At 38.1% G+C, this 982500-nt stretch overlaps 3 protein-coding genes, 1 long non-coding RNA gene and 1 pseudogene across 4 annotated transcripts; 2 read left to right on the top strand and 3 right to left on the bottom strand.

Moving 5' to 3' along the window:
- The first annotated feature begins 38398 nt into the window (after positions 1 to 38398).
- CHST2 (carbohydrate sulfotransferase 2) lies at positions 38399 to 40698 on the top strand. Its single transcript, XM_016425248.2, has one exon. It carries the CDS (start codon positions 38448 to 38450, stop codon positions 40074 to 40076), a length of 1629 nt encoding a protein of 542 aa, XP_016280734.1. The 5' UTR covers positions 38399 to 38447; the 3' UTR covers positions 40077 to 40698.
- A 57432-nt stretch (positions 40699 to 98130) lies between these two features.
- Positions 98131 to 98213, bottom strand: LOC130456026 (U4 spliceosomal RNA; annotated as a pseudogene).
- A 92522-nt stretch (positions 98214 to 190735) lies between these two features.
- Positions 190736 to 938088, bottom strand: SLC9A9 (solute carrier family 9 member A9). Its single transcript, XM_007502095.2, has 16 exons — positions 937719 to 938088; positions 915197 to 915399; positions 875526 to 875603; positions 872355 to 872431; positions 758260 to 758375; positions 691021 to 691126; positions 621540 to 621678; positions 613779 to 613884; positions 568930 to 569018; positions 484736 to 484849; positions 480504 to 480615; positions 452577 to 452730; positions 364239 to 364287; positions 343260 to 343339; positions 194305 to 194410; positions 190736 to 192931 (listed from the first exon to the last, which is right to left on the bottom strand). Exons 1-16 carry the CDS (start codon positions 937891 to 937893, stop codon positions 192695 to 192697), a joined length of 1941 nt encoding a protein of 646 aa, XP_007502157.1. The 5' UTR covers positions 937894 to 938088; the 3' UTR covers positions 190736 to 192694.
- Positions 217852 to 219652, bottom strand: LOC103092667 (E3 ubiquitin-protein ligase RNF113A-like). The gene has a single exon (XM_056808186.1). The coding sequence runs from the start codon at positions 218837 to 218839 to the stop codon at positions 217892 to 217894; it is 948 nt and encodes a 315-aa protein (XP_056664164.1). The 5' UTR covers positions 218840 to 219652; the 3' UTR covers positions 217852 to 217891.
- On the top strand, positions 480536 to 516226 carry LOC107649898 (uncharacterized). Its single transcript, XR_001624421.2, has 4 exons — positions 480536 to 480671; positions 505252 to 505411; positions 509565 to 509621; positions 515602 to 516226. It is a non-coding gene; the product is annotated as an uncharacterized LOC107649898 (long non-coding RNA).
- Positions 938089 to 982500: the final 44412 nt, after the last annotated feature.

Here is a 982500-nt window from a genome sequence, read left to right as displayed (position 1 = left end):
AGGAAGTATAGCTAGGAAGTATATGTGAATCTAGATTTGAACCCAGGTCCTCCAGACTTGGCTCTCTATCCACTGAGCCACCTAGCTCCTTTCTTTCTTTTTTTTGAGGAAAGAGTACAGGAGATTTGGTTTATAATTCTAATTCTGCAACCAAATACTTTGAGCAAGTAATTTTTCATTCCTTGGATCTCAATTTCTTCATCTGCAAAATAAGGTGATAGATTAGATGGCCCCAAGGGTTCTTCTCAGCTCTGTCCTTTTCTGATTCTAAAAATCACACCAGGGGCAAAAATATATGGACTCTGCATGGGTTGTTTTTTAAGGTTAATTTGGGATATTTAATTTGCATCTTGCAAATGGCCCTGGACTCTTTCTTGGAGCTCTAAGCATTGAAAAGCAGACCCAAATGTGGGTCACCCTTTAAGGACTTCTATTCATTTCCTTCCCTTCTTCTCCACCTTCCTCCTCCAATTCATCTCTCCAACTAGCTACAACCCACAGAGACAGTGTTAAGCTACATACAGCAAGGCAGATACATAAAAGGCAGAGAGCTAGAGTCCTCTTTTCAACTATCAAGCAGGAATATGGTACCAAACTGTTTTCACTCAGCCCATTGGTCCTGCCAGTGCCCCAGCCCTGCCTTCATCTCTGAAAGCTTTGATGTTCTTGGGTGCCAGTTTTCTGCTGAACTCTTGGCTTCTGACCTAGAATTATCCAGAAATCCTGTTTCAGAGCCTAGATATTAAAAATATTCAAACAGTCCAGTTTGCAAAGGAGCCAGAGATCTTTGCCTAGACTAATAATAAATGATGCATCTTTAGGGCTATTCAATTGATTAGCTGGGATTTTAGGGAAGATACTAAAAGAAGAAAACCATCCAGTTGTTTTTCCATTAGAAAGGCCTAGGAAATAAATGCTTCTGGTATGTTTGGTTAGGATTTGAGAGGGCTGTCTCTTGTTATTTAGAGGTTTGGGTTTCTGTAAAGGCTTTTACCCCATCTCCATCCTTTCTGTCTTCCCTCACCCCACAGTAGGAAGAGGAGACTATGCTCTCATTTATCTTAATCTCCATCAAGGGCTTGATAGTCACAAAGAGTTTTTTAAACAGGATTATATTAATTCTCTTCATAGCTATTACCATTAAGTACTTATTGAAAAGTAATATATTTGGGGTCATGTGCTTACATAATTTTTTAATGTTTTGTTTAATTTTTTTACATTACAGCCATTTACCCCAAAACTATTCCCTACCACTGAAACCTTGATTATAATAACAATAATAATATTAATCATAAACTTTCAGGGCAGATAGATGGGTAGAGAGCAGGAAGACCCGAGTTCAACTCTGTCCTCAGACACTTACTAGTCACTTAATACTGTTTACCTCCATTTCCTCATCTGTGAAAAGAATTGGAGAAGGAAATGTCAAACCACTTCACTGTCTTTGCCAAGAAAACTTCAAATAGGGTAACCAAGAGTCAGACATGACTAAAACAACTGAACAAATCTCATTTTATCTCAATGAGTCCTCATCATAATCCTATAAAGCAGGTGCTTTTCTTCTTCCTATTTTATAGAGAGAAATCTTAGGCTGAGACAGATAGTGATTTGCTCAAAGTTATCTGAGGCAGAATTTGAACTCAGGTCTTTCGGACACTATCTATCCACTATACCTCCTAGATGCCCTTTCATAAAAAAACAGTGAAGCAAAACTGACTAAGAAAATGACCCTTCTGATAATACACACGGCTTTCCATCCCTGTAGTCCCTCACTCCTCTGCCAAGTTTCAGAGCAGGTACCAATTTGTATTCTTAAAGGGAGTTTCCTCATTGGAATTTCCCTATACCAAGTTATAAATCCCATCCAGAAAAAGAAATCTGTATACCATAATTTATTCAGATAATCTCCAGTTGATGGGGACTCATTTTATTAACAAGGTTTGGACTTCCCCCTACCCACTCCCATTGCATGAAATAAATGCTGCTATAAATATTTTGGTATATTTGGGACAGTTCTTTGACCCCTTGTAGTATATGGCCAGGGAAGGAATTCCTGAATCATATAATATAGATTTGGGGGTCATAGTATCACATATATCGTCTCCCTTAATTCTTATTTCAACCCTGTGAAATGGATACTATGTGAGTGACCCATTTTGCAGATGAAGAAACTAAGATCCAGAGAGGTTAATTGATTTGACCAAGGTCACACAAGTAGTATGTGATAAAGGTAGGATTTGAACCCAGGACTTCTGACTCTAAAGCCAGTGTTTCCCCCAGCATACAACGCTTCTTCTTGAGTGAATAAACAGTTCAGTGATTTTTCTTTCAGAATGGTTGGACCAATTTGTAGCTCTAACCTGAGGTATCAGTGTGCCTGATTTCCCAATCTCCTTCCGAAGATTTTTATAATCTTTGTCAATTTGATGCATGTGAAGCAAAATTTCTGATTAGCAGTTTGGTGTCGTTGAAATCGCTGTGAATCTGAGGTCAGAAGATCTCAGTCTGAACCCTACCTTTGCTCTTTACTGCCTGTATTACCTTGGACAAGTCACTTCACTTCTATGGACTGTAAAAAACAGTTGGACTGGAATAACCTTGAAGTTCCTTTGAGTTCTAATATGACAATGCTATGATAAGATGATTTCTACGATCTTTTCCTGCTCTCAGATTCTGACCTTGTTTCTGGTTTTCCCATTAGAACAGAAGTTTCTTAGAGTAGGAATTGTTTCCATCTTTGCTTTTGTGTCCTCATTGCCTAGAGAAGTGCCTGTCATGTAGTAAATGCTTATATAGCAGACATATCTGAAGCTATTTCATTTTTGTATTTTTCTCAAGATGCAGCCTGACCATGGGTTTACTTCTTAATCTAAAGAGGGGAAAAGTGAATTAGGTAAAAACAATATGTGAGGGGCAGCTAAGTGGATCAGTGGATTGACAACTAGACCCAGAGACGGGAGGTCCTGGGTTCAAATCTGACCTCAGACACTTCCTAGTTGGGTGACCCTGGACAAGTCACTTAACCCCCATTGCTTAGCCCTTACCACTCTTCTGCCTAAGAACCAATACCCAGTATTTATTATAAGGTAGAAGATAAGAGTTTAAAACTCTGTGAAATGGAGATCTAGAGAGAAAGAAAAAGAGAGAAAAGCACACAGTTCCTACATTTGTAATTATACTTTTTTCTTCTAATGGATAAAGAAAGAGCTATGTAATATCTTTTTAGCTTTCTGATGTCTAGTCTTTAAAGAGAGTGGTTACAAAATCTGGTAATGCCTTAATACCTCAATTCCATGATAATACTTGAAAATATACCTGGAAAGCATTGAAAGATCTTTCTATCCATGAAGATGGAAGTTCTTTATCTTGTATCCTAGATAATTTTATCACAAAAATCTCCTTTTAAAATGCCAGTCTAGGGGGCAGCTGGATGGCTCAGTGGAATGAGAGTCAAGCCTAGAGATGGGAGGTCCTAGGTTCAAATTTGCCTCAGACACTTGCTAGCTGTGTGATGCTGGGTAAGTCACTTTATTCCCATTGCTGAGCCCTTACCACCCTTCTACTTGGCAACCAATACACAGTATTGATTCTAAGTTGGAAGGTAAGAGTTTTAAAAAATGCCATTCTATTGGCCAGGTGACCCCTCAGTGGATAGATCACCAAGCTTCGAATCAGAAGGGTCCTGGATTCAAATTTGACCTTAGATTCTTCCCAGCTATGTGACCCTGGATTTAATCCTCGTTTTCTCTCTTCTGACTTGTAATCGATACATAGTATTGAGCTACCTAGTTGCCCCTCACATATAGTTTTTATCTAATTCACTCCCCCCCCCCCCTTTAGATTAAGAAGTAAGCTCATGGTCAGGCTGCTTCTGGAGAAAAAAACAAACAAAAAACAGACCAGAAGGTAAGGATTAAAAAAATTATGCAAGGAAAGTAATGAATGCTGGAGGGGTTGCGGCAAAGTAGGGACATTAATTCATTGCTGGTGGACTTGTGAACTGATCCAACCATTCTGGAGGGCAATTTGGAACTATGCCCAAAGGGCGATAAAAGACTGTCTTCCCTTTGATCCAGCCATAGCACTGCTGGGCTTGTACCTCAAGGAGATAATAAGGAAAAAAGATTTGTACAAGAATATTCATAGCTGCGCTCTTTGTGGTGGCAAAAAACTGGAAAATGAGGGGATGCCCTTCATTTGGAGAATGGCTGAACAAACTGTGGTATATGTTGGTGATGGAATACTATTGTGCTAAAAGGAATAATAAAGTGGAGAAGTTCCATGGAGACTGGAACAACCTACAGGAAGTGATGCAGAGCGAGAGGAGCAGAACCAGGAGAACATTGTACACAGAGACTAATACACTGTGGTATAATCGAACGTAATGGACTTCTCCATTAGTGTCAATGCAGTGATCCTGAACAATCTGCAGGGATCTAGAAGAAAAAACACTATCCACAAGCAGAGGATAAACTGTGGGAGTAAAAGCAACTGCCTGACTACAGCGGTTGAGGGGACATGACAGAGGAGAGACTCTAAATGAACACTCTAATGCAAATACCAACAACATGGAAATGGGTTCGAGTCAAGAACACATGTGATACCCAGTGGAATTGCGCGTGGGCTATGGGAGAGGTAGTGGGAAGGGGGTGGGGGGGAGGAAAATAAAATGATCTTTGTTTCCAATGAATAATGTTTGGAAATGTCCAAATAAAATAATGTTTAAAGTGAAAAAAAAATTATGCTACTCTGGGGCTGCTGGGTAGCACCTCGGACAGAGCACCAAGCCCGGAATCAGGAGGACCCTCGGTTCAAAAGTGAACTCAGATACTTCCTAGTTGAACCTAAGCAAGTGACTTAATTCCAATTGCCTAGCCCTAACTGCTCTTGTCTTAGAATTCATACTAAGAGCGCCACTTCCTAGCTGTGTGACCCTGGACAAGTCACTTAACCCCCACTGCCTATCCCTTATCGCTCTTCTGCCTTGGAACAGTATTGATTCTAAGGCGGAAAGTTAGGGTTAAAAAAAAAAAGTCCATACTAAGACAGAAAGAAGATAAGGGTTTAAACAAAATGCGCCCCTAGTTCCCACCGCCAGGTTTTCTTCCTGGTTTATCCGACCCTGGATTTCTTAGGTACCTTCATAGCCTTGGTATCTAAGGACCCAATTAGCAGGAAGAATCTGCCACTCTTGCACATTCTTTGGTTAATTAGATTCCTTATGAAATAATTCATTTGATGACCACCCTAATGAACCTAATGAAAACCTCTTGTGAAACAGTTTATTCTTTGTACCTTAAGCAACGTCCCCCTTCAGGCCCGCGAGCGGCAGCCGCTACCCAACTCATTATCTTCCCAGGGCGTGCGTCGGTGCGTCTGCGTTCATGCTCCGCTGCTTTCATTAGATACCAGAGAAAGCCAGCACCTATTAAAACGGCATTAAAGCACTAAGTGAAACTCCGAGTCTGGGCTGCGCCGCCTCCAGTGAGCCGCCGGCCGGCTGGGTCCTGCAGGCACCGTGCAGGTGGCTGGCTGGCTTCAGCATCGTTTTACGGTTAAAATCTACGAGACCCGGCTTACCATCTCCGCGGGGGCGGGGAGGGGGGAGGGGAAGGGGGCAAGAGAGAAAGAGAAAATGTCGGGAACTGTTTTTACAGGTGGGGGGGGAGGGGAAGCAAATTAAATAAAAGAGATCATCCGGGCATAGATAGAGGCTGGTGTCCCCTTCACCTGGAAGCCCTTAACTTTTGATCGGCCAGAGATGGCGCTGCATCTCTAAATAGCCCCATAGTTAATTTTTTGGAAAATTTATTTTTTATTCATATATTCTGGTTTTATGGTATCTTCATTTCCTAATCGATTGATTTCTCCACCAACAAGCCTTACCTTCCATCTTAGAATCAAGACTGTGCATTGGTTCCAAGCTATAAGAGGAGGAAGAGCTAGGCAATGGGGGTTGAGTGACTAGCCAAGAATCACACAGCTGGGAAGTATCTGTGGCAGGATTTGAACCCAGGATCTCCTGTCTCTAGAGGAGGCTCTCAATCCACTTAGCAACCTAGCTGGGTCCCACAGTACTGATTCCAAGATGGAAGGTAAGGATTTGAAAGAGAGAGTGGAAAGAGGGAGGGAGGGAGGGAAGGAGAGAGAGACAAACAGACAGACAGACAGAGACAGAGAGAGGGGGGAGAGAGAGGGAGAGGAGAGAGAAAGAGAGGAGAAAAAGGGAGGAAGGGAGAGAGGGAGGGAGAGAAAGGGCAAGAGGGAGGGCCAGAGAGAGTGGAGTTTAACAAAACCAATCAATGCATCATCAACTAAGACTGAGAGAATATATAATATGCTTATAACATGCCCCCCCCCAAGAACCACATTTATTATCTTCCAGGGCTAATCTTCCTGGTCATCATAATTAAATTAGTGTTTAATTTAATGTTTTTGTTATTTTTTTGTGATTCTTTTCCATATATGAAGTCATATATATGTATACACAAATGTATACATTTAACATGTGCACACAGATACACATACACACAACATATACAAAGCACATGCATACACATAACACACATGCAGTTATGATATACACATTCATGAACATATGCACCCATAATGCATGCATGCTCTCACACACATATATACATCACACATGTACATGATACAATATGATACAGATATGTACAAACAATACATGCACGATATGTCCATGTGCCCATCTACCCACTTATGCATGAACATAAAGACACATATCTATAGCATGTATATATACATACAAACGTAGTCACATAGCCACACACATGACTCCGCTGGAGAACACAGATGGGAGCTGGGAAATCCAGATTCTTCAAGTAAGTGATGACTGCTTCTGCAATAGACCCCTGTAGAGACTGTTCTGTTTTCTGGCTCTGGACCGTGTGCAGTGATGCTTCCACCATAACATGTAATCAATGTTATTTTCCCCAGTGATAAACACACAAATAGCTTGGCCCTTTAAAACATGGGAACAGAAGGGTAAGTACCTGTGGCATTCCAAAAACAATCTACGCCTGGAATTTATCCAGGAGAAATCATCAGAGTATCTGAGGCTGTGCTTGGAAAACCTTTAGCTGCAGTGGAAATGGTAAATGAAGAGGGAATGTGGAGGAGCAGAGAAAACACGGGAGTTTAGGAGACTTGGAGGTCAGGCACGGCATGATCACTAATAAGCTCCATGGCCTCATGATTGTTACTTGGACAAGTGATGTGGACCTGGGTAGAGCCAACACAGGTACAGATCAGCAAGTAGGTTAATGAGCACTTATTACTGCCTCAGGCCCCCCAGATGGAAGGTAATCTCTGAGGGGAGGGGCACCAGCCACTTAGGGGATCCAGAAAGTCTTCTGGGAAAAGGTGGGGTTTGAGATGAATCTTCCAGGAGCCAGGTAGAAGTGATGGGGAAGATAATTTCAGGTATGGGGAACAGTCAGGGCACACATGCTGAATTGGGAGATAGAGTGTCACAGACCAGGAACATCCAGTTGGCCAATGTTGCTGGAGAAGAGTAAGAAGATTGGAATGGAGAGTTGGGACCCGGTTGTGAAGAGCTTTGAATGCCACACAGAGGAGTTTGCGATTGATTCTGAAGATAATAGGGAACCATTGGAACTCACTGAATAGGTGAGGGGAATGGCATAAGAAGTTTGAGCTGTTCTTTAAGAAGATCACGTTGGCCATCATTGAGTAGAGGATGGTTTGGAGTGAGGAGAGTCTTGAGGCAGGGACCAGCAAGAAGGCTATTGCAATATTCAAGATGAAAGGTGATGAGGGACTGACCTCAGACAGTGACTGAGGGAAGAGGGGATCTAGAAGAGAGATGTTTTGAGCAATATTTGTGAATGGATTGGATTAATGGCAGTATGGGCAGGACTAAGAGTTGAGGATGATACCAAGTTTGGAAGCCCAGGTGACTGGGCAGATGGTGGTACAATGATTAAAACAAGAATTCTTTACATCTAAGTGGAGAAAGGTTTCATGAGATGGGTGAACACAGTTTAATTGCTTCTGAGAATGGTCAAGTGTTCTCTAGAAAAGATATGTAGCAGTTGAAAGAGAAGCAATGGTTTTAATCTTTAAATCTAGATTGACTATGGAATGCCGTAAAGAAACTGATTCTAGAGGAACACCAGAGGAAGGCCTAGAGAGGTCAGTTTTCCTCTCTCTTTCTCCCTGACCATAGAGGTCATTGTACGATCACAGTCTCTTCCATTTTTGTAACTAGGAAAGCTAAGACCTTGAGAAATTGAGGGATTTATTCAAGGTAACAAATCAAAGTAATTTTCCCCCATGCTGAACACAGCAGAATGGTATTTTGATACCTTTTAAAATCTTAAAAATATTTTTCTCTGAGTCAGAAGCTGAGTAAGCTACTGTGTTGTGGAAGTTCTGATAGAGCTAGGAAGGAAGCTGATACAAGAAAGAGGAAGGGAGACCTTGTGGGTCCTCATGGATAAGACTTTTTGCCATAGCCCCCACCACACATTAGCTGATGGAGAGGTCTTAGGGAGGCTGGAGAGTTTGACTAAAACAAGAAAGATACAGTATGGAGACCTAGGCTTTGGAGCAGTATCTAAGAAAGCTCTTTTCTATTCTTGATTATTAAATATCAGGATTGTTGCTCTCAAAATGTATTGTGTTAGAAAATAATTATTGATATTTTCTGTATCTCCTGCATTTCCCAATGTACCTCTTCTCCTATCCCCTTCACGACAACTATCCCTTATGATTAAGAATTTTTAAAAAGGGGGAAAAAGCTTAACCAATTAACTTATATATTGAAAAAGTCTGCCATAATATGTAGTAGACCACACTCATAGTCCCTCAGTTTTTCTAGGAAGCAAGAGGAAGGACTAGATTTTTAATGGATATATTTCATTAACTTTGGATGACTCCATGACATTCTTTTTTTTTAAATAATATTTTATTTGATCATTTCCAAGCATTATTCATTAAAAACAAAGATCATTTTCTTTTCCTCTCCCCCCACCCCCCATAGCCGACGCGTGATTCTACTGGGTATCATATGTGTTCTTGATTCGAACCCATTGCCATGTTGTTAGTATTTGCATTAGAGTGTTCGTTTAGAGTCTCTCCTCTGTCATGTACCCTCAACCACTGTAGTCAGGCAGTTGCTTTTCCTCGGTGTTTCTACTCCCACAGTTTGCCCTCTGCTTATGAATAGTGTTTTTTCTCCTAGATCCCTGCAGATTGTTGAGGGACATTACACCGCTACTAATGGAGAAGTCCATTACGTTCGATTATACCACAGTGTGTTAGTCTCTGTGTACAATGTTCTCCTGGTTCTGCTCCTCTCGCTCTGCATCACTTCGTGGAGGTTGTTCCAGTCTCCATGGAATTCCTCCACTTTATTATTCCTTTTTGCACAATAGTATTCCATCACCAACATATACCACAATTTGTTCAGCCATTCCCCAACTGAAGGGCATCCCCTTGTTTTCCAGTTTTTGGCCACCACAAAGAGTGCAGCTAGGAATATTTTTGTACAAGTCTTTTTCCCCATTATCTCTTTGGGGTACAAACCCAGCAGTGTTATGGCTGGATCAAAGGGTAGATATTCTTTTATCGTCCTTTGGGCATAGTTCCAAATTGCCCTCCAGAATGGTTGGATCAATTCACAACTCCACCAGCAATGAATTAATGTCCCTACTTTGCTGCAACCCCTCCAGCATTCATTACTTTCCTTTGCTGTTATGTTAGCCAATCTGCTAGGTGTGAGGTGATACCTCAGAGTTGTTTTGATTTGCATCTCTCTGATTATAAGAGATTTAGAACACTTCTTCATGTGCTTATTCATAGTTTTGATTTCTTTATCTGAGAACTGCCTATCCATGTCCCTTGCCCATTTATCAAGTGGAGAATGGCTTGGATTTTTGTACAATAGATTTAGCTCTTTATAAATTTGAGTAATTAAACCTTTGTCAGAGGTTTTTATGAAGATTTTCCCCAATTGGTTGATTTCCTTCTGATTTTAGTTACATTGGTTTTGTTTGTACAAACGCTTTTTCATTTGATGTAGTCAAAATTATTTATTTTACATTTTGTGACTCTTTCTGTTTTGCTTGGTTTTAAAGCCTTTCCCCTCCCAAAGGTCTGACATGTATACTATTCTGTGTTTACCCAATTTACTTATGGTTTCCTTCTTTATGTTTAAGTCATTCACCCATTTTGAATTTATCTTGGTGTAGGTGTCAGGTGTTGATCAATTCCTAATCTCTCCCACACTGTCTTCCAATTTTCCCAGCAGTTTTTATCAAATACTGGATTTTTGTCCCAAAAGCTGGGGTCTTTGGGTTTATCGTATACTGTCTTGCTGAGGTTGCTTGCCCCCAGACTATTCCACTGATCCTCCTTTCTGTCTCTTAGCCAGTACCAAATTGTTTTGATGACTGCTGCTTTGTAATATAGTTTAAGGTCTGGGACTGCAAGGCCCCCATCATTTATGTTTTTTTTCCATTATTTCCCTGGATATCCTTGATCGTTTGTTATTCCAAATGAACTTTGTTATAGTTTTTTCTAAATCAGTAAAAAAATTTTTGGGAGTTCAATGGGTATGGCACTAAATAGATAGATAAGTTTGGGTAGGATGGTCATTTTTATTATATTGGTTCGTCCTATCCATGAGCAGTTAATGTTTTTCCAATTGCTCAAGTCTAGTTTTAGTTGTGTGGAGAGTGCTTTGTAGTTGTGTTCATATAGTTCCTGTGTTTGTCTTGGGAGGTAGATTCCTAGGTATTTTATTTTGTCTAAGGTGATTTTGAATGGGATTTCTCTTTCTAGTTTTTGCTGCTGAGCTGTGTTGGAGATATATAGAAATGCTGATGACTTATGTGGGTTTATTTTGTATCCTGCAACTTTGCCAAAGTTGTTGATTATTTCAATCAGCTTTTTGGTTGAATCTCTAGGATTCTTTAAGTAGACCACCATGTCATCTGCAAAGAGTGAAAACTTGGTCTCCTCCTTGCCTATTTTGATGCCTTCAATTTCTTTTTCTTCTCTAATTGCTACTGCTAGTGTTTCTAGTACAATGTCAAATAATAGAGGTGATAATGGTCATCCTTGTTTCACTCCTGATCTTATTGGGAATGCATCTAGTTTATCCCCATTGCAGATGATATTAGCTGATGGTTTTACATATATACTGTTTATTATTTTTAGGAACGACGCTTCTATTCCTATGCTTTCTAGTGTTTTTAATAGGAATGGGTATTGTATTTTATCAAAGGCTTTTTCTGCATCTATTGAGATAATCATGTGGTTCTTGTTGGTTTGCTTGTTGATGTGGTCAATTATGTGGATGGTTTTCCTAATATTGAACCAGCCCTGCATCCCTGGTATAAATCCTACTTGATCATGGTGGATAACCCTTGTGATCACTTGTTGGAGTCTTTTTGCTAGTATCCTATTTAAGATTTTTGCATCTATATTCATTAGGGAGATTGGTCTATAGTTTTCTTTCTCTGTTTTTGACCTGCCTGGTTTTGGAATCAGTACCATGTTTGTGTCATAAAAGGAGTTTGGTAGAACTCCCTCTTTGCTTATTATGTCAAAAAGTTTGTATAGTATTGGGGTTAACTGTTCTCTGAATGTTTGATAGAATTCACTGGTGCATCCATCAGGCTCTGGGGATTTTTTCTTAGGAAGTTCTTTGATGGCTTGTTGGATTTCTGATATGGGATTATTTAAGAATTCTATTTCTTCTTCTCTTAGTCTAGGCAGTTTGTATTTTTGTATATATTCATCCATATCACCTAAATTGGTGTATTTATTGCCATATAATTGGGCAAAGTAATTTTTAATGATTGCCTTAATTTCCTCTTCATTGGAGGTGATGTCCCCCTTTTCGTCTTTGATGCTGTTAATTTGCTTTTCTTCTTTCCTTTTTTAAATTAGATTGACCAGTACTTTGTCTATTTTGTTTGTTTTTTCAAAGTACCAGCTTCTTGTCTTATTTATTAAATCAATAGTTCTATCACTTTTGATTTTATTAATTTCTCCCTTAATTTTTAGGATTTCTAGTTTGGTTTTCTGCTGGGGGTTTTTAATTTGATCGCTTTCGAGTTTTTTTATTTGCATTTCCAATTGATTGATCTCTGCTCTCCCTAGTTTGTTAATATATACACTCAGGGATATGAATTTACCTCTGATTACTGCTTTGGTTGCATCCCAAAATGTTTGAAAGGATGTCTTGCCATTGTCATTTTCCTTGGTGAAATTATTAATTGTTTCTATGATTTCTTCTCTAACTAAACCATTTTGGAGTATCATATTGTTTAATTTCCAATTAGTTTTTGATTTGGTTTTCCATGTACCATTACTGATCATTATTTTTATTGCCTTGTGATCTGAAAAGGCTGCATTTATTATTTCTGCTTTTCTACATTTGTGTGCCATGTTTCTGTGACCTAATGTATGGTCAATCTTTGTGAATGTGCCATGTGGTGCTGAGAAGAAGGTATATTCCTTTTTAACCCTATTTATTTTTCTTCATATGTCTATTAATTCTAATTTTTCCAAGATTTCATTCACTTCTTTTACCTCTTTCTTATTTATTTTTTGATTTGATTTATCTAAATTTGATAATGGTTGGTTTAAGTCTCCCACTAATATGGTTTTACTGTCTATTTCTTCCTTCAATTCTCCTAGTTTCTCCATTAGAAATTTGGGTGCTATATTATTTGGTGCATACATATTGATTAGTGATATTTCCTCACTATCTAAAGTTCCTTTTAACAAAATATAATTACCTTCCATATCCCTTTTGATCAGGCCTATTTTTGTTTTGGCTTTATCAGATATCATGATTGCAACTCCTGTCTTCTTTCTGTCAGTTGAGGCCCAGAAGATCTTACTCCATCCTTTAATTCTGACCTTGTGGGTGTCTACCTGCCTCATGTGTGTTTCTTGAAGACAACATATGGTAGGGTTTTGGATTCTAATCCATTCTGCTATTCGTCTACGTTTTATGGGTGAGTTCATCCCATTCACGTTCAAAGTTATGATTGTCATTTGTGGACTCCCTGGCATTTTGATATCCTTCCCTAATTCTAACCTTTCTTCTTCAGCTCTACCTTTTAGTTCAGTGATTTACTTTAAATCAGTCCCCCTTGTCCCCTCCCTTCCTTGATATGTTTCCCTTTCTAGTCCCTCCCTTTTTATTTCCTCCCCCTCCCCCCTCTTCTTCCCTCCCTTTTTTGTGTTCCCTCCCCCCTGCCCCCTTGGTTTTCCCTTCTCCCTTCCCTTGTTGTGTAAGATAGAATTCACGATCCCAATGGATCTGGATGTTCTTCCCTCTCAGAGTTAATTTCCCTGAGAGTAAGGTTTAAGTAAAAACTCTCTTCCTCTCCTTCTTATAGGAGTTTTTTTCCCCTCCCCTTCTCGTGTGGATCTTTGTGTGAGAAAGATTATTCTATTTGGTCTTTCTTTTCCCCCTATTTACACATTACATTTCCCCCACATGTTAGTATACATAGATTGATATAAATGTAGTCCTTATAGAAGAGAGTTTGAGTAAAAGAAAAAGATAACATTTTTCTCCTTTTCCCTTTCCTTCATATTTACCTTTTCAGGTATTCCATGCTCTTTGTTTTTCTATATCAAACTTTCCACAGAGCTCTGGTCTTTTCTTTGCAAAAACTTGGAAATCTTCTATTTTGTTGAATCCCCATACTTTCCCTTGGAAGTATATAGTCAGTTTTGCTGGATAGCTGATTCTTGGTTGAAGACCCAGCTCTCTTGCCTTTCTTAAAATCATGTTCCATGCCTTACGATCATTTAGAGTGGAACTTGCAAGGTCTTGTGTGACCCTGATTGGCATTCCTTTATATCTAAATTGTCTTTTTCTGGCTTCTTATAGGATTTTTTCTTTTGTTTGAGAGCTTTGGAATTTGGCAATTACATTCCTGGGAGTTGTCTTTTGGGGATTTAGTGTAGAGGGTGTTCTGTGAGCTCTGTCAGTGGTTGTATTGCCCCTTTGTTCTAGAATCTCTGGGCAATTTTCTTTGATTACATCTTGTATTACGATGTCGAGTTTGCTGTTTATTTCTGGCTTTTCTGGAAGTCCAATTATTCTTAAATTATCTCTTCTTCCTCTATTTTCCAAGTCTGTCACCTTGTCAGTGAGATATTTTATATTGTCTTCTAATTTCTTGATCTTTTGGCTTTGCTTTATTGATTCTTGCTCTTTTACCTGCTTGTTGTCTTCGAGTTGCCTAATTCTGACCTTTAAAGCCTGGTTTTCCTTTTCAGTTTGGTCACACTGGTTTTGTAGATGCGTGAATTTCTTTTGCATTATTTCCCACTTTTCCTCCCAGAAGGCTTCCATCTTTTTCATCCTTTCCAATTCAAATTCTTCATGGGTTTGTGAGAGAGTTTCTGTTTCCTTTGGAAGGTTTCGGAGCATTTGCTTGTGTTTCCTATTCTATCTCCTCTGTATTTTGTATTTTTGCTCCATAAAATGTGTCCAAAGTTGCCCCCTTCTTCTTGTTTTTCTTGGAATTTTGGGGCTTTGTGCTTCTGTGGAGTTTGCCATCTCTATCTGAGTAGGGAGGACTAGCTTTTCTTATCTCTGTCTGGTGTTCAGAGGTTTTAGCCCTAGGCAGATTGTCCGTTGTATGCAGTTGTTGTTCTATCTTCCCGGGGAAGCCAGGAATTGTTGGTGTTTCCCTTCCCAGGGAAGCCAGGAATTGTTGGTGTTTCAGTGTTACTGCCCTCCTCAGTTCCCTCCTGATGCTTCTCCGTGGCCTTACTTCCATGTTCTGAGCCTGTCTTGGCCCTTTCCTTGGGGTGTTTGTTTCTGTGCCTTAGCTGACCAGGAGAGGCAGCACTCTGAGGGGGGAGGGGCCAGGCTTCTCGGAGCTCCGAGGGCTCCTGATAAGATTAACTTTCTCTGGGTTGAACTGAGTATGCCCTGAGGCAGGGACCTTCCATGAGACTTGGATGGAAGGATCCAGCTAGGGGGCTGCAGGCTCCCCTGTCTCTCTCTGTTTCCCTGCTGTCTGGGTGCCCCCGCGACTGGGTCAGGTTTTTTTCAGGATGTGGCCTTCAGAATAGCCGGCTCCTGAGGCCCTTTTGCTAGCCCTGAAGGTTACTGTTGTTTCAGAGGACCCTGCTCTCTGAGGGGGGAGGGGAGTGGCTTCCTGGAGCTCTGAGGGCTGGTGATAGGATTAACCTCAGACTGAGTATGCCCTGAGGCAGGGACCTTCGGTGAGTCTCAGATGGAAGGATCTGGTCAGGGGGTTACAGGCTCCCCTGTCTCTCTCTGTTTCCCTGCTGTCTGGGTGCCCCCTCGACTGGGTCAGGTTGTTTTCAGGAAGTGGCCTTTAGGATAGCCAGCCCTGAGGCTCTGAGGTTCCCTCTGCTGCCTCGAACTCAGTGCTCTGGGTTGGGGGGATGGGTCCTGGGACCTTCCTTCTACCTACCCTTTAGGTCCGAGTGATCTTGTGTTCTGGCTTTTGGGGGGGCCATACCTTTTGGTCCAGGTCCAGGTCCAGGAGGTCTATTCCCAGGGTCTATGCTGTTGTTTGTTTTGAATTTCGGTGCCTTAGGAGCATATAGTTTGAGTTCGGTAGGGAAGGGTTTCCTGAAATCTGAACTTTAGCTTTCTCTAAGCTGCCATCTTGACCAGAAGTCTCCATGGCATTCTTAACATTTTTTTCCTTCTTTTATTTACCGTTAGAACATGAGCTCTGTGATAGCAGTAGGACCTAACTTTTTATGATCACATTTCAAGACATGTCATGTAATTTTAAAATTGTGTATAATATTGAGCCCCATTATTTAGAAACACACCTAGGCATTTTACGACTTTTCTTAGGCTTATCAGAGCTCCCAGCATCATTACTCTTGTTCTTAGTGATGCAAAAAGAAGTGCCGCTCTGATGTAGACAGGACTAGTTACAGGTGAGAACTCTGGGCAAAGACTGATGCCAGAGCTAATATTTGATGCAAAACAATGTAAGGCCTCACATTAATGCTTTTCAGAGCAAGAATGAGTGTCATTGGGTGAACTGTTGGGAGACTTAATGCCATCTGAGAAGATGGTGTGGATTTAGCACATAATTAAAATTTTTATTTTATGTATTTTTCTGCCTTTTTTTTCAGTTGCCAATCACGTATTTTTGAATTTGCATGTATTGAGTTTGCATAAATCAAGATCCCACTCTACTTTAAAAAATCCTTGTCCATTGGATGATTAGATTTTCTTATAAAGCAAATTTTAAATAAAATCTGCCTCTAAGCAGCTTTCTTCCCCCAAATTCCAGAAAAACAAATCCTATTTAAATAGAAATGCAGGTAAGATAAGAAGAGCAAGCGACTAGCTAGGATGTATTTGGAAGTAGTTGAAATCATCCACAGCACTATCAAAAAGTGACAAGTTCAAGACTTACATCAATACTCTGAGCATTTTTAGTCTCCAAAGAGCTGTTCTGTGGAAGAAGGTTTAGCCTTGTTCTGCTTGAGCCCAGGGGGAAAGACTAGGAGCAGTGGGAGGAAGATGTCTGGTTCTATGAAATTTAACTTGGTGTCCTCTACTGAAATAGTCCTTTCTCTTGGGGATCTTACATTCTAAGTGGGGGAGGAATAATAGGATGCATACAAATAACTACAGTACAATGAAAATTGAGGGAAATAGCACTTAGCAAGGAGGGAGTCAGGAAAGATTCCTTTTTTAGTAGAAGGTAGAATTTGAGGTTAGTTTTTTTAAAACCCTTACCTTCTGTCTTAGAATCAATACTATGTATTGGTTTCAAGACAGAAGAGCAGTAAGGGCTAGGCAATGGGGGTTAAGTAACTTGCCCAGGGTCACACAGCTAGGAAATGTTTGAGGCCAGATTTAAACCCAGGACCTTCCATCTCTAGGCAGACTCTCTCTCTCTAATAAGCCAGCCAGTGCCCCATTGAGGTGAATCTTGGAGAAATCTAAGGATTCTGAGAGGAGAGACAGAGGGAATTCATGCCATATATGAAGGTTGGGGAGCAGCTTTTGTAAATTCACAGAGATGGGCAAATGCTGAATTTTGGGAACAGTTACCAATCTAGTAGGGCTGGACTATTGAGTTTATGAGAGGAAGTACCATAAAATAAGTTTGGAATGGTGTATGGGGACTACATTGTGGAAGGTCTTAAATTCCAGGCTAATATATTTGTTCTTTATTCTATTGGCAATGGGGAACCACTGAAGATTTTTGAGCAGGGGAGCAACATGGCCAGTCCTCTGATTTAGGAGATTACATGTGGTAGGATACATTGGAGAGGGGAGAGACCTGAACTAGAGAGAGCAAAACAGAGGCTCTTGGAGAATGACCAGGTAAAACGTGATTAGGACGCAAAGGAGGGCAAACAAAGGAGAGATGAGAAAGACGTTGTGAGAGTAGAATCAATAAAACCTTCCAATTGATCGTATATGGTGGGTATGAGAAAGGGAGGAGTTGAGGGTGAACTCAGTGATGATTATATCTTCAATGAAATTAAAGAAGTCTGGAAGAGATCCAAGTATGGGAGGAATAATAAATTCCACTTTGGGCATGTGGAGTTAGACATATCTGTAGGGTATACAGGTAGAGAGAAATATGGTTGATGATGTTCAATTGCAGTCCAGGAGTGGATAGAGTTATAAGGATAAGACTCTGAGATCAGTTGTATTGAGATGATACTCCAATCTATGGGAACTAATGAAACTTCCAGGGGAGAGTGGAGAGAATCCTGGATAGAGTCCTTGAGAACCACCAAGTTAAAGACTTAGGAGATGAATGATGAACCAATACAGATTATTAATGCTAAGATGGAAGGGAAGTGCTTAAAAAGGAAAAAGAAAAGAAAATGGGAGTTGGGAAGAAAAGATGGATTGTTTATATGTTGAAGGTGAGGGATGGCAGACAGAGGAAGAATGTTCCACTAATATCCTGAAGATGTTGGGAGGAAATCAAGGAAAATCTCTGGCATTTTGGAAGGATCCCTTGTGGCTAACTGGTGGAGAATATGAGCAACTGTCCTACAGGATGGGCAAGTGTGGATGAGTTATGATTTGTACTGAGGAAGGTAATGTCCAAGTTGATGATATCACAGATTCACTTGAGCATATATTTTAGTATTTTTGCACCACAGACCAGTTTGATAGGTGATGCAGGCATTATTGTCCACATTTTTAGGTGAGGAAAGAGAAGGGTAAGTGACTTTCCTGTAATGAGCATCAAAACAAGTCTTTTGACTCTTGAGTTGAACACTCAATTCCACTATTCCTCTCAAATCATGTGGGCTGGTCAAATACATTTCCCTGTTACAGCTTGTAAGTTCTACCTAACTTGGGCTATTTACTGCCCCCTGAACTCAACATTCCATCTTCTATCTCCAGATCTTTGCAAAGGCTGCCCTCTACACCAATCACATAGTCTTGCTACCAACTCATCAAATTCCTTCATGGCTCAAGCTCTTGTGCCACTTTATTTGAAGATCCTCTCCTCATTCTCCTTATTGTCAGTGCCACCCTGACTTCTCAAACTGTCTCTTGTTTGTGTATCTGTTTACTTGTCATATCCCCTAGTAGAATGTAAGCTTCTGGAGGCCAGGAGATTGTTTTTTTTTTCATTTTTGCCTTTTATCTCTAGAGCCTAGCATGGTGCATATGGAAGGTGCTTGTAGAAATTCCCACTGGATTGGGTTGAAGGAAGTGATATTTGAACCAAACTTTGTAGTAGGAATTGGAACTGGATAAGTGGTGATGGAAGAATATTCCAAGAGGAAAAAGAGATTCAGAATACCTGAAATGCTGACTCCAGAGTTCTCTCTAGCCTAAATGTTGGAAAAGAGAAGGTTCCTATGGCTGGACAAAGTCCCACAAGCTGCTGAGTTCAAACAGAGAATTTCCTTCATGCCTATGAACTTTCCACATCACTATGGTGTAACCTGATTTTTCAGTTCCCTAATTGCCACACATGAACTCGTTTTCAAAATGGTTGTCTATGCTTCATCTTGCCCATGCTGGAAGCTTCTGAAGATGGAGGGATACATTCTCTGTGGTCTATTTTCTCTTATACAAAGCATGATGAAGTGCACTATTCTGAGTGGAGTTTTGATAATATAATGGCATGATGAGGTCAAACTTTTAGTTTTCATAGATACCACAGGCAGTGATTTTATTGATGTAGATAAATGTTCATAGTCTTACAGAATCATAGATTGAAAATAAGAAATGATTGAGTCCAATTCCCTCATTTTATAGATGAGGAAGCCGAGGCACAGAGAGTTAAATGACTTGCCCATAGTCACACAGCTAGCAGATATCTGAGGCAAGGTTGGAACTCAAGTCCACTTGAGTCTAGATCCTGCTCTTTATATACTGCACCACCTAGCTGCCATGTTCCTTTTTGTCCATGCCCTCTCAGAAATCCTCCACTGTGACTCCTTCTAACATAAGGGGCATCTTCCTTTCATTCTCTTGGATCTGTGAGGATAACAGTGCACTATATGAGCTGTCTATTTGCTATCCTTGGATGTTGCTTCATGACTAGCCATCTTTTAAATTTATTTTTTGGTTACAGTTTAATGAATATGCAAGACTAATCCCATACTCCCAGCCTTCCTTGATATTCCCATCCTCTTCTGTAAGGCATTATTTTAGAAGAATCAGCAGCTATAATATTCAGTTCCATAAATATGCATTCTTGAGTGGGTAGATGATGGTTTATTTCTCTCAACAATATTGACTTTTTGAGACCAAAAGCAAGACAAGGTCAGGTGTCCTAAAAGTGAAAGAAGGATACAGGAAAAAGGGGCCACTGAATGCAGAATATATATATGTTTAGAACTTTTCCTGAAGCTGCCAAATAGAAAATATTCTATCATGGATGGATACATCATACATGTAGGTCACTGAGAAGATCATATAAGATCATCAACATGAGCCACATTTGCAGCCCTGAAACATGTATCTGTAAAACTTTGAATTAGGACATTAATTAAACTTTTCTCTGGCTGTTGAAAAGAGGAAGAGGGCAGTGGCTAAAGATGCCCTAATTGGCCTCATTCAACACTAATGCTCCAGTTGCTTATAGAAATCAATTGGTTTTTCTGGGTTATGGAGGAAAAACGTGAAATAACAACATGTAAAATGGAACCACTCAAAGTTCTTCTCCAAAAATATTTTGGGAAGAAGATGTCAGAAAGTGAGATTGAAGAGGTATGTACCTCAAAGCGCTTACCTGATGAGAGTGGAGACACTGAACAGGTGCTGAGTTGCTGCGCAATCTCACTGCAGACATAATTCAATAAATAAGTGGATCCCAAAGCAGTAGAAAAAGTGGTTGCGTATTAATTGAGAATAATTAGCTACCATCACAGAGGCAAGTGATTCTGTCAATTAGGGACTGTCACTTCAGCTTTCTAGAGATCACCATTCTATCAAGTTCAGTGTCAAATGCAACTCATGGCCCATCTGTACTTTCTGGGCATAGACTCCTGTTAGTGGTAGGGAAAGAAAACATCCATAATTCTTTAACCACAAGGATCAGAGTCTTGGGGGAAGCTAGGTTGCTCAGTGGATTGAGAGGCAGACCTGGAGATGGGAAGTCCTGGGTTCAAATTTGACCTTAGATACTTCCTAGCTGTGTGACCTAGACAAGTCACTTAATCCCCATTGCTTTGCCCTGGTTACCAGTCTTCTGCTTTAGAACCAATACATCGTATTGATTTGAAGACAGAAGGTAAGGTTTTTTTTTAAGTGCTCAAAATCTTGACCCCAATCAATGTGGAGGCTGAACCTTTCATTAGCAATCTCTGAGGTACCAGAGAGGAGAAAAAAGTCAACAAGGAGATTGGATGATTCCAAAAAGTGATGAAAAAAAAAGCTATAAGAACTAGCTGGCTTTTTATAGTTCCTACTTCATTACAAATAAATCTGAATTATTTCATTTCACTGAAATACTGTTCTAAATAATGACCATAAGTTGATAAATTGGGCAGATGACTTCCTTGGTGAGACTTGGGCTGGATTTGATGGCTTTCGAGGTCCCTTTTAACTTTATAATTCTGTGGTTCTACTGGATGAACATGATGAAGGCCTGGGTCATTGGGGAGGACAGCAAAATCTTATTTAATCCATTCTAGATCTCCAGAGATGCTTTTGTATTGTTATTTGCTGTATCGGGATTTGGCCCATGTCATTAAAATGCAGAGCGGATCCCCCCTAAGCTCTAAGTGGGACACATTTGCAGAAGAGACTTCTCTGCATAATAAACTATGTCCTAACAATGAGATTGTGCATAAAGATAGACAGTTAACAAGGCAAAAAAAGGGGGAAAGAGGAGGAGAAAAAGGAAAGAGTTCAACAAATCAACAAAACATTTTGTGTTTTGGAATAGATGTGGCACATTCTGTATACAAGCTGAAAGGTTGCTCTTTTGAAGTAAGTAGAACCACATGTTATGTCGTGACTAAGAAAAGAAAAATCTGTAGGACAGGGAGGCATCTTCTGAAAACTAATGAGATGTTACTATTTCAGCCAAAACTGCATCCAACTTTTTAGTATAGAACCAGACAAGATCTGAGGATGAAGGGTTGACATAAAACCTGGGGAATTCAGAGTCTAGACATTGAGAGTTGGGAAATGAAATAAGAACTCACAACAGACCTGAAGAGATGCAGGATGGAAGCTCATGGGTAGAGGGGATAGTTGTGTATTGCAGATTGTATGTGCATGTATGTATATATATTTTTTCTCTTATTCAGCAATCTTCCCAAAATATAGGCACTTCTTAAAAAAAAAAAAAAACCTTACCTTTTGCCCTAGAATCAATACTTTGTATTGGTTCTAAGGCAGAAAAGTGGTAAGGGCTAGGCAATGGGGGTTAAGAGCCTTGCCTAGGGTCACACAGATAGGAAATGACTAAAACTAGATTTGAACCCAGGACTTCCTGTCTCTAAGCCTGGCTCTCAACTCACTGATATACCCAGTTGTCCCCTAGGTATAACATTCTTGTTGTTTAGTTTTGACTTTAGTTAATGACTTCATTTGGGAGTTTTCTTGGCAAAAAACAAAACCAAACACTGGAATGGTTTGCCATTTCCTTATTTAGCTTATTTTATAGATGAGGAAACTTAGGTAAAAGGGTCACACAGCTAGTAAGTGTTAGAGGTCAGATTTGAACTCAGGTCTTCCTGATTCCAGGTCCACAACTATTCACTGTGCCATCTAGCTTTCTCATCAGATCATTATCTTTTAGTTTCTATAGATGAATGGAAATGGGGTTGAGGAGGATGGAGAAATCATCTGAAGAAATCTGTTATGGTTCAATCAATCAAATATAAGAATATAGGAAGCTCCTCGAAAGCAGGGACTACATTATCTTTTTATTTCCACCAGCACTTAGCACAGTGTGCTAACTAGTAACCAGTTAACTAGAATGATAGATGGATGTTTAAATATAATTATCTACAGAATGCTATTTTACATCCACCAGTGATACTTACATGCCACTCCTTTTCCAGCTTTAGAAATTGAAGCTAATAGTATCTACTGCAATTTGTTGAAAAAAAGAGGTTGGATGCTGCTTAATTTAATGTTTCTATTTAATGTAAGTCAAGCAAAAGTCTTTGAGGATATGAAAGTTTGAAATGAAAAGGTAATTTGGGGGAATGTACACAACTGCCCTTACTTTGGGGACCTAAATATCTCTCATTGCATCTCATAGTTTCACACACACACACACACAGAGTACCCTATCTATCTCATGACAGGAATCTACTTTCTGGTTAGTAAGAGGACTTAAAAGGGGTAGTCAAGGAACCACAAGAAGCCAGACAGGGGCTGGAGTTGGTTTAATGTCTGCAACACTAAATTGACTTGCTAAGTAAGACAAGAGAATGTTATGAAAAATATCAACACAACATTTCATCTAAGAATTCTATTTAACAAAGACTGGACTAGACTGGACCTATTGATGTAGGGGACTATTGGATGAGGAAACCCCCTCTATAGGAAGTCTCATGTAGGTCATCATCTTCTCTGCAATTTGTAAGCAATGAGTGGTCAAGTGATTTTCCTACAGTCACACAGCCCATATGTCAGAGATGTAACTTGAACTCAGGTCTTTCTCACTCCAAAGCTTAACCTTTATCTATTGTGCCACATTGCCTACCTGGGTCATATATTTAAGGACTTTATCTTTTTCTGGTGCATTTGAATGATTTAGGTATAGTATGGGCACAGGAAAAAGTACTGCAGTGCAGGGTGTGATGGAAACAAAGCAGATATCCAGAGGGAATTCAGTTATGAAAGTATTAGTCTCTATAAGGAACAAATTTGATGGTAACTGTTTTGTTCTGTGTGCTTAGGAAAACTGGAATGAATTGTTTTTTAATGTGGTATTTGGTCCTGACATTAAAAATGTTCTCTCATTTTTCTTGTGCATTACAAAGAATGGTAGACTGGTTATCAGGGAACTTGGATTTGGGTCTTGGGTTTTTTTCCCCACTAGTTGTGTGACTTGGAACAAGTCACTGAACTTCTCTGACCCTCAGTATACTCATCAATAAACTAGGGTTAGTAAAACTTTGGATTAGGGCTGGAGGAACTTAGAAGTCAAGTCCAATGCCTTCACTTTACTAATGATGAAGAGACTGAGACTTCAGGAAAGGAAGTGACTTGCCCAAGGTCACTTAGGTGGTAAGTGATGTTATGAACCCAAATTCTTTTCATTCCAAATCTAGTGCTTTAAAAAAAACACCATACCATGATGCCGATAAGGTGTTTGGAGTTTGTATACCTTGGAAACCTAGAGAAATGAGAATAATGGATTGTTATTGAACATCCCAATCAGCCTGTTTAGATGCCCCTGATGTCCTTACTACTCTAATGATGCATACAATTTTTGAGAGTTACACATTACATTTTCCCCACTTATTAACATACAGGATTTGATGTAAATGTAATTCTTATAGAAGAGAGTTTGAATAAAAGAAAAAGATAACATTTTTCTCCTTTTCCCTTTCCTTCATATTTACCTTTTCATGTTTCTCTTGCTCTTTGTGTTTGTATGTCAAACTTTCCACAGAGCTCTGGTCTTTTCTTTACAAATACTTGGAAATCTTGTATTTTGTTGAATGTCCATACTTTCCCCTGGAAGTATATAGTCAGTTTTGATGGATAGCTGATTCTTGGTTGAAGACCCAGCTCTCTTGCATTTCTGAATATCATGTTCCATGCCTTATGGTCATTCCGAGTGGAAATTGCTAGGTCATGTGTGACCCTGATTGGTATTCCTTTATATCTAAATTGTCTTTTTCTGGCTTCTTGTAAGATTTTTTCTTTTGCTTGGAAGCTTTGGAATTTGGCAATTACATTCCTGGGAGTTGTCTTTTGGGGATGTAGTGTAGAGGGTGTTCTGTGAACTCTTTCAATTCATATTTTGTCCCCTTGTTCTAGAATCTCTGGGCAATTTTCTTTGATGATATCTTGTATTATGATGTCAAGATTACTGTTTATTTCTGGCTTTTCTGTTAGACCAATGATTCTCAGATTGTCTCTCCTTCCTCTATTTTCCAAGTCTGTCACCTTGTCAGTGAGATATTTTATGTTATCTTCTAATTCCTTAATCTTTTGACTTTGCTTTATTAATTCTTGCTCTTTTGCAAGATCATTGTCTTCCAGTTGCTTGATTCTGACCTTTAAAGACTGGTTTTCCTTTTTAGTTTGGTCCGACCTGTTTTTTGAGGCTTCAAGCTGTTTCTGGATTTGCATATTTTGGTCCCTCAGATTGCTGAGTTCCTTTTGCATTATTTCCCATTTTTCTTGACAGAAAGCTTCCATATTTTTTATAATTTCCAATTTAAATTCTTCAAGAGTTTGTGGAGAATTTCCATTTCTTTTGGAAGGTTTTGGAGCATTTGTTTGTATTTCCTCTTCTATTTCCTCTGTATTTTGTATTTTCACTCCATAAAATGTGTCCAAAGTCACCTTTTTCTTCTTGCTTTTCTTGGTGTTGGGAGGCTGACCCTGAGCACTGTTTGCTGCCTATATGGTTTTTTTCTCCCCTTTCCGGTCAGAAATCTGAGTGAGGAGGGCTGGCTCTCAGTGTATAGGTCTAATGATCAAGGCTTTAGCCCCAGGCAAATTCTCTGTTCTCTGCTGTCTTCCTGGGGAAGCCCAGGGTCTGCCCTCCCCTGCCTGCTGGCATTATGGGTGTTACTGCTCTCAGGTGTGGGTCTTTGGTGGTTTTAGTTAACTCTCAAGACCCGTGGGTGCCCCTTGTTCACTTCAGGGGGTCCCTTCACACACTCGTTGATTATAGCCCGCTAGTTCTGGGGGCCCGCAATTTGAGTTCCCCTTGCCCACCTGCCGGGGTTTCGCGTTTTACTACTCACAGGAGTGTGTCCTTGGTGGTCTTACTCAGGTCCCCAGACCTGGGGCTGTCTGTTGTTCAGGCCTGGGGTGCCCCTCCCATACTTGTTGATTCTGGCCAGTGCTGACTTAAACTCTGGCTCCATCTGCGTGGTGGGTGGGGGAGGGTGTGTCCCCTTTTTGTTCCCTTATATTATGGAAATGCCGGAGTCCCACCTACCTTCAGTGCTGAGCCTTAGTGTGGGGTCTCTCCGTTCTTATGAGGATGGTTGTTTTTGTTTTTGGGGGGTCTTTTGAGGTCGTCTGTGTCATTGGGTCTGAGGAGAGGAAGTGAGCTGAGTCTACTCTGCAGCCATGCTTACCGGGAACTCCCTGATGTCCTATAAAGAACTCATTTATATTTTCTTAATTTCAGCATCTGGCATTGGACAGCTCCATTCTTATAGACTTGTTAATTCATAGGCCAGTAGTGTGTGTGGTAGGACCACTATTTACCATGGTTTCTACTCTCAAGTAACAGGAATGCAACAAGAACTAGTTTTCTCTAAGAGATAGCACAGCTATACATGGGATGTGATTGGCTCTTTTTTTGTCTGATGCAGCTTCTTGGCCACCTGAGGGCAAAAAGTCCCCTATCCCTGTGCAGAGTCAGGGCCTCAGACTTTGTGGATGTCTGAAGGCCACAGAACTCAACAGATCTGACCCTGCTGAGCAGAAGCATTTCCACATGGAGAAGAGATAGTGGCCACATACATAAATATTAAGTGCCACTGTATCTTTGTTGGATAGTTGTGTTTCATTAGGGAAAAATAAATCTTTTGTTAACTGTTCACTGCCCTATTAGTGTCTCATTTTGTCCCAGAATCCATCTTGAACAAGATGCTGAACTCAGGCCCTCCCCTAATGGCATGAACATATTAATGAGAAAATTACTAAAATATTTGAAATTTCATAACAAACACAGGAAAGCATTTTCTAACTATGAAATCAACTGGAACAAAATTTTAGATTAATCATTTCAATGTGCAAAATGTGAAGGAAAAATACTTGCAAATAAGAGGAAAGATGATAATGCTGGAGCTTCCAAATTGATGCTAGCTAAATGCTGGCTGGGGGGAGTGTCTAGCATACAAATTTACCATTTGGCCAAATATAATAAAGTGCAACAAAAAATTATGGAAACAATTGTTTCCAGAAGGATGATTCTACCAGATAATTATATTCAAGTGATTGATGCGGAATTGTGAAGTCTGAATCTGATTTAAAAGAATATAAAATGATTTTCTATAAAGACTTACTTACTGGGGTAACTCAATCTCTTTCCACTTTCTCTCCTGGTTTTTGGGTGAATGAATGGTAGTACCACTAACCGAAAGAGAAGAGCACCATATGCTCTTCTTTTTAAATATGAATTCAGTATTTCTCTTTGTTAGATTTAAAATGGTTGAGGTCTTAAACTGTAGTGAGTTAAAATGGTGGAAGATATAAATTGTGATAGATATAAGAGAGGGTGAGTAAATTTGACCGCAGAAAATATGTTTCACTACAGTGTCTTGGTTTTAAATCAAATATAAGGTAGTCGCCAGGGAAATATTCCCAATTATTCAAATACCCAAGTCAACTGGGTTTTATAGAGATTTTTAATTAATAATATAATGAGGAATTAGAGAAAGAGTAGGAAAGGAATAATTATGAAGGGCCTCAAGCCAATATGGCCTAGACCTGAGTCTTAAGAGAGAGAATCAGTCAGTCAGTCTTTTAACACTCACCACAAGGTCTGCCTAAACAAAGATTCTAGTGACACCAGGCCAGCTCCATCTCAGCTGACTTCACCAGAGAGCCTTCCAGCCAGAGACTGTTCCAAAGGGCCTCTTTCCAGAGCCTCCAGAGGGACAGAGTCCCCTTAGAGGAGCTCCAGCGAGACCTCCTTAGAGATTGTCCTCCAAGAGCTTCCCTTCTCCAGAGCCCCTCTCAAGAGATTCTTCCCAAGCGGTCCTCATCAGAGATCCTCCAAAAGGAATTCCTCCAAAAGGATATATCCTCAAGAGATTCTGCTTTTTCTTATATAGGGGTTTTTCTCCCATGTCACCTCCCCTAAGTCCCTACATCTACCAATCACTGTAGACGCTTTCCAAAGGACTGCCCATCTAAATTCCTGCTAAGTCGACCAATCTCCTCAGTAAATCTGAACGAGAGAAAACACAGCTGAGTCAACTAATCTCATCAAGAGAAAACTTGCCCGACCCTTTTAGGTACCTAGCATCTCATTGTATCAATTCTAAAAACAGGCCTGGCTCAAAGAACTCCTTGCCCCACCATAAGCATGGATCCAAGTACTTTCTTTCTTTAGCAAGGAGTTTTCTGCCCTAAAGCATTCTTAAGTACAGGTGGAATAGAGGTCCTCCCATAGCAAGGAGTTTTCTCCCCTAAAGCAGTCCCAAGTAGGGATGGGGTAGAGATCCTCCCATAGCAAGGAGTTTTCACATTCAAGTAGAGTTTTCACTATCTGGTAGGGAATTATTTCAAGTAGGGAATTGGAGGATTCCTCAATGTGGAGTAAAATTTTTTTTTTTGGGTCTTAAACCAAGTTTTTATTTATTTTTTTTTATTTAAACATTATTTTATTTGGTCGTTTTCATACATTGTTCATTGGAAACAAAGATCGTTTTCTTTTCCTCCCCTCCCCCCTCCCCCTCCCCCCCCTGCTTTCCCTCTCCCATAGCCGACGCATGATTCCACTGGTTATCACATGTGTTCTTGACTCGAACCCATTTCCCTGTTGTTGGAATTTGCATTATAGTGTTCATTTAGAGTCTCTCCTCAGTCTTATCTCTGGAGTAAAAATTTTAATATTCATAAGTCTGTGAAATTTTAAGGTTTACATCTTGATGGCATCGTTATTCATTCCCCCAATGTCTCCTATTTGAGACCTTGGGATTATTTTTGATTCTTCCCTGTTTTACCTCAAATAATAATCTTGTGGCTTCTACCCCCTCGATATCTCCTTTGTTTCTCATATCTCTCCTCTCCTTTCCACTTCCACTGACACTGCCTGAGGCAGTGTCTGTTCTGAATCTATGGTATTGGGTTTGGGTTATAGTTTGGGGCTTTTGGTTCTGGTTTATTATGATACCTCCAATTTTACCCACAATGCCTCATACTTTCCTATCTCTGTGTCTTTGTTCATTCCACTCCCTTGGGATGCCATCTCTCCTATCCATATACTTTTCTCTTTTGCATTCATACCTATCCTTTCAAGCCTAATTCCAGTGCCACCTCCCCCACTAAAATCCTCTCTGATTCTACTGGTAATAGCTTCTCCTCCTTTCCCTTTTCATATTACTCAGTTGTTTTTATTCATCTCTTTAACAAACTTACCTTGTATTATTGTATTTTGTATATGTAATTTGATACTCTAACCTCTAACAAGAGAAAGAATCCTTTTCTAAACTTTCTATCTCACTAGTGCCTAGAATAGCATCCTGCATACAGTGGATGTTTAATAAATGTTTCCTGAATTGAATGATGTTTTCTGAGATTGCAAAATGCCATGTAAATAAGAAATGGATTATAAATCAGTTTTGTGGCTACCCCAATAGCTGGAGATTCCAATATGGCATCTTTACTTACCCCAAATACACAGTAAAAATGAAGGTAAAATATGGTGGTTTCATTATAAAACTTTCTGGGAATCTGGACCAAGGAACCCTCCTCCCCCCATCAATTTCCATACTCTTCTTGAATGCTTATATTCCAGGATTCGAGTGGAATGCAACTCTAAAGATGACTAATGAAAATAGCAGCATTTTAAACTTGGGACATTGTTCCAGGAGAGGCAGCCTCTAAACCATACAAACATAAGCCAGGAGTCTTTTGCCTTTTTATTTACTTATTTTAAAAAATTAACAGCTTCTATTTTGACAGCATTGGAATGTAGCCCTCGTGAAAAAGACTAATAGTATAGTATGCATATCTGGATTCTCCCTATTTTAGAATATGGCAAAACTCCCCAAGTCTTGTGCTTCTTCTTTATATATATTTTTGAACATCTACATTTTTTTTGAGGAGACCATGGCTCATTTCTGCTTGGAGGAAGGTAATTCCCCCACTTTATATATGAATCTTGAAAGGCTCAGTGATTAGGAAGGTGGTAAAATGGGTATATAAACCTTTTCACTTGTTTCAGGATTGCTGGGGGCACATATGTTTTTTCCTCCTTTTTGGTGCTTCCCTGAGATTTATCTGCGTTTTAGGGCAATGTGCAATGTAGTTCTTGTCAGTGGGGAGCATGATGGGAGATAGAAAGGTAAATGGGAAAGGAGTGTTTTTGTCTTATCCCAAAAACATTCAATTGAGTGGCACCTAAATGGCTTGATGGATAGAGCATTAGTCTTGGAGACAGAAGGTCCTGGGTTCAAACATGATCTTGGACATTTCTTAGCCATGTGACCCTGGACAAATCATTTAACCTCAATTACCTAGGCCTTATTTGAATTTGATAAGAAAGGTAAGGGATTAAAAACAAACAAACAAACCAAACCATTCAATGGGAGATGCTGACCATGCAGGAAGTATAATTGCCTCTGTTCAAAACTCAGGAAAAAGTGAATGGATTTTTTTTCTTTGTATTTGAAGGTCTTTCTTCTGATCACTTTCAAGATTTTCTGTTTGTTATGAAAATCTTTCAATTTAATTATTATTCATGTTGGATTTTGCAGCATAGGGTTCCCCTACCCTTGAAGTGCTCTGTGGATTCTTTTCATTAGAACTTTGTTTTCTGTGTTGAGAAGCATTGTGAAGTTTTAGTGTATTGTTTCTTTCATCAGCATGCTAAGATTTTTTTGAAACCTGTGTTCATTTAAGAACCTTATGATTCTTAAATTGTTTCTATGCATATTGTCTTCAAAATCAATATGTTTTGCTTGTATGGAGATCATGTTTTCTCTTAATATTATTTTTTTTTGCTTCTCTTTTTCCAGATTATTCTTCACTTCCGTATATTTGCATTCCCAATAAATTGTTCTCTCTCTCTTTTTTTTTTTTTGGAGAAGCTCACTATTGTGTATTCAAGTTTTTCTATTCTGTCAATTATTTCTGCTGCACATGCCACAAGTTGTGTTTTCATAATCCTTATTTCTCTTTTAAACCATTTGGGAACATCCTTTCATGGTTCCATGATCTCTTGGAAAATCTACAGGGTCTGCTATCTCATCAAATGTTGATTCATTTTCTTTTGTCTTGTGGTATTTTTAAGAGATAATTGGATTTATTCTTGAGGCTGTCTCTCTTGTTATGTACATATTCTTCCCTGTTGATTTATCAGCTTGTGCTCTGGATTTTTGACTGAGTTTTCTTTCTTCGAGGTCTTTGATCATTTTAGTCTTTTTCCTTACTTTCCTCTATTGCTTACATTCTGATACCTCTTTCTTGGTGGATGCTCCAGGCCTGGACCTCAAAGCCATATTAATCTTCTCTCATTCTGAAGGAATTTGTTTTGTGCCAGGACCAATCCTTGACCTATGTGACTTCTGGGGGAAATGTCAGAACTGGTCTCAGGTGGATGCCAGGCTCCTTTCCTCCAGGCATGGTGCAGCCCCAACCTCTTGCAGACATCCTTTATTCTTTAATTCTCTGATGGAACATTGCTTTAGTGTGGTTGCCATCACCCCAGACAGAGGATTCTTCTATATTTCCTCTGTCTAGAGGACAGGTAGAGTTGAGTTCTTCTGTTTGTTGCTTTGGAATGGAGGGTAAATGTAGAGGCAGGATATGCTGGCAAAAACTGAGGAAGCAGCAAGGAATTGCTGAGTGGATCCAAGTCCATGAGTACTGTTTGACTTCCCAGCCAAAGCATGGGGAATAGGGGAACTGAGTAGGTTAAAGATTAGGAATTAGCCCTTTCTGCTGTAAAATTATCAGGTTCTTACATGGTTCGACTTGTTGTCTTGGTCTGAAGGAACAATTGCAATTACTTTAGCTTTTGTACACAGAATTTTAAGATTTTGTTATAATTGGAGGAAATGCTTGATATGCCACATTATTGGTCATGTGACCTAGAAGTTCTCCAAGGTGACTAGAACTCCATCACTCTAACATTGTCAGGAGGGAGGGATGGACCCCTTTGGCTGAGAAGTGCAGGTCAACATTTTTTAAAAATCCTTATTTTCTGTCTTAGAATGAACACTAAGCACCAGTTCCAAGGCAGAAGAGTGGTAAAGGGGCTAGTCAATTGGGGTTAAGTGACTTGTCTAGGGTCACACAGCTAGGAAGTGTCTGAGGTCATATTTGAACTCAGGATCTCCTGTTTCCAGGTCTGGCTCTCTATCCACTGATTCACCTAGCTGCCTCTCATCTCTTAATAGGAGTTTGTACGGTCACCTTTGGGAGAAGAAATCCAATCAAAGCATAACATTTTAAAAGTTATTTTTAATTTTTAATTAATTTATTTTTTACCAATTACATGAAAAAAGTTTTCCAAACTTATATGATCCAAATTGTCTCCTCTCCTTTCTCTCCTCCATCCCAGAGCTGGCAAGCAACTAGATCTGGGTTATACACATAACATTTTTTAAAAGTCTGTAGGGGGCAGCTCTGTGGTTCCATAGATAGAGAGCCAAGCCTGGAGAGGGGATGTTCTGGGTTCAACTGAGACTTCCTAGCTGGGCGATCCTAGAAAGCAGATAAATCAATAGAGAAGAATATATAAACACAACAAGACAGAATATATGAACAAAAGGAAAATATACAGGCATCCCTTCTACATTTTGGGATTGGAGCCATGGCACCACTGGAAAATCAAAGTAAAAATTTTTGGCCCTCCCTTCGCACCAGAGAAGGTCTGAATTTTTTCATTTTCTCTTGTAGGGTGTGTATAGTATTTTATATGCATTTATGAGTTACTGTGAGATTTAAAATGGTTGAGGTCTTAAACTGTAGTGGTTAAAATAGTGGAAGATATAAATTGTGATAGATATAAGAGAGGGTGAGTAAATTTGACCGCAGAAATATGTTTCACTACAGTGTCTTGGGTTTAAAATCAAATTTAAGGTGGTCGCCAGGGAAATATTCCCAATTATTCAAATACCCAAGTCAATTGGGTTTTATAGAGATTTTAATTAACAATGCAGTGAGTAATCAAAGAAAGAGAGAGAGAGTAAGAAAGGAATAAGTATGAAGGGCCTCAAAGCCAATATGGCCTAGACCTGAGTCTTAAAAGAGAAATCAGTCAGTTTTTTATAACTCACCATAAGATCTGTCTAAGTAAGGATTTCTAATGACACCAGGCCAGCAGCATCTCAGCTGTTTTCACCAGCTCCCTCCTCCATCTGAATGTTTCAGAATCAGTCTCCTCAGAATGAGTCTCTCCAATCTGAATGTTTCAGAATGACTTTTCAGCTCTTCCCTGAGCTCTTATTTTTAAGGGCAAAATCTTCTCTGTCACCTCCCCTAAGTCCTTACATCTACCAATCACTGTAGATGTTTCTAAAGGACCGCCCATTTTGAATTCACAGCTGAGTAGTTTTAATCTCTTTAGTAAGTCAGAAAAAAATGCTGCTGTGTCAATAAGTTTCATTAGAAAAAACCTCTGAATAAGTTATCACCCTTTTAGGTTTAAGTAGTTTACAAGTTGCCCCACCTTTATAGGTACTTAGTATCCCATTGTATCAATTCTAAAACAGTCATGACTCAAAGAACTTCCTGTCCCTTCCATAAGCATGGATCAAAGTACTTTTCATTGTTCTCAAGGAGCTCTCTGTCCTAAAGCAGTCCTAAGTAGGGTGGAGTAGGGATATTCCTAAGGCACGGAGCCCCCACACTCAAGTAGAGTTCTCACCATCTGCTAGGGAATTTTTTAAAGTAGAAGATTCCCCAATGGGGGAAACCCCTAACATTCATAAGTCTGAGAAATTTTGAGATTTACATTACTCAGTTTTTAAAGACATCTCTATGTTTTTTGCATTCTTTTCCCAAATTTTTTATTTGTTTTAATTTTAAAAAATTGTTTGGGGGCAGCTGGGTGGCTCAGTGGACTGAGAGCCAGGCTCAGAGATGTGAGGTCCTGGGTTCAAATCTGGTCTCAGACACTTCCCAGCTGTGTGACCCTGGGCAAGTCACTTAACCCCCATTGCCTGACCCTTACCACTCTTCTGCCTTGGAACCAATACACAGTATTGATTCTAAGATGGAAGGTGAGGGACTTAAAAAAAATCATTTGTACTATGGGTACTAAAAGATGAAGTATATTGATGTTGTACAGGGCTATACCATACTTAATGCATTTCTGAGTTTCTAAACTTTTTCTGTGTCATCTGCCGTTGTCTGTGACTCCCTCAAACCCACCGCTCCAAATTCCCATTTAATTTTATATGCTGCCCCAAGATATCCCAAAATCCAAGATGGGGAAAGGACACCACAGTGTAGAAGGGATGTCAGTATAAGCAAAAGGGAAGCCAGCATCTCATCTTGAGCACCTGCGAAGAGCTATGATGCTTTCCTGAAGGGCAAAGAAAAGGCAGTGATGGAAGCGGCGGCGGCGGCTATGTAGCAGGACAATGAAGCCTTGTGTAAGAACCAGGCAAAGTGAGGGGGTGATGATGCCACGTGAACCTAGCGTGGGATAGCTAGAGGACCAATGAAGGGGCTCCTGGACTTCCTTCCACCCAGAGATCTCTCGTTCGGGGTTAGAACTAGAGGAGCTGGAACTCAGGATCATGATGGAGAGGAGCCAAGCTAAACTTCGACTGAGCCATGAGCACTGTGACCTGGCAACCCCAGGATCTTTTTGGACTGAGTAAGAGGGTTAGCCCTGGGTCCCTGGAGAAAGGTGGAACCACGAGAGGCCAAAGCTTTCTTGACTCTATTTTTCTGACTCTGGAATGAGTCTTTTCCACTTTCTTTGGTGCATGTGTTATATAGCATGTTTTATGTTCCATGCTAAGATCCTGGTTAACTCGGTACTGGCAAGAGTGTAATTAAATATTCCTTAAGGGAGAGCCAGAAGCTGAGCCAAAATGAGATGTAGATTTTTTTTAAAGCCTCTATGGGACAGATAGATGACTCAGTGGATATAGAGCCACACTTGGAGAGGGGAGGTTCTGGGTTCAAATGAGGCCTCAGATAATTCCTAGCTGTATAACTACGCAAGTCACTTAACCCCCAATGACTAGCCTTTACCACTCTTTTGCCTTAGAATCAATGATACATAGAAATGATTCTAAGATGAAGGTAAAGGTTTAAAAAAGCCTCTAAGGGAGTCCAAGTAAATTCTGTTATTATGTCAATCATACGCTTGCTACTTTTACCTTCCCTTGCTGCAGTTCAGAGTTATTTTCTCTTAAAATTTTTTAGACAAATGGGGTGAAGTGACTTGCCCAGAGTCACACAGCTGGGAAATGTCTGAGGCCAGATTTGAGGTTCTCCTGACTCCAGGCCTGCTGCTCTATCCACTATACTACCTTGCTGCCACTCTTATAGCTTTTGAGCCATAAATTTCAGGATTCCTGAAATCGAGGTCAGGAGACTCGAACTCTAGTCCCGCCCATGTCAACCACAACCAAACTGGTAATCTTGGATAAGTCATTTAATTTGTAAAATGAGGAATTTGGACAAATCTTGAGAGGCATAACATAAGGCCATACATATATAACACATATGTATATGGTTACCATATATATGGTATAACAGAAGGAGCACTAGATGGGGAATCAGAACAACCTCAGTTTGAGTCCTGGTTTCCAGGCCATTTAGACATGGTTTCATCTGTGTTCTTCTACTTACCCCATGATCTTGGGTAAGCCATCCAATATATCTGGACCACAATCATCTGTGAAATGGAAAATAAGACTTGAAGCACGTACCTACGTACCCCCATGAGATGGTTTTAGAAAGCACTCTGTCATCTTTTTATTTTAAAACATCCCTTCTTGCTTTATTTAGTCTGTCTTTGTCTTCCTTCCCTCCTGTGATAATAAAAGTCCTTGCAAATGGTTCTAGATTTTGTGATCCTGAAAGGTCACTTAAACCCCAAGTTTGTTTTCTCATTTTCAAAATGGACAAATATGTAAATATATGATTAAATGCTTTCAGGACCACTTCCTGCAGTGTGAAGAAAGCCTTCTGAAGCCTTCAAGTGCTATTGAAATGTGAGTTACAGGAGGCAGCTGGGTGGCTCAGTGGATTGAGAGTCAGGCCCAGAGATGGGAGGTCCTGGGTTCAAATCTGGCCTCAGACACTTCCCAGCTGTGTGACCCTGGGCAAGTCACTTGACCCCCATTGCCTAGCCCTTACCTCTCTTCTGTCTTGGAGCCAATATGCAGTATTGATTCTAAGAGGGGTTAAAAAAAAAAAAAGAAACGTGAGTTACTAACATTAGCTCTGGAATGGGCCATATTACTTTGTGGGGTGTCTCGGTGGGGGGAGACCAGGCTGGGAGCTCATTGGCATAGTAAACTCCGAGGATTGAAAACTGTTTTACAATTTATAATAGAAGACTTGCCTGAGGCACCAGAAGGTTAAGTGAGGTAATGAGGCTTCTCACATTAATTTATTAACTAAAAGAAGTAGAACAATATTTATGCTGAAAAGAGCCTCCCCCCATAGTAAAAGACTCTCCAGATTTTTATGAATGGGAAGAAAGTAATCCACGCCCACCCCTTTGCTAATGCGGCCCCCAATTTGACCCAGGAGTTGAAGACTGACATGCGCCAATTAGGAGGAGGATTCGGAAAAGGACTGAAAGCATGGGAGAAGCCTCCCTCTTGAACACTGAAAAGGAGAGCAGGTTTTCCATTCCTGCGGTCATATTTATTATCCGTCCTAATTGCTCACGTTTATTTAATAATAGCTCGTTTCTGCCTCGCCTCTGCTACAGCCGGGCTGTGTGAACTTGGGTAAATCATGTAACCGCTCAGTGCTCTCTGAACGTTGAAGAGGTGACTGAGCAGATAGAGGGAGTTTCCCGGGGGAGTTCCCTAGCCAATGAAATAACAGGTCTCTAGTGCCATCTCCGCTCATCTCTCTACCCCCTGAAGTACCGTATGACGGTGTATTTCCTTTACAAAACCCTGTGAGGTAGGTGGCCAAAAGTATTACTCCCCCACCTTACATTTGAGAGTAGACAAGCACAGTACAGTTCATTGGGTCCCACAGCCAGTAACTCAAGACTTCAGATTGGAAAGCTCCATGTGTGTCCCTTGGCTTAAAAGAGTCAACACTCACTTGTTCCCTGACAGGTCGGTCAGGAGGCCTCAGAGCTGCAGGACTCTGGGCCCGCCTGGACCTGGGGAAACGCAGGAAGTGCCTGGCGTCTGAGATGCAACGCTGGAAGGGACTTTCGAGGGGAATGAATCTGACACAGACAGCCAGGTAAAGCATATGTGTCCGTGGCAGTGGTGGCTGGGGGTTCAGGATCAAACTTTATTATCAATTCTTTCCAGGGCAAAGAAGAGATAAGGGTAGGTGGCACTGTGCCAAGGGCAGTGGATTGAAGAGTCAGAAAACTCTCTGTGTGACCTTGGGCTAGTCTTTAACTTTTTCCTTTCCTTTCTTTAAGGCCTAAGATGTGTCACAGCTCTCACTTTTCTCTGGCAGAGTTCGGATGCCAAGTCCCTTTTTTTCCTGGCAGGCTCTGAAAGGTGGCCGGAGGGCATGACATCTAGTGCCAAACAGAGGAGCGCAGGAGAGAACACTGAGCGAGTAGCAGTAGCGGCTTCCGGAGGCCCCTGGCCCACCAAGCGGGTACGAAAACCTCAAACCACCACCCTAGAACCACCGTTAACAGAGTAGAAAAGCGGCGGGGTGGAGGGGGCGGAGGGAGGTGGGACCCTGGCTGGGTGGGAGGAGGAGGGCATGTGAGGCTAAGAGGAGGAGTTCGGCCCGATTGGCAGCCGCTCCCACCAACCCGCTGCTAGAGGGGAAAAGCGCTGCATAGACTGAGGATAAAGCTTGTTGCAGCCACTCAGGGACCGGGGAGTCGGGTAGCATCCTCCGGTGCTTTGCTTTCGTTCGGCGGCGGGGGCTGCCGTCGTACTGAGACCTCGTTGGTCAAGAGCAGCTAGCACCAGCGGGGGAGGGGAGAGAAAAGAAAGCTCTGTGATCGGTTCCAGGGTCGAGTCTGCATGGGGCCCTCCAGTCAGCCAGGGACTGCAGAGCCGAGGGGGCCGCCGGCGCTGCCCAGTCAGGCATCCTCCTGAGGATGGAAGAGGAAGCTGCTGCTGCCGAGGCACGCTGTCTCCGGTCCTCGGCGCTCGCCGCCGTCGCTTCCTCCAGGAAGATGAGAAGCTTCCAGCCAACAGAGGCGCGGGAGAACCGGAACGACACATTTTTCGGGGGGCTGTGGCCAGTCTAACTGCCACTGCTCAGCTCCGCCACCTCCTTGGTCCCCTGGGGAGCAGAGGGAGTGCGTACTGGAGCTGAGGGAGTCCGGGAAGAGTTGAGGTGTAGCCGTTAGCTGCAGGAGAAGGGGAGCAGGGGACACTTTTCGGAGCGCTGTGCAGGTCGTTGCGGCCCCATTAAAGTTTTCCTCCCCGCGCCTCGGGTAGTCCTGCGCCGATCGGAAACTCTTTCCAGCTTGGGGCTGCCGCGGGCCGGCGTGTCCCTGGGCTGACCTGGAGGAGCGCGCCCGCTTCGCAGGGAAGGAGGGAGACGCGGAGAGAATCCAGCCGGCCATCTGGGCTCGGATCCGGGGCCGGTCCGGGGAAAGCCCACACTTCCAGGTAAGCGAGCGCAAAACAAAGAGGGGGGAGGCCAGGGGCGTGGGCGAGAGTCGGGGCTCCGGGTGGGCGAGGGTCGGGAGAAAGCGGGCGCTGCCCGACTCCCCGGTGCCAACCTCTCCTTCCTCCCTTTGCCCTCTTCCACAGACGCTCTCCGGAGCCGCTGCCATGGGAGATACAGCGCTAGGAGCCCGGGAGCAGCCGCCGCCACCGCCACTGCCTCCAGCCTCCGCGACCCGGAGCCGGGGCTCCGGCCCCAGCCGCAGCCGCAGCCGCAGCCTCCGCAACCGGACCGCGTCGTCTCCGCCCCGGGAAGGGCCTCCGCGGGGCCGCCGGGCTGCACCGCGCCTGGGATGAGCAACAGTTCGGGCCGCGCTCTGCCTCCGGGAGGGAGCCCCTGGCCCGCGGCGGCTGCGCCTCGGCCGCCGCTGCTCCCGCTCCGGCCGCTGCCCCCCGGCGCCCCGACCGCCGCCGGCCTCTCCCTGTTCCCTCCGTGGCCACGGCGCCTGGGCCGGCGCTGGCCCGCCTCGCCGCTCGGCATGAAGGTGTTCCGCAGGAAGGCGCTGGTCCTATGCGCGGGCTATGCGCTGCTGCTCCTGCTGACCATGCTCAACCTCCTGGACTATAAGTGGCACAAGGAGCCACCGCAGCAGTGCCGCGGGGAGCCCCCGGGGCCCGCGCCCCCTCCCGTCCGCCCTCCCGGCTCTCCCGCGCGTCCAGACCTCCGCTCCCTGTACCGCTCGCCGGCTGCCGTCGCCCCGGCGGCTCCGGGCAGTGCGGCCAAGGGCAGCGCGGGGCCCGGTCCTGGGGGAGGCGGCGGTGGCAACAGCAGCGGCCCGGGCGCCCCAGCCAGCGCCGGCCCGGGCCCCCGCAAGCGCCAGCTGGTCTACGTGTTCACCACGTGGCGCTCGGGCTCGTCCTTCTTTGGGGAGCTCTTCAACCAGAACCCCGAGGTGTTCTTTCTCTACGAGCCCGTGTGGCATGTGTGGCAGAAGCTGTACCCCGGCGACGCGGTGTCCCTGCAGGGTGCGGCGCGGGACATGCTCAGCGCCCTCTACCGCTGCGACCTGTCTGTCTTCCAGCTGTACAGCCCCGCGGGCAGCGGGGGGCGCAACCTTACGACATTGGGCATCTTCGGGGCCGCCACTAACAAGGTTGTCTGCTCCTCACCCCTGTGCCCGGCCTACCGCAAGGAAGTGGTGGGGTTGGTGGACGACCGAGTGTGCAAGAAGTGCCCTCCCCAGCGGCTGGCGCGCTTTGAGGAGGAGTGCCGCAAGTACCGCACGCTGGTCATCAAGGGGGTGCGGGTCTTCGACGTGGCCGTGCTGGCTCCGCTGCTGCGGGACCCGGCCCTGGACCTCAAAGTCATTCACCTCGTGCGGGATCCCCGGGCCGTGGCCAGCTCCCGCATCCGCTCCCGCCACGGACTCATTCGGGAGAGCCTGCAGGTGGTGCGCAGCCGGGATCCGCGGGCGCACCGCATGCCCTTCCTCGAGGCGGCGGGTCACAAGCTAGGCGGGAAGAAAGAGGGACTGGGGAGCGGCCCCGCTGACTATCACGCCCTAGGGGCCATGGAGGTCATCTGTAATAGCATGGCCAAGACCCTGCAGACGGCGCTACAGCCCCCGGACTGGCTACGGGGCCACTACTTGGTCGTGCGCTACGAGGACCTTGTGGGGGACCCGGTCAAGACGCTGCGAAGGGTGTACGACTTCGTGGGGCTCCTGGTGAGCCCGGAGATGGAGCAGTTTGCCCTGAACATGACCAGCGGCTCGGGCTCCTCCTCCAAGCCCTTCGTGGTGTCAGCTCGCAACGCCACGCAGGCGGCCAGTGCCTGGAGGGCTGCCCTCACCTTCCAGCAGATCAAGCAGGTGGAGGAGTTCTGCTACCAGCCCATGGCTGTGCTGGGCTACGAGAGGGTCAACAGCCCCGAGGAGGTGAAAGACCTTAGCAAGACTCTGCTCCGGAAACCCCGGCTCTAAGGCTGGGTATGGGAGTGGAGGCAGGACGAGGGGGGAGGGGGGCTTCTCTCCTACCTGGAGAACCGCCCCCACGGGACCTCCCGAGAACCTGGTGGACACGGGAGGATCATGGTGCACAGGCAAAAGAACAGCCCAAGACCCCAATCGGGAAGACTAAGTATTCTCTATATTACATAATATAAATAATTACACTCACACTTGCTATAAATGTTTTGAATCATGGGGTTTCAAGGAACAGCGACAAGGGGTACATCCCAGAAGAGGCAAGACTTGAAAGAGTTGGCAAGTTTCCCCTCCCCTCCCATCTCTTCCTTCCCTTCCATCCCTTCCCATCCCCCCTCACCTCCTTCCGTTCGGAAGTGGGATGTTCAAGTTCTCAGCAACCAAAATCTTGTTTACAAACTTTCTGTGGTGTCTGTGGTCCTGTAAATGAACAGCTTGGATTTTGGAGCGGGGCGGGGTGGGGTAGGGGTAGGGGTCGGGAAATCGAGGAGGGTCCGGAGCCCAGGGGTGAGGCGGAAATCGGGGATGCATAAATCTGAAATGGGCTTTTGTGGAAAAAGCAGAGGTTACATGTGACTATTAATAAAGAAAATAATAAATGATATTCATTTTTTAATAACTGTTTCGGTTGCTTTGGAATTATCTATGATACTTGTCCAGTGCAGCTGCAAACAACACTTGCTTTCCTGGGTACCTGTCCCACGTGGGTAGCCAGATGGAATAAGGCTGGGGAGGGGGGAAGGGGGAGAAGGCAGCATTTGCCTGCCTGACTCTTTCGTGCTCAGAGCTGGGAGTCACTTTCTTATAAATAAATCACACCTTCTGTCAGGCTCCAGTTCCAGCGTTTGTACACAAATTCACTAATAGTACCCACCCCACCCCCAACCCCCTAAAAAAAAAATAGAGCAAATCAGTGGAAAAGTACAGCTCCTTCCTTCCTGGATGTGAATCTAAGAAGGAAAGAACAAATTCCTGTGATTGCCAAAGAACTGCTTTGGACCATCACAGTGTTAAGATTTAATACCTTGAAGGACTTATTTCCCGTCCAGAGCTTGGTTCAGAATTTGATCATTTGCTTTGATGGATGTCAAAGGAAGTAGGTGATTGCAAACCGGAACACAACTGGAGATCAGAGCAAAATCTCAAAGTTGGAGTGTTTGGGAACTACATGCCTGTATATATATTTATATATATTCTGTATCCACGCTGAGCTGAGGGGTCACTGAGGAGCTTGGATCTGGAGTGTGTTTGTTTCTGTTCTTGACAGTCAACATAATGAGGCACTGGGAAGAAAGCAATGAAGTTGGATCTGAAAAACATAAAGTTATTCAGCTTTTCTTTTCCTTCCCATCTAAAGGAGTGTGTGTATGAATTTATCATGCATGGTTTGTTTTGGGGCCGGTGGGATGTGTTACTTTCTTCACATTTATCACCAAAAAAAAAAGTATAAATTTGCCAAGGAAACGGTAGGCCACAGAATGAGGCTTTAGTCTGAGTTTATTCAGTGTTCAGTTTTCATCCTTCCATATTTTAAAATGAAAACATGGGTTAGTCTGTTGGAATTTTAAGGGTTTAGAATTTTACTTGGGGGAAAAAACATTGTATTTTTCCAGTGGTAATAATGTAGCTCTTATTCTAACCCTATTTGGGCTAATATATTCCTGCATAATATCAGGTTATGAAATTTGGGCATGTAATGGAGAAAGCAGACAGATTTGAGATATCTGCTGTTAAATATAGCACAACTTCAATATCTTCCTATCCTGATTTCACTGTAATTTGTTATAAGACCTCTGGAAGATAGCTTGGGTAAATTCTGTTAACTGTTGAGAATTTCTTTTAAGGAAGAGAAAAGATAAAAAGAATAATGTTCTTGTGGAGATATTTATTTTAACACAGGGGTGACTATTAAGTGTATAATTGTAATTATATGTAGAATCTAATTGTTCCATTAAGGGTTTCCAGATTAAAAAAAGCACAAAAAAGGGAGAAAGCGGGTATTTTCTCAGAAAGAATAAGGGGTTTTAAAAGACAGTTGAGAAAAAAAAAACATCTAGAGAGAAAACATTATCATTTCTTAATTTGTCCAACAGCTTATAGCATTATCTTTATTATACTAGATTGCATATAGAATGCTTTGATTCTTAGTTTTCATGAAAAGCAGCATCAGTAAATGCATTTGTGACACTTTTAATTTAAAAACACTTTAAAATTAGATTAGTACATAATAAATAAGATGAATTGATGTTTGATGACTGCAGATGGCATCATTTTAGGAGGGAATCAAGGGAACATCATTAAAGAGCAAATGCTTTTAATAAAAAATACGACTGAGAAGCAATTTTTTTTTTGTTTTGTGTCAGATACAGGGAATCTGACCATACCATTCTATATACTAAATTCATGTTTAATTTTTATTGAAAAAGATTTTTAAAAATCACATTGATTCACAGTTATGACATCTTCACCAGAGTAGTGGCTAAAAGCTTACATTTTATTAAAGTATTATTCTAGCAGTTTTGTATTTTATATCATGGGTACTAAGTAGTCCATAGAAAAGACTGAATCCCTTATTTGCTAAATAACTTTGTAACCTGAATATCAATGGTCATCACACACCTCCAATATTTAAAAAGTTTTTCCTTTTAAAAATATAACTTCAATGTTGTCCCCACTCCTACCCCTTGTTTTATAACAGCTGCCTTCACAGCATTCTCTTGTTTCATATATTTGTAATTTAGAAAGGCAAATTATCTGTCTTGGAGGTCTGTAGGTATTTATGGACTGAGGCAATGGGGACTAGAACAATCTAACAGCTACCTATAACAAAGATTAAGTCAATAATTTCTATTGCATTCAACTCCCCTGGGCTTAGGAAAGGTCCAAGAAATTAATTGTCCTCAACTTATATTCATATAGTGCTTTCAAAGTTAACAAATATTTTACCTCCATTATCTCATTTGATATTCACAGCAATATCCTGGTGATAGTGCTACAGTATTTAAAACCCCATTTTATAGATTAAGCAACTAAATTTAGGAGGTTAAATGACATGCCCCAAATAACTGTCAGGCACAGATTCTGATTCCAGGTCTGGAGTATTCTATCCTTCCAAGGTTCTGCAGTACTAAAGGATTAGCAAATTCTAATAAAAATGTCCTGTCTGTTGCAATTATTCTGAAATGGATCTTTTTAAAACAAGTTTTGCTCATTTTTAAATATTCATTTAAAAATTGAGTTCCAAATTCCTTTCTACTCTTCCCCCACCTATTGTGAAGGTAAGTAATATAATATCAATCATGCATGTGAAGCCATGCAAAACATATTTCTATATTAACCACGTTGCAAAAAAGAAATAATTAAAAAGTAAGAAACAAAGAAAGTGAAAAAATTCTGCTTTCAGAGATGATCAGTTCTCTTTCTGGAGATGGATGACATTTTTTCCTGATGAGTCTTTTGGAATTATCTTGGATCTTTGTATTGTTTAGAGTAGCTAAGACTTTCACAGTTGGTCATCATTACAATATCAATATATGGTGTACAATATTCTCCTAGTTCGGTTCACTTCAATTGCATCAGTTCATAGAAGTCTTGAAGTATTTTGTGAATTTAAAAACCTACTGTAATAATGTGGTTATTATTTGATGGACATGTTCTTTAGGATAAATTATTACTAGTATTTTATAAAAGTGTTATTGATGTAATTTTAAAATTTCATTGCCATTTTTCAAAGACTGTTTGCCTCTGTCTCCTTGCTCGCCTTCCCCCCTCCCCAACCATCTCTTGTTAAAACAAAAGCAAATTTAAGCAAAACAAATTTACACCTTGATCATGTTTGGTGATGTTTGCTATTTTCTTTACTTCTAATCCATGACCCCAGAGAAGCAAAGTTAGCCTCGGTATGCTGAAGTCACAGCTGGTCACTGTCTGGGACAGTCTGAAGTCATTCTCTCTTGTTTTCTTTCACAGTTTTGTGGTAATTGTTTTACTGGTTTTATATATTTTTCTCTATATCAGTTCATACAACTTCTCCCAAATTTCTCTGAATTCTTAAATTTGGCCATTTTTTTTGCAGCAGGATGCCATTCTATTTATCATCATCACCACCACTGTCATTGCTAGCATTTATGTGATATTTTAAGGTTAGCAAAGCACTTTCCAGATATTATATCATTTGATTCTCACAATAACACTATGAAGTAGGTGCTATTAGTATCCCCATCTTACAGATGAGGAAACTGAGAGAGGTTAAACAATTTGCCTTGAGTCACAGAGTTAAGCAAGTGCTGGGACAGGATCTGAATTCAGATCTTTCTGATTCCAAGTCTAACCTGCTATCTGTTGCAAATTTGTTTAGCCATCCCTCAAGTAAGAGACACTCGCTTTTCTTCTAATTCTTTGTAATTACAAAAATACTCTTATGATTATATGTTTTATGTAAATACATGTATCCATACATTTGTCTTGTATGTAGGAGGAGAGAGACAGAGACAAAAACAGAGACAGACAGAGGCAAGGAGAAGGACAGACAGACAGACAGACAGACAGACAGGTTTCTTCATGAACATAGCTCTTCTATAGCTCTTCCATTGTTTGCCATTTAAAAAAATTCATCTTTGTCAAATGTGATAGGTAGGAGGTGAAACACCAACATCGAAACATTTTGATTTCTCTCATTATTAGTTATTTGGAGACATTTTTCATAGTCATTGAGAGTTTGCATTTCTTCATTTGAAAACTGTCTCTTCATATCCTTGAACCATTTGCTTATTGGGAAACACCATTTCTTTTCAGATTTTAAATTCTCCACATTAGAAAGGGAAGTGGATTTGAAATAAGAAGACCTACGTTCAAACTGACTCGATTACTTATTAGTGAGGCTACCTTGAGCAATTCACATAATGTTTTGGGGTCTCAATTTTCCTAACTGCAAAGCAAGGAGGTTGGGTTGGACTAAATTATCAATAAGACCACTTCTAGCTCTAAATCCCATGTCCATACAAAGATACATAATGTCTCATCATCCTTTTTTGAACTGTGATGAAAAGTCAATTATAATTAGAAACAGGTGTCCTGGACTCATTACACTGGGGGCTGAGAAAGATTCTTTTAAACAGGGGTCAAGTATAGTAATCCCTCTACTGGGTACCAGTAATATAAGAATGCAAACTCCAGTGCATGGGGACTTTTGTTTTTTGTTTCTGTGTTTCCAACTCTCAATTTGCTCGATAAATGTTTATGGATGGTTGAATTATTAGCCATATGCCCCAAGATGGGGCAAAGCTAGAATGAAATGTTCAACATACCACAATATTACCAATAGCACATTTTGTGGTGTCAGAATATTGTAAATAAAATAGATGGCCATCAACTGGGAAATTGTGATATGTAAATGCAATGCAATATTACTACAGTAAAGACTAAATTAATATTCAATACTCCAAGATTCTAAATCAATACACTATGCTAAATGAGGAATTCAGAGAAGCAATGGAAGATTTATATGAACTGATGCAGAGTGAAATGAAAACCAGGAAAACAGTATATATAATTTACAGTAATGAAATGGAAATAACTGTAAAAGGAAATGGAAATCTGGGTAGTTTTAATGACCAAGGTTGGCCTCAGAAAAGGTTAGAGAAAATGAAACTCCCTTCATTCTTTGAAGAGATAAAGGAGGTGGGTAAAGAGCATCACATATCCTTTCTGACATAGCTGATGTGTTGATTTGACTAAATTGTATTTCTTCTCTTTCTTTTAAAATCTTTGTATACAGGGATAGCTTTATGGGAGTGCATTTGGAGAAGAGAGTTAGGTTCAGAAATGAACTGATGCAGAAACAAGGCATTAATATATAAAGTGAGAAATAAATAGATGAAACAATTTTTTTGCAAAGGAAATTTTGGAATATCAGATAATTCAAAAAAGGGAACTATTTGTATGAACTGATGTCTCATAAAATAAACAGAACCAAAAGAATAATAGACATAACTAAGAGAATAAAAATGAAAAGATTTATATTACAAAGCTGGGTTTGGAATAATTAAAAAACCAACGATGATCCAGGGAAATAAAGAATGAAACACATTTCTCTTTAGGGGATAAAGGTGGGGTAATGTTATGATGGAATGTTGTATACATTGTCAAATTAGTCATTCCACCTGATATTTTTGCTTAATCATTTTTATTTGCTCAAATAGGAGTGGAGTCTTTTTTTTGGAAATGACTGTAAAGACAAAATGCATCAATAAAATATATTAAAAAAAACAAGGGTAGAGATGTAATCTTCTGGGCAACTTTATGAGTTCCAAGAGTTCTCGTACCTGGATTGAAATTATTACTGTTGCTAACTGTGGGAGGTTGGTCAAATAAATGCTTTTCTGTGAGCCTCAGTTTCCCTATCTGTAAAATTCCCAATGTGAAGAAATTCACATCCCCCACCCCCCAAATTGTTTTCAGGTCTGAAAAGAGACTAAATTTTCCAGAGAGGAAGTTTTGTTTTAAAAGTTTTCTCAAGGGCAACAAACCCAATAAACCGGAAGGTGTACTCACATACAGAACTCTGCCCAAACCCAGTCTACAGAGCTATCCATCTGCCTTTGACATTTGTTTATTGCTTTTGATGATGTGAATGAACTCATCAGTCATGAGAGAGTGAGGCAGTGACCTGGGTTGGAGCCAGACAGAGGGGTGACCACTCCGTAGTGAGCCTGGTGTGTTGTATATACTGAGCAAGGTGAGGGTCTGGGCCACCACATCTCCATTCTGATCCTTGTCAGCCCAGTCCTGAGTTTCTTTTGAGCATGGTAACCACTGCTGCCAAGTGAGCTGCCGTTTCCTGATTAATTGAGGCTGGGAGAGGCCATTAAATTAATGCTCTCTGGGCAAAGAAGTGAAGCACATTTGAAAAAGTCAGTGCCTAGAGATTTCTTCAAATGAATAAAGAAGCAAGAGACAACACTTTTCTATTGCCACCCAGGTAAAGCGAGGCACCATTTTATTAGGTCTGCATCTTCTAGAGTCTCAGGGTGGTGTTTTGTAAGCGTAAAACAAAAAGGTCACAGCCATTCTGCCTTCTGGTGTGGTGCTGCGAGGCATGTGCCAGATCTCAGCTCAAAGATCCTTTTTAGTACATTCTGGGGCCTCATAAGCTGAAACTGCCAATTATAGAAGTGAATGCTACTGTTGTGTGATAGGATGTGGTAATACCAGTGATGATCATAGAACAGGTTCAAAACAACAAATGCAGTTTTAGGGATGACCTGCCATTTGTGACTAGGGAGGGAGCAGGGGACATCTTCAGGGGTAAGGGGCTGATCAACTCATCCCCTGTACTATCAGCCATCAAGAACCAAATCTGTCAAAAGTCAGAGCTAAGGAAAATGTATTAAAAATCCCTCCCCCCTCCCCCAGGGGGCAGCTAGGTGGTTCTGTGGATTGAGAGCTAGATCTAGAGATAAAAAGTCCTGGGTTCAAATCTGACTTCAGATACTTCCTAGCTGTGTGACCTTGGGCAAGTCACTTGACCCCCATTGCCTAAACATTACCACTCTTCTGCCTTGGAACCAATATACAGTATTGATTCTAAGATGGAAGGTGAGGGTTTAATAATTCCTTTTTCTTTTCCAAGACTATTGACTTCTATTCTTTACAGTCAGGCACACTATTTGGCTACAAGGTTTTGGTACAAGTGTTTAATAATTAAGCTCACGGCACTTGACTTTTATTACATCTTATGTAATTCTGCACTCTCTTAATCATATTCTGCTAGAGAAATTGTTAAATTCTGCATAACAACTTAAGCTAGCAAAATGGGAAATGTTATGAGCTGATTTTATATTTTTGCTGGGAATAGGAGGTATTGTATATAAATGTAAGGTGTTTATGGAGTGTAAGAGACTGTGTCCACATGTTTAGGGACAGAATCGGGACACAATGGATTACACAACGTTTTTGGCTGAGCTGATTGGCTGGGACCACATATCTAATACTTCCCAGGTATCACTTCACCAGGGCAGCAACCAAAATTGCCAACTAGTTGTGCTATATGGAAAGAGTAACTTTGCCCAATAGCTACAGTCAGAGAACTAGTTGTCCCATAATAGTTTGGGCAGTAACTACCTCTCTATGCAAATGAAGTTAAATTAAATTGCAAATGATCAAACACTCATTTTGTGTCAAGCACAGGGGCACAAAGGCTCAGATAAAATAGTCTCTCACCTTAAGAAGTTTATATTCAATGGACAGGTTAAAAATAATCCATGCTGTCCCACTGTGATTAAAAAAAAGTTGCTGGGAAGGGAGAGGGAATTGCTTTCCATTCAATATAACTGCAGCATAAATTATATTAGGGTTTGAGTGGTTAGTGATGAAGGCAACATCAGCAATCATCTGGTCTAATAGTTTCATTTTAGAGATGAGGAAACAGGTCCAGAGATTCTAACTGATGTGTGCAAGATCGCACAGGTGAACTGGAGTCAAGAGACACTTGAGGTTGGTTCCTGCCTCCTACCCTTAATACCTGTGTAACCACTGCCAAATCATTTAACCTTTTAGGACTTTCGAGACACTCTCATCTGAAGTGTCTACCAAGTAGGATTGTGTCAGGATCAAAAAAATACACATAAAGTGCTCCATCATCCTTCCATACGCTGAAATGTTAGCCATTTTATTGCCGCATTCTTCTCATCTTTTTCAATGTCATTAACATCAACAATTACAATCCATTAAGCATATCTTTTTCAATGGAGTTCAGACAGAAACAGTGTGGGACAAGTAATTACCTTGCTGTTATTGTCTAATGTTTAAAGTCTTCTAGACCGTTTCAAAAATGAATAAAAGTGACCTTATTTTTGTAATTGAATGAAAGTATTAAGATGTAATCTCATCTCCTGTAAGCTCACCGAAAGCATATTCAGGACAACTTCAATAGCAGACAGGATGACAGGAATGATACATATTTTTAATCTTCTTCCCACACGGTCTTATTTCTTCTTAGCTTTCTATAACTTGAAAACTTTTCATTCCATGTAAGCTGGATTTTATGAGTATTTGGCGTGATGACATCTATGGGAAAGCATTATTCTTAAATGTTCATAGATCATTGTTATATCTGGTCAATTGTGTGGAACAGCTTTGTCTGTGACAGTGATTTGGTTCCAAAACATTGTCATTGTTGCGGAATTCTCAAAGACATTTTGAGGTCCGTATTTATAGAAGAGCGATTTGTTGTCTGAGACTTTATAAAAGCGAGTGAACTTCTGATGAGCAATTCTGGTCACTCGGCCATGTTTTCGGGGGTATTTGGCATGTACTAAATTTTGTAATCTCCAAGAATAGCTTGTACGTTTCTTTTCCTAGCATCAGTGTGCCAGGCTGGTGAAGAGGGCTTTAGTCCATATTCATGCGTCCTGCTCTTTCTTCTTGGATTCTGTACTCCTGTGGTACACTTGGGAAGTTGTTGAGGGCTGCAGCCCTGATTATTAACGATATTGCTCTGTCATTGAGTAGGGCTCATCACCCAGTCTCACTTGTTCTGACCTTTGTGTGAATCCAGGCTTTCCCAGCTCTTCCACTTACTCATGACTTTCCCTTTAGTTTCCTCCCCAGAGAGAAATGGTTTTCCTTTCAATCTAGCTGAAGTCAATGAAAGGAGAAATGACCACTCACAACCAAACTCTCAAAACCAGCTCTATGAAGTTTTGAAAACTTAGGAAGATCTGGATATTTTTTTTCTTAACAGTTACCTTTTGTTTAGCTTCAGGTTCCAGGAAGAATTGCCCTGGTGACTCTCTCTCTGTCTCTCTCCCTCCTTCTCTCTCTGTCTCTTTCACTATTTCTGTCTGTCTGTCTCTCTCTCTCTTTGACTCAATGTCTCTCTTTCTCTGCCTCTGTCCAGCTCCCCTAACTTATTGTTGCTTCCCCTGGGGGTCAATGCTTGCTCTGCTTTCTCTCTCATCGCCTCTGAGTTCCCTGGGTGCTGAGTTTCCTGGGTGCTGCTGATCGTTATGTTGACAGTTTTGTTTTTCTCCTGATTTGGGCTGTGCCTCCTCTTTAAGCACTTAATAGATTTTTGTTGATGACACAACTGCAGTGAGCCTCTTGCCTACTTCCCCGTCAGAGCTGTGATGTTAAAGCTTCCTTTCCCTAAGTATAGGATGTATATTCATCAGTCACCATGTGGCCGTAGGTCATTATAGGGTTGACAGTTCCAAAGATTCTTGTGGAGTGTTTACTGGATGGTTTCTGTGAACCAGTGAAAACTGTCTTCATTGTTCTGGGACATCCACAGGAGGCACAATGGAAAGAGCACTGGATCTGCAGTTAGGAAGATCTGAGTTCAAATCTATTCATCCTGTGTACCTCAGTTTCCTCATTTGGAAAATGAGCTGGAGAAGGAAATGGCAAATCACTCAAGTATCTTTGAAAAGCCAAGAAAACTCCAAATGAGGTCATAATGAATCAGACACGACTGAACAACAACAAAAAAACAAATAAGTCTGGGCTCTGTGAGAATAACCTTTCTGTAATTTCTGGTGGTTCTGACCTGATCCTGAATTAACATCATAAACACCTCCATTTCTATAAACAAATCCCCATGACTCAGTCATTTGCTCAATGCTTCTTTGTCAGCATATTGTGGATCGATCTCCTATAGTGGTTGCCCATGGAGGACTATTTGATTCTCATCTTGAATCACCACCACCACCACCATCATCACCATGGGCATCATCACTTGGCATCCCTGGGGTTTAAACTCGTGTCCCTGGACTCCACATTTTGTGGTTTGCTCCAAATTAAAGCTAGTTAATTTTGAGGCAAATGACTCGTTATTAATAGCCCAGTCAATGCTGAGTCATCACTAGGTACAAGAATCAAGAGTTTGCATCCTATTGTGATTCCTGGCTGTTGGAGTCCCTGTATCAGGGATCGCTTTAACAAAGTCAGGCAAAGCTTGATTTTCTTGATCAAGGTCAAGTGGGGAGTCACTTTCTGTTCCATCCTGGCAGAGGTGCGCAGAGTGTGAGACGTCCTATGTGGGCCAACTCATAGAACCAGAGAGCCTCTTTTCATTCCTGCTGCTGGGGCTCTGGTCCAACACTGTCTGTGATGTCATTGCCTCTTTGTTAGAGCTGCCTTGGGGGAGTCTGGCTCTCCCTGGGGAAAGTGGAAGAGAGAAAGAACACTACATATTTGGAAAACGAAAATGTCAAATGCCAGAGAAGCTTAAGCCATAAGGGTCCTGGATCAGATGGGAGATGTGCGCATCTGGCATGGCTGGGTCACCAACTCAAGCATCCCTCTTCTTATTACAGACACAGGACGGCCCATTGGGCTGAGGGGGAAAGGCCATACCAGCATGTTGAACAAGTAGCCCTAGCAAAAGGATCACAAGGCAAGAGGCATATTTTCAAAAGTGAATTTGTAATTAGGATTGTTACATTCAGCAATTTTTCCATGTGTCACATAGGAGTGCAAGGGGAAAAAAGCAAGAGACATTCACATGGAATAAAGCCCAGAAAGCAGCTCTTCTGAAGGACTCATGTGCCCTTTTCCCTATTAATGTTTAAAAAGGGAAATCCTGTTAGAGGAACAGAAACAAATAGCTAATAGTCTGGAACTAGAAGAGCTGGGTAAAGAAGCTCCAGGTGAATTACACATTCAAACAAAAAAGGATGAAATCTTAAGGGGACTAATGAGAAAATTCATAGATAATGATGGCCTTCATAATACCTCCTGTTTATAGAGCATTTGAAGGTTTCTCAAGTGCTTTCCCCACAGCAACCCTGGGAGGTAGGTGCAATTTATGGAAAAGTATGTGGATGAATTCTTGACATGAATAAAAGGGATTGCTAGAGCAGCAAATCTTCCCCTTTGCTTTCAGGCTAGAAACCATTTGGAGAAGCAGGATGTATGTTTAAAAAAGAGAGGATTTCAAGAAAAAAGAACCTTGGTTCAAATCCCAGTTCTGCCATGTGACCTTGAGTCTGCCATTTTCTTTTTTTTCCCCCTTTCCCTTCTTTATCTATGCAATGAGGTCCTGAATTCTAGAAGAGCACTAAGGTTCCTTCTCACTCAGGATTCTAAATCCCAATCCAAGGCTCCAGTTTTCAAGGCGAAAACTTGACACTTGAGTTTGATTCCTGCCTCCAAACTTAATACCCATGTAACCACTGCCAACTCATCTAACCTTTTGAGACAATGTCCTCTTGTCTGAAGTGTCTACCAAGTAGTATTGTGTGAGCATCACTCAGCTTCTCTAGGGCTTAGATAGCCTCACTAGATAATTAGCCATAAGATCATATTGAGATGATCTAGTCCAACCTTTTCTTCTTACAGATTAGGAAAATGAAGCTTAGGCAGTCAAATGCTTGCCCTGGACCACACAGCATGGCAGTGACAGATCCAGGACCAGCACCAGCACCAGTTATTCTGGGGTCCCATCCCTTTTCCAACAAAACTACGTTCTTTTGGTTTTGATCTCTGATTTCATCAGAATTCATTTCAACAGACAGGGCAATTTGTCTCTCATGTATAATCTGATATAAAGGATTTATAATCTTAGGTTTTTAAGATTTATAATCTTACATGAAAAATTATAATCTTTGTAAATTTATATTCCTTCAGCTAGAATTAGTAATCTCTAGGGAGAGTTGGGTTCAAAGTAAGAGGAGCATGACATGACACCAAAGGGTATGTGATCTACTAGAAGATGACAAGATGGATTGCGTCCCATCCTCCCCAAAAAAGCCATATTTTAGGTCTTAATCACAGGTCTTGTTCCCAACCCAAGCAGACCTACCCTTTCCCATCACATTCCAGTTGCCTCCCACATCACCCTTTCCCATCTTTGGTGCCTTGTGCTCGTCCATCAAGGCAGAAATAATCTAACGTCCTCAGCAGTAGTTGCTGGATGTCCATGAAAATCTACTTCTGAACTCCAACATTCCACCAGGAAAAAAAAGACTAGAGATCATTGTTTTAGGGCATTGAGAGGTTATTTGAGATTACCCATGTAAAGAGTTTTACAAACCTTTAAGTGTTATATAAATGTTATCTATTATTATCATTATAAGTGACTTATCACGCTATTATCATCCCAAGTGACTTGTCATCCAGCTAGTGCGTGTCAGAGGCAGGACTTGGACTGAGGCCAGGTGAGATCCCCCAGCTTGCTCTCTGTTCTGTCCTGCTGTCTTTCAAACAATCTTTTCATAACATCAGGGAAAAGTAGAATGTATAGCTTTGTGAAAGAGGAAAGAAAAGGAAACTGCTTTTTCCTTGCGGGTTGCGGGCACTCTAAGTTTATGTTTTGGTTCAGGACTATTATTTTACTATGTGTATTTGGTGCTGCTGCCTGCAGAACATATGCGGTTGCTGGCCCAGAACCTAGCATTTGAGTTTACAGTCAATCGCTTCACTGTTTACCTTTCCATTCTTGTCTTCAGATTTCCCAGGGAACACAAGTTGGGGGGATCTTGATACCTCATCACCAGGCTCTCTCTTGCTGGGGAGTTGGGGAATAGGGACAGGGGCTAGGGAGGGGAAAAGGGGAGCAAAGAGGGGTCAGTGGATCGGTCTGTCTTCATCCCCAGATAGATGCTCTACTCCAAACAAAGTCTGACAGAATAAGTGGGAGATAAGGCTGGAAAAGAAAGTTGGAGGCAGACTGTGGAAGGCTAAAAAGACTAGGCTAAATTTAATAGTCAATGGGGAGAAATGGAAAGTTTTCAAGTGGGAGAATGGTATAATGAGAGCTGTAAATTAAATCTCACAAACATTTAACTGGCTTCTACTACACATGGCACTAGATAGAGCAGGCTCTCAGGAAACAAAGATGAGCAATAATATAACTTCTAAGTGGTGCAGTGAGTAAAGCCTGGAGTCAGGAGGACCTGAGTTCAAATGTGACCTTGACTGCTTTTTAGCTCTGTGACCCTGGGCTAGTCACTTACCTCTGCCTTAGTTTCCTTCTCTGTGAAATGGGGATGGTAAGGGCTCCTGCCTCCTAGAGTTGTTGTGAGGATGAAATGTGGTAATATTTGTAAAATTCTTTGAAAACATCAAAGCCCTATGCAAATACTAAACATTTCTGCTCTCAAAGAAACTTCCATTCTCTTTGGGGATGTAGATATCTGTACACACAAACAGATAGGCTAGGAGGGGAAAAGAAAAGATTAAGACAAAGTGCTTTTGGAACATTTTAGGAGAAAGGAACCTTTTAGCTGGAGGGATCAGAGAAAGTGTCAAGGAAGAGGCAGCTCCTGAGCTAAGCCTTTAAGGAATAAAAGGATTTTTAACAGATGCAAATGAGGAGAGGGAACATTCTAATCTAGGCATGGGAAATAATTAGTTGGAGACAGGGCACAGTTATTAGTTCAATTTTGACTAACGTCAGCTTGAAGAGAGCTGAATAATATAAATTTATTATGGAAAGAGGTCTGAACTGGATTGTGAAAGGCCTTGAATGTTAGGTTAAAATACTTGTATTTTGTTCTATAGTCAGCAGGGAGCTGTGGAAAGTTTTATAGGAAGGAGTGACTCTTCAGTTGTGTGTGTGAAGAGGGGGGAACTGGAATCTGAGAAGTTCAGGTAAGCGGTTATTGTAATAATCCAGGTGAAGAGTGATGAAGGGCTGGACCAAAATGGTGATCCCAAAAGAGCCACAAAGCGGGGAGTGATAAGACTTTGTAATTGGCTGGATTTGAGGGTTAAGGGAGAGAGAAGACTCAGAGAACTGAAGTTTTGAGCTTAGGCTAGGACTGGGGCAATTGGTGATGCCTTCAATAAATAGACACCCAAAGAGGTAATATATGCAAAGTGTGTGGGAAATCATAAAGTGCCATATAAATGCCAGCTCTTATTGTGATTTACTTTTATTATTGTTGTTATATAAGGAGGATTTCTCTATGGAGAATGCACAGAAGGTTTTTGATGAGGAGAGTGACATAGTTGCATTTGGGTATTAGGAAAAATGATTTCAGCAGCTATGTGGAAAGGGGAGAGACTAGATGTAGAGGGACCAGTTAGGCAGTTAAAGGTACTGAAATCTTGAACCATTCTAGCAAACAGGAACTGGAATAGAGGTGGCAGGAGATACTGTGCAGAAGAGGATTAGATGAGATTTGGTAAATGATGGATGTAGGGACAAAGGAAAGAGAAGTCAAAGATAATGAATGAATGAATGAATGAATACATGGAAAAACATTGATTGATTTCTTACTGTTTTCCAAGTGTTAGGGAACAAACAGAAAACCAAGACAGGCCCTGCTGTTAGGAGCTCTCCTTCTGTTAGGGGGAAAGATAGGATTCAGGTATGTCAGCTGGAAAGGTCTCATGGTCCTCAGAGTGCAGCCATAAAGCAAATAGCAATGAATCTTCTTTGATGCCATTTCCACTGACAAAACCACTTATATCTGTTTCTTAGGGTGAATCATTTATTTGAGAGTGCCAAGAACTTTGGGGATGAGAACCTTACTTCTGGAGTTTTCCTAGCTAGGGCTGCTGTGATGGCCAGGGCTGCAGAGTTTTCAGGTCTCATGCCCACAAAGACTGATTCCCTGGATAATGGTTATGTGGGCTGGAAGCAGGACCAGAGTTTTGGGGAGTGCCATTGTTCCTGGGGCTCTTGATCCTGGGGTGTTCTCATCAGAGTTGGAGGGGAGGGGATGGTGGTGGTTTGCTGTGCCAACAAATGCCTTCTCTTCCTCCTCTTCTCTTTCACAGTGTCTTGCTGTGTCAGCTAGACTGGCTTGCCTGCCCTGTGGGTGGCAGTTGGTTGGCAGTCAGGAGGAATGATTGGCTCCTTTTATACCAGGGTCATTTGCTCCCTTGGATGATGGCTGTAGGGGCTGGATTGGAAGCAGGGCCAGTGGTCTGGTGGTGGTAGGGTATGGTTATTCCCGGTGATTTTGGGCTTATCTGCCCATTGGTGACTGAGAATTCAAGCTGGGTGATTGAGAGAATGGTAATAGAAGAAGAGCAATCAAAAAGAGGGTCTAATTTGAGGAGACAAAGAATAAAGTCAACTTTAGACATGTGGAGCTTCAGGTATTGGCAGAGCATCCAGGGAATGATAAGAAACGGATCTTGGGATTAGAGCTGGCAAGGATTTTAGTGACTAACTTCCTCAGTTGTCAGCTAAGGAAGTTGAGATCCAGAGAAATGAAATGATTTGTCTACGGTTATTAAAAGAAAAATGACATCCTTGTGAACAATTGAGTCCATTTATCTATTCAATCATACGTGTCAGGATGCTTTCTGACCACCGTAGCCTAATCTGTCAGGAATTATTCTTGTGTCAGTCAGAGCTGAGTGTGCCCTTCAGCATGGTAGCAAAGAGCCTCCCTGCCAAATGGCCCTGGGCTCTGGTAGCACACCCAGCCTGTCAAGAGATCTACTGGATAGGTAGGCTTTCTGCCAGAGAGGCACCTTGGGCTCCCCTTTTGTCAGCAGATGGTTAGAAGAGATTGTATTTTCATGGATTGGAGAAGGTGGATGAAATCTGTCTTTCCCCTATTTTATAGGTAAAAACAAAAACAAAAACAGACCAGGGGGTAAAGTTACCTGCCCAAGTTCATTCATTCAGTAAATAGCAGATTTGTGATTTGAATCCAGGTTTTTCAACTTTCCACCATCAGTTCTTTCCTGTCTCAGGCCCCTTATTCACTGAATTCTCTCTCCAGCACAACTTGAACATTCTCTTACTTAAAGTAGCTAAAATTGACCTCTTACCCTGTTTGAGTTTGGGCAAGTGATTAAAAAAACAAGCAGGTGCCAGACCCTGTACTAATCTGGCAACACAAGTACCAAGAACAAAATTATCCCCATTCACAAGGCACTTGCATCGATGGGCACGCACCTATGGAAATGTATACAGTATAGAGGCAAAGTGAGAACAAACAAATAGAGATGAAATACAAGGCAGTTTGGGATGGAGGATGCTAGCAGTTGGGAGAAGGGATCAAGAAAACTTCATGCAGAGAGGTAATGCCTGAATGGCCTCTTGTGGGAAGAAAAGAAGTCTATGGGGTGGGAGTAAGGATAGAGGGAGGCTCCAGGACAGCCAATGCAAAGGATAGAGCTAGGAGATGGAACATTGCATGTGAGGGATGTTGAAGAGGCCAGTGTGGCTAGATCTCAGAATGTGGGAGGGAGAGAACATCCAATGAGGATGGAAGGAGTGATAGGTTAGAGCATGTAGAGCTTTAAAAACTAAACAGAGTACTTGATATTTTATCCAAAATGGGATTTCCTCATCTGTAAAATGAAACAGTTGGACTAGATTAGAGATGCTGCAATGTGGTCCTTAGGGATGCTTATACATGATTTTGTGGCTCTCATTTCGATTTGGGTCCACTATCATTTTGACCACCACCACCACCTCCTCCCCTCAGACTCTGATGGAAACATCCCAGACCTTGACAGAAACACCCCAGGACCAGAAACCCTCAGAATAGTAGTGCTCCCCAAACCACTGGACTAGATGGCTTCTGTATCTGGTATTCAGTAACTAACTCAATGTGGAAGATCATCTAACTCCCGAGGACCTCAGTTTCATCATCAGTACAATGGGGTGCCTGAACCAGATGGTCTCTAAGGTTACTTTCCATTCCAGATCTATACTCCCATGGCCTAAGAGGCTTTCTCTGACTACTCAGAGTCACACAGACAGAAAGTATCTGAGACCAGATTTGAACCCAGGATATTCTGTCTCTAGGCTGGCTCTCAACCCACCAAGCTACTGAGCTGTCCTTGTTCCTTATCTTCTTCAATTGTTTTATTAATACTGTCTTCTCATCTACTAGACTGATAGCTACTTGGGAGCAGGCACGATGTCCTATGAGCTTTGTACTGCCATGATAGATTCCCAACCAAACAAGAGCTTGCTGACAATTGATTAAACAGCCAACACCACCACAAGCTGTGTGGGCAGGGTTGACTGTAGGACCAGTCAGTAGTCATCTCCACATTGAGCACAAGAGAATTCTGCCCTTTCCAAAGTGCCCCTTGCTATTTGTTACCCTATTGGTGATGTGTTGGTCTGAAGCTTTTATCAAAAGAGCAACTCCATTTCCAGGTATGAGATGCTGGGTTTCTCTCTCAGCTGCTGTCCTACTTCCCAGCCACCCACAGGGATGCCTTATTGTGACGTGGAGTGGGAAGAGATGCTCAGGAAGCTAAGTGTGGCAGCTATGGTTGTATGGGAGGTTAGCAAGGACTGGCTCTGATGCTTGATTGGGTTTCTTGTGTAGGCTTAGTAGATGATAGGGAAAAGGCTTGAAGGGACCTCAGAGGTCATTATGTCCAATGCCCTCATTTTATAAATACCGAAACTGTGACCTAGAGATCTTCAATACTTTGTTTAAGGTAACACAAAGATGGAAAGGTAGAAAAACCAGAATTCAACCTTGGGTCCTCTAGGTCCTTATTCAAATCTCATGATCATTCCAATGCAGTTCTACTCCATTCTTCCCCCCTCCACCTCCCCCAAGGCAGTAGCACAGAGGAAAAAGTCCTTGATTTGGGGACTAGAATTGGCTTTTTGCTTTGCACTTGAGTACTTGTGTGAACTTGGAAGTCACTTCATCTCTACTGATCTCTTTTTCCTCATCTATAATATGAAGTCATTGGGCTGAATGACTTTAAAACTCTAAATCTCTGATCTGTGTTTTTCCTTCAAGCTCTTTTATTCCTATTAATGCCAGTCAGCACCATATTTCCAGTCAACTGGTGTTTATAACTCTGGAGTCATCCCTAACTCTTCCCCTCTTCCTCAACTTCCACATCCAGTAAATTTCCAAGCTAGCCTTTGGAACCTCTACTGAATCCATTCCCTTCTATCCCTTTGCACCACCACTGCCTTAAATATTGTCCTTTTTATCTCCTACCTATACTACTATAATATTCACTCAATTGAGATCTCTGCCTCCAGGATCTACCTCTCAAATTCATCCCCTACACCCTTGTGAAGATAATCTTTCTTAGGCATGGCCAATCCTCTGCTCAAGAAGCTAGCTATGTGAATGCGGGGTCTTTAATGCTATCAAATGTTCACTACTCAGCCAGCCTTTAAAGCCCCCCCCCCCATAATATGGCTCTTATCTACCTTTTCCAAAATTATTTCATGTTACTCTCTCTTCCAGAATCTACATCTTATCTGAACTTGACTATTGGTTGTCTCTGGACCTTGATGTTTGATCTCCATAGTACCTTGTGGAAGTGGCATGAAGAAAGAGAGGATTTGCAGGACAAGCCAGGCATACAGACCAAGGTGAAGGACCTGGCTGTCAATCAAGGCAAAGATTCCAGATGGAATGTTCCCAGGAGAGGCAGTTGGGGAGCCTGACCAGAGGAGAGAAACTGAGACTTTGGCTCTTTGGTTTTCCTGACCAAGAGAGACTGGCTTTTCCTGACTTAGGCAGAGAGAGAGACCTTTGTGGCTTTTGACAGAGTCTGGACTTGAGTTATTCAAGCAAAGATTATCTGACTAAAGAAAGAAGAAAAGAAGAAAGATACTTGTCCTTCAAACTCTCTGATTGTCCCTGAGTCACTGCTGTGACTAGACTGACATTTCCCCACACCCTCCTAATTCTCCTTATAGTTTAGGGTCACCCCTATTCCTCTTACCTCAATCCTCATCCTGTTTCCCAATAAACTTCCTTACCTGAGAAAGAGAACAAGAGTATCTTCTCTAAATCTCACAGTTCACCTTTGAGTTACATAGAAAGGTGGCTGACCAACAGGGGGAAAGGGGCAGGAAGGTGTGGGTGGAAACTGGGAGGTGAAGGGTGGCATTGAGGGAGGAAGAGGGTAGAAAAATATCTTGACTTATGAGCCATTAGTGATCAATAGGCAGCTCCAGAGCACCCCTCTAGCAGGATCTATCTCTCTAGCAGCATCTCTCATCTATCTCCATTATAACTAGGCAGCCTCAGGTTCCCCTAGCAGCTTTTTAGTTACAAGGAGAGTATCCAGTTACCACAACCAGAAATAGTTTACACAGATTATTTATTTATTACAACCTCTGTGCATTCTTTCACCTCTGCCTCCCTTAATCTTTATCTTCCTTCCAGGCTTAGTTCAGGTGCTAAGCAGTCTGTGATCTCTAATCCAAGCCTGACTATTTGTTCCCTCCTGATTCTGTAGTTTCTTATTTGGGTAAGTGTTATAATTCCTCTGAATAATATAAGTTCTTTAAGGACAAGGACTATGTCATTTTTATTTTTGTATTGAAGGGGATCATAGATGTAGAGCTGGATGGGACTTTAGAGACCATTGATTTTACAAATGAGGAAACTGAGGCAGAGAGTGGTTAAGTGACTTACCCACAGTCACACAGCTAGTAAGTGTCTCAATCAGAATGGAACCCAAGTTTTCCTAACTTCCAACTCTACTTTTTTATACTTGCTGCCATAAAGAGTCCACCACACGTGGCAAACATCTTATAAATGTTTGGTTGATTCCTTAAATTCTACAAACATATATAAATTGTCCATGGAGTACAAATCACTGTGCTAGGTACTAGGTGCCACTTTGATGGCAAAGAACATACATTTTTTCCATATGAAAATGATGTCAAACTATTCTTTTCTCAAAAAATAATTAATTAGGGGTAGCTGGGTGACTTCGTGGACAGAGAGCCATACCCAGAGATGGGAGATTCTAGCTTCAAATCTGGTCACAGCACTTCTTACCTGTGTGACTGTGGGCAAGTCACTTAACCCCTATTGCCTAGCCCTTACTTCTCTTCTACCTTGGAATTGGTACTTAATATTGATTCCAAGACAGAAGGTAAGGGTTAAATTAATGAATTAATTTTTTGGTTACATTAAAATTGCTAGGTAACTCCTCCCTTCTCTCTTCCTCCCATTAGAAAAGGAATCATTTGACAAAAAAGATCTATGTATATATACCCCCATATATATGTGTATATATATATGTATATATATAACTTAGTCTTTCTTATTTCTATTTATCAAATCTTTTTCTGGAGGCAAACATACTGGAATAAAAGGTATAGACAGTTTTAGAACTCTTTGGGCATAGTTCCAGATTGTTCTTCAAAATGGTTTGGTTCAGTTCACAGCTCCACCAATAGTGTATTAGTGTCCCCATTTCCCCACATGCCCTCCTGCATTTATTCTTTTGCCTTTTTATCATTTTAGCCAATCTGATGTGTGAGATGATACCTCTGAGTTGTTTTGATTTGCATTTCTCTAATCAAGAATGATTTCAAGCATTTCCAAATAATTCTAGATGGCTTTTTTAGACTTTATTCTTTTCATTTTGGGGGAGGCTGGAAAACCTCGACTGCTGGACAGAGGAACGTCTTCCTTCAGGATCTCAGTCAGCAGGCTGGCCCAAGTAATGGGACTTTCAGTAATTCAGAGTGGTTAAGAAAAGTATGGGCAGCATTTCACTGTTTTTGGAAACAGGTCTTTGTAAGTAACAGCAGAGATGACTCATGTTCCTGTGTCTTAAGTTGTTTTTAGATGTCGAGAAAGTTGCATTTGCCAGACAAAAGCTTTATATAAGGAAATGTGTGGCTTTTTCAAAAGAGATCAGGAAAAGTGGATCTTTGTTTTGAAATGGATTTCAGTAGGCAGCTGATTCCTAACATCCTGAAGGTAAACACACACTGGTAAATCTCTCATTCAGTAAGCCCTTGGAGGGCTAAATTTTCTGTAGGAACTTGATGTTTGTCAGAAATGAACTTGTTCTTTAGAAAGAGAAAATCCCAAGTAATGACATTCTAGTAATTTTGTTTCTCTTCGAGCATGCTCATTTTCATCAAGTCTTGGGACCTGGGAAGGACTCTGGTTACCTGACAAAAGGGAATGAGATCTTGGAAAGGTCGCATTTTTATCTGTTCCTTCCTCTAGTTCTACTCCATAGGTTTTTATTTGGGGGGGGGGGGTTGGGTTGGGGACCATTTCTAGTAATCCTATGAGAAGAGCACAAGATTTTTTTTTTGGACTTGAACCAGGTATAGTCCTTCTTTTTCCTCTTTTTGGTCCAGAGTTGTGATTTCATTGGCATGGGAAAAACTCCTGGTGTGGAAATTCCTTCCCTTATTGCTGATCTGTAATTTACAAGGAAATTCTCGAAGAATTGCCTGACTGTGGCATTCAGAGGATTTTCAACAGCTTTGGGTTACAGAGTTAGCATGTGGCAGAGCTTTCTGAACCCAAGTCTCATCCTATCCCCAAAGCTAGTTCTCTATCCACTTTTCAGAGGTGTCAAACTTGTGGAAAGTGTAAGACCTAGATCCAAATGTAATTGGGAAATGCTTAATAAAATAAATAAAAACACAACATAGATATTTTAAATTTGTGGCTTTCTAAATTAATATGTAATTAGTAGGGAGAGTTTTCAATTGAGTTTGACTCCTTTGTTTTAGAATACTTTCTCTCCTGTGAACTAGTAAGATCATTTTGGAAAGCAATTTGGAATTAGGAAAATAAAGTAACTAAAATAGCCATACCAATGCACTGGATTAATTCTAAGATGAAAGATAATAATGAATGTTGAGGGCCAACTAGGTTGAGGGGCACAATAAACAGAGTATGAGGCCTAGAGTTGGAAGGATCTGGGTTCAAATCAGACCTCAGACATTTCCTAGCTTTGTGACCCTAGGCAAGTCACTTAGACCTGATTCTCTAGCCTTTGCTGCTCTTCTGTCTTAGAATTGATACTAAGAAGGAAGGTAAGGGTTAAAAAAGTGAATGTTGTAAATTTACAAGTATGACTCAAAAGAAAAGACCTAAGAAATCATTCCCACTGTACTCCTTTACAGAAATGGGAAGTCTGCAGCTGTGACACATTGTATTAAAAAAAAAAGTTTTGGCCACTTCTGGTGATTTTTTTCAACTTTTTCCCCTCTAAGACTATTTGTTTTATTTGGCTGGTTGACAGAGAGATAGGGAAAGGACATTTGGAGAAATTCTAATGATTCAAACCCTCCAAACTATCAATAAAACTTTTTTTTTGGAAAAATTTATTTAGTCAATTTAGAACATTATTCCTTGGTTACAAGAATCATATTCTTTCCCTCCCTCCCCTTCCCCCACTTCTTCCTGTAGCTGACGTGCAATTCCATTGGGTAGCAAAACATATTTTAAAGATGCTGCCCCTCATGTTATTTTTTCCTCCCTTTTTGTCCAGCTATGTGGTATCATTGCTGTAGGGAGCTTCCTTGTGAGGGAATTCCTTCTACTAATGATCTTAGTACAATGATTTTAAGTGACTTCTCCTGGATCATTTCCTGTCAGAGGGGAGACTTGAACTCATTGCATCACACTGCCTTTCCATCTTACCCATACTTTGGTTTAAACCAGTTTACTTGCAATGCTCTTCTGTCTAGTTGTCTGTGAGAAATAATGATGCTGTAGTGCCAAGAGTGAGGACAGAAGGCTAGCTTTCTTGCGCCCCAAGTTCCACTAAAAGACCCCAAATCCCTGGGGCTCCATTCAAGTTTAGAGCTGTGCCCACTTCCCTGCCCCTTCATAAACCTCAGCTTCTTGGAGTTCCTTCAACCCCAGACCCCTTCTGAGAGAAGACACCAGGGGTTTCTTTTGGCTCCTCTCCTATCCAGGAGCATACTTACCTTTGGCTGATTGAAAAAAGGACTTTCCAAAAGTCACTTTGAAGGATTCAGTTAACCTTTATGAGTCATTCCAGCTCCTCCGTTTGGGAAGGGGTGGGAGGTGGGAACAGACATTTGCTTTTAATTCCTGGGTCTCCACTTTTCATGATTCTCTAAATCTTTCTTGATGGTGATCTTTTTTTTCTTTTTTTTCATTTTTTTTATATATATATATATTTTATTTGATCATTTCCAAGCATTATTCGTTAAAGACATAGATCATTTTCTTTTCCTCCCCCCCACCCCCCATAGCCGACGCGTAAGTCCACTGGGCATTAGATGTTTTCTTGATTTGAACCCATTGCTTTGTTGATAGTATTTGCATTAGAGTGTTCATTTAAAGTCTATCCTCTGTCATGTCCCCTCAACCTCTGTATTCAGGCAGTTGCTTTTTCTCGGTGTTTCCACTCCCATAGTTTATCCTTTGCTTATGAATGGTGTTTTTTTCTCCTGGATCCCTGCAAGTTGTTCAGGGACATTACACCGCCACTAACAGAGAAGTCCATTACGTTCGATTATACCACAGTGTATTAGTCTCTGTGTACAATGTTCTCCTGGTTCTGCTCCTCTCGCTCTGCATCACTTCCTGGAGGTTGTTCCAGTCTCCATGGAACTTCTCCACTTTATTATTCCTTTGAGCACAATAGTATTCCATCACCAACATATACCACAGTTTGTTCAGCCATTCCCCAATTGATGGGCATCCCCTCGTTTTCCAGTTTTGGGCCACCACAAAGAGCGCAGCTATGAATATTTTTGTACAAGTCTTTGTGTCCATTATCTCTTTGGGGTACAGACCCAGCAGTGCTATGGCTGGGTCAAAGGGTAGATATTCTTTTGTCGCCCTTTGGGCATAGTTCCAAATTGCCCTCCAGAATGGTTGGATCAGTTCACAACTCCACCAGCAATGAATTAATGTCCCTACTTTGCCACATCCCCTCCAGCATTCATTACTTTCCATAGTTATCATGTTAGCCAATCTGCTAGGTGTGAGGTGATACCTCAGAGTTGTTTTGATTTGCATCTCTCTGATTATAAGAGATGTAGAACACTTCTTCATGTGCTTGTTAATAGTTTTGATTTCTTTATCTGAGAACTGCCTATCCATTTCCCTTGCCCATTTATCAATTGGAGAATGGCTTGATTTTTTGTACAATTGATTTAGCTCATTATAAATATGAGTAATTAAACCTTTGTCAGAGGTTTCTATGAAGATTTTTTCCCAATTTGTTGTTTCCCTTCTGATTTTAGTTATATTGGTTTTGTTTGTACAAAAGCTTTTTAGTTTGATGTAGTCAAAATTATTTATTTTACATTTTGTGATTCTTTCTATATCTTGTTTGGTTTTAAAGCCTTTCCCCTCCCAAAGGTCTGACATGTATACTATTCTGTGTTTACCCAATTTACTTATGGTTTCCTTCTTTATGTTTAAGTCACTCACCCATTTTGAATTTATCTTGGTGTAGGGTGTGAGGTGTTGATCTATTCCTAGTCTCTCCCACACTGTCTTCCAATTTTCCCAGCAGTTTTTATCGAATAGTGGATTTTTGTCCCAAAAGCTGGGATCTTTGGGTTTATCATATACTGTCTTGCTGAGGTCGTTTTCCCCCAGTCTATTCCACTGATCTTCCTTTCTGTTTCTTAGCCAGTACCAAATTGTTTTGATGACTGCTGCTTTGTAATATAGTTTGAGGTCTGGGACTGCAAGGCCCCCATCATATGTGTTTTTTTTCATTATTTCCCTGGATATCCTTGATCTTTTGTTCTTCCAAATGAACTTTGTTATGGTTTTTTCTAAATCAGTGAAGAAGTATTTTGGTAGTTCAATGGGTATGGCACTAAATAGATAAATAAGTTTGGGTAGGATGGTCATTTTTATTATATTGGCTCGTCCTATCCATGAGCAGTTAATGTTTTTCCAATTGTTCAAGTCTAGTTTTAGTTGTGTGGCGAGTGTTTTGTAGTTGTGTTCATATAGTTCCTGTGTTTGTCTTGGGAGATAGATTCCTAGGTATTTTATTTTGTCTAAGGTGATTTTGAATGGGATTTCTCTTTCTAGTTCTTGCTGCTGAGCTGTGTTGGAGATATATAGAAAAGCTGATGATTTATGTGGGTTTATTTTGTATCCTGCAACTTTGCTAAAGTTGTTGATTATTTCAATTAGCTTTTTGTTTGAATCTCTAGGATTCTTTAAGTAGACCATCATGTCATCCGCAAAGAGTGATAACTTGGACTCCTCCTTGCCTATTCTGATGCCTTCAATTTCTTTATCTTCTCTAATTGCTACTGCTAGTGTTTCTAGTACAATGTCAAATAGTAGAGGTGATAATGGGCATCCTTGTTTCACTCCTGATCTTATTGGGAATGCATCTAGTTTATCCCCATTGCAGATGATATTAGCTGTTGGTTTTAGATATATACTGTTTATTATTTTTAGGAATGACCCTTCTATTCCTATGCTTTCTAGTGTTTTTAATAGGAATGGGTGTTGTATTTTATCAAAGGCTTTTTCTGCATCTATTGAGATAATCATGTGGTTCTTGCTAGTTTGCTTGTTGATGTGGTCAATTATGTGGATGGTTTTCCTGATGTTGAACCAGCCCTGCATCCCTGGTATGAATCCTACTTGATCATGGTGAATGATCCTTCTGATGACTTGCTGGAGTCTTTTTGCTAGTATCCTATTTAAAATTTTTGCATCTATATTCATTAGGGAGATTGGTCTATAGTTTTCTTTCTCTGTTTTTGACCTGCCTGGTTTTGGAATCAGTACCATGTTTGTGTCGTAAAAGGAGTTTGGTAGAACTCCCTCTTTGCTTATTATGTCAAATAGTTTGTATAGTATTGGGGTTAACTGTTCTCTGAATGTTTGATAGAATTCACAGGTGAATCCATCAGGCCCTGGGGATTTTTTCTTAGGAAGTTCTTTGATGGCTTGATGGATTTCAATTTCTGATATGGGATTATTTAAGAATTCTATTTCCTCTTCTGTTAGTCTAGGCAGTTTGTATTTTTGTATATATTCATCCATTTCTCCTAAATTGGTGTATTTATTGCCATATAATTGGGCAAAGTAATTTCTAATGATTGCCTTAATTTCCTCCTCATTGGAGGTGCTGTCCCCCTTTTCATCTTTAATGCTGTGAATTTGCTTTTCTTCCTTCCTTTTTTTAATTAGATTGACCAGTACTTTGTCTATTTTGTTTGTTTTTTCAAAGTACCAGCTTCTTGTCTTATTTATTAAATCAATAGTTTTATCACTTTCGATTTTATTAATTTCTCCCTTAATTTTTAGGATTTCTAATTTGGTTTTCTGCTGGGGGTTTTTAATTTGATCGCTTTCGAGTTTTTTTCAATTGCATTTCCAATTGATTGATCTCTGCTCTCCCTTGTTTGTTAATATGAGCTTTCAGGGATATGAATTTGCCTCTGATTACCGCTTTGGCTGCATCCCAAAAGGTTTGAAAGGATGTTTCGCCATTGTCATTTTCCTTGATGAAATTATTAATTGTTTCTATGATTTCTTCTTTAGCTAAACGGTTTTGGAGTATCATATTGTTTAATTTCCAATTGGTTTTAGATTTGGTTTTCCATGTACCATTACTAATCATTATTTTTATTGCCTTGTGATCTGAGAAGGCTGCATTCATTATTTCTGCTTTTTTGCATTTGTGTGCTATGTTTCTGTGACCTAATGTATGGTCAATTTTTGTGAATGTGCCATGTGGTGCTGAGAAGAAGGTGTATTCCTTTTTATCCCTATTTATTTTTCTCCATATGTCTATTAATTCTAATTTTTCTAAGATTTCATTCACTTCTTTTACCTCTTTCTTATTTATTTTTTGATTTGATTTATCTAAATTTGATAATGGTTGGTTTAAGTCTCCCACTAGTATGGTTTTATTGTCTATTTCTTCCTTCAATTCTCCTAGTTTCTCCCTTAGAAATTTGGGTGCTATATTATTTGGTGCATACATGTTGATTAATGATATTTCCTCATTGTCTAGAGTCCCTTTTAACAAAATATAATTACCTTCCCTATCCCTTTTGATCAGGTCTATTTTTGCATTGGCTTTATCAGATATCATGATTACCACTCCTGCCTTCTTTCTATCAGTTGAGGCCCAGAAGGTCTTACTCCATCCTTTAATTCTGACCTTGTGGGTGTCAACCCGCCTCATGTGTGTTTCTTGAAGACAACATATGGTAGGGTTTTGGATTCTAATCCATTCAGCTATTCGTCTACGTTTTATGGGTGAGTTCATCCCATTCACGTTCAAAGTTATGATTGTCATTTGTGGACTCCCTGGCATTTTGATTGCCTTCCCTAATTCTAACCTTTTCTTCTTCGGCTCTACCTTTTAGTCCAGTGATTTACTTTGAATCAGTCCCCCTTGTCCCCTCCCTTGATGTTTCCCTTTTTAGTCCCTCCCTTTTTGTTCCCTCCCCCTCCCCCCTCTCTTTCCCTCCCTTTTTGTTCTCCCTCTCCCCCTCCCCCCCTTGGTTTTCCCTTCTCCTTACCCTTGTTGGGTAAGATAGAATTCAAGATCCCAATGGATCTGGATGTTTTTCCCTCTCAGAGTTGATTTCCCTGAGATTGAGGTTTAAGTAAACCCCCCCCCCTCTCTTCCTCTCCTTCTTATAGGAGTTTTCTTCCCCTCCCCTTCCCCTGTGAATCTTTGTGTGAGAACCATTATTCTATTTGGTCTTTCTTTACCCCCTATTTATACATTACATTTTCCCCACATATTAGTATACATAGGTTGATATAAATGTAGTCCTTATAGAAGAGAGTTTGAGTAAAAGAAGATAACATTTTTCCCCTTTCCTTAATATTTACCTTTTCAGGTATTCCTTGCTCTTTGATTTTCGGTATCAAACTTTCCACAGAGCTCTGGTCTTTTCTTTGCAAAAAGTTGGAAGTCTTCTATTTTGTTGAATGCCCATACTTTCCCTTGGAAGTATATAGTCAGTTTTGCTGGGTAGCTGATTCTTGGTTGGAGACCCAGCTCTCTTGCCTTTCTGAAGATCATGTTCCATGCCTTACGATCATTCAGCGTAGAACTTGCAAGGTCTTGTGTGACCCTGATTGGCATTCCTTTATATCTAAATTGTCTTTTTCTGGCTTCCTGTAGGATTTTTTCTTTTGTTTGATAGCTTTGGAATTTGGCAATTACATTCCTGGGAGTTGTCTTTTGGGGGTTTAGTGTAGAAGGTGTTCTGTGAGCTCTGTCAGTGGATGTATTGCCCCCTTGTTCTAGAATCTCTGGGCAATTTTCTTTGATTATATCTTGTATCACCATGTCCAGTTTGGTGTTTATTTCTGGCTTTTCTGGGAGTCCAATTATTCTTAAATTTTCTCTTCTCCCCCTGTTTTCCAGATCTATCACCTTGTCGGTGAGATATTTTATGTTCTCTTCTAATTTCTTGGTGTTTTGGCTTTGCTTTATTAGTTCTTGCTTTAAAGCCTGGTTTTCTTTTACAGTTTGGTCAAACTGGTTTTGTAGATGCGTGAATTTCTTTTGCATCATTTCCCACTTTTCCTCCCAGAGGGCTTCCATCTTTTTGGTCCTTTCTGATTCAAATTCTTCATGGGTTTGTGGAGAGTTTCTATTTCCTTTGGAAGATTTTGGAGAATTTTCTTGTATATCTTCTTCTATCTGCTCTGTATTTTGTATTTTGGCTCCATAGAATGTGTCCAGAGTCGCCCCTTTCTTCTTATTTTTCTTGGTATTTTGGGGCTTCTGTGCTTCTGTGGAGTTTGTCATCTCTGAACGTGGAGGATTGGCTTTTCTTGTCTTTGTCTGGTGATCAGAGGCTTTAGTCCTGGGCAGATGTTGGTTCTATGAGCGTTCCCTGGGTTAAACTGAATATGCCTCACTGGAACTGGAATGGAAGGGTCGGACCACGAGGCCACACTCTCCCCCTGGTTCGATTTCCGGAAGTTGCCTTCAGAATCCCTGGCCGTGAGGCTGTTTCGTCGGCCTGCGGGGGGATGGGCTGCCGCTTCCCCAAGCTCTGAGAGCACAGACTTTCACTGAGACTTGGATAGCAGGATCCAGCCCGTGAGGCTGTCTTGCCCGCCCTGAGGGTTGCTGTTGTTTTGACCAGCTCTCTGCAGCGGAGGCCCCAGGCAGTAACTTTCACCCGGACCAACCGGCTCTTTGACCGACCGGCTCTTTGCAGCGGAAGCCCCAGGCAGTAACTTTCACCCGGACTGGGACTTGGGTAGAAGACCCTGAGGGTTGTTGTTCCTCAGACCCTGCTCTCTGAGCCCGGCGCGGCTGCCGCTTCCGGGAGCCTTGGACTCTGCGCTCCTACCCCTGAGGTCCGAGGGATCTCGGGTTCTGGCTTTTAAGGGGAGCCGTACCTTTTGAACCGGGTCCAGGTCCAGGAGGAGGGTTCCCAGGGTCTGTGCTGTTGATCGTTTTGAATTTCGGCGCCTTAGGAGCTTCTAGTTTGAGATCGGTCGGGAAGGGTTTTCCGGAGATCTGAACTTCAGCTTTCTCTAAGCCGCCATCTTAACCGGAAGTTGATGGTGATCTTTAAGTGATCTTTAAGCTGTCTTGGTTCATTTGGATTCATAGATCCACCACATTTAACCCCTAATTATCTTTCCCCTCTTCTTTTTCTCTGGTGTACCTGGATACACTAGATAATCAATTTATCTATGACCCAAAACATTTATAAAGTGCCTACTATGTGTCAGGTGCCATGCTGGGTTCTAGGGATACAAAGAAAAAAAGCAATCTTCCTTGTGATAAACATTTAGGGGAGACAACAAGTACATATAAAGATATAAACAAATTTTTAAAAGGAGATACAAAGTGGTTTCTCCCACTGAGGATGAGGAAGCATTGGCAGCTAGGAGGAAGATGCAGAAAGTAGTGCTTGAAGGAAACTAGGGATTCTCATAGGTGGATGGGAAAAGAGAATGAATTCTAGGCATAGAAGACAGTCAATGCTAGGGTCCAGACATATAAAATGGAGTTTCATTTATGAGGAACATTAAGGAGATCATTTTTTCTGGACTGTAGAGAAGTCATATAATAAACCTGGAAAAGTAGTTTGGGATCAAGTTGTAAAGGGCTATAAATACTAAACAGAGGATTTTATTTGATCCCAGAGGTAATAGAGAGCCCTTGGTGTTTATGGAGAAAGAGAGTGACATAGTCAGATCTACACTCTAGAAAAAACACTGTGCCAACTGTGTGGAAGAGGGGTTGATTGGGCAGAGATTTTTGGCAGTGAGATCTATTAGGAAGTTATTATAAAAATTCAGGTAAGAAGTGGTGAGACCCTGAATTAGATCGGTGGCTTTGTGTGTGGGGAGAAAGAGACAGATGTGAGATAGGTAGAAGAATGATCTGACAACTTCTAAGATAACACTGAGATCTGGAATTTGGCTGGCTGGCTGGCTGGAGGGCCAGTGCATTTGGCCCATGCTCTGTGCATGCTTGTAGATAGAACTAAGAATAAAAGGGGAAACTCGGAAGAGGATTGGATTTTTTTTTTGGGTGGGGGAACAGGGGATAAAATAACAAGTGCTGTTTGAGTTTGAGATGCCTGTGGGACATCCAGTTAAAAATATCCAATAGATGTGGGACTGAAGCTCAGGAGAGGGACTGGGGTTAGGTGTGGACAAGAATTTAATCCTTTTTTAACTCCTTGATCCCCATTCTCCATCTCTTCATATTTCAGAATATGACTTCATGTTTATTATTTACTTATGAGGGGAGAAAGTGCATAGAAATTCAGAAATAATCCATCAGGGTAAAAATGACATGTTCATACAACAACAATAATAACAACAATGACTAGCATATATGTAGCATAAGTCTTTAAAGTCTGTGAAGCCCTTGATAATTATTTTCTCATTTTATCTTCACAACAACCCTGATAGGTATGTGCCATTATTATCACCATTTACTCTGAGACAGGCAGAGACTGTGACTTACCCAAGGTCACACAGCTAATAATTATCTGAGGCTATATTTGACCAAAGATCTTCCCGATTCCCCATTCAACACTCGATCCACTGTGCTAAAAGAAACCCCACTCAGTCCCAGATTAATGGGTCCTTGAGCTTCCTGAAATGTTTTCACTAGCTATAGTTCCCTAGTGTTTGCTTGGTCCATCACAGTTATCTGTAAGCCAGGAAATCCATCTTTCTTATGAGCCTTAGATAAGAAAAGCATTTCTCCCCCATGACATCCTCAAGGCAGTTTCAGAATCTTTCCACTTGAACACAGTGTATTAGCAAGTTTCTGGATGGTGTGGTGGTCTTTTTTCTGGGATGTAATTATGTAATAATTTGTTACTAAACTCTTTTTTCTTCTATAGCCAAGGGAAAATAAGGAAATAAAAATGGACAGATATAACTCAGTTCCCAATCCTTTCAAAGACTGAAATGATTCAACCCAAAACATATCATCCCAAAGTTCACAACAGACAATTCTTTTCCTTATAAGAACTATAGGGGAATGCACAATGGTAGAGAAGGATTACAGTACCAGATGATGAGGGTCACAGTTCATAAATTACAAAGAATCAAAAAACCTGGGGCGGCTAGGTGGCTCAATGGATAAAGAACCAAGCCTGGAGATAGGTGGTCCTGGGTTCAAATCTAACCTCAGACACTTCCCAACTGTGTGACCCTAGGCAAGTCACCTAACCCCAATTGCCTAGCACTTACCATTCTTCTGGCTTGTAAGTGACATTCAGTATTGATTCTAAAACAGAAGATAAGGGGTTAAAATCTATCAATGACCACTTTTAAACACTTGATGTGTACTAGGTCCTGATTGAGATGCTGGAGATACAAAGATAAAAATGAAAGAGTTCCTGTCCTCAAGGAGCTGATGTTCTATTTGACCTACATATTTCTGAAAACCATTTATTCCTAGTTCTTCATCCATTCCTGGATATGTGTTCCTTCTCCTCAGGTTCTCCTTGCCCAGCATTCCCATATCACTGGGTAATTCACTGGTCAGGACTATCATTTGCAGCCTGAAGAATCTGCTTCTTCAATTCTTAGGATGGCATTATAGGGGAATTTGGATATATCTTGATGGTAGCCTGGAAAAGCCATTTGAACATTGAGCTTGAGCTGTATTTCCCTGGATGCATTGGCATACTCTAGGCTATTGGTCTTTCAGGGCTAATTTCCTCAAGGGAAGGCTCTCAGGTTGTGCTGGCATATCTGTCTCACCCTCTATGCTCTTCCAGGCTCACAATCAGAAGCAATCATGCTTTCTATGTCCCATAGTTATTTTTCCAATCTCCCTCCTTTTAAATCTTGGTTTCTTTCTAATGCTATCCTGGTATTCTTAACCCTCTGAGAAACTTACCTCACCTCATCTTACCCATTGCTATGATCTGATTAGATTTTATAAGTCAGATCTTTTACCCTAGGTAGATCCAAATTCTTGTTGAAACCAATAGCCCCCTCTTGGGCTATAAAGTCAACGTTCCTCACCCTGTGCTATTCCTGGTCTGAATTTATGTTTCTAAGTATGGCTGCCCTTCCTTCTAGCTCCCTCACAATTGGTGAGCTAGTTTAATAGTTGCACCTAAGAGTCAATAGTGACTGGGTACTTTTCCATTGACCTGATCATTTCCCCACCTGAGAGAGGACGCATAGGTTTCCTCTTCTTTCTGGGGGAAGAGGGTATGTTAGATCTCGAGAACTACAAGTTACAATGATTACAACTGCAAAAATTATATGGATTTACAACATTAGCATCTTATTCTCCCCCTCTTATAAAATCAGGGTTATAAATTAAGAGCCAGGAAGTTCATCAGAGGTTATCAAGTTCAATTCTCTTATTTTTTAGATGAGGTAAGCTAGACTTAGACTTGTTCAGGGCCACTTAGTCAATGTGTCAAAGGTGGCTATTTCATTTCAGATGCCATTTTCAATAAGCTGATAATTAACTAATTAGGAAGATTTAAATATTTTTTTCTTAATTGCAGGTGAAACCAGGAGACCTTAATGACTCCCACTGCTAATGAGATGCATGTTTAAAACTCAGTAACACATTGATTTTTAGAGACTCAATTCCTGAGTCATTATTGAAGAGATAAACCCAAAGGATTCATGATGGAGAGTTCCACCCCCTCTTCCAAATACCCCAAACCTTAACCTCCCATATCTTAAAGAAATAAGAATTTGAAAGTCTCTAATGTATTAATTTAATGTATTTAATGTATTATATTTCATGTAATAGCTCCATGTATTCATTGGCAAAGTTGGTGCTGGAGGGGCCTTGATTCTGTTGTGAGTCTATGTGTAGAAATGTTTAGGAGTCATTACAATGCAAAAGAATCTACAATGGACAGAGAAGGAAGGACAGCGAAGGTTAAAGGATCTGCAGTCCTCCAAGGATATGACTGACCCCAGTGTCTGGAGAGGACCCAGTACAGTTTGTTCTCTTATTGATGAGCTTATTAAATGGTCTATTATATGCAAAATGGTTACTTTCTATCTTGCTCATCTTGTCCCTAAATACTCAGTGAAAACAGGATTGCCTTTTCCATCTGTGGAGGTTGCGAATGGTATCCTATTTTCCTGTTTCCATTACATCTTGATATTTTTCTTCTTTCTTCCCAAGCAAAACCATCAAGAAATGTACATTTTGAGTCTCTTTCCTCAATCAAAGAAAAGCAGATTTTTAAAAAAGCCTCGAAACCTAAACCTGTATTTAAGAGCCTGATTTGGAAATCAGAGAAACTTGATTGAACAAGGACATTTAGTGTTTTAGTTGAAATGTCCTTCCTTTTTAACTCTCACGGTCTTGTTTATGGCTCACAGAATCACTAAGGAAAAGCTGAACTGAAAAAAAAAATCAAAGAGAGCCAACATTAAGCCAACAGCCTTTTCATGTTCATAAACCATCTGTTTGTGCTATAACTTCAACCCCAAGCCATCACATTGCCACTCAGAGCTGACTCACTCAGCATAACTCTTGTGCCTGGAAATCCAATGAAAGGCCAAAGTCAGATTGACTTCAGGCAGAGTCACATTGGTTCTGGGCCTCTCATAGCCCTCGCCATAATCAGATATAAGATCTAACATCAGGGACAATCCAATAATTCCAAGCTGCTATGGGGCCACCTGCCATCTGTTGGCTCATCATGAGTTCAAGTACACCCAGTGTACTGGTCTCCTCTTTATCACCTAGATGAAGTATTGCTATATATGTAAACTTTCTTTTCCAGATCAAAGTGGTTAGAATGAATGAATGTTCCTAATGGTATATATTTAATATTCACTTTTGCATTTATCTAGTACAAGCCACAGTAACATTCTTGCATAATATGGCATTCGGATACTTTTGACTAAGTCTTCAGTGGATATGGGGAACTGGGGGAGAGGAGGCGGAGAAGTCTTTCTATTTCATTGTTTCTTTTACATAGGCTATTATTGTTCTAAATTCTGTTCTGTAAGAAGTATTTGTAAACTACACTGAAAAGACTGTGGTTGGCATCAGCGTCATAGATATAGATAGGATTTCCAAAAATGTCTATAATTTTAAAAAGTTGCCTAAGGACTCCATATCAAAGTATCATAGATCTAAAATTAGAAGATTAGATGGCATGGAGGCCAAAAGCCTCTTGGTCTACAACTGGGAAAACTGATGCTGAAAGAGATTAATTGATTAGCTCCATATCACAAAGCCAGGAAGTGTCTGAGCAGGATTTCAACTCTCATTTTCCTGACCCAAAGGCCAATGGGCTGACCACCTGCCTCTTTTTGTATGCATCTCAGATCCCTTTATAAACCCCAAAGTGTTATTACAATGATGCATGGGATATACATGTATGTATGTATATCAACTTTATAGACCTCAAGGCAACATAGTGGAAAAAGGCAGTGGGAAGAAAAGCCCAAGATATGAGGTCAGGAGATTCATGTTCAAATAATTATCTCTGTGGTTCATGTCTTGTGTGACCCTGGGTAAGTCACTAAACTTCCCTTAGCCTTGGTTTCCTCTTCTATAAAATGAGGGGGTTGGATTTGCTGACCTTCAAGGTCCATCCCAGTTCTGGAACTATGGTCCTATGATCTGTAAAATGAAAGAGTTGGACTAGATGACCTCTAAAGTCTCTTCTGTTATGGTTCCTCAGAAATGAGCATCAGAAGCCTGACTTTTATTACTATTTTTGCAGTCTACTAGCTTGGTTTTTCTTAGAGCTTGAGACTGTATTTTTGAGCTAATTTGGGTGACTTCTGTAATTGAAAGGAGGAATATTGGTTTCTCTCTGTATTTGTTATGGACAGTTCAGGGTTTGATAGAGAGATATGAGCTTGAAGAGGCAGTCAAGTGGGGCAATGAATATAATAGAATAGAATATGGTACTTAGAATTAGGGAAAACCAACTTTGAATCTTGCCTCAGACCCCCTTAATAGCTAGGTGACTCTGGACAAATCACTGTACATTTCTGAGTCTCTGTTCCCTCATCCTTAAAGTGAGTGCCTCTACAATCCCTTCTAGGTCTAAATCTATGATCCCACTCCTTAGCAAAGCAGCATATAGCAGGTGCTTAATAAATATTTATTGCCTGACAGTGACCCTATGATCAGTTTGGTTATCTTACTCTTCTGTTTCGTATAGCAAAGATTTTGAATTTTTGTAATGATCTTTTCTTGATCTATTTCCAAATGATGAGCTGACTAGTGTGCACTTTGAAACTCTTGCTTACTTACATACTTTTTTTATTTTACTATGATTCGATATTATGTGACATATTGGATGTCAGAAAGTCGATTCAGCGAGTTTAGCGGCTGTTCTAACTGCTTTGAAAATGGATACATCAAGTAATAAATCCGTTCATTTAGGGTGTTCCAGTAAATGTTTGATAATCTGCAACATGTCATCCTAGCTGTCTATTAGCAATGCAGGCACCACATTTTATAGTTGGTATATCTGAGAAGGTAACAAACTATGGATTATTGGTTAGTGCTGGTACATTTCCATTCTTCAGGGTTTGTCAGCATTTGTGGCACTGGCCAAGGTGCTGATGTGGCCATATTGTCAGGTGCAGCAGCCCTGGCCCAGGGGATGGAGCTGAATTGTTTTGGGTTTGTGACTAGTAGAATACTCCCTCTATACTGCTGCCACATCTAAATGTTGTTTAGATGAGATAGCAGCATAGATTCTGCTTCACAGAATTTCTGTAAGGATCAAATAACATAGTGTAGGCAAAGTGCTTTATAAACTCTTAGTGCTATTTCAATGTAGCTATCATTACATCATCATCATCATCTTTATCTTCATTATCACCATCATGATCATCATGTCTCCATCCTGTCAGCTAGCAAGCAGATGTTTTCCCTTAGAAATCAACCACAGTTTCTCACACTCTTGCTGGCTATTCCTTTGTGGTTTATAGATTTCTAGAGCTGTAAGAGACTTTAAATCATCTAGCCATATTCTCCTCATTTTCCAATGAGGGAACAGACCCAGAGAATTTGTGATTTGTCTAAGCTAACAGAGATGATAGAATCTCACAGTTATAAGGAAACTTAGAAACCATCCAGTCCAACCTGTAATTCATAATGCTAATAGCTGGCATTTATATAGCACTTTAAGATTTGCAAAATACTTTAGGAGTCATTTCATTGGAGCCCTGTAAAGTAAGAGTCAACATTATCTTCATTTTACAGGTGAGAAAACAGATCTTGAGAGAAGTTAAATGACCTATCCAAGTTCACTCTAGTAAGCATCTGAGGCAGAATTCAAACTCAGTTCTTCTTTATTCTAAGTGCAACACACTATCTATTGTGGTACTTAGATGACTTGCTACCTGAAAAACTATTCTCTCTGCAAGACACCTGACAAGTCATCACTTAGCTTTGGCTGATGACTCTCAATAAGGGGAACTGTTAATTATCTGAAGTAAGGTATTCCACTTTTGTATAGATTCAATTGTTAGGAAATTATTCCTTGTAATAAGTCAAGCCAAAATTTGCCTCTAGCTTCTATTCATTGTTACTACTATAGTTCCAGTTCTAGTTAGAACAAGTCTAATCCCTGTCTCACATGGCGATTCTTCAGATACTTGAAGACAAGTATCATCTCCTTCCAAATTCTCTTTTCTAAGACAATCTCGTCCAGTCCCTTCAATTCATTATCTTGTCATAATTGTTATATGGCATGATCTCAAGTCCCTTAACCATTTTGGTTAATCTTGCCTGGACACTCCCCAGCTTATCATAGTCCTAAAATGTGATGTCAATACTATCTGTATCCTACTCCTGGATTTTGTGCCTCTCTTCATATAGTTTAAGAAGTTCCTCTTCTTCTATCTAGTTCATCTTTCTTTCTTACCTTCCATTCTTGTTTTGAGACAATCCCAACTTAATAGATCCATGCCCATGCTGTGTAAGTAGACTCCTAACTGCCCTAATGATCATAAAGATCTTAGGGATTATGTGTATTATCTTCTCATATAGGAATGTAAACAGCTTTATCTTAAATCCATTTATGATTTTTTAATGGTTCAAGTTGAACAGATTTTGTTTATTTAATTATTTTTCCATGGTTACATGATTCATGTTCTTTCCTTCCCCCCTCCCAAAGCTGATAAGCAATTCCACTGGGTTATACATGTATTATCACTCTATAACCATTTCCATATTATTCATTTTTGTAAAAGAGTAATCTTTTAAAAACCAAAACCCCATATCCAATACCCATGTAAATAAATGATAAATCAAATGTTTTCCTTCTGTGTTTCTACTCCCACAGTTCTTTCTCTTGATGTGGATAGTGTTCTTTCTCATAAATCCCTTGGGATTGTCCTGGATCATTGCATTGCTATTAGTAGCAAAGTCGATTACATATGATCACCCCACAATGTTTCAGTTTCTGTGTACAATGTTCTCCTGGTTCTGTTCATTTCACTCCACATCAGTTCATGGAGGTCTTTCCAACTCATATGGAAATGAAATAGCTTATCGTTTCTTATTGCACAATAGCATTCCATCACTCCATTTATGATTTCTCACTCATGTTTATCTTTTATGTTTTTCTTTAGTCTTGTGTTTGAATGTTAAATTTCTTATTCAACTCTGGTCTTTTCAATAGGAGTTCTTAGAAATCCTCTGTTTGATTAAATATCCATTTTCCCTTGTAGAATTATACTAGGTTTTGCTGGGTAAGTTATTATTGATTGTAACCCTAGCTCCTTTGCCTTGGAATGTCATATTCCAAGTCCTCTGCTCCTTTATGATGATAGCTAATAAATATTGTATGACTGATTCTGCCTCCATGGTATTTGAATTTTTTTTCTAGCTACCTAAAGTATTTTTGCCTTGATGTGGGAATTCTGGATTTTGACTACAATATTCCCAGAAGCTTTCCTTTTGGGATTTCTTTCAGGAGATGAATAGTAGATTCTTTCTATTTCTAACTTGCCCTCTGATTCTGAGATACCTGGGCAGTTTTCCTTTATCATTTTTCAAAATATAATATATAGGCTCTTTTTAAAAATATAATTTTCAGATAGTTCAATAATTCTTAATCATCTCTCCTCCATCTATTTTCCAGGTCAGTTCTTTTTCTTAGGAGATAATTCATATCATTTCCTATTTTTCATGCTTTGTTTTATTATTTCTTTTTTAAAACATTATTTTAGTTGTTTTATTATTTCTTGATGTCTCATAGAGTCCTTAGTTTCTTCTTGACCAATTCTAATTTTTAAAGAAGTGATTTTCTTCAGAGTTTTCACCACTTTTCCCAGGTTAATCTATTTTAATAATTTTATTCCATAGCTCTCATTTATTTTTTACAATTTTCCTTTTACCACTCTGATTTTTAAAAATCATGGTTGGTTCTTTTTAAAGATATTCTAGGAATGCTTATTGTGCATGTCTCCAATCTGCATTTTTCCTTTGAGGCTTTGTTTTTGGATAATTTCACATTTTTGTCTTCTGAGTTTATGCCTTGAGGTTCTTTGTCGTTATAGTAGATTTTTATGGTCAGATTATTTTTGTTGTTTTCTCATTTTTACAGCCTTTTTCTTGACTTTGGAACTAGATTAGAGTTGGACTCTCTTCACCTCTGAGATGTCTGACCTAAACTGTTTTAAAAAAACCAAACATTCTTCTGGTGCCTTCACAGCTCTCTCTCTCTCTGTCTCTCTCTCTCTGTCTCTCTGTCTCTCTGTCTCTGTCTCTCTGTCTCTCTCTCTCTGTCTCTCTGTCGCTCTGTCTCTGTCTCTCTCTCTGTCTCTCTCTGTCTGTCTCTGTCTGTCTGTCTGTCTGTCTGTCTGTCTGTCTGTCTGTCTGTCTGTCTCTCTCTCTCTCTCTCTCTCTCTCTCTCTCTCTCTCCCCTGAAGACCAGAGTCCTGTTCTAAGGTCCTGCAAATCTTCATGTGCTGTCAAGCATTTAGGGCTCCTGGAATTAGCCCAGATATAACAAAGTCACAAATTTGGTGACCTGAGATTGCTCAGAACTGCTTACAAAACCATGTTTGGAAATTCCATCTTTCCAGGGAGGACAACTAGTAGTTTAAGAGTAAAGGTGAGATAGAGCAGGTCAGGACATGGAGACATAGTGCCATGGGAAGAGAGAAGTGAATTTAGGTTATGGCTGAAATTAGCAGAACAACTGGTTAATTCAAAAGAAGAAAAAAATATGATGTAGGTAGTTGTTTGTCCTTCTTTGTACCAAATAACTTGTTGGCTTTTCAAATTTCTATTTTTTCAAACAGCTGTTTGGGGGACATATAGACATGGCTTTGGAATTCAGTGTCTGAGACAGGAGATGGCATATTTGTTGAGATGGTTGATCTGTATCATTAAGACAAATCTAATTTTATTGAGTCTCCCAACCTTCCAGTGCATTGTGGAGATGTGAACATGGAAAAATAGTGATTTATGAATTCCAAGTTCAGATTTCATGATGGGAAAGACATGTGGTCTTATTTTTAGTGAAGAAGAACTTACTTTAATTTTGATGAAACTCCTATCAAAATAACTCTTGGATTCAACAGAAATGCACTGTAAAAGGATTAGATTTGGAATCCAAGGAGCTTGGTTCAAGTCCCAATTGTGTACTTTAGCACCTGCGTAACCTAGAAGAAATAATTTAATTTCTCTGGGTCTTGGTTTCCTCATATGTAATTGAGGAGGCTGGACCAGATGACCTACCTCTAAGATCTCTTCTAGCTTTAAATCTATGATCCTATAAATTTAGTCATTCTGAATTCAGGCAATTCCAAAATTGGTTTGAGGCCTAGAGCACCATCATCCAAACTGGAATATTTCACTTCCTTTGTTTAGAGGGAAGATGATTTCTCCCCAAAATGGGTAGAAAGATGGTGGGGCACTTTGCAGGGCAATATATCAGAAAGACTCTTTCCTTTCCTTTTTCTTGTATGTATTCCTCTGTTGACATTGAGTTATTCCCTGAAAAGATGAGAGAATTCTGCAGCAATTAAATGTGCTAATATTCAAAATGTAAAATAGCTTTTACTTGTGAGTTTTGAGAAGAATGCTCATCAGTCTTGGCATAGAAAACTTCTATGAAGAGGCACAGTCATTGTACCTCCAGATCTCCTGCAAGAAGGATGTCTCCCACCTAATAATAATGGCTTGTATTTATAAAGCACTTTGGTGTTTACAAAGCACTTTTCATATGTTATCTCATTTGATCTTCACAACAGCACTGGGAGATAGGGGCTCTTATTATTGTAATTTTACAGATGAGAAAATTGAGTCTGTAAGAGCTTAAGCATCTTGCTTAAAAGCAGGGTTTGACCTCAGTTCCTCCTAATTCCAGTGTCTATCCACATGCCTAGAATTGAGTACCTGTAAAAATTCCCATGTCCCTCTTGTCTTTTAGAAGTTTCAAAAGATGGTCTCCTGATCTGTGGTGCTGACTCCTAACCCCCCCCCCCAGAAGAGAGGGAATACATATATTTTATTTTTAAAAAATTAAATTAAATTTAGTTTTAAAAATATTTTCCTATGTTCACATGATTCATTTTCTTTCCTTCCCCTCCTCCCTCCCCTCTCCTAGAACTAATAAGCAGTTTTTAGTCCTGCTTTTGAAAGTGAGTTCCCCAAATCAAAACCACCTGCTCAAATCTACCTACCGTCTTATTGCCTCAGAACACGTAAACACTGTCTGATGCCATTGGGAGGAGAGGACATGTCCACAGCTAGCACTTGGTGCGTAGAGAAATAAATTCTTCCATTCTGACTACGGATGAGAAGCCTTTTCTGCATGAGGTTATGCCCCCAAACCTTTTATCTTCAGCCCATTTGGCTTCTTTAATTAATGCTATGAGATGCTGAATGGTGTGGGGGATAGAGAACTGGGTTAGAGTCAGGACCACCTGGGTTCATCTTCTGACCCTGACAGAAACTTGACTGTGTGACTCTGAGAAAGTTATGAATCTCTCAGTGCCCAGAAAATCTCTGCAGACTATCAGCTTCAGAACAGACGTCAGTTTTCACTGGTAGAGCGAGTTGCCTCACCAGGATTTCTCTAGAGGTGTCAAACACTGCTGCATATGCTGACAACACTCCGAGGTGCAGCCTGAACCCAATTAAATTGGGAAATATTTGACAAAAGAAGTAAAATTACAATAAGATATAGATAATGTCAATTTGTAATTTTTTAAAGTCAGTGTTTTGCCCACAGGAATATGTTTCTATTTGATTTTGACACAACTGTCCTTTACTAACGAAATAGCAAGGTCAGGGAGAGGGGGGAGAAGCTCTATGGAGTAAGGTAAGGAATTAGGATCTCAGTTGTAAAAACAAATCATTTGAGGTATTGAAAGTTTAAAGTGACTAGTCCAAGGTTCTGCAGTTAGCAAAGAAGAATGTGATAACCATGAAGACAACTAATTTTGAGAGGAAAAAGCAATGTGTTGTTGAATTTACTCAACATAGTAGCCTCTCCTTACCCAGTAGAATGCAAGCTCTCTGAGAGTAGGGGTTTCATTTCTTCTCCCCATCTATTTCCCTTCATTGAGTTTGATGACATCAATCTAAATTGGCCATTTTATACAACAAAGGAATTGTTGGTGCACATCTTTCTAGGAGTCTCAGAAGGAAATTCTGTACCTAAGTCATAAGTTCTTTCCCTGCACCTAAAAGTGTTCAAAAGTAAGCTGATTTATTTTCACAACTCTCTTTGGATTCTGAGTTATTATGGCTTTAAGCATTACACTCATCTCCTTGCTAACATTACCATTTTCTATAAGTGGGAAAAATCCTATAAAGGGTAATATTCGTCTTCCCTGTCAGGATATGCCACCTGTTCAAGAAATCCTGAACTATGAAAAGCTCTAATAGGACACGATATGGGGGTGTGTTGTTGGCAAAGGTCAGGGGTCTATAGCAGGTATAAACAGAAAACCAAAACTCTACCTTTGGAATAGAGGGCAATTCCAGAAAATCCAGGGCTATTTCCATAGATCACACATCCACATTCTGGGGGTAGGGAAGCAATGAATATCTATAATTATATTGGTATAGGGAACTTCAGGTGAGGAAACACTTTCTGCCAATGCTTATCAGCAATTATTTTCCTTTCCTCCCTTCCTCCCTCCCTCCTTCCCTCCCTCCCTCCCTTCCTTCCTTCCTTCCTTCCTTCCTTCCTTCCTTCCTTCCTTCCTTCCTTCCTTCCTTCCTTCCTTCCTTCCTTCCTTCCTTCCTTCCTTCCTTCCTTCCTTCCTTCCTTCCTTCCTTCCTCCCACCCTCCCTTCATTCCTATCTCTCTCCCTCTCCCCCTCCCCCTCCTCTCCCTCATTCCCTCTTTCTTTTTCTCTCTTCCTCCCTCTCCCACTCCTGCTCCCTCTACCTCCCTTGCTCTTTCCCTCTCCCTCTACTTCTCCCCCTCCCTCTCTCCCTCTCTCTCTTCCTTCCTTTCTTGCCTCCTTCCCTCCCTCCTTCCCTCCCTCTTTCCCTCCTTCCTTCCTTGATTTCTTCCTTGATTCCTTTCTTCCTTCCTTCCTCCCACCTTCCTCTTCTTCTCTCTCTCCCTCTCCCTCTCCTCTCCATCCTTCCCTCTTTCTCTTCCTCCCTCAATCTCTCCCTTTCCCTTTCCTTCTCCCCCTCCCTCTCTCTTCCTTTCATCCTTCCTTGCCTCCTTCCCTCCCTACTTCTTCCCTCCTTCCCTCCCTCTTTCCTTCCCTTTTTCCTTCCCTCCCTCCCTCCCTCCCTCCCTCCCTCCCTCCCTCTTTCTTTCTTTCTTTCTTTCTTTCTTTCTTTCTTTCTTTCTTTCTTTCTTTCTTTCTTTCTTTCTTTCTTTCTTTCTTTCTTTCTTTCTTTCTTTCTTTCTTTCTTTCTTTCTTTCTTTCTTTCTTTCTTTCTTTCTTTCTTTCTTTCTTTCTTTCTTTCTTTCTTTCTTTCTTTCTTTCTTTCTTTCTTTCTTTCTTTCTTTCTTTCTTTCTTTCTTTCTTCCTTCCTTCCTTCCTTCCTTCCTTCCTTCCTTCCTTCCTTCCTTCCTTCCTTCCTTCCTTCCTTCCTTTCTTCCTTCCTCTTTCTTTCTTTCTTTCTTTCTTCTTTCTTTCTTTCTTTCTTTCTTTCTTTCTTTCTTTCTTTCTTTCTTTCTTTCTTTCTTTCTTTCTTTCTTTCTTTCTTTCTTTCTTTCTTTCTTTCTTTCTTTCTTTCTTTCTTTCTTTCTTTCTTTCTTTCTTTCTTTCTTTCTTTCTTTCTTTCTTTCTTTCTTTCTCTCTCTCTCTCTCTCTCTCTCTCTCTCTCTTTCTCTCTCTCTCTCTCTTTCTTTCTTTCTTTCTTTCTTTCTTTCTTTCTTTCTTTCTTTCTTTCTTTCTTTCTTTCTTTCTTTCTTTCTTTCTTTCTTTCTTTCTTTCTTTCTTTCTTTCTTTCTTTCTTTCTTTCTTTCTTTCTTTCTTTCTTTCTTTCTTTCTTTCCTCTTTTCCTTCCATCTCAGAATTGACACTAAGTATCCAATTCAAGGCAGAAGAGTGGTAAAGATTAGGCAATTGGGGTTAAATTATTTGCTCAGGGTCACACAGCCAGGAAATATCTGATTCCAGATTTGAAGCCAGGACCTCCCAGCCACCTACCTGCCCCTAGCAAATGCTTTTCAACTTAGTCTTTGAGAGTAACCTAGAGCTTATTTAGGGTGACATAGCCAGTTCTTATCAAAATGGATCCTAAGCCCAAGTTTTCCTGACTCTGGGACTGGCTCTCTTTCTACTGTGTGGCTCTGCCTCTCATAACCTTCTCCACTGTAGGAAACATGTCTGCAATAACTTCACATCATTAGTATGCAGGGTCTCAGGCATGATACGGAGTTCTGAATCAACAGTTCCCTGGAGCTGTCCATCTCTAGGAACCTCTCATCATTATTATCCTAACTCTCTGCATACTTGCTTGAAAGATAGATCGTGGCAGTAAGTGAAGAGGGAGGACCCAACAAGCCTCTTGGGCAATTTACCTTTTTACTTATTTTCAAGCTCTCCCCAACTGTATGTAGCATAAATTAAATGGTTTCAATATCGACTTGGGCATGCTGTAAATCATACGCACAGTGCACTTTAGGCTATCAGTCATCTCGTAATACATTGCTGGAGACAAGGTTTGTATTACTAAGAAATATTGGGCTTGGCTGGTGCCTTTGCAGAGCTGGGGGAAAGTTTTTTGTTATTTATGTGAAACATAGCTCTTTTAATGTGAGAACGAAGATTGAGAACCACTACCTGACATATCTATTCTCTTTCATCTCTTCCAAAACTAGTGCACATAGTTTCCAACCTCTAATATAGTGAAAGGGCCATATTTACACAAACCAACATGCCAGAAAAGCTTTTGTTCCTAATTTAAACTATTAAAATGCCATTAAGAATTACACAACTCATTTTTAGCAGCGTTTTCCTCCATTATTTCTTGTTGAACAAAGATAATGTGGAAGGAATACATTTTGATTTTTTTGGTATACAATCAGAATTACTTTTTATCACAGTTTGATAGAGAAATGGCTAAAATAGAGGGAAGGGCACTAGATTTTGAATCAGAAGATCTGAGTTCAAATTCTGCCTCTGACAATGACCAACTTTTGACCCAAAGATATTTAGTTCATTTTCCTGACTCATTTTTTGGTCATCTGTAAAATTGGGATAATAGGATTGTATCGTTAGAGCTGGAAGGGACCTCAGAGGTCATTACTTCCAACTCTTCATTTTACAGATTGGGAAGTTGAGGCACAGTGACTTGCCCAATGTCAGGGACCTTCCAGATGGGTACATTTTTTTAAACAAGCTCTATATCAATGAATAATTTTTTAAACATTATTATTCCCATGAATTAGAATGTCATAGGAGAGACAGGAAGATCCAGGCTTAAATCCTCTGTCTGAAAAAACAAAATAAAAACTAGCTCAGTAACTATGATCAGGTCATTCAAGTGCTCTCTTCCTCCCTAATATAATTTGCTGAAGTTTCCAGTCTACATTAGTGGAGGGAGTTTTCACACTGGGAACTCCCCGTCCCAAATGAAGTCATTGGTTCAAGGGTCCTAAAAAGAACCCAAGTGACTGTGCAAAGGTGGGGGATCTAGTCTGTATCTCTAATCCCCCAACTCAGAAGCCATAATAACATAAAATCCTTGAAAATCCTGTCTGGGAAACTATGTAGAACCAGTAAAACATGCCCAATCATTTATTTTTTGTTGTTGCTCCAGAAATGCAAGGTTAACCTTAACATTAACCATGGTGAATGTTGTGGAGCCAGTGATATTTCCTGCTCTCTTTGCTTGTCTTTTTTCAATAAAGAATCAGTACTCACCATACCATGGCCAATCCCACATCAGATGTTACATCTGCCACTCTAATGCATGGCTAGCTTGTCCAAGGAGCAATTTGTATGTCACTAGAAACTTTTCATGGAAATAGACAGCCTACCCACAGCGCATATTATTTCTGAAATTTGGGTCCCATTTGCATTTTGGGAAAATTAAAACACCCGGCTTGATCTTTGCATTGACCTTTTAAATTGCTACAAGTTAATCTTTTGCTAAAAGCATGGAGAGTGGGAATAATTACATTTTGAGAAAGCAGCAAGTTATGTGCACAGAGGGTGACTGCCGTTATGGTAATGGGTCTCAGAGACAACATTTTGTTGTTCAAAATGGTATAAACAAAGAAAAACAGTATTTTTGTGCCTTTTGGCACTTGCATTCTGGATGGCTGCTCCTGGGCAAGCAGGAATATTTTCTGGTGCCTTCATTTTCTCTGTGGGAGCCTGGGTACTCTTCTGCCCACATGACCTATTGGCTGCTGGGGCTCTGTTCCAGAACCACCATACATGTATGGTTTCTCCACTCATCCCCTCCAGAGCCTTATCATGAATTGCTAGTGTGTCCGCCTCCGAAATCCAGTTGTCTAGTTCTGTTATCCTCTCCTCTGAGAGAATGAGAACCGTTATCCTCTCCAAGACATGCCCCCATTGGCTGCTTATTGCTGTGGAGTGGAAGTAGCTCCCCTGGCATTCTTTAGTGGTTTCGCTGAATAAATTCAACAGCAAGTCAATGAGCCAGCATGGTCATTTCTTCCAGTGACCCTATCTATGGATCCTAGAAAGCTCTCTGCCTGTGCTTGACCAGGACCTTTTCAGAACTGAGTAAAAGAAGGAGTCAAGGGCAGAAAAATCAATCTTGTTCCTCTTTGGCTGCTAGCAAGAGTGAGATCAGTTGAAATTTTAGAGATTGCTAAGTGCAGATATCAAGGGAACAGGCTCTGTAAGGAGAGCCAGATGGCATTTTTTTTCTCCTTGGGGAATAGAAACACCAGTGTTATATTGTGAGATTGTGTAAGATATTGCAAAGCAATACTGACTGACTCAAAAAACCCAAACAAAATAAACTTTCTCTTCCTTTGTTCCTTCCTTCATTCCTACCTCTGTTCCTTTGTTCCTTCCTTCCATCATTACTTTGTTTCTTTTGTTACTTCGTTCCTTCTTTCGTTTGTTCCTTTCTTCCTTTGTTCTTTCTTTTGTTCCTTCATTCCTTCCTTTGTGCCTTTCTTTGTTCCTTCCTTTCATTCCTTCCTTCCTTCTTCCCTTCTTCCATCCTTCCTTTCCCCCTTGTATGTAACTGTTGTTCATTATCTTTCCTTTTTTTAGGTTTTCTTTTTTATATTTTTCCTAGATTACATGTAGATACAATTTTAATAATCATTTCTGACATTCTTTGATTCATGTTCTCTCCCTCCCCCTCCTCTCTCTTCCATGAATCAGCAGGTAATATGATTTAAGTTGTACATATGCTATCACACAGTGCCTAATTCCATGTTCATCATGGGAAAGAAGACAGATAGTGCTTAAACTAGAGAAAAATCCATAAAGGAAATAAAATGAAGAAGGGTATGCTTCAACCCATGTTCATTTAGACTCCATCAGTTACTTTTATGGTGGTAGATAACTCCTTTTTTTCATCTAGAGTCCCTTGGTTTGTCCTAGTTTCTTGCATTGCTTATAATAGTCAAGTTATTCATAGTTGATCATTGTACATTTTTGCTGTCACTATGTAAAATGATCTGGTTCTGCTCAGTTCCTTCAGGTCTTTTTGTGATTGTCTTGTTTGTCATTTCTTTTTTAATTTAAAAAAATTAATTTTTTAGCTGTGTGACCCTGGGCAAGTCACTTGACCCCCATTGCCTAGCCCTTACCACTCTTCTGCCTTGGAGCCAATACATAGTATTGACTCCAAGATGGAAGGTAAGGGTTTAAAAAAATTAATTTTTTCCAGATTACACATGGATGCAATTTTTTTATATTTATTTTCTGACATTTTGCAATCTGTGTTCTCTCCCTCTCATCCAAACTTCCCCCCTCTCCAAGATGGTGATAGTATGATATAGGTTCTACATGTGTTATCATATAATACATATTTCTGTGTTTGCTATAATGTGAAAGAAGGCATATATCACTTACACAAGAGAAAATTTCATGGAGGAAATAAAGTGAAGAACAGTATGCTTCAATCTGCATCAGACTCCAGCAGTTGCTTCTCTGGAAGTGGATAGCTTTTTCCTCATGAGGCCGTTGGAAATTGTCCTAGATCCTTGCATCGTTGATAATAATTAAGTCATTCACAGTTGGTCATCATGCATTCTTGATGATACAATGTTCTGATTCTGCTCACTTCACTTTGCATCATTTCATACATTTATCCAGGTTTTTTTTTGATGATTGTTGTGTTTGTCATTTCTTATGGCACAATAGTGTTCCATTCTAGTCATATACAACTTGTTCAGCCATTCCATAATTAATGGACATCTTTTTAGTTTCTAGTTCTTTGCTGCCACAAAAAGAGCAGCTATGGCTATTTTTGCACAAGATTGTCCTTTCCCCCTATCTTTGATCTCTTTGGGATACAGACCTAGTAGTGCCACTGCTGGATCAAAGGGTATTCCTAGTTTTATGGCCCTTTGGGCATAGTTCCTGATTACTCTCCAGAATGGTTATATTAGTTCAAAGCTCTACCAACAGTGTATTAATGTACCAATTTTTTCACATCCCTTCCAACTCTTGTCATTTTCCTTTTGGGTCATATTAGCTGGGTATGAGGTGGTACCTCAGAATTGTTTTAACTGTCCTTCACTTTGAAGAAGATCAGTGACATCATGGGTGATGTTCTGACTCAGGAACTGGATTTAAGTGAGACAGAGTTGCACAAAGTCATCAGCATCACTCTTTCTTCCAGAGGCAATGAAGTCCAGTGGCAAGAGCAAAGTCAGGCTGAGTGGTGATGACCTGGGATGCAGTCAATGACCTTTGAGTTTTCGTTGTCTGATCAAACTCTAAGTGCTCTGCAGCATCTGCTCAGCCATCTTCGTGGCCATTGGAACAACTTGTTCTTATCTAGCCATTCTGCTGAGGGAAGTCTTCACAGGTTTGGGGGTAGATAACTCCTTAATCTACTGATGGGATTGAGGACTGTTGGCTACCCTCAATCTGGTTTAATTTGTCTGCTAATGGTTTTATCAGGGTGTAGCCACTGTGTATGTGACAGCTTCTTGGAGCCATAGGTGAGAGTTGGGTGAAACATTGACACCAAAGGTAGATGAGCAGCCCTCAAAAGGGCTTGGCAAAGGGGCAGCTTGGTGGCTTAGTGGGTTGAGAGCCAGAACTGGAGATGGAAGATTCTAGGTTCAAATCTGGCCTCAGACACTTACTACTTGGGTGATCCTGGGCAAGACACTTCACCTCCATTGCCTAGCCCTTACTGCTCTTCTGCCTTGGAACCAATACACAGAATTGATTAAAAAAAAAGAGCTTGGCAAACCCTCAGACAAGAGATGCTAGTCCTCACTGAATACCTCATACACTATAAGCACAATATAAATGTTAGTTGTTAGTATTAAATATTAGAACTAGCTCAAAGTGGAATAGGATGCTTTAAAAGGTAGGGAAGACACTTTATTGTTCAAGCAGACATTAGATGACATCTTATCTGATATACTGTAGAAGTCATTTCTGGTCCATATTAGATTAGATAGTTACTGAGATCCCCTCCCACTCAAGATTCTGTATCTGATTATCTATAAACTCACACTGACCACTTCTGTGCATTATGGGAGGACCAGAACTTCTCTTTTGGAATTGTCTTCAAAGGCTGATGTATACCTGAGCTGTTCTCAGTGGTCTGAAGCCTTTGTTATTTGTGGCTGTGTTTGATTTTTTTTGAAACCACCCAAAGTCATTTGGAGCCCAATCTAGAGAATAAGGGTAATTGACTTGGATTTGACAATAAACTGACCCTTTTGTGAAGCTCAGAAAATACCCATGAAAGCAAGTCCTCAAAAAGAATCTTAAGCATTTTGAACATTAGTGGCACCCTTGGAATTAGTATATTCTCCCAAGTGACTCCTATGAAGAGGATAAGGCCATTTTGGATGTGTAAGGTTTATATGCACATTAAAAATAAACTAAACTGATTTCTTTTGTTAACTGTATGTACTCTTATTCCTTTTAAAGGAGCTTACTTCCTGAGACTGATTAATAGCTCCCATTTATTGACTTGGCTTCAGAATTTCGCAACATGGAGAAATCCACACATTAGTAAAATGAGACTCAGGACCATTAAAAGTGCACAGAGATATCTAGAATATTCTTTCTTAGTACCATATTTGGAATTTCCAAAATTGGCCCATTCCATAAGAACATTTAATGAGGAATGAGGTTTGGAAGGGAATCAGTGAATCCAGAATTACTTTAGACAATGTTTTCTGAATGGTTCCACAGTACTGACAATTAAGAGAAGCAAAAAAGTGGAAAATAAGGAGATAAAAAATGAGAATAATTGAAAGAATCAAGCAAAGATTACATTGTGTTTCTATATGAGCATATTGAGAAAAGGATGAAGGAACCACCTTGATACTGCTGGCTATAACACAAAATCTAGCATGTTGGGAATTCATCTTCCTTGGACATTGTCCATTGGGTGGGGAATATAGAAAGGGACTCGCTTTTTACAGTGATCTGATTTATTATCTCATCTCATGGCCTCCATTTTGAAGTACTATTGTATGATTTCAATCTTAGTTCCTTTGAGTGAAACTAAAAATTGTATGCCCTTATATTGGCATGATTTGCATATAACAATTATTTCATTTGGATAAATTGTACAGGCCATTTGGTTGTATTAAGATGAAAATAAAGTTTTTGAAAAATAATTTTAAACTCAATAACCATCAATGAATACAAACAAGCAAAATATAATACAGCATAAAAAGCAAAAATCTTGCATTATATCTTAGCATTTAATGAAGTGGAAACAAATGAATTAACAAACAACAAACTGAACATTTGTTCTGTGTTCCTTTCCAAGTCCATCAAAAATTCTGTTTTGGCTTTGTTTCTTTTTCTTTTAAAAATACATAAGCTATAGTCAATGTTTCTGTCATAATTTTTTCAGATACTCACATGTGTAACATATAGGTTGCTTCCCATTCTTTTGCTATTACAAATAAAGAAACTATAAATATTTTTGTATATAAGTCGTATTTTCATAGAACCTTAAGGCTTGCAAAGCACTTTATGCATTTTATCTCATTTTATCCTCACCCTGGTGTAATATTTATATATTATTATTATATTAATTATAATTATAAATATAATTAATTAATAAATATATCCCCTGCTACAATCTTCCTGTATCCCCTGTTTTTTCAATTCCCTCATCTTTTCCTATAAATATTACAGTGGAAAACAATTGCAGATAAAGAAACAGAGGCAGGCAAAAATTAAGCTATATACCAAGGGTCAGATAGCTAGTCTGAGGTTAGATGTCCCTGACTCCAGGTTGAGCACTTTATCCCCCGAGCCACTTAGCTATCTCTTCTAGGTCTTTTCCTCCTTTTCAAGACATTTAAAAGATTTAATTGTAATGATGGACTTAACTGGGTCAAAAATATGTTCAATCTTATGATTCTCGTTACTTTTTGCTATAATGTTCTCAAAACATTATCACTAGTTCCCACCATCAGTGTTAGAATGATGCTTCCCCGAAGCCCTGCTAATTCTGCATTTTATCTTTTTTATTTTTTGCTTTTTTGGACAATTGCATGATCATATTTTTTTAAATGGTCTTGATTTTTAATTCTCTGATTAATGAATTTAAGTGACTTCTTATCTGGTTGTTAACAGTTAATATTTCATCCTTCAAAAATGATCTGTTTTGTCTTTTGAATATTTTCCACTGAAGATTGTGTAGTATTCTCATGTTTATGTATCATATTCTTATAGATTACAGCTGTCAGACCAATTATTTCATACATTTACCGCAACTATTTTCCATCCCCAATCTGTTTCTTTTAATTGTAGATGTATTGCTTTTGTTGTGCAAAATCATTTCGTCTCTGTACAATCAAATCCATCAGTTTTGTCACCAGTAATTCCTTCCATTTGCCTGATTGATGAAAACGTCCCTCTTCCCCTCAGTTAGACAAACAAATTATTCATTTTTCTTCTAGTTTTTTTTTTATAATTTATTTTTAGAACGGAGCATTTTTGAAATTCTAAGCAGTGGGTTGTTTATAGCACCTTTATTTATTGGCTTTAAAAGGTTTCATAATGCTGAATCTGTAATGTGCTTGGACCCATTCTAAAGAGGGGGGAAATTGAATAATTGACAAGGTAAACCAAATCAAGGAAATGTCTAATGGCTTTGACCTTAACTCATTCATTCAGCAAACATTAATTGTAGAACTTTGGAATGCAAGGTTTAGATAAGATGTATTCTCCTAGTGTCACAGAATGTAAATGTAAGTACCCATGCTATTTAAATATATATGATACATATTTTGGAGAACAGCAAAACAAAGTGTTATGTGAGGTCTCACAGAATCATAGAATCAACCAATTTTAGAGTTGGAAGGGACCTCACTGGGCACTTAGTCCAACTCACGATTGCCCAAGGATGCTTGCTAAAATTATATCCAACATGTGTATCTAGCTTCTTCTTCTTCTTTTTTTTTTTTGAGCATTTCCAATGATGGAGGACCCACAACCTGAGCCAGCTTGGTCCATTTATGCCAGTAATTTTTTCCTGATCTCAAGTTTAAATTTCCTTCTTGGCAACTTTCTTCCATTATTCCTAATTCTGCCTTGTAGGGCAAAAAAGACAAGTCTAAGCCTTCTACATGCCAGCCTTTGTGAAAACTTGAACCTAGTTATCAGATGCCACCTGAATCTTCTCTTCTCCAAGCTAAGTAGTTCCATTTCCTTGAGTGGTTCCATGTGGATGCAGGGACCTCATTTTCCTGATGATCCCCTGGATATATCAAAGCTTATCAAGGTCCTTCTTGTAAAGTCATGCCCCGAATTGGGAGGCATTCTTATTATGGAAGGGGTCTGACCAAAGCAGAATATGGAGGGACTATCAACTCCTAATAATGGAAGCTGTGACCTTTGGTGCTGCCTGAGATCATGCTAGCTTTTATGCTCATATCACATGGCTGATTTATAGTGAGCTTGTAGTCCACTGAAATCCCCAGATCTTTTTCAATTTCTTGTCTAACTGTACTTCCCCAGTCTCATGGCTAGAAGCTGATTTTTTCTGGCTTATTTATTTTTAAATTTTATTTAATTGATTAATTTAGAGCATTTTTTCAGGATTACAAAAATCATGTTCTTTCCCTCTCCTTCCCCCAATCCTCTCCCATAGCCGACAGACAATTCCACTGGGTTTTACATGTGTCATGGGTCAAGACCTATTTCCATATTATTGATATTTGCACTAGGGTGATCATTTAGGGTTTATAATTCCTATCATACCCCCATTGACCCATGTGATCAAGCAGTTGTTTTTCTTCTGCATTTCTACTCCTACAGTACTTCTTCTGGATGTAGATAGTGTTCTTTCTCATAATTCCCTCTGAATTGTTCTGGATCACTGCATTGCTGCTAGTAGACAAGTCCATCACATTCGATTGTGCCACAGTGTATCAGTCTCTGTGTACAATGTTTTCCTGGTTCTGCTCCTTTTGCTCTGCATCACTTCCTGGAGGTTGTTCCAGTCTCCATGGAACTCCTCCACTTTATTATTCCTTTTAGCACAATAGTATTCCATCACCAACATATACCACAATTTGTTCAGCCATTCCCCAATTGAAGGGCATCCCTTCATTTTCCAATTCTTTGCCACCACAAAGAGTGTGGTATAAGTTGATATTTTTTTATCTCAAGAATAAAGACTTTTCCCTCATCCTTTTCAACTTTCATCACATTAGATTCAGCCCAGTGTCCTTGGTATGCTAAATTGTAAACTAATTGTGCAATGTGTTAGCTATTTACCCATTCCAGCTTTGCATTATCAGCAAGGATGCCACTTTTTTGGGGGTAAAGATATTTCATTTTGCCAATTACATGTGATAATTTTCCATGTAAATTTTCTGAGGTTATGTGATCCAAATTGTCTCCCTCCCCTTTCCCAGAACTGGTAAATAATTTGATCTGGGTTTTACATGTGTTTCTCCACAAAACATATTTCTATATTGTTCATTTTTATAAGAGAATACTCATAGTATGCCACTTAAAAAAACGTATCTTCCTTCTTGGAATCAAATCTGTGTATTGGTTCCAAGGTGGAAGAGCAATAAAGGCTAGGCAATGGGGGTTAAGTGACTTGCCCAGGGTCACCCAACTAGGAAGTGTGTGAGGCCAGGTCTCCCACTTCTAGGTCTGGCTCTTGAGCCATTGAGCTATCCTGCTGCCCCTAGTATGCCACTTTTATTTATTTTTTATTTTTTTAAAAAACCCTTACCTTCTGCCTTGGAGTCAATACTGTGTATTGGCTCCAAGGCAGAAGAGTGGTAAGGGCTAGGCAGTGGGGGTTAAGTGACTTGCCCAGGGTCACACAGGTAGGAAGTGGCTGAGGCCAGATTTGAACCTAGGACTTCCCGTCTCTAGGGCTAGCTCTCAATCCACTGAGCTACCCAGCTGCCCCCTAGTATGCCACTTTTAAAGGAATAAAGCATTATCAATGGAAAGTGGGGTGGCATGAGGGGAGACTTACTGGAAGAAGTGGCCTATAAATTAACTTTAAATGGATAGGCATTTGAGAGGCATTGAGGGGAAAGAGGGCTTTTCTGGAAAATGAAAATGAAAAAAGAGAAAAATGAGGGGGTGGGACAAATGTAGAGACAGTGTGGAGATGCATTCAACAAGAACTGATGGCTGATTCAATTTGTGAGGCCAGGAAGAGGGAACAGCCAAGCTACCAAGAAAACTTTAAGCAGTCCATACTGAGTAATTGATGATTCCACAGAGAAAAACTGAAGTTAATAGGACAAGTAGGTTATTGGAAAGCAAAATGAGCTTAGTTTGAGGTGCTAGTGGGGTCTAGATAATTTTTCCCCTTCTGAAAGGTTCCAGACAAAGCCTTAGGCTCTAGTGGGAAAACATGATGTCAAGAAGAAGAGGGAGGAAAGAAAAAGACAAGTTTGGGATGTAAATTGGCCTCAGCAGGCAGGGCTTTCACATTTTAAATTTATAGCATTTTCCTATGTCTTTTGTTCCTTAAAAAAATTTAAACTGAAGAGGCCCATTGTAAGAAAGCAGATGAGGCCCTTCGATTCCCAGACATTCTGGCTTCGCTCTGCATTTATTTAGTCTTATTTCTTGTCTTGGCCTTTTTTCATATTCCCAGCTTTTTCCTTGGCTCTGTTTGCCTTTCACACTCAGCTCTGCAGCTAAGGATTTGCTGCCTTTGCCCCTCGTGCTTTGTTACTACTAACTCTGCCCAAATCCTAAGAACTGGCAGACAGGGAGGGAGCAAGGATGTCTTTCATCCCTCCCTTGGTTCTTTAGAAGAATGCCAGAGTCAGGCCATTTCCCTCTGTGCATTTGTCTGGGTTTTCTCCTAGATTTTCCTATCCTCTTTCGTTTTAGTCATGTCTGACTCTTCGTGACTCCTTTTGGAGTTGTCTTGGTGAAGTCATTAGAATGGTTTGCCATTTTCTTCTCCAGACCATTTGACAAATGAGGAAACTGAGGCAACAGGGTCAAAGGATCTGCCTAAAGTGTCCGAGGCCAGATTTGAACTCAGCAAGAGGAGTCTTCTTGACTCCAGGCTTGGTACACTATCCACCATGCCACCGTATCTTTTTCTGCTAGGGGAGGAAGGGATGGACACTCTAGTATGTTATTTATGAGATCCTAAAGTAGTCTCTAATGCCTTGGTAAGGCCAGTCACCAAAGCGTAAATTGTTCTTCTATACATGCCTTTTATTATAAAGAAACACCTTTCCTATTGCTCTGACCAGACCATCAGAGTGGCTCCTTGTCCTGATCGTTGACAGAAAACAGACACCATCTGTACTAGCCTTGAATCTGCGTCTGAAAGCTCCTCTTGTTCAGAGGGCAGTACACAAACACATCTTTTGAGTAGCAAAGCTGGCCCATTTAGCCGAACCAGAGCCTCACCTCCTCAGGAATGACCAGGGTAGTTAAGCCTTTAAAGACCCCACAGGGAGTGCAAAGCTATGTACGCTTGGCTTCTTTCCCAAAACTTCTAAAAGGTTTCTTCAAGTAGTGATTCCACTGGGTGTTGATGCTGCAGATGAGTTCTTTGGCACCATGTTTCCAGGAAAGCGTAGCCCTGCCCCATTTGGAAACTGGCCCTTCCTTCCTTGCTTCTTTGCAGAGTTCTGCTGTCTTCCATGTTCCCCAAAGAACAGACTTCCTTTGCTGGGGCTGACTTTTTGGAGCAGCCGGTCAAGTTCCTGGGGCAGAAGACCAGTGGTGTGCATTGGGCATCCTCTAAGCAATTCTCAGGCTTGTGAATGAATTTTAAGGTTTCATCCAGATTCTGGACTAAGATGTGGATTCAGCTATCCCCTCTGACACTAGCATTGTGGCATTAAGTTAAGTCACTTCTTCTTTGAGCCTTGGTGTCTTTTTCTGTAGCACCTCAAGCTCCATGTGTCCCAAAACGGCTCATTTTACTTCCCGATAACCAACTAGTCCTTCTAATTTCAGTATTTCTATCTGTGGTCCCAGATTTACTCACTACAGACTGTTTAAACTTTTTCTTGGTGGTTTGACTTTTCCCTCTTCTTAAACCTCATAAATTGAATCAGTTGTGAATTCTTGTTGAATGCACCTTCTGTAGAATGGGATGATAATACTCATACTAACCACATGCAGAGTTTTGGGAGGTTCAGATGATGCCATATACAATGCTTTGAAAACTATGAAATGCTCCATAAATGTGATCTATCACTTTCATTATTTTCACCATTAGAAGGAACAATTCTGTGAAGAGGCATAAATTGTCATAATAGCCACATTTAGGTGAAATAGATTAAATTTCTTTTGGCTCTTCAAAAATATTTTTGCCTCTTAAATTTTTATTCAAATACATTTTACTCTCAAAAATATTTATTCTTCAAAACTGGCATTGGGGAGAAGACATAAAGACAAGATTTCAGGATTGGATAGGAAGAACCCTGGTTTTGTAGTCAGAGAATCTGGATTCCAAACCTGGGTCCTGCTCCTTGCCAGTGTGACCTTAGATGAGTCACTTACTTATTCTTCTGGGGCCTGAATTTCCTCCTCTATAAAATGAGGAGGATTGGACTACTGCCCCTGCCAGCTCCAAATTCATGATTCTATAAATTTTAGAACTAGAAAACACTTCAAAGGTGATGTGGTCTGGGAAACTAGGTGGTGTCAGAGTGTACTGACCTGCAGTCAGGAAGATCTAAGTTCAAATAGGGTCTCACACATTTACTAGCTGTACAAGCATGGGCAAGTCACCTAACCCTATTTGCCTCAGTTTTCTCAACTGTAAAATGGGGATAATAATAGCATTTTTCTGCCAGAGCTGTTGGGAAATATTTGTAAACAGTGGTTAGCACAATGCCTGGTAAATAGCAGACACTATAGAAATGCTAGCTATTGGTGGAGCTCTGAATTGGTTTCTGAATTCTGTTTCAAAGAGCAATAATCATGCCTTGGTTAAACCTCATTGGCTCTGATACTGCCACTGTGCAAAGCTTGGTCTAGTTATTCTGGAAAGTAAGTTTGGTGGTAGCCCCAAAAGTCACTGATCTTTTGACCCACCACTAGACCTGTATTCTTGAGGGATCTAAGAAAGAGGAAATGGACTCATGCCCAAAAGTTTTTTAGTAACTCTTTTAGTTGTGCAAAGAGATGGAAACTAAAGAGGGAAGGGGATGGGGGGGGGCAATGCTCATCATTTGGGGAATGGCCATACAAATTTTGATATATAATGGAATACTCTGGTATCACAAGAAATGATGAAAAGAGAGATTTCAGAGAATCTTGAGATGTCTATACACAGAAATTTGAGTTTAATTCCTGGTAGGTGAAACTTAAAAATTGATGAGTATCTCATATAAATGAATGAATGAAACTTTTATTAAGACCTTCAACAGTAAGCTCTTAAAATCATTTAAATGATTATTTATGTATTCAAATATATTTTATGTAACATAAAAATATTTATAGATTCAAATATATTATATATAATATAATCATATATTATATATTTATAGATTATAGATTAAATATTTTATATGATATGTAGTATAAATATATATTATATTTTTATTTAAAAATCATTAAAATTCACTTGTGTTTTGTGGTGGGTAGGGAGACATTCCTTCCTGTCTTGAGCTCAATCCTTTTTGTCTTTCTTCCTTAATCAGTTCTTATGTTCCTCAAAGTTTTGGAACAGAAAGAGGGTTTTAGCCTATGTCAGCCTATGCTTTTTAGGTATGATGGACTGGCCTTTCATTTTTCACCAGCCATGGTAAAGCAATCTCTTTTGCCAAAGTAATCTCTCCTAGTGTGTCCTAGCCCAATATAAGCCCACGTCCCTGTCCTTGGTGGCCATTCATTTGTTTCACTGCCTAACACAAAGCATCCAGAATAGAACCCATCATTTAGGACGGAGGCTCTGGAGGCTATGCCATCATCCATCTGTGTTCTCATTTGCTATGGCTGCCTCCCCTCTCAGCTTTTCAGTGGCTTCCTTGCCCTCTACCTCACTCACTGTACCTAGTATGTGAATTGGTACCCTGTAAGTAGTCAATGAACACTAGTCGTATGGACTTGGCATCCTTGAGCAAAACTAAGCAGAGAGTTGGGGCAGTTATTTGGAAAAATCTGACAAAACTCTTTGCCTTGGAGGGAGAAGATTACTCTTTTGGCTTAATGTGTCCAGATTGGTTGGAACAAACTAAAGAAAATTCAGGTTAGCCCAGCAAACATTTATTAAGCATTTATTGTTTGCTGAGCACCGTTAGATGCTAGAGGAGTGCACAGTTTAGCTAAGATTCAGTTCCTGCCCTCACAGGATTGTAGATTTAAATCCAGAATGAAGGTTAGTGGTTTCATGGTTTAGTCCTCTTATCTAATTTTTTTCTTATTTATTTTTAACATTCACTAAAAAAAATTGATTTCCAAATGTGTTATCTCTCCCTCTCATTGATATGAGAAGTAAAATAATATCAATTATAGATATCATCAAGCAAAAAACCTGAATATATTTTTAAAGAATGAAAAAATGAAAACACATTTATTGGGGCAGCTAAATAGTTCAGTAGATAGAGATTCAGGCCAAGAGACAGGAGATCCTGGATTCAAGTCTGCCCTCAGGCACTTCTTAGATGTGTGATCCTAGGCAAGTCACTTAATCCCAATTGCCTAACCCTTAATGTTCTTCTGCCTTGGAACAGATACTTAGTGTTGATTCCAAGACAGAAGGTAAAAGCTAAAAACAACCCCCGCCCCCCAACACATCGATTAAGTGCTTATTATGTGCCAATAACTGTGCAAGCACTGGGGCTGCAAATATAAAACAAAGACAGTCCCTGCCCTCAAGGAACTTATACTCTATTGGTGGTGGTGATAATGGTGGTGGGCACAATATGCACAAAGGAGTGGTGGCTAGGAAGAGGTCATAGAGCTAGAGCTGAAATGGAACCTGAGAGACCATTTAGACAGATTCCTTCTTTTTTTCCATATTGCAAAACTGAGACCAAAAGTAGTTAAGTGACTTGTTGAGATCACATAGGACAGGGTGAGAATTTGAATTGAATTCTAATCAAGCACTCTTACCATCATCATGCCATGAGTAACAGGGGTGGTGAGTGGAGCCACAGGGAAGTAGAACATACATCCTTTCTAGAAGCTTGATTTGAGAGAGTTTTTTTTAAAGTATTTGTTTTTAATATTCATTTCAAAATTGTTTTGAGTTCTGAATTATCTTCCTTTCTCCAGTCTGCATTGATCAGGTAAGCAATTTTGTATAGCACAATAGTGCTTTATCAAAGTCATATACCACAACTTATTCTGTCATTTTCCATTTGATGGGCATATCTTGGATTTATGATTCTTTGCTACTGTAAAAAAGAGCTGCTACAAATGTTTTGGTACATGTAGGTCTTTTTTCTTTTGGAGAGGACTAATTTGAAAATGGACCCAGAATCAGAGAGGGGATAACCTATCAATTACACATGTGAAGTCATGCAAGATATATTTCCATATTAGTAATATTGTCAAAAAAGCACGAAAAAGAAAGTGAAAAAATTATACTTCATTTGCACTCAGAGTTCATCAATTCTCCCTCTAGAAATGGAGAGCATTTTTCATCATGGGTCCTTCAGAATTGTCTCAGATCTTTGAATTGATCCAAATAGCTAAGTCATTCACAGTTAATCATCATACCGTTTTCTATTACTGTATACAATGTTCTGATTCTTCTGTTCACTTCACTTTGCATCAGTTCTTGTCAGACTTCCCAGGTTTTTCTGAAATCAATCCCCTTGTCATTTTGTATAGCACAATAGTGCTTTGTCACAACCATATACCACAGGTTATTCGGTCGTTTTCCATTTGATGGGCAAGTCTTGGATTTATGATTCTTTGACACACAAAAAAGTTGCTACAAATATTTTGGTACATGTAGGTCCTTTTCCTTTGGAGAGGACTAATTTGAATATGGACCCAGAATCAGAAAGGTGAAGGTTGAGGTGGTGGAGGAGAGAGGGGAAGTGGGGCAGAAGATGAAAAGAAAATTGGAGAGTGAAGAGAAGCTACTGCAGCTTTTTTTTTGGCTTGTACAACTCTCTGATGACATCCATGACCCTTTCTTCATTTAAGGTGTGGAGCAACTTCCTCCCTGCCCATTGCCCAAATATTGTGAGATGCTGAGGAGACCATCAATCAAGACAGCAGGGCAGGAGGTCTGTGGAGGGAGTGGGAAGAAGAGCATTGGTGATGTGGGGAATAAATGTGTCCATTTCTCCAAGTTATAGTTTCTTGTCATGTGGCAAGATACCTGCCATAGTCTTCATTGCCCCACTTTTCACTGGGGGTAATATCCATGATGTTTAAAATTTTTTATAATATTTTATATTCCCAGCTACATGTAATAACAATTTTCAATATATGTTTTCCAAAATTATTAGATCCAAATTATTTCTCTCCCTCCCTTACCTCCTCATAGATGATTAGCAATTTGATCTGGGTTATATATGCATTATCATGCAAAACATACTTCCTTATTTATCTTTGTTGTAAGAGAATGCTTATATAAAACCGAAACCCCCAAATAAAAACACAAATAAGCTAAAGTGAAAAATAGTCTGCTTTGATCTGCATTCCGATTTCTCTGGGGGTGGATAGCATTCTTTGTCATAAAGCCCTCAGAATTGTCCTGGGTCATTGTATTGCTGAGTCTATCACCGTTGATCATTCCATAATATTGCTCTTACTGTGTTCTCTTGGTTCTGCTTATTCCACTCTACATCAATTCATGTAGGTCTTTCCAGATTTTTCTGAAATTATCCTGCTCATGATTTCTTATAGCACAATAGTATTCCATCATCATCATCCACCATAATTTGTTTAGTCATTCCTCAATTGGTGGACATCCCCTCAACTTCCAATTTTTTACTACCACAAAAAGAGCTGCTATAAATATTTTTGTACAAGTAGGTTCTTCCCCTGCTTCCCCTTTTTAATTTCTTTCAGATATAGGCCTAGTAGTGGTATTAGTGGATGAAAAGATATGCACAGTTTTATAGCCTTTGGGCATAATTCCAAATTGCTTTCTAGAATGACTGGATCAGTTCACAACTCCACCAACAATGCATTAGTACCCCAATTTTGTCACATCCCCTCCAACATTAATCATTTTCCTTGACTGTCATATTGGCCAACTCAATAATTGTGAGATGCTACCTCAGAGCTGTTTTAATTTGCATTTCTCAATTCAAGAGGGATTTAGAACATTTTTCCATATGATTATTGATAGCTTTGATTTCTTCATCTGAAAACTGTTCTTTCACATCCTTTGATTATTTGTCAATTGGGGAATTGCTTGTATTCTTACAAATTTTACTCCCTATATATTTGAGAAATGAGACCTTTATCAGAGAAATTTGTTGTAAAAAATTTCCCCCAGGCTATTTTTTCCCTTCTAATCTTGGCTACATTGTTTTTGTTTGTAGAAGAACTTTTAAATGTAATATAATCAAAATTGTTCATTTTACATTTCATAATATTCTCTGTCTCTTGCTTACTCATAAGTTCTTCCCTTCTCCATAAATTTGATAGGTAAATATTTCATGTTCCCCTAATTTTCTTATGGTATCACCCATTATAGCTAAATCATATGTCCATTTTGACCTTGCCTTGGCATAGAGCAGTGATGGCAAACCTTTTAGAGACCTAGTGTTCAAACTGCAACCCTCATGCCACATACTCCATACAGGGGATGGAGGAAGAGCTCCCATTTGGGCTGCTGGGCAGAGGGGCGGGTGATGAGAGGAATGACCTCAGGTGCTCATAGAGAGGGGGAGGGGAGCAGTTCCCTCCTGCATGCATGCCATAGCTTCACCAACATGGATATAGAGTATGAGATATCCATCTACATCTAGTTTCTACCATACTGTTTTCCAATTTTCCCAGCAGTTTTTGTCACCATAATGCTTTTAATGGTCCCAAGCTTCTCCCAGTAGCAGAGATTCATCCTTTTAAAAAACAATATTGGCAAGACAAAAAAAATAAAAAACAGTATTGGGCTAGAGATACTATGTGGCCATGAGTCAACCCCTAAAGAATGAAAATGGAGTGTGCCACTCAGAGGGCTATGGACAGGTGTATGATGTGAGGAAGTTGCTCCATGGCTTAAATGAAGAAAGGGTCATGGATGTCATCAGAGAGTTGTAGAAACAGAAAAAAATGGGCTGGTCTTACAGTGAAATTAAGGAGTAACTGAGGAACAATTCCACGGGCATTGATGGAATGTAAAATCCATGTTGAGGAAGTCCCCCAACATGTTGGGTAGATCCTCTATGGGGGACTGATAGTGAGCAAGAGTTGTTCAAGATGAGAAAACAGAGATAGATTGTTAGAGGAAGGATCCATATTGATGAGCTCACAGATCAAACCTTGAGGGACTCAGGATATTATTTAGTGTAACTCCTTCATTTGACAGGAAAGGAAACTGAGACCCAGAAAGAAAAGGTAATTGTCTAAGATTAAAGACTAGTCAATGTGAGGGTTTGGACTTGGAAACATTTTCTCTAACTCCAATTGGAATTAGGGGCAGATTGCATTTCTCTCAGGCATCCTTTCTCTTAGTATATGTTATTTACTCCAAAGCACACTGATGATTGCTTTTCCTTCCTCATGTGTTTCCCAAGTTGTTCCATTCAGTCTTCCTCAGAGACTTCAGCCTCCATTGTGACACACCATAATTTCCTAGAAAGTGCCCTTGGGATAGAAAGTTTTCCATTAAACTTGTCTCTAGTAAAGACCATTTTGATGTATTAATTTAAATTTACCTGGTCACCCTCTTTATTTGGCCTTGGATCCCTTGGGGAGAGCCAAGGCATGTTTCTTATTTCTGCTTCACTTCATCATCGATCTGAATGCCTCAATATATTTGTCATGTTTTCTTGCTGCCCTTTGAATATCCATTTGGGAGTTCCCTTGAGAGGCTCATCTCTGCTCAGCAGTCACACATGGGTAAAATTTTTATTCTTCAGTGTGGTCTCCTGGGGGGCCCTAATAAAGTCTCCCCTTGCTACAGCTCCATTATTTATAGCAAAGTCCTTTCCTTTTATACTCTCTACAGAGGCTGTTGAAGCTTAAGGGAGCCTGTGCAACACCTAGTATATTTCTTTCATTTGATAAATGAGGACATTGAGCCCCAAAGAGGGGAAGTTAGTTGTCTAAATTCACAAGACTAGTTAACATTAGTGTTTAGGCTGGGAGCCATTTTTTTCTAACTCCACGTCTGGCATTTCCTCCCACAGTACCCTTGTTATACAGTACATGGGTTGTCATACTTGAACAATTTTTTTGCATTATGTCCATGATCACACAGTAAGTGTCTGAGGCCAGATTTGAACTCAGGAAGATGCTGACTCCATGCCCAGTATTCAATCCACTGTGCTACCTAGCTGCCTACATTTATATATCACTTTAAAAATTGAGCTTTACATCCTTGATCTCTTTTTAGCCTCTCAGCCAACTTGGGAGAGAGGTACAATGGGAGACTGAGCTCATGGAGGATAATGGTTTGCTCATGGTCACACGACTAAGAAATGTCAGTGTAGGCTAGGAACTCAGATCTTCTAAGTCCAACACTCTAGCCAGCAAGCAATGCTGGTGTAAGTATTCCCTCCAAAACAGACTAGAACCCTTTTTCAACTTAAGAGATGGTCTTTCAGAGTTCCTATGGCCCCAACATTCTTAATTCTGTAGTCATCCTAGGGTTGGACTTTTTCAAACTTAGTCTGTCCACTTCTCCACTTGTCAACAGGCTTATACTCAAGTCTTTCCAAAGTGGTGGGACCTACCAGGGCATTTGCTCCTTTGCCAGAGCCTTTGAGAACACAGGATCATCTTCTGGCTGTGACATGGCATTGACCTTCAATGAATCAATTAATTAATCAATCAACAAGCATCTATTAAACACCTACTATGTGCGAGGCATTGAAGAATAATACTCATATACATATATTAAATCTTCATACACATATATGTATTGTAGCTTTATTTGGGAAACTGAAATTGTAACTTGAGGTGTGGTTAAGTGGGCAGAGGCTGAGGCTGTTCAGAGAGCAGCCCAAGCTTCTCCTTAAAATGAATCATATTGTGATCAGTCCTTCAGGGTTCAGCCTGATGTTAGTTCACCTATTTACCAATTCATGAAATCCTATGAATCATTTTTTGAAACATTATTGGTTTCTTTCATCTTAATTTTTAAATTTTTATTTTTATAGATTCAGACCCTACTAAGCATTAAAAATTTTTATTAATCATTTTTTCTTCTCATTTTCCCTGGAACAGAGAAAATCATACTCAACCCTCTGGTTATTAGTAGTGGGGCAAAACGCATGGAGAAATTTGACCGCTGTGGGTGTTTGGTATTATCAAGGAGGAGAGATTCCCAATAGATAGTGACATACTCCAGTTGCCTCCATTTGATAACTACATTGTGCTTATTATCAAGATCTTGCACATGGTAGCACCTCTTATTTATTTTTTCTTATTTTTAAATTTTATTTAATTAATTTAGAATATTTTTTCCATGGTTACAAGATTCATGTTCTTTCCCTGCCCTGCCCAAATCCCCCTCTCATGTCCAAGTGATTCCTCTGGGTTTTTCATGTGTCATTGATCAAGACCCATCTCTATACCATTAATATTTGCACTAGGGTGATAGTCTACATCCCCAATCATATCCCATAGACCCTTGTGATCAAGCAATTGTTTTTCTTCTGTGTTTCTACTCCCACTGTTCTTTCTCTGGATGTGGATAGCTTCTTTCTCATAAGTCCCTCTGGATTATCCTGGATCATTGCATTGCTGCTAGTAGAGAAGTCCATTCAATTGTACCACAATATATCAGTCTCTGTGTATAAGGTTCTCCTGGTTCTGCTTCTTTCACTCTGCATCAGTTCCTGGAGGTCATTCCATTTCACATGGAATTCCTCCAGTGCATTATTCCTTTGAGCACAATAGTATCCCATCACCAACAGATACCACAGTTTGTTCAGCCATTCCCCAATTGAAGGGCATCCCCTCATTTTCCAATTTTTTGCCACCACAAAGAACACAGTTATGAATATTTTTGCACAAGTCTTTTTCCTTATGATCTCTTTATGGTAAAAACCCAGCAGTGCTATGGCTGGATTGAAGGGTTGGCAGTGGTAGTACCTTTTATTTTATTTTTTTTTATTCTAGAAATGTTTATTTTTAAAAAATGTTATTTAAGGAAAAGTTTGAGGAATTAAAATTTTTTTGAAAAACTGTCACAGCATACTTTGGATTCACTTGCTACTGCAGTGAGATACAAATATTCACTGTCAACATCAGAAACAATTACAGGATTGAGCTAATTTCAATATAAAATACTTAATTTCAATAGTGGCACATTCTCTACTACTGATAATCATGCAGTTTCCCACTCCCAACATATGGTAAAATTCCCACAGCAATGAACTCAATGTTGTCATAAATCATTGGAAAGCAATAAAATACTAAAACTTGTTTATCAAAATTGATATAGTACCTTTAAAAAAGGATAAACTTTCTTTTTGTTTTCCACTAAGTGAGGTGGACATAATTCTTTACAACCTGTCACTAAAAACATTCATCCCTAATATGAGAGATACAAACATTTCAGCTAGGAAAATAATTCACAGATGGGAAGGGAAATACCATTTATTTAACTTTCAGGAATATGTTTTTATCAAGTTTTTTTCCATCTCCTAAGTGATCTGGTAGTGCAGAGAATTTGTTAAACAATTCCAGTAGTACCTTTTAAATGAGAACCATTACTTTTACTATTCACACAGAGAAAACCAAGTGGATGAAGAATACCCATCATTTAGACAATGTTAGATAATTGAATGGATGACTCACGTAACTCATCCTTCTATATAAACATTTTGGACAGACACCAAAAATGAAAATGAGCTAAGTCCAGAGCTGAATAGAAGAGGAGAACCAACAGGATTGCCTCTGAGAAACTGTAAAGTTCTCTCCATGACTTGAAGATTCTCCCTGCAACAAAGATGCTTCTTTTAAAAATTGACATTCCTCTGGTGATGTTGTGTATGTGGTTGTGAGTCATGGGACACACTCTAGCTCTGAATAAATAACTCAAGTGGAAGATCATGGACAGGCTGCAATACATCACCAGTATGGAATTGTGAAGGAGCTGTGGTGTAAAGGATGCTATCAAAGTAAGATAAGCACAAAAGAGAAGATGGACTGGTCATATTTTGGGAATGAATGATAATTTACTTTTACTATGTGTTCTTTTGTTATCCACCTGAGAACTTAAGAGAGAGGTGGAGGAACCTGTGTGGAGGATTGATGGGAAGAGATGGATAAGGATTGAGTAGGGTTGGGGGGACACATGAAAATGATCTGTATCACCCAAGAGAGCACTCACATGTTTTTTTTTAACTGATTTAACTGAATTTAAATTTAACTGAAACCACATGTAGACTCCTAAGGGAAGCAGGTTCATACTGCAAGCTCAGACCTCCAAGCTAGGAAGAACTGAATTCAAATCTTGCCTCTGATACATTCTGGATGTGTGATCTGTAGCAAGTCACTGAACCTCTCAGTGTTTTAGGCAGCTCTCTAAGACTATAGATTGCAGAGAAGGTGCTAACCTGTATTGGTTAAAGGAGTTTCCTCATCTAATGAAATCACAGGTCCATCCCCAATTCCCTACTTACCTAACAATGAGGTAGTATGATAGAGACATAGAATTATAAAGCTGATCCCAGAATTAGGAATTTTTAGGTTTGAATCCAGCTTCTAACAAATATTGTCTCTATGATCCTGGTTAGGTCCTATACATTTTTGTGACTAAAGTTGCAGAAAATGTGTTGATTTGAGTTCCTAGAAGAAGTTCTTTCCCCTGGGATGCCCAGACCCATGAAATCTCTGGTCTGTTAAAAACAAACAAGCAAAAACTCATCTAGCCTTTTGCCTTGGATTTGCTTGAGTATTCCTCTTTAGGGGTAGGGCTCCAGGTTTCCAATTTCTTATAGGTTGCAGACGTAGCCTTAACTAAAACTAATATATAATAATGTAGGTAAAACAAAATTTTAAAGTGCTCAAATGCAGATATATAAAAAAATATAAGATCAAAGATGTAAAAACAAACAAACAAACAAACAACCCAACCCATTAGTAGCTGCTAACTTATTCTATTGTTCATAAAATGTTGGAATTTTGATAAAATACTTCTTACTATGAATACCAATTTTGGGCAAAATGAAGTTAAATACACTGATCATTAGGCAACTAACTGATTCCACTTTTGGTGAAGAAATGGGGTCAGGGGTCAGATTGTTGAATGTTGAGGAGCGAGGGGATGAGTAGGGGGTAAATAAATTAAAGATGTGAGTAGAAGACTGCTCTTCTGATAACCTGAATGGTTAAAGGAAGAAGGAGGATGTTAACTTGAGAGGGCAGTGAGTTAAAGGGAACCTTAAAAAAGACTGTTAGAGGACTGAGCATGCTTGTAGACAGAGGAATGGAAGCCAAATGGAGAGCCAGAAACTGTAGGTGATAGAAAGAAAAGATAAACGACCCAAGATTTTATATGAATCAGTGGGATTATGAACATAAATTGAAGGATTCAGCCAGTGGTATGCAGGTAAATTTTTAACAACTGGCGCAGCAGAAAGAGCACAGGACAGATTTTTAAGTTTAATCGGTTTTATTAATATTTTCTCCATCGCTTTCTTAAATCTAGACAATCGACAAAACCAAACTCTGATTTGTAGCTTTTGCAGATGACGGAGGCATAAATGCTACAATGAAAATGTAGCTATTAACTTTCAGGAGTGGGTTTGAGCCAGTTATAGCACATACCTGTTACAGCCTTAGAAAGGAATTCCTCTGAGGTAGCTGGAAAGGGAAGATGGAGAATTTTGAGGTGACTAGAGACACAGCTGAAGGAGTGGACGCCATGCATTTGATCTTCTCATGTCAGTAAGGGGGGGTAATCTGCTGAGAGAGATGGGAAATTTAGGTGGAGGAAACGTTTGGAAAGGTGGTTTGGGGTAGAAGTTGCAGAGAATTTGAAGGGGAGATTGAATTAAAGAAGTTTAGAGTTTTTGGAGGATTGTAGAATTTGGGGCATCTAGGTGATACCTTGGATAATGTTGGACTTGGAAACAAGGAAGACATGAGTCCAAAATTCTGCTGTGTGGTCCTGGGCAAGTCACTTAAACTTTCTCAGCCTTAATTTCCTTAATTTCCTTGTTTGTAAAATGAGGATAATCACAGCAATAACTTAATAGTTTTGCTGTGAGGATCAGCTGAGATCAAATATTTTCAGTGTATTACACACCTTTAAGTGCTACATAAATGCTAGGAATTTTAAAGTTGAAAGGGACCTCATTGACTGTCTAGTCCTACTCTGTTCTTAAGAATTCTTTCTGCCACATATCTTATAAATGGTCATTAAATCTTTCCTTGAAGCACCCTGGTGAGGTAGCTGATTCTGGTTTTTGGTAGCTTTGATTTTTAGGATGCTTTCCTAATATCAAACTTAAGTTTGCCTTTTGGCAACTTCTCCCTTTTTGACTCTTTGGGGCCATAAAGGACCCATCTAATCCCTCTTCTACAAGTCAATCCTTAAAGCCAGGTATCATGTCCTCCCTGAGTTGTCTCTTTTCCATGCTAAAAATCTCCAATTCCTTTGAATGGTTTTTATATAGCATGGACTCAAGACTTTTTATAATCCTGGTTACCTTTCCAGGGTATCAATGTTCTTCCTAAACTGATGCTCCCAAACTAATATAATATTCCAGGTCTAAGGAGAGAGTACTTCCACTGTGGATCTATCTATCTATCTATCTATCTATCTATCTATCTATCTATCTATCTATCTATCTATCTATCTATCTATCTACTGCTTCAAGGAGCCCAGTTGATTGTCTCCAAACAATATTCTAGCTAGTTCCTCAATAATATTTTAATTTGTCTCTAACTCTATTTCTATATGATGCTCTGGGGTAGGGGTAGAGGTGCTCTGCCTTAGTACTTGAGGGGCTAACTCTACCAATAGACTCTCCAAGAAAGAATCCTTAGAGAGGACAATCCATTTTTGCCACTTAGGCTCACTCACCATCTTTGGGGAGCAATTTCTCTTGATTCTCCTAATAAGACGGTGAGAGGTTATAACTTCCCATTGCCATTTTACAAATGATGACATTAAGGCTTCGAAGGGTTTAAGGGATGTACCCAATATTTATTTATAGTTATGGTAACTACCAGAATCAGAACTCTGATCTCTGTCCCTCTGACTCCAAGGTCAGTGCTGTAGAATACCCCTAATTTATCCATAGCACTTTATTAGCACATGATTGTTTATGTCTTGACTCCCCCATTAGCCTATGACATCCTTGAGAATAAGATCAATCTGTTACTTTTCTTTGGATCCCTTGTGCTTGGGGCACAGTAAGTAGATGCTTTACAAATGCTAGTTGACTGACTACATCAGAATGTTCCTCTTCAGTGAAACTGACCCATTTACCTCCAGATTTTTGTTATTCTTTCTCACTTTTCAAGCTTCTCTGTATGCATAGTAAATTAGTAGAAAGTTTGTTTGATTAGAGGAGCAGAGCTGGAGGAATGGATTACTCCCCCATTGCCTCCTTCCAATCAGTTTCCTTAGTTTCCAACCTTTTTTTTTCCCCTTGAGGCATTTTGTGCTTCCTTCTGGGGCTTATGTCAGATCCCTCCATACAGCAGGGAGGCAATTATTTGTATTCTGAGCCTCTGTTCTCATCACCTGTATAGATCAGTCTGTCCCTGTGCGTGGAGCATCGCTTAAAGCTTTTCTGATACCACAGTTTTGATGTAGGTGCCTTTTTTTTCCAGTTAAATTCTGGCAATAGGCATTTGTTGCTGCTGGAGGCTCCTTCCTGGCAGAGGTCTCCTTCATTCTTCTGGGCTGTTTCTCTTTGATTTTGGTCCACTCATTCTCCACCCCTCACCCCTGAGTTATTTTAGGTTTCAAAACCTCCTCTTAAGGTTTTCAGTGGAGCCATCAAGCTCTTGTCTGTAGATATATTTTTAGATTAAGAGCCCCTCTCCCACTGCCTCTTCTGAGAAGGATCCTTAAGTTAGGTACTCCGGGTGTAAGGCTGGGGATAAGCCGTAGGCTGGCCCCTTCTGCTTCTCTTAATGACTGCCTGCCCCTCTGAGATTTTTGCCATATTGCAGCCAGAAGATGGGAACCTGGGGAAGGATCATCAGAGTCAAATGCTGCCTTATAGGAAAGGTAGCTTGTCACTCCATGCCTGGAATGCTCTCTCTTCTCCCTTTCACCTTAGAATGCCTGGTTTCCTTAAAACTTAGCTCAAGTAGGCATTGCCTTTTACAGAAAGCTTTTTCTGATTCCAGTCCCCACTCATACATTTTTAAATTCATTCATTGTTTAGTCCTTTTTAACTCTTTTCCCCCAGTCCTTTTTAACTCTTCATAACCCCTTTGGGGTTTTTGTTTTATATATGTTTATATATGTATTTATTGACTCTTCTGATAGAATATAAGCTTCTGGAGGATAGGGGTTGTTTCCTTTTTCTCATTATATCCACAGTGCCTGGTACATAGAAGCTGCTCAATAAAAGCTTTTTGACTTATTGTTGCAACGAAACAAAGAAATCTGCCATTTTCTTAATCTTGCTACTAATTGGCTTTTTGACTCCGAGTAAGTAAGGTACCTTCTTCTGTTCTTGGTTCTCTTACTTATCAAAAGAGGGGCCTCGACTAGATCTCATTCTATCTCTCTCCCTTCCTGCCTATTTCTTCCCCCCCCATCTCCCTCCCTCACCCTCCCTCTCTCTCCCTTTCCCTCTCTCTCTCTTTCTCTTCCTCTCTTCCTCCTTCCCTCTCCCCTCTCTCTCCCTCTCTCTCTTCCTCCCTTCTTTCTTCCTTCCCTCCCTCCCTCCTTTCCCCCCCCCTCTCTCTCTTTCTCTCCCTCTCTCTCTATCACGCCTCTCCTCATTCTTTATCTTTTTTTCCTCTTTCTCTCTTTCCCTCCCTGACTCCTCTTTCTCTATCTTTGCCCCCTGCCCATTAAACTTTTAATATTTATTGTCAATAACACTCATTTGACATTTCTCCTATATGACTTTATTTTGTAGCTCTTGACACATTTGATGTGTGTGTGTGTGGTTTTTTTTTTTTTTTTGGTCTGAACTTGTGCTTTCATTGGTGCAGGGAACTCCTAATGAGGAAACTCCCTTTACTCATGCAGGTTGGCACATCTTTGCAATTTATTGTCTTAGAGAGTTACCCAAAGCATTAAGAAATCAAATGATTTGCCTGAGGTCACACAGACAGGATATATCAGAGATAGCACCTGAACCCAGATTTTCTTGACTTTAAGATGAATGCTCTGTCCATTATACCATGGTCATTCTCAGATTATATACTCCTGGAGGCAGATGATTGTTTTCCTGAGTCAGAAAAAAGAATAGCTAGAGGTAAAATTCCTTTAAGAGAAAGTTATATTTCTTGTGTCCATATTGTATCTTTTAAGAAGATCGGAATCTTCCTTCTTGATTTTATGAATCTTGATCTAAGATCACCTAAGATCTTGATCACTGAGAACCATTTTGGGCCCTGAGGTGATCCCATAGTGAACAGAATTCTGGGTCTAGAATCAAGAAGTTTCATCTTCCTGAATTCAAATCTGGCCTCAGATACTCCTAAGCTGTGTGAAGCTGGGCAAGTAACTTAACCCTGTTTGCCTTAGTTTATTTATCTGTAAAATGAGTTGGAGAAGAAAATGACAAAGCACTCCAGTATCTTTGCCAAGAAAACCCCAAATGGGATCATGAAGTGTCAGATAAAACTGAAAGAGACTGAACAATAATTGAGAACTATTGGTCAAATTTAGGAGAAAAGAATGTAATATTTCATACTTGAGTTGAAAAAGTCAACTGTATAAGTAGAGGTGATTAGGCAATAGTTCATGGGGAGAGAGTTTAAGAATGTCTACTTATTATGACTAAGCATGGTGAAATGACAGCAATATGATAAAAGAGAACTGCTATTTTAGATGGCTACAAGTTGGTTACAGTGACAGATAACCAACCTGCTTGGCTATACTGTGCACTATATGACCTCTGAAGTCCCTTCCATTTCTGAATTTTTATGATTCCATATTTTTAGAACCGTAAGGCAAAGCTACATGAACTTTGGGCTCAGTGTTGGACCTTCTAAATAGATGTCAGAGTTATTATCGTTATTATCTAGTCTTGGGTCTTCTACAGCATCGTATCACATCACCATGAATGAGAGCAGGCAAGAGCGTTAGCTCTTCACAGTTGCAGTAGCACTTCGAAGAAGGAGCCAAGATATTTTAGTTGGGAAAACCATGATTAAATGGAAAGTTACTATTGGGTTCTGGCCTGGGAAAGTTAAGAATGCTTCCTTGAGGATGTGCTAGTGGTAGAGTGTCCACTCTTGTCAGAAAACTGGAGTTGTTGTTCATCCTTTGTTTTTGAGGAGGACCAAAGACATCATGGGATGATGTCTTGACTTGCTCATGAATTGGACTTAAGTGAGGCAGAATTGCACAAAGTTGTTGGCCTCACTATCTCTTTAGACATTGAAATCCAGTGGCAAGACAAAAATTAAGATTTCTCCTTCATGGAAGGAAAAAAGTGAAATGGGTGATAGCTAGAATAAAGCAATCATTTGTTTCTAATATATAAAAATATATAAATCCCTCATCTTCTATCTTAGAATCAATGCTAAGTATTAGAGGGCAGGCAGATGGCTCAGTGAGTAGAGAGTTGGGCTTGGAGATAGAAGGACCCAAGTTCAAATATTGATTCTAAAATGGAAGGTAAAGATAAAAAAAATACTAAGTATTGATTCCATGGCAGAAGAGCAGTAAGGGGTAGGCAAGTGGGGTTAAGTGACTTGCCCAGAGGCACACAGCTAGGAAATGTCTGAGGCAAGATTTGAACCCAATTGGTAGATATCTAAAAATGTGGACCCTGTTCATTTCACCTAACTTTAATTAAATACCAATCGAAGAGGATCTTTGGGACCAGGGCTCAGTGCACAGACTTTATCCAGTTCTTGGGGTCTCTCCCTGAGGAAGATTGGCTGATGCTTTTTTAGTGCCGAGGTGAGCTTATGAGTCCTATACCACACTTTGCCAGGGAGCTAACAAAAGCCAATAGAATCCTCCAAGCTAAGATTGTCTCTTCTGGAGATTGCTCTTTATCTGATGCTGATGCGAGGTCTCCGACAATAATCTGTCTTGTGATTTGACTTTGGGGTTCCTGTGACACCAGGTTAATTCCTGATTGTAAGCTGCTGTCCTCTAAAGCCCACTTTTTGAACTATGCTTGAAAAGTTTTCCATAGGAGCTGAATGAAGACTGGGTATTTGACTTTGCTCCCCAAATCCTTTCTGATTGCATTTTAAATGAATCTAGGTAAAACAGGCAAGGTTTATAGTGCTGTCCTCATTATACATTTCTTCTAGAAACAAAAGGGCTGATTTTCTCTTTATATCCAGGGGTATGCTAAAACCATTCCCAGGAGCCCAATTGTTAAATTTTCAACATAAAAATTTACACCTTGGAAATCAGCAAATGTTACAAGTCTAGGTTCAATTTATTGTTTTGTTGATCATCTACACTTAAGTGAATAGTGTGTGAGGCAATTCTGTGGATAGGGTGAAGGGTCTGCAGTCAGAAAGACTCATCTTCCAAGTCCAAATCTGGCCACAGACGCTTTCTAGCTATGTGACACTTAACTCTGTTGGCCTCAGTTTCCTCATCTGTAAAATGAACTGGAGAAGGAAAGGACAAACCACTCCAGTATCTTTGCCAACAAAACCTCAAATGGAGTCAGGAAGATTCAGACGGGACTGAAATAACTGAACAACAACAACTACCCTTAAGGAAAATGAATTTCTTAAAGTTATCAATAATCATGTGAAAAAAATGTTCCAAATTATTCTTGATCAGAGAAATGCAAATTAAAACAACTCTGAGGTACCACCTTACACATATCAGATTGGTACAGGAAAATGATAAATGTTGGAAGAGATGTGGCAAAATTGGGACACTGATTCATTGCTGGTGGAGTTGTGAACTGATCCAATCATTCTGGAAGGCAATTTGGAACTATGCCCAAGGGCTCAAAAAAATGTATACCTTTGATCCAGCAATGCTACTTGTAGGCCTATATATCCCAAAGAGATTTAAGAAAAGGGTAAAGGACCTCCTTGTACAAAAATATTTGTAGCTGCTCCTTTTGTGGTGACAAAGGATTGGGATGAAGGGATAACGTCCATCCATTGGGGAATGGCTGAATAAATTGTGGTATATGGCAGTGATGGAATATTATTGTGCTAGAAGGAATGATAATCAGGATGATTTCAGAAAGAACTGGAAAGACCTACATGAATTGATGCAGGATGAAATAAGCAGAACCAGGAAAATATTAAACACAGTAACAGCAAAGGATCAACTGTGATAGACTTAGCTAAAATTGGCAATACAATGATCCAGGACAATTCTCAGGGACTTATAGGTGCCAAGATCCTATCCACCTCCAGAGAAAGAACTGTTGAAGTCAGAATGCAAATGAAAGCATGCGATTTTTCAATTTATTTGTGTTTATGTTTGGAGGTTCTGGTTTTATAAGATTATTCACTTATAAAAATGAACAAATATGGAAATATGTTTTGCATGATAATACATATATATAACCCAGATCAAATCATCCATTAGCACCAGGAGGGGGAAGGTAAGGTAGGGAGAGAGATAAATTTGATATGTAGCTTAGGAAACACCTTGGGTGGAATATTTTTTGAATTTTATTTTATTATATTGTTCATTTTTTATAATAGAATAATCTTTTAAAACCAAATCCCCAAATCATATACCCATATAAACAAATGATAAATCATGTGTTTTTCTTCTGCATTTCTACTCCCACAGTGGAAATTTTTTATTACATGTAATTGGTAAAAAAAAAGCAAAACATTAAAAAAAGAACGTGTATTTCTGCCTTTTTGGAGATCTGGTTATTAAACATTTATGAGCACTCCCCTAAACAACTTTGTAAATATATATATATGGCTTTCTCAATAAGGTAGGCCACCTACTTCTTATAATTTGAGGGTCTTTGAAGATCCTAGAGATTTGTGATAGCATATTAAATTTTGCTATTAGATTTTTTTTTTTGTTGCATATATGAACAGCAGTATGATCTCCATTTAAGACAGCGGTTATCAACCTGTGGGTCGTGACCCTGGCGGGGGTCAAATGACCAAAACACAAGGGTTATCTAAAGCCATCGGAAAATACATATTTCCAATGTTTTTAGCCGCTGAGAAATGGCGCTACTTTACAGCAAGATCTCGGAAAGAATGGGGACCCTGCTGCCTGCACATTGTACTAATATTAGTTACCCATCAGCAGCCCTCCCTCTATGAGGGGTGATGGATTTACCCTGTTGCCTGGAGACCGGACTCAAACAGATACCCAGAGAGAGCACCTGGGCGCTGGCTCCAGAGGGGTTACGAACGAGTCCTGGAGCGGATAACTCCTGGAGCGGATAATGGAGTCGAGTAACCCCAGCAAAGTAAAGCCTCAGCTCCAGCTGGAGGGAGACAATAGGAAGAAGAAGGCAGCGTCTGCGGACACCCTCCCCAGGCAGGACTTACCTCCTGCCCCAGCACACAGGCTGGTTCCTGCTGGATTAATATTTCTCAACATATAATTAAATATTGTTTTTGTGATTAATCACTATGTTTAACTTATGTTTGATTTGTAGCAATGAGAATACATAATGCATATCAGTTATTTACATTTCAAATCATAACTGTAGCAAAATTACAGTTTTGAAGTAGCCACCAAAATAATTTTTTGGTTTGGGGTCACCGCAACATGAGGAACTGTACTGCGGGGTCATGGCATTTGAAAGGTTGAGAACCACTGATTTAAGAGATCTTTGAAAGACAAAAGCCATTGAAAAGGTTCACAGAAGTATCATCATATATTTATAAGTTCCTAGAGATTTCTGGAGAAGTGGTACCAAGAGCCCAGGACTCCATAGACCAGAAAATCCTGAGGCAGCATATGGGGGAACTGAGTTGATCGTTAGATTACAAATTTTATGCCCCCCCCCAAATTACAAGGTAGGGACCAGGAAAGCATTCTGAGCTAGAGCTGCTACTTCTGGGTCTTGATTTGAGTTGGATGGATTTGGGTCTTTAAGAACCCCTAATTAAGATGCACCCATACCTGACAAGGGTGCCATTTTAATCTTTGTTAATTACTATGTGTGGGGGAATATCAAGACTTTAGAGTTTGTTGTTTGGACAACAAATGGGGAGGGGATAGCAGTGGGAACGGGTGCTTGGTGGGAAGCTGGCATACCTGGAAGAACATTGATGTAAGGATTTATCAGGCTTAGGTTCTAGACTGATTGGCTGACTCAGAAAAATAATTTGCCCAATGCCAAACCAGCTATCTTATGGTGGAATAGGGATTAGATATAGGTGGTCTGATTCTCAAAAGAGGTTTTTATACAATATCTCACTGCTTCTTGATAAGGAGAAAATAATTAAAGAAGCCAAGGCTTCATAGAGGAGGTAGAGATTAATCCAAGAAAGTTCTTCCCAAGAAGGACTTTCCCAGATTCCTCAGGTATAAAATGAAGGCATTGGACGAGATGATCTAGAAGGTCCTTCTCACTCTGTTCCTCTAGGCTTCAGGGTGAAAAAGACAAGTGTAAGTGTTCCGCAGTTTTCTCAAGTGCTGATCTAGGATATGTTTATCTAGGGATGGTTCACTGGATCAGGTTTATGAATAAATTAGGACCCTATATCCAGCCTACAAACTTGCTATATCCTCTACCCCTTCCAGTCTACTCTGTACCTCTTCCATTTAGATTTTTGATCACACAGGGGCTGTGGGCAGTACAAGACAGGGATTGGCAATAGGAGAATCTTTGACAGTCTCTAAAGTCTGCATGTCTTGGCACTTTTCCTGGGACCTGGGAGGAGCTGGTTGGGAGAACTGTTGGTGTTGACCCAGGGTGGCAAAGAACACATGCCCAGCCCTCTCTGTATGACCTCATAAATCTCCTGATGCCAAAGTCCACAAATGACCCATTTTCAAATATAATATTAAGAAATATGCCAGAGAAATAAACTTGGGATCACAAATTTAGAGCTCGAAAGGATAATAGAGAGCAATCAGGTAACAAAGGACAATCATCTAATACAATCCTCTCATTCTGTAAAGGAGGAGGCTGAGGTTCAGAGGTGAACTAACTTGCCCAAAGTCACTCAGACTTCTTGAACCAACATCTTCTGACTCTTCAATTGTATACTGTTTTCACCACACGCATCATGGTGGCCTCCCATGAAACTAAAGGGATATGTCTGAACCTTCCATGCTGAACTTCTTGGGATGGATTTTATTGGACTAGACTCTACCTATTGCATGAAAATATTTTCTCCCTTATCTAGAAGCAATAAGATATTGTATTAAATCACTTGTCTGAGAATTAAACCACCTGTGTTCTAATCTCGATTCCACCATTAAATAGACTGACTTTGAGCAATTTGCTTTGCTTAATTAGTCAGCCAAATGGCATTTACTAAATGCTTACTATGTGTCAGGACCTGCACTAAAGGCTGGGGATATGAAGAAAGGCCAGAAGGGTGCCTGGGCTCAAGGAACTTAAATTCTAATGGGGGAGACTATATGTAAATAATGGGTTATGTACAAAAACTATACAGAATAGGGTGAAAGTAATCATAAAATAGTGTCTGGGATGGAGGTGAGGGTGCAGGAAAGGCTGGAAGAAGTTTGGATTTTAACTGAGTTTTAAGGGAATCCAGGGAAACTAAGAGAAGAGGTGAAGAGGGAGGGCAATCCAGTGAGGCAAAGAAATGGTGGCTTGGTCAATGAGGAAGAGTAAGGAGACCAGTGTAGCTGGATCATAGACCATGTGGGAGGTATGAAAAAGACAGTAAGTGGCCAGGTTGTGAAAGCTTTAAATGCCAAACAGGAGAACTCTGGCCTTAGTTTCCTCTCTTGTATAATGAGGAATTGGATGAGATAATCTTGGAGATTGTTTCTATCTCTAATTTTATGATTCTAGTGCCTTCACTCTGGATAGCCTCAATCTTGTTACAGTCTTTCAGCTTCAAACTTTTATTTTAAACTCTCCTGGCATGAAAGAGTTTCCATGGCATTTGACTCTTGCTTGTGTAAAAAGGGAGATTTTGAACCCTAGACTTCAATCCCCAGAAGTCCTTGGTATTTCCCAGAATTCCATATAATTTCACCTGAGTCTCCATGTTGGTGAGATCACAATTGGTATTTAACTGGCAGTAATGCCTCCCATGATCTCTTCTCTTCCATTGCAATGATATAGTAAGTTTAAGCGTGGGGATTTTGAATGGGCTAATCAGCCATGGGCACGTGGTTTTTATTTTGTATCCTTGATTCCTAATAATCCTTAATAAACCTTATAAAACATAATATTTTTATTACTAGAGATATAATTTAATTTTTAAACTTGGATACTGTCTTTCACTGTCTTCTGTATGCCAGTCTTGATTCCCCAACTTCTATGTATCATTGGGCATGAGCCATGTGCAAAGTCTTTAGCCTAGTATTCAGAGCTCTCCATCATCAAGTACTATTCCTAAATTTTTAGCCATAACTAATGTTATCCCCTCACCCAGTATTTTATTCTTTTGCCAAACAAAATTGCTCCCTTCTCTCTACTTGCTGGTCATTCATTTTTAGTCACATATGACTCTTCTTGACCCCATTGGGGGGTTTTTCTTAGCAGAATTACTGGAATGGTTGGCCATTTCCTTCTCCAGTTAATTTTACAGATGAGAAAACTGAGATCAACAGGGTTAAGTGACTTGCCCAGAGTCACACAACTAGTAAGTATCTGAGACCAGATTTAAATTCGGGAAGATTCATCTTTCAGACTCAAGCCCTGATGCTCTAACCACTGAACCAGCCAGCTGTCTCACTTAGCAGCTCCTGAACATCCTCCATGATGTCTTGCCTCTGCAATTTTCTCTGTGATGGCTGAGAGTCAGAATCTGAAGGGATGTTGGCAGGTTAGAGCCCTGGGCTGAATCTAAGAAGATGAAACTTAATAGGGATAAATGTTTAGGTTCAAAATAAACAATTTCACAAGTAGGTAAAGACATGGCAGAGTTGTTTCTCATGTAATCCCCTGCCTTCCACCTGGACTTAACACAATGCTCTACTTAGTTTAAGAAATGTTTGTTTTAGGAAATAAAAACAGGAGACAATTTGTTTCAGTGAGAAAAAAACAAAACAAAACAAAATATTGCCCCAGAGTTGGCAGATTTAGTTAAAACATCCTACCTCTGGTGACCTTGGGCAAAGTTGCTGAACCTAACCGGACCTCCATCTCCTTCCCAAATGGCTTTTGAGTTGTTGGTCCAAATGGCTTTTGAGTTGGTCCAAATGGCCTTTGTGTTCCTTCTCACCATAGAGTCCAAGATTTTGGGATCTCCTTTTTCCTAGGATGGCGTAGAGTCCCAAATAGCCCCCTGCTGAAGAAGCCTGAAATGCTGGTCGATGGATTGACTAAGTAGATCCCAAGCTGATTAAGACCTGAATTATGTTTTTCACTTCAGGGGCAGGAAAGCATTTAGGGGGAAGCCCATCCAATGGAAAAATATGGAGATCTCGCTTTTTCTCCATCTCCTGGGAAGGGGCACATGAGGACGAGTCCACGTCGACAGATTTCTAAAGTAACAAGCCAGAAGTACTTTAATAACATGAAATTTCAGTCCACATCCTGTGTAACCCCGTGAGAGAATTTCTGTAATGTGATGAAGCCTGTTATTCGTGACCCAGAGTTCAACACTCTGTAGTAACTTGGGGCCTACAAGATACTTCTAATCTCACAGAATGTGAATACGGCAGTTATGCTTTTATCCACAAATTGGTTTTGTATCTGAAATTGTAGCAACCACCTGATAGTACAGAAAAGGGGGGAAAAATCCCCGGTGATAGAAAGTCTATTTTTGAAAGCAAAGCAGTTGGTTCCCATCTTGGAAGCCTTTGTCTTGGTTTTAAGTGGGTTGTTTGTCCTTATTTTAGAACGTGGTATTTTCAAAACATGGCCCCAGAAGCCAGCCTGAAGACTCTCTGCTCCTCTGGCCTTTATTCACACATAAGCTTTCACAACCAACTGGCTTGGAAGGTGGGCTTTAACGAGAACTCACTTCATTATCCTTTCTGCTGCCTAAGCAAGAAAAATTGGGATGAGGCTCAGCAGAAGGCTGAGAAAAACACAAAATCCTCAGGATAATAGAAACATTTCTCAAATCTTTTTCCTTGCTAATGAGTATTCTAATGACTTTTTTCAATTAAAGCAAATTCACAGCCTCAGAACAAGAGATTCATATTGAATGTTGTTTAGGTATTCTATAAGAGTGAAAAACTTGTTAATTTAAAGCCAAGGATTTTTCTGGGCCAGGTTTTGGGTCATTTGTTTTGACTCAGTAGGAAATCCAAAGTGATTTTTCAACTTTAAATTAAATTTAAAATTACAATTATTTCCTCCTAAAAAATTAATCCATTAGTCTAAATTTGGAAGTTTGAAATTAATTAGATCAAAGAAGGGCAAGATTTATCCTGGAAAGGACCTTCTCTAACTCCTTCATGTTACAGATGAGGAAACCGAGATTAGGAAAGTGTTCTGCTTTATTAGCCCCTCAAGACCATTTTGGAATTGCATGACAAAGGTGGGATCTAAGGTTGCCAAATCTACTCTTCCATTACTCTGTTCTAGCTTTTAATCATTCAGAATCAATTCCATCCTTTGGGTTGTAAACTCAATTCTCAAAGGCTAGTAGACACAGCAAAGAACAAACTACGTCAGGTCCTACCATGCTGAAATAGTCCTCAAGTCAATGGCTTGAAAACTAGTCCAGTTAAGTGTAGGAAGATTTATCTGGAGACACTTGGCTGCTGGGTGATCATGAATTTGTTTATTTGTCTACAACAGGTCACGATGACTGTCCACTAAAGTATGGGTGGCTTTTGAGATCCCTTTTAAACATTGCAAAAGAGAGATGGAATTAAATATCCTTGAAATGTTGAAGAGCCCATATGAGAAATGTGTGTAATCCATACTCAAAACCATAAGCTAGGGGTTTGTATATTTTTGATCTAGTTCTAAAGACTGTTTTCTAGATCGTATTTCTTTGTTGACTTCTGAAATTCCCTCTGAGAAATCTCTGGTTATAGCTCATGGGTCTCCATGGATACAGTAAAAATGATACTAGAGATCCTGGATTCCAATCTGGCTTCTGATACTTCCTAGCTCTGTGACTCTGGGCAAGCCACTTAACTCCCATTTCCTAGCTCTAATTGTTTTCCTGCCTTGGAACCAAAACCCAGCATTGATTCTAAGATGGAAAAGAAGGGTTTTTAAAAAATGATACTCAGATCCTTTATAAATACTCAAGGAAATAAACATTAGTTATAGGGTGGCTTTTATATCATTCTTCAGACAGAATGCCTAAAACACAAAAGACTCCCAGTAGTCCCTAAATAATCAATACAACCCTCCCTCTTCTTCCTTGGAGTCCAGTCTTCCTCTCTAGAGATGTATGCTGGCATCCAACCTCATGATACCATCTTAAGATCTTGAATTCCTGCAGAAAGGAAAGAACTTGGGGGTGCTCAAGAGACAAGGACCTCCCCAGTGAATGCAAATAAATAACTCAATCAAAAATGGTAGTAGAAGGCATGTCCAGGTTTTTGCCTCCTCATATTATGGTCATAGTCTCTGGGTTCTTCCAATTTAAGGTCTAGGGGCATGCATTGTCCTTTGTCTCTCTCATAGCTTGGCACTTCCCTTGGCAGATTCCCTAGAAGTCTGGATCCCCAAAGTCTCAAAATTGAGATTGCTAGAGAGATAATCCCAAGGCTCATCCATCATCCCTGGAAACCCTCCTTCTCTCTTGAAAAGGCTGGATCTCTGGTCTAAAATACACAGCTTTGAAAGTGAAGACAGTTGATAGAGCCTTCTCAGAGACTAATTATCAGGAGGATAATGGCTTTCCCCAAAAAGGGTCAGAGGAGCATCAAGAGTCTTTTGTCATTTTGTGCCCGTAAGACAGGAAATTATTCCCAGAGCAGTGGGAATTTGGCTAGGAAAATTGGAGAGCATTGTCTAGAAGATATATTCTGAAGAGAACAGAATAGGAGCAGATGGGAGAAAGTAGAAGATGGGGTAAAGAAATACTTGTCGGGAATAAAGAGAGGAAAAAATTGAGTATGGAAATGGAATTTGCATTTAATTAGATGTTAGACAAAGTCCTCTCATATACTGTCAGAAATCTCAAGGATTTTTCTTGGCAGAAAAATTTGTGACATCCGGGTTCATGGCACAGATGTCACTGTTTTATAGAAGTCTTCCATTCAGCAATTTAAAAGAGAAAAAGCTTGTAATCTGATATCTAGGAATCTTCAAACAAACTGACACAAATATGTGTGTGTGCGCGCACATATACACACTTGCACACCCTTTCTGAATGAATTACACTTACAGTGTGCCCTGGAGCAACCCAGCTTAGTGTTACATGAACTATGGACTGAAATTTCTTACTAATGTTGAGCTTAACTTTCTCTTGCAGGATTTGACCTCAGTCAGGTCTTGTGACTCCAAATCCAGGGCTTTTCCCATGGTGCTATGACATCTTCTTTAAAGTACTTCTTTGTTCTAAGTATTGTTTTAGGGATTGGGGATACAAAGGCAGAAATAAACCAATCCTTGCCCTCCTGGAGCTTATATGCCATTGGAGGAGAACACTCATATTTCTACAGTTATGCACAAAATATATGCAAAATAAATCTAAGGCAATTTATGATTTTTTTTCCAAGAGAAAGCACTAGCAACTGGAAAAATCAGGATAGACTCAAGTAGAAGGGAGGGCATAGGCTGAGTTTTGAAGGAAATGAGGGAATTTAAGAAGAGGTGGAGAGTGGGGACAGCATTGCAGGCAGGAAGGACATAGGAATGGAGAAGGGAATGTTGTGTGTGTGAGGGGTAACAAGAAGGCCAGTTTGTCTGGGCTGTAGCATGTGTGGATGCTAGAAAGACTTCGATTGGAAGTCTGGTGATGGATCTGACATTTGTCATTTAGGAGCCAGTCTGGTTAGGTGCCCATTGGTTTGGCTTCCCAGGGATGATTCCTTTTGGTCAGAGCAGCATAGGAAAATGTTTTTTGGGAAGCTTAGATCACTTATGGGCCACGTCACTGTCAAAAATGAGATCCTTGGAGCCGAGTCCATGAACGTGTTCTTTGTTTCTAATTTTGGACTTTGGCTTTTGCTCACTTGAGCTATGAGCTTGGGAAATCCAGCAGGGAAGCCTTTCTTGTTCTCTGAGGATCTGCTCTGAACATCTCTTTGTGGGCCTCAGCTTGGTATTTGGTGACATTTGAGAATAAATTGTGAATACTCCAAAAGGACAGATTCTAATTGCAGATCTGGGGAGAACATGTTTCCGTATCTTCATTGCAAGTGCACATATGTGAGGAGGTTTAAAAAAACACATACACACACACACAAAAGTGGGACAGCTAAGTGGCTCAGTGGATAGAGAGCCAGTGGAAGGTCCAGGGTTATCCTGGGCAAGTCTCTTACCCCTAATTACCTAGCCTTTACCACTCTTCTGCTTTGGAACCAACACTTCATACTGATTTGAAGATAGAAGTTAAGTGTTTAAAGAAACAAATGCACACACACACAATTATTGTCACTAGATTTCTTCACTGTAATCAGATTACCATCTGAAGATTTGATTTTTCCAAGTCTAAAATATCATTGCATTAGAATATAAACTCTCTAAGGGCAGATACCACTGTGTTTTGATCCTCCCACCCCCAAATCCTAGCACTGGCTTTCTCCATCCCTGTTCCACATCCTCTCACTTTCTCTTGGAACCCCTGGTTTCCTTCAAGATTCAGCTCCAATGCTCTCTTCTACAAGAAGCCTATTCTAATCTCCTTTCTCCCCATCCATCTCCATCCCTAACTACTAGGGCCCTCCTCCTCCAAACATTCTTGAATTCATTTTGCATTATTTTTATAGTGAATCTTCATTTGTATAATCTTATATATGGACACATTGACTTTCCCATTAAAGCATCTTTTTTTAAAGCCGGGGGAGTTGTACTTCCAATGCTTAGCACAATTCCTTGAATAAAATTGTCTATTAATTGGTACATTGCAGTCATTTAATACTGTGATATTTGCTGAATTGCTTTGGATTTAATTGAAGGGTTATTAATACAGGACTAAGGAGAAGGAACTGTCTACAGTGACTAAGAGAATATCTACTGAGGCAGCTAGTTAGCTCAGTGGATTAGAGAATCAGGCTTACAGATGGGAAGTCCTGGGTTCAAATTTGACCGCTGACACTTCCTAGCTGTGTGATCCTGGGCATGTCACTTAACCCCAATCTCCTAGCCCTTCCTGCTTTTCTGTCTTGATTCTAAGACAAAAGGTAAAGTTATTTTTTCTTTTTTTAAAGAGAGAGAGAATACCTACTCTGGGTTTAAATAGCCATCAGATTTCACTAACCCATATTTCTCAGGACCAGAATTTGACAACAGTTTTGGCAGCAAAAACTGTGAGCTTGTTTCTCACACCCACGGAAGATCTCCCCTTCACTCTTGCTGTGCCTTTTATTCCTTTTATGGAATGACCAGATGTTCCCAAAGGTCCCAAATTGAGAATCACTCCAGTTTCCTAGACAGTTATCACCCAGGTTTCCTCAGCCCAGCCAAGATATGAAGGTCCAAGAGTGTCCCAGAACTGCTGTTCTGTATGTCCTCCATATTACAATTGAGTTTTCCATTAGATGCCCGCCTTATCCAACAGGGAGTGAACTCTTCTTGGGAAGTAAACTCCTGACCTGTGTGAAATGAATTCACTCATCCAGGACACCAGAGTACCATTTACTAAATTACTTTCATTGCACAGAATACTAGCCTGGTGCCCTGCAAGATGGAATCGATGACACATGGGTGAGCAATTTTCTCCCTGAGAAGAGTATACTTACGATGGCATTTGGTGTCACAATGGCCTTTGGCTTGCCTGCCCAGGAACGCAGACCATTCTCAATGCCAGAGTAAAGAAGCACAATTTAGATCTGGTTCCTATCTAGGAACAGCACATATGGTCTTCTGAGAGGTGATAGCTGGGCGGGAGTTGGGGAGAATGAAGTTCTGGCAAAGTTTCCCCATCTCTCCACTCATTGGCTTGGCTCAGTCTCCAAAATTTCTAGCACTAGTCTCTTTTGGGCGACTGAATTGTCTATTTTAATAGCTATTGACTGTTAAACTGTCATTATTTCCCAGGAAGTGGTAATGGTAGTGAGAATTGGTTATCAGTCATTAATGCCTTAATGACACAAGGTAGTGGTGGTATGTTCTCATATGATATGTTCTGCTGTCACTGTGTGGTGTCCTGGTAAATGTCTAGCAGCTGGCTCATCAAAAAATGTATATACATGGCACATTTAAAGATTTAATCTGTATTCCCCAATTGACAAATTGTCAATGATATAAACAAGCAATTTTCAAAGGAAGTTAAGATGAAATTAAAATGATCTTTAAGCATAAGAAAAATACTCCAAATCATTATTAATTAGAAAATGCAAATTAAAACAACTTTGAGGTACTACCACATACCTATCAGCCTGGATAATATAACAAAACAGAAAATGGTAAATATTGGATGTGGTGAAATTGGGACACCAATACATTGTTGGTGGAGTTATCAACTGATGCAACCATTCTGGAGAACAATTTGGAACCATGCTCCAAGGACCATAAAATCATACATATCCTTTGGTCCAGGAATACCACTTCTGAGACTCTTTCCTAAATATATCAAAAATAGGGGAAAAGGACCTACTTGTTTAAAGATATTTGTAGTGACTTTTTATGGTGGCAAAAATTGGAAAGTGAAGGGTTGTCCATCAATGGGGGATGACTGAACAAGTTGTAGCAAATGATTATAATGAAATACAAATGGTGAACAAGGTGATCTCAGAAAACCTGGAAAGACTTATATGAGGCAATACAAAGTGAAGTGAGCAGAACCAAGGGAACATTGTACACAGTAACAGCAATAATGTATAGTGATCAGTTGTGAATGAATTAACTGTTATCAGCAATGCAAGGATCCAGAAGAATACCAAGGGGTTTATGGCAAAAAGATTATCCACCTTAATAGAAGGAACTGATATAGTCTGAATGGAGATTGAAGCACATGATTCTCCACTTTATTTCCCCCATGAATTTCTCTCCAGAGGTAAATGATAGTATATCTTTTTTCATAACATAATGAACCTAGAAATATGTATTGTATGATAATACGTGTACAACCAACATCATAGGACCTGCTGTCTTGGGGAGGGGTGGGAAGGAAGGAGAGAACATGGATCACAAAGTGTCAGGAAATGATTATTAAAAATTGTAGTGACATGTAAAATTTTTTTTTAAATCTGCATTATTAACATAGGCAGGGGTATGTTAGAGTCTGCTTATATTAGGCATGGGAGACATGATTGTTAATCATTCAGTGTGAACATAGTTTATAAGGAAATGGTCCAGATGCATCAAGGATGTCATCATGAAGGAGTTTATTCCTCTCATGCTGATCATGACTGTTCAATACATTAGTACACAGTTATTAAAAGTTTTCATAGAGAAAAAGTTCACTACCCTGCAGCCAAGGATAAGTCTCCAAATTTTGTGGCTTGTGGTGGCATTGGGGAGGGGCAAGGGGTACCATCTGACCCTAGTTAGTAATAAACAGAGGAGGGTGCTAGTAAATATTTGCTAATCAGCTCTCTGGGAGAAAAAAGAAGTGTTCCTGATACATTTTCAAGTTTAATTTGCATTATTAACATTTTCTTTGTCACTTCCATAAGTCTAGATGATCATCAGAATAATAAATCAAGCCCCAATTCATACAATTTGCTGAATTCCATGGTGCAAATGCTCACACTGAATATTTGACAACTAGTTCTTGAGAGCTCACTATGAGTAGCCTCCAGCATATATACCCACAGTAGTAAGGGAAAGATGCTCGCTGTCAAATATTCATCTCTTTTGCCATATGTATCACTCAATGTTTCTGTTCCTCTAAGTGAACCAACAAGCTCTCTCTGGCTCTTACAGAGTTGGCTACCTCTCTGTCCTTAACTTCTCCTCATTATGGGTAATACAATTTGTCCTGTTAATCTAGGGTTTTTACAAGTGGATTTACCCACTCCGATCTTGGTTTTAGCCTTTTCTATAAAGGAAACTGACCATTTCTTCTTTTTTTTTCTCCCCAATTGTTTGTATTTATCTCCTCATAACTTTTCTGCTGCTTGTTGACCCGAAACTCCTCTAAAAAGGTTCTGGGCTGCTCCAGAAGGCTCCTCCATCTCAGTCACAGAAACAGAAGGCATCTGATCTGGCTTGGTCACCCTTCTATCCCTGTCCCTTTCACCTTTTAAAGTTTACATCCTTCCAAGGGTAACTATGTTGCGCCCATCTTTCCACTCCCTTGGGAACTTCCATTTCTTCCTCTTGTATCCATGGCCATTGGCACCCTCCCAGTCCCAGCCCAGGAGGGGAAATGTGAGGAGGGGAGGGGATAGGATCCAGAAGAGTGGTTACCTATGCTAATGGTCAAGAAGGTTGAGAGATCTGAGCTGGCACCCCCAGCATCACCTGATGCCACAAGGTTACATGGAGAATTGAACATCGGCAGTGGTTCCAAGGAAGAGAGAGTTGATTGGAGTCTCATGTGCAGTTTATTGCCCCCTTAGTGTAAAAGTTAAATTAGTTTCTCTGTAAAAGTTAAAATAGTCTCTAGTAATAAAAGTATTATATTTTATGAGGTTTATTAAAGATTATTAGAAACCAAGGATAAAGAAATACAAAATAAGAAAAGCACATGCCTAGGGCTGATTAGCCCATTCACGTTTCACTTACTACATCTGGCATGCCTCGAGTAGAGAGATGCATGAGTTTAGAAGCAGAAGAAGAGAGCTCTTGGGAGGCAGAGAGCCCTTTAAATACTAAATTGTGTTCTCGCCCAGATGGAGATTCAGGTGAGATTATAGGGAATTCTGGGAAGTACCAAGGACTTCTGGAGATTGAAGTCTGGGGTTCAAATCTCCATTTTTACAGTAGTCAAAACTGTTAGCTCTTCTTTGCTAACAGGACCCACCCAGATCTTAGAACAGTGGGTGGAAGCCACAAGGAGACAATTTTAAGGAAATTGTTCCTCATTCTTCGAGCTGTCTGACAGTAGAAGGGGCTGCTGCCTTGGAAGGAAGTGCGTTTCCTTCTTAGACCTTAGACTTCCTGTTCTCTGGAGGGCTTTGCACCAGTTCCATTCAGCCAGTTGAGTTCCATTTGCCTCCATGGTAGGCTTCTGGTACTGGATAATAGGAAGGTGTGTCAGCAGAAATACCTGGCTGCATTGTTTGAGTTCCAAGGCATGAGGGGAAAGAGTGAAGCTGAATGGAGGCAAAGAGGGGAGGGAGAGATGGGGCTCAAGATGGAGGAAAGATTGCGCAGGCACTGTTACCTCGTTTGCAAAGCTCTGGGGAATAGGAAAACAAGGGAGAAGGAGCAGCCCTTTGAAGGTCGTTGCCAACCTGTTCTTACAGGCAACAGGATTAGGAGCAAAAAGAGGTTTCCAAAAGCATGACTGAGCATCTAATGCCCCTGTGGAGCCCCCAGAAAAACAATGCCACCATCTTCGTGCCCCTCGATTTTGAAGCGGCACAGAGAATAATAGACTTTGTTCTGATTAATTGAGTCATGAAGCTTAGACTGAAACTCTTGTACAAGAAAGTGGCCCAACGTTTTCCAATGTCACAGTTTAACAGTGCAAAGAGCTCCGGGGCGGCCAAGTCCTTTCGTCACACAAAAAAGGGAAAAATGGAGTTTAATTTCAGCAGCAAGAGAGATGGCTTTTATTTTTCTTCAATTTTCCTCACTGCTCTTGAAACAATTAGATGTCTAGAACAACGGGAACTTTGTCTCCGTTTTGTGGCGGCCATTAATACAGCTTATTGGGTCGAATATATTTTTGAAGATTATTTTTCATTGTCATCCTCTTACTCTGGGGAGGGGGAGGGGGGAATGGGCAAATTAGTAACAGGAAAAGGCCCTAAAAAGAATAACAATATACTGGCAGATAAAAACACCACTGGCACTAGAGAAAGTCATTATGGATATAAGCCATAAAAATGTTTTCAATTTCTTTTAGTGTTAAGATACAACACTAGGAACTCGTCAATTTCTGGACATTCACTAGAGGTAATTTGCATATAGAATGTTTATTACGGAGTTGCAAAAGTAGCTGGGTAATGGACTGAACTCATTTTAGGGAACTGGCTCTCTCATCTCTGTCCAGGCGGCTCAATAGATTAAAGTTTATGGCGGCATATTGCCATGCCCCTTCGCCAGGAAGAAATTCAGATGACCAAACACGTCACTGGCCTTTCTCTCTGTCTCTTCCCACTCTCTCGTGCCCCCTTCTCTACACTCCCATCATGTATTTTTAAATTAATCTATGGCCATTGGATTAACTGAATTCCGGTTTCTGCTGTTTTAGCCCTTGATCCAATGAATGGAAAGATTCCACATTTCCCTCCTAGACTATGAATCCTTCCCCTCCCTATAATAATAGAATCAACTAGTTTTCTTTACAGATTGAGAAGCATTCCCATGCTACTGTATAGATTAGCTCCTTCCAAAAGCTAATTTACAGTACAGTCCTGAGGAAACATTTAATTACATACCAAGGGAGGGGGAAATTCACATTAGCAAAACTGATAAAAAAAAGAAGCTATGAAAAACAGTAAGGACAGAGAGCGCCGATGCCATGCTGAATTAAAAAAGCAAAACAGCCATCTCCCATCCTCCTTTTACTTTATTATGTTTTTAATAAAGGCAGCTGGTGTTCTGTGACCTAACTTAACTTCGAACAAAATCTTTATTTCTCCTGGGGGCCTGGGTATGTGTGGGAAGGGGAAGAGTAGAAGAGACCATTGGCATAATGGCTCTTTAAGCCATTACCCCTTCCAGATTATATTTTGTTACTGTTGTTTAGTCGTGTCTGTACCTTTGGGGCACCATTTGGGGTTTTCTTGGCAAGAATACTGGATTGGTTTGTCATTTCTTTTTCCAGCTCATTTTAGAGATGAGGAAACTGAGGCCCATGGGGTTAAGTGACTTGCCCCAAGTCTTTTGAACTGAAGTCTTCCTGACTCCAAGCTCAGCATTGTTTTCCTTGCCCTGTTTTAGAAAAACACAACTTTTCTTCTAGCTACTATGGTTCTTTCAAGGCAAACTAATCCCTTTCTCCAACAAATTCCCAACTTTTGCATTTATTCCTTTCTTTTCTCTTTCGCTTTTCTCCACCACAGAGCTTATGAAATATTGCACTTGGAAGGGAACTCAAACCCAGGGCTCCTCACTCATAGTCTAGGGATTCTCCTCTGCCTCGTCCTCTCTCCGATGTTCATTTATAACCAAACACTTTATAGGATTTCTTGCTTCTCACATTGCTAAGGAAGGAAACAGATGGATGGAGGGTTACAGATGAATACTGAATATTACATGCCCAATGATGAGATCATTTCAGACTTTTCTAAAATTAGTCTTCATACTCACAGGATGGGGTTGAAAACAGCCCCAAATTCAAGGGAATGGAAATGATGTTGTCAGTGCTTAAATCATCCGTAAGTAGACAAAAGAGCAGACAAATCTGAATACAGCTGTTGGGATATTTTCTTGATCAAGATACTTTAGTAAGTAGCAAGAAGTGTTGGGAGGGAGCTCTCCCTCCATTTCCCCTTGCATGTGTGGGGAGTTACTTGGCACTATGTCTGAATGTTATATCTGGAAGAACTTGTCTTCCTTTGGAATAGGGGTTCTTCATCATTTTTTGTGTCATGGGTCCTTTTGGCAGCCTGGTGAAGCATCTGGACCTTTTCTTAGTCATGTTTTCAAAAACATCAAGTAAAATATATGGGATTGCAATTGAATTTAAATATATATCAAAATATATATTTTAAAAAGCATCAAGTTCTTGGACTCTAGTTTAAGAACCTCTGCTTTATTAATTAATTAATTAAGAATATTTTTCCATGGTTACATGATTTGTGTTCTCTCCCCCTCTCTTTCCTCCCCCCTGCCTGGAGATGACAAGCAGTTCCACTGGGTTATACATGTACCATTGTTCAAAACCTATTTCCATATTATTCATATATGCAATAGAGTGATCTTTTAACACCAAAACCCTAATCATATCCCCATCGAACCAAGTGATTGATCATATGTTTTTCTCTTGCAAAGGACCTCTGCTTTAGATCTTCAAAATTCCTTCCACCATGGTGCTTCCTTGAGATGATAGAATGGGTTTGGGTAGAATATATTTGTTGAGACTGATGTACCATGTCTTGCCCTAGTGCCATACTGGCAAAGAAGTGGCACACGTGCCTTGGAGTGCCGGAGGGGGCTGCTCTGTTACTCCTCTCCACAGTCCCTGAAGACATTTTTCACATGACTGCCCCTCCCCCCTCCACCTAACAGCTGAATGTGAGCATTTTCTCCCTTTGCTGCCCTGGGTTATGTGGGATCTCACAGGCAGCTTGAAGCAGCAATCTGGGCTCGTGATCTCCAAAAGGTTCACCAAAGCTAGGCAAGGGCTGTTCTCCATGCCTTTTTTCCATCCCTTCTTCCTCTGCCTCTCTTAGAATCCTTAGCCCCATTCAAAGCTCAACTCTAGTACCATTGTTTTACTAAAATTTTTATTGGCCCCTCAATTGGTTAGCTCTTCCTCCTTACCCCCCCCCTCCCCTCATGAATTTACCACTATTTTGTATTTACATTTCTATGCACATAATACAAGAGAATGTAAGCTTTTTGAGGGTAGAGACTCTTTATTGTCTTTGATTCTTCAGGGAAGTGCCTAGATTGCACATATTGTTGTTGTTATTAAGTCATTTCACTTGTATCTGACTCTTCATGACCCTATTTGGGCTTTTCTTGGCAAAGATACTGGAGTTGTTTGCCATTTCCTTCTCCAGCTTATTTTAAAGATGAAGAAACTGAGACAAACAGGATTAGGTGACTTGCCCAGGTCACATAGCTAGTAACTGTCTGAGGTTGGATTTGAACTCTGCTTTTCCTGACTCCAGGATGAGTACTTTATTCACTCTATCACCTAGCTGGAGGTGGCACATAGTAGGCACTTAAAAGTAGATTGTCGAATAGAAATAAATGACTAGGGATCCCTCCCTTTTCCCTTTCAAATCCCAGGCACAGCTATCAAGGCAGATGCTGTGGAGGCTTTCAGGGATTTGGTTATTGCTCAGGTCCAGGCTGGTCTAGAGGGCCCCTGAGATCCTTGTCCCTGAGCTCTGGAATTCAATGATTCCATGTCACAGATTTGTTGGTGTGTTGCCTTTGGCTCTCATTTGACGACTTCTCCTTTTGCTCAATTTAGCTAACCTGAATGAAGCCCCTCTTGTCTGCATGGCTCTAGGAGATTTTAAAAACTGCCCAAGATAGTTCCTGAGCTCATCAGAAAAGCAGGCTGGTGTGGGGCAGGCTAAAACTGGCCAGCCCTGTGCTTGGTCCTTGGCAGAGTCCTTGGCAGAGAGCCTTCCTTGAAGCTGGGCTTCTTTAGAAGAGGATCTCCGGACAGCTTGCCACGAGACAGGCGATGCCATTTGTCTGGGGAGAAAGCCCCTCTGGAACTCGAGGTTTGCCCTCCACCCTCAGAGCTTGAGAGTGGCTGTTGTGTTGAACTGTTTTAGTGGGGCCCAAAGACCTTATCTGCAGGCAGGGAGGCCTCTGGGTAACCTAGCAACGGGAGAACTGAGGCATTCTCCTGCTATTTACTTCTTAAAATAATGAAATGAGAGTCACAACATTTTGCATTTATACCTCGAAATCTCCAAGGGGCCCAGCTCCTGTCAAGAATATGAATGGAGAGAAAAGACATAAACAATCTGCTGCTGTGGTAGGAATGGTGAGTTCCATTTTAGAGATGGGCAAACTAAGGCAGAAAAAAAGAACAAAATGACCCATTCTGAGGCAGCTAGAGAACCAGAGATAGGAAGCATACAAACCCACCCAAAAGAACAAATCCAAAGAAAGAAAATGATTTTGAGGGGCACTTTTCGTGATAGCCCAGAACTGGAAATAAAGAAGATGCCTGGTGATTGGGAAATGGATAAACAAAGTTGTGGTACATGAATATGACAGAATATCACTGTGCTAAAGAATAAAAAACTTAAAAATTAAAAAAAAAAGACTATTACTGTGCTATAAGAAATCATGATGTGATGGATACAGAGAAGTACGGGAAGTGTTATATGAATTGATACAAATCAAAGTGAACAGAACCAAGAGAACATCACAAAAATGTAAAGCTTTTTTTTAAGGCCATAAACAGCTGAAAATAAATAAAGTGAAAATGCAATGGCAAATCTTGGCCCCAAAGAAACAAAAGAAGGCACTTTCATGACTTCTTTGCAGAAGATGGTGGGAACGACGGGCGTGGAATACTCCTTCTAGTGTCAGACTTTAATTTTGCTGATTTTTTCCTTCCTTTTTAAAAATTCTTTGTTATGGGGTCACCAAGTGACTTCCTGGGAAGGGGGTGAGTTGGTAAAGATAAAAAAAAAACATGGATAATAATTTATTTTCAAAGATTATATGTCTTTAACATTTATCATATACAATTCTAACACTTCACTGTCATGGCTGATACCGTAGGTCATTCTCTCTTAATTGGAGTGCTTTAATTACTTCTCCATGGGGCTCCCTGCTTCTAGGCACCCTCCTCTCTCGTGTATCCTCAGAAAAGCTTCTGAAATGATTTTCCAGAGTTCCCAGGAGCCACCGCCTCCCTGCCCGACCCAAGAAGCTTGGGTGGATCTCTATGACTTCTAAGATAAAACTCAAGCTCAAAATTCAGTCCATGGAGGTGTAAAGCTCTTCACAGTCTGGCATCTGTCCTTCCAGATTCATTTCATATTATTCTCCGTGATACACGCTACAATTCAGCCAAGCTGTCTCACTTGCCGTTTCCTGAGCTCAGCATTCCATCTTCTGCTGTCTGCCATCCTGGAGTGCTGCCCTTCCTCACTGCCAATTTGTAGGCTCTTTCGCTTTTTTAGAGACTCCGTCTTCTTACTAGCGACAGTACTCTCCGCTACCAGGTGACCCCTAGCAGAAGACTTGCTTGCTGAGTGCAGGGATTTGGGGGGCAAGCACTAGTTACTAGGGATACCTGCTAACAGGAATTCAATACATGTTTGATAAATTGAATTGCCAGGCAGGGTTTAATAGCCTGGAGTTTACAGGCCAGTCCATTTTCTTTATTTCTGGGACAGGACCTGGGATGCCATTGCTAGGGAACTCCCATGGAGGCAATTCCCTCTATGAATACAGATGGCAATTTAGAGCCTTAGTTGCCTGATGGCGCTGAAAAGGTAAGTGACTTTACCAAGGTCTCATAGTTACAACTGTGGACTTGATATCATCAGATTCCGATTCTGTTACTTTTTTGCATTGTGATTCTAGGAGAGTCACTTGACCTATAGAATGAAGAAGTTGGACTAGATGACCTTGAAGATATTTTTTTCCAGTTCTACATTTATGATCTTATTTTTTTCAGACCCTGCTTTCTATCTTAGAATTGATACACGTATTAATTCCAAGACAGAAGGGTGGTAAGGGCTAGGCAGTTGGGTTAAATGACCTGTCCAAGGTCACACAGCTGATCTTTTTTATTAATTTTTAAATTAATTTTGAATTTTTATTAATTATGAATTAAAATTTGTTATCATTAAGAGTTCCATGGAAATCTTCCTCTGATACCTCATCATGGCAGGAAGCTTACTTGTTTGCAATAAGCAATAAACACTTCAATACATTTTTTTAAACTCTGACCTTCTGTCTTAGACTTGATACTAAGCTTTGGTTCCAAGGCAGAAGAGTGATAAGGGCTTGGCAATTGGGGTTAAGTGACTTGCCCAGGGTCACAGAGCTAGGAGGTTGTCTAAGACCTGATTTGAACCCAGGATCTCTAGTCTCTCTCTGTGCATGACTGTCTATCTCCTGGGCCTGTCAATTAATATTTCTTGAGCACCCACTATGTCCAGGCACTGTGTTAAATTCTAGGATACAGAAAGTGGCCAAAGTCAATCCCTGCTCCCAGGGATGGGAAACTCACTACCTTGAGGAAAACCATTCTGTTTCATTTTATTTTTTGGAACGTGCTTGAGATTTTATTGGGGTAGGCAGCACCCATTGAGGCAACTCCGTCTATTAATTCAGATGAGTACCAGCTCTGAAACTAGTTTTTCAGAGTTGCCTCGGGAGGCTCAGTGACTTACCTGGGGTCACGCCGTTGAGGTGGGACTTGAGCCCAGGTCTTCCTGCCTGGGAGGCCTTTTCCCCTCTCTACTACTCCCCACTGCCTTTCCCACTCCATTAAAAATAGTTTTGGTTATTAGAATGTTTTTTGATCAAATCAAAAGGGTGTCCTGTGAATTTGTGAAATCACATGACCAAACACCCTTTATTCCTCTTCCCACTCCAATTGGCAGAACATTTAAAGAAATGACACTCCACCCACATGGCTGGATGCCAATTTCCTTCTGAGAGAAGGCATTCCTTTGCTTGGATACCTCCCACAGCCTTCTCTTCCATGGAACTCTAGGCAGGAATTTTATTCGGACAAGGCAGGTCGAGGGAAAGCTTTTGGAGGGAGCCTGGGTGCGTCCCTGGATGGGGAAAATGTTCCAGCGGGCTTGGCTGTGGAGGAAGGTGTGTGGGCCTCCCCACGGCGGCTCCCTTCCTGTTGGGTAGGAAATCAAAGCGGGTGGCTCACCCTGACAGCCCCTTAATCTTGGATGGTGCCTCCAGAACAGCTGTTGTCAAACTGGCTGATGCGATAAACAAGGAAGGGATGTTCATCCAGCTCTGCCAGGATGGAGAAACCTGCAGCCCCTGCTTGCAGTGTCATGAGTGATGGGCCAGAAGCACCCGACTGTGCAGAGAGATGCACGAGGGGCCTGCCTCCGAGATGCAGGCACCGCTCCGCTCTGCGCTCGCCCAAGTGTCTCCCCAAGCTCAAAGGACTGCATTTTTTCTCAGGAGTTTGCTGACACTTCAATAGCTTCTGCAGCCCTGACAAATGGCCCCCCAAATGCAGTAGCCAGAAATAGGAGGGGACGGAGTCTTGTGGGCAGGGGTAAGCTGCCCCATGATTCTCTGCTCTGCCCACTGCAGGGGGGCAGGGGGGGCATGGCCAGTACCAGACACCTTGGGAATGTGTTTCAAGGAATTCTGAGTAAAGCTATTGTAGTCCAAGTGGCCAATCCCATACTTTGTCATATTATTCTACCATAGTGGTCCACCATTTTGAGCACTGGAGACTAGAATGGTCTCACCATTTTGAATGCTTGAGGCCCACTGACCTTCAAATCCCTTTTAAAAGTTCATGTGCAAAAAGGAGGGGCACTTCATTGACACGGGTAGGCTTTACTTTAGAAAATATAAATGAGATAAATATAAAATGTAAATTAGAATTTTCTGATATTAGCAAATATCTCAAGGCAATGGCTATTAGGAATGGGGCTCAGTGGAGGTATTGCTTATGTGTTTGTGGGTGAGTGAGACATTGGAAGAGTTCCAGGAATTGGAAACAGGGAAAATAGAGGAGATAAAAGGTCATGAAAAATAAACCTTGCTTGTCTTCCTTCCCTCCCTCCTTCCTTCCTTCCTTCCTTCCCTCCTTGATTCCTTCCTTCTTTCCTTCTCTCCTTGATTCCTTCCTTCTTCTTTCCTTCCTTCCCTCCTTGATTCCTTCCCTCCTTGATTCCTTCCTTCCTTTATTCCTTCCCTTCTTTCCTCCTTCCTTCCTTGATTCTTCCTTCCTTTTCTCCTTTCCTCCTTGATTCCTTCCCTCCCTCCTTGATCCCTTCCTTGAATCTTCTTCCCTTCTCTCCTTTCCTCTCTTTTCTTCATTCCTTGATTCTTCCTTCTTTCCCTCCTTGACTCCTTCCTTCCTTCCTTGATTCCTTCCTTCCTTCTTTTATTTCTTCCTTCCTTGATTCCTTCTTTCCTTCTTCCCTCCCTTCCTTCCTTCCTCCCTTCCTTCCTTTCCCTTCCTTACTCCCTTTCCCTCCCTTCCTCCTTTCCTTCCTCCCTCCCTGTTTTCCTCCCTCCCTGCTTCCTTCCCTCTTTTCTTTCCTTTCTTCTTTCATTCCTTCCTTTCTTCCATTTTCCTTAGGGCCAGACCAATTGGGAAGATCTAATCTTTTTACAGGAATTATAATGGACTTAGGAACTCCTACACCTTAATCTTGGAGCCAACCTTCTTAGAAAAGATGGCTCTAAGGAATTGGTTTTTGTTATCCTAGTTGATAGGGGATTTGGCTAGAGAGAGTGTGTGTGTGTGTGGTGGTGGTGGAAAGAAGGGGTGGAAGGGCAAAAGAAGAAGTAAGATGTTAGATATCTTCTAATATCTGAATGGCTGACATGTGGAAGAGAGGTTGGGTGGACTCTGTACTACTCCAGAGGGCAGAATTAGGAGGACTGGGTAGAAGTTACAGGAGGTCAACTTAGTGCTCAATACCAGGAAGTCCTTTCTAATACATCAAGTTATGCAACAGAGATGGAAGAAACTTCATAGCTCATCTAGACCCATTTTATAGTTGAGGAAGATAAGGCGGGAGAACGAAGATAACCAACCCAAGTTAACACCGGTGGTAGGAACAGAAATAGGATTTGAACTCAGATTCCTTGACTAAATCTGGTGAACTTCTCCTGGTACTACTTTGTACCAGAGAGAGAGCTCCGTATCTGGGTGTGTTCAAGCAGAGCCACCGAGCAGAACCATCGTAGAAGGTGTTCCTGCTCAGACAGGGGCTACGTTGGATGGTTTTCTATCTCGGCAGGCTGGAGTTCTCATCGTCCGCCTGCTCCAAGGTCCCCAGAACACGAACGCAGCTCCCCTGCCTTTTGCTGACGAGCTGGCCTGGGAAAGGGAGCTGGAGAACAACTCATGATGCTACCTAGAGCAAGGAGGGGAAGTTGCATCATCCAGAAGTCGGCGCATGAGCACAGACCCATCTTTGTGAAGCCCCGTTTAATTTTTTTCATGATAAAATCCTCCTGCACCAACCCATTTGCTTTGCTCGGGACCATAGGTAGGAGGGTTACTCAAGCCCACTTCACTTCACCTTCTTCCAGGAGGAGGCTGATGGCCCAGGGACAGAGGCCGCCCGTAGCGGAAGCGAAGTTGTAAATGTCTGTAAAAAGATTTTTTTTAAAGAAATGAGTAAACTTTGGGGAGTTTGTTGTACCCCATCCAGGAGGGTCATTCAGAGCTCTGAGAGCCCTTTGAAAATCCTGCCTATTTAAAAATCCGAGGGGGAAGGGATTTGCTTTGGAAACTTGAGTCCTCGCCTGGTTCTTGGCCCTTTTTTTAATATCAACGGTCCCTGCTTTCAGCTGATCGTGCCACAAAGACTCGCTCTCTACTTGTTTTCATTCTCCAATATCATTTCTTCCTATCCCAGAGGTAGGACTGTCTGGGCAACGGTGACAGCTTAGACAGAGGACCAAAGAGTTGATTTTCAGTCCTAGCGGACAGGTCCAGGGATCCTGGCGTATTCTGGACCAGAGGCAGACTCATGGCTCTCTTGTGGGCTTTGGTTGCCAGGCATCCTGACACAGCCCCTCAGTGCCAGGGACCAATGAGGGATGGAGGGCAGCAGCATCCCAGAGCCCGCAGCCTCCATCACTTCGCTAGACCCGAGCACCTGCCTATTACCTTGGAGCCAGGATGCGCGTGTCTGATTCCCTGGGAGATGACCCAGTTCAGGAGATCCCCTGAGCATCCTCTCCCTCCAGTAATGGGATCATAACTCATCTGAAAGGGAAGTCTGTCAACAGGATACAAGATTCAATGCACAAATGAAAAAAACATTTATGAAATGTTTTGCCATTTATTGGTGTTCAGTTATTTTTTGTGACCCCATTTAGGGTTTTCCTGGCAAAGATACTGGAATGGTTTGTCATTTCCTTCTCCAGCTCACCTTACAGGTGAGGAAACTGAGGCAAATAGGATTAAGTGACTTGTCCAAGGTCACACAGCTAGGAAAAGTTCAAGGCACAATTTGAACCCAGGACTTCCCATATCTGGGTCTGGCTCTCTAACCACTGAACAACCTAGTTTTCCCTTACCAGCGCTTTATAGGGGAAGGTGCTACCCCCTACTGAAGCATGGAAATTTTCTTTAGCAGGGGTCAACAAGCTCCAGCCTGTGGACTGTTGACTGTTTTTATATGACCTGATTATCTAAGAATAGTGTTCACATATTTATATAAAGTTTAGTTGTATTTAAACACATAAAAACTATTTTTAGCTAGTTGTACCCCCCAAAAAAAAGTCTCTCTGGACACTGGAACTTGGGCTATAGTTTCCTGTCTGTTCCGTGGCATCCTGGACCACTCGGTCATCTAATCTCTCCTTGAAGGCAACTAGACCGGGTGCTACCTCTTGGTCTCTTATAGACTGATGCTGTGAGACGTTCACTGTGTCTGGAGTTGGGGGATCTGGGTGCAAATCCTGGTTTGATGAAAACATAGCATCGGAGAAACAGAATTGTTAGGGACTTTGGAGGCTCTCTGGTTTGACTTATTTTATGAACGAGGAAGAGTTAAGTGATTTGTTCAAGATCACAGAAAATGTCTGAGGCTGGATTTGGATCCAGGACCTTTGATTCTAGAGCCAATGCTAACCCTACCCTACTGCACTGGTGGAAAGAAACCTAGATTTAGAGTCAGAAGACTTGTGTTCAAATCCTGACTCTGCCATTTGTGCCTGTGTGATCTTACACAAGTCCCTTTTCTTCAGGTCTCAATCTCCTTATCTATGATGGAATTCATTGACTCCAACATTCTTCTTGGTTTTCAATCCCATGATCTAGAAACTACCCACCTGCCTATGAGAATGGAAGCTCCTTAAGGCAGGGACTGGCTTTGTCTTGCTTTGTGCACAGAGTCTGGCATACAGTTGGTGCTTAATAAATGCTTGTTGACTGACTGAATTTGTATGCCTTTGCTACCTTTATTGAGAGTGAGTTAAAAGAATGTTTAAGTGTAAAAGATTTTTCTTAATGGTAGAATTAGTGAGGGAAGAAGGAACTTCAAACCTCCTTTCTCTGTCCTGTTTCCAGTGACTTCAGAGCTTTTATCTGGATGCAGAGTCAAAATAAACAGGTGGGGTCAAAGCAGAGTAACTCACTGGCTTATAATTGAGAGGAAGTTGGTACAGGAGAATAAATAATGGCTCTGGAACCCGAGGATCTGAGGGTGATTTTTTTTTTCTCAATTACTGTCATGGAGGCTTCTAGGTAATTCAGGGGATAGAACACCAAGTCTGGAGTTCAGAAGTCCTGAGTCCAAATCCAGAGTCTGACACTTATTAGCTGGGTGACCCCCAGAAAGTCACTTTACCCTGTTGGCCTCAGTTTCCTCATCTGTAAAATGAGCGGGAAAAGGAATGGCAAAGCACTCGCTGAGAAAATTCACTGAGATCACTGAGATCTGAGAGTTCTTGACAACCAAAGACATGATAGAATAAAAAACACAAACATGGTCAATGACTTAGCCAGGATCACATCGTAACCAAATTTTAGAGCTCATCCTGCCAAGCAATACAGATGGAGATTTGAAAAACTCTGACCTTCTGTCTTAGAATCGGATACCCGATGTTGGTTCCAAGGCAGAAGAGCAGTAAGAGCTAGACAACTGGGGTGAAATGACTTGGCCAAGCTCAGACCGCTAGGATGTCTAGATTTGAAACCAGCACCTCCTGTCTCCAACCACCTAGCTGCCCCCAAGTGGTATTTTCTCCCAAAGATCTACATCTCTGTCAATGACCTGCTTAGTTTTATTGAGAGCCCATTCTCTGGATGTGCACGTTTCTAGAGTTAATGCTTTGCTCCAGGATCACGTCTCCTCTCCCCATTCTCAAACTCTCTTCCCACTCATTATGAGTCCCTGAGTCAGCATTCAAGCCACAGAAACAGAATCTGTATTCCTGCCCCCAAAAAGCCGTTCCATAGCCAGGGGTCCTGGAAATGCATCAGCCAGGAAGGGTAAATTACACTGAAGAATGTACTCACCAAAGAGAGTATAGCACTGGAGCACTGATAAAGCTTCCAATCTATTGTTTGATGAAACAAAGTCAGGAGCCATTATTTTCTCTTGACAATGGGCTCCACTTACTTAAGTGTTTATGTCTAGTTCTATTTACATGGCTGTCAGCTGCTCCTTTCCCTCCATGAGAAACACAGGGAATCCAGAGGCAAAGTGATGAAGCAAAATGAGCAAGAGATTTGGACTCAGAAGACCTGGGTTCCAATCATGGCTTTACTTTCTATTTGCATGTCTATGGGGAAATCATGTCTCAGTGTTTCCATTTCCTCATCAGCAAAAATGAGGCAAGTGATGCTGTAATCCTAATATTTATTCTTTGCAGGCTGGCAACATCAGTCGGCTACCTGGTCATGTCTGCATGCTACCTACTTTACAACTGTGAGTCTTAAAAGAAAATTAAAGAAATATTAGCTGTTCGTATTTCTGTAATATTTCAAAATGCTAGGAAACTAACTAAAGGGAAGGTATGACTGGCAAATAATAAAGAAAAACTGAGTCTCATTCGGGAGTGAAACAAAATGAGTTTAAATCCCTTCTTTGGTGCTTACTGTCTAAAAGACTTTCAATAAGTTTCTCATCCTATCCGGGTCTCAGTATTAAAAGTTTGGATTAGATGGCCTCTGCGATCCCTTCTAGTTTATGATCACAAGAAGATCTTATGTTCAGTTCACTTTAATTTCTTCTTCTGGTGGGTCCCACTTAATAGAGAGATGCTATCTAGTTCCATTTATATAGCTGTTAGATCCAAATTCTCATGTTGCATGAAGGGAAACATGGGAATGATGGAGAGTCGTGGCGATTGAGAGCTGTCCAATCCCTTCATGTTATACATATAGATACAGAGATCTACAAAGTTGAAGTGTTTATCCAAGATCCCTAAGATAGTCAAAGCTGGGAAAACTTCATTTTTTGGTATTGTTCCAAGTGTAAAAATTAAAGTTAATCTACAATAATTAAAATATTATCTTTTATGAGATTTATTAGTGATCACTAGAAGTAACAAAATAAAAAGGTAACAAAATAAAACCACATGCCCATGACTAATCTACTTGTTCAAAAACCCAGCTCCACCGTAGTCGCTGACAGGAAGCAAAGAGGGAGACCAGGAACCCACCCAAATTATTCCCTCTCTAAGTCAGCATGTAATGACAGGAAGTTAGTGAGCTCCTGGGAAATGTAGTTCAAAGGCACAAGATTCCCAGTTACACACAAGACAGAAGAGTGGGAAGGGCTAGGCAATGGGGGTTAAGTGACTCACCCAGGGTCACACAGCTAGGAAGTGTCTGAGGCCATATTTGATCCCAGGACCTCCTGTCTCTAGCCCTGGCTCTCAATCCACTGAACAACCTGCCTGCCCCCTGATAGTGATTTTTCTACTGTTCTACGCACATCCTTAAAAGCAAAAGAGTCCTTTTGTTAAAAGTATTGGCCAAATGGGATAGGTTCAAATATATTTGATAATTATACTCATTCAAATTCAATTGTTCCCCACATTTGGACAGGGTATTCAGATGAATACACTTGAAAACCATCGAGGATAATCACCTTAGGGACAAAATTCAGAAATGAAAAATCATTCATTATTCTGCTCTAACAGAGAAGCAACACTAAATTGTGTCCTTACTAGTGTTATATGCGAGTTACACTCTTTTACAACCTTGGCTACTGAAGGCTGTCAAATTGATTGTCCCAGGAGGGTCAAATGAACATGAACTTCATGTGTCACTCAACTCTGGATTTCCATGAACTACTGGGTTCAATATGGGGCTGAGAGTCCAATAGCAGAATTGGCAGAATATTGGATGTGGAATCAGGAAGTGTTGAATTTGAATCCTGGCCCCTACAATGATCAGCTGTGTCATTCCTAGAAAGTCCCTTTCTGGGCTTCAAATGAAGGAGATGGACTCAATGGCCTCTAATGACCCTTCCAGTTCTAAATCTATATAATTGGACGATAATGTTGGAAATAATAATAAATAACCTTCACTGGTTTAAGCCCTCACTCAATGTAAGCCTGGAATCCCCAAAGTCATCTGAACTGTACCTTACTTGTAGACCAGACAAAAGCTATGCATTTTAAAAGAAGATTCTTTGCTAAAATAGGGAGGAAAGGATAGAAGAACACATCTTCTTTCAGCCATTCTGAAACGAGAGTAAAGGAATCATGAATTCCTATTGGAATATTTTGGGAAAACAATTTTACCAAGAATTGTGTCTCTGAAATGGACAGTTTCCTCTTTCTGGAAACTCAACAAGATGGATATAACATTTAAGACTGGCATCTTTTAACTTGAAGATGATTACAGTTGTTTTTTAGACTTTGCATAGAAATCTGGGAAATAATCCAAAACAATGTTGTCAAACTTAAATAGAAATGGGGTCACTACTCATACTTGAGGGTCCCAACAGACCACATATTGACTTAGTCTTACGGTGTAATGGTATCTATATAGTGTTGTATTCTTATTTTTTTTAATATTTCCCAATTGCCTTTTAATCTGGTGTGGGTTTCATTTAAGAATATTATAGCTTGCGTGATACCTCTGTTCTAAAAGACCTGTGTTCAGGTAGAGGAAAAAGTCTGGCAAAGTCAATGGTATCAACAGGAATAATGTTGGCTAGCCCTGCCCTTGTATCTCTACTTTGAGTGTCCCTTGATCTTAGCGACTCTCTATAGCCCAGATCTCTTCTCTCTTTGTTCTATGGGATCTCAGCCTGTTCTTGGAAAATAGCAAGCAGTTTACAATATAGCTTATCTATTTTCTTGCACCATGCACCAGCATGCTCATGCAAAGGTAAGTAAGACTTCACAGTAAGACTTCAACAAAAGTTAAAGGCTGCAAAAGGCAAAAAACCCCTCAAAACATTTAAAATATGTTTTAAATTGATGTTTTCTGTTTTTAACATTGCTAGAGTTATCTCAAGTACATTTCTCCCTCTCCCTCCCAGAGAGACACCCCATATGTCTATATATATATATATATGTTATATATATTATAATAGTGTCTTTTTTCTTTTTAGGAAAAAATATGGTATAAGTGAACAATGCATTGAGAAAGTCTAAAAACATGTAATGTGTAATATAATACCCCTTTATGAAAGGGTAAGGTTGGTGGTCTTCTCATGTCTCTTATTTAAATCCTACTTATCTTTATAATTTTGCTACATTTACTTTAAAAAAACTACCTTATATCTTAGAATCAATATTAAGTTTCAATTCTAAGGCACAGTGATAAGGGCTAGGCAATGAAGGTTAAATAACTTGCCCAGCATCACACAGCTAGGAAGTGGCTGAAGCCAAATTTGAACCTAGAACTTCCCATCTTTGAGCCTGACTTTCTATCCACTGAACCACTTAGCTGCCCCACTATATTTTCTTTTGATTTCTTGGTGTTCATCACTATAGATGTTTTTGTGTGCATTATTTTATTGGCTCTGCTTATAGCACTCTGCATCAGTTCATAGAGATCTTTTCATACTTCTCTATTTATCACACACTTAATTTCTTACAGCATAGTAATATTCCATTACATTCATATACCACAATTTGTTTTGCCATTCCCCAAAGGATGCTCATTTACTTTGTTTTAAATTCTAAACTCTCCCCCAAAATTCTGCTATAAATATTTTGGCTTCCTCTAAATTCTGATGGTGGTTTCCTAGATAGAAACATAATAATGGAATCTCCGGTTCAAAGAATATGAACATTTTAGTCACTTTATTTGCATAATTCCAAATTGCTTTTCAAAATGGTTGTATCATTTCATAACTCTACCAACAATTTATTGTTGAACCTATCCTTCCACAACCCCTCCAGTATTCACAATTGCCATTTTTGGAGGTCATTTTTGAAAATCTAAAGGGTGTGAGGTGAAAAACAAACAAACAAACAGATGTTCTCCACTCTAGAAAGGTCCAAAGTACAGAAATCCAAATACCATAACTGCATGTAAAGAGGCAATACATGTACTTCCAAAGCATAGGCTACCTTCATACCTTTGTCCCTAGCCACTCCTTTATGTATGATTTTCTTTTTGATAATTTTCTAAAATTAAAATCTTATTTTTACTAAACTTTTTTTTTTGCAGCTGTTTTTAAAAGAAGTAGCAGAAGTGAAAACAATTGCAATGAAACCAGTTTGGAATGTGAGGCTCCCTGAACCTGCGAGAAGCCTCAAGGTAGGAAGATAGAAAAAGGATAGAAGTTTTGGATACCCCGAGGGGCGTGGTGGAGCCAAGTTATAGATATGAGGTGGCAGAAATGAGTCAGAAACCCAGCCTTATTGATTATAATAGGGCCACAGTATAACCCTGATCTTTAGGATGTCGCAGAGGCATGATCCATCCTGAGATCCACAATTAATACCACACAGGTCGGAGACATGATAGAGAAGAGAGTGCCTGGCCAAAAAGCCAGGTCCCAGGTGGGAGAGATAGATAAGGAAAGGAATTAAAGATGGAGCTTGGCTAGAGGCCAAGCTCCAGCAAGGACAGACATCAGTGAGAGCTGAGATCCAAGAGAGGAAGAGAAGGTGGAGCTTGCTGTGGCCCTGTATTTAATCTCTTTGATATGCAAATATACACAATACATAGGGATGATTATCATTGGTTAATGACAAGGTATAGGTGTGGTTTCTCTTAGCCAGGTGAGCACAAAGAAACCTGTTTTCCCGCCTAACCTGGGGGAAGCTGGGGTCAAGGGTCAGAGGCTTTCCTAGCCATGTGCAAGACTGAGCATGCTCTCTTCTAAGACACTCTTTACATTCTGTTTCCCTTGTCCCTAGATAGGTGTGGACTGCTACAGAATGGCTTAAAGAGGGAAGGAACATTTAAATGAGGAAGAGGTTGTAGAAAATTCTTTTGTAGAAAACCTGCTTCGCGGTGATGAACACCCTCTAAGATGAGCATCTGAGGGAGTCAAAGGAAAGAAGCTTCTTCCAGTCCTAAGTTAAGAGTCGTTATTTTGGAAAGAGCTTTGTAGCACTCCAGATGAAGACAAGCTAGCATTTCCCAACCCAACCAGTGACTGAAGGTGGAAAAAAGACTGTAGTCATCCACTGAAGAGTGAGCCCTACAGATCTGACCCACTGCATAGCTTGGGAAAAGCATCATGTCTTAGCAAGCTGTCCTGTCTAGTCCAACAGCAATGGAGCTGGATGAGGAGAGGCAGTTCCTGAGCCAAACCAGAAGAGCCAATGAGTGATCTACTTGAGCCAGCCTAGCAACAGAATGACCCTTCCAGACAATCTATCATGCCAGCTGAGCTGCTGGTCCAGCTGGGTCACTTTCCACTGCAAAGAGCCAGACTAGCTGAACAGTAGAGCAACTCCCAGTGAATTCTTTGAGGACCCACTAGAGAGGAACAAGACATCAAGGTCCCGTAATATCGAGGTTGTGATTTGCTTTGGCCATGAATGTCCTCTACACATGTGCTATATCGGAAAGTCCTTTTGTCATTTCATGCTCAACCTTCTCTTCTCCTGGACTCTGGGGGTATTTATGGGAGGGCATGCCCCTGATATTTGGGGGAACTGCTGTGTAATCACTCTCCTTCTATACCTTTTTACTGGACACCTTAGGAAAAAAAAGCTGAGTCTACTGGCTGATTAGGGGGAAGCATACTGGTGGGGGCCCATAATGCCATGGTATTTAGGAAGATAGCCACCCCTAGTTACCCCTAGTATCCTGGTAGTTGCAATAGCCACACCTCTGGAGATACAACTAACTAGTGGTGTAGTTGGGTAAGTGAACCTCAAAGGGCGATATTGCACCTACTTTTCCATACTGCTCCCCTTCTTCCTCCAGCTCCGAAGTCCAGGTTGCCTTTCTAATTTGTTCACCCCACCCCATGAGCACACAGCCTCCTAAGAAATAGAATGCTGATTAGATAGGCTTGGGTGGGATACTCCAGATACTCAGTGCCCAGAGATATGTTGAGTTGCCCTGGGCTGGCCCCTGTTACAAATGGCATTTGGAAATAGCTGATTTCTTTTGAGTGTTTGCATGAGTGGGAGGGAGAAAGAGAAAAGGACTACTTTTTATTATGCAAAATACTCTGTACTAAGACTTGTTCTTTCTTTTTTTAGACCTTCCACCCAGTTTCAGTTTGTGTCTGGAGGTGAAGGGGCTCAGTCAGTGATGGAAATAATTAAGCTGTTACCTAGCTCTGTGGGACATCTGCTCCCCAGTGGCCCCCAAGCAACTGTCAGTGGTAGATGAATAGGGCACCGGAAAGCACCATATTTACTGCCCACAAGGAGTGCTCCAACATCATGGACCTGGCACTGTGAGTCTGATACATTTGTCCGCATGACCTCAGTCAGAAATGAAAATTTGGAAATCACAGGCTTCAGAGTCAATAATCAACAACCAAAAGCTCTCCAGAGTCTTTACAAAACATTTGTTCCAACAAGAAAAAAAAATCCTCCATAGTGCTGCTCAATTTCTCCAAGGGAAAAAATGAATGTCACAAGACTTAAGCATGACAAAGGTTTACATGGGCACCCTTTATTACCAGTAGTTACTGCTTTCTTTGGTTTTGTTGTATTATCTGGGGGAAGGGGGCTCAGCCTCCAAGCACCTGCTTAGGTGGCAGTTGGAAGAGAGGGAATGGTGTCCCTGAGGAGGTAAAGGCACTTGAATATCTTGACAGCCTGAATTCCAGATCCTAAAGCTATGGCTAAAACCCTCTCTGTGGCATTCAATGCCCTTCACAATCTGGCCCCTTTCTTCTTTTCTAACCTTCTTACACTTTCCCCTCCTTCATGCTCATGAAAGTCTATTGCTGTTCCTTGAACATTTCCCAACTCTCTACATTTTCATGGGCTGTTCTCCAAAATGATTTCCCTTGTCATCTCTACCTCCTGCCTTCCCTGGATTCCTTTAAAGCTCATCTCAAATCCTACCTTCAGCAGGAGACCCTTCATAGTATCACCTTCTATCTGAGATTGTCTTTCGACCAATCAATAATCATTTATTAAATGCTTACTAAGCTCCAGGGACCAGAGATTCAAAGAAAGAAGTTCTCTTATGTACTTAGTTGTTTGCATATCGTCTCCTGAATTAGGATGTAAGCTCCTTGAAGGCAGGGAATATAGTTTTATCTTTCTTTGTTTCCATAGCACTTAGTACAAGGTCTGATGCCTAGTAAGGGCTTAATAAATGTTTGTTGACTGACTAACTCATCTTTTTGAAAAAATATATAGAAGTGGGTATGATAATATGTATCTGGCACAGAGAAATGAATTGACCAATGGCATAGAGTGGTTCTTTTGACCCTGGTGGGACCTTAGGCTGCAAATGTGAAATAGGCAGAATTGGCCCAGCCAGGTTCAGCTAAAAAACAAGATAATGGTATGAAAAACACCCTAAAGGTCTTTGATATAGGAGATCTGGTTTGAATCTCTGCTATGATCCTTAAGTAGACGTAGGATCTTGGGAAATTCTCTGAGCATGAACTTCCACCATCAACTTTATGGGATTGCTAAGGAAAAAAAAAAGTCTTTATGAAATGCCGAAGAGATGTGTGTAAGTCTTATTACTTAGTGCTCTCCTACCCTTTCTTTCTGTGTTTCTTTCCCTTCTACATACAGATACCTAGATTTCTAACCTAGGATTTTTCTCAAGAGACTGAAAATTTCAATCAGAAATTTCCTTCATTGTTCAGGACTAAGAGGTTGGGGGAGGACCATGGATTTTGTAACAGAACTATCCCTTATGGCATTTCCTAAAACATGACCCAATAAAGATCACCAAGAAATATATTTTAAAAAGCAATGGTGATCCAACCTCTGAGCACCTGAATGAATAAACATGGAAATCAAAATGTTTTCTGCTGTAGAACAGCCAAATGAATGCTTCTTTATTGGTGGTGCGTTTAATGAGATTCAAACAAATGAGAGGAATATATGAGTAGGTTAGACCAAGCCAAGAATCCAGGTCTATTATTCAGATGCACAAATGACCAAGGAAACACAGAGAGTGTCAGATCATAAGGAGTAGTGTTAAAATGCAAATTCATGAAGAGTAAGCAATTGAATCGTGCTGAGATGTTTCCTTAATTAAGCAAGTGGTCACACCCTTGGCTTTTTGGCTAGAAATAAAAAGGGGTGAAGTGGGAAGTCAATTCTAAGAGGTAAAGAGGGTAGCAGCTGGTTTCAAAGAGCAAGTGGATCTTCTGGGCAACCAGATTGCTTTTACTTAGGGGGCAGCTTGAAGCAAAGAGGTTAACTAGTGGGAGCAAATTGGGAAAGAAAATCTTGGACTGGTAGCTCTCATTCTAATAAGATGAAATGCCAATAATTTCATATGTGTGATGGACAGTCATCTCTAACCTGGGTTTAAGAGCTCAGAATAGGAGAGAGAGGAAATGTAGCCATTTCCTGTCCTTCCACCCTATGACCTCTGCATGCATGCCATTTAAGAGTTTCTGCTGGAAAATGGTAGTCTTCCCAAGACAACTTTGGTTCTCTTTTCTGGTTAATTTCAAGAAATCACTTAAAAATAATTTTTGATATTATTAGTTGGCATTTATGGTGTGCTTTAAGGTTTGATGAAGGTTTTCTATGTAATGTGTGCTTTTTTTTTAATACATTTTATTACAATACGATAAGTATATTTCTTGGGTTCTGCTCACTTCACTTTGCATCAGTTTTCCCATATTTTCTGCAAATTCATAAGATCTTACATGACAGTAATATTCCATTATATTCATGTACCAAAATCTGTCTGGCTATTCCCTAATTTGTCTCCTGTCTAAGAAGCATTTTCAAATATCCCAGTTTTCTTTCATATTAAGGCCAGCTTTTATTTTCTGATGAGTTGGTATTATTCCTTCCATGTGTTCTCTCCTGGGAAGCACTGGATTAAAGAATCCAGGGAAGGGAGAGAGGCTAAGTTGATTTGCCATTCTTGAGGGCATGGGAAAGGTATTAGATAATTGGAGATTATGGGGAAATGAAAGATCCCTTTAGGAAACTCAAAAACAAAAGAACTGAAGGAATCCTAAAGCTTGAGAGAAGAAGATAACTTCCACCTATTTGTCAGTCAGTTTCTGGGGCCATAGAATGGAGGAGGAAGAAGGAAATGACATGCTTTGGTTTGTTTGGTCTCATTCGCCCTTGACCTACTTTTTTCCCCCAGGTTTCTGTTGCTGCCTCAGTGATGCTCTGGAAACCTGCTTCTCTATCTTCCAATGGGTGCCATTCTAAGAGAGTGTCTCAGAAAGGGGGGGGGGGGAACCCAGCATACATTGCATAGGAAAAAAAAAAAGAAACCAGGATCGGCCAGGGCAGCTGTTTCAGAAGAAGAAAAAAGGAGCATAATTACTGCTGCCTTTTTCTTCATACTTAATTACTTGAAAAAAAGGGATGAAAGCTGGGAAAATAAGCTGAAGGCAGACTGCTGCCTTCACTCAATTCGAAGAGACCTTTGGCCCCCAACTCCACTGAAGCCAGGCACAGCTGTCATTAATCATCTCTTCAGCCGACCAGAGAGGAGACATCTATCCCTCCCCCGAATGGGGGAATTTGAAGGGGAGAGTTAAAACCCATTGGATAATTGCTCTTGAGTTAACTGTAACTCCCAGAGCATTTGGTGGAGGGGCTTGAAGAAGACATGTTCTGTTTAGGACAGACTGCCCCCCAAAACGCCTGGGATCCTCATCCATGGCATCCTCTCATTAACACAGTCCCCAACCCCATCCCCAAATAGGTAAGTGTGGGGAGAAGACATGAGCGAGCAATTTAACCCTGGTAAGGGCTGGACAGCGCTCATTGATTTCTTTCTAGTGGGTATTTCTTTGGCTCAGGGACCTGTGCTGAGATGAAAGGAATAGACACAAAGAGAGGGTTTTAATAGGAAGAGGGGAGCAATCAGCTCAAATGTCCAGGCACTGAGGTTGCAGAGCCTGTAAGGCAAGGCAAGATAAATCCTCCGAGTGGATCCAAAGGGGGTACATTGTTGTGACGGTTGAAAATAAATCGCCAGCCTAGTGGGGCTCTGGGGAGAGCAGCTAGAGTGGCAGGCGGGAACTAGCAGTGATGGGGGCTCTAGAGGCCCCTGCTTACCACAGCTCCAAGGGCTGAGTGGATGTTTATCTTAATGAGAGGAGGAATGAGGAGAGTGACAGAAAGCAGGCTCTTCTCCTTTAGGAATCTCTGCTAACACGGAGAAATAATGGCTTTGTTCTCTATAGAGAAAATTGCCAGCCAGAATAAGGGGAGACCTGGGATCCCAGATTTAGAGCTAGGAGGGTCCTTAGTAATCACCTAGACCAATTTCTGGATGAGGGTATTGAGGCCCTGCCAAAAATGAGGTGTCCTGCCTAAGGTCACACAGGGTGTAAGCAGCAGAGTGGAGTGACCACCAAAGGACAGCCATCTCCATCGACTCCAAATCCAATACTCTTGGTTCCTGCACCATGAGGCTTGCCTATTGTTTTGTGTCAAGGCTGTGGGATCATTGACTTAGAGTTTTGGAACCCTGGAGGTCACCCCATATTAAAAAAAAACAAAACCTCTTACTTTCCATCTTAGAATCACTACTGTGTGTTGGTTCCATGACAGAAAAATAGTAAGGGTTGAGTGACTTGCCCCAGGATCGCACAGTTCAGATTTGAATCCAGGACCTCCCACCTCTAGATCTGATTCTTGATTCAATGAGCCAACTAGCTGCCCCTGATCCAATGTTTTACAGATGAGGAACCTAAATTTTTTTCAAGGGAAAGTGACATGTTCAAGGTCATAAGGCAGTAGGTGACAGAACCAGGATCTCATCCCAGTTCTCATGGCTCCAAATTCAGCATTGAACCTATGACATGTGTGTCAGCACTGACACACATAGCCATTTTTGGTGACATGCAACCACATATGGGTTCAGCATGCCTCAGGACCCGGGACCCAGCCTGGGACATGGCCATGCCCCAGCCTAGCCCAGGGGAAAAGGCTGCTCTGTGTGCTGGCCATGGGGGGGGGGGTGAGGGGCAGTCAGAATACCAGGATCTGCTTGCTTGCACCCTCCTTCCTCACCTGTGCTCCTCCTCCTCACCCCTATGGGAGCCCCTGGGCTAGCCAGCTGGGGAGGGGCAGGGCTGTCTGGGCTGGGCCAGGCAAGTGGAAGACTGGGCAGGGCTCTGCCCCACAGACAACAGAGAAGTGCCTGGAACCAACTACCAGACACTTTTAGCACCCTGAAAAATATAGAAATGGCTTTACTCACAATTTTTCCCTCTCTGTACTTTTGTGAGACCTTATTCTCAGCATTAAATAATATCAAAACCAACAAAAGAAAGAGATTGACAGATGAAGTTAATAGTGCTTGCTTGGGCTTGAAGTGTACAAAATGCCAACCTTCAATTGAAGATTTAGCCAATGAAATTCAGCAACAAAAAAAAGTCACTAATAGGCAGGTTAGTTAAAGAATTCCCCTTCCCCATCACTTATCTTAGTTCACAGCACCCCACAGAAGTTAAATAATATCAAGACCAACAAAAGAAATCGACTGACTGATGAACAAAGAAATCACTAAGCAGACAAGTTAAATAATTAGTTTCTGGTTCATTAAATATAGTTATATATTAGTTATACATTTTTGTTATTTAAACTATAAATATTGCAAAATTGTGTTTTTTTTCTCAAAGTGACACACCACTGGAGTTATGCTCAGTTTTTTTTTTTTTTGGTGAATTTTGACACACCAAGCTCAAAAGGTTGCCCATCACTGTTCTAGACCAAAATAACATCTAGCTAGGTGACTCATTCTCCCATCAGTTTCCTCAGCTGTAAAATGAAGGGATTACATCAGATAGCATCCCACAAACCTTCTAGTTCTTCCTTTCTGATCCCATGCAGAATAAAGTCATGACTTACTCATTTTAGTAGGAATGATTAAGGAACAAAGGATTTCCAACCTCCTTCCTTGAAGTGAAGATGTCTATCTCCTGCTTTAGAGATCTCTTTCAGTGTAACAGTTCTTAAGTGACCTGAACATCAGCAAGCTGGTGCTACTAAATGTGTCAAAGAAATGCAAAAAACCTCTTGCTTCATATAAGTTAAGAGTTTGGGGATCAGCCGGGGGGGGGGGGGCAGAATTTAATGCATCCAGAAAGCAAACATGGCGGGGAAAGAGCCCTGGAATGTTTCTCCTTGTGAATGCTAGGTTATTGAAGACTGACCAGAGGTACTCCTAAGCCCTAACTCTAAATTTGTGCTGGAGGGAATATCCACAAAGAGCAGATCACAGATCCAGTGACGTATTGATTAATATCAATGTCATGGCTCTTGTCCTAAAAGGTTGTCCAGGCTGAGTGACTTTGCTGCTAGTTAACAAACACAACAAATAAAAAACACAACCAGATCAGTTATTCATAGGAGCCTAGATTCATTTATAGATCATAAAACTCATTGTTCTCTTCCACCACTTCTAAGTGGTTGGCAACTGTCTTGACTTTTATCTTGCCATTGGACTTTGATGAGGCTAGAAGAATGAATGAATGCGGCAGTAAATTGAGAGCCAAGTCTAGAGACAGAAAGTCCTAGGTTCAAAATTGTCCTTAGACACTTCCCAGCTGGGTGATCCTGGGCAAGTCACTTAACCCCCATTGCTTAGCCCTTGCTGCTCTTCTGCCTGGGAACCAATAGGCAGTATTGATTCTAAGATGGAAGGTATGGGTTTTAAAAAAATATATAGGCTGAGGCCCATGATTTTGAGCCTCAGGTACTTCCTAGTTGTATGACCTTAGGCAAGTCACTTACTCCTGTTTGCCTCAGTTTCCTCATTTGTAAAATGAGTTGAAGAAGGAAATGGCAAACCACTCTTGTAAATTTGCCAAGAAAACCCCAAATGAAGTCATAAAGAGTCAGACCCAAATGAAAAATGAATGACCAACTGAAACTTATTTACTGGGCAAATCTTGGCTTCAGTTTCCTCATCTGTAAAATATGGAGGTAGGACTAGATGACCTCTATTGCTTTTTACAGCACTAAATCTATACTCCTGTGATGCTAAGTAGTTTGTAAACCTTAAAATAGGACATAGATATGTGTTGTTATCCTCTCTGTCAGTAGTGGATTTATGGATAATTTATGTTTATTTAAAGCTGGATCTTGATAAAAATGGGAAACAGTCTCTTCTCTTTCAGACTGGCTTCTCCTCACTCTCGGGATTTCTAACCTCCAGGGAACCTTTCTCTCAGCCCTCCTTGTGCATTGCCTGTCTTTGGTAGCTGATATCACTTCTTATCTTCCAACTAGTATTCATCACTGCCCTTTATTCCTCCTTGCTGAATGTGCTTTCCCATCTCCTCCCCTTAGGGTCTTTCCTAGTGTCAAAACTAGCTAACCTAATAAATCAACCTGTATCAGCAGGCTAATCCCAACTGACTGAGAGCCCCTTGAAGGCCAGGACCCAGTTTTACTCACCTTTGCATCCTCTGCTGCTCTTTGTAGCTCACCACGAGGGCACATTTGATATTTGTGGACCGACTGCCATTTACTAAGCACCTCCTGTGAGCCAAACACCATACTGGGTGCACAAAAAATGAAATTAGGAATGGAAGAGAACAAAGACTCTCTTTTTGGGCAAGATGGAAATATCAGCTGTGACCTTCCATAAAGAAAGCTCTGCCTTTGCTGTCTCACTCATGAAGGGAATCTTGAAGGGAATCAAGCCAGAGGGAAGGCATTGGATTTTAGGTCAGATGAGAGGAGAAGAGGGGTCCATGTGGGTGAAGTAGAGTCTTGAGGCATCTTTGGATCACACTGAGCAGAAGGCTTTCCACACAATAACCCAAGGGCGCCGCTACCTTTCCATACACTTCAAAGAGTACCTCTTGAGCTCATGAAGGACAAAATGGTTACTGGACTCTACCTAGAGATAACTGTTCATCCTGATGCTGGATTTCATGAACTCTTGTCTCAATCATCAATGAGAGAGCAGGGCAATCCATGCCCAATCAAGCAAGTGACTAACCAGAACTAGGGAAGGGATTGGATTGGACAAACGTGGAGTCATGGCTTTTTGCTGAGCTGTTTGCTCAAAATAAATAGGGATAATAAAAGCAACCACCATTTGTAATATTTGCTGCTATAATTTTTAAAAAATAGCATAGCCTGGGGCAGCTGGGTGGCTCAGTGGATTGAGAGCCAGACCTGGAGATGGGAGGTCCTGGGTTCAAATCTGGCCTCAGACACTTCCCAGCTGTGTGACCCTGGGCAAGTCACTTGACCCCCATTGCCTAGCCCTTGCCACTCTTCTGCCTTGGAGCCAATACACAGTATTGACCCCAAGATGGAAGGTGAGGGTTTAAAAAAAATAGCATAGCCTTTTTATAATGTCTTAAGACTTGTAAAATACTTTACATGTGCTGTCTCAATTACTCCTCACAACTTTGTGAGGTGGTGCTATTATTATCCCCATTTTAAAGATGAAGAAACTGAGACTGATTAGGTGCTTTGTTCTGGGTCGTATGGATAATTAGGGACTGAAGCAGGGTTTAAACTCAGGTCTCTCTGATTCCAAGCCCTGCACCTGCCTCATTAGATAAAACACCTGGCTGCCTCCTTGGACCCCTAGCTGGTGATTGGGCACCTGCCATGCTAATTTTCCAGTTCTTGACACTTTTCACTGAGGCGATGGGGCTGAGAATGGTGTGTGTTGTGATGGGGAGAGAGGGTAGGATCAGACATTGGGTCTCTCTATGTCTGTGCATATATGGAATCAGAGTCTACATGGGTGACTGGCGTGTGCCTCGATGATCAAGCATTTAGGGGAGAAAAACGAAAACCCTTGAAATTCAGGAGAGGGGTCACTGGGGCTAATCAGGTAGCCCTTGTATTCAAAGAAGGGGTTCACTGCAAAGAAAGGAGCTTAGACTCAGAAAACTGGGGTTTGGATTTGACCTTCAGGCTTAGTATTTCTTCCCCCTGGTCTCAGTGTCCTCATCTGTGAAATGGAAGGGTTGAGCTAGATAAGCTCAGGGCTCTCTCATCTCTCCATCCAGGATCTTTGGAGCAAATGGTCAAAGGAGACAATTAGGACTTTCCCCTCCTCTCCCTTTGACTCCCACAGTGGAGTGAGGCCACTCTCTTGAGGGGTCTCTGTCCCAACATTTGGACCTGTGGGAAACAAAAACAAACCGGAGGGCCACCCTCTAACTTTAGAGATTTGGATAAAAAGTGAAGTTCGTGAGAACTGTCTTGCAGATGTCTCAGATTTCCAGGAAGCTGAAAGGCAGTTTCTCCATGGGACGAAGATTCTCTAAAGAAAAGACATCTGTTGGCAGAATGCCACCTTCTTGATGTCTGCTGCTCTTTCAATTCTCAGGCTCGAACTGGCCCACCCACCTTCTAGCCTGGGTGATATGGTCACGTGTGTCAGAAGGTACATGACTAAATTATTGACTTTTCTGGGTGTACGTGGGAGAGAGGGAAAGGCAGACAGACTGGTACAAAGATGGCAGCTCAGTGGAAACAACATTGGCTCTGGGTCCTAGGTTCAAATTCGGATTCCCATTCTTGCTACTGGTTTGATTTTAGGAAAGCCATTTAATCTCCAAGAGCCTCACTTTCACTGAAACTCTTCCTTTGCTTGAACCCTAGTTTAGTGGAAAGATCATTAGGTTTGTAGTCAAAAGACTTGTCTTTGAATCATGGCTATGCTAATTTTTAGTATGTCACCTTGGGTAAATCTTTTTTTTTTTAAACCTTTACCTTCTGCCTTAGAATCTACACTAAGTTTGGTACCAAGGCAGAAGAGTGGTAAGGGCTAGGCAATGGAGGTTAAGTGACTTGCCCAGGGTCACATAGCTAGGAAATGTCTGAGGTCATATTTGAAACCAAGACCTCCCATCTAGACCTGGCTCTCAATCCACTGAACCACCTAGCTGCCCTCCTTGGTTAAATCACTTAAAAAAAAATCAACAAGATCTTATTATATTCCAAGTTTGTTGTTAAGCCCTGGGGAATACAAAGGAAAAAAAAGCAAAAACAAAAATGAACCCTTTCTTTCAAGAATATGATGAATATTACTGTTTTAGTGAATATAACCTTAAATTCTGTTTTTTTTCCACTTTCCTCATCTATAAAATGAGAGAAATGGTCTAAAGAACCTCTAAAGCCATAGGATTAAATGTAGAATTGGCCAGACCATCTGGGCTGGGTCTCTAGTTTTAAAGATGAGGAAATTGAGGTCCAAAGAAATTAAGTGACTTGCCCAAGGTCATGTAGGAAGTAAGTGGCAATCAGGAGGTGATCTTGGGTCCTTTGACTCCACTTGGTGCATTTAAGTTTAATAGTAATATTAGTTTGTTGACTCTGGTTTCTTTCAGGGAAATGTCATCTCCTTGTTTATCTCTTTGCATGTTGGGAATTTTTGTTTTTGCTTTGTTTGAACATGATTGTAACTACTTTTTCCCCAAGATCACCCAATGCATACATAGTGAATTTAGTGTCAGTTCTCAGTTTTTATCCTGTATATTTGCTTCAAGGTGTGTATTTATAAACAACAGATTGGGGGACTTTGTTTTCTTATCCAATATGCCACTCTTTCATTTTTTGGATTGTTTAAACTATTGACATTTAAAGTGAATTAGTTTACATTTTTCTTTCACTTTTCTCTAATTATTTTCTGAATTTGGATTTTTTCCCTCTTTTTCTCTAAATACAATACTTGTCCTATCAGTGATTTTTGCTTACTATGAGGTAATCCTAGTCCCAGAAGTTTTATTCTCTTTACCTTCAGAGTTGTTCCCCCTTTACTTGCTCTTCCAATTTTTACCTTTCCCCCCCTTAGTTTTATAATTTTGTTTCTTATTAATTCCTTTTCTCTGGATCTAATTCTTTGCCTCTTCCCCCCCCCCCCCCAGGAGTCAAGCAAATTTCCCTTTTTTCTCCTGCCCTTTAACTTATTTTGTTAGTTTTTTTCATTTCTGCACCTTTTTCTAAAAAGAGCTTTCCCTTATCCTCTTTCCTTTCTATTTTACACTTATTCTTTGACTTATTTATTATGACATACTTTTTTGTTCCTATTTTATGCTCTGTGTTCCTTATGGAATTAAAACTTTTAGCCTACTTGTTTTGAGTTTCTTCTTTTAAATAATTTCTGTTATTGCCTTATGCTTTTTTGCTTCTGCCTCTCTTTTCAGTAGTGCCTCACTCTTAGAGGTATCAATGCCCACATTAGATAGAGAGGAGAGAAGTATTGCCCCATGGTAGGGACTTCCCTATTTCCCTGAGGTACAGCTAGGTGGTACAGCAGATAGAGGACCAGACTTTGGAGTCAGAAAGTCTTGAATTCAAATAAAGCCTTAGACATTGGGCAAATCACTTAACCCTATTTGCCTCAGTTTCCTTATCTGTCAAATGAGCTGGAGAAGGAAATGGCAAACTAGTGTATATGAATCTATATATATATAAATGTGCACATTCACACATACATATAAATTCCAATATCTTTGCCAAAAAAAACCCCAAATGGGATCACATAGAGTCTCACATGACAGAACAATAATATGGTTCAGCACCATTGCCCATGGTTTCCTCCCCCATTTTTCATGAAAACTTCTCCCTGGGTCCCTGCCCTCCCACCCTTGCAGATATCCATTGTCCGAGGGGCACTGATTCCCTTTTTCTTCAGGCAGGACACTATTGATGGGCAGCACACACAACACACTCAGATGTAGTGGTCTCTCTAAGCACCAATGTCTTTGCTGATTATATCCATTATAAAGACTCCTTCTCCCATTTTATGTTCTCTCTTTTCCACTTGGGAGTGTTCTTAGCAGGACCAGCTCCCACTGAATCAAGATTTCTCTCTTTCATTCTTCATTTCAGCCTCTCCCCTTGTTATCTCAACCATCATCCCGCCATCTTTTTTTTTTTCTGAGTGCACATTCACAATTTTTTCTTCCAGCATTTATTCTGGAGCTGTGCATGATGTTCTCTTGGTTCTACTCATTTTTCTATTCATTATCCTGGGTAGTTCTTTTCAAAATTTTCTTTTTCTTTTTAATTAGCTACTCATTGTTTCTTATGCTCCAGCCATCTTTCTGAGAGATTTGTGGGAATTATTTTCTCTTTATTGTTTACTATTGGTTTGATTAGGATTCATCACACATTTCTTGCTCCACTATTTTCTTAGCAAAAAAAGTAAAAGAAAAGAAAACAAAAATAAAATAATACCAAAAACAAACAAACAAACAAACAAAAAAGAGATTTATCTGTAGGTGAGGTGTTGGGAAGTTTAGTCTAAGATATTTCAGACCTGTTCCTCTACAAGTGGTTCTTCCATTTAAATTATATTTCCACTCTTGTCTCCTAGTGTTCTTTTAGAGGAAAATCTTTTTAATAGTTCTTCTGTTATTGTTTTTAGGTGGTACAGAGGCTAGAGCACTGGGCCTGGAATCAGGAAAACCTGAGTTAAAATCTAGCCTCTTATTTAACCACTATTTGTCTCAGTTTCCTCAACTGTCAAATAAGGATCATAATAGCAACTGCCTCAGTTGTGAAGATCAAATGATACGATAGTTACAAAATGCTTAGCACAGTGTTCCCCATACATAGTAGGCACTTTTAAAATGCTTGTTCCTTTCTCCTGTTATCTTTTTCCTGAGTTAATTTATTTTGTTATTCGTGCCTTCCTTGGTTGCTGTGTTAGTATTTCTGTTGTCTGTGGGATCCCCAGAGTGAAGAATCTGCTTACATCTGACTTTCTTTGTAGAATTTGGAGCAGCTTGGTGGCAAAATGGATAGAGTCCTGGGTTTGGAGTCAGGGACACTTGTGTTAAAATCTGACCTCAGACATTTACTAATTGTGTGACTCCAGGAAAGTCACTTTACCTCAATTTCCTCATCTGTAAAATAGGGATAATAATGGTACTTATTTCCCAGGATTGCCATGAGGATAAAAATGACATAATAACTATAAAGTTCCTGGCACATATTAAGTGCTATATAAATGTTAGCTCTTATTGTTATTATTAGTATTGTTTTATATGACCCTTTGGACCCAAATACCCCAATTCTACTTGAATTTTCAAGAGATTTAGAGTAATTTTCTACTTAGGCTTTGCCAATCTTATTGCTTCTTCCAAATATGTTATTTGCTGCTACATGAGAAGGCTGATTCTTGGCACCCTGCCCTCTTAAGATATACCATTTTGACTTCGGGTTCTACGTCCATTGTTCTCATTTTCAATTGACCTTTCAAGCCAGTCATTTGTGAATGCTCATGTCGTATTCCTAGAGCTTAGCACAGTGCGGAACACATAGAATGGGATTTAATAGTGATTTAATGAATGCTTGTCGATAGATTGATCTGACATCATTTTCTCTTCCTTCATGTCCAGGTTACCTCATGTCCTCGCCTTACAGGTGCTGAATGATTCTGCTTCATCAATGGCAATATGGAACAGTCTATTTATACCCACCATCCATCTTTCCATTGCCCTTTGGGTCACTGGCAATTTTTTTTATTCTGCTGTAATCATATGGCTCCAAAACTTGTAGGTAAATAGCATCAGGAGAGAATATTCATGTTGAAAAGATGGGCTTTGGTGGCAACGAGCAGCTTGAGATTCTTGAGAGTGTTGCACGATCTCCCAAATGTGATTTAAGCTCATCTACTCTTCCTAGTCAGTTCTGGGCTCAGCTCCTTGTCTATCTCTAGCACTTGTCATATATATATACATATGTATATATATGTCATATATACATGTACATTGTATACATGTACATAAAATACATAGGCATACATATATAGTACGTATCTGTTTTAATGCATACATATGTCTCTACATATGTTATATATATGTACCCCCCTCTCTCTCTATAAATTATAACAGCTCAGTGTATTAATCCAACTGCATTGATAGTTTGGGGAGCATTAGGTGCTATGGTGTAGTGTTTAGGGCACAGGAAGATGTAGGTTCAAATTCTGCCCCTGATATTTATTAGCTACATGACTATAAGTAGATTATTTAATCTCTCTGATCTTCAGTTTTCTTATCTTTAAAATGGCGATAGTAATGGCACCTATTTCATAGCATTATTGGGTTCTTATAAAATAACAGTGTTTTGCATAATTTAAATCATGTTATAAACATGGACTGTTTATATATATTTATTACAGAATATTATTAATAGCAATAATAATAATTATTATTCATACACTAGCTTGTGATCCTGGGAAAGTCACTTAACCTGTTTACCTCAGTTTCTTCATCTGTCAGATGAGCTGGAAAAAGAAATGTCAAACCACTCCAGAATCTCTGCCATGAAAACCCAAAAAAAGATGGATTGCAAAGAGTTGTGCACAACAAACAAAAAATTATTCACTCATCTTTTCATTCAGTATAGGGCTGATACTTTATGAAGATTATGGACTTTTTCAAGTCCCTGTTGTGTTCAGAGAGTCAATGAAATGAGCAAACTGTTATCTACAAATAATCATCTGAGGAAATTTAATAATCAATCAGTCAGTCAACAAGTACTTAATAAATGCTTACTCTGTACCGGCTGCTGGACTAAGTGCTGGAGATATGAAGAAGGGCCAAAGATGGTCCTTGCTCTCAAGGAGCTCATAGTCTAATGGGAGAGACAAACAGCAACAACGGTGTTCAAAAAACTTAAAAAGGATGCATCAAAGATAATCAACAGAGATACTGACTGGCATTAAGAGGGATTAGGAAAGGGTAGGATTTCAGTTGGAATTTGAAGGAAGCCAGGGAACACAGGAAGTAGAGATGAAGAGAGATAGTATTCCAGGCATGGAGAACAGCCAGTGCAAAAGCATGGAACCTAGAGAGGAAGAACAGCAATGAGACTACTGTCACTGGATTGCAGAATACATGGGGTAGAGGGAAAAGTAAAAATGGTGGTGGTAGTGGTGGGGGGGAGGACTGGGACCAGAGTTCTGCAGGTAAGGTTGGGGAAAATAATAAGAGGAAATACAAAGGTAGAAATTAGAAGGGTAAATGTAGATAAGGGTGAGGGGAAAAGATAAGAATCACAGACACAGTGTGGGGTTGGAAGAATCCCATGCTGATGGCAATGGGTAAGCGTTTAATGCAAACTGGTAGATCTTTTAAAGGTAAAAACCACAGGAATTACAAACACTTGCCCATGGGAAAAGTCCATGGGAAAGTGTAACAACAATGAATATAGGGTACCTGGGGTAAGATGAAAATGGTTCCAGGAATCATCCATGGTTCATGGAATGGTCAGCAATCTCGTTATGGGAAACTAAAAGAAGGTGGAGGCGAGGGCACTTGGACCCGTTCTCAGACAAACAGTGCCAATTCAACCTCTGACAAGGGTTCTCAGATCTTTATCTAGATGAACCCAGAGTTATCAATCTGTGACACCAATTTATGTTTCTTATTACCTATAGACACATTAAACTTTCTCTGCCAGCCCCTTCATTCAACACTGTGGAGAACCTGACCTGTGAATGTCCTCCTTCCTATGTCATCCCCATGCCTCATTTAGTTGTTACCTCTTTATAGCATATGGTTTCATTTCCAGTGATAATATAGATCCAATTCAGATCCTCTAGTAATGTATTAACATATTTGTCATTGGACAAAGATTACAATCTTCAAGTATATCAGTAATCAAATTTGTATCTGTAGATGGTCTATGAATCATGCAATTCTTAGGATCCTCTACTCATTCATTGTCATAGGCGAAGCATGGGTTGTTTTGTTTTTAATCTCTTTCATGGGTCACTACGGCCAAAAAATTCATCCTAATGTCCAAGAAGAACTCATTGGCAAATCAATTCAACCCTATCCAGTGGCTCATAAGTAGGACAAATTCTTTTTGTTTTTGGATCAAACGTCTAATTCTGAAGAACATATATCAATACTTAAAGGAGTGTCAGCTCAATCCTTAGTCTTTCTCACTGGATGACATTTAGTTTTTGTTATTGTTCAGGTTTTGTGTTATGCTTTCAAAGCTGTGCAATATTTAGTATCTTCTTTTTTATTTCTTTAGGTTGATAACTATATTTCCTATTGCGCGGTAATGAAAAATAAAATTTTTACATCCTATCTGTAGATCTGGGGTGCTTTTTGAAAGCTTGTGGGTTCTTTATTTTTTTGTTCTCAAATCACTGGAACTTATGAATCACCCATTTACCCTGAACATACTTCAAACTTGGCTAGCTCTGATCAGTTGATTTTTCAAAGCGTTTGACTTCAGCAGACCCAGAGAGTTTCTATTATCCTTTACCTGGTTTGGTACATTTCTAGTCCTTTTCTGATCCTTCTCCTTTTAAGAGAGAATTGAAGCAAAAGAAGGCTATAGGTATGTGATCATTAGAGAATGAATGAATGAATGTAACCCTCCCCCTCCCAGTTTCATCCCAATTTTAATTTCATCAACTATATGTTTCAATTTTCAGTTTCTATCAGGGCAAAAAGGGAAGTTGATATGATAGTTAATATCTTTTTTATTTTTGTTCTTAAAAATATAAAGGATCTGGTATATTTTTAGATTCCGGAAAAGTCATACCCATTCTTCAAGTAGGTAAACTAGGCTAGACAGGTTAATAGACTTATCAAAGGGATACACAGGAAGTGAAGAGTGGAATTGGCCAGAGAACAAGGGGGTCTTAACACATTGTCACAGCCAGATTGAACTCCTGGGTTCTGATGTGCCTGTTTCTTTTGGGAAACTGGATACTTTTCATGCTTTAAATGACAACATCCTTTCATCAGGAACTTCACTACTTTCTGAGTAGATGGCTGTTTGATTGAAAGTACAGTTAACTCAGCCCCCTTTCAAGCTGACCTCAGCACCCTTAATCCATAACTATGTCACACTGAAGTACTGAAAAAACAGTAATGAGAGCACAGATTCTCTGGGAGAGCATCTCCATCTTCTCCTGACATCCTCCCTGCCCTTTATTAGTAAGTGAACTTTTTGAAGGGCAGTATGGTATACTAGCTAGAGTGCTGAACCTGGAGCCAACGAAGACCTGAATTCAAATCCCGTCTCTAAAAATTACTAACAGCATGACCATAGACAAGCCATTTTATTTGCCGAACCTCAGTTTCCCCATCTGTAAAATGAAGATAACCACACCCGTAGAGCTTACTTTCTAGTTCTTATGGATAGTCTCAATGGGATAATGTGTTTAAGGCACTTTGCCAACTTTAAGATGCTATAAAATGTCAGTCATTATTAATGAAACCCCGACAGTAAAGCCCTTCCAGTATTCAAAGAGATGTAGTCACTTCCACATGATTATACCAATTTGATCCAATTCTCCCTTTTCCTGCAAGGTAAGCTTTTATGATCAGGGGCCAATGAAGCAAAAATATCAGTTAATCTTAAAACTGAATTCATGTGCTATGTTACAGTTTGTTGGAATAAAGAACTCTGGCTGCCCCTCGAGAATTACTGGTGGTACTCCTTCTTGAACTGAGGCAGAGGGAAAAGCACCTGGCTGGGTCATTACAGCATATTACAAAGCACCTGGCTGGGTAACGTATGATTGCAATGGACCAGCGTGGCTTCAGGAAGGGTAAAAATCATGCTCTTGAACATGTCAGAAGTCCTTGAAAGGAAGCAGTGGATAAAAGGGACCAGTGGCTATAATTTATTTAGACTTTCCTGAGGCTTTTGATAAAGTCCTTCATAAGAAGGAAACTTGGTAACCATGGAGTGAACTGTAGTGCTGTCAAGGATTAAAAACTGATTAGGAGATGGAAAGCCTGTAGTTGGAAATAGATTTTTCTATGTGGCTGTGACAGGGCCCACAAAAGAATCTCATCAACACAGTGATTTCTGAATTTTGTGATTTGGGGGACAAAAGAGTTCCTCCCTACTCTGTCTCTTGTCTCAGATTCTTTGTCTTTGTCTCTTGTTGTCCATTTGTAAAGCCCATTTTGGGAAATATAGAGCCTTAAGCCAGAAGGATCTCACAACTTGCTATATTTTTCCTTTTTTCTTATTAATTGTATGACCTTGGACAAGTCCCTTTCCTTCACTCACTGGACCTTAGCTTTCTTATCTCTTAAAAGGGTGAGTTAGGTTAGGTTAGATTGACACCTCCCAGCCTTACATAGTTGGGGGGACTCTGGAATGATCACAAATAAGCCAAGCAAATATATCTTCTGAATACTGAATAAATATTGTCACACCCCAAGATATGCTGTTTTTCAAATAAATATGTATATCTACATGTATTTATATATTACATATGCTGATGTGATTCATAAATAAAATCTCATTTAAAAGCATTACTGAATTTATAGTATTTTTTGTCATCCTGCCTCTTCTCGATCAAAGATACCATTAAATTTTTTTTACATGAAAAAAAGGGATTCTGAGATTTCAGTTCAGACCTTATTCTATAGTGTAAGACTGTGAAATCTTCTAAAGCACAAGGATAATTAGCATCATAACCATTTGAGGGACTTTAGATATGATAATGGTCTCCAGCAGAAAGCAGGGAAGTTGATGTCATGGATCTTTGGAGATACTCCAGGCAAAGCAGAGAAGGAGTAAGGGCAATCTAGGATACATACCCTCTCATCCTCTTGCTTGGTTTCCCTGTTGCCTAGCTCTGCTGAGTGGGGAACCTCTCAGATTTCTGCCTAACCTCTGCCCCTTTAGTCATAACCATGGCCCCATGTGATCGAAACTGACCTCTCCTATACCCCTTTTGTTAGGACAAGGCTTTCTGGGCTTCCAAAGTGATAATGAGCTCATCTGATGTATCAAACCATGCCAATGTCTTATAGGAAAGATGGAGAATATCAATGCCTTCTCTCAGAGCCCAGGGAAATGTGGGCATATCTACACTTGCCCTCTGGAGACAGTTTCCACTCACTTTGATATTCTGACACAAAGTGGCATCTTTTCTTCTAGTGGGCATTTTAGGTTGCACAATCACAGATCATAGAATATGAGAGCTGGGAATGATGTTGCAGAGGGTTTAGTAAAATCATCTCATTTTAACAGATGGGGAAACTAAGACCCAAGAATGTCACAGTGATGTTTACATGGCTAGTTAGTGGCACTGCCTGGGGAAACTAAGACCCAAAGAATGAACATAGTGACATTTACAAGGCTAGTTAGTGGCACCACCTGGATCTTCTGCTTTTCAGTGAATTTTTCTTTTTATTTCTCTTTCTTGATGGGGTAATTGTATCTAACTAGGGAAAGTTTATTCCATATGCATTTGCCTTTGAGGTTAGCAAAAGTTTAAATGAAACACTTTTGCCTGAAGGGAGAGATCAAATACCACTGCAGGAAGCCAACTCATCTGGGTCTCAGAAAGAATTGTTACGTTAACTAATGTGATTATTAGAATTCACTTTCAATGCATGACTCACATTTGTATAGCACTTTCAGTTTTAGGAGCTAGATTAACCCAGTGAATAATAATGTTCCCATTTTTATAGATTTAAAAAAACAAACAAACAAATCCTGATGAGATGAAATAACTTATCCAAGGTTAGAAAACCAGAAAATGTGTTAGATCTGGAACGGGAACTCTGGTTTCTGGACCCAAAGTGTCCTTTCTGCTCTCCCATGCGCCTATTGTTAGAGAACTATAAAGTTTATAGAGTTTTCTCAACTTCCCTGGGAGTCTTGGAGTGAAAGTACACATCACAAGCCAAATTATAAAAACCAAGTCTTCTGATTCCCAATATTATATTCTTTCCATCACATCCTGCTGAATTCAACTTTTAAATGCGACTTTAATTTTAGAGTGGCACCAGATTTTACCCTTTAAATGTGGTGATTGCTTCAATATGGGAAATTACTACCTGTATGACCTATGGACAAGTTCTTTCACTTCCCTTGGCCTCAGTTTCCACATCTGCAAAATGAGAGGGATGGACTAGATGCCATCTGAGGTGCCTTTCAGCTCAAGATATAAGATCTTATAATCTTAATATCTGATGAAACTCGCAGGGGGCAAGTTTTTTCCTTCCAGGAAGGGTCAAACTTGAGAAGAACTTTTCTTGTCCTTTCCCAGGGAATTCCCTTAGCTTATATATACTGATATAAATGATTGAAGATTGGGCTATGAATGAAATGGGTTAGCTTGGGGCACTGAGGCAACTGGTTTCATTTACTTTGGACTAGAGAAGAGTTTATCTTGCCATCTCAATAAAGAATGTCAAGATAGTGCAATTAGCTATGTTAAGATAAAGATCACAGGGAAAGCCAACTTAATTGGCAATCGCTGTCTGCATTCATCTGCATCTTCTCAATTCTGAACTTTGGTCTCTTGGCTGAGGTTTTGCAATGAAAGGGAGGAGGCTACCCGCTGAAAAATCAGCTTGATTGGCCAAGGCACGCTGTTCTCAACCCTGATTCTTAGTAAATGGATCCTATATTACTATGAAAAGGACTTCACAGATGGCACAGGGGGCACTTGATGGAAGAAATGGTTTTCTTTGGAAAATCCAGTTGAATTCTACACATATTTAATAATATTATTATTATAATATTTGTATTATGAATGGCAATAATTAGATTGCTGATTATTATAAAATAATGAAGAAAATGAACACATATAACTAGCATTTATATAACATTTTAAAGTTTTTCAAAGAATTTTTTAATTTTATCTCCTTTGATCATCCTTATTTTACAGATGAGAAAACTGAGGCCAAGAATAGATAACTTGTCAATGGTCACATAGCCAGTAAGTGTCTGAGGCTGGATTTGAACTCAGTTCTTCCAGATTCCAAGTCCAATACATTTGTCTATAGCAATACTTACAGCTTAATGAGTGTCCATTCTATTGGGTTGGGTACTGTAGAGGTTACAGAAATGAATAAGACCCAGCCACTGTGCCTGTTAAAGGATGTCTTTGAGTTCTCTGCAGAAAGCCATGGTTGAGGTTAGGGGGTTGATTTGCTGTTGTTGGGTTTACTATTCTTATTTTGAGTTTGTGTTTTACAGAAGGACAGGAAATCAAGGTTTTGCTGAAATGAGCAGTTACGAGTTTGAAAGTTCTCAGTCATATTGATTACAGGAGGTTTCCCAATCATCTTGTGCATCCTCTTAGCTTGCAGAAATGGCCCTGAGCAAAATTGTGAAGGAGGTGAAATTTGACTTTTGTACTCATCTATTTTTTCCTTCTTCCTAGTTGACTCTTCCTCTTAACCTCAATCCTTTCTCTTCCCTCCCTAAACTACTCATCTCAAATACCCAAAGCCCTCCCCATCCTTAGGGTCCTGGATTATGCCAGCTCCCTAGGGCAGCCATATTCCATATTCTGTATCTTGTCTTTCTCCTCCCTCAGTTCCATCTTACCTACGGAATCCTTTTAGGAACCGGCTAGTTTATTTAAATAATTAATTTCCATTAATATGTGAATGATTGATAATGGGTGAACGTGTTTCCCCTTCTAGATAACAATGGAATTTGAAAAGCATCCTTCCCAGCTTACTCCAAAGAATGTGTAATGTGGGAATTCTAGTGGGGGACTAGAGGCTGGTAGTGGGATGGCTCCATTCAAATCACCCCACAGACACCAGACTCTTCCACTTATTTAAGAGCCAAACCTTACTATTAGGTTATCACTGATTCATTCTTTTGCCTTACTTTAAAACAGTTTTGCGAGACTAAACCACATAGAAAAATGTAAACCATTTTGCTCATTTCCTCCCAACTTCATTTTTTTTTTTCCTAAAAAAGCATTAATTAAGCACATCTCATGCAAAGTCCAGGGTAAAGTGTTTGGGAAGATTAAAAGCTCTCTAAGATGGTCTCTATCCTACAGTCTGGTGCTTCAATGCTTTCATTGATTTCATTGGTGTGGGTGTATAAACCCTTCACTTTTGCAGCTAGCAACCCATTCTGTGATTCTTTGCCATGTCCTCTCACAAATCACTCACAAAGGATCTATTGAATGAACAGGAAGCCTTTCTCTGAGTCTTAAAATATTTCAGGAATTCTAGTGCAACACATATGCGGTCCAGCTGTTAATCCTGGTCCACCACAACACTCCTTGTTGACAGATGACTATATTCTGATGCCCATTACTCTTTTTACTATTGTCCCTTGAGCAACTTGCAATTGAATTCTTTTTTTTTTTTAATTTTAATATTATTTTATTTGGTCGTTTTCATACATTATTCACTGGAAACAAAGATCGTTTTCTTTTCCTCCCCTCCCCCCCCCCCCTCCCCCGCCTTTCCCTCTCCCATAGCCGACGCATGATTCCACTGGTTATCACATGTGTTCTTGACTCGAACCCATTTCCCTGTTGTTGGAGTTTGCATTATAGTGTTCATTTAGAGTCTCTCCTCAGTCTTATCTCCTCCAACCCTGTGGTCAAGCAGTTGCTTTTCAGCGGTGTTTTTACTCCCACAGTTTATCCTCTGCTTGTGGGTAGTATTTTTTTTTTAGATCCCTGCAGATTGTTCAGGGAAATTGCATTGACACTTATGGAGAAGTCCATCACCTTCGATTGTACCACAATGTATCAGTCTCTGTGTACAATGTTTTCCTGGTTCTGCTCCTTTCGCTCTGCATCACTTCCTGGAGGTTGTTCCAGTTCACATGGAATTCCTCCACTTTATTATTCCTTTTAGCACAATAGTATTCCATCACCAACATATACCACAATTTGTTCAGCCATTCCCCAATTGAGGGGCATCCCCTCATTTTCCAATTTTTGGCCACCACAAAGAGCGCAGCTATGAATATTTTTGTACAAGTCTTTTTGTCCATTATCTCTTTGGGGTACAAGCCCAGCAGTGCTATGGCTGGATCAAAGGGCAGACAGTCTTTTATCGCCCTTTGGGCATAGTTCCAAATTGCCCTCCAGAATGGTTGGATCAATTCACAACTCTACCAGCAATGAATTAATGTCCCCACTTTGCCACATCCCCTCCAGCATTCATTACTTTGCATAGCTGTCATGTTAGCCAATCTGCTAGGTGTGAGATGATACCTCAGAGTTGTTTTGATTTGCATCTCTCTGATTATAAGAGATGTAGAGCACTTTTTCATGTGCTTATTAATAGTTTTGATTTCTTTGGCTGAGAATTGCCTGTTCATGTCCCTTGCCCATTTGTCAATTGGAGAATGGCTTGATTTTTTGTACAATTGATTTAGTTCTTTATAAATTTTAGTAATTAAACCCTTGTCAGAGGTTTTTATGAAGATTGTTTCCCAATTTGTTGCTACCCTTCTGATTTTGGTTACATTGGTTTTGTTTGTACAAAAACTTTTTAATTTAATGTAATCCAGATTATTTATTTTGCATTTTGTAATTCTTTCTAATTCTTGCTTGGTTTTGAAGTATTTCCCTTCCCAAAGGTCTGACATGTATACTATTCTGTGTTCGCCTAATTTTCTTATAGTTTCCTTCTTTATGTTCAAGTCATTCATCCATTTTGAATTTATCTTGGTGTAGGGTGTGAGGTGTTGATCTAAGCCTAATCTTTCCCACACTGTCCTCCAATTTTCCCAACAGTTTTTATGAAATAGTGGATTTTTGTCCCAAAAGCTTGGATCTTTGGGTTTGTCATATACTGTCTTGCTGAGGTTGCTTGCCCCCAGTCTATTCCACTGATCCTCCTTTCTGTCTCTTAGCCAGTACCAAATTGTTTTGATGACCGCTGCTTTATAATATAGTCTGAGATCTGGGACTGCAAGACCCCCTTCCTTTGTATTTTTTTTCATTAATTCCCTGGGTATCCTTGATCTTTTGTTCTTCCAAATGAACTTTGTTATGTTTTTTTCTAAATCAGTAAAAAAAATTTTTGGGAGTTCCATGGGTATGGCACTAAATAGATAGATGAGTTTGGGTAGGATGGTCATTTTTATTATATTGGCTCGTCCTACCCATGAGCAGTTAATGTTCTTCCAATTGTTCAAGTCTAGTTTTAGTTGTGTGGAAAGTGTTTTGTAGTTGTGTTCATATAGATCCTGTGTTTGTCTCGGGAGATAGATTCCTAAGTATTTTATTTTGTCTTGGGTAATTTTGAATGGGATTTCTCTTTCTAGTTCTTGCTGCTGAGCTGTGTTGGAATTATATAGAAATGCTGATGACTTATGTGGGTTTATTTTGTATCCTGCATCTTTGCTAAAGTTGTTGATTATTTCAATTAGCTTTTTGGTTGAATCTCTAGGATTCTTTAAGTAGACCATCATGTCATCTGCAAAGAGTGATAATTTGGTCTCCTCCTTGCCTATTTTGATGCCTTCAATTTCTTTTTCTTCTCTAATTGCTACTGCTAGTGTTTCTAATACAATGTCAAATAATAGAGGTGATAATGGGCATCCTTGTTTCACTCCTGATCTTAATGGGAATGGATTTAGTTTATCCCCATTGCAGATGATATTAGCTGATGGTTTTAGATATATACTGTTTATTATTTTTAGGAATGACCCTTCTATTCCTATGCTTTCTAGTGTTTTTAGTAGGAATGGGTGTTGTATTTTATCAAAGGCTTTTTCTGCATCTATTGAGATAATCATGTGATTCTTGTTGGTTTGCTTGTTGATGTGGTCAATTATGTGGATTGTTTTCCTAATGTTGAACCAGCCCTGCATCCCTGGTATGAATCCTACTTGATCATGGTGGATGACCCTTCTAATCACTTGCTGGAGTCTTTTTGCTAGTATCCTATTTAAGATTTTTGCATCTATATTCATTAGGGAGATTGGCCTATAGTTTTCTTTCTCTGTTTTTGGCCTGCCTGGCTTTGGAATTAGTACCATGCTTGTGTCTTAAAAGGAGTTTGGTAGGACTCCCTCTTTGCTTATTATGTCGAATAGTTTGTATAATATTGGGGTTAACTGTTCTCTGAATGTTTGATAGAATTCACTGGTGAATCCATCAGGCCCTGGGGATTTTTTCTTAGGCAGTTCTTTGATGGCTTGATGGATTTCAATTTCTGATATGGGATTATTTAAGAAAACTATTTCTTCTTCTGTTAGTCTAGGCAATTTATATTTTTGTAAATATTCATCCATATCACCTAGATTGGTAAATTTATTGCCATATAGTTGGGCAAAGTAGTTTTTAATGATTGCCTTAATTTCCTCTTCATTTGAGGTGAGATCCCCCTTTTCATCCTTGATGCTATTAATTTGCCTTTCTTCTTTCCTTTTTTTAATTAAATTAACCAGTACTTTGTCTATTTTGTCTGTTTTTTCAAAGTACCAGCTTCTAGTCTTGTTTATTAGCTCAATAGTTCTGTCACTTTCTATTTTATTAATTTCTCCCTTAATTTTTAGGATCTCTAGTATGGTTTTCTTCTGGGGGTTTTTAATTTGTTCATTCTCAAGTTTTTTGATTTGCATTTCCAATTCCTTGGTCTCTGTCCTCCCTAATTTGTTAATATATGCACTCAGGGATATGAATTTTCCTCTAAGTACTGCCTTGGCTGCATCCCATAAGGTTTGAAAGGATGTTTCGCCGTTGTCATTTTCTTCAATGAAATTGTTAATTGTTTCTATGATTTCTTCTCTAACTATCCGATTTTGGAGTATCATGTTATTTAATTTCCAATTAATTTTTGATTTGGGTCTCCCTGTACCCTTGCCGATCAATATTTTAATTGCCTTGTGATCTGAAAAGGCTGCAGTTAATATTTCTGCTTTTCTGCATTTAAGTGCCATGTTTCTATGACCTAGTGTATGATCTATTTTTGTGAATGTGCCATGTGGTGCTGAAAAGAAGGTGTATTCTTTTTTGTCCCTATTTATTTTTCTCCATATGTCTATTAATTCTAATTTTTCTAAGATTTCATTCACCTCTTTTACCTCTTTCTTATTTATTTTTTGATTTGATTTATCTAAATTTGATAGTGGTTGGTTCAAGTCTCCCACTAATATGGTTTTACTGTCTAATTCCTCCTTCAATTCTCCTAGTTTCTCTATTAAAAATTTGGATGCTATACCATTTGGTGCATACATGTTGATTAGTGATATTTCCTCATTGTCTATACTTCCTTTTAGCAGAATATATTTACCTTCCCTGTCCCTTTTGATCAGGTCTATTTGTACTTTGGCTTTGTCAGATATCATGATTGCAACTCCTGCCTTCTTTCTATCAGTTGAGGCCCAAAAGGTCTTACTCCAACCTTTAATTCTAACCTTGTGAGTGTCAACCCGTCTCATATGTGTTTCTTGAAGACAACATATGGTAGGGTTTTGTGTTCTAATCCAATCTGCTATTTGTCTGCGTTTTATGGGTGAGTTCATCCCATTCACGTTCAAAGTTATGATTGTTATTTGTGGATTCGCTGGCATTTTGATGTCTTCCCCTAGTTCTGACCTTTCTTCTTTAGCTTTCTCCTTTTGAACCAGTGATTTACTTTAGGTCAGTCCCCCTAGTCCCCTCCCTTGAGATGCTTCCCTTTCTAGCCCCTCCCTTTTTATGCTCCCTTCCCCTCCCCCCTCTCCTTCCCTCCCTTTTTGTACTCCCTCCCCCTCCCCCTCCTTAATTTTCCTTTCTTTCTTGCCCTAATGGATAAGATAGAATTCAGGATCCCCCTGGATCTAGATGTTCTTCCCTCTCAGATTTGATTTCACTGAGAGTAAGGTTTAAGTACTTCCACTTCACGCTCTCTTCCTCTCCTTCTCATATGAGAGTTCTTCCCCTCCCCTTCCCATGTGTATCTTTATATGGGAAAGTTTATTCTATTGATTCCCCCCCTATTTCTTGAAGTTAATCTTAGTATTATCACGGTTCCCCCCTCCCTTTTCCTTTTTTTACCCCAACTTTCCCCAAATCTTCTTGATTCCCCAATCTTTTCCTATGCATGTTTCTTCTAACTACTCTTATGATGATACAATTTATGAGAGTTACACAAAACATTTTCCCCAGATATTAATATATATAATTAGATGTAAATGTAGTCCTTATAGAAGAGAGTTTGACTTAAAGAGAAAGATAAGATTTATCTCCTTTTCCCTTTCTTTCATATTTACCTTTTCATGTTTCTCTTGCTTTCTGTGCTTGGATATCGAACTTTCCACAGAGCTCTGGTCTTTTCTTAGCAAATGCTTGGAAATCTTCTATTTTGTTGAATGCCCATACTTTCCCCTGGAAGTATATAGTCAGTTTTGCTGGGTAGTTGATTCTTGGTTGGAGACCCAGCTCTCTTGCCTTTCTAAATATCGTGTTCCATGCTTTGCGGTCTCTTAGTGTGTTAGCCGCTAAGTCATGTGTGATCCTTATGGGAGCCCCCTTATATCTGAAGCTCTTCTTCTTGGCTTCTTGTAGGATTTTCTCCTTTACTTGGAAGCTCTTGAATTTGGCAATTACATTCCTAGGCGTTGTCTTTTGGGGATTTAGTATAGAAGGTGTTCTATGAATCCTTTCTATTTCTATTTTGCCCCCTTGCTCCAGAACGTGGGGGCAATTTTCTTTTATAATCTCCTCTAGAATAAAATCCAATTTGTTGTTTACCTCTGGTTTTTCTGGGAGACCGATGATACGGAGATTTTCTCGTCTTCCTCTGTTCTCCAGGTCCGTGACCTTCTCAGTGAGATATTTTATGTTTTCTTCCAATTCATTAATTGTTTGGGTTTGCTTTATTGATTCTTGCTGTTTTATCATCTCACTTTCTTCGAGGTGCTTGATTCTGGTCATTAGGGACTGGATTTGCTTTTCAGCCTTGTCTGCCCTTGTATTGGATGCTTCGAGTTCTTTTTCCAATTGAGCAGTCTTATCTGTCAGACAGCTGATCTCTTTCTCCCATTTTTCTTTCCAGAAGGTTTCCATCTTTTGGATAAGTTCCAGTTTGAGATCTTCCAGAGCTTGTTGATAGTTTCCATTTTGGGAGGCGTGTTCTGAATTTTTTTTGGATTTCCTCCTCATTCTCCTCTTTTCCTTGGGTACTTCCACCATAAAAGTTTTCAATAGTCACTTTTTTCCCTTTCTTCCTGGAGGCTTGATTTTGGGCCATGTGAGCCATCCCTTTGGTGGTTTTATTTCCCTTTCCTTTTTGGTCTGGGGTCTGGGTTATAAGAGTGGTTTTTCTGTGAATTTAGGTTGCTTCAGACTAGTTCTTCCCAGCCTCCGAGCCCAGGTATTCAGCTCCGCCCAGATAATCAGCGCGCCTTGTTCAGCGCAGCCCGCCCGAAGTCCGCTGGCTTCTCCAGTGAAAGCGCCCTGAGACGTTTTTTCCTGGCAGTCCCCAGATCCCAAGGACCCTGGAGTGCCCCCCCAGACAGAGACGCTCCCCACTCACTCGCTGTCCTGGTGAGCGCTCAGGTAGCTCACTCTGGTTTAGTAGGGGAGGTGGGGTGGGGGAAGGGCGGCTCAGTTCACTTTTCTGTGCAAGCTTTTCCTTCTTATTTTAGTGTGGAAATGTTCAAGCCCCACGTACCTTTGCCTCTGTGGGGTACTGGGGAGTCCTTCTGTTCCTCCAAAGGTGATTTTATGCTCCTTTGATGTAGTCTATTTCGTTCGGTGCTGGGGAGAGAAAGCGTGCAGCGTCTAGATTGCAGCCATGATTACCCGGAAGTCCGCAATTGAATTCTTCTGAGAGCAAGGCATGCAATGCTTCAAGGCCATCTAGCACCATGAACAGTGGCTTAGAATATATGTCCTGGCAGCAGGGAAGTTGCAGATAATTGAATGCACTGTGTTATTTCTCAAATGCGATCCAGTCCAACATCATCTTGCTCCCTTCTGAGTCCATCTCATTAACCATTTGCATTGGCCATTCAAAGTAAATGAACTGATGGACTCACTAAGTCAGCTGGCTGCCCATCTACTTCTTGTCGTATATAAGACAGTAAGAGCTCTGCATCCACTCTGCATTTTGTGTGTCCAAATCTAAGCTTTTTGCTTGACTCTAGTCTTCGTTGAGAAGACTTCATAGTGTTCATGGCTCAAAGTAACCAAACAAGATGCTCCCCCCAAACAGGGGATCCACCTCACCTTTTATAGGTAATACTCCATTTTGACTTGGGTAGGATGTCCTCCAGGTGAGCTCTGAACAAAGCAATGAGAGTGTCTTCCTCTTTTAATGCCTTGGGTTCAATGTGGTTGTTTTATCATTCAGTTGAGTACAACTCTCTGTGACCCTGTGGACCATAGCACACCAACACTGTCCATGGGGTTTTCTTGGCAAAGATACTGGAGCATCTTGCCACTTTCTTCTCCAGTAGATTAAGTCAAACAAAAGTTAAGTGGCTCATCCTCACAAAGCCAGTAAGCATCTGAGGCTGGATTTGAATTCAGTTCTTTCTGACTCTTAATATGATACTGTGCCAATACCTGTGTTCTGCTGAACGGCATAGATGAAAGATTCTAGGTAGTGTGTCAAGGAAGCTCATCACCTCCCCCTTCCTGAGTAACTTTACCTGTCCATCAAACATTCCCGACATACTACAGTTGTGGCGTACATTGTGTATGTCAATAAAAGTTAAGGTTTGGGGCAGGATGGGAGATCCACGAGAGAAAGGGAGAGATGGTTGAGAAGACCATGAGGGAAGCCTGAGGAGAAGGGACAGTGCAGGAGATGAGGGGAAATGAAAAGGAACTGGCAGGCTAGGCTCCATGCGGCCAGGTTACTTAGGAATGATTGTCTACCCTTCATAATAAACTTTATAAAATCTCTGCCTCTGGGCAGCAAGAAATATTATTAATTTTAATTATTACAGTAGCTGGGTGAACTTTCTTTGGAGGATTTATGTAAAGGCATAGACAAGAGTAGCATAGAATAAAAGTCCAGATGGCATGCCACCTGCACTCTTGGATGGAGCAATCAATGAGTCGCCCATAAGGATTCAGCTTGGTGTAGTAGAGAATTGTGAACTTGGAAAAAGGAAGATATGGGTTCAAATTCCATCTCATATCCTCACTAGTTGTGACTCTGGTCAAGTATTCACCTTGCTGTGCATCCGTTTATAAAAATAGGATAAGTAAATTGAGGAGCTTGGACTCAGTGATCTTTAACTTCCTTTCTATCTCTAAATCTGTCATCTATTAGATTACAGAACACTCTGAAATATTAAATATCTGTTTCATGGATCGCCATCACTAATTTGTCAACTACTATCTAAACTGTAATGAATTTTAAAATCCTTTGCTAAGCTGGTCATTAGATTGTAGATATTCTATTCTGAGGTCCAGACTAGAAGCTTTCCTGGCTTTCTAGTTGAAGAACAATTCCATGTTACATATAGTCACCGGGGAAAGATTTTTGTGGAAGCGGAGATAAATCACATACACAGATTAAATGAAAGGAAAATTAAAATATAAGAACATAAGAAGAACACAAAGTGATAGGAGATTAACTGAGGGAGAAATAACTTCCAGTGGAAGGGATCAGTGTTGTAATGTATTACCTAATAGAATCTGTTTGGTTAGGATTTTCCTTTCAAAGTGTTTTTGAATGACAATTAAATCCATGGTACCATTTGTGACATCACTAGGACTCTAATATCCTATACTTGATGCTTAGGATTTTCCATAGTTTTGAGAAATAAGGAAAATACTAGCTCTGATGCTAATAGTATGTTATATTTCCTTAGAAAGAAATTTGCATTTTGTTTACTTTTAGAGATGTTTGCCATGTGTGTTAGGGGGTTTATGAAAGCCATTCAATCCTAATTCCATTTCAGAAGCTGACTCTATTTTGTTCCATGTTTTTCAGTTAATTATTGTGACTTTCTCTTCTAAGGATAGAGTGTAACATATAAGTAGTCTCATGGCTTAAGGTACATGAAATAAAAAAGATAAAATATCCAGATCCAGAGTGACTTACAAGTGAATTCAAATAATCATTTAAGGAAAAAGTTTTCTAAAGAGAAGGAAGGCACATCATCAGAATCCTATAATAAAACAAATACATCCTGACATAAATTGGAGAAAGACAAACTAGAGAAAACTCTAGATTGAGATCACTAACAAACACTGATTTTAAAAATATTAAATAGTACACCGTAATGGCAATATTGTGGAAATGATCAACTGTGATAAACTTAGCTACTCAGCAATACAGGACAGTTCTGAGGGACTTATGACAAAGACTGCTGTCCACCTCCAGAGAAGAAACTGCTGCACTCAGAATGCAGATGGAAACATTTCAGTTTATTTGGATTTTTGTTTGGGGTTTTGGTTTTATGTGATTATTCTCTTGCAAAAATGATCAATACGCAAATGTGTTATGCATGATAATACATTTATAAGCCAGGAGGGAGGGAGACAATTTGGATCATATTACTTCAGAAAATTCATGGGGAAATTCATTATTACATATAATTTGTAAAATAAAATATCTTTATAATATTCTCTAAAAAATAAAATAAACTGAAAACATTAAAAAATTAGCAAAGAAATTAAGCAACATATTTTTTTAAAATATTCACTATTGACAATTTGATTTTTACTATGAATACAAAGGAGGTTCAGCATTAATAATACTTTTGGCACATTTAATCATTTTGATAAAGAAAAAACATGTGATTATATCAGTAAATTCCAAAAAATCTTTTTTAAAGTGTATCACTAATTAAATGTTAAAATGCTAAGAAAAGTAAAGGAATAAAATAACTTTTCTTTAATATGTTCAAAATAATTTCTCTAAAATCAAGAACAACCATTATGTTATAATGTAGAAACACTTGCAACTTGCTCAGTAAGATCAGACGTGAAGCAAGTGTTCCTCCAGTTTCTATTGTTAGTTGACATAATGCTATAAATGCTAGCTTTAGCAAAATGACAAGAAAATAAATTAAAGGAATAAACAAAGGGAAAGAGGAGGAAAAACGATTTCCTTTTATAAATGATATGGTGGTTTGCTCAGAGAACACTAGATTATCAACAGAAAATTAATCAAGACATTGTCTTGATACTTAATAGCTTCAGTAAAATAGCAAGATACAAAATAAATCCAAGAAAAAAATTATCATTATTTTTGTCTATTACTAAACAAATCCAGGAGGATGAGATAAGATAAATTCCATTTAAGAAATCAACAGAATACACTGAATATTTGGGAGCAAACTTACCAAGACACACAGTACATATAGACTTTGGAGCTATTCTCCCAGTCACAGTTCCACTGGCAAGTTGAGTTCTCAGAATGTTGTGGGAGAATTACACCCAAGTTTATAGTAGGGTCTCAACCTAAGAATGGGAGGCTCAAACTCTGTTAAATCCAGAAGTAAGAAAAGAACCTTATTTGAAAAAGAAGAGGTTTAAGATGATGAAATAGCCTAATAGCTGGTGGAATCACCTCGGGGCTCACCAGAGAGCCTTGGGGCTGATGGGTTAGCCTGGGGGTTATTTGAGTAGCATCAGGGATGTTGGAGTAGTAGTTCCAGGTATAGAGTAGCAGCTCCATAGCCTGTGGATCAGAGTTTGCATATTTATTAGGAACTGAGGGCTTGTTACCTTCCATTCCAGGGAAATCACCACCTTTTCTCACTACAATCCCCAAATCCTGGAAAATGGGCATGGCCAAATTCAGGTCAAGGTGTGGTTTGGGGTTTGACATGTCATAGGTGACTTTGAGGACACCAGAAAGGGAATAAGGAATTTATGCAGGTCTGGGGGGTTACTCTGGACTACCAGAGCCCTTAATGAACATGCCCCAGGTTCCCCACATTGTTTCATTTGTCATCATTTGTCAGTGTAGAAGAGGTGTCACTACCCTTCTGGAATGGGAACATGGCAGGGGTATACAGTACAGTGGGAAGGAGACTATAAGTATTTAATAATACCTAACAGTTCAGAAGCAAGGTAAATATAAGACAATATGAGTAATTAATAATACCAAACAGCACAAAGCTGATGCCCAGATAGAGCATTACAGATCCAGTACAAATGATTAATGATACAGAATGGGTAACTGATGAATAAATAATAGATTCTGCAATTTATGCTTGCCTAATCTAAAACCACAGATTTTGCAGTTTATGTTTAACTAGTACTAACTGACGAGAACTACAAGATTTCAGAGTATGAGGGTCCTGTTTCTATTACTGCCTGTTGCCCACTTCCATCAAGAACTCAGTTATTATGTTCTCTTGGGGATCTAGGATAGAGCCCTGAAGGGTTTGGGGGTTGGTTTTTAGTGTTACAATTTATGAATCCCCCCTCCCATCTCATAAGTGTGTTTCCCTCCACGATTATCAGTTGATATCAATTAGTTAGCCCAGCTTCATTATTTCTTAGAAAGGGATATTAGGGTGCTATACTTGGTACAAATTTCCATCTCAAAGTTGGTAATCCACTCTCCCACCAGTACATACATGGTTCAGAGAAAAATAGGCTTAAGCCTGGGGAACAAATGTGGCAAATAGGTAATGGAGCTTCTGAATATCCTTTTTTGGAATCTTCAAGTTGTTCTCCTTTGGTGTGGCATAGATTTTCTGTTGGATTCCTTGTAAAGCCTTGAATCCACCTTTCCCCAACATATCCAATCTCTTTTTGCTTCCCAATACAGACAATAGAGATGTTGTGGTTCCTGGGACATGGCTAGGATGCTAATGAAAAAGTTCAAAGTTCACAAAACCATCCTTTGGTCAAGTGGAAGCAAGGAAATTGTCTTTTCCTTAGCCTCAATTTCAGTCTCCTTATTCCTTAAACAATCTTTTCTCAGGAGCTTGGCTGGAGTTTTCTCTAATCTGCTAGATATTTGTATCCCTAATATCAAATGAGCTTCATGGATTATACAAGCCCCAATAGAGCATGATCAACTTTTAGACAATCTGGAAAAAAAAAGACTTCTTCTAGTACCTCTTTGAAATGTCATGTTCAGTATCAAAATTTATGGGATACAACCAAAGCAGTATTCAGGGGAAAGTTTATATCCTGGTGTGTTTATATCAATAAAATAGAGAAAAAGCATGAATTGGGCATGCAACTAAAAAAAATTAGAAAAATAATGAATTAAAAATCCCTAGTTAAAGGATAAATTGGAAACCCTAAAAATCAAAGGAGAAAATAATATAATTGAAAGTAAAAGAACTTTTAACTAATAAATAAGACTATGAGCTAGTTCTTTGAAAAAAACAAATAAAATTGATAAAATATTGGTCAATTTGATTTAAAAAATAAGAGAAGCAAATTACCAGTATCAAAAATGAAGTGTCATATTCAAACAGAAATACCCAGGCTCTAGTCACACCTAGTTCACACCTTTGATTCAGCTGAGATATGTTCTTACCTGACAAAGAATCAGGCCATAGTGACATGTCAGTTATTATAAATGGGGTAGCAATGATTTGGATTGACTCAATCAGTACTCTCCTTCACAGGCTTATCACTCATTGGACTTATGTAAACATTACTACAAAACAATTTTTACAGATATAAAAGTAGATGTAAATAAATGGTAAGATAGTGTTCATGGCTAGTATGTTCCAATATAAAAAGATAATACCCAAATTATAATAAGGACTTGAATGATGAATTTATAGATAGATGTGAGAGAAGAATTTAAAAAAACAAAATAGATCATCTCAGTAATAAGAACAAAAACGCTTTTATATAAATAAAATAAATATTTCTATAATCAGAAGGAAAATACAGATTGAGAAAATTTGCATTAAATATCTCTGACAAAAACTGATATAAAAATCTAGTCTTAGCTACATAAGACCAAGAACCATCCCTTATTACACAATTGGTCAAAGCATATGAAAAACATTTTCAAAAGAAGAAATGAAAACCATTTTTAGTCTTCTGAAAACTGCTCAAAATCACTTTTAATAAGAGAAAAGTAAATTCAAACAATTCAGATTTCTTCTCACTATCACCAAATTAGTGAAGTTGATAAAAAAATGTAGAGTTAATGCCGGAGAGTCTGGAGAAAGCCTGACACACTAATATAGCATTGGAATTGTGAATTGATTCATCCCTTCTGGGAAACATTTTGTAATTATATAAAGAAAGTATCTAAACTGCTCATCTTGACTCAGAGACATCACTCCTAGGCATATACTCCAAGGAGGTCAAAGATAGAAAGAAAGGTCTTATATATTAGAATGTATTTTGTGTATTAAAAGAACTAAGAATAAAATAGATTCCTATTTATTAGAGAATGACTAAATAAATTGTAGTATGTGAGTGGAATGAAATATTATGAAAATGAGGGACATGAAGTAGCCCGGAACGATTTGTATGAATTGATGCAGAGTAGAGTAAGAAATACAAAGAAATAATATACAAAATTACAAAGGCAATAAAAAACATTCATTCTAATAAGATATAACAGAATATGAGTAATTGTAATAACCACCCTTGTCATTATCATCATCATCATGGCTGGCATGTTCCATTATAGTGAAAATGATCATAATCCAAATTACTACACAGACTGCTCCCCCCCCCCCATCTCAACTGTTGAAGTGGTGGGGACTGTGGGAGTCAAATGCCATGATGCCACCAGATAAGTGGGGGTTTCCACTATTTTTTTGAATTTTGGAAAAATAGACCTTGAGGATCATTAGCCTGAGTGTAGGTTTGCTCATTGCTCTGTGAGGAAATTTCATGGACAGCTGAATGAAGTCATAGTAATGGGTCAGGAGTTCTGATTCCTTCTAGGTGAGGCAGCTTGTAGAAGTGACACAGAACTGAAAAATTCTCTGAGAACTCTGCCAGCCTGTTCAGAAGCAGAGGCCGACTAACAGTACTCTTTCACTTGAGAGTGGAGGAGGAGGACCAGAGCTGAACAGATGAAGGGTTCTTGTATCTGGTTCTAAAGTTGCATAGTCTTGTGCATCTAGTATCTTCACATTGCCAAATAAAACTTGAGTGGCTATGTTTCATGTCAAGTTACAGATGTGCAGGTGGAAAATTTGCAACACCTGAGCTACATTCCCAGCATCCTTTTAAGTTATGTCCTCATCTTACATAAAGATGCTTAGAGATAAATTTGGCTGAGACCCATGCTGTGGGGCTCTTTTTTTGGAGCTTGTGTTTTTGGTAAAGTGCTGCAAGTGTGACTCTCTGGCTCTCTTTGCTCTGCTCACTTGACTGAAAGAACCCCTTTTTTTTCTTTTCCTTCTCTTTTGATTATTAAAAATCCTATATATTTTTAAATACTAGGAGTATTTATTCATTTTTACTTCTACACAGATTTTAAGAAGTTGTGTATATCTGGAAGAACAGATGGTTTGGGGGCTTAGTCCTAAAGAATACAGTCTAGCCAGGGCTCTCAACCCAAGGAGATCCAGGCTATTCAGTCTTTGAAGAAATATTAAGAGAGTCACACTAACTGCTGAGCCATCACCCAGAAGGCTTCAGTTGGTGCTGTCTTCAAAGATCAGTTCACTTGCTACCTTCTACAGGAGGCTTTTCCTGATTCTCTCAGATGCTGATATTTCCAAACTCCATCTCCTTGAATTTATTATTTACTTTGGCTACATTTTCTATTTATTTATACATATACACAACAGTTGTTTCTTGTGAGAGAATAGAAATTCTTTGAGGAGAGATTGTTTTGCTTTTTAATTTTCTTTGTATTCCCAGCATAGTGCCTGGCATGTATTAGGTACCTAATAAATGTTTGTACTTCCTGATTCCATGCCCAGAATCTATTTTACCTTTTAGCTCCCCTGGAGACCATTTAGTCCAACTTCTTCATTTTACAGATGAAGAAACTGAGGTTTGAAGTGAACCCAGGTCTTTCTAACTTTAAGGGTCAGTATATTCTCCTCTATGCCATGTTGCCTTAAAAAAATCTGTAACACTATGAATTTGTGCATCATTGCCATGCTAATCTACTTTGTATCATCCAAGTATTAATGTATGTATATATTTAAATATTGCTAATATATTGTTCTAGTGCTTATATATGTATATGCAATATACATATGACTCAAGTGAGCATTACATTCACTAAAGTTAAAGAGAAGTCACATGATTTGCCCACGATCACATCGGTAGTGTGGATGAAATTGCAGAAATGGGGTACCAAGCCAGGTTGTCTGACTCTAATCCCTGTGCTATCTCTGTTATGCCTTGGTACTTCTAACTCCAAATCCAATATTTGGAATCCAAATCCATTAGACTTTTCAGCATACATCCCAACCAGCTCACTCTGATAACCCATGGCCCCAGATCCATGCATGGAGTTGATACAGATTGGCTTTAATCTTGGGAGTGTCTCAATAATCACAATATTTTTAGATCACATCTTTCAGCATTTTTCTGGATTTTGGTTCATGTCTAGAACTTAAATGTCTTAATTGTTTTGCAGGCACTTGAATATAGGAACAATTTGATTTTATCTAGAAAATAATCACCCATTTAAAACACAAAAGGATTTATTTTCTCTAGAGCTCATAAACCTTTAAACATCTCTCCTTTCTTCTCAAATGAGTCCTTCACTCCTCCAGAAAGCTATATAGTTCTTATAATAGTACCCCGGAGTTGAAGTCATCCTCAGAGATGAGCCTATGGTGTTGCTAGAGAATGGAGCCCTTTCTTCCAGACCAGCAGAGTCCACATAACGGAAAGTTATAAAAAAAGGCAAAATGTTCAAATTGGTGCCTCTAGACATTGGCTCTGTCCCTTGCTGCTCATTAGGACTGACTTTTGCTTGGTCCAAGAAATTTGTCACCATCTAGGGACACCTTCCTCTTCTGGGATCTGGAGGCTGAGCACAAGGACTTGGCATTGTCTGGAAACTTCTAGGGTCCAATAGATTTGGTTCTGGAATCCCTCTATTTCATTGATCCTTCTTCACTGCTTCTTTGAGTCTGGCTTGCAGTCTTACTAGTGTAGACTTGGTCCAAAAGAGCATCTGTAGGCCTCTTTTCCCCATCACATAGTTCTCTAGAGCACCAGGTTCCCTGAAGGAAGTCGAAAGGCACATGATGTCATATGTTTGCTTATAGGGAACTGGTCCAACCAGTTTTTTTTCTCTGTCCATCTCAGTATATGGCCCCTTCATCTGAGTTTCTCTGCTCTTCTTTTGACATGCTAAGTCTTAGTGTATGAACTGTAAAGCTTTATTGGTCCAGAGCTGGATAGAACCACAAAGGCAATCTAGTTCAACCCTTTCATTTTTCAGATGAGGAAACTGAGGCCCCATGAGGTTAAATGACTTACCTAAAATAACATGGGTAGTATCAGAGGTAGGATTTGAACCTAGGTCCTCAGACTCTTGAATCATTGGTCAGATACATGAATTTTCTATGAAGCAAGCATTTAATAATTCTTAATTCAGTAGACTATAAGCTCCTTGAGGGCAGGCATTATTTCACTTTTGTGTTTGTCCTCCTAGAAACTAGTATTACTGTTCCTACCTAGAAGGCACTTAATAATAGCTCCCATTTATATAGGTATTAAGTTTTACAAAGCATTTTACATAGATCACTTAATAAAATGCTTGTTGATTGATTTTTTTACAGGGAGAAAGGGAATACCCAGAACCAGGTGAGTTCCTGTCTTATGAAAGAGATAACAAGTGATTCCAGAGGGTCTTACCAGGCGCCCTCTTAGCATGCCCCACAAACTGTAATTTCTTAGTGAAAGATCCAGACTGGAGAGCAGGAAAATGTCGGATAAGGAAAATTGATTAGGGAAATCAATGAATTCACTTATGATTCTGCTCTATGAGGCGTAGCTCAGATTTCTATAGCATTTGGCTCTTTATGATGACCTTGCATTGTAGACAGTACAAGTATTATTATCCAGATTTTGCAGATAAGGAAAATAAGTCCTAGATGATTTAAATGAGCTCTTCATTGGACAGTTCTAAGACTCAGATCTAGTTCTATATCTAGAGACTTTTATTATTACCGCTTGATGCCTTGGGTCACGAAGACCAGTCTCAGACATTTCCTATCTCTGTGACTTCAGACAAATCACATAACCTTTGCTTCAATTTCCTCATCTACTTTTATAGATTTGTTGGAAGGATCAAAGGAGATATTTGTAAAACATTTAGTGCAGTGCCTGGCATGGAGTAAGATACCTGATCGATGCTTTTCCTCTTCTCTATCCCTGGAAGGAACACTAGGTTCCAGTCTCATCTTTGGAATAACTATTTAAATGGCTTCAGCAAGTCATGTTAACTCTCTTGACCTCAGTTTCCCTATCTAGTAAAATGTGAGAGTTGTACTAGATTATATCAGAGGTCCTCATCGCACCCTGTGATTATCTTGTGAAAAATCACATAATTTTTTCTAGCTCTCTGCTTCCTTACCTAAAAATAAGAAAGTTGGACTAATGGAATCCCAATGGGCTCTGATAGTCTATGTTTAGTTTTTTTAAAACCTTAATTTCTGTCTTAAAGTCAATACTGTGTATTGGTTTCAAGGCAGAAGAGTGGTGAGTGCAAGGTAATGAGAGTTAAGACTCTTGTTCCTGGATCACACAGCTAAGAAGTATGAGGCTACATTTGAACACAGGACCTCCTGTCTTTAGTCCTGACTCTCAATCTACTGAGCCAACTGCCTCCCCCCTTCTCCTGTCAATTCTTCAGAACTTTTGAGACTTCTCAGGAAAGAAGAGCTATCCAGTTCACTACTGAGAGCTGTGGTTAGAACTCTGTTTATCAAGTCTAATCCTCTATTTGTATGATTTAATCTCTTCTGCCCTCATTAGTCATTAGTGTCAAGAGTTAAATAAAAAATATGTTTGGCTTTCACAGTTGTGAAGTTGAGCTCAGCTCAATAAATATCTTTCACACACTGACACTAGCAATCAAAACACAGGCTATCACTTAATTTAACAAATAATTACCCTTCTGTAACAGAGGGATAAACAGAATTCCATCTCATGAATTGCTAATTGTTCTTCACTTTGGGGCTGTTGGTTCCTGTTAGGGTCCATAGTGATAAAGCTGTAGATGATTGCAGATAGAATCACCTGCAGGATCATTTGTCCAAACTTGTCATTGTATAGATGAGTAGAATGAAGCCCAGAATAATGTGACTTGATTTACCCAAGATATTGGAAATGGTGTCAGTGGCAAGAGTTTTGCCAGAAAGAGGCAGGCTGAAATCTTTAAAAATTCATGATGTCTTATTTACCTAAGCCAATGAGACCAAATTGCACACTAACTCAACTATATGATGGGCAGGTGGGTGGCACAATAGATAGGGTGCAGGATCTAAAGGCAGAAAGATTATCTTCCCAAGTTCAAGTCCAGCCTCAGACACTCACCAGCTGTGTGACACTGGGCAAGTCACTTAACCTGATTGGTCCCAGTTTCCTCATCTGTAAAATGATCTGGAGAAGGAAACAACAAACTATTTTTGCCAAGAAAACCCTAAATAGGGTCATAAAGAGTTGGACCTGATTGAAATAACTCAATAACAACTACCTTACACAGACCATTTCTTTGTCCTAGTCAAGGGAAAGATGAGAGATCATCAGCTAGAATAAGATATTTGAGAAACACAGAGAAGGTTCAGTTAGTGGGAATTGAGGAAAAGAGTGAATGGAAATCATTCTTTAATAGTTTTAGAGGGAAGAACTCTGGACTAAGAAGGACTTAGAAGACCTGGTTCTAGTTCTGTATCTTTCACTCGCCGAGTGACCATGGACAAGTCCCTTGACTTCTCTGGGATTCCATTCCTCATGTGTAAAATAAAACTAGCATCAAGGAGACCAGATCAGAGAGAAGTGACCTCTGAAGCACAAAGACTTGGGGTCAAGCCTAGTTTCAGATGTTTGCATCTATTGTCAAATGCAGTTACTATTTTGCTGAACTATTTCTTGGTTATAAGAAGGTTATATGGAGGTATGGTTGAAGTAGCAATACAATAAAAATGCAAAGTATTGAAAAAATATTTTTAAAAGCAAAAAATGCATTTTATAATTAGCCATTTCCCCAAACTTGGAACCCCTCTTGAATTATGCTTGTGTTCTGGCCCATCATCTCCCAGATTTTTCTATTATTTTTCCTACACTGAAATCCTAGTTTCTTATTGGTTTATTCCTTTCTTCTTTCCCTTGTTTTTGCCTCTCATAATGGACATGAGGAAAGGAGTCCTAGACTTTAATCTTTTCCTTTCATTAATGGAGAAGAAAAGTAAACACTATGTTTTTGCCCTTCTTTCTCCCTTAATATTTTTTCTCCTCTTTCAGTTTCCTGCCTATCAAATCTGTCAGTTTCCTTCTGTTGCTCTAAATTCCAAGAGGAAGATACCATCCTATGGTGTGCCTTCTTCAAGGTTCCTTAGACTAGAACCACTAGAGAAAGTCTGGTATAGAGGATAGAAGGTCTGCCTTGTAGACAGAAAAACCATGATTCAAATTCTGCCTCTGATACATACTAATGATGGTACCATAGACAAAACCATCTAACTTTTTAGTGCTTCTGACACGTTTCTAAAATGAGATTTACTACTTGAAAAATATTTATAGCAAGTATTTTTGTGGTAGCAAAGAATAGGAAATTATGGGGATGTCTATCAATCGGGGAATGGCTGAACAAGTTGTGGTAGGTGAATGTGATATAACACTATTGTGCTATGAGAAATGACAAGGGGAGTGGTTTCGGAAAAATCTGGAAAGACTTGCATGAACTGATGCAAAGTAAGCAGAAATAGCACATTGTATACAGGAATAGCAACATTGTCTGATGATGAACTATGAACGACTTAGCTATTCTCAGCAATACAGTGATCCAAGATAATTCCAAAAGACTCATGATGAAAAATACCATCTGCCTTCAGAGAAAGAACTGATACAGTCTGAATGCAGACCAAAACATAATATATTTCACATTTCTTCTCTTTTTTTGTTCAAAATCTCTTCTACAAAATAGCTAAAAATTGCACCTGTAAAATCTATTTCAGTTGCTTAGCATCTGGAGGGGAAGGCATGGAGGGAGAAAAATTGGAACTCTAAATTTAAAATAATAATGTTAAAATTTGTTTTTATATGTAATTGGGGAAAATATTATTTAAAAAATGATGTTGTGCTGTTATACACAAGTTGACTTGATAGTCTGTATCGAGGGAGAAAGTTTCCACACAGGGAGTTGCAGTGATAAAATCACAGGTCCAGCTCCCTCCCCAATAAAAATGCTTGTCTCCTCTCCACCCCTTCAAAATATCTTACCCACTCTGATTGTCTTCCACACTATCTTTTGGTTTTTAATCTCTCTAGTCCCGATCTAGAAGATCTATGGCCCCACTATCTATGTTATATTTCAAAATTTTGATTTTGTTTGATTTCCTCTTTGGATTAGAATACCAGGTACTGCCAATGAACTGTGCTCAGCCTTGAAATAAAATATTTGCCAACACACTTGTCTCCCTTTTAAAGTAATATTTTATTAGATGAAGTCAAACCTGAGAACCCCACGCGCCATCATTTTTCATGTTTGCCTGGGATGCTCAGAGAAGCCAGGCTTCTGTATCCCACCATTGAGAAAACAAAGCAAGTGATGCTCACTTTGGGGCATCTCTTGCCTTTCCAGCTATTGTTTAAGACAGAACATTTGGTCAGCAAAGCCCACGTTACTTCCAGATTTCTTGGGCATTTGGAGAACTTTTTTCTTTACTGGCCTTCAAAAAACTACTGAGCCAATTCCTTAAAGGCTCATTATAATCAGATCATCTAAAACCAAAGCTTGCATCTTGAAGTCTCATATGAATATTTGCATTTCAAGAGCTGCCAGACGAGGTATATTCATGCCTTCAAAAGGCACAGGTCAGGTGGCTGAATTCAACAGCTCCCTGATTCTCAGGTCCCAACAAAGTGCTGAGAGCTGTCCTTGGTAAGCAGAGGCTGCAGTTCTCCTTCTCTCTTCCCTCTCAGCACCCTCACCCCGAGCTCTTTACTCCTTGCTTTTGGAAAGGCACTAAAATCTATCCCACTTCCCCCTCCCTCCCTCCCTCTTCTGCTGCTGTTAATCACAGATTTGTGTTGGAATTGAATGGACAGGTGGCTGGACAGGGGCCTGGGCACATTCTTCTACTATGTGGATGGCAACCTGTGCTTGCTGAATCTCATTAGAGAGGATACAGAAACATCCCCTTTGGAGCCAAGAAGAGATTAACATGTAAACACTGGCAGGGATGCTCATTCATCAGGCACACACGGGGAGGTGGGGAAGAGATCCATCTTTCCTTGGAAGTTTTAGTGAGATCCTTGTGCTGCACTTAGAGGGCAGCTCATTGAACAAAGATCAGAACAAACAAAAATCCTAATCTGGCCAAAGAAACCCAATGGGAATGGGAAATCAAGTAGAGCCGGTAGCCTCTGGAGGCTGGAGTGGTTGGGTCTGTCTCTCCAAAATATGATTTGGCTTCTATTAGTTGGTCATGATTTAATTCAGCAAGCATTAATTAATCTCCTCCATTGAAGATGCTGGGGGTACAAAGATAAATAACAGAAAAACAGTCCCTGCCCTCAAAGGGCTTATATTCTCCTGAGAGAGGGGGAGTATGGCATGCACAGAGATAACTAAATATAGGATAATTGAAAAAGCAAGAGAATACTAACAATTAAAAAAAAGTGTGGGGATGCTCAGGAAATGCTTTACATAGAAGGTGGCCCTCTAGAGTGCTCTGAGAGAAGCTTGGGGTTGGGGAAGAAGGAGTGGATTCCAGGCATGGGACCAGGATGGGAGGGATAGGGGCAGCCTGGGTAAAGGGAGATAAAATGGTGGGTATGGCTAAGCCCTCAGCTTGGGTCTTCAACTGGGCATTGTTTTCCAAGGCAATATGTGCGAATATAAATATCCCTTTAAAAAACCTGCCCATCTTCCCTTCCCCCTTAGAATCTCCACTACCTAAAAAGCTGGACCCTCAGGAGCAACTGGTAAAATACCTTTGAAGCTCTCCTCTTCCTCCCTGCCTCATCCTCTTCTTCTTCAATCACCCCTCCTGAACTATCTCTAATTAGAAGACTCGAGTCTCCAATTGGAGTCAAGAGCTCAGGGAGAAGCAGATGGAGAGGAAACATCGGCAGTCATGGATATATCAGTGTCATCCTTGGAGATGTTAGATTTTTGACCCTTCCCTCCCCCCAACTCATTAATAAAAATTGCTGCTGTCAGAAATTAAATTCAGTTGTATAATATGGATGAATGATCATAAATTCTCATTTCTTCAGGCACCAGGGGGATACATGTGACAAGATTTCGATTCTCTTCAATTTATGCTTTTAATACATTTCCCAGCATCTTCCCAGCTCTGTCTAATCAGTGGGGCTTGTATTCCTCCACAATCCTCCACCAGCATTATTGGTGATTACCCCTAGCACGCTTCATGCCAGCGAATTCAGCTGGGATTGACCAGGAGTGTGTTCAAGCTTGAGTCCATAGCCGCCTAGTCCAAGGTCCCCCTCGTAAATGTTTTCCTTGTTTGGAGTCTTCGGGGAGGCTTTTGAGTCCTTTCCCAATCCTGCAGAGGGGCTGGAAGGCAAGGGGGCTTGTTCTTCAAAGCTCATGGCTAGCTCGTCGTGAGTTATGATACAGTCTGTACCATCGTCCTTTGGATGATCCTGGAGGGAAGATGGAAAGGTAAAGGGGTTCATTGTGAGAATAAAACACATCCCACCTCTTCATCCCATCTTCTAATGCTCAGGGGAACTCAAGGAGAGTTTTCCTGCCCTATAGACCTGAATGCTTGTTTTAAGGTGGACTGACTTTCCTCCTTGGGGAAGGGCCTCCATTTCTTTCTCCATGAGTAATGGTTACCATTTTTTCCTCCTTGGGTAATAGCACATGGCACTAGCATCCTCATTAAAATGAACACTTAAAACTCTACTTATCAAAAATATGGTAGGAAGTAAAGCATAGCACCATCTTGGGAGTAGGGGACCACTTGGAGGATCTGAGTCCTATTTTCAGTAGTTATGGGATATTTATAATTGAATTGAACAAGTATTTATTAAGTGCCCCGTGCTAGGAGCTAGAAATAAAAAGAAAACAAACAAAAAACTGGCTCCATTCTCAAGGGGCTTCTATTCCGTCATGTTATTAGGGTACCATGTGGGCAAAGCTACTTGGAAGATGGCTACAATTGAGTCCAATGGAACTTTTGGCCAATTAAGTGAACCCTAGGATCTGAGTTATCCCTAACAGGGAAGGGACTCTTTACAATGGACTAAAGAAGCTGAAGGGAGGGAATGGGAGGATTGAATCTTGACATGAATTTCCTACCTTGGGATACTGAAAAATCTATCCATCCATCCATCTACATACATATACATATATACATATATGTATATGTACATATATATTTAAATTGGCATGTGTAAAAAAATTAAACATATATGTCTATTAACTTTGATTTTTAAAGGCTATATGCCATGCAGTGAGTACTTGGCAGTTAAGAAGACCAAACTCAGTGTGTCTGAACTCTAAAACAGTCTGGGAGTGACTATGGCAGAACATTGAATGAATTTAACTTAACCAAGGCAGTATGGGAAAATCGTGAGTTCTCCCAGATGTAAATTCCTTTGGAAAAAGGAATGAGGTTGAAAGTTCCCCTGCAGAGGGTTCTTGAAAGGTCAAATGAAATGACCTTGAGGCCAAATTCCTCGACCATCTGATTTATTTCTAATTGTACTAATTGGTTCTTGGCAATTTTACCCAATCCCTTGAACTAAAAATTTCCAAATGCAGCAATTTATGAGTGCATCATTTTTTTCACATCATATCCAAATTCTCTGGCTAAAAATTTGGGATAATTATTATTGGTATGATCACAAAAAACATTGTTAATGCTCCCAACTTAAAAGAGGCTAAAAATGCTCTTCTATCCCGTCCCTTTTCCCCTCCCCTAACCTATGGAGCGACAGCCCCAGCCTCTCTGGCACTCTTGGTCTCATCTGATATTCACCCAGCTTGTCCTGGGTGACCATCCACTTACCCCATATGCTTTCGGACTAGTCAGCAATTTGGAAATTGGATTACACCATTCTGGTAACGTGGTCGTGAGCGGCGGGCCAGAATGAGTCAAAATTGGTTTCAGATATCTGCACAGTCTGTTAAGGATTATTTTCCAAAATATGGCAATGGAATTTCACTAGTTCAATTTATAATAAAGAGAAAAAAACAAATAAAAAGAACAAAACAAACCCTAAACCTTTGCATTCAAGTCCATTCAATAAACATTTATTAAGTAGGCACATCTACCGTGTGCCAGGCACTGGGGATATAGAGAAAGGCAAAAAATAGTCCCAGCTTTCAGTGGGAAAAAAACCCAAGCATTATACAGATATCCAAACCCATTAGCTCACTCATTTTACCATCATAAAGCTCATAATCATTTGCCCCTTTCCCCTGCAATTAAAACAAAATTGAGGTCAAACCTTCTTGCTTGGAATTCTTCCTTGCCTTTCTGGTAGCATTCCATAATCATGAAGAAAAAGTGAGTAAATGTGTATAGTGTATTCAAAGAGAAATTAAAAAATATCTTAGGAGAGAAGACACTGAGCATGGAAAAGACCAGAGTGCAAGTTCAAACTCTACAATTTATTGTCTGGGGGCCCACTGGGTTAGAGCCATAACCTCTTTGAACTCTCGGTTTCCTCATCTACAAAATGGGCATAATAATGGTTGCATTAGGTTTTTGTGTGAAAAGCACTATAAAAATTTTTTACTATCCATTTGAAAGAACTAACTTAAATAGTAATACAGATAACTATGTTTTTTTCAAACGATATGCATGGCCGTACTCTCTAGTCTTTTCAGGCAGAGGCAGAAATATTTCATGAAATATTGAATAATTCCATAGCTGGGGAGTGAACATAAGTTGTTTCTCCAAAACATTTTGTTTTCACTATTCAACACATTCACTTTATGTTTTCTCCCTCAATGCACCTCCATCTAAAATTATGCCAATAACCAGGGAACAGACTTATCCTAATGTCTAACACCTGTCTGTCCTATTCTTATTTTCAAGAATATTCTATCAAGCTCAAGAAAAACTTGCTTATTGAGAGACATTGTTTGGCTTCCATCTATCCAGAACAATCCACCTGAGATATTAGGAGAGAGAATATTTTGTAATTCTATCAGAGATGAGGTTTTAAGCTTTCTGCTATTTGATCTGCTTGAGGACTACTTCACCTCATTGGCTTCTTGACTGGCTCTGATAAATGGAGAAAGGGAGAAACAGAAAGCCCTTAACCCATACTGGCTCCTCTTGCTATTCTGTCTACCTTAGGTCTCCTGCCCTGGATGGATGGGCTCCCTTCTCCCTGCTCTGACTCTGGACAATGCTAGATTCTCCTTCCTAGCATTCCCTTGGCCCAGAGCTGTTGTGATGTAGAAGGACCAATAGTGGTGGGTGACTTCCTGCTAAAAGGGGCACGGCTGAAGTTCCTAAGGGGGGATCTGGGATCTGTGAATCTTAAAAACTACTCAGACTGTTCTTTAGAAGATTTGGTTTAGCTATTCCCTTATTGTAACAGTGGAGATACTTGGTCTAACAAGAAACAGGAATGTATTGGTAACTTTTAAAATTATTCCACCCTACTCAGACAGTGTCTTAGGGGAAGATAAAGTTGTAAACTCCTGATTGAACAATGAAAGTCCCTAACTCATACCTTATGGTAAAGCTAGAACCTTAAGATAGGTCTATTTTTAGATCTAACGCAAAAAGGTGTTAAGTACCTGTAAAGGTTAAATTAGTACCCAAAAAAGTCAAGTAACTTACAAAAGGCAAGCTTAACAAAGAGGTGTGAAGTACTCAGAAGATATAATCTAACCAGAGAAGGTGAGAACCAAAGAAGATGAAAACTAAGAATGGGCAGTCCTGGAAAAAAGTGTCTACTGTGATTGGTAGATGTGAAAATTTAGGGGAGGTGACATAAGAGAAAAAATTTCTTTAAAAGGAAGGGGTAAAAAGTCAGTTGAGAAATTCAGTTCAGTGTGGAGTTAGTTTCTGAACTCAGTTCAGGAAATAGTTATTCAAGGGAGGACTGGAACCCAGCTTGGAGATGGTTTCGTGGCAAGTTATAAGACTGACTCCCTTTCATTTAGACTCAGGAAGGCCACTTTGGGCAAGGCCTTTAACTACTGCTTGGCTCAGCCTGAGCCAGAGCAGTTTAAATTAACTCTCTCTCTCTCTCTCTCTCTCTCTCTCTCTCTCTCTCTCTCTCTCTCTCTCTCTCTCTCTCTCTCTTTCTCTCTCTCCTTTCCTTAATTCCTTCTCTCTATATTAATTAAAATCTTCATAAATTCCCAGCTGACTTGGGTATTTTCATATTTGGGAATTTCCCATGGTGACCACTTATTTAAATTTTAAGTCAAACACTAAAATTATCTCACAGATCTCCCCCTGGATGAAAGTTATTTTCCCATAGGTAAGTCTCAAAGTGGCAGGATCCTCCCTTATAAAAACCTGTGCCCAAGAGATAAGACAAGATGGGGATGAAAAATCCCTGAGGTTCCACATCAGAACAAATTTAATAAACGTTGATTTAAGCTCCTACTCTATGCTAGGCATAGTGCTAGGTGCTGGGGATATAATGATAAAGGGAGCCCTCATCCTATTGAGAGAATCCTTAAAAAGATTTTTTTACACTCATTTTAAGAGAAAGAGAATCCTAGGATGTTGTGGCTAGAAAGGACCTAAGGAAGGAATCAACTAGTCCAGCTCCTTCACTTTATGAGACCTAAAGAAGAGACCTTCCTTGTGTATGGTCATGTAGGCATGGAGAGAGTTGGGATGGAAGCATATGTTTCTTCTTTCAGGAGTATTTCTACTATAAATTCTTGTTGTTCAGTTTTTATAGTCATGTCTGACTCTTTGTGACCCCCTTTGGGGTTTTCTTGGCAAAGATACTGGAGGGGTTTGCCATTTCCTTCTCTAGGACATTTTACAATTGAGGAAACTGAGACAGAGTTAAGTGACTTGCCCAGGGTCACACAGCTAAGGTACTGGAGGGGTTTCCCATTTCCTTCTCCAGGACATTTTGTAGATGAGGAAATTGAGGCAAACAAGGTTAAGCGACTTGCCCATGGCCACACAGCTAAGGTACTGGAGGGGTTTCCCATTTCCTTCTCCAGGACATTTTGTAGATGAGGAAATTGAGGCAAACAAGGTTAAGCGACTTGCCCATGGTCACACAGCTAAGGTACTGGAGGGGTTTCCCATTTCCTTCTCCAGGACATTTTGTAGATGAGGAAATTGAGGCAAACAAGGTTAAGCGACTTGCCCAGGGTCACAGATAGTTGGTATCTGAAGACAGATTTAAACTTGGGAAGATGATTCTCCTGACTCCAGGTCTGGTACTCTACTGAAACACCTAGCTGTCCTATTATATATCATACTGTCCCAATAAATGATGTTTTTAAAAAATAGTTTTTCCAACCCCTAGAAGAGTGTCTTGCACAGAATAGGTACTTAATAAATGTTTGCTGAATTGAATCAAAATTAAGACCAACTCAGGGTCGATGAGAAAGATTTAACAATCTCACAGTTTCCATTACTCCCTGGAAGGTATAGTTACAAATCTGAAAATCCTTAATGAATTTCCATAAATTTTCATTACAGAATGTGATTAGCTTCATTTTGTGAATGAAGGAACTTAGACCCAGAGATGTAATGATTGAAAATAATCTAGTGATTCCCATAGGTCCCTGTGCCATTTGCCCCTATCATCATCATCAAGAATAATTTCAGCATTTGATTGTACAAGATGTCGTGCCAGGTGTTCTAGAAAGAGAATTATCAAGGACCAATTTCTTACCCCCTGGCAGCACAACATCATCTGTCTTAGAGCGGAAAGGGACCCTAAGGGGCTATCTAGGCCAGCACCTTCATAAAGAAATGGAGGCTCAGGGATGGAGAGATGAGCTCAAGGTCATGAAGAGAGCCAAGAATTGAACCCAGTTCATCCAGCCTGGTGCTCTTTAGCCTCCCATCAAAGACAGGCATTCCCATCCGGAGCTATTGGCCATCAAGTGTTGAGTTAACAACTGAATGAACTTGGATGGTATTTACATTATATTCAAGGGTGCAAATCCAGTGATGGACGACAGACACCCAAGAATCAGCTTGCTAATTTGGTTGATGAATTTCCCCAGTGATGCTAACTCACGCAGACCATGGACCATTACATTACCTTTGTAATCTGCATTGGTGGGCAGACGGGATAATGAAAATATTGACGTAAGACTACGAAGGCTAACTGCATTTTCAAGACGAGGGATGAGGAAGGATAAGTAAATGACTGGAGTGGAGGTCAAAGAAACCAGTCATGAGAGTTTCATTCCCAGACTAGGGAAGCTAAATGGAAGGAATTGATTTTTTTTTTCTGAGTACCTTCTGTGAATTTTTAGGCACTGGGGTTTGGCGAGCTATTCCATTGAGAGAAGAAAGATGGCATTCATGACCAAGAGTGAAGGGAAAAGGAGGCAGGTATTCTAGGCTTATGCCAAAGTTTCAGATTCAGGAATGCAATGAGTGTTGCAGGTGGGGCTTTGAATAACGGCACCATGGCGAAACCACAGGCAAGGGAAGGAGTGATTGAAGAGTTTTTGGTCAAGACTTCTTTGTATGCTTGGTGACACCCAGCTGAATGAACCAGTGTTAACTGCTAACAACTGAGCTACTTAGTGGATACTTAATAGGGAAAAGTGGGGCAGGTAGGTGGTGTAGTGGCTGGAGTGTTGAACCTGAAGTCAAGGAGATTCATCTTCCCGAGTTTAAATCTAGCCTCAGCCACTTACTAGTTGTATGACCCTGGGAAAGTCACTTAACCTTATTCGTCTCAGTTTCCTCATCTATAAAATGTCCTGGAGAACTCCAGTATCTTTGCCAAGTATCATTTCCCAAATGGAGTCCCAGATTGTTGGACATGACTGAAACATAAAGTTACTGTGGAACAGATGAGCTTGTCTAAAGGATGAGATACCTTTAGGAATAGGGACCAGACCTGGAATTTTACAGGGATACAGATCTTCCTCTAGTAATCCAAGGAGATACCTTTTGCATCATATAGTCTTTTAAAAATATTGTATTTTTGTGATATGAAAAAATTATTTAATTAATTTAGAATATTTTTCCATGGTTACATGATTTATGTTCTTTCCTTTCCCTCCTGGAGCCAACGAGCTATTCCACTGGGTTTTACATGTGTCATTGATCAAGACCTATTTCCATATTATTAATATTCTGTATCATATAGTCTTTTTTTAATTGAAAAATTTTGTTTAATTAATTAATTTAGAATATTTTTCCATGGTTACACGATTCATGTTCTTTCCCTCTCCTCCTCTCTCCCCATAGACGACGTGAAATTTCACTAGATTTTACATGTGTCATTGATCTAGAATTATTTCCATATTGTTAATATTCTGCATCATATAGTCTTAAAGAGTTGCCTAAAGATCCAGAAGTTAGTTGACTTGTCCAAGAGTCACACAGCTAGTATGTGTCAGAGGTGGGACTTGAACCCAAGTCTTCCCATAGGACTAGGAGATTTTTGGAAATGGACTGTTTGCTGTAGCATTTTTCATGACAAGTAATTTTTTTTTGAGGGGGTGGTGGTAGTGAGAGGGCACAGAGGTCTGTATTCCACTTAAGATTCAGGAAGAATAGAAACTGAATGGCCTGACAGATTTATATAATGTTTCTCTTCCTGCCTCAGGCGCTATTATTCTGTGGGCTCTACATGTCAACTGATCTTCCTGTTTTAGAAGCCTTGAGGAATGCTTTTGTGTACTCAAACTTATTAGAGAAGATGAAGAGTTTCCAGATAAGATGGAGGAACTAATCCAAGAAGGAAGCCAAGGAAAAATATATTTCAGGGAGACTCTGGGAGACCAAAACCAGTGAAGAAACTGGTGAGTTGAAGAATGTGCCATTAAAAAAAAAAGGAAGAAAGAAACTCAGAGGCACTGGAGCTAGATGATTCTGATACAGGGCTGGCCTAGATTCCTGAAGAAATAGAAGCGTCCACGTTCTCTAGATAAATGTGCCCATTTTTCAGCTGTGAAGATGTAGGAGGAAACTTACTTTTGGCCCCAGCAGGATGAACCACTGCTTACTGCCAGCTGTTTATGGGCACTGATGAAGACCTGACATGGATAATTGGGAAAAGGCACAGTCTTTCTGGTGATGTCTTATGGAGACGATTGAGTACTGATTCAGATGGAAGAGATCTCTGGTGATGTTGAGGTCCTGGATGATAAAGAGAAGGATCTGGGAGCACAAGTGATCTCCCCCCCCAAACCCCCATCTTTTCTGCTAGTTAAAGATTGAACCTTTGCAAGGCAAGGGAGGATATGGGAAGTGCACATCTGCACAGATGGCTGTGCAGATGGCACTGATGAATATTGGGTTTCCTGGACTGTTGCTCAAGATACTAGAATGATGGACTCCTGGTAAGGAAAGGAGTTCACCTCATGAGGACTGGGAAGAATGCATCTGGCAGGAAGTTTGTTGAACTAAGCCTGAGAACCATAAATTGAAGTTTGAGAAGGAAGAAAAATGCTCAGATAAATCTATGAAAATGAACACTAAAGAGGAACATAAAATTATGGTGGCATGTCTTCACAGCACGTTACAAAGTGTTTCCACAACTCATTTGGTGCCTGCAACGATAATGTGAAGATGGGAAACACAAAGTATTACTTCATTTTATAGATGAGGAAACTGAGGTGGATAGTTATGAAGTAATTTGCCCATGGTCACATAGCCATGGACCATAATATGTCTATTTTATCTCTGTCTCTGTCTCTCTCAAATACACACACACACACACACACACACACACACACACACACACACACACACACACACATATATATATATATATGTATATATATATATATATATATCCCTTTCTTTTTGTCTTAGAATCCTTACCAAGTATTGGTTCCAAGGCAGAAGAGCAGTAAGGACTAGGTAAATTGGGTTGTGACTTCTCCAGCATAACACAGATAGGAAGTGCCTGAGTCCGGTTTTGAACCCAGGACCTCCCATCTCCAAGCCTGGCTCTCTCTCTCTCCACTGAGCCATCTAGCTGCCCCATACACCATAGTATACTGAAGACTTACTTGGATCAATAAGACTCACAGAGATGGGATAAATGCACTGCTTGAATGAGCTAATAAAGTATTATTACTGGAAAGAAAATAGAACTACTCAGCTCCTGTTTGCTTCTGTTTTTCCTTAATGGAAGAGGATTTTTCAAACAGAAAAGGATGGAATGATTATAGCTAGGAGGCAATTGAAGCCTGGGACGTGAGTAGAGCATGAGAGCTTCTAGTTAATGTAAATGAGTTCAAATCTATGTCTCATATAAATTACATTCCACAGCATTGAAAGAATTTGTAGATATGGGTGTCAAACCATTAGAAATCTTGAGAAATCATGGAAAATGGAAGAGATGCCAGAAGACCAGAGGAAGGCAAATCTTAAATCATACCAATTTTCAGGAAAGGTAAGGAAAAAAAGATTCCCTAAACATAGGCAAAATTCTAGAATGAATTATTAGATGATTTGTGAGTATGTAGAGAAACGGTGAACACTAGGAATCGGCATGGGCTAAAAACAAGCCAGGCCAAAGCTAACTTCTCTTTCTTTTTCCTTAAAAAGCCAATAGGCTAGTGGGTTAGAAGAATGCCGGAGCCAGAGATTTCAGCTAGCTATTTTATAGTCTTTTGTCATATTTTTGTGTAGAACAGTCAGAAAGATGTGGAGATGGGTGATGATAATGGCTAGGGAAATGTGTAGCTGATGGAAGAACCATTGGTTAATGGATGGTTAGAAATACACCCCTGGGCACTTTCTAGCTCTTTCTGGTACAACTTGCTCATCCTGAAGGGATGGTCCAAAAGGAGCAACAGATGCATCCACAAATGAAGTCTAAGGTTCTCCCAAGATTCTGTCCTTGGTCCTCTTTTTTTCCTCAACAGTCTTTCCCTATGTGATTTTAGCAGCTTCTACAGATTCGGTTAGTCTTTCTAAGCACAGAGGTAGTTAGGTGGTGTAACAGAATCCAGGATTTGAGATCAGGAAGACCTAAGTTCAAATCTTGCCTCTTAACATTTAGTAGTTGTATGACTCTGAGAAAATCATTTACCTAAGTCTCTATTTCCTCATCTGTAAAAGAGCATTTACTTATTATTGTTGTTGGGGCAGTTGGGTGGTATAATGACTAGAGTGTGGACCTGAAGTCAGGAAGATGAGTTCAAATCTGGCCTCAGCTACTTACTAGTTGTGTGACTCTGAGCTAGTCACTTCACCCTGTTTGCCTCAGTTTCCTCATCTGTAAAATGAGCTAGAAAAGGAAACAGCAAACCACTCCAGTATCTTTGCCAAGAAGAGTCCGACACAACTGAAACTGAAACAACTCAATAACCACAACCTAAGGGCATTGTAAGAATCAAATGAGATAATGTATATAAACTATTTTGCAAGTTTTAAAATGTTATATAAATATCATCTATAATATGATCACTACATCTCTAGATCCATTCCTTATTTTCCCTTGAAGTCCAGTCCTGCATTATCTGCCTTCTAGACACCTGGATATCCCATAGCCATCAACCATCCATCCATCCACATCCATCCATCTATCCATTCACTCACTCACTCATTCATTCATTCATTCATTCATTCATTCATTCAATAGGAACCTCTTAATGCATCTATTAATACATCTTAAATTCAATACATAAAAAATGGAACTCATTATATTCCTATATGCCAAACCCTCCTCTAAACTTCTCTATTTCTCTGATAAGGTTCCAATACCCTTCTATTTACCAGGTTCACAACCTTGGAGTCATCCTTCCCTCTTTTCTTGCCATCATCATGTCCTATCTCTAATTAGCCACCAAGTTTTGTTGATCCTGTTTCCACAATATCTATCCTCTTACACAGCTACCAATCTGATATTGCACAAGTATATATCTGACTGTGTCACCACACTTCTGTCAAAGACCTTCAGTAGCCCCCTGTTACTCCTGGGTTAAAATATGAAAGTCTCAGCCAGTCATTTGTAATTCTCTCTACTGTGTCTCCTCCCTCTTTTTTCAGTCTTATTTCAGATTCCTCCCCTTTCCATTTGCTCTTTTCTAATTAAACTGTCCTGCTAGCCCTTCTCCAAAGAAAACATTCTACCTAATTTCCTCTTTGCTTTTCCAAAAGTGTTGCCCATTTCTAGAATGCACCCCCTCTTCACTTCTGCCTTATAGAATTCCTAGTTTCCTTCAAAGCACATCTCAGGTTCCCCCTCATATATGATTCCATTACTAATATTTTCAGTTATTAAAATTTCTTCTTTGCTGTTATTCGGTAGTGATTTTTAAATCCTTTTTTGTTCACTTACTTGTGGCTAAGCCATATCCCTTCCAGTGGAATATTAAGCTCTTTGAGGGCAAGAACCGTTTCCTTTTTGTTTTTTTGTAACCCTAGCACCAAGGGCAGCTGGGTGGTATCATGGACAAGGCACTGGGCCTGGAGTCAAGATGATCTAAATTAAAATCTAATCTCAGACACTTAATGGTTGTGTGACCCTGGACAGCTCACTTAACCTCATTTGCCTCTGTTTCCGTTCATTCTTCAAAATGAGCTGGAGAAGGAAATGGCAAACTACTCAAAATGGGGTCATGAAGATTTGGACACAACTGAACAACAACAAAACTCCAGCACCAAGCATACCGCCCAGCACAAAACAGACAGATAATATTTGTTGAATTACATATTAGTTGAATTATATTTAAACTGAATTCAGAATAATAGGAAAGAGTAAGATCCTAAAGATTCCTGCTAAAATATTAAAAAATCATTTGACCTAGAAATGAAATTACAAACTTGAAATATAAATGTTTTTCTCATCAGATTCAATTATATCTTTGGTTAGGGAGGGGAAATCTCTGACTGGAGTGCTTTCTTGTAGCTCGACTCCCTCCTCTCCCTTTATCTTTCAATTTGGCAAATACACACATAAAATTAAAGATGGGCTTAAAAAAAGAAGTCAGTTACTTTTCCATTTGAATTGGGGAAAAAAAGGTAAAATTCAGCCTGACTTGGGAGATGGAGATAGAGGAAGAATTGCTGTCCAGAGTCCAATTTCTGTGTTTCTATGAAAGACAATTGATCGACATTCCAAATTCTGCTCATACAAAAACAAGGACAGCACGACTGATCAGAGCATCTCCCTCTGGGACAGTTTCCAATATGAGAGACATTCAGACAAAAATCCCAGCAAGCTTTAAAATGAAAGTCTGAGGCACCATTCACATATTATGATGGAAAGGATAACTGATAACAATTAGGTTATCTAGGTCCTTCTGCACTGGTCATTAGCAAGATTCCAATAAAACCTTGGGCAAGTTGTCTTGCTTTTCCCTTGTAAAATAAAGTTTGGAAGGGGAGGAGTGATCCTTTAAGTCACTCTCAGTTTTAACATCCTATAAATACCTTGAAAAATACATTTGTTGGGAGTCTTCTCTCTCACCCAAGCTTTACTTCATTTCCTTTCTTTTTACCTATCTAAAGAAGCTGAGAATCATCCATCCATCCATCCATCCATGCAGACATACATACATCCTTCCATCCTTTATTTGCTTCATTCAACATGAATTTTTTTAATGTACCTAGTACATGCAAACATGGTAATTAAACCACTGCCCCTGGGATCACAGTTCACACTGTATACATCAAATGGGACAATTTTTCGTAAATATATTCATTTCCCAGGCAGGCTCCAGTCCTAACCCTAACTCAAGCAATATTTTAGGGACCTGCTAGAACTATGGTTCATGTTCTGACTTCTGATACTTACTAGCTGTGTGACCAGGGGTAAGTTGCTTCATTTTTCTGGCCTTAGTTTCCCCCTCTGTAAAATTAGGATATCTTCACAACCTACATTTTTTTTTGAGGGGAAAGCATTCTGCAAATCATAAAGCTCTGCAACTATACTTTTTTCTGTTATATTATGAAAGTGGTTTTGAAAAAGTCTAAAGACTTTTTCTAAAGTCTGAACAATCAGCTACCTAAAGCAGAAAGCAAGTTATTATCAGTACAGTGGAAAGAACATTGGACACAAAATGCATGATGGTCACATAGAAAACCTGAGAAGCTTCATTTGTACTAAATCAAACTTGAGCACAGTGCAGGGCAGAGAGAACCTCAAACAACATCAGGCTTTGAAAAGATGGTTAGAGTCACTCACCAGAGAAGAGATGGCTTTGTCTGGTGAATGATGAAGGGCATTAGCAGCTTCCCTGCTTTTTCTTGAGGGGTGTGTGTGAGCCCACTCAGGGAAACTCTCTCTCTCTGTCTCTGTCTCTCTGTCTCTGTCTCTGTCTCTGTCTCTGTCTCTGTCTCTGTCTCTCTCTCTCTCTCTCTCTCTTTCTCTCCCCCTCCCCCCTCTCTCTCTCATCTAACTATCAAACATCTACTATCTATCTATCTATCTATCTATCTATCTATCTATCTATCTATCTATCATCTATCTAGTCATCTCTATCCATCTCTATCAATCATCTATCTATTTATCTATCTATCTATCCATCCATCCATCCATCCATCTATCTATCTATCTATCTATCTATCTATCTATCTATCTATCTATCTATCTATCTATCTATCTGTCTGTCTGTCTGTCTGTCTGTCTGTCTGTCTGTCTATCTATCTATCTATCTATCTATCTGTCCATCTATTTGGTCACCCTGGAAAATACTATCTATTGATCTATCTAGAGGCAGGAGGTGTATAGGCACTCTGGGGAATGCTTTGACCAGAGGACCTGAGGGAGAGCTGTTTGAAGTCCCTTGGGTGGTTTATCTAAAGAGCAGTCATTGCCAAGTTTTACATTACAGTGAAGAGGAGATCACATACAGAGAACACCATTCCAGCCTTGTTTAGCTTAATGAAAGAGATGAAGTAAATGTTATGGAATTTGTTACACAACAGTAATAGCCATAGCCACAATAGCAGCAGCAACGACAATGGTGGCAGCAATACTTTTCCATCACCTGTAGCAGTACCACTAACACTACCACCATCAGCAGCAGGACTGGCAACACCACCACCATCGACAGTAGCAACAACTCTAAGAGCAGCAACAGCAGTGACACCACCACGCTGCCATGGTGAGTAGCAACAATAATGACAATAAAGTCTCCAGTTCCTAGATCCAGGACCTCCACGTTGCCAGAGCCCCAAATTCACAATTTTTGGAGGAGACATAAGATTTATGCTTTGATCCCCACTACTGTATGATCCCCTCTGTAAAAGCCAGGTCTCCAGATTGAGGAGAGACCAAGAATCTTGTAAACCTCAAAATTTCTCAGACTTATAAATGTTGGAAATTTTGTGAAATTTCCAACATTTATAAGTCTAAGAAATTTTGAGGTTTACAAGATTCTTGGTCTCTCCTTGTGGGGTTTCTGTGTTCACACAGCAGACATAAATAACAGAACAATGCCTTGTTTCTCTTGGTGTGCTACCCTGTTGGTAATTATTGTAGAAAGCAAAAAGTGGTAGGTTATCAGAGAATCACAGAATATTAGAGATTACACAGTCAAACACTTTCATTTTACAGATAAGGAAATTGAGGTCCAGTGAGTTGGTGAAAGAAGTAGGACAAGGTCTTGGGTCTTCTGACTCCCTTTTCAGTGCCCTTGCTCCCATCTTGGGCGGTCCTGTATACACAGACTGGATAATAGAATATAGAGTTGGTAGAGACCTTAGAAATGCTTTAATCCAAGTCTCCTTCTCTCCATATCGCAGATGAAGAGACTGAATTTCCAAGAGGTCTGTCCAGCATCACAGAACTGACATTCCAACCCAGGACTTCTGACTCTAGCCAGGTCCAATACTTTTTCTCTACATTGGGCAGTTTTTTGTTATTCAGGACAGGACTGAATTTCAGGGTGAAATGTTGTTTGAGAGTTCCATCGTTCTGGAGACATATACACTCTTTTCTATGGCTTGGCACAGTACTTTTACTATAGAGCACTGCTGAGGTTTCCTAAAGCTGTCTGAATATTATTCTTTTTCCATGGTCACTTTTATCCAAGTTAACATTTTAAAAGCTGCATCCTGGTCACAAAGTACTCTTGCCACAATGGGAGAGAGAATGGCAAAGGGAAACTGACTATATATTTTTGGTGATTATGGGTTGGCTTTTCCCTTCTACCCAAGTCCGACCCAATCCATTCCATTCCAACCACACAGGCATTTATTAAACATGTATGTACTAGGTGTTTAAGATACTAAGACAAAGTGAAAACTATCCCACCCTTCAAGGTCAGCTCGAATGACTTTTCCAGAAAGCTTTCTCTATCTCAATTGACAGTGATCGCCTCTTTTCTGACTCGTAGCACTTAATTTGTGCTTTCCTTACTGTTGTGTTTATTTTATCTTCCCCGCCTGGCTTTTGAGCTCCTCGAGGGCAGGGACCATACCTTATTAGATTTATCCTTGTCTCTTCTCTGATGTCTGCCATAATGCCTTGCACATAGAAAGGCTTTTAAAAATGTTCACTAAAAGACTGAATCTGGGAAAAAAAAAAGGTTTCATAGGTCTGCATTTATATCCATCCCAAATTTCCATGGAAACGCAGCTCTCAGGATCTCTAATCCATTTGTTTTCTGGAAATCTTAATTCATCCAAGATGAAATGGAGAAACTGTCAGCACCAGATTTAGGTCTAAGCCTTGGGGTTTTCTCTCTCCTATCTGTGTGATTGTAGTCTCGGCCCACATTTCTATAGCTTGTCTCTGATGGTTTTTCACAATATGTTACCCTGTCTGTCCACAGGTTGAATTTATCCAAAGGTTAAGATTCTGAGGAATTGAACTGTTCTGGAGCTATTACTTTCACTTTGGTGTGGGGGAAATTCCCATTTCTCCCTCCATCCAATTGGCCATACAATGATTCAGCATTTCATCCTCCATCTTGGGATGTATTGGAAGATTCCAACAATCACACAGACCAAAATGGCAGCTAGAGGCTCCCCTAAGCACTCTTGGGTTTACATGTGGAGGAGTGGTTGGAGCCCCAGACTTGGCATTATGAAGATCCAAGTTCAAATTCTGTCCTAGATACTAACTAGCTGTGTGAGCCCGGGCCAATCACTTAGCCTTATTTTCCTCATCTTTAAAATAGGAATAATAACAATATTTATATTATAGAGTCATTGGGAGGGTCAAATGAGATAATCAATGTAAAAGTACTTTAGAAACTTTATGATACTATATAAAGTCTGTTATTATTAACTATTGTTATTATTACTCCCAAATGGGACTGGGAAGACATTATCATTATTGGATCATGATTATAATGGGCAATTAGATAGAACTTAAAAGTTTTAAAAGTACATTATCTGCTTTGATCCTCATAGCCACTCTGTGAGATGCTATAAGTGTGATTGCTCTCATTTTACAGATAAGGAAATAGTCCAAGAGAGGCTAATTTACTTGCCCATGGCTATCCTGATATGAAGGGCTAGAGGAAGGATTTGAACCCAAGCATTTGTGGACTGTCAGCACAGGGCTTTTGTGCATCACATCATAATTATTTCATTAGATTCTACTCATGCCCCTACATCGTTCCATTCTATTCCCATCCAAAAGTGAACAAATGCTTTGTACGGAAAGAATCTGGCAGGGCATCTCTTTTACACTGCTTTCCACTCTGCACAGACTCACACAGAAGATTATGATTCCATTCCACAATCTCAATTCCAACGTCAAGGGGTTGGAGCTCCATCCTTGTCGATTCCATTTTGTTTGGACTCCATGCATCAAGGCACTACAAGGGGGGCTAAGAAGAAGATTCTGATAAGCCAATTGGAGGGGGATGGCCAACAATGAGTACAGGGTTAATAGGGGAAGAGTTTTTGAGCACCAGAACTGACAGAGTCTATGCGATGCTCACGTCAGAGCGAAGTCCTTCATCTTTTTGGTCCTGCTTTTTTTCATCCAATAGGGATGCTGCCCCTGAAGTTGACTCGGGATTCTGTTGAATGATTCTCAGGAGACTTCAGCACCGTTGCTGTTTCTGGAAAATAGTCCGTCGTTTCCTTTAGCCCGATTCATTTCAGGATGTTCCTGGAGTTATGGAAGCTAGTAAGCAATCCCTCAAAGGTCCCAAGACCAAGTCTCCATGCCCGCCTAGCCCGTGTTCTATGTGATTCCCTGCATTGCCCTGGCTGGCGTGTAAAAGCAAGACACAGGAAGGATATTTCTGTCCTTTTCTCAGAGCGTTTCTGCCTATTGTTGGAGCGATGCCCTGCTTGCCTGTACCACAAATGGCAATGGCCAGCTTTAATAACAAGGTTTCAATCCCAGACCATTTACATGATGAAGGACCTGACACAAGGTGGGCTTCACTCGCCACCAGAAAGAGGTGGTTACTCAAGAGGCAGAAGTTTTTGTATTGTGCAAATGCTTTCATTTTTAATGTCTTTTAAGCAAATCTTTTTTAGTCCTTTCCTTTCCCTCCCTTTTCCCACTCCTACCTGGGGCTTCCTACACCCTTGCCAGTGCCCTCTGACTTGCTCATAGGCACATAGTCAGTATCAGGGCAGGATTTGAACCTGGCTCTTCTTGCATCCAAATCTAACGCTCTATTCCCCCCATGCCTTTTGGTTTCTAAAAAGTAAATACTCTTTCATGGAGAAGTAGAGTACTATAAGCCATCATTAACCTCCTAGGGTCTATGTTAGTCCCTGGCGATGCCTTCATGAGTGCCTGTGGACCCCCTGAGCTTGTCCTCCACAGCCACCACCTTCCTGAATCCTTCCCTTTGGCCTCTTCAGTCAGACAGGCTCAAATACCACCCAGATGACGGCAATGTAGCGTGTTATCTTTAAAGAGTAAACCTCGCTAGCTGGATTCAAGGAGATTATCTCTGAGCAATGAGGCTGGAACCTGTCCAGCACCTGCTGGAAGCTTCTTTCCTCCCAGAGAAAAAGTACGATGTTGGGGTGGGGAAAGAAATCTGTGACCCGGCTTGATCCATAGTCTTTCCTTTGTTCATTCATCCTTCGCTCCCATCTTTCCCACAAAAGGCAAAATAATCCACTTGTTAAAACTTTCACCCGGTGCCTAAATCGTAGGATTTCCTCCAAGAATTATAGCAAAACTGATTACCAAGTCAGTGTCTCCTCTCCTGGCTCTGCTTTTTGCCTTTCCAGAACTCAACAGCTCTCCTCAGTGGTAGTCCCTAGCCACGTGTGTATGTGGGTGTTTCTTTACCCCAGAATAACTATTTCTCTTGCCAGCTCCATTTCCCGTGGGTCAGTTCCTCCCAGGGCCAGCAAGGCAACCTTCGTTCCCTTCTCAGCTCCGTTCTCCCCTTTTCAGCTCATGGACGTATGCGTGTGTGTGTTTCCTCGTCTTTCTCCATTAGAGTAAGTGCTATTAAAATGTATTGAATCACAGGGTTGGCTTTAGATGGACTATGTGGTGTAGTTTGCCAAAAAGTCAGGTCAGGCCCTGCACTTCAATATCTCCCCAACATTATCAGCGGCTTGCTCCACAGAGGATCTATTCTTACCACCCATCCATAGACCGTAGGAGGTTAATAATGGCGTATATGGTTTTTTGTAAAAATTAATTTAATATCTAATAATAAAAATTATGTTTATGAGGTTTATTAAGGATTATTAGAAATCAAGGAATAAAGAAGATACAAAATAATAACCACGTGCCCATGGCTGATTAGTCAATTCAGAATCCCCGCACTTAGCTTACCACTAACTTCCTACATCATTGCAATGGAATGGAAGAGAGAGAGAGCATGGGAGGCATTACTGCCAGTTAAATACTAATTGTGATCTCACCCAGGTGGAGACTCAGGTGATTTTTTAGGGAATTCTGGGAAATAAATGGCTTATATTATTATACTTCTCAGTGGAAGAGTATTTACTTTTTAGAAACCAAAAGGCATGGGGGAATAGAGCGTTAGATTTGGATGCAAGAAGAGCCAGGTTCAAATTCTGAACTGATATTGACTATGTGCCTATGAGCAAGTCATGTAACACCCCCAGTTTCTTCATCTGTAAGGGGGTGACAATCCTACCTGTCCTATACCTATTCCTCAGGATTGTCTCAAGGATCCTGGCTTCCCAGAATCTCAGAGACACAAGGAACCTTCAGCAGCCACGTCGTTACAACTCCTATCCAAAAGGAATTTCTATTATAACATAATTCTGACAAATGTGAAGACCTTCAGTGGGAGAACATATATAGAAAGTACTTTTAAAAAACCAAACCTCAGTCTGGTCATTTAATGGTGGCTGTTTTATTAACATTGGTTTGAGTATTTTCAAGCCACCTTTCTATCCTGTGCCAAACAGTTGGTTAATTCAATTGAAAAAATAATGATCTCAGCCAATTTGTAACCAGTTAAACATTGACTAAACTGTCCTGGCAGCCTCTAAATAAAATTTATATAAATATATACATCTATATTCAAAAACAGTGCTAGAGGCACTGGAGAAAAGAGAAGCCTCTTTTATGGAGGTGGATAGACAATGTCTCTACAATAACTTAGTCTTAGAGGGTTGCCTGGCACCCTGAGGGGTTAGCTGATTTGCTCAGAATCACTCAGATAGTTCGCTATGTGTCAGAGGCTTGAAACAGGTCTTCCTTCCTCTTAGAGTGCCTTTGTTTGCAATCCTTTTTGCAAACATTAAAGCCCTATGTCAGTGGTGACATTATTTATTCATCGTAGATCCGGAAGGGGCCTTAGAAACCATCTAGTCCAATTCCTTCATTTTACCTATAAAATAGGGTCAACAGAGATCATCTGTGTCATTGTCAGGTGCTTTCTTTCGCTGATGGGTCCCCAGATGCCAGTAAACTAAGACAACAGTGGAAGTGTCCATCAATGCCAAGGACAATCCATTCTGCCTGCCTTCCTCCCTCTCTTTCTTTTTTTCCCCTTTGTGAATCTTAAAAACTGCTCAGACTGTACCTTAGAAGATTTGGTTAAGCTATTCTCCATTTAAAACATGGCGACCACTTATTTTTGATTTAAATCAAGACACTAAAAATTATCTGTAGTTTTGGCAATTCACAGTCTTGAAACCCACATTTTCGAGGTTACACCTTACCTTCCATCTTAGACTCAATACTGTTCATTGGTTCCAAGGGAGAAGAGTTGTGAGGACTAGGAAATGGGGGTTAAATGTCTTGTCCCACAGCTAGGAAGTGTCTGGGGTCAAATTTGAATCCAGGACCTCCAGTCCCTATGCCTGGCTCTCAGTCCACTAGTTGCCTCCTCTTCTATACAGATAAGAAACTCAAACTTAGGGGAAGGGGCTTTCCTAAGCTCAAACAGGTGGCAGAGCTGGGGTTCAAACACAGGCCTATTGGAGAACTGGTTCCTGTTATTCCACCATCCTAGTACCTTAGATGGCAACCAGCTCAGAAAAAAGATCCTACAGAAACAGGAGACAACCCAGAGGGGTGTGTAGAGTATAACCCTCCGAGGTTATGGGAAGGACAGGGACACACAAGTTTCTAAAAGGAACCCTTGGAGCAAACCAAACTTTGCCTTCCTGTATTTTTCCTTGGTGGTGATTTCCATTCTGTGGTCTCCCTGGCTTCATACTTGAAACTCTGGTCCCAGAAACAATGGTAAGGGTTTATGGTAATACTTTCCCTTGCCTCCCTCTACCCAGAGGGGTAGAACTTCCCTGGAGACTGGATGTCTTTGATTACTGGCTCCCTTGCAAACCTGTGCCTCTCTCTCCCACTGGCCCCAACCCACCCACCCCTCTATTTTTTCCTTCCATCCCCTGAAACCACTTTGGTTGATTCTTTCACTCTTGAGTTGCAAGATTAAGTGACTGAGTGTTTAGATAAGGTACATTCTGTCCCAGGACAAAACAGTCTTCTATGCTAAGGAGCTGGGCCCCATTCAAGGTGAGCATAAAACTCCCATTACCAAGTTATGTGTGTGAAAAGAGAAGGGAAACAGACCTAAATTCACCTTCTGTGCTGGTGAGCCTCTGTAGCTCAGCTCAAATAGCTCAATCCAGCCACGCTGCTGAGAAGACGCACTTTCTATGAGAAAACTCAACAATTTTACTGGCAAGAACACATCTGATCCTTCTATTAAGGACGATCTCAAGGCGGCCAATTAGGGAAGGCCTCATCATGCGCTTATTTGCTCTCTGTAAAAATAATAAAACAGGTTCTGGCAGTTCAATTTTTCTTATTAAAAAAAAAAAACCCACAAACCCTTCACACATTCCCAGTGTCTTTTTTGTTTGAGAATGATCTGGCTGGATGCCAGGAGCTTCCCAGCAGTGTCAGGAGCTGTCCCGATTGCCACAGAAAAGGCAAGGGGAGTAACGAAATCGTTCTATAATTTCACTCTTCCAAATTAAACCTTATATTTGCCATGATTATTTACCCTTGCTTTGTTCCTGGGAGAGGAAAGCTGAGGCAAGCTCAAAGTCTATTCATTCCTTACAGTGACATAAGTGGCACTTTCCCCCTAAACAATAATTGTCCTTTTTTTCCCCCTTTCCTTTTTAATATCCAGCTATTGCTAGTGTTTCTTTGAAGGAATGGGCACTTAATGCCAAACCCAATTCAGATTTTTTTCCCCTTTGGACTCTATTTGAAAGCCAGTTCAGCTTATTGCCCTTAGGGAAAACAGAACTGATTATTTTGGTTTAGTAGAAAAAAATGCCAGGAGTCTTGGATTAAAAATTCCCCTTTTGCCAGTTTCTAATTGGGTCACTTTGAGCAAATCTTTTTGCCTCTAGTAGCCTCAATTTCCTCATCATTAAAATGGGGGCAATGGGATAATCTCCAACCTCAATCTCTTTCTTTGGGGGGTAACTGTGGAATAGGATGGACGGTGGAGAAAACCAGATCTGAAGTCAAGTCCCACTTTGACCTGTATTGATTATGTGACCTTGGACAAGTCACTTAATCGACTTAAGTCACTTTTATTGTTTAATCTCCTCCTTGGATCATATCATGCCAATACTGTCCACGGGGTTTTCTTTGCAAAGATACTGGAGTGTTTTGCTATTTCCTTCTCCAGTGAATAACTGCTAAATGGTGTTGTGTTAAAATGTTCCTCTGAAATGATCATGTCTAGAAGGGGGTACCCATCAGACAAGGATACTCTGGCAGCACCATTTTGTGACATGAAGTAACAATCATTTTTAGCTATCGATTCTTCAATACCTTGGGGTACATTTGACACTAAGAGGAGGAGGTAGAAGGCATACTCGATTTCAATTACAATGGATAACTGTCTGAATAGCATCTTGTGTATATTTTTCCAAGACACAAATGAGCTCAGATTAGGTTTAAACTCTTGCATATATCTACTCACTAACAGTTTGTTAAAACTGAAGTCAGTTTGTTAAAACTGAAGTCAGAGGTATCAACCCTTTTTTCCTATAACATAACTAAGTCTTAGAGGAAAATGTCTGTTGGATGTGTCTTGACAACAGAGTACCACAAGAACCAATCTCATCATCATAAAACATGTCTATGAAGGACCAATGCTTTTTATTTGGTCCTTGAATGGGCTCCAAGGAAGGAAATTCAATAAGTGGATCCTATGTGATTACAGCCACCATCTCTGCTTCATCTTTTCCCTACCTTTCTCACCAGGATACTTCTGTCACACCAAGGGCAAGCTTCTCTAAGACTCAATTCATCAACAAACAACAATTAAGTGCTTACTACAGAGGAGGAATGGTGGTAGGTGTTGGGGTTATGAAGACAAAAAAGGAAAGATCCCACACCCCAGGAGCTTTAAAATGGGTGGTTTGGGGGAGTACTTTGCAAACCACAAAGAAGTGCCCTGGTTGAGTGGTTGAACCCACAGAGGGACGCATGTCACTCTCTCTGAGAAAATTTAATCATCAGTAAACAGAACAGGTGGTCAAGATGCATGTGAGTAACCAGGCATGACAAGTGAGAAAAAAACTAATGATGATCTCTGTTTAAATACTCAACATTTAGCGGGGCCAACCTTGTCCTCTCTTCATGCACATTTTTGCTTTGCTAGATATGAAGATTCAGTTTGCCATTTTAGCTATCTCCTTGTTGCTGGCTGCTGTCAGATAAGGAATAGAGCAGGGACCATTTGGAGGGCAGACATTAAAAGATGCCAGATGGGGGAAAATATCTGAAAAATTCATACCCATTATCTTCAGGGATCCTTGCTGAGAATGCCTCTCAATTCCTTGTCTCATTTTATATGTCATATCCTATCTCTGGATCTACAGTGCTGGTGAAGTGAGAACAAAAGCCCTCAGTGGATCAGTCAATATTTTGCATTATTCTTGCAAATATTTATCTTCATTAGACCTCCATTTAAAAAAAGTGACACTATATGTATACATTTGTGTTTCCTAAAGGAACTGATAAAACATCCAATACTATTCTTCATGCAATGCTGGTATAATTTAACTCCCATTCTCTAGGTTGGTGGTCTCCAAAGTCCTCAAAGAGTGAACAGGTTCACTAGTGTGGTTTTGAACTGATTTCAAAGGGAGTGTGACCAACCATTTTGAAGCTGGGAAGCTGGGTCACATCCTGGGCCTGCCAATTTGGGGGATTGTATCCAATACCACATCTATTCTTCTCTCTCCAAATTTCTCTTCTCTAGCTTCCTGCAACCACAGGGACACTGCAAATAGTACAAGACCCCAACACCTACTGGTTTCTGGGCTTGTCATTCTGTTTTTTAGTGCTCCCAATCACCCACAGCAGCAGCTTCAGAGGTGCCGGGGCAAAATCTTCTTGCCCATTCCCCAGATCTTAATGACTTTAGTAGGTACCTTCTGGTTGAAAGTTATGTATTCAGGGCTACTGTCTGGAAAGTGTTCACTCCTTTTGATCCCATTTTGGATGGGATAGAATGAATAAAGCATAGATTATGATCTGTACTAAAGATAGCACCTTATCTTTACCTTCAAATCTATGTTCCTTCCAAGCTTCCCTTTTAATACTGTGGTCATCATTCTTTAAATCACTTAAATTCTCACAACCCCAAGATATCTTTGACTTCTTCCTTACTTTCTCTCACCCCTTAGAGTCAATCAGTTACCAGATCTTGTCTTTTCTGTCTTCACATATCTAACAGCTGTCTTCTCTCCAATCATACACCCACCACCCAAGTTCAGGGCCTCATCATTTTTCAAATGGCCTATTGCAATAGCCAGCTAATTGGGTTCCCTGCCTCAAGTTCCTTCCCTGTCCAATTCATTTTCCACACAGCTGTCAGTCCATTTTCCTAAAGCTCACTCCACTCCCCTTCTCAAGAAATTCTACTGGTTCCTTATTGACTCTAGCATCAAATATTTATTTTTATCTTTTTCCTATTTTAATTTCTATTTTCATGCATATTTTATAATGTACATCTTAATAATCTGTAAAACCCCTAAGAAAATCTATACATATTGGAGGCTGAAAGCACCCCACTTCTTTAGTGAGAGGGGTGAGTGATTAAAAAGAATCGGAGACTGTTGCTTTAGCTGGTCAGCCTTTTCTTTAGTACAATAATACTAGGCTCACAACAAGACCCTCATTTGTACAGTTTTACCATCTATAAAATGCTTTCCCTTGTAGTATCTCATTTGACCCTTATAACAATTTTTTGAGAGGAACAGTTGTGGGTATTATGAAGTTTTATACTCAAGGAACCTAAGGGGTGAAGGGACTTGACAGATGTTACAGTAACTCCTCAATGGCAGAGCCTGCAGTTGGAATTATAGTGGATAGTTCTGGTCCCAGAGTTGAAATCCTGCTTCTAGCCTTACATTGGATATGCCATACTTACTAGCCATAGGACAAATCAGTAACCTCTCACAGCCTTAGCTTCTTCATTTGTTAAATGGTGATAACAACAGCATCTACCTCAAAGGGTTGTGGGCATTAATGAAATACATCCTTATGCATATTCAATCATGCATATATATTATATCATACATATTATATATTCACTGCTTGTATCTCTTTATCTGCCCATCCACTTACCCATCTATACCCACTTATCCATCAAGCTATCTACCCAGCTATCCATCTGTATCTATCATCTATCCACCCCCATCCTATCTTCCTAAACATCCCTCCACCAACCCAAACACCTATGTATCTATCATCTATGCACCCACTTATCCATCTATGAATCGATCTACCCATCTATTCATGTATCTATTATCTATCCACCCAATTATTTATCCCTCCACCCACCTATCCGTCTAAGTATCTCCCCCAAGTACATATGTGTCTGCAGGTTATTCCAAATGCTTCAAAGAGCAGTGACTTGGGTCACAGTGCTATGTATGTGATCCCGGGGAGCCCCTACCTACTCCCTGTGTCCCCCAAGTCTTAGTGCTGTTTTAGGCCGACACTCCCGGGGCTCTGCAGACCCTCCCAGTAAATACAAGGCTCTCAGTTGGCCAGCCGCCTTTGGCCCTCTGGTCTCCCCAAGTGAACACTGGAGCTCTTGAGTGTTTAATTAAAGGCAGAGAAATCTTTTATTGGCAGGCTGCACTAGAACTGGTTGAGGAGGGTGGCGGTGGGCCCAGGGTCCTGGGCGGTTGAGGGCTGGCCTCGGGGACCATAGCGGCGGCGGAGCTGGTCCAGGAGGCCTCGGGCTGGGTTGAAGACTCCGTGGGTCTGGCGCTCGCAGACATAGCAGCGTGGAGAGGTGCGATAGTGGCTCAGAGCGCAGGCCTCGCAGAAGTAATGCTTGCACTGGGTCACGACGGGGCTGCGGAACGCCTGGCGGCAGATGAAACACTTGGCGGGTAGGCTGCTATCGGGGCCTGGGCTCACATCATAGGCCTCGTCGACGCCCCCGTAGCGGCCTTCGTCGAGTTCGCGCTCGATTTGCCAGCCATGCTTGTAGTCGGAACGGTCGTGCAGGAACTTGCAGCTGTCACCGAAGCCGCAGAAGCCGGTCTCCTTGTAGTCTTTGCAGATGTCAGGCTGGTAGTCCCAGCGCACGGTGGCGCGCAGGTGCTCGGGCGCGCGGATAGGCCCCTTGCGTCCCGCACCCGTGCCCTTGGCCCTAGCCTGGCCTCCGCGTTCAGGCTCCCGGGCCGCGTCCAGCTCGTAGCCCGCCGTGGCGCCCATGTCCTCGGGCCCGGCCGGCTTGGCTGAGCGGCTGGATGGGTAGAGCACGCCCATGGCCAGGGCGCGGGCCTCGGCGTCATTGTTGCCAGACGCAGCCGCCCCATGGCCGCTGGCCCCACGGCTACTCTGGACCATGGGTCCGAGGGCAGCCCGCTTCCGGTAGGGCCGAACCACAGTGGCCGGGCCCTCCTCACTGCTGCTGCTGCTGCTGCCGCCACCACCACCACCACCATCGGGCCGCCCTTCCCCGGCCCCGCGTCTTCGCCGGCGACCCGCAGGGGCCTGGCGGCTGGACTTCTTGAAGAGGAAGGGGCAGAGCGGCCCTGAGGACGCAGATGAGGACGAGGGCCTGTCCTCAGCCATGGCGGGAGGAGGGGGAGGAGCCTAGCAGCAGCCTGGGCTCAATCCCCGCCTCGTCCGGGATCATAGTTCAGAGCCAATGAGAGCAGAGGGTGGGTGTTAGGTCACGTGGTCCAAGCCTGGGAGGGTGGGGTGTGAGGAGCAGTCAACAGCCAGGGAGGAGAAATAATTAGCAATAAAGTAGCTCTTTAGACCTAGGTGCATAAGAGGATCAATCCACAGTAAACCCTTATCTTCCCCCTTAGATTCAATACTGTGTATTGGTTCCATAGCAGAAGAGCTTTGCCGGCTAGGCAATGGGGGTTCAGTGACTTGCCCAGGGTCACACAGCTAGGAAGTGTCTGAGGCCAAATTAAAATCCAGGACCTGACTGTCAATCCATTGAGTCACTTTAGCTGCCCCTGCTGATGTCTTAATTTGTGAATAAATGGATTGAAGTGAGACAGAGTTGCACAAGGCCATCAGCCTCACTCTCCCTTCTAGTCAGTCAAGTCCAGGATCAAGAAAGAGTCAAAGTGACCAGCCATGGCCCGGGGGGTGCCGTGGGTCACCGTAGCATCTTCAATGCCTGACCAAGTGTGCCATGGCGCCTGCTTCAATCACCATCATGGCACCCAGCCCTCAGAGGTGTCCGTCCCACATATTTATGTGGGCTGAACTGTACTACCAGTCCTGCTGTGAACAACCAAAGGAACAAGGGAACAAGAAGCGGCTGATTAGAAGGGGGCCACCTTTCAGATAAGCCATGAGTCCCTTAGATTTACAATTATGAGAAAACTGACATCAGCCTTTAAACGTAACTGAGGCCCTTATTGGGGGCTGGGGGGGTCTCTGGACCACAAGTACAGGGGGTTCAGTTTCCCAGGCACACAGGACTAGGTTCAAACAAGGCTCAGTTTCCACAACTCATCGCCTTCCTTAGACAGCACAGAAAAGAGCACAACTTGCCTGAAAGTTGCCTTAGGGAATGTTCCACATCCTTAGCATCCCTTTACTTCAGGTTTGCTCCCTCTCAGTGGGCAGAGTGGCCCATCGCTTCCTTGGAAGCACAGACCAACAAGTGCCCAAACTAGTGACTCCTTCCTCAGTTAGTAAAGGCGAAAAGCAGCATTCCCGAGACCGTATAGCCAGTTTGCTCACCACCTTTGCTTTTGCTTCCCTTACTAACGTATAATACGGACTAGCTAACTGTCTGTAGCTGCTCTGCTACTGTGTTCTCTTACAATAAAATGTGTTTCCTTGCATTGAGCCAGTTTGAGCCGTCCGTCAACTCTTTGGATGAGACCCTAATATGTCTCTATATTCCTACATTTATATTGCTTAAGTCATGACATATAGTCAGTCATATATGTGAATGTATGTGTATTATATATGTTTATTGAGAGAGAGGGGTTCAGAGAGGGACTACTATTCTACCCTCATTTTACAGATGAGGAAAATGAGGCAGATTTTATTGAGCCTTGCTGAGGATTCTAGCTCTCAGCATCGACTTCTTTTTGACATCAGTTACAGCAACAACAACAACAACAACAATAATAATAAGCATATAGGGGCTTCCCAATCAGGGGTCTGGGAGGCGAGGACTTGTAAAGTACAGCTAGCATTTATGTAGCCCAAGGGGTCTTAGCCTTTTTGGTGTCAAAGCAGACCTCTTCTGGGCAGGCTGGCGAAACTTTTGGAGCCCTTTTAACAGTAGTGTTTTATATACAATTAACTAGATAGAATTCCAAAGGAACCTAAATACATTGAAATATAGTCAGCAATATATGTTAGGGACCCCTTGAATAGCCCTTTGAGACTTACAAAGCATTTTATGTATGGCTTCTCATTTGATTCTCACAGCAATTATTATTGTCCAGTTCACAAAAAACCCCTTCAAGGCAGAGGTTATTGTTTATCACCAGTTGACAGATGAGGAAACGGAAGCAGAGAGATTGTGTGACTAAGGGGGAGATGTGGCACATACCACGCAGCTAGTAAATAGTTGAGGCAGGATTTGAACTCATATTTCCCCAGCTATCCACTGAGCTACCTAACTGCTAATGTAAAGTGAGTAATGGGGAATATTTGGTAAAGAAGAAAAATAAACCAGCACCAAGCAAAGAAATAATTCATTAATTATAGCAATGTTGGGAAAATAACTTAAAAAACAACCCTTGCCTTCTGTCTTTGAATGGATACTAAGAATTGGTTCCAAGACAGAAGAGAAGTATGGGCCAGGCAACTGGGGTTAAGTCACTTACCCAGGGTCACACAGCTAGGAAGCATCTGAGGTCACATCTGAACTCAGGACCTTCTTTCTCTGGGTCTGAGATGACCTTCTTAAAACCAAAATCCATGGAAGATACATATTTTTCAAATAATCCTTAACAAGACCATTTGATGAGATGCTCCAAGTTGTTTCAGCTACTTTGCCCCATTATACATCTTAACAAATGGTAGACAACATTTTCTTTTGTACCTGCTCTGGTTCCAGATCTCTTTGGTCTTTGTTATAAAGATCAATAGAAACACCACATGATTGGGATACAGGAGGGAGAGTGAGCTAGTCTTAGAGCCAGGAAGACCTGGATACAGGAGGGAGAGTGAGCTAGTCTTAGAGCCAGGAAGACCTGGGTTCAAGTTCTGCCTCTCACACAAACTGGCTATGTGACCCCAAGCTAGCGACTTAGCCTCTTGGTGTGCGGAGTCAGTTTGTTTTACTCTAAATTACAGAGTTGCTCGAATAGATATTTTCCTTGTCTGGGATTTTGCTATCTCAGTGAAATCCCAGGTCCAAGTCCCTATCCACATTCGAGTGAAATTTTCCACAAGTCTACTCTTGTGGATAGAGTCAGTCTTGGGGAGGAGAGGTCCTGGGTTCAAATCTGACCTCAGATATTTCCTGTATCTGTGTGACCCTGGTCAAGTCACCGAACCCCTATTGCTTAGCCCATAGTGCTTTTCTGCCTGGGAACTAATACTTAGTATTGACTCCAAGACGGAAGGTAAGGGTTTAAATAAAACAAAACAAAACAAAACACAAAAGGATACTGTTAAGGGAAAACAGTTGTGGGTTGGAGAGAAAACTATGATTCTAAAAAATACTAATTAGGAAATGACGAGAACCCCTTCACTTCTTGTATCTGAAGTAACTAGTGATCCAGTGCTTGGCACGTAACAGTCTCTTCATCAATGGCTGGTTGCTCTGTACAGGCTTTGATGCTTTTGTTGAGTCAGTGAAGACCTCTAATAAGATGCTAAGATCCAAATAGCCAGAGAGTTGCTTCTTACGTAGGTCCAATGCTTCAATTAGTGGGTTTTCCCCAGAAGGTCTCAACGTTCTTACAAATCCTTGTTACTTAAATAAAATTTTTCCTCATTCGTATTCTGGCTCTTACTAAGGAGAACTTTTCTGGGAAAAGGGCTCTGATTGGTTTGTTTTTGTTCCCCCTGGGGTGAGCCAAATACTTTTAATGTGTGTGGGAGTGGACATTAGATCCATCTCCTGCTGACCATGCATACTCAGAGGAGAAATGGAACATTTCTCACTGAATGGAATTGTTATGAGTGACAGGCCAACTAAGGAAAATCACTTTCAATTTTTCTTTTTTTGTTTAAACGCTTGATTATGATGATTGCAATTCTATCTCGTTGTAAAAAGGAAAATGAAAAAAAAAAGACTAATAAAGCTAAACCTGATACTACTGTGAGTAACGAAAACCAAAGGAAATATCACACTTTATAAAATCCCAACGCCCCCAGGTTTCCTGGTGTTGCTGTGGGAAAATAAAAATACATTGAGAGCCCTGCGGCTTTTTATTTTCAGGGTCCAGGCAGTCTTCTCTTTTAGCCTTGTTTCCAAATGCTTGGCTAGGCTGTAGGTCATCCTTAACGCATTAGGAAATGAGTGGGAGCTTGACCCTGAACTTTGGGATTCCTTGCTTTGTGAGCTAAGGCAGAGTCCTGAGAGGGATCCCTTAGGCGAACGGGATCATTGGAGACAGGCATCTGCTCTTACAGGACGCTTAGAACTTAACCAGATGTTTTCCAAGCAAAGAATGTTCTCATTGCTATAGAATGGATGAAGCCTGTGGCTGCCTCCTACCGGCTATTTTGTTTCAGTAGGAGTGGGGTCATCGTTGACATCACAGAATTGCATGTATAGTTTTTTCAGCCTCTCAGACCATGATCAAGATGAATACTAATCATAAAAATGCCATCATCAGAGGCAATAGATATGTTATGAGGCAATTAAGTAAGAGGACTACAGGGAAATCTGGGAAGAACTTGACAAAATAATGCAAAGTGAAAAAAAAAAGATCCAGAAAAATGGGATACGGATTATGAAGAAAAAAGAATGAGGATGAGTGAAGGATCATCAGACCTTGATATTTAATCCTAATTTAGTTTAAGATTAATATTAAATGAAATAATTTAGGATAAACATTAAATTAAATTAAATTTAGAATTAATTCCAATCTTTAAGGGCTTTTTAGAAGTCAAGATTTTGACTTGGGGAAGGAACTTAAAAAAGACTTTTGAAAAATACCTCTTTTGGTACAATTGACGTCTTCCCTAATGCTATCTATTTTTATTCCATGCATTTAGATGTTCATTCTATCCATGCTAAGATTCAAATGACCTTAATTTTTTAAAGTAAATTGGAGAGGCACACAAGGAAAAACATTTGACTATTGACCACGCAGTATTCCAAGGGAAACACAAACATACCACATGAGCTCCTGACTGATTGTCCTTCTCAGGGATACAGAGGTCAGAGCTTCGCACAACACTGTGCAAGGCAGGAAGGATAAAGCTGAGGTTCTGTGAGCTTCTCAGACATGCCTTTGAGTTCCTGACTCTCACTATAGCACTTTCAGTCTCTCAAGAGTTGGACTAGACTGAGCAGGATTTGCCAGCACTGAAGGCAGTACAGAACCGGCTTCAATATGTGCGTTAACCCAAGCAGATTGGGGCAATCTCAGCATCATCTCGTGTGCACAGCTCCAGCTAGGATATCCTTTGTTCTGCGAATACAGGCCAGGCTCTGCAAAACGTGTCTCCAAAGTCTTGGTGCAGGCGAAAACTTTAGGTGCCCTCTATAGTCTGTAAATTTTATCGCATCTACGGGGAAGCGAGGTCTCGAAAACAGTCTCCAAGGACATAAAAAACCCTTCTGGGGATAGATACAGACTCCGGATTAGGAAGTAAATATATCAGTAATGCTTCCCCTTGGCAATGGGAATGTATGTTTTTCCAGGAGCTAATTGGGAACATTTGGAAGGTGTGGGGGGCCCTTGAAACAGAGATGGGAATCAGAACCTTTTCCTTTTACCAAGCAACCCAACACTCTGAGGGAAGGACTTTGGGGATAGCTTGTGACAGGCAAATTAAACCACCACCATCTTTTCTCTGCTGCCATCTCTGAGATCGAGATGGAGACAGCCCAAGACTCTGAACCCAGGAGCCACGGGGCCAGCAATTTCTTTTAGACCCCCCCAGTTCTGCTTCCAGCTTAGCTCCTGCAGCCACTGTGTGGAGAAGTGGGGCCAGCCAGTTTACCAGCTGCCAACCAGCTGTTACCCAAGGGGCAGGCAAGCCTTTCTAGATGAAGCAGCAAGTTACCCCCGAGGAAGACGTAGGACATGTTTCCTATTTGTTCAGGTCAAGGTACCAACCCCACTTCTACCACTCTGTGTTCTTGTACCCTAATGGATATTCCTCCTAACTGTGAACACAAGACCACTGGCCCTGCTTCCAGCCTGGCCCCATCAACGAAGAGGGACATCCCTGTGGAGAGCTTCAATGGCTGGACCAGTCGCCGCTGATGGACAGATAAACCCCAAAGCCCTGGGAATGGCAGCTCCTTCCTCAGTCCTCCCCATTCCCAACTGTCCGCCTCCCTTCTCTCTGGCAGAGCTCCCATTGCCTTTATCTTGGCAATTAACTCCTTGGAGAGGTAGTCTGGCCATTGCATCTCCAGGCACTGCAGCCACGGCTAATGAAAACCCAGGAGGGAAAGTTCTTGCCACCAGAGTCCTTGGCACGGACACGTAGCTCAACGTCAGAAACGATTATGGTTTTTATCAGTGGAAATGATAGTAAAGATCACGCATAACCATCTGCTTTGTGGCTGTACCCTAAGGACCATGGAACCTTTGCATCTGATGTGCAGCTGAAAACTTCCATATGGGTTGTCTCCCTCATTAGAATGTGAGTTCTTAGAGAGCAGAGATTTTTTTTTCTTTTCCATTTGTCACTCCAATGCTTAGCACAGTGTTTTGTACAGTGCTTAATGAATGCTAATTATTAATGGTTGTCCCTATATATCTACTGAAGATTAGTGATTGGAAACCACTTGATGCCTGCTAAGAAGACCAGCTAGGGACTGGGAGTTAAGGCAACCTCACTTTAGATGGATGGTTCATTTAGGATGGAGAGGGAACTATGAAGTCTGAGCTGTGAATTTCGGGTCTGTTTCATGGGCAAAAAGTCATGCAATTCTCTGCTTCCCCAAACAAGTAAGGGAGATGCATGGCTGGCCCCACTGCCTTTAGAAATTCTTTCCATGCTCTTTCCATTCTTCTCTTTGTCCTACTTCCCCCTTTTCTTGTTTTGTTGAATATTAGGAGATCGTTTTGTTTTCTTATTGTTTTTAACTTTTCAACCCTGATGGTTCTGGAAAGAGCTAAGTAGTAAAACCTTCCTGACTTGACAGTGGGTGAATAAAAGATGAAATAATTGACTGAAGATACAAAGGTTTGAGCTTCTGGGTATTTAGATGTATTACTCAGTGTATAACAAATCGGGACCTAGGGCTGAACCTAGAATATAGGGAGACTAATATAAGTGAAAAACAATCAAATAAGGCTAATTAATTAAAAGGAAATGACCAGTTTACACCATTAGGTAATCTGATTTCTAATTGAAGGGAAGATTAGAGACTTTTCAAGTTGAGAGAGGAAGAACAAACAGGTGAAATTCCCTGAATTAACAAAAAGAAATGTCGTAGTCTCCCCGCAAATGTCTGTCAATCATCAAAAGAACATGGAAATAATAACTGTACAGTGCCAGTTTTCAGATAAGACATATGGGTAGCTTGAGATGTACAACTGTGTGAAAACTGCTTGCAGCAATCTTTGGGTCTGACTGGATTTCTGGCCAGCATAATCTAAATCTTTGGTTAAGGCTCTTTAAACAGTAGGCAGAGGTGGTCCAGCTTCCTTCCCAGCCACATGGGACTAGGTTCAAATAATGCAATAAAATTTCCTCCCCCAACTCCCATAACGGAATACAATTTTCTCACAAGACAGAAATTAGAGAAGACCTGTAAAGGGAACTGAGCTCGCTACAGAACTGAGTCACAAGATGCAGTCAGTATGATTCACTCAATTCCCAGAATTAACCACTCACTGTTCTAATCCCCTCAGGACCCTCCACAGGATTAGTCCATGTATCATGGATTAAGCTGACGCCACGAGGATCTCTGTTGGTGATGATCCACTGCCAGTCTAATGGTGAGGGTGGGGCAGGGCAATCTCCAAGCCTGATCCTGTCCCACATTTATGAATTTGGTAATAGACAATTGGATGAGTACTTGGAAGAGGAATGAGACCTCTGAGCAGGAGCCCAAGTCAAATGGAAGATTAATTGGAATCAAAGCACTAGAAGGAATGAACCTCTCCATCCACTCCTCCAGGGTATTTGTCAGGTTATAGCATTTTAGATTTAGAGCTTAGAAGTAGCTAGGGGATATCATGATACACAGAGTACTGGGTCTGGAGTCAGGAAGACCTGAGTTCAAATGAGGCTTTAGACACTTATTAGCTGTATGATCCCAGGCAAGCCACTAAATCTGTTTGTCTCATTTTTCTTAAGCGTTAAGACTGTAAGGATAATTTTAGGGTTGTGACCTAATCTAAATTAATTTGGTCTCCAGAGAAAATCCCAAATAAAATATCCAAGTCAGTTTGGAAATTTATGGTGATTTTAATGAATATAGAGGGAAGGAATTAAGGAGAAGAGAGAGAAAGAGGGTATAGGATTTCTCCTGCCTGGCCTGTGCCAGGGGGAGTTGAAAGACCTCCGCCACGAGGTCTTTGAAAATGGGTATAATAGCCTCTGTCTTGCAAGTTTGGCAGAATTGGATCAAATGAAATAATATTTGAAAAGTACTTCCCACAGTGCCCAACACATAGTAGTTGCTTAATAAATGCTTATTCCCTTCCTCCCTTCTCCTACTTCCCTCCTACTCCCATATAAGTGATCTTGGATGCTATTTTACTGAAGAGGAAACTGAGGTCTAGAGTACAACAGCTCGGTGATTTGCTCATGCATTTAGGGAATGTCAGAGGTAGGATATGAACACAGGTCTGATTCCACAGTTCATACTCATTTCTTTGTATTGTGTTGGTTCTAACTTCTTGCTTTCAGGTAGAGGGAATATCTCAATCAATTGGATCAAAGGCAAATAGGTCCTGGTGTAATGGAAAGGATATTGAACTGAATCAAGGAATCTGAGTTCTACTCATGGTTTTCCATATCCTGTCTGAGTCACCTTGATTCTGTCACTTAAAGTATATGATGCATGAGGATTGGCTGGTAAGCTGAAGAGTATCCAGAAGAGAGAAGGACTTGAGTCCATGACATAAGGGGATCAGATGCAAGAAATGGGAATGTTTAGTCCTGAGAAGACAAAGGGAAAGGTGACAGGCATTTTCAGATTTTCGGAGGGCTACCATATTGTTTCATTTAAGCCAAAGGGCTGAAAAGCAGTGGGTGGAAGTTGCAAAGATTTAGGCTTGACAATAGGAAAGAAAACCCCCAAACATGATAACTAGTTGTCCTTGAGCAGAATGCCTTAGATGATAACTGATTCCCCCTTGTTGGAAATCTTCAAAGAGAGGCTGGACCTACTCCTTGGGCATAGTGTGGAGGGGATTCTTTTTCAGGTATGAAGCAGATTAGATGACCAACGAGGCCATTTCCAGCTCTAAGTTCTGTGATTCTGTAACCGTACTTTTCTAGACCTGCTTTCTTATCTTCCCTCTCCCTCTAGGCTCTGCCCCACTCCTCCAAAGGGTCTCATTTCTACAGAATCTTGCTCTCAGCTTGCTGTCAACTAATGTTAATGACTGAAATACTTAACTGAAAATTCAATTCAGTAAAGATTAAGTTCCTACTATGTGGAACACACTGTGCCAGGTGCTGGAGATACAAAGCTCCAAAAGAACATAGTCCTTGCCTCCCCCAACAGAATGTAAGCTTCCTTATATTATGGATTCTTTCACTGTATTTTTATCCCTAGTGCCTAGTATGGTGCCCTGCACACGGTAGGCTAATATATATTCATTGATTGTTGATAGTCCTGAGGGCATATAACATGTACATATAGAAGTAAGTACAAAGTGCATAAAATTAATACAAAATAATTTGAGGAAAGAGGGAAAAGCCTCTTCTAGGAGGTGACCTTTGGGCCCAGGTTTTAAGGCATCTAGCCATTCTATCATGCTAAAGTAAGGAAGGAAGGCATTTTAGACAAAGGGAGTCATGATCTAATGGCACGGAGGTGGGAGAGAAAATGTCAAATAGGAAGAAACAACTAATAGTGGAAAGAGACTAGAGAAAGGGAAATGATATGAATAAAATTGGTGAGTGCTAGATTATAGACGGCTTTAAGTCTGAGGAGGTTACTTTTTACTCCATAATCCATAGGGAACCATTGGTGATTTTTGAGTGGGATTGGGTGACATGGATTTCAAGGATGTGGAGGACAGATTGGAAAAGAGAAAGGCTTAAAGTAAGGAGGTCAATTAAGATGTTATTGTGTTACTCAAGACTATAAGACATAAAGGTGATGAGGGCCTTAACTAAGGTCATTTTGTGGGTGAAGAAAAGGGCAGTGAAGAAAGAGATGTTGACCAGACTTTCTTTGTAACTGATTGGGTTGGGGTTGTGGGAAAGGAATAATTCAAGGATGACTTCAAGGTTGTAAACTTGTGTGACTGGAAGAATAATGGAGCTTTTAACAGAAATGGGGAAGTTTAGAAGCAGAAAAAAAATATAATGGATCCTATTGTTGAGTTTGAAATGCCTACAAGACATTTAGATGGAGATGTCCTACAGGTAGTAATATAGGACTAGAGTGCAAGGGTGAGTTTAGGGGTGGATATAAAGATATATTCAGGCCAGTCACTTCTAAGCATTTCTGCTATGTTGCAGATGGAAGTGAAACCATCATTTTATAGCTTAGAAAACCGAGATGCAGGAAGTTCAAGTGATTTACTCAAGGTCACATAGTGGGAGAATCTGAGTTTCAACTCAGAATGGACTCCAAGTTCAATATCTTCTTCCTATTCCATATCATAATCTATTTATACCAGCCCTATCTGTTTATAAAGCTAACTTCTAGAATATACCCAAATCTCTCTCTCTCTCTCTCTCTCTCTCTCTCTCTCTCTCTCTCTCTCTCTCTCTGTCTCTCTCTGTCTCTCTCTTTCTCTCTCTCTTCTCTCTCCCTCTCTCTCTCTCTCTCTCTTTCTCTCTGTCTCTGTCTGTCTATCTGTCTTTCTCTCTCTCTGTGTCTCTCTGTGTCTCTGTGTTTCTGCCTCTCTCTCTCTCTCTCTCTGTCTCTCTCTTTCTTTCTCTCTCCTCTCTCTCCCTCTCTCTCTCTCTTTCTCTCTGTCTCTGTCTGTCTGTCTGTCTGATTGTCTCTCTTTCTCTCTCTCTGTGTCTCTCTGTGTCTCTGCGTTTCTGTCTCTCTGTCTCTGTCTCTGTCTCTCTCTCTCTCTGTGTCTTTCTCTCTCACACACACTCACTCTTTAAATACTAAAAATAGGATAGAGTTCAGAAAGGAAAAAGGATAAAGAACTTTACCATTAACAGATCCTAACAAGTAAGAAGGCATTATGGAAAGGAATAGTAATCTTGCCCCAACTATAGAACATTCAAGAAGATCAAGAATGGAAGTTTTGGGGGAGGTTTAGAAATTTTGCATAGAGGAAGGGAAGGTTAGTAACATTTGAAATTCAGAAATGTAAATGAAAGAGGTTCCACCTCATAGTAATCAGACTGGCAAAGATGACAAAAGAGGAAATTTATGGATGTTGGAGGGGCTCCAGGAGAACAGGGACACTAGCATTGATGGAGCTGTGAATTGTTTCTGCCACTCTGGAAAGCAATTTAAAGCTATGTCCAAGAAGTTTGACTTTTCTGTACCATTACTAGGCTTTTACTCCAAAGAAATCAAAGAAGGTAGAAAAGGATCTATACAGGCGCACTTTGTTTTATTGCAGTTCACTTGATTGTGCTTCATAGATTTTTTAAAAATAAATTAAAGGTTTGTGGTGACCCTGTGTTGAACATATCTATTGGTATCATTTTTCCAACAGCATGTGCTCATATCATGTCATTGTATCATATTTTGGTAATTCTTGCAATATTTCAAACTTTTTCATTATTATTATATCTGTTATAGTGATCTGTCATCAGTAATGCTACTATTATAATTGTTTTGTGGCACCACAAACTGTGTCCATATAAGATGGTGAGCTTAATAAATGTTGCCTGTGTTCTGACTGCTCCACCAACTGGCTGATCCCTCATCTCTCTCTGTCTCTCTGTCTCTGTCTGTCTGTCTCTGTCTGTCTCCCTGTCTCTCCCCACCTTCCCCCTCCCCCCCTGCTGTCTCCCCTTCCCTCCTAGGGACTTCCTGTACCCTAAGCCCCAACAATATTGAAATTAGGCCAATTAATAACTCTACAGTGGCCTCTAAGTTTTCAAGTGAACTGAAGAGTCAACTAATGTGGCAAACTTTGTTACCTTATTTTAAGAAATTCCAGCAACCACCATCTTGGTCAGCCAGCAGCCATCGACATAGAGACAAGATCCTCTACCAGCAAAAAGATTATGATTTGCTGAAGGCTCACATGATGGTTAGCATTATCAGCAATAAAACATTCTTTAATTAAATTACGTACATTGTTTCTTTAGATATAATGCTGCTGAATACTTAACAGGCTATAGTACTGTGTAAACTAAACATTTATATGCATTGGGAAACCAAAAAAATTCCTGTGACTTCCTTTCCTTTATTATGATATTTGATTTATTGAGGTGTAACCAAACCCACAAGATCTCTGAGCTATGTTCGTATACAAAAATATTTAGAGCAATAATTTTAATGGTAGGTAAGAATTAGAAACTAAGATTGAGATAATAATTAATATAATGTAACAGAAATATATAATTAATATTTTCAATCTATTAATAATTAATATTCAACACAATATATAATATACTTATTATAATATAACATAATAATTAATATAATAAACTCATCATAATGATTATTATCATATAACAATGACTAATACTCTCAATCTTAATAATATAGGATACTGTACTTTAATAATAATAGATTCATAAAGCACTACAATGTGCCAGACACTTAGCTAAATGCTGATTTACAAATATCTCTCTTTATCCTCACAACAACCCTGGAAGGGAGGAGCTATTATCTCATTTTACAATTGAGGAAACTGAGGCAAAAAAGAGGTTAAATGACTTGCTCATGGTCACATAGTTAGTAAATGTTTGAGGCTGGAATTGGACTTATGTCTTCCTGACTCCAAATGCTGTATCCATATATGAAAAAGCTAAACAAATTATAGTATATGATTGTAATGGAATATTATTATGCCATAAGAAATGATGAAGTAGACAATTTCAGAGGAAACTTGGAAAAATCTATGTAATCTGATGGAAAGCAAAGTGAGCAGAATGAAGAGAACAATCTATATAATAATATTGAGAAAAACAACATTGAAAGATTTTAGAATTCTAATCAACACACTGATAAATCATAACTCCAAAAGAATCAAGGTAAAATATGTCACTCATCTCATGGTAGAGAAAGGATGAGCTTAACATTCATAGACAAAAAGGTTTGGGTTTTATTGACTATGCAAGTATGTATTGAGGATTTTTAAAATTGCTCATTGGGGTATGGAGGGGCTAGAAAGAAGGGGAAATTAATTAAAAATGTTTGCTAGTTGAAAATAAAAAAATTAAAAAAAAGTGAAATTCAATCTTGTTTTCTTATAGGGGTCCTAAAGGATAGGTCCATAAGGGTTTTTGGATGTTTATTCAGATGGCGTTCTTTCAAATCCATTTGACATTACAGGATGCCATAATTCTGTAATGCCACAAGTTGGACGACTCTGTGCTTTCTCCCCCCTTACTATTTTCAGCTTAGAAAAGGAGGAATCAGGAAATGTCATCCCCAAAGCTCTTGTAGCCCAGCCAATTTACATGTAATATACATATGCAAGACTTGTTAAAGTAAGTACAGCTAGAGGGACCTGTCACACCCACGCATCTCTGTGGGACAACTTCTCCCTTGTACACGTTGTTCTTCACCCCAACAAAGTTGTCAGCCATCTTCTCAGCCTGTTCCCACTGCCGCCCTGCTCTAGCAGCCTTGGCAGGGGCTTTGGTGTAGGGACTGAAATGTAGCTTTATGCCTCAGTTCATTTAACAGAATGACAGAATAGGTTACCTGCCTCAAACCTGGCTTTGTGCCCAGTGTAGCAGTGAGATCTACACTCTGGGCAATTCCATGCTTTCCGTCTTAGAACATCATTTATTGGCCATCACACACGGTCACCTCCTCCCAGAGCCTAATGTTGGTAGGTATATCAAAGGTCTATCTTTCCCCACAAAACCTCCCCTCTTCCAGATTTCCACTCTTGGTCCTCGACTCCTCTCTTACTTTCACCCGCTCCATACATCCAATCCAATGTCAAGTCTTATCATTTCTGCCTTCACCACATCTCTCATCGATGTCTTTTTCTCTTTTCTCCCATGAACATCACCCTAGTCAAGGCTCTCATAGGCTCATCCCTAGACTATTTCAATAGCCCCCTCGTTGGTCTGCTTGGCTCAAGTCTCTCCTTCCTCCATCTCATCTCCTCCATTGGCTGCCAAAGTAATCATGTCACCTCCCTGGTCAATAATGCTCTGAGTAACTACCTATTATCATTTAGGATGAAATATAAAAGACCCTAGGCTTTAAGGCTCTTTCCAACTTGGTCCCTTCTTGCATGCAACCTATGATTCAATCATCCTCATCTACTTGCTGTCCCTCAAAAATGTCATGGAATCTCCCTTCTCTGCCTTTTGCACCAGCTGCCTTCTGTGCCTGGAATGCTCTCCTTCCTTACCTCTACCTTTTGGCTGATATCCCTGGCTTCATTTTCAAGATTCAGTTTGCCACCTTCTTGCAGTCCACCTTCCCATCTTCAGCTCTACCTCCCCAAGTCATAAAGGCCTTCTCCTCTAAATTTACCTTCAATCTGTTTTGTTTTCAATTGCTACATACCTATTTATTTACATGTTCTAGAATGTAAGCCCTTGGGGGCAGGGATAATTTTTGTGTTTTTTCCCCCCTTTGTATCCTCACCTCTTAGCAGAGTGCCTGATCCAATGCCTGCTGATTGACTCTTTCTTTCTTTCTTTCTTTCTTTCTTTCTTTCTTTCTTTCTTTTTTTCTTTCTTTCTTTCTTTCTTTCTTTCTTTCTTTCTTTCTTTCTTTCTTTCTTTCTTTCTTTCTTTCTTTCTTTCTTTCTTTCTTTCTTTCTTTCTTTCTTTCTTTCTTTCTTTCTTTCTTTCTTTCTTTCTTCGCTTCTTTCTTTTCCTTCCTTCCTTCCTTCCTTCCTTCCTTCCTTCCTTCCTTCCTTCCTTCCTTCCTTCCTTCCTTCCTTCCTTCCTTCCTTCCTTCCTTCCTTCCTTCCTTCCTTCCTTCCTTCCTTCCTTCCTTCCTTCCTCCTTTCATACATAAATACAATATAAAAACCTGGTCAGCATATAATATAGTGATAATTGGTTATATCTTTTCCTGACCAGGCTTTTACAATGACTATCCTTGGCAGAGGGAGAAGGATGGGCACAGGGGAAATAAGCGGGGGAGATACATAGGGTAATTCTCATTATTTTGTCCTCATGGTGCAGTTCTGTATATCTTCTTTGTGAGTAAGGGATAAGCATGAGGACAAGATTTTGTGATATCACTGGAATAGAAGAATCCTGTTGAGAAAAATTCCTACCAGTGCACCTTCTCTATAATTTACAATCTTAGAGAATTGTCTAGAGCACAAGAAATTAAATGACTTGTTCAGGGTCAAAAAGTCAGTATTTGCTAGAAGAAAGACCGGAATGTAGGTCTTTCGGGCTTCAAAGCCAGTTCTTTATCCCTGATATGCTTCTTTAGAATAAAAGTAGAAACAAGTTAAGTATGTCTAGGAGCTTCATATAGGAGTAGGGAGGTGTTGAGCCTACAGAGATAGACTCATAGTCTGGCATGAATAATAGCTACAATTTATTTAGCACTCTAAAGTGTGCCAAGAGCTTTATGCATGTTATTTTGTCCTCATAGCAATTTTGTGAGGAAGACCCTATTCTTATCCCTATTTCACAGATGGGGAAACTGAGGCAAACTCCAGTTAAGTGACTTTTGAAGGGTAACACAGCTAGTAAACATTTGAGGCAGCATTCCAATTCAGGTTTTTTTTTCATTCATTTTGTTTCATTTCTTTCATTGTACCATCTAGTTGCTTGTCTACCATAGGGCAATATTGCTCAATGATGGAGGTATGTTCATTCATTAAGGATGATACATAAGACTCTGAGAGCATGGTGACTCAGATCCATAATTTGATGTAATTTGTCTCCTAAGTAATATTGGACTCAGCTATGGACCACATAAGATCCCCAGTCATAGTTCTGGAACTGGATGATTGACTTCCCTCAAGGTATAGTAGCTAGGGCCATATGCCACTGCAATAGGAAGGGGACAACTCCAGAACATCTCAGTTAAGTCCGTACCTGCTGTCTGATATCTCATTTTCTCAGATATACAACACTGTAGTTTATACAAGGCTTGGACTGGCCTGACTGGGATGGACTGAAGGCAATGCTGAGCTTGTTTAAGGATCCATTCCTTCCCCTCCTCATAAGGGTGGGAACCTCTGATGCTCATCTCTAGAGTTCAGCCCTGATTGAAACCCATCATCCCATTGCTGATTGTTACATAGACTAGGCACTTCATTGTGAATTGATTGAAAGGTGGGCTATTGTCACACTCTTAAAGATTCCACATTTGGTGGTTGCTAAGTAGGATTCAATTTCCTCATCTGTAAAATGAGGAGAATGGACCAAACCACCTCTGAGGTCTCATAGCTTTTGACAAGCTGAGATTCCATGCCAAAACTATGGCTTTAGAGGAGAAAAACAAGCAAGGGAAGAAATCATTTCTCTCTCTCCCCTCTAGTCTCTATCCCTTCTCTCACCATAATCTAAATCGCATGGAAGTCTGATGAGAGTCAAGCAAATGGTCTAGGCAAGCAGAGGTAGCCTAGGGACCAAGGGGCGCATGCTTGCTTCCTCCTCCTCCTCCTCCTCCTCCTCCTCCTCCTCCTCCTCTTCTCCTCCTCTTCCTTTTCCTCTAGTCACAGCCTCTAAATCCATTCCGTGTAGATTAATGATGCTCCCATTGTGGATAATCAACAGTGGCCACCATATTTGTGGTATATACCAAGGCTGGATGTAGATGTTAGCTGATGTTTCCTTGGTCCCAAGAACAGATACCTGCTCATGGGGTATCAAAGAGGGCAGAGAGACTGTTTCTAGGACCAACTGGAGCTCTGAAAATATTATAGTGAGGGGAGATGAATAGGGGATGAACAGGGAGATAAACTCTTTTCAGAAAATGACTCTTCAAATGAAATGAAAGCCTGAGGCTGAAAAGTGTACCCGTAGCAGCAGCAGAGAACATATATGTGAAGGAATAACTTGTTCTATCTGTCTCTGTTCCCAAGCATGTTTTTAAGGATATGCATATTAGATGCACTTCTCTCCCCATATATCTTTCCGTCTGGATCAATCCATAAATAAAATATACAGCTGCTATGCTAAAAGGTATTGCTCGTCTGCACGATTCCCGCAGGTTAATTCCTCCTGCAGAGGGAACTGCCCTGGTTTACATTGACTTTCAATGACCTACTTGCATGCGTGGGTCCAGGCCTGCTTTCAGAAGTGGCCTGGCTTGTCTGCGTGTGGGCAGGTAATTCCTTGTGCTTACATTATTTCTGTATTATTCAAGCTCCCAGAGAACTGCAGGAAAAACCTATATATAAAAGATGCCTCCTTCGATCCTATTTTTAGTTTGGAAACCTGACATGAACAGACATTATAGGAAATGGCTTCCCAAGAAATTGAAAGACAAAGAGAAGCTCTTGGGTGTGTTCTCTATCATCATTAGGGATGTCAGTGCCTTTTTATTAAGATTTCAGTAATTGGGCATTGTCCTCTGGCTTACTTCAGCCTTTCCCCACCTCTCTAGGGGATGGAGTCCTTTAAAATGGATTTTCCCTCAAAACTGGATATTAATATACTTGGCTGACTTTTTGTTGTTGAATATTATCTGATGGTGAAGTTGGTGCCTATGAATTTGGGGATGTTACTGTCGATCTCAACAGCTTATCTCAGTGCCGTTTGGACTCAGATGGGAGAGTCCTGAATAATGTGACACTGAAGTATTGGGCATTCACAGACTGGAGTTGGTTTAATCACCATTATCAGATTAAAATAAAATATAATTCCTGCAGCCCTTATTAATGCTGAAGAGTCTCATTTTCTGGCGACGGCCAGAATGTGGATGGCACTGTAGCCTTTGAGGTGAGATTTATAGTTAAGCCCAAAGATTCAACGAGGGACCAGGGAATAAAGGAAGAAAAGACATTTTTTCATAAATCATTTTTACTTACATAAATCATTCTACTCTCTATGGTGATTTTTTTTTCTGAAATAAAAAACCCAGTAAAATAAATAAGAAGAGACGATAGAAGATTAATTTATATAGAATGTTGCAGAATGCAATCAGAGCAGAGAAAACTGTTCAGTGTATTGAGAATTATTTTGCTTCTTGTAAACTAGATTACAAAAAGTTGGATAAAAGAAATCAATGAACTATTATTTATGTTCCATTTAATCTAGGTGTTTTAATAACATCTATCTGACCAGCTTCAGTATTGATTTCCATTGCCTAGGGATACATTTAGCAAAACCCCAAAAAACCAAAAACCAAAACAAAAACCCAACAACTGCCCTATTGCCAACTTGCTTTTGCTATATGTTAGAAAGGATATTCCGCATTATTATTATTAATGTTATTATTGTTACTAGAAATGGGTAGTCCTGGAGTGCATGCATCTGTCTGCTTTCCCCTGACAGACATCCAGAAATAGCTCAAATCCCAACTCCCTAACCAGCTTTTCAAAGCTCAATAGAACAGAGCTGCAATGATGCTCCCACCACACAGCAGTGGGAAGAAGTTTGCCACAAGGAGTAACAGAAACCTAGTTGTGCAGAATGGTTTGCCTCGGGCAAAAATCAGAATTTCCGGTTCCTCCTTCACATTAGCATTTTCCAGTGAGTCAACTGTGCTCTAACTGGGCCACTGAAATGATAAGCAAGGAAAGGAATTAGCATACAAAGGAAAGAATGAGGGAAAACCTCCATAATTCTTGAAAACCAGTAGACCTGCTTCCTGAATAAATGGGCCTGGGAATATGTTATCGTGAGGATGAATATTACAATCAATAAATTCCAAACTAACCTGGCGGATTTAGGATTACTTAAAAAATCCCTGATTTTAAAGAACTGGGTCATTGTCCTGGATTCGATGACCTTAAGGTACCTGCTGACTCTCATAGGCTAGTCAAAGTTCTTCATCTGGCATCTGCCAACCTGTTTTTCTGAAATACTTTGATGACTAATTGCTTTTCTTTGTAATGCCATATATTTTATTTTATGCATTTAAGAACATTATTCAGAGAAGAAGTTCATAGAAAGAGTCCAGTATACAAAAATGGCTAAAACCATTGGGCTTGAATTCTCAAGTTTAGAGAGGGAGAAATGTTGGTTCCCAAAGGAGATAGATTCAAAGGAGATAATATATACATTTACATACAGTCATAAATTATATATACAAATTTTTTTACAAATTATATATACTATATATGAATATATTTATAAATAATATACATTATACATAAATATATATACTTACAAAGTATTATACATATAAAATGCTTTGTAAATCTCAAATTACATTCTGTTAACTATTATTATTATTATTTATACACACATGTTCTTACAATTCCATTCTCTCTTGTCATTTCTCTAGAAGGCTGCCTAACTCCTACCTTTGGTGTTACTATAAAGACTCTCTCTTATAAGACGGAATCTCTTTGTACCATGTCAAATATCCCGCCTTAGGAGGTCTGGGAAGAATTGGGGGAACATGGGTCATTCTGTGCATAGGTACCAAATGCCACTCCACATAGGCTTGTTGGGCTATATTTTCTCTGACACGGAAACTCCCCCCATTCTGCACTGTACATCCCACTGTAGGTCTTTTCATGGTCACATCTGGATCATTGTGTCTAGGACCCAGGGATATTCATCAAGACTGTATTTCTCAATGGGTCAGGAATAGCTATTTTTTTCCAATATGGGAATGATGGCCATTGGATTATATGAATTTTAGATTAAGATAGAAGAAATCTCAGAGGCTCTCTAGCCCAATGAACCCACAAAGGACAAGTGACTTGCCAATGGTCACAAGGAACCCAGATCTGCTGACCCCAGACACGATTCTCTTTCCATGGTACTTAGGACAATGCTTCTTCAAACTATGGTGGCCTGTGAGGTTTTGGACAAAATCGTGGCAGTGGAGAGGAGGAATAGGCATCTTTACTTTGGTCTAGGTCCATGATTTTATCATTCCAAGGAATTCCTTGCATGAAAACTCTATCAATGCAGAACTGTATTCTACTGTCTTGGAGTATATATCTATACTAGTATATATCTCTACTTGGACATTAAGAGATCAAAGGACTTGTCCACATTCACACAGCCAGGTTATGTGAGAGGCAAGACTCGAAGCTAGTTCCTCCTGATTCCAGGGCAGGCTCTCTTTCCCCTTTAACAGAGTCATATTAATAAATTAATAAAAAGAACATTTTCCTGGACATGGGCAATCAGAACTTACTATGTTAACTCCGAAGCAAGAAGGAAGAAATACACACACACACACATACATACATATATGTATACATATCTGCCAAAAGAAGGATATAAATAAAGGCAGCCATTTGAGGAAAAACTTCCTATAAAAATATATATACTCCAACACTCACTAGCCTTATAACTCTGAGCAAGTCACCTAATCCCATGTGCCCCAGTTTCCTCATCTATAAAGTAGGTGGAGATGGAAATGGCAAATCACTCCAGAATCTTTGGGAAGAAAACACCAACAGGGTATATTATAGACAGTTGGACATGATTGAGATGACTGAACAGCAATCATTTCTTTGGGGAAATAGGGACAGCATAGTAGAATGAAACTTACATTGGATCTGTAGTTTTGTAGTAGATTTGTAGAGGATCCAGGTTCAAATCTTGGGACTGTCATTTCTCCTGTGTAATATTGCTTCTTAAAGCCTCAGTTTCTGCAGTTGTAAAATGAAGGTGTTGGGCTAGATGGCCTTCAAAGCTCCTTTTTGTCTTACAAATCCTTGGCTCCCTTTTTGAGGGACTAGGAGACATTTGTGGATTACGTTGTTATGTTCAGTTCTAAAGCTCACTATTTATCCTCTCCAAATTCAAAGATTTAAAATTTCATTTCTGGGTCTGGCCAATAAGTTCTCTATGACTCTAGGTGGTGAAGCTCATGGTTTCTAAACCATGCTCTAAGTACTATCTTTTGACAGATGCCGTCACTTAAAAATAGATCCTCAAGTATTTCAGCAAGCTCCTCTTTAGCTGAACTATTTCCCCTTTTCATCTGGTCTATCCTTATGCTCCAATCTGAAATGAGAACATATCCTAACACTCTATGGAAAGATCTCCTCGCTTGCTCTGCCAGGGGGACCAGAATTCCACCAGCAGCATCCCGAAATTCCACGAGCATCCTGAGGCTTGTTTCGGGGACCTTTCTAACCTGATTTCTCTGGATGAAGTCCAGAGAGAGCCCTAGATGTCGGGGACTCTTCCTCTTTATTGAACATTTATACAGTTCCCAACTCTCCCCAGGATGTGGCACAGTGCACTGGACCTGGAATTAGGAAGTCTACTCTCAAGAATTTACTAGCAGTCTGACCCTAGGCAAGTTATTTCACTCTGCTTCATTTTCCTAATCTGTAAAATAAACTGGAGAAGGGAATGGCAAACCACTCCAGTATCTTTGCCAAGAAAAGAAAAATGCCAAATGAGGTCACAAAGAGTCAGACAGGATTTTCAAATGATCTAACTAGAAGCTCTCCCCCAAATGAGCCAAATGTCCTGCTCCTGGATTGTCATTTTCATTTCACAGGGTTCCCCTTTCACTTGGTCCTTTTTATCATATTGAAACTTTTGTGGAAAGGGAAGAAAGCACCAAGCACATGCAAACATCATGTAAATTTTAGCTTAGTTCAAGGCTTAGCCCTTCAAGGAACTGTTATTTACAAAGAAGAGGCAGGCAAACAGTAGCTCATATGAGGGATTAGTACAAATCTGGGTGGCAAACACAAGGAGGGGGCTGGGAATTGTATCAGAACTAGCTGGATTGGTAGCAAAGAGACTGGTTTCTAGTCCCAGCTAGCCTAGGTACCCTGCTGGATTCACAATATACAGCTCTGTGACTTAGATAATGGAAGGGGTCTCTGCTTCCACAGTTATTTAAATTTACAACCTATTACCAAGTTCATACTTGAAGTCTTTCTAACTTGTCTCTTTCCTCAGTTTTCCGTGTGTCATACTTAACTTGTGTACACATTGCATACTTCCTGGTGAAGGTAAACTCCCTTCTTTATCCCCAATGCCTCGTACATAGTAAGTGCCAAATGTTTGTTGAATTGTATTGAATTGGTAGGACCCTCCAGAATTTTCACTCTTCTAACTTACTATTCAAGAACCCAGGGTTAGCTGCCCATCATCTTGAGGCACTGGAGTAGGGTTTAGTGAACAAATAAATCAATAAACATATTAATATCAATCAGTTAAATAAGTAATATCAATTAAAATCAATAAACATATAAATAATTATCATTTATTTTCTAGGGAATATAAAATAAAAACAGTAAAAAAATAGTCCCTGTCTACAAGGAGCTTATATTTTACCATCAGGGGTTCTTTTAGAAGAAAAAAATGTGATAACTATTAGAAAATATAGAATTGGTTTTTGTAAGGAAAAACATAGCATGGACCCTAACAAGAAAGACTTTATGTATGGTTTCAGTAGTGGACAATTACCTTCTTTTTTATTTATCTGTGTATATATTACAAGAGTAGCATCTCTCCTTTTTCTGATAGTAGGCTCTAAGTTCTATATAGACCATAAGACAAAAATCTTATGGTCTACTATTAGGAAAAGGAGAGATGGTACTCTTGTAATATGTACACAGGTAATAAAGAGGGAGAAAGCAATAACAACTGGTGAGACCAGAGATCAGGGAAGATTTCATGAAGATGATATCTGAATGCTCTTAAAAGAAAACATCAGTTCTGAGAAACAAAGGTGAGAATGGAAGACTTTCCAAGAATAAAGACAGGGGTTGGGTCTAGGCAATTCTCTTACTTCACTGAAAATGATCCAATGATCTACCATGATGTTTTTTTTTTCCTGGGTAGAAACAGATGTTCTGATTGGTTGAAGTTCCTTTGGGGTTTAAACTATTAAGTTAGTTGAAATAGGGGATTTGACAAGTCATTCCCCAATTGACAAATGGGCAAGGGACATGAATAGGCAATTTTCAGATAAAGAAATAAAAACTATCAATAAGCACATGAAAAAGTGTTCTAAATCTCTTATAATCAAAGAAATGCAAGTCAAAACAACTCTGAGGTATCACCTCACACCCAGCAGATTGGCTAACATGACAGCAAAGGAAGGTAATGAATGCTGGAGGGGATGTGGCGAAGTTGGGACATTAATGCATCGCTGGTGGAGTTGTGAACTGATCCAACCATTCTGGAGGGCAATTTGGAACTATGCCCAAAGGGCGATAAAAGACTGTCTGCCCTTTGATCGAGCCATAGCACTGCTGGGTTTGTACCCCAAAGAGATAATAAGGAAAAAGACTTGTACAAAAATATCCATAGCTGTGCTCTTTGTGGTGGCAAAAAATTGGAAAATGAGGGGATGCCCTTCAATTGGGGAATGGCTGAACAAATTGTGGTATATGTTGGTGATGGAATACTATTGTGCTCAAAGGAATAATAAAGTGGAGGAATTCCATGGAGACTGGAACAACCTCCAGGAACTGATGCAGAGTGAGAGGAGCAGAACCAGGAAATCATTATACACAGAGACTGATACACTGTGGTACAACCAAATGTAATGGACTTCTCAGCAGCAATGCAATAATCCAGGACAATTTGGAGGGACTTATGAGAAAGATGTTATCCACATTCAGAGGAAGAACTGAGGGAGCAGAAACAGAAGAAAAACAACTGCTTGATCACGAGTATTGATGGGGATATGATTGAGGATGTAGATTATAAACCTAGTGCAAATCACCCTAGTGCAAATATTAATAATATGGAAACAGGTCTTGATCAGTGACACATGTAAAACCAGTGGAATTGAGTATTGGCTACGGGAGTGGGGTGGTGAGAGGAGGGAAGAGAAAGAACATGAATCATGGAACCATGGAAAAATTCTCTTAATCAATCAATTAAATAAAATTTTAAAAACTTCAAAAATAAGATAAAATAATAGTCTTCTGGTGGAAAAAAAATAAAAAAGACCCTAAAAAAAGAATAGGGGATTCAAACAAGGGAATCAGGAGAGAGAATTCCAGCCAAAATTTTGAAGAGGAGGAGAGGAAGGTGCAGAGGGCTAGCACCTTTGTTTTGGCTTAGGTTCCCCATTTATATCCTCCTTATCCCTTTGATTTGTAAACTTTGGAAACTGGGGGATTTGAGACTTCCTCTCTTTCCTTTAGTGTTCTTAGAAATCTCCTTGGAATAGTTAGAGATTCAAGGCTCTACCAAGGAGCATAGCGGAAAAAAAAAAACAAAACTATCTCATACTCAAGGGATGCATGTTGAGGACTTAAGCAAAGAGACATCTAAGACCTGCAAACTACCCTTTTGCCACACATGCTATCAAGACTTGAGCCCGCTTTCCCCTGGGGTCCTTCTTTCTAAAAACTAATTAAAGCTAGTTAAGTGGATATCAACTGATAACTATGGCCAGAAGCATATGACATATGAGCAAAATAGTATTAAAAAGACATTTCCCCACCCCAGTCTTACAGGGCTACCCCTAGAACTCTAAAAGGACACATACTCAGCCTTTATCTTGGGGGCTTAAATTATAGGCAAATGTGAGAATTGGGATAAAGAATCCTAGAGACTATATGTGCTACATTGGCATGGCGGGGAGGAATGGCTGATGCAAATGCCAGGAGGTGAAGATTGGAGGGCTTAATCTGGGTATTAGCTAATAAGGCACTGAATGTAGAGTTCAAGTGAGAAGAAATTAATTTTGGGTTAGAAGGTAGGGTAGGGGGGAGTTGCAGTTAAATCTACGAGAAGAGGCACTAACTAAAATTGTCTTCTAGTAGCTTCAAGGAGTTAATTCCCCTCTAAATTGATTTGCTTTTCATCAGTAGGATTATCTGCAAGGTGTGGCACAGAAGAATGAACACCTATGCTCAATTTTTCAAGGACTTTTCAATTTTTTGAATCTAAGCCTTAGAACGGCTTTGCCTGTTAGCACAAATTGAGGCTGTAGATTAAAGATTTTTGGATCCTCCTGCAGCACCACTTTGGGAAAAGCTCCCGGAAATGGCTGCATCTCTGTTTTTCCTCATTTGCAAAGATGATGGAATAATCCCATGAAATTGTCCCTGGGATGCTACGTGATTGAATGTAATTTCAAAAACATATTTGTGACAGACTCCTAGGGTTATGATGATTTACTGACTGATATTTGACACGTTTGCAAAATGCATAATTTGTAATTCCTGCAAATCTTCTTATACTTAGACTGTCATCTTCTCTTTCAAATGATGGTACTTTTTTATAGCCAATTATTCTCTGGTTTAATCATGCAAAGTTATGCTCGGTGCACACAAAGGTGCCAAAAATCACCAAAAGCCAATGACTGGAGCTGATTTTTTAAGACCTTGGATGGGGAGACTGCCTGGGTATTTTTTTTTTTGTTGTTGTTCTATTATTTGGTTCCCCAAGGAGAGTCTTGAGTGTTTTCTCTTTGAGAGTTTGTGCCTTCCAGATTGAACCCTGAAGATGTGAGTCAAAATCACATGGAGATATTGTGGTGAAATCATTCATTCAATAAGGCAAGCTGAAGAAAAGTCAGCCTTCCCCCTGCCATTGAGGTAGTGTTTAGAGGGGAAACAGTATTTTATTAATACCTATTACCCTTACCCTTATTCCTCAATAATTGGGAGGTATTTTAAGGGATGATTCCTGGGCAGAGCATAATGGGAGGACATCCTCATGCTGCAATTTCAACTTTTTGGCTTTGCAAAAATACCTTAGGATAGCAGGCTACTAATTTTAGATCTCAGAAGTCATCAAGTCCAACCTCCTCATTTTACAAACTGAGCTGAGGGAGGTGAAATTATTTTGCTGTTGTTTAGTTGTTTCAATCATGTTTGATTCTTCATGACCCCCTTTTGGGTTTTCTTGGCAGAGTCTAATCTTGCCCAAAGATCAAACTGAAGCAAACAAGATTAAGTAACTTTCTTAAGATTACACAACTAGTAAGTGCTTGAGGCCAGATTTGAACTCAGGAAGATGAGTCTTCCTGATTCCAGATTCAGTGCTCTAACCACTGTGAAAACCTAGCTGCCCTGAAGTGATTTTGCCCCAATGTCAATGGCAGACCCAAGATTTGAACCCAGGGCCAGTGTTTAGCATAATGGCAGGTATATTGTAGGCACTTAATAAATGTACACTGATCAACAGGTTCTAAATCTAGGACTCATTCTATGAAAGATAATTTGAATCCTCTTCTCTTATAAGGATGACTACAATGGACTTCTTGGGTAACTCTTGAGGGATATTCTTATGAAAAAAAGTTACATATAATATAGAAAGAATAACCCCAAATTTTTGTATGGATGAGAGTGAACTGGATAGAGTTTAGATGATCTTGGCTCTAGTGCAAGAAGGGACTTGGGAGGGCATTTAGTCCAACCCCCATCACTTGGTAGATGAGGATATTTCTTGACAGATTAATGACTTGTTCAAAGTCACAGAGTGACAGAGCTGAGATTTGAACCCAAGACATGAGACTCCAGATCTAATATTTTATCCTCCACTGTCTGCCATGTCAAGGAAAGACTGACCTACATTGGAATGGGTTACTATTTTGGAGTGATGTAAAATAGCTGCTGATATAGCTTGAAGCTGGAGAACCAGATGTGGGTGCTCCATTCATCTTCAGGTAATATTTGAGGTAGCAACTTTAGCTTCTCAACAGATCTAACTTGTGTCAGTCCATGCCTATTACATTCTTCAGGAAACCCAGAGAACAGAGCTTCCTTTTACCTTTGCTCCTGCTCTTCTACTCCCAGCTTCTCCCTTTAATAACTGGAAGCAATAAGAACCTCGACCAGTGAGAATTCTGTGTGGTAGACAGAATGACATTATCTCAGAATTGGGAGGAACCTCAGGATTTATTTAGTCTGGACACTCCCTGAACAAAAGTCCATTCTACAACCCAACAAGGAGGCTTGTGATGGATCGAAGTGATGGTTCTCTGCATTTGCCCCATGAGGCACTGCAAAGGAGGAGCTAGGCTCGATTCCCAGTGCTACCATTTACACCATCTCATGTCACTTGCTATGGCCTCAGCTTCCTCATCTGTAAATGAAAGGATTGGACTGAATGATCTCTGAGGTCCCCTCCAGTTCTATTATTTAGGGAGGCTGGCAAAGAGAAGACAAATCAGAGGAATGGGCTAGAAGAGCCAAAAGATTCCAGGGCACAGAATAAGGATAAGTCGAGAGTCTAAAAGGATATGAGGCAAGATAGACAGCATAAATGAATGGGCAGGAGAGGGGTGATAAGATAACTACAACAGTGAGAAAGGAAAGAAAGGAGAAATAATAATAGATGGCAGGAAAGAAAAGAAACAAGAAGAGAGAATGGAGACCAGAGACAGAAGAAAGATAAAGGTAGGGGAAAAAAAGAAAAGAGTAAGGAAATAGGAGAAGACAGGGAGAGCTGTCAGGAAGATGGAGAAAAGCCAAATGTTCAAGAAAAGCTGGTCTTGTTCATCATATAAGGGAGGTGTTGGCTCACAGAGGGTTGATTCAGGCATGCGATCTCTAGTGTGGGGTACCAAAAGAGATAGTAAAATGCCAGAGGGAAGCAGCCCATAAAAGGTGGGTTTTTTGGCCCTAAATGTTTACATATTACATCAATTTTCTCATGCTTCCCAAGAGAGGCAGAGACCACTCCTCCACCCCCATTCCTACTCTACATCCAAAATGAAGAACTGTACTTTTACTTCTAATATGGCAAACTCAGTGCAATGTTTTCTCTGCACGCCTCTCTCCTCTTCTATTTCCCCATAGTCCTCCCTTTTCCTTTCTCAAAGATCCACAGGCATTTCCCTTCTGTGATTTTGGCATCCCTCTTCCTCCCCACGTGACCTAGGCACTCTGTAAACCTTTTTATGTCTTTCTTAGAATCTTAAAAATACCATAAACACAGGGACTCTTAGAATCTGACCTTTCCAAACCATCGCTACCCACAATGCTCTGCAACAGTGTTGATGAGAACACAAAAATGTCCTTTTTGCTTGTCCAACCACAGAGTTCCTCTTTCTTGAGAACTTAGGGTTCCTTTATTAACTTTCCATTTTATGTAAACCCTAGAACCAACGACTTATATAAGAGAATATGGATAAAATCAATATATGATTATATAGGTTAATTATATTAAATAATCATACTTAGGGGATTTTAATGAAAATTTCTGTTCCTGAATAAAGAAATCTTGACCTTTATCCATTAGTCCCTGAAGTGAGGCTGTTGCTCACAGACTCATTTATCACTTGGGATCTCCTAGGCTCTCTTGTTTGACCACTCCTACTTTAGGCTCCTCTGTTTTCCCTAGATTCATGGAGGGCTAGAAATTTGGGGGTTCTTATATTAAAAGGCATAACTCTTATTAAGCTTCCAGCATTTGTCAGGATCTGGGAATTCTCCTCAAGGCTACCATTTTATTGCTGATCTGAATATTTGCATCATCACTATTATTTCCTTATCTTTTAGAACTGCTCTCACACATGGGAGGTGAATGTTTATAGAAAGGAGTAATGTGGTAGAATGGAAAATTTACTTGATTTACAGTCAGAAGACTTGGGTTCAGTGCTAGCTCTCACTCACTGGCTATTTCATTTCTGTGGATCTCAGTTTCCTTTTCTGTAAAATGAGAGAATTAAACTTCACCATCTCTAAGGGTTTGTCTCTCTCTAAATCTGGGTTCCTATAATGGCTAATATTTATTAAGGTTTTCAAAGTGGTATACATATGCTATTTCATGTACTCCTCACAGCTACCTTGGGAGGGTTTGATAGAGGTTAAATGGTTTGCTTAGAGACATGGAGTTAGTAAGGCTGGATTTGAACTCAGATCTTCCATGATGCCAAGTCTAGCATTCTGATGCAATGTACCGCTGAGCTGGCAATATTATTTGATGGGTATAGTGGGAAGAAACTTCCTCACCCCAGACCTAGTATATCTCCCTCTCACATTTTTCAAATATTAATCTTTGGAAGGAGAATGCTTTGTTTGCTTTATTAAGAAGCAAATATCCTTGGGAGGAATGGCAAGCCATTATCAGCTATTGATACTGACAGTAAATTTTGTTCAATAGATAATCCCAGGCACTCAGTAGGGCCTTTATTGGATATATGTCACACAAGGTGGCTAAGTTCGATGGAGAGAGGAAATGGTGAAGGTCAGGCTTGGGTGGGAGGTTAGAATGGCAGAGTATGAAAACAGTGGTACCTGTGAGGATATTGGGATGTGACTGAGTGTGTGTGTGTGTGTGTGTGTGTGTGTGTGTGTGTGTGTGTGAAAGAGATAGAGAGAGAGAGAGAGAGGGAGGGAGGGAGGGAGGGAGAATTACTAAAAGAGAGGCTGGAGGGGCACTAAAGACAAAATTCTTCACTTTGCTAGGGACTGGCTTGGTTTATGTTGGGTTCCTCATCTTTGAGATGACAGTGTCTTGCATGGAAACCAGAGTTTACAGAACCAGGCTGGGGTTGCATTTGATTCACCTAAAGCATGCAGAACCCGAGTTTAGAAAAACTCCCCTCCTGGATAAAGGAAGTTTGGCCTCTAGGTGTTTTCCATGACTTGAATCTCTTCGCTTGAGACAGTGATTGATTGCAGCGAGGGGCTGAGGGTGAGACACACAGACACACGTGGAAAGAATTTTTCCAGGAAATATACTGGTACCTTTTACTAAAGTCCCAGGAGGAGCCAGGGCTTCTTCTCTGACTGAAATCATTGGGATGGATGACCTGGAAAAGGGCGAATCCAGATTGTGTCCCTCTGTTTCCCTGACATACTTTGCCAGTTTTCTTTGGACTTAAACCAGACCTTCATGGAAAACAGTTTAGAATCTGAACCGTCTGGGTCAAACCCCACTGTTTGGCAAATCAAGCCAATGGTTTCTCTATAGAAATCGAGCTGCTGCCTCACTGTTTATTTCTACCGAAGGAGAAAGGCAAAGGGGAGTCCAGTTACATATACAGAGATGGACAGAGTGTATCAGTGCCAGCTTAGCCTTGTGGTCCCATATTCTTATGGAGGCAGCTGGATGGCTCCATGGATAGAGTGCTGGATCTGGAGTCAGGACTACCTGAGTTCAAAATCTGACCTGTTCGGTGCACAAGTTGTCTGACCCTGGGCAAGTCATTTAACCTCTGCCTTAATCCATGAAGAAGGAAATGGCAAAACACTATAGTATAATTGCCAAAAAACCCCAAAAGGGGTTATGAAGAGTCAGACACAGCTGAACAACCATATTTTTATAGGATGGAGGGTGAAGAGCTGGACTTGGAGTTAGAAGGTGGGAGTTCAAATCCCAACTCAGGCACTGGCAGCTTGTGTGACTCTGGTTAAGCTAGTGTCTTTAAGCCTCTGTTTTCTCAGCTGAAGATAAAAGAAAAGGAAGAAAATGAGCGTTTATTATGTGCCTACCATATGCTAGGCAATGCACTAAGTGCTCTACAAAGATTATTTCATCTTTACAACAACCCTGAGAGGGAGTTGTTATAATTATCTCCATCTTATGGTTGGGGAAACTGAAGTAGAGAGGGAAGCGTCATTATGTGCTTCTTATGGTTGGGGAAGTTGAGTCAGAGAGGGAATTATTATTATTATCATCTCCATCTTATGGTTGGGGAAATTGAGGCAGATGGAGGTGAAGTGACTTGACCAAGCATGGTCACATAGTTCAAGCATGGATGAGACTGAATTTGAACTCGGGTCTTCTTAACTTTACTGACTGGTACCTAGTTGCCTCTCAATGGGGTGGTTGGCTCTGATCTCTGAGGTTCCCCCCAGACCTGGGTCCTAAGGTTCTCTGATTTTTCAAACCGTTTGGTACACCCACCCTGCATCAAAGCATGAGACTGATCTTGACCTCAAAGAACGTTTCCTTCCAGCTCTGCAGACAACCACAGAACAAGCAAGCACCCCTCCCGCCATAGTGGGGAAGTGTCTGGTTCACTTAGAGCTTCACTCGACAGCACGGAAGACTGAATGAATTTCGTTTGTTGAAGTCAAGTCTTCAAGAAAAAGCTTTTGCCGAAAATAAAAAAATTCGTCCCTTCTATTTACCAGAATCTATTTCAAGACAGCAGTAGTACTAAATGCTAGAGGGACTTGGGGATGAGAATCCCAAGATGCCCTTCTCTTTCCCCCTTCAGGCTTCAGCCCCTCAAGTCAGTTCTCCATCACCAGAGGGAATAGGGGATAGAGAGAGCGTGAAGAATTGAAATCCACAGGTAATACCGAAATCTCATTTCATCCATTGGTTTTGGTCTCTCTCTTCCCCCCACCTCCAACATCTTACACCAGAGCTGCTAACAATAGAACAAAGGAATGGGCTGAATCCCTTCCCTGCCCACTCCTCGGCCGTTCCTGACCAATGGGGAGGGGGCTTAGAGGCTGACACGAAGGAGGAAGAGGAGAGGGAGATGGAGGCGCGCGGAGGGTCACCTTCTGATTTGTCTCGCGCCTCTCAGGTACCGCGCAGTTATCTCTATGTTATATCAAACAACACATTCAGCTCTATGAAGGTGCCCTGTCAACAAGCCCGCGGCGGACAATCCTCTTTTAATTACTTTTTTTAAAAGAGGTATTTAATTGCCGACAAGAAGGGAATGTTGGGCTGAAAGAACACCTCTGTTCTCTGTCCCGTCTGGACCGGATTGCATTGTGGATTTTGGTTTTGGAAATGAGCTGGAGACGCAGGTCCGAGTCCCATTTGTTTTGCTACAAATCCACTGACTTGCAAACAAAGAAAGTTGGTGCCAATTTGTAAACACATTATAGTAAGCCTCAATTCGTTTTTTTAAACCATTACTCCTAGTTCTGCCTTTGGAGGTCAAGCTGAACAAGTTTCAGGCTACTGTTTTTATCGGCATGAAAACCGAGCTTCAGTTTCACTGACTTGGCTAAGGTCACACGGGTAAGTTGTGGCAGAGTTGTTGGGTTTTGAATTCAGGTCCTCTTGGCAAAAAATTCCATGTTCTTTTTACTTTGTCAAGAATCCACTCAAGGACAAGCCTGAATCTTCTTTGACTTTTCTATTAGCGATGATAATGATAATGAAAACAACAAACAGCCTAATCTAGGCACAGCTAGGTAGCCCTATGGATAGAGTACCAGGTCTGGAGTTGGGAGGACCTGGGTTCAGATTTGTTCTCAGATTCTTCCTAAGCTGTGCGACCCTAGGAAAGTCACTTAACTCCAAATTGCATAGCCCTTGCCACTCTTCTCTCTTGGGATTGCTATTAAGACAGAAGGAAAGGTTAAAAACAAAGAAACAAAAAATTGAAGTCCCTTCCTTCAAAGAATAAAAAACTAGGCTGAGATGACCAGATCCTGTCCCTGACATTTTTCAGAAGGCCAGGTGTATACCATTTCCCTTCCAAATAGTTTTGGTGTTGAAAGTGGGAGTAAAGAGATGTCACTTTACCCCCAAGTTCTCCAGTCTTCTCCCTGAGGGGCCATAGCCTCCCACTCTTCAAATATGAACCCCCAACACAAGTTAGACTTGCCCCATTGCATCTTTACAGATGCTGCGGCTTCCTACAAAGTGAGAAGCTATTTTATTCAGCGTGATGTCTGACTGACATAATTAATGAACATAATTTAAAAACAAAAAAGGGAATCATATGACATGAACAAAACGGTTCCAGTGGATTGACTATAATCCTGAGAGGTCAGAAGTCCTGGGTTAGGCTATTAAATATATAGCCCCCTTTTGTGTCTCCCTTTCTTGATGTGTAAAGTGACTGTCAAAAAACCTAGAGAACTGTCAGGTAAAGAAGAGAGAAGCTATCTCCATTTTAGTGGTTGGGTGAGTGGGACACATCGGGGTAAGGGACATAGCTCAGCCTAGCAGCTTGGCTGGGATGGCCAGGAACTCCTCTATTCATGGGCCTCTTTTCTTCTCTGTATGCCATGTTTTACCCTCCAAATGTATTCATCCTTCTCCAGAAGTATCCCTCTTCTTGTTTCTTCCCCTCAGTACATCAATCCTGTGTTCCTTCTTGTTCCATGCATGGCTTCAGCCATCTTTCTTCTTGGCCATAATTCTATACTGGTGTCTTGGTATAGCTATGGTTTGGCATTCTGTTCTAGGGTGCAACTGCCCAATATGGAAAGTTTTCAGTGTGTTAATAAGTCATCTCATTTGGAGATATTCAAATGCTGAATTCCACTCTATAATCACAAGTGTTTTATCAAAGATCCAGCATGCTTGCCTCTCCTTGATCCCCCGGGAGCTGAAATCACATAAGAAATATAAAAGTTCCTGGGGGATAAGGCGTTGCATAGAAGTCCAAGAAAGTGTGACCACTGGTGGCCCAGTGTATGGCGTGCTTGAGTCAGGAAGACTTAAGTTCAAATTCACCTTCAGACACTTACTCAGCAAGTCACTTAGCTTCTGCTTGTCTCAGTTTCCTCAAGTGTAAAGTGGGAATAAATAACAGTATTTGCTTTGTAGGGTTGTTGTGAGTAAAGATAATATTTGAAAAGGTGTCAGATCCATAGCAGATGCTATATAAATACTTGTTTCCTTTCCCCTTCAGTGACAGCAACCACAAACCAAATCTTTTGACTTTAGCATCTATATTTTGAACCTGGTGAAAAATTCAAAGGTTTAAGATTTCTGATGGAGCGTCTGAGTGAGAACCTCTTGAAGGCTAACGTCTTCCAAAAGGCCAAAACATCCCCAAGTGTTGGCAGTAAGCCTTGGCTGCTTCCATTATCTTCTCAGAGAAAGCATCCCAGAAGTCTAGTGCCTCCTGCTGGTGACTTTTCAGTAATGGGTCTGAATTCAATGAAAGCTACTGCTGCCTTGGTTTCCTGGGTCATCCACTCAGAACATTTCCCTTATTTGACAATATCTAATCCTGGGTGGAACAAATACCAAGATAGCAGTTCCATTTTCTAGCTTGTTCCCTATTTCCTCTCCTTTGTCTGCTCAAGGACAAGCCTGAATCACAGCTTTTTTTTTTCTGGTATTATTATCTGTTTGCTCTGTGATCATGAATGAGGGGGTGATTTAAGCAGATTAGATAAAATTCAACTCTTTAGAAAGGGAGGTTCAAAAGCAGTCACAGCAGGCAATGTCCATGACTTTCCATATCCTCAACCAGCATCACTTAGGTTTATATTGAATAATGGAAAGAAGATGGAGGATCCAAGTTGGAGTTGTAGCACCTTTGCTTCCAGGTCTGTGACTTTCGACAAATCAGAAATTCCGTCTCAATTTTTTCATTTCTAAATAGAAATAATACTTTCCTTATCTACCTTACAGAATTAGGAGAAAAGCAATTTATAAACCTTCATTGCTAAAGATATGTGATTTGCTCTTCTTACGAATGTCCCCTTTTGTCATTGATGAAAGGCTCATGGCCTTTCATTTGTTACTATTATCTCAACCAATACAGTGAATTGGGCTTGACCTCTTTTGGGCTTGGATGCAAGGGTGAGGGAGAGTGGGTGTGTAGGAAGTCTTATGTTGGGATTATCCACCAAACACATACATCTTATGCCTTAGAAATATTTAAACAATTCTTTTGTCCATTAAACCACAGAATCTCAGGGTTGGAAAGGACCTGAAAGGTCATCTAGTCCAACTTATACATGAACTAGAACCCTCTTACCAACTGGTGCTCATTTAGATTCTGCTTGGAGATCTCCAATGAAGAGAAACAACTCAAGGCTCCCCAAGGCAGCACCAATTGTTAGGACATTTCCTCTTATATATGGATTCTTAATCTCTGAAATTTCTACCCATGACTCCCAGGTCTGTATTTCTGGACCAAGAAAACAACTTTAAAGCCTTTCAAATACTTGAAGATACTCATCAATGTCACCTCTTATGTCTTCTATTATACAGGATTAAAACATCTCCAGTTCTTCTAACTGACCTTTGTTTGTCACACACTTCCTACTCTCCTTGTTGACCTCTTTTGCACATTGTCTAGCTTATCTATGCCCTTCCAAAAATGTGATATTTGGAAATGATCACAGCATTATTAGTTGCAGTTTGACCAGAGTCCACTATGGCAGAACTATTACCTTTTTCTTTTTTTTAGACCTTATGAACCTCTTGAAGCAGCCTTGAGGTTATAATGTCACATTTTTCACTCATACTTAGCTTTTAAACAATTTCAACTTCCAACTTTTTTTCAGGAACCATATTTGGTCATAACTCTCTCATCCTATAATTTTGAGGGTGATTATTTGAACCTATGTTTATGAATTTACACTTATCCCTTTTCAATATTATCTTACTAGTTTAAACCCATGGTCCTAGTCTGTCAAGATCTTGTTTTGGATCCTGGTGCTGGCAGCTATTAATAATAATAATAAAATAAAATAAAAAAATGATAAATGCAATTATTGCTTTTAACTTGGTACTAGATTCTTGATGAAAAGAAGGGTTTAATTTCTGTGTTTGTTTCCCCAATGTCTAGAAGACACTTAGTGAATTATTGATGAATTGAATTGAATCTGCAATAAAAATGTTAAATAACCCAGTGCCCAGGGCAGATCTTTGTAGCCTTTCATTAGATATCTCCCTCCAAGTTGGCATTGGTTCATTAATAACTATGTTTTAAGTCTAGCCCATTCAATCAGTCTTGAATTCACTTGACTATATTATCTAGCTTATATCTTCACATCTTGAACATAGGGAGAACATAAGAGATTTTGTCAAGTGTTTTGCTGACACGTAAGTATATTCCATTTATAGCCCTGATCTACCAGGTTATGTACCATAGGAAAAAAGGGAAATGATATTAATTTTGCATTCCTTTTTATTTTTATAAAGTCTGTTCATATTTAGTGATCACTGCTTCCTTTTTTCAAATCTATACCAACCATCCCTTTAGTATTAGTGCTCTATAATTTTACCCTGAATTGTATCATAAAATTGTAGTTTTAGAGCTGGAAGAGCAGTTAAAATCTAATTCCTTTACTTTATAGAAGAGGAAACTTCAAGGCAGAGACCAGTTAAATGACTTGTCATACAGGTACCAGATATTTGATTTGAACTCAGGGCTTAATGATTGATTGTGCCTATCTACTCTGTCCAGTAGTTCTGGCCCTTCTTATATCTTCCCCTCAGCATGGCTAAGGGAAAAAAAAAATATTACCTGTTGCCCTTAGCATTTGTCATTAGTCTTAGCTAACTGTTCCTCCCCTTCCCTTTTCTTGTATCCCCAGGACTTTGCACAGTGCCTGGCACATAGTAGGCACTTAATAAGTGCTCACTGTTTGACTGTGAGCTTTAGGATCTCTGATACTATTCTTACAGAATTGTATTGACCTACGGTATTCCTCCTGACTTGTCTGTTTAAAATTTGAGCTGGCTTGATAAGTACCTTGTAGATCTTAAGTCTGAATCTCCTTCTCCCATTTTTATGATTTCTGTTTGTGACTTCAGAATTATATTACTGAGAGCTGGACCAGTCTTCTTGGACCAACTATTCCTGCACAACATTAACTTCCTACTTATGCCTTTAGATTGTTAGCTTTGACTCTCAGGACAATCTCCTTCCTTTCTCCATGAACTTAGTGCCTGGTTACCCTAGTTGTTTTCTTCTCTTCATCTCCTGCCTCATATTAGGGGAAAAATATATATTGATGCTCCATCAATTACCCCATCTTCCAAGTTCATCAATTTAATCATCTTCTATGATACTCCAATATTATACCTGAGCCACACGCAGAGATGTAAACATCCTTGATCTTGCCATGACTCACAACCGTCCCATTTACATATTTGCAAAATCTGAAATTCCTTTATCTGATCATAGCCTTTTATTATTCCATTCTCCCTATGCCTTATGATTCCTATCTCTGTTCCTTGTCTTCTCCATTCCCTCTTGCCCTTTCTACTCTCAGCCATTATTATTGTATTAGCTACACTCTCCAAGACTTATCTAAGGATATAGGGGTATCAGATATTTGAATGACTAAATAACTCTTAATGAATTAGCACAACTGTACATTATGCCCTATTCTTGAATCCCTTGTTCCTCTTGTTTTATTTCCAGTTAAACTATGACAAACTCTAACTCGGGATTACTTCTGCTGTTCACCAATTTCACCCTTGTTCACATGCTACTGAATGGAACTGGAGCAAATCAGAACATTTTGTTGACTGGGTCTACAACAAATTTCTCAACTGGACCCTTAAGTGATCAAGGCAACAATTCTATTTCTCCATAATTGATTCAATATCCCACTCTTGATGGCAGCTATTTCAAACCTTTTTATCTTACTCCAAGCCTTTGATCTCACTGCACCCCTTAGTATTCTTTCAGTTGAGGGTCTCATTTCATATTTCACTGGAAAAACTAAATTCATCTGCTGGGAGCTCCCCCTTTTTCTTCTCATCTCACATCATTTGGACTTCTTCCTCTACTATATTCTGACTCATTCTAGTCTCAGATGAAGAGATGGCTCTTCTTCTTGCCAAATCCAACCTTTCTATAAACAACATTCCATCTCATCTCCCCTATGATAATATTTATTCTCTTACCTTCAATCTCTCTTCATCTATTGACTTATTCTCTGATACTTGTAGTCTTATAGCTCCCCCCAATCCTTAAAAACAAACAAACAAAATGCCTTCCCTCGTGACCATTCTGTGAGCTATCATCCTATATTATTCCTTCCCTTCATGGTTAAATTACTTGAGAAAGCTGTTTACATTTGATGCCTCAACTTAAGTTCTTCTCACTTGCTTCCTAAACCCTCTGAAATCTGACTTTCAAAGTTATTATTCAACAGAAAATGCCCTCTTCAAAGTTACTAGGGATTTCTTAAATGTCAAATTTAATGGTCTTTTCTTAGCTCTCATACTTCTCAACCTTCCAGCAGCCTTTGACTGTAGGGAATCTTTATGTAGATGATTCCCATATTTACATGTCCAGTCTCAGTCTCTCTTTTGAGCTCCACTCTTCCAATACCAACAACCTAATTTGGATCTCTAACAGTGATCTCAGCTCATCTGCTCAGACTCTAAACCCTGCCAGCTAATTACCTCTTCCTCCTCCTCTGGAACATTGCTCTCTAAGTTTTCATTAGACTGCTCTCTCCTGGTTTTCCTCCTATTTGTCTGACCACTTCTCAGGTCTTTTGTTTTGTTTTTGCTTTTATCTGTCATGGCCGGTAACTGTCCCACAAGGTGTCCTGTGTTCTTTTCTCTTTTTTTCCCCTCTCTCTTGGCTATCTTGATGATCTCAGTTTCTGTTTTCTATTGGTACAATTATTATCTCTATGCAGATGATTCTCATAGCTATATATCCAGTCTTGGTTTCTCTCCTGAGGTTTACTCTGTTTCACTAGCTATCTAATTTGGATTTCTAAGAATGATCTCAGCTCATCTGTTCAACTCTAGATCTTGCCAGTGTCATCCAGTTCATTCTAGCACCTTGGAGTGTGATCTGCACTTCATCTTCAGAACATAAGGTAACTACTTCCCCTGTCTCTGTTTCTTTTCCACATGAATTGGCTTCTTGGTCGTAACATCTAGCCATTTTCCTCTTGGCTCAGCTCCAAGTCCTGGCTCTTCAATGTCTCTGGCTTCAAGTCCAGCACTCTACCCACTGTGCCATCTAATTGCTATGAAATTCATTACTTCTAAAATTATGAGGTTGGATAGAGTTGAGCATTTAAAAGAGTTTCCTTCCTTTCTTCCTTCCTTCCTTCCTTCCTTCCTTCCTTCCTTCCTTCCTTCCTTCCTTCCTTCCTTCCTTCCTTCCTTCCTTCCTTCCTTCCTTCCTTCCTTCCTTCCTTCCTTCCTTCCTTCCTTCCTTTTCCCTTTCCCTTTTTCTTGTTTCTTCTGAGTTTAAGAAATCGATTTTTCTTTCCTTCCTAGCCATTTATTATTTCTAGACATCTTGTTCTTGTTCTCATGTTTCCTCATTCTAGGGTGACTGAGCAGATGTTGCTTTTTAAGGGTTCATCTCCTTAACCTTTTGTCTCACTGTCCCAAGAGGTCTTTGAGGGATAGAAATTTTTTTCCTTCTATTTTTAAAGCCTGGAAACAGGAAAGTTCCCACCCATCTCTCCTGGAATTGTTCCATGTGAGTTAGAGTCTGACTACTTGAGAGGGTACTTACACATTTGTTTTGTAGTTGAAATATTTTCCTTTACTCTAAACATGTGCATAATGGGGTGATATAAAAGGAGAGGTTGAAGGGGAAGCAGTGGTTGTGTGTATATGTATGTGTGTGTGCGTGTGTGTGTGTGTGTGTGTGTGTGTATGCACAAGAGAGACAGAAACACAAATAGAGAGCACTAACCATCTCTTGATCATTCATTGGTTCTCTTGGATTCTTGAAAATTTGCCTAGTCTATCATACAGACATTATTCTACCCTGGTGAGATTCCAAGTTAGAGAATGTGCTCAAGTCATTACCTGGGTGTATCATTTACTTATTCAATTTAAAAACTGAACTCAATGCATGAGTCAGTTCAGAGCCAGAGTGACTAGTCATCTCATCAGAGTGGGAGTAGCCTGTGTTTTTAATATTTAAAATTGTCTTTGCTTTTTCTCCCTATGTCAGTCGACCTCAGAGGTCCCTTTTGACTCTCAAACCATGTTTTGATGATTCCCTCATTTCTTCTAGAGCAATTAGCCCATTTTCCCTACTTGGAACAAATCCCACAAAAAGGAACTGCAATTCTAAGACTTGTCCATGATATACCTAGGTGAGTCCTATAATTTTTCTTCTCCATGAGATTGAGGGCTACTTCAAACTGTGTAAGAAACTAAGTCAAACTGTTGGCAGAATTGTGAACTGATCCAACCATTCTCTGGAACAGTTTGGAACCACACCCAAAGGACTATAAAATTGACCGAACAATATCACTAGTAGGGCTGGATCCCAAAGTGATTTTTAAAAAAGGGAAAAGGACCTACTCTCAAAATATTTATTGTAGCTCTTTTTGTGGTAGCAAAGAATTGGAAATTGAGGGGATGTTCATGAATTGGGAAATGGCTGAAAAAGTTGTAGTATATGATTGTATTGGAACATTATTGTTCTATAAGAAACAATGATCAGGATGATTTCAGAAAAGCTTATGAAGACATATGAACTAATGCAAAATGAAGTGAGTAGAACCAGGGAATATTGTACACAGCAACAACAATATTGTACAATGATCAACTGATCATTATTTGCAGCAATGTAATGATCCCAGACAATTCTGAACGGCTTATGATGAAGAAAAATCTATCTTCAGAGAAAGAACTGATGGAGTGTTAACTCAGATTGAAGTATACTCCTTTCTTTCTTTTTTCCTCTCTCCTCCCCTTCCCCTTTCTTCCTTTCTTTCTTCTTTCCTTCCCTCACTCCTTCCTTCCTTCATCTGTTTTTGTTCATAATATGACTAATATGGAAATATATTTTTCATGACTGCAAATTTATAACCTATATCAAATTCTTTGTCATCTTGACAATGGGAGAGGAGTGGGAGGGAGAGATCTTAAAACTCAAAAATTAAAAAAAAAGAATGTTAAAATGTGTTTTATGTGTAATTGGAAAGATGTTATTAAATTAATTTAAAAAGAAACTAAAGGAAGCCTGATATTGCTCAGGGTTTTGGTATAAGGCCAACACAAGTGTCTTGAGACTCTTGGAGTGAAATATGGGGATGAAGGGATTTTTGAAAATCAAAACCACAAAGGTTCCCCTTCTTTTTCCCTTCTATCGCTACCCTCATCCCCAACTTAGAAAGTCAGTTGGAACCACTTTCAGAAATAGGTCCCCCACAAGAGGACTGTGGCTTCCTTGTCTAGTGTACTGTTACTCCAAACTTTTCACAGATAGGGCACTGTAGAATGGGATTGAGAGAAGGGCTAGGAGCTGGCATCACTCACTGCCATGTGGAGAAGGTAACAAGCAGAACTATGCTAGACAGAGAGCATTTTTAAAGGTGTTTACCGTGTGCTAGGTTCTGTGTGTTAAATGTTGGAGATACAAATGCAGTCAAGTAAGACATGCCTTCCTTGCCATTCCATCTTAACAGAGGGGAAGACAATCCAAGGCAACACAGGGAGAACAGGATCCTGCACATGGCTTGAGACTGTTATCTTAGAAGGAACACCCAGTCCTTGCCTTAATCTAGGCAAGAAAAACCAGAAGCTCACCTATCAGAGTGGTTCTGGAAGCAGATGCCAAAGTTTAAGGGGTGGGAGGGAGATGATGGCTGGATGTATTAATCCATGATTCATGGTTTTTTGACTGCTTTGATTTATTAATCTTTCCAACCACATCCAGCATGTACTGGCAGTGCTCACTGATACTAACCTTTCCAAATTCTAAACCATTCTGTCCTCATCCGGCCATCATCTCTCTCCCACCCCTTAAATTATACCATGACGATTTGATATTTGTGTGATTTCAGCAGTGGGGGAGGAAGGAAGGAAGGAAGAATGAATCTATGTGCTGAATATTATTTTAAGTACTTTTTACAAAATGCTAACTCGTTTGATTCTCACAATAGCCCAAGGAAGAAGGTGCTATTATTATCCCCATTTTATAGTTGAAGAAACTGAGGCAAGTAAGGGTTTAGCAACATTCCCAGAGTCACACAGCTAGGCAGTATATGAGGCTGAATCTGAACTCAGGTTTTCCCATCTCCAGGACCAGCACTTTATCTACTAAGTCACCAGTTACTATTCCTGTTGTTATTCTTATTACTTTACCATTGTACTACTAGAGATGCCTATCTATTTTCTCTCATTGTAAGGTCTGCCCACCTCCTTTTCTGGTCATTGGTAAGATTGAAAAATTTCCCAAATGTCATCCAGGTTAGTCTTTAATTTAATTATGTGTTTATCTCTGTTTATTATTTAATTGTTTTTCTTTTTTGACAGTATCCATCTGACACACACGTTTGCATTTAACAAATTGTTTATACAGTTATATTTAAGTTTGAGGAGCATGTGTTTCTCATGCACTCTGTTTTTCTAGTGTGGATGGTTAAAACCCTTCCTTATATTTCTCTGGATTTCTCTGGGGTGGCTTTGGATAATCCTGAGATTAAGGGAAATTAACACAATGCCATTTGTCATTGGGATTATTTGGAAAACCTTTCCATCAGGGGAGATTCTTTCTTTTGTTCATTATGACACAGGTCAATAGTTTAGGTGAACATATATTTCTCTACCTCATATATGATTTGAAGTCAATATGCAATAGAATGGTGGAGAAAGTTATCTCTATAGTTACATCTGTCATATACTCAGTATGCAAGTAGCATCTTGTCTAAAGGGAGCCTTCAAGACTGGAATAGATTTTTTTTTGCTAAATTAAATGCTTTAAAAAGAAAAGTAGACATTGTAGGATCTTCAATTCTCTCTACCTTTCACTTAATTCTATGACTGTCAAAGGGAGATTGGAGGTAGATATTCACCTGCAAAACCCTACCTGCACTGGAAGAGACTTCAGAGACCATCTTGTCTAACCCCCTCATTTGATGGATGAATTTGAGGCTCAGAGGTTGTGATTTGCCCAAGATCACACACATAGTAAGGATCAGAGCTGAATTGGAACTCAGGTTCTCTGACTCTAAAAGCAGTGCTCTGGTGTGCATGAAGCGTTGGTGGCAAGAGGAAAGAGGGATATGAGTTAAGAGTTTCTGATATTTTTTTCAATGGACATTCTACCTCTTACAGAAAAAAACGATCAATTATTTTGGTTTTTTCTTTCAGAATCTTTTAAGAGGCAGAATAGTATGGTAAACAGGAAGTCTGCCTTGGAATTAGATCCTGCCCTTGACACATATTTACTCTGTGGCCATGGGCAAGTCAATTCCTCAGTGCAGTTAGGCAACTTTCTAAAGCTATAAATAGTGGAACAGGTATAGATCTGTATTGGTAAAGGGAATTTCTTCACTGGGAGTTCTCTCCCAATGAAGTCCAGCCTGAAATTTGTTTCGAAGCTTTTACTCCTTGAGATATCTTGGAAACAGTTTCTTTTACTTTTAAGCTTGCCTTTAGAATAATTACTTCCAACAGAAATTTCTTTTGTATACTTCTAGTCAGGTGCCCAAGTACTATTCCCAATATCAACATCTTCATGGTCTTTCCCACTTTCTTACACAATGTGTGAATATTGTTAAAATGGTCAACTACAAATATGATGGGCTTAAAAAATCAAAGCCAATAAATACTAACACTGAAAATGCCAAGAGATCTGTTCTACATCACACCTGTGTTTTAGGGTTTTTGTTTGTTTCAGCTGTCATTCTTTTCAGAATGATCAGGATCTCCCATGAAGCCTCCTGCAGACTCATTTTTCTCTTCAATTTTTATTATTATTTTTACTGTTTTGCAAAGTGATACTACTTGTAGTCTTCTATCATCCACATCCATCTCCTCCTCTGTAATGTTTTACCATCGAGTCCTAACTCTAAACTGGTGGTGCTTTGGGCTGCCACATACCTTCAAAGATCAAGGAGAATAAATGTGTTTTCTGGGCTTTGAAAGGTCACCTTTGTTGTGGTATTTTTTTTTTGTATTAGACTTTTTTTAAACTGTGGTGGTAAAGCCTATACTTTGGCCCATTTCACCTTTTCCCAGAGTTTACAGCTTGGGTTGGGGAGCTTACACAATTTTTTCTTCTCATCTTAATATTTCCTTCCAATCTGGTATTCACTTTGACTTTTATTCTAGCCCCTCAATGATCAACTTCACACAGACAAATGATTTTGAAATGACGGTTACATATATAATTAGTCACTCCCTGTTAATGAAAATGAATCTATTTTCATTTGAAAAATAATGACATTTATTGCTCTATACAACCAGAACCTTCTTACTCTCTCCTTGAAGAAAATATTAATGATGTATAAGTACTAGGTTTCTGCATAGTTGATAAGCTTTTGATCTTTTTTTCCCATTTTTTAATTGTCAAAATATACATTTGAATTTAGCTCTCACCACCTTTTCTTGTACAAAGTGCCACACTCACGTCAGTGGGTATCAAGGTGTATATCTTGATTTAGTCTGTGAAATCTTGTCAAATTCTTCAGAGATTTTCTTTGGTTCTCCATCCTTTGCAACAATGTGGATTCATCAATTGCAACTACTTTCATGATTGCCTCCTTGTAGATTCTTCTCATGAGTACCATAAAGTAGGATGATCAAATGCCTAATGAGAAGATAGTTCTTACTGCCTCAAGATGCCCCATGCGACCACCTTTTTTGCTCTCTCTGGGAGAACGTGTGAATTGTCTTTCCATTGACAGTGATTGTAATTTTTTAATGCCTCCTGTTTTTATTTATAGTTAGATGCTACTGTGGATATACTGTATATTATCTAGTTGGTCATTGGTCAAAGATCTCACGTTTGGAGGGCCAATAATTGAAATGATGTAGATAGGTTCTAACACATTTTTATGAGGGGTTCTTAGCCTCTCTGCTTCTTTTATCACTTCTTTCTAAAACAGACTCCTCTCTGAAGCAATTTCCCGTAGCCTCCATTATTTTTCACCATAGAAATAAAATTCAGCCACGTGGGACGGAGGGCTATTTCTTATTTTTGACCTTTTTTGTTTGTTTCCATAGCCAGAGAAACTCATCCCCTAGTGGCCAGCCTTCTGAAGATGAGTCTTTCTCTTTTTAGTTAGACGGCTCCTCAGCAAACTGGCAGAGTCTTTCATTATTCCTGTTCTTAAAACAGTTCCAGCTTTATAGGACCTGCTCAGTTTATAGGACCTGCTGGATGAACAGTCCTGATGTAGCCTGTGAGGACTCAGGATTGCTTCCATGTACAACAGGACCAGCATGGTGTCATGTCTAGGGCACTGGTTGAGGATCCAAAGATAGGTTCAGATCTCATTTTCTACCTCCGTGACTTGAGAGAAGTTGCTAACCCTCTCTGGACTTTGGCTTTTTCATATATGAAATGAAGAAGTTGAACAAAATGATTTGTTAGGGCCCTTTTAAACTCTAAATCCTGGGATAATCATGAGATGGAATAGTCGACTTGAAGAAGACAAAGTAGTAGAAGGGCATTTTCTAGCAAAATAAACAAATGCATCGCATTTGAGATTATTCGAGACTCTCTCCCAAAGGAGTAAAGTCAGGTATCTTCCTAATCACTAAAATCCTTTAGAAATTATTTTAAATTTAAGCAACAGTCGCTAGATGATGCAGTGGATGCAGTGCTGGTTCAGACTACGACAGCATAGGGGACAGGAAGACCTGAGTTCAAATTCTGCCTCAGACACTAATTCTGTGATCCTGGGCAATTCACTTAATCTACCTCTGTCTCTCCAAAATAGGATTAATAATAGCCCTGATTTCTCAAGCCAGTTGTGATGATCAGATGAGATATCTACAAAATACTCTGCAAACTTGAAAGTGTTGTAAAAAAAATCAGTTGTTATTATTGCTTTTCAGTGATATGCAGATATTATTTACATGTATTAATTACTATAAAAACAACCACTGCCAAATATCCAATTTGAAATGCAAACGACACGGCAGAGTTTTCTCCCAGGTCAGGAGTAACTCTTCCTAAGGAGCTATGTTTTAGCAAATGAGGGCAGGGTTCGATTCTCCCAGGGAACTTGATTTTCTGGTTGGCAGATTGGGAGATAAGCCCTTTTTAAGAAGCAGACCAGAGTAACAACAGTGAATGAGTTTATTAAGATGGATGAAAACATTTATACAACAGGCAGGTGAGCCCACCTAGGCTTTGTTATTGAAAAGAAATATAATGAAAAAGCTGCTGAAAATGTTTCCCCCTGGGGTAGTGGAATGCCTGGATGTCCCGGTACATTCGTTTTAATTTTTACTCTCTCTACAAGAGTAGGAGGAAGTAAAAGTCATGGCTCAGAATGTGAAGTGGAATGGAGTAATGGAAAGCATGATGGATGGGGAGAGAGAGGACCTGAGTTCGAATGCTCAGCTCCCACTCCTCTTCCTCTTAGAATCCTTGGACCAGTTCGAATCCCACCTTCTTCAGGCTTCCCAGCATCAATGCCCTCCTCCTCTGCTGTATTATCTTGTATCAGATTGGTATATATAATGTATATACATGTTGCCTCTCCCATTAGAACATGAGTCCCTTGAGAGCAAGCATCGTCTTGGGTTTTCTCTGTATTCCCAGCACTTAGCTGGAGATACACAGTATCTGGCACCTAGTAAATGCTTCATAAATCACTGCTGACTGATGCATTACTTACTACATAGATCAAGTCGACAAGCATTCATTAGACACCGATGATGTGCCAGGGACTGGGATAAGCCCTGAGGATGCAAAGAAAGGCAAAGCTCACAGTTGAGTGGGGGAGAAACTCACCTTTCTCAGAAATGAGGGGTTTGGACCTTGGAAGCCCCTCCTGGTTCTAAATCTAGAAGCTTATGTTCTCTTGGCTCTATTTTCTCCCTGGCTGACTCCAATACCTTGTTCTACCTCATGGTGCTTGATCAAAGGGTGAAGATTGGGCATCTGAGCTCCTTTGAGATATGCCTGAGGGCCCCCTTGGAAAGCACTATGAGAACAAAGCACGCTTCAATACTCAATTTAAAAAATTACATGAGTTCTTCCTGGGAGGAAAATTCCCTCCCCTGCAAGTCCTAAAGAAACTGGGGAAAGCATCCAGCTCTGCCCCCCATGGAGGAGCCAACAGTGCCCACAAGGAAAATACTAAAAGCCCCCTTTCATGATGCCAGTGTATATGTTGTCCTACTTCTGTCATTTGTGGGATGAGACAAAGAAGCTTACATGTGGGTTAAAAAACAAAAAACCCCAAGAAAAATACAAAACTTCAGGCCAACACTGAACCAAGGAGAGCAGGGAGAAGCTTTGGAAGGAAAAAAAAGGTGGGTTTCCAGTCAGCTGAATCTCTCCTTCAAAGTCCCCAAAGCCTAGACACAAAAGTTCTGGCACTGTAGCTACGGGACAGGGAACCAGTCCGGCTGGAATGAGAACCCATTTGGAGCCTGGCATCACTCAAGGAGAGAAAGGCAGCTGTTCTCAGGCATTCATGTGATGCTAGGATCAGTGAAGGGTCTCCAAGTCTGGGACTGATGGATATTGGGATGTCCTGAAGGGACAGTGGAAAGATCATTGGGCTTCGGAATCAAAGGACCCAGCTTCAAATATTTTCTTTGTCAGTTACTACTTGAGTGTTCTTGGGCAAGTAACGTTGCCCTTTCTAGGCTCCAGTTTCCTCATTTGTAAAATAAGAGGTTAGACTTTTAGGTCCCTTCCAGCTTCAAATCTATGATCTTCCCATTCTCCCATTTTCATATCTCAGGCAGAATCAATAAGACCTCAGTTCTAAACCTGACTCAGATACTTACTAGCTATGTGATCTTGGGCAAACTATTTAACTTTTCTCAGCCTCAATTTTCTTATCTATAATGTGGAGGGAAGGATTTATTTTTAAATTATTTTTAAAATTAAGTCTCTTTTTAAAAGTAGCCTCTGTTGTCTATTTCTTAAATACCTATTATGTGCTACACGTTATGCCAAGTGCTATTATTATTATTATATAGAAGTGCTATTATTATCATTATTAAATATTACACATTATGTTTTATCCTCATTTTATAGCCAAGGAAACAGAGGATGACGGGTAAGGCACTGTATTAAGTAATATTATTGTTATTACATATAAGTGCTATTATTATCCCCATTTTACAGTTGAGGAAACTGAGGCAGATGGAGGTTAAGAGGTAGACAGAGATTGAGAGGGGGTTAATAATAACAATTTTCCTATAGACTTATTGTGAGAATCAAATGAGGTAATTTGTATAAAGCACTTTACAAATTTCTTAAATACTATGGAAATATCAGTTATTGTTATTATTTTTCTTTTAAAAATCCAACAACCCAGAACCAAATCAAAAGCATGAAGCAGGCATCCAAGTTGGATTGGGAATAAAATTCCCTGTCAGTATTTGATTTCCAGATCTTAATTGTTACTGTTTATCAGAATTATTGCATTAATTTGAATATAACACTTTACCACATCCCCATCTGGTTTGTGTAGATGCTGACTGTGGCTTAAAATTGGTACTTTTTTTCTCTTTTTTTCCCCTTGTCTTTTCAAAGACATCTTTTTTAAAGGGTGTAGTTTATATCTCAGGGTATTTTATGGGACCATAGTAACATGGGTTTATGGCAGCAAGAGACCTTTGAGATTATTGTGGGCCCTTATTTAACAGATGAGGTTGTCTGACTTTTCCATGTCACCTAAGAATGTTTGTGCAGCTGGCATTAACCAATGCCAGCTGACTTGGCAACGCTAACCTGAGCATCGACTGTACTTTTTGTTTGTGACTGTGTGGAGGTCTCTTAAATAATCATTATGACAGGAGAATTTCATTAGTTTTTAAATTCAGGAATGCTGATTAGGTCTTATTTCGGTGGACAATTTAGAAAAACCAGACCCAGTGAAAAACAGATGGGATCTACTGTTACCAAGCTCCCTCTTCCTGGGCATGGATTCTTCTTGAGCATCTAAGCACTGTGCTGGCTTGAATAAATATTAGATAGGGCACTGACTTAAAGTTAGGAGATCTGAATGTAAATCTCACCTTATGTACTTACTGTGTGATCCTGGATAAGTCACTTACTCCTCTGTACCTCAGTTTCCTCATCTGTAAAATCATACAGGTAGGGGGAGAGGATTGAACTAGAATTTTCTAAGTCTGATGGGACCAGGATCCTAAGCCTTTGGACTCCACACCTAGTCCTTCTACTCCACCTAGTACAACTCTGCTTTGGCTATAGGACCCCTTTTCTATCCCTCCCCTCCAATTCAATCCAATCAAGTTTTTGAAATTTTTGAGGACGGTCCTTTGCCACTTAGAACAATCAATTAGTGTAGCTTGGTGGTATAAACTATTTCATTCATACAATTTTCATTAGCCCTTCAGTATGGGGGAGTTAAATCTAAAATACTGTTTAGTTTTATTATTCAACATGTTCTCATTAGAGAGTTAAGAGCCCAATTCTCTTAGACAAATAACCTGAAGGTGTGACTGGAGGAGATTTCATAGGGCCTGTAGATATTAATGGCAATCCAATTGGGCAATCTTAGTAGAAGGCCTGATAGGTGAGGTAAATCAAATTTTAAAAAATCAATTTGTGAGAATAAATTAGTTTTAAAAAGGTATGAGCTGCAGGTTCTGGCAAAGAAAGTGTGAATACACCCCCTGGTCATCTGACTAATAGATTTTATCCCCTTCATGCTGGGTTGGTATTAGCAAGATCTGATGTCTCTAAAATTAGATCTCTATGGAGATCAAGGAGCCTCATTTGGAGGGTACTGATTCATTGTAAGGGATTCAAACAATTATGGATACAGTTTAGGTATAATTCTGTTCTATTTAATTTTTAAAAACAGACTTGGTAGATGAAGTTTGAGTTTGACAGTCCATATGAAATGGAGACAAAATGAGACAACCCATTTCTCTCAGTTTTGTTCTTTGGATTCCATGGTAAGAAGGTCTCACTACCTCCAGTGAATGGAAAGACATAATTAGGTCACCTTCTATACCTTGGTTTTATTTAAAATTCACCTGGAAGTCAATATGTCTAAAAATAAATTCATTATCTTTTCCTTAAATCTATTCCTCTTCCTAACTTCTCTATTTCTGTTGATGCTACCATCGTATTTCCAACCACCAAGACTTATAACTTATTTTTGCTTCGTCCACTTCCCTAATCTACCACATTCAATCATTTGCCAAGCTCTGTTGGGTTTCTAGAATATTGCTTACATACACTTTCTCCTCTCAACTTATCCTGCCACCATCACCCTAGTTCAAGTTCTCATCACCTCTTTCCTGGACTATTGTAATCACCTCTTAACTCTTTTCATTCTCCAGTCTATTCTTCACCCAGTAACCAAGGCAGAAATACTAAGGTACTGTCTATGCTACTCTCCTACAAAAAAGTCTTTAGAGAAAATGCAATTTTTTAACCTTGAAGGTACTTCATATTCTGATTCCAATCTATCCCCTCTAGAATCATCTCGAACTACTCTATTTCACACATTCTGCCCCCAAATTCTGCTTCTGATCTTTGGTGTAGGTTATCCCATTGCTTAACTGTGTGTCTTCCTCATTCTCTCTATAGAAATCTTCCTTTCCTTTGAGGCTCATCTTAGTTGTCATCTTTCCACAGAATCACAGAATTTGAGATTAGAAGGAACCTTCTAAGAAGGAGGAACCAACTATCTCTCAAGGTAGTCCTTTTGTCTTTTAGACAATTCTAATTGTGAGAATGTTTTCCCTGACATCATGGATTCTATAACTTCTACTCATTGCTCCTACTTCTGCTTGCTTAGGGGCATATCTTGTGTCATCTGAGAATATGATGAGCATTTGCTCTATTATCCAAGTTTTTGATAAAAAATATTAAGTAGTATAGAGCCAAATACCGATCTCTGGGGTCCTCTTTTGGAGACCTCCTGCTATGTTAACATTTAGTTATTAACAACTCTCCTGAGTCTGATCAGTTCCAAATACATCTAAATGTATTACAGTCTAATCCATCTCTCCTCACTTTCTCTATAAGAATAGTACCAGATATTCGATCGAAAGCTTTGCTAAAGTCTAGATAAACTGTATCCACAGTCTTCTTCCCATATATTATTTTAATAGTCCTTTGAGCAAAGGAAGTGATGTTAGTCTAGCATGACTTGCTCTTGATGAAGCAATGCTGGCTCTTGTAATCATTGTTCATAATCATCATTTCTGGATTTTTGCCAATAACCACTTTAATTATTTTTTCTAGAAATTTCCCAAGGATTAAAGTTAAACCCACTGACCGACAGATCACAGCCCCTGTTCTTTTTTATTATTGAAAATTGAGATAAGATTTCTCCATTTCTTGCCTTGAGGTACATTTCTCATTTTGGATGATCTTTCAACCATCACTGACAGCAGTTCAATAACCACCTTTGCCAGTTTGCTCAATAAATTTCTGTGATGGCTTTGCTTGATTCCTTAGCTAAAAGAAATCTTTCCTTCTTCAAATATTCTTTTAGCACTTTTTCTGGGTCCCTCCTTTGTCTCTCTGTCATTCTACCTTGCACCGTATTAATCTGTGCTGGTGTTGTATCACCCCACTAGAGTATGAGCAGTTTGATGACAGAGACTGTCATTTTTCATCTTGGTATCTCAGACCCCAGCACTTAACCTTACTAGCATGTCTCACCAGACTTAATAAAAGTTTGGCTGAATTGAACTGTGTTGAATACTTCCACTGGAATCCTACTCTAATGCCTCACGGTGGCATAACAGTAACCTTGTGTTCTCAAAGGCCAAGACAACAGTGTAAGTCCTAGCAAATTCTGCCAAGTTGGAAAAGTATCAAGTGTGGGACCAATAGTCATCTGAGGATTGGTCAGTTGAGTGTAGAGAAGGTCGTCACTATGTGAAGACTTTTTTGGTTATGGTAACTCATTAAAAATGGAAGCAATGGGGGCAGTTGGTGGCTCAGTGTATAGAGAGCCAGACCCAGAGATGAGAAATCCTATTATCAAATCTAGCCTCAGATACTTCCAAGTTGGGTGACCCTGGGCAAGTCACTTAACCCCCATTGCTTAGCCCTTACTGTTCTGTCTTGGAACTGATGCTCTAAGATGGAAGGTAAGGGTTTTTAAAAATGCAGGTGATAATGGGATCATAAACTTAGAAACTGGATAAAGAAACCAAGCTCCTAAAGTGGTAAAAATGATTCTCCCACAAGAATATAAGTGGCGGATGTCAGCTTTGAACCCATACTCTCTCTATTGGCAATCTGCACTGGGGGAAGGAGCATCTATACTAATAAAATCATGAATCTTTTCTTCAAAAAGCAAAGTAAATGAAAGCAAAATGTTGTGAACGCTAAATGAATCTAAGAAAAGCCATTGGGATGATTTGTCTTCTGAATGGTTTATAGCACCTTACCCAGAGATTCACATTTGCTAACTGAGTAAATAAGATTATGCAATGTTCTTGAGGGCAAAGATTGTTCTGTTTTTAAGCCTAAGCACCTAATATATAAATTAATTTCTGGTCAAGTTGAATTGAGGAATAGCTGGCATTCACATAATATTTGATGGTTTACAAAGCACTTTTAAAATTCAATTTAGCAAAGACAGTGGAGCTGCCATGTTTGGACTCTAACATCATAGTCCCAGATGTGCTGCTGGAGGAAATACAAATAGCACAGGAGAAAACAAAGACAGCAGAAGTAGCTGGATTAGATCCAGTGTGCATGGAGGAGGTCCTTGCTGAAGGAAACACAGTTTGGAGGACAATGAAGGATAGATATTAATAATAATTATAGGTAGCATTCTATGACTCTCTAGATAAGTGATCTCAATGATCCTCACAGCAATCCAGGCAGAAGATACTATTATCATCCCCTGTTTACAGATGAGGAAACTGAGTCAGACAGAGTTGTGTGTGTTTTTTTTTAAGCAACTTGCAAGTTGATAAGTGACTGAGGCCATTTTTGAATTTAGGTCTTTTGACCCAGGTCCAGAACTCTATCTACTGGGTTACTGTCTATCTATGATGTTCAAGGAATATGAAAGAGAAGGTAAAAGAAAACAGAATCTTGTGTTTTATAATTCCCCCCAAAAAAGTAGCTGAGGGAATACCAATGAACTATTATGCCTACTTTACCATCTGTACACAATTTTTATGAGAATAATCTATGTAAGCCATGAGGGCACCTCTAGTGCTGGTGTCAGAAAGAGAACAGACAGGCTTTGGCAAAGCCTACATCTTTACAATTCTATAACTGGCTGAAAGGAATAGAAAATACAAGATTACACTATACTTATTTATTGACAAAAATATTTGATTTGATAGAGCAAAATACCACCTTAAAAGCCAACAAATTGCTCCAATTTCTCAAATTATACAAGAATCTCTGAAAGTAGTAACAGAAAGGGCGCTTTGTTCAGTTATCCTCACTTCATTACTATCAAGAATGGCATAAAATAGGGAGGCAGATTCTTGCCAAAGATGTTCACTATTGTAGTGTTGGAGGTCATTGTATCATAGATCTTAGATTTAGGGGTGGGAAGGGACCGGAGAAATCCGATAAAATGTCCACATTGAAAAAGGACTCCCTGTAGATGGCAAAGTCCTCCAGGTGCCTCTGTTTGCCAATGATAGTGAGCTAATTTTGTCCAGTCCTTCATCAATTCATGAAGTACCTAATACTTAAAAGAATTTGACTTAGTTATCCTCATGGGACAAACCAAGTGGATGAGGAATGCCTGTTGTTTAGAGTAGGATAGGATGCTGGATGAACAACCTAAAAAGCTCATCTGTCAGCATGTACATATGGGGCAGGCACTGAGAAAGGGCAGAAGGAAGAAGATATTTGGCTGGGTTTTCTCTGGGAAATGGAGAAATGCATTTGTTGGTGGGAAGCTTTTCACTGAAACAAAGACTCATCTTTTTAACGCCAATATTCTGGTGATGTAGTATGACCTTGAGACAAATCAAATCAAGGGGATTTATCAATTACCTACTATGTGCCAGGGACTGTGTTACGTGCTGGAGTTATGTAAAAATACTGACGTTTCTGAGAAACTGATATTGAGGATTACCTGAAGGGCAAAGGACAGATCTGAACCCAGGTCTCATGACTTTCTACCATACCTCCTAGACACACCTAACAAAAAGCTATGTACCCTTTGGCACTTAGAATTAATTAACTGACTGGTCATGGAGGAAATGAAGTGCCTGGAAGGATATGATGGGAACAATGCCATTCAGAGGAGGAATAGGGAGGGATTAATGATCTAAGTAGCACTACAAATATTATTTCATTTGATCCTTACCATAACCCTGGGAGGTAGGTGCAGCTAACACCCCCATTTTATAGTTGAGGAAACTGAGGCAAATAATGATCAAGGGATTTGTCTAGGGTCACAAATATCTGAGGCTACATTTGAACTCAGGTCTTCCTGATTTCTGGTCTAGTGCTCTATTCATTGCTCCATCTAGCTGCCAGATGGGAGTGGATAAAGAAGAGACAAGTTTTCACTGGAAGAGCGTTCCATTGACTCCCTTTATAGGATATTGGCTCTAGAGCTAGATCAACCTCTTCATTTTATAGATATGGAAACATTAACCTAAGGTCACACAAGTGAGTAAATTATATATGTATATATATAATTTATATATTTATCTATATATAAATCACAAGATTTGAATGTAGATCCTCCAATGCCAAATCCAATGTGCTTTCTGGAATACCACACCATCTTTCTTTTAAAAGAAAAACAAGAAATAATTCTTAAAATCATAATTTTAGATTTGGAGACCATGGGCTTGAGTTTCTTCATTTTGTAAAATAGGGATGTTCATACTTGCCCTTCTTAACTCACAGGGTCACTGTGAGGAAAGCACTTTATAAATCTAATAATGCTAAGTGAACACAAGGAGTTACTACTATTGTTCCTATGATCATTATATAATTTACCTTCTTTATTTTGTAAAAGGGGAAAATAAGCCCAAGAAAAGCTAAGTGACTTGATCAAGGCCATAGTGGATAGGGTCGGACCAGTTAGGAGCTGTAATGGAAGGACATGTGCTAGAGTGGCATAATGGATTGAGCCCTGAACTTGGAATTGAGAGAGACCTAGGTTCGAATCATGCCTCAGAGGCTTATTAACTAAGTGATTTTGGGAACATCTTCTTTGGGTCTCAGTTTCCCCACCTACAAAATGGGGAAAATAATACTACCTACTTTCTTCAGATGACTTGAAGATCAAATGAAATAAGTGTTAAGGGTTTTGTAAAGCTTAAGGTTTATTATATGCTATTAAGGCAGATAGGTAGTAGAGTGGATAGAGTACTTAGGAAAGCCTCAGTTCAAATCCAACCTTAGACACTTATTAGCTGTGTCACCCTAGCAAGCCACACAACCCGCTTGTCTCAATTTCCTTATTTGTAAAATCAGCTGGAGAAGGAAATAGCAAGACACTTCAGTTAGCTAAGAAAATTCCAACTAGGATCACAAAAAAGTTGAATATGACTGAAAAAAAAACAATAAAAATTTGCTATTTGCTATTACTGTACAAGAATTACTGTACTACTACTGTACTGTACAACTAATAAACAAATATTTATTAAACACCTTCTATGTATAAGACACTGAGATAGGTTGTATGGAAAGGTATATCTCATTCTCCAATCAGATTAGTTCTTTTTTTAAAGCCTTACCTTCCATATTAGAATTAATACTGTGCATTGTTTCCAAGGAAGAAGAGTGGTAAGGGCTAGGCAATGGGGCTTATTATTAATTATTATTATTTTATATATAAATCTATAATTAATTATTATTAAGTGACTTATTGAGGGTTCTCCAGCTAGGAAGTGTCTGAAGTCTGATTTGAACTCAGGACCTTCTGTCTCCAGGCCTGGCTTTCAATTCTTAGCTGACCCCAGGATTAATTCTTTCTTAAACCCCAAAACAAATGACTAACTCCTTTCTCCCCATCAAGCCTAAATGATTAAAGAAATTCATCCTCAGTCTTTAAAAGAGAAGGAAAAAAATGTGGCAAGAATAACCCAGCTTGAGAAGCTGGCTTCCCGCTGCATAAACAGACACCAGGCTAACAATGTAATGAGGACACAGTGACCAATTCTGCATCATCCCTCCACAAAGGCAGTCACTGTGGCGAACAGCAAGGCTCATGTAAAACCCACAGAGCTGACTGTGACAGGAACAGAAGGCAGCTGATTAGAACGCCTGCCTCATCCAGGCCCTCAGTTCTCTTTCCTAACCACCCTCAATCCCTTCTTTATTTTCTCTGAACAGACATAAGGAGAGAATATTCAAGTGGAGAAAGAACTTTGGGATCATCTGGTCCCATTTTTCTCATTTTATAAATGAGGAGACTGAGGACCCAAGAAATAGGATGACCCACTCTAGGTCATATGGCTATTTAGTAGAAGAGCTCATCTTTCATTGAGGCTACAAAGACAAGATGGCTTTGGTGTGGGGAGATTAAAAGCATTTTTCTTTAAATGAAAAGCCTTTGGATCTCTGTGTTCTGCTAAGGACAGATGTTCAAAATGACATGGAAGGAACCAATCAGAGAAAAAGTGTGCATTGAAGTGTGTACAATATTTAGGGGCAAAAGATTTCGGCTCATTCTGACACTTGGGGTGATCCAGTTAGAGCTGAAAGGGACCCAAGAGGCCATGCAGTCCAACAATCTCATTTTTAAAAAAAATCTTGATTTCCATTTTAGAATGAGTCCTGAGTATTGCTGCAAGGCAGAAGAGCTAGGTGATGGAGGTGAAGTGTCTTACCCAGGGCAACACACCTAGAAATGCCAGGGCTCCCATCTCTAGACCTTTCTATCAATTCTCTGAGCCATCTAGCTGTCCCCCCACAATGCCATTTTACAGATGGCAGAAGAGAAGCGATTTGCCTAAGGCAGCAGAGTTTGAAAGTAAGAAAGCCAAGATATGAACCCAGGGACTCTGACTCCAAACCCAACTTCCATTGTCTCCATCTGCCTTTGAACTACCTCTATGACCTCTGATGTCACATCAACTCTTTGGGATTCAAGTTTCCTTCTCTGAAAGGGAAGAGATTAGACGAGATATCTAAGGTTCCTTTTATTCTGCCACCAATTCCATTTTTTAAGGGTGGAAAACCTTTGGTCAGATGGTAAACTGAAGACTTTCACCTTAAAAAGGGTGTTTTTAGATTTCATTATGCTTGTGAAAGTTTTGAATTTTCCTTGTTCACCTTCATCCTAATCTTTCGCTTTACAGCTCTCTGTGACCCAGAGGAATTTCCCATGGAGTGTGGTTCATGAGTGTTAGGATAACAAGTAAAGGGTTTTTTTTTTATTTACTCTTCATTGGCTATTTTCTCAACAACCTACTTTAAGGGCTTATGCTTGGGGCTACTTCACCATCAATAAAGAAACATTTTCTTCTTCTAGTGTCAGGAAATGGAGATGAGTTTCTTGAAGGGAAAAGCAAAATAAACAAACATGTAAATGTCTCCAGTAGCTTGATTTGCGATGATAACTCTGTCTTGTATTATTGTAAGACATTTCCCTTAGGAACTCATAGAATCACTCAATTAACCCCAGGAGGTAAACATTAAATGAAAATTATCAGGTAAATTCTTTTAATAGGAAAACTGAAGCCCAAGATTAACAAATGATCTTCTTGTCCAGATTCCAAAGTGGAGACAGACCAAGGAATTAAATCCAGGATTCTCAGTTCTCATCCACATTAAAAAGTCTATGTAATGAACCTTCTCAGATAAAACAAAAAACTACCATCCACAACCCTCATGTTGATCACTAATCTTTTTTCCTGTGCTGATTAAAATTATTACTTCTTTTCCAAAATGGAGATACTTGTGGACCTTTCAAAAGTCCAGATGTATATATATGATATAATATGTATGTAAATACATATTATATAACACAAATATATATATATATATATATGTATATGTATTTGGTAGAAGCAAAGAATGGGAAACAAGGAGGCTACTGATCAAGTGGGGAATGACAATAAAACATCGCATAAGAATATAAGGAAATTGGTATTATAAAATTAAAAAAACTCACAAAAATGAGAAATTTGAAGTTGGACTAGATGACCTATAAGATCCCTCCAGTTCTAATTCCATGATCCTTTGAAGCTGTCTGAATCAATACAAAATCCATTAAGTAGAAGCAGGAGAATAATATACACACTGATTACAATGCAAATGAACATTAAATAGGGAACCAAACAGTGGTTTTAATGAGAAAACTTGGTTACAGAGAAGAGATAATGAAACATACCTCTATCCCACTAGTAGAGAGTTGGAGGATTACTAGGACTGGAGGTTGTATATACTGCCAGACAGCAATTAGTCAATAAGCATTTATTGTTGTTGTTCAGTCATTTTTAGTTACATCTGGCTATTCATGACCCCTTTTGGTTCCTGATTCCAGGTCTGATTCTCTATCCTCTGCATCTCCTAGCTACTCCAAATAATTATTGTTTTATTATTTATTTTTTTTCAACCTAATTCTTTTTTTGTTCATTACAAGGGAGGATTCAATACCAGGGTCAAGGTGTATATAGAGTATAGGAGAATGACTGTGACATAAAACCAAAATGCACGATCAAAACTTATTTTTAAAAATCCAGCTGTAAATAAAATGGCCTGAGTTGAGCTCCCTAATCCTATGTCTCATTGCTCACAGACAGGCACAATTTCCTGTTTGCTTTTGAGGCTGCAGATAGATCTGGATGAAATTAGCTGTTGCTTGGGTTATTGTGATCCATAAAGATAAATTAACTGTAATCCTACGAGCTATCTGGTACTGTGCTAAAGGATGCAGGGTTTCATTCCACAGGGATTGATGTACAGGATAGGTGTGTTGAGATAAGATGGGACATATAATAGGTGTGTGGCATAGAAATAAGTATACAAGAGTAGAAGAGCGAGGTCAGTATGGATTGGAGGGAATAAGGAAATTTTCTTGGAAAAGATGCGACTTGGAGTTAGTTGAGGTTGGGAACAGCTTTGTGGACGGTGACCTCTTTGTCTCTTCAGAGGGCAACAGGGGATATTATTGCCCACCTGTTAGCCATAGTAGTAGAGTTGTTTGTTTGTTTGTTTTTTAGTGGGAGACAGTATCCAATAGGGAACAGAGACATATATTCTCCAGATTAAAACAGAAAGGGAGTCAAGTTGAATAATTCAAAGGAAGAAGCTTCAAAGAATGGGCTTTTAGGTAGAAAAGAAGATATTCAACCATGAAATTAAGAAAGAACTAGCACTGGCCATCAATATTGGAGCCACAGAAGGGAGCAGGCTCAGGGAGCGCCAATTGATGGACCCATCCAACAGAGATGCTTCACTCAAGGAGGTACAACATGAAGATTCTAGGAGAGAGAGAAGGCAGAGAGGACCAGGGGAGTGAGTTCCCTTGACATGTTCTCTTGACAGTTCCACTCACTACCATTGCACTCTAATTTTTTGCTCTCCTTTCCCATGAAGGCTGTATCTTTGTGGGAGAGCACACACCCCAGCTTGATGGGAGGATTATTTTGTATACTTTTTTGACTATATCACCTTAGTAGATGCCTTTGCTTTGGGCTTAAAAGAAAGGGTGAGACTTGAATAGCAAAAGATGGGGAGATTATAAATCCATGAATAGTCAGGAGAAGAAAGGGACAGATTTTGGTTTAGTAAAATATGTTAGTGATAAAGGATCAATGGTAAGTCAAAGAACTTTAGTTCAATTTCTGGTTCTACTAAAGACCTACCTGTTGTATGCTTTTGGGCTTGTGATCCTACTTGTCTAAACTTCAGACTCTTCCTGAATTGAGGGTAATAATAATCACAAAAATAATAATGACAATATCTATCCATTTATCTATAACCTATAATATATGTAGATATATTATATATTATCTATATTACTTTGAATCTTATAAAAGTTATATATATATATATGTTTATGTTTTCATTTGATGCCTACAAATACTTCATAAAGTAGAAAATGCATGCATTATTATACCACTGCTTATAAACAAACAAGCGCAGACAAATGGAGTGACTTGCCAAAGATCTACAGAGCTGGTTATCATTTATGCTAATGAATCTAGGTCTTCCTGATATTCTAGGTACACCCTGGGACCTTTTAAACATGGCTCTTTTTACCCCTAACCCACTATCCCAAGAATAAAATAAAAATTAAATTAAAAAAAGAACAAGAATTCCATGTTCGATTTAGAACGAACACAGGTGAAGATAGTAAGACAAGCCAATAAATAACTTTGGGCTTTTTAGAGAACAGGAGGTAATAACCAGTGCCAATATATAGATGGCCAAATACTCCAAGTGTCTGAAGGGCTAGCTTTTTCAATGGGAGTGGAATTTTCTCCATTTGTTCCCTATCTACAAAACTAGTTTTAAAGGGGGGGGGGGAGTTGCCCAGAGGTTGTTTTTGGTTTGATTCAAGGAGTTGTCTATAAGTGGGAATCGTCTGCATTGGGAGGAGGTGAGCTCTTTCTCATCAAAGATCTTCAAGCATAGGCCAGAAGTTCTTTGGTCAAGGGATTCGGCATCAAGTCATATCTGGACCAGCTGCCTCTGATGTTCCTTCCAAATCTGAGAGTCACTGATTCTGGATAATTTGAAGCCTGCAGCAACATTGATGGAATGATACCAAATTAATCAACATTTATTGTTTCTGAATAATGGGAGCCAAACATCATAAACAGTAGATCCCTCAATTAAACAACTCTGTTCCCTTTAGAGAAAACATGGGGTCCATGGTTGGAGCTCAGATCATTTTGGGGACCAGGAGCTCAGATGGTGGAAGCCTGGACAATGGAGAATTCTTGTGCACATGAGGGTGAGAATCACCCATCCACAAACAAGTCAGGATTGAGAGCTGGGTAGATAAATGGTATAAATGACAGGTTCAGAGGCAAGAGGCAGAATCTTTTAAAGAAGCTGGTCAAAATCAGGAAGCAAAAGAGGTTTGAGAGGCAACCACTGAGAAGCTCAGTGTCAGGAGAGTAACAGGATTTCAAACTAGGCAAAGACTCATCTCAATTTCTCATCGTCTTTTGATTATTTTTGGTGCTTTTAGGACCCCAAAGGTCTCCAAAAGCTCTAATCTTCTCTGGAGGAATGAGATCAACATTTCCCCAACCTGGAGCATATTGGAGCTGCAGGGGATCCCTCCTTTGATTTCTTCTGAATTTTCTTAAGCTGTATAAAAGCAATCCTTGCTCCTCCCTCATTATTTTCCATAGCAACCATTCAGACCATGCTGCATCTTAGGGACCATGGTTCATCATGCTTTACATTATTTTGTTGTCATTACTATAATCATTAATAATCATTATTACTATAAAGCAACAATACTAATTATGCCATTATTATAAAGTACAATTATGTTGTTATAATTATTATAATACTTAATAATAATAATGGCTCACATTGATCTACTGCTTTAAAATTGTCAAAGCACTTAGATATCTGATCTCCTTTGAACCTTAATGTCCTTATGAAGCAAATTATCCAGGCATTATGATCATCATCATCATCATCATCATTATTATTACTCACTTTGTAAATGAAGATATAAGCTCAGAGAGGTTAAGTTATTTGCTCAGGGTCATACAGCTACTAAAATATTAGAGGGGGTATTTAAACCTAGGTCTAGATTCCAAGGCTAGCATTCTATCCACTATGTCAAACAACTTTTCAAGTAAAGATGATGTAGTAGTAGTAGTAGTAGTGGTAGTAGTAGTAGTAGTAGTAGTAGTAGTAGTAGTAGTAGTAGTAGTAGTAGTAGTAGTAGTAGTAGTAGTGGTAGTAGTAGCTGGTATTTATATTGTGCTTTGGCTACCTTATAATATTTGAATGTTACAACCCACCCAGGGAAGTAGATATTGCAGATGTTATTATTCCCATTATAAAGATGATTAAAAACAGAGGTTCAGAGTGGTTAAGTGACATGCCCATCATCCCTAGGTGAGGCAGGTAGGATGGAGCATGGAGATAATGCCAAGTCTGGAGTCAGAAAGACCCAAGTTCAAATCCAGCTTGGGACACTTACTAGCTGTGTGTCTCTCGGTAAATCACTTAGCCTTTCTCAGCTTCAATTTCTTCATCTGTAAAATGGGGATAATAATAGCACTTAACTCCTGGAATTATTGTGAGGCTAAAATGAGATAATATGTTTTTTTCAACTTCAAAGTGTAGCATTTATGTAGAAGTGCTACTAGCTCTTATAATAGCTAGTAAGAGTTAGAGTTGGAATCTGAACCCAGGTCTTCCTAATTCCAAGTCCAGAATTGCATGTGGCAATTGAAATAGATATCTAAACAATTCTGAGGGACTTATGAGAAAGATCACTATCCACATCCAGAGAAAGAACTGTGGGAGTAGAAATGCAGAAGAAAAACATATAATTGATCCCATAGTTCAATGGGTACATGATTGGGGATGTTGACTTTAAATGATTGCTCTATTGCAAATAATAATAATATGGACATAAGTTTTGAACAATGATTCATATAAAATCCAGTGGAATTGCTTGTTGGCTTTTGGAGGGGGATGGGGATAAGTGGAGGGAAAGAACATGAATCATGGAACTGAAAACTATTCTCAATTAATTAAATTTAAATAAAAATAAAAATACAAAAAGAAATAGAGGTCTAAAACTAGACTATGAATCTGGGAACCACTTGTTAAAAGCTGGGCAATAGAAAGATATGTGGTCTGGAATGGGACTGGCATCAACTCTGTCATGGGGCAGGATGTTGCTTTCCTTTTTGACCTTGGCAAAAACAATTCACCCCCTCTGTTTCCAATTTCCCATCTGTAAAGAAGAGCTAATGATACCTGGCCCACAAGGCATTAGGAGGATTAATTAGTTCATGTTTGTCAAACACTCTGCAGATGAAAAAGTCTGCCTACTACATATGCATTTTATTCCTTTCTCTTCACACTCAATCCTGAGAGAAAAAGGGATTGACTTGCAGGGGCAGTGGCTGCTCTAAATATGATATGATAAGATCAAAAACACATTCTCATCTGTCAGAAGAAAAGGATCTGGTATCATTAGTAAGAACACTTTTTTTCTCTTGAAATGCCAACAACAGCTGCGGTGAATTACCAAATAGGCTGCAACTCCCAGAGTATCACCCACTTCCATCCCCCCACCCCAGCTGACATTTAAAGTCTGTTACTATTGCATGTTATGGACCCCTAAAGGGTAGACACTGATAGGCAATGGAAGTGGGGAAGGTAAGAAGCCACTAAGGATCTCTTTGGAGAGTGGAACCTTAGAAACCCTAATAAAACTGAGCCACTCCCAAGAGGGGCAGAGGGAATGCCTGCTTGTTCTGATCTGGGGCAAATTATGCCACTTTCCAGGCCTCTGTTTTCCTGCCTTGAAAATGGTGATGACAATGCTGTCTTCTTTCTGCCTCCCACAGAGAAATCTGATGCGAGCTGACGCAATCACCTGTGTCTAATGTTTTGATCTCTTTGCCAAGGGGTGCCTTATAAGTTCATTATTTTCTCACTAAATGGTTGAGAATGTATTTGAATCATTGCAAACCCTAAAGTATTATATAAATGCTAGCTAACTATTATTCATATTATTATTATCTTGCTACCCTCAATGTAGCCTCCTAAGGGATAGGACCTACACTTGTGATTTCATTGATCTAGGAAACTCCCAGATGAGAAAATTCTCCCTACCAATGCAGTTTAACACTTTCTATGCAATTTAGTCATCAAGAATTATCTGGAACTGAGAGGTCAAATATTGCTCCACTGTTGCTCAAACTGGGTTAAAAAGGTAATTGGGAAATATTGAACAAAATGAATGGGTTAATAAAATAGACCATAGATAATATTAGCCCTCCCCCCCCCAAGTCAGTCTGTGGCCCTTATGTATCATTTGGTTGCCCCTCTTTTTATTTGAATTGGACACTACTGCTCTAGAACACTTGCCTAAGGTCAAACAGCATTTGTATCCCAAGTAGAACTTGAACTCGGATTTGAGATCAATTCTACTTCACCACAGAAAATGGAATCGTGCTCCCTCTGCTATGTCCTATGCCCTAACTCTATCCTGCCTGCTGTCCCTTCAGGGGTAGTCCATATCAGATGCTTGAGGTTTTCACAAGGGATAATTTAGGAAATGAAAGGATACTAGGTCACTGTTGCCCTATCTGGCCATTGCAGATCAGACAGGTAAACTTTGGATTTAGAGGTAGACCCCTCCTTCCATAAATGGTCCAGAGATGTTTTGTGATTTGCCCAGGGTTACAGAGGGAATTGATGATGGAACTGGGATTTTGGCTCTAAATACAGTGTTCCTCTCATTCCTTTTCATGTCATGTCATGCTCTCCCATTTCACAAAGCATGACACTTCTTCAATGGCTAATTGGTGTGGACTTTCATGAAGTACATGAACCCCAAAGGAGGCTTTTCTTTGGATTATGACCTCTCTGGCCCTTGATCTTGGGCTCTTCCAAGGGGAAAGTGTTCACTGAAATCATTCTGGATCTTGCTGCCTGCTATCTGGAAGGGAATGGGGTACATTCTCTATTTTCTGGCTGTCTTTCCTTCAGAGGACTTCATGACGTTTCTTCATTCAATTCACTTTTATAACATTTATTGAGCACCAGATCCATGTCAGGGACTGTTCTGGGTCTTGGGTAGATAAAAGCAAACTCAGAGTAATCCCTCAAGGACTTTATATTTTATAAGGACCTGTATTCTCCTTCCTCAGCCATACCATCTTGTCAGTGATAGTAGAATCTTGGTTGCCAACACAGTATGTGGAATGATTATGTTTAAGGACCCTGGACAGTTATCTGGTTCATTGTTTACTAATAATCCTGGAGCTATTCAATCACATGAATTTAAGGGAGAAAGTCAACCCCAAAGAGATTAAATATAGCTCCTTCAGGACTTAGTAATACTTTCAATATAAAATTTTGCTTTTTAGGTCTTTAGTTCTCAGTTTTTAGACTTCAATTCATTCGATCAATTAATCAATAATTACAAAGTATCTGCTATATTCCAGCCACTATGCTAAGAGCTGGGGATTAGAGGCAAAGGAAAGTCCCCCCCCCCTCTAGGAAAACCTTAGTATTCTTTTTACTCATTTTAGAGTCTTCAAGATTAGTATTCATAATGTCATTCCCTGTCTTGGCTTGTCAAGGAGAAGGTAGGTGAATCATTCCTTTCTTTCCCTTCTCCCTAGGGATGAAGGAACTGCTCTGAACTCTGGCTCCCAAAGAAGAGCCTTTTTGAATTCTGACTTGGCAGAAGATAGGAAAAGATGGTAAATCATAGATTTAGAGCAGAAAGAAGCCCTCTAATTCAGCCTCACTCATTTTACAAAGGAGTAAATTTAAACCTGGCAAAGATAAGAGACATATCCAAGGTCCCACATTTAGTAAGAGACAGAACCAGTATTCCAACTCAGGTTGTTTGATGTCAGCATTCTTTCCACTAAACTACCCTAACTGGTCTGAGATAGACAGACATAAGCAGCCAGGGAGAACTCTAATGAGAGCAGGATGACAAGTACTTTGCCCCATTGTGCCAAAGTGAATTATATAGATTAGTTTCTGATAGCACTAATCTTTCAGCAATAGAGAAACAGCAGAACTTAATACCTACTGAACAAAATTAATTAGTTGAAATAGAAAGGTCCTAGAAGAGTTATTCCTCTACCCCCAGCTCTGCTATTCCTGGTGGCCTCCTAAAGGGTATCCTTATGCCCAAGTCCTACAGTATATTTCCCCATATAGGGCAGAAGCCTGGCTTCCTGTTCTGCTAAGATTGCATTTGTCCCTGGTGGGTTTGAATCTTACATTTGATACTTACTATTTTATAAGCCTAGTCAAGTCACTTAATCTCTAAAATTCTCAGTTTCCTTATCTGTAAAATGGGAGTAGGAATCTTATCTCATGTGGGGAGCCATTATATCCCCACTGTCAAAACAACCTCACATGGTTATTATGAGGATAGAATGAGATAATATAAGTAATGTACCTTGCAAACTTTAAACTCCTATATAAAATATATGAATGTTAACTCTCATGCATCATCATTGTCATGATCATCATCCCACCAGAATTTATTTGCAGAATGAAGGAACTACTCCATCCTATTTCATCTGTTATGAAGGAACTACTTCATCTGTTATAAAAGGAAACTTCATTCTTTTATTTCTTTGAGGGTGATAGAACAGAGGTCAAGCCTCTTGATTTGAGAAAAAAACATGAATTTGTGATTTTGCAATGAAATCAGTTGAGCCAAGTTAATTCCATTCAGGATTTGTTTTTAATAGGTTTTAGAACAGAGAAATCCAAGGGCTACTTTGGTGAATGGAGGCTGTAAAATATAGCATGAAGCAGGACCATCCAAAATGCTTTGAATAGTTTACTCAAATTGAAGAGCATGATGTGACACTTTTCCCTTGCCATATGTGTGAGTGTATTTTTTTTACTTTCTCTGCTTTCTGTACACTACACCATTTATAATACATGAGTACCCTGAGGCTACTGCCATTTTATAAACTATTTTGGTTTTGGGATGGATTCCAGAAGCTGGCTTATATCCTCTTACAATATTATCAGTTGTCATCACATTTACATAGCCCACTGTCTGATAAAATGGACAATTAATCCTTTCTACTATTTGGCTTGGTCTATTCCATTGTCCTTGTGTTTATTTTCCATTTTCCTCCCACTCTATTTATTATATTACCTTTGAGAGAACAAATGTAACATCTCAGGTGCCAGTCACTTTTCAGAGATAAAAGGCATCTCTTTACTCTTGCCATGATGATTTACCATTCACTTCTCTTAAAAGGGTTATATTGTTCTTGGTCAAAATCTGTTCAATCATTAGTTTGAAGTTGCTATGGACTTTTGTAATTTCTCTGATAGCAAATTGATCTGGCTACAGATCCTTGACCAAGAACTTTCTCATGTGAATTCCAGATCAGTCTATTCTTCTGCTAGCAAACCTTAAATTGCTCCCTGTTGCCCACTGAATAAAGTCCACAATCCTTAGTCAGACCTGTTTTCCCAATTTTATTGTGATCTGTTTCCTTCTATATTTCAACCAAGCTGTGTTATTTATTGTTTCTCCAACATACTTTGCCTTTGCCCACCTTTATTCTTTTGCTTACACTGTACCCTATCTTCTCTTCCCTGTCCCACATTCACATATGTTCCATTCAAAGCTTTCCTTGACCACTAGCACTTTCCTGAAGGCTTCTCGAATTCCTCCAAATGGAAGTGACCTCTCCCTCCTTTAGTCTCTAGCAATATATTTTGGCACTCTCTGATGCATTTCTATTCCAATTTCTATTATGGGCATTTGGGTACCAATCTCAAGTCCTTTTAATCTTTGAACTTCATGAGTTTGGAGTCACATTTTCTTTTTCTTTCAGTACCCCATTCATTACTTTAGCCACAGTTGGCAACCAATATCAATAGCCAAATTGCTGAAATCAACCATCTTTTCCATTCTTTCTTTTGCCACCCTAATTCAGATTCTCATGATCTCTTACTCTCAGTCTGAACTGGTCTGTTTTTTCCATTCTACAATACCAAGGAAGGACCAAGGAAAATCTGAGTTCAAATCCAGCTTCAGAAACTAGCTGTGTGACCCTGGACAAGTCACTTAACCCTGGTAGGCTCAGTTTTTTCATCTGAAAAAAATGAGCTGGATAAGGAAATGGCAAACTAGTCAAAAATCTTTGCCAAGAAAACCCCAAATGGGTTCACAAAGAGTTGGACATGACTGAAATGACTGTAAGATAACACAACCAAACAATGCCACTACTAAATTTACCTTCTCAAAATCCCATTTTTATTATCTCCTGCCTTAAAACCTTCAATAGCTTCCCATTAACTGGGATCAAAATTAATTTTGACCAAGGTCAAAAGAGCATCTAAGATTTCCCCATAGTATGACTCCATACTACTTTTTTAGCTGTGTGTGGGATGATAGGTTCAGTGATTTAGAAATAGAAGGGATGTTAGAGGACATGTAGTACAACCTCTTCAGGTTAGAGATAAGGAAACTGAGCAACAGAGAAGAGATGCCCAATGTCCTCTGACTCTGAATCCAGCCCTTTCCATTCTTTCTATGCAGATCTCCTTAGTGCTTTAAGGTTTGCAAAGTGAGCTTCAACCCAGGTCTCTTCATGTCCAGGACTTCTTCCAGAAGACTTAGTCGCCTCTCTTAATACAACTTTTTGTTTTACTACTTTGCATGAGTCACTGACTGCTTTATATTATTGAGCTAGTTTGTAATCATATTATTTATTTAAATTGCTTCAGTCATGTCTTAATTCTTTGTGTCCCCATTTGAGGTTAACAGGGTTAAGTGACTTGTGCACAGTCACACAGCTAAGAAGTATCTGTCTCTGTCTCCCTCCTTTCCTTCCTCTCTTTTCCTCTCCTGCTCCCCCTTCCTCTCTTCTTCTCTCTTTGTCTCTCTGTCTCTGTCTGTCTCTCTGTCTCTGTCTGTCTCTGTCTCTGTCTCCTCCTTCTCTTCCATTTTAGAATTAATACTACTGCTTCCAAGGCAGAAGAGAGATAAGGGCTAGGCAATGGGGTTTAAGTGATTTGCCCAGGGCCACAGGGCAAGGAAGTGTCTGAAGTCAAATTTGAACCTAGGATATCCTATCTCTAAGCCTGGCAGTCATCTGCCTGTCCCCTAATTCTCTTTTTACACGAATTAGCATGCTACTCATGTGATGAAATAAGTTCTTTCTTTCAATTTTAACAATATTGCCCATGGCGATGATGATGTTAAATATAGCACCACTTGGGGAACAAGAAAAACATTTGAGAGCCCTCTTTTAATTCTTCCTGGAATTTTCACATTATTTTCCAAGGTGTTTGGATACTGGGTGGCCAATTGCCCCGGTCTTCATTCTAGTAATCATTATTATTAGTGGTATCCCCAGAAAGCATTTAAATACCCAGTGGCACCATGGTAAGGATCACACAGAGAAAATCCATCAGAATTATGATTTGAAGACTCCCTAACTGATCCAATCCAGATCTGAACAAGAAAGCATCATGGCCCAGTGGGAAAATATTAGTTTTGGAGTTGGAGAACCCTCCACTGGAGTGCCAATGCTGCCACTAACTACTTGAGTCAAGTTGGACTCCTTGCTTCAAGTCTCTGGGCTTCAGCCTCCTCACCTATAAAATGGTGGATTTGGACTATGTGACCTTTTAGGTTCCTTCTAGCTGCAGAGTGATATCCCACCATCTCCTTTACTGCAAGTATGTGCCCAATCTGTGTTTGAAGATCTCCAATGAAGGGGAATCCATGACTTCTTGAGTCAACTTGTTCTACTTTTGTATAAGCTGTAGTTGCTTGGGCAATGAGGGGCAGCTAAGTGGCACAGTGGATAGAGTGTCAGGCCCAGAATTAGGAAGACATCATCCAACATCCAAATCTGGTTTCAGACATTTACTAGCTGTGTCACCCTATTTGCCTCAGTTTCCTCATCTGTAAAGTAAGCCAGAGAAGGAAATGGCAAACCACTCCGGGATCTTTGCCAAGAAAACCCCAAACAGGGTCACAAAGAGTCAGACATGTCTAAAAAATGACTTATCAGCAATATCAAAATAATTTCTAGGACATTTTCCCTATTCTCAAGCCTAAATCTGCCCATTGGCAATTCTCTTTAATGGGGCCAAGTAGAATAAGTCTAACCCTTCTTTCATATGACAGACCTTCAAGTGTATAAAGACAGATAAAAGTCCCAGACAAAAGTCCTTCATAGGGGAATGTGATCATTGATCCTGACATTAATGAATTTTTTTAGATCCATTTTTATTGATTATTTTTCTTTTAAATCATCTACATTTCCCAATGGATTGCTCCCTCTTCCTTTTCCTAGAAAATAATTCTTTATAACAAAGAATAGTTTATATTACTAAATATAATAACATATATTACTAAAATAGAGGGAATAAATAATGAGGGAATAATAATAAAATAGGGAATAAAATAAGTAAATAACTAAATAATAAATATAGAGGGAAATAATAATAAAGAGGGGAAAAACAGTTGAAAAACTATCTAACATATCCCCAAAGTCTGGGCTTTATCTCCATAGTTAGTAGGTGTGTTTTTGTCTTTTCTTTGTTGGGGATAATTCTGTACTAAATACATAGGATCCCAGATTTTGAGCAGGAGGGGACCTCAAAGGCAATTGAATCCAACTCCCTCATTTTATATATAAGGAAACTGAGGCCCACTGGAGGTTAAATATCTTGCCTCAGGTCACAAAGCTGGTCAGCCATGCCTATTTACCTTGTTCTAGAAACATGGAGCTGTTATCTCACAGATGAGGCTGAGCTAAGACTGCAATGGCTTGCCATAATGTCTCTGTAAACACTCTCTGTATTCCGTTGCAAGTTAATTTCCCCAGAAAATTCAATAAAAAGTTGTTAGCAATAATGAAAGACGAAATATAGCAATCCTCAGAAGTGCGACCAAGGGAAGCCTGGCTTCATCTTCAGACACAACAGCCTTGGAAATGTAATTAAAGAACAATCTGCAGTGAACAGGGGAGGGATGGAGAAAGACCTTCTTCCAGGAGTCTTTTTCATCCTTTTCCAGCACTGGCCTTCGATCTGTTATTTGCTGTGTTTTGGATTCATTTCACTTAAAGCTGAGCTACCTCTCGAGTATTTGAAGCACCTGAACCTGGACGGACCATTTATCTAATCACACCACAGTTAGAATGATCTTCTTTTTTAAAGCGTTAATAGCTACTTTTTCATATTTGAAAGCACTGCACTCCAATCTGCTCCTGCCAGGGGCCCATTTTCCCTTTGGTAGGTACTCATCGATTATTAATGGGAATGGCAGTTGGTCGTACATCATGGAGGTGAATAGACTACCAAAGTCATTTTTTTTTTTTGCTTCAGGAGTAAAAATCTTGACTCTGTCAGGAGACAGAGCACGTAGCTTTAGGAAATCAGTCTTCTCAGGCTAATTCCAGTGGAAATGCCTCAGAAATGTTCCGTGTAAGTGTTTTGACAGGGCTGGAGGCTCGGTCCCCTGATATTTAAAGTGGAACCCTTTGGAGAGTCAGGCTGAAGGCTCTACGGCAGCCCCAAGGATCCCTCCCTCTCATCTTCCTTCCTATACCCACGACAAAAGACAAAGGGGAGATAGAGAGCCCAATTCGAGGAGAAAATGGCTGTTTTCAAGATTAAAAACACCTGGTGACCTTGGGATTGCAGAGAAATAACAATAACCACCATTTGCTTTAAATTTGTAGGTGCTTTTCATATTCCTCTCCACCCAACAGGTAGGTGCTATTACGATCCCTATTTGAGAGACTAAGGAAACTGAGGCTGAATTTAAGTGATTTCCCCAGGGTCATACAGCATCTAAGCATCTAAGACAAGATTTGAACTCCAAGTCCACCATTCTATTTGCCTCCGATTTACCCTATATATATCTTGCATGTTATCTACCCTAGTTATAATATAATAAATACCATCTAATACAATACCACACAATATAATACCATACCATACATTAGAATATAATATAAGCTATGTGATATGATAATATTATATGATACAATATAATACAATATAATATAATATAGTATAAGATAAGATAAGATACTATATATGATACAATGTAACATACTATACTATGCTATTATACTATACTACACTACACTGTACTACAATATAATATATTACATAATATATGATACAATAAAATATGATATAATATGATATAATATAATAAATATAATATAATGTAATGTAATATCATGTAATATAATATAATATATGATACTATATATGATACAATGTAACATACTATACTATACTACACTAAACTATACTATACTGTATTATATTATACTGTACTATACTATAATATGATATAATATATGATAAAATATGATATGATATACTATACTATAAAATAATTAAAAATATAAAGAAGCTCTTTAAGGGCAGGGACTGTTTTTTGTGTATTTCTTTGCATCCCTGCCACTTATTACAATGCCTGGTACATAGTAATCTCCAAATAAATGTTTGTTAATTAACTTGACTCTATCCATTACCTACCTAGCTGCCATCCAGGTCATAAGAAGGAACACCAAATTAAAAAGAAGGGCCCTTGCCAGAACACACACACACACACACACACACACACACACACACACACACACACACACACACGATGCCCATCTGAATTTTAACACTATTCATTTAAAAAATGAGGGAGAAAAGAAATAGAGCACTCTTCTTTATTTTTCCATCTTCTCTCACTACTAGTAGGGGGCTCAATTTTGTTCTTGCTACCAAGAGGCTTTTCCTGTTTTGAAATCAGTTGAACTTACAGTCCATTTGCCCTCTCATTTCCTCAACATAAAAACCCTGGAGTTTGGAGCAGACACAGGAAATGCATATATTTTTCTGGTTAAAGGTCACTGTCCCAGAAAAAGAGAGAAGAAAATACACCCTTTGAGCTGAGGGAAGAGTATCTGGGTGCAGACCGATCAGAGGACGTTGATGGGCTGCTTAGTTTAGATAAAGTGCCTCTTTTAAAAATTCTTTGCTACCAAGGGATGGCTAGTTAGGTAGGGGAAGAATATATTTGGAAATGAGGGTGATATAAAAACAAAAGATATGGATGCATTTTTTATGTACTTGGATTCATATTTAGCATGATACTGACTCCAAGACAGCTGGCAGTCAGGGTCTCTGAGGGTATTTGAGTACAGCTCCAGATTTTGGGGGGTTGAGGAGAAATTACATGTAAATTTCCATTATCATAGAGGGACGTGATGATGCCATCAAGCTGTGACCTTCTGTTTAATTGAAGGCTGGATGATTGGAGGGATTTACATGGGGATATCATGATATTATTTGACTAAAGGAGAAAGAAAGCCTTCAAAGAGTTTTCTTTTTAACTTATGATATATGTGGATAAGGAAAGGAGACAGTCCTTGTTCACAGTGAATCTGGAGAATCAGAGGGTCAAAGCTTTTGAATTGAAAGGGTCTTTGCATCTGCTCTGCCTCCTCCTCCTTCTTCCCATTTCACAGAAGAAGAAACTGAGCCCCAGAAAGGTTAAATGGCTTGCAAATGGTCATACAATTGTTAAGTGGTAGAGAGAGAATTCAAACTCAGGGTCATTATCTAATGTTCTTTCCTGTGTATCTTTCTTATTATTGAACAAAGTTTACTAGCTTTTCACCCCTACAAGAATTTAAACCAAGAATCTAGGCAAAAGGCATGGCTTTTCCCACAATTATAGTAGTTAAAATTTCCACCTTAAAAATAAAATATGTATAGCCTTTCTGATTTTAAGATATCCTTGACAACACAAAAGGAGCAAGGCTGTCTCACTGAATCACTGCCTAACAGCCTGAAACAAAAACACAAAGGGAAGTGTGAACCTCTCCCATCATCTTAATGGGATGCTAATGTCGAAAGAAGTCTAATTATCAGGGAAAGAGACACATGAAAATGCAGAGGAATTGAGATTCTACCCAAGTTGGGGACATGGTAATCTGTTTGGAGGCAGATGCTATCAGGCTTTTGTCTCTGCCACAGCCCTGGAAATTGCACCAAGTCCAAGTAGCATTGCTTGACCCAAGGGAAAACTTTCCAACAAAGTGGCCCCAGAGGTGGGTTTGCTGTCTCCTAGAGGCTTCATTTGTAGGTGGAGGATGCCATCGAGGGGGATTCTACTTAGGTATGGGCTGCACAAGATAGATCGTGGTTATTGTCCAACTCTTCATGACCCTTTTTGGGGGGAGTTTCTTGGCAATGACACTGCAGTGGTTTTCCACTTCCTTTGCCATCTAATTTTCAGATGAGGAAACTGAGGCCAACAAGGTTAAGTGATTTGCCAAGGGTTACACAACTAATAAGTATCAGAGGCCAGATTTGAACTCAGGAAGATGAGACTCCAGGTCAATACTCTAACCACTATGTCACCTAGTTGCTTTCATGAGATAGATAAGTCTCTTTCAACCCTGTAATTCCAGGGTGGCTCTGGAACCTAAATATGAATCAGACCCTTAGTGGTTCTACCTTTTGGACAAAGGCTCAACCACCAACGAAAAAGAGAATAAAGCAGCAACTATCAGAATCACAAGAAAGGGGGTCAAGCAGATGGGACCATTAGTTAGTCCATGCAGTGGGCCACTGGTTAGTCAGCCAATTAACATTTATTAAGTGCCTACTATTTGCCAGTCACTGAACCAAGCACTGGAGATAACAGAGAAGCTAAAGACAATTCTTCTCTTGGAGGAGCTCTTATAACATATAAATAGATAAGCAAATAATCAACAATTCTGATTATCTCCTGCCTCAAGACTCTCCCTACTCCAGTCCACCTTCCACTCAGCTGCCAAAGTGATTTTCTCACGCAGGTTACTTCCCAACCAAGTAAACTCCACTGGCTCCCTATTACCTCTAGTGTCAAATATAAAATACGCTGGCTTTTGCAACTCTTTACAACCTGATCTCTTCCTACATTTACTGAGAACTGAAGAAGGGCATGATGAGATTAAAGAGCTTGCAATAAGCTAGAGACAAGAAAGGATAACGGATAAAGAAACAAGATAAAAGATATGTATAAAAGGAAAAGAAGGTAGACTTCAAGGAAAAGGTAGTCAGTCTCCTTCCCTCCAAGCAAGTAGACCCCATGTAGCAAACCCATGGGACAGCATGGATAAGACTTTGCATAGGGTAGGCAGTCATGGATTGCTTTTAATTTGCCTTTTTGAAGAGGAATATGGCTCCGTTGAAGTACTGGACTAACAGGTTAGAAAGAGGAATGATTCGTAGTGGAGGTGGGGGGTCAGGTGAAGGAAGAGGAGATAAAAACAGAATTAACATTTATAAATGAGGGAGACCAAAAACCAATGAGAGGGGCAGCTAGGTGGCTCAAATCTGGGTTCAAATCTGACCTCAGATAATTCCCAGCTGTGTGACCCTGGGCAAGTCACTTAATTCCAATTGCCTAGCTCTTACCACTCTTCTGCCTTGGGACCTTAATATTGTTTTTGAGATGTAAGGGAAGGGTTTTTTAAAAAAAACAATGGAAAGGGAAGGTGACAACAGGCCAGTTGCTTTGTGGGATGGTCTGTTGGCAGAAACTAACCCAAAACTAAGTAGCTGAACGTGTAAACAACACTGTCCTTTGTAGTTAGGAGCGATACATAAGGTCTTTCCCTGAGATTAGATCACTTATACTACAAGGCACCAATGGCCTGTCCAGTCCACTTAAAAACAGCATTCAATCTCTCTCCTTATGCTCATCCTGGGCTTCAACATGGACCTTTCATCCCAGCTGTCATTCCCGTGTGCACAAGTTTTGCAGTTTCATTTTGGCACAACTATGTTTCCACTCCAGCTCAGTGGTCCATAATGGATGCAAATTGGTTAGTCCCTTTCCACCTCATTGATTTTCACAGGCAGACTCCCTTTGCCTCATTGATTTTTGCTGCTCATTGAGACACAGTCACCTCTTTGTTGGAGGTCGCTTCATTTCCTTTCAATTAATTTTTTTATCCACCCAGCAGCCCCAATATTGGAATACATCTTTTTCTTCATCTCCTTAAATGAATTAAAGAGGGATTTTTATTGTATTCTTTCTGGGGTTCCCTATCTCTGGTCTTTGAACCCTATTGCCTTGGAATTTGTCTACTGTTCTGGCATGATTGAGCCTTACAGTGGAGAGAGAATCTAATATTCATTTTGCTCATTAGAAAAATGAGGCATATTGAGGGGAATTGATTTGCTCTGGTCCACAATTACTAGTTAAGTTAAGAGAGCCAGAACCAGACTAGTTAAGAGAGATCAGTCTAGTATTCTTTTTGCTACAACACATCATCCTTACCAAACTCATCTGAAGAACCACAGCGAAAATAATGGAAGTAACAAAAATGGAAAGCTGTCCTTGATGATTCTCACTGATTCCCTTTGTATAGTAGAAAGGGTGATGACTTTGGTGCCAGAAGACTTGTGTCTGAGGCCCAGTTCCACCATTTAATAGCTGGGTGACCTTGGGCCCATTGCTTCCCTCTTTGGATCTCAATTTTCTCCTTTTTAGAAGGAAGAGGAGAGTAGGTAACCCATCTCTCCTTTTCCTCTAATAGTCAATAAATCTTTAAGTCCTTTTACATTTCCTCTGTTCCTTTTGCTCTTCAATTTCTTAGGAAATCTAAAGACTTCTATAGCAGTCTCTTTTGCTATGGGATAAAGTGAAACTGTTCACTAGGAAAAACACTGGGAAAGAGTCCTCCATGTACTTGAAAGTAGTTGGCAGTTAATTCATGGAAAGTAGAATTTGGCTTGGTTATGACCCAAAAGGCTTTGACTCTGGAACTGATGAGAAAGTTGGTGAGTTGAGAATGTGTGCATGAGTAAGCCATTATCTTATTGCTTTTATTTTTACATTCTATGCAAATTTGTAGGGAGAAGATTTTTAATGGGGCAAAATCTAGGTAGCTGAAATCCAACAGTCATGGAAACTGCTCCTGAAAAACAACAACAAAATGATCTTTCTGGCTATTCTAGTGGATGGATAGCTGGATTTGGGAATCCAGAAGAGTTGCATTCAACCAATCGACATTTATTAAATGCTTAGTAGGTGCTAGACACTGTGCCAAATCTGATGTTTAACTAGTCCTAGCTTGAATTATGCTGTGAAAGTTACTTAGCTTCAGTTAATGTCAGCTTCCCCATTTGAAAAATTAGAGAATTGAAACTGGTAACTTCCAAGATCCCTTTCAACTCAATATCTATGAGGTATCATCTTCAGGAAGCAGATCTATTGCTTCAAATATTTCTTTCCTGGGCCTACCAGAGAGTGATCTCCCTAGAGTAAGCCTCTGAGGATGTTTCATTTGCACCTTACTTAGGGAGGGAACAGATTGGGACCTCAGAAAAGGTCTATTTAGAGTAGGAGGTGCCTTCATATTTGATGGTACATGGCTATAATTCCAGCTAGCAGGAAGGCCAAGGTTGATGGATCTCATGAGCTCAGGAGTTCTGAGCTTTGGTGGGCTATGCTGAATGGGTATTCTCACTACATTTAGCATCATTATAGTAAACCCTTAGGTGTTGGGGGCTGCTGGGTTACTTATGGAGGGGAAAAGTGGCCCAGGTCAATAACAGGGCAAGTTAGAGCTCCTGTGCCAACCAGTGGTGGGATCTGGCCTGTGAATATCCCTTGTACTTCTAGTCTGGTCATGCCATAAAGAAACTTAGTCTTTAAAACAAACATCAAACAGAATAATGAACCTCCTTTTAAGTTTTTGGAGATAGGATGAACAGCTCATGAAAAATTTGGTCAGTATCACTTTAAGCAAAAAGTTTAATGACTTATTTGTTAGCATGAATGGACCCTGTAATGTAATTTATAATGTATAATGTAATGTAATGTAATTTCATCAGTCTTGCCCTTTTGATATTTCCTAAAAAGCACAGATTATATTTATCCTTACTGGGAATGGCAAGTTAACAAAATGGCGCCATCGCATTCTCTCTGTCTCACAGTCCTGATCTGTGCTCTAGCAAATGCCAATGGCAAATTAACTGCCCCTTTGCAGGTTTCAAATCTGACTTTTAATTAAGCATATTAGCCTAATGAGTCATCATTTAAGCAGCAAGCAAAACAATAGTATATGGGTTTTTAAACCTTTAAGTGCTTACAGAACATGAAAAAACACTCCATGAGCTTTGCTATTAGTGCATATTTCTTTATGATGCAATTTACTATTAGATGTTCCACTTATGCACAGCCTCAGAATAGTGTCTGCTCTGTGGCTGCACAGATTTCAATGAGTAAGTCAACAAGGGATCTTTAAAGCTTAAGTTTTTGTGACATATAGCATCCTCTTGTGCATTGAGAATTCCTTAGGGGGAGTACTTCAGTTCTTGTTAGAGGACATTCTAATTCAGTCATTGTTCAGGTTGGAAGGACAGAACAGCTAGAGAAGTATAAAAAAGAAAAAAAAATTCCCTATAAGAACCTCATTTTGTAAAAAAGTTGGTAAAATTGACCTCACCCCACATCCCCTCCCACTGATCATGCAATATTTTTTTATAATTTGAGTAGAACTAGTTCAGGCTTCTTGCATTGCATTTGATGCTTATAACTTGTAGGTTTAGAACTCCTCTGTTTAAGAACCCTTAAAGTCCTTTGCAACCTGATGCCATCTTGCTTTTCAAGGCTATTATTCCCTTCTATATACTTTTTGGCAGAGGTATCAAACATGCCATCCACACCACTCCCAGCTATGTTCTGAACTAGATTAAAGTATAATTGGGAAATATTTAACAAAATAAATAAAAATATGTAATCCATGATAGATGATGTTGATTTGTGGTTTTCTAAGTCAATATATGAAGCTGCAGGGATCTATTTCTATTTGAGTTTGCCATTACTACGTTATGGATGACCAAATTAGCCTTGTTGGGGTTCCTCATGCACAGCACTCTATTTCTCATCTCTGTGCTTTGCAATGACTTTTCCTCTTTCTCCCTCCCAGAAGGTACCATCTCCTCCACTTCTATTTGTTGGAATCCCTAGTTTCTTTTAGGAATTAAAATTAAGCCTTACTTTCTGCATGGGACCTTTCTTGGTTCCTGGTTCTCTCCTATCCCACTTCCTTCCTCAAGGTCCTTGTATCTGTAATTTTTTTTTTGGATGAATTTGTTGTTTCTTCTGTTAGGATGTGAGTTTTGTGAGTGCAGAGATTGTTTAGAGTTTGTCTTTGCATCTTCTGTGGGGCTTCCTTGGGCAAAGATACTAGAGTGGTTCGCCATGTCCTTCTCCAATGGATTTAAGGCAAACAGAAGTTAGGTGACTTGCCCGGGGTCACAGAGCTAGTAAGTATCTATGGTGTGGCCAGTTGAACTCAGCTCTTCCTTGGGCAAATCACTTAACCCTCTTTGCTTAGTTTTCTCACCTGTAAAATGAGTTGGAGAAAGAAATGGAAAACCACTTCAGTATCTTTGCTAAGAAAACTATAAAATAGGGTCACAAAGAGTACAACATAACTGAATGAAGAACAACAACTTCCTGATTCCAGACCCAGTGGTCTATCAACTGAATATTATATCTGCCTCATCTGGTACATAGTAGGGGCTTAATAAATGTTTGTTGATTGATTAGAAAGAACCTTAGAGATTCCTTAGCCCAGAGGTTCTTAACCACAAATTTATATTTTAAAAAATATATTTAAATGGCTATTTCATTAAATTGGTTTCCTTTGAAATTCTATGTAATTTATTTTATACATTCAAAAATAGTGTTCTAAGAAGGGGACCACAGTTTTAATCAGACTGGTTGCCAAGGGGTTCTACAACACCCAGAGGTAAAGAACTCCTGATTCAGTCTAGCTCCTGCTCCCAAGAAGTTTAGTGATTTACCCAAAGTCATGTAGGTGGTGGAACACCAGGGACTTAATCTCAAGGTCCACTAAATCTGAATCCAGTGTTCTTTCTACTGTACAACACAGTCCCCTGATTATTTTGGTCTTCTCTCATAAGCATCATTAGTTTAGATGGAGAAGGATCTTAGGGGAATCTATCTAGTCCAACTCCCTCTTTTTTAGATGAGGAGACTGACACCAGAGAGGTTAAGTAATGTTCTACAAGTCATACCAGCAGTAAATGAGAGAAATGGGATTAGAACTCCAGTCTTCTAGATTCAAACCCAATGCACCAGGAGAGTCCAAGCTTATGCCTCCAAAGCCAGCCAGGGAGAGAGGCACAAAGGGTCCTGGCCTTTTCCTAACTGATTCAGTGTATATATCACAAGTAGATCTTTCAAATGTTTGTGGCTTCCCAACTTTTTATGTATTGGTTTATTATATTTTGCATCAGTGCTATTATTTAATCATTTCCTTTGAATAGGGAACAAAATAGGTTTCAAGACTGAAAAGAAAGCTGAGATAGAGGAGGGTGTCTCCAGATGGAAGGTCTGAATTTTTTTTGACAGATAGCTTGTGATATCAGAGTAAACAGAGATTATTATGGCATATGAGATGGAGAACAACCTTTTGGAACAGAGGAAGAGATACTGTGTTCTGTCCCTCTACCCTGACCCTTTCTGAGGGGCAGAGAGAGTAGTACAAGGCTAAGAGAGCTGCTATTAGCATTGTCTCCTTGATGACCTTCTAATCAAATCTAAGCTCTTTGAGGGCAGGAACTTTTCATTCTCCTTTTGTATCCCAAGACCGGCACATTTCAGGTAGTTAGTTTATTGATTGGTTGGTTGATTAGGATAGTGTGAGTTTCTATGGTGTTTTTCTGTGAATGGCAAAAGAAAAATATTGTCTGGGCAAAAATTATGAGTAGACAAAAGATAATGCTGAGCTTAATTGAATCCCAAACCACCTTGCTATGTAGTTTAGGAAGAAAACTAAAAGCGTCTAGATGCAAGGTGAGATTTGTTTGTTCTAGGAGATGTTTGGATCAGTATTCCTAGTCTGGGAACTGACATTTGTAATTTATTTCATATGTTTCCAAATCCCCATCCAAAAATGCTTTGTCAACCTGTGGGATTTTACTCAGCAGTGCACCTACAGGATTTTGGGGCTAGATGGACAGGCATCTAGTACAATCTACAGTCCTGAAAGAACTCCCACTCCCCTTTGCTTGGGGTTCCCCCAGGGAGGTAGAACCCACTATCACCGAGTCAAATCCTTCTAATTTTGTTAGGTATAATTATCATGAATATTCCCAAAAATAAATGCATCTTTTTGTAACTTTCAACCATTCCTACAATACTTTGTGCTCTAGGACCCAACAGAACAAACTGAAACAAACAAAAATATTATGAGGACTTGAAGATAACCATCATGTCCCTTCTTAGCTTTCTCTTCTTAAGACTGAAGATACCAAGTTCCTTTCATTTATCCTCATATCCCATGGACAGGAGGCCCTTCATCATTCTGTTTGCCTTCTAGATCTTCTCCATATTATTAATGTCCCTTCAATGTCATGAGGACATGGCAGAAGTCCCTTTGAAATCTGAATTAATAAGATGCCAAATAACAGTTTTCACAAAATGACAATATCACAGAATTTCTGAATTGGAAATTCAGTTTTGAGAAAGTCTAGGCAGACCAAGGAATCCACATCTAAAAAAGGATCTCCTCTATCATATCCCTAATGAGTGGTCAATTCAGGCTTTGTCCAAAGACCTTTTAGTGAGAGGATCTCACTACCTCCTAGGAATGTTAAAAATTAGAAAAAAAAGATTTCCCATTTTAGTGTTCTTATTGAATATATTTTAATATTTTTTGATTTTTCTGTATCAATAAAAAAGCAAAAAATTCACAGATTCCCCCCAATCCTTAGGTGTGTGTTTAGAAATAAGATTCCTGCAACTACCAGGATGTGTTGAGTATGAAGATTCTTTTTTTCTTTCTTTTTTTTTTCCAGGCTTTGGGCCTGGAACTCTAAACCCAAGAATTTTACTACATGACATAGCTAGTGGTATCTTCTTATCCTGACATCTTAAGCTTCATTTGTAAGCAAGCAGGCTACAGATCTAAATTGCATGTTGGACCTTGACCTTCTGGGGGCATCATAAATGTTAAGCTCAAGGAGGTGCATTCCTCTGTGGGCAGGGAAGCTAAATGGCTTGCCTTAGGAGATGTAGGATGTCAGAGGCACATCTGAGAACAGAATTCATAATTCCTGAGTCTCATTCCAATGCTCTAATTACCAGGCCCCCATTTCAGAGCCAAGTTATTTCACACTCTTGGGAAAATCTTATGCATTTCATTAATGTCTATCCAAGATTTATTTATTTATTTTTATGTTACAAGGAAGGTAGCTCTAGACCATTAGCCATCTCTGTATATATAATAAAATCCCATTTACTCAAGAGTCAGACTTTTGGCAGCCTTATAACAATCTGGAGCACAGTGCTGAACATAGAAGTTGATGGAGAAAGTGTTCTCCACTAAAGGCTGCTGCAAAAGCCCCAAATTTTATTTCTTAATGAATGGATTTGCCTTCGGACACTCACCAAAATTTAGAGTTGTGTGTAAAATTAAGGTACTTAATTTAACAAGCTTGCTTATCTGGTTTCCTTCTATTCTTATTAGATTTAATCAAATAGTATTGAAAGTAGAGGAAAAGGAGCTTTTAGAATGGTGAAGAAGATGGTGAAGGGAGACAGACGCTAATAGGAGAGGTGTAGGTGAAAGCTACAGAATCAATTGCAATTCAGTCTGGGGCCATGTAATATGGGGTCAAATCGTGCTATTGGTCTTAATAGACACTGGTGGGATCTATTTCTGTGTTATAGAAGGAAGAATAACAAAGTCTTGAAGCATCAAAATATTTCTTTCTCTTCAGGGACTTCTGTTTAATTTCATAGATAAGTATACAACACATTTTTGAAACATTTCCATAAATTATTGTTAAAAAGAAAATCATTTTAGAGTGTGTGGGGTAGGGGAAGACTTCAGTAAAAGGGAAAGTTCATTTCCGGGTCATGTCCTGATGCTGCCAGATACAGACACCCAGAGCCCCATGAATGGACAGGGTTATTAATTTCACCAGAAAAAATAAAACCCACAAAAATCCCAAGGATCTTGTGGACTAGATAATTTCTTTCTCAACTCCTAGAGCTGGTTGCCTTTACATTTCAAAGAAGACTTATTGCAAATTCTGGGGAGGATACATACATAAAAAATGGCTACCATTGCTTACTCGGTTTCTATGAAAGTATTCTGTGACTGCAGCTTCTTAGACCAGGGTTGGAATGTCAAGGGTAGCCTCCTACCCTTGGGGATTCCTTTGCTCAGATAGATTATGACCTCGGAAATGTTGAAATCTAAGCAACAGCTTTCCTAAGGCCATTCTGGGCTCTTTTTAAACTATAAAATTTCAAACCTTGTGGCAGCTTTGCGCTATGTGAAGCTATCATGGGCTACCTGCTCTTGGGTGCTGGAAGGGGCCTTGGAAATCATTGGCTCTAGTCCTTTCACTTTACAGAAGCAAAATGGCGGGGGGGGGGGGGGTTCTGAGTTGTTAAATGACTTAGGGACCCAAGATATAAGAACATGGGTTCTCAGGTAGTCCTGAGTTGTTAAATGACTTAGAAACCTAGTTTATAAGAACATAGGTTCTCAGGTGGTCCTGAGTTGAAATTATTTAGGATCATAGGTTCTAAGAATATAAGTTCTCAGGTGGTTCTGTGTTGTTAAATCACATTAAAATATAGGCCTAGAGTTGGGAGGGAGTTGAGAAGTTGTGTAGTCCAACCTTATTTTTATAGGAGGAAGCTGGGACTCAATGAGATAAGTGCTTTCCTCCAGAGTCAGGATTTGAACCCAGTTTGAGCATCATTTGATGCAGAATGATGCTACCTATTCTTAAAATTATGTATATGTAATTTACTATTTTGTTTTTACTATATTATTTACTATATTATTTTTAGGTTTACTATTACCATAATTGTTTACTATTTTATACATTACTTTTTATGTTTATATAAACATGTTTATAATATATCATTATAATTATGTAATTAGGATATAATAATATTTATTTTATATAAATACATAAGCATATTTTATATATTGTTTTATATATTATTTATATATTACTATAGTAAACAGTTACAAGGATAAACATTCCATATGTGCTCTTCAAGGACTGTACTACTAAACATGATCTTTAAATGAAAGTCTCTAAATAGGACAGGCCCTACTTGAAAAAGAAAAAAAAATCCTCTCCTAATTCTTTGAAGATCTTTGAGATCTTTGTCCTCTTCTTGCTCATTGTTATCAGAGTTGGGTCTTAGGGAACTAAAAGATAGTTATATATGCTGTGCCGTCCATTCCTTGTCCTTCAAGGAACCAGCCCTATGACCCTGCTACAGCTTTTCTGGGGTTATTCTCCTCCCCTTTGGGATGCTAAACTCTCCTCAGGACCATGTGAAGGGTGTTAAACATCATTTTGTCAAATTCAGGTCAGGGATGGGACCATATTTGGCCCGATGAAAAAGTTGTGTGTGTAGCTGTCCTACGTGTAATGTGAGTAGTCACAGTAAGAAGGGGGCTCGTGGTTGCAGAAGTCACATTAAAATAGTGGTTTTAAATTTTTTTGTCCTTCTACCTGGCAATCTGGTGAAGCTTATGGATCCATTCTTAAAATAATGTCTTTAAATGAATAAAATAAAATACATAGGATTATGAAGGAAATGAATAATATTAAAATAAAGGTACATGTTCCCATAGAAGTTCATGAACCCCCTTAATCTATCCACAGACTTCTGAATGAAAATGTGTAAAGAGATTTATCCCCAATGAGTGTACCTGGAAAAATTGGTTTACATGATTGTATATGTAAAATCTATTTCAGGTTGCTTACTGTCTCAGGGAAGGGGAAGAGTGAAAAGGAGTGAAGCAGGCAGGAAAGGAAGGAGGGAGGAAATGTGGAACTCAAAATTCAAAAAGAGAATGTTAAAAATTGTTTTTATATGTAGTTGAGGAAAAATAAAATATTATTAAAAGTTTACCTGGAATATTATTTAAAATGTATTTCCTATCACAATCCTCCCTCCCCCATCCATAAACAAATTTCCTGTATTTGTGAGGAGTCTGGTGAAATCTTTTTTAAAAGTTTCTAAAATCTAACTGAAAGATCAAGTAATGAGATCAGCTAATGGTAAAGGGAAAGCAGAAAATTGGAAAAAATTGTTCATAGTCTCATATTAAAAATATATAGAGAACATTGTCAAACTTATGGGAATAAGAGCCATCTCCTAATTGATAGATGGGCAAAGAATATGAACAGTTTTCAGATGAAGAAATCAAAGTCATTCATTAGTACATGAAAAAATGCTCGAAATCACTACTGATTAGGGAATGGAAACCAAAACAATTCTGAGGTATTATCCACACCCATGAAATTGGCCAAAATGACAAATGTTAGAGGAGATGGAGAGAAGAGGAGATGCTAATACTCTGCTGGTGAAACTGTGAACTCATCCAACCATTTTGGAGGGCAATTTGGAATTATGCCCAGAGAGCCATAAAATTGTGTATATCCTTAGACTCAGCAATATCAATCCTGGGTCTATTTCCCAGGGAGATCAGAGAAAAGGTAAAAGAACCAATATGTTCCCCAATATTTTATTTATAGCAGCTCTTTCTGCGGTAGCAAAGAACTAGAAATCAAGGGAATGTCCATCAACTTGGGAATGATTAAACAAATGAAGGTATATGATTGTGATGGAATACCACTGCTCTGTAAGAAATGATGAATTTTAATTTTTATTTAGTTTAAATTAAAAATTTTAAAGATATATTTATAAATATATATAAATAAATGTAAAAGATAAATGTTAAAATAAATTTAATAAAAAGAAATTTAATAAAATAACTTAAAAATACACAAAATAATGAAGAATGAAATAAGTAAAAACCAAGAGAACATTATATAGAACTACAGAGAATGAACTGAGAAATGGTAACATGGAAATCATAAATCATAAAAATAAATAATTTGCTAGATATTGCCTTCTATGGTATGGGGAAGAAAAGGAAGAACTGGATAAAACATTTTTCTAAAATTAAAATAAAAAAGAAATCAGCTCATGGCTGTATGTTGTTGGAGTAAACCCCATATTTTCCGAGGTCTACATGAAGGCCATAATAAATTCCATTTCTTGGTAACTTTAGTATGCATGTGTCTGGCATACAGTAGATGCTTAATAAATACTTGTGGATTGTTTGACTGCAGACAGAGAGAGCAGCAAAGATGTAGAAATTGTAAATATTTTTAAGCATGTTCAATCTTGGGGATGTGTGTTAGACAATAAACTCTAAACGTCAGTCATACAGTGTTAGGTTTAATAACTGCCTTTGTAAAATCCAAAGAGAACAAAATAAATTACATTTGAAGCAATAATTCTGATCTAACTCACTCCAAGTAACAATGATAGGTATATCTCTAATGCATACAGAAGTAAGTTTGTATGTATATAACAATATATGCTTAGTCTTTAAAAATAAGCTGCTTAATTTGGATACCCATGTCATAATAATAGTTATCATTTCAATAGTGCCTACTATGTGCCAAGGATTGTGCTAACGAGCTTACCAAATATTATTGAGTTCATTATGTTTTGTGTTGTGTTTAAAACAAGAGGGGTTAAAACATAGAGACATTTGGCATGCATGGCAGATTTTGTTCACTTTTTCAAATCAACTAGTCTTTTTATTATTATTTTTTACTTTTTTATTTTTATTTATTTTTACTTTAAATAACTAGTCTCTTTAAAGCACTGGATCTGGAGATAGAGGAGAAAGAGAGTTGAATCTGCTTCTGACATTTATCAATTGTGTGATTTGGGATCTCAGTTTCTTCATCTGTAAAATGAGGGAATTTAGAAAAGATAATTCTTATTATCCCTCCTAGGTCTAAAAATCCTATCATCTTTTAGTAGGGTCCTGATTCTTATTTCCACAGTTGATTCTCAGTCTTCTTCATCCAGCCTCTGGGTCCTGAGGTTCTTTGTTTTCTATTCCTTTACTTGACTTCCATCTTTACCCCAATTTATGATTTGTAATTGATTTACTTCTTGACTATCAAATCTCCCAGAAAAAGTCCCATCATATCCCCTTTTCACTGATGGCCTCTGAGGAATCATATTAGTTTGTTATTTCATCTTGAATATTTTAAGGACTTTGGGGTCATTTTCAGTCATTTCTGACTCTGTGACCCCTTTGGGGTTTTCTTGGCAAAGATACTGGAGTGTTTTGTCATTTCCTCCTCTAGCTCATTTTACAGATGAGGAAACTGAGGCAAAAAGAGTTAAGTGACACACAGTTAGGAAGTGTCTGAGGATGAACTTGAACTCAGGAAGATGAGTCTTCCTCAATCCAGGCTTGGTGCTATCTATGGAATAGGAATGATGCACATCTGATTCAGGTTCCTGAAAAGATTGCCATCCCAAAGAGGGACAAACCATCAGTGAATGAATGGGTACTTTGCTAGTCATGGAAATCCCAGCTACCAAGCTGACTTCCTTTCCCATCCTTAATTCCACCTTAATCATTAGGTATGTGTTAATATCATTATCCAGCATTGCCTAGTTGGCCATTTTCTTATGAATAAGTATCCCTTTGGGGGTGAAAATGCAATTGCATGTGTTCCACAGAGACTGTCCAGATGACTGGTTTTGCTTTGTGGAATTGGGGCTCTTGAAAAGTTATTAACCAACTTTGGGGGGAAGCAAGCAACAGAATATTGCTGGGTAGATGAAATTACAAAAGCATCAAAGATACCCCATCAGACCGTCTTACACACGCGACACTGTAAATGAAATAATAAGTGACTTGGAAGCATGGTTGATTAAGCTCATGTTCTAAGCTTTCAGGGCTGTTATATCATATTTAGTCTCCTGGGTGCTGTTGAGAATTGTCAGCTAACAAACTATAATTTCATGCTTGGCTGGACTAATACAGTCTCAGGTCCAACAGAAGGGGAATGAAAAATAAAAGAAAGAAATGGACAGAATGAAAAAAAAAACTCTTATTACCAACTCTCAATCCATCAAAGTTTCTAGGTGAACCAGGTGTCTTGTTTTAAGCGGGTCTTTTAACTAAATGACCATCTTAGAGAATGTCACACTCTTAGCTACGAGCTGAAACTTCTTAATACCCAGCCTGAGGACCCCAGGGGTTTCATCCACATTTCTGACACGACCGCCTAGCTGGGCCATTCCCCCATGGGGCACTGACTCATTGGTTTCCATACATGCCTTTGGCAGGTTTCCTGTGGTTCTCCATTTGTGCCTCTCCCAGGACTCCCTGCTTGAAGAGCAGTTCCCTGCTCTTTGGGATGCAAGTCAAATGAGTAATTCATACTTATAGTCTTCCCTGGCCCGTTGGTCATATTGCATTTTCCACTCAGAAAAGTGCCTCCAGCTCAGATCTCATCTGCACTCAAAAGGAGCATCTTCTTAAGCTCCAAAAAATACACACAAAAAAGAAGAAAAGTTTTCTACTAGCGTCTTTTTGTTTGTTCTTTCTTAGGTTGGCTGGAGAGGAAAGGAGAAGGGGAAGGTGTTTTAAGAACAGAGCTCAGTAGGCTCATTGAAATGCCTTCCTCTCTCTCCATCAGCACAAATGACTTTATTCCTTTGAGAATGGCCTAATTTAGGGATGATTTGTGTATTCAAGAGCATCTGAACTTTACCATGTTCATTGGTAGCAGAGCCATGATTAATGCTGAAAGGAGTATTTGCATTTCACTCCCTCCAGAATGCCGTATGATTCCTAAGAAATATATCTTACCCAGTCTTTCCTTTTGGCTGAAAGTCTTTGTCTAGATACTTTTCTGTGGTCATATTTCACGTGGAATGGATTAAACTATTTTTCTGATTTTTATTTTAGTATGGTATCAATAGGCTACGTCCCCTGGATAAGAAGTGCTGATAAATGGGACTGATCAATTTCTGTCTTCCACAGAGCTTTAGGAAATGTGGAACTCACAGTGCCCAGTTGAATTCCCCCATCATAGTTTTGGGATGTCTAGAGTCCCTAAAATCCCAGATTTAGGAGATATCTAGGTGGCTCCATGTACTGACAGCCAGGTTTGGGACAAGTGGTCCTGGGTTCAAAAGTGACCCAACACTTCCATCTGTGTGACCCTAGGCAAATCACTTAAGCCCCATTGGCACAGCCCTTACAGCTCTTTTGTGCTAGAACCAATACACAATATTATTCAAAGACATAAGGTAAGAGTTTAAAGAAAAACCCACCAATTCTAGAGTAGAAAGAGAACATAGAGGCCATATATTCCAAATCCCTTAGTTTACAGATTAGGAAACTGAAGCTGAGAGAAGTTAAGTCCTAGAATCACACAGTTCTTAAATGTCAGAGGCAGGATTTGAACCCAAATCTCTGGATTATAGAGTCAATGTGCTTTCCGTAGCATTGTGCTGCCCTTTTCTCCTGGATGGGTTTGTGTTTCTGAGGATAGAGATCTAACAAAATGAGGTGTTAGCTCATAAGTTATGTCAACCTCTTAGCTCTTGGCACAGGCTAAAAAGAGCCTTAATTAAGAATTTTTTTACCTGGAGAAAAAACAGTTGAGTTTGGTTGGTGGCAGAGTGGAGGTGGTAGATATGGAGAAAATCTAGCAGCAGTTCAAGGGACAGTAATGGGGGGGGGTTACAATGAACTGAAATGAAGAAGCAAAGTCCTAATACCTTAGGCGAATTACAGTGCTGGGGTTGAATTCTGTAGGAAATAGGAGTAATATAACACTCTCAATCTGTATATAATTTCTCACCTTATGGATCGGGGGTTTTCTTGAGGTGGGGGATGTGGATCTTGTAAGTTCTTCATTGGGTCAAGAGTAATTTCCATTGACTGCCGCCATCTTGGCAATGATACTGCCATCTGATCTGGCATCAGAGGGATCTGGTAAGTTACTTAAGTGTCCATATCAGCCCTGGGGCAATGGCTAGGGAGATTGGACAGGGAGGGAAGACAAACAACAAAATTACTAATGAGTTTTTCTTTTTTTTATTTTTTTAAACCCTTACCTTCCGTCTTGGAATCAATACTATGTATTGCTTCCAAGGCAGAAGAGTGGTAAGGGCTAGGCAATGGGGGTCAAGTGACTTGCCCAGGGTCACACAGCTGGGAAGTGTCTGAGGCCAGATTTGAACCTAGGACCTCCCGTCTCTAGGCCTGACTCTCAATCCACTGAGCTACCTAGCTGTCCCCCTAATGAGTTTTTCTAAGTCTTCCTTAAACACAGAGAAATGCCATACTTCCTGACCCCAAGAACCATATATGCTGCTTAATTACTCCAGGAAATAGCATTAGGTTTACACCAGCAGATGAAACCTTTCATGCTAACAAAATGTGCTAAACTGTTGTGCAATAATATTATTACTTAGCAAAGAATTCCTTGCAGGGTTTGTGGATTTGTGAGTCCTTCCTATGACTAAAAAAGATTCTCCACAGATATAGGTGGTAGAATAGAAAGATTCTGATCTTGGAGTCAGAGAATCTGAGTTCAAATCCCAATTCTGATGCTGATTCCCTCTTTATGTGACCTTAGACAAGTCACTTAAATTCCCTGAGCCTCAGTTTCCTCATCTGTAAAATGATAGGGTTAGACTAGGTTGAGGTATTTTGTAGCTCTTGGTCTATGCTCCTGTCACAACATGGGAAAAGCCTTTTAATAAAGACTTCAAAGTTATAGCAAGCCACAAAGACCTAAAAATATCCTAATACTAGGGGGCATTTAGCTTGGCATAAAATAATGAATAGACACTAGATATTTATTCAAACCAGGAAGAAGGGAAATGCTTATGTCATTATATCTGAGTGCCCTGATTTTGTCTTTTTGATGTTATTTTTTGGGATCCCATGAGATGTTCTGGTCTATGAAGGAAATACTGGAGTTTTGTTTCCTAATAACTCCTTTCTGTGAGAGTCCCCTTGGTATAATGGATAGAGAACTGGACTAGGAACCAAGAAGAGCTAGAACGAAGTCTTCAGATACATACTGGCTGCCCAAGTCACTTCTCTAGACAACCCTCGAAGACAATTGCAGAGAAAATGTCCACTTGCATTGGGAGAGAGAATTGGCTCCTTTGGCGAGTTCCCCCAAACCACTGAAATCATGGGGCCAGTTCTGATCCATCTCCTAGCTCTAAAAACTCCTAAGCCCCCAATGAACATTTATTGGAACTAGGAGTTTCCTCAAGAGAGCACTTGCAAAGTTTATTGCTAATTTATTTCTTCTTATTATCAGACACTTTAGATTTGAGAATAACCATCTATTTTCATGATCTTTGTAGCAACTCTGAGTGGGTGTCAACAATAAAACAACATTAAAGGCAAAACAGATGCCAAGAAGTTAGATGTGCCAAGATGAACTCAGTCGAGTTGTTAGAGTCACGTAATCTATGTAACACCTCTCCTCCTGCAGACACCTATGGCATCACCTTATTTCTCAAGACTGGAGAAACTGAGAATGAGCTGTAAAGATTCCTACTGAGTGTTCCATTTAATCACCACGATTATTTATTATGTGAGCATGCACACACCTGTGGGTAGGCACTTGCATAGACACACACACACTCACCCAGAAGCAGGCTGTGTGTTTTCCTTGTCCTCAAAAGGTTAGCTACCCCAGCTATCTTATCTGTCTGTGGACAAATTGTCAAAACCATCCTCAAATGCTGGATAATGCAGAAATGACTGTAATAATACCCGTGATGCTGTCATCCTCATCTATGGCACTCACACTATTGCTCTTCCTTCAATCTGGGTCTTTGTTATGCTCTCTGGCTTTTATTCTTGTATTTACTGAAGTGACTGATTTAGGCAGTTTGGACACTCAGAGGAAGAGATAATGGCTTTGACCTTAATAGATGGCTTGAAAGCGCTGTATTCCATATAAACAATACCCAAAAAGCTGTTCCTATTCCCCCTCCAGCTCCCCCTTGTTAAAGGGACTAATTTTATTTTATTTATTGGTAGTGGTGCTGGAAATGTTAAATTTCCTTTGAATTGTCTCTGGGGTGAATTTCAGAATTCTCTGAAAAATTATCTTGCTGGGAGAAGGAAGAAGAGCTGGGAGCTAGGAAGGAATAAAATGATCCACTAAGATTTAAAATAAACAAAATCAAAAGAATTTTCAATACCCATATCAGAACGTTATAATACAGTTGAAGTTAGAGTAAATCAAGGACAAGCTTCTATAATGTGGATGCAAATGAAATGGGAAATAGATTTGGAAAAATATAATAATCAGCATTGCCTTCTGGAGTGCCAATTATTAAGTGGAGAGATCTACTTTGGCTCCCAGGAATGGTCAGATCACCAGTGACACTTTGAAATACAAAAGCAAGAACATTCCTTGTGCCTTTCAATCATTTATGACAAAGGCACCAATGCCAAGGGAAAGATTTTTTTGTTGGCTTGCTGTTTTTACAAAGTGAAGAAATGAAAAAAGAAAGATATCTATCATCATTGTCCAGAGGACTTCCCATGTCATCCATTTACTGGACACATTTCTGTGCGGTAGAAGTTCTCAAACATGGAGGAGTATTTATCATAGGCTTTAAGGGGTTTATATCTTGAATCAAACATCAAGCTTATTAACTATTCCTCTGTGTGAGTGTGTGTGTGTGTGTGTGTGTGTGTGTGTGTGTGTGTGTGTGTGTGTTGGTAAATGCTTAAGAAAGTCTGTGAGTACTGGTTGAAAGAGTGACTTACCAATTAAAACTCTGCAGCTCCTAGAATAATGATGACTCTAGCTTTTGGGCTGGAAATTATTTAAATGAAATATTATTTACAAAGGGAACAGCAGGGAGAGGAATCATGTAAATTAGATTCATTAGATGGACAGATTCACTAGTGTTTCTTTTTGGGAAATTTTATGCCAGTTTTCCACTGATGTCATCTGTTACATAGGTTCATCATCAGTCATGCTTATTACTTAATTGATAGAGGTGGCTTTGACATTGGCAGGGTGAGGTGCATGATTTACAAAAATGCCCAGGAATATTGTGCTTTCAATACAGGCAGAATGGATTATTTGAAAAAAATGCAACTGTTATTATCCTGAATGATTCAGTGCCATAATACAAAGAGGATTGAAGTCTCAGGAGTTTTTGTGGAAAATATATCCCCCCCCTCTTCTAGTAAAGAAAAATTGATATTAAAATAGGTTGGAGTAAAATATTCACCAAAATCTTAAAGTACCTCCTTTTTGAAACGAAATAATTAAAATGTATTTTGAAAGTATTTATTTATTGACAAAAATGTGATATATGGCAAAAAGCAACCCAATAAAGATTTTTAAAAGGTGGTTGGCAAAATTCAATACCATGAAGCCTACCATATGAATTCCCAATTAAAGAATTAAATACAAGACTCCCTTTTCTCTCTAATAACCACATCGACTACAGGAATGCAGATCTATATGAAATTGTGATTCAATTCAATCCAAGAAGCATTTATTAAGTACTGACTGTTCCAGGTTCTGGGGACACAAAGAAAAAAAATACACAAACTGTCTTTGCCTTCAAAGATCTTATATTTTTCTGGAAAAAATAATGACTCATTCGATAATTGACTATCTTGAAATTCTCTGGCTATTTCCATGGACATGGAGGAAACCAATAAGGATTTGTTTTTGCTTTCATTTTCTGCAAAATAGGAATGAAAAGTGTTCCTGTTTTTAAGAAGGATAAGTAATGGCAATGATTCCTGCTCCAAAGGTTTTCTTTCTCCCTTTCAAAATCAAATCTTTTCCTGCTGTGAAATTTCTTGCTTTTGAAAACTTGACCTTAACACAGTGTTTTTTCACTTACATTATTAGAACTCTTCCTTACCTTGTCTGTTAGGAAAATTGAAGTGTTATGTAAATTCTTGCAAAACACCTCTAAATAATAGCAATCTTCCTTTTAGGGAAAGTCCTTTTTTGAATGTAAATCTGCAAGGTAATGGAAACTATGAGAGATGATCTCAACATCTCTGGAGAGACAGAAGATGAGTGATATTCACTACTGGGCTGGAATTAGAATAGCTGGGTATTTTGGAATGGATTAAAAGCACAAATCTATGTGCTAAGGAAAAATTTCTTTGCCCAGGTCTATTCATGATCACAGTTCCTTCATGATCCATGTTACATGCTGGTACCCCTAGAAGCATAGCTGATTTTCTGAGGATCATCCTCTTAGAAGTCATAATTTGAGAATGTTAAGAGTGAGATTTATGGGAACAGAATTAAAGTAGAGGAGTCCTCCATTAGGATGCAGGATGATTTCCATTTAGATATGGATGAAAAATACACTGATGAAGCAGGATGTAAGCAGACAGCAATAGTTCAGCAGCAAGAAAAGAGGAGAGAAAGCACAAAAGGGCTGGAACTTATCCTAAGACATTCTTGCAGATGGTAGCTTGAAACCGTTACTGTCTGCATTAGGACATTGACAGAAATCTGTTCAATGCAGATCAAATGTTCCTGGTCAAATAGTACTAGAAAATAGGAACAAGAACAGAAAAAAACAGAGAAAAAGTAGAAAATCCATCTTGTGATCACAGATTCTTGAACTGGAAGCACATTGACTAGAGTCTCTTCATTTTACAGATGAGGAAACTGAGACCTACAGAAATTAAATTATTTTCTTAGTGTCACAAAAGGCATAAGGAGCAGAGTAATGTTATACTCCAGATGCTTTGACTCCATACCCAGGAGCCATTCCATCACAACACACCATCTCACTTTTTAAAAGGCTTTCTTTTTGAGCATCTCTTAACAGACCTTGACTGGCAAAGGAAACAGGCAAAGGATACTTCTCTCGGAATTTTCTCAGTGAGAGCCCCAAGGAGTAGAGGCTTTCCATTTCATTTCCACCTTCTGATTTCTTTAGTTTTCTTTAAAACTCATCTAAAACTCTGTCTTCTACAAGAGGCCTTTCTTCACCCATCTTCTCTCCCTCCCTTTCTCTGTTAGTAACTTCCCTCTGAGATTACTCCCTATTTACCTTGTATATATCTTGGATGTACTACATAGTTGTTTGTGTGCTGTCTCCCCTACTAGAACGTGAACTTATTGGGGTTAGAGACTGTTTTTTGTTTTTCTTTGCATCCCCAGCTCTTAGCTCAGTGCCTGGCATATAGGAGACAACTTAATAAATGGTTGTTGACTTGACTGAGGGTGAGGAGAATGGTATGGTGATAGGGATAAATGACACTTATTTGTATTTTTCCAGAGTCTAGTAAAATCTATGTATGGAAAACATGCCTATCAGTTCTACTTACTGTAGAAGAGAGTGAAGGGATTGGAAGAATAATTCTCTGTTTTCAGGATTTTTAGAAAGAAATAAGAAGTGCTTGAAGAGGAAGAATAAAAACAAGTGACACATTCACAGAAGCAAAGGGAAATGCAAACTTGTGTTAGGGAGATAGACAGTGGAAAAATATGACACAGGGAAGGAAGAGAGGTGGAAAGACTGATGAATATTTGGAGCTATGTGAAAGGTATGAGGCTTTTCCATAGAAGAAAATTATTTAGCTCTGTGGAGGAAAGATATAATCCCCCAAATCTTAAGGATTCACAGATTGGTCAAGAGAGATAACATCTAATTCTGGTCATGGGTCATCAGTCCTGGTAGCTGGCAATTTCTTTTAGAGGAATGACAAGGACACGAGTTGATATGATATAAACAAAAGGAAATTATTTTTTTAGGTGAATGAATATTGAACATGAGAGAAAATATAGATTTGTTGAATCTGCTGACTAATGTTTATGTCTGGCAATTCTCTTGGGGATAAACAATGATCAAAGGATATTTAAAAATAAAGGAGATTTTAGGATGTTTATGATCTAGTTTCTTCATTTTATAACTGAAGAAATGGAGGCTTAGACTTGCTCAAGATCACACAGGCAGCAAATAGTTATAATTTGAACCAGGTCTACAGAATCCATATCCAACAGAAGGAACCTAGAAAATATCTCCAGTACCATGAAATCTTGAAGACTGAAATTAATGATTTCAAGGGAATTGGCAGTATTTTAATCACTCCTGATCCAAAGTAGGGGAGGTTTCAGAAGAGAAAGAAGGATATAGGAAGTGAACAATTAGTCAAGAAGATGATATTGGCACATAGGATTTGGATTTCTGGAGCACACCGGCTAGGATCCAAAAGATCAAAGATTGAGAATGGGAAGGTATCTTAAAGGTCATCTGATTCAACCTTCTTATGAGGTTAAATGCTTTTTAGGGTTGTCATTTGGGTGGTAAGTGGCAGAGTTGAGATATTTGTCCATCAACATGTGAATTATAGCAACAGACTTTTAAGTGAAAAGTAGAGGTAGGGAAGAGAAAATTGTTTATCCACACACCTGTATCCACTAAGGAAGATATCACAGAGAGTATGGAAGGTATGCCATAGGAAGAAGAGTAGTACAGAGGTCCAATAATTCATAGGAGTCAACATCCAGAAAAGAGGGTCAGGGATAAATTTCATGACCTTAAAGATCTGTATGCAAAAATGCAGGCTATAGGAAATAAATAAAATAAACTAGAGATATTAAAAAAGGTGATACATTTGATATTAGAGAGATGTTGACACTTCACGGTATAAGACTTGTAGAAATGAATATTTCTTATTCCATAAGAATAGAAAGGTTAAAAGGGTGGTAGAATAGCATTATATATCACTATACTGTGGTAGAGAAATCCACAAGTCAGGATAAAGGGTGGGACTTTTAAAGGCAAGGTGGAGAACATTTGGTGAGGACAGATAGGGGAGAGAAAAAGCAACAAGGTAGTGGGAATATATTATGAATCACTTAACCAGAAGGAAGAAATAGATGATGAGTTTCAGAAGCAAATTAAAAAACTGGCACCAGTGTAGAATATAGCAATGAAAAGAAATTCAACTATTTGGACAGATAGTTGGAATATGATAAACACAAAGAAGCTGAAACATCTTTGACTTTTCTTGTTTATAATTTCAGTCTTCAGGAGATGAAGAAAAGATAGATGAGGAGAAGATGGATGAGGAAATCTGTAATTCTAGAATTGCCTCTGATCAATAATGAGGGACTGATTGCTGAAGTGTTAATGTTCAGCACATTGAATCATCTAAAAATTTATCACAGATTTGAAAGGTAAATGGTGGGCATAGTTATCAGGAAAGACAATTTGAAAGAGAAAACAAAAAGCATTAATATGCTGATCCAGACAGAATCTTCAGATACAGAGGGTAGAAATTATAATTTATGGATCAACATAATCCTGGGGGGAAATTTCTAGTGGAATGGTAAATAAGCTGTTCTTACCATTTTTATTAATAACTTGGATGATGGCAAAGGGACACTTATCAGAAGTGGAGCTGTGGATAAAGTGCTAGAGTTAGTGTCAGGAAGATCTGAGTTCAAATCCTATCTTGGTTGAATGATCCTGGGCAAGTCACTTAATCTCTAAGCCTCAGTTTCCTCATCCAAAAAATGGGGATAATAATAGCACCTATCTCACAGGGTTATGCTAGGAATCAGTGAGATAACATATGCAAAAGGCTTTGTAAACCATAAGTTGCTATATAAAAGCTATTTATTATTATTATTATTATTATTATTATTATTATTTAGCAGTGGTGGTCTTGACAAATTAGAAAGAAGCTAAGATGATGTAATGGAATGAAGATAAATGCAAATTCCCACATGGACTCAATAAATCAACTTCATAAGTACAGAATAGGAAATAAGCCCCAGATAACATGCCTAAGCAGAATTGAACCAGAGCAGAAAAATAGTGCAGTTTAAAGCTTCCATACAGATCAGTTCTGGAATTGGTCCTGTCAGTGGTCATTGTGTTTTCAGTCTGGGTAAAATTTCATTGGAGACCCACTCTCAAAAAATAAAAATAAAAATGAATCAACAAGGTGACGTGGAAGTTGTAAAAGCTATTGAAATTTTTGAGTTTATGAGGTCAAGAGAGCAGTTATAATCCTTTTGAACCCTTCCATGCTTAGAACAGACCACTTTGGGCTACTCTGTTTAGTTCTGGGGGTCTGATTCTGGGAAGGGTATTATCAAGCCAGCAGAAGGTGACCTATCTTCTGAAAGAATGTAAGCTCACTGAGAGTGGGAATTTTCATTTTTTTTGCCTTTGTAGCACTAGCACATAGTAGGCATTTAATAAATGCTTGTTGATCCATTGATTGACCAAGATGTGAAGGGGACTCAAAAATATGTCCTTTGAAGAACCATTGAAAGGACTAGGATGTTTCCCTGGAATAAGTGATGACTCAGGGGGCATATTAAGGGTCTTCAAGTATTATGAATGGTTGTCAAATGGAAAAGAAATTAACTTATTTCACTTGGCTCCAGAACATTGAATGGAACTTTAAGAGAAACAGACTTCAACTTGACCTAATGAAAAACATTCTAATAATCAAAACTTTCTTAAAGTGGAATGAGCTGCCTCAAGAGTCAGAGAATTCCTCCTCATGGGAAGCACTCCGTCAGTGCCTGGGTGACTACTTTTGGGATGGGGATTCCTACTAAGGTACAAGTTGGAATGGGCAATCTCTGAGGTCTCTTCCAAACTTGAATTCTAGAATTTACATTATGGTTCAGGCTACCTTTGGCTTTTTGAGTCAAGATGAAACTAGGCTATTTCTCAGCTTTTGTTGTTGAAAAATGCTACAGAAATGTGCAGGCTTATATCAGTTCTCTGTAAGTGAAATTGAAATTTCATTGGAAAAATCTTTTGGCTTCCTATGTTACTGTATTTAGCATCACTTGGCTATACGTACAAAAAAACCAGATGCATATAAAGAGAGGAGGGCAAATCACTTCTTTAAATAAGTGCTTCATGCATAACTTCTGCTATTTGTGACTTCAGTAGAAGACATCATAGTCTGAAGGGTGCTCTTGGCAGTGGAATGGACAATGTGGATGTGGCAAAATATTGACTTTCTTATCACAACATTGCAATTATAGATGGACTCTCTGGTCCAGCTCTCTCTCTCTCTATCCCCCCCCCCCCACTCATTTTCTCCATTAAGAGAATTCTAGTGCTTGGTCCATGGTAGAGTGGGGGAGCAGGGTAGGGGAAATTGGGTGGGGAGGGGTATAATGACTTTAGGAGGCTTTAAAGCAGCTTTGGCATATTAATTAATATATATATTTTCAGTCCACATCCTTTCCAAGTCCTGGAATGTTCTATGGGTTATATCAGTCCAAGAATTATAAAATGTTTCGCTTGGATCAGGGCAGTTTATAAAGTGTGCTGGTGGGGCTCCCCAGCTAGCTAAGTTCCAATAAAAATGTAATCACACTCTACCTGGCTTCAGTTTCAATTTAATATGACATTTTTCTTTTTCACATTACAATTGCTTTCCAGTGCCATTAGAGTACTATTGAATTCCACCCTGGAGATCACTCTATCTTTCTGCTCTTTTAAGAAGGGAGGGAGAACTTGAAATCCTCCCTTCCAAAGGTTTAGGGTTTTTGTTCTAGTTGTTGGTCTGTTTGTTTTTGGTTTAAAGTAATAATACCAGAGGAACACTTTAATATTGCCAGAATCTGTGAATTCTGGGGTGTGAACTCCCTCTTCCAACACTGATCACGACTCCTGTATGGCTCTGAGAATCATGGCTGGAAAATTCATCCCTCGGCTTCAGAATGACGACTTCCTCTGAGTTGATCGAGAATGGCCTTTGAAAATAGACATATCTACTGTGTATTTGAAATCTTTTGAACTTGTTAGAACCTGACAGGTCTTGGGTAGTGCTGCTACAGCCTTCAAGAGCCCGGAGTCTCCTGTACAATTCAGTGAGAGGCAAGTGGTGTAGTAGGAAATCTGCTCACTGGCCTTGAGATCAGGTGACAGTTTCAAACCCTCTTTCTGCTCCTCCGTGCACCTCTTTCCCATCAGGGTGAACAACAACCTTCATTTCTTGGACCAGCCATTTTCCCTCTTACCCTCAGTTTCCACATCGGAGCGGGGTCAGACTAGATGGCTTCTGAGATTCCTTGCAGCTCTAAATCTATGATCCTGTGAGGCACATTAGAAGAGGAACACCTGAAGAGAACATCGGAGTCGTTTTATCTTTTAAGTAGATGGAATGCAATAAGAAACAATGATTTAGCATTTGCTTTCCAAACTCCGAATCCAATAATTTTGCAAAGGGATGAAATCCATTATAGGAGGTCAGTTCCCATGTCATTTATTCTCGAAATTCCCTTTGCACTCATTCTAAGCTTTCACATGTTGTGGTGATTCATGCGTGTGTTTTTCTCCATTTTAGACTAAAAGTCCCTTAAGAGTAGGACCTGCTTCTTAGCTGTCTTGGTGTCCAGGTTTGTTAGATTGAGGTCTACCATTATTTAGACTGTTTTACATGGAATACCAGCCTTTTTTTGGGGGGGGGGACTTTGCAGTCAAGGAAAAAAGTGACATTTGGGAACACAAAGGGGTCTTAAAGCTAGACAGAAGAGGTCTGCTTGCTTTTTGGTATGCAGACCTCTTCTTCTAGTCTCCTGTTCATAGAAAGTGGGGAAGGAAATGAGCACATTCAACAGGATAAACCTTCAAAGCCATTTAAAACAAAGAAGTTCCTTTGGATAGAGCTGAAAGGGGGAGGGAAAATCTCAGCCAATTCTTGACGAAAAGTCAAAAGGGAGGCAGAAGAAAACTCAACATTCAGACAAAAACAGAATGGGGGGGGGTAGGCAGTAGAGAAGTTTTGACTTGTAAAGCTGATCGGAGTCTCCATTTTCATTTCTGTACATAGATCCTTTCATCAGCACCAGCATAGGATAATGCAATCCAGGAAGAGGATACAAGGTTTATTTTTATTCTTCAAATGGAAGGCATTAAACACCACTGGGGGCAAAAATGCCATATTCTAAGGTTAGGAATAGACATGGAAGAAATAGTTGGGGAGGAAGATCAAGGTAAACACATAATCCTTATGCTCTTCCCTCAGCAAAATTAATTGTAAACTAATTACTAGAGGAAATTTTCTCTCAAAGTTGCATATAACCAATCTGTGAAACTCTTTTATAAAGTCTTCTCACACAGGAGGTGTTTTCTGTAGTGATTCCATTAGGGCATCATACTTGGTTTACATTAAAAATGGTGGGAAATAAAACATTTTATTATTTATTATTTTATTACAGCAATGTATTAGAAGATATTTTAAAAAGGGGGAGAACTGTGTATTCACTCCCTCCCTACCACCTATTTCAGATACTGTTCTCAATTTCTCTAATTTTTTAAATTTAATTAATTAATTTAGAATATCTTTCCATGGTTCCATAATTCATGAATCTTTCCTTCTCCCCCTCCACCCCACTCCTGGAGCTAACAAACAATTCCACTGGGTTTTACATGTATAATTGTTCAGAACCTATTTCCACATTATTGATATCTGCAATAGAGTGATCATTTGAAGTCAGCATCCCCAGTCATATCCCCATCAAACAATGTGATCAATCATATGTTTTTTTCTTCTGTTTCTACTCCCACGGTTCTTTTTTTTAACTTTAATTTTTTACTTAATTAATTTGTTCTCAATTTCTTATACTAAATGGAGTGTCTTTTCATTGTTAAGGGCATTTTTCCAGAAAGGAAAATATAGAACTCTCCTGGGGAATCAAATGAGAGAAAATGGAAACAGACTTTTCTAACCAACAATCATGGTGGAAACAAAAACCAGAAAGGATCTGAGTTTGGACTTGATGGTGGGCACATTCCTAAGAGCTTAAATACAGGAACATAGTAGGCTTCAGAAGTATAGACAATGTAGTCCAACTTGGGACACATTTAAGTCATTGAATTTGGTCTTATTTTGGCACAATGACAATCATAAGAGTGGCTTTTGTCATGAGTGAAGAAGATCTATATTTGAGACTGGATGAATTCTAGGTTGAGATGGTGAGGACCTCCTGATCTTTCCATTTGTGGAAGACATTCTGTTGATTGCATCAAGTCTTTGACCATAGCAAAAGTTTCTACTCCATTAGTACTGAATAGAGTTTGGTTTAACTATTCACACAGGAAAAAAACAATAAGATAAAGAATGATTATTGCCTAAACTTTGAATAGACATTCAAACAGACAATCCTTAGAGTTGGTCTACCAATGTACATATCTTAGAAAGACAATGAGCTAGACCCTATTCTTCTGGTGATAGATTACTCAATCTTCAAAGACTTAAGATTGTGGCTCAGACAAAGGACAAGAAAGAAGTTCATGGAGATGTGAATAGATTACTATATATCATCAACAAAAAATTGCACAGAGGATGCCACTGTAGAGGGGTATGGTCAGAAGAAGAAAAAGGTCAGTCATGTGGTGAAAGGAAAGGGTTGCTTACAGGTTGACCACATCCTCCTCTCATAAAACGTTGAGAATTCAAGACAAGACACTGGGTAGACTCCCAAGGTGAGATTAATGGAAGGGCATGAACAAGTGTAACAGAGGATAAGAAAGTATAAAAGGGCTGAAAAAAGGCACTGCCATATGCATGATCTATCAACAGGCTGACAAATTCAACAATAATTGAAGTTTACAAAGTGCTTTCTGTGAATTATCTCACTCCTCCCACCATACACATAATATTGGCAAGAGGTAGGTAGATACCACTTCCTTCATTGGACAAGAAATGAGATAGGCTTAGAAAGGTTCATTGAGTTGTTGATGGTCACACAGCTAGTTTACAATTTAATTCTTCCTGATCCCAGATTCAGTAATCTTTCCACAGTGCCCCTGTCATCTAAAACAAACTATCTCACTGTAGTCTAACAACAATCCCATAGAACAGATAAGTAACGTTTATCCTCCAAGTGACCATGGAAGATGGTGATGAGATCAGGAGCTGTTCTTGTATCCCTACCATAATTCTGTGGTACAAAGAAAGCACTTAAGAAATGCTCCTTGATGTTGATAATACCTACCATGCTGCTTTTCAAAGGATACCATCTCTTATCATCTCTTAACACAGTGCTTGGCACATAATAGGTACTTAAATTTTATTGATTCTCTTTCCATAAGCTCCATGAATTTATTCATTTATTTAACCTGTACCTTGCATCTTAGAATTAATACCATATATTGGTTCCAAAGCAGAAGAATGGTAAGGGTTAGGCAATGGGGATTCAGTGACCTGCCCAAAGTCACACAGTTAGGAAGTGTCTGAGGCCACATTTGAATCCAGGACTTCCTGTCTCTAAAACTCCATGAATTTAGAGAATGTCTTATTTAAACTTTGTATCTCCCCATATATTTGCTCACAATCCAATCTGATAAACATTTTAACCACCTACTATGTGCCTGGCACTGTGATAAGCACTGGGGATACAATTAGTAAAAAAGGTCTGCTCTTGAGAGGCTTTTGATCTAAATGGGGAGGCAACACACAAAAGGAGAAAGGAAAAATGAGGAGGCAGGACAATAGGGGCTACCCAGCATGGGATATGTTGCTCTGTGGAGTTGAAATCAGGCAGAGCAGCAAATGCCAAGTGAAATGTGCCAGTCTAGTATTTGCCCTCTATAAATGAAGGCCTTGGGAGGAGTCTGGTACTTCACTCTCAAGTTCTGCAATGAATGAATGAATGAATGAATGAATGAATGAATGAATGGATCAATTAATAAACATTTGTATCCTATAGCACCTGGAATAGGGTCTAAGCTTAGTGTGTGCCCATCAAAGATCTACTCACTCTAAAAGGACTTTAAATATAAAAGCTAAATAATTTAAAAAAGGAGAAAGTTTCTATGGAAGAAAGAGTGCTATGGAAGCATTCCAAAAATATATTTCACTCAGTCCTCTTCACTGGAGCTTTGAGGCAGCTTAGTGTTATGGTGGATAAGGTGCTAATGGTGGAGTAAAGAGGACCTGAATTCAAATCTAGACTCAGACATTTCTCAGCTGTGTGACCTTAGGAGAGTCACTTAACCTCTTTGCCACAGTTTCCTCAACTGTAAAATGGGTACTAACCTTGAAAGTTGTGAAGATTAAATGAGATAATTTTTGTAAAATGCTTAGAACAGTTCTGACCTGTAATAGAAGCACTTAATAAATGTGTGTTAGTTCCCTACCTTTAAAAGTGGACTTGAGCCAGTCATTTAATGCCATTAATTGAGAAAGCTTGAAGACATCTGGATAAGGTCTATAGATTAGCCAGATAATGTTGAGATTCCTTTTAATCAACTTTATTATGATACCAAGCCTACAGCTTTAAAGATATTCCAAAAAAGGAACAAGAAAGATAGAAACGCATTCACTATAGGTTTAATTTGTGTCTCCTAACATTACTGCCCAAAAGGATACATTCTGGTAGCTCATATGAAGGAGGGAAGAGCCTGATCTGAACAAAATAGAACTGGTAGAAGGTCAAGGACTAGGCTCTTTTGGGGCTAATTGAAGAGCGACCAGCAGGAATTTCACAGCAGGAAAAAAATATTAAAAAAGAATTGGAGATGGGGGCAGAGAAGAGCCTTTTTCTGCTTTTGTGGCTAGATTTACGAGACCCTCCTTTCCATGCCACAGCCTTGCTATAATCATGAAATCAGCCAGAATTAAAAACAAAATAATAACAATGCAGTAAAATCTTTTGTTTTTATATCTTCCCATTGAATCTACAGGGCTTCAGATCCATAAACTTGTCACTGAATTTAATGTCATCTCAGTTTTATGAAGCACTTGATACTTCCAAAGTGCTTTCACAATGATCCATTTCCATAATGCTCCTCTCAAAGTAAGTTCAGAGAGTGCTAGAGGACATGAGGCTGAAGCTGGATCCAAATGACAGAAAAAGATTTTTTGATAAAATTAAAAACTAGTCTTTGCATGGATGAGAGGAATGGCTGAGGGGTTTTGACACAGATTCGAGAGCCTCGAACCGGAGTTGAGACCTGAATTTGAGACTTGGCTCAGCCCCCAATTTAACAGTGTGACTTTGGGTTAATTATTTTACCTATTGGACCTTTAGACCCTCTATAAAAAGAGGAGTTGGATACATGAGATCTCTTCCTGCTCTGTTATTTTATACCCTATGTCAACATTGGAGAGTTTGTGTGCCCAGAGGGCAAATTCAAGCTGTCTGTGAGCCCCCGACATTCCTGGAGAGAGCTGAGGGAGGACCTGTTTGCTTTGGGCCACTGGGCAGAGGGGCATGGCATTCAAAAATATCATTGGGTTCTGGGAAGAGGGGGAATGGAGCAGCAACCTGTGCCAGGGAGCAGCACATGTGCCAATACTTCATCAACACTGTCCCATGTGAAAGGCAGCATGGAATAGGGTCTAAAAAAATGACCTCAGTCAGGAAGACCTGGGTTCAAATCTTGTCTATGACATATACAGACTTTTTGACTCCAGCCAAAGTTATCTAACTGTTCACTATCCCAGGCAAGCCTCTAGCTGGTGAGTGACCAAGATTGCCCTTGAACCACAACCCTACCTTAGGCATATAATATAATTCATATCCACCACTTAACCTTGCAAGCTACCACCACTTCTCCTCCCTATCCCTCTACTACTTAATCATTAGGTCTCTTCGATGTTCTTTGTTGGCCCATCATCTAGATCAAGTCCCTTAAATATGTGTTTAAAGCTCTATCCTATGTCTTCTCTACAAGCTTTCTTCTGGTGACTTCACTGGTTCTCCTAGGTTTAGTTATCATTTCCTTGTTAATGACTCACACCTTTATATTTCTGACCCCACTTCCTCTCCAGAGAGTCCATCCTACATCCACAACTACCTACTAAATACTTCAAAGTGGACGTTCCAGAGATTTCCAACTCAACATGTTGAAAATAGAACTCATTATCTTTTCTTCCAAACCCATCCCTATGTTTAACTTCCTAATGCTGTCAAAGGTACCACCATTTTTGTAATGTTTGTCACCTCAGCATTGTCCTTGCCATTTCTAGCCCTATAACATCTGACTCCTTTTCTCTATTCCCACAGTCATGGACTTAATTTAGGCCCTCATTACTTCTTGATAGGGCTATTATAACTCTTTTTAGTGATCTCCCTGCTTCAATTCTCTCTCTATTCCAAAACATTCTGCCAAATCGATTTTTCCTTAAGTACAAATCTGACCATGTTGTTCCCTTACTCAACGAAATCCATTGGTTCTCTATTGACAATAGGATGAAATATCAACTCTATTCCTTGGCTTCCTTCACAACCTGGTTCCATTATATATTCTAGTTCTTCTTTTCCTACTCATAAGGCACACCATCCCCTGTCTCTCTGTCTTTCCATTCACCATCCTCCATGTCTGGAATTAACTTTTTCCTCACCTTTGCTTCATAGAAACCTTCTATTTCTTCAAGATGAAGGTCAAGCACTATTATCTATATGAAATCTTTCTTGATTTTCCCAATTGCATGTACCTTTCCTCCCTGATTATTATTAGAGTATTTATTATAAGAATATATGTTCTCTATTATATAAATACATATTATGTATAGATTTTTTTACTTTATTCATGTCTGGGGAAGTTTAGTGACTCCATTACTCATTGGGTATGCTGAGAGCCCATGTGGTAAGGGGGAAGATCTTAAGGTCTTCTTCCCTCTGAGGTTAAAGGATTACTAGAGAAATAGGTTGAGATCCTTGGCACATTTGTTTGTTATTTTCTTATCTAGGTCTAGATAGTGGAGTCCAAATCTGGTTGGGAGAGTGGGGCCAGGAATTAGAATCCAGTCTAGGTTTTGCAGCCATTGCAGCATTAATGCCCAAGTAGCAGAGTGTCACTCTTTATCTTGAGGAGTATCTGGACTATCTGAGGTGAGATTAGAACTCTTATCTTCCTTATTCATGGCCCATGCTCTATCTAGCTGCATCACCTAGAGCATATGTATATATATAAAGCTTTGTTGATAGGATGTGAGTTCTGGGAGAAGAGGAATTGTTTCAATCTTTGTATCCCCAGTGCCTGACATATAGTAAGCACCTAATAAATATGGGCTGCTAGACTTATTGGTATAAATTGTAGAGCAGTTAATGATCTGCATGGGTTGATGGAATTTTTTTCACTGGAAGATACCTGCTTGATTAAATGACTAGACTGGCAGATACAGCTGTCTTAGGAATGGTTACCTCTCCTATAAAATCTTCCAATCCACTTCTTAGACTACCCTAACAGGAAATATCAAAGACTTCACCTGAATTTGTGGTTTGAAAGTTGCTTTAATGGGTCAAGGAGACTAGCAGATATGAGTATGAAGTTGTGAGTAAAGAGAGGAAGGTACAATTTGTAGACTAAACTCTAATAAGTATTCTCTCTTTCTCTCCTCTCTCTCTCTTTCTCTTCCTTTCTCTCTTGCTTTCTCTCTTTCTCTCCTCTCTCTCACTTTCTCTCTTTCTCTCTGTTTCTATTTCTCTGTCTCTCTTTCTCTGTCTCACTGTCTCTGTCTCTCGGTCTGTCTCTGTCTATGTCTCTCTCTCCTCTTCCATCTTAGAATAACTAGAGACCTTCTAAAGTCCTTTATAAATCTAGAACTTATGATCTTTTTCTGCAGTCAAACATGGTGGAAGCTGGGTGATGTGAAAAGTTCTGTAATCTGAGTTTGGTGGTTAGAGTAGGGTAGGAAGAGGATAAAAGAAATCTTGGCAGGCCTCCCTGTCCTCCTAGAGGAGTCAGTATGTCCTGTGGAAAAAATGCTGAAATAGTCATTGGATAATCAAGATCCAAAGCTTGTCTTTGCTTTTTATTGGGGGGGGGGTTAGTCCTTCTGGGACCCAGTTTCCTAATCTGTAAAAAGAGATGGTTGGACTAAGTAGCTGCTATGGTCCTTTTCAGCTTGAATGCCCTATGCCATTACCAAACCATGGTTACTATCTGCTAAAAGGACTTGCTGATGCCACAGACTAGAGAGCAGCACTCCTAATAAGTGAATCTATTAGACTGTAGTTAGTTGTCTTATGGACTGCTTCCAAGAAAGCAGTGGCTGAAATTTGGAATTGGAGAGTTACAGATTTCCCCTAGGACATTTAAAAAAAGTGATCATATGTCACGGTGAAGATGGGTAGTAGGTTAGCTCCTCTTTTCTGTTTCTCCAACATATATAATGTCACATTGCTAGTTGGCCTTGGAAGGTGGAGAACCACAAGAAGCAGTATGTTGGGGCCTAGACACTTGTTTATTTGTGTGACCCTGGGCAAGTCACTTAAACTCCACCTTAGTTTCTTCCTATGTAAAATGAGCTTAAGAAAGAAATCACAAACTGCTTCCGTATCTTTGCCAAGAAAATCCCAAAGGGGGTCACAAAGAATCAGACTGAAAATGACTAAACAACACCATGAGTTGGTCTCTGCTTTGCTAATGAAAGAAAGAAGGGAGGGCTTTTCCGATGGCTCTTCTTTCCAAGTGAATTATAATCTCGACACCTTTTGTTAGTTTTGCTTCATTCTCTGTTAGAAATACTTATAATGGAAACCACATTGGGAAAGGGTGCAAGGCTTTCAATCATCCTCCTGCAGAAGGTTGGGTGTTTGACACCAATGCCTTTCAGAGATGCTATATACTAACAAATCAGGGAACATCACTATCTTGGACAACTCCAAATCACAGGTTACTAGAAGAATAATGGATTGACACTACTGCAGATTTGAACAAGTTGCTGAGTTATCAACAGTGTTTTAGATGAGTCTTTGAGGCGTCACCTGGGCAGAAATGGGGGTGGGTTGGTCACATAGCACGAATGAGAGCCAATAGATGTTGCAACCCTGAAATTCTAAAAGAAACAGAGGCATTGAGTAGATACACTGGAGAAGTTTTGGGGTAAGATTAAGAGAAATATTTGCAACTTGTTTGCAGCAAACATGGAGAGAAGAGGGAACACAGACTCAGGTAGATTGAGCAACGTTTGCCTGTCATTTATGTCCAAGTGGCTATAAATTCTGCGTTAAGTGTAGCTAGTTTCCCCAATGAAGAAGAAAAAGGGGTTTGAAAGATACTCTCCATTCTTCATTTTCTCCAAGGAGAATGAAGTGTTCCAAAAAAGTATAAGGGCGACAGTCTTTTTAAAAATGGATAAAAAGGGGCTTGAAGGAATTTTAGTGAAGGAAATTTTGGGAAGGCATGGTTGAGCTGCCATCTTGAAAAAATTACTTAGACTATCAAAACTATAGGTTTCTCAAAGTAACAAAGTAAGTAAGACCAGATAATATATTTGTCCCTCAGAGAATTGGAACCTACAAGAATGCCTCTGCCTACTGCTGAAATTTCATTTACTCTACCAATCATATCCCTGGATCATTCATACTAAATGGAGATCTTCAGACCAGTCTCTTAATGAAAATCTTTGGCATTCTTAGGTAGATTTGTCCTGTAGCCATTCACTTCCCCTTCAAATCATCTCTCCAAGTAGGTAAAAAGGATTCCTGTCTTCATTTTTATTCACGAGGACCACTTACAGGCAGTAGAAGACCACATCAAGGTATCAATAGATCTTGAACTGAGGGCTTACTCACACTCCGTCTTGCCCTTAGGTATCTGAGCCAATAATTCTTTGATTTAATGATTCACTCACTCAACAAGCAGGCATTGGACACCCTACTATGTGTCAGAGATTGTGCTAGGTTCTAGGACTAAGAGGACAAAAACAAAAGCAGACCCTACCTTGAAGAAGTTTACATTTTATTGAATATGATAATGATTGAATATGTTAATTGAATATAATCATAGAAGTTCCTCAGCCTATGCGTCAAAGCCTTTAATCACCCAGGATGATCTAGAAATAAATGGCAAAATCATAATCATCTATGTTTTTATGTACATCTAATATATGTCTAATATTTGTCCAGTTAATTGTCAGTTGTGTCTGACTTTTGTAACGTCATTTGGGGTTTTCTTGGTAAAGATATGGGAGTGGTTTGCAATTTCTTTCTCCAGCTCATTTTACAAAGGAGGAAATTGATGCAGAATTAAGTGACTTGCCCAGAACACAGCTAGTGTTTGAAGCTGGATTTGAACTCAGGAAAATGAGTCTTCATGACTTGAGACTCAGTTCTGTATTCACTGTGTCACCTAGTTATCCTGGATATCTAATACAACTCAATTCAATCCAGAGAAGCTGGAGATATCGAGGCAAAATGAAGACTGAATGTTGGTCATCTCTAAGGATCTAGGCTTCCCCCATTTGAGAGTGAGTAAACACCTGCAACAGGGATAGTCAGGTGGTTCAGTGGCTAGAGGGCCAGGCCTGGAGTCAGAAAGAACCTGAGTTCAAATTCTGACTTACTGGCTGTGTGACCTAGGCAAGTGAATTAACTCTGTTTGCCTCAGTTTATACATTTATAAAATGAGCTAAAGAAGGAAATGGCAAACCACTTTAAAATCCCTGCCAAGAAAATCCCAGATGGGGTCATGAAGAGTTGGAAATGACTGAAGAACAAAATGAAAACTACACTGTGGGAAGGGGGGGGGGTGGAGGAGAGGGAGGGAAATAAAGTGAGTATTGTAACCAAAAAAATAAAAGAAAATTAAAAATTAAAAAAGGAAACTACAAACACTTGCAATGTACTAGCAATGAAAAAGAACCTAGAGGACATATTCATTTTATATGTGTAGAAAATATTAGCAATTATCCTTAATAGCAATCATCAACAATAAAATTATGGCTATACAGAATCTCTTTGGTCCCAGATCTAATGCTCATTTGATTAAAAAATTATTTTCTATCTTAATAACAACTCTATGAAAAGTTGTAGAGCTAGGCAAATGGGGTTAAATGACTTGCCCAGGGTCACACAGCTAAGAAGTGTCTGGAGCTAGATTTGAACCCAGGGTCTCCAGACTGGTGCTCTATCCACTGTGCTCTCTAGCTATCCCTCATTTTGTTTTATAAAATTTTAAAATAAAAGCCTCAGCGGTGTCCCCCAACAGCATGGCATTAATGAACACACTTCATCTTTATCACCAGAAAGGTACACCCAAAAGACTGTAGAATACCTCTTTCCAACAAAGAAGGCAGAAGAAAAATAGTAGCATAAAATGTATAATTAAATATAATATATCCTTGTAAAACTGAAGAATTGCAGCACTTCTCTTTCAAGTTAGATTGTAGCCTGTATCAGTCACCAGGAAAACTGCAATATCACTCAGTGGAAAAGCAATTGATCCAGTATCACTTCAAGACTTGAGAACTCAAATGAACTGCACCTGTCTCTTGGCATGGGTCTCCTCAAGACAAAATGACTAATTTATGACTGAGAGAAAGGGTTTTGTCTAGAGACAGAGGAGCATGCTGCCATGATAGAGGGCAGAGCAACTGTCATTAACGAGTCATCTTGATAGGTAGAGAGGAACGATGATGTAGATGACAGAAGGTCATCAATGGAACCACAGAACATGTTGTTATTGGATGACTAGAGACAAGCATCACCATAATTGCTTGGGACACCACAAACAAGAATGACAATTCCTGAAGTTGCACACTGGATTTTACATCTGTATGACTTGATAGAGAGCCTAGCCCAACACATCATGATATAAGCAAGAATAAGGCATTATATTATGTTATATTACATTATGTTATGTTATACTATACTATATTATGCTATATTATGATAATAATTATGTCATAATTATATTATTGCATTATATTATGTCATGTCATGTCATGACATGTCATATTATATTGTTATGTTGTTATATTATATTATTATGCTATGTTATATTACATTGTTATATTATATTATATTATATTATATTATATTATATTATATTATATTATATTATATTATATTATATTATATTATATTGTTATGTTATATTATGTTATATTATAATACATTTTATTGTTATGCTATGTTATGTTATATTGCATTATGTTATATTATATTATATTGTTATATTATATTTATCATATATCATATTATGAAATATATAATATAATATGCGGTGCCATTATATATTATTATATTATTATTTCTTAATACACAATATTCTGGGACATTGGGCCATGTGATGATAGAACAGAACATCTCCACTATCAGACAGAAAGACATGTGGTAGAGAGAAAAGATGGCAAGACTTGGATTTAGGAGAGGCGGGTTCACGTCTTGGCCTTGAGGAAGCAGAAGACTGTCATTCAAATATTGACTCTGCCAGATGTAACCTTCCTGACTGTAAGCACGTTCCTTCACTTCACTGAGACTCAATTCTCCCATCTTCAAAGTGAGGGGATTGGACTGGATGACCTCTAAGTTCCCTTAAATCTCTAAGTCTATGACATCCTAGGCTATTTGACGAAACTAAAAAGACAATGATACTTGAAGATGATTCCTAAAGGTTCACCTTTAAATATCATTCTCTTATTGGTTATAACCAACAGGCTTATTAGAAGGAATAGTTAGACACAACAAGGTCATTAAAAAAGTCTACAATTTTTAAGGTAAATTGAATCATATCTGATATACACAGGGCAGAGTTAAATGGTTAAAACAGTTCTGTTTTGAATTATTTGTTAAATCACCCTATGGTGTACATGCTTACTGGAAAGAAGACTAGATTTAGAATCTTAAGACCTCGGTTCAAACTCCAACTATATTTTTTTATTACCTGGTAGGTCTTGAGCAAATCAATCTGCCTCTATAATAGGTCTCAGTCTCCTTATCAGTAAAATGAGCAGTTTGGAGTAGTTGATCTCCCAGGCCCTTTTAGGTTCCAATACTCCAGAGAAATAATAGATACTTTGATCCTCAGGAATCCTATGAAATCCAGAGTTTCATGTCAGAAATGCTCTAAGTAAGGTTAACTTCTGTTGTTATATCTGTCTCATTTAATAGGAACATAACTCACATTAAAAATACAACTATGCCGTGATAGAAAGCTGAACTAAATGAAGAAACGAAGGAATTTACAGCCAATTATCATCTTGTCAGAGGCAGTTATTTCACATGCCTTGGTTTGAGATCTAGTATGTTTCAGAAAGAATTTAAAAAGTGGTAATTGTCTTCATTTTCCCTGTCAAAAGAAGACTTTTCTCCCCACAACATAATATTGCAATATAATCAATCCATCAATAGGGCTTAGAGAAAACTTTCAGTATGCCAGTTCTGCGAGGGGAAGAGGATCATAAAGGCTAGAGCAGTCATAGGCAGAGCACGTGGTGATCTATTTTTCTTCCTATAAAAGTGTATTAAGCTGTTTCTATTCCAAATTTAAGTTCTTAAGGAGAGATCTCATCCATTACTTACAAATTGTGTGACCCTGGCCAAATCACTTCACCCTATTGGCCTCAGTTTCCTCATTTGTAAAATAAGATGGAGAAGGAAATGGTAAACTCCTCTAGCATCTTTGCCAAGAAAACCCCAAATGGGGTCACAAAGAATCAAATATGATTGAAATGACTGAACAACAAAATATGATGATCTATATGCATGTTATTTCCTCAATAAAATGTAAGCTTTTTATAGTAGAGGTTTATTCTTTGACTTTACATCCTCAAGTCTAGCATAGTTCCTGGCACATAGTAGGTTCTTACTATATAATGCTCAGGTCCTTAATAAAATGTGCTTATATATGTAAACAAATATTATATACATTTGTATAATATTTCTATATTTAAATTGATAAGATTATAGATTGACTGAAGCATTGAGAGTTTATCATATTTGGTAATAAAGAAAATAATTTCTTATTCTCATTTTAACACCTATAATTTAGCCACAAAATTTTGAATATTGATCTTACTAAAATACTTGAGTACCATTTAGTGATGACATTCATACTGCAGACACATAACTCATGAAGGTATTTAATTTTCATGTTGGTAAGCTAATAAATAGTGAAATCCCAGAAAAAAACTTTAGTGTTGGAGATGTCTTCAGTAACCATTTAATCCAACCCATTCCAATACTTCTAAAATAATCCATTAGAACATAGATGAGAAGAGTCATCTGGCCTTTGCTTGATGGCCTTATCTGGCCTCAGTTTCCTCATCTGTAAAATGAAGGAATTGGCCTCAGTAGACATGGAGGTCCTTTCAAGCCTCAGTCTGGTCCACTGCTAGTCGTCCTGGCTTTTGTTCTGCCACTGGACTTTGATGACTGGAAGAGAGAGGGAGGCTGAGGACTGTACAACTCTGCCTCACTTATATGCATAAGCCAAGGGAGAACTCCATGATATCACTGGTTCTCTTTGAAAATAAAGGACAAACAACAACATCTACCAACCAATGGACTTTTGATAATGAGTCTCTTGCTAATTACTCAGTCAACAAATTCCATTATTGAATAACCATTTATTTAGTTTTTTCCCCATCTCTTGACATAAAATCCAAGTTTGCCTTTTCTTGGGACAAGCAGAACAAGTCTAAAGTCTCTTCCACTCAATGATCTTTCAAGAACTTAAATTCTGCCTTCCTTTCTGTCACCTGCTTCCATCCAAAGCTTAAACCTCCTTCGCAACTTGCACCAGTCCTTATAAGTCCCGCTAACAATAGACTGAATCATTCTGGTCACTCTGAATGTTCTCCCACTTCTCAATGATCTTCCAAAATAGTGGAGTCCAGAAGTGAACTCATAATGATGTACAGCAATGATGTCAAACTCAAATAGAAATGGGCACTAAACTCTGCCTAGAAATTCCTGCTGAACACACGCTAACTTAGAAAACCACATATTAACATTCTCTATGTCCTCTCATATTTTTTATTTATTTTATCAATTCTTTCCTAAATATATTTTCATCTGGCTCCTGGGAAACCCTGGGAAGTGTTCTAGTCTACAGGGCAATGGCACCTCTACTATGCAGTAAGATAATAATAGAGTTATCTGAATTATAAAAGCAAAAAGGTAGCAGCAACAACAGCAGCCAAGAACAGAAAGAAAAAGCCCTCCATCCGTGATATACTTGTGAATTCAATGAACGATTTTTTAAAAAACCCTTATCTTCCGTCTTCGAGTCAATACTGTGTATTGGCTCCAAGGCAGAAGAGTGGTAAGGGCTAGGCAATGGGGGTCAAGTGACTTGCCCAGGGTCACACAGCTAGGAAGTGTCTGAGGCCAGATTTGAACCTAGGACTTCCCATCTCTAGGGCTGGCTCTCAATCCACTGAGCTACCCAGCTGCCCCCTTAATGAACAATTTTTTGACGAAGAAATACCAAACAAATAATTGAGCTGGGCAGATTTGTTTGGGGAAATAGAGGGGTTTATGTTGGTCATTCAGGACCAGGTCGCTGTAGGGCTGTCTTAGTCATCCATGCCCATTTTTTCCCAAGGAAATGGAATTGTGTAGAAACAGCATCTACTGAAAATTTAGCAAGGTATGATCCATTGGTTAGAATTATATACATCAGAAACTCACCATTTTCTAAGTATTGGTAGATGTCAAATCCTCATCCTTTAAATACAGGTCTCAAAAGACCTTGGAGAGCCCACAAAAAATAAATTGTATTGGAAGTAGACCACTAACACAGATGGAACTGTTGCCCACAATTGTCCAGATTGTTTATTACTGATCCACAAGACCTTAAAAATATGCTTTTAAATGCTTATTTTCTGTCTTAGAATTCATATTTTGTAAAGGTTCCAAGGCAGAAGAGTGGTAAGGGCTAGGCAATGGAGGTTAAATGACTTGCCCAAGGTCTCATGGCTGGCAAGTCCCATCTCTAGGACTGGCTCTATTCATTGAACAGCAGCCTCTGTCTCTATTGTCTCCTATCCCTGAACATAAAGGGGAAGATAAACATACTGCTAAAATTCTAAAGTAAACAGAATTGAATACATTTATGAGGGCAGAACCCATTAATTGAGTAATAAGTTTTATCACCCTCATTTGAATACAGTGCTTTGGGTTCTTTAGAGAATGGCACCTCCACATTTATTAAATCCAGAATGGCTATGCTGACAGGAGTCACTTGGGTTCACTAGATGCCCCAGTTCTGAGTCTAGGCTTCATTTCTCTTAACTTTTCAATTTCCTTGCTCAGGACTGGATGGTATCTGTTTTTAATAGAGGATTATCTTTAAACTTTTCTGAAAAAGACACTGAAAGAAAATAGGAATTGGAGGGCAACTGGATGGCTCAGTGGATTGACAGCCAGGTCAAGAGATGGGACTTGTTCAAATCTGGCCCCAAATACTTTCTAGCTGTGTGACCCTGGGTGAGTCATTTACTCCCCCCATTTTACCAATCTTCAACCTTGGAACCAATACACAGTATTGATTCTAAGATGGAAAGTAAAGGTTTTATTTTTAAGGAAATAGTAATTGTTTGAGAGGAGAAGGAGAGGAATAGAACAAGCATTTATTATACACTTACTGTGTGCCAGCCACTGTGCTAAGCACTTTACAAATATTATCTCATTTGGGAGTCTGGGGAAGACAAATACCTTAACACAGGTGGAGTTGTTAATTGAATAAACCATTCTAGGAAACAATTCATAACTACACTAGTAAAGTTATTTTGATCCATTTATATCACTCTTGTGTTCTTATCTCAATAAAGTCAAACAGAAGGAAATGCATATGGAAAACAGTGTTTTAGCAATGCTTTTTTGTTAACAGAGAAATGAAAGTGAAATAGATGCCCATTAAATGAGAAACAGATGAATGAAGTATGGTATTGCTGTTCTGTCATTTTAGTTGAGTCTGTCTGACTCCATTTGAGGTTTTCTTGGCAAAGAAGATACTAGAGTGGTTTGCCATTTCCTTCTCCAGCTCATTTTACAGATGAGGAAACTGAGGCGAACAGGAGGAAGTGACTTGGTTAGGGCTGGATAGCTAGTGTCTGAGGCCAGCTTTGAACTCATGAAGGTGTGTCTCAATTGGCATTCTGTCTACTATGGAGCCAGCTACCTGCTCATGGATGGAATAGGTTAAGATTGATCTCTCAGAAATTACAAATATAGCCTCAGACACTTCCCAGCTGTGTGACCCTGGGCAAGTCACTTGACCCCCTTGGAGCCAATATACAGCACTGACTTCAAGATGGAAGGTAAGGGTTTAAAAAAAGAAATTACAAATATGAAGAATTCAGAGTGATATGGGAAGACTAATATGAGCTGTTATAAAGTATAGGGAACTGAGGACACATTCTATACACTGCCTACAATAATGTAAAAGAAATTAACGAGGAAAGACGCCATAATTCTGATCAATGCAATGATCAATTTGACTTCCAACATCTGTAGGTGGTGGGGAAACAGGTTTCTCAAATTTGTCTCCATTAGTCATGGCAGACTGGAAGTGGAAAATGAGGCTTGGACAGTGTTTTAGTTAATAGTCCTTAACTATCATTCTTTGTTGCAAGGGAAGGTTGGGGGAAGAGGGAGTGCTTTTGGAGAGTGGAAAAACTGTTAATAAAAAAGCACCAATAAAATATTTCTATAAAATTATACATTTCTTACTGGCTTTTTAAAAGAAGAGTATGGCATAGTAACAAAGAGAATGCCATTCAGACATGGGAAGTACCACAATTGCCCAATTTTTCCCCTTTAAATCTCCTTTGACAAATGGCAAAGTTTAAGGCACTCTACCTCATTTAGTAAACATTTTCTTTCCTTCTCAGAATATTTCCCAATTTTTCCATTTTCCCCTGACTCCACATTTCTTCTCCATCAGTAGCATTTTATGGACTCAAATATTCTGTAGATTGCAAATACAGTCATGCTGGGAAACACCAGTTCTTTTGGAGGAATCCAAACTTTTTGTGTCTGTAAAACATTTTTATGTGTAAGAGTCATGGGCCACCACCAATCACTTCTCCCTGTACTCACTGGCATAGGAGAAACTAAATAAATAAAGATAACCTCCTAAAGAGACTATTAGGAAAAAAGGGCAAGACTGAAATTAATCTTTCTGGGAATCATTTTCCCATCTATAAAATGAAGGGGTGGTCTTAATGACCCCAAGGTCACTTCCAGCTCTGAATTTATGATCCTATGATCTTAGGCAATGACTTTTGATCAGTCACCAATGAAAGTTCTTAGGAAGAAATCATTCAGTTTGTGCCAAAAGAAGCACAGACCATCCTATATTGTAAATATGAATGATAATAATTATCGTGGATATAATGCATTTGGGGTTTACAAAGTGTTTTTTTTTACAACACTACTTGGATTAAATGTGAATATAATTATCTGTTTTACAGATATGGAAACTGAGGCTCAGAGAATCTAAGGCCCAAGGTCACACAAATCTAATAGTTAGACTTGAGATTTGACCCAAGTTAAAAGGAATTTTATTGGACATGAATGGTTCCCTAAGATTAATGGCTTTTAGCATTTTTCTCTTTCCTTTTTCACATGCTACTTCAGGAAGTAATGGCTTTCCTCTCATTGGATGACTTTAAGCATAAACTACAAGGCCTCTTTTTGGGTATAATATAAGAGATTTCTAATCAAGTATCAGTTGAACCAGTTGACATTCTTTCAAACTCTAAGAGCCAGTGATTTAGACCAAATAACTAAAAGTGGCATTCATTTATATTGAGCCCCCAAGAGAAATATTTCAGAATGGGCTCAGTGTTAATTACACAATTTATATTGGTCTAGTAGAGACAAGTCGCACAGTTAGGTAAAAGGTTCAAGAACACTCATTTTTATGGGACTTTTTAGAGTTTGAAATACTCTTTAACAGTGATTATAACCTTTGTGTGATGCCATTTCTCCATTTCACCATCACCCTCACCCATCCCTACCTTATCCCATCAGAATGATCAACAGATCACTGTCTTTTTTTAGCATTTTGTCAGATGACTCCTCTGTATTAATTTCACACTCACTTGGTTTTTCATGTAGAATCTTTCCTTCTTCCTCCCCATTATAAGGTAAGCTTTTGAATGCTCTCTCCATTTATAAGCCACAAGTACCTGGCATACTGTCATGTGCATAGTGGGCATATACCAATGTTTGTTATCGGCTTCATATCTTTACAAATCAAATGACATGACAAGTAAAAATGCTTTGTAAACCTTGAGGTACAATATAAATGTAGCTATTGATATTGAGAGGAGTGTGCCTTTCTTATTAAAATTAGTATTTATCACATGTCCTTTGTTTCATCACTTTATTTTTCCTTCTTAAAGGAGGGAATAGTTGATATAAAAGGAAACATTATTATAAGATGTTGCAAGAAAGATACATCTAAAAGCATAATCATGAATGCAAATGGCATTGATTCACCTCCCAAATGAAGGAAAGAGAGAAATGACTGAAGCAGAAAATAACCTGTTTAGTTGAAAAATAATTAGTCATACACAATTAGGATGAATGACCAAGTAGGATCAATTATGCCTCAGGTGAATCCAAAAGAGTAAGGATTGCAATCATTATGCCAGAAAAGGTCCTGGTAAAACAAGACATGATAAAAAGAAATACCCAAGAAAACCAAATTATGTTTTAAGGTCCTAACAACTATAAAATAACATAAATAAATATATAAGCACTGACATAGAATAATAGAAAAACTAATTAAAAAACAGAGGGACCTAGACATCAGAAACAATAATTGTTTGCAGACCTTTATGTGACCCTTTTAGATTCTGATAAATCTAACTAAAAGATAAATAAGAAATAAATTAAATATTTGAGAGTCAATGTGGTGTGTATAGAGGGCCAGCTTTTGAGTCAGGAAGACTTAGATTCAAATTTTGCCTTTGATCCATAGTCTCTCTGTGACTGAGGAATTTGCTTAACCTTTCAGGGTCCCAAGCAACTTTATAAATCTTTTATTGATGAATTACCCATATTCATTGGAGGAGGAAGTTGCCACATTGGGGTACACTTTAGTAATGAAATCACAAGTCTATACACCTGTACCTGTCTCCCCATTATGATGCGGATGCTGTTATTCATTACAACTTTAAGCTCATGAAATAGGGGCAGAGTTATCAGAAGCATCAAATAAAATTCTTGTGACTCTCTGGAGCTTATTCCAAAAAGAGCAATGGAAAGATGAAATGTATATCTCCATCAATGAGGTGACATTTATTTGATTTTGGCAATTTGTTTACTTGCCAGTTCATTGTTAATTTGAAACTTTCTTTATCCATACATATTGGCTGCTGAAAGACAAATGCTATATCTCTTTGTTGACTTCTAAATGAATAAATGAGTTGTTTGGGGAATTAATTTAGACTTTCTCTTTTTGAAAAGGTCATTCTTATCCTGTATTACTAACGTACATAAAATATTTAAACAAGAGAAATAATTTGAAATGATGGAAAGGGAGAAAACCTTTTGTAGTCTAGCAGGAAGTATAGCATTATTTGTAAATACTGTGACCTGGTTTCCAGTTGTAGAAAAGATGCTCTGTCATTCTAAGCAAATTACTTCATTCTGTCTCACTTTTCCAAGCTGAAAAATGGGGACGTGTAGTCCTGTTCCTATTTTTTCTCTGAGAAAATTGTGAGGAAAAATGAGAAAGATTTGCAAAAGAAGCAATGTAAGTTCATGACATAATTGTGATAGATTTCATGTAATAATGATTTTGTGAAACTAAAGAGAATGAATTATCTCTTAAAGAAGAACAGTTGCATATAGAAACATAATTATCAATAGCAAAATCCAATTTTAAATGTCTGACTGGAGCAATTATTTTTTTTTGGTGGATATGAGGTAGTATCTTAGAATTGAATGACTTTCAAAACTCAGTTAACCTTTCTGATTTTCTTAGTATTGTTCTTTTTCTCCTCAAATTGTTATATTTGTATATACACACATATACACACACACACACATATATATAATACATACACACTATATATATATATAGTATATATATGCATATATATATACTATATATGTATATATATATATACACACATGCACACAAAAGGCAAACACACATCCCTATATGTTTTGTATCTATCCTCATTGAAATTTATTTCAATTCAACAAGTATTTATTTATTAAAAATCTACTATGAAGGAGCAACTAGGGGACTCAGTGGATTAGGAGCCAGTCCTAGAGACGGGAGGTCCTAGGTTCAAATATGACCTCAGACACTTCCAAGCTATGTGGCCCTGGGCAAGTCACTTAATTTCCATTGTGTAGTCCTTACCACTCTTCTATCTTGGAACCATCATATAGTATTGATTCTAAGAAGGAAGGCAAGGGTTTTAAAAAAAACCTAATGTGAGCCAGGCATTATGCAGGATGCTAGGATATAAAAACAAAAATGAAAACTTGCTGCATTAAAAAATTATTAGAGTTTATTAAAATGTAAACATCTAGAAAAAATAGACTGATTTTTTCCCCTAGTGCCTAGTATAGTGCCTTGCCCCCAGGAGATTCTTTTTGGATTGGTATAATTCATGGCACATAAGAATTATAGTTTAATAAAATATAAATAAATCCTCAAATCTATCAATAGACTATAGTGTGCTTTAGAATGGCAGTAAAACAAAGGGAAAGTCCAAGTGGATCATTTGTCTTTCAAAGAATAGAGGTATCTTTACTAGTGCATAGTAGTGAGTTGTTTTGTGGTTACAGAGAGGCTATAGAAGAGAAAACTGGTTGGATAGTTATTCTACAGACATACATTTTAAGCATATGATGTAAAAACCATATTTAAATGAAGCTACATCTGCACAAAAATGGCAGTGCAGCAATTTCTGGAAATGACCAGACTGGAGGAAAAATTACCCCCAGATTGGAAGGGAGAGATATTACTGTGTGAGATCTAAATCTGTTTTAATTTTGTGAGTTTGTCAAAAATTGTGTGGAAATTAAATCTTTTGGGAAAGGTAAGACAAAATCAATGAAGCCATCTGAATTTAACATTACTGCTCAGAATCCAAAATTTATACCTCTGACTAGCCTGTAGCAAATGATTTCATTTTTCTCTATGCTGCTTGTGATAGCACTAATATCTACTAGAGTTTGCCCATAAATTAGGTTCACCTCTTTCTCCTTTCCTCCTATAACAAGGGTTAGTTTTCTTGAAAAGAAAAAGTATCCTAGGACCTGATTGATCAACTCCCTTTTTCCTTGACACAGCTTCTTGGTCATTGTGATTCAGTTGTATCCAACCCTTCATGACCCCATTTAGGGTTTTCTTGAGAGATACTAGAGTGGTCTGCTCATTTGATAGATGAAGAAACATAGGCAAAGAGGGTAAAGCGACTTGGCCAGAGATACACAGATAGTAAGTGCCTGAGGCCAGATTTGAACTCAGGAAGAGGGGTCTTCTTGACTCTAGGTCCATCCTCTATCCACTGAGCCACCTAGCTCTCTTGAGAACACATAAGGGCCCAAAAAATTCTTGACAGTGCTCTCTAGCCCTTCCAATTTGGTGGATTTCTGAAGCTTAAATGAGTCATGATGTTCTTCACTCCATTGTGCCCTGATGACCGGACATATTTCAAAATGGCAAGAAGGGAAAGGAAGTGCCACCATTTTCTTTTTGCATCTTTGTTATGTTAGACCAAAGTAAATCTCCCTCTTGTTAACTTTTTCAAAGGCTTGCATGTGCCTTATTTTATCCCAACATGAAGGTTTGAATTACTTCTAATGGTTGCCTTTTCTTTCTGAAAAAAAAAAATATGGGCATGAATCTCTCTTGTGTTATCCATCCCTCTAAGAAAAGATGCTCTCAGACTACCATGGCTATTCATGATGGCTATTCATGATGAATATTCCTTTCCTGCATTGTTTGATTGTTTAGCATCTATAGCCCTACACCGTGCTTCTTTCCCAAGGGCACAGTATATCTCATAGCAATATCCAAATTGGCACGGGTATTTTTTGTTTATGGCTATCATTTCATTTCCACTTTGTTATCCACTTAAGAACAGTAATAGTGGATAGAGAGCAATTGGGGTTTAGGAATTGCTTTATATAGATGACCTCATCTGATTCTCACCTTGAAAGTAGGTTCATTGGATATTTTATAGCCATTTTACAGGATAAGGAACTGGGGCTCAGGGAGCTTAAATGACTTTACCAAGGTCATACAACTAATATATATTATATATTAAATATATCAGAAGAATGAGTAGAACTTAAGACTTACCCAACATTAAGTTCAATATTCTTTACAACATGTCAGACTGTTTATATGGCCTCCCAATCAAATGCTTTTAATTTGGAGCCAATTTACTACTCAGATGCTTTCACACAAGCCAAGGGCACAATTCCCTAGTAAGAATGAATTTTCAGCTAAAATGGCAATATTCTCTGAAATCACCACTCTTCAGAGAATCCAAGAAATACAACAGGGCTGAATGAACTTCCATCCAAGAACCGAAGATCACAGCAAACTACTGTTCAGTTGTTTAAGTCGTGTCTGACCCTTTGTGACCCCATTTGGGGTTTTCTTGACAAAGATACTGGAACAGCCTGCCGTTCTCTTTTCCAGATCATTTTACAGATGAAGAAATGGAGGCAGAAGTAAATAAATTGCTCTGGGTCATACAGCTGGTAAGTGTTTGAAGCCAGATTTGAACTCAGGGAGATGAATCTTTCTGACTCTACGCCTGGCATATTACTGCCCATATCAAAGTTAACTGTTTCTAATAGTCTCCTAGGCTTCTAGTCATCAGAACTGTGACCTTCGGGTCATCTCTGACCCTTCCTTATCCATTTCTTTATCCCCAAATACCCAATCAGCTACAAAATCTTGTTAATTTTTCTTCCCCTCCACTTCTCACATCTACCTGTTCTCTATTCACAAAGCTACCACCTCTTCCCCATCTCTTCATTACCTCTTTTCTTGACCATCATTATAAGCATCAAATTGATCTCTTTGCTTTTAGTCTCTCTTTAGGTCCCCCAAATAATTTTCTCCTCCTCTGCTAAAATAATCATTCTAAGGCAAAGGACTGATCAACACTTCCCTGCTCAAAAACCATCGGTGCTCCCCATTGTCTCTATAAATAAAAACAAACTCCTCATCCTGATCTTTAAGACTCTCTTCAAACCATCTTTCCAGCATTATTTCACTTGAGTTTTCCTCAAGAACTCTGTGTCACTCAAACTCGTATGTTCTCCAAACTGATGTTTCATCTCCCATCTCTGTTTATTTGTACAAATTATTCCTTATTACCAAAACCTCTCCTTCCTCATTTCTGCCACCGACAAGCTTTATTTTCCTTCAATTCTCAGCACAAGCTCCTCTTTCTCTACAAAGCCCTCCCATATCTCCTCCAGTTGTTTTTTATATACACACAGATGCACAATCTACACATATTACAGAATACATATTTATAGTATATACAGATATATATTATAAAAATAATTACAAGGTATATGCTTTATTGTAGAAAAATTAAATATGATCAGGCGAGAATCTGGAGAACAAGATTGTAATCAAGAAAAAAAACAACAACTTACCAACTCTTGATCTTCCATCCTAAGTCCACTTGGAGATTCCTGGAATGCCCATTTTTCACTCTTGTTTTCATTCTCTCATGCTCTTGTTTCAAACCTTTTTTTTTTAAGCTTCTCTCCATCTTTTCCTTTTTTTGGTTTCTAAATTTTTATTCATTATGCCAACTTCTCATTTGTCTTCATCCCTCCTAATTTCCCCCTCTATTTCACTTACCTCTTGTTCCCTTCACATTTGCCATTCTTCATCACCCATCTTTTGAATGTCCCATTTTCTGTTCTCGATTATTCTTCCCCTCCAACTGAGTTATAATGTACTTAATTACTGGTTGTGCTTTAAAACACCTGATGACAGACTTTTCATGCAGTGACCCATAGCATTCATTTTTATAAAAGCACATTTCATTCGTTTCTACCACAATGTTTTTTAACAATGTTTGAAAATGGAAAGCTTTCTGAAACTTACAATGGTGGAACATATCAGCCCTAAAGTCATAGTTCTTCAAATTATAAGAAAAGATGCATTAGGGTTAATACAGCTATGCTTGTTGCCAGAATTTAAAAAATCACACTTAAAAGAAAAAAACTTTTGACGGGCTGGTAATTATCATTAGATTCTATAGTGAAACAAGACCATTGTCCTGGTCCAAGACATTTAACAAATCCTACAAATTCTTAGTCCTGTTTTTCTTTCTTTCTTTTTTTTCAGACCACAAAGAGAACACAACTTAGACCCTTTGATAAGGTAGAGGTTTATCTTAGATGCATACATAATTCCCTGAGAAAAGGCTCTAATACTGATTTATGAGCTTCCAAATTAAGTCGGCGCTGTTTAGAAACACATCCAAGAGCAAGTTCCCTCACAAAGGTGAAAACAACCCAATCTCCATCGATCAATTCTTCAGGTCTATCCTATTTCATTCTCTGGCATCAGAAAAGATTAAGGTGCCTTAAATATACCAGCTAAACTTTGATTGAGGCAGAGATCCTAAGGGTGATTTTGTTTCAATCTCTGGCTCATTTAGTAACAGCCATGATGTTTTCTTCACTAGGTCAATACTTTCTTAAAACTAATTTTCCTTCTTCAGATGCCATAGCTTTGATTTGATTTTGCTTTTGAGTGTTTTTTTGTAAATAAAAAATAGCTGCATGCTTAAGTGATTAACATGTCCAGTTGCCATTTGTCATAATCTTTGTGGGATTACAATAATTAAAGGATACTTGTGGTCAAAACCATACCAGATTCGGAAAAGCCAAGCACTCTCTGCCTTTGTAGAGTTTCTGTCCAAATTATCTCCTCCCTGAAGGGGAAATGGAAAAAAAAAGAAATTAGACAACTGGTAGATGATATTTCAACATAAAAATATGTTAAAGCTAATTATTTTTCAATGCAATGTATTCTTTTCTTTTCCTTACATCAGACTATTTTATTAAATGCCAACTATATGCAAAGCACTATGCTAGGTGCTGAGTCAAAATGAAAAATGATTCCTATCCTCAAGGAGTTTTCATTCTTCAGTGGGAAAATGACATAAAACTGGTCATATTCTTAGACTCAGAAGTCCCATTATTGGAAATTTAAGGTTCTGGAATATTACTTATGTGGATATTTGACCAAAGAAGACTGAAAACCTTTTAGAATTTAGTAAATAGTTTTTCTTTTTTAAAAAAATATTTTCCCCAATTACATGTGAAACCAGTTTCCAACATTTAAAAAAACTTTTTGAGTCTCAAATTCTCTCTCCCACTCCTCCCTAAGATGGTAAGCAATCTGATATGGATTTCACATGTGTAATCATGTAAAACATTTTATTTTCCAAATTAATCCTTTGGTGAAAGGAAGCTCAAAAAATTTAAGAAAGAAAGTAAAGAAAGTTTACTTTAGTTTGGATTCAGACTCCCTCAGTTCTTTCTCTGGAAAAAAGATGACATTTTTATCATGAATCCTTTGGGACTGTCTTAGATCATTGTATTGCAGAGAATAAGTTATTCACTGTTGTTCATTCTACAGTATTGCTGTCACAGTGTACAATGTTCTCTTGGTTCCGCTTACTTTACTTTGCTCTAGTTAATATAAGTCCAGATTTTCTGAGCTCTTTCTTTCTGTTCATCATTTCTTACAGCACAAAAATATTCCATTATAATCACATATTATAACTTACTCAGCTAGTAAATATTTTTAAGAGTTTTTAAGTCCTAGCTATCTGAACTCATTTCCTCATAGTCTTTTATAATCCTTTTTGGAGGAAGAGCAAGCAGCATCTTGAGAAGATAAAGCAAAACCTCTCTCTTTTTTTCTTTTCTCCTTTTCTCTTTTCCCTTAAATATTTTCTTTTTCTTTCCTCCCTCCTTCTCTTCCTTCCTTCCTTCCTTCCTCCCTTCCTCCCTCAGTCTCCATAGTAGATAAAGAGATAGAGCTGACCTTAAACCAGGAATAAATAGGTTCAAATCTTGTCTCTGACACAAGTGTGAACTTGAGCTTGGACAGGCAGTGCTTTCTGGGGGAACATTCTTAAGACAGGAATTCTTGGCTTTTTTGAACAATAGACCCCTTTGGCAGTCATGTAAAGCCTATAGAACCTTTTCCAGAATGTTTTTAAATCCATAAAATAAAAAAAAATATAAGTTTACAAAGGAAACCAATTATATTGAAATTGTTATTAAACTATTTTTAAGTAGGATCGTGGATCTTAACTTAAAAATTCCTGCTTTAAGACCTCAATTTGTACAATCTACACTGATGGAGGGAGTTTCTTCACTAGGAATTTCCTCTGCCAATGAAATAAAAGATTTAGTCCAAAAATGTGTGTGTGTGTGTGTGTGTGCTTATGTATGTGAATATATATGTGTGTATCTCTGTTTTATTTTTTTCTCATCCCCCAGGAGAGATATTTTTGTATAAGCATGTGGACAGTCTGTCACACGAATTAGATGATAGACTTTGCTTTTCAGATAACACTCATGTGGAAAATTTCAGCATTTACTTTCATCAACGGTCCCACTTTTATTAAGCATCTGAGTAGGACCATTTTCCGACATCAATAAGAATGATATTCTGTTCAATTGCTGTGGTGGGATTATTTCAGTTTACTTCTGCCAAATGAGATGGTATTTGTTTGCTGCTTACACAAAAGTTCATCCCTAAAGGAATGATACAATTCTAGTAATTACCATTCCAGTTTCTTTTCCTTTTCTTTGTGAGAGGATGACACTGAAGGCCATGGGTAATTTTTGCTATCTTCCCTTCCTAGTCTTGAATTATATATTAGCAAATGTTTCTGTGATAAGTTGAAAGCTTTTCCCTCCTTCCCCTTCAGTTCTCAAGATGGCTAGGGAAAGAAGAAATAAAAAAGGAGGAGACAAAAAGAGAAAAATCTATGATTGATGTGTATGTGAAAAAGGCGTCTAGGAATGTAAGATAAAGGAGGAGAAAATATAATGAGCTTTAGAAACAGATGGCAATAAGCATTCTGGTGTGGAAAGAAGGCTACTCAGAGACTTACAAAAACCCCTTTTTGTCCTCTTTCTTATCTATAATGAGGAGATATTTCCAAGAGCCAATCAGATCATGATGATCATCATGGTTAAATATATCCATATCTAAATATGACCTGCTTTGCCTTGCTGGGATCCGCATTCTTCACTGCTAAGAGGTATCATTAATTTGTACTCAAATAACAATGATATGAATATTTTTTCGTATATGTAATGGCACATGTAAGATAAATGGCCATATATGCATGCAGGATCAGAATCTGTCAGATCAGCTCAACTTAATTTGTTTCCTTAGATTACTTTGTCAAATAATTTCATTCCTCATTAATAATTTCAGTGCTTCGTCGGATTGTGAACCAAATCCAAAAGGATGTGTGAGCACAGAGTTGGGCTGTGACCATAGATACTGGGTCCCCCCTCCCACAAAACATAATGGGAAGGAAAACTGTGGTCTGTTGCTATCTATTCTTTGTCTAAAAGTCAGTAGAGGATTATAATGAAATGAAGACAAAACTCTCAGCCTCTCTCGGCTGTTGCTGAATGTTTTCAAATGTTCCAACTACTTTTAGTTTTGCTTTGATGTAATTTTGTTTGAATTAGAAGAGTATACCTTGTTATTGAAGGTCTGAATGCATCACTACTCATTATAAGGAAAGCAGGGCGTCCAGTTCAATTTCTCTCTCTTTCGGCACCTCTGCTTGACTGTTCCCACACAGACTAGGTGATAGATTTGCAAAAACCACCAGATGTGGTGCCTTCTTCCTAGTCAGTGTGTAGCCTTTGCAAGTTCCCTCTATATCACCACCTCTCAAGCAGCCACATGTTGTTAGAATTTTGCTGTAATAGTAAAAATGTCTCAGCTGGAAGCACATAAATGAAAAAAAGGTTCATATCTGATGGGTGTTTTCTCTTGTTTTGTAGAGACAATCCGAACTTAGAAGACTTTTTCCTAAATAGGGATTTTTTTTTTAATAAGAGCAAAAGTGTCTCAGCTAGACCCACATAAATTTAAAAGGTGTGTATCTAATGAATGTTTCCTCCTGTTTTATAGAAAACCTGGAACTTAGATGTATTTTCTTGAACAAGGATTTCTGGAGATCTGGATTCTGCCACTAGAGTACTCGCTATGTGATCTGGGGCAAGTGTCTTAGTCTTTCTGGGTTTCAGTTTTCTCACCTGAAAAAGTGAGGGAGTTGGACAAGTGACTTTAGAGAAACCTCCAAGCTTGAGCATTCTTTGGCTCTATTTCTCTGTCTCTGTCTCTGTCTGCCTCTGTTTTTGTCTTTGTCTCTTTCCCTTCTCTCTGTCCCTTTCTGTATCTGTCTATGTTTTTGTTGGTACTTTCAGACACAGCTACTAGCCATCACTTCTTTCATGTAAATACAAATTTAGGGATCAAGAGGTGAGACATTAAGAGCAATGCTCATCATATGAAGCCGTTTTGTATCCTTAAACATACTCATGTGGCTCAGGCATTTTGCTTCGGCGTTGATACATTCTTGGTTTAATTCACATGCATAGTATGTCACAGAGGACCTCTCTTAGATCTGGGCTCTTTCTTCGCTAAATTCCTCTTGGTGACCTTCTACAAATCCAGTTGTTTACACTAGCCACTGTCCCCCTTTATATTTCTCAGTGATGTCTCTTGGTTCCAAAAGCAATTCTGTGATTTTTGTGTCCCCGTTTATCATGTGTTATAAGACTATCACTCTTTTCCCTCCTTTTGGTGAGAAAAGTAGACTTCTTCCTATAGCAGCCTTAGGGTGATGGGTCCTGTCTTTCGTAAATATTGAAGAAGTTTCTGTTAGAATATTTTACAAGTATGTTGTAACCCTTTTTAGGATTCCAGAAGTGTATAATAAGGTTTATATTACACAAATTTGGTTACTTGTAGAGTTTTTATTCTCATTAAGATTATGACTAACAACGTGTATAACTTTGAGTTTTGCTCTCTTAACTCCTCATCATTTCACAAAAGCCATCCAGAATCTCTCAACATTCTTTTATTTCTTATATTATATATTACTAATAACATATTATATTATATTCTTTATTTGCATCATAGATCTAGAGCTAAAAGGGACCTCAAGACTCATCTTGTCTATCCATCTTATTTTACAGATGAAGAGACTAAGAACCAAGAAGATTGTAATTTGCAAAGGTCATATAGGTACTGAGCATCTGAGGTGAAATTTTAATTGTGATTCTCTGATTCTGAAGTTGTTGTTCTTTTTTACATTTAGGAATATTAAAAAAATGTTCCATTATCCCACATTATATACTTATATATCCACATGCATGCATGCATACATATATATTTGCCTTTACATATGTATATATGTGCCAGTAACCCACACATTGGTATATGTGTCCATATACACACATACATAATATCTACGTGCATACATACATGCATATATATTTCTATCTATCTGTCTGTCTGCCTGTTGGTTGATTGATTCATCCATCCATCCATCTATCTGTCTGTCTGTCTGTCTGTCTATCTATCTATCTATCTATCTATCCATCTATCTATCCATCCATCTATCTATCTATCTATCCATCTGTCTGTCTATCTATCTATCTATCTATCTATCTATCTATCTATCTATCTATCTATCTATCTATATATCTACCTATCCTTTCTTCCATCCATCTATGTATTTATGTATGTATGTATGTATGTGTCTGTCTGTCCATCCATCCATCCATCCATCCATCTCTCTCTCTCTCTCTCTCTCTCTCTCCTCAGTCATTTGACAAATAGGTAATTTCTCTTTCCTTGCTATTTAAAAATGATACTAAAATCATTTTGTGCAGAAAGGATTATTTCCCCTCATGTCAATAACATACTTATGGTTTAGTCCTAGTGGTGCTCAAAATCAGGGACTTTAAAATAGATTGTAAGCTTCTAGAAGGAAAGCCCTTTAGTTTTAGTCTTTGAATCCCTTGCATGTATAATAGTACCCTGGAGGTAGCAGGCACTGATCAAATACATGCTCACTGAACTGGGCTGAATTGAAGAATTGTTTCAATATTTGAGGAATATCCTTAATCAGCAATCCATGTAGCCAGTGAAAGCAACAAATATTTATTGAGTGTCCATTATATGTGAGAGAGAATTTTTTTTTTTTCACCAGGGCAGTGATAACTAATCAGAATTTTAAAACTCAAAGGTCTATCTTTCTTCCATTCTTTTCCTTCCTTCTTTGTTCCTTCCATTCTTTCCTTACATATTCCCTTCCTTTCTCTGCTGGCATACAGTAATCACTAAATACATGCTCATTGATTGGTTGATTAATTCTCTTCCTTTTCTCCCACTTTATTTTTTCAATAAGTATATGTTAACACTTGCTGTATGCATATATAATACTCTTCTAGGAGTTATGGGATTTATATTCAAAACAGAAAACATTAAATTTACTTTCCAAAAGTACAGAATTAAGGGATGTCAGGCTAATCTTGCAAGGACACTTTTGTCAGCCAGGTGAGAGAAATCGCTTATGTGGTATTTTGGAATACCGCTGACACGGTTAACCATTCCTCCACCACCACCCCCTCCCACTTTATCTTTGAGACTAGAATTTTTTATTGGTGTTGCTCCTTTGCTTCAGAAATAAATGAGATTCCCAATTAGAGGAAAACATTTGGAGAACTAACTCCTTTCCCCAGGTGGGGTAAATGATAGCACTAATCCAGCATTAGAACTGCTTGGTCCTTCTGCTGTTCCGCAATGATGACTTGAGATTATATCCCATATATACATTGGTCCAGCTTGGGATCCATTCATTTATTTCCCCTAAGTTATTGATGACTTAATAACCCAGTTATGAAAGGCCATCAATAAATGAGTGGAAATAAATGAGTTAGCCTATTGTGTGCTCTGTTTGTACCATGGGGGCTGATGATGAATGTGCCCAGGGAAAGCAGCCCTTTGCGGTCACTATTAAATAGAGAAGGTATCTGATGGAGACAGCACAGATCTCAGACCTCTGGGAAGGTCCAGATGGTCAGTGGCTGGCAAGAAACATCAATCTGTTAGCATTCCTCCATTCTGCAATGGCATTCTCAACACCCCAAGGACAATAGATGTGAGTAGTCATCAGAAGTATTTGGGGAGAGGGATTTTTCTTCATTATAAAAATATGCCCTCAGATTTGGGTCATGAGATATTATACTTTTATATCGGAAAGAAATCCATGTATTTCCCTGTACAGTGTGCTTCTTTTTCAGTAGTTAGTGCAGTAGATAAAAAAATAGGAACAATAAAAATAAAAATAACAATTATAATTATTATCTCATTTGATCCTGGGAGGTAGGGGTTATTATCTTTATTTATTAGATGAAGAAACTGAGGCAAACAGTGTTTAAGAGACTTGCCCAGGGTCACACAGTCTAATTACAGATTTGAACTCAGAACTTCCCAACTCCAAGACCAGCACTCTGTCTACTGTCCTTAGAACATTGGATCTGGAATCAGGAAGATCTGAATTAAAATTCTACCTCAGACAGAGGCCATATGAACTTGGACAAGTCACTTCAACCTCCTCAGTTTTTAAAAAATCTGTAAAATGGGGATAATAATAGTACCTACCTCTTAGGGCTGCTGTAAGCATAAAATAAGATATTTCTAATATGTTTTGTAAACCGTGGTTCCTTTCCTTCTCTAGCCTTTCTCTGGCAGGTCACAGAAATCTCCTCATCCTGTTCACTGCTCCTAGACTTCTCATACTGGAAGTATATTCTGCTCTGAAATCCCTTCCTCTCATTGGTTGGTTCCTCCTAGAAGCTCCATTTTAAAGAAAGCACCCAGGCTAGCCATAAGTTCATTTCTCTTAAGGCTCCATTATTTTTAAAAAATTAATTAATTTGTGTCATAAAAATACCCAAGTAACCCCCTCCCTCTCTAGTCCTCATTAGAGAAGGTATCACTTGACAAAAAAGATATATATATATATACATACATATATATAAAAGGATATATATACATACATATATATATACATATAAAACTATGTCTTACTTATTTCCATTTTATCATGTTCTTTCTCTGAAGATGGATATGCGCAAATGATTCTTCAAATAATACTCTGTTGCTGCATAGAATGTTCTCTTGGTTCTGTCCATTTTGCTCTTCATAACTTCATTTAGATCTTTCCATGTTTTCTAAAATTAACCTGTTTGCCATTTCTTTTGACATAGCAGTATTCCATCACAATCATCTCTCACGACTTGTTTAGTCATTCCCCAACTGATGGGCATCTCTTCAATTTCCAGTTCTTTGTCACCACAGAGAGAGCTGCTCTAAATATTTGAGCCTCTGTTCTTGACTCTCCTGTTCCATGGCCTCTCCAGGGTACCTATTCTCTCTCCATCCTTTTTAGCTTTCTTTGCTGTATCTTCCTGTATTAGAATGTAAATGCCTTGAGGGCAAAGATAGTATTTCTTTGGGGTGTGTGTGTGTGTGTGTGTGAGCACAATGCCTAGGAATCAATCAATATATATTTTTAATAAGTACCTACTATGTGCCAGGCACTGTGCCAAACAATGAGGCTATAAAAGAGTCAAAAAGACTCTTTACTGCTTCAAAGGACTTACAATTTAATGGGAAAGACAGTGTCCAAACACATATAAAGCAAGTTATATAGAGGATAAAGAGTAAATAATGAACAAAGTAAGGCACTAAAATGAAGTTGAGTTGGGGAACCCTTCTTGTATAAGATCTAGTTTTAGTTGGGACTTAAAGGAAGTCAGGGAAGTGTGGAGGGAAAAGTCCAGAGTTGAGAGATGGAACAGCCACATGGCCATGTCAATGGATCGAAGTGTACAGAGGTATAAGAAAACTGCTAAGATAGGAGGGGGCTGGTTATAAAGGTCAAACAGAGGATTTTGTATTTGATCCTGGAGCCAACAGAGAGGCACTGAAGTTTACTGAGGAGGGGGTGGCGTGACTTTTTCAGATCTGTACACAGTAAGAGAAATGAATAAGTGATAAATTCTTATTGCCCTTTTTTGTTGTTCGGTCATTTTGTTGTGTTTCGTGGCCCCATTTGGGATTTTCCTGGCAAAGACTCCAAATGGTTTGCCATTTCCTTCTCTAGCTCATTTGACTGATGATGAAAGGGAGGCAAACAGGGTGAAGCGACTTGCCTGGGGTCACATAGCTTGTGTCTGAGGCCAGATTTGAATTCAAGAGGATGAGTCTTCCTGACTCCAAGCCTGGATTTCTATCTGCTGAGCCATCTAGCTGCATTCCATTTCTAGAACTGCCCCCAAGAAATTGGAATTCGAGAGAAATGGCAGCTCAGGTTACTTATGACAAAGTTGAGGAAGCTATGACTGTCCTGATATCCTCAAACATCTCAGTTTATGGGAAAATGAGAAAACCCTGGGGGGAGCTTGACATCTTTAGCTGTTTGCCTAGCAAGCTAGGGGTTGGGGCATGACACGGAGCAGCAGGGAGTGTGGACCATTGCTTATTTTTCTTTGATGTGTTATTCTCCCAGACTGAGAATGATAGGAAAAATCAGACGGTGCTATTTGCCTATGCTCAAATGAGTCTCAAGAAAAGATCAGTTCTGGCCAGAGAGCTGTGAAAACCAGATGCCAAAGTAAGATGAAGACTGTTTATTGCATTAATTTATGGGGAAAAGAGAAGCAAGCAAATGTACATAAACTCTTTGCTCAGTGTTCAGATAGGGGGCCTTTGCTAAACAAACTGGCCAGTCTCTGCTCCACTCTTTGCACCAGGCATTGATGTGATTAAATATAAAAGCTTTCCCCTTAAATTTCTGGAAGTCTCCTGCTCACCAAGAAAGATACACTCAGGAGGAGCATCTTTGAAAACTGTGTGCATCTATTGAGTAGAATTCAACACAGTTTGTGTGTATTTAGGGAAGACCTTCAGATTTCATTGACTTATTTTTCCTGAATAAAAAATACTATAATCTGCTGTTGAATAGAGTAGGAACTGAAGAAGAGTCATTAAGATCTGGGTTTGAATCCTACCTCTAATACTAACTTGCTGCATACCCATCCCCGGATCTCCCAACCTCTCAGAGCCTTTGGCTCCTCCACTGCAAAGTAATAATACCTCTAGAATTTGCCTCTCTTGGTTGTGTGAGGCTCTGATCAGACTGTCTATAAAGAGTTTCGCAAATCTTCTAATCATAATTTATGAATTTCCCTTGTTGGGATCATTCCCCTTTGAAGGGAAACATTGCCTGCAAGAAGCAAACTAGATTGACTTTTTCCAATTATCCTTTAGAGTAGCAAATTGTTAACCTTTGCCTTCAAAATAGATGGCTCTTTAAGCAAATATCCTCTTTGACATGGCTTAAAAAGATTAGAGAATGAATGATGCAGACAAAACAATGGTAGATGAGGGAAGACCTCTAGGAAAGTCAGCCTTTGTACCCTGAACATATGTGAGTCACCCTCCAAGGCACTGGAGGGTAATAGTGAAAGGGATTCTTTAAGCCATGGGTCCCTGATGGGGAGAGTGAGGGCACAGACTGACAAGGGAAGTAGAGAATCTGGGCTCTCTCTTCATCTTTCCCACGTCTTACTGTTCCTTCATTTCAGTCTTCATGACCCCATTTGGGTTTTTCTTGGCCAAGGTACTAGAATGATTTGCAATATCCATTTCCAGCTCACTTTACAGAGGAGGAAACTGAGGCAAACAGAGTAAAATGACTCACCCAGGATTACACTGTTTGAATCCAGATTTGAACTCAGGTCTTCCTGACTCCAAGCCTGGCACTCTATCTACTGTACCGTCTTGTTGGCCCATACCTATTAACCAACCTAGAATCTAGAAGAGAGTATGAATGAGAGTTTCTGAGAGTGTCAGCGCCCAGCATTGCACTCAACCATCATCCTCTATTCTAAGAAACTTTTTGGAAAATGGAACCGTCAAGGTCACTGCTCTGAAGTCCTCTATTATTCCTCTGATGCCTAAGAACACAGGCAGACTGTGCTCCTTCTGAGGAGATGGCATGCTGGAGCAGGTCTCTGGTTTATGGATCCTGGGGGTCTGTTTCTCAGCCATTTTGTTGGAGAGCTTGCATGTGGGTCTCCGTGCCATTTAATTCAAAGGATGAGGGTTATCTTCTCAATATCCCTAACTGCCCCCGAATGACCCTCTATGAATCCATCATGCATTGACTCGCTCGAGCCCCTTTTGAGCGGATGTACTTTTAATCTGTAAAATGTTTCCACATAATCAAATTAGTCAGTTCATTATCTTCTGGGTAAAACAAGCTCATTGAGGAGTAAGAAGCCTGACTTATTTATTTTTGTATTTTCCTTGATTCTCAATACAATACTTGACACACAGTAGGTGCTTAATATGGGATGGTTCAAAGAATGAATAAAAATAGTTCTCTTATTTGTCCTAAAATTGCCTCCCTTGGAGTCTCCTACTTTTTAGATTAGTACAGAATAAAAACTCTTTGAGGGTAGAGGCTGGTCTTTGTTTTTTGTTTTACTTTTTATCTCCAACAACTAATAATAATGATGAAGATGATATCAATAATAAAATAGCTAGCATTTATATAGCACTTCAATGTTTGGAAAGTTTCTTTATAGTTCTTTATATATATATAAATATAATATATATAATAAAAGTAAAATATAATATATATTCTTTAAAAACATTATCTCATCTTGTCCTTATAAAGCCATTATCACCCCCATTTTACAGATGTACTAAGACAAAGAGAGGTCAAATGACTTGCCTAAGGTCACATAGCTACTAACTGTTTGAAACTGGATTTGAACTCAGGCTTCCCTGCCTCTAAAACCCAAGAGGAGTTGACTCTTCTGGGATTTAGCCTTAAAGCATTGCCTAGGGATCTGGGAAGTGAAGTGACTGGTCAAGGTGACTCAGTCAGTATATATCAGCTTCTGAATATCATTCTGACTTTGAAGCTTTCCTTTTCTTCAACCTGTCATGTTTTATCTTTATGCTCAGATTTTCATACTGGGTGGTAAATAGGATTTCACTCTCATTGAGATTTTAAAGGATATTACTCCTATCTGAACCATGACCTTGGAAAGATATTCTATGATGCATTTAAAGGGAAAAGACTAGTTGGAAGGTTGGAAGAGGAGGAGGAGTACCATTATACATAAAAAAGAATTCTTCTTTTTTGTTCAGAAATAAGCAAGCCTAAAGGGGGAGGCATAGTAGAGAGCACTTGTGAAAGGATGGAGAGATGAATAACCAGCCCTTACACCCTATAAGCACCAGACCAGCTGGAATAATTGGATGATTAGTCCCCAGCACCTACTTTAAAACTTGTAGGGAGGCAGAATATGGCTCTATGAAGTAGGGGTGGGGATGTAGCTTCCACCAAGCAGACACTTGAGATTTTTCTGTCAAAAACTAAACAGCTAAATTCTTGACTTGCCTTAGCAAAGGTGATAAGAGGTACCACTCCTCTGGATCCAATTCTTTTTTTTTTTTGTCTTGGATATTAATTGGATGTATAGGATGAGAGAGAGCGAAGAGTCAATTTCCATGTCATTGAAATGTCAGTGGTAACTCCAAAGTCAAAAGCCAGTGCCAAGTAGAAATTGGAAAACCATTGAACCATTCCAAGAAATGGAACCATGGACAGAAAGAGAGAAGCTGGTGGGAGACATTGTTTTTAAGATGACAGTGAGGTATCCGGATGGATATTCCGCGTCTCCTTTAGACTTTCTCGTTCTTGTTAAGGGCTCTACTGTCATTCCAGTTACACAAGTCCATGATTGTGTGGTCTTCCATGAAGACACCTCACATCTACTGTAAATGCCAAGATGTGTCTGCTCTAACATGAGATAATGAAGAGTGAAATGAAGAGAACCAAGAGAACATTACATTCAGAGACAGATTTAATATTTGAAGAATAACTTGTGAATGTTCACCTCCAGAGAAGAAACTAAGAAGTGGAAACAAGAAAGACCTAGTCTATATATACATATCTTGCCTCTGGGAAGCCTCTTCCATTCCTGGTTTTTGGTATTCTTTCCTTTATGAATTTTTCTTGTACTATAATTGTTTGCATTCATGCTATATTTACTCCACTAAGCTGTAAGCTCCTCAAGGACAGGGACTATTCCATTTTTGTCTTTGTAGTCCCAGAATCTAGCCTAGTGCCTTGCACATCATGGGCATTTAATAAATTGCAGTCAAATTCAATAATCAGATATTTTTATATAGAAGTGTTCATTTCCCAACTCTTTCTCTTCGGAAGCTCCCATCTTCACTCTACCATAGTAATTCAGATACTATCTGTGCCCCAAAGTCTTCAGTTTCTTGGCCAGGACTTCAAAACTCTCATTGATGCTTTACTTATTTCCATGTGAATCACCAGAAATGGGCAGATGTTATCAGATTTGACAAGCCTCAGGAGACTTTTCTTCATCTTCTAGCAACACCTACTAGAAAGACTTCCATTCACTGCCAAATTCCTGGGCTAATATTAGCATATTTTTTTTAAACCTTCCAGCCTAATAGGAAACATGGAGAGCTGTATGTAGCAAATAGATTCCTAGACTTGGAATCAGTAAAGAATTGGTCTTGAATCCCCAAGCTGCCATTTACTAGTTTTTTGACCTTAGGTGAGACCTTTAATCATGTTAAATCTCAGGTTCCTGGTCAGTTAAGATGGGGCTATTTTGTGAGAGAAGTGCTTTGCAAATCTCAAAGCACTATATAAAAGTGAATTATCATTATCATGTTGATGCTGTGAATGGATCTGGATTTTAGAAAGGAATTTGACAGTTGTGGTTTTCTTGTAGACAAGATGGAGAAGTCATTGGATTATACAAAGGTAAGCAGGCTGGAAATTTGATTGATTGACCCAATCCAAACAGAAATGGTTAATGAATTGATGTCATCTTGGAGAGAGGTCTCTAACAGAGTGTTAAAAGGTTTTATCATTGACCTCATCTGTTCAGTGTTTTTGTAGATGACCTGGATATGGATGAAATGCTTGTCATGTTTTTATAGGACAAAAAGTTGAGGGAGATAATTTACATATTGGATGGCTGATTTGGGACATCCAAAGATCTCTGAAGGCCAAAACAATGAATTTAAACTAATGAAAATGGGACAGCTGGGTGGCTCAGTGAATTGAGAGCCAGACCTAGAGACCAAAGGTCCTGGGTTCAAATGTGACCTTGGACACTTCTTATCTGTGTGACCCTGGGCAATTCACTTAACCCTCATTGCCTAACCCTTTACTGTTCTTCTGCCTTGGAATCAATACACAGTATTGATTCTAAGACAGAAGGTAAAGGTTTTAAAAAAAGAAACTAATGAAAGTAAATTTAATAAGGAAAACTATAAAATATACATTGGTTCAAATAATTAACTGCATAAATATAGGTTGAGGTCTAGCAAGCAAATCCAATGAAAAAGACCTAAGGTTTGTAGGGGGCTAGAAGCTCAGTATGAGTTTATAGTATGACGGGCCAGTGACAGCTCTGCCTTGTTTAACCAGAACTACAGTTTTCTCTTCAATTCTGGGTGCCTTGTTTTTGACAGAATATTGACACATTGCTGCCCATTTAGTAGAGGGTGACTCAAATAATAAAGGAACTAGAAACCACGGGGAATGTTCATCCTGGAGAAGAGATTATTTGTGGACGTAAGAAATGTGGGTAAATAGTTCAATCAACATTTATTAAATGCCTGTCATGTGCCAGACTCTGTGTTCAGTAGTCTTCAAATATCTGGGCACATAAAACATGAACAATGGATCAGGCTTATTCTGCTTGGCTATAGTGAGCAGAATTATGGACAATGGGTGGAGGTTACAGCTTGAAAAGACTATAAAATAGTCTATCTAGTCCAAGTTCCTCATTTTACAGATAAAGAAACCGAGGTCCAGAAGTAATTTAGTGACTCGTCCAAATTGAACTGAGTAACCATGCTGGGGTTTGAACTCGGCAACCCAAATCTGAATTTATGATTTTTTTGATTCTATGAAAAGCTCTTCCTCATCAGGTAAAAAGGATTTTATCTGACTGGGTTTAAAATAGGGCACACCATGAATTGTGGTCCACCGCTTCTCATCTATTCTTTCAGACAGAGAAAAATGGAGATTTATAACTCTCAAACTCTAAATGTACCAAAGTTATATATTTTAGAAAGGAATACAGATAGTTAATACTTTTCTTTGGAGAACTCTATTTGCAGTTTTGGCACCTATAAATATGTAAGTTTAATCCAATTCACACTCAAAAATTGTAAGAGTACTAAATGAGATATGAATTATGATGATGTTACTACCTTGTTACAGTTACCGGGTCAGACTTTTTGGAGGTTATCTTCCTTTCCTCAAACACAGGTACCTGAAATTACTTGGTAACCTGGAATGCTATTGTATGTGTTTGTTCCTTATTTGGAGAGTGTGAAAGACCAGCACAGATATAGCAGCCTGTAAAATTGCTGAGATCTTTGTAACTGAAAAATTGTGTCCTTTAAAAGAAATAAAATAGGCTAAATGAAAAATGATAACTCATGGTTACATAGGACTTTAACATTGATTTTTTGTTAAACCTCATCTTCCATCTAGGAATCAATAGTGTGTATTGGTTCCAAGGTGGAAGAGCAGTATTGGCTAGGCAATGAGGGGTTAAGTGACTTGCCCAGGGTTATATAGCTAGGAATATGTAAACATTTCTGATTATTTTCCATATTATATTATATTATATTATATTATATTATATTATATTATATTATATTATATTATATTATATTATATTATATTATATTATATTATATTATATTATATTATGTTATGTTATGTTATGTTATGTTATGTTATAGTATAGTATAGTATAGTATAGTATAGTATATTATAGTATATCGTATCGTATCATATCGTATCATATCATGTCATGTCATATATCATAGCATATTATATTATACTTATTATATTATATCATGTTATTTTATATTATAGTATATTATCTTATATTATATTAATTATATTATACTATACTACATTATGCTGTATTACATTGCATTATATTACATTATATTATATTATGTTCTATTCTATTCTATTATTTCATTATATTATATTTCCTTATACTTACTCTGTGAGTAAGTAGTAGGAGCATTATAATGTCCATTTTATAGATGAGGAAGTTGAGGTTTGCTGAGATTCAGGGACATAGAGTGTTGGGGATTTGGATCTAGTCTTGCCTGACTGCAGATACAGAATTCCCTCCCACCCCATGGAACATTTCTTCTTGTTGGGAGGCTATCGTATGGCTGCTCTTGACAACAAAACTCTACATAACAGGATTTCTATTTCCACTGCAGTCAACATGGTTTAAACTGAAAAAATTTCAGGCTCATGAAAATAAGGCTTCTCATTCCCGTGACAGAGTAGCCACTGAGGAGCTTGGCTGGAGTGAAAGAAGGGCAGATGGAAGGCATTTTTCAAGACTGATTCAGAAAGTCCCATCAGATTCTCACTGGATTGACTGGCAGATGCAAGGACACTGTTTCGTTCTTTCCACCAAGACCCCACTCTTTTCTGTGCTTGACACTTAAGCTGAGAGCTGTTTCAAGCGATGGAGAAACCCATTACTGAAATGTGACTACTAGAGTATTCAAATAGTCTGACTATATTCCATCGAAGGGCTTCCAGAGCTCTTAGATTTCAGTGTTTCTCTCTCCTTTCCTCATCTCTCTCCCTCTCAAACAAACAATATTTCTCAAGCAATGGCGGTTGGATCCAAGGACATTTTTTGTGAGAGAAGCATCTCTAGGAATGGGAAGAGCTATTGGATGAAGAATGGCAAATGGTATTTTTCATCTCCACTGAGGACAGGGCAAGATAAAGTAGATTTCCACTGGAATAGGGATGACTAAGGCTAGAGCTCAGGAAACTCTAATTCCTGGCTAAGGCTGGTGGAACATAAGAATGACAAACTGTAGAGTCGCCTTTAGCCCGGTGGGGTTGGGTTGGTATTTTATGGCACCAGGGTCAAAAAGTTTAGTGGCTGAACCTTTGCAGGAAGAAAATTAACATTATAAAAGAAAGCAATGGCTTCTGACATGTTGCTTTTTTGAAGAGACCATGGAGATCTCTGTGGCTTGTGACTCACTGCTCATGAACTTGGAACTTGGGTCCAAGAGTCTCAGGGTCTGCCATTTTTCTGGTTAGAACCTGGGATTGCTTAGCCATTTATTCAGTAGATTTCCCTGGCTGTAATGTATTTTTGTCACCCCTGGACCTACCTTTCCCAAGACACATTGACTATATTATTTTATACAGTGAGACTGATCTTTATTAATTGCAGATAATACCTCGGGCTTTCAAGGTACTTTCCCCTTCCAAATTCAGTGGGAACTAATGAATCCAAAGATCACTGAATATTTTCTCTCACAGACTTTTTAAAGAAGGCAGATGACTTATTTAAGTTGTACAATTTACAACAAATCCTGTCTGAAACAATCTTTTTTTTTTTAAACCCTTATCTTCTGTCTTAGAATCAATATTTGCATTGATTCCAAGGCAGAAGAGCAGTAAGGTCTAGGGAATTGGAATTAAGTAACTTGTTTAGGGTCAAACAGTTTAAGAAGACTGAGACCAAATTGGAACCCAGATCCTCCAATCTCTAGGACTGACTCTTTATTCACTGAGCCACCTTGCTGCTCCTGAAGCATTTTTAAAAAATTTTATCTGCATAGCTATGTTGTCCCCTCCCCAAACTTTACTCAATAAACTCCAGTTTCCCTTTATTATTTCCAGGATCACATATGAAATTCTTTGTTAGGCCTTTAGAGTCTTTCACTTTCTGGCCCCTTCCTACCTTTCCTTACCTTCCTCTCCTCCACATTTTCTGTGATTCGGTAATATTGTCCTCCTTGCTTTTCCTCACCTTCCACACTGCATCTCCTGACTGTTGCTTTTCTCACCGGCGGTCCCCCCCACATGGAATGCTCTTCCTCACCTCTCTCTCTCCTCATTTTCATGACTCAGCTTTGCTTCCACCTTTTCTGGTTTTCTCTCTCATTTATGCTGTATGCATATAGCTGTTTTTCCCATAAAAATGGTGAGCTCCTGGAGGAGGAGGACTGTGTTTTGCCTTCGTTTATATGCCTAGGGCTTAACACAATATCTGGCACATAGTAAATGTTTAATAAATGCTTGTTGACCAACTGACTACTCAGCTGTCCCCAAACCTCCTGTCTTCCCATTACAATGAATGACTTTATAAACATGGATCATTTACTATTTTTAGAAAACCAATATGTTAGCTCTTAATTGGATCAGGGTGGGTAATGTACTCTGCACTAAAGCGACTTTACTAGTGAGCGAAGTCTGTGAAAGTGACACTGAATATATCTGGCTTTCTGACATTGTCGAATGGAAGGATTCTGAATCAATGTATTATCATCATCATATTACATCATGACTTGTACACAATAGGTGCTTAATGAATAGTTATTGAAGGGCAGTCCAATGGATGTCTCACAGGACTAAGGGTCAGAAGACCTGCATTTGAGCTCTTGTTTTTCTCCTTACTGACTAGAAGACTTTGGACAAGTCAGTTAATCTCTATGAGCCTTGGTTTCCTCATCTATAAAAAGAGGGAAATATACTATATGAACTACAGGGGTATCATAGGATAAAATGAGATAACATAGGTAAAATACTTTGTAACTCTTAAATAGTATATAAAGATGAATTATTCTTTGTTCTCTTTGCTGACTAGAAGACTTTGGACAAGTCAGTTAATTTTTATGAACCTCGGTTTCCTCATCTGTAAAAAGAGGGAAATATACTATATGAACTACAGGGGTATCATAGGATAAAATGAGATAACATAGGTAAAATACTTTGTAACTCTTAAATAGTATATAAAGATGAATTATTCTTTGTTCTCTTTGCTGACTAGAAGACTTTGGACAAGTCAGTTAATTTTTATGAACCTCGGTTTCCTCATCTGTAAAATGAGGGAAATATACTATATGAACTACAGGGGTATCATAGGATAAAATGAGATAATATAGTTAAGGTACTTTGTAACTATTAAGCAGGATATAAAGATGAGCTATTCTTTGTTCTCTTTGTTGACTAGAAGACTTTGGACAAGTCAGTTAATTTTCATGAACCTCGGTTTCCTCATCTGTAAAATGAGGGAAATATACTATATGAACTACAGGGGTATCATAGGATAAAATGAGATAATATAGTTAAGGTACTTTGTAACTCTTAAACAGGATATAAAGATGAGCTATTCTTTGTCCTCTTTGTTGACTAGAAGACTTTGGACAAGTCAGTTAATATCCATGAACCTCAGTTTCCTCATCTGTAAAATGAGGGAAATATACTATATGAACTACAAGGGTATCATAGGATAAAATGAGATAGTATAGGTAAAGTACTTTGTAACTCTTAAGCAGGACATAAAGATGAGTTATTCTTTGTGAATTACAGAATCTCATTATTTCAGAGTTAGAAGGTGCCTCAAGTTGTTTAGTCCAAATCATAAATAAACAAGATTCCCTTGTAAGACATATCCAACAAGTGATCACCAGCTTTGCTAGATGATTTTCAGTAAGGAGATATTCATTACTCTTTCTAATTGTTTGTTTATCCTTCATTTTCAAAGAGGACCAATGACCTCACAGGGTGATGTCGTACTTGCATATGAATTGAATTAAAGTGAGGCAGAGTTACACAAAGTCCACAGTCTCACACTCTTGACAGAGTCATCCAAGTCCAGTGGTAAGACAAAAGTCAGGACAATTGGGTATGACTCAGGATTCATTGGATGACCTTGTTTAACCAAGCTCTAAATTCTCCCCAGTGCCTATTTCAGTTGCCTTCATAGCCATTGGAACCAATTGTTCCCATCTGCCCATTCCACCAAGAGAAGTCTTCTCCTGTCTAAGGGAGACATTCCCTTAAATGATTGATGAGATTTGAAGACTACCAGTTATCCTCAACCTGGCCTAACTTGACTTCTGAGACAGTTTACCTGGGACTTGACCACTGTATATTCTTAGAGTCACAACTGAGAATTGGATGAAAGGAGAACCCCAAAAGTGGATAAGCAGCCCAGGAAAGGGTTCTGCAAGCCCTCAGAGCAGAAGTGTGGGTTCTCTCAAAACATACCATACACCCCACCTGAGGCAAATTCTAGTCCCCATTGAATAAAGTACCAAACTGGGTCAAAATTAGTCTTTTTTTTTTTTAAAGAAAAAAGTTATCTATTGAAATGGAATTTAATCCAGAGAAAAGAACTGTTGGAGTTGGAAGCAAATCAAAGCATACTATCTTTCACATCAGTTTGTTTACAATTTGATATAGGGTTTTGGTTTTGTATGAGTGTGCTCTTAGAACAATGACCAATATGAAAGTGTATTTTGTATGGCCCAGATCAAATTGTTTACCATCTTGGAGTGGGGAGAGCGGGGAGGGAAAGAGGGAAGGAGACAGTTTGGAGCTTATAATTTTGGAAAACCTATGTTGAAAATTATTACTACATGTAATTAGGGGAATTAAATACCTTTGAATTTAAAAATAGTAATAAAGAAAATCATTAAAAAGAAAAAAAGAAGATATTCATTACTCTTGAGCCTGTGAATTAGTTTATATTGAAAGTTAGAAGGACTCATGTTTTCCCCAGTATTTCGCTTTCTTCAGCAACTGGCTTAATCATAAAGCATTTTAAAGTACTTACTATGTGCTAGGCATGGTGCTAAGTATTTGAGATACAAATATTAAAAAAGAAAAACAGACACATGAGTTCCTTGGACTCAAAGAGCTTGCAATCTGAGAGAGAAGAAAAGACATAAAATGGAGAAACAGCCATGAAAGGGAGTTTTGTTCTCAGGGAGGTAGAAAAGGGTGTGTTAGGGAGAGGTGTAGTCAGTGGCACACAAATGGCATGGGTGGAAAGTTGGATGGAGTGTGAAAGCTGAAGTAGGGTGAGGCTGCTCCATCTTTATTCAAATTCCAAATAGGAAAACAACTTTTTTCAACAGCACTAAAATTTATTCTTATGGAGCTGAAGGGGGACTTTTTATAGCCAAAAGCCCAAGAAAACAATAGGAATATTATTTTCATAATAAAATGTCCTCCCTGTAATTTCTTAAGCAATTCCTCCTCTTCAGTTGTCATCTAAATTTGTCTATTCCTGTCCATTTCTTTCATATGCTAACTTTTAACTACTGAGCTAGACATCACGAATACAAATTTTCCAATATCAGTCTTGGTTCTGATGCCAAGGTCAGAGTCAAATTTGAAGAAGAGATTTCCCTTTGTTTACCGACAGGGAAAGACACATTGCTTGGGAATGGTTTCTCTACTGAACTTCCAGGTCATTATAGATAATGGTCACTTATTTCAGGCTGGCATAATCCCCACGGGCAGTCTCCTTCTGCCTTCCTCTTGTTTCCACAGCTCTACTTTAGAAATACATATTTGAGATGAACCAGTAGCACCTTCTGTTAGGGCTCCCACAGAGAAATTGGAAAAAGCAGGCTCCTAACAGCTTCGAGCCATCCAGGCAATAAACGTTTGGGAGCTCTATGGATTCTATAAATATCCACTCTGCCTTAATGGCAGCGGCAGCCCTTTGCTAAAGACGTTGGTCTTTACTGTGGCTAAGGAAACACATTTTACAGAATTGGAGTATTAGCTCTTGTCATTACAAATATAGGCACTGGAAACCTTGACTTGCCTGCTGTGAAGAGTCTGTCTTCAGATCTTCATCTGGATCAACACCAACTCTATTAAAGGAAACAACAAAACTGGTAAATGACTTGTCGCAGACTGGATTGTCGTGTGGTCAGAGCTTGTCGGGGCTTATTCAGACCAAACAAGGTAGGGAACGGGGAAAAGATTTGGCAGAGTCCTATTCATATCTCTCCCAGAATCAAAGGAACTCAAAACAGATTTATTGCATAAAATGAAGACACTTTACAGCTGGGTCTTAGAACAGCTGCTGAAACATCACACAAACAGCTGGTCTTTGGTTGCTCCTCTTTTCTTCTTCCCCTCCCTTGGAGCCATACGATCCTGGAATAAACATGTACCTCGCAACCTAGGACATAAATATTAGGAAACAGACTTGCAAGAGATGAATAGAAGGGATCCCACTGAGACCAACAGTCAGCTGCCCACCCTGACATAATTACCTGGAGTATATTAGACCCCTCGCCTGAGCACAGAGGAATCAGTTGCTTTGCCCTAAAGGGAGTCTTCTACCAGATGTTCACCCAGCCCTATTTAGCTATATGGCTTGATTGTCTTTTCCTTCATTTTTCCTTTCACTTATACATAAATGAATGTGAACTTTACAATTTCTAAATCTTTATTAGCAACTTAACTTCGGGATGGGGTGGTACATGATTTTAGGACAGAAAAAAATTTACATTTTTCATCTTCATTAAACTCTGATTTCTTTAGAAATTCTATATATTTTAGCCTATGAATTTTGCAATATTATCCTGAAAGGGGTCTGTGTAGACTTATCAGACTGCCAATGGATTCCATGAGGCAAAAAACAAGACAAAACCAAAAAACAACCTTTGCCTTAGTGAAATGTAAGCTCCTTGAGGGCAAGATCTCGTTCATATTTTATCTTTGATTCTCTGCACCAGAAATAATAGCTTTCTTGCAGGTCCTCATAGATGAAAATCTATCTTTTGTCTCCTTACTTCTGCACATACTGTCTCTCTCCCTCTGTCTCTCTTTCTCTCCTCCCTCTCCCTCCATCTCTCTCTCTCTCTCTCTTGCAGGTCCTCATAGATGAAAATCTATCTTTTGTCTCCTTACTTCTGCACATACTGTCTCTCTCTCTCTCTCTCTCTCTCTCTCTCTCTCTCTCTCTCTCTCTCTCTCTCTCTCTCTCTCTCTCTCTCTCTCTCTCTCCCTTTTCATCTCTCTTCCTCTCTCTCCCTCTTTTCCTCTCTCCCTCTCCCTCTCCTCTACCTTTCCCTCTCTCCCTCTGTCTCTTTATCTCTGTCACTATCCCTATCTCTCTCTTTCTCCCCCCCCCATCCTCTTTCTTCATTTTCATTTCTTAGAATTCTTAATTTCCTTTGAAGATCAGCCTTAGCACCACCTTCTACTCTATATCACACATCCTTTCTTGATTCTATTCCCTCTTGAAGCTTCTATTACCCCTCCCAACCCCTTTAACTTGTATTTATTTTGTTTACATTGACATACAAACATGGTGCCTCACCTGCTACAACTTAAACTCTTTGACCATTTCATTGTTCATATTTTCCCATATAGCACGGTGCCTGGCACTTAGAAGGTGCTTAATAAAAGCTTATTGATTGAGAATGGGTAATTCATAAATCTGTGTTGTCTTGAATTCACTTGAATGACTCATTCTCCATACTGACAGTGGAAATAAAAAATTGCTCTAAATGTAAAAATTGATAAGCGTTAATGTACAGCTGTTCTTCCTCTTACAGGTAAAAGCTTGAGATTCAAACAATACTAAATAAACAGGCTTAATATCCATTTAAATTAGAGATGAAGATCACCAGATAGTGTGATGCTTGTCCTTGTCCTTCTAGATTTGCCAGAGGGAATCTATCTCAGGCCATTTTAAATCCCCTTAAAAATATCAACCACTCTTGGGGGAAATATTCCCAATCACATATGAATCACATATGAAGAAGTAAGTGGTGTAGAATATAATTTAATCTTTTTTGATGACTCAATAGTATCATTAGGAACATCTCTGGTTATCTTGTCTCACCCTAATTCTGGAGAGAAGGGATGAGGATGCTTTTTTACTTAAACTGAAAAGTCCTTCTCAATTGCATCATTTCATTAAAGTAGCTCTGGATTCTCATCAGTCAATAATTCTCATTAGTTTTATCTAAGACACATTTGGAACACTAACAAGTGATGCCTTAAATACAACAATATGAAGTAGAAAAAATAAAAAAATAAAACATTAAAGGATATACTGAATGTTTTTACATGCTAAACTTAGAGGAAAAAATGGAGGGTTGTTATGTCCTAACTCTGTGCTCTGTGTCCTTGACATAAAATCTCTGTATCTCTGTCTCTATATCTCGCTGGTCTCTGTATCTCTCTGTCTCTGTCTTCTCTCTTAAAACTAATGATCCAATTGCCAAATCAGTGGGGAACCAACAAAGTTTCTTATTTGGGATTATCTTCTTATTCTTTAAAGCAGTGGTATCAAACTCAAATAGAAATGGAGGCAGAATGTAAGGATCTTGGTGAGCTCATTTTGACTTAGATAATCACATATTAACATTATCTTTATTCTATTGTATTTTTATATATTTTATTAAATATTTCCCATTTACATTTTAATGTTTTGAATCCTATTTGACACCTATACTCTAAATAATCAGGAAAAAAACTTCATAAGGTCTACCCTACTGATTCTTGGGGAGCAAAACAAGCTTTTTGCTATGTCCAATTTAATTAATTTTTGACATTTAGATAACTTAAAACTTGAAAATGTATTTACTTTGCTATCTCTTTTGAGCCTCCTAATGTTTTGGTGAAGAAATGGACTCAGTCTAGGGTTGTGGAAAGAGTATGGAATTCACAGGACTTTGGGTTTAAATCCCACTTATTTTAAAAACTCTTACTTTCTGTCTTAGAACCGTATTTGGTTCTAAGGCCGAAGAGTGATAAGGGGGTAGGCAGTGGGAGTTAAATGACTTACCCACAGCTAGGACATTTCTGAGGCTAGTTTTGAACCCAGGACCTCCCCTCTCTAGGCTTGGCTTTCAATCCACCAAGCCACCCAGCTACCCCCTCAAATCCCACTTTGAATACTTCCTACCTCTGTGACCTTGGGCAAGTTCTTTAACCTTCTTAAACCTCAATTTCCTCATCTGTAAAATGAAGGGACTGGACTATATGACCCCTGGAGACCTTTCAAGCTCTAGATTTATTGCTATTTTTGCTTTGTAGATTAGGAAGTTGATTCTGAAAGAGACTAAGAGATACCCAAAGTAAGGTAGCTGGTGAACAAATTAAAGAGATTTGAAACCAAATTGCTCTGGTTAAAAGTCCAGCACTATTCCCTACACCATTTAACTCTCAGCTTCTCACTGAGCATCTAAACAACAGGTCCTCTAATATTCATTATGGTAGCTCAAAAAGCAAGGAAGTGGAGACCCCTAGGAAGCATTAGTTGGTAGGGTGGGTCAAGCACCTAATTTACAAGGAGGATATTATCAGAGGTTGTCCTGGAAGTTTTTTTCCAAGCCTTCTTACAATAGGGGAATTCAAGAAATTCTAACTTCCTTTATCTCTAAGGGTCTTGGAATTGATTAAATAGGGGCCACCATGATGACTTAGTGTACAACCGACTCAGGCATGGCTAAACACCATGTGGCCTGGGAAGGACAAGCAGTAAATTTTATCCTAAGCTTTTCATTTTCTGACTCCCATTTTAAGATCCTTACAAATTTTATTCTCCAGAAAATTAAGGACAACAAAAAGTATTAGATTTTTAGTGGTCACTCAAGGTGAATTTAACTCTACCCTGAAAAAGGTGAAGCTTTCATTCTTTCTGGGGCCAGAAGCTGTCATCTCTTTTCCTGACTCAATTATTCTAGCAGCCAGAAGGCAAATAGCAGAAATCCATGGCTGCATTAATTTATCCACTTTTGCAGAGGACTAGATCAAAACCATCCCTGATCAATGAATACTTACTTATTCCCTAGGGAGTGATAATAATACCACTTCCTTTGTAAAACCCATTTTATTTTATTTTATTTTTGTTTGGAAAATTTCATTTAATTAATTAATTTAGAATATTTTTTTCCATGGTTACATGATTCATGTTCTTTCCCTTCCCTCTTCCCACTCCCCTCCTGTAGCCAATGCACAATTCCACCGGGTTTTACGTGTGCCATTGATCAAGACCTATTTCCATATTATTGATAATTACACTAGGGCATAGTTTAGAGACTACATCCCCAATCATATCCCCATCAACCCATGTGATCAAGAAGTTGTTTTTCTTCTGTGTTTCTATTCCCACAGTTCTTCCTCTGAATAAAGCCCATTTTAGAGACAAATAAATCCCAATGCCAGTATTTTGTTCTGTATCTCTAATCAACATCAATGTTATAGAAATAGAGAAAATTATCATCCATATCTAGGTAAAGACCCCAGTAATAAAATCAATTCATTCTTAATGGAATCAAAATGAGCTAAAAAAGAATCAGAAAAACATGATACTTTCTATAGCCAGAATATTCATGGAATATAGTATGAGTTCATTTATAATAATGCCTCATTTATTTGATATTATTAGGGAATCTCCAATTGGATGGATCTGTGATCTTGCTGATTTGGATGTTCCCTGCAAAAATGAAGATCACCAGATATCCACACCTGCCTAGCTAGTGTGACACTTGTCCCTATCCTTTTAGAATTTGTCCAAGGGAATTGACCCCATAAATATACCCTTTTAAACACCTTTAAAAATATTAACCACTTTTAGTGAAATCTTCCCAAAATGGATCATGCATGAGGAATACCCTTCTTTCATAAGTGATGCAGATTGTGGTTTAACCTTTTCTTAATGTCTCAAATATATCATTAGGAAAGTCTTTGGTGATTTGATCCTTTCCTAATTATAGGAAGAAGGGAGAAGATGTTTTTGACTTCATGAACTCTGGTAAAATCCTCCTCAGTTGCTTCATTTTCTCAATCTTTCTAGTTTTTCTTCTGTGTTTCTATTTATAATTTATACTTAAAGGCTATACCCCAAAGGAGAACAGTTTTGGGAGAACCTAATATGGTAGCTGGAAACTGGGCCTTTTATCTTTCATTTCAAGATAAGCATATATAACTTTGGAAATATCTTTCACTGGAAAGTTGGGCTACCCATGAAGGGTTGGCCAGCATCATTCACAAAGACTATTTACTGAGGCCTAAAGGGGATGTGAACTTCCTATGCTATGATCTTGTCTGGTTGGGTTCAACCCAACTGTACTATCCTGAATCAAGATGTGAAGGTTGAATGATGGATTTTCAGTCATTTCCCACTGGTTACACCTTTTCTCTGGATATGGGCCTGTGAATTTGTCAGAATTGTCTACTTATCTGAGTGGCTCTCATCATCCATTCCAGGGCTTAGCTTTAGTCAAAGAAACTCATCATCAATGAGCAGCCCTTCATCTCCTCATTGGTAAGCCTTTCTATGAGATTATATTTGGGGTGCTGCCTGAATTTTGGGGGCAGTCTCTATTTAGATCAATAAGATATATGACCATAACTTTAACTCATGTTTGCTCTTTTAAATTTTTAAGAAATGTTTTATTTTAACTCCTATTATGAAAGGCATGAATTCAAATATATAAAGAAGATGATAAGATAATAACATTTTTTAAAAAGCATGTAAGGGGAAACAAAAAATAAGAAATTATAAATGATTATATGTTACTATTAGAATACATATCCTATAATACTTCTGTATTATATATACCATTTCTATATAATATGCAATGCATATCACATATATTTTATATAATAAACTTATATATTTGTATTAGAATATATCTATAATATAATTTGAATATATCATGTATATTTTACATATGCTATTATTTAATACTATTTTAATATTTAAGATTCTATTGTTTAATACTATATTATATATAGTATATTCAATTATATTAATATATTATTATGTAAGGTATATTATATATAATCTGTTAGAATATACAATACATATTTATGTAGTAGAATGTAACCATTATATATATAATATATCTAGAATATATACATCATATATTATATACTCTCATTATTTATAGATTGACACCCCATCCTCCAGATGTATATATTGCCTTTCACATAGTAATCCCACATTATTCTTGTTTTCTAGAGTCTTTTTTGACACAATATTCTCTCAACATGTGTATATATGCCTATATGCATATAAAATAATGACTTGAAATTGTTATTGTGATCTTTAACTTTGAAAAGTTGTGAGCAATGTATTTCTTTTTCTTACAGAGTTGCCTTTTTCTCTCAGGATCTCTTCCTATGTCTTCCCTTATTCCTTCATAAACAGATGCTTTTAATTTGAATTCTTCGTGGTAATTATTTTTTACAGTGCCATCATATTCCATTACAATCACATCTTATAATTTGTTCAGTTAGTCCTCAGCTGCTGAATACCTTATTTCTTTCCAGGTTTTTGTTTGTTTTACTATTATGAAGAATGCTCTTAGGACCGTTTTTTTTTTTAAATTTTTGTAGAGGTTGTTCCTCTTTTCTCTCTTAGGGGTGCTATCTGAGAAGTGGCTGGGATGGTTATTTTAATACTTTGCATTTCCTTATAATGCTTGGTAGTAAAGACTTCACCGAGGAGCCATGTGTTGTTTGGGGAAAGCTTGGCTCATTATAGATCTGTTTCTTTTTCAGTAGCCTGATTGGAGCATCAGAAATTTAGACTAGAGAAGGGATGAAGATTGGCAGCAAGAAGGGAGTGGTGGACATCAGCAAGCCAAGTTCTGGGGCTTGTTAATGAAAGAGAATAATATTACAAGTGGAAACAAAGACTTATGGGTCCACAACATCAATTACTTGTTGTACTGTGATGTAATGTAAAGTTAAGTCCATGTATATGGCTGGCTGTCCTCTATACATGAACCACAACTTTTGTGCAGCTTCTGCTTCTTTTTCTCTTGGTTCATTGTAGAGAATGCAAAGGGTTAAGTCCTCTTTGCCTTGTTCCCCTCCCCTCTAGCATTCTTGAGCAAGGTCAGGCTGGGAGTGCAAACTCAGAGAAAAGCAAGTTTTGAGACAGAAGACTGAACCAACCAAGGACAGGAACCAGGTGTCTGCTAGAAGAAAGACAAGGAGTTCCCAGAATCCTAAGGAGATAATATTTTGGTGCCTGTCTAGTTTCTTATGTTAGGTGGGTTTGACTTTCCCACGGGCAAAACTATTACTGTACTCCTGGAGCATCGTGTGAGGGCTAGTTGGTTATTTTGTGTGGAGATTAAAGATGGACAACTGAACATCAGAAGATGGAGTGCTTTCATTTTCTATTCACCGTCTATCCACCCCAGTTCAAGAACCCCTGCAGCCTTCCTGGCGTCAATTTTCACCAGCCTGCAATAGTTTATGTTTATTTTTTTCTAATACCTCTTATTTCAAAATTTATTTACTTATTGTTTATCTATTGGCTGTGGATTCTTTTGATTATTAATGTGTATATATCTCGTAACTGCCTTCCCTGTTCTAATTTGTTGTTTTTAATAAGCTCTAGTCAAGATACGAGATAACATCACTTATTAGAATACTAGATAACATAGCTTATTAGAATTGTGGCTAAAATAAAACCTCAGGGGATTTTCTAGTAGCAAAACTAAAGAGCTATATGACATATTCTGGCTATGGAGAAAGCTTTGGAGCATCCTTCCAGCCTCTCAGATACATCTAGATAATTGAGGATGTCAGACACACGCCATTCACAGAGTCTGCTATCCATGGACCCAAACCCCTTGGCAGCCAAGGACATCCCTCTTGGCTTGTAGTCTTTGGTATGGCTTGGATAACTGCACCTCCCTTGTCTTACAAGATATTGCCTCCTTGGCTGCCCAGTCATTCCTTTCTGGTCTCCTTTGCCAGATCATCTTTTCCTTGCCCACTAAATATGAATATCTCTCTCCATACCTCAGATGCCCTCAGTGATTGCATCAGTTTCTATGGGCTCATTTATCTCTATGCCTGCAGATAACAATTGCTCCTGATCTTTCTCTTCTGCATTCTAATCTTTCATTACCAGAGCCTGGATATCTCAAACTTAACAGGTCCAAAGTAGAATCGATTGTATTTATTCTTTACGTTGTCCCTCCTCACTTTTCTCATTCCACTGAGGAAGCCACCATACTTTTGATTCCTTAGCAACCTTGGAGCTTTTATGCCAAACGGTTATTCATCTAATCAGCGTCACCATCTCAACCCCTCTCCTCTCTGTCTCCTTTCCATTCTCACTGCCTCTCTCCTTGTTCAGACCCTCATCGTTTCTTACAGAGGCTTAAAATAATCCTGCTCATTGATTTCCCTCCATGAGAGGCGGTGTGATACATTGGGAAGAACATACGTTTTAGTCAGAGAACCTGAGTTAAAATACGACTTCTGTCACTTATCACCTGAGAACCGGAGTCTCTCTTGAAAGTTTTTGTAATGCCTTATCTAGGGATAAGAACTGAGATTGAACCTGGGATTTCACTGGTGAAGAGAACTCCCAGGGGGAAGGAACTCCCCCTACCCATATAGATGGTCATCGTGAGGATTTATAGTCTATAGAGAGTTGCCTAGAAGTTAAGCAACTTGTCCAGGGTTACACGACCAGAATGTATTAGAGGTGGGACTTGAGCCCAGTTTTTTGGCCACATCTGTCATCACAGAGTTACTTCACTGATTTGTATAAGTTTTATATATATATATTAATCTGTTTTCATACTGTGTTCCTGCAGAATATATACGCTTGAGGGCAGAAATATTTTTTCCCCTTCTTTGCATCTTTAGTACCTAGCATGATGTGTGGCACATAGGAAACCTTTAATAAAAGCTTGAACTGAATTCATCTCTATCATGGACTGCAAAAGGGATTCAAATAAAATACAAAAACAATGCCCATTGTGTCTTTTTGTTTTTAGATCCTTGTATACAGTAGTGCCCAACAAATTCTTATAAAATTGAATTAAAAATTATTAACACCAATTCCAGAATCTCTTTTAAGAAATTATAGATGGAGGGCATCTAGGTGGCTCAGTGGATAGAGACAGGCCTGGAGGCGGGAGGTCCTAGGTTCAAATGTGGCCTCGCATTTTTGTGTAGACATGATATGTGATCCCGGGAAAGTCACTGAACCCCCATTGCCTATCCCTTACCATTCTGGTTCTAAGACTTCAGAAGGTAAAGGTTTTAAAAAAAGAAATTAGAGATGCTAACCTGCTCAGGCTAATTGATGTGCAAACTCTCCTAGAGACAGAGAGGCTAAATTTCTTGCTGTTCTTTCTAGTCTTGTTCTTCCAGAATTCTCTGATTCTCCATCATGTTCTGTCTTAAAACACAGCATATTCACAGTGTGATTTGCCTATCCACAGCAGGTTGCATTTGAAATTGGTTAATTACTTCCAATATAGTCTGAGGTCAGATCAGACACAGACAACAAGTGAACATGATGAATAAATGCATATTTATCAAATGTGTAATGCTTCTTGGCTTGATTTACTGAATATTTTTTGGATATAACATACTTGATGGGTAGGAGCTAACAACCTACTCAAAGGTAATTTTCTTGTTTAATTTAAATTTTTTGGCATTTTATTTATTTAATCTTGGGGAGCATTTTAATGAAAAGAAGGATGAAGGGTTAAGGCTAAAGTCAGTTTGTTTTTGTGTAACACTGCCTTGACTTCCAAGGTGAAGCAATAGGGGTGGAACTTTCTTTCTTCATTATCACATGTCACACTACCTCTTCTTCCTGAGAAGCTAGTTTCTGAATATTTGGTTTTTGGATAATTTGGTTTGGTGAATTTTTACTGAAGTCCTTTTCTGAAGCCTTGCTATGGGAGTGAGGACTCTGGCTTCTCCAAGGCCACACTGATGCCCAGGAAGTTCTGATAGATTCTCTAAATCTGAAGAGAGTTCAATGGTACAGCTGATGACTTAGCCTCCTAACATCACCAGAACAGTGATCACTGGGTAAAGTTTTTTTTTGTTTGTTTGTTTCTTATTTACATTTTCTGGGCACAACAATTATGAAACAAAGGGTGAAAGCTGAAGAGATGGAGATTTGGGTTTGATGGAAAGAAAAAACTGCCTAATGGAAAGAAAAAAAAAGAATCACCTAATCAATAAAGGCCCCCATTATAGAAGCCCTCTGAGCGAAACCTGGATGATTGCTTGTCAGGCATCCACCTTGTATGAGAAGTCTTTTCTAATTCCCCTTGTTCTTAGGGTTCTTTTTACTGCCAAGTTATCACTTAGATATTTATTTTTGTATATGTTATATTTCCTCACATTCCTGGGTAGAATATAATCTCCTAGAGGGCAGGATCCATTTTCCCTTGTACTCCTGTAATTCCAGTATCTAGCACCAAATCTTACACATAGTAGGGAATTGATAAATGCTTCTTTGATTGGATTTGGGCATATTTTGGTGCCTCCTTAGTTCTCAAATGGTATGACTCATAAAGATAATTTAGCAGATGATCTATATTAGGGGAAGAATTAGATACTTAAAGACTTGCTGAGTGCCTGATGGAATCAAAGATCCTTGATGGATTAAGGGGAGTCTCATCTGTCTTATCTTAATTCATCATTAATTTGGAGCTAATTCCAAATATCATCTTTGCTTTTAAAAAATTGCAGTTTACCATCAAAATGGAAGAAAAATGAAAAAACTAATGACCTTCTTTCCCTTAAAATGGCCAAATTCACCTTTATTTTAACTTGGAATCTTCTCCCATACCTTGCCAAATTTTCTGTGCTCATCTGTGTAGGTATTAGAAAAAGATAAGAATGGGGAAATGACATTCCCAGGGATGTACCTAGGTAGAAACAACATCATTGAAACAGTCAGCATTTATAGCCTGCCCATAAATATCTTGAAACGAGAAGACAGGAGATTACGTCATAAAGTGGAATTTCAGGACTTGACCAAGGAACAACTGAGTGGGATGATAATTGGTCTGATGGCTCTAGATAACCCCCTCTCATTTCTTAGATTGGCAGCTAGGTGGGATCTTAGAATATCTGTGACTCAGATTCTGTCTGATGAGCCACAGCTCATTAGTGCCTAACTAGGCTAATTGAATCTGCTAATGAGAGAATGCAAGGGCTAACCTCTAGCCCTTCATAGGTTTATTTATCATGGAATTCCACTCTTTCTCACTCATGGACAAAAATTAGATAACTAGATCAGAAAGCCTCAAGCTCTAGGCAGAGAGATAGACCAGAGTATAGATCTCAAGCTGAAGGTGACTTTATGCATTGTCTAGTACAAATCTGTCCTCTTACAGATGAGGAAACTGAGGCCCAAAGATACTTAAAATATCATAGGACCATAGATTCTGGGTTAGAAGGAATCTTAGAGGCCATCTTGTCCCATCTCCTCATTTTATAGACAAGGAAACTGAATCTTACAGAGGTTTGGTGGTTTTCTCATGGTCACTCAGCAAACATGCAAGTTTGGCATTAAACCAAGTTCTTCTGACTTGAGAGTCAATGCCCTTCCACCATGCCATGCTGCCTCAAGGAAGTAGTGCAATAGGAAGATACAGAATACAATACCCAACAACCACAAGGAGGGTCAATTATGCACAGGAATACAGTAAGGAAGCCAGTCTGCCCTAGGAAGTCTGATGAGTGGTCACACTTAACAAATCAGGGAGAAGAGACAGTAACCACAAGTGGGAGATGCTCTTGTGCTTGCTGTGCTCAAATCAGTTAAATTCAAAGAACGTTTATTAAGCATTGATTATGTGTTAGACACTGCTTGGTGCTGGGGATACAAAGACAAAACCAAGACTGACCCTCCCTTTAAGGAGATTATATTCAATTGGGGTAGGGGAGAGGAACATGGCATCAATACAAGTAAGTAAATACTAATTATATATAGACTAACACAAAGTAAAGGCAGAGGGTACCAATGACAAGGGAGATCAGGATGCTTCTTGCATAGAAGGGGCCACCCAAGCTGTACCATGGGAGAAATGATAGTCTTTTCTACAGGGAAGAAGGGAGGAGAAAGTTCCTTTTAGACTTATTCAAAAGCATGGGGGCAGAATGATTTTGTGAAGGCAGGTAGAGAACTTTAAATGTCATTCTGAGGACTTTTTCTTTTATCTTAGAGGCAACGGGGAAATACTGAAGATTTTATTATTTATTTATTTTATTTTATTTTTGTCATGTAATTATTTTATTTCTATGCCTGAGAATTAAATATGTATGTTGAAATGGGCATAAGATAACATGTTGAATATAATTCCTATTTTTTGTCGCTTGGGCTCTCACAGGATATGGAAGATTTTAACATAGAGAGGAAGGTGACATAGTCAGGAGTATTTTGGAATATCAATTTGGCAGCTTTGTAGAGGATAGACTGAAGACAGGAAAGACTAGAATCAGGGGGGAGGGTCAAATAGGAACATACTGCAATAGTCTAGGCAAGAGGTGATGAGGGCCTGAATAAGGTAAAGGCAATAGGAGTGTACCGAAGTGTCTGGTGGAAAGTGGAAGGGAAGATCTTCTCTTCCCTTCCCAATCTAGGATTGACAAGAGGTAGAACTGACAAGACTTGGTTGGTAACTGATTAGATATTGGGACTGAAGAAACAGAAGAGTTAAGAAAGACCTCAAGGGCATGAAGCTGGCTAAGTAGAAGTATGGCAATTGTGTCTACAAAATGGGGAGAGTGGAAAGATGGATAGGTTAGAGGGAAATAGAATGAATTTTGTTTCGGATTTGTTGAGATACTTTTGGGACATTCAGGTGCAGATGTCCTGGAAACAGAGCAATGTAGAACTGGAGTTCAAGGGAGAAGTCAGGGTTATGTATATGAATAGAACTAGATATATAGTTAGATGGACAGATAGCTCATTGGATGGCTAGATCAATGGACAGAAGGATGGATTGTAGGCATTAGACTATTTAAGTGAGATAATATTTATAAAGTGCTAAGCCCAGTGCCTGCCACCTAGCAGGCACTATATAAGGACTTATTCCCTCCTCTGCTTAATCAGCATAGAGATGAGAGTTGAATTAATTGAAGCTGGTGAATTCCTTTCAAGAGAGAGGATTCAGAGAGACGAGGACCCAGAACAGAATCCTGAGTGATATAAACACTTAATGGGCATTTAGAGAATGATGTTCCTAGAAAGGCAACTGAGAAGTAATCATTAAAACAAGGAAAACTAAAAATGTGCAGTCATAAAAAATAGGGAGAAGAAAACATCCAGAAAAAGGGGATGCTGAACAGTGCCAGAAGCTGCACAGAAAGGATGTTGAATGAGAAATGAGAAAAGGCCATTGGATTCAGAAGTTAAGAGATTATTGGCAACCTGGACATAGTGAGCAGTTTCAGTTAAGTGGTGTGATCAGAAGCATGGCTGCAAGAAATTGGAGTAGCAGGGGAAGAAATGGAGACAAGTGTAGAAAATCCTTTCCTGTTATTTAGCTGTGAAAGGGAGAAAAGATATAGAATGATAGCTTTAGGAAATGCCAGGGAGAAGTGAAGGTGTTTTTTTAAATGAAGGGAGCCCTGAGCAAAGTTGTATGTAGCAGGCAAGGATACCAGTGGATTAGAAGAGATTAAAGATTAGGGGGAAAGACCTACATGAAATTATGAAGAGCGAAACAAGCAGAACCAAGAGAACATTACATACAGTAACAGAAATGTGGTTTGAAGAATAACTTGTATATGTCTACATCTAGAGAAAGAACTGATAAATAGAAATAAGGAATAAAAAAGAGGAAATATCTGTTCTGGAGAGAAGAAGGGGATGGAACAAACAGAACAAATTTGGTCCTGAGCCTGGCCAAAAGGAAGCCAATTGTTATCAAAGATTGGAGGTAATAGGGGATGATGAAGATGGATTTGACTTTCATCCATTGGTATGATCAGCAGAATTTAGTTCCATTGTTGCAGAGATATCAGAGCTTTGAATAGTGGAGAGGAGAAGATCAGAAATTGGTTATCTGTAGGAAGGGGCTGAACTTTTAGACTTTACAGGCTGTATACCTGTTGCACTTTGATGAATGTTCAGCAGAAACCCTTGCTCAAAATATCTTCTTTCTTTGCCATGGTATTTGAAATTCCAACATTAGTAAAATATTTCTTTTAGTCTGGGGGAGTTTTTTTTTAATCTTTAAGAGATTCCTAGTCAAACATTTTTATAACATATTAAACCATTATCAGCTAACATTTTCAATACTTCCATGGATCTTTGATCTCAGTAGGGTAAACATTCTTTCTGTTGATGCTGATCCCAGCACTTCCAAATCTTCTCATCTTGTATGAGTCTTGTCTATGTTCTGCTCATGATCCTTCAAAGAGTATCTACCCAATTTCCAGGAGACACCTACATCTTTTAAGATTCTGTGAGTACCAGTGAGGTGCTTAAGTGAAGTCAGTACCTGCCATTTTATGAGTCATCTACCCTCTTTTTTCCTATCACATTTCTAGAAGATTAACCATCTTGCCATATCCTTCCCATGGGTCATCAAAATTAGTCTACTGATGCCAAAATCTTTATAGTTATTTTTTAAAATTTTTATTTTTATTTGGTCATTTCCAAACATTATTCATTGGAAACAAAGATCATTTTCTTTTCTTCCCTCCCCTCCCTCCCACCACCTCTCCCATAGCCCACGTGCAATTCCACTGGGTATCACATGTGTTCTTGATTCAAACCCATTTCCATGTTGTTGATATTTGCATTAGAGTGTTCATTTAGAGTCTCTCCTCAGTCATATCCCCTCCACCCCTATAGTCAAGCAGTTGCTTTTCATTGGTATTTTTACTCCCACAGTTTATCTTCTGCTTGTGGATAGTGTTTTTTTAGATCCCTGCAGATTGTTCAGGGACATTGCATTGCCATTCATGGAGAAGTCCATTACATTTGATTTTACCACAGTGTATCAGTCTCTGTGTACAATGTTTTTTTCCTGGTTCTGCTCCTTTCGCTTTACATCACTTCCTGGAGGTTGTTCCAGTCTCCATGGAATTCCTCCACTTTATTATTCCTTTGAGCACAATAGTATTCCATCACCAACATATACCACAATTTGTTCAGCCATTCCCCAATTGAAGGGCATCCCCTCATTTTCCAATTTTTGGCCACCACAAAGAGTGCAGCTATGAATATTCTTGTACAAGTTTTTTTCCTTATTATCTCTTTGGGGTACAAACCCAGCAGTGCTATGGCTGGATCAAAGGGCAGACAGTCTTTTATCACCTTTTGGGCATAGTTCCAAATTGCCCTCCAGAATGGTTGGATCAATTCACAACTCCACCAGCAGTGAATTAGTGTCCCTACTTTGCCACATCCCCTCCAGCATTCATTACTTTCTGTAGCTGTTATGTTAGCCAATCTGCTAGGTGTGAGGTGATACCTCAGAGTTGTTTTGATTTGCACCTCTCTGATTATAACAGATGTAGAATACTTTTTCATGTGCTTATTAATAGTTTTGATTTCTTTGGCTGAGAACTGCCTGTTCATGTCCCTTGCCCATTCGTCAATTGGAGAACGGCTTGATTTTTTGTACAATTGATTTAGTTCTTTGTATATTTGAGTAATTAAACCTTTGTCAGAGGTTTTTATGAAGATTGTTTCCCAATTTGTTGCTACCCTTCTGATTTTAGTTACATTGGTTTTGTTTGTACAAAAACTTTTTAATTTGATGTATTCCAGATTATTTATTTTGCATTTTGTAACTCTTTCTAAGTCTTGCTTGGTTTTAAAATCTTTCCCTTCCCAAAGATCTAACAGGTATACTATTCTGTATTCACCTAATTTACTTATAGTTTCCTTCTTTATGTTCAAGTCATTCACCCATTCTGAATTTATCTTGGTGTAGGGTATGAGGTGTTGATCCAAACCTAATCTCTCCCACACTGTCTTCCAATTTTCCCAGCAGTTTTTATCAAATACTGGATTTATGTCCAAAAGCTGGGGTCTTTGGGTTTGTCATAAACTGTCTTGCTAAGATCATTTACACCAAGTCTATTCCACTGATCCTCCTTTCTGTCTCTTAGCCAGTACCAAATTATTTTGATAACCACTGCTTTATAGTATAGTTTGAGATCTGGGACTGCAAGTCCTCCTTCCTTTGCATTTTTTCCTTCTTTTTGTCAGTTGATGCCCAATAGATTTGGCTCCACCCTCTTACTTTCACCCTATGTGTATCTACCTTTCTCATATGTGTTTCTTGTAGACAGCATATGGTAGGGTTTTGGACTCTAAGCCACTCTGCTATTCACTTGCGTTTTATGGGTGAGTTCATTCCATTCACATTCAGAGTTATGATTACTAGCTGTGTATTTCCCAGCATTTTGATTTCTGCTCCTTTTCCTGCCTTTTCTTCTTTCACTATTTCCTTCTAAACCAATGTTTGCTTTTGAACAGTCCCCCTTGTTCCCATCCTTATTTTACTTCCCTTTCTACCCTCCTCCCTATTTATCCCCCCCTTATTTTCCCTGTAGTCTTTCTAAAATTAACCCCCCCGCTCCCTCCCTCTCTTGTACTTCTTCCCTCCCCACCAGACCTTTTGTTACCCTCCTACTCCCCTATAGGGTGCAAATCTATTCTCTGCCCCCAATGGATTGGATTGTTTTTCCCTCTTTGAGTCACTTTCAAAGCACGTAGAAGTTGAGTATTTCCTGTCTCTGACCTCTTTACCCTTCCAGTGTCATGTAGAGACTAGATGGAAATAGAGGAATGAATTGGAGTCAGAAGGCCATAGATTTGAATTCCTCCTTAGCCAGGTATTAGTTGTGTGACCTGAGCTACATCAATTAAGTTTTGAGCCTCAATTTTCTCACCTGCAAATTGGAGGCAGGGCAGCCAGGTAACATAAGGGATAGATTGCCTAGCTTGGAGTCAGGAAAACTTATCTTCCCAAGTTCAAATCTGACTTCATACACTAACTAGCTGTGTGACTCTGGGCAAGTCACTTAATCCTATTTGCTTCAGTTCCTCATCTATGAAATGATCTGGAGAAGGAAATGGTAGACCCCCTCCAGTAGCTCTGCCACAAAACCTCAAATGGGACCATGAAGGAGGGAACTTAGTAGAGAAAGACAGAGGAAAGGACAAGAAAAAAGGAGAGGAGAGTCAGTAAATGGAAAGGGAGGGAGAAATAGAAAGGAGAGGGAGGAGAGGGAAGGAGTAAAGGAGGGGCAGAGGCATAGAGGCAGACATAGAAAGAGAGGGAGGGAGAGGAGGGATAGAGACAGAGAAACAGAGAAGGAGGAGGAGAAGGAAGGAGAGAGAAGAGGAGGAACAGAGAGAAGGGGAGAGGAAGATGGAGACAGATAGACAGAGAGGGAGGAGGAAGAGGGAGGAGACAGAGACAGACAGACAGACAAGCAGACAGGCAGAAAGAAACAGAGACAGACAGAGAGAGAGAGAGTAGAAGTGCGTATAGATGCCACAAAGGGGAGGAAGGAGAAGTAGGAGAGGTCAAAAACAAATATCAACTTGTTCTCAATTTTGCCTGGAACCAGTTCTAGATGACATTCAGGAAATTCAAGGCTAAGGTCCATCTTCTTTTTAAGGTTACTGTAATCATCTGCATCTAAACTGGGTAGGACATACAAGATTTTCTCTAATTCCACCAGGCTGTGATTTCTAAGGTAAACCCTCTTAAACCCCTGGTCATGAATTTAGTTTACCCCTTGGATTTACAGCTATAATCACAAGAGGCTCACAGGGATGAACATGGGCACATCAGAGATTTTTATTTTTTATCTTGTAGCAGAGTTTCTATTTGGTGGAATACCAAAGCCTTCCAGATCTGCATAGAGGATGATAATGATGATTTTTGAATAGGCTAGAACTTATTGAAGAAAGAAAGAGAGAGTAAAGAGAGTACATAGAGGAAGGAAGTAGAGAACCAGAAAGAGAACAGGAGGAAGAGAGAGAGAGTCAGAGGAAGAAGGAAGAAGGGAGAGAGAAAGTAGGGGGGAGGCAAAAGGTGAGGGAGAGGAAGAGGGAGAAAGAGAATATGTATGTATGCATATGTATATAAAATTCTCAACATGGTGGATAGATAATAAAGGAGCATGTAACTGGATACAGGAAAGGATGAAGGTGAGTGAATGAAGAAGAAAGACCAAGAACAAGTATGGATAAAAGAGAGAGACCAGAAAGAATTAAGACAAACTGAAAAGCCTAGTTAAAATTTTATGTGTTGTTTTGCATCTTCAATGTAGCTTTTAATTTGAGACAAGTCAAGCACCGTCTCTGTGGTATTCAAATGAAAAGGAAAATGAGACATTCATCCGATCCCTGGCTGTACTTGTACATTTTCCCTCCAGGTTTCTCATTTATAGGGAACATCCATCTGAGCTTTCTGTGCAGAAATATCTCCCATGGACCACAATACACCCACCTTTCTTTTCTTCTCCTCTCCACTATTTGCTCCATCTTATTTAGATATTAAAATCTCAGGATGCTCTTACAAGCGACTGAAGCCAAAGAATTCACGGAAGTTGGCTTTTTCTAGGCTGCAGAGCCAGCTCAGGAGCTTAACAAAAAGGCTCACTTTTCCCATTAAAAGCAACAAGACCCCTCTGATCCTTATCACTTAGCACCTTCTGAAAGACAGTGAAATATGACCGGGGCTCAGGTTCATTGTGTGAATCGCAATAGCCTTCTGGACCATTTTATTTTTCTTAAGCCAATGGGGGCATTGGGGCAGGACTGTCCAGGGGTGGGTGATGGTGGAGGATTAATTACTTCCTTTAAAAAGTGCCCTTAAAGCCTTAGCCTGAAAATTGGCAGTTCAAATAAGGAAAGATGACTGGATATTGAAGAGCTAAATGCAGAGCATTTTCCTTCTGGGGAAGGCTTTGCGGTATCAAGTGCAGGGGTTTGTTGAATATGGTACAGCTGTCATAAAGACGAAACTGAATCTATCCTCACTCTCTTTGGGGGCTGACATCCATTCATGGAATGTGCCAGTGAGCAGGTTGGCATTATATACTCAATCATTTTGAATTCATTCTTAAGGGAAGGAGAGAAAATGACCTATAGCTCCATCATTTTTATAATGAGGAGCCCTTCATGTCTTAACTCAAGGGTCATGCTGTCCTAGATCTTCCAGAGGGGCTAATATTTTCTCCTTTGCTCCGGTGGAGTACAATCTCTTAAAAGGCAGGGTTTGTGTTAATATTTCATGTGGTTTCCCCTATTAGAATATAAGCTCCTTGAAGTCAGGGACTGTTTTTCATTCAGATTTGCATCCCCAGTGCTTAACACAGAGCTCGGCAAAGAGCAAGCACATATAATAACAGCTGAAATGTAGGAGCCAAGACGACAAATCTAGCATTTTCCATCAAGAGCAAATACATGAGTGGGACCTCCATGTGGGGATGTCTAGAAGAGAGTGCAGGAAATTGGGCTGGACAGCCCATCAGAGCTCAAGATTGGAAAGGTGGTTTTGGGAATCAGATTTGGCCTTCATATCCATCCTTCTTTGAGAAGCAGGGGAACACAATCAGGTAGATTACTGTCTTTTCACCAGAAAAATTTTTTAGTTGTTTTCTTACTGGTGAAGTGAACAATATCCTATTTCCTCTTGACATTTCTAGCCAGGGATCTCAAAGCTGTCAAAGTGCCATCTATTCAGTCCCTCCCCCCCCCCCCTTTCATTTTTGCTTTACTCATCTAGGTGCTATAAGTGCTGGGTGAGTTGCTGCTAGTGACCTGGGGGATGGATTCTGTCACACTTTCTTGTGGCTAATGAAAGTAGGCAGGAAAATATATTGTGTGCTTGCAGTGGGGGATAGTTGATCCTTCTTAGAATTACGAAGGGTGCTGGCCTCTCCTGAGCCTTCCTTGCAAGAATCCCTTGGTACAAATATCATTACCACTGAAGACTTCTCTTTCAAGAAGGTTAGTGAACATGACTCCAATCTCACAATTCTCCTGTTTATTTTTTTGAAAATTTTATTTAATTAGTCAGTTTAGAACATTTTTCCTTGGTTACAAGAATCATATTTTTCCCTCCCCTCCCACCACTCCTTCCTGGTTTTTTTAAACCCTCCCCTTCCATCTTAGAATCAACCCTATGTATTGTTTCTAAGGCAGAAGAGTGGTAAGGGCTAGGCAATGGGGGCTGTGACTTGTCCAGGGCCACATGGCTAGAAAGTGTCTGAGGTCAGATTTAAACCTAGGATCTATAGTCTCTGGGCCTGGCTCTCAATCCATTGGACCACTTGGCTACCTCATCTCTCTAGTTTTAAAGCAGAAGTTTGTTTTGACATTATAGATGTAGCCTAATAAGAATGTGGAAAGTTCAAATGTAGGGAAAGAGGTTCACCTTGTAGTCAGTGTCCAGTTGGGCAAACCATTTGGAAGCATGGTTCTTTTTTTTTTCCTTTTAAACATTATTTTATTTGGTCATTTTCAAACATTATTCATTGGAAAAAAAAGATCATTTTCTGGAAGCATGGTTCTGATGGACAGATGGACCTGACAAACACTTTTGAAGTATAGAGGAGTCATGTAGAGACTAGATGGAAATAGAGGAATGAATTGGAGTCAGAAGGCCATAGATTTGAATTCCTCCTTAGCCAGGTATTAGTTGTGTGACCTGAGCTACATCGATTAAGTTTTGAGCCTCAATTTTCTCACCTGCAAATTGGAGGCAGGGCAGCCAGGTAACATAAGGGATAGATTGCCTAGCTTGGAGTCAGGAAAACTTATCTTCCCAAGTTCAAATCTGACTTCATACACTAACTAGCTGTGTGACTCTGGGCAAGTCACTTAATCCTATTTGCTTCAGTTCCTCATCTATGAAATGATCTGGAGAAGGAAATGGTAGACCCCTCCAGTAGCTCTGCCACAAAACCTCAAATGGGACCATGAAGAATCATATAAGACTGGAAATGACTCAACAACAAAAATGAGCAGGGGAATTTTGGGCAGCTGGGCACAGTAGATAGAACAATGGGTTTGGAATCAGGAAAACATATCTTCCAACCTCAGACACCTACTGGATGTGTGACCCTAGGCAAGTCACTTAATCCTCTTTGCTTCAATTCCTCATCTATAAAATGATCTAGAGAAGGAAATGGTAGACCCCTCTAGTATCTTTGCCATGAAAACCCCAAATGGAGTCATGGAGAATCAGGAATGATGACAAATGACTGAACAAAACAAAAGGAGATGTGACTGTATCTATCTCCTAGGGTTATTGGGAAGCTCAAATTAATTAATATATATGCAAAACACTTTGCAAATATTAAAGCACTATATGTTTGAATGATACAATTATTATTATTATGAACAGGAACAACAACAAGAGTATCATGATGGAAGCGTGACTATAAATCTCTACTCTGTTCTCTTGCTTTGGCAAACCTTCTCCTGGATTTGGAGGGCTTTTATTCTGCCAAAATAGAAGGTAATTTTAGCCTTCAGATAAAAGACAATTACATATTGGGTGGAGGCTGAATAGATTAACTAATTTCATTCAACCTAAGAGCGAGTCATACAGGCACCCCTTGAAAAGAAGGGCTGATGTATTCATTTATCAGGACAACTCGCTTCTCTTCTCTATGGGTACATTCTGGTCCCCTGCATGGGCAATTAGGGATTATTAGTACCAGGTACACATCAACAGAACACTCATTCCTTCAAGTGGATTAGCTGTTTAAATTCTAGTGGGGCACCAGACACAGCATCTTCTCAATGGCAGACAGAAGATGTTTTATGGGGACAAGAGAAATTTGTTACTGAATATAAAACAGTCACCGAGGCCTGTTTTATATGTTGGCCTGAAACTAGGGCTGATTGAAAAATAAATCCCACACTGTCAGGGGGACACTGAATGAAAAGTGGAAAATCTCAGGTCTGAAAACCATTGTGGTCAATAGACTGATGAAGGGACTGGAGCTAATACAACTAGAAAGAACTAGAGCCCCTTCCTACTCCCTGGATCCATCAGTGCCTATAAATGGACTCTAGGCAATGGATTTGTGTGTGGCTGACCTAGAGAAGTGGCTTAACCTTGTGTCTTCACAAAATATTGGACTTCAGCTGTATAATATTGACTTTGAAATCAAGTTTTTATTCAGCAGTGAGAGAGAGAGACAGAGACAGACAGACAGACAGAGAGACAGAGAAAGAGAGACAGAGAGAGACAGAGACAGGGACAGAGACAGAGACAGAGACAGAGAGAGAGAGAGGGACAGAGAGAGACAGAGACAGACAGAGAAAGAGAGAGAGAGAGAGAGATAGAGAGAGAGACAGAGAGAAAGAGAGAGAGAGAGAGAGAGAGAGAGAGAGAGAGAGAGAGAGAGAGAGAGAGAGAGAGAGAGAGATACAGTGTCAGTCCCTCTCTAAATGTCATTGGAAGGTTTCTGGAGAAGAGCCTAATGCTCCTGGAGGTGAAACTTCAAGGAGGCTGGACCTGAGTATCTAAATATTCTTCATCACTTCTCTGCCCAGATCCCAGATCCCCAGGCTACAGAGATATAGGCATTGTTCCCTCAGGTCAAGAGCAATCACACATCTGGATGAAAAACCATGGGGAGACATAAGCTGTATGACCCTTGAGTTATTTCGGACTCTGAAATAAAGCCTTCCTTCTTCAGATCCTCTCATTTGGTAGGGGGACTTTGCTTTGAACCAAAATGTCCTTGCTTAGACCCTTAGTTGCACACCTTTACTATCAGAACCACCCTGTCCCAATATTAACATCAGTACTTTAAGATTTACAAAGCACTCTTATATACAGTTATCCTTTTCACATGGCAACTTTCCCCATCACAGTTTCTATATATTGTGGGTTGACATAAGAATTTAAATGGGATTTGGGGGGTATTTTGTGGAAGCTTCAGGAAGCACTTGAAGGCCATCAGACAACCCAGAAAAAGTTTGGAAACTCAGAAGTGAATACTTAGCCCAAAATTTTCAATAAGGTAGGTGGTATTATGGTCTCTATAGATAATTTGTGTCATACAACTAATTAGAGTTTGATACAGGTTCACATTCAGGTCTTCCCTGACTCCAAGCACAATGCCTTCCATCCTGCTTTCTAGTTGCCCAAGATCTCAACCCTGTTCTAACCATCCCTATTTCCAGATTCTCTTCGATCTAGCTCTCCCATCTTCTAGCTAGCCCATTCTACTGTATACTTTGGAATTCTCACTCTACAGCCAACAAAGTTCTACACATCCTTGAATGTCTCAATCTATCTACCTCCAAACTACTCGGTTTAATCTCAACCTGATTCTTCTCTGATGGCATGGCATCTCTTGGAACCTTCTCCACTACTGGCCATCGCTGCCCCCATTGCCTCAGGACAAGTAACATAGATCCTTTTCCTGTGTTCTTTTTCTTATCATAATCTATCAACAAGCATTTAGCAGTAGCATTGAAGCCAAAAAAACATTTGGGTTCAAATATTATTTCTGACACAAACTAAAAATACTATTTTTAATGTTAAGAGTTTTCCCTGAGATCATCTCCAACTTATCTTGTAGGCATCTTGCTGTTTTCAAATTGTATGCCTCATTGGACTATGAACTATGGATAGTTTTTGCTTTTTTATATGCCTAGCACTCTACATAGCACTTGGCACATTTTTGTAGTCATTTCAGTTGTCCCCAACTCTTTGGGACCCCGTTTTTTTTGGCAAAGATACTGTAGTAGTTTGCCATTTCCTTCTGTAGCTCATTTCAAAGATGGGGAAATTGAGGCAAACAAGGTCAGGTGACTTGCCCAGGGTCATACAGCTAGTAAGTGTCTGAGGCCACATTTGAACTGAGAAAGATGAGTCTTAGACTCTATGCTCTCTAGTTGCCCTAGCAGCTGGCACAGAATAGACACTTAAAACTTGTTAACATCAAGACCCTTAAGTTAGTCACTTACCCTCAGTGCTCTACACAAATCTATAAGATTATTAATCATAAATAATGAGGAGATTATTTGCATTAGTAAAGGCAGTTTTCTCACCCAGGAATTGTCAAACTCAAATGGAATCCTTGTCAGCAGCATGTTGGCTTAGAAAACCACAAATTAACATCATCCAAGTTGCCCTGCATTCATATTTATTTTGTTAAAAATTTCCCACTTGCATTTTATTCTAGTTTAGGCCTCTGAAGGGAGTTTTGCAGGCCTCTTACTGCTGACTGTTTGAACTTTGTCCTATGGTAATAACATAGAAGGTCCAATTCGTAGTTTTCTTAATCCTATCCCCCATCAAACATTCTTCCTCTTTCAAGGTCCATTCAATACACTAGTACCATTTCTCCCCTCATTCTTCATCTCCTTGGGGTCTTTCTCCCAACTTTTAAAATTAGTTAAGTAGCTGATATCTGATTATCTTTTTTAACCCATTTACTGTCATTTTCTTCAGACATATCTACTTTCATTTTAATTGTCTTTCTAGCAATTTGCTCTAATTTTCAAGGGCAATGATCTCCTCCAATTCACTTTAGGCACATGGCACATGACCACAATTTGGCTCTATCATGTCTTGGAATTGCACCATTTCAAAATTCTACCTTAGACTATAATTTTTTTTCTTTTCTAGAACTATCATTCTCTGACTTATACTAAACTTAGTTATCACTCTTACTGTGGCTTCCCTCTGGGACTCTGACCTATCTCTATTCTCTTAGTTTAAAAAAAGAGTCAAACCTTTCTAAGAAATGTATAGTCAAAACAAATCCCCACAATGATCATGTCAGAATATATATATATATATATATATATATATATATATATATATATATATATTCTGTAACATGAGTCTATCATGACTGTCAGGAGGTGGGCACAATTCTTCATTAATAGTCTGCTGGCATCATGATTGGTTCTTTAGTCTTTATTAATCAATGCTCCTCTCTCTTTCACTGGCACTTCATTTCATCCTCTTCCCAACCCAGCTAAATATATATTATCCAAGAGGTTGTCTTCAATCCTCTTCTCTTCCATCTCTCCATTCTGTTTCTTGGGAATTCTTTCACTCCCATGGTTTCAGCTACATGGATATCTCTCCAAAATTTATCTCTATTTCTGGCTTCTCTCCTGAGTTTCAGATCCACATTTCCAACAGGATATCTCTACTTGGTGTCCCATAGGCACAGCTAATGAAAATATATCCATTGTAAAGTTATCTTTCCTAATTAATCTGTTCCTCTATTTGACTTCATTGCTTCTGCTTCTGGTGTCAGTATTTACCCATTCACCATGTTTACTACCTGGTTGTAACCTTGGACTTTTCTCTCTCTTTTGCTCATTAAATCTAATCAGTTACCCAGTGAAATTGATTTCATGTCTAAGATGTCCTCATTCATTGCCTCTCCTCCATGCCCATAGCATACTACACTAGCATAGCCCCTTGCCACCAACTATCTGGACAACTCCTGTAGATTTGTGGGTCTTCTCTACTCCACACTTCTGCCCTTCCTTCAGATTGATGAGAGAAATATGTGCATTTTTTTTACCCATAGATCTAATTATGCCACCCCGCAGCTCATACATCTTCAATGGTTCCCTGTCATCTATAGAATTTCAGTCCTCTTACTAGTATTTTATGAGCTTCAACACTCTGGCATGATTCTACCTTTCCAGGGAACTCATATGATTACCTTCCATGTACCCTATACTTTTAACTTGGATAATTGTGCCATACCTCTTTATAAACAAATACTCATCATAAATCATGATTCCCATTTTTGTGCCCTTGATCAGAATTTTTTCAATATATGAACTTCCTTCTTTCCTTATTTTTGCTTATTAAATTCCTATCTATTTTTCAAAGCCAATGTTAAAAGATAACTCCTTCAAGAAGTCTTTTCTTATCCCCCTAGTTGATAAGAACCCTTCCTCTCAGATGTACCAGTACCTCTTTCTTTTGTAACTGTAGTGAACTAACTGATTGAAGAGTGCTATGTATTATAGCTATCCTTGTTAGTGTCTTAGTCCCCTACTAGGCTACAAATTCCATAAAGGAGAAGACCATACCTCAAACATTGTATCTCCCCTAGTGCCTAGAATTGTGTAGACACTTAATAAATTCATGATGAATTTGGCTTATAATTCTCTGATAGAACTTGGTTGTCTAATGGGCAAAACCCTTGGGCTCAAGAAATCCTGATGTGAATATAGACGTATAACATGGGATGCATATTCTCCTCATGAGAAATCACCTCTATGAATTAAGAATGGACTCCTGACAATGAGAATGAAACAGATGGCATGTGAATTTATGGAACTATCAGACTCTTTGCAGAATTACCAAGCAGCAACTTCGATCCAGCCTAGGGAAATGAATAAAAATCTGCATGTGGCCCAAGACTGACTTAAGGAAAGATAACTGTGAACCCATCCTTGCATGTTGCTTTAAGTGTTGTCAAGTTCTTGCCTCACAACAGTATTCTGGCATGAAAAGGGCAATCAATCAACGAGGTGTGAGTATCTTTATCTTCATCTTAGAGAGAAGAAATGGTTAAGCATTAAATTAATCTTAAAGAGGTTAAACACCATAGTTAAGTGGTGGAGCTGAGACATGAATATGCTATTTTTGATGGAAAGGAAGAAAGGAAGGAAGAAGGAAGGAAGGAAGAAGAAAAGAAGTAAGGGAAGAAAGGACGGAAGGAAGGAAGGAAGGAAGGAAGAAGAAAAGAAGTAAGGGAAGAAATGAAGGAAGGAAGGAAGGAAGGAAGGAAGAAGAAAAGAAGTAAGGGAAGAAATGAAGGAAGGAAGGAAGGAAGGAAGGAAGGAAGGAAGGAAAGAAGGGAGGGAGGGAGGAAGGGAAGGAGAGGAAAAGGAAGAGAAAGGAAGGGAAGGATGGAGAAAGGAAGGAAAGGAAGGAGGAAAAAAGAAAGGAGGGGAGGAAGAAAGAAGAGAAGGGAGGAAATAAAAAGGAAGGGAAGAATAAAGAAAGGAAGGGAGAAATAAAGAAGGGAGGAAATAAAAAAGGAAGGAAGAAAAGAAAAAAGAAAGAAAAAACTATTTTCCATATCAGATAGAAATTTCATATAGGAATTAAAGTTGCTGACATGTTTTCTAGTCTCCAAAAGAAAAGCTGTGTTCTTTTAGTAATTAAGAAGAAAAAAAGATGAATAAATCAGTTTTCAAAGTTGGCCCATTAAAAAGCTTTTGCAACTGGATTCCTGAATAATTTTGCATGAGTAAATCTTTGGCTTCTGGCGATCCATCACCCACACATCCCAGTCAGTGCAGAATTATTAACCGTGCAGACTAGAAACATGAAAAAAATAGCCAAAGAAGATTGTTTCACCATTACTAATAAATCATTAAAATTGAAATTAAAAAAGCTTCAGGATAAATAATGGGTGCCAAGGCCATTATTTAAGCCCACAATCGAAAGTAAATGGTGATCTATATCCTTAGACAACTGACACCTGAAATCTTATTTTTCTTCTGGATGGTTAACCCTCTAGATCAAATGGCAAGATATTATTAACAATTAATATTCAGACTACAGGGCTCTATTATGAGACACCCCAGTCTTCCTATTCTATCTCCAGGAGAATTATACAGATATATTGGTCCTGTTATCATGCAATCTAACTTCATGCTGTAAATGAACAAATATCTTAATTTAAACGGAAATTGACAGGAAGAGATAAAGGGTGAGCCAAGAACAGTTTCTGCATGACTCACAGGTCTAGGGAAAAATTATTTTAGTTGCTTGCTGAGAAGGATTAACTAGATAAATTATGTTTTCTCTGTGGCCAGTGTAACTGTTAACCAGGCACAAGTGGCATTTCTGCACATCCCTATTAAAATGAAATTAGGATTTTGATTAAACCTAGTAAAAGGAAAGAATTCATAGTTCAGGCTGAAATATTCTTTAAAAGTTGTACCTTCACATCAAATCTTAGTTTACAGCTATAAAAAGAAGTGGGATGAATTAGTTGGAAAAAAAGTAAATGACAAGTAGGAATAAGCTGCTTCCAGAGAGATACAAGGGCTTAAACTAATAGATGAAACAAAAGAGAGTGCCAAATATCAGTAAAAATCCTGATGCAAAATGTGTTCCCAAATTATCTTTGAAACTACAGTGAGTGCCCAGCATGGTAACAGAATTAGCATCAATTTGACAGAAAATGAAATAATGAGCCTTAAGTAGATGTTCATTGCATATGCAATATTGAGTCTTTTTCTGCCTATAATTTCCTAAAGATCATTCATGGTGGGAGCTTAAAACAATATTTCACTGCTCTTGCTGCTAATGATTCTCCTCTGGTGGATAGGTGATGAGCGCACTTCTCTGGATACCTCCCAGTTTGCACATGAACTTCCCAAAATATAGTGCCCTAGACTTAAGGAATTACTTTTGTGTTGTTCTGATCAGGACAGACAACCGTGCAGTTATTACTTCCTTTGTTTTTGCCCCTTTGCTTTTATTAATGCCATCTAAATTAGAATTCCCCACCTTTTTTTTTTTACTTTTATGATACCTTGTTCACTCATATTAAGTCTTTATCTACTAAAACTAAATAGAAATTATTAGCTAACTTGATTAACTGTCAATGCCTCTGGTTATACCTTTCCTGTGTTATAATTATATAGTTGATTTTTTGAAACCAAGTATAAAAATTTACATTTATTCCCATTGGATTCCATCTTATTAAATTTGTTCCATCAGTTTAGCCCAGAGATTGGTAAAACACACCTGTGGGCTAAATCTGGTCTGCTGCCTCTTTTTGTATACCCTAAAATAAGAACAGTATTTACATTTTAAAAATAAAGTTTTACTGTATGAAAATTTAAAAATCATCCTTATTTCATGGGCCATAGAAAGAGATGTTGGGTCATAATTTGCTGACCCCTGTCTAGGATAAAGGAATCTTTTTTTGGATTTCACCTAGTCTCCTACCATGTGCATCACAGGGATGTTAAGTGACTCATTCCAGTTCAGACAGATCTTGTGTCAGAGGCATACTTTGAACTCAGATTCTCGAAATGCAGAACTTTCCCAGAAACTGTGAACAACTTTCTTGCTCTCCAATTTAAAACTTTTAAAATTTTAATTTATTATATTTTTAAATTTACTTTAAAACATTTTCCCAAGGTTATATGGTTTATTTTCTCTCCCTCCCCTCTTTCCTTCTCACTCCTGGGGCTGGAAAATAATTCCACTGGGTTATACATGTGTTACCACTTGATATCTATTTCCATATTATTCATTTTTGTAATAGAGTAATTTTTTAAAACTCTTCATCTCCAAATTGACAACCTCTGTGGTTCTGGCAAAAGTTTGACATTTCAGGGCACCTCAGGATCAGGCACTAAGGGGAAAAAGTATCTTAGGAGATAGCCAATTCTCTCCTCCATGGAAAGGAATATATAGCTTTTCTTGTACCCTTTGAACCCAAAGTGCTGAGAAATGCTCAATTATTGGTGCTACTAAAAATGACTTTCCAGAATCTGAAAATGGCCTGGGCTTAAGTGGTGAAATGAAACTCACCCCCCAAAACATGTACATTTTAGATTTGTGTTGGCCACCTAGTTGATAACTGCCTTGGTTAGTGTCAACTGCCTAGATGTTTTTTTTTTCTTTTTGGACTTAATTATTAGTGATATTTCTTTTCTGTATCCCTCTTTTTAACTTGCTATGATATTGTTGTATGGATTTTATGTAGGTATGCTTTGTATCCCCAATAATAAGATCTTGAGATCTTAAACTTGACTTGAGATCATGGAATATGTCGTATTCCTTTGCCTCTCTCTCTCTCTCTCTCTCTCTCTCTCTCTCTCTCTCTCTCTCTCTCTCTCTCTCTCTCTCTCTCTCTCTCCCCCTCCCTCCCTCCCTTTGATTGGACCTTCTAAATGGACATGGGGACTATCGGTTTGAGGGCTTCAATTTAAGGAGGAACTAGGTAGATCTTCCCCCAGTTTTTTACCAGAAATACTGCTTTTGGACTCTTTTGTACCTCTCAGTTATGGCACCCCCTCTCCCAACTCCATTTTCTTCCAGGTTTTCTTTTGTGGATTGGCTTCTCCATTACATTGTAAGCTCCTTGAGGGCAGGGTCCCTTTTAATTTTTATTTGCATTTGGATCCACAACTCTTACACAATTCTAGGCTTTTAGTAGTTGTTAAATAAATGTTTACTGACTATAGTAATATTATTTCTATAAATGATATAAGAAGGCATAAAGACTTTGTAGCTAAATGGAAGGAGGACTCATAGGTTCTCACTGGGGAGACAAATCAAGGAGTTGATAGAGTTTGTTTCAACTATTATCTGAAGGCCATGAAAAGAATTTTATTTCATGGGACAGTTGGTCATCTTGATTTTCAATACTCACATAATTTGGGCAAATATATTATAGTAAATATAATTAATTTTAGATTGTGTGTTAATATTTGCTCTAGAGGCTGACAAATGGAAGAATTCTAGGAAGAAATTTATGAGGTCTCCAAACTGTACTCTTTAGACTGAACTCCAACATCTTCACAGCCTTAGGAGAAGCTTATCATTAGAGAACTCATCATTCCAGAGACCACACCAGCTTTGGTACTTAGACCTTCTCAGTCTCTTTTGTCTCTGCCCCTCTGGTTAAACAGGTGGGAAAGTAGAGCAAAAAAAAATCTTCTTTCTTATTTGTATACCCAGTGCTTAGCATAGGGCCTGACACATAGGAAATGTGAAACAAATGCAATAAATATTTATTGAATTAAATTTAATTGTATTTAACTCATTCCACCAACCATGGTATTATTGTACCTAGTGTGTATTAAATACTTGCAATCAAATATATTTCTATTAGGGAATAAAATCTGGATAAATTTAGTAAACATTTTGGGAAGAGGAGAAGGAAAAGAAAAATCATACAATCACAGAATGTTAGAATCAGAAGAAGCCTCTGTGGTTGTTGATTAAGTAATAGACTAATATCTTCCTAATCCATACTTGGAAAGTAATCTCTACTACAACATATCTGACAAATTGTTGTCAAGTTTTTCCTTAAAGATCTTTAATGAGAAGAAACTCCACTACTTTCTTTCACATTAGGGACAGTTCTAATCATTAGTGAAACATTCATGATTTCAAGCCTAAATTTGATTCTTTGAATTTTTTCCATATGAAGGTAACTCTGTCCCTCCTGAGTCTTCTTTCTATGATAAATGTCCTTAGTTACATCTGTCTATTCACCATTAGTTTTTAAGCTCCTTGAGGGCATCTACTGTCTTTGGCCTCTTTTTGTATCCCCAGAACTTAGTTATTTATTAAGTATTGATTGATTGAATCTGTGACTTGACCAGTGCAGAATACTGTCATTTCCTTATTCATGAAAACTTTTTAGTATAGCTTTTTAAGGACACAGTAATGTGCTGTTGGGGGCCATCAGATGGCTCAGTGGATAGAACACTAGGCTGGAGTCAGGAAGACCTGAACTCAAAATTGACCTCAGATACTTATTAGCTCTGTGACCTTGGGCCAGTCACAACTTCTGCCTTAATCCACTGGAGAAAGTAATGGAAACGTACTCCAGTATCTTTGACAATAAAATCACATGTCCATTATGGTTCAACGAGTTATGAAGAATTGGATGCAAATGAATGATTGAACAACAACAAAAAAAATGCATCTTTGGTGAAGTTGTGAACTGGTTCAAGCATTTGAAACTATGCCCAAAGGGCTCTAAAACTATGTTTCTGGGGGTAGCTAGTGCATAGAGTGGCAGCCCCGGAGACAAGAGGTCCAGGGTTCAAATTTGACCTTAAAAATTCCTAGCTGTGTGACCCTGGACAAGACACTTTAATTGTGTAGCTTTTACTGTTCTTCTTCCTTAGAACCAATACTTGGTATCAAATCTAAGTCAGAAGAAGGATGAAAAAAAACCTGTGCATACCCTTTGACCCAGTAATACTAGGTCTGTGTCCAAAGAGATCAAAGAAAAAGGAAAAGGACTTATATGTAGGAAAATAGTCATAGCATCTTTTTTGTTTTTGTTCTGGCGAAGAATTGAACATTTAGGGGATATCTATCAAATGAAGAATAGCTAAGCAAGTTTCAGGATATGATTGTGATGGAATACTATCATGTTATAAGAAATGATGAGCAGCATGATTTCAGAAAAACATGGGAAGACTTATGTGAATTGATGCCTAAAGGAAGTGAGCAGAATCAGGGGAACATTGTACACAGAAACAGCAATACTGAAATTATGATCAACTGTGAAAGACTTGACTACTCAGATCAATACAATGATCTGAGACAGTCCCAAAGGCCTTTTAGTGAAAAATGTCATTCACTTCCAGGGAGACTGATACAGTCTGAGTGCAAATTGAGGAATAATTTTTTCACTTTGTTGGTTTTTCTTGCTTTTTTGAGGTAACATGACTAATATGGAAATATGTTTTACGTAATTTCACATAAATAATTGATGTCACATTTCTTGCCTTCTTAATAGGGAAAATGGGCAAGAAAGGAGAGAATTCAAAACCCCAAATGTAAAAATGTTAAGAGTAAACAATTTATTAAAATATAGTTTTACAAGAAAGGTAGAAAAGAAGATGAAATAACAAGGGAAGGAGAGAAAAAATGCAAATGAAAAAGGAAGAATAAATGGAGATAGAAAAGGAAAGAGAAAAAGAAAGAAGGTAGAAATGAAGGAAGGATGACAGAAAGAAGAGAGGGAAGGAAGGGGGAAAAGGAAAGGAAGAAAGAATGAAGAAAAAAGGGAAAAAAGAACAAAAATAGATGCTCCCTCATATCAATTATATGAACTAGTTAATTACTTCTGTGCAGGGAAACAGATAGGTTGGTGTCTAATCAATAGCAGAATGCCCATATTTGTCCTCTTCTGGGACCAAAATTCACCCTATGGAGTCTGAATATATAGGGTTTCTTTAGTTGGACTATAGATCAGACCAGATAATATATCCCAGAGTCCATTGCATTGTCATGTAATAATTAAAAAAAAAACCAAATAAGCACAACACTCTTCTTTTTTGCTAAGATTGTTTTCAAGACTTTCTTTCTGGCTTACTGATCTTGACAGTGTTCTTGGGAGTCTCACAATAAGGCAGAATCTATGGCTTTCAGATGAATACTCTTTAGCTTCTCTTAGCAAAATGACCCCACCTTTTAAAATATTGGTCCACAATTCACATTATAAAGGTTAATGACCACATGTGTTTTGCAAGGAAAGATATTCACCATGATGCCAACTAAGGACTCTGTTTAGAGTTAAGGGGTAGCCAAAGAAAGCACAAAGACAGACAAAGGCATTCATGCTCTAAGGTTCTCACAACTTGAGCCAATTCTCCAATAAACTGCCACTGGCCAGAAATCCTCAGGACTGGTGCAGTGCCCTGGTGCCTTGGCTTCCTCTAACTGGGAAGAATTCTCCAAATCAGATGTTCCGTGCCTTCAAATATTAAAATCTATTAATAAAAACCCAATCTGGAACACTATTAAAAATGTATTTCCCTCTAATTCAAAAAGACAGAGACACTGGTACAGCATGAGAGAAATAATCTCAGCACAAAGGGGAAGAAGAAATAAAAAGAGAGACAGAGAGAACCCTGCCTAAATTTCCTAATTGGTACTTTTATGAACTCTACAGAGATGAATACAGCTTTCAAAAAAAGAGGAAGGGGAGTCAAGAATTAGGCCATTTAGCTGGCATCTTACTTGGATTACTAATGAGCATCACCGGCCAGGAAAAATGAGAACCGACTTTACAAAAGGTCCACATGAGAAAAAGAAACTGTGCCCAGATGTATTTTGACAATTTCCAACAGAAGAGGCTAGTTAATTCTTGGCTCATGAATAACCGTTTTCTCTAGTGATTTATGTCAGGGGTTCTTGGAGAAATATGTTTGTTCTCTGAATCACTTTAGGTGTCTGTGCCTTACTTTCCTTGAACATAAACAGTGCCACTTTGGAAGAGATCCCAGGCCTTTGGGGATGGGTCACATTGCTGCTAATGGGGTGAGCCTTATAGAAAGCACCAGGGACTCTGGAGGCTTCATTGCAAATGGTGAGATGACCACTTTCAATTTCCTTCACTTAATAGATGGAAGAGGGGGACGTATTAACCACACTACCTTTTCTGGCTCAAATTTGAGAGAATCCTTGAAGAATCCAGGACGAGGGTCCTGAGAGCAACATTATGTTCCAGCGTGGAAAGTCCCAACTAAGTGGGAAGATGATGCTCTAAAAAGACCATAGCTAGATCCATGTTGCCCTGAATATGCGGCTCCATTTGTGAGAAGAGTAGGAGCACCTGGTTTCTTTCTACTCCTCCTCCTCCAACCAGTTTCCTCTGTAATTTGGCTTAGAATCAGGAGTCAGTGAGTGCTTAAATATCCCATTTCATTCACAATTTAAACCTTTTTCACCAAGGCCTGAGTTAGAGTGGCACAACACAGTGGGAGAAAAGCTAGTGATAGACTTTGCCTGAAGCTATTGCCTTGGATCAAACAGGAAATCAAGATGGCCTAAATGGAGTCCTGGGAAGTAAAAGACTTCCTTTTTCCAGTCCACACAGAACAGTCTGAATCCTGTTAAGTAGCTAACATTATCATTGACCTGCCCTTTGTTCTCTGAGCTTTGCAAGGTTTGTCTTGGAGAGGAATCAGAGCATTTGTAATTTGTTTTAATTGAGAGAGCAATCTGAATAGGGAAACCTGGACCACAGATTTGTTTTTGGATCCAAAAGATCTTGGAGATGTTTTACTACTCCAGGGAACAATCTTTACAATCTTCTGCTGTAATACTGAGATAGTGATCTCTGTCTCTCTGTCTCTCCCACTCCTTTCTTTTTTTTCTCCTTCTCCTCCTCCTTTCTCCCTTTATCTCTGTCTCTGTCTCTCTCCTCTCTCATTCTTTCTGTCTTTTCTCTCCCTCTGTTTCTATTTCCTTATCTCTGTCAGAGATAAGCAGGGACACAGACAGACCTTGATAAGAGAGATAAAGAGAAAAGAGAGACAGAGAAAGGGAGAGACACAGAGAGAGGAGAAAGAGGAGAAATAAGAGAGAGACAGACAGACAAAGACAGAGAGAGAGAGAGAGAGAGAGAGAGAGAGAGAGAGAGAGAGAGAGAGAGAGAGAGAGAGAGAGGGAGAGAGAGAGAGAGAAGATAAGGGAGGAGAAAGGGAGAGGAGAGGGAAAAAGAAAAGAAAAGGGAATATGAGACCAAAAGGCAGAGTGAAAGTGATATTTATTGGGGTTCCACCTAAAATTTGTCAAAGATCTTGAAGGTTTTAATGTCTTGACACTGACAGTAGTATAGGGCCATTTCTCTCCTAGAGTAGCACAGTAGGCAAAATAACCCACTTGATTTTGAGTCAGAAGACTTGGTTTTAAATTCCACTTCTGCTTGTCTATTTTCCTTGGGCAAGTCACTCTCTCTGGGCCTCAGTATCCTCATCTATAAAATGGTGGGATTGAACTAAATGGCTTCTAAGATCCCTTAATGGTCTAAATCAATGATATTAAAATGGGAGTCTATGATACCTACAACTTGGAACAGCCTGGGAATACTAATACCTGGAAAACCAATAGGTAAAAATACAAATTAATGACTGACCAGGACACTGAATAGTTCAATTCTATGATTCATCTAATGTGCTTCCAGGAATAGAAGGCCATGGACATCAAGTAGTACTTGGTATTATCTGGTGGCTGCCAAATGGACACCATATTATTCAGAGTACAGATAATTTGCATTGGATTAGTACCAGTGGTTCTGGGGCTCACTCGGGCTCTGTTATCCTATTGTTCCATCTTAATTTCTCTGTCTCTTCATTTTCCTTAGCACAGCTTTGGAATAGAGAAACAAAAAAGGTCATTTTGAGGATCTCCTCCAAAAACATCCTTTTTCTGCTTATGAGGCTTGGGATGGGCTGGGGAAGGCACTATGGTCATTTAAAGCTCATGACTCACAGGGAGCTCAGAGAATAAATGAGGTGGCACATCTCTGGAATACTTTTTAATTATGACAGTTTGAAATGATTTATGATGATGGGCACTACTTCTTCAAGTGACAGATGTTTCACCAGTCTTATAATATTTTGGGTCATGTCATCATGATGGTGGTCCAAAAGGGTGGTCTTTTTCTTTTCCTTCCTTCCTTCCTTCCTTCCTTCCTTCCTTCCTTCCTTCCTTCCTTCCTTCCTTCCTTCCTTCCTTCCTTCCTTCCTCCCTCCCTCCCTCCCTCTCTCTCTCTCTCTCTCTCTCTCTTTCTCTCTCTCTCTCTCTCCTCCCCTCCCCTCCCCTCCTCTCCTCTCCTCTCCTCTCCTCTCCTCTCCTCTCCTCTCCTCTCCTCTCCTCTCCTCTCCTCTCCTCTCCTCTCCTCTCCTCTCCTCTCCTCTCCTCCCTTTCTTCTCCTCTCCTCTCCTCCCTTTCTTCTCCTCTCCTCTCCTTTCCACTTCAACTTATTCAAAAGAAACTTGACTATGGTTTGCTACGTCCTTTCTACTCTATCTTTCATAGGGCAGTTAATTAGATTCATTAATTATATTTTCAGTAATTATGGAGTTCCCTGAATTTGGAAGAATATTAGTTTGGCCCCTGGCTGCCTGTCCTCAAGTTTCCTTTGCTGCAGGAAGAAGGTGCTAGGATGAAAGCACAGCTTGGTACTAGTTAGGGTAAAAGAAAGAGGAGCTAAAGGCATGACCGGAGCAAAGAACCTCTTCCTTTCAGAGAGTGCTCCTGAATCACACACTGAGGGCCTCTCTGTTCCTCTTTCCATTTCAAAGTGCCAGCATAGGATGGATGAACAGCTCCTTGGCTTGGCTTTAATATACACTGGACTTAGGCAGAGACACTGACTTTGAAGGCAGAGAACATATGATTTGCAGTTGCCTAAGTGGATATGAGGGTCAATAAAATATAAGGTGACCAGCTTAAGAAATATCCCATTAAGTGAGCTAAGGCTTTAAATAAGACTTGTACCAAATGGGCCATTTAAAAAATGTTACCTGAGGACACAAATTTCATGCAGTTATCTGGAAAGAAGCATTTTGCTGATAGATGCCATAAAATGCAGGGGTACAGATTAGGCAAGGGAGCAAGGCATTCCACAGGGGAACAAGAACAGCCAAGGATAGTTTCAGAAGAAACTCATTATAAAAAAACACAACTCTCACTATTCATGCCTGGTGGCTCTATCTCCCTACACCATGAATTGAAGCCTGGTATACCCTGATACAGACTTGAGAAAAGAGGGGATGCAGTGGGAGGGTCCAGGGATGGGGGAGGGCTCATAGCACTTTACAGAATTCTTCATTTGTCCCCAGAGAATGATGGAATCTAGATTTGGAAGGGAAATCAGAAGTCACCTAGTACAATACCTACCTATATCATGAATCTCATTTATTTTTGTAAAAAGTGGTCGGTCTAGTCTCTGCTTAAAGACCTCAAGCTACGGGAAATTAATTAGATCCCAAGGAAGTCCATTCCATTTGGGGATATCTCTAACTATTAGTAAGCCTTTCCTTAGGTTAAGCAGAAATATTCCCAACTTTTGTCCATCAGTTATAGTTTTTCTCCTCTGGTACCAAATAGAATATAGTGGGTAGAGTTCTGGACTTGGATTAAGAAAGACCTGAGTTTGAATTCTGCCCCTGGACAGTTAGTAGCTATGTAACTAAGTTGCTTAACCTTGATCAGCCTCAGTTTCCTCAACTGTAAAATTAGTGAATAGATTCAATAGCCTCTAAGGTCCATTTCAATGCTAAATCCGAGATCCTTTGAAATATTAAAAGACCCTTATCAGGGTTCCAGGGGACAGCTAAGTGGTATAGTGGATAGAGTACCACTGGGACTGGAGTCAGGAAGACTCATCTTCTTGAGTTCAAAAATGGCCTCAGAAACTTATTAGCTGAGTGACTCAGAGCAAGACAGTTTCCATATATGTAAAATGAGCTGGAGAAGGAAATGGTAAACTACTCAAGTATCTTTGCCAAGAAAATCCAAAATGGGGTCACAAAGAGTAAAGACATGATAGAAACAATTGAACAACGACAATGTTATCGTGGTCCCTGAGTCTTCTTCAGACTAAACATCTCCACATCCCTGATCTATACCTTATAGAACATACCTCTCAGGTCCCCTCAACATCCTGGTTCCTGAATCCTTTTATTTTATGAATATCCCTTATGAAATCGGAGTCCCAGAATACTCCACGTATGGTCTGACCAGGATTAGTAATGGAAAACAAGCAAGCAACAGCTCAATTTTTGACATTATTAGAGTAGGATAAAGACACACTTAAAGGGAAGGCTCTTTTGTCTGCTTATGCTCAGTCTGTGCTAATTGACACTCCTAGTTTCTTTGTACTTTGGAGTCCTCAGAGGAGCTGTTCCATTTAGCCTTTGCTTACACTGTGATATGCAAACCTATCTAAACCAGGAAAAGAAACATCAGTCACTTGTTTCTAAATATTTCTAATTGAGCCCAATTCCCAGCTGCTTCAGGCCTCCCCATTTTCATGTGTCCATTGTAGTGAGTTGGTTTAGTAATTTATTCAACAGGTACTTAAGAAAGATCTAATCTATACAAAGGATTATATTAGGCACTGGGGATATAAAGACAAAACCCAAATAGTCCCTGCCCTCAAGGAGCTTACTCTCTACTGGTCTGAAAAGAATGCAGAAACACTGACATTAACCAACTTCTCTCCCAGAGAATATTGGTGCTACTCCTCTGCCTTAGGAATATTTCCCAGGATTTATGGATCATTCCCTGCCCGACACATATTAAGCTATTTCCTTGCTTATTAACATTTTCACTTTTTTTAGGGATTAATTTACAGATTCCAAGAATTGAAAGGAACTTCAATTATCAGCTCACCCAACTCATATCTAACCAGGAATCTCTTGCCAGGATTCTTTAGCTGGGGTCCAGGATACTTTCACTATAACTGATTTCCTTTGTAATCTGATATACTTTATTTCATGCAATTAAAACCAGTATTCTGTAGAGAGAGCCTGAAGTTTCCCTGGACTGCTGGAAGGGTTCATGACATTAAAAACATTCAGGATTTCTGTTGAATATTATTATTTCTCCCTCATTGGGTGAAGGTCCCTGGGAGTTAGGACGGTAAGTAGATAGATAACTGGGTCTAGAGTCAGGAAGACCTGTATTCAGATTCTCCCTCTCTGTTTGAAATCACGGGCAAGGCAATTAAACCTCTGTTTACCCCAGGAAACACAAGAATTATAATTGTACCTCCAGCCCAGTTGTTTGAGGATCAAATGATGTAACTGGAAAGCTTTTAGCACAGTCCCTGGTACAGAGAAGGTACTTAGTAACTGTTAGTTTCCTGCTACCTCTATTGTGAGGGAACCCACTGCTTCTCAAGGTAGCCTATTTTACTTTAATATAACTTTAGGAGTTAGGAGGATTTTCCTTACAATGAGACAAAGCTGCCTCTTTGAAATTCCTAGCCCCAATTCCAAGTTCTGTCCTTCTGGGCCAAACAAGACAAGTCTAATCCTCCTTCTACACAGTAAGGTTTGAGGAAGGACAAATGCTCTGCAGGACAACACTTAAAAAACCCACACAAATATCATGTCTCCTTCCTGCTTCCCAGAGGTCTCCTCTCACTTTATTTTGCCAAGTTCCCTCAACAAGTCCTTCTACATCGCTTGTTCCCAAAGTCATCCTGGTTATTCCCAGCTTGACGTTCTCTACAATAAAATTTCTGAGGTTTGTGCTCTTTCTGTGATGGAAAGTAATCAATGAACACAGAGTAAGTGTGTGTGCTGTCCCAGGTGCTACGCTAAGAGCAATGAGTAACATGCTGGTGTGTGGGCAGGGAGATGGTAGCTTGGAATCTCACCTCTGAAATCCACCATGGGCAAATAAATCAATTCATCAATCAGCCAGTGCCTTCTACCATGAGTCAGGCACTTTGCTAGATGGTGAGGGTACAATGACATCATTGAAATTGTTCCTGCTCTCAAGGAACTTGCTTTCTATCAGGGTAGGCTACATGTGCACATTTATGAATACACAAGATAATATCTGAATGGAGGAGACACTAGTAGCTGGTGGGCTTGGAACATAACAGGCACCTAATAAATGTCTATTGATTGGCTAGCTGACTGACTTTATGCAGAAGGTGGCATTTGAAATGAGCTCAGAAGGGATTCCAAGTGGACAGAGGTGAGGAGAAAGTTCAATCCAGGCTCAAGGGATGGCATAAGGACTTGAGATGAAAAAAAATCATCTAACCTCTCTAAATTTGTTTCTTTATCCAAAAATTGGAACTAATAATATCTTAAGTAGCTACCTCAGACGGCTATATTGAAGGTCTTCAATATGTTTTTAACTAATAAAAATAAATAAATAAATAAAATATTTTAAATTATTATATGTTACATGGTTATAATTTTGTTATTATATATTACATTATAAAATACATCAAGAGAAAATAGAAGAGAATTTCTAAGTACTAACAAAATGTTAGGTATAATTACTACAAATATAACTCTAATGGGGTCCATAGTGAGGCATTCTGTTTTATTGCTTTCATCTGTGTGCTTTGGGCACGATGTCTAATATAGTTTGGGGCACAAGGTACTATGAGGAATCACATGGAATTGCCAATTTGGAAAGGATATCATAGACCAGCTAATCCAATGATCCTTAACCTGGAGCCCATAGATAGAATTGGGTAGAGTGGATAGAGTGAAAAGGTCTATGAATTTAGATGAGAAAAAGTAATTACGTCTTTATTTCAATAGAATTGGGTTCCTTTGCAAAACTATGTATTTTATTTTATACAGTTAAAAATTTCATTCTGAAAAGGGATCCATAGGTTTTCCCCAACTGATAAAGGGAACCATGACACAAAGGTCTTAAATCCTTCTCATAACTGAACAAGAATCCTTTCTACATCACATCTGATAAGCAGTCATACTATCTTTGCTTGAAGGTCTCCAATGATGGGTCATTCACTGTTTTTACCTCCTAAGGCTTGTATTGCATGTTTAAAAATGAAATTACTGCCAAGGAATACATCCTGGTCTACTCTTTCTCCTTATAATTCATTGTTGCCAATATCATAAGTATCCATCATTCTTGGTGGCATAAAGGAAAAGATGCTGGACTACTGAAGTCACCATCATCTTCCTCATGGTATAAAAGGGAATTCACACATGTATGTACTTGCTCGTCTGGAGGTGGGGAGGGGAGGTAGTGTGTACTCAGTGGACAGTATTTACCATGAAAGGACTCCCAGGGTAATTAATACACTACTTTAAAACATTCTATCATTACTTAGTGTTTAGGGTGCCATTAAAGAATTTTTACCTCCATTTCCTTGGACCATCATTATGAACTCCTTCTAAATGGGGACTCTGGAGTTAGTCTAACTCCTTTGTTATATATCTAACTAATTATATACACACACACGTATACATCTTGTCATATATATGACAAAGAAATAAGTCATGCCTTTAAAATATAAGAAATTTCCTTCACAAAAGCACCTGAACCGTAAGAGTTTTCTTTTGTATGAAAATTCATCTTTCTTATAAAACAGATGAAACCTAAGAAAGGATCAAACCCATATAAGATTCAAAAAACACTCTCACACCAATATCAAAATGAAGAGGTTCTAAAAAAATGATTGTCCTAGTTACAGTAATGTTTAAGTACTATTCATACAGATCTGCTTTTATGGTACAATCATTGCCCTCTATTTTTTAAAGATACAATACAGTGTTAATACTAAAAGGAAACTAGGTTATTTTCCTTTCATAACAGCTAAGACTCCATTTTTTAGTCTTTTCTCCCTGGTCCTACATTTGTAAAGCTATAGATTAATTAGCAGTTTAAATGGAAATGTTAATAACTACTATGAAAAGAAAGCCTATTCTGCCATTTACCAGTGGTTTGGGGGCACTTCACACTATATCTTTCCATCATTAGCCCGAGTAATTTAGAACTGGCTTTTCTCAGTTTATGCCAGAGGATAGATATCATCGATCCCTATGTCCTTTAGAAGGGCCATGAAGATAAATCAAAATATTTTTTTGGACCCCCAAAGTATTTTTGGCTAGCAAAAGCAAATCCATTCCAAGTCTTTCTGTGAACAGGTTGGGGAGAGGAATATAAAAGAAAGCTAAATTATGTGAAACATATTACTAGCCCGTTATCTGATTCCTTTTCATATTTGAGCACACACGACTTGGTATGGTTGTGGTGGAATAGAACTCCTGGTAGAAGATCCCACATGTTCCCTGTATTTCTGACCTAGAATGTTAAAATTAGGAAGGGACCTCAGAGATCACCCAGTCCAATGGTTCGCAGCATTTTTTGGATCTAGAAGCCTGTTTTAGAATGATGACAAAAAATGTGTTGTGAACTCTCAGGTTAATATACTACTCATAATTCTCTGAAATTATTTACTGTTTAGGACAGCATTAGTTCCATGCCCAAAGGGAGATAAAAGACTGCCTGCCCTTTGATCCAGCCATAACACTGCTGGGTTTGTACCCCAAAGAGATAATAAGGGAAAAGACTTGTACAAGAATATTCATAGTTGTGCTCTTTGTGGTGGCCAAAAATTGGAAAATGGGGGATGCCCTTCATTTGGGGAATGGCTGAACAAATTGTGGTATATGTTGGTGATGGAATACTATTGTGCTAAAGGAATAATAAAGTGGAGGAATTCCATGGAGACTGGAACAACCTCCAGGAAGTGATGCAGAGCGAAAGGAGCAGAACCAAGAAAACAATGTACACAGAGACTGATACACTGTGGCAGAATTGAATGTAATGGACTTCTCCATTAGTGTCAATGCAATGTCCCTGAACAATCTGCAGGGATCTATGAGAAAAAAACACTATCCACATTCAGAGGAAAAACCGTGGGAGTAAAAACACAAAGGAAAGGCAACTGCTTGACTACAGGGGTTGAGGGGATATGATTGGGGATGTAGACTCTAAATGAACACCCTAATGAAAATACCAACAACATGGAAATGGGTTCGGATCAAGGACACATGTGATACCCAGTGGCATTGTGTGTTGGCTATGGGAGGGGTGGTGGGAGGGAGGAAAAGAAAGTGATTTTTTGTATCCAATGAATAATGTTTGAAATTAATAATAAATAATAAATAATAATAATAAAATATAAACAATGTTTAAAAGTAAAAAAAAAAAAAGAATTTTTAGTTCCAACCCACTGGACCATCATTTTGAACCCCTTCCAAATGGGAACTCCTGATCTAATCTAATTCCCTTCATTATATATCTAACTACATACATGAATATATACATATATATTTACATATGTACAAACACACATACATACACATATTTTTCACTAGTTAGGTGAAATGATTTATCTAAGGTCATGCAGCTACGATAAAGCTTGGACTCAGTTGGTTTCTTGACATAGGGACCAGTGCTTTTATTTTCCTGGGTTTTATTTGGGTATAGCCTTTTTAATTTCCTGGGGGTTTTTTTGGATATAGCTTTTTCTTGTGATGGGCTCTTGTTAGATAAACCTCCTCCTCCCTTTCCAGGTATAGAGGATTCTATTCTTAGAACCTTCAATCTATGCTAGCAATTTCCATGCCCCGTGCAATATTTCTAACTGGCACTTCCTTTTGTGTGACATTTTTGTCTGTTTCCCTTCTTCCTGGACCTGCTTCCTTATGTACCCCAGAGATCTCAAGTTAAGTTGTATCAGCTAAAACTTCCTAAATTAAAGTTTATTATATTCCGTACACACTGGTGTTCTTTTTCTATTGAAGTTTTAAAGTATTTTCAAAATAATTGCCACAGACTAGGGCACTCTGTTTCTGTTTCTTTTCTTTTTTTAATTTGTATATAGAATATTTTATCATGGTTGCATGATTCATAATCTCCTTGCCCTGCTTTCTCCTCCCACCTCCCAAAGCCGATATTCAGTTCCACTTGGTTATACGTATATTGTTGTTCAAAACCCATTTCCATGTTATTCATTTTTGTTTGTATTTTATTTTTTAAATTTTTATTTAGAATACCACTCTCTGTTTCTGCAAACATGTATATGTGGGCTAATGGGGCTCATTCCAAGGAGCATGTGTTAGGGTGGATGTGGTGGGAGTCTTCTTCCAATGGGACACATGCTCTGGTCTGTTTCTAATGTCATGTGCAACTAGTGGCTCCTTGTTCTGTGACTTTGGGGATGGGTTCTGTACTAAAGAATTTATATTCTGTCATAACACCAAGTTATTAAGATTGAGATGGTTCCTCAAATCCATGGGCACCTCCTCTGATATTTATTTTTTCACTGATCCCTAAATTGTGGTCCTGAGAAGATGTTTCCAGTCTCCTTGGCTGCTTCCTGGGGTCTGGGGATGGGAAGTCGTTGAATTGGGTCACAGGTTGCTAGCAGGAGGCGCTCTCTGAAGTTATACTCCTCTTTGAGGGGAAGTTTCTTACCACCAGGAAGATGAGGCATGCGTGCTTGCCTGATGAGAAGACTGAGACCTTTAATTGCTCAAGACATTACATCTCAGCCAGAAAACCAGAGATTTTCTTGTTGTTTAAGATTCATTTATAATAGGATGGTTTCCAATCATTAATACTTAACAGCTATATTGTTTCAGAAATGCTTCAGAGTCACTGTAGTGAAGAGTAAGTGATTATTAGACTGACAAGATGTCTATTAACTACTTTTTATAAATACAGTTTATGGTCTGCTCTAATGGATTATACTGTATGCACTATTGGGGAGTAGATAATTCCATTAAAATGGATCTTTTAATTAAATTACAGGAATTTCATGGTTGGAAAGGCAACCCAGAATTCACTTTCATGTTGATTCTTTGAATTTATCCTTTTCTTGCCCTTAGGATATTTAATAAAACGGTACTACATAGGGGACTCTTCAATGGGATGAGTGAAGGGGGAAGTTGCTAGAATCTGATCAGCTATGAGGAATCTTTCTGAGGCTAATTCTTTTTTCATCACCACCAATTACATTCTGTTTCAAGTACCCTGAGTTTCCTTCCATTTAACTTCTAACAAGGGGGATAACAGATAGCCCCTACCAAAACCTTCCCCGCCCCCCTTTCGACAAAGTGGTTATTTTATTTTGGAAGACTTGTAATGAGCATCACCGAAATGAGAAAATAGGATGCTGCTTCCAAAAGAATAAGAAAAAAAGTGAAAAATTCTCACTCTGACCTGAGCTGTAAATCAGACCCAGGGATATTTTCTATTTGCAAAACGTCCCCATTTCTACCATAAGGAACCAAGCTTTGCAAAAGGCAGAGAGAGCTTTAGATGCACCTTCAAGATTCCATTTATATAAGTGACATAATGGTGTCAGCTCTTTGAAAGAAGAAGAAAGAACAGGCAGCCACTGGTATTATATCTTTAAGTGCATAGAAATCAATTACTTCCTTGCTGAGACAAGAGGTAATTTTCTCATTTGAATCTCACAGATGTACCGACTGGCAAATTATTGTTGGGCTGTTGCTTTCTTTTATTATAATTAACAATTTAAAAAACCCACGTTATAGTGTAATTAGCTGTTTACTAGCTGTATCAGCATCATGTAGTACCACAAGGTGTTTGCTATTAAAGACATGTTTTAATCAACTTTTTTCTATTTGGTCTGTATTATAGGACCATTAGGATAAAAGAGGCCACAATTGGTCAGCTATGAATATTTCTAAGTCTAGTCCCAATTTATGAACAGAATTTGCCTATTTCAATATTCATATATTCTTTTCTTTGAAAACTAGGGTCCATTAGGGGATGGAATGAGACATAGATTTTTTTGGGCGTGGACAACATAGAAATGCACATTTATTGAGGACAGATCAGTGGTACAGTTGGATAGAGCACCAGTCAAGAAGACCTGAGTTCAAATCCCATTTCAGATGCTTACTGGTTGTGTATGACCTTGGGCATGTCACTTAAAAAACCAAACAGATCTTAAACCTTGGCTTTCTGTCAGTAACAGTTCTAAGACAGGAGGGCAAGAGCTAGGCAAATGGTTAAGTGACTTGCCTGTGGTCATATAGCTAGGAAGTATCTGAGGCTAGATTTGACTCCAGGTCCTCCAGACTCCAGGCCTGGCAGCTCTATCTAGCTGCCCCATTGGGCAAGTTCCACAACCCTATTTTCCTTAGTTCTTCATCTGTAAAATGAGACGGAGAGCCAGGAAATGGCAAACCACTCCAGTATCTTTGCCAAGAAAACCACAAAAGGAATCCCAAAGAACTGGACATGACTGAAATAACTCAACAAGATACATTTGTTCCAAAGAGTTTCTTTTTTAAAAAATTATTTCTCTCGCAGAAGAAAAACATATGATTGATCGCATGATTCGATGGGGATATGATTGTGGATGTTGACTTTAAATGATCACTCTATTACAAATATTAATAACATGGAAATAGGTTTTGAACAATGATACATGTAAAACTCAGTGGAACTGCTTGTCGGCTCCGAGGGGTGGGGGGGAGGGAAAGGGAGGGAAAGAACATGAATCATGTAACCACAGAAAAATATTCTTAATTAATTAAATAAAAAATGAAAAATGGGAAAAAAAGAAAAAAAATATTTCTTCCTCCAATGGAGGAGGAAGAGGAGGAGAAATGATTTTTTTCATTGAAAAACATTAACTTTTAGGGCCCCCAATCATGGCTTCGGAGAACTTAAAGTGAAACACGCTTTTCACTTTGGTAAAAAGTGAAAAAAATATATATAGATTTTGATGCCCATACCACAAACTTTAGCTATCCATAATGGGAAACCTCACTATCTTATTCGCATAGCTGTTACTCTTTGTGCCATAAGGATAGGGGTTCAAAAGAAATTTATAATGGAGATAAAATATGTGCTTGGATTGAGATAAACAGGTAGCACTGTTAGTGGGATTAGGAAAGTCAGAGGGGATAAGATCTACTATCAATTTATCAGCTCTGTCTAAACAATGGATATAGATAGATATACTAGAGAGCCAGGAGGGCCAATGGACTAAAAATAAAACATATTTATACAGTACTTTAGAGTTTATATATATATATATATATATTTTTTTTTTACAGCAGCTGTGCAAGATAGGTAGAATTATTCTTCTCAATTTACAGATGAGGAAACGATTTCATAGAAGTAAAGAAACTCCACATGATCATGGATCTAGGAAGTATAAAGGCTGAAACTTGAACCCAAGGATTGTGATTAGAACGATGCCAACGCTCTCTCTAACTAACCCAGACCAGTGTAGCTAGACTTCTTCTAACAGATTTCCTTGGCTGCTGAACTTCATTCCTATGCCTTGAGGCAAACAGGGACTTTCCATGACCTTCTAGTAAAATGGAAATCCCTCCAGGAAAGGGAATACATTAATCCTAATCAATCATTTACAGCTTCTGTGAATGAGTTTGTCAAGTCTTTTCCTGACTCAGGGGCTACTGTAGAGAAGTTAGGAAGGCAAGCGATTTCATTCCATCCTTTCCCCCCTCTGCCCCAGCTTACTCTGAATCTCGATATACACATGGATATATTCTTAAATATGGAGTTTTGGTTTCACTTCTGTTCAGGCCTGGGTATGTCTCAGAATTTTGAATGTGCTTTTTCCCCAATGAGCATTTCCTTAACTCTCCTTCTAGAAGTGGGGTAGATTTTTAATTTGTTTTTACATTTCTATATGATTCTTATTGTCTCCCTTGCCCTTTCCCTCTCCCCTCCAGGAGATGACAAAATCCTATTTCCATATTATTCATTTTTGTAAGAGTCTTCTTTTAAAACCCAAACCCCAAATCCTATATTCATTTAAACAAGTGATAAATCATGTTTTCTTCTGCCTTTCTGCTCCCACAGTTCTTCCTCTGGATGTGGATAGCCTTCTTTCTCATAAGTCCCTCAAAATTGTCCTGGATCCTTGCATTGCTTTTAGTAGCAAAGACAATTCCATTTGACAGTTCCACAAGTTTCAGTTACTGTGTTCAAAGTTCTCCTGCTTCTGCTTATCAAATTTTTAATTTTTAAGCCCTCACTTTCATTTTCAAATCAATATTGTGCATTGGTTCAAAGGCAGAAGAATGGTAAGGGATATGCCATGAGGGTTAAGTAACTTGCCCAGGGTCACAGAGCTAGGAAGTATGTGAGGTCTGATTTGATCCCAGGACCTCACTTCTCCAGTCCTGACACTATCCATTCTGCCACCTAGTTGCCCTGATCCAATTACTTTTAATTCAATAAGAATCTAAGAATTAAATCAATAAGAATGGCTACTACAGTCCACACCAATATAGTCCATTACAATAATAAGTCCTGTGGTTTCACAGACAGATATGAAACAATCTCTGCTTTCCAGGAGTCTATAGTTACTTTGTTTGCATGTATGTTTGTGTGTAGATGGGGGGTAGTATCATGTATGTACAAATAAAAACAAAATAATTTGAAGAGGGGCAAAGGATCACTGGAGACGAAGCTTAACTGAATAAGTATTTTAAGAAGTAGAGGTGAGAAGGTTATTCTTTTTTTTTTTTTAACCCTTACCTTCCATCTTGGAATCAATACTAAGTATTGGTTCCAAAGGAGAAGAGTAGTAAGGGCTAGGCAACTGGGGTGAAGGAAGTATCGGTATTCAAATTTGAACTCAGGACCTCAGAGGAAGGTGTTCTTAGGGTGGGAAATGATAGACTGGTTAAAGATTCAGTGATGGGAGATGGGATGGCATGAATTGCAAGCAAAGCCAGTTTTACTGGAATGTAGGGTGTGTAAGGAAGAGTGAAGTGTTGAATATAGATATAAGATAGGTTGGATCTAAGTGTGTAAATATCAAATAGAAAGTTTGCACTTTATTTCAGAGGCAATAGGGGGCCATGGAAAGTTCTTGAGCAAAGAAATTTAATTTGTGCTTTAGAAATATCAATGTGAGAGCTGTGTAGAAAAGGATAGAATAAAGAGAGGAGAGGGTGAATGCAGGGAGAACAAAGGAAGGCTCTTGCAATAGAACAGATGAGATCTGACAAAGGCTTGAGTTAAGACAATGGTTGAATGAGTGGAAAGAAGATGATAGACTCTAAAGATGTTGGGATTTCATCAGTCATACACTGATCAATTCTATGACTTTGGTTTCATTAAGACCTCTTGGGTCATGTGATATAAAGTCACAATTAAATTTTTTTATCTCCCTAAACTTATTTATGAAAGCAGAGCTATGAATAACCATTGAGACTTTGCTTTTCCTAAATCTCCTCTGGTTTGGTCATTGAATTTACTCTTCAGTCATTTGTGATTTGGCTGCAAAAAATTGTTGAACTCCTACAGCTACAATAAATACATATAAGATTTTTTTCCAAGTCAAGGTACCAGAATAGAAATTTTGCTATAGACAACACCTCCCAACCCCTTCCCTTCAGAGGGAAAGCTGACTCACCCAAACATGCTACCATTTTGTTTACTATCATTTGAATGGACATGGGGAGTAATGACCATCTAGCATTTTAGCATTTCTTATCTTCTTAATGGAAGAGCACTTTGTAACTGATGGGCATTTCAGTAGTTCAGGGAGATTCATTACCCTGGCAGTTTTTCATTTTCAGATAGAAATGAGTGGAAATTATCCAATTTCTCTTTTTATAATAACGTCCAATACATTTAGTGTCCAATTTCACACTGCCCCTTGATTTATAGCATTTGCCAAACTAGTCGCGATCTGCTAATATCATGAAAGGCTGGGCTTCACTTAACCTTTTCAAGCTCAGGAGGTAAGCAGAGAGGATTGATGTGACAAAGAGGGACTTGCTGTCTTTCCCAACAGTACTTAAATGGTGGCCCACATCAGAGACTGCATCATCTTTGAAATTACTGTAGTAGTATCTCATGAACCTAAATATTTTAGCTTCTTATCTTCCCTCCTTGCCCTAACCATATTCAAAGCTGAAACATCCCCAACGTCCTCTTTTTAAATATATATGGAAAAGATATATATTCTAATGGAAACAGCAGCATGCTACTCTGAAAACTTACTGAGAGTAAGCTTGTAAGATTTATGAACTTCATGCAAACCTAAAGTGTTGTGAAAAGTTCTGTTTGCCCCAAACAAATGAAAATCATTTCAATAGAGCTATCATTAGTTATTGTTGCTACTGGGAGTATAACCTCCGCAAGGTGTGTGTATGTTTGCTTAGGGGGAGTGATGCAAACATACCTTCAAATCAACTTTTTAAGTCTCCATATGTGGTAATTCCAGGACATTATGAGGCTCCTCCAGCAGAGACTGGGCAAGGGAAGGGATGGGTTTTAGAAAGATCTAGGAGGAGCTTACTTTGGTTGTGGTTGCTGAAGAGAAGGGAGGCCTTCTGCTAGATTCCTATTTTAATTAATTGTCTTCCTCCTCCTCCTCCTCCTCCTCCTCCTCCTCCTCCTCCTCCTCTTCTTCTTCTTCTTCTTCTTCTTCTTCTTCTTCTTCTTCTTCTTCTTCTTCTTCCTCTTCCTCTTCCTCTTCCTCTTCCTCTTCCTCTTCCTCTTCCTCTTCCTCTTCTTCCTCCTCCTCCTCCTTCTACTCCTCTTCTTTCTGTCTTAGAGTCAATACTAATTATTGGCTAGGCAACTGGTGTTAAGTGACTTCCTCAGGGTCACAGAACCAGGAAGTGTTTGAAGTCAGATGTGAACCTTGGCTTGCCTGTCTTCAGGTCTGGCTCTCTATTCACAGAATAACCTCATTGCCCCTAATGAACTCTTCTTGATAATTTAAATGCTGGGTTTTGTTATTTCTATGCTGCTGAAGAACTCCAAGGGATCTCACAGTCTGCTTGCAACTAGTGATGGCTTTGGTGGTCACAGTCTTTCAATGCATAGATCATTTATTTGGGGCTCAAAATAAATTCAACTTAACCCTTTAGTGCCAACTACACATACAGCTACACTTACTAGCTGTTTGATGCTGGGCAAGTCACTTAACTCTATTTACCTTAGTTCCTCATCTGTGAAATGAAGAGGAAGGAAATGGCAAGGTATTTTAGTATGTTTGCCAAGAAGATCCCATATGGGGTCACAAAGAATCAGACATGACTGAACAACAACATACTATACTAGGAATATGACAGAGTGAATAGAGCACTAGTCTTGGATTCAAGAAGACCTGATTTTTGAATTCTGCCTCAAATATCAAATATTGAATTAGTTCCTGAACTTTTTTGGGGCCTCAGTTTCTCCATCTGTAAAATGGGGGTAATAAAACTATTCTCTTCTCAGGATTGCTGTGAGCTATCACATGAAGCAATGTATGTAAAATGCTTGGCATACTCTGAAGCGTTGCTTTCCTGTCAGTTGTTTTTATTGTTATTATTATCATTATCATTATTATCATTGCAATTATATCATTGCTCTTATCTTTTGTGATGGAGTCTAAATAAAAATAGCCCAAGGATTAGTCACTATTTTGCTAACCGATTTTTGTTTTTGCCAAAGGGATGTAAGTTCAACTTCTTGTGATCATTATGATCATCATTATCATTACTACTGGTACAAAAATATTTTTAGCAGTTCTTTTTGTGGGGCAAAGAAAGAAATTGAAAGGATGTCTATCAACTGGGGAATAGCTGAATGAATTCTGGTATATGATTGCAATGCAAACCTTAAGAAATGCCATGGGGAGTGCCATTAGAAATGATGAACAAGACAATCACAACTAAACCTGGACTTATATGAAGTAATGCCAAGTACATTGTCTATAGGGACAGCAATAATATACACTATCAACTGTGAATGACTTTACTATTATCAGCAGTACACGGATTTAAGGTAACTCCAAGGACTCATGATGAAAAAGGCTATCCATGACCATAGAAGGAATTGAAGGAGTCTGAATGAAGATTGAAGCATACCATTCTTCACTTTATTTATTGCATGAGTTTTTTCTTGTAGAGTTGATAATAGATTTTCTTTTACAACATGATGAACATGGAAATATATCCTATATCATATTATCTATTGTTTTAAAGGGGTAGGGAGAGGACATGGGCTGCAAAATGTCAGAAAGATTACTGAAAATTGTATCTAAAAGTAAAAAAAAAAATCATCATTACTACTACTATTACTACTAGAAACAAAACCATGCTTGTCTGCCCTCAGGGAACTTATATTTAAATAGGATGATACTCAGAGAGGTAACATGTCACATTAGAAAGAGTACTGGTTGGGAAGTCTCAGGACCAGGACTTGAGTCCTCGTTTTGGCACCTATTTTCTATGACCCTAGGAGAAGTTATTTTATCTCTCTAGGCTTCCTCAACTGCAGAAGTTGGAAGACATCAAGAGTCCCTTCCACCTCTGAATTGATGATCTTGTAAGCATGTACACAGATGAATAAATACAAAGTAGATTCAAGATACCAGAAAGGTTGGAAGGAAGGATTAACAATTGGCAAAGTCAAGAAAGGGATCCTGTAGGAGGAAGCATATATCCTGAGCCTTGAAAGAAGCTAGTAATTCCAGTAAAAAGAGGTAAGAGTTTTTGTTTTTAGGGAGAAATTATGTCCTTGACTGTACTGATTGGTTCCCTTGTGTTTACATCTGCCAGTGTGAAAGACCAGGACCTATTTGTTGTTATTTTAGCTGTCTAATCTTTATCTTTTCTATCCTAGCAATTAAGTTATAGTCAGTGAATGGATCAAAGGATCATAAGATTTAGGAGTTAGAGCTGACAAGGACTCTAGAGGTCATCAGATCCAATTTCCTCATTTTACCGATGAAGAAACTGATGCTTAAATAATTAACTGACTTGTCCATGTCTCAAATGAGTGTCTTAGGTGGGACTTAAATCTAGATCTTCCTGAGTTCAAGTCAGTACTTTAGTCACTATCTCAACACATCAATATCAAATGGAAACACATTTCTGCTGTCCAAATATTGGCTTAGAAAATTACAAATGAACCCTATCTATGTTTTGTTGTATTTTTATTTATATTTTGTTAAACACTTCCCATCATGATTTGATTCTTGGGTTTGGCATCTCTGCACTATCCCACACTGGAATGGTGTGAGTAAATATGGCACTTTTGTTGCTTCAGGTTCCACATTTCTTGATACATTGTCCAACGAACTCTTTAATTCAAAGATGGATTGGAGTGAGTTTAAAAAACAAAAACAGTTATATTCCAGTTTCCTTCTCTTGCCAGACTCAGGGGGTGGATTTGAAATGTTTGGCCAAAATGCAGCTTGTCTTTTCACAGAAACAAAAACCAGAAAGAGGAAAACATCACCACAACCAATCATAGCTCTATTAACATAAGATCCCCAGTCTTCTAGCAAGGGGAGGAAGGAAGCACAATGCCACACTAAGACCTATAGCGAAAAGGTTAGGATTGCTTTAATGTCTGATGATGTTGCAAGGGTCAGTAAATGGCAGAAGAGGGGTGACTGTATCACCAGCTCCTTGTATTTTCCTTCCATAGCATCTCAGAAAAACTACAGGGCATAGGTCCATAGGATCATGGAGTTAGAGGTGGAAATGTCTCCATGGCCATTTAACTCAATCCTATCATTTTATGGATAATGAAACTGAGGTTCAGGGTGGTCACCCTGGTAGTTAGTGCCAGAGCCAGGATTTCATAGTAGTCCTTCTGCCTCCAGAGGTTGGATTACTTTGGACAGTTACAAATCTAATATTTCCCACTTTGGCCGGGTGTCCTTCTTTCCTTAAATAATTTTGCATTTGATTAAGGCTCTTGTTCTAGAGTTGAGAGGGGCCTGAGGGGTCATCTTGTCCAACCTTCTCATTTTACAGATGGGGAAACATGCTCAAATAGAACAAACCACTTCTTCAAGGTCGTGTATGTAATAAATGACTGGGCTGAGATTCAAATACAGGTCTTCTAACTCCAAATTCAGCACTCATTTTATTTTATTTATTTATTTTTTTATAAAAACCCTCACCTTCCATCTTGGAATCAATACTGTGCATTGGTTCCAAGTCAGAAGAGTGGTAAGGGATAGGCAATGGGGGCTAAGTGACTTGCCCAGGGTCACACAGCTAGGAAGTGGCTGAGGTCAGATTTGAACCTAGCACCTCCTGTCTCTAGGCCTGGCTCTCAATCCACTGAGCTACCAGCTGACCCCCAGAACTCTACACACATACACACACACACACACACACACACACACACATTTCTCACCTGATTACATGTAAAAACAGTTTTTAACATCCTTATACATTTTTTTTTGAGTTCCAAATTCTCTCTCTTCCTCCCTCCCTTCCCCCTGGCTGAGAGAATAAGCAATCTGATACAGATATTACATATTCAATCATGGAAAATATTTTCCCTATTAGTCCTTTTATGGAAGAAAATTCCAACAAAAATGAAGAAAGTGAAATACATATGTATACTTCTCTGTTTATATACTATATACCTCAAAAGGAAATACAGGATTGATAAAAGCAGGGGCTGGTTTTTTTTTTTTTGGTCTTTGTATCCTTTGTGACAAATGCAGTGCCTTTTCTATGGTAGGTGACTGATTAATGAATCCTCAGATGAATGATGGAGGTGGGAAGAGTCTAAGTGTCATCTCTGATCTAATGCACAGGCAAGGTAAGCTTGAAGAAAGTACTCCTGTATAGCTTTTTTCCATGTAAAGATAGTAAACCCAAGTGCTAGGCTTGGACATTTTATTATGGGAATCCTGTGAATTAGGAAGACATTCTCCAGACCCATCACTTGCCTTTGAAGTGTTTTGAAATCTTCAGCTGAAAGGTGTAAATGCAAAGCAGCCCTAAGCCACAACTTGTCCAGTCCTTCAGCCAATGATCTGTGGAGTTACTATTCCCTTTCAGCAGGTCTCTTTCAGTTCAAAAATATGATTTGTGAAATCTGAGAAGAACAGAAATCCTTCCTCTCCACCCTAACCTTTTCTTTATCATAAAGATGTGAGAGAGGAAAAAATAGAAGCAAGAGCCCAGTGACATGAAAACTGTGGCTGCCCTGGTCCTTAGTCAAATGGGAAAATAAAAGATTTCCTTTTCCTAGGCTTTAATTTGTTGCTAATTAAGTGTAACAGATATCTTGCCAGCCAACTACAGACTCCTGAGGGTAGTGTGTGTGTGTGTGTGTGTGTGTGTGTGTGTGTGTGTGTGTGTGTGTGTAAGAGAGAGAGGGAGAAAGGAAAAAAGACAGAGAATGAGGGGAGGGAGAGGGAGACAGAGATAAAGACAGAGAGTATATTTCAGGTGGAAATGAATGGACCAGCAAGAGTGTGTCAACAAACAGTCCTCCATCACATTTAATTGTCAGTTCTTCTACTGTCACATCTAGATGGGGTGTGCAAGTATATTATAGAATTATGGACTTTTAGATTTCTGAAGAGCCTTAGAGACCATCACAGTCTATTACTGTACCTTTGGATGGCTGTCCTCTAAGCCTGCAATGAATTCAGGGTCATTGGACCATAAGACCAAAGTTAAAAGTGAGTTTAGAGGCTGTCCAAACTGGGCCCCTCATTTTATAGCTGAGGAATGGATGGAGCACAGAGGATTAGTTGACTTGCCCAATGGTAAGTGGGAGAGCAGTGATTGGAACTCAGATTCTGGTCCTCTAAATTCAGGGCCTTTTCCTCTGAACCAAATTTTGAGCTTCCTTCAAGGTCTGTTCATATGTCACCTCCTCTGGGAAGTCTGCTCTAATATCATTAGTAATTAGTGTTCTCTATTTCCTTGAAATATATCACAATTTTGTATGTAGTCCTCTTTTTTCTGTTCTTTGAATGTGGAAATGCTTAATTATGTTAATGCTTATTAAGCCCATGGAAGTAAAGGAGAACATTTAAAAAGAAATAAAAGTTTATTACCAAAAAACAAACAAACAAACAAACAAACAAACAAAAAACCATAAGGACAGCTAGGTGTCACAGAGGGTAGAAGGCCAGACCTGGAGTCAGAAAGATTTTTCTTCCCAAGTACAAATTTTTTTGCAACCCTGGATAAGTCACTTAACCCTGTTTGTCTCAGTTTCTTCATCTGTAAAATGAGTTGGAGAAGGGAATGGCAAACTTCTCCAGGCTCTTTGCCAAAAAGACTCTAAATGGAATCATGAAGAGTCAGACATAACTGAACAACAATGGCCTTCCTCAAATTAATTTTCTGTTTTTCTATTTCTGTTCTGTTTTCTAAGTAGAAGATAATCTCCTCAAGGGCATAGTTAATATTTTGGTTTTGTCTTTGTATTCCCTAGTATGTTGACTGTACATAGTAGGTCCTTTATAGATGATTGTTGAATGAATGAATGAATGAACCTATTCAGGATATAAATGAGGAATTTGAGGTCTAGAGAGGGACAGAGACTAGAATCTGGCTCTCTGCCTCCCAATATTATGTGTTTTCCAAATGGTTCATAGATCTAGGGTTGAAAAGGACTTTGGCAGCCATATAGTCTAATTTGCTCATTTCACAGATGAATAAACTAAGGCTTGGGGGAATGTATGAAGGGACTTGTCCAAGGTCATACAAGGACTGAACTTCAGAGACAGGATTTGAACCCCTCTCCTCAAATTCCTCCAATTTTGGTACAACTTACAGCCTTTCCCCTCTCAATGCAGTGGAGAGAGAAAAATCGCTAGCATACACCCCGTTTGTCCTTGTCCTTACATTCTGCCCTCCATCACTCTGGTTCCTTACCGATGGTGTACAGAATGCCCCTCTCCAGTCCTTAGGGGGGGGCTTCTCTAAGCACCTGCCCTGTGACCCTTCCATCCCACTTTGCCTCAGTGCCTCTGTGAGGCTCACAGCTCAGAAGGAGCCTGGGAACCTTCCACGCCGCTATCCATTCTTGTCACTGGCCCTGTGGGGGCTGATGCCAGGAAATCTTAACTCCTGGAGCAGATGAATTGAGCGGAGTATTGGAGGATGTGCTGGCAGGAGGGCTGGGGAAGTTGGCTCCCTAGGAATATTCATTGCATCTCACTCCATCAGAGCCTTTGGTGGATTGCACTGAACTAAATAGCTAAAAGAAGTTAACCCAGAAGACAGCTTGATCTCCCTCCCATGGAAGAGCACTGGGGGCCTGAGGCAGCTCAACAGGCGGAAAAGTAGGTCACCTCATACGGGAACCTCAGGAGGCTTTTCATGGTTAACCCACGAGGCGTCTTACTATATACTCTTGATAGCGGAAGTCTTTGTCCCAAGACACCGCCCCCCCCTCCCCGTCCCATTTTACCTGTGAGAGGAAATCGCTAAAGAACTTTTCTCATCACCAACATCTATTCTCTTTCGTGAGAAATAACCTTGGCGCAATAATTCCAATGAGGAGACGAGCTATAAAGCACGCAGCATGAAACGTACAAAGTGATAACGGCAGAGTCGTGTGTGCCGAAAAACAAGCCGCCATCAAGGTACAGGCTCGCTCCTCCCTCTGCCCTCTCCCTGGCGTCGCCCGCCCCTCCCCACGGTCACTGGAGGATTATAGAGAACGGTTAGCTTGGCATTTCCTTTTTTTCAATAGTAAATCAATGGATCTTTCATTTTCCAGAAATGATTTTCCTGCCCTCCAGGGGAAATATGACACAAGTGTAATGCAGATGCGGAAACGAAAAGCTAGGCTGGACAAAACACTTAATTAAATCCCCTTTTATAAAACAACCTTCCTTCAGCTTGACAAATGGATGGAGCAAAATGTGCTTATACAGGCAAAAACAATTAAACAGGTCCAGAGCAGTTTATAACCATCATGGATCAATTGGGGGTGGTAATTCATCCTATTGCCTGTCATGTTGATGCTGGAGGGGAGGAGGCTGGTGGCCGCGGCTGCTCTCGGGACTGCAACTTCTCATTCGCCGAAAGATGACTCAGCTCTTCCTTCTTCCCACAGAGTAGTGAGTGGCTTGTGTGGGAGCAGGGGAGCGTGCAAAGGCTTCAGAAGATTTAAAAAACATATCTGGGCCAATACTCATCTTAGGAGACTAGAATGGTATACGCGTGTGTTGGAGGATAGCCTCAGAGATTCGGGACCTAAGGGAGCTTTGTGGTTGTTCTGTCATTTCAGTCCTAGCTGACCCTACATGACCCCCTTTGGGTTTTTCTTGGCAAAGAAAAGAACGAGGTTTGCCATTCCCTTCTCCAGTTCATTTTACAAATAAGGAAACGGAGGCAAACAGGGTAAAATGACTTGTCCAAGGTCACACAGCTAGGAAGTGTCTGAAGTCAGATTTGAACTTGGAAAGATGAGTCTTCATGACTCTGGTCTGACTTCCTATCCAGTGGAACACTTGGTCCCTATGGAGTTTAGAGATCATCTGGTTCAACTTCTTTGTTTTGTAAATGAGTAAATTAATGTCCAGAAAAGAATGTGCAGAAGTAGAATTTGAACTCAGGCCTAATTAAACCCAGCATTCTTTCCTTTTTATTCCACATGATGTTACCTTTCATGTCATATAGTTTGACTTTTTCTTTTTACAAATGAAGGGCAGAGAAATTAAGTAGAATAAAGATTTTGAGATGAGTGGGATTTGAGGGGGCATCTATCCTGACCTCTCTATAGAAACCTCTTTTGGGGGGCAGCTAGGTGGCTCAGTGGATAGAGAGCCAGACCCAAAGATGTGAGGTCCTGGGTTCAAATCTGGTCTCAGACACTTCCTAGCTGTGTGACCCAGGGCAAGTCACTTAATTCCCATTTTCTAGCCCTTACCACTTTTCTGGTTTGGAACCAATACACAGTATTGATTCCAAGACGGAAAGTAAGGGTTAAAAAAAAAAAGAAACTTCTTTTATAATGAAACAAACTGAGATCCAGAGAGGTCCATAATGTGCCTAAAGTCACATAAGAATCATGCGATGAAAGTATGATTTGAACCCAAGTCAGAGGTTCATAGTTTTGGAACTAGAAGGGAACTCTGAGGACATTGAGTCTAATCCCTTCCCTTTTCAAAGGAAGAACCCTGAGGTACAGAAAAGAAACCACATCGGGGAGAACGGATGGGTATAACTGGCAGTATTTGAATTCGGGTCCTCTTCACTTGACATTGAAGTCACACCTCTAGTAAATACCAAGACTCAGACCGTAACACAGGCTTTCTGGTTTCTCTGAGTGCTTCTCTGATGCTGAGGTGATACTGGCTCCCACTTTAAATCTCTGCCCCCTCACTTGGCACTGCAGCACACATTGTCTTTTCTCTCCCTATTTTTCTCTAAGCAGTGTTTCTGTTTTGTCTCCCCATCCAAGCTTTGAGCCTGCCCTATGGGCTCTCCCTGTGCCTTTATGGCTTTATGGTACCCAGCTGCTTAATAATATATGGAGATGAGACTGAGATGGGAGGTGATGTGTATGTCTCTGGGGAGCTCAGGAACATGGCCTGGGCTCTGGGGTGGGTGGAGTAGAGGACCTGGAACCACAGTGGTGAAGGAGGATAGTTAGTGGAGGGAGGGAGGAAGGAAGGAAGGAAGGAAGGAAGGAAGGAAGGAAGGAAGGAAGGAAGGAAGGAAGGAAGGAAGGAAGGAAGGAAGGAAGGAAGGAAGGAAGGAAGGACAAAAAAAGTGCCAAGGAAATTAAAAAGTAAAAGAGCCCCAGTTCTAAAGGAGATCCCATTCTAATTGGGGTGGAGATGGCACCTAGAAAAATTAGTGGCAGAGTAGGTTCCTGTTCAGTAAGAGAAGAGGGGTCATGCTAGAGTGTTCTCTATGTTTCACTCTTTGTTTAAGGGACTCGGATTTCCTTCATTTTATCTTGAGCCTAATCTCTGCTTTTCCCTGTCCCCTGGGACTTTTTTATTTTTATTTTTAGGAGATTTGTGATTTTATAGGCTTGGGGAGTTTCTGATGAGTAAACCCCCTCTATCACAGCAGATTCACACCTCTGCAATTTTTAGTCTGAAGGGGTTGCCCTTAGAGGGACACTGAGGTCACACAGCTTCCATGTTTGGAAGGTGAGACATGAATCTGCATCCTTTGGTCTCCCAGAGCAGCCCGCTAACCATTATGGTAGGCTGCCTAGAGAGCTCTCTAGGAGAGCCAAGTTAATCTATGCAAGTTAGATTTGCCTTGTGCATACTTAAGACACAATCAAATTGTGCTTACTTTTACAGGAGGAAAAGGGTAATTAAGTTAGGGTGACTGGTTGAGAAATAGAGGGGAAATTTACTGACACCCTCTAAGAGTTTATTTGATTTTTATTTGCCTCTTTTATTTGCAGGTAAACACTTCATACCTAAGGGATTGGCAGCCCTAAGGAGATCAATAATAATAATAGCTGACATTTATATAGCACTTTATGGTTAAAAAACACTTTACATACATTATTTCATTTGATTCTTACAAAATGCTTGTGAAGTAAGCATTGGATACGTGGTCTGTTCCCATGTACTTGTAAAGAAACCAAGGGGCTCAGAGGTCATGTGATTGGGTACCTGGGTTGCACAGCTGTAAGCCCTGGAGGTTGGGCTAGAATTTGTATTTTTGCACTAGCTCAGGGTTCCTTGCTCTCTTTTCATCTCCACCGTTTTTTTTTGTTTTTTTGTTTTTGCTCTGTTTATCACACACTGGTTGAGCTTGACCAGAGTTCATTAATTCAGTCAGTCAAAAAGGATTAGTTAAGTATTTGACGATATTCTAGGTACTGTGCTAAGCCCTGGGGGTGCAAAGAAAGGCAAAAACATTTGTCTTCATTGAACTGAAATTTGAATGAAGAGAGACAATATGTAAATAATTAGGTATTTTCTTTCTCTTCCTTCCTTCCTTCCTTCCTTCCTTCCTTCCTTCCTTCCTTCCTTCCTTCCTTCCTTCCTTCCTTCCTTCCTTCCTTCCTTCCTTCCTTCCTTCCTCCTCTTCCTCCCTTCCTTCCTTCTTTCCTTCCTTTTTTTTCTTTCTTTCTTTCTTTCTTTCTTTCTTTCTTTCTTTCTTTCTTTCTTTCTTTCTTTCTTTCTTTCTTTCTTTCTTTCTTTCTTTCTTTCTTTCTTTCTTTCTTTCTTTCTTTCTTTCTTTCTTTCTTTCTTTCTTTCTTGTTGGTTGGTGTAGCAGGATCTTAGAGGAGCAAAAAGTAAAATGTAAGAAGACTGCAAAGGTATGAAGGAGTCGTTTGTGAAGGGCTTTAAATACTGAACAGAGCATTTTATATTTAACCCGGATGGTAATAGGGAGCCACTGGAATTTATTGAGGGAGGTGGCATGGTCCTATTTCCTATACTTTAGGAAAAATCACCTTGATAGCTGAATGGAGAATGGAGTGTTGTGGGGAGGGCCTTAATACAGGTGAGATCAGTTAGAAGGCAATTGAAATTATATAGATAAGGGGTGATGAGGGCACAAAAGCTCCCCTTCTTATCCTAATTGTTTCTGTTCTTCTTGCCCTCTCCCATATCAAGGCAGCATATTGGGCAAATCTATAAAGCAACTGGACATGTCTCTTTGCTCTTTTGACCGTGGAACTCTCATCCTGTATTTCTATTATGTAGGGTTCTTAGGGTCTGCCTGCTGAAGTGTTTCTCAGGGCTAGCCTAGGATACAGGATGGGGAAAGACTTTAAAGATCTCTAGTTCACTGCCCCCCTCATACTTCCCCATTTATTTTTAAATAGAATCTGAGGATCAACTATGGGGCATTCTGGCCAGTTCATTTAAGAATCTGTAGATTTTGGAGTTTGGTTATTCTGGCTATGGCCAGTAATTCCATGAGATCCAACATTTCATGTCAATTAAAATATTTTATAATTATCGTTTTCATGATCTATTGGTGCCTGATGCAAGTAAACAATGTCATCTATAGCAGTTTGGGGTATGAAGTATCTCACAATGAATTCATAAGTCAAGACCAAAATAATAACAATAGACAGAATAATATATAGCAATATAGCAGCTGTGATGGATTGCTAAAAGACTTCTTGAAATCAAAATCAAAGTTAAATGGAAAGAGTATGTTTAAGGTTATTGAAAATACCAATGGAATTTACACTTTGGGGTCTATAAAATGTACCATCACAGATTTGGAAAGTACTCTACCAGAAATTGTAAAATAATAACAACAACCACAGCACTAAAAAAACTCTTCACCCTCTTAAAGCAACAGAAAAATGAATTCTTCTTTACAAAAAAGAGGAAGGGGATTAACAGACATTTTCAGAGCACTTAATAGGTAAATAAATCCGCAGAAATACTCTTGCAATAAGCAGACATTGATCACTTCCCCAAGCAATAGTTAAAGTCTGATTATAGGTATACAACTTTGAATTTGCTTAGTCTAAGTAAAAGCAATTTATTTGCTGAATGGAGCCTATGCAATGAATGGAATCAAAATGGAATCAAGAATGGAATAAAAAAGGCCCTAAATGGGCAACATTCTCAGAAAATCAATTAATAAAATGTTGAAAAAAGAAACGTTGATCAAATGGCCAAGTCATGTGGATTTGTTTATAGAGATGGAAGAGCTGGCTCATGGTAATAATTCATAACCAGCTTACTGTTACTAAAAATTACAAAAAGGTTATCCTCAAGGAACCTAGACTTAATGTAGAATGGTACAACACATCATTGCAGGCTGCAACATTTTAGCACCTACTGAATACCCAGCATGGTATGACTTTGTATTTAGAATTCTATAACTGAAGCTCATTATCTTTCCTGACCAGACAGAAAACAAATCCCCAATAATATATAATATAAAGTCTTAAAAAATTCTGGAGAGAATTCAGCCAATCGACTCTACTAGATAGAACCAAACCATTAACACCATCCAAACTGTGAACGACAAATGCCTCAACATAATATCATCCATAAAAACTCAAGAACAATCTTTTTAATAGCTGCTACTAGTGCTCTGACTACAACTATAAGTACAGCAATGACTACTACTACTTCTACTACTACTGCTGCTGCTACTACCATATTGTACTTTATAGTAAACGAAGTTGTTTTTTTTTCTTTCACAACAGTCTCATGATGGAGATTGGACAAGAGTCTTTGTCTGCACTGTGATAAAGTGACTTACCCATATGGCTCTGTCTGGACTCAGACTCAAACCCAGGTATTTTAGTGTCAAGTTCAGTATTTTTTCTACTATATCATATATCCTCAGAAAAAGCAACAGAAATATTTCCCCCCTTTTTTTGTAGCCAGGGGTCAAATCATCAACTATATGCCATAATAACCCTTTCTTCAAAGCTTCCCACACTGTATATGGCCTCTCCACTATATCAACCTATAATCAAGGATTTAAGCAACTGCATTTAAATTTCAAATATATATCACATCCATATATATTCATTTTTATCTATTTTTTAGCTTAAGCCAGATTAAAAGCGATGATGTTGCAAAATAGCAAGCTCCCAATCAGTTTCTGCAAAGACCAAATGAATTGTTAAAAGGAATTATGTGCCAGCCGTTAGCTAGACATTTGCACACATTCATTTAATAGGGAATATATTTCTAGCTCTCCAGTCCATAATGCACACTAACCTCTTATGTGTTTTTTAATTGACAATGGCAGTGTTATTAGCTTTTGCAAATTGCCTGCTAAACATGCAAATTCTCATTTTTAAAAATCATTCTAAAGGTAACCTTTATTAGCATTGGTAAGTGAATGGGGATTGGCAAGGTCAATTAGGAAGAACTAACAGAGGATTGCTTATTGAAGGTGTGATGACAGGCTGGAAGAGAACATAACACTGCCGAGTTCTATTTTCCTGGGGAATTTGATGAACGTGAGTTTCTTTGGGAAAAGGGAACGACTTCTTCATAGTTACGATCCTAAGATTGCTTCCTATACTTAAAAATGTCCCACTGCCATTTAAACCCTCTAAACCACTTTTATGGATTTCAGTTATTGTCTTTTGAAAAACTGACATATTTGTGGACTCTTTGGAAGCCTGGAGAGCAAATTTCTTTAAAATGGTAAGAAAAAGAACTTGCTTAAAACAAACTTTCTCTATAAATACTGTTCTATAAAATGTAGGGCATTAGACTGGGGAACAGTTAGCCCATTGTGGTCGACTTCAGATTAAGTCTTGCCTTTGACACGGACTAGATGTGTAACCTTGGAAAGGCATTTAACCGCTCAGTGTCTTTTGTAACTCCTTGAGACCATGCGCTACATATGGATTGCCAATCAGCTCTCAGGAGAAACTTTCCATACTGAGAGGCGCCCACATCATTGAATTCATCCCCCTCTTCTCTTGTTCCCTTCCCCCTCCTTAAAAACATTAAATGCGATGGGTCAGAAATGAATTATTCCAGAAATAAGGTAATCCACACCTGGGGGTTTTCCCCCTTCTATTGATGGGTTTTTACAAGTCCCAAATCTTCCATAGAAATGGATGAATATATCTTCAGTGGTGCCAGAGATGGCATTTTTAGGTTTTTAGACAGATAATTCCTAATACACAGTCTTCTTTGCTGTCTGTTTTCATTGTGGCTTTGTACCAGTTTATCTATTTTAATTACCATTTTAGTGTGCAGCTTGTGCCCAGAGGCCCTTCTGGGAAGGGTCTAATTGTAAGAATTGAAGGAACAGATAAAATAAATAAATGGATGCACAGGTGAGCTATCACATTAGTCAGCCCTGGGTGTCAGAGAACTGCTCAAAAGAAAGTCAGTCCATTTTCACATAACACATTCTAAGTACTGGTGCTTGGTCACATGCCCCCTTTCATCTGAGCCTCCAAAAAGCACTTTCCAAGCATTCACACATCGATTTTCATAACTCCCTAATATTAAGTGGGTAAGAAGCAGCATTATCCCCATTTACAAACGGAGAGCCTGAACTCTGACACCCTGCACTGATTTGTTCAAGATTAAACACAGAAGCAGGAGTCTCTTCTACTTTGGTCCTGGGTGCCTACTGTTAGTCTTTTAACTCTGTCTCTGTCTCTGTCTCTGTCTCTGTCTCTGTCTCTGTCTCTGTCTCTGTCTCTCTCTCTCTCTCTCTCTCTCTCTCTCTCTCTCTCTCTCTCTGTCTCTCTGTCTCTGTCTCTCTGTCTCTCTTTCTCTCTGTCTCTGTTTTTCTCTCCCTCTGTCTCTGTCTCTTTGTGTCTCTCTTTCTGTTTCTTTCTTGCTGTCTCTGCCTCTCTGTCTCTTTCTCTCTGTCTCTGTCCGTCTGTCTGTCTCTTTCTGTCTCTGTCTCTTTCCCCCACATACACTTCCCACCACCTTCCAAGCTCTTGCGCTAGGGCTATCTACTATTTCCCTGTCACTCTGGCCTGGGTGCCCCAACATTCTTGTTTCCTATAGGAAAAGACATAACCCGTTGCCTTCACTGTTACATGGACACAGTATCTTATCCTTTTTTGGCAGAGGTATGTTAGAAGTTTATCACTAAACCCTGAAGAGATACATTAGGAGGGACAACATAAATGAGCAAGAGACAGTCATAAGATTATGTAGTTCTTCTTAGGTAGCCTCCTAAGGAAAACACTGTGATTCAGTGGAAACAATGTAGGATCTGGAGTCAGAGGACCTGAATTCAAATACTGATTCTGCTATTTGCTGTGTGGTTTTATACAAGTCACATCACTTTCTCTGGACCTCAGTTTTCTCAACTAAAAAATGAGGGGGATGGATTAGTACTGTGCTGGCGAAGGTATGGCATACATGCCCTAACATGCTGGAGAGGGCTATTCAATTCACCCTCTCCACTGCACCTAAGGGCAATGTTCGAGTGCCCTGATCCTCTGCCCAGCAGCCCAATTCGAGCATTTCTTCTCTACTGTCTGGGGTATTTAGGGGGGATTTACAGGCAGCTTGAAAGTAAAGTTTAGGCATGCAAGCTCTAAAAGGTTTACCAACACTGGAGGTGCCTTCCATCTCTAAATCTATGATCCTTTGGGTCTAAATCTAACATAACAGTTAACATTGACATCATACTTAAGGGTTTATCAATCACTTTAGATATGTTATTTATTATATTAGTTATATATATATATATAACATTATATTATTTATTATATCCTATTATTAGATATATTCTTTAATTTGATTCATCTAACAACATCTAAAAACTCTGCAGAATAGGTATTGTTATTATTCCCACTTTAGAGAAGGAAAAATTGAGGGATTTTAGAAATAGTTTGCCCAGAATTACAAAGGTAGTAAGTGTGTGAGGCAGGAGTTTTATTTAGGTGTTCCTGACTCAGGGTCTACACCAGGGACACCTAATAGGCACCTTCTCCTACTGCTTTCTCTGACTTTCTGGCTTCCTTATGTGCCTAGATTATAGGATCATGGAATCACAGAATGCCTAAACTGGAGGGAACAATAGAGGTCATCTGGATGGATGGATAGATGGAAGGATGGAATAAGCATTTATTAAATGACTACTTTGTGTCATACATTGTGTTAAACAATTTAAAAATATCTTATTTGTTCCTTGCAACAACTCTATGAGGCACTATCTTTATCCTCATTTTACTGTTGAGGAAACTGAAGCAAATAAAGAATAAGTGACTTGCCCAGGATCACAAAGCTAGTAAGCATTTGACACCAGATTTGAATTCAGGTAAGCCTAGCATTCTGTCTGCTATGTTGCCTAACTGCTTCATCTTGTCCAACCATTGTACAGATTAAGAAACTGAATGCCACAAAATTTAAGTGACTTGTTGACACAGAGACAGCAGTGTCAGGATTTGAACCCAGGAGAGTTTTACAGATTTTTTAAAATTTAGGTTTTTTTTTAAATTTCTATTTATTTAATTAATTTGGAGTATTTTTCCATGGTTACATGATTAATGTTTTTCCCTCCCCTCCCTCCCCTCCCCCCATAGCTGATGCACAATTCCACTGGATTTTACTTGACTGATTTAAAAAAAAAATATGGCCTATCCTATGTTGGGTCAGAGCTGACTCTGGAATGACTCAGACCTCTTTATGGCATATCTGTGTGACTCTGGGAAATCTGGTGACCATCAGTCATTTTAAATTTAACTCACTCCACAGGATAGTAGGTATGGTATGATGGAAAGGGTGTTGGATTTGCTGTTCAAATTTATAGTCCAGAGGGCCTTGAAATACCTGTCTATGACAAGTGGTACTACAAGCTACCTCACATCTGAAGCACGGGGAATTCTAAAGGGTTTGGGCAATGAGTTTGATAGGGAAAGGGATGCCCCTGAAAGTATCATCTTAAGCCCTTCTCTATTCAGTTATAGACTTCTAGAAGAGCAGGGGTCAAGAGTTAGCAGGCTAGATGTCATCTTGATTTTCAAACTCTGCCCAGGAGATGCGATTTGACCCAGGATGCCTTTATCCCCCATCCCTGAGCCAGTTTCTTTCTAAACTAACCTCTTCCTGCTTGAAACCTCCACCCAGGGGGTGTCCATCCCTTCAGATTCCTGTTTCCTGGCCTTGTTAAACTCAGCTCATTTTTAGAATTTCTAAAGCAGCATCAATCTGGACGTAGTCCACAACGCACACCCTTCCTTGCCCCCTCGTTAATCAATGCAATCCCTCTCCATCTGAGGGCATTAAGGCACATCTCATTTCCCTTATCTAACTTTTCTGGTTAGTCCCTTCTAGATTCCAGGTTTCAGAATATAATATCGTGCGGATTCTCCCATAATAAGAGAAAGGTCACATCATTTCAGGTTTCAAAATGCCCAATGGCTACTCAGGTTTTAAGGACCAGAATCCATGCTCTAATCTTCAAGTCTGACTTTCCTATCTTATTTTTTAAAAGTCGATAAAGGCAGTGATAGCTCAAGTTAGGGAAAAAGTCCACAGTTACCACTTCATCCAAGGAGCAATCGAGTTCCACGAATGTTGGCCAGGGAATAAATTCCACAGAAACAGTTCTTAGTCTGAGTCATGCCATCCGAAGTCACATCCTCCTCCTAACACATTCGTTGGCCCAACAAAGTAGGAAATGACTTAGAGTTTAGAGTTTCCTGACTAGAAAGAAGTAGGTGGCATAATGACTTTTTTTTTTCTAAGCAAAGTGTTTTTTAAAAAAATGTATTTAGCATTGATAGGGTCAAAACAATAGATGAGATTTCATAAAAGGGTAGCTGCTACACCTAGTGATTTCCTGAAAACACACTGGAACCAGCTCTAACAGCTCTGAGGGCATTTTTTAACAAAATGGGAAAGAAAGTTCAATGCTGACACTTTTTTATGTCAGAGCTGCCAAATATGAAGGGTTTTCCTTTGGTAAACAGGGCCACATGTGGCACTGCCACTTGTAAGCTAAGATTCCAATCTTCCACTTGTACTGGCCAAAGCTATCAGTGAAATCAGCCTGTTTCCTTATTCAGGACACAATTGCATAACAACTTATAACCCTTTCAACCCAGGCAGTCCTCCAGGGCTCGAGTGCTCTTCCTCCATGCCTCAATGTTTTAGAAATTTCTATCTCCCTTCAGGACTCTGCCCAAGCACAGCCTTTTTTGGCCCTTCAAGTCCTCTTAAGATCTCTCCCACCCACACTCTGGAAATTACCTAGAATTTACTTTGTGTAAATTTTGTATTTATTTATCTGGGTCCTTCCTAGCTCTTCCTGCCCTTCAGTAGAAAGTAAGACTCACAAGAGGTCAGATTGTTTTGTTTCTGATTTATACCGAACTTTACACAGAGTAGTTGCTTTATAAAATTTTGTTAATTCAATTGAATCAAGGATTTTGAATTCTATTAAAAAAATGAGCAGGTAAGGTTGAAGATGGTCACACTAATATTTTGCTACAAGAGAGTGGGCACCAAAGGGTCCTGCATTTGCCTAATATCATCAGCCAATCAATCAGATGCTCTGATCTGAGGGTTCTTTCAGAGTTCCAACTCTAACCTAGTTGTAAAATGAGCTGAAATGCTCTCCACCTGGTAGTATATGAACCATGGAGTAAGAGAATAGTAGATCTTAGAGATTCTCAAGAGCAACTCTCCCATTTTACAGATGAGAATACTGATGCCTAGAGAAATGAAACAGCTTGTCTGAATTTATATATCTTGTTAATGGAAGAGCCTGGCTTATATTGGAGACTCTCTGAATTCTAGTCCAATACTTTTCCTCTGCACAATGGTACAGAAGAGTCAAGGAAATGGCACATACTGGGAATATGAAGGGATATTAGTTGAGGAAGAGTTTAGACTAGATGACCTCTGAAGTTCCTTCTAATTCTAAGACCCTTTGATTTTAAGTTGTGGTGTCATTGAGTAAGATAACAAGCATTAGCTAAGAGCTTATTATAGGTTACTTGCTGTAAGGATGCAGAGAGGAGTCAAGTGTAAAAAAGAATGTAAAGAGAGGAAGAGGCCAGGCTGTGATGAGCTTTAATGCCAGAGATATATGCATTGGAAGGGATTTCCTAAATACGATCTCTTGTGTTCTCATCTAAGCAGTGCTTTGGATATATCATTTTCTTTTCTTAAATTACTATAAAGTATCTTCCATAGTTTGGTACTGGAAGAGAACATCATGTCCAACTCATTTATTTGATTTTACTTTATATTTTTTGGACCCTTAACTTTCTGTCTTAGAATCAATATTGCATAAATATTGATTCCAAGGCAGAGGAACAGTAAGAGCTAGAAAATCAGGGTTAAGTGACTTGCCTAGATTCTCATAGCTAGGAAGTGTCTGAGGTCAAATTTGAACTCAGGTCTTCCAGACCCAAGGCTTGGTGCTCTAGCCACTGTGCTACCTAGCTGTTTCACACTTAGTTTATAAAACTATATAGGACTATAAGGAAATTGAAGGTCATGAGATCACCCAGGTAGCAGCTGCTAGAGTCTAGATTTGAATACACATCCTTTGATTCCAGAATCCTTTACCCTAGACCATATTGCTGATGTTTGCTTTGAAATGACCATTCTGCCTGTCTTCTTGGATGCTTGGACTCCTCCCCTCCTTTTTTGGTATTCTTATTTTTTAAAATCCTTACCTTCCATCTTAGAATCAGTACCGTGTATTAGTTCTAAGTCAGAAGAGCCATAAGGGCTAAGCAATGGGGGTTAAGTGACTTGCTCAGGGTCACACAGCTAGAGGAAGTGTCTGCTGTCAGATTTAAACCCAGGGCCTCCCATCTCTGAGCCTGGCTCTTATTTCACTGTCACCCAGCTGCCCTATTGCTCTTCTTATTATATGGACCTGGGAGACACTTTGGGAATTTTATCTTCCAGCAATCAATTCTATCTCTTCTGTTCTGCTGGAGGGATAGTAATGATAGAAATACAACCACTCCATTTGCAAGCCCCCACAAGTGAACAGATGTGGTTACTGGCTAAGGTGCTGAGATATACTTTGAATAGCCCGTGTCAAGGACCGTAGGACATAGAAAATACAATTCTAGCCCAATGAGAAATTAATTGAAAAGAGGAAGAAAATGGGTCAGGTGCTCATTTTGCCTTGATCTCCTACAGAGCTACCTGGCAGGATGATCTGGCTCAGGGTACAGAAAAACAGAAGTCCTTTGACAAATGTTTGCCTGAGAATAGTGGGGAGAAAGGCTAAGAAATACCAGAGGAAAGCAGAACACTTATCCATGGCTCCATAGCACTTTCACGGGATGTATTTTCTTAATAACTTGGTTTCTTATTTGTTTGTCAATAAAATCCTCTTTCGGAGAGGCCATGAACCAAAAGCTCCATGTGAAAAAGGAAACAAGGAGATTTTGGTTTTGAAAAAATCCCAATACAATGGCTAATATCCCCCATTTGTGTGGTACTGTGAAATTTGCCAGCCACTTTGACAATCATTATTTCCCTCTATCGTCTCATGACAGCTCTGGGAAATAGGTAGACTCCTATTGACATTTACAAGTGAGTTTACAAACCTATGGGGGGTTGAGACTTCCCCAAGCTCACATGATCAAGAAGGTTCCGAGGTGAGATTCCCAGCCAGGGATCCTTTCCCCCAGGTTCATGATTTATGGACTGTTCTAGACTGCCCAATATGTATCAAAGATGGCGGGTAGAGTGGGGGGGACAGGAGACCTCAGAGGATGAGAGGTCACCTTTCCTGACGGCTTCTATTCTGAGGGTAAATTGGTATTTTCTCAGTTAGGCTTTTTAGCCATCAGCTTTATGAGTAGATCCAGCTTCATTACTAACCAATTAACTCCAAATTGCAAATCTCTCTTGATGCGAAGAGAAGGCTACTTTATTTTTTGTTTGTTTGTTTGTTTGAAGTGATACAAAACATGAGATGAGCTCCCCAAGGTCAGAGACCATGTTTTTGTATTCCTAGTGCTTAGCACTGAGCCTGGCACATAGTGAGTGCTTGTTGACTGACTAAATGGCTCATTTATTTTGCCTTTTGGACATGCTTGAATACCTACTGCTATTTCTTCACTCTTGGATGATATCACTGTACTGAAGCTCTCATTCTCTCTATTTCCCCCCTCTCCCTTGGTCATCATTGATGAACACTGTAGAAGTTACAAGAAATTTTGAGGAAAGAAGAAGTCAGAAGAAATTTTATCTGCTAATGTTTCAGTCCAAAGGGGACATTAACACCTTAAGTAGTAGTTGTTGTTGTTTTTAACCCTTACCTTCTGTCTTTTAATCAATTCTAAGTAAGACAAGCATTTGCCCAGGAAGGAAGTGTCGGACTAGATTGGAACCCAAGTCCTCTCAACTCCAACTCAACGCCGGGTCTGGCTCTCTACCCACTGTGCTCCCTCACTTCCCCAACATCTTAAATCTTTTTGAAAATTTAAAAGGTTCCAGAAAGCTTTTGATCAGCTTTGTGGGAAAAAGGACATTGGTTCTGGAATCAGAAGACTGAGCTCAGATCTGAATTCTGATGCTCATTTCATCATAATTAACATCTGTATGGTGTTTTAAAGTTTGCAAAACAATTTACATATTATTTCAGTATATCCCCAAAGTAAACCTATGAGGTAGATGCTATTATTAATCTCCATTCTATAGATGTGGAGACTGAGGCTCAAGTAGGTAAAATGACTTGTCCAGGCTGACACAACTAGTAAATACCAGATAGGATTTGAACTCCTGTCTTCCTGAGTCTAATGCTATGTTCACTATACAACCTAACTTCCTGGACCTTAGTTTCCTCATCTGAAAAAATGAGAGGGTTGGAATAAATGGTCTCTAAGATAGCGTCCAGCTCTAGTTGTATACTAATGACTATATATAGAGGTGATCAAGATAATAAATAGTATCTAGGACAACAGAATATGTAATGGAAGCAGGCATCTGTTTCCTGTATAACAATGTTGCCTGGAGTATATTTGGTCAATGTTCCTGTGCCATAATATATTAAAGCTAGGCTAGTCCAATCAATAAATGCTTGAATTTATAGAATATCTTTCTTTCAAAGAGAATTCTGAATAAAATTGCAAGCAAAAAAAAAAGTACACCAAAAATGTCATTTTATAAAAGCAGTATATGCCATTTCTTTCCATCATGTTATATTGCACAATCCATTTTTGATGCTCTGGTCTTGTCTGGATATATGAAGTTTTAAAATTGACCAGATTATCTGTCTGAAAAGTTCACTGAGCAAAGATCAATATTCAGAACTGAGATGGGGAAGGTGCCTGCATGTGCACCAGGAATCTGCTCTTGTCCAAACAGCTGCAAGCTCACTCAGAGAGAGGGATCGAAGCATTGCAATAGGATGAATCAGGGAGATCAGAGAGACGGGTCTGACTTTCTGCACTCTCACTTAAAAGCACACAGATGTTCCCAGAAACCAGATACAACACATCTCAGGAGCCTCCTTGTGACTGCTCTAGACCCCTTTTCCTGACCTGCCTTGCTTCCTGTCTTTGATTTATAGCTCTGGCCCATGACTGCAGACTTTTGGGTCACTAACTTGCTTTGCTAGCTACATAGACTTCCAGGACTGAGAACCTTTTGGATTCTGTTTTTGGCTGATTTCCTGATCACTTTTTGGCTACAGAAAAGCCCCAGATCCTGCCCCCTTTTCTGAGTTGGTGGCAGTCTCAATCATGGTACCATGTGCCATCCAGAAGCCTTAGCCTGCCTTCTCAAAGGCTTTCCATGGAATATCCTTATCCTCACACTAGAGCAGAGTCAGACTGAATTGGATAATGCATTAAAATAATGTGAGGGTTGTTTTTTGTTTGTTTGTTTATTTTGTTTTCTTGTCAAGGTTTCAATTTTGAATATAAAGTATTTTTAAATAGAGCTACTTTTCTATTATCATTGATGAACACTAGCTCAACTGTCCATTTTTTAGAACATGGAGAACAAATGAGAACTTTTTGATTGTCTATGTAAACAACAGAAGTGACAAAGAATCAAAAACACTTCATGGATATAGGTGCCCATTTTGACGTCTCCTGGAATATTTTTATGAATTTGTGAGTTCATTAGTACATGGCACTACCAGTGTGGAAACTGCCTCCAATGATGCAAATAAATAATTCCTCTATAACGGATTGTCCTAGAGCTGTGTTGGTGAACCTATAGCATGTGTGCCAGAGGGGACTGTTTCCTTTCTTCCCTTTACTGTGCCTGAGGACATTTTTCACATCACTTGCCCCTCTGTGCAGCAGTCCAGTGGAAATGCTTCCTCCTTCCCTCATCTAGGTAAAGGGGCAGCTCACATGCAGTGTGAGGGTGCAATTTGGGCACTTGGTCTCTAAAAGATTCACCATCAGTGTCCTAGAGCTTTGCCTGGGGCACAAGAGGTTGCAATTTGCCCACAATAACAGAATTAATATGTTTCAAAAACAGGATTTGTACTCACACTAACTACCCACTACCCACTGCCTTTAAGTTGTTTGGGACAGAGGGAGATAATAAGCATATATTATGTTCCTACTATTGTACTCACACTAACTACCCACTACCCACTGCCTTTAAGTTGTTTGGGACAGAGGGAGATAATAAGCATATATTATGTTCCTACTATGTGCCAAGCACTGTACTAGTATTTTACAAGTACTTCATTTGATAATATTTGTAATATTATATTTGTTAGGATATTCTATAGATAAGAAAAAAGATACACTTATTGTGATATTGATGATAAATTAGTAAGAAAGACATTTCAGGTAGCAAGAGACTCAGGAACCCTTCCTTATTCCTTCTTGTTGGTCTTCCACTTCTCTCTCAAGGACATGTTATATCAGATAAGTTGACTTAGATAATAGATATGTGACAATTAGCTGTCCCAACATTTGAAACAAAAATATGTGTCTCCTTCACAGATGGGTATATCTTCCAATTAATACTGTTAATCAGTTTTATGAAAACATGATTTTAGCCCTGATGACACTTCAGCATGGCTGTTAGCTCCATGATGGAAACAGTTATTAATGACAAGGTTACATTATAACATTGCAACTTTATAGCTATAATGCATTAGAGATGGCATTATGGGATAATATTTCATAGGGTACCTTTATGGGGATTACAGTATGCTTTACACAGGTTATGTAAACTTTCATAAATGTGCTTATATATATTCATGTGCTTTTCTTGGCATGCAACTATTGTGATTCATATTAAGAAAGTATAAAAGTTTTAAAAACCAGAAGAAAACACACACACATATGTATTAATCTAATTATATTTCTTTTTCTGTTGATTTCAATAGCATATTCTCATTGGAAGGTATGCTCTAAGATCATCATTGCTACTTGTCTCAAAACAGAAGCTCTATTTAACTTTGCTTTCAACTAGGATTTTTTCCTATTAATAAATACCAGAATGCTCCCACTGACACAGAAGATGCATTCCATGGACAAATTTTGTTGTAAGAAATTTTTTTAAACTAGGAGTGGAGATAATTTGGGAGAGGTCAGGATGCTTTCCAGGGTATAAAGAAAGGGGTTGGGAGGATGGGCTACAGTATGACAATATGAGCTATTCAAATATTCTATTTGCTATTCAAAATACTGCTAACACTAGGAAATACATTTATACTGAAGTATCAAGAATCAATCAATCTGGGAAAGGAGTATTTTGAAGAGAAAAAGAAATTGTTGCAATGTGGGTAGGAGAAGGAAAGGGATATATTTCTGTGTGTATATACACACAGAAAACACATACATATGTGGTTATATATGTATATAGACAGACAGACAGAGGAAGAGAGACAGAGTCAGAGAGAGAGAGAGAGAGACAGAGTCAGAGAGAGAGAGAGAGAGAGAGAGAGAGAGAGAGAGAGAGAGAGAGAGAGAGAGAGAGAGAGAGAGAGAGAGAGAGAGAGAGAGAGAGAGAGAGAGAGGAGAGAGGGAGAGGGAGAGAGAGAGAGAGAGGAAGAGAGAGATTCAATCTCGGTATCTATATTCTAACTCTTTCTAATCCAAATAGAGCTATAAATTTCTTCACCTGGGGCAAAAACACAGACCAATCAGGGTGGAGTAGAGTTGGGTATGATGGGTAACAGCAGCCCAAAAGACAGTTTAGCTGAGGATGCAGCTGTTTTGAAACAGTGCTGTGGTTCTGGGATTAACTTTGAATTGAATGCTGCATGTCACATTTGGGTAAAAGATGCTACTTCTGGTAGCCCTTGAACCTCAGCAAGAGATGGGGGAAAGAGGGGTCTTAGGAGAGGGGTGCCACAAAGAGGGGATTCCGGATGTACCAATGGGAGAGGGTGCTACTCCCAAATATCTGTGTCCTGGAGCAAAGTACCAACTGCCCTATCCTAGTTATGACTCTACATCCAAGGGTTCTCTCCCTCCCATTTAGGGTAACACATTGTTGAAACTGGAAGATACATTTGAGAGAGCATCAAAAAGAACCAGAAATCATTGGCTATGGGCTGATATAAGGAAATAAATCAATAAATGATTTATTTTGAAGAAAAATATCTATGTACTACCATATTTATTCACTCAAGTAGTACTTAGTAAAAGGACATAACAGGTACTATGCTCAATATTCAGTATACGAACACATAAATGAACCAGGACCCTCCCTCAAGGAACTTACATTCTTCTAGGGAAAGCAATATTCACATATATAATTGACTTATTAATAGTAATATATATTTATATGTAATAAATGTTACTGTTAGGCTTATTAGTATAATTATACTAAGTAAATTATACTTAGTAAATACTTTGTTTATAAGATAATTTGTTGTAAATAATTATAAATAATGTTTATTATATTATTATATTTATATACAAAGAAGTTAATTATTTTATATATATATATATGTGGGAATACATAATATATATTACACAGATATAATTTATCTAGGTGAATGTTTTCCGTAGAAGAATATAAATATACACATATAAACTTACATTCTTCAACATTCACATAGATACATTATCCATGCATAGATGATTTACTTATTTATAGTACGATTGTTATATATTTATATAAAAATAAGTAAATTATGCTAATAAGTTTGATTTATTGCTTTAATTATACTAAGTAAATTATACCTAATAAATACATTTATACTAATATATTTACATACACATAAATAAATTATTTATTTACACACATATAATTTACTTCTCTAAGTAACTACTGTTTTTCCCAGAAATTCACACACACACACACATATGTACACACATACAAATTAACTGGGTGGGCACTGACAAAAGGCAGAAGTAAAGAGTGAAGATATGTCTTACTTGAGGTTTGAGATTCAGATTATGCAAAGACATGGACATGACAGGTAGAATGTAGAATGTCTATTTAGGAGACAATAAATCAGCTACTGTGATTGGAAAGCAGAGTTAATGTGGGGCAACTAAAGCAGAATCAGTTTGGATCCAAGTTGTGAAAAATTTTAAATGCCACAGAGTTGTTTGTATTTTGTCCCTCAATTGCCATTGGAGTTAGTGGGAATTTGCCACAATTATAGAAAAAAGAAACTCAAAGAGAATATCAGAATTCTTTGTAGTCTAATCTGTCTCGTTCATTTTACAGGGAAGAAAAGTGCGGTCCAGAGGTGAAGTGATTTATCCAAGGAAAGACACTCAAGTCTTATGTAACAGAGGCAGGCTGCTGGCCAAGATCTACTAATCTCTAATTTGGCACTCTATTCCCTCAAACCTCTGACTAAGGGAACAGGAGAACCTTGGTAGGTCTGTTTAGAGCCAGGAGAGACATTTAATAGAAGTCACATGGACCATTCCCTCTCATTTTATAGGTAAGGTCAAGAGGAGTTAGGACTTTGGCAAAGGTCACACATGAATAGTAGAGTTGAATCAGAATTCAAAATCAGAACTTCAGTGTCAGGTTTGTTTTCATAATCCCATAATGCTTTTTGGGTCTGCAGGTAAATTGATAGGGGTTATATTTTGGGGGTACTTATGCACATTTTATTAAGCTACTTCAAAGAGCTATATATTTAAATTAACACGGTTTGTGTGATCTTCCTTCCTTCTTCCTTCCTTCCTTCCTTCCTTCCTTCCTTCCTTCCTTCCTTCCTTCCTTCCTTCCTTTCTTCCTTCCTTCCTTCTTCCTTCTTCCTTCCTTCCTCCTTCCTTCCTTCTTCCTTCGTTCTTCCTCTCTTTCTCTTCTTCCTCTTCCTTCCTTCCTTCCTTCCTTCCTTCCTTCCTTCCTTCCTTCCTTCCTTCCTTTCTTCTTCTTCTTTCTCTTCTTTCTTCTTTCTTTCTTTCTTTCTTTCTTTCTTCTTTCTTTCTTTCTTTCTTTCTTCCTTCTTCTTCTTTCCTCTTTCCTCTTTCCTTCTTCTTTCCTTCTTTCCTTCTTTCTTTCTTTCTTTCTCTCTTTCTTTCTTTCTTCTTTCTTTCTTTCTTTCTTTCTTTCTTTCTTTTCTTTCTCTTCTTTCTTTCCTCTTTCTTCTTTCTTTCTTTTCTTTCTCTTCTTTCTTTTTCTTCTTTCTTTCTTTCTTCTTTCTTTCTTTCTTTCTTTCTTTCTTTCTTTTCTTTTCTTTCTTTCTTTCTTTCTTTCTTTCTTTCTTTCTTTCTTTCTTTCTTCTCCTTCTTTCTTTCTTTCTTTTTCCCCCCTCTCTCTTTTTCTTTCTCCTGAAGTCTTTATTCCTTACATACTTTCCATTGTGTACTCTTTTTTCTTTTTTTTGGCTAACATGCAGAAATAATTTTTGACAATTGTTTCTGACATTTTAGAATTCAGATTCTCTCATTCCCTTCCTCCTTTGTTCACCCCCTCTGCCCCAACTGCCCCACTGGAGACAGTAATATCCTATATAGGTTAAATGGTTTCACCAGTGCTTTCACATAATACACATTTCCAAATTGACCATGTCACAATTGGAAGATTTTTCTTTAAAAAAACCCCAACAACAACAACAATAAAAAGACAAATGACTTGCTTCCTTACAAGAAGCTTCATTCTGGTATGATTTGTTCATGAAGAATTCAATGGCAAAATAATTAATTTTGTTGGTTAAAAAGAGAAGTGTTTGGGTGGGTGGGTGGGTGGGGAGGCAAATTTGGAAGTTAAGTGATCTAGCTGAACACAATTTCCTCTGTAAAGAATATACTTTCCGGTGCCCTGGGCCTGGTTTTGGCTGGGGTTCTGGAGTTCTCATCTGGGTCTGAAATGGACAAGCTGTGAGTGTCTGTAATATACAAACTACCTCTTTAAAGGCAGACTATATCCCTGGCTAGCCAAGATACAGACACCCTTTTTGGTGGGATGAGTGACTCAGTATGGAAACTCTGGTATCTCAGTAACCATTCCCCTGGGTTCCTTAATGGAAGGTGTTAATTAGCTCTGTGGAATATACTCCAGGTTAGTATCACCCCATGGTAAATTAGCTGGCATTGAGCTTTGCTTCAGCAGTCTCTAGGACCTGGTTGGGTTTTCAGGTCTGTTTGTTCGGGTGTGTAATAGTTTTGTAGATAATCCTGTTTACTGGATTTCATCTCTGTGGGACACAGCCTGACACCTTTGATCTCTTTTGTTTCCTGGATAACAGCAGAGCTAATCCTCAGAGACTGGGGGTTGGGTTTTCCTCACTCCAGAGTACTAATGAGTTCAGCAGGAGAATGTAGCATCCAGAGGAAATCCTGATTCTAATCAAGGAGCTATTATGTTTGCTTTTACATGAAAACCTCCCAAGGAATGTTGGAGATAGCCTTGATATTTCCTCAGAAATTTGGGAAGTGAAGGTTTATATGCTAGTTCAAATTCTACCTGTTTCAAAAAGTTGAAATGAAAAGAAAAAGTTGTAAATGTATTCTCCCCATTCCCCCAACAAAATCAATCTGTATTTGATTGGTATTTGTATTGTGTTGCCTTTATGTGCATGTAAGCTCCCTGAAGGCAGGCACCATTTAGTTTTTGCCTTTGTAATTTTAGAACCCAAAGGGTGCTTTATCCATAGCAGGCCCAGAATAAATGTTTGCTGAGACATTGGAAAAGGAAAAAAAAAAGATAAGAACTTTAAATAATGTATAATGCAAACCAACTAAAGAGAAAGTTGTTTCTCACATAAAAAAATATTTCAGAGTTTCTTCTGGAACAGAAATGACCATTTTAAACAATGAAAATACCAATTAACATTTTCTATTACCTTCAATTTTTTGAGGCACATAAGATGTTGTGGCTGTTTGACACATTTCATTGGGGGAAAGAAGAATTCAAGTGTGTTTCTAAGACTTTAAGAAGAATGGCCCTTAGTTTTCCTTCTATTTGGAATGTCTTCTCCTCACTTGATAAAATCCTATCCATCCTCCTAGGTCCAGATCATATGTTTCCTCTTCCATCAAGCCCTTCTTGATTATCACAAGCTGGAAGTAACTTTTTCATTTTTTCTGTTGCTATTAACATTTTACTAATATTGATCCTTTGCCTTAGGATAGAGTAATTATAAGAATGCTAGCTCTAGAGTCAAGGAAGATCTAGATTTGAAACTGGCTCTGACACTTCATAGCTCCATGGTCATAACGTGTTTCTTCATTGTAAAATGGGGATAATCTTTGAAGCACAAATGAAATAATGCACATACAATACTGTAAACTTTGAAGCTCAATTTAATTATCTGTTATTATTTGCCTCAGTTTCCCTATTAGAGTACAAACACTTAGAATTTAGAAATCACTCCTTACTTGTTTTTATATTACTTAAAGTATGTGTAACAGTGGGTAATTTAGAAATGTAGAATTGAATAACAAAAGAGAAGAAGGGAGCTCACATTTACATAGGATTTAGGATCTACAAGTTTTTTTTTTTTTAATCACAACATTCTTGTGAGGCATTTTATATTATTATTTTTTAAATTATCATCCCATTTTAAAAATCCCATTATACAGATGAGAATACTCAGAGAGTTAAAATAACTTGTGTAGCATCATATATCTAATAAACATAAGAGCTGAGCCTAAAATCCAGTTGGTTTAACTCTAAGACCAGTAAATTTTCTGTTATACTCTTGTTTCTTGGGGATGCAAAAGCTACAAATAACCCACATATAAAGATATGATGTGTAGGTTTATTCATGAACACAGTTGTATTCTGGGCTTCATTTCCATTCCTTCTTCCCTGTCTCATCTCCAGCCTTCACATTTGTGTCTTTTTTTTTTTATTAAAGCTCCAATTTGCTTATGTTCTGGTATTTTATGGAGAGAGTCTGACATGAAGGTTTGTTAATGAGATATCACTCTGTAAACAAGCTAAGCTTGCTCTAAATATAGAATAAATGATGGGAAACTGTGAATTAAAAAGCCATAATGGAACTGCGGGTTTATTTGGTAACATTATAAACCATCATAGGGAAACTGGAGGAGATGATAAAGTGGCCAATTGATCCAAGTTTATCACATATCAGTAGAGATGTGTCCACATACATTCTATCTCTGGTCTCTGTCTCTCTTCCTCTTTCTGTAGCTTAGTCTCTCTTTTTCTTCCTCCCTTTCCCCCTACTTTCAGACACCCAGTAACCTTTTTCCTGCCTACCTCCTTCCATCTACTTTCAACAAACATAGTCATATATTTATAACCCATCATAGACATGGTGAGCAACTACTTTCAAAATCTGAAAAAAAGCTAATTATTTGGGGACAATCTCCTTATGTTAAATAGAGTGCTGTATATTTATTTTAATAGTAGCAAAGATAAAAAACTATTTGCCCATCGATTGGAGAATGGATAAACAAACTGTGGTTATATAAGAAATAATGGCATGTGAAGAATATGGAGAATAATGGAAAGACTTAAAAGACCATCAGTTCTACTACAGTTCACTCCAAAGTGGAGTAAGTAGAACCAGGGAAACAAGTATCCAGTGATTACAGCCACAAAAGCAAAACCAAATCCAATATGTGTATAATAGTGATGTTGTTTTTTTGGGCAAAAAAATATAACAATTAACTTTCTTCTTTTTTCTTCTTTTTTTATTTAGCTGAGGGGCTATGAATGTGGAATTTCTCATATACAATGGTATATCTATGAGACTGCCTTCTCCTTCCTTCTTCTTCCTCCTGCTCCTCCTCCTCCTCCTCTTCTTCTTCTTCTTCTTCTTCTTCTTCTTCTTCTTCTTCTTCTTCTTCTTCTTCTTCTTCTGCTTCTTCTTCTTCTTCTTCTTCTTCTGCTTCTGCTTCTTCTTCTTCTTCTTCTTCTTCTTCTTCTTCTTCTTCTTCTTCTTCTTCTTCTTCTTCTTCTTCTTCTTCTTCTTCTTCTTCTTCTTCTTCTTCCTGCTTCTTCTTCCTGCTTCTCTCTCTCTCTCTCTCTCTCTCTCTCTCTCTCTCTCTCTCTCTCTCTCTCTCTCTCTCTCTCTCTCTCTCTCCTCCCCCCTTTTCCTTTTCCTTTCTCTTTCTCTCTCTGTTATAAAGGATGGCTCTATATAAACATGATGTCAAAATAAAAGATATCAATAAAATGTAAAATAAACAAATAAATATACTGTGGTAAAATTCAATGTTTGAATCAATTTCAATTTAAGATTTTTTTTCAGTGACAGAAACTTAGTGATGGTATTACCTGTAAGTTATAGACATTTTCATTTCCCTGGGAGAGGATTCAATACTTTCATGGCATGTATGTCAATTGTGGTCTTGCAGATTCTGCCTTTCTACCTTTTCTTTTCCATGCATGAACCCATCCGCTGCACATAAAGTTTTCCAGAAGAGAACGCTTGGCTGCATTGCCATTTTACTAACAGTGCACATGGGACCAATACTAGATAGTGTAATGCAGTTTGTGCAGTCATCCGGAGGAGAATATAGGTAAACAACCAGTGTGGAAGCAATCGTAGGTCACATTCATGTGCATGGAAAATAATTCAAATACCATTCGACGCTTTTCCTTATCCCTGTGTGGTCAGAGTCCCACCATCCCTGTTCTGCAGTCTTCACAGCACTCCCTGACTTTAAAAAGCACAGTTACCTTCCTCTCTCCCACAAAGTTGTAAGTGGTAGACTTGGGCCTGCCTTAACTTAATGACTACTTTCCCATTGAACCCAGAGGCCACTGCTTGGGTTCCCTCCTTATCCACAGGACAGAGAGTCATTTCAGCAAGTGCTTAACCAAATCCATTTGCATTCACAGTGGGTTGGGTTGGAATGGCATAAGAGGAAGGGGAAAATCAAATTGTTTACTTTTCTCATCAGCCAAGCATCTCCATTCTTTTCCAAAGTCTTGGGGTCCCATGGGGTATAAAACCATCATGCATTAGGGCCCCAAAGGACCTACAATGATCATGTTACTCAGCCCCTTTATTTTATAGAGGATGACACTGAAGCTCGGTCACAGAAAGTGACTGGAATAGGATCACTCAGCATTGGTTGCAGAGATATGACCAAAATCTCCTGATCCATGGTCAGTGTTTTCTTTTCTTCTCATTACAATGCATTTTCCTCTACCTGTGTAACTAAAAGAGGCTCCACTATTTAAAAGGAAAACACCACATTTTGAGAAATATGTTTTAGATATATGTTTAAATGACGTGACAAGAATGAGTTTTCATGATTTCACATCTCTTCAAGAGAAGGGAATAGATTTTATAAGATGTGACAGACATATTTAGCTCTGGAAAGTTAGTTGCATGCCCTAGTGTGGGGAGAGGTGGAGTGTCATTCGTGGACTAGTGTGGTGACAGAAACACATTTTATTCTTTTCCTTTTTTGCCCTATTTGTTCTGTTATCTATGGGAAATTTCTGAGCTTCTTGCTACTTACCCATCTCAAATAGCAAGGCAACTCTGCAGCCTCTGAAATTGGATAGATAATTTTCATTTTAATAAAACTATGTGTCAGTCCTGGCTAGCACCTAACAAGGTGCTTGTGACAAATTAGGCACTTAATAAAGACTTGATGGATTGCTTGTTCTAGGTGCTAAGAGCACAAAGATTATAAGAATAATTTTCAATGAGCTTCTTGTGTATCCAGTGAATTTAACTATAACTACAGAGAAACATAATCCAGGAAGAGATGTGGTAGAATTGAAGAAAAGATTCAGAAAGTAGGACAGTAAGTTACAGGAGAGACAATGTTGCATAGTGGGCAGAACTGGACTTGAAGTAAAAACGACCTGAGTTCAAGTTCTGCCTCTGACATGTAATAGCTAAGTGATCTCTGGGCAAGTCACTTTATCTCTCTGTATTCTAAAACTAAAACTTGCAAAGTTTTTTTTTTTTCAGACTAAAACGTGCAAAAGTAGGTACCAACATAATCTGGTGGAAATAAATTTCCTTATGAGGGTAGTCCATATTCCAGTGAAATCACAGGACTGGTTCCAATCCAGATCAAATAAGATAATATGTGTTTAACACATAGCCCAGTGCCTGGCACATAGCAAGTGCTTAATAAATGCCTCCCTCTCTTATCACTCTCTTCTTTATCTTCATCAAGCCATGCTAGGTACCCTCTGGCACTTTTCCCTTTCCCCACTTTTGGCTTCCTTTTGTGTGCTGTTTTTCCCCATTAGATTGTAAGCTTCTTGAGGGCAAGGACTAACTTTCTTTTTCATATTTGTATTCCCAATGCTGAGTTCAGTGTGTGGTACACAGCGGGCATGTAATAAATAGTTATTGTATCCTGTTGTATCTATCTGGAGTTACAGAGGCATTATTGATCTGCATGGTAGAGAATTTCCATACCAGGTACTCTACCTACCTGAAAGCATTGGTCCAGATTGGGGAAAAAAACCCAAAACAAACCACTACTGGATCCTTAATAGCATTAGGATACAGGTCTTTGGAGACTATTTCTCCATAATATGAGTTGTAACGGTGGGGACTAGCCGAGTTCAGAATGAAAAAGGATCTCTTCTTCACCACTGGAGCGCCAAAGACGCGCGAATTGGGAACTGCCAAGCCCTTAGTTTCCTTGCTGACTGCCTTTTATTCTCTGTATTCTCCATAGCACCTTTTAGGCACTCAATAAGTATTTGTTGAATGAAGGAATGAGTGAATATTGACAACTGTAAAGGAGCCTGAGGATTGAAAGAGACCACTGAGATGAAGAAGGTTATAAAAAGTAAAAGGGACACCTCTGGACATTCCAGATCCTAAATGTTAACTACGGGATTCAGAGAAAACTGGGGGGAAATCATGATGAAATTCAATCTGGTACCATCTCCAAGAAAGTAGAGGTCACTGGTTTTCTTCTATCCTAGGAATGGAATCTCTGTTTAAGGTAAAGTAACAGGCTTCTGAAGTGAAAGGGAAGTCATATGTGTAGTCAAAGTTGAGTACTGAAATCTTTTCACTCTGTCCTGCGTGAGAAACCTTTCAATAACTTTATCAAAAAAGATATCGAAACATGTATAACCCAGTGGAGTCAGTTCTGGGAGTGAGGAGGGAAGGGGGGAAATCATGAATCATGTAACCATGGGAAAATATTCTAAATAAATTTAAAAAAAGATATCTATTGCTTAGGGAGTCAGCAATCTTTTTGACCCTGAAAGCTATGGATGGGACCAAACAATGTTAAGGGTGTCAGGTGGCAAGATTAAGGTGGCAGTGGAGAAGGAAGAAAAAAAGGGAAAAAAGGGGGAAAAGAGCCAGAAGATCAAATAATAAGGAAGGTGGGAATGACACTGTAAAGAGAGAGAGAAAGAAAAAAAGAAATTGGTAGGTGGATATGGTAGTGCCACAGAGAGCCATAATCAAAGCACCCTATATGACAGCTGCTAGACTATTGGTTGTCTATTTTTTTTTTTGTTTTAAAACTAAACCCCCCTAAAGAAATTTGACTTATACTGATTTTGTCTATTGATATTTACCACATAAGAAATCAAAACATCTTTGCATTATTATGAAAACAGTTGTGACTTTGTGATCTCCTGAAAAGGACTTGGGGACCCTTCATGGGTCTGTGAATGACACTGACCTTGGCCCCTAGGAATATAAAGGAAGACAGGGATCCATGGGTTCTTGGAAGGGAAGCTAGACTGTGTGAATGATTGTACCCAGAGAATGGGTGTACACAATTACTATTACTATCAGGAACCATGAATCCTGAATTTGGGGAAGTTTAGGATTTTCATGAATGATTTTCTTCATGGTAAGCCCATTCACTGAGGCCAGGATTTACTTCTGATTTAGCTTAGTATCTATTGAAGAGCCCATTATAGTTCCTTATGCATATATAATAGATGCTTAATAATTGTCAAATATAGAAAGGATACTCTTCAAAATTAAAATTCACATATATTAGAGCTTTAAGGGATCACAGCTTGAGATCCCATAATAAGCAAGTGGCAGAGTCAAGATTTGAACTCGGGTCTAATGACTTCAAATTGAGTGTTTTTTTTGTTTTTTTTTTTTACTTCATGTACTTAGAAGACCACAAACTAGGTTGGGAGCACAGCAAGTGTGAAACATTACCAAATGCCACTGGATAAAATTATCTCGTGGCAAATGTTTTATGACAGGGAATGCTAGCAGGGATATATAACAGATTTTCTAAAAGGGAATGCTAACACTTCTGCATGCATATGTATGTGTGTGAGTATCTTTGAACATAGTATACAGGCAAATGTAAAACAAAGGTTGTATACCATAATATGTCTCTGAATGTTCTCACAAGGGACTTACGGAAAGAAGTTGTTCTCTGAATTTACGATAGCCAAATACATTTAACCTGGTGACTATGTTCTTAACCAAGGACTATTGTATTTTGTTTTTGTTGAGTCATTTCAGTCACGTCCAAGTCTTCATGGCCCCATTTGGAGTTTTCTTGACAAAGATACTGGAGTGCTTGGCCATTTCCTTCTCCAGCTTATTTTACAGATGAGTTAATTGAGGCAGACAAAAGTAAGTGATTTGTCCAGGATCACACAGATAGGAAATATCTGATGCCATATTTGAACTTGGAAAGATGAGTTTTCCTGACTCCAGGGTCTGACACTCCATCCACTATACCACCTAGCTACTCTGATATATGAGTATGGAACACTGTTTATATGTCAGAGCCATTATGTCTTGGCTTATTTTACTGAATTGATTTTTTCCCTTTCTGTTTGATTTTTTGTTTCAAGGAGAGCCATTGGGAAGAGGATTTAATGTATTTGGAAATGAAGATGTATAAAAAACCAAAATTTAATAATTAAAATAATAAAGAGAACAGCAGGGAATTGATCTCCCAAGGTCCCAAGATTTGATTGGTTTGGGATGTAGAACATTTCTACATTCAATATAATTTCTGGAATACTAGAAAAGAAAAAGACGTGCTCTAAAGAAATTCATGATTAATGCTTAGGTCATTCAGCCTCAGGTTAACATACAGCTATTCTTCTACTATAACTTGAGTCCATTTCTTCCAAAGCAGTATAACCCATAACATATCTCCCATGTTAGCCCCATTGTTTCATTTAGGTACTATTTCATCATAGATAAAGAACAACATCCCTTTCAGGCTGATTTCACACAATTCCCCTTCACATTGTCTATATTCTAAGCAAATGAACCCAGCTACTTGATTTTCTCACTCTGTACTTTCCTGTCTCTACACATTTGCCTGGGCTGTACCCCATACCTGACATTCTTTTCAGAGTATATCTATTCCATATCTGCACCTGCTGAAATCCTATTCTGCCATCAGTGCCTAGGTAGTGTTGCCTCTTTCGTGCTTCCCCACAGCTACAAAGTGATCACTCCTTTCTCACATTTCTATAAAGCACTTTGGATTTCTCTTATGCCCCATGCTACCTTTTATTGAAGATTGTGCATAAAAATCCTCTTAAGAAATAGTAAGTTTCTTGGTGCCAACACTACTGGTACCCCAGTTCTAAGCACAAAACAAATGCTTTGAAAATGTTACTTGAAGTGAGTTGTTGATAGTGACATGCATGGGAAACAATAGACAGTGTGGGTATCACTCTCAAAGGGAATGCACAAATCTTTCCTTTCCATTAGCAAATAGGAAGCTACAAACAGACTGAGTGACATGTATTCTTGGGCACAGTCATTCTGTTAGGAGGCTTTCTTCAAATGTTTTTGAGGCATACACTTTGTAAGGGGGAGTATTTGTTGGGAAGTGTGTATTGTGTCAAAACGAAACATATTGATCATCTTTTCTCTTTCTAAGTGACAAAAACCAAAGGGTTCAAAATGGATGATTATAAAGGGCTATGTTTGTTGGGGCATTTGTATTCTGTCAAAATGAAGCATATCAATTGTCTTTTCTCTTTTTAAGCGACAAAAACTGAAGAGTTCAAAATGGATGATCATCAACTTGCAACTGGTATACAGGAAACTTATTTACTAAAATAAGGCACTTGATTTAATCAGATAGTGTAGTTTGCATTTCATTCAAACAAAAAGCATTCCTGACTACCTTTTCAGAGGGATTAGATAAAAGTTCAGTCACAATACATATCCTAGAATGAAAATGCCAAACTTCTGCCACTGACCTTTCTTGCCTATGAAAAACTGATCATCAATTGCAGTTGCTCAACATTTTTTTGTGTTATGGAACCCTTGGGCAGTCTGAGAAAGACTATGGACCCCCTCTGTGAATTAAATTTTTAAATGCACAAAATAAAAATATATAGGATTAGAAAGAAAATCACTTATATTGAAATAGTTCTCAAAATACATTTTTTTTTAAACCCCACCAGTTTACAGATCCCAAGTTTTGGCTTTGTCACTAAAAAATCCATGTGGCTGATCAATCAACCAATCAGTATCTATTGAACATCTACTACATATTCAATATCATTTCTGGAATACTAGTAGAGAAAAAGACGTGCTCTAAAGAAATTTATGATTAATGCTTAGGACATTCAGCCTCAGGTTACCATTCAGCTATTCTTCTACTATAACTTGAGTGCATTTGTTCCAAAGCAGTATAACCCATAACATATCTCCCATGCTAGTCCCATTGTTTCATTCATAGTAAGGATGGCTTGCTCTTTTGAGAACTCCACTGTTCCCCACTCCTCACTCCTTCCTACTCAGCCTAGGGTTGTCTGGATCCTTAAAAAATGGACAGGCTGAGAAATCCTGTCAATTAGATCTAAGGTTCCCATCTACCATTTCCTACTCTATAGAAATACAACATTGATTTTTCCCTGAGCCCAAAGCTGGTATTATACTCTTTGCAATGTTTATGGTACCACCTCTTATATGGGATAGGATAGAACAATATTTTCCTTGGTGCGAAGTGGCACCTACCTGATTTGAAGCCATGTCAGCATTGGTGTGGTTCCTCCGCCAAATACCCAGACTGTGAAGAAAACTATGAGCAGAGTAGTTGTGAACATCATTTGTTTGGGCTCAGATTCGGTGTCTCGAATAGCTAAGGCAAATGCTATTGCTCCACGGAGACCTTCAAGGGAAAAAGCCAGACAAGAAAACTTGATCAGGGCACTCACACCTCATCTTTCAGGGATGGCTTTCATTTTGAAATCTGCAAGCCAAAACTTGTGCAATAAAACATGAATGATTTCTGGCAACATGGCATGCCATATCTGTGGACAGCTGAACATTTTAAAATAAAAAATATATATGACATTTAAAATGATTCCTTCAACAAGTACACAGTCTATCCCATGATCATATTTTCACTTCTTTGAGGTTTTAACATGCTAAATGGAGCATGCAATTATGCATTCTAAGCCACTATGATGAAATGCATCTGCTAGTACCATTTTAAAGAATTGTCTTTTTCAGACTTCAAATTAAGTGGCTTCTATTACTGTTACAATAACCAATATCTATATAACACTTACGTTGTGTATGAAAGGGGAAACTAGGTGGTTCAGTGGATAGACAACTGTACCTAAAGTCAGGAAAACTTGAGTTCAAATCTTGTCTCAGATACTTACTAGCTTTGTGATCCTGGACAATTCACTTAACCTCTATTTGTTTCAGTTCCTCATCTATAAAGTAGGGTGAAGAAATGGCAAACCATTCTAGTATCTTGGCCAAGAAAATAGCTTGGATCAAGTCCATGGGGTCACAGAGGGTTTGACGTGACTGGACAAAGGCTTTACAATTATTATGATGTTTGACACATTAATGAAAATGGAGATTCAGGCTCTGAGACTAATGTAGGCCAATAATTATGGTAATTTCTTTCATTTTCTTAGAGCAGAAAGGTGACTTTGCCTTTAAGCTCCATTTCAATCTTCTACATTTTGCTTAAATATTTTTGAATTACTTGATATTGTAATATTTGTCCAAGCTTTTGCATGGAGGATGGGGAGTGTGATTGAAAGAGGAAGAGCTGGTCTGTGAGAGAAAAGGTTTTTCTGGTATTATTCTGGGGCAGAAGCTGAATTGATCAGAGAGATGATTTTGGCACTTTTGGTAATTTTTGAGAATATCTCAGAAAATCAGCCTGGCTTCTTTGAACCTGGATAAAGAATACAAGTATCCCTTCCACTGTGCTGGAGGTAGGGGAGCCCTGCTGCCATGATCTGGAAAATCTGCATAGTACTTTTGGGCCTTCCTTTCATACCAGAGAAATCGGATTTTTTTCTTATTCTTTTTTCGGGTATTTATGGGATCTTATTGTAAAATTTGGGTTAAGTATTTGATCACTGGCTATATGTAGTTTGCTGTTAAGATAGTAATACATTTCTAACCCTTGAGGGTCATCTACCGATTTTCACATTCTTTTCACAAATTGCCTTTTTACTTATTTTAACTTTAAAAATATTTGGTATTAAAAATAAAATATGGGGGAGTGGATTGAGAGCCAGGTCTAGAGACAGAAGGTCCTGGGTTCAGATCTAGCCTCAGATACTTCCTAGCTGTGTGACCTTAGGCGAGTCACTTAAACTTGATTGCTCAGCCCTTATTTCTCTTCTGCGTTGGAAACAATATATAGTATTGATTCTAAGGCAGAAGGTAAGGGTTTAAAAAATGTTGATATTATACAATACTATACATAGTTTTATGCATTTCTGAGTTTCTTAACCTTTTCTGTATTGTCTGCTGCCCTCTGGGTATCATCTATGGCTTCTGCATAACAGCTCCCAAATTCCCATTTAATTTCTTATGCTGACCTGTGACATATAGGAACTGGGATGGGGAAAATCATGATGTGGAAAAGATACCTGTATTTCTGTCGAAACTCTTGTCTTGTCTCATATTTATTCTGCATGTTTTCTCTTTGTATCAGTTCATAAAAATCTCCCTAGGAGTCTTTGAATTTCTCATGTTTCTCATGATTTAATAATATTTTTACATGCTTGTAGTGCAATTTATTCATCAATTGGCACCTAATTTTTCTAACATTTTTTCTTTTCTTACCACAAATATTTCTGATAAAATATTTTTGTGTGTCTACAAAAATGTAGATGTTTATGTATGACTATATATCTGTATATATGAATATATATATACATACAAATATACATATATGTGAATATATATGAAACTTTTCTATGTGTTTGACCTATTTGGGGACTGTATCCATTAGTGGGATTGCTGAGTCTTAGAAGCTGAACAACTCGGTGACTTTTCTAGCAAAATTATTGGACAAATCCATGGTACAGAGAACAATTTGGAGGATTAGACAGTGATATCCAATGTATTCAACTGGAAAAAGCAAAGTTTTCAGAATTTGCTTAAAAGTGTATCCATGTGCATTATGCCCTCAAAACTGACTATTTCTATCTTTTATCACTTTTCATAGCCTCATTTTCTAGATTAGGAAATGAGAGTCAGAGAAGTTATTTACAAATAAATGTATATAGTAACTGAAAACCCAAAGAAATAAATAACAAGCTATTCTTGAATGCCTAGTTTTAGCATAAGGTAATTGAATCTTACATACATCAGAATTTGGTGAATTAACTTGTAATAGATGGGGCAAATTATTAATTTTAAGAATAAGCTCTGAGAGTTAGCCTGTAAGTATTCATATCTTCATTCTTTTGTTAGAAATATTTACAAATAGACATGCAGAATAAATATGAGACAAGACGAGAGTTCTGGAATCAAAGAGAACCAATCATTTTTATGCTACATTTAGAAAACACAAGAAGTCCATTTCTATATAAAGTTATGTAAATGAAGAGAAATATTCAGAGAGTTTAAAAAGTGAGATTTTTTTTAAACCCTTACCTTCCATCTTAGAATCAATACTATATATTGGTTTCAAAGAAGAAAAGTAGTAAAAGACTAGGCAATGGGGGGGGGGGTTAAGTGACTTGCTCAGGAACACACAGCTAGAAAGTGTCTGAGGCCAAATTTGAACCCAGGACCTCCCATGTCTAGACCTGGCTCTCAACCCATTGAGCCACCTGGCTGTTCTTCATCGAGTAATATTCAATGTAATTTGCTCAGGGGGGAAAAAGCCTTCTAAAGGAAGGAGCACCTTGACTCCTAATTACAAATTATCTCCAGGGAAAAATGGAAGAAGGAAATTATTGTCTTCACAGATGAAAAGACAAGGACATAATTTGAAGATATGAAAGGCAAAACTTGGGTTACTTATTATTCAAAAGCTCTTGTCCATCAGAACTTCTGGACACTTGAAATTACCATAGGGCACTCCATTGCCAGAGATCAATATGGCTATTGGCAGGTTCAGGGACACCAGATAACATCCACACTGCCTCGTTGCTCCATGGTATATTTCATTGACAACTCTTGCTGAATATTAATTTAATCCTACAATTCTTTCCTGAAGAAAGCAGGTGGCATTATTAACAGATGGAGTCTTTGGGGATAGAACTCTGACTCTAATCTTACAAGTCGGGAGTCTGGAGGCTAAGTTGTAGTTCCTTTAACAATAATTTATTATAATAATTAATAATCTAGACTCAATATATACCATCAGAATATTGAGCTATTTATTGGGCTAATATTTCACGTAATAGTCTCAATTTTCCCCAATCATAATAAATTGACCAATGTTAATGAATTGGAGGATTTCTGATATTTATTCAGTAGGCAAACATTTATTTAGCCCCCACTCTGTGCCAGGTACTACATCAGGCATTGGGAACACAAAGACAAAATAAATAAATATATAAAATCGTGGTATAGTCCCTGTCCTCAAGGAGTTTCTGTTCTACTTGGGGAAAGTGACAGATGCCTAGAAAATGAAATATCTATCAACTACCAAGTAAACTCTGAGGGGAATTCAGTAGTGACTGAAGAGATCTGGATAGGCTTTCCAGAGGAGGTGGCTTGAGCTGAGCTTAAGGAAGGCAGGAGTTTTACCAGGGAGAAGTGACCATGGAGTGCGTTCCAGAAATGATTGATAATCTACGCAGAGACACGCAAATGGAAAGACTCATATATGAAAAATGGTAAGGAGGTCAATAAGGGACAACTAGGTGGCACAGGGCATAGAGGAAGACTCCCTCTTCTGGAGTTCAAATCTGGCTTCAGATGCTTACTAGTTTGTGTGTCCTTGGGCAAGTCACTTACCCCTGCTTGCCCCAGTTTCTTCATCTGTAAAATGAGTTTGAAAAGGAGATAAATCACTCCAATCTCTTTGTCAAGAAACCCCCAAATGGGATCAAGGAGAGTCAGGCACATTAAAAAATGAATGAGGAGATTAGTTTGGCCAGCATAGAGGGGACTTATTTTGCCATTTCCCTTTTTCTTTTATCAGATAACACTTGTGATTTTATCAGCATAGGGAATTCCTGACAAGGAGACTCCCTCTATCAAGGTAGATTGACACCAAATCTGTAGGTTATAGATTTAGAGAGTTGCCCCTAACCCTAAGGAGATTAATATGCTTTAAATCTGGGGAAGATATTTAGGGTTCAGGCTATAAAAGGCTTTATAATTCAAATAGAGGAGTTTGTGTTTTATTCTAGAAGCAAGTGGGAGCCACTAAATATTTTTTTGAAAGCTGAGAGAAATGTTTGAACCTGAACTTTAAAGGATAGCACTTTGGTATCTTTGGACAATGACTTTGAGGAGGAAAAATAAGCTTTACCAAACCTCTATTATCTGAGAGGGGCAGACCATGAGCTAGCCCACTATCTCTCCTGCAGGAACTGCAGTTAATCTGGCCATCCTCCATAATTGTACCATAAGACTGCAAATCAGGAGACATGGCAGTGGATATAAATATATTTTTCTTTGGGATTCTGTGTGTTCAAGGGAAGGTAGAAGTAGAATATCGAATGAAATGCAAAGTGATTTGATGTTTAAGATGAGCTCATATTAGAGCTCTCCATGGATAGCAATATATAAATGTTAATCTTCCTAAAACATCTTCAATAATGTATCATTATTATTATATTAACTTAGCATTAATAGTCCTCTTACATCAAAATTAGCTATGCTTTGGCAGGCCATCATTTAATGAACATGCATAAAAGAATACCTGCTATTCTGATTTCTAAACTCACTTTTTTATTCTTCTCTTTGTAGGGGATCCCCCTCCCCCCCAAAATCAGATCTTCAAATACTGTACATATCTCTGGGAATAGAGATGATGCCCTTAATTAAAGCCCAAACTACAAGGTGTTAGAAAACCATTAGCATCTTCTGGAAGCACATTCCTGATGTAATTAGAAGACTAAAAAGGCCAGTGAAATAGGGGAGCCTTGGAGAGAAGGGAAAGCGGGAATCTACTACTGTTTTTCTGCAGAATTGGCTGTGCTGCAAATATTCAAAATTGACCTATGAAACTGTGAATCTCCAGAGTTTGCTGGAAAAGTCTGAGTTCATTTGGAACTCTGGAAAAGATGCAGTGCTGTTTCTTCCTGGCCTCTGCATCCTCCATAATAAAGGTTACTTACAGAACACTGCAAGCTTGAACAAATGACAAGTCTCTTTCATCCAGTTCTGGTAATACCAGCATCCTAGACGGAAAGCCAGTTAAATGTATCATCACCAAAATCAGGATATTTTAGATTGCAATAAGAAATTCTGTTCATTTTTTTTTATGTCTGACTCATCTTTGTGACCCCATTTGGGATTTTCTGGGTAAAGATACTGGAGTGGTTTGCCATTTCCTTCTCCAGTCCATTTGACTGATGAGAAAACTGAGGCAAACAGCGTTAAGTGACTTATCCAGGATCACATGGCTATAATGTTTTTGAGGCTAGATTTGAACTCAGGAAGGTAACTCCAACCCCCTCGCTCTTTCCAATGTGTTACCTCGCTGCTAACAAGTAATTTAGGCCATCAAAAAGATAGAAAAGAGACATTATGGTGCAACAGAGACAGGTTCTTTTTTCAAGATGTTCTAAGATTTTGTTTCCAAGATGTCAAGTCTTCCAGCCCACACTAAGGAGTTATGTGACCTCAGATAAATCATATAAGCCTCATTTCTCTGGGTGAGCTCCTCGTGAGCAAGGACTGTCTTTTACTACTCTCTGTATCCTTGTTGCTTGGTGCAATGCCTGCTAGATAGCAGAGCTGAATTAACGACTGCTGAATGGCCCTGACTACAAAATGGTGATTATAGTAATACTTACAAGACTTGCCTTGCAGAGTTGTCATGTGTGTTGCAGTTTACATTGCTATATAGACGTGGGAATCACTGGAAATTCTCAGGAAACTGAGCTGGTCTTTTGGCATTAGAAAACACATTCTAGATCCCATTTTATTCCCTCTTCCTTCTGCAGAGATTCTCCAGTTTCCTCATTTTCTAGGGGAGCTTACCAAGGCTGAAGCACTTATTAGATGTATGATCTTGGATCAATCACTTCACTTTGCTCTTGGAGTAGATCAGCTCCAGATTCTGACTCTAAATCTTATAGCATTAGGAATGACAGAGTCCTTCATCCATCCTTTAGGGAACTCTACTATTTCCAGATGTTGCCATACTGTCTTGGGGCTGAAACTCCATCATCTTTGCATATCTTTGCACTTTATAAGGGTTTCACAAACAGGATTATAGGGTCACAGATCCATGAATTTGGATCTGGGAGGGGCCTTAGAGGCCAATGAGTCCAATCCCTCGTTTTATGAACAAGGAAAAGAAAGCAGAGAGGTTAAGAGATCCCCCCCCCCCCCGATCCATACAGTCAATAAGTGTCAGAGTTATGGTTTGAGCTTTCACCTTCATGACTCCAAGACCAGCCCAGACTCTGTGTGGTTTTCCATTAAATTATGATTTGATTTCATTCTGGAGACAATACAGTTCTGAAGTTATTTGAATTAAAATGGTAAGTAATTATCTTGCAGTAGTAATACCTATGAAGATGTCTCTCTAACAGTGCACCATTCCCTATATTCTGAATTTCTTCCTCTGGTCCCAAAGTTATGTTTAGAGGCTTTTTTTCTTATTATTACGGATCTATTATTTGTGTATAAGACTGCTCTGATCAGCTAGAGGAAGCAGGGTGGTACAGTGGATAGAGTGCTGGGTCCAGAGTCAGGGAGTCCTGAGTCTGAATATGGCTTTAAAAACACTAAATAGCTATGTGATCTTGGGCAAGGCATTTAACTTCTTTTCTGCCTGTTTCCTCATCTGTCAAATGGGGATCCCACCCAGGGGATGTTGTGAAGATCAAATGAAATAATATTTGATTAATACAGTGCCTGGCACATAGTAGGTGTTTAATAAGCCCTTCTTTCTCTCCCTCTCTCCCTCTTTTCTTCCTTCCTTCCTTCCTTCCTTCCTTCCTTCCTTCCTTCCTTCCTTTTCCTTCCTTCCTTCCTTCCTTCCTTCCTTCCTTCCTTCCTTCCTTCCTTCCTTCCTTCCTTCCTTCCTTCCTTCCTTCCTTCCTTCCTTCCTTCCTTCCTGAACTCTAATAACAAAGCACCCTCTCCCAATGCAGATATTCACTTCATCTGCAAGAGTCCTGGGCCATTAAAGAGTGAAAGGACTCATCCAGGGTCACACAGACCATTAGGTGTTTGAGATGGGATTGAATCCTGGGTCTTCCTGGGCATAAGACCTGCTCTCTAGTTGCTACCTCTCAGCCTATCTTAGACATATGTTACAGCATGTGTCTTCTCCCTCCAGGCTGACCAGCATCCTTCTCCTCCTCCACCCCTCCCATTTGTTTTCCTTGTGTTTCCCACCCACAAATCATTCTCTCTCCACAGTTTTTCCTGAGCAGCAGTTGAAAGCCCAATACTTAGTTTGTACATAGTTGTCTTTTCTCAATTGATTTGCTAATGGTACATGCTGTTCTTTGCCATGGCCATTTGAAACACTTTAATTCCAAATAAAGAACCATGACATCTCAAGAACAAAATACAAGAAGCATAAAAGAAAGGAGACCCAGAACCTTGTGTAAAGCCCTCCATGTTTCACCGAGGAGGGTCCCTCTTGGGTCTCTTGCTTATGCCATCAGCTGGTTGTTGTTAGAAAAGCTGTATTTTTTTAGCATCGTGAACCATCCAGGTTCATGTTAAGTGGTTTTGCTTTGGAGGAATCTTGACAGATTTCATATATTCAGCTAAAAAGGTAGCATCGTCTTGGGGAACAAACAGAATCACCTGCAATTAAGTGTGGATTCATCTAAAATTGGACTCCAAGGGATTCCTAGGTTAATTATGTTGATGCTGTTTTCATAACAATAGGAGAATGTTGAACCAAATGGTGCTGTGTATGTAACAATGTTCTGAGCTGCAGAAAATGTGGCTTCCTGTTTGTGGCAAAGGGCAAAAATAATGTTATTTTCTCCCCCTCTCACCATGATTTCTCACATTTGAACATGAGTGGGTGAAGGCCAAGTTCAGATAGGTTTTTATGCTAGAACACAGGATGCCTTCTTCTGCCTAAAAGGCTTCTTTGGTAATTTAATACCTTGATGGGTCTGTCATTTCACTGATATGGATAGACCCTAGAATGAATGAATGCAAGAATGCAAGAATGAAAAAGCATCTCTAAAGGGCTTATTGTGTGCCAAGCACTGCTTTGGAGCAGAGTGCAGCACATGCATAGCTTCTCACCCTTTGTGATTCTTGTCCAAGTCTTCTCTTAAGTTCTGCCAAGAGTATCTACCTTCCATATTGAAGGTTTCCCCTTATCTTTTAACATCTGTGTGCACTGATACAGTACGAGGCCCAGCCATCTGTTTTTCTCTAGCTCTTGTTACATGATCATTCCACCCTCTTTTCTTAGCCTACATTTCCTTTGTCTGCCAGGGGCAAATTTTTGCAGGTAATATGTGCAGCCCACTTATATTAATGATAAGAGCTAGGATTTACATGGCACTTTAATGTTTGCAGAGTATTTTACATAGGTTATTTCATTTGATCTTTGTGAGAATCCTCTCTCTCTCTCTCTCTCTCTCTCTCTCTCTCTCTCTCTCTCTCTCTCTCTCTCTGTGTATGTATAACAGAGACAGGGAGGGGTTGCCATTATTATCCTCATTTTACACCTGAGGAAACTGAGGCTTAGTCTAAGTGACTTGCCCAAAATCATACTGCTAGTGTGTCTATGACAGGATTTGAACTCTAATTTCCTTGTCTCCAAGTTCAATGTTTTATTCATGATGCTAACTAGATCTTTGCATCTCTTGGACCTTTGGGTCTCCTGAAATTGTGATTCTTGAGAGGATGAACTGCTTCATGTTTTCACTGCTGTGCAGCATCACCAGGAAAATACCGGTGCTAAAAGGATATATTTTTGCCCCAGGATGCTGCTTGAGTGAGCTAAACATACCATGCAGTTTCCCAAATGCAATCCAGTTTGTCCTCTTCCTCCTTTTCTATCCTAGGCACAACTCACTGTCTATCTGCCTTGCATGTCCAAGTTAGATGTATACATGGACTGGTTTGATAGAATGTCCGTCCAAGCACATCTCAAAATCCGGGTAACAGGCACTCATTCATCTTTGCTACAAAAACATTTGGCAGAAAACATCAAGAAAAATGGAACGGCTGCAGAGACTCCTCATGGAGGTAAGGAGAAAAACGTCAAGATCTCAGTGTCATCCGTCCGGAATATTGGCCACTAATTGAATTGGGGTGAAAAGAGATTTCCCTCCTTCTTTGGGGGTCAACATCATTTCAGTATCATTTAGAAGCCTCTCAGTTCATTACAGGAGGCACTTATTGGGGACTTAATAAGAGCACTATGTGTGGAAGGGGGTAGAAAAGAAGGATGAAGATGTAGTCCTTGCCTTAATGAACTTGTTAATGAGATGAGGAGACAACAGCAATACAACACAAAGTACTTTCCTCACAACAGCTTTGAGAAGAAAGAAGTATAAGATAGGAGCGTTATAAAGACAAACAACTTGAAAGACTTTGGAACTCTGATCAATGTGATGAACAATTTCAAGGGACTGATGCTGAAGCATGCTAGCCACCCCCTGAGCGAGAGGTCACAGACTCCATTTACAGAATGAGACATACATTTTTGGACATGACTTATGCTGAAATCTGTTTTTATTTCATTGTCTCCATTTTTCCCACATTGGGGTGAGGGGCAGATTGGGGGGAGAGAAAGTAAATGCTTATTAAAGCTATTTCAAAATTGAAAAAAAAAAACTAAGCTTTGAAACACACATAGGATTTAAAGGAGAAAAGAGAGTACATTCCATATAAGAGAGGAAAGAGTACAAGTAGAAGTTGGAAAAATATAAGATGGGGAATGAGAAGACCATTTTGGCTGGGGCAGAGTTCTCCTTAGAGGAAAAGAAGAAATGAATTTGAAAAAAAAAACCTATCAGGCAGAGGTAAATTTGTATTATTCAGGTTTCAACTGCCTAGATGGGTTTTTTGTTTTGTTTTGTTTTTTGCTTGTTTTTTAAAAAAATATCGTGGGGAACAATTTGCAGGAGGTTTCTAAGTAGAGAAGTGACACAACAAAAGAAGCTATTGTAGCCATGTGTAGGATGGATTGGAAAGGGAAGATACCGAAGCCAGGAAAACCAGTTAGAAGTCTCTTTCTCTGGTTTAGGCCAGTAATGATAATGATAATGATATGAGGATGATAAAGGCCTAGATTAGGGTAGAAATGGAAAGGAAATTGTGGCAGCCCTAAGAAATATTTTAGGGAATGCAACAGCAGGACTTGGTGGCTTTTTGGACCTATTAGGCGAAGGACAAGGAGAACTCACAACTTACCTCAGTCTTTTAAACCTGGGAGTCTGGAAGAGCAATGATACCAGTGACAATAAGGAAGTTGGAAGTGTTTTAGAAAAAGATAATGAGTCCAGTTTTAGAAATAATCAGTTTAAAGTCATAGAAGAACATTAGAACAAAGTGATCCAAGAGTCAGTAAAGGCTATCCATTAGATAGATTGGAATATGAGTGTGAAGAGCTAGAAATGATGATTTGATTCCTCATTTCTGCTTTAACCAGTTGAAACAAAACCCCCTTTTCCTTTCTCTATCAACTCTTGTGTCCAATCTGTTTAAGTTCTACATTTTCCATCTTTAAAATCTCTCTCATAATCTCTTTTTTTCCCCAATATATTCTCCTTGCTGTTTCCCATAGTGTACCACTTTAGTGTAGTCTCTTTTTCTTTTTCAAACCATTACCTTCTGTCTTACAATTCTAAGGCAGAAGAGGGGGAAGGGCTAGGCAACTGGGATTAAATGACTTACTCAGGGTAATACAGCTAGTAAGTGTCTGAGGCCATATTTGAAACCATCTCAAGGCTGGCTCTCTCTCCAAACCCTAGCTGACCACATGTAATCTTGCGATTGCCTCCTAAGAGGTCTCTCTGTTTCTAGTCTCTGGTTGTGATGCACTCTTCATTTTATTATAAGCCCAGTATTCCTTCTGAATAGATCCAACCATGTCAACCAAAACTATTCAACATCTCCCTGTGAAATATTAAGAGAAAAAGTTGTCTTCTCTGTATGACATTTAAGACCTTCCAAATTCTACCAGGCTCTTGTATTTCCAGTTTTATTTCATATCACTACCCTCTCTCTGCTCTGCCTTCAGCCAGTCCTCATTCCTTCCTCTCTCTCTCCTTTACATACCTTCCAGTTTCCTGTCTCCATATTTGCCTAAATTGCTCCCTGTGTCTAGAATGATGGTCTACCTCCACTTCCATTTTGAATCCCTATTCATCCTTTGAAGTTTAACTACAATCTAACTCCTTCATGAAGCATTCCTTGATTCTGGGACCCTTCTTCCCACCCCAACAATCTGGTTTACACCTTTCTTACTCTCACTAATAGATGGTACAATTATGTGATTATGTGGCATATCCTCCTCCTACTTCAATAAGGGCAGGAATCTTGTTTTCTCTAAATATTTTAGTTTTCCTTTCCTTGATCAGTGTCATCAGCACTCAGTAGGCACTAATATTTCTTGAGTGGAATCAAAATTCAGGTATAGAGTAATTTCTAAATATTTAATTTTTTTTTCTTCTTTGAAAATTCTATTTTCTTCTTTGCTAGTGTTAATATAGTTAATAAAATCTTAGTTTGGACCTAAAATTATATTTATATATTACTTCTATCATGGCTAAAGTCCCATGGCCTTGAAAATGGTGACACCATCCAGCAAGAGTGTCAGTTGATTCCAATATTCATTTTCTTTGGATATTACAACCTTGCTACATAGTTTCATTTCTATTTCTAGTTCCAGTTCCAGTTCCATTTTCAATCCAGCATCATTGAATTACATGGAAGTATAGGAAGCAAATTATATCTGAGATATTTTCTGTCTCCAATAAGAGAATCTTTTTGGAAATTACATCATACCAGGCAATCACACTTTCCTTTTTCCTTATTCTCTCTAATATTGAAGAGATTTCATCTCTATGTCATGAAGAGGAAGAAACCAAACTTGTAGTATATACAGGGTGTCCAAAAAGTCTTAATTCAGTTTTAAGGTCACTCCCACAATTACATGATCCCAGTAAGAGAGCTAAGTGGGAGATGAGATATTTCTTCCCATTGCAAGCTGGGAAATGTTGAAGCTAAGGAGAACTTCATAGGTAAAGAGATATTCAAGAAGGATATACAAGAAATCAGATTAAATCTATCAGCAACATGGTACAGATAAACACATAGAACGCCCTAGCTTTGTGATTTTACTCTCTTGAGGGTGAGTTGATAGTGCATTGTTGAATAAACTTAAACAACAATTGTAATTGCAAACACAGGGCTGTAAAAGAAAGGTTAACTGAGATCACTAGAAATTCAATACTGTGAGGACCCAAAAGGAGTAAACCTTTATACTTGTTAAAATCCCCAATGCATCAATGAAATATCTCTGAAATTACCTAAGGTTTATGAATTTGGGAATGGGAATAGCCTTTGGGGGGAAAATAGCATTACTTTCATCCAGATTTAAAATTTAAGGGTTTTAATTTACATATATAATGTGCTGTGAGTCGATCTTATATATTTCTCCTGATGCTATCTAGAGAAGCTTTGGGCAGAATTAGAAAAATGGGTTAGTTTATGCTTTACTTTTAAAATTAATCTCTTTATGATGATGATCACCTAGGTTCATGTCCACTCCATTCCAAAGTAACCAGTTGGTCAAGTCAGCCAAATTGTTGGAAAGACAACTTGTAAGAAAGTGATTATGATGTCCTCACCCTTTAACACAGAGGTCCAACTCATGGATACAGAGTGCAAAGAAGAGAAAGATAAAGGAAAAGTCCCATTTAAAATGGGACAGTTAGGTGTCTCAGTGAATAGAGTTCCATGTCTGGAGTCAAGAGGACCTGGGTTCAAATCTAATCCATGACATTTCCCAATGGTAGTAAGTCACTTAACCTCAACTGCCTAGTCCTTACCACTCTTCTGCCTTGAGACCAATACTTGTATTGACTGTAAGACAAAAGGTAATTTTTCTTTAATGTAAGCTCCTGGAGAGCAGGAACTTACAATTTGTTTTGTTGTTGTTTTTTGCATGCTCAGTGCCTGGCACAGAAAAATTACTTTATAAAACTTCATTGGTTGATAGATATACACCAAAATATGTGGAGAAGCACTTTTCAAAGTTGTGAGAAACCAGGAACATTATAGCTGTCTTCCAGTTGGGAAATGGTGAAACAAACTGGGGTCCCTGGTTGAAATGGAAATGTAATAAACAAAGACTATGAAGAATATAGAGAATGGGAAAGCACAAATTGATGCAAAGAAAGCAGAACTAAGAAAACAATATGCGGGACTTCCGGTTAAGATGGCGGCTTAGAGAAAGCTGAAGTTCAGATCTCCGGAAAACCCTTCCCGACCGATCTCAAACTAGAAGCTCCTAAGGCGCCGAAATTCAAAACGATCAACAGCACAGACCCTGGGAACCCCCCTCCTGGACCTGGACCCGGTTCAAAAGGTACGGCTCCCCTTAAAAGCCAGAACCCGAGATTCCTCGGACCTCAGGGGTAGGAGCGCAGAGTCCAAGGCTCCCGGAAGCGGCAGCCGCGCCGGGCTCAGAGAGCAGGGTCTGAGGAACAACAACCCTCAGGGTCTTCTACCCAAGTCCCAGTCCGGGTGAAAGTTACTGCCTGGGGCCTCCGCTGCAGAGAGCTGGTCAAAACAACAGCAACCCTCAGGGCGGGCAAGACAGCCTCACGGGCTGGATCCTGCTATCCAAGTCTCAGTGAAAGTCTGTGCTCTCGGAGCTTGGGGAAGCGGCAGCCCATCCCCCCGCAGGCCGACGAAACAGCCTCACGGCCAGGGATTCTGAAGGCAACTTCCGGAAATCGAGCCAGGGGGAGAGTGTGGCCTCGTGGTCCAACCCTTCCATTCCAGTTCCAGTGAGGCATATTCAGTTTAACCCAGGGAACGCTCATAGAACCAACATCTGCCCAGGACTAAAGCCTCTGATCACCAGACAAAGACAAGAAAAGCCAATCCTCCACGTTCAGAGATGACAAACTCCACAGAAGCACAGAAGCCCCAAAATACCAAGAAAAATAAGAAGAAAGGGGCGACTCTGGACACATTCTATGGAGCCAAAATACAAAATACAGAGCAGATAGAAGAAGATATACAAGAAAATTCTCCAAAATCATCCAAAGGAAATAGAAACTCTCCACAAACCCATGAAGAATTTGAATAGGAAAGGACCAAAAAGATGGAAGCCCTCTGGGAGGAAAAGTGGGAAATGATGCAAAAGAAATTCACGCATCTACAAAACCAGTTTGACCAAACTGTAAAAGAAAACCAGGCTTTAAAGCAAGAACTAATAAAGCAAAGCCAAAACACCAAGAAATTAGAAGAGAACATAAAATATCTCACCGACAAGGTGATAGATCTGGAAAACAGGGGGAGAAGAGAAAATTTAAGAATAATTGGACTCCCAGAAAAGCCAGAAATAAACACCAAACTGGACATGGTGATACAAGATATAATCAAAGAAAATTGCCCAGAGATTCTAGAACAAGGGGGCAATACATCCACTGACAGAGCTCACAGAACACCTTCTACACTAAACCCCCAAAAGACAACTCCCAGGAATGTAATTGCCAAATTCCAAAGCTATCAAACAAAAGAAAAAATCCTACAGGAAGCCAGAAAAAGACAATTTAGATATAAAGGAATGCCAATCAGGGTCACACAAGACCTTGCAAGTTCTACGCTGAATGATCGTAAGGCATGGAACATGATCTTCAGAAAGGCAAGAGAGCTGGGTCTCCAACCAAGAATCAGCTACCCAGCAAAACTGACTATATACTTCCAAGGGAAAGTATGGGCATTCAACAAAATAGAAGACTTCCAACTTTTTGCAAAGAAAAGACCAGAGCTCTGTGGAAAGTTTGATACCGAAAATCCAAGAGCAAGGAATACCTGAAAAGGTAAATATTAAGGAAAGGGGAAAAATGTTATCTTCTTTTACTCAAACTCTCTTCTATAAGGACTACATTTATATCAACCTATGTATACTAATATGTGGGGAAAATGTAATGTATAAATAGGGGGTAAAGAAAGACCAAATAGAATAATGGTTCTCACACAAAGATTCACAGGGGAAGGGGAGGGGAAGAAAAGTCCTATAAGAAGGAGAGGAAGAGAGGGGGGGGGGTTACTTAAACCTCAATCTCAGGGAAATCAACTCTGAGAGGGAAAAACATCCAGATCTATTGGGATCTTGAATTCTATCTTACCCAACAAGGGTAAGGAGAAGGGAAAACCAAGGGGGGGAGGGGGAGAGGGAGAACAAAAAGGGAGGGAAAGAGAGGGGGGAGGGGGAGGGAACAAAAAGGGAGGGACTAAAAAGGGAAACATCAAGGGAGGGGACAAGGGGGACTGATTCAAAGTAAATCACTGGACTAAAAGGTAGAGCCAAAGAAGAAAAGGTTAGAATTAGGGAAGGCAATCAAAATGCCAGGGAGTCCACAAATGACAATCATAACTTTGAACGTGAATGGGATGAACTCACCCATAAAACGTAGACGAATAGCTGAATGGATTAGAATCCAAAACCCTACCATATGTTGTCTTCAAGAAACACACATGAGGCGGGTTGACACCCACAAGGTCAGAATTAAAGGATGGAGTAAGACCTTCTGGGCCTCAACTGATAGAAAGAAGGCAGGAGTGGTAATCATGATATCTGATAAAGCCAATGCAAAAATAGACCTGATCAAAAGGGATAGGGAAGGTAATTATATTTTGTTAAAAGGGACTCTAGACAATGAGGAAATATCATTAATCAACATGTATGCACCAAATAATATAGCACCCAAATTTCTAATGGAGAAACTAGGAGAATTGAAGGAAGAAATAGACAATAAAACCATACTAGTGGGAGACTTAAACCAACCATTATCAAATTTAGATAAATCAAATCAAAAAATAAATAAGAAAGAGGTAAAAGAAGTGAATGAAATCTTAGAAAAATTAGAATTAATAGACATATGGAGAAAAATAAATAGGGATAAAAAGGAATACACCTTCTTCTCAGCACCACATGGCACATTCACAAAAATTGACCATACATTAGGTCACAGAAACATAGCACACAAATGCAAAAAAGCAGAAATAATGAATGCAGCCTTCTCAGATCACAAGGCAATAAAAATAATGATTAGTAATGGTACATGGAAAACCAAATCTAAAACCAATTGGAAATTAAACAATATGATACTCCAAAACCGTTTAGCTAAAGAAGAAATCATAGAAACAATTAATAATTTCATCAAGGAAAATGACAATGGCGAAACATCCTTTCAAACCTTTTGGGATGCAGCCAAAGCGGTAATCAGAGGCAAATTCATATCCCTGAAAGCTCATATTAACAAACAAGGGAGAGCAGAGATCAATCAATTGGAAATGCAATTGAAAAAACTCGAAAGCGATCAAATTAAAAACCCCCAGCAGAAAACCAAATTTGAAATCCTAAAAATTAAGGGAGAAATTAATAAAATCGAAAGTGATAGAACTATTGATTTAATAAATAAGACAAGAAGCTGGTACTTTGAAAAAACAAACAAAATAGACAAAGTACTGGTCAATCTAATTAAAAAAAGGAAGGAAGAAAAGCAAATTCACAGCATTAAAGATGAAAAGGGGGACAGCACCTCCAATGAGGAGGAAATTAAGGCAATCATTAGAAATTACTTTGCCCAATTATATGGCAATAAATACACCAATTTAGGAGAAATGGATGAATATATACAAAAATACAAACTGCCTAGACTAACAGAAGAGGAAATAGAATTCTTAAATAATCCCATATCAGAAATTGAAATCCATCAAGCCATCAAAGAACTTCCTAAGAAAAAATCCCCAGGGCCTGATGGATTCACCTGTGAATTCTATCAAACATTCAGAGAACAGTTAACCCCAATACTATACAAACTATTTGACATAATAAGCAAAGAGGGAGTTCTACCAAACTCCTTTTACGACACAAACATGGTACTGATTCCAAAACCAGGCAGGTCAAAAACAGAGAAAGAAAACTATAGACCAATCTCCCTAATGAATATAGATGCAAAAATTTTAAATAGGATACTAGCAAAAAGACTCCAGCAAGTGATCAGAAGGATCATTCACCATGATCAAGTAGGATTCATACCAGGGATGCAGGGCTGGTTCAACATTAGGAAAACCATCCACATAATTGACCACATCAACAAGCAAACTAGCAAGAACCACATGATTATCTCAATAGATGCAGAAAAAGCCTTTGATAAAATACAACACCCATTCCTATTAAAAACACTAGAAAGCATAGGAATAGAAGGGTCATTCCTAAAAATAATAAACAGTATATATCTAAAACCAACAGCTAATATCATCTGCAATGGGGATAAACTAGATGCATTCCCAATAAGATCAGGAGTGAAACAAGGATGCCCATTATCACCTCTACTATTTGACATTGTACTAGAAACACTAGCAGTAGCAATTAGAGAAGATAAAGAAATAGAAGGCATCAGAATAGGCAAGGAGGAGACCAAGTTATCACTCTTTGCGGATGACATGATGGTCTACTTAAAGAATCCTAGAGATTCAACCAAAAAGCTAATTGAAATAATCAACAACTTTAGCAAAGTTGCAGGATACAAAATAAACCCACATAAATCATCAGCGTTTCTATATATCTCCAACACAGCTCAGCAGCAAGAACTAGAAAGAGAAATCCCATTCAAAATCACCTTAGACAATGGGGATAAACTAGATGCATTCCCAATAAGATCAGGAGTGAAACAAGGATGCCCATTATCACCTCTACTATTTGACATTGTACTAGAAACACTAGCAGTAGCAATTAGAGAAGATAAAGAAATAGAAGGCATCAGAATAGGCAAGGAGGAGACCAAGTTATCACTCTTTGCGGATGACATGATGGTCTACTTAAAGAATCCTAGAGATTCAACCAAAAAGCTAATTGAAATAATCAACAACTTTAGCAAAGTTGCAGGATACAAAATAAACCCACATAAATCATCAGCGTTTCTATATATCTCCAACACAGCTCAGCAGCAAGAACTAGAAAGAGAAATCCCATTCAAAATCACCTTAGACAAAATAAAATACCTAGGAATCTACCTCCCAAGACAAACACAGGAACTATATGAACACAACTACAAAACACTCGCCACACAACTAAAACTAGACTTGAACAATTGGAAAAACATTAACTGCTCATGGATAGGACGAGCCAATATAATAAAAATGACCATCCTACCCAAACTTATTTATCTATTTAGTGCCATACCCATTGAACTACCAAAATACTTCTTCACTGATTTAGAAAAAACCATAACAAAGTTCATTTGGAAGAACAAAAGATCAAGGATATCCAGGGAAATAATGAAAAAAAACACATATGATGGGGGCCTTGCAGTCCCAGACCTCAAACTATATTACAAAGCAGCAGTCATCAAAACAATTTGGTACTGGCTAAGAAACAGAAAGGAAGATCAGTGGAATAGACTGGGGGAAAACGACCTCAGCAAGACAGTATACGATAAACCCAAAGATCCCAGCTTTTGGGACAAAAATCCACTATTCGATAAAAACTGCTGGGAAAATTGGAAGACAGTGTGGGAGAGACTAGGAATAGATCAACACCTCACACCCTACACCAAGATAAATTCAAAATGGGTGAGTGACTTAAACATAAAGAAGGAAACCATAAGTAAATTGGGTAAACACAGAATAGTATACATGTCAGACCTTTGGGAGGGGAAAGGCTTTAAAACCAAGCAAGATATAGAAAGAATCACAAAATGTAAAATAAATAATTTTGACTACATCAAACTAAAAAGCTTTTGTACAAACAAAACCAATATAACTAAAATCAGAAGGGAAACAACAAATTGGGAAAAAATCTTCATAGAAACCTCTGACAAAGGTTTAATTACTCATATTTATAATGAGCTAAATCAATTATACAAAAAATCAAGCCATTCTCCAATTGATAAATGGGCAAGGGAAATGGATAGGCAGTTCTCAGATAAAGAAATCAAAACTATTAACAAGCACATGAAGAAGTGTTCTACATCTCTTATAATCAGAGAGATGCAAATCAAAACAACTCTGAGGTATCACCTCACACCTAGCAGATTGGCTAACATAACAGCAAAGGAAAGTAATGAATGCTGGAGGGGATGTGGCAAAGTAGGGACATTAATTCATTGCTGGTGGAGTTGTGAACTGATCCAACCATTCTGGAGGGCAATTTGGAACTATGCCCAAAGGGCGACAAAAGAATATCTACCCTTTGACCCAGCCATAGCACTGCTGGGTCTGTACCCCAAAGAGATAATGGACACAAAGACTTGTACAAAAATATTCATAGCTGCGCTCTTTGTGGTGGCCCAAAACTGGAAAACGAGGGGATGCCCATCAATTGGGGAATGGCTGAACAAACTGTGGTATATGTTGGTGATGGAATACTATTGTGCTCAAAGGAATAATAAAGTGGAGAAGTTCCATGGAGACTGGAACAACCTCCAGGAAGTGATGCAGAGCGAGAGGAGCAGAACCAGGAGAACATTGTACACAGAGACTAATACACTGTGGTATAATCGAACGTAATGGACTTCTCCATTAGGGGCGGTGTAATGTCCCTGAACAACTTTCAGGGATCCAGGAGAAAAAAAACACCATTCATAAGCAAAGGATAAACTATGGGAGTGGAAACACCGAGAAAAAGCAACTGCCTGAATACAGAGGTTGAGGGGACATGACAGAGGATAGACTTTAAATGAACACTCTAATGCAAATACTATCAACAAAGCAATGGGTTCAAATCAAGAAAACATCTAATGCCCAGTGGACTTACACGTCGGCTATGGGGGGTGGGGGGGAGGAAAAGAAAATGATCTATGTCTTTAACGAATAATGCTTGGAAATGATCAAATAAAATATATTTAAAAAAAAAAGAAAACAATATGCATAACAATGATAATATAAATCAAAAGAACAGGAACAACAATTAAACTAAATCTCATGTAATTATAAGGAGTGACAAAGCCTGGTTCATAAGAAGAGACATGAAAACATACCTCTCTTCCTTCCTTGTAGAGGTGGGAAACCAAGGTTTTTGGATATAGCCTACACTACTAGACTTGGTTGAGGTGTTCATTAGCTTTATTGAATTGTTTTGTTTTTTCTTCTTTATTGTTAGGTGAAGTTGAGGAAGTAAGAAAGGAATATGTGAAGATGATGTTAAAAGATAGAAATAAAAGAGTTTTTGAAAATTACTTGGTCAAAATAATTCATTAGTGACTTTAGAGTAGTCATTATCAGAAAAATTTATTGGAAATTATCAGTAGTACCATATGAACCAAAGACTTCAAAGATTTGGCTGTGGTGTTTATTCTCCTGAATCTATTTTAAAAAGTCAGGAAGAAACACGAAATAGATGGTAGGCATTCTTTTAGTGATACCTTCCATTATTTTGTGCCTTAGAACAGTAGACCCTGCAAGTACTTGTAGGTTGCAAACTTATTTTCAACATGTCACTAAAGGCAACACTTTTTTTGGGCTATATTGAGTGGTCCGTAGACTTCTAACCACAGCATCACTCCAGAGGAAGATATTTTCTCTCACTCAATAAATGCCTAAGTAGCACTGTGACATTTTACATGTGCAAACTTGTTTCAGGGAGATCAAAACATATCTCCCTCAAGAAATAGGAACTTTGATTTACAACATTTTGATTCCTATATTAATTTCAGTGATAAGTCAGTGCTGGAACTGAGAGGAAGAAAAAGAAAGGCATTCAGGATTGTCCTGTAAAAAAAGAAAAGGAAACAGATCTTTCCTAAGCAAAGGTCAGTGGTTTTCAAATATTCACTGTATTATCATTTCTAACAATAGGATTTTGCCCTCTCTTTGATGTGAACACTGATATTCTGGTTTGACTAATGAGATTTGTCTTTTAGTGAGGGGTTTGGGGGTTAGACAGGGGTGGAAGAGGCCTTAGGCTCTCTGTGATTTCTTCTTTGAAGAATAATACCCCTATGTAATCCAATAGATTTGAGATCAAATAAGTGAATCCACCAGTCAATAGACATTCATTAAGTATTTGGTGAAGGTGAAGGATACAAAGTGCTGGGAATTCCAAAACAAAAAAATGAAATGATTCCTACTCTCAAAGTGTTTATGTTCTGTTAGGAAGACAGCATGAGTATATATCAATAGATATAGAATAAAAATCAAATAAATATTAGGTAATTAAAGAGAGAGGATTCTAGCAGTTGGAAGGATTAAGAAAATTCTTATTTTAGAAGGTAGTTTTTGAGCTGCACCTTGAAGGAAATAAGAGATATTATGAAGCAGAGGGGAGGAGGGAGCGTGCTAAAGGAATTAGAGATGGCCATTGCAAATGAACAGAGGGGAAATAGAGGGTCAGAATGCAGACCACTTTGGCTGGATTGTAGAGGTCAGGAATGGGAGTAATTTATAATAAGGAATGGATAAATAGATTGGGGCCAAATTGGGAAAAACTTGAATAAGCTTGGCAGAGAGGTACATATTTCATCTTAGAGTAAGGTTTCTTAATGTGGAGTTTATGACCTTGATTTATTTTTTTTTTAATATTTTGATACCTGTAATTTAATATAGCCGAATTTCCTTTGTAATCCCATGCATTTAATTTTATACATTTAAAAATGTGATTTTCTGGGAAGTACGTTGGCTTAATGAAACTGCCAGTGAGCCGTGACATAAAAAGGTTATGAGTTCTTACACTGGAGGTAATGAGGAGCCACTTGTTCATGGCGGTATTCCTTCCAATGAATGAAGACTACGGCTCCTCATGTCTATGAGTTGCCAAGACTAAATAATTTATCACCAAGAGGCCAACCTATATTTACAGATTCTCTCTGTAATTCATCAGGCTGATGTTCAGAAAGCCAATATAGTCTGTGGTTGAGGCCATGCTTGAAGTCCTTCTTGTATGACAGGATCTGTGAGAATTTGGACTCAAACATTCCAGCTATGTTTCATTTATGATGATAATTTCTTAAGTGTATGTAGTACTTTAAGGCATATAAAGCACTTTGTAAATAAGCTCACTAGAACTCTGGGGGGGGGGGGGGATTGTAACCTATTATTATTCACTCCCAATAGGTCCAGAGAGGCTTAATAGTATGTCTTTGATAACATACATTGAGATGGGTTTGGAACCCACGTCTTCTGACTCCAAATCTAGTACTCTAACCATTATGCCAAGTGGCTTCTATCCATAGCCAGAGTATTCTGAAGCTCTGAAAAGGCCATTTGTTCACAAGTAATTTCCATTTAGTAAACATTTTGATGATTCAGATAATGGAAAAAATCCCAATTTGTTGATTACAACAGTGTGCCTGCAAGTTATTATTTTTCTTTTAATTTGCATTTATTTTAAAGATGGATATGTTGAACCATTTTAATGTAATGGGTAAAAGCAACCATGGCTTCTGGCTGACAAACGTTCTAAGCTGTTTTTCCTGTTTTTGGAGCTCCTTGTAATCACAAACAATTTTTCTCAGTATTTAAAACCATGTGTGGTTAATGGATTCTGCAATTCAAATACCTCTCTGTTTTACCTACCTGTCTAATTGGGGATCACAGTGCAGCTCTGGATGATTTTTTACATGAAAATCAGTCATTCAATCAATCAAGTATTCATTAATTCTTTGTTTAAAGCAAATGGACTCAGAGAGTTAAAGGACCACTGCAGATCAGGAATTCAAGGCATCAGAGGGCAATAAGTTCTGTACATCTCTTTGGTGTCCTAGGGTTTTCCTACCACACTGAGCTTTTATTTAGAGTAGCCCATTACTTTTATGCCCACCAATCACAGAGCATTACAGTTATATATGTCCTGTCTCTTGTCATGCTGGTGCTCATATACTAAAGGGGCCCCCTTTACTATTGACCCTGTGATTAGGGCTGGCATTTTGTATATTTCTGGGAATGAAAGATGTCACTTACTATAGATTCTCACTGGATTCCTGGATCATCCTTCAGTCTAGGGGGGACTTTTGGAGTATCTGTGGAGGACCTGGGTACTGGTCTCCAAGGCAGGTACTTCCCACTGATTTCAATGGGAATAGTCAATATATTAGAATATTTTCTTGAAAACAATTTTTTTGTTGTTTTCTCTTCCCCCAGCCCATGATTTCAATTTCTGTCTTCTGTTCAACTGACGAGAATTCTTTGGGCCTTTTTCTTGTTATTGACTTTTAGGTTTTATGTTTAAATTTCCTTCCTTCCTATAATTGGTGGGACAACTTTGGACATAGATTCTGAAGGCTTCCAGTGGGGAAACATATGACATATCTGCTGGTGTCCTAAGGGAATCTGGGAGAGAGAGTCATCCTAACACTAGAATAAGCTGTTGTACAATCATTTTGGTTTCCAACTATAGGGATGCTTCTTTCTTCTTTTTCCCTTCCCCCAAAATGACAGTTTGGAAGTGGAATCCAGGCATCCAAAAGGGCAAGCTTTTCAGGAAGGCTGCTAGGATTGTCTTAGTCCTGTCATTTCTCTGCCTTTCTTTAGGTGACTCTGGTTCCTAATTAAATCAAGCAAAAATAGTAGCATGTGACTTTGAATTAAGACAAGAGTTTGGACTTTCATATTCTGAGCCACATCAATAGGGAGGCTAATTTGTATGGAAGATCTCTCTTCCAATGGAAACCACCAGGCATTGCTTTTTTAGTTCCAAAGGAACTGAATATTGGAGACAAACTGCTTACTCACTGCATTAGCTCTTGGGAACAGCAGGAAAAGTTTGGGGGAAGTATAGCATTCTTCTTAAGCTCTTTGTGCAGGGTGACACATGATACACCAGAGCTGTCCCTGTCCTTGAATTTTAAAGAAGGCTTTAGAATTTCTTCTTGAAGTGTAAACTTCCTTGATCAACTCCTGACTACCCACAGCCTCCCAGAGAACAAAATCTGAATTTTTCAGAGGGCCTGAATACATAGGCTAGTATTGCTGATTAGGAATGCAAGTTCTTATTTGAATATATTTAGCTGGGCTTTGCATAGGTACCAATGTTAAGTACCATTCAGTATATGAATTTAAATCTGTGACAGGTTAGCAAATAATTTCTTTCTTTTTAAAATTTAAATTAAATTTTTAAAAGTTTATTTAATTAATTAATTTAGAATATTTTCCCTTGATTACATGAATCATGTTCTTTCCCTGCCCTCCTTCTACCCCCCTCCCATAGCCAATGAGCAATTCCACTGGGTTTTACATGTGCCATTAGCAAAGAATTTCTGTAAGTTACTTTCATAGTTCCTTTGTTTTTTTGGTCTTTGTATCTTTGTCCTCTCAATACCTATTCTACCCATTATATAGGGATGGCGAGGTAGTGCAGGGAATAGAATGCCAGGCCTAGAATCAAGAGTTCAAATCTAGCTTCATATTGTATGACCCTGGGCAAGGTGCTTTAACCCTGTTTGCCTCTGTTTCCTCATCTGTAAAATGAGCTGGAGAAAGAAATGATAAACCACTCCTTGCCAAGAAAACTCCAAATGGGGTCATGAAGAGGTGGACATGACTGAGAGAGGACTGAAAATAACAACAAATATAAAAGAGATTTATTAAGACTACAAAGTTAACCATCTAGGTAATCAACAGTAACTTTACATTCCAAAATTAGTTTAAAGAGTCTTAAGCTGGCTTTGCCTCAAACACACAAAAATAACTGTCTGAGAATTAAAATTTAGTTAAAAAAGTCATTGCTGTTTTAATAGAAGTGCTGAAGCATCATGAAGAGAATGCATTGTTCTCTAGACAGTAGAAATGTTTTTCAAAATAATATGACAGGACAATGATTACCTATTTTCATTTTGCTCCAGAAGTGCAATTTCCTTGGAGTGAGGAACTCCTTATGTAGAAATTCCTTCTACTTGTGCATATTGGCAACTTATCTGTAAATTAAAGTCCTGGAAAGCTGCCTGGTAGTTTTCAAAGAAAGACATGTAAGCTATCAATGACCACATGAAAAGAGGTTCCAGATCAATAATAATCAGATGATCACTAATTTAAAAACCACTCTGAGGTTCCACCTTATACTCATCAGATTGGCAAAGACGAAGAAAAATGGAAAATGACAAATGTTGGAGACAAATGGTTGAACAAAATGTGGGAAAATAGACACATTAACACATTCTCAGTGGACTGTCATGATCCAGCCTTTCTGAAAAGCAATTGAAACTCTGCTCCAAATGTCACTTAATTGTACAGACCATGGAACTCAGTGACTATCCCTAAAGAGATCAAAGAAAGAGGTAAAGACCCCCTGTCTACAAAAAAGGGGGCAGTGGGAGATAGAGATAATAAATACTCAAAAAGAACAATGAAGAAACAGAACCCATTTGCCTGGGTGAATTTAGAGATGAATAACACTTGTTTATGATGAACATAGCCAGTAAAGATCAGAAAAATATAGGTTGGACTCAGTTTTTCCTGATTTCAAAGTTGGTTCTCTGGTCAGTATACCGAACTTTCTCTTTTCCTACAGTTGCCTGCCACAAGATCTTTAGGGTTCCAGAGCACAGAAATCATCTCATCATTGCAATTTATGTTTGCATGTTGGACTAACTGAAGCTCTTCTGCTTTTCTCTCCTCTCTTCCCCTAACCAATTCCCTCATGCCATTAGGTGCCAGGTGTTCTGGAAAATACACAGCTGTGTGTAGAATCACTGCCAATCAACCAAGCCATCCAACCACAGACAGGTGGCTATTAAATTGTAAACTGTAAACTATAAAGGGCTAAATAAATGGAAGTTATTATTACTATTATTATATTAGCATTACCACAAATGTTCTCTCCAAATTGAGATGATGATTTAGCTCTTTTAGGCTGAATGAATCAGCTTCAAACTGCCTCTCCCAGGTAGCAGGCCCTGAGGTCCAGAAAGGCCTTTTATTTCAAGAGTGACCTTCCAGAGTGGCATGTTGAGAGGCATTTGGTTTGACAACGGATGGAGCCACTGTATAATTCATATCTTGTCTTGGATATTCAGTCACTTGCTGTTTATTTGTTTATTTATTTATTTGTCCCAATGGAACTATAAAGTTGAATTTTTTGAGGGTAGGGACTATACTTTATTATTATTTTTATTTCCCCAGCACAGTGCCTGGCACATACTCATTGCTTAATAAATGTGATTGGTTGATTGATAGTGGAAAGGGAATTTGGAGTCAAGAGGATCTGCATTTGAATTTCAGCTTCAAGTGAGATTTCCTCTATCTCAGTTACTCAACTGTAAAATGAGGTGACTGAATTACTTTACCAGAGAATCAGAGATCAGAACCAGAAGGACCTTAAAGGTTACCTAATCCAATTACTCATTGTTAGAGCTGAGAAAACAAAGGTTTTGTGATGACAAATAACATCTCCAAGGCCACTCAGGAGGTGGAAATCAGGATTTGAATTCTGCTCCTCTAATTCTTGAGCTAACCTGCTTTCCATTGTTCCATGTCCCTAAGGTCTCTTACAACTTTAAGTCTTAGTTTCAGGTGCTTGGTACTAATATATAAAGGGTCAAAATGCCCAGATAAAAGGGTATGCATGGAGCAGGTTCCTGGCCAAATAGAAAGGTTAATGCAAAATCAGAATTCTTAACTTAAGTTATGAATCCCTTTGACAGTCTGTTGAAGCCAATGGTTTCCATTTGAGAATAATGTTTTTAAAGGCATGTAAAGTCAATAATATTATAAAACATGCCAGTTACATGGAAGTACAGTTTTTGAAATATTGGGGCAAAATATTCCTTGATCCCCTAGATGTAGGAGAAATGAATAAGACAGAAAACTGAACTCTCCTGGACTCTAGATATCATACTATTTGCCATCACTGAGTTCATTTTCTGTTGCTTTAAAGAGTCTTCAAAGAGATTTTCAGCAATTTGTTTAAATAATTAGAGTTTTTCTGTCAACTGTCTGGGGCTGTAGGACCTGTTGATGAAGAGGGGGATTCCATGGAGAATGGGCTACAGGCAAGTAATTTATTTTTTGGCAGGTACCAGCTGCATACTGATTACCATGCATCGTTGGGCTTGCATGCTTAGAATTCAAATTCTTGGACAAGGTGAGGATCCCACAACAGACCTCATACATGGGAGTTCATCCAGTCCCTCACCGTTCCGGACAGGGGAGCAGCTTAATACAGTTAACCCAAGGTATTTCTTGGAGGGATCTTTTTGCTGATCCCTTCCTTTCCTGCGAGAGGATCCCCCTGGTCCTGTGTGTGACGGACTGAGCATGAGCAGGGTTCTAATAGGCTCTAGGGAAGGAAGAGAAACCACATCCGGCTGTTCCCCGCCCTGCGCCTTCTGGGAGAGGTTGGCGAGGAACGGAAGCATGGACTTTCATGGGACCGAGACATACCTGAAAACATCATCATGTGCTGAAAATTCCAGGGGATCTTCTGTTTCCGGCCCAAATTCAATATGAAGGACAGCGGATAGATGTTGCAGGCTCTCGCTATAAAAATGGCTAACTGTCAGGCAAGAGAACGTTGAGGAAAACACGACAATCAGGGGAAAGTTAGGAAGCGTAAGTTTTGCCAATGCATCATCATCATCACACACACACACACACACACACACACACACACACACACACACACACGCATACACAAATTGGGGGGGGGGTGAATAGGCTGGTCATCATGAAATTGGCTTCAGCAATTCCTTTTTTTTTTTATGCGTTCCTGATTCCTCTCCATAAATACCACAGGCTGCTGGACAGCTCTTGGATAGAGCCTTGGTTTAGAGTTCTTGTCCCCATCCTGCCTCCATCACTCTCTATTTCCTCATCCTATTTGTATCCCAGACGACTGACATCTTCTGCCTCCCTATAAAATATGAAGCATGAACCGCTCGGCTGGAAACAGCATTACCTCCCCAAGCAGCACTTTAGGGAGACTCCGTGTACTTCGAGTCATGATTACCATTTCATTTGCTGTCGGTTTATATTGTCTGTGTCTAGCAATCTTTTTTTTTCCCCCTCTTCCTTTTTCTTTGGTACATTTAATTTTTTCTTGGTCAGGTTGGGCTGTGCTTGTAATACTAAATCGGTTTTAATAGACACTCCTGAATTCTAGGCTGAGCAGTTAAAAACCTACATACAATCACATTCATTTTCTAGAGAATTTGCTTCGTTACCACCTGGCTAGACTATTGCGATTGTCCCCTCTTGGCTCTCTTACCCCCGCCACCCCCATCCTTCATATTGCTGCCAGATCGAACGTTTTTATATTGCTTTTTTTTCATCTTTATACTTAAAGTTTTATCTATGTGTTTCAGTTATACATTACCAACATGTATAGAGTACTCCCATGAAAGGCCTCTTGGAACAAATAAGCCAGGTAAAAGTAGAGAGGGGAGAGAAAATAAGCATTTATATAGCTCCTATTGTATGCCAGGCACTATGCTAAATGCTTTATAAATTTTATCTTATTTGATACATCAGTCCTAGGAGTGATACTCACATCCCCATTTTATAGTTGAAGAAACGGTGGTAGATGGTGGCTAGCCTACTTTGATCAACTCAGGCTCACAAGATTAGGATTAGGGTTAGAAGGAGCTAATATAGTTGAAACTCCTTTTTTATAGGTGAAGATATTGAAGTCCAGAGAGAGAAAGTGTAGGTAGTAACACAGGTAGTAACTAGCAGAGTTAGACAAATTGGATCATTAGCAGCCTTTTGTGCTTTACTACCTCTATGTATTTATTACCCCTTCTCTTCCATAATTTTTATTGCTAAGGGGTCTTCTATCCCTCTTTAAATATATATATATTTATATTCATAACATATATATATACATATATATATATTTCTCACATGTTTTCTAGTTGCTTCTTTTTCATTGCTTTTACTTCCCAATGACTCCTTTCCCAAGAGATTCTTCTCTTATAACAAATGCCTATTGACAGAGGATGCTCCCAACAACACTGTTCTGGGTCAGTCCTCTTCTCTTTTCTCTTTCCATTATTTCATTGGGTGGGCTTATGGGCTCCCATGGGTTCACTTGCTACCTTAATGCTGATAACTCTCAGAGTTACCTCTGTCCAGCCCTAGGCTCTCTCGAGTCCTGCCTCATCAACATTGGACATTATGAATTGTCCTAGAGGTGTTCAAACTAAACATGTCTAAAATAAAACTTGCTATCTTCCTCCTCATCCCCAGCCAGTACAGTATCTGGAATATAACGAGGACTTAAGAATACCCTCCTATCCTAGCTGTTGTCAAGGCTTGTTGATTCCATCTTTCTGTCATCTCATTAATATTTCCCTTTTTCTCCTCTAATACCACCACCTCTCTGGTTCTTCATCATCTTATTCCTTGATTATTATAATAGCCCATAAGTGGATCTGCCAGTCTCTACTCTCTCCCTACTCCAGTCCTCCTTTCAGCCACTAAAATGATTTCCACAAAATGCAGGTCTGGTTGTCACATTACTCTTCCTAGTCAGTAAACTCCAGTGGCTTCCTATTGCCTACAGAAACATGCAAAATATTTTTGTTTGGCATCCAGAGCCTTTCATAACAGCACTTTCTTGCCTTTGCAGTTCTTTCATACCTTATTTCTCAATATCAAATTGCTTGATCTAATGACACCAGTCTGGATCTTCCATGACAGGGATATTTCATCTCCTGGCTCTGGGCATTTTCTATTTGTCCTCCATGACTGGAATGTTCTCCCTCCTTTCCTCTGATTACTGGCCTCATTGACTTCTTTTGAGCCCCAACTAAAATCTCACCTCCTATAGGAACCCTTTCTCTCTTTCCAATATTTCCCATTTATCCTATATCTAGCTTGCTTTTATAGGTTTGTTTGCACATTCTCTCCTCCATCAGATTGTAAACTCATTGAGGGCAGGGGCAAGGAATGCCTTTTGTCTCTCTCTGAAGCTCTAGCATGTAACAGTGCCTGACATATAGAAAGCATTAATAAGTATTTATTGAATGAATTAAAGAATAAATGTTTGTTGATTGTTGAACTCATATATATGTATACATGTATATATACTCTAACCTTAAAGGATATATATGTACATATATATGTATTCCTATCTTATCTATATATACATATATACTCTGATCTTAAAGGATATATACATATATACACTGATAATATATATATATACATGCTCTGATCTTAAAGGATATATATATATATATATATATATGTACTCTGATCTTAAGGGATATATACATACTCTGATTTTATATGTATATATATATATATATATATATACATATATACTCTGATCTTAGAGGATATATACACATTATATATATATCCTTTAAAGTCTTAACTCAAATGCCATCTCTTCTCGGGAAGCCATGCCTGATGCCCACATGCCCTACAGTCAATAAGAAATGACCCCCACCCTCCTTGGTATCACATAGGACTTTAATATACTTCTGATGTACTTCTTTTCCTTTTGTATACTAGTTTCTCATTTAGGTCACCCCCCCCCCCTTATTCCCCATCAGACTTTAAGCTCTAAGAAAGAGAGATCCTGGCTCCTTTCATCATCTTTGTTTCTCCCTTAGCATCTGACACTCTGCTCTGCCCACAAAAACTACTCAATCAAATTTGTTAACTTGCCCTGAATGGTTTGTCTTACTTGAGATAAACAACATGGAGGCTATACAAGAAAGAAGCTACTTTGAGGTGGAACAACATGTTCTAGTTTGCCCTCAAATAGAATTAATGTGATTTGGAAGAGGAATAGTCCCTCATGGCCTGAATCAATGGGAATGAACCCAATCTGCTTTGCACAAGTCATCTAACCCAGCTCTCAGGCTCCTGTCTTTGTATCTGGGACCAGAAACATCCTCTAGAATGATATTGACCTTTAGGCTTTAGAGCTGGAAGAGACATTGAAGGCCATCCAGCCTAAATTATTTTTATAGATGTTGAAATTGAATTTTAGAGAGGCTTAATAACTTCTCAAGGCCACATAGGCAGTAAAGGTCAGGAGGGAAAGTTGAACTCAGGTTCTCTGACTCCAGAGCCCACATTATCTTCTTAGAGGAGGAATAGAGGTCTTTTGATCTATTCTTTTTACTTGATAAGGGACCTGTCCTACTACCAAAGAAATCCCTAGGAAGAAGACTATATAGAAATGTTCCAAGTCTTGGCAGAGCTTTAAGCATTAGTATTATATGGGGGACACCCTGTATAACCATAATGATGGCCCAAAAGTCTTTCCTTACACCCAATCTGATTCTACTGATGTATTAAACCTAATTTTCCATGTCCTGTACTCAGGGAATCTGAAGAAGAATCAGGTATAATTTTTAACTTCTTTTCTATAATATACAACTTACTGCAAGTTCTCTGAGCCCTGCTTTAAGAATCATTCAACTTCCCAACTCTCTTACTCTAAACCATTAACCCCTAACCAGGCCCCCAGGCTCCTATAGACCTCTTATTTTTTCAGGCATTTAAATCAAATGGCATTTCTTGCCATTTTGATTTGAACTCATATCCTGAATACCAGTTAACAACTTAAATATTTATTTACATCCAAGAATCAGACTGACAAGCCTTCAGCTCCTTCCTCTAATTGGGCTGCCCTTGAAAGCATTTTTCATAAAGGATACGACTGCTCCAAGTATAAAAAGAGCATTAAAGATGTGATTCTGGAATGTGAAGAGTGCCAGGCCCATATAGCAGAAGATGACGTTCTCCGCCAAGAAGTTCATGAATTCAAAGAGCTGAAACACAAATGAGAACCATTAGTTTAGACAGCTTCGCAGTGACTTTATTTTCACTGAGGCAATCTTCAAGGATGCTACATGGCAAGAGTGAATACCACAAGGCAATGGTGAATACCATCACCCTCTCTAGAGTCTTCCCTATTAACAATTCAAAATAATTGTAGTCAGGAGAAATTAGAGCTTAGAGGCAGGATAATAAGAATAAAGTTTCTCACATCTAACAAGGCACTTTTAGGAGTGCAGAGAACTTTATGGAGATCATCTACTTTGATCCTTACAACCACCCTATTAAGTAGGAACAGGAAATAATTGTAACCTCATTCTATTGATTTAATTTAATTTTCAATTCCAAATTATCTCTCCCCAACCTTTCTTCTACTCATTAAGAAGGCAAGACATACAAATTCCATTATGAATAGTTATTTGTTTAGTCACTTTTAAGTCATGTCTGACTCTTTTTGACCCCATTTAGGGTTTTCTTGGCAAAGATTGTAAAGTGGTTTGCTATTACCTTCTCCAGCTTATTTTATAGATGAGGAAACTGAGGTGGACAGAGTTAAGTGACTTGCCCAGGGTCATACAACTAGTAAGTATCTGAGCCCAGATTTGAATTTAGGAAGAAGAATCTATCCTGACTCTCCAAGCTGGACACTATCCACTGTACCACCTAGATGCCTCTGTCATAAATAGGAAGTCATTCAAAACAAATACCGGCATTAGCCATGTTATTCCCATTCTATTGATGAGGAAACTGAGGCGCAATGACTTGTCCAGGGTTGAAATGTCAGTAAGTGCTACAGGCAGGATTTGATTCTAGACATCTCCTGACTCCAAGCCCACTCTTCATTTCCTTATTTCAGAATTATCTAAGAAAATAGCTAAGCCAGGACTTGAGCTAGCTGACACACATGGGATTTAAGTAGTCTGCCCTTAAGAAACCCAAGTTCTTAACAGATTCTAATTCCAGAACTCAGAACACACTTTTTTTCCCCCATAGGCATTACTTAACTTGAAAGATGGACAAGTTTCGTTTTCACTAAAAACATGGTAATGATCGATTCAAACTTAAGAGAGATTCATTAAAATGACTAATGAGGGTACATTCATTAAATGCTCATAATTTCTAACTGGTAAAATGTAAATGACTCATTCCAAGAATCTGTTAACCACTTTATGTGGCAAGAACACAATAGGCATATCAGAATTTACTTTGCTAAATGGGCTAACAAAGGGCTGTATTGAAGAATGCACCCAATAGCTGTCCTGAGAACATTAACTGAAACATTTAAGGAGAAGATGGAAATCATCTCCCTTCTGCCAATAAAGGGATTACAGGGGATTGTCATGAGCCATACTTTATGCTCTAGACTTTGTAATAGAAGTTTGTGAAAACTCATCCCCAGACATAAATTATCATGTTAGGTGAGCCTAGCTGTGGGCATCCCTTTTGACAGACAAAACGTTTATTTTTTAGCTTATTTTATTTAGAATTTAAAATGTATTTGCAGCTATAATACCCAATATCTTCACATTGACCAGTGGTTAATAATTGACCAGTCTCTCCTCCCAAAATCTGTCCAAAATGTTATTTAAAACCAATATTCTTAAAAACGTTTGATCCAAAAAGAAATGTCTCTTTTGCAAGATGGTCTTTGTGGCAGGGCAAAAGTCATCCATTGTCTTGTGATAGCATTTGTAAAGTATTTATACAGTGCCTAGCACATAGGAGGAATGCTTAGTCCCTTCTCCTTTGTCCCGAGCTCACAGTTCATATTCTGGACCATGTTACCTAAACAAATACCATCTGTCAAAGTAACACAAGGAAAATGGCTCAGAACCAATAGTAAGAGTGTCAGGACAAACCAGTCAATCCTATCCTAAGCTCCAATTTCCCCTAATTACAATTATTAATATTTATTTCATGGAAGACTGGGAATATAAAGACAAAGCAGAAAAAATATTCCTGGTCAGGAAGAAGTTTATGTTCCATTGGGAAGATATGGCATGTAAATATTTCAAGTCCCTACTGATGCTTCTCCTATCTATATTCAAAGACTGAGTATCTAGAGAGGGGTTACTACCTGATTCCTTGAGATAATTTTGTGTATTTTCATGTCTAACTCTCTAAATCATGATCCCCCACCAGTGAACTTCTCACTAACAACCAGCCAACAGATTAATTAATTCTTAGAAGAGGCATTTACTAAAAATGTACATTAGGTAAAGCCACTGCAAAATTTACTCTCTCTAAGAAAATTCTTCAGCTCATTCTTTCACATATATACACAGCATTCAAGGGAAAAATAGGCTTAAACTTAGAATACAATGGGAGGGAGGCATATAAGTGGGATATATACAAAAGCAATACACAACTTCTGGTACTGTAGAGCCTAAAGGTACTTTATTCTATGTGTAAACATCTTATGAAACTCCCCTCCGGTACAGTGGTTGTGATGGGCTGGTGGTTTAACTGAGTTAACAAGGTCAGCTCCTCTTCCCTGTTGATCAGTGGTTTCAGTCATATCCAGCTCCCTATGCCCTCTTTAGGGTTTTCTTGACAAAGGTACTGGAATGGTTTGCCATTTCCTTTTTCTAGCTCATTTTACAGATGAGAACTGAAGCAAATAGGGTCAAGTGATTTGCCCAGGGTCATAGTAATTGTTTGGGGTCAGATTTGAACTTGGGTCCTCCTCATTCCAAGCCTAGCACTTTAACCACTGTGTATGCCACCTAGCTGCCCTCTTCAAAGCCTGTCTCTTTTCTCTGTTTCTCAGGGTCACACTCTTCAAAGCTACTTCTTTCTTCAGGTAGAAGTCTCTCTATCTGTTTCTGTCTGGAATGTGTATCTATTTTTGCCTTCTGGATGCAATATCTTCTACTGGATGAGTAGCACTGATTTAAAACGGTGAAGATTGGATTTAGCTATCTCCTGATTGTAACAATGAAGATACTTAGCTTTTTCTTTATTGTGAAGATAAAATTGTAATCTCCTGATTGTAACAATGAAGGTACTTAGTTCTTCTTTTATAGTGAAGCTAGAATTGTAAACTGCAATCTATTTTTATATTTTAACTACAAAAGGTGAACTTACCAAAAGAGGTGTTAAGTAACCCAAAAATATAAAATCTAACCAGAGAAGGTGAGAACTAAAGAATGGGCCGTCCTGGAGAAGAGCATCTGCTGTGATTGGTAGATGTGAAAATTTAGGGGAGGTGACACAAGAGAAAAAGATCTTTAAAAAGAGAACCAAAAGGCAGAAGATCATTCGGACATTTGGATTATTCGGATCTGGATGATTCATTTGGATTCAGACATTTAGACAGTTGTTTGGGGATTCAGGCACTGACTCGGATGGAGCAACTGGAAGATAGACCCTTGAAGAGCTACCGGAAGGCAGACATGGAGACTTCTTTTAGACTGTCACCATTGGTGAGTGAAAAGCTGACTTAGTGACCCCACCTTTCTGCAAACGTGAAGCCTCCAGGTAAGGCCCATCTTCTTGAGACTCTCTACCCCTGGCTTAGAGATTCTAACTGGTATTAGAAGAAGCCAGAGTTTTTTCTCTCTCTCTCATTCCGTGATGTCTTCCTTCTATTGTAAATATTGTAAATAAAGTACCATAAATTCATTTTATTTTAGTAATTCATTTGGGATTTAGAGATTTAAATCCCTGGCAACCACATATTATATTATCAGTCTCAATCACAATTAATACTAACAAAAACTATATGGTGAAGGTGTGGGAAGGAGATAAATGACCTCCTCGTTCTTTGTAGAAATCTCTTCCACAGATAGTTCTCAACTGATAAACCTGTTCTAAGTTCCTGGGTAGCTCATAGGCATCTCAAATTCAACAAATGATTAGTTTCTCGGAGTTTTGTAGAGATCATAATTGTTCCCATAGTAGGGAGTAGATCCATGTCAATGAAGGTATTCAGAGTGAAGAGAAGAGAATACAGAACACCTTTGGGGAACATGGATGATGACTGTACAAAATGAGAATGAGAAAGACTGGTCAAATAGGTAAGAAGAGAACCGGTTGATACCAGTGTCACACAAACTCAGGATGGAGAGTTTAACCAGGGGAAAGGAGTGGTCAGATTCTAGCGAGGTCAAAGGGGACGAGGCTTCCTAAAAGGCCATTGGGTTTAGCAAACAGGAGATGGTTTTATGGCACAGTCCCTAAAGCACCAGTCCTGGAGTTAGGAAGATTCATCTTTCTGCATTCAAATCTGACCTCAGACATTTACTAACTCTGATCCTGGGCAAGTCACTTAATTCTGTTAGCCTTAGTTCCTTCTTCTGTAGGAAATGGTAAACCACTCTAGAATCTTTGCCAAGAATTTGTTAAATGGGGTTCTAAAGAGTCAGATATGACTTAAATGAATGAACAACAACATAATTGGAGAAGTCAGTATCAGTTAAGTAGCAGATCTAGAAGAAGGTAGTCTGCAAGGTATTCAGAAATGAATGAAAGGGAGATAGTAGAGGCAAGGAGTATAGATGACTTTTTCTAGGTCAATGGGAAAGCTTTTCATCTTCAGTTAAGTCACAAGTTATTTTTCTCTTTTAAAATTGAGCTTACCAGCTTTTAATATTTAATGTACTGATATCAAGGCTAAGCTTTTAGCTTCTTGTCTCAAATAATAATAGCTTACATTTATGTAATCCTTTCTATATGTGATTTTATTTTGTCCTCACTACAATCGCTGTGAAGTGGTCATTGCAAATATTATTATTCCCTTATCACACAAGAGAAACCCAAGATGCAAAGAATTGAGGCAACTCACCTAATGATACAGATATACCATAACAGGGAACTATACCCACTCCTCTAACTATATGTTCTTTCCAGTATATCTCAGCCTTTCTAGGTTACTTACTTATTGGTTGTCATTATTTTTGAACTGCAAAAACATTAGCTTAAAAAAATCACTTGGGGGTGGATAGGTGGCTCAGGGGATTGAGAGCCAAGTCTGGAGACAGGAGGTCCTGGGTTCAAATCTGGCCTCAGATACTTCCTAGCTGTGTGACCCTGGGCAAATCACTTAACCTCTGTTGCTTAGTCCTTACTGCTCTTCTGCTTTGAAACCAATACACAGTATTGATTCTAAGACAAAATGTAAGGTTTTAAAAAAACAAAAATAAGAAAAATCAATTCATGATTTTAGTTTCCTCTTGGAATTTTTGGATCTTAATTTATGTTCCACTTATAAAAGGACAGACACATAAATATAGGAACACCAGGATTTCTACCCCTCTTGGGTTGCTGCAAAGGTAACCTTCTGGCACCAATTTGGAGGGCTTGGAATTCCATTCCATCTAATTGCTTATTAGGTGGCTACTCTGCTACTTGTCTACAATGCCTCAAAAAGGGGTGGGGGCATATTGCAGTGACTTAGTTTTCAAATGCTATGTCAGTGAAACACAGACTTTAGTGAGTCCAACCTAGCTGGAATGATTTAAGGAATGGGACATATCAGGGATATACTGTGGTTCTGATATCTAAGAACCAACTTAACTATGTGTGAAGACACCTATCAAAGAGCTGGCTACTGAGGGATGCCTTTTTTTAATGCTACAACTTATTGAAATCAGCTACTAAGGCATGGACAGCTAGGAAGGAGGTATAGGAGATAGAGTGCCATGCCTGGAGTCAGGAGGTCTTGAGTTGATATTTGACATTAGATACTTGTAGTTGTGTGACCCTGGGCAAATCATTTCACCCAGTTTGCTTCAGTTTCCTCATCTGTAAAATGAGCTAGAGAAGGAAAGGGCCAGCCATTCCATTATCTCCAATAAGAAAATCCCAAAATGGCTCTAGGCAAGTCACTTCACCCAGTTTGATTTAGTTTCCTCATCTGTAAAATGAGCTGGAGATGGAAAGGCAGCAAACTACTTTAGTATCTCTGCCAAGAAAATTCCCAAAAAGGATCACAAAGAGTTGGACACTGAAACATGATTAAATAACAACAAATAGGACATACAAATGACATCAATGATAAGAGGAGCCATACTGATAAAATCTAGAATCACTTAAGTAAGTATATCAAATATTGTTCTAGGGGCTGGAACCAGTCAACAAGTCATTATTAAGAGCTTACTATGTGCCAAATGCTGTACCAAAGTACTGGGAATTCCAATTGAAGCGAAGTATTATTTCATTTTGACCATTTGAAAACTTGATTTATTTATTTTCTTTATTGAAATAGCCAACATTTATCAACAGTCATGGATGAGACAGTTAAAACCATTTTGTTTGTAAAATTGTTCAAAAATGGACTTTTTGCTCCCTAAAAAAAAAGGACCTAATAAAGGGTATCATGGGTATAACTAAGGTAGGGTCTCTGGGATTTTCATTAATGCTGGTAAAATACAGGAGACACCTCTTGGGGTACCATTTTCTTCCTCTGGCAGCAACTATATTCCCAGCAACTACAAACCTGACCTCCCAGCCACTCTGTCCCCTCTCCTTATTTTCCTTCTATTGTTTAGTCTTGGAGTCACATATAAATCTCAGGATGTCCTTGGCACATTTCTTTTCCTTCTCCCACATTGGTTTCCCTCCCAAATCTATCTCAACTCCCTTTTTTCTCTTTGCCCAGGCACAAAAATTCCTAGTTATACTGTTATGGGCAATATCATCAGAGCTCGAGGAAGAAAAGCCTTCAACAATTTTCTCTCCAGGGTCCTATCATGGTAGTAACTTTTGTTTTTCATATTTTCTACAGTTTTTATTTCAGGCAGTAATCCAACATTTTTACAGAAAACAATGATCCTGGTTTGGGTGCTTAAGCTATTTTTTTAGAAATTGGGTAGTTACTACTTTGTTTTTTCCTTTTTTTCTTTTTAAAGGTCTCATTCTCAGCAATGTGGCAGGACATCCTTGCTTTGCTGTGTCTAGTTAAACACATTCCACACAGTGCTACCTGGGATGAACAGACTTCAGAATAATTTGGCATTAGAAGTCTTTTAATGAGAATCTGTGGCCTCATTCAATTTTGTTCCACATTCACAAATCTCCTGAGAATAGCTTCTTAAAAGAAGGCTGAGAAAATAAACTATAAAAGCTGTAGCTATACACGGTATGTTTACATTGAACAGCTCAATCCTTTGGCCTGAATGGATGGAGCCTGGCAATAGAGATTGATTGAGTGCTCAGCCAGTTTAACAAAAGAAAAACAGAACAATGCCCCCAACTGGTCAGTTCAGGGAAAGAAAGCATTTGGGACTTGGACAGACAAACTAATTTCTGCTTGGTGGATCACAAGCCTCCTTCTTCATCCCCTTCCCCATACTTTTTAAAAAATTGAGTCTTATTGATTTATATCTTGATTTAATATTGTATTGATCAGCATTTCATGAATAAATAATTTATGCTTTTGAAAATTGTCAAGACCAAGGCTAACATTTATCTTGGCTTAGGAAAAATTTTTGTCATAGAAAAAAGCAAATTAATAGCTGTAGAGGAGAATCATTAAAATACTTATGGGAATAAATCGTTTTCAAGAATTTCAGAAACAATAATTTCTATATAAACAATTGCTATGCTAATTCAATGTCTAAAGATATTTGTTAAAATAAGTGCCCTAAAGATGTCTACAAGATACCATTTTGTTAACCTACTTTGAGTTTCTGTGTTTATAAAAGTGCAAGACTTACAATCCTTAAAAAAAGATGAGATTTGGGTTTTTTCCTAGGGGCGGGGAAAATGAGGGGTGAAAAAAATGTTAGTGTTCTATAGAAATAAAGCTTAATTTAAAAAATCTAAACTCTAAAATATCCCCCCTTCTCAGTCTTTTCTCCTAATTATTATGAGTTAGTAAGATATGACAATATTTGTAAGACCATGGAAAGATATCCAAGATATGTATTATACTGATAAAACATATGATTCATTTTTTTCTTCCTCCCTCTATCCTCCCTCTCTCTCTGTTCCTTCCTTCTCTCTCTCTCTCTCTTTCTTTCTTTCTTTCTTTCTTTCTTTCTTTCTTTCTTTCTTTCTTTCTTTCTTTCTTTCTTTCTTTCTTTCTTTCTTTCTTTCTTTCTTTCTTTCTTTCTTTCTTTCTTTCTTTCTTTCTTTCTTTCTTCCTTCCTTCCTTCCTTCCTTCCTTCCTTCCTTCCTTCCTTCCTTCCTTCCTTCCTTCCTTCCTTCCTTCCTTCCTTCCTTCCTTCCTTCCTTCCTTCCTTTCTTTCTCCCTTTCATGCCTTCCTCCTCTCTCTCTCTCTCTCTCTCTCTCTCTCTCTCTCTCTCTCTCTCTCTCTCTCTCTCTCTCTCTCTCTCTCTCTCTCTCTCTCTCTCTCTCTCTCTCTCTCCCCCACCCCACCCCCCAAACCCATCCCCAGCAATAGTGGAACACTGGAAAGAGAGCTGGTACCTGAGGCAAAAAGAATGATACAAATCTTGTTCCTGAAATAGAATGGCTACATGAGACTGAATAGCCACTTAAAGTCATCCCTTAAACTAAGCCCCAGAACTGTTGCTGGTCTGCATTGTAGGGAGAGTTGTCTTATCAGGGGTTTCCTACCTAGATGAAATCATGTGAGATTTTCTGGGTGTGGGGAAATTCAGTTTAGAAACTCCCTCTACCATGCCACGATACCTCTGTGACACTAAATTTGTGGAAATGCATGTGAAAAGAAGGGATCCCCTATTTTGTAGTTTTCTCTTTTGAGAATTTCTATTAACTTCTTTTTATTTCATGTTTTATAACTTTCTTCAAGAGGTACATAGGTATTCATTTTATCTAGGCTGTTGAACTACCCACTAAAAGTAAAATAAAAATTGAATGCAAAAAAGAAAATTCCATGAAAAATTAAACAAGTTGTCTTGCTGTCATCACATTTTTCAGGCTTAAAATTTGAAGAAAGTGAAGTTTCCTGTATTGCAGGTGAGCATTTTCTCTGGAAAATGCTTCAGCTTCTGGGATGTTTTACACATTACACCATCTTTTGAACATCCACATAGCTCTTCATCACAAGTTTCAATTCCATGAAGCCCAGACAGTCAACATGCATTTTTTAAGTATTTGTGCCAGGCACTGTGCTAAAGCAAAGATATGGCCCCTGCTCTTAAGGAGATAGTACAAACAACCATGTGTGTACCACACAGATCCAGTGTAAATGGGAAGCAATCTCAAATGGAAGGAAATGGTAAGGGTAGTGGCAGTTGTTGGGAGAAGCCAGAAGAGTCTCTTTCAGAAGGTGGGCTTTTAGCTGAGCCTTACACTAGGAAACTAAGAGATGGAGGTGAAGGGGGTGATAGTTAATTGGTGAAAAGCCTCTCATTTGCTATGAAATTGAACTTAGGACATATTTTGGGAACCCTTCACCCTTCCTGGGCATCATTACTAGCAGCTCCTCTGTCTTCCTTACTCTTCATGCCCTACCCCACCAACTGAGATGTCTTCACAGGCATAGAGGTTCCTTCACAGACAATTCAAATTAAGAGTCTAGGGCTGGGGCACCAAGGTAGGTGGCTCAGTGGATAGAGAACAGGCTTAGAGGTTGGAAGTCCTGGGTTCATAAATCACCTTAGATGTTTCCTAGCTGGGTGACCTTGGGTAAAGCACTTACTCCCATTATCTAGTAATGGAACAAATATTTAGAATGGATTCTAAGACAGAAGGTAAGGGTTAAAAAAATCTAGGACCAATTTAGTCTGTAACACTATTTGTCTACTTGATTCGTCCCTTATTTTGGGCTCTGAAATTTATACCTCTTGCATCCTTGATTTTTAAATATTTCAGAGTTAGATCTTGTTCAAGTAAAATCTCTTTACCCTGCTACCTCATCCTCTGCTCTCATCTAGAGGTCCAGCTCAGCCTTGACCTGCTGTGGTCATTTTCTTCCTTTGCCTCTTTATTCTATCCTTTGGGATTCTTGCTCTATCCTTGAATGCCCCTCATTTCTAGATCACTCCAGCTCAGCCTCTTTTCATTGATTAAACTGATGAGAGTTGTCCTTCTTTGGAAGGTATAGCTCATACCTTGCTACTCTCTCCAATTCTGGCTGCTTCTCTCATTAATGCCCCTCCTACCCCACACTGCACATGCAGACAGACAGACAGACAGACAGACAGACAGACAGACAGACAGACAGACACACACACACACACACACACACACACACACACACACACAAAACCCTCTCCCATAAATATTCAGACTGGGACAAGAGGACAAAGAATCAGTGCCCTTCTAGCTGAATCCCCATTGACAAATCCAGCCCATGATTTAATGACTTTGTTCCCTTTGACATCTACTCCTGAAGTCTAGATACTATTGACCTGATTCTTTGAAAACTCCTAACTTCCAAGTATTCTTTGCTCCTTTCTTAGCCTGTGATTTTGGACATCCCCTGCCCTCATTGTTAATAATTTCAGATTTTACCTTGACGTCCCTTAGAGTATTTTGACTTCTCTTATCCACTCAATGTCCCTGTCATCTATTGCAACATCAGTAACTCAACCATAGAACTGATCACATATTACATCTCGCCATTGCTCCTGAACATTTCTAACTCCAACATCTCCAAGTTTGAAATTTCCCTAATTAAAATATCTTGGGGTTGTCTTTCCCTTCTCAATCCTCATTACTTTTAAATCTGTTCTCTGCCTTCAATGTAACCTCTAAGCCTCTCTCTCCAACCTTTCCTGTTGTCCCAGTTTATCAACATTGTTCTGACTATAATTTCCTTCCTGTAAATGTAGAGTTAACCCAGTCAGTACTCCATCCTTCAACCTCTTCCTTCCATTTTCTTTCTTGCCTGCCCAGTTCTATCCTCATGCTATCTCTATTGTGCATCTTCTCCACCCCTCCTTCCAAAGAAGTAGTTATAAAACCATGACAACTGGATCCACCATAGCTTGGCTGGACTCACATAATCCAGGCTGCCTGATGTAGTGTATACAGAGCCAGCCTTAGAATTAGGAAGTTGTAGCTCTGACACAAATCAGTTCTATAACCCTGGAGAGTTGCTTATTAACATATATTAGTATACATGTAACTTAAAACATGAATGTATGTATTATGTTCAACACAAATACACAGACATATACAGGTATACCTTCCACATCACGACTTGGCCTATAATAGTTTTTATAGATTGCAGGGAAGCATAAGAAATTAAATAGGAATTTTTGATGAGATTTTTGGGAGCTGCAGACAACACATGAAGGCCAGCAGATGACACCAAAAAAGTTTAGAAATGCAGAAATGCATAAAATATGTGTATGGTATTGTATAATGTAAATAAATGCCACAGTTATACACGGTAAATACCCCATAAAAGAAAGAGAATAATTTCAGACTTCTTCTCTGGCACAAAGAGAGGGCCAAAAATTTTTGCCAGTATTTTCAAGATCCTGGGGGGACTGCTCCACTAACCCTTGTGATGTGGAAGGGATACCTGCATATACATGATCTATCAATCTGTCTATCTATGTCATCTTCCCTTATACACAATTTTGTGATCATATTCCTAGGTATCAAAGTATATATTGATTTAATTTGTATGGTCTTATTGAATTCTTTGTAGAATTTCTCTCTCTTCCTCCTTTGTAACAGATGGTACATAAACTACAATGGCTTTCCTGGTGGTCGCATTGTAAATGCTTATCATGAACACTATAATATGAGGTAACCAAACATCCTGGGAAATAATATCTCCTGTTGTCTTTGCATGCACAGTAAAACCAAGTCTGCCAACTGACTCCTTTATTTTTCTCTTCAAGAAAAGCCCATGAGCCATCCTTTCTTTTAATTGTCACTTCCTTCTATCTTTTGGGGTTTTTAAATAGTTTTTTTAAACTTCCTTATTTTTATATATAACATGCTATGTTACATAACAATAATGCGATACACATTTGTTATGTTTGTAATAAATTATATTTATTAAATATATTTCATATACGTGTACATAATTACAATCTAGAATAGCAATAATAGAAATAAATTAAAAAAATAAATTATTGTCAATATGCTTATCCAAGAGAAACACAATGCTCATATCAGCTATGTGCAAAAAAATTGTCTCATTCTTTTTGATCTCCTTCCCACCTTTCCCCCCTTCCCAAGGCAAGTGATATGATATATAGGTTGTACATAAATTATCATATAATACACATTTCCCTGTTTGTCATGTTGGGAAACAAGCCACATATTTCTTTCACTAGAGAAAAATTCATGGAAGAAATAAAGTGAAGAATGGTATGTTTTAGTCTATATTCAGCTCCATCTGTTCCTTCTATGGCGAGGGATATTCCTTTTCTTCTGCTTTTATTTACAGGGAGACTATTAATGTTGATATTCAATTTCTTTAGTAGAATATGTTCTGGATGCTCTTTGGACAGGTATTTAGAGTGCTGATAGCTATAGTAATGCTTTGATAGATGATCTAAAAACTATGAGATTCCTAGTATTCTTATCCTTTGCCTCCAGTCACCAAAACTACCTAAGACGTGTGTGTGTGTGTGTGTGTGTGTGTGTGTGTGTGTGTGTGTGTGTGTGTGTGTGTGATACTGTCATATCAGCAAAGGTGAATGCTTGATCTCTGCCCCCTTTGGCAGGCTCCAGAGCTCTATGCATAGGAGTTGGAAAGGGCTTTATGGGTAATATATTGTGTCAGTGCCTTAACCTTTCTTATCAGGGAACGGCTGAAATTATCCCTCCTTGTTTTAAACTTCATTTTATGTTCATCAGAATTAAGCATTCCAAAGGCACAACCCATAAAGCAAGCACACAATAAAAACACATTTGGGGAAGATGAATAGCTATCATTAAGTAAGCTGAGCTAATATATAGAAAACAAATGTAGTTAGAGTTACAAAGACCTGGGCTTCATTAAACCGAATAAACACTGTGTCCAGATAGTCTTGAAATCCTCTTGCTTATAATTTCATGAGAAAGTTATTTTCCATGAATTTGCTAAGTTGCTCCAGCCAGTAAACACTAGTGCAGTGTTGTTATTTCTGGATGTTTTCCATTTCTGATGCATAAGTTATTTGGTTGCTAAAACAAATTTCAGTACTCATTTGTCACAAAGAATTCATGTTAACTAATATATTCGTGAATTACAGTTACATTTTGTGTAACTTTCCGGGACCAGGGAATTTGTCAAAGTATTGGTCATATAACAGTCTTCTTTCCTTATTTCCTGTTCCCTCAACTCCCATGATAGGTTCAATCAGATTAGGACTTCATGAGGTGAGTTTAAAACAGCCAATCTAGACTCAAATTCTCCTCTCCTGTCCTCTCCTGTCCTGTTCTCTCCTCCCCTCCCCTCCCCTCCCCTCCCCTCCCCTCCTCTTCTCTTCTCTTCTCTTCTCTTCTCTTCTCTTCTCTTCTCTTCTCTTCTCTTCTCTTCTCTTCTCTTCTCTTCTCTTCTCTTTTCTCTCTCAATCTCTCTCTTTTTTTCCCGCTCTCTCTCCCCCTCCTCCTTTCTCTCTCTTTGTTTCTTATCCTCTCCTTTCTGTTTCTTTCTCTGTCTCAGACTTTTAGTTTCTGTTTCTCTCTGACTTTGTCTTTCTCATGTGGATATATACAAACAATTTGTTTTAAGCTAATTTATATATATTTACTGTATGCCTACTCTGTACCTGTCTCAGGCTCTTACTTTCTCTTAGTTTCTGCTTCTCTCTGACTCTGTCTTTGTCTTTCTCAAATAGATACACAAACATTTGATCCAAGCTAATCTAACCAGCATTTATCATATGCTTACTATGTGCCAAGCACTGTACTAGGTGCTAGGAACAAAAACGATAATAATAAAAACTTTCCCTGATTTTACAAAACTTACAGGGTATTGTGTATGAGTGGGTGAATTTTGTTTGACATGTTCATTCATTTCCTTTATTAAGCATCTACTATGTGCCAGGTACTAGTAATAAAAACTGAAAAGGATACAGTCACTTCTCTCATGGAACTTATATTCTTCTAGGGCAGATAAATATGTTAATAGGCATGAACATAAAAGATGATTTGAAGAGGGGGGAGAGAAAACCAATTCTGAAGGAGAATAGGAAAGTATTTCCTTAGAACATGGCCCATAAGCTGAACCTTGAAGGAATTAATTGATCAATGGGTAATTTGTTAAGCCCTTTCTGTGTGGCAGGCACTGTCCTAGGTGGTGGGGATACAAATACAAAGAATGAAACAATCCTTATACTCAAGGAGCTTATATTCTAATGGATGAAACAACGAGTCTCTACAAAAATATATGTAAATAGTTATGTCTGAGGTGGTTTGGCAGAGAGAGAAGTAGCCACTGGCATCAGGAGAAGTTTCATGCATGAGATGATGCTTGCTTCTAATCTTAAAGGAACAGAGGGAGACTGTTAGACAAGATGGAGAAGGGGGAAGAGACAGACAGACACACAGACAGAAAGACCCTGAAAATCACTTGACCAGAGCATCAGGAAATATGCCAATCCTGATTTCTGACTACTCCTCCAAATTCTCCTGGGGCAGTCAAATGGATTCAAAGCCATTCCCTGTTCCTTCTTTCTTCTCTCATTTCCTTTCATGTCTATTAGTGGGGAACCAAGTGTCTTGACTCCCAGATTCTCCCCAGTACTCCTTTATAGCACATAGAATGCCAACTAGCAGATGCCACTCAAAAGCTGTCCAGCTCAAGCTGTGAAGGCCATTTGAAGCTCACAGCCACAACCCCTCCCCCCCCACTCCAAAGGAAGGTATAGCTCAGGACCTGGACCTGGTGGATAGGCTTGTCAAAACCACAAGCCTGAAACTCTTGCAAAAGCCTAGAGCCTCATGCCAGTAAAAACTAACTAAACACAAACAACTGATCCCCAAACAAAAAATAGAACATGTCTACACACAACTCAGAATAAGAAGGATAAGGTCTTATTTTGTTTTATATTGATCTTGCATCAGTATGAGGTTTCTTTTCAAAATATCTGCACTGAGTCTCTCCAGTACTAAGAGAAACCACTGTCAATCTCTCATTTATCAGTCTTATTTATTTCTGGGTAAGCTTTCTGACAGGGATCTAAGATTGGCAAATGAAGCTTAGAGAAACCTGTAACACCTGCAAAGGCTATTTGCCATTCCAGAGAGCCAGAAGACATTATTTTTGTATTTTTCCCTCTCAAAGAAGGATAATTTGAGAGAGGTGCAAATAAAACATTCTCCAGAAGGACCTTCTACAGTAGATTTAACATACCCATGCTTTAAAAAGTAGTGGGATCATGAGTTTTCTTCTATTTTTCCAATAAATAACTTGTTAAAGGAGGAGATTACCTAGGAGAAGTAACTCATTTTTCTCTGCAATGAATGAATTAACACTATGCTGATTTATTCAATGAATACACAAAGGAGAAAACATTGATATCCATATCAGGCAGCATCTGTGAAAAATTCACACACTGTCAGAATTCCAAGATAAGGGTAAAAGGATATTTATTGACCTGCCCTGCATTTCCCTTCTTCCTATCTCCTTCTTTCCTATATTTGTAATTTCCCTAAATCCTTCCTTGATTGGGAGGGTAAAGTGATGGGCATATAGAAAGCAATTCATTCATTCATTTATTCAGACATTCATTCAACAGACTTTTATCACATACTTTAGGTGTGTAAACAATATGTTAGATAAATAAAAAAAAGTATAAGAAACATTAGTGCTTTTGGATTTCTTTAAGGCTTTACTATCACAAATAATTGAGTAAAAGAAGCCCATCCAACACCACTCCATTCCATTCAATTAAACAGATAATTATTACGAGTCTAATGGATGCTACATGACTGAAATTACCAATCTATCTAATACAGGTTAAGATTCACCATTGTTAATGAAAAAAAAATTCAATAACATAAGTGAGGCTTCTAGGGCTACTATTGGAACATCCCTTCCCCTAATCTTGGGTAGGGGTGTTTCAGAGTAAAATCCACATATAGGAAAGAGGGCATTGTTTTGTTCTACAAACTGCTATATTTTCATTCTAAACCAGTGAGCATTTATTAAGGCCCATAATTAATTATTAATTTATTTATTATGAATTTATTTTTATTACCTACTGTGCTAGGTACTAGGAATACAACTACAAACAAAAGGTCCCTGACCTGGAGGAGCTTATAATTTTCTGTTTCTTTAGTTGTATAAATTTAGTTTATTGAAATGGACTCCATGGGGAAGTAGAAAAATATTGGAAGTCGAACAATGAATTTAAACACACAAGATAAAGATGAGTCATACTTTGAGTACTTGTTCCAAGTAAAGGGAAGGACAAGGGTCACTTGAGAGAATTTGAGAAAAGGAGGGGGTGCCTTAGGACCAGGCATGGTAAGTGGTAGAGTAAGAGCTACAGAGAGCAACTGTCACAGGAATGGAGCTGCAGTGATGAGACTGCCAGCTCAGGCTGCCATCATGCATATCTGGGTGTTACCTATTCTTACTGAGCACACCCAGAGGGATGGGATGGAATGGAGGCTGGTGATTCCTCCTTTCCCTCTCCCTTCTATGAGACCGAATCTATCTTGCTAGTCACACTTTTTCAGTACACTCAGTACCCTCTAATTGGAGGACTGGAGGTCAGAACAAATGTCTCTTTTCAAAGCCTCCATTTAAAGAGGGCTGCCAGGTCAGTCAGTCATTGCTTCATTTCCCACCAACTCTCTTTTGGACTGGACTCCATCATGCCCTTGTTCCAGATATCTTCCCTGCCATACTTGCCCTTCAGCTTACTTTTACGTATAGTCTTTACTCATTAGATTACAAACTCCATGAGGGTAGGGCCTATCTTTTTAAATGATTATTTGTATCTCTAGGTAAGTAGGGGAGAGAGGGAGAGAAGGAGACAGAGGGGGGGCGATTTATAACTGATAAAATACTTCATTTCATGGCATGGGAGCTCAGAGCAAATGAGAATTATTGATTTAATTTAACAACCTTGTAGAGCAAAGAGAGAAACTTAGACTTGACTCTTTATAGGTAAATGAGCCAACAGTACTGTCTGGTAGGACTTCATAAGCTGAGAATGATATGAGAAGTAATGCCTTTGCCACTTTCTGTTCCCATTGCAAATTCCTCACACTCACCCCAAAATCAGATTAAAGAGAAAACCAATCCAGAGAAGAAGACTCAAGGGAGTAGATAAAGAAGTAATACCCAAACCCACAGAAGCATGAGGGTCAGTGAGAGGGAGAGATGATCCCTTTTGGTCAAGCATAGAACCACATTATGATATTACTGCTGGGCAAAACCTTGATGATTTGGATGATTTTTAATATCCCTCTTGGTTCTGAATCCCGTGATTTCATGTGTTCAGGTAGTTAGGCCCAGCTAAGGCTGTGAAGGATCATTGAATGCATTTGTTCTCACCTATAGTAACATTGGTGTGGTATTCCCTACAGCACAGCTTTTGCATGAGAATATGGAGAACATTGGTACCATCAACATGGGAGAACCTTAATAAAATTCTTGAATTCTTTTTATGGCATCCCTAAGATGGTACAGAAGTCTTAGAATTGATTGGAAAATAGATGAGTAGCAGTTAGAGGGGGTTTAAAATACCATTTTTATTGTCCAAAAGGATTAAAATTCCATTTATTTTCTAAGGAGGAGGATAAAAATCCAATAAAAAGTTTTTTGAAGCCCAGAGTATGACATTGATTCTGCTTGGCATGATTAGCACATGAGAGAATTCTTATAAATAAGGGAAATCAATAAAAATGATGCCCCTTCAAATTACAGCATTTAAATATTGCTATCCAATTAGAGTACAATATCAGATGTGTTTCCTGAAGTCAAGGATTTCAGTAAATCAATCACTAATAAAAAATAGATTGTTTGACTTTTTAAAATTTTCTTTTACAATATAATGACTACAGGTTGTCATTGTTATCATATAAAATTCCAGAATACTTTTGTTTAACACTAATTACCTCATTTGAATCTTCTCTTTCAATGAGTTTTTAAAGACCTTTAATGCCATTTTTGTTGCTGAAGCCATTGAATGAAATCCTTGTTATTATACGCAAAATGTCAGAAGAAATGCATTATTAGAGTGTAGCAGCAAAATTCCCTCTTTTCCCAAGGTCAGTAGTTTTTTAATGAAATATGAATCATGAATAAATAAGTAGAATTCATACGAAAGAACCAGCTTCTGCTTACTTTGCTATTTTTTGGCCAATTTTTGCATTCCAACACATTCAGGAACTTCAAGGTAGCCATACAAATATCTCTTGCAAGGTTCTCTTGGAGTCTACATATGAAAGTTTTCAAACTAAAAATTAATTCACCTGAAACACAACCATAGAAAGAGTTCTGTGTTTACAGTTTTATGAATATATAGCCTTTGGTCTCCAACTGTAACTTTTATGGTTTTATAAAGTCACAGTGTTCTTTTAAGAATCATGAGCAAAGAATGCTGGCTTCTTTGCTAGAAGTCTCAAATTCCAATCTTGCCTTCTGTACTTACTAGTTAAATAATCTTGGGTAAATTACAGATTTTATCTAGACAAGTCTAGAAAGGTGCAATTAGTCTTTTGGAGAAATTTGCAAGGTATGGCACCGACTTTTCCGATCAGTGATTGCCTCTCTTGACCCATTATTTCAGGCAATGTCCCAGCTATGATTTACTATACTCTTGAATCTTCTTTCATGCGTCTTCTTATTTCTAAACACCTTGCCTTTCCACTGGTTCACTTTCTTGCCCTCCCTCCTTCTCTCCCTTTCCTGGAAACAGGATCAAATCAACCCTGCCATTGTTCCTGGATGTAGGGAGTCAAAATGCTGTCCTAATTTTAGGAACTAAAGTATTCTTCCAAGGACACCACTTCCATTTGTGTGTTTTCGTTCTCCTTAGAATGGAAGATCCCCAAGGGGTAAGAATTGTACATGTTTTTTTTTATGTATCCTCCAGGTTTGTTCAGTGATTGGCTCACAGGGTTAAAGTGTTAAGTTCTTGTTTTTTATTTGTTTATTCTTTCTGTCTCTGTCTCTCTGTCTCTCTGTCTCTCTCTGTCTCTCTCTCTGTGTATGTTTACACACACACACACACACACACACACACACACACACACATACACACACATATATAGTGCCTTTTCCTATATTGACCACTACTTTCCCCACTACCATTTTCAACAGGTAACCGATAATCCAGGATAGTCTACTGAAGACATGATTAAAATTTGCTTTTAGTACCAAATGCTAATATCAGTCATTTCAAAATCACAGACCCACTGAATCTCAGATTTAGAAGGGACTTCAGCAATTTGATTCAGCAAACATTTAATTCAAAAAGTTCATAGATTGTCAGCATGGGAAGAAACCTTAGGAACTGTCTTGTTCAAAATCTTCATTTTACAGATGAAGAAATGGGTCCAGAGAAGTGGGGTTACTTCTTCCATGTCAATTTAATTAAATTAATATTTGTTGATTTCCTCTGCACAAGGCATATATATTCATGTGTATTGAAAATTGTTGCTATTATTTTACTTAATATATGGGAAATTTTAAATCAAAATTTAAAGATCATTTGACTAGACAAACAGCACATTTAATTGTTGTGACCCTATAACACTTCTTGCTCCTTCCCTCTCCCTACACCTTCCTCTTCAGTCTCACTTTTGCTTTAGGAACAAGAATAATGAAATCAATACTACCAGTACTATGGAAAGGTCATGCTATGATTCCTGTATTCCTGAGACTGCTTTATGAGAACACTCTTCCCTTTCTACCTCTCCCCTATATGTGGTCAATTGCCACTTTTACAGTGTAAGCCTCTTGAAGGCAGGGCTGTCTCACATTTGGATTGCATCCTTTGTGTCTAGCACAGTGTCTAGCAAATGTCTTAAGCATAGTCAACACTTAAGAAAAGCTTAAAATTTTTTAAAAATAACTTAGCCCTAAAGAAAAGAATGAGGAATATGTTCTTCAATTCTTTTGAAGAAGTAGATGTATATGGATAGGGTTCCAGGTGCAGAAAGTTGCATATAATGGCAGATTTTTTTTCCAACCTATTGATCATTTTTGCTGAATTTGTTTTCTTCTTCCTATTTTTTCTTTTTTTTAAAATTTCTTTGTTATTAGAGAGGGCTGGCTGGGAGGAGGAAAGAGGAAGAATAAAGAGAGACATTTAGATGATATAAAAACAAAAAGATACAAAAAGAAATGTATTCAAGGTTTAGGAAGAAAAAATGATTATTAATTGATTGAAAGGACAAGCATGATGATCATTATTTTCTAGAAAAAAGAAAACTGTGACACAGGGAAGCTAAGGTTATTTCCAGTTGGGAATATGAAAAAGTTTAAAGATGACTCCAAAGACAGAACAATAGGAATTTTCCACTTGAGAGCTCTTTTAAAAATTAAAACAGAGCCTAATCTTCCTGAAATATTTTATTCATGGTCTTGCCTGTTTCCACTTCTGTTCACAGAATCAGAATTTGAGAGCTGTAAAGAACTTCAGCAGCCACCTAGCTGAACCTATCCATGAAAGGAATCCCCTTTATACCATACCACATAAGTGGTTGTCCAGTCTCTGCTAGAAGGCCTCCAAGGAGAGGGCACCCACTCCTGATAGAAGCAGATTTCATTGTGAGTAAAAAAAAAACATGAAAAATCTTGAAACTATAAATATGAGTTGCAATTATTACTATTATTGGAAGCAGGCTAGAACAGGCTTGGAAATAGCTTTCTCAAACACTGAATATCCCTAAACTCTATTTCTAAATAAATATCCATTGCCTTTACCCATAGTTAACAAGCAAGGCCATTTTCTTCCTGGATTTTTCTTCTCTTTTTTAACCATTTTCCATGTTACTAGGGTAAGAGCAGCTGCCTCCCAGAAATACTATGAGAGTTCTCCTGAAAACAACATTTTCACGAAAACTCTGAGATAAAGGTACAAAAGAAGAAGAGACTGATAATGTTAAGTTTCTCATTAGGTCTTGGACCTGATCCTCATTATGTTCACTACCTAATCCTCATTAGGCTTGCCCTGATTTTTTCCCAGGTCCTGGGTCATTGCTTATTTTGATAGGAGAACCATATAACTAGGTCCTTTCCATTCCCAGGATTCTATGGGGAAATGAGGTAGAAAATGTCAATAATTAATGGCCACACTGCTTTAGTAAATCCTGAATCATGTTAAAAAAAAAAAACCTGGCACATTTACTCTGGAAGAGACTAAGAAAGGTCAATAGTTGACTCTCATGAACTTATTTTCATATTTTCCTCAAAATAATGTTAAGTCTTATCTTGGATATAGATTATTGAAATGGTTAAGGCAATGTTCTCATTTCTGAATTGAGGTATTTGGAATATAAATGAAAGTGGGTTTTTTTCTCCACTTAATTCAAAACTTGAAAGCTCATCCAGAATGCTATGTTTTTCTTAGTTTTAAGGGAAGAATGTTAATAGATAAAAATTATGTATATAGGGACTGCATCTTTTTTAATAGGATTCAGATCTAATCATAGGAAGGTGCCCTTTTGAATTTATCAGTCAGAACTAGCATATGGGTAAACAGGGCTTTGTCCCTCCCTGGTGCTAATGTGCTAGGAGTGGGAGAGGCATTATTCCTTTTTATTCCCAACTCTCTAGTATTGGCTGCTGAATGGTTGCTCTCATATCCAAGTCCAGGTTGTCCCCCTTCACTTTCCTGTGTTACCACATCTCTCTTTCAGGATGTCTCTTCCCCACCCCCCTGGTAGAATTTTCTCTCTTTCTTTTCTCCAATTCCATTTCCCAACTACCTGTCAACCATCTATTTTAGATACCTGCACTCAGAGTGGGAATAGTGATGAAAGCATCTCACCACTGGTCCACTAAGTCTCCTTCCTCCATTTTCTTCCTACCACCAATAAATTGGTTCCATTCTCTTTGCCTTTTCTTTCTACCATAATTATGGAGTGGAAATAGAGAGATTGCCTGATTTAGAGAAAGAAGAACTGAGTTTGAATTTTGATTCTGCTACTTACCAAAATATAACCTTGGGCCAATAATTTAATCCTTCTAAGCCTTGGTTTCCTCATCAATCATCAATCCATTAGTAAGCATTAATTATGTACTACTTATGTGCCAGACACACTATTCTGCACTAAGTACAAATCTACAAATTTTGTTCGGCCAGATGATCTATTCCAACTCTAAATCTATTATCCTAAATTTTGAGTGTGAGATGATTTAATCTAGTCCTGTTATTTAACAGATGAAGAAATTGAGGGACATAGAGAAGTGAAATGTTTTGGCCAAAGTCCTACTGTTTTTAAGTAGCAGAACCTGAACCTAGGTCCTTTGACTCTAAATGTTATCCCTCAGATACTTTGGATATTTATTTAGCTTCCTCCTGAAAATAGACTATCTCTTTGCATCTTCAATAAGTTGGCTGGCTCCTTTTCTCTCACCCATGGATACACAGGACCAGAAGGTGTAGACTCCTTGTTCTCAAAAACCACGTTAAGATTCTCCCTCTATCACCTCCCTTCCTTTAAAGTTCTCTCTATCCTGTCTAGATCTTTACTCTTGTCATTTATGGACTTCAGGATCACTTTCCCTTCTCCCTAATAAGTGCAGAAGCTGGTTCAGGGCCTTTACTCCAATTTCCGATTCCTCTGAATATGCTGGTCCTCTGGCTTCTTAACTTCTTCAAATCTCATGACCTCTGTTTTTAGGCTGCTTCAGTCATTTGTATGAGGCATTCATATCTTGGAACTCATGAAATAGATTTGGTTAGGTTCTGGAATTCCCAATTATTCCTCCAGTACTTATTCTTAGTACTGGTCACTTACAACTTAATGAATTCACGCTTGTGTTACCATTTGCCCTGTGATTCTACCCTTGAGTTGTAATTTGTGTCTCTCCAACTAAACTATGACTTAGAAATCAGGCACCATGTCTTAGGCTGCTTTTTCTTCCATCATCCATAGTACCCAGAACAATGCCTTGAATGTGCCACTGCCTTAGTCAATAAACCTTATTGCCTCTAGGATAAAATATAGATTCCTCTTGTCAAAGACCAAAACCTTTTAAAGCACCATGCAAGTTGCTCCCAATCTACCTTATTATGTATTACTACTCTTTCTGAACAATTATTTAGCCAAATTCATCTTATTGCTGCTTCTCACACATGACAATCCATCTACCTCATCCATGACTTTTCCTTGGTCATCTCCTGTTGCTTGGGATGTTTTCTCTCCATATCTTGGCTTCACAGAATCCCTTACTTCCTTCAAGACTCAGGGTAAGAACAGACTTGTACCTGAAGCCTTTTCTGATCCCTGTCCCTAAATTCTAGTGCATTTTCTTCTTAAGATTCTTTGTAATTATCTTCTGTACATACACATGTTGTCACCCCTGAGAGAATTCAATCTTCCTGAGAGCAAGGGTGATTTCCTTCTTGTCTTTATATTCCTAGTACCTGGGACAGTGCCTAGGAATGCTTTGCAGATTGATCAACTGATAATGCATACTCAGTGGAGTAAATGCTTTGTATGCTCCAAGCTGGAGGATAACAGCTGATGAGAACAAAACAGAAACATCAAGTATGCATTCTCCACATCTCCTCCCTTTTTTTTTTTGCCACTTTTCCCTTCATTAAAAGAGGCAGGAAGTTACATGTGAATAGCTTAGAGGATTAATTCTTTAAAAAGGAAAATGAGTACAGAAAATCCATTTCTTGGAATGGTGCTGCCTTAATACATTCACATAGTGAACAGACTTTGCATTTGCTATACCCTTAGCTCTGCTCACTTTCTTCTTTCCATTAAAGGGTGAGGGGAAAATTTGCTTTTGAGGGGTTTGCCTTTCTGATAATCTTTTGCTGACACATCTAAGGTACAGATCATGTATTAAGACAAATAATTGTCATGATAATGGGCAGCAGCCTGTTATTGTAGCACATTTTTTATGAAATGCTCAGGCCTGTGTTAGGGTGAACTTTAAAATGCCAAAGAATATTGATAATAAGGATTTAGAAAAAACCTATGAAATAGACATACCCAAGTGTTTCCAAGTTTCAAGTGTCTAAAACATGTATTTACATTCTAATGTTAATATCCTCTTCAAGTAAATGGAGCATGACATAAATCATTTACTTAGTCAAGGATTTGAGGGCTTACTTTGTGCAAGTCATCATTTTTCTCTTTTTATAAAAATAGAAAATGGGGGTGGGTGGGGGCAGCTGGGTAGTTCAGAGGATTGAGAGTCAGGCCTAGAGACGGGAGGCCCTAGGTTCAAAATTGGCCTCAGAAACTTCCCAGCTGTGTGACCCTGGGCAAGTCACTTGACCCCCATTGCCCAGCCCTTACCACTCTTCTGCCTTGAAGCCAATACACAGTATTGACTCCAAGACGGTAAGGGTTAAAAAAAAATAGAAAATGGGCCCAAAGGAAGTTAATTGGTTTGGCTAAGGTCATAGGACAGCAGAGATGTAGTAGGATAAAAAGTCTGACCTCAATTACCATCTTAGGGCTCTTTAAAAAAAAAACCAAACTAGAAGTCAACAAGTTTCAAGGAATGTAGAAGGAATCCCTTTTGAGACTTCTTGGGTTGGACTGTTCAATGGGAAATTGGCCTGATGAGTCAGAAATATGGCTAGGTAGACTTATGATTTTGGCCTGGCCAAAACAATTCAAGGATGAAAAGTGAGAATGTATCACTCTAGATTATTCTGAATAATCCTGAGATTGTAGATTTAGAGCTGAAAGTGACAACTGAGGTCAAGAAGTCCAATCTCCTCTTTTCACAGATAAGAAAACATATATTGTGAGAGCTGAACTGACTTGGAGAAGACTTCACAGAGCTAGTAAGTGAGGAAGGATCTGAATTCAGATCTTCCTGACAAATCAAGAACTCTATCCATTGTGCCATCTAGTAGATGCAGCTAGGCACACAGTGAATATACAATGAGGGCCTTAGGGTCAGGAAGACCTGACCAGGACAAATTCTTTAAACTCTCTCATCCTCATTTTTTTTTACAAATGGGAAAAATGATTAAAATAAATAATAATTGATAAATATTTAGAGTACCTACCTCACTAGGTTACTGTGAGGACCAAATGGGATGACATGCTAAGCACTTTGCAAACCTTAAAGTGTTTCATAAGTGCTAACTATTTTAAGTTGTGAAAATGGAACAAAAACCTAGGAGAGTATTAGGCTGAACTATTTTGGGGTAGATATAGTGTTTCACTAACAACAGCAACAATAGCAGCAGCACTTTAAGGTTTGCAAAGCATTTTATCAATATTATTTCATTTTGTCCACAAGCTACCCCTGGAGGTAATTTCTTTTATTATTCCCTTTTCACAGGTGAGGAAAGGAGGCTGATAGAGGTGAGGGATTTGTCTAGGGTATTACATCTAGTGAATTTCTGAAGTAGGGTTGGAACCTAGCTCTTCCTGAATCCAGGCCCAACACTTTATCTAGCTGCCTCAGGTTCTTACAGAGTAATGAATATTCCTCATGGATGGACTTGACTGAGCTATGGTTGTTAGCAGAACTGAAATGTTATGCTAAAATGTTAGAACTCCTATGGATTTAACTATTCAGACTCTTAATCCTACTGAGTTGAATTTAGTTACTGAGAAAATGCTTTTGCTGGGAACATGGGCCTTGATAATAACAATAAAGGTTATTTTTAAAAGTAAATTTGGTCCTTGCATGCATAATAATGATTTGCAATAGTAGAAAATTGCATGTGTGTATGGATAAGGGCTAAAATAAAGACTGATACTGATAAAGTCCCAATAATGCAGACATAGTGGGTCAGTCTGAATTAGTTAAAAGTTTTAGTGTAGAATATATTTTATAATATAAAATTATTACATTCCTGATTCCCTTATTAAGTATTGAAATCTAAAAACAAGCATCACTTAAAAGATCTTCTTTAATGAACAGATAAGAATATGTTCTTAGCATGTCAATTATATGTAAATGGTTTATTCAAGAGGGCTCAAAATAGTTTTATACATTTTTAAAACATTCCCTAATAAATCTCATTTGCATGAATAATCTCTGGTTCTCATGAAGAAAAGATCAACTTAAGGAAGGCATATGCTAGCACAGTCTCTTTCAATTAATGATCATTCCAAATTAGGGAAGGTTGAGTGGATGGCATTTTATCATGCTTTTCAAAAGTCCCTCTTGCTGGATTCATAGGGACAAAGAAGCACCAAATGCTGCTCATGACGTCCAAGGAGCTTGACGTGAGAGAGAAAATGATAACCCTGGAAGAATTACCCTAGAGTCCTGGGCATCCTTAATCAAATGGTTTTCCCATTTTCTTTAGCCTATGGAGATGCCATCTCCCCATATGTGTGTGTAAGAATAACTTGAATAAACATAGCTCCATTATAAAAAGAGAGTTGTAAGCCAAGATGACAAAGTGCTAGTGACAGATGATTTTCTCAGAATCCTGGTAGAACACTTTAATCTTGTCTTTACAATGTTCTTTCATTTATTTATTATTTTTACTCTACAGATTAAGTGTGGGGGGTGATAGTTTATTGTTTGTTCAATGTATTAGTGATTAGATGTTATCATGACTTCGGAGTATATATTTTGGTATCCACCAGTGTTTAGGTGAAGGCTACAATTCTTGTTTACTGTTCATTAAGAAGAACACAGATGACCATGGGAAGAAGGGGAAGAGTAAGGGGATAAACATTTATATAGCATCTACTATTTCTATTTTTTTTTTACAAATATTTCTTTTGATTCCTGGACACTTTATCCTATTCCATTCCCACCTCCAACTTATTAGAGGCTCATTGCATCATAGATTTAGAACTGGAAGGCACCTTAGGAGCATTTAAGGTCAACTACCCACCCCTGCCCCCATGTTACAGATGAGGAAACTAAGGCTTGCAGAGGCTTAGTGAACTATAGTCACATTGCCAGTTAAGTGTCTGAGGTGGGATCTGAACTTGGATCTTCCTTACACCAAGTTCATCACTCTACTATTCTATGCTTTCAGAGTTTCATAGGGTATGCAAATGGCGTCATGGAGAATCAGACTCAATTGAAATGACTAAACATGTTCTGCTTTAAATAACTGAATTATACTTTTATTTATTCACCAAGGCATTAGTCAGATGTCATTAATCTGAACTGAATTCTTTGTTTGGGTCATCTCCAATGGGCTGGAGCAGAGGAAACACTGGCTTGTGGCTAGTTTTTTAGAAGTTGAATCATCTCTAGGACAGGAAGGTTGGCATTGGTAAACATTCCAAAGACTGACTGTCTTTTGTATGTTTGTATAGATCATTTGTTTGTATATTGGTCCTGGGAAGGATGGAGGATGTCTCCCCCTTCCTGGTGCCATTTCTTGGAGTTCCTCTGACTGGAAACCAAGCAAAGCAAATTCTAGTACAGTTATTTCTGAACTCTTTACTAGCAGACCACCCCCAGGCGGGTATGGAAAGCAGGCTGCAAATAGTTTTTAAAATATAAACCAAAACTAAACAATCCATGAACAAAAAACAAACAAAAGAATGTGGGATTCTAGTGGCCAGACCTATTTGTATTTCTTTTTAAGTACCTACTATGTGTACTATATTCAGGGCATTGGGTTGCGCACAGAGGATATAAAGATAAAACTGTCTGCAACCAAATGATGAAAAGGAGCAAGTTTACAAAGATTTACTTTGTTGTACCTCAACAGATAGATTATTTTTCATTTCTGAAATGATTCCAAGAACCTTCTGATAAACAGAGCCAAAGTAGCCACACTCAAACTGTGCCCTCACATTCAGTCTCACCAATAATGGTGTTCAGAAACCCTTTCTTTCATAATGGCAGTGTATAGGTCATTAACACAGAAACTGTCAAAGAATTCCTGCCTGATATCGCTACTCCAAAAAGCTAGAAGCTGTTTTCACAGGGAATTTTCCCTTGTGTGCTCTGAATAGGGATATAATAGGAATTTGCTGATCCTTTCCTACAAAGAAGTCCTGTCTCCATGGATCTTCTGAGTGAGAACGTAAGCTTTTCTACTGTCCATCAAACTTCTTTAACATTTTTTTACTTAATTTAGATTATTTTTCCATGGTGACATGATTCATGTTCTTTCCCTCCCATCCTCCCTCTACACTCCCAAATGAGCAATTCCACTGGGGTTTACATGTATCATTTCTCAAAACCTATTTCCATTTTATTAATATTTACAATAGAGTGATCATTTAGAGTCAACATCCCCAATCATATCTCCATCAAACCATGGGATCAATCATATGTTTTCCTTCTGCATTTCTACTCCCACAGTTCTTTCTCTGGATGCCATTACACTTCTTTCTATAGGTTCCAGGAACCCTCTGAACTGGACAATGTATACCAACAATGTTTTCTGCATGTTTGGTCATTGCTCACCCTTCATTTTATTATCTTCAAGTCCTTTGTCACAGTGTAGTAAAATAGGAAAAACTGTCCTCAGCAAAATGTTGATGTTTTCCAGACATGGAAATACATTTATAATCCTATAAAGTATAAATGTGTTCTACAGTATATCATGTAATCTGTAATATTATCTTCCCTTTCAGAGACTTTGTAGATGGAATAGATAGCACATTCCCAGTTCTTCCTCATCTCCTATAATGCAACTAAATTCTTTAAATGCTTTTGAGACAGGAGAGGGCAGGAATAGGTAACATTCACTATTTCCCTGCCCCTGATCTTCTCTACATCTTCATAAATCCTCCAGATTTAAATATATATATTTTATATTATTATATATTTATATTAAATTTAATATTTAAATAGAGAATATATTTTATTTATTATATGTTATATAATATTTGTATTATATAGTATATAGAATATATAATTACATAATATATTTTATATTATTTATACAAATGTATATATATTTAAATGTGTATATATATATATATATATGTATATATATATATATTCCTCTCTAGTTCTTCCTTCCTCTGACCAACCAAACTGAGTCACTTGTCTAAAGGTAAACGGATACTTCTCTTTAAGGGGAAAAAGCATTAAGTTCAAGCATAGCTCAAATTTTGGAGGGAAAATGGGGAGGGAAGAATAGAAGAAAGTTACATTTATAAAAAAAAAGTTTCTCAAGATAAAAGTAGCCTCCTTCTCTCTCCCCATCACCAGCTCCAGTATCTGGTGCGTCCAGGTGCATCTTAGAACTAACAAAAGTAGACTTCTCAAAAGATCAGTGACTTTTTTAGAGCATCAGTGCAATGTTGCACTCCACTCTCTGCCTCCCTTTGACTAAAGAGAAAAGGCCATATTGCCAGTTGGGGTATGGCTAAACAAACTGTGGAATATGAATGTAATGGAACCATACTGGGCAGTAACAGATAATATATAGGAAGAGTACAAAGGAGCAAATTGTTTTAGGAATTGATGCAAAGTGGAGTGATAGAATCAGGAAATCAACATACCCATTGACTACAAGGAGATAAATAGAAAGAACAAGAAGAAAAATCAAAGTTAATATTGAATAATTAGAATGACCAAATATTCCCAAAGATCAGCTGTGAGAATGGATGCCCCTCTCTTTTTTGCAGAGGTGGGGCACAACGGCTGTGAAACATATCAGATCTGGTGGATGAGTATTGGCTATATTTGCCAACTTTTCTCCTTCCCCCCCCCCCTTTTCTTTTAAATTTTTTTTCTCTAAGGGATGGCTCTTTAGATGGGGGAAAGGGGAGGGTTACATCAGGAAATAAAAATAATATAGATGCAAAGTCCATCAATATTTTTTAAAGAGGAAAGGATGTAAACAAACAGTAACTCCCTACACTTCGCCATGCCCACAGCCAGAGAAACTGTGCAAGGGCAGGGGGAGACACACAGGAGGGTGAGAAGCTCAAAAAGAAAAATCTCACAAATTTGTTCTATCAATCACAAGTAAGAAATAATCCACAGCTCTGCAGATGTGAATTTCAATTCAGTCATGTCAGAGAGGTAACAATGTGAGCAGTGAAGCTTGGAATGCTTATGAGCTCTGTGGGTATTCAGTAATAAAAGAAAAGAGATGGTAATAATCTATAAGATCCCATTGTCTTTAATGTGACATGAAGCTAATGTACTCACTTCCTGTATTTTAGCATTTGTGCCAAGTTTCAAGAAACAGATCTCTGGCCATAATTTCCAAGAAAAGAGAAGCAATCTCATCTCCCCCTCATCCTCACCCCCATACAACATTTCTGTGCTTTGCCACTGCATACTGGTACTAACCTCTAACAATCAATTCCATTTCTAAGGAGACAGAGAACAATTTATTCAGCTTCAATTTGCTGAGAGGAAAACCTTCTATTCTCTAATATTAATTCTTGAAGCAGTTTCAAAAACAATTTTCATTCCATGCCAAAGTATGGGGGTTTGAGAGATATTAATTTAGACAATCTTTGAAATATTAGGACTTGGCAACATTGTAAGGACCCGGAACCTATCAAGGCAAAGGAAAAAAGAAAGAAAAGTCTTAGTACTAAAATCTTTTATCTCATGACTTGAAACAAATAGCAAGCTCTCTTTTTGGTGAAGAGGTTCGAGACAACAGTAGAGTTTGCAGTCCCAAATGTAGATGGCTATTCTATTTGTTTTAAGCAGATATGCCCAGTAATCAGAATCATTGCTTATTTCTGGAATTTTCATATTATACTTTCAGTTTCCAGCTAAAATTTAGATCACTACTTCCTGAAACTCACACTGTGCAGTTCTGTATTAGAATCTGCAAATGTATATAGTATAATGGTATCCATTTCATAGCATTAATATGCTTTTTTTTCCATGTATATTTTTTTCTCTAGATATAATGATCTTTGATTTGCTGTTTTTCTCAAATCTCCTACAATTATCTGACATGACTTCAAAGTAATGCAAGACCTGGCAAGATTTGATAAAACTACCTCCTTCATCACCTTTAATAAATATTTCAGTATGCTGGGTGGAATGATTAAAACTTTAATCTCAGGGACAATAAGGACACAGAGTAAATTAAATTAAATAATACCTTCATAAGGGACCAAGAATTTGTTAGAGTAGGTCAGCTACATAAAATGAAAGAAAAATGGCAGAGTTTATAAGATTCCACTATCATTACTGTTTATTGACTAAAATAAACAAACAAAAAACATTTGATTCTGTAGAGTAAAATCCTGCCTTAAAGACTTTCTTCCTGGGTGTGTGTGTGTGTGTGTGTGTGTGTGTGTGTGTGTGTGTGATATGGAGGGACACCTCCCATGCACATATTAAAATCATATAAGATGGGATAACAAAGGAAATTTTGCTTTGTGATACTGGTTATTAACATGTCAGGTATTATACAAGGAAGTTTGCCTGTCAAATGGGTTTGCCACTGTTATTGATCAAATGAGATAATATATGCAAACCTTAAAACATTATATGAATAAATAATAATCATTCAAAATTTTATTAAGCTCTTTTTGTTGTAATTTTTCAGTTGTATCTCACTTTTCATGATTCTGTTTTGGGTTTTCTTGCCAAAGATTCTAGGGTGACTTCCCATTTTCTTTTCTAGTGTTTTTCACAGATGAGGAAACTGAGGCATACAGGTTTTTTGTGATTTGCCCAGAGTTACACAGCTAGTAAGTATTTGAGGCTGGATTTAACCTTAGGTCTTCCGCCTCACTCCAGGCACAGTGTTATATTCACAATGCCACCTAGCTGCTTTATTAATCCCACTGTGTGCCAAGCACTATGCTAAGTGCTGAAGATACAAATAATTTTATGAAAGACAGCCTCTGTCCACAAGAAGCTTAGATTTAACAAGGGAAGAACACACAGAGAAGAAAACTGGGATTTGGGGAAGGAGAAGGTACTCATCAGTGGGATATGGTGGAGTCCAAGTCCAAGGAGTGTAGTTGGCAGGAAATAAAGAGTTGGCTGCTCTGTGAGCCTTCTTTAAGTGGAGGCTTTGGGATGAGTTATTTGCTCTATCTTCTAGTCCTCCAATCAGAGGAGTGTAAGATAGTGAGGATACTGAAGAGATGTGATGTGCTAGCAAAGCAGATGAAATTAAACAAGATAATGTATGCAAACCTTAATGCAAAAACTATAAATGCTAGTAACATTACTGCTGACAGTTATAATGATTATCGTTACATCCATTGTAGAGTCCAAATATAAAAGATATTCCCCATTGATAAGGAGTCCTTAACTTGGAGTCAGTGAATTTGTTAAAAAAAAATTAGTTGTTGCATTTCTTTTATTTTTTTAAATCCTTCCCTTTCCTCTTAGAATCAATACTGTGTATTAGTTCTAAAGCAGAAGAATGGTAAGAGCTAGGCAATGGTGGTTAAGTGACTTGTCCAGAGTCACACAGCTAGGAAGGGTCTGAGGTCAGAGCTAAATCCAGATCCTGTCACAGTAATTATATTTCAATTGTTTTCCTTTGGAATCCTATATATTTTAATTTATATACTTAAAGACATTATTCTGAGAAGGGGTCCCTAACTTCACTTGATTGCTGAAGGGGTCCATGACCCCACACAAAAATAATGAGTTAAGTCACCATCCTCTGTGTGGTGAAGACCTTTGGCTGGTCCAGATTGTTGGTGATGATGAAATTAAATCCTGGAGTACTACAGGTCTTAGAGCACTTGTAGCATTATAATCAATCAGAAGAAATTGGCATAACTATCCACAAAGGAAAAATGAAAAATACAAAGGGATGAAGATTTCCTATTATGTTGACCATGAGATGGTTTAATAAAGTTGAACCAACAGCAAATAAAAGTTTGTACAAGGTAAGGAAAATAATCCTAACTCAAATCTGCTGCCAATCACAGATTAGAGATGATTCTGGGTTCTCAAAAGCAATACCATTAAAGTCTAAGTTAGAGAGGCACTACCAAGAAGGGAAGGTTTTAGCTACAGTCAGCTCTGCCATAATATGATATAGGAATTCCTAAAAAGAAATTTGCCAGGCAAAATCATGTAGTAAAAATCACAAGATTTGTAAGAAAATGGGGTTGTGGAACAATATTCAATTTCTGCACTGACAACAACAGCAACTATATATAATATATATGTGTGTGTGTATAAAAGAATCTAATAAAAATGGTAGCACAGTTTTATTCATGTTAAATAGTTAAGAATTACATAAATACTGCAATAAATAGTGGCTGTAGTCACAGCTTTGGGCTGCTTCATAGCCTGAAACCAATTGGGGCAAAGAGATCAAGTCAAGTATCACAACTGGAAAACATTTTAGAGATATAAAACAGATGTCATCAGATCATAGGTTTAAAGCTGGAAAGAACTTTAGATGTAATAAATCACCTAGTTCTCAGATGAGGAAACTGAAAAGTGGGGAAAGTTAAATAGTTTGTTCAGTCATCCATGCTCGTTCTTACAAAGTTTGACCTTGTAAATAACAGAACTGGGATTAAGATCCCTCCCTGTAGTGTTGTTAATGAATTTTGTAGATGATTTCCCCCCAAAGGTAGAGACAGTGAAAATAAAAGTGTTTAATGTTGAAGGGCTTGTGGAAATAAAGGCACACTAATGCATTGGTGGTGGAGCTGTGGATGATTGTAGCCATTCTAGAAAGCAATTTGGAACCATGAAAATAAAGGTGAATAAAATGTCCAGGCTCTTTGGCACCAATATTCCATTGCTAGGCATATACTCCAAGATGAAAACTGATTAAAAAGAAATGCTGTATGTTTACTAAAACATTTGTAGCCTCTGTGTGTGTGTGTGTGTTGGCAAAGAAATGGAAACAAAGTAGATACCCATCATTTGGAGAATGTCCAAATAAATTGTGGTACAAGAATATAATGGGTCATTAATGAGTTATAAGAAAAAGGAATGTGATGAATAGAGAGGAATATGGTATGACTTACAGTGAATGGATGCAAAAGTAAGAACAGCCAAGAAAACAATGATTCTGTAATGTCAATTCAACTCAATAAATTAAGTACCTATTAGGTGCCATTTTCAGTAATGAAAAAGATGCAACAATGAAACTAAACATTACAAAATTACAAAGAACAGTAGTGTCTTAATATTTATTCACTTAAGGCAGAATTTACTATTACTTGGGAAAGTCACTTCTCTATGGACCTCAATTTCCTCATCTATAATATTAAGAGGTTTCATGAGAAGAGTTTTATTGTACTTTCCAGTTTTAAGTCTTATAAACTAAATTTCAGTATGAGAAATGCTTTTATTTTCTGGCAGGATTTCAATTTCTCAAGGCTAAAACCACAAAATCCTGAGCCAGTTAATAAACAAATGTCCAAATTAACCATTTTTTTCTTTTTCCTGTTCTTTTTAAACACATGAAGGAGAAAAAGTCAATTCCACTTTGGTTTTTGGTAGAGACTCTACAGACCTCTCAATTTATTTGGCAAGGCTTGGTCCCATCTTAATCTCTCTGATATATGAATCTCTCTTTGGGGTTAGAAACAACAGCAAATATAAGGAAAGAGCTTTATTTAGAGAATCTCATCATTTAAAAAGAACTGTAAACTGATTTCCAGTAGAAGCTATTACTGTATAGACAGAGGATCATGGAAATTCATGCTACAATGGAAGATCATTGGCTTTTAAGTCAGAGGACCTCAGTTTCGATTTAACTTCTGATGGTTGCTACTTATATGAATCAGTGAACAAGCAACAGTAATGATTATTAAGTACCAGGTACCCTGTTCAGCTCTGAGGATATAAGGAAGGCAAAACCAAGATGCCTGTCCTGAAGGAATTCACATTCTAATGGGGGGATGACATTTAAACAGTTTTGAGCATAGAAGATATAAACAATGTCAAGAAGAGGTAATCTTAGAGGGAAGGTACCAGCAGCCGAGCAGAAGGCATCTTGAGTGGGCCTGGATATTAGTTTTCAAAGAAGCCAGGGAAGATGGAAGGCAGAGGGGAAGAGGGAGGACAATCCAAGCAAGTGAGGCAGCCAATGAAAAGGCACAGATTCTGATCTAGTGTTATGGTAGAGGAACAACTGGGTCAGAGAGACAAGGAACATCAAGCCTGGAAGGATTGGAGGGGCCAGGTTGTGAAGGGCTTTTCAAGCCAAATAGTGGATTTAATACTTGAAACTAGAGGGAGTAGGAAGCCATTGGAGTTTATTGAGAATGGAGTGGAGTTGTTCACACTTGAGATTAAGGAAAATCACTTGGTTCCTTAAGTAGAGAAGGGATTAGAGTCTTGTGGCAAGGACACCTGGTAGGAGTTATTGCAATAGCATTGGCTTGAGGTGACAAGGGTCTGCTTTAAATACAGTGACTCTAAGGTGGTGCCTGTAAGAATGATGAGAAGGGGATCATATGTAGGAGAGATTAAAGGTAGAAACAGCAATAGACTGGACACGTGGAGTGAGTGAGATTGAAGAGTGAAGGATGATACCCGATCAGATTTCAAGCCTGTGGGAATAGGTGAGATCCTCAGCAGTAATAGGGAAATTCAGAAGCAGTGGAGGTTTGGAATAAAGGTATAAATTATAGAAATTAGAGGTTATATTCTGTTATTTTTTAGCAAATTTCATAAAACCACCCCAAAGAGACATACATTGCTAGAGAATTTTAGAGAAGATAAAGGATGGTTAAACCCTATTGGTTGTAAATGCATCCTGCCTTAAGTGGACAGGGAAAATAACTGAGCTATTTTTCCAGTCATTTTAGAATGATGACCAAAGTGATATTGTAGCTTGAGGTTGTGTTATAAAAACAGGACCAGAGATGGGACTCAAATGATGACTCATCAAGTAACAGTTGTCTGACCTTGACCAAATTAATTTCACAAACTAGGCTTCAAATTTATCACCTATCAATTGAAGGAGTTGAATATGTAACAAAATTTTCAGAGTAGAAATTTTATAGAAATAAGAGAGTAAGAGAAAGAAAAAGAGAGACAGAAAGAGAGAGAGGAAGAGAGAGAGACAGAGAAGGTGAAAGAGAGAAAGAGACAGAGAGAGGGGGTAAGAGAAAAGGGTGTAAGAGAGAGGGGGGAAAGAAGGAGGGAGAGAAAGACAGACAGACAGACAGACAGACAGACAGAGACAGAGAAGGGGAAAGAGAAAGAGACAGAGAGAGGGGGGTGAGAGAGAGAAGAGAGAGGAGAGAGAGGGGGAGAGAGAGAGAGAGAGAGAGAGAGAGAGAGAGAGAGAGAGAGAGAGAGAGAGAGAGAGAGAGAGAGAGAGAGAGAACATGTATACCCATTAATTAATTAGGGATTGGCTGGAAAATCTGTCGTTTCTGTATAGTATGGAATATTTTTGTGTTGTAAAATATGATTGTCTGAGGAAATTGGAGAAATAAGATAAGTCATGTGTACACTTGTATATATTAAGGAAAGGGGAACAAAAGAGAATTATATATATATATATATATACATATATGTATATGTATATATAGCCTCAGACTTTATGACTTTATTAGACCCTGGGCAAATCACAATGCTATTTGCCTCAATTTCCTCATCTGTAAAATGAACTAGAGAAGGAAATTGCAAATCATTCCAGTATCTTTGCCAAGAAAACTCCAAATGGGGTCATAAAGATTTGGACATAATTGAAAATAACTGAATAACAACTTCTCTAGAAAACAATAATTTGTGGATTTATTTAATAACTACTTTCTTAAGTCACTAAAAAGATTCAAACACATTATTTAAGTAGATATTTATAAGGGAAAAGCTCAGCAATTATTATAGCCATAATAATTATGTGGGGCAACTGTGGGCCCTAGATTTGTATGCCAAATCTCACATACCTGCTCCATATTGGATCCTGTCTCTACCGCCCCCATATATGAGTTGCTTAGTCTTAAATATTCAGATTTAACCAGTTTGTTCTAAAAACACCTCTAGATTGAATATGTATACTGAACAAATGCCCTTGGAGCTTGCTCTCCTATGTATAGTGATTTGGCTTTGTAAAACTCTTCTTTTTAATGTTTCTGATATGATTTCATAAAACAAGTTAATTTCATGCTTTATAGGACAGTATATTTTTTTCATTTAAGCTAAATGGATTTAGCAAACTAGTTTGGATTTGCAGCCAGAATACATTTACCTGTAGAACATTAGGTAAGTGTCAGCCTCTCTAGGCCTGAGTTTTTTTCAATTGTGAAAGGAAAGGAATGGAATAGGTTGCCATTACTAAAAAATTAAAAAAACAAAAAGAAAAATCCAACCTGCTGTAAATATTTTTATACACAGAGGTCCTTTGATTATTTCTTTGATCTTTTGGGGGTATAGGCCTAAGAGTGGTATCACTGGGTCAAAGTACTTACATAGTTTAGTAATTTTGAGGGTAAATTTCTAAAATTGTTTTCCAAGGTGGCTAGGACAGTCCACAGCTCTATCAATAATATATTAATGGGTCAGTGTTCCTCTAGCTCTTCCAATATTTGTCAGTCTGATGAATGTGATGAGGAACTCCAAATAGTTTTAATTTATATTTCTTTAATTATCAGTGATTTGGAGAATTTTTTTATTAATAGCTTGGATTTCTTCCTTAGAAAACTTCTTGTTCATAACTTTTGATCATTTACCAGTTAGGAAATAAAATTTATTCTTATTAATTTCAATCAGTTCCTTATGTAGTTTGGAAATTAGATCCTTATCAGAGAAATTTGCTATGAATATTTTCCCTCCAGCTATCTGCTTTCCTTCTAATTTTAAGTACATTGGTTTTGTTTGTGAAAAACAAAAATTTAAACACTTTTTGTTGTCAAAATTTTCCATTTTATCTTTAGTAATCACACTTAAATTATTTGATATTTTCAATAAAGTTTGCTTTATGTATATTTGTTTGCAGGTTTTTTCTCTCATTAAATTGTGAGCTCCCCAAGGGCAGGGATTGTCTTCTGCTTCTTTTTGTATTCCTTGGCACCTTAACACAGTATTTGACACATAGTAGATGCTTTAAAATGTTGATTGATTGATTTTCTCTTTGCATTGTTTGGTTATGAAGTATTACCCTATCCATAGAGTTCATATTATTTCTCAGGGTCTCAATACACTCATCAGTGAAAAGAGAGCTGAGTGGAAACTGAGCTAAAATATATGCAGGAGAAGATGGAAGAAAATCAGGTTCTTGATATGTCATAAAAAAAGAGTAAGTAGAAACACCAAAGAAGTACAATGGTAAAAAAATTCAACCAAAATAAACGATGAACAAAGTAAAAAATGCCATTATAATTAAAAACCACTATTAAACAACTAATAATATGCCAAAAGTAGTTAAGATAAGAAAAAAGGGATGTTCTGAGAAATGGATTCAGGAGGATAAATTACATATTTGAAGATATTAAAAGATAATTAGCAACTCTAAGACAGTTATGAGACCAAATAAAAAAGAAAATGGGGAAATTCAGACAGGGAAATTATTCCAGATTCAAGATATGAACATATGAACAAAGAATTAGAAGATGTAATGAAGGAAATGACCTATAGTCATTATGTGAATATATTTGAATACCTTAAAATTCCATAAAAACAATAGACAAAAGACTTATGATGGTGGAAAAAATAATTATTTACATAGGATGAAGACTAGTTAGAAGCCACAGCAAAAAATTCCTACCCAAGAATCAGATTTGGTAGACAGATAATGATGCATGAATGTTAGCATTCATAACATCTTATATAAATGAAACAATTCATTTGCTGAGGAATCTGAATGTTTTATTTCAGGAAATCATCAAAGAAAAATTCTCAGCACTGGTGAAAACCACTAGCACAATATAATTAGATCAATAGGACACCTACCAGGAAGAACCCAAGATTTAGTAGACATATATATATATATATATATTTAGTGGACATACATATATCTTTGGAGAATAAGTGATATGTATATGTATATCACTTATTCTCCAAAGATATAGAAATAAGAAAAACAAGCTCCAAGTTACCTGAACCTGAAAAAAACAATGGTGTTTTACAATAAAATATAATTAATGTCATATATTACATTTTCTAAGGAGAACAAGAAAAAATCATAGAACAGGGACACAACATTTGTAAAAGTTAAGAAGCAGGTCAGTATCCAGAATTATCTATTGAACAAAATTTAGTAGACTTTATGAAGCCAGGAGATATGTATTTGAGAAGCAAAGGGGACTTTGAAATTATTTTAGTTTTTAAATAGTAAACTAGCTTCTTAGCTATAAAAGTTAAGTAAAATAATCAAGATAAGGCATTTGTTACTGTAATGTGAGAATTTTCAGGAGCTTTATAACTCACTAAATTTATCTGAAGGATGTTTCAGTGAAAAGAAAGGTGAGGGGAAAGCAAGAGGAGTAGATACATGGTAGGGTAGTTCCTATATTTGATGAGAGTAAAACGGGTAATAATCAGTATATAACCAGATATATTTGAGCTAAATGTAACTACTTTATAACCAGATATTTTTGAGCCAAGTCTCAATATTGGATAAGAGTAAAACTGATAATAATGAACTATAGTAACCAATATTGTAATGATTTTAAGGACTTTGACAACTTGTTTCATGTTAAGATTAGTAATAGGAATGGGGGCAGCTGGGTAGCTCAGTGGATTGAGAACCAGGCCTAGAGACGGGAGGTCCTAGGTTCAAATCTGGCCTCAGCCACTTCCTAGCTGTGTGACCCTGGGCAAGTCACTGGACCCCCATTGCCTAGCCCTTACCACTCTTCTGCCTTGGAGCCAATACACAGTATTGACTCCAAGACAGAAGGTAAGGGTTTAAAAAAAAAAAAGATTAGTAATAGGAATAAAAGAAGGTATATCCAATGATCTAAAAAAAAAAAGACTAGAGGAAATGCAAGATTAAAAAACAGAACACCAAATATAAATGACCTGATAAAATTGCCTAATAAAACATAAAATAATTTAAAAATAATATTTGCCTAATAAACAATAATAAATAAATAATAAAATATAAATATAAATGATTAAATAAGATCAAATATAGAAGAATTACAGTATAAATGGTAAAGAAGACTTCAATAGTATGACATTTGATAATGATAGCACTTCATAGCATTTTAAGTTTTTATATATAGATAATATATTGTGTACATACACACACATATACGTGTGTGTGTATATTTATGTGGGAGTATAATTATTTGATAGTCACTCAAAAGCTATGAGACAGGTACAATTATTATTCTCATTTTGCAGATGAGTAAAATAAAGCAAAGAAAGTTTAAGTAACTTACTCAGGGTCAAATAGCTAGTAACTGCCTGAAGTAGTATTCCAATTCAGGCTTTCTTGACTCTTGTCTAGTATTTTATCCACTGTGTTATCCAATTGCCTTTTACAGAAATAACATTCAATTAACTAATCTAAATGGTTTCAAAGGGAATTTTACTAATTTCCTGCCAACTAGCAGAAAGCTGAAACAATAACAATACTATTGGACAAGGTTGAATTAAACTTGGTAAATATTTTCCATATAATTAATCAATAGGCAATAATTAAGTTCCTACTCTATGCCAGACACTTATTTAGGTGGTACAGATATAAAGGTGAAAATAAAAGTCTCTGCTTTCCGGGAGTTTACATTCTCTTGAAAGAGAGAAAGATTATATCTTGCTAAAAGGATCCATGTAAAATGATAACATACCATCATAAATATATGCACACTTGAAAATTCAGAAACATAATCCATAAAAGAAGACGTCACAGTCTTGCAAGAAGAAATAGAGAATAGAATAATGAGAGAGTTTAATTTCATATAAGGTGCATCCAATATAAAAGATGAATTTTAAAAATCACATATCTCAACCTAATATTAGACAAACAAAACCTAATTACTTTATGGGCAGAACTTAATGGAACAAGTAAAAATCATATCTTCTGTTCAAGAAACCTACATGTGAACTGATCCAATGCAGGCCACAAAGACTTTGGGAAAGGATAGAAAAACAAAGCTCCTATAAAATATAGCTGGGTAATATGGATTGCTAAGTCCAGGGTAAGAAAGATGAATTCAAATACAGCTTTGAAAACTTTGTAGCTATATGATTCTGGGCAAGTTACTTCATTTTTGTCTGCCTCAGTTTCCTTAACCATAAAATGGCAATAATAATAGCACCACCTTACAAGTTTTTGGGAGTATTAAATGAAATAATATGATTTAAGCACTCAGCACAATATCTAGCACATAGTAGGTACTATAAAAATGTTTGTTTACTGCCTTCCTACATTTGTAGACCATAATGTATAAAAGCATTAATAACTAATGATGCAGTAAATAAAATAAAATTGAGTTAAGGTTGAAGTAATAAAAAACAATAACAAATTACATCGAAGGTAATGACAAAACTGATATTACATAGCAAGATCTATTGGGGTTGTGGGTGGCCAAAACTCTTCTCAGAGGCAAATTATTAAGCTGAATTTATCTTACCAATAAAAACAAGAAAGGAAATTAATTAGAATTTAGAAAATGGACAAAGCAACAAACGAACAGAAAGAAGAAGAGAAATAACTCATATGAGAGCCAAAATCAATATAAATGAAAATATGAAAAAGGCTGGCTTTTTGAATAGGCTAACAAAATTGATAAACCACTAAGAAATCTAATTTGAAAAGAGAGAAAGATTCAAATCACCAAAATTATAAACAATGAAGGAGATCATAACAAAGGCAAAGGCAATCAAGAAAATTATAAGACAAGCCATCAAAGACCTATTCTACATTTCAAAAAGATAACTGACTAGGGTAGATTCATAAGTGATTCCTACCAAAGTTCAAAGCACTAGCTACATCTGCAATATATAGACTGCTTGAAAACTGAGAAAGATGGGAAAGAGAAAATTCCTTTATAGGGCAAATATAGTTTCCATCTCTACCAAAAAAAGGAAAAGTGGAAAAAGAGAACTACAGACCAATATAATTAGTGAACAATGATAGGAAAATATTAAATGCAATTCCCACAAACAGAATGCAAAAATACAAATTTTAAAGCCATTATGACCTAGTAGGATTTAGAAAAGAAATGCAAGAGTAGTTTAATGCCAGGAAAACAATATTTATATATCTCTATATACATATCTATCTCATCTACTATCTATCTATCTATCTATCTATCTATCCATCTATGTATCTATCCATCTATTTCTCTGTCTTTCTGTCTCTGCTTTTCTGTTTGTCTATCTATCTATGTGTCTGTCTGTCAATCATAGTATCAGTAAGAGGAAGCAATTAAAATTACATGGTCAGGGCCAGCTAGATGGTTCAATGGACAGAGAGCCAGACCTAGAAATGTGAAGTCCTGGGTTCAAATCTGGCCTCAGACAACTTCCTAGATGTGTGACCTTGGGTAAGTCACTTAACTACAGTTGCCTAGCCCTTACCATTTTTCTGCCTTGGAAGGGATACTTAATATCTATTATAATATAAAAAGTAAGGTTTTTTTTAAAAAAGATTACATGATCATATAATTTCATAATAATATAAATAGAATATTCCTTTAAGACAGGTAAAAACCTTTACATATGTTATCTCTTTTGATTTTTACAATAATCTTGTGAAATAGGTGCTATTATATCCTCATTTCAGATGAGGGAACTGAGTCTGAGATGGGTCAAGTCACTTAACTAGGATCACACATCTAATAAGTGGTTGAGGTAGGCTTTAAACACCACTCTTTCTGACCTCAAGAATAGCATTCTATCCTTTATGACATGGGATATTGTGCACAATTATATTAAAAATGCACTGTAAAAAAGGATCTTTTCATTATAGGTAAAAATTATATGCCTAAATCATAAACTAATATTGTTTTTAGTGGAAAATACTAGACATAATCCCAGTACAGACAGATATTGCCAGGATGTCTATTCTTATCATTATTATTTAATGTAGTTGTAGACATCTTGGCAATAAAGCATGAAGAAGAAAGCAAAGAAATAATTATTCAAATCAATCTAATTTAACACATATTTATTAAGTGCCTATTATGTGCAAATCACTATGTGCAAGTCAACGAATCATGGGTAATGAGGAAGTTAAGATATTTCTATTTGAAGACAATATAATTTTATACCTAATAAACCCAAGACAATCAGCTATACAAATCAATGGAGTAATAACTTTGATGAAATATTGGGATACAGGATGAACCTAAAGGAACCCCCCCCAAAAAAAAAACCTAACCTATTTTTCTACATAACACCATCACCACAAATCAAAATTGATGGATAGAAAAACATTACTTTAAATTAACCACAAAATGCCTCATATAGTTGGTTTCTATTTTATCAGGGACATATAAGCAAACTTTAAAAAATATGACTTCATAATTTTTTTTTGTCATAAATCAAAGAACTGAATAAGTGGAACAAATATACCCTGATCAAGGTTGGGTTAAGAAAATGTAATCAACATGGCAATATAGATTACATACTAAATGATTTCATGCAATGTCAAAATCAAAATAGCACAGAATTAGATAAAATTATAACCATATTCATATGGAATAAGAAATGGATAAGAATATCAAGAAGAATAATGAAAGAGAAAACCATTGGCAGAGGACTAATACTATCATATATCAAATTACTCTAAAATGCAATAATTGTAAAAACTGCCTGGCATTAGAAAAAAAGATCAATGGAACAGAATAGAGATTCCAGGAACAGAACCCAAGGAATATAAAATTACTATATGATAAGCTCACTTTCCATAAACACTGGGGAATGGAATGACTATCAAAAATTGCAGGAAAAATTTGATGTGATGACATGACAAAAACAAAAGCTAGGATTTATACCTTATATTTTATGCCACAATAAACTAAGTGGCTCAGGTAAATAAACATTAAAATATAATTTTAAATGGGAAGAATAGGGTTCTATGGAATAAATACATTTTTTATCAGTGAAAGAAAAAAAAACCATTAAAGATAAAAACCAGTGGATTTAATTATATAAGAAGAATTGTGTACAACCAAAAATACTACTTCCATAAGAAAAATGAAAGGAAAATACTTGGAAAATACTTGAAGTAAACATATCAGGTAAAGGCTTGACTTTTAGAATCTATAAGAATATGATACCTATCTATAAGATTAATAATATACGTTCCCTGGCAATGATCAAAAATTTGCATAGACAACTTGTAAAGAAGGAAACACATGAAAAGATGATTAAAACTCCCTAAAGATCAAAGGAATGCAAATCAAGACAAGCTTAAAATATTTTTACACATTCAAGAAGAGAAAAACTACTAAAAATTATAAAATTCAGTGTTGGTAGGACTATGGAGAAACAGTATGGTTGGTAGGATTATATTTTTGAATAAGTATTTTGGAGGATAATATGGAAATTTATAATAAAAGTTACAAAACTGTAACTCCCAATAATATCATAAGAGAGCCTATGTGTACAATTTTCAAATATGGGAAACAAATTTAAGGTGGCTAGATGGGAAATCTTATGACATTTTCCAACTCCTTCTCTTCCCCCAGGCATTCAGACTTATGATACTACTTTAAGGTTCCTTGGACCTCCCATCAAAGGAAATAACCTTGGGGTTACTACAGAGACAACCTCATTTTTAATTCAGCTTTCAATGTCCAAATAACTAATGGTCTTATCAGAGGACAAAACTTAATCCTTTTTTCCCCCTTCCTACACCATGGCATGGATTCCCCACTTGGTTCTCCACTATAGGACCATCTATCAAATCTTCTTCTTCCACTATAAGCTTGATTCTGCACAGAATTTTCCCTTCTCTCTCCAGAAGACTGGAGCTTAAACTTAAGGTTGTAATTGCTGCACAGGAATTGCCCCATTTCCCATTAGGACACATTCCTCCCTCCCTTCCCTCAACATCCAGCAATTCAGTAAATTTTCTAAGCACTATGTGCCAGGCACTGTGCTAAGTGATGGGGATATAACAAGAAGCAGAAGAGCTTAGGTTAGGGTTTATGAATTCTTATTACTTAGCCACATGCTTTCCTCTGTAGATCAAAATTCATTTTGAGGAAGTAGAAGTTAAAACTGAGGAGGTTAATGGACTTGTCCAAGGTCTCACAGATGACAGATCCTAGATTCATATCCAGGTCGTCTTTTCCAAATTCAGTTGTTATGAAATGTTAATTATTATTATCCAAAACTCTCTATAAGAGAGTGATACGTGATCTACTTAAACTGTCACCATCTTGTGATGTTTTAGGTGACTGAAACAATGATTCAATCAATCCAATTTCACTTTTTTTAAGTGACCATGATTGTTCTCAGTATCTCTGTGGAAATGTGGCTTAAACAATGAACAAATGATATAAAAAACAAGTGGATGAATGAACAAATGAATGAACGAATGAATGAATGAATGAATAAATTAAATAAATAAAACCAGACATGGCGGCACATGCTTGTAGTTCCTGTTGCTGGGGACACTGAGACTGGTGAACCCCTTGAATTCATGAGTTCTGAGCTGCAAGAGGACTTACGTGTATCAGAGTTCTACCTTCTGTCTGGTGCCAATATGCTGAGATCACCAAACTCCCTAAGGAGAAACCTGGTGTATTTTAGAAAAATGGAGCAGGTTATAACCTCCATGACTATCCTTACTGGGACTCAACCCATGAGTGGTCATTACAGTTCTAGTCTAGGCTAGATAAGGAGAGCCAGTCTCAAAAAAAAATTTTTTTAAATGTGCCTTAAGAAAAGAAAGCTTTAATCTACTCAACTATATAGAATTATATCCTAGGTAAGGACATGGTGGTGGTTTGCTTAGGGGAGAGGTCCTTAATCTTTGTTGTGCCATAGATCCCTAAAATATTCTAGCTAAGCCTATGGACCACCCCTCACCATCAAAGTAACATTTAAAGATGAATAAAATAAAATATACAAGTTTACAAAGAAAGCAATTGTACTGAAATAAAGTTGTCAAGGTATTTTTAATTATTTAAAATATATTTTTATTTCTCAATCAACTTAAACTTTTTAAAAAATAAAGTTCCAATATATTTTGCATTATCAAAAGAAAGTGATTTCACCAAAGTATTTTTAAAAATATAAGTTCACAAACCCCCAATTAAGAATCCTGGCAGAGTATATATGATAAAGGAAAGCCCAAAGTATAAGAATTTGTCAGTGTCAGTGTCAATCCAATGGAGAGTAGCTGATACTAGGTCCCAAGACAGAAATATCTATGAAGTAGAAAAGGGTGATTCATCAGTTTGGAGACAGCATAGTGAAATGGGAAGAACTTGGGTTCACGTAAGAGCTAAGATACTTAATTTGTGGACCTCTCTGTACCGGCCTTGGTTTCTTCATCTATGAAAGGATGAGAGGACTTCTGGAGTCCCTTTCAACTCTCCATTGAAGATCCTACAATCAAGTTTTTGCAAATCAATGAAAATTTCCCTTAAGAACATCTAACTCTCTCTGATTATGCCAAATGACCACAAGCCATTAAGAGGATAAATCTGTCCTGATAGAATGAGATGTGACCCAAACAGGGACTTGAAAGCATAAAGGGAATACCACACATGGGCTAAGCCAATGACTTTGTAAAGTGAATCCATCCAGGGTTGTAAATAAATGCGAGGGCTAAACCAGAGCCCCGAGATAGGATGGAGAAAAATGGAAATAATCTGGGTGCTGATAAGAAAACCTCTATGGAGCAACCTGCTCGAGACCGTGGGAAATGTCCATCCCATCAAAAATCTCCATCCTAGATAGCATCCTCTTATAATGATAGGCATTCTAGTTTACTGGTCATATGATTAAAAGTTCCCAAGAGACTCATAAAATTAACATCCTTGAGTCTTTAGTGACCAAGCCTGGTCCTGGTCTTGACAGAATCCCTTCCAGAAGATTAACTCCCTCTGAGTCCTTCTCTTGGCAACCTGTCATGCCTTATCCCCTAACAAATCTTTTCACTGCAATATTTTTTTGAGCAATGGTTCTTCCATTTGGTATCTGAGGTTCCCTCTTTGCTGTGTTTTCATCAATAATAATAGCTAATATTTACAGAGCCAAATCCTGTGGAAATTGCTCTATAATTATCATTTCATTTGATTCTCAAAGCTCTGAGAGGTAGAAGCTATTATTACCATCCCCATTTCACAGATGATATCAGCCATGGCAAAGATTACCTACAGTAACTTCTGACAGATTTGCTTTTAATAAAATCTATGAAGAGGTGAATGAGGTCTTTTGAATCTCCTGCTGGGAGACCCAGGAGGTCAGAATTCTGTTGATTTTTAGAATTAGGAGCATACTAGACGGATCATAAAAACATCTGGTAATACCTTATTTGAGAATGACTTGTTCCACATAAATGAATTTTCTAGACATTCAAACTTTACTTCCTTTCAAGTGCCAAAACTCAAAAATACTTTAACTATTTAGGGGTGAAAAATCAGATATTTTCCTTTTTTCTTGAAGAGGATTCACCCTTTACTTGGAGAAAGATAAGGTTCATGATTAGACCATTATGGTACTTCAAAATGGTAAAGTCTGGTGTCTCTTCCATTTCTATTTCCCCTGCCTAAAGAAGGCTGTTCTCCTTTTTCTTTAATTTAATTCAACAGGCACTTCCTGGGTGCCAGGCAGCATGCAAGGTACTATCACTATAGGAACAAAATAAAAGTCTGTGACTTTGCCACCCTTACATTCTAGTGGAGGAAATGTCATGTACGCCTCAAAAGAAATATGGAATTCTTATAAAATATAAAATATAAAAAATAATTGGGGAGGAGGTGGCATAGAATACTAACAAACAGGAGATCAGAAACAGGCTTTTTGTAGGATTGGAGTCCTTTTCTTGATATTGTCCCTGCCTTAAACCTCTTCTGTTCTCCTTGGTCTAATTTTCTCATTCCAATTTGTTCATGGCTGGAAAGTAATAATTGAGTATCAGGTAGTGGTTTAAGATTCATGAAGTTCTTTTCATAATCTCCTTTGTTAATGTCCCAACTCCTTAAGGTCCTTTCTATGGGTCTCCATTTTACGGAAAAGAAACTAGTCTCTGAGAAAGATTAAGTGATTTGTTCAGGACTACATAAGGACAAGGGTTGGGTTCAAACCCAGGAGTCTTTTAATTCCAAGCTAATCCCTCTTTCTAGCATAATTCAACTACCAAATGCCAAATACTTGAGCTATTAAAGTTATATGTTAAATGAGTCAATATGGTTTTGAGTGAAGGCTCTGTTAGCACATCTGCTTGAAGATAGACTGTTTGAATTTTGCCTTTTGTATCTCCAGTCCCTTGAACAAGGTCTTACAGAGAGTTGGCTCTTTAGGATTAATTGGTTATTAGAAACTGTTGGCATTTATTTCGGAGAGTTGAAGGGGCTGACGGATTGACTTGTGGGTAAGTGGAATGTCACTGTCTCCTTAAATTGCTGGGCTTTTAAAAGGCACTATGATACATGATAACAAATCAGACAAAATGATGAAATAATTGAAATATGGACACATTTGGCAAAGAAAGCTGAGGAATAGGGAATTTCTTAAGAGATAAAAGAAGTCCCATAAATGCAAAATATAGCAGCGCTGACCTTTTATCATTATTGATGCTTAAACATGGAATGAAAGAAAGAAACCTTTAAGACTCATTTATCTGGGAATCAAGGGGATGCAAAGCTTTTGATTTCGAAAACTTCATTTGCAAGAGTAAGAAAAGGAATCCCAGGCTGGCCCACTGTTGTCCTTCTGTCTGCCATGGAAAGGTCTCAGCTGCTAAAATGAAGAGAAATATTTCTGCTAATGAAATGGACATTCAGACAGAGCTATTTTACAATTCCTCAGGAAGTGATAATGTAGAGCTCTCCCACAGTGCAATAAAGGCCTGTCCACCTACCTATTGTACATAATATAATGTGACTTCTACAATCAGGATCACAGAGCGATGGCAAAAACTCCTCTCATTAGTTTCATCCTTAGATGGTAGTTAAAAAAAATGAATATAACAATCAACCACCAATTCTAATGAAACAAAATGCCATTTGTGATAAAAAAAAGGCTACATTCTCCTCTCTAGAAAAGAACTCATGGATCAGGATGAATTACTGAGATTAAAGCCAGCCACACAGTAATTAAAAGGTGACATTTCTTTCTTTATTTTAATTTCCCTGTTTTAATCCCAATTAACAATCATTTATTTTCTTTTCTCCTAGTCCTCACTGCCTCCAGTGAATAACAAGCACAAAAACAGAAAACAAATATGCTTAGTTAAAAGAAGTAAATTTTCCTATTGATCATGGGTAAAAATGTAGATTTTATTCTATATTTAAAAGGTAATAATTTAGATAGGAGGCAGGGAGGTGGAGCCAAGATGGTAGAGAAGAAGAACAAAAGCAAGAATTTCTCTGAAAATCCTTTCCAAGCAATCTCAAAATAAAGCTCCAAAACAAATATTAGAGTGGCATAAGCAACAAAGGGACAGAGTGAAACAACTTTACTATAGAAGACAACTTGGAAGGTATAGAGAAATGGTCTATTTTACTGGGAGAGAGGAAAGGGCAGTCTGAAATTGGTCTGTACTAAGTAGCCCAGCATAGACCTATAGAAACCCTGCCTCCTTCACTGCTGAAGGTTCTGAACCAGAACTCGGGCCAGAAGGAAGACTCTGAGACCATGCCTAAGCCAGCACCCTCATGCCCACCTTTTGAAGTTCTGAGCCCCAGCACAATTGTGCATTGAGTCACTAAGCTCTAGCACAAGGCAGTCCCATAGTACAACTGGTTTGTGCAAGCCCATGAGACCCCTTGCCCCAGCTGAAGCTAAAGGTGAGTCTAGAGACCCTGTGCAAGCCCTCAAGGAGGTCCTGAGCCCCAGTATAAGGCAGTAAGCACTTCACCTGGCCATGTAACCCAATAGCAGGTTCAGGGAAACTGAATCAGCAGAAAGAAGTGGCTTCCAGAACTTTCAGTCCACAGTCCATCAAATTACCTTGAAAAAGCTGAAATTGAAGGAACCCAGAATGAGATCTAAAGATAACAGCAAGAAATATTGAAGTTTAAGAGAATACCCTCTCTACCTAGAAGACAGAGCCTGCTTTTAAATAAAAGTCAAGGAAAAAGGCTGGGAAAGTGAGTAAATATATAAGAGAAGCCCACATAACAACAGAAAATTATTAGGGAGACAAGGAAGAACATGACACAAACTCATAAGAGGACAATGAGATCAAAGCAGTTACATGCAAAACTTTAAGTAAAAATCAGAATTTAGTTCTGGCTCTTGAAGAGCTCACAAAGGATTTCAAAAATCAAATAAGAAAGGTTGAGTAAAAAGTGGGAGAAAGAAATGAAAGCAATAGAAGAAGAAAATATCACCTTAAAAAACAGAAACTGTACATATGATAAAGGAAGTAAAAAAAATCCAATGACAAAAAGAAATATTTAAAATGTGGAATTGGAAAATGGAAAAGGAAGTTCATATGCTTGCTGAAGACAATTCCTTAAATATTAGAATTGGGCAAGTAGAGTCTAATTATCTCATGAGTCACGAGGAAACAATAAAACAAAATTAAAAGAATGAAAGCAGAGGAAGATATGAAATATCTCATTGGAAAAACAAATGACATGCAAAATAGATCTAGGGAAGATGTTTTAAGAATTAATGGACTATCTGAAAGTCTTGATTAAAAAAAAACAAGCCTAGATATAATGTTACAAGAAATATATAAAAGAAAATCCCCCAATATTCTTGAATAAGAACAAATAGAAATTCAAAGAATCCACTATCTCCTCCTGAAATAAATCCCCAAATGAAAACTGTCAGGAATATTATAGCCAAATGCCAGATCTCCCAGGTCAAGGAGAAAATCCTGCAAGCAACCAGAAAGAAACAATTTAAATAACATGGAGCTACAGTCAGAATTACACAAGACATAGTAGCTCCTGAATTTAAGAATTAGAGGGTTTGGAATATGAGATTCTTGAAGGCAAATGAGCTATATTTATGACCAAGAATCACTTACCCCAAAAATATACCATTCTGCCAGAGGGAAATGGTCATTTTATGAAATAGAGGATTTCTAAGCATTTCTGAAGAGAAGACCAGACTAGGACAGAAAATGTGATGTTCAAATATAAGACTCAAGAGAAACATAAAAAGGTAAACAAGAAGGAAAATATATAAGGGAGTCAATAACGTCAAATGATTTACATTGTTATATGGGAAGATAATACTTATAACTCAGGAATTTTATCATTATTTGGGCAGTTGGATGGAGTATAGATAGAGAAAAGGTGCAAGAATAAAGTGACTATGATGATATGCTTTCTTAAAAAATCAAGGGGTAAAAAAGGATTGGCCTGAAAGAAGAAGAAAAAAAAAGAGGTAGAGTGAGAAAAATTATTTCACCTGAAGAAGCACAAAAAAGCTATTACAGTGGAAGGGAGGATAAGCTTTTGGGATAAGAATGCACTATTTGACAAAAACTATGGGAGACTATAAAATAGTATGATAAAAAGTAGGTATTGACCAATATCCCACACCTTATCCAAGATAAGGTCAAAATTGGTATATGATTTAGACATAGTGATACTATAAGGAAGTTGGGGAAACATGAAATTGTTTACCTGTCAGATCTATAGATAAAGGAACAACTAGTGACCAAAGAAGAGAGAGAGAACATCAAGAGATATAAATTAAAAATTTTGATTTCATTAAATTAAAAAGGTTTTATACAAACAAAACCAATGCAGTGGAGAGTGGAAAGGAAACAACAAGCTAGAAAACATTTTTTATAGCAAATTTCTTTGATAAAGGTCTCATTTCTTGAATTTATAGAGAACTAACGCAAATTTATAAGAATCCAAGTCATTCTCCATTTGACAAAAGGTCAAAGGATATGAACAGGCTGTCTTCAGATGAAGAAATCAAAGCTATCTATAATCATATGAAAAAAGTGTTCTAAGTCACTTTTGTTTAGAGGAATGCAAATTAAAACACCTCTGAGGTACTACCTCAAACCTATCATATTTGCTAAATATAAAAGAGTAAAGTGAGAAATGTTGGAAGGAATGTGGCAAAATTGGGACACTAATACATTGTTGTTGGAGTTGTGAACTGATCCAACCATTTTGGAAGTGTAAGAGAGGAACTGGACTTAATCTGCCAGCAGAAAAGAGAGAAGCACATCTGGCAAGCTGGAGAATTCTGCAGGAATGGGGGAAGGGCAGGAAGGAGAGAGAATTCTGAGAAAGGGAGAGGAAGTGACCTGATCTGGACAGTTGGATAGATTCCTCTCTGCGAAGCTACCAGGAAGGTGGACTGGGTGGATCTCTGAACCAGCACTCATCTCCTAAGTGAATAGGACTTCAACTGGAAGCTTTTCACTAGAAGAAAGATTTCCTCCAGATCCCCTAAAGTCCTGGACTGGTTACAGTTGCCAAGGCATCTAGAGAGCCAGGGTTCCTTTACTAACTGATCCCAGGGGGTCAGACCAGCAAAGCCTGATCTGCCAAACTTTTGGGAGAAGGGGTTTCAGTTATTCTAGGGGCCCCCTGCTCCCTCTTCCCTTTTGCCTCATTCCTAAACTCATCTGCCCTATCCGTTGCCTTGTTCCCTTAGAATAAAAGTTTTAATAAGAACAAGTGACACGGACTTCCGGATAAACACGGCTGCAATCTAGATGTGACTCGCTTCCCCTCCCCGGCACCAAACGAAATAGACTACCTCAAAAGAGCATAAAAATCACCTTTAGAAGAACAGAGGGACTCCCCAGTACCCCACAGAAATGAAGGTATGTGGGGTTTGAACATTTCCACACTATAAGGAGGAGGAAAAGCTTGCACAAAAACTTGAACTGAGCCGCCCCTCCCCCCCACCAAACCAGAGTAAGCTATCAGAGCACTCACTGGGACAGTGAGTGAATGAGGAGTGTCTCTATCTGGGGGCGGCACACCAGGGTCCTTGGGATCTAAAGACTGCAAGGAAACAATCTCTCAGGGCAGTTTCATGGGAAAATCCTGCGCTGAGCAAAGGGGTGGCCGCACTGAGAGGCTGCGCTGAGCAAAGGGGCACTGAGAGGCTGTGCTGAGCAAAGGGGCAGCTGCACTGAGCACAGTGGCCTGAGCTCTAAGAAACCTCAGAGGCTGGGAAGAACTCGTCTGAGGCAACCTAAATTCACAGAAAACCCGCCCACATCACCCAGACCCTAGACCAAAAAAAGAAAGTGGAATAAAACCACCAAAGGGATGGCTCACATGTCCCAAAATCAAGCCTCCAAGAAAAAAGGGGGGAAAAGTGACTATTGAAAACTTTTATGGAGGGAGTACCCAAGGAAAAGAAGAGAATGAGGATGAAATCCAAACAAAATCAGAACATGCCTCCCAAAATGGAAACTATCCACAAGCTCTGGAAGATCTCAAACTGGAGCTTACCCAAAAGATGGAAACCTTTTGGAAAAAAAAATGGGAGAAAGAGATCAGCAGTCTGATAGACAAGACTTCACAATTGGAGAAGGAGCTGGAAGCATCTAATAGAAGGGCAGACAAAGCTGAAAAACAAAACCAGTCCCTAACAACCAGAATTAAGCAAATGGAAAACAGCGAGATTACAAAACAGCAAGAATCAATAAAGCAAAGCCAAAAAATTAATGAATTAGAAGAAAACATGAAATATCTCACTGAAAAGGTCACAGACTTGGAAAACAGAGGAAAAAGAGACAACCTCAGAATTATCAGTCTCCCCGAAAAACCAGAGATAAACAAAAACCTCGATGCTATTCTACAGGAGATTATAGAAGAAAATTGCCCACATGTTCTGGAGCAAGGGGATAAAATAGAACTAGAAAGGGTTCATAGAACATCCTCTATACTAAACCCCCAAAAGACAACCCCCAGGAATGTAATTGCCAAATTCAAGAGCTTCCAAGAAAAGGAGAAAATTTTACAAGAAGCCAAGAAGAGGAGCTTCAGATATAGGGGGGCTCCCATAAGGATCACATAGGATTTAACGGCTAACACACTAAGAGACTGCAAAGCATGGAACACGATATTTAGAAAGGCAAGAGAGCTGGGTCTCCAACCAAGAATCAACTACCCAGCAAAACTGACTATATACTTCCAGGGAAAAGTATGGGCATTCAACAAAATAGATGATTTCCAAGCATTTGCTAAGAAAATACCAGAACTTAGTGGAAAATTTGATATCCAATCACAGAAAGCAAGAGAAACATGAAAAGGTAATTATGAAAGAAAGGGAAAAGGAGATAAATCTTATCTTTTTCTTTAAGTCAAACTCTCTTCTATAAGGACTACATTTATATCAAATTATATATATTAATATGTGGGGAAAATGTTTTGTGTAACTCTCAAAAATTGTATGCATCATAAGAGTAGTTAGAAGAATCATGCATAGGGAAAGATTGGGGCATCAAGAAGATTTGGTGAAAGTGGGGGCAAAGAAAGAAAAAGGGAGGGGAGAATCATCAATAATACTAACATTTACTTCAAAAAATGGGGTGGGGGACTAAATAGAATAATCTTTCCCATACAAAGATACACATGGGAAGGGGAGGGGAAGAACTCTCATATGAGAAGGAGACGAAGAGAACTTGAAGTGGTATTACTTAAACCTAATTCTCAGTGAAATCAAATCTGAGAGGGAAGAACATCTAGATCCAGTGGGATCCTGAATTCTACCTTATCCAACAGGGTAAGAAAGAAAGGAAAATCAAGGAGGGGGTAGGGGAAGGGAATATAAAAAGGGAGGGAAGGAGAGGGGGGAGGGGAAGGGAGCATAAAAAGGGAAGGGATAGAAAGGGAAGCATACAAGGGAGGGGACTAGGGGGACTGACCTAAAGTAAATCACTGCTTCAAAAGGATATAGCTAAAGAAGAAAGGTCAGAACTAGGGGAAGTTATCAAAATGCCAGGGAATCCACAAGTGACAATCATAACTTTGAACGTGAATGGGACGAACTCACCCATAAAACGTAGACAAATAGCAGATTGGATTAGAACCCAAAACCCTACCATTTGTTGTCTTTAAGGAACACATATGAGGTGGGTTGATACTCACAAGGTTAGAATTAAAGGATGGAGTAAGACCTTTTGGGCCTCAACTGATAGAAAGAAGGCAGGGTTGCAATCATGATATCTGACAAAGCCAAAGCAAAAACAGACTTGATCAAAAGAGATAGGGAAGGTAAATATATTCTGTTAAAAGGGAGTATAGACAATGAGGAAATATCACTAATCAACATGTATGCTCCAAATGGTATAGCATCCAAATTTTTAATGGAGAAACTAGGAGAATTGAAGGAGGAAATAGACAGTAAAACCATATTAGTGGGAGACTTGAACCAACCACTATCAAATTTAGATAAATCAAACCAAAAAATAAATAAGAAAGAGGTAAAAGAGGTGAATGAAATCTTAGAAAAATTAGAGTTAATAGACATATGGAGAAAAATAAATGGGAACAAAAAGGAATACACCTTCTTCTCAGCACCACATGGCATATTCACAAAAATAGATCATACACTAGGTCACAGAAACATGGCACTCAAATGCAGAAAAGCAGAAATAATAAATGCAACCTTTTCAGATCATAAAGCAATAAAAATATTGATCAGAAAGGGTACATGGAGAGCCAAATCAAAAATTAATTGGAAATTAAATAATATGATACTCTAAAACCGGTTAGTTAGAGAACAAATCATAGAAACAATTAATAATTTAATTGAGGAAAATGACAATGGTGAGACATCCTTTCAAACCTTATGGGATGCAGCCAAAGCAGTACTTAGAGGAAAATTCATATCCATGAGTGCGTATATTAACAAATTAGGGAGGGCAGAGATCAATGAATTGGAAAAACAAATAAAATCTTGAATGAGAACAAATTAAAAACCCCCAGAAGAAAACCAAACTAGATATCCTAAAAATTAAGGGAGAAATTAATAAAATCAAAAGTGACAGAACTATTGAGCTAATAAACAAGACTAGAAGCTGGTACTTTGAAAAAACAGACAAAATAGACAATGTACTGGTCAATCTAATTAAAAAAAGGAAAGAAGAAAGGCACATTAACAGCATTAAGGATGAAAAGGGGGACCTCACCTCCAATGAAGAGTAAATTAAGGCAACCATTAAAAACTACTTTGCCCAACTATATGGCAATAAATATACCAACCTAGGTGATATGGATGAATATTTACAAAAATATAAATTGCCTAGACTAACAGAAGAAGAAATAGTTTTCTTAAATAATCCCATATCAGAAACAGAAATCCAACAGGCCATCAAAGAACTTCCTAAGAAAAAATCCCCAGGGTCTGATGGATTCACCAGTGAATTCTATCAAACATTCAAAGAACAACTAACCCCAATACTATACAAACTATTTGACATGATAAGCAAAGAGGGAGTTCTACCAAATTCCTTTTATGACACAAACATGGTACTAATTCCAAAATCAGGCAGGCAAAAACAGAGAAAGAAAATTATAGACCAATCTCCCTAATGAATATAGATGCAAAAATCTTAAAAAAGGATACTAGCAAAAAGACTCCAGCAAGTGATCAGAAGAGTCATTCACCATGATCAAGTAGGATTTATACCAGGGATGCAGGGCTGGTTCAATATTAGGAAAACCATCCACATAATTGACCATATCAACCAGCAAACCAACAAAAATCACATGATTATTTCAATAAATGCAGAAAAAATCCTTTGATAAAATATAACACCCATTCCTATTAAAACACTAGAAAGCATAGGAATAGAAGGGTCGTTACTAAAAATAATAAACAGTATATATCTAAAACCAACAGCTAATATCATCTGCAATGGGGATAAACTAGATGCATTCCCATTAAGATCAGGAGTGAAACAAGGATGCCCATTATCACCTCTATTATTTGACATTGTACTAGAAACACTAGCAGTAGCAATTAGAGAAGAAAAACAAATTGAAAGCATTACAATTTGCAATGAGGAGACCAAGTTATCACTCTTTGCGGATGACATGATGGTCTACTTAAAGAATCCTAGAGATTCAACCAAAAAGCTAATCGAAATAGTCAACAACTTTAGCAAAGTTGCAGGATACAAAATAAACCCACATAAGTCATCAGCATTTCTATATATCTCCAACACAGCTCAGCAGCAAAAACTAGAAAGAGAAATCCCATTCAAAATCACCTTAGACAAAATAAAATACCTAGGAATCTATCTCCCGAGACAAACACAGGAACTATATGAACACAACTACAAAGCACTCTCCACACAACTAAAACCAGACTTGAACAATTGGAAAAACATTAACTGCTCATGGATAGGACAAGCCAATATAATAAAAAATGACCATCCTACCCAAACTCATCTATCTATTTAGTGCCATACCCATGGAACTTCCAAAAAAAATTTTTACTGATCTAGAAAAAAACATAACAAAGTTCATTTGGAAGAACAAAGGATCAAAGATATCCAGGGAAATAATGGAAAAAAATACAAAGGAAGAGGGCCTTGCAGAACCAGATCTCAGACTATATTATAAAGCAGTGGTCATCAAAACTATTTGGTACCGGCTAAGAGACAGAAAGGAGGATCAGTGGAATAGACTGGGGGCAAGTGACCTCAGCAAGACAGTATATGACAAACCCAAATTTTGGGACAAAAATCCACTATTTCATAAAAACTGCTGGGAAAATTGGAGGACAGTGTGGGAAAGATTAGGTTTAGATCAACACCTCACACCCTACACCAAGATAAATTCAAAATGGGTGAATGACTTAAACATAAAGAAGGAAACTATAAGAAAATTAGGAGAACACAAAATAGTATACATGTCAGACCTTTGGGAAGGGAAAGATTTTAAAACCAAGCAAGACTTAGAAAGAGTTACAAAATGCAAAATAAATAATGTGGAATACATCAAATTAAAAAGTTTTTGTACAAACAAAACCAATGTAACTAAAATCAGAAGGGTAGCAACAAATTAGGAAACAATCTTCATAAAAACCTCTGACAAAGGTTTAATTACTCAAATATACAAAGAACTAAATCAATTGTACAAAAAATCATGCCATTCTCCAATTGGTGAATGGGCAAGGGGAATGTATAGGCAGTTCTCAGCCAAAGAAATCAAAACTATTAATAAGCACATGAAAAAGTGTTCTACATCTGTTATAATCAGAGAGATGCAAATCAAAACAACTCTGAGGTATCACCTCACACCTAGCAGATTGGCTAACATAACAGCTATGGAAAGTAATGAATGCTGGAGGGGATGTGGCAAAGTAGGGACACTAATTCATTGCTGGTGGAGTTGTGAATTGATCCAACCATTCTGGAGGGCAATTTGGAACTATGCCCAAAGGGTGCTAAAAGACTGTCTGCCTTTTGATCCAGCCATAGCACTGCTGGGTTTGTACCCCAAAGAGATAATAAGGAAAAAGATATGTACAAGAATATTCATAGCTGCACTCTTTGTGGTGGCCAAGAATTGGAAAACGAGGGGATGCCCATCAATTGGGGAATGGCTGAAGAAATTGTGGTATATGTTGGTGATGGAATACTATTGTGCTAAAAGGAATAATAAAGTGGAGGAATTCCATGGAGACTGGAACAACCTCCAGGAAGTGATACAGAGCGAAAGGAGCAGAACCAGGAAATCATTATACACAGAGACTGATACACCGTGGTACAATGGAAGGTGATGGACTTCTCCATTAGTGTCAATGCAATGTCCCTGAACAATCTGCAGGGATCTAAAAAACACTATCTACAAGCAGAGGATAAACTGTGGGAGTAAAAACACTGAGGAAAAGCAACTGCTTGACTACAGGGGCTGAGAGGAAATGACTGAGGAGAGACTCGAAATGAACACTAGTGCAAATACCAACAATATGGAAATGGGTTCGAACGAAGAACACATGTGATACCCAGTGGAATCGTGCATCGGCTATGGGAGAGGTGGTGGGAAGGGGGTGGGGGAGAGGAAAAGAAAATGATCTTTGTTTCCAATGAATAATGTTTGGAAATGACCAAATAAAATAATGTTTAAAGTAGGGAAAAAAAGAACAAGTGACACATCTAGAGAGAGACTTGAAGTTGGGGGGAGGGAAGTGACATTCCTCTCCCCAGGGAAAAAGAAGCTAATGGTATCAAGCCTGTTTAGCCAAGGTCTCTGAGGGAACAGAAGTTAAGATCTTGAAAGGCAATCAGAGTGGGGTTTGTCAGGGAGTGCTGAGAGGGAAGACAACCACCCTCTCTCCCTCTCCCTCTCCTTCTCCTTGTTCCTCTCCCTCTCCCTCTCCCTCTCCCTCTCCTTCTTCCTCTCCCTCCTCCTCCCCCTCCTCCTTCCCCTCTCTTTCCCCCTGTCCTTCTCCCCTCCTCCCTCTCTCTCTTTTTCTCTTTCTCTGTCTGTCTGTCTGTCTCTCCTTTGAACTTTATATTCCTTCAATAGTGCCTTGTGATCTCATTAATCTGGCTTTGGATCTTTTTAATTGGATCTCCAATAATGGAGATTGTAATACACTTATGCTTGCTTATCCTTTGAATACTCTCTATAGCCTCTCAAAATTTCAAATTATTCCTTTTCTAATGGGGTGAGGGGTCAGAGAGAGGGAGGGAATTACTTGGGTATTTTAATGTAACAAACCAACCAACAGATAAATAAATCTAAATGAAAAAAAATAGGTCATCCATCCAGCATGCTGGTGATCTTATTTGGACACCAGTAGAGCACTTTTGAGCTATTTATCTGTAGTCCTTGGCATTCACAAATTACAAGTCCACCTTCTTTTCCTATTATATAAGTCCCTATAGAAAAAATGTATTCCTGTTTCTCTCTGAAGCTCTTCAATGGATAAACACATCCACATACATACAAACATACACACACACAGGCAGCTAGGTCACACAGAGTGCCAGGGACTGGAGTCAGGAAGACTAATCTTGAATTCAAAATCAGCCTCCTCCATCACTTACTAGATGGATGACCCTAGGCAAGTTACTTAACACTGTTGGCCTCAGTTCTTCATCTATAAAATGAGCTGGAGAAGAAAACAGCAAATGATTCCAATATTTTTATCAAGAAGATCCCAAATAAGGGGCTCCTAGGTGGTTTAGTAGATAGAGAGCCAGGGCTAGAGATGGGAGGACTTGGATTCAAATAGGGTCTTAGACACTTCCTAGTTGTGTGATCCTGGGTATGTCACAACCTCAATTGCCTTGCCTTTACCATTCTTCTGACTTGGAGCCAACACTCAGAATGATTCCAAGATGGAAGTCAAGGGTTGATTTGGGGGGAAAAAAAAGAAAACTCCAAATGGGGTTGCAAAGAATCAGAAACAACTGAAAAATGACTGAGCAATCACAAATATATATATATATATATATATATATAATTATATATATATATACACACATATACATATGCATATAAGCCTGTTCATACCCTTTGTGTTGCTTGTCATTGCTCTTTGTGTGATATTTGTGTTCAGTTCTTCAAATACTCACGTCCAATATCAGAACATAAAAAATTATCAGCAATGAGATTATGTATATAGCAGATACTTAATAAATGTTTCTGGGTTAGATTGGAGTGGATAGAGTTTCTTAAATTTGTACTATTCCAGGAATCATCCTCTGAAAATATATTTTTCAATCCATTCTCTGTTGAAAAGGGACACTAAGAATGGAGTTATCTTGACCAATGAGGAGTACAGTATTCTAGATAAGCTATTTCTCCAGGGTGGTATGATGGAAAGTTCACTCACAATAGTCAGAAGATCTGGGTTCAAATTTTACCTCTCACATTATTTCTGGTTACTTCTTGAACCAGTTAATGTCTCTGGGCTTGTCTTTCCTCATTTGCCAAAAGATGGTCTTTGAGATATCTTCTAGCTCTAGTGCTATGGTTCTATGCTAATGCCATATAAGATTTTGTTCACTTCATTCCCAGCCATATTGTTGTCTCGTGGTAATTGTATGTTTAATTAAAATCTCCAGATCTTCTTCAAATTAGTCCATGATAGGATTGGATAACAGGAGCTATGGAGTCTGGGAAACCCTTGGTAGAAAGAACTTCATTTCCAATTAGCTTTTCTTGGCAGTCCACCAGAGGATCTGTCTGCTGACCTTCTTCACCAAATTGCAGGGGTTATTTATTTGTCTAGGAGGTGGCTTGATTTTACAGTGGAAAGGGTTATATTCTATGCCTGCCCTCAGGGCCTGGGTTAGTGGGAGCTCAGAAACTTATATAAGCAGACATGTTAAATTTGGCTTGGGGTTTTCTTTGAATTACCAGCTCTTATTGAAGTGGTCAGGAAACTAATGTATATCTGACATTCTGCTCAAAGTCTTAAAAATAAAGTGACTTTTGAAGCTCTCCAGACTGAGTAAGAGCTTCTGATGCCAAAGGGGGAGAAAAATCAAATGTTCTTTTTAATAGAATCTCTAGGTTGTGCCCTTCTTTCTTAAAAGAGACAGAGATAGAGACAGTGAGTGACAGAGATCAAGAGTTAAAAAAAAAGAGGCAAAGAGACACCTAGAGATAGTGACAGAGGGAAAGAAGTAGAGATAGTGAGTGACAGAGGTTGAAAGAGATGGAGGCAGAGAGAGGGCTGAAGATGGTGGGTAAGACAGAGAAAGAGAGGTAGAAGCAATGGGAGAAGGAAAGCGAGAGGGATGGGGGGAGGAAGAGAGAGAGAGACAGAGAGACAGAGAGACAGAGAGAGAGAGAGAGAGAGAGAGAGAGAGAGAGAGAGAGAGAGAGAGAGAGAGAGAGAGAGAGAGAGGAGAGAGAGACAGGCAGGACAGAGAGACAGAGACAGAGACAGAGTCTTTGAATATATATATATATGCTTTCATATTGTTATTCTACATAATATAGATGGAAGCCTCTTTTAAGTGTAGTTCTGAAACCCAATTTCTGTAAGTTACAAATTAAATTATGGTTCTCAAACAAAAAGAAGATTCAGGAACATATTGTTCAAAAAGGCAGAGCAGAATTGAAAGCAAGTCAGGTAGAATATACTATTCAAGTCAAATTCTTTTTAAACTGATAATTATTGTGCTTATAGGAATATGTTTTGAATATGGAAAGATTTTCAAGTGGTGTTGAATCCTAGAAAAGCTCTGTGAAGAAGAGCCCCAGGGGATGATATAGATAGTTGAGGGTGATGGTCAGAGAGACAAAGATTTCATGTTCCAGATACAGCATGTTATTTAGCCTGACCAATGAACTATGCTCACCTATGGGGGACCAAACCCTAATGTTTCTCATGAATGAAAACACATAGAGAGATAGAGAATGAATCAAAATAAGATACAGAAGATCAATAGGGTCCATTTTTTTTAAATGTTAAAAAAGTCTCCCTTCTAATCTTTTTCTTCTTCCCCACCCCGTTCTCTCAGGGACCCATTGGGAAAGTTAACAATGTCATGATATGAACCATTATGGAAGAATTACAGTGTGAGCCTGAAGTATTTGGGACAGGTTTTACATTCTAGTTTTCCTAGTTATAAGTAGTGAATTATTTAAAAATTGTTCCTAGTGTAAATTCTCTGAAGTAAAGGATTATGTTTTGTTTTTGTATGACAAATGACTGGCACATAGTAGGCTCTTAAATAATGTTTATTGTTTGACTCTATCAGGCTTCTTATTATATGTTCCACACATATACATATATGTATATGCATATGTATGTATATATATATATACATATATATATAATGTATATAGAATTTTCCTGGGGAAAAAAAAGTCTTCCCCACAAAAATTCTATTCTGATTACTCTTTCTGTTGTAAAGATGACCCTGTGTTCTCAAAAAATATATTATCAACTATAAACTCTTGTACTTTTTACCAAGCTGAGGAGATAGTGAGTAGAATCCCAAATATAATAAACTGTATCAGTAATCTGATAATAACAATAGTTGGCATCTTATATATCACTTAAAGATTTTAAAAGTGCTTTACAAATATTTTCTTATTTTACCCTTCCAATATCTCTAGGGGAAAGGCACTGTTAGTATCCCCATTTCAGAGGTAAGGAAACTGATACAGAGGCCTAGTGACTTCCCTAAGGTCACATATCCAATAAGCATCCGAGGCAGGATTTGAACTCTAATTTTTTCCTGATTCTAGTTCAAGCATTTTATCTGCTATCCCATATAGCTGCCTCTGCCTCTATCCGAAGACCAGCCCAGCTAAATAGAGAGATTGTCATCATAAGAGGAATTTTAGGATAGCAGAAAAGGCATTCTTATTCAGGAGCAACTTGGGTTTGGGTCTGGCCTCCATCGCTTACTAATCATATTACTATGGGCCAAGTGCTTCCCCAAGTCTCAATTTTCTTTTATGTAAAATGAGGTTAATATTACCTGTACTCTTTGTGCTATGAGGATCAAATGAGAAGTTGTATATCAGGTATTTTGTAAAGCTCAAAGCACTTTAAAAATGTCACCTATCAGTATTACTATAGCCATGGCTAATAGACAATTTTTTTAGCCATGGAAATCTATAAAACAGAAAAAATGACAAAATAACCTTTGCATTTTCTCTAAGCAGACTACTTCCAAATCTAGAATTCCAATCCTTTCCTTTTTCTGAAACTCCAGACTTGCACTGTCAACCATCTTTGTGACCTCTCCATTTACATGTCTGAACCAGATTCCAACATCCATTTTAGAAGATAAAAAAGCAGATAAATTTTGTAAAACTGACCAAGATTCTACAAATCAAGTTAATATACCCTCTGATGTTCAGTGATATCAGTGAGAAAGTGGACATCAAGAAGGAGGACAAAAATATGTCGGAAAATAAGGGTCAATATTTAGAAATGAAAGAAGTCAAAGACTGGTGAACTCTTCAGACATTGTGCTGTTGTGTATCATAAATGCTTTCTTCATGAAGAGGTGGACTAAGCATGGAGAACACTGAATAACATTAATAGTAAATTATTAATTATTAATAACTATTAGTTCTTATTCATGGGAAATCAACTAATCTAAAAGAATGAGAAAGGACTTCTTACTCCCTATGACTCATTTCCAAATCAGCTGTCTGTGAGCCATAAGAACATTGACTAGCTAGAGAAATGATCAAGGCCAAGACTGAATTATATAGAAGGAAAAAAGTGAAAATAACACATTGTATGCAATTACAACAGTTCCCACTTGTCCTATTTATAAAGCTGTTTCCATTGAAAAACTGACCAATCAGGAAAGGTAATAACACATTGTCTCTGATTATAATAATTCCTTAAATCATTCTAAACAATGTACAGACATATTTTAGACATATTGCAGGTTTGGTTTCAGATCACCACAAAAGAACAAAACACATGAATTTTTTTGGTTAGCCAGTGCATAGAGAAGTTAGGTTTACACTCTACTGTAGTCTACTAAATGTACAATAGAATTATAACTAAAGAAAAACAAAACAAAAACCCAATGTATATACCTTAACTAAAAATGCTAAAAAAAACTAACCATCATCTGAACCTTCAAAGAGCTGTAATCTTGTTGCTGGTGGAGAGTCTTTCTTCAATGATGTTGCCTGATTAAGACCATATTTGTTAAAAGTTGGGGAGGCTGTGGCAATTTCTTAAAACAACACAACAAGTGTTCTACATCTCTTATAATCAGAGAGATGCAAATCAAAACAACTCTGAGGTATCACCTCACACCTAGCAGATTGGCTAACATAACAGCAAAGGAAAGTAATGAATGCTGGAGGGGATGTGGCAAAATAGGGACATTAATTCATTGCTGGTGGAGCTGTGAAATGATCCAACCATTCTGGAGGGCAATTTGGAACTATGCCCAAAGAGCGACAAAAGAATATCTACCCTTTGACCCAGCCATAGCACTGCTGGGTCTGTACCCCAAAGAGATAATGGACACAAAGACTTGTACAAAAATATTCATAGCTGCGCTCTTTGTGGTGGCCCAAAACTGGAAAACGAGGGGATGCCCATCAATTGGGGAATGGCTGAACAAACTGTGGTATATGTTGGTGATGGAATACTATTGTGCTAAAAGGAATAATAAAGTGGAGAAGTTCCATGGAGACTGGAACAACCTCCAGGAAGTGATGCAGAGCGAGAGGAGCAGAACCAGGAGAACATTGTACACAGAGACTAATACACTGTGGTATAATCGAACGTAATGGACTTCTCCATTAGTGGCGGTGTAATGTCCCTGAACAACTTGCAGGGATCCAGGAGAAAAAAACACCATTCATAAGCAAAGGATAAACTATGGGAGTGGAAACACCGAGAAAAAGCAACTGCCTGAATACAGAGGTTGAGGGGACATGACAGAGGATAGACTCTAAATGAACACTCTAATGCAAATACTATCAACAAAGCAATGGGTTCAAATCAAGAAAACATCTAATGCCCAGTGGACTTACGCGTTGGCTATGGGGGGTGCGGGGGGGGGGAGGAAAAGAAAATGATCTATGTCTTTAACGAATAATGCTTGGAAATGATCAAATAAAATATATTAAAAAAAAAAAAACAACACAACAATGAAGCTTACTGCATCAATTGACTTCCCTTTCACTCGAACATTTAGAGACCACTGTTGAGTTATTGGTATTGTTCAGTCATTTTTGGTTGTGTCTGACTCTTTGGGATCCCCATTGGTATTTTCTTAGTAAAGATATTAGAGTGAGTTGTCAATTCCTTCTCCAGATCATTTTACAGAAAAGGAACGGAGGCAAGCAAACTTGAATGATGTGCTCATGGTCTCCAGTGTCTGAGATTAGATTTGAAATCAGGAGGATGAGTCTTCCTAACTCCAGGCCTGGCACTCTCTCCACTGTGTCACCTAGCTGCCTATAGAGTATTAAAAGGCCTAATTTCAATATTGCTCTATCTCAGGGAATAGGGAGGTCCAAGGAGATAGAGAAAGATGGGGAACTGCTACTTGGTGGAACAGAGTACATACAACATTTATTGATAAAGTTCACTGTATTATATGGATGTGGTTAGTGATGCTCCCAAACAATTAAATTACCAACATCAAAGATCATTGATCACAGATCACCATGATAGATATGATAATAATGAAAAAGTTTGAAATATTGTGAGAACTATCCAAATGTGACACACAGATGTGATGTGAGCACACACTATTGGAAAGATGGTGATAATAGACTCTACTTTGGCAGGGTTGTCCCAAACCTTCAATTTGTAAAAAAAATGCAAAATCTCTGAAACTCTATAAAGTGAAGTGCAATCAAATAAGGTTTGCCTGTAAAATGGTTGAAGAGGCTAAGGGGGCCTCAGAATCACAACTGCAAGCATAAGCTCAATTTCCTTGTTAAGCAAGAAGACATGGCAGACAAGGACAATATTGGTTAATAGTAAAAACTCAATGGCTAAACATGGAAAAAGTGGGGAAGGATTGGAAGCAGTGTCATCACACAGAGCAACAAAAAAATAGAAAAAGAAAAATATTTCAGAAATTTTGACACAAGACCCATCTAAGTCATATTCATCCTTAGAGCAAGCAGATGAAACTATTGAGATAACAAATAAATGCATGATAAAATGGATTTGTCTTGGGTTTATAATGATCTCTTATCATCGATAATGATGGAATCACCTCTCAGTACCCAATGAACATGTAAGGAAGGAGCCAATAATGCTTAAAGACAAAGTCTAGGAAGGGTGGCTGTCCAGGCTGAGTACACACAGAAAAAAAAGTCAGTTCTGAGAGCACAAGAATTTTTAAAATGCTGAAGGATTCTTTTAAAAGATATCTCAAAGAGTGAAAGCTACAAAAAGAGTAGGGGGGAAATCAACAGATGGTATTATTCTTCTTTTTAAATAGTGATGAAGATGATTAAAAAAACCCATATGCCTACTTTCTTATCCCTGTAAAATTGCTATGAGAATGATCTGCACCCACATTAAGGTTATCCTTGGTGAGAATATAAAAAGGGGACAGGCAAGCTCCCATAAATAATTTTCTACAGCAGACTATATCTTCGTAGTCTCATAACTGACAGAATGGTGAAGAATGCAAGATCCTGGTGTCTTTTTAAACAAAACAACCAACAGTATTTGAATAGGCAAAATCCAGTATTTAAAGTTGTTCTCCAAAATCTTTCCCCATATACACATATATACGATTTTTTAAAAAAAGAAATAACTTAGTTCAGTGATCCTCTGAATGCCAAACATTATCCAGGCATAAAACAGAAACATTTTCCCCAAAGGTGTCAGCCCCTAAGAGGGATTTCCTGCATAAATATCAAATGGAAGGGCTCTCTGTAGATGGTGGAGTTTGTCAGATACTTTTGTTCATTGTTAACATTGTTCTGATTGCATGAAGTCTTGGTGTACTTTCTTAGTGGAATTCATTGGTGTCCAAAGAAATCAACCCAACAACCCACACAGGAAAAATCAAGAGGATAAAGAATAGGTTTTTTCTGCTTAGAGAAGATGGAGGAAAAGTGTATAGATAAAGACGGAGTAGTTGATCCATATCTACAAGTACAATCCCTGATGTCCAAGGAATTCTGTGGGTTGCTTTGCTTAGCTTTCCAAAAATTAGTGCATCTTTAAAAGGTCCCAGATCCATTTACTTGGCATAAAGTCCTACAGCTTCCTAATGCTGACAGACCATCCAGAACCAGATGTTGCCCAGAACAAACTAGTTTCCTGGTATTCATCTATATTCATGTGTGACCTTGCTTTCCCACCTCTGAGACAAAGCGGGGACCAGAGATGGCAGTAAATTTGAGAAAATACACGTCTTCTACCTTTTCTGTAGTGGAACATCGACCAAATTATTTGTGCTCTAACAATAGATCAAGTAATTAGATCATCTTACTGTGAAGTTTTGTGCTTATTTCTTAAAATTTCTGTATATGAATAGTACATCTGCATGATGGATAACCCCTTGAGTTAGTCCATTAGCACATATATCCTGGACATACATGACAGGTAGACAGTGAATGGGATCAGAGTATGAATGAGAGTTCTGTTAGGTCAAAAATTTGCCTTTACTTTGTTTTTGTATCTATAGTACTCAGCCCAGTGCTTGGTATATAGTAAATGCTTAGCAAATGCCCACAGATAATGGAAGAGGAAGAGGGGAGTTGTATAAATCACATTTGAGAAACTATGCCATACTTTCAGTGATGCAGAGTCTCTCCCTGAAATAAATCACTTATTCTTTATATCAACATTTTCTTGATTAATCAGGAGTTTTAGAGTCAAAAGGGAGCCAGAGGTGAGAAATATGCAGTCCTTGGGCTACATTGCACTTCTAAGTGCAGACGGAACCAGATTAAAACCGAAGTGGGAGATATTTAATGAAATAAATAAAAGTAGAATAGGACATAGATCATGACAATATGTGCTTTCTAAGTCCTTTTCCAGCCTGCAGGGATTCTTAGGTATGGGTGAGTGCCCCATTTCTATTTGGACACTCTTGGCCTCAGTAAGGGGTCACCTAGATTTTTCCTTGATGATCTCTAATCAAAGGAAATACTAATGATGATAACAATGGCAAAGATTTATATAACAACTACTCTGAGACATCTACTGCCCATTCTACTTATGAGTACTATGTTTCTCAGAAAGTTTGTTTTTTATACCTTCCCCCTTATTACTTCTGTGGTTTTACCCTGTGAGACCAGCTAGGACAACTTAAATTTCCGTTCCATGTGACAAGCTTTTAAATAATTTAAGAGGGATATCATGTACCCCTGAGATTTCTCTTCTCTAGCCTAAGCATTACTGGTTCCACTAAACTCTCTTCATATGGCATGAGCCTGTGGCCCTTCACCACTCTGCTGGATTTCCTCTGGTCATATTTCATCTCATCAGTGTCTTTCTGAAAGTATGGCGCATAGAACTGAGCTTCAGCTGTGGTTGAACAATGGCAGAGTGCAATGGGGCTATCACTTTATTGCTGGAAGTTATGTCTTTCAACATACCCCATAAGCATATTACTTTTCTTGGCTGCCACATCACCCTGTTGACTTTTCTAAAACTGGAGGTCTGCTAAAAGCTCCAGATCTTTTAAAAAGAAAGCACTGTCTCTTCATGCCTCTTCTATATTATACACATTACATTGATTTTTTTTTTACCCAGAGTATTCAGCCTCATGAAATTTTATTTTATATGATTTGGCCCAATGTTTTGTCCTATAAAGATCTTTTGGAAACCTGACTCTGCCATCCGGCATGCTAGCTTTCTCTCCCCACTTTGTGTCATCTGTAGACCTGGCGAGCATCCTATCTGTGACTTGGTCCAAATCATCAATCAACAATCAATCAATAAACATTTATTAGGCCCTTACTATGTGCTGGGGGATATGATAGGTGCTTGGGATACAAAAGCCAAAATGATATCATTTCTGCCTCAACGGCCTACAACAAGAGAGATTATATAGGCTCAAGTTTAAGCCTGTCGAAAAAAAAAGATAAAAATAAATTTGAGGAAGGAGGCAGAATGCACTCGCATCTGAAAGGATTGGGAAAGGTAGAATGTAGAAGCTAAGCTTTGTATGAAACCAGGAATTGCAAGTGGTAGAGGCCAGAGAACATTCCAGGCATGGAATAAATAAATAGCTTGAATAAAAGGCATAGAAACAAGAAATAAAAGGTGATTGAGAAACAGCATGGCAGTCAGTTTGACTAGACCATAGAGTATGGGAAAGTGACTAATGTAGGGGAAAAAATGGAAATGTAAGTTGGAGCTGGGAAATGAAGAAATGAGATGCCAATCAATAATTTATATTTGACCTTAATGATAACAGGGAGTCATTGGAATTTGAGAATAACAATAAGACCTGTACTTTAGGATCACTTTGGCAGATTGTAGGAAGGAATAGATTGGAGAAGGAAAAAAATATTGAGAAGAAACCAATTAGGAGATTTCATTCAATGCATTGCTAAACTTTAGGTATATGGTGGCTCAGTGGCTGGAGAGCTAGGTCTGGAAACAGAAAGTCCTGGGTTCAAATGTGACCTCAGCCACTTTCTAGTGTGTGATCTTGGGTAAGTCACTTAATGTCCATTGCTTAGCTCTTAATGCTCTTCTGTCTTTGGACCAATACAGAATATTGATTCTAAGATGGAAGGTAAGAGTTTAAAAGAAGAATTGGGTAAACTAGCCTGTGTCTTGTTATTGTTCAGGTGTTTCAGTTGTGTTTGACTCTTTGAAACTCTATTTGAGGTTTTCTTGGCAGAGATACCAGAGTGGTTGGCCATTTTCTTCTCCAGTTCATTTGACAGATGAGGAAATTGAGGAAAATAAGGTTAAGTGATCTGCCCAGGGTCACACAGCTAGTAAGTATTTGAGGTGAGATTTGAATTCAGGTAAAGGATTCTTCCCTGACTCTCCACGTTAGCAGCCTTCTTCTGTGTCTACAATATAATTTTTATTTATACAGATCTAGTGACCATGTCCCAAAAGGAAATGAGGTTAATCTGGTAAATTCTATTCTTGATGAAGTCAAGCTGGTTCTTTTTGATCATTGACTGCTTCTTTGATGAAGGATTCATTTGCCATTCATTTAATAATGCATTCTCAGTTTTTGCCAGGTAAAGCAAAATTCACTGATTTCTATTTTATAGAACTCGAAATTTTCCTTTTTTGAAAAACATTTGTCCTCTCCCAATTGTTTAGTACTTCACCTATTCTCCACTCTCTTGAAAGGATCATTGGTATTAATTGTTGCATTTGCCCCTTATTTCTGTATCCAAGGACATAGTTTATCTGGGCTAGGTGACATCGACAATAGCTAGGTGCTCTCTTTTTATGTCCCTACTTGAGAACCATTGAATCTCATTAGCCATTTTTTTTTGCTGCAGAATAAAAGTCCTCCTTGACATTTAAAATATAGACAAAATGGAATTAAGAATCTTTGCTTCATCTCTGTCTTTAGTTCATAGGATCTGAGATTTAGAACTGGCAGGGAGCAGAGTCCAGCTGGTCCAAACCCATTATTTTACAAATAAATAAACTTAGATTCTGAGGTGGTACTGTTTAGTGAGTTGCCCAAAGTTACACATGATTTGAATCTAAGTCCTCTAACTTCCATTCTCCCTTTCATAGTACTCCTACCTTCACTTTCCCAGAAATAGCTTTAAAAATCTTAACAAATCCTTTTTTTATCCTTTGCTTTTTTTGGCCATCCTTTGCTATGAGCTCCTTGAAATCAGGGGCTATTTTTTTTTCTTTCCTCAAAACCCCCAGAGCTTGGCACGATATAACATAACATACAGCAGATATTTCATAAATGCCTGTTGCCCAATTATTTATTCTGAACTCTAGTACCTCTGATAACGGTTCTGTATTAATCCTCTGTTGCCAACTGTTGCTTCCATCTTCTGTGAATATTTTTAAAAAATAAATTAAGTTAGTAGGGGAATGTTCTCTGCATCCACATCAGTCTCTTAAACAACTCTACTTTTTTTTCTCTCTCTCTTACGAGATCATACATTTAGGGTTGGAAAGGATTTCAGAGGTTATCTAGATCAGCCTTTCATTTTAGAGATGAGACTGTAGTACAGTTACAGTTAAATGATTTGTCTATGGTCATACAGCTAGTAATTTGCTTGAGGTGGGAGCCGAACTCTCATTTTTCTCACACCAAATCCAGTGTTCTATCTTCTCTGCCCCTGCTATAAGATTCTCTTTGTATCTTCAACATTTCATTCTTGGGCATTTCCCACCCCTTTTGGACTGACTTTCCCTATAGAATTTTGTTCTATTAAGTTTTTATATGGATGTAAAAGAATCATATTAAAAGAATAAAAATTGTGTGATAGCTAAAGGGTGCCACATAATGTGTTCAAATCAGCTAGAGCATGTTGCCAGTGATAACTTGGGCAAGAATGCCTCCAAAGGTCACATAAATGTAACAAGCCAGTTAAACAATGGGGATGAATAGCTTGAATATTACAACGATCCTTACAAAATATTGAAGTTCTATTAAGAAAATCCCAGTGTATTTAGGACATTATTTGCTAAAATAATTAAAAAAATAAATACAAGGACAAGAATCACAAATAATGTGGAGGTATGGGTCCAGGTTGTCATTGGAATGGATGATGCAAAGAAGTCCCACATCTATAAGGACACAATTTAAATAATTATAACTACATATTAAGAATAAACTATGTGTCAAGTATTATTCTAGGTTCTGGGGAAATAGTCCTCACCCTCAAGAAGCTTACAATCTAGATAGGGAAGGCAACAGGTTCACATGTAAGTAAATGAAAATCAAAGTTCATTTAGGTAGGGGAAGGCATTGACAGTGGGATGGGGAAAGGGCCAAGAGCTCAAGAAAGGCTTCACAGAGAAGGTGGCATTTATCCTAAGCCCTGAAAGAAGTCAGGAATTCTAAGAGACAGGGATAAAGGAAGAGCATGTATTAAGTATGAAGGACAGGTTGTGGAAAGGCATGAGGATGGGATATATTAGTGTCCTGAATGAGGAAAACAGGACCAGTTTGTTTGGATCACAGTATAAATGAAGAGGAGTTATTTGTAATTTGGGAAAGGCTTTGAATGACAGAGAATTTTATATTTTGTCCTTGAAGAAATGAGAAGCCACTGGATTTTAATGAGTAGACAAATTATAATTATATAGTTACAGATGTGGAAGCAGAAACAACAAGTTGTGGCAACTGATTCAACAAAGAGTTGTGTTAGTTAATACCAAGGATGTAAATCTGGATGATTGGAAGGGTAGTGAAATCTTCAGAAGTAATGGGGTTTGGAAAAGGGCTATGTTTGGGAGTAGTTGAGTTCTGTTTAGAACATGTGTTTAAGATACCTACTTTGGAATGTCTCATGGAGAGGGGGTGATGAGAGGAGAAACTAAGTTCCCATGAGAATCACTCTTTCCCTAGCCAGAAGCCCATCAGATTACCCTTTAAACCATGATTTATAAGAACAAATTTTATTTTTTCACAAGATCTACATTTCTATTTGCTTTTTAAATTCTTTTTGGCTTTCATACTTTCTCCCTTATAATAGGAAAGAAAAAGAAAAGAAAACACTATCTGTGTCCTGATATCCTTTAATTTCCTTCTCAGCAGTTCAAAGTCTCTAAATACATCTTACAGGTTTCTTCTAGCAGCATCATTTGTCCCTGCACGAATCATCAGAAATACGAAATGCTTGGAAAATTTAATAAGTCTTACTAGGCTCTCCATCAAATCTTGAATACATACTCTAAAAAGGCAATGCACTTATTGACTAGCTGGCATGTTACAAATACCCTTTACCAATTGCCAAGCATACTGGACTTAGAAGAGACCACAGAAGCTCATTGGATCAAAAAGTAGAGTTGGAAGTCATCTCTTGCTATTACCATAATTTTATTTTCTAGTTACCTTATTAACAATATATCTTATACAACTTCTTGAATGCAAGAAGATTTTTTATACACTGAATATTTCATCATCTACCAGGGGGTCACCTGTAACTTTTTGTTTTGAAATAATGCTATTCCATTATTCATATAACCATATAACATAACCAGGAAAATATTTAAGTTAAAATGTAAACTTTAACATCAAAGAACAGACTTAGGTTATTGAAAACACTATACTTTTCCAAGTATAATTCACATTTCTTCAATTTTGAGCCCAGCTACAATATCTGTGTCTGTCCAAGATACATATGTTAATGGACTATAGTAGATTGTCTGAAGAACTGCATGTCATAATTTGGATGATCTATATTTTTAATTTACTTTTTTAATATAGATTGTTAGGCTGATGCCATTTGAATCTCATGTCTTTAGGGTTTGTTAGTTTTTTCTTTCTTTGTTTCTTTGTTTCTTTGTTTCTTTGTTTCTTTGTTTCTTTGTTTCTTTCTTTCTTTCTTTCTTTCTTTCTTTCTTTCTTTCTTTCTTTCTTTCTTTCTTTCTTTCTTTCTTTCTTTCTTTCTTTCTTTCTTTCTTTCTTTTTTTTTGGCTAAGGCAATTTGGTAGTTCTTTTGGCCTTGTGGAGAATACTTCATACTGGTTTTTAAACTGCTCACATGAATGATGATAATCAGAATCTATATTTTCACTTTATTTCCTATTCTTTAAAATCATCACTAAGATTAAGTAAGTCATATGAGAACTATTAGAGTGTCATGAAGTATTTCTTTTCTTTATCTTTTCTTTCAGTTTAATGTTCATTTTAACCTTTGTTCGATGATTCAGTAATCACTTGATGTAATAACCCGACATATTCAATTTCATATTTTTGTGATATTGTTTGACACCAGCCATGACCAGCACTTTCTAACACTCTTCTTGAAGAAGATACTTATATGATACAAGCATAATGCTTTCAACTGACTCACAACTCTTTAGTTTCATTCATATTTAAACTCTGAACTATAATCTTCAAACATATTTTTTGCCGTTCTTCCCTGTGCTCACCTTTACAATGAAGTCACCAAGTGTTAAAGTATATAATTATGAGATGAAACTACAAAAATTCAAAGGCTAAAGAGATAAGGAGCATAAGGTGTTTTGGAAATTCCAAAATCCTATAGACATACTATCGTCATCAACATCATCACCATCTTCACAGTTGTCATTTGGTTTGGAGGATTTCAGTTTCTTGATCTAATTCCTTTACTTTATCCTCTGCCACAGATGTTATTGACCACTATCAAATGACATAACCAAGTGTTCCATGAAATGTTTTGTTTTTGGCAGTCATTGGATACAGGATAAAGCCAATTCTTTTATTCACCTTTTTTTTCAGAGTATGGGGGAAATTAGTCATCTATCCTTCCATTTAGTTATAACTTTAAAAAATTCTTTTGGTTACATGTAGAATAAATCTGTCCACATGGATGTAATTCTACTCTTCCAATAGCATATGGACTTATTTGTCATTAAGGATATTCCATTTATTATACCAACTAGTTAATTACTAGATCCATTCCTTGAACAGCTAGAGAAGACTTATCTAAAGGATAAAAATCTCACTCTGTCCAACCAGATTCAACTCTGTAAGAGCTTGAATTTTGCTGATATAGACTTCAGAGACAAGGAGTCATAACCATGCCATGATGAAAAACAAAAGTGTGACAATATGAAAGCTCTGGAAATGGTATCATTATTAATGTATCTTAGATCACATTAGGGGTTTTTTTTGTTTGGGTTTTTTTTTTTGGCTCCCGTATTACACTGTCTTCTCCATGTAGATTGGATTGATCAGAGTCCATTGAAATCTCAGACTTTTTTTCAGCTGTCTACCACCATTCTGTAATTAGTTTATTTTTTGTATATGAGTGAAGGACTTTCCATTTATTTGTAAAAAAATTAATCTTAGATTCAGGGTCATTATTATAGCCTATTGATTGATGTTAGCTACTTGTTACATCTGAAAATTTGATAAGCATATGATTCGTGACTTTATTCAAGTCATTGATGAAAATGTTCAACATTATGGGATCAAGGATAGATCACTGAGTTGAACTGGACCCTGGAGACCTCCCTCAAGGTTGACATCAATTCACAAATGGCCACTCTTCAAGTGTAATCATTCCACTTGTTCTGAGTCTATCTAAATGTAATATAACTAAGTTAATCTTCATTTATGGATAATGTAAGAAACTTGTTCAAATTTTTTTTCTGATGATATATGTGTAAAAAAGATAAAATTGCTTAACATCTCCAGGAATAGGGAGGGAAAAGAGGGAGAGAGATTATTTGGATCTTATAACTTCAGAAAACATACATGGAAAATTGTTATTACACATAATTGGGGGAATAAAATTTCTTAAATTTTCTTAAATTTTTTTTTCTATTTTGTACACAATGTTTCTCTGAACTGCCCCCATCTAATTACCAAATTAAAAAGGAATTTTATTTGAATCTACTATTAGTTGTTTTTGAAGAAGAGAAGCTGGCTCAGAGTATTCACAAATTATCTTTCTAAAGGGTTACAAAATCATCCTTTCAATAATACATTCATAAATTTTGACAGGAATTGAAATTAAGATAACTTCTATTATTTGAAGTTTTTACCTTCTTCCCTTTCTTGAATAATTGGGAGACTTCTTTTATCCTCCACTATTTTTCAAAGATGAATGACATTAAATCAGCCATAATGCCTTGTCTACTTATTCAACATTTTGAGATTTAGTTCATGTTGGCTCATTGACTTAGGCTCAATAAAGTAATCTAGGTGTTTTCTCACTATTTCCTCATTTACTTTGGGTTTCTATTTATTGCTTATTATTTTTGTTTTGCCCTTCCCAGATCAAAGATCATTCTCCCTGGTGGAGAAATCATAAATAAAAGGAGTGTTGATGTTTTTTAACTTTTCCCATTATCCATTATCAATATCTCATTCATCCTGAGATTTTTCTCTTCTTTGATCTTCTCTACTTCTCTAGCATACCTAAAAAGCACCATTTATGATATCCTAACATCCATTTCCAGCCCCATATTTTATTTAGTGCTCTCAAGACAATTCTTATGAGATCATGAGACTAATTTTCATTTATCTTGAGTTACCTGTCCTTGCCTTCTATCTTCTACAAATAACTAAAAAATTCAAGTTGTTTTATGATTTCCTTATGCATGTCCAATGATCACTTGAGACAGATCACTCTTTTCTCAATCATTAAAGTTGTATTATCAAAATTCCATTTTTGAGAGCTTCTACTTCCTATTGGACTGATTGCCTCTATTCTAGTCCATAGGATTCTATCCTACTTTTCTGGGAAATCTGTGAAATTTGTCTTCTAAAACACAATATACATATCAGACCATCACTAATTTCTGTCTAATATGTCATGGGCTGAGAGTTGAAGTGGTAACTTCTGTTATCCCAATTCATAAGTTTTTTATCATAACAACTTTATTTAATACATTCAACCATCTGCTTCTAGGCAGAAGACTCTCAGATCTTATTCAGTAGTTCTCTCTCATAGGACCATAAATTCAGAGCTGGAAGGGATCATAGAGGCTATGTAGATGAATTTTATAATTTTGCAAATAAGGAAACTGAGGCTTTGAGAAGCAAATTGTTTCACCCAATTCAATACCACTGGTTTAATGTCAGCAGCAGGGTTTGAACTCAGGTCTATTTGACTTTAAATCCAACTCCTTTATCTCTTTATCTATTGCCTCCCCCACCCCCTTAGAATGTAAGATCCCTGAAAGCAAAAACTGTTTGGAATGCTTTTGTTTGAAATCCCAGTGCTTACCATATGGTTTGGAGCATAGTAAGCACTTACTAATTGTTTTGTCTCTCTAAAAATGAGTTAGTGCTTAAATGTTTGAATCACATATCAGGGTTTAAAAATATTTCCTAGATGAGAAAGATTCAATTGGCTCCCTTCTATATAGTGGTAGTACTAGGAAGAGACCCTAGGAACTACCTAAATTTCAGAATTGTTATGCCATGGACAATTATGGAATTGTAGAATGCTAAAGTTGGAAGGGACCTTATGGGTCATCTTTAGCATGGAACTGAGAATAATGAGGTTTCATTTAAGGACTCCCTACTGCATCTACCCATCCTTCCCCACTCCTAGGTCCTTCCAAACTGCTGGCAAATCAAGAAAACATTTCAGCAAATGGTTATCTCTATGCCTTACCCTCCTGATTTAGCAATAGCAATAAAAGAGTCAGCCAAGGGGTGACAAATCTTGGGACATGATGGGAAGTCATTTTAATATAGTCTCACTTATAATGAAGTCTTTTGACATGGACCCCAAGAAGCAGATTTCTAGCATATCAGATAACTAATCCAATTCAGTCTTGGACAAAGGCTAAGGAGGAAGATCAGATGCTCTTTCTAGAGAGATGAAGAATTCCTTTAGTTTGAATCAGATATCATTGCTATACTAGTCTAACCTTTACAATTTCACCTGAATGTAGCCAAAGCTCCCTGTAAGTGGGGGGAAATCTATTATTTTTTCTTAATAAAAGAACTCCAAAATTTTTAAAGAATAGCTTTATTTTATCACAGCTTGCAGTCACAGAAGAAATGCCTCAGAAATTGCTTTGTTACCTGGTTGCTCAGGGCAACTACAGTTATAGTATGATGGATATTCTTCTTGTACACAAGACTAGATCAGTCATGCCGACTCCAATCAGAAGCTTTTTAAAAAAATTATTATTATTATTTCATAATACAATCCAGGACAATTGCATTAAAGTCACTTTCTAAAAACTGAACTGTTACTCTAATATATTGGATTTCTATGCCAGGAACTTGGGTCTGAGACTTCATTCTATTTCATGTCGTCTCTGATTGACTTTTTTCTTTTTTTTTTTGTGCAATATTTCCAGAAGCAATTCCATCCCTTTTCCAGAGGAACAGCCTTAAAAGCCAACATTTTACTGGAATCATTTTTTTTGAGGTCAACAAGGAAATAGCATGCTTCAATTTGACCCCTCCTTTTAACACACATACACACACAGTTATGGTCTAGGCTATTTCGATATCATTTAAAGTGAACAGAAAAAGTACAACCATAACAATACATGACACATATTGGGCTTTGAAAAGTGCATTAGAAACATTATGTCATTTGATCTTTATATCAACACTAAGAGGAAGGAATTATAGATATTGTTATCTCCGTTTTATTAATGAGGAAAATGAGGCTCAGAGAGGCTGACTTATCCATGGTCACACAGCTGACCAGTATTGGAAGAAGAATCTGAGCTCCAAACTCAGAGCTCTTTCTACTATACCCCTTTTCTATTTATTATACCACTATACCCTTATGGAGATGAAGGCTCATATACCTGAGCCCATCAAACAGGGTGATAAAATACAAAGAAGGGCTATGGAGGCTTTATCTTTAGGGATCTTTAAGACCATAAAGGCTACCATCTGTCCTGGTTGTCATGATGATGGAGGCTGAATCAGATGAACTCTCAAGGTTCCATCTAGTTTATGATGAAGGTGAACATCCTGTATTTACATGATGGTACATGAACATTAATGACGATAGTTTTGGTACTGGAAACAGGAAAAAAAATGTTCTCTAGATTTCTCAGAGCCATCCCTTATTCCTATTTGCCTCTTACTGCTCTTCTGCTTTAGAAATGATATATAATTTTGATTCTAACAAAGAAGGTAAGGATTTTAAAAAGGAAAAAAAGAATGAAAGGAAGGAAGGAAAAAAAAGGAAGGAAGGAAGGAAGGGAGGGAGGGAGGGAGGAAATATGAGTATTGAATTTGGAATTATAGGGTCTGAGTTTGAATCTTGGTTCTACCACTTTCTATCTGTATGATTTTAAAGAGGTCCCTCAACTATATAGATTTCAGTTTCCTTACATGGAAAGTGAGAGATCTGGATTTAATGATCTTTAAGATCTCTTCTAGCCCTTGACCTATCATGCTACAATCTCATCCTCAAAATGATGGATTAGAAAATTTACTTCCATTTTCTAAAGAAACCTTGATAGAATAATTACAATAAAAATGATTAAAGTTTGATATTTAACTAAATAATCTTCAGTTATCTGAAAACTTTTCTAATGAGGAGTATCACATTCCTTCTACCTTATTTTACTAGTAAAATGGTACTTTGCTATAATAACAAGAGTAGATAATTTAATCTTAAAGGGAAAATAGGATTTGGAGAAAAGAGTTGAATAAGCAGGAACAAAAATTACTTATGCAAAATAATAATAATATATTTAAACAATGCCTAATATATGCCAGCCACTGAGCTTTACATATATGATTTCATTTGATGCTCACAAGCCTAATAGGTAGGTCTAGATCAAGCCTAGACAAAACCAAAATAAATATTATCAAATAACTTAGGTTCTACTGAAATATATAAAAAAATCAAAATAATAAGTAAATGAATTTGTAATTTGAGGACAGTCATAGCACTAATAAATGGAAAAGGTGGAGGATCATGAGATCATAGATTCTGACCTAGAAGGGATATTAGAAGATATTGAGTTCAATCCCTTCATCATATCAATGAGGAAAGCAATCCGCAGGGAAGTTAATTGATTTGGCCAAAGTTATAAAGACAGAAAGCATTATAGTTGGAACTTGAACCCAGTCTTCCAATTCCAGATTTATTACTCTTTCTATTGTTTTGTTTCTGAGGTGAACCAGTGACACTAAGAAGTGAATGGGGGGGGTGCAGTAAAAGATGCATCCCCGGGGTGGGGCAACTTGAACAAAGGCATGCAAATGGGACAGGCAATGGGGATGTTCATTTCATGGAATAGCAAGAAGTTTGAATGGGCCAAGGACTTCATAAATGGAAACTATGTGAAATAAACCTGGGAAGTATGGCTGGAGTCAGACTGTGAAGAGTTTAAATGTCAACTTATGTTTATAGTTAACAAAAGGGATCCACTGAAAGTGATGGGCAGAAAGGAGACATGATTGTGATCACTTCTGTAGGATATCTTCCTTACACTTAATACATCTTGCACAATACATAAATTGTGAAGTTGAATTGTATAATTTCCAGTATATGGACATCTAGGTAGCATATTACAGGGTCTGGAGTCAGGAAGACTTATTTTCCTGAGTTCAAATCTAGCCTCAAGAACTTTAATGCTGTGTGATCCTGGGCAAGTCACCTAATCCAGATTACCTCAGTTTTCTCATCTGTCAAATGGACAGGAAAAGGAAATGGCAAATCATTCCACTATCTTTGCCAAGAAAAACCCAAATGGGGTCACAAAGAGTCAGACATGACTGGAAAACAACTGAAGAAAAAGCCCATCAGGACCATTTACAAATATATATGAAAATATATATTTGTATATATATATATACACACACATTAAATATATATTGTATATATGTGTATATATATATATATATATATGTATATATAAGAGTAGGAAATGGCAAACCACTCCATTATCTTTGCCAAGAAAACCCCAAATGGGTTCACAAAAAGACATGAGTGCAAAATGACTAAACAGCAACAATTTCCAGCATTGGTCCATGTCCAGGTGGCTCACTTAGCAAAAACTCTCATGATAATTCTGTAATATGATGGCAAAACGTTACAGATGTGTGACTAAATGTGTAAAAATACTTATTTGAGAAAGTGCATTTTCACAGAAGAATTATGGTCATCCATGGTCCCCACCGTGACACAAGTTGGCTAGGGAAGAAGAATTATTGATGAAAGGTGTGAGAGATAATAATTCTTTCTGAGGACAAAGTACAATGTGTTCTTGCCTTGATGTGTGAGTGCTAGTCCCATTAGCATTTAAAAGAGAACACTTATTAGCTGAACTACTAAATGTCCTTTATACAATTTAATGAGTTTCACTGAAAAAAAATCACCAGCTTAGCTAAGAAGAAATTTAAACACTTTGCAATCATTCACAAATTCAGGAATTCTAATACCATATTTTAAAAGGTACTTTGCATCAAAGGAAACAGAAAAGTGAGAGAAACCTTGACAAATGAAGTGTAATTAGGGTAAAACAAGGCAATTCTAAGTTTTTAAGAGGTATCTTTGATCGCATTTCTTGGAAGTCAGGGAAACTGTGGCTATTGTTGACATTATAATATAACATCAGAACTGATGCCTGAGACATTGCATGCCTCTTTTTATTAAGAATTAAAGTGTAATGCAGAAAGATGTACCGCAAAAAGGGTTGTGCCAATCAGCAAGGTGAATGGACAGAAGATGCAAGAAATTGGGCTCTACCGGATCTTGCCATAACTATCTAAGAAATACATCATGCCTTATGCATGACATTTATGAAATGGAAATTAATATAATGTGTCAGAATTGAATGAAACCATTATTATTAGCATGCATTACTTTGATTATGTAGTTTTCACATTAGAATTTTAATGATCACCATCTACTATCATGTAAAATAAAACTAAATGCTCGATTCCTCAGAATTTTTATATGGACAGGCTTGTGTAGAAGAAAGTCCAAAACCTTTGAGGGAGAGAATCATGCCTTGTTGGTCTTTGTGTCTTCCATAACATCATGACATGCTGATTTTAGTTGTTTTCAGTTGTATCCAACTCTTCATGATGCCATTTGGGTTTTTTCCCCAGCAAAAATACTGGAGTGGTTTTTATTTCCTTCTCCAGCTCATTTGACATATGAGGAAACTGGGGCAAACAGTGCTAAGTGACTTACTCCGAGTCACATAGCTAAGAAGTATCTAAGACTGAATTTGAACTTAAATCTTCCTGACTCCAAGTCCAGAACTCTATCCATTCACTGCACTACCTAGTTTCTCCATGTCTCATGATGGGGGCACTTAACACTCTTGTTGAATGTATGATTGAATGAAAACTGATTACTTCCAAAGCTAGGTCCTAGACATTATGTTAGAGAAGACAGACCTATTTTAGCTATATACCCTAAAGAAAAAAGAACCTGAAAGGAAAGGAGAGTCCTATCACTGAGAAAAAGAGAAAAAAGAAGGCAGAAAGGAAAGAAGAAAGGGAAGGAGAAAGGGAGGGTAGAAGAAAGGAGGAATACAGGAAGGAAGAAAAGAAGGAAAGGAAGAAGATGTAGGAAGGGCAAAGAAAAGAAGAAATAAAGTGAAAGGAAAGAATAAGGGAGACAGAGAAGGAAGGAAGGAGTGAGTTTTAGAAGAGAGAAAGGAGGGAGAAAGAAGAAAGAAAGTGAGAAAGAAGAGAGGAAAGGGAATAAATAAGAAAAGGAGGAGATGGAGAAGTAAGGAAAGAAAGAAAGAAAGAGAAAGAAAGAAAGGAAGGAAGGAAGAAAAAAGAAAGAAGGAAGGGAGATAGAAAAACAAAGAAAGAAAGAGAAAAAGAAACAGAAGTTATAAATGATGTCAAAAAATGAAGTTGGAAAATTCCCTTCTAAAGGATAGTTCTGTAAAAGTGAAAGCTGGCAGCTGGGCAAGTATCTTCTGTCAAAGTATTCAGAGAAAGAAAGAGAACAGAAGGTTGAGGGGCACTGATATCAGCTGTGCCTCCCCAAGGTGCTGGGCTGCTGTCTAGCCCTGAGATGAGCTGCCTTTGAAGTTCAGCCTAACAGTCTACATGGCGAGACTTAGAAGTACAAGTCCCTAAACAGGGTCCGAACTTTCCAGAATGCAAACTCTCAAAGAGCTCGCCAATGTCAGGAAAGGACATTTGCTTTTCAAAGTCTTAGGAAAATTAACACAAGGAGTATAATCATATTACTGGCTCCCATGAGTACAAGGAACTTATTACAGATTTTTGTTCTGTCAGTATATATTGTCCCACCATGTAGTGTATGAAACTCTACCAGAAGCCAGAAGGTACATGCCACAGCCCCTCAGACTCTACAAAGGAGAGCTACTTTTCATTTGACTGAATTCATGATGTCCCCTGAGTATCCTTTAGAGAAGAAAGTCAGATAATGCAAAATGGGGAGGGCAACACTCTGCCATTTGAGCTACTTCCTCTGTTTACCTTGAACTGAGTGGTAAAATGCTAGTAACAATCTACTGCATCATCAATTTAGAAGTGAGGTCTTTAAAGATCATTTACTCCCACCCCTTAATTTTGGAGATGAGGATATTGAGAACCAGAGAGGTGAAGTAATTTCCTTGAAGTCACACAGCTAGTAAAGGATAAAGCTAAGATTTGACTCCAGATCTTTTGACTTTAAAGCTAACATTCTTCCTACTATGCCACAAGGAAGCCTTTGAGATCCATTGCTGGATCCTGCCCTAGAAGATGGACATTATCTTTCTTTATAGTAAGTTTTAGTATAGACATTCTGCCTGCTGTCAAGAAACTGTATCGCAGAAGGAAGAAAAACCTACTAGCTAAGGCTACTTGCATGTGAAATCTGCATCCTGTCTTCTGTGACATATTATGGACTTGCCTATTCAAGGAGGATAACGCAAACACACACCTTCAAAAGTCCAAGAGCCTCCCCTCTTCTCTTGCACTCTTTCTTTCTTATAACTATCCAATCTCATATGCTTTATAATGCTTTTAGATGTAAGTGACTCTGAATTATTAGCAACTCTGTGTCTTTCATCTTGAAGACTGACATTCTACATTTGAGGTCTCTCAGGAGGGAGAGACTATTATAACTTTTTTTTTTTTGCTTACCAAGAGAATTGCTAATGGTTTTCCTGGCCAGGGGTGTCTGGAGGAAGGGGGGTGGGGAAGGATAGGCACCATCTCTATAAATATTCTACCCATAATGAAGGCTTAAGCTTTCTTTCCTCTAATGAAATTCCTTCAAGGTCTACTGACAGAATCACTACATTCCTCACATTAAGAAAAGATACAAAAACAGAATTTTTTCCTTTACCTGTTTTGTTCTCATTTTGGAATCTGGAGAAAGATTGTTGTAGGTATAATGGGCTTGTGTCACACCACAAAAGAGGACAGCTACTATTCCTGAAATTCAAAGACAAAAGTGTTAGCTCCTATTTGCATATTTCACCCAGCCTGAGCCATAAGAATCTGCTTGCTAAGCTATTGGAGAATTTTAGAATTTCTATGATACTAATATTAAAAATTATAATAATTTTAGGAGGAATCATGGTTACATGGAGCCTGGAGATTTAGAATCAAGGGATCTGGGTTCAAATTCTGATTCTGCCACTCACTATTGGTTAGTCACTTTATATCTTTCTTGGGTCTCTGTTTTTTTTTTTTCTATTAAAAATAAAGAGGTTGAAATAGTTGCTTCCTTCCTTCCTTCCTCCCTCCCTTCCTCCCTCCCTTCCTTCCTTCCTTCCTTCCTTCCTTCCTTCCTTCCTTCCTTCCTTCCTTCCTTCCTTCCTTCCTTCCTTCCTTCCTTCCTTCCTTCCTTCCTTCCTTCCTTCCTTCCTTCCTTCCTTCCTTCCTTCCTTCCTTCCTTCCTTCCTTCCTTCCTTCCTTCCTTCCTTCCTTCCTTCCCTTCCTTCCCTTCCTTCCTTCCCTCCCTCCCTCCCTTCCTTCCTTCCTTCCTTCCTTCCTTCCTTCCTTCCTTCCTTCCTTCCTTCCTTCCTTCCTTCCTTCCTTCCTTCCTTCCTTCCTTCCTTCCTTCCTTCCTTCCTTCCTTCCTTCCTTCCTTCCTTCCTCCCTTCCTCCCTCCCTCCCTCCCTCCCTTCCTTCTTTCCTTCCTTCCTTCCTTCCTTCCTTCCTTCCTTCCTTCCTTCCTTCCTTCCTTCCTTCCTTCCTTCCTTCCTTCCTTCCTTCCTTCCTTCCTTCCTTCCTTCCTTCCTTCCTTCCTTCCTTCTTTCCCTGTTTCTAATCTTTTGTAGTTTTAAAGGTATGGCTTTAGGAACATAGATGATGGAAAGCAAATTCTTTCATTTTTGTTTTTATAACTCTAGTGCTTAGTACAGGGCCTTGCATATAGAAAGCATTTAATAAATGTTTGTTGGCTTTGATATTTGCATTTCCTTTTCTTCAACTCATTAGGTTACTTCATTTTTAAAATACATAATAGTCTACCAAGGATAACCAGAGAAGAGTGGGTTGAGGTGGAGACAGAACCATTATTAGGATGGTTTATTTGGACAGCCTTGAGATAACAATTATATAGTGATTTAAGGTTTGCAAAGCACTTTTATATAACATTTCATTTTATCCTTATAAAACTTTAGAAAGTAGGCTTTTTTGTCTCATCTTTTTAGATTAGGAAACTGAGACTTAGAGAGTTTAAGAGACCTACCCAAGGTCCATGGAGTTAAGAAATGTAGGAAGCAGGATTTGAACTTAAATTTTCCTTCCTGACTCTAACATTCCATTGTCTATGGAACCTAGATATCCCCATTAATGATATTTTTGTGGCTAGGGTTCCATTAATGATCATTCTTTGAATACAAATGAAATGTCAAATAATTGATAGATTTATTTAAATCATCATCATACATAGGCCAGCATGCTGGCAAATGTACAACCAGTTTTTTCTGTACCTTCCTTTTCCCTTTCAAGAAGGGACAACAGACAAACAAGGAAAATAAGCAGAGGGGAAAGAAAACCCTTCAATAATTCATTTTGCAGGTTCATATCCAAATTAAATTAAAATTACTCTTTAATTACATACTGTGTGCTTGTTCTAGGTGCTTAGACAGAAAAAAAATTTTAGACTACATATAGTAGCTTCCTTCAAAGAGCTGATATGGCCACACAAATATAAATATAAATTCAATTTGGTTCTTGTACTCTTCACAGTAGAGGTTATTCAGGAGAATATGTCATGGATTAAATATGGTTAAAAATTAGGAAAGGTAAGCATAAAAGAAGACTTCAGGGGAACTTGGGATGAGAAAGAACTCAGGAATAAGAAGAATAATCCTGCAGATGAATATAAATCTATTATATTTTGATCAGACTATCAAAATATATGCCTGCAAGTCTAAGATTTAGAATAATTTATATTTATACATATAATTAATACATTGCTGTTTATATATACATATATAATTTAAATAATACACACATATATATTATTTATATTTAATAATGTAAAAATAATTTACATTAATAATGTAAAACAACTGAATTTTACACTCATATTTAGCCAGGATAGTTGTTATAGATTAATAGGATCTTAGAGTTGGGTCACTTCCACATGACCAAAGAGTCCTGTCTATAATGTCCCTGCTAAGTGGTCATCCAGCCTTTGCTTAAAAACCTTTAGTGAAGGGAAATCCACTATTTATCATTTTGTATTTGCATAACCTTAAATATCACAATAGACATTTCCCCCTATAAAGGATGCTGAAATCTGCTCCTTTGTATTCTTCCACATGATGGCCCTCCATTGTTTTCTTTATATGAAACCCTTACCTTCTGTCTTAGAATCAAAACTATGTTTGGATTTCAAGACAGAAGAATGGTCAGGGCTAGGCAATGGCAGTAAAATGACTTGCCCAGGGCCACACAGCTAGGAAGTACCTGAATCCAAATTTGAACCCAGGACTTCCTATCTCTATGCTTGGCTCTCAATCCACTGTGCCTCTTAGCTACTCCCTCTCAAATCTTGAAGTCAGTTATAATCATCTGCCATTCTTCACAAACTTCTCTTACTCAGATCAAATATTTATTTCCTCTAAGAAAAAAAAATATCTTCAAAGAAAGAGAAAAGGACTTAAAATGCATACAAAATGATGTGTGTCTATGAGAGGGTGCATATGTGTGTGTGTTTGTGTGTGTGTGTGTGTGTGTGTGTGTGTGTGTTGGGATGGTTTGAGGACAACATGAGCTGGAAGGAATTTTCATAAAAATGGTGGTACTTGAGCTGAATCTTTTATAAATCTAAGTTTTAAGAGAAAGAGGGGATGAGGGAGTTGCTTCTAAATATGGGTAAGACATTTATCACCAGACTGACCAGAGTTTGACAATGTTTGTCACCCAAAGAAGTGGGGAAGTTGTAATTTGAAAGAACTGCTACTTTGAGGAAAGAATGGATCTATCCAATATGGAATCATATCATTTAAAATGACAGCTCAAATTTCTTAAAGTTAGAAGACTACGCATTGTAAAGATTTGCCAGAAATACGTATTTGGCTGTTGTTCAAAGAGTTTTATTCCATACATTTTTCTGCTTTATTTGATTCTCTTTTTAGGAAAACTAAACATAAAATAAAAAGAGAAGCAAAAATTCTTGTATAATTACATTTTACTCCACAATTTTTATTATATTAAATTGTATAAATGATAATTTTACTAATTCACCAAAATGACATTTTACTCCACAAAAGTACCATTAAAATCAACAAAAAGAAAACTTTTTATTTGTTAAAGTACTTCTAGGTCTGAAGGCATAAGGATACTCACCATGAAAAATGCTACTTATCCATTTTCATGTGTCCTGTGGCCTGTTAACAATTTTTCTGTTGAACAGAACCACCTATGAATAAACTCCTATCATCTACATGGAAATTTGAGCTCTCTCCTATCAGTATTTTGAGCCACGAGGAAGGGGATGATCCAGGGAAAAGAAAATATTTTTTGAGAATAAGCCAATATGACCAAAGGAAAAAATCAATAAAAGATAATAAATATACTGCTTCTCCTAACATCAGTCTGTTTCTCTCTGATTATTTGTACTGTTCTAAACTATGGTTTTTAGTATAGTCTGGCGGGATTGACCAAGGAGCATAGTAGGTCGGCATGAAGACACCATGAAAAGGGGAAAGGACATCTGGATTCTTCAGTGCCAAAAGTATGAGTTACTTACATGCATGACTCGCTTCCAGGATATTCTATATGTGAGCCCACTCTTCCAACTGACGTACTTATATGCATGTTTTCTTTCTACTCTTCACATCTTGCTACCTCAATATACATTTTTACTTTGGAATAATGATGTCCTCTGATGGACTGTTAAAGGTAAACACAGTGGTGGGAACTTATGAACTATAGTTTTAGGAATACAACTTCCTAAGAGGACCATGAGTCTTAGGTAGCTATTTATAATCTGCAAGTAAGATTTGGGATGGGAGAAATAGGTAATAGGAGGGAGGGGTTAACATTTTAATTCCTACAATCTCCCAGGAAAGCAAACCAAAGTGTAATGTTGAGAAATAAGTACTCTGAGGCAATGAGAGTATTTCTCTTCATAGCACCCAAAGACATTCAGTACATCCACATAAGCTGGTGACAAGTACTGTTGTTTTTAATGTTTTTAAGTTGGAGCTGACTTCATGAACAACAAATTATGGGAAGAGTATAAGCAAACCTTTTAATCCAAATACAACATAATACTTTTGATTGAATATATTTAATTCTGTGCACAAAGTTATCGTGTTGGATAGAATTAAAAAGAAGTACTGTTTGCCAAGGTTTTCCCCATAGCCCTCCTTTTTACTCTCCCATTTCCCTTGTCAGTGTCACTCCTCCCATAGGTTCCACAAAAATAACCCCTGAGCACATATCTCTTAAATCTTTAGCTCTGACCTTTTTCTTATGCTTCAGATGTGTAATTCCCTAAAACCATAGAATATTTTTCTTGAATTTCATATCGGTACTTCAAAATTAACATAATTTGAGAAAATCTTCCTATTAATTTTTATGCTTCTTCTGACTCCCTCTTGTCAGTCTTACCACAATTTACCCATTTACATGGCTATTTAAAACCTGGCTTTGAATTTGACTCTTCCTCTCTCTCACTTCCTAATTGAAGTAGTTTCCAAATCCTGTGCAGTCTGGCTAAAACCTCCTCTCTCTGTTCCCTCCTATGCACTCCCATAGCTACCACCCTTGTATAAGTCCTTAGGATAACTTATGTAGACTATTGCCAAGGTCTCCGATTTGTCTTTCCACTTCCAGGATATACCTGCTCCAATCCATATGAGGCTAAATTAATCTAGCTGATACTAAGGTCTCTTCATGGCCATCTGATCGAAACTATTCCATGATTGGTATTCATAGAATGCTAGTGCCAAACAACCCATAGAAATTATCTAATTCAATTTTTTCATTTTAAATATTGGGTCTTAGGACTAAAGGAGTCATCCTATGTCACACAGCTAGTAATGTGGGGGTTTGATATTAAGTAGAATAAAAAGTCCCCAAGGATCATTTAAAAAAATTTTTAATTATGAATATCTATTTAGAGAGATAGTCTGTGTTTTGGGCATAATGATAGAATTAGTGGGGAAGAATTAGGGTCAAACTTGGAAAAGAATGTCCCAGAAGGAACGCAAAGGCTATAATCTTCAATGGTGGAGGGAATATTCTTCATCATCGTCTTCATGATGGGTCTTTCAAAGCATCCCAAAGTCATGAAGGTGAATAGAATTTTGTCCAAAGTGTTCCTATATTGATTAGCATTATCATTTCTCTGTCAATCATTTTTCTGGTTGATGTGTATTCATTGGCTAATATTCTACTTGTTAGTGACATAACATAGCAGTGTGGACTAGCGTGGTATGGTGGAAAGATTACTTGATTTGGCACCAAGGAGGCCACAATCAAATCCCACGTAACATACTTGTTAGCTCCATTGGACTCTACCTTTTTCAGCCTCAGTTTCCTCTTTCATAACATGAGAAGATACTAAATTGTACTTCCATTGGATTATAAGTTCTTTGAGGGCAGTGCTTAGCAATGCCTGGTTTAGTAAATATTTATTGATTTATTAACTGACTACTTCAAAGGGTTATTAAGGAGGATAATCAGACAACATATATACATATAAACGGTTTTAAAAATCTTAACATGTTATATAAATATGTATTAGATATTATTATTAATAAATCCATTATTCTGATTGCTCATTTTTGAAAGGAGGTGACAGATATGCTCCCCTCAAGCTACAAAGGCTTTGAGTAGGGACTTTATATCTAAATACCAATCCAGCTAAGTTCTGAGAGAATCATCTCATCACTAGTCAATCAGACAATAAATGACATAAATAAGTGCCAGGCACTGTTGGAAAGCCCCAGGGAAGGCAAAAGACAGAACTGTATCTTAAGGAGCTCATATTCTAATGGGGAGACAACATGCAAACATTATGTGCACTCAATATTCCGGATCATTTGAGATAATAAGCAGAGGGAAGAAGCTAGCATCAAGTCTTCATCAGAAGGGTTAATGTTTGCATTTTTTAATCCATAGTAACACATGAATATGGTTCATCTAGGCCTGAATGGTCTATAAGATGAGATGACAGATTCTTCCTATTGTTTACCAGGTAAAATCTAATTTCTGGACCCTCCATAATTTGGCACCACTATGCCCTCACAGCTTATCCTTGCTCCAGTTCCTCTTTGGGGGACTTTATGCTCCAGTCAAACAAATTAAACTCACTAATGCCTACAGAAATTCCTGTGGTTTACTTCTTCTGAGACTTTGCTTACTTTGTCAACCCTTAGGATGTTCTCTTCCCAAAGCCCTACCTGTCTGTATGTCCAGTATAAAATGGCACCTCCTTCCCCAAGCCCTTCGGCCAGAATTTAGCTTGTCTCCTCCAACATCACATAGTCCTTTGTTTGGGTCTCAGAGGTACTTAAGTCATAGCATTGCAAAATTCAAGTCAAACTGAAAGAAAATTTAGAAATCTTCTTAATCTTTATTTGTGTCATGGACCCCTCTGGAAGTTTGGTGAAGCCTATGGATCTTTCCACAGTGGTAGCCAGAGTATCTTGAGTAAATCCAGAGTATCCTGAGTAAATGTAAATAGCAGAAGTAGCTCCAAATCTACCAAGGGAAAACTTGTATGTGACGTAGGATTTTCCTGGCATTATGTCTTCTTTGTTCTGTTTCAATATATCTGACCTCACTTGTGATTGGCATGGGGATCCTGCTGTCACCCAGGACCAGCCTCTTGGGAGTAAACTCCCACAATAATCCATATTAACCTAATTGACCCTAATAAACAGCACAAAACTTGTTAATAACCAAGCTGGTATAGGCCCCTTTTTCTTTTTTATCTTGGTATTCTTGTGAAGGGTAAGTCACCCCTATATTGACATACTTGGTACAGAACAAGTCTAGTGTCCTTACAATTGGTGTAGGTGGCAGGATTCCCTGCCTTCCTACAAATATTGTTTCTTTACAACCCCTATTCCAGAGTAATATTTTTAAATAATTGGAAGAAATGCTAAATTTTAGTTGGAGAATTTTGTTGTTTAGTATTTTCAGTTATGTCCAACTCTTTGTGACCTCTTTTGGAGTTATCTTGGTAAAACACTAGAGTGTTTTTGCCATTTTCTTCTTCAGCTCATTGTACAATTGAGGAATTAGAGGCAGTGTTTGCTCAGGTCACACAACTAGGGAGTATTTGAGGTTGGATTTGAACTCGGGTCTTCCTGACTCCAGACTGGGTATTCTATTCACTTTACCACTCAGTTAGAGGTTAGTGAAAATAAATGTCATTTACTCCATCCCATCATGTGCCTCCTAAAATCCATCCATAAGTCTTGGAGCCCAAGTTAAGAATCCCTGATCTAATACAATCCCCCATTATGCAAATGAAGTAATTGAAGTCTAGATGTGGTAACTGACCTGCTCCCAAGATCATGCCATTGTGATTGGATCAAACCAAGTTGACTGACTCCAAATACTACTCTCCTTCTTCTCTTAATCTTCCTCTTTTGCCTTAGAATTATTTGGGTCTGTTTTATTCTGTTATATTTTTAAGCTTTATGACAGCCATGAAAATACATTTTTGTATTTTGTATTTCCCCTAGTGCCTAGTCTAGTGTCTTCCCCGTAGCAGGTGTTTAAGGACTGTGAAATGAATCGGATTGCATTAGTAAGCAGTTCGCATGAGTGATTATAATTAGTATTACTTTGGCATAGTAATAATGTTTTTAGTACATTCAAATGAAGTTCATAGTTTTTCTCCTCTCTGTTACATCTCCAAGATCTAAAAACAGCACTGATATTGACAGTTTTCTCTGCCATATATATAACTTAATCCTCATCATGCACACGTTTTAAAGATGGAGGCACTAGACTTCATTTCTCAACAGTCAGAGTTCCCTGTCTGATCTCTCTCCCTCCAAGAACCAGTAATGAGACTCCCTGGGCTCTCTGAGTTTTCCTTCTTTTTGTGACCTACTCTGAGTGTATATTTAGCTGCTGTCTGCTTCTTGAAGAAGGAATGGAGGAGGGAACATATATATATATATATATATATATATGTGTGTGTGTGTGTGTGTGTGTGTGTGTGTGTGTGTGTGTGTATGTATATATATATATATTGAGCACCTACTATGTACCAGACGCTGTGCTAAGTACTTTACAGTTATTATCTCATTTGATCCTCACAATATTTCTATTGGAATAGGTGATATTATCATCCCTATTTTATTATTGAGAAAACTAGGGCACACTGAGGGTAAGTGATTTGCCCAGGATTACATATTTAGCAAGCATCTGAGGCTCAATTTGAACTCAGATCTTCTTGACTAGGCAGGGGTTCTAACAGCTGCATTATCTAATTACCTATACTAAAAGAAGCAGTGTCACTAGTCCCAGGCATGCTTTAGCAACAGGAATTCTAGAGTGCTATACAAGATTCTGAGAACATGTTCAGTAAGAAAACTTCAGTAGGAGATGACATGTAGGGAGGATATGGTCAGGAGTCACGTAGGACGAGAAGGCATGAATGCATCATGATTTCCATTGTTGGGGTGGGGGCACCCACTCTGATGAGATCACAAATGTCACCTCATATTGTAAACCTCAAAATTTCTCAGACTTATGAATGTTAGGGGTTTCCCCCATTGGGGAATCTTCTACTTTAAAAAATTCCCTAGCAGATGGTGAGAACTCTACTTGAGTGTGGGGGCTCCTTGCCTTGGGAATATCCCTACTCCACCCTACTTAGGACTGCTTTAGGACAGAGAGCTCCTTGAGAACAATGAAAAGTACTTTGATCCATGCTTATGGAAGGGACAGGAAGTTCTTTGAGTCATGACTGTTTTAGAATTGATACAATGGGATACTAAGTACCTTTAAAGGTGGGGCAACTTATAAACTACTTAAACCTAAAAGGGTGATAACTTATTCAGAGGTTTTTTCTAATGAAATTTGTCGACACAGCAGCATTTTTTTCCTGACTTACTAAAGAGATTAAAACTACTCAGCTGTGAATTCAAAATGGGAGGTCCTTTAGAAACATCTACAGTGATTGGTAGATGTAAGGGATTAGGGGAGGTGACAGAGAAGATTTTGCCCTTAAAAATAAGAGCTCAAGGAAGAGCTGGGAAGTCATTCTGAAACATTCAGAATGGAGAGACTCATTCTGAGGAGACTGATTCTGAAACATTCAGATGGAGGAGGGAGCTGGTGAAAGCAGCTGAGATGCTGCTGGCCTTGTGTCATTAGAAATCCTTACTTAGACAGATCTTATGGTGAGTTATAAAAAACTGACTGATTTTCTCTTTTAAGACTCAGGTCTAGGCCATATTGGCTTGAGGCCCTTCATACTTATTCCTTTCTTACTCTCCCTATCTTTCTTTGATTACTCATTGTATTGTTAATTAAAATCTCTATAAAACCCAATTGACTTGGGTATTTGAATAATTGGGAATATTTCCCTGGCAACCACCTTATATTTGATTTTAAAACCCAAGACACTGTAGTGAAACATATTTCTGCGGTCAAATTTACTCACCCTCTCTTATATCTATCACAATTTATATCTTCCACTATTTTAATCACTACAGTTTAAGACCTCAACCATTTTAAATCTCACAATACTGAAGACTGGGAAAGACACACTGTGCCAAGTGCTAGGGATAAAAAGCAAAAGCACAACACACTCCTTGTCCTCAAGAAGCAAATAGTCTATTGGGACAGCATGTACTCAGCTAAGTAGATCAAAGTTAATTTGAAGAGGGAGAGGCTACAAATAGCTGAGAGGACATCACAAAGGGCCTTGAAGGAAGACTAGGATTCTGAAAGGTATATATGAAGAGAGAGCTCACTGCAGGCATAGGCAAAAAGTTTGTGCAAAGTCACATAAAGAGCAGATGAAAAGGCAATTTCAAGGGAACAGTTAGTGGTCCAGGTTGGCTAGAACATAGAGTGTGTGAAGGGGGTAACATGAATTAAGTCAGGAATTTGAAGGGGAAAGAGCCAATTGTGAGGAGCTTTAAATGTTAGACTGGGAAGTGTATTATTTTAGAAGCAGTAGGGACCTCCTGAAGTTTTTTTTTTTAAACTACGACAATGATTTAGTCAATCCTGTGCCTTAGAAAGATGATTTTGATAGGTAAGACCAAGATGGGTTAGAGAAAATATAAAGAAAAAACAGAGAATCCAATGAAGAGCTCAGCAAAGTAATCATGATGAGGAAAGATGAGGGCTTGGATTTTGGTGGCCACTTTGTAAATGGAAAGAGAAGGATCGAGTTGAGCAAAATTGGGGAGTTAGAAGTGACCAGACTTAGCCAACCAGTTGACAATGGAGAGTGAAGATTCAGAGTTGGATCTAAGGTCATGGATGGTGATATCCCCAACAAAAACTGGGAAATTTTGAAGAAGGTCCATACCTTGGTTAGTATTGAAGTGGGGTGGGAGGATAACAAGTTCCATTTCATATCTACTGAGTTGGAGATATATCAATAAGACATCTAAGTTGAAATGGGAGTTAATGACAAATGACTATTTAGGAGAAATGATAGGACTAGATAAGCTAGAATTCACATCTTGAGTTTAAAGCTGTGTCATATTAGTGCCAGCTTTCTCCTACCTCCTTTTTTGTTGTCATTCCATTTGTCCCTGTGTCATTGCTGCAGAACTCTTGGTTCTTCGAGATTGGGGCTTTAATGGAGATAGGGAGTGAATTTGTGACTTGATTGGTTTAGGGATTGAATTCCCAGATTAAGAAATGAAGATTGCTACTGTGTAAATGGAATTATCCTCCTTCCTTCTTTTTAACTTAATCAGTCAGGCACTTGAAGATCCTTTTACAAGAAAGCTCAGACCCTCAGAGAAAAGAAGTTCATACCCTCGAGAGACAGGAAGTGGATTCCACAGGTACTGCCCCATGGGCAGTGCCAGGCAAATTAAGAAACTATAATTGGTTCCTGAGATGTGACAGGGAGAGCTGATAGTGGAGAAAACTGTGTATAAGGGGAAGCCTTTGGGACCATGGAGGGTCTTTGGCAGGTCAGCTCATGTGAGCATGGGAGGTCTTTTGGGCAGCTCACTCTTGTGCACATCAGCCTGGCGTGTGTTGGAGACTCTTTTGCTGCTCAGCCTCTTTGGTGTTAGTCTTTTGGTTTGGTCATATGCTGGGCTGGAGACACTCTCCTGGGCTGGTGAGACTTGCTGAAGAGACTACCATGACTCCTGGTTGGAGATCAGGACCTGAGGGAGCCTTTGTCGGAGTTGAGCGGGATTTCTTTGGATGGGCAGTTATAGGGTATTTAGCTAGGCAATATTCCCTATCTCCTTCCTACATTTCCCTCTCTTTACTAACTCTCCTTTGCTGTAATAAAGCTACTAAAGCTACTAACAGACTCAGAGTTTAAGTTTTAATTATTATAAACAGTGATCACAATTTTTTTTAACTATTACAATTTGATAAAACCATTTTAACTCTTACAGACCACAATTGATGATTTTATGATTTTAGAATGCTGTCTATAACATCACTTGCCACATCCAGTATATGACAGAGAAGGGATTTGAGCCAGTCTTGATGGCTCTGAGGCAAGTTTTCTATCCACTATATCAGTGCCTCTGGATCATAGTCAAAATTAAGTGAAGGAAGCAGAAAAGCTTCCCCCACCCCAGACTCTTGTGGCTTATTTACCTTATTCTGATGGGAAATTGCTCCTCTTTTCACCTTGACCAATCTCTCTGACATTGCCTGGATTCTGGAAACTGACTTTCATCCACTTTAGTGTTACTCATCACCTTATTCACCTCGCCTTCTAAAGCTTATAACGAAGTGCAATAGATCCTACTTATTATATATGATATATTCTACTTATAAACTTATTTGAACCAGGTGACACTGTTCTCCCAAATGTGGGATTCCTCACTTCTTGTCTGCTTTACCCAGACTACCTTGTGCTCTTGTTCTAATCTTATATTATTCTATGTAGGCCCCTAATTTTCTACAGTTACAAACAAGGACATTTGGAACTATTAAAAAAGTACAAAATACTGTCTTACTTCCCAAAATAAAGGGGCAAAATCATTCTATCTCAAACTGAAGGTACTTTTTGAAACCATTTTCTCCTCTGAAAGAAATAGTTGGTAGAACTTAGGAGGAATAATGTGGGGACACAAATGAAGCAAAGTTAGGATAAAAAATGAGGACCCTGTGCCTAAAGGAAACTGAATGATAACCAGAGCTCCTGACTAATATTTGAACATAGATCTCCTAGTCATGCTCTTACAATGAGCTCACAGTGGAGAGTATGCCCATAAAAGCACTGGTTGTAGCATTAATCATTTAGGCAAATATAAATAAGATCCATAGCCAAGAGATTTTGACATCTTTTGAAAGAACTGTTTTGAGAAACTACAAAGAGACTCATAGTTAAGTCCAAAATAATTGGCAAGCAAATAAATTTTGGAAAGAGCAAGATGAGGCCCATCATTATTCAAAAAATCATATCCTTTGGGCAAATTAAAACTTTCTAGGGAGCAAGCTATAAATAAACCCAAGTGTAGAATTAACTCTTTAAGAGTTAAGAGAGTACTATTACTATAATAAACAATGAATGTTGTCTTAGTGACCTGAAGACTATAAATGTCTTTGCACACATGTTGAGGTATTGACACACATCAGGATCACGGGGATAATAAGTAGCTAGTTTACAAAAAACAGAAATTATAGAACTTAGCTGTGTATCTAGGAACACATATGAACTTGAGTAAGACCCCCAGAAAAGCTCTTAACAGAGGTAAGTATTTCTTCAAGCCAGAATCAGAATAAAGATTTTTAGAGATGGAAGCTATCTTACAGATCACCTAGTGGAATCTTTTCATTTTACAAATGAGGAAACTAAGGCTCAGAGAAATTGATTGACATGATAAAGGCAACAGAAGGAGTAAGTATTTGAGATAAAATACCAATTCAGGTTTTCTGACTTTTAAGTAAAATATTCTTTCCAGGATCACAAGCAGGTGTCATTTTTGATTCCACTTTCATCTACTATACCTAATCATTATTACCATCATAATATCTCTTTTAAAATGTTTTATTTTTTCCCAATTACATGTAAAAACAAATTGTAATGTTCATTTTTAGAGTTTAAATTTTTTTCTCCTTCCCTTCCATGCCTCCCCATTCCCTGATAGTAAGCACTCTGATATAGATGTTAAATATTATATACATATATATATACATGTATTACATATATGTATGTGTGTGTCAGTGTCAGAAGATATATATATATATATATACATATATATATATCACCCTGGTATAGGCCTTCTTCATCATTTCATATCTGATCTGTAATCTGTTGCTTGGTATTCCTAGCTCAAATCTCCCCATATCCCACTCCATTTTCAACTTAGTTGTCAGATCATTGGAGATTTGTGCCTAAAATGCAGGTCTGACCAATCACAACCTACTCAGTAAACTCTATCGACTCCCTATCATCCCCAGCATCAAATATAAAATCCTCTGTTTGGCTTTTAAAGCTCCTCATAAACCCGTCCCTTTCTACTTTTCTAGCCTTTTTATACTTTATCTTCCTCCATGAATTTTATCATTCAATTTCCCTGATCTTCTTGATTTTTCTCTCAAAATACACCCTTTCTCCCAGTTTTGGACATTTTCACCCCAGGTTTAGAACACTCTGCCTCCTCACCTTTGCCTTCTGGCTTTCTTCAAAACTCAAATAATGTCCTACAAGAAACCTTTCCTAGTCCTCTTTCATTTTAGTGCCTTCCCTCTGAGACCATCAATCCTGTATATAACTTGTTTGTACAAAGTTGATTTCATGTTGTCTATCCCATTAAATGGTGAAGTCCTTGAGAACAGGGATTGCTTTCTTTTTAGAAAGTAATAAATTCTTGTTGATTTGACTTGACTTGACTCTACTGCATGTTGCAAGATTATTTCTAGTTCATGGATAGTCTTTACAAAAGAATTTATTCTTCCTCCAAATGGAAGAATGTTTCCAAGCTGGGTAGGTATACTTTTTACTCACAGATGTAATGAAATAAACAGGTGGTAGGATTCAGTACTTGTCAGATATTTATAAGATTTTATCCCTAATTCACAGCTCCACAACTAGGATGCAAAGAACTTGGAGAGACTTCAGAGAATAGAAGGTTAAAGGAACTTCTCTTACTTAGCTCAGAAAAGTAAGGCTGCAAGGATCTTCCAAATATATTAACTATTATAAGGGATCATATGAGTGGCCAGTTTCCATCTTTCCATCAAAGATAAATTATTAGATGAAGAGAAAAGTTTTGTCTGCTTTCCATTTACATTTTATTTTAATATTGTTACTGGTTGTTCAAGAGTTGGAGCCTGTTGTCATATCCCCATGTATTGAAAAACAAGACAGAGTTTTCTGTATTTTCTATGGGTTTAGTCAATGAAGAAAATTTTCTATTACTCACCTGCCTGATCCTAAGCCCATCCTATTGCCCCCATCCTTCACTTTTCATTCCCCCTTATAATGAATGGTTGACATTAATGGGATATTTTAAGCTTTAAAAGGTGCTATAGGTAGGGGTATGCCAGTAAATATTCCAAGAGAAGAAAACATCTGAGCTGAGTCTTGTAGGGAGGAAGGGATGAGTGAGTGAGAGAGAGAGAGAGAGAGAGAGAGAGAGAGAGAGAGAGAGAGAGAGAGAGAGAGAGAGAGAGAGAGAGAATGAATTCCAGGCATGTGGGAGAGTTTGTGCCAATGTTACATAAACAAGGAATGTGTCCTGTGAGAGAAATACCAAGTGGGATAATGTAGCTAGGAGAAATATTGAGTGTTAGGAATGGTAGAAAGGACCTAGATGAGGAAAATAAGGCACAGATTAAGTAACATACCTATGGCCACGTGGCTAATAAGTATTAAAAGCAAAGTTTTAACCTAGATCTTTCCTAATTCCAAGACAAACCATCTTTCTTCTGTGTGTACTATACTGGGCATCCTTCATTTTTTGAAGAGGACCATTGGCATCTCAAAAGATGGTTTGATTCACATGTGAGTTGGATTTAAGTGAGTCAGTATTGCACAAAGTTGTCAGCTTCATTCTCTCTTTGAGAGTCACTGAAGTCTAGTGGAAAGACAAGAGTCAGGTCAATTAGTGATGATCCAGATTGTGGTGCATAACCCTAGCGCTGTCAATATCTTACCAATCTTTAAGTGCTCTATAATGTCTTTTTTCCAGCTAATTTCATGACTGTTGGAACAAATTGTTCTCATTTCTCCATTCTACTAAGGGAAGTCTTCACAAGTTTGAGGTAGACATCTCCCTAAGTTGCTGATGGGTTTGAGGCCATCAGCTATTTTCTACATGACTTAACTTGTCTGCTTAAAGGGTTTTACTGGTGTGGAGCTATGCACACTACAGTTCCTTGGAGTCACAGATGAGAAATAAATGAAAGGTTTGAGTATAGTGTGAATATTCAGTAAATACAGTTAGTTTCTATTCCTCTTCTTTGTCAGAGAGGAAAAAAAAAACATTTTCCTCATTTGAGTTAGGGATGATGGTTGTGGTTGTCCTTTCTTTACATTTGGGAAAATAGGAGATGGCACAAGGTAAAAAAAGGACAAGACATTATAGTGATAAGGTATGATTATGGGAGAAAAGAGGATCCCTTCTGGAATCTGTAGGGGAGTAGCCCCCACAAAGAAAATAAAAAACAATTAGAGATTTTGCTTATTTTCCCTTTCCATGCTTTTGAATGTATTTAGGCATGTGCTTATTCAAACAGCTGTCATATTTAAGCATCTATTGGGTATGAGTCAGCATAGTTTTCTTCATCACTGGTTCAGATATAATTTTACTTAAAGATAGAGAGTAGCTCAAAGGTGGTTAATTCGATCAAGGAAAGGAGTCAGAATCCACCATTGTCATCAGCAAAGAATCACTCTATTTTGTTGTTTCAACATTTAATGATGTGATGTTATGCTGGATAAAATGGACAGATGTTTAAATTATTTATATATCTCTACACCCTATCATCTCAGTTCTTTCAAAGAATATATTATCACTTTCAATATCAGCATCAATATCATTTATAATGGCATTTAATGCTAATTTAAAGATCACACACTAGTATCAAGAGTGGAAAGGGATCTTTGAGATCATATGGTAAGGCCCAGATAATTTTACTGACTTGTCCAAATAGGTAATAAGAGAGTTCACTTCAAGAGAAATTAAATGACTTATCCACAGACATTTGGGTAGTTACCCTAGGTCCTTCAGCTCCAAATTCATTTAATCACACTGCCCTTAATGAAAACCTTAGAAACTGCCTTTGGCCTTATGGTCTCACATTGGCCATCTCTGGACAAGATCACCTCAACATTTGTTTTAAGGACATTTATCTGCTTTCAAAGGAGGGAGCAGATTTACAGCATCATATGGATTAAGCATTCATTGATTCAAATATAAATAAATCTGCTTATCTAGATTTATTACAGGCCACGTCCATTTTCTTCACATGTCATTCTAGTTGAGATGACAAACTCCTAGCAACCACAGCCTGTGCTGCTGATAAAAATTATTCAGTAGTTCTTTTCTCATTAAAAGTTGATGAAACCTTCAGATACAGATGCTGAAAAGTAAATGCCTGTCACATGGAGCATGATTTTCTTTGAAATTAAATGCAGACTTTAGGGGGTTTGTGAGGCTGAAGAATATTGAATTCTGGGGCAGAAAATATTGATTAGATCATCAGAGCAGAGAAAGAGAGAGACAGACATAGAAAGAAAGAATAGCCTGGTCTTGATGGTAAGTTGTTCTCATATTGTACTCCAAGGAACTTTAGATCTGATTGGATTATTTTTCCAACCTGAAGATTTATTTATTTTTAATCAAGAGGAAAAAAGATACATTTCTGGCTAATTCCTTAACACTGTCATGGAAAATAAACTTGGAACTCAAAGACAAAAGGTTTAAGTAATTGGAAAACCAATGTAGGAATATTTTAAAATCTAACATTCCAAATCATATTACAGATTACTCTTTAGTTTTCCAGTTTGGACAAATTTAGGCTTAGAAAATTTATCACGATGTTAAAATGGGGAAGATTTTTGAACCATTTCTAGCCCTTCCAGTATACTTTATAATCATAAATGTGGAAGCTATTTCCTTTCTGAGTATCATGGCTAAAATGTAACAATCTTCCATCGACTTAGTTCCCAGAGAGACTGTGAGAATTTATGTAAATTGCTTTGAGGAAGTCAGAAAGTCTCCACATAAATCAAAATATCCATAGCAGCACATTTTATTATAGCAAAAAAAAAACCCAGGAATAAAGTAGATGCCCATTTGAGGGGTAAAGGCTGCACAAATGGCAATATGAATTTGATGGAATAGTATTGAACAATGAATATGAGAAATTCGGGGAAACATGGAACCCTTGTATGAACTGAACAACTGTATATTGATGAACAAGGAAGGAAATTGGAACAATATGCACCATGATTGCATTAATGAAATTAAAATGACCCTGAATGGCTGCCAAACTGATTAATTGTAACAACCAATCTCAGACCCAGAGAACAGATGATGAAACACTCACCAGAGAGGCAGGGGGGAACACAGGAGAGCAATGTTGTATATGCTATCAGATAAAGTTGCCCTGTAGGATTTGCTTAACTATTTTTTCTTTGTTAAGGGCAGGGAATAAGTTGGGTAGGGCTATATTGGAAAATGAGCTAGGTGGCAGCAAAGTGGCATAGTGGGTAGAGTCCTGGGCCTGGCGTCAGGAAGCTCAAATCTTGCCTTAGTTACTTGCTAGTTTATATGACCCTGGACAAGTCACATAATTCTGTCTGCCTCAGTTTCCTCATCTGTAAAATGAGCCAGAGAAGGAAATGGCAAACTGTACTAGTATCTTTGCCAAAAAAATCCCAAATGAGGCCACCAGGAACTGGATATGATTTAAATGACTGAACAACCATATTGGAAAGTGATTACATTATAAAAACAGACAGTTCAATTTTAAAGTTTTCTTTGAGATCTTTGAAAAAATGTTGATTAAAATTCTAGATAAGTTCTGATAGGCTGGAAAGTCAATCTTCAGGGTTAAGATAGCAAGTTTTTGATAGCTCCAACAGCTTTTCCCCCAAAAAATAATTCATATTTTGAATTTCAGTTTGTATAGCCCCCAGAAACTCATCGGTTTCCTTCTGTTTTCTTTTTTTAAAAAATCATTCTGTTTCATTTCAAGACAATCCCCTTAGAACAATCACATCACCAACAGGCAAAATGCTCCCCTTCCTCACTATACAAGGTGCCCTCAGCCAACTAAAAAGTAATGGCAGTGCTTTTTTAGCACATTATGGAATTTGGAATCCTGATTGGCAGAGGGACATGGAACAGTATTAACAGATGTCACTATTGCCATGGGAACAGCCATCTGATTAGACAGAGCTTCAGAAAAATCTGTGTGTGTGTAATTACAGAGGGATGTGCAGAAAACGGTAAGGAGGGGGAATACAGAGGGCCAGCATCACTGGGTCTGAGTTAGCTCTGAATAAGTGGATCTTCACTAGGGGCAAGCCTGTGTGTGTGTGTGTGTGTGTGTGTGTGTGTGTGTGTGTGTGTGTGTGTGTGTGTGTGTGTGAGTGTGACACACACAAATTAGCAAACTACAAATTAAGAGACCCAGTTCCAGATCTTTCATCAATCAGCAGGATGGTTATAGAAATCACTTCCTTTTATTTTCATTTCCCACCCAGTGATGGTTCTTCAAAGGTGGGAAGGGACTGGGGTAAAGGGGGTACACACAGTGCCTGGCACAGAGCAGAAAATGGCTAACCAATCTCTCATTCTCCATCAACTCAAAACTTCTGTAATTCTGTAACCCTAAGCTTGCTACCCTGAAGAAAGAAGCACATAATGCACAATGGCTACAATCCAATTAATTGCAAAATGCTTTTGGGAGTGCTGTGCTGTGTAATGTGTTTCCAGTAGTGTTTGGTGTGCTTTGGGCTTCTAGTCAGGAAGATCTGAGTTTGAATTTGATCTTTGAAACTTTTTCACTGTGTGATGAGTAAGTTGCTTAACTTCTCTGGGCTTCAGTTTATTCATTTATAAATAATGGTACTTTTGGTAGCTGCCTCCTAGGGTCATGACAAGGCTCATACTGGATATTGTCTGCAAAGTGCTTTGAGAGTTTTAAAGCACCATACAAAGAGAATCCCAAAATTCTTAATTTGGTAGCGTAAAGTCACACTAAAATTTTTGGATACCCAGCATCAATGCCAGTTGTGGTTATTATTATCAAGGGACATATACTGTGTGGTCTCTGGCTTTAAGGAATTTTTAATACAGCTGAAAGAAATGAAATGTGGAAAAATATTATTGCAAGGCTTTGAGTTGGATAAAGTAAGAATTAAAGTACTTGAATAATTCCCAAAGATGTGTGATTTCATTGTTGAGTGCTCCTTCCATTGGTGCAAATTTTGATTCCTCCACATCTTAATAGATAATGCCTACAATTTATATTGAGATTTGGAAGATACACACACACACATATAATATATATACACACACAGTCTTGCTGCAGAGACCAAATGAAATTATATATATATATATATGTACACACACATATATAATACATGTATGTATGTGCTTGTATATATGCATGTGTATCTCTCTGTATATATAAAATGTATATCAATATATATGTATGTATATATAAAAATATCATTTGGTCTTTGAAGCAACCCCATGAGGTTGATCAGGCTATTATCTCCTCACAGCTAGTCAGTCTCCAATGTAGGATTCAAACTCAGGTGTTGCTACTTCTAAATCCTGTGTTTTTTCCTAAATAAGGGGTGGATGGCATTCATTTTTATAGTCAAAGACATTTATCATCTTATGGCCATTCTGGTGGTGATTAGGCTCTTCCTACTCATTTAGACTGGTCCTGAGATGGGAGCCAGGCATACTGTCCATCTCGCAACCAATATGGAAAGCATCTTGACCGTGGTAAGACCAGAAGAGACAGGACCTCCTTTGCTGGGGCAGCCTCCAGGAAAGTGGGCTCGTGCCTTCTTGTCCTGATGAGGCATTAGGGCAGAAGGATGAAAACTTACAATTAAGGATGGAGAATCTATCTGATGTTCTAGCCATGAGTGCAAAGTTAGATTTGAATGTTGCAATGATGAGTTATTCAGTTCAAGAAAGTGCAGGTGGGCTTGAATGGATTATTATGTAATCAGTTGTACAGTTTGCACCTGTGTTTATAGAGGTGGAAATGTTTCCTATTTGCCTCAGTTCAATAAGTCAGTTAGCAAATTCCCTGGAGGAGTTGGGATGTATATTATGGAAAACCTGAATGTTTGAGTATTCTGAGCCAAAGCATTCCTTTTCTGCCTTGTTTCCAATGCACCTGTTCCATTGGTATTTGGTTGGAGGATCAAGTATTATGAGTTTGCTTAGCCCTATCAATCTTAAAAGAAGATCATGTTTGGGCTCAGAGCTACTAACTGAGAAATGGAAGAATAGCAGTCTTTATGGCTCTTAACACTAAAAAAAGAATTTTGTAAATTTTTAACTGCTTTACAAATATAAGCAATTGCATTATTTTGTTAAATAGGCTACTAGGACTAGTTAGCTGTTTCTGTTTTAAGATGATATGATGTTAATTACATAAAAACCATGAGCACTGTAGAGATACCCAGATGATATCCTTAATCACTCAGAGAAGTTTGCCTTGACTTTCCACATAGGGAAAACAAAGTGGATGATTAGTAATAATAATATAAAAATAACAAATATTTATATGTATATGCCAGACATTGTGCTAAGAGATTTACACATATTATGAAGAATGCCTATTGTTTAGGGACAGGGTAAATGAAGAGATTTCTTTTGCCTTGACTTCATAATTTGTTACAAGGCTTTTCCTTTCTTATTTTTTTCTTTTCAACTGGAGAGCAGGTAAGAGAGAGGACAGATAGGGATGGGATGCCCTCCTTTCCTCCCCCAAATAAAAGAAGGTCATGAAAACATCTTTTTAGATACAAAGAAGAGGATAGAAGTTCAGATAAAGAGGAAAGTTTTAAAAGTTTAATAGGTAACCCCTTGGACAGTCAGCTGCCAAGATGTCCAAAGAGGAGAAAACTGCCCTATGTGAGAATTAAGCAGATCAAACTCAGTTATCAGATTTGCCAGTTTCATTTCCATCTTGGATGAAATAGTGACCAAGTCTCCCAAAAAAGCAAAGAAATAAAGTAAGAATGAAAGAAAGAACGAAAGAAAGAAAAACAAAAGAAAGGAAGAAAAAGTTGAATTTATTATGTATTTTAAAAGAAAAAGAAGATCTACATAAAAGATTCAGAGTTAATCATTTTTCTTTAGGAGGACATGTTAATTTTATTTGGTCTTTATTAAATTAAGAATTTTAAAAAAGAAAATAAAAATGATTGCCCTGATGAACACATGGTGTTATATAGTTGGCCAGGAGGCCTTTAGCTTTTTCCCTATTTCACTATTTTTCTTCTATAGATGTTTCATTTAGATAATATATTGCTTGTTGGAAGGGAGCACTAAGGCCATCAAGTGCAACCTCCTCATTTTATAGATGAACTAACAAAGACCTATGTTGACAAAATGACTTGCCCAGGGTGACCCAGCTAGTGATGGTCAGGAGCAGGATTTGAGTCCAAGGCCTAGGAGTCCAGAGCCAGCATCCTTTCCACATCAGTGGCCATGACAGATAAGCCAGTGCCAGAATTGAATGAGAACAAAAGAACATGTTAGACTGCCTTTGGGAAACTGCCCAGTGCAGTTAATCAACCCAAGCTTCTCCTAGAAACAAAGAACCATCTTTTTAACATCCATATTCCTCCAGTGAGGTTGTATGGCTCTCAGTTGTGGAGCTGGGAATTCTTTGATGAATTAAAATTAAGAATCACACAAATGGAAATGGGGAGAAATGGAGGGGAAGCAGTGGGTAGGTTAAAACACATTATGATGGAAGAATTGAGCAGGAGAAATGAAAAAATGTCACCAGAGGGATGGATCTCTCTCTCTCTCTCTCTCTCTCTCTCTCTCTCTCTCTCTCTCACACACACACACACACACACACACACACACACACACCTTCAGTATACATAGTATGTTGCTGGGTAGATTATTTTACCCCTGGAATATACATGGAAGGATATGACAAGCATCCCAACAAATGCGTGTGGTGTTTTGCTCTATTGAATAGAGTGTCTACCACATGAACTTACAGATGTGTTAAAAAAATAAGAAGAGGCATTTAAATAGTCACTTTCTGGAATCTGACCTGATTTCCTGAGATACAGAAACTCATGTGCCACCCACCTACCCAACCTTAGTACATATCATTGTCAATACAACCAAAATGATGTAGTTTTAGAGGTGAAAGGGACCTTAGATGTCATGTCCAGAGTTGAAAGGGACTTCACTGGTCATCTAGTGTAGTTAGTCATTTTACAAATAAGAAAACTGAGGGCTGGCTAGAAAATAACTTGTTCAAGATTACATATATCACAGACCTTCCCTTTCTGTTCTTATACTATACCACCCTACATGTACTTTTCTATCCAATGCCACTGGCTTCTTGGCTGTCCTATAAAAAAGACACTTGATATCTCTTCGCATTGGGCATTTTCTATGGCTGCTCCCAATGCCTCAAGTGCTCTCCCTCTTCAGCTTCAGTTACTCACCAGCCTGGCTTTGTCAAGTCCAACTAAATCTTACCTTCTACCCTAAGCCTTCCCCAATTTCTCTTAATTCCAATGTGTTCTCTGCATTGATTATTTCCTGTTTATATCTTGTATAAAGCTCACTTTGCATATATTTGCTTGCTTGTCTTCCCACTCCTTGAGGGCAGGGACTGTCTTTAGCCTCTTTTTTATTCCCAACACTCAATAGTAATAAATAATAAAGTAATGAATGTTTATTGAATTATTGATGGCTATTCAAGTGCCATTTTCACCTTACCAATGGACTGGAAGAAACTTGGAGATGGTTTATCTGCCCTATAGCATGTTAGTAGTACTTATTTCACTTAGAAAACTATGCATAGGATTTTTAACTTTTTTTTTTAACTTTCATGGTTTCCTTTTCCAATCTGCTTATGAAGACAGCCCTGCTCTATAGCAAATGATAAAGGCTCACTCAGTCTGGCTTGAAGCTGTCAGCTTTCTGTTATGATGACAACGTAATTAAGCCCCAGCCCCTGGAGCCCAACTAGAAGAAACCTCAAGCTGGGGAAGGGAAAAGAAGCTCTTTCCATTGGGTTTGCAATTTGCCTGAGGGCAAGAGCTGCTTCCTTTCCACAGTCAATGGTCAGTCTCTGAGTGTATAGGTTAGTGTGTCACTTTTTCCTACCTGTCTATTTTTTAAACATCTAATTGAATTTTGGTTTTCCCTATTGAGTTTTGTGTGAGTTTCTTGTTTTTGTTTCTTTTTTAGCACAGATTTAGCTGCCCACTTGGACTGTTGAACTCCATCTTCTACTTACATTGCATAGTAATTAGGATTATAATCTCCAATATTTTAATGGCCTCTGTGTGTTTTCATATGGATGAGAAACCTTCTATGCTATCTGAAATTATAGGTTATTTCCTTTTATTTGCTCTGGGAAAAGATGACATGTGCCAAGGGTTTCTTCCCTCCCTGGTTGGACATGAAATGTAGTCCAAGAATCTAAAAATGGAGCTTACCTTGACTACAGCAGAGCTTAGGAGCTCAGGAATCATTAGAGGAGGTGTCAGGCCTGCCTTTAGAATCCTCCTCTCTGGGTGCTTAATGACAACCTCTGAAAATTTGCTTCTGGCGAAAAAGGAAAAACTGTGGGGACCCCCCCCCCCACCCTCGCAGTCCCAGCCTTTTCCTAAAATATCAGCTGAGAAACAAATTAGAAAAATGAATTTTCAAACAACTCATATAGTCCTCCTTTGGGCTTATTTTTGCAAACTGAAAAGTAGAGATAGAATCAGATTTCACTGGGGATAATGCTATAAATAATCAAGCTGAATTGTTCTCTAGTCTGACTTTTGAGTAATGGCTCAGTAACCCAGTGTCTCTTTGGAAAGTGGGGCTGTGAGCCTTAATAAAGCCTTCCCCATCCAAAGGATTGAAGCAGAAATGTACGCTAAGTACTACACTAGGGGTTCTTTTGTATTCTTATTCCTCTTTTCCCCCAAATAATATTTGGTACTTATATAATGTCTTTCCAAGAAAGGTATAGAGAAATGATACCCAGTTCGACCTGGATTTAATCTCCACCATGTGTAAACACACATATTACCACTGCTACTACCATATTTCCAAGCTGAGGACCCCTTAATCCACTTTTCCCCAAGCAATTCCTCATGACTTAAAGACATGTCTTTAAATCCACTAAATCAGTGGTCCTCAAAGTGTAGTCCGTGGACCCCTCAGGTTCCTCTAGACCCTTTTAATTGTCGATGAGATCAAAATGATTTTATAATATGGAGACATTATTTAACATTAAGATATTCCTTTCTTTCAATTATATATTTATATGTCCAACTTTTCTTCATATAGTTCAATCCAAACAACCTCTCATCATAGGCTGAATGTATATTAGTAATGCATAATTATCATAGTAGAATGAATGCATGCCATATTAAACTCAGTAGATATAATTCGTTTAGAGAAAAACTTCTTTGGGATCCACAAATATTTTAAGAGTATAAGAGGCTTGGGGGAAACTAGGTAGTTCAGTGGGTTGAGAGCCAGACTCAGAAATGGGAGGTCCTAGGTTCAAATCTGGCCTCAGCCACTTCCAAGCTGTGTGACCCTGGGCAAGTCACTTAACCCACATTGCCTAGCCCTTACTATTCTTCTGCCTTGGAACTAATACACAGTATTGATTCCAAGATACAAGGTAAAGGTTTTTTTTTTTTTTAAGTCTAGATCTAGACCAAATAATAACTGCAGATCCTTAAATTAATGTCCTCCCAAAATTAGAAAATACCAGTATTTACCAGTCTGATTGAGAAAACTGGGGCACTCATTAAGAACTTCCAGTAGCTTTCCAAGGTGATAGAAATGGGTTAACTTTTGCCAGGATGGCTACAACCACATAAATCCTTTTACTTGCATTCCATTTCTATCCGAAAGCCCCTCACTCTACAGAAAGACTTCTGAATTACATAAGCCTTAAACCACATTCCATACTGAATTAAGTAAGTAAGGGGCAGAGGGACATGAGGCAGCTTTAATATTTTTTTCTCATCAAGATTGAATGGGGAGGGGAAAAATTGGGGAGGAATATATGACATAGAAGAAAGTATTCTAAACTTGAAGTCAGAGATCTTGTTTTCAAATTCTGGGTCATTTACCACTAATGTGACCTAGGAAAATGCCTTACTTTCTCTGAGCCTCAGTTTCTTCCCATGTAAGAAAAGAAGGGGGTAGGGAGGTTTGGGTTGGATTAGATGAACTATAAGACTCCTTCTGGCTCTAAGCCCAGAACAAGTTGCCAGACCAGGTTCCTCAGAAAAACTTCTTTTAAGCACATGGAAAATTTTGGTTAGCAAAAACCCCACTACTTTCTCAGTAGTGGAAATATCAGCCTTCATTTGCATGCTCAAAAGCTACTTGTTTCCACAACCCCCTGTTTTTGCATGTGACAACTAAACATTTTTGCAGGTGCAACTTCCAAGAGGCTGGGATGAGGCTGGCTGCAAATGTGGCCCTTGAAGTAAAAGATGATCAAAATAAATCAAATGATCATCATCAAATTAGCAACAACTGGAAGCAAAAGTAGAAGATACCATAATTAGCAAGCCCCACACATTGAAGTGTCTATAATGAATCTATCTAAGAAGCAGCTTTGAAAGTGATAACTAATACTGTGCAAACTGTCTTGCAAAGCTTGATTCTTTCCATCAGGATATCAACATGCACCTGGGATAGGATGCACGCGAGTATCCCAGGCAAAGACTTGAGATTCATCAACCTTGCGACTTCCCTTCAACTGCCTCATGTCCAATCTGCCACAAAGTACCATCCACGCTTCCTTTGGAATGTTGCATGGATGTGTCTTTTTTCCCCTTTGCCAATTAATTGGGAAATGTCTGCTTTATGGATGGAATTTTATTGTCCTATAAGAAATAATAAAGGAGGTAATTTTAGAGAAAGTTGGGAAAACTTGTATGAACTAATACAATGCAAAAATACAAAGTGAAGTGCACAGAACCAGGAGAATAATTTATATAACAATGATACTCTAAAAATATGCAACTTTGAAAGACTTAAAAGCTCTAATCAACACTATGAATAGCCACAATTCCAGAGGACTCATGATGAAACATACTGCATACCTCTAGATAATGCAGATTGGGAATTATTTCTATTTCTAGTCTCTCTCTCTCTCTCTCTCTCTCTCTCTCTCTCTCTCTCTCTCTCTCTCTCTCTCTCTCTCTCTCTCTCTCTCTCTCTCTTTCTTTTGTAAAAATGGAAGTGCCTTGAATAAAAATAAAGGTTTTGCCCACTGATAAAGGTGGTATATCCTTACAATATCTAAGATGTCTGTTTATTTGACTGATTTCTTTCTTTTGGAACATGGCCAATGTGGGAATCTGTTTTGCTTGACTGCATAGTTTGTAACAGGTTTTGTTTTCCTTACTTTCTCAGTAAAGGGTTGGGGAGCAGGGGTAATCGGGAAGGAGAAATTTGGATCTGAAAATAAAATAAAATTTAATTTAATTTTAAATAAAAAAGCTAATAGCTCAGCTCAGACAAAAATGATAGGCTTGGATAGAGATGGAGATTATATTTTTTATTTTATTCTCATTATTCTCAGATGAGTAATTTCCCTATTCCAATTCAAGTCAGCACTTTCTTTCAACTTAGAGTCTTGTAAAGTTGTCTAGACTCTAGAGCACTGAGAGGTTAAATGATAGGTCTAAGGGAACACAGTTATAACCCAGGTTTCTAGTGAAATCTGGGGCAGCTTGAATGGGGCACAGTTGAAGTGTGGGTTTTGGAAAGAGATGCTATCTTCTTTTGAGAGGACACATGCACCAGATTCTCTTTCAGACTGATACCTGATATGTGGAAAGAAGCTGTAGATATAATGAGGAAGTTGGCTTCTCAATTTACCTGTAGCTTCCAAAGTGTTTATCTTTCTCCGTGTGTCTGGAATAGATCCCCAAATGGACTTCACACATACACATCTTTTCTACATCAAGTGATCCCCAGCATTCTTCTCACTAGCTATCAAGAGTCTCTGTACTTTTGCATAACTTGAAAAACTATCCTAGTCTTAGCTGGAAACCTGGGTAAGCATTAGCAAGTTTGATCCCAGATGTAGTTAGCTTCTAGGCTAGTTTTCTTTCCAATATTCTATACTAAATGCCTATGAAAGAAATGGAAAAAGATAAAATGTGAAGTATGATGGGCATCCCTGATTCCGCCAATACATATAAATTCTCCATTTGTCTGGCTAATCTGTGAAATTTTCCTGTCTACCCTATTGTAGCCTCTAGGACCCTTTCTGCCATTTATCTCTTTTCCTTATGTCCACCTTGCTGGCTTGTTGACAGACTCCAAAATATCAATGATCTCATCCACAAACAAGCAACACCTGGAATTTTATACTTGCTACATCTTTCAGTCAAGAAATTGGGTTCCTTCAAGGACAGAGTCTGCTTTAGACACTCGTGATCATTCTCACTTCCATGCCATTGTTCACTCTGTTGTCCTATCTTGAATGGCTTGCCCAAATCCCCCTTATCTTTCAAAGCCCATCTAAGTTCTGCTTCTATTAGGAAGTCTTTTCCAGACCCTTCGTTCCATACCAACTTTTGTGTCCTTTGTGGCCACCACTGTTGAACTTTATTTTTAATTGTTGTCAAATAGTTTTCTCTCCTTAATTCTACTGTAAATTCTACAGGACAGGGGCCATCATCATGTGTCATTCAAGTTGCTTGTTATTTCCTGGGACACTGGCTAGAGGAGCAAGGAGTGGGTGGTGGTGGTGGTACCCTATTCTGGCACAAATCTTATTTCTTGGGATGAAGTTCTAGAATAATGTGGAGGGATAAGCTGGTCTTTCTGTTCTGAAGGGCCACACTGACATTCCCCCACCCCCTTAATTTCTAGCACATCACAGAACATCTGGGTGATGTATCATTATGAGATATGGAGCAAGAAAGGAAGGAAAATAGCAGAATGCAGACTAAACTCACAATTCCAGTTGCTCTCAGAGATCATAACATTTAAAACCTTGGTTTATATGGTTAATAAAACAAGGACTTACAGATATGAGCAAGCATTAGAAAGATAATATTCACAAAAATGAATAATTCTTGAGCAGTTTCTGCTATAAAAGCATAAAACTGTAGCCTAAAAAATTCAAATAAGTTTTTTTATGCCTTTTTTAACTTTCTTTCTAGAAGGTCAAGTATCTATTAGAATTACAATTGTTAGTTCTGTTAATTCACAACATGTTAAGTTGTTAAGTGTGGTATTGAACATGCAGGCAAGACATTTTCCTTATTCTGTGGGCACAATTTGCATGGAGCTGCTAGAGTTCCCAGTCCTACTCTTGACTATATAGTGTAAAAATAGACTTGAATCCAGGACTTCAATCCCCAGAAGTCCTTGCTCCACTTCCCCAGAATGCTTTGTAATCTCACTGAATTCTCACCTGGGCCGAGAGCAAAATCATTATTTAAAGGATCTCCGCCGGTGGCTGGGCTCTTCTCTTCCTGGTTCCACTGGCAAACAGACATGTCTCATGATGTGAGTGAAATTTGGGTGGGCCTCATGGCCCACCTAGCACGTGCTTCTCTTGCTAGTATTTTCTTTAACCCTTGACTTTTAATAAACCTCTAAAAATATAATACTCCTTGCAGAGAGAAATTAATTTCTACCTGCCTCAGCTTCCCCTAAATTTTAATCTTTACAGTAGTAGGTAATACCAGAATGAAATACTGTGAAATATATTGCCTCTTGGAGTTATAGATAGGCATAAAGTATTTTTCATGGCCTGGTTCAGTACAAACTAGTTGTTTGGTCTTTATTTCCCTAAATGCCACAAGATGGCCTTATGTATCATCACTGGACAAAACTGAGGTCAATGGAAATAACTTGGTGAGAATCTGGCTCCAATCCATACCTTCAATCTTATCTTGAATTCTTTTCTCCCCTTTATATGCTAAGTTCTTGCTCAATTGGACAGATTATTTGTGGTTCTCTCATATACACTGTTTATTCTCTTGCCTCTTTCCATTTGTTCAAGTTGTTCCCTAAGATTGGAATACTCTCCTTTCCTCATTTCTTCTTATTAATATTCTACTCATCTTCCATGGCCCAGAACAAAAACTATGTCTGCCATGAAGCCTCACAGTTGGAAATGATCTAATATTATAATGTGTTCTCATTTTTATTATGCTTATCTATATGTGAATTAGTAGAAATCAAATATAATACAAATCAGAAGAGTAAAATACATCCCTTTTACTCCTCAGAATGAAGAATGAGGAGGAAAAGGAGTGATCTAAAGAGATCGATGTGTCTACACAGGATGCTAATCAAATAACTCAATTTGGATTTAAAAAAATATGAAGACACAATGCACATGCTCCATTGGTACCCTCATAATATTTCAAGAAAAAGGGGGAAATTACTTAACACAAAGGATGAACCTTCTGTGGTAAAATTATAGAAGGCTGTGGACAAAAATCTCACAGAAAGAAGAGGAATATATACATGAGTGGCATCATTTGAAGGAATATCCATACCAAAGAGATATCATTTGAGTTAGTTTGAAGGTAACTGGGGATCAAATTCCAAGGTGATACAAGATCTGTAAAAGGATGCTCAATGTCCCTGAATGAATGCAATGCCTAAGAAAATGCCATCCCATAATATCCAAAGTACTGGCACATGAGCAAATATACCAATTTTGCACAAAGGGAGAAGAAGGCTGATAACTTCAAACCATAGATTATTGGGTTTGAGAGGATGAGAAGATCATAGACAAAAGAAGTCAGAGGCCATGGAGCCCACTCTCTTTAATCTACATATGAAGAAACCGATTTCCATGAAGGTAGTGATTTGTCCAAGTTATCCAGAGAAGAATCAGAAGCAACTGGGCTCCTCAGATTTTTACAGTTTACTTTTCTCATTGCCTCTTTTTATCCTAATTCTAGAAGACTCAGTTTTTCTCATCTATAATGTGGTCAGACTAGATGATTTTCAAGGTCTTTTCCAACTCTAAACTCCTTTTTGATTGCATCTGACAAAAATCTATCATGATAATTTTAGAGACCAGATGGAAAGATGGAGCTCATATTGTAATATCCTTAGGTCTGTTTAGTGTTATTTGACTGATGGGACTCAGTGGTTAATACATTGCTGCAGACATAGAGAAAAAATTTTGGTGGAATGCTAGAGGGTTCTGCCCCCATCCAATTTTTTCAAAATTTTGATAATTCATTTATATAAAGGCATAGATAATAGGATTATTAAATCTACTGACGATATGATACTGGAAGGGATGGAAAATTGAAGTTTAAAAAAGAGGCCAATAAGCTGAAACAGTGAATTGCATCTAATAAAATTAAATTTAATGGGAAAAATGTAAAGGTTTTCACCTTTGATTTTTTTTAAGTGACTTCACCAGTACAAACTAAAAAGAGATTGATGTCAAAAAAAGGAAGAAAAAACGAGAGATTTAAAGGGACTATAAGGTCCAAGAAGCTATTGTGAATGTTAATCAGGATGATTGGAACTATAAGGTTTAGAGTGAGAGCAGTGATGGTGCCCTGTTTATGCTCTGGGGTTCAGCCTCTCCATACTCTAATGGCTACCGCCAATAAAGATCCAAGGAAAAATGAATGCCAATTTTAACAGACTCCAGGGGTCTAGTCTTGTTAACAATTTCTAATGGAAAAGATTAGGTGGTTTCCTTTAATAGACCATTACAGAATCACAGCTTTAGAATTGGGAGAGACTTAGATATAATTTAATTCAACTTCTTTGTTCTACAAGTTAGGAAATTGAGGTGAAGCAATTTTCCCCAAGACCATACCTGTAGTAAACAGCAAACAGAGATTTTTAACATGCTCAGGCCCTCTGACTCCAGGTTTAGTCCTCTTTTCTGGGTATCTCCCCTGAATAACAGACAGAGTAGGTGCCCTCTCTGTGATGGATAGGGACTGTATATACCACCTGTCACGATGTGATGGATTTTTACCATTAGAATTAAGTTCTTTGTATTTGGAAAGCTTTGAAGCAATTATTTTAATTGGTTGTTATACTAGTCTAAGAAAGCCATTGCTGCTTGGCCAGGGTCTATTTAGCACAAACCCTTCATTTTGCAGATGAGAAAAAGAGAGCTCAGAAAAGTGTCAGTGCTATCTCAGTCATACAGAGAGCAAGCATAGGATTGGAGGGATGAACTCAGATCTTTTTTTGTTGTTGTTGTTTCCTGTAGGCAGCTAGATGGTATAGTGGATAGAGCACTTGACCTGAAGATGAGACAATCTGAATGGGAAGACATATATATCTTCACATCGAATCTGGGAAACTAGTTCTTGATCTTGGGCAAGCTACTTAATATCTGTCTGCCTCAATTTCACCATCCATAAAAAGGGAAAATAATGGAATTTTCCTCCCAGGTTTGTGGTCAGGATATAATAACATAATATTTGTAAAATTCAAACTTTAAAGTACTACGTGAATGCTATCTTTGTGACAAATGGCTTTATTGTACCAAATTCTATAGGCCCAAGATCAGAGTGCAAATGCAATATTATAAGAATAATTGGAATGATGGGCCCCTGTGTGTCCCCTGAAATAGTTTTCTGTTAATACTGATTACTTTTTTATGCTTTTTTAATGATGATTGCTTTTTTTTATTGGTGTTTTTGTTTTGAACTTTTTTTTGAATGGCAAGGATTTCTTTTCATTATTTTCTTTTTCCTAAAGGGAGAAAGATAAAAACAAAACCCTTGTCTCACACCTGAATGCTGGAGGAAAACAAAATTTTACACTGTTCACATTCAAAATGTTGTGTCTTGTTCTACACCTCAGTGCCTTATCTGTCTATCAGGAGGAGAAAGTCAGCTTTCTCTCCTTAGATGGACACTGCATTTATTGAAAATACTTCATTGATATTACTTATATAAATTCCTTGAGCATGGGGACTCTTCATCCGCCCCACTTTTGTTTCCTAGGTGCCCAGTGCATAGTAAGCATGTTTGTTGATTAATGGTGGATCATAATTTTAGAGTTTGAATGGTCCTTAAAAGCTTCCTTCCCAATTCTGTTTTAGACAGCTTGAACCCAATTGAAAACCAATTGTTAAGTTTTCAGTGTGAGCATTCGCACTTCAGAAATAAGCAAGCTACAAATCAGGGCTTGAATATTCTTTTGTTGATCATTTAGGCTTAAGAAGTGATGGAGAAAATGTTAATAATGCAAATTAAACATAAAACACACCATTATATATACATATGTATAAGCATATAAAATACATATATACATGTATACATTTAGATAGAAGGATTGATGGATGGGTGTCTGGACTGAAGATGGAAGGATAGATAGATAGACAGATAGGTAGATAGATACATATTTGGAGAACAAGTCATTAAAATTTATCTGTGTATCCCTAGGGGGGCAGAGCCAGGACCTAGATGGAGGGTGTTTTATTCTACACTACCCATTGCCTGGGAAACCCTTGTTATTGATTAGCAGTTTGAAAACTAGAAAATGGCATGAAAAAATACAAAGGCATATGGACAGTTTTGCTCATCAAAAATAAAACTGCAAGCAATTGCAATGTGCTAAGGGAGGAAGGGAGGGAGGAGAAAAGCAGCCGCATTCAAAAGTGGGTAAAGATATTCAGGACAAGTTCATTCCAAAGAAGCCTTGGAGACATCAATACTGCCAAGCAAAAGCAGTTGAATGCATGAAATTCCAAGTCACCCATGAACTCCTTTTATACAAATGTTTTAGTCACGGAAATTACTGTTGGTTGTAGGGCTATGGTGACCCGAGAGGCTATTGATTGCCTTAAGAGAATACAGGACTGAGAGGATTCTAATTTTAACACTATAGCTGAAAGTATGTCTGACAATGCTAAGGAAACTTCACCTTTCAAAATGAAGTTACTTCCACAAAGGGAAGTACTATGGCAGAATATATGAGTCTGGGTAATAAAAACAATAATATGAATTGTCTGCATCTGAAAGCAGTTGAGACACTTGGGAGAAACAGAAGGAAGGAAGGAAGGAAGGAAGGAAGGAAGGAAGGAAGGAAGGAAGGAAGGAAGGAAGGAAGGAAGGAAGGAAGGAAGGAAGGAAGGAAGGAAGGAAGGAAGGAAGGAAAGAAGGAAGGAAGGAAAAAGAAAGAAATAAAGAAAGAAAGGATGAATGAAAGAAAAAAGGAAGAAAGAGGGAGGAAGACATGAAGGAAAGAGGGGAAAAGAAAGAAGAAAAGGGAGGAAAGAGGGAAGAAAGAATGAAGAAAGGGGAGGGGAGAGAGAGAGAGAGAGAGAGAGAGAGAGAGAGAGAGAGAGAGAGAGAGAGAGAGAGAGAGAGAGAGAAGAAAGTGCATAGTAAGCACATTTGTTGATTGGTTGATTGATTAATGATGGATCATAATTTTAGAGTTTGAAGGATCCTTAAAAGCTTCCTTCCCAATCCTGTTTTAGGAAGGGATTGTTGAAACAGAAGCTCAGAGTGGGTTTTCCATGCTTTAGTGACACAGGGTGTCAGAAAGTGACATGTCCCATCAGCTATCATCATGCTATCAGGTTGTTTGATTGAGCTGCTTCTAAAGAAAGCACCTGGAACAGGGGTACTACTTGTTAGTTGGGAAAGTATCTGTTACATCAAAACAAAACATAACACTTTTTTGAAAAAAAAAAGATATAAAAAGAATCTTATTTATCTAATGCATTCCAAAGTATTCTTTAACTACCTAGAGGCAGTGAGGTGGCACAGTGAATAGAGCTTTTGGTCTGTAGTCAGGAAGACCTGAGTTCACATGTAAACTCAGATATTTACTGGATTTTTGACCCTGGGCAAGTCACTTAACCTCTGTGTATCTCAGTTTCCTCAGCTGTACAATGGGAATACTAAGGGCATCTACCTTCCCATGGCTATTGGAAGAATCAAATAAGATAATTAATGTTTTAAAAGCACTTAGCAGAGCACCTGGCACATAGTAGGTGCTATTGTTGTTGTCTAGTCATGTCTAACTTCCATTTTCAGTGTTTGCTATTTCCTCTTCCAGCTCATTTTACAGATGAAGAAACAGGGACAAACAGGAGTAAGTGACTTGCCCAGGGTTGCATAGCTATTAAGTGTCTGATGCTAGATTTGAATTCATGAAGATGAGTCTTCCTGACTCCAGGCCTAGTCCTTGATCCACTGTGCCACCTGGCTGCCCCATAGCAGTAAATGTGACACAAATGTTTATTCCTTTCCTTCCTTTCTTCTCTTAGAATAGAAACACTTGTCATAGGCTCTTGCTCCTGCTAATAGCTAACATTTATATAGTGCATTAAAGTTTTCAAAAATGTTTTATATGGTATGTCATTTATATGGTTTATGGTAGGTGCTATTATTATTATTATTCCTGTTTTACAGATGAGGAAGTTGAGGATGAAAGTGACTAGGTGACTTGCCCAAAGTCATACCACTAATAAGTTTCCAAGGCCATATTTGAACTCAGGACATCTTTACTTTAAGTCTAAATCTCACAAACTAACAATGCCATCCTCATACTATCCTCAAGAAATCTACAAATAAACTGCCCTGGAACCAGGCCATCATATATAGAACTGTGGCTCAAAATTATCCAGAAATAACACAGATCCAAAAAATTTAAAAACATTTTAATAGACCTGGCTTATTTCTCTTCTTCCCACTGGGGACGGGGCTGTTTGACTCTTTATTTTTGCCAGTAGGGTTCAAGTTCCCTGACTATCTAATCATGCCAGCATTAGTACACCAGGGGATGGATAGCAGTGTATTAAAAAATTAGGATTCATTTAGAAGGAGAGGGTGCCCAGCAGAACTATACATGCCTTCTACAGAGGAAGGGCTATTGTATGCCAGGAGCAGATAGCAAAGGAGACCAGTACCCCCAAGGAGGATACCTGCCTCCTACCTTCTTTGAGGCTAGGGATACCAGCAGAGGGACCTTGGGTCTCTTGGATGGAGTTTAGATTGGTTATTCTATTGTGTTTGATAGAGGGCCAGCCAAGTGAGACTTTCCAGTCAGATCAGCATACTTCAGGGTGAGGAATGTCTTGGTATTGATTGGGGAACTTTCTGAGGATATCTATATTTGCATCTCCTGTATTTAATGTTGTAGGACAATTCTTGGACCTTAGGCTGCAATGGGAGCTGGCTGGGGTCTTAAATAAAGCAAATGCCAAGGCATTGGGGTAATGGTGACTTTACGTCTTAAGGTCCATGGCCACCAGTTCTTTGAAAATGGCCTTCTGTACTCTATCAAACATTTCCATAATCAGAGGTTGCAGGACTCTGGCAATCAATAACTGTGGCCCTTACATGGTCAAGAATGGTAGCCACCTTCTGTGCTTAGGTCTAGCCACTCAGTAAATGGACCTAGTAAAGACACAAGAAGGTAGCCATAAAATATCTAATTCCTCCACCATATTACCTACTCTACCTACTTGGAATTGTAATCATTGGCTCTACGTGATTCATGATCAACTGGAGCGACTGGAAGATCATTTTCTGCTGGATTTTGAATCACACGGTAACCAGATACTCCTTAATTACTAATTGCCTTTCACCAGTATGTTATGATGAAACATTCTACATGGAGCATGACTGCATAATTAACTTTATATGAATGCATCTGTGAATGAATGAAAAGCATTTTTATTGTGTGTCAAGTATTATGCTAAGCATTGGGAATACCAATAGGGGAGGTGGAAAAATGAGGACACCGATATGCTGTTGGTGGAGCTGTGAACTAATCCACCCATTTTGGAAAGTGATTTGGAATTACACTCAAAAAGTTAAAAACTGTGTATACTCTTAGACCTAGCAATTCCATTCCTGGGTCTGTTATCCAATAAAAGGTTTAGTGTGGGGAAAGGAAAAGAACTTACATGTGCCAAAATATTTATAGCTGTCCTCTTTGTAGTGGCCCATCTCAGGGCTTATTAGTACATCCTATGACAGCTCTCAGAGATCTAGAAGGCATGGAAGCAGCCAGATGGTAAGATCTAGAGGTACTCGATTTTATTGGAGGGATAAAAGTTGGTACTCTAAAGTTCAGTTCCAGCTCATCTTGATTCTGATGAATATAGAAACCCAGGTCCTGAGGCATTCTTGGCCACAAACCACTAGAGGACATGTATATTCCCATAAGAAAGGCATGAGGTATTAACCTGCAGTGAGGAAGACCTGGTTCAAATCCTGCCCCTGACACTTAAGCAATCATGGGCAAGTCAATTGCTTTCTCTTCACTTAAATTCCTTCATTTTCAGAATTCCAATAATAATACCTTTGCTACCATGTTATGTTTTGAGGTTCAAATGACATCAACCAATCTATAATCATTTACTTAACAGTTACTATGACCAGGCCCTATACCTAGATGGTGGGATACAAATACAAAGAATTTAAACAAAGCAACATCATATATTATATACTGTGAGTGAAGGATAGAACATTGTTAGTTAGAGGGAAAAAATTTCACTTAGTGTCACAGAAATAGTATGTAATCTTCCTGTAAGTTTGTGTAGTCAGGGACAACTTAAAGACATGTGTCTCTTTACCAGTTGGCACTGCATCTATGCTTGAACTTCCCCCACCACTGGTCCTAGACTTTTTTTGGATCATTCAGGATCGTGAAAAAGGGGCCCAAAACAGCCATACAATAAACTTGCCAAAATAACAAAAAGAAAGACCCATTTAGGATGTAACTCGGACAATAAAAATATCTTGGGATGCCTTTTGGAATCTGTAAGGGACCTTTCCATTTTCATTAGTTTACAGATTCCACGTCTTGACATTTTGGATGAGGAATATCCATATACATTGGTAACATTCTTCTCTGCTCTATGAAATGTACAACATACATGCAGCTGGCACAAACCATGCCAAGATGCCTCTATGATTACCATGTGTATACAAAGATGGAAAATCTCTAGATTAATGGGACAATTTAAGATTCTTGGGGTATACTAAACCTTCTAAAAACCCCCAAATACTTCCACTGGGGAGACATGTGAGAAAGTATTTGAGCATCTCAAGAGGTACATCCTCTTTTTAAATAATCCTGATCCTCATGATCTTTTTGCAGGAAAATCAAATGCTTTGACTATTGAGACTGTGGCCAGACTAAGCCATTTATTATCTATCATACTTTGTTCCCTGTACCTTCTTATTCTGGGAACTATTTGAAACAAAGAGCAAATAAATGCTTTAGGAGAAACTGATTATCATCTAGTGCCCTTGTGTGAACATTTTAGAGAACAGAGAGATAAGAGGGAAGGAAGGAAGGAAGGAGAAAAAGAAAAGAAAAAAGAAACTAAGAAAGAAGAAAGGAATTAAGGAAGGAAGAAAATGGAAAGAAGGAACAGTAACTGAGCTCATTTATGAAATGCTTATTTTGTGTCAGGAATTATATTAAGAACTGTATATAAAACAAAACAATGCAAAAACAAGACAGTTTCTACTTTCAAGAAATTTGCATTCTCCTGGGGGAAGATAATACATGAAAAGAAGATGAAGAATGGTAGTCCAATACCTTTCCATAGTAATTTTGAGTGCCCTAAATATAGTTACAGTGGTATGTGTTTATTTACTTTTTTAAGAGATTTGACTCCTGGCTGGACTATGTCTTAGAGCAGAGCCACACAGATGGCACAAACTTCCTGAGTGTGGCTTGAACCAGATTAAAATGCAATTGGGAAATATTTGATGAAATAAATGAAAACATGCTACAACACAGATAATATTAATATGTGGTTTTCTAAATCAATATGCAGCAGCAGGGATCCAAATGTGCAGGTGAGTGGACCCCATTTCTATTTGAGTTTGACTTTACTATTGTAGAATGACTGATGTTTGGGACCAACACCTTGTCACAGAAACTTGTGTTCAGGGGTGTTTAAGGTAATATTGAGACTTGGGAACTTGGCTGCTAGCCAGAGACTGTAAGACAGTGGAATCCACCAAGTGGTATGAGTAGCACTGACTTAGACTATTCCTACTATCAGGAAGATAGGCCAATTTATCTGCAGAGCAAGAAAAGAACAGCTATTTCCAATAACTGTGAGAACATGAGCTTCTCTGTCCCATTGAGTCAGTCCATAATCATATGAGAAAGCCAAAGCAGGCTCAGGGTCATCAATCAGTGGTTCTGGAACAAACAGTAAGAGGTAACAGGACCCCAACATAGACTCTCCTGATTGTTTTGTAGAGAGGACCCTAACCCTTTTAAAGAGGAGGAAATTCCTTTTTCCCAAAAAATTTCAACTGAAGCATTCATTTTCTCTCTTGCATTCAAATTGAAAAAAAGAAAAACTGAAAAGGAACATTTAAAAAAATATCCAGTCAAAACAAAACAAAATTCCACAGCATTCATTCCCCACAATGTGTTTCTTATCTTAATATCTTGAGCTATCATTCTCTGTCAGAAGGTAGGTAGTAAACTTTATCATTGATTCTTTGGATTTTAATTGGTCATTTCACTGATCAGGGTTTTTTTAAGTATTTTAAGGTTCTTTAGCTTGACAATGTTGCTGTTAATTGCTATCCTACTGCCCATTTCAGTTTGCATCAGTTTATACAAGTCTTCCCAGGTTTCTCTGAATCTATTCCTTTAGTCATTTCATGGCATAATAGTACAATATTACATCTGTGTTCCATAATTTATTCAGTTATTCTCAAATTAATGGATGCTCCTTTGGTTTCCAGCTCTTTATCACAATGAAAAAGGCTGCCATAAATATTTTTGTAAATATGGATGCTTTTTTCCTATTTCTTTGATTGCTTTGGGTATAGAGGGTTAGATGTATGTAGTATTGCTGGGTCAAAGGGCATTCATAGTTTATAGACTTTTCTCCTTGACTGGATAAATTCACAGTTTCAACAACACGGCATTACTGTGCCTATTTTCCATTAGTCCCCAAGCTCAATATTTGTCATTATCTATTTTGTTATCTTTGCCAATCTGCTGAATGTTAATGGAAACCTCAGAGTTTCTTTCATTTTCTTTTTCAAAGAGTAATGATTTGGAGAAAATTTTCATGTTTTTGTTGATTACTCAGATTTCTGCCTTTATATCCTTTGACCATTTATCAATTGGAGAATAGCTCTTATTCTTATAAACTATGATTTATTACTTATATATCTTAGAAATGAGAACTTTATCAGAGAAACCTTCCATAAAGATTTCCCTACAGTTAACTGGGGATTTTAAACCTGAAGAGTTCTTGCATATATACTCCTTTGTGTATGCTTTGTAGGGAGAGATAAGTAGAAATGCTACAATTCTGTCATGATTGACAAGCAACTAGGAGCATGGAGAGAGGAAGACTTAATATTCTCACCAGTTTTGGTGACCTCAGCTCTGGACTGCTATAAATAATATTGTCTTATTGTGTGATACATGTCTGGTTCCATGAGCCTGTCATGATGCCCGAAGGGTTCCTGGAGTCATTTATTTTCTTTTCATGGCTACGTTAATCTTGGAGTTTATTATAGTTTTCCTTTGCCCCTTCCCATGATCAGGACACAACAACGAAAGTTTCATAATGTTGATTAAAATATCTTGTTTTCTTCTAAACTCTACAGCCTTCAAAGAACATTTTAACTTAAAATCGACTACTTGGTCACCTTATTTCCCATCTCAAATAATATATATTTTTTTTACATTTTAAGTCAGCCCTCTTTAGCATACTTCCCATTAGATTCATCTTTTCACTCTTCCCTGACTTTTAGTCTTCTGGCTAGACAAAAGAAGACAATATATTGAAGCCAACCTCTGATAGATCATTAATTATCACCTGGGCAATGGACTTCCCTTATTGGTTATTTCTGAATCTTATGTGAACAATTCCCATCATAAAAGCACTCAGAACACTCAAAGTCTTGGTTATACCCATAATTTCTTACATGTGTATTGACTCAATCTACCATTTTAAGTAGTTAACTACCGCTTCTAAGAAATGGAATCCAACTGTGGAAAGGTGACCATTATAACATATAAAGACAGTCAGTCACCTTAGGATCCCTCAGTGAATTCCTGTAGAAAATCAGGCAGCCTAATTAATTTGGTAGGTTGATAAATTTGGCAGGAATCTGAGGCAGCTAGATGGTACAGTGGATGGAGAGCAATGAACCTATAGTCAGGAGGAACACATTTCAAATCAAAGTTCAAATCTGATATCAGATATTTAACAGCTATGTGACCCTGGGTAAGTCATGTTACCTCTGTCTGGTATTATTGTGTGAGGATAAAATGTACTAACATTTGTAAAGTGCTTTGTGAGTCTTAGTTATACAAATGTTTTTGTTATTATTATAATTACCTCTATTATTAAATAAACCAACCAAAAACTGGAAGACCTGTTTGTATGACCTCATAATATTAAGTTAAAATTTTTTAATTTTAATTTTTTAGTGATTTTTAAAATTTAATTTAAGTAATTTTACTTTTAATTTAAGTAATTATTTCTCTAGGAGTCCCATAATGATGTTTCTTTGGTTATCACAATAATAGCTAGTATTTATATAGCATCTATTTTGTGTAGCAAATTAGTACATGCCTAGCACACAGTAGGCACTTAATAAATATTTCTTGACTATGCGACAATCACTGTGCTAAGTACTTTATAGATAATATCTCATTTGATCATCACAACAACCCTGGGAGGCAGATGGTATTATTATCTCCATTTTAGAGATGGGGAAACTGAAACAAACAGAAGTTAAGTGACTTGCCCAGGGTCACATAGCTAGTAAGGGTCTGAGATCAAGTTTGGCTTCAAGTCCTCCTGACTTTAGGCTGAGCACTCTATCCACTGTACCAGGAATGAGATTCCTGTTTTCAATAGGGACAGCATCAATATCTCACAAACTGGGAAGGCTGAGAAGCAAAGGAGCATAGTCAGTCAATATCCTTCAGTTTGTGAATTGGTATGGCATGTTTTCTCCCTTCAGCATCCTTATGCAAACTTGACTCTGTAGCCTAGGAAAGTCTCCTGGGATTATATAATATTAATAATAACCAACCTACCGGGCCAGGCAAAGGGCAGAGAACTGGCAGAAGCATAGAAGAGTCCAGCCAGTACCAGGTATGGAAATACAGTCTCCTGGTCCATAGATTCTAGATTGTTTTCTGGGTGTTACTGATTCCTCCATGTGTGATTTGGCACACTTCTTTGACTTTTCTGGCCAGAAAACACTGCTTTATATCCCATTCTTAACTCTTCTTCCCCTATGCCCCCTCCATTAGAAGTAGGAATCTCTCTATGATGAAATGGTTCTTTTAGCAGAATTCCACTATAAAATAGGAATCGTCTGTTAGCCATTCCTAAGGTGCCTAGCACACATCTCTCCTAGTTAACAGTAGAAATTAAGTAGCATAGTGGATAGAACAGGATCTGGAATCAAAACGTCCCAAGTTCAAATCCTGACTCAGGCACTTACTAGCTGTGTGACCCTGGGCCAATCACTTAGCCTCTCTCTGCCTCAGTTTCTTCATCTATAAAATGGTGATGATAATAGCACCTACCTCCTAGAATTGTGAGGACTAAATGAGATAATATTTATCCAGTGCCTTGTAAACTTTGAAACCCTCTATTATTATTATGTATAACATAATCCCATATGAAATAGGGGTTTCTTTTCTTCATAGCCTCATTTATAGGACAGTCTTTTATGGTTAAATGTAATGTTTAAAAGAACTTGAATCCTTAATTTATGGGTGCACTAATTGAAGATTCCTTCTTCAAGGAAAGTATGAATCAAAGAGATGAGGGTTCTCTCTTGACATAAAGGTATATACTTTATATTCCATCTTACTTCATAATCATTGGTTCGTATCCCAGGGTCATTGAATTGTTTTTTAAAGTGTTAATAACTATATTTCCATATAACAGTTTTCCTTATAATCCTATGTATTTTATTTTATGCATTTAAAAACATGATTCTGAGAAGAAGACTGCCAAAAAGGGTTCCTCTTCCACCATATGAGGTTAAGAATTTTCCTATCTCTTATTTCATGTTACAACAAATATTCATTCCTGTTTCCAGCATACTAAGTGCTGAATATTATGACTCTGACCATTGGAAGATTCCATTCCAATTAGCTAATTGCTTGTATTTCTTTTACTTTAAACAAGTGGGGCTATAAGGCATGCTTGTTTGTCTCCTTTAATGAGATTTATGTAGAATGGTACACTCAGTTTGTAGATGAATTGTTGATTTTTCTGAACACTATTGAGATTTCTCTCATGAAACCTTTGGAAGCTTCCTTTCTTCAATGATTTTAAGAATCATTTCAGCATTATGGAAAAGTCTTCTTTCTAGGGACAATAGACCACAATCCTTTCACTAGTTTTGGCCAGGATCTTGAAACGAAGGGTTGGCATTGACCATCTGAGAGCTTTCCTAGCAGACAGCTTGTACAGGAGAAAATGCTCTCAAGAAAGTCACAACCCCAATGGGTACTGTGTGTTAAACAAAAGCCAGTTGGTTTCAAAGCTTTAAAAAAACAGATTCACTCATATTGAACTATTTGTTATAAGAGGAAATAAGGTTGGGGTCCAAGTTCATCATTGGCTTATCTTCTATGAGCACTGTGTCCTACATAACAATCATTCTTGTCTTCTTCCAAATGATAGATGATGACATGTAGGGCAAACCAAAACAGAAATGAACATGGAAAGGATAGTGATCCATAACTATTGTGGTAAAAATAAAAGCAAACCAAAATTTGAAAAATGAGTATTAAGCTTAAAATACTGGGTGTATTGGCATTTCTGTAATACGACTGTAAAATTCACGGTGTCCCCAAATTCTTAGTATAGTTGTAAGCTTTTAGCACTAAGACTTTGGGGATATGCTTTAGAGGATGTTTCAGGTCAGTGGCTACACACATTTTTATATACCTCAAAAGTATTTTTGTTCACATTCGGGTGGTTGATTCAGCTGCTGTGTTCCCTTCCACCTCAGAGATTTGAGGATTCTTGGATGCCATTAGTGCAAACTTTTTTCATATAATCTTTGATGAGGGTATTGAGTACTAACTGAAAGCAAGACACTATGAGGGAAATAAAACCCAAGAGAGATGCTAATGGAGGGAGGGGGAACAGAACAGGAATGAAGGGTGACAGAAAGGGATGTGAGAAAGTACCCAAGAGAAACTTCTCCATCACCATTTTGTTTCAGTCCACATTGAACTCTGCAGCATGGAAACATATTCAATCACTGAAGCTATTCATGTACAAATTGTCAGTATCAGAGATAGTCTGGCCTCCCAAACCATTTATAGAAACTGGTCTCAGAGGAATTCAGTCAATGAACATTTAATAAAGGACTATTGCTTGCAATGTGTTGTGTTTGGTGCTTGTAGTAGTACAAAAATAAATATGAGAGTATCCTTCCCTTCAAGGAGCTATCAATCAAGCTTGTAGCTAACAAGCCATTATCCATTGATGAAAAACATCAAAACCATTGGATTGGGGCATCTAAGGACTGTATTGGTTAGAGTAATAGGTCTAGAGATGGGAGGTCCCAGATTCAAATCTACCTTTAGACACTTCTCAGCTGTGTGATGCTGGGCAAGTCACTTAACCTCAAATGCCTAGCCTTTGATGCTCTTCTGTCTTAGAACTGATACTAAAACAGAAGGGTTTATAAAAACAAACCAAACCAATGGATTAAAAATACAATGTCTGAGCCAGTTTGCAGAGAAAGTCCTCTATTATAGCTATTAAACTGTCTTAATCATTGTTAATTATTGCATATCAGATGCTTGTACAATTGAATGTAGTTAACAGAACAGCACCTGGCACAATAATTTAAGAAGAGTTAAAGGCATTTAATAAAAATTGGTAGAAGCATATTAGAATTAAATTGGTCCCTGCTACTTGGTTTCCATTTCTAAAATTTTAATTAGAAAAAGAAAAAAATGAAAAAAAAATCAAGTATGATGACACCAGTCATTGTTGTTGTTTTTGTTTGTTTTGACAGTTAAAGAAAAGCCAGTGAAGTTCTCTACCAAGGTGATGTCACAAGAAAGGCTGGTATGTTTATCACAAAAACCCCGAGTGGAGACTTTTATTTGTAAAGTCATCTATCATCTCTATAAATTGATTGTTTTTAGATTTCAACATCTCCACTGACCAGAATGAAAGTAGAAGAAATAGCATTCTGGAGACTTTCCGTTAAGCTGTCGTAGAGAGAATGGATGAACTATGATTTTTTTTTTTCATTTTCTAGGACACACAGTAGAGGTCTATTCCAACTCCGACTCCTTTAAGGAAAACTCCATTTTGCCTTCAGCTCCATCATGGAAAGATACACACACAAATTTCTATCCCCACTCCCCACCCCCACCTGGCTCTGCCAAATGAAGCACTAACCTGTCAGACCCGCAGCTTCCGCAGACAAGAAGGCACTCCAAGACAGGAGGAAAAACAGACCCGTTTCCAGCATGGGGAATTCACACAGCTTTGTGAATTTGGTCAAGTGATAAAGATTTGTTAAGGAAAACAATTTGTTGACCTTGGAGACACGTTGGATCTAGGACTGCAGAGAGACATCAGGACAGAGTGGGAAGAGCTTCAAAAATGGAAGCAGATGACCTGAGTTGGATTACGAGATCTGTTATTTGCTACCTTGGGGCGTGTAACTTTTTTTTTTTTTTTGCTGGACCTCAGTTTCCCTATCTGTAAAATAAGGCAGTTGTACTACATATTTCTAAGATTCCTTTAGGCTCTAGATTATCATTGCCTAATGGCGGGCTGAATCAAGAGAGCAAAGTCTTTCTCAAACATATTCATCTACTTTCTTTCCACTGAGAAGTCCGAGTAAATTCCAGGGGCTCCATATTACCTCTATGATAAATATAAACTCTTCTGGCACTTCAGAGCTTTCATGGCTTGACTGCAGCCTTCCTTTCCAGTCATAAAACTAGGTCCCAATTATTGCAGATAATGAATCCCATGAAATAGTGGCATTATTCAAATTTGCCTTGCATAGGACTGAACCAATGACCATATTTCATGTAATCATAATTTTGAATAGTGAGAAATTAAATGCATGCACCCCCTTCACAAGAGGTTGGTTCATTTTTCTCATTAATCAGACCTGGTATTATAAATCACTCTTTCACAAATTCTTCATCCACCCAAGCTGGCTTTCTTGCTGTTCTTCACATATGGCAGGCACTTCATGTTCCATCTTTGTGCCTTTGTCCAAGCTGTCCCTGATGCCTGGAATGCCCTCCCTCCTGACCTGTGTTTTTAGAATGCCCAATTGCCTTTGATCCTCAAGTCAAAGGAAGCCTTCCTTGCTTCTTCAACTAGCAGTTTCCTCCCTCTCTTTCTCCCTCCCTTAATCTCTAGTTATATAAGCTCAGGATGATTTTCATCAATCCTATCCTACATCCACTAAGTGATAAGATGTCCAGTTAATCAACCTGCAGACTCTAAACTAAATGTGGAAAATTCCTTCAAACTGTGGAGACATCACAGAAGAATCCTGTTTGGATTGGCTAAGCAAGCTTGGCTGATCGTCAGGACATGTCTATAAATGTCCAAACCAGTTAGAATCACATTCATTTAAGAAGTTGTAGCAAGCTTGGCATTCCAGTCTTGTGGAAGAGAGGCCACTGGCTCTAAAGGCGTCCTGGAGAAGGAGGACTAGGGCAGGGGAGTCCCCGTGTATATCTGGCTCTTTCTCCCGAAAGCTTTCTATTCACAGATACCACAGGACATGCCGCTTTTTGGACACCCCCTAAATTCCTAGTCAGCTGAATTTTGCTTTAACCACAAAGAGACTGGCCTGAGTTAACAAGAGAGAAATAGAAATATTAAGTTATGCAGAGAATCCAAGCTCTGTCTAGACATTAAGAATTTTCCTAACTGGAGGTCCAGATAAGTTGTGATTGAGCCTAAAATATACTTCCTAAAGGAGAAATGTCCTGAAGGGCCATTATGTGGCCCCCAAGCTTAACTCAAGCCCAATTGTAACTGAGTATTACTGATCTCTATATCTGGAGAATGTATGTTCCTCGAATGTTGTAATTATTTATTTTTGGTCTTGCATCATCAGTGCCTAGCATTATTCCTGTAATACACTGAGTACTTAATAAATGCTCATTGATGAAAATAGATCCAGATATACTTGGAATTGCTAATGTGCATTGTGCCTCATTTCGGTATCTTAAAGAACCATAAAAAGCAGGTCCCCAATAAAACTCTGGTGAGAATAAATGTGAATAAATATTTTGGGGGAAAATGTTCTCATAAAAAAAAAGGGGGAAGAATGGTTTAGCCATGGGCAAGAATACAACCCCAGTCTAAATTATCTCGGAGTCAATTTTCATCAGGAGAGAGCACAAGGAGAAAAATGGAGTGCAAGATGGGTGAAAGAGGGTGGCTAGTGGCTTAATTCTCCATCAATGTTTAAGAAGCACAATTGCTCTAAAGGGTATCATATACAGCCTATGCTTTTAACTGTCTTTTTTCTTTTGGAGAGAAATGAGATCTAGAGGAATTATAACAATTTAGTAGTAGGGAAGTTGATCAATGCCTTCTTGGAATAAGTAGGATGGGGAAATTATTTTGTTTTTGTTTTTCCCCCAATTCAGAGAAGGTGCTCCAAGTTTGAGAGTCATTGACATTATTTTTTGCCAGGGGGACATTTTATTCTAGTCTCTAGACTGCCAAGGATCGCAGACATGTTGGTTGGTACTAAAAACATTATTTCCATTTTGGAGTTAAGGGATATGTAGTTAGTACTAATGATGAATCCATGATCAGGGTTTGCCAAGAAATGGAAAAATGGTGCTATGACTAAAGATATATGATATCCCTGAAGGCTTCCATTACAGCTGTTCCATGGTCAGATAGCTGTGCACTGGCAAGTGGCCTTTTGTAGTCATCCTTATGCTAGAGAACTGGAGTCAGGGAGACTTGAGAAAAATTTAGTTAATCATGTAATTATGTCTTTTAATAACACCTACCTCAAAGGGTTATTGTGAGGATCAAAAAAGATTATATTTTTAAAGCACTTTGCAAATCTTAAATTACTATATAAATGTTAGTTATTATTATTATTATTGAAAAAAAAGACTAGATTGAAAGTGAGGGCAGGGATTCTCAATATTTTGGGTGTCCTGGAGTCCTTGGGTAGTCCAGTGAAGCTTGCAGATCTTTTTTTCAGAATAATGTTTTTAAATTTAGAAAATAAAATACATGGGACTCTAAAGGAAAGCCATTCTGTTGAAATGCAGTTATCCAAATATTTGGATTGTGTCTTCTGTCTGGAATGCTCTTATTCCCCCTTGGATCTGCCTTGTGGGATCTCTAGATCCTCTCAAGATTTGTCAGTGTCACTTCATTCAAGAGTCCCTGACTTTCTAGGCCATCCTTTCCCTTGCTTAATTACTCTATATTTTAATGGATGGGGTTCGTAGTTTATTTTTACTTTTCTAGAAATATGCCATATGTTCCTAGTGGACAGCAAGCTTTTTGAGGATAGGGATCATATTTCTTTGGCATTTCTATCCCTGGTACCTAGTACACTTCCTGCAATATATTCAGTAGGTAGTTAATAAATACATATGACTAATTCACAAGTTCCCAGAGGATTTTGAGCAGTCAGGAACCTTAGGAATCATCTCATCGAATTCCCTCCTTTTATAGATGAGGAAACTAAGACTAAGAGTGACCAAGTGACATAAGTATCAGATCCTGAACTTAAACATGTGTTCTTTGACTCAAAATCCTTTCTACTACACCTACATTAGGAGGCAGCTAGGTGGCTCAGTGGATAGAGGAATGCTAGTCCTGGGCCAAGAAGATTTATCCTTCTGAGTTCAAATCTCATCTCAGACATATACTTGACCCTGGATAAAGCACTTAACCCTGTTTGCCTCAGTTTCTTTGTCTGTAAAATTAATTGGAGAAAGAAATGGCAAAACACTCTAAAGACCAAGAAAAAAAATGTTGCCAAGAAATTCCAAGTGAGGATGTAAAGAGTTATATACAGCCAAACAACAACAATATACCCAACAACAATACACCTATACTAGCTGGTTTCAAGTTATTCTCATCTATGTATGGCTTTGTGATGAGGCAATTTCTAAATCTCTTTGAGCCACATGTCCCTGAATTTAAAAATGGAGATGACATTTTTTAGTATCAACCTCATTGTACTCACTCTAAGATGCAATATAAATGTGAGGTATAGTTCTTTAACGAGTCTATGATCTCATCTCTCTAGTAAGCTCTCATGGGGATTGAAAAAAAAATTAGCTTTCTAAATTCTTATTATATGATGAAGAAACACCATGAGTGGGTTTCTTCACAATTGTTTTACAAATCACATTTACTGAAAGATGAGAATTAGTAGCAAAAAACTCTTTGGGAGAAGGAAAAAATTTGGGTTATCTTTAGTCGGAGGCTAAGACAAAATTCAGGACTTATCTTGACCATGAATTAGTCATCTTTATCTCTTTGTAGGCAAGTGTTTGTGTGTGTGTGTGGTGACATTTGTTCGGATAAAAGACTTGTAGTCAAGCTGGTTTTTAGAGCTCTTTAAGGCCCCTGAATGAGCTTGGCAGACAGTCTCCTTCATAATATATACTACAAAAGGGAAATTCTGGCTGGTGTGAGCTGACCCTGCTTAGAATATCAGTAGACACACACAAGGCAGAAGGGCAACCTGCCATTTTGAGTTTCTCCAGAAGTTGGTTCAGCTCTGGCCCAGACTCAAAGTCCTGGGTTAGGGCCATGGTGAGTCTGAAAAACATTAAATCTTCCTGGTTCTTGAGCCAGATGCTTGCCCTTGGGATCACGGGAGCTGACCCCTTCATTTTGTGGATGAAAGTGAGTCCCACAGAGGCTCAGTGATTTATCCTGGGTCATACAGAGAGTAATGAGAAGAGGCGGGCTTTTGCCTGGATTCCTCACTCCAAATCTGTAAGTTTTTCTAGTGTAACAAGTTGCCTGCCTTCCTGGCCTTAGCAAAGACCCTTGAATAGAGAAGTGGCTTCATAATTGTGTGCTGAATTTCGAAGTCACAGATCCAATTGCTACTTCTCTGCCTACATTTTCCTTGAATGCTATGAAATTTGATGGTGTCATCTCCTTCTCTCCTTCAGGAAAACCTCTCTTTCCTTGGTTTCCAAGAAATTACAAGAAACTGGTTACCTTTTGACTGTTCCTTCTCTACTAACTGTTTAGTTCCTTTTCTCCCTCTCTATATTCTCCCTGATGGTATTTCAAAAGGCTCAAGTGCCAGGATGCTTGAATGTGGTGTAGCAGAAAGAATATGGAACCAGGCTGAGAAAATGACTTGTAGGCTCAGGATTGTCCTTTTCAAGTTGCATGATGAGAAGCAACTAAGTGGATAGAGGAAGATTGGACTTGGAGTCAAGGACTGAGTTCAAGTCTGGTCTCAGACACTTTCCAGAAATGTGACCCTGAGTAAGTCACTTAATATTTGTCTTCCTCAGTTTCTTCTTCTGTAAAATGAGGTAAATAGCACCTAAGCTCAAGGCGGCTGTAAACATCAGATGATATAATATCTATATCTTGCTTTGTAAAGTATATAAAATATAATAGTAGTAGTAGTAAAAGTAATTTAATCTGTTGGAGCCTTAATTTCTTTGTAAACTAGAGAAAATGGCTTTTATGAAAATCACAGGATTATGTATTTGGAACTATAGGAGACCTTAAATGTCATCTAACTGAATAATGAAGAAATGTAAATATTTTGAAAGAGATGAAAATAAGTTAAAAGACACTATAGTATAATGGATACAGAATAAATTTTATAGGCAGGCTCACAGAAGGCCTGGTTTCACATCTGATATATACTGGCTATGGAACTTGGGCAAGTCACTGAACCTGACTGCTTCTAAGAAACTCTCTAAGAATATAAATTACACAGTAAATGTCATCTGCATTGAGAAACGAGGATTCTGCCCAGAGAGTATCCTACTCCAGTGAAATTGGTATCAGCTATTATTACGCACTTCTCTCAGTTCCTCTCCCCCTTCTCTCTCCTTTGAAGTAGTCTAGTCTCACATCTTTACTTAGCATCTCTGTGTGAATGAATTCCTAAAATTTCTCCTCTTAAAGCTGAGCTCAGAATTCTAGGAACCGTCTCTTTCCACTTTGCATCTCTCCTCCTTTTCACATTTATTTTCTGTACTGAAGTCAATAAACTCACAATCGAACTCGCAACCTCTCCTCTGTTTTCTCTGTTTCTGTTCCTGTAAATCATTCTTTTTGCCATGGCTCAAAACACGTTTGTTGTTTGATTCTTGTTTCTCCTTTGCTTGTCTCTAGCCATCATTGTAGTCTAGTGATTTTCTCCCAAATAGCTCTCTTTTCCATTCTGGTCTTTTCATTCATACTGGTTCTACTATACACCAGACTTTATTCCATTGGTCCTGGATTATTGTAATAACCTAACTGGTCTCTGTTCCAGTCTTTTCCCCCCCTAGTTCAGGGGTTCTTAACTTCCTTATATGCCATGGACTCCTTTTGGCAGGCAGGTAAACCCAATGGATTCTTCAGAATAATGCATTTAAAGGCACAAAATGCATAGTGTTGCAATGAAAAACAATTTTTATTGAAACAGTTATCAAAATATTAAAAATTCTAATTTCATGCACCCTTGGTTAACAACTCTTCCTCCTTCCTTCTATTATGAAATCAATTTTATTTAAACACTGCTCTCACTACCCAATCCCCAGATCAAAAGCTCAAATGGCTCTCGATTGTTTAACAAATAAAAGTAAGAAGCCTCCGCCTGGCATTCAAAAATCTTGGCCATCTGAGCCCACTCTATCTATTTAACTTCATCTCTTGCTATTTGCCAATCCTCTACTCCAGTTCATTCTGCTTTCATTTATCTCTCACCCAGCCCCTCTACTCTACTCCTGAATTCCTGGTTTTCTCCTTGCTTTCAAAATCCTCCCCATCCTTCAGGATCCAGCTAAAAGATTGGGACATTTTCTGTAATCACTCCAGTCTTCTCATTCTCCTTTTCGGTCCTCTAACATTTATTTTAGGTGACACTCATTTTTCCCTTAATCAATTTACTCTCACAAATAATTTGCTAATGACTTTTTGAGTGTCTTTTCTCATCTTTCAAGAGTTCACTCCCCTTGAGGGCAGGTACAAATCACGCAATTACTTCCTATACCTAATACAGTGCTGATAAAGCAGAATTTTTGATAGGTACTTAATTCAATTGAATTTACTTTGGCAGATAGCGTCTGCACTAGGCTCCATCACATATTCCATAGACCAAATGGCTATAGTTTGTTGTTTGTCCTTCATTTTTTGAAGAGGACCAATGACATCACCAGGCTGATGTCTTGACTTGCACATGAATTGGCTTTAAGTGAGGCAGAGTTGCATAGAGTCTCCAGCCTCACTCTCTCTCCCAGAGTCATCCAAGTTCAGTATTGAGACAAAAGATATAGGAAGACAAGATTCTTGCCTCTCTGATGTCCAACCAAGCTCCAAGTGCTCCCTATCTCCTGCTGCAGCTGCCTTCATGGCTGCTGGAATAGATTGTTCTTATCTGCCCTTTCTACTGGGACAAGTCTTAACATTCTTGGGGTAGATCCCCCCTTAAGTGACCAATGAATTTGAAACCTGTCAATTCTCTTCCAGCTGGGAGTCTATCATGTTATTATCCTCAGCGAGAATGCTTTAGGCTTCCCAGGGAGTTTGGTTGGGGTCAGATTGTGGCAAGAAATATTTGGTTTCATTTTTGATTTAGAAGTGTAGTGTTATTGGTACAGTAAAACAGGAGGACCTTAGTTCAAATCCTGCCTCAGACTACCAATCACTATATGCCTCAGTTTCCCCACCTATAAAAATGGGAATAATATTAGCACCTACCTCTCAGGGTGGTTGTGACCTACAAAACACAGTTTTGTAAATCTTAATGCTTTATGTAAATGTCAGTTATTATTATTAAATCCACACCTGATGCAAATCAACCTCACAGCTTTGCATTTGTTTTGGGGAGGGGGTGGGGCACCATCGTGACATCATTGCCCATCTTTGTTGATGCACAGTGAGTTGGGGCTGGGATTCTGCTCTAACATATAAACATGCTTCCAAAACAAAATGCCAAACAACAAAGGATATCAGAGCTGTGACGACAGCATAAGCAGACCCCATAGCAAATGATCCAGCAAAGATGCCGAGGAAGTTCCCAACAGATTGGAAGAATGCTGCAGCATCAAAAGTGTTTGGGTTGTCCTTCGGGCTATAAATAGATATGGAACTGAAAAGACAAAAAAAAAAGGAGAATTAATTAGCATCATCATAGGGGGACCACACCTAGGCAGAGCTTTGTGACCTTGTATGGAAAAGATGAAAGCTCTCTTCTCCCAACATGCTGATGGGAATGATTGAGAGGAATTGCCCATAAGATGGAGATCTGAGTCAAGCTCTGTCTCTTTAGCAGCCTGATCTCAGAGCCTCCCCATTCTGCTGCCAGTCAGTAAACATTTTTATATAGGAAGCATCGTAAAGAATATCGTTTCCGAGCAAACTAGACATTAAAACATGGTAGGTGTATAAGGAATCTGCAAAGAAGATGGATAACGGTGAATTATTTATTGGCCATATGTCTTTGGTGCTGTTATATATTCACAAATGTTCCTGGTTTAAAAAAGTGCACTTTTATGGCTTATGCACAAATGGCCTATACAAATCATGGTGTGTACAGAATCTTCAGCTGTGATCTTGTCATAAACCACAAAGCATTTCTCTTCTTCACCAGCGTAACCCTTCGGAAACAGAACTCTGGCAATGTCAACTCTAATGCGATATTAACCCCTAGGGAGAAAAAAGTCCACATTTTCCCACAGAAACAAAAAGCTGCAGCTGCTAGAGGTTATCTTTTATGTCCTAGTTCTGGCAGATGCCATCAGATTTATTTCCACTAAGGAAATCATTCCACCAATGGGAACGCTATACAATGGGAAAGCTATAGCTTTCACGATGCCACATTTACTATTTTCTGCCAGTGCCACCAAACCTGGGATGTCCACACCAAGCATCAGCCATTTTTGACTTTAGGAAATGCTTAGCATCCCCCCCCCCCTAAAATCGGTGCAGGTGCCTTCAAGACTGCCTGCTCCCCTCAAAAATCCTCATTGTCATGCTTGTGTTTTTTGTGACTCTGTCTTTGAATACGTGAGACCTCGTAACTCATCAGGGTTAGAATCTAAAAGATTTTGCCATTAGATTTTAGAGAGCATTTTGTTACACGGTACAGCGAAGGATATTTCAGATATCCATCTAAACTTGGATTCAGATTAGATGCTGCAAAGATGTAGATTAGACTTTACCAAGAGAGGTGAGATTTTTGTGCTTCTGATGATTAGTTTTCTCATTTGATATCTTTCATCCGGAGACTAGTTAAAGAGGAGTCTAAAAAGCAGAGACTAATTCTCTGCCAAGAAGTCCAGTGCATAACCGAGGATGTTTGAAATGTGCTTGGTTTTTATCTCCTGACTTTAAGCCCCAGAACTAGGCCAAACACTTTTCTCTTTGATCCTATAATTGGATAATGAAGAAGAATGTGGATATTGAGTGTAACCCTTGAAATTTATGAGAGAAAAGTACTGCCTTTGATGTGCATTTTTTTCCTTTTTATAAACTATTATGCTTTGCAGAAAACCAGGTTTAGGTCTATTGTATCTGCTGGTAAAGGAGGAATGCTGTAAAGTCTCCTTCCCCAATGCCCAAGGCTTATTCATAGGTTTGAAGTACTGGCTTTGCCTAAGATTAGCAAACTTCTTCATTCCGGTGTGGTAATGATAAATAGTAATGATAAAACATTCTGTTTGCATTATGCCCACCGGGGAGGCTTTTCAATATTAACACAGCTTTGCAAATAATTTCCCAAAAATCATTAGGTTGGTAGAGGTGTCTTATGATGCACAGAATTTGTGTTTAACTCAGTTTGAACAGGAAAGAACATTCCTTGGCTCAGGAGTACGAGTTCAAATCCCACCTCTGACACTGGCTATGTGCCCCCTTGGACAAAGCATTGAATTTCCTTGAACCTGTTTCTTCATGTGTAAAATGAGGGGGCTGGACCAGATAGGCACTACTAGCTCTAGTTGTAGGGTCCCTACATCCTATGTTCCTCAATTCAATTCATTAAATGTTGACAACACATAAGATGCCATACTAAGTGCTAGAGATTTCTTTTTCCAAGGAACTATTTCCTGTCCTTGTTGTTGTTCAGTTATTTCAATTGTGTTTGACTCTTCATGACCCCATTTGGATTTTTCTTGGCAAACACATTAGAGTGTTTTGCCATTTCCTCCTCTAGCTCATTTTACAATGGGAGAAACCAAGGCAAAAAGGGTTAAGTGACTTGCCCTGAGTCACACAGCTTGTAAGTGTGAGAAAGTAAGGAAGATGAGTCTTCCTAATTCAAGCCCAGAGCTCTATTCACTGCAACACCTAGATTTCCTTATAGTGTGTGTACACACACACACACACACACACACACACACACACACACACACACACACACACAGAATAATAACTGGGAGGTAGAAGTGAAGAGGTCACATGTTCAGTGATAAGAAAATATAAAATAAATGTGAAGATGACCGGTTATGTTTTGCTTGTTTCTTTTGGCATCTGTGGGGTGGGGGAAGCACAAATAATGGGGGGAGGGAATCAGGAAAGACCTCATGTAGGAGCCGTTAATTGATTCATGATGGGAATTATGGATGCTCAGAGGTGGAGAGTGTACTTGACATGGGAGACTGTGCAAAGCCATGGTGCTGGGAAATGTTATGCTACATTTAGGTAAGTTTGTTTGGTTGAAACTTAGAGGATGTGAAGGAGAATTCCATATTATGAGTCTAGAAAGATAGGCTGATGCCCGACTAGAGGTCCTGAAGTTTAAAACAGAGATGTTTGAATTTTATCCTAGAGGCAACAGAGGGCCAGTGGAGAGTCTTTAGAATGGATGGGCAATAGTGCGTACATGTGTGTTTTAGAAATATTAATTTGGACTCTGTTGAGGACAGATTGAAGAGGGAAGAGACAGGTAGCAGAGAGCCCAATTAGGAGATTTCTGCAATAGTCTCAGTGAGGGACGGTGAGGGCATAAACTAGGGTGGCGGCCATATGATTATAAAAAAGGGCATGGACCTGAGATAGTTTGTGGAGGTCAAATTGACAGATGTAGGCTGATTAGATATGAGTGATGAGGCAGAGTGAGGAGCTGAGGTTGTCATCAAGGTTGAGAGGCTGGAAGGCTGGAAGGTTAGTGGTGGTGTCCTTGATATAAATAGGAAAGTAAGCAACAGGGATGGATTTAGAAGGAAAGATAACGAGTTCTATTTTTTGACATATTGATCCTGAGGTGCCTTTGGGCTATCCAGGGGGATATAGTCCAGCAAGTATTTAGTGATGTGGTATTGGAACCCAGGAGAGAGATGGGGGCTAGATGTGTGGATTTAAGAGTTATTGGCACAGAGATGAAAATATATGTAAAGTGAGAAGGGAAGGTGGGGGGATGGGGACAAAGTTCTGGGTACAAAACTTGGACCATGATCCTTCAAAGAAGATTGAGAATGAAGAGTCAGATAACCAGGAAGGATCAATGTCAGAAAACTCTAGAGAAGAGAAAATTCAGGATGAGGAGGTTCATGAAGGAGCCTTGTTTATTTTGAGCTGAGAGCTGTCACGAGGGAAGGGTTCTGATGGGATGGTGGGCTTGAGCATTGTAGAGGACAGTGTTTCTTTCTATATCTTCCCTTCTTACTTTCTCTTCCCATATGCCTTCTGCCTCCTCTGCTTTGTCCTTTGGCAGTCCTGCTAAGTGGTCTATAGGTTGGGCCAGTACTTTAAGAAGAGTTATGGTAGGCTGTATGACTTTTGCTGTAAGAAGTACGAGAACTTCTCTGAGAGGAGAAAAGGCTCAAAGTTTTGATTGGTGTGACAATTGTCTGAAGGAGATCCCTTCTGGATTTAACTTAGCCAGTTGTGGTAACTGTAGAAGTTGGCAAATAACCTTTCTATTTCTCTTTTAACTGTGGAGGGTTTGTTCTTTTAATTTTCTTTAGTAAAATTGGTTTTAATTGAATTTTATGATCCACACACAGTGCCTTATTACATTTTAAAATTTGAACCTGAATTGCCAGACTAGCCTGGCTTATGATAGGATATCAATAGTATGAAAGCTTGCAGAGAGGTCAAGAAGGATGATCATTTTGAAAAGGTCATTTGATGACATAATCAAGAGATTATTGGGAGATTATTTTCTTTTCTCTTGAGGAGAGAAAAGAAGATTAGGAACAGATGCTGTGGGAAATTTGATAGAGAACAAAGAACTTGGTACACAACCATGAGAACACAGTTGATATTAAATGATAAAAATGCAGTAAACTCAGTTAGCATGGCTGTGTGACTTTCTCCAAGAATGTTCAACAGCCTACAAATAGGCATAGAGAATTTGGATGATCAAGACAGCTTGGAGCTGGGAATTTAGAAAGGCATTGGCAACAAAGGGTGCAAGAGATCCAAGGGTAGAGAATAGTGAATATTTTTTTGCAGGTTAACTATAGGGTCAAGATCTCAGAGTGAAAAACTTGAGACCAATACTGGCTAAGTAAACTATCAGGAGTTCTATAAGAAAGAGAAGGTCATGATGAAATTTAAGATGACTGCAGCAGAGAAAGAGATGGAAGGATAAGAGGTTAACATCTGGGAGAGGTAGTAGTAGTAGTAATAGTAGTAGTAGTAGTAGTAGTAGTAGTAGTAGTAGTAGTAGTAGTAGTAGTCTCTCGGTAACTGAGGATGAAGATTGTCTTTGTGCGTTTTCATCTCTGATAGATGAGTGTGCACAAAGACACTTGTGCATGAAGATTTAAGTGAAAAAGTCATTGCACAGAGACAGTCCCTCTCTCTCGGCGTTGGAAGCCTGCATCCAGTGGCACGAAAAGTCGTTACACCTGGAGACTTCCTCAGCTGCATTGTGCTTTGCTGTGTCACCCTCTCAGCTGTTGAACCTTCTTATTGGTTTCTTCCATCTGTTCGGGAGAGGTATTCCTGTGTTTTATATCATGGAGTATAAGCAGTTATGGAGGATGGTAAGCTCAAGAATCTCCCTTTCTGTGTCTCTGTCTGTCTGTCTGGCTGTCTGTCTGTCTGTCTGTCTGTCTCTCTTTCTCTCCCTATCATCTATATCTTAGTATATTGCTTTGGTGGAGATAAGATAAATGTTCTGAACTTTAAGTATGTTGATGGCCAGGGTGTTAGTGTGCTCATCAGTACATCTATTGATATATTCAAATATGAAAGTATGGTAAAAAAGCAGAATGTTGGTTAATCAGGTATTGAATTCTTCAAGAGTAGAGGACAAAGGATCAGGGGAAGCTGATAGAAAACTGGATCTTGATATGGAGCTAGAGAAAGATGGTGTGAATGTCAAATTAAGATAATTTATTGGACACTGAAATCTGGAAGGGGAGGAAAGAGGCAGGTAGTATGACTTCTCTTGGACCAGTTTGCCAGTGAACATAACACGTGTATCCATTATGGTTAAGGCTACCCAGAGATGCAGTGGTTTCATTGGTCTATCTAGCCCTACCCTGTTCCTTAACATATTCATCTATTTCCCCATCCCAGATATCATTTTTTTTTCCTTTCAGGAGTTGCACTGCAGAAGCTGGTTGCTAGGCTACAGAGGCCTGGAAGGGGCTAGGACTCCAGTAATGCTAAGGAGAGATGACCTTCATTTACTCCCACCCAGCAAAGATAGCTTAGCTGAAGCACCAAGTCTCCTTGCATTTGACCTGGATTTAGACATTTCTGTTTCTGTCGTATCCTGAATGTGTAGTTTGCTTCAGCTACAAGGTTTTCCTCCCTGTAACTGTGATCCATCTTTGCTTGTGAGAAGATGAATAGGAGTGGGACATGGGGTAGGAACAGACAGCTTCCTGATGGGTCATTTAATCCAGAAGAAAGTATCGAGCTTCCACCATGTTCCTATAACCATGTTAGATAACAAAAGAATGATAAGACAGTTTCTTTTCCCTTGATCTCCTATTCTAGTTGGAAGAGGTGGACTAATAATGAATGAGCCAATAAGGAAACTGATAAATGCTGAACTTGTAATGCTGATGATGTGTACAAGAACTCATCTCTTCTTTGTGTCCAGGAAGGTGCATTGGTAAGAATTATCTTCCTTAGGACTGTGTAGTATAATTGAAAGAACACTGTATTTGGAATTAGAAGTCCTGGGGTTGAAGTCTGTCTCTGCCATTTTACTGTCAGCAGGATCATGGGTAAATATTTTCACTTATGGTTCTCAGCCCCTTATCTGTAAAAATGAAGGAGTTGGACAAGATGACCTTTCAGGACCCTTCTGGACCTTATATTCTGTGGCAATAATAATAATTAAGATATGGAAAAATAAAATATATGATAACATTTTTATGATAATAGCAATAATAACAATGAAAGATATCTATGTGACCCTTTGAGGTTCCCAAAGGATGTGTATTTCTCATTACAACTTTGTGGGGGACAGTATTCACTCATATAACTCAAATATATGGATAATTTTGGTAAGATAGTAGAGATTTGCTTAGTACCTTAACAGCTTATTGAGGCAAAAATATTGCCATTAGCAAACCCATACAGAGCACCTACAGGGTGATGATTGGATTCAATTTCAGAAATATTAAGTGCCAATTATATACAAGGCATTGTGATACTCATGAGGGATATCAAGACAAAAGAATTATGAACCATTCCCTGTTCTCAACGAGCTTACATTCTCCTAAGGGATTCAACATATTAAAAGTGAAGGAAAAACAAAGTAATTTTAGAGGAAAGATGTCACCAGGAGCATATACCTGGTCAAGGTCCCTAGTTTCAACTGGAAGATGGCACTGGATTCTCTCAATAATCTGCCAAGAGGTTCCATTATGTTTTGAATATTTTACAATGGAGGCATATTTTTTGTGGTCCTGAACTCTGTCCTTTAGTCTAGTTTTAGAAAGCCATCCATGAGAGATGTTCCATTGACAACTAAAATTGAACACAAAAACAGAGCAACAGTTGACTCATATATGTTTTAAGTTTTATAAAACCCTTCCCCTTCATTAACTCATTCAACCCTATGCAGTGGATGCTGTTATTATCTCCATTTTATAGTTGAAGAAATTGAGTCTTAGAGAGGTTTAGTAACTTGCTCCAAGTCATACAACTAATAAGGGTCTGGATGCAGTCCCAAACCAGAGATTCCTGGTTCCAAGTCCAGCACTCAATTTACCACAGCCTGTGTTGTTTAGAAAAGAGTTTCTCTTTTCTTTCACATATATTCAACTAAGTTGTTGACAACCAAACAAAAGATTTTTATATCATTTTAACCTACAATCCTTTGGCAGCACAGTTTTAACCCTTACACTGTCATGTTACCTCCTGAATCTAGTCAGAATGTCTTCTGTGAACATAGTTATTTACATTTCACCCCCTCCTCCCATTAGGGTGTAAGTTCTTTAAGGGCAAGGATTCATTTTTAAATATTTCTTTTTATCCCCACTGCTTAACACAACACCTGGCATATAATAAATACCTGAAAACCGTTTACTGATTGACTGTCTGAATCTTCCCTTTCCCCGACACCTAAAAGCATTTATTTTAGAACAAATGAGTTGGTGGATGTGAAGGTGTTCTATAGATATGACTGAGGTTACTGTCACTACCTTCACTTTTCTGGTCCCTGGACATAAATTTCCTGGGATGTCACAAATATTTTGAAAGACTACTAATCACTCACACCAATCTATTCTTGATGTTTCTAGAACTTTCTTTAGCATTATTTAACCATCTATCACAGCAGTTCTCAACCTGTGGGTCGTGACCCTGGTGGGGGTTGAACAACCAAAACACAGAGATCACCTAAAGCCATTGGAAAATACATTTTTCAGATGGCTTTAGCCACTGAGAAATTGTGCTACTTTACAGCAAGATCACGGAAAGAACGGGGACCCTGCTGCCCGCACATTGTACTAATATTAGTTACCTATCAGCAGCCCTCCCCCTATGAGGGGCGATGGATTTACCCTGTTGTCTGGAGACCGGACTCAAACAGAGACCCAGAGAGAGCACCTGGGCGCTGGCTCCTGAGGGGTTAAGAACGAATCCTGGAGCTGATAATTCCTGGAGCGGATAACGGAGCTCAGTAACCCCAGCAAAGTGAAGCCTCAGCTCAAGCTGGAGGGAGATGACAGGAAGAAGAGGGCAGTATCTGTGAACCCCCTCCCTAGGCAGGACTTATCTTCTGCCCCAGTGCTCAGGCTGCCTCCTGCTGGATTAATATTTCTCAACACATAATTAAATATTGTTTTTGTGATTAATCACTATGTTTAAATTATGTTTGATTTGTAGCAATGAGAATACATAATGCATATCAGGTATTTACATTCGGAATCACAACTGTAGCAAAATTACAGTTTTGAAGTAGCCACCAAAATAATTTTTTGGTTTGGGGTCACTGCAACATGAGGAACTGTATTGCAGGGTCACGGCATTAGAAAGGTTGAGAACCACTGATCGATCACTATACATCCTTTAGATAATCCTTGATTTATATCAGGATACACCTATCTTCTTAGACAACAATTAAGGGTACACCTTCACTTCTGGGCTGTATTTTGCCATTATCTCTTCCCCCACCCACATTTCCCCATCTCCATTTTCCTTCCACCCTCTTGTCAGATCGTGCTTAATATCTTGCTTGCTCGAGGGAAATTATCAATAACTGATGGGGGTCAGACCTCATGCAAAGTTCAGTGATGGACACTATTATTGTTAAGAACACTGATAAAGTAGAGAACATCAAGGGAATGCTCAAGAGCATATGAAGTTTGGGCAGCTCAGTGGTGTGGTGGATATATATTTCTTGAGTGGTTGTTACATCTTCATATCTTTCATACTTAAAGAAGACCAGAATGACAACACTGGTGATGTCTTTTGACTTCTGCATAAATTGGATTTAAGTCCATGGTTTCACTCTTTTTTTCCAAGAGCCATCAAAATCCCATGGCAAACAGAAGTCAGAACAACTGGTGAAGGCTTGGAATGCAGTAGATGACCTTGGCTTCTTCAATGTCTAACCAAGCTCTAAGCAATACTATTTCCATTGACTTCATGGCCAATAGAATAAATTGTTTTCATCTGCTCCTTCAGCTGGGGGATTTCTTCACACTCTTGGGACAGACACGCTTATAACTCAATGATGGATTTGAAGACTGTTGATTAATTTGAAATGGTTTAGCCTTTTGGTCAAGATGGTTTGCGGTTAGAAAGACCTGAGTTCAAAGTCAGTCTGAGGCATTCACTAGCTGTGTGACCATATTCAAATTATTTAAGCTCTCTTAGCCTCAGTTTCCTCATCTATGAGGATAAAAATAGTCCCTTCCTCATAAGGTTGTTCTAAAGATCACATGAGATAATATCTGTGAAGCACTGTGTAAATGTCAAAGCCTTATAGAAATGTTAGCTATTATATTTATATTTAGCCTGAGGGAGGGAGGAGGAAGAATAGCCTTTGGTGGAGTGATAACAAATATCTGAAAAGGACTTGAACATGGAAGAAGAATTAAATTCATCTTTTTTAGCACCAGAATACAGAGCGAAGGACAATAATTAGGTGACATGTGCAGAGAGACAAATTTGAGCTTAATATAAAATGATTGTGCATTTCCCTCATTGGAGATTTCGACCTAATGACTAGATGATCATTTGTTACATTAGTGGAGAAAGGACTCTTTTTTTGCTTCAGTTGAACATTACATCAGTTGAAGTCTCTTTTAACGCTGTAATTTGTTAGTTCTGTACTGGTCAATGTTCAATGCTTAGATTTAACTTTGATTTATTTTGGGAAGGATATTTTTGTTTGTTGTTGTTTTGGTTGGAGATAGGTAACTTCACATTTTTTTTTACCAGTACTGGCCAACAACTTAGCTGCCACCGATAATCTCAGAGAGCAACCTAGAACCCTTTGAGGTTAACTGACTTGCCCCTTGTTGCACATCCTGCATGTGTTACAGTCTTGAACTCAGGTCTCTGACTCCAAAGTTGTTATCTACTATATCCTGTTACCACCTGCGATAGCTTTTCTTTCTTTTTTAAGGGAGAAAAATGTCTGTAGCAGAAGAATTTGAAGGTAATTTTTATTGTATTGGAAAACCCTTAATCCTTCCAAACTACCCTAAAATGAATAAGCTATGTCAAATTTTTTTGGAGGGGATATTCCCCAACTTGAGTTTCCCTCTGGCCTTGTCCATAAGGAAAAATGTCAGAATAGTGCATAACACAGTTGGGAGTGAGGGTTTCTTGAAAGCCTTTAAAAAAAAAAAGTTTTCTTAAGGTTTATTCAACTGGGAAGAAATTATTAGAATCCTCAAGTACTTTTCCATTAAAATTCTTTGTTCCTTAAAGAAAGTAGACAGATCTTTATATATTATTTATCATTTAATAACTGGACCATCTGAGCCCTTTTCAGCCATGTTACTTAATTATAAATAAAAATGGATTTTTAGAGGACAAAGAATTGCATATACCCAATAGAATTCACTCTGGCAATTGTCTGCCTATTAAGTAGGTTTACATTCTGCCAATGGCTGATGAAGAAGAGTGTTTATTTTGAAGTATACATGACTGGGAATTTCAGGATGTCTCCAGGTACATTGGAAGGGTAAAGGAAGAGATTCTAGCCAGGAATTTCTTGAATTCAAATTAGAACCTACTGAGTTTCACTCTTTTCAAAGGCCAAAGCTGCTTCCCTGTGGTGAGCTGGGTGCTTAGGAAGGTACATTAATTAAGGCTTTCAGCTCTTATGGGAACATTTAGTGAATTATTGCTCCGGAGACACCTGAATTAAATGCCAAAGAGTGACTTGGACGTAGCAGACGATTCTCCCATCTTGATGCCAGGCAATTATTTTTTCTTTCTCCTTGTCTATTGTTGAGCGGGGCTTGGGAATGTTTGACTCGAGTGTATAGTTCCAAACCATGTTTTCTGAAATGGGTAAGCACTCAGAAAGGAAGGGGCTATATATCAGTCCAAGTGCAGAGGGGGTCAATGACTGTTCGCTGTGATTTAGACTGCAGAGAGACAGATAATGACATCAAGAAGGGTTGCAAATTTTAGCACTGATCATGTCTTTGACAGATTCCTAAGTAGCTTTAATATATACTAAGTTCTTTCTTTCTGGTGAAAAAGGATTCTCCAAGTTTGGGATTTATTAAATGGGGGCTCTAAGAGTAAATGAGCATTTTCCTAAAAGGGAGAGCTGAAGTGACCCGGTAGTTTAGGTGGAAAAATCCTGTCCCTCTCAACGTTTCTCTGTCTTTACATGGTTTTCTCTTACTTGAAAAACTCAGAGCAACACAGTGGAGTGAAAAGATTGCCAGAATCAGAGGCTGAGCACCTGGGTTCAAACCCTGCCTCTGTCATTTATGTTGTAGGTGACCTAGTTGGGACTTTTTCCTGGGACTCAAGTTTGTTCAACTGTAAAATGAGGGGAAGTTACACTAAATGACTTCTGAGGTTCCTTCCAATTCTAAATCTAGAATCATAGGAGATTATGCGGTTTCTAACAAAGAGAGCAAATTATATATTTCTTTGGAGATTTTTGTTTGTTTAAAGTACTGAAGTAGAGACTTGATTTTAAGCATCATAAATGCAAGTTTACACATTTGAAAAATAATATTCTCTTGATGCTCATGGGAATGCTGGCCCTTTTCCTCTTCCTTCTATTTCTTTTGGTTCAATTCAACATTTCAACCAATGGTAAAACCAACATTTTTGGGGGTCATCTCCTTTTTCAGTAACTGCTGTGAGTGATTCAAAAGAGAATAAAATATGGTTGTTGATTTCAAAAGGTTAAAATTCAGCAGAATACTTAAGCAGAGATATTAAAAAAGCAGACTGTGATAAAAGGCAATGTGGATATGGAGTCAGGAAGCCCACTTCTGAAACCTCTTGACTGAAATTCTGGACAATTCACTTAACCTAACTGAGTCTCAACTTTCTCATCTGCAAAATGGGGTAATGATAGCACTTTCCTCCTAGGGAAATGAAGGTCAAGTGAATTAATGAGTGCAAAATGTCTTGGAAACCTATATAAGGGATAGTTACGATTACTGGTTATTATATGAGGCAGAGTAGATGGGTGATAGAGTGGATAGAGTGCCAGTCCTGAAGTCAGGACTACCTATGTTCAAATCCAGTCTCAGACACTTACTAACTATGTGTCTCAGTTTCCTCATCTATAAAATGAACTGAAGAAGAAAACAGCAAACCACTCCATTATCTCTGCCAAGAAAACCTCAAATGGGGTCACAAAGAATCAGACTCTATTGAAATGGCTGAACAACAAAAGCCACCATAAATGCCTCAGAAGTGTAAAGGAGGTCATCATCAGCTTTGAGGATCATGGTAGGAGTATGTGGAAAATCATAAAAACCTAGAGCTGAAAGGGACCTGAGAGATCACTTGGTCTGGAGCATAGCAAGCTCCTAATAAATGCTTGCTGATTTATTGACTGGTTAGTCTCCTTCATTTCATCAATTAGAGAATTGGTACACAGGATTCAGTGACTTACCATGGCCACCATGGGAGTATGTAGCAATAATAAATAGCAAAGTAAGCCTTTGACTTGGATATTAACTATTTCAATAATTATAAAGGATCAGGAAGGCATTCCAGATTGTATTAACTATGAGGAAAGGCAGAGGTGAAAATCACACTGGGCATGGTGGTGCACATCTGTAATCCTTGCTACCAAAGAGGCTGAGGTTGGTGGATTGCTTGAGCTTAGGGGTTCTGGACTGTGGTGCATTTTGAGTCACTCAGGTGTTGGCACTAATTCTGGCCCTAATATGGCGAGCCACCAGGAGTGGAAGGGCCATGAGCTACCTTGGAATGGATAAATTGATGAATTCTAGAGGGTTGCTATCAGCTTCATGGAAATTGTACCCACATCAATGAAATCAGAGATCACTTAAATGAATAAATTAAGACCAAAACTTAATCTCTAAGGAGTAAGACAGATCCAGGCTTGGATATGGAGTCTAGGAATGGAGTCAGGGAACTGAGGACCAAGGCACTAGAAAAGTAAAATCCAGCCTTACAGGATTGGGAAAGGATAAGCTGTATGGGAGATTGATCCCATTTTGAGGTTATTCCCATCAGAATATCTTGATTAAATGACTTCCAACCTTTAGGAACTAGACCCAGAGACCAAGATAGGGATGCTTCATAAGACTGGGGTAACCCTGTAGTTAATTTGTAAAGAAAAGCTTTAGCATCCAGGACACACTTCATTTGGAAGCAAGAAATCATTTGTGCAAACTGCTGACAATTCACAGGTCAAGTTTTCTTAATATAGAATCTTCCACCGTATTGAGTAGGGCTTTGCTGAAGAAAGGACACCCAGAGGGTCTACCAACCTGGATCTGCCATTGTTCTTAGTCATTGTTCACCTGGGCTCTCACCCATGGCTGCCACTGTCAAAACTCTCCCTCTGAGACATTACAGCAGCCATGAAAAATGAGAGTGGAAATGTCAACGAAACTCAAATGTTATTTCCAAATTTAGCGCGGCCCCTTTGTGGAGAGATTCCCATCATCGCTTCCACTGTATGCTCCAAAGGACAAAAATGAAAACGCTCTTTCCTTGTAAGAGTGCCGAGCCATTTAGGAATTGCAATTAATTTGTCAGAATGTTACAGGGTTCTGCAGGGGAAGAAACATGCCCCAGCTCAGAGGTGAGGGAGATGAAGTGTCGAATTCTTTTTCTTTATGAGGTCTGACGAGGTGTGGAGGCTGCAGGGACACTGTTGGGATGTTTATCCCTTACAAATAACAGTGTAACGCAAGGACCCTTGACTTGTTCACAAATCAAGCAAAGCAGAACTTCCAATAGTTTCGTGGAGGGAAAGGGAGGCACCAGGCTCCGTTAGAGTCACAGTACAATAGGCTGGAGTGGAGTCAGGGAACCTGGGACCAAATTCTGGGTCTGCCACTGACTAGGCAGCCCTTGGCTTTAGGCAAAAAATGGCAAGATCTGAGTTCTCATTATTTGTTCTTCAAGAATTCCCTCTATCTAAATCCTTTCCAGCTGTGAATTCCATCAAACTACCTCAAGCGATCCTTTAGAGAAGGGGTGAGGTGCTGTTGAAGTTGGGTGGGACTGCTGACCCATGGTGGGAAACTTACCATAAACTACAATATAGCACATATTGAGCACCTGCTCTGTACCAGGAATTGTGTTAAGCACTGAGGATACAAATAAGAAAAAGACGGCCAGATTTATAGATGGATTATTTTATGGAGTTCAGTAATTCACAGCATAGCCGTATCACCAAGCAAGACTATTTTTTTTAATGTTGCAAGAATGTTAGGGGAAAAGGGTGTTGGGAAAAGTATATGATTTTATAAATGTAACACTATTCTCCACTAGCAAGGTCAATAGACTTTTTCTTAGAAAATGTGATCCTGTGCTAACTACTCGGTCTTTATTCACTAGTGTGATGTGATAAAGGCAGGATGACAGAGTAGATGGAGAGCAAGGCAAGGAATAGGAAGTCTTCCTGCGATCCATACCAGCCCTTGAATGTTGGGCAAGTCATTTAACCCCTAAGGACCCCAGGGACTTATCTTATGATTTAAAATTGGAGAAAAAATATACCTGTGCTTTGATGAAGAGAGTATAATCACCAGAAGTTCTTTTTAGCACAATAATATACTTCTCGCAATGACTAAAGTAATGCCTTAGAATAGATCCTTAATGCTTAATTGATCAATGAAACCACAGGTCTGATATTAATAACAGTACTATTAACAATAAGAAGAAAGAGAAAAAGAAAGTGAAAGAGAAGGACGAGGAGGAAAAAGAGAAAGAGAAAGAGAAAGGAGAGGAGGAGAAAGAAAAAAGAAAAGAAAGAGAAGAAGAATAGGGAAATAGAGAAGGAGGAAGAAGAAAAAGAAAAAGAAGAAGTCAATGAGGACAAAGGAGAAGAAGACAAAGGAGAAGGAGAAGGAGGAAGAGGAGGAGGAGGAAGAAAAGAAGGAGAAGACATCCACAGCAGGGAAAAAAGGCATATTTCATCTAATATATTAGCGACACATCTAGGGTTGTAAACAACCAACTTGAAAAGATTTGCCCCCATCAGCTGAATTTCTAGCATCTTCTTTAATTCAAAAGCAATGAAGAAAACATCTGGGCTTTAAATCTGAGCTTACTTTAATTAAGAATACAACATCCATCTTGTTAGAGAGGAAGAATCTATTTCACTGCAGTTCAAGGTTATATTTAGGAGTCTAGCAGGAGGTTATCTCCTTTAAGTAATACATTATGTGAAGGTAGTCAGCTTGCTATAGTGTGTTTCCATTTGGGGTTTTAAAGCTCAGAGCCTGCAAATCAACAAATCTCCCCAGTGTTCTATTTCCACATAACATTTTTAAATTGCATAATTTGTCTGCAGGAAAGTACAGATCCAAGTATGCTAGAGTTACAGGACAGAAACATCACTCCTACTAGTTCTTTATGATACTGTTTCCTCCAGCAAAGGGATCTAGATATAAAGGTATGTTTGAGCCCAAACTCAGTATGAACTATAAAAATCAAGAAATCCCTACTCATGTCATTAATGAGCCTTTCCAACCAGCCTCTAGTACTGTAACAAAAGAAGCTTAAACCAATGACTAAAAAGGTATTAAGATATATTATTTCTTATTTTTAAGTAGAATTTGTATTGATTCATTTTGTTTTTACATTACTCAGATTTACTTATGTCTCTCCAATTTTTTCTCAGAGAATCCATTATAGCAAAAAAGTTCAAAAGGAAAAATAAAAGAGAAGAAATCAGCAAAACTGATCAATATATTGAAGAAATCTGATAATATATGTAATATTTCATATCACAGAACTACTTGCCACTTCTTTAAATAGTTGCTTTTTTAGTTGTTCCCATTATCATTCTGAAATTATTAGAGAGTAAGTATGGTGGATTACATGATCTGTCACATCTACTAGCCATCTCAAAGTCTACTGGGCTGCCATATTTGATTCTTAATCTTATTTTCTGGTTCAGGATACAATAAAGCTTTTTTCCATTGCTACTAGAAAGGTTATTGTGGATGCACTCTCTCCAATGGCTCCACTCTTCACTTCTCAAACTAAAGAAACTCTCTCTGAGCACAGCTTGCCTCTGTGTGTTTTCTCCCCCCCAGTTAGAATGTCAACTCTTGAGAGAAGGGATTGTCTAGCATTTGCATTCTCCAGTGCTCAGAATATAATGGGAATGTAATGTCCTCTAAATAAGTGCTCATTGATTAATTTATTCATTTACTCCAGGATAGGTGGTTGCAGGATGGATGTAGGAATGCAGGAAAAGGCTTGAAAGATGGTGAAATGCTACATTCTGTGAGTAGTAAAATGTTTCACATCTATTGTCCCATTTGATCACTGGGTTAGGAGTCTAAATCACAGGGTATGGATAGAAGGATTAGATCAAATACCAGGGTCCAGAGGAAAAACATGGGGGGAGGTCATCGGTAACAAACCAGGGCAAGCACTAATGGCAATATTAGAAAAATGGAGAAAATATGAAAAATCTCTGTGGACTAAAGAAGAAGCAAGGGAGCATAAATGGGCCAGGATGTCAGAGGAAGGGGAGGTAATTAAAAGTCCAAGTACTTCTGTCTTTGGGACTAGAAAAGAGAATGAAAGACAATAGAACAGATGCAGTGTTAGCAGCAAGATTAATAATGAAGCAGTGATGGTGGATTTGGAGTCAGAGGGCCAGGGTACAGATCCCATCCCTGCATCTTACTACTCATGGGGCCTTTGACAATTTCACTTTTCCTAGTCTTGATTTTCTCATCTACAAAATGGGGACAAATAATAATGCTTATCCTTGGTCCTTTTGAATACCATCAGATATTACAGAAATGTGAGTTGTCATTTCAGACAATGTGGAATAATGAAAAGGAAATTCTAGACAGGTAGTTAGCACAGTGGATAGAGCTCCAGGTTTGGAGTCAGGAGGACCTGGGCTTAAATATGGCCTCAGACAAGTCCTAGCTGTGTGACTTAGGACAGGTCACTTAATTTCCATTGTCTAGTCCTTACCATTCTTCTTGCTCACTATTGATTCTAAGAGAAAATTGGTGTTTTATTTTTTAAGGCAATTATAATTTTAGAGTAAGAAGGGGCCTGAGATGATGTGTTATCTACTGCTCTCATTTTTCTTCTTGGGAAATCTGTGTCCAGAATTTAAAATGACTACCAAAACCCCAAAAGCTAAAAATCTCAAGAAACAGAATTTGAACCCAGTTCCTTCTAGTCTCTTTCCCACTAAACCACACTCAGTTCTCTGTGTTTTATCTTTCAATATAGATTCATGTTACCATCTGCCATTTTTATTCTGAAATGGAGTTGAGAAAATTAACACATTAATTAAATGAATTATTAATATTAATGTGACAGATATGAATATTAGTTAATTTATATATCAATTCAAGAGTCCTTGAAGTGAAAAAAAGTTTTATTATATACCTGTAAGTTTTCAGTGAGCACAGTTAAATTATATAATTATATATGATACCCTGGAAAATGAGTTATCTAAGAGAAAGAAAAAATATCCCTCTTCCAGACAGTATATGTGGGCAAAATGCTCATCAAACCTTTATGTTCAGTTAATTTCTAATTACAGACATCAGTTATTGCCTCAGTGTCCCTCCTCCTCTTTTTCCTCTTAGAAGCTGGACTTTCTTTCAATGCCTTCTTTGACCCCTGCAGTCATTACAGAGCCTTCCCTTAAATTATCTTATTTTTTCTTATCTGCATACATATCAAATCTCATGGTAGAGAAAGAGAGGGGAAAAGGAAAAAGCACTTATTAAGTGCTTACTATGTGCCAGGCATGTGCTAAGTGGTTTTTACATTAATTATCCCATTTGATTCTCACACCAATGTGAAGTAGATGCTGTTAAGATCCCCATTTTATAGTGGAGGAAACTGAGGCAGTCAGAAGTGAAATGACTTTCCTAGGGTCCCACAGCTAGGAAATATGTGAGGCTAGAGAATAATAATACCATTTAAAGTCCTTAGAAATAGAGGCTATTCTGTTTTTGCCTGTATATTTCTTTTCTTTTGAACCCTCACCTTATCTCTTGAATTTAATACTAAATGTTGGTATGCATTCCAAAGAAATTAAGACAGACAGACAGAGACTGAGACAGATGGAGTGGGGGAGAGAAAAGAAAAGAAAGGGAGAGAGGGTGGTGCTTCATACAAGGAAACAACAAAGCTCTTGTTTTTCATTTCCAATAAACGTATTTTATCACTGAATGCTAATTCAGTAACATTATGGGGGAGGCAACTGCATGTTTCCAGGATTATAGCACCTTGAGTACCCCCAGAAGCTTGGTAGTAAAGGCTTGGGTGTCTTAAGCCTCCAAAGTACAATAATCCCCCAACATAGAACAACAAGAGCTTTGAAGCTATAATGAAATGGAAATGATAAGAAAGGAGAATAAGGGGCCTGTCATTGCATGGACTAGAATTTAATGATAGACCTCTGGCACCAATGACAACCAATCAGGACAAGTGGCAATGGGAATGGAAGATGTTATTTACTCAATTAAATCCCTTACCCGGAGAATGATAATTGAACACTTCTAGATTATGAGGGGTTTCCAAAGTGGGCTATAATCATTAAGTCCAATGGCTGATGAGAAGAGAACTGTTTAAGTCTTCCCTTTTAGAGTCTAACAACAATCTATTTATTGCTAAAGTAAAAAGTGGCAAGGTTTGGAAGCCCATTACAGGATGCCTCTTTGTTTCCTATTTTAATTTTACATTCAGCTCTGTCTCACAGATAGCCTGGACAGTACATAAATGTCTTGATGTAAAGTTGGAGAAATTATGAAGTCTAATTCAGCTCCTCCATTTCACGTACAAACACCCTAAGTTGGAAATACCTTCCAAACAAAGACTTGGGTAATTAAGACACCCTGGAGACCAAATGGGCACATTTGCTACCCAAATTTCTATTCCCATTTGTGAGTTCTTGTCTTCAAATTTGCCTTCTGCAACAATAAGTAAAGGATCAAGGAACACAGAATAGATAGAATAGACAGTGAAAATGTAATGGAGCTGGGTCTTGTTGCCAATTTTTTCTTTGGCTTCAAAAAGTCCAGTATTTATCTACTTCCCTGCCCTGACTAAAAGTAGTTGCTCTAATAGCACAGCTATCTTTCATATAATCAAACCTTAATAAATGTCCTATTTAATCTATTATAATAAACTGCCCAGAATAATGTGTTAAAATCCATAAAATTAAATATATAGGATCAAAAGAAAAGAATTATTTTGTAATACTTATCAAAACATTTAAAATATCACATACCCCAGATTATGAACTTGCCATCTCACTAATAATAGCTAGCACTTATCTAGGATGATATGGTCACAGATTTAGAACCAGAAAAGATCTTGGAGACCATCTAGTTCAACTTTATTTTACAAATAAAGAAATCGAGTCTAATAGAAGTGAAGTGACTTGTTCAAGATTATAGAGATAAATGGCAGGTCTGGGATTTGAAGTCAGGTTCTATTCTACATATGACATTTTGTCCTTCTACTGCACTATAACTCAGCAATTTTCTAGTGCATCACAAGAGGAGGACAAAGGAAAGTAATTCCTTGAGAAGGACTAGGGATGAGTTTACTAATTGTGGAAGTAAATGCTAGTGAAACCACTTGGTAGTTTCTGTTACTGATGATTTCCCCAGTTGATTCTTCATTGATTGGGCATGTGGCGGTATGACCTGGTTCTCAAGGACAGATGATTCTGGGGGACTGAGGTGAGATCACCCATCCCAGTGGGAAGATATGTTCAGAGAGGTATTTGATGGTCAGGGTACCCTAGGCATTACCAGTTCATGGCCAGGCAATGTAGTGAGATTGCACTGGGCTTGTGGGACCAGGAAGAGGAGGAGGCAAGGGAGAAAGGAATGGGAAGCATCCTCTGATGATTACCTTCCAAATTACCATCCCAGGAATGCCAGTTTCTGAACCACAGAAGGTGCTTCATGCTAATTCCCATTCTGCTGCCAAGTGAATTGAAGATGACTGTGCAAAATACTCGCGTCAGAATTTAATAGGGGAAGGACTTTGTCATGTAGGTCATATCTGGTAAGCCATATGACTGAAATCTTTTCAGGTATCCCTGACCAATGGAATAAGATTGTAGGATTGGGAATATGGAAAGTGCAAGAGTGGACTTGAGACAGACTGAACATTAACGAAACCAAATAATCAGATCATTTGTATATACAAACTCAACTTTTGAATTCCTCTAATCTCTCTTGTCTCTGCCTCTCTGTCTGCAAGAGAAAATTGAATGGTTGATTCATTATGTTTTTGTGGCTTTATTCAATTTTTGTGATTCCAAAATATTTGATCAATTCAGTCTGGCTCCTTGGGGGCATGGCACCTGCCTGGTAATATATGGAGGTGGACAATATGGTGGTCTAGTACTGAGCCTTTGTTCCAGTACACTGGGGAAGGGAGGGACACTTCTACTTCCTCTTTATCTCACTCTTCCCAAAACTGTCTTTGTTGTCCTCTCTCTTAGGATGAGCTTCCCCTCCTAGCCTGATAACATGACAACACTTAAATTTGAGCTAGGGTTTAGAGTAAGTAACAGACACTCCCAATTATGTATACCCTACATGTATATTCACCGTTGTCCTCCTCAATCCCTGCTTGGTCTTCATGGGATTCAAGGGATCTAGGAGTGGACAATGGATAGGAAGGAGATGGTACAATATATTTTAATTTGCAAAATGCTGTCTTCTAACTCCAACACATGATAAAACAAAATACTCTAGTGTCAGGACTTAGTAGGGGAAAGACTTTGTCATGTAGGTCATATCCCAGTGTGCCATAAACAGTGACAGTTAGTGTCCTCTTGGTGCAATATCTCTCACATAGCCTAGGGCAGAACTCTTTCTCCACAGTCTCCACTGCTTCCACTAAGCACTGGAGGAAAACAGATCAAACCACAAAACAGTTTAACAGTTTATATTCATCCATGGTCTTGGCAGAGAAATGAATTAGAGAGAGAACAAATAAAAACTTTTAAAAAGAAGCAAGGAGGGGGGATGGGAACAGGTTCTGCAGAGATATTTGGAATTAAATGGAGTTTGGGGAGAGAGGAGAGTTTCTGTTTAAATGGTCTCTTTTCCAGGAGCTTGCCTCATTTATCATTTAGTCTCTTTCCTCCCTTATCCCTTTCCCACCTTTCTCTCATCCCTTCTCCTTCCCTTCATTTCTACAAGTTTTACTTATAGCATGCACCCCTTTCCTCCCTCCCTTGGACTTTATCTCTATCCCTTGTCCCTTCATCTGTCTCTCTTCCTCTCTCTTCCCCACTCATCCCCTTGCCATTTCGGTTCCATTTTCCCATTCACCTTTCCCTTCCTCTCCTTTCTCCCTCTCTTATCTTTTCCCCATAAGAAAACTAAGCTACTCTTGGAGTGTCATAACATCTTTGTCAGCAAGGATATCGTTGTCAGAGATGTGGTACTTTTGAGAACATCCCCACCCCCCTTTACCTGAAGACCACCATTTTCAAAGTTGGACTTTTCACAGACTAAGACTGGCATAATTAGATGATTCTTATGGTTTACTTTGGCAATTACCAAAGAGTGAATTCATTACAAGTGGATGGCTCTCTTTCTTCCCCGGAGGGAGATGGAAACACTTCCTAAAGCATAGCACAGGTAAGGGAAAGACTTCAGTTAATTCAAAAGTGAGTTCATAGCCAAAAGTGAGCAGAGCCTTAGCTAGAGGTGAGCCAAATGGGGCTTTGCCTGACTCTATAAGGCACAGTAGACAATGAGCTGAATTTGAGAATTAGAGGACCCGAATCTGAATATAACTGAGCCTCGCTTCCTCATCTATAAAATGGGATGATGAAGTCTATAGTCTTTTCTAGCTTGAAATTTAAGATCTTATAAATGGATTTAAAAAGCTCTCTCACAACATATTAAGAGAGACAATAGAGCTTAGTGCCAGGATAGCAAGCATAGTTTAAAAAGAAGATACCAGACATCAAGGTTTCATGAATCCCTACTTCTGGCATTGTGGGTTTTAAAATTAATATATGACAATTAATGCATTATATTTTATAAAGTTTATTAATAATAACTAGAGTAAAAGCTACCTAAACCACCCCACCTGCTCCTGAAAGAAGAGAGGGAGAGGAGCTACAGAACTTATAAAACAATAACGTGACCACACAAATGTGGAGGCACAGGAGAGAGTAAAGGAAATTTGGGGAAATACTAAGGAACTTCTGGGGGATGAATTCTAAAGGTTCAAAATCTCCATTTATATAGCAAGCTGTCTTTGAGCTGGTATATCAGGGTGTCTGTGCCCTCCCCAACAGGTAATATCCCAGATTCCACTCCCAATTACAGATATATTTTATGTCACTTGCTGTTGGCATGGGCTGTGGTGAATTGAGTTGCCCCAGGCACAGAGATTCCTAGTTATGGCTCTGGTTAAACAAGCAGGTTAGGTACACCTGTTAAAGGAGTGAGAAGCAGGAGTGTTATTGTGGCTCGCAGTCTGGTCTTGGAGCTCTGCGATCATACTTCATTCACTCTCAGTGCCCCAGGCAACTCTAAGACTAAGTTACAGATATCCAGGAGGAGTGGGGGAAGATGGCAAGCGTAAGTTATTCATTATTGCTAAGGCACACAGAGCCTCTCCGAATATCACTGAGTGCACACAGAAAGAGAAAAATGATGAGATGTACCACTCTTCATCTGAATTTATGTTCTCATTATTTTAATTAGCATCCATGTCAGCCATGATGATGGCTTATTAAGTGGCCACTGGCTGCCTAGCCATGCCAGGTCCTGTAAGCAGTTAGAAAGAAAACACAAGTCCCAGCTCTCACTCTGAGAACTTAGGCTGAAAAAGGTTTCAATGACAACTAGCCATTACTAAACAGCTGGATTTTAACTGACGAGCCAGAGATAAAAGGCTCTATTCCTTCTCATCAATTCTCTGAACTCTCCAGTTCCCTTGACACATTTCTTTTTGAACGTATTTTCATCCCCTCTTCCTTTTTTTTTTTTGAAAATGGAAATGTTAGGAGAAGAAATACAAGCCTCTGTGAATGACACGTTATTCTGAAGGCCTAGCTCCCCTCACCAATATCAGCATCCCTTTCTCCGCAACCCGTAATGAATGGCTGCAGCTGTTGCCATGGCGATTTTCATTTTAAAAAATGTATCCACATAAAGACAAGAAACACAGCTGTTACCATGAGCCATCACAAAATCATGCGGATGTAATTGCGCCCTTGTTTTTTGCCAGGATGAGGGGTGTTAATGTAAGTCTTGGCAGGTGGACAGAGCAATATTTAAAAATAAGGAATCAGAATACCCTTTGGGTAGGAGACGGGGGTCTTGTCCAAATTTTGGTCCTAATGAATTAATAGAGAAGAAATTAAAGCTTTGGGGGTGAGGTGTGGTTGTATTTGAAATGAACCCATTTAGGTTTACCTCGGCAAAAGCTAAGCACTGGGGTAGGTCTGATATTTGCAGACCTTCTCCCCATTTTCTACCTTTTCAATATCCTTTAAAAGAAAAGATGAATGCCCCCTAAAAGCGTCAGCATCCATAATCAGAACTGGTTTGAATTACTTGTTTATCTGATGTCCCACAAAGCCCCCTAATCACACCATCCTAGGATGCTGCGTGAGATGAGGTTCCAAGAGATTTCAAATCAGATCTCCCTTTCTACTTAAGGGTGGGACAATTTTACCCCTCCTGTGATAATTTTCTGCTGAAAGGGAAAATAGTTTTGTTTTCATTCTTTCTGATGCAGTTGGAAGAAATAAGGAAAGAGACAAAGTCATGCCATTTTCCCATCAGAAACACCAGCATCCAGGAATATTAAAGCCATATAAGAAAAAAAAAAGGAAAAATGCCCAGCCAGCATGCCAATTTGGATGTTTAGAAAATATTTTCTGGTCCTTAAGAGTAAACAAATGGAAGAAGAGAGTGGGTCTTTCAGGTCTAATCATTTAATGTCCTGAAATGCTCTCTCCAAAAGAAGGGAGATGACATCCTGTTGGAAGACATTTGAGGATCATCAAGTATTCCTTATGAAGGCAGATTATCTGGAAACAACCACACTAAAGATTTAATCTAAAAATGTTTCCAAAAAGTCATCTCTGCCTCCATTCTCTCTCCTCTATCCCTCTTTATAGTAAGTTTTCTTAATATCCTCTCATTTTAATTTATTTAATACTTTGAAAGATCTGTCATGACAAATTGTTATTGAAGATGTTATAAATCACGGCATGCTAACCAATAGGATGACAAAGGCAGTGTGGGAAAAGTCTGGTGCTGGAGTCAAGGGAGCTGAATTCGAAACTTAATGAACACCTTACATGTTAAACAATAACTCAGAACCACAGCTGAACTGAGGCTGGATCTCCAAGGCTGAGTGATCTTGGGTAAGACCCTTCATTGGATTTTATTTTCTATGTCTAATAAACTAAAACCATAAATTTGTTATTATATAATATTTTCATTTTGGACATGGCCAATGGGGAAATTTGTTTTGCTTAACAATGTTTTTTTCTAACAAAGATTTAATTTTTCATGTTTTCTCAATTGGTGGGGGGGAAGAAAATATGCATCTAAAAATAAAATGAAATTTAATTTAAAAAATAATAAAAAATGAGGGAATGGACTAGATGGCTTCTGGATTTCCTGAGAGATATAGAAGAGAAATGAAATATACAGGAGTAATTAAATCCTGAAAAGTAGAACTAGATCAATCAGCATTTTATATGTATAAGGAGAAAAATTTCTTTGTGCAAGGAACATATTCCTTAACCCCCCCCCCCACCATTTTTTCCCTAACATTATAGATAGCAACCCATTTAGGTCCTCTCCTCACATGTGCCATGTTCTCTTATAAATCTTTGCCCTCTGTGCTGCAGACCTTCTTTTCTCTCTCTTTTTTAAAATCTTAAAAATTAATACTATGTATTGATTTCATGACAGAAGAGTGATAAAGGCTAGGCAATGTGGATGACTTGCCTAGGGACACACAGCTAAGAAGTGTCTGAGGTCACATTTGAACCCAGGACTTCCTCTCTTTAGACCTGACTCCCAATCCATTAAACTACCTACCTTTCCTCCTCCATCTTTTTTCCCCCCATCTTCTCTTGACATTATATAACTCTAGTGGAGCAGATATTGTTTCCCAGGTTATCTCTTATCTCTTTCCCTGATGGCATTGACTTGTGATCTTCCTTATTGGAATGCCCATAATTGGTGGGATCACAGATCAACCACATCATTGAAGGAACTCTCTGACGTTTGACTAAACTGTTATCTGTGAATAAAAATGAGCTGTGACTGGCACAGGGTTTCTGGGATGATCATGCAACATGAGTAACAAAACCAGAACTGAGATTTGTGGTTCTGAGACTGGACTCATGACCTTGACATAGATCCTAGGAGAGTATTTTCGATTTGTTCTGCAATTATATAATGCTGCTGCTACATACCTTGTTCATGGAGCTGCTATAAAGAATAACTAATAAAACATATTTGGGGTGTTCTGAAATATTAAAATGTCATGTATAATGAATAAAGAAAACCCTCCATGAGGTTAGATAACTGTGGAGCTTCTGCCTAAAACATTTAATAGACTGTTCAAGCTGGGAGCATCCTCAGAGATTTAGTCTAACACCCTCATTTTACAAATGTAGAAACTGAGCTCATTTATCTTTTCATCATCCCTCAGATCTAGGCATTGCTATCTTTATTTCGTATGTACAGAAATGAGAGGAAACACAGAATTGACATTTCCAAGATCATATAGTTAAGCATTAATGATCCTCAATTCCTAGTCTTAAGGTCCATGCAGTAGGCCGGGAACAACTGATATACACCAAACAAGAAACAACGTCTTATGAATGGATTATATTTTTATTAGTAGGTAAAAAATAATGAAATTAAAAAAAAAACTAAACACCCGATTTGGAGCCAAAAGACTTAGAATCATATCCTGAATTTTTATCCAGAACCAAAGAATTCTAGATGTAAAATTTCAAGAAAGTTTATTGATCCTCTAGTTAGTCAACAAGAGTTATCATTGGTCAGTCAATGCTGTCAGTTCATGAAAATGAGTAGCCATCATACAGATTGTGCTCTCTCTATTTCAGACATCATGCTAAGTGCTAGGGACACCAAAAAAGAGTCCCTACCCTCAAGGAGTGTACATTCTATCAGGGGTAGACAACATTGAAGGGAAGGAAACAAGCATTTATTAAACACTTATCACTTTCCAGGAATTGTGCTAAAGGCTTTATCACATTTGATTGTGCTTAAGAGAGTACAGAGAAGATATGAAAAAGGCAGTTGAAAATACCCTAAGAGGAAAGGCATTGGATGCTTAGGAAAGGAGAAGAAAGGATGGAGATATCAAATGGTCTCTTGAGGAAGGTGAGATTTGAGTTGAGTGTTGAAGGAAACCAGAGAAAATAAGAGATGGAGGTAAGGATGCACAGTATTCCAGATATAGGAGACAATTGGTGCAAAGACATGGAGGTGGAAAAGAATGTGTTGTGTTTATAGAACTGTAAATAGACCAGTGTAGTTTGATCTTACAGTGTGAGAAGGGAAATAATTGTAAAAGAAGACTGGAAAGGTAAAAATGCTAAATAGAGGAATTTATATTCGATTCTGAAGGTGAGAGGAAGACCCTGGAACACACTGATGATGGGAGTAGAGGGTGACATGGTGAGACTTATTCTTTAGAAAATTCACCTTCTAATCACCTTGTTAGCTGAGTGGGGAATGGATGGGACTGAGGCAAGACTTGAATTAGGGAGACCAATTAAAAGGCTTTTGCAATAGTCCAGGCAAGAAACTGATGAGGACTTGTCCTAAGATGGTAGCTGTTAAGAGTACAGAAAAGGGACATATATGAAGTATGTTGTGAAAACAGTAATGACAAGGTTAATCGAGTCTAACTTGTTTTTTATAGATGAGGAAATTGAAGTCTATAAAGGCTTAAATGACTCAGCCAATAATCACATAGTAAGTATTAGAGTTGGAATTTGAACTTATATCTATTACTTTTCTATTGCATGACATCATTGTTCTAGCTCATCTCATAGCTGTGTGACCATAGGCAAGTCCCTAACCCTCTCTGAGATTCAGTTTTCTCAGCTATCATATATTAGGCTTTAGATGGGCTTGAAAGTCTCTTGGGGCTTCAAATCTATGATCCTATGAATAATAATGAAATGGCAGAGTTGTGATTTTCTTTTCCATTGGCTGAAATTTTCCTTCAGAAAACTCACACATATAATGCCGAGATGTTTGCCCATACCAAGACTTCCAAGCAGGTCAGCAATCATTGTTGAAGAATGTATTGGAAATTTATTTAGTATTACTCCAGAGGAATGAGATATTGTAATAAAGAAGATTATATACTGTTAAATGGCTCACAAGGCAGAAAGATTCTCTTACAAAGGCTTTCAGCTGATCACAGCCTTCTTTCCCACGTGCCTAAGGCTGAATGCCCAGGTCCACTGGACTTTCTTTCTCATTTTTGGCATTGCTTGCTGCCTCTAAGTAGAACAATATAGGAAGGCAGAACCCTTTGATTTTTTGAAACAGACAATAAGCAAGTGGTGAATGAGGGTTGGGTGGTATTAAAAATTCTGTGTGTGTGTGTATGTGTGTAAGCAACCTTGATTTTACTTCTTTGAGAGACAAGAAGCAGAAGGATCTAGTACAAACATTTTAACAGTGAATTTGTACAGCTATGTTTAGTATTACTAGACTATATACTTCATGAAAATAACTATTACAGAAACTCAAGCATAAATGACAATCTTTATTATCAAACTCAGAATTGGCAGAGACTTTAAGATTATTTTTTGTCTACTCTGTAAATATCTTACTTGGGTAGAGTTGTTTTCATATGGTCTCCCCCATTAAAATGTAAGTCTTTGAGGAAATGGATCATATTTTTCCTTTATATTCCCAATGCTTGGCATAGTACCTGGCACACAGTAAGAATTTAATAAATGCTTTTTGGCTGACTGACTGAGATGCTGTCTAGTCCAATTTTCACCTGAGCAGGAACCCAGCAAGGAGCCATCTGGACATTGCTAAAAGATCTCTTGTGAAGAACAATCCATCATTCCATTCCAGAATTTTTCTTATTTTTTGAAATCTGCTACTTTGTGTCTCCCATTCCCTGTGTAGTTTTACCCTCTGTGACCAAGCAGAAACTTAGAATTGATGAGAACTTAAAGGTTACATAGTAAAAGAACTTTCTTTACAATATACTTAGCAAGTGGCTATTAACCACTGTGTCTACACCTTTCTACTGTGTCTACACCCTCCACTTCCCAAGATGTCTCATTGCATTTTGAGATAGCTCTAATTTTTAGAAAGTTTTTTTTTCCTTACATCAAATTTAAATTTAGCTTTTTGAAATTTCTACCTATTGCTACTAATTCTACTTTCAGAGACTAAATACAACAATTCTCACTTCCTAGTGATGGTCTTTCAAGTACTTGAAGACATCTATCATGTACTAAGAGTATTTACCATGGTAGACAAAGGCAGTCAATCAATTTCTTCTTTCTCTCTTCCTTTAGTATTATGTTTTTAAGATTCTAGGCACTTGCATTTTTATCAGCCCGAATAAGGCACACTCCATCCCTGGCCAAGAACCTTGTGGTCTTGAAACCCAAATTCTATACTCAGACACAATCTTCTTACCTGGAATTCTATCTTATCTAAGCTTTGTGTCTTCCCCACCACCATTCTTTGCAAAGAGTGGGTGTTAAATAAATATTCATTGACTGACTAAATTGCTTAGTTATAGTGTAGAAATTGTTTTCATTAAGATTCACATTTGAGAAGGGCATAACTTTTAAAACAGATTTTCAGATTTACTTGGTAAGGTCATGGTTTCCTAATGGAGTGTAAAACATCTCTCAAAACATCTATTTATTCCCACTTCAAAGCCTAATTAGAGTACTACAGAGTTCAGTTAAATCAATTTTTACCAAGCTCATTTTAAATAATCTATTGAAAGATGGTTTGCCCAGTTAGGGGGTCCAGAGGCATGAATGACATCATCACTATCATTAAATTATTCAGTTTAATAATAGTGCTACAAAGCAAAAAAAGAGTTTTAAGTGGTAGAGATAGGAAAGAAATGAAATGAAATCTACAGGAGCAATTAAATCCTGAAAAATAATATGAGACACTTAGATGATAAAAATCAAAGACCTATTATGTGTTCGGCACTGAGCCAATTGCTAAGGGAGTCACTGAGAGGTTAAAGCATGGTCCCTGTTCTCAAGAAACTTATTGTCTCATTGGGATGATAAGCTCTTGTCAGAGAGCTGACTGGGTTTACCCAGGAGAGATTCTCAGGTCCTTAATCCAATGCAATAAGTTCCTTTTACCTCCCCCATAGAATAAATTTCAAATTCTAAGCTTCCCAATTCCCTTCTAAATCTCTCCATTGAAGTGTCCATAAAACTTTCAATGCACATTACCTGTAGCTGGAGGCTTTCCTCCCTAGCTTCACCTCACCTGTCTTCAAATTACTATCTACTTGATATGGATCCCTTGGTCCTTCCTTCCCCTCTTGCTGTTCTTAGAGTGATTCCACTCTTCTGTCTCTCCTGCTGCATAAAACATCCTTCCACCTTTCCATTTTCTTTCAAGTCTTATCTGACACCACCTTTCAGTATTGATTACTCCTGGAGATTTCATTTCTCCCTCTCTCTACCACTTACAAAAATTAGCTTCGTAACCGGATTATTTACTGCTCAGAAGAGTTCAGGGATACATTTGGTATAGAAGAGACTGCATCCAATAAAATATTATTGTATTTCTTTTCAGGATAGTGCTGATGAAATTAATAAGCATTTAACTGGTAGGGAACAGTAAAGCTATTTATTATTACTTTATAGCATACCCAGTCAGCTGTGTAACATTATTGATCTGTTAGAAAGAAAATTCTGGAAAGAAGGAAAATTACAGAACCAGAAACATTTCCAAGTCTTATTCATTACCCGCCGAGGCTGTCAACTTTCCAACTCAGTATACCACTGTCTGAAACAAAAGTTCAATTTCTGAATACTTCACTTACAAAGAATTTATAAGCCAAATGAATTTTTAAGAACTACAAACATCTTTTTTTTTCTATTTGGCCAAATATCATTCTTTTCCTTAATAGTACATAGTAAGTCACTTGTCTCATTTTTGCAATAATGGCACCAGTTTCATAGTATTTAAAGCTGGAAATAACTCTAGGGGCCCCCTCTCACTTTGATTTTGAAGATGAGAAAATGGATCTTTCTTTATTGAAGATCACATAATTTCTGCAAAGTACACTGGTTTTTAGAACCCTTAAGAGGGATGGTATCAATATAAAGACCTTGCTGACATGTGAAAAGAGAGACAGACAGAGGCCAGGCTGCCAAAACATTTAGCAAACTGCCAGATTCATCCAAACATTTAGCAGTCTACCAGACTGATCTAATCACTAATGGAATGAACAAGGTTCCAAAAGCCACCCTGTGTTATTCAAGTCTCGTACACGAAAGTCCTTCTCCAATGATTTATTGAGGGGTGAAGAGATCCTATGTTCCCTGAGGCTATAGGAGTGAAAAACACACTAGGGCATATTCTTCCATCTTAGAATGGCTTCCTGTATAGTCCAAGGAACATACTACTTCTGTTTTCTAAGGATGGAGAGTCAAATCATTACCAGGCTAGCAAAGAGATGATGAATTCTATGACCATGGAAACTTATTAACAAAGAAAAATATAAAATTAATGTGGATATTCCCCAAAGCTCTTTCCTGGGGTCTCTTCTCTTCTCCTTTTATACCAGAGATTCTTAATTTTTTGTATCATTGATCCATTTGGCAATCTGGCAAAGCCTCAGGTCTGCTTTCCAGAATAATTATTTAAATGTATAAAATGAAATATATAGGATAATGAAGGAATCTAAGCATTGAAACTTATCTATCTTAAAAAAAACAATTTCAGAGACACCAGTTTAAGAACTCCTATTCTATGCTATCTCTACTGATGATCTCATTAGTTTCCATGGATTCAGTTATCATCTCTATGCAGATGATTCTCATGTCTGTTTTTTCAGTCCCAACCTCTTTCCTGAGCACTAGTCTCATATTACACCCTACCTACCCTGCAGCTCCAAATGGATGCTCCTTCATTATCTAAAACTCAACCAATCCAAGGCAGAACTCATTGTCTCTTTCCCCAAACTCTCTTCTCCTTAAAACTTTCCTATTACTCTTGAGTGTACTGCCATCATTATAGTTATCTAGATTTGCAATATACAAGTCATCCTTGACTCTCTTCACTCTCACTCATCTCACAAATCAAATCTCTCATCACTTCTACCTTCATAATATATCTTGTATACATCCCTTTCTCTCCACTCACATAGCTGCTACTCTGGTACAAACCCTCATCACCTCACACATGTGGACTGTTGGAACAGCCTTCCTGGTTTACATGTCTTCCATCTCCACCCTCCAGTCCATCCTCCATTCACTTGTCAAAGTGATCCTGCTAAAATGTGGTTATGACCATTTCACACCCCACCACTCCCACTCCCAGGGTCAAGATCAGAATCAATAATCATTTATTAAGGGCACTGTGCAAAGTGATGCAATCACAAAGAGATACAGAGATACAAGGAGAGAAATAAGACTGCCCCTGCCCTCAAGGAGCTGATAATCTAATAAGGGGAATCAATATATTAGAAGAAGCTGAAAAGAGGGAGATTTTTACCATGTGATGAAATCATGCAAGCCAGGGTGGGAAATTACCTGTGAAGGTATGCGTTTCCATAGCAAAATGATTAATTTTTGGAAATAATGAAATTAGGAGTGGGAAATGATGAAAAGAATTTCCCAGCACCATCTTTAAATGAAGGAGGAGCTCCCAGCACTTCACCTTCCATCTTCTCTAACACGTGAAGGAATGGTTGCCTCCATTTATTCACTGAGTTTCAGTAACTCCATGTTACTTCCTATTGTCTGGCTCCATCATTCTATTTTTTTCTCCTTGATATTTTAAATGCTTCACAGTCTAACTACAGTTTACCTTTTCTGGCTTGGTGCATATCAGCTTGAATATTCACTCTATGTTCCAGGTGAATTGGCCAACTTTCTGCTCCCCAAACTGAGCATATGTTCCCCTGTTTCCATTACTTTTCAGAGGTTCTCGTTCATGCCTAGAATGTACTTCCTTCTCTCTGCCACTTTTTAGAATCTCTAACTTCTTTGAAATGCTCAGTGCTTATGTCAACTCCTAAAGGAATTTTCTCATTCTCTCAAGTGTCAATGCTCTCTCTCACCAAAAATTACCATGCATGTGCTTCCCTATATCCCTCCAATAACTGTGGTTTTTTTCTTATTTTGTCATGTAAGCTTAGGACATAATATCACACTTGTTGCATGATAGATGCTTGACAAATATCTGCTAATCTGTTCTAAATTGTATTACATCATTGTCCAGTGACCAAAGAATATGACCATCATATTTCTGGAGGAACAGAACCATATTAATGTCAATATTTTTATTCTGAAAAATAATAATAATAGCAATAATCATAGCTAATGCTTATATAACATAATGGTTTATGAAGCATTTTATGAATATCATTTCCTTTAATCCTCACAGTAACACAGAAAGATACATGGGATTATTAGCCATGTTTTACAGATGAAGAAACTGAGTCTGAGACAGGTTAAGTGAGTTGGACAGGGGCACATAGCCAGGGAGTGTATAATTCAGAATTTGATCTCATTTCTGCTTGACTCCAAATTTAATACTCAAACTCAATCTTAAAATGAAATTGGTTCTTCTGGGAGAATGGGAGATAGTTCCTCTCCAAGGAGAGGCAAATAAACAAATTGATAAATATTTGAACAGCTGGAATAATGATTTCAGACCAGATTTGTTCTACTTGGATATAGAGAGCTGAAGTAGAGGCAATGGATTATATGGTAGACAGTGATGAATTTGGAGTCTGGAAGATATGGGATTGAATTCTGCCTTTAAGAATTACTTGCTATGTGACAGTGGGCAAGTCATATATCTTCTTTAAACTTTAGACAATTTTCAAAGATTTGTCTATTCCACAATGATGTAGATAGGATATATTTTGAATGGAGAATCTAGCATCAAGCCACAGATCTTTGACATATTGACATTTATGCATTAAAAAAAAACAATTTAAATGGACTCCCATTCAGTGATAGGTTTTATTCTGTATATTTGGGGTTCCGTCTACTTTGTCTTTCAAATCAATGTGGATTATATTGAGAAGCCCTTCTGCTATTCTAGGGCTCTTTGAAATTAAAACAATGACATCTGATATGAACATGAAGAGTTGATTGAGGGATTACTCTTCTATTTAACATTTATACAGGGAATTTTCTATAATGGCAGAAATTTTAGGTAAAACTGTATCTTCCTGTGTTAGTCTCATTTGCTATTAATGATGTTCAAAAATATAAAAATTTCATGATGATAACTATTCACTGAAAAGAACTTATTTTGTTTAGTTAAATCATATTAGTAAACAAGCAACACACGCAGAATTTTATATTCTGTCATCTCTCTCATCTGCATGATTGTTAATGTGGCTTGCTATAAGATCTTTAAATGCCTTTCCATTTCCTTTTCATTCCAACCTCTCAATGTGTATATAAACCATTATCATAAAAATATAAGAATATAGGTATATGGGTCATAAGAATATAGTATTTACTGATTCTCAGTTGCCACTCAAGGCTCAGAATATGATCTGGGATACACTATTTTTTGGAATATTACTCTTCTCTGTCATATATTAAAATTAATCATTGAGTGTATTTAAAATTGAGTTACATCTCACAAGAATTTTTCTTGTAAGGTTTGGATCAAGTGATCAGAAATAGCCATTAAAAAATTCTTCATCAAAAGTGCCTTTGGGGGTGGAATCTAAATGAGGTAGCTCAACTGTAATTGATAAGAAGTCACATCTAAAAATACTAGAAAATCTGTTCCATTTCATTTTTTTGTCTTTCTGAGATCAAATGATCTCAGATGTTCTCAGAATGGTCTAGCAAACAGGCAGGATGGTCTCAGGATAGTCAGATTCTCCCCAAGGTTGGTTCAGGATTTTTTCCTCTTTGGGGGGCTCTATTTTATGAATCAATTCTGCTGCTAATTAATTTCATATTCTTCTGTTATGTTTTGCAAATGAACTTCTCCTCTAAAGCTATGTAATCCTTACCAACCATGTCTCTCTACTTGAAAAGGGAGCCCTCCCAGTATTTTTGGAGATAAATTATAGAATATTTTGACTTCCCAATGACAAATTCTTTGTATTGAGGATCTCTTAGAATAATACCAGTTAAGGTGAACACTTGCCACCCCTCATTTTTCAAAATCAACAGCTCATTTATGTAAGTTGGTTGAAATTCCTTGTAAGTAGGCATCTGAGCTGGACCTTAAAGGAAGAAAAAGCCTTTAATAAGAAGATATGTAGGAGAAGTAAATTCTAGGCCTGAGGAATGGTATATAAAAATATAGTAAGGAAGGAGAACTGGATGAGGTTTGGAAACCATAAGTAATCTGTTTTTTTCTAGAATTTAGAATGTTCTAGAATATAACGTGAAACTTGGAAGCAGAAAGTGAAGCCACTTGGTACCAAATGAGTGTTTTCATTTTGATCATGGAGAAATAGGGAGCTATTAAGGGTTTTGAGCAGGAAAATGTCTAAATAAGAAAGATTTACTTGATAAATAATGTAGAGAAAGGAGAAATTAGAGACAGGAGAAGTAACTAGAAGACTATGTATGGTCATTGAATCCATCATTCAAGCCAAGTCACATCAGTATGTATGAGATATTTACTATGTTTCAGACACTGGGCTAAAGACGGGGAAAAAAAACCCATTAAAAACAAAGACAATTCCTACCATTGAGGAATACATTCTAGTAAGGAAAGAAAACACCAAAATGAAAGATTTATTAATCATCTATTGCGCTAGGTGCTGAGGATACAAAGACAAAAGTGACTATTGCTGCCATTGAGAAATTTACATTCTTTTGGGAGAAATAATATGGACATATATACACAGATATATCAAGATAATTGAGTCAGCTAGAGATCACAGTGGTTAGAGCACTGGGTCTAGAATCAGGAAGAATCATCCTCCCAAGTTAAAATTCAGACTCAGACATTAGCTCTGTGACCATAGGAAAGTCACTTAATCTCTGTTTTTCTCAGTTTCCTTCATAAAATGAGTCGAGTAATGAAACGCTCAACTATTCCAATATCTTTGCCAAGAAAATCTCAAATGGAGTCACAAAGAGTCGGACACAACTGAAATGAACAACAATAACAAATATGGATGACTATAAATTAGATAAATGTTATGGGGGGGGAATATGGATGACTATAAATTAGATGCAATGTTATGGGGGGGGGTGAGGGGTAGGAATGGCAAGGAGATGAGATGACTAAGAAAGAAGAAAGTTATGCTTGAACTTAGTCTTGAAGTAAAAGAGGGATCCTAAGAAATGGAGGTAAAGAAAGTGTACTTTCCAGGCTTGGAGAGACAAGATGGGGATAATTAATGATGTGATGTATATGAGGAATAACAATAAGGTCAATTTGAATATTCTGTAGAGTGTGTGGAGAGTAAATATATGAAGATAGAAATAGTTTAGGTGAGAGAGAATGAGCAATTGGACTAAAGTGGTACAGTAACAGTAGGAAAGAGGACATGGATATGAGAGAGAATTTAGAGGTAAAATCAATAAGCCTTGGTAACTTATTGACTACTGAGGGTGAGAAAGAGGAAAGAATAAAATATGAATGAATTTCCAAGACTGACAGATCAGAGAAAGGGAAGCTCATGACACTATAAAAGGAGAAATAAAAGGTTTTGATAAGAAGACACTGGGTTAAGGTTTCTATGTGTTTGGTTTGACCTAATAACAGATCAACCAAGTGAAGGTTTCCAACAAACAATTAAGAAATGGAGAATTGGCTTTCAAGCAAGAGGTCAAGGCTGAAGGCATAGAGCTGGGAGTCACCTACAGAGATATGATGATTACAATTGAAACCTTGAGAGCAGAGGAAATCACCAAGGGAGAAATTGTATGGAGAAAGTCAGTCAGAGCCTTGGGTTATGTCCTCATTCTAGAAGGAACAGGAACAGGCAATGGAGAAGAGGTGCCACAGAATTCAAAGGATTACAGGATCTAGAGGGAAGAGACTGTCAGCAATAATTGGTTTTCTGTCTACCTGTTATCAGCCAGACCTGGCTAACTATCTTTCCAAGCCTGGGTTCATAAGTGTAACTCTGGTCCAAGTCACTTGGAATATTATCTATAATATATGAAGAAGGAAGAAGAAAAAGAAGAAGGAAGAAAAAGAAAAAGAAAGAGGAGAAAGAAGGAAGAAGAAAAAGAAGGAAGAAGAAGAAGAAGACAAAGAAGATGAAGAAGATGAAGAAGACAATAACAATGTAGGGGCAGAGCTATTATTTAATTTGTTTAGGGATCTCCCTGTGTCAGTGCAGATGGGCAACTGGGCAACTCTAGTACAATATACTGCTTTAACTTCTTACTTCTAAGATAAACTTTCTATTCACCATACCACACCGCTTCAGAACAACAGAACAAAGTATCATTTACAAAGAATTTACAGAGTCCTTTAAATTCATTATTTCATTTGCTTTTCATAATAACACCATGGACTGAAGTGCTGTGGCTTTCAAATAAGGAACAAAGGCTGAGAAAATGTTACATGATTTATCCAGGGTCATATAGCAATTTTATGTCTGAGGTAGGATTCAGATTAGTTTTCTTGGCTCTGCTCGATGCTCTACAGGTGTTTCCTAAATGGTTATTATTGTTCTTATGATTATTTTCATACTCTGAAATTTTCTCTTGCATGGCAGGTAATATTTTCAGAGATACGTTAGCCCCCAGAAGTGCTTAGAAGTTGTGATTTTAAAAACCTTTCCTTTCCCAATCCACTTTTGTCTAACATAAGCCTCTTTAGAAATCATGGGATTTAGGAAACTTGATTGCCAAAATTAGATGCACTGATTTCAGAGAGACTTCAGTGATTTTTCTCCTTCAAGGTAGCTACTGATGTGGCCCAGTGGCCCTATTTGTCATACCAGCCCTCTGCTGCATGGCCCCACTTTGTTTATGGCAAAATGGACAGAAATCTGCAGTGAGTCTGATTTAATTTGAAATGACAAGTACAGGCATTCCCAGGCGATTTGGGCCAAGTTACATTTCATACATCCCCGAGGGCACACTCTAAGGCACCGCTCACTGAAATCTATTCCAGCTTGCCAGAGAGAATGTATAGTAAAGAGGGTGCCTTCTATTTAAAAATTCCAAAGAAAAAGCTAAGGCTTCAACTACAGCTTATCTAAAGAGCAACCATAGAATGTTGCTGTATTTTCAGGAAGCTAATCAATTTGATCTCAGGTGGTATTTTCCTTTCCTTCCTCTTCGACCCCCTTCCGAAAAACAGCGAGTTCTGTAATAGGGGGCAAGCACGTACACTGCCTGCAATTGTCTCCCAATAATACACTGTTCACATTCCCTTCTCAGTTTGGTGCCTCAACTCCAAGAAGTATCACAAAGAATAAAACTGTTTTCCAATGGTGAGTGGCTTTAGTACAATCAATTACCTTTCCTGAGCATGCTGAGCCATGGTTAGAAACATATTATCAGAGTGTAACTGAGTAACCTCTTGGCTCTGCTCTTTTTAGAAAGATCCAGAAATGGAAAACATCAATAACAATACTGAAAAAAATCCCAAATATTCAAAAATGGATTTTAATGTTCTCATTGGTTCTGAAAAAAAATGGCAGCTATTTAACTTTTGAAACAATTTAATGGCAATTAATAACCTTATGGATGACCAGTTTTTGAAGAACTGAGAGATGAATAATGAAACAAGGAATGTAAGACTATGAGAGGTAGAAGAGACTACTGAGGCCATACTAGGTGGCCCGATGGATAGGTGGGAGAACTCATCTTTCTGAGTTCAAATCGGGTCTCAGATACTAGATTGGTGACTTTGGGCAAGTCATTTAACCTTGTTTTCCTCAGTTTCCTCATCTATAAAATGAGTAAGGGAAGGAAATGGCAAACCAATCCAGTATCTTTCAAAGAGATAAACATGACTGAGAATAACTGAAGAGCAACAACAAGCTCCTTGAGGTTAGAAATGGTTTCATTTTCTGTATTTTTATCCCCATGATCTATCATAATAGGCATTTAATAAATGTTTTAGTTGATGACGAAATAAAGGCTTGGAGGCAAGTGACTTACTGAAGGTCAGTCAACATGCTTGTCGCAGTGGGGTAGCCCAGACTTGCATCCAGGTATTCCAACTTCAAACCCAACACCATTTCCACCATCTCAGAAGGCCAGTATGTGTCTATATGCCTCAAAATGTACAAATTCTGTACTAGATTACACTGTCTTTTGGTATTAGGTTAATATGAGTCTTAGAGTAGCATATAAACTCTTTAGAGACATGGACTCTTTCATTTTAATCTTAGCATTTCCAGTGCCTAGCACAGGGCATAGTGCCTACAAACATACACATATATGTATGTGTACTTGTTTATATGTGTGTATATATACATAAAGGGAGAGGGCATGCTTATATATAAGCATATATACATATAGGTATACATATAAAATATAATGCACATGTATACACAGAGTGGGTGTTTGATATATGCCTATGTACACATACATATACACATAATACATATATGTGGACATAGAATATGTTTATATTCATGCAACATACATCCTGTATATACATATGTGTAACCTATAACATATACAAGTACGTGAGCATATCTCTCTATATCTATACACACACACACATATTTATACTCCCTCCATAAATGCCAATTGAATTGGATGGAATTGAATTATACTGTAAGAGAGTGAGACTCATATATATAAAAGACTTTGTGGCATATCTGTAGCTGATGTTCAATAAAAGCTTCTGGGATTGAATTGAATCCTATTCCAAGTTCTTTTCTGCTCTAATGGAATCTAAAGGTAAAGGACATCTGTGAAAGATCATTTCCTCTTTAAACAGCTGACCTAGCTCACAAATACCTCAGCATGAGAAAAAGGGACATTTTCCCCACCTCAATATGATCAGATATAGGATCCAACACAGAGAAGGACCAGAGAAGAAAGAGCCTTTCGTTGGCCATCATGTAGGACTTCTGCCAGTCAAAATTCTGGCTGCAGATTACTTCTAAACATTGCAGAGATAATAAAAAATGAAAAATAAATTGGTAGGGCTTCCTGCTTTAATGCAACGTAGATCTGCAGTGTTTGACCTCGTAGCCTAAATCAAATACACTTTGATAGAAATAAGAGGGAAAAAAAAGAAACATAGAGTAGGCTTATGGGATTGTTCTAGGTGGTCCTCTGTGAGTGCAAATATGCATCTCTGTTGTTAATTAGGGAATCGCCTGCCATGGAACACAAGAAGTGGAAATTTACATAAATAATCGGTCCTTCTATCATTTCCCTTGGGAAAGTGTTCAAAGAAGAATGTGACCCAAGAGGATGTCATCCATGACGTGTAAGCCTAATATTTCCTGGACTTAATTTCATCTTATTGCTTCTGGTTAAATGCCTTAAGTAATCCTTTGTCTTTACTTTGGGTACATTTGCTTCCATTTTTAATCTTATTCCTTCTTCTTTCCTTTCAACCCTCCCATTCATCATCTAGCCAGGCTGTATACACTTAGTTCTTTTATAAATCAATCCTTCTAGTTCTCAAGTCATTTCTGTTGCTCTCCTCTAATGAGCCACAAAGTAGACCATGGTTATAGCTTGCATTCCGAAATGCCTGAACTTGGAGGAAAATAGACTGTGTGAGGCAGCTCTCCAGTTACCAGGCAGTTTAATTCACAGTCCTCTAACAGACAATACAGTACATCTTACTGATTGCCTAATAAAAAGAGGAGAAATTGCTCTCTGAATGTGCTGTAATTGGGTCATGTCTTTGCTCACATGGCATTCAGGAGTGTTCCAGAACGATTTAAGGATTTTTGTCTTTTTATTAGTATGGGAAGGATATAAACTACACCCAGCACAGCAGAGATTTCCACTGCAGTGATGTACTACAATGCTACAGAAATACCTCACTTGTTGAGGTTGGTTATCTGGCAAAACTCAGATATCTCAAACAGCCCAGCAATCTGTAAAATAGTTGTCACTCAAAGTCCTGAACCTTACACTTAGGAGACCTTTGAAACTCTCAGGTTTTACACTTTATATTCCAGGCATATTTTAGATGTGGTTGTAAGTAGTACGGCTATCTGATTTCCCAAGCCACAATGAATTAGAAGTTAGACAGGGGTTGGGATGCTTCTAGAAACCAGAATTACAAGAGAAAGGAGAATTGATGTATATAATAGGCTGGAAATTGAAGTTGGTAGATGTGGTAAGAAGGGAAAGAATAACTACAGAATAGGCATAATAGTTCAGAATTAACACAACTCAGTAGTTAACTTTGGAATTGTTGGTTCACAGAATGGTAATGAATATTCAGATGGGTTATCTGAATCCTTACAAAAGGATAACATTGTCTTCCTGAATCCATTACTTAAAAAGCAAGGGACAATATAGGACAAGAAGAGAAGTTAACCAGCGGTTGAGGGGACATGACAGAGGAGAGACTCTAAATGAACACTCTAATGCAAATATTATCAACATAGCAATGGGTTCAAATCAAGAAAACATGTAATGCCCAGTGGATTTACGTGTTGGCTATGGGGGTTGGGGGGAGGAAAAGAAAATGATCTATGTCTTTAATGAATAATGCTTGGAAATGATCAAATAAAATATAATTTAAAAAAAAGAGAAGTTAACAATTAAAGGAAAACATTTTTGCAAGTTATTTCTGATAAGGGACAAATATGGGAAAACATATAGGGAATTAACACAAACAGGTAAGACCAAGAGCCATTCCCCAGTGAAAAAGCAGGGAAAGAATATGAAAAAATAATGTTCAAAATGAGAATCCTAAACTCAAAATAACTATATGAAAGGCTATTTCAAATCACTAGTAACAGAAAGGAAAATCAAAATAATCTGATGTTTCACTTTACACCTACCAAACTGACAAAATATGGGAATAGATAATGTTGAAGGGGTTATGGAAAAATCCTGCTGGTGGCATTATGAATTTTTTATACTATTCTAGAAATAGATTTGAAATTCTATTCAGAGTGGCTGAAATATTCCTACCCTGAAGTCCAGAGATCCCATTGCTAGTCATATATTCTAAGGAGTTCAAAGATAGAAAGAAAGGCTATGTGTATGAAAATATTTATAAGGGGTCAGCTGAGTAGCTCAGTGGATTGAGAACCAGGCTTAGAGATGGGAGGTCCTAGGTTCAAATCTGGCCTCAGACACTTCCCAGCTATGTGACCCTGGGCAATTCACTTGACCCCCATTGCCTAACCCTTACCTAAACCTTACTCTTCTGCCTTGAAGACTCCAAGCCGGAAGGCAAGGGTTTTAAAAAAATATTTATAGTAGCTTTTTTTTGTAACAACAAAAAAACCTAAAACAAAATAATTAGCCATCAGCTGGAGAATGGATAAACAAACTGTAGCATATGCATGTAATAGAATATTACTGAATTATAAGAAATGATGAACATGAAGAATTCACAAAAGTATGGAGATCAAAATGATGTGACGCAAAGTGATAGAACCAAAACTAGATTAAAAATATATATAATAAAAATTATTATATATTATATATAAAACTATTATATATATAAACTAGATAAAATATATATAATAATGAAAACAATATCAATAGAAAAAACATTAAAAATGAGATTGAATGATTTGTAAGTAAAATGATCAAGCCTGCTGCTGGAGAAAAGCTTTCTTTGCAGAGCTAGAGAAGATTGTAAGTGTGACACATCGCATATACTGTTAGACTTGTTGCTGTGTTGTTTAGCTTTGCTGACCTCTTTTTTTCCTCTTTCTATTTTATTTTTCTTTTGTTAAAAGTCATGGCTCTGGTGAGGGAACAGATTAGGAAATGATGAGGTATAAAAAGATATGAATCAACAATTTAAAGGCAGGGAAGTTCATAATATTTTGAAAATGTTTACACAAAATGGCTTTAAAGTTTTGGTACTTAAAAGAGTGAGGTTCAATTATCTGGAAAATTATTTCACTTGAACATTTCTAACAATACAGACTATGCAAGGTAAGTTTACTATTGTGCCTTCCTCTGACCAGAATGTTTTAGTTCTAGAGCCTTGATCCAGGTGGGAATACCAGAGGAGTAATTTCATTCCATTTATATTTACTACATATTGGCATAGTTGAAAGTGTACTGGCTCTGAAGATAGAGGAAATAGGTTTAAAATTTATCTCTGATTCCCTGGGCTTGGTTCCCTCATGGATAAAATGAGGAGACTGGATTATATGGTGTCTGATGTATCTTCTGGCTCTGGAAGCAGGACTCTATGATCCTAAGACACTATGCTAGCTGTTGGGAATACAAATGAGAAAGAGACGAGTTCCCGCCCTCAAGGAGCTAATAGTCAGGTAGTAATAATGAGACGTAATCACTATCATACAAAATGATAGAATGGCCAATGTTTATAATAGTGCTTTAATGTTCGCAAAGCACCTTGCATGCATTATCTTATTTGATTTCCATAAAAGCTGTGTGAAGTAGATAATGTAAATCTAATTTATCTCATTTGGCAAATGAGAGATTGGAACTCAGACTCGTCCATGATCACATAGATTATTAATTTTTTAGGCAGGATTTCAATTCCAGGTTCTTTCTGAAACTAAATGCTCTGTTCTTTCCACTATATCAAGTCATTTTTATGGTAGAATGGTTCAAGGGAGATAGACTACTCCATTCTAATACTAACTTGTCTTCATTTTTAAAAATATATTTTCTATACACTTTAAAATATTTTCTTCATGTACTATGTTTTTAAAAATATATTCTCTGTATGTGTAGTCTATATATATATATATATACTCTGTATATATAAATGTTGTCTACTCTGTGTACCTTCAAGTTCTTTGAGGAATACAACTGTTTCATTTTCGAATAAGTAACCCCTGCAGTAAGCACTGTGCAGTCACAGAGTATATAATAAATGTTTGTTGATTCATGACTTGATTCTAAACAGGAATGGGAGAGGAAGTTAGAGAAGTCTTTATGAGAATTTGTACTCATGCTTTGGCTCCATCAGGCATATGGAATTGGAAATACTTTGAGTATTTTGAGCATGGATAACCCTAGATAGAGAGAAAAAGGAGAAAGGAAAGTCAAAGAGCTTTGGTGCAGTCTGATATTTTAACGGGAGAAGATATTAGATAAGGAGACAAAAAATAGACAAGGTGTATGGGCAGAGAAATAGAAAGAAAAATGGATTATGGAACAAAGGAGAGAATATAAATAAGAACACAGTGTCACTGGTGCTAAATGCTATAGTGAGATCAAGAAGGATGACCATTGGGGAAAAAGGTCAATGAGTATGTCAATTTGGATATCAGTGGTGACCCTGGAGTCATTTCAGAAGAGAATTAAAGAGAACTCTTTCTAGGAGTTTGGATATAAAGGGAAGGTTTCTTCACATTTTTTACACATCTCTCCCAGACTAATGCTTCCTCATCCACCAATTAAATGATATTAAAACTATGAACAAGCAAAGTCAAGGTCTCAATTGCGAAGTCCTAGGTTCAATCAAATTTAGAGGAAACATGAGTGGTTGGCAGTCTTCAGAAGGTCAAGTAAACAATCTTTCTAGAAAAATGTGAAGATAAGAAAGAACTTAGAGAGCATCCAATTCAACCCACATCTGAGCAAGATTTGACCTGAGAATATACAGGGTACATGGACATTTAGTCTTTATTTAGGGCTGCAAGTGAAAATAAACTCCACTCTCATCTGAGGCAGCTCTAATTATTAGGAACATTTTCCTTTCATCAAACCTAAATTTGCCTTACAGCAACTTCTACCCCTTATTCCAAGTTATTTCCTTTGGAAATGAAAATTCATTCATTCATTCATTCAACAAGAATCCACTGGGGACAAGGTATTTTGCTAAGTACTGATTATATAAAGACAAAAAAAAAAGAAAATAAGTCTAATCCCTCTTCAAAGTGACAGGTCTTTGAATAATTAAAGACAGCTGTTATATACCCTTACATTTTCTCTTATACAACCTTATGATCTCTAATCTCACACCCAATTCTCAAATAACTTGATTCCAAGGCTCTTCACCCTCCTTGATGCCTAAGTCTATAGTCTCCAATTTAACAGCCTCCTTCCTAAAATGAGTGCCTATCATATGAAGGGAATAATCTCAAAGTCCCCTGACTGGGCAAACTACAAACAAAAGACATATCTGTCATCTTGTACAGTCTTTGCATCTTGTACTTTTGAGATCAATTTTCTGAACTAAGGTACAAAACCTGACATTTGATCTATTTGAATCCTTACTTTGTCATCAAAGCATTAGCCAAACCTCCCAGATTTATGTCATTTATAAATTTAACAGGCATGTTTCCTCCCCCTTTATTAAGTTGCCATCAAATAATTCACAGGTCTTCAGATTATCTTACTTTAGGAGGATATCAACTCCCCTAAATATTAATGAATTTAAAAGATATATTTACTTCTTTAAAAGTTGTTAAATATCAATCACTTCTAACCCAGCTCAGCCTGTGACTCTCAGGATTGCTTTTGCAATCATGCCCAAGTGACCGTTTCACAATGGCAATGTTTGTAGCCTCCTTCCCATTAGTGAGTTCTTCCCCCGAATCTTCATTTGAGAAAATACTCATGTCAATTATGCTCACTTCTAGTAATGCCCAGCTCCCCAATACATTATTACTTTCCATTCCCCCACACTTTTTATCTCTCTTTTATGTTATCTTCACTCCAGAATATTGCTGTTACCAACTTCCTGCCAAAAAAAGTGATGAACTTAAATAAAGAATGAGACATACATTTTTGGTCATTACCAATATGGATGCAGTATTTCTTGTTTCGCTGGATTATGCATATTCACTATGAAGGTTGTATTGTTCAGTTGGATATATAACAAATAGAGATGTTGAGAAAGAGAAAGAGAGAGAGGAATTTTAAAAGAAGATAAAATGCAATTCCTTATGTTTCCTCACTGAGAGTAGTCCCAAGATCTTCAAAGTCATCCCTGCAACTGGAAAATTAATGAAGGACTAAGGCTACAACATGGGGAAGTTCAAAAGCTTTCTTTTGATCCTGACTCTTTCTATAAGATCTGTAGATAGTTTAGCTCAAAATGGAAGGGGCTTTCTCATCCAGCAACCTCAAAGTATGTTTGCTTTCTGGTGGAAAGCCAAGAAGTAATAAAAAGTAATGAGATGGAAGCTAGGAGACACAGTGGATAGAGTACCCTACCTAGAGTCAGGAAAGCTCATCTTCCTGAGTTCAAAGCTGGTCTCAGACACTTACTACTTCAATGACTAGATAAATCACTTAACTTTGCTTGCCTCAGTTTCCTCATTTGTAAAATGAGTTGGAGAAGGTTTTCTTTCCCAAGAAAACCCCAAATGGGGTAATGGAGAGCCCGGCACAACTAAGAATGTCTGAACAACTACAACACAAAACTGAAAAGAACTATGTAGGACCTGTGGGAGAGCCAAAGATCTGTTAGCATATCAATATTGTCCACTTCTCAAACTCAAGTTAAGTTCCCTTATTATATCAGGGTATTGTGTTGAGTCTAAAGGACTTTGATACCCTGGTGGAAAAGTAAATATCAGAGAAAAGAATGGTATAATTGTTTATGGGCTATTGTACATGCTTTGTGTGCTTTCTATATCTGTTTATTGGCTTCCATAAACACTCTGTGCTTTCTATATTTTCCTTGGGGTGAAATAAAGGCTATATTCTACTTGATATGCATTTGCTTCCTTGAGTATTTGTACAGGTGCTGATAGTACTATTACCTATATTGATGAGAATGTAAATATGAGCTCCACATATACTATATTCCAATATTTTCCCAGAGTAAAATTAGGGAGTGTGGAGTATGTATAACAATCACAAATGAAATGATATTTTGATGATCCGATTATCAGGAACCATCCTTAACTGCATAAGCCTTAAATTGGGTAGTATTTATCCTAAGTTTGGGAAAAATAGAAAGATAACTACATAGTAGGTATTTTAAATGTACTGATAAAGTGTTATCATAAAAGCCAGAATCAACACCAAATCTGTGTTGGCAAACATTAGGAATAATGAGAATAAAGAAGAGAAATTAAGAATCTGTTCTTCTTATCCTTGCTCTCATCTGCCTGGCTTCACCATTGAGGATAACATATAATCATAAAGAAACAGGAAGGTGAACTCCCAGGACAACTGCAGATCACCACTCTTGCTGCCCTTTAGGGTGTCGAGCTTTACTGTTCTTGTGGAAAGGCTCATTCTAAGCTTACCCGCCAATACACTTCTTTTTTTGAGCTCTGCCAAGTTAGAGATCTGAAATAAGGACTTTCACCTTTGCCTTTGGAGTTGACTCTTTTCTCACATCAGTTACACTTGTTCTGGAAACAAATCAAGCAGGCATTTTCCATGGGCATTTTTGTCTCTCACTCTCTCTCTCTCGAGAGTGGGACATGAGGGGTTCAAGCCATTCCTCTAAAATAAAAGAGAATTGGCAGTTTCCATGGAGCTTTACATCAAAGAAACCATAAAATCTTGCTACCCAACCATTTTGAAAATTGAGATGGCTTCTTCAATCAAGTTTATCAGGGATGTTGGAAAGAATCTGATGAAAAGAGAATGAAATTTCCCCAAACAATCCCCAGGCTTGTTCAGAATGGCTGCTGGGGCAATTTATAAAAGATCTGTATTTTATTAATATTGTAGAATCCAATAATGACTACAAGGAGTAACTAGAAGAAAGAAAAGGCAAGTTTTTTTTAAATAAGAGAATACTCTCACTGCAAACATCACACAGTTCTTCAAAGCAAAATCCCAGATGGTCCCTACTATTTGAGAAGATGCGTGATAAATGCTATGTGCAGAATCATTTTGTTTGTGCCTGAGAAAAAAAATTTAAAGACCCCCCTAACATTCCCAAAATGTAACTAATATTTAGAAAGACAAGTTATTGGAAGAAAACCAGAACCATTATGCTTGTGTGATGAAAACCAAATTTTCAAATTTACACAAATTTACATTTTATACATAATGCACACACATTTCCCATACACAGCATCCAAATATTCCTATCTTTACAGCACATTTTACTTAATTTAATGTGTGTGCACAGTTTTTCATTGCTTCAGATAAAATGCATCTCAGTTATTCATATCTTAGCTCTCTCAACACTGAGGAGAAGTGCAAAAATTCTTGTCTTATCCAGAGACTAGAATTTCTTCGTCTGGTTTCTCTCTCCATTCTTGCTTTTGAAGGTATTCAATAAAATTGTCCATATGACTAAGAGTTTGGGAAATGGGTTAATGGGGAAGAGTTTCCAGGACAAACCTACTCCCAGGGTAATGCAGGAGAAAGATCCCTGGGTCTAGTCAGAGGACCTTGCCTTTGACAAGCCACTTAACAACCTGGTTCTCAGTTCCTCCACTCTTAAATAAGGGACTTGGAATAGATGATCTCTGAGCTTCCTTATGGTTCTAGACCTAGGATCCTATTTCCTCTATTCAAAGAACTTGAGAGCATCAGTTACCATTATCAGGGAAAAAAATGCATTTGGGAAAAAACAAGCCACACCTTTGCTTAGATATTGAAGGTTCAAGTGATCCTGGAGGCAAATATCTTTTACATATCCAGAAACTTCTAATGACAATATGACACGTGGCAATAGAAAAGATCACGTTTTCTCTATTATTTTCCTCTCTCCCATGATGTTCATTCTACTCTATGATAGAGGAATATACTAGGCAGAAGGAATCTACTTTAGAAGGAGTTGTAATAATAATAAGAGTTTTGGAGGTATTATCTCATTATCAACCTTAAAAACAACTCTATGAGATGGGTGCTATCATTGGCTTTCTCTGTATTATAGACAAAGAAACTCTCTAAGAGAGATGAAGAAGTATTGTGTAAGAGAACTAGCAGGTTGCATGCCAACTTCTTCACAGGATCATAGGATTGTGGATCGAAAGCTGAAAGGGACCTGAGAGGCTGCCTAGTTCAAATTCCTCTTTCGACAGATGGGGGTACTGAGTCTCAGAGAGGCAAACAAACTTTCTCAAGCTCCTACAAGTAGCAATTGATTTAAAGTCAATTTTTCTAACTCCAAAGCCAGTACTCTTTCCACTAGTCCACACTACTATTCCCTTGACCTTGGCCAAATATCATCTCTGCTCTCTATGAACTCAGCTGGCCCCTTATTTATTCTTCCCTTCATTTTGAAATTCATTTCTTTTTTCTATTGTTGTTCCTTATTTTCAAAGTGGACCAATGACAAAATGAGAGTGATGTCTTGACTTGTGCATGAATTGGATTTAAGTGAGGCAGAATTGTGAAAAGTCATCTCTTCTATAAATTATGCATGAAGATTTCTAATGTCCTCTAATAGACCATAAGCAACTTAAAAGCAGAGCGAGCACCACATCTCCTATGTGTTTCTATTTCTTGCATTGTCTAGAACAATTTTGTGAGAGGCACTAAATTGGTTAATAAATGTCTGTTGAATGTTATGGCGTGACTAGAAGAATTTTTTTTCTAATATGTCATTAACATTTTTTAGTTCTATTGGTCCAATATGATTTTGTTCTATGTGAAAGTTTTTTCAGAATATATATTGCTTTGTGCATAGCCTGAAATTGTAGTTTCAAATAGGAATTTTAAGAGGAGACATTTATAGACCAAATAATTGCATTTTCTTCAAGTTTACTAAAATAAAATTCAATGAAATTCAATTTGGCAAATATTTATTAAGCACCTTCTTCAAGCATCTTCAAAAAGGAAAAGCAAAATATTCGACCCAACTAAGAAATCTGCAATTATAAAACCAAAGGGACAAAACCCATCAACCAAAGAGCTGCACTATCAATGTTTTTTTACTAATTGCATTCTCCTTTGGTAAATCAGTGAGCATCACTTTGTTCTTCCCTGGAACAGTTGCACAATAGATAAGTATTGTCAGGCAGTGTTAAAATGACGATTGAAAATGTCTTTAAAAATGAACCAGTCTGGGAAGTAAATGCCCAGGACAAAAGTGACCTTTCTTTTCATTCATTTACCCTTAGCCAATCAAGAAGTATTTATTGAATGCCTAGCACTCTCCTTATCTTGAGTACACTAAATAACAGTAACAGAATAATCAAGGATGGTGACATCTAGCAAGGTATGCTGAAGAATCTCTGAGCATGTCCCCTTGGTGAGCCTAATGGGAGGTTGACATCCTTCATGGCTACTGGATTTTGGTAAATGGAACCTGTATTTGCCCCACAAATGAAAAAGAATAAGGAAAAATGCCAAAAATATATAAATGGGATATTAATGTGGCTTCCTCAAAAGCAACAAGTTAAAGAAACTCCACAGAGGCACTTCAGACTCCTTTAAATAGTTTTCCAAGGGGGCAGCTGGGTGGCTCAGGGGATTGAGATCCAGCCCTAGAGATGGGAAGTCCTAGGTTCAAATCTAGCCTCAGACACTTCCTAGCTATGTGACCCTGGGCAAGTCACTTGACCCCCATTGCCTAGCCCTTACGAGTCTTCTGCCTTGGAACCAATACACAATATTGATTCCAAGATGGAAGGTAAAGGTTTATAAATAAATAAATAAATATCTTTCTAAGAAAATCAACCTATTTAAAAACAGACATCTCCCATCTCCCATTCCCCCATCCCCAATGCTCTGATTCCTTTGTCCACAAAGGGAAATGATGAAGTAGCCTGGATACAAACTGAAAATCTAAGGCTGGATGTCTATAATGGGGAAATAGTCAAATCATCCTCAGGAAAGCAGTAACATAATCATATACACTCTTTTACTTACCTTCTCTTTTCCTAACGTTAGCCATGTTGACTCTCTTTGGGTCTGATATCCTCTTCCTATGGGTAATACCCCTGATGCATTGTCCCTATCAGAGATCCTTTGCTTTGATACTCAAACTGATTTTTGGCTCTCATTGATATGGATATACTCTCCAGTGATGAAGATGGCAAGCCATATCTTCATGCCTGTCTAGCTGCTGTGGGACTCTTTTCCATATCTTCAAATAAGTTTGCCACAATTGGTGGGCTCAAAATGTTACATGCTCTTCTCACTTTTTTTTTTCCTGACACCATGAAGATACCAGTAAAGCTCTTGGGCTATCCAATGGTCATTCATCCATTGTTTTCTGAAAGTGATCAGTCTACCACTTTAAAAAATACATTTCTTTGATTAACCCTTTATTCCAATTTTTCTTTGTAATTCCTTATTTGTTATATGTGGCAGCCTGTAGGGTACAAAGGAAAGAACATTGGCTGTGGAGTCCTAGGACCTGGATTGAAATCACAAATGATATTTGGCAAGTAGGCTAGTCTCTGTGAACTTCAGTTAAATGTGCAGGTGTCCTCTGAGTTTCCTTTTAGCTCTATATCCATGTTCCCATTTGAATAAATGAACGAATACTGCTAATAATTTGTACTAATGATGATGTATGAACAAAAGAAATCAAGAATAAGGTTAACTTTTAGAATTTGAAATGAATTTAAAATATACAAATTTGAGAAAATATACATTCTAACATGCTAATTGCTAAAACACAATAAGATACCAATCATTGTGAATAATGAATACTGGGAAAAGGTCACAAATATTCGGATTCAAAATACTCACATCATATGTATATAAACTATGGGAATTAGTTCTAGCCCAGTGGAAATATCCAATGGAAATTCAAATTTTGTGACTGCTTCATAGGATTCTTAATTCACACTAATTAGGACCCAGCTCTAATATGCAACATATTTTAACAAAATAAAAAGGAATCCATATTCTAAGTGACCCAGCAGTCTGTTTTTGGCTTAGCCATTTTCTTCCTGCCTCTGCATGGATTTCCAATTTTCTATTTCTTGCACAATATACTTAGCAATTGGCTAAGCACTGGAGTCTACCTCATGGTTTACATTTTATAAGGCTATAATATTTTTCATATTCTAAGTTTATCCATAGAACTCTCAGGGGGCTGAGTTTTCTAAGACTGTTGTCCACAAGCCATTGGTGCGTTCCTCATTGATTATTAATTAGTCATCCAGACTTATTACCTTTTAGAAATGGATATTTAGATGACTGGAGCCAAGATGGCTGAGTACATGTAGCCATTCAGTTGAACTTTTGACATATTCTCTTCCAAATAACTTTAAAGTGATTCCTCAAATCAATGTTTTGAGTAGCAACACCAATGAAAGATCACAGTGAGATACTGTTCCAGTTTAAGACAACTTAGAAGATTGACAGAAGAGATCTGTGATAACAAGTTGGGTACCAGCCCAGAGCTCATGTGGCAACAGGCAACATTGGAGCACACTTGAAGGTATATAGCAGCCAGAAGCATTAGCATCAGATCTTGAAGGTAGCTACTACAACAAAAACAATAACTTTGGGAGTTCTCAACTCTATTGCAAGAGACTGCAATAGAGTTGGACAGCTGGTCTGAAAGAGATTACAGAGGATGCTTTGATGGCATTCAGTGTAGCCGATACTGACTGGCAACTCTATTGCCCATACTTAACTGGGTCACAGTTTCAGGGCAGAGAGGAGTATTTGTGGTAGGCTGCAAAGAGCAGAGGTCCTGGTTGCAGTTCCAAGGCAGAGAGGAGTACTAGTACTTGTGGCTGCAGAAGAGCAGGGAAATAGGAAAGGTTCCTGGGCAAACACCACATCATAGACAAAGAGAGTAGTGACACCTTATCACAACTTGGAAGCACTAAAATCTTGCAGACTCAGACCAAGCCCTGAAAATAGCAGTATGAAAAAACCTGAAACTTCAGATAGTGCTAAGTCATCCCTAGGTGAAAAAAAGTCCAAATTTAACTTAAAGTTTAAAGTTAAAAAATAGGCTGGAAAATGAGTTGACAACAACAAGAACAATAAAAATAGTGACCATAAAAAGCTACTATAGTGACAGGTAAGTCCGAATATAAACTCAGAAGGAAAAAAAAAACATAGAAAAACAGCAACAACCAAATCCTTAAAGCAAAATGCTATTAGGACTCAAGCCCAACAAGAACTCCTCCTGAAAGAGATTTTTTTGAAGACATAAGTGCAGGAGAAGAAAAATTGGGCAAAGAAATGAGAGTAATATGAGAAAATTATGAAAAGTGAAATGAGTTTGCTAACCTGATCAGTACAATGATCCAAGACAGTTCTATAGGATAAAAGAATGCTATCCATTTCCAGAGAGAAAACTGATGAACTCTAAGTGCAAATAAGTACATTTTTCTTTTTTGTTTGAGATATGGCTCATATAAAAATATATTTTGCATAATTTCATATGTATAATTGATATCATTTTGCTTCCCTTCTCTGTGGGCAAGGAAAGGGTGGGAAGAGGGAAAGAAACTGGAACTCAAAATTTAAAAAGAATGTTAAAATAAATAATGAATATGAAAAAATAATAAAAAGATATTTACTAAGGTGAACAAAAACTGTTGGTATGAAATATTCCTCCAAACTCACATGAACATTTTTCCTCAAAAGCGATCCCTAAGGAGGTGTTCATACTTGTAAACCACATGTGGAGGAAGGTTAACTCAACTCCTAGCTCCTGGGGGTCCTTTTCTTCCTTCACTGAATCTTCAAGGAATTCACCTTCATTGTAGCTCTCTACAGCATCCCTACAAAGTTCTTAAGCTTCCTTTGCTTGGTATGTTACCTCAACATAGCTCTCAGCCCCAGATGAAGAAGCTATCAGTTAGCCAATGCTGTAACCAATACTGAATAAAAGTCCACATCTCCCAACTCCTCAAAGTTGATAAGATTGGGATAAGAGGAGCCCTTTAACCCTCAGGTAGTTCCTTTAACCACCACTAGACTGGTCATTTTCTGAAAATACTTCTGCTGGAATATCACAGTCTCCTATAGAAATAGATACCTATTGTAGATTAGACATTATGGCAGAAATTAGCCTTCCCCCAAGACTTATATTCCTGGAAGATGCTTCATATTCAAAAGGGCACGTGTGTATATGCACATGTTAATCAGTTTAACCTCAATGCAATATTTAACTCATTTTTGGGTCAATTTCTCCTTATGTGAATCTGAAACTTTGCTATGAAAAAATCCTGAAAGTCAATGAAAATTTTGATGGAAAGTATTGGGCTCAGAATGTATGAGAAAATTTTATTTATGTTTATCTAATAAACATATAAATTGGATCATATTTCTTCCAAGCTCCCAGATGACATGCTGAGATGGTTCCATATTTTGGCAAAAGGATACCAATGTTTCACAAGCCTGGACCTGGGTCTGAATGAAGCATATTAACGCATATTTGTAACTGTGCCTCTTATGCAATGCCAAAATACCTGATCAAGTCATTGGAAAAAAATATGGGAAAACTCCTAGCTGGCTGGTGAATTTTTCACTTTTCAATCAGTTCTTCTGCAACCATATAGCACAGCCTGTAGAATTGCATTATTGTTTGGCATAGCTCAAAGTCAGCTCTCAGTGACATTTATATAGCACTTTGCAGCTTACAAAGCATTTTCCCATACATTATTTCATTTGATCCTCACAACCACCCATCTGCTGGGACTAAGCAAGGATTATTTCTCTCTCTTTTCTCTCTGTCTTTCTCTTTTTCTCTGTCTTTGTCTCTGTCTCTCTCTGTTTCTCTCTCTGTGTCTCTCAGAGTAAACATTTTCCCTCCTTGGGACAGTTGTGTATGTGGGGGAAAAGTCCTAGTATGTGTCCTTGAACACATAAAACTATTTGTGTGATCAATAAGTCATATAATGTCTCTCAGCCTCAGTTTCCTCACTTGTAAAATGACAATAATATAATAGCACCTACCTCACAGGGTCATTGTCCAGGAAAAATAAAATGTTTATAAAATACTTCATAAATCTTGAAATATTATAAAAATGTCAGTTATTATCATTATTATTAGATTCAAAGAAATGAGGACATTGAATAAAAAAATAAAAAGCAATTTAGTAAGTGCCTGGAGTAACAAGGACGCAAATATAAGTCAAAAAGAAAGTCTGTCTTGAAGGAATTTACATTCGAATGGGAAGAGGGTCATAGAGACATGTTGAGGAAATGGTCATAAAATGATATGGTTGCCTTGTTCAAGGTAAAGATGAAAAGTCAGAGCCCAGGGCCCGGCATCCTATCAGAGCTTAGGGTTCCATTAGCAGATTCTAAGTTCTGGAAGAAGTGGGATAAAGAATATAGCCATATTGTCCAAGCTAGTGTATACACAGCTGGGTCTACAAATGAAGTATTTTGGTTTCAGTCTAGTATTCTTTCCCCAGACCATTTCTCCCCTTTCCCCTGTGCAATGGGCCAGGTGAAATGTGGATAAAAGAAACCCACAACAAAATACATATCTAATTGTCACACAAACTCCAAGTCTTAACTCTCTCCAGTCTGGCTTCATTCAAATGAAATTGATCCCTCCAAAGTTACCAATGGTCTCTTAATTAGAAAATTGAATAGCCTTTTCTTAATCTGAATCCTTCTTTACTCTCTACGGCCCTTGACACTATGGACTACCCTCTTCTCTTTGATAGTCTCTTCTCTGCGCATTTCCATGTCACTACTATACCCTGATTCTTCTCCTAGATAATTGACCAGTCCTTCTCTGCCTCCTTTGCTGGATTTTCATCTAGGCCATGCCTACTAACTATGGATTTACCCAAAGGCTCTATCCTGTACCTTCTTCTCTTCTCTTTGTATTCTCTCTCACTTACTGGTCTCATTAATTATGAAAAATTAAATTATCATCTCTGTACTGATGATTCTCATATCTTATCTAGTCCTAATCTCTCTGTTTACTCAGTCTTCCTTCTCCAACTGCCCCCTAGACATCTTGAACAGCATGTGCCATAGATATTTTAAGCTCAATATGTCTAAAAATGAACTCATTATCCTCCCTCCTTCTCCCCAACCAAATTCTCACTATTAAGGGCAACACGATCCCCTCAGTTACTTAGACTGGATACCTAGTTGTCATCCTCTATTCCTCATTCTCTCTCTTTCACTCTCCTCCCTCAGATCCAATCTGCTACCCAGTTCCATTAATTTTATCTTCATAAGATCATATACATGTTTCCTTCTCTCTTCTGACGCTGTCCCCACCCTCATATGAGACCTTATCACTTTGTGCCTGGACTATGCCAATAGCCTGCTGGTTGTTCTCCATGCCTTAAGACCAATCCTGCTCTAGTCCATGCCCAACTCAAATGCTAAATTAATCTTCCTAAAGCACATGTCTATGCCATCATTTTACTTAATAAACTCCAGTGGCTTCCGGGATCAAATATAAAATCTTCTATTTGCTGTTCAAAACCCTCATGGCTTGACACTCTTACCTTCCCCAGTATTCTGACACCTTCTTCCCCTCCACCTTCATGCATACTCTGTGATCCAGTGGCCATGGCCTCTTTGCTGTTTCCTGCATGATATACTTAAAATCCTAACTTTGTGCATTTAACTGGCTGTTTCCCATGACTAGAATTCTCTTCTCCTCATCTTTACCTCATGAATTCCCTGGTTTCCTTGAAATCTTAGCTAAATGTATACCTTCTTCAAGAAATTTTTCTTAATCCTCCTAAATATTGGTGATTTCCCCTCTGTTGATTATCTCCAATTTTCCTATGTAGCTCATTTGTATATATTTGTTTTTATGTTTTGTATCTCTTTCAACAATCTTATCTTTCTTCATCTCTTCATTGCTCATGCACACAGTAGGTAGTTATTTAATGCTTTTTGACCACCAAACATTTTATTGAAGTTGTTAAAAGAGTAAAATTATTTTTACAAAGGCTTACATAAAGATATATATATATATATATATATATATATATCTTCTCTTTTTTCATTTGACTTCATCCCTCAGTTTATCAGAGATCAGCAAGAAGGAAACAGGCTTGGAAATTCACTGAAACAACAAAACCCCCAAAGTTACTCTTTTAATTATACATATTTAAAAGGCAGGGGAATTTTTTCCCAAATGGGCCTCAGAGTTTGGTTGTAAATTCAGATTACTACTGGCCATTGCTCTGTCACTTTGCAAAGAAAGCAAATGGCACTGTCTTCAGAATTTTACAAGCCCATGCTTAAACGGTCACCTCTAGGAGATTCTGATGCGCCTGCCCACACAATTCAGATCATATAGGAATATTCTGATGGTGATTAGGCTAGAAAAAGAACTAGAATTTCGCATAAGTCTTCTTCCTGTCAAGACATACCAGTCCATAACTCAGCTGAAATCGAAGACTCTCCTGCTTTCCTCCAGTGATGATGAAACAATTATGTTTATGTTTTTCACTCCTTCACCTTCAGTATTGGCAACTACACTGGCAATGAGGAAATGATGTATACATCTCATGATATATGGGCTTATGGGCCTGTGGAACAATGAAGTGGATAAGGGCCCCAACTTCTTGCCCATAAACAACAGGAATTTTTAAGCTATTAATAGGAGTTGGGTATTCAAGGACAGTTCATTTATCATCTGATGGCTAGCCATGGTGTCGGGCCTTGCAGTCAGACCCTGAAAAATGGGCTTTGACTTCACCTTCTGTAGCTGAACAGCTGCTCTTTCCCAGAGCTTTTAATCAGATTTCCTCAGCCCTACATACCACTCCATAGCAAAGCTCACTTATAACTCTCAGCAATCATGCCATGCAAATTCATTAGGTGACCCAAGGAAAATTAAAAAGAAAAGATTTCATTCCTGCAAGCCAAGACACAGCTTTTAATTTAACCAGAATTATGACTGCACATTGGCTTGGCCCTTTGTTCTCAGGAAGGAGGGTGGAAAGGGTAGGGAGCACAGGGGTAACTTGAAATTTAAGGCATCCCTGGAGGGTGTGTGATGGTTCTACACTTACCATCATTTAGGAAAAGGTCAGATTTTCATGGCATTAGAGAGGGAACAGATCCTCAGAGAAGAACTCTTTTAAAATGATTCTCTTGTTGCTTTTTGTACCTACACTTGTAATTTAATTGAAGGGGACTCCATATGGAAGCTCCCTCTACTAATACAAATGGACAAAACTCAGGTAGGTGGCACAGGTAGACAAAACACTGGACTTGAATTAAGAAGATTTGAGCTAAAATCTGCCCTCCAGACACTGACTAGCTATGTGGTCCCAGGCAAGTCACTTGACCATATTTAACTCAGGTCTTCAACTATAAAAAGGAGACACAGTGGAAAAGGAAATGGCAAACCACTTAGTATCTTTGCCAACAAAATCTCATGGATGTCAAGTCCATCGTGTCATAAAATTGGACACAACTGACCAACAATAGACTCAGTGACTTTCCTTTAGATTAGTTGTCAGTAAATGCCAGAAGCAGGATTTGAAACTAGGTCTTCCTGACTAAAGCTAATCTCCTATCCACTAGTCACTGTATATTATTATTAGGATACATCTCATTGGCTATTGGGAGTTTTGCCTCTTGGTCAAGGTCATCTACTCAATCTCCACTTAGGCTGAGCATGAGAATGGATTATAACCTCAGCCAATTATCTTGCAAATGAATGGCATGTAGCATAAAGGCGATTGGGCAAGAGGAATGGACAAATCAGCTAAAAAATCTATTGTAATAGTAAGAAGAAAAACAAAACATCAAAGTGAATTTTGGCCTTTTGCTGGTGAATTACTAGTGCCATCTCTGAATATAAAGGACATTTCTGAAAACAATTATTCACACTTTTTTTGTGCCTTAGCAAACTCTACTGATGAGATGGTGATAATTCCCTGGAAGAATCTCCTAAGGCAAAGGACAGGACTGACCAATAGGACAGACAGTCTAACCTTGAAGTGCCACTATCCGGAAGAAGATAATAAAACTGGAGGGAAATAGGACTGACTGGAAAAAAGGAAAACTACACAGATACTAACCTACAAACCCAGACCTCTCTTTAGAAATTGCAATTATACAAACCTAACTAAATGATGTTAATGATGATGCACTCGGTTTTCTTCTTTTTAGTTAATTTCATATAGTAATAATTGCTGAAAAAATCACTATCCTGCCATTATTTTTAAATTTTAATATTATAAGGTATTTGACCTTGGTAGATTAAATAATTGTTTTTTTAATTATACATTTATTATAAATATAATCAATACATTCCACTAATAGCCAGGACAACATGACTGCTATGTACCTGATGCTGTTTCTACATGATTTTGGTGTCCTTTGCTACCTATATTTTGAAAGCTTTTCATTCCATGTATTTTGGAGATGATGATTATATAGTATGGCAGCATCTTAAAATGCTGTCGTTAACATTTTTATGAATCAAGATTAATGTCTGAGTGATTATGGGCAAACATTTGCTCTGTGATAATGTTCCAGATTCATTTCAATTTATTTGCTGTGTTCTCAAAGATTTTTTGATATCAGTATTTGAAGTATGGGCACTTGTCATCTTCCGTTAGAGATAGGGAGCTTCGGATATATAAATCTAGACACCCAGTAGAGTCCTGCTAGGTATTAGGTAGGTATCGGAATTCTTTTTTTCAGCCTACTTCAATCTATTCTATACTTTCTACCATTTCTATTCTCTATCTCCACTGATCACTAAATCCAGATTCCTTTTGGGTAATTTCTAGTGGCAATCATTTATCATCATAACTGGTTATTTCCCTAAGCAAAACCACAAACTAACTTTTATGGGCTACTGTGTGTATATGAATATAGATACATGCATGTGCACATGGGTATATGTTAACTTTGTATTCATGCTAGGAATAAACTATATTTGTCATCTGCCCCATTAGAATGTAAGCTCATTGCAACGAAAGATTGTTTCATTCTTTGTACTTGCCTCTCCACCACCTATTGAAGGGCTTGGTGCATAGATTTTTAATGAATCATCATTTATTGAACATTTCCCATGTGACAGTCATTAAGCAAAGTACTGGGGATGAAAAAAAAGAGATAAAAGATGGTTCTTGCCCTCAAGTTGCTTACAATCTAAGGGGAGAGACAACATGCAGACAAACACACACACACACACACACAGAACAAAGTATATTCAGGATAAATAAGAAATAGTTAAAAGGAAATATGCTGGTGAAGATTAATAAATACTGGCTGATTGAATGACGGATGGATTCAATATAACTTCTGGATTCAAGCCTAAAGTCTTCACTTTGTTTCTTACCTAGATGGGTGAAAGAATTTTATGCATGTTGCATCTAAGCAATATTTTAAATGTCAATAGAGACAGAGTTGATGAGATAAAGAAATGGTTTAATATCTATTTTAGAGCCCTATTGCTTGATGACATGCCTATACATCAAATGATTAATAAGATAATTTTCATAAGATAATCAGATAATGCACACTGTCTTTCATTTTGAAGACATACTTTTTCCTCTTTAGAAGGGATGAAAAATTTAGCAATGGAACCCACATCAGTCTACATGTTCTCATTGAAAAATGCCACCTTTAGGGGCAGTTAGGTGGCACAATGGATTGAGAGCCAGGTCTAGAGACAGGAACTCCTAGGTTCAAAGCTGGCCTCAGACACTTCCTAGCTGTGTGACCCTGGGCAAGTCATTTAACATCCACTGCCTAGCCCTGACCACTCTTCTGCCTTAGAAGCAATACACAATATTGATTCTAAGATGGAAGGTAAAGGTTTTTTAAAAAAAGTACCACTTTTAAATCAGTGTTTCTTGATATTGTGTAGGTGACATTTTAAACAGACAACAGTTTTATGAGGACATTAAATATTCTATCATTCTCACTCTATTTGAGTCTAATTTAAGGCATTTATAGTATATGAATGAGCCAAAAACATTTAACAGATATAAAAGGTCTTGTAAAATTTGCCAAATTAGTATAAACTTTATGGTGTTTTCTGGCTGGCAGCTTATTCAATAATTACCAAAATGATGATAAGTTGCTTTCTATACCCTGGAATTTTTCTCCTATCCTTTTTGCTCTTGAGCTAATACATTCCTTTGTAATAACTGATAAAACAATTATCAGTTATTTAAGTTATTAATCATTTGGTGAAGTACATAAGCACATAATTGCTCTATATTTGGAGGGGTTACTGGTGTTCTTATCTTTTGGAAATAAATATGTGTTGCCTTTTCTTAAGAAGGGGGTGATGGTAGAGCAGGCTTTAGTCCAAGAGGAAATAATCCATTGACTTCTGTGAAGTGTTTGAACCAATAATTATGGATCTTCTCCAACCTTGCCAATTGCCACTTTTGCAGAGTAATTAGGATCTGAGAGACCTCCAATTAGAGTTTAAGTTTAAATTTCCCTTAACATAACTGTTCTGTCAGTGATCATAGGCATAGTGTGTAATAGTCTCACTTCTCGTTTAATCCACTGTACATTTCCATTGTGTTAGATTCATTGCTACCATATTGCTGACCAGAAATTTTCAAATTTTCACATCTTCCTGTAAGTATTTTTCTTCTTCATATCTGATTGCTTCATTTGTAATAAAGTCTTTGATTGATTTTTGAATTGCTTATTTAGATTTTTTAATTGCTTTAAGTCTATAAATCACCTTATTTTTAAAATTCTTACTTTCAATCACTGATTAACAGAATCTAGAATTAATGATATAATGTGGTTTTCTGGATTTCTTTCCAAATGCTTTTTTTTATTGCTCTTAATTTTGCAAGATGGCATTCAGGTTTTCTATATCATATACCAATTCTACATTAATATACATTTTTGGTACCGTCCCAGAAATCAATACCTCTTTCAGATATATTTTGTCTATAAGATGTTTGATGCCTGACCTTAGGGATACACCTTGTGAGCTTCACTTTTCCTGCTGTAGTTCTAACTAGGCTAGCAACATACTGTGTAGACATGTCAACATTGTGAGAGAATATATTGATTTATGATGGCCATAGAAAATATCAGTTTTTTTTACCCTACTCAGATTTTAGTAGCTCCTTAGCATTACCTCCCTCCTCATCTAACTTAGTAGGAAAGTTTTTTATTTTTATTATATATACTTGCCTTAATTTGGTTTCCATTGCATCGTTTTGTGATTTGGAGCTGAGTGCCTCATTGACCAAAAGTCCTACTAAGTCTTGGCTTATAGTGAGTATGATCTATTAATTTTGTTAATGAGACAACACGGGAATACAATGAAAGAATTAATGTCTTTCACCCATTTTGTGGACTTTCCTTATTTACATTAGTGGTTAGTGACATCTGCTTTGACATATTTCCTCCATATTGTTATTGGTATTTCTAAGAGGTTCTGATGTATCTTGCCTTCTTGTGTTATCAGAACATACCATTTATTCAACTGTCAAATTAATCATCAAAAATATTCTGAGTATGGCTAGCCTACAATCTTATACTACTTGGTCTATTTAATAGATTGTTAGGAACAGCTAACCTAGTCAGGTCACTAGTAAAGTCAGTTGAATCCCCAGCACCCAACAGGCCTGCATTTCAAGATTCCTAATTGTCCTTTATAAACACTAGGAATTTCAGGAACATAGGATCTCCACTTCAAATGTCCTAGCTAATATTACCTTGACCCCTCACAACGAAGGTAGCTTTAAAGGAATTGTCATTATCATCATCACCATCATCATCATTGTCTTCATTATCATATCATCATCATTGTTAAAATCTTTTTAATGGATTTCAGATAGTAATTTCCTATACATTTTATCCTGCTATTATCATTTTCTGTTTTATATTCTGTGGACCATTATGCTAGATGATCAAACAATGGCTTTTTTTTGCAATTGAATAAATATATTTTAGGATATATATTCTTCTGTAGACTGAAGAATGCTTATTTACATTCTTCAGTGAAGCACCTTCAGGTCAGCTCTAGTACAGTAAAATAGGGAAGATATATACTTTGTTCTGTTTGCCCATGGCTTTGATTTCTCCTACTACTAGGTCTTTATATTTTAAAAGATTCTTGCTCTAAGCAGCCGGGAGATTACAAACCTTTGGTATGATATTTATTAAAAACATTATTCTTAATTTTTTATAGATCAATGTTATTTTGAGTTGATTATAGATCATACTTTGTCTATGGTAGTTCTCTGGTTCCTGTCCAGTAATTTTTTAAAGAATTAAAAGAATATATTTTAAGTACTATATTTGTAGCATAGTTATTTATCATCTTGTAGTTCATAAAGAATAGTTAGCTTCTAATAAATAATTCTAACTATAAAATTGTTTCTTCTTTAGTATTCAGTAGATAATAAAATTTTGCAACCTACATGGTTATACTGTTGAGTTTCTATCATTTTTATGTAGCCAAATAGATAATTAATTCTGGGCCACTTAATGATAATCCTTCTGTATTTTCTGATTTAGATAGGTAACCAATTGATTCAAGGGGACAGTTGATTAAGATTTTAATTATATATACCTCTGTTTTTTTACTATTATAGAAATGGGCCTGGGACAAGTCATGAGTCTAGTGACTTCTATAGTTTTATTTTATATTTAACTTTTTTGGTGAACTGTTACAGTTAGATAAAATAATTCCTTTCTGTAACTGAATAAAAGTATCTGGATGGAAGCTCATCTTTTGTAGATTGTGAGATTCTCCATTAGAATCTGAGATCTTTGAGGGCAGGGACTATCTTTTCACTTTTTGTAGCCCTAGTGCTTAGTACAATGTCTAACACATAGTAGGTACTTAACAAATGTTGATTGGCTGATTGATACAATGCAAGAGTCAATGTTAAGGCACTACTGTTATTATTATTATTGACAATAATAATAATAACAATATTATTGACAACAATAATAATAGGGAAATATAAAGTATATAGCTATCAAGGAGACAGCTAAGATTGAATATATCAAAAGATCAATTGATACCCTGAAATCAAGGCTAAATAAGAATATATTAAAAACAATGAATATCCATTTAATACCAAACTTAATGAATACCATCATGAACTCTAAAGTGGATCAAATAGATTTGGAAACTACCTTTTAAGAAAAATATCAGCAAATGACAGGAATAATTGCCTAAAAACAATTAAGATGAACACTTCCTTGCCAAAAAGAAAGCAAAGGATTAATATCCATTCTTCACTTTATAAGAAAGTAAACAAACTTACAGAAATATTTTTATAAAGGCAGACATAACTTCAAGAAACAGTAATAAAGCTTTAAACAGGTACATCAGTGGTTTTATCCAATGTATCCAGAAACAGTTATCTTCACAAAAAACTTATGAAATAGTTAACATACAAGAATAGTATAAAAAAAGTCTCCATGAGAGACATCCACATAAACTCAACTAACAATATGTCAAAAAAGTAGTAAAAAGATTATTGAGCTTTGTAGATTTGTTTAGCAAAATAGAAGGGTTTATGCTGGCAATTCCAGACCATGTCAGTACCAATGGAAAGTATAAAAATATCATCATGAAGGAGTCAAAACTTATTGATCAATGAAGATTAGACAAAAAAATGAAAGAAATTTTGCTCGATATCACTATAATCTATGGAACATTTGCCAATCTGCCAAATGCCTAGCAAAACATAGCTGAACTATAAATTAGAAATTCTCTAATGTCTATGGAGTGAGCAATAATAAATCCCTGTACTAGTAATATAGACCTCCAATACTCTTGAGAATTCGGTAACTGTATTAGACCTTGAACAGTTTGTCTGTACTTTACGGAGATCCACCCAAAGACAGTAAGAATAGCATTTTAGTAGCTGTTGCCAAATCAAATATTCACAGACCAAAATTATGTGTGAAATGAATGAAGTGCACGGCATTCCTGTTGTCTTCTATGCAATGGAGCCTTTCTGACGATATATTCCATGACGGTGGCTAAAGTCTATGTCTCAATACTTTTTTTTCAACTAGCAAAAGCAGTTATTTTATCTGTCTTGATGACAACAAACAGAATACTAAATGTGAAACTAAAACAATATAAAATATAAAACAATCATAGCAAGATACTACTTTGTCCCAGCACATTTTCTTTCTGAACTCCATTAAAAGACACAAAATGAATAATGATAGTGTCATAATGGTAATAATCTACATCTACCTAATGTACATACATTGTTTAATTTACTTTGCACAACATCCCTTTGAAGTAGGGAGCACCAACTTTATTCTCACTTTGCAAATGCTGAGAAAGAGGCTCAAGGAATTTTAAAGACCTAGCCAAAGATGACTCTAATAATAGACAAAGAGAGAACTCAGAATCAGATTTTTCTTCCATCTAATTCTAGTGTTTCAACTAGCAAGACCATCCTTTTAGTTACATTATTTATTTCTTCATTTGTCTGTTCATTTATTATTCCAACATATATGTATTGTTTGTGCAGTCTAAGGACATTAGGGGATTCAGAGAAGTATAGCATGTTCCTTACCCCCAGGGAGCTTAAACTTCAATGTAGAACATGGAGTTATACTGTTAAAAATGGTAATTTCTTTCATGGCTATACAATTCATTTTTCTGCATGACTTCAGTGCATTATAAGGAGGTTAAATTACCTTTTAAGATTCTTTTTAACCATATGATTCCATTATTCTGTCTAATTGGGCTCCTGTGCTGCATTTTCCTTTAGACACATAGATCCTTAAAAATGTTTGTTTTCAAGAAGCTATTTTCTATGAGAATCAAGCAGTCATCAATACCAGACTTTAAAGCTTATTTTATAGTAATAACTTCTAGGCAGCTGTACAATATTTTTATCTAAAGAGATAAAACTGAAAATCTATTTGCCTTTTTTCCCCAAAAGAAAATGATTTACACCGAATTTTCTTTTTAAGTCCTTGCTTAACAGGAAATAAGTACATCTACTGTAAGTTTATTATAATTCAAGAGCCAGCTGTTTAATGAGAGTCCTCTTTTATCCTTATAGAAATCTGGAGGCATTTACATACAGTACTGTGAAATTCTCCCTTTTCCTGGTAAGTGGAGATTTGTTTCAGTGTTGTTGTATACACCAATCTTTTCAGATAAAATGGCAGGGAATCCATCATGCTCCTCGCTGAACAAGAAAGCAAGGTTGGATTAATAGATAATTATTTAAAAGTGGGGAACTGAATCTCACATCAATACAGAAGACAATCTTCCATCAGGGCTTTGTTGCAATGATATTAATTAACTGAAATGAAGGTATGAGACTTTATTTTATCTATTCTCAGATAGGTAATTTGGGAATTCAGGAGAAAACATTTCATTGTTGGGATGGATCCTTTTCCACAGGGGAAGGTCTATACAAAGTCATTCTTCTCTAGACCATTTAGAATCAACTTTCAATAAATGTTTATTAAATGTTAACTATATGCAAAATACTGTGTTAGTAAAGGCAAATGTTATGGGAACAAATTCAGTCTACATGGATTTATAAAAATCAGTAAACATGTAGGTGGATGAAATACAATGCTAACTTCGGTTCTATATTCATTTATGTACTCTAGATTATAAACATGTGGTTCTACAGATCTTTTTGTTCCTTTTTCTTCTTCAACTTGACCAACTAAATAACCTTTGCAAATGTGAATCAACTATGCATTTAATGCCTACAATTTTATTCCCCAAGTATACCAACTAACATATTAAACTACTTACTTTTGGAATGGCACTCCCTAGATCCTTGAAATCGAAAAGAGTAAGTGTGGGTAATGTATGGTTCAAGCCTAAGCATGCTTAAATAGAATTATTCAACATGCCAAGCTGAGCACACAGATCAAAAGATGTTATCAAGTTATCTTTACTTAGCCCCAGACAGGAAAGATTCCATGGGAATTTTAAAGTAACGGAAGCCTCCTGTTTACAAATGGATTGTGTTAACATTCATTAAAGTCAGATGCTTGAAACCTGGAATACATTATTTTTTTTCCTAAGAAACAATGTTTAAATAATATATGAACTTAGAGGCCAGCTCGCAAATACCTATTTAATATGTAATATAACTGGACTACTGTATGTTTTCAATGAAAAATATCTGAAAACAAGACTATTTTAAAACAAGTAATTAACAAAACAAATACTTTTTGGCAAAAAAAAATTGTTTTCTGTTTCTTGAAGATCTTGAAAAGGAAAAATAGGATTAATTAGATGAAAGAAACCTCTGAAAAAATCCTGAATGGGATTTGGGGGTATTTGAAAAGATTTTAGAGGCTACTATTATTATTTTTTAAATGTTTGACTTATTTCAAAACTTAGGATTGTATATTTATTAAAAGCTGGAAGGGACCTTACAGATCATCCTCACTTTATAGATGAGATCTTGAGAGGTGATATCACTTGCTGAGATCACATGGGTATTATGTATCAGAGCCAGGATTTGAATCCGAATACTGTTCTCAACTCCAAATCAAATTCTCTTTCTGCTGTCCCACACTATTTCTTTTTTATGGCTTTTCTTTCCTTAAACACATCTATCATGCCAAGACATGAAAATTAGGGACATTTTAGGAATCAGAAATAGAGGCAAGAATGGAAAATGCCTTACTTTGGTAAAAAGGCAATTTGGACTACAAAGGAATGAAAAGGGCCTTTTTTCCACATATCTGATTATCTCTAATAGTTCTGAGTTATGAAAAATGAAAGAGCTAGAGTTTCATCATGGGTGTATAAACATATGTGTATATATATGTACACATACATATATGTTTATATGTCTGACTCTGTACTGTGTACACACACAGTTAGACTCAGAGTCAGACATAGTTAATTTCAAATCTTGCCTCAGGCGCTTAGTTGGGTGACCCAGGGAAACTAACTTAACCTCGCTATGCCTCCCTTTCTCACCAATAAAATGTAAAGAATGGGCTAATAGTTTCTAAGGAATCTTCTATTGCTAACTTTGCAATCCTACTGATAGTGTCACCTCCAATGGATAAGAAACAAAGTGGTAAGAAAGTCTAAGAATTCTCTTCCCACCACCAAATGGCCCTGTTGGTCTAGGACAGCTTTGTTGACTAGGATGAGAAGAAGGAGACTGTGGGGAGTTGTTTCAGGATGGGTGAGGGGAGAGGCAGGTAAAGGTCCACTTGTACATACGAAGATTTCAAAGTCAGGTGTCCATAATTCAGAAAATGTCTATATTATAAATTCTCTTCTGCACTAAGGTTACTCCAACACTCAACAGCCTCTGAACAGGAGGTGATTATCAACGCTCACTCTTTTTAAGTATATCAGCAAATTTACCATGTCAAGAAATGAGACATTTTCCTTATGTTCTGAATTTATGATTGAAAAATATGTGCAAAAGAGAAGAGGGAGAGAGAGTAAGACTCTTTATTGTGGTTAGCTAAGGGAAAAGTAATGAGGAAGCTTTTAAAAACGACTCCAGTGTTTGTGCTTGTTAGCATCCTTATGTTCTCTTAGATTTCCATGTTCCAAGATGGCAAAGCCTTGTGATTTGGTGTGCATGATAAATAGAAAGGCCAATCACTCACTGATTTGGTACCTTTCTACATTTTTGAAGGTCATTTGCAGTTCGGTGATATTATTTCACTTGACCTTTACAGAAAAATACATAACTTTCCAGTTCAGAGTAAAATGAGAAACTCAGCACAATTTTTATTCCCATGCCCATATGAGTGAAGTTAATCTTAGACAGTCATTTCTGGTGTTCTCTTGATTTTTTCTTGAATTTTATGTTGAAAATATTTAGCACTTGTGCTCCTGTGATTTAGACTTCATTTATATTATTAGTTTGTTCCAATTGATATTTGCCTCTGGTGCCAGAAATAAAAAAACTCTTATGGTTGATGATCAAGTGTCATGAGATTTGATAAACAGACTTGGAAAATGTTCAATTAAATGCTTACGCTGGGCCATATCTCTATCAGGAATCCATTGGGCAGGAAAAGGATTGTATATTATGAACACACTATCTTTCACCAGTAAGCACTGACTTTTAAATACCCTTTGGTCCATCACAACATATATCAAATAGATGGAAAGTAATTAACATCCTGAATATAGTAGCGTGGCCACATTTAATTATCAGATGACCACTTTCCCTTGGGATATTTGACAGCCAGCTGAAATGTTGGTATTCATTTAAAGCAAAAGAGAAGACCTTTGACTTGAGGAAAGGTCGCCAAATTGGCATTTGATAAATATACGTGCTAAATGTCTAGATTAAAGAAGAGGCTGGAAGGATAGCACACTAATTGGCATCTAAATTTTTTACGAAAAATAAAACTGAATCTGGGGATGATGGAGAAATCACATGAGGGATTAACAGATCCTAACTCCATGTTACCTATAATGGGATGGATTTATGTACACTTTCCCATGATGCCCTGCATTTATGAAGACAGGAAAAACTTTTTTTTGTATGCTCAAATTTGCCACACTTACTACATATAGCAAAGGTTCTACTACCTATTTCAAAAAATGAATAGGAAGAAAAAAATCAGTAAGATACACTCCTTAGGATGTTAGTCTCTTGAAACATGTTGGAGTGGGACATAAACCTAGTAAATCTAAAACCATAATCCTGGAAAATAAATGTTTAATCAACTGTGTTGTTTATGATTTCCCTCTTTAAATACTACCCTAAAATGAGAAATTATTTGTATTTTTGTGAAAAACAAGAAATGGAAAAAAATATAGCACAATGGATAGAGGGCTAGCTTTATGGCCAGGAAGACTTGGCTTCAAGTTTTGTCTCTGATAGGTGATATGTTATACTTCCTTCTTCACTCAATCTTTCAATGCACCCATGAAATATTATGACTGTAAATTACAATTGTGTCACTAAAACTGTTAAGTATTCCAAAACTAAGAGTTTTCCTATGTATAAATGGAGATTTTGAACCTTTGACTTCATTCCCAAGAAGTCCTTAGTATTTCCCAAAATTCCCTATAATCTCTCCTGCATCTCCACTTGGTGAGATCATGTTATTGGTATTTAAGTGGATGTCAAAAAGAGAACATGGGAGGAGCATACATCTACTTAAATACCAATAATGTGGTCTCACCAAGTGGAGACACAGGAGAAATTAAAAGGAATTTTAGGAAATACTAAGGATTTTTGGGAAATGAAGTCAAGTGTTCAAAATATCCATTTATACACCTTTCCTGCCTTATCTTAGCACAATTAAAAATCACAGTTTTAGACCACCACCACCAAAAATACAAGCAATGTTTACCAAAGGCATATGGGATTATTTCTCAAAGAAGTAATGGTTTTCATTTCTTTTCAAAGGAATTCAAGTGTTTGTACTTACTATGTGAGGACTATGGCCACAGCATCATTCAACACACTCTCCCCAAAAAGGAGTGTGTACAGATCAGTATCAACATTCAATTCATGGAAAATAGCCAGCACCGTCACTAGTAAAAAGCAAACATATACACACATGATGAGTCACAGAGACACAAAGGCTTCATTTCCATAATATTTTATTACGTACTACTACATCTTCAAGTATTTATTTCCCATATCCCTGCCTTTGCACTAGCTACCCCTCATCCCTAGATTGTTCTGTCCTCTCACTTGTAACTCTTTAGCTCCCCTGGTTCCTTCAAAACTGACCATTTAGAATCCCATGTACCCCATCAAATTCTGCTCAAACACCACATGATGACTTTTTGGTTCTCCCTCACCAACTGTTTATTCATGTTCCATCCACCAAATTTTGCATAAAATTATTTATGTCCATGGTGTCTCCCCCAAGAGAATTTCATTTTATATCTTAAGACCATTTAACATTTTTTTTGCCTTCCTAGTTCCTAGCATCTGGCATATAGTAGATATTTAATAAATGTTTATTGTTTGATTAATTAAATAATCATGTTGCTGTGTTGTTGTGTTTTAAGGGGAAAGATAAAGGAGATCCAAATAACTTTAAGTAGTTAGTGCCTGTAAGAGGGAAGTAAAATATTAGAGAGCCAGATTTGAGAAAGAAGAATCCAAAGTCCTAGATATTTTTCAACCAATGTCTTAATGTCAGTATGATAACAAATTTTTCAAATGTATTGTTTGATATTATAGTTATACTACTAGGACTCCAATATGGAGTCACTTAGGCTAAGTGGTCCTAATGACCATAAACATATAAAGAATAACAGATGGGTCGTACTTTTCCTCCATTCTGACTCATTCTAACTCCATGTCAAGCAATTGATAACCCCAACTTCTGAATGGATGATTCCAGACTGGTCATGGTAGCTTTTGAGCCTCTCTTGTCCTGCTGTCTCAGACAGTCAACTCAAACCCTTACCCAACTTTTAGACTTGATAAGGAAACTTTTCTACTTGAGCCTGGTATTTCTGAGGGACCATAGGAATCTCCTCACCACCTCTGGATTTGATTAGGAATGCTCCTCTCATATTTGACATAGATGACTTGTTCTCCACCAAGTTCATTTTGAGGGATAAAACATTTGCTTGGACCCTTATTCTGAATCTGAGAGTACACTTGCCTGACATTTTTATCATGATACATGTCTCCTGACCCCTTGATTTTGGTGAATTTCTTTGCATTTACGGGGCTACAACTCTGACTGTATTTTTTTATGTGTGGTGTATGTCTGCGTGTCTATGTGTGTAGTCTTCTCCCAACCCCTTGTTATACTGCATAATAACAATGCTTATATTTGTGTAGCTTCCCAAGTACAAATTTCCTATGAATATCCAAACCCAGGTCTCTGCTTTAATATGAACTGTGAGGACAAATAAAGAAGTTAGATTCCAGGTAGTAATTGAATTATACTCTAACTACTTTTGTCCACAGTCGAATCCTAGGCTCAGAACTGAAAGGAAGGTCATCAAAACTTGAGATGTCAAACATACAACTTCTAATACTTCCAAATACAATCAGAACCAGATTAAAATGTTAAAATATAATTTTTATTTTTTATATTTTATTTATATTATATATATTTATATTATTTTTATATTTATATTTAATGAAACAAAATACAACATGCCATAGATAATATTAATTTGTGATTTTCTAAAGTCATATAGGATTTCCAAAGATATTTATCTACAATTTATAGACCATTTTGTTTGTTTTTTTTAATACAATTTTTATTTATTTTCCTTAGTTATATGTAAAAAAGATTATAGCAGTCATCTTTTAAAATTAGAATTAAAATTTTTCCAACAAGAAAAAGAGCCACTATAAATATTTTTGCATATATATATATATATATATATATGCCATTTTCTTTTTCCTATGATCTCTTTAGGATATAGAACTAGTAGTGGATCAAAAGGTATATGCACAGTAGTACACCCCTTTGACTATAGTTCCAAATTATTCTCCAAATTGCTTACATAAGTTTACAACTCCATCAATAGTATATTAGTGTTCCAATTTTCCCACATTCCTTCTGAGATTCTCTCCTTCCTTCCCCCCCATCCTCAAGAAGACAAATAATTTGATATAGATTATATATAGGCAGTCATGCAAAACATTAGCCATGTTACAAAAGAAAAACATAGACCAGAAAGAAACCAAGAATAATGATGAAAATTAAAACAGCATATTTCATCTGCATCCAGACTCCATTAGTTCTCTCTTTGGAGGTGAATAGCATTTTTCATCATAAAACCATTGGGATTGTTTTGGATCTTTGTATTACTGAGATTAGCTAAGTCATTCACAGTTGATCATCATTTAGTACTGTAATTACTGTGTACAGTTTTCTCCTGATTCTGCTCATTTTGGTTGGCATCAATTCATATAAATCTAACTAGGTTTTTCTGAAAGCATACTCTGGGCTATTTCTTATAGCATAATAGTATTCCATTACCATCATATACTGAAACTTGTTCAGCTATTCCCCAATTGATGTGCATCTCCTCAATTAACAATTCTTTGCCACTAGAAAAAGATAATGTTTTGTGTATATATAGGTCTTTTTCCTTTTCCTTTGGTCTCTTTGGAGTGGTAGTAGTGGTATTGCTGAATCAAAAGGCATACAGTGCTACAGCCCTTTGAGCATATTTCCAAATTGTTCTCCAGAATGGTTATATAGCTCGCAATTTCATTGACAGTGCATCTTAGGGTCTCAATTTTCCCATATCACTTCCAACATTTGTCATTTTCTTTTTCTGTCATATTGGTCAATCTGATAGGTGTGAGTTGATAGCTCAGAGGTATTTTAATGTTCATTTCTCTCATCAATAATGATTTAGAATATTTTTTCCCTCTGATAATAGTTAACTTTGATTTCATCTCTTGGAAACTGCCTATTCCTATACTTTGACCATTTGTCAATTGGAGAATGACTTGTATTCTTAAAAATTTGACTTGGTTCTTCAGATATTTGAGAAATGAGGCATTTATCAGAGAAACACTGTAAAAAATACTCCCCCCCACACACACACCTAGTTTCCTTCTTGTCATCCAGTCTTGGCTGAATTAATTTTGTTTGTACAAACTTTTTTGATTTGATATAATCAAAATTATCCATTTTACATTATGTAATGCTCTCTATTTCTTATTTGGTGAGAAATTCTTTTATACATAAACCTGACAGGTAAAATATTCTATGCTCCCCTAATTTGCTTACTATATCACCCTTTATGTCTAAATCATGGACTCATTTTGACATTATTTAAGTAGAAAGTGTGAGATATTGGTCTATAACTAGGTTTTGATGAATTGCTTTCAAGTTTTCTCAGCAATTTTTGTCCAATAATGATTTCTTGTCCTCAAATCTTGGATCCTGGGATCCATCAAATGTTATATTATTATGGTCATTTACTACTCTGCATTGTGCAGAGTAGTAATCTGTTCTACTGATCTTCCATGCTATTTCTTAGCCATCATCATACTGTTTTGATGATTACTTCTTTGTAATACAAATTGAGATCTGATCTGGTACTACTAAGCCACCTTTGTTCTTTCAGATGAATTTTGATATTTTTTTCTAGTCCTTTAAAGCATTTTTTTGGTAATTTTATTGGTAAGGCACTGAATAAGTAAATTAATTTCAGTAGAATTGCCATTTTTGTTACATTGGGTTGGCCTCCACACAAGCAATTAATACTTTTCCAGTTGTTTATATCTGACTATTTGTATGACAAGTGTTTTGTAGTTGTATACATATAGTTCTTGGGTTTGTCTTGGCAGTTATATTCTCAAATATTTTATATTATCTACAGTTATTTTAAATGTAATTTTTTTCTCTCTCTTCTAATGGACTTTGTTATAATACATAGAAATACTAATGATTCATGTAGATGTATTTCATAATCTGTCATTTTGCTGAAGGTAATTATTTCTACTAGTATTTCAGTTGATTCTCTAGGATTTTCTAAGTATACCATCAGATCACCTGCAAAAAAGTAATAGTTTTATTTCCTCATTGTCTATTCTAACACTTTCAATTTATTTTTCTTCTCTTATTGCTACAGCTAGAATTTTTAGTGGAATACTGAATAATAGTGATGATAATTGACATCCTTGTTTCACTCCTGATCCCATTGGGAAGTCTGATAGCTTATCTCTATTATAGATAACGCTTAATGATGATTCTAGATAGCTATTACTTATTGTTTTAAGTGAAACTCCATTTATTTCTATGATTTCTAGAGTTTTTAATACAAATGTATTAAATTGTATTTATCAAAAGCTTTTTTTTGTATCTATTGAGATAATCATATGGTTTTTCTTAATGATATGGTCAATTGTTCCAATAGTTTTCCTAACAGCCCTCAATTCCTGGTATAAATCCCACCTAGACATAGTGTGTGATCTGTGTAGTAATCTCCATGCTATTTAAATTATTTTTTATTTAAATGTTTATATTGATATTCATTAGGGATATTAATATATGTTTTTCTTTCTCTGTTTTGTTTTTTTAATCTTCCTGGTTTAGGTATCAGTACCATATTTATTTCACGAAAAGAATTTGTTAGGATCCCTTTTTTATTTTTCCAAGTAGTTTATATAGTACTGGAATTAATTGTTCTTTAAATATTTGGTAGAATTCACTTGTGAATCATCAGGTTCTGGAGGTTTTTTTTCTTAGAGATCACTAATTGATTTTGGGAGTGTCAGAACTAACAAATGGTTGGATGAAACCATTTTTCTTCCCAAGACAACTTCAGAAGTTGACAAGAAAGGACTTCCGGGTAAACATGGTTGCAATCTAGACACGAATCGCTTCTTCTCCCCAGCACCGAAAGAAATAGACTACCTCAAAAGAGTATAAAAATCATCTTTGGAAGAATGGAGGGACTCTCCTGTACCCCACAGAAACTAAGGTACGTGGGGTTTGAACATTGCCACACTACAAGAAGGAGGAAAAGCTTGCACAAAAATGTGAACTGAGCCACCCTTCCCCCCCCCCACCTCAACCACTGAACCAGAGTAGGGGATCAGAGCGCTCACCAGGAGAGCGAGTGAGTAAGGAACGTCTCTGTCTGGGGGGGCACACCAGGGTCCTTGGGATCTAAAGACTGCTAGGAAATGACCTCTCAGGGCAGTTTCACAGGAGAACCCTGCGCACTGCAGAGCGCGCAGACGGTGGGATCCTTGCAAACTGAGAACAGTGAGGAGTCTCGAGAGTCTGTAAAAACTGCCTAAGGCCAAAGTGTTTCCCCTCGCTGTAGTGAGGGTGGGGGGCAGACCAGGCTCCCTGGAAAATGACAGGGAATACCAGAGATCCACCCCTCAGAGTGGTTTTACGGGAGATTCCTGCACACCAGTGAGAAGAGATCACAGAGCAAGGGGGTGTGCTGAGCACTGTGGTGGGCATGCAAACAAACTGCAGAAGCTGGGAAGAACTAGTCTGAGGCAACCTAAAACCACAGAAAACCTGCCCATATCACCCAGACCTCAGAGCAAAAAGGAAAGGGGAAAATAACCACCAAAGGGATGGCTCACATGGCCCAAAATCAAGGGTCCAAGAAGAAAGGGAAAGAAGTGACTATTGAAAACTTTTATGGTGGGAGTACCCAAGGAAAAGAAGAGAAAGAGGATGAAATTCAAACAAAATCAAAATATGCCCCCCAAAATGTACCCCACAAGCTCTGGTAGAACTCAAATTGGAACTTATCCAAAAGATGGAAACTTCTGGAAAGAAAAATGGGAAAAAACCCTGAAAGAGTTCAGCAGTATGATAGACAATTCGAGAAAGAGCTGGCAGCTTCTAACAAAAGAGTAGAACAAGCTGAAAAACAAATCCAGTCCCTAAAGACCAGAAATAAGCAACTGGAAGACAATGAGCTTGCAAAACAGCAAGAATTAATAAAGCAAAGCCAAAAAATTAATGAATTAGAAGAAAACATAAAATATCTCACTGAAAAGGTGACAGACCAGGAAAACAGAGGAAGGAGAGATAACCTGAGAATCATTGGTCTGCCTGAAAAACCAGAGATAAACAAAAACCTTGATGCCATACTACAGGAAATTATAGAAGAAAATTGACCACATGTTCTGGATCACTGGGACAAAATTGAAATAGAAAGGGTTCATAGAAAACCCTCTATACTAAATCCCCAAAAGACAACCCCCAAGAATGTAATCACCAAATTCAAGAGCTTCCAAGCTGAGGAGAAAATCTTACAAGAAGCCAAGAAGAGGAGCTTCAGATATAGAGGGGCCCCCATAAGGATCACACATGACTTAGCAACTAACACGCTAATTTAAATTTTAAATTTAAGAAAATTTAATATCTAATCACAGAAAGCAAGAGAAACATGAAAAGATAAATATGAAAGAAAGGGAAAAGGAGAAAAATCTTACCTTTTTCTTTAAGTCAAACTCTCCTCTATTAGGACTATATTTATATCAAATTATATATATTAATATGTGGGGAAAGCATATTGTGTAACTCTCAAAAATTGTATGCATCATAAGAGTAGTTAGAAGAATCATGCATAGGGAAATATTAGGACATCAAGAAGATTTGGTGAAAGGGGGGAAAAGAAAGAAAAAGGGAGGGGGGGAATTGTTGATGATACCAAGATTTACTTCAAGAAATGGGGGTAGTGGGAACTAAATAGAATAATCTTTCCCACACAAAGATATACATGGGAAGGGGAAAGGAAGAATTCTTATATGAGAAGGAGAGGAAGAGAGTGCAAAGTGGAAATACTTAAACCTTACTCTCAGTGAAATTGACTCTGAGAGGGAAGAACATCCAGATCCATTAGGATCCTGAATTCTATCTTATCCAACAGGGTAAGAGAGAAAGGAAAATTAAAGAGGGGGTTGGGGGAAGGAATATAAAAAGGGAGGGAAGGAGAGGAGGAGGGGAAGGGAACATAAAAAGGGAGGGTCCAGAAAGGGAAGCATATCAAGGGAGGGTACTAGGAGGACTGACCTAAAGTAAATCACTGGTTCAAAAGGTTATAGCTAAAGAAGAAAGGTCAGAATTAGAGGAAGATATCAAAATGCCAGGGAATCTACAAGTGACAATCATAACTTTGAATGTGAATGGGATGAACTCACCTATAAAATGTAGACAAATTTCAGATTGGATTAGAACCCAAAACCCTACCATATGTTGTCTTCAAGAAACACATATGAGGTGGGTTGATATTCACAAGGTTAGAATTAAAGGATGGAGTAAGACTTTCTGGGCCTCAACTATAGAAAGAAGACAGGAGTTGCAATCATGATATCTGACAAAGCCAAAGCAAAAATAGACCTGATCAAAAGGGATAGGGAAGGTAAATATATTCTGTTAAAAGGGAGTATAGACAATGAGGAATTATCACTAATCAACACATATGCAACAAATGGTATAGCATCCAAATTTCTAATGGAGAAACTAGGAGAATTGAAGGAGGAAATAGACAGTAAAACTATATTAGTGGGAGACTTGAACCAACTACTATCAAATTTAGATAAATCAAACCAAAAAATAAATAAGAAAGAGGTAAAAGAGGTGAATGAAATCTTAGAAACATTAGTTAATAGACATATGGAGAAAAATAAATAGGGACAAAAAGGAATGCACCTTCTTCTCAGCACCACATGGCACATTCACAAAAATAGATCATACACTAGGTCACAGAAACATGGCACTCAAATGCAGAAAAGCAGAAATGATAAATGCAACCTTTTCAGATCATAATGCAATAAAAATATTGATCAGTAAGGGTATATGGGGAGCCAAATAAAAAATTAATTGGAAAATAAATAATATGATACTCCAAAATCGGTTAGTTAATGAAGAAATCATAGAAACAATTAGTAATTTCGTTGAGGAAAATGGCAATGGTGAGACATCCTTTCAAACCTTATGGGATGCAGCCAAAGCAGGACTCCTAGGGAAATTCATATCCTTGAGTGCATATATTAACAAATTAGGGAGGGCAGAGATCAACGAATTGGAAAAGCAAATCAAAAAACTTGAATGCGAACAAATTAAAACCCCCCAGAAGAAAACCAAACTAAAGATCCTAAAAATTAAGGGAGAAATTAATAAAATCAAAAGTTGTAGAACTATTGAACGAATAAATAAGACTAGAAGCTGGTACTTTGAAAAAAACAGACAGAATAGACAAAGTACTGGTCAATCTAATTAAAAAAAGGAAAGAAGAAAAGCAAATCAAGAGCATCAAAGATGAGAAGGGGGGGCATCACCTCCAATGAAGAGTAAATTAAGGCAATCATTAAAAACTACTTTGCCCAACTATATGGCAATAAATATACCAACATAGGTGATATGGATGAATATTTACAAAAATATAAATTGCTTAGACTAACAGAAGGAGAAATAGAATTCTTAAATAACCCCATATCAGAAAAAGAAATCCAACAGGCCATCAAAGAACTCCCTAAGAAAAAATCCCCAGGACCAGATGGATTCACAAGTGAATTCTATCAAACATTCAAAGAATAGCTAATCCCAATACTATGCAAACTATTTGACATAATAATCAAAGAGGGAGTTCTACCAAATTCCTTTCATGACACAAACATGGTACTGATTCCAAAGTCAGGCAGGCCAAAAACAGAGAAAGAAAACTATAGACCAATCTTCCTAATAAATATAGATGCAAAAATCTTAAATAGGATACTAGCAAAAAGACTCCAGCAAGTGATCAGAAGGGTCATTCACCATGATCAAGTAGGATTTATACCAGGGATGCAGGGCTGGTTCAATATTAGGAAAACCATCCACATAATTGACCATATCAACCAGCAAACTAACAAAAGTCACATGATTATTTCAATAAATGCAGAAAAATCCTATGATAAAATACAACACCCATTCCTATTAAAACACTAGAAAGCATAGGAATAGAAGGGTCATTCCTAAAAATAATAAATAGTATATATCTAAAACCATCAACTAATATCATCTGCAATGGGGATAAACTATATGCATTCCCATTAAGATCAGGAGTGAAACAAGGATGCCCATTATCACCTCTATTATTTGACATTGTAATAGAAAAACTAGCAGTAGCAATTAGAGAAGAAAAAGAAATTGAAGGCATTAAAATAGGCAAGGAGGAGACCAAGTTATCAGTCTTTGTGGATTACATGATCATCTACTTAGAGAATCCTAGAGATTCAACCAAAAAGCTTATTGAAATAATCAACAACTTTAGTAAAGTTGCAGGATACAAAATAAACCCGCATAAGTCATCAGCATTTCTATATATTTCCAACACAGCTCAGCAGCAAGAACTAGAAAGAGAAATCCCATTCAAAATCACCTCAGACAAAATAAAATACTTAGGAATCTATCTCCCAAGACAAACACAGGAACTATATGAACACAACTACAAAACACTCTCCACACAACTAAAACTAGACTTGAACAATTGGAAAAACATTAACTGCTCATGGGTAGGACGAGCCAATATAATAAAAATGACCATCCTACCCAAACTTATTTATCTATTTAGTGCCATACCCATTGAACTTCCAAAATTTTTTTTTGATGTATAAAAAACCATAACAAAGTTCATTTGGAAGAACAAAGGATCAAGGATATCCAGGGAAATAATGAAAAAAATACAAAGGAAGGGGGCCTTGCAGTCCCAGATCTCAGACTATATTATAAAACAGTGGTCACCAAAACAATTTGGTACTGGCTAAGAGACAGAAAGGAGGATCAGTGGAATAGACTTGGGGTAACTGACCTCAACAAGACAGTAATGATAAACCCAAAGATCCCAGCTTTGGGGATAAAAATCCACTATTTCATAAAAACTGCTGGGAAAATTGGAAGATAGTGTGGGAAAGATTAGGTTTAGATCAGCACCTCACACCCTATACCAAGATAAGTTCAAAATGGGTGAATGACTTGAACATAAAGAAGGAAACTATAAGAAAATTAGGCAAACACAGAATAGTATACATTTCAGGCCTTTGGGAAGGGAAAGATTTTTAAACCAAGCAAGACTTAGAAAGAGTCACAAAATGCAAAATAAATAATTTTGATTATATCAAATTAAAAAGTTTTTGTACAAACAAAATCAATGTTACCAAAATCAGAAGGGAAACAACAAATTGGGAAACAATCCTCATAAAATCCCCAGACAAAGGTTTAATTACTCAAATTTACAAAGAGCTAAATCAATTGTACAAAAAATCAAGCCAATCTCCAATTGATAAAAGGGCAAGGGACATGAATAGGCAGTTTTCAGATAAAGAAATCAAAACTATTAATAGGCACATGAAAAAGTGCTCTCAATCTCTTATAATCAGAGAGATGCAAATCAAAACAACTCTGAGGTATCACCTCACACCTAGCAGACTGGCTAACATGATAGCAAAGGAAAGTAATGAATGCTGGAGGGGATGTGGCAAAGTAGGGACACTAATTCACTGCTGGTGGGGTTGTGAACTGATCCAACCATTCTGGAGAGCAATTTGGAACTATGCCCAAAGGGAAAAGACTGTCTGCCCTTCAATCCAGCCATAACACTGCTGGATTTGTACCCCAAAGGGATAATAAGAAAAAAGACTTGTACAAGAATATTCATAGCTGCACTCTTTGTGGTGGCCAAAAATTTGAAAATGAGGGGATGTCCTTCAATTGGAGAATGGCTGAAGAAATTGTGGTATATGTTGGTGATGGCATACTATTGTGCTAAAAGGAATAATAAAGTGGAGGAATTCCATGGAGACTGGAACAACCTCCAGGAAGTGATGCAGAGCAAAAGGAGCAGAACCAGGAAAGCATTGTACACAGAGACTGATACACTGTGGTATAATCGAACGTAATGGACTCCTCCACTAGGGACAATGCAATGTCCCTGAACAATCTACAGGAATCTAGGAAAAAAAACACTATGCACAAGCAGAGGACAAACTGTGGGTGTAAAAACACCAAGGAAAAGCAATTGCTCAACTACAGGGGCTGAGGGGATATAACTGAGAAGAGACTCCAAATAAACACTCTAATGCAAATACCAACAACATGGAAATGGGTTCGAATCAAGAATACTTGTGATACCCAGTGGAATCGTGCATTGGTTATGGGATAGGTGGGGGGGGGGGAGAGAAAATTATCTTTGTCTCCAATGAATAATGCTCGGAAATGACCAAATAAAATAATGTTATAAAAAAAAAGTTGACAAGAAAGGTTATGTTCAACCATTTGTTAGTTCTAACTCTCCCAAAATCAATTTGAGGTATTAATTTAAAGTTGTTTGGAGGGAATTGGGAAGAAATGATATTGGGACTGTGAGTCTGGGCAACATGGAAGATGAGATGATCACAAACAATACAATGACATAAACGACAACAACAGTCTGGTAAGACATATGAAGCAATGCAAATTGAAGAGAGCAGAACCAGGAGACATGATTCACAGTTAACAACAAGATGTATAGTGATCACCTGTGAATGATTTAACTATTATCAACAAGGCAAGGATCCAGGACAACTCCAAGGAACTCATGACAAAACAAAAAAAAAAGCAAAACAAACAAACAAAAAAGGATAACCACCACCATAGGAGAAACAGATAAAAATCAAAATGCAGATTGAAATATATCATTCTTCATCTTATTTCCTCCATGAATTTTTCTCCAGTGTAAGCATTATGTGACTTGTATCACAACATGGATAGGGAAATATGTATTATATGACAATATATGTACAGCCTATATCATATTACCTGCTACCTTAGGGAGGAGGAAAGGGTGAGTGAGAGGAGCAAACAAGAATGAAACATTTTTGGACATAACTAGTGTGAGAATTTGCTTCTCTTGGATACACATATTTATTGTATAAGCTTATTATATATTTATAATAAATAAAATGTTATGTTATATACATATTATATACTTAATCTTAATATATACCACTACTGCTATAACTACTACTATTACTACTACTACTACTACCAGCACCACCATGACCATGACCACCACAACCATGACACCACCACCACCACCACCACCACCACTACTACTACTACTACTGAACCACCTTAATGCTGCTTCCCCAACTTTTCTTCCTTGAATTAGCCCCCAATACTTTAAGGAATGCTAATTCTCACATAAATCTATTAAGTTACACCCACAAAAACATACACACACACACACACACACACACATTGCTGTACAGTCAATATTCCCATTGGGTCAGATCACACAATCACCAGGGTAGAGAGCTAGAGAGAACTTCTGGGATCCCCTAGTTTAATCCCTTTATTTTCTGGGTGAGAAAACCTGAGGTCTGAGAGAGGTTAGATGATTTGCAGAGGTCACAAAGGTGGGAAGATTCCAGATCTTTTTAATTCTATTTTACTTTAATTCAATACAAAAAGCCATTTATCAAGTTTACTGTGTTCAAAGACCTGTAGAAAGTATTTAAAATACAGAGTCAAAAACAAAACAGTTTCTGTCTGCCCTGAAGAAACTTCATTTGACTGAGGAATAAGGGAAGGGAGGGGATGTGTATTACTCCCATAAAGATAAAATACTTAATGTGAAGAAAGCATAGAAAGAAAATCCAAATGACCAATGGATCTTGATTCTTTTATTTCTAAGGCTTCTTGTTTATTGGCTTAACTAAGAAATTTTTGCTTTGATCAAAATGGTGACCACGTAAAAGTTTATTTATTCCAATGTGGGAAACTGAAGTCTTGTGAAATTCAAACAAGCTGGTGAAATATAAATATGTTTTCATTTACTAAGGTTATGTAATCAGTCCTTAAATAATTATATCCTTGGGAGTGGAAGAGTAAACAGAAGTAAACTTGGTGAATATATTCACTATTCCTTCCCAGACACATGAATATATCTGCTTCATTTCACCTGGGATGGGAGCAGGGCCAGTATTATATCTGGACTGGTCTTTAATCACAACAAGTGGGTTGACGTTAGCACTCTTCCACAATTAGAACTGAACAGTCATTAACTAATTTTTTTTTTTGAAATGTCCGGATATCCGTATTCAAAGCGACACACATTTCCCTTTCTTTACTAGTGACTAAACCTGTCTCTAAATATTTGTGTTCAAAGGGCAGAGTGATATGCTCAATTAAGACTTAATTAATAACATTTCTCTTCCACTGTGACTATGTTGACTGAAGGTAAAAGGCATTTTATAGAAGAACATTTTGGCATGGATCATGGAATGCCACATTAGCTCACCTTCACAAAGTAGTATAAGATTAACAAACGACTTTCTTCAGAGAAATCCAGGGAAGTAGGCAATATAACCATTATCATACCCATTTTACACAGAAGGAAACTAAGGCTCAAAGATGTAAAGGGACCTAACTATGGTCTCATAGCTTTTAAGTGCTGAAAGTAAGATTTGAACCCAAGTATCTTAATGCTAAGTCTAATACCACACTGCCTTTCTTTTAGTTAAAGAGGTTCTTTGTGTGTGTGTGAGAGAGATGGCCAGCTAGCCAGCCAGAGACAGACAGACAGACAGACAGAGACAAAGAGAGAGTGCTTTTTTTAGAAGTCTAGAGAAAGGTATGAACTCTTTCTCAAAAATGTTTTTTTAAGCATTAAATAAAATATGGTGGTTTAAAAAGGAAACTATATTGAAACATAATTATCAACATATTAAAAACAAACAAACAAAATAATTGGGAAAAAACAAGTTCATAGTCCTCAATTTTAAGAACCCCTGCTCTAGTCCAAGGTGTGGAAAAGGCAGCTATCTGTTTCATTTCCACCCAGACATCAAATCTATTGCTTTTATCTAGTCCCTAAAAGATTTAATGAGCCACTAAATTGGGAAGAAAACACCTGGGTTCTGTTCCCAGCTCCATTTGCTTTGACTTGCTATGCAAAACTGGCAGGTCCCACCCACTGGACTGGATTGTACAGGTCCATTGCATCTTCCCACTGACTCCCTTTGAAACATCAGGATAAAAGACATTTAAGTAAATAGAAAGAGCTATTTAGAAACACTGCTGCACCAGCCATTCTTCTCTACAGAGAACTGAACTCTGTTTTATTGACAACATCCCACACAATGGAGAAAATGATTACCCTGCACATTCCTAGCCACCCTGGCAAAAAATAGGACAAGACTGAGATAAGATTACTGATGTGCCCCACAAGGAAGAATGTCTTGGGACCTGGACACAGTCAACTAGGTGGTTTAGAAAAATTAGACAGACACCCTTTTAGCCTCTATGATCAAGGTTTTAAAACCATGATAGTAGGGGTTATGCTTATACATGATTTCTATGAATTTCTGTAGCAAATAACCCATTGTTAAGATTAAATTTAACTCTCCCCTGATTGTGAAAATGAAATTAACTCTCCCCTGATGTAAAAATTAAATTAACTCCTCTGCCCATTTTTAGATGTAATCACCAAAGGTGTAAACACCCTATTCACCCTTGAGTGAGGGAGGTCTGTGGACCACAAGTGCAAAAGTAGGTGGTGAATCAGAATTAAACTGACTGTCCTTGGGCAGTCCTAAAGCAAAGGTTCAACTGTGATTGGTAGACATAAAATTAGGGGAAGGCCCAGGAAGTGACACAAAAGAAAGTGTCTTGAAAAGGGAGTTACAACTTTCTGAGTGAGTTTTTTATTTGGAGTTCTGATTTTGAGTTGATACTGGAGAAGAATCTGCTAACTGGACCTGAGATCCTGTTCCTAGTGAGGTTGTTCTTAAATCTCTTCCTTTTGGACTAACACGTGGTGAGTGAAAAGGCTGACTCTTTACCTGGATATTTTCTGAAGAAACTACCCTTTGTAGAGACCTACCTCTTGAGGGAGACTTCCCCAGATTCTTGGCTACAAGGGCTGAGGCCTCTCAGGTTATGGACTAAACTCCTCTGACTGGGTTGAGCCAGGAGCTGGGAGTAAATGACTTAGTGCTTAGGCTAGATATCTTACCCTATCCTCTCTCTGATTTTCTTACTTCATTCTTTCTATATTTTGTAAATAAATTATAAATAAATCTCTTTTGAATTAATATAAATTCCTGGTGACCCTATTTAAATATAATCCAGTCCAACCTTTTTATATAATAATTGACCTTTTTTTTCCTTACTCCATTAAAAGGTTGATAAGCCACAAGGCACCTAATCACATCATTCAATGCAGAATCATCCTGATTTAATAGGAGCAGCAGCAAAGAGTCTTTCCTGGGAGGCAAAGTGTGGCTCGTTTGGGGATGCTGTCCTTGAAATCATACAATACTACATAACCCTAACCCTAAGCCTAAGCCTAAAGCTATGCTCCCTTGTGGACATTATCTAGGTAGCAAGGGCAGGAAATCCATTTGAGTTTCAAAGATTTCTGATATTTTACAGCAAATTTAGTCACTCTCCCATTTACTACTTTGGCACTATTTCTTCACCTTAGATTTGGATTGAAAAGCACTCTATAAACCATTTCAACCAATCCTCTTTTTGTACAAATGACAATGCTTAGGCACCAAGGTGAAGTTATATATATATATATATATAAAGATCAAGCAGGTAATAAGTGTTGGTAAGCAGCAAAAGTAACATTTGAATTCAGATTCTCTAACTTCACATCTTGCTGTTGTTCCATTATCTCTGAGAATTATTTTCTGAGGTTTGGGTCTTTTGAATGGAACTTTGTATTTCTAGTACTGCTACTAAAAAACAAACAAAAAAAAAGCAAACAAACATCACCCCCCCCCCAATGGGCAATCTGATGTTCTCTAATCAGGCCTTAGAATTATTTCCTTGAGCCAGCTGCTGTCCCCATCATAATCATAATATGGAAGCATGCCACTTTGGTTTTATTTTATGTGGAGTTTTTTTAAGATTGTTTCAAATTTAGTGATTTTTTCCTCATAATAGACTGTTATGAATTATGTCTTATGTTTAGATATTTAAATTAAAAGCAATTTTTGAAACTCTGAAAAACAAAACTTTATAAAAGGATCAAGGAGGGTTAATTTAAGAATTATTGGACTACCTGAAAGACATGATTAAAAAATAGCCTCAACATTATATTTCAAGAAATTATCACGAAAAATAGCCTTGATATCTTAGATTCAGAAAGTAAAGTTGAAAAGAAGAGAATCCACTGGTCACTTCCAAAAAGAGATCCAAAATAAAAACTCCCAAGGAATCTTATAAAGAAATTCCAGAGCCTCCAGGTCAGAGGGAAAATATTGCAAATAGTCAGAAAGAAAGAATCACCATATTAGAGAGTTGTCGTCAGAATCTCTGTGTGTCTGTCTTTGCCTCTGTCTCTGTCTGTCTGTCTCTCTCATACATACACACACATATTTAGGTATCAAAATCCATTTTACCCAATATGGCAATAGGAGAACAAGAGGACAGGAGGTATGGCATGAGGAACATTCTAAAAGGGAGAATAGATTAAGGGAGGCAGTAGTCAGAAGCAAAACAGACTTGAGGAGAGACAGAAAAAATAGAGGAATAAAATAGAATGGAGGTAAATACACAGTTAGTAATCATAACCCTGAATATAAATGGGCCAAATTGACTCATAAAATGTATGTGCCTAATAGACTGGATAAGAACCAGGATACAACAACATATTACTTTTAATAGACACATTTAAAACAGAAAAACATACACATATTTAAAATAAAAGTATGTAAAGGCAGGGATAGCAATCATGATCTCAGATGGAGCAAAAGTGACAAATCTATCTAAGTATAGAAATAAACAGGGAAACTACATTTTGCAAAAAGATATCATAGACAAGGGAGAAGGAAATGGCAAACCACTCCAGTATCATTGCCAAGAAAACCCCACAGCAGTATGGTTCATGAAGTCACAAAGAGTCAGACACAATTGAATGATTAAACAACAACAAACTTAGACAATGAAGTAGTATAAAAAATTATAGAAGTTTCTCTGGTAAAGAGTTAATTTCTCAGATATATAGGGATCTAAGTCAAATTTTTAAAAAATAAGAGCTATTCCCCAATTGACAAATGGTCAAGGGATTTGATCCTGCCTGGGTCCCTGGTTCTTCTTTGGGAAAAAAAGCCTCCTTTTCCTTCTCTACTACCCCAGGGAACCCCTAAACTATACCCCAGGATTAATTTAAGGGGGTGTCTCCACACTCAGTACTGAGCCTGGCTGAGGAAAGCAGCAGTACCAGCCAGCTGTTTCACATGCCTGGGAATGTCAGGGATTGGGGCTGGGCTTCTAAAGTAAGAGAATGGGGTGGGTAAACTCAGGGGAGGGAGTTTTTCTAACCAATCCAATGTGATCCCATCTGGAGAAAAACAGCAGGCTTTCCCCTCTCTCTGCCAAAGTTCCTTTTGCATATGAAGGCAAGCCAGCTAACTGAAGTGGCTTCTATCTTACCTAAGCTTTACCTAAGACTCAAAACTTCTCTCAGAAGAAAATTAAGGGTTGTTCTTAGGCAAACGTGGTCACCAACTTTAATAATTAAAATAACATTTCTGCCTATATATATATATATATATATATATATATATATTTAATAAAGTTTATTGGAAGGGAAGACAACGTTCCTATAAGTAACCTGACCATGTGGTGCCTAGTCTTCATGTATCTTCTCTCCTCCCCCTCACCTGCTTGCTCTGTCTCTTCTCAGTTCTCCCTTTCAGTTCTCCTGGGGATCTCTCTTTTCTCTTCCCGATTCTGCCCCAAACCTTAACTTTTATTGACATACAGAACATACACCAATGCAACCCTGGTGCAACTGTGGTATGTATATCAGGAATATTTGATAGACAGGTAAAGTTACTCAGGAGGGGGAGGGGATGAGCTTCCTTGACACAATACACTAATAAATTGTTGGTGAATTTGTAAATTGATTTAGCCATTCTGGAGAACAATGTGGAAATATACCCAAAGGCTACAAAACTCTGCATACCCTTGACCCCCCCAAACCATTACAGTTCTATAAAAGAAAAAGAAAAAGGACTTATATTTATAAAAATATTCACATCAGCTCTTTTTGTGGTAGAAAAAAAAATGGAAATTGAGAAGATCCTCACCAACTCGAGAATAACTAAAAGGGTTTTGGCATATGATTGAGATGGAATATTATTATGTGATAAGAAATGATGAGGGGGATAGTTAGAAAAAATGGCAAGAACCATATGAACATATTCAAGGTGAAGAGGAACTGAGAAGATCATTGTGACAGTAACAGTAAAGTTATAATGATGATTAATTGTATGCTCTGATCAATACAGCGATCTAAGACAATTCCAAAAGATTTATGATGAAAAACACTATCCAACTCCAGAAAGAGAATTGATGAACTCTGAGTGAAAACATGTATAATTTTCTCCCTTTATTTTATTTTGATATGGATATATTTTGCATGATTTCACTTGTGTAACTGATATTATTTTGCTTACCTTTTAAGTGGTGAGGGAAGGGTTGGAGGGAAGGAAAGAAATTGGAATTCAAAATTAAAAAAGAAAATAATGCTAAAACATTTTTTAAATAAAAAGTAAGACAAAATAAAAAATAATAATTTAAAATTCCAAACTAGAATTTTTGGAAATATCCCAACTATTTACTTTACATTTGCTTATTATTATCATTTTGCTTATCATCACATCAATATGCTTATTACCTTCATTAATTCTGATGCTAAGTTTGTTGAAAAATACCTATAGTGTTGAATAATTTAGGACAATAGTCACCTCAATCTGATCCAGGAAATCTTCTTAAATATTGGAGAAGGAAAAAACCTATGTTCATAGGAAACAATCATACTAGAGCTGCCTAACAAATATTTAGAAAAAAAGAAATTTATAAGCTGAGCCAAGGTTCACATTGCTTTAATATATTTGTGAAGATATTTTCATAGGATGATAGCATGAATAAAAAATAAAGAAGTTAGAGCTAGAAAAGACCTCATAGCACATATTTAACTGACTCCTCTTTTATTTAGTAATAATTGTTATTATTAACATTTACATTATACTTATTATGTATCAGGCACTGTGTTAAATGCTTTATGGGGCAACTAGGTGGTATAGTGGTTAGAGGACTGGGCTTGAATGAGTTCAAATCCAGTTTCAGTCACTTACTAGCTGGGGCACCCTGGGCAAGTCATTTAATTCTGCTTGCTTCAGTTCCTCATCTAAAATAAACTGGGGAGATGAAATGGCAAATTACAGCTGTATTTTTGCCAAGTACCAAAATGGGCTCACAAGGAGTTGGACATGATGAAATGTCTGAATAACAACAATATTACTCATTAGGAATATAAACCTGGCTTTCGATATGAACTGGGAGAACCTCAATGAACTGATTCAAAGTGAAATGAGCAGAACCAGAGCAACATTGTACACAGAAAGTAAAACATTGTGGAAAAATCCAATATGATAGACTTTGCTACTAGTAGCAATGCAACAAACCAGGACACTCCTGAAGGACTTATGTAAAAGAATGATGACCACATTGAGAAAAAGAACTAGGGGAGTAGAAACGCAAAAGCAAAACATATGAGATCACTTATATGTATATATATGGGTATGTGATTTGGGGTTTGGGCTTTAAAAAATCGCTCTATAGCAAAAATGAATAATATGGAAATAGGTATCAAGTGACAACATTTGTACAACCCAGTGGAATTTCTTATTGGCTCTAGGAGGGGGGAGGGAACAAGGGAGGGAAAGAAAATGAATCATGTAAACCTGGAAAAATATTCTAAAATAAATAAATAAATGTTTTTTAAAAAGGAATCTAAACCTGGAAAGAAGCTCATAAGCCATCTAGTCCAGCTAGCTCAAGTGCCCACATGGAGGTCAGAAGAAGTGATTCAAGGACATTCTGATGGTCTCTCTGAGGAATGTGAGTATGGATTGTGAGACATGGGAGAAACTGGGAGGACTATTCTGCATGGTGTGGCCATATCAAAGAAGGTGCTATTGTCTATGAGCAAAGGAGAATTAGAGTAGCTCAAAAGAAACATGAAATCTGAAAATTTAGAAACATCTCCATCCCAAATGTTTATGCAGGCTACTTATGCCTTCCAAGTTTTTATCAGTCTCATCAGTCACAGTCAGATACACTGTACATTGATTCCAACATGGTGATGTCATTTTAGTCCTCTTCCACCTAAATACTTTACATTATTATCTCATCATGTAGGAAAACTGCAGCCCACAGGTGTCAAAGGATTTGCACAGCATTACACTGGGGAAAAAATAAGATCAGAGTTGGGATTCACACCTGGATCTTCTGACTTGATATTCACTTCACTTTGCTCCATAGCATATTGCTGCTGCAGATTCCCATATCCTCCCTCTACAGAACTAAACGGCCAAGGAATTGTTTGGATGTGTGCTTATGAAAACAAATCCCAAATGCTGGAGAATTGTGACAAAGATATCTTAATTAATTTCTTCACTTTCTTAGTGTCTTAGTTTCCTCTTTGATTCCATCCTACCAGTATCACACCTGCCCTTGTCACTACATGAATTCAGTAACTATACATTACGGTACAACAGCTAGGAGTAAAGATAATGGCTGTCTTTTCTCGCCAAAGCATTCATCAGCTGAGGATGAGTAATATTTCATGGTGCATCCATTTGCAAAATAGCATCCAAGTCACCATCCGTCTAACTGATCACTTAAATGACTATCCTCTCACTAGTGTCAAGGTCTTCAGGGTGATTTAGTGGCACAGACCTTTTTCTAGATTCTCCATTAGCAGCCATCTCAGAGCCCTTTTTCCTTGATGGCTTCTAAGGAATTTAAATTTCAAATGATATTTTAATGTGGCAGCTCTCAGCTACCTGGAGCAAGAACTGCCTGGGTGGATGGACATCAACACATAATGGTTTTCTCTCCTGTCACTCTAGGTCTTCATTTAGCCTCCTAAAAGTGTTGGCTCTCTCTAGGGAGAGGCTTTGTGGTTTTCTGTGCAAATCAATAGGGGTGACACATGTCCCTGACACAAGGAGGATCAAAAATGTCTCAGGCTTCTGCTGTGGAGCGGGTGTCAGTCCTGGCCCTGGAGAACTCTTGTTGTCTCAATTAATGAGATTATATTTTCCCCATTTAGATATCTGATTACCATGGGAATAGGCTACATATTTTCCCAGGGGAGGAGAAAGAGGAAATCCTTGTTTAGTTCCTTTTATCATGCTTATGAATGACTAATTCTATAGAGAGTCTTTAAGAGGAAAATCTCTGGTTCCTTCCAAGGTTCTGCTTATATATCATGCCAGTTTGTTTAGAAAAAGAGGTATCATAGCAGATAAAGAAATGGCCTCAGAGTCAGAAAGATATGGATTCAAGTACCGCCTCTGGCACAGACATACTGGCTATGTGATTCTAAGAAAGTCACTTGACATCTCAGTACACTGGACAGTTCTCCAAGACTATACTGTTGCTGAATAACTATGAAGAAGAGGGAAAGAGTGGAGGCAAAGGAGAAAAGAAGAGGGAGGAGAGAAGAGAAACGTTAGTCATCTGTATACAAACTGTTCCCCCCAACAGAATGTAAGCTTCTTGAGGTCTAGGACTTTTCTCTTATGTTCTTGTATCCTGGGAACCCTGAAGATGTGTACCTGGCATACAAAAGGTACAGAACAGATGTTTATTAAAATGAACTGAAAAAAATTAAAACCTCATTCTACATTACATGTTTCAGAGTTTTTCCCCAGAGTTTATGTTTGGGGATTTTAGTTTTGTAATGTTTTTCACTTACCAAAATGAGCAATATGGAAAAATGTTTTACATTGTAATTCATGTATAATCCTGATCAAATCATCTGCCAGCATTGGCAGGGGGAAGGAAAGGGAGGGAGAGAGTCAAGTTTGATGATATAACATAGAAAAACTTATGTGGAAATTTGTTATTAGATGTAATTGGTAAAAAATATTGAAAAATTGAAAAAAGACTTTTTGCCAGAAAAATTATGCTGATTTGGGTTTCAGCAAGGATATTTGAAAACGACTGCTTTGAAAAACCATTATTCCAAAGGATACTCTAATAGCATACACTGATTGCACGAGGTGGTCTCTATCAATCAAAAACTCCCAAACCCCATTCAAAAATATAAACTTTGTGACCTTGCACACTTTCCCAACTCCCATTTGAGAATGTAAACCGGTGTGCCCTTGGGGTCACAAAGTCAGACCAGGGAAACTTGTCTTGGAAAAACTGGCATCTCCCCTAATGAAAAGGATTGTTAGAGAAATGTTTTGAAACTAGCAGAAATATATAATGGCAATGGCAAGTAACAAGAGCTGAATGATTTAGCTGATTTACAGTTGAAAATTTCCAAGGATATTTTAGTCAGAGATTTTGCTGAAAATGTTGGGTCTAACCCTCACACCAAAATGATTTATTATTTGGTACAGAGATTAGAGGAGAAAATGCTAAGCAGCAGACTCTAACTATACTCTAGAGTTTAATATTCCTTCCAATGCAGCAACCAGCTGGTTCCTTTTGGCATAAATGTATAGGATTTCTAATGACTTGTACACTTGGAAAATTATTCTCTATTTGCTTCATTGGTGCTTTTCTGAGAAATAATTGTGTAAATGACTGACTCTTCAGTGCTGAGTAACTGTTTCTGTCATCAGTATTTTTTATTGGAGCCAGTCTTTTCTATTGTTTAGGATAGAAGTACTTTGGTGATTGAAGAAGCCTCCTCCTTGCACCCAGAATGGACAGCACTTGGTGAATGTAGGTGATGTTAATGAGCAGCTGGAGCAGAGTCATGTCACGGAAGTACATGTAGCTTCAAATTTTCCTACTGCCCTTTATAACACAGCCATCGAATAGCAGAATATGACTTATGGGAAAGGACTGTATCGTCCTCAAAGAGATAAGATCCTTTGGGCAGTGACTACTTAATTTTTCCATTTGTGTTATTAGGGCTAAGGTCAGTGCCCTTTATATAATGGTAATAGTTAGCTTTTACATAATGCTTAAAGGTTTACAAAACACCTTAGAATTATTTATCTCACTTGATCCTGCCAACAACCATGGGAGGTAGGTGCTATCATTATCCTCAGTTTACATATGAACAAAGAGAATTAAACGATTTGTCTGTGGTGATGTAGTTAATAAGTGAAGCTGGATTTGAACTTGGATCTCCCTGATTCCAAGTCCAGCGCTCAACCAACTAAGCTATCCAGCTACCTATTTATTACCCAATATCACTAGATGAATATTTCTTCAACATACTAAGTTGGATTATCTAATCTTATTTGTGTGACAAACCCAGAAATGCTTGGGATATCATGATGGAAAGGGCTCTTGAGAAGGTTCAATTGAAGACCAAAAGTTTTTGAGGTACTTGATGATATACAATAGAATTTAAGCTTCCGGGGACCTTTGCTTATTAATCTTTGCATTTCTATTGTAATATTTGTTGATAGAAGGAATTTTGAGGTGTTGAATTTCTCCATGGTGGCCTTCTCTTAAACAAAAATAGCTTCCATGAGGTTATAATAAATTAAGAAATCTCGAATCATGATATGACTATAAGGGTAGGGGTCTACCCTCTACCTCCAATTAATCACTTAAGTCTTAGACATCTTGATTGAAGCCATCAATCAAAATAAAACTAGGCATGAATAAGTCCATAATCCAATTTGAAAGGCTCAAAGGGGATATAGGCTATTGGCTGAGATCAGATATGCCACATAAGAAATTTGTTGAAGAGAGCTAATCATACCCCATGGATCTATCCACAAAGGTAGCAAGCTGGTTTTGAGCCAGGCAGTAAAATGGTGGTCAATTCTAACCATGAAGAATTCCTGAGAGGGATTTGCTTTTGGTTGGGGAGAAGAAAGTTTCTCTCTCTTTCTCTTCAACCTCCATTGACCAGGTTATTTTGATCTTGTGAAACTAGAAGATCTAGAATTCCCTTTGATGGTGGCTGCTGGTGGCATCTTCAATGAGAGCTGAGAGACACCTAAGGGATGGGCATTTTTGGGGATTGTAACCCTCTGTGGGGTGACAAAGGCAAGTGTTGGCTATTGCTTCTATAAGGGCACTGACTCTCAGATCCAAAAAATGAGTTATTCCTAGGGGAAATTTTATGAGGACTCTACAAAGGGAGAAAAGGACTCCCAGACACCAGAATCTATTTCCTTTTTCATGACATGTGACCCTCTACTATTTATATTTCAAGTTTGAGCCCCCTATCAAATGGGACCTTTTATTGTGCAAATGAAGAATGTGCTCTTCTCTTCTTTTGGGGAATTTATTTTTGTAACAATGATCATTGCTATATCTTCTTAATAAATACCCTTGTTAAAAGCTAATGAAATCCAGCTGATAAACAATGAGAAGCAAAAGTGTGGCTCTTGAGACACAGTACTAGAAACATCAAGCACCTGAGGGCAACCCCTAGAATATTCCTATAGAGCAGTAGTTAGTTGCATTCTGGGACCTGGAAACCACAAAAGTTTGGGAAGTGGAGGGGTGGGATTTGAATGGAGAATATCCCAATAACAATATACCTTAAGGAAGGTTTTTCCCCAGGTTTACAAAGCTTTCTTCACAACAGAAAACAAAGTATTGTGGTTAGAGAGATGGTCTTGGACCAAAGAAGACTTAAGTTCAAGCTCTAACCCTGAATGGATGTCAAGACTTGGGCAAATCTGTTAACCTCTCAGTCTTCTAGGTAATCTCGAGTAGGTTCAGAGATGTAGAGCTTGAGGAGACATTAAGGCAGCTAGGTGGCACAATGGACAAAGTGCTGGGCTTAGAATCAGGAAGACTCCTCTTCCTAACTTCAAATCTGGTCTCATATTCTAGCTATATAACAATAAATAAATCATTTCACTCTGTTTGTCTCAGTTTCTTTGTCTGTAAAATAAGGATAATAATACCTACCTCTCCAGTTGGTATGATGACCAAATGAGATAATAATTGCAAAGCACTTTACACAAATTGCCTAGAACATAGTAAACACTATATAAATATTATTATTATTGTCATTGTTGTTGTTAATATAAAAAGTGATCCAGGATATTATAAAGCTTATCTTTTAGAGATGAGAACTAGTTCTCTCTCTTCTCAGAGGTATGAACCGAAAGCCAGCCAGGTATGTCTGCTATGTTAATAGTTATTTTCTAGGTCTTCAGTCTGGCAAATGAAGGGCAGAAATCTGCTGGCACTTGGGCTAGTGCTGAACAAGGTTTTCCCAAAGGTGCCCACAACAGGAGGATTCTAAATTTAACATTTGCAAAGAACATAAACATTTAACAAAAGCCCAATTTTCTCCCCAATGGGGCTTAATGAGCCATGATGTGGCTTAACAAGAAATCCTTGCAGTGAGCCTGCTTTCAGAGTGAGGATGATTCACTCAGCAGGGCTGGTAGAATCCACTGGATTATTTCTTAAGCTTTTCACCATTTTGAAGGGGAAGGCGATAGACCAGAGGTTCAGCTGTATGAGTCATGAAATAAATAGATAGAAAACAAAGTGCTACCCAGGAGTGCAACAGGGCAGCCTTTGTGGGTCAGTAAAAAATTAGTGTTTGGGGAGAAGGAAGTCACTACAAGCTATGGGATTTTTAACAAGTGCTAAAGGAAGAGATGAATCAGAAAGACAATCCTGTTTGTCAAGATAGGTTACGGATAAGAGATGAGAGCTTCAGAGACAAATCCCTCTTCACAAAAGGCGTGAAATCAGCAGATGGGTTGTAGTAACATTTCTCAAAGCATAGACTGAAACCCTGAGGGACATCAAAGAGATGCTTACAAGAGAATCTAAGGCAAATATTTCTTGTTGCTTTGCCTTCTCCATCCAGAAGAGCAAAGCTGTCTTGGAGCATATTAAAGGAGGGTCCTAAGGAGAACTCATGGTAGAGTTTCCTCAAAAATAGAGGAATTATAAAGGAAAGAAGAAAAAGAACAGTCAATGCCCTTCTGATATTTATTCATACATTCTTATCCACTTGCACAGTCCTTCTGCTCCCTTAGCTCTTCCCTACAGCCAGTGACTAACTGGGAATTTTCTTCCCTTATTAAGATATCAGAGCATCTTCACCCCCTTTGCAGTGACATGGGGTGAAACTAAATCAATCAAATCACCCCTAATACTGAATCTGTCATTTTTCCTAACTGCTAGGAACATAGTAGGTGCTTTTAAAAATGCCTGTTCTCTTTCTCCCTCCTCCTATCAAAGAAAGAATAATAAGGGTTGCTAAGTGCACCCATGAGTACCTAGATACCCTCTGGGGGACTCCAGAAACCAAAACTTGGAGGGTTTTTCTTAGATTTTTGATTTTTAAAACAACAACAAAACACTGACATTTTTTAGACATAAAACACTCTTGATGGAAAAGAGGCCATACTTTATAATTTTGTTTACAAGTTTTAAAGTTGCTATTTTAAAATAGGAATGTAAAAATAGACCCCTGGTACTTCCATTGTTTTTGTTTTACATCTCATTAAAAAGAAAAAAAAAATCCATAATCAGAATATAAAATCATACTGAATTTAAATTAAATGAAGTCTTAGTCAATATAAAATCAAAAAAGGAATTTGAGAAAAGTTGATGATCATTAAATGAAATAAAACAAAAATGACTTCTCCAAGCATTTTCACCTAAATTACATTAGAGTAATAGTTGAGCACATAATTTACCAGAAGACACAGACCATGGAAATGAGGTGGGGAAAAAAAAAAACAAGGAGAGCAATACAATAATTAGTATTATACTTGGGTTTGGGAGTTGATAACGTGCCATTGTTCTCAGGTTTGATAATGACTAGGGAAATCACAGAGGCTATAGCTGCCATTGGAGTTCTCTGTTTTAAGGGTACAGTTTGTCTGTTTGTATAGTGGTAGGTCAGCATCTGAGGCAGGGGTCCAAGGCTAAGAAAAAAGGCAGCAGAAAATAATGATGTTGAAATCAGCATGTAAACTAAGGTTGGGAAGATATCTCATGAAACAAGGTTTCTAAGACCAGAAACCAATATATCTTCTATTGGCTAGAGGTTCTAATGTATGTGTCTAGTGTGGCTTCCTAGAAATATGACAGTATGTATATCTGTATTCCTCTATTTTTGTACATTTGTCTATATCAGGCTATATTTCTTTTTTGATTTATCTCCAACTGAATGATCATTTAATTTACTTAGCATTTACTTGTTTGTTATAATGAATACATGTTTTGAAATTGTGTTGTCTCTTTCAAGAAAATGTATTCTTGGGGGGGAGCTGGGTGTCTCAGTCAATTGGGAGCCAAGCCTAGAGATGGGAGATCCTAGGTTCAAATCTAGCCTCAGGCACTGCCTACCTGTGTGACCCTAGGCAAGTCATTTCACCCCCATTGCCTAGCCTTTACCACTCTTCTGCATTGGAACTAATACACAGTATTAATTCTAAGATGAAAGGTAAAGATTTAAAAAGGCAAAAAGAAAAAGAATATTCTTTATCCTTGATGATATCAGTTGCTTCTGAATAACAAAGATTGCATCTTCTCTGCCTGTGCCTGTGTATCTGTCTCTATCTGTCTGTCTGTCTCTTCATGGTACTGGAAGAATGGTTCACATTAGAATACTTGAAGTCTGAAGATTTGGGTTCAGATTCTGTCACCTTCAATGAACACCCATGTGATAAAGGGTGAATATCTGAGTTTCAGCATAACTGAGTGGATTATTATTAGTACCATCTATTGCATAGGCTTTCTAAGAGAATCAAAAGAAATAATGCATGCCAAGTATTTCATAACAAAAAATCTAAATGTGAGTTTTTTCTTGCTTTTACGATAAGTAGTAACCTAGTATTTGAAGATGATTCCAAAATGGAGTAACAAGGAAAGGCATCATTTGCCTTGGTATTTTTCCTGTCCAATTTCCCATGCCTTGTAATTTCTGTTTCCAACTTGGTTTTTGTTCGAATTCTCTCTCTTGCATCTCTCCCTCCCTGTTTGATCACTCCTTTCCAGTCTTCTTTGCTAGATCATTATCCATCTTCTACCTGCTCACCATGGGTGGCCTCTGCATTTCTGTGTTCCTTCCTCTTTTCTTCTCTCAGTATTCTTTCTCCGTGATCTCATCAGTGCCCATGGAGTGAGATGTCATTTCTAGGCAGATGATGCCCAGATACTTATATCCAGGTTTAAACCATTTGCTGTACTCAAATCCTAAATCACCAACTGTGTGCTAGACATCTCTTCCAGGATGTCCTATAGTCATCTTAAATTCAACACATTCAACAGAGAACTATATTTCCCCATACTCCCCCTCCTCCAAACTCCTCTAGGTCTCACTTCCAGCATTTCTTGATAGGGTAGGATCTGTGAAAACAGAGACATTCTTGGTCCAAATCAGGATGCCAGCTGGATGGGGGCCATAGCTGTTTCTTAGCTGCCTACAAAGATTCCTCAAAACTAACTTCCAGAATATTCTTGGAATCTCTTGCCTGCCCACCTTGAGCATCCCCTTGCCCACTTGCAATTTACCAAAAATATTCTGTGTGGTTGGCAGTTATCCATTCTCTTCTCAGGCCCTATTCACTTGAGCTTCCATTTTTGAGACAGGAACTATCTATTCACAGCTCTCCTTTGCAATTTAATGTTCTGAATGGTGTACAGTAGCCTTAGTGGAATTGGTCCCTAATGAAATAGGGATGCAGAAACAGGAATAGCTCTCATTTCAGAACGGATTTGGACAGCACTGCCTTCTTCCACCTCATTGTCTCTTTTACCTCCCAAATCTAAGCACAAGATGAGGGAGAAATATACATGCATAAAATAATAATATAAGACAGCAAGATGGTACAGTGAATACTGTACCTGGAGTCAGGAAGATCTGAATTCAAAACCAGCCTCAGACATATTTAGTAACTGGATGACCCTGAAGAAGTCACTTACCCCAATTATAAAATGGGAATGATAACAGCACCTACCACCCAGGACTGATATGAGAATAAAGTGAGATATTTTGTAAAATGCTTAGCACAGTGCCTGGCACATAGGAAATGCTATATAAATGGTTACTTCCTTTCCTAACTGAAAAACAAATACACATGACTCTATAATTCTGGGTTAAGTTTCCTGATTTTCTACATTTAGCAAAAATTCCTAGGAACTTGTGGAATCTCAGTTGGATGGGTCCTGAGAGGCCATCAAATCCCATCTGAACAAGAAAACAAGAATCTCCTTAGAGGAATCCTGCAGTCATTGTTTGGAGACTCGTGATAAGAAAACCAATATGATCTAAGCAGCTCATTCTGATTTGGAATAGCTCTAAGGGTTAGCCTGCTTTTCCTAACATCTAGAGTAAATTTCCCTCAACAGTTTCTATCCAGATCTCATACTTCAATCAATCAATTACCTCTGCTCTCTGAGGCCAAGCTGAACAGTTCCAATTCCTCTTGTTTTTGTTTGGACATTTTACAATTGTGTCCCACTCTCTGTTACCCCTTTTGGAGTTTTCTTGGCAAAGATAGAGTGGTTTGCCCTTGCCATCTTCAGATCACTTTACAAATGAGGAAAGTGCAGCAGACAAAGTTAAGTGACTTGCCCAGGGTCACATAGCTAGTAAGTCTCTGAGGCCATGTTTGAATTCAGGAATAAGAGTTTTACTAATTCTGGGCCTGGCACTCTATCCACTCTGCCATCTAACTCATCAAATTCCTCTTATACAACCATTCAAATATTTGAAGATATCTAGCATGACTATGGCCACCCCCTCATTTTTGGTTTTTCATTGGGGTAAATATCTCTAACACCTTGAACAAATCTTATGATGGCATGATCTTGAGACTTTTTAATTTCCTAATTGTGTTCCTCAGGATTCTCTATAGTTTAACAATATTCTCCTTAAAATGCAATACCCCCAAACTAAGGCAATGATCCTGATATGATTTGACCAACCAAGAGTACAAAGCAATTGTTACCTTTTTAGTTCTAGACAATACACCTTCTCAAGGTTGTCTAAAATTTAAAAGGCTTTTATTTTAAAATTTTTAAACACTTTCCTTTTTTCCAAATTTTTTCCAAATTTCCAAATTTTTTCTTAAAATAATACTGTGTATTGGTTCCAAGGCAAAAGAGTGGAAAGAATTAGACAATGAGGTTTAAGTGGCTTTCTCAGGATCATACAGCTAGGAAGAGTATGAAGTCATATTTGAACCCAGGTCTTTCTGACTTCAGACCTGACTCTCAATCCACTGAGCCATCTAGCTTCCCCAATTTTTAAATTTAATTTGACTCATATCAGATGCTTGACATACTAAGCTTGTAATCCACTAAAATCCTGAGATTCTTTTTTTTTTACCAAGTTCTCTATCACCATGCCTTCTCTCTGGAATACATGTAGAGTTTATATTCTGATCTAAGTATAAGACATTTTAATTCTTTATCCCTAGATATTTTTATTTATGTCATTAAATATTTCCCAACTACATGTAAAAATTAGAATTATTTAATTTTTTAATTCCAAATCCTTTATCTCCCCCTTATATATGCAAAGTCAGGCAAAATATATGTCCATTTTAGATATTTTGAAAAAGACAATACAGACCAAGAAAAAAAAAAGAAGAAAAAAGTTTTAAAAAGTGTGATTCATTCTGCCTACTGGTTCTGTTAGTTCTTTGTCTGGAAATGGATAATAACATTTTTCATTATTAGTCCATAGGAACTGTCTTGGATCATTATACTGATCAGAATAGCTAAGTCATACAGAGTTGATCATCATACAATATTGCTGTTACTGTGTATAATGTTCTACTGGTTCTGCCCCCTTCACTTTGCATCAGTTCATATAAGTCTTCCCAGCCTTTTCTGAAACCATCTGTCTGTCATTTCTTAGAGAGCAATAGGATTCCATTATAACCATATACCACAACTTGTTCAGCTATTCCCCAATTGACAAGCATTCTCTCAGTTTCTGATTCTTTGCCACCACAAAAAAGTGCTGCTACAAATTTTTGTGTACTTATAGGTCTCTGTTCTTTATGGATCTCTTTGGGCTAGACTTAGTAGTGGTATTGCTGGGTCAAAAGGTATGTACAATTTGATAGCCCTTTGAAGCTAGTTCCAAATTGTTCTCCAGAAACGGTGTGTCAATTCACAACTCCACAACAACAGCACATTATTGTCCCAATTTTTCCACATTCCCTCAAACATGTTATTTTCTCTTTCAGTACATTTGGCAGTTTGACAGGTATGAGATAGTGCATCAGAGTATTATATTTTAATTCTATCTTAATTATCCTATATAGTAAAGTTACCTTAATTTATGGAACTTCAGACAATAATTTCTGCAAGGTAATATACTGTATATTGCACTAATTAATTCCATGCAGGGCAATACTTGGCAATGCAAGAAAAATTTAAGGAGATACCTAAATAGAGTCAGTGCTTTAGGGAGGGATGTTATCATCAGTATTTGGTAATTAGCATGAATATAGTATCTTATTGGCGCAGTGTGCAGTTTTCAAATTGAATGAACAAACACTTCCCAGGCACCTTGGGTGTATAGACTATTAGTCTAAGCACTGGATAAGAAGCAGTTAAATAACATACCTGCCCTCGAGAGGCTTGGTAAGGGAAGATGACATATCTACGAATTATTTGGTTAAAGATAATAACATTTTCAGAGTGAAATGATAGTTTGAGAGTTGGCATTGGTGTTAAGAATACCTGGCTTTGAAGTCTTTATTTGATGCATATTAGCTATGTGACCTCAGATAAGTCATTTAAAATGTGAGTGCCCCAAGCAAGTGAGATTATAAGGTGAGAAGAGTGAAGTTCCTCAGGAGGAGCTCCCTCTATTACAAAATCATTTGTTGTTTCAGTCATTTTCAGTTATGTCTGACTCTTTGTGATCCCATTTGGAGTTTTCTTGGCAAAGATAATGCAGTGGTTTTCCATTCCCTCCTCCAGCTTATTTTATATTCCAGGAAATTGAGGCAAATAGGGTAAAGTGACTTGACCAGGGTCACATGCTAAGAAGTGTCTGAGATCATATTTTAGATCAGGAAAATGGGGCTTTCAGACTACCCATTGTGCCACCTAGATGCCCTGACTATGAGAGCATAGGTCCATTCTAAGACAAAAATAGAAGAGTTCCTGCTTTCTGGGAGCTATGGTTCTACTGAAGGAAAATAAGTGTACAGAGATGTCAAAATAGCATATATATGAAGTAGCAAGAAAACTATTTCAGGGAGGGTATTGGTGTGGAGAAAGCTTTCACATCTGGAGCCTTAGGGCTCACCAGTCCTGAGATGGATGTCACAATTCTATAACCAAATCAAGACAAAGAAGTTGGACTCGCCAGATTGCTGTATATACCCCTGCACAAGAAGCCAATGCAAGCTTTGTTCAGGGATTTGGCACTGGCTTCCCCAGTGTTGCTAGAACATTTGCTGACATTTTCCTCTCTCCCTTTTGCATTGATATTGTGAGGCTGGGGGATGTGATCTTGGGAGGCAGAAGAACAGCTTTGGGGAGGGTGAATAAAAGATATAAAATGAGAGCAAAGAGGTGGCTCTCTCTCTTCTTTCTGTGATCTCTTTTTGAAGCTTTGTGAGAAGCCTCTGAAATGGTTGGGTTCCTTGGGGTCTGTTGCTTCTGGGCCATGCATATTAAACTCCAGGAAAAGGTAGGAAATACATGGCCTCCTCTTTTTTTACACCTTCTTGGGCTCTTCTGTATGAAAAGGCATTGGGATTTTTTACTAGAAGTAAAATTCCACATGAAAAGAAATTCTCATTTAGCAAAAATTTTGAGCTAATATTTCCCTAACAGATATGAATGTATTTAATATTTCCATGTCCTAGGTATATAAATAAATGAAGGATCTGTCATTTATTCCTCTTAGATCAAAACCATGACATGAATAGATCATAGATTTATACCTGGAAGGAAACTTAAATACTATCAAGTCTAACTCTACCTAATGTTTTGATGAGGAAACCAAGACCCAGAGTGACTTACCTGCCTGGGTAACTTGCCTAGGGTCACACATATAGTATTTGAAGGATAATTTGAACCCAGTTTTTCCTGAATCCAAATCCAATACTGCCCACTCCTCCATGCAACCTTGGAGAGGTACCTGAAGCAGGTAGTAGAGACTAAGCACCTTGTCTAGGGCTACCTAGATAATAAGACAGGTGAGATTTGAATTTAGATCTTCCTGACTCTAAGCCCAAAATTCTGCACCATGATGCCTCTTCCATGGGACCTGATCTTGGTCTGATCACCATAATTCTGGGTTTTCAAAGACTGTGCCAAGATGTTTTATCAGGTTCTACCAAGTCAACACAACTTTCAGTAGAGTTCCAGTAATGGAGTGTGTCTGTAGTCGGAGGGTCAGCCTCACTAAATATGGAGAAGCTCATTACCAGAAAACTGCCAACTTGATGATATTGTTTTCTTGTTGTTCAGGGTAACTGGGAGAAAGAGAAAAACACATAAAAGCCTTTGGTCTGGATGGTCTGGATCTACCAAGATGATGGATGTGGTGGAGTATAGGAAAATTGTACAGAAAGTATTAAAAATTAGAATTCTAGGGCTATCTAGAAATGTGAAGTTTTATGTCACTATACTTAATGTGTAATCTTTGTTAAAGAAGCAAGGAGCTGAAGAAGGAAAATGTTTCCATGTTGGCCCCCTAAATCATCCCAGAAGTCATGAAGGAGCTGTGGACTAATGAAAAGATGATTCAGATATTCTTGAAGAAGAGAATAAGGGAATGGGATTAATCTTGGTCCCTTTCACTGTCAGAACTCCCTTTCAAATTACTTTGCACTTAACAATAATAATGATAACTAATAATAATAAGTATTTATATAATGCTTTAAAGTTTGCAAAACACTTTAGAAATATCTTATTTTATCTTCACAATAACCCCAGGAGGCAGAAGATGTTCTAATCCTCTTTTGCAAATAAGGAAATTGAAACAAACAGATCAAGAGAGGTGCTCAGGGTCAATCTTCTAGTAATAAGTGTCTGAAGCTAGTTTTGAATTCAGATCTTGTTGATTTCAATTCCAGTTTTCTATCCCTGGCAACAACTGGTTACCTCATACTTATTCTCTGTGTGTTTTATTTTTGTTTTTATTTCTGTATATATTTATATGATCTCATTGTCTCTCCCATTAGAAAGTAAACTCTCTATAGGTATTGGTTCTTTCTTTCTATTTGCATCACCAGGGCAAAGCACTGCCTCTTACACATGGTAGGCACTTTTGTTTGTTGTTCACCCTTAGTTTTTGAAGACAACCAATGATATCATGGGATGTTGTCTTGAGTTGCCCATGAATTGGATTTAAGTGAGGCAGGATAGCACAAAGTCATGAGTCTCACTCTCTCTTCCAGAGTCATCAAAGTCCAGTGGTAAGCCAAAGTCAGGATGACTGATGATGGCTCAGGATGCTTTGGATGACTTTGACTTCTTCCATGTCTGACTAAGCTCTACATGCTCCAAAGCTCTTGTTTCAGTCACCTTCTTGGCCATGGGAACAAGTTGTTCTCATCCACCTATTCCTCCAGGGGAATTAAGTAGACATTTAATAAATAATTGTTAGTTGATTGCTTGGAGCAATAAAAATAATTTCATGGAGCATAATCATATTGTGTTTATGATAAACATTACTGACAACTATGAAGGAATGAACAAATGAATTACAAAGCATTTATTAACTACCTACTATGTCCCAGGCACAATGTTGCTGAGAACATAAATACAAACATGCAAGACAGTCCCCATTCTCCAAGAAATTCGCCACAAATAGATTCTATAAGTTGGAAAGGGGTAAGGTAGAAGTGTATTACAGTGGATACATAGTTTGGAGATGGCCAGGAAGTGGTGAAGTCACCTGACTTTGGACTATAAAAAGTTTGCCTATGAGAACCCAGGGTCCCAGGAGTGGAAGGCTGAGCTTTAGGGGGAAGAGGATTCAGAGAAACATATGAGTATAGATAAAACCCAAAATCTGTTGCAGAAAATCAAATATGGAAAATCTATACAAAGAACTTAACTGGGTCCTCAATGCTAAATTTTTATACGTTGATGCTGTTATGGTGGAAATTACAGAAATATAAATGAATTTAAGTGAGGTAAAAGTTAATTTGAAGAGGTTAGTATGACCACATGCTAGGAACTCTAAGACAGGAGATTCTGGAATGTGGAAGGAGAGATTTTGAAGGTGTAACTACCAATGGTGCTATTCTTATCTTGGATCTGGGAGAGGAAGGAGCTTATCTCTGCTGATCTTGTTTCTACCAGCCTATGAGTGAGAGAAGGGAAAACTTTTGATTTCTTTGGGAGTACCTTTACTTATCAGAGGAAACCATCCTGAAGAAGATCCTAAAGACTCTCAACCATGATAAAGAACATTGTGGTCCAGAGGCAGTTGTTGGTAGGAAGGCTGAAGGTCAACCTCAGACCCAGCCCAGCTGGGTTGAACTCCAACATCCAGAGTTCATCTTTTTCATCCTGAAACCTCTCACATCCTGATAAACCAACCAGAGAGGACTATAAGTGTCAGGAAGAATAGAGAGGGTTTGGGGGGTTATTGGCCAGAAGCAGGAAGGGTTTGCAGGAACCTCAAGAAACAGAAGTGTCTCCCTCAGGGAAGTGGGAAGTAAGGGAATTAGTGATTAGGGCATCCTCAGTCCTAAATCCTCCCTCCCTCCCTCTTATTTACCAATAAATATTTTAGTTTTTACAAGGGCTTGGGAGCCTTAGTTGCAGCTGGTCCAGTGTAGTAAGGCACAGACTGCTTTACTGCACTAAAAGGGCACAGAGATATCATCCACATACCTCAGTGTACCTCACTATTTCAATACTTATTGACTTCAATGCATAAAAAAGATAGAAAAAGCTATGTCAGAAAAAAATATGATGAGGCATCAATAAATGAAAGACTCCCAAAATTTTTAGATTCAGAAACTTCATGCCTATATATATATATATATATATATATATATTCCTGAAAAGAGTCAGAAAACACTAACTGTGATAAACACTAGTATAAACATGAAAATGATTGATTCTATCTAAACTGACATTTATAATTGGTTGCAGTCTTGCAAATATTTGCAAGAATCATTTCAGAATCATACTTCTTTCTATATGTTGTCAGATCATATTTACTGATTAGAGAAAAGATCAAAATCAATATTAAATTAGAAAATAGAAGAAAAATGAGAAGACAGTGTGAATACATAGGTGCTCAACCAACTTGTTTAAATAAGCTGTAATATATTGCCCCCAAACAGGGGATGGTGACAGTTAAATCTCTGATAAAGGTCTGGTATCCAATATATCTATAAGAATATTAATGTAAAGAGCTGAGAGTCATTTCCCAGGAGAAAAGTGGTCAAAGAAGTATGTCTTCAGAAGAAAAAAAAATGCAGACTTTGAATGACCATGTTGAAAGAATATGCCAAATCACGAATTATTAGAGAAATACAAATTAAAACAATCCTGTGGTTTTACCTGACATTAAATTGATAAATATGGCAAAAGACAAAAATAGTAAATAATGGAGGTCTATAGAAGGACAAACAAGCTTTTGGTGGAGTTATGAATTGGTCTAATACTTCTGGAAACACAGATGATAAAGGCATGATGAAAGATCCCTCAAATCAATTTTGCCAAGCAATCCTTGATCCCTTTCATAAATCAAGAAATATGACAGTCAAAAGCAACATTGGTTTAGCTTTAAGTCTCATTTGAAAAATTCTATGGTTAATGAAGATGAAGGCATTTTTTAAAAATATATAGGGGGTGGAACAGTGGAAAAATATGCCTGTATATGGCTAATCATGAAATCCAACAATGTGAAATCGTTCTGAGTATTTTAATATGAAACTAAAAAAGGCCAACAAAAAAAGGTAATGTGGAATCAGGAAGAAGAGAGATGGGCAAGAGGAAGGGAGTAAATATTTGTAAAGCACTGTCTTTATTCAGGCACTGTTCTAATATATAGAATATATATATATATACAATTATCAAATCATGTATATGTGTGTATATATGTATATGTAATGTTTAGGTATAGGGGAATCATCGAGGGGAAGGTTCATTTGACCCCAAGTCCTTTCCCCTTTCAGGGGACATCTCACCAAAGTATTCAACGGGAAGTGGGAATTCTTTATGTTTTATGGAGATTTCAGTGATCCACTACCAAAATTGAAACTGGTTTGGTTTGTTACCACAGGTTACATGGAAAGTCCTACTTTTTTTTAAATCAACTTTACAAATACAAGGTAGACAGACTGATCTACACAGCAATTAGTCTAGAGAAGATTGGGGTAAAGTGGTGGTCTTAGAGGATTATAAATTGAAAATGAATGACAAGAAAGTAAAAAAAAAAAGGTTAATTTGATACTATACTGCATTAACAGAGGTCTAATGTCCAGAAGAAAGGATATGTGTTCTAGTTGCTCAAGATAACCTATGGGGTATTGTATTTAGTTCTGGACACAGGATATCAGGAAAGACAAAGACAATGACTGTTTTCAAATATTTGAGGGTCTCTCAAATCAAGATTTGATTTCCTTGATTCAATATTGCCTGATCGATTTAAGTTTCAGAGAAAAAAGATTTCCATTTAACTTAACGTTAAAAACTAAACAAACCTAATAATTAGTTATTCAAAAGTGAAATGAGCTGTTTTGGGAGTTTCTAGTTTCTCCCTATTTGAGATCTTCAACAAAATAAAAGTTTGTTGCTATTCAGTTGACTCTTTGTGACCCCATTTGGGTATTTTTGGCAGTGATATTAGTGTGGTTTGCCATTTTCTTTTCTAGCTCATTTAACAAATGAGGACACTGAAGCAAATAGGATTAAGTGACTTTCCTGGGCTCACACAACTAAGTGTCTGAGGTCAGATTTGAACTCTAGATGATGAGTCTTTTTGACGTCAGACCTGGACTGCTCAAAATAAAGGTGGTGACTATTTACTTGAAATATCTTGGTCAGGTAAGAGTTGAACTAAATGGTCTCTGAGGTATCTTCTCTGTATGAGATTATGAAATTTTATAATTTTTTTAAAAAGTGTCTACCAGAGTTATCAAATGTGCCAGCAGAAAATAGTCCATGTGCCACAATAGGCTCTAAATGGAGATCTGACCTAAATATAAAAGGTCATATTTTTAAAATCAAAGATCGATGAAAGAATTATTAAGTCTAATATTCTAATTTTACAGGTGTGGAAAATGAGGTTCAGAAATATTAAATGATTTGTCCATGGTTCTACAGTTAGTGTGAGAGGCAGGATTCAAATCCTGATTATCCTGACTTTATAAATCCAATGTTCTAACTACTGCATTGCATTAACTTGGAGAGTTATGATCAGCATAGGATTCTTAACTAAACAAGGAACAGAAGATTAAATGGATATGTTTGATTATACAAAATTGAAAAGCTTTTGCACAAGTGAAATCAATGCTGTTAGAATTAGAAAGGAAATAGCTACCTGGGAAAATCATTGTGACAAAGTTCTTTAAAAGAGCTCTGATAGCCAAGGCATACAGGGAGAGCTGGCATGAATGTATAAGAACAAGTACTCTCTTCCAGTAGGTAATTGGTCAAATGATATGAATAGACTCTTTTCAAAAGAGGATATGAAAGCAATCAGCAGATATAGGAAACCTTGCTTCCAATCATTAATAATAAGAGAAATACAAATTAAAGCAATCCAAGGTTCCACCTCACACCTATCAGGCTACCTCAGATAACAAAAAAGGAAAACGGTCATTGTTAGGAGATAGACATGTGAAGGCACTGTTGATGGAGCTATGAATTCATTCAACCATTTTTGAAGACAATTTGGAACTATATCCCCAAAGGCATTACACTATCACCATTTGACCCAGTGATACTTTTAATAGGTATACAACCCAAATGGGGTAAAAGATAGAGACAAAGGTCTTATGTACAAAAAAAATTTATAGTAGCACTTTTTGTTGTAGAAAATAACAGGAAACAATTGGATATGTATTGATTATCATAATTTCTGGAATATCTGAATAAATTGCCATATGTGAATGTAATGAAATATTATTATGATATAAGGAACTATTCATATCACAAAACTATAGAAACCTGGGTGTACATGCAAGAAATGATAGAAAATAAACCAATAGAATCAAAAGTACAATGTATGAGATAATCACAGTAATGGAAAAGAAAGACTTCAGAGCTCAATGAAATAACAGAATATAACTTTAGAGAAATTCTCTTGAACCACAGCTCCCAAATCTTGGCAGAGGGTGGATGGATTAGAGGTGGGGAAAGAGACACACATGAAAAAATGTGGTCTATGTGCTGATTTGTTTTGCTTGACCATATTTTTATTGGTTACAAGGCAAAAATCCATTAGGAAGTAGGAAGGGAAGGAATGAGGAAGTAGGTAGATAAAGAGAGTAATGTAAAAAAAAACAAGAAAAGAGCATAAATTATTAAAAGTATATATGGAAGAAAGGAGAAGGAAGTCAGTATGAGATACTGACAACTAATGTAGTTTTGGTATGATTATGGTAAGCAAACTGTACATAAGAGAACGGCAAATTTTCATATAAAATCTGCTTTTCTGGTTTTTTTTGTTCATGAAAATGCTTTCTGTTAAGTTTATAATAAAGATAGCATTTTAAAAAATGAAAAAAGACACATTACTAATAATAAGATTAATGTAAATCAAGTTGACTCTGAGATTCTACCTCACAGCCTTCAAGTTGGCAAAAATGGCAAAAGAGAAAAATCGAGAAACTTTGAGAGATTGTTGTTGTGAAGTCATGTACAATTCTTCGTGACCCCATGGATCATACATGGGGTTTCCTTGGCACTGATACTGGAGTGATTTGCCATTTCCTTCTCCAGTGGATTAAGGCAAACAGAAGTTGTGACTTACCCAAAGTTACATAGCTAGTAAATATCGGAAGTTGGATTTGAACCCAGGTATTCCTGACTCCAAACTTGACCCCTCTATCCACTGTGTCTCACCTAGCTTCAACACCTACTTTGAGATAACAGGCACACAAAGGCATTGTTGGTAGAACTATGAATTGGTTCTGTTACTCTGTTAAGAATTTACTTTTTCAAGTATCTAATACAAGTCTAATACTAGAAGACATATTTAATTATCTTTTTCATTCTTTGGGTATTGAAATTTTTATGTTTCTTGATGATTAAACTCATGATAAAGAGGTAAATGTGAAAGAATCATTTAATGTTGGTAATGGACAGCATTATCTATATATAAGTGACCTGGCATATAATATTCATTTTTCATTGCCTTTCAGTGTGCCATTGGCCAAGTCCACCAACCTCTTGGTGGTGTAATTTCTTCTGCTATAAAATGGGGATGATACTACTTTCCCTCTGTAAACCGCCAAGAAATAGGAAAATAAATGAAATATTGTATTTTAAAGTTCTTTGAGTTTTGTGAGTGCAGAACAATATAAATCCAAGTTATTGTTTTTATTGCTGAGTAAATTTGTTCAAGAAGCGAATGTGGATTTATATAGTGGGACTTTTATAGATCTAGGTTTATACAGCAGCTTTTAAACGGAAGGTATCACAGTGTGCTTAACAAGGAATCCGATAGACCCTGGCAAAGCCATGATTGCTGCTAAATGACCCTGTACAGCATCCTGGAAGGAAGATTGCATAGTAAAATGTGGAGAATAACTGCAGGTCTCTTAGCACCTGCTGTTTCCCTTTGGAAATACAATGGGCAAATATCCCTCTAACTTTCTCAGAAGTCTGATATTATTCCTGGAATTCAGTGAGACAAAGGGAAGGAATCCTGACCTCTTTGTTTTCTTTTTTAAAGTAACAACAAAAGCCATCTTCAAGAATATAGTAAATATTTAAAAGGCAACAAAGATAGGAAGGAAAGCAGCTGTTGGAGGAAAAAATGCATCAACTACTTCTGTTAAGTGCCTGTTATCTAAACAATAGAGAAAATTAAAATGAAATTATAAGACCAGGAGTCATTCCCCAGGGGATAAGTGGTCAAAGACTATGAGTGATTTCAGAAGAATTGTCAACTATGAACAACCCTACTAAAGACTTCATAGTCACTTACAACAAAAGAAAAGCATATTGGGGCAATTCAGTGGCTTAGTGGATAGAAAGCCAGGTCTGGAGAAAGGAGGTACTGACCTCAGACACTTCCTAGCTGTGTGACCTTGTGGTGCAAGTCACTTAACTCCAATTACCTAGTCCTTACTATTCTTCTACCTTGGAATTGATGTTTAGTATCACTTCTTAGACAGATCATCTTAGAGAGAAGAAGGAGGGGAAGGAGGAGAAGAAGGAGAAGGAGAAGGAGGAGGAGAAGGAGAAGGAGAAGGAGGAAGAGGAGGAGGAGGAGGAGGAAGAGAGGAGGAGAAGAAGAAGGAGGAGGAGAAGGAGAAGGAGAAGGAGAAGGAGGAGAAGGAGAAGGAGAAGGAGAAGGAGAAGGAGAAGGAGAAGGAGAAGGAGAAGGAGAAGGAGAAGGAGAAGGAGAAGGAGAAGGAGAAGGAGAAGGAGAAGGAGAAGGAGAAGGAGAAGGAGAAGGAGAAGGAGAAGGAGAAGGAGAAGGAGAAGGAGAAGGAGAAGGAGAAGGAGAAGGAGAAGGAGAAGGAGAAGGAGAAGAAGAAGAAGAAGAAGAAGAAGAAGAAGAAGAAGAAGAAGAAGAAGAAGAAGAAGAAGAAGAAGAAGAAGAAGAAGAAGAAGAAGAAGAAGAAGAAGAAGAAGAAGAAGGAGAAGAAGAAGAAGGAGAAGAAGAAGGAGGAGAAGGAGAAGAAGAAGAAGAAGAAGAATCCAGACAAGCATGAGAAGGCTTGGATGGTATGATATGGTTATCATGGAAAACAATATACATATGGATTTGCCATTTCAATCATGTCTAATTCGTCATGGATCCCATTGGAGATTTTCTTGGCAAAGATGCAAAAATGGTTTGCCATTCCTGCTCTGATTCACTTTATAGATGAGGAAACTGAGGCAAATAGGTAAAGTGACTTGCTCCATTTTACACAGCTAGTTAGTGTCTGATTTCAGATTTGAACACATGAAGATGAGTCTTTCTCAATCCAGGTCTAGCACTCTATCTACTTTGCCACCTAATTGTCCATGCATATCATCTAAAACATCATAAATAGAAAGAACAAAAAAGCCCAAATGGATTGCTTTGCAATTATGGCAAAATCTGGCCACAGAGAAGACAAGAAAATGAAATTCTTCCTTTTTTGCAGAAGTAAGGGTAATGGGTGGGGGATATTGCTTATACTGATAAATATGAAAGATATATTTACTAATTTTACTGAACTACTTTCCCCCCTTTCCTTTATTCATCTTTATTATAAGATATGGCTTAATATGTGTATGTATATGTGGGGAAGATATAGTCAGGCAGTCAACAAAGATTTATTAAGCAATTACTATGTGACAGGCACTGTGTCATGTACAATGGATACAAAAAAGTGGGGGAGAGTATTTGCTCTCAAGAAACTCAGGACTAAAGGTGATATAAAAGCCAAAGATTAAAAAAAATGTAAAAATCCAGAGATTTCAATAAATATAAGATTTTATCAATATTTTTAAAATTCAGTGATCTCTCCAAAATAGTGGGGCAAAGAAATCCGGGATTTGCATCACATAATTTTCAGGAATATGAGAGAACCAACCAAACCTGTCCTTCCAAAGTTAATATGGAGTTTATACTTTATAACAGCTGCTAAGTGGACATGATGTTTCCTTTTTTGAAAGCATCTGAGCAGGCAAATGGCTCAGCTTATAAGTAATAATTATCTTTGTATATAATCTGGAAGCTCTTCATGTCATTCTTAATTCTATTATTATGCAGTCAACAATTTTCTTGGCGATCTTGTGGAATTAAAAAAGCTGGATTTGTAATTCAAACAAATGGGTTCAAATCGGAGTTCAGCTACTTGAAGTAAGGGGACCTTTGATAAATTAATTCACTTCTTTGTGCCTCAATTTTCTTACCTGTAAAATAAGGGGATTGGACTAAATTATCCCTAAAGTCCCTTCAAGTTTTAAATTGCAGATCAGTGGCAATGTGGATAGGATGCTACATGAGGAGTCAGGTAGATTTGAGTTAAACCTAGCCTTGGATGCTTACTAGCTGTATGACCCTGGGTAAATCACTTAACCTCTATTTGCCTCAGTTTCCTTAACTAGAAAATAGTGATAATGAGAGCACCCACTTCCCAAGGTGGTTACTGTGATAAAATGAGATCATATTTATAAAAGGCTTTGCAATACTTAAAGTGCTATGTAAATATTATTTTTGCTAATAATAATAACCCATGATTTTATTATAATAATCCAAAAACTGTGTGTTGTGAGAAACTTTCTGAAATAAATGAGACACCGAGCTGGTCCAGATAATGAAGAATAACAATGTACAGGATTTTAGAAAATGCAATGTATATGTTTTCTAAATATAATCAAAATGAAAGAATAATGCAAACTGTCATGGATTATATACTACAAAGCAATAGTATAATATAAAATACTATGTTATATAACAAAATAAAATATCATAAACACTAGAGAATGAAGATCAAATAGACTGAAAGTCTTTTAAAGCAAAAACAACAATAAAGAATAACCAAAAAAGTCTTTCTGATTATAATGATTTTAATAATAAATTTTCTCATCTAAAAACAAAGACCCAAAACCACTGGGTTGGATGGCTGAGGGGTGGGGGAGTATTTCAATGACAACTTAAAAAAAAAGATGAGCGACATCCCAATTAAGCCTCCCCTACTGAAGAGGCTTTTCTCTAAAAATAACAGTTCTGGTTTTAATTATAGGTTCCTGGGTTTGTTAATCAGCCACCCTCCTCAAGACCACATTCAATACAAAAAAAGGGTGTGTGGGGGGATAGATTCAGCAAAATGCCCTGCTTAATTGAAAAAGAATTTAATTAAAAATATTTTTAAACACATGACCAATCATGTGCCATCGAGGTCTTTTGGAAAGGTTCCTTGTAGATTCACTGTGCTTTAACAAGAAGTGCTGTGAAATGAGAAATAACTGTGGCTGGTAGTTAATATCTATTTTTATCAAAAAAACAGCAGTGGAGCTCACACATCATCCGTGCAATGGTAACCATAGGAACCCCCAATAGAAAAGGGCCTTCTGCTTATCAACATGACCAAAGGTAAGAGAGTTCATGTACCTCTAGAGTATTTCTGCTTCAGCAAACTTTATGAGGCAAAAGATGTTTTTTGGTTATTGAAACAGCAGAGTAAAGCAGTGAATTATAAATACTATATGTAAAGTGCCATTAATTTGGAAGCTTTCTATTTCCCCAAGTGCTAATAAGAGCTGGGAGGGAGACAATCCAGGGCCACCTATTTTCACAATTCTTCTTTATTTGTTAGGCTAGAAATCATAAGATAAGTTTGTTGTTTGGTCATTTTTCAGTTGCATTCCACTCTTCTTGACCCTATTTAGGCTTTTCTTGACAAAGACACTGGAGTGGCTTTCATTTCCTTCTCTGGCTCATTTTGTAAATGAGGAAACTGAGTCAAATAGAGTTAAATAACCTGCCCAGAGTCATACATTTAGTTATGGGTCTCAAGTCAGATTTGAACTTGGGAAGCTGAGTCTTCCTGACTTCAGGCTCAGGACAATATCCACCATGCCTCTTAGCTTACTCACTTGCCATATCTATTAGAGTATATGTATGCCTTTATTCTCCTTTTCCACTTCTCCCTAACTTTGGGAGGAAGGATCCACACCTCATTGGACCTTTGTTCCATTAGACTCTATCTAATGATTAGAAGGTGATGGTGATAATATTTATCTTGTCTTCATTCATTAGTAAGATGGAAAGGATGAAAAAGATGGAAAGTGGTGATGGTTTCTGAGCCATGGAAGTATCATAAGGGAAAGGAGAAAATGATCTTAGTGATGAGGAAGGCACCAATTCCAAAAATTAGGAGGGAAATGCAAAAGCTGAAATGAATTTTCAGATTTCAACATGATTTATCTAGAAGATATTCCTTACTTTATTCCATACTTTAATTTCTGTTGTCAAGTTTATGAGATGCTTATTTCCACATTATAGATCTGGCCACATTTTATTCACATTTTTGAAATAAAGTCTTTTGGAAGACAAACCTACAGGAATCTAATTAACTCCTTATATTATGAGCCAGCCCAAACTTTTTTTTTCTGAACTTGAATTTTTAAATCATGATAGATAGAAAAAGAATTAATAAAAAAATGTAAAGGAAGGAGGTGTAACAGTAGGATTTTAAACTGTATTATAAAGCAGTAATTATCAAAACTACCTAGTATTGGCTAAGAAATAGAATGCTACATACATCGGTGGAACAGAGCAGATATCCCACAAACAATAGGAAAAGATTGTAGTAACCTTGAACAAAAGTATAGATCTAGCCTATTGGGACAGGAAATCACTATTTGGTAAAAATTTCTGGGAGGACTAGAAAGTAGTTTGGCAAAAAATAGGCATGGGCCAATATCTTACACCATTCACTAAGATCAAAATGGGTACATGATCTAAATGTAAAAGGAAATATCTTAAGCAAATAAGAACAGGGAACATGTTATCAGATTTATGAATAGGAGAGGAATTTATGAGCAAACAAGAAATGGAGAGGATTGTGAGATATAAAATGGATAATTATATGTGCGTTAAATTGAAAGGATTTTGTACAAATAAAACTAGTGTAGTCAAGATTAGAAAGAAAGGAGAAAATGGGGGCGGCAGAATTTCATACTCTCTCAGATAGAGGTCTCACATCTAAAATATAAAGATAACTTTGTCAATTTTTTGGGAAAAAGAGCTATTCCACAATTGATAAATGGGTAAAAAATATGAACAGACAATTTTTGGATGAAGAAATCAAAACCATATATAGGTACATGTAGAAAAGCTCTAAATCACTACTGATTCGGGAAATGTAAACCAAAACAATTCTGAGGCATCATCTCATACCCATCAGATAGGCTAAAATGGCAAAAGGACAAAATGACAAATGTTGGAATGGATGTGGGAAAGTGGGGAACCTAATACATTGTTGGTGGAACTATAAACTGATCCAACTATTGTGGAGTTATGGCCAGACAGCTTAAAAATCTGTGCACCCTTACACCCAGCAATAGCATTGCAATGGTATTGAAGTGCCTATTTTGTGAGGAAGATATCAGGGGAAAAGGAAAAGAACTTATATGTTCCAAAATATTTATAGCAGCTCTTTGTGGTGGCATAGAACTGTAAACCAAGGAGTTGTCCATCAATTAAGGAATGACTAAACAAATTGTGATATATTACTATGATGGAATGCTACTGCTGCATAAGAAACAATGAGAAGTTTAATTTTTTTAAAAACTTGGAAACAGATACATGAGATAATGGAGAGTGAAATGAGTAGAACCAAGAGAGGATTATATACAGCTATAGATGCAATATTTGGAAAATGACTCATAAATATTCACCTCAAGAATGAACTGAGATTTATAAACATGAAAGACATACTCTCTCTCTTTATCTTTTCACTGGACAATGCCTTCTTTGATGCAGGGAGAAGAGAGAGGGGCTGAGATACCTGGAAAAAATTCTATTAATAAAAAAATAAAATGATAGTAGAAAAGAGAATATAAATATAATCTCCTAGTCAATACTTCTATCTGATGAATTATGATAAATCCTTTTCATGAACAAATGAAGGATCAGTCATATTACTTTCCAATCCATTGGGGGCAGGCTGGAAAGACAAATGAGGCAGGGAAAGCAATAGGGACATACCTAGTGACTAATGACTCCTTTCAACGAGATTTGAGCTATTCCTTCCTATTGACCCATCAGTCTTCCTTTACGTTATATCATCACAGAAAAACCAGTCATGGGATCATAGATTTAAGAGCTGAAAAGAATCTCAAAGGCCATCTAGCCCACCCCCCTTGCCTATTACAGATACATTTTATATTCCAGATACGTTTAGGTTAGTTCATAAAATTACCATTGAATCAGAATTTTTGAGAGCTAAAAGGAACTTTGGTACCAATATCAGAGTCCTCACTTCACAGAAAGAAAAATTGAGACCCAGAGGGACTAAATGATTTGCTTAAAGTTACAAATTTATTCTTGACTTCCATTCTAGTTCTCTTTTAACTGTTCTTTTGAAATAACACTGATGTTTATAATGAAGATACTAGTTGAATTCTACATCAACTTTTGAGAGCCACCAAGAAGTCTTTGACTTTGCATGTGTTTGTGTGAGTAACCACTTAGCTTCTAATGTCAGTAAATGAATTATCATTCATGCACTTAATTAAGAATCTAGACAGGATAATGCCAAATGAACTTTCTAAATTTAATTAACGTGCAAGAAATCTCTTTTAAAAGTCAACTTCAAGCTTGTACTGTGTACCTCATCATTCAGTATTATTCTGCACACTTCATCTGCTGGAGAAAGTAGAGGTGTGACCTACATGTAATGACTGAAACCATTATTTGTCTTTAACTACAATAATATCATAGTGAGTTTAATTAAATATTGCCCTTGTTAGACCTTCTTATTCTATTTCATAGAGATTTAACAATAAATAGGATTAAGGAAGGACATTCAATGTTTTCCCCCACTTATGGGAAATTTTAAATGTGCTTTGGTGCTGAGTTGGGGGAATGGTTATGTGCGGAGTTTTATGTCTCACCTTTGGATCTGTAAAACAGGAAGCTGAGAATAGATTCCTAGAGTTGACCTAGTCTTTAAGTCTTTCTAACAAATCCTAACTTATGGATGAAATGTAAGCTACCTATATACATGGGATAAAGCAGAGTAAAGCTTCCTTATTATATACACTATACCCCAAATCCTGATCAATCAAAACTCATGCCCACATCTAGACACAGATTAAGAAATGAGAAAATATCCATGAAAAATCTAGTTTTATAATTAAAAAAAAAGAAAACTGTAGTATTTTTCCTTGTGCTCTGAAGAGCTTGTTAGAAGCTCTATTTCATGGAGTCAATATTCAATCAGAAAGTCAATCCATTGACAACAATTAAATGCCTACTATGTGTCAATCAAGGTACCAAGTATACAAAGCAAAAAAGGAATTTATATTCCAACAGAGGGAAGCAACATGGCTATATATATATATATATATATATATATATATATATATATATATATATATATATATGTATATATATATATATGTATAAAGAGAACATATGGAATCTGTACTTAAAGAATTCTATGCTAAATAAATACAAGGCTTTGTTTCTGTTTTAACAAGAAGAGATAAAATGTTCTAAAAACTAGGGTCAGCCATATAGTCAAACCAACAAGCATTTGTTCAGTGATTACAATGTGCCAGGCACTGTGCTAAGTTCTGAGATATACATAAAAGCCAAAAGAAACTGCCCTTGCCCTCAAGGAGCTTACATTCTCATGATGGGAAACTCTATATTGCAGGGAGTTGGGGATAAAGGAGGTGTCTGGTGGTGTGACAACAGCAGAGACAGTAGAGGTCTGGGGATTTCCTCAGAATTGAAGGTCTTAGTGGAACTCACCAATGGAAAAAGGAGACAAAGAAATGTTCTGGGTTAAGAATGACTCAGGGAATGAAGGAATTTTCAGGGTCAGAAGGCAGATGAGGCATGATAGCTAAGTCTGGATAGAGTTAGAAGTAAAGGCAGGAGAAGAAAGGAATATCTTTCAAGGTAAGAAGGCACTGGAGTGAAGCTTGAAGCAGCGTAGATAGGTAGTAAGGGCTGCAGCAAAGTCTGCCCAGTCTGTGGCTCTGTACTCATGATAGAATGGTAGGGAGCTGTTGTCTCTATCATGGCGATGCTCAAGGCTTCAACCTTGAAGCTGCCCATCTTGGAATGCTGGCTCCTCCTTTACTCCCTCAGGGGGCCATATTTACTGTATCTCATCTGGACCCCATTCATCACACTGCTAGGATGAGATACTCCTACCTCCTTATCTCTTCTTATTCCCAAGACCTAGGTTCAAATCGCTCCTTGGACATATTTTGGCTGTGTGCTCTTGGGCAAATTATATAACTTCTCAGTGCCCCTTGACATTTCTCTACAGCCTAAATTATACAGATTCTGATCTATATCAACAGAGAGAGTTTCATTACTTAGGGGTTTTCTCAACCAATTAAATTGCATCTTCAGTCCCCAAGCCCAAACAAACCACTTGGAGAAAGTGTGCAGCATAGAGGACAGAATGCTGGCCTTGAAGTTAGAAAATCTGCGTTCAAATTTTGCCTTTGGCATGTACCAGATCTTTGACTCATTTAACTATTCAGTGCCCTACACAGCTGTTCAAAACTTGGTCACAGATTCAGCCACTACTTTTAGCTATTATTTAAAGATACACTTTACAGACTGGTTCATATAATCTCCATGGGCAGCACACAATTTTAAAGATCTCAAAGGAAACTTCATTTTACAGATGAAGGAGCAAAGGCATGAAGGACTGAGTTATTTGTTTGGTCTCTTGACTCTCAATCCAGCATTTTCCACTACACCATGTCAATTTTTAAATATAACATGTTGGTAGGATATTTGCAATGAAGATTTTTGTCAATATCTTTTTATATACTATAAACTACTCTTTTGTCCATGAGTTGAAATTCTGCATTAGGTAAACTCATGTCTTATTTAGAACCTAGAATGGGAGTCATTATTTTCTTAAGTCACTGGTTTGTCTTTCATTCCTACTTAGCTCCAAACATCACATATGAACCTGCCGTCCATGGATATGAGAAATCAAGCATATTTCCAGGCTTGGTTCTTTGAGCTTTGGTGATTTTCACCATTTCCTTCTCATGTACTCTTCCTTGCAAGATCACTCTTCATTTTTAAAAAAGCCATTATCATCGATAAGGAAATTAAAACAAAGTATGCCCAATCCCACAAAAGAGAAATCTGTTTGACTCTAGGGACCTTGCTCAGAGTTTTTCCAAAGGTTTTCAAGAGGACTATGCATTAAATGACTAAGCTATGATATTCTGTATGATAACTTGACTTTAGTAATTTTCATCTTAAATTCAATAATAATTAAGTTGCTAAGCTAGGTTGGTAGAGGAGTGTCCCTAAAATGGAATTCATTAGACACATGAAATCATAGGTTGGGACCAAAAAGAAAAAGAGGGAAAAAATTCTTGAAATTCCACTCAAATCTATCACATTAGAGTCTTAATTTCATTTTTCATTATCTTTCAGTTTTATCTTCTGTTAAGGTTAGGATTCTATGAAATCAGGGTAGCTAGGTGGAGCAGTGGATAGAGTACCAGTCAGGAAGACCTAACTTTAGATCTGGTCTTAGACATTTCTTAACTATGTGACCTTGGGAAAGTCACTTAAATCCCATTTGCCTAGCTCTTGCTCTTCTGTCTCAGAATGTTTACTAAGACAGAAATTAAGGAATTAAAAAAATTCTATGAAACTTTCTCAATCCTAAAATAAAAAATTTCAATGTGATTTCAAATTTAGAAAATGGATTGAATGTGCTTTACAAAATGCAAAGCACTGAATACGTTATCATCATCACCAAATATACCACTAACTAATAGATGACTGGTCAACAAGAGGATAGTCCTTAAAAGTAAATGCAGTGTATTCTGCCTGATGAAATCCTGTCTTGAGGAAGGCGGTGAGTGTGCATCTGGAAATTCACCATGATACGGAATGGAGGACTCCCACGCCAATATCTACTTCATAGAATCAGGTGTTCAGTGGTTGTTTCCTGACTTCTTAATGGACAGTGAAGGAGATGTTTTCTTTTTGGGTGGCTGCTGAAAAACAGACAAGCAGCAGAAAAATAGTGTAGAAGGACTATCACTTCCCTAGTCATGGATGCTAAGCTCCCCTGATAAGCCTGGGGTCATATTACCTTTTAGTTGTTATATCATGCTATTGACTCATAATAAACTTCCAATCTACTAATGTGAAATGAAAGAATTTAAGGTTGCATTTTTTACAAAACTATAGACAGCAAAGGGTAGCTAGGTGGTATAATGAATAGAGCACTGGGCTTGGAGTGAGGAAGACTCATCTTCATGAGTTCAAACCTGACTTCAGACACTTAATAGCTGTACGGTCATGGACAACTGAAATTTAACTCTTGTGAAATCTGTAAAATGAGCTGGAGGAGGAAATGGCAATCCAATCTAATCTCTTTCCCAAGGAAACTCTCAGTGGGGTCACAAAAGTTGGAGATGACTGAAGAACAACACAGAGAGCTAATATGGAAGTCAGAGTCCTTGCCTTGAAATCAGAAAGACCTCAGTTCAAAAACTGCCTCTGAAAACTACCAGCTATGTGACTTTGGGCCAATCACCTGCCCTCTACATATGTTCATTTCTAAGTTTCTAAAAGGGAGGTGATGCTATATGTAGTAATCTCCTCTCAGAGCTGGTGAGAGGTTTGAATAAGTTAATGCATTTAAGATGTTCTGCAAACAATGAAATATTATTAAAGCATCAATTATTCTTAAATTCATCATGATGTCTGAAATCACAGGGGATTATGGGATAAAGTATGCAATTTATAGAACTAATTTACTAAAACTAAATTGTGTTATTTTAGGCTTCACACTTTTAAAATGATGACAGGGAGGTTAGTTTACCAGAAATGGGGCCACAGGGTCATTAGCAGCAGATTGACACATTTTCTGTCATGGGGCCAGTAAAACTCGTGTTCCGAATGTGGCTCTTCTCTAAAGGCAGCAGCCTTCCTCACCTTGTCTGTGTAGAAGGGGTGACCTCTTTTAGATGAATCAGGTTATACTTGAAACATCTGGAGGGGAAAATTATATTTTCCATGGTGAACCCATCTCTCTCACTACAATTGTCTAGGACTGGTGTCTGAAGATCTACTGAGCCACTTCTGACCTGATTTTATAAGAATTAAAACCAACCCCCCACTTTATAAACTAATTCACAATTATAAGGAGCTTTAAGGTATGCAAGCACACAAAATAAATTATTTAATTAATTCTCATAATACTCCTACAAAGTGGGTGCTATTATAATTTTTATTTTATTACCTTTTAGTTTTTGTTTTTAATAGAGGAAAGAACTGAGGCTCAGAAAGATTAAGTGACTTGCAGTTTGCCGAGGATGGGGGAGATGTTATGGTGGTGGTGTCACCCAGTTGGCCAAGACCTAAGGCAGAAATCAACCTCAGGTCTTGCTAGCTTTAAATTCTGCTCCATGGCCTCTACTGCCTCTCCAAGGACAGTATTATTTTTCTGGTCAAATCATAGGAAATTCACTTTTGGAAGTTAGGGGAATTTAAGTTGCTAGATGAAATATTCTAAATTACTGCAGAAATAACTCTTTTTCTAAATGAGAGTATAATATATTGAGATTTTAAGCAAGGTATGGAGGTGTCTCCCTTGTAACAAATGAGTAAATCAGGCCCTGAAAGAAACCAAGACATTGAATTCAAACATGGCTAGAAGACTTGGTGAATGTTTGAGAAACTCCCAGCCTCAGTCTCTAGTCTTTTCTCCTTAGAACAAAATCCAAAATGATCACTCTTACTAAGGTAGGGCCTTGAATTATTTGGGGGAGAGGCAATAGCCCATTCAAAAAGGACTAGACTCTCCAGATGACACATTTCAATTAACCATACCCTCAGAAAGCTCCATTTGCCTCTCCATTCTGGCCCATCTCTCTTTCTTTCATATCTATTCTGTATTTGCTGCCTTAAAGACTTGATAGCACCCAAGTCATAGATTTAGTGTATTGGAAATATTTGATCAATGGGTTCTTTACTGATTACTTTACATATTCTGTTCCCATCTTATTACTTTTTAGTGACCTGAAGAAACTAAGAGAATTTTCACACATGTTTCCCTGGACTTCCCCTCATCTCCAACAGACATTTAATTTGGTCACCCCAAAGTAGCTTAATCACTCTAAATAAAATCTAATTCATTAGAACTCTTTACCCTTCTCCCTACATGAGTCTCCCAACATTTTTCACTATGTCCCCAAAGTGATGAAAAGACATCTGGTACATATAAGTAGGCTGTAACATATTTTGTTGATTTTCAGTTGTGTCCAACTCTTCATAACCCCATGGACCACAGTTATCCATGAATTTTTCTTGGCAAGGATACTAGAATTATTTCCCACTTCCTTCTCCAGTAATTCCAGAGGATCCTTTTTAAAGTCAGATAATCAGAGAATAGGTTCCTTGCTTAGGGTCACACAACTAGGAAAAGTCTGTGACCACATTTTGAACTCAGTTCTTCCTGATTCCATTACCACTGCTCTTAACCAATGAGCCATGGCTATCTCTAACATTTACTAGTAATAACCTGTGAGTTAGAAATAGCTTAAATGGCATTGTCAATGAAAGTACAGTACAATATGAGGAACCCTGAATTTGTGTTTGAAGGACATCAAGTCTCATTTCTGCCTTTTATTACCTTTGTAACTTTGGGTAAGTTGCTGTCTCTTTGGGTCTTGGTTTCCTCATTTATAGTACGAGATGGTTAGACCAAAGGGTTTCAAGGATATTTGAGCTCTGTGTCTACAGTCCTCCCTAGGACCAGAAAATGAATTTGGTCATGTATTGAAAATAATAGAAGACCCAAGTGCTATAAGTTATATTAGGAAAACCAAATGATCAGCCTCCAAGCACAGGGTCCCTACTCTATGGAGGGACTATAGAAAACTATGAAAAAGGATGATATACATGAATCTGAAACTGTATGTAGGTCACAATCTGATTTAGCAGAGGAAATATTCTTGTCAATGTGATCATAGATTCACTGAAGTATTGACACATTGATTGCATAAGAAAATTTCATGCTCTGGGCATGGACACTTACTGTGGTTCCTGACATTAAAACTGATCCTGGTAGATAGCTGCTTTCAAATTAATCTCAAAGATGAAATGGTCCTATTCATCAATCAATTTCTAAATGAACTTCAGAATCGATGGGGGTTTTGCGAGCATCCCAACTGAAGAATAGGCAGTCTCAAAAATCTATAACCCACTGAATCAGAGGCAATTATTTTTTCCTAACTCCCTATACATGCACCAAAAAAAATCCATTGTTTAGAGAATAATGTTTATGACTTACATAAGCTAAGTTGGGCTAAGCACCTATTATTTTCTTCACTGGAAATAGAGGTGAGTTATTTCTAAGGGTCCCAAGTCTAAGTGGGCACCAGACAATGCCAATATTAGACATCTATATTAACCAGGATGCTGATCTGGTTTAACAGGAGTTAAGGACTTATAAGTTCTCATTGAGGAAAGACAATCAGTATTTTTTCAGTCTTGTTTTCCTACCACAACTATCTCTTTATTATCAGAAGCTCCCTGTCCACCAATCATCACCATAAGCACTCTTCTTTTCAAAACTGACATCCCACCCTATGAGTGAAATAGAACTTTAGCTCTCTGGGGCATGGGATGTTTGCTAGTTTTTTTGGTGCTTCAGTCCCCAGATGCTAGAGTATTTAATACTTAATTAATATTTGTTGAATTGAATTAAGTAAATTAAATAAAGAATCAAAGCTATTGTATGCTTATCTTACCTTACCTTCTTTCTTTATTGACTAGATATATAAAATGAACCTTCATGTTCTAGACTAAGAAATAATTTTCTTGGTAGATAAGAGATTTTTGGATTAAATGATCTCAAGTGGCTTGATGCAGCTGTTGCTGGTACCTAGTCTTCTATTCCTGAGATGTAGGAAAGGTAACCCTGGTGTGGTAGAGATATCCCTGAATTTAAAGCCAGTAAGATCTCTCTATTGGACTTGAATTTTCTCAGCTTGTAATTCTTCAGGTCTATCACATGGAAAACCATCCTCTTTCTTCATTTAAGCATTTCCTGAAACACCATCTTTTTCTCCTTTGTTAGTCTTCCATGACAAACAGGAAAAAGGTAGCAACTGTTCATGAAAATATCTAGGTTCTATGACTCTCCGTATGACCATCTGGGTCTCAGTTTCCTCTCTAGAAAAATAAGAGGGTTGGACTCAATGGCCTTCATGATCCCTTCTAGCTCAATATTTGTACTTCCATAATCTTCTACCTCTCTAACATTGTACCAAGTCTGGAGAGCTTCCTTCAAAGATCAGTTCACATATCAACTTCTATTTCAGACTTCATCTGAACCATCCCTCCTATTGTTATTGCTCTCCCTACTTACTTGATTTCATTTTGTGTGTGTGTGTGTGTATGTGTATAGACACACATTGATATGTGAACATAATATACTTCTCCCTCAATCTCCCAAACAGAAAAGGGCAGAATGCAGAGCCTACTTGGTTTTTCATCTTTTCTTCCCTAACATCAATCAGTTAACAAGTCAATGAATCAACCAATCAACAGGCATTTATTAAGTACCCACTATGTGCCAGGTACTCTGCCAGATTCTGAAGATGCAAATAAAAATGAAACTATTGTGAGGATACTATATAAATATAAAGAAATCTGGCAGGACATGTATCACTGCATTTAAAACTCCATAGATATAATCTCTTGACCCAGCAATACCATTACCAGTTCTATATCTCGAAGGGATCAAAGATAGGGGAAATGTATCTACTTGTACGAAAATATTTCTAGTAGCTCTTTTTGTGGCAAAGCACTAGAAATTGAAAGGGTGTCCATAAATTGGAAAATGGCTGTGCGGTTCATGATTGTAATGGGATACTTTTGTACCATAAGAAATGATGAATGGGATTATCACACACACACACACACACACACACACACACACACACCCCTTGGAAATTCTTATATGAAGTGATGCAAAATGAAGTGTAGTGAAGAACCAGGAGAATGTCATACATGGTAACAACAATAATGTATGATGATCAGCTTAACTATTATCAGTAGTTCAAGGATTCAGGAAAACTCCAAGGGACAACAACAAAACTATCCACCACCACAGAAAGAACAGATGGAGTTTGAATGAAGATTTTGAAGCAAATCATTTTTCACTTTATTCCCTTTATGAGTTTTTTTCTTATATAAGTGATATGTGCCTTCTTCCACAATATGGCAAACATGGAAATCTACATCACATGATAGCACATGTATAACCTATATCATATTACCTGTCTCATAGAGGGAGGGAAGAAGGGAGATAACATGGATCACAAAATTTCAGAGAGTGATTATAAAAATTGTATCTACATGTCATTTGGAAAAATAATAAAAAGAGTAAAAAACACAATAAAAATTCAGTAGGTACTCCATAAATGTTGAATTGAATTGTGGTGGTCTATATTTGCACACTTGGACATAAGCAATCTCAGAAGGATACTATACAACTTAAGTTTTTCAAAAATAATGGTCATTGAATCTAAAAATATTATCCAGAATACAAAAGCTAAGTGACTTTCAGGTGGGGGATAAACAGTAGCAAGCAAAATAATAATAATCATTAACAGATATTTCTGACAAGGAAAGGCTTTGAAAATGTTGTTTTGATCCTCTAGAAGGAAGAAAAAAGATAAAATTACCTAAAATCTCTCTTATCTGTCTCCCTTCTCAAACCTCTATGGAAGTAAGAGCCAGGGATAGTGATAGGATTAAGGATAGGTTGTGGACCTGTAATATCATTGGTAAAGAAAAGTCCCAGTTGTTGATTTCCTGTACCAACCAGTTAATGCTCTGAAACTTATAGCATTAGATGGTCATCTAGACCACTGCAAGCTAAATGGTTTACCAAAGACCACAAATGCATTAGAGACAAGACTTGAATTAAGTTCTTCCTGATGTCAAGGATAGGTCTTTTATCCACTATGACATTCTACATTATATGAAATGGAGGGATTTAAGAAATGTTTGCCAAATGGAATAGTTGGGTTGTGTATTCTCCTTAGTTCTAGTGAGATCTAAAATTCTTGGCAGTTTTGAATGATCTTAATCCACTTTCTTTCCAACTGACATGGAATTGATTGGGATTAGAAATATAGTTAGAAGGTGGAGCACTAGGAATATAGAAAAGACAGGATAAAAGAGGGTCAGAGAAATTTAAATAAAGACAAAGATACTAAGCAACATTTTCATACTGAAAACTGTTATAAATGATCACTTTGTTACCAACTCATATTTAATACTTTTAGAAAGGAAAAGTATCACTCAGACAAAAATTTACAGAGAAAATCCTTACTTACAACATCTGAAACATGGTGACATAGAATGCAGTTTGAAGAATTCTCTCCTAAATGTCCTCTGAAATTTAGGAGTGCCCATTTATGTCAAACTTAATTTCAGAGGACATTTAGGAGAGAATTTTGTGAAGATGGACACATTTTCAAATATGAAAAAAAAAACATCGATGGATCTGTGATGTTTGCAGTGTGGCTCTTCTTTCTGCTGGTGAAGATTATGACTCACCTACATCTTGGTATCATGAATAATTCTTGCCTGTATCCTTCCATATACTTTGCAGAGAGGATTTAGCCCAATGACATGAAAACATAGAATATAGAAGAGACTTCAAAGGTCATCAATCCCAGACCCATCATTTTCCAGAGGAGGAAATTTAAATATAAAGATGTTAAGTGACTTGGGTGAGGTCACACAGTCTATAAATAACTGAGTTGGAATTTCAACTGGGGTTCTCTGACTTGAAATTCAAGACTCTTACCGACTCATCATGGAAAGTGTTCTAGGTATTTCATGGTTATCAGTTTAACCACTGTGTATTGGGTCATCTCTAAGCCATCTTTCTAGTAGCTATAAAATTTCTAGGAAAATGGCCTATGATCATATCAAGGATATGGTTAGTGAAAAGGAGAATGGAACAGGCAGGACTTTGTGGGCATTTTTCTACAGCAGACTACACAATAAATAACTTCCCTCTCTCCCACATAAAGAGGTATCACAGAATACAAAGAGGTTTGCTGCCATTTCAGCATGTGTCTTATATAGTATCCAAATGGGACAAGAATTCTCTATTGAGATATACATTTTATTGCACTTCATTTTCTTATGCATTGCAGATATTAATTTTTTTAAAAAATTGAAAGTTTGTGGCAATCATGCACTGAAAAAAATCTATCTGTTTTATTTTTTCAACAGCTTATACTCACACTATGTCTATCATATTTGGGTAATAATCACAATTTAAAACTTTTTCATTATTTTATATCCATTGGGGGTATCTATCTATTATCCATGATCTTTGAGATTATTCTTATAATTGTTTTAGGGCACCACAAATTGTGTCCATAAGACCTCAAATTTAATCAATAAATGTTTTATGTGTTCTGACTGTTCATTGGACTGGCCATTCCCATAACTCTTTCCCTCTGCTTGAGCCTCCATGATATTGAAATTAGGTTAACTAACAATCCCACAATGGCCTCTAAGAGTTTAAGTGAAATGAAGAATCGATCTATGAGACAAATTTCATTGTTGTCTTATTTTAAGAAATTGCCATATCCACCCCAACCTTCAACCACCACCACCATGATCAGTCAGCAGATCAGCATCAAGGCAAGATCCTTCATCAGCAAAATAATTATGACTTGTTGAAGGCTCAGATGATGGCTAGAATTTTTTAGTAATAAAATATTTTAGTTAAGATATATACACTTTAGACATGATAACAACTTCATACTTAATAGATTATAGTATAATGTAAACATAACTTTTACCGGCATTTGGGAAACCAAAAAAATCATGTGACTTTTTATTATGATATTCACTTTATTGTTGATTTCACTTTATTCATATTATTATTATGAATATCATTTTATTCAACAGTTGTGCCTATTTGTGAATTTATTCTAATTCTGTTAAGTCTTGAACACTACAAAACTTCAGTAAGATACATAATCATTCAGAATAGATTGACCTAACAATTCATACAGAAAAAATCAAGTGGATGAAAAATATTGTGCTGATTGGCAAACAGCTCCATAGGCAATCCATACAGCTAGTTTATCAGGACACATTCTTTTTCAGAGATAGTAGGGATGGACAGTGAGCTAGGCCATAACTGAATAGAAGAAAATATGAGGAATAACATTGAGAAATTTTTCAGAGCTATCAGTAACATAAGAGAAAAATTCATCTTAAAACAAAACACCAATATTTTCCAGTGATGCTCTATGGTAATGAATTCTAGAATACCATATTCTCAGAAAAACCAACTTTACATCAGCCAAAGGATTTGAGGAAGTCTCATAGTGGACATAAATAGATTGTAGTAAATTATGCATGAGAAATTGGGTAAAAGGTAGCATCAAAGAAATATTTGTCTATGGGAAAAAAAAGAAAAGAAGCAATAGTTGTGTGCCAAGAAGTAAAGATCTAGTTGGTACTCATAACATGATAATAAAGCTATAGAAACATCTTTTTCCAATCAGGTGGACCCTTTGCTGAAGACTGATGTAAAGATATGTGCAAGAGAAACAAGGAATGAAAGGCTAAGAAAGGGTTGGATTCTGAATCAAAGGAGGGAATTGTCTTCACCAATGATTGGATCACAGAGCCACTGATGTTCCAGATAGTCTTCTCTTCATCTATTTCTCCATCCTTTCTCTACATGACCCTCTTATCTCTTTTTTCCACAAATGCAAGTCCTCAATTAAGATTTTATGACATAGTAACTTTTGCTTGACAAGGGAAAATTCTGTTTGGAGAGAGAGCATAGTGGGGAATGATTGTGATGCCAGAAAAAAAGACAAGAAACACTTGGTAAAGAGTCTGGATAATAAGCAGTTCAAAAGCTGCCACTGACAAATGCTATTTGTGTGACCTTGGGAAAATGCTTAAATAGGCCAAAATCATAGATTTAAAACTGAAAGAGATATCAGAGACCTTGTCCAACTCCCCTATTTTATAGTTGAGAACTTTGACTGTGAGAGAGGTTGTTACTGCCCCAAATCACATAGTTAGTAAATGTTTAAAGGAGAATTTGAACTCAAGTCTTCCTGACATCAACCCCCAGGCTCTATCCATTTCACTTCCTAGGAGCAGTTTGGAGAGAGCTGAAAGAATACACTTTCAATTACTGTATAATTCCCCTAACACAATCTAATCTACTTTCTACCTCCTATTCAGTGCTGGGCTAAGTTCATTGTCCATCTATAGTATCTCTACAAAATTATACATCAATCAATCATCAAAGACTTACTACGTGTAAGCCACTGTGCTAGCTAGGTGTTGATTTAAGGGTTAGACAACCAAAGCCTAACCAAAACCCAAAAGAATCTACCTTCAGTTCGGTTTCTTCATTAGACATTTTTCATGATGGTAGAAAACAGAGAGACCTAGTCTCTTCAACCACATTTCCATCAACTGCTAGCCCTTGGGTATGAAATGATATGCAATGGGGTGAGATTGTTTCAAGTCCCCACAAAAGAGTGGCCATGGCAACCCTTGATAGAAAATATAATCTCGTTAAATGATGTAGGTATCCACTTAGCTTTCCGATTCCCTTTACTTATGAACCAAAGCTATGGGTTTATATGGCATTTGAGTTTTGATGAAAAAAGTAATAATAAGAATGGCAACCTTGGCAAGAAAATTTCAGACAGATTTTCAATCTGTCATATCAAAAAGAAATGGACTGATTTTATTCAAACACCACATTTTATATATTCCATTTCATGGTTAGAGGAAGAGCTTATTTTCTCTGAGGTTGTGAATCGTGGATTTTGAGTCAGAAAGAATTTCAAAAGTCATCTAATCTAGCACCCTAATTTTACAAATGAAGATACAGCGGTCTGGAGACTTGTATGACTTGTCCAAGGTAAAACAGCCAGTAAGTGACAAGCTGGTGACATAAACTCGATTTCCTTTGGTGCTTAAACCTACAAGCTATGGTTTTAAAATCTGTTATTACTGGGCATATTTATGGCCCAGAATGGTTCCATGATGATTCTTCCAGGTCGCAGGATCCTCCCACTGCTAAGATCGATTAAGTCAGCACTCAGGAGGTTAATCCTCTTGGAGGGAAGGTAGCCAAGACTTTGAAGTAAAAGTGATTTGAACATTGAGCTAATACTTCTGGAAATCAGAATTGTGCAGCTGTAGTTGACTCTCCCACAGCTGCATCTTATAAAATGAAGGCACTTTGGATCTAAGCAGGAAACAGGAAACTCATAAAGTGAGAATATACTACTCCCCACAAAAGTGGAGATGCCTCATCATGGCACGAGGGTGACCCCGGATCCTTAGAGGCTTGGTCAGTCACACAAGTCTGACTACCAAGCTGGGAAGCTTCGAAAATAAGCCCACTGATGAACTGCAAATGTCTGTTACCCAAGGACAAACTTAGCTTAAGTCAGAGAGGCTCACTAACCAGATGGTTGACCAGTAGGTCATTATTCTTTGCAATTCCAAGTTTTCAGACTTAGCAATGTCCTAGTAGGATGGGGTTATACTTTGTGTTGGTGGAAGAACTACTCACACAGATGAAATTACATAATCAGAAGAGGGGAAAACACACAGACTAAAAAACGTTGGCTGGAGGCATTTCATAGCCATAGAGGATAATAATAATACTGTTAATTTTAGAGATGCTACATTGGGCCTCAAGCATTTTATGGGTACTTAATTAGGAATTAGGAACACTTAATAAGGTGGTCTTTATTGAATCATAGAATCAAAGAAATAGCTAAGAAGAACCTCATAGATGATCTAATCTAGGAGATCTTGAGTTCAAGGATAGATTTCAGGTTGTTTGTGAAAAGGGATGATAAAAAGATATTACATCTTTGCTTTCACTAATCTTTGGTTTCCTCTGTAATCCAATGTGCCTTGTTTTATGTTTTTAAAAACATTATTCTTAGAAGGGGTTCATAAGCTTCACTAGACTGCCAAAGAAGTTCAAGATGCAAAAGTAGGTCAAGCAAACCAGATTCAGTCCAGCATCTTCATCTTAAAGATAAGGAAGCCAAAGCCCAAGGAGGTTTATTGACTTACCCAAGGTCACATAATTTTAGAGGTGGATTTTGAGCTCATGTCCTTTGTTTTTAGAGCCAATGTTCTTCCACAGGACCACACACTTCTTATTAAATTCTGACTTTGCACATAAACTAGCTATAAAGGGGTCATCTTCCAACATACATAAAGGAGAGCAGATTCTTTTAATTCCTCCTGAGATTCTTCTTTCTAAGCAAAAGAGCATCTGGAAGAATAGTGGAGTTACTCCTAGCTAAGCAATGGCTGAAATAAGTTGCAAGCATACAAGATTAGAAGAAAAAGATAAATTCAGCTTCCACTGCTTTTTTCCCCCATATGGGAGAGGGAATGCACAAAGCATAGCAACCAGATGGGCAGAACATCAATATGTCCTAAGAGTTCCATTTACACCCTGACCATACCCTATTTAAGGCTTTGTGCCACCATCACATATGGGGGTGTTCTGGGATACCCACTAGTTTCTCATATTCTGTATGGAAGGATAGCGCAATCCTATTTCCTTCCAAAACATTCAACCTCTAATTGTGCCCACACATATGGATGAGTAAGGATTCCTATCACACTTTTACACAAAAAAGAAGATTCATAGCCCTTACCAATAATAATTATGGATATGTATGTCATCCCAAATGGAATCAAGGCCAATAAGAGGCAAGCCAGCATGGTGATAGGGTGACAAGTGGCTGCTGGGGTGGGTGAAGGAGGATAAGCCTTCTGGAATTGGCAATCCTGGGATATTGACCAAAAAGCTAATTTCAATTCACTTCAATAATTACTTATTAAGTGTCTATTATGGTCAATCCACTGTACCAGATGCTTGGAAAATGAAGAAGAAACAGCTTATAATCTAATAGAGGGAATAAGACTGATTCACAAATATCTATAATCTAAATTATAACACAATTCACATTTTGTAGCATCTTCAAGCCACTTCAAGTTCACTTATTCACTGTTCACTCTCTCATCGTTGGAGACATACTCGCAACAACCCAGTGGACTAGATTTTGCCTTCATTTTATAGATTGAGGAACTAAGGTTCAGGAACTTCAAATGTCTTGCCTAAGGTCACACAGCAGCTGTCGTAGCTGAGATTCAAACTCTAATATTTGAACTCTAAGTCCAGGTCTCTTTCTACTACACTAAGGTGCTTACCAGTATAAATGAAAGATCCAAAGAGAGTATTTTCATTTTCTTTATTTTCCTTTTCCCATCTTCCCACAAAATCCCCTGAATTCTCTCTCAATCTTTTTAAATCTCAAAACACATCTGGCTATAGATATGAGTGTATATATATATATATATATATATATATATATATATATGATGAATTTAGTTCACTATCTAGTACATCAAATTGCTTTCCCTCTATAATGATATCTATATGTAAAAGAAATGATCTCTGTAAGGTTTTGTTATTGTTTCAGCCCTAGCTTGCCCACACCGATATTAATAGGCACAGAAGCTCTGACTTGCTCCATTTCTGGTGTGGTGCAACCTTTATTAGGCAATCTAGTTCTACCCACTGTTCCCCAGGGGGTCACCAAATTAATGCCAGACACAGTAAAGATACCTGATCAATTTTAGCCTCCTGCTTCTCAGAACTCCAGAGCTTGGAAGATCCACTGGCTTTATCCTCCCCAGGAGCAGAGATTGCAGGCATTTGTCACATGCCCCCATAACCCCATAACTTTGCTTGTGAATCTTCCAGACAAAATCAAATTTGGATGAAGGATAGAACTATTATTAGCCAAGGCAATAGGGAAGAAATACTGGCTTCAAACCAAGAGTGATAAGGTATATTATAACACATATTGTCAATTCCCTGCTCGCTCATTCACCTTAGAGACATCCTTCTTTCATTCTATTTTTTGAAGCACTATTGATGAGCTTCGCATGATGAAGAGAGTCTATCAAATGAGAGTTGATCATTCAAGTCCTCTATGGAGCTCACCAAAAATTGGCTGAGAGGAACTCTGAATCACGTAGAAGGAGTTAGATTCAGATCTAAATGTGGTTTTCTAAATGATAAATATTAATTGGTGATAACACCTAGCTTAGCTAAGTAGGAGAGAATTAGCTTAGAAAAGGACGAGAAAAATGCAAGACATCCATCGCACATAGTTCTCTTTTATCAATTACTGAGTCACAGAATAATTGAAGAAGTAAATGAATAATTATGGAGTGAGATTAACTAGGGGATTTAGGGGGATTGAGGATTTTAAATTGTATTAATTGAGAAGAGAGTGAGTTAGGCACATTGCAACATAATGACTACACTTTCAGTACAAAGAAAAACTATTCAAGTTTGTCCCCATGGCATCAGGTGCTGTCACCTCCTACTCACTGGGTCAGGGTTAGAATTTGTGAATTTCGGAACTGGACTGAACCTAGAGATCATTTCATCCAATTCTCTCAGTTGTCACATCTGGGCTTTCTCAAACATATCATAGAAGAATCCAGCAGCCTTGCAACATGGTTTAATTAAATATGTCTTCTGGTCCAATTCTGAATGACTGTCTCCTAATAGACTCACCCTTCAAGTGAACTGACATCTGCTTTGAGGTGGGTTGCAAGCACAACTAATGTACAAAAATCCCCTTAAATTACTTCAGGTCTCACTAAGCAGCTTGACTGGCTCCCTTCCATTTTCATAATCTCATTAAGGCCTCATGGTACAGTAGAAAGTGTGCTGACTTTGAAGACAGAGAACCTGGCTTTGGGTTCTGGCTCTGCCATGGGGCAATTTACTTTTCCTCTCTGAAAATCAGTTTCCTTCATTAGAAGTAAAATTAAGGATTAAGCAACATGACCTCTAAAGTTCTTTATAGCTTTAAATCTTTGACTTCCTTCTACTTACTGCATCTCCCAGTTGCATGCTATCATCTTTTTGCAGATGGAGAGACTAAGACTTAAGTGACTGGTCCAAGGCCACACAGCTACTTGAAAAACAAGAATAGTATCCAGACCTCCAAGGGTCTGGATAGTTCTGATTGGTTATTATATGTTTATAACTATACAAGTACATACCTAGAACGATACCATCATGGATGGCTGAATGGTGTTACCCTGGGAAAGGAGAATACATTATTGACCTAATAATATTGCGTTCTGAGTACTTACTTTTCACTAAAGAAATTAAAGATCTTACTCATCATGTTGAAGGGAAGAGGAACATTGTACAAAATAGAGGTGAGGAAAAATAGAGGTGGTTGGATGGAGAAGTAATGAATTTGGAGGGAGGAAGGTCTACTTTCAAATCCTACCCCAAATAATGGTTACATCCTAAAAAAAGTCATTTCACCTCTGTGAGTCAGTTTCCTTATCTGTAAAATGATGACATTAGACTTCATGGGCTCTAAGTTCTCTTCCAGCTCTAAACCTAGGATCCTAGGATCTATATAGGATCATTTGAGCACCAGCAAGATAGAATACATATTTTAGAAAAGGTAAGTCCCATCAAGATTTCATGATTCTCTCATTCCACTGGGAGAGGGTCCTAAATATGGTTTCATTCATTAATTCTCAGAAATTCAGTGTTCTTATAGTATTAATATTAATTATTATATAATCACTTTAGTCCTATATTAATAATATAAATAAAAATAATTAATATAGATATAGTAATGTTATATTAATAATGTATTAAATTATTTTAATTATATTATATTTTATAATTATAATACATTTATATTATATCTAACAAATGTGTTATATAATACATTTATATTATATAATTGTACACAATATAATTATATATGATACATATAATAATATGTTATTATATGTGTATATAATGTGTAATAATTAAATGAATAATATAATTATAAATCCATTAAACCTTTATTATATTCAAAGCTAGGCTCTGGATTCTGGAGATACAATTCAATCCCTGCCCTCAACAAGTTTATATTGTCCTGAAGGACAGAACACTAAAACAGCTAAAGGGACACAATACTATTTGAAGAAAAGACTGCATTAATAACTCTAGGGAATCTGGAAAGACTTTCTACAGAAAGTGTCACCTAGGTCTTGTAGAAAGCCCTGGCACAAGAGGTAGTCTGTAGAAAGCCATAGAGTAAAAAAAAATAATTGTGGAATAGTAATTAGCCCTACTTGCCATAATATGGCATGTCTGAAAGGTCAGCTGGAGAGTGATTGTCAGAAGCTTTAAGAATCCATAATAGAAGAGGGGGCAGGTAGGTTGATCAATGGTTAGAGAGCCAAGCCCAGAGTTGGGAGTTTCTGGGTTTATTTACTTTAGATGCTTCCCAGCTGTGTGACCCTGGGCAAGTCACTTAACCCCCACTGCCTAGCCCTTACCACTCTTCTGCCTTGGAGCCAATACACAGTATTGACTCCAAAATGGAATGTAAGGGTTTTAATTAAAAAAAAAAAAGAAATCAAACTTCTGAACAGAACTCAAATCTATCCCCTTGACTTCAAATCAGTAGCTATGACTCTAAAGTAAATTAATTAAAAGAGAAGGAAACCAGTTTTTACAATGTAATGAGACCATTCAAATCATTCATTCATTTTTTCATTATATCTACTAAGCACTTAAACAAAGTACTAAATTAGGCATTGGAGAGACACAAATATTAATCTTTAATAGCCTAAAATTGTCATAAGACTTTTGGGACGCCATGTATAATTAAGTTTGATCCATATAGTATAGCTTCAATGTAAGACTAGCCATTTTAGAAATACCACTCACTCTGTCAGGCCATTAAAGCACTCTTAAATGTACTGGAATAAGACTTTACTCAATAATTTGCCAGTTGCCAAAAAGTTAATGCAGCTACCCAAATTTCCATTCTGTCCCTATGAAATAGCTTATTATACACTGAAAATCTGGCTTAACATGTGTTGGGTAATAAAACAGAAACTAATCCCTCCAGAAACTTCCCCGAAATGGGTTGAACTGATCTATAGCAGGGAAAAATATCATTTTCTCAATAACTTCCAAAGACTTTTCCCCAAGCTAGCAAAAGATACAAATATAACACATGACGGAGATATTTTTAAAAAATTAAAAATGTGAAGAAATAACACATAACACAGAGAAACCAGTGACAAAGAAAATGATTCATGTCTTTCCAGTGAATGAAAATGACATTCCCAATCTCAAACTTCATTCTAATATGGATCCATTTTTATAACCCCACATATGTCCTCTGGGAAATGATAGACTTGGGGAATTGAATTATCATGGCAACATTAAGTCTTCAGTTAGGAAACATCTTCAAAGTAAATACTTCATGCTCAAAAGAAAGTATGATCAGAACAATTACCTGGATCTGTAGCAGACATCAATGAACCGAAAAATAAACAGTCAGTGAAGTGAAAGTCTCCATTTCTTAACTGGCCCATTTGTACCATTGCCTTCACGAAGCCATACATTACCAGCCTGTCAAGAAAGAAAATTAGATCTTCAGATGTCAAGCATCACTCCAGCAGCTTTGCCATCATTGGCTCGTCTCTATTGTAAAGTCCCTGCTATACAGTTTTACCTCTTTAAGTATCCTCACTAGTTATGGGTAACTAGGTGGCTTAGTAGGTTGACAATTGTACCTGGAGATGGGAGATCCTAGGTTCAAATCTGGTCTAAGGTACTTCCTAGCTGCATGACCCTGAACAATTCATTTAACTCCAATTACCTAGTCCTTACCACTTTTCTGCTTTGAAACTAACATAGAGTAATGATTCTAAGATAGAAGCTTTTTTTAAGTATCCTGCCTACGGACACAGTCCAAATTGCCAATAACAGAAATCCACTTCCATCTCAGCTGCTGAAATATGGCATTGGGACCTCCATGCCTCCTACCAAATGCCATCAATCCGGTTATTTGATGAGAGGTGACAAGATATTTAGAGCTTATTTTTTTAAAACAGAAAAATAATATACAAGAAGTTAAAGGGAGCAAGGATTGTGAAAAATAATCTGCCAACAGAGGTGACTCACACAAATTTATTCTCACAAATACCTGGTATAAACAGACATGTTGACCTACTCATATATCTTTAAATGGATTGATTGCTTTTCTGCTTTCTTTGTTTTGTATCTTGGGAATCTAAAAAAAGTGTTCAAATCTCATTTCTGTCACTGTCCCAGTAAGGAAGTTAGATCATTACAGGGCAATCAATCAACAAGTTACTTAAAAAATATTCTCATCTCCCTGTTTATATCAAAATTCTACTCTATTACTGATAGTTTCTACTAACCCCCTCTCCAATTAGCTATTGAAAGGGTTCCTCAAACAGTCTACCACTGCTCTTTTCTTAATTTTTTTTTAAATTTTAACTCCTAGAAGAAAAGTTCAAGAGGTTGTTAAATTGGACTAAAATGTCTATTAATTATGAGTGGTTCTGCTGGGAGACTGCCATTTTGGCTTATTTCATAGGTTGTCACGGGCAAAGCATTTATCGCCAAATGGTCTAGGCTTTCAAAAGTGGACAAAAATCTCTTTTAGGACAATATTAGATCTTTTTCAGAATAATTGAGAGAGCTGACATGTTCTAATTTAGCACTATGGAATCTAGATCATCTCCACACCAAAACAAAGCATCAGAGTATGGACCTGTGAGTAGTATTTTTACTATTTGTGGATGTTTTGGTTTTGCTTAAACCTGTGGTCATGTTGAAACTGTCACGTATACCTGACATTGTCATTGTTTTGGGTTGATCTTATGACTAGAGTTACAAATATGATCTGTTAAGTCACTAGGTGGTAGGTGATCAGATTTCTTACAAAATTTAAATCTATTATAGAGTAATGATGTTAATAAGAAACATACCAATAATTTTAAAGTAAATAATTATTTTTTCAAATATTATTTTTTCTGAGTTTGTATCATTTTTATTTCTGAGATTACTAAAGCTTAAAACTATGGGGGATAACCTGCATGCATGTATTTATATGCATTATATATAGTTATAGCTTTGGATAAACTTTTAGAATCAGAGTAGAACTTTTAAAAAATGTCTCCTTACAGGCGAATGTCCAGTTATAAATAGTGTGAACCAGAGCTGTCTGGTAAAAAAATGAACTTAAATAACTTTATGGTATAAAAAAGTTAATGAATATTTAACTGAAACAATTGATAATAATTACATGGACATTTATGGAGCACTTCGACATTTGCAAAATGAGTCACATGCATTCTCTTCAAGAATATTTAGAACAACATTGTAATATGGGTACTATGATGTCACTGAGTCCATTTTATAGGTGAGCAAACTGGGGCTTAGAAAGATTAAATGACTTATTGACTTTCCTAAAGTTTAAGTGTCAGATGTAGGATATTGACCAAAGTCTTCCTTCCTTGATTGGATTGTATTCCTTGAATCCAAGGTCAGCATCCTACTCCAAATACTGTATGCCATGATGCCTCTAAAGGAGGGATAGTAATAGTCGTAACAACTCACATAGGATACAGTCAGTTTTATGACTCTTTTGCTAGATGTTGCTGGATTGCTCTCTAGAGAGGTTACATTAATTCAGAATGCCACCAACAATGTGGGTTACTCCCAAGATCAGGATTAATAGATCATAGGATATGATCAGTTTTATGATTCTTTTGGTGTATATTGCCAGACTGTTCTCCAAAGAGATTATATTAGTTTGTAATGCCATCAACAAGGTGCAACTGTTTCTCCCAAATGCCACTGATATTAAATTTGATTGTTATTGTCATTTTTCCAATTTGATGTGTGTAAGGTTAGCCCCTTCTAGTTAACTCGTGTATAAGTTATAGAGGTAGCTATGAGATAGATTGAATGCTTGTTCTTCAGCTGTAACAAACAGGATGATAAGCATTCTCTCTGATAATGAAATGACTTCATTTTAAACATGAATTTTACTGATATCTTGTTTATATAATATATTCTATTTTGTATATATCATACTGTTTATAATATATTTACACAATTGTGTTGATGCATTCTAAATTTTTCCCTGTATCCCACAAGCTAGAGGACAACATGAAGACAATTATGAACAAGCAAGATATAAAAAGGACAACTTGAGGGTAGTCTCAGAGAGAGACGTTATGATCAAAAAGAACTGGAAAGGTTTCTGATAGAAAATGGGATTTTAGTTGAGACCAAAAGAAGTCAGAGAGGTGAGGAGATGAGGAGGAAGAGCATTGCAGAAATGAGGAAAAATAAGTAAAAACTTGAGGAATTGAAAGCTGGAGTGTCTTTTGTAAGATACTCCAAGGAGACCAGCATCCCTGGATATAGGGTGTGTGACAGCAGGTGGGAAGGTCTTACACTGATGTCTAAGCTTCTGGTTTGCTGGAGATCTACAATCCCATAGCACCTCAAAGCCTTGTTTTATAGATGAGGAAATTGGTGTCTAGAATGACTACCCAAGCTCATATAGATAATAACACTTGAGGGCTCTTCTATTTCAGAAACTAGTCCAGGGATGTGTTCGCTTGACAATTCTCCATCTGTATTCTGACTTTAAATGAGATAATTTAAAAAAACAGGATTCCTGGATCATATCATCAGGTCTCTGAAGAAATTCCTTTTCTGAGTTATGACATAATGTTAAATCTATACCTTAAATAAAAGGTCAATATAAGAAACATCTGTATGAATGATGTATCTATGTCTTTTGCAAAATATAGTTGAAGAAACTGTCCATTATGTTACTTAATGTTCCTTATAGAAATACCTGCACAATTAATTCCTCTAAGCATGTAATACTAGGCATGAAGTCCTAAGTTCAAATCTGGCCTCAGACACTTCCTAGCTGTGTGACCCTGGGCAAGTCACTTGACCCCCATTGTCTAGCCCTTACCATTCTTCTGCCTTGGAACCAATACACAATATTGATTCTAAGACAGAAGGTAAGGGTTTAAAAAAAGAATGTAATACTAGGAAAAATTTGTATTGAGAATAAATATGTTTTTCCTTTTTTCAGACCAGAACAATCTTATGATCCAACGTGTTTCCTTGTTTGTTTTAGTGCACAGCTAGATTCATTCTCTATGTAATTTATTCATTTTAAGAATATCTAGTTCTTTTTTCTTTTTGTTTTTGTTGTTTGTTGCTCAATGTATGCCTCTCACCCAACTGTCCCATTTTACATGATTTTGATTCTGTAAATCCAATAATGTAGTCACTATTCCACACTCATTATCTCCCATCTCTGCAAAAACTAGAAGGATTTATATTTCTACATCTATTCATTGGAGCCAAACTTGGCTACTATAATTTGATAGCATTCAGGTTAAACTGTTTTGTTTTTGTTGTTTTCTTTTCCATTTATAGTATTACATATTATCTCTTGTTTTCATAGTTTATTTTACTTTGTATTGAGTCCTCAATTCCTTTTTGGAAGCAAGTAGTAGAATAAATGATGGAGAGACAGATGTCTTCAAACATGAACATAGATAGAAGACATAGATATGCACATAACTGTTAGCATTTATACAATTAATAGCAATGTGAATATTGTAAAAAGACAGATGAGAATAATCAACTGACAAATAGTTCCAGTTTAGCGTCTTGTTTCTAGAGAGTAGGCACAGGACAAAGAAGACAAGATGAGACATTAAGGGTTCTAGACTCAAGTCTCATTTTGCTATTAATTCTCTAGACACCCTTGAATGGGTCCATTTTCTTAGCTTCTTTATTTGTAAAATGAGGAATCTGAACTAGTTATAATTCTAACAGTCTATCATTCAAGATAATGGAACACAATATGGAAAAATGGACTAATCTTTTAAAAAATTGAGATACTTTAAAGTTTGACTAAGAAAAAAAAAGGACCTTTTGCTTCACGGTATTGCCTCGTGCTGCTGTAGTGTTTGAAATGACTACACCAGAGTCCTAAAGATCTGTGCAAATATGTTGTCCATAGGATGAAAAAGTAACTTACAAGGAATTATTATTCTCTTGTCAATTAATGGTTATGCTACTTAGCAGAGGATACCCATAGACAGAGTGAGATTCACAACAGCTATATTTTGATAAGAAAAAGGAATAAGAAAAGATTTAGAGCCTTGAGTGCTGGAAAGGAAGCAGAACCAAAAGGAAACATCATAGGGAGATCCCTCAGTGACTAGGATAGAGCATGGGAGAAGTTTTGAAAGCCTCTGATATAGAGTATGGTAGAAAATTAGCATAAACAAAGACAATGGATAATTAAAAATATGGTGGACAACCAAGAGGAGCTCTACCTACTGTCAGTGAGACGGGTCTAGAAAAAACAACAACAACAACAATCCATTTAGAGTTCCCTTAAATGCCTAATAGGTTTTAAATGAATGAGGATATGAAAGTGCCCAATTCATTCAACCAATCAATATTTATTGTGTTTAAGGGTATTAATGTGTTCATTTTGGTTTTTATCCTAATTAATGTGTGATAAGTGTGGTTGTTTCACAATGTACTTATATTCCACGGTTACAGGCAATCTGAGACTTTTAAAACTATTTTATTGATACATTTTGGTTTTATATGATCTTCCTGTCCCAAAGCATCCCCCCCCCACTCTGCTTCTCAGAAAACTATTCTTTATAATCAAAAATTTAAAAAGAAAGGGAAGTCTAGTTAAACCAACCAATAATCAAACAGGTCCAAAAACATAGCCACTATTCCATAACCATTACCTCCCATCTATGCAAAAAATAGAGGGATGTGTGTTCCCCTATCTATTCTTTGGAGCCAAGCATCTACCTTTTCCTCATTCTTGAATAGTACAAGAGAAAAAAAATCTGCTAAACAGTTTCTGAGCATAGGACCTCCCCTAATTTTTTTTTCAGACTCTAATTTTTAATGTTGAGGTTACTGATACATTTTGAACTTATTGTGCAATTTGGTTTAAGATGTTGGTTTAAACCTAAATTCTGCCAGCCTTTTTTTAGTTTTCCCATCAATTCTTATCAAAGAAAGTTGTTTCCCTAGTAAAGTATGATCTCAGGTTTATAAAACTCTGGGGTACTGAGTACAACTGTATCTTATTCATCCTTATCTAGTCTGTTCCACTGGTTTAACTTTCTAAATTAACCTTTTCTAAGTAATACAACACTTTTTTATGATTACTTCTTTAAAGTCAAATCTGAGGTTTTTGGAGTGCTATTCTCCCTTTGTTCCTACTTCTCTCTCCTTCCCCTATTACTGCCCTTGAGATTTAAGATATTTTGTTCCTCCAGATGCATTTTGTTATTCTGTATAGCTTTATGAAGTATCTTTAGGATAATGGTTTAAATGGACTATAATGTAAATGTTTAAATGACTGAATTATTTAAAAACATTTAATCTCAATCTCAATGTCTTTTTAAAAATAATACCTTTCAAAATAGCCAAACCAAGATATAAATAAGCCTGCAATAAGTGGCGTCTGTCAGTTTTCTGAAATTGCCAATGACATCCCAAGGAATACTTTCAGCTGGGAATACAAGCTATTGGAGCAAGTCCAGTGAGCTTTCAGAAGAGTCACGTCCTCATCTGTGACAGCATGGGAAACTGGCTCTACTTTGGAGTTCACCATGCAGTCAAGAAATATATAGTAATGATAATGCCTGAAAAACTGTCTTGTTTCCTTTTAGTGAGGGAATACACTGACCAATATAAAGAGACACTTTTCTATAGGACTTCTTGATTGTTTTTGTAATATTTCCTGATATAAGAAAGATATAGTGAATAAAATATTTGAGCATGCAAGACTTAAAGGATCTAACAGGATCACCAAGAAACCTATCAAAGTTAGAGCGGGAAGTCAGAAGATATCGAATTCAAACACATCATTTTTCACATGAACTGATTTCCAGAGTTACAATAACTTGGCCATGTTTGCACTGATAGTAAACAGCAAAGCTACATACTGAACCTAGAGCTAAGAATTAGGTACATTAATATATAGCACTCTAGCCCATAGATATACAAATCTATGTATTTTTTTATTAGACTTATGATTTCATCAGGGCTGGGAATTCAAAATGAAAAAATTCTTCTACCAGTCTAGATCACCATCTTCTCAGCAACTCAAAATTTCTCACTCAACCCATCCTATCCCAGGGATCCATTAATAAATTTCATATTTCTGAATTTGGATGGGGGAAAACATCTTTATTTTAATAAGCTCTTACTAAAATTCAGCATTAAAAAACTAATTTGTTTGTTCCAACAAAATACCCATTTAACTCCCTCCTTTTCTCTCCCCCACCTTCATTAAAGAAGGCATCATTTGAAAAAAAAGATTTATGTTTATATAAAAACTGTGTTTTACTTATTTCTATCATTTCTTTCTCAAGAGCTATACACACACAAGACATTTTTCAAACAATATTTCTGTTATTAAAGATAATTTTCTCTTGGTTCTGCTTATTTCACTCTTCATAATTTTATGTGGGTCTTTCCATGTTTTTACAAAATTAACATATTCATCATTTCTTACAGCATAGTTGTATTCCACTACAATTATATGCCACAACTTGTTTATCCATTCCCCAACTGATGGTTGTCCCTTCAATTTCCAGTTCTTTGCCACCACAAAAAGCAAAAAGCTACTGTAAATATTTTAGAACCTCTAGGTTCTTTTCCTTTTGCCCTGACAACCTTAGGATATAACCATGACATTTTGTGGCCATTCTATGTATTCTAATAATTCTTTGAATATAATTCCAGATATTGAGGGCATTGATATATTGTTGATGGAACTGTGAACTAATCCAACCATTTGGGAGAGTATTCCTTTATTAAAAAAAAGTTCCATTGATGTGTTTTGTTTTTACATTGTGAATATTTCCAGATTCCTCCCATTTCACAAGCAGTCTCCTAAGCAAGTGAAATAATTATGTATAGCTAATAATGCAATGAAAGTGCAGGCAACATTCCATATCACTTGTATATCTCCATCTCTTTATTAAAATAAAAATTAACAGAAATCCATTTTCTTTCCTTTCCATGCCTGAGTACATTGGTAAAAAGAAAAAAGAAAAACAAATTTCCTATGATAAGTATGCATAGTCAAGCAAAAATAATACCTGTATATAGATACACACATATACATGCATGTATTTGAGTATGCAAGGCTCTATCACTCTGTGTGTGTGTGTGTGTGTGTGTGTGTGTGTGTATTCTGCATCCTAAACCCATCATCTCTCTGTAATGGATATCATATCTATGCTTCGAAATCATGAATGATTTTTGTATTGATCATAGTTTTCATAGCTTTCAACATTTTTATAGCACTTTAGTTGAATAAATTGCTCTTCTTATTCTCCTAATTTTATAGCTCATGAACGACCTTAAAACTGTTCATTTTATAATAGTCATGTTAGACAAATTTAGAATTCTTTCCTTAAAAACTGTCTGTTCATATTGTTCAACCATTTATCAAATGGCAAATGGCTCTTTTTCTTATAAATTTGGATCAGTTCCTCATATATCTTGGAATTGAGAATTTTATGAGAGAATTCTACTGCAAAGATATTTTCCCCAGTTAATTGTTTCCCCTTTACTCTTAGTTCTGTTTAATTTATTTGTTCAAAAGCTTTTTAGATTTTTATGTAATCATAATTATCCACTTTAACTTTTGGGATCCTTTCCATTGATTATTTGGTCATGAAATTTTCTTCTATTTATAAATTTGATAAGTATTTTTCCATATTTCTCTAATTTGTTTCTGATATGATTCTATAAGAAGTTATATACTCATTTAGAACTTATCTTTCTAAAGGTTGGCCCAAATCGAATTTCTTCCATAATGCTGTCCAATTTTCCCAACAGTTTTGATCAAATAGTGAGTCCTTATCATAGCAGCTGGTGTCTTTCTGTTTATCAAATTCTAGAGTATTATACATTTAATTTTATATGTTGTTTACCAACTCTGTTCTACTGATCGATCTATTCTTGAATCTGTTCCAAATTGTCTTAATAATTACTCCTTCAGAGTATGATAAGATCTGGCATTACTAGACATTCACAATAGCCTTCATATTGAAATATCTTCAAAAATGAAATTTAACTTTAACAAAACTATATTTTAAATGTGCTGTTTTGTTATTTAATATGTTTATAAAGAAGAACATATTAAACTACATCCATTTGAAACTATTTTAATAACTATTTCCATAAAATTTGGTTTCTATTGTAATCCTATAAATTTTAATTGCATGCACCTAAAAATAATATTCTGAGAAGGGATTCATAAGTTTCCTCGGGCTGCCAAAGGGATTCATGGCACAAACAAGATTAGGAACTCCTGTTTTAGAGAATAACCTGGATAATGTAGAGGCTAAATGACTTTTCTAGGATTACATAGCCAGTATATATGAGACATGGGCCTTGAATCTAGGTCTTCCTGACTCCCAATGCCAATTCTGCAACCTCAATGCAATGCTACCTCTCACATTGAGAGGCATGTGTATTTACGTGTCTATGCATCATAGATTTTTAAAAATGAGTATATGTATTCCCATTAGAAACCACATAGGAGATGTTGTAGAATTTCTAAGTTGGAAGTGACTTTAAAAGTCATTAATCTAGGCTCCCAATTTCAGAATCCCTTTTGTGTTGTTGTTGTTGTTGTTGTTAGAGGCAGTTAGGTAGCACAATGGATTCCAGAGACTGGATCAGGAAGAATCATCTTCCTGAGTTCAAATATTGCCTCAGATACTTATTAGCTTTATAAACTTGGGCAAGTCATTTAACCCTGTTTGCCTCAGTTTCCTCATTTGTAAAATGAGCTAGAGAAGAAAATAGCAGGATCTTTTCCAATAAAACCCCAAACCGGGTCATGAAGAGTTAGACACAACTGAAAAATGACTGACCAGAAACAATCTGGCCTCTCTCCCTATTCCAGAATCTCTTTTGTAGCAAAGATATAAAGAGACTTAAGTTGCCTGGCCTCATTTGAAATTAATAGGAAATAATAGAATCTCAAATGCTGAAGCTGGACTATGAAGATGCTATATCATCTAACCTGAATCAACATTCATTGGAGTATTGATGATTACTTAGCCATATCCTCCAGATGTGACAACTTTCCCTAACCTTCCAATTGCTCCCTAGGGTTCCCCTGGAAATGGTTTTTAAAATACATCTAACTAAGCAGGTCTGTCCATTCTTCTGCCTCCTACCTTTAGTTTACAATAGATTGGAAAAATCCTTTTTGTAGAAATTATGCCATGTTTTATCTTGACTAGAATCTGCTGCGTATGTTTACACTTGAAGCCAGTCCAGGTGCCTACCTGGTACTTTGGTTGATCTTTGATCTTAGAACTAAGAATATTTCATTTAAAGTGCTGACCTTGCCATCACTGGCCTCAGAGTTAAAAATCTTTGTTCTTCCACTTGGTTGCTTTCTGTGTAGCCTTCAGCAAATCACTTAAGCTCTCTATTCCTTCATTTGCTTAATGTAGAAGATAGATTAGATAACTCAGAAAGTCCCTTGCAACTCTTCATTTATGATCTTACGTACCTATAAACTGAGGCAAGAGATAGGTGTCAAAGGAGAGTTGGAAATTCCAGATTTTCCATTTCACTTCTTGAATATGTTGAACTTTTTGTGTCTTTGTTTCCAGGTAGGGACATTTGTGACCTTTCTGCCAGGATACTACTAATACCAGTATTGTAATGGGATGGATTCTACTATTGTAGCCCAGTGGGAGCCAACTACTCACTTAACCTTGTTGTATAAATAATACTTAGAAGAGCCCTCTATTTTCTATAGTTTTCTCTTCCAGAGAGTTCTGACTCTGATTTGAAATTATCCAGTAAGTAGCCACTAGGTTATAAAGAATATAAGTTGGTACAATGGGGGTAAGGATTCTGCAGTTGGAGTCATGAGAAAGGGAGCAGAGAAGAGAGGTAAGGAGAGGATGACAAGAAAGACAAGGAGAGATAGAGACTGAGAGATAGAGACCCACAAAGAGGGACAGAATGAATATAAATATATACATATATAAATATATAGGCACATATATGCATATATATGTATCTATATTCATATATACAAATATGATATATATATCAAATAAACATTTTTAAGTACCTACTCGGTTCTCAGGACTAGGAATAGAAAGAAAATAAAAATATACCAAATCCTTCTGAGGAACAGTTTTTCATTTTATAAAGTACTTAGGGACAACACTGAGTAAAGCTGTCACATTGGCTGTGTGACCTTGGGAAAGTCAATTAATTTCTCCTAGTTGCAGTTTCCTCCTCCATATAATAAGAATAATAACGATAGCTATTGTGTTTATTTACTCCATCCTTCCCCTCCTAGCCCTTGTTTTGAGGATCAAGGGAGGTAATAGATATAAAGCACTTTGGACATCTTCAGTCACCATGTAAATGTCAGTTATTACTACTATTAAACTCCTATTACTACTTAACCTTCTTGGATGAAATATAGAAATTCAAAGTTTTAATACAGACTGAAAATAAATCTCAATGCTGACATACAGTGAGAGCTAGAGATATATTAAAAGATGAATCTTGTACCAGGTACATAAATCCTCAAAGGGTTCTTATTGTATATCTATTCACACACAATCTCTCTGACTTAGTGTTTGTTCATGCAGATATGAAAAGACAATGCGCTGAATTATAATTCCAATGTGTGTGCTGAGGGTGGCTCAGTCTTGTTTCTGTTTCCTTTGGATGTGTGCCAGCCACATATTTAGGGAGCTACATTGGGGGGGAAAGTGGGGACTTAAGAAAGACCACATTATATACACCCAGGCTCACTAAGAACACAATTCAATATAAATGACATTCAAAGACACAGAACTTGAATAGACCAGGTGGTGATTGGAATTTGCATCCATGAAATCATCAACTATCTTACCTTCTCCTATTTCCCCAGTCTACTCTGTCTTCTCTTCTTAGGCAAATCTACTCAGCTGCCACTACGACCAGTCTTCTCCATTACAGGATTTTCATGAGTTTTGTATCCCTTATGCCTATCAACTGGTTTAATTGGAAAATCACTCTCCTCCTTCATTCAAGCATTTCCTGAAGACTCACCTTCCCCCACCTTGTGAGCTTTTTCTTACCAGGGACAGAAAACTTCTGCTTCTCTTATCAATCAAAATATTCAATTCAGACAAAGAAAGAAAGAAAGAAAGAAAGAAAGAAAGAAAGAAAGAAAGAAAGAAAGAAAGAAAGAAAGAAAGAAAGAAAGAAAGAAAGAAAGAAAGAAAGAAAGAAAGAAAGAAAGGAAGGAAGGAAGGAAGGAAGGAAGGAAGGAAGGAAGGAAGGAAGGAAGGAAGGAAGGAAGGAAGGAAGGAAGGAAGGAAGGAAGGAAGGAAGGAAGGAAGGAAGGAAGTTAGGAAGGAAGGAAGGAAGGAAGGAAGGAAGGAAGGAAGGAAGGAAGGAAGGAAGGAAGGAAGGAAGGAAGGAAGGAAGGAAGGAAAGAAGGAAGGAAGGAAGGAAGGAAGGAAGGAAGGAAGGAAGGAAGGAAGGAAGGAAGGAAGGAAGGAAGGAAGGAAGGAAGGAAGGAAGGAAGGAAAAAAAACCTATTTTTTTCCTCCTATTAATCTAGGCCACTGAAACCACAGGCACTGGGACTTAACATATCCCTGATACCGGAAGAGAGATCAGTTCCTGTCTAAAGATATTACTCTGTTGTGGCTAAGAACTTCTGTTTGTTCTGTCTTTTTATCTTTTAAAAATCATTTTCACAAATTTTATGCCATTTTATACTTACAACTGTCTGTGAGACAGGTAGCCCAGGAATTAATCTTCCTGCTCTACAAAAGAGGCTGAAGAGTTTACCATTAGTCTAAGCACCTGCAAGGTTTCATAATCTGTTTTTTTTCTACTATTCCATACTGCCATTGTGAGAGATGCCATGTATTTTTTAATTCCCTAGCATGGGTCTCTATCACTGAATGAAGTAGTCCAGAAATCCCTCAGTAAAGTCCATTTGAGATATTTCTTTTTAATCTACTATCAAAAGGCAGTGAAAACACATTTGATGTTAGAACTCCAGTGTTTGATAATCTTAGCAAGATGGTTGAATGCATGATGGTCATTAAACCCTTCCTCTATTTCAGTACCTGAAGGCAAAAATAAATGTCTTCAGTTCAGTAAAACAACAACAGAAAATGGGATAATGAAAGAAATTTCCACAGGAAAAAATCATCTAGCAGGAAAATTAAAAAGTAAACTGAAGGAATGAATAGAGAAAAAGAAATGGATACCATAAATAAATGCTAGAGGTGAAAGAAAATATGGATACAGCTCCAGAAAGAAGGTACCACACAATAAAAAATCTCTAGTAATGAAGCTGGGAATGCCTTTAAGAATCTTCAAACTGGTCAATAAACTCCATATGAAAATTAAGAAAAAATTGGGAACTATGAAAAAGGATCAATGAAATTAACAAAAATCAAATCAATGAAAAAAGTTTGAAAAGCAGATTAAACAAGATTAAAAAAAAAAACCTGGAAGAGTTAGTAGAAAATCTGAATAAGTCAGTGGATTCTCTGAGGAATAGAATAACCCAATTGAAACATAGAAAAAAAGATTCTAGAAAAGCAATAGAGATCAAAGGAAAATATAATTGGACATTTGGAGAATCCCTAGAATAAAGACAATAAGACTACAAGACAGCTTGGTAAGACAAGGGAAAAAATGTTAAGAAACGAAGAATAATACCATATTTCTATAGATCATTAGAAAATCTCCCCTTAATCTTAAAAGAAGGTAAAGGGGAAATCTACAAAATTCATGAGATTGTGATCAAAGGGTCCCCAAATTTAACTTACCCACAATTACAGTAATCAAAAATTAAGAATTTAATTAATTTTAAATGTAATTAAATTAAAGCTTTACAAGGAAAAGAGAATCTTATAAAAAGTCAGTGAACAACAAATCATATGTGAAAAAAGCCACAATTGCAGTTTCATTAGATCCCTCATTAAGGATGGAAAGTAAAAGGAATGATTGTGATGCCACAATACTGAAAAATTGGGAAAGATTAAAAGATTTACTAGTTGACAGGGTATGTAAACACTTAGTGGTGAATGAGTGAATTGGTCTAATTGCTTTAGGAAAGCAATACGAAATCATACAATAAAAGTTGTCCCAGAAATCTTAGTATTAATTTAATACAAATAACCTAAAGAAATTATTGTGAGGGACAAAAAAAAGAAATATAGAGAAAAGAGAAATTCTAGAGAAATAGCAGCACTAACTGTTTCTAAGGCAGAGAGGTAATACAGGAGGTAGAGCATTTGCTGGACCTTGAGTCAGGAAAATCTGAGTTCAAATCCAGCCTTCTGAGGTTTACTAACTGTGTGATGCTAGGCAAACCCTGTCTGCCTCAGTTTCCTCATCTATAAAATGGGATAGCAACCTCTATTTCCCAAGATTGTTGTGAGGATCAAAGGAGATACTTGTAGAGCACTTTGTAATATAAATACTATCTATTATGATTACGATGAACAGAAGACAGAAACAAAGTATGTACTCCGTAATTGTGGGCACATTGTGGCTAAGAGAAACTATTATAAACAAATGTGATATGAAATGTCAAATGTAACATTATTATTTGTCAAAAGGTATAGTGAAAATAATTTTAAAAGCTTGGAAAGGCATATTTCAAATGGAGAAAGCCAATTGAAAAAGAAGATTACAGTCATTGATTACAACTCTGTAGCTACAAACCATTTGAAATAGTGAAAAGACTACAGTCAAAGGATGATTGATAACCTTGGTACCACCTAGTTAGTTAAATCACATAGTCCCCATTTCTTTTGAGAAATCTTAAACTGCTTAGTTGATCCTAATTCATCATATTCCCTCTTTTGTGCTCTTTTGTTTGCTAATTTTCAGGAAGTCTACTTTGCTTTTTGCAACTGTATTTGTTTATATATGTTTGCCTCTTTTATAAAACAAAATTTATCAATAAAAGAAAATGCTGTTTGACCAGGTGAACCCCAGGCTCTTTTAATGTATTTCACTGACAGACACAATTGGTATTGCATGGAGCAGCTTATTCAGCCTCTCTGGATAGGCCTGTCATCTTAGTAGGAGAAATAAAACTTGCCACTGGAATTTTATTCCCCAAATCTATTTTCTTATTTTCAGAGGATTTTCCATTTATTTCCTTATCCCCTCAACAATATTTTTACACTTAGAAAAGATCTTTTGGAACTCTGAAGCCAGATGATGGTGTCAATTGAAGAAAAATCAAACAAAAATGCATGTCTCTGGGTTTTCTACAATCAGCTTCATTTCAAAAATAAATAGAAAAACTCATAAATAAGGTATATATTTTTAAAACTTATTTAGCTCAATTAAGGCATAACTATTAGCTGTTTGACTGATGTATTTTTAAAATATATTATTATTTCTAAGAAACTTGTTAGAATTAAAAATTCATCATACTACCATAAGCCAATGAAAATCAAAGATTTGCTTCCTTGTCCTGATTCCCCTGTTTCAACCATAGTCATATATTCTTGAAACTTCTTTGATCAGAGTAGAGAGCTTGAAATGACTTGCTTTGGACAGGATATGTGTAAAGGTGGGTTACTTCAAGATCCTCTGCTATTTATGTGTGTTTCTTTTGTCATGTTTCACATCACTCTTCAGACCAGACACAGCACCCTCATGGGCTTCCCTTCTAATACAAGAGTTTACTAACTAATCAAATATAGAAGAGCTCTCCGAAATGCTTTAGAGATCAGTCAAACAATAAAACATTTACTCTGAATTATTCCCTTATAAATTTAGAGCCTAGAGATCCCCGGCTGAATAAATATCGGATAAAGGGGAAGCAAATTTGATTCTCTAAAACCTCCTATCCCCATGTCTCTCAAAACATATTACAAACCAACCTGACATGAAGGGCTGCTTCTTAATGACTCTAACATAGTCATCAGAAAAGTGAACATTATGGCCAAAGTCTAAGGTCACTTAGTTTACAAGACAGATGCCGATCTGTAGGCTTACCATCTCTTTCAAAGTTGTTGGCTATGTGAATCAGCTATTTTGGCATAATGTTAGAGATAGAGGGCATGGTGGGCATGAACAGACTATAAGACAGTATTACCAAAAAGATTCTAAGAGGTATGAAGTATGTCATTGAACACATAAATGACTGGGAAAAATAATACAGTCTCATAAGAAAATAAGGAATATCTTATGGGCAGTCCATGTGTCTCCATTTGTATCCACATAAAATAAAGAAAACTTCCAGGAGAAGTTGCCCAGTAGTATGAATGAGCCCCAGGTTGTATATTTGTAAGAGAATGTGGGTGAGATTTACACAGGACTGGCAGGAATGGATGGAGTATTATCTGCATTTAGGGATGAAAAACCCACTTTGAAGAGTTCACAAATCCATCCATCAAAGTATCACAATAGGTTCTCTAGAAGTAATAAAAGTATGAGCTGATAGAATTCAATCATGAAGTATTGAATTTGAGAGTTATGAATGATGTGTCCATCTAGTTCCATTCATGCCCCACCAAAGAAAAAAAATATTATTATTATGACAACCAAAATGTGGCCATGCAGTTCTGCTGGAAAATTTATAATGAAAAGTTCCATGTCTCATTTGGGTATTTTGCTCAACTGCAAGGCACGATCTGTAACTTTGATAACTCCAACTATGCCTGCAAAATATTTTCTAAATTCCAAAATGCTATCGAAATGCCAGTAATTATTATTGTTATAATTATCCCACATTTTCTGAGCTAGCCTTAGTTCCAAGAGCAGAAGGTATGTTTTAACGAGATTTTGAAAAATCCTTTGAACCATAAGTCTGGTTTGGGGTTTGCAAAAAATGCTTCTTTGTTTTAGAAAATATGAACCACCTGCAGGAAAGGTGAATCACTGATCTCTCCCCCCCCCCCAATAAACACGTGATAGAAGGAAAGTGCTGCTGTTTAAATACTTTTTTCTTGTATGACCCTAGGAAATATGGTACTGACCCCAAGTGTCTTTGGTCTCTGTTCTTGGGAAGGGGCTGCTTATCTTTCCCCAGTTCTATGCCTTCAAGAGCACACTAGGGTGGTATCCCTAAATATGTGGCCACTTGGTTATTTCTCATTCTTAGGGATCAAGGGGTAACCCTAGTGTTGGGAGATATATTCCTACTTGGAATAGTAGTTCCTAAACCCTATCCCCACCAGCCTGCTTCTCAGTTATATAAAATCAGTGATTTTTATACATTAAACATGAACTAAACAAGAAGTCAATAATAAGTATAACATAACATTTAGTCAATAGAAGGAAAAACAGGAATAATAAAAGTCCTCCCATAAACATAAGTCACACTTTCCCATCAATCCATTCTGTAGCTGGCTACTAATGAGAGTGGGTATTTAGCAGTGAGGCACATGAGGAGGGAAATCTATGTGTCTTATATAATGCATGATTCTGGATTATAGACCTGGCAGTCTCATTTAGTGAACAATGTGAACCCTAAATCTCCTGTTCCCTTTCTGAACTTTGTAGGTAAGATGGGGATAATGATAACACCTATATCCAAGGGTTGTTATGAGGATCGAAATGGGATCATAATTATAAAGTGCTTGGCACATAGTAAATACTATCTATATAAATGTTAGCTCTTCTTATTCTCCCCTACTTTGCAACAATAGGTCATAATGTTCTCTGAAGGTGCCAGCTGTCTACTCATTCATCTCTTGCTTCTCATTCTCTAGCTTTATTTAATTGTCTCTGCTTTTGAATGCTTCAAATCAAGGTGTTCTCATAAATACTGACTAACCTCTATTTCTAATTCAAAATCCCCAAATTCATAATTCTATCATCATAATGACAATTGCTAGCATTAATGTTGCATCTACTATGTGACGTGCCATGAGCTAAGTGCTTTATAGATATTCTTTAATGTCTAACACAGCCAATACCCAATTCCTCTGTGTTCCCCAACCAGTTCTGAGATTTATAGTTTCTCAATTGGGTCCTTCAAGCCCCAGACAACAGTCATGTGTAAAGGAGCTGATGTACGATTCCTTGAAGCCCTCCCCACCTTCTGTCAGTACTTTGATTTACTTCCAAGTAAGCCTTCTAACTATATTCATCCAAAGAGAATCTTCTCTCTGGTCCTTAAAACTGTGTTTCTCCTCTCGTATTTTTACCTTTCTCAAGCTGATTTGATCAGTGTGTTCCTTCCACAAATGTCCTCTTTCTGACCCTTTCATCAACAAGATATGTAGAAGGAAATATGAAGGACCAGGAAAAAGGAAACATAATTCTCTGAATCCAAATGCCAAAATAATATAGGATCATTGATTTAGAGCTAACCATGCCCCCTCATTTCGTAGATGAGAAATCTGAAATTCAACGAATGTTTACTATCATCATTATCATTACTCATTAGAAGGGAATACCAGTGGCCATGTAGTCCAACCAGCACCAGGTTATCACACCAGAGAAACACTGTCTGAGGAGTAAATGGTTCTTTAGCTTTCCAAGCTGTTACTCATGTTGGAAAACAGGGAAGCCATTTGGCTTGAAAGATGATTCCACCAAAGTCCCAAGAAATAGAGAAAGAATTAATCCCAAAGATCTGTCAAATAAATCTTTAAACATTATTTAAAATATAAGAACATGTGTTTAAGGCCAATTTAACCATGGACAATTGCCAGAGCTTCATTGGGAATAGTTTACTCTTATGTTAGATATTCAATGTCTTGATCTCCTGGATGTAGATGGTTTGTTACAGCTAAATACAAGGGTCTTAACAAACTCTGTGCCAATAGTCCAACCTCATGTTCACATTGAAGGACATTTGCAACTGCCAAGGAAGAGGGTGAGAAAGGAAAGCTCGTTGGGCAGTCATACACAGTTTGGTGGCTTTAGTCATCCACACAGAAGAATTTTCAGACTATAGAATGTTTTTCAGAGGTTCCTTCAGCTCCAGAGAAGAGGCAAAGGAAAATGACAAGAGTGAGGAGAATGTGAGCATATGTATACCTATATAGACATGCAAATAAGGATTATAGATTGGTAGATATGTGTGTATGGACATTCTATTCACATAAGTCCAGTTCCCTCATTTTCCAGATGAAAAAGTTCAGACTTGGAAAAGTTCAGTGCTGTGTGTGTGTGTGTGTGTGTGTGTGTGTGTGTGTGTGTGGTACAAATACCAATTGTGTGTATATTTATACATATGCACAACACAATACAAATACAACACAAAGCACTGAACTTTTCCAAGTCTGAGTTTTTTTTAATATATAAAAAACCCTGAACTTATCTATATGTATATGACATATGCTATATGTATATCTTTGTACACTTTATTCTCCTGCCCCTCTAACCAAATTTTGAGATGAAAATAAGAATAAAATTTCTTGCATAAATATTTTGTTTCTGTCTTTCTAGTAAATAATAATATGCAGCCAGATACTTCTAAAGGTCAACTGTTAATAACTATATATGATTCTTCCCTCAGTGAAGCAATCAAATAGTTAACTTAAAGGGGCAGCCAGCTGTTTGTCATTGCCAAGATAGGGGTGGGGGTGGGGTGGGGGTGGTCAGCATTCCCTTCTCAATCCTTTCACCTAATTGCCTCTCCTTTTGGTAAATTCCTACTTCTCAATCCCCACCCACAACCTTTTCATTCTCTTCCCCTCCCTCTTGACTCTTCCTCCTGTCCCCTGGCTACCCTTAGCACATCTGTTCACCTTTGACTTTTTTCTTCAAGGTCTAAATCTAACTCTACATAGTGCTCCACTACAGCTATTTAAGGTCAGCACATCTGGTTCCTGGGGAAGCTATGTGGAGCCTGGCAGTTTATTTAAACCAGCAGTGCTTAAACTGAAGTTCACAGATTTCAGAGTCTATGAATGTGTAGGAGAAGGGAAAGGCATCTTTATTTTCATAGAAATTGGCTTCTTTTCTAATCCTATGTATTTTATTTCATTCGTTTAAAATACTCTTCTGAAAAGAGATCCAGAGGCATTACGAGACTGCCAAAGGGATCCATGATGCAAGTTAAAAATAGCATGTAAAGATCTCTGTTTTAGACCCACTATTGTAAGCTTTATCACTTTTTTTTTTGCTTTGAACGTAGACATAGTCCTATGGATATCCCCTTCTTACTCAACTTGAGGTGAAGGTGCTTTCCGTCCCTTACTTAGCTCTCCAGGCAAGTCTTGTACGATTAAATAAAATCAGAGCAATAGCTTATAGTGCCTACCCCAAGCCTACTGAAGATCAAAGGACATAGGGTATACAAAGTGCTCCTCAAACTTTAAAAGGCTTTAGAATTCACTTATTGCTCTTGTTTTTGAGTTTGCCACACTTGAAATTTTCTGTGTTTTTTTGTTTGTTTTAGTTATCAGTAGTAACAGAGAATCAGAGAAAAAGAGAATCTGAAGGTTTCTTTACTCTGGTTTGCTATTAGGGATTGTGATTATAAGGAAGTTCAAAGGGGAACACAGGAGATAGTAGTGAGGCTGGGTAAAGTAAAGGCATACCTGACTTAATGAATCTCCTGGGCATTTACTATATATAGGAGCTGAATTCAACCTCTCCAGGGAGAAATCAAGGAGATGGGATATAGCCAGGGGATAGTGTCTACCTCTGAGTGCTGTGCAAGGGAAATTGCAGGGGACAGAATGAATTGGAAGTGGAAGGAATGGTCATAGTCAATGACCATTCTCTTCCCCTTTATTCTTTGCCCTTGCTGGTCCTGATATCATAAACCTAAAGATACCACTGACTTTCACCTTGCCATTGGACTGCGATGATCATGGAAGAGAAAGTGAGGCTGATGACTTTGTGCAACTTTGACTCACTGAAATCCAGTTGACTTTCAAGTCAAGACACCACACCCAGATTTCAGTGGTCTTTTTTGAAATCACAAACAATACTAGATCTGGAGTTGCTCTGGGATAAGAGAGAGAAATGGGATCAAGTTTTATTTTGTGATGTTTTGGGGTATTTTTAAGGGAAGGGAATAAATTTGAACAGGTAGCAATAGGATCTATAGCTGTGATGAAGAAGAAAGAAGAGAATTATAAATCATAGATTTAGAGCTAAATGGAACCCCACAGATCATCAGAACCAAACTCATCAAATTTAAATCAACAAACATTTATTAAACACCTACTATATGTCATGAACTGTGCTAAGCTTTGGTGATACAAAAAGAATCAAAAGACAGTTCAAGGGGCTTACTGAAGCCCAAAGAAATAAAGGGATTTGCCCAGGGTCACTGAGCTATTTTTTTTTTTGGCTTAGACAGAATTCAAGCCCAGCTCTTCCTATCTCCAAGCCCAGCACTCTGCTGACCAAACCATACTGAAAATCTTATAGTAGCAACTATAAAGAAGAGAAGTAAAAGATTATCTGCATCTGCCCAGCTGTGAGAAGTATTCTCTTTATATAAAAGACATAAATAATTTGGGAAACCATAAGTTACAGATGGTTTAAAATAGCAATGAATATTTAAAAAAACTAATTATTCTCCCCCACCCCCCCATATATCCCAAACAATGAATTTCACTGCAGTGAGAAGTCTTTTTTTAAAAAAAAGATACAGTTTAAGAAACAAAATCCTCAATGAGATTAAAAAAATAAAGCTTTTTTCCCTCCCACCATCCATGATTTATTATTATTATTTTTAATAAAAAGGAAGTCTTGGTAAGGAAAAATTCTCTCTCCCTGAAGGATAGCAGCTAACTGCTCTGCAGCTTATGGCCTTAGAGAATTGCCTAGCTCACAGAAACACTAAGGGTATCATATCAGAGGCTGATTTGAAACCAGTTCCCTGTTCACTAGATGGTGCTGCCTCAAAGTTACATTTAAAATTGAAGCTTAAAGAAGGCAGCCCTGTCCTATTAAGTGTCATAGGATTATGGGTGAAAAACTATAGTCCATAACCACCTTAGAAGAATAATCTGACCAAAGCTGAGCCTGGCAATATTCTGCCCACTTCTGAGCCCATTAATCCTTCTGCCAAGTTAAAAGGAATCATCATCACCAATAAAGATTGATGGAGTCCCTATAACTGCATGTCCCCCATGCAAAATGCATGCTGTGCAGAATCTCAAATGACTGCCTTCTCATCCACTCCTCTCTGTCAACAATCTTTTAGCTCTATTTATATTCTCTGTTGTTTTCTGGTCCTTGAATAGAGTTTTTCTCTTCACTACCCCCTGATCTTCTTTTCATTTTCAGCCAATTTTGTCTTCAATGGCCAATAATTGGTCTCTCTACTATGTTCACGAGAAGCATATTTGCAACACCATTTTTCTTTCCTGCTCCATTGTTTCTAACAATTATGGTTTTAGCATTTGCTAAAGAGGCAGAATAGTCTAGGAGATGAGAGAGGACTAACCTTGAGGTCTGGGAGACCAGAGTTCAAGTCCTGCTTTGTACACATACAAGTGCCACCTTGGCCAAGACACTTAAGTCTTCAGTACTTCTTATCTGCGCTGAAGGAGGAGCTTTATATATGAGTTACTTATATTGAGGGGGAAAAAAACCCAGGCACAGACAAAAAATAAAAACATACATGTGCATACATGTACATATATACATCTATTTACATGCATAGATAGCAACATATATGGTTCTACCACATTTATACACACATATACATATGCATATGTATATCCACACAGATATACACCTATACATTTACTAGTCATGCGAAAGATGTGCTTTGCAAATATTATACCATAATACCTCTGTGGAGTTAAGTACCATAGATATTCATATTCCTACTTTACAGATAAGGAAACTGAGGCAGAAAGAAGTGAACTGACTTGCCTTGTGGTTCCACTCTTAGTGAATATCAGAGGCAGAATTCACTTCCAGCTCTTTCTGACTTCTTTAGGTGATTAGCCTCTTTCTTACTCAATACTGGACAATAATAATTCCACTGGGTTGGTGTTCAAACTTTGCCAATTCACTTTATTCTCTACATAAATGAGTAGCCTCTCCCACAAGCTTCTAGGAACCAATGCACCTAGGGGGTGGGGATGACTATGGTGGACATCTGGTCTAACTCAAATAAGACAGCAGAGGGCTTGGAATAGCAGACAATAAATGCTAATTCACTAGATGACTGAGGCAATCTCACCTCTCTCCACAAAACTTCCCTGTGGCAGAATGATTTCATGTTCTTTCATCTCCTAACCCCCCACCATACTCATCCTGGCACTTCTCTACTCCAAGGAAGCCAGCTCCTTGGTCTCTAGAAGCTTGAGGAAGAGGTGCTACCTTCATTTCCCCTCAGGGTCTCAGATTGGGCATTTCCTGCCTGCCTTATTCTCTCTCAGCAGCATTTCAAACTGATCCTTTCTCTACATCCTCAGCCCATTGATGACTCCTCCTTGATCCCTCTACTTGTCCTGTCAAGTCAAAAGGCATGATTTAGTTCTACTAACCCCAGAGATAAATCCAGCAAGGCATAAATCTGCCATGTGTTTCAGCTTCTGTCTTCTTCAGGTGGTAAAATAATATGTCTCCCTGGGTATATGACTGATAGAAATAAGATTGCTTGAAAAGCAACAACAACAATCACATGAGAAAAGAGAACAAAAGGTGTTTGGGAAAATCAAAGTAGGTCTCAGCTGTGATCAGCTTCCTAAGTGGGGCCAAGCTCCAGGGTGAAATGGGTTCAGCTTTAAAGACCATCAGGATGATAAGTTGAGTGTGACTCCTAAACTCTGGCTGCAACTCACTGGTGGTTTTACTTACTTACTTTTTACTAGATTTTGTACATTGATGATTAAAGAGCTATCTTGTCCCTCTTGAGCTTGCTAAATGAACTATTTGTATTGAACTGGGGGCCAGAAAGGAAATGAGCCCATAATATCAAACCCTTTAAGCATCCTTGGACAATATGGCCCACACTCAGCTTTCTGTTATTAGAAGCATTTAGCTTAGATGTGGTGTCAGAGTTCTATAAATTTAAAGTTCCAAAACACCTCAGGAAGGAAGGAAGGATGGATAGAACAAAAAGAGGGAAGCAGAAAGGAAAGAGAAAGAAAGAAGGAAAGAAGAGGAGAGGAGAGGAAGAAAAGTATCCAGGCCTGAAGCACGCTAATAGCCTTGATTGTAGGACTAAAGATAATAGTTTCAGCTATTATCCTACAAGGAGAACATCGACTCATGGTTTTTTTCTTTTTTGCTAATACAGAGAAAAATAGCCACTTAAAAGTGTTTCGAGCAACCTAAAAAGCAATGAAATAAAATTTTAATGATCTCCTTTAATAAGGAGTATCTAATTTGGCAGACAAAAAAGAAATGGAGGTGGGGGCAATGACTAAGGTTTTCACTAATAAGAGAGGCTGACTGGCTATTAGAAGTTATTTTCCAAACAGTCAACTAATCTTCTAGGGGGATGACATTTTCTATCCCTTCTCACATCTTGAATAGCACTGTGAGGAAAAATTCCTCTGGAACCTACTAGATGCAGTAGGTAAGATACTTACTTCATAGCTCATAGTATGAGAGGTAAGGTACTTAGAGGAAACGAAGGTCTAGAAAAGTTGACTAACTTAAAGTCAAAAGCTAATTAGTATAAGAAACCAAGATTTTTAATTCTTCACTGGGACTCCTGACTTTACTGCCATGTCTCAACTGCTTTGTCCCTATTGATGATCTTTCTATTCTTAATCTAATTTCTAAACAGGATCTCCCCTCTCACCCTGAAAGACCCCTCCACCTCAGTGATGTCTGACTCTGAAAGATACCCTTAACCCTACAGAGCCCTCCTCCCTTTAGTAAATTCTTCCCTACATTGAGGAAGTCCCCAGGCTAGTCATCTCCTGGATACTCTCCAGGCTCCCTCTGGACTCTTCAAATTTTGCTTTCAGTTTCCATCCTCCTTTCTTCCCACTTTCTCTGGTCTCAGTTCCCTTTTTTGTTTTGTCCCTACATTTAAATGCAAACTCCTGGAGTATCTGGATTGCCTTTTTGCTTTGATTTGTAGTTCCAGAGCTTAGCAGAGTAGCTGAGGGCACACCAATGGTTCTTAATAGATTCTTGTTCATTGACAGCACTGTTCTCTTTCTACTGATCCACTGAATTTATTGCCAATTTCTATTGCAGAGTTGGTCCTTCATTTTTTACTGTCTTGTTCTGTTTCACACCTCAATCATGGGCCTTCTAAAATTCTGGTAAACAACAATTGTTAACAAGATGTGGGGTTTTTGTTGTTGTTGTTTGTTTGTTTGTATTCCCTAAAGTGTCAGGTAAATAACAGGGGTGAGGAGAGGCAACTCCCTCTAGCAATTCAGATTTCTAACTTGGTAGTAACTTTTAGAAAGTTGTCAAAAGTTAAGTAGAGTACTTAAAGTCCTAACCAGAAAAAGCTAGATCACTTGCTCAGGTTCAGAGAGTTCATATGTATCAGAAGCGAGACTTGAACTTGAGTCTTTCTGGTTTCAAGTCTGGATCTCTGTGCTTTCTACTAATGCAGGCTGAAGGTTAATGAAACTGGAAGTCTGTAAATACTTGATTCCATATTGATGGAAGAGGAAAGTCTGGATCTCCTCATTACATTGTGACCTGAATATTTGCTCCACTGTCAAGTCAATCTTCCCAGTGGGTAAATTATTTAAGGGAAAAAGCTACTAACACATATGTATTAAATATACATATATTTGGGAGCAACAGACAGGAGGATGGTAAAGTCACATTTTCAGGACATAACTTAGCAGATTGTTGATCCATTCCACTCAATAATGGTCTCAGAGCTGGAAAGAGTCAATCTACTTTCCTTTCTAGAATGCCTAAGGGAGTAACATACCCTAGGAGGACAAGACCAACTAAAAATCTAATCAGTAAGTTAAAGTTCACTTTCCTTGGCTCTCTTTAGGGTGCATATGAATCAGAAGTCTTTCCCAAGGAATGTACTATTGCAAGAGCCCCCAGGGCACAATTTAGAAGACTCATCTTCCTGTCTCTAAGAGGTCTCTGACAGTGCCGGTAGCCCTTTCCGGGAATCCCTGGAGGCTGAGATGAATCATTGAAGAGTTCCTACAAAACAAAACTTCCCTCCTCCCACTATCCCCAAATCTATGAGTAACTGAATCAGGAGTTGTAAGAAAAAGAGTTTGTAACTTTAATTATAGTATTTGCTAATATAAATTCTTAGTGTCCTAAAACAATGTGATTAGCACACGTGGCAACTTTTCCTTCCTTCCTTCCTTCCTTCCTTCCTTCCTTCCTTCCTTCCTTCCTTCCTTCCTTCCTTCCTTCCTTCCTTCCTTCCTTCCTTCCTTCCTTCCTTCCTTCCTTCCTTCCTTCCTTCCTTCCTTCCTTCCTTCCTTCCTTCTTTCCTTCCTTCCTTCCTTCCTTCCTTCCTTCCTTCCTTCCTTCCTTCCTTCCTTCCTTCCTTCCTTTCCTTTCCTTCCTTCCTTCCTTCCTTCCTTCCTTCCTTCCTTCCTTCCTTCCTTCCTTCCTTCCTTCCTTCCTTCCTTCCTTCCTTCCTTCTTTCATTCCTTCCTTCTTTCCTTCCTTCCTTCCTTCTTTCCTTCTTTCCATCCTTCCTTCCTTCTTTCCTTCCTTCCTTCCTTCTTTCCTTCTTTCCTTTCTTTCCTTCTTTCCTTCCTTCCTTCTTTCCTTTCTTTCTTTCTTTCTTTCTTTCTTTCTTTCTTTCCTTCCTTCCTTCCTTCCTTCCTTCCTTCCTTCCTTCCTTCCTTCCTTCCTTCCTTCCTTCCTTCCTTCCTTCCTTCCTTCCTTCCTTCCTTCCTTCCTTCCTTCCTTCTTTCCTTTCCTTCCTTCCTTCCTTCCCTTTTTTTCCTTTCTTTCCTTCCTTCCTTCCTTCCTTCCTTCCTTCCTTCCTTCCTTCCTTCCTTTCTTCTTTCCTTCCTTCTTTCCTTCTTTCCTTTCTTTCCTTCCTTCCTTCCTTCCTTCCTTCCTTCCTTCCTTCCTTCCTTCCTTCCTTACTTCCTTCCTTCCTTCCTTCCTTCCTTTCTTCATTTCTTTCTTTCTTTTCCTTCCTTCCTTTCTTCATTTCTTTCTTTCTTTCTTTTCTTTTCTTTTCTTTTCTTTCTTTGCTTCTTTCTTAGTCTTTTGTAGGTAAGCTAAGGGAAATTATTTTTTTTATCTGAAAACTACTGTTGATTTCATTTTCTTTCTAACCCATGAGGCAATTCAAGCCTACAATCATATGTGCCCCCCCAAATATATATTATATATATTTTCCTATGGATGCCACTTTTAGGCATTAATTTTAATAAGAACTGAGTTTAGACTACCTAAAATACATCTCCATTGACTGAAAAAATGTATTGTTGTTTCTGACTTGTAAACAGTACAATTGCTGCTGAAACATATCCTTATCCACTTTTGCATTAGCCTATAAACACCAGATCATTTCCCCTGGTCACTCATTAGGCTTCCCCATTTTTTCTTTACTGTTGTTCAATCTCTTTTCAGTTAACCATGCAAGATTGACTCTCTGGGGAAGAGATTTCTGCTTCTGACCCCACACAAGGTTTTTCTACTTGCAGAAACCAATCTTCCTTCAGCAAAATCAGGCTTGGCTCCAGACTTAGGTAGGAAAGAGATAAAAGAGATGAAACAAAGCAAAGTAATATTAGAGAGTGCTTCCTTTCAGAGATGAAAAGGATCTCTTCTCTATCACAGCCTCTTTTGGTTTTTATTTACTTGTAGATTCTGAGGTGGCTAGAGAAAGAGAATGTTCTTCTGTTAAAAATTTTCAGTGATTCATTTCAGTCTCCAGGGATTCCTGGAAAGGGCTACTGCTACTTGCAGAAAGGACTCAGAGGCAAGAGAAGGAATCTTCTAAATTGTTCCCAGGAACTCCTGCATTGGTGGGTGCTTTGGAGAAAGTCTCTTGATGTCCCTGGATCTCCTTCTGTAAACTTATGTCCTCGAGTCTCCATTATAACCACAGACCTAAGAGAGTTGCTACTGCTGCTTGCCCCAAGTGTCAAAATGGCTAACTACATCTCTGTATGCTGCCGTATGTCCTTTGAACTACTCTATTCTAGAAAATCCACTAAATTGTACAAACCTTTAGTCAATAAATACCACTATTTGGAAAACAATCCAAGGAGCTCAAAAATAGAAGTGATGGTTACATATGTACAAATATATGTAGGGCAATATTCTTTGTTGTAGCAAAAAAAGTAGAAACAAAACAACCTAAAGTTGGGAATGGCTGCCCAAATTATATTTTATGAATGTAAATGAATAACATTATTATGCTGTAAGAAATGACAAATGTGAAGAATTCAGAGAAACTCATTAAGATATATGTATAATAAAGTAGAGCGATATAAGTAGTAGAATTGAGGGAACAAATTACCCAATGATCACAACATTGAATGGCACCAGAAGGCTTATCGATAGTGAGCAATCTCAGCTCCAGAAGACAGACAGGAGAACTTCCTTCCATTCAGGAGAAAAGTGGGGGAAGACAAGAATAGAATGAGGCACATACTGTCAGACAAGACAATTGGGTCAGATTGTTTTGCTTAAGGTGGGCATGGAGGGGAATATGAGAATGATGTAAAATGCAACAATAAATCTACTTTGTGTTTCCTTTGGTTACTGTTTCTGGCAGAATCAGTTATGTTGGATTATTTTACTCTATCAAAGGACCTTCTAGAGCTATTGAGCCAATGCTATTAATATTCAGCCAGTCAGTCAGTCAGTCAGTGAGCTAATAAGCATTTATTGTCTGCCTGCAGAGCTCACTGAACCATATAGAGTGCTTGGGTAAATATTAGTGATTAGAAGCAGTTTCTTTCCTTAGGGATATTACTGTCAGGGACAGATTAACTAATTGCAAGGTTACCAATCAAAAGCAGAAAAGGACTTACTTGCCCTGCTCAGGCAACAAATATTTTCTGTTTTTCTCCCCCTCAATGGAAATGTACCATGCACAAATGTCTTGGAATATGTGGAAGTGGGGTGGGAAGGAATGTAAATAAGTCACATCCACTTCCCTAACTGACGATCAGGAACTGGGGTATCTAATCTTCTTGGGCATACACTAATTTCTACATGAAATAAAAAAAAAATTGACTCTGCAGTCAGAAGACCTGGGTTCAAATCTCACCTCTGCCATTTACTAAGTGACCTTGAATAAGTCTCTGTTCCCCAGTTTGTCCTGCATAGAATGAGAAGTTGAGCTAGATAGACTCTATGGTTCCTTCCAGCTCTACCTTTGTGACCCCATGATCCTCCTTAAGCCCATGATTATTGATGAACATTGATACAGATGCTTTAATTGCATTTCTTCTCAAACGTAAAAACCCCATGTTGGGCAGAATTATATCTAATAACGTAGAGATTTCTTTCTTCATTCCTGGTTCCCTGGTTCTTCCTTTATGGGGCAGACACATACAAAGAGGCATCCAAACATAGGAAGAGGAAGCGCTGGTAGACTAGGGTGTTAAAAGACATCCCAAAGGTTGGAATTCCAGAGTGAGTTACACCGGCTGCTCCTGTGAATATACACTGAATATCTCTCTCTTCCATTTGATAAAGTCAAGTCTCAGGCCCCAAATTGATATATATATTCATATATTTATATATATGCACATAAAACATACACACACCAATATGTATGTGTGTATGACGAGTATGCGTGTAAGCCTGAACATCTCACCCCACTTAAGGTCAAAAGCCAAAAGCTCCAGCTGTGCTACCTTTATCAGATGGGAACACCTCTCTTAAATCAATGGCATGAAATGAAGTGGGATCAACCTAGCTAATGAAGTTGGGAAGGAATAGAAGGCTTCCAGTCATTGGAGGAAATTAAATGACAGTGAATAGGTTGGTTGAAAATTCTCAGTTATGCTCTGTGGGTTTTGGATAAAAATGCAAATCAGTTCAGATCCCAGAATTCAAATGTCAAAATAGCAGTTGCAGCCAAGCCTTGAGTGAATCATTTGTAGAAGAGAAAAAGAGTATCTATCTCTCCTCTTTCCATCCTTCCCTCCCAACTTTTGACTAGGGGAAAAGTTGGCATACTCTGGACATTTTAGTAGTGTCCCTATAATAACAGCACAGTGCTAGGCACATAAAGGCACTTAATAAACGTCTATTGATTGATTATTCAATTCCATTTCTGAAGGAGGAACCAGCAACAAAAACTAGTGCCAGGGAGGGAAGACAGCTTTGGGACTCCACTAGCTTAGCAAAAAGCTACACAAATTCTACAGGAAATTCTTTGTGGACTCTACTAAGGAGAGAAAAAGATTTCCAACTAAAGGGCTTCCAGGAGGTGTTAACCCCTTTCCCACAACATGTGCTCTAATATTCAGTCCACTTTTTCCTGGCCTCTGCCTGTACTCATGGGAGAGTGTGTTCCAGGTTTTGGGAAGAGGTTGGTACCAACTGTTCTCACTATGACGCTTTAGGAAATACAGGTTCCTAAAAGTTAATTTAGCTTGACTAGCTAATTGATATCAAATGATAATGACTAGAAGAAACACAAGCACTAGAAAAAAAGACTCCAAACCCCTTAGGAAATATAGCAGCTGCCCTCTGGAGATCAAGGCTCCCAGTACCAATGGGGGTATGGGATAGTAGCCCCAGAACCTAAGTTTCATACATAATCTGAATTAGATAGTGTATTTAAATATATCAGTTCCAGGTAGCCCATTTACGATTTCTGAGCCCCTTTTAGCCCTGAAGAAATAAGTTCTTTTGGAATGCCAGCCGGTTAAAAAAAAAAGTGAAATAAAACAGGTTAAGACAGATTTCAACTCAATGAAACTTTTGTATCTTAAGTGTTTGCTACTCTGTTCCAGGCACTGGATAAAAATGCAAAGAATGAAGCAAGCTTTACTTCCAAGGAGCTTATATTCTAACAGAGAAGACAGGTTTTTACTTAAACATATGCCAAATAAATATAGAGAATACAGCTAAATACCAAGTAGCTCCATTCTTGGACAAAAGAAGCTAGTACTTAATAGGAATCAGGAAAAGCTCTTCATGAAAAGTGACATTTAAACTGTGTTTTGATATCATAATTTATACAATAAATTGGATATAAAAGTTTTAGATTAAAATCATAGATCTTTTTGTTAGAAAATTTTCTCTTACTTCAAACCTAAATCTGAAGGCCTTTTTCTTTTCTTTTCCTCTCTTTTTGAAAATTTTATTTAATTAGTCATTTTAGAACATTATTCCTTGGTTAACAAGAATCATATTCTTTCCCTCCCTCCCCTCACCCCTTTCCATAGCTGACACGCAATTCCATTGGGTTTTACATGTATCCTTGATCAAAACCTATTTCCATGTTGTTGATATTTGCACAAGGATGATCATTTAGAGTCTACATCCTCAATCATATCCCCATCAACCTATGTAATCAAGCAGTTGTTTTTCTTCTGTGTTTCTGCTCCTACAGTTGTTCCTCTGAATGTGGATTGTGGTTTTTCTCATAGATCCCTCCAAGTTTTTCAAAGAACACTGCATTGCCACTAATGGAGAAGTCCATTACATTTGATTGTACCACAGTGTATCCATCTCTGTGTACAATGTTCTCCTGGTTCTGCTCCTTGCACTCTGAATCACTTCCTGGAGGTTTTTCCAGTCCCCATGGAATTCCTCCACTTTATTATTTCTTTGAGCACAATAGTATTCCATCACCAACAGATACCACAATTTGTTCAGCCATTCCCCAATTGAAGGGCATCCCCTCATTTTCCAATTATTTTTGTTACCACAAAGAGTGCAGCTATGAATATTCTTGTACAGGTCTTTTTCTTTATTATCTCTTTGGGGTACAAGCCCAGCAGTGCTATGGCTGGGTCAAAGGGCAGACAGTCTTTTATCGCCCTTTGGGCATAGTTCCAGATTGCCCTCCAGAATGGTTGGATCAATTCACAACTCCACCAGCAATGCATTAATGTCCCAACTTTGCCACATCCCCTCTAGTATTCATTATTTTCCTTTGCTGTCATGTTATCCAATCTGCTAGGTGTGAGGTGATACCTCAGAGTTGTTTTGATTTGCATCTCTGATTATAAGAGATTGAGATTCATGTGTTTATTAATAGTTTTGATTTCTTTATCTGAAAATTGCCTATTCATGTACCCATTTATCAATTTGAGAATGGCTTGATTTTTTACAATTGATTTAGTTCTTTGTGAATTTGAGTAATTAGAGCTTTGTCAGAGGTTTTTGTTTTATAACATTTTTTTCCAAATTTGGTGCTTCCCTTCTAATTTTGGTTGCATTGGTTTTGTCTGTACAAAAACTTTTTAATTTAATGTAACCAAATTTATTTATTTTACATTTTGTGATTTTTTCCAACTCTTCCTTGGCCTTAAAATCTTTCTTTCCTTTCCCAAATATCTGAAAGATATAATATTCTATGTTCTCCTAATTTACTTATAGTTTCCTTCTTTATATTCAAGTCATTCACCAATTATGAGTTTATCTTGGTATAGGGCATGAGATGTTGATCTAAACCCAATCTCTCCTATACTGTCTTCCAATTTTCCAAGCAGTTTTTTTTTTATCAAATAGTGGATTTTTGTCCCAAAAGCTGGGATCTTTGGATTTATCATAGACTGTCTTGCTGAGGTCACTTACCCCAAGTCTATTCCACTGATCCTCCTTCCTGTCTCTTAGCCAGTACCATATTGTCTTGATGACCACTGCTTTATAGTATAGTTTGAGATCTGGTACTGCAAGGCTACCTTCCTTCACATTTTTTTCATTATTTCCCTGGACATCCTTAATCTTTTGTTGTTCCAAATGAACTTTGATATTTTTTTCTAATTCAGTAAAAAAAAAAATTTTGGTAGTTCGATGGGTATGGTACTAAATAAGTAAATTAGTTTGGGTAGGATTGTCATTTTTATTATGTTAGCTCATCCTACCCATAAGCAATTAATGTTTTTCCAATTGTTTAAGTCTATTTTTAATTGTGTGGAAAGTGTTTCATAGTTGTGTTCATATAGTTCCTGTGTTTCTCTTGGCAGATAGATTCCTAAGTATTTTATATTGTCAAGGGTAATTTAAATATGGAAATCTAGGTGATATAGATGAATATTTACAAAAAATATAAACTGCCTAGATGAACAGAAGAAGAAATGGAATACCAAAATAACCCCATATCAGAAAAAGAAATTGAACAATCCATCAAAGAACTCCCTAAGAAAAAATCCTCAGGACCAGATGGATTCACAAATGAATTCCATCAAACATTAAAAGAACAACTAATCCCAATATTATACAAACTATTTGACAGAATAAGTAAAGAATGAGTTCTACCAAATTCCTTTTATAACACAAATATAGCACTGATTCCAAAGCCAGGCAGGTCAAAAACAAAGAAAGAAAACTACAGACCAATATCCTTAATGAACATAGATGCAAAAATCTTAAATAGAATAGTAGCAAAAAGACTCTAGCAAGTGATCATGAGGGTTATTCATTATGACCAGGTGGGATTTATACCAGGAATTCAAGGATGGTTCAATATTAGTTAAACCATCCACATAATTGACCATATCAACAAGCAAAATAACAAAAATCACATGATTATCTCAATAGATGCAGAAAAAAAGCTTTTGACAAAATACAACACTCATTCCTATTGAAAACATCAGAAAGCATAGGAATAGAAGGTCCTTTCCTAAAAATAACAAACAGTATATATATAAAACCATCAGTAAACATCATCTGCAATGGGGATAAACTAGAAGCCTTCCCAAAAAGATCAGGAGTGAAACAAGGATGCCCATTATCACCTCTATTATTTAACATTTACTAGAAACACTAGCAGTAGCAATTAGAGAAGAAAAAGAAATTGAAGGTATTAAAATTGGCAATCTCTTTGAGGATGATATATATGATGGTCTACTTAAAGAGTCCTAAAGAAACAACTAAAAAGCTAGTAGAAATAATCAACAACTTTAGCAAAGTTGCAGGATACAAAATAAACCCACATAAGTCATCAGCATTTCTATGTATTTCCAACATCTCAGCAACAAGAATTAGAAAGAGAAATTCCATTTAAAGTCATAGATTTAGAGACAGAAGGAATTTTAGAAGTCTGGTCCCAGACTTAATTTTACAAATGTGGGAACTTAAGGCCAAATGATTTTGTGACTTGCCCAATATCACATAGATAGTAAATTATAAAGTCTAGAGTTAAAACTCATGTCCAAAGATTACAAATTCAACATATTTTCCACTGAGTTACATCTTGAATTAATTCCTTTCCCTCAAACATATGGCCCAAGTCATGGTCTCTATTTGTTACCCTCTTCTTTTTCCTTCATTGATTTAATCCTTTTTCCTCTACTTTCCCCCAATCCTTTTTTTACCTTTAAAGCTTAGTTCCTCTGTCATCTTTTTCTATTTTTATATCCCCTTCCCCTAAATGAGGAAGATCAGATCCAGATACATATGGCCCACTATTGTTTTGTTTCTTCCTTGATCACTCACAAAATGAGGGAATTGAACTAACCCATCTTTAAGGTCTCTTCCAACCCTAAATCTCACATTCACCAGTATTATTTTATCCGGTACAACTTTACATTGATCAAACTCCAAACATACTAATATACATGAGATGGTTCTTACCTACAAAAATAAAAGTGTGGGTTGGCTAAAAGAGAAGAAACTATTTACTAGTTTTTTTTTTATCCTTCCCAAAGTGTATGCCCTAATTTACTACTCTAAGACTTTCTCTGATCCTTCTAGGTGCCTTTTCCTCTTTAGAGGAGAACAAGGACTCTCGTATGAAGTAAACCATCCCTTTCTGAGTTCTAACACTTCCATGTGATCTGTACATGACTGGCATTTCCTAACTGTCAATAGATATAATATGCTGCTTTAAATTGTGATCCAATGAAGCCTTGAAGCATTTCTTCTGCTTCCCATCTGTTCCACTACAACAATATGTCCATAAATTGCTTTGATATCTTGGTCTGGTTCATTCTAAGCACATGACTTGCCCAACAGAGTTCGTTTAAATGGTTCCTCCTTCCTAAGAACTGGACGGTTTCCAGGAATACTCTGTTGATGACTATGGGTTGTCATGGGATGTTTATTAGAGCATGTATCACTGATTTGGCAGTTTGATTTGGCATCAGTAGTAGAGACAGATATCGCCCCTTAAAGTGAAACTAGATAAAACCATCTCCCTCCCTCTAGAGTCTCCCAAATCCCTAGACATTTATTCTCATTCGAAGATTAGGACCAGATTCTTCCCAAGGATTCTTGACTGGTCCTGGTCAGTGGGTAAGGGTTGTACATTGTGTTTCTTCTTTGACCTATGTATGGAAGCAAGATGAAGATACAGAAGCCATTTACTAAAATGGCACCTAAGAAGAAGTGGAGCATGTCTTCAGAGTTTCTCAAATGGAAAAGATGCTATAAATAATGGTTAATGATTATCTCCCTTTAGGAGTGGAGTCCTCATAAGGAAAAAGCATGGCTCTGACATTAACATCAAAGAAAGAGCTAATATAACACTGCCTTTAGCTATATGTGTGAAACTTTCACCAAAGCCTATGGGAGTTATAGATGGGGATTTGAGGACAGCCTCTGACCTCTTCGACTTTAACTTCTCATTAACAAAACAGTTGCTTAAATGTTTAATGTCCAATTTTTAAATGGGAAAATCAATACTTCAATAGAGTCCATCTAAATACTTCATTAACCCCCTCTGCAATTCTGCCCCTGGGGCTTTCACTGACTAGTTGAATGTCCTCTATAAGTGAGCTTTTATTAGAAACAGGCAATAATTGTGGCCACTTTGCGAACCTCTTGGAAAGGAAACTTGGATCCAAGAAAAACAAATTGGTAAAATATGGGATGAATTTCACCATGAGAAGACCAGTTCCCAAAATAATGCTGACTTATGTTTAATTGGCACAGGGCTGATAGTGAAGGGAGTGATGACCATTAGGTCATTCAGGTTTTATTTTTTATGGTAGAAAGTAAGCTCCTTGAGGTCAGGGAAGTTTCATTTTGATCTCTGTATCTCCAGCATCTAGTAAAGCATTTGTTTGTTTTCCATAGAGGGTGGCTGATTAAATGTTTGAGGTATGAATATAGGAAAACAATTAGAATTACTATCTGAACTCAACTATCTCAACTATCTGAACAATAATTGATCAAAAGCCTAGTCCTTCCTATCTTAGACTGCTGCCATCAATTTGAAATTGAGTTGTCTCTTGTTGGTCCCTTTCCTATATTCTTCCTCTTTCCTAGGAATCGTAGCACAGTGGCCTGGACTCAGGAAGATTTTTCTCCATGAGTTCAAACCTGTACTCAGATATTTACTGGCTGGATGACCAAGGACTTGTCCCTTAACTCTGCCTCAGTTTCCTCATCTTTAAAAAGAGCTGGAGAGAGAAATGGCAAACCACTCTAGTGTCATTGCCAAGAAAACCCCAAATGGGATCATGAAGAATCAGACACAATTGAAAAACAACTACATTAAGTTGATTATATACCCATCCCTCAGCCCATTTTATAGGTAATGAAGTTAAGGTCTAAAGATGAAGTGGTTTGTCTTGGTTTGCACAAGTAGGAGAGATAGAATGGGATCCTTGAATCAATCAGAGTTCTCCATATATGTATATGTATGTGTATGTGTGTGTGTGTGTGTGTGTGTGTGTGTGTGTGGTTTGCAAATGTGCTTTCCCTCTATTATCTCAGTTGTTCCTTCTAAAAGTTTTATGAGGCAGGCACTTCAGGGGTTCTTATCTCCTTTTTCTAAGTGAGGAAAATGCCACCCAATAAAGTTGTGATGCCCAAGGATACACAAGTAGCATCTGAGCCAAGATTTTAATTCAAGTCTTCCTGACTTAAAAGTCTGTAATAATATCTTAAAATAGCATTTATACAGAGCTCTAAGGTTTATAAAGCTCTTTACTAATGCTATATCACAAAATAATATTAACATTATAAAACAATATTAATATTATAAAATAATATTAATAGTATTGATATAGCATATGAGGTTTGCAAAGCACTTCATGAATATTATTGAACCCTTACAACAATCCTAGGATGTAAGAGCTATTATTATCCTCATAAGAAAACTGACAAAGGTTAAATGACTTATGGAGGACTGATTTGAGCTCAAGCCTTCTTGACTCCAGGTCCAGCACTCTTATCTACTGTACCATCTTGCTCCTTCTTCCCAGGAATGTGTACAAATACAGTACATAACTAGGCTAATTGTCCATTGAAGGTTAAAGGGCAAAGAAAAACTTTAAATATTTATTTCTTAATCTCAATAAAGACATCTGAGCATCCATATCTCTATCTTTGGATACTTTCAGGACCATTGTCATAGACAGTTAGGATAACAGGCCTGGATTTGGGAAGACATGGGTTCAAATCTGGCCTCAGATATTTCCTAGTTTGAGTGACTCTGGGCAAGTCACAACCTCAACTGGCTAGACTTTACTGCTCTTCTGTCTTAGAATTGATACTAAGACAGAACATAGGAAGAGGAGGAAGAGAAGGAGAAGGAGAAGAACAAGGAGGAGGAGAAGATGAAGGAGAGGGAGGAGGTGGAAGAAGAGGAGGAGGATGAGGAGAAGGAAAAGGAGAAGAAGAAAAAAGATAGATGGAAAAGGAGGAGGAGGAAGAGGAGGAGGAGGAGGAAGAAGGGGAGAAGGAGGAGAACAAACAATTATTAAGTATGTGCCAGGTAATGTACTAAGGATTAGAACTACAAAGACAAATTCAAAACACATCCTATCTCAAGGAAATTCCATTTTAATAAGGGAGATAAAAATATTAAGTATATGAATAATATATGCAAAATAAATACAATATGGTTATGAAGGAAAGATGCTAACCATAACTACATTTATTAGATTTTTTAAAAAGTGGTGACTTTTTTGTGTATGTACATATGCATGAATATGTACAAAGGGGAAGGAGTGGGAGGGTTCTAACTAGAATGAAAGGGAAAGGAAAAAAGGAAGAGAATGAGAGAAGAAAGGAGAGAGAGCGGGAAAGGAGGAGAGAGAATGAGTAAGATCTTTATCATTATCCACCAATCTAGCAATGGCTAGCAGAAGAAGATGCTCTGATCTAAAATGACTGGTAATAACAACAAGTATATTGTAGTAGTATATATTGTAGTAGTAAAGCAAATATTGTTATAACAAAGGATGATTGGACCAATAAAAATTATATAGGATGTGAAGTCAGAAGACCTGTCTCTACCACCGTTTGACCTTGAATAAGTCATTTAACCTTTATGAGCTCCTATTTTCTCACCAGTAAAATATGGGTGGTTAGATGAAATGACTGTTGTGGTCCTTCCCCAGTTCCAAATCAATGATAATATGACTCCAGCTCTATCATGATGTGGACCGAGTATCCCCTGGAAATCCCTTTATCTTAATCTACAGTCACTAAATAACTTTTCAGATAATTCATTTTGTTTCTTGGGCATGATCACTAAAAAACAAAACACCATCCTTAATGGACAATAGTATGTCTCTTGCAAATTCAGACTTTGATGTTATAATTTACAAATGAGTATATGGGGAGTTTGCAGAGAAGTCTGTCTTCCTGTTTCATGGTTCCTAAGGAAACTGACAAAAATGTTCTATATCTCCAAAGGCTAAGTGACCAGTTTCAAGAGCAGAGGTGACCAAATAAATCATGATACAAGAATCCCTCCTCCCTCCCTTTTCAATCAGCAAATATTTAAATACTGACTGAGTGTAGATTATTATGTAGGGGAATGGAATGTATATATGCTTAATGTCTAAATTATCCTTGCCCTCATAGAGTTTACTCTCTAACAGCATGATAGGGTGCATAGATTAATGCATTATACAATAAGTTCATTATAGAGGCATAAAATAAAGTACTATGTACATTCCAAAGTAGAAAAGGTTACTACCAAGAGGCGCTAAGGGGTAGAGAGGGCCTGGAAAATAAGTTGATTCTAGATTGAGAAGGAATTTGAAAACTGAAGGTCATTTTTCTGCAGAATAGGGAACCATTTTTAAAAAATGAAGTGGAGGGGTAAAACTTTTAGATTGAATTCTCTAAAAATTTTGGAGAATTCTCTTCTAGTAGCTGATTTCCTGCTATACTAACTCCTTATATACTTAACTTCCCTTGATTAACTCAGGAAAAATAAAGTTGAAAGTTGAGAGAATGCTTGGTGGAAGACTTCCAAGGAAGCCTTAGCTTTGTATTTGGGGCATTACTGATCTGGAGTCAGAAGCCCTGGACTTGGGTTTGGGTCCTCACTCAAGTTTTGGTAATTGTGTGACTTGGAATAAGTGGCTACTTGAGTTCTCTAGACATTTACCTGCCAAATGAGGAGGTTAGAATAGCTAATATCTAAAATTTTGTCCTTTTTATAGAAATACATGAGATAATTTAGGTGAAGGAACTATAAAAATGTGAGTGATTACACCTGAACTTTGGTGTATGTATGGGGGCTGTGGGGAAGGAAAGCGAATGGATCTGGGTGTGTGGGTGCATATTTCTCAAAAAACAGACAAGTAGGAGGAAGCTATATGGTTTAGTGGATTGAGAGCCAGGCCTGGAAACAGGAGGTTCTGGGTTCAAATTTGACTTCAGACACTTAGTTGTGTGACTCTGGGCAAATCATTTAATCCCCATTGCTTAGCCCTTACCACTCTTCTGCCTTGGAACCAATACACAATATCGATTATAAGACAGAAGGTAAGGGTTTTTAAAAAGAGCAGGCAATTAGTCATACTTGGTTAATGGAGGAGAAAAGAGTTCAGGTAACCCATTCCATTCATCTTCATACCACAGAATTTAGAACTAGTCATCTAGTCCAATGCCCTCATTTTATAGATTAAATAATGCAAAGTGTGGTGTAGTGGACAGAGAGCTGAGTTTGGAATCAGGAAGATGCCTCCTGAGTTTGAATCTGACCTTAGAAACTTACTAGCTGTGTGACCCTGGGCAAGTCACTTAATTCCATTTACCTCAGTTCCTCATCTATAAAATGAGCTGGAGAAGGAAATGGCAAGTCACTCCAGTATCTTTACCAAGAAAATACCAAATAGGGTCACAAAGAGTCAAACATGATTGCAATGATTGAAAAACACCACTCTGAAACATAAAAGAGGTTATTACTTTCCCAAAGACCCAGAAGTGGCAAAGTCAGTGTTTGACCCAAGCCCTCTGACTCTCAATGCCTGGCTCTTTTTAATGATGCTCCTTGCTTCCCCACTGCCATGGTACCCAAAAGGACCAACCACAATGGTGGCCACCTATACATGGCTAAGCCTTCTACTTCCTAACTGAATAAGAAAGAAGGGTGACTAATTGGTGAGCTAATCAATCTTTAAGTAAGGGGCCAATGCAATAATAGGACAAGTAATGAGAAGGTCCTTTCAAGCCAGACTCCTAGTTAATCACATCTGGTTGAGAAAGTATTAATCAGCCATGATTCAGCACTACAGAATATTAAGAATGCAGTTGCTTGACCTGCAAATAGGTTATTTTCCACTTACTCTGACAATCTTTATGGATGTACTTAATAAAGAATATTTTTAATACACTAACTATGGAGAAACTCCAGATTCCAAGCCATTCTAATAATAGTCTTTGATTAAAAAAGCACCAAGTTATTATATTTTATATAATTGCTGATTTATCGCCATCATAAAAAGCCCAACAGGCCCCAGAGTCATGCTCACAGACGTCAGTGCAACGCCTGGTGCTTTAAGGGTATTAGAGAAGTCTCATTATTCCCCAGCCCATTGCAGAATTTTATCATTAAGAAAACACTGTTTGATGTTTGTGCACCAATATTTTAATCACTTCTTCACCTGGAACTGTCTCTTCTCTTCCACTGAAAGCAAAGCTCTTTTCATTTTCTACTTACTGTTTTTGTTCCAGATACACTTAATATGCATCCTGGTACTCATTTAATAATGGAAATTATAATAATTATGCCATCGGGCTGAAGCCTTTTTTTTTGGTCATTGTTTTTAGATTGTTCTAAATGAATACTGTTTAGAAATTGGAAGCTTTTTCATTCTTTTTGAAAGGGTCATTTCAAATAATTAATGCTGAATCTGAGAAATGAAAAAAAAAAAAGTCCTTGACTCGGAATTTACTCTGTTGCAAAAATCAGTACCCTGTTTCTTAATAGCAGTTTAAAAACATCTGTAATTAGTCAGATCCTAGGGAGGACTTTATTGACTAGGTATGAGGGCCTTCCATTTCCAATGTCTTCATGTGGAGTCCTTTCTAAACTAAATTAATGGAGGGAGCATCTTTATCACCCAATGTGAGGATTCTCTCTGATATATTGGATAGAGGACATTTTGTAGCTGACTCATAAAGAAAGTGTGCATCTTACCTTCTTAGTACTTACAATTTAAATTTTTGTGTAAATGGGCAAAATGAGAAATCTTTCTCCTGGTTAATGTTTAAACCTCAACTCCTCTTTCTTCTTTCTATGTTGACTTTCCCCACACTCTTCTCCCTACCATTTATACATATGTAGAAAGAAAGAGCAAAAAAATCCATTTATTTTCCAAAAATCCAGTAAACGGAGTTGTGGCTCCTTCCTTCCTAAAAAAACAACTTGTATTTATTGTGTTTATACTTGAATCCATTTGCATAAAACTCTCTTTATTAGGGGGAATGATTACTCCATATTATTGCCTGCATGAAGGGCAGAATTGCTGAGAGTTTGGGAGAAAAGAAAGCCTGGTGTCTTCTGACTCCTTACCTTGAGAGAGAAAGGGGAAGGATGAGGAAGAGAATAAACATTTTTATAGTGCCTACTATATGCCAGATGCTATGCTAAAATTTAAAAGGTGAACATTTACTGAATACTCAGTCATAAAAAAGAAAGGCATTATTATGGTGGATAGAAAACTGGCCTTAAAGCAAGGAGGACATAGTTTTAAGCCTGTCTCTGATGTATAATTCCTGGTTGATCCTGGATAAGTCACAATTTCTTAGTACCCCATGCAATTCTCTGATATTCTTAAATTGCAAAGAGGATATTATTCTGCATGGGTAGAGAAAGTTACCTCATCTGGGAGGTCCCTGTGCCAATGAAATTACAAGTCTAGTCCCTACCCAGTCATAAAAAGACATCATTTTTATTCATTAGATAAACTTGAAAAAACTTAAAATGTGACTAAACTTTCTAAAAAAGCATCTTTCCAGTTGAATCCTGCTTCTTTTCCCTCAAACTGTCATAGAGGGTTGGTGAGAAGGTGATTTTCTGTTGATTCCAACCAATTCCCCATGGCTACAAACTATGGACTTGTTCATGGAAAGCAACATGGTTATTGTTGACCCAGAATCCTTTAGGATAGCTTGTTACAATATATAAATTGGCCCACTGTTCTAGAAACCATTTTGGAACTAGTTTAGAAAAGCAAATACATTGTAAATATCTTTTGGTCAACAATACCACTATTAGACATCTGTCTATCAAAGATAAACAGGATAAGTTCTACAAACAAGAAAATAAAAGCTTATAGCAAACATTTTTGTGGTGTCAAAAACAAACACTAGAAACAAAATGAATGCTCAGTTTTGGGGGAAGACCTGAACAGACTATGGTAAACCTGGCATAGCAAAGAACAAGCTGGTCTGAGAGCCAGGAAAACCTGAGTACATGTCTCAATCCTGGCATATATTGGTTGTTTGACTCCAGGCAAATTACTCAAGTTAGTGCTCCAGTCAATTCCCTAAGATCTGAAGATGCAGACAAGGTATCAGACCATAGTGATAAAAAGAATTGCCTCATCTGGGAGTTCTCTATGTCAGTGAAGCCATAGAACCTGTCCTGATCTTTATAACATAAAAATAATGAATGCAAAGAATTCAGAGAAACTTGAGAAGGCTTCCATGAACTGATGCAAAGCCAAGTAAACAGAACCAGGAAAGCAATTTACAATAGAAAGGAAAGCCCTGAAAGCTCTCAGTGTAGTTAGTTGATCTAATAGTAGAGGACTTTAAATGAAGCACACTTCCCTTCTCTTCGCAGAGAGGAGAAATTACAGGTGCAGAAGGAGGCACATGTTATTAGAAATCATCACTAAATAGAGTTTTCTGGCTTAACTATGTACCATTAAAGGGAAAGCAGTGAAGAATATCAATGTCACTTGAGGGATTTAAAAGTTGTAGAAGTATATGAAGCTTGGAGTCCCATCTCCCACAATCATTGATGAAATGATCCTAGAAAACCACTTAATCTCTCTGAACCTCAGTCTCTTCATCTCTAAAATGGGGGATAATACCTTAAGTACTTATCACACAGTGCTATTTTGAGGCTTTTGCATGTAAAGTACTTTGCAAATCTTAAAGTTACATATAAATCATTGCTATTTCTGGCTGTGTAGACGTGGCCAACAATGTCAGTTAACTATAGAGGATGCATCTCTGCTCAGGCATCCACCAAGTGAATTTGTTTTCATGATGCATCCGAGGCATATGGCTGCTTCGCACCAATGCCAAGCAAGCCCTGTCAGTTGGTATCCTTTGCCTGTGTCTCTTTATCTCAGTTAACACTGAACAGAAGATACAGCCTGGGATTTTTCCTACTACATTTCGTGAGCTCATTCCATATTAATTTATAATGACATGCAAATGCATATAGTTATTTTCCACACAGGTGTTTTAACATCCTGTCCCTATTGAGCCAAGTCGCACAGATAGACCAATGGCCACGGAAGATAATTTTTCCAAGCTCACCAGCTTGCACATGTCCCACGTGTGTCCCTATCACCATTATAAAGTATGCGTGATTCCTTCTCACCTCCACTAGAGTTAACAATTGGAATTTATGTTTTAATGCTCTAATGGCTTTAATAAGCTTCAAAAAATCTAGACTAGTCTGGTATCTTTTTTAGTGAAAATAATTATGTGGAAAACATTGAAAGCTTTTGTGGATAAGACAAAGGTGGATCAATTATATCTGATTAAGTGAAAGAAAGGAAAGGGTTTGGGAGGATCAGGGGTTACTCTTCAGACCAAGTATTTGCTGTGCAAACATTAGGAGTAAGGTTTTAATGAGAAATATTTTAGATGATATATATCTGGTCTCCCCACTGAGAAGGAATGGCATGTTGGGATTACATAGAATACCAGAATTTCGTGGAATGTTGAAAATCCTTTAAATTTAGGGACTGGGAAGAGGCTTAATGATTCCATAATACCTTCTATGCCCCAAGAATTGTACTAAGGATTTTACAAATATTGCATCACATAGAGGCAAGGAGAGTGATTTCACTGGTATGGGGCACTCTTGACTGAGGAACTAATAGAAGAATCCCTTGATCAATTCAGGTCACCATCTTCTCTGAAATTGATAATTTGAAGAGAGTTGCTGCCTGTAACAATGAAGAATTAAGTGATTTGTGCAGGGTTCCATAAACAATATGTGTCAAAGGTTATACTTTAAACTTAATCAATAACAAAGGCCAATTCATTGAGATCTTTCATCTTCTTTTATTGTTTGATGCTACAATTTTGAATTCCACAAGATATAAGAATCTTAAAGTATGGGGAGGGCATCTGGGTTGCTCAGTGGATAGAGATCCAGGCTTAGAGACAGGAGGTCCTGCTTTCAAATCTAGCCTCAGATAATTCCTAGCTGTGTGACCCTGGGCAAGTCACTTAACCTTATTGCTTAGCCCTCACTGCTCTTCTGCTTTGGAGTCAATATAAAGTATTAATTCTAAGACAAAAGGTAAAGGTTAAAAAAAAGAAAGTCAAGTATGTTTTGTCTTTTTATTTGTATCTCTTTGTCTAGAATAGTATCTGCCACCCAGCACTTAATAAATTCTTGCTGAGAGAATGAATAAAGATGTGGCTACATGATAGCCACATTTATCTAACTATATACCTATACCTAAAGCTGTGACAGGTTGATTTATTTCTACTGATGGACAATCAAGTAAAGTACACTGATGGGGGCTTGTGGACAATATTACTTAAAAGACATTCCCAATATCTCAGGATTACTCCTAGACTCCTAAAAGGAGAAATAGCTACCAGCTTTTTGGGAATCAACCTGCCAGTATGAGCAGGAATTGGCAAAGTCCCAGAGACTGTGCTAAATGAATTCCTTTTAAAAAATCACCTTTGGACATAATAATGTTTTATTTCCATCATATGATGTCTGAACAGTATCGAGAGAAAGAGACAGAGAGACAGAGAGACAGAGAGAGACAGAGACAGAAAGTATATAGATATACAACAATAAGTGGTATTGATAGCCTATACACATACACAGATAGGTGCTATTATTATTATTCCCATTTTACAGATGAGAAAATTGAGACACAAAGAAGTGAAATGAGTTTCCCAGAGTTACACTAGTTATATCTCAGATAGATTCAAACCTAGGTCTTCCTGACATACTGAGTTTCAAAAATAAAAAGTATTAAACCTTGAGAGGCTGATAAATGGCTACTCCTTGAATCTCATTAAGTGCTTTAAAGTAGCAATAGCATGCTTTTAAAATTAATTCTTTGTGCTTAATTCAATAATGGGAAGCACTGGTAGACAATTTTTTTGTGGAAGAACATCAATACTTCAGAGAAAGGAATAAGACTTTGTCAGGAAATGGCAAATACAAATATTCTTGATAGCGTATAATAGGGAGATGCTAAATTTTAAAACTGAAATTATGACTTTTAAAGTGAAATTTTAATTCTCTTCCAAGCAGCACCCTGATGACAGCTTAATGAATAACTCAGATTTGGGGAAATATGAGAACTGCCAAACTGGCATGACAGTCAAGAAGTCTTCCCTGGTCCTCTGCGTCTCTGATGTATTTTTCCCAGAACCTCATGTACCTACCACCAAATTTCTGATTTGAGCATTACAGAACTGTAATACTCAGTCAAGTTCCCTGAGGGCAGGGACCATCTTCTGCCCCTTTCTTTGTATTCCCAGCACTTAATACAGTATCTGGCTGATAATAGGTGCTTACTTCCCTACTAAGCTTTTAGATCCACCAAGAAGGGGGATTATACTTTATCTAGACCTTCTATCTTCTCCATCTGGGGGTATTGTGTTGTAATTTAGAGTAGATAGCTTATTACTCTGGAATGTCTTTCATCAATCAACCTATCAAATACTTTTTTAAAAAAACCTTTTCATCTTAGAAGCAGTACCAATACTGTGCATTGCATCCAAGGCAATGAGGGATGGGCAATAGGGATTAAGGAATTTAAGGGACTTGCCCAGGGTCACATAGCTAGGAAGTGTGTGAGGCCACATTTAAACCCAGCACCCTGCCTCCCCCCCCCCATCTCTAGACGTGGCTCTCAATTCACTGAGTCACTTAACTGCTGGTCCCATGCCCCAGACATTTATTATGTGCCTTCTATGTGCAAGAAACTTTGCTAAACACTTATAAATACAAATTCAAAATAAAACCCCCAATTATTGATTCCCTTACATGGAAATTGACTACATGTGCAATATGGACTTTGACAGTAGCAATCGATGCTCCTTGAAGGTATAGAATTGAATAAATACAATCTGCTAAAATCTCAACCACAAGTATTATGAAGTGCATAGAATTAACAGGCTTAAACATTGAAAACCATTGGGTCTGACCCTCTTATTTCATGGATAAGGAAACAGAGAAATTAAATGATTTGCCTAAGTAAAACAGCTAAAAAATATTTGAGGCAGTATCTGAGCTTCCCTGGACCTACAGATGAAGCATGCTAATATCCATGTTAAGTTAAATTGACAAATTTCTAATGACTAGGAAACCTTTTTTTTTCTTTCTTGAAAGTAAGGTGCTTGTCTTTTTCTAATCGTCAAGGACTATTATTTAGAGCTCTCAAAAGATGTCTATTCTAGTTCTTTACTACACATATCAAGCTCAATTTGAATATGGCTATCTTTTTTCAAACACCTTTTCAACAGCATTCTTTCTCTCAAGCTATCCTCCCCCCCCCTTTTTCTGCCCATCACAGATGTTAATATCGCCTGATTAGTCATAGATGATTTTTTTTCATAAAGACTGAGATAAGGAGAAAAAACTATTAAAATGCCTTTTCTTTTTAGTCATCTTTCATCAAGGTTGAAATAATTAGATGCTGTTGCTTTGTTACCATGTGTGGTTGCTTCCACAATGTTCAGAATTAGAATTCAGTTAATCAACGTATTGTTTTGTCCATATAGAGCGAAACAACTGGTCTGTTTTTTTTTTTTTTAACAGAACTAGTTAGGTTTGGGGGTTAAAGGGGTTGTTTTGATTTTTGCTTTGATCAGATTGCCTGAATTTCATGGCTACTTTATTTTTATGTAGTCACAGCCACAGACTGGCTCCTATTTCTTTATTCCCCTTTGATGTGATTTGATCCAATTTCCACTTTTTGTGGTTTTCCCATTTACAGTTCAGGTTTTTGTGTAGACAAGCTGACATGTTGTCTGTTGAAATTTTAGGTTCCTTTCTAAGAACTAGTAATACTTCTTCCTAAGTCTTTTGAGTTCTTCCTCTGAAGAGTACTCACATTTCTTGGACGTCTTTTGCTCAGATCTTTTTCCTATTAGATCCTTCCAACACTAGTCTTTAAAATATGGTCCCAGTCACTCAACTCAGTTTTTCCTAGAAAAAAAACTATTAATGTTCTACCCATTAGAACTTTCAATTTCACAGATAAGTTTGCCCTTATTAAGTCATTTCCTAAGTGTGGTTCCTTTAAAAGCATTTTAACACCTTAAAGAAGGACATGTTTTGATAACAAATCTGTAGCTAGAATCCTTCAATGGGTCCATTTCTTAGAATACATTCCCCTTAAAGATCACCTATGTCTGTATTTTTCAACTTTCTTCTCTGAATGACATATTAGTAAATATTTAAATATTTAAGAGCAGGAGTAGGATGGAGACAATATGTTCGGAATGTGCTCCTTTAAATGATTTAAAATAATAATTCAAATAGAAATTTGGAGTAGCAGAACCAATAAAGGGTTATAATTGTACAATCTTAGCTCAAGACAGCTTTGGGAATTTGAATAAAAGATCTGTTAACACCAGAGTGGAAGCTGGCCTGGAGCTCACACAGAGGAAACAATTGTAGTGGAAATAGAGAGTGGTGACATAAGCAGCAACATCTTCAGGAGCTCCAACTTAAAGATAGTAAGGATATCTGGCAACTGATCAGAAAGAGATTATAGGGAACCCCTGAAATTGTATTGGCTATGTTGACTTCTGGGTCATAGTTCAAAGGCATAGAGGAGTATTTTTGTTAAAAAGCACAGGGAAGCCCTGAGGAAAAGTATCCCTTTTGGTCACAAGAGATCAAAGAACTTGAATAAGTGTATCACTCTGGTACCAAAGGAGCAGAGGCCCTGAGGAGCAATAGTGATTGGAATATGAAGGGATCAGGGGCCCTTCCTATATAAGAAGCAGAGTATATATACTAGAAGATAAGTGAACATACCTGTCCCCAAATTACACCATCTTGGAAGCACTGAAAACTTCCAAACTCCTAGAACTAGCTCTGAAAACAACAGTGAGAAAAAAAGCTTAAAACTTGGGACAATGTCCTTCTCATCCCCTATTCCAGGAAGAGAGAGCCCAACTTTAAGGTAAAATTCAAAATCAGGAAATACACTGGAAAACTAAGCAAAAAATTAAATAACCTGACAATAAAAATGTACTATGATGACAGGGAATATCAAGACACAAACTCAGAAGAAGGCAATGAAGTAAAAAACAAATACAAGTGAAACCTCAGTAAAGAAAAAGTGAATTGGACACAAGCTCAACAATAATTTCTTGAAGAGGTAAAACTGACTCTCAAAATCAAAGTAGTAGAGGAAAGATTAGGTAAAGAAATGAAAACATAGGAAGAAAATTATGAAAATACAATTAATATCTTAGTAAAGGAAGTACCAGAAATACTAGAGAAAATGACATCTTGAAAAATGGGGGTAGCTAGATGACTCAGAGGATTGAGAGCCAAGCCTAGAGCTAGGATGTCCTGTATTCAAATCTGATCTCAGACACTTCCCAGCTGTGTGACCCTGGGCAAGTCACTTGACCCCCATTGCCTAGCCCTTACCACTCTTCTGCCTTGGAGCCAATACACTGTATTGATTCTAAGATGGAAGGTAAGGTATAAAAAATGAATTAACTCAATGGAAGATGTACAAAAAATATACTAATAAAAGAATTTCTTAAAAAAGAGAATTGACCACACTTACAAAACTGAATAATATGGGTACATATTTTACATGATAATACATATATACTCCATATTGAATTGCTTGCCAGCTCCAGATATGGGGAGGGAAGGAAGGAATACAATTTGGATTACATAACTTCAGAAAACTCATGTGGAAATTTGTTGGTAAAATTAAAAAAAAATTTAATTGATCAAATAGAAAAAGAGGTACAAAAACTCACTATGGGAAATAATTTCTTAAAAATTAGAATTAGAACAGTCAAAGCTAATAACTACATGAAACCTCAAGAAACAAACAAACAAAAAATTAAAATAATTATTTTAAAAAAGAAAATTTGAAGTATCCCACTGGGAAAAAAATTGACCTGGAAAATAAATCAAGAGACAATTCAAGAATTATTGTATTATCCAGAAGCTATGATCAAAGAGAGAGTCTATGCATCATATTTTAAGAAATTATCAAGGAAAATTGCTTCAATATTCCAGAACAGAAAATGAAATGGAAATTGACAGAATCCACTAATCAATATCAAAAAGTGGTCCCAAAATGAAAACTCCCAGAATTATAACCAAATTTCAGAGCTCCTGGTAAAAAAGATGCCCTAAACTCCCAGAAAGAAAACATTCAAATAGCATGGAGCTACAGTAAAGATTACATAAGATTTAGCAGCTAATACCAATCATACTACAAAAGAATTATTTCATGTCACTAGAAAAAATAATAATGAAGTTAATCTGGAAAAATAAAAGATAAAAATATCAATGTAATTAATAGAAAAAATTAAATATGAAGGAAGGCAGCCAAGCAGTACCAGATTTCAAACTCTATTACTAAGCAGGAGTCATCAAAACAAAATGGTATTAGGTAAGAATAGTATTGGTTCAGTACAATTGATTAAGCACATAATATACTGTAGTAAATGACCATAGAAATCTAGCATTTTGACAAACCTAACTAAAGATATGAGCTTTGGGGGAAAGAATTTACCATTTGACAAAAATTATTCGGAAATTTGGAAAGCAGTTTGGCAGAAACTAAACATAAACCATCATTTCACATTATAGATGTAGTCATATTAGGTCAATAGATAAATTATTTTGACATAAGGGGTGATATCATAAGTAAATTTAAGGAACATAGAAACATGCTTGTGACCAGTGTTTATGGCCAAACAACAGATAAAGAGGATCACAGAAAATAAAATGAATAATTTTGATTACATGAAATTAAAAAGGTTTTGTACAACCAAAACTAATGTAGCCAAAAGGAAAACAGAAAACTAGAGACAAAAATGTTTATGGCAAGTTTCTCCAATTTCTCAAATATATATAGGAAACAGAGCTAAATTTATAAAAATAATAATCCTTCCCTTACTGTTAATCAATGGATATGACTAGGCAATTTTCAGAAGAAGAAACCAGAGCTATCAACAGTCATATAAAAAATTCTCTATATCACTACTGTTGAATGAAATGTGAATTCAAACAACTCTAAGTTATCACTTAAAAGAAATAAATCCTCCTGGGGACATGGAAAAATTGGGACATTAATACCACATCAGTGAAATTGTGAACTAATCAAACCATTCTAGAGAACAATTTGGAGCTACACTCAAAGAGATATAAAATTGTATGTACCTTTGACCTAGCAACGCCGCTGCTAGGTTTGTATACCAAAGACATTCAAGAAAAGGAAAAAAAAGGACCAATTTGTACAAAATTATTTATAGCAGCTCTTTTTGTGGTGGCAAAGAATGGGAAATCAAGAGAATGCTCAGCGATTGGTATGTGGTATAAGTTTGTAATGGAATATTATTGTACTGTATAAAAGGACAAGCAGGATGGTTTTACAAGAACCTGACAATACTTCTATGAACTCATACAAAGTGGGCAGAGCCAGGAGAATATTTTCTTTAGTAACAACAATATTATCAGGATGATCAACTATGAAAGCCTAAGCTACTCTAATTAAGACAACGATCCAAGGTAATTCCAAAGGACTCTTGTGCCTACACCTCCAGAGAAAGAACTGATGAACTCTAGATGCAGATTGAGGCATACTTTTTCAGCTTTATTTTTCCATCTTTATTTTTTGTCTGTGTGTGTGTGTGTGTGTGTGTTTGCAACATGGCCAACATGGAATGTATTTTTCATGACCTCACATGTATAATAAATGTAAATTTGATTACCTTCTCAAAGCACAGGAGAGACAGGAGAGAAAATGAGAGAGTATTTGGTATTCAAAATTTTAAAGTATGAATGATTAACTTGTTAGAATATAATTGGTAAATGCTTAATGAAATAAATATATATTTATAAATAAATTTTCAGGAGAAAACTTGGGAGTTTGATTGGGTATATCAAGAGGTTGCAGGGCTAATGTAGATTAGAGGGTAGGAACAACTTCATTAGTCTTTCTATTCTTCACTCCTCATTAAGTGATTGGTACGTAGTAGGCACTAAAAAAGGATAGATAGATAGATACATATATACATAGAGACAAACAAAGACATATAGAAATAGAGAAAGAAAAAAAAGAAAGGAAGGAATAGGAAGGAAGGAAGGAAAGAAAGCAAGAAAGAAAGCAAGAAAGAAAGCAAGCAAGAAAGAAAGAAAGCAAGAAAGAAAGAAAGCAAGAAAGAAAGAAAGCAAGAAAGAAAGAAAGCAAGCAAGAAAGAAAGAAAGAAAGAAAGAAAGAAAGAAAGAAAGAAAGAAAGAAAGAAAGAAAGAAAGAAAGAAAGAAGGAAAGGAAGAAAGAAGGAAAGGAAGAAAGAAAGAAAGAAAGAAAGAAAGAAAGAAAGAAAGAAAGAAAGAAAGAAAGAAAGAAAGAAAGAAAGAAAGAAAGAAAGAAAGAAAGAAAGAAAGAAAGAAAGAAAGAAAGAAAGAAAGAAAGAAAGAAAGAAAGAAAGAAAGAAAGAAGGAAAGAAAGAAAGAAGGAAAGAAAGAAAGAAGGAAAGAAAGAAAGAAAGAAAGAAAGAAAGAAAGAAAGAAAGAAAGAAAGAAAGAAAGAAAGAAAGAAAGAAAGAGGAAGGAAGGAAGGAGGGAGGAAAGCAGGGAAGAAAGGAAAGGAAGGAAGAAAAGAGGGTGGGAGGGAGGAAGGAAGGAATGAAAGAAGCAAATAAAGAAAAGAAAAGGAGGAAAGGAGGGAGGGGGAGAAAGAGAAAGTGAGAAAACAAATATTAAGTGCTAAATGTCACACATTTTGCCAAGCTCTGGGGACACAAACACAAGAAAGCAAAAAGCCCCCCTATATATGTCTATTGTATTAATTTAAGGGTTCAGTGATAAACCAACTGGTGACCCCAAACTGGCTGAGATGGAAATAGGCCTTTAAATGACCATAATCAACTATGCCCCTGAAGAAAGGAAAAGGAAGGAAAAAAAAAACTGGACCCCATTGGCTTACTTTATTTGGTCTGTTTTATGGCAGTCTGACCTAGTGGAGAGAGAACCAGTCTCAAAGCTAGAATGACCTGAGGCCATTTCATTTATTATTCCCACTGGCCTGTGTATCTTTGGGTAAATCACGTAATCTTTCAGTATTCTAGATAACTGTTTTTGAACAAAAGTTACAGAGCAGGAGCTGACTTGGGATGGTGGAGGGAGAGTTTCCTGACACTGTATTTCCTTATATCAGGGAAATTACAGGGCGAGATGCTACTTCTATCCCTATGTTACAGCTAATGTTGAATAGGGCTAATATTTCTAGGAACAGAATAATTATAGCATTAATTATGGGATATATTTACTTCTGTCAACTTTAGTCATTTTTTATGTTAAGCTGTGATCTTTTTCTTTCATTAGAGCCATTAGTATTTGTCAGGAAATAATATATTTAAATAATAACAAGTACTTTTAATTTCATAAATTTGATCTTTCTTGGAAAAAAAATTAGCCTCAGTTATTATTTATTACCACCTACGATCAAGGCACAGGGCTTTAACCAAAGTTCACAAATGATTATAGAACAAGAAATTAGTTAATCAATGTACTAATTGTACTCCCTACCACTGTGTTTATATTGTAGGTTCAGCTGTGATATATCCATTCAGTCTGACTCAGCAATTTATTTATTATAAAGCCCCTACCAGGGGCCAGAATATAAAACTTAAAATTAAAATAGTCCCTGACCTCAAGAAGCTTACATTCTCCATTGATCAAATCCATTGTGTAGACAAAAACTAAATCCTATCAAATGACAAATGGTACAATGGGAGGGGGGAGTTCTTAATTCCTCTCTTAGATATCAAGAAACAGTTATTGCCACCTCTAAACAATAAAGAAAGGATCAGATAAAAAGAAAAATATAGCTTATAAATATATGTATATTTCCCTCAAACTGCAAAGTTAAGGAAAAATGAGCCTGCCTTTTAAGGTAACATTGTGAAGTATTTCACAGTAAGGTATGCATTTCAGTGATATGGGTTACCTGGATTGTAACTGGATGAAATGGAGAAGGGTTTGGTTGGGATCACTTGTATGATAACCTGGTCAGAGAAAAATATTTACATGGAGCATTTTTCTATGCTGACCCCCAGGATTCTTGGTGGAAACTAAATAGCAAACCTTTCATTCCTTCTCTCTGCCATTAGCTTTTTAGGATGGCCAATGATTCTTCCTATTGGCTGTGTTATTATAGCCCACTTCCACTTTCTAAATCAAACCAAAGATCATAATGTGGCATCTCATGTAAAAACAGTAGAACTCTATGGAAAACAAAGAAACAAGCAATAGAACTGGAAGGGGATGAGGAAACCTGTCAAAAACAGATGCCCTTCAGGGCTTTCTCCTCACTCTAAGGAGAGTCGTTTATTTCCTTTCTTTAAAAGTTTATCAAAAGTCTTAACCTTCCCTCTTAGAATCAATACTGTGTATTGGTTCCAAGGCAGAAGAGTAGTAAGGGCTAGGCAATGGAGTTAAGTGACTTGCCCAGGGCCATACAGTTAGGAAGTGTCTGAGGTCAAATTTGAACCCAGGACCTCCCATCTCTAATTTTGACTCTCAGTCCAGTGAGACAGCCAGCTGCCCATTTATTTCTCCAGTAAGAGATAATTGTGGGACAGATCATTCTGTTTCAGGAGGGGAAGCTAGTTTCTCTAATATTGAGTAACTCAAGGAACTGTGGCAAAACTTATGGAAAGAGAGGGATATACCAAGCTTCTTTCTAATCCAAGGGAATAAGTAATTAAATTCTGAGAGACAGTGATAGAGATTAATAAGTAAATTATTTATAGGCTAAGAAAGGGTTGGCAATATCTGTCCTTTCCCTACTGGGGTCCACAGATACACAAGGGTTTGGGAACTTGAATGGGGGGTGGGGGGAGTAGAGTTTCTACCTAATATTTAGTATTTCTTTTTAACTAAGATCATTATTCTGAGTAGAAGTTCATAGACTTTACCAGGCTACCATATAGCAACGACACAAATGATCCAAGCAAATGCCAGTCAATTCAATTTACTCAGCTTTTATTAAGCCCCTACTATATTTCAGGTTTTGTTCTGGAGAAACAAAGACCAAAAACAAAATGGTCCCTTCCTTCAAAATGCTTATATTCCAAGAGTAAATGCTCCTGGGGGGAATCAGGAAAGGCCTTTTGTATAGATGATGGCACTTGAGCAACAAGTGAGCTGAAGGTCTCTAGAGGTGTAGGCTAGGAGCAAGTGCATTCCAGGACTAGACAGAAGTCCAATGGTGGAATGTCATGTAAGGGGAAAACCAAGTAGGCTAACATATCCCAAATCAAGAGTATGTGAGAGAGGTATCTTCAGCTTGGAAAGGTAGGCTGGAGTCCAATTGTGAAGGGTTTTAAATGCCAACCAAAGGAATTTGTATTTTTTCCTAGAGTAAGTGAAGGAACCTCCATATTAGGGTTGACTGGGTATCCTAGAATCAGGTTATATGATAACAATCAAATGAAAAATTGTTGATGACCAAGAAGGGAATAGTATTATTACTCCATTCATTTCTGAACCCTTACCTTCTGTCTTAGAATCAATGCTAATTATTGGTTCCATGGCAGTAGAGCAGTAAGGACAAGGTAATGGGTGTTAAGTGACTTGCTGAGGCCAAATATGAACACAAGATCTTGAGTCTTTAGTCCTGGTTCTCTATCCACTGAGCCACCAAGCTGGGATGTAGACTCTAAACGATCACCCTAGTGCAAATATCAATAATATGGAAACAGGTCTTGATCAATGACACATGTAAAACCCAGTGGAACTGCTCATTGGCAATGGGAGGGGGGGAGAGAAAGAAAATGAATCTTGTAACAATGGAAAAATATTTTAAATTAATTAAATAAAATTTCCCAAAACTTGGGGGGAAATGAACTCCATTGCTTTTTTTTAAATGCTGACTTGAAAGAAATTAGGTATTTATCAGGAATATCAAAATAAATCATTACTTTAAAGTATTATCTCAGCAATTTGGGGCAAAAACTGGAAATCTCAAAAATTCATTCTGCTCCAGAAGCAGAGAGACCACATCACCAATGCCTGTGTAGGCTGTAGGAGGATATAAATGAACTGTAGAAATTTCCCTACTAGCAGAGAATACCATCCTGTCTGTTATGCATATGTTTACTGTCATAAATGGAAATTAAATTGCTCATAGTGTTTCCAACAAAATATAACCACTAACTTGTCAGCTATCTTAGAATTCTGTATTCTTTGAATAGGATGAAAGTTTCTTAAGGGCAGGAATTATTCCAAATTTGTCTTTGTATTTCCACTACCTTGCACTTTACACATAGTAGGTACTTTAAAAATATTTGTTGGATTAGTTGAGTTGAATTCTTGATTTTGCTCTTATCTCATCTTCATCTTGGATTATCTAAAAGTCCCCTGAGAAAACCTGGCCAACCCCATATTAAGTGTATGTTGCCCAGATTTTGAGATTCTGTGCATTAAACAGTTAAAGTATATCAAAAAGGGAGGCAGCTGGGTGGATCAGTGATTTGAGAGCCAGGACTAGAGACATGATATCCTGGGTTTAAATTTGACCTTAGACACTTCCTAGCTGTGTGACCCTGGGCAAGTCACTTGACCCCCATTGCCCAGCCCTTACTGCTCTTCTGTCTTGGAACCAATACACAGTATTAATTCTAAGATGGAAGAAAAGGGTTTTAAAAACAAACAAACAAACAAATAAATAATACCAAGAAAGTACCTAGAATAAGAAATAATTTTGAAAAGGCTTAATTCTGTGTTAGTTATGATCATGTGTGCATCTCTACTGGCATGTGGTTAACTTAAAATGATTGTCCTTGAGTGGAAGAAACCAGATTGTGAGAGTGCAAGTATTTCTCCTATTTGTTATTTCTTTGTCAGTTGAGTGGTCGATTTTGAGCCATGCACATGATTTTAGAGATGGGACTTTTATAACTGAATGTCAATCCAGAGAAGCAATCAAAAGTTGTACCTCTTAAACATTTCAATGACTGTTAGAGATATTGTTGGGAAGGAAAAGTCAAGTATTTTTTCAAGTATAGTTCAAACCTGGGATGAAAGAGGGTCAGTCACACCAAAGAGCAAAGTATGGTTGAAAACCAAAGGCGACACCAAGAACTAACAAACTGTTATTATAAAATAGTATAATTAATGCTTAACAAACAACAACAAGAACATCAGAGGGATCTGACAGTTGGAAGGGTTGTCTTTGATATCTCTATACAGTGACAGAAGATTCATGAAGTTGGAAGAGCAGTGAGAAAAATTAAAATCATAATTTAATTATTAGTAATTATTGATATTATGTTGGTGTCACTATTATCCCCTTTAGTACTCAACTTTTCTGCTCTGTAAAATGGAGATGGGGTGGGGGTGGGAACAGATCCTTTCCCGTTCTAAATCTATGATCCTATAATTTAAATTTTGGCACTCCATTCTATTTGTGGCAAGTCCCTAAAGGAAAAAGAAGCGAATATTAGGATTAGTGGTTACCACCAGCCTTCTTCTTCCAAGGCTTGTTAAGCCTACCTACCTTGAGACAAAGCTTGTACAAGGACACCAAGAAAAAAAGGTGATAAAATTGGGCTGTTGCTGCTGTCATAATATCTGCTAGATATTCAGAAAAGAGCTATTTTGTGTATAAACGCTTGGTTAACTGGAAGTAGCCTAAGCATGTTAGAAACCTAATTAAAAATGAAAGAAATATTTTAGGTACTCAACTGGCTTCAGATAAAGGTGGGAAAGAACAGCATCAGTCCCCAGGAAGCACTGTTTTCCTGGCCTTCTTAGGCTACGTAGTTTCCCCCAGCATTCATATTTGCCACCAATTAGGGCTTCTGAGTCAAGGATTCTCCTTCCTAGTTCCTCAATCTCCAAGAGGGAAAAAAAGAAGCTCCTTCTGAGAAGCCTTTAGTTTATCTGAGGAGCAAACAAAGCTTCTGCCTTCACAGGGCTCTTAAGAAAAAGATCCCAAATCACTGTAATGGGAATAATGCATTTACATCTCTTTCAGATCCAGGCCATCTCTCCTGTTCCATCTCCAGGTCCCTAGAGGCTGGCTACCAGAGAAAAGTTTTTACTACATGCTTTCACATGCTCCAAATCTGCTTCTGGGCAACTTCACTTCTTGTCTCTGGCCATTTGAAAGGTTTTTGGTTTCTCGACATCTCTCCTGAAATAAGGATTTGGTCCATGTGAGCTAGGGTATAAAGGGCTCATGTAACTGTTCTTAAACTAAATGCAATGGGGTAGGATGAGGCAGTATCTTAGCTAGCTGATTTTTTTAGTTGAGTCTCCAGACAGATGTCAGAAAGTTCATCTTCTCTGAACTAAAACAAAACTGTCTTCTGATCCTCGATCTCCTCTCTCCTTCCTACAGTTTCAGAAGAGTTTGAGCCCCGACTAAATCTTCAGAGAGAGCCCCTTACTGTGAGACTAGCTTGTTCCTAATGCCATGTGTGCCATTCTAGCTTCTCTAAGACTGAATCTGGAACATCTTCATCAGAGAGGATGTAGAGGATTTAGCTGAAGGCATGTGAATGTAGTGTTTGGAACCTTAGAGAGTCCCAGCTAATTTCTGTGCAAGTCTTCTCTTGGATTTAATTAATACAGCACAGACTTATTAAGTAACTATTAGGATCATGGACTTCAGAGTTGGAAGGCACCTTAGAGGTCATTGAGTCCAATACCTTCATTTTCTAGATGAAGAAATTAAGACTCAAGGAATCAGTAAGTGAAAATCAAACCCAAGTCCTCTAATATTCCATTCCTTAGTACCTCCCTAGGGTACATTGTTTTGTTCTAGGTCCCGGAGGGGGAAAAAAAAAAGAAGGGCACGTGCTCTCAAAGAAAATATAGTTTAGATAACAGACTCTGGGATCAGGATAGAAATTCTGAAACATCTTTAGCCTTTAGCTTTTGGGTTGCCAAGTTTCCCAGAGTTCACTTGGGTTCAAATAAAAGCTATAAGGGAACCATGAGGATTAGGAAAAATCAATGACATAATTGGGAAGATTCTTTACTCAGAGCTTTTCCTTTATTTTTCTCCTGGAGGTAAAGAATAAAAGGCCATAGAGAGTAGAAGCTAATAAAATGCATCACAATCTAGGTCATTATTATTAATACTAGCTTGAATTTATAGTGTTTTTAAGTTTGCAAAGAGCTTAGCACGTCATCTCAAGAATCCTGTGAGGAAAATAGTATTCTTCTCATTTTACAGATGAGGAAATTAAGACTGAGAAAAATGAAGTTCATTGCTTAAAGTAGCAAACCTAGCACTATCTTGGACAGAGTTCGAATTCAAGAATTCTGACACCAAGTCCAGAACTGCAGCAATTAAAGTGCCCTATTCAATGCTGATTGCCCATAGGATGTAGAGTTGTGCTCTAGCTGCCTTTTTGCTAATGTGCTGTCCCTTCTGATTCCTGTGGCTTGTTTTCCCTCCTCTAGGGGTCAGTAGAATGGACAAAAGATAAAAACAGCAATGGTTTTGAAGATAGGATCCTGCTGCATGTCCAAGATCAGATCCACAGAATGACTAAGGCCAGACTGGAAGAGGGCCAGCCAGGGCAAGGCACACCAGTTTGGATTGCTTCTACTTGGATTTATGTGATGCATTTTTTAATAAAGAAGAGCAAGATGAATAGAAAATATGAAAGAGTAGAAGCATCTGAGGGTATAAATAGGGCAAAAAACGTCCTAGCAGCCATTCCCTCTTTAATTCAATGACTCAAAGGTTCCAAGACTTATGGTATCACTGATACCAGGATGGGATGAGAGGGTCTCCCCCCTTTTTTAATCCTTCCTGCTCTTATCCTTTCTGAACAGAAAGTAGGTTGGTGAAGGGGAAGTTCCTGCTATTGAATACTCCCCATTCTTCCTTTGACAGAGTTTTCCTTTCAGAGTCTGGTGAAAAGCCCATTTTTACCGGGGGGAGTGTTTCTTCTTTGTGAAAGGATTCAGGGATTGTTTGCTGTGGAAAGCATCTGCAGACAATAATTGGGAAATGTGTTAAACCTGCCATCAATTTACCTTATTGATGTGGAAGCCTCACTGGGTCCCTGTACAGAATGGATTTTTGCCCCCATGTGAGCCTTCTCAAAAGGCTGCTCAGTTGAAAAAGATGAGCCAGACAGAGTCAGGCACACAGAGAGAAAGGCGACAAGGAGAATTCAAATGGGGGGGGGGCAGCTGAAAACTGGGCCAGGATTCCTGAGAGAAAAGCTTGATAAAAACAAAAGCTTCAGGAGGTGCTTAAAAGCCCAGGTAGAGGTCTAGTTGGCTGATGATTTAAACAGAGGCTCTCTCACCAAAGGGAGAAAAATGGGGAAACTGATGGCGGTTGAGACCAGAAAAAATGGTGGGCTATGCTGAGGGACTGGTTGCAGATGAAGCAATGCTTTGGGGTGGCAGAGCCCCAGGGTTATTAAGAGCTTACATTTCAATATCTGTACCTGGTCCCTCCACTTTACAATTTCACATTGATCTTTACCAAAGAGAAGTCAAAATCATAGCTTAGTCAATGGCGGAGCCAGGTCAAGAGACCACTGAAGAGCCTGCGTGAGGGTGAGGGGTAATTATTCCGCAGATTATAAGAACCCAGCTTGAGTGCTTTACAACATCATCAAACACTTATTATTTATGAATCCTCTTAATATTCTAATTTGCTCATGACTAGGTGTTGGCATTTACTGACTTTCTTGGAGAACACACTGAAGTAAGTAGACTGGTCTACCTCTTCACAAAAAGCTATCTCTGCATGGGACTCTGTAGTACCAGAGCACCTCAATATTCCCAAGATACCAAAGTATGCACTGTAAAATCAATCAGTCCACAAGCATTTTTAGGTACTCGATAGGGGCTATGATAAGCTTTGTGGAAACAGACCAAAATGGTACCTTTCTTCAAGGAGCTCACATTCTTTTATTTGTGATTTGAAAAATTGTTATTTAATTAATTAATTTAGAATATTTTTCTATGGTTCTATGATTCATGTTCTTTCCCTCCCTTCCTCCCACCCCCTCCTATAGCCAAGGAGCAAATCCACTGGGTTTTACATGTGTCATTGATCAAGACTTATTTCCATATTATTGATACTTGCACTAGGGTTATCATTTAAAGTCTACATCTCCAATCATATCCCCATCAACCCATGTGATCAAGCAGTTGTTTTTCTTCTATGTTTCTTCTCCCACAGTTCTTTCTCTATATGTAGATAGCATCTTTCTCATAAGTTCCTCAGAATTATCCTGGGTCATTTTATTGCTGCTAGTAGAGAAGTCCATTACATTCAATTGTGCCACAGTATATCAGTCTCTGTGTATAATGTTCTCCTGGTTCTGCTCCTCTCACTCTGCATCACTTCCTGGAGGTCGTTCCAGTTCACATGGAATTCCTCCAGTTCATTATTCCTTTGAGCACAACAGTATTCCATCACCATCAGATACCACAATTTGTTTATCCATTCTCCAAAGGTGCGCATATTCTAATGGCGGCAATGGCATGTACAATTATAGGCATGAGCAAGATTCATATAGAGAAAAGGGAAAGTAACTTGGAGGGGGAAGACTTTAGCAATCTGGAGGTATCAGAAAAGACCTTCCCGTAGAAGGTGCCCATTTGAACTGAATCTTAAAGGAATCCAAGCATTCCATGAGGAAAAGTTGATAACAGTCAATATAGATACAGATGGGAAATGTAATGTTGTAGGTAAGGAAAACTAGTATGTAGGGAGTGCTTGAAGAGGAGTCATATATAACAGAAGACTGGAAAGACAGCACCAACTTAGGAAGAGCTTCAAATGCCAAGCAGAGTTTTTATTTGATCCTAGATGTAAGAAAGAACTCTGAAGTTTATGGAATAGAGGGAATGGTGTAGTCAGATGTACACTTTAAGAAAATCACTTTGGCATATGAGAAGAAAGAGACTTGAGGCATAGAGATAAATTAGAAGGCAATTATACTAGTCCAGGCTGGGGATGATGAGAGCTTGATCTAGAGTTGAAGACTGTGGAAGAGGCATGAAGGAAGAGAGAATTTTCAAGCATGCAAGAAACAAAGCTGGGGACCTGATCTGCCAATCAAGGTGAAGATTCCAAAATAGAATGTTTGATGTCATCTCTCTAGTCACAAGCCAGAGTATATCCAATTACCACAAGACAGAAAAGGATTCAGGTGACCCATAGATCTTGTGGAGGCAGAAATGGTAAGATTAGGCAACTGATTTCAATGTGTGAAGTGAATGAAAATGAGGAACTGAGAATGATGCCAAAATTGTGAACCTGGGTGGCTGGAAGGATGATGGTACCTTAACAGTGATAGGAAAGTTTGGAAGATGAGTGAGTTTGGGGGAAAGGATAATGAGTTCATTTCTAGAAATGTTAAAGCAGAAGAAACTCTGTTACTGCCACATGACAAGACTTTATATTAAAAATGGATTTGTGACCCAGGGTTTTTTTCCTGAAGCATTTCCTTTCTTCAAAGATATTTTATTTTTCCAATGACATGTAATAATTTTCAACATGTTTTCTGAAATTATAAGATCCAAATTGTCTCCTTTCCTTCCTTCCCTCCCCATAATGAAGATGGTAATCAATTTGATCTGGGTTATACAGGCATTATCATGCAAAACATTCTTACTTCTATGTTGTAAGAGAATACCCAAATATAATAATAATATTATTATATATAATATATATAATATAATATAATAATATAATAATAAATACCCAAAAATAAAACCCAAACCCCAAAAGAAAACTATAAATAAACTAATGAGGAAAATAGTATGCTTTGATCCGTATCTGACTCCATTAGTTCTTACTCTGGAGGTGGCTAGTATATTTTGTCCTAAATCCTTCAGAATTGTGTGATTCCAGTTTTGTTCTTTAAGATAAACCCATTTTCAAATATTCAGGAGCAGCAAAGTGTTTTTCATTGTACCCCAGAACATATGGTAGATTTGCACAGACTAAAGCAAAGATGTTTAAGACTATTTTTGATCATCTGATACATGATAACATAGATCTATAATTTATAACCAAGAGCAATTAGAGAGCAGATGATGTGAAGTCAGAAGGAACCTTGGAGATTATCTAGTCTAATTCCCCCAAATTTTGGAAAAGGAACTAAGGCCTATGGGAACAGAGTGACTTGCCTGGGGTCACAATGGCAGTGAACAGCAGAGCTAGCATTCAAACCCAGCTGGACTCTCTCTAACTCCAAATCCTGAGCTCCGGTTACTATGGAAGTTTTGGCTGCCTCCATAATCTTTGAGGTGGGCATTTTGGAAGCTAGCAATGCTTTCCTGAAAAACATCTTTTAGGAGAACTAGAATACTGGGCTGAATGGATCACTGAACCAACCTGAGAAAACTATTCTTAGCATGTCTAACTAACTAAGCAAATCCCCAGATGGCCGAGTGATGATTCAAAAGGCACAGAGAGCTGAGACTCCTTTTCAGTTACCAGAGACTAATCATCTCCTAAAGCTAAATGGTCAGTGAGTTTCATTGCATCCTAGCGGGTCTCAACTTTTTCATTCTTTAACATGTTCATATATTGGATCATATTTCTGTAAAAAGCACACCATGAGCATAGCCCATTCCCACCAAGAAATGAGGACAAAAAAGGGAAAACCAATGTGTGAACACAGATCACCTGGCTCAAAACACTAAGCAAAAAAAGGGAAGTAGAGCTGATTTCTGGGATACAAGAAGACCAGAATAACAGAAACATCTTTCCTTTGTTTCACTTAATATAAAAGAAGGCAAGATTGAAGAGTGCACAGGGAAGCTGGATGATTAGAGTAATGATGAGATAAAGACAGTGATGTCTGAAGAGTGAATGCAGTGATTAGGAAATAAAGAAGGTCATGATGAGAGTGTGGAGAGAGGAGGGTACACAAAAGACTTGCACTAATGTGACCAAACTGGTTTTTACAGCTACTCAGCTCCAAGCTACTTCATCACTAAGGAATTTTCCCAGGGTGTTCAATTTGAAAAATTGAACTGAAAAATAGGCTGTTCAACTCTCAAATCCAGTCAGATCTTATTTTGACTAATAGCTTATATTAATGCCCAATTCCATATATTTCAATAGTTCAAATGATCTGCAATTTCATTAAAGACCCTTCCAAAGATGTAGCTCCCAACTCCAAAAGGTCTTACAAAATGACTGAAATGCACTCCTGTGGCACTTCCCTCTATCTCAATCAGCACCCCATAACTAATATCCTCAGGATAGTGAGCCTTTCTAAACTTAGCTCCTTGAAAATAGAAGTTACTTCGGATCTCTTATTAGTACAGTACTTAGAATATACATAGTATTTGCCTAATAAAGTCTTGTTGATTGATTAGCTACAGGTTAGTACTCAAATCACAATCCTTTGCTGAGCTCATACCATAAACCTTTTCAATCTGATAGGATTGACCATAACCCAAAGAACCCAGGGTCACTTCCATGCCAATCTTAGGCATCAAAATAACACTTTAATGAAGACCAGTTTGACACAACAAAGGTATTTCTATGGCACTCCCAACTATCCACACTGGTTACATTTAATCTGATTAAATGGGGAAAAAGTGTAGAACAGATGTGCTCACAAATCCCAAGCCATTTATCAGTCATTCTATTTCATGTAGATATCATCCTTATTAAATTGTTTGGCATGTTGGGTAAAACTCAAGGAAAGGCTGACTGGAGATGGTGGACAAGAACTGAACAGGATCAGAATGTATAGAGTGGGACTCTGTAGAATCAAGTCTTATGGTATCACTGATAACAGGATTGGATGAGAGGGTCTTCCCCCCCCTTTTTTTTCTAAACACTGGGAGGCATGTTTCATTTATGAGATCATAAATCCATTTGAAGTACTGAGTCATCCTTTTGGCTTGATCTTGTTCATCCATAGTAGCTTCATTTGAATATCTAAACATTGCAATATTACTAAGGAATTTGATGTGTTTTCCAAAATGTAGCATTTGGTGATTTTATTTTTACAGAGTGATTTCTCTGAAAAAGGGAGTTCAAAAGCTGATGGCATGCGCATGGATGCCTGTAGAGAAATTCCAGTCCTCATGTTCAGTCTCAATGTGATTAAAGAGATATCTCAGAGGAATAGCTAATTCAAGGAATTGGGCTGGGATAGAAGGGATAAAAGGACAAGGACATGAGAAGGTTGGTTTCTATTTCAATTCAAGTCATTAGATATTTGGTAATACACACAAGGAGCTATGTACATAAGAAAATATTTAGGGTGTCTGTTATTCAGAAGATAGTGTGCCTGCAAATGAGAATGAGGAAAGGTGGAAATAAGACATCACTTGGTTTCAGAGGGTGTAGGATGAAGGTGTTTTCTTGAACAAGTTAAAAGAGAGACTTATAAAAAGTGATGGATGGGCAGATCATCCTGCATGTCTAGCCCTGAGATGTTCATCAACAAAATCCCTCAAGATCTACTATGGGCATACTCCAAAAAATAGGGAATAGCCCAGAAGGTAGTGGCAAGAATGTAGATATCATCTATCTTCTAACGCTGGCTCATCTCCACTAAACCCTTCAATGTTCTCCAAGCCAAAGACCTTGGGCAGTTGGAAACATGGTCTGGATACACAAAGTTTCTGAGTGATATTCAGAGGCACACAGACCCATGTAGTGAAAACCAGCCATTCTTCTAAACAGAAGAGAAAATGAAATGCTACTCTCTCTCTCTCTCTCTCTCTCTCTATATATATATATATATATATATATATGTACATATATAGCTATATATAATATTTATACATGTGTGTATGTGTATCACCTAGAGGACTTTCTCATTTTAAGATGATTAGTTTTATGATTATAACAGAAATTTTCCAAGTCACAAGACAGCCAGGTGGCTTGGTAGGTTGAGAGCCAGGTTTAGAGACAAGAAATCATAGCCTCAAATCTTGCCTCAAACACTTGCTGTGTGACTCTGGATAAATCACTTAACCCCAATTGCTTAGTCCTTACCACTCTTCTGCCTTAGAATCTAAGACATAAAAAAGGGTTTACAGTGGAACTACTCATTGGCTACTGGAGTGGGGGGAGGAAAGGAGGGAAACAACATGAATCATGTAACCATGGAAAAAATATTCTAAATTAATTAAATAAAATTTAAAAAACAACATTAAAAAACAACAACAAAGAAATAAGGGTTAAAAAAAAGAAATTAAGGTCAAACCTTAGAAGCAGTCATACTGAAGATTTTGTGTAGCCCATGAGCAGTCAAAATGGGAGCGGGGCTATTGCAGTCCTCAGGGCTATCATCCATAAACTGGACTGTTTGTTGTTCCTTGAAAGGCTCTATCTGTACCCATAGCGTAGGCTTGTCCTCTGTGCCAGGAATGCCCTGATTTTTCATCCCTGACTCTTACTTCCCCTGGCTGGCTTTAAGAATCAGCTCAAGTCTTTCTTCATGAGACCCTTCCAGTGTGCCTAGCTATTAATATCTTCTCTCAGATTACTTTCCATCTACTTGATGTAGCTTGTCTGTGACTGGGCATTTACATGTTGCCTCCCTCATTAGGATGTGAACTCCTTGATGGTGAGGTCTTTTTTCTGTCTTTGTGTATGTTCCTGATGCTTAGCACAACCCCTGGCAAACAGTAGGTATTTAATAAATTCAAAGACAAATCTCAGAGGAATAGCTAATCCAGGAGAATGGGCTGGGATGGAAGGGATGATGATAAAAAGACAAGGACATGAAAAGGTTGGGTCAGATTTATAAATATAACCTTAAAAAGAACTACAACTCAGCTGCCCAAACTTCCTTAATGTAGTAACATTGTATTGGTTCCTAAGGCAAAAATTAGAAAAAAATATGAAAAGTTAAATTCTCAAGATTTAGAATTCATTAGAGGTTCTGTGTTCAAACCATGACTTTTCCACTTCTGACTTATGTGACCTAAGGTAAGTCATGTAACTATTTTGAGACCTCATTTTCTACATCTATTAAATGAGGGGATAGGACTAGATGGGCTCTGAGCTCCCATCTGATTTTAATTCTATGATTTTAAGATGGCCAGCTAATGATTGGAACATTCCTCTATTATTAACTCAGTATTTAGGACTTTCCATTTCTGATACTTTGGCTGCCTCAAAAGACCTTAGAAGACAGCAAGACCCTATTTCTATTTTATTTATTATATAAAATTACATAATTTTATATTTTATATAATTTAGGTAATTATATATAATTATATTATATAAAATTATATAAAATAGAGATTCTATTTAAACTTACTAGTAATAAGAATAATAAAAATCAGATTCTTAAAGTGTTCTAATGTTGATACAAGATTTTTCTAACAACTACTCTGTGAGATAAGACCTATTACTTTCATTCGCTACAGGACAAAATTGGGACTCTGAAAGTGAAAAGAAGTTTACCAGAGATCACCCAGATTTCTAGGACCTGAGGTCAGATCCCAAACTCTATCTCCTAACATTAGGTGGCCCCCGTGTAACTATGGCCCCATTACTTCTCATTTTCTTGATCTTTATATATTCTATAATCTATCTCCACCCAGAGTGGAGTCAGAGTGGGAAAGTAGAAAAAACATTGTCACTGGAGTCAGAGAAACTGTTTGTTCAATACTTGCCTCTATCTTGTCCTGCCTGAGCCTTGGTTTCCTCATTTGTAGATGAGGGGAGTAGATGAGATGTTTTCTGAGGTTCCTTTTAGCACTAGAGCTTACTTTAAGTAGATATCATTACCACCATTAGTCTGTTCTCTATCCTATAATTTCCCCTTTCCTATAGGAATCACAAATCAAAAAAAAAAAAAAACAGAGGAAAGCAAAGCTTTAACATTGAACTCCCCACACCTAAATCACCATAACAACATAAAGAGAAATACTCTATTTCTTTGAGATCTCCAGGACGTCCATGTAGAATTTGAGATGACAGTTGATTCCATAAGATACCAATTTGAAAAATGCAAAACAATCTCTTCTGTACATCCCCTCCATACATGATTTGTTATTCTTTGTAAATACTGGGCACACCAGAAATTTGGCTTCTAGAATTAAATTTAAAAGCCAACAAATAGCACAGACACTCCTCACCAACTGGTGAAAAAGGAATTTTGAATATAGCTTTATAAATAATTGGCGTAATTAGATTAATTTAAATGACTGATCATGAAATGTAAGAGTATGCTGTTTTGCTCATTATTCATGTCCCCAGTAGAAGGATGCATTCTTTTTAAGGGATGGGACTGTTGATATTTTTTATTTTTAATTTCTGATTTCACAGCATCTGATACAATGCCTTGAACGTAGTAGTGGCTTGATAAATGCTTGATGAAATGAACTGGATTAAAATCAATTTGACAGGAGTTCTGGGCAGGATCCTTCTATGGTGAAGCCATATCAAATGGATCTGGAGATACCTGGGTGATTGCTGTTATAAAGGGATAACACAGATTCTGGGAGACTCTCCCATACTGGGGAGAGTCTTTTTTCTGGGGAAATTGACATGTATTTGGAAATTAACTCAAGGAATTGAGTGCCCAGTAAAGCAAAGCCAATTCAATCTAGATTTTATACATTTAAGACTATTTTTTTTTTCCTGAAAAGAGGTCTGTAGGCTTTGCCAGACCTCTAAAGAGGTCTGTAACACAAGAAAAGGTCATGATTCCTTGCTTAAATGTTGATGTATTTTCATGGAAATGGTTTTGGATTTCTAAGAAACCTCATTGGGGAAGAATTACATATGCATACAAATCTACATAAATACATACATATATACATACATGTATACTCATTTGTGTATATTTGTTTACTTGCTTATTTATTTCTCTATTTATTTATTTTCAGTGGCCATTTTGGGACAGGAGGACATTTCCAGTGTCCACACATTAATCACTAAAGGGATTGCTGTTCAGTTTTAGAAACTGGGAAATTTCAGTCCTCCTGCTCCTCACCCTCTTCCCTCCAACCTCCCCAATCTTTGCTTCATCTCACCAGATTCAATCAATTTAAGACTGAAAGAATCACTCATTGGATTTGAGCAAAATGACTTTCTAAACAGATCAGTTCAAATAATTGATGTGTGACTCTTGCACTATGGTTTCAAAGTAAAGTACAAATCCCTGCAGCTCCCTTTTATAATGAAATGCCACCATGGATTTCACATTCCATGTTTCCGGTATCAATTCAGGCTCTTTGTGATAGGTGTTACTAAAACCTTTTGAAGGGCTTGTTTGTACATGCCAGATTTCCTTCAATACGCCACTAGATAAATAATTCCACTATGCAATTTTTCTAAAGAAAGGGAAAAAATCAACAGTGATAAATGAGGAGAGGCAGAGCTTTCTTCCTGCTTGCTGGGACAAGAGGAATGGAATACAGCTCATGTCCTCCACCTAGTGGAGTTCTTGGTGTAATAGCCTGATCTAAAAGCATGGATTTGGGGAGCAGGGCAATTTTTCATTTGGCATTCAGGGGATGAGTGTCTAGGCCTCCTGCTTCTTTTTCTCCTCCTTTCTGCTGTCCATCTTTATGGCACTTTCCTGCTTATTAAAAATCTTCACAAGGGAAGAAAGATTGACACTTAAATCAGGCGATTTCCCTCCTAGTTATTTTAGATTTTCAGGATTATTCTTTGTGGATTTCAATTAGCATAGTTTGACTTCAGATGGCAAAAGATGATTGAGATTTGAACATATGTATGAATGCATTTTCTATAAGTCTAGAATAGATTTTTCAAGCTTTTATATTGTTCCCAATGCCTTGTTTTTTTGTTTTTTTTTAAGACTTACCTTCTGTTTTAGAATCAATACTGAGCATCAGTTCCAAAGCAGAAGAATGGAAAGGGTGAGGCAATTGGGATTAAGTGACTTGCCCAGGGTCACACAGCTAGGAAGTGTCCAAGGTCAAATTTGAACCCAGGATCTCCTTTCTCTAAGCCTGGAAATCTATCCACTGAGCCACCTAAACTGCTCCACTCCCTTTTTCTCCCATTGGGATGAAGGAAGGAAGGAAGGAAGGAAGGAAGGAAGGAAGGAAGGAAGGAAGGAAGGAAGGAAGGAAGGAAGGAAGGAAGGAAGGAAGGAAGGAAGGAAGGGACAGAGTGAGGGAGGGAGAGAAGGAAGTAAAGGAGGGAGGGAGGAAAGGAGGAAAAGGGAAAATCTGAGTATACATTATGCCTATATAAAAGGAAAAAGGAATGTTAGTAAATTGACAAAGAATTCCAAAAGAGACTTAGAAAGAGGGATAAAAAAGTAGTTCTGTCATTTTGAGTGGTTGAATTATTTCTCTTCAGCTATTTAAATATAAAGAGCCAAAAAGGAAATTAATTGTAGAGCTAGCTTCTCTATATACATATACATCTAAAGCTTGATAGATAGACAGGTTGAGAGTTAAGTGACTAGATAGATGGATTGTACATATTATGTTAAAAGAACTAGAGGAAGGGCCCAAGCATATTGGGTGGACTCCCTAAAAAGGATTTAGGGAAGGACATGAACACATGTCACCCAGAATGGGCAAGAATGGAAATTTTCCATCACTATCACTGGAGAGAATATGAGTTGGATGATGAAAGTACCTGCACTAAAGGTCATCTGATCAAACCTGGTAGAGTAGTGTAGACACTATCAATGTTGTTTCAATTTTAATGGCTGGGGTTGAGGGCTGATCTCAGTTACAGGGGAAGGGAAAGGCATACACAATTGTATAGCCCAATATTGATTCTCACAAGATCCCTGAGAAGTAGATGTTGTTATTACCCTCATTTTGCAGTTGAGGAAACTGATTCAGACAGAGCTTAAATGTCTTGCATCAATAGATCTGTATTCCTCATCTAAAACTTGTCTAGAGAAGCCTAGTGAAGGATGACTTTTCCCTGCCTGGTCCCATCCTCTTTTACCTAAACGGATCTTGTAGATATTTTTGTTGCTCTCCTCTTAGAGAATGTTTCCATGGACTGCTATTCTGGAAATCTTGTACTTGCTCCTGATCCAGTTCCTTCTTTCTAGGTAGATTTTTTTGAAGCATACTCATTAGTCAATAGTTGAAATCTGTCAGTTAGTCAGACAACAAGCTTTTATGAAGAACTTCCTATGTGCCAGGCACTTTGTTAATTGCCAGTGATACAAATATGAAAAAAAGATAGTCCTTGCCTTCAAGGAGTTGATCCTCTAATAGAGAAGACAATATATTAAGGAGAAATAAAAAGTAAAGGGTGGGAGAAGCCTGGAAGAAGTTAACTGTAGGGCATAATAACAAAATTCATAGAATCAGAGAAGCTAAAAAAAAAAAAAGGATGATGAACTTAGGTGACAGGTAGGTGGCTCAGTGGATTGAGAACCTGATCTAAGAACAGGAGTTCCTGGATTCACATCTGGCCTCAGACACTCCCCAGTTGTGTGACCCTGGCCAAGTCATTTAGTCCCCATTACCTAGCCTTTTTTAATACTTTTCTGCCTTGGAACCAAAACATGGTATTGATTCTAAGATGAAAGGTAAAGTTAAAAAAAAAAAAACTTTACCAAAATGGTAGAAGAACTCAAAAACAGCTCAGCTCCTTTATTTAGTGTTCTAACTAGCAACTAAAACTGGGCTTCACTCTGTACTTCCTTGTACCTGAACCTGAGCTCTGGTCTACATATGATAGATTGATTATCACTAACAGTGAAAATAGTTTTCTCTAAAGAAGAAATGACAAATAGGTTCCATTTTTGTTTATTTGTTGTCTTCCCATCAGGTTGCATTTCCATTGCTCTTGGTGTGGATCATTTGGGTTCTATGTCAAATTCTGTTGGGTTGTTTTATTTCTTCTGCTTTTCTCTTTCATTAGATAATATGATTTATAACCTCCTCCATCCCCCCTGAATCATATTTTATAAATGAACGGCACTAGGCTTTTAATGGTAATTCCTTTCCCTTCCATCCTCTTGCCAAATGTTTCCCAGCTAAGAGTAGGATCTGAGTTCTTTTGGTCTTCTCATCATGGTAACTACTGCACACAGGTGAACTTTATGCAGAAAAAAATTCTCACAGGATGACATAATTCAAGCTGGAAGTGATAGGAGAGGTCGCTTAGTTCAATCTTATCCTTAAGAAACTAACCTAATGGTGGTATTGCTGGGTCAAAGTGTATATAGTTTTATAACTCTTTGGGCATCATTTTAGCCAATCTGATAGGTGTGAGAAGATACCTCAGAGCTGTTTTATCTGGTTCTTCTCTATGTACATCAGTCAAGCCTGTGTATTGGCATAGCTGTCGGAGGCAGGATTTGAAATCAGGTCTTTCTATCTCCAACTCTAAAACTTTATCTATTGTGCGTTTAAGACAAACATAAGAAAATTGAATGCTTAAATTGTTCCATAAACACTGGCAAAAACTTTTAATGAAGCAGGCTGGCATTTATCTTGAAGCAAAAAAAAAAAACCAACAATGGTCAAATGCAACATAATAGTAATTTAAAAATCTCCTCTCTTTAGAGTATTTTAAGGTTTGTGAAAACACTTTACATTTATTATCTAATTTGAGAATCACAACAAAACTGTGAAACAGAGGTTAACGATATTACAACTGCCCTTTTACAGTTGACAAATCAGATTCTGAGGTTTAAAAAAAAATCCAGGGTAACAGAACTAGAGTAATCAGCAGAATCTGACTTTGAATCCCAGCTTTTCCCACTATACACATTGGCCCCGATTAGTATGGCCAGGCTTCCAAGATTTACAATGAAAAGAGCATAATAAATGTTCATCACATATTCATTTAGTTAATTGATTTATATATTCAAGTTCTGTGTAGCATTTTTTTCTAGATAGTTCTGTATCCAATGAAGAAGTGCTATTCACCAAAACTACACTGATGACTAAATTCTTCAAATATAATAATTTTGAAATGTTTCATTGGTATTTTATTGATAATGATGTTTTATCGATATTTATTTATTTTTATTGGTAATTTCTTACATCATCATATATCCTTTTCCTCTCTATCCCAGAGAACAATTCCATATAACAAATAATATTTTTTAGAACTGATCACCTACTGTAAAAGTCTAAAAAAGGATAGGTTGGGGGTTGTCATCTTACTTCATTTGAGTCCAATTTGATCTTTATAATTTTATTCCATTTGCTTTTGATTTCTTGACATGTTTGGTTTTTTATCTATTTACATTGGGGTACTTACTTTATGTACATATTGTTTTTTTTTGGCTTTGCCTCCTTCATTCTCCATCAAATCATATAGATCTTTCTATATTTCTCTGTATTCATCGCATACATGATTGTTATAACACAGAAATTGTTCATTCCATTGATTTTGGCCATTTGTTTAGCAATTACAAAAATAACAGGCATTACTTTGTTTCTAATCCTTAACTATTACAAAATAATGCTTCTATAAATGCTTTGGAAAATGTGTGGGGGTTTTTTCTTATCTTTTTTCCCCTTAGGAATCACCCTTTATTTTAAAAATTTCAAAGGTGAAAATAGAAAAGTTTCAGAACCACATTTTCAGTACCTCAAATATCATTTTGTAAAAGTCCCTTAGCCGAGAGAAAGGGAAACTGAGGTTTAGGAAGGGGAAATGATGAAGTCAAGGTCACAAAGTCATTAATGGGACAAGATGGCCAACACAGGACTGAACTTTGGAGGGATTGGGAAAGGATTAATCAAGTGTCAAAGATGAGTCTTCTCCTGGTCTGCAAGTGTGGCCTGGGTGAGTCTATAGGTAACAAGGAGGCAGGTCTTTGTTTTGAAGGCTGCAGGCCCACCTTGTTGGGAGAGTCCATCGGTCTGGACTCATGGTGATGAAACAGAATAATAGAGTCTCTGGTTCAAAGGTTCAAAAGGACATTTCAGTCCATACCTTTTTGCACATGTTCCAAAATGATGGTCCCATTCCACAGCTCCACCAACAATGCATTAGTGTGCCTATATTTCCATAACCTCTCCAACATTGACTGTTTAATGATGTTATTTTCTAGCAAGGCTGAATGATGTTTAAAGGCTAGTTGGGTTATCCTCCCCCTTAACCAGAAGACCTCAAGGGGTTTGTCCCTGTGATGAAAACTGAGCACAAGGAGAGACAGGATCCAATACTCAGATAAGAGACATCTATGGGGTAAAGTATTGACAGTTTGCCAGGGCTTAGTGAGATGTTTTGAAACCCCAGATGTCCTTTCTGATACAGACCCTGTCAGAAAGGCAGTAATGGCGGTCAGCTTTGGATTTGTCATGACCGAAACCTCTTAGAAATTGACCCCTTTCACCTTCAGCCTCCCCTGACATCTTCCAAAGATTTATCTGACTGCATAAAAATATAATACAAAGATGGTTTATTCATATAACTAGCAAGGGAAAGGTTTAGAAAAGCAGGAGATCCCTGAGTTATCTGGAAATGAATTCTTCCTTTCTCCTAAGCTACACTAACTTAAATAAAATGTCTAAGTACTGGCTTGAGTCTTGAGGTTAAGAGGTGACTGATGATTATCTTCGGGTCAGACACACAGACTGCCCTTCTGGGAAGAATCCCTCTTGGGCTAATCTGAAATGGCTTATCTGACCACCAAGTTCTTGACAAGATGAGATTCAAGACGGTTAAGAAACCAAAGACATAGAAGTCAATTTGGGACGCTTCTGGGAATCAGATGGGATTCACAATCCAGAGCTCAGGAAAAGCTGTTTCATCCCCCCAAGGCTCGGAACCGAACCTCCTTCATCCATTGAAAATCCTTCTCAGCATCCCTCTGCAACATTTTGCCTCCCAGTTGGTCAATCGTGTCTCTTATCATGTTCCATCTCCATTGTGTATTAACTTCTACTCCTACATACGGTTGGGGATATTTTACAGTTCTTCTTTTAAGAAGTGTTTGTTCCTACTTCTTAATCATTTATCTGTTGGGCAATGACTAACAAAGCTAATCATGTTTTATTTAAATAGACCTAGCCATCCACAGAAAGTCAAACAATATGTCCCCCCTCCCCTTCTTAACAAAATATTTACTACAAAAATAAGACTGACTTCTTCAGTCCTGACCAATGCACAGAAATTCATCCTGGCTAATAAACCATTTGGTTTAATCAATCAGAAACATATCATGAGAATAATGGTTTTTGCCATAGGAGGGCCATTTTGTGCCTATTCAGCAGGAATTCACACTAGAACTCTGGTGACCAGCACGTGTGGAATGTGGTTTCCCCTCCTAGCCCAGTCTATTTTATCCTTCATTTTTCTCCACCTCTGGAGCTTGGGGCTTTTTTTTTTATCAAACAAAAGTAAAATTAGGAAGGCACACAAAACAGCTTTTTCTTTCTCATGAAAACAAATGTACAATTTTGCTGTTTTCAGAATGAACTCCATGTCAAAAATCTCCAGGCATTTGTAACAATCTGTAATTCCACAAAAAAAACAAGAATTTTACAAAGCCAACACCGGCATGTAAATGAAATCCAATATTAAGCCACACCAATGCCATCTTAGAACGCGTTTATTTGAGGAAGAGGTAGATAAAATGCAGCCGGGCTATACCTGATGAGGAAGGGAGCACATACTTCAGGACAGAGTCCATCACACTAGGCGCCCCAAAGGGGCCTAAAGCACAATTAGAGAACAGGGCTGGGGGAAAGAAAGAGAAGTAAGGAGTTGGGAAGAAACAAAGATTGGAAAGCTATAGAAGGGAGAGATGGCAATTAAGTCTGCTTTCTTTTTTTTAGATACAAAACTGTGAGTTTATTGATGTAAGGAACACCCAGTGTAGAAATTATCTTTGAAAAAAACAGATCAGCAATCCCTCTTCAAGTTATAAACTTAGAGAGTTGCCTTGGGCAGTCGAATCCAAATGAGGGGTCTAGGGTCCCCACAGGCAACATGCTCTCACCCCAATGGTGCCATGCTACAATCCCAAGGGATCCATCCATTAGGAGAAAGGAAAGATAAATCCCATAGCATCCAATCCACCATTGTGGGTCTTGCCTCCAATACAGCCACATATATGTCCTTAACCCCAAAGTCATACCCTCCTTCTGCTATGCAAGATTTCCATTTCTCCCTCCCCTAATTCTGAGCTAATGTCATCCCCTCAAGATTATTATAGCATCATCAATAGAGCACAGGAACCAATGGGAAGACCTCCCGCCAACCTCCAACCCAGCACACCCATTCCCTGCCCCTAAGTGCTTCTGGAAGGGCAATGCACGCTTAAGGAGCAAGCAGTGAGTCTAGGTCTCAGTCTCCCTCTTTTCCATTTGGATGAGGTATGGAGTGAAGGAGATATGAATAAGCAGTTATAGTTGGGTTAGAATATGCATCTTAATTCTCAGTAAATGATTTTCCTCCCCAAAACACCCTCATATAGTTTCTGAACTTGTTACTCAGTCAGAGCACTCCCATCCTTCCAGTTATCTACGTTCATGACTTTCAATCATCTTTTGCTCCTTCTCTCCTCCCCATATATCCAACCACTTGTCAATCTTGTTTTAGCCTCCACAACATCTCTCCCATCTATATCCTTCTTTCTGCTGATACCACCCTAGTTCAGGCACTTACCATCTGTGTAATTAGAATTTTTGTACCCTAAAATGACTATTCCCTTCTTTCTCCTGATACTACCCTAGTTCCGGCACTTGCCATCTGTGAGACTACAATTTCTGTACCCTAAAACTAGTATTCCCAGCACCCCACTCTCCTTCTCATGTTACGTGCTGAGGTAGGGAGGATATAAATTTTGTGTAGTCCCGCCTCTCACTCTATCTTGCTCTGATCGGTTTGGTGGAGGAAGCGTGGATACGTGCCAGGACAGTTTTGCTCATGTGGTTTTAATTTTGTTAAATAATTAGTTTTGTTTACTTCTATTTCTCTTTTATTCTTTCTACTTCAAGTGATTATTAATAATCTTTATAAAATATAATTCTTGGAGTGTTGGATATTAATTTAAATCCTTCACATCTCTTCCTGGACTATTGCAGTAACCAATTATTTGGGATCCTTCACTACATATATACATTCTCCTACATGATTTTGCCAAAGCTGTTCTACAGTAAATTACATTTAATTCCACGTATTTGTAAAGAGCCTACTATGGGCAAATAACTACACTTGGTCCTGGGGATACAAAGTCAAAAATGAAGCAGTCACAGGAGCATCAATCTGGTGCTAGAAGGGACCTCAGAGACCACAAAGTCCAACTCCTTCCTTTGAAGGTTGAAGAAGCAGAGTTCCTAGCTGAAAATGTGAGTTCAGATTTGAACAAAAAGAAAAAAACAACTGAATAATACATCTCAAGGCAGTTTAGATCATCAAGAACCCAGAGACATTGAGAGTTTTTCCTCAGTCCTAGAGAAACCTAGATCTAGAGTTGGGGGTGGGGGGGAAGCCTCAGAAGCCATCAAGTCCAAGCTGCTGATTTTTATCAATGTAGAAACAGAGTTATGGGGAGGTTAAATGACTCATAAAGGTCCAACTCGTAGTATGAATCTCAAATGGGACTGGAACCTCTGACTTCAGAGAGAGGACTCTCCACTCTACCAGGTGATCTTCCTGTTTAAAGATCCAGGTCCTTCATGTAAGAGTTGGGGGAAATGAACATTTTTAAAAATATGAATGACTGTAATTTCAGGGTAAAAAGGATTTCTTAACTACTTTTCTCCAAAGGACTCCTTTGGCAGTCTAGTGAAGTCTATGGACCCCCACTCAGATTAATAGAGCAGCTAGGTGGAACAGGGGATAGAGTTTAGGACCTAAAGTCAAGAAGGCTTATCCTCCTGAGTTCAAATCTGGCCTCAGGACTTATGAGAAAGAATGCTATCTACATCTAGAGAAGGAACTTGTGGGAATAGAAATCTAGAAGAAAACATATGATCTAGCTTTTGTTTAGATGGGTATATGATCTGGGGTTTTGGTTTTAAATGATTATTCTATTACAAAAAAGAATAACTGGAAATAGGATTTGGGTGATAATATATGTATAACCCAGTGGAATTGCTTGCCAACTCCAGGAGAGGGAAGGGAAGAGGGGAGGGAGACGACAAGAATCCTGTATCCCTGGAAAAAAATTAAAAATCAAAATAAATCAATAAATGAAAAAAGAAATCTGGCCTCATACACATACTAACTTTGTGGCCCTGGGCAATTCACTTAATTCTGTTTGCCTCAGTTTCCTCATCTATTAAGTGAACTGGAGAGGAAATAGCTAACCTCAAATAAGGTCACAAACAGTCAGGTGTGACTGAAATGACTAAACAATAACAAAACGTAGAAAAAAATGTCTTAAATGAATAAAATAAAATACATAGAATTAATACTTGTATGCGACTTCTGACAAGACATAGAACCTCTCTGATCTTCAGTTTTCTCATCTCTAAAATGAGGGAAAGGTAGACAGAAAAGACTGAAATTTCCAGCAATCTGAGAAACTATGAAAGTTGTTTAGCTGAGAGAAAAATAGACATAGAGGTAGAACAATAACTGTCTTCAAGTCTTTGGAGAAAAAAAAAAAAAGATTTGCCTTGTTCTTTGTGACCCTAGAAAGCAGAACTAGGAACAATGGGAGGAAGTTGCCGGGTGGCAAATTTGAACATGATATATAAGGAAAGACTTCCTCTTCAGTTAGAGCTATCCCAAAAGAACTGGGTTGCTTCAGGAGCTAACGGGATTTTTGGAGGCTAGATATGTTACAGAAGGGACCCTCATTCAGATATGAGGTTTGCCGGATGGTGTCTGGGGTCCCTTCTAACTCTTGAGATTCTGTGATGGTGGTGTAATTAAATGTTCAATGAGTGTCGGGCTAAGAGATGGCTAAGAGAGCCAGCCTGAGAGCCTGGAGAGCTTGGATCCAAATCCCACCTTGGAGGTATCCTTCCTGTGTCACTCAGACATATCACTTAATTTGTTGGTGCTCTAAGCAACTCTATGAAAGTCAGATGCAGACAAATCATTGACCTGCACTGGGAGAGGGAATTTCCTCAATGGGCATCCTTTATGCTAATGAAATCTCAGATCCATTAATAATGAGGAGGAATGGGGATAGAGACCAAGAATTTAGAATTGGAAAGAAGTTTAAAGATCATCCTGTCCAAACACATCTCATTTTATAGATGAAAGAACAAAGCCCAAAGGAGGGAACGGTCTTGCCAAAAGGTCAGTTTTATTGTCTATAAAATGAAGCCCTTGGGCTGGATCAGGAATTTCAAACCCAAGGCATGCAGGGGCTGCTGCTCATAGCCTTGAGATGTGTTTTTCAGACTTTTTGCTCATCTGAACAAAAATGTAATTGGACTAGCAATTCTTTAAGATAAAAAAAAAAAAAACATGTTATAGACCCAAAGAGTACATATAGAAGAACAATATGTTTGCCTCAAAAAAAAAAAATAGCGTACAATTTGACCTTGTAATTTCTGGAATAGCTAATTTCTGAGGTCTTTTCTAGCTATCAACTGGTGTGATGTTGTCTTATGGAAACAGCCAAATATATTGAGAAAATACACTGAACTCAGAATAAGGAGACCTGAGTCTGAATTCCAGTTCCTCCCTTTCCTAGCTGCCATACAGCAATATCATAGTGAATCACTTAAAAGTTCTGTATCTCGGTTTCCTTATTTGTATATAACACAACTGTCTTCTATATATGGCATGAGATGGCTCTCAAAAGGAGACAACAATAGACGTCTTCTCTCTCCTCCTGTTCTTCTCTAGGGAATACTTTAATTCCTGCCAGGAAAGGGTGGTAGGAAGTTGGGGCCAGAAACTCTGCTTTCCTCAAAAGAGACTAGAGTTATATTTGTCTTCTCCCTTAAATAGCATTCATCTAGGAGATATAGATGTCAGATTCAAGGCAAACTCCTGATCACCGTTTCTTAAGGAGGAAAGAGGGACCCTAAGCTTCATATCCAAGGCTTGACTTCTTCCCCATGGAATACCAGTTTCACAGTGAAAACACACAACAAAATGAGAAAACAACAACAAAAACATTTGTTAATGACAAAACAGAAATCACAGAAAGTACAAATATGAGGCTATATCCCCAATAATAAATAGAGTGATTGTGTTTTCCCTTTGAGAATGCGCTAACTCAGATTAACCAACAAAGAGGGTCATCTCATCTAAGATCTCATCAAAGGAGAAATTCCCTTGTCTCTAGCAGAGCAAGCTTGGGAATGAGGAAATGATCAAAATTCTACATGTCAGCTTCTTCCTCGTCTTCTCTTCTTTCTGGCCCTGCAGAGGGGTTGGCATTCTCCATTTTCTCTGTCAAAGTTGGAAGCCAGAAGAGCCCCAGGAGATTGAAAAGCCCTAAGACTAAAGAGACCAGTTGGGTCCTAGCCCCTTTTTGGCCCACCCCAACTTCTCTTGCTTGTTAGAATCAAATGGAACCTTAGAACTGGAAGGAACCTTAGGATTTACCTAGTTCAATCTCCTGATTTTACAGAGGAGGCACCTTGAGAGCTAGTATGTGCCCCAGGTCGACTATCTAGTGAGTGACAGAACAGGAACAAGAAACCAAGTCTCTGGAACCTCAGCCAGTACTCTATCAATGACCCAAGTTATTATTAGCAGGCATTATTTTTAGAATATGTAATTTTACTTATTTGATTAATAAATCCATGTAATTAATATAATTATTAATCCATTAATAATCCATGTAATTTTATATAAACTTTTCCATTTTACTGTACTTGGGAAGCATGTATAAAACATAAACTGTCAATAGTGCTTTAAAGTTTACAATGGTTTTTCCCCTCAAAACCCATAAGGAAAAGGATAAAAATATGATTATATCTATTTTTAATGTAACCTAAGTGCCAAAGCCCTTTGGTATGACTCTCGTTTTTGAGGGAAGTCAACCTGAGGGGCGAGGAGGTGTTGGGTTCGCATAGAGCTTAGCAAAAAGAAAGTTTCCACACAATTCTGAAACTGCGATGAATACATTTTTCCACCAGAGGGCACAACGAAGAAGTCAATGACGATTGAGTTGCAGATGGTGTATCGTTGATAATGTGTGATTCTTTCATTAGGTTGGTTTTGGAATTGGTGGTCCACTTCCCAAGTGGTGATGGCTCCCTCTACCCCACTCCTAGCATTCAGCATCTACTTTAATACATTCCACCCTCCACTCTTCTCCACTTTAGGGTTAATCTCTGTGAAATGTGCAGATTATTTTTACCAAAAAGGCTTTTCACATCTGCTTATTGAAATTTTTGTTTTGTGTTAGGACTTGGCCTCCAATACACAGAGAAGATGTAACCTGAAGCCATTTCACTGTTCAAGTTGAGAATAACAGCCAGGATGCCTTTAAACTCAACTGAAAGTTAGTTCCAATTCTGCTGGAGAATCAATGATCTGGAGCCCATCCGCTCTGAATTTCGTGTTGTGACTTGAATCTGATTTTGTGTATCTGTGAGATGCAGAAAAAATGCACATGCCCTCATTTTTTGGCTAATATAATATGTTTCAATCACTATATAAATAATAACTAGGATTTATAGGAAGTTCTAAAGTGTGCAAAGCACATTATAAATATTATCAACCTTGGGAGGTAGGTGCTATTATTATCCTCATGAGGAAACTGAGGCAGGAAAAGATTATGTGACTTGACCAGGATGAAACAGTTAGGAACTCAGGTCTTCCTGAAGTCTGGCTCGCTATTCATTGCACCACCTATACGATAGAAAAAGTACAATCTTTGTTCAATAATCAAAGAATCTCTGATCATTTCTTGCCTCTGATGGGCACCTGTGCTAGTTTGGACAAGCCACTTGCCTTTCCTGGACCTCAATTTCCCCAAATGTAAAATGAAAGAGGAGGTCGTTAAAGTGTCTTTCAGTGCTAGATCACTGATACTAAGAAATATATGTTTTTGTACACAGACACTGATACATTATGGCACAATCGATTATAAAAGACTTTTCAAGGAATTTATGGGAAAGAAAGCTATCCACATCCAGAGAAAGAATTGTGGGAGCAGAAACGCAGAAGGAAAACATAATATCGATCATGTGGTTCGATGGGGATAAGATTGGGGATTTGATGTTAAAAGATCACTCTACTGCAAGGAGGAATAACATAGGTTTTAAACAATGATGCATGTATAATCCAGTGGAATTGCTTGTCAGCTCCAGGAGCAAGGAAGAAGGAGGGTGGGTGGATGGGGGGATCGTGAATCATGTAACTATAGAAAAAATATTCTAAATAAAAAAATAATAAATCTATGTTATCAGATATTTTCTAGCTATGTGACCCTGGGCATGTCAGTTAACCCCAATTGCCTAGCTCTTATCACTCTTCTGCTTTGGAAATGATGCTAAGTATTGATTCCATGACAGAAGGTAAATGTTTTAAAAATATTGGAAAGAACATGATTTTTGTAATACTGGAAAATACTCTAAATGAATCAATAAAATAAAATAAAAATAAATAAATATGTTCTGATAAAATCAAAGACCCACAAGTTTTAGCCTGATTTACCATTCTTCCTGTTTTTTTCTCCAAATCCCATTTCAAATAAGCTTCTTGTGCATGTTGTCTAAATAGATTCCATCTGATCATAACTTGTACATCATCCCCATTTCTGCCAGAAGACTAGAATCTGCCCAGATTTCATTCTTGTTAACATTCTTTAAGTCTGGGCAGAGGACAAAAGTTTTTTTTTCTTTGTTTATTTTGTTGTTGTTGTTGTTCCCTCCTCACCCCTCACATCTGTTCAAATCCAAGTTTGTTAGCTGTGCTTTCCAGAGATGGAAACTGAATATTATAGGATGCATAACTTTGCCAGATCCGTCTTTCTGCTACTTTCCACATTATTGCAACAGTCTCATAAATGAGAATTGTGTAATCACAAGAAGAGATGAAGTTGAAACTGGTGAGGAGGGTGGGATGAAGCTGACGCTATGGAAACATCAGCCACGAGGTACTCCATTTTTAGGGATGACAGCTTGTAATGTTTCCTTCCCTTTTGGTAGGGGGAGTGCAGAAAAGCAGCCATTGCAAATAAAAACCACTTCCCATGGCCATAAATGATCTTCATTTCCTACCACAACCATGAATTTCATAGGCCACTTAATAGGGAAAGGATTTTTTAAAAACTGTAACTAATACAATAAAAACTTTCATAAACACTATTATGTCTTATAGGGGGAAGTCTAAGATATTATAATGAAGGGATTTGGCTGGGGGGGGTGCTGATGGGAAGGAGTCGATGTGTGAACTTTCCATTGATTAAAAAAATTATTATAAACTGATATGTGATGGAACCATACATTTTTATTCTCCACTTCTATTCAGAATATGCTTCTCATGCAACTAGGGTTGTAAACTACATATTACAAATGAGAATAAATGATTCCCCATATGTCCTTCTGAAGCATATGTTCATTTGGAAGATGCCTAGCTGGTGTAAGCTTCCCCTTGCCCCCAATCCTAAGGAAGAGATGTTTGTAAATTTTCTTAAGACAACTCTAAAATATGAGCGAAATATTAAAATAACTCTCCCGTTAAAAAAATCTGTAGCAGTAGATATTGAAAATAAAATGGGGGAGAGTTATACTAAATTTTGAGAAAAATTAAAAATGGATTGACTTAAGATCTTCCTGTTCTCCTTAACCTGGCCTCATTCTCCCTCAAAAACAATGCCTGAAATTCAGAAACACATCACACAGCTCTTGTGCCATGGGATGGCTGGAACCCAGTTCTACTGTGCATGAAAAGGAAAGCTGCCTTTTTAAAAATTGAAAATTGGGTAGCCCAGAGGCAGTCAAAGACCTGTTGGAAGCCAACCAAAGTTAGACAGAAAACTCAAAAGCACTGCTACATAAGGTGTAAAGTTTAAGTCAGCAAAGAATATCGTTCAACTCAGATATCATAAGGCAGCTTCTCTCTTCTTTCCAATAGTATTCAATTCTTTGCAGGGTGTCTAAATAGCTCTGCAGAATTCAAGGCAGAGTAAAACCTCTGGAGGCTTTTGGCATATAAAAAAACAACCTGTAGGCAGCATTGCATGCAGAAATCTTTGTAGTGTGGGTTGAATGCTAAATAAGAAATGGAACAGAGCAAGACTACTCAGACAGGATATCAATACCACCGCATATCCCCTCTCATATTACGAGATTGAGAGTAGAGAAGGAGAAGAAAGGCAGGGTTTGGAATAATATGACTACTGCAAAGGAGAAGAATGAAAAACCCAGCTTTATCTTTCAGCTCAGAAATATAGAAAGTGAAGAAAGGAAAAAAGGAAAGTAAATCTTTGGGGCCATCGATGAACTTTGGCTGTGGGAAAACCAATTTCCCCATAAAAAGTTATTCATTGGAAGCAGCCAAGCTAAGCTACACTTCACTGGTAGTAAAAGATCAGTTAAGCCTCACTAAAAGATTAAAGGCATCCTTCTTGAACTGTGTGGTTTTGGCTGAAGTCCATGGAGCTCTTGCTGGCTAGGTGAAATCCCTCGGGCGTAAGATTTTCTATAGAACAGTGATTCTAAAACTTTTTGGTCTCAAGTTCCCTTTACACTCTTAAAAATTATTGAAGACCCCTACCCCAGAGAATTTTGTTCATGTGGGCTGTATGATCCTCACCACCTCAGAAATTAAAGCATCTTAGTAGTATTATGAAAATTACTTGATGTCATAGACACCCTGCAATCGTCTTGAAGACTTCCACTGATACCCAGACCATACTCTGAGAATCTCTACTGATGACATTTCCCTGGCCTCAGCACTAAAAATTCAGCATGGTAAAGGACTTTGGGGTAAATACTTAACAAATAGAAGGAGTTATGATTTCTCTGTCCTAAATACATTTATTAGTTTGCTCTAAATTCCTTGCCTGCAATTTCCTTTACCGTGCAGACATTTTGTATGTCTTCTATCCATATAACCAGTTACCATAAGTATCCTAAAGATTGGTGCCTTCAGTCTCCTTTTCCAACTCTCTCTCTCATTTTTTATGGATGGGGTACTGAGGACTGAGGACCATTCGGAATTTTTAAAAATTGCTTCCTATGTTGCCATAAACCAAGAATTTATCACTGCATGGTCAATCTACAGTCACTAAACCTTTCTATGAGTAAACAGGAGGGCCCTTGAAGAGCAGAAGCCACCTGTGTCAGGGTCCTGACTCATAGCCAGAATCAGGCAGAGCACATGATCTATCCATCACCATAGCCTTTCAGGACTCAGGGTCACCCTTATACCATAATGAGGCATCAAAGGAAGACACTGTGAAAGACTGGCATAGGTTGGAATGGGCAGGCATAGAGGAAATGCAAATTGCATCATTGGTCTCAGAGAATAGTCACTAAAATAAGATCACATTGAAATATAACATCATTTTATAATACTTTATATTGAGTAATAATAATAATATCACATTTATATAACATTTTTAACTACATGCTCTCTTCTCCAATTAGTATGAACTCCCTGCGAGTAATGACTTGTTATCTAGTTTGATTTGTCCTCTTAGGGCTTAGCACATAGTAAGCATTTAATAAATTATTTTTCATTCATGCATTCACTTATTATCTTATCTGAACTACATAACCATTCAGTATTGAGCACATAGTAGATGCTTAATAAATATTTATTGTTTGAATAAATTATAGTACCAAAATTTTGGAAGAGGCTATATATATATATATATATATATATATATATATATACATATATATGTATATGTATATACACACACACATTTATAAACATATATGTGTGTACACTAGCCTTTTAAACATATATACATATATGTGCATGTAGACAGATACCTATGTATATCCAGATATGTAGGTACATAGAAATACATGTAAATATGTATACATATGCAATCTATTTTTGTTATTTGTAGTAGTTGCCATTCTATAAAGTCATCCTGAACACTGAATTTGTGAATCCTAAACCTTTTTTCCTAGGAGAAATATGGAGTTTCTGGTTACCACATTAACTTTAACATTTTTTGTAACAGCCTCACAAGCAGATCAACAAATTTCATTTTCCTGGATATATGTTATTGTTGATTCATTAACACAGAACTCCTAACCAAGAGTGCTATTACTCACACTTGAATTTCCTCTGTAGGACTTTTTGTAGTTAGGAACACTACAAAGCACTTTAGCCCCATGCTTAGGAGGCCTTTTAAACAGTAAAATCTCCCACAAAAAACAAACAAACAAAAAAAAAAAGACAGAGAAATGTTGGAAAACGTGCCATTAAATGGAACATAGAAAAGCCACTTATTTAAGGTATGAATGCTGAAACAAACAAACAAAAAAATGCCAAGCATTGCCTATTTCAGCCTCATAGAATCAGATTTTCCACTGCTCTGTGTATATCTATAAATGACTGAGAAATGACCAGGAGTATTGATTTTGGGATTTCAAATAAATCTTAGCAAGTAGGTGAACTTGCATCTTTGACTAATGAGGACCATCAGTTAGATATAGGTATAAATATATAGAACTTTGTTACATGCATATACACAAACATAAAATTTTTTTTAAATCTCTCCCTCTCTCCTTTCCTTTAATATCTGTAGATATATATATATATATATATTTATCTAAATACATGTATATAAATAATAGTATCTCTGGGTATGTTTTTTATATTTACATACATGTATATAATTATACATGGGTATATGTATTTGTATTTATATTTATATATATATATATGAGAGAGTATATACATATATACTGTGTGGTGGTATTGATAGCCTAAATACATACACAGATAGGTGCTATTATTATTATTATTATTCCTATTTTACAGATGAAAAAATTTACACACAAAGTAAAAGGACTTGCCCAGAATCACACAGCTAGTTAAGTGTCTGAGAAAGATTCAAATTGATGTCTTCCTGACTCCTAGACCAGCACTCCATCCCCTCTGCCATCCTGCCTTGATGAAGGAGGACCATACTCTCACAAAGAAGACCTCTAGGGTGTCTAATTGCCCAGCACTGCAGTGTGTACTACGAACATCTGTATACATTCTTGTCTGAGCCACTTTGGAGTAAAATCCTCCTCTGGAGCAAGTGTCGTTTAGAATTACCCACTTAGGTGCTTCTGCTTGACTCCATTCACTTTCCAATTGCTGAGGATAATGTTTACCTTTGTGAAACTTCTTAATTTGTCTCTCCTAAGCGTGCATTGTAATTGCACTTAGCTCTGTGAAACACAGTAGGATAAGTTGCTAGGTAATCACTATATTGATTTCTGTGAGGTCTTGAGTACTGAAGACCAAGTTAAACTCAACATCTTTTTTTTTAATTTAATGAAAACATGAACAATGAGGTAGACCAAGACTCAAATGGGAAGAGATGGGACTGAATTGCCTCTCAGACACTGCGCAGGAATTTTAATGACCTAAAGCTTCCCCCTGTAATGCTGCTCATCTTTTAAACAATATTTTTCCAATAATTCTGTTTATCTACAAGTCATGGAATAAAAGTTTTAAAGGAATTAGAATTGAGGGTCACCCAAAGGACAGGGCACATGAGTGGTCCACAATACATAACCAATGAAGAATCACACAAGCAAAGTATTATAAAGAATGATACTAGAGAAATGTATGTTGAGAAAAGAAGAGGGGTCAAGTCATGTGGCAAGAGAAAGAACCATTCACTGGAGATCCTCCATGCTCTAGTAGAATCCATATGTGCAAAAACATAGGCTAGTCATTTGGCCTCTACTTGTTCAAATGACCCCATTCCAAACTGTCTTCTTCAATAGACTGCCCCCTCTCTCATTCCACTCTTTCATTTATTTTCAGTCTCTTCCTATCTACTGGCTCATTTTCTACTGCTTACAAACATGTCCATGTCTTCCCAGTCCTGAAAAAAAAATCTTTACTTGGTCTTCTTTCTTTTCTGTCTTTTATAGCCAAATTTGAAAAGTATAGTAGAGGGCTGGGGAGAGAGAGAACTTTCCCCAGTCACATTTTTCTATTTCAAAAGGACATCTTTAAGAAGGGCCTCCATTTTGTTTTCTCTCATTCTCTTCTTAACTCCTTATAATTTCAGACCATTTCACCAAAACTACTTTCCACAAAGTTACTAAAGTTCTCTCAGTTGGCACATCCTTGTCTCAATCTCCATTCTCCTTGACGTCTCTGACATTGTTGAACAACCTCTCTTCTTTGACATGCTCTTCTCTTTAGGTTTTTGGAACAATACTCTCTCCTGGTTCTCTTCCTGCTTATCTGATAATTCCTTCTGTCTCTCCTTTGCTGGATCTTTTTTCAGATCATGTTCTCCAACTTTGTGTTGCTTAGGACTCTATTCTATGCCCTCCTCTCTTCTCTCTATATACTACTTCATATGGTTATCTCATTAGTTCCAATGGACTTAATGGATATGTATGTTAGCAATTCTCAAATCTACCTGCCCTGCCTTAAACTCTCTTCTGATCTCCAAACTATCATGTACAACTATATTTCAGACATCTCTAACTAGAGTTGTCTAGCATATATCTTAAATTCAATATTGCCAAAATAGAATTTATTATCTATTAGCCGTTGCCCGGGGTGTATGGGGTGTTCAGGGAGGGGTAGTATCTCTGGTATGGAGGGCTTGTTGTGTCCTCCTAGGGCAGCTCTCCAGCCTCTGACCCCCACCTGACACCCAGCTCTCACTTGTGGTTCCTGGTAGCTGCTAGCATGCGGCAGCGGCCACACCCTGGGCAACGGCTTCGACAGGCCGGTCAGACCTTGTGAGGGTAGCCATCGGGTCGACGTCGACCCCTGGTGAACCAGGGCCTTGCTCACCCAGCATGTGAAGACTGCTTCGGCTGACCAGACGGAAGAAACCAATAAGAAGGTTCAACGGCTGAGAGGGCAATGCAGCAAAGCACTGTGGAGTGCTTAGGGCATGTTGGAGCACAAAGGACAACACGGCCATCCAATGCAGCTGAGGAAGTCTCCAGCCGTAACAATTTTTCGTGCTACTGGACCCAGGCTTCCAATGCCAAGAGAGTGGGGCTGTCTCTGTGCATCAGCTTTTCCACTTAAATCTCTTTCACGCATAAGTGTCTTTGTGCACACTCATCTATCCTAACCCCATCCACCCTCTTCAAGACCTGCGGTGATTGGGGGAGTGACAATGCAACAGGTGGAGGTGACCACTGGCAGTTGTAGTCACAATCCTGCATGTAGACGGCCCACGGACCAGTGGTCACTCGGCCCTGTGGGCAGCAGGGACGTTCAGCAGCATCCTGGGCAACTGAGCAGCCCTCTCAAGGACAGCACTGCTCACCCTAATCAAGGGAGGGGACTAGAAAAGGTGTCCCAAACATTTCCTGCCCTACAAACACCCGGTTAGCATACCGCAGCTGGCGGGTCATCCCCTTTAAGTGGTCAAAATCAAAGAAAAAATACAAAGAAACTCCTACTAGGTGCATGGAACATCAGGACATTACTTGATAGAGAGAATACCCCAAGACCTGAGAGAAGAACAGCTCTAATCGGTAAAGAACTGGCGTGATATAACATCGACATCGCAGCCTTAAGCGAAACACGCTTACCAGAAGAGGGATCACTCAGAGAACCCACCACTGGATACACCTTCTTCTGGAAAGGTAGAGCCTCAAATGAAGACAGAATCTACGGTGTTGGCCTGGCCATCAAGACCAGTTTGCTCAAACAGCTGCCAGACTTGCCTGTGGGCATCAGCGAGAGGCTCATGAAGATCTGTTTGCCTCTCAGCAAAGACCGGTATGCCACAATCATCAGTGCATATGCCCCAACACTGACCAGCACAGAGGAGACCATCGAGCAGTTCTACTCTGACCTGAGTGCCGTCCTGCACTCAGTGCCCACAAATGACAAGCTGATACTACTGGGAGACTTCAACGCCCGCGTTGGCCAGGACCATGAAAGATGGAAAGGAGTGCTTGGCAAACACGGCGTGGGCAAAATGAACAGCAACGGCCTACTGATACTCAGCAAATGCTCAGAGTTTGAACTCACCATCACGAAAACTGTGTTCAGAATGGCGAACAAATATAAAACAACGTGGATGCACCCAAGATCAAAACAGTGGCATCTCATTGACTACATCATTGTACGCCGGCGAGACATCCAGGATGTAAAGATCACCAGAGCCATGAGAGGAGCTGAATGCTGGACAGACCACCGATTGGTTAGAGCGACTGTTCAAATGCGCATTGTGCCTCACCATCCAAAATGTGCCCAGACAGTTCGCGCATTTTACAATGTGAGTCCTCTTAGAGATCCATCTTATTTGCAAACATTCCAGTCCTGCCTGGACAACAAGCTGTCTGCCAAGGGACCACTCACTGGAAGCTCAACTGAGAAATGGAACCAGTTCAGAGATGCAGTGAAGGAAACATCAAAGGCAGTCCTAGGCCCAAAACAACGCAACCACCAGGACTGGTTTGACGAGAACAACACTGCTATTGAAGACCTATTGAGCAAGAAGAACAAAGCCTTTATGGAGTGGCAAAATAACCCAAACTCTGCTCCTAAAAAGGACAGATTCAAGTGTCTCCAAGCCACGGCGCAGCATGAGATCAGGAAGATGTAAGACTGATGGTGGGAAAAAAAGGCAGAAGAAATCCAGCATTTTGCTGATACGAAAAACTACAAATAATTTTTCAGTGCCCTCAAGACTGTCTATGGGCCATTAAAACCCACCACCATTCCCTTGCTATCCTCTGACAGTGACACTCTCATAAAAGATAAAAAAGGCATCAGCAACAGGTGGAAAGAACACTTCAGTCAGCTTCTCAACCGACCGTCTTCAGTCGACCAAAGCGCCCTTGACCAGATCCCCCAAAACCGCAGCATTGAACAACTTGACATCCCTCCTTCAATAGAGGAAGTCCAAAAAGCCATTCAACAAATGAGTGCAGGCAAGGCACTCGGTAAAGACGGGATCCCAACCGAGGTATACAAGGCCTTAAATGGAAAGGTGCTCCAGGCATTCCACATAGTGCTGACCAGCATATGGGAAGAGGAAGACATGCCCCCAGAACTCAGAGATGCCTCCATCGTAGCCCTATACAAGAACAAAGGCGCACAAGCAGCCTGTGACAACTACAGAGGCATCTCACTACTCTCCACTGCTGGAAAGATCCTCACCCGTGTTATACTCAACAGACTCCTGTCATCTGTTTCAGAGCAGAACCTGCCTGAATCACAATGTGGCTTCTGACCAGATCGCAGCACCATCGACATGGTCTTCATGGTGAGGCAAATGCAGGAAAAAATGCCTTGAGCAGAACCTGAGTCTCTACATTGTCTTCATAGACCTGACAAAGGCGTTTGACACAGTGAACAGGGACGCATTGTGGGTGATCCTCAGCAAGCTTGGCTGCCCAGCAAAATTCGTCAAACTGATCCAGCTCTTTCATGTCGACATGACAGGGGAAGTCCTATCTGGTGGAGAGACTTCCGATTGCTTCAGCATCTCCAATGGCGTGAAACAAGGCTGTGTCCTCACTCCGGTACTATTCAACCTATTTTTCACCCAAGTATTACGACATGCTGTGATGGATCTAGACCTGGGCATCTACATCAAATACCGACTGGATGGCTCACTATTTGACCTTCCCCGCCTGACTGCAAAAACAAAAACAACAGAGAGACTCATCCTGGAAGCTCTCTTCGCAGATGACTGTGCTCTCATGGCCCACCAAGAAAATCATCTCCAAACCATTGTGGACAGGTTTTCTACCGCAACAAAGCTGTTTGGCCTGACTATCAGCCTCAGCAAAACAGAGGTGCTGTTCCAACCTGCACCAGGGAGGCCAAGGAACCAGCCGTGCGTTACAATCGATGGCACGCAGCTTCCTAACGTCAACATTTTCAAGTAGCTGGGCAGCACCATCACCAACGACGGGTCCCTAGACCACGAGATTAATGCCAGGATCCAAAAGGCCAGCCAGGCACTCGGGCGGCTGCGCTGCAAAGTCCTCCAACACAGAGGTGTAAGCACTGCGACGAAGCTCAAAGTGTACAACGCAGTGGTCCTCAGCTTGCTCCTGTAGGGTTGTGAGACATGGACACTGTACCGGAAGCACATGAAACAGCTGGAGCAATTCCACTGACACTCCCTCTGGTCAATCATGAGGATCCAATGGCAGGACCGAATCACCAATCAGGAAGTCAGGAATCCACCAGCATCGAAGTCACGGTCCTCAAAACCCAGCTTCGATGGTCTGGACACGTCATCCGCATGGGCCCACAGTGAATATCAAGACAGGTATTCTATGGTGAACTGTCAGCTGGACTCAGGAAACAAGGCCGACCAAAGAAAAGATTCAAGGATCAGCTAAAGTCCAACTTGAAGTGGGCTGGCATTACACCAAAGCAACTAGAACTTGCTGCCTCTGACAGAAGCAGCTGGCGAACCCACATTCACCATGCCACCGCCACCTTTGAAGATAAACGACGTCGATGTCTTGCCGCTACGCATGAACGCCGACACCAGGCCACAACCGCACCTCCCGTAACAACTGGCGTCCCATGCCCCGTGTGCCACAAACTGTGCGCCTCAGCCTTTGGACTCCAAAGCCACATGAGGGTACACCGTAGATGAAACTGCACAAATACAATAATCATTCTCAATCACCGAGAGACTACCACTATACTACTATCTTTTCCCCAAACCTTTCATTCTCTCCTACATTCCTTATTACTCCCAGTCCTTCACACCCTAGGAGTCATTCTAGACTCCTCAGTATTTCTCATCCCCCTATCATTAAGCTGTTTCCAGAACCTGTTGGTTTCACTTACAACATCTTGAATACCCCCTTTCTCTCCTCTGACACCACCAACACTGGTATAGACCATCATCACATCACATCTGTACTACTGCAATAGACTTCAGATGAGTACATCTGCCTCAAACCTCTCACCACTCCAATCCATTCTCCATTTAGTCATTAAAGTGATTATCCTAAAGCATTTGTCCAATCATGATATACAACTCTCACCCCTCCTAAACACACTCAAAAATATGCAGCAGCTTCCTATTGCCTCCAGGAATAAATGCAAAGTACTTTGGTATTTGAAGCCCTTCAAACCTAGTCCCCTCCTACTTTTCCAGTCTTCTTACACATTATTCCCTGACATACACATTCATCAATCCATTGACACTAGTCTCTTGGCACTTGAAAGAATGAAATGCTCCCTCTCTTGACTCTGAGCATTTTCTCTGGCTGTGACCATGCCTGGAATGTTATCCCTCTTCCACTCCTACTACTAACCTCTCTGGCTTCCTTTAAATCCCAACTAAAATCTCACCTTCTACAGGGAGTCTTTCTCAACTTCTCTTAGTTCCAGTGTCTTTACTCTGCTAATTATCTCCTATTTATCCTGCATGTAGCTTGTTTTGTATATATTTGTTTGTTGGACATATCTCCCATTAGAGTGTAAGCTTATTAAAAAGCATATAAGGATGATATTAGAATTTAGGTCTTGTTACATTAGTTTAGAGAGAAGAAGTGAAGAAGCTGGCTTAAGAAAGAATTGGAGTTTGAAGCAGATATGAGACAGAGTATCAATTTCAAATGCTGACAGTTTAATGGTTTTCCTGTGACAGTTACTCTCTTTGGGTATAGCAATTACTCAGAGGGAGTTGGGAGTTACTCTCTGGAAGGTGATAAGGAGTTTCACTCTCTCTCTCTGTCTCTGTGTCTGTCTGTCTGTCTCTGCCTCTCTCTGTCTCTCTCTGTCTCTCTCTCTCTGTCTCTCTCTCTCTGTCTCTCTCTCTCTCTCTCTCTCTCTCTCTCTCTCTCTCTCTCTCTCTCTCTCAGAGTCCTAACTTGATTCTTGTTGAGACTCAACCAGTTAGCCATTGTTATTTTATAACTTGGAGGTGAAGTTAAGAATTATAAGGATAAGTGTTAGTTTATTGTAGAATAGGGAAAGTTTGGGTTAGATTAGGAAGAATCAGTGTAGCCTGTGGAACAGGAGAAGCAGTTCCTTGCAGAAACAAGGAGTTTTATTTGGGTGGAGTTAGAATCTCTTAGGGTTAGAAATCCTTTTATCCTTATATTTTCCAATAAATATTTTATTTTTATAACAAGAGTCTCCTTAGTGTCCTTGCACATGGCCCTGAAGAGAATTTCATTTATGAGCTTCACGTCATGGATATAAACTGAGGATAGTTTGTGAGCTCAGTAAACAGAGTATCCAAATCAGTTTATAACCAGTAATCAAATCCATTGCCTATATTAGTTTTTGCAATCTTGCCTTTACTTCTACAGTTTTACAGAAAGCTTTTTACAGAAACTGTCTTTTGTCTCTTTTTGTGTGTGCAGTGCTTAACACAATTCCTATTACATAGTTAGTGCTTATAAATAAATGTTTATTGATTAATTGGCAAAAGCAAGGACTGACCACTGGAGACCCTACATGCTCTACTGTGGTCCATACTGTGTCTAGAGATGCAGGGGAGCACCCTAGGCAACCTCTCTACTGAGGACTTATAAGAGGGCATGGGCAAAATTCCAAGATAGAGATGGGCTGTTCTCTGTACTTTTTCAAAGAAATATCCATATTGATGAGAGACTAGTGACTGCATAACCTTCTGGAAGAATTTCATTGTCTCTACTCATCAAATGGTAATAAACTAATCAACCAAAATCATTTGAAGTGACAAAGTTATAATCAATAAATAACTCTTAGATACATATGTATACAGATATATTATTGTTGAATAAACTGCCAAATTAATTAACCTTTATTGCCTCATCTCCTGTGCTTCCTCTCATCCCTAACACCCTCTGGATTTTAGCATCAATGTTCATTCCAAAGTAATCCTTAAAAGAATGAGAGCTGCATAGAGGAAAGATCCGTTATAGATGTCACTCAATTAATTTGAGTGAGTTGTAAGGTATTATTACTAAATGATTCCAGATTTACCTGCCTGGCCATTCTGTATCCTGGCCAGAACTCATCTGTGTGTCTGTAACTAAAGAGTGCTATACCCACATTTTTTTAAAAACTAGAGTTGGGAATTCATCAATCAAAGGAACTCATGTCAAGAAATTCCTTTTACAAGTGCCTAGCAGATCTTTCTCTGTAACTTATAGTCTTAAATAATTACCCGAGGGGCAGTTAAAGGTAAACTGAGGTCACATAACCATTATATATCAGAATTTAGATTTGAACATACATATTCCTGACTCTAAGGATGACTATCATCTGTGTCATATGGCCTCTCAGGCACAGGGACTGACCTCTTAGAATACATATAGTTAAATTAATATGTGAATTCATTTATATTAGCATCCTTCTCCCATTTCTAGTGATTATAATAAATTTGTAATTTTGTAGGTAACAATGTAGCATTCAGGCTATCCATCTCTATCTCTTATTGTCTCTCCATGACCAATTACTCTTCTTTATATTTCTTTACATGAATTTCTGTATGTAAAGATACATTTCTTTAATGAAATTCCTGATATCACCACTTGTCTATACATTATTAATTTATTTAATAAGCATGTAGTCATTGATCTATTGTGTGCCAAGCATTGTGTTAGGTACTAGGTGCTAGAAATTCAAAGACAAAAACAAAAAATCTGAGCCCTCAAAGAGCTCACATCTCAGTAGGGATAGACACTATGTATACAGATAAATAAGAATAAACCAGGGGGCATCTAGGTGGCTCAGTGGATTGAGAACCAGGCCCAGAGAGAAGAGGTCTTGGGTTTGAATCTGACCTCAGACATTTCCTAGCTGTGTTTCCCTGGGCAAGTCACTTAACCCCCATTGCCTAGCCCTTACCACTCTTCTGCCTTAGAATCAATACTCAGTATTGGAAGGCAAAAAACAAAAACAAAGTGTCAAGTAGTAGGAGAATGAGTGGGGAGGGCACTGACAACTTGAGGAAAATAAGGAAAGGTTTTATGTAGGAGATGGCATTTGATCTAAGCCTTGAAAGAAGCCTGGGCTTCTGCAAGGCAGATGTGGACAGGAAGTGCATTCCAGGTAGGGGTAACAGCCTTGGCCAAGATATGGAAGAGTAAAATTGAATGTCATGAACCAGGAAAAGCAAATCTGTCAGTTTGGCTGAAACTGAGTACATGCAGGAGAGAGATGGGCAATAAACCTAGAAAATTAGGCTGAAGTCAGATATGAAGGTCTTTAAATACCAAATAGAGGAGTTTTTATTTTATCCTAAAGGCAATTGGGAGCCACTGAAGCTTCCTGAATTTTATGGTCATTTCACTGCTTTCGAAATGAAATTTGGTCATGATGTAAAATATGGTGCCTACATAATACATCTTCTCCACTGCTCTTTGGATCAACCTGATTCTTCAGAGATCAGAGATCAGAGATCTAGATTTGCAACCAGAGTATTGCTGAGGAAATTTCACATTTAAAAAGGTATGATCTTGTGCCAGGTTAGAGCTTAGGATCCCTGAAAACACAACAAAACTGGCAAATGCAATCTATCCTGCTCTCATAACCATCCACAATGTCTATCCCAGATTGAGGTATTGAAATACTAACTTGAGACTAGTCATCCACTAGCATGCAACAGCAGGGATAGCAAATACTTGGTATCCACTTAAATTTTCTTATATGGATCATTAGGCTGATTTCTTGAGATCTCATTGAAGAAACTATATAACATTCTCAGGTTTAGTGCAATAAGCATGATATGCATAAATCAGAACATTGGGAGGACCTCAGTCTCTATGGTGAATATCATTCAGGAACGTCAGTGAAGATTTATTGTTGCTCAGTCATTTTTCAGTCCTGTCTGACTCTTTGTGACTCCATTTGGAGTTTTTTTGGCAAAAATACTGGCATGGTTTGTCATTTCCTTCTAGAGCTACTTTATAGATGGGGAAATTGAGGCGAACAGGTTTAAGTGACTTGCCCATGGTCACACAGCTAGTAAGTTTGAGGCTGAGGAAGATCAGTCTTCCTGGCTCTAGGCCTGGCACTCTCTTCTCTTCTATTTGTAGCCTGTCCATTCGACACTTATGACAACAGTGGATGCTTTTTGTGAAATGATATCTCTCTACTTTATGCTTCACTTGACATTAATCATCAGAGGGTCACTGAGCAAGGTCAACTCTGTGATTACTTTTATCAAGAAATCTTGTATGAACTTGATAAGTTCATAAGTACACAAGATAAGTGTACATGACCCTCCTTGCTGGAGAAGAAACTTCAGGGCTGCTGTGTCAAGCCAAATACATTTTTGGTAATCAACTAACAATAAGCCCAGCAGGAGAATATATTTTCTGCATCATGCTATCTCTTCTGTCACTGTAACCATGTGGTCTGATTTTCAAAATTGCTCTTAAAATTCTCTGAGATATTTTTTATCAAAGAAATCCTGAATCTGTGTGGGGGTTATTTTCATAAAGATTTTGCATAGATGAGAAAGTAACCTTAAGGTGCAATGTTGTCTTATGGATCACCTTTTGGGGACAGGAATATCATCAGGGTTTTTTCTCCATTCTGTTGGAGCCTTCCTTTCCCTGAGACATCTTGTCAAATGAGCCATCAAAAATAAACCAAAAAAACCTCACCAGGCTGCCATATACAAACAAGAGCTGAGCTACAGTGAGGTATAGTTTTCCACAGGAGTGGTTGGTCATGTATGTCTGTATTATTAATTACTGATTGCAGTTCTGCAATAATTTTTGTGAGGTCATGTCAAAGGAATGATTGTATAACACTCCAATAAAAAATATGATCCTTTGAAGATTTCAATATCGTCTTGTCCTACATAATTAGTGCACACTTGGTTTGGTCCAACTGATCTTGCTGTCTTTATCTTATTAAGTAACATTTCTGCTTTCTAATATAGCACACTTGGATAAAGACATTAGGGTCTAAATGGAGTAGGTGCAGGGCCACTGATGATGAGACTGGATCACCACAGAAGGAACAATCCTGTTCCATTTTCCTTTTACTCATTGTCCTGACATTTTCATCTGTGAATGTTCCTGAGATGAAATGATTCACTTGTGTCTTACATTACAAGATGATGAAAAAAATTGCCGAGATTCCCTGTAGACATATTTTTACTTCCACCAGTTTTTAATTTTTTTATACATTTCCTTCATTTCCATGTCTTATCCCTCTCAATTCTCTTGTCGAAGAAAGTATGTACAGCATGTAGGCATGAAGTTTCTGAGCAGTCTACAAGGTTTGAGTCACTCTTATTTCTCAAATATGAGTCATATTTTCTAAGATCCTTTTTGACATCCTCCCTTGTGTTCACTTTCTCATTGAAGTTACAAAATGTCATCGTATATGACAACTTAGTTCAGAGAGTTTTATCAAAATATTTCTAAAATTCTCTAGATCTTAAGCATCTGCAAATGTTTTGGGCATATGACTGCAATTATCTTGATGAGTATAGTGGCCATTTCCCCCCTTTTCTTTCTATCCTTCAATCTCTCTCTTCCATTCATCATGAGGTGACTGAGGAATATCAAAGGAGGGCTGGCAGGTCCTCCTTAGATATAAAAATGAAAAGAGCAGATAGATTTGATTTATCCCATTACTCGTCATTAAGAAATGTCACCACAATACAGAAGCAGCAGTTTAGTCCATATCCCTACAGAGCAACCGGTAACCACACAGATTTTTCAGTGTAAATTAAAAAAATAATTGATTTGATAGAAGTAAATTTTGACTGTGATTCTTGACAGCTGTACATCAGAGCCACTATCATATATGTTCCATTTCTGGCTTGTCTGCTTTTTATATACTAAATAAAGCCTTGGATAAGATCAACAAAACATGAGCATTTTCCATATTTTTCTCATTTACTCAACAGATATTGATCAAGTATCAATGATGGAAAAGGAATAAGCATTTATTAGATGCTCACTGTGTGCCAAGTACAATGCTAAGCACTTAAAACTCTGACCTCATTTGACCCTCATGACCTAGAGAAGTAGGTGCTCTTGTTATCCCCATTTCATAGTTAAGGAAACTGGGACAGTCAGGAGCTAAGTTACTTATCCAGGGTCAAAGAGCTAGTAAGAGACTGGCATAGTTTTTGAAGTCAGCCCCAGAGCCATCTGCACTGTGTCGTCACCTAGCTTGTCCAAGCAGTAGGGGAGGAAGTATGAGATCTGATGGGGAATATAAACATAAGGTACATTCTCTGGCCTCTTAGTGATACCATGGATACAAATCACTGCAAAATAAGGCAATTACAAAATAATACATAATTTTAAAATAACACCACATGTTGAATTACTATAGGAGTATAAAGGAACTATTCCTGATAGTTCTAGTCAGCACAGATGGCCATTCTAGCAGAACTTTGAAAGGGGGGGGGTAGCATCTCCATTAGTACAGACTCCAATCAGAGGAAATAGTAAGGTAAATTACACAGAAGCAAAAAAGCTCAGTGCGTGTCTGAAACGTCAAGTTGTCCAGAATGATCAACATAGAGATTGCTAGTATGGGAGTAGGGTGGTTAGGTAGTGCAGTGGATAGAGCACCAGGCTAGAAGCCAGGAAAACAATACCCAGTATTGATTCCAAGGCAGAAGGTAAGGATTTTTTTAAATGTCGGATTCAAATCACTTACTAGCTGGGCAAATCACTCAATCCTGTTTGCCTCAGTTTCCTCATCTGTAAAATGGATTAGAGAAGGAAATGTAAAATCATTCTAGTATCTTTGCCAAGAATATCTTAAATGGAGTCACAAAGAATTAGACAAATTGAAAAACAATTCAACAACAACCAGAGAAGATTTGGTTGGAAAGACAACCAGAAATAGGTTATAGAGGTCTTTTACTGCTAAATAGAGTTTAGGCTTCATCCTTTTGCTAATGGGCAATCATTGAAGATTTTTAAGCAGAAGCATGACTTTATTAAAGGTTAACTTGATAGAGATAGGTTAAGAGTTATTTTCTCCAGTTAAGGACATTAACTAGAAAGTTGTTGCATTATTGTAAATAAATGAAATAAATGAATGGATATGAATGCCTCAGACCTGATGTCAGGGTTCCAAAAATCCTCTCATGCACTCAACCTTACAGGAGATATAGCTTGGTTGGTATTAGTAGAAATCAAAAGGAAGAGAAAAATGAGAGTCTTGTGAAGAAGTCTTTCCCACTGAAATGGCATAGGATAGTATTTGTAAAAATGCTTAGTACCATGACTGGCATATGGTAGGAGGTATATAAATGCTAATTCCTTTCCCTTTTCCCTCTCTCCCTTAATTCTAGAGCTCTCCCTCTGTTGATTATTTCCTATCAACTCCCTACATAGTTTGATCGTACAGTTGTTTGCATGCTATCTTCCAGATTAGACTGTAGGTTCCCTGAGAGCAGGGACTGTCTTTTGTCATTCATTGTATCCCCAGTAGTTAGCACAATCCCAGCCTAGTTAACTGAATTTATAAGAATCGAGATGTGTGGAGAGGAAGTAATAAACAACTACTGAGGTTTTAAATCAAGGTGACTTGTGAAAATAGTATTATGAAAATAAATACATGGATCGAGTTAAGAGGTTGTTTGTGGGAGATGTTGGAGAACCTATTTTAGGGCAAGTTGAGCTTGAGGTACCTGTAGTATATAGAGTATCAGTGACCTAGGCAGAATAATCACACAGAGTAAGGCATCACTGGGTCTTAGATTTGTTACAACCACAGGAAAAGCTTTTTTCCATATGTAGGTTGCCATATGTGGCTGGCAAGGAACTCCACCATAAGCAACAATTAGGGGTGGGAGGTGATAAGACAAATGGCTCTTGATATAAGGATAGCAATGAAGAGTATGGTGGCTAAGCTGTAAGTTTGGTGCTTTAATAGATGGAAGGAGTGTCTACCCCCTGGGCATCAGAGTAAGAAAAGGTGCTTGTATGTTGATAGAACAAGAGCAGGACTAGTCACATTCCTTTAGTGTTGTAAATCTGTAGGACATAAAAGATTGAAAAATCATCTAGAACATCTATTGACAAATCCTACTCAACTCCTTCATCATTTTGCCCCTTACTACTTCTTGCACCCTTTTCTTTCCAACACACTCTGAAACACTCACCTCCTTGCTGTTTCTCACACAAGACACTCCCATCTCTGATTCTGGGAATTTTCATCAATTGTCTTTTATGTCAAGAAGTCTCCTTCCTGGCTTCCTTCGAGTCCTCTGACTCCAAAGCCAGTGACCTTTTCCATCTCATTTTTATAGATTTTTTCTTGGCATCAAGGTGGAGATGTCCAGAAAGAATTAAGAAATGGAAAACTGGCTCTTAGGAGACAGGCTGGTGATGTTTATTTGGCAATCATTGTCTTAGGGGTGATCACCTAACATTACAAATGAAATCTTCAAGAGAAACAGAGGAAGAAAGACAGTCACGGACAAAATCTTGAAAAAATACTATTGAGGCCATAAGGAGAAAGAGGATTAAAAAAAAATAAAAAGAAACAATCAAGGAAGTAGGTAAACTTTAAAAGGACTTAGGATGGTGGGAATGAGAAACAATGTCTATTGTAGCAAAGAAGGCAAGGAGTCTTGGGATGGAGAAATTTCCCAAGGGTTTGGCAATTTAGGGGTCATTGGTAATATTGTACTCAAAATTTACAAGAGAGAATAACTAAAAGAGCAAGAAAAGGCAAAAAGTGATGGATGGCAGAGGCTAAGGGGTTGGATAGTTTAGGAAAGAAGAAACACTTCTTTCTGCTATCCAGGAGAATGATGAAAACAGGAGCAATGCTAAGAGCATGGTGCCAGGCAAGTAGGAAAAGGGCTAAGGATTTTGCACCGAGTGATCCCAATCTTTTCAAAAAAATAGAAGGCTTAACCATTTACTGAAAGCAAGAAATGTATGAGCAGAATTAGGGTCTTAAGCTATGCTAAAATGATGTGGAATAACTATTGTAGGAAGCACAAGACGTTATTTCTTAAGACAAAGCAACAGGGAGACTCAGCAGTGGATAGATAGCATGATTTTTTTTAGTGGGATCATTCAATGCTTCTTCAGCAAGGCTCAGCAACCTGAAAGCAGGAATTGAGAAAATGAAGATGGAGATAATCCAAGAGGAGGTTTTGGAAAGACAGGCATAGATGATGTTAAAAGGAATTATGAGTTCTAGAATATTGGGCAGGATAGCATTGAAAATGGCTTTTTATGGGGTCCAAGAGGCAAGCAAAAGCCAGAAGAGTTTTGTGGTGATCCAGGTCTCTAGGGAAGGGTCAAGGGACTAGAGATCATGATGAAGATAAAGAACAAGGTGAATAGATGAAAAGAAATGGGGAATCTGGATGAGAAAGAGCATGTGGTAAGAGAAGCTGGAGCTCCACAGTTAAATCTTTTAGAGATAAAAGCAATTTCAAATTATGAGAAGATCTGCAATATAATCATTCTGAGGGTTCTAATGTTAAATGAAGGTGAAGGTCGTAGAAGTAGAGAATCATGAACAATTTAAAAGTCAGTGTGGTATCATCATCAGCATTGTTCATCTGGACACTGGACACTAAAGGTGACAGACAGAGAGACAGACAGACAGACAGACAGAGACAGAGAGAGAGAGACAGAGACAGAGACAGAGACAAAGAGACACACACAGAGAAAGAAAGAGAGATAGAGAGAGACAGAGAGAGAGAGGGTGAGGTGATGGAGACCATGAACTAGAGATTGCTGAGTAAAGAAGGGGCCTAACTTTATATTTGCTGAAAGATCTAGAAAGATCCTACTCATTAGACCCTAGAAGGACATCATAAAAACCTTTTGGCTTACTATTCTCTATGCATAATATATTTCCTTAGACCATTATCTTTTTTAATTCCTATCCTTCAAAGTCCAAATCAACAACAGTCACATCCCCCCATGGAGATTTCCTTTATTTCAAAAATGATTAGCAAATTTTGACCTGTGAGAAGCAAAACCAGATGCAATTTTAGCCCCTCCAACATTGTGCTTACACCCCTATATACTTATATGCTATTTTATAGTAATCATTTTTTATCTGGCAGATACTGTGCCAAGAGCCAAGTACTCCAGGCAAAACCCTAACAATTTTTCCTGTCCTCAAGGTCTTATGTTCTATTAGGATCACAACTCTGGGCATTTACACATGGAGCCGTGTCCCCTACCAGACTCTAATTGCCATGTGAGCAAAGAACATGCCTTATTTAGACTTCATTTCAATGATTATCCCTTGAACAGGACCCTGTGCAAACTGGGAACCTCATCATTCTTTAAACAGCCATTGCTGCATCATTCTGTTTTTCAAACTAAGTGACTTGGGTGGGGGGAGTAGAATGATGAGCCGGCAATTTTCACCACTTTCCCAAATCATCAGCACAGACAGGAATATTGGTGAGTTTTGCTTTGCTGTCACTGGCAAAGGAGAATGGGAGGAGGGAAGAGGAAAGGAAGGGAGAGAGAGAAAGGATCTTCTGTAGCAGCCAAGCTACAGCACTCACATCCCATGATCTTGTAGATTCTAACATATTTCTACATTTTCTTATTACTTTCATACAGTGTTCTGAATATTGGCAGTTTTAAGGATATACTTCATTTGAGTATTGGAGAGATACCTCATGACTCCAGTAATTCCATGGAAAGATTGAAGTCAAAGGACCTGAGTTCAAATTATGACTCTTTAACTTACTTTTTGTCTGCCCTTGGACAAGGTTCCTTGGACTTCTGTTTGCTGATATGTAAAAGATAGGTGTTGCAATGGATAACCTCTGTGGTCTGGTCTAGTTCTAAATCTAAAAGCATCTAGCCTTATGATTGGTCTGCTCTTCCCTTGAGCTGGAGTTACATCATCCCATGAAGAACATCCCTTCCCATGAGATGTTGCATCAAAGCAGAGAATGTACAAAAAGAGCTTATTCTAGCAAAGCCTTCAACTTAGCGAGATGAACAAGGAATCTGATGCCATTGATCCTTGAATGTGCTATGGAGCTAAGGCAAACACTGGCCACTTGGATGTTCTTGAACACTGATAAACCTAGTGATGGTCCCAGTGGGATCAGTCTTTAATTTGGCTATATCAGTCCTCATTTCACCCTAGCTGGGGTTATGGGAGAGTGATAGTTTGGGAATTAGAGGAACTGGGTTCAAATCCAGTTTCTCTCATTTAACTTAATTATGTGACCTTGAACAAGTCATTTGGGGCAACAGTTTTTCATCCATAAAATGAAGGTTTGGATTGGATAACCTCTAAGTGTTCTTCTAGAACTAAATCTGCGACAGTATGATGTTAAGCCTGTATTAATGTTTGGTATGACAGGATAGCCACATCAATTTAACAGTCTAGCCTCTGTGCTCAGGACATAACTTTCTACTGCCTATATCAGGAGCCAACAACTTTCATTCTGAGGTTTTCTGTCTCTACTTCTTTCCTTATAATTGGATGATCTGTGTGTCCTTGTAGGGGTTTTATAGTGGTTGAATGGCCTTTTGTAAACAAGCTGGCACCGGTCCTCTATCACATTTCCTGTCAAAGTCTTGAACAAATGGTTTATAATGGGCTACATTGTGACTTGAGTGCCAAGGCCAGAATAGGAAGCATGGGGTAATTTTGAGATTTTAAGATTTCCTTTTAAAGTAAGTATCAAATTGAAATATTTTTAAAAAGAAAAAATAAAGTGGGTACACCTTAAATAATGGCTGATCCATTTGTGATACGAATGTAATGGAATGTCATGAGAACTCCAATTAGTCATCATTTCAGAAGATCAATGATGAAGAATGTTACCCACCTTCTGAATAGAAAGGAGATAGACTAAATAACAGAATGAGACACATTTTTGGACATGGCCAATAAAAGAATTTGGGGGTGGTTGAGTATGCGTATTTGTTTTATAAGGCTTTCTTTTTTCTCTTTCCATTTGGGGAGAAGGTGATAAGCAAAAATGCCTATTAATTAAAAAACATGAGTGAATATAATGGAATATTGCTGTGGTTAAGGAGGGAATGAAATATGAAATTCAGAGAAACATGGGAAGATTTGCATGAATGGATACACAGCAAAGTTTATATAGAACCAGGATATACACAATGACAAGAAGAATGTAAACAAAAATAACACTAAATAGAAACCTAACATTGATTAATTGTAACAACTAGTCTTGGCACCAGAGAGGAGATATGAAACATACTTCGCTCTTCTCATTAGGGTGGTCGAGGCCAACAGTTGCAAAATGTTGCCTACAAGGTCAAAGGCAGTGTTTTTGTCTGTTGGTTTTGCGTAACGGTTTTTTCTTTGTTCAAAGAAATAAATTGAGTGATATTGGCAAAGAACTCATTATTAAATCAGCAAAACTTTAAAGATAAATTTCATATGCAGTTATGATGCTTAAAATAAATCCCATGTGAATGAGATCTTCTTACATAAATTCAGCTTTAACAGGCTTTTCTATTACTTCGGAAAGAATACTTTTCTCATGTTATATATTTCTGTTCTTTTCCCCAAACCCTCAAACAAAAAATTTCTCTTGTTGTACCTGACCTGCTACATTTCCTCTTTTGGGGTGGGAGTTATTGCTATGCTTGCATTTTTATCTTTTCTTTCAAGAGCTCCTTCATCTATTGTATCCTGACATCTTTAGGCGTGTGCAGGCAAGTGTGGAAGTGACAGACTTGTGAATGTGGCTTAGATGTCTACGGTATTGATGGTTTTCCTTCTTCTCCTTCAAAGCTGCACCTCTGATGCCCTCCATACGTCTATCTATCACATCTTTTGCTTTTATTCTTCATTTCCCCTCTTCTGCTAGAAATGGGCCCTGGCACAGTCTAGCCCATAGAAAACTCCCTATGCAAAAAGTTCCATAGCTCTTTAGCAAGGCTAAACTTTAGACATTCAACACATACATAATATATATGGATACCTAAATATGTATGTGCTTGTGTGTGTGTGTGTGTATACACGCACACATATATATATATATATATATAATTTTGCAATGGTATCAGAGATATCATTGTTCATTTTCTTATTTCACTGTCTCAAACCAAAATACACCAAAGATGCTTGGAACCTCCTAAACCTTCTGCACTCCTGCAAACTAAGTCCTATTTGCTCTGCCATGGCAGGATGGGCACAAGCTAGGTCCATCTAGATGGTCTCTTTACTATGATCTCCCAGAAAGCTCTTCATCCTGACAGCCCCCCTTGGACTCTCACATTAGAGACCCTCTCCACCCTTGTATCCTCTTCCTCTAATTGGATGGCCCTTCCCAGAGCCTCCAATTAAAGAGAGCCCTTAGACCAGCCATGTATTCATGACTCTCCACCATAAACCAAATGCAGTCACCCTCATCACCCTCCTCACCACTTCTTAGCTTCCTTCTATGTGTTGTGTCCCTCCCCCCTTTAGATTGTAGGTTCCTTTAGAGCAGGGATTATCTTTCTGCTTGTATTTATATTCTCAGTGCTGGAAATATTGCTGTTCAGTCATTTTTCAGTGATATCCAATGCTTTTTGACCCCATTTAAGATTTTCTTGGCAAAGATGCTAGTGGGGTATGCTATTTCCTTTTCCATTTCATTTTTAAAGATGAGGAAACTGAGGCAAACAGGGTGAAGTGACTTAACCAGAGTCACACAGCTAGGAAGTGTCTGTGGCCACATTTGAACTCAAAAAGATTAGTCTTCTTGATTCCAAGCCCAGTGTTCTATCACTATACCACCTAGCTTTCCATATACTATATATATATATATTAGATATATAGATACACTAGATATATATTCTAGTATATTCTATATATTCTATCTAGTATATATATATATACATATATATATATATATATATACTAATCATTGAATAAATGCCTACCAATTAACTAATTGATTAACTGACCTTGGGAAGCAAGCAGCAACTTGTAATTCTAGGTTCAAGATGAGAAAAAGGAAGGGTACATGAGGATAAGGATATGAAGAAGAGGGAAAAGATAAATTAGAAAAAGAAAAAATGGAAAATTCCAAGGTTCTAGAAGAAGTTAGAGAAAGGCAACTAGGTAGCACAGTGTATAGCATACCAGGCCTGGAGTCAGGAGGACCTGGGTTCCAATCTGGCCTCATATATTTCTTAGCTGTATGACCCTGGGCAAGTCATTTTAGCCCCAATTGCCTAACCCTAACCTATCTTCTGATTCTAAGGCAGAAGATAAGAAGTTAAAATAAAGGAATTCCCTTAGAGATACTGACAATATCTCTGCCCCACCACTTCATTCTGTAGACATCCCCTCTTGTTTATAATACTCTTACATATATGGGGAAAATCTGGAATCAACAAAAGCAACTGGATTTCTAAGGAATGAATATAAATAATAGGAGCAAGCCTAATTTGATGAATTCATTTTTCATGGGGGCTATTATGTGAACAATTAAAAATAAAACGAATGCCTAAGTTCTTCCATATACATATTCTTATAAAGCACTTGTTCCCAGAGAACAATTGGCAAGCATCAGATAAATGCTAACTATATGCCAGGCACTGTACGAGGTTCTGGGGTTATAGTGAACAAAATGAAACAGTTTTCAGAGTTTGTATTCAATTGAGGGAGTTTATATAGGGCTGGGGGCATCAAAGCCATAACCAGGGCAGGACAACTGGGCTTTGCCCCAGGAAATGGAACTGAATGTGTTCTAATGGCATTTACAGTTCTTTACTAACACAAAAACAACAGATTATGGTACCTCGTTAACCAAGAATAATTAGCTAAAATGAGGAATTATTAGGGTATGCTCCTCCCCCAGCAGTGGCCTTGTGCCAGCATCCCTGGTTTTGTGTCTCTCTCCCACCTTCAGTGGAATTCTGTTCTGCCTACACACATACACCCCAGCTCAAATGATAGCAGCCCTGTGGTATTTGGCTCAAGCCCAGATTATGCTGTGAGTTGAAAACAAGAACTAAAGTTTCTAGCGATAGTAAAGTGTTAACCTGCTACTTACCTTCAAGTGGCTACTAATTGTCTTTCTTTTATGAAAATTTTTATTGATTTTTAAAAATTCAATGTATTAATTGGTTTGTTACATTATAGTTTCCAGATATCTCCATCCCTCCCCCCCCCAATATTACAGAAGACATTGAATGGAGATATAAAACTTCATTCTTCAACCCCAGACCAGCAAGAGAACAAAATGGGCACCTTTCTGTAAAACCGACTATAAGCTGGCATTCACAAAGATTGCTAAGCACTGAAAAGTTAGCATAACAAGCCATAGTTCCTAGCATTAATGTCAGGTCACACTGATGTCAGAAAACCGGGCAGAGAGCTTTCCAGATTGGGGGATAAATGGGGAATATCCTCCTTTGAGAGGGAACCTTCCTTCCTTGTATGTCTTCCTTCCCATCCCATCCTAAATCCCCCTGACAGCAGTCCAGAGCCAGGATGCAGTAGATTTTGTATTCATAGCCACTAGGCACACACCTTTTTCACTTTTTCAGGTTTCTACACATTCATATTTTTTGTTTAAAAACAATAGCTAACCAGTCCAGAGATGGGAGATTGTGGGTTCAAATCTGGCCTCAGACACTTTCTAGTTGTGTGACCCTAAGCAAGTCACTTAACCCCCATTGCCTAGCCCTTACTGCTCTTCTGCCTTGGAACCAATACATAGTATTGATTCTAAAGTAGAAGGTAAGGGCTTAAAAATAAATAAACAAACAAACAAACAAACAAATGAATGAATGAATGAATTAATTAATTAATTCAATAGCTCACCAAAGAAATTCTCAGTAATTTGAAACTCACTGAAGACTATAGGAGATATTACTCAAGGAAGTGATTTAGATGAATAACTGACCCATTCTCCTTTCCATCTGCTCCCCAATTGGTAGCAATTAGGCTCTACCCTGGTCAACCCGTATGCATGGAGTGGTCTTTCACCTAAATTCTGCCTCTTTCTTTTTTTTCTGAAAATTTTTATTTAATTAATTTAGAATATTTTTCCATGGTTACAAGAATCATGTTCTTTCCCTCCCTTCCCTGCTCCCCTCCCATAGCCAACATGCAATTTCACTGGGTTTTACATGTGTCATTGATCAGAATCTATTTCCATGTTGTTGATGTTTGCAATAGAGCGATCATTTAGAGTCTACATCCCCAATCATTTCCCCATCAAACAATGCGATCAAGCAGCTGCTTTTCTTCTGTGTTTCTGCTCCCACAGTTCTTTCTCTGAATGTAGATAGTGATCTTTCTCATAAGTCCCTCAGAATTGTCCTGGAACGTTGCATTGCTGCTAGTAAATTCTGCCAATTTCTAAGATCTCCTTGGGTCTTGAATGGATGAATGGAAAGTTCCTACTTTTAATCCAAGAAGCTAGGAAGTAATCAGAGGACAAATGCTAATTCTGATATTATCAAATATAGCTAAAGAATCAGACTCTTGGGGCAGGTAGGTAGCTCAGTGGATAGTCAGACCTAGAGATGGGAGGTTCCAGGTTCAAATCTTGCCTTAGACATTTCCTAGCTGTGTGACCCTGGGCAAATCACATAACTTCCACTGCCTAGCCTTTAGCATTGAAACCGACACATAGTATCATTAAGTTGAGTTTTTAAAAAAATCAGTCTTCAAACAAGATGCGTTTTGCTCCACAAATATATTATAGAGATTAACTAGTTGCAAAGTCCCCTGGGAAATTAAATATGTAGGATCAAAATTATCTACCTCTGTTCATTGCAGCTCTTTATGATTCCAAAATGTTTTCCCAACTTTCAAGTGTGGGACTTGCTTGTAACTCCTCATTTAGAAGCGAGGTAAGAGGAAATGCTATTCTCATTGCTCAAGGAATAAGGAACATTTCTTGGATGATTATGTTTTCTTAAAGAAAGATAAATATGCCAGCACTCAGCATTACACCAATTTTCCTTATCATCTATCTGTGTTGCATCAGTCACTAGAGGATGAGTTTAAAGTTATTAATAAAAATGGAGCAAACTCCCAAAGAATCAAAATGATGAAATATAGTTTTCAAAGGTATAAAAGGGATTTTTTGAGTTTTTACTTTAGCAAGAAAAATTGTTAAATGATTAAGAATGGAATAAATGTAAACACAAATAACTCTTCTTCCAGAGACAGCTGATCTTTTAAAGATTATTTCTGCTTCAATAGGAAGAATATAGTCAAATAAACTTTCCAAGCTGAATCCAACTGTACTATATAGAAAAGTTGGTCACATATGGCTTCAGAAACAATGTAAAGTTATTAAGATGTTACTGACAGTTCATAGTAATGGACACATCCACCATTTTACTCAGTATTCAGTTCTCGTGACTCTTGCATGACTGGCTCTAGTTCTTGTATGGAGAAACCTATTATTTATTCAGTGAAGTAGAATTAATTAAGGTTAAACCAAGCCAAATTTATTACTGAATTTCTTCTGCGTCACAGCTTTTGTCTGGACTCTACAGTTCTGGGCTATTGCTTCTCACACCAAATCAAAACAATTTCAGAGGTGGAGAAGCCCTCAGAGACTATATGGCGGAACCTATATCCACCCAAAAGAAACCCTTCTACAATGGGAATGACTACTGCAAAGTAGTCATCCACCATTGCTAGCAGACCTCCAGCAAGCTGTCCTTCCCTCTTGAGATAACCTGTTCCATTTTTGGTTAGTTCTAGTAGATAGAGTGCCCAACCTGGAGTTAGGAAGAGCTGGATTTAAATCCGGTCTCAGACACTTAGCTGTATGATTATGGACAAGTCACTTCATCCTGTTTGCTTCAGTTTCCTCATATGTAAAATGAGCTCAAGGAAGAGATAGCAAACCACTCCAGTATCCCAGCCAAGAAAAGCTCAAATGGGACCAGAAAGAGTCAGACATGACTGAAATGACTGAAAAGCAACACTTGTCAGGAAGTACTTCCTGACACCAAAACCAAGTTTCCTTTTTATGTTTCTCCCATTGCCCCACAGTTTACCCTCTTGAGCCAAGAAGAATAAATTAATCTCTTTTCTTCCTAAAACCATGAATCTGGCTTTCTGGGCAGGAAACCTACTTGCTGTTCCTCAGTCATGCTAGAATCAGAGCATAGGGGATACATATTTTATACAATGTCCTGAGGGATGGATGTCCTTCTATTAATTTTCTGTTCAAAATTCAGACCTTGTATCAAAGCATTTTTCTTTTTTAAAAAAAAGTCTTCAGTTTTAGAGTCAACTATAAATTAATTCTAAGGTAGAAGAACAAGGTAAAAGTTAGGTAGTGGGAGTTGTGACTTTTCCAGGATCACACAGGTAGTCAGTATCTAAGGTCAGATTTGAATCCAGGACCTCCTGCTTCTAGGCTTGCCTGTCTATCCACTAAGCTACCTAACTGACCCTGAAAGCATTCTTGAATCATCTAGTCTGCCCAAAGCCACTGAAACCTTGAGTAACTTGATTTCTTTATATCTCTCTATCCATCCAAAAAATGTATAAGTCCATTTCAAGCCCCACTCCTCAAGATACGATACATAAGGAGATCATCAGTTGATGTATGCATGTATTTCAGGCTAAATACTGCCCACCACTTATTAGATTCATAGTATCATGGCCATGTCTGGAGATGAAAAAGCTCATCAAGTCCAGCTGGGTGGCTCAGTGGATTGAGAGCCAGGCCTATAGACGGGAGGTCCTAGGTTCAAATCTGGCCTCAGACACTTCCCAGCTGTGTGACCCTGGGCAAGTCACTTGACCCCCATAGCCTAGCCCTTACCACTCTTCTGCCTTGGAACCAATACACAGTATTGACTCCAAGACGAAATTGTCACAGTTTAAAAAAAAAAAAAAGCCTTCCTCTTCCTCAAATTTTCTTGATATTGTGTTAATACTGATAAACATGCAAGCTGCTCATCAGTCATCCCTCATTTTCAGTAGGTGATGACCTGCCTTTTTCCCTTATTATAATAGTCACTGAATAAATTCTTCTTAAACCGAGTTGAATAAGTATGCATAATCTATTATCCCGTAGTTTGTAGAGTGCTCAAGAATGGTAGGGACTTTAAGTGAAATCATTATATCTGGATATTGAATATCTATATGTTAGGTATTGTGCAGAAATACATCTTGGGGTAATAGAAAGCCTCTAGAAAACAATTGTTTTCTAATTATGAAATCTATTTTCTCATGTCAGAATCAATATCAACGCTACTGACGTACCAGTCCTGATAAAATTCCAGATCTAAATTTTGGCAAGCCTCCAGCTCAAGACAAAGTGTTTTTCTTTCAAATGTCCAATTTAAGTTAATAAAATGAATATTTACTAAGTATCTACTATGAGCAAGACCCTGAGGATACAGAAACAAAAAAGTTCTATATTTGTATAATAAAAGTGTAAGAGATTTTTCACATTGTGGGCTGGTTGATTTTGCCTTATAAATAGGATACACTTTGCAGCAAGTTCAAGACAAATGCATTCTACTTGTTGAAGCAGCCATGACAGTTCCCAAGCTCTACAGGTAAGAGCACCTTAAACACTTTATACAAGAAGTGGGAGAATGAATAAATTAATGTCAATTTGAAGGTTCATAATCATCTCTTAGCATTATAATAGCTGTCTAGAATAAAAGTCAAGGGTTGACAGAGTATAGATTATAAAGCCTACTTTCCTCTTGGAAGAGTGTTGGGAGTAGGGAATGCTGGTGATGCTGTCAGATGAAGTTATTTTGCTCATGATTTAGTTTAACTGCTTTTCATCATAAATGTAGTTTTAAAGGTCAAGGATTGGCTTGAAAAAATTTACATGAAAGTACAATTTGATAAGAATCTCAAGGGATATTATAGAAAGGAGATCATACTAGTTGATATAGTTATAATTGGTAGTAATTATCACAACTATCACATTCTGGATTAAACAAGAACAACAAGTCAATGGCATAGATTAGATAATCTAGCATTAGAACCAAAGACCTGTGATAGATTTTATGATTTTCTAAGGCCTTCTCCAGCCCTAAATTAGAATTATGCTCCTCAAAAGGAATGTAAATACCTTAAGGGCAAATATGGCATTGAGGTTTTCTTTTTATCACCAGAATTTGGCTTAGTACTAGGCACTGAGCAAGAATTTAATAAATGTTTGTTAAATTTGTTATAAGTCTATGACACTAATGACACTGTTGTTTGACAAACCCTATCATCATAAAACATTGTGATTAGTTAGTAAACATACAAAACAAAAAAGCTAGACAAAACATGATAGCAGAATGAAAAAAAGTTAGATCATAAGATCAAATATTTAAAGCTAGAAGTAACCTTAAAAATCATCAATCTTATGCCATAATAAATACCACATAGATCAATGATTTAAATATTTTTAGTTATTAGAAAAAGAAACCGAGTAGGGATAAAGTTTTGCCATAATTATTTCTATTACAAATCTAATATACAAAATCTATAAGGAAATAATAAGATTTTAATCCATTCTCCTGGAGATGAGAACCCAAACCATATGAGCAAGCAGCTATCCAAAACAGAAACAAATCATCAAAAACCAGCCCTCAAAAAACTTCCAACTCTAAAAACCTGAGAAGTGTACTTTTAAACAGTTTTTTTTAACTTTCTGTAATAGGTGCTCCTATTAGGATATTTATGGTAGCAGAGAGGTGTTGGAGCAATTACACCAGGCAATAAGTTAGAGGAAAGGCTAAGGTTTGCACTCCTCCCCACCCCACTTCCTGTCCCTCTCTCAGTTGATCTTAATGGCTCTTCTCAATATGGTAAATTACTAGAAGTTTCAAAGGACTAATCTCACACTGTAACTTTTCTGAAAGGAGTTTTATTCTTAATTTAGGAGAATTAAGGGAGGAGGGAGGAAGGAAGAGGGAAATTAAGGTCCCCCTAATCTCCTTTGGGGTTCAATACATGGAAATAAAGTTATTTTGTCTATGAGGGGATATTGCTGATTAACTGAAAAGGTTCTTCAGAGCTAAGCTCCAATCTTTTCTATATTAACTCTATGAGTAGCCAAGAATCCAGAGCAAGCCTGTCTTTTAGCTTCTTTCCTACCAGTCAGCCAGGAAGAAAAGTCTCTCAGTTCAGCTGCTGGTTTTCCCAACTGCCTTCTCATCAGATTCTATTGGAATCTTCCTTCCTTCTGGTTGATTGACAGTTCCTTCAAAATTTCATCTCTTGCATTTGCTTGCCAATATCTCTTTGGTGTAATAATTTCTTTCTCACATTACTAACAAATATAGTTTTTAAATGGTAGAATTCAAAACTAAAGGGACAGCGGAGAAACAAGCACACTGTAACATTATGGGTCAGGTTATGGCTTGGTGATGTATTTTTGAAAAGTAATATGGGACTACAGAATAAGAATTATAGTAACTACATATATTTTGACTTAGTAACCACACTATTCAGTTGATATCCTAAGGAAGTTATGGGTAGGAAAACAAGATCTATTTGTACAATATACATGGAGGTATTATTTGTAATAGCAAAAGCAAAAAAATTGAAATGATCTTATGTTTCTTATTATTGGGAAATGATTGAACAAACTGTAGCATATGAACATAATGAAACATTACTATGTTGTAAGAAATGGCAAATAAAAATTCTTTCTATATGGAAGACACAATAAACAAGACAAAATGAATAAAGCAAAATCAGAAAAAACACACAATTATCATTATAAAATGAATTATCATAATAGCAATAAATTCTGATAAATACACAGGAAAAAAGTCCAGAAAGGAATATGGAAAGAAATAAAATATTATTACTACATTGTTAGAGTTAACACAAAAAATTTTAAAAAGGAAATCTATAAGTAAAAGAGGCTAGTTGTAGTTCTATCTAAATATCAAAGGCATCCAAAAGACTCATTATTATTTGTTTAGCTGGATGTTTATTTCTATGGATGGTTACAAAGTTTAGCATTTTGGAGACATTCCATTTCAATAAACCGAGGTTATTTCTACCCCTTCAGTCACCTTGATAGCACAAACTGCAATATGGTATCAACACTGAATAGCAGCCAAAACAATGTGCTTGGGAATTCACTTACCCTATAACAATACAGGAAATTGCAGTTCCCAAAAAAGCATATGTTAAAATTGATCCCAAATTTTGGAAAAAATGTCTCTGGAAAAGAAACATAGCACAAGAAATAGAGTGAATAATCATCATGTAGTAGAGTAAACATTTCTTAGAAAAAAAATATGGATTTGATTATAATTTCAAAATTTTAAACCTTAGACACATTTTACTGTACCCTGATGACCCTTGTAGAGACATAGCTCTAGACCGTGAAGGGACTCCAGAGTCCATCTATTCCTATCTCCTCATTTTACAAATTAGGAAACTGGGACTGTAGGATATTAAAAGACTGTCCCAGGTCATACAAGTAACTAGTGAAAAAAGAATTTAAGCCCAAGTGTTTTGATTAGAGTCAAATTCTTTCACCTTTATCATCTGCTTCCTACTAATTATCCCTGAATAACTTAAATAGATCAGAGAGGGGAAGAGGAGTGGGAAGGGGAATGGAAGACAGGCAACAATGAACTGAATGATTCTAAAAAAGCCAATGTTTTGCCTTGACTATTAAGACTTAATATGCAGAAATGAGAATGTAGGAAGCTAAGGATTTGTATCTATATAGTAACTGATTTGCATGACTCTCAAGTTTTTTAAGAGTAAATCATTGATGATTTACTAAAAACTGTAGCAAAATTTTAGTGGGTCTCAAAATTAGGCATTCAAGCTGTACGAATAATCTGATGTGATACAATGAATAATATGATGTGATAGAATGAATACTAGCCTTTGAAGGAGGAAAGTACTGATTTTGGCTTGATTTGGCCACTTCTTGGCTATGTGACCTTGAGTAAATTATTGAAACCCAATGAATTTCAGTATCTGCTTCTATAAAACTCAGAAATAATAAAAGTCTAAAGTAACTATCTTTTTGGAGGGCTTGAAAGAATAAATAATATATATAAAGTACTTTGCAAACCTTAAAGAACTCTGAATGCCAGCTATTATTATCTGAAGGATAAGTAAAAAGTTGGACTATGGCGTAGCTTCAAAGATATTTCTTACTTCCACACTTGAGAGTCCATGACCTCCTCAGTGTGAGCATTCTCTCCTCTGATGCAAATCATAATGTCTCAGCTACTTTACTTAGTGGATGATTTTGAAGAGTTCCTATAGTCAAACATTCATCAACTTAGAGCCATGCTGGGGCTTAGTCTCCCCTAAGTTGGCTATCTGGTGATTGGACAAGAAACCGAAAACCTGAACCCACACTCAACATTTTTCCAGCATATAATAGTTGGCTAGAATTTATGCTCATTGGATATAGACTTTCAGAAGTCAGGGTCATCCCACACCACAATGAGGTATCATAGTTAAGACATTAAAGGAAAGAGAAAAGAATGTAAACCCATATCTGAATATTTGGAAATAGCCAGGTGATTAGTTGAATTTCTCAACTTTCTTCTATATGTAGCCAAATTGCCCTTCTTACTCTTCATAATATATTATACACCATCTGCTTTGCCTTTGTTACAGCTGTTTCCCAGTCCTGGAAAACCATCTCTTCTCACCAATGAGAATCCTAGTCTGTCTTGATGCCTTTATCTATTATTATCTTCCCATCAAAATTATTTTAAATATATATATTTTTATCTCAATACAGATACTTTGCCTCCCATAACTAGATTTAAGTTCCTCAGGGACAAGTAAATCCCTTAGCATAGTGCTTGGCACACAGTAGGTGTTAATAAATACTTACTAATTGTCTTTCATTTTAGTCTCTGAATCCCCAGCACCTACTAAAATACCTGGCACATCATAAGTGGGATCAATATTTTTATTCCGATTGTTCAGTTACAAGCACCTGTATAATTAGAATCTGCTCCCCAGGACTCTAAATCCCAACATCCCACTTTCATTCTCACCTTACATCCTTACATCCTTCCATTTTGGTGATAAAGTTTTCTGTAGTTCCACCCCTCTCTCTCTGTTCCTGTGAATGATTCTGGGAAAACTTTTCTTTACTCAGGCTTTTACTTTTGTTCTTTTATTTATTCTACTTTAAGTGATTATTAATAAGTATTATAAAATATAATTCTTGGAGTTATTGGATATTAATTTTCATCTTACATTTGTTGGCAAGCCACTATGGAAGATAGAATCTTTGATCTTCTTTTAAGATAACCTTTGAGTAAAGGTAGACAGTTTTTTCCAGTGGTGGGGACCCACCCACCACAAGAGTGGCTGCTCCTTTGCTGTTACCTCCTAGGATTCTACGAGTCTTCCGCACAGAAGGTGAGTGTCTGGCACTGGCCCCTCTGCCTCCAGTGGAGGCTACAACTTTCCCCATCCACATGTGGGTCTCAAGCTCTGGGTAGCCCCTTGAAGTTCCAGCTTACAGCTAAAGAGGCTTTTAGACCAAGAGTTCAGTGAGTATGAGAGCAGTCCCTTACACACTGCCCACCCCAAATCCCTCCTAACTTTCAAGTCAATTTTTAAGCTGACCCTGGGGGTAGGGAGGATCACACCCCTAGCTGGCTTGCCAACAAATGTAAGATTAAAATTAATATCCAATAACTCCAAGTGTTATATTTTATAAGATTTACTAATAATCACAAAGTAGAATAAATAAATGGACAAAAGTAAAAACCTAAGTAAACAAAACTTTCCCCGGCCCTGTTCACAGGAAAAGAGAGAGGGGGCAGAGCCACACAAAACTTTATCTGCAAAATGTAAGGATGTTACATGAGAGCAATAGTGGGATGCTGGGATTTAGAGTCCTGGGGAGCAGATTCTAATTATACATACCGAAAGGAATCATCAATCTTTAAAATGTGAATTTACCCCTTTGTGAAAATGACAGTTTAATTCAGAGGCATTTTTATCTTTCTACATCATGGATCCATTGAGAGGTAGGGGAAAGTCCATGGATTCCTTCTTAGAATCATGTTTTTAAATGCACAGAATAAAATTCATAGGATTACAAATGGAACTAATAATATTGAAATATGATTACTAGAATTTTGCTTAATATTCCAGTTAAGACTCCCTGTATAATTGAATAGGCCAAATACATTTTAGAGGGGAAAGGTTTCTGTATTTTATGTCCTCATATTTTGAGTTGAATTGTCAGGACAAATAATGTTGTTACATTTCTCTACTGGGGGAAGAAGAGAGGAAGAGAAATATCACCCAAACTTACCTTCTTTAAACTATATCCAGCATGAAAGATGATCGGGGGCAATAAAACATTGAAGAAGATTTCTGGATCGAATGTCATCTGTTGGAAAAGATAGACAGAGGTTGAGTCAGTAAGGTGTGGCTGTTGGTCATTGAACTACTGTTCTGAGTTCAGTCTTGTGATCATTTGGCCTTTCAAAGACTGGGAAGCACTAATTTCACTGCATTAGAGTATTAACAAAAGCCAAAATGGAAGAGGATATTCAGATTTTAAATACTAAAGAACAGAGGTTTGTATGAAGAGGATTTCAAATATGAAAGGCTACATATTTTTATCATTTTAGTCCATCTGATGGGTGTAAGATGATAGCTCAGAGTGGTTTTGATCTGTACTTCTCTAATCAATATGGTTTAGAGAATTTTTTATTTGATTTCTTCATCCAAAAACTCTTTGTTCATAACTTTTGGCATTTATCAATTGGGAAATGATTCATATTCTTATAAATCTAAAAAAGTTCTCTTTATATTTTAGATAGGAGACCTCTATATGAGAAATTATAGATTTTTTCACCCAATTTACTGCTTTCCTTCTACTCTTGATTACATTATATTTACATTATTAAAATTATTTAAATTTAATGTATTCAAAATTATCCATTTTACATTTCAAAATGCTTTCTATCTCTTATTTATTAATAAAGTCTTTTCCTGTCTATAAATCTTAATATTGGAGCAGGTTAATTTTGGAAAAATATGGAAATATCTATATGAAATTATGAAGAATGAAATGAGCAGAACCTAGAAAACATAACCAGCAACAGAAATATTGTTTGAAAAATGATTTGTATATGTCCATCTCCAGAGAAATGAATGGTAATAAGAAATAAGTAAAATATAGTTATATATATATATATATATATGTATATCTTTTTGTCAAATGATGCTGTCTCTAATGAGGGGTGGGGAGGGAGGGAGTCAACTGGGAATTTTAATATAAATAACAAATAATTAAATTTAAATTAAAAAGTATACATTCATTTTTAAAACCTAAAATAAAAACTTAGGGAACAAGGCCAACAAAAAAAAAATTATTTTCTCTTTAAACTGGGCTGTTCTTTCTCTATTGGGGGGTGGGGGCGATAGAATTTGACACTTCATCAAGGCAGTTTCTGGCCAGAAAATTTTTTTAAAAATTCCTTTTACATCAGAAATATGTCATGACTGAGTGGATAGACCAGAAACCTTAGGACCAGGAACACTTGGGTTCAAGTCACAGTACATTCACACATTAAATGCATGACCCTGGGCAAGCCACTTCATCTCTGGTGTTCCAGGCAGCTCTTTTAGCAAACCAGATGACAAGTATCATTGCTAGAAGAAATGTCCTTGTCTCTGAATGTCCTATGAAGATCCCAAACCTTCAATGTCACTTGGGAAATTTTTGTAGTTTGCAGTTGATCATGTTTTGTAATTCTCATAAATAATTTACTGTTTGTTCTATTACAGAGATTAAAACACCAAAATATCAACTTCAATGTTATTTGTTCTTTGGCTTTTCAGTTGTTATTTTTTTTTATTTTAAAACAATGGGAAAATCCAGATATGTTTTCTGACATTTGTGCAATGTGTATTTGTGTATGTATATATGTGTTTTTGTAACTTATGTGACCTGCTACCCTAAGTAATCATGTCTTTCATAGATTTTGGTAGTATCAGGACAGGCTGGAAATAGGGGAAGTCCCAGACTTATCTTGGTGGACCACAGAATTGGGGAAGGTTTCAACAAGTAATAAATAAGTAGAAGTGCAGATAAATGTATGAAGTAATAAAGGAGGGGGGAATTGTCTATAGGTGGCAGGAGACAGTTGGTCAACATTTAAGAAATCTATAGTTATAAATAAGATCAGTTAGAGAGGAGTATCCAGAGTTATAGAGGAGGACCCTAGTTCTAGGAGAAGTAGAGATATCAAGGCACAGTACCCATTCTAGAGGCACTCGATTTCCATAATTCCTGTCCATTCTAATACCATAAACATTTTTCTCTGACAAGAAGGTTTTCACAGCCCTATAAACATTTCATGGTCATTCCCAACCCTTAACACACTTGTTGATTTCTCATATTTAAGAGATTCCCTTGATTTCCCCTTCCCTCCCTAATGTAAATCCTGATTATTTTTCAAGACCCACTTCCAGTACAAAGTCATTTCCAAACTATTCCAGTCCACAAATAAACTGTCCCTGCTTTAAATGTCCACTTTATTTATAGTGATTATTATTCTTTGCACTTATGAAGCCCTTTAATATTTGCAATGCCTTTTCTTTAGAATAATTCCATAAGATAAGAACCAAGAGTATTATTACCAGGTGTAATATTTCTTCGTGCCTTCCTTTTCCTCTGCCAAAGTTTTCTATATGTAGTAGGTTTTTGTTAATTAGAGAGAATGCCTATAAAATCACCAGTATTGTGTACTTTCCAGATGGCCCATATTCAGAGAAGCCATTCTCTTCCTTCTGCTCTGTTTTATATATATTATAATATATATACATATGTATATGTATATGTATGTATGTATATTCTATCCAAAACCATCAAAGTTCTGACTTTTTGAGATTGTTAATTTATCCTTGTAATCTAGGGGGGAAATGGCTCTTTTGATTGCAAGAGGAAAATGATTCCACCTATAATATTATAATCTCTCCCTCCCTCTCTCTCTTTCTCTCTCTCTCTCTCTTTGTCTCTCCCTCCCTCCCTCTCTCTCCCTCTTTCTCTTTCTCTTTCTCTCTCTCTGTATAACTGTAAGATGAGAGAGTTGGGCTAATTGGTCTCTGAGGGCCCTTTACAGCTTTAGATCTCTACTTCCTAGATTCCTGGGCTTCCTACAAGTTATATCTAAAATCCCAATTACTGCAAGACATCTTTCTCAATCTTCCTTAATACTACAGCCTTCTCTTTACTTATCTCCAATTTGTACCATATATAACTTGTTTATTCATGGCTCTTTGCATGTTGTCACCTCCAAGAGACTGAACTCTTTGAGCAGGGACTGCTGAATTTTTTGCCTTTCCTTATATCTATCTCCTACTCTTAGGACTTGGCACACAGTAGGCATTAAATAAATTCTTTTTATTGCTATTAAGTAAAATCAGAACTAAATCAATAATTCTATGATGTTATTAAACTGAAACCTCAGGTGTAACTTGAGATTTGCATTTTTGTTACCATCTACTTAATCCTGGTGACTTTAGCAAGCTATCTCAAAGAATTATCACATAATCTTATTATCATAAGGTTCCCTGCCAGAAAGGACTCTGAGCCCATAGCATCATAAATCTAGAGATGGAAGGGACATAAGAGGCCATGTAGCCCAACCCCCTCATTTTATAGATGAGGAAACAAGCCCAGGAAAAAAAGGTGCAACTTGCTCAAATCAGGAGTAGCATGGTGACAGGAAAGAACCACACACACGCACACACACACACACACACACACACACACACACACACACACACACATGCAAATTCTGGCTCAGATTTTTACTAAGTGTGTGATTGAAAAAATAAAGATAAGGAAGAAAGTAAATCAAAATTACTACTATATAAGACCAGGGAAATTTTAGAAAAATTGCATTGCTTATTTTAGGACTTTCCTTCCCACTGCCCTTTTGTTTGTTTTAATAATGTAGTAAAGGCTAATTTGTCATAATATTTAGATAGATGATTCATTTCATCTGAGCCTTAGTCCTGTCCAGTCATCTGGGCCTCCATCCTCAAGAATCTATTTTCATATACTGTATTTATTCCTATATATTAAGGAGAATTACTGCATGTTCCTCGTCTAGTATCTGGGTCAGAGACAGCATCTAGTCTCCTGCTTTTTGCATTTTCTTTGTCCTTCGGAAGCTCAAAGAATATTTCCCTTTTTAACAAAATTTGTTTAATAAAGGAAGGAGACCAGGGCTCTTTTCCCACATATATGTGACTTTATATCTAGTAGTTTGGAGCAGGGCTGATGGGCTACCTCTTAATTAGCTTATCACCAATTAAAGATGTCTTGGGATGGTGAAGGGAGTGACTGAATAGTGTATTTATCAGACTGTCCAATAGAGCTTAGATCATGCCTGGTTTTTGAGAGAAAATCATAAAGATCAATATCACTTTATCGGTTATGATGCTGGCCTAACCGATAAACCTGATATAATCAACATGCTTATATTCTTACCCAAAAATCGGTCTCGAGGTAATTTTAATTGTAACATTACACTACATATAATAATATTTGTAGTACTCTTATCTCAGAGGTGGTTTTTGGTTTTTTGTTCTTTTAACAAAAGTTTCTGGAACACGTATAATAAAGATTTATTATGTGCCAAGTGCTGGGCATGCAAATACAAAAGCAAGAGTTCCTGACCCTAAGGAGCATTTAGTCTAACAGGAGAAGACATCAAGGAGAGATCTTTGATTAGGAAAGTTTTGATTAGGGAAGTCACAGTGAGGGATGGTAAATACTCATCCCCTTTCCCACAATGGGGCCATTGATTTGATAACCCTTCCTAGAACCAGATATGGAAATGGAGAAGAGATTAAGGGGTACATACTTTAGCATGGCATGACGATGGCTGGGGAGCAACAGCATGGTGGCAAAATTAAAAATATAGGAAGTTTAAGAAGTTCATAAAAATTAAGAAGTATGGAAGATGTTGCTATTTCCAGATGAATTAACTAGCTACCTTCTCCCTCCATTCTTAGAACCAGTGATGACACCTTGACCTCTAGTTGCTAAGTGTTGCTGATTCCAATTCTCCACACCAAATCTGTCATTTGTTTAGGCCCACACGTCCTTCTTTCACTCATCTAATAGCATATTGGCAAAAAACCAAGCAGGGGGAAATATTAAAAGTCAGAACGAAATTTAATCTAGTCCTCTAATTAGCTGTTTGCTTTGGCCATGTTAATTATTATATTAGACTTCAGTTTCTTTATTTATAGAGTGAGGAGTTTGGACCTTAGATTATCTCTAAGGCTTCTTCCAGCTATGTTACTTATCCAGGAAATGTCTTGCCTGGGACAATATCACCATATAAATTGGTTAACAAGCCAACCAAAAAATTCAATTAATCAAAATAACCTATTATGCAGCCAGGTTGGCTAACTGTGGTGTGAGGGAATTTGATTTTCTGGTACAGCGGGATGACATTGGCAGAATTAGATGAAGAAAGGTGCACACTGTAATGAGGCTATGTAGAAACAAAACAGATTTGTGTTCTTTACAAACTTGCTGAAAGCTTAGAGACTACTAAATCAGGATTCTGGGAGGGACTCCAAACCCTGACAATTTCTCAGAAATGGTTGGATTCGCCATTGTATCAACTTCCAGATGGCGCTTTCACATCAACTTTGACTAGAAATTGTGTTTAGATTTTATATGGCTCTGGAAGTCACATACTTGAATCCAAAAGAACTCAGATTTTGTCACGTTTTGAAAAGAAAAGTCAAGTCCAAGTTGAGAGGAGAAAATCATCATAGTTTATAGTACTTAGAATTAGGCTTTTACAAAATAACTGCCACTGATCATTTTGGTTTCCTTTAAAATCCTTCCCTTCAATTTCATTTTTACGATGATCTCTTATGTTATATCTGGAATTGTTATTCAGGACCTAATACCTGGAAGAAAAAAGCCCCAGTGTAAGCATCCCCTGTGTTCCCAAAAAAGGAAACAACTTAAATATTGGGAAGAGGCTTTTTAAAAACAGCAGAAAATATCAAGGAGCAAAAAAAAGTATCAGTCTGCTCACACTGCTGTAGGCTGTTTTCAATATTATCTCATTTATTCAACAATATTTGGCTGGAAATTGCATAAACATATGGTCACCGATGATAAGCAATACGCAAACTTCCAAAAAGAGACTGGAGATGAACCAAGTCTAATTTTTAAATGCATCAGAAAGTAACGTATACAAAATCCTATTTGACTCAAGAGGATGGAGACAGCTGGTGGCACAATATGACTTAGTTGCGAAGAAATAACAGAGATCTACCAAACTGTTAAGTCATGCCCTGACATGACTGGTTCCTTGTGGGGCATACTCCTTCTCCCCTTAGAAACACTGTTTCATTAGCCTTGACGAATGCACTGAGAAGCAGCTAGAAAACATAATTATTCCCCATTTTCCCGATGGAGGAGCAGAAACCAATGACTTGCTCAATGTCACTCAAAATGACAGTCATTGTATAGAATTGGCCATAGGTCTACTGACTCCTAATTCAATATTTTCCAACAAAGCCTGAATTTTGCCTCAGTTGGATTATAGTTTTTAGAGAGTGAGGACTAGAAAAAACAGCATTTTAAAGTGAGTGCCTCCCACATGCATTCCCTTAATGATAGGGGATTAGTGTGAGCTAAATCATCTTCATTCATTCTTTTAACAAATGTTTCTGGAACACCTATAATTTGCCGTGTAAGAAAGAATCCAGTATCTGGCATGGAGTCAGGAAGGACTGGATTCAAATGGTGCCTTGGACATTTTTTAGAGGTGAGACTCAGGGCAAAGCACTTGGCAGACAACTAATTCTTTAGAGTTAGAACTTGTCTAGTTATCAGTCTGGATTGGTACCTAGCATAGCGCCTGGCATATTTAATAGATACTTAAAAATGAATGATTTCATTTCATAGGGACCCATAATTCCCTGGCTGCATGGAATCAGAAAGTCTTTGCTTGTGTAATATGACATACAAAGGATTGTGCTTAGGCACTGGGGTAGAGGGGTTTCCAGAGATAAATATGACCTGTTCTCACCTTGCCCACTATTTCAGGCAGGCCTGGCTCTACTTTACTCACTCCTGAAAGCTGCTTTACTACCCTGATAGAGCTAAGGTAAGGTTTTAAATTTTTCATCTGCAGAATTTCTACTTGGGATCCTGCTATACTTATTTGCGAGCATCTCAACTGGTCCATTATTTCATTAAGGTCTCAGCCCAGCCATACTTCTTTTTACTCCTCATTCCTTTCACATCTTCTCATCAGTCAACCCACACTCTTGTCCCACAGTTCACCAATTACTTATTTTTTAAACCCTTATCTTCTGCCTTGGAACAGGCAGAAGAGTAGTAAGGGCTGGCGATTGGGTTAAGTGACTTGCCCAAGGTCATACAGTTAGGAAGTATTTGAGACCAGATTTAACCCAGGACCTTTCATCTCTAAGCCTGGCTCTCTATCCACCAATCCACCTAGTTGTCCCTAGTTCACCAATTCTGAAACCATGATTAGCTCAACCCTGCCATAGATCCTGAAAGGGGTAGGTGTCATGAGTGCTGATAAATATTTAACAACTGGTTCTGGGAAATAGGAGGAAGGGAATGTATAGAGGACATACTTGTTAAAGTTTAATCTACATTATTTCTGTTTCCTCTGTCCCTCTCAACTCTAAATATCAACAAAAATCAAGCTTTAATCACTTCCAAGGCGAAGTATTCTCACTGAAATTTTTAAAATAAGCTATGTTCATTTAACTACAATATGCCCTTGGTCCATTTGTCAAGCAATTCCCATTAACCACTATGGTTTTCCAGACAAAAGTGTCCTTCCCAAGCCACTATTCTCAAATTAAAATAGAAAGTTCTTGAGAGCAAGGATCTTCAATACTTTGCCTGAATATTACATTTAGGTGCTAGAAACTCTAAAATTATAAATATATAAAACATATATCTTATTCCTTATATTATATGCATTGTATATATATAAATTCACTCACTTCCCTTCCCAAAAAATAATTGGAGAATAGATCCTTCTTTAATACCTCAAAGGGTCCCAAGATCTCATCCACATAAAGACTTTCAGTAAAAAAAAAACTGAAAAAAGAAACCCTACATTTTCTCATGCTATGTGATTATTGTCCAGTGTGGTTCCCATAAATCTATATCAGTCTTATCCAATACATATTCTGCCCAATGTGCTAGAGTGTATATCTATCTATCTATCTATCTATCTATCTATCTATCTATCTATCTATCTATCTATCTATCTTATCCAATCTATCTATCTATCTATATCTCTCTATATATACATATATGCATATAAAATATATATAACATTTTTCTCCAATTGAGATAAATAGCTGGCCTGACTGCTTTCTTTTTTTAGTTATTCTTATCCCTTCTAATCCTCAACATCACCAACACATGAAATATTGGGTCCTGAAATGCTAGTTGCCCCTTCACACTTTGGGCAAAGTTTACATTAACTATATATTTTCATTTACAAAGCTGCTGAAATCAAGTTTGGGAATTATCCCAAGTCACATCGGTGATGTAAGCCTAGAATGACAATCGAGACAAGTTTATTGAATATACTCTCAAAATTCTTTGGAAAAGATCATTTAGCTCAATACAATTATTCTCTTGGACTTGATCAAGACTTTTTAATGGCTTATGCGGAGGTTATAACTTAAGAGTTTCATGGTAATTTTTTCTGCTTCTCAGACAGATCTGTGATATGACTGATAGGAGCACTCCTTTCGCATGTCCAGGTCATAACTTATCCTGACCTTTTTTATCCTTGTCGATATGTTTCCATAAGTCCTACACTGATGTGTCAAGCACTCTTCTAGGAACTGAAGATTCAAAGGAAGCCAACAGAGACTCCTTGTTCTCAAGGAACTCGGTCTAATTGGGAAGAAAACAGGCGTGTATAAACAAGATGTATAGGGGATAAATTAGAGACAGCCAACAAAGGGCAGGCACTAGTATTAAGGAGGAAGGAAAAAAGTAGTTTGTAGTAAGTAGCTTAAAGGAAACCAGAAAGTAGAGATTAGAAGGGAGAATATTCCAGGAATGGAATGAAAATGACCAGATGGAGCGTCTATTGTAATGAACAGCAGGGAAGCCAATATTACTAGATCCAAGAACACATGGGTGTGAGTAAGGTATAAAGAAATTGGAAAGGTAGATGGTATCTATTTAGTGGGATATATGTGTGTGTGGTGGGTAATAAGAGCTTGGAATAACAGAGGACTTTAGATTTTATCCTAGGGGTGATAGGGAGTAAGTAGTTTATTGAACAAGGGTGGGGGTGTGAAATATCAGATATGAACTTTAAAAAGATCAATTTGACAGCTAAGTAGAGAATGCACTGCAATGGGGAGACCTGGGAAAAGAAAATCAATCAGGGGCATATGGCAATAGTATAGACGAAAGGGGATTTGACAGCTAAAGTGGCACTTGTACTCAAGTAGCAGAGAGAGTGGAGAGAAGGAAGCAGTTAGGAAAGGTTTGGAGAAGCAGAATGGATAATTCAACTACCACTTTGATATGGGAAGAGAGAGTCACAGTGAGAAGTCAAGGATTTTAAAAAAAGGATAAAACTTGAAACTGTTCTACGATTTTGGGAAAACTTGTATTTGAATACCTATATTTGTCGAGGAAAGGAGAAATGGTGATTTTCTTCAAAAAATGATATAGAGCAGCCCCCCCCCCCAATGCAACTGCACCTGAAATTTCAGTCAGTCATTGGATATTATTGGGGAAAACCATCCTCTGCTAATTCACCTCTATCATTTATAGTCTAGGAGGGAGGGCACCAAGAAGTTAAGTGACTTGACAAAGGATACACAGCCAGAATATGGCAGAAGTGAGGCTTGAGCCTAAGTCTTCCTGAATCTGAGGTCAGCTCTCTAGCCAATACACCATTCTGCTTCTCTCTCTGTCTCTGTCTCTCTGTCTCTGTCTCTGTCTCTGTCTCTGTCTCTGTCTCTGTCTCTGTCTGCCTGCCTGTCTGTCTGTCTGTCTGTCTGTCTCTCTCTCTCTCTCTCTCTCTCTCTCTCTCTCTCTCTCTCTCTCTCTCTCTCTCTCTTGACTCTCTCCCATAGCTATGTATATCTATATGGCATAAAAGATATTATCAAGGAAATATGCAATAAAGGGTGGTTCAGCAAGAGATGATAGACCAATTCTACATACCATCACAGAACATTAAAAAGAACTTTAGCATGATGGGTAGAAAATATTAAGAACTAGGCACGATGACACCATGTGGATGAGGCTGCAATTTTAACCATTTAAGAATTACCCATACTGAAAAGGTCTCTGATCATAGATAGAGTTAAAGCTGAAAGTAAGCCAGAGCTGACTCTATTATCACCTCCCAAATGAACAACCTTCAATGGCTCCCTAGTGCCTCCTGATAAAAGAAAAACTCCTAAGTCTTCCTGGGCATATAAGTGGCATGATAGTGTTAAGTCTGGAGTCAGGAAGATTCATCTTCTTGAGTTCAAATTTGACCTCAGACACTTACTAGCTGTGTGTCACTTAGCCCTGTTTGCCTCAGTTTCCTCATCTATAAAATGAGTTGGAGAATAAAATGGCAAACTACTCTAGCTTGCCAAGAAAACCCCAAATGGGGGCACAAAGAGTCAAACATGACTAAAAAATGACTGAACAACAAAATAAAAAAGTCTTCCTATACTTATTTCCTATTATTCCTCACTTATTCCCTCTTCCAGCCAAAATGGCCTGCTCGCTATTTCTCATGAATGGCTTTCTTCTTCCTTCCTCTGTGCTTCTCTGCACAAATAACCCTTTCCTCTGATACCCTTTCAAATCACAACTTAGTCTCCACCTTTTACAGGAATCCTTTCTGGATCTTTTTAGTTGTTAGCCATCTGGCCCTCTTAAAACTGCAATGTTTATTTTGCATTTCCTTTCTTGTGTATACTTTATATCCCCATATTGATCTACTTGTTTGGACCTTATCTGTGGAGATACAACTTGATTCTAGGATTTATTAAATCCCTAGCAAGTATGTTATGGTAGGTGCTAGGGATACAAAGTAAAATACCCAAGTCCCAGCTTTCAAGTAGCTTACATTCAGTATGTTGTTAACAGTTACAGTTGTTAAAAAAGAGGAGCTGAGATTTAAACCCAGAACTTTCCATTTCAAATCCAGAGCCCTTTCCCACTGGTTCCTGTAGCAAATGAATCCTTGCAGCTCTCTTGGAGCCATCTAAATATATTAATAAATTCAGCTTGTTATTGATGGAAATTTTGGCAAGTATGCCTCTTCTGCCTTTATAAATGTCAGAAGTTCTTAACCTTTCTTGTGTCGTGGAGTCCTTTGGCAATCTGGTAAGGTCCCTTCTAAAATAACCGTAGTGAAATAGGAGCGTAAAATATATGGGATTACAAAGAAAATCAATATAGCTGAAATCCAGTTTATGTATCTGTCCATCTATCTGTCCATCCACCTATTTACTTCTCTCTCTCTCTCTTTCTCTCTCTCTCTCTCTCTCTTTTCAAAGAACCCATGATCTAAGTTACAGAGTAAACATGAACACACACACATAAACACATAAACATAGCTTATTATCATAAAATGTTATTAAAAACTTTTAAGATAATTTTCATCTATTCATTGAAGAATTGGGGTATAACTGCCTAACTGCACTCTCATCCAGCCCCCATTTCTGTGTCCTATCCATGGAGATATCATGGAAGACATTTCATTAAATGTTTTGTTGAAATATGGATGGTTTGCTTAAATTACCAGAAGCTTTCTCTTCTCCATAATTCTAATAAGCACGTTAAAACTCAAAATGACTTGGCATGGCCGTCTTCAGAGAACTTGTACTATCTCCTAAATATCACTGTTGTCTTTTCTGATCACAACCCATCTGTTCAAATAATCCATTCCTGAATTTTGCTGGTAATTAATGTTCAATTCGCCATATCTTTGTTTTAAGAAATTCACTTCCAAAATCCCCAACAATCTGTGTACGTCTAAGGAGCCTGGCAAGATTTCTCAGATTACGCGGGGCACTTAGTTCAGGAATCACGAGGACAAGAAGGTTCAGTCTTATGGCATTTTTGCTGACTCTAAAGATACAATATATTTCTAGTCCCATATTTTCACTGTCTCTTTGCCCATATTCTCCCCCTTCACCCCCATGGCTTGTACTTTTTTTATAGAGCATAACACAACATGCAGTTTATAATATTTTGTGCGTGATGTATGTGTGTGTGTCGATGTGTGTTCCAATCACAAGATTTCACCAGAGAATAATTAATGAAGAAATGCCAGACTGACAAGAGCTGAGCAAGCAAGGCTATGCAATAACATCAAGCTATCTCATGCTGATTCCAGGGAAGAAATTGAATCAGCAGAAAGTAGCTGCCAACTAGAACAGATTTAAAATTCAAATGATCTCTCCTCAGAAAGGTCCATTTTGATAAAATTCTACTGTGTGACAGACAATCGAGCTGACTCTTTCCTTCACTAGGAGATGGGGGCTGGCCTATAATATTTGCAGGAACCTAAAATGGATGCTTCCTATGCATGGAGGTAGTCAGGGCTGACTCTCAGCAAACTTCTGAGGAGAAATTTTATCTTCTTTTCTTTTCTTTTCTTTTCTTTTCTCTGTTCTTTATCTCCTCACACACCTTGGGTACGGAGCCTTTGAACCCTATATCTTCCTGGCATTCAGGGCCCTCATATTCTTCTTCCTCTTCTCTCTTCCCTCTCCAAAACATCCTCAGTCTTTATTCACACTTGGGTGCAACAAACTGATAAAAGCATTGCCCTTCCCAGGGCCATTTGTATTTAAATAGACATCAAAAGCTAAGCTCCAGTTAAAGAAATGTAACACTAACAGTGGGATTTCAGGTGAAATTTATTGGTAGGAGGGAGTTTACTTGGGGGTCTTGGAGCTTTTTCAGTTTCCCTAAGTCACACCATTCATTAGGCTACCAGACTAAAGCTTATGTGTGTACTCATAGTCCTCCAGTCGAATAAAGAGTAGAAAAAGATGAAATGGAGAAAGAGCAAGTAAGAACTAGATTTGAGGCCAGAGGAATACTTTGAATCTTAATTTTGTCACTTACTACCAATCTGACCCTGAGCAAATTACTTAGCCAATTGGGGTCCAAGTTTCCTTCTATGCCCAATGACAGAGTTGGAGAAGATGACCTTTTATGTCCCTTCCAGCTTTAGATTTATGATCATTAGGACAGCTAGATGGAGCACAGATCTGGAATGAGGAAGGCTTGAATTCAAATCCAACCTCAGACTTCTATAAGCTGTGTGACCCTGGGCAAGCTACTTACAACCCTGTTGACTTCACTCTCCCCATTTGAAAAGTGAGCTAGAGAAGGAACCGACAAATAACTCCAGTATCTTTGCCAAGAAAATAAAAACATCCAAGATGGAGTCACGAGGGGTCAAACCTGACTGAAATGACTGACAAACAACAGAAAACAGCCTCTTAAAAATTCTCCAAAGAATACTGCCTTGTACCTTGGCAAGGGTAAAAGCTGTAGCGATTAAAACTGTACCATCAATTCTGCAACCAGAAACTCAGATGCAAAGGGTCACAGCAGCTTATACTGCCATGGGAGCCATTATGATCCAGGGAAAAGAGAGATAAGCCTACATTATTTTCTCTGTTGTACTACTCACTAGCTGTGTGACCTTGGACAAATGGCTTCACATTTCTCAATATTCGCTTTCTGAAAAAAAAAGTACAAAACATTTTGGAGGGAGGACGTTGGACTTGCTGTTGTCTCTTCTCTCTTCTTTCTAATATGCTATGAATTAAGGATGAGCTAAAAGCATGATTTGCTGACAGAAAAGATAATTCCTGTGGGTTAATTAAGTATACTAATAAAGTACAGTATGTTTCTTGAGTGGATTTATCCTATAGTTTGTTTTTTGGGGGGAACAAAAAAGACCAATATTAAGAGCAAGGTGTCAGAACTAAAAAATGTGGAATTATTTCATGGCTTCCCATTTTGTGTCCTAAAATCAAAATATGCAGTTGTGGCATAAGGAAGAGAGCACCGGATTTAGACTCAGTCTAATCCTGCCTCCAACGGGCCAAAAGTGACCCGTAAATTGTGCTGAGTCTCAGCTTTCTTATCTGTAAGGCAGGGATGCTGACATGACTACTACCTGTCTTGCAGTGTTGTTGTGAGGTTCAAGCACGTTATAAACTTTAAGATGGGATAGAACCATCCGTAACTCTTGTTCATATTAGCAATAAAAGGAATAAGATAAAAGAGTTAAAGCATGATGGTCGTGTTTGCAGTTCTATGGGTTGCCCAGCTTCACTGATTGTAGGGAAATCATTGGGAGTCACTTGAGCCTCTCTGCCCTCCTTCTCCCTCCAGTTTTTGCCACCTCTTTTATTCAGAGGTCGAACTTTTTGGACAGAAGTCTAAGTGATGACCTCAGAGGAAACGGTTTCTCAGTAGCGAATGACCACTCTGGACTTTGGTCCTTTATTTCCTCTGTAAGAGGAACAGAACTACCTTGGGGGCCCCTAGGGCCAGACAACTGGGTATCAAGATAGTGGCGTGTGGCATTCTGTCCCGACAGCATCCGGATCCAGTGACAACAGCGAGAAAGGGTAGCTGACAGCAGAAGGAAGAGGTGGACAAACGAGGTCCAAAAACTCTGCAGTCTGGAGCTATTTCACATCAAGACAAAGAGCCCCACACACCTCATTAGCCCCTAAAGGACTTGCCGGAGTCCAGGCAAGGAGACCAGCTGATGGGTAGAATGATGATGCTAGGAGAGAAAGGGAAGGATAAATTACAGTCTCTCTGCTGTTTAACAGGGCCATTGTGGTAGAGTGGAGAGAACACTGGAGGGGTAGTCGGGTACAGGACTATAGGCAAGTCACATCATCCCTCCCCATGAGGCTCAGCCAAAGGAAAAACAAAATGTCAGAAGTGGAAGAAGGAAGGGATGCATTTAAGGATCTGGGAGATGCAGTATGTTGTAGGTCTCCTCAGATGACCTAGGTTCAAATACCAATTCTGCCACTTACCTAACAGTATGGCATTATAGGGGCAGCCTATAGGTACAGTAGATAATGTCAGGTATGGAGTTCATTCTGGACCCACATTCAAATCCAGAATCAGACACTTACTAGCTGTGTGACCCTGGGCAAGTCACTTAACCCTATCTGCCTCAGTTTTCTCATCTATAAAATGAGCTGGAGAAGAAAATGGTAAATCACTTTAGTATCTTTGACAAGAAAACTCCAAATGGGGTCATGAAGAGTTAAACATGACTGTAATAACCAAAAAACAACAAAGCGTTGAATAAGTCACAGTCTCTCTAGGCTTCACTTTGCCTTTCTGTCAGATGAGGTGGCACAGAGGAGAAACTGATGGACTTAGACTTGCAAAGATCTGAATTCAAATCCTGACTATGAAATTAATATCTGTATGAAATCAAGTCACCACCTCTCTCAATCTTTGTTTCCTTATCTCTAATATGGACACCTGCCCAACAGGGTTGTTGTAAGAACCAAATAAACTTATAGATGGAAAGTATTCTGCAAACTTTAAAGCACCATATAAATTTTACTATTATTGTCATCATCAGTCATTAAATTATTATAGCCATGATCCTCGGATTTCCCAATTCTAACATGCTACAATTCCAGCATAGTTTAAGTTAGGTAAGAGTGGATAGAATTAGAGTGAGGAAGGACTGAGTTCAAATCCAACCTCACACATTTACTATCTGTGTGACTGAATAATTCCCTTAACTCTTGTTCACTACAGTTAACTTATCTGTAAGAAAATGAGCAGGAGAAGGAAATAACAAACCACTCCAGTATCTTTCCCAAGAAAATCCCAAATGGGGTCACAGAGAGTCAGACATGACTGAAAACAACTGAATAACAACATTTGTATATGCCCTACTATAAAATGAGTCTATAAAATGATGAGACCATCAGAAACATCTACATTTCACCTACTTTTCCTAGAAGATAGCAAGCCTGCAGTCTAGAGGAGTAAATGCTAGCCCTAGATTCTAATCCAGGCACTGCCATTTACCAGCTGTGTGATCATGAACAAGTCACTCAGAGCCTCAGTTTTTCATCTACCCAATGGGGATGGCAATATTTGTACTTCTACCTTACAGCATGGTTGTGAGGGGAAAGCCTGGCAACCCTGAAATTGCTGTAGAAAGGCAAGCTGTACATTACGTCACTGTTCAGTTGACAGTCTTGCTATTGATTGAAAAATGAAGGCAGATGGGAAATGGTGCTGTAGAGTCAGTCAAAATGAGCCAAGCAAGGGGTATAGCCAAGAGCAGTAGAGGGAAGGTTGGGAGTGGGCAGCGCAAGCAATGGGGACGGTGATGGATGGGATTCAGATGGAGAGCAAAGACTACCAGTCAACAGTCTACACCAATGTTCCAAGCATGGCGTTAGAGAATAAAATCATTGCAAAGTCAAAAACTTCTGAAGCAGAGACCAAGGTGTGGAAAGGTTAAAACACACAGGAGCCTGAGATGAGTGCGAAGTGACAAGCCATATTAAGGGGTCAAGAACCATGAAAATCTTAATTATACTAGAACTCAACCATCTCTAATGATGATTTGTGGAGTTCAAGGGCATTCAGGGGGATCTCCTGCTCTTTCCTTTGGGCAGATTTGATTGTAGAGCATGTCTAGGGATGTGTATAGGTGTTGTTTTTTAAACCCTTACCTTCCATCTTGGAACCAATACTGTGCATTAGTTCCAAGGCAGAAGAGTGGTAAGGGCTAGGCAATGGGGGTCAAGTGACTTGCCCAGGATCACACAGCTGTGAAGTGTCTAAGGCCAGATTTGAACCTTGGACCTCCCATCTCTAGGCCTGGCCCTCAATCCACTGAGCTACCCAGCTGTTCTCTGTATAGGTGTTTTTAACCTGTGGTCTGAAGACTCCCAAAGGGTCCATGGATAGACTTCCATTTGGATGGGGAATGGATTATGTCTACATTAATGTTAATGTCTATATTTTTGTTTCCTTTGTAATCCTATGTATTTTATTTTATACATTTCAAAACATTCCCAAAGGGATCCACAACATAAAAAAAAGAATTCAGGCTTTAAAGGATCTTCTCCATCATAGGTATAGAGCTGAAGAGATTTTAGAGATCACTAAATGAAATCATTCATTTTATGGGTAAAGCAATTGAGTCAAGAGAGGTTAAAGCCCCAGATCATGCAGGTAGTAAATGAATGAGCTGGAATTTTAACTCAAGTCCTGTCTTTGAATCCTATTTGTTCAAGAACAGCTCAATGTCACTGTAAAAAAAGAAGGGAAATCCCATAACCACAAGTGTCCCCTCTTCAAGCCTATCTCTGTTACCATTCATTGCCAAGGGCTAGGAGCAAGCTTCATGGTTCAGAGAATCTTCCTGAAGAGGAAGGATTAAATAAAGTTCAACTTTTTGGTAAACTGGAGAACCATCTTTAGAAGGTTGATTGCAGCAGTGTGTGCTGGGAAACTCTTCCACAAGGATAGAATTTACATGAAACTAGTTCTTTTCAAGTTTTTTTTTTCCTCCATTAGTCTTTGATACTATGAATCTTGCTGGGGATGGAGATGGGAGGGAAGTGTTATTCCCTTAACTTCTTCATCTCTCCTCCTCTTAAGAATAGAGATAAAATTCTCCCTCAGATATTTACTAGCTATGTGACCTTGGGTAAGTCTCTTCAATTTCCTCATCTGTAAAGTGGGATATTAATAATAGCACTTACTTCAAAGGATTGTTTGACTGTCAAGTAAGATAATGTAGATAAAACACCTTGTCGACATTAAAGTACTATATAAATGCTAGCTACGATTGTTATTGGATGACACACACCCCTAGGGAATTTTTTCTTTATCTTGACACAACAGGTCACGACTTGTGGTCCACTGACCCAACCTTTGAGAAGGCAGGGCCATGTCCATACCACTATGAGGCATCTGAGTACAAGTTTAACAGAAAAGCAGCCTCACCCTGACAATGAAGAATTGAGCCCTGGGCTGGAGGCAAGAGAAGCTCAGATTGAATGTGCCAGAGATTTGTGGAGACTGCTGGCTTCCATAACTTTCTAGATCATCAATAAGAGCTAAAGTGTTTATAAGAAGAGCTTCTCAAAGTCCGGGGTATGGTGCAATGAGCCAGGCAGCAAATGCCATCATAAATCCAGCCAGCCAGTCCATTTAGGGCCTGGCAGCCAAATAGACCCATTCTGGCCCCACTTTCCTCTCCCGGAGTATGTTATTCTCCTAAGAACATCTACAAAAGCAACATCACTATGGAGAATTGATGGAAAGAGATGTAAAAAATTCTGCTACAGAGGAAAGAGGTAACCTGGAATTGCCTGGTTTATACTAACTCTATTTCCAATAGATTGTCACTCTCTAACTGCTGAAGCCAGAATTATCAAGTAGAAAGGAAAGACTTGAAAGAAAAGAAATAATTTCTAAACAAACAAATCAGAAATAAGATCCAGTTAAATGCTAGATGCCTCAGAGGTTAGCCAGAACCAAAATAATTTGGAAATTTTTATAGGAGTGATGTTATAGGACTTTTGAGTCAAAAAAAAAAATAAAATGAAATCATAAAACAATTAAAAATAAAAGGTGTGATGTTATAGGATGAGGAAGGAGAAATAGAAGGGAAAAAAGAAAGAATTGAAGAAATAATTTTCAATGATGAAAACAGGAAGGAAGGGAAGATAAAAAGAAAGAGTGAAGAATAGAGGGAGAGAAAATATAATAAACTTATATAATTAACTACTTTTTTATATAGAGGCTTTTAAAATATCTTTGTAAAATATACAGTATTATCAATTCAATTGATAAGAGCTACAGTGGATTGTGTATGGAAAGCATACTGTTTTTATTGGTACAATATAGTGGATGAATTATTTAGCTATATAGCAATAAAGCTTACTGCAGAATGATTCCCCTATCTCTACCAAGTGATAACTTCGGCTGATAAACAGGAAGTGTGTGCTCAGCACAGTTTTCCCTGGGTGGCTTTCTTTAACTTACTAAACTACTGTCAACTGGTTTGTAAGTGATACGAAGTGATAAGTTTTCCCTGTGCTGACAGGTTTATGAGAATGGACTGAGCCTGCTGGACATCACCACCTGAATCTGCGGTTCACGCCTCAAATCCTACATAGCCTAAAAGAGATCTAAAAAGAGAATTGTCTTCTCTTCCCCACACACAAATTAGTTTCTCCTCCAGACTCGATCATCTTTGTGGCAAAAGCCCCCAGTCCATGTTGTTCAAGATTTGCTCTTCTCCCACCAGATACCCTCCAATCCCAGAAATCCCACAATCCTATAGAGTATCCTACATTTGTGTCTTCCTTTGCCTTTGATTAAGTTTAAGCCAACCAATATCAACCACCTACCATATGCAAGGCACTCTGGTAGACAATAGGCATACAGTGACAGTCTCTGCCTTCAAGGGGGGGAGGGCATTATTTTCTGCTGGAAGAGTTTGGTACAGGAGGAATGAACCTGACCCTTTAGAGGGGATTCCAAGAAGAGGAAATAAAAGGTGGGGAATCAGTTCCATTGTCACTGATGCCCCACCAGGTCAGCTATAACATTCTAATTGACCTCCCTGCCTCCAAGTTTTCCCACTCCAAACCACCCTTTATACAGCTGCCTTAATAAAAAGCATTACTTTCATTGTGAAGGGGCACCTAGATGGCATAGTGGACAGAGTACCTGACCTAGAGTCAGGAAGACTGGAGTTCAAATCCAGCCTCAGACACTTACTATGTGACCCTAGGCAGGTAGCTTAACCCATTTGCCTCTGTTTCCTCATCTGAAAAATGAGCTGGAGAAGGAAATAACAAACCACTCCAGTATCTTTGTCAAGAAAATCCCAAATGATGGGTCACAAAGAGTCAGACACTACTGAAAAACAACTTGATTGTGCCACTCACTTGCTAAAAAATTTTCAGTGATTTGTCACTGTTTACTCCCAATTTCCTCAACCTGCAATTCATAGCCTTCTATAGTCCAGCATCCAACTACCTCTCCAAACTTGTCTCCCATCATTTTGATCCATGAACTATATGCCCCAACCAAGATTGATTTTATTATTCACTGAATATACACTGGACTTTTCTACCTCTGTTTCACTTTTGTTCATGACATTCCTTTCCCTCATCTCCACTTATCAAAATGTTCTCCATCCTTGAAGATCCATCTCAGATGACACTTCCTCCATGAAGTCTGCCTGAATTATCTACTTCGAGATGAAAGTCATCCTCCCTTCCTCTAAATTCTTAAAGGATTTTGCTTATACTTATTTCATAGTATGGTTTTTCAGTAAATAATTTCATAAATTATAAGACTATTTGCAAATGAGAATTATCATTATTCTTACTATTGCCACTTCCTTTTGAATATATCTTGTCATATATTGAAGTTATTGTCAATAGGGGGTTTTAAATAATGCAAGATTGAATTAGACTGACCCAGCAACCCTGAGGCAGATCTAAACTCACAGTCAAGGCCAAGAGTTCCAGCTATAGAGACTTCAGGGATGTAAGAGCAAAGAATTATTGTAGCTATTCTCATTATTCAAATCTCTTTTTGAGAGTAGTAGTTTAGATCTCTGTATGCTCCACACTAGAATGTACATGGTAAAGGAAAAGGCTTACTTCATATTTGATGAATGATTGAACAGAAGAACCAACTAAGATGAGTTAAATCATCTTTATTCTTAAATAAGTCACTGTATCAAACTTCATATTAATGGAAGACTTAAGTCAGTAAATACGTTAAATAAAACCTTTCCCCTAGAACTTTTTAGACACTAATTACAAATTGTCATCATCCCTTACCAACTAGTTGACACAATAGGTTAGATTATAGACTTCACTGTATCAATTAATATGGACCACAAAGAATTAGAAATATTTTAGGAGCACTCATATAAATGACTTGTTTTCCCAAAATAGATGTGAATTGGAAAAATTCTCTTTTAGTTTCAATTTTTTCACTTCCAAAAGATATTTCAAATAAGTTTGATTGTTATTATTTAATTTCTTATTCGTTTGCTTTAGCTGAGGCAGTGCAAAATGGAAATTGTGGTGGATGTGGAATCAGAGGACCTGAGTTCAAATTACAGTTCTGGTGTGGATGTTGAGCAAATTATTTAACCTCTCTGGTTCTTGGTTCCTCAGTTCATCCAACATCCATCCATCCATCCATCCATTCATTCATTCATCCTATGAGCCTATACTTAAGAAAATGTGGTTTTGAAAATATGGACATTGTGGAACGGATATTCTACTTTTAAGATCACACCATCAAAGTGCTGCGGGTCTTTCATATATTCATTAAGGGCTGAAAGAGTAATAGGCAGACATATAGCATAGCATACTCACTTTATGGAGGCCACATTTTAATTATATAATACATTTTACAAAATTATTTTACATATTTTCTCATTTGAACCAATGCCCTTTCTGTTAATTTCATGTAAGCATTACATTTACTGCAAATATTTCCCTCTCCCTCCTCCCTTCTAGTCATTCCCAAGTCCTGATGATTGTGCCTCCTTCCTGTTTCTCACATCTGTTGCTTCCTTTCCATATCCTATTAGAACCATATTGCCCAAACCCTCCTTGCCTCTTCTCTGGACTCCTGCAAAAGCCTCCCAAATTGGTTTCTTTGTTTCTGCCTTTGCCAATCCTTTCTACACACTCTTATCAGAGCATTTTGAAGTAAAGGTTTGCTGTCATTTTCTGTTCAAAAATCTTCTGCGGTTCCCCTTTTTCTACATAATAAAGTCCCAAATCTTTAGCTTGGCCTTTCTTGTTGGGTACTAACTTCTGTCACTACTCCACTAAAGAAATGCTATGCTCTTGCCTGTAGTTTTCTGCTTATTTAAAAAACAGCTCATATTTATAGAGCACTTGAAAGACTGCTCAGCACTTTAAACATTATTTCATTTGATCCTCACAATAAGCCTGGTGGGGTAGGTAGTACAAGGATTATTATGTCCATTTTACAGATAACAAAACTGAGTCTTAGAGAGGCTAAATGACTTTCCCATGGCTACAAAGCTAGTAATTATCATGGATAGAATTTAAACCAAGGTCCCTGACTCTAGTTACAATGTTTATGTTCCCCTCCCTATACCATGCTGCTCTCTGCTGTTGCCTAAATTATTCCTCCTACCAGATATGCTGTCCCCTTCTGGCCTTGTTGCCCCTGTACCACCTGCTAAAATCCAGCCCATTATTTAAGGACCATCGGCACAACTCCTACATGAAGCCTTCCATGACTCCTTCCTTCCAAGCTGTAAAGGTGTATCCCCTGGGCTGAAGTTCAGGCATTTTCTGGCTGTTCCACCTTGGGCAAATACCTTAAAACTCTTTGATTGTCTGCATGTGACAGAACATGATTCAGAGCTTCTCTGCCTGTTTCCAGCAAAACTTGTGTACTACCTTGGCCCTTGGGCACTTTGGAGACAATGAAGACACTGACTTCTTCAGCCAAACTTATGTGACTCAGCACTGAACTACTCAGGCTCATTGGGGATTAAGAGGAATCCAATACTGATTGCCCTGTTGGACAGAACAGTTGCTAAGTGGAGCTTTAAAACTGCTCTTATATTTATTCTCTCTCCATCTGTCTGTCTGTCTGTCTGTCTGTCTGTGTCTCTCTCTCTCCTCTCTCTCCCTTTCCCTCCTCTGTCTCTGCCTCTCTGTCTCTCTCTCCTCTCTCTGTGTCTCTCTGTCTCTGCCTCTCTGCCTCTTTCTGTCTCTTCTCTCTCTCTGTCTTTCCATCTCTATCTGTCTGTCCCCCACTTCATTTTCCTATCTAACAGAAGCTCAGGAATAAACATAAAAACACAGATCATTCGTAGTCATTTCTCTTCAGGAGGAACTTAATTCACATTTGTAAATGACAGGATAAGTTGACATCCCAGAGAATCTCTAGATCTCCCTCCCACAGCTCATCTCTTGCATGGCTTCCCAGACTCCTGAGGTTTGGACTCCCTCCCATAAGGTAAACATACTTTGCAGCTGCTAGACTAGTGGTTCCCATTCAGCTCTCAACAATCTGTATCACTATTATTAGCAGAGGGCCAAGGTAAATGGAGGCAAGAGCCAGATTACTTGGGTCACTACTTAATGCCTTGCCCCTTACTGTTTCTCTGGCTTCAGGAGATGGTTGGATGATCCTCTTGTTTCTCCAAGAGGGGCAGAGAAGGCATATCCCTTTCCTTTCAGGTTGGCTCTCAGAACTCTCAAACTTGGAGTTATTCTTAAGGCAACTGTCACTGATGAAAGTCTCTGTCTTGAAAGCTAGATTCTAGAATTATACTTTCATAGGAAATCAAAATTCCCTTCTCTATTCAGAAGGTGGGGTTCAAGAACACTTTTTATTCAAGAACAATTCAATTTTATTCAAGAACACCATTAATTCACTTCTTAGTCCATATAGGCAGGCATTTGCTCCTTCTGTGTTTCAGCAACAATTTTATCAATGCCCCCACAGCTAGTAGATTGGTAAAACCCACTGTTAGGAACCTTGCTCTTGGGCTAAGGGGGCAAGAAGAGTCAAGGAAAGTTCCTATGTATTCCTACACCATCAGAGGGCAAGAAGAGTCAAGGAAAGTTCCTATGTATTCCTACACCATCTTCAGGACCTTATCACCTTTTCCCAAGACTACTGTAATAGTCTCCTAAGTAGTCTTCCTGCCCCAAGCCTTTCCTTTGTCCTAATCATCCTCCACATAGCTGTCAAATTGTTCTTGTCATTTTTCCACCTCAGAATCTTCATTGCTTCCCTATTGTTTATTATAGAAAACAGGAACTTTTCTGTTTGGCATTTTACTTCAAAACTCTTGTAACATGACTCTAGCCTTTATTTCCAGATTTATTCCATGCTACCCCTTTTAATTCACTGTATGTTTCTGCCTTACTGGTCTATGAACTATTCTCTGAACTTGGAATTCCATTTCCCATCTGTCTGTCATAGAATAGGATTTTCCACATGTCTGGAATTCATTTTCTCTTCACTTTTCCCTTTTAGAATTTATGGATTCCCTCAAAATTCATTTCAGGCTCTCATTCCTACTGAAAGTTTTTCTTTATCTCATTGGTTGCCACTTTTTCCCCTCCACAAATCATCATTAATTTACTCATCTGTATATATGTTCAATGCAGGAATAGCCTGTAAACTTCTTTTAAAAAAAAAAAAACCTTCCCTTCCCTCTTAGAATCAATACTTTTTATTAGTTCTAAAGCAGAAAAGCAGTAAGGAGGGATCAAGTGATTTGCCCAAGATCACACAGCCAGGAAGTGATTAAAGTCAAATTTGAACCCAGGACCTCCCATCTCTAGGCCTAGCTCTGCCTATATGTTTCTTAAAAGCAAAAAAGGTTTTAAAGATTTTAACTTTGTCATTATATCTTTAGAGACTAACATAGCATCAGTGTACACAGTAGGTGCTTAATCAATGCTTATTAAACTGAAGAAATAACAAAGAATCAGCTATGATTTATAATGGTGATTGGCAACTCTACTGCCTTCTGAGGATACTGTTTCCTTCTCTAGCATCAATGCCTCCTTTGGTTTTTTTGGTAAATGTATTTTGTTTTATCAATTACATGTAATAACAGTTTTCCACATACATTTTCTAAAGCTAAATTATTTCCCTTTCTCCCTTCCCTCCCCCTTCTTGGAGCTGATAAGCAATTTGATCCCTGGTTATGCATGTATTATCATGCAAGATGTATTTCCAAAACCCCAGAATAAAAATCCAAATACACTATAGTGAAAAATTGTACGCTTTGATCTGCATTCCAGCTCCATCAGTTCTTTCTCCTTTGGAATAGTGGCAAGCCACCCTGTAGCCTGGTAGCAATGCCCTTGGCATAAACAAAAGGAAAGAGCCCTCCTCGTGAGATACTCTATACCCCAGGAAGCTTCCAGTCTGCTCAGATGTCCCTGGTGTGGGATTAGACTACAGCATCTTGATGATATAAGGAAGGGACTTGCAGTCTGATAGAATAGCTCTTTAAAGCAGGGTCCTTCTTTGGGACTAACTTACTCCAAAGCCTAGTGTGATCTACAGTTTCAGAACATTCCTAATGAATGTTATCACAGAGGATCTTAGAGATGTCTCAGTCCTATCTGGATTTTTTTCTTGGAGGCTGCTCTGGTTAGTCAGTTAAAAAGCACTTATTTCATATTTACTACATAATAGGTATCATGCTAAGTTCTGAGGTTACCAGGAAAGATAAGGAGGGATTTGAGCTGGGACTTGATGGAAGCTAGGAGCTGAGTACCCAACATTCACTAAGGGGTTACTGTGTGCCAGATACTGTGTTGGGTATGGAGGGTTAAGAAGAAACCAACTGAACTAGTTCCTGCCCACAAGAAGCTCACTTTCTAAAGGGGAAAACAACATGTAAATAACTAGGCACATACAAAACGTATGGATATTAGAAAAGAGACAGAAGGTCATCTCAGAGTGCTGGGAGTGGAAGTGGAGCATTGTAGAGGTATCTAGACCAGAAAAGGTCTCCTGTAGAAGATGAGATTTATGCCGAGTTTTGAAGGAAATCGTGGACATCAAGAAGGACAGGCATTGCAGGCATAGGAGACAATTCCTGAAAAGGAACCATGAGGAAATGGATTGGTGTATGATCAAGGAAGAATAAGGAGGCCAATGTCAGTAAGAGTGGTAGAGTAAATAGAAAGTAAGAGAAAACTGGGCAGTTGGGAAGTGGTCAAATTATGAAGGGTTGTTAAAAGGTGGAAGATGTTATATTTGGTCCTAAAAAGATGAGGGAATTGCAGCGTTTATTGAGTAAGAGGATGACATGTTCAAATCTGAACTTTAGGAAGATCCTAATTGGAGGACAGACAGGAATGGGAAGGGGCTGATCACCAAAGAAATTGTTTTCCCAAGTGAATGCATGCCAGAGTCTAATTTCTTCCTAACCCATAACCCTGTGATGGTTGCCTAGATGTTGGGTAAGGAGAGACACCAGCAACTTTTTCTTCAAAATTCTTTGTTGACTAAAAAAAATCTCTTTTAGAATCCCCAGTTTCCTTGAAAAATTGCTCCAACAATGCCTTTCACATGAAGTTTTTCCTGTTCTCTTCTTTAGCTACTCAAGCCCTACCCTAAAAAAATGCAACATATTTATTTTGGGGATGTTGTCTCTTCCAACAGAATGTAAACTCTCTAGGGAAGGAACTATTTCAACCATGCCTTGCAACCTCAGAACCTAATATGGTGCCTGGCACATAGTAAGCATTTAATAAATGCTTGTTGGGGACTCCACTCTTAGCTTCCACCAAGTCTTAGCTATAATAAGCTTTTCTCTATACTCCTTGATGCTAATACCTTCCAATTGTTGATTATTTTTGCACTATCTTACATAGATCTTGTTCATGCACAGTTGTTTACATTTTGTTTCCACCATTAGACTGTGGTCTACGTGAAATTAGGGATGGTCTTTTGTCCTTCCTTGTATCTCTAGCACTTAGTACAGTGCCTTGTACATAGTAAGGGTTTAGTAAATGTTCATTGGCTATCTGGCTGCCCATAAGAGGTGATTAAAAAAAAATCTTTATTGATCAATGGTGTTATAATTAAAATTGTCTCAAGAGACTGATTTGGGGGGGGTAAAAAGTTTATTGATTATTTCAGATTTATTGGTTAGGCCAGCATCATAACCAATAAAGTAATACAGGTATCCATGGCTCTCTGGCAAACTAGGAACAACTTGAGGTGGGTTAGGCAGACCAATAAATAGAATTTCAGCTCATTATTCAGTCCATCCCCTGAACATCCCAAAACATTTTTAATTGGTGTTAGCTAATTGAGAGATGGTCCATCTATCTATCTATCTCCCTCTATCCCCAAAGGTTGATAGGTCACTCCACCGGAAAAGAACTCTTGTCTCCTTCATTTATTAACCAAATTCTGTTAAAAGGGAAAACATCCTTAGGATTCTCAAGGACAAAGAAAATTCAAAAAAGTAGTAGAAAAGATGGTGTCTCTAACCCAGACCCCAGACAGAGTAATCCACAATAATTCTCCCTAATATATAGGAATTAATACAGTATGTGAAAAATAAATTCTCACAATGGGCAGGTCTTCACACCTGATGATACTTGAACTCATAACTTTGATTTGAGGCAAATTTGTCTTTTGTGCTGAACATGGTCCAACCATTTAGTGCATTTGAATCCACATTGGTGCAAATGTATTACAGAGTTTTAAAATTGAAAGTCAGATATCTCATTTTGTCCTATGATTATTGAAAGGTTCCCTAACCAGAGAGAGAGCTCATTAAGGAACTAAAAGAGGATCAAGGAAAGGGAAATGCTAGCCTAGACTCAGCTGCCAAGAAATTCACTTCAAACTTCCCCAAAGCCTTTCTTTTATATAAAGACAAAGACATGAGATTAAATGCAGCAGTGGAAAACAAAGAAGAAAATGTCTATTTTTAGTGATCAATCACAAAGGCACTGTAGCTCCATGCTACAGAAATGCACAATATTAGAACTGGTTATTGGAATTGCTATCACATTCCAGAGCTGGAAATTGAGCCCCAGATGATTAGAAAAATGACTTGACACCTGTGTACCAAGTCATTAATGGCAGATTTAGTAGTAAAACCCCATTTCCAACTCGGCATCACATAAACAATTTCAGAGTTTCAGAAGGGGAAGAGATCTTAGAAGTCATGTATGTAGTCTAGGGAGCAGCATGGTGGCTCAGTGGATTGAGAGTCAGACCTAGAGATAGAAGGTCCTGGGTTCAGATGTGGCCTCAGATACATCCTAGCTGTGTGACCCTGGACAAGTCACTTAACCACCCAAAGCCAAGCCTTCTTGTTCTTCTGCTTTGAGACCAATACAGTATTGCTTCTTTGACAGAAGGTAATGGTTCTTAAAAAAAAAAAAGTCACATAGTCTAACCTATGCCTGAAAGAAATCCCCATGATAATGGACAGGACAAGTGGTTATCCAGGCTCCCTTGAAGACCTCCAGTTCTTGAGGCAACTCATTATTCTTTTAAACAGCCCTCATTCTTAGGAAATTTTTAAGTTCAAATTGGTTTCTTTGCAACTTCATCCATTGTTTCTGGCTCTAGCCTCTGGGGCAAATAGAACAAGTCTAATCCCTCTTCCATATGACATCCCTTCAAATATTTAACTAGCAATTTTGGCACCCAGTGCCCCAGGCAAGCAGCACCAACTGAGGCAAGTAATATGAAATACACCCACAAATCAACTTCGTAATTCATGATGTGAAAATAATACACGAAGGAATTAAATTCAAGTAAGTAGGAAGGAGAATTTTTCTGTAGTACCTTGGGTTGAGGAAATGGAAGGTTTTCTTCCTTTTTTTTAATTGAAAATTTTTATTTAATTAATTAATTTAGAATATTTTTCTATGGTTACATGATTCATGTTCTTTCCCTCCCTCCTCTCCCCCTCCCATGGCCAACTTGCAATTCTACTGGGTTTTTCATGTGCCATTGATCAAGACCTATTTCCATATTATTGATATTTGCACTAGAGTGATGGTTTAGTCTACATCCCCAGCCACATCCTCTTGACCCATGTGATCAAGCGGCTGTTTTCCTTCTGTGTTTCTACTCCCACAGTTCTTCCTCTGAATGTGAATAGTGTTCTTTCTCATAAGTCCCTCAGAATTGTCCTGGATCATTGCATTGCTGCTAGAAGAGAAGTCCATTACCTTCGATTGTACCACAGTGTATCAGTCTCTGTGTATAATGATTTCCTGGTTCTGCTCTTTTAGCTCTGCATCACTTCCTGGAGGTCATTCCAGGCTCCATGGAATTCCTCCACTTTATTATTCCTTTGAGCACAATAGTATTCCATCACCAACATATACCACAATTTGCTCAGCCATTCCCCAATTGAAGGGCATCCCCTCATTTTCCAATTTTTTGTCACCACAAAGAGTGCAGCTATGAATATTCTTGTACAAGTCTTTTTCCCTATGATCTCTTTGATGTATAAACCCAGCAGTGGTATGACTGGATCAAAGGGAAGACAGTCTTTTAGGGCCCTTTGGGCATAGTTCCAAATTGCCATCCAGAAAGGTTAGAAAAATTCACAACTCCACCAGCAATTCATTAATGAGGGGAAGACTTTTGAAGGAAGAAAGAACCTCAAAGGTCATCTACTCTAACCCACAGGATTTAAGATTCCGCATTCTTTCCATAATTTATGGAAGTGAAAAGCAGCACTAGCATTATTACTGGCCATTAACAGGGGAGTAGGCAAAAGAGAGGATAGTCTACCTGGAAAGGATGGAGGGAAGAAGTTCTGCATTGGGTAAAGGGCTTGCCTAGGCTGAATTGCCTATTGCATTATAGGATGGAAAGAGAGAAATAGAGAACCAAGAAACTTCTTTTCTGTCTCCAAAGCCTCCTTAGGTCAAACCTCTCCTGTTGACCAAATGTCACCAATGGATAGATTAGCCGAGAGCCTTAGGAACAGAAGTGCTCCCTAGACCACCAGTTCTGCTTCTAACCCATCCCGGATTAGCAACCCTTATTGAGATGGGGTCCCACCATCCCTGCCAATGCCACCAACAACAACAATAACCCCCAATTATCTGTTACAAACAGGAAAGCAAAATGTCTTACTCAAAGTACCTTGAGGGAAGGACAGGGAGCTATATGTCCCAAATTTGTCAAACCAAAACTACTACATACCCTTAGACCCAAGCACTCAAGCCAAGGACCCAGCACTCAAGAGCTGAAACAAAAACAGCATCCAATTCTCTGGGTCACTGGCCCTACCATCCTGGCTCAAAGCCATCATCTAGGAGAAATCTCTGTAGAAATGGACCAAGCAAAAGTTGTGTTAGCACTGAAGCCCCCAATCTCTTTGATAGCCATAGCTACTGAAAAATAGAAATCAAAATGGTCTACTCCAAAATCCTTGTCATGGTCAAATGGTTCCATTTCAGAAGTGGATATGGAGATGATGCTAAGGAATATGAATGACCTCCTTCCTTACCACTGCATCCTAAGGACCAAAGGACCTTTCCCTCTGACCTATGGTTGAAACCTCCTGCAAATCTTTTTTCTCCCATTAGAATGTGAACATTTTGAGAAAGCAACTGTCCTACTATTTTTATATCCCCAGCATTTAGCACAGTATATATATATATATATATATATATATAAGCAATGTTTTGTCTTTGAATCTCTAGAAACTAGCATAATGTACTTAATAAATTCTTGTTGAATGAATTATTGAGGAAGTTATGTTGCTGAGTTCACAGACAGAAATGGTAGAGGCAGGATGATATGAGAAATAAAAAACATTGGAACTTGGTATCAGAAGATCTGGGTTCAAATTTTAATATTGCCACTTCAAACCTGAGTGATTTGGGGCAAGTTACCTCCTGGGATTCTGTTTTCTCAACTATAAAATGACAGATTTGTAATAAATGATCTCTAAAGTTCCTTCAACCTCTATATATGATGGTGTCTCTGTAGAAGGATGAGAAGTAAAGAAAGCAGAAGTGGGAAAGAATCCCTTAAGAAGGAGGATGTGGAAGTTTTCTGTTCTTCTATATGGCTATAAGAAATCCAAAAACAATAAAAGAGGCAAGGTAGATTGAACAAGAAAAAGAAAGCTTACAAAGCACTAATATAATGAATGGCATTGTAATTACATTAAAGAAGTTGACAAAAAGTCTAGTCTCTCTTCAAAAATTTAAAATGACAAGGTTGGCTATATATTGATCCATAATTATTGTCTGGAATGTTTCACAGAGCCACATAAATTATTTGCAAGGGATCTTACCAATTTCCTACCAGACATAAGCATAATCCCACCTTTCATAACAGAAACATTTCCCCAATCTATTCCCAAAGGGCAAGAGCATGATTGGCCTCTCAGGATATAGGCCATATACCTCTCAAAATAAATGGCCATAAAATACAGGCCATACTTTATACAAAGTATTCAAAGCTTGTATCATCAAAAATCAATTAATACTTATAAGAAAACAATATATTGGCTGAGTAGCAAAAAAGATGCTCAAAAAATCCCAAGGATATAAAGAGCAACATTAATTCCATAATTATTGAAGAAGCCTGAAAGCACTGAAACATATATACTGTCTTTGCTATTTATCATGAATCCTTTGAATAAGTTTCATATTCATGGCTTATTCACACACAACTAATATTGTTCTTCCTTCATTTTCAAAGGGGACCAGCGATATCACCGGGTAATTTCTTGACTTGTGCCTGAATTGGATTTAAGTGCAGCAGAGTTGGACAAAGTCATCAGCCCCATGCTCTCTTTCAGAGTCATTCAAGTCCAATGTCAAAAGGGAAGTCAGGATGATTGGTAATGGCCCAAGATGCAAGGATGACCTTGGTGTCTTCAATGTTTGACCAAGTTCTAAGAAGTCCATAGCAACTGCTTCAGTTGCTTCCTGGATATTGGAACAAATTGTTCTCATGAACCCATTCCACCAGAAGAATTCTTCACATGCTTGGGGTAGACATCCCCCTAACTCACCAACCTGGGCTTGAAGACTGTCAGGTACCTTCAACCTAACAGCCCATCTGCTGAGATGGTTTTACCAGAATTTGCCTGCCACACATGCTACAGTTTCTTGGAGCCACAGGTGAGAGTTGGGTGAAAGGCAGACACCAAAGGTTAATGGGCAGCCCTGAGAGAGATGGACTAGCCATCCTTCAGAGAAGACTAACACAAACTATGAATATATAAAATGGATTCAAATTCATTGAGAAAGCTGAAGTTTTTATTATCCTGTGTCCCCCCAAACTGCACTCTATTTAAATGTTCAGACTCTCTGGAACTCTCCATGTCCAAGCAGCTTTGTTTTACTCTGGAAGATCCCTCTGGCCCCATTTTGTCATTTATGAGTTCCACTGAGAACCTCCAATTTGAAGAAATACAAAGACCAGCCCCATACTCACTCCTTTAGTCCTTTCTCAGCTCCATTCCTGACTCTCCAGAATTTTCCTTCATCCTCTCTTGTGGGTACTTTCTTCCCATTATCCCCTTGCTTTTCAGTTCCTTCTTATGTGTTATCTTGCCCCATCCAAGGAAATATAAGCTCACCGAGAGTAGGAATTGTCTTTCTATTTTCCTGTATTTGTATCTTCATTGCTTACTTAGCACAGTATTTAGTCCATAATAAGAACCTAATAAATGCTGCTTGATTTAACTTGATATATCACCAACACAATGCAATCAAGAAAAGCATTCATATAAAATACAGTATTTTTCAGGATACAGTGAAGTCCATTATGGTTTTGCTGCCTTAAGTCCGTTATTATATATTCTAAATAGAAACAAGTATGGTTCTCAAATTAAGGAAGCAGTGAAACAAAAATAGCATATTAATCTATTTATATATACATATATATCTTTATGGATGGTATGAAGCTACAAGATTCCACTGGACAAATGCCTAAGTAGCAACTTTATCTCATGGAAGCTTTATGCAATTATATCAAAGTGTCTTTTGGATTTCTTAAGTGTAAAATGGTTAAGGCATGCCATGGAAAGGTTGAAAGCTTAGAGCATGAATCTGGAGGTCACATTGAACTATTCAACAAAGAAGAGACCTACAAATATCCCATTCTCCTCCAGGTAAAAACCTATCAAGCAGAAAGTCATAAAGATGTCAAGAAGAAGGCCAAATACATTAAAAGGCTTAGGGACATCCTGGAATTAGAGCTGAATGGGAAAAAATATGTTTGAAGCAATTAATACCTGGATAAATCAGGCTTAATATATGCCTTGGGAACTTTAAAATGGACCACAACAGATTTGGAAGATATCCTAGCAAATACAAGGCACAGGACGGATCTTCCTAAAGTGGCAATGGAAAGATTCCCACATCTATACCAAAAAGGAGAGAAAGTATTGAAAGAGGGAAGCTAGATGGCTCAATGAATAGAGTGCCAGGTGTGGAGTTGGAAGGACCTGGGTTCAAATCTGATCTCAGAAACTTTCTAGCTATGTGTACCTGGTCAAGTCACTTAATTCCCATTTGCCTAGCCCTTACTCTTCGGTCTTAGAGTTATTACTAGGGCAGAAAGTAAGTGTTTGAAAAAAGGATTGATGGACATTCTCTGAGCATATGATATACAGGTTGGAGAAAAAGAAACTTATGTAAAATATTCTGAGTATCAATAAATATTGATTAAAGGATGATAGTAGGCACTGGCCATTGAATTTGTTGACTAACTAAAAATGGCTCACTTCCAGGCAGTCTAAGAAATGACTAAGAACCACAGGTGCCATCAAAAGTCCCTCCACAGGCAGCATCAACACAAAATGAACTAATAATACTTTAACAAAGAAGCATCAAATAAATGGTAGAATCATGCGGAGTTGCTTGAGGAAATACAGATGTTTCTACAGCAATTCAGAGCCAGGGCACTGCCACCCCAAACTACACAAAGGTTATCCTTAAGGAGTCCAGACTTAATGATCAATGCATAGTATGTCAGGGAACAGCTGAAAATGTGAGACATATCACTGCAAGATCTAAAACTTTACCTCCTACTAAGTGCGTGCCAAAACATGAGCTAGTAGGTAGAATGTATCCTGGGGAACTCAACCAATAGATTTTCTTTCAATTACTTTTTTTGTTATTGGTTACATGAATATTCCCAAGTATCTTTCTTCCTCTTTCCTCTCTCTGCACTAGAAAAGACAGAACTTGTAAAAAATGTATATATAAACTGTATTTCATGTTTCTATTATCAGTTCTTTCTCTGGAAGTGGACATTCACATGTTATTCTTCAAACATTAATTCTGTAGCTGTAAATAATTTTCCTTTGGTTCTACTCATTTTGCTTTTCATAATTTCATTTAGGTCTGTTTTTTAATGAGCCCAACTACTTAACCTAATTTTTAATTAACCTGACTAATTAATTTTTTCATTAACCTAACAGCACAGTAGTAGTCCATCACAGTCCTATACTACAACTTGTTCAGCCATTCTCCAATTGATGGACATCCCTTCAATTTCCAGTTCTTTGCCACCACAAAGAGAGCTGCTATAAATATTTTAGAACATGTAGATTCTTTTTCTTTTTCCCTGATCACCTTGGGATACAGATTTAAGAGTGGTATTGCTGGGTTTAAGGACATACATAGTTTTATAATTCTCTGGGCATAATTCCAGTCTGTTCTCCAAAATGGCTGGATCAGTTTACTCAACCAATAAACTTAAGAACATTTTCAATAAATGTCATCCACCCAAATATTCAATCTGCAAGCTACATGAGATAATGTAGGCAAAGCACTTTTGCCAGCCTTAAGAGAGTACACAAATGCCAGCTATTGCTATTATTATTATTATTATGTGCAAAGCAAAAGCTTTCAAAATACAGGGAGTGGGCTGAAGAGATCAAATCCACATGGGAACAAAATAAGGCACGTATTATCCTTGCCATCCTAGGAGTTGAACAAAAATGTTCTCAGTTAACCTACAAGGTGTGAACTTAAATTGTAATACTTTTATTCATCTAAGAAAGCAGTTATTTGCACAAGTACAAAATAGGCTACAAATATCAAGAGAGTGATTTCCCCCCAAACTGTTTGTATTTGAATCCTGCAGAAAAAGATGAAAAGAAAGATAATAATAATAATCGTAAAAATATTTGTTTATTTTCTTTGACATAGATCATCTGTGGACATGGGGTAACTCCATGTCTCTACCCTGGTGTAGAGGATTCTGAGAACAGGATTGAAAAAATACAGAAATCAGGAAGTGCCTTCCTCAGGCTGGGACCACCTCTGAGAAACTATTGTGGAAGTGTGGAGAGGATAGCGATGATGGTGGCAATTGAATTAGTGAATTAGTGAAAAGTTTTGGACGGACAGTCTGCTAATGGTGACTTAAATCTAGGAGACAAGACTTTGGGTTCAACATTATGATGCTGTATCCCAAGCTCTGACTTAAGATGTGATCTAGGATTCAGAGGTGACCCTGCAACTTACAGTAATTTGGGGATTCAAGTCTCTTTATTCTTCTACATAAGTTCTGTGGCTCTCCAAGTTTTCTCTTGCATAGACCACACCTTACCCATCCCATGGTGAGTTATTTCCATGTGTGTCTCTGGTGTGGTTTCTGGGGAGTCTCACTAGTCTAGTTCACTATTTGTGGGTGACAAAAGACTGAGATCACAGATAATTATGAACATTTGAATAAAGAGTGAAAACTAATGGAACTCGGTATCTCTGGACCCAAGTTCAAATCCCAGTTCTGCCACTTTCCAGTTAGTTGATCTTGACAAGCTATTTTCTCTCTGAGACTCAGTTTCCTCATCTACAAAAGACTATAGGGTTGGATTAGATGGCATTCAGATGATAACTTCTAACTCTATGCTCCTATGATTCCATTTGCAGCCTTGTGAGCCTTATAAGATATAGCTCAGACTGAGCTACACAGAATACTCATAGACTAAATCAAGCAAGAATTTATTAAATGCTTATCTAGCAGATACTGTTAGGTGCTGAGTATTCAAAGACAATAAAAGCAATTACTATCCTCAAAGAGCTTTCATTCTCATGTAAATAGAAATCAATAGATAGATTGATATATTGATATGTGACACACATATATAGGTATATATATATACATGATATATCAAAATTATTCATATGGTTTTAAAGAATTAAAGCTTAAAGGTGCATCAAGACTTTGATGGGCATGTAGGTGACTCAGATGATATAGTGTCAGCCCTGGAGTCAGGAAGACTCATCTTCCTGGGTTCAAATCTGGCCTCAGACACTTACTAACTGTGTGACCCTGGGCAAGTTACTTAACTATTTGCCTCAATTTCCTCATTTATAAAATGAGTTGGAGAAGAAAATGGCAAACCACTGCAGTATCTTTACCAAGAAAATGCCCCCAGGGGGTCAAAAAGAGTTGGGCATAACTGAAAGGACTGAACAACAAAATGTAAATTAGATACGAATTACCCTTGGAAGAAAAGTCTCTAAGAGTTGGGAGTAGAGAGGGATCAGATAGGTCCACACAGACAAGAACTCTTAGAAACACTACCGAAATTGATGTAGTGATTCAGTGTCATGCCAATCAGACCTCCAAAGGATTACATAATAGAATTTTAAAAAACATCAGAATTTATCTGGAGAAAAAAAAGGGTCAAAAATGGAAACTGGGGAAAAAATGTGGGAAAGAAAGGAGCGTTTTGTTGCCCCATCATGGTATGGAGGTGAAACTGGGAAATTTGACGTCAATTCCAGCAGAGGACAAGCTTCAGTCAAACCTGCTAAGTCCAAAAGAGGGAGTATGATGGGCTCAGCAGCAGACTGCACTCTGGCATTCTAGGATAAGCCTTGCTAAGTTCAGAGAATTTCATCACTGAGCTAACAACAAGGTGAGGATTTGTTTTGGCTGTTGCACTTCCAAGATCATCTACCAAGGCCAACAGGGGCTGCTATCTGAATTGGTGAAATGAGTGCTTGCTGCCAAAAGACCTCAGGCTTAAATCATTAAAGCTGAGTGCCAAGCATGGTTAGTGTCCGCCATTCATGCAGTAGGCACTCACTACATGAGAGTTACAGGATGAATGCTCTCTTTTCCTGGGGAAGACAGCTTAACTGAAATGATAGGGTGGAGATTAGCTGAAATTGAGTACTAATTGAACATTTCACATGTTCTAGGAAACATCAACATGTTATTTATAAACAACCTATTGGCAGCTTTGTGTTTGTCAGCAGATGTGGACCAGCCATTCTGCATCATCATCTGTAAGAAGAGCCAAATTCATTTGTGTGAATAGCAGCAGGCTGCAGAGAGGAGACTGGTGGCTTTAGAGTCACAAGATCTGGGTTCAAGTCTTAACTACAGAACTTTTTAGTTTCGAGATCTTGTGCAAGTCACGCTAATTATGTGAATCTTAGTTTCCTCATCTGTAAAATGGGGGTGATGATCTTATGCCATCTCCATCACATGAGTGTTCCAAGCAACTGCTTGGTAAACTGCAAAGCACTGTATAAACATGAATTACAATTATATGCCTCTGATTTTTCCTTGTTTTTTTTTAATATAGAATTTCATAAGTACATAGCCAACAATGGGATTTGTCTAGTGGGTATAATTTGGGAGAGCAGCATTCTTCAAAGTAGCATGCATGTATCCCAAGAGGAATGGAAGGTAATCCCCTGGAATGTACAGAGAAATAAACTATATTTTTCTAAACAACTAGAACTTATTTTTTCTAATATTTATTACATTGATTGATACCAGGACCTTCATTCAGTCTGTCTATGAGATGGTCATGTGTCTCACACAGACCTTTTGATACCCTAAGACAAAAGATGGAATTCCACAACTCTGAGGAGATGAGAGGGGCACCCTGTTGTCCCTTCCATTCCCTAACAGCACATTGTAAAATATTATAGTTTATGTGTGTCCAGTTAAATGGATTACTAGATTATATTATCTAGCATTAATTTAAGTAACTGCCATGAGACAGACAAGTGACTTGAAAGATATCTACGGGGGCAGCTAGATGGTTCAGTGGATAGACAATCCTGGCTGTAGACACTTCCTAGCTGTGTGACCCTGGACAAGTAACTTAAGCCCAATTACTTAGCCCTTACTGCTTTTTGGCCTTGAAACCAACTCCCAGCATTGATTCTAAGACAGAAGGTAAGGATTTTATTTAAGAAGGAAGGAAGGAAGGAAGGAAGGAAGGAAGGAAGGAAGGAAGGAAGGAAGGAAGGAAGGAAGGAAGGAAGGAAGGAAGGAAGGAAGGAAGGAAGGAAGGAAGGAAGGAAGGAAGGAAGGGAGGAAGGGAGGGAGGGAGGAAGGGAGGGAGGAGGGGAGGGAGGGAAGAGGGGAGGGAGGGAGGAAGGGAGGAAGAAAGGAACGGAGGAAGGAAGGAACGAAGGATCACTACAAAGAAACCATAACTGATACTGATAATATTAATACTGGTGACACATTCCAGAGACACACAAAACCTGAAAAGAGCAGACAGTTCTCTCCCTCCTATGAGCTCCTCATCAGCTCCTTTAAAGATCTAATCAAACTGAAGGCAGATGATGTGTGAACATGCAGATCTTCTTTGGTACCACAGAGAGTTTCTTTAGTTTTCTTAAGAGGAATTGTGCATTTTCTTTTTATAAAAATCAAAGTGTTTACAAATGTCTAATAGTATGCCATCTCGCATATATTTGCAAAAAAATAAGCCTAATCCTTCCCTTGCTTTTTGAAAGAAACATTTCTGTAGTCAGTCAATAAACACTTATTAAGTGCCGACAACATGCCAGGCATGTGCTAAAAAACATTTGGAAAATAGGTGTTTGGAAATATTCCCTTTCTTATCTATTTCTTTTGATACTCCTTATTTTCGTCAAGAAATGGAATGGTAGAGTAAATAAAGAACTGGTCTTGAAGCCTAGCAAAGCTGAATTCTAATTCTGTCTCCAACCTAAAATAATTGTGTGGGTGTTGGTAGGTGGCTCAGTGGATAGAGTGCCAGGCTCAGAAACAGGAAGTCCTGGCTTCAAACCTGCCTTCAGATATTTCCTAGCTATGTGATCCTGGGCAAGTCACTTTACCCCTATTGCTTAGCCCTTGCTGCTCCTCTGCCTTGGAACTGGTACTTAGTAATGATTCTAAGATGGAAGATAAGGGCTTTAAAAAAAAGTAATAAATTGAACCTAGAACCAGACCTTTGATTCATTACCACAAAGTATTTAAATGAGATTTTTTTAAACCATGAAACATATTCAATTGCTTTGATCTCACTAGTAATTATAATTAGTATTGCTTTTATTGAATAACAGTAATTTGAGTACTAGAACTCATCCTTTAAAAAAAACTTTTTTTAACCCTTACCTTCCGTCTTGGAGTCAATACAGTGTATTGGCTCCAAGGCAGAAGAGTGGTAAAGGCTAGGCAATGGGGGTCAAGTGACTTGCCCAGGGTCACACAGCTGAGAAGTGTCTGATGCCAGATTTGAACCCAGGACCTCCCATCTCTAAGCCTGACTCTCAATCCACTGAGCCACCCAGCTGCCCCCTAAAATTTCTATTGTTTTTTAACATGCATAATATTAGTGCAATAGTACATGCATTGTTGTTTAGTCGTTCAGTTGAGTCCAACTCCACATAATTCATTAATAAACAGACATATACTTGGGGTACATGCTTTTTTTTTTTTACTGACAGGGTTTAAGACCAAAATAGTTTGGAAGTCACTTCTTTCTACCACTTTGCTAAGTAAAAATAAATAAATAAATAAACAACTACTGGGGGGATGTACTTTTATTTTTAACTGATAAGGTATAAGATTAAACTAGTTTGGAAATCACTTCTCTCTATACTTTGCTAAGTGAATAAATAAACATCTACTGGGGGGACATACTTTTATTTTTTAATGATAAAGTATAAGATAAAAAAAATTCTATATTCCACTTTGCTAAGTGCTGCAGAAGATACAAAGTTTGTATAAGATACAATTCCTACCCTCATGGAGTTTACAATTTCTTAGATACTAATAGCTAACATTTGCACAATGTTTTCTCATTCTTTAGTAGCCCAACTGACAAGTGCAATCAATTGATAAGTGGGCACAAATTATTTATTTTATTTTCATCATCCTGAGTGTAGTTACATTAACAACACTATCTTGGCTCGTCCCTTTATTCGCAGATTTTTTTTTATCATGAAGATGAATCAGAGTGAGATTTACGGAGAGCCAACTTATTAATTATACATGGAAAGTGTGTCCTGTCCTCCTTGTGAGCAACACAATGCATCTACATTTAACACAATTTACAATGCAGCACTTTACACCGGCAAATGATGAAATGCAACTATGGTGGCAGAGAGGGTCCTTACCTTTTCAAGCATTGCGTTGCCCTGGTGAGCATTGATGTTGTGTTTGCTGATTTCCCTTGTGTACTTATATTCATACACTTGGTCAGTGATATTAACTAGAAGGGTTGATGGACTGAAAACCAGCCTTCCGCAGTCATAGACTATTCCACTTTCGATGTCCGTTGGTGCTGTAGCATAACGTAAAATCAATCCCATTATGAGACCTGGATGGAAAAATAAAGATGTAATGGCTTTGAATAAAAGAAATCTTGAACTGGGTACACATGCAGTTGGCAAGAGGAAGGGTTTCCACTTTTGCAGCCTTCAATGCTTTCATTCTTACACAAAGATAAGTGCAATGGTTCTAACTCTGACAATATTTCATTTAATTCTAAACTCAAATTAGAATTGTAGGATAGCAGAGTATGGGCCTTGGAATCAGGAAGACTTGAGTTTGAATCCTGCCTCAGATATTTCCTAGCAATGTGACCCTGGACGATTCATTTAATCAACCTCTTTGACCCTCAGCTTCTTCATTTGTAAAATGGAGATTCTAATAGTAATAATACCTACGTCATCAAGGTGTAGGGAACATCAAATGAGACGATTTCTATAAAGTGTTTTCCAATCCCGCAAATGCCATATAAATATTTTATTAGAAGTATATAATTATTATGTATTTTAGAACACTATTATATTAGAGTAAACAGAGATCTCAACCTACTGTTATCTGGGGCAGTGGCAAAAAAAAAAATTTTGAGTCTGTCAAACAACATGATTTGAGTCCTGGTTCAACAATTACTCATTTGGACAAGTGGCATAATGGGTCCAGTGTTGGGGTCCATAAAACCTGGGTTCAAATTTCATCTCTAATACTTATTATACCCCCTTGGGGAAATCATTTAACTTATATGAGTGTTGGGTAACTCCTAGGACTTATCTACTAGACCTTTTTGGATTGAATGGCACGCAGAATCATTCTGTATGTGGGTGACAATCTTATCTTTTATTTATTTAAAAATTGAGGGAGTTGAGTTAAATAACCTGTAAAATCTCTTGGATAGAGCACTGGTACTGGAGTGAGGAAGAGCAGAGTTCAAATGTAGCTTCAGACACTTACTAACTATGTATGTGACCCTGGATAAGTCACTTAACCCTGTTAGCCTTAATCCACTGGAGAAGGAAATGGTAAACCCTTCCATTGCCTTTGCCAAGAAATCTCCATGAATGCTATTGACATGTTATAGCCAATGGGGTCATGAAGAGTCAGACATGACTAAATGAATGAACACGCAAGCAAAAAATTCCTTACAGGGCTAAATGTGCTAAATGACCTCATGTGACTAATTCTGGGTACCCCAAAAGTACAATGCTAAGAGGCAGTAAACTTATAGGCTCTGGATTCAAGGGGCCAATGATAAAACCCTGCCTCGGACCTCTAGCAAATCATATAACATCTGCTCATTCAGTTCCCCATCTATAAAAAAAAAAGGAATGAACTGAAATAGATCATCTCTCAGGTCAACTCCCTCTCTAAAGCTGTTTCACTTGATTAAAAAACAAAGATGATGTGGTGGGTTACTTCTTTGTCTTTAAGTGCAAAAGGTGATCTGCTTTTTTCTAATTTTGAACTTCATTGTCCTTTTATTCTTTGACGTGTATTAGGTGGTTGTTTATTTAGACTGGTTATGGTAATGTAAGATTGCTGGGCAAACCTACAGACCAATGAGGTAATGAGGAATCAGATCTGCCTCCTTCCTCCCTGTTGTCTCCCTCCTCCCTTCTCCCTCCCACTTCAGTTAATCTCTTCAGTTGATGACAAACTGGGATTCAGTCTGAGTAAGTTGCCTGATGTATCTGATAGATAACTCACTCTTTAAGTTGATGGAACATGGATTTATTTTAAGGAAGGGAAAGGAAAAGGAAATTGGAGAGGAGAGAGGGTTTAGGGTTTCCCTAATCTTAAATATTCCTAAATTGAGAAATAAAATTATAGAGTCTTAGATGAGGAATGTGGCTAACAGGTTTGAGAATCTTTCAGTCACTTCATGATCAGATAAACAACAAGGATATTCTAAGTCCTTCCTCCTTCAGGTGCCAGGAGATAGAGAGATTTTCCAGCAGTTTGGGAGTTTCTTTTCACTGCCTCCTCTGGGTCACATTCTCCTTTGGAATGCTCCTTGATGGACAGCTCTGCAAGCCTCCATCCATTTCCTCTATTTGCAGGTTTTCTTCAATTTACTCTTTCACACATGGAGATTATTTTTATACTTTCAATGATTTATCTGAACAATATATAAATGATAGAATTTGAACTCAAGATCTGAAAATTAAAAAAAAAAAGTAAAAGTTGGATGGATTTGGAAGAAGAGAACATTTAGTTCCTGCTTACCACACACTGCAATATTGGAAAAGGAAATTTCACACTTAAGTGTTTCTGTTGGTGCAAGTAAGTATATTTTCCCCAAACCCAGCATAGAGCATGGAACCATTCTTCATTCCTTCTTAGTTCCTGAGAGATTGGATCCGTTCATTCTTTGCCATTGTAAGTAATCTCAGCAACTATTAAATAGTTGTTGTTCATCCTTCATTTTCAAAGAGGATCAGTGGCATTGTTGGGTGATGTGTTGACTTACACATCAATTGGATTTAAAAGAGGTACTGTTGAGGAGAAAGTAGGCATATAATAAATGTATGTTCGGGACAGCTAGGTTGCCCAGTGGATAGAGAGCCAGACCTAGAGGCAGAAGGTCCTGGATTTAAATTTGAGCTCAGAGCACTTCCTAACTATATGACCCTGGGCAAGTTACTTAACCCCTGTTGCATAGCCCTTTCCACTCTTCTGCCTGCGCTACAATAAGCAGAAGGTAAGGGTTTTTATAAAAAGTATGTACATTGATTAATTCCCACCATCAAATTACTTTGTATTTATCATCATTTCTAAATATTTTGCAATCATTTATCTGCCTACAGTTTGTTCTTCCAAGTAAAATATAATTCTTCCAAGGCTGGGACTGATTTTTGGTTTTCTGAGATTCATTTGTTTGTTTTGTCTTTCTCCAGTACCTGGCAGGTAGATGGCACAATGGATAGAGCATTGGGTCTAGATTGAAGAAGATCTGAATTCAAATTTGAACTCAATTTCTTAACTAGCTGTGTGACTTTGGGCAGGTCATCTGACCTCAGATTGCTTTGGTTTGTAAAAAATAGGGATAATAACAACACCTACCTCACAGGGTTGCTACGAGAATCAAATGAATTAATATTTGTAAAGTGCTTACCACAGGGCCTGGCACAAAGTAGATATCATTTAAATATTTTCCCTTCCCCTCTCCCCTTTCCCTAGGCACACAGTTTATGTTTATTGGAAAAGTGACATTTCTACATTAATTAATCTGATGTTATTGCTTAATTTCTTGTGTCTTTGGTAATCAACCCCACTGACCAGCAGGAAACAAACAAACAAAAAAAAAGATAGAAGAGTGACATTTCCCTTCTGAGAAACTTCCCACTGTGACATGTGTGCAGGACACAGTAGCATTTGTCTGAAAACCTAAGGAAAACCAGGTGATTGCTCAAAGCTGTTCCCATGGATGTACAAAGTTGTTTTTTGGAGCTTGGAGCACTCCAAATGTTTTGCAGAAGTTACATGCCTGTCTTGTGTGTCCCTGGTTGTTATCAGGTTGGCTCCCCCATTAAAATGAGGGCTCCAGGAAGGTTGGACCTGGGTTTTTCCCTGCCTTTGTTTCCCCAATGTGAGCAAACTTAATGAAGGTTTATCAGCCTGACTTTTGAGAAACCAACATTTCTCTGAAAGATAAGAGAAAGTCTGAGAAATTAAAGCAACCCTGATTCCTCTGCTGAGTTCAATTCCTTTTTGTTGCTGACCCTTCTTTATGACTTTGACACAATGACAAAGCTTTTCTATCTCCAAAGGCTTCCTGTGGATTCACTTTCCTAAGCAGATTCTGTGCTGACAAGAAGCAATGCAGTAAGGGAAATTCCTTTCCCGGTGTGATGAAAGGAAATCACAAGATGCTATATGGAAAGAAAAGGTCCCAAGTGGAAATAACAAAAACAATAAAGCTATTAGCTTCATTTTCAGATTAAATTCCACGGCAACACGTTCCATGAGGAATTTACTTTTTTGTTGGAGGGTTTTCATGTTACCACGAGGTATCATGCTATAGGGGAAGCCTCAGTGCCCTTTGCTGCTTCTCAAGCCACGTAGTTATTGTGGGCACTTGGGAGAGGCCACTGAATCAGGGCCAGGGATGGCTGGCAGGGAATGTGTTTGCTGAAGGCATTTCAGCAACCCCATAGGAGCACAACTAACCTCCAGAGAATGCCCACCTGCATTGGTAGATGGAATTTGCCCATTAGGATTTCTCTTTATCAATGATCTCCCAGGTCCAGTCCCTTTCTCATCCTTGGCCATTATTAGGAGATTTTGTTGAAGAAAAAAAAATGAAGCATGGCATACATAAAAACTCTCATTACTGAACAGTGGGGAAAGCTTAAAAACAAAACTTTCTAATCTGTTAAAATCTCTCCTCCCCACCCAAAAAAAAATATATTTCAATGGCTTCTAAATTCATTTGCTAAAAATATAAAAATGCTATCCTCTGATTAGTTCACAAGAACACTTGATTGGCATCAGGGAAGATGGGAACTTACTGGCAAATTGCAACAAAATTTTTGCTTAGATGGATGGGTTGATGGATGAAATTGAAGGATGATTATCAAGATTTAGTCATCACGGTCAATAATGTACTTCTTCATTTAAGTCTACATGTATCAGTAAGATGTCTTTTCCAGCTGAAATTGCCATTAAAACCAGGCATCAAAATAAGCCAAACTTAAAATCACATCTTCAAATCACTATCACAGTATGTAAAGCCAAGACATTTAAAAATTATGAAGTACATTCAATGACATCATTCTCATCAGTACGTATTATTGTTAATACTACTGATGAACCAAAGGATTTCTGTTACTGTTAATTTAACACACACACATATAGACCTAAATAATGTTTAGTCTTTATATTATCCTTTTTAATTTCTATTATTTTGTTTTTTATAATAAAGCTTTTCAAGATGCTACAGTATTATGTAAAAGGAGACTTTCCTCAGATGGGGTTAGATAATGTTATAATGTAATTATAATTATGTTATAATTATAATGTTATATGTAATTTGATATTAATTATATTAAGATGATTGGTTAATATGCCATATTGTGATGTCAATACCACATTGGTACAGGAGTACATGTATATAATTTACTAATATGTTATATATTTAATGGGTACATAGACAATTTTTTTAATGATAAGACTGGAGATAAAAGTTTAGAGAACTCCTGTATACACCACCGTGCCAGGTGCTGGGGAAGATACAAAATTGGGATAACATACAGTCCCTGTTCATGGAGCCTCTCTCTTTGGATGAGAATAGCTCTCATTTTCATACTGCTTTCTGGATATCACATTCTACAGCACAAGTGTGAAGACCATCAATTTAATTTAGCTCTGAATGTCAAGATCACATGAGTCCTGCAAGAATTAGCCTTGGCCCTTGTACTGTTTATCATTTCATCTTATCTATATGGTGTTTTGTTGAGGATAGGGATCCAGGAGCCTAGTCTCCTCCCAGATGAAACAATGGAATTGCATACACTTAGAAAAGGAAGAAAGAAGAGACATGCCAGAAGCATGCTAGGCTTGATTCTATTCTGATGGAGAGTCAAAGTCCCCAGAGGCACCAGAGGCTTGATTGGAAACTCTATGCATGTAAGGATCTCATGTTGGTGTCCACAGTGGTGTAGAGTATCATCCCATCATCAGCCTAAACGTGCAATAAATGGATAGAGGCCAGGCTTCTAAAGAACACATCTAAGACTGTCATTTCCATCCAGCTTGGAGAACTTAAATATAGAATTTATAGGCTTTGGGGGCTACCAGGTGGCTCAGTGGATTGAGTGTCAGACCTAGAGAAGTTCCAGGTTCAAATGTGGCCTCAATTACTTCCTAGGGTAGTGTCCCTGAGCAAGTCATTTAACCCCCACTGCCTATACCCTATTGTTCTTCTGCCTTGGAACCAATGCACAGTATTGAACCAACTGGTTCCAAGGCAGAAGAGCGATAAGGGATAGGCACTCAGGGTTAAATGACTTGCTCAGGGACACAAACTAGGAAGTAGCTGAGGCCACATTGGTTCCAAGACACAAGGTAAAGGTTTTAAAAAAAATGTTTTTTATAAGTTGGTGGACTTGTAGAGGACTTTAGAGATATAATTCCAGTGCCCACCTTTCAGCCAATTCTCCCCTGTATGCTGTAGCAGGCTACACATTGTTACCATCTCTATCCCTCAATTGGTCAAGCCATAGCTGCTAATGACAGCATCCCTAATAGAGTTGAAGGCTGGAGAGAGTGTGTATCACTCAGGTGAGTAACAGTGACAGTTGTGCCAGAGGAAGCTTTATTTGTTTGTTTTTAATTATGATTTATAGGTATTTTGTTGATATACATAAATAAATAAAAGAAGCTACCTAGTTCACTGTATAGAATGTTGGACCTAGAATCAGGAAAATTATAGTTTAAATCCTACTGTAGACATTTACTAGCTAGCTGTAGGACCTTAAAGAATTGATTTATCTTTTGTCTGCTTCAGTTTCCTCTATAAAATGGTAATACCAATAGTTGTTTTTGTTATATATTATTATTATTATTATTATTATTATTATAGCATCTACCTCCCAGGGATGTTGTGAATTTAAAGTGATATAATATTATTTATAAAGTTATTTGTAAGCTTTAAAGGGCTATTGTTATTATATTATATATTATATATTGTTATTATTAAATTTTATTTTTTATTATTAAAATTTTATATCTTAAATTAATTATCAATGAATATTTAATTCTATATTTTGTATATAGTATATAATAATTAATGTATTATTATTATGAAATTAATTGATAATAAATATTTGATATTATTGGATAATGGTTAAAACTAGATGTCAGTGTGATAGCCAAGGGTCTGACCTCTCCACTGAACTCTGGTGGCAAATCTCCATTTGTGAGGATAGAAGATGCTGAGAGGAGAGAGGTGCCTATGGTTAGTGTCTCCATCTCCAGAGAACCGCAGAGACTACCCTGAGAGATGTTTTGTCAAGCTGAGTCCAGGCAGAGTTTCTGTGAGTTAGGGACAGTCTCTAAACACCAGCACTGTTGCTGCCATGTGAAGGAGAGATTTCTTACTGGCTCCCCTTGCCTCTCTTCTCTCATTATTCATGGCTGGGGGAGAGAAATGCCAGGTACTTCCCACTTTCCACCACTTCCATCTCCCTCCCTAGTTGTCAAAGCAGCTACTGCCCATCTCGCCTCACCCTGCTGAATCCCCACTCTCTAAGCTGCATGACAACTGTCTAGGAGCATCTGCTCAAACTACCAATCCCAAGATGCTTAGTTATCACTCAAAATAGATGCCTCTCAATTGCTCAGTATCAGCTCAGACCAAGGAAGGTATTAGACCTGTGTTATGTGTCTGTTATATTAGTGTTCAAATGGGAACTCCTTAGTCCCTGGCAACTCTGAAAAACATGAGAATGTGAGAATAATGGCTTCTATTCCAATGGATTTCCACTGTGGCGATTCTGGGGTCTTATCACATACACATCCTACCCACATTGTTGTTGTTATCACTGAGTCCTTGCAGTCATATCCTCCAACTCTTCAGGACCCCATCTGCTGTTTTCTTGGCAAAGAAATGGGAGTGGTGTGGCACTTCCTTCTCTAACCCTTCTCATAAGATTCATCATTCTAGAGCACTAGCCTTGGAGCCAGAAGGTTTTGGTTCAGGTACTCCCGACAGTTTCTATTGTGACCCTGAGCAAATCATTTAAACTCTCTGGGGCTCCATCTTTAAAACAGAGAGATATTCACAGAATTGCAGAGTTGGAGGGGCCCTAAGAAGTCATTTAATCCAACCTATATCTGATATTACTGACAGATATTTGCTTTACCACACATAGTATTGACTAGAAAGCTTGAAAACAATCTATAAATATTATGGAAATATCAGAGGTTATTATGTAAATATGAGGAGTAGTAAAAAGAGCTTGGGGTTGGGAGTCTAGGACATCTATTCAGGTTTCTGAAACATATTATTTAAAAACTCTGAACCTCAGTTTTCTTATCTGCAAAATGGGACGACTATTTCTATCAATAAAGGTACTGCATTCCCAACAGATATTGTGAATAAAGCATTTTTATACTTTGAGGCACTTTGTAAAGGTGACATACTGTTATTTTCATTGCTACTAAAAATAAAATGTTCAAGAACAATTTATCTAGGGCATCTAGGTGACTCAGTAGATTGAGAGCCAAACCTAAAGATGGGAGGTCCTGGGTTCAAATGTGGCCTCAGACACTTCCCAGCCATGTGAACCTGGGCAAGCTACTTAACCCCCATTACCTAGCCCTTACTGCTCTTCTGCCTTGAAACTGTATGAGTAAAAATGAATAAATACTCCTACTATTTAAAAATATATAGGATTTTAATAGTAAATCAAAAGGAGAGGGAAAAGAAAAAGGGTTCTTTCAGTCAAGTGAGCAGAGCAAAGAGAGCCAGAGACTTACACCTGCAGCACTTTACCAAAAGCTCAAGCTCCAAAAAAAGAGCCCCGCAGAGTGGGTCTCAACCAAATTTATCTCCCAAACATCCTTATGTCAAATGAGAACGTAACTTAAAAGGATGCTGGGAATGTAGCTGAGGTGTGGCAAATTTTCCATCTGCACAAAACCAAATACACAGTATTAATTCTAAACTGAACAATAAGGGTTTTTTTTTAATTGCCAACATTTTTCTCCTTCTTTATAATTTGTTTTTGATGCCTTTTGTTTTTATACCATATTAGCTTATGAATATAGCATTCTATTCTCCCTTATTAAGACATTTTTTCCTGGGGAAAAAGAGGGAAAAGAAGGAGAGGGATCTATGGAATTTCAACAAAATCAATCAGCCCATCAGCTGCATGTAGTTTTAGTCCTAATTCTCCACTTCTTCATTGAAAAGAAGGAAATACATTTCCTCAATTCTCCTCTGAAATAAATGTTGGTTCCTGAAGCAGGATGGTACACATGGATTTAAGAAAGCATGGCTCAGTGGGAAAAGAGCACTGGATTTGTAATCTTTGGTCTGAGATTGGAATTCTTCCTCATAACTGACTATGGTAACCTTAGGTATATGCTTCCTTTCTCAAGGCTTCATTTTCCTCATTGATAGGAAGAGGGAATTGAATTAGGTGATCTGGAAGATACCGTTTAGCACTAGATATTAAAATCTGATAAACAGCAAGTTGATGAGACAGTGACAAAACTAGCTTCATTTGAAAATATTGGCATATGAGATTAGCAAACTCTATAAAATTGATCTGAGAATCAACAAATCTTAAGATTTAAAGGAAGAAGAGTAGATAAGCAAACTGGGGACTAGGGAGGGGAAGTATTTAGCCTACACTCACACATGAAGTACACGGTGAATTTCCCTTTGGAAATATAAGGACTGGAATATAAGTACTTAATGTGCTAGACATTAGACATTGCAAACAAAAACAAAAATGAACACAGACAATCCCTGCCTTTGGCAAGCTGACATTTTGATGGGAAAAGGGTACAATCAACATATAAACAGAAAAGCCATGTTTTCTGATTCCAAATTTAAGTTTCCCTCTAACAGAGCACTTCCATTCATATAGTTTCTAAAGATTAAACCAAAGTGAAAGTCTCCACACCATCTGGTGAGTATTAAGGAGCTACCAAAGAGACTTTTTTTACAAGGTTTTCATGAAAAGTAACCTTTAAAAATGAAGTGGACCATTGTGTTGTCCTGTTATGTCTTCAAATAGTGATAAACACATCTCCGAGTGAATTAAGTGGCCAATAATAATAGTAAGTGTGTTTTTATTATACCAAGACACGCTTACTCCTATAGAGTTAGTTTAGTGGCATAATTACAGTTCCATTATTACCTCCTATACAATAAGCAATGTTTCCATATGAATTCAGCAACTGTCGCTTTTTTTCAAGCCAAATGTAAGTAACTCTAATGTGTTCTTATAGACCCTTCCTTAAGTGCTTAGCTAATACTCAAATGGATAAAATGATGGATGTTACTGAATGCATGAAAACACTCTGATGATAGCTAACATTAGAATTATAGGACTTAAGAGCTAGAAGGCATCTAATGCAATTCTTAATGGTATCAGAATATAAAGGGGAAGGCTGCAATTTGACTTTTATGAGCAACCAGCAAAGAACACGCAAAGTACTGTAAATGGATACTGTTCAGTGCACCAGATGCTGTCAATCAATATCTGCGGCATTAATGGGGTTTCTGGGCTCTTAGTACATCTTAAATTAACATTATTACGACTTCAAATTTGAACAGGTTGGGTATTTGATTCCCCTGATTAGAAAAAGTAGTAAGACCTCAATAGAAAAGGTTACTAGAAGAAACTGTGCATTCATGTTGCTAGAGAAATGGAAAACGTTGTCATTTGATTATTAACGATGTCAGGAAGTACATCCTAATACAAAAGCAAATAAAAAATATGTAAGAACAACCAATAAACACTGCCACTGGCCCCATCTCCCCCTTCCAAGTAGCTCCCATTATTTTGCCATTTAATCCTGTAACATTAGAACTATAACTCTCCTTCACCCATGAAAGCCACAATAACTAATAACAAAACAGGCTACTGAGCATGACTTTTTCATGCTTCTTCTTTATCATCGATTCTAATTTTTAGCACAAAAAAAATCTTTTAAAAAGTCTCTCACATATTGAAATTGAAATTGAATCAATCCAGTTCCAACAAGCCTTATTAACCTCGGCACCTATGCTTCCTTAAAGATTCAGCTCCATTGGTACCATCTGCCAGAAGCCGTACTGAGTCTTACCAGCTGATAGAGCCTTCCTGTCTAAGATCACTGTCCAACTACTCTGTCTCTATGCTGTATATACATCTCTTTTTGCATGTTGTTTCCCATTTTAGAGTGCATAGTCCTTGAGAGTAGAGTCTATTTAGAAGGTACCTTTATATCCCTAGAATTTGTGTTGTTGTTCAGTCATTTCAGGCATGTCCAATTCTTTGTGACCACATTTTTTTGACAAAGAAATTGAAGGGGTTTGCTCTTCCCTTTTCCCACTCATTTTATAATTTAGGAAACTGAGGCAAATTGGGTTAAGTGATTTGCCCAGGGTCACACAGGGAATGTCTAAGGCCAGATTTGAATTCTGGAAGATGAGTCTTCTTGACTCCAGTCCTAGCTGCCCATTCCTACAACTTACACTGGAATATAAGTACTTAATAAATATTTCTTGATTGACTATCTCCAAGGCACTGGATGTGCTAGATGTTAGAGATTGCAAAGAAAAACAAAAAATGAACACACAAACAATTGCTGCCCTCAACAAGCTCACATTTTGATGGGGAAAGGGTTCAATATACACAGAAAAGTACATGAATGATCATTTCAGAAGGAAGGACCTAAGACAGTAAAGGAGAAAGCTTCTAGAGAGTTTTTGAATTAAGTTGAAGAATTAACTCTTAGGGAATCCATATAGTCCTATCTCCTCATTTTTTCAAATGAGGAAACTAAGTCTCAGAAAGGAAAAGGGACTTGCCAAAGGCTACATGGGCAATAAGCTGCAGAGATAAGATTCCTAGCTAATTCTTCTGCCTCCAAATCTGGCTCTGTCTGTAGCACCAAATTTTGTTCCACTTCATTCTTTCTTAAGATTCCTGCTTCCCAAAGCTTTTTAAGACACAAAGGGCATCTACATAGCACAGTGGATAGAGCACCACTCCTGGAGTTGGGAAGACTTGGGTTCAAATCTGGATTTAGATACATCCTAGCTGTGTGAGCTTGAGCAAGTCACTTAACAGTGCTAGTAAGTATTTGAGACAAGATTTTAATTCATATCTTCCTGACTCCCAGCCCAGTGTTCTATCCACTGCACCATCGAACTGCCATGTGTCAAACAAAATATACTGTCTCCAAAAAATCATTTACATACTTCATCAAAGTGAGCGTGTGTCCGGGTTCCAATGTTTCCAGCCTTCATTCTTATCCTTCAGGTATGATACAGTTGGATATGGTGAGAATTCCCCTACCAAATGCGATATGAACCTAATGGTAACAGCTAACATACATAATGCCTAGAGGTTTGCAGAGGACTTAGATGCTATCCCATTTGATCCTTGCAACAATTCAGATTTATCCTCCATGTTTTACAGATGAGGAAACCAGGAGTGAAAGAGCTTTTGTGTCTTGCTTAGCCTAGCCCTCAACATTCTTCTGTCTTAAAATTGATACTGAAACAGAAGTCGTGTTTAAAAAACACAAAGGTTTAAATCATGAGAGTGCAATGACTTTTGAAATAGGTCACTAATCCACAATGGGATTCAGAAACAAGAGAGGTTCAGGAAATACGGGATGTTACTTACTCAAGGAAATTATTTATATACTAAGGAAGTAGTTAGGAGAGATGTTATCCCAATTGTTACTGGGACTACGTGTTCATGATGCAAAACAATCAATCCAGGGCAAACAGAGAATAAATATTTCAAATTCATTATTAGGCATCTTGTAGAAAAGCCTTCCAGCTGACTGTTTTTTAACAATAATTTTAACATCATATATGTATAGGAATTTCTCAAAAAGTAATAGCACAAAACATTTTGCTACCCTCCCAATTAACCTGAGATAGTTTCTATTGATTTTCACTTTTAGCAGAAATCACCAAGACAATCAAATGTGGAATTTTGAAGTTTTAGTACAATTTTTTTCTTTTCATTTAATTTTCATTTCTTTTAATTTAATTTTCTTTTAATTTTAATAATTTTTCTTTTAATTAAAAATTTAAAATGAATTGTAATTTAATTTAATTAATAATTCTTTTAATTAATTTAATTTCTTTTAATTTCTTTCAATTTCATTGTCTGACTCCCAAGACATACATGTATATATTGTTTTTCCCAGCTAGACTACAAGTTCCTTGAGGTCAGGGACTGCTTTCACTATTATAATGGTTATAGAATAAAAGTTTGCTGATTAGTTTACAAGCGTCTGATCTGCCATCTTTCACGTAATGACATTGACTTGTGCTTTTTAGGTCCAGTGATAAAACTTTGATAAATTGATTGTTTTGAGGCTTTTAGTATCAAATATGTTGTTGTTGTTGTTGTTGTTGTTGTTGTTGTTGTTGTTGTTGTTGTTGTTGTTGTTGTTGTGTCATGTTCAATTTTTCATGACCCACAGAGTCTTCTTTGCAAAGATTCAGAAGTGGTTTGCCATTTCCTTCTCCAATGTGCCTCCATTTTACAGATGAGGAACTGCGATAAATAGAGGCATGATGCTTGTCCAGGGTCACATAGCAATTAAGTGTCTGAGACTAGATTTGAGTGCAGATTTTCTTGACTCCAAGCCTAATGCTCTATTCACTGTATCATCTAATAGCCTTGTGTCAAGATATGGTCTTCAAAAGATTATGTACATCATACATCAAAATAGGCATATGCCAACGTCCCAATGTCTCAACCTTCATTCTTAGAGTATAACACAGTTAGATATGGTGAGGATTCCCCTACCAAACTCAGTATGAACCTAATAATAACAGCTAACATATAATGTTCTAAGGTTTGCAATAGAGTATCTGAGGCTGGATTTGAACCCAGGTCTTTTCTGACTCCAAGCCCAGGAGCTTCCTACTCTGTCCAAGACACTGTACAGTGGTGCTGGAAGGAGCATAAGATATTAAATCAGGAGAATCCTGGCTCTGACCCTTAGTACCTGTGTGACTTTGAGCAGCTCACCTCAAAGACTCTATTTTTGCCTCTAAAATGGGTCTGAAATCTCACCCTACCTATTTATGGGGTCTGTGTGAGGAAAGTGCTTGCAATTCCTAAAGTAATATAGAAAAAGGAATGACTTATTATAAAGCAAATTATACTCTCAAGGAGTTTACATTCTAATGGTAGACATAGAAATAAGGTACAAAGTAGAGTGAAATTTGCATAGCTAGAATGCCAGGCTTGGTGTCAAGAAGTCCTGAGTTCAAGTCCAACCTCAGAAACTTACTAGCTGTGTGAACCTCAGCAAAGCACTTAACTGATATTTATCTCAGTTTCCTCATCTGTAAAAGGGGGAAATTTAGAATACCTAACTCCCAGAACTGTCATGAGGATTAAACTAGATATTTATAATGCATTTTTATATAATTTAAAGTACTATATAAATGCTATAATAATCATTGATATTATGTTGTTGTTACTACTATTATTCTTTATTATGAAAGATTGACTGGAGAAGGAATAGACTGGGAAAAGGCAAATTTGTGCAACTAGAAAGCTATTGGATATCTAGATAAGAAAGGATGAGGGCCTGAACCCATGGTATTGCAGGGAAAAGAAAGGAGAGAAGAGATCACAAGTGACAGAGCAGAGGTTGCATTGACAGTTTACCACTGATTTGACATCTCTCATGAGATGTGGTGATGAATCAAAGACGACTCTGAGGCTGTGAGCCTTGAGAAATGGTAAAAACCCACCCAGGGGCTCAGGGGGCAGATTGATACAGTTTGGTTTTGGATATGGCCAATGTGTAAGGTTTTTTTTCTTGATGGTGAACTTTTTTTTAGGGGAAATAATGATGAATTTAGCTTATAATAAGTAGAGCTCAGGGTGCCATTATTCAAGTGGAGATACTTTGAAAATAGTTTTTAAAATAGTACTGGGGCTCTGGGGTAAGTTTCTTTTTACCTTAAAATGTAAATGATGTCATTTTTCAACTTTTTATATTTGTAATAAATAAAAGTAGCATTTAATAGGGCTTTAATGTTTGTTTGTAAATCATTTTATAACTATTACTGTGTTTTTATTCTCTCAATGACCCTGGAAGGTTTCATTCTTCCTTATTTTTTGTTTTTATCAATCATTTTCTTGGGTCTTTCTCCATCAATTTATCAATTTCCCCCACCTACTTCTGGTCATATGTCATGGTGAAGCAGGGTTCTGGGTGAGAGCCAGAGATGAAAAGAATCTGGACTGTTTTAACTATCGACTTCTTACCTCACTTTTGACTTCCTGCCAGTCATGTCTAACCATTTAACTAATCACGAATGATCTTTAGGGCACCCAATACTCTCCTGGGTCATCTCCTTCCAAACCAGAAACCTGGAAGTGAGTTCAACTACCCACAATTCAGAGAAGTAAGGCTGGGAGGAAATCTGCATTTTCTATTGTTCCTCCTGTGGTTATAGATTAAAACCACAATCATTTCAGCCTTTCATCATTGCTTGCTCTGTATATGCTGCTTTGGTAGAGTAGGGGGACTAGACACAGGGATGTAGCCCTGCCTGCATCCACATGCCCAGTGTCCATGCAAGGGGAAGAGCTCCCTGCCAAGTCCCATGGTCCAGAGAGCCAGTCTTTCTGTCTCTGTTTCTCTCTCCTGCCAAAGCATACCACTATGTTCACTCTAATCTCTTTGGTCCCTTAGAAATGTACCAATGGGACCTTAAGCCCCACATTCTCCAGTTCTCACTCCTTACTGCCACAACTGACTTTCCTTTGACAGAACTCTCACTCAGCTCCCAGCACCCAGGCTCTAAACAACAAAGTGACATCCACAAAGTGAAGTAGCACCTTGGCTACTTCCTGATGGCCCTAAGGGTCCCTAGGATAATTGCAATCATTTCTCTACTTTCTAGTCAATAATTAGGAAAACAGATGGGAAAAGTTTCCCAGCACAAAAAAAAAAGGAAAGGAAAAGAATACTGTCATCTGCACTCATCTTCCTCTCTCAGTTCTGTATCTCTCAAGCTTCTTAAAAAGATGAGAGAACAAAAAAATAACCTGTGAAGTTAGCTGTCAGCTATATTCATCCTCAAAGAAGGATTATCTAACCTATTTCTGAATATTTCTCAAAAATAAAAATCACATCATTTCATTCAGATTCAATTCATCTAATCAGCATTCCCATTAAGAATCATTTGTTCAGGAGGTAGTGGATAGAGAGTCAAGCCTGGATATGGGGAGACCTGGGTTAAAAATGGCCTTAGACACGTTCTAGCTGTGTGATCCTGGGCAAGTCACTTGTCCCCCATTGCCTAGTCCTTACCACTCTTCTGCCTTGGAACCAATACACAGCACTGATTCTAAGACAAAAAGTAAGGGCTTAAAAAAATTATTTGTTCATTAAGAAATACTTTTTATGTCTCTGATGACTTCTAAGATGTAGATCATACTAATGATGACATTACATTAATACAAATTTTCTTAGACATAGCATTTAAATAATACTACCGAGGAAATATATAACATTAAACTATTTTTTTTAATTTATTCAATGTTATTTAGTACAGAAAGCATGAGATTTAGACTCAGAAGATTAAGGTTCAAATTCCTAACTTATATTTAAGTAATAAGTCACTGCTGTGATATTAGTGAAACTCTTAACACCTCTAAGCCTTGGTTTCTTCAACTGTAAAAATGAGGGGGCTGAACTAGATAGCCTATAAGATTTAGCCCTTCTAGCTTTATGATTTTTTTCATCCTTTGATCATTCAAGAGCTATGCATCAAATGGCAGCTATTGGCAAGACACTTAAGTAGATACTCTGGAGTTCACAGGGAAGTGTAAGACATGGGCACTGCCTTTCTGAAACTTACAGTTGGGTAAGGGGATACACAAACACATAGACACAAAAAAGGTAGCATGTGAAAGCATAAGAAAAGTAAATAGGAATATCACAGGATCATTTCAGGCAGGACTTACCAGGGAAATCTTCATGGGAGAGAAAGCATTTCACTTTGGCTTTTAAGGAGTGGACAAAAGTGAACAGATAAAATTACTAAGCCTATACCCTAAACAAATCAAAGAAAGAGGAAAAGGGCCCATGAATATGAAACTATTTCTAGAAGCTCTTTCTGTAGTGTCAAAGAACTGGAAAATAAAATTGGAGAATAGTTGAACACATTATGTTGTATGAAAATAATGGAATACTCGAGCTATTAGAAATAATGAAGGGTATGGTTTCAGAGAAAACCAGGAAGACTTGTCTGAACTGATGCTAAATAAAATAAGCAGAAACAGGAGAATGTATGATAACAATAACATTGTAAAGACAAATAACTTTGAAATATATGAAAATTCTAATCGAAACAATGACTATCCTCAATTTAAGAGGACTCACAATGAAAAAAGCTACTCTTCTCCTAATAGAGAGGTAATTGATTCAGGGTGCAGTCTGAGATGTATTTTTATTGGACCTGGCCATCGTGGGGGGCTTTGTTTTTCTTTCTTTTGCAATGGGAAAGAGAAAGGTGAGTTTTAATTAATTGAAAATTCATATTAAGTTTTTTAAAAAGAAATTAATACATAGAACTGGGAGGAGGAGAGAAGGCCATTGTAAATGGAAAGGCTGGCCAGTAATGGAAGTGGAAAATAGTAGGCATGTTTTTTTGGAATGGTGAGTAGCCTGCCTAGGCTTTAGTCTAGGACACAGAAGTCTGTCCTGATCAGTTTATTGGAAGATAACAAATTTTTATTCCTTCAAAATATGTACCAAATTTACATTATAATAAAAAAGAAAAGTGCTAGGTTAAGAATTAAGTAGCCTGGTTTCTAATTTACTTATACCTTTAACTAGGATGTGACTTTAGGTGATAGTAACTCTCTTGGGCTCAGTTTCCTCATGTGTAAAAAATGGAGGTGTGCTGGTAGGTATCTAGATAGAGTTGGTGCTGTTAAATAGTTAACAACCAGCTCTCCAGAAAAAAAAGTATGTATGATAGTCTTTTTAAAGTTTAATTTGAATTATTAATACTTTCTTAAGCCTTGACAAGCAACAAAACAATACTCAAGCCTTGCTTTGTAGTATTTGCTGATTTCTCAGGTGTAAATGCTCACACTGAATAGTTGATGATTTTTGTGATCATCAGCAGGCACCAGCACAAGCCTGTTTCCACATCTAAAATTCTAGAATTCTGTGTTGAATTAAAATAAACTGAATAGTCTCTATAGGAGAGGTGTCCATAGAGATATGCTTCACAGGAACTGAACTCAGTACTCAAAATCAAAATAGACAGTTTAAAAAGACAATAAAAACATTGTTTTCCTGAATATATTTGCATATACAGCTATGATATTGAGCCCTGTCTCTGAACATGATGCCCATGAATTCAGCATGTGTAAGGAAGCACAGGGAGCCAGGTGGCACAGTGAATAGAAAGCCTGACCTGGAATCAGAAAGACTCCTCTTTGTGAGTTAAAATCTGGTCACAGACACTAGCAGTTATGACCCTGGGCAAGTCACTTAATCTAATTTGCCTCAGTTTCCTCATCTATAAAATGAGTTGGAAAAGGAAGTAGCAAACCACTCCAGTATCTCGGCCAAGAAAACCCCAAATGGAATCAGGAATGGTTGGGTACAACTGAAATGACTGAACAACAAGGCAGCATGACTTAGTATGTAGAATTCTAGACTTGAAGTCAGGAAGACAGACACAGGTTCAAATATCCTCTCTGACACTTAGTAGTTATAATTCTCAAAGCAGATGGTTTTATATCTCTGAGCCTCAGACGAGGTTTTTCTACAAAATTGCAGTATCAAATAAGAAAATATATGTAAAGCACTTTGCAAACATTAAGGTGCAATATAAATAGCTATTATTATCATCGTAGATGTGTTGGAATTATGCTAAAAGAGATTAGGCAAAACTATCTCTAAAAGTAAAAAGAGCCATCAAAATGTAGAGTAATATGTTCCTCCAATTCCCCTTGCTTTTAGGGTCAACTGTGATGTAGTAAATAGATCCAGGAGCCAATCAGAAAGGTCTGGATTCAAAAACTACCTCTGGCTGTGTAATTAAGGGGAAGACACTGGATCTCTTAGTGCCTCTGGAAACTCTGAGACACCACACAAACTGGAACAATTACTGATTCTTGACAGTGGATGGTATCATTTCATCCACACTGATGGGATAGCTGGGTAGGGCAGTGGATAGATCTGAAGTCAGGAAGACTTGAGTTTAAATCCAAGTTGAGCCAATTCCTAGCTGTATGACCATAAGCAAGTCATTTAGTTTCTGTCTGCCTCAGTTTCCTCATCTGTAAAAAGGGGATAATAATAGCATTTACCTTCCAGGGTTGTTGTGAGATCAAATGAGATAATAATTGTAAGTCACTTAGCACAATACCTGGCTTACTAGTTCTTATGTTGATGAGGAAATCTCAAACTCTGAAAGCCTCTTAGCTTTCCATCCCCTTTAAAAAAACACACATTTTTAAACTTCATGACAAAGAGAACAAGAACCAGGTAGACCTACTTACCATCACTTTTTTAGCTTTAAACCTACATTTATTTAGGCAGAATGTGCTTTAATATTTCATCTAAATTCTGGGAAAAGCTCTCATATCTTGCAATTATACTTATATAAGTTCCTGGGCCCAAATAAAAGAAAACAAACATGTATAGAAGATGAAATCTCTATGTGACAGTTTAGAAAGATGACAAATGGAGTGACACACCTAAAAAAATAGTGATTTGCAAAATGAGGGAGTTGGACTCCAAGGCTTTAGAGGCTCTTTCCAGGGCCATTGTACCAACTGCAGATAAAAAGAAACTGGCAAACTCATGGACTGATAAAACATTAGAGCTAGAAGGAACCTTAAAGATCAGAAAGTCCAAACCATATCTCTCTGTGTCTCTGTCTCTGTCTCTGTCTCTGTCTCTCTTTCTGTCTCTCTCTCAAATAAAAAAAAAATCTAGAAAAGTGAGTGGACTTGTCCACTGTCAATAGCAAAGCCAAGGCTTCTTACCTGGGTATCATCAATGGAATTAAGACTATCAACAGAAAATTTTGACTAGAACAAAAAAGTTCCCATTCTAAAAAATCACTATTGATCTACTATACCAGAGGTAGCAGTTGAATTTAGTACCAGGAGTTACATACGTTATGTCATTGTGAGCCATCTTATTTCTCTACATTGATTATATGTCACTGAAATATAGAAAAGGAGTCCTGTCCCTAGATGAAGGTGGGAGACGGGAGACTTGCTTCTATTTCTAGACTCCTTCATTTCCTTTTTATTTTACTTTTAGCCATTAGGCAGGCTACCCATCAATCTGTACCTCTCATAGGAAATGAGAATGCTTCAGTGACCCTCAACTGAAAGGGACTGAAATATTCACTGAGGTGATTAGCATCTGGATTTGATCACAAATGTATAGGTGTGAGCTCAGAGAATTTCAAAGGTGACCACTGAGGTAGAAAATCAAATTAGTTTTGTGCTTTCTTAAATATTTCATTTTGCCCCCTCCCACTTCACAGAAGAACAGAGGAACTTAAATGCACAGTGGCCAAAAGACGGATTGAATTAATACAATCAAGAAGTGTAATAATGTTCAATTTGGAACCAGAGGACCTGGATTGGATTCTTGGTTCTGCTATTTACTGCCTGTGTGATCTTGGATAAGTCATTTAACATCTCTGTGATGCCTCAAAAGGTGTCAAACTCATGACCCCATGAGATTTGCAATATAATGACATCAGGGTCAATGTACAATATTTTTGACTGAGACCAATTGGACTATTATGAGCTCAGAAGATTGGGTACAAATAGTCCATATGAACATTTTGGATGGAGATATCTCTAAATTTGTGTATCTCCTGTTCTTTTGAGCTACTGAAATTCTGCTGTGCTTATAGATCAAGCACAGCATCATCTTTGATCCTGTGCCAGTGAAAAATAGCTAACATTTATATACTGCTAACTGCTAAGCACTTTCCAATTATCACTTCATTTAAGGAGGTAGTTGCTTTTTTCCTATTTTACAGATGAGGAGACTAAGGCAAATAGAGGTTAAGTGACTTGCCTAAGGTCACATAGCTAGTAAGTATCTCAGGTTTGTTTTTTTTTTATCTCAAGTGTTTCTGAATCTAGGACTGGTTCTATCCATTGTGCAACATGCAACATTCCCCAGGGTAATAGGAACTAGATAAAAAAGAAATGAGGTAGGGACAGGGATTACAAACTATTCTTTTTTCAAAAAATAATTACAGGTAGCTTGGTAACTCAGTCAGGCCTAGAGATAGGAAGACCTGGGTTCAAATGTGGCCTCAGAAACTTTCTAACTATGTGACCCTAGGCAAATCACTTAACTTCTATTGTCTATCTCTCTTCTTATCTCTCTTCTGCCTTGGACCAATACACCATTTTTTATTCTAAGACCTCAGATAAGTGTTTAAAAAAAAAAAGCTAACATTTATATGACACTCTAAGGTTTGCAAAAGACTTTACAAATATTATCTCTTTTGATCCTCACAACAACCGGAGAAGTCGGTGCTATTATTATCTGTATTTAACAGAGAAAGAAGTTGAGGCACAGACACCCAGGTTCACATATCTAGTGTTTGCACAAGTATTTGAAATTAACAAGTCCTGTGCTCTCCATCTAGCTATGGTATCCATGGAAGTCATCTAGAAACCTTTTATTTTTCTAGATGAGGAAACTGAGGCCCAGGAAGATTAAATGATTTGCCCAATAGGAGCAGAGCTGAGAATTGAACCCTAATGCCATTTACTCCAAATCAGCTTTCCTTCCACTGTCCTATGCTGCCTCCCAAATCATCCCTTGGTATGAAATTACATAGTAAAGTACAACAAAACAGGCTCTCTCTCTCTCTCTCTCTCTCTCTCTCTCTCTCTCTCTCTCTCTCTCTCTCTCTCTCTCTCTCTCTCTCTCTCTCTCTCTCTCTCTCTCTCTCTCTCTCTCTCTCTCTCTCTCTCTCTCTTCCCACATCTCATCTCATCCATCCCACACTTTTAACTGTCTAAATCCCACCAGTCTAAAAGTCTGGGGTGGGAAATGAGTATAAAAGAATTAACTGAAGTTCGGGATCGGTGGGGTCCATTACTACCGGTGTTTAGGGAATGTCAGAATGACTGCAAAACAATAACAAGCGTGCCTGCTTGGCAAAGGGTACCACCGGCCAGGAATCCCGCTCCTAAAAACCCCGCACGCTGTGACTGGCACTCTGCCCCCTTAGGAAGTTTGCATCAAGCGAAGAAGTCATCACGGTCTCCCATCTTCGCCAACAAAACAAACATTGAACAGCACGCCGCTCCCGAGATGGTGACAATGGATTCCCAGCTGTCAACGCGATCGCCCTGGCGTGCGGAGCAGGAGATGGCAGCGCCGTGACACCGACCCTTGCCCTGGCCAAGGCCAAGGCGAATACCCGCCCAGATGGGGATGACCAGCGGGTTAATTGTAGGCAGCATCCCCCAGCCTCTCTCCTCCAGAGCTAATGACATTTCCAGGCACACGCCTTCAGGTGCGTGCGAGCCCCCCCCCCCCCCCCCCCCCCCGGGATCCAGCCCCGATCCCTCCCTGCGCCCAGGCAACAAGTTTCCCAGGCAGTGAATGTGCCGATAGCGTCGCGGGGAAGAGGGACACGCCACTCACCGTACAGCATGGCCCCTCCAGTTTCGTGCAAGAAACGGAATCGATGGTTTTTGAATAACCATATTGTGAGGATGGTCAGAATGAGAAGAAAATTAAAGACCAGCAGCTCCACCGCGCCCTGGTGCTGGAACTGAGACTCCTCTTTGGGGGACAGGAATCTGCGGGGGATCCCCATGCCAACTCCTTGCGGGGCTTGTGGGAGCCAGCAGCCAGGATGCAGGCGTCGCTGCCTGCTCCTTCAACAACTTTTGCAAGAGAAGTGTGGGGCTGAAGACGTAGGTCCCTAGTCCGCAACCACATCCACTCAGCCACCGCTCCGAGGCATACAGCCCCAGCCTAGTATTCAGTTGCCTTCGAGTTACAACTTCCTGTTTCTCTCTTAAAGCAGCCTTGTCTCATTTTGTTTTTTTGTTTTTTTTTTAATTGTTAAGCTTCAGAGTAATATTCCTTCACTGAATTTACTATCGTTAAGCCACGTGGTCTAGGGGAAGGGGATTTCAAATATGCATAGGTTTTGCAAGTGAATGTTTTGAGATCCAGTGATGAGTGACAGGGGTTCCCAAGTGGATCAGAGGGAAAGGTCTTCCTCTGACAGAAAAACTTTTAAATGACGTGGAGTCCGTTTCCCTTTTATTTTTTTCCTTTTTAAACATTTGAGTAAGTTGTTAGTGAGAGCTGGCCTTGGAGTAAAAAAAACGGGATTTCAAGTACCACTTGTGACAAATAATGACTGTGAAACTAGACAGCTCACAACTATTGTGGGGGGGCTTGAGGTGAACCCCCTGGGTTCGGGAAGGGCACCCTTTGTAAGAATACAAGACTCCTAAACTTAGCTTAAAAATAAAAATGGGAAATATATTAATTTAGAAGGTAATGTGGAATGGGGCCAGGAGGGCAGCATAGATGGAAAGCTGCCTCCCTGAGAATATCAAGTCTGGGGTCCTCTACTGCAGGGTTTATAGCCCAAAGAGATCAGAGGGGATAAGACTTGTACAAAAATATTCATAGCTGCGCTCTTTGTGGTGGCCAAAAACTGGAAAACGAGGGGATGCCCTTCAATTGGAGAATGGCTGAACAAATTGTGGTATAAATTGGTGATGGAATACTATTGTGCTTAAAGGAATAATAAAGTGGAGGAATTCCATGAGGACTGGAAGGAGCTCCAGGAACTTATGCAGAGTGAGAGGAGCAGAACCAGAAAAACATTGTACACAGAGACGGATACACTGTGTCACAATTGAATGTAACAGACTACTCCATTAGTGTCAATGCAGTGATCCAGGACAATTCTGAGGGACTTATGAGAAAGAAAACTACCCACATTCAGAGAAAGAACTGTGGGAGCAGAAACACAGAAGAAAAACATATGATTGATCACATGGGTCAATGGGGATAAGATTGGGGATGTAGACCCTAAATGATCACCCTAGTGCAAACATCAATGATATGGAAATAGGTCTTGATGGATGATACATGTAAAACCCAATGGAATTGCTAGTCGGCTGGGGGGAGGGAAGAGGAGAGGGAAAGAGTATCATGTAACAAGTAATCATGTAACAATGAAAAAATATTCTAAATTAATTCATTAAATAAAATTTTCAATTCAAAAGAAAGAAAAAAGCCTGGGGTCATTATACCCTTTACAAAAGTGCAGACATGAGCATGCACTCAGGCCCCCAGGGTTGGGAGGGGGCTTGGTCATCTGCCTGAAGACATAGGGGCAACCCTCATAGTTTAGGGGACATGACAGATAGATGTCTTACATACAACCTGATGGTATCAAGGCATAGCCTGGAGGTTTGTCTCTTTGTCCATCACAAATCTAAAGGACAATCCAAGGAGGATAATTCTCTCAGGGTTTTATGGGAGTTATCAGATGTTTGGGGTCAGCAGTCACAAGGATGTATGGGAGCAAAAGGATTTCCCTGTTTACAGTTTGCCCAACACACTTCTATACTTTTGGGGGTACAATGCCCATACCAGGACTTCTGAATGCTTTGGGCAGCCCTCCAGGACTAGAAACTGAGGGGAAAGTGCTGATCTATATTAGTAGATCCTCAACCAGGGAACTTTCTTGTGTCAGGGCTGCCTTACTTAGGGTCCAGAGGGCATGTGAATTCGGACCTCTCAATATTTTGATAATTGTATTTAATTGTAATTGGTTTCCTTTGTAATTTCATATACCTTACTTATGTATTTTAAAACATTGTTCTGAAAAAGAATCCATAATTTTCAAAGGGGTCTATCATTTAGAAAGACAGAGACAGAGACAGAGAAACAGAGACAGGGGGTTAGAATCCCTGCCCCAATGCCAATGAAATCACTGATTCGATCCCTAACCCTTCCATCTTCTTCTTCTTCTTCTTCTTCTTCTTCTTCTTCTTCTTCTTCTTCTTCTTCTTCTTCTTCTTCTTCTTCTTCTTCTTCTTCTTCTTCTTCTTCTTCTTCTTCTTCTTCTTCTTCTTCTTCTTCAGCCCTTACTTTCTTGTTCAGAGTCACATAACTAGGAAATGTCTGAGGCTAGGTTTGAACACAGGACCTCCCATCTCTGGGTCTGGCTCTCCATCCACTGACCACCCAGCTGTGCCCATCACTTCTTTAAAATTACTTATTTTTCCAAATAGGGGAAAAAGCACCTTGTTTCATCAACATTGCCTAAGGTCCAAAAGTCAATGCCCAAATCATGAGATAATAATTTGAATCTTAATAAAGACCTCAGAGGTCATGTAGTCCATCCCCTTCATTTTACAGATGAGGTCACTGACACCCAAAGGGGTTCTGACTTGCCTAAGACAGTCACCCAGGCAGGAAGAAGAGCTGGGAGTTAATTAGAAGTCTAGTTTACTCCCTTCAGATAACCAAATGACTCTAAATCCAGTGAACTTTCCATAGCACAATCCGGCTAATCAGATGATCCTCACACAAAAGAGGTTTTTCCTCCCCATGAAGAAGCCCGTCAAAGGTGTGGATAACTACTGGATCAGCCAGCTGCTGATCCCTTGTCACAGTTTTTTTTGTTGTTATGTTCTGTTTTTAATAGAGAAATGAGCCTTTACATGCTCTATCTGATTCTTATGTGATTACTATCAGCTAGGGCAGCATTTCTCCCCTGAGCAGGAGTGCACATAGTATCTAGGATTTTGTCAGCATAGAGGACAGATGAAATTTTTTCTGACTCATTAGGTAACTCCCAAGGAATCAAGGAAGTTACATAAATATTAAGTGACTTGCCCAAGGACATGCACCTAATATCAGAGATAGAATTTGAACCCACATACTCCTAGCTCCAAGCCCAACAAGCTATGTTCTGTGCCATTGTCTCTGAATGAAAATGAAAATCTCTCGATTCTTCAGCCCCATTCCAATATATTTTACTTTTTCTATGGCCGTACTCCTTGGTTAAGTTGAGCCAAACAAGAAAGTACTTTTTTAATCTATTTCAAGACAAAAAAAAAAAGACATTCAGCACCATTGTCCATATAGGGTGATACTTCAATTCAAAGAGGACTTTTGCCAGAGTAATCAGACCTTAGGGAAGACTGAGACAGATTAAAAGCCATCATCCCTAGCTTGAGCAATAGTACAGTGGCAGCTCTTGTATGAAATGATTTCTCTGGAATAATAGTAAATACTTCTTTCTGAAAGAAAAATATCCATCCTTTCCCTTGTTAGTTTGGTTCTTTCTGAATTACAGATTTGGATGCTAAAAAAGACAAAGTGTTGTTCTGAGCACCGTTTCTTCCTAAGTAAATGTTCTGAGCTCTTTTGTTCTTGTCATTGACCACAGAAAACAACTGGGCCCTTAAAGTTGTCAGCTGAGTTTTTCTATTAGTCCATGGTTATTTCTTTAATTGAAAGGTATAATTGTTGTTGTCGTTGTTGAGTCATGTCCACCATTTTGTGACCCCGTTTGGGGGTCTTCTTGGCAACGATCCTGGAGTGGTTTGCCATTTCCTTCTCCAGCTCATTTTATAGATGAGAAACTTAATGCAAATAGGGTTAAGTGACTTTCCCAGGGTCACATAACCAGAAAGTGTTGACAGGAAGATGAGTGTTCCTGACTCTAGGCTCAACATTCAATCCACTGTACCACCTAGCTGCCCCCAAAGAATAATTACACAAGTGTATATACCATTCTCAAGAAGGATAGTATAGTGTAGGGGACACTACACTATACTATATATGTGTGTGTCTATATTGAGGGCAGCCAGGTGCCTCAGTGGATTGAGCCTGGCCTAGAGACAGGTGATCTTGGTTTCAAATCTGGCCTCAGACATTTCCTAGCTGTGAGACCCTAGTCAAGTCACCTAACCCCTATTGCCTAGCGCTTCATGCTCCAATCCCTTGGAACCAATACACAGTATTGATTCTAAGACAGAAGGCAAAGACCGAAAACACATGCATGTGCATGTATTTTTGTGTGTAAACATTTTAAAAAATTAAAAGCTCTCTAGACAGAGCAAGGCCCCTTGAATTTCTTTTTAAAATATTTTGATAAGCTAATTTCAACATAATTGGCTTCCTTTGTAAGTCTATGTTTTATTTTATGCATTTAAAAACATCATTCTGAGAAGAGGTCCGTAAGCATCCCTAAAGTGCCAAATCATGGCACAATTTTTTTTTTGCACCTTTTTGTAGCTCCTTAAGCACTTAAATTGCAGAGGAGGTAGTGACCTAGATCAGGAGAGGGTATGTCACAGGTTTAACCCTTATGCCTAATAGCCCCATCTCCCAGCATCTGTTAGCAAATGTCAGTGATATAACATTAATTACAGAATCATGTTATTTAGAAACATGATATAAGTGATTCATTTATTGAAAGGAGTTCAGGTGAGTGAGCAAACCTCCTCCTCCCTTCCTTTCTCCTCCTCCCACCCAATTGGCCCATCCACCCAGAAAGTCTGGCTGCCTCTCGATTTCAAACTCTGAAGCTGACTTCCTTACTGACTTTAACTCAGCAGGGTGTGCGCTTGTGGTGGCTGTCCCAGATGTTCCCCTGACACACTCTCCCTTTTTGGCAAGCACATCAGGGATGACTAATAACTAATGAGCAGGCTGTTTGGGAACCTGTCATCTACCGCTCAGGAGGGTTTTGTCTAGCTGCTCCAGCAAGTTCTGCCTTTGGAGTTTTGCAAACTGACGAGTTTAGTCTTGAGTGTTCAGATTTACGAGATAACCCCAGTTTGGAAGCCAGCAAGTGTCTGTGGTTTTGTGACAAAGTCACTGAGCAGTATTCTTCCTCTAGCCATGGGTTATGCTAACTCTGCATAAGAGAATGGCTTCCTTCTATTGTCTCTGTTGTTCAGTCATTTTTTAGTCTTGTCTGATTTTCCATGATCCCATTTGGCGTTTTATGTATTGGAGTGATTTCCCATTTCTTTCTCCAGATCATTTGATAAATGAGAAAACTGAGGCAAATAGGGTTAAGTGACTTACCCAGGGTAACATAGCTGAGACCAAATTTGAAGTCAGGAAGATGAGTCTTCCTGATTTGAAACCCAGTGCTCTAACCACTGTCACCTAGCTGCTTTTAATCTTTCTCAATTGTTCACAGAAGCATCTTCATCTTGGTACTATTTAATGTTGAGATGAAGGCTGTAAAAATGGACTCAAATCCAGGACTTTAATCCCCAGAAGTCCTTGCTCCACTTCCCCAAAATGCTTTGTAATCTCACTGAATTCTCACCTGGGCAGAGAGCAAAATCATTATTTAAAGAGTCTCCGCCCACAGCTCCTGGCTCCTCTGGCAAACAGACGCTTCTCATGATGTGAGTGAAATTTGGGTGGGCCTCATGGCCCATGTAGCACGTGCTTCTCTTGCTTGTATTTTCTTTAACCCTTGACCTTTAATAAACCTCATAAAAATAATACTCCTTGCAGAGAGAAACTAATTTCTACCTGTCTCAGCTTCCCCTAAATTTTAATCTTTACAAGGCTTAAAAGAAAGGAAATTTTTACAGGTCCCGTGGGAGGCAGTAATATAAGTTTTCTTCATGTTGAGGCTTTGGGGATCTATTTTAGGATTAATAAGAATAATTAAATATCATGAATGGAAGAATTGTGGTTCTAAAAGGGATTGCAGAGACCATCTGTCCAGCCCTCTCGTTTACTGAGAAAAATGAGATCCAAGAAGAGTCTTTTCCACAGTCAGCCAGGTGCTCATCTTGAGAGGTAGAACTTAAATTCAGTTCTTCTACTTGTGGAGTCATGTTTTCCTGTATACCATTCTGTCTCGAGGTTTGAAAAGCCCTCTCCCCACAGCAACCCTATTAAGTGGGTAATGCAAGTGTTATTGTTCTTATTTTTTTAAAATAAATGAAAAAACTCAAGGACTATGGGATTGTGACTTGCCCAGGGTAATAAGTGTCTGAGGAGATTTTTGAGCCTTTGAACTTCATCCCCCCAGAAGTCCAAAGGCTCAAAATCTCCATTTGTATAAAAGTAAGATTTGAACCCAGACCTTTGATTTCATGTGCCTTACTCTTTCTGATACAGCTACAAGAGTAAGGTAAAGACCAGGTCTAGATACCGATAACATTTCACTTTGTTAGATTCAGCTTAATCATTTAGTTTGTCAAGAACTTTTTTTTTTCAAAAACTGATTGTTATCTGTTTAAACTGTCCTTGCAAGATTTGTGTCATCTGAAAATTAAATAGGGTTGCCATCTATGGCTTTATCAAGTCACTAATAGAAATATTAAATAGTACAGGAACCTCTGAGGTATCTTTTAGCCCTAAATCTTATGTTAATTGTTATAAAGGATAGAGAAGAGAGGATTAGGAACAGGAAATTTGGTTTTCACTTCCCCATTGTTGTTCAGCCCAACTCTTCCTGACTGCATTTGCAGTTTTCTTGGCAAAGATACTGGAGTGGTCTGTCATTTCTTTCTCCAGTTCTGTACATTTCATAGAAGAGCAAATTGAGGCAAACAGGGTTAAGTGACTTGTCCAGGGTCACAAAGCTAGTAAGTGAGTGAAGCTGGATTTGAACTCAGAAAGATGAGTTCTGCATGGTTAATATAGTATAACTAGCATTTATATAGCACTTTAAAGCTGACAAAACATTTTTCTTATGTTATATCACTCAGTCCTCACAACCACCCTGGGATGTAGGGACCATTATAATCATTCCTATTTAATAGCTGAGGAAAACTGAAGCAGAAGAGATTGTCTAGGGTCACATAGCTAGTAGGTATCTGAAAAAAGGTTTGAACTCAGATCTCTCTCATTAGTATTCTATGCACTGCTCTCTCTCTCTCTCTCTCTCTCTCACTCACTCACATACACACACACACACACACACACACACACACACACACACACAATACACACATTCTTAGGTTAACAGCTCTCCCTAATCAGTACCAATTTAATACCAATTGTGGGAACCACATGATGCAGTGGAAAGAATGGTGGATATTACCAGATCTAGCTTGTAATCCTGACTCTGCTACTATCTTTTTACCCTTAGCCAAGAAATCCCCCCTCTCTGGGCCTCAGTTTTCACATCTGTAAAATAAGACTTGATAACCTCAAAGGTTTTTTCTAGCTATAATTCTATGATTCAATTAGTCTGTGGCTAGAATTAAGAGACACCTGAGGATTTCAAGTATTGCAAGACACAGGACATAAATTTCTCATGGAAAAGCAAAAATAGATTTTCCATTCAAAGATAACCAACTGTAGTTTTTAGACCCCCAAAAAAGGCGAAGGGAGAATCTGGCATCCAATATTTGATAAATGCAGGTATAGTGGAAATGAAAAGGTCAAGACTAACTAAAGGAAAGTGGACTTGATGAATTTAGATTTTTAAAAGATTTTTAAATCTCTAATATTGTTTTACAAGAAAAATAGCCCTTTTGAATTCTATCTAAAATGTAATATTTTGTAGTTTTTAATTTTCAAAAATAAAAGATAACTGATTTTAACAGTGAACAATTTTAAAAGAATAGTTCCACACTTAATAGAGTTGATGTGTGTGTGTGTATATATATATATATATATATATATATATATAGAGAGAGAGAGAGAGAGAGAGAGAGAGAGAGAGAGAGATACATATGTAACCTTAAAGTTTCTGAATATTTTGTATTTATTATCACTTTTGAACTTCATAATACCTCCTGTGATTACAGGACGCATAATCTTTATAAAACTAATGAGGAAACCAAAGCTCAGAGTGACTAAGAGATTTGTCCATGACTCCACTCCTTATATATGTAGGCATATTTGAATCCAGGTATCTCCTGACATGGTTCAGTATTCTTTCCAATACACCATGTTGTCTCATATAACAATATGTTAAAATTAAAATTAATGTATAATAATTTAAAATATTATATTTTAAGAGATTTATTAATGATCATTAGAAATAAAGAAATGAAAAAGGTAACAAAATAAAAAAAAAAACATGCCCATGGCTAATCTCCCTGTTTAAAAACTCTGCTTACCACCACAGTCATAACCCAGGAAGCAAAGAATGTGAGGCCTGGAACCCCACTCAATATATTCCCTTTCTACAGGAAGTACTTAATGACAGGAAGTCAGTGGGCTCCTGGGAAATGTAGTTTTCAGGGTAACAGATTTCTAATTACACAAATAATAATTCAGACATAACTGACACATGCATCAGCTATCAAGATTCCTAGACATTATCATGTATACCAATAAAAAGTTCCTTGGAAGTCATCTAGGATCATTCATTATTACCTATAAAATGATGTAATGGTTCCAGCTTTGGAAGAAATAGTAGGCACATAATAATTGTTTCTTAAATCAGTTTGGACAAGAAAACATGTCCACTGTAGAATATCCTTAGGAACCTCTAACACTGAAAGAAATAAATGAAATGTAGTCTTTGTTCATTTTGGTTGTCTTGTAATGGGTTAGAGCAAGGCAACAACCATGTATTGAGCAGTTTGAGACTGTGGATACAAGGAAAGGCAAAACCATACTCCCAGTCAAGGAGTATGAACAAGGAGCTCATGTTCTAATGCAGGAAGGAACATGTACACAACTATGAATATATAAAGCATAGTTGGAAAGTAATCTCAGAAAAAAGATAGGAGCAGTAGGAGGCTGAGGAACCAGAAAAGACCTCTTATAGGAGGATCAAAACCTCTTGAAGAAACCCAGGGGAGACAAGAGATGGAGGAGAAGGGAGAACATTCTGACCTAGATAGCAACCGTTGAAAAGGAGCAGAATCTTGAGATGGAATATCATGTGCAAAGAAGAACAAGGGGATTTGTATCATGTGGCTCCAAGAAGCTATAGGATGTGCAGCACCCATACTCCAGTAAAGCTGTCTCACCAAATGGGCTAAAGGGTCGAAGGTAATTGACAGGCTTCAAACTCATTGATGAGTTAGGGGAGTGCCTACCCCAAGTACCTGAAGACTTCCTCAGGTAGAATGGGTGAATGAAAACAATTTCTTCCAATGGCCATGGAGTTGGCTGAAGCAGATGGTATGGAGTTCATAGAGCTTGTCCAGAAAACAGAGACCAAGATCAACCAGTGCATCCCAAGCCCTAACTGTTTCTTGTCACTGGATTTAGATGACTCTGGAAGAGAAATTCTGTCTCACTTAAATCCATTTCATGTGAAGCAGCTAGGTGACTCTACCTAGCTGTCTCTGTAGATTGAGAGTCAGGTTTAGAGACAGGAGATGCTGGGTAAAACTGACCTCAGACACTTCCTAGCTGTGTAGCCCTGGGCAAGCCACTTCAGTCCCATTGCTTAGATCTCATTGCTCTGCTACCTTAGAACTAATACATAATATAAATGGAAGGTAAGGATTTAAAAAATCCAATTCATGCACAGGTCAAAATATCACCCTGTGATGTCACTGGTCCTCTTAGAAAATGAAGAATGAACAACAACAACCTTGTTTTAGGTACTGTGCTAAGCACTGATACAAAGAAAGGTCAAAGAAATACCCTGGCAAAGTTATGAAGGGCTCTGAATACTGGAGGATTTCATCCTTGATGTGATGAGGATATGGTGGAGTAACATGGATGAACCTGTGAAAGTCTCTTTGGTGGTTGATTGGAAGCCAAACTGGAGTGGAAAGAGTCTAGAATCAGGCAGATCCACCAGAAGACTACTATAAAAGTCCAGGTGTGAGGAGATGTGGATCTATACTAGAAAGGCAGCAGTGACAGAGCAGAGAAGAGACTATGTTTAAAAGATAATACAAAGGTGAAACTGTCAGGCCATCACAACAAATTAGATATAGAGGATTCAGATGAGCATCAGTGAGGAATCAAGGATGATACCAATATTGTAAGCCTGGGAATGTGGAAGGACAATGCCTTTGATGGCAATAAGAGAAGTTTAAAAGAAGGGAGAGTTTGGAAGAAAAGAGAATAGTTCAATTTAGGACATGTTGAGTTTAACATGTCTACAAGATATCAATCATTTGGAGATATCCAATGGTGAGTTGGATATCTAAGAATGGAATTCAGTAAAGAGGTTAGGACTGGATGGGTAGATTTGAGAATCATTAGATATGATAATTGAATCAATGGGAACTGATGAAATCATAAAGTGAAATAGAATAGAAGAAAAGGTAATGGGTCAAAATTCTGAAAGAAACCCAAGGTTAGCAGGCATGACCTGGATAAAAATTTTCACAAAATGAAACTGAGAAATAAGATACCTATCTGAGATAAGAAAACCAGGAGAAAGTAGAGTTGAAAACCTAGAGAGAAGAAATTATTAAAGAGATGAGAGTGAATAACATTGTCAAAAACTAAAGATGGGTTCAGAAGAATGAGGACTGGGAAAAGGCCAATGGATTTTGTAGTCAATCATAGCTTTGTGGAGAGCAGTTTCATGATAAGAACAGGGTAATGGTAAGGTCAGAAGCCAGATTTTAAGAAGTTAAGAAGAGAGTGAGAAGAGGAAGTAGAGGCATCTATTATGGATGGCCTTCCTAAGGAGTTTAGCCACAAAAGGCAGAAGTAATAAGAGATGATGGTTAGCTAGGATGGATGGATCAAATGAGTTTTTGTTTTTGTTTTTTACTATAAGGGAGACATTGGCATATTTGTAGGTAGTGGACTGGAGATATTGAAGAGAAATAAGAGTGGGGAGGATAGAAGAGGCAGGATGGAATTTGATAGCTTGTGCAGATAGAGGGGCTTGCCTTGGAAAAGAATAGGACTACCCTTTCCTGTGAGAGAGGGGTAAATGAGGAGTCAGTGGCAAGTAGGCAAATGAGTGACGTGAGCTAAGAAGAAGAGAAGAGGAAGCTGTCAATGAACAGTTACATTTTTTTTTCTATGAAATATGAGGCAAAGTTCTCTGCTGAGAAGTTTGGGGAAGAGGAAGTCATGGGAGGTTTGAGGAAGGATGAAAAGATTTGGAAAAAATACTATACTGAGTGGGATAGTGAGTTAATTAGGGACATGTGAAAGGATTGCCTAGCAGCAGAGAGAACCCAGTTAAAGTTATATAACATAAATTTGTAGTGGACACAGTCAGGATAGCTGTATTATTCCCCCTTCATTCAGAAGCAGGGATATATAAGTGAAAGTAGCAAATGTTGGGAGTGACCCAGGACTGAGGCTCAGCAGGGCATAACTGTGCTATGATAAGAGGATAAAAGACTCAAGAGAAAAAGCCATTGTACAGCTAAACTGGTTTATAACTGGTTTACCAGAAGGTCAAGATGGGGTCAGGAGAAGTGTGTTGCTAGTATGGGGGTGATGGCATGGGAAAGAACTATGTGGTAAAGAAATTGGAGGTCATAGTGTGGCCAAAGATCAGGGAGGAAGAGGCCAGCTTGTGAAAGACTTTAAAAGCCAAGCAAACTCTTTTATATTTGATGCTAGAGGTAATAGAGAGTCCTTTGAATTTTTTGAATGGGGGATTGACATGATTAGACATGTAACTTAGAAAATTACTTTGGGATTTGAGTGAAGGATGGACAGGTTAAAGAGAGACCTGAAACAGGGAGACAAAGTCAGAGGCTACTGCAGTAATCCAGGGCTGAAGGGATGAGGGTCTCTACTTTGATGGTAGCTTTGTGAATGGTGAGAATGAAATGTAATCTATGTGCTGTGGATATTGAAATGACAAGATTTGGAAACTGATTGTATTTGTCAGGTGAATGCAAGAAAAGAGTTGAGGATGAGACTGAGGTTGAGTACTACATTGCCTCTTTTGACAAGAAATCTAATGCTCACCTAGATGTCTCTCATCTGGAGGAAGCCTTTCCTGACCCACCCCCATGTCTAGTGCCTCCCCTTTTACCTTTTATTTGTTTTGCACACATTTTGGACACATTTACTTATACACACATAAAAAAGTGGAAGCTTCTTGAGGGCAAGGACTTTTCCTTTTTGCCTTTATAACCTCAGCACCCAGCACAGTTTCTGATACCTAGAAAGCACTTAATAAATGCTTGTTCATTGACTTGTTCAATGTTTCTTCACCCTCACTCTTTTATCTTTTAAATGATCCAGTATGTTATTATGGGGGCTTTTTAATTTTAAAAATTACCTTGGGGGCAAGGAGCAGCTAAGTGGCTCAATAAATTGAGGGCCAGGCCTGGAGTTGGGAGTTCTGGGTTCAAATCTGAAACCAGACACTTCCTGGCTGTGTGACACTGGGCACATTACTTAATTCCAATTGCCTAACCCTTACAATCTTTCTGCCTTGGAACCAATACACAGTATTGATTCTAAGATGAAAAGCAAGGATTTTTAAAAAAATTATCTCAGGTCTTTTGTATGGAATTGCTGGATGAAAACTCTCTCTGACTTCACTATTGCTTCATATGGTTTCAATTCAGTAGTTGCCTTGTTTGCAGATTTATTGGCAACGGAGAAAAGTTGAGTCATACATGCTTAATCCAGCAATTATTAAATAGAATCTGAGGACCCGTAACCAGGTCGAGAAAACCAGATATGGGACAAATGGAGCAGCAAATTGGCTGCAGATAAGCATGGTGACTCCTGTTCAACCACTTTATCCTAAATCTCTCTTGGTTTTATTTTTGAAAGGGGAGAGGAAAAGATTTACTAACAATCACACAATAAACATGTATTAAATGCCTACTCTGTGCAAGTAACTGTACTAAGTGCCAACAGTAGGACAGGGGTTTCTCTTTCCCCTGATTTCTAATTCCTAATATTTACTGGGCTGTTCTAGAGTCACTACTAACCAATGCCTCAATTGTTACATTTTTAATAGATTCATTTATACTTAGATTTGGACACTGGAACAAATCAGGTCTTAATTTATTGTTCTTTTGATTGCCTAGACTTAAGAAATTGGTGGAGAAAATGTTAATAATGTGAATTAAACTTAACATAATGACATGTATACATTTTTTAAATCAGAGCACCAATTCTTAAACATTTACAAATACATATTTGTATATATTTATTCTGACATATTTATTCATTCAGGAAAACTCATTGCACACCTACTATGTGCAAAGTACTCTGCGAGGGCTAGGTATACTTATAAAGAGGAGTAAGATGGTGGTTCCACACCATGGAAGTGTTTATGCAAGATATGCATAAACAAAGGAAATATAAAGTGAAGTGTGAATGTAGATGAGACAGGCAAATACCAATAAAGTCAATGATAAAATAGAAAAGGTCCCACATACACCAAATTACATATGGTAGCACTTTTGTAACAGCAAAGGACTCTAATGTCTCCCTTACAGGGAGGAGAGTAGAGGAGGGCATTTCAGCATTAAAGAATGGTAGCAGCATGGTGTGTGAAGGTGGGGAAGCATGATTCATTCAGGAAGTAGTAAGTTACCTCTTAAACTAGTGGTTTGGTTTAATTTCTCACACTGGAAAAAACCAATGAGTATGGCACCCATTCCCATAGCATGTTGTGAGGTGAGAAAATCTCTGAGAATCTTCTCCTGAGGGAGCTATCAAAAGGAGTTCTCTTACAATCACATACCCAGAGCCTAGTTCTCGTTGCAGCACTGAGTCACCTGCTTTGCATTTTCTTCTTACAAAGTGGCAAGTTTAATGCTTACATTATATACCTTAAAGATGCTAAAAGAGTATATCTCAGGTTTAAAGTCTGCTTTTAATTGTCAAAAGATGTAGATTAAAAGTTAGACAGATCTTTCATCCAACCTCCCCCCCCCCCATTTTACAAATGAGGTAACTTGTTGCTTGCCCAAGTCTGTAAATCATAGAAGTAAAATTTGAACCCAGATACGTTAACTCCCAATCCAGCACCATGTCTGCTATTCTACACCGACTGATGTAATTTGTTAATAGCCCAGCAGAAAGATGGGCGACTTCTCTTAAACTTATCTCACTAGTCATTGAGTGGCAGGATCAAGGATTTTCACATTTCAGACCAGTAATGTAGGTTCAAGACCTGGCAATGGGAGTGCTTGGGGAAGCAGTTACATGGCATAGAGGAGAGAACTCGGGACTTATAGTTAGGAAGACGTAAATTAAAATTCTATTATCAGACCCTTACAAACAGGAAGACTCTGAGCAGGTCACTTAACTAATGACTGTAGTACCTATCTTACAAGATCAAATGAGATAAATCCACATAACGCACTTTACAAACCTAAATTTTAGTTAGTATTATAGTAGTGAGCTGCTGTAGTTTGAGGGGTTCTTGGACTCTTGAAAATACCACAAAAAATATTTCCTACTCCTACCTGGCTTCCTTTCATTTTTATCTTCTTATTTTATTTTTATATTTATTTAATATATTTAAATACTTTTAATAAATTATTTATTTTACATCACAAGTATTTCTTTCATTTTATTTTATCTTTTATTTTATTCCAGCATCCACAATAATTGCTCCTACATACTTCCTTTCCCTATTCTGTGGCCAGTTTGTCTCCTTGCCTAACCCATTTTGGAATAGAAAAAGTATGAAGTAATTCCACATGTGGCAAGTGTAACAATAATAGTGGCTGCTAGGTTTCAGGGGAAGAGTATGGTAGATCATTTTTCCGTTTTCTTCTTCACTAAGGAGAGCTGTCTAAACTTTTGACTCACACATTAATGGGCTAAATTCAGTCTTGCAGAAGATTGACCATTTTAGAGGAGAGAAAGTATATTTTTTATTTCTTTTATACTTTTTGGTCTTTATAACCCTCCCCCAGAGACCAAAGAAAATACAGAAATTTGGGCTCATGTGTAATATCTCTTCAATGTAGATAGCAGAATGATGCATAATAAACTTTGTATATCAGGTATAGGGTAACTATTTCTTCTTCACAAAACAATGGTTACATACCTAAAACTCATAAATGTTCATTTACAGGGGAAAAAAACTCTAAATAATCAGCAATAGGAAAATAACTTCTTTTTTAATTTAATTTTTAAAAATGTATTTAATTAATTAATTTAGAATTATTTTCCATGGTTGTATGATTCATGTTCTTTCCCTCTCCTCCTTCCTCACCCACTCCTGGAGTTAACAAACAATTCCATTGGATTTAACATGTATCATTGTTCAAAACCTATAATGGAGTGATCATTTAAAGTCAGCATCCCCAATCATATCCCAATTGAACCATGTGATCGATCACATGTTTTTCTTCTGCGTTTCTACTCCCACAGTTCTTTCTCTGGATGTGGATAGCATTTTTTCTCATAAATATCTCCAAATTGTTCTGTATCATTGCATTGCTGCTAGTAGAGAAGTCCATTATGTTGCCACAGTGTATCAGTCTCTGTGTACCACATTCTCTTGGTTCTGCTCCTTTTTTCTCAGCATCAAAGGAAAATAACTTCTGAGATGATCTCTGGAAAGCCTGACAATCAAAAGAGTAAGATATGTAGCAATGGGCAGAACTCTTCAAGGGATATTTGCCATTTCACCCTAGACCTCTACTTTTCAAACAGGTCACCCCTGGTCCATGTCTCCTGTGAACTAGACCAGGGCATGGGGCTCCTGTACTTTTCAGTAGTCATCTCCTCCAAGAAAAGCATCTTTACAGAGCACTCAAGTGCTAACCGAGGAACCTGGGGACTCCTAAAGCACCAAGTTGGCCACTACCTAAAGATCCATCTCAGGATCACAATTTGGTCACCAGACCAAAAATAAATAAATAAATTAAATAAAACAAAACACAAAGCAGAAATAGCCAGAAGTCCAGCCTTCAGGTGATCTGTCTAGCTGAACCCTTGCTCTAACTGCCCCATTATTGCTGCCACCATGCTACAGGAGTAGAGAAAGCCACCCTATACCCCTCCCTCTGATGGAAAGTTCAAGAATTAAATGGCATGACCTGGAGAGTTGAAGGAAGAGGGAGGCAGAGAGCAAAGTAATTTTTAAAAAAATACAGACTTTTATTATCACTCCTACCCATAGCAGAAAGAGATTATAAAACACTTGTGCCTCAAATAGCTCTCCCCTTCCTCTTTTTTTTTTTTACTCATAACCTATAAGGAAAAGGAAAAGCACAACCCGGGGATGTAGCTGGTATAAAAAGTTAGACTTATTTATACTTCTGGGCAATCTCAAAGTGAGTTTGTCAGTAAGGCAGGCTTTGTGAGTCAGATTGATTGTAATTAAAACAACAGCTCAGTGATGAGTTGGGGATTCTTTCTTTATGTAAGATACTTATTTTCCCACACAGACAGAAGGTCCTTTTATAATTGTGGCTTAGTTAGTTAAACATTACAGAGAAGAGCCTCCCTGGACAAAGATGAGGAATTGTTCTTCTTTTCTCCACAAATAAAGCATGACCTTTTTTATAATAGTCGGACTGGTTATAGATGAAATTCATTCTCCATTTCACATAGAAAACTTTCTAATAAAGCCCTCATACCATTTAAAATATTAATAACCAAAGTTAAAAAGCATGACAGAAACAATAAGCAAATGCCATTTTTAAAGCATCAATGAATTTTAACTTTCATTTAATTCAACCCTATAAGCATATATTTAATTCCAAAAGCAAAAGACTTGGGACATATAGGATCAGGGGAGAGAAGATGGGTTACCTGTGGGCTCAAATTAATTGTGTTTAAGGGTGAGTTAGGTGATGTAGTGGATAGAATGCCAGTCCTGGAGTCAAGAAGGCTCATATTCTTCTTCCGGTCAAGATGGTGGCTTAGAGAAAGCTAAAGTTCAGATCTCCGGAAACCCTTCCTTACTGATCTCAAACTATATGCTCCTAGGGCACCGAGAATTGAAGGAAGAAATAGACAGTAAAGCCATATTAGTGGGAGACTTGAACCAACCATTAACAAATTTAGATAAATCAAACCAAAAAATAAACAAGAAAGAGGTAAAAGAAGTGAATGAAATCTTAGAAAAATTAGAATTAATAGCCATATGGAGAAAAATAAATAGGGACAAAAAGGAATACACCTTCTTCTCAGCACCACATGGCACATTCACAAAGATTGACCATACATTAGGTCACAGAAACGTGGCACACAAATGCAGAAAAGAAGAAATAATAAATGCAGCCTTTTCAGATCACAAGGCAATAAAAATGATGATCAGTAATGGTACATGGAAAACCAAATCAATAACTAATTGGAAATTGAACAATATGATACTCCAAAATCATTTAGTTAGAGAAGAAATCATAGAAACAATTAATAATCTCACTGAGGAAAATGACAATGGTGAGACATCCTTTCAAACCTTTTGGGATGCAGCCAAAGCACTAATCAGAGGCAAATTCATATCCCTGAGTGCATATATTAACAAACTAGAGAGAGCAGAGATCAATCAATTGCAAATGCAAATAAAAAAACTCAAAAGCGATCAAATTAAAAACCCCCAGCAGAAAACCAAACTAGAAATCCTAAAAATTAAGGGAGAAATTAATAAAATCGAAAGTGATAGAACTATTGATTTAATAAATAAGGCAAGAAGCTGGTACTTTGAAAAAACAAACAAAATAGACAAAGTACTGGTCAATCTAATTTAAAAAAGGAAAGAAGAAAAGCAAATTAATAGCATCAAAGATGAAAAGGGGGACATCACCTCTGAGGAAGAGGAAATTAAGGCAATCATTAGAAATTACTTTGCCCAATTATATGGCAATAAATACACCAATTTAAGTGATATGGATGAATATATACAAAAATACAAACTGCCTAGACTAACAGAAGAAGAAATAGAATTCTTAAATAATCCCATATCAGAAAATGAAATCCAACAAGCCATCAAAGAACTTCCTAAGAAAAAATCCCCAGGGCCCGATGGATTCACAAGTGAATTCTATCAAACATTCAGAGAACAGTTAATCCCAATACTATACAAACTATTTGACATCATAAGCAAAGAGGGAGTTCTACCAAACTCCTTTTATGACACAAACATGGTACTGATTCCAAAACCAGGCAGGTCAAAAACAGAGAAAGAAAATTATAGACCAATCTCCCTAATGAATATAGATGCAAAAATCTTAAATAGGATACTAGCAAAAAGACTCCAGCAAGTGATCAGAAGGGTCATCCACCATGATCAAGTAGGATTCATACCAGGGATGCAGGGCTGGTTCAATATTAGGAAAACCATCCACATAATTGACCATATCAACAAGCAAACCAACAAGAACCACATGATTATCTCAATAGACACAGAAATAGCCTTTGATAAAGTACAACATCCATTCCTATTAAAAACACTAGAAAGCATAGGAATGGAAGGATCATTCCTAAAAATAATAAACAGTATATATCTAAAACCATCAGCTAATACCATCTGCAATGGGGATAAACTAGATGCATTCCCAATAAGATCAGGAGTGAAACAAGGATGCCCATTATCACCTCTACTATTTGACATTGTACTAGAAACACTAGCAGTAGCAATTAGAGAAGAAAAAGAAATTGAAGGCATCAAAATAGGCAAGGAAGAGACCAAGTTATCACTCTTTGCGGATGACATGATGGTCTACTTAAAGAATCCTAGAGATTCAACCAAAAAGCTAATTGAAATAATCAACAACTTTAGCAAAGTTGCAGGAAACAAAATAAACCCACATAAGTCATCAGCATTTCTATATATCTCCAACACAGCTCAGCAGCAAAAACTAGAAAGAGAAATCCCATTCAAAATCACCTTAGACAAAATAAAATACCTAGGAATCTATCTCCCGAGACAAACACAGGAACTATATGAACACAACTACAAAACACTCTCCACACAACTAAAACTTCACTTGAGCAATTGGAAAAACATTAACTGCTCATGGATAGAATAAGCCAATATAATAAAAATGACCATCCTACCCAAACTTATTTATCTATTTAGTCCCATACCCATTGAACTCCCAAAAAATTTCTTTACTGATTTAGAAAAAACCATAACAAAGTCCATTTGGAATAACAAAGGATCAAGGATATCCAGGGAAATAATGAAAAAAAAAAACACAAATGATGGGGGCCTTGCAGTCCCAGACCTCAAACTATATTACAAAGCAGCAGTCATCAAAACAATTTGGTACTGGCTAAGAGACAGAAAGGAGGATCAGTGGAATAGACTGGGGGCAAGCGGCCTCAGCAAGACAGTATACGATAAACCCAAAGATCCCAGCTTTTGAGACAAAAATCCACTATTCAATAAAAACTGCTGGGAAAATTGGAAGACAGTGTGGGAGACATTAGGAATTGATCAACACCTCACACCCTACACCAAGATAAATTCAAAATGGGTGAATGACTTAAACATAAAGAAGGAAACCATAAATAAATTGGGTAAACACAGAATAGTATACATGTCAGACCTTTGGGAGGGGAAAGACTAAAACCAAGCAAGACATAGAAAGAGTCACAAAACGTAAAATAAATAACTTCGACTACATCAAATTAAAAAGCTTTTTTATAAACAAAACCAATGTAACTAAAATCAGAAGGGAAACAACAAATTGGGAAAAAATCTTCATAAAAACCTCTGACAAAGGTTTAATTACTCAAATTTATAAAGAGCTAAATCTATTGTACAAAAATCCAAGCCATTCTCCAATTGATAAATGGGCAAGGGACATGGATAGGCAGTTTTCAGATAAAGAAATCAAAACTATTAATAAGCACATGAAAAAGTGCTCTAAATCTCTCATAATCAGAGAGATGCAAATCAAAACAACTCTGAGGTATCACCTCACACCTAGCAGATTGGCTAACATGATAGCAAAGGAAAGTAATGAATGCTGGAGGGGATGTGGCAAAGTAGGGACATTAATTCATTGCTGGTGGAGTTGTGAATTGATTCAACCATTCTGGAGGGCAATTTGGAACTATGCCCAAAGGGTGATAAAAGAATGTCTACCCTTTGACCCAGCCATAGCACTGCTGGGTCTGTACCCCAAAGAGATAATGGACAAAAAGACTTGTACAAGAATATTCATAGCTGCGCTCTTTGTGGTGGCCAAAAATTGGAAAACGAGGGGATGCCCATCAATTGGGGAATGGCTGAACAAATTGTGGTATATGTTGGTGATGGAATACTATTGTGCTAAATGGAATAATAAAGTGGATGAATTCCACGGAGACTGGAAAGACCTCCAGGAAGTGATGCAGAGTGAGAGGAGCAGAACCAGGAGAACATTGTACACAGAGACTAATACACTGTGGTATAATCGAACGTAATGGACTTCTCCATTAGTGGCGGTGTAATGTCCCTGAACAATCTGCAGGGATCTAGGAGAAAAAACACTATCCATAAGCAGAGGACAAACTGTGGGAGTAGAAACACCGAGGAAAAGCAACTGCCTGACTACAGTGGTTGAGGGGACATGACAGAGGAGAGACTCTAAACAAACACTAATGCAAATACTAACAACATGGCAATGGATTCGAATCAAGAATACATGTGATACCCAGTGGAATTATGTGTTCGATATGGGGGTCAAGGGGGGAAGGAAAATAAAATGATCTTTGTCTTTAATGAGTAATGCTTGGAAATGATCAAATAAAATATTATAAAATTTAAAAAGATTTGAAGAAAAAAAAAAGAAGTCTCATATTCCCGAGTTCAAATCTGGCCTCAGTCACTTACTAGCTGTGTGACCCTGGGCAAGTCACTTAAACCTGTTTGCCTCAGTTACCTCATATGTAAAATAAAATGAAAAAAGAAATGGCAAGCCACACCAGTTCTTTGCCACAATAATCCCAGAAAATCCCAGATGATGTCATTTAGAGTCAGATACTACTGAAAATAAAGGAACTACAACAACAGAACTGGGTTTTGTGGAAGAGAGAATTTACAATGCATGCAAGACAGAAAGCTGAGGATGGATCATCTGTCAGTCAAATGAAGATTCCATTTTGGAATATTACCAGGAAAAGCAGTTAGAGCCAAGCCAATGGCTGAACTGGGCTAAGGGACTTTTGGCTTCTGGCTAATGGTGGTGACTGAGCTGAAGGAAGAAGAAGAAAGAGTTTTCCTCATATCTCTCTGACTCTAGTTCATGCTTGTGACAGAATTGCCAACACTCTCAATATCCTACAACCTAACACTCATTGTAAAGAATAGGGAAATCCTACCCCTCTTACCTTATCCTCTAGCCTTACTTGGGAAAAGAAGAGAAAAGAATATTTCCTCTGAAATCTCATAGCTCACAAAGCAAAGGGGGAGGAGAAGCTGAAAGACTTCTGAAGAAGGAGGAAAATAGGGAGGAGGGTAGGCAAATCTTGATCCATTAGTCATCTAGTATCAATCAAATATCCACCCTCAAAGTATACTAGAATTATCATCTATTACAGATTAATCCTAGGGAATGCTAGGAAGTGTGGGTTAGACTTTTCTCACATTTTCCTGGATCAAGGACCAATTCTCTTTGGTGCATACCCCCCACTAACCCTTCCCTCTTCACCTCTTCACAAGAGAAAAGTACCAACTAGTCAAGTGGAAGAGGCCAGAGCACATGTGTCCTACCCCGTGGAACCAGAGCAAAAGTTCCATGGACTTATCTCTATTACGTACATAATACAAATTTGGTTCCCAATTTGTCTTCAATTAAATAGCTTGAATTAGAGAAGGATAGAAAAAAGGACAAGGAAGCTGACTTGAAATAGGCAGGGTGGGCTCCTAGCCATGCATGCATCTGCCTGAAGTCTTACAAACAACGCAAAGGGCTCGAACTTGAGAAGGAAGGGGCAAGGAAGGAATTGCCTATCTATAGTCACCAAACAGACTACCCAAGTGAGAAGAAATAATTAGTCATAACTATGACTTTGCCCCAGAATAAGAAGTCTGGAGGGCACCAACAGCACCTTGGGGGTTCCCTTTGCCCAACTCTACCCTTGGCCTGCCTCTGGTGAGGGCTTACATGAGGCCACGCTTTGTCTAACTCACTCCTCAGACTGGAAAATATATATGGAACTGGCTTGCTTTCCATCTGCACTTTCTCCCCTGTCTGTCCCTGTCCTCCACAGCAGGGACCCAGATTTACACCGTGGAGTTCCTTCATGCCCCAGTAGTCAGGAATTGTAGATGGAGTATACCATTCTATCCAGAGCTACTTTTATTTCTAGCTTCTCCTCTCTCCAGTGAAGACAGCAGCCTCATCCTGGGGGAAGATTCCTCCCCAAGATGGACCCCCAACTTCCCCGCTTCCCAGCAGCATAGAAACATAAAGCTATCTTGGAATTCTTACTTCCCTTCTCCTGTGACCACATGCCTAGTAAGCATCCTCTCTCAGCCCTTGCTCCAGATGCAAAAATCCCTAGAGATAGCTCTAATGGTAATTTAGACAGAATAACAGCAACAGAAGCACTCCGAAATGCACAAAGACATAAATCCCTTAAAGGACACAGAAATTAAACCCACAGTCTCACATGTCTGTACACAAAAGCACAAAGAATGGTTGTAAGTAAAGTGAACTAGACATCTTAGTGCAAAGAGGCAAAGTTAGTATTCAAGTTATCACTGAGACATTGAGTGCAATCTGGCTCTGGGGAACTTGATCCATCAGCCACCAATCATTTATTAGACACTTTTTACATGTTGGGCACTCTGCTAAGCACTGGCGTTAAAAATATACATTTTTTTTAAAGTCTCTGCCTTCAAGTAGCTTAAATTCTAAGGGGGGAGACAATGTATACAAAAGAGCTACAAAGGAGGAGAGGGGAAAGGTACATGGTGGTAAGATCTGGAGAATCAGAAGCAAAACTGGGACAGGAATGAAGGATGACTGGCCTGGGAGGTTCCAGGAGGAACTTACCAGTGAGAGAAGAGGACCATAGAGTGGAGGGTTATTCCAGAGTGACAATAGATGAGACATGCTGGATAATTCTGGGGAATCAGAAGCAGGCAAAAGTGGAATGAACTTTTATCTTATGCCAAAGCAATTTAATAGCTCAAAGATAAGTAAAGTAGCATTGTAAAGAAATATCAGAGGGACCAGAGCTGGGAGAATCATGAAGAAGTTGGTAAAGATAAAATAAGAGGGAAAAAATTGATGTTATCATAAGAGTATACTATGGACCACCTGGGCAGAAAGAGGAAATTGATTAGGAATTGGGGTAATAATGCACAACCCAGGCATGGAAGCAAAAAAAAAATATGATTGAAATTGATATTTGTTATATTGTGGCTAGAGAGTTATTATGAATCTAAGAAGTCTCATCTCTGATATATACTGGTCATGTGATTCTGGACAAGTCATATAACTTCTAGGGGTTCTAGGCAACTCCTCAAGATTAGACTTCATGCACCTACTTGCATATATCTTTTCTTTAAAAAACAAAAAACAAACAAAACAACAACAACAACAACAACAACTCTTACCTTTTATCTTAGAATCAATACAGTGTGATGGTTCCGAGACAGAAAAACAGTAAGGGCTGGGCAGTTGGGATTAAATGACTTGTCCAGGGTCACACAGCTAGAAAATGTCGGAGGCCAGATTTTATCCCTCTGAACTCCAAACCAGGCTCTCTCTCCACTTAGCCACCCGACTGCTCCTATTTGGATATCTTTGTTGTTTTCTGTATTTGAATATAAACTCTTTCAGAACAGGGATTGAACATTCATTGAATTTATATTAGTTGTGTCTAGTATTCAGTGGAAGCTTAAAAAATATTTGCTGATTGATTGATCTATCATTTCTGCCTTGATAAAGGGAATTTCTTCACCTGAGAGTTCCTTGTACCAATGAAATCACAAATCTAATCTCCAACTCCCACCCTGCCAGAGCTCTCTCATGACCAATGGGATCACAGTTAATCATTCCTTGATTAATTTAATGATGATTTAATTTTTTCAAAAGGCCCATGCAGCAACCAAGAAGAATTCTGTTCTGTATTTGATTTCTATAAATAAGGAAATAGAAGTTGCTAAGACAGAACTGATAGAAGCTCAATTAGATTTTGTGATAAAGAAATAAAAGCCCTAACATAGTATGCCTTACACCCTTGGTCTAGGTGAGCACATTATAGATGATTCAGAGAAAGGGTACATGGGATCCTATGGGATACCGTTTTGTTACCTAGAAGAAATGGGAAATTCTGAATATACAAAAAATAAATAGATAGGTGGTTCAGTGACTTGAGAGCCAAATGTAAAAGTGATAGGTCCTGAGTTCAAATGTGGCCTCAGATACTTCCTAGCTGTGTGACATTGGCCAAGTCACTTAACTCAATTGCTTAAGTTTGCCTCTGCTTTAGAACTGATACTTAATATTAATTCTAAAACAGAAGGTAAGGCCTAAAGAAATCATTAGGGGAAAAGGAATTGTAAAGAGAATTGACTTTAGGGTTTAAAACAGTGCCTAAAACATAGTAGGCACTTAGTAAATGTTATTGATTGTATTATTGACATACTTTTACATTTTTTGAAACTAAAAAAGGTAAGTAATAAAGCATGGATATGAAAACAATCTATAAGAAAAAGGTAGCTGATTGTAGCATATAGAGCACTTGATTTGAAGTCAGGAATTGCAAATGCTGCCTTCCACACCAGTAAAGCTTTGTGACCCTGGTTATGGTAGTAGTCTCTCGGTGACCGAGAATGACGATTGTCTTTGTGCAGTTTCATCTACGGTGTACCCTCATGTGGCTTTGGAGTTCAAAGGCTGAGGCGCACAGTTTGTGGCACACGGGGCATGGGGCGCCAGTTGTTATGGGAGGTGCGGTTCTGACCTGGTGTCGGCGTTCACGCGCAGCGGCAAGACGTTGATGTTGCTCATCTTCAAAGGTGGTGGCGACATGGTGAATGTGGGTTCGCCAGCTGCTTCTGTCAGAGGCAGCGCGTTCTAGTTGCTTTGGTGTCATGCCAGCCCACTTCAAGTTGGACTTTAGCTGATCCTTGAATCTTTTCTTTGGTCGGCCTTGTTTCCTGAGTCCAGCTGACCGTTCACAGTAGAATACCTGTCTTGGTATTCGCTGTGGGTCCATGCGGATGACGTGTCCAGACCATCGTAGCTGGGTCTTGAGGACCAGGACTTCGATGCTGGTGGAGTTGGCTCTGTCGAGGACTTCCTGGTTGGTGATTCGGTCCTGCCATCGGATCCTCATGATTGACCAGAGGGAGCTTTAGTGATGTAGCATTCAAAAGAGTAGGAGCCATAAACTGTAAGAGTTAACATGGTTGAGGCCTTAAACTGTAGTGAGGTAAATAGTTGAAGATATAAATTGTTGTAGATAAAAGAGTGGGTGAGTAAATTTTGACCTCAGGAAATATGTTTTCACCACAGTGTCTTGTTTTAAATCAAATATTTCAGGTGGTCACCAGGGAAATATTCCCAATTATGAATATGCCCAAGTCAACTGGGTTTTATAGAGAATTTAATTAATAATACAATGAGGAATCAAAGAAAAAGAGAGAGAGAGAGAGAGAGAGAGAGAGAGAGAGAGAGAGAGAGAGAGAGAGAGAGAGAGAGAGAGAGAAAGGAAATAAATGAGAAAAATAATAGGCCGGCCCAGGCAGCCCTGGCCAACCCAGGTCTAAGCCCTGAAAGAAAAGATCAGTCAGTCCTTATATTTTAATCACTCACCACAAGATCTGTCCAAGCAAGGATTCTAGTGACACCAGGCCAGCATCATCTCAGCTGCTTTCACCAGCTCAATCCTCCATCTGAATGTTTCAGAATGAGTCCCTTGAGCTCCTATCTCAGCTCCTATTTAAAGGGCAATTTCTCCTATGTCACCTCCCCTAAGTCCTTACATCTACCAATCACAGTAGACGTTTTTCAAAGGACAGACCATTCTTAGTCCACACCTAAGAAGGTGTGGATTTTTGAGTAATTCACACCAGGAAAGCTCTGAGTAAGTTTCCCAGTTCTTTGTCCCTTGTAAATTCACAAGTTGCTTGACCTTTATAGGTACTTAGCAACCTTTTGTATTAGTTCTAAAAATAGGCATGGCTTAAGTACAGGTTTAAGTACTTTTCATTGTTCAGCAAGGAGTTTTTTCCCCTAAAGCAGTCTTAAGTACCAAGGAATAGAGGTCTTCCCATTTCTGATCTAAGTAGAGTTCTCACTGTCCAAATGGGGAAAGGTCCCAGTAGGGAATTGCTCCAATGGAGAATTCCCCAATGGGGAATTTTTTAACATTCACAAGTCTGAGAAATTTCAAGACTCACAGTGGAATTTCTCCAGCTGTTTCATGTGCTTCCGGTACAGTGTCCATGTCTCACAACCGTACTGGAGCGAGCTGAGGACCACTGCGTTGTACACTTTGAGCTTTGTCGCAGTGCTTACACCTCTGTGTTGGAGGACTTTGGAGCGCAGCCGCCCGAGTGCCTGGCTGGCCTTTTGGATCCTGGCATTGATCTCGTGGTCTAGGGACCCGTCGTTGGCGATGGTGCTGCCCAGGTACTTGAAAGTGTTGACGTTAGAAAGCTGCGTGCCGTCGATTGTAATGCATGGCTGGTTCGTTGGCCTCCCTGGTGCAGGTTGGAACAGCATCTCTGTTTTGCTGAGGCTGATAGTCAGGCCAAACAGTTTTGTTGAGGTGGAGAACCTGTCCACAGTAGTTTGGAGATGATTTTCTTGGTGGGCCACGAGAGCACAGTCATCGGCAAAGTGAGCTTCCAGGATGAGTCTCTCTGTTGTATTTGTTTTTGCAGTCAGGCGGTGAAGGTCGAATAGTGAGCCATCCAGTTGGTATTTGATGTAGACGCCCAGGTCTAGATCCATCACAGCATGTCGTAATACTTGGGTGAAGTATAGGTTGAATAGTACTGGAGTGAGGACACAGCCTTGTTTCACGCCATTGGAGATGTTGAAGTGGTTGGAAGTCTCTCCACCAGATAGGACTTCCCCTGTCATGTCGACATGAAAGAGCTGGATCAGTTTGACGAATTTTGCTGGGCAACCGAGCTTGCTGAGGATCACCCACAATGCGTCCCTGTTCACTGTGTGGAACGCCTTTGTCAGGTCTATGAAGACAATGTAGAGACTCAGGTTCTGCTCAAGGCATTTTTCCTGCATTTGCCTCACCGTGAAGACCATGTCGATGGTGCTGCGATCTAGTCGGAAGCCACATTGTGATTCAGGCAGGTTCTGCTCTGAAACAGATGACAGGAGTCTGTTGAGTATAACACGGGCGAGGATCTTTCCAGCAGTGGAGAGTAGTGAGATGCCTCTGTAGGTGTCACAGGCTGCTCATGAGCCTTTGTTCTTGTAGAGGGCTACGATGGAGGCATCTCTGAGTTCTGGGGGCATGTCTTCCTCTTCCCATATGCTGGTCAGCACTATGTGGAATGCCTGGAGCTCCTTTCCCTTTAAGGCCTTGTGACCCTGGGCAAGTCAGTTAATCTTTGTGTTTTAGTTTGCTTATCTGTAAAATGAGGAAATTACACTTGAAGGCACCTAAGGCCCCTTTCCACTCTAACACTATGATCCATTGAAAAATAATGTCAGAAGTAATAAAGCTCAGAATGAAGTAAAGACAATATAACAGAATTGTCTTTAGCAATAATGCAAAAAGGGGAATGAATAAAAGAGAGATAAGATTCTTTTGGGGATGGATGGAATAACTACAGTAGATAATAGAGAAAAATTAACACTACTCAATGTTCAACTCTGATTTGGATCATATTCTTTGAACCAAAAGAACAGAATAAATATCACCAAAAGGCAATTGATACTCAACATAAGTAAGATTATGGTAATCTAGCTGCCCTCATCAAATCCAGTTGAAAGATATGTCAGTTTACTGAAAAAAAAAAAACAACAACTAGTGAATCAGATTCCTAAATCACTGTCAATAAACTTTGAAAGATCAAGGAGGATGGGAGAAGGGACTGAAGAAAGGCATGTCTATATGTTAATTTATGGGAAGTTAATAGAGTCTGAAAATGTGAGGCTTGCAGTCTTAAAGGATGATCATTAAAAATCTAGAAAAGGAAGTAGTGATCACAAGAGTTTTCTCGACTTCAATAAAAACAAGTCATGCTTGCTGATTGTAATTGCCAAGCCCTACTGCTCCTCTGTCATAGAACTAATACTAAGACAGAAGGTAAGGATTTCATAAAAACAAAATTTTAAAAAACAAGTTATACTAAATTAACCCAATTTCTTTTTTTGTCAAGGAAATATTGTATGTAGATAAGTTCACTTAGATTTTAGTAAAGTATTTGAAAAAGCCTCTCATGCTCTTCTTATGAACAAATTGAAGAGACATAGGCTGGACAATAGCTAAGCACACACAATAGAGTGGTTAAACCCAAAGTGTAATCCTTTCAATGTAACTTGGAATAAACTTATTGATGGAGTGCCCTAGAGATCTCTATTTGATCCCCTGCTAAATATTTTCACCAATTACTTGGATAAAAGCATAGATGGTGCATTTATCAAATTTTAGATGACCTCAGGCTAGGAATAATAACTGATATGTTTAGTGATGGAATTTGGGTTCATTAAGGTCTTGTCAGGCTGGAACATTGGATCATATCTTTGTTAACCAAAGACCAGCCTAGATAATTGTGGAGAGAAGTTTCTCTCATCTAACCCATAGTAAGTGCTTAATAATGCCTGTTGGGTGACTTATATTGGAGACTTATAGAAAAATGCAGATATAATATAACCCAGGATATTGACACTGTTCAATTATAAACACACAGTTCATAATAGTTCTAAATTTTATATTAATATTTTTATTTTTACATCACCCAAACTTCCAAATATATATTGGGAGGACTTTATGCATAGGGTAAGGATAACTCTGTGTGTGTATGCATGTCTATTAAATCAGTATGTCATTTTAAGTACAAGAACCATTTTTATTCTTATAAAAATGTTATTGAAATCTTTTGTCTTTACATCATCTTCCTTTCCTAAAATCTCCTTTCCTGATCAAAGTAAGAAAAAAAAAGGAAAAAGAAACCATTCAACTGTAGCTAATGTAAAGCATGATTGACAGAAAGAGAATCCCCAGGGCTGGCAAGGGAAAATTTCCAAACCATTGGAGACAGTTTACTGGACTTGGGGGGGAGAAGGGGGTTTGCAGCTGACAGAGAAGCTGGAAGTTGCAGATCTGAGCTCTCATGGACACCTTCGGATCATGTTACAAGCAGTTCTCTGAAGCAAGAGTGGATAAGAGTATCCCACTATTCTTAGGTGGACTAAGAGAAAAAATAGGGAGATTTCAACATTCTCTGGACTTTCCACCTGGACACCTGCATCTACCTGCCAAAGATTCTATATATGAGCTCTCTGAGTTTTCTGTTTGGACTGACCCTTAAGGGCTTATTGTGTTTAAGATATTATTAAATAGTGACTTAAAATAGTGTTAAGCTATCAGATTTCCCTCTCCCTTATTCCTACCTGTCCCTCTCTGAAAAATAAAAGCAAAATATTTATGTTATTCCCCCTGTGATTCTTCACTTAAAGCCCTCTAAATCTATTGTATTATTTCAGTTGCTGCATCCCTTACACTTTGTATTATTCCCCAATATTTGTGCAGTGACTCTGGAATACCAAAGGATGAAACTGGTTATGCATATCACGGTAAAAACTATTTTGTCATATGTCCCCATATTATCTGTATATCTGTATGTCTTGTACAAGTGTAGAGTGGCTTTCTTTTTCACAGGCAAATGGTTAAAGGCAATTGTGATTTGGGTAACTAAGGATTCAGAACTTAAAATGATGGTGATACAAATGAAATACCAACTTGATCAGATAGAATTATGTATAAGAGAACACAAAGTTATAAATACAGAATATGGGTGTGAGAATAATGTAAACACTGGGGAAATGAAAAATCTCAAACAAGTTACAACAGAAAGAGGCTGCAAGGACGGTTACTCTATGTCCACTAAAAGATCTCCCTGTAATTGCAAGGGATGAGATATTTCAAGTAAAAATACACAAGAGATTCACCCCAGAGGACTTAGAGTCCATTACAAGAAGAATTCCTAGCTTTGTAGAAGAACCCAACCGTGTAACAAAAGAGATGAAGAGGGCAATAGATTTGTTTGACCCAGTCTACAAGGACTTTGCATTATTGACGAAGGAGTTATTGACAAAGAGAGATAGAAACAGATTTGTTGATGAGACTAGGGAGGACCCCATTCTACCATCATGGCCAGAGCAATACCCTGTGGATATGAACAGCAAAGTCCAAAAGATAGGATGAAGGAGTGTAGGCAAGCAATTATTGAAGTCATGGGGAGACACACTAAAAGACCAAAAGCCTGGTCAAAATTTGAATCCATGAAGCAAAAGATCACAGAAACACCGACAGCCTTTTTAGATAGAAGCAGCTGAGACATTCCTAAACATGAATATGCTTGAGGAAGGGACAATAGCTCACATAAGGAGGATCTTTGTTAAGAATGCAATCCCCAAAATCCAGTTGTTCTTTAAAAATAAATATCCAGCCTGGGAGGAGATGGAACTAGAAGACATCAGGAGTAAAGCAACTACTTGACTAATGACACTGAAGATGGGTATGAGGAAAAAGATTCTGTAGTGGAGGACTTAAAAAGGAAGCTTAGGGAAGCAGAGTTAAAAGCCAAAGAGAGTGAAATAAAGGAGGTCAAGGCAGTGTCTGCTTTAAGATCTTTGCAGCCTAACAACAACTATAGATCTAGTGACAGAAGGTCAGGTCCCAGAAGGTGCTTTTTATGTGATCATGTTGGGCACTTTTTCAGAGACTGCAGGTATAGAAGCCAATTTAGAAGATAGATTAACAGGAATGGTGGATTTAATAGGCAATATAACAATAATAACTTGAGCAATAATCATTACAATAATTGTAATAATAATAACTGATGGAATAATAATAATTATCAAATGAAAAATGTAAATCAATGCCAAAATGCCTGTTGCCAAGGAGCCCAAGCCCCAGATCTGACCACTATGTAGGAGTGAGTAAAGTCTAGAGCTAGGCCAAAATATAGCCAGATTGTCAAAGGAAAAAGTAAGGGTGCATGTTCATTTTGAAGGTTTATCCAGAATACATCTGTAATTGAATTAAGGGATAATAAGTTGAGATAAATGAAAATGAGTATAATGACAATAAGGTTGATGAATATATAAATGAATTAAATTAATCAAAGTATAATATAATTAGGGTAAATAATTGTAAGGGAAGAGAAAATTGTAATATAAATTTAGTAGAAAATCCTAATGAATGTAAAGTAAGGGAAATTAGTGAAGAATATAAACTGAATAATAATGAAATTGTAAATGAGAACAATGATACCGAGGTGGAAAATATAAGGACCAATGACAGTAGTGTAAAAGCTGATGATATAAAATCATGAGAATATCATGTAGTTCAAACAGATGTAAACTTGGATGGACAGGAAATGATTGAGCTTTGCAATGATGTTACTGTGCTAGCACCAGTATTAGAAACATTTCAACCTCCAAACAGCACAGAGTCATATATATCTGTTACAATAGGTGATCAGATATATTATCTTTTGGTTGATACTGGATCCAGTAAATCAGTTTTGCGAAGTCTTCCTAAGGATTGTAGAGCTCTTAGTACAATGGAAGTAATAGAAGCAACTGGAAAACCAGAGAGAGTAGCAAAATCACAACCTAAAATGATTACTTTAGATCCTTTATTTGTGGAGCATGCATTTCTTTGTATGCCAGACTGCACCATGAATCTTCTTGGTAGGGATTTATTGTGTAAATTACGAGCAACAATACAATATACTGATACTGGGGATATATCATTACATCTACCAGAAGAATTTCTGAAAGCTTTTTCATTGCTATTCTGAGATACAGTTAGTACAGAGGATGAGTTGAATTCCATCTATCCTATTCCTAAGGATATCTCTGAAGATTTATGGTCAAAGTCTTCCACAGATGTAGGTCTGTGCCGATGGTGCTTTGCATCAGAGTCCCAGCAGCCAGCTATGCTCACAGTGGCTAAAAGCCTGCATTTTCGCAAGCCTGGGAAAATCAGACTGTCCTTTACCACCCCACTCTCATCCAAAATGGGTGGGGTGGGGTGGGGGTGGGGCCATGTGGCAGCCGCTTTCCTCTCTGGGTCCCCAGTTCTCTATTGCCCCAGGGAGCCCCCAACTCTAATCCACAGCCTAGAAGTTCTCCCAGGATTTGTTCAAGAGGGTCCCATCACCCTACACTGCACTAGGCTGAAAGAAGAAACATCAGGACCTTGTGTGCTGTGGAAAGGAAAAGAGCAGGAATTCCTGTTGTGTCCTAAAATCCACCAGATTCCATATGAGCAAAAAGACCCCTTCAACCCTATTCAAGCCAAAAGAAAAAAAAGTGGGGTGAGGAGAGGGGGTGAATGTCAACAGGGAAGGAGCTTTTATCACCAATCCAATGTGATCTGATCCGGGAAAAATAGCAGCCTGTTCCCTCTCTCCACCAAGGTTCCTTGTGCATATGAAGGCAGGCCAGCAAACTGAAGCCACTTCTATCTTATCTAAGCCATACCTACTTAAAACTTCTCTCAAAGGAAAATTAGGGTCCTAAAAAAAAGTCCCTTTGTGGTTGCCATCCTGTAAGAATTAGAAATAATATTTCTACCCAGATATATATTTTATAAAGTTTATTGAAAGGTAGACAAATGTTCCTAGGTAACCTGATCACGTGGAGCCTAGCCTGCCAGTCTCCTCCTTATTCCTTCCCTAACCTGCGTGCTCTGTTCTCTTCTCAGTTCTCACCCATTCTCTCTCAATTCTCTCTCTAAGAAGCCCCCAACCTTGGCCTTTATTGATGCACAGTACATAGACTGACACAAAACTTGGCACAACTGTGGTATGTCAGAAATGTTTGATAGACAGGTAAAACTCCTCAGGAGGGGGAGGGGATAAACTTCCTTGATACAGTCTATTAAAATCAGCTTCTCCAATAAGGATGAGAACTAAGGAAGGACCAGTTCCTTGTGTACCTCAATATCCCTTAAGTAAAGAAGCAATAGAGGGTGTCAGAACAATCATTGAATCCCTAATCCAACAAGGGATAATAATACCTTGCTTCTCAGAATATAATACACTTATTCTTCTAATCAAAAAGCCAAAGCTAGATCAGAATGGCAAAGTCCTCTACAGATTCATCCAGGATTTGAGAGCTGTAAAGTTTCATGTGGTAAAGACACATCCTATTACAATAATCTCTTCCATTCCAAGTCAGGCAAGATATTTTACCATGGAAGATTTATGCTCAGTATTTTTCGTGATACCAATTCATGAAGATTCTCAAAAGATCTTTGCTTTTACCTGGTAGGAAACACAGGGGACTTGGACTCATCTGCCCAAGGGATTCACGGATTCCCTGAGCCAGTTCTCACAAATTTTGAATAGAGACCTTAAAACCATAACATTCAAAGAAAGTAAAATAGTTCATTTTGTTGATGATATCCTCCTATCATCTCCAAGTGCTAAAGTGTGTTTAAGAGAGAGCAAGATTCTTTTGATTGAATTATATAAATGTGGGCATAAAATCTCCAAGGCAAAATTACAAGTGGGTTTTGCCTTGTTGAGTTATCAGAGGGTTCCAGAAGTATCACATAGAAAAGAATAACAGACATCCAGAACCTGAGTGCAACTAAGACCAAAAAGCAACTCAGAGCTGTTCTTGGAACAACTGGTTTCTGTAGGCAATGGATACCTGTGTATAGTGAAATAACTAAGTGTTTAACAGATCTAACCAGGAATATAGAACCAGAACCTCTGAAATTAAAACCTGAACATCTACAAGCCTTAAGTAAGCTTAAAGAAGCGATTTTATCTGCCCCAGCTTTAGGTATCCCAGACTATACAAAACCATTTCAACTATTTGTCAATGAAACAAAAGATATTGGTTCTGCTATACCGACATAGACTTTAGGACAAAGTTATCATCTAATTGGATATTACAGTTGTCAGCTTGATCCACTAGCTGCTGATACAGTTTCTTGTCTAAGGGTGTAGCAGCTGCAGTTATGTTAGTGCACAAGTCAGCTGATTTAGTTTTGGGATGTCCATTGACTGTATATTGTTCACATCAAATAGAAGCACTAATGAGGAAATTTTGTACTCAAACAAAACAAAACTCAAAACTTTTGTATTCAGACAAATGAATATCTAAGTATGACATTATACTCTTAGGTAGTGAAAACATCCAGTTGAAAAGGTGTAGTGTATTAAATCCAGCTACACTTCTTCCTTATTTACCAAAGAATGGTGAACCATTGAATGAGTGTATAGAAGTAGTAGATATAGTAGATATATCTAGGGTGGATTTAAAAGACTCCCCAATTGAAAATCCAGACTTGGTGTTATTCACTGATGGTTCTTCATATTTGTGTAATGGAATTTGATGTACAAGTGCTGCAGTTGTCACAGAATTTGAGACACTGAGGTATGGATCATTACCTAGCAACCTTAGTGCTCAAGGAACAGAATTGGTCACTTTGAAGCAAGCATGTCTTCTAGCTAATGGTAAAAGTGCAAATATTTATAAACTCTTGTTATGCATTTTCTGTATGTCATGCTATAGGACAGATCTGGAAACAATGAGGTTTTATTACTGCATCGAGAAAACCAATAGCTCATGAAGAAATAATAACTGAGTTGTTGGATGCTATCCAAAAACCTAAACAGCTAGAGATGATCCATTGTAAAAGTCATACTTATGGCAGAGATTCAGGCTCTAAAGGAAATCATAGAGCTGATATAACTGCAAAATTTACGTCCCAGAATGGTCCGGTGTGTGTAGTGAATAGTCAACTATTGAATCTGATGACCTAGAAAAACTTATGTAGACTCAGAAATTCAAAAATGGAAGGAGAAGTTTGGAGCAAGGAAAGAATATGAAGTGTGGGTTGCAGACACTGGAAAACCACTGTTACCAAAGACTTATATACCTATTTGTGTCAATCCATCTACACAAAAGGTCATTTTGGTACTCAAGCTGTAATTGACTCTGTAATGTGAAGATTAGATTTGACTCTCCCCTGATTGTAACAATGAAAATATTTAACTCTTCCCTGATCGTGAAGATTTAAATTGTAACTCATGTCTATTTTTAGATTTTAATCCCCATAAGTGTAAGCACCCTACTTAAAAGTTAAGTATGGTGACTTGCGTATTTTTAAATTCAATAAAAAAAAAGTGCAAACACGGTACTTAAAAGTTAAGTATGAAGATCTGCCCATTTTAGATTTAATCACAAAAGGTGCAAACACCCCATTCATACTTGAGTGGGGGAGGTCTGTGACCCACATGTGTGACAGTGGGTGATGAATCAGAATTGACTGATGGCCTTCTGGGCAGTCCTAGAGCAGAGCGTCAACTGTGACTGGTAGATGTGAAAGTAGGGAAAGGCACAGGAAGTGACACAAGAGAAAACATCTTTAAAAGGAGCTGTTACTTCCTGTGAGAATGGAATTATTCATGCTTTAAAATTGAATTCTTCATGCTTTTGAGTTGAGGCTGATGAAGAGGGGCAAAAGGATATGCTGACTGAACTGACATGTGGTGAGTGAAAAAGCTGTCTCTTAACTGCTGGCTTTTCTCTGAAGAGATTGGCCTCAGGAAAGCCCTATCCTCTTGAGAAACTTCCCAGTTCCTCAGCTTTGCTGAGATCAGCTGAAATTAATTCTCCCTGCTCAGAGGGGCCAGGAGTAAATTACTTAGTGCTCAGGCTAGATATCTTACCTTATCCTCTCTCAGAAGATTCTTCGCTCTTTCTACATTTTGTAAATAAAATCTCTTTGGAATTAACTAAATTCCTGGTGACCACACTCATAAAATATAAAATCCAACCCTTTTAAAATATAATCCCTTTTCTCCCTTATAGTAAAGAGGCAATGGGTAGATCCTGGAATAAATACTATAGCTAATAAAATTTGTACAAGCTGTTCTGTTTGTCAAAAATTTAATCAAGGGGAATTCAGACATAAAGGTTTAGGTGGTAGACCTTTAGCATATTGTCCATTTGAGAGTCTGCAGATTGATTATATCAGTATGCCAAAAGCTGGAAGATACAAGTTTTGTCTGGTAATTATAGACAGATTAACTAAGTGGCCTGAAGCATTTCTGTCAAATGCAAATATAGCTAGCTTTGTGGTAAAAGTGTTGATTAAGGAAATTATACCTAGTTTTGGAGTACCACTTACCATAGACTGATAAAGGATTTCATTTCACCCAAGATATACTAAAAAGAGTTTATGAGAATCTAGGAATAACACCCAAATATCATGTTCCTTATCAGCCACAAAGTTCAGGTCAGGTGGAGTATGTAAATAGGGAATTCAAGACTATGGTGGGGAAGATCTGTGCTGAAACTCATCTCAAATGGCCAGATATTCTTCCCATAGCTTTGATTTATCTACATACAAGACCAAGAGCAGATTTACATGTATCAGACAGTCTATACATCTCTTTTAGGGGGAGATTGTCAACTTGCTTCTTACCTAAGTGCTTTACAACAATTAAAGAATTACATGATATGGGAGTATTAATTAAAGCCTCTCTTGTGCATTTCCCCCAAAGTGGTTTATCCAATATTTAAGACATCTTCCTCCCTTTCTCCTGACTCTGTAAAGGTCTTGATGGATGGGGCCCTCTGGCTCTCTACTTATCACCCTACTCTCACCATACAAAGAACCAACTCATCTCTTCCTGAATCTGCTTCCTTGGTGATAATCTTTTACTCTTTATGGCTTTTCATGAACTGTTATTTCAAGCTTTTTTTTTTTTTAAAGAAAAATATAACAGTAAAGTCAAGTCTCAAATTACATGTCTACAGATGTGGTTCATTTTTTCTGTTCTGATTCTTGGGAGAGGTACCATTGTAATAAGCAAAGAAAGATTGCAAAATGATTCTGCAAAATGAACTGTGTTTGATTGACAGGGACATGTGACACATGGGAGCCTGGGTCAAGATTCTAAGGCCCCAACTGAAAAAAACAGACTTCTGGGGAAAGCTTTGGGACTTAGCTGTGATCCATTTTTCTACAAGATTTCTGGCTCTTTGTGAGATACCAGCTTGAGAGGAGAAAAACTGCTTTTACTGGCTGTTGGCAGCTAGACTGAAGACCGAAGAAGAATCATCACTTCTCTGCTGGAACTACTTTGGACTTTACCTCTGGGATCTTGGCTCATTTACTGGACTCTGTTTTGCGAGGTTCTGTTTGGGGAAACTTAACTTATTTAGCTTAGATAAGATTAGGATATTATTAAGGAAAATTAATTTGGGGATATGGCTAAGAACTTTCCCTAATCCTTTATTACCCTCCTTCCTCTCCCTTTTCCCATCAATAAACTTAAAATATTTAGATGTTTCCCTTTTGTATCTTTCCCTGAAACAATTCTATAATAACACCATCCACTTAAGAAAATATTGATCATTTAGTCAGGAACTAACAAAGCATTTGATTTCTTCCTAATTATCACTCACAAATATTACAAAATCTCTCCATCCCCTGGTTTGAATTATTTAAATCATCCAAGGCTTTTAATAATCTCTCTAGAGGTAGTTGGGTAACACAGAGGATAAAGCACCAGATATAGAGTCAGAATACGCTGGGTTCAAATCTGACCTCAGATATTTCCTAGTCATGTGATCCTGGGCAAGTCACTTAATCTCAATTGCCAAGCCCTTAGCACTCTGTTTTAGGATTGATATTAAGATGATTTAAAATACACACAGTCAAAGTGCCTCTTCAATCCCCAGCCCTTCATTCCCTTAAGGACCACTACTCATATGGGAAAAGGGGGAAGAAGCAAATTTTGTACCCGCAGATGATTTTTTTTTCCTGCCTTAGCTACTCATGAAGACTATTTACTGAGAGAAAGAAGGGTGTGAATATATTCTGTTGAAAGGAATACCTACACCAGTGAAATCCTAGTTTCAAGAAATTTGGAAGTTGGGTGATTATATTAGCCACCTATTTTTATGACTATCTGCAGCAAAAAAACAAAAATAAAAAGATTGTCCGATGGCCAAACATCTGCTGTTGAAACTTCCAGAACTTAGGCTAATCCTTGGATAAGAGAAACAGCTGTTACCAGGCCTCCATGCAAAGCTCTTCTGACTTTTAGAGACTTATCAGAGCTTGCGTTCTCCTTTTGGAAAATCTCCTTTGGAGATGCTACCCATACTGCAATAAGGAATCAGAGTAAGACATTAATGTGTGACACTCTTCCCTAGTGATAATAAAAGTAAAAAAACGAAAGGAGCAGTGACAAGAAAACATGGTTTGCTTTTAAAGTCCACCTAGAAATTATTTCTGGCAGATCTTTGATTTAGATTTCCCAGTTACATTTCACTACTGCACAATGACATATAGGAAGGTGCTTAGTACCCATTCAGATAGCATATTTGTATTTCAAATGCATTTTAAATCAATAGAATTATCTAGTTAATTTGAACTAATAGGCTTTTAAGAACATCCTTCACTGGTCCTAATTATTTTCTTTTTTTAAGAAATAATTTCATGCACCAAGCAGAAAATACAATAAATCCCAAACAAAACAGAGAAGTATTGTTGGAAACATTTTGATAGTAACTGATACACAGAAGCAGGCAAAGAGAATCCATCCCAAACCCATTCTCTCCTCCCTATTCACAGTCCTTAGCTGGTCTTCTTATCAACTGTCACCTGGGCTACTGTATTCACTCTCTAATTAGATCTTCCGCCTTTGGTCTTTTCCCTCTAATCCATCGTCCACTGGGGGATGAACACCTATTTTCAAATATGAATGTAGGCAACATTCATCGGCAAAATAATGTAGGTAAAACCACAGTAGTATTAAGCCAGAGGGGTCCGTGACATCTAAAAGACTAAGAATCCCTGAGTCTGATCCTAAACCCACTGAATACTATTCCCCATTCCTAGCATGCTCTGCTTCCTAACCCAGGCATCTTCGAAGTCCCATTCCCCTTCAAAATTCATCTCGGTGTCCTCTATTTATTAAACAAAGGTTTTCCTCATCCCAGCAACTGCTAGCCCCCCATCCACCCACCAAGTTCATATGTATCCATTGTGTATATATTGTATATATGTATCATCCAAAAGAATGTAAGCTCCCTTAAGGACAGGAAATACTTAATTTTTGTCTTTGTAACCAAAGCACCTAGCATAGTGCCTCAAATCTAATAAGTGCTTAATAAATACTTTTGGAGGGGTGGCTAGGTGGCACAGTGGATAGAGAACCAGGCCTGGAGTTGAAGGTCCTGAGTTCAAATTTGACCTCAGTGCACAGCTTGATGGTTCGATGGATGGAAAGCCAGGTATAGAAATGGGAGGTCCTGGGTTCAAGTCTGTCCTCAAATACTTCCTAGCTGTGTGTCCCTGGGCAAGTAACTACACCATGATTGCCTAACCCTTACTGCTTTTCTATCTTAGAATTGATACTGACCAAAAATATTATAAATAAGTAAATCCTTATGGATTGATTGGTTAAATCAAAAGATCAAATTACTAAGAAACAAACTAGAGCTAGCATTTATATAGTTCCCATATGCCAGGCACCATGTTAAATACTTTATAAATATTATCTTATTTAAACCTCACAACAACTCTGGGAGGTAAGTGCTATTATTATTCCCATTTTATTGGTGGGAAAATTGGGACTGAGAAAAGTTAAGTGACTTATGCAGGATCACAGAACTCCTATGTGTCTAAGGTAAAATTTGAACTCAAATCTTCCTGGTTCTTAGTCTTATGCTCTATCCACTATGGCACTGAGCTGCTAAAATAGAAGAGTGGCAATTTTGAGTGTCATGCATAATAGGGAATTTTAGTTAGTCTATAATAGTGTCTAAACCCCAATGCTGCAATAGAGAATATTGAATTTGGGAATCTTATCTGCATCATGGTCCAGTTATGCACAATCTTGACTGGTATCAGAAAGTAAATGAATACAAATATTTGCTCATTATTGTGAGCATCCTTTTTTTAAAGGGGAGAGAGGCACAAGCATGTGGATTATTTGTCATAATTGATATATGTTTTCATAAATAGCCCTAGAAGTGGCAGTAAAGAATGAAGGGCTGGATTATTGACAGGCAAGTGCCTAAGAGCAGGAATTATTGACAAGACCCAATCAGGGACACTACTGTCACATAAAAGGTACTTTGAAAATCTTTGTTAAATCAGATTATAATATATAAGGAAAATACACACCTTAATTCCCTCACTTCTCAAACTTTGGCTGGAAAATTTGAAGGGAACAAAACAAGTACTATGTTTACCCTTGAAGGGAAACAACATTTTCTCTTTGATTTGTTTTTTTTTTTAAACAAAGAAGCAAAAGCAACAAAATAAAAAAAAAAGAAAAATATGCGTTCTTCTATTTTGGATTTATTTACACTGTACTACTGAATTACAAGACAGTTATTTTAAGAAATTCTGAATTCAGAAAAAAGAACTAATCAAACATCAGCAACTTGACAATGTGTGTTAGTTTTTACCCAGACCCACTCTTACAAACTATTGTTGCCCTTGGAGGAGGAGTAGAAATTCACTCCCCAAATAGTTAAAATTGTGACTTCTCCAAAGGGTTGAGAGAGACAGCAGAATTCCATGTTATGATTCTGAATACAGAAATATATGCTTGGTTTAGGAGAATATTTTAAGGAGAACATCCATTCCACTCTACATTACTTGGAACTTGAAATTTTGAAGAGAACACAAGTGAAATGTGCTGGAATTTTTTATGGTATCTGATCATTAACCTTTCTTTTCCTTACCTTAACAAATGTCTCAACATATGCTGACATTAACTGGTTCTCCTTTATCAATCAGGCAGCGAGGTGGCACAGTGCATAGAGGTCCAGACCTGGAGTCTAGAAGACTGAAATTCAAATCTGATCTTAGACACTTACTAGCTATAGGACCCTGAGCAAGTGGCTTAACCCTCTTTGCCTCAGTTTCCTCATCTGTAAGATAAGCTGGAGAAGGAAATGATAAACTATTCCATTATCAGTATCTTTGCCAAGAAACTCCCAAGTGAGATGACAAAGGGAGAGACATAACTGAATAACAAAAATTTCATGATGGGAGTATTACACTTTAGCATATTGCAGGGACACAGATATTTAGATTATATTTCAAATCACCAAATCTAACCTTAACTTTCTTTTTCTTCAAAAATATCTTGACACCAAAGTATAGCATTTGAGCTACCTTGAAATCATAATGGGAGGAAATACCACCACAGATGTGATGGATTAAAGGGAAGTCCACAATTAGAAAAATCAGACTTGGGTTGGACTTCCCTTGCAATTGATTATTTACATAGACAGAACATTTTAGATAACTCTCCAGGACCCTAGTAGTATGGGTAAAGATAAATCAGATCCCAGCACACTAGCTTTTGGAAGTAATATAGTGGGTCAGCCAGTTGCTTGGAGTGTTTGCTTTGTGAAAAGATAATCAGCATCCTAAACATTTCCCTAGACCCTAAGTCACTTTAGCACCCAGGAGGAAAACCCTTTCTCTCCTCTCATTTCTCCTTTCTTTCCTATGACACCAGTCTTTGCACTTTACTTTTATAATCGAGCCTCTACACACTGATTCTGCCAAAGACAGCATTGCTGATGATGTTGGATTCCATTCTCTTCCAGTGTCACAAACAGCTAAAACAGTATAAAAACTGACTTAGAAACAATTAGGAAATTATCCCCAAGTGTAAAAACAGAAAGCCAGGCTCCTTTTCTTTTGTCCTCTGCTTTGTCTTCATTCTCCTAAATTTTCTCTTCTCCTCTTACATATCCATCTCCTTCTACTGTGCAAATTCTTGAATGATTTTTTCCCCTCTTCATCCAAACTTAGTTTTATTTTGGATCTAATACCAAGCATAAATGGAGGCTTTTTTTTTTCACTTATCCTACACAATCTATTCATACTCTGTCATTCTTATCTTCTTTATCTTTTCTTCTCTTTGTGAAATTTCCATAATTTTCCTCCCTCTTTCCCCCTGGGCTCTTTGGTCTCCCATTGCTTCTTTTGCCTTGTCTTTCTTGTTTTCTTGCTGGTCCCCACTTCTCTTACATAGGTGCTATATAGTATAACAGAGCAACCAAGGCAGCCTTTGGAGAACAACTGAAAAAAAAAACAAAAAAAAATTATGATTCTTAAAAAAAAAAAAACAGTGTAGCATGGTGGCTCAGTGGATTGAGAGCCACACCATAGATGGAAAGTCCTAGGTTCAAATCTGGCCTCAGACAGTTCCTAGCTGTGTGGCTGTGGCAAGTCATTTAATCCCCATTACCTAGCTCTTCCCAGTTTTCTACCTTGGAACTAATGCATAATATTGATTCCAAGACAGAATGTAAGGATTTGTTTTTAAAAAAATCACAAAGCTGTAATTAGGTTGGTGTGATTGCAATTTTCCCTTCCCCAGGGTGCTGGGAGTATTTGTTGTCCCTTGGAAATCAGAAACAGAGCTTAACACTTAGTAAGCAAGAATATTCTCAAATATTTAACATGATCCATGATGACAAAAGTGGATCTCAGGGGGGAAGCTGGGTAGCTCTGTGGATTGAGAGCCAGGCCTAGAGATGGGAGGTCCTGAGTTCAAAATTGGCTTCAGACACTTCCCAGCTGTGTGACCCTGGGCAAGTCACTTGACCCCCATTGCCTAGCCCTTACCACTATTCTGCCTTGGAGCCAATACACAGTATTGACTCCAAGATGGAAGGTAAGGGTTTAAAAAAAAAAGTGGATTTCAGAAAGAACTCTCTCTATATCCAGAGGAAGAACTGTGGGAATAGAAACACAGAAGAAAAACAACTGCTTGATCACATGGGTTAGTGGGGATATGATTGGGGATGTAGACTCTAAACATTCACCCTAATGTAGTTATCAATAATATGGAAATAGGTTTTGATCAATGACACAAGTAAAACCCAGTGGAATTGCATGTTGACTAAGGGGTGGGGAGGAGCGGGAAGGAACATGACATAACCATGGGAAAATATGTTAAATTAATTAACTAAAATTTTAAAAATAAAGAAAAAATGGATCTCAGACTCCTAATCACATCTCATCCATTGAGATCCCTTTCCACCACCCTCCCCCCCAGGATTTTCTGTGAGTTCCTATCCTACCGGTCCTCTTCCTATATCTCTCAACAAATTTTTCATATTTCAAGACTCTTGCCCCAAATCTAGTTTGTGATGCTTAGCCCAGGCAGAAAAATTCATAGTTATCGCTCTGTAGAATAATCTCTTTGATGGTGTTAATAGTACAGTGTCATAGGCAATGACAAACATCTCAAATGAAGTCGAGTCAGGGCAGGACGAGACAGTATGCATTCACTGAAAGGCTCACAGTACTGATCTTTTGTGTTCTTTTAGGAACTTCATGAGTGTGACTGGATGGACCAAAAAAAAAATGTAATCTTTCCCCTGGAGTGTTGAGAAATGTCTGCCATTTTTAACATTGTTTCACAAGAGAAAATTGTTTTAAGGTACTTGAAATGTTTTTCTGCTTCTCCCAAAATCTACCTAAGAGAACTTAAAAAATGTTTGTTCAGTACAATCAGACTGAACTGATTGAGGTGATTCTAAAAACTATATCGTGTCCACTCTGATATTTTCCCAAGGTCCATGGTCCTCTTTTTAGAAGGTATTTGGTAATAGTGCATAGATGTTCTGAGGGCAACTATTTGGCACAGTGAATAGAGCCCTGGACTGAGGGTCAGGAAAACCTGAGTTCAAATTCAGCCTTAGACACTTAATAGCTATGTGATTTTAGGTAAATCACTTAACCCTATTGCCTCAGTTTCCTCATCCGTAAAATGAGCTGAAGAGTGAAATGGCAAACAGCTCCAATATCTTTGTCAAGAAAACCCTAAGTAGGTTCAGGAAGAGTCAAAAAGGACTAAAAAACACCACTACCTAAATATACCAGCACCTTGGATTCTGCATATTAAAAACTGTGAAGATTGGATTTGGCCCACACCTGATTGTAACAATGAAGGTACTTAGCTCTTCCTTTATTGTAAAGGTTAAATTGTAATCCCCTGTCTATTTTTAGATTTTAATCCCCAAAAGTGTTAACCCAGTATTTAAAGTAGATCTACCCATTTTAACCACAAAAAGGTATGAACTAACTACAAAAATGTGTGAACTAACCATAAAAGGTGTGAACACCCATTTCATACATTGAGTGGGAGGTCTGTGACCCACGTGTGAAAGAGTGGGCAGTCCTGCTGTGATTGGTAGAGGTAAAATTTAAGGGAGGTGACACAAGAGAAAAAGGTCTTTAAACAGTGGAAACAGAGACACACTGGATCAATCAATCACTCAGAGTTGGACTGGAAAAAAGTCACTTGGACTTGGAGTAAAGACAGTCACTAGGAGCTGGAGGGAAGACAGACACTTGAGGAAAGACTGGAAGACAGACATTCAGACTTGGAGTGAAGACATTTGGCTGAGGAACTGGACCCTGGAGGAGCCTGTGCAGAAGATCTCAGACTACTTTCCTT

The sequence above is a fragment of the Monodelphis domestica genome, chromosome 8, assembly GCF_027887165.1.
Source record: "Monodelphis domestica isolate mMonDom1 chromosome 8, mMonDom1.pri, whole genome shotgun sequence".
NCBI classification, from domain to species: Eukaryota; Metazoa; Chordata; class Mammalia; order Didelphimorphia; family Didelphidae; genus Monodelphis; species Monodelphis domestica.
This window is presented reverse-complemented; position numbering and strand designations above follow the sequence as displayed.

What these genes read in the sequence shown, in the direction of transcription:
- CHST2 (XM_016425248.2), top strand. Translation starts at nt 38,448, where the DNA reads ATGAGCAACAGTTCGGGCCGCGCTCTGCCTCCGGGAGGGAGCCCCTGG.
- SLC9A9 (XM_007502095.2), bottom strand. Translation starts at nt 937,893, where the DNA reads ATGGGGATCCCCCGCAGATTCCTGTCCCCCAAAGAGGAGTCTCAGTTC. An exon ending in GCAACGCAATGCTTGAAAAG is followed by an intron (nt 875,604 to 915,196) that starts GTAAGGACCCTC and finishes CTTTTCCAACAG; the next exon opens with ATGACATTCGATCCAGAAAT. An exon ending in TTTTTATACTTGGAGCAGTC is followed by an intron (nt 480,616 to 484,735) that starts GTATCCTTTATG and finishes CTTGCCTGACAG; the next exon opens with TTAGCCATTTTTATAGCGAG.
- LOC103092667 (XM_056808186.1), bottom strand. Translation starts at nt 218,839, where the DNA reads ATGGCTGAGGACAGGCCCTCGTCCTCATCTGCGTCCTCAGGGCCGCTC.